At 41.5% G+C, this 1,153,433-nt stretch overlaps 1 protein-coding gene and 1 long non-coding RNA gene across 3 annotated transcripts; both read right to left on the bottom strand.

The window, feature by feature from the left end:
* Positions 1-167,282: 167,282 nt before the first annotated feature.
* LOC149454599 (uncharacterized) lies at positions 167,283-167,817 on the bottom strand. Its single transcript, XR_016314178.1, has 2 exons — positions 167,671-167,817; positions 167,283-167,557 (listed from the first exon to the last, which is right to left on the bottom strand). It is a non-coding gene; the product is annotated as an uncharacterized LOC149454599 (long non-coding RNA).
* A 332,504-nt stretch (positions 167,818-500,321) lies between these two features.
* Positions 500,322-1,107,441, bottom strand: CNTN5 (contactin 5). 2 transcript variants are annotated; one of them, XM_089687252.1, is made up of 23 exons: positions 1,107,165-1,107,441; positions 1,066,354-1,066,477; positions 1,061,637-1,061,812; positions 980,209-980,304; positions 924,289-924,492; positions 911,411-911,513; positions 887,405-887,586; positions 879,909-880,045; positions 877,252-877,381; positions 874,614-874,764; positions 738,416-738,543; positions 733,937-734,112; positions 683,211-683,331; positions 621,529-621,687; positions 611,986-612,135; positions 586,494-586,564; positions 586,092-586,326; positions 561,866-561,975; positions 536,111-536,297; positions 532,244-532,356; positions 530,504-530,593; positions 511,327-511,495; positions 500,322-509,370 (listed from the first exon to the last, which is right to left on the bottom strand). In XM_089687252.1, the coding sequence occupies exons 1-23, from the start codon at positions 1,107,439-1,107,441 to the stop codon at positions 509,273-509,275; spliced, it is 3,387 nt and encodes a 1,128-aa protein (XP_089543378.1). In that variant the 3' UTR covers positions 500,322-509,272. The 2 variants fall into 2 exon arrangements, with proteins under 2 accessions (XP_089543378.1, XP_089543379.1); XM_089687253.1 differs by lacking the exon at positions 530,504-530,593.
* Between the last annotated feature and the right edge of the window lie 45,992 nt (positions 1,107,442-1,153,433).

The following is a 1,153,433-nucleotide window of genomic DNA, read 5'->3' as shown; positions in this document are numbered from 1 at the left end:
GAACACATCAGATGGTGAAAAAAAGCCTTAGGGCTTGCTCACACTTTTTCCCTCTTCCCCCCCAACTGCCTACCTGAATAAGGGCATGTATCCAATCTAGGCCATACACATGCTGTGGCTGTGATGCTGTGCTTCATGACTGCTGCAAAAATTAAACAGCATATTTATTGACGCTGAACACGACCCAAGCAAGTCTTTGAAGCCACTACCGCCCCACAATTGTGTGCAATACATGTGATTGCAGTGCAGTAGTGCAGCATTTACAGGGTTAAATTAGATGGAGAGGAGGTGACATATTGACTTCTCAACAGGACAAGGTGAATTACAGTCCAGAAACCAAGGGGGGCCGGGAACATTTGGGAGGCAAACAAAACTAACTGGCCTTTTGATGGTAGGGATAGTTTCCTGTGGGCTAAGCACATCACACAAACCAAAGACCATGAAGCCTAAAACACGTGATGAGAAAACTGGACAAAAATGACTGCTTTTGGAGTGATCATCCTATAATCTGATTGTTAGTACACAGCTTTCAAGAACCAATCACAACTGTTTATTTATTTATTACAGGTACTTAAATAGTGCTGTCAAATTATGCAGCGCTTTACATATATATATTGTACATTCACATCAGTCCCTAACCCTCAAGGAGCGTACAATCTAGGGTCCCTAACTCACATTTATACATACACATATTAGGGCCAATTTAGATAGGAGCCAATTCACCTACCAGTATGTCTTTGAAGTTTGGGAGGTAACTGGAGCACCCGGAGGAAACCAACACAGGCACAGGGAGAACATGCAAACTCCAGACAGGTGGCCCCCGGGCAATAGGGGATCATGGCGCCCCTGTGTCCTTGCCCAAACTCAAAAAAGCCTATGAAAAAGGTACCAGGGGCATCTCATGGGGCCCCCTACTTACCCCGGGCCCTCAGGCAGTGCCCGAGTTTCCAAATGGTCAGTCCGCCCCTGGGTGGTGCCATGGTTGGGATTCAAACCAATGACCCTAGCATTGCCAGGTGGAAGTGCTAACCATTTAGCCACTGTGCTTCCCAGTTCACCCCAAATTATCCAAAGGGACAAGCAGGAAAGTTTTTCTCATACGATATCAGAATGAACGTTTTTCGTTTAATCGGTACAGTATTTGTAAAAAAAAAGACCACGCATGCTTGGAAAGGAAAGAATACATTACATTACAATACAATACATGACATCACTTTCGAAGTTTTATTCTGCCTTACGAAAATTTTCATAACTTTAGTAACCTCTACAGCATGAAAAAAAAAAACCGGATAATCTTTTGTCCGATATTCTCATCATGTGTACGAGGCTTTAGTGATCATCAGAATTCCAGAAGGGCTGATCTGGCCAAAATGTCACCACATGAGGTCTCAAGAAGAAAGCAAAATAGCCTATGCCAGCTCCCGCTTTCCTCCAAGACCAAGACTAGGGATCTCTAGAAATCTAAACAACGTATAGTAAAAATGAACAAACCCTTCTTTTCTCCTTTGATCAGGACCTGATAGAGCTATCAAAATCCCAAAATGAAATTAAAAACATCTTCGGGTCAGTGTAGAGTCCAAAAGAATTTTGCACATCATAAATTATTATGATCAAGAAAACAAGTGCTAAAAAGTCCATTGCTGGAGCATCTGTCTTTCATCTAATGTTTGAGATCTTCAGATTGCTTTCAGGGTGGGAATGTGCTGATGTACAGCCAAAGACAGTGAACTATTGCACACTAATGTGGAATTATGAAGTAAAACTATCATTCATTCCAGAATATGAATTTTTTTTGTCTTGTAGATATGTCCCACATGCTGTCATAGCAGATCTCCAGCATTTAATGACCCTGTCATTGCGGGATCGATTTTACAAAACAGGTTACCATAAAAGAAGCATTTATACAATCACCTTCACTGCAGGCTGTGTAAGGATAAACTGCAACATCTCTACACCCCAGAAGTATTTGATCTTCAGATGAGTCAAATGCTTGACATACTCTCCCCCTTGCCAGTTGCTTTGGTTTCATCCACTAGCCTGTATGTCCCTACAAGCTGGCTGGAAAATCCAGGGGACCCAACATGTGGAATATTTGCATAGGCTGGCAAATGGAGACTCTGCAATTTTCCGTGCAAGGGCTGCCATAAATGTAAAAAGATATGTACGGTTTGTTTCATTCCGAATCAAAAATTTTCATTATTTGGGATTTGGATGTATCTGAATTGCTGAATTACAAAAGAACTAATCCAAAATAATAAAACTAATTTTCGTTCAAAATTCGAATCGAATTCAAATCGAAATCGAAAACTAAATCAAATTTGAAATTGAATTTGAAAACAATTTGTAAATATAAACATGTTGCTGACTATTGCTGATTTCTGATTTCCTTCAAAGGCTATGTGTACTGTGTCAAAAAGCTTCAAGACTAGTTTTGTAACACCAACAGATGGTAGCAAAAGTCACAAAGAGCACCAACCTTCATAAGTCAGTGTACCAAAAGACATTGTCCTGTGTACATCGGGTGCTGTGCAACTGGTGCTATTCTGATCACATGCGTTGCCATGTCTGCGATTTCATCAAGGACAGCAAGTTAGAAAAAAGTATGCATGAAACTAGCGCCAGATTGCCTTCCACACTATTACAGTCCTACTATAATTCGCATATCACCGCCATTACCAGTATAACGTCATAGCTGCCTAAATTTCAGTATATATACCATCATTTGTAGATACTATAACTTTCACACAAACCAATTAATATACACTTAATGGGATTTTTTTTTTTACCAAAGACATGTAGCAGAATAAATTTTGAACTAAATTTTTGAAAAAATGTGTTTTTTTTAATTTTTTACTGTTTATGTTTTATAACAGAAAGTAGAAAATATTGGGTTTTTTTTTTCAAATGGATCAAATGCCACCAAAGGAAAGATCTATTTGTGAGAAAAAAAAAATTGCATTTGAGTACAGTGCTGCATGACTCCAGTAGCACAGTGCCGAATAGCAAAACAAATACTCTGGTCATGAAGGAGGTAAAACCTTCCAGAAGGCAAGTGGTTAATACAGGAATCCTTTTCTAAATATTATGCATCCTCCTTGGTTCGACACCCTCCCCACTCTATATACGATCCTTGACTAACAAACTTCTCTCTTAAAATCTCCCATCTCAAGCTTGCTGATTGGATGAAGTTAAAGCCAGTGGACCTCCCATCCACTAAGCATACTCCCAATCTTTGACAGCAATGCAAAGTGCAATAGAATCCTGACAGACTCCTATTGCTTGTCCTCCCTGTCTCAAAGTTTGACAGCCAGTTTTCACCAGAACACGGTGCAGGAAACCTGTGTTCCATGAGCATTTCCCGCACCATGTTCAAATCGCACTGCAGTTGTGATCTGCAGCAGGTGTCAATATTAATTTAATGCGAAACCAAATGTAGCGCGTTTTGCTCACACTGGATCGGGGTGTATTTATTTTCATTTCTCTTGTGTTTTTATATACAGTATATTTATGTTTATAGTTATTTATCTATATTTTTCATTAAATATAATGGTGTAAAGTGAAATTAGAGAGAGTAAGACTCAGTTTACACTGCCGCGGCTTGGGATACAACTTGTGAGTCAATGAGAGCTGCCCTAATTAGCACTACTGAAGTCGCTCTGAATTTAGAAAAGGTTCCTGTACTACTTTAAGGTGACTTCTATCTGACTTGTGCCCATAGACTTTAATGCAGGTCTCCTCCAAGTCGGATCCTCATCTATATTGATGTGATGTGATTTGGATCCGACATTACGGGACAATACATTCTTATTGGCCACAGGCAATGTCACATGGTATGAAAGTCACTCCAACGTTGCATCAAGTTGCATCAAAGTAGTACTCAAGTCACATCAAGTTTCTACCAAATCACCAGCAAGTTACACACTGTAAATTGTGAAACTTTCAGGTTGCAGTATATGAAGAAGAGGGCGACGCTCAAAACTGATCCCTTGATGAGTCAAACAATGATGGCATGTGGTAGATGGCCTCAGCTGCCACTCCAGCCACGCCCTCTGATGTGTTTCGCCCCGCCCATCGGGGGGCTTGGTCACTCTCCTGGTCCGCTTCTTCATATACCGCATCAGTTTCTGGAATAACCTGGGGGCGCTGCTCCCCTCTTCCTTTTCTGACAGCGGGGTGACTTTTACCTGTACTGAGCCTTGAGCGGCACCACAAGTCTCCTGCCTGGCTTTCAGGTCTCAAGTAGTGTGAACCAAACCTAATTTTGAGGAAATGTTGGTAAAGTATTTCTAAAGCCAAAAGTTTTTATTTTATTTTGGATTAAGTAGGAAATTGTCAAAACCAACGGTATATTTTTGCCATTAACAAGATTTCTCATCACTTCCTGTCCTGTGGACAAGAAGTGAGAGGGTATCTTCCCCTCGTAGACAGTTGTCACGGGTACATGTGTTCCCACGGGAAGATTTCCTCTCTATTCTTGTGCTGTTGGCAACTCACAATTTTGGAATTACCCTCACTTTCATTCCCAGTGACATTGGTAATCAGAACAGATAGCAATCCTCCTAATGGGGACATGGACAGAAATGAAAATTGTGGTCCTAACTCCTTACCACTATTCAAATTGTAAAAAAAATGGTTTTAGTTATACTTTTACTGTAAAATTATGAATATTCAGTGAAATTAACTTTGGTGTCCCTTGACTATAGAGTTGTGATGGGATGGGGGCACTTTGGAGAGCTGACAGGGGTCAATAAAGTGATACTAAAGGCAAGTTTAAAAAAAAAAACACACACGTCATACTTATCTGCTCTGTGCAATGGTTTTGCACAAAGCAGCTCCGATCCAGGGGCGGACTGACCATTGGGGAACTCGGGCACTGCCCGAGGGCCCGGGGTCAGTAGGGGGCCCCATGAGATGTCCCTGGTACCTTTCATAGGCTTTATTGAGTGTGGGCGAGGACACAGGGGCCCCATGATCCTCTTTTCCCCGGGGGCCCCATGAGTTGTCAGTCCACCCCTGCTCCGATCCTTATCTTTTTGGGTCCCCTGCTGGTGCAACTGGCCCTTACCTCCTGCCAAGTGCCCCCAGAGCAAGCAGCTTGCTATGGGGGCACCCAAGCAGGCGCACTCCTGAGCCCTGCATGTCCAATTACACACAGAGTCGTGTGATTGATAGCAGCGACTCAGCAAAAGGGGAGGGACAGTCCCCGGGGAGCCCTCGTGCATATCACTGGATTGTGATAGGGCTCATGTAAGTATTAGGGAGGGCTGAGGGTGATGCTGCACACAGAAGGCATAGAATGCATGAAGGTAAAAAACCTTGAGCCTTTACACCACTTTAAGTGTGTTGAGTGCAATGGTATAGATGGTAATGATTTAGTGTATTTTGATGGGTAAGGGGGTCAGAGGGTTGGTCATGAGGGGGTTTAGGATGATAATACAAGGTTCAGGGTCAGAGTAGAGAGGGAGGTGTGCAGAATAAAGGAACAAGGGCATGGTATGAGAAAAGGGGAGTGCAGAGTAATAGCATGGAGGGGTGTACTGATGGAAAGGGAAGATGGGAGATCATTGTGGAATTAGGGGATACATAGTGACAGGAGAAAAAATGGTCAAGCACAGTTATGGTTTGCACCCTTCCACGCTGCTCAGCTGGACCAGCATTAGAGCTCTAGGCAGGAGCATGTGATTGTACTGGGGGAAACCTGGGGGGGAATAGAATGATGTGCAAGAGGTTGCCGAGAAGTTGGGCACTGTCGACACAACAGGACGTGAGAAGAAAACTCTTCTAAGTGAGGTAAACCAGTTTTCAAACAGTTGTGACCAAAATAATTGTTGCCATTGGAAGATTTGCCCTCCATTACTATTCTTCTGGCAACGCAAACATTTGGATTTTCCATCACTTTCAGTCTCAGTGACAATAGGCACCAGGAGAAATCAAAAAGGGTGAATCCTCTCAGCAAGCACACAGACAGCAATACAAATCTGACAGGGGTTCTAACCATTTCTAAATCTATACAAAACTTAAAAAAAATAAAACTTTTTGGTTTCGATTTTAAACATATTGGGGTTGATTTACTGAAACTGGAGAGTACAAAATCTGGTGCAGTTGTGCATGGAAGCCAAGCAGCTTCTAACTTCAGCTTGTTCTATTAAGTTTTGACTTAAAAAACTGGAAGCTGATTGGTTTCTATGCAGAGCTGCTCCAGATATTGCACTTTCCAGTTTTATTAAATCAAACCCATTGTTTCATTTTTATCACTTGTTTGCTTTACTTTCTTTTCCTTGCTCTTTAATCACCTCCGAAAGCAATCAAGAAGGTCAGGTTAGGCATGTACATAACATATTTGAAGGATATCAGCTGTGCTTCATGCTGAACTGAGACCACCGCATGGAGCTAACCTTAGCCAAGCCAAAGACAATATTCTTTCCAGAAATGTGGGTGTGAATAAGACTTTTTTTTCAAATCACTGATGACACTATTTTTGGCACCAGCAAACTCAGTTACAGATGTTGAGCTCTCTGTTAGCAATTTATTTAGCACATTTTGACAACAGAATGTTTTTCCCCATTAGTGACTTAGCTTTGCTTATTGAAGGGCCTTCAGACTTGAGTTGCAATTTATTTAACTGATCCTTCAAGGCCCAAAAAAATGAAAAAAAGATTCTGTCTACATGTTAAAGCATTCAAGCGTAACTAAGAACATTTATACATGCCTATGTACAGTATGCATTCCAGGTTGTGTAATACAATGGTAAGGGTTCTTGTTCTGGAGCCCTGGGCTTAATTGTAGGTAGGGTTGCCACCTCATCCCTTTAAGACTGAACACATATTAATGACACAGGATCTGTGGTCAATTAAGGTGGTAATTAAACTCACCTAGTGCCTTATTTGCATTAAATTAGCCTCACAACCTGTGTATTAATATGTGTTTGGTTTTAAAGGGATGAGGTGGCAACCCTGATTGTAGGTGTGTGAGGTTTGTATCTTTGTGTTTGCATGGATTTACACTGGGTGCTCCAGCGTCTACCTACAACTCATAGAGAAAACATTTTATTATAGCTATCCATAAAAAAAGTTGGACAACCAGTGTAAACCTATAGAAAACAATCCCCAGGAAACACAATCAGCGAGAAAAAACATTTTATTACAGTTATCCATAAAAAAGTTGGACAACCAGTGTAAACCCATAGAAAACAATCCCCAGGAAACACAATCAGCGAGATAGAAGGCCAAGAGGTAGGACTGTCCCGGCAAACCTGGGAGAGTTGGCATCTATGGGTAAGTGTGAGATCAGAGCAATCCCCAGATATTTAGAGGCAGGACCAACCAACTTCAGGCAATGAAGTTGAGTTCTGGCCAGCCCCTTTCTACCTCTAGCATCTCACAATTGGCCTGTCACTGCGATGGACAACCTCACTGACCAGTAGTGAGTTGAAGAAGGGGAAAAAAGCCCGCCCAAGCTGCGCCACAGTCCATAATGTTGGTAAAGCTCCAATAAATGCATTTTATAAAAGAACTGGTAACAGCCATTTATATAAAAATTAAATACTTGGCTTTTGTATATGTTTTCTGAGTAGCCCAATTCTCCGTGTTATCCGCTGTGTTAGGTAAAAGGAAAATTTAAAAAAAATGACAGCTGATACATTTTCATATTCATTCATGGGTGAAAAATTCTTTTTACATCAACCTCTTTATGAAAATTATATCATTTCGGTACAGTGATCCTTTACACCTTATGGAGTCTGATGAAACGTTAACATATTTAGCTCTTTTGTTCTGAACACCTACACCCATTTTGTACACTGATCACCCTTGGCAACCAGTGAAATTTGCAAAAGTAGGAAGGAGCCAAAGGATATAGCAAAGCAGAAACTATGAGAAGAGGGTAAGAATGGCAATTTAATATTGCTGAGAAAAAGAAGAACACATAGTAAATACACCAGACAGGCAGAATCAGAGAAAAACTTGGTGCACGTAAACTTTCTACACATTCCCTAAGGGCTCAATTACACTTGCAACCATCATTTATTTTTATTTTATTTATTTCAGGTACTTATATAGCACCGTCAATTTACACAGCGCTTTACATATATATTGTATATTCACATCAGTCCCTGACCCTCAATCTAAACGTCCCTAACTTACATTCATACATACACATACTAGGACCAATTTAGACAGGATCCAATTCACCTACCAGCATGTCTCTGGAGTGTGGGGGAAACCAGAGTACCTGGAGGAAACCCACGCAGGCACAGGGAGAACATGCAAACTCCAGGCAGGAGGTACCGTGGCTGGGATTTGAACCAACGACCCTTGTACTGCCAGATGGAAGTGCTAACCATTTAGCCACTGTGCTGCCCATGGTACAATTTTTGCTGAACTGAGAGCATGCTAGTCTATAATTAACATGACCAGTGACCATGATAAATTGCAACTCGGCAGTCAGGAGCAGTTAAACCATAGCTCATCCACCTATTTTCACCATACCCCTGGCTGGCCGTATAAATGAGGCGTTAAGGGATTTATCTTGTCGCCATGCTTGATGGTCCTTTGTGTGGATAAGCGAGTTTAATTTGTAAATTGGTGCTAATTAAATCCTGCATTATAATATAATAATAATAATAGCAAAGCTGTGTGGGTTACAGTTTGAATTTGTTAAAACTGAAGTGGATGTTTTCAGAGAATAAGTTACAAGCACTACTGCTATTTGCACCATTTAGCATCTATACATACAGTTGGAACACTGATGTATCCTACCCAGGGCCGTGGATAAGGTATTACCACCAGTCCTCCTGTACGGGGTCCAGGCTAGCAGGGGGGCTCAGGCATCTGGGTGACTCTTATGAAGGACGGTGTTCCGCACGGCGCAGGGGGGTGAGGAAATTACTGGAACTTATCCCTTGTATAGCTCTCTCTGCAGCAGCTGAAAGCTGGCTTCCTCTTCTGTCCCTCCTGCTGGCTCTCAGCTGCTGCAGAGAGGGCCATGGTGATCAGTTCCAGTAAGTGCCACCCCCCCCCACACCCATCACCCTCCCTGTGTACCATACCTTTCTCCCTTCTGCCCAGCCCCTTTCGCAGTGTTGCCGGCTTCCCTCCTCTCCTTCCCACCAGCAGCTGCAAGCACACAATAGGATCCTTTAGGATGGAGAGTGGAGGAAGGATCCAGTAAATATGTCACATTTACCAGTCCCTTCCTTTCCTGAATGAACACAATGAGTGACCAGTACCAATCATGCACTGTGTTCATTCGTAACTGAAGCATAGAAAATTTTTTTCGGGGGGGTCCTGTCAGGTTGGCTGTATGGGGCCCCATGGTTTCTAAAAGCAGCCCTGATTCTACTTATAATTCCTAATAGCTTCTCAAACCAGGAACTAATCTGCATACCTCCTGCAGCAGGGGTGAAGTGCATGAACATTTAATCTATGTAAATGCTCACCAACTAGAGCTACAGGCTACCAATTAATATGTTATGTGAAGGGGTAGAGGGTGGAAGAAGGTAGTGTGGCTTTTAGTAGGCAGTATGAAATTTGGTAGGTAGGCAGGATAGAATCTCATAGTGTATTTGTAACTTGGAGCAAAGGCTGACAATCTATTTTAACTTAGAGGTTAATAAATTGGGCAGCACAGTGGCTAAATGGTTAGCACTTCCACCTGGCAATGCTAGGGTCATTGGTTTGAATCCCAACCATGACACCACCTGTCTGGAGTTTGCATGTTCTCCCTGTGCCTGTGTTGGTTTCCTCCAGTTACCTCCAAAGACATGCTGGTAGGTGAATTGGCTCCTGTCTGAATTGTCCCTAGTATGTGTATGTATGAATGTGAGTTAGGGACCTTAGATTGTACACTCCTTGAGGGTTAGGGACTGATGTGAATGTAAAATATATATATGTAAAAAGCCCTGCGTAAATTGACAGCACTATATAAGTGCCTGAACAAAATAAATACATTGTTAACAACTTCATTGACAGAGAAGCTGACAATCTATTGTTTGGGCACAGTGCTCCAGACTCTGATAGCAACAGTATGGTGCTTGGCAGGGAACGTGACAATTTGTTGGTGATATGAGGCTCATACCAATACATCACTATTGTTTAAAAGAACTGGATTATGGTCTGTGTGCTTGTCCTTGTACTGTAAGCACCCAGAGAAAAAGGCACCAAGAGAATCTTTGATGGCTTACACACATGTACCACTCAAAGCTCTCCCAAAACAATCATACTCATGTTGGGAACAAATATAAACTATTTTAGCCTCCCATTTTGCACTACTTTATATACGTATATCTATATATATATATAGATATACATAGATATACATATAAAACTAAGTATAAAACTGTATAGCACGGTATTTTGTGCAGAATGGGCTTTGTTTGACCCTTCAGCAAATGCCTAAAGCTGTGTACGCAGTGCACGTGCATTGTAGCAAAATCAGTGCTATCCAATGTATCACAATTAGTGCCATACCTTTCTGTACATTGCTGTAATGGACTTTTAATGGCATTTCACTGCAACATATAGATGTGGGTTTAATCACATTAGCATGGTAGTAGTTTGACATAAAGTGTATGTAAACCCTAACAATGAACTTCTCCTATCCAGTCACTTGTGGTCTTTTTTTAAATATACCTTTGAATGCATTTTGTTATGTCTGTTTAGGACGTTCAATAATACCTGTTGCCCTATGTTTTTGGGTTTGTTTTTTTTTTGCAAACTCTGTTTATTAAGAAGTTTAAAATTTAGTCCTCATGCACACTGGACATTTTGATAACGCTGGTAACGTTAGCAGTGTAAAACGTGAGTTTTTCAGCTTTTTTTAGTGTTTTTGCATTAGCGTTTAGGCGCGTTTAGCGTAATTTTTCTGCGTTTTTCCATGTGTGCTGTTCCCCTCATATTTGTTATTTAACTGTGCATTGTATCACCAATTCTTATTTCACCACGTTTGTTTCTATGTCTTGATCTGTTGCTGCCATCTGCTATCCATAATTTGCATGCTGCATGCCACTGTTATTGCTAGTAAAGTTTTTTCTCTGCTGGGCGTGGTTTTAGGCAAGCCTTGGTTCTGGTCACTTCCTGCAGCCATTTTTATGTGCTTTATAGCTGTGTGACAGGACATTCAATACCCTGGGCTTGTGAAGGCATCAGTTTTTGACCAGCAGTTAGCCTCAGGAAAGATATCACAGGACAGCATCAATACCTCTACTACCTTACAGTATTGTATCACTGTTTGTCGCTGTATTTGGACCAAATAAACCCACGCTGATTTCATTCCTGTGTATACGTTTGGATCCATCTAACCTGAGCATCTGCCGGTCCGGTCTGCTCCACTGCTTGGATACGAAGGTAGGAAGTTACACAGCCATTATCAGTTATACCTTCATTCGCCTTCATGTGGGGACAGAACACCATGTTTGCATTTTAGTGGTTTTTAGCTTTTTTGGTCAAAAAAGTAAAAAACCACCGGTTTGCTGTGTTTTACTACGTTTTTCAGCGTGCATGGACACATAAGATAACATGCTGGGGGGTTTACTAGCTGTAGAAAAAACGTCAAAAGCCAAAAACAGCCGCTGTAAAAACGTCAAGTGTGCATGAGGACTTTTAGTACAAAACAAAGCCTATTGGGCATACCCATGCTTGGAAAAACAACTTAAAAATACATTAAAAAAAACAGTAAAATGGCAACCTATGTCTATTGTCACGCTATACCTAGTTCACAGCTGATGCATCCATAGTCGGAGCAATAGAAAAAGACTTCCAACAGTACACTAGTATTTCTTGTAACAGTAAGAGAATGTGTGTCACATTAAATTCTACTGGGAAGTTTTGGTGGAGGCAACCGTGTCTTTGGACTGTATCCAGATGTCCCAGACTTTAGTAAATTTTTTTGGGCAGCCTCTGGATTTATAAGTGTATTTATAAAGTGGTACCACTGCATTAATTAGGCATTTCCAAAAATCAGATGTAGGGGTCTGGGGAGATTTCCATTTAAGTAGTATAGCATTGAGTGCATAAAACAGCAGCAATCCAATCAAGATTCTCATGGCTCTAGCCATAGCCAAGAGATGGACTAGCCACAAAAGGCAGACAACTATAGTTAAAGGTACAGATATAGCAGTTATAGAGCGTTTACACTTGGTAACCTCTTCCCAGAAGGATTGAATTACAGGACAATTCCAGAAACCGTTGGAATGTCAGCGGGTCCTCCAGACAACATCAGCATTTAGGTGGATGGGTTGGAAATATCTTGTGTAATTTGTGGGGGGGTAAAATAAACTTTACAAAGGATTTTAAATTGATTTAATTGGTTTCAGGCAGAGACTAGTTGCTACACAGGGTACTCCCATACGTCCTCCCAGTCTTTAGAGTCCAACTCTGACACCTACCTGCACCAGCAAGACAGCAATTTCTCAAGATCTTCATCAACAGAGGGTTGAAGGGCTTTATACTGTATATAGTAAAAAGTCATTTCACCAGAGATTCCTCACACAATAAGGACTCTATTCCTGTTCCTTCAAAGATAACTGGTTGACTGTGAAATTGTAGCTGAAATGCATGGCGCAGTTGGAGGTACTGGAACAGGTATGAGTTAGGGAGGGCATATTGCATCTTTAAGGAGTTAAAGGTTTTAAGAGCACCGCCTTCACAAATCTGATTAAGGTATCTAATATCCTTTGCGGCCCAGATATTGAGATCTGGGAAGAGAAAAAAATTTAGTGAGAGTAGGGTCTAACCATAAAGATGTGTGGGGACCAAATATGAGAGGACTATGGGAGCTTCAGACGCCAAGCTTTAATAAACACCTTCATGGACTGGGTGATGGGATAAAGGGTCGATGCTCCTCTGTAAAGTAGGTTTTTCAGAGCTTCATAGGAACTTAAAAATGCCGCCTCCTATACCACGGAGCATTATTCTCGTCAGCCATCAACCAATTATGGGCATGGGAGAGCAACACAGTAATGTAGTAGGCATGCAAATCGGGGAAAGCTAGCCCAGGACCTTTGCAGCACCGCCAATCAAAATCTAGATTGAAAACTCCATAGAAAAGAAACAAACCCAAACTCAAATTGTTTAAAACATTTCTGTGGAATTTACACAGAAGCATGGCAGATAATATACAAAACAGGTACAAGATTAATCTTACCTATGAGGGAAAGAGGAAGGTTTGCCCATGCTATCATGCATTGCTTCGCCTTTTGCAATAGAGGTAGGAGATTTAAAGTGTTACTAAACCCAGGACCCTGCATTCACTCTATCTGGTCTCCCACAGTACACACAACATGGAGGTGCAATTATTTTAGTAAATATAAACTGCTAAATACCTTTTCTCATCAGCAGTTAGAACAGTCTTGTGGCTTCTATCAGTGTCCAGCCGAGCACTGGTTAAAGCTTGTAGGAGGAATTTTCTTTCTGCTCTAGGAGGATACAAAACCACTGACCTCTGTCTGGACAGTGCAAGTTGCCCTTGTGCTGATCACATGCACTCTACCAAAAAAAAACCTCTCTAGCAATACACACTAAACTGAGCATGTGCAAAAGGGCTACGGGCAGTGGTGTATTTAGTGGTGAGGAGGTGTCAGTTAGTGGTATGAGCGGCTAGAAGGTGTCAGTTAGTGGTATGAGCGGCTAGAAGGTGTCAGTTAGTGGTATGAGAGGCGAGAAGGTGTCAGTTAGTGGTATGAGAGGGGAGAAGGTGTCAGTTAGTGGTGTGAGCGGCGCGAAGGTGTCAGTTAGTGGTATGAGCGGCGAGAAGGTGTCATTAGTGGTATGAGCGGCGAGAAGGTGTCATTAGTGGTATGAGCGGCGAGAAGGTGTCATTAGTGGTATGAACGGCGAGAAGGTGTCGTTAGAGGTATGAGCCGTGAGAAGGTGTCACTTAGTGGTATGAGCGGCGAGAAGGTGTTGTTAGTGGTATGAGCGGCGAGACAGTGTCAGTGGTATGAGCGGCGTGAAGGTGTCAGTAAGGAAAAAATGTCACCAGCACACGGAGGATATTTTCCTTGCTGATTTTGTTCGGTTCCAGCCGACGGTCACTGCAGCACCCACTTATACACACAGCCATTTTTAACGCAGGAACGTGTGCGTTTGGATTATACACTTGCATATTGGTGTCAGTTAGCGGTATGAACGGCGTGAAGGTGTCAGTTAGTGGTATGAGTCAGTCACCTGGCAGTCTCTCTCTGGTCAGTCTCCGACAGCTCTCCACCCCCCTCCCCACAATAGTATACATGGTATACAGAGTAGCAGGATGGAGATCACTCACCAAGCCTGGTGGAGGGGCGAAGACCGAGGGGGGGAGCCATGTACTGCCGTTATGTATCTTCCTCACAGCCGCATTTCCCTTCCCTCTCTGTGACAGAGATCCCTGCCTCCGCTGGACACTGCCATCCTCCGGGATCATCACTCAGCTCTGGCTCCTCACCGCCATCCACTGTGGAGAGCTCTGACCCTCAGAGCAGCCTACAGCCTGGCCAGGTGCACTGGATGCTGGGAGTTGTAGTCCTTCCCCCGCACACCCTGCCGGGATTGTAGTTTGCTCCTGTGGAGGCGGCAGGTCGGAGGCGGGGGAAAGACTACAACTCCCAGTATGCAGTGCGCCCGGCCAGGCTGTAGGCTGCTCTGAGGGTCGGAGCTCTCCGCAGTGGATGGTGGTAAGAAGCCAGGACTGAGAGATGATCCCGGAGGATGGCCTTTTTACACAATGCAGAGGATTAACCCCTTAGGTTCCACAGTGAGTATAACAAGCATGCTTTACTGCATATACAGATTGATTTTACTGTTGTGGGTTTACTAACACTTGAAGCTTAGTACACATGATCAGAAAATAGTATAAAACACATCACTTTCGAAGCAATCATATGATAATCTGATTGTTAGGACACAGCTTTCGTCAGAAATTGTTCGAAGGGACAAGCACAAACATTTTATACGATACCAAATCATAGGATTTTAATTTAACCAGCATGGTTTTTGTCCGTAAAATACAATACATTACATCACTTTCAAATTTTTATTCTGTTGTATGAGAATATTTGTTACTTTAGTAATCTCTTAATTTTCTAAAAAAAAAAAAGACGATCATTTTATCTGATATTTTCATTGTGTGTATGGGGTTTAATCAAGCAGTACTCTGAGGCTCTAAAAGAAAATATTTTGCAGGGGCAGAATAGGGTCAACCACCACTATTGCACTGGCATCAATTGGCAAAATTTGAGGCTTATCCCAGTTAACTTTTAAACCAGATAGGGGATAAAATGACGAGCCTCCTTAAGGGATGGACCCGGATCATTAAGGAACATAACAATGCCACTGTTCATGTCATGGAGCCCATCTGAATACCCATGATACTGAGGGTCTGATATCTAGCCTGATCTATGGGTTCCATAATAAGTGCAAACAATTCCAGGGAAAGTTGACACCCTTGTCTTATCCCCCTACCTATGTGAAATCCTTTGGAGAGGTCACCCCCCCACCTCCAGTTTAACTTGAGCTTTATACAGGATTTTAATCCATGTACGAAATATGGCCCGAATCCCATCACCTCCAACACAGCAGAAATATAGGCCCACTCAACAGAATGAAATGCTTTTTCTACATCCAACATAACCAGGATTCGTGAGGCTGACTCATTTGGGTTCGTTGAATGTGTGTTAAAACTCTATGCAAATTTATATTTGCTGATTTCCCCATCATAAAGCCGGTCTGATCAATACTGACTAGCAAAGGGAGAAGCTTCATTAATCTCATTGCCAGGACTTTGACCAGGATTTTCATGTCATAATGCAAGAGTGAAATGGACTTTTAAGAGGCACATTGCAGGGGGTCTTTACCTGGCTTGGGTAGTAGCACAATGTGTGCTTGATACATTGAGGGTGGAAGGGTTTGAGTCTCATAATTTTCCATGAAAACTCTGCAGAGACGCTGGGCTAATTCTTTGGCTTGCAACGTGTAGCAATCCTCTGGCAACGCTTTGGGCCTTGGTGTTTTTTTTGGAGGAAATATTTCAATGGCTGCTTCTATATCAAAGACAGAGATTTATTTATCAAGAGCACCAGCTTCCTCTTCCAATAAGGTCATCAGAGAGAGGCCCCACAGAGTATCCAGCAAAGATGAAAAATCTTGTGAGCTGATAACTTCCTGTCTTCTCTAAATGTACTGACTGTTATCAATTACATTGTCCTCTGAGGAATACAGAACAACATCCCTCTGTGTTTACGAGAATAAGAGAGGGACAGTGTTCTGTAGTCCTAGGTCTAGATGTGTATTACTGGTAGAATCGACAGGTGAAAAAAGTTTGATAAAGGAAAATCTATCTAGCCACCAAATCTATGGATGGATAAGCTGCAAAATATTTTTATGGTAGGGTTTAGACATGCTTCAAACATAATGTGCATGAAAGTATGGTGTGACAGGATAATTCAGGCCAGTGTGTGTGCAGAATGTGAGGGGGCATGAAAGAGAGAGGGTGACAGTATGGTATAGATTAAAATCACCAAGAAAAAAAACTATATGGATAAAGAAATAGATAATAAGGGCATTAAGATGAACTTAGAGTTAATAGGGCGTTAAATGGAAACAATTATTATTAAAAAGCAAAACTTCTAGCTGATATTATTTGCAGTTCAAAGGACACCCCTTTGATCTGCACATAAAAGAACCAGTCTAAAGAAAATACAAGAATAATCTTGTTACAACATATTTAGACTTACTGTACCTATTTAGACTTATTGTACTTACTGTACAACTTTTTGGCAGCATTTTAAAAGGGAAATAGAGATTTGTGGTTGAAAGCTCCTTTCTTCAATTCCCCCTGTGGGGGAGACATCTTGCTCAAGTGCTTCCATAGTGGGAAGCTAAGCAAAAATGTGACTACAGCATTGCCATGTCGAAGTAAAGAGGTTCAAATACCTTTACCAATGGGATCATAATAGACACTGGACTATGATATTGGGCCTGACAGGCATTTGGTTTTTGCCCTTAAGGTCAGTGGAACTGTAGCTGCCAGTGTGCCCAAGCTTTCCCCAAATCACCCCAGTGACCGCTAGGTGGGTTTGATGTGGCTCATACAGGTAGTTCCTGTTTAAAGGAATCCTAGAGTAAGGGGAATCATGTAAATTCTGCATAGATTGGAAAGATGACAAAGTATGAGAAGTGAAATATCTTCGGTTAGTCCTGTTTGGAAAAAATGACAGACTCTGCCAAAATGTCTGCTTTGGACTCTCAAGGGTATCCTCACCCTGACTCGATTGGTCTGGACATGCTGAGGGATGTCTCTCCTAAGTAGAAGGTAGGGATGTCCCAAGGGGCAGTTGCTGAATATAGGTGCCTTGTCTGTGCACCAGGGTTTTGGGCCCATTCCCTTTGGCAAAAGTGTTTCTTCAACCGTAGAGTTGGATATTGTGGCTACTGTGGAGTTGGCGGTCTTCTAGACGACCCCAGCCAAATTGGTGGTGGAAGGTTTAGACGTCATAGTTATTTCTTCAAATGAACTTTGGTCTGTGAAATCACTGCTAGGGCCAAATGAGGAGAGTGCAGTGATGCATCTGGCTAACTGCTGAGCTGATTTCAGCTTTACATACACCACGTGTTGGTGCCTCACTTATGGAGTGTGTCTTGGCTGAGAACTCAGAGAACCTAGAAGCTGTGGCAACTGTTGGAGCAGAAAAGTGCACTTTGTGTACTGTGGATTCTCCAGGAATTAAGGCAAGTGATGGGGTTATGTGCCGCAGACTCAAGGACTGGGTAGGAGATACTGTCCATTGACTCAAGTGACTCTGGTGAGAGCAACCTCCCATGGCTTTTGATTGGATGCAGTGCAGTGTACATTGTTCTTCTATAAAGAGCGCCATGTCATAGTAGGGATGTTAAGTGGGAGCTCTGAACAGCAAGAGTTTGTGAAAGAAAGCTAAGTGGGTACATGAGCAGCTAGCATTTTGTGGCTGAAATGTTCTAGAATCCAATGAAAGAGCCTGATTGAAATACTTCAGTCCTGTAATTGTTTTATATCCTACTATGACTGTGCTATATCTGAATGGCATACACTATTACCCTTAATATAAAAAATGTAGCCCTGTCCCTTCCTCTTTTACAAGGACACTATACAAAACAGTACAAAGAAGGGTCCCCAACAGACCTTCAAGCTGGTCAGCAAACTCATTTGTTTCAGTTCTTCAGGTTTTTAGTTGCATATATTTGCAAATTCATGTGAAAGTCACACTGCCTGATAACTGTGGTCCAAAACTCTAAGCTCCCTAAGGCGTGCCTGGGAGGTACAGGTGCAGCATGCAGACCCTCTGCCAGCAGATGGTTTTGGTTACCTAAATTTAGTTTTCGTCTCTCCTGTAGTCAGAAGAGTGTGTGATTGTTTTGGGTTGCTCTGGGTTCTGCACACTGCAGGTTTGACTATTTCCCCATTTCCTAGAGATTTCCAGAACATAGTGGGTGGGAGAGTGAAATTAGCAGGCTGAATATTTATGCAGCTGAAGCCAATCCCTGGGGAGGTGTGCCCAGATATTGGTTGGGGAGTGAAAAAATAGTCTGGAACCCCACAGAGCAGGGTTATTTTCCCTGGATGAGAGGTTCACAGCCAGAAGGGATACCTGCCTGTCCTGGCCATCCTGAGTATCCAGCCTATTTATTGAGGTCCCAGCTGTGGGGGATTATCCTTCTAAAAGTTCCTTTGGAGCCATAAAGAGTTGCACTGAGGATTTTTCACTGGGAACTCTACAGAGGAGTCTGACTGATGGGGCCTGAAGGAAACAGCCAAGTCCTGAGGACACTGTGAGTACAGACCAGAGAGAGAAGGAGATCCATCTGTTGCTGACGTCACCCCTGTCACATTCAGTTGAGATTTGCCTGGCCTGGGACATTGCTAATTGTGTACCAGTGCTGCCCACTTCATGTCCTTATACTTGGACTGTATTAAGAATCTGCTGCAGAGGGGATAGTGTCCTTGCATTCATGTTCTGGAGAATCCCACACCTCCCTATTCCCCATCCAAGTTGATTTGCAATAAACTTTGAAAAAGGCAACCTCTAGACTGTTTCTTGAGCTATTGGGGTGAAAGCTGCTGTTTGCCTGGTTGTCTTGCACTAGTGGGAAGAGAACCTGGGACACAGATCAGCAGCCTTACATATGTGGTGCTACAAATGCATCAAACACACAGAACAGACACGAGTTGCTGCATTGGATCACATGGTTTTGTAATTCTAAATTTTCTTACATAACAAAGGTGTTATGTCATGTTGCCATTTTAGAATTCTTCTTTAGTAGAGCCCGATACAATCTAAAGGCATAAAATTATAGGCAATGCCTTGGTGTCTTCCTGTGCGTACACTGCATGCTGCACAGATGTTGTCTTTAGAATACCATTTCAAAGTTCTTCCTCTATTTGCTGTTCCCAGGAATGTGGAAGGCTTCCAGTCCCCGGGGAAAAGGACCACAGACACAGGAAATACTCAACTATTTGCAGTCCTATATGGGATTGGCCAGATGGCTGCAGCTATACTTTCCCATACTCTTTTGGGAAAATAAACCGAGAGCTCATTCCAGTATTTCTTCTATAGTGATGTCAGGATTTATACAGCACTGTGGTCATTAGCGTCGAGTGGCAGATTGGCTCCGTTGTGGCTTGGCCCAGACAAGGCTGCTGCAGGCTCACTTATGTCACTAGCGCAGCTTGTCACTGAGTGTTCCAGCAGTGGGAATGGAATTCTTATATCTTGTCACCCTATATAAGGAGTTAAAAGTAAATACAGATGTCACATTCAGCATCTGGTCTGTGTAATGAGCCTATTATCCCGAAGACCCCGTCTTGAAAATTGAACAGGAATAAAACATGAATTAATAAATAAAATGTTTCTCCTGACGCAGTAGGGGGGCTATAGTCTTTTTACTGTTTTATAGATTACATAGTGTATTTTAATGATATATACAGTATGCTTTCCTGTGAGTTTCTTTCAGTGTACATGAAGCGCTATTCCTGCAGGAGCCTCTGAATTTAACACAGGTTATTTCCCAAACAGTGCAGAGGCAGCCAGACACACAGCAACAGTCCATTCACTTCAGCTCAGAAATGGGTCTAGAAGGTGTTTTTGTAATTTATTGCTGAATAAACTTGCATAGGTGCAGGGATGTATGGGGTGCTCCAGTTTCACCAAATATACAGTGAGGAACAGAAGTATTTGAACACCCTGTGATTTTGCAAGTTCTCCCACTTACAAATCATGGAGGGGTCTGAAATTCACATTGTAGGTGCATTCCCACTCAGAGACAGAATTAAAAAAAAAATTCAGGAAATCACATTGTATGATTTTTAAAGAATTTATTTGTCTTGCTCCGCTGAACATAAGTATTTGAACACCTAAGAAACAGTGAGAATTCTGGCTCTCAAAGACCTGTTACTGTGCCTTTAAAAAGTCCACCTCTACTCCACTCATTAATCTAACTTAGTAGCACCTGTCTGAGCTCTTTAAAGACACCTGTCCACCCCACAGTCAGTCAACTACTACCATGGGCAAGACCAAAGAGCTGTCAAAAGACACCAGAGACAAAATTGTGGACCTCCACAAGGCTGAAAAGGACTACGGGGCAATTGCCAAGCAGCTTGGTGAAAATAGATCAACTGTTGGAGCAATTGTTAGAAAATGGAAGAGGCAAAAGACGACTGTCAGTCTCCCTCAGACTGGGGCTCCATGCAAGATCTCACCTCGTGGGGTATCACTGATGATAAGAAAGGTGAGGAATCAGCCCAGAACTACAAAGGAGGAGCTGGTCAATGACATGAAGAGAGCTGGGACCACAGTTTCAAAGGTCACTGTCGGTAGAAAACTACGCCGTCATGGTTTCAAATCATGCATTGCACGGAAGGTTCCCCTGCTCAAGTCATCACATGTCCAGAAGTTTGCCAATGACCATCTGGATGATCCAGAGGAGGTATGGGAGAAAGTCATGTGGTCAGATGAGACCAAAGTAGAACTTTTTGGTCTAAACTTCACTCGTTGTGTTTAGAGGAAAAAGGATGAGTTGCATCCCAAGAACACCATCCCTACTGTGAAGCATGGGGGTGGTAACATCATGCTTTGGGAGTGCTTTTCTGCGAAGGGGACAGGACGACTGCACTGTATTAAGGAGAGGATGAATGGGGCCATTTCTTGTGAGATTTTGAGCAACAACCTCCTTCCCTCAGTCAGAGCATTGAAGATGGGTCGTGGCTGGGTCTTCCAACATGACAACGACCCAAAGCACACAGCTAGGATAACCAAGGAGTGGCTCCGTAAGAAGCATATCAAGGTTCTGGAGTGACCTAGCCAGTCTCCAGACCTAAATCCAATAGAACATCCAACAGCTGAAACTCCGTGTTGCAGCCACGAAATCTGACAGATCTAGAGGAGATCTGTGTGGAGGAGTGGGCCAAAATCCCTGTTGCAGTGTGTGCAAACCTGGTCAAGAACTACAGGAAACGTTTGACCTCTGTAATTGCAAACAAAGGCTTCTGTACCAAATATTAACACTGATTTTCTCAGGTGTTCAAATTATTATGTTCAGCAGTGCAAGACAAATAAATTCTTTAAAAATCATACAATGTGATTTTCTGAATTATTTTTTTAATTCTGTCTCTCAGAGTGGGAATGCACCTACAATGTGAATTTCAGACCCCTCCATGATTTCTAAGTGGGAGAACTTGCAAAATCACAGGGTGTTCAAATACTTCTGTTCCTCACTGTATGCAGTAGGACACCTCTTCATGTTTCAAACTTCAGGAATGGATCTTCTGCTCATCTTAGAGAACAGTCCTCCCTTGAAAGAGTAGAAGAGGCCAGAGGTATGTGCTCCTCAGGAAGCGAACTGTTTGACTCAAGTTCAGAGGACGGTTCTCCCACGAAAACTAGAGGAGACTATCTGTATGAACCACTCAAGAGAGGAACTCCTTAGCCCAAACTTAACGCAATTCTTTCTACAAAACTAAAGGAGACTAGTCGGTATGTACCTCTCAGGAGATGAACTACTTGGCCCAGCAATCCCAATAGTACACCTTCACCAGGATCTTACAGCATAGAAGTACTTACAAGGCCAGGGGAGTCGCTGTGCCCCATTCAGCTTCCTTCAGGTGCCTTCCAGTGAGGCAATGTGGACAGGATCCTCAGGTGAAATTTCAGAGTGTCAGAGATAACTCCCCTTGGCTCTGCCCAGCTGAGAACTCCATGAATGACTGCTGGAATCAGGACAGCTGCTGCAGGTAGGGGTAGCCACCCCCACCCAGATGGGTGGATTTCCCCCAACAAAGGGAAGATGAAGCCCCTGCTGTTCCAAATTCCTGACTATTTATATGCCTCCCCAACCACGTTCTGAGCAAGCCTCCCCAACCACGTTCTGAGCACACCTCCCCAGGAATTGGCTGGCACACCATAAATATTCAGGCTTAGATTTGCCTTGCTCAACTCATTGTTCTAGAAACCTCTGGAAGACAGGAGAGAGCAATTACACTTACAGTCTGTAAAATTCAGAGCAGCCAAAGCAATCAACAACTGCTCCACAGATTGCAGAGGGGCCAAAAAGAACAAAATTTGCCTCCAATTTAGCAGCCTAGCTAGGAGCATGTTACATACAGTGTATATGATTCCTGTCCAAATTGCATGTGGTTTCCCTCACTGATCCTACGTTGAGGAGAGAGTGGGAGAGAAGGGTGTGTGGTGATATATACCATGGAGGCAGATGCTCCAGATTCTCAGCTGTAGGAGAGGAAAGAAAGTGGCAGGAATTTAAAATCCCCAAGGCTTTCTCTCTTCTTTGCAGGGATGACAGTTCGGGCTAGAGGGCTTTTGATTGGTCAGCACCATCACATGGACGGTGCTGACCAATCAGAAGACATCTAACCTGTACAGTCATCCCTGCAAGGAGAGGAGAGAAAGCCATGGGGATTTCAAATCCCTGCCACTACTCTCCTCTACTACAACTGAGATTATGGAGCATCTGCCTTCATGGTATATATCCCCACACACCCTTCTCTCCCATTCTCCGCTGCGGGTATACCTCCCTGCACTGCTCCTGTGTGAACTCAGGCTATGACAAGCCTGGGATCACATAGGAGAAGTGGGGAAAGCACATGCGATTTGGACAGGAATTGCATTCATGTTCAAATCGCATGCTATTCTTTGCGGTGCAATTTGTGTCCATACATTTTGTATAAATGCAAATCACACCGCAAAGTACCAGTACTCGGTATCGGCGAGTACTTGATGGAAAGTATTGGTACTCACTAATCAAAAAAGGGTATCGGTGCATCCCTAGTACATTTTAGGTGTGGCCCAAGACAATTCCTTTTCTTCCAATGTGGCCCAGGAAAGTCAGCGGGTTGGACACACCTGGAGTAGAACAAGATTCAATGTATTTCATAAGAACATATGCTGCTTCTTCAGGAAATGTATAAAATGAACACATAATTGAGGTTGATTGTACCCAGACGAAACACAGTCACCCCGCAATCCAATGCTGACTTGAATGGGATATTAAAGGCAAGGGGCCTCTCAGAGCCAACCAGCTGTATATTTACCAACTGTATGGTTAGAACCTTCAGATGCCATTCCAGGACTCATGAACAGACACCTCAGGGGGTATACCAGGTGATAAATGGGGTCTACAAATGTTGTATAACTGGGTCTTGTTAATTCTGGCTTCTTTAATAAAGGATTTTCTTTAGGAGAAGCCTGTAGCTTTGGTGCAGTAGCAGTCTGATTTAAACCCATTGGCCCGCCTTCATGGGCACCTCCACCTGTGTTGGGGTAAATGGATGTTCCTCCTCAGACATAATGCTTCACTCAATGCATGTCTATGGGTAAGGTCTGGCACAGGGGTGGACTGACCATTTGGAAACTCGGGCACTGCCCAAGGGCCCGGGGTCAGTAGGGGGCCCCATGAGATGCCCCTGGTACCTTTTTCATAGGCTTTTTGTGTTTGGGCAAGGATACAGGGGCCCCATGATCCCCTATTGCCCGGGGGCCCCATGAGTTGTCAGTCCGCCCCTGGTCTGGCATGATTCACAAGAGACTCTCTGTAAGGCTAACTGAGCTTTTCTCAGGAGTATTGACACTGACCTACAGGCAAACTCTAACCCCTTACCCTAACAAAAAACAAAATAATATAACTGAAAAATAATAATAATAATAATAAAAAATAAAAGCTTATGGAAAAGCTAAAAAAGCAGAAAAACCTAGCAACAAATTATTTTTTTCTCTAATGGTTAATAAAAAAAAACACTCAAAAACAACTAAAAAACAGTGTATGAAAACCCGTAAAAATGTGCAAAAATGATGGCAAAATATGTGCGCAAAATTGCGTGAAAGACGCGCAGAAACGCTACGCTCAGATGTGAATGAAGCCTAAGGGCTCAATCACACCAACCTGCACACATTCATTTCTATATAAGGCATGCACAAAGGTGTGTGTTGTATAGGGGTGTAGAGGTAGGTTGGTAAACTTTTTTTTATCATCTTTGATGAATTTTTAATAAAATTACACTGAATTCAAATCTATGCACAGCAGTGCTTTGTGAAGCCCTGCAGTGCAATGACATGACAAGCTTCGCAAGAAAAGGAAATGGGGGAAAATCTGACCAATGGGGCCATGGACAGAAATTACAAATCTGACAGCTATTCTAACTGTCCTCTGCTCTATCAAAAAAAAAAAAAAAAGCAATTAAGCTTTGTAAGAAATCTACCGTAAAAAAAGATACAAAGGTTACCATTGCTAAACTCTATTGTGAAATGCTGGCTACCTGGCTGTTATGTTGGTCCCAAGGTTTAAAACCCTTGGGGGTCTAGTTATCAAACATTTGTTGCACGAATGACACGCAAGTACCACCGCACACTGTATTCACCTCCAATGTAAGGTAAATGAATGGTAGGCTTCAGCTCATGCCCCATTGACATGTTTCATCAATTAAGCCCAATGTGGGTGAAACATGTCAGAGGGACATGACAGATGGACTGGAATCTAAGCTGAAGCCGGTCTTTCATTTACCTACATTGGAGTTGAATACAGTGTGTGGTGGTACCTACCTAACATGACATATTATATTTTGGAGCAAGATGCACTCTATCTCTACCAGCACCTGAAGGCTTGAAGGGGCGCCGATCTGTTATGGTATTGGTTGCGTGAATGTCAGAAACATTTGTGCAAGCTGAACTAAATTTCACATTTTCTAATAAATTAATCCTGTATCATAAGTATCATCTAGTGGCCAAAATGCAGTACAGGTACCTGAAATGCCTCAATGAGGAAATATTCCACATTTTGCCCAGTAGGTGGAGCTGCTGATACGGGAGTTAATTTATTCAAAAACAAATGGTGAACTTTGGTTCAGTTCTCACAAATGTTTCTGAGCTTCGTTCAACGAATGTTTTATATTCCTTTCAGTCACTGACCTAGAACAAGTATGCAGATCTTACTCTGATTTCAATAGCTGCCTGCTTCTTCCAGGCCAGTGCTCAGGAAGTATTAGGCTATAATTGCTCAGTTGCAAAAATTTAGTATTGTTATTTCAGGTACTTATATAGCGCCGTCAATTTACGCAGCGCTTTACACATATATATTGTACATTCACATCAGTCCCTATCCCTCAAGGGGCGTACAATCTAAGGTCCCTAACTCACATTCATATATACACATACATGGCCAATAATAGACATGAGCCAATTTACCTACTAGCATGTCTTTAGAGTACTTCTATAGCACCATCAATTTACGCAGCCCTTTACATATATATTGTACATTTACATCAGTCCCTAATCCTCAAGGGGTGTACATTCTAAGGTCCCTAACTTGCATTCATACATACACATACTAGGGCCAATTTAGACAGGAGCCAATTAACCTACCAGCATGTCTTTGGGAGGAAACCGGAGTACTCAGAGGAAACCCACGCAGGCACAGGGAGAAGATGCAAACTCCAGGCTGATGTTGCTGTGGTTGGGGTTTGATCTAACGACCCTTGTACTGCCAGGTGGAAGTGCTAACCATTTAGCCACTGTGCTACCCAAGTAAAAATGCATGCGCATTTGTGATGCATTTTTACTGTTTTTTATTGCGTTTTTGATACATTTCCAGTGCTTTTTTCACCTGACATATGACTTTAAAACGCAACCTCGGTTGCATTTTTGATGCGTTTTTGAGACACTTCCATTCATTTCAATAGGGAGTTGCGTTTTTGTTGCATTTTTTTACCGCACCAGACAAACATCAAATATGCAGCAAGCAAGACTTTGAAAAACACAACGGACCCAGAATTGACCGATTTGAAGAGTTCCATAGGATCAAGGCCTTGTTCACACCATACGTGCAGAAAAAATGATGGAAACTGATGCGCAGATTTCACTTGCAGAGATGCCAGTTTACATCAGATTTTACCGCACCAAACATGCATACAAAATGCAGCAAGCAGGACTTTGAAAAACACAACGGACCCATAACTGACCCACGTGAAGAGTTCCATAGGATCAAGGTCTTGTTCACACCACACGTACAGAAAAACTGATGGAAACTGATGCGCAGATTTCACTTGCAGAGACGTCAGTTTACATCAGATTCATGCGGCTTCAATTAGTTTTATACACGTTGCAGATTCCTGTGCAGAAAAAATCTGCATGTGATACTAGTGTTGTGGTGTGAACAGGACACATAGAGAACAGATAATATCAATATTTTGTGCTGCCCAAAAATTAAACAATAGTGTACTGCTTAAAAGAACCAAAATATTGAGCTGCTGCAAACACACACAGTGTGTGCTCATCACATGAAACAATAAGTACAAAACCAGTGTATGGTGTTGCGTTGCTCAAGCTACATCCTGATCCACTCTAGTGAAAACCAAACTGTTTGTATAAAACATATACATGTGCAAAAACATGAAAGAGTGACTTGACAATATAGGGTAGAGGTAATAGTCCAATAAAGTCTCTTTAGAAATACTGGTGACAAGCATTTTCCTACTAGTGAGTGAGCCCGTATGCGGGTCAATACAAGAAGTCGAGGGTACATCTAAAAATTATGGATATTGCGGTGCTGCACACTGTTTGAAAGATTTATAGCACCGGGATAGCGGGCTCACTCACCAGTAGGAAAACGCTTTTCAACAGTATTTCCAGAGAGACTTTATTGGACTATTACCTCTACCGTATAATATCAAGTCACTCTTTCATGTGTTTGCACATAGAGAACAATTGATTTTGTTTTGTCCTTGCAGAACAAATGCAGAAAATCTGACACCTCTGCACCATGGTGTGAACGGGCCCTTAGTGGTCATGTGTTTTCCTTAAGTGGATCAATGTGAAAGCAACCTTAAGGCCAGAGACAGTCAACCAAATACCATTTTCAGAAACAGCAGCTTCTTCATTTTTTCAGTGTAGCTTCACTTTAGCACTGTGTCTATAGTGAATGACGTAACAAAAGGGGAAGAAGGGAGGTAGTGAGACATTGGGGTTGATTTACTAAAACTGAAGAATGCAAAACCTGGTGCAGCTGTGCATGGTAGCCGATCAGCTTCTAACTTCAACTTGTTCAATTAAAAACCTGGAAATTGATTGGTTTGTATGTACAGCTGCACTAGATTTTGCACTCTCCAGTGTTAGTAAATCAACCCCACTACAGTCCGTAGAAAGGCATGAGGGCAGCCAGCTGTGCGTTAACTGGAGTGGGAGCAGGATGCATGTACCTTGTTGCTCCACCTAGTGGCCATAATGTAGTATTCTCCTGAAATACTCCAGTGAGGAAAATACCACATTATGACCACTAGATCAGGGGTAGGCAACCTTAACCAGTTCCCAACCGTGCTATAGCCGAAGGACGGTTACAACGCAGTTGTCTGGATCTGGGACGACGTCCATGGACGTCATTACAGAACCCCCAGCCAAGCACACCCGGTGCCACCGGTGAACGCTGTGTCCACGGGATACGGTGAACGGCTAATTACAGCATCCTTTTACCACGTGATCAGTTGTGTCCAATGACACAGCAGATCACCGGTAGATCACCGGTAAATGCAGTTGCCGGTTATCGGCTGCACTTTCCTTACGCTGTCAGTGTGAGGAAAGTACTGCCAAGAACTGCCAAATGTCAGCAAAGGGATCGGCACTGATCATCAGGGCACTGATAAGTGCCCTGATGATCAGTGCCCAGCAGTGCCGCCCACCTGTGCCCAGCAGTGCCACCCACTTATACCCATCAGTGCCACCCACCTGTGCCCTGCAGTGCCACCCACCTGTGCCCTGCAGTGCCACCCACCTGTGCCCATCAGTGCCATCCACCTGTGCCTAGCCATGCCCAGCAGTGCCGCCCACCTGTGCCCAGCAGTGCCACCCACTTGTACCCATCAGTGCCACCCACCTGTGCCCTGCAGTGCCACCCACCTTTGCCCATCAGTGCCACCCACCTGTGTCTAGCAGTGTCCATCAGTGCCAGCCACCTGTGCCCAGCAGTGCCACCCATCAATGCTGCCCAGCAGTGCCACCCATCATGGCTGCCCATCAGAGTGTGAATCTGCCCAATTTGAGCTACAAAAAAAGCACCAGAACCTGTTTGAGCTTCAGGTGTTTGGCTTCCGGTGACTTGGAGTGGAGATGTAAATCACCTCTATTGTGAATAATTCGTTTTTTCTCCTCAAGCGTTTTGGAGTTTCAAGCTACAGTACATAACACTCAGGTATGAATGAGGTCAAAATGTGCTGAAAAGAAGAATGCTGAAAGGAGGAGAGAGCAAACTAGCAGTAGAGATGAGCTCATTGCTGTGCTGCTTCTCCTTTCATTTGTTCAGTCACAGGCTAAGGGAGGGTCCAGGATGACCCGGGCTCAGAGGAAGTTGGTTGATTGATGCCTCCCTTTATTCTGAGGACATCTAGTGGCAGGAAAGAAGTACTGCAGGGGAAATCTCAGGATTTCAACTGACTATTGCAGTGAAAGCTGCTTTTGTTATTTTGAAACTGCTAAGTGTTCTTTTTTTTATATATCTGACTACACAATCCCCTTAAAACTGCCAGGATTAAAGAAAACACAGAAGGATAACAGAAATCTCAGTATGGGCGGCACTCTGAAGTGGTGTTGTTATGAGATGTGATCTCCCAACTCTCAGTTTGTTTAGGTTTTCTGTTATCACCATATGTTTGTGTTTAGCAGTGACGTCTATTCCGCGACAGTTTTCGGAAGCAGGGAATATGAAAAAGCTGCGCGATGCTGTGAAAAGTCAAGAAAAATAAAATCTGTGGATTTCAACATACCAGGTCGTGCAATACACACGGGAATCGCTGATAGCAAGGTCACCATAAGGAAATTTCAGTTTCATTTTTTTTTCTTTGGCTCAAAACTTAAAATAAAAAATTTCTGTTGAGTCGAAAATGGCCTTGAAATCCTTGCAGAGCATGTTGTGGCTCTTGTCTGTACAAGATAGATGCGCCCTCTAGTGGTTCCATTATTAATAATAACAAGGAGAACATTTGGTTAGCTATAGGATATCAGTAAATATTGCATTTTATTAACCCCTTCAGTCCCAGAGCCTTATGGGTTATAAGGATTTCAAAAGTAACTTTAAATATTTTTCAATCTGCAGCTTATACCTGGTGTTCTTGTAATCAAAGTCCATGTCCATACACTTCTTGTTACAGGGTGACAGTGCTCATTCCTTTTTTTCCCTTAGTGGGAAAGTATTATTTATTCCCATCATCTCTGATATATTAAAAATATGAAAATGTAGAACTGGACTATTTCATATTGGATACTATTGGTACAATACTATACTACTGGATTTTTCTGGTACTGAATAGAGGTCAAACATATGTCAACAAAAGCACATTTTAGAAACATAATAAAACTTAGAAATCCATAAAAATGTAAATCTGTTATTACATCTAACACTCCTTTCCCTCCTAGACTGACAATGCTCCCTGTGCTCCTTCATCCAGAGTGGGGGCACTCTAATGCAGGAGGTGTGTTTCTGGCCAGATCACCAGGTGAATACAAAGAGAAAAAAACCTCAAAAAAGAATATGCAGCCACCAAATATAATGATTGGTAAACTGCAATATATAACATTTTTGGATTTGGGTTTAATACTGCCCTAACCCTGCATTGTATGCAGAGAAGCCGGGAATATTGTAGCTATACACCTTATGCCTACACCCCTGGAATAAACATGCATTTATACTTCTGGAGTTTAGTTTTAATCATTGTGTGACAAGTAAGAGTCTCACAGACACATGGAAGCCTCAGCACAGTGGCTGAACTACCAGGGTTGCAAAGGTTGTACTTGCGACCAGGCACTGGCATTCTGCCACTGTGAGGGGGCCCCAAGAGCCTAAACTGTGGCTCCTCAGTGGGGTTGCTGGCTGCAGTCATTTGGGTCTGAGCTGAAAGTGTCTCTCTCACATAGGCCAGAGCCAGCACTGACATTCCACCCCCCCCCCCCTTACCTGGACAGGAGAGGAGAGAGAGCTGGATCTGCTCCTCCTCCTCCCGTCCCTCTCCTCCCGTATCTGCACGCGCTCCACACTCCAATTCCCGGCAGTGCTGTGCCACAGAAAAGGGGATGTGTGGGTGGGAGGTTTGAAGTTCCACAGCTGGATGATGCATGGTGGAGATGAAAGGTGCCGACAGCCGATGCTTGAGCCTTAATCCTGGGGTAAGTTTGCTCACCAGCCATCCACTGTGACTGAAGCCTAACCCATCCCTCCCTTCTCTCTCGTGCCAATGAGTGAATACACTAATGTAAGGGGGACTAAAATGTATGGGGTGCTCTGCAGACTCTGATGTAAGGGGGGCTTTGATGTGCACAGACCCCCTTACATCAGAGTCCCCCCCCCCCTTAAATCAGAGTCTGCAGAGTACCCCTTACATCAGATTTTCCTTTTACATTAGAGTCCACAGAGTTCCCCTTTATGATGTAAGTGGAAATTCTGCAGACTTTTACATCTGAATCCACAGAGTTCCCCTTTACATCTTCATCCGCAGAGTTCCCCTTACAGTTGAACTCCCTTATACTATAAGGGGGACTCTGCAGACTCTGATGTAAGGGAGAACTCTGGGGACACTGATTTAAGGAGGAACACTGAGAACTCTGATGTACAGAAGGAACACTGTTGTAAGGGAGAACTCTGATGCCTATATTTGCTTGGTGACACAGAAGTTCTTCTACCTACAGCATATGACATACATACTTACTGACCAGTAGCACTCTGAACCCTGTCCTGTAAATTACATCCTCCTGACTGCTAAGCTCTGTATACTGTGCATTTCGTTGCATTCATTTGCAAACACAGCAAAAAAGACAGACACCAGGATGTACATCATTTGCTGAGTCGGCATCTCAGTCCAGGTAGTAGATGCTGACCCGTGATAATGGTTGAACAAAGATGGTGCTGATCTTCAGGAATGAAAACCAGATGGCAGCATTGTCAGGGAGAACACTGTGTTCTTTATGGGAAACAAATACCTGGAAGAGTATTCATTCACACTTGCTTTAACATTGTATTGTCTCCTCATACCTGCATTAACCCCTTGAACCCCATATTGCACATGGTTGTGGGGTTCTTGCAAAGCAGCCCCATTACCATTAATCGGTTGCATTTGGTGGGCACTATGCTTGCTGAAAGCAACAGGGGATATTATACCTGCAAAGAAAACATTGCGCCTATGGCATGTGTACACCCCAGGACCCAGAGGTGGTAAAAACTAAGCTCAACCGTGTGTAGGTTGACCTTCATACATAGGTGGCACTGTCGCAACTGACATGCAGTGTGGGGGACATAAGGAATACACTTTCCTCTTAGGCCTCCAACCATGACATCAGGCAAGCTGCTGTCCGGTTGGACGCTGCTGCCATAGATATCCACCGTAGCCATCTTTAGTGAGGGCAGTGTTTAGAAGAGCACTGGCTGATTGCAGTTGGTGCACGTGGCTAGGTCAGGGGCTGGAAAGGTTTCAGAGCAGGGACAGTATAGGATTGTTTACTAGTGCTGCTGTGGGGAATCTTTCCACTACTAGCTCTTCTCTGCTTATTGCCTACCAGCCGCCTCCTGCTCCAGGTGCTGGCGGTCTGTGAGTAGCACTCCCCCCAAATGCTGAACGTTCATCTGTGAGTGTTGCTTCCACTTCTAAGCCTCTGCAGAGACTCTGTCTTTGACAATACATTTCCTACAACTTTGGACCCCTGTGTGTGTCATCCTTCCGGCAGACACAGATACAACACCTCCTGCGCTCGAGAACCCAGATCAGTGGAGGGCCGATAAACCAATATAAAGTATGACATATGGAAGTTCCTCCAGGACCGATCAAAGGTTGTGCGGTTCTGACACGAAGCTGGGGAAGCTCGATACAAACTGTAGTAAAGAGCAAAAAAACTGAGCGCACCAACCTTGCGCATTACCTCAGTAAGCAATTAGTAGATTTATTGATATAGGAAATATACTCACAAGAGTAGCAATATAAAAGGCATATAAAATCCCAGAAATGAGTTCCTGGATTGGGAGACACATCCTGATGGGATTCGCACGCATCTCCCAATCCAGGGAATCGTTTTTTGGAATTTTATATGCCTTTTATATTGCTACTCTTGTGAGTATATTTCCTATATCAATAAATCTACTAATTGCTTACTGAGGTAATGCGCAAGGTTGGTGCGCTCTGTTCTTTACTACAGTTTGTGTCATCCTTCCCTCCAAGGGGCCTATCACCTGGCTTCCCTCCAAGTTTACACGTGGGTTTTACTGCCCCCCAACCAATAGTTTGAAAGAACCCTTACACGTACACATTATTTAGCAGGCATGCAATAATATATGTGATGCTAAGTCTATATAAGTATGTCTCGACACAACTCATTCCAACATATTTCAAATATAAATAAAGAATTCATATTTATTAATTTGTATTTTGCATAGCAGTATTTAAAAAAAAATAAGTTGGTAAAAAAGAGATACATCCCTGTAAAGTTAATCTCAGTTAAAAAGTACTACTTAAAATGAAATGACGTCCTTTTTCCTTTCCATTCCTGTCCTCGTTGGTTACAAACCAGGCTGGTTTTGCAGAATCTCCTGTGGGCAGACAGAATATACAGCTGCTCAATCTTTAATGGCAGTCCAGAGGCCCGGATCCTGTAAACTATGTGTTTCATTATATCGCACAATATACTTTACCTTATTTTTATGTTTTTAGATAAAATAAAGAATTGACAACCATCCTATTTCTTCAGATCTTTTTTATTAGCCTTTATTAAAACCCCAACTTATTCCCTGGCACCATATATTTCTGAGCCATAAAAAAGTGCAACAATAGACCCAGCAATGCTCCCCAAAGTTTAAACAATAATGAGGAATCCGACAATGTGCCCAAAGGCCAAGAGCGATTATATCATGTTCCTCTTACGTCTTTATGTAACTGTTTTATAGCACAGAGACCTTTATTCCCGCATTGGGCGACCAAGCCTATATATAATGCTACAGAGCTGACCTTTAATTCTTGGATGTCTTACATGCTCCCAAGACTATTGAGTCTGATGACCCCTTAAAGAAAAGCTAAACCCAGTAACTAAAATCTCCAATGCTAATGTGGTTCCACAGCTTTTAATAAATGAATACCTGATGATTCTGCCATGGAAACCCTTGTTGAGGCACTTTATGTTATGGGGTGACAATGGTCTCCCAGCTGTGTTCTTGCATTGTCAACCTGTCACACCACCCTGGAGGAGACTACAAGCAGGTGTGCCAACACACATTCATACCTCCCAAATTTAGAACTTGAGAACGAGGGACACCTATTAGCAAAAGTATGTAGGCATAGGACACATCCCCTGCCATGTTCCCCTTAACCACTTGCCCTCCAGAGGATTTACCCCCCTTCCTGACCAGGCCATTTTTTGTGATATGGCGTTGCATTATTTTAACCTCCCTGGCGGTATTCCGGAGTGTAGCTTGGGGTAACGTTTCAGTACCAAAAGCGGTAACCCTGAGCTACACTCGGGCTTACCATGCAGCATTGCATAGGGAGTCCCTGCAGAGCTTACCTTGTCCTTCGCTCCCGTGATGCGTCCCCTGCAGCATCCCCGACCATCTCCTCCGGCTGATGCCGGCATCCGGCTTCCGTGTACCGGTCCCTGTGATGTCGGGACATACGGGCGCTGGAACCGGCGGCAAATTTGAAATTTTTTTAAAAATTTCATTTTTTTTAAAATGATTATTACATAGTAAAACATTGCTGTTTCAAAAAATTTCACATACATTTTGTCCCGAGTGCTTTGTCCTGTGCCCTGCCTGCATTTTGACTGTTCTTTCTGCCTGGAAACTTAGAAATGTCCATGGCGTCCAAAAAGCGTCCCTTTAGGTCAAAAGCAGTTTTAGACCAGCTAGAGAACAGTGATAGTAAATCAGAACCACTTGCAGAATTGAGTGATAATGATTCGTGGGGAAATTCGGCATCAGACACTGAAAACGATTTTGCAACTTTGCTCAGCGATGTGCGAACTTGGCGCTATATTTCAAATTTCAGTGTTTTTGGTTTGATTATATTATTGAATTAAATTTATTATTATTATATTATTATTTTTTATGATTATTTATTAAATTATAATTTATGATTTTGTGTTTCAAGTTTTATCATATTCGGAATGTTTACTAGACTCTTGTTCGGACAGATTTCAGTGAGTTATTCCTAATTTACAGGCCTACAATAAAAAAAAATACATATTTCCATGCAAAAAAATGGTACCGCTTTCAGCACCAAAAATCTGAAATAATCATACCGCTAGGGAGGTTAACTGACAATTGCGCGGTGATGCTGCACCCAAATTAAATTTATGTCCTTTTTACCCACCAATAGAGCTTTCTTTCGGTGGTATTTGGTTACCTCTGCATTTTTTATTTTTTGTGCTATAAACAAAAAAAGACCAACAAATTTGAAAAAAATAAATTTAGGCCAAAATGTATTCTGCTACATGTCTTTGCTAAAAAAAAGCCCAATAATTGTATATTAATTGGTTTACGTGAAAGTTATGGTGTCTACAAATGGCGGTTATATATACTTGATTTTTTTTTTAAATACTAGTTATGGCAGCGATCAGCGACTTATAGCGGGACTGCGTGACCCGGCCGGCATTCTGACACTGGATGGGAACTGACTAACTGCCACTGACATCCCCAGTGACACTAATACAGTGATCAGTGCTAATAAAAAGCACTGACACTATACTAATGACACTGGGCAGGAAGGAGTTAACATCTGGGGTGATCAAAGGGTTAACTGTGTGTTTGTTTGCATTGTGTGCTATGTGTGTTTTACTAGGGAGACATTCTGCTTTGTATCTCTCTGCTCTGCTGTGCAGAGAGATACAAAACAGCATGTCCATGCTGACAGGAGAGAAATATGTGTTGCCGACGATCACCGAGTGTTGGCCGGGAATCGCCGACTGGGACCCGGTGATTAACATTAGCCGCCCCTACCTGGAAATGCAAATCACGTATATATATACGTGATTTTGTGCAGCCATGCTGCGCTGTAGCATTACTTCTGCTATAGGGCGCATGGCAAGTGGTTAAAGAGAATTATGATTGGTTAAACTAAGTGCTTTTTTCTTTTTCACCACTACTATACCTTTATATTGACTTTTGACATATACAAATGCGGCATTTTAGAAACTGGATGGAAGCTTTAACACTGTAAAACACTTTTTGTTAAATAGTGCATTTTATATACAACTATATAGATTAGGCTAAAATGAGGGACAAATGTGAAGGAAGGAGGGACAGAGGGATTTTGTTCCAAATGAGGGACAGTCCCTTGAAATCATGAACATTTGGGAGCTATGCACAGTCCTGGTAGAGTCCATTAACCAATCCTCTTTGCGTACAGGTTTGCATACAGGTGTTTGATTGGGGATTCCTGGACTATCTTTTTGACAGCTTGAGGCTTTTTTTCTTGGAGATTTCAGAGTTATGCACATTGCACAGGCATGGTTCATCTATTAGGAAGATGGGCCAGAAAAATTAAGTTCAGAGAGTGCATATAAACAGGATGTGGCCGAAAGAAGTTGCAGGAGATCAGCAGAAATAACATAGTGTAAAAAAAAATCAAATAAATAATAATGTTAAAAATCCCCAAATAATTATTATTAAATAAAATATAAAATAATAAACAAATCAATACTTTATATATAATATGTATGTAATTAATACAAATGTGTACACAAATGGAAAAAAGTGAAAACAAGTATTTATGAAAGCAGAAAAAATACTATTGTTTATGACACACATTGCTTTGCAAACTAAATGTTGTTCAGTTAGGGTTTACATCTACTTTAAGAGAATGGAGTAATAAGTGAAACGATCACAAGAAAAATCACAATTTGTTATATAAAGTGAGACTTCTCTTTATTTTTAAACTATCTATATATATATATATATATATATATATATATATATATATATATACACATTCATTGTTTTTTATTGACAGTATAAAACCACAAATTAGTGCTGCTTTGTATTTAATGCAACAATAAAAGTGTCATGTGTCTGGTGGAGACCAAGCTGAAGCCCTCTTGTCCAACACCCCAAGAAGCAGTGACAGGGAATGTGGGGGCACAAATTAACACAAGGGCCGATGTAGTACTGGTGTCCTGTATTGGAGACACTAGTGATCAGAGTGGGGCATTTTGTGCTGGGGAGACTGGGGCAATACGGCATTGTTGACCCCAAAATGGAAATGCAAAGGAGATGAGCATACTAGTAGGAAAATCAGGGGATTCGCAGTCATGTAAGTGAATAGAGCCGGTGACACCACTGAGTGTTAAAGTGGAACTAAACTTCCAGAAATACTACCTCCACCTTCCACCCCTTGCTGGCCCCTGTCATTTTCTTGTCATTTTCTCCCATGTTCCGGGTTTTGGCCTGTTGATTTTCTGATGCGGTAATGATGTCAAATCGCACATGTACATGGGAGTCAGTCATTCTGGCCTAGCCAGAGTGTGTGGGGAATGCACTCTGAGCCGCGTGTGTGGCTGCTCTTCAACAGAAGACCAAGAGCAGGCAGGTAAGTTTTTGTTACTGCAGAAGATACATAGCATGTCTCTTCTGCAATAATGAGCTGCCTGCTTACAGTTTTTCTTCTACTTAAGTTTAGTTCCACTTTAAGGGTTCAGAGGTGCCTGTACCTGCTGGCGTCCCTAACAAATGTTGACATTTAGAAGCTGTCGTGTATAATCGCTCTAGAACAGCCAAGGACAGCTATGAACCTATGTTCTGAGCAAACCTAAAGTTCACCCCTATGGCTGTTTTGGGGCTCAACAGACCCATGGTAGATGAAAAGAGCCTCTGTTCCAGCCAGGTTACTTGTTACTACACTCCTCAAACCAAGTCTTTATGGAACTGGTTTTGGGGGTACATTGGTGCTGGTACAGAAAATGGCCTTCACCAAACTGTCTCCACAAGGTTGGAAATGCTCGTGTCTAAAATGTTCTTGTGTTCTGTAGCATGGACATTACCCCTCACTGGAAACACCTATACTAAAAATATTTAATGGAGTGTCCGCCATATATGTTTTGGCCATATAGCATAGAAGTGATTGTTAGGTATTACTTGTTACTACACTCCTCAAACCAAGTCTTTATGGAGCTGGTTTTGGGTGTACAATGGTGCTAGTACAGTAAATGGTCTTCACCAAAATGTCTCCGCAAGGTTGGAAATGCGCAAGTGTCTAAAATGTTCTTGTGTTCTGTAGCATGGCATTACCCCTCACTGGAAACACCTATTCTAAATATTTAATGGAGTGTCCACCATATATGTTTTGGCCATACAGCGTAGATGTGATGGTTAGGTATTACTTGTTACTGCACACCTCAAACCAAGTCTTTATGGAGCTGGTTTTGGGTGTACAATGGTGCTAGTACAGAAAATGGCCTTCACCAAACTGTGTAGCGTAGACGTGATGGTTAGGTATCTACAAACAATTGGTCATATGGTGTATACAGTAAATAAAGATAACTGAAGTCTGTTAATAGAATAGGAAAATAAAATATACACAACATTATTGAGATCTCAGCTTTCATGTTATTTTAGTTTGAAACATATTGACTATCCTGTGCATTTAGCAACTATTTTTCTATCAACAATGTTAGCCTTCCATAATTCCTTTAAAAAATGTGCCACCCAGCAGTGCAACATAAAACCGTGCCCTGACATGCTGACTTGCAATCATTGCTACGTTCTTTATATACCCAACGCTGCTTGTGACTGCTAAGAGTAACTGTTTCAGAGGAAGACCTCCTTCTTTCCAGCTAGTTGGGGGTGGGAGAGCCTGGGCCAAAAATAATCAGTCTCTGAGATTTCTTTTTAGATGCCTGTAGTGATGCAAAATGGTTTCAGAATATGTTTTTCTGATTTTGGAAGTTATTGTTAAAGTCCTCATTCACCCGTTTTACATTTGTACCCATAACACACAATATATACTTCATTTTCTTAGTTATATTTAAAGCTGAGCACCAGGTAGAGAATAAAAGATCACCATTAATTCTGGTATGCATTTAAGAAATATTCTTTGATGTTAAGTCATAAAGTAACAGTAATAGTAACATCAAAAACCTGTACTTGACTTCGGAGTTAAAGAGGACCTTCACCCCAAAAAACGTGTTTTCCTCCCCTCAGCCTCTAAATTGTTGTTTTTTTCCTGGGGAGTGGGTATATATGTTTTTTTTTTTACAATTCAGACTCCCACTTCTTCAATCCTCACCTAGACAAGGAGGATGTCACCTTGGCCACAAACATTACATGCGGCTAACAGCAGCTACAAATAGCAATATTAACTCCATCCCTTCTCCACACAGGAAGGTTGATGCCTATGCAAAAACAGGGTGACAATGCATACACAATTTAATTGTGAAAATTGTTATACTACTCTAAGACATTCATCTAACCCAGGGGCGGACTGACAACTCATGGGGCCCCAGGGCAATAGGGGATTATGGGGCCCCTGTGTCTTTGCCCACACTCAAAAAATCCTATAAAAAAGGTACCAGGGGCTTTTCATGGGGCCCCCTACTGACCCCGGGCCCTCGGGCAGTGCCCAAGTGCTTGAATGGCCAGTCTGCCCCTGATCTAACCTATAAAATAATACATTTGTAATTCTGTCAAGCCAAGTGTTACGAAACCCAAGACCCCGCATTCACTATATCTGGTCTCCCACAGTACACAGAACATGGAAGTGCAATTATTTTAGTAAATTTAACCTGCTAAATACCTTTTCTCATCAGCAGTATATAGCAGTCTCGTAACATCTATCAGTGTCCAGCAGAGCACTGGTTCATCTTGTAGGAGGAGTTTTCATTCTCATCTGACTGTCCTGTGAGGCTTTATGACCCTTGACCCTCTGTCTGGACAGTGCTGATTGGCCTTGTGCTGATCACATGCACCCTCCAAAAGAAAAAAAACTCTGTAGCAATACACATTAAACTGAGCATGTGCAGAATGACCCCTATATCTCTGTACTATCAGCAGATGAATTGGGGACAGTAGAAGGGGAGGATCAGGGAAGACAGGATCAAACATCATTTTTACACGATGCTGAGGATTAACCCCTTAGGATCCACAGTGAGTATAACAAGCATGCTTTACTGCATATACAGACTGATTTTATTGTTCTGGGTTTAGTAACACAAGAAAAAAAGCACTTGTAGGTTAATTGTTGGCAGTATTAATTTCTTAATAGTCTTTGTTACTGGAGCGTGGGAGGTTTTATTCTTTGCCCCCATACTGTGTGCTAGATTGTGCCTTTATCGCTCATCTCTATTAAGTTTACAGTAGAGGTAAGCCACTTTTGCTGTGCCATTTTGGCTATCCCACCGTCCTTACATTTAGTTCTTGGAATGGATGATCTGTGCACAGAAACATACATAAATATATCTATGCATAAATTGCAGACTATTCACTGCAAAGTAGTAAAAAGACTCAGCAGGTGGTGGGGAAGTGGCTCTGTTGCACTTCCTGTTAGTACTGTGTTTTATATATGAATCATGTGTATGCATTTATCATTTATTAACGTAAAAAAGGAATAATTTTTGTTTTTGAAGTTCAGGACTGAAAATTATTAATGAATAACTAAAATGCATACAATGCAGTATTAATTGGCTTTATAGCTGAACTCATGAAAAAAGTAGAAAAAAATGAAAAACCTGGCAATAACGAAAAAAACAGCTTTTGCTGCAATATTCACCTTTAGGCCTCGTTCACATGGTGTGTACTAAAGCCTACGCCCATGGGGGCCCATGTGTACCCGCAGGTGTTCCATGTATCCCCGTGCAGGCAGTCCCATTGTTGTCAATTGGGATGCAGCAGCTGCACGTGCACGAACGCTGCTCCCAATCTGACATTCTCAGGGTGTATGGCCAGGATGTAGACAGCGTGTGTTCAGGCCATGCACCGGCATCTGTATTCGTGTCAGCTTGGGGGCAGCGTCTGTGTCTGTGCAGCCACTGCATCCCAATGGAAATCAATGGGACTGCCTGTATGGAGATGCTAGCTCCATGTGAACGAGGCCTAAAAGAGCTCACTCCCTGTACTTTTCCTCTACTAGGTGTCCTCAGCAGGGGCGGACTGACCATTTGGAAACTCGGGCACTGCCCGAGGGCCCGGGTCAGTAGGGGGCCCCATGAGATGCCCTTGGTACCTTTTTCATAGGCTTTTTCGAGTTTGGGCAAGGACACAGGGGCCCCATGATCCCCTATTGCCCAGGGGCCCCATGAGTTGTCAGTCCGCCCCTGGTCCTCAGTATTTCTGGTATTCAAGACACTTCCTTCCACTCCCAACGCAAGAGGAAGGAGCTGTGACTTCAACAGCTAGAAGACCCATGGAAAAAGGTGTGTGTGTGTTTTTAAATTTGGAGAGTGAAGAGAGGGTGTTTATTTAATGAGACTTCAGCTTTCTACAAGTCAAAATTCATTGTCTAACGTGGCATCGACCAAAGCTAATCACTGACTGAACACTAAATGTTAAAAAACATTTTTTACAGTACTTCTAAATTGCCTTCGTAAATAACCTTTTCCCTTTACTCAAACTTCTATGGCATTTAGTGAACGATTCCATATAATGTAAAAGCAAAAAAAACAAACAAACAAACATAAAAACATAATGAACTGTGCTTGTGCTGCCAGAAATATAATTACATTCATTTCATTTGGCAGAGCTGTGTAAGGCCAAATAAAATATTAACACCCCCTATTATTTGATTCCCTATTTCCCATATGTCAAATTACACATTAGGTGCATTGATTGCGCCCTTTAAATAAGCAGTTTGCCCGATCACACTCTGATTAAAGCAGTAACGAGCCAGTTAAGTTAAAGTGCTTGCTCGCTGTTTGTTAATTCAGTTTTGTTCAAGGTACTGCTGCCTATTACTGTGGTCCAAAAATAGTCAATTTGATGGCATTTAAAAAAAATATTTGTGTATATACATATATATATATATATATATATGCATATACACACACAGTATATATATATATATATATATATATATATATACACATTACATAGTTGCATAGGTAGTCTGGCTGAAAAAAGACAAAAGTCCATTCAGTTAAAATATAAAAAAAAAAGTTATAATCCTATACCCACAGTTGATCCAGAGGAAGGCAAAAAAAACCCAGCAAAGTACGATCCAATTTGCTAATGATTTGTACCGGGGTAATATGATATCTCTCTCTCTGGAGTTTATACCTCTATTAATACAAGAGAGGGTTTTGCTCGCTTTAGAAACTGCGGCCTGGCATTGCATGCCATTATTAAGCTTGTGATCTACCAAAACTCCCAGATCCTTCTCCACCATTGATTCCCCCAGTTGTACCCCCCCTAGTATGTATGATGCATGTATATTTTTAGCCCCCAAGTGCAGAACCTTACATTTATCAACATTAAACCTCATTTGCCACATAGTTGCCCAATTACACAGTGCATTGAGGTCGGCTTGTAAGTTGGAGACATCCTGTAAGGACGTTATTCCACTGCACAGCTTGGTGTCATCTGCAAAGACTGAAATGGGATTTTTATCTCAGACCCTATATTGTTTATAAATATATTAAAAAGTAAGGATCCCAACACTGAACCTTGGGGTACACCACTGACAACCCTAGACCATTCAGAGTATGAATCACTAACCACTACTCTCTGAATACAATCTTTTAGCTAGTCTTCTATCCATTTACATACGGTTTTTCCAAGTCCGTAGACTTTACCTTACACATTAGCCGTGTGTGGGGAACTGTGTCAAACGCTTTTGCATAATCCAAGTATACCAAGTCCACCGCCACCCCTCTGTCCAAGTATACCACGTCCACCGCCACACCTCTGTGCAAGGTTTTGCTTGCCTCCTCATAAAAAGAAATCAGATTTGTTTGACAACTTCTGTCTTTCATGAATCCATGCTGTCTGTTGCTTAAAATATTTTTTTTCCACCAAGAACTCATCTATGTGGTCTTTTATTAAACTCTCCAATATCTTCCAAACTATAGAAGATAAACTAACAGGTCTATAATTACTTGGTAAAGATTTTGACCCCTTTTTAAATATTGACACCACATTGGCCTTACGCCAATCCAGTGGTACTATGCCAGTTTTTAAAGAGTCCCTAAATATTAGAAACAATGGCTTTCAAAATGACAGAGCTCAATTCTTTAAGGACCCGTGGGTGTATGCCATCCAGTCCAGGTGCTTTATTCACCTTTATTCTGTCTAAATATTTTTGGATCATATCAGTTGTGAGCCAATGTGGATCATCTGGAGTTGTGTCAATACCATGGCCATTATGGAGAAGAGCTCCCCCATGCTCCTTTGTATACACAGAGCTGAAGAAGGTATTTAATAAATTTGCCTTCTCTTTGTCCCCAGTCACCCACTCTAGATTATTTTGTAAAGGGCCTACATGCTCGGACCGGACCTTTTTACTATTAATATATTTGAAGAATTTTTGGGGGTTGGTCCTGCTATCTTTTGCAATCTGATGTTCATTTTCAATTTTTGCAGCCTTTATTTCCTATTTGCATTTTCTGTTATATTCTTTGCAATGTTTAAGCGATGATAGTGTTCCTTCATTTTTATCTTTAATAAAAGCTCTTTTCTGAATGTCTATAGCTTTTATAACTTTGGCCATAACCCACATAGGTTTGATTTTTAGCCTTTTCAACTTGTTGCCCATGAAAATATATTTTGCAGTGTGTTCACATACAGTCTTTTTGAAGAACTCCCGTTTCTGTGTTGTGTTCATTGATGCCAATATTCCCTCCCAGTCTAAGTCTTGGAGAGCAGCTCTCAGCCTTGGAAAATTAGCTCTCTTAAAATTGAGTGTTTTTATTATATTTCCCGTATGTGCTTGCTCTTTACGGGTAACAATAAATGAAATCATGTTATTGTCACTGTTACCCAGATGTTCTTTTATATGGACATTCATAATAAGCTCTGCATAGTTTGAGATGACCAGGTCCAGCAGAGCATCATTCCTAGTTTGGGGCCTCTATGAACTGTACCATAAAATTGTCCTGTAGTAGGTTTAAAGATTTTCGCTCTTTAACTGTTCCTGCAGTACCATTACTCCAGTCAGTTTCCGGATAGTTAAAATCCCCCATTATTATCACTGCCCCAGCCCTTGCAGCCCTTTCAATCTGTGCAAGGAACTGAGTCTCCACCTCCTCATTAACACTGGGAGGCCTATAACAAACTTCAATGATTACCTTTGAAGTATGCCCCCCCTTGTGCAGTTCCACCCATAATGCTTCAGCCTCATCACACTCTCCATGAAACAGGTCCTCTTTCACACTCGCTTTGAGATCACTTCTCACATAGAGACAGACACCACCACCTTTCCTATTTACTCTGTCTCTCCGAAAGAGAACATAGACAGGAATATTAATGGCCCTATTTTGCTTGGCAGACTTCTGGTATTGGTGAACACACACTTTAATCATTGACACCTTGTTCACACGTATTTTGCTATGTTTTATTTTCATACAAATGGTACCAATTCCACTGGTTGTTTGTAACATGGGAACCTTCTTATCATCTGCCATAGCCCTCCCCCCCATCTTTCCCCATTCCACCCACCAGTAAGAACTGATCCTTCCCTCCCCCCTCGATCCTAGTTTAAATACTCCTCCAGCCTTCCCATAAACCTCTACCCCAGCACAGCAGACCCCCTTCCATTTAGGTGCGTGTGTGTATGTGTATATAAAATATTGATGTCCCTGCATTTCTGACAGATAATGCACAACTTTGCCCAGATAATTGTTGCAATTACAAATGTTTACACATTCTCATGTTTATTTCTTATGTTTATATTGTTATGACACAAAAAGCTAAATCTGACACATTCCATGCATAACCCCAAAAAATGGACTGGACAAAATTATTGGCATCCTCAATTTAATATCTATTAATTGATTAATATTTAATATTTGGTAGCACACCCCTTGGAAAAAATAAGTGAAATCAATCATTTCCTGTAACCATCAATGAGTTTCTTCCACCTTTCTACTGGAATTTTGGACTACTCTTCTTTCGCCAACTGCTCCAGGTCTCTCAGATTGGAAGGGTTCCTTTTCCCAACTGCTGTTCTGAGATCTCTCCACAGGTGCTCTATGGGATTGAGACGTGGACTCATTGCTCGCCAGATCAGTACTCTCCAGTGCTTCGTCCTAAGCCATTTCTGGGTGCTTTTTGATGTGTGCTGCTGGGTCATTGCCCTGCTTTAAGACCCATGACCTCTGATGGAGACCCAACTTTCTGACACTGGGCCTTACATTGCACCCCAGAATTCTTTGGTTGTCTTCAGATTTCAAAATGCCATGCACACGGTCAAGACATCCAGTGCCTGAAGCAGCAAAGCAACCCCAAAACAACAGTAAACCTCCACCGTGCTTAACTGTAGATTACAGGCCTTCTTTTCTTTAAAGGCCTCATTGCTTTTTTTGAACAGTAGAATGATGGGCTTTACCAAAAAGCTGTAATTTTGTTTTGCCTGTCCACAGCACATTCTCCCAAAAGGATTTTGGCTTCCTTAGACAAGTTATGGCAAACTCGAATCTGGCTTTTTTATGTTTCTGTGTCAGCAGTGGGGTCCTCCTGGGTCTCCTTCCATAGCATCCCTTTTCATTCAGATTGCGACGTATAGTGCGTGCTGACACAGTTGTACCCTGCGTCTGAAGGTCAGCTTGAATTTGTCTGGAAGTTGATCGGGGTTCTATAGCCACCATTCGAACAATCCTTCGTTGCAATCTTTGATCGATTTTTCTCTTTTGTTCACGTCCAGAGAGATTAGCTACAGTGCCATGAGCTGTAAACTTCTTGACAATGTTGTGCACAGTGGACACAGGAACATGAAGATCTGTTAATTGATACAGGTGAGTTTAATTACAAACTACAGGAGCCTCACAAACTTGAAATGCAATTATTTCTCACAATTTTGAGAAGGTGCCAATAACTTTGTCCAGTCCATTTTTGGGGTATTGCGTGTAATGTGTCAGATTTGGCTTTTTGTTTCTCCAATTTTTTGTGTCATACCAATAGAAACAAAATAAATAAACATGAGAATGCCTAAATATTTGTAATTGCAACAATTCTCTGGGTGTGAGGGTGCATTATCTGACAGAAATGCGGGAATGCCAATATGTTTTACCATGAATATATATATAACAATATATATAAATTGAGTCACAAACTAATCTATATCTTAAAACTGAGTTTCTTTGTAGGTATGTTTTTTTTCCCCCATAGCTTGGACCAATGTAAGTATGCATATGCCATACCTGTGGGGATGCATAATCACAGCATAGTGAGATCGGGGGGCATTCCACTGGTATGGGCGCCATTTACAGAACCTTGCATTGTTTTCAAGTAATGCAAAGCATTCCCTGATTGGGTGAGTTTGAGTTGTGATGCCATTGCCCTGCCTCTTCACTTCATCCAATCCACAGAGCTCCTTGCATTCAATGAGAAAAATGCAAGGCACCCTGTGAATGGCATCCATGCCAAGGAACAGGACCTGGAAGATAGCGTCAATCACTGTAGTAGGGATCCCACAAGGTATGGCATGTGCATATTTATATGGGTCCAAGCTGGAAAAATGTAACTATGCAAAACAAAGGAGTTCAGCTTTAAAGTGAATTTATTCCCATTATATGTTTATGTGTCCTTCTACATATTTCTAAGCTTGATAAAGGGTAACCCTGCCCAAAACTCGTTGCCACTCCCCTCCATAGCATGTGATGTCATACAAAGTGAAGCTCAGTGAGAACGCTGTTTGGTGGATGCCAGCGGCACCCTAGCACTCCATACACAGGCGTTTCCTTATATAACATATCCATCTTCCTTGGGGAATGTCTGCCACCTGCTGGACAACTTTTACATGCTACTGTTTTATCTACTTCATGTGAATGCATTTGTTTTTATTTCTTTATGATTCAATAAAACTATTACTCTGACACAGTGGTTCTACTCTTCTATTTATTTTTCAGCTGTGAGATGCAGATGCTAACAGTATTATTCACTTCTTCCAGTCGTAGGGATATGTGTCACCATTATGGACTTGGAATAATGATTTTGGACTTTTAAGAATATTATCCAATTATTTGAGTCTTTTCAATTTTGAGGCTTTTCATTTTATGAGCTCTTTGGTGATTTATTCAATAAAGCTGTGGCCTTGCTCTTTTCCAATTTAACCGCTCTCTGTGTCATTTTTGGGCAGCGTATGGTTTTTAGTTGGTCATAACTGAGCCTATGCGTCTCAGCAGTCATGACTAATCACCAGTATTGCCTGTGGTCTCCCTGCAGCTGATCCTTTCTCTGTTACTGACTTTCCATGCCTTATTTCTGTGTGGAGGTAACCATCATGGCAAAGCAATATGGCTTTGCTTCCTCAAGTCAGAGCTGCTCCCCTAATAACTGGTCATTTGATGACTGGTGGGGAAGCAGCAGGAGAGGTTCTGAATGAAGCAGAAGCAGGAAGATTCTTGCATAGCAGATTTTCAGGTACAGGTTCTTCTCCAGCAAGAAGACCAATAAGCAATACAGTAGTGACATTCCAAATCTTTTGAGACTAGCAGTCTGATGGCCTTAGATGATTGTACACTGCAGATATAGAGCTATAAGACTCAAGACAAAAAGGTTTATTTTTCAGGGTACTGATTATGCACACTTAAAGCAGTATTAAACCTAAAAGCAAACATTGTTTATATTGCAGCTTACCAATTATTAGATGTGACAGCTGCATTTGTGTTCTATTTTAGACTTTCTTTCTTCTGCAGCGCTGAGCGAACTGTTGGTGCTATATAAATACTGTATAATAATAATAAAAAGAAGAAACAAAATGGTGCTTGGTACTTCCAAACCAATCAATTTATTATTATTATTATTATACAGTATTTATAAAGCGCCAATAGTTCGCTCAGCGCTGTACATTACAAAGGGGGACAGAACATGTGACAGAACAATAACAATACAATGCAAAACATGAGGGGATTGAGGGCCCTGCTCTTTCGAGCTTACAATCTAGGAGAATCAATAAAACACAAATGAAAACTCAATACTTGTGCATAAGATAAATAAAAAACAAAGATATACAGTATTTTGCTTTTTACTGGATGATCCTGCCATTAAGTCTGTTATTTTTCTATTTTTCAACAGAACAAGCTGTCCTGCAGATATAGCAGTCAGAGGTTTGAGACAAACTTTTTAACACTGACAGGGGAGTTTACAATGATCAGCTTTTATTTATGTGTGTAAAACCTTTATCCCAAAAGGAAAAAAAAAAAAAACTGTTAACAAACTGTTAACTGCTTAAAGGTTTTTAGCTCATTTTGTTAGTGTATCTAAATCTGCTAGTACATTACCCCCCCCAAGGCTGACAATGCTGCTGTCCAAAGGTGTCTCCATGCTCCAACATCCAGAGTGGAGGCACTCCAATACAGGAGGTGTTTTACTGGCCAGTTCACCAGGTGAAACAGAGGGCATAAAGTCTAAAGAAGAAAACTAACGCAGTCACTACATCTAATAATTGGAAAGCTGCAATATGTGTGTATATATATATATAAACATTTTTTTTGGGGGGGGGGTTTAATGCCACTTTAACATTACTAGATCTTCCCTATATGATTGGGCATACAAATGGTAGGCAATCCATTCTTAAAACACTTTTATCTAAGTTTCTGAAATATTTGTTATTATTATTATTACAGGTACTTATATAGCGCTGTTAGTTTACGCAGTGCTTTACATATACAGTATATTGTACATTCACTTCAGTCCCCGCCCTCAAAGAGTGTACAATCTAAGGTCCCTAACTTACATTCATACATACACATACTAGGGACAATTTAGACAGAATCCAATTAACCTACCAGCATGTCTTTGGAGAACATGCAAACTCCATGCAGGTGGTGCCGTGGTTGGGATTTGAACCAACAACCCTAGAGCTGCCAGGCGGAAGTGCTAATCATTTATTTAATGTTATTATTCTAGGTCATGTGATCACTTTGCTTCTTCTGTGCACCACAGAGTCCTGGCCAGTGTGTAGGGCTAAAATAGAGAAGAGCAGAGTAGAACAAATGTGATCATGTGACATCTGCAGAGAACCAATTACTTTTGATATAGAAGTTTTCATTTTTATTCTGATATTGCTTGCTTTGTAACTATCAAGGCACTTGGGTATAAAGTGCAACAATTTATTTTTTTTTATCTCTCATGGCCTCAAAGTGACAACATGGCATTGGTCCTCTAGGTCTACCTGCAACAATTTTTAATTAGTAACTAGAATTTTGTAAATTTAATTTAATCCAGCCTTTTCTCATTACTGGCTATTTTTCATTGTTTTACAGATCATTAATTTTAATGTTAATTTGCTACGGTACATTTACTTTATGACTATTTCTGGAGAACATCACATGAATTTTATTACAGTGCCCCAAATGCATTATGGAAGAAAAAAATGTTTATTTACAGTAAATGACCACAAGTTCATTATAATGTTACTGAGATGGATTTCAAAGTTACAGTATATAAACATACATTCCTACATATTAACCCTTCTTTAGATTTTGTACATTGGTAAATTAAAACTTTTAAGACACCTCTAATAAATGACATTGGTGCCAATATTCTATACAGCTGAAATCAATATATTTTTATGTGATATCCATTAACATATGAAAAATCAAGGTATTTGGTCCTCATCTGTCTTGACAGTGGATTGGTTCACTGCTGGTATGAATATGCGTTACACATTTCACTGAACTGCATCTACCGCTTTAGTCACATTGGGGTTGATTTACTAAAAATGAAGAGTGCAAAATCTGGTACAGCTGTGCATGGTAGCAGATTTTGCAATCTCCAGTTTTAGTAAATCCACCCCATTAATTAATGCAGTTTTCCTAACTATACATAAAATCCAATTTATTCATGATTCACCAGACTTGTAATAAACCAAAAGAGGCATGCAGTGACACATCAGGAATTTTCATTTAACTACAAATAAGATCTACAGATCAGGATAGTGATTATGCATGATCCTTCACTCCTGTTCTCTGTCTGTGTGACCATCCAGACCCTGACTTGTCAGGCAGATGGGCAACAGGAGTAATTTGCCACTAAACACCATTGATAATGCTGTATTCCTCCTGATGAACACCAATGTTGAGCACTATATTCTTCACAAAAACACCAATGATGGGGACAATATTCTTCCCACTTACGAACTGAACACCAGTGATGGGCACCATTCCTTCCACTAAACACTGATGGGTATTATACTCCTCAAACGGAACCCCAATGATGGGCCTGAATTGCTCCTGATGAACACCAATGTTAAGCACTATATTCTTCACAATAAATACCAATGATGGGGACAATATTCTTCCCACTTACGAACTGAACACCAGTGATGGGGCACCATTCCTCCAACTAAACACTGATGGGCACTATATTCCTCAAACGGAATGCCAATGATGGGCCAGAATTCCTCCTACTGAACAGCAAAGATGGGGCTTCATCCCTTCTACTGAACTCCAAGGATGGGGTTTCTTTCCTCCACCTTAACTCCAATAATAGGGCTTTGTCCTTCTTCTGAACATGAATTATGGTGCTCCATTTCTTTTACTGAATACCAGTGATGGAGCTCCATTCTTCCAACTAAACACCAATAATGGGGCTATATTCCTTCTACTGAACATGAATCATGGGAATCCCTTCCACCAATGATGGGGTTATATATTTCCTACTGAATACCAATGATGGGGTTACATATTTTCTACTGAATACCAATGATGGGACTCCATTCCTTCTACTGAAAACCAAGGATGGGACTCAGTTCCTCCTACTGAACATCAAAGATTAGGCTCCATTATTCCTACTGAACCCCACGGATGGGGTCCATTCTACTTGCTGAATACTAAGGATGGGATTCCATTCCTTCTACTGAACACCATAACTGGGGCTCCATTTTTCTTTCTGAACACCATGGTTGGGGCTCTGTTACTACTACTGAACATGAATTTTAGGGCTTCATTCCTTTTACTGAACACCAATGGTGGAGCTCCTTTCTTCATATTGAACACCAATGATGGGACTCCATTCCTCCTACTGAACACACATGAAACATTCCTCCTACTGTACAGGAAAGATGGGCTCCATCCTCCTACTGAGCACCAACGGTGGGGATCCATTCTTCTTACTGAACAACAAGGATGGGGCACCATTTCTCTCACTAACTCCCACTGACACTTAGGTATTTATTACTCTTACTGACTACGAATGCCAGGGAATTTATTACTCCTACTGAGCACTGACTCAGGAACATATAATATTTAAACTGATGCCTGGGCATTTATTACTCTTACTAACGCTGATGTCAGGGTATTTATTACCTCTACTGATGCTGGGCAATGTTTTTACTACTACCAACCACTGACACTGGGATGTTTATTACTTCTACTGACCACTGACACTGGGATGTTTATTACTCCTACTGACCACTGACACTGGGATGTTTATTACTCCTACTGACCACTGACACTGGGATGTTTATTACTCCTACTGACCACTGACACTGGGATGTTTATTACTCCCTCTGACCACTGACACTGGGATGTTTATTACTCCCTCTGACCACTGACACTGGGATGTTTATTACTCCTACTGACCACTGACACTGGGATGTTTATTACTCCCTCTGACCACTGACACTGGGATGTTTATTACTCCCTCTGACCACTGACACTGGGATGTTTATTACTCCTACTGACCACTGACACTGGGATGTTTATTACTCCTACTGACCACTGACACTGGGATGTTTATTACTCCTACTGACAACTGACACTGGGATGTTTATTACTCCTACTGACAACTGACACTGGGATGTTTATTACTCCTACTGACCACTGACACTGGGATGTTTATTACTCCTACTCACCACTGATGCTAAGGCAATTATTACTCTTACTGACCACTGGTGCCATGGCAATTATTACTGCTACTGAACACTGACACCGGGGAAATTAAAACTTTTACTGAATATTAATGCCAGGGTAATGCCTGTTACTTTACAATATTGACTTTGGTACATCATGAGATTGTCATACTGTCATAAAACCATACACTTTAATTGCAATTACTTTTCCATGGATCCCGCAAGGATCCACAGCACACAACACTGATATGATAAGACACACGTCTGTCATGTGGTGTCGCATGCTAGGGCATTTATTTACAGTACTCCCACTGACCGTCAATGCTGGGGCATTTATTTAGTCCTACTGGCCACAGTCCTACCCGCAAACAGTCTGACGGACAGTGTATTGACCTTATGTTTAAATAGTTGAGGACCCCTAACTAATACCTTTGTCTTTTCATTATCCCATGCTGCATTTTACAATCAGATTAGTTACTTTTTTGTTAGGCACTTTGACGACGATGGCCTCTCATTTTACTGGCCATATTATGCATTATGTATTCATATGAATTCATCGGGGATCCTGGTCCTGTATCATGCTGCACACGCATTCACATAGCAAGCCAGCCAAGAGGATATTTGCATGCAGCTAGCAATACTAATTACAAAGCTATGCTTTTTGGACTGCCTGCTTCCACGGAAGATGAGCGCTCGCCTGTAGATGTGTATTTAAGATGAGAAATATTCGGCATGCTGGGTGCAGAAATGAAAGCCTTATTCTGCGTGACAGTTCATAAACATATGGAATTTGGGTCCATTTTCCTGAAGTTTGAACAAATACATGCATAATGAAGCTGAAAGAAAAAATGTATGTATGCCAAGGCCTTGCCGGAGCAGAACTGAGTCGGGTTCCAGTAAGGAGTGGGGACACACAGTATGTTCAGTGGGAGACGTGTCACAGGCCTGCAGCCAGGATTGTCAGCTTATCCCTTTAGGTTACTGTATGCAGATTCTGTGCTTAATATTAGTCACTGTTTATCTGCATTTAGTCAGACACATAGTCTGTATATTTATATGGCAGCAATTAAAGGGTGACTAAACCCAGGACCCTGCATTCACTATATCTGGTCTCCCACAGTACACAGAACATGGAAATGCAATTATTTTAGTAACTCTATCTTAGCTTTCTGTATTCACTCTGCAGACGGTGGTCTGTTCCCAACTTTTCCCCTTACATCAGAGTCTGCAGGATTCTCCCTTACAGTGAGTGGGGAAACTCTGAAGATCCTGGTGTAAAGGGGAACTCTGTGGACTCTGATGTTAAGGGGAGCTATGTGTACTCTTATGTAAGGGTGACCTTACATCAGAGTTTCCCTTTACACTAGAGTCAGTAGCATTCCCCGTTACATCAGAGTACATAGAGTTCTACTTTTCATCAGGGTCCACACAGTTCATTTTTACATCAGGGTCCCTTGTACTGTAAAGGGGAACTCTGCAGACTCTGATATACGGGAGATCACTGTGCTGGTTTATATTAACCTGACCTTCATGTAAACGGAGAAATGTTTTTTACCATTTGTTATGCCTTAAATCCGTTGCTAATAGCATTAGGTACATGTTTTTAGCTTAAATATTGAAATTTGCACTGTTTTGCACTAAAAATAGAATTTTGGAAGTGTCAATAAAAAAATTGGCACAATCAGTAAATTTCGTGAGTTGTTTCAAGAAAAAAAAAATGCGGTGCTGTCAGTAAATCTTTGGTGTCCTGTCAGTAAATTTCACTTCCAGAGGTTGGCAACACTGACTGGCAGAGGTGCTTACAATGATCACTTTCATTTGCTTTAACTGCTTCTAAAGTGTTAGCTGGAGTTTGGCTTAAATTTGTTAGTGTATTTAAATCTGCTAGTACAACTATCACTTCCCTCCCCCCGCCCCCCCCCTCCAGCTGACAATTTTGCTGTCCAAAAATGTCACCTGTGCTCCTTCACAATATATACAGTATCCAGGGGCGGACTGACCATTTGGAAATTCGGGCACTTGCCGAGGGCCCGGGTCAGTAGGGGGCCCCATGAGATGCCCCTGGTACCTTTTTCATAGACTTTTTTGAGTTTGGGCAAGGACACAGGGGCCTCACGTTCCCCTATTGCCGGGGGCCCCATGAGTTGTCAGCCCGCCCCTGACAGTATCAATAGTAGTACTACAATTTGTTGCACTGTAGGTGGTATATACCTTTTTTTTGGAAGTTTAAAAATGTCATCCCCATTGTGTTGCTGCATATACGCGGTTGGTTATTTCTGGTACTACAGACAGAAATCTGTCACTGGTGTTATTAAAAGAACCGACAGCTGGGAGTTGTAAAGTGCAGCAGATGTTGTATATGATAATAACCAAGAATGCTACTTAATATGATTGAGGGTTACATGCTAGAATCTTCTATGTTATAATAAACATTTGGACAGATCTTCATTACTGAAATGAGATCAGAGAATGTCTCAAATTCTTCAAAATATACATTTCAAAGAAAACTGTTTCTTATTTTTAATCTTTTGTTACACCAAGAAAACTTAGAAAAAAAAATTTGCTTCTCTTAAATAGAACCATTTACAATCTAAAGAGAATTTGAATATTGAATCTTAAAATGTAAGTTTGTGTTTACCAGAAAGCATACCAGCGACTGATGAGGCAATGCAGACAGAGGGGGATTTGAATGGGAAAAGCACATCACAACTACAAGCCAAGTATTTTATTTTATTTATTTATTTCAGGTACTTACATAGTGCCGTCAATTTATGCAGCGCTTTACATATATATATATAGTACATTCACATCAGTCCCTAACCCTCAAGGGGTGTACAGTCTAAGGTTCCTAACTCACATTCATACATACACATACTAGGGCCAATTTAGACAGGAGCCAATTAACCTACCAGCAGGTCTTTGGAGTGTGGCAGGAAACTGGAGTACCTGGAGGAAACCCATGCAGGCACAGGGAGAACATGCAAACTCCAGGCAGGTGGTACTGTGGTTGAGATTTGAACCAACGACCCTAGTACTGCCAGGCGGAAGTGCTAACCATTTAGCCACTGTGCTGCCCATTTGTCTTGAGACAGAGCCCCATGCACTTCAATGGGTCATATTTACTGGTGGTACCGCTTGCCAAATTCTACAGCTGCAACCACAGTTATGTGTACTAACATGGTTGCTGGACATGTTAACTTGTGCAGGGCTGTTGGGAGCGATAAAACTATGGCTTAACTGCCTTATTTTGAAGCCCTATCTATCCCCCAGCCACCGATGCAAATGAGACTTCAGTAAAAATGTTAGCAGGTCCAGTGATATGGAGTAGACAGCAGAAGTTATATGTAAATCATGACAACCTGAAAAGGTCAAATGAATCCAATCTGGAGGCTTCAAAGGTAGAAGTAGGATCAAATTATAACCATATCAGAGCTGCAAGCAATATTTTCAGTCCCATCATATTTTGTCCCCTGCCAACATGTTGTAGAGAAGGAGCCCTGCTCTCTATGTGGAAGCAGCGGTGTCTCTGTAGAGGTCCCACAAACTCCCTAGTGAGCCCAATCAATGAGCTTGGCTGATTGCATATAGTTCATTTTTCTTTACTCTACCAGTCAGGTGTCTATGGAACCAGAGTTCCTAAAGCTATCCCACAACTGTCTGGCAAGAATCAGCTGACGGGAATCAAAAGCCAAAGGGCAGCTGAACATGCCCTCTTTCCACAATCCCATTTTATTTAGCATTTTCTGTTTCTATAAGCTCTACTGAAAGCATGTTGAGTAGGAAAACCTAATTTTGTGCTTGTGGCATTACTGCCATTGCATTAACCGGGCATGGAGGACAACTCAGCAATTTATTTTTATTTTTATCACTAAGGTACACTTATCCGTTAATGAATTGTTTTGCATATATAGCCTAGTTCTCTCCCTTGGTCCGGGATTCAAGAGTATAATGAACCAAAGTCAACTTGAAAATGTGTTTTATCTAGAGAAGTGCAGGAAATATGTAATAATTTATTGCTAGAGGGAGGTTAAGTCGTTGAGTTGGATTATTTCTTGGGCCGAGTGTAGTGCATAATTTAAACACATGCACTTGATTAAATGTATTATAATTCCATTTGCCGATAATATTTTCTCTCAGCTTTTTCTGGCACCGCTTATTTACTAGAAATTGAATAACACACATTGCCTGCAATATTTTATTGATTTTCTAAATTTGTTGTGATATCTACAAGCGTGACACAGCCATTCACGACAAGTCCCCACCATAGAGGAATTTCATTACACCCAAATTATAATGTAATTTCAGGCAAACTGCATTTCTGCACATGGAGATTGATCTCCACATCACATCAAAAGCCTTTGCATGTTAATAAGGGTCGTCTAAAATATTCCTTATATATTTTCTGAACATTCATGCACAGTGTTCGTTAAAATTGATTACTTGGTGGTTGTGTTATAGGAAAACTATATTGGTTTTGAGTCAGTTTTACTTTAGTTTCTTGTAGGTTTTTAATTTAACATATTCTCTCGCTCTCTCTCTCATATATATATATATATATATATACTGTGTAAACTGTATACACACAGGCATATATATATATATATATATATATACACACACTATATTGCCAAAAGTATTGGGACACCCCTCCAAATCAAGCACCTAGGCATGTAGACTGCTTCTACAAACATTTGTGAAAGAATGGGTCGCTCTCAGGAGCTTAGTGAATTCAAGCGTGGTACCGTGATAGGTTGCCACCTGTGCAATCCGTGAAATTTCCCTGCTACTAAATATTCCACGGTCAGCTGTTAGTGGTATTATAACAAAGTGGAAGCAACTGGAAACAGCAGCAACTCAACCACGAAGTGGTAGTCCACGTAAAATGACAGAGCGGGATAAGCCCATGCTGAAGCACACAGTGCGCAGAAGCCGCCAACTGTCTGCAGAGTCCATAGCTAAAGACCTCCAAACTTCATGTAGCCGTCAGATTACCACAACAGTGTGCAGTTTTTAATGGAATGGGTTTCCATGGCCGAGCAGCTGCATCCAAGCCTTACATCACCAAGTGCAATGCAAAGCATCGGATGCAGTGGTGTAAAGCACGCTGCTACTGGACTCTAGAGCAGTGGAGATGTGTTTTCTGGAGTGGCGAATTACGCATCTCTGTCTGGCAAACCGATGGATGTGTCTGGGTTTGGTGGTTGCCAGGAGAATGGTACTTGTCTGACTGCATTGTGCCAAGTGTAAGGTTTGGTGAAGGGGGGATTATGGTGTGGGGTTTCGTTTTCAGGGGTTGGGCTTGGCCCCTTAGTTCCAGTGAAGGGAACTCTTAAGATGTTAGCATACCAAGACATTTTAGACAATTTCATGCTCCCAACTTTGTGGGAACAGTTTGGGGATGGTCCCTTCCTGATCCAACATGACTGCACACCAGTGCACAAAGCAAAGTCCGTAAAGACATGGATAAGTGAGTTTGGGGTGGAGGAACTTGACTGGCCTGCACAGAGTCCTGACCTCAACCAGATAGAACACCTTTGGGATGAATTAGAGCGGAGACTGCGAGAGAAGCCAGGCCTTCTCGTCTGACATCAGTGCCTGACCTCACAAATGCGGTTCTGGGAGAATGGTCAAACCTTCCCATAGACACACTCCTAAACCTTGTGGACAGCCTTCCCAGAAGAGATGAAGCTGTTATAGCTGCAAAGGGTGGGCCAACTCAATATTGAACCCTGCAGACTAAGACTGGGATGCCATTAAAGTTCATGTGTGTGTAAAGACAGGTGTCCCAATACTTTTGTCAATATAGAGTATATATATATAAAGGGCCAGTGCTTCCACTAGGCACTCTCTCTCTTTGTGGGATGCCATGTCATGAATAATCTTTCAGCTGAGGGTAGGGGCATCAGAGGAGGAGCAAGGAAGGACAGAGGAAGATGATGGGTGTCTGGGGCCAGTGTAGCAGCTGAGCTGCTGCTCCTTACAGTGTTCCTCTCAGACTCAGTCCCTTGCTGCAAGCCGGCTGGCAGCTGTTGATCACTGTGGAGTTCCAGCCCTTCTCTTCCCATTCATTATTGGAGGTGGACCTGTGCCTGCAGAGGAAGGTAATGTCTGACTCTGATGTCTTGTGTCTGTGTGAGTGTGACCCGGCCGGGCATCCATCGCATGTGCCAGTGAGTGATGACATCATCAATGAACCCTCAACCTACTCCTCCAATGCCTGCTGGGCCTGCTGATCTGTGTCAGTGTTGGTGGCGGTGTGTTGTATTTGATCTGTCACTGTGTGGGATCGCTCAATTCAGGTGTTCTCTGTGTGTGTGGGCTGGGCTGCCTGCTGTCACAGCGTTTCATCTTCCCCCATTGCCTGGGGAATTCCAGCCTGGGATCTGTCAGAGCTATCTTCAGGACCGTTTTTTTTTGCAAATTAAAATATATTTTAATAGTTTCATGTTTTGTTGATTCAATATTTTCTGTTTTATTTGCGGGGGGTGGAAGGGAGGGGCGCAAGTTGTTGGTCTTGCCTAGGGTGCAAAATAGTCTAGCACCTGCCCTGTATATATATATATATATATATATATATATATATACATATATATATACTGTACATATTGTGGGAACTCGCTTCAAGTGGTAGAGCTTCTTCAAAGCACACAGCAACTCGCTTCTTTTTTAAGGGCCTTTTTGCCCACTTTTATTTAAATGAAAGTCCTGTAACATAAAGGTTTCCCACGCAGGGGTTTCCACCATCACACAAATGCAAACAATACTCAGCCTTCTGGCTCTCTCAGATATCCCGCTTTATATATATGTCTCCTACAGACACCTTCCACGAGGTTGCTTTTGCACACAGCAAACTTCTAGCACACAGCTAGTCTGGCTTCCACCTGACTCCAAGGCAGCGACCTCCCGTCTGCCAGGGTGGAGCCCTCCTGACTCCTGTCTGCCGGGGTGGAGCCCAGAATCATGACCTGGGCTCCACAAAAAGGCCTGCACACACCTGTGCAATCAGCACGCTGGCTGCTCCCAAAATATGGGCCCAGGATTGGAGATTTCATCCCTCCCAAATCTCTAAGAAATCTCCAGGCTACAGGTCCCAAAACAGGCTTTACCAACCAAAGAGGAAACTGATAAACCAGTTTCCTCTGCATTAGATCTGCCTGGAGCCCCTCAATCTCTATGGTTGAGAATCCTGGGTCTCCATCGTGCTTTCCACCGTGGCAGGATACCGCACTGCCACAATATATATACAGTATACACAATATTATTATTATTATACACGACAACAGTTTGCGCATTGCTTTACATTATAAAGGAAACAGTAAATTTATAATACAGTTCAATACAGAAGGAAAAGGTGGGCCCTGCTCATGGAACTTACTATATACTGTATATACAGTGGGGCAAAAAAGTATTTAGTCAGCTACCAATTGTGCAAGTTCTCCCACTTAAAAAGATGAGAGAGGCCTGTAATTGGCATCATAGGTAGACCTCAACTATGAGAGACAAAATGAGAAAAAAAATCCAGACAATCACATTGGCTGATTTGGAAAGAATTTATTTGCAAATTATGGTGGAAAATAAGTATTTGGTCAATATCAAAAGTTCATCTCAATACTTTGTTATATATCCTTTGTTGGCAATGACAGAGGTCAAAAGTTTCCTGTAAGTCTTCACAAGGTTGGCACACACTGTTGCTGGTATGTTGGCCCATTCCTCCATGCAGATCTCCTCTAGAGCAGTGATGTTTTGGGGCTGTCGCTGGGCAACACGGACTTTCAACTCCCTCCAAAGGTTTTCTATGGGGTTGAGATCTGGAGACTGGCTAGGCCACTCCAGGACCTTGAAATGCTTCTTTCGAAGCCACTCCTTCGTTGCCCAGGCGGTATGTTTGGGATCATTGTCATGTTGGAAGACCCAGCCACGTTTCATCTTCAATGCCCTTGCTGATGGAAGGAGGTTTGCACTCAAAATCTCACGATACATGGCCCCATTCATTCTGTCCTGTACATGGATCAGTCATCCTGGTCCCTTTGCGGAGAAACAGCCCCAAAGCATGATGTTGCCACCCCCATGCTTTACAGTTGGTATGGTGTTCTTTGGATGCAACTCAGCATTCTCTCTCCTCCAAACACGACAATTTGTGTTTCTACAAAACAGTTGTATTTTGCTTTCATCTGACCATATGACATTCTCCCAGTCCTCTTCTGGATCATCCAAATGCTCTCTAGCAAACTTCAGACGGGCCCGGACATGTACTGGCTTAAGCAGGGGGACACGTCTGGCACTGCAGGATCTGAGTCCCTGGCGGCGTAGTGTGTTACTGATGGTAGCCTTTGTTACGTTGGTCCCAGCTCTCTGCAGGTCATTCACTAGGTCCCCCCGTGTGGTCTTGAGATTTTTGCTCACCGTTCTTGTGATCATTTTGACCCCACGGGGTGAGATCTTGCGTGGAGCCCCAGATCGAGGGAGATTATCAGTGGTCTTGTATGTCTTCCATTTTCTAATTATTGTTCCCACAGTTGATTTGTTCACACCAAGCTGCTTGCCTATTGCAGATTCAGTCTTCCCAGCCTGGTGCAGGTCTACAATTTTGTTTCTGGTGTCCTTCGACAGCTCTTTGGTCTTCACCATAGTGGAGTTTGGAGTGTGACTGTTTGAGGTTGTGGACAGGTGTCTTTTATACTGATAACAAGTTCAAACAGGTGCCATTGATACATTGATTGATCACATCCCCCGGATGAAGCCACGTGACCCTGTGGCGCAACGCGTTGGGGAGGGGCACTGACGTCACCTCGCATCCGACCAAAGCGCTTAACAATTTTATACTTTGTGAGTGTGAATTTGGCACAAATAAATACTTATCCCTATATCAAAGATAAGGCACTATCTCTCTTTCTTTTCTCCTCGGTATACACCGGGAGTAATAGGGAGAGAACACATAGAGCCCAGTGAAGGGAGGACCCATACTCTGGATTCATCTCTAACAGCATTACCAGGAGTAAGGAGGGGAACTATCCGATCTGCTTTCTACAAAGGAATACACCAGATTACACCCATGTTTGGGGGTCTAATAGAACAAATTATCTGCATTGTTTGAACAACTACTTACAGTATATTGAGCAAACCGCAAGTATGATGGGACTCACATTTAATTGAACTCACTTACGAATTGGACACTTATATGTAACATTTTAATCACTAATAATGTTGGTTTATATTGATTGATATATAAAGTTTTTTTAGGTTTTTCTATTAAGTTATTTAATGAACGTATATAAGAAGTTCATTATGCACATTTAGCATAAACAAATACACATTTATTGAAAGGGCACGGCACCATTGTTACAATTTATTTGGTAATATTATACATGTATGTGAGGATGTAAAGAGGAGCTAGCAAACTTATTTCACAATTTAAACTCACAGTGACTCACAGGTAATTGTATTATTTGATTGTCTCTCAATGAAACCTCCTTTAGAATCCACAAAGAGTTGTGTGTGTACATTTATTTTAAGCTTTTTTTTAGTATCAGGAAAAAAGGGGATACTGTAAAACAAAAAAAGCAACAAAAAAAATGAAGATGCATAATATTAATTGGTAACACTTCATATTTACTTGACTTAAAAAAAAGAAAAAATAACATAGCCCAAATCCAGCCAAATATTTTATTTAGATTTGTAAGGTGCTGGTAAAAGTTAGAGCCTATGCTGGCTTTTTATTGCCTTTTGTGTGTCTGTTGGGGAGATTACTTTTCACTTCCACTTGGTTGAGTGGGGAAGGGTTAGAACTTTTGGCAGTGTTTTTATTGTCTGTGCCTTTCTGACACCCCACCTCAATTTTTGTACAGATGTCACAAGGACAGGATGAGATGGAAAACTTCCCCAGTGGGGTCACAGACAGGAATATATGGATCTCTTTGGTTTCTCACCTACTGTACATATGGTGGGGGTGCCAGGGTTTATGGCTGATGTAGATGATAAAAACTTTGGTGTTTCCTCCTCAGAACCCAGATGAAAATCTCCTCATCCACTGGCTGTCCTGAGGGTATACCTGAGCAAGGGATTCTGATATCTACACTGATGTAGTCCCAGGGAGAACTAGTTGGGTATTGCACCTGACCGTCCTCTCCCTTCTTTGGCCCAAGGGATGTAGAAGTACTCACACTGTCCTATTCCGGTACCTTAATGATTGTAGATGCTTTCAGGCCTTATGCTGGGATGGCTCCTGTCTTGCTGACAGACTGTCTTTCTTAGTAGACTGTGTGACAGTGGACATCCTTCTGTCCAGCTTCAGCCTGTAGTTAGTCCACCCGACTCCCCTGCTGTGCAGGCTCTTCCATATTTAAGGGCTGTCCTAGCCACCATGCCAGGCCTCCTGCCTGGAGATTGGCCAGGTTCCCTGAAACATGCAAATCCAAGCCTCCTTCTCTCCTCCACAACTCTTATAGAAAGTGCCAAAGCTTTCTAGAAGGGTGGGAGGGCTCCATAGGCTCTGATCTGTAGAGCCTCCCAGCCTAATCTGAGGTAACTTCACTGCCTCACTTCCAGGCTGACTCATCCTAGGCTTCTAGCAAGCCTCTGACTAACAGCCAAAAAATCATAGCTAAACTGGAGGGCGCTACACTCCTATATAGCAGAACATCAACTCCAGCTTCCCATGCTACTACCCATCCTCCCTGAAGTCTCTCTCAGAATTTTTGTTTATTTAAAAAAATCTCTATACCTAACATTATTCCTGCAGTCTTTAGGCCGCTCCAGTGGCATCACTGGTCATTCAGCTTTTTTTTTCAGTGGCCATTTCTCCTGGATTGAACCTGTACTCATTTAATGATGTGCAAGCGCCACTCATTCCAGGAGTACTGTGAGCCCCAGGGGGTGCGTCCCTGACAGTCTGGACCCACACAGGTGCATGGCTGTAAACTGAAAAAAAAGTTGAGTTCTGCTTTAAGGAAAGAATACCGTACTTAGAGAATACAGTGAGTGTCTTTAGTCACCTCTGACAATGCTATTTAATTTTCACACTTTGAGACAAGGATCTGAAACATGCATGTATATCAGGAAAGAGAGGATCCTAATCTGCATTCTTCTTCTGGCTTTGTGATTTAGAAAGGAATAAAGCCAATAGACAAACATGGTACTGAGTGATGCGGTTCCACCCACCGGCTGCTAGGCTATTTATGTGTTGCTGCAGCTTCGAGGGACACACTAGTGATGTAGCTGTCATGGACACTTAGGGCAATAGTCACAGAGGAGGTTAGAATCTTGGGCTCATGAGGTTTTTAGTCCCCTCTGGAAATCACTAGGAGGTTCATGGCCAGTAGTGCATGCTGGGTGAGGATATAAATATCTTAGGCCCTAACCCCCTCTCTGTGGGAGCTGCATCAATAGAACTTGAAAAGGAATAAAGTGACTGGTGCCCATCATTGTTGTGACTCTCTCCACTGCTGCCATAGATCTACCCTGGGGTAATTTAAGCCCTCCTCTGCACTGGGGATTTTCTTTTCTCCCAGCCAGGGGTATCGCTACATAAGTATTACTAATGTACTTTTAAAGAGTGTCTATTTTAAATGTATTTTTAACAAAAGGGTCACCTTTTAAAAAGAATGAAAAGCTTATTTCCATGAAGCTGATCACTTTTATTTGCGTGTCTTGAAAAAACCATTTTCAAGGCTGTTGTTTTCTTTTAGTCTTATTTGATCCCCGTAGTGTTTAGCTCAGAGGGACTCTGAGCTAAATCTCAATAAATGGTCCCCTGAGAAAATATTTCCTTTATTACCTGTTTATTTCAATGAAAAAGGAAAAAACCCACAGTCGGTGTGTTTTATTTACACGACTGCCTCATATTCGGCTTTACGGTCTGTTCTCTTTTTATTGTCTTCATGAAATACATTTCACAGCAAATTAGATCTGATACAGGCTGCAACCAGAATCCTTTAATGCTTTGCAGGATGTCTTCATTAATCCAGCTTTGCATGTTCCTTCATTTACTCATTACAGAAGAAATACATATTTATTGTGAACTTGATTTAATCTTAGAAGTCTAACAGTTATGCATTTTTAAGAAATTGCAGTTTCTTGTTAATCTTCTTATCCAATTTTCTCTTGTTATAAAAGCTTGTTCATTGTAGAGTTTGGGCTTTGTACATAGTAATATGTGTTAACCCAATCCAAATATACTTCAGTCTTGCATTGTTGTTGCCAAATTGAATGGCATTTTGAATTTAATATCTCCCAAAGTTTCCCCATCAGAGTTTCCAGGTCCACGTATGTGCTGTAGCTATTACAGTGCCAACTGATGGAGTCACCCAGTGGTAGAGCCACCAAATGGCCCCTGCATGTGTAGGCTGGTGGTGGTGAATGTTCCTTGTGACGGTAAGTCCACCACGTTCTTAGGCAGTGGCAATGTGGGGGCAGAGCCTACTACTCCTGTGCACTAGGGGTGCCTTTGCCTGAGGACGCACTCACCAATGCCCGGGACCAGGCAGGAACTACGGTCTAACATTAAGACAGGTTCCCAACTTAGAGATGAGCTGGCACTGCATGTAGTATTGAAGCGGAGTTTCTCTATTAGGTGTTGTCCCATAGCTCTACACACAGTGACTTGTTTATGGTGCTTTCTATGTAGTGGGCGGAGCAGCGCTACCTCCACCAGTGAGCATAGGTCTATTACTTAATTCCCAGTAACAGATTGAGATCCTGACACATAACGTGGACCCCATGCGTGTCCTAAATTAACTCTTCCTCTTCTGTACCACACAGTCAGGCTGAGGACCTCTGTGATGCTGGTCTGCTCCCGGGAGATGGACTGATAGGACTGATAGGGAGGGAGTCCAAATAGCGGCCCCCTTTCTACCAGAGGATATCCACACCTTACCCAGGTACTATGCCTCGACTGGTTGCCTTGTGTCTTTTGTTGTGTACTTAGTTACCATTAGCAAGGATCTTGTTCTCCTTTATCATGCTTGCTTACTACTGTAGTGTGACATACTTCAAACCCTTCCAGTGCTTTACAGGCCCAAAGTAGTTTGGCATATCTGCCATATGACACACATGCTCCCTTTTAGTAACTTCAGACCAGGCTCAACACAGTTATTAAGCTTTACTTAAAGTTTTGCAGAGTACAGAGTAACATAATAAAGTGCAAACAGAGTCCAGAACATCCTAACCCTGGCTAACTGTCTGTTTAGTGGCTGCCCAGGCATTGCTTTGAAAGGAGAAAGTCCATTAACTGGTGAAAGTCCATACTTGGCAGTTCTCCAGTCTCATGTGGGATTACAAGGCACAGCAGCCCAGCAGCAACTTTCTGTGCAGGCTCCTCTCTTCCTCCAGGCAGGTGATTGCAGAAGTAAATGGTTACATTTTATTCTGTGTGCCTCTTGCTTCTTCCCATGTGGCAGAACTTGTCTGGGTAGAGCCTTTCCCCTATCTATTTGACACAGGGAGGAGGGCAGAGCCCTGCAAAAAGCCCATGAACCAGCAGAGATGGCATTAACCCTTCCCTAACCTGGGCAGACTAGCTGGCTCGCTAAAAACATACATTCTGCTTGTAGACAGCTACCCGTGCTACAAATTGTTGCACCACCACCCCCATATATCGACTGTCCAAGTTAAAACAATTGTCCATTATGGATCTGTGGAAGTAAGCTGTGTCCATGTCTATGTGACAGTGGAAAGGGTCCCAGCACCCATCTCATGCACATCTAGAAGTAATAGTCTGCTAAGTCTCAGAGGGTCCTTGTGCAGGTGTACAGTCGGCACAAGTGCAATATTTGCCCCTGATGTTGCCCTAATGGATTTTCTATAATGCATAGTACTCAGTTGGACTACCCAGCTGTAAGTGAGAAGTGAGTGGCACAATCCTTGCAGTCTTCTAAGAAGGGTTGAGACCACTACAATGATTTCTGCTGATGGGAGTCTCTGAGAAATATAAGTAGATACTCCTGGTGCCCACCTAAACTGAAATATCAGGTCTTGGGTGGAGCTGGTCTTTAAAATAGCACTATAAGCAGAAACATAAAATACTCTGTCAACTTTTACTGGAAAATATATATATTTTTTTCAGCCAGTGCTTTCATACAGTAATGTTTCCTATGGAATATGGTTTCTTTCATATGAAGACTGAGCCTGTCCATTGCTGATCATGCAGCTGTGAGTAGCAGTTGGTGAACTACATTGGATAGACACTGATCCAACCTGGATTTAGTTGATTTGTGGGTACTATGACTTTTTTTTTAATTTTGAGAGAGTTTTTTTTTATTAGATTTTTTTTTTTGTTTTAATAATGCTTGCTTCCAATCTCAGTACATGTAATCAATGTTCACTGAAAAAAATAAATCACATACTGTACACCAGTGGATCTCTGCTCTGGTGCCTAACTGTAGTTTGATGGATTTAACACTGTGGAGCACATTTTTTCAGCAAGTGACAGTTCCATAAACAGATAATCACTTTACACTGATTATTACCCATAATCTGTTTAGCACGCCATTCTCTCTTTCAAAGCTGCCCTTGTGAAAAAGAGCTGATGGCCCTGAACAAGGCAGTGTGGGCTGAGTTTGGAAAATGGGAGTGGATGTGTTCTTAATTGTCCATACTACAGATGATAGAGGAACAGCAGGAACGAAAGCTAGCATCTCCTATGTAAAAGGTAAAGAAGCTAATCCTGCCAGCAGGATTTTGTAGAAGACATAGAAGGTGGGGGCTTGGTCCACTTCATAAGGTGCACAATGTTGCATAAGGTTGGGAGTGCATATGAGGCACAATACTTATAACAATTGCACTGGTACCTAAGAACCTTTCAAAAATTGGGCACTACTATGGAAAAATCCAGATGAACCCTAAAGGTTCAAGATCTTATTATGCCACTGCATATGTAGTCCATCTTGAAGGGGATTTTCTAGTAAGCATGATTAGGTTCACTATATGCCTTACGACACTATTAAGTACACCCAGACAAAGACCTGTACCCAGGTGTCCCTTTTTTCCTCAATGCCTTCCATATCCTTTTGGAAATATAAGAGCGTTCATTCCTAAAGGTTCATCACACATGCTCATTGATGTGCCTTTGCAAACATAGTAGCTGTGTCATAACGGGCACTATACCCCCTTAATGCATATAATAATTCTACTCTTCCCACCATATTTCCATACACTTTGCTGTTGAGATCTCCAAATTGTCCACTTACTTCACTTGTCACTAATGTGGCTACCATTAAGCTTTCTACCACTGTTCCAGGTCACTGCTTATGCTTTGCTGGAAACCACTAGACACAGCCAACACATTTGCATCTCTAATGCATTGTCCAATCCTCCTGTTTCTATTTCTAGTAGTTTATCATAGAAGGTCCCTGTGACCTCTGTAAAGAACCAGCTTTTCTAGAAGAGTGATTGTCATAATATTCCCTTTCTCGTCACCCTACTTAGTTTACCATTTAGTGACTAGGGCTTATAGACAAGGTAACTCTTTGTTTTCCCTACCCAACACAATAATCACACCTCCTTGGGTGTAAACCTCATTCCAGTGCCTGTTACTTATATAGCTTTATGAAATAAGAAGCTTTACCAGTACACACTGGTATAATCACAGTGTTGTTCTGAACAGGGACGGACTGACAACTCATGGCGCCCCCGGGCAATAGGGTATCATGGGGCCCCTGTGTCCTCGCCCACAATCAAACCACACCCAAAAAAGCCTATGAAAAGGTACCAGGGGCATCTCAAGGGGCCCCCTACTGATCCCGGGCCCTCAGGCAGTGCCCGAGTTCCCAAATGGTCAGTCCGCCCCTGGTTCTTAATTAACATAAAGCAACAGGACCAAACTTCACAGTATCCCTCTCTTAAGGCATCACTCTGGAGATGCTGGTGAAGATTCCTGCTTCCTTATAATTGTATCTTGGTCATCCACCAATTCATCACAACATTCTGACTGAACTCTGTGAAGTAGAGTGCATCTTTTCAGTTAATTAACAAGGATGTAAGCTGTAGCACAGACAAAAAGTTTAGCCTTCTTCAAATATTCTATCTAACATTTATAATTGTATTGAAAACATTGGTAAGGAAAGCTTTCCATGCACATACAGTATAGATTTTTTTTTTTTTGTTCCTCCATCCACACTCCAAAGATGGATGAATCTCCCCCTGCAGTTATTGCATTTTGACAGCCAGTCCTACCAGCTATCAAAATACCTGAACGTCACCTGCATCTGATTAGATGCAGGTGCTGTTCGGCCAACAATTTTCTGCTCGTCTGCTTTGATTTTTCAATTGAAGAATGTCGGCTGGGAGGATGCATACAGGCCCACTCACTGAGCAAATTTTGGCTGGTTCATTAAGAGTTAGCCAAAAATTTGCTAGATGGTATCATGCCCCAGTCCTCTTACACAAACCTTTCCCAAACACAACTGATAAATGTTGGTGCTGCCAGCAGGAGCGAGGGCCATTGTTACATGTTTTTTAGTCCTGTTCTAATCTGATTGGTGTTTGGACAGAGGTTCGCCGCTTGACCCAAAAATTCACTGACTATGTGATGCCAGAAGACCCAACCTTTTTCTTTCTAGACACCTTCAGTATCCCTGCCAGAGTATAAAAAAAGTAAATCCTTTGCCACCTTCTTAATGCTGCCAAATCTTGCATTCCCCTCAAATGGAAAAGTACACAATCTCCATCCATCCGACTATGGCTTATTAAAGCGGAAGAATTGAATCAGATGGAGGATCTATTCCTGACCTCACAACACAGAAGAGAGACATACTCTGAGACGTGGGGTTTGTGGAATATGTTTGTCTATTCTGAGGAGGGTAAAGCCCTCTTTGAACCAGGCCCTGTTAAATGAAACGTTATCATTCACTTTCGCCCCCTCAAAAAAGATTACACTCGCCCCCTCCTCTTTTTCCGCCTCTCCTCCAACCCCCCCCCTTTTTCCTTTTAGTTTCCTTTCTTTCTAGTGCTTTTCTTTCTAGCTGTTTTGCTGTGCTACCTGCTTTCATTTAATAAAAAACGTGAGTTGGGCAGTACCATTATTTCCCCCTTTAGGTAATCACAGTTCCATGCTTCTCGGATATGGAGTCCAGGTGGCTTGGGACATGTATGTTGACCTTTTTTTGGTGATTTCATTGCCTATTGTACTTTACTATTCTTTGTCTTTTAAAGATTTGCTGTCAGGATTGGTATACTGGCCCTGCTTGTCATACTGTGGATGTTCTATTTTGTCATTTACCTTATGTATCCTGATGTTGCACTGACTCTAGCCTTTGTATCTGGAAACGTTTATGTACTCTGTCATGGATGCTGCCTTGTGTCAATAAACTTAAATTTGAAAAAAAAGAACTAGCTGAAATTTGATTATTGTATGACCAGCTTAACTCACAGAATTGAAAGCTGAATGTACAGCATGACAGGCAGAAAAAATGTCAGTTCTCTAACATAGCAGTCTCTTCTACTGTGCAGAAGAGAGAGAGAGAGCTTTCTCTTGTAATATAGCCTTTTCTGTCACAGGAACGTCAAGTGTAAAGATCCTCTGTGTAGGACTCTATCTATCACAGTCTTGGGTGGTATGACCCTCACCATTGTGGTGAGCTATAGATGCAAACAACTATAAAGCTGTAAAACACAGTCATTGCTGAAGACACATTAGTTAGCTTTTTCATTCAACAGTATGTCGAAATCCAAAAAAATCCATTATCAAGCAGTACCAAAGTTCAGTTTTATACTTCCAGTTCTATTTGTGTATCAGTGCTTCGAAATTCTTGCTTGTGCATGCTGTTTAGTATTGTTGGTCATTGACCCTAAAATTAATTAACCCTAATCAATTCACTGTAATCAGCCCAAAGCTGGTATCGATTCCTCTTCATATGAGCTGCATTTTGAAAAGGCGTCCTATTGACAGATGATAAACGGTTTGACTTTTGGAGAAATCTGCTGTGCAGAGAGGTTTGTTTTTTTTTCTTTTTGCTTTCCTTATATCTAGTCAGGTGCAGCTATAATAAACTCAGAATATTTAATATGTTTGAAGTATTTTAACTGATATTTAAAGGGAACCTGTCATGGGAGAAATGCGCTGCCATTATCATCTGCCTTTTCAATATGAAGGACCATTTAGACTTTTCTGTTGCGATAACATGTTGTTAAACAAATACTCTACTCTGCGTTACTGCAACGCAGCTATTATTCAAGCAACACATTCCATGTGTAGTGGTACTTTGTGATGTTGAAGCAAAAAGGTAATGTGTATTTTATGGTCTGTTGTGTAGGTTGCCAGCCCATTCACAATCACTATCCTGCCTTAACCGCTTAAGGACTGCCCACAGTACATTTACTGCTGCAGGGCAGCCCCTGTGCGCAGGATCACGTATATATATGTGATTCACGCTCCCACAGCTTTTGTGAGCTGGGGGGGTGCACGCGCCCCCCTGCCGACCCACGGGTGCCATGGTTTGATCCACGAGGGATTGAGCATCCGATTTAGGCCAGTGATGTCTGGCCCAAGTCAGATGATCGATCTCTGTCCTATCCTGTCCTGTGTTGACAGTTACACAGGTACAGGAAGTGATGAAATCTTCTCTCTCTGGGCACACAAAAAGAATCAACACAAAAGTGAGTAAAAGCACTACACTTACACAGCTAGAACAATCTAGGACACATTTAACCCCTTGATCTCCCCCCCAATTAACCCCTTCATTGCTGTCACCAGTGTCATTAGTACAGTATACAGATTTTTTGCTGATCACTGTATTAGTGTCGCTGGCGACTTCAGATAGTGCTAGCGTCAGTTAGCACCCCTCCCAGATAGCATCAGATTGCCCGTTAGTACACCAGTCATCACATTTAACCCCTTGATTGCCAGGAACACTCTCACATACACAATACACCTCCATTGATAGTATAGTGTCTGAACGGATCAACATCTTTGATTAGATCAGCACTATACCAGCGTTCACATTAGTATAGTGTCCCCAAAAATGCAGCATTAGTGGGATCAGCCCCGGCACCTGCCAGCACCTGTGGTTAGTCCCTATGCTTACTCCCCCCCTTCTCCCCCAGCAAGTGCAGTGTCAGTAGGTCACTGTCACTTGATACATTGCACACAAAACCACAGTGTTATTATTATTATACAATATTTATATAGCGCCAAAGGGTTTGCTCAGCACTGTAAAATAGCAAGGGGGACAGAACAAGAGACAATACAGTAACAATACAATACACGAGGGGTTCGAGGGCCCTGCTCTTTCGAGCTTACAATCTAGGAGGGAGGGGAGTGTTGGCAGAATCAGGCCTGATCTCTGTTAGCACTTGCCAGTAAATTTTTGTAGCGGTTCAAGCAGTCCCTGAAAGCCAGGTGCTCTTTTTCCGTGAGTCGCATTAGGTACCTATACATTTAGTAGCCAAAATGTCCAACAAAAGGTACACTAGTGAAGAGACCTACAGGATTCTGAGCATGTCAGGTGAGAGCGAAGGGGAAGACTTACTGACAGAATCCACCTCAGAATGCGAACCTGTAGACAGCAGCACACCCTTACAAATAGCTCAGATGATGGAGAAGAGGTCCCTGCTAAGATCAGGCGTACCCAACCCAGTTCCCAGGTTGCTGAGATGTTGCTGAAGTTTCTATCTGCACAACCCAGCTCTGATAAAGAAGGGAGCACCCTTCGAAATGCGTTAGATATTGTCCAGATTCAAACCTTGCTAGACCATTCACATGGAAACCCATTATGGTTTCCGAATTTAAATTTTTTTGGGGCCTAACCCTCAACATGGGCATTACAAAACAAAAAGTCAGTTGCGGTTGTATTGGTCCACAGACCCAGTTCATCATATGCCCATGTTCTCTGCTGCCATGGCCAGGCATAGATATGAGTGTATAATGCATTTTATGCATTTCAACGACAACACACTCTGGCATCCTTGGGGTGACCCTGAATTTGACCGGCTCCATAAAATTCGGCCTCTCGTAAATCACCTTAACCAAAAATTTGTAGATGTCTATACTCCCGAGCAAAATATCTGCGTTTATGAGTCCCTCATTAATTTTTCTGGCCACCTTGCATTCAAACAATTTATACCCAGCAAGCATGCCAGATATGGGGTCAAGATGTATAAGACCTGTGAAAGGGAAACAGGCTATACATATAAGTTTCGAATTTACAAGGGGAAAGATAATCCCGTGGAGCCCCCCGGATGCCCAGACTACACGAGGAGCAGTGGCAAGATAGCTTGGGACTTGGTGTCATCCTTTTTCAATATGGGGTACCACTTATACATGGATAATTTTTATTCAAGTGTGCCACTATTTTAACATTTGTACAATCTTGGAATTGGCGCGTCTGGAGCGTCTTAGAAAGGGGGAAAAAGCCTGCTTGAGAAATGAGGAATTGCTCGCAGTGAAGTGGAAGGACGAACGGGATGTTTTCGTCTTGTCTTCCATTCACGCAGATATGACCATCCAAATTACCACGACAGCTGTTGTTGTTGAGAAGCCCATCTGTGTCCACAACTATAACTTTAACATGGGAGGAGTGGACTTCAAAGACCAGATGATGAAGCCGTACTTAGTTTCCCGAAAAGTCAGACACTGTTACAAAAAAGTGTCTGTTTATTTATTTATTTCAATTGGCTCTATATAACACTTTTGTGCTATACAAAGCAACTGGACGAAGTGGATCCTTCCTAAAATTCCAGGAAGAGGTCATCACGGCCCTTTTGTATTCACAAGGTGCTATGCCCCAAACCTCCAACCCAGATGCAGTTAGCCGGCTGCATGAGAGGCATTTTACCGATGCCATTCCTGGTACCCTAACCCAAAAGACACCCCAATAAAGATGTCATGTCTGTAACAGACATGGAATTAGGCGTGACACCCCCTTTTATTGTTCCTCCTGTCCTGACCAACCTGGTCTCTGCCTCAAGGACTGCTTCCGTCGCTACCACACACTAGTGGAGTATTAGTTTTGGGTACAGCACGGCACAGTTCAGGGTACATAATTACACAGGGTCTTGAAAGATGTTAGGTAGTCAGGAAACTGGCTATCGCATTTGGAGAGACCCACCAATCTGTTTTAAAAAGTTAAAGTTTAAAAAAAAAAGTAAAAAAAAAAAAAAAGTACAAATCCCCCCAAAATTTTATATTTTAAAAACCAAAAATAGTTATAGCTTTTTTTTGTTGTCGTTGTTGTTACTGTTATACTGTTACACTTTTACTGTTTTATTGATACTGTTTTATTGTTAACCATTGCTGTTTTCTTTGCAGGAATGCTTTCAGCTGCAGCACCGACCTGTTTATTCTGACAGCAACAGGAACTTGCTCTCAGAATTTACATAAGTCAGTGTAGGCAGCGCTGTTGGATGAGATTTTTCATCCGCAGTTAAAAAAGAGCATATATGCCGAAGCATGGGGGCCTGGGATGGCCAGTGGGTGGATGGCTCCTATGCTTCGGCATATATATTTTATAATATTTGTTAGCACATTTCATGTGTGCCCATCATTAGAAGTGGGTGGATGCATGGAGGTATATTCTAATGATGGGCATACCACACACTTTTTCTGGCAGAGTTTTCATAGCATATACACCCAACAAGGACCAGCGACGTACTGGTACATCACTGGACATTGAATGGTTATACCAAGATGATGCCTGCAGCTGCAGGCATCATCCTGGTATTGTTTTTTTCAGCCAGCGTTGTGCTTTCATGTAAAAGCAATCCTAGTGCCTAATTTGTGGCAGGATTGCTTTTACAAGCTGCTGGAGAAGATGACCCCCTCCCCCGCTGCCTTCCACGGCCTTCTCGGATAGTCCCGTGCCATCAGGGGAACCTGAGAATGCAGCCAATATTTCTGCCAGCTGGCCATAGAGCTGATTGGAGACCGGAATGATTCCAATCATCTCTATCGTCTAAGAAATCGGAAGCTACGAGCATTTAATCATTTCAGTTTTGCAGGATATAAACAGCACCATTTGTAAATTGGGAAAGCATCTGATCACACCGATCTTGGTGAGATTAGATAATGTAAGGGCAGAGGAGATATCTAGAGTCTGATAGACCCCAGATTTCTCAAAAAAGAATATATGACAATGCCCATTGAAGTTATAGGGGATATTTGCATTCCCTGTGATAGCAATAAAAGTGATCAAAAAAATGGTAGCTTGTAAAGGCTTTTAAAGTGTTGCCTATGGATATTAAAAATGTATGCAGTGTTTCGCCATTGCACGGGGCATGCACAGTTTTAAAGCATGTCATGTTTAGTATCTATTTACTCAGCATAGCATCATCTTTTATAAGTTGCCAGATAATTGGCCAATATATTGTTTTTGTGCATTAAAATTAAAAAAGTGTATTTTTTTTTAAAAATGTGTGTTTGAAAAATTGCTGCGCTAGTACTATGTGACATAAAAAATTGTAGCACCCACCATTTTATTCACTAGGGTGTCTGCTTTAAAAAATATACAATGTGTGGAGGTTCAAAGTAATTTCCTAGCAAAAATACAGATTTTTTTCATGTGAACTAAAAGTGTCAGAAAAGGCTTGGTCTTCAGGTGGTTAGAAGAGTGAATGATGTGTGGCATAAATGTCTAATGCTGAGCATAAAATGCCCCCACCCCCAAAAATGACCCCTTTTTTGAAAGTAGACACCCCAAACTATTTGCTGAGAGGCATGTTGAGTCAATAGAAGACTTTATTTTTTTAATATTAATAATAAGCAAACTTATAAGTGACTACCCAAACAAATACAAAAAATTATAATAATAATAATAAAACCAAAGAAAATATATATATCTCCAAAAATTATATCCAAAAATTATATATATCCAAAAATATAAAGTCCCATACACCTAAAGTCCAAAATAAAATTCACGTGTCCAAAAACTCTTTCCAGTGATCTCTCAATTTGTCTTTATCCCCAGATCAGATTGGTGATATAATCCAGAAAGTCTTCAAGTGCCTCAAAAGAAAAAAACTCAACATAGTGTATTACCCTATAAGAATTATATATTTTTTGTGCCACACGTGTAACATGCAAAAAATAAAAAACTAAAAGTGTCACAGCAATCGTGAGATCTCAAGGGTATAAATTAAGTAGTAAGTAACTTCACTGCACACAATGAACGAAGTGCATAATTACCCCCATCATAGATAAAATCAGCATAAACTCCATACTCCAGATGAAAGTGTCTCCACAAATGGATCTATTATCTTCTCCTGCCTTTGCCCTCAGACCTCATAAGCAGACCAGGAGTCAGTATATGTATAAAAATTTCAACAATTTTATTGTAGCAACTTACATTTAAGTTAGATGAGCACAGCTTCCATGCACTAAGAACGTCCCAGAAAGAGAGCCCACTCTTTAGCAGTGACTGCTTACAGCCCCTTAATCATAAGCCAGAGAGAGCCAGGCAACCATGGGAGTCTCCAGGGTTGGAACTACCGCGTGTTCCCGAATCCAAAATGGCCGCCCCGGCACTTCCGGAAAACGTCAGTGCGTCACAATGTCACGTGCCCCGGACGCGTTTCGTCACATCCGGACTTTTTCAACAGTTTTTTATTTTTTGCATGTTACACGTGTGGCACAAAAAATATATAATTCTTATAGGGTAATACACTATGTTGAGTTTTTTTCTTTTGAGGCACTTGAAGACTTTCTGGATTATATCACCAATCTGATCTGGGGATAAAGACAAATTGAGAGATCACTGGAAAGAGTTTTTGGACACGTGAATTTTATTTTGGACTTTAGGTGTATGGGACTTTATATTTTTGGATATATATAATTTTTGGATATAATTTTTGGAGATATATATATTTTCTTTGGTTTTATTATTATTATTATTATAATTTTTTGTATTTGTTTGGGTAGTCACTTATAAGTTTGCTTATTATTAATATTATGTTTGTACTTCAGGGGAAGGAATGTTAAGCAATTTATTGGGATTTTGGTAGAGGAAGGAAGTGCTATTTATTTTGTATTTACTTTATTTTTTTACCACAAGTTTTTTGGAAAATGACAAAAAAAAAAAAAAAATTTTTACACGAAATTGTCAATTAAATAATTTATTGCTCACACATGCCATGGGTATATGTGGAATTACTCCACAAAATACATTCTGGGGGTACCACATGTGAGAGACTTTTTGGCAGTCTAGCCAGGTACAGGACCTCAAAATCCAATAAGCACCTTCAGGCTTTTAAAGGGCTTTATTTCCTCATTACACTTCCAGACTACCTATTACAGTTTCAGCTGCTCTGAAATGCCAAGATAGCACCAAACCCCCCCCAAATGACCCATTTTTGGAAAGTAGACACCCCAAGGAATTTGATAAGAGGGAGTATTTTGCAGATCTCATTTGTTGCAACAACTTTTTGGAAAATGAAGAAAGAATACAAAAACATATTTTTTCTTTTCTTTTTTAATATTTCAAAACCTTGTGAGAAAAATTAGATCTGCAATATACTAACTATGCCTCTTTTTAAATTCCTTGGGGTGTCTACTTTCCAAAAATGGGGGGGGGGGGGGTTGGTGCTATCCTGGCATTTCATGGCCACCGAAACTGTGATAGGTAGTGAGGAAGTGAAATAAGGAAGTTACCACCTTCAGGCTTTCAAAGTGGTCATTGGATTTCAGGCTCCTGTATGTGGCTAGGCTCCCAAAAAGTCTCACACATGTGGTATCACCATATTTGGTAGAAGTACCAGAATGTATTTTGGGGTATAATTCCATGTAAACACATGGCTTTTGTGAGCAATATATCATTTAAATGACAACTTTCTGTAAAAAAAAAATGTTTTTGTAATTTTCCAAAAACTTGTGGAAAAAAAAAAATCTTCCATGGACTCGAATCTACTTTCCAAAAAGGGGTCATTTGGGGGTGTTTGTACTGTCCTGGTATTTTAGCACCTCAAGAAATGTGACAGTAAGAAAGTAAAAGCTGTGTAAATTCCATTATCTACAGTATACCATAGTTTGTAGATGCTATAACTTTCACACAAAGCAATCAATATAGGGATTTTTTTTACCAAAAACATGTAGCAGAATATATTTTAGCCTAAATTTATGACAACATTTGAGTTTCTTTTAGATATTTGTTATGATAGAAAATATAGTTTTTTTGGTTTATAGCACGAAAAATAAAAATCACACAGGTGATCAAATACCACCAAAAGAAAAATCTATTTATGTGAAAAAAGTACATAAATTTAATTTATGGAAAGTATTGCATGACCACGCAATTGTCATTTAAACTAGTGCAGCGTTGTATAGCAAAAAATGGCGTAAATTGCAGAATCCATACCAATGTAGACGCTATAACTTTCACACAAAGCAATCAATATACACTTATTGGGATTTTGTTTACCAAAGACATGTAGCAGAATACATTTTGGCCTAAATTTATGACTAACTTTGAGTTTACTATATATTTTTTATAGCCGAAAATAAAAAATATTGTTTTTTTTTTCAAAATTTTTGTTCTTTTTATGTTTATAGAGCAAAAAATAAAAAGCACACAGGTGATCAAACACCACCGAAAGAAAGTTCTATTTGTGTGAAAAAAAGGACTTACATTTTGTTTGGGTACAGCATTGCATGATCGCGCAATTACCAATTGAAATAGAGCAACTTCAAAAAACACGCCATGCCTCTTATGAAGTACGTCGGACTGTCTACTTTGCAAAAAGGGGTAATTTGGGGATATCTGTACTATTCTGACATTCTTGGACCTCAAGAAATTAGATTGGCTGTCAGTACTTCAGGATTGATCAATATTCAGATCTATACCATAGTTTGTGAACTCTATAACTTTCCTACAAACTAAAAAATACATCCTAATTTGGGTTATTTTCACCAAAGACATGTAGCAGAATACATCTCGGCCTAAATTTATGAAGAACAATTATTTATTTGCAAACTTTTATAACAGAAACAAAGAAAACGTGTTTTTTTTTTCAAAATTTTAAGTTTTTTTTTGTTAATTTAGCAAAAAATAAAAACCCCGGCGATGATTAAATAGCACCAAAAGAAAGCTCTAGTTGTGTGAAGAAAATGATAAAATTTTAGTTTGGGTACAATGTTGTATGACCGCGCAATTGTCATTCAAAGCGTGAGAGCGCTGAAACCTACAAAATGGCCTGGGCAAGTACATTAAAAATTTGGACAAATACATAACCACCATATATTACCATTACAACATGTAGTTACACATCCTTAAAAATTAAAATCATGTAAATGTACATCAACAATCTCATGTCCCGCTAAAAAATTCCAACGCGTTTCGCAGCTCACATCTGCTTCATCAGGGATATCACGGGCCCATCATAAAAATTAAAACAAAATTTTTTCACAATACAAAAGATGATGCACTTATAACAATTTTTAACACACAATATTTATCAATATTTACAGCTCACCAAAATATCAATCACAACCATATGATAACCATTCTGCTACTGACATCAACAACAGGGCACTATTTGTCCCATTGATACCAATGATGGGGCACTACTCCTCAGAGTGATACCAATAAAGGAGAGATTCCTCTCACTAACACTAACAATAGGGCACTACTCCTGTCACTGATACCAATGATGGGACACTATTTCTCCCACTGGCACCAATGATGGGGATACTATTCCTCCCACCAATACTAATGAATGGACACTATTCCTTTCACTAATACCAATGATGGGGCATTATTTCTCCCATCGATACCAATGATAGAACACTATTCCTTCCACTGATACCAATGATGGGGCAATATTCCTACCACTGATACCAATGATAGGGCATTATTTCTCCCACTTGTACCAATGATGGGGCACTATTCCTCCCACTGACACCAATGATGGGAATTTATTCCACTTACTGTTAACAATGACGGGAAACTGTTCCTCTCACGGATACCAATGATGGGGTGCTGTTCCTCCCACTGACACCAATGATAGGGCAATATTCCTACCACTGATATCATTGATGGGGCACTATTCCTCCCACTGATACCAGTGAAGGGAATTTATTCCTCTCACTGATACCAAATGACTTGAAACTATTCCTCTCACGGATACCAACGATGGGGCACTATTCCTCCCACTGACACCAATGATAGGGCAATATTCCTACCACTGATATCATTGATGGGGCACTATTCCTCCCACTGATACCAGTGAAGGGAATTTATTCCTCTCACTGATACCAAATGACTTGAAACTATTCCTCTCATGGATACCAACGATGGGGCGCTATTCCTTCCACTGACACCAATGATGGGGCTTTATTTCTCACACTGACACCAATGATGGGGCACTATTCCTCCCACTAATAGCAATGATTGGGCACTATTCCTCCCACTGATACGAATGGTGGGGCACTATCATTGATCTATTCTTGCAAAGCAAGCACACCTTTGCACACTGGTATTGACTAGTATTCCAATGTTTCTTTTCTCCCTCAGTTTTTCTTTCTCAACTCAGATAATGTGACCCCAGTTCTGATGGAAGGAGGCAGGTGAGGAGCAAACAAGGATGCAGTGCAGGGGCCATATATCTTCCTTATCAACCAAAGACATCATTGGTTGTTAGAATGCCAGCGGCTAGAAGGTTGTAATGGTGCACAATGAAAACCTGTGGCTTTGTATAGCTGAGAGGCAAGCTTGATCCTGAAGGCACTCCAGGGTTCGTGGCCATACTGGTTGAAAAAGGCTACAAAAAATGTCTCTAATTTGCTCCCTTTTGATCTGTCAAATTTACAATTGGAAGCATATTATTATATCTTTGGCAAAAAAATAGCTGTTCAACCAGTCAAAAATCTTGTGAGCTTCCAGTACTCTCTGCCTCTGGACTGTTATCAGTTAGCAATATTCCCTGTTACCTCAGTGGACTACAAACCAATGCAACCACCACATCTTAGATTCCAAGGATACCCTTTATTCTCTATTATTTAACACCCTGACAGCTATATATGTACTAAATAATAAAAAAATTAGATGATATTTATCCTAATTTACCAATTCACTGCTTTACCATCTATTCTATTGGTAATTGGTAATTTTCATAAAGATAACATTTGTACATGTTTATTCATTTATTTTTACACAAGCTTTGTGTTTATTTTTTGGTGTGTTTTATAAAATGATTCATAGAATATGAATATACAATAGTACCCAGTGGTAGTAATATATACAGTATATGTACTCTGCTGATATGATCTTGGTATATTCATAATTGGATATTTCACGTCCAATTTTATTGTCATCACTGGTGTGTGTGCTGCGTGTCCTATAGGTTTCTTTGTTTTTTGCAATTATGTGCACTGTTCGAAAAAAGTCACGGTAACCGAAAATTAAATTGCAGACTGCGTTTTTTTTTTTTTTATGCTGATTATTTTCTTCTTATCACTATAGTATCTAAATCAGCTGTAGGAAGTGTTCATTTTTTGTACATATCCCTGGAAGCCAGTGAAATATTGATATAATTAACATCAGTGGCATATCTTCCATCTGTGCAATGTGTGCGGGGCACATGTACCCCAAGGGCATGGGGCCCAGTGTGCAACAACTCAGTGAAAACATGGATGCTGTCCTGACTCCAGAGCTGCAGCTGCATCTCCATCTGTCACTTGCAGCTACAGCTCAAAGGAGATTGTATATTGCTGGGAGCTGCTTAGCCTGGGAATAGTTGCTACCACACTGGATCCCTTTCCTGCCTACTGCTTGATTGAACAGCATGGCCTTGGAGAGGAGAGCGGGGAGGAAGCTGCAATGTTATTGGGTAGATTGGCAGCCAGGATATTAGCCCTGCCCATGACTTACATGAACCAGGGCTGGAGAGAGAGCAGCCCCAGAGCCTGGGAACAGACTGATCTGCTACCAACTGCTGGTAACAGTTGGTAGCAGATCCCAAACCTAAGGATAAGGTCAATGTGGAGGCAATGATGGGGAATAACTGAGACTTTGGACGATGATGGGGATGAGTTATGCCTCTTCTGACCTACAGTATGCACTGCTTGCCCTCCACTATCAACTGCTCCTTCTGTACTGCCTATTCCTACCATTAACTGCCCTGCTGTTTATTGCTGTCCCCCACCATCTACTGCCCCCTCTGTACTTCCTGTAACCACCATTAACTGCCCTGCTGTGTATTGCTGTCCCCCACCATCTACTGCCCCTCTCTGTACTGCCTGTCCCCACCATTAACTGCTGTGCTGTGTACTGCCTGTCTCCCACCATCTACTGCCTCTCTTTGTACTGCCTGTCCTCACTATCAACAGCCCCCTTTGTATTCTGTGTGCCTACCATCAACTGCTTCTCTCTGTTGTGTCTGTCTGCATTATCACCTGCCTCCCTCTGCACTGCATGTCCCATTACCAACTACCCTCCCCCTCCCACCTCTGTAACTTCCTGCCCCCTCTGTCAACTGATACCCTCTATACCTCATGTCCCATTATAAACTGTCCCTTTCTTTACTACCTGTATCCACCACAAACTGCCCCATCATGAACTGCTCCATCTATGCCGCCTGCCCCACCATCAACTTCCTCTCTCTGTACTGTCTGCCTTCACCATCAAAATCCCCCTCTGTATTCTGTGTCCCCACCATCAACTGCCTTCCTCTGTTGTGTCTGACTGCATTATCACCTGCCTCCCTCTGCACTGCATGTCCCATTACCAACTGCCCTTCCCCTCCCATCTCTGTAATTGCCTGCCCCCTATGTCAACTGATACCCTCTATACTGCATGTCCCATTATAAACTGCCCCCCTCTGGACTGCCTGTACCCACCACAAGCTGATCCACCTGTACTAACTGTCCCCATCATCAACTGCTCCATCTGTACTGCTTGTCCTCACCATCAACTGCCCCCCTCTGTACTGCTTGTCTCCACTATAAAGTGCCCCCCTCTGAATGTCCCAACATCAACTGCCCCCACTTTATTGCATGTTCCCACAATCACCTGTCCCATCTGTGCTGCATAATCCCACCATCAAGTGACACCAGCAATGCAGGATTATTTTTTCCTCTAGTGACACCATTGATGCAGGGGCAATTTTTCTTCCAGAGATACCACTGATACAGAGAAGTTTTTCAGTTATCCAAAGAACAAAAGGCAAACAATCCAGATCAATCCACGACAGGTTCAGGCTCCAGCTCGCCAAGTCCTTTACAAGTCATGTATTTATGTCCTGGTGTTTTGTGTGTCCTATGGATCAATAAATACACACTATATTCATCTATCCTCCGGAGTGCGGCTGACCCTTCTCCAAGTTTTTCAGTTACACCACCAGTGACACAGGGACATTTTTCTATTTACAGTGGCTTTACAGCCGAATAATCACTTTGACTTATTGGTTTTAACAAGTGGTTAAAGGTAAGCAAACTTTTATTTTTTTTTTTTCTTGGGTATAATGAATTACTTTTTTTGAATGTGATAAATGTATGGAAAAACGTCAAATACCCAAATAATGAAAAAGAAATATGAAAATATATTTTTTTGTTCTTGCTTGGTGCTAAAATTATATGTAATAAAAACATAAAAACATAGTTTGAGAGTTTTTTAATGGCAACTGGCTGCACTGGGTGGTGAACTTGGCTGTGATAGAAAACAGCTGTCTTGACAGGTTCTCTTTAAGCATTAGCTAAACCATTACTGAATTGAAAGATGTTACACAGCAGGTGGGCTCACATAACATATGTCATGATTTATAATCGTACACCGCATTCTGGATTCGCTTTGAATTTTTAAAAGTACGCCTGCAGATTTATGACAAGTATAAAAATACACATGTAGACATTTGGTGCTTTCCATCAGTAAAGATTTTTTAAAGGGAACATTTAAGACTAGAAATATAGAAATTTCCATTGGTTTCATTTTTAACGATGTAGTATCTGGATTAGTAGCACCATCATCCTGAGTTCATTACCTTGTGTGCCACTGATTTGGAGAAAGCATGTGCCCGGAGAAGTCTGAAGAATGTGAACTACTGAGTATTTGTTCCATGCCAGGGATAGATAGTGTAGACAAAATTATGAAGCCTGCATATTTGAAAATCAAGTGGCATAATGCTAAAACATTCATGGGTGTATTTACTGGTTAGTGTGTTTGCCAGTTTCTCATTTACCAGACATTCGCCTGACCAATGTAATAATAGGTTAATCGATTGTGCATGGATCATATTTACTGTAAGTTATAAAACCTGCAAATGTGCTAGCCTGGACTCTCTCAATGATGCAGTTTCAGCACTATGAGGATAATTTAATTTTTTTTTACTTAAAAAAATGTAAAAAAAATTATTTGCCTCCACACCTTCTTTTTATGCCCCTGGAAGACTTCCATCAGGACGAAACACATGTAGGGCAGAGGAATGCATAATGGAGCATTGCCAGGTGGTATGGTGGAAAGCACTTTGGCGGTCAACTATGTACGATGAGAGTGGTGCCTGGTTGAGCAGGGCAGAGTGATGTGAACAGAGATATCAGTATTGGCACAGAGTTCAGCAGAGAGTGGGAGGATGCTATCTGAGAAGATCAGGGAAGTAATAGTGACTTCGTAAGAGTAGATTGGTCCCCCAAAGGAGGTGCTGGATATTTTGGATCCTCCTAACCTTCCTACTGGTTATCAAACTAAGAGGAACTGGTTAATAATACAACTGCACTGAAACACTCACTGACCCACCAACAGCGACCGGCAGACAGACTTTCAATCTGTCAATGATCTTTATTGGTTTATACATCTAGGGGATAGAGGGTTGGGGTACAGGATACCCAAAAACAGCAGCAAAAAAACCTTCCTCTCTGTATGATCTTCTCAGTGCACTCTCAGTATCTTTATGCCTCTGCTAGATGCTTATGCAAAATAGGGAGGCCAGGTGGATAGCTAACTCTAGGCATCTTCAGCCCCTCTCACAGGTGTAGAGATGATACCCAATGGGGCCATTGGAAATAAACTGGCCCCCCTTACCTTTTCAGAGGCTGCCTGCCCTGTTTCTAGTCCCAAAACTACACCAACAAAATTCAGGTTCCAGTCTAGAGGTCTTTTTAAGATTAATTCGACGTCTTGAACAATAAGGGAGGAAGGTGGAGGGTACAGGATACGCATAGCACACACAAGTCTTGGAGGACAGCTTCTTGAAAATCGTGTCCCAGCAATATTAGGCCCTGTAGTAGCAGTGTAAAAATAATGCTGAGAAAGAGGAAATGGTAGGTCAAAACTGTAACCCTATGAGAGCAGTCAGTCATTAAGCAGCAAGTTCTTGCATCTCATCCTCAGAAAGTACTTATGTACCCGGAGCAACAGACAAAGGGTCCCACCTCTCCAGCCTAGCTTCCACAGGCAAGTTTCCTTCAGGCCCCAGCCCATATCACCTGCTGAGGCCTTGTAGCAGTTTCTCTAGAACACACACACATGTCCCATCTCACGGGAGAAGTGTCAGGGGGAGAGAGACTGATCAGATCCTCTCAAATACTATATTTATCTTTTCCCCAGCCGCACCTTCTGGGTCAGCCTCTGAGGGATTGGCAAAGGTCAGATAACTGTCATAACTCTAGTGGCTGGCAAACCCACACTATTTCTGGAATATTCTTCCATCAGCAGACAGAAGCAATCAGCCACCAGGTTTAAGGAACTTTGCCTGAGCATACCTAAACAATGAATTGCAGTTCAGCTGGTTACAGCAAAGCCATATACTAAATTTGACCAGCCCAGGGCAGGGGCACTACACAATCAAGTTGGATCAGCATACTGTAAGAAACTGAGAAATGAGGTCTGCAATCTCAGTCTAGCAGCAACTTCTCCAGCTCTCCTGCACACTCTTCAACATAGCAGACACTTCTGAAGATGCCCTCCACTGGGTAGTCACCTTTCTGTCTCTCCTGTTCCAGCCTCCTCCTCCAAGAAAAGGGCCTAGGAGACACAGACCTCTCTTCACAAGGACCCCCCCCTGACAACAGTCCTGTGAGTTAAAGACAGGACCTCTCTCTACTCATGTCCTCTACCAGCAAAGCCTAGAGGTTAAGGACAAGGACCCTTTAAACTAACATACTCTCCAGGTAAAGCTTAGGAAGCAGGGACTCTTCTAGAAGGTCGCCATGAATATTTATCTCCTTCTCTAGCCTGAAATAAACTCCTCAGTGAATTGTTTAAGGTAAAAATATCCATAACCCTTAAATATTGTAACATCTCACTCTATTTCAACAAAATGGTGTCCGTCTGCACACAGACACTGACTCCCTGTTGCATAAATGCAATGAGCTGGGTAAAAGATTGCTAAAGCTCCTGTTCTATTCCTGTAGAGAACTCCTCACTTTGGTGTCCGTTTATGACACACAGAATAGCTGCGATTCAGAGGATTTCAGCTATTCTCTGGTCATTCACAGTTATGACACCCAAGAGAACATGTTCAGCTCTTCACTGGAGATCTGTGTTCTCCCTCCAGATTCTCCAGCCCAGAGCTGGAGAATCGGAGGGACCGCAAACTAAGCAGAGATAATTTACCTCTGCTTAGTAAACTGATCTTTTACTGTAATCTCGTGGGATTATAGTAAAATCAGCCGTTTTCCAGCGTTTGTAGACCATTCTCCCTTCGTTTGGAGAACTGATCTACATATGCTTCATAAACGGCATTCACAGGAGAACTGTGTTCTACGAGAATGCCGGAGAACTGAGCAGCGATCTATTACTGCTGGTTCATAAACGGACACCTTTGCTGGGGAATGTTACCCATGTAGCAGGCAGAGGAAACAACTTCCTGGCCTTAGGAAAGCCCAACAAACCCAAATAATGACAATCAGAGCTCAAGTTGTCTACAGCCCAGCTGCAAACACTAAATTTAAACTAGGGATACTCTATCTTAAGGCATCTTAAATTTTCATGTAAATACATAGCTTGCTCTATTTTTTGCTTTAGGAGCTAGCTTTTCTTTCTGCATGCGTCCCCACTGGGGAGATTCACTCTATCTGTTCCTGTCACCATTGTCACTGGGACAAAAAGTGATGGGAAATCCAAAGTATTAGAGTTGCTGGAAGGGGAAATCTTCCAATGAAGACACCTGTACATGAGAAAGCTGTCTAAGAAAGACATTACCCTGATGTTGGATACATTTCCTCACACTACCTACTATGTCTTCTTTTTGTGACAGGAGATGAAGGGAAACCTCCCCAAGGGAACATAGAAAGCAAAATTCCATACTTTATCCAAAACTAAAAGTTTTGGCTCTGAATATACTTTAAGAAACCTAGAAACACAATACACAATTATATTTGTTTCTGATCAATTTAATTTAATTGAAATTATATTTTTTCTAACAGTGGTAAGGGCATTAAAAACTGTCTGTTTCCTTGTCTTTAACTAATACCCAAATTTCCTGCATTATGATGCATGAGAACCACCATCATTAATGATAAACAACACCACTCTGAGAGAATCTGGAACCCCTGGATGAAACATGTTAGCTCTCATTAATTCTGCTGATTAACCATTGCCTCATACAAACAACTCTTTCACCCGCTGAATCGGAACATTATTTCTTTCTTATTTCTATCTTCCTTGCTCTTCCCTTTGGTGTTCTTGAATTGTCTACCCCATTAGACTTTCATGTCTAGTGCATGAGCATGATCTTACATAATAATATTAGAAAGGTCATTCTATCAACGATGGTCGATAATGCATGGCATGACCTTAATGTATCTCTTATCTTTTTATATGAAAAACTTAATAAAATAATTGAAAGTAAAATATTTTTATACAGTGAGGTATTATATATTTTACAGAGTCTTTATTTTACCAGTATATCATAGTATAGAAGCACATTTATCAAAGTGGCTGAATTCCTGGAGTTCAGTTTTAATATCAAGAGCAGTCTCATGAGATTATCTCTCTGCTCGCTCTATTTTCTCATCCTCCTATCAGCATGTTTGCATGCAGCTCCCCGGTATGGCTCCCAATTAGAGATGAGCGAATTATTCAAAAATTCAATTCGGCTGATTCGCCGAATTTGAGGAAGAAATTCGATTTGATGCGAATTAATTCGCTACGAATTTAACTTATTAAAAGGGTTTCTAGGCTTCAGAGAGCCTTTAAATTAGTGCAGAACACTGTACCTTTAATTTAAATGCCCTTGGAGATGAGGAAGGAGAAGGAGAAGGAGAAGGATGAGAAGAAGGAGAAGGAGAAGGATGAGAAGAAGGAGAAGGAGAAGGATGAGAAGAAGGAGAAGGATGAGAAGAAGGAGAAGGATGAGAAGAAGGAGAAGGAGAAGGAGAAGGATGAGAAGAAGGAGAAGGATGAGAAGATGGAGAAGGAGAAGGATGAGAAGAAGGAGAAGGAGAAGGATGAGAAGAAGGAGAAGGAGAAGGATGAGAAGAAGGAGAAGGAGAAGGATGAGAAGAAGGAGAAGGAGAAGGATGAGAAGAAGGAGAAGGAGAAGGATGAGAAGAAGGAGAAGGATAAGAAGAAGGAGAAGGATGAGAAGAAGGAGAAGGATGAGAAGAAGGAGAAGGAGAAGGAGAAGGATGAGAAGAAGGAGAAGGATGAGAAGAAGGAGAAGGATGAGAAGAAGGATGAGAAGAAGGATGAGAAGAAGGAGAAGGATGAGAAGAAGGATGAGAAGAAGGAGAAGGATGAGAAGAAGAAGGATGAGAAGAAGAAGAAGGATGAGAAGAAGGAGAAGGATGAGAAGAAGGATGAGAAGAAGGAGAAGGATGAGAAGAAGGATGAGAAGAAGGAGAAGGATGAGAAGAAGGAGGAGAAGGAGAAGGAGAAGGATGAGAAGAAGGAGAAGGAGAAGGATGAGAAGATGGAGAAGGATGAGAAGATGGAGAAGGATGAGAAGAAGGAGAAGGATGAGAAGAAGGAGAAGGATGAGAAGAAGGAGAAGGAGAAGGATGAGAAGAAGGAGAAGGAGAAGGATGAGAAGAAGGAGAAGGAGAAGGATGAGAAGAAGGAGAAGGATGAGAAGAAGGAGAAGGAGAAGGATGAGAAGAAGGAGAAGGAGAAGGATGAGAAGAAGGAGAAGGAGAAGGATGAGAAGAAGGAGAAGGATGAGAAGAAGGAGAAGGAGAAGGATGAGAAGAAGGAGAAGGATGAGAAGAAGGATGAGAAGAAGGAGAAGGAGAAGGATGAGAAGAAGGAGAAGGAGAAGGATGAGAAGAAGGAGAAGGAAACAAATAGATACAATGTTTCAACCGCTGTATGGAGGGAATGTCACAGAACTGTCAGAAATAGCCTATTTCTGACAGTTCTGTGACATTCCCTCCATACAGCGGTTGAAACATTGTATCTATTTGTTTCCATAAATGGAAACAAATAGATACAATGTTTCAACCGCTGTATGGAGGGAATGTCACAGAACTGTCAGAAATAGTGGAGCTCTGCAGATACACTTAGCGGAGCTCTGCAGATAGATACAGCGGTTGAAACATAGGCTATGTTTCAACCGCTGTATGGAGTGAATGTCAGAGAACTGTCAGAAATAGGCTATTTCTGACAGTTCTCTGACATTCACTCCATACAGCAGTTGAAACATAGCCTATGTTTCAACCGCTGTATCTATCTGCAGAGCTCCGCTAAGTGTATCTGCAGAGCTCCGCTATTTCTGACAGTTCTGTGACATTCCCTCCATACAGCGGTTGAAACCGCTGTATGGAATGAATGCACAGAACTGTCAGAAATAGGCTATTTCTGACAGTTCTGTGACATTCCCTCCATACAGAGGTTGAAACCGCTGTATGGAGTGAATGTCACAGAACTGTCAGAAATAGGCTATTTCTGACAGTTCTGTGACATTCCCTCCATACAGCGGTTGAAACCGCTGTATTTAGTGAATGTCACAGAACTGTCAGAAATAGGCTATTTCTGACAGTTCTGTGACATTCCCTCCATACAGCGGTTGAAACCGCTGTATGGAGTGAATGTCACAGAACTGTCAGAAATAGGCTATTTCTGACAGTTCTGTGACATTCACTCCATACAGCGGTTTCAACCGCTGTATGGAGGGAATGTCACAGAACTGTCAGAAATAGCCTATTTCTGACAGTTCTGTGACATTCCCTCCATACAGCGGTTGAAACATTGTATCTATTTGTTTCCATAAATGGAAACAAATAGATACAATGTTTCAACCGCTGTATGGAGGGAATGTCACAGAACTGTCAGAAATAGCGGAGCTCTGCAGATACACTTAGCGGAGCTCTGCAGATACACTTTTTGCTGGCTTGGAATTCTTCTTATTTTCATCCTACTTCTTCTTCATCCTCATCCTCATCCTCTTCTTCTTCTTCTGAGGATGAGGATGAAGAAGAAGAAGAAGAAGAAGAAGAAGTAGGATGAAAATAAGAAGAATTCCAAGCCGGCAAAAAGTGTATCTGCAGAGCTCCTCTAAGTGTATCTGCAGAATAGAGGAGCTCTGCAGATACACTTTTTGCCGGCTTGGAATTCTTCTTATTTTCATCCTACTTCTTCTTCTTCTTCTTCATCCTCATCCTCAGAAGAAGAAGAAGAGGATGAGGATGAGGATGAAGAGGAAGAAGAAGAAGAAGAAGTAGGATGAAAATAAGAAGAATTCCAAGCCGGCAAAAAGTGTATCTGCAGAGCTCCTCTATTCTGCAGATACACTTAGAGGAGCTCTGCAGATACACTTTTTGCCGGCTTGGAATTCTTCTTATTTTCATCCTACTTCTTCTTCTTCTTCATCCTCATCCTCAGAAGAAGAAGAAGAGGATGAGGATGAAGAGGAAGAAGAAGAAGTAGGATGAAAATAAGAAGAATTCCAAGCCGGCAAAAAGTGTATCTGCAGAGCTCCTCTATTCTGCAGATACACTTAGAGGAGCTCTGCAGATACACTTTTTGCCGGCTTGGAATTCTTCTTATTTTCATCCTACTTCTTCTTCTTCTTCTTCTTCTTCATCCTCATCCTCAGAAGAAGAAGAAGAGGATGAGGATGAGGATGAAGAGGAAGAAGAAGTAGGATGAAAATAAGAAGAATTCCAAGCCGGCAAAAAGTGTATCTGCAGAGCTCCTCTATTCTGCAGATACACTTAGAGGAGCTCTGCAGATACACTTTTTGCCGGCTTGGAATTCTTCTTATTTTCATCCTACTTCTTCTTCTTCTTCTTCATCCTCATCCTCTTCTTCTTCTTCTGAGGATGAGGATGAAGAAGAAGAAGAAGAAGAAGTAGGATGAAAATAAGAAGAATTCCAAACCGGCAAAAAAGTGTATCTGCAGAGCTCCGCTAAGTGTATCTACAGAGCTCCTCTATTTCTGACAGTTCTCTGACTTTCACATTTACAGCGGTTGAAACATTGTATCTGTTTCCGAATAAAAACATCTGTATCCTAAATGGAAACAAATAGATACAATGTTTCAACCGCTGTACATGTGAAGGAACTGTCAGAGAACTGTCAGAAATAGCAGAGCTCTCTGCAGGGACACTTTTGCCGGCTGATCGGGAAAAATCCGATTCGCGCACCCGAAGTAGGCTAATATTCGGATTCGACGCTAATCGAATTTTTCCTGAAATTCGAATCGAATTCCACTTCGCCTGGTTCGATTCGCTCATCTCTACTCCCAATGCTCCCTCTTCCAGTGTAGGTGCTGCTGTATATGACATTATGCAGATCAAGTCAAACTCAAATCCTTAAAGCAATACTAAAGGTTTAATTTTGTGTTTCTAAAAATAACATACATGTTATACTTACCTGCTGTATGTAGTGGTTTTGCACAGAGCAGCCCAGATCCTCCTCTTCTCGGGTCCCCCGCAGTCTCTCCTGACCCCTCCCTCCTGTCGGGTGCAACCACAACAAGCAGCTTGCTATGGGGGGCACCTACCGCTCCATGTCACATTCAAACACGGAGCCGTGGCTCAGCCCCGCCCCTCTCTCTTCTCATTGGCTAACTGGCTGTAATTGACAGCCAATGCTGTCTCAGCCAATGAGAAGAGGGAGTCCCTGGACTGCTGAGACTTCAGTGCCCATCGCTGAATTGAGAGGGGGCTTAGGTGAGTATTGGGGGGGGGGCTGCAGCACAGAGAAGGTTTTTTATCTTTATGCATAGAATACACACATACATACATACACACATACAGTGCTCAGCATAAATGAGTACACCCCAACAGATTTGTCAGTAAATCTTTCCTTTCCTTTCAGAGTCAACATTTCTATGGGACACTATACTACAAAATACTCCCACAAATGCGGGACATTGATTACGAACAAGATTTGTTAATTTGCAAACGCAAAAAAATATTTTTTTATAATAAATTAATTCAAGACCATGTTGCAAAAATGAATTCACCTCAATGAAAGTGTTCACACTAGCTCTGTCAGTTTTTAACGCTTCTCATGGTTTTTAACGCTTCTCAAACGCCTCTGAAAACTCTGCACATGGCAGCACACATAGCTATTCACATGGAAGCGTTAGCATCGCGTCGTGGCAAAACGGACGCCTCTGGTTGAGTCAGGAGGAGTTGAAGCCTCCCATTCAAGTCTACGGTGCTGCTCCGCAAACGCCTGGCCGGCATTTGCGGTGCGGTTGTGACGCGGTTGCGAAGCGTTAATAACACTTAAACTTCATTATAGGCGTTTGTGGTGCTGTTTTAATGCTTGGCAAACGCCTATCAAGCGCCTCAAAACCACGCATAGGGCATTTTGGGAGCATTTGCGGACCATTAAAAACGCTTCACAAACGCCTGCCTAACACTTGTCAAGCGCTATAGGGGCGTTTGGCAAGAGTTAGAAATAAAGTGAAGTGTGAACGAGCCCTTAGGAGCAAAGCTAAACTTTATACAACAAAATCCTAATTTACAAGAATTAAACTACAGGTGAGTCGAATTATTAATTAAACAGGTGTCCAGCAGACAGTTGATTATAACAGGGTGTTACTTAACCAAGAAAACCCCTTCCCATTTCATGGTGTCAGCAATGGCACCACATAGTAGAGAAAGCCTCAAAGCCTGAGAAAGAAAATCATTTCTTTACACAAGAAATGTGAAGGTTACAAGAAGAGCAAAGCTTTACATATCAGTAAGAATATTGACGCAAAAGTGATACAAAAATATAACAAAGATAATTGTTTCCCGTGACACAATATGGTGTACACAGCAGGAGGAATGGCATGCGAGGGTGTCGTCCATGAAGGAAGCCCCTCCTAAAGCCCATGCACATAAAAGCTCGCCTAGAATTTGCTAGAGCCTATGCTGAAAAAGTAGAAGACTACTGGGACTCTGTACTCTGGAATGATGAGACCAAGATAAATGTTTTTGAAACTGATTGCTTCAAAATTGTATGGCATCGCAAAGGTGAGGAGTAGAAAGAAAAATGCACGGTGCCTACAGTGCAACATGGTGGTGGTAGTGTCCTTCTGTGGGGCTGTATGCGTGCTGCCGGTGACGAGGAGCTGCATTTCATTGATGGTATCATTGATTCACAGATGTACTGCTCTATTTTGAAAGAGAAGATGCTACCATCACTCCGTGCCCTTGGTCGTTGTGCACTTTTCCAACATGACAATGATACAAAACACACATCTAAGGCCACTGTTGCATTTCCAATGAAGAACAGGGTGAAAGTGATTCAGTGGCCAAGTATGTCTCCTGATCTGAACCCAATTGAATACATATGGGGAATTCTGAAGAGACAAGTTGAGCATTATTCTGCATCCAGCATTCAGGCTCTAAAAGAGGTCCTTCTTGAAGAATGGAAAAAGATAGATGTTGCAATATGTTGCCAACTTGTTTATTCCATGCCTAGAAGACTTGGTGCTGTCCTTACAGATCATGGGGGTCATACAAAATACTAGATGGAGTAGTTTTTGTTGTGGGGTGAATTTATTTTTGCATCAACTACTTTGAGAAAAACTGAAGATTTTGTAATCTAAGTTATATTACTAACCTTACTTTCATGTAATGAGCTAAAAAATGTTCTATAAAGCTCAATTTTGTTTGTAAATTGTTCTTGTGTTCATTGAGATATTCATTAAAATCTTATTTTTCAAAAGGGCTGTACTCATTTATGCTGAGCACTATATACAGTCAGGTCCATAAATATTGGGACATGGACACAATTCTAACATTTTTGGCTCTATACACCACCACAATGGATTTGAAATGAAACAAACAAGATGTGCTTTAACTGCAGACTGTCAGCTTTAATTTGAGGGTATTTACATCCAAATCAGGTGAACAGTGTAGGAATTATAACAGTTTGCATATGTGCCTCCCACTTGTTTAGGGTCCAAAAGTAATGGGACAGAATAATAATCATAAATCAAACTTTCACTTTTTAATACTTGGTTGCAAATCCTTTGCAGTCAATTACAGCCTGAAGTGTGGAATGCATAGACATCACCAGACGCTGGGTTTCATCCCTGGTGATGCTCTGCCAGGCCTCTACTGCAACTGTCTTCAGTTCCTGCTTGTTCTTGGGGCATTTTCCCTTCAGTTTTGTCTTCAGCAAGTGAAATGCATGCTCAATTGGATTCAGGTCAGGTGATTGACTTGGCCATTGCAGAACATTCCACTTCTTTCCCTTCAAAAACTCTTTGGTTGCTTTTGCAGTATGCTTTGGGTCATTGTCCATCTGCACTGTGAAGCGGCATCCAATGAGTTCTGAAGCATTTGGCTGAATATGAGCAGATAATATTCCCGAAACACTTCAGAATTCATCCGGCTGCTTTTGTCAGCAGTCACATCATCAATAAATACAAGAGAAGCAGTTCCATTGGCAGCCATACATGCCCACGCCATGACACTACCACCACCATGCTTCACTGATGAGGTGGTATGCTTAGGATCATGAGCAGTTCCTTTCCTTCTCCATACTCTTCTCTTCCCATCACTCTGGTACAAGTTGATCTCGGTCTCATCTGTCCATAGGATGTTGTTCCAGAACTGTGAAGGCTTTTTTAGATGTCGTTTGGCAAACTCTAATCTGGCCTTCCTGTTTTTGAGGTTCACCAATGGTTTCCATCTTGTGGTGAACCCTCTGTATTCACTCTGGTGAAGACTTCTCTTGATTGGTGACTTTGACACACATACACCTACCTCCTGGAGAGTGTTCTTGATCTGGCCAACTGTTGTGAAGGGTGTTTTCTTCACCAGGGAAAGAATTCTTCGATCATCCACCACAGTTGTTTTCCGTGGTCTTCCAGGTCTTTTGGTGTTGCTGAGCTCACTGGTGCGTTCCTTTTTTTTAAGAATGTTCCAAACAGTTGTTTTGGCCACTCCTAATGTTTTTGCTATCTCTCTGATGGGTTTGTTTTGTGTTTTCAGCCTAATGATGGCTTGCTTCACTAATAGTGACAGCTCTTTGGATCTCATCTTGAGAGTTGACAGCAACAGATTCCAAATGCAATTAGCACACTTGAAATGAACTCTGGACCTTTTATCTGCTCATTGTAATTGGGATAATGAGGGAATAACACACCTGGCCATGGAACAGCTGAGAAACCAATTGTCCCATTACTTTTGGCCCCTTAACAAGTGGAAGGCACATATGCAAACTGTTGTAATTCCTACACCGTTCACCTGATTTGGATGTAAATACCCTCAATTTAAAGCTGACAGTCTGCAGTTAAAGCACATCTTGTTTGTTTCATTTCAAATCCATTGTGGTGGTGTATAGAGCCAAAAATGTTAAAATTGTATCCATGTCCCAATATTTATGGACCTGACTGTATATATATATATATATATACAGTTGTGTTCAAAATAATAGCAGTGTGTTGAAAAAAGTGAATAAAGCTCAAAATCCTTCTAATAGCTTTTATTTCCATACACACAAATGCATTGGGAACACTACACATTCTATTCCAAATAAAAACATGACGAAAAATATATAAAATTTGTGTTGTTCCTCTAAAAAAATTGAAGAAAAGTGAATATTAGACTGTTCAAAAAAATAGCAGTGTTTGTATTCTTCTTTACAAACTCAAACATTCACTATATAAACTGAAAAATGTTTGAAGATTTTGCTTTCCTTTGAATCACTTAATGAATATTTAGTTGTATAAGCACTGTTTCTGAGAACTGCTGTACATCTGCGTTGCATGGAGTCAACCAACTTCTGGCACCTGTGAACAGGTATTCCAGCCCAGGATGATTGGACTACATTCCACAGTTCTTCTCTATTTCTTGGTTTTGCCTCAGAAACTGCATTTTTGATGTCACCCCACAAGTTTTCTATTGGATTAAGATCCGGGGATTGGGCTGACCACTCCATAACGTCAATCTTGTTGGTCTGGAACCAAGATGTTGCACGTTTACTGGTGTGTTTGGGGTCATTGTCTTGTTGGAACACCCATTTCAAGGGCATTTTCACTTCAGCATAAGGCAGCATGACCTCTTCAAGTATTCTGATGTATTCAAACTGATCCATGATCCCTGGTATGCGATAAATAGGCCCAACACCGTAGTATGAGAAACATCCCCATATCATGATGCTGGCGCAACCATGCTTCACTGTCTTCACAGTGTACTGTGGCTTGAATTCAGTGTTTGGGGGTCGTCTGACAAACTGTCTCCGGCCACTAGACCCAAAAAGAACAATCTTACTTTCATCAGTCCACAAAATGTTGCGCCATTTCTCTTTAGGCCAGTCAATGTGCTCTTCGGCAAATTGTAACCTCTTCAGCACGTCTTTTTTTCAACAGTGGGACTTTGCGGGGGCTTCTTGCAGATAGCTTGGCTTCACATAGGCGTTTTCTAATTGTAACAGTACTCACAGGTAACCTTAGATCTTCTTTGATCTTCCTGGAGCTGATTGTTGGCTGAGTCCTTGCCATTTTGGCTATTCTTCTATCCATTCGAATGGTAGTTTTTCGCTTTCTTCCACATCTTTCAGGTTTTGGTTGCCATTTTAAAGCATTTTAGCTGAGCAGCCTATCATTTTCTGCACTTCTTTATATGTTTTCCTCTCTCCAATCAACTTTTTAATCAAGGTACACTGTTCTTCTGAACAATGTCTGGAACGACCCATTTTCCTCAGAATTTCAGAGAGAAATGCACTGTAACCAGCATGTACAATATTTGCTGCCTTCCTTCCTTAAATAAGGGCAATAATTGCCACCTGTTTTTCAAAGAATGAATGACCTCACTAATAGAACTCCACACTGCTATTATTTTGAACATGCCCCTTTCAATTAGTGATTCAATTACACAGAATCAGCAGCATGCATGTCATGACTGTTGGGTCTGTTGGATTTCTATTACTCTACTACACCTGCTAGTAAATTATTTGCCATGTAGAAATATCATTTCTACCAAAAACAGTGATTGATCAGGTTAGTGATGTCTAATTCAGCTTAGAAGATAGTGAGCGCTCTTATAAATAAAGCAGCTAGAACACTAAAGGCAACCACACTGCCTTCAAAATATCAATATAAACATAAAACGTCAAAGTGCAGCGCTTAAAAAAGTAAATAAGTGATAAACAGTAGTAAAGAGTCAATAAAGCATCCACAATGTTTCACTGGAGAAATGCGAACTTCCACGGCCTTTTACTCCTTCAAATAACAGAAATGCGCACTCACCAGAAAACGCATGGATATGCGCATATACAATCAGACATCCCAGGTGATAGGAACATCAAAGGTTAGGCAGCAGGCATTTTCCTCATGATGGGTCATCACAGACTCCTGGGTCAGGTCCAGAGGTTCCCCTAAGGTCAGCCAGGCACTCCACACAAAAGCTCCTCTTAAGATGGCAGTGTGCTCTCTCTGTGGGAATGATAGCTCCACATAGGAGCCCCAGAAAACAGATGCCAGAGATAGTGTAGTACTTCCCAAAAACTTTTTATTCATATAAAACGCATAACAGGGCAGTGTGCATAATCAGTTTCATATGTGAATAGAAAAAGCAGCAGTACTGACCCCAATAAAAATGGCCGCCGGGCCTCCTCGTGGCTCCGGCGGTGATATGACGTCACGCTCTGCACAGCTCCTCCTTAGGCCTTTCGTGCTACAGGCACATCATCAGAGGGGAGACTGCAGGTGCAGTCTCCCCTCTGATGATGTGCATACGGGGTTTAAACCCAAATCCACGTTCTATCCGCATTGGGTTAAAGGTCATTTTGTACCTACCTTCTATGAGACAGTACTAACGGATTTTAAGAAAATCTGTAACACGAATGCATTCACACGGAGACATTACTTACAACAGGACCCATTAAAGACCTCACTTAAGATCCTCAAAGAGAACAAGGATGTAGTAATTAGGCAAGCTGATAAAGGAGGAGGTCTGGTCATTCAAGACCGGGATACTTACATTACCGAAGCCCTGAGACTCCTTAATCCAATGACTCCTATCCAATGACCCCACAGTTCAATATCAATCTAAATACAAATCACTTTTAGGAACAGCACTAACAGAAGAAATACTAACCAAAGAAGAATTTCTCTTTCTATTTGTTAAACATCCTACCACCCCATTCTTTTATCACATTCCCAAAATACATAAGAACAAAGACAATCCCCCTGGTAGACCCATTGTCTCTGGCATAGGTAGCCTGACAAGCAATCTAGGCAGCTATATCGATCACTTCCTTAAAGATATAGTGTCAAATCTTTCATCCTATGTCAAAGACTCCAGTCACATACTGGATATACTGGCAGGTTATAAGTGGGAAGAGGGGTACAGATGGCTGTCCTTGGATGTGGTATCATTATACACGTCCATTAAACATGATCATGGTCTCCGAGCCATTCAGTATTTTCTAGCCAAAAATTCACCACTCCATCACACACAAATCCAATTTCTATACAACTGCATTGAGTTTGCCCTAGAGCACAATCATTTTTCCTTTCTGGACAAACACTATCGCCAGATTCAGGGCACCGCTATGGGCGCAAGATTTGCTCCTAGCTATGCAAATATCTTTATGGGATACTGGGAAAACAACTATATCTGGACGAATAATCCCTACAGTGCAAACCTTATCCTATATGGAAGGTATATTGATGATATTATCATCATCTGGAATGGTACAGATTCCCAGCTGGATGGGTTCCTTAAACACTGTGGAAACAATCCGTATGATATCTCATTCACTCATGTGATTGATGATGATAATCTAGTGTTTTTAGACCTAGAACTAAGACATGATATCAATGGCCAGATATGCTCAAAAACACATTTCAAACCTACAGCGGGTAACTCATACTTACACGCCAAGAGCAACCACCATCCCCAATGGATCCGTAATGTTCCCTTTGGACAGTTTTGTAGGTTACAACGTACATGTACTATGGAAAAAGACTACATAGAACAAAGTCTGATCCTTAAAAAGAAATTTGAGGAGAAAGGGTATGATGTACAGCTTATTGATACAGCTTTTAATAAATATCTAGCCCTTTATGATAGCAATCCCACAGACTCTATTGACACGGAAACTGGCCCTAACTCTAAGACCACCACTGGCACTTACAAGAATAACGAAGTACGTTTTTGTACTAGATTTAGCAACAAAGCCTGGGACATCAAACACATTCTGTCCAAAAATTGGAACATTTTAAAAAATGATCCAACTCTAGGAAACGCACTCCCAGATAAACCTACACTAATCTTCAGGAAACCTAGAGACCTCAGGAGCATAATAGCGCCAAGTAGAGTACGCAAAAGTAATTACCAGCCGACATCTAACCCGAGTCCGTGGTCAGTGTTATTTGACCAAAAGGGTAGCTACAGATGCAGTGTTCCCAACTGTGGTACGTGTGGAGTCATATGGCATCGAAAAAAAGATTTCCTGAGCACAGACGGCAAAAGATATCCCATCAAACAGTTTATAAACTGTGGGACGTCTTTTGTCATCTATGGCCTAATCTGCCCTTGTGGCCTACTATATGTAGGCCGGACCTCGCGGTGCCTAAGGACACGCATCAGCGAGCATAAAAGCAACATAAAATTGGTAAAAGATAAATACTCAGTCCCCCGCCATTTTAAAGAAAAACATCAGAGTAATTACGATGGATTGAAAGTCTTCGGAATTGAGGCAATTACAAAGGACTTAGATAGTGGGAGGAGATACCAAGAGCTCTGCAGAAGAGAAAGTTTTTGGATCTTTACATTGGGTACCTTGTCTCCTAGAGGTTTAAACGATGACCTTGAGATTCATACTCTCATCTAGCCACTAGGTAGTGCAAATACAATTAGTTTATCTCTACTTTTTTCCACATATTTTCATTCTGCGATTTATTATATCAATCATATCTACTAATACATATACTGCTGCCATCAGGAATGTGTTGAGTGTAAGGAATGTGGTCACCTATTACTAGCCCTGACAATAATGATCTTTCATCCTACTATACCATACTACAAGTACACATATGGTCCCTTCAGTAGTTTGGTGCTAACTAGTGACTCCCTAAGACTGTTAACATACTGCAAGCCTACGGTTCATCGATCTTTTAAATGTATAGATATGAAGTCTATCATATCTTTATACAGTATATTTTGTTGCATGTATATTATTCTATATGGTTACACCTAATATATACATCTTCCATACAGGGTCTCGTTACATATGCTGCTATTACCATTCACCCTATTAAGAAGCAAAACCAAAAACCAAAATAATAGATTGCTTTAGGTTTGAGGTGCAAGTGATGGCCTTGTATGCTGGATCATAGTATCCTAATATTAGACTCTCTCACTATCAGTAGTATTATCATTGGATCATTTTAATGTCTTTTATCAGTACTAGGGTGCATAAGCGCCTACATCGTGGTTTTTACCTCAATATCTAATGTGCAATTATGTGTATAGAGTCTTAGTTGTATTATATGTATTATATCTTATATTATATTATTATTTTATCTTATTGTATTTATCATCATATATTACATATGTTCTATACATGATGCATAGATGGCGTTCATGTGAACATATGCCTATATGTCTCATATTTTATACCCACCGGCAACACTACTGTCATATCCACTTAAGGAGATACACGCATGTGTATGTAGTGTATACACATGTATACATATGTTCATGTTGATGTCTTTTCACTTCAATACACCTCTGGAGTGCGGCAGCCAGGGCCGTCTGACCACCCCATTTGATTGGCTATGACGTGCACACAACAGCAAGTTCGCCAGAGGGGAATCCCCAGACAGTCCCCCCAACTAGTTCCTCGTCAGAGGATGGGGCGGGGTGGCAGGTCTGGTATCTTGCCCAATAGAGCGGTGTTGGTGTACGCGCACAGAGTGGCCGTCAGATGCGCGTGAAGCGCGCTCACGTGATCGCGCCGACGGACCTGTCCTCCTCACACTGCGCATGCGCATGTTGGTCCACGCATGCGCAGTCATGACCATGCCATATTAGCGTGCGTTCCACACACAGGGTAAACCTGCAGCTATAGAGGGAAGCATAAGATCTCCCTCTGCTGCTGACCATACATTATTACGGATCCAAGATTACTGATCCAATCCTCTCCATCATCCGATCATGAAGCACATGCAGCTGCCTGGTAGCACACATCACACAGCTTCTGGTTGAAGGTTTGTGTGTGGGTTTATATGTCTACATATATATACATGTGTTTGTGTCACTATGGACACCTATCCATTAACACATCCATTGACTAACAATTTATGTCTATTTTTACATTAATTGCTATATACTCATCCAGCATCATGACAAGCCCTCTGGATGAATTGTCCATTTGATACATCGCTCACTAATGAATCATGGAATAAGACTAACTATTTACTATATATTATGTTTCATCATTTATTATCTATTATCATCATTCCCATTGGTGTTCATCGCTAAGTTGATATATTACATGCATACTAAGTGGTGTATGCAAAATGTGGTTTTATATATTTTATATCTTATATTTTACGTTTGTCTATATCATTTCTCTCTGATGGCATTACAAATAGTGATTGTCTGTTGACGATATCTTGGCCCCTCCTACTAACCTGAGACTGCCCAACCCAGTGGGGAGGGCCTAGGTTCAGTCCAGGAGTATATATAGGAGAGAGCACTCACAGTTCAGTTAGCTCTGAGGAAGAAGGGACCCCCTTCGAAACGCGTCAGCTGTACTGAACACCTACTCCCCTGATGGGACTCATGTTAGCTTCAAGTCCCTGTGAGGACTTACATGCCTGATTTTATTCGCTGTTTGTGAGTATATTTTTTACAATTAATAAATTTTGGTTACTGAGGTAATGCGCAAGGTTGGTGCGCTTCTCGTTTTCATTTCATTCTGCACCATGATAGTTGCCACCTGTGCAACAAGTTCATACGAGAAATTTCCTTGTTACTAAATATTCCACGGTCAACTGTTAGTCTACCTCCAAACTTTGTGTGGCCTTCAGTTTAGCACAACAACAGTGCATAGAGAGCTTCATAAAATGTGTTTCCATGGCCGAACAGCTGCATTCAAGCCTTACATCACCAAGTGCAATGCAAAGCGTCGGATGCAGTGGTGTAAAGCACACCGCCACTGGACTCTAGAGCAATGGAGAGGTGTTCTCTGGAGTGAGGAATCACGCTTCTCTGTCTGGCTATCAGATGGTCATGTCTGGGTTTAGCGGTTGCCAGGAGAATGGTACTTGCCTGACTGCATTGTGCCAAGTGTAAAGTTTAGTGGAGGGGAGATTATGGTGTGGGGTTGTTTTTCAGGGGTTTGGACTTGGCCCCTTAATTCCGGTGAAGGGAACTCTTAAGGCGTCAGCATACCAAGACATTTTGGACAATTTCATGCTCCGAACTTTGTGGGAACAGTTTGGGGATGGACCTTCCTGATCCAACATGACTGCGCACCAGTGCACAAAGAAAGGTCCATAAATACATGGAGGAGCGAGTTTGGGGTGGAGGAGCTTGACTGGCCTGAGCTTTGGGATAAATTAAATCGGAAACTGCGAGCCAGGCCTTCTCACCCATCATCAGTGCCTGACCTCACAAATGTGCTTCTGGAAGAATGGTCAAACATTCCCATAGATACACTCCTAAACCTTGTGGACAAAATAGAGAAGAAATAGTGAGTGCTTGGTTGTAAGTAGCTGCTAGCATTAAGGTTGAACCTCTCTCCCTCAAACAGAATAATATATATAAAAATGCAGCGCTAAAATGACATAAAGTGACTGACGTGAGCGCTTGATTGCGCTGAAAGTGATATCATGAATATAAATATAAAGTGTACCGTCATATGTTGACGTATAAATAGGTGAATAAATATATAGGAAAAAAGTGACTTTAGTGTATGATGAAATATTATGACATATAATTAGCAACGTCAAATAAAGTCCAAAAGTAATCTGTGGAATCAATGCTCGTGATATCTGTGATAGGAACCTGGAACATGATTGCACTCACCAGAAGCGCAATATTAAAGCACATGTAGATATATTATCCTCTGTGGTCATCTGGGTACGTGTAAGAATAGTGGAATCATCTGGCACACAATCAGCATACAAGGCAACTCCAGACCTCTCTCACAGAACCCTCTCAGCATCCAGGAACCGCTCCATGATACTCCAACATCACCAGATAATACAGTTCAAAACAAGGATATCTCCACCTTTGGAGGCTCGTTATTAACAAGCCAGAAACAATAATGTGCTGATAGTGTAGTATTTTATTAAATCACTGAACACAAAGTATAAAAGCAAAGAATGGCTGTCAGCACTCACTCTCAGGAATAATCAAAATGGCCACCATCCTTCCATGCGGCCTCTGTGGCGTGATGTCAATGCGGCAAGGCTCCTGTCTGACTCGTTTCGTGCGCATGAACGTTGTCAAAGGGATCTGCCTGCCGCTGACGTGCTTGCCTTATACAGTCCTGTGCGCAGAAATCGTGAAAATTTGGCATTATTTCGAAAATATGATTGATCATGCCAAACAACTGTCTTTTATTTAAGGATAGTGATCATATGAAGCCATTTATTATCACATAGTTGTTTGGCTCCTTTCTCAATCATAATTATAACAGAAATCACCCAAATGGCCATGATCAAAAGTTTACATACCCTGGAATGCTTGGCCTTGGTACAGACACACAACAGGTTAAAATGGCAATTAAAGGTTGATTTCCAACATCTTTTTAAATTGCAATTAGTGTCTGTGTATATGTAGGGCTACCCCTGCAGGGGCCACTTGATAATGCTTGTTCCCAGTTGCTGCCCAGACCTTGTAAGCCTCCTGGCACCTCTGACGCTCTGGATTCAGACATATTTCAACAGTATGAAATAATAATGCAAGAGACTCGATTCTTATGTAACACCTCTATATTAGGCTGTTCAAAACAGTAGACCACAGAATGAAGGTTTAGCAGACACATCCCCAGTTAATACATAAAAGAAAAACACTGATAAAATGGAAACAACCAAATAGCAACGGTTAACAGATCATACAGTCACAAATGGTACTTTACAGCTATGAAACTGCAACACCAGCAGCAGGAGGGGGAAGAAAAGGCTTCCTGACATATCAGCTCCCTCTGGGACACAGCTGTCACAATAGGGAATATCTCATGCATTTTATGTAAATATATATGTATATATATATAGTGATTGAAAAGTAACTCCCTATTTTAAACTATTTATACATTTTTTATATGAAGTTACTTTTTTCTAAATTCTTTATTGTATGTTCCTTAATCTATGACAATTAAATCTGCGATACCACGAATGCCGAAAGGTATCTCACTATGCTGCAAGATGAAATCTGGCCAGTTGTCAATACCTGGGAGAATATTGAAGACTTGATTTTTATGCAAGATGGTGCTCCTCCACATTTTACTATTATTGTTCGTGAATTGCTGAATGAACATTTTCCTAGGAGATGGTTGGGTCAACGTGGTCCGCATGAGTGGCCGGCCAGAAGCCCTGATTTAACACCCTGCGACTTTTTTCTTTGGGGTTGGTTGAAGGAACAAGTTTACTCTACGAAACCAAAGACTTTAGAAGAACTTGAAGGGCGACTACGAGAAGTTATTTCTGCCATCCCACAAGAGTTCCTGCGAAGATCAGTTGATGCGATTCCCGAGCGGCTTCAGAAAGTGCAGGTGAATGCTGGTGCACATATCGAATTTTAAATAAAACTCCATGTTATGTGTGTTCTTCTCATATTCATTTTTTATAAAAATGATTAAAAATAAATTATAAGATTTTTAAAATAAAGTTACTTTTCAATATATATACAGTATATATATTCTGGCATAAATCAGTATAGACACCATAATTTGAATAACAATGGTTTGATGCAAGGAAGTCCCTTTAACTAGAAATAGCAACTTGAGTCCTGAAATATTTACAGGTCCTGACGTGAGAGCTGTTGTTTTCTGCTAGCAATGGTGAAGCCCATATACAGCAGTGAGTAATGGTAATTCAATGAAAATAACAAATAAGCTGTGGTAAATGATCAACGCAAATATTTCTTGGTAGTGAGGTGTAAAGGTGTCTGCATGCTGTGTTTCTAGTGTATTGTCGGAAAGAGATTGGGCATCCGCCCGCTCACCAATCCCATGGATAGCGTGGCCTCCTAGGAACAGGGTTCTTGCACAGGCTCTTGGCTGTTCTCAGTGAAGTACAGAGTTACAGCCTGACAGCCTGTCAGCAAGTGGCAAGCAGAGATGACTGGCTGAAAACTGGATAGTGACCGTTCTGATACAGAGAAGCTTATGCAATCCCAGGGTAGCAATCGGCGTCACCGCCATAATTTTTGTTCAGGTATCATTGTATTGTGCTCCTTGAAACATCCACACCATCTTTTTCCAGAGCAGTCTGTAGACAACTACAGTATGTGATGATAAATGGCTTTATATGATCACTATCCTTAAATAAAAGATCATGTCATGATCAGTCATACTTTCAATACCAATGCCAAAATTTCACAATTTTTACCAGGGTATGTAAACTTTTGAGCACAATTATATATATATATATATATACAGGTGAAACTCCAAAAATTAGAATATCATGCAAAAGTTCATTTATTTCAGTAATGCAACTTAAACTAATATATGAGATAGACTCATTACATGCAAAGCAAGATAGTTCAAGCCGTGATTTGTCATAATTGTGATGATTATGGCTTACAGCTCATGAAAGCCCCAAATCCACAATCTCAGAAAATTAGAATATTGTGAAAAGGTGCAATATTCTCGGCTCAAAGTTTCCCACTCTAATCAGCTAATTAAGCCATAACACCTGCAAAGGGTTCCTGAGCCTTTAAATGGTCTCTCAGCCTGGTTCAGTAGGAATCACAATCATGGGAAAGACTGCTGACCTGACAGTTGTGCAGAAAACCATCATGGACACCCTCCATAAGGAGGGAAAGCCTCAAAAGGTAATTGCAAAAGAATTTGGATGTTCCCAAAGTGCTGTATCAAAGCACATTAATAGAAAGTTATGTGGAAGGGAAAAGTGTGGAAGAAAAAGGTGCACAAGCAGCAGGGATCACCGCAGCCTGGAGAGGATTGTCAGGAAAAGGCCATTCAAAAGGGTTGGGGACTTTCACAAGGAGTGGACTGAGGCTGGAGTCCGTGCATCAAGAGCCACTACACACAGACGGATCCTGGACATGGGCTTCAAATGTTGTATTCCTCTTGTCAAGCCGCTCCTGAACAACAAACAATTTCAGAAGCGTCTTACCTGGGATAAAGAAAAACAGACCTGGTCTGTGCTCAGTGGTCCAAAGTCCTCTTTTCTAATGAGAGCAACTTTTGCATCTCATTTGGAAACCAAGGACCCAGAGTATGGAGGAAGAATGGAGAGGCACACACTGCAAGATGCTTGAAGTCCAGTGTGAAGTTTCTACAGTCTGTGTTGATTTGAGGAGCCATGTCATCTGCTGGTGTTGGTCCACTGTGCTTCATTAGGTCCAGGGTCAACGCAGCCGTCTACCAGGAGATTTTGGAGCACTTCATGCTTCCTTCTGCAGACGAGCTTTATGGGGATGCTGACTTCATTTTCCAGCAGGACTTGGCACCTGCCCACGCTGCCAAAAGCACCAAAACCTGGTTCAATGACCGTGGGATTACTGTGCTTGATTGGCCAGCAAACTCGCCTGACCTGAACCCCATAGAGAATCTATGGGGCATTGCCAAGAGAAAGATGAGAGACATGAGACCAAACAATGCAGAAGAGCTGAAGGCCGCTATTGAAGCATCCTGGTCTTCCATAACACCTCAGCAGTGCCACAGGCTGATAGCTTCCATGCCACGCCGCATTGAGGCAGTAAATGCTGCAAAAGGTGCCCAAACCAAGTACTGAGTACATATGCATGCTTATACTTTTCAGAGGTCCGATATTGTTCTATGTACAATCCTTGTTTTATTGATTGCATGTAATATTCTAATTTTCTGAGATTGTGGATTTGGGGTTTTCATGAGCTGTAAGCCATAATCACAATTATGACAAATCACGGGCCCAAAACATTGATAACTTAAGGAAAAAAATAAACCAATTGGAAAACACCCAGAAAAAATTGACCTATAGGATGGAAGCCCAAGAAAATAAAGAAAGAAGGTGTAACCTTAGGGTACGAGGAATTCCAGAGACTGCAAAAGGCGAAACACTATATGAGCTAGTGAAAAAAATTTTGAACTCCATAAGAGATAGACCTGAAACAGACGGGATCAAGTTAGACGGAGTGTTTAGAATAGGAAAGCTCAAACAGGCTACTGAGAAGGAAAGACCGAGAGACATAATTGTACAGTTCCAAAATTTGGGGTCAAAGATGAGATTTGGAAGAAGACCAAGGGAAGATCATTAATTAAGTATGGAGATTTGACTATCCAAATTTAACAGCAGAGACCCTATGGAGAAGGAGATCCCTGAGACCCCTGTTGGAGCAAATGAGGAAACAGAATGTGCAGTATAGATGGGGTATCTCAGCATCTCTGATTGGCTGGAAAAATGGGGTCACAGTTTACTTGAGATTTCCGGAGGAACTAAGGGACTTTTGCGAGAGACTGGATTTGCAAAGAATGGAGATGGCGGGGTGGGAAGAAGAAGAAGATAAAGGAGATACAGATGTTACAAGAAAAGAGAACTGGCAGCGGGTCAGGGGGAGGGGGAGGGAGATTTTGGGGTTGGGGAGGGAAAGGAGGGAGAATTAAGTAGAAATTATGTTTTTTTTTTTTTTTTTCTCCCACTTCCATCTCTCGCCCCTGGTCTCTCCCCTCCGGATGTTGAGGTCCTTCAGAACGCTCTGGTGAAGGGAGGGAAGTTAAGATTCTTCTTGAGCCTGGACGTTAGAGAGAAGAGATCTGGGGGGGTCGGAGGAGAGGCGAGCCGTCCATGGGCGGAGCTTACGCCCTAAGTTTTAAATCAAAGGTGGAAACAGATCCACAAATGATTTGCAGGCAGTTAATAAGCCTAAAAACGGGTAGGGGAAAAAGAAGAGAGGGGGGGAGGGATGGGGGGTGGGAGTGGGAGATGGGTGTCGGGTGGGAGGAAGAGGGGGGAGGGGAGGTGGGGTTAAAATGTTGCACGATAGAAGGGCCTAATAGAAAGAGGTTTATTAGAAGAGAGATAGACAGATTTAAGAAGGATGGAAGAAATACAGGTTATAACATATAATGTGAACGGGTTGAACTGTCCTGGGAAAAGATTTAAGTTGTTTAAAGAGTTACACCATAGGGCAACGTCAGTGGTATTTTTACAGGAAACACATTTTGAGATAGAGTCAAATGTGAAATTAAAATCTAAATATTATCCAACATGGTATTACGCTGACTCCCTAATTAAAAGAGCAAAAGGGGTGGCAATAGGGTTGGCAAAGAACATGAGATTCGAGCTGGAGGATAGAAGAACTGATCCGGAGGGGAGATTCCTGTTTTTGAAAGGTAAATTACAGGGAATCGAGTGTACATTAGCCAATATATATTGCCCCAACAAAAAGCCGGAGATCTATTTGAAGGGTCTGTTGAAAAAACTGATGGACTTTAAAAAAGAGCGTTTGATAGTAGCAGGAGACTTAAATCTCTGCATGGATCCCCAAAAGGATGCAACCTCCCCTGTGCGGAGAGAGGGGGGTGGGTCTCTAAGAGCTTTGAAGAAAGCGATCCACGAGTACCAACTGGTGGACACTTGGAGAATAATGCATATGAGAGACAGAGACTACACCTTCTTCTCTAAGGCACATGAGATATATTCGAGGTTGGATTATATTTTGATAGATCATCAACTCATAGAGCTATTGGTTAAAATAGAAATAGAGATGAGTACATTCTCGGATCATGCCCCTGTCACAATGAAAATGGGATGGGGAAGATGGTGGACGGGAGGTTTAGGATGGAGGTTAAATGAGGCCCTTCTTTTGGATGAGGACATAGCTCAGAAGATTGGGGAAGAGATCAAGCTATATTTTAAGGAGAATGAGACAGAGGAAGTATCGACAGCCACAGTATGGGAAAGTCACAAGGCATATATAATAGGTATCCTGATTGCGATGGGAGCAAGGAAGAAAAGAGAAAGAAGACAGAGGGTTAGTGGGCTCCTAAAAGAAATCCTGGATCTAGAGCAGATACAAAAGAAGAAAATAACAAGAGAAATAAGACAGAAGTTAATGGATAAAAAAGATGAATTAGAGAGATTGATGGACGAAGAGAGGAGAAGAGTATATAACAAAGTACTAAATGAAAGATATAGATGGGGCGACAGACCGGGAAAATATTTAATGAGAGCTCTGAATAAAAAGAAAAATAGAAATTATATAGAAAGGATAAAAAAATTCTAAAGGAGAGTTGGTTTATTCAACCAAAGGGATTATTAAAGTGTTCACGGAATACTATAGAAAATTGTATAATATTAGCCCCCATGGCTCTTCAAAGGAAAATGTAAAGGATATTAATGAAAAAAGGATGATATATTTAAAAAATGCAGGATTACCAAAGTTAAGTGAAATACAATTGAATGCCTTGGATGCGGAAATTTCCCAGGATGAAATAAAAGTAGCATTAAAAAGTACAGGGGGTGGAAAAAGTCCAGGTCCGGATGGGTATACAGTTAAGTACTATAAAAAATATAGTGAAATATTGTTACCTAAGCTGAAGAAGTATATGAATGACCTGGGAGGAGGGATGGAGGGTAGAAGAGAATCTCTTCAGGCCCATGTTGTACTCATTCAAAAGGAGGGAAAAGACCCTTCCCAGTGTTCTAGTTATAGACCAATTTCACTATTGAACACCGATACTAAGTTGTACGCAAAGGTCCTAGCAAATAGGCTGAAAGATCTAATGCCTGAATGGATTCACGGAGATCAGGTGGGTTTTGTCCCAGGGAGAGAGGGTAGAGACAACGGGTTGAGAACTGTGATGCTCATTCAGAAAAGTAGAAAAGGGGAGGCCCCGGCGGTACTATTGTCGATTGATGCCGAGAAGGCGTTCGATAGAGTGGACTGGGCCTTCATGATGGACAACTTAGAAGTGTTGGGGATTGGAGAGAGAATGCGTGAGTGGATAGGTAAACTATATAGAGAGCCCACCGCAATTATCACGGTAAATGGGGAGAGGTCGGAATCCATTGGAATGTCCAATGGAACAAGACAGGGATGCCCACTGTCCCCCTTGCTGTTTGTTCTGTCATTGGAACCCCTGTTGTCTACGATAAGGAATAGTGGAGCGGTAAAGGGAATCCAGATAGAAAATATAGAACATAAAGTTGCGGCCTTTGCGGACGACCTATTGTTTTATGTAGACAACCCTCGAATAACATTACCTAATATAATGAAGATCTTGAAGGAATATGGCGATCTATCAAATTTAAAAATTAACCCAACAAAAACAGAGATCTTGAACATCAACGTACCAAAGAGTGAAAAGGAAAAGCTACAAAAAGAGTTCCCCTTTACATGGAGAGAAAAAGATTTAAAATACCTAGGAATAAAACTTGCTATCTCATATAAACAACTGTATAGATTAAACTATATTTCTTTAATAAATGAGACCAAGGAAGAATTAAAAATATTAGAAGGAGGAAACCCATCATGGATAGGACGTATAAACCTAGTTAAAATGGTAATCATACCTAAAATACTGTATAGATTCCAAATGGTCCCAATTAAACTCCCAGAGATCTTTTTTAAGATAATGAAAAAAATGTTAATACGATATATTTGGAGGAATAAAAAATCAAGAATATCATACGAAATATTGAGTAGAACTAAAGAGAAAGGGGGAATGGGACTTCCTGATGTCAAGAGATACTATAAAGCAGTAATTTTAGCAAGAATTTATGATTGGACATTCAACCACAAGGGGAAGAGTTGGGTACAAATTGAAAACGAATTGAGTGGGATTAGTTTGAGTAAGATGATATGGGTCCCAGCACATCTTAGAAGAATTAAAGAAAGCACAAGTATTTACACTTTAAATGTTTTAAGGGCATGGGATAATTTACACAAAAGTAGGAAATGGGAATTCAATTCTATATTAATGCCTCTTGTAAATTCTGATTATTTCCCCCCAGGAAAGGATGAGATATCAGGTAGATGGTTTAAAAGGGAAGATATCCAACTGAGAGATGTACTGGATGAGGGGGAATTGAGACCATTTAAAGAATTAAAAGAGAAGAAGGGAGAAAGTTTTATTGGAATAGACGAGTGGAAATATCATCAGTTAAAATGTTTTATTGGAAAACTACCAAAACCCCTGAGATTAAAAAAGGATTGGAATATGTTTGAAAGGTTGTTAGAAACACGTAAAGATGGGAAACACGGTATTGCCAAAGTTTATAGAATACTCACAGAATTAGACACAGACACAAAGTTAATTTTTATAACGAAATGGGAAAGAAATATGGAGGTGGTGTTAGACGAGGACCAACAGAACAAGATATATAGATTGATACACAAGAATGTTAGTATGAAAGACGTGGAGATTAATTATAAATGTTTGACACGATGGCATATTACACCGAGTATTGAGCACAAGATGAGGAGGGAGAACTCTAAAATGTGTTGGAGAGGTTGTGGGGAGGAGGGCACGGTGTTTCACATATGGTGGCAATGTCCGAAAATTCAGGCTTTCTGGAAGACAATAGTTAACTCAATAGAAATAATAACTGGAAATGACATAGGGTTAGACCCAACGATGTGTCTTCTACACAATGCTGGGATTACAGTAAATAAATATAAAGAATCAGGCATATGGTACTATTTAAACGCTGCAAAGGGGTTGATACCCAAGTTCTGGCAAAAAACAAAGGTGCCGAAGGAGGAAGATTGGATCAACAGAGTAAATCAGATAAGTAGAATGGAAAAATCTTACTATATGCAGGAAGATAGGATGGGAATATACTATACAAGATGGGAAAAATGGGAAAAATCAGGAATGATATAAGGATAAAGAGAAAGGGAGATGATCTGTAGTCCCAAAATATTTTGTGTCCTAGGGTTACAATGCTGCTCCTCCATAGATACTGTATGGTGAGTGAAAATTGGCACCCTAGCACAGGAAGTATATTAGTAGTAGATTTGCTGGGTGAAAATAAAGAAAACGAATGCAGCTGCCACATCTAAGGACTAGTAAGCTGCAAAATATAAATGTTTTGCTCTTGGTAAGACTGGTCAGAGAGGCATCACTTTGAAGCAGTTCACCAGCCTGAACATTTTTTGCAGTATAAGTAACCAAGAATGCCCGTTTTCATGTAAAAGTTTGCTAGAAGTATGTAAGGTGGTATTTCAGTTTATTTACTAATAACTAAAAGCAAACACTGTCTTTTTTTCATTTTGGATAGGAAGGATTATTACTGTGATAGACCCAACTAGGACAGGGACCTGACGAAGGAGTGAGCATGCTCTGAACGCACGCCATCTTGGAAACCCATGCGGTTATATAATCCCTGCAAGCATCCCTGCGCCCCACTGCTACTCCCCAAGCCCTGGAAACCACTGCAGTGGCGGGAAAACACCCAGAACGCGGCCAAAGGACCTGATGCTCCCACTGGACCTCCATCACTTGACATGCCTACCTGTTACTTACCTATGTTAGTGCAATATTACCATTAAATCTGCCTGATTCTAACTGTCTACACTTAGAGTGGTGCTGCTGTCTCTCTTCTCTACCTGAGTCAATTGAGTTATCTATTGTTTCTGTCTTTTGGCTAGTTCTGGAGGTTCCTACATGATGGTATTAGTCTGGAGAAAGCTTTACCTTGTTACCTAATCAGTGTGGGATGGTTATCCCAATGTATAATACAGTATTTATTTTTATTGTTCATATGGGGACTGCCCCTATTTCTGAAGTGTATAAAAACCTGTATTTCTGTTCAATAAAGAGTTCCTTGTTGCACCTAAGCTTGTAATGTCTAGTTCTTGAGTGCAATGCCCAGCTATAATACTTTGATCCTATGTCACAATGGGAGGAAGCAAGCCTCTGACAGAAGCACCCAGCAGGGTGCCAGGCGGTCCATCACAATAACCCCATTCAGTTTTTTTTACCATCTGTGGCCAATTTGGGAGATTTTCCTTCACTATCTGTCCCAGACCCAAAACAGAAAGCGAGAAGAAATCCTTGAGTGAAGGAATTCCTTGGTGGCACCAGGTTCACCAAAACTAGTGTCCTCTATAGAAGACTTCCTGTTATAGTGACAACACAAAATTTGGGATTTTCTTTCACTCTCTGTGATAACGGTAAAACGGACACTGGAAAACTGGAGAGTGCAACATCTCATGCAGCCGTACATTGTAGCCAATCAGCTTCTAACTTCAGTTTATTCAATTAAGCTTTGGCAACAAAAAATCTGAAGGCTGATTGGTTTCTTTGCAGAGCTGTACCAGATTTTGCACTCTCTAGTTTTAGTAAATTAAACCCATAGAGAGGGTGACTCTCCTAAAGGTGCACAGACAGCAATACAAAACCTGACAGGTGTACTAATTCCTCTCCATTCTGTCCAAAACTAAAGAAAATGTTTTGCCTTTAATAAAGAATGGATTAAAAATAGAGGAGAGACAGATAAGGGACAGAACCAATGTTCTTCATTTATTACCACACTGGCCATCTTACTGCCTTTTTCTGTTGAAGATTTCTGATGCTGTTTTACTGCAGGTTGTCTGTAGGCAGATTTTTTCATTGAGAACAATAGATATCTGTGCTGTCATTCTTTGTCTCCTGTGTCTCTCCTCTGTCTCTTGCTTGCAAAAATGTGACGGGGAGAGTCACATTTTCAGACACTCATGTGAACAAGGACTAAAAGAATAATTCTCACCTTTGCCAAGGCTCACTTCAAATAATCAGTCAAGGTCAGGTAGACATTCCACCTAAGTCTTTTTGTATATTTTTAAAGTGAACAAAGACCAGGGTGAAATGACTCCCCTTAATAATATCTAAAGCCAAATATTTTTTTTTCATTTTTGGTAAAATTTCTTTTTCATTGCCATCTCATTTAAGAGATTTCCCTTCTATTCCTGCTGTGCAGATACAACAGGAAAGGACATTTTTCCAATACAAGATTATTCCTTCTTAAAGAGGATCTTCGGTGTCCTCCCTAAGGATTAAAAATCAGCAGCTACAAATACTGTAGCTTTTAACTTTCACTATAAGGGCACTTACCTGTCCAGGGGTCCAGCGCTGTCCTCACCCAGCCATTTTCTTCACCGGTCTTCGGGTCCCCATCATATTTACTATAGGAAGTCAGCTGTGAGCCTTAGTGGCTTCACAATCATCTTCCTACTGCACATGCACAAGCTGTGCTTCACTTTCTGAATGGCCCCGCAGCTTTCTGGGACTTGTAATGTGTCACAGAAAGCTGCGGGGAAAGATCAGCCTCTGTTCAACAGTCCTGCTGGAAAACCAGCATTCAAATTGCCATCATTGATCTCTGTATTCTGGGGTGGGGGTGGGGGGGGTCCCCGCAGAGTACAATAGAACAGTGGAGGAGATTCCTACATCCACATTGCTTGCGTGGATGCAGGAATCTGTGAGTTTTTTTCTCCATTTAGCCCACTGGTTATTCTCTTCGCGCCGGACGCACTCAAATGTGCGGCCTACCGCCGTCTGGGCCTTGACGTTGAGTGGCCGCACATTTGCGTGCAATTAAGAAAACCATATGTGCTGAGAGCGCACGCCCTGCGCGCTCCCAGCACACATGTCTGGTACTCATGGAAAGGTCCCGATCTCCTCTTTTGTCCTTTCACGATCATGTGACCGCTGTGACAGCGAATCACGGTGGTCACATGACCTTAAAACCCCGCCCCGCCTCCCGACTTCTGAAACCCTTAAAGGGCTGGGAGGCGCTGGAGCCAAGGGGTTAAGCGGAGAAAAAACCCTCATAGTATGTACCCAGCTTTAAGCAAGATTGCTGCACCTCTGAAAAGTGGTTCATGGCCAAATTGCTTTTCAGAGGTGTTTGACAGACAGTGAAGAGGCAATCTTCTCACTGCCTGTTTTAGCCATGTAAATGACACATTGCTGTACTACAGGACGGTTGTGGCATGGCCCCACTCACTAGAATGGAAGGAAAAAATGTCACCAGCACACCAAGGATCACCAATATGGGTCCAAAGATTGCAGCTCACTTAGCAATCGGAGAAAACCCCCCCATATTTCTAGGCAACAGTCTTTATCTTCTGTCAGGGACATATATGCTGCTGGTCATTGTTTCCAGAACCCAGCGCTGCTTTCAGCTAACACTTTATTACAGTCCGGGGAGTACCATGATACACATGTGACCACAATGTTTATATCCCCGGGAATGCAAGCTCATTTCACTTCACTCTGATTGGTGGATGGTTTTCCTAAATAGTTCTCCAGTTTCTATCACAAATTGTCACATGCCTGATGAAGGGGTCCTGCGAGACTCCGAAACGTTGCCTTGCTGTAACTATGTGATGGTTTATTAAAACCTTTGGACCCATATTGGTGATCCTCGGTGTGCTGGTGACATTTTTTCCTTGCTGATTTTGTTCGGTTCCAGCCGACGGTCACTGCAGCACCCACTTATACACACAGCCATTTTTAACGCAGGAACGTGTGCGTTTGGATTATACACTTACTCACTAGAATGGGTCACATTTGGTGGGGTCACTGCCTGCTGAATGCAATGTGGAAATCATTTTTTTGCAAAACACTGCAGTCATGGCATGTGGACACCCTCATTCGCTGCCTTTGCAGCTTAAACAGAATGGTTGGGGAGGGTGGTAAAACTGTGTGTTTTTGCTGCCCCAACAGCAAGTCTAAAAGAGCCTTTAAAGACGTTACCAGAACAAGTGTTCTCTTTGGAAGATTTCATCCCTATTAACGTTCTAGTAGCAACTCAAAATTTTGGAGTTGCCCTCACTTGGCTCGATATGGAGCATCTATTGATGTCGGCTGTGGGGAGATCTGTTGATGCTGCTGGGGGACTATTGCTGCTGGGGAGGTATTTTGTTGCAGGTGCTCCATTGTTGCTGTGGAGGGGGCGTCTATTGTTCCTTGCTGCAGGGGATCATTTTACTGCTTTTCTTGTTAATATTACCACCCCCATTGACTTCTCCATCACATCCAGCAACGCCACCATCAAACGGGGCGGCAGAGTACTTGGTATCATTCTGGACTCCAACCTATCCTTCCAGCCCCAAGTCCAATCTTTAACAAACTCGTGCAGACTCCACCTCCGCAACATCGCCAAAATACGCACGTTCCTAACCCCAGAAACCACTAAACAGCTCATCCACTCCCTCATCATATCACGACTCGACTACTGCAACTCCCTCCTCACTGGCCTGCCTCGCCGCTGGGTATCCCCGCTTCAGTCGATCCTGAATACGGCTGCCAGACTCATTCACCTTTCCAACCTCTCCATTTCCGCCACCCCCCTCTGCCAATCCCTCCACTAGCTTCCGATTGCGCAACGGATCAAATTCAAAATCCTAACACTGACTTACAAAGCTGTCCACCATACTGCCCCAAATTACATCACCGACCTAATATCCAAGTACCACCCAGCACACACACTCAGCTCCTCACAAGACCTCCTTCTCTCTAGTTCCCTGGTTTCCTCCTCCCATGCCTGCCTCCAGGACTTCTCCAGGGTGTCACCCATCCTCTGGAACTCCCTGCCCCAACTCATCAGATTATCACCTACTCTCCTCTCCTTTTAGGCACACCCTGAAAACCCATCTCTTCAGGGAAGCCTACCCCACCCCCTGCTAACTTGCCGACCTCCTCCACTCTTCCTACCACTCCATCCCCCACAGCTATCTCCTCCTGTACCACCATCCCCTCCCTCCTAGATTGTAAGCTCGAAAGAGCAGGGCCCTCGATCCCCTCATGTTTTGCATTGTATTGGTATTGTTCTGTCACATGTTCTGTCCCCCTTTGTAATGTACAGCGCTGAGCGAACCATTGGCGCTTTATAAATACTGTATAATAATAATAAATACAAATTCCATACAAATTGATACTTGGTTCTTTGTTCTCTAAAAGGGCGACGCTAGGAGGTAGGTAAGGGGTGGAACACTGGGACGGAGACAGGGGGTGACTCGGAAAGAGAGAGCTCCTGCACCTATTCTTTGAGAAAAAAAAGCCGTGGCTTCTTGAATGAATGCATTTCTAACAGTGTATTTGGTTTTCTTTTGAGAAAGTCCATTCATTGTGCAAGCAAATGTTAAAAGCAAGCAACATTTTTAAGCACTTTTTAAAGCCAGCTTTAGGAATGTTTGGTGATTGTTAGAATTACACTCTCATTTATTTTAATACTAGCATTATGTAAATAAGTACAGAACAAATAGTACTGGACCCAACTAACCCTTGTAGGCTTTGTGTTTAATCTCCTAGCTACATAGATTTTCTCTGAAACATTTACTTGCTGGATAGTAATTTAGTTCTATATGGCTGAATTCCAATATTGCTATTTTAATGGTAATTATTTTTTTTTCTTCAAACAAAATTATCATTTTAAAATAGATACTGTTTTAATGTCAGATATAATAAAATCCATCTGCAGAATGTGAAATAATACACTTTGATTAATGGAAGCGCAGAGCGCAGAGCAGCCTGTTCACATTCAGCAGTTATTAAACAGCTCTCCTTTCAAAACAAGAAATGCTATTAGGATAATTATCCTCCTTTATTCATAATTCTCTAATAGTAGCCACTTCCACACTTCAAATGCACTCACAGTTAAAGGAGAATTCCAGGGTTAATGTTAACTTTAGGAAGAAATGAACCCATACAAATACAGGGCCTTCTCATATGCAGGGCACCTTTTTCAAACTTAAATGGTAACTCCACTTTCACGAAAAAAAATAGCAAATAAAAAATAATACAGCATATAAAGTTGTGATACAGGTCATAATGTAAATGTTATGAAACATTAAATTTCTTTTTCAATCTTCAGTGCTGTAATTTTATGTAAAATGCAATGCAATATGGCAACCTGGAGGCGTTCTGTAAATGTCATATCCTGCTTGTGTGATTGGCTTGCTGATAGTAAGGTATAAAACAGATTTTTGGAATTAAAAAATGTCATAAAGGGATGCAGACCCTGCAGTTTTCCTCATTAGAGCCCTGCAAGTGCATAACTGATCATTATGAAACCACTCCCACACAGAGGCATTCTGCACATGGACACTGAGAAACAAACCGCTATTTCTTCAGAATAACAAAAGGTAAGAATCTGCAACAAAATGTGTTAACTCCTTCCTGTCACTGCCTGTTAGCCTTTTAAGAGGTTCTTAATGCCAGGAGGCAGAGGCGGGCATTCCGATCATGTGACCGCTATGATTGGCATCACGGCAGTCACATGATTAAAAAGCTTCCGATCACAAGTAAGCTTTATGGTACCCGCTGGTAACTGTGGTGGGAGTGCGCGTTCTCAGTACATAAATGTTTGCATTTAGGACACATGTATGCGCCCTCTCAACATTACAGCCCACCCACCAAGAGGCCACATATATGCGTATGGTTGGCGGAAAGAGGTTAAACTCCTTGCAATGTATGTAGATCACCCAGAGGGGAATGTTTTTTATTAACAAACGTGGAGTTACTCTTTAAGAATTTGTCTGCTGAACTCACTACACTACAGATTAGATAATATTTAATAAACTTTACTACAGCTTTGTTTTGTTGAGAGCTATCAATCTTCTGGGTGCCACTGGGAATGGCTTCATGGCACACATGTTCTAGGCTGCTGACCCCTGCTCCTTTACAAAAGCAACAGACAATTATCACTTGTTATTTTGAGCCTTTATTTTTCATTTAATGTAACATTTTTGTATGTATCTAAGTGTGTCCTAAGCATGTTTGGATCCACTTACTGTACATACAGTACTACCTCTGCTGGAAGTCTATTTCAAGCATCAACTACTTTCAAATATGCCTTTCCTTTCCCTTCTTTCATCCAGACTGTACATATTAAGTTCCTAAGTTTCATGCTGCAGAATGACTGGTGTATTGTAGAATGTGCTCTGTTTGGGATGCTTTGATTCTAATGAAGGACCACTAGATCTTAAAATGAGTTCACACTCTCAAGGAGCACTCTACACTTTGATTTTGGAGAGTTGAATCACCAGCTGGCATGTTATTTTATTTGGAACTCAAGCCATAGGATCACTCCACTTGTATTCATGGTTCTGCTGAACACTAACTCTCACAGTTTTGAAATGGAATGTCTGAGCACATACAGTATACATGTGATGGTTTGATGTCCACACTTTTAGCGATGTAATATGAGAAAATAATTGATTCAGCCCATAACCTGACAGATAACCGAATTAACATGTAGCCAGGTGCTGGGCTACAACAATATGGAGATGGAGACATTGCCTTCTATTCTTCTCTTCCCCTACTGAGATACTGATGTTATGTTGAGCCATCTTCCTCTGGCCAGCAGGAGGAGAGCTAGAAACTATACCAGCGGAGATCCAAGCCTGATACTGAGGACACCTGGGGACAGAACAGCACTGCCCATATCATAATACCTGCAGTGCTGTCGGAGGGAGCTTGGAGCATCCACTCACTCTCTGCTTCCCATCGCTGATCACTACCTTCTATTGTTAGAGGTCATCACAGCATCCCAGGGACTAGTGAGAGGGCTAAATGCCCACTGCTGATACTGCTAGCAGGGACTGAGCCACTCAAAGAGGGACACAAAGTGTACCCAACCCATACTGCATCCATACTGCACCCTATACAACACTTATTTTGAATCTAGACTGCACCTTTACTAGCCCCATACTGCATTATAAAGAACCTTTACTGCATCTGAACCACATTTGCCTTGCACCTGTCCCGAGACTATAACGTACCTATACTGCACCCATACTGAATGCAGGTTAACTGAGACAGTTGTTAAGTGCACCAACACTCTTAAAGGGCCCCAACGTCAGCCAGCAGAAAAACATCTAAAAGGGCTACCCCTCCCATAATAATTATTCTGCAAGCTCATTTGTTCCTCTGCCCCCTATGCTACCATTCTCCTTTACTTTTGGACAGTGCATAGCCAGTCGGTCTAGGACTGGCATTGTTGCAATAAATGCTCTCTGGCAGTATAGTTCCAGCACTCAGTAGATTAAACTTTATTACTGCTCACTGCTGCACTTGAATTGGCCTTTCTACTGTTTATGCTTATCTGGGTGCCAAATGTCATCTTACTGTATGCCTAGTCCTTAATCACTTTGTATGCTAAATTTCTAAATTGTGTTATTATCATTGTTAATCCATTTTATGCTTGCCTAATTACCAACCATATTGGGTGACAATATATTTAGTTTGCCTTTACTACCTACTTTGATGCCTTTTTTTTTCATAACACTACTACCAGATACTAAGTATTCTAATATACTAGTACCTTCAGTTATTTACTGTGATATTGTATGTTTGTACACTCAACCTAGTGTTGAAGGGGCTGAGGTTTTTTGGAAAAGGTCGAGGCAGAGAACAGAGGACCCATTCTAAACAGTGGCTTTTACTGGGGTAGTGCTACAACAAATGCGTGAACTGACCCTTTAAATACTCTAGGTAATATCAGGATGCTGTTTGCGGTATCCTGTTTCTGAAGAAACCTGCTCCTCTGTGTGACATCAATTTATATCACAAAGACTTCTGCTTCTTCAAAGTGCTTCATGAAAAGTAAAGAAAGCCCTTAATTTGCCCTGACAAAGCGTGACAACTATAAAGCAATGAAATATACATAGTAGTGTCTTTGTGCATTCAGTGCTAGGATAATGGGGAAATGATTCGGTGGTGTATGAATAGTGTGGAATGAATATACTGTGCATGATTTAGGAATGCAGATGCCTCCCTTGTCCTAGCAAGTTACTTTTCTCATTTAATCCTTTCAACTCTGCAGATTTCAGTGCAACCGAATGTATTATTCAGCACTAGCATTAGAATGGAGTAAATTACATTTTGTGAAAAGGTTAAAGAATGATTTTCTGGAAATAATAGAAGCGATTAGAAAGATGTATCGAAAGAGTAACACAGACAGCAAAACAACCAAAACAGAAATACTACGTTAAAGAGGCACTCCGTTTTAAAAGTATAAACGTATTTTCCAGTGCTTACAATAGACATGCTTAGCTTAGAAATGAGTTTTGTTTTTAATCAATGCAAGTTCTTGGATCCATCAGACTTTCACATCCTGTATGGCTGCTTCAGATGTACCCTGCAGCTAAACTAAATTAAACTCAATCAATTTATTAAAAATATGAAAGTAGTTGTAAACCTCAGACATTAGATATAAACAAAGCATATCCCCCTACAGTGTGTACTTGTCTCAATTCAAAACACTAAGTGTCATTTCTCTCTGCTTCTCTGCTGCTTAATTTATGTGCTATCTGCATGAGTCACTTCTGACAAGTTTTCCTGACACCAAGGGAAAAATGGTGATGGGGAGGGAGCTCCAGCAGATTCAGCTCTGTTCCTTTGAGCTGTTTGGAGGGGGGTGTGTCTCTTCCCTCCAATCAGTTCTTAGAGCTTTCCTCACTGAACTATGCAGTGTGTGATTTCAGGTTTCCCCCCCCTTTTTTCTGAACTCTTAGACAAGCTGTATAAATTCTGCCCTTTGAATGGCTGTACAAAAGAGAATTCCTCAGATAAACAGGTACAACGTATGGAGGAGGATTTGTTGTACCTCTGTGTATCACCTGAGGCCAGGAACTTCACTAGGCTTATGTGAGAGTTTACAGCCACGTTTTTATAGTCTTGGAAAGAGTGTGTAAGGACTAGAATGTCTCTCCTAACACATGGCGAGCAACCCTTATTAAAGAAGATTTAAACCCAATAAATCGTAGATAAGTCGTAACATTGTTGTGTCCCACCTATGATGTTATTTTCTGTTACTATGTATTTAAAAAATGGTATTGTTTTGATCTTTGCTGACATCTCGTGATAGTTCATAGCTACAGCAGCTTTGGTATGTCCCTCTGTTCCCCCTCCTGTTTAGAGCTAGCTAGTTACATAGAAACATAGAAAAGTGACGGCAGAAAAAGACCCAATGGTTCATCGAGTCTACTTTTTTTTTTCTTTTTTTGGTTTAGCCCTCAGATGGAGATGGAGTCCCCCTTTTTCCAATGTTCCATTAATTAGTCTTCCTAGCAGACACTAGACTGGGCTACACTTGAAGAGACTGGAAAAACATCCTCTGTACTATATTCTGAGAAGTAAAACTGTACTAGATTTAGCTTCTGTGTCATATTGGAATGTTAAAGTGGAATTAAACCTACAAGAAATTGCTGACAGGTAGGATTTTTATGACAGACGCAACATTTTGGACTAGGTGGGCCTATTTTAAAGGTGTAGCTTAACTTACGCTATACAAAAGAGGACTACATAAAAATGTTGAACCGAGAAAGGAGGTTGAGCAGTGCACTTAGCAAATAAGAACAAATGGCAATAATTCCCAATAAATCCCATCATGCGTAAAAAATGGCACCATGTATTGTCTAAACCAGGGGTGGGCAAACTGTTTGACTTGAGGGCCGCAATGGGTTCATATATTGGACCCGGGGGCCGGACCAAGAGTAGATGAATGATGTGTATGTGTCATCCATAGTAAGTATAGTAATATTCCCCCATAGTAAGCATAGTAATTAATCCCCCATATAGTAATTCATCCCCATAGTAATTCATCCCCCATAGTAATTCATCCCCTATATAGTAATTCATCCCCCATAGTAATTCATCCCCCATAGTAATTCATCCCCCATATAGTAATTCATCCCCCATATAGTAATTCATCCCCCATAGTAATTCATCCCCCATAGTAATTAATCCCCCATATAGTAATTCATCCCCCATAGTAATTCATTCCCCATATAGTAATTCATCCCCCATAGTAATTCATCCCCCATAGTAATTCATCCCCCATATAGTAATTCATCCCCCATATAGTAATTCATTCCCCATAGTAATTCATCCCCCATAGTAATTCATCCCCCATAGTAATTATTCCCCCATATAGTAATTCATCCCCCATAGTAATTCATCCCCCATATAGTAATTCATCCCCCATATAGTAATTCATCCCCCATAGTAATTCATCCCCCATAGTAATTCACCCCCCATATAGTAATTCATCCCCCATAGTAATTCATCCCCCATAGTAATTCATCCCCCATATAGTAATTCATCCCCCCTATAGTAATTCATCCCCCCTATAGTAATTCAATTCACTTACCTTTGCTCCGCGCGTTCCTCTCGCCGTGTTCCCGCGCCGTTCCGGTCTTCAGGGCGGACTGTGAGAGGAGCCTAGCTCCCCTCACGTTCGTCACGCTGCCCCGCCTACACACATCTTGACAGCCATCCTGACAGTATCACGCTCCACGGGCCGGATTAAAAGGTCCGCCGGGCCGTATACGGCCCGCGGGCTGTAGTTTGCCCATTGCTGGTCTAAACAGACATATTAACATGTATAATTACAACAAGCATGCAAAACAGATACTGAGAAGCATACTCTGTATATAGAACAAGTAGCGCTGTATTACATTTACAAAGAACAAAAACAGAATTACTGTAACAAAATAAATGGCATTATGCAACATCCATACTGTATGTAGGTGCTGTCAAACTTTCAGAAACTCTGAGTATAACAGCAAAACACACATTTACTGCATTTCATATTACAGTATGAATGCGTCAGTTGTCCCCTGGCAAATATGCAGGAAAGAGGGCTGAGTCTGGTGAAACTATGGGATATTTGTACATCATTCAGAGAGACCGGGATAAATGGAAAATTAAAATACTGTGGGCTCCATTGCTATCCAGCTCTCCCCAGTGTGCCAGATAGCATGTCCACCACTGGTGCTGTGGGTCCAACTCCGACATTATGGGACACAGTAGCAGAGACTTTTAAAGTCTAGATTCTTAGACCACATTTAGTAGAAAAAGCGTTAATCAGTTAAGGTGGTTGTAAAGGCAGAAGGTTTTTTTTATTTACCTTCATGTTTTCAAGGTGCATTCATTCAAAACCTTCTGTGTTCAGTCCCCCCGCCCTTCCTATATAACATCCCCCAAGTTGGACGTCCTAGCGCAGAGTTTCTCAACCAGGTTTCCTCCAGAGGTTGCTAGGGGTTCCTTGAGTGATGAGCAATATCCGCCTCTCAGATAGGTTCCCGCTGACACCATTCATATTTTTAGCTATCTATAAGGGGGTAATTCTTCTCAATGGCCACAAGTGTAAGGAACATTCTTCCCACTGACAATCACATGAATGTATCATGAGCTGTAGATACAGTAATTTTTAGCAGGGGTTCTCCGAGACCAAAAAGTAATTTCAAGGGATCCTCTTGAAAAGGTTGAGAAAGGCTGTCCTAGCAGCTGCACTTTGAAATGATCTGTCATCCACTGTGCCAATGGGATAGAGCAGATGACAGTCCCCATACCATAGGATCACTGTGACCAATCACAAAAATCATAAGACATTTGTACACAGATTGGACACAGTGATCACCTGGTAAACACAGGGGGAAAAAAAATCACAGAACATCTGTACCATGTGATATCTGTGGCCAATTACAGCTCTCACAATAGTACATTCTAATTATGAATGGATGTCATTCATAAAAATAATGGATTATAACAGTGATCATCAGTGTTAAAGGCTTCCTGAGAGAAGAATAGTGTCACTATGGTAATACTGCATTTCTCTGGTTACAGTATGTGAAACAAAATTGTGAAAAAGAAACAAAAAGTTAAAATTTTCTTTTTTTTTCTTTTAACATACTGTCACCAGTCAGTATATCTGATCATGACCACACCAGTTATATGATGACATTGTACTGCTCTGGTGACAGTATGGAAAAAAAGTATGGAAAAAAAGCCACATTTTATTTAATTTCTTCATTTTCCAAACAATTTTGACAAAAAAAAAACTTACCATGCCTCTTATTAAATACCTCCAACTGTCTACTTTCCAAAAAAGGGTTCATTTAGAAGGTATTTTTACTGTCCTGGCATTTTAGGGCATCAAGAAATGAGATGTAAAGGAAGGCATTACGTTCCCGTAATGACATCACTTCCGCCAGGTGGCCATCTTGCATTCCAGCCTGGTTCCACACACGAGACACAGCCTGTACACACTGCAGAGGACTCAATGTGAGTCAGGAGACCTGGCTTTCACCACAGCTGGGGCCCCCAGATGTCCATCTACCTTTGCCTCTGGAACCTCTTCTGGATGACGTCCCTATGTACCCATGCCTGCTAACTACTCACCTCTTGTTAGTTACATACCATTGTGTGCAATAAATGATTGTTAAATACTGCACTTAGTCTGGTGCCCCTCTCTCTTCTTTTATCTTCCACTACAGAGTCCAGCTTAACTCTATAGGGTGCTGCCTCATGACTGTGCTATCCAAATAGCTGAATACCTCCCTACTACCTATGGCACTGTAATATTTAACCCCATCTCTCCAGCGCCAATATATCACCTAAAGTTGAAAATTGGCCTGAATAGGAAGGGGGTGAAAGTGTGAAAGTGTATTAAGGTGGTTAAAAAATTACCTTTACAATCACTTTAACGCAAAGTGATTGTAAACCCTTACATACAGTATACCCAGTGGAGTGACTAGCCTCAGGAGAGTTGAAACAAATCCAGTAAGGACATCTGTGCACCCTGATGGGAGGAAAGGGACACCCCCCCCCCCTTTACACAGCACAGAGAACAAGCACAGTGATGGATACCCATAACAGGCAGAGTGCCGGAGCTCCCTTGTTAGCAGGTGCTTATGTGGTACCCTGGATGGTGGTTAATATGGTACATTAATTGCACTGTGTAGTTATGCAGGTACTTTGGGCTGCCCAGGATGGGAAGAGGTTATTGTGTCTCAGTCCTTTATTGGGTATTTTTGGGTCCTGCACCCCCCCCCCCCCTTTGGATCACCCATCTGGGAACTTTACCTGGAGCCAGGACAGTACCGACTATGGACCTAAAGGACTCTTGCCTTGGGGAAAGCATGAAACTGGGCAGCCTACATTAAATAGTTAGAATAGACTTTGTTCTATGATCGTTGTGTTTATGCATTATGTTTTTGAACATTCAGTAAAGTTTCATTACTTGTAAAACATTCTCTAATTGGACATGGTGAAACTCGTGATGTCACTGCTCCGCCTCTCTACCTCATCCAAACAGAGAAAGCTTTGCATTCATTGTGAAAATGCAAAGTATTCTCTCAAAAGTATCCATGCCGAGCAAGTAATCTCCTGTGCTCACCAAGCAACAGGGCAGCCACTCGGCACAGGACTTGGAAGACAGCAGCGATCACTTTAGAAGTGGTGCATACAACTGTGATTTTCAGCTTCCAATGGGATCTTTCAGGTAGATATACAGTACATGCATACCTAACATTGGCCTAAACTGGACCAATGTAACTATGCAAAAATATAGATACCTGGAATTCAGTTTTAAAGATGAACTCCGGGCATATTTAAACTTACTTCTCAAAAGTCACAAAGGATATAAATCCAGTTTTTATACACCAAATGCCTTTTTAAACCCTGCTATTACCATATAAATATAGCAGTGACATCATCACTGTGCTGCACATAGTTTGTGCAGAGAGCAGATCTGTAGGAGAGATCCAGTACTGACTGCCTGCAGAAAATTACAGGAGCACATGTTCAGTTTTCTGCTAATTCAGAACAATCCACACACAGTTTAACTCCAAAAAAAAGAAATTTATTAGTTGAATTCAATGTAGTTTTACTTCTCAGAGTATAGGACAGAGGATGTTTTTTTTCCAAACTCTTGAAGTGTAAAAAGACGATGATCTTCCCAGCCTAGGGTCTGCTTCGAATACTAGAGATTAATTGAGGGAACATAAAAAAAGAAAGGACAGTCTAGCTAACCTAACTCTAAATATATTCTGCTACTCCTCCGGAGTAAGGGGATACCACATGTGTGATACTTTTTCACAGTCTAGCCACATAGAGGGGCCCAAAATCCAAGAAGCATCTTTGGGTTTTCAAGTAGCACAAATTACTCATTTAATTTCCTGACTACCTCTCACATTTTTGAAGGCCCTGGAGCACCAGGACAATGAAAACACTCACAAAATAACATTTTGGAAAGCAAACACCCAAACATATTTTCTGTGAGGCATAATGAGTCGTTAGAACATGTAATTTTGTTTGCCACAAGTTTTTGGAAAATGTGGGAAGGAAATTATTATTATTTGTTTTACACAAAGTTGTCCAATATTTAAAGATATTTCCAACACACAGCATGCACATACTAAGAATTACAGCCCAAAGTACATTCTGCTGCTCCTCCTTTGTATGGAGACACCATATGTGTTGGACTTTTTTTTCACAGCCTAGCCACATAGAAATGTCCAGCATCCAATGAGCATCTTCATGCATTCTAGGGGCATAAATTACACATCTAATTTTCTGACTACCTATCACATTTTTTGAAAGCCCTGGAGCACCAGGACAATGGAAACACCCACAAAATGACAACATTTTGGAAAGCAAATGACCCAATGTATTTTTGTATGAGACATGTCTGTATGAGTCTTTTTAACATATTATTTTTTTGCCATGGTTTTTTGGAAAATGTGGAAAGAAAATAAAAGATATTTTTTTTTACTCAGTTTTCAATTTGCAAGATATTTTTAACACACAGCATGGATATACTTAGAATTGCACCCAAAGTATGGAAATATCCTATGTGTAAGACCTTTTCAATATCTGGACTAATGATGTACCCAAAATTGCAACCTGTGTAATGCAAAAAACATCCAACGCTGCATAGCAAACAATGTACTGTAATGGTCGCCTCTGTAAGAATGGTCAGTGAATATAGCATAGTGTAGCTTCACCTACAGCGGTTCCTGTTGCTAAAAGCCAAGCAGGCCTAACCTACTGCTATGTGGCTGTCCCAATAGCACAATGCTATGTCCAATGGCCAGGAAATACAGGAGGTTGAACAAAGGAATGCATGAGACTGGTGTGTGGCAGGAACGTAGCCAATGGTACGTATAGATGGGTCAGTACTGGTTAGAAATGTGCAAACAATAAAATTTGTTTTATTAAGAGAATAATATTGTTTTGTCATATTCGTTAGAATGATCTGTTTTCGGAATTAGTTTTGTATATGTATATGTTTTTCTGAATCAATTTGTATTTTGAAAGCTATTTTGGAAGATTGGCTATATTCATTTTTAACATGTTATTTAGTTATTTCAGGAGATTATTTATGCAGTCTGTTTGGGTTGGATGGAGGTGGACCCATCAGAATCTCCAAATCATAACATAACAAATTGAAAAAAATTAATTTCAGATGCATTCATTATGTTATTATTCAGAGATTTTATTGTATTCACTTTTATCCAACCCAAACACAATAGGACCCTTTCACATTGATCAGCTTTTGATTAATATTTTAGTTTTAAAAAGTGGAAGAAAAATGCATCCCTTTAAATCCTATGAAACTCTTCATACTGGTCCTTTGTGTTTTAATTTTGCTTTAAAAAATGTGCTGCTTGGTGTATTTTTGGTACATGTTTGGTGCGGTAAAAAAACTGCACCAAAAACGCAACACACCTGTGGGAAGTTCTTGGTCCAGTCACATGTCCAGAGGAAAAACACAACGCAAACATGGCTACAACGCATCACAAACTCAATGCAATGCAGCAAAAATGCATGTGCGTTTTTGCCACATTTGTGCAAGGAACAGTCTTACTGAATTTATTGCAATGCGTTTCCATTTCATAAGTAGTGCATTTTTTATAATAATGAAAAATGTTAAGGCAACATAAAAACAAAATGGATCCCAATCAATTTGGATCATACATTATGTCATTACAATTTTCAGTTGCTTTAAACATTAACATAAGGTACAAACGAATACGAATCATTTTCTTTGTTTCATTATAATTTATTTTAGATTTGTTGGAATTCATTACTATTGGAATGAAAATTTCCTCAGAATTTCAATTGATAATGAAACAAATTGCACATGTATAATACTAGTGCCAGAGATGTGGTCAGCAAACAGGCAGATCAATGGTCCAGGCAGTGGACAGAGATGGCAACAGCCAAAAGAATCGCCAGGAAGCAGGCAGAGACCTGGTCAGCAAAGCCAAAGGATTAGTCCAGGCAGCAAACAGGAATATGGTCCATAAACAGGCCAGGGTCAGTACAAGCAGCAGGAAGAGACATGGTCAGCACAACCAAAATGTTGTTCTAGGCAGCAGGCAGGAACATGATCCATAAACAAGCCAGGTTTAATAAAACAGGAGGCAGAGGCATGGTTGATAAACAGGCCGGGGTCAGTTCAGGCGGCAATCAATTTGTTCCGTACATTTGAAAAATTTAGCAGTTTTTCCAGAAGACTGCTATATTTTCGATATATATATATAATCAAATTGGATGGATTAAAATCAGATGGATTTGATATTTTTGGACGCTAGTCCAACCCACCAAGAGAAATGGCATGAGCTAGGCAATTTTGACTGGCATCATGTGCATCCAAATTAACAAATGGAACAAAATTCAGATCCATTCATTATCTGAATTATCAAACAAATTCAAACATTTCATTCATTGGCTTACTCTGCTATCGCAGTATGTGACATCATCCGAATAAAAGGAATCAGACAAATGCATTTCGTTATTACTTTTTTCGGATTCATTGCCATTTGTTTCTTTGTCCATTCGGAAATTTTGATACATCCGATTCTGAAGTGAAATTTTCATCTGAAAAACAAATCAAAATGAAATGAATCACACATGTCTTATCAACACAAAGGGCATTCGAAACAGGGAAATAGCAGACTGTCAGAAATACGTTCACCATACCTTCACTAATACTGTATGTTAGTGAAGTGTGGCAATGTCAGAAGCGGTCTCCTATGCATAGACCCGGTTAGGAGGGACATTGGGGAAAATGAAAACAGGTGTTTTGCCTAACTCCCTCTCTGCTGCATACCTGACATTTTTTGGATGTCTCTGGTCTGGTTCTGTGCATTGAATTTTCTCTGGGAAATGTCGCTCTTGCAGCTTGCTAACAGTATCAAGAAAGGAGGTGGGTCTTTTGGTGGACTTGTGGTAGATAACATAGGAATTGTAAATTGTTAAAGGGAAAAGGCAAATAGACACTTTTTTGTACCAGTAGCGGGGCCTTCTGGTTGCTAAATAGGGCTGTATTGTTTGGTCATTGTAATCCACACCTCCCATGAACCAAATGTAATCATGTATGCACTCAGGCTTTTGGACTGGACAGTGTCTTCTGTGGATTTCCACCGAGGTGTTATTGTGGATGGAGGACAAGACATATGCATCTCGCTTATTCCTCCACTTCAGGCCAACGCTTCTTCATTTCTCAGAGTATTATAATGTTACCATAGTAACATTGTACTACTTTGATGAAGTGAAAAGTATTTTTTTTTTCTTACACATTATGATTGCTTATAGCAAAGGATTTATTTGCTATAAACAAGCATTTAACTGAATGAAATTGATGATTCAGGTTTTTTTGTTGTGATTAGCTGTGATTGGCCACGGCTAATCACATGATACAGATGGGCTGTGATTGGCCTTGTCTGTGCATATGATTACTGTGACCAATCACATTTAGCGACACAATTGTATACAATGGATGGCATGAATAGAAGCCATACATTGTTTACAATTGTCATGTGACCTGTTGTGATTGGTCACATCAGGTCACATGGTACTGACAATTGGCCGGCACACAGATCTGTCATCAGCTGTGTCCGAGGTACACAGCTGGTGACAGATCACGCCACAGCATGGCGCTGTGGCATGCGCAAGGACGTCATATGGCATCCACCCAGATTGAAAAGAGTCCCAGGTTAAAGACAAAAATAGGAATAAAAACAGTAACATGCAACAAGAAATACGTGAATGCTTTGTGTACATGAAACAAGGCCAATTAAAAGCAGACTGTAGAATCTGGAAAGTTAAAATGCAAAAACAATCTAAACTACAAAAGGCCAAAAATGTGAAGGAAGAAACTGATTTTTCTTCAGATAATGAATGTTTTTCAATCCAAAAGTTGCACCTCATCTTTGCAGGCATTGTGTATTGATTCAGGAGCTACGAGTCACATGACAAATGACAGAAATTTCTTTATTCATTGTGACCAGAATAAAACAGAAATAATCACCACAGCTAATGGGAAAATAATGGAATCAGAAGGAATAGGAGACGGTTTTCTTTACTGTCGTAGCAAATTTTCTGTCGGTGAAGAAGCTCACAAAACAAGGCCATGTAGTGACCTTCCAAGATGACAGTTGTGCCATCACAAAAGGGGATATCTTACTTGCAAAGGCTAAAATTACAGATGAACTGTATCAGCTGAACTGCAATGAGGTGGATAATACTGACAAGAAGGAGAAACATCCAAACTACATTTATGCATGGCACAGATGACTCACAGAAGTGCTGACATAATAAAGAAATTAACTGAGAATGACTATGCAAGTGGAATAAAAATGGGTCCATGTGCATCAGCTGTATAAAAGTTAATAGCACCAGAAAAGCCTTTCTAAAGCAGAATAATAACAGAGCTAAGAAAATTCTGGACTTAATTCATTCAGATCTTTGTGGTCAAATGGAAAAATTGAGGTATTTTTTCACTTTTATAGATGATTACGCCAGGTATACTATGCTTTATCTGTTACAGAACAAAAGTGAAGTACCAGAGAAACTTGAATAGTATTTGGCTCAAGTAAGCAACAAATTTTGCAAAATGCCACGAATTTTGCACACTGACAATGGAACTGAATATACAGATGATAACACACAGGCAATTCTCAGAAAGCATGGCATAATACTTTCATTTACTGTACAACCCAGAACATAATACAGTTGCAGAAAGAATGATATGTAGTCTATGTGAGAGTGGAAGAACCATGCGGTTTGATGCAGATATACCAACCACATACTAGAGGGAGGCATTTATGACCGCATGCTATTTCCAGAATCGACTACCAGAAAACTCAATATGAACTGTGAAATGGAAAGACCCGGAATTTGAATCATGTAAAAAATTTTGGAAGCAAAGCCTATGTGAAAATCCCAAAGGAAAAATGTACAAAATGGACTGCTTGTGCAAAAGAAGGTTTACATGTGGGATACAGTGAATCTCAAATGGGATACAGAATTCTACACCAAGATACAAACAAGGTAACCATCAGTATAAGTGGAATTGTTGATTAAACTCAAGTGTGTTAAAAATTTCATGAACTAACACAAATGCTTCAAACTGAGGGAAATATCACATAAAATAAGCAACAAAATGACACAGGAAAATTTAATGCAGACAATCCAAATATTAAAAAAGAAAAACCAGGCCACAAAAGGCTTTAATCAGGAAATCCACCAGAAGCAACAAAGGCATCCCAGCCAAACATTTGTCCTATGTTTCTCACTTAGCATTAAAACCAGAGCCAGATTCCTGGGATGAGATGCAAGGAATTCCAACCCATGAAAAGCGGATCAGAGCTGCCAATGAAGAGATGACATCTCTTAGTGAGTTGCAGACATGGACACTTTCAGAACTATCTCATGGTAAGCGTGCAATCAGCTGCAAATGGGTTATTCAGGCCAAATGCATCTCTGAAGGCAAGGTCTGTAGGTACACAACATGGTTAGTGGTAAACGAAAACTCACAAAAACTTGGTGTGGATTGCAATGCTACTTTTGCTCCAGTTTGAAAACAAAGTACTTTCAGAACACTCACACTGATGTAGTTGTACAAAAATACAATCCAATACTAAAAAAAATACAAAAATGAACATTGTATTCCAACACCCCCACTCAACAACTACTCCTTATATTAGTCCCATCTAGGAAACAGTTCTATAAATTTGTCCAGCAAGAAGCAGATCTCGGTAGCTTTGTCTTCTACATATGCAGATTAGATTACTGCTGCAGGGTTCCTCCTGGTGCACAACAATGCCCGGCCTCATGTGGTGAGAGTAGGCAGGCAGTTCCTGGAGGATGAAGAAATTGATACCATTGAATGGCTCCCACACTCGCCTGACCTAAATCCAATAGAACACCTCTGAGATATCATGTTTCAGTCCATTCGACTAGGTTGCACCTCAGGCTGTCCAGGAGCTCAGTGATGCCCTGGTCCAGATCTGGGAGGAAATATCCCAGGAAACCATCCGTCATCTCATTAGGAGCATGCCCCAACATTGTCAGGCATGCATACAAGCAGGTGGGGGCCATACAAACTACTGAGTACCATTTTGAGTTGCTGCAATGAAATTTCAGCAAAATGGAATAGCCTGCTGCATCATTTTTTCACTTGGATTTTCGGGGTGTCTTTGAATTCAGTCCTCTGTAGGTTGATCTTGTTTATTTCCATCAAACGATGGGGCATCCTTACGTTTCTAACACATTACCCCATCCATATCTGTATAGATATCCAGCATGGTATTTTTCCCCATTAAGATCTGATGTGTTTTCAAAGTGTTCCTTTAATTTTTTTGAGCAGTGTATTTGTAGCTGTAGCTGTAGCTATGGTTAAACGCTATGGCTTTTCTGTATAATAAAGTCTCCTGTTTGCAGAGAAGCAGCTGATTAACACATGTGGACTGTGCACTGTCTGTTCTGTAGGGCTATATACAGAATGTCTAACATCAACTCAGATATATTTGTCATGAATATACAACTGAACAAATGGTTCAGAAAAAATTAGTAAGTGGGCACATTTTGTAAAGCTTGCAAATACATATTCATCATATGTTATGATTTCGGGGAGGGCATAGTGTAGTGTCACTAAAATGGAGGAAGCACATGATCATTTCATAGCGTGACCTTGACATAACAAATAATACAGTGGGTGGCATGGGATGAATGTGGTTTGTGGACCAGCAAGCATGTACTTTTGTAAGTACCATGTTTAAGTGTGAGGCCTAAAATATTTTGAATTCTTCTACTGTAACAGGTCTTCATTCAAATGGATCAGCATAATATGAATTTGGGTTATTTGTAATGAACTGCTGGGCAAAAAGATTGCTCTGGCCCACAATTAAATGGAATAAACGAAATCATCGGTAAAAATAAATGCAATAAAAAAACAAATTGGTGTAAAATGTTCTGTGTTGGCCTGCATACTTGGCTGTGTGCTAAAAAGGGGGGTGACTAGTTGATCCTGAGTGGGGGGGAGCCATAACAGATTCACAAGTGCCTCTGTGAAACTTGCATGGGCCCTAATTATTGAAGACTGATGTGACACCCCACAGCTAGTACTGGATCTTTAATCCAGGGGTACTGAGTTGCTGGTGTTCACCAATTCACCAGGATGATCTACAGCGCTGCTGGTGGTTGCCTGCTCTTCAGAACACAAATTTTTTTAGGCATCTTTTCCTCCTTCGATTTGGTTACTAACCCACTACTCTTCATGGGTTAGAATCTGAATCTGACAGTGAGAGCTCCACACTTCTCTCATCTGTCATGCTAACGATTTGAAATGCCTCCTCGCTGGTGTATATTTTTTTGGATATGGCTCTGGTGACACTGGGACAGATGTGGCTACAATCAGGATGGCTGCACTGGTGTGACAAGTAGACTGGCTGATCAGGGCATTGATGACGGCTACACTGGTGTGACAAGTAAACTGGCTGATCAGGGCATTGATGACAGCTACACTGGTGTGACAGGTAGACTGGCTGATCAGGGCACTGATGACAGCTACACTGGTGTGACAGGTAGACTGTCAGATCAGGGCATTGATGACGGCTACACTGGTGTGACAGGTAGACTGGCAGATCAGGGCATTGATGATGGCTACACTGGTGTGACAGGTAGACTAACTGATCAGGGCATTGATGACGGCTACACTGGTGTGACAGGTAGACTGGCTGATCAGGGCACTGATGACAGCTACACTGGTGTGACAGGTAGACTGTCAGATCAGGGCATTGATGACGGCTACACTGGTGTGACAGGTAGACTGGCAGATCAGGGCATTGATGATGGCTACACTGGTGTGACAGGTTGACTGGCTGATCAGGGCACTGATGACGGCTACACTGATGTGACAGGTAGACTGGCAGATCAGGGCATTGATGATGGCTACACTGGTGTGACAGGTTGACTGGCTGATCAGGGCACTGATGACGGCTACACTGGTGTGACAGGTAGACTGGCAGATCAGGGCATTGATGACGGCTACACTGGTGTGACAGGTTGACTGGCTGATCAGGGCACTGATGACGGCTACACTGGTGTGACAGGTAGACTAACTGATCAGGGCACTGATGACGGCTACACTGGTGTGACAGGTAGACTGGCTGATCAGGGCACTGATGATGGCTACACTGGTGTGACAGGTAGACTGGCTAATCAGGGCACTGATGACGGCTACACTGGTGTGACAGGTAGACGGGCTAATCAGGGCACTGATGACGGCTACACTGGTGTGACAGGTAGACGGGCTAATCAGGGCACTGATGATGGCTGTGATGGTGTGACAGACAAGAAGACTTGCGGATGAGGATTCTGATGACAGTTGCACTGGTGTGACAGGTAGGTTAGCTGATCAGGGCACTGATGATAGCTACACTGGTGTGACAGGTAGACTGGCTGTTCAGGGCGCTGATGACAGCTGTACTGGTGTGACTGGCACACTGACTGATGAGGGCACTGATGATGCCTGCACTAGTGTGTCAGATCAGGGCACTGATGACACCTGCTCTGGTGTGTCAGGTACACTGATGCAATCAGGGCACTGACAGGTGGCTCTGTGTGAGTAAAATAGTAGTTTGTAGTAAAATCTGCTAACCCACAGCTCCCGGTCTCTCCTTCTCCTCACGAAGTCTTTGTGTAGGGAAGGAGAAACTGTAACAGAAAGTACCCTCATGTATTTACATTTTGTGATCGGCTGTGATTGGACACAGCAATCACATAGTAAAGAGCTCATCACAGACTGCGCCGCTGCATGCCCCCAGGGGATTGCACAAACGGCAAGAATAATAGGACGCCATATGATATCCACTGGAGAGAAAGAAGGACCCGCCTGACCGTATTATTATAATAGGCCATGTGGGAGGTGGTAAAGCACAAATCTGGAGAAAATACTTAAGCACAATTCAAACAAGAATACACGTCTTTAGTATTTAGACTTTATTTGCTTATGGCGGAGTTCAGCTTTAGGCTTTACAAATATTTCCCAAAGCTTTATTTTACTCGGTCTTAGTTAAAGATTTCTCTTCCCTCCTCTCAGTAACGTTATGAAGTGTATATCAGGCAGGAAAAACATGTCATTTCACATCCTTGACTTGTGAAGTTTTAGCCCAAATGTTCACAGCTAGTGTAATGCACTGAAGAAGTATATCTGATTATGAGCTGACAGAAAAAAATCCAGACCTGTTATTTGGAGCAAAGACAAATCTTCACAGTATAAATCCCAAGCTACTTCTTTCTTCCTTTTTGTAGCAACAGTTCTGGAATAGTGGGAATAGATACAGCTGTGCTGGAATACATTTTTATTTTATTTTATGTTTTTTTACATAAATTAATTTTAGAAACAGTTGTACTCTGAAGTGAAATAAATTGCACGGTGGGGCTGGAGATTTAATAAGATGCCAAGATTTGTTTGTTGTGAGCTAATATGCAGAATTGTCTTGAGGAAGAGAAGTAAACAGACAGATTTGTGGGAATTGGAGCTGGCACCAGCTATAGAAGCATCAAAGCTGTCTCTTTTCTATTCACATTAAACATTGTGTGTAGACTGCAGATCTGGGAGCCAGCAACAATACATGCCTAACGGAAACCGTAGGGGGAACAATAAAAGTGGACTTGAAAGGGAATCTATACTCTTTTTAAAGGCAATCTTGAATCCTAATATAATGTGAACAATACCCAAACCCTCAATGTCCTATAACCTAGATTTGTAGTCAAAGTTCTGCTATGCTTGTAGGCAAGTCCCTAGCTGCACCAAATAGTTGTCACTGTGTTAGGGGCCTACAGATGTGCAAGGCTGTCCAGGGGCCCCCTACTTCAGTTTTTAACCACCCCACAGCCTACGCAGATGTGATCTGTCTGCTAACATGTGTACAGCTGGTGGGCTAGAAGCTCTCAAACACACCATATTCCTGGTCCACAGCAGCAAATATTTGGGTGGTTGCAACACCATGTGATTCTTTCATGGCTTCAAGTTTGGGTTCTGGAAGCCCAGATGAACAGCTGGATCCCATGGAACACAGATGCCCAAGTGACCAGGTGCATTTTCCATAGAGAAGTCTGTTCTTCAGGAAGGTGACCTCTTCCCCTAACCACCACCACTCCTGACCCAACCAGATTTACACTATGTGCCTTACATTTATGTAGTATTAATCCCACAGAAGCAGCTTCGTAGATTGGGTTCTCTGTTATTCTACTTCGACTCTGAGAACAACCCCAGCCCCACTGACACAGCAGGTTAAGCAAATTGAAATGGGCAGCACAGTGGCTAAGTGGTTTGCATTTCCGCTTAGCACCACTAGGGTTGCTGGTTCGAATCTCAACCATGACACTACCTGCCTGGAGTTTGCATGTTCTCCATGTGCCTGCGTGGGTTTCCTCCCACACTCCAAAGACATGCTGGTAGGTTAATTAGATCCAGTCTAATTTGGCCCTAGTATGTGTGTGAGTTAGGGACCTTAGATTGTAAGCTCCTTGAGGGTAGGGACTGATGAGAATGTCCAATGTACGGTGTAAATTGACAGTGCTAATGAAGTAACTGTAATAAATAGATACTTCACTGCTACTGGGAGCAGAAATACAGATAAGCTGCACATAACTAAGGTTCAGTATCAGAAAGCAAACATCAGACTGTTTAGTGATAAATGTACCCAATCAATTTGTCACAGTTTGCAGTATATAGCAGCATGCATGTAAATGATAAGTAAAGGATTAGGTAAATCACAGTTCACTAGGCTATAGCAGCATAGAATGGAGTTCTATGCAGCTAGTTTAGAGTAAACCTTGTAATGACATTAGAAAACAGTAAAGGCAATGATAATCAACACTGCGATAACTCCTCTGTAAACCATAGGCTATATTCACTTTAGAGTGCACTCTATATGAATGGCAGCTATGTGAGTCTTCAGCTGGCTAACATTGGGGGCCAGTCTTTATGGTGGTGCACATGAATACAGTCCCAGTAAAGTCTGCATGCAGTAAATAATGCTGCTAGTAACATGGCCAGTCCCTGTGTGTTCGGTCTCTGCCAGCAGAAACAGATTAATGGCAGCAGTATCTTCTCACCAGTCCCAGCAATACAGCAACAGGGGTCCCTTTGTTCACATGTTAGCTCACTCCTGGATCTGCCTGGAGTGACTCTGGTCCTCTGCACATGGCCACAAGCTTGTATTAGGCTGACATGCACACAGGAGCAGTGATGTGCACACCTTGGTTTCCTCACAGCAAAAAGTGTCAATACCTCAGTATTCAGCCTGGGAAAATACAGATCTCTCTCTACTTATTTATACCTGATTCGCATTGGGAATTGTAGTTCTATAGTCCATTGACTCTCATAGCATGATCCTTCTCCTGTGATTAATATTGCCCACCATCAAGTCTCTAGAGCTCTTTCTGCTTGTCAGCTCCCCCTGGTGGATGGTAGTGAGGTAGGTTTAACCCATTCATCTGAAGTTCATTGGGAGCACAGAGAGCACTACTGCATAGTGTCCTAAATCGCTCTGTCTCTAGCCAAGCACCTGGCTACATTTAGGATCCTGACAACCAGAATGATCTTTAAAGTGGTCCTAAAGCCTTGAGGATTTTCACCTTAATGCATTATATGCATTAAGGTGAAAAACTTTCTGTACTGCAGAATTCGCCCCCCCCCCCAACCTCCCAAAGCCTGATCCGATCCAGTGATGTGCATGGTAGCAGCAACTCTCACTACTGTCTTCTTCCTGCCTGGGCAGATCGACAGCAGAAGGAGCCATTGGCTCTTTTTTCCTGCAGTGACTCTAGGACCAGAAGTCAACTGAAACTTCCGCAATCAGAGAAAAAAACTGCCATAGTGATTGTATTTTACTGCTTTTCTTTCTTTCTATGGATGTGTAAGATTCTATTCAGATTGACTGAAAATATTATCTCTGTATGGCTTATCTTGTAATTGCTATGATCTTGGCAGTGGTTTACCTGGACTGGTGATGTTAGTTTGACTAGAACATTGGCCGTTTGTGTCTTTGATGAACGGTAAAGGCGTTTCGGCAGGCAGTGCATTGTGATTGGCCAAAGCAATGCACCTCACCACAGGTCAGATGCAATGCTTTGGCCAATCACAGCACATGATGATGTCACAACGTCATCAGAGTGTTTAAGAACTGTCATCCAGGTGCAGCTGTCAGACGGCGGGAGCCAGCATTGAGAGCAGAGCATTTTTTGGGGTTTTTTTTCGGGTCCCTGTTGGCAAGGGGCATTGTGATTGAGATTGGATCTACTTCGGGGGGGACATTTTTTAATTTTTGTTTTTAATAAAGGACTTGTCAAAGACTGTCTTCTGTCATTTTTTATACTACACTTTTTTTTTTGTGAATGAGTAGCGGTTCCATGTACCCCATACTCATTCATATGGGGGCGCGGGATCTGGGGTCCCCCTTGTTAAAGGGGCTTCCAGATTCCGATTAACTCCCCCCACCCGCAGATTCCCACAACTACTGGCTATGGTTGTGGGGAAGAGGCCCTTGTCCCCATCAACATGAGGACAAGGTGCTGTGCACTCCCCCCATGTTGAGGGCAGATGGCCTGGTATAATTCAGGAGGAGGGGCACTGGCAAGCCCCCTTTCCTGACCTGCTGGTCTGCATGCTCGGATAAGGGCCTGGTATGCATTTGGGTGTGGGGATTCCCCTCAAAATCTATACCAGACCCAAAGGGCTTGGTGTAGATGGGGGGACCCCATGCGTTTTTTAAAAAAAATGTTTAATTGCCGGGCAATGCCAGCAGTTCTTTTTACATTCAGCTGTCGGTGGGGAACCCTGCTGACAGCTGAAACAATTAAGTATGTTTTTATTAACTGTGCGGTATCTTAACTAATACTCAGATGCGGTAAAATATCTCTTAGTGAATTGTGCCTGCTGTTTGAAGTTCGTGGTCAAACTTTCGTTATGTTCAAATGTTTGACCGCGAACTGAACAGGGGGGAGGGTGTTCGGCATCACTAACCAGAACTGTACAAAGGACAATCTGATTAATTGGCAAGGAATTGATATACCTTTGGACAAGGTCCTTTTCCTACATCATGCACATCCAATATTACCCACATATCAGACGATTTCCAATTGACTGCATATACCTCTGCAGTGATTAAAAGAGCAGTATGGGATTATATATATATTTTTTAATTATACTTACCTAGGTGGATGCAGCATTGATCCAATGCTGCATCTGTCTCCTACCGGCTCCCCTGCACTCTGTCTACTCTGCTTCCCCCAGTGTTCAATGGAGCCTGAGCCAGATGCCAGGTGCCAGTCCAGGCTCCTGATTGGGACCCGGCCATATGGTTGCGATATTTCCCCAGCCTGGACTGACTCTGTGATGTCAGCAGGAAGAATTTATTAGATTAAGTCAGGCAGCACTGCACTGTGGGAACCTTAGTCCAGAGGAGAGAGATTCTATTGTAATCAAGAGCTTTTGAACTGCATTTCCCAGAGAGAGAATGCCAGGAGAAGGGGAAAGAGCTGCATTTTCTCAGTCTGCAGAGGACACAGCTTCCTCCAGCTGTGAGGGGGACCGAAGAGTGCACATTTCTGTTCAGCATGCACCATCACTGCTGCATGCTGAGCAGGATCCCGAGTCCTGAGTTTTTGGGTGCCAACAGCCAGAGTCACCTGGGTGCACAGCAGAGAGTGTCCTAGTCGCTGTGTGTGACTAGATGGAGAGCTGCAATATTGCTGGGACTGGTGAGCTGCTGCTTTTGGGATTTACTATCTTCTGCTAGACTGACTGAGCCCCTTAGGAATTGACCATATAGCCATCTAGTAGCCTTAATATTGCCTGGAGGCTTGACTGGGACTATTCTCATGTGCACCAATGGTACTGCTGGGCCCCAGCGCTAGCAGGCTGAAGAGTTAGGACTAAAGAATGTCCCTCTACAGCTGCTACACAATTAACTATTTTAACTATTGCTTATGCTAAGAGGTACTTCTGAGGGGACATTGCACCACATCCTAACCATTCTCTTAGAGTGCACTCTAGAATAGTTATAGTAATATTATTTACATTACAGTTAATCTTATATGAACTTTATTGCTGACTTTGCTGATTCATGCTTTAATCCCAGTCTAGTGGTACAGAACTTTATTCTAAGTTGCCTTGGCATAGTGATTATACTGTCTAGTGAAATGTGTCTGAACCTACCTTCTATGTGTTCATTTATGCTCAAACCACCATTTATTCTAACCCATACCAATACATTGAATTAATTTACCACTAAACAGTCATATGCCTGTTTCCTGGTGCTAACTCACATCCGAGTTAAAATTATACATACTGGTGTTCTTAAAAGTGCTTGCAGTAACTTGTGAGTGAGGTTGTTCTTGGAGTCAGGGCACAGAACCCAAATTACCAGGCAGCACCTGCGGGAGTAGCACTACATTAATGTTAACACTTTCTTATGTGGTCTGCTGGTGTGAGATAAAATAACATTCCTAGGTGTCAGAGGTTCAAGGGCACTGCAACCCATTGACAACAGACACTTTTGGAAGAAGAAAAAAGAGGAATTTTGAAGGTGCCAAAAACATAACTCCAGAAAGAGAATATGATAAAATATCAATCATTTTATTACAATGCAAAACATTAAAACAACACTTTACAGTATTGGACATAAAACCACCACAGAATATCCATGCGGCTTAGAAATCTCTGCAGTGTACTTCAGCTCTACATGTTTTGCCTGAATTTTGGCTTCCTCAGGAGACTTATGAATATTGCAAAAGATGCCACTAGAAATAAGAAATAGTGTTTGTAAATAAACCAGCAGTCATAATGATAAAATGCATGGCAGAAAAAGCAATATACAAAGAAAAAATATATGCATGGATCATTATGGAGGATTATCTTACCAGGGGTGCACAGAAGTGCTGAATAGTTGAAAGATGAGCTCATACACTGATTAGTTGAAAAAATAGGCTCTTGCACCATTAGTCTCACCCTAGATTAATATCAGTGGCTATAGGAGGGAAAAACACCATATAGTGTCACTTTCTAATGGTCAAATAAAAAAAAAACATATTTGTGTCTTTCACAGCGACACTAAAAAAAGTCTCAGCTTTAGAAAAATAGCATAGGCCACTTCAGTATGTTATCTACCCTAAAGCTGGATGTGTGTCAGGACTCCCACAACAGTTAGGTTACATTTTGTGCCCACCATATGAACAAAAAGGCCACCCTTCAAAATATTGACCTTTACCCACTGAACAGAGAAGGGGACAAATCCCACTCCTATATGAAACAGCAAAAAAGTAGAAACATAAAGAAGGGGTAAGGTAATGAGCTCCTACAAATAGTGATTTGTCCTAGTCCATGAAATAAAGGAGTGTAATTTTTCTTACCAGGTACACCAGTAAGTGTACAGACCATCCCAATGGCAGCTAACAGTGGCAGCCCATCTGTCGCATGTTGGGCTTTAAATACCCCTCACATTCTGCTGGCGTCTGTCATCACCGGCAGGATGCGGACGCCCACTGGTGCCATTAGGCATGAGCCCACCTAGCGGAAATGACATCACGTGCACAAGCGATGACACAACTGAGCCATATTGGAAATTCTATCTGTCAGAGTGGTGCTCGAGATGGGTGTAACCAAGGTCAGAAGGCCAATTCACCCACCCCCCATGAACTACGGGATCCCATGGGGGCAAAAAGAAACAAAACCTATCCTCAGTGTGGAACTAAAAGAATGGGACCCCATGGAAGTGGGAAGGCCAGCGGGGCGAACAAAACTACCCCCTAGATGGAACAATGGGGGCAGTGGTCACCCAACACAAAGGCAGCTACTATTGCCCCCCCCCCTGGGCTTAACAAATCTCCTGATGATGCTTCACTGCTCATGTGCAGTGGATAATTCGTAGTCCTGAAGCCTACTGGAATTAGTGATGTAGGTAACCCCAGTCCTACTTCAGAAAGAGAGGGTCTGTTTTTTTTGCAGGTTACATGTTCCAAACTGTATGTAGGCAGAGCCTAGGCCAAGGGTATCCAGTCAGGGGGAGACCACGCACACACAGTCCTTGATGTTAAAATATTTTGTATGTTGTATATAGGTAAGCAGTAGTGAATAAAGACAGTTTCTTTAGACAGTGATATTAGACAACATAGCAGTTGGTATAAGGCAATATAGCAGTTGGTATTTGTAGTAAGTCACCAGGCTTGGGTCCCTATAACTGGAGGATTGCTTCCGCTGGAGGAGGTGAGAGTTTGCAGTGTACTAGGATGGCACTCTGATGCTGCTGAGGTGAGGAGAACCCCACTTCAATGTTCCAGATATGAGAGTGTTCCTTATGCACAGGTGTTGTCCCTGAGCTGTGCCTATTTGCCAGGAACCTTCCCCTGTGCTATTCACTTTCCTTAACCACTTCCAGACCGGACACTTTTACCCCCTTCCTGACCAGGGCAATTTTCAGCTTTTAGCGCTATCACACTTTGAATGACAATTGCGCGGTCATGCAACACTGTACCCAAATGAATTTTTTACCATTTTTTTTAGATAGATAAAGATTTATTTTGGTGGTATTTATTCACCACTGGGATTTGTATTTTTTTTGCTATGTAAATGAAATATCCAAAAATTTTGAAAAAAAGTGTTTTTTTTATAAAATTTTGCAAATAAATAATATTTCATCATAAATCTTAGCCAAAATTTATTCCGTTATCTTTTTAGTAAAAAAAAAAAAAATCCAAATTAGTTTATAAGCAAAAATTATAATATTTAAACATTTTTTTTTTACATTTTTATTTTATTTTTTTATATTATTATTTTTTATTTATTTTTTTTTTTTACATACTGTCACCCTAGCAGTACAGTGTCACCATGGTGACATTGTACTACTTGTGAGGGGTGATGAAGATTTTTTTTTATTTTTTACACTGATTGCTTTTACACCCATATATGGTGTAAAAGCAATCATTTCTCTTTCTCTCTGTGTGCATTATTGCACTCATTGAGAAGAACTGAGTGAGCTGTGATTGGTCACAGCTTGTCACATGGTACAAGGCTTTTGTGAATAGCCTTGTACCATGTGACCTCTGTGATCATTCACAGATTTCACACATAGTAAGCAATGATGTCAGAAGTGACATCTTGCTTACTACTTTGCATGTGATCACTGATTGGCCAATCAGTGATCACATGATCGGGACCTCGTACAGAGGTCCCGTCCGACGATCGGTGTTTCACTGTGTCCGGAGGACACAGCGGGCACCGGATCGCGGTGCTGCGCGCTCCCAGGGAGCGCGCACAAGCAGGGTGCGGGGAGGCCGTTTATAGACGGCCACCCGACCCTGCAGTGCCACCGTCCAGCCGTTTATATACAACGGCCGGTCGGGAAGTGGTTAATAGGTGAGGTGTCTGTCCCTCACGACATGGGTACCTTAATTTATAAGGTCCCACACCAAGATGGCAGTCAAAGGTCACCAAAAGTTGCAGTGTGGCAGGCGCAGCACCATGTAGTGCCTTGTGCGCTGTGGCATTAGAAAAATTATGCAATTGCTGTTTCTTTTGTTTGATTGGACTGACTTTACTCTGTAATTCCTCTAATGCCATTCTATGGATGCAGTAGGTTTAAAGAGCACACCGAATACTTTAGTTAACTTCTTTAATAACTTCAATCTTCTTCATATAACACTGCTTACAATGGCTTGTTTCATTTATCTTACAGTGACTTATTTCTTTCGTATTACAATGGTTTAATTCGGATTACAGTGACTTGATTCGGTGGATTATATCGGTGGAACTACAAGTAAACACATACAACAAATTTTACACACAGATCTACCTGCACTGTTAAACAACAGAGGAACACACAAGTGCATTAAATACCTATTTGGCCTTCTCTGCTTCCATAGAGCTTCTCTGACTGGAACTTTGTCTGTTTCCTCTTCTGCCTGATGAGCAAGTGACTCTAGAACAATCTAGCAGGGAGTTTTACACAGGCACAAATGTGAAACTGTCTGGGATTGGTTAAGGCTCTGTACAGTGTGAGGATGGCTGCGATTGGCTCACCTTGTACTGACTCTTAAAGACATATTTTCCTTTTCTGAATCTGCTAACACAATGAATATATAAATGTCATATAACATTCAAAGACATAAATTACAGCAATGATTCTGCTTTTGGCTTTAACATATGCACATATACACTATACTGAGGTTATTGGCAGGTTTGGTATACACATATATGTGAACTATATTAACAACCAAGGACCGGTCTTAGCTGGCCAGCTACATGCACCATCCAACCAGACAGCTGATATCTCTGAGACACCTATGGAGTGCATGAAGGGACAATTTCCTCTAAAAGACTCCACTCCATCTATATAATGGCACAATGTCACCTACTGGATGGAGGACAACCCCTGCTCCTGCCTACATGTATGCTTCTTGCAGGCCAGTAGTGAAGCTGTAGGATAAGCATGGTAGTCAGGGAACAGTCATAACTGGCAGCTCCCAATTTTCGTTCAGGACAAATGCCTTTGTGAAATCCAGCTTTGCCACCACAGTTGTTAGGGTGATTTTATACAGAAAATAACTAAACAGCTTTAAACAGTTAAATGCAGCAAGTTCTTACAAAACATACAATAAAACCACCTTGTAAATAAAGATATTTTTACATGTTATTCCACCCAAAGCCTCAACAATAGCAATAGAATTAGTTCTTGGCCTTAAATATAGATTAAGCACCATGCAGGAAAGCTGGCAGCACAAAAGCAAACAAAAGGCTCGCAGAGTTCCCCCTTGCCAGAAAATGATTTTACTTTCTACAACATCTGTCCGCTGGCTTTAATTTATAAAAGAAAAACACATTCAGCAAAGTCACACTGTATGAAATATTTAGAAGGGCTGAGTACAATATAAATTACTATTGATTGCTCTCCTGAAATTCTTTTAAAAGTAAAGCGTACGTCCAAGCTCTATGTTAATAAAACAGATATCAAAGGTTTAGTTTATTGCTCGAACAATGAAGGTTAGAATCATTTTAAATAAGTTGTTTCAAGTGTAAAACACATATTGACTCAGAACATAATATTGTTCGCAGACAGGTATATCCAAGGCCAGACTGGGGATAAACAACAGAGAACCTGGCACCTCAAGAGAACCTGTCATAGATTATAGATTTTTTTATATAATATCATTGGAGTAAATCTGACTTGGACAAACAGAAGTGATGACGGCAACAACATTGCTGAAGTATTTGTTCCACCATAATGTGCCTGCAAACACCCATCACCTGCCCGAAAATATCCTCTGTGTGGCCTGAGATCTACCAGGCCTGGTTGTACTTAATAAAGGATATTGTTGTTTTTTTTTAGTAAAATAATAAACATGTTATACTTACCTGCTCTGTGCAGTGGTATTTTTCATAGCAGCCTCAATCCTCTTTTGTGGTCTCCTACCGGTGGTCTCTGCTCCTCTTCTGCGAGGGCCCCTATAGCAAGCCGACTGCTATGTGAGCACTTGTGCGGGTACTCTCCCAAGCCGGACTGTGTATGTCCATAGACATACAGCTTTGCAGCTGTACAGACATACAGCTTAGACATACACAGCGTGGCTTGGCCCCACCCTTGCTCCCTCCTTACAGGATTTAACTGGATTGAACCAATGGTTCCTCCTATTCTCAGTGAAACCTGTGGATACACAAGGAGCAAAGACCTGCAGCCAGGCCCAGCACTGGATTGACAGAAAAGTCAGGTAAGGGTTTAGAGAGTGGAGGGGGGGAATAGGTAGTGGGATGTTTTTTACCTTAAAGGGAATGTATGAAGGTAAATAAACACCCAGACTTTAGAACCACTTTAACTACTTGATCTTCGGAAGGTTTTACCCCATTCATGACCAGGGCATTTTTTGCAATTCAGCACTGTACTACTTTAACTGGCAATTGCGCAGTCATGCATTACTGTACCCAAATAAAATGTATATAATTTTTTCGCACAAATAGAGCTTTCTTTTAGTGGTATTTGATCACCAAAGGGTTTTTTATTTTTTATTATATAAATGAAAAAAACAACATTTTATAAAAAAAAATAGATTTTCAACTTTCTGTTATAAAACATATCCAATAATTTTTTTTTCATAAACTTAGGTCAAAATGTATTCTGCTACATGTCTTTGGGAAAAAATAAGTGAATATTAATTGGTTTGTGTGAATGTTATAGCATCTGCATACTATATATACAGTATATACTGGACTTTGCATAGCTATAGATGCTATACTGGTAACGGCGATGATCAACGACTTATAGTGGAACAGTGATAAAGTGGTGGCCAGTCTGGCGCTAACAGACACAGACTGGGAGGGACAATTACTGATACTGATATTGCTGGTAACACTAATACAGTGATCATATACGTATAATACTATACACTGTACTAATGGCACTGGATGGGAAGGAGGTAAATTTTAGGGGCAATCAAGGGGTTAACTGTGTGCCTAACAAGTGTAATGTGTGTAATGTGTGCTGCTTTTATACACAGATCTGGCTATTTTCTCCCTGCTTTTCAGGGAGAAGAAACAGCCAGATCGCTCTTCTGTTTACAGACTTCTGTGTGTTTGTAAACACAGAATTCTGTGCTGTGATTGGGCAAAGCCGATCAGCTGGTTTCAGCTGAAATCATTGGCTGAAACCTGCTGACAAACTCATGCTGTGTCCAATCACAGCACAGGTCAACAGGGGGTGTGAGCACACACACCTGAAACCCAGAAGCGATATACGGGTACGTCACCTGGCCTGGCTGTGCTGCTGACTTGCAGTATTTGTAATACAGGCAGGGGCAAGTGGTCAAGGTCTCATTCACAAGGGTGCTGAGGCCCACAGTCAGTGCATGGGCCATGTGTTTATATGGCTTAAGTTCTGTATGCAGGCGGCCCATGTATATTTAGAAGGACGTAGCAGCTGGACACAGCTTCTTAGCTCAGTTTGACAGGCATGCAAGTGTGGGTGAGCAGCCCCGATTGCATACAGTGTGCCTTTGAAGCCACTCACTAGCACCTGCGAAATCTGGACAAGCGGCTGTGTTCATGCAAGTTGCTGCATCCCCAAACACTCACATGTGGGCTGCCTGTTGGGCTGCTCAAGCTGCACATGGTCCATTCAAAAACTACAGCCATATGCTACCCATGTGAATGAGGCCTAAATCCCATCTCCAGGTATGCTTGCAAAACCCCCATCCATTCCTCCTACCCACTTAAATTTTTTTTTTAAAAAAACCCTTCTAATCTTCTTTTTACTCACTTTAATCCTCCCGCGTGACGTCACACCCTGGCTCCTCTCTAACGCGTTTCGTGCACGAGCACGTTATCATGTACGAATTGCTTCAATTCCCTTGTGTCTCCTAATGTAGTCTGTGAATAACCGATAAAATGGCCGCTCGCGTATGCATCGCGCATGCGCGAACGGACCGAAATGGCATCAGCGCACCCTACTGCAGATGCTCGCGGTTTGCTATTTAAATCACCCATTCATGTAGGCATGCTCCCTTTGATAATGTGCTTGTAGGGTCCTGGGTTTAGTAACACTTTAATGAGACAAGATACTGCATTTTGGGCACTAGATGAAGCTGACGATCGTAGGAATTAATATATTACCCCAAATAAAAGGTGTACTTGTCCAGCCTGAATGAACGTGTGTGAAGTTTGTCCAACAAATGTTCTAAAGCTAGACCCCTTAATGTGAATGGGCCCATAAAGAAAAAATATGTTAGAGAATGCTTTTGGAGTGTGGGGAGTCAAGGGGCCCTATTTGGACACCATTGTGTTCCAGGCCTTTGGCACTTGGTGATATAAAAAGTCAGACCAGGGGCGGACTGAATATTCAAACACTTTAGCACTGCCCGAGGGCCTGGGGTCAGTAGGAGGCCCCATGAAATGCCCTTGGTACCTTTTTATAGGCTTTTTTGGGTGTGCTTTGAGTGTGGGCAAAGACACAGGGGCTCCATGATCCCCTATTGCCCAGGGACCCCATGAGTTGTCAGTCTGCCCCTGAGTCAGACTCATGTAGCTTGCTACCACCCAATGTTTTAGATGGATGGATCCTGTAGTATGAAACCAAACACAGCACTCAGAAAAAGTCAGCACAGCATGAAACAATGAATTGTGTTAATCTGAAACTTTCACATATTTTCCTATACTTCTCTGATAGATTGTGACTTATTGGCAGGTAAAATCCTGCAAAATGACTTCCTTTCACACAGCCTGCTCGATGTGGAACTTTTAGGTGTCACTTTCAAGGTCAAACAAATCAACCTTAATCCTCTGTAAATCTTAAACTACACAAATAATTAACACATTCTCATTAGGAACAAAGAGGTTAATTAGCACCATAAAAGATTTATTGAAAGTGTTATTTCAAGCATCAAATAAATGACTCCATGTGAAACTATAGAAAAGTCTTCAACGGAGGACTTGTATGAAACCACATAAAGTGGACATTGCAGTTCAATCAATTACCTGGGCCCCCTCCATTTTGAAAAATCACCTACTGACACAAGGTATAAAATATACTTGTGAAAAAAGTAGATTGAAGCAGCCCATAAGTGAGTCCTTTTTTTTTTTTTCGTTCAACCAGTGAAAAAAAATGACTTGATTGCCACATCCAATGTGGAAAGGGGAATCCTCCCTGATGAGGTATTGAATTCTGACAATGGGGAGTCTTTCCCGTTGTCAGAATACACTGATCAATGCTGCCAGCTATAGACACTAGTGTTGATCCAACGGGGAAAAGCCAAAAGAAGTCAATCTGTAGAAGAAAGTGCCCATACATGGACTGAAATGTGGCCAGTCCCTGCTGAACTGGCTGAATTTCGATCCATGTATGGCCAGCTTTATACTTGCCTTATGCCATGTTCCATATTTCTGGATGTGACATCAACATCCTCCCAGGAAGGCAGAACAGGCCACATCTTGTGAGAAGAAACTCTTCATATGAAATTCTGACTGCTCTGTATTCCTCAGGACCTAAATGAAAGGAGTGTAAGTTCGTCTTGCCTAGGTGCCATGGGTAGAGGACGGGGGGAGGTAAGTATAAACCTGAATGTTTTTCCTTACATTTGTGAAAATGGAGCGGGCACTGACATTGTAAGTGGACTTTACATTTTACTGCAGGATACACTTGACACTTTAGGGGGGGCTTTTTGCTGACCATGTAACACATACTGTATGTTTGGCAGCAATGAGAGTTGGCCTTGCTGCCAACAGGCCGCACAAATGCATTTATGGCAGTTGCGGTTTTTGTGCTGAGAGTGCACCCAGTTTCTAGTTATGATCAATGATGTGACCAATGTGACAGCCAATCACAATGCTCACATGATTAGGAAGTCTGTCCCACCACCCCTCCTTAACCACTTGCCCTCCAGAGGATTTACCCCCGTTGCTGACCAGGCCATTTCTTGCTATACGGTGCTGCTTTTCTTTAACTGACAATTGCGCAGTCATGCAACGCCACACCCAGATGAAATTTACGTTCTTTTTTTCCCATGAATTGAGCTTTATTTCTGTGGTATTTGATTGCCTGCGCTTTTTTTATTTTTTGCACTATAAGTAAAAAAAGACCGACAATTTTGAAAAAAAAAAACAATATTTTGGCCTTTTTGCTATTAAACGTGTTCAGTAAAAAAATTTAAATATCAAATTGTGTCATAAATTTAGGCCAAAATCTATTCTGCTACATGTATTTGCTAACAAAATCCCAATATGTGTAAATTAATTGGTTTATGTCAGGGGTGGGCAAACTTTTTGACTTGAGGGCCGCAATGGGTTCATATATTGGACCCGGGGGCCGGACTAGCTGCTGGCCGGCCCAGCCACTACCATGCCATCCATAGTAAGTATAGTAATATTCCCCCATAGTAAGCATAGTAATTAATCCTCCATATAGTAATTCATCCCCCATAGTAATTCATCCCCATAGTAATTCATCCCCCATATAGTAATTCATCCCCCATATAGTAATTCATCCCCCATAGTAATTCATTCCCCATATAGTAATTCATCCCCCCTATAGCAATTAATCCCCCATATAGTAATTCATCCCCCATAGTAATTCATCCCCCATATAGTAATTCATCCCCCATAGTAATTCATCCCCCATAGTAATTCATCCCCCATATAGTAATTCATCCCCCATAGTAATTCATCCCCCATAGTAATTCATCCCCCATATAGTAATTCATCCCCCATAGTAATTCATCCCCCATATAGTATTTCATCCCCAATATAGTAATTCATCCCCCATAGTAATTCATCCCCCATAGTAATTCATCCCCCATATAGTAATTCATCCCCCATAGTGATTAATCCCCCCTATAGTAATTCATTCCCCATATAGTAATTCATCCCCCATAGTAATTCATCCCCCATATAGTAATTCATCCCCCCTATAGTAATTCATTCCCCATATTGTGTCAATTCACTTACCTTTGCTCCGCGCGTTCCTCTCACCGTGTTCCCGCGCCGTTCCGTTCTTCAGGGCGGACTGTGAGAGGAGAGGAGTTCGTCACGCTGCCCCGCCCTACATCCTGACAGCCAATGTTTGCCACGCTCCGCGGGCCGGATTAAAAGGTCCGCCGGGCCGTATACGGCCCGCGTGCCGTAGTTTTCCCATTGCTGGTTTATGTGAAAGTTATAGCTTTTACAAATGGCGGTATAGATACTGGGATTTTTTTTTCCTACTAGTAATGGCGGCGATCAGCGACTTTTAGCAGGACTGCAGGATTGCGGTGGGCATTCTGACACTGGGGGGGAACTAACTTGGTGTCACTGACATTCCCAGTGACACCAATACAGTGATCAGTGCTAAAAAAAAGTACTGACACTGTATTAGTGACACTGGGCAGGAAGGGGTTAATGTGAGGGGCGATCAAAGGGTTAACTGTGTGCTGGGAGTGTTTTACTAGGGGGCAGGGGGTGTGTGCTTCACTGTAAGCACACTGATTGGGATGGCTGTGCTGTGCACAGCAATCCCGAGCTGACAGGGAGGAACATTGTTTGTAAGCAAAATAGTCTTCCTCCCTGTTGGTGATTGTTGGTAATCACCAGGCGCCAGCGGGTAATCACCAACCAGTACCCGGTGATTGAGATCCGCGGACTCGTGGGTAGGGAGTGCACGTGTCTCCTGCACGCCCCCTACCTGGAAATGCGCCGTGTAGCAGTATATCTGCTATATGGTGGCGGGTAAGCGGTTAAAGTGATAGTAAAGGCAATTTTGTTTAGTTAAAAAATAACAAACATGTCATACTTTCCTGCTCTATGTAAGGGTTTTGCGCAGAGCAGCCCCTATCCTCCTGTTTTCCCCTGCCGGCACTCCTGGCCCCTCCCTCCTGCCAAGTGCCCCCAGAGTAAACAGCTTGCCATTCACACACAGAGCCGTGTCTCAGCCCAACCCCTCTCTCTCCTCATTGGCTTACTGGCTGTGATTGACAAGAGCGGGAGCCAATGCTGTCCCAGCCAATGAGGACGGAGAGTTCCCAGAGAGCCGGCGCTCTAGTGCATATTGCTGGATCACAATGGGGCTCAGATAAGTATTAGGATGGCTGCTTCACACAGAAGAATTTTTGCCTTCATGCATAGAATGAGCCTTTACAACCACTTTAACCACTTTGTCAATCACAGCCAGTGAACTAATCAGGAGAGAGGGGGCGGGGCAAGCTGCGGCTCTGTGTGTGAAGGGACATACAGAGCAGTGGGTCGGGTGCACTCCTGCTTGGGTGCCCCCATAGCAAGCTGCTTGCTGTGGGGGCACCCGACAGGAGGGAGTGTCCAGGAGCGCTGGCGGGGGACCTGAGAAAAGGAGGATCTGGGCTGCTCTGTGAAAAACCACTGCACACAGCAGGTAAGTATAACATGTTTGTTATTTTAAAAGAAAACAAAACAAGACTTTAGTATCACTTTAAAGTGGACCCCCCCCAAAACTTATATATAACACATATAAAAATCAAAGTTTTATTTTTTGCCTCTGTTTATTGCTTTTCCCTTTCCTGGTATGTTGAGGCATAAGTGACATAACAAGTGTGGGTGGAGAATGAGAGGATGAATGAAAAGTCTGCCTCCTCCATTCACAGAGTGCTTTTCGTCATGGGAACTGATAGTACATCTTCTATGAATGGAGGAGCAGGCGGAAAGTATGAGCATAGTAAGCAAGTGCCTATGACAGTTGGAACCTCTGCTATTTACCCCCCAATCACAATAGGATTGCAGCTGCAGGGGTATCCGAAGAATGAAGAGGAATGAAGATTTCAAGGAACAGAACAGCCACCAGCACTTAGAACCCTTTTCATTTATACTGTCCCTGGTACTTTTGAAAAAATGAATAAAACACTACATTTCAGCATTAAAGAGTAACTCCACTTCTGTAGAGAACAAAAAATCAATCCCCTCTGGGTGATCAATAAACATTGCGAGACTTGCAAAACTTGCAGATTTCTACCTGTTTTGCTCTGAAGAAATATCTCTTTGTTTCACTGTGTCCTTTGGAATGGGAGGGTCGGGTTCATTATAATCAGCTGGTGAATCTCTTTAGAAGTAATTAACCCTTAGGGAGTATGTCACCAAAACATTTTTTTCTACTACTGGAGAAAGGGGGGGGGGGGTGCCTAAAATCTGACTTATACCGGGAAAAGCAATAAGCCAATCATACAAGTAGGAAATAACCTTTCTGGGGGTGTTCTGTAGATCAACTGTCTACAGAAGACCTCCAGGTTGCCATTTTGCATCAAATTTCATTTAAAACACTACAACGCTACACACTGAAGTGGAAAGGTACATTTTAACCACTTGCCTACCGGGCACTTCTATCCCCTTCCTGCCCAGGCCACGTTTCAGCTTTCAGTGCTGTCACACTTTGAATGACAATTGCGCTGTCTTACAACATTGTACCCATATGAAGTTTTTATCATTTTTTTCACACAAATAAAGCTTTCTTTTGGTGGTATTTAATCACCACTGGGTGTTTATTTTTTGCGCTATAAACAAATAAAGAGCAAAACATTTGAAAAGAAAAAAGTTTTCTTTGTTTCTATTATAAAATTTTGCAAACAGGTAATTTTTCTCCTTCACTGATGTGCGTTGATGAGGCTGCACTGATAGGCAGCACTGATGGTCACTAATAGGCAGCACTGATGGGCACTGATATGAGGCACTGATAGGTGGCATTGATAGGCAGCACTGATGAGCTGGCACTGATGATGTTGCACTGATAGGCAGCACTGCTGGGCACTGCTGGATGGCACTGATGGGCAGCACTGATGGTCACTGATGAGGTGGCACTGATATGCAGCATTGATAGGCAGCACTGATGAGCTGGCGCTGATGATGTTGCACTGATAGGCAGCACTGCTGGGCACTGATGGGCAGCACTGAAGGACACTGCTGGGTGGCACTGATGGGCACAGGTGGGTGGCGTTGATGGGTACAGGTGGTCAGCACTGATGGGCACAGGTGGTCAGCACTGATGGGCACAGGTGGGAGACACTGGTGGCACTGATCATCAGTGCCCTGATGATCAGTACTGATCCCTTCGCTGACAATTGCCGGTTCTCGGCAGTACTTTCCTGACGTTAGGACAGCGTGAGGAAAGTGCAGTCGATAACCGGCAACTATATTTACCTGGTGATCTGCTGTGTCATTGGACACAGCTGATCATGTGGTAAAAGGCCGCTGTGATTGGCTGTTTACCCTATGACATTATCAGCTGTGTCCGTAGGACAAAGCAATCACCGGTGGCGCCAGGAGCATGCCGCTGGGGGCACGCAGGGGGCATGTTCTGAAATGACATCCAGAACCATACAACCGTGCTGTAGCTGTCCTTCGGCTATAGCGTGGTTGGGAACTGGTTTGTAACATTCATTTCAATATGGCTTGTGTAGCAATTGTAACATTCTTCATTTGCTACATTTTTTTTATCCATAAATTGCTCTTTAAAACCCCTGACTATTTTTTATTTACATATGTGTCCCAGTTGGGAGGTTTTCCATAACATCTTCAGAGACTCATTGGGAAGAAAGAGAAAATCTCTCTCTTCCCCGTGGAAGATTTCCTGTCTGTTCCTGTTTTGGTGGTTATCACTTCTGCCTTCCAGCACTGAGGTCCTTCATTTGAATCTCGGTCAGAACACTGTCTGCATGGAGTTTGCATGTTCTGTCTCTATTGGTTTCCCCCCACACTCCAAAGACAGGCTGGTAGGTTAATTGGCTCCTGTCTAAATTGTGTATATTTGTGAGATAGAAACTTCAGACTGTAAGCTCCTCGAGGGCAGGGGCTAATGTGAATATACAGTATGTAATATGCTGGGTGAATTGTTGGCGCTATATATCCGCTTGACCTCAGGAAGATTTTACCCCCTTCATGAACAGGCCATATTTTGCCACTGGAGATTGCACAGCCATGCAATGCTGTACCCAACCAAACATTTCTATAATTTTTCCCACAAGTAAAGCTTTTCTTTCTGTATAAACAAAAAAGACAGAACCCCACCAATATTTTTTACTTTCTGCCATATAAAACATATCCAATATAAACTTTTTTTTTTTTTTAAATCAAATTTCTTCATAAATTTAGACTAAACTGTATCCTCCTACATATTTTCGGTAAACAAATCCCATTAATTGGTTTGTGTGAAAGTTACAGTCTCTACAAGCTATGGGATATATACTGGAATTTTTTTTTTTTTTATACTAGTAATGGCGGCAATCAGCGACTTATAGCAGGATTGTGATAATATTGTGGGCAATCTGACACTAACTGAAACTTTGTGGGAACTGACTAACTGACACTGACATCTCCAGTGACACTAATTCAGTGTTCAATGTATACACTAAGACTGCACGAATTACACTGGCTGGGAAAGGGTTAACATCTAGGGGGAATCAAACAGTTAACTGTGTGCCTAACAGTGCTTGTTGTATTTACTGTGTTGTGATTTTACTAAGGGATATGCCTGTTTTTATTCCCTACTCCAAAGAGAAACAAAAATCAGTACATCACTGCTGTCAGGACAGAGCTCTGTGTTGTTTACAATCACAGAGCTCTCTCCTGTCATCCACTCCTCCAATTGTTGGGTTTCGTCCATGAATCTTTGGCCAGGACCTGCTGACCAGCTACTGAAAATTCTTTTTTTCTCAGAGAATAGGTACAGGAACTCCCCCCTTCCAAGCCACTCCTATCCACCTCTAAGTACTGTACCTTAGTTCCACCCCCTACCCACCTTCCAGTACTGCCTCTTTTAGAAAATACAGAACAAAGTATCATTTTGAGTCAGTAAGTAGTTTGTTTGGAATTTGTTAATGATAACAAAAAGCAGTAAAATAGATCCCCTGCAGCCAGCAACCATAGACCCCTCAAAACAAACCCCCAGCAACAATAGACCCAAAACAGGAACACTTGATCCCCTTACTAAAATATAACTCCTCGACAAAAATAGATCCACCCCAGCTACAATAGATTTGTCAGCAGCCAGCAACAATAGACCCCCACAACTAAATACCCCCCAGCAACAACAGATCTTCCCAGTAACAATACACCCCCCCTCCCAGCAACAATGGACCTCCTGAGCAACAAAAGACCTCTACTTTCCAGCACACCCCAGCACTCCTTGCCCTTACATACATATTGTGCTGGAGGTGCCGGAACTGCATTCCCTGAAAAAAGGTCCTGATAATATATATATATATAAAGGCCTCATTTCTATCTTCCCTTCTCCCCCTCCTTCTTGGTGTTATATACACTGCTCAAAAAAATGAAAGTAACACTTTTTAATCAGAGTATAGCATCAAGTCAATTAAACTCCTGGGATATTGATCTGGTCAGTTAAGTAGCAGAGGGGTTGTTAATCAGTTTCAGATGCTTTGGTGTTAATGAAATTAACAACAGGTGCACTAGATGGGCAACATTGAGATGGCCCCCAAAACAAGAATGGTTTTACATGTGGAGGTCACTGACATTTTTTTCCCTACTCATCTTTTCTGACTGTTTTTCACTAGTTTTGCATTTGGCTAGGGTCAGTGTCACTACTGGTAGCATAAGGTGATACCTGGACCCTACAGAGGTTGGAAAGGCAGAAGGTTTGATGTGTCTCCCAGCACAGTCTTAAGAGCAAGGAGGAGATTCCAGGAGACAGGCAGTTACTCTAGGAGGGCTGTAGAAAGTCCTTAACCCATCAGCATCACCAGTATTTGCTCCTTTGTGCAAGGAGAAACAGGATGAGCACTGCCAGAGCCCTACAAAATGACCTCCAGCAGGCCACTGGTGTGAATGTCTCTGAACAAACAATCAGAAACAGACTGCATGAGGGCGGCCTGAGGGCCTGACATCCTCTAGTGGGCCCTGTGCTCACTGCCTGGTACCCTAGAGCTTGATTGGCATTTGCCATTGAACACCAGAATTGGCAGGTCTGCCACTGGCACCCTGTGCTTTTCACAGATGAGAGCAGGTTCACCCTGAGCACATGTGACAGACGTGAAAGGGTCTGGAGAAGCTGTAGAGAATGTTATGCTGCCTGTAACACCGTTCCCCATGACCATTTTGGTGGTGGGTCAGTGATGGTCTGGGAAGGCATATCCATGGAGGAACGTACAGACCTCTACAGGCTAGACAATGGCACCTTGACTGTCATTAGGTTTCGGGATGCAATCCTTAGACTCATTGTCAAACCCTACGCTGGTGCAGTGGGTCCTGGGTTCCTCCTGGTGCATGACAATGCCCAGCCTCATGTGGTGAGAGTATGCAGACAGTTTCTGGAGGATGAAAGAACTGATACCATTGAATGGCCCCGATGCTTGCCTGATTTAAATCCAATAGAACACCTCTGGGGTATCATGTTTCGGTCCATCCGATGCCACCAGGTTGCACCTCAGACTGTCCAGGAGCTCACTGATGCCCTGGTTCAGATCTGGGAGGAAATACCCCAGGACACCATCCGTCGTCTCATTAGGAGCATGCCCCGACGTTGTCAGGCACTAATACAAGCACAAGGAGTACCATTTTGAGTTGCTGCAATGAAATTTCAGCAAAATGGACTAGCCTGCTGCACTATTTTTTCACTTTGATTTTTGGGGTGTCTTTGAATTCAGTCCTCTGTAGGTTGAAGATTTCCAATTCCATCAAACGATGGGGCATTCTTATATTCCTAACACATTACCCACTCCATATCAGTACAGATATCCAGCATGATATTTTCCCTATTGAGATCTGATGTATTTCCAAAGTGTTCCTTTAATTTCTTTGAACAGTGTACAATGGTAAAGTACACCTGTTCTTTATTTAACTCACTTTTTTTTGTGTTTCAGAAATTCCACTAATTGTCACCTTCAGTGAATTGAATTTGTAGACGAACGTCTACAAAAGATTCCATCTACAGTACACGAGATTGTATATTATAAGCAATCTGTATGCAGGGGAAGCAAGGATAAAACAAATGATTTTGTTTTGAAGATAAGATCACTTGCCTTCTGAATATATGTAAGCAAACACAGCATTTGGAAGCATCACATTCTGTATAATTAACACCAATTTGCAGCCATTAAACAAACACATCATTCTTGTGCAGTTTAAGATTTGTAAATTGTTACTAGGCATTTTGGAAGCCACTTGGGAAGGATTTGCTTAGAGATATAGAATATACTGCTTTTTACTAGGAAAGTCTATTTTTTTACCAGGATTGTAGAAGCGGCGTGTCTCCCTTTTATCCACTAGATGGCAGCTGCCTCTAAGCGTCAGAATTGCGTCTTGGAAGATCTTCGCAAGGTCGAAACCGTTAAAAAAGTGCATTGCGATTCGTGTCTTCTGGTGGGTTCAGGATATCATTTTAGCCGTATGTTGTCAGTTTTTTTAAATGATGCAATGTAAATGCGCACTTGAGCATTACATGGACTTGAAAATCTGAGTGAAATCCTATTAAATACACAAATAAGCATTTATTCTTAAAAGAGAGCATGCCTGTGTGCTTTAACGTCTTATTACATTTATTAGTATGCATTTCTTTTGAAAGATGTGTTCGTGTGATCAGCTTAGTAGAAGCAATAGCCTTGCCAAAACAGACCTTTAAATATTTTATCTGATTCTGTAGGTTTATGGCCATTTTTACTCATTCCATAGGACCAATGTCCCTATTGGTGTGCTACTTGTGTTAGTTGCTCTGTGTATCAAATTTTTGATTGGGTTTTTTTTTTGTTTTTTTATTTTTTGAGGAGGAGGGGGGGGGCAGCCTAGAGATATTGTATTTAAAGTTTTACTAAACCCAGGACCTTCCATTCATTATATCTGGTCACCCACAGTACGCAGAACATGGAAATGCAATTATTTTAGTAAATATAAACTGCTAAATACCTTTTCTCATCAGCAGTTAGAGCAGTTTTGTGACTTCTATCAGTGTCCAGCTGAGCACTGGTTAAAGCTTGTAGAAGAAGTTTTCATTGTCCTATGAGGTTGCAGAACCCCTGACCCTCTGTCTGGACAGTGCTGATTGTCCCTGTGCTGATCACATGCACTCTATCAAGAGGAAAAATAAAACTCTCTAGCAATACACACCAAACTGAGCATGTGCAGCTTGCCCCCAAGGCTCTGTTCTATCAACAGATGGACTGGGGACTGTGGAAAAAGGGGAGGATCAGAGAAGACAGGATCAAACAGCCTTTTTACACACTATAGAAGACTAACCCCTTAACCTCCCTAGCGGTATGATTATTTCATATTTTTGGTGCTGAAAGCGGTACAATTATTTTGCATGGAAATATGTAGTTTTTTTATTGTAGGCTGTAATTTTTAGGAATAACTCACTGAAATCTGTCTGAACAAGATTCCAAAGCATACATTTAATTCAATAATATAATCAAACCAAAAACACTGAAATTTGAAATATAGCGCCAAGTTCGCACATCACTGAGCAAAGTCGCAGAATCGTTTTCAGTGTTTGATGACGAATCTCTCCACGAATCATTATACATTCAATTCTGCAAGTGGTTCTGATTTACTATCGCTGTTCTCTAGCTGGTCTAAAACCGCTTTTGACATAAAGGGACACTTTTTGGACGCCATGGACTTTTCTAAGTTTCCAGGCAGAAAGAACAATCAAAATGCAGGCAGGGCACAGGACAAAGCACTAGGGACAAAATGTATGTGAAATGGGTTGAAACAGCAATGTTTTACCATGAAAAATCGTTTTGAAAAAAATAAATTTTTTTTAAAATTTTCAAATTTCCCACTGCCGGCAGCTCCCGTACGTCCTGACGTCACAGGGACCGGAACACAGGAGCCGGATGCCGGCATCAGACGGAGGAGATGGCCGGGGATGCTGCAGGGGACACATCGTGGGAGCAAAGAACAAGGTAAGCTCTGCAGGGACTCCCTATACAGCGCTACATGGTAAGCCCGAGTGTAGCTCGGGGTTACCGCTTTTGGTACAGACATTTTACCCCGACCTACACTCGGGAATACCGTTAGGGAGGTTAAGTTCCACAGTGAGTATGACAAACATGCTTTACTGCATATACAGACTGATTTTACTGTTGTAGGTTTAGTAAGTTTTTCACATATAGTGTTCTATTTGTACTGGAGCACATCTGATTGGCTCCTTGTGCTGCTTCTTCGTTCCCCTCTCTGAGCTCTGCTGTAGACCTGTAGATGGTCAACGCTTGCTTAAACAAAAAATAAATGTAAAGGTGAATTAATAGATATAGCTGCACATTATAGCTACTACAATAAAGCAGAACTAAACTGTATGTTAGAAGTACAAATGAAAAAACACTATTTAATTCACTTTAAATATGTACAACAAACTCACCCATCCATCCACGTCTCTGTGATTTATTTTGTTGAGAAATCACTGTGTACCCACCCAGCATTTCTGGCCAACTTGAGTAAGGGCAGATGATTCATGTAGCATGCACTTCCTGGAATCCATCTGTCCTTAGCTCAGGCATGCAGGCAGGAGGGCTTGCTCAGTTGAGAAAGTCCCTCCTCCCCTCCTCCAGATGAAAGAAAAAAAATGCACATGAACACTCCATGGATATCATTTTGGCCTAGGCCAGAAACCAGGAAGTAACTGTAAAAAAAATGATTAAAACAAGTAAATATAATATAACTGCCTATCTATTTACTAAGGCTAGAAGCATACGGACTAAAAGTTAATGTTAATTGAGAGAATTTAGTTCTACTTTAATATCTGCCTAGTGTTCAGTTTTCACATATATCAGGCTCATTCACACCAACCCTGTTGGGCAGTGTTGCCCCGACGCATAGACGAGACAATATGCCTTATGTCCTATTGCGTCCGTTCACAATCCACCCATCCACCTAGGTAAGTACAACTGGGGGAAAAAGAAACCCCTACCTCTCTTTTAAGCTACATCCACAGCAGCAATTAATTGTAGAAATCTTCTATTTACAGCTGTGGATGAGAAGTGCAGGCACCAGCCCCGTTCACTGTAATGACAGGTCTCTGGCAGCCGCAGCTATTTGTAGCTGTCCGCACAGCCAGCGATTAACTGCGATGATTGCTGCTGGACGCACACAAAGTGTGCCAGTGTGAATGTAGCCTTGAAATATAAAAACAAAATAAAGTTTTTATGATCCATGTTTTACATTTGTCATGGGAGATAAGGTCAAACATGAAAGCCGAAAAAGGTGTAACTTTACCAGAAAGTGAAGTTACACTTATTGGGCTCTAATGTCTTCGCTTATACCCCAAGACAAGTCTTATATTTGCCGGTAACCTGCTCTTCCTTATGTAGCCAGCTTGGCACCACGCCTCATTTTCCAAATCTTCCAAAGGGAGTGCTGGATGTATGAGTAATCCCTTTTGTAATACCCCTGGGCCTCCACTCCCATTCCAATAGTGGGAGGTAATCTCATAGGTAGTGATAATGTAAGGAACCCTTTAGTTGCCTGCCTGCCCCTAGGTATTTGGGAATGGGATTCTGTCTGTGGGTAAGGATTTTGCCTATGGAAGGGTGTAATTGGCGGGTCATCTTGTGTGGGCCATTAGGATGGAAAGCATATAAACGTTTCTCTTTGAGGAGTCTGGAGTTTTGCATTAATCATCAGGAGGAATGAAAAATTGGGTTTCACCCCTCCTTGGGCACAGGCCCCAGCTCTACTCATTTATTCACTATAACTTCTCACTGATCAATGTTCCAGTCATCCACCATCCTCTGTGGGACCACAACAAACGGCCAACCAAGAAGCCTGGCAGTGCTGTACACAGATCCAGTACAAAGAAGCGGGCTACTCACCAATTAAAAGGGAAAAGAACAGTGAGCGATGGTCCTAAACAGCAGCTAAGCGCTCTAAGCAACCGATATATACTTAAACAGAATAACATAAAAAAAGTGCAGCGCTGAGGGTAATAATCATAAAACAGAAATGAGTCCACTGCAAGTCCAGTTCATAAAAACGTGTCAAGTGACAAGTGGGAATTCAATGTTGGTGATCCGTGAGGAAGTGGCTGAAAAACGCACTCACCAGAAAGAAGATATATAAATGCAGTATATATCCAAAGCCCATGGATCCTCAATCCAGAAGGAAAAAAAGCTGGTCCGGTCACAGAAAGTGGGTCCCTCCTTTATGGATGCAGCAACAGATCTTCCTCCTCCCAGTTTGGTGTAGGATTCCAAAATCAGGGTTCTGCAAGCAAAGTGCTCCTGCAGCCACAGCCTCCGTAGCAGGGCCGCTTCTCGCTCACCAATTACATCACTCTTGATGACAAACATTATTCAGTAATTAACATAAATATAGAATTTCCTGAGACACATATAATAATTCTTTAGTGTCTATAGGCGATTTTGGAATAATTAAAGAGCCGGCAAAGTAAAAAATAAAGTGTGATTTATTGTATCACACAATGGCTTAATTAACAATGTAAAACGTATCATGAATAACAGTTCTGTGTAGGTAAAACAGAAATATCAAAACAGACGTTATAAAGATGTGTCACTCATATTTTCATGGCCGTTCTTCCATGTGCTTCTTGTCTTTTTCAATGCAGCTTGAATTTTAGCAAGAAGAAGGAAGTGACGTGTTTTTAGGTTTTTTAGAGTATGTACCTGTTCCAGTCTGTGAATAACCATAGCGTCTTCATGCCATGCTTGTATGTGTATGAGTGTGTGTATGTGTAAAGCCCTCTTCGGATCTCTTAGGATGTCTTTTTATGGTGCATGTATACGTCATAATTCATAATCTTAGAACCTTGTATGGCAAACAATGCTGCTTAGTAGAGCAATTTCATTGAAGGGAGAGGATATTACATATATGGTCTTTTGATTGACAAGCCCATATGTAGTGGCTTCATAAGCTGACAATGTTGCATCAGCCTACCCAAGTGACAAGTTTCTCTGTTTAAATGATAGTATAAACTAAGAAACTATCTTTACAACATAATATCTCAATGGTGTATAACCAAAAATCTACTTATGTAACATATATTACCAACTTATAAAACATAAACTAAATACACACCGATACTATTAGAATATATATTATTTCATACTAATTCTATTTTGGTTCACTCCTATGACATTCTATACTAGAGACCCTTTTAACCAGCTATGCCCTTCTATAGAATACTCAGCTTCCAGCTAGTTAGCTTAACTCCAAATACATTTTTCGGTCTCAGCTATAACTGAAGAATTTAACACTATCACTTGTTCAAGGCCAATCGCACATTTTAATAATAATTATGATTAATCATAAAAGCCAAATATATATATATATATATATATATTGCAAGGTTGCCATCAATATAATATAAGTGCCGAATTATGAATTTGGAATTAATGTTTAACAATAAACCACACATTACCTCCTGGAGGCTGCCCCCTTGACGCATTTCACCCTCACAAGCTATGTCATGGCTTGAGGTCAGGCTGTAGTCCCAATATAGTCATCTATATTATTAACCATCTAGTCTGAACCCACAGAGTAAAAAAATGCACACACACACCCTCTATATACACAATCCTATAGCCACAGTTGATCCAGAGGAAGGCAAAAAATTCCAATAAAGCATGATCCAATTTGCTACAGCTGGGGGAAAAATTCCTTCCTGATCCCTGAAGATGCAATTGGATATTCCCTGGATCAACTTTACCTATAAATACTAGTATCCTGTTTATCTGTTTCCCTTGGGGGCTACTACTGGGCATTGATCTTTGCAGTGGAGCATGCACTGCTAGGGGTAGAAATGTTCAAAAACATGCAACTGTACTCTGGTCACCTAGGCTTGGTCACCTCCCAAGTCCCTTAGAGTGGTTGTAAAGGCTGAAGGTTTTTTACTTTCATGCATTCTATGCATGAAGGTAAAAAATCTTCTGTGTGCAGCAGTCCCCCAGCCCCCTAAATACTTACCGGAGCCTCATCACGATCCAGCGATGTGAATGACAGCCTTGACTGTCCCCAGTCTCTGCCTCCTCATTGGCTGGGACAGCAAGCGGGAGGAGATAGATGGGACGGGGCCAAGCCACAACTCCGTGTTTGAATGGACGCATGGAGCAGTAGGTGCCCTCATAGCAAGCTGCTTGCTGTGGGGGCACCCGACAGACAGGAGGAGCCAGGAGAGCCTGCGGGGGGACCTGAGAAGAGGAGGATTGGGGCTGCTCTATACAAAACCACTGTACACAGTAGGTAAGTATAGACATGTTTGTTATTTTACAAAAGAAAAAAAAATGAACCTGTGTTACATTTGATATAAATATATGTCTGTTTTAAAATTTTTTCCCAGACTTACAGGAAAGGATCTGTTTGTTCATTTGTTTTAGAAACAGAAATTAGGTTATATTTGAATGTTTGAGTGGACTTCTCAAACAAATGCATTGGTAGCAAATTACACAAGCTATCTTCTACAACTAAAAAAACAAAATAAACAGCGCAAATAATACCTAAATCAATAAAATATTCCAAACTGGATACATAAATATGCAAAAAAATGTATATATAAGTGTGACACACTCAAATCAGAAAAATAAATAAATAAATAATAAATAAATAAATGTGCCCAAAACAACTCAATTCATTAAAAAATGAAATATATAAATAAATTGTATATAAAAATAAGTCCAAAATCCTTTTTCTCAACCTTCAAAGTGCCTAGACAAAAGAAATAATCTTCTGTAAATGTGTGCTTCCACCTTCCACCAGTGTAAAACCAACATAAACCGCACTCACCAGATACTGGTGAATAATAGGCCTTTTAGGATTTTCAGGGATCCTACACCCCCTCTATAGCCTCCAGACCTTTATTCCACCATACAGGGCTAGCGTAGTCCTTCCACTCCCTCCTAGATAAGGACCTCCAAGCCAGCTCCACCGTTGTGTCAAAGAAAAAATATATAATAGTGTAATATTGCCAATTACCATAAAACCATAGATTTTGGGATAGATATTGGGATCTGTCTGTATCATACACTGTCATCCTCTGCTAGCCGAGCTGTGAGGTTTTTGAGAGCTAAATCTGGATGGTGATAGTCTTTATTGATTGATGGAGGATAATAAAACATGCTTTTATTAAATTTGGAAAATGTGAGTGGCCTGGTATATATCTATATGGTTTTATGGTAATTGGCAATATTACACTGTATGATATTTTTTCTTTGACACAACGGTGGAGCTGGCTTGGAGGTCCTTATCTAGGAGGGAGTGGAAGCACTACGCTAGCCCTGTATGGTGGAATGGAGGTCTGGAGGCTATAGAGGGGGTGTAGGATCCCTGTAAATCTTAAAAGGCCTATTATTCACCAGTATCTGGTGAGTGCGGTTTATGTTGGTTTTACACTGGTGGAAGGTGGAAGCACACATTTACAGAAGATTATTTCTTTTGTCTAAGCACTTTGAAGGCTGGGAAAAAGGATTTTGGACTTATTTTTATATACAATTTATTTATATATTTCATTTTTTAATGAATTGAGTTGTTTTGGGCACATTTATTTATTTATTATTTATTTATTTTTCTGATTTGAGTGTGTCACACTTACTGTATATATACACATTTTTTTGCACATTTATGTATCCAGTTTGGAATATGTTATTGATTTAGGTATTATTTGCGCTGTTTATTTTGTTTTTTTTTTCTTGATTTGGTGTTTACACTAGTGCGCAGCAGCTTTGTATACCTGTGGCTGTAGACAGTCTGTGGCGCAGGAGTGTATTTTTGTGGTATCTTCTACAACAATGAGAACTTAGATACCCTTGTTGTATGTTGGGCTTTTCTATTGTTCTACATTTAATTATGTAACTGAAATCAACAAGTCAAGTTAATCAATGGTTAACAATAGCTTGACCTTCTGACCTATAGCATGTATGATACAACATTGCCATCTAGAAGTCGAATTGGAGAATGTTTCTCCCATTGAAGCATAGTATTGTGAAAGGAGCCACACCCATGTGGGATGGTAAACCTTTCCAAATATAAAGGCCAACAAGCGAAACTGAAAAGGAGAACTCTAAGATGACTTAACACCAAGGGTGATCTCTGACAGAAGAAGAAGACCTTTTTACCCGATCTCCTGCAACTGCTGTAGAGTAAGCCTGCATCCTCATTGCCTATGGAGATTGTAAACCCGCTCTAGCAAGACTTAAGTAACCTCTCAGCATATTTCCATTGTATACAGATTTGATTATTTTACTTGTTATAGGTATATCGGTCAGCCTTCTATTGTATTCCTGTAATTGTAACAGCTTGTATGTACAACATTTTCTATTTAGTAAAAGCACATTAATACACTACAGAGGTCTAATATAATCCTTGCTAATAACACAAAGTAACCTTTACTAGATACCAAGCAAAACACCATTTGTGTTCTGCTCCACGCTCAGTGTGGTTTTTGGGATGGTCCCCACCCTACCAAGGACTACAAGTTTTCTTGTGGTGATCTGAAATAGTAAGGAAAGAGTTATTGCTGCTGCCTGTGCTAAAATCTGCATAGGAATGAAGGATTATTATTACTAATTTATGGAAGTGTGGGTTTTGAATTTAAGCTGTGTGATACCCGGCATGCCATACATTTGGCATAGCAGGAAAAGATGAGTATGAGACTTGTCAGTGGGGATGAGTGAAGGCATTAAAGCCCTGTAAGAGCAATTCTACTAAATGCACATAAAAAAGCCATTACCAGGAAAAGTGGAAATCTATTTTCTATTTTTGATTCCTCAGTATAATGATAAAAGTGGTGAACTGCCTCCTGCGGGTCAATACAGATGGGGATCTGAAGCTACACATTCGGTAAGTTTTTTTGATTGTAGATACTGCTTGGACCTTAGAAGAAGGGGGCACACCTGAAAACCTTATCCTGATAATTTAAAGCAGTAGTAAACTGAGTCCTGCAAGGCAATTCATACTAGTACATTATGTGAAACTTACCTTAAAATGAAGCTCTCCAGCGGGGTGCTGTCACTACTGACAGTGCTTCCATCTTCACCTGGTTTTTCTTCTGAGTTCGTCAGCTTGAATGGCCGAGACATGATGACGTCATTCCCGCGCATGCATGCAGGAGTCACTTCTTACGGCACACAGCTCTGAAGGAACGGGTATGCTGTTCCATCAGAACACGTGCTGTTGTTCTACACAGGTAAATATCTCCTGAAAGGTGCACGTTTAGGAGGTATTCACAGTACCTACAGGTAAGCCTTATTAAAGACTTACCTGTAGGTACAAGTACAAAACTGACTTTACTACCACTTTAACCACTTGCCCTCCGGAGGATTTACCCCCTTTCCTGACCAGGCCATTTTTTGCGATACGGCGCTGTATTGCTTTAACTGAAAATTGCGTGGTCCTGCAATGCTGTACGTAAATTTAATTTATTTCCTTTTTTCTCATAAATAGAGCTTTCTTTCGGTGGTATTTGATCAGCTGTGCGTTTTTTATTTTTTGCGCTATAAACAAACAAAAAGACCTACAATTTGGAACAAAAACAAACAATATTTTTGACTTTTTGTTATAAAACATATCCAATAAAATTATTTAAAAAACTAAAATTTTGTCATAAAATGCCAAAATGTATTCTGCTACATGTCTTTGCTAAAAAAAATCCCAATACATGTAAATTAATTGGTTTACGTCTACAAATGGCGGTATATATTCTAGAATTTTTCTTTTTCTTTTCTTTATACTAGTAATGGCTGCGATCAGCGACTTATAGCGGGACTGCGGTTGGCATTCTGACAATGGGTTGGGAAATGACTAACTGCCACTGACATCCCAATGACACTTATACAGTGATCAGTGCTAATAAAAAGCACTGACACTGTACTAATGAGCAAAATGGTAGTGTGACAAGAACACCCCTACCTGGAAAAAGAAGGTTACTAAGTGATCCACGCGGAGTAATATGAATTCAAAAATATTCCAAACAATACTTTATTTGATCACATAGATCATAAGGAGGTTAAACATGAGCACGGTGTACATATGAAAAAAGTAAATAAAATCATGTTAAAAAGCACTAGGCGTCTTCAGTTTCGGGTCATCTTAGCAAATAGAGTACCATAAGGCAGAGTTATATAGTGGTGATATAGTTATCCTGGGTTTCCATGGGTTTTCGTCTTGTATTCAAATGAACCATGTATTCAGCAAATGTGTTCCCAATATATGTCAGGTATCTCCTGGTATGAAAAAGCTGGAACACAGAAGTACATAGTATATATATAGAAGTATGAAAACCAAAAAACCAAAACACATCCAAGGTTCACCAAGCCTCCCTCTGCAGTAGTCAATGGATACTACTATTACCTTCTCAATAGTGAGATTAACAGGCCAACTTCTCAAATGTAGGGACTTCCTGGATAGCCACCCCAAGTGAAACAGGGTCCACAGTACCAAATGATTCTGAGGATATATATAGAAAAATAGTGATACATATAAAAATCATGGGCATCAGGTCACCCTGAAAACAAGAAACACATAAAGTGGGTATATTACCATAAATGAGGATCAAGAAGACTTCTGTCGACTTGAAATAGGATCAGGTCCTTGATGCTTTTCCAAGATACATGTGGGGGTGGGGAGCCAGGTAGTCACAATACATGGGTTCCAGACACATAAACTGTGTATATAGCATATGACAGGCCATGCAGGCCTGAGTTTTTATACCCAATAAAGGGTTTCCAAAAATTACTCAAAATGAGAAGATTATTGCTCCATATACTATGTGTATAGCATGTAACAGGCTATACAGGCCTGAGTATTTATACCCAATAAAGGGTTTCCAAAAATTACTCAAAATGAGAGGGTTATTGCGGTTTCATGAGGATATGGCTATGTCACAGCACAACACCTGGATAGGATAGCGTATATATATATATATGTAGATCGTCCTCAAAAGAGGATTTACAAAAAATTCCCTGAATATACAGGGTAATTAAGGCCCATATAGCACGCCCTTTTAATACCATAAATGCTCTATAAATCTCAACAGCCGTAGGCTGAAATAACTTGCCACCGGTGGAAGATAAATTTCCCTGAAAGATTGCCGTTTGCGAGCCGCTGCAATAGTAGCCTTATGGTAGTTTTCAGAGGGTCAAGGGCCTTCCTAACAGAGAGCTGTGACACCGCCGTTCCTTCCCGCCTCGTGGGCGCCGCACCCAGTGAAGACGCCGAGCGTAGTGACGTCAATACGTTGACGCGTTTCGTCCGCCAATCACCGCAGACTTCGTCAGAACTGGGAGGGGACTTCAATACTTCGCCTTATATGGTGCTCTAATTGCATACCAAAAAGTCTCCACCTCGCCATCTTGTGTTGAAAGAGTATCACTACATTGGAATGATCCAAAGTGAATTAAAACACATATATTAAATTTAAATTTAAATTTAAAATGGTTGCTGGATATAGAAGGAAGGAGCCTAAATGTTAACAGTCAGATCATCTTCAAAAGAAGGATTAATAATAGAGAGGAGATCAATATTAGCACAATACTTATTCTAAAGAGGAGAACATCAAGACCAAATCCCGTTACCTCAGCTTCAATATCAATCCAATTATTATAAAGATTTATTTTTATTATTATTATCTAGAGGAAATAGGATCAAGTGCAGGGTTAAGTTCATATTTTGTCCAAATATGTCCATATTCAATTCACATAAAAGATACCACAATATAGATTACAGCTTGGGATATATAGAGGATTCTAAGAGACTCATTTCAAAAAAACCCCAAAGTTAAGTTCTGTATTGAGTCCGCATGGGGCAAGTGCTCCCAGGGTATAGATCCAGAATTTTTCCTTTTGTAGGAGGACTTTATCAAAGTCACCCCGACGAGCTGAAATATTCAGCAGAAAGATCCCTTTTACTTTTAGACCATCTGTTTTGCCCCCATGAACTTCTTTGAAGTGTTGAGCCAATGGGTTTATCTTCCACCGGTGGCAAGTTATTTCAGCCTACGGCTGTTGAGATTTATAGAGCATTTATGGTATTAAAAGGGCGTGCTATATGGGCCTTAATTACCCTGTATATTCGGGGAATTTTTTGTAAATCCTCTTTTGAGGACGATCTACATATATATATATATACGCTATCCTATCCAGGTGTTGTGCTGTGACATAGCCATATCCTCATGAAACCGCAATAACCCTCTCATTTTGAGTAATTTTTGGAAACCCTTTATTGGGTATAAATACTCAGGCCTGTATAGCCTGTTACATGCTATACACATAGTATATGGAGCAATAATCTTCTCATTTTGAGTAATTTTTGGAAACCCTTTATTGGGTATAAAAACTCAGGCCTGCATGGCCTGTCATATGCTATATACACAGTTTATGTGTCTGGAACCCATGTATTGTGACTACCTGGCTCCCCACCCCCACATGTATCTTGGAAAAGCATCAAGGACCTGATCCTATTTCAAGTCGACAGAAGTCTTCTTGATCCTCATTTATGGTAATATACCCACTTTATGTGTGTCTTGTTTTCAGGGTGACCTGATGCCCATGATTTTTATATGTATCACTATTTTTCTATATATATCCTCAGAATCATTTGGTACTGTGGACCCTGTTTCACTTGGGGTGGCTATCCAGGAAGTCCCTACATTTGAGAAGTTGGCCTGTTAATCTCACTATTGAGAAGGTAATAGTAGTATCCATTGACTACTGCAGAGGGAGGCTTGGTGAACCTTGGATGTGTTTTGGTTTTTTGGTTTTCATACTTCTATATATATACTATGTACTTCTGTGTTCCAGCTTTTTCATACCAGGAGATACCTGACATATATTGGGAACACATTTGCTGAATACATGGTTCATTTGAATACAAGACGAAAACCCATGGAAACTCAGGATAACTATATCACCACTATATAACTCTGCCTTATGGTACTCTATTTGCTAAGATGACCCGAAACTGAAGACGCCTAGTGCTTTTTAACATGATTTTATTTACTTTTTTCATATGTACACCGTGCTCATGTTTAACCTCCTTATGATCTATGTGATCAAATAAAGTATTGTTTGGAATATTTTTGAATTCATATTACTCCGCGTGGATCACTTAGTAACCTTCTTTTTCCAGGTAGGGGTGTTCTTGTCACACTACCATTTTGCTTAGTATGTACCTTTTGGGTTTATGGATCCACACTTATACAAGTGAGTCGGAGATAAGTCAATGACACCAGCTATACGTGTCATTCTGGGTGGCCAGTTTGTGTTTTATTGTTGTGACTGTACTAATGACACTGGGCAGGAAGGGGTTAACATCTGGAGTGATCAAAGGGTTAGCAGTGTTCTGTGTGTGTTTTTACTAGGGAAACATGCTGCTGTGTATTTCTCTGAAGTGCAGAGAAATACACAGGAGTATGTGCTTGCTGGCAGGTCTCTCCCCTGTCAGTGTTACTCGCCGGGTGCTGGCGGAGAATCCGTTCGGGACCCAGTGATTGACATCTTTAGTCGCCAAAGGTGGCATGGGTAGGGCAGCGCACGTGCAAATCACATATATATATACATGATTTTGCGCAGCCCTGTCGCCCTGTAGCAGTAGTTCTACTATAGGGTGGCATGGAAGTTGTTAACTGTTAACACAGATAGTACTTATCCATGATATTATCATTGTAAAAGTTACAAAAAATGTTTTATTGATGATGATGTCCCATTTCTCTTTCATGCTGTTACTCATCTTATTAGAACTCTGGAAATGTGAAGATTAAGGGCCACAACCATCAAATTCTTCTGAATCTCCAACTGCTCTAAAGACAAAAAACTTTATTAAAAGGATAAGTTAACTTTCAGTAACATATTACATATTACACACATATTCAGGGTGTAACGTGTTACTAAAGAATCTGCCCACATCCCCGACCCTATCCTCCATTATTATAGCGGGCCGGGGATCCTCTACTCGTACCCGCTGTCACAGTTCAAAAACAGCTCGACTGTTCTGTGAATGAATAAACCATGAGTACCATTTCTACCACCATGGCAGACGGCATGTAGTTCTTAATGAACTGTGAGGGCTCTGATGAGCACTCTCATAGTTCATTGATCTTCCTGGACTTCAGTAACTGTCTGCCCATATGGGAGGTATGGCCAGACATCTATTTTGACAGGTCTGCAGGAGCCTGCTATTGCACCTGTGATCTACTGATAGCAGGTGCAATGCTTTACAGGCTCCTAAGGAAGAAAAAAATAAATGCACATTTTTTTTTACCACCCCAAAAAAATGTGCATTTCTTTTTAAGGGAACCTATTCTTTAAACCCAAGGCACAAGATGTCACCATAAAAAATGTGAGTACCAGAATGTCCCCATGGCTTTTAATTACACTTCTACCTCCACACACACATGTACATTTCATATTCTATCGTCAGGCTTCAACAAAATCTGTCTTTTATCCTTCTCTTTTCATTTCAGATTTTCTCCTGCTGCCCTATAATCATCACTGAAATCATTCCTGTTTTAATTGGCATGATATAGTATCATGATACCGAGCATGCTTCCATGATTTCTGCACAGCGCAAGAGAAGAAAAGAATACATGAAAAAAAAAACAGGAAAGACTGTCTTATCCTCATCGTTTCACTTCAGAATTTCTGAAAGCTATTAGCAGCAGTGAAACACAGAAGCTGGTTGTTTACTGACTCTGGAAATAGGAGAGAAAGAGCCGTGTACAGCACAGATAGCAATCTGCAGTGATACTCTCCATTTATGATGAAAGTCTACCTTCCAGGCCAAACCTACACTTTTCCTTCACAAGGCTTACCAAGGATAGTGTCGCCTAAAAAAAAGGTTTATGTGTTATAAAGTAAAAGCTTCCTTGTAATCAACTGTTGGGAACAAAACAAGTCTATTGCTACAGAGTGTTACTGGATCTGTCTATACGTGTTACCATTCAGTAAAGCTTGATGGGATATTTTTGAACGTTTGTTTTTAAAGTAAATCTGTCGCAAATCTGAGAAATTTAAATTGAGCATGAAAAAAAGCACAAGATGTGCCAAATACCCAAGAGGCTTACTGAGATTGCAGCCCTGCTGGGTTCAAATATTTAGAGCCCTTGGGAAACTATTCCTCCCACTGAGACCACCAATGGGGCAGTACTTCTTCCATTGAATACAATGATGGTGTACTATTCTTCCTGCTAATACCAGTGATGGGGCACTACTCCTCCTACTGACCATCAACCCTGAGGCCATGTTTATTCTCACTGATGCTGGGGTCAGACATTTTATATCCTTCCTGGCCCTGATCCGGCCCTCCTAAAGTCTGAAGGACTATATACTGGCCCTTTGTTTGAAGAGTTTGGAGACCCCTGATTTAGAGGGTCTCTTTAAAGTGTATGCAATTCTAACAATGAGCTTCTCTTATTTGCTTGATTTGGCCTATTAAATGCTCTATTATAAGCATTTTGTATATCTTTTCAAGTACAAAAAAAAACTGTTGATCCTTCCAGAAATCCAGTTGAGTCCTGTACACTCTGCAGTGCTATCTTAGGCAGTCCAATTAGCCTTGCTTAGGTTATCTTGTGAACTACAGAATACTCCCATCATGCTTTGGAGATTTCCCATAGTCCCAACACATTTGTCCTAAGCTGACAATGCTGCTTCTCCTTTTATTCTAGGGGTGTCAAACTCAATTTCAGTTTGACACCAGCATCAGCATTATGGTTGCCCTCAAAGCGTCAGGTGTATCTGTAAGACTGTAAGACTATATGAATGTATCTACTCTTTGTCTTATTAAATAGTTGACTCTGCATTCGATCATTACTGGTTTTAATAATGACTTAAAACTTAAGCTGTGAAAAGCAGGTTCAGGCCAGCACGGAGCCCACTTATACTCCTCTAGCAGATGTTGCCAGTTGAAGAGGAAGTGGTCACACACGGCTGGTATCATCCACAAGAAACATTATTGGAGACTGCTCAGCTAGAGCTAGAGCATAGTTCTACCGTGGCATTCAGTCTGAGAGGAGGACCAGAGGCAGGCTGGAATCAGCTGCTGGAATCTGCTGAAAGCTGAAACCAGGGGAGGCAGAAATGAGGAGGTGCTGCAGCTGCAGAGAGGGGTGCAGGATCTGTGGAAGGAGTTCTGTCCTCTTTTCTGCTGCCAACTGCTGAGACTAGGTGGTCAGGCCTTGTGTTGTTTTATACATTACAATGAGTAAGTGTTGTCACCCTAGGACAGCAAATGTGCAAAGCAGACACTATATCTAAGGACTAGTTCGCTGCAATTTATAACATTTAATGTTCTTTTAAATACACTTTATTCAGAGGTTACCTTAAAAAAAAAACACAGATAAGATTAAGTAGATTTAAGGGGAAAGGAAGCCAAATTTTTTCAGCTTGCAAAGGATTTGAAACTCTCTTCACCCCATAAGATAGTGCTAGGTTTTTGAGTGGCCAGACACCAGTGCTGTCACAGGGAAGAAAAGGTAGTGAGTCACATGCTCCTGCAATACCTGGAAGTACCAGGCTTTTTTTTTTATTTTGGATGAATGAAGCGATGGTGATGCTCAGCAAAGGTTGGTGTACTGCTGGTGGAAAGTAGAGCACATGTTTGAATTCCCCCTTCTTTGATGTTTTATGGATACTGATTGAAACTCACTGATATATTATTCTCATTCATGTATCTGTACAAGGATGCTCTCTGTATCGTTTAAACAAACCTAAATAAAAATGTATTGAAATTTAATCTACAGCACAGGTTTGAATGCTTCTGCCTGAATGATTTATATGGACAGTTTAAAAGTGGAAGGGGAAATGGAGCCGACTGGTCCCAGTAAGATTTGGGATATTTTTGCAGTCTGTATGCAGAAAGGCTGTGATGGTGCATAGAATGGTTTATTGGGCACTGAAGATTCCAAGTGGTTGACAATGAAATGGGCCAAATTGCAAATGTGTTTCACAGGCTCACTTGAAGTTGTTAGGATGGGTGGGCTCACTTTTTCTTGTGCAACATGTTTTAGGACACAAATGCTATGGCTGTTGCTTTTTCTTATGTTTTGGATGATTTCTAACGGCATGTACAGTGGATATAGAAAAGAATCACCCCCTTTAAAATAATCACATTTTGTTACTTTGCAGCCTGAAATAAAGACACACAGTTTTTGTTTTATTCAGCTACATTTATTCAGTACAACATATAACATCCAAGTGGAAGATATCACCAACATGACAGAAATAAAAAAAAACAAAAACAGAATCACTGAGTTGGAAAAAGGATCACCCCCTCCTACAAATGACTTGTAAACTCAATCAGGTGTAGATATTCACCTTCTCAATGGCATACAAAGCCATTGCAATTTCAACTGTGATCAGCTGTGGTCATTTTGATTAGCCCAACAAAAGAAAGCTTTCTTAGGTCAACAAAAAATGCTTTTAAGTCCCTGGTAGTGCAACTGAAGGAAACAATCTACTATGGGTGGCAAGGCACTGTCAAATGATCTCCAGGATAAAGTTGTGGACCGGTACAAGTCAGGAGATGGATGCAAAAAAATTTCAAAGACTTTATCAATGCCTAGAAGGGTAGTGAAGCCTATTATTAAGAAGCGGAAGGTATTTGGTAGAACACAGACACTCCCTGGATCAGCACATTGGTTCAAACTGGATGAAAGAGCCTGGAGGAAACTGGTCAGAGAGGTCTACAGCAGCTACTGAAGCAATCGTTGGAATTTATGACAAGAGTGGTCATTGTTTGCATGTGACAACAATATCACAAACTCTCCACAAATGTGGCTTGTATGGGAAGGTTGCAAGAAAAAAGCCACTCCTCAAGAAAGGACACATGCAGTCACAACTGAGCTTTACCAAAACGCACCTTGAAGATTCTGAAGCAACATGGAAAAACGGTGTTATGGTCAGATGAGACTAAATTGGAATGATTTGGCCTCAACACTAAACGATATGTTTGGCAGAAAGCCAATACAGCTCATCATCCAAATAACACCATTCCTATAGTAAAGCATGGAGGTGGTAATATTCTGTTATGGGAGTGTGTCAGGATAGAAGGAAAAATGGATGGAGCAAAATACCATCAAATTTATAAGGAATATCTGCTGCCCTCTGCCAAAAAGGTGTCAATGGGAAGGTTTACCTTCCAACATGACAATGACTCAAAGCACACAGCAAAAATGACCACACTGGAATGACTTGAAGACTGTAGTCCACAAACGGTCACCAATGTAACTGAACTTGAGCAGTTCTGCAAAGAAGAGCGGGCAAATATTAGTCTACATGTGCAATGTTAGTAGAGACACATCCCAACACACTATAGGCTGTAATTAAAGCAAAAGGTGGTTCAACAAAATACTGGCACAAGGGTTGATCCTTTTTCCAATTCAGTGATTTTTTTTTTCTGACATGTTGGTGTTATATCTTTCACTTGGATGTTATAGGTTGCACTGAGAAAAAACAGCTGGATAAAACAAAAACTGTGTCTGTCTTCATTTCAGGCTGCAAAGCAACAAAACGTGATTATTTTAAAGGTTGGTGATTCTTTTCTATACCCACTGTATCTTTGTATGCATATAATCTCAACCTGTGACTTAGCTTATCTACGTGCAACCTCAATTTATCTTTGTCATCGAAGCCTGCATCTTGGATGGTTTACATGCAGCTTCCACCTGGGTCTCTGCTTGCTTATGTGCAGTTTTTGCTTGTTTGTATGCACATTTCTTGCTTGTTTTTAATGTAGTAAGCTTATGCTTCTGTTTCTGAACTGGCTCCAATTAGCTGACTACTTGGTGAAGATCTCTGAGAGTGGAATCATAGACATTTTGATGATCCCCCTAGAGCATCTGGAAGACATGAAATATCAGAATATAGTTTCATGCAGTTCTGATATATTCCTTTCTACCTGAAACATAGCTTCCAGAAATGTAATGTATCTGTACAACTCAAGAAACATGACATCTTTAAACTTTTGCAAAGATTCTCCATTCATTTTACAATTTGTCAAGAAGAAATCATACTTTTTTGACAATCTCTCCTAGTTTTCAGTATAACTTGCAATTAAACAAGCACAATCAGCACTCAAGTCCACAGTGAATAATCCATAGAGTTCACAAAGCAGTTGGATTGATGGCTGGAAAGGTGGATGAGAGAAACTCACTGGCTAGGAGCTGTCTGGCAGCTCCTAGCCAGTGGATCTGGGTAATCCCTAACCGGCATACAAAGGAAACAGAGCAGGGAGCCAGATTAGTGCATGGTAAAAACAACACTTTAGTTACATTTCCCACTTACATCTGAAAGACCTATAGACTGCTCCAGGTGTCAGAGTGTTGGTGTTATATGATAGCTCACAGCAATCTGGATGGACTCATAGGGCTGCAGGGTACAAGCAGGGACCCTCTGCAAGATGATAGATCAGCGGCTTTTCTCCTCTCATTCATGGTACTAACAGGAAGGCAGACAGGAGACCGAGACTGTGGCGGGGCAGGGGAGGGCACAACGTGTTTATAAGGCCCTGTCTCCTTTCTCAAGCTGGTCCGCCTGGTAAAAGAATGCGATTTAAGAGTTGTCAGGGCGGTCGCTAGAGTCAATCAGATGGGAGTCAGCTGGGGAACTGCTGATGGCAATGGAGCAACAAATGGTCACATTTATCACCCAATACCACTCCAAACAAACAGACAAAATCATAAAAAGACATTGGGGTATCTTATAGAAGACCCCAGATTGGGCCCAGTTGTAGTAGATAGACTCAGGATATAGAAGAGCAGGAAATATTAAAAATTTACGTAGTCACTCCCAGCAGGATTACTTATTCAGTTCCTAACTCTTCTCACCCCTACCACTTTTTTAAATTGACAGGCATGTTTTAATGCAAGAAAAGTAAGTGTAAATGTGCCAATTTGCACATCACCAAAAGAAATTCTATGACTCCTCTGGTAAGACCTCTTCTATAAATAGTTTCTACATTTATTTCACTGAACAGGTGGTCTATTGCCTGCTCTGTTCCTGTGGTCTCCTCTATGTAGACTGCATGGTGTGTACTGTGAGGGCCCATTTTGGGAAGCACAGGAGGTTCATTGAAGAGGCCAAGGATGACCACAGTGTTTTTCCAGACACTTCCTCACTCATCATGACAGATCCACAGAAGGTCTAAGAGTCTGGTTAGTGGAGTCTATTCCATCTTGTGACTCCCCGGTGGAGAGGATCCAGAGGCTTTGCAATAGGGAGACTTTTTGGATATTTACCCAGAACACCATGGCACCCAGAGGTTTAAATGAAGAATTGGAGATTACCCTTAAAATCTGGTGGCCAATATTGCCCCATTAACCCATCTCCATGCATCTCGCAATAGTCCCTTGTGGGCTACTGAAGACTTGATGGATTCCCACCCGATACCACTCTCTTCTTTGCCGTGGCTTCCTCCTATTCATCGCCCTTCATTCCTTAGTCCGACTCTGATGCTAACGCTTCATCTTTGGGATAATATTAAATATTCCGCTGGCCTCATTTCCACCCACCTGCCATTACTAAGTATGCTGCATAATCCATTATTCCCCCCTAGGTCGTGACAATCCCGGACAGTTTGCTTGGTGGCTAGCCAATGGCTTCCACGATGTGCATTCCTTGCTCTTTCCCACTCGGATACTCACCTTTAAAACTCTGCGCTCTTCTTATGGTATCCCATTGCGGGAGCATTTTGGCTACCTTCAACTCCGCCACTTTATCAATACATTAATACAGGCGCATTCGGGACCCTACAGGTTGACCCCCTTTGAAAGTCAATGCAGACATAGACCCCATGCTCCAGGCTTAATCTCTCTGGTCTACTCCTCCATTATTTCTTATAGAACACCTCCGGTCTGTTCTTATCATCAGCGTGGCAGTCGGAACTCAGGGGCACTCTGGATCAGCAGGATTGGTGGACCATGACCCAAGCATTATCTAAATGTTCTACCAATGTTATCATTCTAGAAAATGCCTATAAGGTTCTTTATAGATGGTATTACACGCCTGCTCATCTGGCTCGTTTTATCCCCACATACTCCCCGACTTGCTTTCGGGGTTGTCAACAAATAGGCACTATGGTCCATATTTAATGGACTTACCCCAAGGTTTGCAGATTGTGGATCAGGGTTTATGCCCTTCTCCGCACTAAGTTTCACACAGACATTAAATGAAACCCGTATGAAGTGCTCTTATTTAAACCATTAGTGGGCCTACTTCATCGCGAACGGCAGCTGGCATTGGCTCTATTCATGGCTACCAAGCTGACGATCGCAAAGGCTTGGAGGACTCCCCTCCTCAGCTACGAGGCTGTCAAAAATTGGATGAACTTTATAATGGTTAACGAAAAGCTGACGGCTATACTGTCAGACACCCGTACAAAGTTCGTGCAGACCTGGCAACCCTGGCTTGATATAGTCCAACCGTCGAGATTCGACCAGTCCCTCTTGTCGATATAAAATTTACATATTTTAATTTTTTTTTCTGTCGAGGTCCCCCTGGAGCCCTTATCTTTTTTGTCTCCTTTTCTCCTCGTTCCTCTCTTTCCTTCTGTTTAGTCTGTTTTTACGTTATTTGTGCTGATTGTGATTTCTGCTTTGAGTGCCGTACCAGCAATACTATATCCATATGCTGGACTCCATCGAGAGCCCTGCATATGGAGTACCTATTTGCATTCAGTGAGGCTCCATTTTTCATCTTCCCCGCCTTTTGTATGCTGATATAGTAACAACTTTTTCTTATAGTTTATTATGTCATTGGTTTCTAAATGTCTACCATTTTTGCAACTTATTGTTTTGTTTTCCTTTTTTGTATACGACACTTGTGTACAAAGTTTATTTTCTTGTCTTTCCATCAGTACATACTCTGTATTATTCATCAGAAAACTTGTATGTTTTATTCCCATCGGTCAGTGCATCTGTCTTTGACTGGTTCGTTGCTGTTATCTATTCTGCAATAAAATCCTTTGTAAAAGAAGAATTGGAGATTACCAGGGATTTAAATGAAGAACAGGAGGTTAACTGAGGAGGGCAGAGATGACCAAAGTGTTCCCAAGCACTTCCTCACTCACCATGACAGATCCACAGAAGGCCTAAAAGTCTGGGTAGTGGAGTCTATTCCATCTTGTGACTCTGACGGAGAGGTTTCAGAGGCTTTGCAATAGGGAAACTTTCTGGATATTTAATCTGAACACCTTGGTACCCAGGGGTTTAAATGAAGAATTGTAGATTAGTACTATTATTTAACATCCAGGGTTATTTTTAGTTTTTTTAATTTTTTATATAAAATTTCCCCTTTTTTATTATGTGCATATTGTTATATGCATTATATTGATAAAAACATATTTTTTATAATTTCTTCCTTTTTTATGTGTAGATATATATTTATCTGAGGGTTCATACACCAGTTCATTTATTACCATCATTTTGTTAGTTTATTGTTTTCAATATTTATTATTTTACCTGTGCGATACATCTGTTTACAACATCTTAATTGTTTACATGTTGCTATTTTAGTTTATTAACACTATAATCTTGCTATTTGTTTTTTTGCCTTGTTACTACAACTTACCTCTCATGTAAGGATGGACTTGATCCAGCGGCTGCATGACCATTTATTTAATCTTACTTGGTTTTTACCCCTGAACCACACTTAACATTGACATTCCTCACTGTTGTTCCAGTGCCATCAGTATTTCCCTGGCTGGCCACTCCCATCTCTAGCCACTCTGACAGCTCTTAAATCCCATCCTTTTCCCAGGTGGGCCAGCTTGAAAATGCGGGCAGGGCCTCGGAAACATGTTGTGGCCCCCTTCCACCAACATCTTGAAGCGGGTCTCTGTTTGTGCCCTGAAACCCTATCATTCAATCCACATTGCTGTTAGCTGTCATTTCACATCACCACTGTGACACCTGGAGCAGTCTGCAAGTCTTTCAGATGTAAGTGAGAAATCAAATTAAAGTGTTATTTTTAGACATACACTAATCTGGTGCTCTACTCTGTTTCCTTTGTAGGTCTACTAGTTTTCAAATGATTTTTTAGACTAGCAAGTACATTATGTAATTATATTACGCAGTGTTATCACAAAAGCTAGGCTAAAGCCAAGCGAGCTGAATGAAAACACAAATTGAGAGACTGCTGTACTAATGAAGCAATGTTAGTGCAACAATCTCTCCTGTAAATAAAAAGGTGTTATGTCCAGATATATTCCCCATGGAGGCGAACTGGTGGTGCTCTGGCTCTGTGTGTCCTCCCAACACAAACACAACTTGAAAATGAAGATTTGGAGAGCCGGCTACTCATCTTCCCAATTGATTAACTTTATTAAGCGAGTAAGATGTACAGATAAAATCGCTTACACATTTCGGTAATAAGCCTTAGTCATAGCCATCAATCTCGCCTTCTGTGCCGCTGCTTTCTGACAGGGGGGCTGCCCCCCAATGCCAGAACACACTAATTAATGCTTGCAGCCATTGGCTACAAGCACTGATCAGATGCTGGTTTTCCAGCATGTCCCTTTGACAAAAGCCAGTCCTTAGACCCGCTTCTGTCATAAGGAAAGCTGTACACTTAGTCCAAATGGTAGCTGGTTCCTGCTGAACAAGCCGATATTTGGACTGTGTCTACCCAGCTTAACTACTTGCCGACCTTCCACAGCACAGTACCTTTACTGTGGCAGGCTGGCTACTAAAGGCATCACAAAATATCGCTGTCTGTTTTGACATAGTGGGAGTTCATCAACAGATTCCCGAAAATGATTCATGGCCGGGACCTGCTGATCGGCCGTGTCAAATCACAGCCTAGAGATCTGTATTAGTAAACAACAAAGAGCTCTATACAGAGGGAGTGATCATTTTGTTTCTTTTCCCTGCTAAGCAGTGAAAGGAAATGCATAGATCTTTAGAACAAAAGCAGCACACAGTACACACATTAACATTTGCTAGGCACACAGTTAACCCTTTGATTACCCTTAGATGTTGACCCTTCCCAGCCAGTGTCATTATTACAGGGACAGTGTATATTTTTATCACTGATCACTGTACAGTGTCACTGGTGATGTCATTGTCAGTTAGTCAATGCCCACAAAGTGTCAGTTAATGTCAGATTGCTCACTGCACTATTACAGTCCCACTAAATGTCACTGATTGTCACCATTACTAGTATACATTCGAATGACAGATTGCAAAAGATAGCAGAACAAACCCCAAACAATTCTTCAAATATATTAACAGTAAAAAGGTCAGGTCCGAGTATGTAGGCCCTTTATAAAATAATCTAGAGTGGGTGACTGGGGACAAAGAGAAGGCAAATTTATTAAATACCTTCTTCAGCTCTGTGTATACAAAGGAGCATGGGGGAGCTCTTGTCCATAATGGGCATGGTATTGACACAGCTCTAGATGATCCACATTGGCTCACAATTGAGATGATCCAAAAATATTTAGACAGAATAAAGGTGAATAAAGCACCTGGACCCGATGGCATACACCCACGGGTATTTAAAGAATTGAGGGCTGTCATTTCAAAACCATTGTTTCTCATTTTTAAGAACTCTTTATTGACTGGCATAGTACCACTGGATTGACGTAAGGCCAATGTAGTGCCTATATTTAAAAAGGGGTCAAAATCTTTACCAAGTAATTATAGACCTGTTAGTTTAACTGCTATAGTTGGGAAGATATTGGAGAGTTTAATAAAAGACCACATAGATGAGTTCTTGCTGGAAAAAAATATCATTAGCAATAGACAGCATGGATTCATGAAATACAGAAGTTGTCAAACAAATCTGATTTCTTTTTTGAGGAGGTGAGCAAAACCTTGGACAGAGGGGTGGCGGTGGACGTGGAATACTTGGACAGAGGGGTGGCGGTGGACGTGGTATACTTGGATTTTGCATAAGCGTTTGACACAGTTCCCCACACACGGCTAATGTGTAAGGTAAAGTCTACAGGCTTGGAAAAATCCGTATGTAAATGGATAGAAAACTGGCTAAAAGATCGTATTCAGAGAATAGTGGTTAATGATTCATACTCTGAATGGTCTAGGGTTGTCAGTGGTGTACCCCAAGGTTCAGTGTTGGGACCCTTACTTTTTAATACATTTATAAATAATATAGGGTCTGGGATTAAAAATACCATTTCAGTCTTTGCAGATGACACCAAGCTGTGCAGTGGAATAACGTCCTTACAGGATGTCTTCAACTTACAAGCCGACCTCAATGCACTGTTTAATTGGGCAACTATGTGGCAAATGAGGTTTAATGTTTAATGTTGATAAATGTAAGGTTCTGCACTTGGGGGCTAAGAATATGCATGCATCATACATACTAGGGGGGTACAACTGGGGGAATCAATGGTGGAGAAGGATCTGGGAGCTCTAGTATCACAAGCTTAATAATGACATGCAATGCCAAGCTGCGGTTTCTAAAGCGAGCAAAATCCTCTCTTGTATTAAAAGAGGTATAGACTCCAGAGAGAGAGATATCATATTACCCCGGTACAAATCATTAGTAAGACCTCTTCTGCAATATGAAGTTCAATTTTGGGCATCAATTCACAAAAAGAACATTAGGGAACTGGAGAAAGTACAGAATTTATTCTCTCTTGAGAAGAGGAGATTAAGGGGGGATATGATCAACATGTATAAATACATCAGTGGTTCATATAGTGAACTCAGTGTAGAGTTATTCACTTTGAGGTCATCACAGAGTACAAGGTTTCTTCACAGTAAGGACACGGAGGAACTCTTTACGTCTGGAAGAAAAGAAATTTAATCTCCAAACACGGAAAGGTTTCTTCACAGTGAGAGCTGTGAAAATGTGGAATAGAATCCCTCAAGAGTTGGTTCTGGCCAGCTCAGTGGATTGCTTCAAAAAAGGCCTGGGTTCTTTCCTAGATACACAGAATATAACTGGTTACAAACATTTAAAGGTAAATTTGATCCAGGGAATATCCAATTGCCTCTCAAGGGATCAGGAAGGATTTTTTCCCCCTGGAGGAGCAAATTGGATCATGCTTTTGCTGGGATTTTTGCCTTCCTCTGGATCAACTGTGGGTGTAAGATTTTAACTTTTCTTTTTTTTTTGTATGGTTAAACTGGATGGACTTTTGTCTTTTTTCAGCCAGACTATGTAACTATGTACCTAAATAAATAGAGGCTATGTAAAGGCTATAGCTTTCATGGAAACCAATTAACCGCTTGCCGCCCTGCCACTGTGTATATACGTGTGCAGGGCGGCAGTGGAGCGCAAAACCACGTTTAAAAACGGGTTCCGCGCTCCCGACACTTTCGCCGGCAGGGGGCGCGCGCGCGCGCTCCCGCCGACCCGCGGGTGACACTATTTGATCCAGGAGGGATCAATCATTAGATTTCAGCCAGTGATTTCTGGCTGAAATCACATGATCGGTCCCTGTCCTATCCTGTCCTGTGTTGATATTTACACAGGGCAGGATATGATGTCATTCTTCTCTGCCTGGACACATTCCGTTCCAGACAGAGAAGAAGACATCCAAAAAATGAGTACACAAGCACTACACTACAGTTAGAACACTCTAGGACACATTTAACCCCCTGATCGCCCCCCCCCCTCCAGTTAACCCTTCACTGCCCTGTCACCAGTGTTACTGATCAGTGAAGCGATTTTTACTGATCAGTGTCGCTGGCGACTTCCGATAGAGTTAGCGCCCCTCCCAGATAGCGCCAGATTGCCCGCCAGTACACCAGTGATCCCGTTTAACCCCTTGATCGCCCCCTCCAGTTAACCCCTTCACTGCCCTGTCACCCAGTGTCACTGATCAGTGAACCAATTTTTACTGATCACTGTATCAGTGTCGCTGGCGACTTCCGATAGAGTTAGCGCCCCTCCCAGATAGCGCCAGTTTGCCCGCCAGTACACCAGTAATCCCGTTTAACCCCTTGATCGCCCCCCCCTCCAGTTAACCCCTTCACTGCCCTGTCACCCAGTGTCACTGATCAGTGAACCAATTTTTACTGATCACTGTATCAGTGTCGCTAGCGACTTCCGATAGAGTTAGCGCCCCTCCCAGATAGCGCCAGATTGCCCGCCAGTACACCAGTAATCCCGTTTAACCCCTTGATCGCCCCCCCCTCCAGTTAAACCCTTCACTGCCTGTCACCCAGTGTCACTGATCAGTGAACCAATTTTTACTGATCACTGTATCAGTGTCGCTGGCGACTTCCGATAGAGTTAGCGCCCCTCCCAGATAGCGCCAGTTTGCCCGCCAGTACACCAGTAATCCCGTTTAACCCCTTCATCGCCCCCCCTCCAGTTAACCCCTTCACTGCCCTGTCACCCAGTGTCACTGATCAGTGAACCAATTTTTACTGATCACTGTATCAGTGTCGCTGGCGACTTCCGATAGAGTTAGCGCCCTCCCAGATAGCGCCAGATTGCCCGCCAGTACACCAGTAATCCCGTTTAACCCCTTGATCGCCCCCCCCCCCTCCAGTTAAACCCTTCATTGCCCTGTCACCCAGTGTCACTGATCAGTGAACCAATTTTTACTGATCACTGTATCAGTGTCGCTGGCGACTTCCGATAGAGTTAGCGCCCCTCCCAGATGGCGCCAGTTTGCCCGCCAGTACACCAGTAATCCCGTTTAACCCCTTGATTGCCCCCCCCCAGTTAACCCCTGCACTGCCCTGTCACCAGTGTCACTGATCAGTGAACCAATTTTTACTGATCACTGTATCAGTGTCGCTGGCGACTTCCGATAGTGTTAGCGCCCCTCCCAGATAGCGCCAGATTGCCCGCCAGTACACCAGTAATCCCGTTTAACCCCTTGATCACCCCCCCAGTTAACCCCTTCACTGCCCTGTCACCAGTGTCACTGATCAGTGAACCAATTTTTACTGATCACTGTATCAGTGTCGCTGGCGACTTCCGATAGAGTTAGCACCCCTCCCAGATAGCGCCAGTTTGCCCGCCAGTACACCAGTAATCCCGTTTAACCCCTTGATCGCCCCCCCCCCCAGTTAACCCCTGCACTGCCCTGTCACCAGTGTCACTGAGCAGTGAACCAATTTTTACTGATCACTGTATCAGTGTCGCTGGCGACTTCCGATAGAGTTAGCGCCCCTCCCAGATAGCGCCAGCTTGCCCGCCAGTACACCAGTAATCCCGTTTAACCCCTTGATCGCCCACCCCAGTTAACCCCTTCACTGCCCTGTCACCAGTGTCACTGATCAGTGAACCAATTTTTACTGATCACTGTATCAGTGTCGCTGGCGACTTCCGATAGTGTTAGCGCCCCTCCCAGATAGGGCCAGTTTGCCCGCCAGTACACCAGTAATCCCGTTTAACCCCTTGATCACCCCCCCCCAGTTAACCCCTTCACTGCCCTGTCACCAGTGTCACTGATCAGTGAACCAATTTTTACTGATCACTGTATCAGTGTCGCTGGCGACTTCCGATAGAGTTAGCGCCCCTCCCAGATAGCGCCAGCTTGCCCGCCAGTACACCAGTAATCCCGTTTAACCCCTTGATTGCCCCCCCCCCAGTTAACCCCTTCACTGCCCTGTCACCAGTGTCACTGATCAGTGAACCAATTTTTACTGATCACTGTATCAGTGTCGCTGGCGACTTCCGATAGTGTTAGCGCCCCTCCCAGATAGGGCCAGTTTGCCCGCCAGTACACCAGTAATCCCGTTTAACCCCTTGATCACCCCCCCCCCAGTTAACCCCTTCACTGCCCTGTCACCAGTGTCACTGATCAGTGAACCAATTTTTACTGATCACTGTATCAGTGTCGCTGGCGACTTCCGATAGTGTTAGCGCCCCTCCCAGATAGCGCCAGATTGCCCGCCAGTACACCAGTAATCCCGTTTAACCCCTTGATCACCCCCCCTCCAGTTAACCCCTTCACTGCCCTGTCACCAGTGTCACTGATCAGTGAACCAATTTTTACTGATCACTGTATCAGTGTCGCTGGCGACTTCCGATAGTGTTAGCGCCCCTCCCAGATAGCGCCAGTTTGCCCGCTAGTGCACCAGAAATCCCATTTAACCCCTTGATCGCCCCCCCCCCCCCCAGTTAACCCCTTCACTGCCCTGTCACCAGTGTCATTGATTACAGTGAACAGATTTTTACTGATCACTGTATTAGTGTCACTGGTGACTTCCGATAGTGTTAGCGCCCCTCCTAGATAGCGCCAGTTTGCCCGCTAATGCATGGGATTTTTTTTACCAAAAACATGTAGCAGAATACATTTTGGCTTAAATTTGAGTTTACGATATATTTTTTATAGCTGAAAGTAGAAAATATTGTTTTTTTTCAAATTTTTTGTGGTTTTTTTGTTTATAGCGCAAAAAATAAAAAGCGCACAGGTGATCAAATACCACCAAAAGAAAGCTCTATTTGTGTGAAAAAAAGGACGTAATTTTCGTTTGGGTGCAGCATTGCATGACCGTGCAATTATCATTTGAGTTAGTGCAGCGCTGTATAGCAAAAAAAGGCATAAATTACAGTATCTATACCATAGTTTGTAGACGCTATAACTTTCACACAGAGCAATCAATATACACTTATTGGGATTTTTTTTACCAAAAACATGTAGCAAAATACATTTTGGCTTAAATTTATGACTAACTTTGAGTTTACGATATATTTTTTATAGCTGAAAGTAGAAAATATTGTTTTTTTTCAAAATTTTCGTGGTTTTTTTGTTTATAGCGCAAAAAATAAAAAGCGCACAGGTGATCAAATACCACCAAAAGAAAGCTCTATTTGTGTGAAAAAAAGGACGTAAATTTTGTTTGGTTACAGCATTGCATGACCGCGCAATTATCATTTGAATTAGTGCAGCGCCAAACAGCAAAAAAAGGCCTGGTCATTAAGGGGGGTAAATCCTCTGGGGCTCAAGTGGTTAATATACACAAATTTGTATTTTGTTTTTTACCAAAGACATGTAGAAAAATAAATTTTGGCCTAAACTTATGAAGACATTTGATTTTTAGAATTTTTTTTATTGAATATGTTTTATAGCAGAAAGCAAAAATATTGTTTTTTTTTTTAAATGTATGGTCTCTTTTCATTTATATAATAACAAATAAAAAACCCAGTGGTCAACAAATACTATCAAAAGAAAGCTCTATTTGTGGGAATTAAATGATATAAATTTTGTTTGGGTACATTGAAGCATGACCGAGCATTTGTTAGTTAAATTAGTGCAGTGCTAAATAGCAAAATATGGCCTGGTCATGAAGGGGGTAAGGAAAGATTTGTCCCATAGGTTAAACAAACTATCATTTTTGCCTTGGTTGTTTTCTGACTCAGAGCTGGAGCCAGCTGTGGATCAGACAGCTGGGTGGATCCCGACAATAGAGTAAGAATCCTTCCAGAACCTGCAGCTCTGTGATGTCACGGGAGAGCACAAGTAAGAGATGTTTGGTCAAAAAGCTTCGACCATACTTTTTCTTTTAAGCTTTAAACACAGTGTATCTGCTGTGTGTTTACCTGTGCTTTGCAATGTTTATATTTCTCTTATTAGATTAATGTCTATTTATTATCAAAATAGATTAGACATTCTTTGTACAAAATGCTTTCTGAAGATCATGTCATTTATCTACTTTAGAATTATTTATTTTTTTGTAAGCAAAGAGGATACATTTTGTTTTTAATTTCAGTCTTGTCATCATATTTTTAAAATCAAAGTTATGACTGCTTAAGACCAATTATTTTGTTCATTAAAAATGATTGTATTAGTCTTAGATACTGCTCTGTTTTAGACAGGAATACTCAGCATTCCTCAGCCTATTTAAATATGAATTAATTTAGAAATATACAATATAAGGTGGGGAAGAGGCAAAGATTTGCAAGGTACTCCTTGGTGTCTTTTTGAATGTCCTGTTTCTCTGACCTCTGGGACTTCTGCCAGCAAATTGCCAGAGCCAATTTAAAGACACTGCAGCAGGGAAGGGGTGGGGGAGAGAACCTAAGACAGCAAAGTGATGAGAGAGTAAATGGATAGCAGGAGGGTCAAGAAATTGCCTTATTTGCATGGTAAGATACTGCTTAGTAAATTGTTCCCTCAGTTCGAAGTTCATGGTAATACATTCGTTATGTTCGAATGTTCAACCACGAACTGAACAGTAGTATTACTACTAGTGAAGGTTTTTTTTGGGAGGGTGTATGTGATCAGCACATGGCCAATCAGCACTGTCCAGACAGAGGGTCAGTGGTCCTGAAGCCTCATGGGAGAAAATTTAAATGTGGGAATCAACTCCCAAAACAGGGTGCTTACTGTGGGGATAGGAACATCGCTCCAAAGTGCCACGTCTTATTCAAATTATATTGGAAGAAACAGACCTTTATGGACCTTATAGCCACTACAACAATGATTAATAAAAGAATATCACTTTCTTATATAGACGTAAAATGATACATACAATTATGCAAACATGGATGAGGGTACTGAGTCTGATTCATCCTCTTCCTCCGTCCAACAACTGTTACGAGATAACTGTACACATTTACCACATAATACCTTGATTGTTTTGCACAAAAGAAACTACTATGGGGGGTGGATGCGGCCCCCTCCACACTCCAAAAATACGCCTTTATCAATTTCAACAGTTTGCCCCAGTTGCTCCACAGGTCCCAGGTGCTCAGGCTGCCATAAGTAATGGGAATCCCTACAATGGCATTGAAACACGCAATAGACACCTAGGTCAGGTGGCTGCACAAGCTTTGCAAATAACAATTCACAATCTGGTATTTCCAATTCACAATTTATTTCAGACACCTCTAGGATGCCTATTCCTTCAACACCTTTCTTCTACTCAATCACAGACTGGGTTTTTACCAGTCAATCCCTCACAAACATTTATGAGACAGGCAAGTTTGGATCCCTTCGTAACACACAGCCATTCACAACCCTCAATGCACCCACCCCTTGTTCGAATAGCACCAACTCTGAATTGAGTGTTGTTAACCTTGCCCATCACCATCTCACTAGCCCGAATTAGAGGTTCTTGGATACGGTCTCAGTTTCTGTCCGACTACACAATTGGACCGTTATGAACTATTAAAGATCTGTACCTATTCACTAGAAATCTTACTTTCAAATTTCTATTTGACCCTGACAGACAAAGATTGAAAAAGGACAAAGAACTTACTGAGCGTTTCAAGCACTTCACTATGGATGACTTTCGTGCACTGCATGACTTGATGTTGCTGTTAGAAGAGAATGGAAATCTCAACGATGATAATAGTGTTGATACCACTATGAGCTGTGAAACCCAGGTAAACCTGACCAAAAAATTAAAATGCAAATCTCAGAACTTCCCAGACTTTACGGTCAACACTAACACCTGGGCTTTCTTAAAAACGACCATTAGTATGAGCTTGACTTCCACTATGAGTAATCTCAATAGGAAACAACAGGAAGCCATTGATAGACTCCAGAATCATCCTGATCTAATCGTTAAACCCTCTGATAAAGTAGGTAATATTGTCTTGATGACAAAATTGCAATATGAACAAATGTGCAATGACATATTATGCAATACAGACTGGTATCGTCCCCTATCAGGTAGATTTGTGGTTCAAGCTAACTTAGATTACAAAGATTTAATTAATGCAGCCTACCTGGAGGCACTGATTGACAAAGACACCTATTATTTCCTCAATCAAAAATCCCCTCGTTATCCTACGTTTTATGCACTACCTAAAGTTCACAAAAATCCCAGGACCCCACCAGGATGACCTATCATATCGGGGATAGGTTCCCTAACCGAAAATGTTAGTAGATTTATTGTCTTTTTCCTTATGCCCCATGTTGTGCGACTGCCATCTTATATTGAGGACACTTTGGATTTTTTGAGACATATCGAAGGCTTGTTGGTACCTTCTAATGTCCTGCTGGTGACTTTAGATGTGGAGGCCTTGTACTCCAGCATCACTCACGAGCAGGGTGTAAGAGCTGTATGGACATTTCTATTTGAACAGGAATACTCCAAATGGGAATTCAATGAGTTCCTATTGAAACTTTTGTTTTTTTATTTTGACACACAATTGGTTCCTTTTCAAGGGGTCCCACTACCTTCAGGTACAGGGCATGGCCATCAGTACTTGTTGTATCCCGGCCTACGCCAACCTGTATCTGGGAGGGTGGGAATGGGACATTATTTCCAACTAAGCTATGGGTACTTTTCTCAATCATGCGTTATGTTGGTATAGATATATTGATGATATCTTTATCATTTGGACAGACTCTGTTGATTCATTAAAAACCTTTATAGATAAGTTAAATGCCAATCATTACAATCGTAAATTCACACATAACTATCAAGCGTGCACCATAACTTTTCTGGATCTGCAAATTCACAAAGATCAAAACAACTGTTCAGCAACTACCCTTTGCTGCAAAACTACAGCTGGCAACACAATTTTGCATGTAGCCAGTGCCCATCCTCTGGCTTTAGTATGGAGTATTCCCTAAGCACAGTATGTCTGTATTAGACGCAATTGCACCCACTACAGGGACTTTAAGATCCAGGCCAACCAATTACTCCAATGTCTTCTGTTAAGAGGATATTCAAAATCACTGTTACGCAAAGCTTATAATAGAGCTTTGGGACAATCAAGGACCTCTCTTTTGTATCGATCTACTAGGCCATGGCAGTTCTCAACATCATGTAAAATTTATTACTAAATTTTCATCTCGACATCAGGCTCTACTTGGAGTATTACAAAATCATTGGCATTTATTATCGAAGGATCTGATTGTGAAAAAATATATCAACAACTACCCTCAAATTGTATTTAGGAAAGCCACATCTTTACATGATAAGCTTACCAAGAGCCATTATATGCCTAATCCAACCCACACTAAAGCCCAGTCTGCAGGGATGTTTAAATGTAATCATTGTAATTTATGTCCTTTGATCAAATCAGGCAAAGTATTTACTCTACCTAACGGGGAAACTTTCCGGCCCAAATTTCATGCAGATTGTGACACTGAAAGTGTGATATATCTTATGACCTGCAAATGTGGGACCTTCTATGTGGGCAAAACCATTAGGAAGTTACGGTCTAGAATAAATGATCATATATACTATTCTGCCAACAGTAAAATGATCACTCCAGCTAGTAGACACTTAGATTTTTACCACAGATTTGACACCACTATGGTTTCTTTTTTGGTATTAGAAGTAATCCTGACAGACCCTAGAGGTGGCAATTGGGATATTGCAAAAGAAGTGATTTCGATTGAACGGTTAAATGCTACGTGCCCGCCGGGTATTAATGAAACCCTGTCTTATAAACCATTTTTGTAATGTACTCCCAATGTGGTTTAGGCATTTTAATATGACACTACTATTCAAGCACTGTTATTGACATAGTCATACGTGTGTTATTATGTATCTCCTCATTTCCTGATGTATGAGGGTGTTGCACAATTAACCCAGTATCAGTGTTTTGAACTGTTGCCATTGTATTGATTTTGGAACACTTTTCATGATGGTTGCTATTATTGCCATGGTTGATTGTTATTACATGCATCTATGTGAGGGTGATGGTTTCCCAATTTGGAAAATAAGGGGGGGTTCAATGTCCCTGTTTAGTGGGCCCTGTAATCAATGGGAGGCTGGTGGCGCCCTGACTAAGGTTCCCGCTGTGCCAGGCGGGGGGCCAGGCCACGGTGTTCTATGGGCATTGCTGCTCCCTGCGGTGATGGTCCAAGATAGCTGCTGGTGTCGCTGTTATGCGCCCCTCCCGCCATTCATATGATGGGTTAGTGCGCATTTGCGGAACGCATGCACAGCCGTACGTGGCTGGGCACAGTGATGACATGCGCTGGCATCCTGTGTTGGAATCCCTTAATTAGGGTGGGCAGGTGGCGGCCCTTCAGGCTATGGCGGTGATGCTACACATTTCTAGGCATTTCTGGGACCCGTTGTACAATGTGGTGGTCATATTCTTGGGCGTACACATGGGCAGGTTTAAGATCTCTTACAGTCTGCATCTGTAAACAGATACAGTGGTAGAGCTGTTTGCTATGGTGAACATGTGGATTTAACGCTAACTATTAGGATGTACCAATGGGGATACATATACATGTCTTTTTACAGATTGATACGTGATTGGCTGGGGAATGTATGCTGTTCAGAACAGCCATATTCCAAATCCCCAGGCTATTCCAAAAAGAACATTATTATACTGCCACCATTAGGAGCTCACCTAGGATCTTGATTTATTGTATGCAATTAAGGCTTGATATATATCCCTTTCCCTCCCTTTGTACTGTTTTTGCGATTGGTTGTCTCTTTATTTGGCATTCCAGGAGTGGGGGAGCTAATGATGCCAATATGTCCTACAAATTGAATATTGTGTAATCATCTCTCCCCCCCATGTTTTTTGTGTCCTTTGCAGGGACTTTCCCATACACAATACTGGTTCTTTGCTAGCTTATTTGTATGTGTCCTATCTGGACTTTCCTGCATTCAAACCAGTGGGGAGGTTAGTTAAATGTTTATAATTATAGTGGTGTTAACCATCATGGAAGCCCCCATCATATTGCTGCTAACTATTGTGTACTTCCTACACGTTAGGTATTGTTGTGGGGCATGTCGTTTGTCCCTTCGGTTTTGTGGGGATCCCTTCATTGATTGGCCCCTCATGGGATGGCTGATTGCTCCCCTCCATAGTCCTCGTCCAGGTGCAGTTACTTTAAGGTATGATAATTGTTTAATCAGTCTGAAATGTAGATATTTGATAGCATATATACTGCTGCTTATCAATTTATATCCTCTCATATAGAAGTCTTCTCACAGCTCCAGAAGAAGCGATATCATCGCGAAACATGTAGAGCTACTACATTTACCACTACCAGAGTACCCTCTCTTAATTTTTGCAGAGTTACGGTATATTTTTCAGTGTGGGACCTATTAGCAGTACATGAATCTGCACTGATTATACATTATTGTATGTTTCAGGGGTAGTATATACTCTGTAGCAATTTTATAATTGTATGTATCATTTTACGTCTATATATGTATAATAAAGTGATATTCTTTTATTAGTCATTGTTGTAGTGCCTATAATGTCCATAAGGGGCTTTTTCTTCCCTTATAGGACAAAACTCTTCCTACAAGCTTTAACCAGTGATCTGCTGGACACTGATAGAAGTCAAAAGACTGCTCTAACTGCTGAGAAAGTTATTTAGCAGTTTTTATTTACTAAAATAATTGCATTTCCATGTTCTGTGTACTGTGGGAGACCAGATATAGTAAATGCAAGGACCTGGGTTTAGTAACACTTTAAGTGGTTGATCTTCAGCTTTAATAACATTTTTTTGCTCTCAGTCCTCCCTCTCTCACTTAAAGAGGAACTTAATTTTCTTTTCATATTTTCCCAAAGCCAGCAGCTACAAATACTGTAGCTGCTAAATCAGGTACTTACCAATTCCTCAGGTGTAGATCTGTCTTCTAGCTGCTAGTCCTTGTTACTGCTGCAGGTCCCTGGTGCCACTATCTTGGAGGAACTGCAGCCAGCTTCCCAAGAGCTCATACAGTGCATTGTGAATGGTCCTGCAGTCTTCTGGAACATGTGACATGTCCCAGGAGGCTACAGGAGGGCAGGGGGTGGGAAAAGATTGCCTAGGTAAAGATTGCGAAAGTGAGAGCAGGTACCGATAAAAATCAGTAGTCACCCCGCCATCCTCCAAAAAACTCTAACCAGTTACATGTGAGTGGGTGCAGCACGATGCAGCAGCAGCATAGACACAGAGCCCGGTGGTAGATAAACTATTGCAGAAAATGCCAACTACAAACAACTCCAGTGGGAGAGTGTCACTAAGGGTGAAATTCACAGTTCAGTTCTTGACAGAGAGGCAGTGGGTAAAAATGTGCCAACAGCATCTGTCTTCAGAGGACGGAGTGCGGCTTGGCCGGTCCGGCCTCAAAAGGGAAGTTACAGTACAGGATTGTAAGTCTCTAGCTTGTCCCTGCTCATCAGGAACCTTTCCTTGCCACTATCACTTGACCTGACAGGTGGGTAGTCCCGGCAGCCTTAGTGGCTGTCAGCTTGTAGTTTTCAATGAACCAGCACAGTGCTGTGGAGCGCCATGGTAGTTCATTGAAGCTTCCTGCCAGTATATCTGCTTGCTCGTACATCCCGTATAGCAAGCAGATATTCTGACAGGTCTTCAGAAGACCTGCATGGCATCAGTGTTCTACTGATCGCTGGTGCAATGTTTTCCAGGCTCCTGAAGACAAAAATAATAAATGCACATTTTTTTACCTGCAAAAAAAATGTGCATTTATTATTTTTGCCAAAAAGGTGAACTTATCCCTTAAGTATTATTACATTTCCTTGCTCCATTACCACTAATAACTGCCAGTAACATCATGAGTCACAGGCAGAAAGATCTCCTCTCTGCAGTTGTTTAACCAGTTGCTGACCACAGGTAGCCGAATGACTGCTGCACAGCGGCTGGCCAGTTCTGGAAGGCCATCATATGACGTCCTCCCAGAACGCGCTCTCTTGCATGCTGCCGGGGGCGCGCACCCGGTGATCTCCATGATTGCTGTGTCCTACGGAAACAGCTGATCACGTGATGTGGTAAAAGGCCAATCACAGCGGCATTTTACCATATGATCAGCCCTGTCCAATGACACGCTGATCACCGAGAAATGCAATTGCCGGTTCTCGGCTGCACTTTCCTCATGCTGTCAGAGCATGAGGAAAGTACTGCTGAGAATTGGCAGTTGACAGAGCAGGGATCGGCACCGATCATCAGGGCACTGATGATCAGTGCCCTGTTGATCGGTGCCCAACAGTGCCCCCCACCAGTTCCACCAACAAGTGCCCAGCAGTACCGCCCACTGGTGCCCAGCAGTGCCACCCACCTGTGCCCAGCAGTGCCCATCAGTGCAACCCAGCAGTACCGCCAGTCAGTGCCGCCCAGTAGTGCCACCAGTCAGTGCCCAGCAGTGCCGCCAGTCAGTGCCACCTATCCGTGCTGACTATCAGTACTCATCATCAGTGCCAGCTCATCAGTGCCACCTCATTAGTGCCACCTATCAGTGCTCATCAGTGCTGCCTATTAGTGCCCATCAGTGCTGCCTATCAGTGCAGCCTCATCAACACACATCAATGAAGGAGAAAAATGACCTGTTTGCAAAATTTTATACTAGAAACAAAGAAACTTTTTTTTTCAAAATTTTTGCTCTTTTTTTGTTTATAGCGCAAACAATAAAATGCCCAGTGGTGAGTAAATACCACCAAAAGAAGCACTATTTGTGAGAAAAAAATGATACAAATTTCATATGAGTACAATGTTGCATGACCACGCAATTGTCATTCAAAGTGCGACAGCGCTGAAAGCTGAAAATTGGCCTGGTAAGGAAGGGGGTATAAGTGCCCGGTAGGCAAGTGGTAAAGAAATGTTATGCTGAGTTGAGGAAAGCTAGATGGGGCAGAAATAGGCAGAGCATAGAGGAAAGAAATTATGTCACTCATAATATGCACTTCTTCTAAATCAGGCAGCCTTGGCATCATCAAGTCAGCACATATTGATTGGACTGCAAGTGGGTGTTGAGAAGACCAGCCCCTCAGCTCCAGGCCAGGAAGGGGTAACTGGGTTTCTCAGCAAAAAACACTGGCACTCACACACTCTGCAGACAGACTTTCATTTGAATGGGATGCATATTGCACCAAAGCGTACCAAAAAAAATGCAAGTACCATCATTGGCCCTTTAATGTGTATCCATCAGCAAGGTATGTTGGGGTTCTATTCGGATTGAATGGTACCATATCGCAAAAATGCATGTAACATATATTACTGCAACAAGTGTGAATGGACCCCCATACTTTCTGTGTCCTTGACCCTAATGAAGTATGCAACTCCAGAAAGTTGGAGAAAAGTCCTTTTCTGCATATGGGTCACTAAAGTATTAAAATGAGAGGGTCAGCATGACAGCCAGGTAGCTAGCATTTTCAGAGAGCTCAAAGTATGTGCATATTTTTATGCTAGATTTTTTTTAATGGTTTCACCAGTTTTTCTTTTAAATTTTTTTTTTCCCTCAAAATTTCACCAATCCCAACTTTCAAAAGCCACTTCACCATCTTCTAGTTTACTGGCCCGGGGGATCACTGTTCTATAAATACCTGAAAGAATGGTCAGAAAATCTGTCAGCTAAGCATAGACACAAAAAGTTGACCTGGGAACAGGGGCGGACTGACAACTCATGGGGCCCCTGGGCAATAGGGGATCATGGGGCCCCTGTGTCCTTGCCAAAACTCAAAAAAGCCTATGAAAAATGTACCAGGGGCATCTCATGGGGCCCCCTACTGACACCGGGCCCTCGGGCAGTGCCCGAGTTTCCAAATGGTAAGTCCGCCCCTGCCTGGGAAGATTTTCAACCATCTAGGTCACGATGCGGTAAGTAATAGTCAGTCACATTCGACTAGACTTGCAATGTTGAAGATGTTTCTCCACTCATCTAAGCGTAACTGAGGAAGCCATTAGAAGGAGTAGTGAAACTTCTATGAATTTATAGGACAAGTTCCAGCAGAGCAGAATCAGCTGATAGTATGAGTCAGTCCACTATTTGTGTATATATCTGTTTCTTAGTCAATTTGGCAGAGAAATACTAAATTGTTAGCTATTAGGAGAGCAGGCCTAAAGAGAAAACTCCTCTGTAAAGCGTGCTGGAAAATGTCAGCGCTACATAAGTGAATAAAATAAATTACAAAAATAAGCTGGAGCAGAAAATGCTTTAAAAAGCTATAAAGAGCATCAAATTGAAAGCACTTACCGCAAGTCACACAAACATGTTTTTAAATAGTTTTCCCAAGCTGAACCAGTCATAAAAGATTTGTCGAAGTCACATCTGTTGTCTTGTTCACCTAATCAAAAAGAACCACAGGAGATCTGATCTTATTGAGAAGCAATATTATATAAATAAAACACAATTGTTTGCCTTTTTTTTGTCCATATATATTGTGTTATATTGTCTTCTGCTATGACCTTTTGACATTTGATTTACACACAAGATTACAGCTAGAAGTCATAAGAGTCTATAAAAAGTATTGATTGTCAGTGTAAAATTTTGCTTTAGGTGGATGATCTCTGAATCCCATACATTCCATTCCAACATGTGCTTACTGTAGTTTCTTAAACTATGGGTTCGGACCCAAATTGGGTCCTGGACACGTCTGAGATGGGTTGTCACTTAATATTGTTTCCAAGCTCAAAACCATTAGATCAATATGAAAGCACAAGTATGACTGACATCACAGACGTGGGTGGAGAGCCATCTCCATGGGGAAGTTCTTAGCAATCAAAGCCTTAGGTTTTACAAGCTAAAAAAAAATTTTTTAACACTGCATGAAAACAAAGCCAAGGAATTATTCAGTGGCACGGTGGAAAGTTTGCAAAAACAGTGTTTCATATGTGAAAAGGTAAGTAGTTTGAGGCAGAATCAACCTGTGAGACAGTAGTTCTGGGTAGTCGGGTAACATCATACCACCAGTTTAGGCAATATCCTGCAGTGGCTCTTCTATGCACTCTATACTCCCCCCCCCACCCCAAATGTGAAGTATTATAAATGCCAAGCTGAATTCATTACTGGTTGTGTGTTCTTTTTTTTAAATATATGACCACTGTTATTTTTTTTGTAGTCGGGTACCATCATACCACCAGTTTAGGCAGTATTCTGCAGTGGTTCTCCTATGCACTCTTTGCCCCCCTCCCCAACTATAAAGTATTACAATAGCAGAGCTGAATGTATTACTATTTGTGTGTTCTTTTTTAAATTATATGACCTCTGTTATTTTTTTGTATGCCTTTGCTGTCATTTTGGTAAAAATTTGCTTCTTGGGTCCCAGTACAGTAAAAATTGTCTTATTAAAATGCTGAATTTAAGACATTCAGGAACCCTTGCTCTAAGACCTCATTCACACTGCTGCTCCTAAACATGAGTTCAGGATCTTTTGGTGTTTTCTGCCAAAGCCCCTGAACTCAACTTAATAAAAGCCTATGTCTCCATGCACACATAGGCTTTTATCAGCTTTTACCAATTTGCGTCCCAACCCATAGTTTAAGAAACTACAGTAAGTGAATGTCGGAATGGAATGTACGGGATTCAGAGATCATCCACCAAAAGCAATAGCAGCAGAGTTTAGGGGCAGTTAAATGTCCCTCTCCTGAATACAGAAGAATCATGTTCAGGAGAGGAATGTTTTACGTGGACAAAAGGGCAGCACAGGCCACATTGAGATGCACATCAATTTGTGTTAGAGAGTTACCATTACTAACATATAGGATACTAAACAAAAAAGTGAGTGTCAGAACAAACACAAAACTGAACAAAGATAGCATAAACCAAGTGTGACTAACCTGTGTCAAGAGGAGAAAAGAAACACATGTAGCTCACTTGCCCATTCTGAGTTTTAATGTGAGCTTGTTTGTTGATAGTGTCCTGAAAGCAAACTACAAATCATTACAGCTCCCTCTAGCAGTAATCTAGTAACAGCATTACTGGGAGGTGCATTCATTTACTTGCTACATATAATATCTCAATCCACCTTGCAGTTTTGACCTATAGACACGACACCATGCAGGGAGACCTGTATGGTTTTTTTTTCTACTTGGGTGTCCGCAGAATTTAAGTCAAAAATATATTATACCTGGGCAAATGGAGACTAGATGACTTGACCAGTGGGATGAGGACAGAGCTAAGTAAGTCAAACAACAGGGGTTGGTCAGAAGTGAGCCAGTGTCAAATCAGAAAAGCTTACAACCAAACAATTATTTTTGATGATCAGAGGAAAATCAAAGTCAGAAAAGTTGATCCAGAGAGCAAGGGTTCAATGGGTGGAGAAGGCTAAAATCAGTAATTGCAATAAAAATAATTAACAAGCAGATCATCCAATAGTCAAGAACTGAATCCAATATAAGGAAACTTTGAGCAAGGATGAGGTCCCTTTAAAGAGGTGACAACCAATCAAAAAATAAACTGGCAAACCAAGAACCAAAGTTCTCAGATTTTGTTGTAAGAGGTGCAACTTAGCTCACCTGAGTTCACAAAAAAAGTGAGGTTTATAAAGTTATATAGTTACATAGTCTGGCTGAAAAAAGACAAAAATCCATCCAGTTCAATCATAAAAAAAAAGTTATAATCCTACACCCACAGTTGATCCAGAGGAAGGTAAAAAAACTCAGCAAAGCACGATCCAATTTGCTCCTGCTGGGAAAAAAATTCCTTCCTGATCCCTCGAGAGGCAATCAGATATTCTTTGGATCAACTTTACCTATAAATGTTAGTATCCAGTTATATTCTGTGTATATTAAGTGCAATCACAAAGAAGAAGGTAGATAATGCAAGGCAATGTAGTGCAGATCTATGTTTTTAGGGCCAACACCCTACCCACCACAATCAGCCTCGGTTAAAACTAGTACAGGTGAAAGCCACTTTGGAACCAGCACTTCGTCCCGCAGCTGCAACCACCCGCACACAAAATGCGGGACCCGCAAGCAGGTACCATTAATCTTAATGGCACACCACTCGCACTGGGAACCTCACTGTTGTGATTTCTGGAAAGGTGCAGGAACCTTTTTCATGCATCTTGTGAGGCACAGCAGCCCATTCAAATGAATGGGCTGCCAATCCGCATCCTACAAAACCCCATTAGTGTGAACCGAGCGTTAAATATATGTTTTAGAAAGTTGCTGGTAGGTTGATCACATTTTAGCTTCATATATTTGTGAAAAACTGCAGTGGAAAAATTATCCCCTGTTCTGTGGGACTACCAGGATAAATGCAAAGCCTAATGAAAGCGTTCTCTTAATTTCAACTGAAATTCTCTAAAGGACTGACTCTTTTGAGTGAATTTATTAAAACTGTAGCAGACAGAATCTGGAGCAACTGTGTGTGTCAACCAATCAGCTTCTATCTTCAACTTTAATTTAATTTAAGCATTGAAAATCAAAGATAGAAGCTGATTGGACAGCTGCTCCAGATTCTGGAGAAACTCCAGCTTTGATAAAGTCCCCTTTTTGTCTTTGCGACCTTGTGGAGCTGGGTTAAGCAACTCCCACTGGGTCTCCAAATCTTTAAAGTAGAGGTAAAACATTTTTTATTTTAGATAAGCTAAGAGAGGGTTATAACCCCTGTCATTTTTTGCCATCTGTTTACCATTGGGGGAGAATTCCCTTCATTTTCTGTCCCATGGCCAAATCAGGAAGTGAGAATAAATCCCTGCAAATAAAGGGAGTCCCTTGGGGCCCCCCAGGGTCACCAGAACCAATGTCCCCACTGGAAGATTTCCCCTCGATTGCTTTTCAGGGGACAACCCAAAATTTGGGATTTTATTTTATTTTCACTTGCAATGATAATGGTAAACAGAACAAATAGGGTGAATATCCTTAACAGGGACACAGACAGCAATAAAGATGGACAGGTGTTGTAATCCCTCTCCATTCTATCCACAACTAAAAAAAATGTTCTTCCTTTAGTTATACTTTACCTATCTCCATTTCCCATTGAGGCTTGGATGCCATTTTGTAGCAAGTTAAATTGCAGTTCCATTAAAAGGCTTCTGTCTCTGAACCAGCAAACAGGAACATCTCTAATCAGGGTAACCACACAAACCCTGAACTTATGTGAAGGACATGTAAGAAGACAGCCTATGACTCAGTTTACAATACTTCAGCAATAAATACCAACTTTAAAGTGTCTGTAAACCTAAAATCCAATCTCAGGTATGTTTGGCATCATGTCTCGCTGTATGCAGTTTTTTGCAAGGGTTAGCTGCTTTTTTTTGTCTAGGACCGAGGCAAAAGGAGATATACTTACCTAATCCTCTTATCCCCCCAGCACAAGACCAGTGCAGCACCCCCACACTCCAGCATTCTTGAGTTGTAGACTGTTCCTGATGTCATCAAGCCAGGAGCAGGCTCCATAGAGCAGGAACAGTCCACCACTGGGCTGTGGGGGAGCACAGTTTTCCGGTGGAATGAGGGATTGGGTGATTATAAGCTTTCCCCTCACCCATAGACAAAATGAGCAGTTGGCCAGTGCAGCGCAGGCACAGCACAACAGCATGGGAAAACTTTTTTTTTGCCTGGGGATGGGCTTTGAGCCAATGCTTTGGCCATTGGGCTACTTATCAGGTCTATCAAATAGGCAACTCAACAGCCAACTGAAGGAGCTTGCAGGCCAGGCTGACCACGCTAATACTAATTGTGAGGCAGTGGCTTAGCCTTATCAGCCCGCAAACAGGATGTGCTGTTACTGGCAGGATCTCCAATTAGAAAATTTAGCAGTTTTCAGTCAGGTCACATCTGAACCACAGGATTGCACAGAGAAAGAGGAACAGTACAGCAGAAACATAGTGCAGAACTGCTGAGTAGGAATGAGTTTTAGGTTCAGAGCTACCATTGGTATGCAAGGTTTGCATTTCTGGCAAACTTATGATGAAATTTGCTGGGCCAAATTCTTTCCAACTATAATGCACTGCCTGGCCTTTGAACTAGGTAAGCTGGCTTAAAGGGGCCAAAAATAGGGGCTTTGTTATATGCCAACCACCTGAATGTAAATGGGTGGGTTCCCAGAAACCATTTTTCAATGTGGGGTTGATTTACTAAACCAGGAGAGTGCAAAATCTGGTGCAGCTCTGCAAAGAAACTAATCAACTTCCAGTTTTTTTTTCTTTTCAAAACTTAATTGAACAAGCTGAAGCTAGAAGCTGATTGCCTACCATGCATGGCTGCGCCAGATTCTGAGTACTCCAGTTTTAGTGAATCAACCCTGTGTGTTGGAGTAGTTAAAAGAGGCCTGATGGGCTTTTATTTCACATTTATCTATTTTTTTTTCTGCTAGGTCAAAAAATAATATAGGGACTAGTGTTTAACCACTTGACCTTCCTGACCAGGCCATTTTTTGCGTTACGGTGCTGTGTTACTTTAACTGACAATTGCGCTGTTATGCAATGCTGCACCCAAATGAAATTCACGTCCTTTTTTTCCCCCACGAATTGAGCTTTCTTTCTCTGGTATTTGATATCCTGTGCGGTTTTAATTTTTTGCGCTTTTAAAAAAAAGACTGACAATTTTGAGAAAAAAAAAACAATATTTTTGACTTTTTGCTATTAAATATATCCAGTAAAAAAATGTAAAAAATCAAATTTCAGCATAAATTTATGGCAAAATATATTCTGTGACATGTCTTTGCTAAAAAAAATACGTGTAAATTAATTGGTTTACGTGAAAGTTATAGCGTTTACAAACGGCAGTATAGATACTGGAATTTTTTTTTTATACTAGTAATGGCGGTGATCAGCGACTTATAGCGGGATTGCAGCGGGCATTCTGACACTGGGGGGGGGACTGACTTGGTGTCACTAACATCCCCAGTGAGACCAATACAGTAATCAGTGCTAAAAAAAAGCACTGACATTGTACTAATGGCACTGGGCAGTTAGGGGTTAACATGAGGGGCGATCAAAGGGTTAATTGTGTGCAGGGAGTGTTTTACATAGGGGGTGGTGTGTGTGTACTTCACTGTAAGCACACTGCTCTGGATGACTGTGCTTTGCACAGCCATCCAGAACAGTGTGCTCAAGCTGACGGAGGACTGTCACTAAACAAAGCAGTCATCCCCGATGCTTAGTAATCACAGAGCGCCGACAGGTAATCTCCGGCTGGGACCCAGCGATTGACAGTCGCGGCCGCGAATGGCAGCGCGGGAAGAATGCGCACATGGTTCACATGCACCCCCTACCCGAAGACATAAAATCAAGCATATATATATATATATATATATATATATATATATATATATATGTGATTTTGCATACCCCTGCTACCCTGTAGCAGTATATCTGCTATAGGGCGTTCGGGAAGCACTATACTTGTGTAGCATCTAAAGCACTTCATACATATTTCCCCTATTACCATAGCTGCCTTGAAATTTAGCTGATTTCCTTTATTAAAAATACCAAGTAGGCCTAGGGTTGCCATCTCATCCCTCTAAAACCGAACACATATTAATTACACAGGTTCTGTGACTGATTAAGATGGTAATTAAACTCACTTAGCCCTGGTTCACACTGGATGTGACTTGGCAGTCAAATTGCATGTCAAGTTGCACTCCATTGTTCGCAATTGGAACGGTCATATCGGTGTGGTCCTGACTTGGTCGGAGCCACACCGATTTCAAAAGTAGCACATTCACTACTTTTGGTGCGATTTGCATAGACATCTGTATCAGATGTCTTGCAAATCTCACCTGAAATCATCATGTCCCCCCGACTTTGTGTGACTTCACTGTAAGTTGCATGATTTCAAAGTCGGGCTTGATGTGAACGGAGGGTTAGTGCCGCATCTGCAATAAAATTGCCTCAGAACCTGTGTAATTAATATGGGTTTGGTTTTAAAGGGATGAGGTGGCAACCCTAAGTAGGCCTAAAATGGAATGCAAAAGTTCGGCACATGGAGGTTTTAGGGGGTGAGCAGGTTCTGCAGGATAAATCAGTGGTTGGGCTATACCATCCAGATACAATATTTGTTGCTATTGTCTCTCAGATACTACACTAATGCACATAATGATTTTGTATTGCAAGAAAAAACCTGCCTTGTCTCTTTCTATTTGCTGCTTATTCAATTGCTTATCTACTATTGTGATGCTAGCCAATTTCTAAAATGTACTATATGCATACCTGAAATCTATATTTTAAATATTTTTGGAATGATTGGGGATATAGGGGCAGCACGGTGGCTAAATTGTTAGCACTTTAGTACCAGAGTTGTTGGTTCAAATCCCAACCAGAGCACCACCTGCCTGCAGTTTTCATGTTCTCCCTGTGCCTGTATGGGTTTACTCCAGGCACCCTGGCTTCCTCCCAAACTCCAAAGACATGCTGGTAGGTGAATTGGCTCCTGTCTAAATTGGCCCTAGTATGTGTATGTATGAATGTAAGTTAGGGATGTTAGATTGTACACCCCTTATTTTTTTTATTTATTTCAGGTACTTATATAGTGCTGTCAATTTATGCAGCGCTTTACACATATGTATTGAACATTCACATCGGTCCCTAACCCTCAAGGGGCATACAATCTAAGGTCCCTAACTTTACATTCATACATACACATATTAGGGTCAATTTAGACAGGATCCAATTAACCTACCAGCATGTCTTTTGGAGGGTGGGAGGAAACTGGAGCACCTGGAGGAAGCCCATGCAAGCACAGGGAGTACATGCAAACTCCATGCAGGAGGCACCATGGTTGGGAATTGAACCCATGACCCATTTACTGCAAGGCAGATGTGCTAACCACTAAGCCACTGTGCCACCCCACCCCTTGAGGGTTAGGGACTGATGTGAATGTACTATACTGTATATATATGTAAAGCATAAATTGCCAACAGTATATAAGTACCTGTAATAACAATAAAATAGAGATGGGAAACATTTGGGATGACATTTTATTAAACTTTTAAGTCTAGTGTAGAAAAAGAACCTCACAAACTATACTTTTAAACTATTGTGCCATTGGCCAACGTGTATGGCGATGGTGTAAGTTTAATTTCATTTTTTGTTTTTAAATAAACTTTCCAATGGGTTTTAGCTCTGTGTGGCTGCTATTTCCACTGAATATTTAAAGAAAATTACTTGAATATTATAAAAAAAAACAAATGAATTAATAATGATAAAAAACATAATCTAAAAAGCCTTTTTTTCAGGTTGAAATGAATTAGATTGGGATGCTGCTGCTGCATTTAAGTCAAGCTAAATGTAAAAGTTAAAGCGATGCTCCACCCTAAAGACTGGTCCTCCTCTCCCCATTAAGGATTGGCACCTTTGGGGGGGGGGGAGTGGGTACCCGAAATTGACAGGTACACGCTCCCACTTCTGCTGTGATCAGAACCTTAGTCTTCTGGGACACATGACAGGATCCAGAAGACTACGGGGCCATTCAGGAAGCGCAGCACTACTCACGCATGCGCAGTGGGCTCCCGGCTGTGAAGCCGCAAGGTGTCACAGTCGGGTGCCCACACTGAAGATGCTGGCGCCTGGAACACCAGACGGCTGGTGAAACGGGCTGCGGGGAGGACACCGCGGGATCGTGGGACAGGTGAGTGGCTGTTTTTTAAAAGTCAGCAGATACAGTTTTTGTAGCTGCTGGCTTTTATTTTTTTATAGTGTGAGTGGAATTCCGCTTTAAACAATCAATTACACATCCAAAATATGTGATGAGAGAGTAAGGTTAAATGAGATCTATGGTGTACGTAAACAACAAACCTTCATACTCACTTCCAGGGGCGGACTGAGAACTCATGGGGCCCCTGGGCAATAGGGGAACATAGGGCCCCTGTGTCCTTGCCCAAACTCAAAAAAGCCTATGAAAAAGGTACCAGGGGCATCTTATGGGGCCCCCTACTGACCCCAGGCCCTCGGGCCCTCGGGCCCGAGTTTCCAAATGGTCAGTCCGCCCCTGCTCACTTCTGTGATGCAGCATCAATGTAATGCTGCAGCTGTCCCACGTCAGCTCTAAGACAGAAAACTGAACATTTACATGACCACTCAGAGGAGTAAATAGAACCTTCAGGACCCAGGTGCAGCAAACCATGAAGACCTCTCTGACCCCCCCCTTCTTTCTGAGCCCAGGGCCCTTTATTACATTCCCGCAGCTGGACCCTTTCACATGTTCTGCAGTGGGCCCCCTTCCTGCTGCCTTGGGTAGGGTTTCTACCGTTTCTTCAAGTCAAACCAAAAACACTTTAGCAGCGCACAGCACATTTTTTTTGTAGTATACACTATACATATATTTTGTAATTAAATAACATTTCTGATCATATGAATTTAATCGCAAGAGTCCCCCCTTACATCAGAGTTCACAGAGTAACCCCTTCACATGTGAATCCACAGAGTTCCCCTTACATCTGAATCCACAGAGTTTTCCCCTACATCTGAATCTGCAGAGTTTGCCCTTACAACCAAATCCGCAGAGTTTCCTCTTACACCTGAATCTGCAGTTTCTCTTACATCTGACTATGTAGACCATGATGTAAGGGAGGACTCTGAGGACTCTAATTTAAGGGGGACACTGAGAACTCTGATGTAAGAAGGAATGCTGTAGACTCTGGTGTAAAGGAGAACTGTGATATAAGGGGGTCTCTGGTAACCAGAGCTCCCACTTACATCAGAGTTCCAAGCATTCCCCTTTAATTGGGATTCCAAGAGCACCCCTAACATTAGAGTCTGCAGAGCCCCCCTGAATCAGTCTGCAGAGACCCCCTCACATCAGAATCTGCAGAGACCCCCTACATCAGAGTCCACATAGCTGCTCTTACATCAGAATCCACAAAGTCCCCTTACATCAGAGTCCACAGAGCCCCCCTTACATTAGAGTCTGCAAAGTCTGTTTATATCAGAGTCTGCAGAGCCCCCTTTACATCAGAGTCTGCAGAGCCCCCTTATATCAGCGTGTATAGAACTCTCCTTACATCAGAGTATGCAGATCCCCCATACATCACAGTCTGCAAAGCCCCCCTTACATCAGAGTTTGCAGAATTTCAACTTACACTGTAAGGATAATCTCTGTGGACTCTGAAATCTAAAGGGGAACCCTGATTTAAAGGAGGACTGTGATGTAAGGGTGAATGCTGGGGACTCTGGTGTAAAGGTAAATTCTGATGTAAGGGGGTCCTTGCTCGCCAAAGCCCTGCTTAGATCACAGTCCGCAGAGCATTCCTTACATCTGAGTCCTTCTTACTTTCATGTACTCACTGGGAGGCAGGAGAGAGAAGGGAGGGAGGGGGGAGACTTCACTCAGTACAGCGACTGGAGCATAGATCTGTGCATACACATAGCATGCAGGAATGCGCGCACAAGTGTGCATACATGCGGGAGTGTGCCCACAGTTTCTGGCACCAGATGGGCTATTTAAGGGATGCTCTTGCTCACTGTCAGTGTTGACTGGTCTTCAGCTTTCCTAGAGTGTATCCTGTATCTGATTTCCATTGATGACCCGGCTTGTTACTGACCTGACCCAGGATTCTGCCTTTACCTCTTCCCACCTGTACCTGATTCCGGCTTCATTCTTGACCATGCTTCTGCCTATGCTTCTGTACCTCATTGCCCTCCTGCTACTGACTTTGGCTACCTCTTTGACCTCGCTCCTGCTTCCAGCTTGGCTTCATACTACTTCGGCTTTGGCTGACCTTCATAACCGATCCAGTCATCGCAGTGTGTTCCTGTCTAAAGCTTGCTGAGAGGTTCAACAAGCAATGCTTCCAGAACCTGCAGTGCATGCAAAGTGCCCCTTTAGCCTTGGCTGAGCCAGCGTGCATCACATCTACTCCTAGCCTGATATTTTGCCTGGCTTCTCAAGCCTGCATCTCCTGCTACAAGTTCTGCTATCAACACCTGACGGCACTCATGTTCCTCCTGTCCCTTGGCACCATCTGTACCACCTTCAGTGGGGTCTGGGCTGGAGAGACAATAGAGGCCAACCTCGTCAATTCAGTCTCCTACCGGGTACATGACATTTTCTCCTTTGGCTGCTGGGCTTCAAACTTCCAGCCTGCACATACCCTTCTCTGAGGCACAGCACTGCTGGGGAGTGTGTGCGGGGCAGACACAGGAGGAGAGGGTGGGAGGAGAAGGAGCAGATCAGCTGTCTCTTTCCTCTCCCATCCTAGCAATGGGGGCAGGGGGCTGTTAGCGCTGGCTCTGGGCTGTGTGAGAGAGACTCTCTCAGCTCAGAGCCCTCCAGCGAGCAACCCCGCTGGGAACCCTCCGCAGTGGCAGAACTCCAGGATCCAGTTGCAAATGTGATCTTTGCGACCCTAGTATTTCTACCACTGTGACCACTGATCATTCAGTTTCTTGTCTGCTCTGAGTAGACAGCGGTGACTGTCAGTCACCACTCTCCACTCTGCCCCTTCAGTGCTCATTAGCTTGCATGACTGGAGTCTGGGCAGGCACAGTTGGCTTCAGCTTCTTTTTGAGAGCCATAACCAGTTGTCAATCAGGCAGTTGGGTTGATTCTGATAATATGGTCGGATTCCTTCCAGAGCCTGGAATGGCTCTGTGTCATGGGCTGATAGCAGGCAATAGCTCACTAATAGCTGATTCTGGGTAACAAGAGAGAAAAACTAAGTGCACTCCTGAGAGAAGTATGGCCAAAACATATTTGGCTTATGCTCCCCTTAGAAAGTCATATTCCAAGCATGTCATTTAAAGGATTTGTGTTTTTTTTTTCTATGTTGCCCTTGATGTTGCAATAAAAGAAGGTTCCTCACCCCACTGTATGGTATCTTTTTTACATTTTTTTTAATACTTTATTAAATATCCCCCATGGCACTGTCTGTCACTGTGTAGTAAGTAAGTGACACTGGGAGAGCCAGATCTGGCAAAGAAAGAGACAGGACAGGTAGCCCAGTTGGAAAATAGAATTAAGATCAAGTAGGTTTTCCAAAAAAGAAATACCTGCAGTCTTTCAGGGCTCCAGAGTGAAGGTAGCAGATTGAGGGGCACAGGCTGAGAGAGCATATTTGGGCTTTTCTTTGGAATGGACAGGAGGTCATATCATTCAGTTGTCTGAGCTGCTTGACTTTTGAGAGACAGAGATATTCTGTGTGTAAACAGACTAAACCGAGCCATGCACTAGTAGAAGTAGTAGTTCATTCAAAAATGTTAATTTTTAGAACATTTGATTTTCTAATCATTAGCTTAAAACAAATTTCTAACAATGTACATGGTTTTTGTTTGAGAAACTCCATTCATACCGTAATGAAATATTAGAAACAAACAAAATTTTGAAGTATTTTGAACCACATTCATCAAATCTGTGTTAGCTTTCGTATGAAAATCTACCAGTGTATAGTTAGCGTTAGGGACTGAGCCAGAGGCTAAAGACAAACAACTCTCAGAAAAGCTGGAAGTGGCGCATTCAGAGTTGTGTAACAAATAGCCAAGAGGCCTGTTATGCTAAAACAACCCCAGCGAGAATAAAACTTTGCTTTATTCTTCTTTGTTGATAGATAAAAGAGGTCAGGAAGCTCCAAATCACACTGTAGCAAGTAAAATGGAAGTCTTTACAGCTCTTACCCATTATATATATATATATATATATATATATATATATATGTATATATATATATACAGTGGGGATCGAAAGTTTGGGCACCCCAGCTAAAAATTTGTGTTAATGTGCATAAAGAAGCCAAGGAAAGATGGAAAAATCTCCAAAAGGCATCAAATTACAGATTAGACATTCTTATAATATGTTAACAAAAGTTAGATTTTATTTCCATCATTTACACTTTCAAAATAACAGAAAACAAAAAAATGGTGTCTGCAAAAGTTTGGGCACCCTGCAGAATTTATAGCATGCACTGCCCCCTTTGCAAAGCTGAGACCTGCCAGTGTCATGGATTGTTCTCAATCATCGTCTGGGAAGACCAGGTGATGTCAATCTCAAAGGTTTTGTATTTCAATGGTTTTTATTAATTTTAAACAGTAGAAAACAGAGGCAACAAAGCACACCCACGCAGGGAATCTCAAAGGTTTTAAATGCCCAGACTCATCTGACCTTGCACCATGGGTTCTTCTAAGCAGTTGTCTAGAAAACTGAAACTGAAAATAGTAAAATAAAGTAAAATGAATAGCATTGAATATTTCCTTACAATGGCATCTGAAATTCAGTGGGATATATTAGACAAAGACCGGTCAGGGTGTCCATGCTGACCCGTGTCCACAGCTGGAAATGCCTACAGTGGGTATGTGAGCATCAGAACTGGTCCACAAAGTAAGGGAAGAAGGTGGCCAGGTCTAATGAATCCCATTTTTTTACATCATGTGAATGGTCAGATGAGTGTGTGTCACTTACTTGGGGAAGAGATGGCACCGGGATGCACTATGAGAATAACACAAGCCGGCGGAGATAGTGTGATACATTTGGCAATGTTCTGCTTGGAAACCTTGTGTCCTGCCATTCATGTGAATGCTTTTTGATATGTACCACCTACCTAAGCATTGCTGCTGAACAAGTACACCTCCTTATGGAAATGGTGTTCCCTGATGGCAATGGCTTCTTTCCAAAGAATTAAGTGTACTGCCACACTGCAAGGAATGGTTCAAGAATGGGTTGAGGAACACAACGAGCTTGAGGTGTTGACCGGGCCTCACATTTCTCCAGACCTCAGTATATTGTGCATTTGTGGGATGTGCTGGAAAAATAAGTCCGATCTATGGGGGTCCTACCTTGCAACTTACAGGACTTAAAGGAAGTGCTACTGATGGCTTGGTGCCAGATACCACAGTATACCTTCAGGGGTTTAGTGATGTCTATGCTGCAATGGGTCAGGGCCGCTTAGCCGGCAAAAGGGGGACCTACTCAAGATTAGATGGGTCATTATAATGCTATTGCACATATAAATATATTCTGTAGATAGATAGATATAGCAAGTATGTTTACAAGTGATACAACGGGGTTGATTTACTAAGGGCAAATAGACTATGCATCCTAAAAGCGCAGTTGCATTCTTCAAGGGCATTTGCTTCAGAGCTTAGTAAATGAGGTGAATCTTCACTTTGCAGAGAATACCCAATCACATGCAAGGAAAAATAAAAAAAAACAGCCTTTTTGGTTGCGCATGATTGGATGATGGAAGTCAGTGCCTTCACTACCAGTAGCTTTACTAAGCTCTAGGCAAATGCCATTGCAGAGTGCAAATGTATTTACAATATGCATAGTCTATTTGCCTTTAGTAAATCAACCCCATAGTAAGAAATTTAACTAACATTAACGCTCATGGTTATTCATATTATTTAAAGTAAGCGATCGGATTGAAGTGTACATCTAAAACAAACTGTAAAAAGACTATAGCTTCTGTTTAATTTGACAGAAGAACCACCAGAATGTGACAGAAGTGCTCCATGGGGTACACATGCCACTGGCTTAGACACTGTACCTTAGTCTAAAATTGATGCTTTACTTTCCTCTAAAGTGTGTGAAGATTCGGAAGTCACAGATCTACAGATCTCTCAGGTGAAATCTGAAAGAGCGTATAATATACATTTCAAAGAAGCCTGATGGAGCATCTGGGGCAATCCAATAAACTTTCTGCAAAACCCACAAACGACAGTAGAGCCATCACTGTGGCATCTCACAGTCAGATACAAAAAAAAATGTCCTGAATCCCTAAGCTTTGCAGCATAGAGACTTGTGAATTACATCTGTTGCAGAGGTCAGAAAGACAGCTTAAAGGAGTTTTGTGCTTTACTCATGAATTTATCCAATCCCCTCTTGACTCTCTTAATAGTTAAAAGGTAAGGATGCAATATGTGATCTTTTTCTAATAGCTGAATATTTAAGAGCAAAGACACCAGATGTGCAGATAATTCCAAGACCATTAAAACACTTCCAACAGTCCTGGTTATAGTGTGTAGAGTCTTTCTTGAGAATCTCTTGACCTGACAGCGATTTTAGAAAATCATTCTTGAGTCCTCTTGTCTCTAGCTAAAATTTACTTGTACTTGGCAGGGATTATTCTCTTATTTAAAATATACAGGAAGATTGGCTGAATCCTAATGCAACTTCTCTGCAGTATGAGTTTTTTTCTGTGTACATGCATGTAAGTGCCTACATTTAAAATTCATGTATATGGGTTGATTTATTAAAGGAAAAAAAGTGACAATAAGCAATATCCTTATTCTCCAAAAACAATCCTTACTGTATTTTTTGTCTCCTTGTAAGATTCTCTGTGAGCTCCTAAACCTCTTTTATTCCCTCTCACTTCCATTTGTTTGGAACAAGCAGTGCATGTTAGTTACAGTCATGTACGCTGATAATCCCATAGTCCACAATCCACCTTTGGAGTGAGCAAGAGAGGGTGGCTCCATTCCTACATACAATGGGGCCACAGAGAACAAACGTAGCCACCCTCTAACAGCAAGTTGGATCACAGCAGAGAAAAAAAGGAATTTGGAGATTTGGTGGAGGCTGAGAGCACTAGAAGGTACTTGTTTGAGTTAAAGTGGAACTCCACCCAAAAGGGGAAGTTCCACTTTTAAAGACTGGTCCCCTGCTCACCATTAAGGATTGGCACCTTTAGGGGGTGGGGGGGAGCGGGTACACGAATTTGACGGGTACCCACTCCCACTTCCGCTCCAATCTCCTAGGCAATCGGAAATAGAAGATGTCCTCCCTCCCCATAGTCTTGTGGAACACGTGACAGGTCCCAGAAGACTACAGGGCCATTCAGGAAGCGCAGCGCTACTCGCGCATGCGCAATGGGCACCCGGCTGTGAAGCCGCAAGCTGTCACAACTGGGTGCCCACACTGAAGATGCCGGCGCCCAGGGAGAAGACGGCCGGTAAAATGGGGGAACAGGGAACACACTGCGGGACCGAGGGACAGGTGAGTGTGTGTTTTTTAAAAGTCAGCAGCTTCAGTTTTTGTAGATGCTGACTTTTATTTTTTGACAGCGTGAGTGGAACTCCACTTTGAGAATATTTCAATAGATTTTTTTAAACCAGAGTTTAGTGTCATTTAACCCTCAGAGTTTTTAGTTTAACACACTGAGCACAATAAAAAAAACATTTCCATGTAAACCAATTGTTAAAATTCTTACCCCAGCACTTGCAGCTTACAACTCTCGAGAGGACCGCTGGTTGATGATTATTAAAGCACAGTCACTACACTTCTCCTAATAACAGCAACACAGATAATGATGGTGTTCGGAGTTTTCCTTCACTAGTGTGGCGACTGCCAGCACACACAGAGCACAGCCCAGGCACTGACACAAACAGCAGTCTAGGGGATGTCTTTTTTTGTGGTTTAATTTTAGGCAACTTCAATGGAATGTAGGGTGGTATGGGATACTCCAGAACCACTAACGGAAACAGAAGGGCACTCTTCTCTATGTTTTCAACTTTAAGAACAGTTCTTCTGCTCAGCTCAGAACACAATCTTTCCATGAGAGACTAGTAGAGGCATGTACTCCTCAGGAGGGGAACTACTTGAGCCAGTTTCAAAGGACAGTCCTACCATTGGTAAGACTAATGTGCACTGCTCACAAAAATTAAAGGAACACTTTTTAATAAAAGTATAGCATCAAGTCAATTAAACTCCTGGGATATTTATCTGGTCAGATAAGTAGCAGAGGGGATTGTTAATTAGTTTCTGCTGCTTTGGTGTTAATGAAATTACCAACAGGTGCACTGGATGGGCAATAATGAGATGACCCACACAACAGGAATAGTTTTGCAGGTGGAGGTCACTGACATTTTTTTCTCTACTCATCTTTTCTGATTGTTTTTCACTAGGTTTGCATTTGGCTAGGGTCAGTGTTACTACTGGTAGCATGAGGCGATACCTGGAACCTAAAAAGGTTGCACAGGCAGTCCAACTCCTCCAGGATGGCATATCAATACGTGCCATTGCCAGAAGGTTTGCTATGTCTGCCAGCACAGTCTGAAAAGATTCCAGGAGACAGGCAGTTACTCTAGGAGAGCTGGACAGGGCCGTAGAAGGTCCTTAACCCATTAGCAGGACCAGTATCTGCTCCTTTGTGCAAGGAGGAACAGGATGAGCACTGCCAGAGCCTGACAAAATGTCCTCCAGCAGGCCACTGTTGTGAATGTCTCTGACCAATTAGAAACAGACTTCATGAGGGTGGCCTGAGGGCCCGACGTCCTCTAGTGGGCCCTGTGCTCAGTGCCCAGCACCATAGAGCTCGATTGGCATTTGCCATTGAACACCAGAATCGGCAGGTCAGCCGCTGGCGCCCTGTGCTTTTCACAGAGGAGAGCAGGTTCACCCTGAGAACATGTGACAGATGTGAAAGGGTCTGGCGAAGTCGTGGAGAATGTTATGCTGCCTGTAACATCCATTCAGCATGACCGTTTTGGTGGTGAATCAGTGATGGTCTGGGGAGGCATATCCATGGAGGGACATAAAGACCTTTACAGGCTAGACAATGGCACCTGACTGCCATTAGGTATAGGGATGAAATCCTTGGACCCATTTTCAAACCCTACGCTGGTGCAGTGGGTCCTGGGTTCCTCCTGGTGCACAACAATGCCCCGCCTCATGTGGAGACAGTATGCAGGCAGTTCCTGGAGGATGCAAGAATTGATACCATTAAATGGCCCAGATGTTCGCCTGACCTAAATCCAATAGAACACCTCTGGGATATCATGTTTCGGTCCATCCGATGCCGCCAGGTTGCACCTCAGACTGTCCAGAAGCTCAGTGATGCCCTGGTCCAGATCTGGGAGGAAATACCTCAGGACACCATCCATTGTCTCATTAGGAACATTCCCTGATGTTGTCAGGCATGCATACAAGCACGTGGGGGCCATACAAATTACTGAGGACCATTTTGAGTTTCTGTAATAAAATTTCAGCAAAATGGACTAGCCTGCTGCATCATTTTTTCAGTTTGATTTTGGGGGTGTCTTTGAATTCAGTCCTCTGTAGGTTGATCATTTTTATTTCCATCAAACAATGGGGCATCCTTACGTTCCTAACACATTACCCAGTCCATGTCAGTATTGATATCCAGCATGATATTTTTCCCCATTGAGATCTGATGTGTTTTCAAAGTGTTCCTTTAATTTTTTTGAGCAGTGTATGAACCTTTCAGGAGAGAAACCACTTAGCTTGACTTAGCGTAAAGTCTTTCCACTAAACTAAAGAGGACTGGTCAGTATATACCTCTCAGGAGAGGAACTACTTGGCCAAGCAATCCCAATAGTACACAGTCCCTAGGATCTCACAGCAAAGCTGTACTCACGAGGCCAGGGGAGTAACTGTGCCCATTCAGCTTCTTCCAGATGGCTGCAGTAAGAGTTTGTAGACTATGCAGACTTGATCCTTAGATTATGTCTCAGGGTGTCCAATACCCTCTCAGATGTAGGCACATCAGCTCTGCCACAGTCAGGACCTCAATGAACAGCAACTTGAAACAGCAGGATGGCTGGATGTAGGGGATAGCCACCCCCCACCTGAACATGTGGAATCCCTTGGACAGGAAGACACTGATGTTCCATTGCTCAGACCTCATATGTGCTCCTTAGCTACATTTTGGGCATACCTCCTCAGGGATTGGCTGCAGCAACTAAAATATGCATGGTGCCCATTTTCCTTGCTCATTTCCTATGTTCCAGAACTTTCTAGAAGGCAGGGAAGAGCAATCAAACCTGCAGCTTGTGAAATCCAGAACATCCAAAATAAATCAACAATGCTCCAATGATTACAAAAGAGCCAAAAAAGAACTAAGTTTATCTAACATCCTAGCAACCTAACTAGGAGGGTGCTACACAAAGTTTAATGCTGCTGACTCATTGTAGAGTCCTGGTGCCCAACCTGTGGCCTGGCCCTTTGGCACTCTTTGTGCAGCCCCTGGGGTCCCTGCAGGCACTTATCTATGTTCCCTAATTGCCCTGTTTTAATAGTGATTTCTAGCAGCCTTATGTAATATGTTTTTAGTCTAAGACTCCTGAAGCATGTCCCCCATCTCCAACAACTGTTATAGAATGCACACAGTCTTTGACAGTCTCCTTCAGCATGTGTGCAGTCTCTCTGATGATCTCCTGTATTATGTCGACAGTCTATGGCCATCTTTTCTATCATGCCCATAGTCTGACTATTGTCCTGTGTCTGCCTTCTCTGATAATGAATATTCACTGAATTTTATGAGAGGTCATGTGGTGATGTTGGAGGCTGCAATTGAGGACCGCTATATCAAGAAGGTTGACAACCACTGCTGTAGAAAGATACAACTCTAGTCTCTGCATGCAAGGGTGACTCCATGGCATGCTGCAAGAGAAAAGGAGCCATCCTGAAACAGGATACATGGGGCAGCATGTAAGCAGGTGCTTACAGGGTTTCTGTGTGTATTTTAAGTCCTGCTTGCACTGCAAAATTCCTGTGTTATTGTCTGTACTGTGATTGCACTGAGCAGTTAGTTTGACTGCCCAGGTGGGTAGGGGTTAAGCCAGGTTTTGAATTCTCCTGGGCTTTCTGTGCTCTGACCTCTCACTGTGCTGCTAATAAAAAGGGAGAGGGCTCTGCTCAGAGCTCTGAGCCAGGGCCTGCATGAGAAGGAGAGGAAAGGCACAGCAGAAAGATATAACCATCAGCAACATTTTGACCACCTATTAGAAGGGAACCAGACTCTTCCACATTATGGACTTTTACTTTGGAAGGTATGCATTGGGCAGCCTATGTTTCATTAGCTAGGGGAAGACTGTCATTGCATTGTTGGACTGTACTGTGGAGAAAGCTCAGTAGAGTTCAGTTAACCGTTTCATGCCTGGTCTGAATTTACTGCAAAGGGGTGCATGGTAGAGTAAAACATATCACCAAGAACCAGGCCTGTTACACACACACGGGGTGAAGAGGACATGTACTTACTAAGAGTAATGAACACAAGGGAATGATATCGCAGCCAGATAGTAGGAGTATGGTACCGGCATGGGTGACGGGTTCTCTGCATAGTGAGGGGAGCGGTATGCTATTTCCCTTTTGAGCGGTTGGTGCCCCAGCAAACCAGGACTACATCCCTGTGGCGGAGAGACCTCATGGACCTAGCCAGAGGTACAGAAAGAGTTAGCCAAGTTAAGTTGTGGATGCAGGAGGTTTGAGCGATGTTATGGAGGAACCTGTATTCTTTCACTGGGAGTGAGGTGATAGAAAAGTTGGAATGGTGGGATGGAACACAAGCTCAGTGGTATTCCCTTCTAAATGTAATCTTTCATTAATGTGTATGTATCATGGGACAGTATGGCTCATTCAGGAATACCTCAGGTTGTAATACAATTGCACCGGGTGTACAGCTCACTTCTAATCCGGGATGCCACCTTAATGTTGCATTCACATGGACTCCTTGTGGTCACGGGCATTACTGAGCAAGTACACTGGAAAAGTGGAGAGAGAGGAAGAAGCCCCGTGTGCACAGATGATTTGGCCCTGCCCAGAAATTGTCATGTCACCAGCTTAAATGAGAACATAGGAAAGGAATAAAAGATAAAGAAGCTACATACTCAGTAAGTGATTAAACCAACTGCTGAAAATGAAAGTCACTTCAATTATGTAATCATGTGAAATGCATCTGCACATGATTGAGTATTCAAAGTGGACAGGAATATGCTATACACATGGATGGATATTTGAAGAAAACAGTCACATAGTTTTTGAGTGAAAATGCCTTTTATTAATCAGGTCCTCCATGTATTTCATTTCTTATCTTTATTTATGGTTTGTTGGCCTAAAAATAGATTTTTTTTCTAGTTTTTAGATTTCATTTAGCCAAGAAGATATTACAAATTTTTATGTGAAACATTTTATATTTACCATGTGTGAAACAACAGAAATATCTCACACAAGAATGAGTGAAATTAAAGTGGTTCTAAAGGCTGAAGAGTTTGTACCTTCTGATTCACTTTGGTATTTTACTTTTTGACAGAAAAAAGTAAAAAGACCAAAAAAAGTAACACCTACAGCACAGAAATATCGATTAAATACACTAAAAAGAACATTAACGGGCCTATTTATAAATCAGGACATGTGACACTCATTGCAGGTGAATCTTCCTAGAGCATGTGTTTTTTGTAAAGTCATTGATTCACTTGCAGTGAAAGTTTGGCAAATGCCACATTCACATTTATAAATATAGTCCTAAATGAACATAAAAATAAAGTACCCTAAGTACACACCTCATTAATAAAGAAAAAAAAGTTGATTGTTTTTCAAGCAAGTGTTGACTATTAGCTCAAAGACCAAAAGAGAGTTTCTGATTTGGTGAGCATTCAATAATGGTGAAATTGGTAATCTGAGCAGCAAAATAAATGATAATATCACTCTGGATCTTCCTCTTTCTACTGCATTTATTCTGTGAAGCTGTGCTTTCTCCTACCTCTTCTGCTGGTTCTTGACTATTTCCCCCACCAGTCACCAGATGACCAATCATCAGGGGTCTGGTCTGACATGAAGAACCATAGCCTTGTTTCTGCCAAGATGGCCACTTCCACCCAGAAGCACAGGGCAAAACAAGAATGGAAAATCATCAGCTACATGGAACCTACATGCAATACTACTGAATGGCTTTGGACCTTTACTTTTTGGCATAGCCACAGAGTTTACATCACACTTCCAAAGAAAGGAGTTAAAAAGAACAAAAACAAAATATGCAGTTTTATCAGAATTCAGTTTTTTTTGGTTAGAACAATCCTTCCTTGTATATATGTAACACTACCCCCTTAGGGGGTGATGATTTGGGTCCCCTTATAGTCCTGCACATCCAGGCAACACACATTTTTCCATTCAGACTTGTACCAGGAGGCAGAAACCAGTCCTTGAGCTTTTTTTTTATCATTTTATTAGGGATTTATAACTTGGATAGGGTAAGGGGTATATGGGATGCCCAAGGGAATTGTAACTGAGGAGAAACTTCCTGAAACTATATTACAATTCCTATGCACAAAAATCCTCTTCAGGAGAGCTAGCCAGCATCTCCCAATATACCTCTCCAACCCCAGATGCTTCTTAATCCAAATGTATGGAGAAATCTCTGGACAGGGGATCCCGTAGTTGCTACTAAAATGGCAATAGTCCCAGCTGTAGAAATAGGTTTCCCACCCAAATGTTCTCTCCCCTTTCTGGCCATGGGGGTGGAGGTGTACTCACTGAGTCGTTCTCCTCTGCTGCTGTTGGGTTGGTGGCTGCTACCAGGCCTTTAAGCTGGGCCGCTCCTTCCCTGCTGTCAGATAGTCTTCTCTCAGGGGGCCAGTGAAGTCCATAGCTTTCCTCCTCTCTAGCATCACTCCTGGAGGCGAGCCCCTTCCCTTACTCCGCGTGTGTTCACAAATCCCTGATGAAGCCGCGTGACCTGTGGAGTAACGCGTAGGGGAGGGGCTACGACGTCACTATACACCCGTGGATGGCGAGTATACTATGTGTTATCTCCAGCTAATTTTAAACAAAGCGGTTTTTTTATCTTACTTAATGTGTGTGCATTTGGGCACACAATAAAACATTGTGATTTTTAAAAGATAAGGCACTATGTCTGCATTCTTTTCTTACTGAGGAACATCAAAGGAGGAGATAAGGAGAAGGAGTGAAAGATCCCTGCGGGGATAGTGGCAAGGAGGATAAGAGCATTGTGAACAAAAAGTGAATAAAGCCTGTAACAGGCTTAAAAGGAGGTGAGCACATAACCAAATCACAATAAGGAGTCACTGGGAATTGCAATCACTTATTTTTGATCACTTTTTATTGGGATTTATCACGTTTTATACCAATAGAGACTTTTTTATATTATTTTTTCACTTTCACAATTGTTTTTGGATCACAATATTTTTTTTGGACTATCACTAATAAGTTGTTATCAGAGACTTTATGTTTTTTATTTTATTTTTTTATATTTTTTAATTTTATTGATTTGTCATTGAAATGTATTTATCATGAATTATATATTCTGATAGTTGTATAATCACTATATTGGTAATAATTGTTAACAATTAGGAGCGCGGCTTTGATTAAAAAGTAAAACAGTACAAACCAGTCACTCCTCAGATCCACCCACTGCCTCTAGACCTTCCCCCAAAGCTCTAGAGCAGGGGGAAACTCCAGAGGGGCTGGTCTGCAGAACATCTCAGCCCTGACCACAATTTGACTCCTCTCTGGCTACTACACCTGGGCTGCTGCTCAGCCAGTATCTAACCATTTGAGTCTAGGTCCCCCTAGCTACCTAGGAGGGGGCTACATATATATTTCCTAGGCATGGCGGTAGATGGGTAATTTCAGCCTGTTTGGTACTCTGGAATTTCCTTTTTTTATCCATCACAAAGCATTAAAGTAGAACTAAAGGCAAAACGTTTTTAAAAAATTTGGGTAGATTATGAAAGGGGTTATAACCCATGTCAGGTTTCTCACTGGAAAGATTTCACTTCCCTTTCTGTGCCATAGCACAGAGAGTGGTTAGCACTTCTGCCTACCAGCACTAGAGTCATCAGGTCAAATCCCAACCATGGCACTACCTGTCTGGAGTATGCATGTTCTCCCTGTGCCTGCGAGGGTTTCCTCCCACACTCCGAAGACATGCTGGTAGGTTAATTGCCTCCTGTCTAAATTGGCCATAGTATGTGTATGAATGTGAGTTAGGGACCTTAGAGTGTATGTTATTGAGGGCAGGGACTGGTGTGAATGTGCAATAACTATGTAAAGTGCTGCATAAATTGATGGTAATATATAAGTACCTCTAATAAATAAAAATCTAAAACATGGAGTGAGAGGAAGTCACCAAAAATTGAGTCCATATTTGAAGATTTTCCCCTCTATTACCATTCTGGGGACAACCTAAAATTTTAGATTTCCTTCACTTTCACATTCATTGATAATGGTAAAAAGGACAAATAGGGTGAATCTCCCTAACAGGACACAGAAAGGAAAAGTAGTTATATTTAAGGTAACAAATTGGAAAAACTAAACAACTACAACAAAAAAACCCAATAAAACAAGAATAATTATATGTGCAAAACAGCAAAAAACATCCACACCTGTACACAAACACAAAAACACATAAACACACAAAAAATACTTTCCTGGATTCCTCTTTAGAAAATAAGACTAAGGTTTTAAAATAAAAGGTAAAATTTCAGAGGCGAAAAAAGTAAACGGTGAATTCACACATACTGCTTTGAAAATGCCTGTCACAGCAAAGACACACAGGAAACAATTGTTTCCTATGTGTCCTATCCACACTGCAACGCAGCCTAGGGTTGCGCTGCAGCGTGCTGTGATAAAATGCAATTTAATCGCTGCATGCTGCATTTAATCGCAGCACACTTAGTTGAATCGCATGTCAATATACATGTAGCACCCTCTAGTGCTACTAGTGTTAGTGTAGGTAAATTTATTGTGGTATTACTTATGGTAACTGTTTGAGTCTGTAATTAGGCCGGGTAACTGCAGGTCAGGCTGGGTGACTCAGCAGGTTGGGACTCTATTGCCTCCACCTGGTTCTGGTGGCCCATGAAAGCTTCCAGAAGCCAGTGGCAGGAAGGGGTTGAGATCTAAATCTGCATGTTTATGGAAGTCTGACCAATCCCAGGCTAAGAGGCCCTGGTAGTGTGCCCATAAATGTGAGAGAGCCATGCTAGCAAGAAAGTTGGATGGAAGATGGAATGCTGAGGAGGCTGTCGGTGGCCTAAGTGAGATCCCCTAGGTCTAAGGGGGTCTTTACCCCCAGGCTGAGCTCGGTCTGGCTCAGAAGATGCATTCAACATCACAGTATGAACAGGATCCTTGCATGGGAGCATGAAGGACAGAGTGAGTACATCAGCCACCCAGGGATTCACAAAGGGAGAGACTACAATAGGAAGCAAGCTTTCAAAGAACAGCGCTGTGCTTAACCCTTTATCATGTCCTGGGAGATCTTCAGAGCAACCAAGAGGGCTGGTAGTGTCTGCAGGCTGTGGAGCTGGGAGCAGATCTACAAGGGAGAGGAGATACTTCTGAAAGTAGTTTGCAACAATCTGAGCTAACTTTCAAAGGGGCCCTGAGAATTCCTAGTCTGAAAGGGCTTTCACTACGGATCTGTAAAGACTGACCGTATCTAGTGAGGAGAACGGTCCAGGATCTTTCCCTGTACATATAAAGGAAATTGTCCCTATGAATTGCTTCAGTCAGGTTGGCCATCCCATAATCCTTATTACCCTATCCATGTTATTTCCCCTAATAAAATAACAAAAACTAATCTTATGGACTGTTCATTGACTGTGGAGGCAAGTGTGGAAAAATGTGTGTTGCCTTTCTGTGCAAAGCTTATGGGGACTCATAAACATAGTGGTCCTTAAGAGTGTACAAACAGCACCGCAGCGCATGCTGCTGTATATTGCCATGAATTAAGTATACATTTTGTACACTTCACATAAAGTTTCCTACAAAAACAGGAATCCAAGTGATGTGCTGTATCGTGTACCACACTGGCCCCTATCACAGTCAGTGATGGACAGCTACCAGAGCGATAAAGCACTCCAGCAACTGTCCATTGCTGTGTGAACTTGGCGATAAGTTAACCTGCTTTCAAATATTCAATAAAAATATATGTTTGCAATAATAATAACAATGTGGTTATTAAAGCAGTGAAAACAAATAGCTAAAACATTTTATATTCAGGGGGAAGTTATTTACCATATCACAAACAATTCCATTGCATTACCTTTTGGTTAAACTCTATTGATTGTAATCAGTCTGACTTTAATGATAGATATGGGGGATGAGAACCATAAAAACAAATATAATCATTGTGCAGTAATTTTGAGCAGTAAACATAGGCTACCTACTGTATGTAATGAGTAATATTGGCTGTCCAAATACACATCGAATTACAGACTAATTAATCCATAGAAATGTGTAATGAAAATGTATATGTAGATCACATAACCTGTGCCCCTTTGATCCATAATGTACTCAACATGTTATGGATGGTAACAATTGTGGCATCTACAACTTCTCTGGGATCAATGGTGATCCAAATAGCTTCAAAGAAGATAAGAACAATGGAGGTGCAGGAATGTGCTAAAACTGAATATTTAATAAGGATTCTGAGGATATGGATGAGGAATATTCCTAATTAAATATTCTGTTTTAACACATTCCTGTGCCCAACTTATCTTATCTTCTCTAGTGCTACTTCCATAGCAGCCACTGGTTAGGATGGGTGCTCTGTTCTTTGCCTCCTCCTCCCTAAAGTGTTACAAAACCCACAACAGTAAAATCAGTCTGTATATGCACTCACTGTGGAACCTAAGGGCCTAATCCTCTGCATTGTGTAAAAAACCTGTTTGATCCATACTTCTCTGAATCTCCCCTTCTTCCAGTGCCCCCCCTCTTATCTCCTGATAAGACATACGTGTGGAGACACTCTGCACATGCTCAGTTTGATGTGTATTGCTAGAGTGGTTTTTTTTTTTCCTTGGGAGAGTGCATGTGATCAGCACAGGGCCAATCAGCACTGTCCAGACAGAGGTCGGGGGTTCTGCATCCTCCTAGAGCAGAAAGAAAACTCCTCCTATAAGCTTTAACGTGTGCTCTGCTTGACACTGATAGAAGTCACAAGGCTGAATTAACTACTGATGAGAAAAGGTATTTGTGACGGTACGCGGCGTCACACCCCAGCCCTTGTGACTGAAGGACCAGCCGATCTCACACCGCACTGTCACTTGCGTAAAAATGTCACTCTCAGCTGCGCCTTGCACAAAGATTTTCCAGCTCGCGGGACCACAATCTATGTGCCAGCAACCTGAGAGTGATTGTTACTGGGCCAGGATAATTACGCAATTAACCCTTCACACTGCCACCACCACCTTTTTACAGAGAAGGAGGAAACTCACAAATCTTAGCAGTAACACTATGATATTAGTATAAGCGTCTGTAATACACACTGTCACCACAGACAGATATATTCAAAGGATTATTACATAGAGTAGCACTCTTCAGAGACAGGGATTCTTAGTTTGCATTAAAAGCTTTAGAGACAGTTCAACACTTTTCAAAAAATAAGATTTATTACTAAAAAGGTCAAAATGGTGCAATTAAAATATTTACAGAAAAAGATGTAACAAAGATATAAAGAGAGCAATAAAACAACAGAAATAAAAGAAAGAAGTTCAGAAGGCAGAATACTTACAAAAGTCCTTGGTTTGAGCAGAGTCCAATCGTCCGAACAAAAGGTTGCCTTTGCTCTCAAGTCTGTTAGATGTTCCTGATTGATGTTAAAAGGAGAGCTCATCATGAGAACAAATGGCCAATCATCCCATTTGGGGATGGGTGTTAGGCGGTAACCAAGGTTATGACCAAATCCCTTCCAAGTTCATACTAAGGTCAATAACCTTCAATAGGTACAGGTAGCATCCTAGCAACTGGCAGATCAATATTTAGAATTATGTTCCGAACGCACAGATACCAAACTTACCATTTCTTTGCCACTCCGGATAAAAGAGACTGCTTTATGTTCTTTTGTAGGTACTGATATAGTCATGCAAGGTCTCGCTTGACTCATATTAAAATGATCTATTCGAATATGTACTTCGTATTAAGGTGCCCAGTTCCTGCTGAAGTGTATGAATTTGTATGAAAAATTACTCACGTAGAATGTATGTTTTATGGCATGCTTTAGCCCTAATGGCCTAACAGGTCATGACTGACTGAGTTATTGTATTACGATCGGGCAGAAGAAAGTGGTTTTTCAAAGAAGATCCCCTGGGACCAGACCAAATAGTGGTTTACAGCCACAGAGCTCATCCAGCTGTGCTCATTTAGGATAATATGCACTTTTGAACTCCGTTCACTTACAGACTCACATTCCATTCAAAAGGGAGGAGGGAGGACAGGAGAGACAACATGGCCGCGGCCTAACAAAATGGCTGTTAGTGTCCATGCCTCTATTTCGCACAATCGTCACAGTATTTAGCAGTTTATATTTACTAAAATAATTTCATTTCCATGTTGTGTGTACTGTGGGAGACCAGATATAGTGAATGCAGGGTCCTGGGTTTAGTAACACTTTAAGAACTTCAGCCCCTCTGTCATACTAGGTTGAGTGTACAAAGCATGCGATATCACATAAATCAGTGAAAGTATAACTTAGTACCCAGTTAACCAGTTAGTAAAGGCAAACTTATTTTCACCTGATATGGTTGGTAACGAAGTAAGCATAGAAATGAGTTAACAATGGTATTGGCCAGGATCCTCTAAAAGTACAGACTAGCCACCCCTCAGATCCACCCACTGCTTCTAGACCTTTGTCCAAACTTCTAGAGCAGGGGGAAATTCCAGAGGGCTGGTCTGCAGAGCCTCTCAGCTCTGACCACAATTTGACCCCTGCTAGCTATCACAACCATTCTGCTACTCAGCCCTCCTTGCTAACAATTGGAGTTTAGCTACTCCTAGCTGACTAGGAGGGTGCTACATGTGCCAGCATTTTTTTCATTCAGTGGGTCAGCAGGTGTCAGGCATCAAGATTGACATGGATCTACATCACCGGATGATGTGATCCACAATGGAGATACATCGTTAAAGCCTAAATACATTCGGCTCATCATAATTTCCAAGGATCAGCTCAGGGCTCAGAGTTCTGCGAGTTGTTGTGAGGAGTACTGAGGCAGGGGGCTGCGTTGTTGTCTTCAATCCAATTATATTAAAGAAATGTTATAATATAAATACGCACAATAATATAAAAAGCGGTAGAAAGATACAAAGGTCAGATCACGTCTGGCAGTGATCAAGGGCTAGCACAATGACCTGAGTTCTATGTGCAGTCAGCACTATGCCTTAAGATGCCAATAAGTTATTTGGTGGGAAGGTTTGGGACACATTTACACTGTTATCAGATTCAGAATATTCTTTGCACCACACATTAATAAACATAAATGCCATTTCCGTTTCTTCATTTGTACATTCAAACTAAATGATCCAAATTAAAGTGATTGCCAATCATTGAAAATCTGTTTCTATGCAATATCTAGAGCAATAAGAACCTTTATTACATACCAAGGAACAAAAAAAGAAAAATGTTGAGAGCTGTTCGTGAAGAGAATAAAATCAAATTAAATACTGTGCAAAGACTTGTATCTCCGTAGCTGAATTCCTGGAGTAGCCTTGTAGATTTTATTAGTTTTTGGTCGTGTAAATAAATCAAGACTTGAGAACTCATAAAAGCACTTAGAAAAAAGGAATGGTCATAAAGCATAAGTAGTAGTTTTCAATTCACTCTTTCCTGTGTCTGGCTAAACTTGCAGTAGAATTTGTGTAATTCAGTTATGGCCTTTTGAAGTGCCTTGTAAGCCATAGCAGGGAAACAAATTAACGCTGTATACATATAGGGATGTCATTTATAGGATATCACACAGCTACAGCATAAAGAAATGTAGAATTTGCTGACAAAGGTTACTAATCAGTTGGATGGGTTGCTTTGAATTGAATGTATAGTCTTTTCAGTGACATTTTTAGTATACATAGAAAAGATCTGTTTGATGTAAATGTTAGCATTGTGTGTTCATCTCTTTTTGTGTCTATGTAAAGTTTGTAATTATATATGTACATAGGGGCAGCTGTATTTGCGCACTACATGGGCTAATTGTTCTTTCTGCATTGCAGTGCATTGCAATGGTTGAATTTTATTCCTCCCTCTAACAATGTAAGTCTAGAGATGGCTTAGAAATTGAAATCAATGCTCTCCCTGTGTGGCTGATATTTTATCTCAACAGTTGTTAAGAAGGAAGGAAAAATGATTGCAAATTAAATGTTTGCTTCCTCGAGTGTCTAAACTACAAATCTTTAAAATGTACTGCCTTTCCCTGGTCAGCCCTGGGCTCTTGGTGTCTGGAGTTGGAAGCATGAGAACCTCTGTTTGTGTGCTCCTGTATCCCAGAGGGAGCTGAACCCAGTGACACCTGTTACAGCGCAACATTGGTCCCACCACCAGCACCTACATAGCTGGCGCAGAGAGAGGCTGACACAACCATATCAAGGACCCCTTCCACCACTGACGTCTTCTGCTGTAACCTGGGGACTTGTGAGAGGGCTTACACAGTTAGCAGAGTCTGAGTTACTGAAAGCAAGATGCCAACTACATATTTCTATGTGCTGTACCCACACCAGCTTTCACAACTCCTTTACCAGACCTATACCAACGCTATGCTGCAGTTCTACTGAACTGTTGCTGTTTCCACCATGCATTTGTTCTATACTTATTCAAGACCTATAGTACCTACTACAGTCTACACTAGCTGCCTGCAGGATAGTCAGGACTGTTATTAAGCACACCAATTTTTTTTAAAGGGCCTCAATGATAGCAGGCAGAAGACATATCTTAAGGACTGCCCTTGCCATACATCCTGACCACAAATCCCACCTTTCACATATATTTCCACACCTTCAACCTTGACAGTGCTTACCAGATGGTTTTAGACCTAGCATAGCTGCCATAGTGCACTCTGGTAGTATATTTCCGAGGGTTTATAGTTCAAGCCTTTACTGCTCACAGCACTCTGGTAGTATATTTCCGAGGGTTTATAGTTCAAGCCTTTACTGCTCACAGCACTCTGGTAGTATATTTCCGAGGGTTTGTAGTTCAAGCCTTTACTGCTCACAGCACTCTGGTAGTATGTTTCCGAGGGTTTGTAGTTCAAGCCTTTACTGCTCACAGCACTCTGGTAGTATGTTTCCGAGGGTTTGTAGTTCAAGCCTTTACTGCTCACAGCACTCTGGTAGTATATTTCCGAGGGTTTGTAGTTCAAGCCTTTACTGCTCACAGCACTCTGGTAGTATATTTCCGAGGGTTTATAGTTCAAGCCTTTACTGCTCACAGCACTCTGGTAGTATATTTCCGAGGGTTTATAGTTCAAGCCTTTACTGCTCACAGCACTCTGGTAGTATATTTCCGAGGGTTTATAGTTCAAGCCTTTACTGCTCACAGCACTCTGGTGGTATATTTCCGAGGGTTTATAGTTCAAGCCTTTACTGCTCACAGCACTCTGGTGGTATATTTCCGAGGGTTTGTAGTTCAAGTCTTTACTGCTCACAGCACTCTGGTGGTATATTTCCGAGGGTTTGTAGTTCAAGTCTTTACTGCTCACAGCACTCTGGTAGTATATTTCCGAGGGTTTATAGTTCAAGTCTTTACTGCTCACAGCACTCTGGTGGTATATTTCCGAGGGTTTATAGTTCAAGTCTTTACTGCTCACAGCACTCTGGTAGTATATTTCCGAGGGTTTATAGTTCAAGTCTTTACTGCTCACAGCACGCTGGTGGTATATTTCCGAGGGTTTATAGTTCAAGTGTTTACTGCTCACAGCACTCTGGTAGTATATTTCCGAGGGTTTATAAGTTCAAGCCTTTACTGCTCACAGCACTCTGGTAGTATATTTCCGAGGGTTTATAGTTCAAGCCTTTACTGCTCACAGCACTCTGGTAGTATATTTCCGAGGGTTTATAGTTCAAGTCTTTACTGCTCACAGCTGCACCTCAGGTGGCATTGTTACTGTTTATGCTAGTGTGGTTCATAAGTGTCACCTTATGCCTTGTCCCTGTTGCTAATTATCCTGGATTCTATTTGCATTATTATTTATTTATTTATTTCAGGTACTTATATAGCGCCGTCAATTTACGCAGCGCTTTACATATATATTGTACATTCACATCAGTCCCTAACCCTCAAGGGGCGTACATTCTAAAGTCCCTAACTTACATTCTTACATACACATACTACGGCCAATTTAGACAGGATCCAATTAACCTACCAGCATGTCTTTGGAGTGTGGGAGGAAACTGGAGTACACAGAGGAAACCCACGCAGGCACAGGGAGAATATGAAAACTCCTGGCAGGAGGTGCCGTGGCTGGGATTCGAACCAACGACCCATAATCTTTATTATTCATTTCACCTTTCATCTCTACCTGCCTTTACCAACCTTATTTTATGACAATATTTTAAGTTTGTTTTTACAGTTTGGCAGAGCTGTCTTATGGATGCAAAGAGCAGGGCTCAGGAGTGAGCACGTACCAGTACCCCCATAGAAAGTGGCTTGCTATGGGGGCAATGCTCAATGGGGAGGAGCCATACGTTCCTGAGGGGGACCCGAGAAGGGGAGGATTGCGGCTGCTCTGTGCAAAACCACTGCATAGAGCAGGTAAGTATAAAATGTCTGTTATTAAAAAAAAATAAAAAAAATAACCTTTATTATCACTTTAAGTTAGAAAGGGTACATTGCTCAAACCTAACCATCTCTGTCACTGAAATATCAGCAGTAACCTTTCTTTTGGCTAGGGTTATCCAACTATTCTAAGCAGGATGAAGTTCAAGTTTGCCACAACCATGGGTTCGAGATTCATGGGCCCTGAGAGTGTATGTGTAGAAGGAGAATTTTTAAAACAATAATGCACTGCATGACCATTGCACTATAACAACAGGCTTGGAAGGGCCAATAGAGGACGGTTGTTAGGTAAGCCAGCCCCCTCCCCATAAAAGTGCAGGTATTTGAAAGCTGTAGCAAATCAGACAAACTACATGGGGAGAGATCTGGGATAGTTAGGAAACTGTACTTTTTTCTGATTGCTGGCATGTTGGGCAACCATCCCCCTTTTTTAAATCCTTCTTAATGTGCTCTGTTTATCTTTCATTTTATTTTGTGGTTGATTTGAGGTCAGCGGTCACATTTAGCTGCTGTAGTTAGAAAACTTTTTTTTATTTTATTAAAAAGGTGGCTTTTCAGGGGGTCCTATTTGGGGGGTTCATTTATTCTATGGGGGGAGCAATTACTGTAATCTATCTAGGGACACTACCAGGGGCGGACTGACCATTCGAGCACTCGGGCACTGCCTGAGGGCCTGGGGTCAATAAGGAGCCCCATGAGATGCCCCTTGTACCTTTCATAGGCTTGTTTGAGTGTGGGCGAGGACACGGGGTCCCCATGATCCCCTATTGCCTGGGGGCTCCATGAGTTCTCAGTTCACCCCTGGACACTACCCCACAGGTACAGGCCACTGCTATCTCCAGGACTGGTCCATGGAGCTCTAGATAAGACGAAGGGATGGTTGGGATGGTTGGCACTCTTAATTCTTTATTTGAAAATACATGTACATGTTGATAAAACAGCCTATGTGTTTCGGACGCTAATCCTTAGTCAGGGCTCAGTCATGGCTAAGGCCATAAACCTTCCACAGGTTTATGACCTATGCTACACCACAGTGACAGTTAACTGCTTGATGACTGCTCTATAGCAGCATTACTGCTACAGGGAGGCCACTGTGTACAAAATTGTGTATATATACATAATTCTGCACTGCCTGGTAGGGTACGAGTGCACCCTCACGTGCCTCTTCTGCTTTGATTAGTCACAGCAGAAGCCGATCAGCGGGTGCTGGCCAATGGATGACTGCCAGCACCTACTGATCGGTGAAAAGAGAGACAGAACACAGCTTTACCCATGTAAACAAGGTAGCTGTGTCCTGTCTGTGGGGATGTGCTGGATTTTGTTTCCCTGCAAAGCAGGGAATACAATCCTGCACATCCCTAACTAAATTCACCTTATAGTACACATATAAATACTGGTTAGGCACTCAGATAACCCTTTGATCGTCCTAAATGTTTAACCCTTCCCAGCCAGTGTCATTAGTACAGTGAAAGTGGAAGTTTTTAGCACTGATCACTGTGTTAGTGTCACTGGTTCCCACAAAGTGTCAGTTAGTGTCAGATTGTCCACCGCAATATCGCAGTCCCTCTATAAGTCACTGATTGCCACCATTAATAGTATAAACAAAAAATAAATAAAAATTCAAGTATATATACCATAGTTTATACACCATAGTTTGTAGACACTATCACTTTTGTGCAAACCAATCAATATATGCTTATTGGGATTTTTTTTTACCAAAAATATGTAGCAGAATACATATTGGCCTAAATTTATGAAGACATTAGATTTTTTTTTTTTACTGTATATATATATATTCAAAATTGTTGTTCTGTTTTTGTTTATAGCACAAAAAAATAAAAAAAATCCAGCGGTGATTAACCCCCTTGGCAGTATTCTCGAGTGTAGATCGGGGTAAAGTTTCAGTACCAAAAGCGGTAACCCTGAGCTACACTTGGGATTACCCTGCAGCGTTGCTCTGGGATCCATCCTGCACTTACCTTGTCCTGCGCTGCCGCGATGTACCCCCTGCAGCATCCCTGGCCATCTCCTCCGGGCATCTGTCTTCTGGGTTCCGTTCCCTGTGAGCGTCGGAACGTATGGGACGTACGGGGGACGGAACCGGTGGGAAATTACACTTTTTTAAAAGTGACATTCACTAAATACACTAAAATTACATAGTATAACATTACTGTATCACACCATTTCACATACATTTTGTCCCGAGTGCTTTGTCCTGTGCCCTGCCTGCATTTTTACTGTTATTTCTGTCTGAAAACTGAGAAATGTCCATGGCGTACAAAAAGCGTCCCTTTAGGTCAAAAGCGGTTTTAGACCAGCTAGAGAACAGCGATAGTAAATTAGAACCACTTGCAGAATTGAGTGATAATGATTCGTGGGGAAATTCGTCATCAGACACTGAAAACGATTTTGTGACTGAGCTCAGTGATATGTGAACTTGGCGCTATATTTTAAATTTCAGTGTAATTGATTGGATTACATTATTGAATTAAATTTATTATTATTATATTATTATTTTTTATGATTATGTATTATATTATAATTGATGATTTCGTGTTTCAAATTTTATCATACTGGAATGTTTACTAGACTCTTGTTCGGACAGATTTCAGTGAGTTATTTTTAAGAATTACAGGCCTATAATAAAAAAACAACATAATTCTATGCAAAAAAATGTACCGCTTTGAGCACAGAAATACTGACATAATCAGACCGCTAGGGAGGTTAAATACCACCAAAAGACAGCTTAATTTGTAGGAAAAAAATGACAAATTTTATTTATGTATAGTATTGCATGACCGCGCAATTTTCATTTAAAATAACGCAGTGCCGTATAGAAAAAATGGCCTGGTCAGGAAGGGGGGTAAATCTTTTGGAGGTCAAGTGGGCAAAGGGGTTGATTTACTATAGCTGGAGAGTGCAAAATCTGGTGCAGCTGTGCATGATAGCTAATCAGCTTCTAACTTCAGCTTGTTCAAATAAGCTTTGACAAAAAAAAGAAACAAAAAAAAAAAAGGAAGCTGACTGGTTTCTATGCAGAGCTGCACCAGATTTTGAACTCTCCAGTTTTAGTAAATCCCCCCCAATGTGTCTGTATTGCTGAACCATGCTTTTGGGGCAAAGTACACATGACTATTAACATGTGAACCAGTAAGCATGAGAAGAGACACTATCCTTAACTATCTTTTGATGGCTGAGAAGGAGGAATACCCAACCCAATCCTAGTAACAAGCCGGTGCCAGATTTTTACTGGAATAGAAGAAAAAATGTCCCTAAACTCCCAACATGCTTCCATACTAGCTAGTGAAAATAGCCTCTTTCCTCTAATGTATGGCCTGGGTATGTCCTAAATAAACATTTTCCAACCTATTATCACTATTTTTTATGTTTTTTTTCTTTTGTTGGACTTTATTTACAGATTTACATTTTTTATAATTTTATTTTTTCTTGTAATGCTCTGCCTGCTGTGGGCAAGGGGCAGGGATAGCAAGGCTGTAACCAAAACTCTTACAAAGTAATCAAATTCATGGACTACTTACTGAAGGTGACCCAATATTCACTCAAGGTACTAGCCTGCCGTGCTGCAGAAAAAAGGAATTTATAACTGAGAAGTTCTGGATCACAGAGAACTACCAAACAGCCACTGTAGATGTTATTGATAAAATAAATACATTTACTGTAACTAAGAACATACCAAACACGGTTTGGGTATATGGCAAGGAGTTGTGGTGCACCTTATGTGAGTGTGGATGGTGTTTTTACATTGTTCTTCAAAGGATGAGTGAAGTGCTGCAAAAAAGGTAGCTTTTCAATAGACTGATGCACTCTAATCACCCTAACTAAAGTTGTTATGAGGTGTTGATATCTAAAGACCTAGCTAGCAATACATTGCTGTGGACAGATATTGACCCTAAAAGATTTTAGGGGTGCACAGATTTGTGCACACAGGCAGAGCACATAAGAAAATGTACCCCAGTACTGCAATTCAAATGGATCAAGGATAGTTTGTTAAAGCAGATCTACACCCAACCACTAAATCTCATATATGCTTTAACATAGATTGTTTTTATCTGAATTACTAGGTTTTCTTAAAAATAACAGCCGATATCCATATAAAGATGCTTTCCCAAAGAATCTGTACTAATTCATGTTGCCCAGACACATTCCACCATTGTCACTCTTTAAAAAAGTCCTGGGACAAAGCAATGTCAGCCAGCCACAATTAGGAAATATGCCCTGTGAAAAGCATACGTAGACTGTTATCACTTTGGTGCACTTGGACAGGCTGTAATGAGGCTGCAAAGCATCAGCAGCATTAAGATTATTATTATTATTAGTAATAAAGATTTATATAGCGCCGACAACATGCGCAGCACTTTAAACATGAGGGCAGGCAGTACAGTTACAATACAATTCAATACAAGAGGAATCAGAGGGCCCAACTCTTTAGAGCTTACAATCTAAAAGGGGAGGGTCAAATGATACAAAAGATATAACAACATACAAAAAGAGATAAACAACATTAAAAACTCACCTCCACAATTCATACACAGCATTGTGCTATTACCATGACATTCAGTAAAGGGTTAACATCTAATTTAAGGGACCTGCCAGGGCTTACAAACCCTACACTAATCTCTCCCTATATAGTTTGTCCTTAACACTCCGAGAATTCCAAGTACTGTTTTTGGGTAAGATAAGGTCTGCCCTCTTCTGAAAGGATGCAGATACTGCAGCTTCCCTCGTTATAGCATTGATTCAGATGATAATTCAGACTGACACATCCATTCGAAAATCAGTTTGACAAAGGCCATGGTGGAACAATCATTTCTTTTACAACAAAGAATGGTACAAATTTGAAAAAAAAGTTTGCTAAAACTCTTTTAATGCATATAGTTCTCATAAAACAGTTTTTTTTGGCTAAACAATTGGAGTTCTCTTTCAAAGTAGTTTTTCACTTGCAGGGAAAAAAATGCTTGCCCTTTTCTCTCACTGCTGATTTGAACTGATGTTCTACCTTAGGGCCCACTGATCTACTGTTTTTATCAGAGCAGTCAAGCAGCTCCTAGGCTGATCGACATCAACAACACTTCCTGACTTTCCTTGGTCATTAAAGTGTATGTCTAAGTAAAACCTGTTTTCTTTTAGTTTTAGATATAATGTGGAAGGGGCAGACCCCCAGTCAAGTTTTTATTACTGTCTCTGTCCCCATTAGGAAGAGTTACTATTCTTACTCCAACTGTTGTATTAGTGGCTTATCCCTTGCTGAGACCTCTATGCCTGGCCTGTATAAGCAGATACACTCAATGTGGACAGTCTTTATCAGATTATTATTATTATTATACAGGATTTATAAAGCGCCAACAGTTTGCTCAGCGCTTACAATATAACAGGAGACAATACAGTAACAATACTGTTCAATACAAGAGGGATTTGAGCGCCGTGCTCCTTGGAGCTTACAATCTAGGAGGGAGGGGCTAGTGGTACAAAAGGTAGTAACTGTGGGGGATGAACTGGTTGGAAGAGTAGAAGATTCCAGTATTACCTGAGGGCAGGATAGGCTTCCCTGAAGAGATAGGCTTACAGAGATCGCCTAAAAGTGAGCAGAGTAGGCGATAGTCTGATAAATTGGGGTAGAGAGTTCCAGAGGATGGGGGAAGCTCTGGAGAAGTCCTGGAGATAAGCATGGGAGGAGGAGACAAGGGAGCTAGAGAGTAGGAGGTCTTGCGAGGAGCGGAGAGTACGGTTTGGGTGATATTTAGAGACAAGATTGATGATGTAATTTGGGGCAGAGTTATAAATGGCTTTATATGTTAATGTTTTGAATTTTATCCGTTGGGCAACGGGAAGCCAGTGGAGGGATTGGCAGAGAGGGGTGGCAGATACAGAACGGTTAGTAAGGTGGATGAGTCTGGCAGCAGCATTCATGATAGACTGAAGAGGGGATAGCCTGCGATGAGGTAGGTCAATGAGGAGGGAGTTACAATAGTCAAGGCGAGATATAACAAGGGAGTGAATAAGTTGCTTATTGGTTTCCGAGGTTAGGAATGGTTGTATCTTGGAGATGTTGCGGAGGTGAAGTCTACACTATTTGGACAGTGATTGGATTTGGGGGTGAAAGGACAGATGGGAGTCTAGGATTACACCTAGTACCCTGGCATGAGGGGAGGGAATGATGATTGTGTTATTGATCTTGATGGAGAAGTCAGGGGAAGGGGCACGGGCTGGCAAGAGCTCAGTTTTGGAAAGACTGAGTTTGAGGAAGTGGAGTGACATCCAATCCGATATGTCACTTAGTAGGTATAGGTATATAGGTTTATATGTATAGTAGGTATATCAGATAGCTGACCTCAACTTTTTCTCATCAATGGATTTTTTTGCAATGCAGACAACAGCGGATGATTGAGCAGATTTAGCGGATGATTGAGCAGATGCGAGCAGATTACATGTGTCCTAGTGACTAGCAGCCATATGCATCCCAATAAAGACATAGTACAAAGGAAGTGGAATTGTATCACAAGTGGGAGGGAACAGAGAAAAGGATGGAAAAACAAAATATCCACAAGATGGCAGTGTATTAACTAACTATACTGAGGCTAATAAACAATGGCTTAAAGTGTTGCTAAACCCAGGACCCTGCATTCACTATACCTGGTCTCCCACAGTGCACACAACATGGAAATGCAATTATTTTAGTAAATATAAACTGCTAAATACCTTTTTTCATCATCAATTAATGAAGTCTTGTGACCTCTATCAGTGTTCAGCAGAGCACTGGTTGAAGCTTGTAAGAGGAATTTTCGTTCTGCTCTAGGAGGATGCAGAACCCCTGACCTCTGTCTGGACAGTGCTGATTGGTCCTGTGCTGATCACATGCACTCTACCAAGAAAAAAAAACTCTCTAGCAATACACACCAAACTAAGCATGTGCAGAGTGTCTCTACACAATATGTCTTATCAGGAGATAAGAGGGGGACACTGGAAAAAAGGGAGGATCAAACTGCCTTTTTACACAATGCATAGGATTAACCCATTAGGTTCCACAGTGAGTATATCAAACATGCTTTACTGCATTTACAGACTGATTTTACTGTTGTGGGTTTAGTAACTCTTTAAGGAAATGAATGTTAATTCTCAATTCACAGTAATATGAATATATAGGAAAACACTTATAAAACACATAGACAATTACAATTGGTAGTTGTATTACAAAGCATTTGCAGATAGGAAAAAAAATAAAACCACCATAATATATCCAAATGGTTAAGATGATTATCTTAGGTTATCCCACATATTAAGGGGGCTTTTCTCCTCCTGTGGCCATCAAATGCCCGATTTGCTTTTCTGTTTTTGTCCAACAATATCTAGCGTGTTTACCCCGGGAAGACATACCCTCCAAGTGACTCATGAATTATTTGTTGTAAATTTTTCATTGAGCATGTACAAATATATGTGCTGATTGTTCCTTATAACATGTATATACAGTATATCTTGAATTGTTCACTATTGACAAATGCTATTGTTTCTTTGAAGTGATACATGTTGCAGCATTCATAAATCTGCAGAAGAAGCCAGCAATCTGGTGAAACATATAGAGCTGAATTTGACTGCACATATTTTGTAACCGCTTGGATATATTATGGTGGTTTTATTCTGTTTCCTATCTGGAAATGTTTTAATGCTTTATAATAAAATTACCAATTTTAATTGTCTATGAGTTTTCTAAGTGTTTTTGGCACCTCAAAAATCCAATTTCCTCTATTTCCTATATATGGTATAGTCAGGGGCGGACTGACCATTTGGAAACTCGGGCACTGCCCGAGGGCCCGGGGTCAGTAGGGGGCCTCATGAGATGCCCCTGGTACCTTTTTCATATGCTTTTTTGAGTTTGGGCAAGGACACAGGGGCCCCATTGCCTGGGGGCCCCATGAATTGTCAGTCCGCCCCTGGGTATAGTTTCTATGGGGATGTGGTGCCTGTGGTCCTCTGACACTTGGGTAATTCTTGCACAGTAATATGAACATTAACCATGACTATGTTGTATTATATTTTCACATAGGAAGTGTAACAGCACAGTCGTTCTTTCAGTGTTTGTACTAGTGACCTTTGTCACCAAAAAAGAGAATGAAGGGAAATCTAACATTTTAGAGTTGTTCCAAGAACAAGAGGTGAGGGGAATCAGATAATAGGGACACCAGTTTTGTTGACAACTATCTAAGGAGGGAATTCCTCTCACTTTGGGAAAATTCTTCTAACTTCCTGTTGTGTTTCTGGTAGACATGTGCACGCTGGAAATTTTTGTTTCTTTTTGGATGCATTCATTCATTTAAAAATTTAATTTTGGCATATTTGTTATTTTGAACCGAGTCATTTTTGGAATTCGTTTCATATCTTCTGCATTTGTTTTGTATATTTGTTGGTTCAGGTGAATTTGAAAAATGTAGCAGTTTTTCCAGAAGATTGCTATATATTTGATATATTATAAAATCAGACGGATTTGAATTGGAAGGATTTGATATTTTCAGATGCTAGTCCAACCCACCAAGAGAAATTTCATGAGCTGATTGGAAAAAATCAACTGGCGTCATGTGCATCCGACTTAACAAATGGAACAAAATTTTGATCTACTGAATTTTTGTTATCCGAATCAGATTTATCAAACAAATTGTTAAATTTAATTAATTTCCCCATGAGCCCGAGTTACTATAGCATCATGTGACGTCATTTGAATGAATTGAATGCATTTGTTAATTCCGTTATTTCGGGTTTGTTGACATTTGTTACTATGTCCATTCGAATCTCCGAAAATAAACATTTTATCTCGATTTTGCAACATAGTGAAATGTACTTGTCTAGTCTTTGGTACAGGAAATAAAGGAGAATTTCTCCTGGTACACACACAGCAAAAAATGGTTTTAACCCATCCCTACTCTATCCAAAACTATGGCTATACACTAAAAGCTCCTTTTAGAAGTTCAGTATCTTGCAATGAGTTTCTGCAGGAGGATGAAGAAAACTTAGCAGCTCCCTGAGTGTTGCTAGCCATATAACTGCTCTGTTGCCCCAAGCCAACACTGAAGATAGAGCAACTGAGTAAAAAAAACACTGATCAGCAGCGGTTTGGAAAAGGATGCAAACTCTTTTTCCAGAAAGAGGAAAACCTCTTTAAATATTTATTACATACTTCCTAATGATATATCCACTAAAGATGTCTATATATCAGCAGCATGAACACTTTCATCAAGGCTTGTGATCTACAAGTCTTGTGATATCACACACAGTATGTTCTAGTTATTGTTTCCAGGAATTTGATGTTAACTAGTACCTTGAGGGCATTCTACTGCAGTGCTTTCTTTGATCTTCTGACATAAGTACAGCACCAGTCAAAGGAAACCCTATGCCAATTACAAAGATAAAATGTATGACACATCACACAAATCAAACAGCTTTTAGGGAAACCAAGATCCTTTTTTACAGGTATCTGCAATTATGCCATTGTCTCTGTTCTCAATTTAGTAGTGAAACCAAAGTTATTTTGTTCTTTCCTTTAGTTTGTATTTTAGAATAATAGGGTCCTGGAAGATTATCATTTAACACATATGATACAGTCCAACCTGGCAAAAATCCCCCTTAAAGAAGAACTTCAACTAGATATGAAAAAAACAAAAGTCAACAGCTCCAAGAACTGTAGTTGCTGACTTTTAAGAAATACACACTTACCAGCCCAGGATATCCAGTCCTGTTATCCATGACTTCTGATTTTCCTTGCCACCATCTTGGATTCAGGAGCCGGCTGCCAAATTCTGTTGACTCCCAGCTGACCCCAACTGCACATGTGTGAGACAACAGACTGTAGGGAGACTGTTGCTATAGCCTCCTGAGATGTGTGATGCGTATCCCAGGAGGCTACAGGTGTGTTGGGGGCAGTCAAGGATATGTCATCCTCATTTAAAGATAAGAAAGTGGGAAGAAGTACCACCAAAAAAGATCTCCCTGAAAGATAAAATAATGATTATAAGAGCTGGGGAAAGGGGGGGGGTGAGGGTTTGGGGGCAAGGAAGAGAGTGATGATAAGTGTAGTGTGGGTTTTAAACAGTTATGGATTTACAGGAAGCTTATTACTAGTTTTGTGTTATCGATTATGTTATTGTAAACGTAATCATTAATATGTGTGTGTATATATATATAAATATATACATACAGGTGAAACTCAAAAAAGTAGAATATCGTGCAAAAGTTCATTTATTTCAGTAATGCAACTTAAAAGGTGAAACTAATATATGAGACTCATTACATGCAAAGCAAGATAGTTCAAGCCGTGATTTGTCATAATTGTGATGATTATGGCTTACAGCTCATGAAAATCCCAAATCCACAATCTCAGAAAATTAGAATATTGTGAAAAGGTGCAATATTCTCGGCTCAAAGTGTCCCACTCTAATCAGCTAATTAAGCCATAACACCTGCAAAGGGTTTCTGAGCCTTTAAATGGTCTCTCAGTCTGGTTCATTAGGAATCACAATCATGGGAAAGACTGCTGACCTGACAGTTGTGCAGAAAACCATCATGGACACCCTCCATAAGGAGGGAAAGCCTCAAAAGGTAATTGCAAAAGAAGTTGGATGTTCCCAAAGTGCTGTATCAAAGCACATTAATAGAAAGTTATGTGGAAGGGAAAAGTGCGGAAGAAAAAGGTGCACAAGCAGCAGGGATGACCGCAGCCTGGAGAGGATTGTCAGGAAAAGGCCATTCAAAAGTGTTGGGGACTTTCACAAGGAGTGGACTGAGGCTGGAGTCGGTGAATTAAGAGCCACCACACACATAGGGATCCTGGACATGGGCTTGAAATGTGGTATTCCTCTTGTGAAGCCGCTCCTGAACAACAAACAACGTCAGAAGCATCTTACTTGGGCTAAAGAAACACAGACCTGGTCTGTTGCTTAGTGGTCCAAAGTCCTCTTTTCTGATGAGAGCAACGTTTGCATCTCATTTGGAAACCAAGGACCCAGAGTATGGAGGAAGAATGGAGAGGCAAACACTGCAAGATACTTGAAGTCCAGTGTGAAGTTTCCACAGTCTGTGTTGATTTGGGGAGCCATGTCATCTGCTGGTGTTGGTCCACTGTGTCTGTCTACAAGGGGATTTTGGAGCACTTCATGCTTCCTTCCGCAGACGAGCTTTATGAGGATGCTTTCTTCATTTTCCAGCAGGACTTGGCACCTGCCCACACTGCCAAAAGCACCAAAACCTGGTTCAATGACCGTGGGATTACTGTGCTTGATTGGCCAGCAAACTCGCCTGACCTGAACCCCATAGAGAATCTATGGGGCATTGCCAAGAGAAAGATGAGAGACATGAGACCGAACAATGCAGAAGAGCTGAAGGCCGCTATTGAAGCATCCTGGTCTTCCATAACACCTCAGCAGTGCCACAGGCTGATAGCTTCCATGCCACGCCGCATTGAGGCAGTAATTGCTGCAAAAGGGTCCCAAACCAAGTACTGAGTACATATGCATGCTAATACTTTTCAGAGGTCCGATATTGTTCTATGTACAATCCTTGTTTTATTGATTGCATGTAATATTCTAATTTTCTGAAATTGTGGATTTGGGGTTTTCATGAGCTGTTAGCCATAATCATCACAATTATGACAAATCACGGCTTGAACTATCTTGCTTTGCATGTAATGAGTCTATCTCATATATTAGTTTCACCTTTTAAGTTGCATTACTGAAATAAATTAACTTTTGCACGATATTCAAATTTTTCGAGTTTCACCTGTGTGTGTGTGTGTATATATATATATATATATATATATATTTATATATATATATCTCAATATCATATGGCCTCATGTATACTAGGACATCTAGTCTCATTATGCTGTGGGAAGTTGGGAACCTTTGACCTTTGCATTCTGTGGTGTGGCTCAAACCAGTTTTGACTAGTTTTTGGAGGCACTATATAAATGCTTGTAATACATTTATATAACATCGTCTGGTACGATGCTCTATTTATTATTTTTATCATCTGTAATACCGCTTTAAACCAAGCTAAGTAAATTATTTTATTATTATACTTTCATGTTTGTCTGAAATTCTTGTACCATATCAGCATATCTGAAAGATTAAACATAGGAACTTATAATTAATAAGGCTAACCCCTTATTACACTAAGTGACGTCAAACAATGGCTGGACTGGTGTAGGATCCTCCTTTAGGCTCCATGCACTTTAGCATTCTGTTAAGTTCCTAGAAGCTATTATCAGCATATTTTTTTCTGCTCCTAGAAGCTAAATAGTGTTTTCTCGCGTTCATGCACACTACTTTAGACTATTAGTGTTTTTTGAGCTTCAGCATCTAGGTGCAGAAAAAAATTGTTTTTGTAGAGTTTTTAGAGCATTTTTCCAGCAGAAAAAAATGTTAAACACTCCTAAACACTGATAAATGCTACTAAAACTTTCCTAGCAGCTTTTTTCTAGTTTTTCTTTAAACGCTACTAAAGTGCTACTAAGATTCTACAAAAAAAAACCCCTATTACCAGCGTTTTGTTTCCAGCTTTTTTTTCAGCATTTTTTGAGCTAAAAAAAAAATTGCTAGTGTACATGGAGCCTTACAATGGTATCTCAAACAATAAATAATATTCAATCTATTCAAACTGGAATCTTTTTTTTTCTGTAACAGACCCCAATAAATAACTTAGCAGCATGAACACCTGTATGTAATTGCACCTCTAATTCCTAAGCACTAACTTGTCCATTGACATGGTAATCATCCACATTTATAGAGCACTTCTTAAATACATACATACAGACATAACCACCGTTTCTATTTACCTCATCCCTTCACAGTCCAGTTGTATATTGAATCAAAGCAAGATTCTGCAAAACTGAACTTCAAGCTTCCCCATTTTGCATGGAAGATTTCTAGCATTTGTGACATTTTAAACCACCATTATATTCTGCACTCATATTTACTATTTTTTTATGTGCAGTTACAATTGTAGTTGTCAGTGTTTTTAATATAAGGATCTCCTTGTCACCTGCCATCAATCATACCCCACTCTCTCCCATTTCTCTGGTATTGACTGGGCCCTTGTTTGCCCTGTTTGTTCCATTATTTTAAAACTTGCTTCAACCTAGTTTAAAGTGGTTGTAAAGGCTCAATGTTTTTACCTTCATGCATTCTATGCATGAAGGAAAAAAACTTTCTGTGTGCAGCAGTGCCCCCAGCTCCTTCAATACTTACCTGAGATTCATTGCAATCCAGCGATGTGAACAACATCCTTGGCTGTCCCGGGTCTCTGCCTCCTCATTGGCTAAGACAGCAAGCGGGAGTCATTGGCCCCCGCTGCTATCAATCACAGCAAGTCAGCCAATGAGGAGAGAGGGGGAGGGGCAGGGGCGGACTGACAACTCATGGGGCCCCCGGGCAATAGGGGATCATGGGGCCCCTGTGTCCTTGCTCATACCCAAAAAAGCCTATGAAAAAGCCAATGAAAGGTACCAGGGGCATATCATGGGGCCCCCTATTGACCCCGGGCCCTCGGGCAGTGCCCTAGTGCTCGAATGGTCAGTCCGACCCTGGGGAAGGGTCAAGCCATGGCTCCATGTGTGAATGGACACACGGAGCAGCAGGTGCCCCATAGCAAGCTGCTTGCTGTGGGGGCACCCGACAGGAAGCAGGGGCCAGGAGAGCCTGCAGGGGACCCAAGAAGAGGAGGATCTGGGCTGCTCTGTGCAAAACCACTGCAAACAGCAGGTAAGTATAGACATGTTTGTTATTTTCCGAAAAAAAAAAAAACCTTTAGAATCGCTTTAAAGTTGAAAAAAAAACATTTTGGGCATTTGATAAAACAAATAAATGACTTCTTATAAAGGGTTTCCCATGTGTGGATATTCCTGTGTTAGTTCAAACTCTTTTTTAAATCTGTAAAAGTGTCAAACTCCCGGTGATGATGATTGTGGGTTGCTCGCTATCCACATCGTCCATTCACAAAAAATCCTGTATTCTTTTCTATTCTTGGTTCTGAATACAGACCAAGGGAGATCATGACATTCATGTGCCCTTCCTCTCCCTTCACCTGTGAAAAGAATATAAAATGTGACACACAGTAAGTAAAATATGTAACAGTAGTATGTAAACAGGTGAAAGTAATTTAAAAATTACAGGCTGCAGCTTTAAAATGTGTTTTTACAGAAAATGTACTATAGCTTTCCATTAACAGCATGCTGTTTGAGGTTTGTGTCCCTTTGCATTATAAAACTGAACTGTCAGTCTTTCTTCCTCTCCTGCGTATTGAGATGTACTGATCAAGTTATAGCTGTGAGCTATTGACCATCAAGCTATGCAGTGCAACAGGAAAAAAACCTAAAAAACTATAATATAATCTTTTTATTTTGAATAATGATAATTGATTTATGCTTTATGATAAATTTGGCTCGGTTAACACCCCACCCAACCATGTCCATGATGAAAAAACACTCTTTAGGTATACCATTTTATTAAAAATTATCTTCACCGACAAACAGAATATTTTTAGATCAGAGTGTTTCTTTATCATTGTTGTTCAATAACCACACAATGAGCTCAGTGTGTGACTTTACAAACTATCACAGCTACTCATCTTGAGTTTTGTAAATTCACAGAAATTGAACATATTGAAAATGCCAACAGGAGACTAGATACATAGCTCAGCCAGTCGGAGGCTGGATTGCATTTACAAATTAAACAGCAGTGCCATGTTTGACAGAATGGGGATTTTCATCTTAAACCACCTTCTTGATGGGAAAGATTAAAGAAGGCTGAGGAAAAGTGGACGCAGTCTATCTTGGCTTTTTCTTAGGAAGGAGATGGAATACACCAGTAAGCCGTATAATTATACTCTGAAATCACTCAGGATTTCTCACAGTGCATGAAAGAAAAGACTGAGAGATAATTCAGCTTATTACCACATTGCATTATTGACAGGAGCACTCCAGCTGTATCCCACCGTAATATTTACCATTCATTTCAGCTGTGATAAAGAAAAAAACAACGCTGTTATGTATAATTATAAAACTGTAATGATAAGGTTATAGGTCTAATAAACATATTTCACAGCTTCATTTTTTTCCTACAGCAACTAAAAGCTCAGGTAAGTATTTGGGGGCTGGGGAGCTGCTGCACACAGAAGAGTTTTTCCCTTCATGCATAAAATACTTGAAAGTAAAAAACCTTCAGCCTTTACAACCTTTTTAAGGGACTTGGGAGGTGACCAAGACTGGGTGACCAGAGTACAGTTGCATGTTTTTGACCATTTCTACCCCTAGCAGTGCATGCTCCATTGCAAAGATCAATGCCCAGTAGTAGCCCCCAAGGGAAACAGATAAACTGGATACTAGTATTTATGGGTAAAGTTGATCCAGGGAATATCCAATTGCATCTTTAGGGATCAGGAAGGATTTTTTCCCCCAGCTGTAGCAAATTGGATCATGCTTTATTGGAATTTTTGGCCTTCCTCTGGATCAACTGTGGGTATAAGTTTGTGTATATGGAGGGGTGTGTGCGTGTAGCCAGGTGCTGGTTATATCATTATGCCATTCAGGGACATTTACAGAAGAGACTATGGCTAAACATTTTCCCTCTAGTGCCCAGTACTGGGATTGCTACATCACGTCCTGTTAGCAGAGTGGATCCAGTTCTTCTGACAGCAGAGGATCCTGGAACCTGTAGTGCTATAGCCAATACATACTGTATTTCTGAGTGCTGATTGAACTACAACTACCAGAGAGCTGATGAACCAGAAGGTTGCTGGGAGAGCAGATATATTCTACAGCAAGGAACTGGCTCACTCTCTTGGTATGTGTGTGTGTGTGCGTGTAGCCAGGTGCTGGCTATATCATTATGCCATTCAGGGACATTTACAGAATAGACTATGGCTACACCTTTTCCCCCTAGTGCCCAGTACTGGGATTGCTACATCACGTCCTGTTAGCAGAGTGGATCCAGTTCTTCTGACAGCAGAGGATCCTTGGACCTGTAGTCCTATAGCCAATACATACTGTATTTCTGAGTGCTGATTGAACTACCACTACCAGAGAGCTGATGAACCAGAAGGTTGCTGGGAGAGCAGATATATTCTACAGCAAGGAACTGGCTCACTCTCTTGGTATGTGTGTGTGTAGCCAGGTGCTGGCTATATCATTATGCCATTCAGGGACATTTACAGAATAGACTATGGCTACACCTTTTCCCCCTAGTGCCCAGTATTGGGACTGCTACATCACTTCCTGTTAGCAGAGTGGATCCAGTTCTTCTGACAGCAGAGGATCCTGCTGGGACCTGTAGTCCTATAGCCAATACATACTGTATTTCTGAGTGCTGATAGAACTACAACTACCAGACAGCTGAGGAACCAGAAGGTTGCTGGGAGAGCAGATAGATTCTACAGCAAGGAACTGGCTCGCTCTCTTGGTGCAGGATTCAGAGCTGAATACAGAGGGACTGCCATTCTCCTCTAGAGACAGATTGATGGCTACTACTGCGGGACTCTGCATACCAGTTCAGCACAGCGGTGACGCCGATCACCACAGACATCAGCTTCTCTGCATGGGGACTGTAAATATCCAGCCTTCAGCCAGTAATGTCTGCTTGCTGTGCTGACAGGCTGTCAGGTTGTAGCTCTGCACTTCTTTGCAAACAGCCAAGAGCCTGTGCAAGAACCCTGTTCCTAGGATGCTATCCATGGGGTTGTTGAGCAGGACGATGACTAACCTCTTTTTGATAACACTCTAAAGACACTGCATGCAGACACCTTTACACCTCAGTACCAAGAGACCTTTGCTTTGAGCATTTACCACAGCCAATCTGTTATTTTCGTTGAATTACTATTACTCACTACTGGTCCCCACCACTGCTAGCAGAAAACTACTACTATCACATCAGGAACTTTAAACATCTCAGGACTCTAGTTGCTTTTTCTAGTTAAAGGGACCCTTTCACATCTAAGCCATTGTTGTTCAAATGAGGGTGTCTATACCCATTTATGCCAGAGTATACAGTGCTCAGCATAAATGAGTATACCCCAACGGATTTCTCAAAAAACCTTTATGTTCCTTTTAGAATCAACATTTTCTATGGGACACTATACTACAAAATACTCCCACAAATGTGGGCCATTGATTGCAAACAAGATTTGTTAATTTGAACACAAAAAAAGTATTTTTCCTAACAAATTCATTCAAGACTATGTTTCAAAAATGAATATACCCCAATGAAAGTCTTAGGAGCATTGCTAGATTTTAGACAACAAAATCCTAATTAACATGAATTTAACTACAGGTGAGTCTAATTATTCATTAACCAGGTGTCCAGCAGTTTGAATATAAAAGGGCATAACTTAACAAAGAAAAACCCTTCCCAGTACATGCTATCAGCAATGGCACCACATGGAAGAGAAATGTCACAAGGCCTGAGTAAGAAAATAATTTCTTTACACAAGAAAGGTGAAGGCTACAAGAAGATCAGCAAAGCTTCACTTATCAGTCAGAATACTGTAACAAAAGTGATACAAAAATTTAACAAAGATGGAACTGTAACCATATCAGAGAGACGTCCAGGCCACCCACAGACGTTAACACCTCAAAAAGGAGCATCTTCTGATGAGAAGGTTTGAAGAAAATTGACATGCAAGTTCCCTGCAGTTAGCTAAAGAAGTAGAAAGCCAAACTGGGGTGAATGTTTCCCGTGACACAATATGGCGTACACTGCAGGAAAATGGCATACATGGGTGTCATCCACAAAGACAGCCTCTCCTAAAGCCCATGCACAAAAAACCTGCCTAGAAAATGCCAGGGCCCATGCTGAAAAAGAAGAAGACTACTGGGACTCTGTACTCTGGAGTGATGAGAACAAGATAAACATTTTTGGAACTGATGGTTTCAAAACTGTATGGCATCGCAAAGGTGAGGAGAACAAAGAAAAATGCATGGCTACAGTGAAACATGGTGATGGCAGTTTCTTCTGAGGGGCTGCATGAATGCTGCTGGTGTCGGGGAGCTGCATTTCATTGATGGTATCATGAATTCACAGATTTACTGCTCTATATTGAAAGAGAAGATGCTGCCATCACTCTGCCCTTGGTCGTCGTGCACTTTTCCAACATGACAATGATCCAAAACACACATCCGAGGCCACTGTTGCATTTCTGAAGAACAGGGTGAAAGTGATTCAGTGGCCAAGTATGTCTCCTGATCTGAACCCAATCAAACATTTATGGGAATTCTGAAGAGACAAGTTGAGCATCACTTTCAATCCCGCATTCAAGTTCTAAAAGAGGTTGTTTGTGGTGAATGGAAAAAGATAGATGTTGCAATATGTCACCAATTTGCTATTTCCATGCCTAAAACACTTAGTGCTGTCCTTACAAATCATGGAGGTCATACAAAATACTAGATGTAGTAGTTTTTGTTGTGGGGTGTATTCATTTTTGCATCAACTAATTTGAGTAAAACTGAAGATTTTGTAATCTAATTTATATTATTATTAAGGTTAACCCTACTTAACCTTACTTCCTAACTGTACTAAGCTAAACAAATGTTCTATAAAACTCAGTTTTGTTAAAAGTTTGAAAATTGTTCTTGTGTTCATTGAGATATTGATTAAAATCTTACTTTTCAAAAGGGGTGTACTCATTTATGCTGAGCACTATATATATATATATATATATATATATATATATATATATAATTTTTCTGTTAACCATTGCTATATGGTTATTTCCATTTTATCAGTGTTTTGCTTTTGTGTTAAATGGGGATGTACCTCCTAAATGTTCATTCTGTGGTCTACTCTTTTGAAAAAGCCTAATATAGAGGTGTTACTAATTGTGTCTCTAGCATTATTATTCTATACTGTTGAAATATGTCTGAATCCAGAGTGTCAGAGGTGTCTGGAGGCGTGCAAAGTCAGGGCAACAACTGGGGACAATCATTATCAAGCAGCCCTATAGCGCTATATATATATATATATATATATATATATATATATATATATATGCTTCAGCATCCAGCAGACTGCGAAATACCTCTCTGTATAAAATCTAACAAATCAAACAGATGGAGCACCAGTCTTTCTACATTTTATTCAAACTTCCATATTACAAAGAACCAAGTACAACAGTTTCGGGCAACACTGCCCTTCCTCAAGTTCACACTTGTGAACTTGAGGAAGGGCTGTGTTGCCTGAAACTGTTGTACTTGATTCTTTGTAATTTAGAAGTTTGAATAAAAAAGAAACAGAAATCTGGTGCTCCATCCCATTGAATTGTTTGATTACACACACATACTGTATGTGTGTGTGTGTATATATATATATATATATATATAAAAGCAAATGCAAATATTTGCGGGAGGCTGTAGGAAGGGTGTAGGAAGGGGGAACTGGAGATTCCTAGTGTTGGGAGTTAGGAAAACTGATAATGCAAACATAATGGGTTACCAATGGTAGGTTGAAGATTTACTAAAGGCAAATAGGCTGTTTACTTTGCAAGGGAAGCTTTGCATTGGTATTTTCCCCAGAGCTTAGTGAATAAGGTAACGCTCTGCTGACTGCCATCATTCAAACATGTTGAAGCAAAAATGCTGCTTTTTTGTTTGCTTTGCACATGATTGTGTGTTCATTGCAAAGTCATATTTCATCACATTCACTTAGCTCTGAAGAAAGTTCCCATGCAAAATGCACCTTGACTTGCAAAGTGAACAACCTGTTTGACTTTAGTAAAGTAACCCCAAAGAGTCAACAGTTATTAAGGTTAAATCAGTCATAACTGGGGTCAAACTAGAGGATCCATGGTATAAGCAATCCCATCTACCTAGTAATCCTTGTTCCAAGGGACTTGCTGTGTTCTCTTCCACTTGGTTGCCCCAAGTTTTTATTGCTCAAGGAACCTTTACTTCTATATAAAAGGACAAGCCCTAGATCATATAAAGACACACTTGGAGAGCAGAAATTAGATGGGAAAATGAGAAAGAAGTCAAACAAACCAGACATGACAGAAAGCCACCAAAAAGGGAATACAGAGGATAACACAGGCCTACAGATCTAGCAAATATGGTATTTAGAATACTGGAAAAAAACTACAGGGAGGTACAGGTGAAACTTGAAAAATTAGAATATTGTGCAAAAGTTAATTTATTTCAGTAATGCAACTTAAAAGTTGAAACTAATATATGGGATAGACTCATTACATGCAAAGCAAGATAGTTCAAGCCGTGATTTGTCATAATTGTGATGATTATGGCTTACAGCTCATGAAAACCCCAAATCCACAATCTCAGAAAATTAGAATTTTACATGCAATCAATAAAACACGGATTGCACATAGAAAAATATCAGACCTCTGAAAAGTATAAGCATGCATATGTACTCAGTACTTGGTTTGGGCCCCTTTTGCAGCAATTGCTGCCTCAATGCGGCGTGGCATGGAAGCTATCAGCCTGTGGTGTTATGGAAGACCAGGATGCTTCAATAGCAGCCTTCAGCTCTTCTGCATTGTTCGGTCTCATGTCTCTCATCTTTCTCTTGGCAATACCCCATAGATTCTCTATTGGGTTCAGGTCAGGCGAGTTTGCTGGCCAATCAAGCACAGTAATCCCACGGTCATTGAACCAGGTTTTGGTGCTTTTGGCAGTGTGGGCCGGTGCCCAGTCCTGCTGGAAAATGAAGTCAGCATCTCCATAAAGCTTATCTGCGGGAGTAAGCATGAAGCGCTCCAAAATCTCCTGGTAGACGGCTGCATTGACCCTGGACTTAATGAAGCACAGTGGACCAACACCAGCAGATGACATGGCTCCCCAAAAGTTCCTCTCATCAGAAAAGAGGACTGTGGACCACTGAGCAACAGACCAGGTCTGTTTTTCTTTAGCCCAGGTAAGACACTTCTGACGTTGTTTGTTGTTGCAGCTTGACAAGAGAAATACAACATTTGAAGCCCATGTCCAGGATCCGTCTGTGTGTGGTGGCTCTTGATGCACTGACTCTAGCCTCAGTCCACTCCTTGTGAAAGTCCCCAACACTTTTGAATGGCCTTTTCCTGACAATCCTCTCCAGGCTGCGGTCATCCCTGCTGTTTGTGCACCTTTTTCTTCCACACTTTCCCCTTTCACATAAGTTTCTATTAATTTGCTTTGATACAGCACTTTGGGAACATCCAACCTCTTTTGCAATTACCTTTTGAGGCTTTCCCTCCTTATGGAGGGTGTCAATGATGGTTTTCTGCACAACTGTCAGGCCAGCAGTCTTTCCCATGATTGTGATTCCTACTGAACCAGACTGAGAGACCATTTAAAGGCTCAGGAACCCTTTGTAGGTGTTATGGCTTAATTAGCTGATTAGAGTGGGACACTTTGAGCCTAGAATATTTCACCTTTTCACAATATTCTCATTTTCTGAGATTGTGGATTTGGGGTTTTCATGAGCTGTAAGCTATAATCATCACAATTCTGACAAATCACGGCTTGAACTATCTTGCTTTGCATGTAATGAGTCTATCTCATATTTTAGTTTCACCTTTTAAGTTGCATTACTGAAATAAATGAACTTTTGCACGATATTCTAATTTTTTGAGTTTCACCTGTACATGGTCTGAAGCAAAGCACAGGGAGAATGTGGAACAGCAAGGTGGAAAAACACAGAGCAGAGTATGCTGGTAATAAACTAACAAGGCATAAACTCAAACACAGACTAATACCAAAACAGCAGGAACATGGGAGAATGCAGTCCTGGCACCTCCAGCACTGAATTTTATATAATGGCAAGGGGTGCTGGGGTGTGCTGGAGGGTCTATTGATGCTTGCTACTAGGAGATCTATTGTTGCTTTTTTTGAGTTAGGGGTCTATTGCTGCTGGAGAGGGAAATGTTGCTAGGGGTTCCTATCTTTCTGGGGGTTAATTTGTTGCTGGGAGGGATCTATTGTTGATGGAGGGGGTCTATTATTGCTAGCAGCTGGAGGGTTTAGAGATCTGATGTTGCTGCTGGAGGTCTATTGTTGCTGGCTGCAGGGGATCTATTTTACTGCTTTATTTTGACAAATTCCAAATTACTTAGCACAACAATATGACACTTGGTTCTGTGTTCTCTAAAAGGGGTAGTACTGGAAGGTGGGTAGGAGGTGGAACCAAGGAACGATGCTTTAAGGTGGGTGGGGGTGGAAACAGGGGTGACTCAGAAGATTGGAGTTCCTCTTCTCTGAGAAAAAAAGCTCTGCCAAACAGTATTCGCTTGGTACTTGCACTAGGTTCCCCCTAGTGCTTTTTGTTTTATAAACCACTACCTGTATTTGAGTAAATGAAGGTATTGGGATCTGATGCATCTTTGTAGAGCAGGGACTGGATGAGTTAAAATGAGTTATGTGCTACACTTCAACTAAATTCAGGTCAACATTGCCATTCTCAGATAGGCTGGACCTGATTGCACTGTATTGGAATGAAAGAATGTTGCAGGGAGTATGGCTATTATCAGGGGCGGACTGACCATTTGGAAACCCGGGCACTGCCCGAGGGCCCGGGGTCAGTAGGGGGCCCCATGAGATGTCTCTGGTACCTTTTTCATAGGCTTTTTTGAGTTTGGGCAAGGACACAGGGGCCCCATGATCCCCTATTGCCCGGGGGCCCCATGAGTTGTCAGTCCGCCCCTGGCTATTATCATTGCCACTGATGAATCACAAGCCTGTAGCTTCTCAGTCCACACCTGGGCACACCTAGTCCTACCCACTGATGACAGAAAAGCCTCTGTTGCTGAAACCCTCCCATTGAAAACTGCAGTATCTGGGAGGGAAAACATGTGAGACACAAATGAAGGAGGATTTTGTTCAGTCATGAAAGATAAAGAAATGCTTTTTTATGAGGCTTATCTTACTTATTTAGACATATAGGAGACTTTAGTCACATATATTTTTGCACTTCTGATAACCACTTCTCTGGAACTTCACTAGTGCCCTCTCATTCTCCGGGACTCTGCTGACCCACGTCTCCCATTGCAAAGTTGTTTTTTTTATCTTAAAGTTACAACTCCCCATTTTTCTATGCATTTTGTTCTCTTTTGCATGATCATTTATGCATGTGTTGCTCTTACCCCCTAAGGGGCCGCTGTATTGGGATCTGATGCATCTATGGAGAGCAGGGACTGGATTAGAAAATGAGTTAAAAGACTGGCAAACTAGAAATTACAGCTTTCAAGCAGAAAATGCACAGAGTAATGGGTACTGCATGGCTACACAACACAGGACTCTACTCGACAGACATCTACTGGAAAAGAAGTAATAGCTGGTGTATATGGAAACTATGGGAAGGCAAGTGAAAATAGGGAGCAGGAAGTCTAGACAAACACAGGGCAAAGAAAACTGGAAAACAAATACCAAGGCAGAGAAAAGTGACCCAAAAGTGGACTAACACAAGACAGAGTCAAAATACTTAAAGTGTTACTAAACCCAGGACCTTGCATTCACACTTTCTGGTCTCCCACAGTACACAGGACATGGAAATCCAAATATTTTAGTAAATATAAACTGCTATATATCTTTTCCCACCAGTAGTTAGAGCAGTCTTGTGACTTCTATCAGTGTCCAGCAAAGCACTGGTTACAGCTTGTAGGAGGAGTTTTCATTCTCCTGTAGGAGGATGCAGGACCCCTGACCTCTGTCTGAGTGCTGATTGGCCCTGTGCTGATCACATGCACTTTCTCAAGAATAAAAAAATTCTCTAGCAATACACACCAAACTGAGCATGTGCAGCTTACTTCCGGACCTCTGTTCTATCAGGAGATATTTAGGAGACACTGAAAGAATGGGAGGATGAGAGAGGAGTGGCTCAAACATCCTTTTTACACAATGTGGAGGATTAACCCCTTAGGTTCCACAGTGAGTATAACAAGCATGCTTTACTGCATATACAGACTGATTTTACTGTTGTGGGTTTAGTAAGACTTTAAGGTAAGCTAACTAGTATGGTGGTTTTAGAATCAGAAGGCTGTGAAATTCGGAGACATCAGGATGACATACACCCCTATTTAGGATTCATGGAAACATAGGCTAGGATTGGGACAGAAAGAACGTGGACTAGCAAAGCCTAGCAGAAGGAGTCATTCTTACATTTGCTCAACCATTGCTTTGACAAGACACAACTGAGGACAAGGTGGAGACACATACTGAAATTCAAACACAGACAGGTAATAATGGAGATTTGGAAACAAGTATGTAAGAAAAAATAGCCCAACAGGAAGAGTAAGTACACGAAGAACCCAGGATTCATTTCAAGAAGATGCTCACAGAAGAGTCAATCTGCCTTGTTCCTGATAGCTTATAAATGTATTCACAGTCAAGAATCTCTTTGTAAATAAAACTTGACTCTTTAGTTAGCCCAGCTTTCCACCTTGCCAGATCATTCTGGTCTATGAAAAAGAAATGTTTGCTCCATTTTCGTAACAGTAAAACAAAAATCAGCAGTGACATACCTTATTTTGCGCTCCATAAGATGCACCTGACCATAAGACGCACCTAGGTTTTAGAGGTGAAAAACAAGAAAAAAAATATTCTGAACCAATGGACTGCAGACACAGTACAGGAGATGACCAGAGACTGCGGACATAGTACAGGGAATGACCAGAGACTGCAGACACAGTACAGGAGATGACCAGAGACTGCGGATATAGTACAGGGAATGACCAGAGACTGCGGACACAGTACAGGGAATGACCAGAGACTGCAGACACAGTACAGGAGATGACCAGAGACTGCGGATATAGTACAGGGGATGACCAGAGACTGCGGACACAGTACAGGAGATGACCAGAGACTGCGGATATAGTACAGGGGATGACCAGAGACTGCGGACACAGTACAGGAGATGACCAGAGACTGCGGACACAGTACAGGAGATGACCAGACACTGCGGACACAGTACAGGGAATGACCAGAGACTGCGGATACAGTACAGGGAATGACCAGAGACTGCGGACATAGTACAGGAGATGACCAGAGACTGCGGACACAGTACAGGAAATGACCAGAGACTGCAGACATAGTACAGGAGATGACCTGTGACTGCAGACATAATACAGGAGATGACCAGAGACTGCGGACATAGTACAGGAGATGACCAGAGACTGCAGACAGTACAGGGGAGGACCAAGAGACTGCAGACAGTACAGGGGATGACCAAGAGACTACGGACCTTTGGGGAGGGGGAGCGGGTACCTGAAGTTGTCCTTTCTTTAGTGTGGGCACGCTAGCTTCTTCCCGTGCCGGCTTCTGTGACAGCCGGGTGCCCACTGCGCATGCGCGAGAAGCGCTATGCTTTGTGAATGGCCCGGCGCCTTCTGGGATCTGTCATGTGTCCCAGAAGTCGCCCGACCATTCACAAAGCGCAGCGCTTCTCGCACATGCACAGTGGGCACCTGGCTGTCACAGAAGCCGGCGAGGGAAGACTACAGCGCTGGACAGAGGAACAGGTAAGGTCCTGCAGGAGAGAAGAGCTGAGCGGCCGGCCCGGTATTCTGACATGGTGGCGGAGGTGGAAATACCGGACCGGCCGCTCCATATTCACTCCATAAGACGCACTGACATTTTCCCCCCTTTTTGGGGGGAAAAAAGTGCATCTAATGGAGCAAAAAATACGGTATGTTATGTAACATTTTGTATAGGAAGGACAACAAAAACTGTACTGTTTCATGCTTCTAAAACAACAAAAGCACTACCTAATCTGTTTATATACAGTTATACTCAAAAGTTTGCATACCCTGGCAGAAATCACGAAATTTTGCATTTTAATTGAAAACATGGCTGATCATACCAAAAAAATGTATTTTATTTAGGGATAGTGATCATATTATTTAGTATCACTTAATTGTTTGGCTCCTTTTTAAATCATAATAATAAATCACCCAAACAGCCCTGATCCAAAGTTTTCATGCCCTGGAAAGTTTGGCCTTGGTAAAGATGCACAAGGTGACACACACAGGTTAAAATTTCAATTAAAGGTTAATTTCCCACATCTGTGACTTTTTAAATTACAATTAGTGTCTGTGTATAAATTGTGAATACGTTTGTTAACTTTCACGTGGATGCACCGAGTAGGCTAGATGAGCCATGGGGAGCAGAAAAGAACCGTCAAAATACCTGCGTAACAAGGTAATGGAACATTATAAACATGGAAAGGAATATACAAAGATATCCAAAGCCTTGATTATGCAAGTCAGTACTGTTCAATCACTTATTAAGAAGTGGAAAGTTTGGGGATCTCTTTATACCAGGGCAAGGTCAGGTAGACCAAGAAAGATTGCAGCCATAACTGCCAGAAGAATTATTTGGGATACAAAGAAAAACCCACAGGTAACCTCAGGAGAAATACAGGCTGCTCTAGAAAAAGATGGAGCACAAATTGTCAATACTTGAACAAAAATGAGCTGTATGGTTCAGTTGCCAGAAAGAAGCCTTTACTGTACCAATGCCACAAAAAATCCAGGTGAAGCTTGTCAAGGTTTTGTCAGGCATATTGTTATGATAATAAGTATCATCATATTGTGCTCCTTAAAAAAAAAAACACCGTCTTTTTTAGAGCAACCTGTATTTCTCCTGAGGTTACCTGTGGGTTTTTCTTTGTATCCCAAACAATTCTTCTGGCAGTTGAGGCTGCAATCTTTTTTGGTCTACGCACAGGTAACTTCAGGAGAAATACAGGCTGCTCTGGAAAAAGACAGTGTGGTTTTTTTAAGGAGCACAATACGACAATACTTATTATCATTACAATATTCCCGACAAAACCTTGACAAGCTTTACCAGGCTTTTTTGTGGCATTGGCACAGTAAAGGCTTCTTTATGGCAACTGGACCATACAGGTCTTTTTTGTTCAAGTATCGTTGCATTGTGCTCCTTAAAAAAAAACACACCATCTTTTTGTAGAGCAGCCCGTATTTCTCCTGTGGGTTTTTCTTTGTATCCCAAATAATTCTTCTGGCAGTTGAGGCTGCAGTCTTTTTTGGTCTACCTGACCTTGCCTTGGTATCAAGAGACCCCGGAACTTTCCACTTCCTAATAAGTGATTGTACAGTACTGACTGGCATATTCAAAGCTTTGGATATCGTTTTATATCCCTTTCCATCTTTATAATGTTCCATTACCTTGTTAAGCAGGTCTTTTGACAGTTCTTTTCTGTTCCCCATGGCTCAGTATCTAGCCTGCTGAGCGCATCCATGTGAGAGCTTACAAACTCATTGACTATTTATACACAGACACTAATTGCAATGTAAAAAGCCACAGATGTAGGAAATTAACCTTTAATTGCCATTTTACCCTGTGTGTGTCACCTTGTATGTCTGTACCAAGGCCAAACATTCCAGGATATGTAAACTTTTGATCTGGTCTATTTGGGTGATTTCTGTTATCATTATGATTTAACAAGGAGCCAAACAACAATGTGTTTCTAAATGGCTTCATATGGTCACTTTCCTTAAATAAAAGACATTTTTGGCATGATCAGTCATATTTTCAATATAAATGCCAAAATGTCATGATTTCTGCCAGGGTATGCATACTTTTGAGCATGACTGTATATGACCCAAGGTGGAGTAGCTTGCAGTAAAGGATGGCTAGACATTTAAAAAAAAAATGTATTTAAATAAAAAAGAGTTATAACACTGAGTCCTGGTTCACACTGCTGCAAATTCTATGCAAATCAGATGTGTTCAGAAAAGCACAGATTTGCATGTAATGTCAACAAGCATTATTTCCAATGAGGCCTGTTCACATATACGAGGTGCGAATTTGATCCATTTCAAAAAAGGGTCCTGAGATTAGTGCAGGTGTGGTGCAAATTTCACCTCCTACTATACCCAGTCCCCTCAGGAATCGCATTCATTTTGCACCTGTCACAGCAGATGTCGCACTGTGAAACCGCATCACATTCGCATCACACCAGTGTTAACCGACACTAAAATACAATACATATAGTAACAAAGAAACAAATTAACGAAGAAAAAAATACCCAAAACTGAAAACAGGCATTGGTCAGACATTTATATGCACTTTATGATGGAAATCAGTTCCAAGAAGCTTTAACAAAGCTTTAATTGTTCAAGAAGACACAAGTTAATACAAAACTTGATGAAAAAAAAAAAATATATATTATTTATTTATTTATTACATCGAGTTTATATAGCGCCAAAGGGTTTGCTCAGCGCTGTACAATAGGGGGGACAATACATGGCACAGTACAACAAAAACAGACAGCGTACGAGGGGTAAGAGGGCCCTACTCTTTTAAGCTTACAATCTAGGAGGGAGGGGGTAGTGGAACAATAGGAAGTGGCTGAGGGGAATGAAGTGGCTGAGGGGGATGAAGTGGTGGGAGGAATGAGGGAGGATGGCCGTTAGGTGAGGGTGGGGTAGGCTTCCCTGAAGAGATGGGTTTTGAGGGAGCGCCTGAATGTGGGGAGAGAAGGCGACAGTCGGATGGATTGGGGCAGTGAGTTCCAGAGGATAGGGGAGGACCTGGAGAAGTCCCGCAGTGGTGCATGGGAGGAGGAGACCAGGGAGCAGGATAGAAGGAGGTCCTGTGAGGAGCGAAGGGTACGGGTAGGGTGGTACTTGGGGATCAGGTTGGTGAGGTAGTCAGGGGCAGTGTTGTGAACGGCTTTGTAGGTCAGGATTAGAAGTTTAAATTTGATGCGTTGGGCAATCGGGAGCCAGTGGAGGGAGAGGCAGAGGGGCGTGGCAGAGGTGGAGCGGGTGGTGAGGTGGATGAGACTGACCGCTGAGTTCAGGATGGTCTGGAGCGGGGAGAGCCTGCACTTGGGTAGGCCAATGAGAAGAGAGTTGCAGTAGTCAAGGCGTGAGATGATGAGGGAGTGTACAAGAAGTTTGGTGGTGTCTGGGGTGAGGAAGGCACGTATCTTGGCAAAATTGCGGAGAAGGAGCCTGCATGTGTTTGCAAGTGATTTGACATGAGGGAGGAAGGAGAGGTTCGAGTCAAGAATGACGCCAAGGACTTTGGCTTGCGGGGCGGGAATGATAGAGGTGTTGGTGGTGGTGATGGATAGGCTGGGGGGGGGGGGGGGTGTGGGCAGGGGGAAAGACGAGGAGTTCGGTTTTGGAGAGGTTAAGCTTGAGGAAATGGAGCGACATCCAGTCTGAGATGTCGTTTAGGAGGTGAGTGATAATAGTAATAATGCAATAATATTTTTATCATCAGTTTACAGATAGACTTTTAGCCTTATTCATAAGATATTGGATTGTATTACTGCTGAATCGGACATTTGGACAGGGGTGTATTTGCTGTGAGGCAAACAAGGCGTTTGCCTTGAGTGGCATTTTTCAGGGGGGGGCAGCGGACACATGTAGCAGGTGATAGATGATGGGGACCAGGTGAGGCATTGCCTGAGCTCTGCCATAGGATCCAAGAGAGGCTGCGGCTGCTGGAGAGTGTAGGTAGAGACCGACTCTTGTTTCCACACAAGGATGACACTGAGCTTTCCTGACCATGTCTCCGACGATGGCCAGCTGCTTTCATTCCTGCAGGAACGTATCTCGCTCCATTCTCTTCTCTCTCCCTCTCCTCTCTCTTTCTCTCTCCTCTCTCCTTTTTAGACTGTGTGTGGGGGTCCCTGATTTAATGTTGCCTATGGCAGCACAAAATACACCGCTGCTATTGGAGATCCATGATATGATTAGTTGGTGGTCCATTATTATATGGTTATAGAGGCAATGCAAGGGGCTCATTGAGGACAGTGTGTGTGTGGGGGGGGGGGGGGGGGGATGCAAAAATAAGAAGTGTAAAAGCTGATTGGGGATTGGAGAGTTTTTAGGCTGTGGGGAATAGAGGAGGCTAATCAGAAGTGAATATGGCCATACACTGAGTGACTTTTATTATGTTCGTGATTAAATTGCCTAACTTTGCTTGGGTGGCCCTATTGGCACTCCAGGTGGGCACCAGGCGGTCTCCTGCCCAACATTTTTCAATTGAAAAATCAAAGGAACCAGGTGGAGAATAATCGATTAACAATCATCCAATCTGATGCAGCTGCTGTTTGAAATACAATAGCTCCAGTGGGAGATTCATCCATTTGTGCTGTAAAGTATGGATAGAGGATCCTGGATTTTTTTCATCAAGCCTGCTAGCTGGCTGAAAAAATCTATTAGTATATGGACAGCTTTAGTCATGACATGGGACGCAGAGAAGAAGAGAATGGCAGTTACCCATGGAACAGTGGGATGGAAGGTAGGGCAGGGCCTAAAGGTGGTCACAGTGTTAACAGAAAGAGAGAGAGATAATGAGGAGGCAGATCATGAACTGATCAATGTAAGAGAGATAGGAGGAGGAATAAAATCTGATTGTGGGTGGGGAATGAAGAATGAGCAGATCATGGATCAGTGGAACTGTGCATGGTCAGGAAGGAAGGCTGCTGAGTGGTGGAAGGTACAAGAAGCTACAGCTGATTGAGTTTTATTGCAAAGAAATGTTGACCATGACAAGGTCAGTAATCAACAAGGTAAAAAGAGAAAAAGTAAAATGGGAGCTGATCATAGACTGGGGGAAGAAGTGAGAAAAGGTAATTGAGAAGCTAATTGTAGACCAGAGATAAAGGAGGCCAGAAAAGATATTTCATTGTGGGAAGGGTTGGACTTAGAAAGCAAGGGCATACATCTGAAATGTTACAGGACATTTCAATAGAACTACTGAACTTATCAACACTATGGCATACAAGACACAAAGGGGACAGCTTTTGAACACAATATCATGCACAGAGGATAGCCAGAGGGCTCAATGGTCAGGTGCCATGCAAAACACAGGGGATATCCTAGTGTGACAATGCCTCTGCTCCATTGCAAAAGTATTGTAAGTAAGCATTGTCACTGTAGGACAGACAGCATGTCACTGGCAGCACCCCCAGGTGAAAATAAAATAAACAATTCCTGTTAAAAATCAAACATAACACCTCATCAAAGTATCAATAAGCTGTTAAGCATTTACATTTTTTAAAAATGTTATTCGATACACTTAACAAAAGTTCACAATACAACGCCAGGACACAATTCTATATAGACTCCAAGCCATCTAAATGCACCCCAGTTGACAAAGGTCTCAATTTATCACTGTTATTGTACAGAAACAAGTCAACATTTGACTTTGCTAAAAGAATCTTTGCAGTACATGGATTATTGTTATGTTTTACATTCTGGTTTGCCAAAAATGCTAAGTTATATCAGTGAGCTCCCGCTGGTTGTAAACTTGTCATATAAGTGACGTTGTCCCTAAAAATAGTTTGCTTTGCAGTGGCAGAGGAGAAATTACAGAATCCAATTCTTGGGATGCTCAGAAACTAAACTTAAAATTTATGAGCTATGTGACTTCCACTACACACTATAAAGTTCACACTAGTTTTATACCATAATAAAAAGACTGTATTATCAGTTTTTTCCAACTGGCTTTAAAATATATTTCAAGATTTATCTTTGAGACAATTTTATGGTGTTTTGGAGGCCAAGATGAAAGCATTTTGCTTTTTTTTGGTGGTATTTGCTTTAAAGGACCTTTCTTTTGTATAATAAATATTTTCAGTAATGATATAGAAAGTTTCTGGCCCAGATATTTTCTGATAGTATTAATGATTTATACAGTGCCAATATCTTCAGCAACATTCTGCAAAGTGAGAATACACAGGAGCTATAAACATACCATTGTAACAAAAACACATGAAACCGTGTGTGAGTCTTGTGTACTGCCCTCCTCTACTTAGTCTGGTAGGTTACATTTAGTTTTTGACTTCAGTGTAGTGAGTGGAGCAGTGATTGATTGTTTTGTTCTGTTCAGGGTTTCCTGAGCTAAGGGCTGTTTCCTCCCACCTGCCTCTGAAAGAAGTATCCAGAGTATAGAGTAGGGAGATTCAAATGATTAGTGTGAATATTTATCACATGCCAGCCAATTCATGGAAAGAGGCATCCAAAAGGTGACTGGGGAGGGAATACATGTTTGGGAGCCTTTTTAGAGTGTTCTTCTCCCTCTATGGAGAGTTCCAGTTCTCTGGTAGTTGTTGTCCCTGGAGAAAGCTCTACTGAGACTGAGAAAGTAGTCTGGGCCTCAACAGCTGTTGGGCTTAGGGCCTAGAGAAGATTGCCAATTAATTTTTGCTGGAGAACACTGTACTTATGTCCTTGTCTGGAGATGGATGTTATTATCTCCCTCGCTGAGGTGCTACCTGTGGATGCTGGGTGGCAGACAGCTCCTGGGACACTATAAAGACCTTGCTGGGGACTATTAGTTGTGCACGTGCCAGAAGTAGCTATGTAGACTGCTGTTGTAGGGTCCTAGATATACTGGCCATTCCCTGTTACCTCCAGGAAGAGCTGTCATTAGAAGATTAGTGACACGTTTGTTCTTCCATTATTGCTATTGATATGTTTGGAATATCCTGTGGCCCTGTAGCCCTCACTTGTGAAAGTTCTTCAGCTATAAATACTAAAAAGACATCATCTAGACTGAGTCTGAATTGTCGGTGTGTGTGGGACAGAGCTTGTGTGACTGAGTCTCTGTATTACATTGGGAGACCTGGGTATAATTACAGCGGCCCCTTCGGGGGTAAGAGCAACTCATGCATAAATGATCATGCAAAAGAGAATGGCTGGATACAAAATGCATAGGAAAATGGGGAGTTGGAACTTTAAGGTAAAAAAACAACGTTGCAATGGGAGACGTGGGTCAACAGAGTCCCGGAGAATGAGAGGGCACTAGTGAAGTTCCAGAGAAGTGGTTATCAGAAGTGCAAAATCGTATGTAACTAAAGTCTCCTATGTGTCTAAATACAGTAAGTAACATAAGCCTCATAAACAAAAGCATTTCTTTATCTTCCATGGCTGAACCAAATCCTCCTTCATTTGTGTTTCACATGTTTTCCCTCTCATATACTGCAGTTTTCAATGGGAGAGTTTCAGCAACAGAAGCTTTGCTGTCATTTCAGAAATCAGTGGGAAGGACTAGGTGTGCCCAGGTGTGGATTGAGAGGCTACAGGCTTGTGATTCAGCAGTGGCAATGATAATAGCCATACTCCCTGCAACATTCTTTCATTCCAATACAGTGCAAGCAGGTCCAGCCTATCTGAAAATGGTAATGCTGACCTGAATTTAGGAGTAGTGCAGCATTGCTGACACCCCATCACAGGAAACTGCATTAGTTGGACTTTACTGGCAGGTTCAACGGGTATGTGTGGGACTTTTCAAGAAGGGGACTAATAATAATGCAGATGCACCTATAATTAAGGGCAACTAAGTTCTGGGAAGCCATAGTTCTACTTTAACTCCTTGCCAATGAGAGTATGCACATATGCAGCCTCACTAAAGTGGGCCTGTTTCTGTGGGACCACATATACTCACCAGATACTTTATTATGTACACCTTGCTAGTGCCAAGAAAATATCTCCCACACCATTACACCACCACCACCACCAGCCTGAACTGTTACTACAAGGCAGGATGGATCCATGCTTTCATGTTGTTTACGCCACATTCTAACCCTACCATCTGAATGTCACAGCTGAACCAGTCTTCCCATTCTCCTCTGACCTCTGACATCAACAAGGCATTCTTGTCTACACAACTGCCGCTCACCGGATATTTCCTCTTTTTTCTGTAAACCCTAGAGATGGTTCTGCATGAAAATCGCAGTAGATCAGCAGTTTTTGAAATACTCACACCAGCCTGTCTGGCACCAACAAGCATGCCACATTCAAAGTCACTTAAATCCCCTTGCTTCCCCCATTCTGATGCTCGGTTTGAACTTCAGCAAATCATCTTCACCACATCTAGATGCCTAAATGCATTGAGTTGCTGTCATGTGGTTGGCTGATTAGCAATATGTGTTACCAAGAAATTGAACAGCTGTACCTAATAAAGTGGCCGGTGTGAACCTGTGTTTGTGCTGGGAGGGCTTTCAGCACAAAGGCCAAGCTGTCGCTGATAGCTCTGGGTATCATTAAGACATGCTAAAGTTACACAACTGATTTCAGGCATTAAGCTTTCTTTGGACTTAGACTTTATGGGGTTAACATGCAAACACAGGTAAGCCACTTTACATATAGATTGTTAAAAATTTCTGTTTTCCTTATGTTCCCTTAAATTATTAATGCTGAACTGCATCCATGATGTGCCAATAAATCTGAATACATTTCCTGAGAGTCTAACTGCTTCTGCAAATGCACGTAAAATAGCCTACAGCTCTGTCTGTGCTTGTAAAACAGCAGTGCTTTGCAGCAATCCTGCACCCAGATAACTGATCCATATTCTACAGCCCTGGTGCCTAACTTGAGGCCATTTGGTACTTACTATGAGGTGCTTGGACCCCAGCATTATTGCAGTATTGATAGTTGGAGCATTTATTTGTAAAGGGATTGTAATTGCAGTGATCTCTAGCAGTCTCTTTCCTATTTCCAATTTCCAGTCTCTGTCTACATCCTGCAGCGTGTCACCATTCACACCTGTAGCATGTCCGAAGTCTCTGAGCGTCTCTTGTAGCCCAACCTCAGACAATCTTCTGCATCATTACATATACTGAATATAATATTTGCCCCCCTGGTGATGTCAGGGGTCACAGGTGAGGTTACCTATAATTTGTACGTTGACCACCACTGATCTACAGCATCCACTGCCTCTTTCTCCTAGACATGTAGGAAAAAACTTTGAACATATATACACTACACAAACACATAGATCTCATTGTGCTGAGGCTGGAGGAGGCGTTATGACTCAGTCTAGCAACATAAAGTCCTTGCTCTGGCATCTTACTGATGTAAAAAGAGTGGAGAGTGGTGCATTCACAGTACACCCCTTGCATTTTACAGCTACATATACTGAGCACTCAGATAGGCCTGCAAGTAGCTGAGCATGGCAAAGCCCTCAGGTATAAATGCATTTGTGGGGTTGTAAGGCCTAACTTAAAACCCTGTTGGTCTTTTTAAAATATAAAGGCATTGTTATGTTGCCCTTAATTATACAAAAAAATAATTATAGCACTCAGGATCTTATATACACCAGAAATAAAAGACTTATATAGGTGAAACTCGAAAATTAGAATATTGTGCAAAAGTTCATTTTATTTCAGTAATGCAACTTAAAAGGTGAAACTAATATATGAGATAGACTCATTACATGCAAAGCAAGATAGTTCAAGCCGTGATTTGCCATAATTGTGAAGATTATGGCTTACAACTCATGAAAACCCTAAATCCACAATCTCAGAAAATTAGAATATTACATGCAATCAATAAAACAAGGATTGTACATAGAACAATATCGGACCTCTGAAAAGTATAAGCATGCATATGTACTCAGTACTTGGTTTGGGGCTCTTTTGCAGCAATTGCTGCCTCAATGCGGCGTGGCATGGAAGCTATCTACCTGTGGCACTGCTGAGGTGTTATGGAAGACCAGGATGCTTCAATAGCCTTCAGCTCTTCTGCATTTTTGGTCTCATGCCTCTCATCTTTCTCTTGGCAATGCCCCATAGATTCTCTACAGGGTTCAGGTTAGGCGAGTTGGCTGGCCAATCAAGCACAGTAATCCCACGGTCGTTGAATCAGGTTTTGGTGCTTTTGGCAGTGTGGGTAAGTGCCAAGTCCTGCTGCAAAATGAAGTCAGCATCCCCATAAAGCTCGTCTGCGGAAGGAAGCATGAAGTGCTCCAAAATCTCCTGGTAGATGGCTGCGTTGACCCTGGACTTAATGAAGCACAGTGGACCAACACCAACAGATGACATGGCTCCCCAAATCAACACAGACTGTGGAAACTTCACACTGGACTTCAAGCATATTGCAGCGTGTGCCTCTCCATTCTTCCTCCATACTCTGGGTTCTTGGTTTCCAAATGAGATGCAAAAGTTTCTCTCATCAGAAAAGAGGACTTTGGACCACTGAGCAACAGACAAGGTCTGTTTTTCTTTAGCCCAGGTAAGACACTTCTGATGTTGTTTGTTGTTCAGGAGGAATGCGACATTTGAAGCCCATGTCCAGGATCCGTCTGTGTGTGGTGGCTCTTGATGCACTGACTCCAGCCTCAGTCCACTCCTTGTGAAAGTCCCCAACACTTTTGAATGGCCTTTTCCTGACAATCCTCTCCAGGCTGCGGTCATCCCTGCTGCTTGTGCATCTTTTCCTTCCACACTTTTCCCTTCCACATATCTTTCTATTAATGTGCTTTGATACAGCACTTTGGGAACATCCAACTTCTTTTGCAATTACCTTTGGAGGCTTTCCCTCCTTATGGAGGGTGTCAATGATGGTTTTCTGCACAACTGTCAGGTCAGCAGTCTTTCCCATGATTGTGATTCCTACTGAACCAGACTGAGAAACCATTTAAAGGCTCAGGAACCCTTTGTAGGTGTTACGGCTTAATTAGCTGATTAGAGTGGGACACTTTGAGCCGAGAATATTGCACCTTTTCACAATATTCTAATTTTCTGAGATTGTGGATTTGGGGTTTTCATGAGCTGTAAGCCATAATCATTTATTTTTATTTATTTATTTATTTATCGAGTTTATATAGCGCCAAAGGGTTTGCTCAGCGCTGTACAATAGAGGGGGGACAATACATGAAACAGAACAGTAACATCAAACAGCACACGAGGGGTTAGAGGGCCCTACTCTTTCGAGCGTACAATCTAGGAGGGAGGGGGTAGAGGTACAGGAGGAAACGGCTGTGGGGGATGGAGTGGTAGGAGGAGGGAAGGGCAGCAGCTGTTAGGTGAGGGTGGGGTAGGCTTCCCTGAAGAGGTGGGTTTTCAGGGAGCGCCTGAAGGTGAGGAGGGAAGGTGACAGTCTGATGGATTGGGGTAGTGAGTTCCAGAGGATGGGGGAGGACCTGGAGAAGTCTTGCAGTCGTGCGTGGGAGGAGGAGACCAGGGAGCAAGATAGAAGGAGGTCCTGTGAAGAGCGAAGGGTACGGGTAGGGTGGTACCTGGGAATCAGGTCGGTGAGGTAGTTAGGGGCAGTGTTGTGAATGGCCTTATAGGTCAGGGTGAGCAATTTAAATTTAATGCGTTGGGCAATGGGGAGCCAGTGGAGGGAGAGGCAGAGGGGGGTGGCAGAGGTGGAGCGGCTGGTGAGGTGGATGAGTCTGGCCGCTGAGTTCAGGATGGTCTGAAGCGGGGAGAGCCTGCACTGGGGTAGGCCGGTGAGGAGGGAGTTGCAGTAGTCCAGGCGTGAGATAATCAGGGAGTGTACTAGTAGTTTAGTGGTGTCTGGGGTAAGGAAGGAGCGTATCTTGGCGATATTGCGGAGGTGGAGTCTGCATGTGTTTGTGAGAGATTTGATATGAGGTTGAAAGGAAAGGTTTGAGTCCAGAATGACGCCAAGGACCCTAGCTTGCTGGGCGGGATTGATGGTGGTGTTGTTGGTAGTGATGGAAAGGATGGGGGGGGGGCGCGGGCTGGGGGGAAGATGAGAAGCTCGGTTTTGGAGAGGTTGAGTTTGAGGAAATGGAGCGACATCCAGTCAGAGATGTCGTTTAGGAGGTGAGTGATGCGGGCGGAGAATGTGGGGGTGAGGTGAGGGGTGGATAGGTAGATTTGAGTATCATCGGCATAGAGGTGGTAATTGAAGCCGTGGGAGTGTATGAGTTTACCAAGGGAGGAGGTGTAGATGGAGAAGAGAAGGGGTCCAAGGACAGAGCCCTGGGGGACCCCAACAGAGAGGGGGAGTGAGGAGGAGGTGGCACCGTTGTAGGAAACGCTGAAGGAGCGTTGGGATAGATAGGACGAGAACCAGGAGAGAGCGGTGTCTCTGATGCCAAGGGAGAGTAGTTTATTAAGGAGGAGGGGGTGGTCGACTGTGTCAAAGGCCGCGGAGAGGTCTAGGAGGAGGAGGACAGAGTAGTCGCCTTTGGCTTTGGCGGTTAGTAGATCGTTGGTGATTTTGAGGAGGGCAGTTTCGGTGGAGTGTAGGGGACGGAAGCCGGACTGTAGTGGGTCAAGGAGGTTGCTGTCAGTCAGGTGGGTGCTTAGGCGATCGAAGACCAAGCGCTCAAGGAGCTTGGAAGTGAGTGGCAGCAGGGAAATTGGTCTGAGGTTGTTGAGGTCAGTGGGGTCCAGGGAGGGCTTTTTGAGTATGGGGGTGATGTGCGCATGTTTTAGGGGGGAGGGGAAGACGCCAGTAGAGAGGGAGAGATTAAAGATGTGGGTAAGGGAGCGGATGAGGGAAGAGGGGGGTGACCGGAGGAGTTGAGAGGGGATAGGGTCCAGGGGGCAGGTAGTGAGGCGGGCTTCTGAGAAGACTCTGCTGACTTCCTCAGTGGTAGTAGGGCTGAAGGAGTGCAGTGATGGGGGGGTTACGGTAGGCAGGGCCTTGGGTGTGGTGGGGGGCAGTGCCGTTGCGAGGTCAGAGGAGGGGAGAGATGAGGGGGTGATGGAAGGGGGGAGGCTAGATGGGGAGGTAGATTGCAAGTTGACTGTGTCCTTGCGGATTGCGTCAATCTTGTTGTGGAGATGAGTGGCAATTTCGTGGGCGGTGAGTGAGGTACTAAGTGGAGGAGGGGGGGGAGAGAGCAGGGAGTTGAAGGTGGAGAAGAGTCGGCGAGGGCAGGAGGAGAGGGTGTTAATCAGGTTAACAATGTAGGCCTGCTTGGCGGCGTGGAGGGAGGAGGTGTAGGTGAGGAAGGCAGATTTGTAGAGGGAGAATGCATGAGGGGACCTGGTTTTGCGCCATAATCATAATCATCACAATTATGACAAATCACGGCTTGAACTATCTTGCTTTGCATGTAATGAGTCTATCTCATATATTAGTTTCACCTTTTAAGTTGCATTACTGAAATAAATGAACTTTTGCACGATATTCAAATTTTTCGAGTTTCACCTGTTTATGTTATATCTTTTAACTACTTCAGTATTGGGCACTTTCACCCCCTTCCTGCAAAGGCCAATTTTCAGCTTTAAGCGTTCTCCCACTTTGAATGACAATTGTGCGGTCATGCAACACTGTACCCATATGAAATTAATCTGTTTTATCATTTTGTTCACACAAGCAAAGTTTTTTTTAAATAAAAACATTTTTATTTAATTTTCTTTTAAGGATACCAAGGGCGGTCCTTTAGTGCCAGCAGCTTACACCTTTCTACATACCCAAAGCGCTCACTGACACTCCATACACGCAAAGTTTTTTTTTTGCTGGTATTTAATTACCACTGGGTTTTTTATTTTTTGATAAATACGCAAAATAAGACTGAACATTTTGCGGAAACATTTTTTTTCTTAGTTTCTGGTATAACATTTTGCAACTAAACAATGTTTCTTCTTCACTGATGGGTGTGGCAGGTGCAGCACTTGTAGTGCCTTGTGCGCTGTGGCATTAGAAAAATTATGCAATTGCTGATTCTTTTGTTTGACTAGATTGACTTTACTCTGTAATTCCTCCAATGCCGCTCTATGGATGCAGTAGGTTTAAAGAGCACACCGAATACTTTAGTTAACTTCTTTAATAACTTCAATCTTCTTCATATAACACTGCTTACAATGGCTTGTTTCGTTTATCTTACAGTAGCTTATTTCTTTCATATTACAGTGGTTTAATTCGGTGGATTATATCGATAACTTATTTTGTACTGTATTTCAATTACTCTACAGTGACTTGATTCGTATTTACTTTACAGTGGGTTGATTCGATAGCTTATCTCGATAGGTTATTTCGATAGATTCAATAGATTCAGTGGAGCTACAAGTAAACACACACAACAGTTTTTACATACAGATCTACTTGTACTGCTAAACAATAGAGGAACACACAAGTGCATTAAATACCTATTTGGCCTTCTCTGCTTCCATAAAGCTTCTCTGACTGGAACTTGTCTGTTTCCTCTTCTGTCTGATGAGCAAGTGACCCTAGAAAATTCTAGCAGGGAGTTTTACACAGGCACAAATGTGAAACTGGCTGGGATTGGTTAAGGCTCTGTACAGTGTGAGGCTGGCTGTGATTGGCTCACCTATATACTAACTCTTAAAGGCATATTTTCCTTTTCTGCTAACACAATGAATATATAAATGTCATATAACATTCAAAGACATAAATTACAGCAATGATTCTGCTTTTGGCTTTAACATGTGCACATATATACTGTACTGAGGTTATTGGCAGGTTTGCTATACACATATATGTGAACCATATTAGCAACCTAGGACCGGTCTTAGCTGGCCAGCTACAATGGGCACTAATGATACTGCACTGATAGGCACTGATGAGGCTGCACTGATGGGCACTGAAGCTAAACTGATGAGGCTACACTGATGGGCATTGATAAGCTGCACTGATGAGTCAGCACTGATGGGCACTGATAGGCGACACTGATAATCTGCACTAATGGGCACCAATTGGCACTGATGGAACTGCACTGATCATCACTGATGGTCAGTGCCCTGATTATCAGTGTAAACAATGAACTGTCAGACTGGCCAGTTATCGGCTCTCTTTTCCTCACATATAGCGTGTGAGGAAAGGAAATGTCAAAAACCAGCAAGTTTGTTTACATGTGATCAATTGTGATTGGAAACAGCTGACCACATGGTAAAAGGCCGCTGTGATTGACCCTTTATCGTGATCTGGAATCAGCTGTGTGCAATGGGTACAGCGGTCACAGGGCGTGCCCGACGTGCATCCCAGGTGGCGCGTGGAAGGTGCACACCTGGAGGACATCTATGGACGTCCTCCCAGAACTGGAGAGCTGTGCTGTAGTTGTCTTTTGCCTATAGCATGGTCAGCAAGTGGTTTAAGGACATGTTTAAACCTCTAGCCAGTTAAGGTACCCACTGACTGGGAAGAATAGGCTTACTGCTGTCTTTTGGCAGCATCCCATTATGCTGAGCAAAGAGGACACTAGCCAACTGATTTGTACAGACAAATCCTCAGGTAAGCTAATGTCCAGTATTAGCTACCTATTCTGACATCATGTCTGACTGGCTGCATAGTGGAACCCTCTGTTGTTGTGCCACCCTTACTTATATTCTGAAAATTCTGAAGGACCCCCTGCACACTGGTATATAACCTTTCCAGCAGACTCTGCAATAAATAGGGATATATGGTTCACACATATTGCAATACATGTCTAAGCTGGCCAACTGCGTCAAAGTCATCCCTCTATGACCAGTCCTACTCTGCTCTGCCTACGCAAATGCTACTGTGAACACAATGCCATCATAGGGGAAAAGACAAAGTGGGGGAGAGCTACCAGGTTTAGGTCTGGCTACTGACCCACAATACAACAAACAAACCTGGTAGCTCTCCTCCACTTTGTCTTTTCCTATATGAGCCAGGAATAAAACTGAGGCTTAGACATGTCATCCCTTTATTCCTCATGCACACTGGACGTTTTTACAGCTGCCGTTTTTGGCTTTTGGCGTTTTTTACTACAGCCAGTAAACTCCCAGCATGTTATCCTAGCCCATGCACACATAGACATTAATCAGCATATTTTGGCAGGGGCGTTTTTTGGCTGGAACCCCCCCCCCCAGAACTAGTGGGTTTTTAGAGGAGTTTTTAGCTGTAAAGATGCTCTAACGCTGGTAAACGCAGCAAGATGCGGTAAAACGTGGCAAACCACCATTTTTCAAGGTTTTTTGAGCCAAAATATTATTGATTTTTTTGTGTAAAAAATGGTAAAAACCACAAACGCGGAAAAATGCTGCTAACGCTGAATGGTAAAAAATGCAGAAGCGCTTCAATACCGGGCACTTTTACCCCCTTCCTGTCCAGGCCAATTTTCAGGTTTCAGCACTCTCACACTTTGAATGACAATTGCGCGGTCATGCAACACTGTATCCAAACTAAACTTTTATCATTTTGTTCACACAACTAGAGCTTTCTTTTTGTGGTATTTAATCACCACTGGGGTTTTTATTTTTTGCTAAATTAACAAAAAAAGACAGAACATTTTGAAAAAAAAACCTACGTTTTTCTTTGTTTCTGTTATAAAAGTTTGCAAATAAATAATTGTTCTTCATAAATTTAGGCCAAGATGTATTCTGCTACATTTCTTTGGTGAAAATAACCCAAATCAGTATTTATTATTTAGTCTTAAGGAAAGTTATAGAGTCCACAAACTATGGTATAGATCTGCAAATTGATCAATCCTAAAGTACTGACAGCCAATTTCAATTCTTGAGGCCCCAAAATGTCAGAACAGTACAGATATCCCCCAAATGACCCCTTTTTGCACAGTAGACAGTCCAACGTATTTCATAAGAGGCATGGCAAGCTTTTTGCTGTTGTAATCTTTTTGTCGTTTTTCGGAAAATAAAGAAATAAAAAAAAAAATGTTCACAATTTTTTTTTTACATACTGTCACCAGTGCAATACAGCGTCAGCATATAACTGATGTGTCGGTGATCAGGGACACTGCCTGGTGACAGTATGAAAAAAGAAAAAAATATAATTTTTTTAAAATGTTTTTATTTTTTATTAAATATTTTTCTCTTTAAGATTTTGTTTCATATTACACTATTACCAAAATAGTATAATGTTACCAAAGTAGCATTGTACTACCTTGTGGAAGTGATCAGTATTTTTTTTTACACAATTTGATTGCTTACAGCAAAGAATTTATTTGCTATAAGCAAGCATTTAAATGAATGAAAGTGATTCATTCAGGTTTTTTTTGTTGTGATTAGCTGTGATTGGCCACAGCTAATCACATGACACAGATGGACTGTGAATGGCCCAGCCTGTGCATGTGATCGCTGTGACCATTCACAGCTAGACACACTTGTATACAATGGATGGCATGAAAGGAAGCCATCCATTGTATACAACTGTCATGAGACTTGCTGTGATTGATCACAGCCGGTCACATGGTACTGGCAACAGGGCTGGTACACAGATTTCTCATCGGCTGTGTCCGAGGTACATGGCCGGTGACAGATCTCACCACAGCACAGCCCTTCGTGCAAAGCACGCTCTGGGAAGGGCATGATATGATGCCCTCCCGGAGGGATAAGGTGTTCGCCCGGCCGTCATTTGACTATAGGCTGGGTGGCAAGTGGTTAAAACGCCCAGTGTGTATGAGGACTTAAAGGAAATGGTTTATCCAACAGCCTGTTACCATTGACAGGGAACTATAGGCTCATTGCTGTCCCTACTTTCTGAGTGAATGCAACGCATTCTCTAATTGGACGAGGTGGATAGCATAATGTCAATGCCCCAACTCTTCCAATCAGTGATCTCCGGCTTCCAGGGGCAAGGTATATTATATACATAGTTACATTGGTCTAAGCTATACTAATGTAACTATGTAAAAATTGACCATGCCTGAAATTATTCTTGAAATGATTACTAGTGGTCAACACCCAGAGCCAGCAAGAGACAAAGAAAACTTTCCATATAGCTCAGGGGTAAAATTCTGCTTTAAATGCTCCCCAAGAAACATTTTGGTGAGGAATCGCCTTCATTCCTCTTTGTAATCATTTTGGAAACAAAGGTTAAACAAGAAAACATCAAACAGGATTGACTAAGCTGAAAGAAGACGATAGCGTTATTATGAGTATGTGACTTAATCTTTATCCACTGGATGAGAATGATATTTTCAGGCAACCAGACATAAACTTGCTGATACTCTCTGCCCCAAAGTGGAAACTATCAAATGAATCTGAGTCCTTTGCAGCAGCACCTGTTATTACCTTAGTTTAAAACAGACGGTTGCTGAGCTCACCGCTGAAGAAACATATTATTTCAGGATATTACAGAGCTTAGAGGAGTTCTTGAAAAAGTTAAGTATCAAGGCAACCACTGCAGCACTAGAGGTGTTAAACCTTTGCCATGTTTTACACATATAAAAGACAAACTGCACAAATATCTTTATCAAACACAAAAAAGTTTCAAGCAATATTTGATGTTATTTAGAAAGCAAGTATTTTGTCATATTTAGTTATATAGTGCTGTTAAAAGTACGTTCTTGAGCTTTTGCTTTATCTTCTTGGCATTGCTTGCATAAACTATGTCAAGGTGGCATAACTACAACCCTCTAAGCAACAGTTCCACCCCCTTTTTTGGACATCCTACCTTCTTTCCTTCCCTCATTGGCCCTCTGCAATAATTGACAAGGCCTACAAGATGACCAGAACTCAGTCATACTTGCAGAAATACGCAACCATGTCTACTTCTACATGGCAGGTAGGTACAGCCTGATCGAAGGTTCCAAGAATCCTCACTAATAAATGCCTAAAATGGTAGAGCCCAGCATATCAGGCCACTTGCTCCTCCTGTGTGAAAAATTTTGATGTGTCCCATTTTTCATATGCCCTCATTTTTCAGAACACAATCACAGACCCATGTTACTTACCTACCAATGTAAATCACTACTTGTTGCTTTGCTTGCACTGTGAATTCCACATAGTCAGAAGTGGAGCGGAGGTGTCAGGGCAGGAGCTGAGGAACGGACAGGCAGGCCTAAACAATGTAACGCACTGGCTGACGACAACCACCACCCACAGACCGAAGTCCCTCAGGGCGCGGAGTCTAAGTCCCAGGCTGCCCTTCACCAGGGCCCCTGATGGTGGGGATGGACTTGGCGCAGCCAGGAACCAGGTCGCGGCCCCCGAGACACCTCAGTTGCGGTAATGACGAGAATCACAGGTCACGAGCCGGGTTCAGCAACAGAGGGTTAGATCAAAGGAGAATACAAAGAATAGTCGAGTCACAAGCTGAGTCAGATTCCAGGAGAGTCACGAGAGTCAGAACAGAGTAATAGCAACACAAAGACACAAGACACAAGTGCAAAGAGCATGTGCGGACCACAGGCTTATATGTCATCAGCCACACCCCTCTGGGGGATGGACCTCAGAGACCTGAAGGCATAAAGGATTCCCACCATGCTCAGCAGAAATCCAAGATGGATGCCAGCACATGGAGTAACATAACCTCTGGGAAAAGGTAGGACCTTGACAGGAGGGTGGCCAATCACATTTTGCATCATGGCAGCTGCAGAGAGAAGTAACGCACCCCATAGGTTCCCTGTGTTTGGTCATGAGGCATCACAGAGCACATGCAATGGAGATTGTCAAAGTCAGGTCAAAGACAATCCACTAAAAGTATTTTCAGCTTCTGGCAGAAAATATTTAAAATAATATCTAATATAATGGGTATTTTGACCCCCACTTAATCCCACTTTAGCCATTTTAAATGTGGGTATTAAGTCATTTCTCACCTCTTACCACATTGTTGTAGCCAGCCTGCTCCTATCTGCGAGGTTGACAATTGCAAGACACTGGAAAAGTGATTTATCTCCCAGTCCATCAGAACCTGTGAAAATCACCCATCAACAATTTACCTATGAAAGAACATTAGTTCTTCAGTCAGATACTCTCTCCAGATTTAATCAATTCTGGAGACCATGGATTACTTGGTACGCTGCTTAAGGGCTTTGGGCATTCATTTTATTTATTCTTGATAGCATGTTTTGAAGCATATATTATGCATCCTGCTGCAGACCTATGGATACTCCTGTGCCTTGAATTGAATAATTGAATAGTTGTTTGTCCTTTATACTCTATATACTGTTATGTATTATTTCTTTGCACTTACATTCCCTTGTCTAAGACATTGATATATATCTGTAACTAGAATTTTTTCTCATGGCTGCTGCATCCGCTCTACAGCTTATGTAAGTGCTTTGACATTTCCTTCTAGTTCTGAAAACTTAATAAAAATATTGAAACAAAAAAGACCAAATCCACCATAATTTGCACAATTAAAAATGTGTATCCATGTATTTGGTTGAGTTTGTAGTGGGCAAACCCATGATTCCTGTACACCCTTTCTTTTCAATGCATTTATATGTACAGTATATACTGTACACTGAAGCATTATACTCTCACATTCTTGGATCAATATACGCATTTGTTATGTGCTTTACTTAACCGCTTGCCTGCCACCCTATAGTAGAAGTACTTCTACAGGGCGGCAGGGCTGCCAAAATCACGTCAATATACGTGATTTGCATTTCCAGGTAGGGGGCGCTTGTGAGCTGCCCTAACCACGCCACCATTGGCAGGTAGGGATGTCAATCACCGGGCCCCAGCTGGAGATTCCCCATCAGCAGCCGGCAATTGTCGGGGAAAGCTGACAGGGGAGAGACCTGTGTGTAAACAACTCAGGTCTCTCTCCTGCCAGCAAGGACATGCTCTCTCTGCACAGCAGAGAAATACAAAGCAGCATGTCTCCGTAGTAAAATAGCACACAGCACATTATGTAAAACACACACAACACACAGCTAACCCTTTGATCGCCCCAGATGTTATCCCCTTCCTGCCCAGTGTCATTAGTACAGTGTCAGTGCTTTTTATTAGCACTGCTCACTGTATTAGTGCCACAGGGGATGTCAGTGGCAGTTAGTCAGTTCCCCCCCAGTGTCAGAATGCCCATTGCTATAAGTCGCTGATCACCAACATTACCAGTATAAAAAAAGTAAAAATAAAAATTCCAGCATGTATACCACCATTTGTAAATGCTATAACTTTCACGTAAACCAATAATTTACACGTATTGGGTTTTTTTTTAGCAGACATGTAGAAGAACACATTTTGGCCTAAATTTATGACAAAAATTTTATTTGTTTTAAATTTTTTTATTTGATATGTTTTATAGCAAAAAGTAAAAAATATTGTTTTTTTTTCAAAATTGTCAAGTTTTTTTTGTTTGTAGAGCAAAAAATAAAAAAACACAGAGGTGATCAACTACCACCAAAAGAAAGCTTTATTTGTGGGAAAAAAAGAACATAAATTTCATTTATGTACAGCATGGCATGACTGCACAATTGTCAGTTAAAGTAATGCAGCGCCATATCGCAAAAAATGGTCTGGTCAGGAAGGGGGGTAAACAAAAAAGACCGACAATTTTGAAAAAAAACCAAAACAATATTTTTGACTTTTTGCTATACATATCCAATAAAATAATAATAAATAAAATAATAAATAGGCCAAAATGTATTCTGGTACATGTCTTTTCTAAAAAAAAATCCCAATAAGTGTATATTCATTGGTTTATGTGAAAGTTGTAGCTTCTACAAATGGCAGTATGTATACTGGAATTTAAATTTTTTATTCTTTTTATACTGGTAATGGTGGCAATCAGCTACTTATAGCGGGACTGTGGGACTACTGCGGGTCTGCAGCAGGCATTCTGACACTGGGTGGGAACTAGCTAACATCCCCAGTGACACTAATACAGTGATCAGTGCATTGACACTGTACTAATGACACTGGGCAGGAAGGGGTTCACACCTGGGGTGACCAAAGGATTAACAGTGTGTGTATTACATTGTGTGCTGTTTTACTTGGGAGACATGTTGCTTTGTATCTCTCTGCAAAGCAGCATGTCCATACTGACAGGAGAGAGATCTGTATTGTTTACACACAGATCTCTCCCCTCTTAGCCCTGCCGACGATCACCGAGTCCCATCCGGAGAAGTGTTTTTTTTTTTTTTTTAGAAATCATATTCACATAGGTGGATGCAGCATAGGTCTGATGCTGCACCTGTCCCCCACCAGCTCTAAGACTGAGAACTGTGCGATCAAAGACCGCTGATCGCTCACTTCTCGGTAAGCTCTGTCCCCCCTCCCCCTCCACAGCCCCTCGCGCTCACTGGAGCTCAAAGCTGTGAGCAGGTGGGAACGGTTGGCTCAGGCTCTCAGAGGATCATTGAGAGGCTGAGCCAGATGTTTAGCCACATGGTCAAGATCTTTCCCCTGCCTAGGCTGGCTCTATGATGTCAGCGTGCTGTCGGCTGAAAACGGGCCACAGGAGTACAGAACGTACTGCACTCCTGTGATCCACAACAAGCTTTTGGCTGTACTTTTCCTTGAAAAAAATTGCTTTGGCAAGTATTGTCAGAACTCTTTTGCCTTCTGTATAGTTACTGTACTACTTTAATTGACTTACTATAGGCATGGTGGAATCCATGGCAGCCAAGTGCACCTTGGCACATTTTCTGTATAGCTGGTACAAATCATGTATATAACCACCAAGTGCTATCTGCACATTATGTGCTTGTTTCCTGAACTGCATTTCCTGTACTTGTTGCCAGAAGCTGATTTTACACATTCAGAATAATAAATGTTCAACAGCAAGAAACCCTAAAAATGTCATTGCAATCTGGGAAAATCTGTCTTATTAGGTGCAATTAGCACCTCAGGAGGCAGCCCCCGTGGGGTTTGCAATCACCTATCTCTCTCCCACCCACTTTATAGTGACCTTGTCAGCACTAGTCAACTGGAAGCATCACATAACTGGAATATTTACATTGCACATTTCAATGTCGGTTGTCAGTAATTTCTAGAAGGTTCAGAGGAAGCTGAAAATAGAACAGCTTCATCAATAAAAAGAGAAAAACTGATTGGCCACATGGCTGAAATTAAATGAGGAATATAACCTTGTTATCTTTCAATTATTATTCTTATAAAAATACTTATTTTAAAAGAAATAACTTGGGACAACTGTTACCTTTCTCTGAAAAAGGAGGTACCAGTAAATTTACAATATTTAATATGTGCATACATTACATGACTAGTGTAGAATAGATGTGCTAGTTAAGACCAAAGCTACTGAACCATCAGCTAAAGTGTTATCAACCTCAGGGAGATGCACAGCACAGATAAAAACATTAAACTGAAGGCAATGCAACACCAAGTGGCGAAGTAAGCAAATGACTGGCCTCAAAGAAGCCGAGATGCGAATAATGACCTGAAACACTCCCAGATTATTGTAGTTAAAGCGCACCTTCAGATTCCGAAAAGACTCCCCCCAAATCTCCACCGCCAATACGACCAGAAAGAGCTCCAACAAAACCAGATTCCGAAGAAAACCAGCCGACCGCCAAGAAGGCGGCCACGGAGCCGCACTCCACCGACCCCAGAAGAAGACCCCATAGTCCGTGGAACCTGCTGTGTTTCTGAACAGCTCCAGATCAAATTTGCTCACCGGGTCGGACATCCACAGGGATCGGCCATAAAAAAGAGTTAAAGAAGAGTGCCAGACACGCAAGTCCGCCCTATGATCCCTAGACAAGCGAATGAAATGAGAAGGCGAGGTGACCTCTGACATAGCCGCCGACAAAACACCGTACCCAACGGCATAATGCGACATGCAAAATTCAGCTTGCCCAACAAAGATTGTAAGGCACTTAGCTGGATCTTGCACTTAGCCAAGACCCCCCGAATTTCGATCCAGAGGGCCAACAGCTTGTCCTCAGGAAAACGACACTCCATAGCGCTCCATCCGACACAATGCCCAGGAAACTGATCACTGAGGCCGGGCCCTCCATCTTTTCCAGAGCCAGTGGAATCCCGAAACGCTCAGCAATGTGTTGCAGAGTTGCCAGAAGACCAGCACACACGTTTGAAACGGGCTGTTCCACACAGAGAAAATCATCCAAATAATGGATGATGAAATTCACTCCAGAGACCCCCTTTCGGGAAGGAAAGATGCTGAATCAGCCGAAACGCACTTCCTTATGCAACTTATTCGAAACCACCACGGGATGCTGCAATGCTGACCGTAAATTCCGTGCCATCGGCGGCATGGAAGCCAAAGTGCAAGAGATCCTCAAACCCTCCAAAAACCCAGCCTCCAGGAGCGAAGCAGCCTCCCAATCAGGATATCTATTTAGGAAAGGCAGCATCCTTTCCACCCTTCACCAGCGGCGCCCCTTTTACCCGCAGGCTCGCCATCACGGCCTCTACTGTGTTCGAAGCAGCGCAACAGTGAATAGGAGCCACCATAGCTGGAACATTCGTGTATAAACCAGCAGGCCACACCGAATTTACAGGATTCCTTGTTGAACTGGCAGCAGAAACTCCTGTGTTTTGCGACTGATTGCCCCGGGGTAAACAGACTAACTCCTCACCCCCTGAAAATATGGACTAGGAGCCCACGCCGGAGTCATAAGCCTCATCCAAAGGCCAATGTCCTTGTGGTCCCAACGCAAGAACGGTCAGACAGCCCTGTGCTGCGGAAACTGTTCATCGTAACGGAGCCAGGCAGTGCCCCCGTAAACCCTATGGGCTTCACTAATAGCGTCGAGATAACAGAAGAGCACCGAGCAATGCTCCGGAGTCTTCTCCCCAATGACACTGGCCATAACAGCAAATGCCTGCAACCAGTTCGAAAAGGTGCACGGGATGAGCCTAAAACGCTGCTTCTCCTCATCCTCCAGCCTTCTGTCCTCAAGCCTCCGCCTGTCCAAGTTACATTTCTCCAGAGGCAGGAACTTGAATATCTCAACATGCTCACTTCTCCAAATCTTCTCCCGGACATCAGGCTTCAAGTGCGCACCTAATGGGCCCTCACAACAAACATAAACCTCGCACTTGGCAAAATCAGTGAAGTGGACAGGCTCCAACAGCCCCCCACTTGCCCCCCAACCACATCTCCACCACCAGGAGGGATCCACGCAAAAACGGGCCAGGAGCGTTCACCACAACCCCGCTGAAAATGCCACAGCAAATACAGAAAGCCAGCATCTGTCCCCAATGGGGACTCCTCCCAGCACCAGACCCGCCCATAGACGTTTCGGACCTTCGGCCAGCAGAGCGCCCAGCTGCTCTCCGCTCAGCACTGCTCCTCTTCACAGCCATCCCTGCAGAGGCTCCCGCCAAGCCAGGGGGGCCACCGGCTGCAGAGGGGCTGCAGCAGACCGTCTCTCGCACCGGACCTCCTCCCTGACAGGCCCGTCATTACAGGAGGAGTCTGAGCCTCTGTGTGCCATCTGCCAAGCGGGCGGGAAGAGGGACTAACACCACGAGGCCCTCTACCCGCCGAGCTCCACCATGGATGGAGATTTCTCCAAGACACCACCAACAGAGGCAGAAGAGCGCCCTGCTGGCGGGCCTGGAGACTCCCTTGCTGGCACCAAGCCCTGGGAGTGGGTTCCGAGCTGAAGCGCTCTGGAGGCCTTGACCTCCAAGAGTGTGGGAACTCGTGCCCCCCTGCTACCGTCCCAGAGCCCTGGTCCCCCAGCAGAGTGGAGACCTGGCCCTGCAGCCAGACCATGCCCCTGGAAGTGGCTGCATCCAGCTGGGACAGCAAAAGATCCAGGTCTGCCATCTCAGACGCAGTGGCCCCAGCAACAGGTTTTTGCCCAAGGGGACCATGAAGTTTCTTCTTCTGCTGCCACTCATGTATTGGATCGTCCAACCCTCCACCACTCCCAAAGGTTCTGAAGACCCACCCTGCACTACCAATCACCAATCAGGTAAACCTACATGTTCTACAATCTTCCCACCTTTTTTTATTAACCCTTTACTGTCTTTCCTACCTTCTTCACCTAGTCATATCTGCCCTCCACTATTTTTTTTTTTTCCCTACGGGCACCGCTTTTTCTTTCAAATAAGATATTGTCAGGAATGGACTAGCCAGCAATGGTGGGACTCACCTGCCTTTTGATCTGCAGTACCAGGGCTGGCCAGCGGATGCTCCCAGCAATCAGAGACTCAACTTTGCAGCCAGCTAACACCTGGAACTGATTATGCTGGGGTATTTAAAGGATGGCCAGACTTGCAGACTCTGCCTTGGTGTTGTGTTTCTCTTGGGCCCTGTATCCTGTTCCTGCTCTCTGTTCCTGTTTGATTCTCTGCTACCTGTTCTGATCCCTGGCTTGTCTGACCATCCCTCTGCCTGACCCTCTGTACTACGCTGCCTGCTACCTGTTCTGATCCCTGGATTGTGACCCTGACCATCCCTCTGCCTGACCCTCTGTACTACGCTGCTAGCTACCTGCTGAACCTGGCCTGTGACCCCGACCAATCTCCGCTTGCTCCCCCTGTACCTACCTGCCCAATTGATATTGACCCGGCCTGCCTGACGACGCTTGCTTGTATGTACTGTTATCTGTGGGTGGTTGGTTTGGTTTGTTTGCACTGTATTATGTTTAGTATTGCACTGTGTTTATGTTTGTATTGTTAGTGTTAATAAATTATATTGTTTATAACATATCTGAAGTCTGCGTTTCCCTGCGTCAGTCACACACCTCTGGTCACACCTGGGAGCCCTGACATTACACCAAGGCCATTCCTGACCAGAAGTGGCTGCACAGGGAAGCCATCTTGGCTTGTTGCTGGGAAGAATGGATCTGGATGAGGTTGTGTATTTATCTCTGCTAGTGTTTGATGACAGGGAGTATGCTTATCAAACTCTGAAGGAGTATCCCCGGGATCAACTGCTAGAATGTATACGACTCGCTCATGTTCTAGTAGATCAGGGCACAGAGTTCTCTGAGGTGCAGCCTTTGATTGAGGTTTGTGCTGAGTTGGTTTCATCTGGTTCCCCCGAATGCAGGGATGAATTTTTGCCACCATTTAGTGCAGACCAGGTAGAGTCCCTGGTGTGGTTATTAGAGGATGATGTGGGTTACTTTCTGGAGCGTTATTCCACATGTTCACCACAGACACTAAGAGATTGTATAAACGCAATGCAGTCTTTGGTCAGACAGGCTTTGTGTAAGCTCAGCTTTGTTCAACCCATACTGCAGACATGGACAGACTTGTTGCACCCAGCCTCAGTCAGCTTACAAAAACCCAGTCCTGCTTCTAACTCTACTCCTGTATTCCCACCAGCTCCTCCAGTTACAGCCCAGTATACTTGGCTATCTACCGCATGTCAGTACCCTGTTCCCACTCGCTGCACCTATCCTGCCTTTAACCCTGTAAAAAAGTCCTCTGTAGCAACTGCTCCCTCTCCTGTTCCATCCTCCAGTTTTTCTCTGTCTCCAGCTGCTCCATTCGTTTGCAGACCTGCGTTTACTTGCAGTGCTCCAGTAGTTAAAACCAGAAAAAAGCGAAAATTCTTTCCAACCAATACCATCCTGCCAGTATCCAAACCGGTGAACCTGCCTTCCGTGACTCAGCCTGAAGCCTCTACTCAGCCTGAAGCCTCTACTCAGCCTGATGCCTCTCTTCAGCCGGATGCCTCTCTTCGGCCTGATGCCTCTCTTCGGCCTGATGCCTCTACTCGGCCTGAAGCCTCTACTCGGCCTGAAGCCTCTACTCGGCCTGATGCCTCTACTCGGCCTGATACCTGCATTCAGCCTGATGCCGCTACTCAGCATGATGAACTGATCCAGCCCGACGATCCTATTAGGCCAGTTGACTCGATGCCCGCTGTTGATCCAGATGATCCGGTACCTGATCCAGTGCCCGCTGTCGTGCCAATTGACTCAGAGCCCGCTGTCATACCTGGTGACCCGGTGCCCACTGCCTTGCCAGATGACGCGGTGCCCGCTGGCAAGCCAAATGACCTGATGCCTGGTGACCCAGTGCCCGCTGTCATACCTGGTGACCCGATGCCCGCTGTCGAGCCAGACAATCCGATACCTGATGACCCGGTGCCCACTGTCGTGCCTGTTGACTCGGAGCCCACTGTCTTGCCAGACGACTCGGTGCCCGCTGTTCCGCCAGTTGACTCGATGCCCGCTGTTCCGCCAGACGACTCGGTGCCCGCAGTCTTGCCAGACGACTCGGTGCCCGCAGTCTTGCCAGACGACTCGGTGCCCGCAGTCTTGCCAGACGACTCGGTGCCCGCAGTCTTGCCAGACGACTCGATGCCCGCTGTTCCGCCAGTTGACTCGATGCCCGCTGTTCCGCCAGTTGACTCGGTGCCCGCAGTCTTGCCAGACGACTCGGTGCCCGCAGTCTTGCCAGACGACTCGGTGCCCGCAGTCTTGCCAGACGACTCGGTGCCCGCTGTTCCGCCAGACGACTCGATGCCCGCAGTCTTGCCAGACGACTCGGTGCCCGCAGTCTTGCCAGACGACTCGGTGCCCGCAGTCTTGCCAGACGACTCGGTGCCCGCAGTCTTGCCAGTTGACTCGATGCCCGCTGTTCCGCCAGTTGACTCGGTGCTCGCAGTCTTGCCAGACGACTCGGTGCCCGCAGTCTTGCCAGACGACTCGGTGCCCGCTGTTCCGCCAGTTGACTCGATGCCCGCAGTCTTGCCAGACGACTCGGTGCCCGCAGTCTCGCCAGACGACTCGGTGCCCGCAGTCTTGCCAGACGACTCGGTGCCCGCAGTTCCGCCAGTTGACTCGATGCCCGCAGTCCCGCCAGTTGACTCGATGCCCGCTGTTCCGCCAGTTGACTCGGTGCCCGCTGTTCCGCCAGTTGACTCGGTGCCCGCAGTCTTGCCAGATGACTCGGTGCCCGCAGTCTTGCCAGACGACTCGGTGCCCGCAGTCTTGCCAGACGACTCGGTGCCCGCAGTCTTGCCAGACGACTCGGTGCCCGCTGTTCCGCCAGTTGACTCGGTGCCCGCAGTCTTGCCAGACGACTCGGTGCCCGCTGTTCCGCCAGTTGACTCGGTGCCCGCAGTCTTGCCAGACGACTCGGTGCCCGCAGTCTTGCCAGACGACTCGGTGCCCGCAGTCTTGCCAGACGACTCGGTGCCCGCAGTCTTGCCAGACGACTCGGTGCCCGCAGTTCCGCCAGTTGACTCGGTGCCCGCTGTTCCGCCAGTTGACTCGGTGCCCGCAGTCTTGCCAGACGACTCGGTGCCCACTGTCGTGCCTGGTGACTCGGTGCCCGCCGCTTCGTCTGGGGGCCCGAGACCTGTCGCTCCACCTGGGGGTCCGGCGCCCGCCGCTCCGCCTGGGGGCCCGAGACCTGTCGCTCCGCCTGGGGGCCCGAGACCTGTCGCTCCACCTGGGGGTCCGGCGCCCGCCGCTCCGCCTGAGGGCCCGAGACCCGTCACTCCACCTGGGGGTCCGGCGCCCGCCGCTCCGCCTGAGGGCCCGAGACCTGTCGCTCCGCCTGGGGGCCCGAGACCTGTCGCTCCACCTGGGGGTCCGGCGCCCGCCGCTCCGCCTGAGGGCCCGAGACCTGTCGCTCCACCTGGGGGTCCGGCGCCCGCCGCTCCGCCTGAGGGCCCGAGACCTGTCGCTCCGCCTGGGGGCCCGAGACCTGTCGCTCCACCTGGGGGTCCGGCGCCCGCCGCTCTGCCTGAGGGCCCGAGACCCGTCACTCCACCTGGGGGTCCGGCGCCCGCCGCTCCGCCTGAGGGCCCGAGACCTGTCGCTCCGCCTGGGGGCCCGAGACCTGTCGCTCCACCTGGGGGTCCGGCGCCCGCCGCTCCGCCTGAGGGCCCGAGACCTGTCGCTCCACCTGGGGGTCCGGCGCCCGTCGCTCCGCCTGAGGGCCCGAGACCTGTCGCTCCACTTGGGGGTCTGGCGCCCGCCGCTCCGCCTGGGGGCCCGAGACCTGTCGCTCCATCTGGGGGTCCGGCGCCCGCCGCTCCGCCTGAGGGCCCGAGACCCGTTGCTCCGCCTGGGGGCCCGACGCCCGTCGCCCCGCCTGGGGGCCCGACGCCCGTCGCCCCGCCTGGGGGCCCGACGCCCGTCGCCCCGTCTGGGGGCCCGACGCCCGTCGCCCCGCCTGGGGGCCCGACGCCCGTCGCCCTGCCCGGGGGCCCGGTGCCTGCTGCTCCGCCCGGGGGCCCGGTGCCTGCTGCTCCGCCCGGGGGCCCGGTGCCTGCTGCTCCGCCCGGGGGCCCGGTGCCTGCTGCTCCGCCCGGGGGCCCGGTGCCTGCTACTCCGCCCGGTGGCCCACTGCCTGCTGCTTCGCCTGGTAATCCGATGTGCCTCTGCCCGGAGTCCTGCCCGATGTGCCTCTGCCCGGAGTCCAGCCCGATGTGCCTCTGCCCGGAGTCCAGCCCGATGTGCCTCTGCCCGGAGTCCAGCCCGATGTGCCTCTGCCTGGAGTCCAGCCCGATGTGCCTCTGCCCGGAGTCCAGCCCGATGTGCCTCTGCCCGGAGTCCAGCCCGATGTGCCTCTGCCCGGAGTCCAGCCCGATGTGCCTCTGCCCGGAGTCCAGCCCGATGTGCCTCTGCCCGGAGTCCAGCCCGATGTGCCTCTGCCCGGAGTCCTGCCCGATGTGCCTCTGCCCGGTGTGCCTCTGCCCGGTGTGCCTCTGCCCGGTGTGCCCCTGCCCGGTGTGCCACTGCGCGGAGTCCTGCCCGGTGTGCCGCTGCCCGGAGTCCTGCCTGGTGTGCCAGTCTTTGATATCCCGCCAGTTACCAGACCCGGGCGGTGGAACATTTTGCCCAGCTAGGACTGTTTGGAGCGTCCTGAGGCCGCTCCTTGAGGGGGGGGTACTGTCAGGAATGGACTAGCCAGCAATGGTGGGACTCACCTGCCTTTTGATCTGCAGTACCAGGGCTGGCCAGCGGATGCTCCCAGCAATCAGAGACTCAACTTTGCAGCCAGCTAACACCTGGAACTGATTATGCTGGGGTATTTAAGGGATGGCCAGACTTGCAGACTCTGCCTTGGTGTTGTGTTTCTCTTGGGCCCTGTATCCTGTTCCTGCTCTCTGTTCCTGTCTGATTCTCTGCTACCTGTTCTGATCCCTGGCTTGTCTGACCATCCCTCTGCCTGACCCTCTGTACTACGCTGCCTGCTACCTGTTCTGATCCCTGGATTGTGACCCTGACCATCCCTCTGCCTGACCCTCTGTACTACGCTGCTAGCTACCTGCTGAACCTGGCCTGTGACCCCGACCAATCTCCGCTTGCTCCCCCTGTACCTACCTGCCCAATTGATATTGACCCGGCCTGCCTGACGACGCTTGCTTGTATGTACTGTTATCTGTGGGTGGTTAGTTTGGTTTGTTTGCACTGTATTATGTTTAGTATTGCACTGCGTTTATGTTTGTATTGTTAGTGTTAATAAATTATATTGTTTATAACATATCTGAAGTCTGCGTTTCCCTGCGTCAGTCACACACCTCTGGTCACACCTGGGAGCCCTGACAGATATATTGTCTCTTCCTCTGACACTTAGAGAATGTATCCAAAAATCGAAACTCTGAAGTTATCCAAAAATAATAGAAGAGAAACATTGCTTAAAGAGTATGTCCGTGCTAAATAAAAAAAAATAAACCTCTGCATGCAGTATATGTCAAATTCCTCCTGTTTTATCCCTTTAAAGACCCTTCAACTACAGACATTTGTGTGAGGATATACCAGCAATGCACTCAGGTCCTAGGTCATGTTAAGGGCTGACAACACACAGTATTTTTGTAATCTCTGTCCAGATTTCTCCTGCAAAACTACTCAGACCCTCTCACTCTGCCACTTCTCCACAACATACAGACTAATCATTCTGTAGTCCAAGATAAGAACTAGGAGGGCTAATTAAACTCCTTAAAGTGGTTCAAAAGGCTTTACCTGAATGCATTCTCCTCATTAAGGTAAAAAAAACCTGCATGCAAATCCCCTTCCCAATACTTATCTGAGCTTGATATCAATCCAGTGTTGTGCATGAAAGCAGAGGTTATCTCCACTCTCACCCTCCTCATAGATTCAGAGACAGCAGTGGGAGCCATTGGCTCCAGCTGCTGTCAATCACAACCAGTGAGGAAGGAGTGGGACAGGGCTGTCTTATTAACATTATGGGCCCCTGGGCAAAGTAATGCACTGGGGCCCCTACCAGCCTGCATTAATATATGCATCTACTATCAAGAATTAAAGTATAAATAGTGGATAGAATCAAACATATATTTATTGGTACTTTCAATAAAATTGATTTTAAACAGTAAGAAAGCATGCCATGAATCAAAGACTAATCAACACAGTATGGGGAAGGGGGTGCCAGAAGGGCATAGTACACAGTGCAGGGGGAGTCAGGAGGGCACAATACTGGGATCAGGAGGGCACAGTACATTTTCTGGCACACTGCCCGGGCCATCCTGGGACACTTTATTACAATTGTCAGTTGTTTATGGTATTTTATTATTCCTTAAAATCTACACAGGATTTCTACAAGTTCCATATTTTAAGGACTGCAGTTACATGACACGTTACTTGGCACTTGGTACCTATTTCTATTAAACATTTTTATAAAAAAAACACCATTTGCAGGAGATGCAGTAAAGATGTAGATATTTATTGGCATATATGGTTTTATTGTTCTAAATGTGATCAATTATAGGGGAAAATATCAACATTTATAGTTAAAGTCATTATGAAACCTTTACAATTAGATTTTTTAAAATTTAGCACGTATTTAATGACACATTTTACAAACAAAACACTAATTAATTCAGTTCTAATGTTCACCAAATCACGTATCACTAAATACTGGATATCAGCCGATATCTACTCAATTACGTAATAATCCAACTCAAATGACACATATAAATAAATGCATTACGACTAAATAAACATGTTTTTGGCAGTTTGGAATTCTTGGTTTCAATACAATGAAAAACTTCAACTAGAACTTGTCTCAGTAATTTTGCATCATTTATTTATTGAGTTTAATAACTTTAGTCATTTCTGTAATGATTCACTGCTTTTTGTGTACTCATGTAACACCATGCTTTAAATTTTCATTGTTGTAATGTCTATATACCCAAACCCATTGTAATTACTCTACTTGTCTTTCTTTACAATTCCCAAGGAACGACAACAAGTCTGTAACTTTTCCAATACAGTAGGTGTTCTTACCATGCGTTAATTGGAAAACGTATTTCTGGAACGCTAGTCAAGTTCCTTTCTTTGTTCTACTTACATTTGATGTATTGTATTATATTTCTTGCAAAACATAAAAAAAGAAAATTACAAAAAAAACAAAAACAAAATATAAGAAAAGAAACAATTGGTAGCAGAAGTGAGTTGTAGTAACTATTCAGTACCTACATTAACAAGGTAGAAAATGGACATTTTAACCAAAACCATTGTAACATACTGTAATAACATATCATATATTTGGATTAAAGAAGATAATCACAGCAATCTGAAATATTCTCCATAGACAATGAATATACTAAAATCTCAAAGCTGCTGCAACTACAGTATGATGGCTTCACTTGATGTGATTGGCTGATTAGCAATTTGTGTTACCCAGCAATTGAACCGGTCTACCTAATAAAGTGGCGATGAGTGTATATAGAATGCAAAGCCGTCTATAGTGTTTACAGAGAATGTCCGGAAAAAGAGAAAATATCTAGTGAGCGACAGTTGTGTGGACAAAAATGCCTTGTTAATGTTAGAGGTCAGAGGAGAATGGGCAGACTGGTTGCTGCAACATTCAGATGGTAGGGTCAAAATTTGGCATAAAAACATGAAAGCAGAGATCCATACTGCCTTGTATCAACGGTTCTGGCTGGTGGTGGTGTATTACTGTGGGTGATATTTTATAGGCACTAGCAACCTGTACATAATAAAGTGGCCGGTGAGTGTAGACTCCTTTTCCACTGCTGCATTCTACATTGTTTTTTGACAACTGCCAGCCAGCTGTCAAAATACCTCAACAGTGCCTGCTTCTGATTGGATGTATGCACTGTTAAGTCAACAATTTTTAAATCAGCTCCATTGATATTTCAGTTGAGGGATAACATTTATTGCATGCAGAAAGATCAGACAGACAATAGGATTCTGTAGGTAGTATTATTTAAAGGTCAAAAGAAATATTTCCTTTCCTTGGAGTTCATTTCCTTAGGAAGGAAGAAATCACTTCCTACAAGTGGAGGTTACAAGGAAAATCAGTACAGTCAGAGCCAGAACAGCCAAGCATCTAGCATTTTCAAAATGAGGCCAATGACAGCAGGCCCTATATTTCTCTTGACAGGTTCACTTTAATTGTGAACTTACACTTTATGTAAACTTATCCTGAAAGACTTTTTAACATGCATTCCAAACTTTTCAAACCAGTAAATAATATACTAATTATATTAAAAAAAATCTTTTCTAATAACCCAAATAGAGACATCAATTAAATAAATGTTCAGTTTATTTCCTGTGCAAAAAACAAATTGGTTCAGGTAGACAAATTCACATAGATAAGTCCAACATTTAACTGAAAGCCATTTTAGTCTAGTTAAAACAGAAGTTCACCAGGTCTCTAAATAAATAAAGCATTTTCTGCAGTTATCTCCCGGTACATAAAGAAATACAGACACATAACAAGAAAAACCCAAGAATAATTTAACAAGAAGGAAACACCATGCGTTTTCTAGAACTGATTAGTAATGTAAAGGGACACTATCTGCAAGCTAAGGAAAAATAAATCTTTTTAACAAGTGCCCAGAGCAAAACTGAGTATTGCTGGTCTGCCCTAACTTTTTTCACTTTGTACACAGTAGAAAATGTTTTTGTTTTTTTTTCCATTGAGGTCCCTTGTGGAAAATTTCTCTTAGGTCCTGTCCCAAGAAGTCAGAGGAAATCTATGCGGGGTGAGGGAATTGCTCTCTTACAGCTGTCACCAGAGCAAGTGTTGTCATAGGAGAATTTCCCTTCTGCTCCTGTTCTGGTGACATCCAAATTTTGGAATTTTCCTTACTTTCAGTCTCAGTATCAATGGTTCATCGCAAACAAACAAAAGATTTCCCAGTACACTCACCAGCTAGCCTGCAAAAACCCCCCCAAAAAAACTAAAACAAATTGGCCCTTTCTAACAAGGGAACTAACTGTGGAACTAACAAGGGATCTCGTCAAGGCTCCTCTTTTTAAATATGGTCCTAATTCTATATTTGAGAGTCTCCCTTTTGGAGCATATATAGCAGTGGATAAATATAGAGCAGGCATGCCTACAGGGAGCCCATGCATCCTTGAGGTGAAGGAACACATTAGAACACTAGAAACTGAACAAGATCACAATGGCAGTTGAAGGTGTCTTATGTGTCTCTATGTCTGTATAAATAATTACCAGGACAAAAAGAGTGGTAGAACCTCCCCAGTTGGCTGTTGGCTTTATATACACTTGTTCTTTGATAGAGGGAGTGGCAGAAGGTGTCTTTTGCTCAAAACCTTCAAATATATAGAGTCTGCTATTGTTGGCTTGCTTTTGAAAATGCATCCTCCAGGCTGTCATTGTGAGCCTTCCTTCACTACTGAGGAAGTAATCTACTCAGAAAATGCACAGGCATATTGGGTGTCCTGAGAGCCTTGGAGTCCTAAACGTCAGAAGTAAGTCAGCAAGAGCAGCTATTATAATATTCAATTTGGAATTCTATTTTCTTTTTTTCTAGCTGGTTGTTTTTTTTAATTTAAATATTTTATTGTTTTCAAATCACCATATTAAATGTGTTAAATATTAAAAATAGAGTAACAAAAGAGGTCATGCAGAAGATAATAAATAAAAGAGAAGAATTAAATAACATTTTGGAAGAAGAGAAGAGGAGAGTGTTTAATAAAATGATAAGTGAGAGATATAGATGGTGGGATAGACCAGGAAAGTATTTAATGAGGGCTCAGAGGAAAAAAAAATCTAGAAATTATATTGATAAAATGAGAGATAATAAAGGAGAATTGGTTCATTCAACCAAAGATATAGTAAAAGTGTTTAAAGAATATTACAATAAGTTATATAATATTAAGACTCATGGTACCATAGGAAAAGATGAAGTCAGAGATAAAGAGAGAAGACTGGCATATTTAAAAAAGGCAGGGTTATCGATATTAAATGAAGAACAATTAGAATCCCTAGAAACTGCTATAATGCAGGAAGAAATACATCTTGTATTAAAAAGTACAGTAGTTGGGAAAAGTCCAGGCCCCGATGGGTATACAGTGAGATATTATAAAAAATATGAAGAGATTCTATTACCTAAGTTGAGAATATATATGAATGCTCTGGGAGGAGAGATGGAGATGAGGAGGGAATCCCTGCAAGCTCATGTGGTTCTCATACAAAAGGAAGGTAAAGATAATACTCACTGCTCAAGCTATAGACCAATTTCCTTATTAAATATAGATACTAAACTATATGTAAAAGTACTGGCAAGTAGATTGAAAGACTTAATGCCGAGTTTGATTCATATAGATCAAGTGGGGTTTGTCCCAGGGAGAGAGTGCAAAGACAACGGTTTAAGATCTTTGTTCCTTATACAAAAAAGTAGGAACGAAAGAACTCCGGCATTGGCACTTGCGATTGACGCTGAAAAAGCATTTGATAGAGTAAATTGGGGGTATATGTTAGACACCTTAGAAGTAATAGGCATGGGACCTAGAATGAGAGAATGGATTAGGAAATTATATAGACAACCCTGGGCAGCAATAATGGTAAATGGGGAATTATCCGAGTACATTGGGATGCAGAATGGAACAAGACAGGGATGCCCTTTGTCCCCTTTGTTATATGTACTGTCTTTGGAATCTCAGGAATAATGTAGATATAAAAGGAATTTGGGTAGGAGAAATTGAGCATAAGGTGGCAGCTTATGCAGATGACATGTTGGAAATCCGAAGATAACATTACCAAACCTAATGAAATCTTTAAAAGAATATGATGTCAAACTTAAAAATTAACCCAACTAAAACAGAGATCTTAAATATAAACCTTACAAATAGAGAGAAACAAATGTTACAGGAGGAATTCTCTTTTATTTGGAAAGAAAGAGATCTAAAATATTTGGGTATAAAACTTACTGTATCTTTAAAGAATTTATATAGATTAAATTATATCCCACTATTAAACGAGATTAAGGACGAAATAAAGAAATTAGGAAGAGGATTACAGTCATGGATTGGTCGGATAAACTTGATAAAAATGGTAATTGTTCCCATAATTCTATATAAATTTCAAATGATACCAATTAAGCTCCCAGAGGCATATTGTAGAATAATTAAAAAAATTATAACATCATTTATATGGAGAAATAAGAAGCCCAGAATAAGCTATGAAATCTTAAGTAGAGATAAAGGAAAAGGCAGACTGGGGGTACCAGATATGAAGAGATACTATAATTCAGTAATATTGGCAAGAATTTTTGATTGGACACATAATGCACAGGGGAAAAGTTGGGTAAACATAGAAAATACATTAAGTCACATGAATTTAAGTAGAATCATGTGGTTACCTCCTCATTTTAGAGGATTAAAAGATAGCACAAGTTTGTTTACACGTAATGTTTTGAGAGTTTGGGACACTTTACACAAACAAAGGGGGTGGGAATTTAATTCATTGGTAATGCCCCTAGGATCTACAGAGTTTTTTCCTCCAGGTAAAGAGAGTATTACAGGGAATTGGATAAAGAAGAAAGATGTTCAATTAAAAGATATAATGGTGGGAGAAGAGTTGTGTCCACTTAGTGAACTGGAAAGTAGGAAGGATATATTTGCGAGAATGGATGAATGGCAGTATGGTCAACTAAAATATTTTGTGGGTAGTCTCCCAGTGCCATTAAGAAAGAGAGAAGATTGGAACCCCTTTGAGCACTTATTAGTTATAAGAGGAGATGGGAAGCACGGGATCACTAAAATATATAAAATTCTCACAGATTTAATCACGGCTACAAGGCCACTATTTATAGAGAAGTGGGAAAGGGATTTAGAAGTAATAATTGATGAGGGAAAACAAAAGAAAATATATAGTTTAATTCACGGGAATGTAAATATGAAGGAAATGAAAATGAATTATAAGTGTTTAGTAAGATGGTATATTAGACCGAATGTAGCGCATAGAATAAGTGGAGACAACTCACTTTTATGTTAGTGGGGATGTGGAGAGAGAGGTACAATGATACGCTTATGGTGGCAGTGTCACAAAATTCAAGAATACGGGGAGGACATAGTGAATATAATTCAGGAAATAACAGAGGTAAATATTCCTAAGGACCCTGAGACTTGCTTTCTTTTTTGTACCGAGTTTTCGGTTAAAAAATATAGAAAAACTGGATTATTGTATTATTTAAATGCAGCAAAGGGACTGATACCCACGTTTTGGAAGAAATAACAGGCGCCAAAAATAAAGTATTGGGTAGAAAGAGTGGAGAAGATATATAGAATGGAGGAACTTTACCATATGGAGGAAGATAAAATGGGGGTATTTTGTACAAGTTGAGAAAAGTGGGTACAGTTTAAAAATTCAGAGGTATACTTAGAATATGTGAAATAAGAAAAAGAAGGGGAATTTGATAAATTTAGTACAGTATAATACCAGTAATAGCTAAGGTTCAGGATTTCCAGAATGAAGTTAAAAATGCATAATCAAAGGGTGTGTGGGGGGGGGGGAATAGGTAAGGGGAGGGGTAAAAGGTCACCGAGATTAAGGTTATTTCTGAGGAGTGTTATGACAGAAATGTGTAATGTATAATGTCTGTTTTATTAGCTTTTGTATATTTAATATGGTGATTTCTAGCTGGTTGTAAACCTCTGACATGAAAAATTAACAAAGCATATACTTCTATATAATGTGTATTTATGGTGGATGTAGCAGATGAATGAAAGGACGGTATTTGCAGGTGAAAACATAGTAATGTGTCCCCGGATGCAAGCAGAATGCATTAGGCCTAGACACAGCAGCCATATTGATCCCAATTAGACAGAGTGAAGCAGGAAACAGGAAGTGAATCACTGGCTAGTGGGAGGGGACAAGTTGTAAGACAGAAAAGGAAGGTTCCATAACAAAAGATGGCTGTATATTAACATTAACTATAACTATGCATTGCATTATATTTTACACAATAAGTGTAACATCATAGTATTTGCTTTAACCCAAGCATGCAATGTGATTTCTGCATGCTGCCTGGTTCCTCTCCTGTCTGCATGAGTCTCTTCTGACAGCTAATGCTGACTACAAAAGATCAAGGAACACAGCAGAGGGGAGCTCCAGCACATAGCATGTGATTGACAGTCTTAGTTGTTCATGTTTCCCCATGAGACTGTGCGGGGAGGAGGGAGTCCCTTCCCTCTACTCAAGTCTGAAATTACATTCAATTCCCTGCTATATGCTCTTCACTGTGTGACATCAAATGTCCATCCCCTGCCTGCTAGACCTCAGAAATGCTGTGTAATATGTATGTTTTAGGGGGCTCTTGAGAAGAGCTGCGGCAGATAAACAGGTACAACTTATGTAGGAGGATTTTTTTTCATCTGTGTGTATCACCTAAGGACAGTCACTTGACTGGGTACATGTAAAGGTTTACAACCACTTTAATATGTTGACTACCATGTTAAAAATAAAAATAACAGCTTTTGCGGCAATATTCAGCATCAATCTGGAGTTGTGCCCTGTAGTACTTCTTCTTCTAGATGTCATTCTAGATTTGATGATGGCCTGCTTCCTTCAACCTACTACCTATTAGCTCAAGCTGTCATGGACCTGTCCCCTAAGGCGGCTTTATCACTGCGATGGGGCTTACAGAGCTCCAGGAAGCATTATTAGGAGGAAGGACTGCCGCCATTGAGGACTGGGGACATTACTGAAACAGCGTGAACAATGTAGAAAAAAGTATATAACATGATTTTTTATTTACTGATGGAGACTTCAGGATAGGGGTGGGGGAGATGGGTTTAATGAAACCGATGTTCTGCTTTAAAGAGGTTGGTCTTCCCAATTCTAGAAAGCTAGTCAGTACTCCATTTACAAAGGTAATTTGTTGAAACTGTTTTTTTTTTTTATCTCTGTCCCCTCACTTCCTGCTCCGTCTATAGACAACAATAAAAACATAAACACTCCACAGCGCAAAAAATGTATAAATGTGTAAAAAGTCCAGACAAAAGTCCCAAATATAAGAATGTGCTCCAATCCCAGAAATAGTGCTCAACAAAATCTTCAAAAAAAATCTTCAAAAAAAGTGCTCACACCATCCGTGATTGACAATCCATTCCCCACTCACCAGATGGAGTGGACTCTTTGCTGGTATGGCTAAAGCGTCAAACAAGCGCTAAAGATGGGGTGTATCCTCCCCAGATACATCTGCACTTGATATCCTTCAAATACGATTCCCACATTTAGATGGCAATGAAAAACAAACAAATAAAGAACACAAATAGTGCAATGCTGTATAAAACTCTTTATTCCTAAAAAATGCTGCCCTTAATGCACTCACATGATATAAATTGTATTCACGCTTCTATAATAAGTTGAGAGGCTAATACTTGTGACACAAATCCATATAAATTCCTCCTTTCCAGAAGTGGACTGGCAGTAGGGAGTATGAAATTACAATCTCCCCTTAAGGGAAGCAGGAAGTCATTCCGGAGCGCCGCAAACCAATGTGCGCTCTACTCACCGGATGTGACGTCACTACGCATCCACCAGAATTGGAAATACAGTGACGCATTTCGCCCCTCCTCTATGCCATTATCATCTTTCTCTTCTTTCATTTCTTTCTTTTCTTTCCCTTTCTTTCCCTTTCTTTTCCTTTTTTCCTAGGACACACAGAGCGTGGATCGGGAGCAAACCTGCACAAGTGCCCCATAGCCAGCAGCTTGGTGTGGGAGCACTTAGAGGGGGGGGGAGAAGCCAGGAGCTCCCGTGGGAAACCTGAGAAGAGGAGGATCCAGGCTGCTTTGTGCAAAACCAGTGCACAGAACTGGCAAGTATAACATGTTTATTATCTTAAAAGAATGAATTAATTGTTAAATGTCTCGATATTTCCAAAAAGGGTTCTATCACCGTTTCTTCCTTCATTCATTCCGTCCTTCCAAATAAATTGTGGTGAGACTCCCTGCTCTGTAGTTTAATTTTTCATGTCTCGGTCTTTCTTAAATGAGTTCCATCACAATCTCTGGATTCTCATTACTGTAACTGAAAATTAATTTGTTTCGTAAGGAACAATGAGCCTGTAAATTATTCCAACTCTGTTTCCTGTGGGCGAATAAACCTAACCCTTAAGGTAACTGAACCTTCAGATGTTTTTAGAAACAAACATTTTCAGATCATCAGTTGCGCTTGGTCTTCACACTGTGCAATGTAAATCATGTTCCTTCTGACAAAATGAGACAATTTATTGTCAGACTTGTGATGTGAATCTCAATGACCTCCCCCTATTTTAATCAGTTGCAGAACCTTTAGAACTTTCTTTTTTCAGCTGCATAATGTGTCCAAAGCATAAATTCAAACAGACTCAATCAGCATCCCCAGTAAAACAGCAGAAATACTGTGTAATCTTCAAAGTGCAATGCTTTGCCAAAATATTTCTTAGGGGAATATGATACATGACAAGGATGGAAAAAATAAAGATGACAGGTAAAACGGGAGAGATTAAACACCACCGCTTAAAAAAAAAAGGCATGAAAAAGTCAAAGCTCAGATAATTACAAATACAAAAAAATTAAATATTTTTAAATAAATACCAGCGAAATAATGGCAAAATATATTGCCTCAAGAGAATACACATAAAATATTTTTTTAGAGATTTATAATAATTTTGTGTTATAAGTGCGGCGTTTGTGTTGGATAAATATTTCTATAGCATATACGAATGATAAATATCAGTAATTATTACATATCATTTTACTTATTACTGCTGTGGTAGTGTCAAGTTTTGGATATCATTTAACACAATCAGGTTGAGTAATATAATTCATTGAAGTCATATTTATCAGGATTGGGGGGGTGTGTGTAACCGGAATGCTATAAGTAAAGGTCAAGGATGGAGTGCCCCTTTAGACTACATATATGCAAGTAAGCAGGGTGCATAGGCTTGCTGAGGTCCACTCCCTGTTTCCTGCCTTTCCCTCCACCCCCCTTCTGCAACACACACAACCCCCTGCTCCCCACCACCACATTTAGTCTGCTTTTTTCTTCTTCTTTTGATACTTTGTGCTGTCAGTAGAAATCCCCACTGACAGCAGAGATGAGTTACTGGTTGGTGGGATGCTGGTGGGTGCTGCCTCCTAACAACCAATGCAAAAATGGACTCTTTGTCCATTTGCATCCATTTATTTTCCTTTACTTCTTTTTTAATGGAACAAGAATAGGGCTCTGATCTGTTTCAAAAAATGTATGTGGTCAGTTTCAGATGTAAACAGATGTAAATGTATGATCATTCCTTTACATCCATTTTTCCATAATGATAGAAAATTTCCATTGATGTCCATTTTTCATCCGTCAACGGATGAATGAAAAACAGACAGTCTGCAAGTGCAAAAGGGGCCTTAGAAACAGCCAAAAGCCTGTCTCCTATCAGCATGCTACAGAGAAGGATTTTTGCTCTCTGTGTGGAAGCAGTATTCAGTGTGCTACTCCAGCATGTGCATTTTTGTATAATGGTATGGCGTTCTAATTTTTGCACTTATAACGGATCAGTTCTCAAAAAGAGAAAATATAGGGAAAACATAAAAATATTACTGTACCTAAGCAGTACCCTGAAAATGAAACCTTATTTCCTTAATTCCTCCTAATAAATAGTAGAGCAATTCCTTACATGTGACAGTGCATGGACACTCCTTTTCTGTAGCTTAAAGCTGTATATTTGCAGTTTATGATCATCTAAGGTACTACTATGTTTGCTAGTCTCATGAGATGGGTTTGGTACTGTGCTGCTCACTGTTCTTGCTGGAGAGGAATCTGTACCTGAGGATTTGCAGTGCAAGTGTCTCCCTGTGTCTGCCCCCTTCTACCCCTTTATTCATTCTGTGGATCTATGCTTCTTTTGTTTCTCCAACTGCTTCTTGAATATAATCAATCAGTCATCAGATGAGCTGTTTTGAATTGGGAAAACAAACCCCAGCCTTTACCAAGATGGCTACAGAGCAAGGCATGCTAAGTTAGCAATAGGGAACTCTTGTAGGAACCCTACTGGTAACTAGTTCTTTGTCCTCTGCTTGCCTTTCTTGGCTAAGCTTCAGTACAATACAAGTGCTGTTTAACATCTAAGGCTTTCAAATAACTTCAGTGTGTAAATTGCATAACTTTATGGGTTATTGAACTTTCCCGGGGAGTTTAACCAACCCTTTGGAGCTGATGATGACTAAGCTGCCAGACCACATAAAAGGTCAGCAATAATGGCGTATTCCTAGGATCACCAAGGGACTTCCATTTGACTTCTGCATCAGAACTCCTGTATTGGTTAGTAGGTATCTTCTCTTTCTCACACACACCTAGATTTAGTTAAACAATAAAGGCCATTGCTATCTGACAAGTTTCCGAGCCACCCATCCTGAGTTCTGTTTGATCGTCACAGCCTTTTTGGTGGTTGGTACCTTGCCAGCTTTTGGATGGTTGTTTATGATTTATCCCCTTAAGTGGATTTTTTGGTTAGTCAAATCCCAGTCTGGCACTCACAGAAAGGACATGCTTAGACTACTGTGGCTTTTTTTTAGGTGACTGATATGGAAAATATATATTGATTGTTGATGTTTAATGGTATTAATGAATAAAGCTTGTCCAATTCAAAATTATTTCTGTGTGATTATGTGGGTAAGGCCACTGTGATATGGACATATATACTTATATACTTCTATACTTCTCAGCAGTCATTTTACAGTTATATATATACATATATATATACAGTGCTCAGCATAAATGAGTACACCTCAGATTTGTCAGAAAATCTTTACTTTCCTTTCAGAATTAACATTTTCTATGGGACAATACTACAAAATACTCCCACAATTGCACGCCATTGATTGCAAACAAGATTTGTTAGTTTGCACACACAAAAAAGTATTTTTCCTAACAAATTCATTCAAGACCATGTTGCAAAAATGAATACACCCCAATGAAAGCCTTAGGAACAAAGCAACATTTTAGACAACAAAATCCTAATTAACAAGAATTCAACTTCAGGTAAGTCTAATTATTCATTAAGCAACCCCTTCCCAATTCATGCTGTCAGCAAAGGCACCACATGGAAGAGAAATGTCACAAGGCCTGAGAAAGAAAATAATTTCTTTACACAAGAACGGTGAAGACTACAAGAAGATCAGAAAATCTTTACTTATCAGTCAGAATACTTTAGCAAAAGAAATACAAAAATTTAACAAAGATGGAACTGTAACCATCTCACAGAGATGTCTAGGCCATCCATGGAAGTTAATACCTCGACAGGAACGTCTCCTGATGAGATGGGTTGAAGAAACTCACCATGTAAGTTCACAACAGTTCGCTAAAGAAGAAGAAAGCAAAACTGGGGTGATTGTTTCTCATGACACAATAAACTGCAGAAGAATAGCATGCATGGATGTCGCCCATGAAGGAAGCCTCTCCTAAGGCCCATGTACAAAAAAAATCTGCCTAGAATTTGCCACGGCCCATGCTGAAAAAAAAGAAGACTACTGGAATTCTGTACACTGGAGTACTGCAACCAAGATAAATGTTTTTGGAACTGATGGCTTCAAAAATGTATGACATTGCAAAGTTGAGGAGTACAAAGAAAAATGCATGGTGCCTACACTGAAACATAGTAGGGGCAGTGTCCTTCTTTGGGGCTGCATGAGTGCTGCTGGTGTCGGGGAGCTGTATTTCATTGATGGTATCATTAATTCACAGATTTACTGCTCTGTATTGAAAGAGAAGATGCTACCATCACTCTGTACCTTTAGGCATCATGCACTTTTCCAACATGACAATGATCCACAACACACATCTAAGGCCACTGTTGCATTTCTGAAGATGAACAGGGTGACAGTGATTCAGTGGCCACGTATGTCTTCTGATCTGAACCCAATCGAACACCTATGGTGGAATTCTGAAGAGACAAGTTGAACATCACTCTCCATCCAGCATCCAGGCTCTAAAAGAGGTTGTTCTTGAAGAATAGAAAAAGATAGATGTTGTAATATGTTGCCAACTTGTTCATTCCATGCCTAGAAGACTTGGTGCTGCCCTTACAAATCATGGAGGTTGTACAAAATACTAGATGTAGTAGTTTTTGTTGTGGGGTGTATTCATTTTTGCATCAAGTAATTTGATTACAACTGGAGATTTTGTAATTTAAGTGATAATATTAACCTTAATTTCATGTAATGAGCTAAACAAATGTTCATTAAAACTCAGTTTTATCAAAATTCACACACACACACACACACACACACACACACATATACACTATCTTGCCAAAAGTATTGGAACGCCTGTCTTTACACACACATGCACTTTAATGGCATCCCAGTCTTAGTCCGTAAGGTTCAATATTGAGTTGGCCCAGCCTTTGCAGCTATAACAGCTTCAACTCTGAGAAGGCTGTTCACAAGGTTTAGGACTGTGTCTGTGGGAATGTTTGACCATTCTTCTAGAAGTGCATTTGTGAGGTCAGGCACTGATGTCAGATGAGAAAGCCTTCGCAGTCTCCGCTCTAATGTATCCTAAAGGTGTGCTATCAGGTTGAGGTCAGGACTCTGTGCAGGAAAGTCAAGTTCCTTTAACCCAAACTCGGTCATCCATGTCTTTATGGATCTTGCTTTGTGCACAGGTGCACAGTCATGTTGGAACAGGAAGGGGCCATCTCCAAACTGTTCCCACAAAACTGGGAGCATGAAAGTGCCCAAAATGTCTTGGTATGTTGACACCTTAAGAGTTCCCTTCACTGGACCCAAGGGGCCAAGCCCAACCCCTGAAGAACAACCACACACCATAATCCCCCCTCCACCAGAGTTTGCACTTGGCACAATGCAGACAGGCAAGTGTTGTTTTCCTGGCAACTGCCAAACCCAGACGCATCCATGGAATTGCCAGACAGAGAAGCTTGATTCATCACTCCAGAGAACACGTTTCCACTGCTCTAGAGTCCAGTGGCAGTGTGCTTTACCCCACTGAATCCGACGCTTTGCATTGCTATTGGTGATGTAAGGCTTGGATGCAGCTACTTGGCCATGGAAACCCATTCCACAAAGCTCTCTATGCACTGTTGTGCTAATCTGAAGGCCACACAAAGTTTGGGGGGACTTTAGCTACTGACTCTGCAGGCAGTTGGCAACTTCTGCGTACTGTGTGCATGCCCTGTCCCCTCTCTGTCATTTTACGTGGCCTAAGTTCCTGTTGTTCCCAGTTGCTTCCACTTTGTTATAATACCACTAACAGTTCACCATGGAATATTTAGTAGCAAGCAAATTTCATGGATGTACTTACCTATCACGGTACCACACTTGAATTCACTGAGCTGCTGAGAGTGACCCATTCTTTCACAAATGTTTTTTGAAGCAGCTTGCATGCCTAGATGCTTAATTTTATACACCTGTGGCCATGGAGGTGGTAGGAACACTTGAATCCAATGATTTGGAGGGGTGTTCCAACATATACAGTTGCAAGAAAAAGTATGTGAACCCCTTGGTAGTACGTGGAGTTTTGCATGAATTGGGCATAAAATGTGCTCTGAACGTCATCTAAGTCACAACAATAGAAGAACACAGTCTGCTAAACATAATACTACACAAACATTAGATGTTGCCATGGTTTAATTGCACATAACATGTAAACATTCACAGTGCAGGGAGGAAAAAGTATGTGAAGCCCTAGCTTAATGACTTCTCCCAGAGCTAATTTGAGCCAGGAATGAGCCAACCTTGACTCCAATCAGTGTGATGATATTGGATGTGTTGCTGACAGCTGTCCTGCCCTTAAAAAACACACACCTGTTTTGGGTTTACTGGTTTCAAGAAGCACTGTCTGATGTGAACCATGCCTCGCAGAAAAGAGCTCTCAGAAGACCTACGATCAAGAATTGTTGACTTGCATGAAGCTGGAAAGGGTTACAAAAGTATCTCCAAAAGCCTTGATGTTCATGTGTCCACGGTAAGACAGACTGTCTACAAATGGAGAAAGTTTAGCACTGTTGCTACTCTCCCTAGGCGTGGTCGTCCTGTAAAAATGACTGCAAGAGCACAGCGCAGAATGCTGCATGAGGTAAAGAAGAATCCCAGAGTGTCAGCTAAAGACCTACAGAAATCTCTGGCACATGCTAACATTTTTGTTGACACATCTACAATAAGGAAAACATTAAACAAGAATGGAGGACATGGGAGGACACCACGGAGGAAGCCATTGCTGTCCAAAAAGAATATTGCAGCACGTTTGAAGTTTGCAAAAGAGCACCTGGATGTTCCACAGCACTACTGAAAAAATATAATGTGGACAGATGGAACCAAGATTGAGTTGTTTGGGAAGAACACACAACACTATGTGTGGAGAAAAAAAGGCACAGCACACCAACATCAAAACCTCATCCCCACTGTAAAACATGGCAGAGGGAGCATCATGGTTTGGGGCTGCTTTGCTGCCTCAGGGCCTGGACGGATTGTTGTCATTGATGGGAAAATGAATTCCAGAGTTTATCAAGACATTTTGCAGGAAAACGTACGACCATCTGTCCGCCAACTGAAGCTCCGCAGAGAATGGGTGATGCAACAGGACAATGACCCAAAGCATACAAGTAATTCAACAAAACAATGGCTGCAACAGCACAGAATACGCCTTCTGGAGTGGCCCAGTCAGAGTCCTGACCTCAACCCAATTGAAATGCTGTGGCATGACCTTAAGAGAGCGATTCACACCAGACATCCCAAGATTATTGCTATACTGAAACAGTTTTGTGAAGAGGAGTGATCCAAAATTACTCCAGATCGTTGTGCAGGTCTGATCTGCAACTACAGGAAATGTTTGGTTGAGGTTATTGCTGCCAAAGGAGGGTCAACCAGTTATTAAGTCCAAAGGTTCACATACTTTTTCCTCCCTGCACTGTGAATGTTTACATGTTATGTGCAATTAAACCATGGCAACATCTAATATTTGTGTAGTATTATGTTCAGCAGACTGTGTTCTTCTATTGTTGTGACTTAGATGACGTTCAAAGCACATTTTATGCCCAATTCATGCAAAACTCCACGTAATCCCAAGGGGTTCACATACTTTTTCTTGCAACTGTATATATATATATATATATATATATATATATATATATAAACTGTATGTACACCAATTAGCCATAACTTTATAACAACCCACCTAATATTGTGTAGGTTCCCCTTTTTGTCACCATAACAGTCCCGACTCATCAAGGCATGGGTGCCACTAGATCTCTGCTGCAAACACCGAGCCATCAGTAGCGAATCCTTTAAGTCCTGTAAATTGTGAGGTGAGACCTCCCTGGATTGCTTCATTGGATTGAGATTGAACAACTAATTATTGTGTTCCTCAAACCTTTATTGAACTATTTTACAGTGTGGCAGTGTGCATTATCTGGCTGAAAGAGGCCACCGTTATCACGGAATACCATTTCCATGAAGGGGTGTACTTGGTCAGCAACAATGTTTAGGTAGGTGGTACATGTCAGGTAGCACCCATATGAATGGCAGAACTAAGGTTTCCCAGCAGAACATTGCCCAAAGCACCACACTGCCTCCACTGGCTTGCCTATTTCCCATAGAGCATCCTGGTAACATCTCTTCCCCATGTAAGCGACTCATGCGCACCCACCCATCCACATGATGTAAAGAAAACGTGACTCATTGGACCAGGCCACCTTTTTCCATTGCTCCATGGTGTAGTTCTAATGCTCATGTGCCCGTTGTAGGCGCTTTTTGCTGTTTATAGAGGTTAGCTTGGTCACCCTGACTGATCCATGACTATGCAGCCCCATATGCAACTAACTGTGATGCCCATTTTGTTTGCTTTCAGTTCATCACCTTCATGGACAACATGTTTACTTGTTGCCTAATACAATCCACTGACTTTCAGATGCAGTGCTAATGACATAATCAATGTTGACCAATAGTAAAAGTGAGCGCTATCCAAACAGCTGCTGTGCACTCAAGGTAACCAATAAAAGCCTTATACAACAGAAAGAGTAAATAGTGCCGCGCTAAACTTCGACCATAGATACTGTATGTAAAAATAAAAAATTGTAATTCAATATGAACAGTCTGTTTGGTTGTAAAGTTAGTCTCCATTCCCCAAATAGGGACCTCTGGCTACCTGGATCCGAATAATCCTGGCTTCCGGGCACCTGATGACTACTACTCTGAGGGAAGATTACTAAACCTGACCAGACCTATACCTGATGAGGATACTTCTGGATATAATAAATAATGCTTATTATTATTATATCTCTGGTGAGTGCGCAATTCAGCTATCATTCACGGAGCACCACCATTGAGTCTACCAGTTATTTGGCACTTTACAACCACACAGACTGTTCATATTGAATTACAATTTTTTATTTTTACATATCTATGGTCGAATTTTAGCACTGCACTATTTACTCTTTCTACATAATCAATGTTATTCACTTAACCTTGGTCATAAAGTTTTGGCTGCTTGGTGTATATAGTGGCCTAACAATAGCCTTAGCAGCCAATGCAGCAACTATGGGGCCTGGGGTAGGAGCGGGGCCCCATCAGTGTGACTTTTAGGAAAAACAAAATTGTGAAGTTTCCAGTGTAGAAGGACTGAGATCAATCACACATAAAGTTACTGTTGACATTATATGCTGCTACGAAGAGAGATAGCCATTAGATACTGCATCTTACCAATCCACAAAATGCACACTAGCTTGCATTGAATTAACTCATGTGGTAATGAGAACATTATGGCTGGAAAATGGTATCATTGTGGTTTGTCTACACCTGGTGGGAGATTCAAAGACACTAGTTCTCCATCAGGTGCCCTCCCCTTGTAATTGGCATCAGGCAATGGGCAGATCAGTAGCTAATAGCCTACTCTTGGTTATAGAATCTGCCCACTGCCTGCTGTCAATTACAAGTAGATTGCAGACCCAATGGAGGACTCATGCCTCAGCTTCCCCATCAGGCTCCACCCACTTCAGCATCACTGATTACTAGGAGACTGATGGCTGAGAAGCTGATCATGTCCAAGTGACAGTTTGGGGGTAGAGGTAGAAAAAGTGCCATTCTGCTACACAGCGTACGGAGACAGATGAGTAAAGGCCTCATAAGTGGTCTCACAAAGAATAGTGGTGCCAAGGAAGCTGGGGTGTATCTGATTGGGTATGCTAAATTAACAAGTGCTTTAGGTTAAACCCTGGTACCTATTGGATTGCACAGGCATATTTCGACACCCTATACAACCACTGTACCAGAAAAGTAGAGACTGCTTGCGCAATGTCTATAAAACCCAATTTCTTTTTTTATGACTTCAAATGAGCATTAAAATACTGTTAATGGAATGATGATGATTTGCCAATTTATTTTTGCTCTAGTAATAAGTAACGCAAAGCTGCAATTTATGTGTCTTTTATATCTGCCTTAACTACAGGCACAAAATACATGAAAAGGCACACAAGACACAAATAATGAATTCCATTCATTATACATCCTGATTTTTTTTATTTAGTCGTTTGTTTATTTATTTTTTAATACAAGCAATAGCAGTACCTAAATTTGACTTGGTATCACCCACCTACAGTCTGAATAGATTTTAACTTCATATCCCCATACAAAGTGATAGTCAATCTCAGTAAAACAAACAATTCATACAAATAGTTTTTATAAAGTCCAGCTAAATAGTAAAATAACGTCCTCTAATTGTGTAAAATTCCAACTTTTAGATGGTAACTCATTTTACAACATTTGTAACCCAGAAGCTGTTATCAAGAGGGGGTGCCCCACACCATGGCTGCTGCTCTGCTCCCAAGGTTTTAGGCCCTAGAATGTGTGTTCCTTTGAGGAGGTACAGTATGTGGGTGGGTGCAGCATGGTGCTGCTCCAGTAAACGCATAGAGTTCAGTTTCCAATCACAGAACTTATATTGAAGTCACTGCCCAAAGATACAAACAGCCTGGCTGGAGGACACCCAACTGGGAACACTCACAGTTCTGAACAGTAATACAGAGCAGAGTAGGTCCTGATGTGCCAACATCGTCTGTCTCTGAAGGTGAGATGAGACCTGACTGGTCTGGGTCCAATTGGAAGGATTCCTGGAATGGATAGTGTGTCCCTATCCTGTCTCTACTCATCTGGAACCATTCTCTACATGAGTAACCTGTGCTTGCGATTTCTACTCGCAAAATGCTTGCCAAGCTGGGAGCCAGGGTCCTAAATAGATTCTGCCTGACCCAAGATGGCTACCAGAGTCAGATGTAGCAGCAGCATCCTACCAGATTGCTTCCCCAGTGACCTAGGGAACAATAGAGGAATAGGTTCCTCCTGACTTCCTCTCTTCCTGCAATGCTGCTGTGGTTGAGCGCCACTTACACTGGGGAAAGTCTGCACCTGCCTACACTTCTGCACCTCCGCCTCAGGTGGGTGGGGGTCACTTGTGATGTCCTTACTCCATATACCCGGGCCCAGGATCGTGTTTGTAGATACATCAAAACAATCTGTTGAGTTTGAAGGAGTTGTTGGTTCTTCCATAGTTACTTTACAGTCTGTGCTAATGAGGACCACTGGTGAGCTGCTTCCTGTATCTTACTGGCTTTTATGTCCTAAATATACATAACAGGAAGTCATAAACTTTTCTATGGAACACTCCAGGAGCTAAGGTAAGACCTTGTTCTAAAACTCAAAGAATGTTTTTATTTTTCTGCAACATAGGTACATTAATGGTATATTGGTACATAGGTGATCTGGATTTTATTAAAAAAAAAAAGGTGGACTTAGCCTTTAACTATTATTTCTCTGCTGATTTATTTTTGTTTATTTCTTTTTCTACTCATTAACATTTAAACTTTTTTTCATTTTTATTCATTTTGTTCATTTTCTTTTAGTGTCCTAAAAATTGCGACATTAAAAAAAAAAATAATTTTTACTTATCATGACTTTGCTATGATTTGAGCCAGAATAATATTTTAGTGTAATTTTAAAAAAGGACATTTTTAAAATAAAATATATGCATTTTATCTACAGTTTTAGCTAACACTGATCGATGTAGAAAATTAGTGCATTTTTCTAGTTTGGTCATTTTTTTGTGTATGGACTGCATAAAAAAATGATTTTTTTCAAAACATTACCAAAACTATAATTTTATTATTTTTGTTATCTTAAGTAATAATAAAGTTACTGCAGAATAAACAGGCTCATGGCAGAAAAGGAAAAACTGCTCTGATCCATAGGGAATGTACAGGTGTGAGAGATGAAATTGTTACATTAAAGTTTTTGTGCATGAAGTTTAGGTTTAATGCCATCAGCAGATAAACATTGTAGATACTGTATATACTGATCATCAGAGGAAAGCTAAAATTGCCCATAGACAAAAGAGAGCAGTTGGCCAAGCAGCCACCATCCAACCTCCCTCCATCACCTCTGGCAGCCGGTCATACAGTTAACTAAAGCTTTTGGTTAGTATAAAAATATAAAAGGATGACTATGAAGCATGCTGGAGGCTGTTCTTGTTATTTCAAAGTTCAAAATATTTTTGGTTACGTATTTCTCAATTCTATAGCTGCTAAGCTTGGTTTATGTAGGGGAAGGATATACAGGAGGTGCAGATTTTGAAGCCAAGTGGATGAATTCTTGCTGTTACTTTATAGACCCATTATATCAGCTTTAATGTGTTTCACATAGCACAATGTTTTTGTCAACGCATGTTCTGAGAACTCAGCTTGACTGTTTCCATTGTGATTCTCTGCGTGTTAGACTTAAATGGATACCTTGTTAGGATATTTTATAAATACTGATGCTGAGCTGATTAGACTGGGCCTGGCTAGCACTGTTTATCCTGTTGTGCCTTGTATTGTTATATCAAGGAATGTACAATGAAATCAAAACTTCAGGATCTTTTTGTGTGTTTTACTTTCAACAAATATATATTTAAAATTGCCAAGGCCTTTATGCATCCCGGGTGTTTGGCAAATCACTGATGTTGCCAGGGGTTGGTTTCTCAAAACCTCATACAATATAATCAAAAATTGTTTTACAGTTATGGTAGCAGAAGTCAGAGAATATTCTGTGTTATAAATATACATTATGTGTAAATATACATTTATAGCAGTGCTCTAAGTGTACAGTATATTTCTTGGAATAAAAAGCTAAAATTGTATGTAAAGTCAGATACTTTTTTTTGCTATCTGTGTTCAGTTGGGGAGTTTTCACCTCACTTCCAGTCCCAGAGACACAACAGGAAGGAAAACCCTCTCTTAGACAGGTGTCTCCATTGGATAATTTTCCCATAACTGTCTTTTTCTGTGGCAACTCTACAGTTTTGGATTTCCCATCACTGTCTATATCAGATACGATGGTCATTAGGGCAATAGAGAGGTGAATCCCCCTAGCAGAGATACAGACAGCAATAAAAACCTTATAGGGGTTTTAACACTTCCATGCCTCCTAGATAGGCTGCTAGATAGGATACATAAATTTAGTTATTTTTGGCTCCTCTGTAATCAGTGGAGCAGTTTGTAATTACTTTGGGCTGTTTTGAGTTTCACTGGCTGAAGGTTCAACTTCCTCCTTTTGCCTTCGGGAGGATTCTGGAATGCAGTGGGCTTGAAGAGTAAAATTCACAATCTGAATATTTATGTTGTCCCAGCCAATCCCTGGGAGAGTGTGCCCAGTAGGTGGCTTATGAGTCCTTTAATAGTTTGGGGCTTGAGAAAGCTGGTTCTTGTCTAGGAAGAAAAGTTCCCAGCCTGAAGGGCTGCTGCCCTTTTGGGCAGTCCACTTGTATTTTTACATGTGCTCATAGAGGTACCAGTAAGGAATTTCACTGAGATCTGGTCTGGAAAGTTCATGTGAGAAATGTCAGCCTGGTATTGGAAGGAGGCATCCAAGTATCCAGAAGAATTTGAGAGTACAGACTTGTGTTTATGATTCGAATGACTGTGTGCTGCTACTATCCCTTGGGCATCTGTGTCAGAGTTGGCTTAAATTTGGGACAATCCCTATGGTGTCTTAGTGTTGCTCAGTGCCTTAGTTGCTGCTGTAGAGACTGTACTAAGAAGCTTGAGAAAGTAAGAGTGTTCTTGTGTTACTACATTGTGCTGCTGGAGTGACTCACAGTTTCCCTGATCCCCGTCCAAATTTATTGAGCAATAAATATAGAAAAAAGACACCCCTAGACTGTTCATTGAGCCAGAAGAGTGACAGGAACTACACTAGCTTGGGAAGAGAACTTGAGACTAAATCAGTGGCCCCTTTCATGGGTTAGTGCTACTCATACACATTTTTATTCTTTATTTTTAATTTTTGAAGACAATACAATACATCAATACAAGGGACATAAGAAGACAGATACCATTTAGGCATAAGCATGGCATGGTGATGAATGCAAATATAGCTTGTTACGTCTCCGGACAATGGGACATAATGCACAGAGGTCATTCCTTAAGGAAAAAGCCCTGTCCTCCATTGGTGTAAACTTGAAGTACTATAAGAATGTACGTTAACCTCTTTTTTACATTTTTCCCATATCTTTAGTTAAGACCGGGGGCAAATAATCCCTGTGGTTTTTTTTATTTTTGTTTTTTTTTTAACATCATATTGTTCTTGAGAGTGAACCCCAGTTTTTAGCTGACTTCCTCAAGGACCCCTAACAAAATAGCTCTGCATTGACCCACTCACTGGTTTAGCCGGATATGATCTCTATGTAGGAAGAAGGTAAAATGCCCTAAGGAGTAGGGCTGAACGTAGAAGAGAGAAAAAGAAAGAAGGAAAAAAATACTGTTTTGTAGAATGCCAATCCATGAAGAAAGCCCCCCGGTCATTGGAACAGTATTCAACCCAAAAACACCATTTATTATATTGCAGCTTACCAATTCTTAAATGTAGTGGCTGCATTAGTTTCCTTTTTGGCATGCTTTCTTTTATTTTCATCTGCTGATCCAGCCAGGAAGTGTTTTGTTTCTCAGCAGAACAAGCTATCCTACAAATGTAGCAGTTTCCTAGTTAGTCTGGCTGGAAAAAAACAAAAGTCCATACAGTTCAACCATTAAAAAGTTATAATCCTACACCCACAGTTGATCCAGAGGAAGGCAAAAAAACCCCAGCAAAGCACAATCCAATTTGCTCCTGCAGGGAAAAAATTCCTTCCTGATCCCCCGAGAGGCAAACGGATATTCCCTGGATCAACTTTACCAATAAATGTTATATCCAGTTATATTCTGTGTATCTAAGAAACAATCCAGGACTTTTTTAAAGAAATCCACTGAGCTGGCCAGAACCAACTCTTGAGGGAGTCTATTCCACATTTTCAAAGCTCTCACTGTGAAGAAACCTTTCCGTGTTTGGAGGTTATATTTCTTGTCCTCCAGACATAAAGAGTGCCTCCTTGTCCTCTGTGATGACTTCAGGGCAGGGGCGGACTGACCATTTGGAAACTCGGGCATTGCCCGAGGGCCCGGGGTCAGTAGGAGGCCCCATGAGATGCCCCTGGTACCTTTTTCATAGGCTTTTTTGAGTTTGGGCAAGGACACAAGGGCCCCATGATCCCCTATTGCCCGGGGGGCCCATGAGTTGTCAGTCTGCCCCTGCTTAAGGGTGAATAACTCTACACCGAGTTCACTATATGAACCACGGATGTATTTATACATGTTGATCATATCCCACCTTAGTCTCCTCTTCTCAAGTCATAGCTAGTTAGAGTGTTAAGACAAAGCATTTACCATTGACAGGGGTGCTTACAATGATCAGATTTTATTTATTCATGTAGAATCTTTATCTTAAAAGCAACAACAACTATTGCTGTATCTGCTTGTGCGATTGCAGTGTGAGCTGGAATTTGGCTTCAATTTGTTAGTATATCTAAATCTGCTAGTCTATCTAATACTACCCTACTCCAAGATTGACAATGCTACTGTCCAAAAGTGTCCCCTGTACTGATTCATCCAGAGAGGGAGCACTCTAATACAAGAGGTGTGTTACTGGCCAGATTACCAGGTGAAAACAGATGGAAAAAAGCCTAAAAAAAAAGAAAATTAATGCAGTCACCACATCTAAGCTAAGATAAGATTTATTGCCATTGTAGAAAACGTCACACTGAAATGTGCAATGTAAGATTTGTTAAGCTGCAATATAAGACAAGTTTGTTTTTTTATTTGATACAACTGTAAATTAAATTGTATATATTTAATACAGAAGTGTTATTCTTTATTATAGGGTAACCTACATTGCATGTCAATACAAATACATCACTAATAAAATTTCACTATGCATTACTGATCAGTCTCAGACTGTAGAATCCTCACTGGATCAGGCCAGAAAGTGGAGAGGCAGTTTTTTTTAGAGTGTTCAAATAAACAATTAGAGGGGTCCCAAGGAACGTCTTAATAGTTTATTTTAAAGGCATTGTACACTTTCAAATGTTTCTGTTGTTTAACTGAGTAATAGTGTAGTTAAACACTATGTAGCACCCTCCTAGTTAGCTAGGGGGAGCTAGCTGATTATTTTTTCAGCTAGAAGGGCTGAGTAGCAGCCTGGGGAATAATCATCAGGGTCAAATTTGGGTCAGGGCTGGGAGGCTCTGCAGATCAGTTCCTTGATACCTCTCCCTGCTCTAGAATTTTGGAGAAGATCCTAGAAGCAGTGGGCGGGGGTGAGGAGGCACTGGTCTGCACTCTTAAGGGATTCTGACCAATCCCCAAGCAGGAGGCTTGGCATGGGGTCAGGACAGCCCTTAAAAGTGACTGAGCCTGCTCAGAAGCAGAAGAGTTCAGGTGGAAGATGTGAGAGCAGGAGGCGAGTGTGGAGCCTGGGAGGGGGCCCAGTGGGAAGGGGCCTGCTTCTAGGTGGAATCTGGATCGGAGGAAAGCTGAACTTCACCAGTCCCCTGAGAGAGGACCATCTGTGGAGCTAAAGAAGGAGCCAGCCCAGTAGAAGGCCTGAAGGCAGCTTCCAACCTACAGCTTGCAGGAGAAGAACAGTGAGTACTTTTCACCCCCTGGACCAGAGAGAAGAGAGAAGGTATTTGGGTGGAAAATCTGACTAGCCCCAGCTGGACTGTGCTCTTAAGGTGGCAGACACTGGATCCCTTTGTCCAGGGAAAGCCCTCAGATTGCTGGATAGAGAAGAACTATCTGGGGTTTTGGGTGGTACACCAGGAGAGGCTGGAGAGCTCTCCCAGAAGAGTTTTTCTGTGTAAAGACTTGTATATAGTTGCCAGGAAGTTGTACTTAATTTACAGTTCCTTGGGTATCCCATGCATCCCTCACCCCCATCCAAGTTATCAACCCCTTAATAGAATCACAAATAAATAAGTTAAATGACTGTTTACTGTCTATGGAGTGCAAGGCTGGAAAGAAATACACGTTGCCTGGCTGTGAAGTACTATAAGGGAACCCAAATCTCTAGTGACTCCTAAAGGGGAAGTGCTACAAATATTTTCTGTGTTGATTGTTTGCCTTACCTTGTAATAATAGGATCACATGTTGAGGCTGTAGTTTGTTGTGTCATGGTTGATTTATTCCCGTATGTCCATTTGTTTCTTCAGCTAGCTGGTCACTATGCACTAAGGGGACAGGAAAATTGTTTGTTTTGGGTCACACAACACCCATAGCATGCTTACCCTTCTGCCCTTGGTCACATCACACATGCTAATGTGATCAAACACACACAGGTACATGAGTGAGCTCTCTTTGTGTCTGTAAATGCTTGTGTCTGCGTCAGATCTAATTACTATATGGCTCCCACCTGCATGAGAACTAGACTGAGAGACCCAGGGATTGGGAAATATTAGTTTCTTCACAGAAAGTGTCAGTTCTCACACTACAGACAGAGGTCATGTATTAACCTTTGCAGTGCCATGCGGCATGCCTCACGTTTGAACACAAACAGAAACTTTACTCTACTATACACTCACTGGTCCCTTTATTAGGTACACTTTGCTGGTGCCAAGAAAATACCCCCACACCATTACACCAACACCAGCCTGAACCATTGATACAAGGCAGGATAGATCCATGCTTTCACTTTGTTTACACCAAATTCCGACCATACCATCTGAATGTTGCAGCAACCAGTCTGCCCATTCTCCTCTAACCTCTGACGTTAACGAGGCATTTTCATCCACACAATTGTTGCTCACTAGATATGTTCTCTTTTTTATGACCTTTCTCTGTAAACCCCAGAGATGGTTTTGCGTTAAAATCCCAGTAGATCAGCAATTTTTGAAACACGCAGACCAGCCCATCTGACACTACCAACCATGCCACATTCAAAATCACTTAAATCCCCTTTCTTCCCCATTCTGATGCTTGGTTTGAACTTCAGCAAGTCATCTTCACCACTTGTAGATGCCTAAATGCATTGAGCTGCTGCCATGTGATTGGCTGATAAGCAATTTGTATTACCAAGCAATTGTAGGTTTAAAGGTTTACCGTGCCTTTAAGTATAAACAAATTTCCAAAATCCACCATGTATAACAAAACTCAAATTTAGACTGCACAGGTTGCTGGTAGAGCAGGGTTTGTAATGTATCGCAAATGTATGGATCCACTTATGGATATTAATTGCTAAGCACAGTGCAATCTCCAGGTGGCTTATCCAGTAACTGATTGTATCTCAGTCATCAAGGATACTGATTGCACTGTCTTCATCTACATAGACGTATAGCAAATTCAATGATTAAAGCTGAACTGCAGGCAAACAGTTCAATACACAGATGATACACATACAGGTGCATCTCACTAAATTAGAATATCATCAAAAGTAAATTTATTTAAGTAATGAAATTCAAAAAGTAAAACTAATACATTATATAGATTCATTACACAATGAATATTGTGATATATTTCTTTAATTTTGATGATTATGGCTTACAGCTAGTGAAAACCCAAAATTTAGTATTTTAGAAAATTAGAATATTACATGAGACCAATAAAAAAAGGGATTTTTAATACAGAAATGTTGGCTTACTGAAAAGTACAGCATGTCCATGTACAGTATAGTATGCACTCAGTACTTGGTCGGGGCTCCTTTTGCATGAATTACTGCATCAATGCAGTGTGGCATGGAGGTGATCAGCCTGTGGTACTGCTGAGGTGTTATGGAAGCCCAGTTTGCTTTGATAGTGGCCTTCAGCTCGTCCGCATTGTTGGGTCTGGTGTCTTTCATCTTCCTCTTGAAAATACCCCAGATATTCTCTATGAGGTTTAGGTCAGGCAAGTCTGCTGGCCAATCAAGCACATGATACCATGATCATTAAACCAGGTATTGGTACTTTTGGCAGTGTGAGCAGATGCCAAAGTCCTGCTGGAAAAAGAAATCAGCATCTCCATAAAGCTGGTCAGCAGAGGGAGGCATGAAGTGCTCTAGAATTTCCTGGTAGAGGGCTGTGCTGACTTTGGACTTGATAAAACACAGTGGACCAACACCAGCAGATGACATAGCTCCCCAAATCATCACTGACCGTGGAAACTTCACACTGGACTTCATGCAACTTGGATTCTGTGCCTCTCCATTCTTCTTCTAGACTCTTGGACCAAATGAAATGCAAAATTCACTTTGAACCGCTGAGCAAGAGTCCAGTCCTTTTTCTCCTTAGCCCAGATAAGACACTTCTGACGTGGTTCAGGAGTGGCTTGACACAAGGAATGAGACAGTTGTAGCCCATGCACTGGATACGTCTGTGTGTGGTGGCTCTTGAAGCACTGACAGCAGCCATAGCCCACTCCTTGTAAATATCCCCCAAATTCTTGAGTGGCCTTTGCTTCACAAGCCTCTCAAGGCTGTGGCTATCTCTGTTGCTTGTGCACCTTTTTCTACCACACTTTTTCCTTCCTCTCAACTTTCCATTAATATGCTTGAATACAGCACTCTGTGGACAGCCAGCTTCTTTACCAATGGCCTTTTGTGACTTACTCTCCTTGTGGAGGGTGTCAATGACTGTCTTCTGAACAACTGTCAAGTCAGCAGTCTTCCACCATGATTGTGTAACCTGCTGAACCAAACTGAGAGACCATTTAAAGGCTCAGAAACCCTTTATATGTGTTTTGAGGTAATTACCTGATTAGAGTTTGACACCAGGGGGTTTATTTACTAAAGCTGGAGAGTCCAAAATCAGACTCCCTTCTGCATAGAAACCAATCAGCTTCCGGGTTTCATTGCCAAAGCTTCATTGAACAAGCTGAGGTTAGAAGCTGATTGGTTTCTATGCAGAAGGGAGTCTGATTTTGGACTCTCCAGCTTTAGTAAATAAACCCCCAGGAGTCTAAAAAATTTAACTTTTTAACAAAATACTGAAATTCACAAGATACTGACTTTTGGGTTTTCTCTAGCTGTAAGCCATACTCACTAAAATTAAAAGAAAAAAATTCTTGAAATATATCACCCTTTTATAATGAATCTATATAATTTACGAGCTTCAATTTTTGAACTGAATTACTGAAATACATTTTTTGATGATATTCTAATTTATTAAGATGCACCTGTATATGAAAGCTGTTTTTCCTGTCAAAGGATTTGTATTTTTATCTAATCAGTCCTGAGATTTACAAAATTCTGTCATAGAGCGCATCCCTGACTGGCAAGAAATGGGCCCTAATCTTTTTTTTGCTGCAGGTTCACTTTCACTTTCAGGTCTCCTCTCCACTCCCAGCCTGTGACTTATTAGTGAAGCAGCAGACTATTGAAATGATCTCTCAACCACTCAGCTCTCTTCTTCTATATGAATGCTTTTTGCTCACCTAATTTTTTTTCCTATTAATGTGAATGCAGCCCATTGCTTTCAATGTTTGTACATATAGGCACTATTTTATGCATGTTTGCGCAAATAGGCGCAAGTAAACTTTCTTGCTCTTTTCAGACAATAGTTAGGTTTTTTGCTCAGGAAATTTCTGTCAGGAGGATCCAGCGTTCATTCATCAGTACCATGTGTAAGGACCCCAAGTATTACTAACACTGGTTTTGCGATGTCACTGGTTCTCTTTCCCCTTATCTTCCCCCAGCGGTGGGCCGGTCCTCCATGCTGCTGATAGTAGTGCCATGTAATAATGGGGCTTGATCTCTTTAACAATCACCTGTGAGCATAGGCTGGTGCTATGATACCTCCAGAGGGTGGGTCCCTGACAGCCTAGGCTCATGTTGATGTTGAACATCATTCATCACAGGTGCTGGGTAGGGTTGGGCTTCATGTTCGACTCGAACATGGGCTATTCGTGTGTTCAGTTAACACATGAATGGTAACGGCTTTCAGCTGGCTTTCCGCCCGCCACGCCCCACGATGCACTTCTCCCTGACAGTGCATTGTGATTGGCCAAAGCAATGCACCTGACCATAAGTCAGGTGCAATGCTTTGGGCAATCACAGAGCATGATGACATCACAAGGGGGCGGGGTGACCCCACCCCCCTGTGATGTTATCACAGTATTTAAGAACTGTCATCTGCAGCTCTCAGAAGCGGAAGTGAGCTTTGGATAGCGGAGCAGGTTTTTTTTTTTCTGGGTCAGCAGTGGCGGAGGGGATTGTGATTGATGTTGGATCTACTTCAGGGGGACATTTTTTTCATTTTTGCTTTTAATAAAGGACTTGTCAAATACTGTCTCCTGTCATTTTTACATTACACTTTTTTTTTGTGAATGGGTAGCGGCACCATGTAACCCATACTCATTCGCATAGTGGGAGCCGGAATCTGGAGGCCCCCTTGTTAGAGGGGGCTTCCAGATTCCTATAAGCCGCCCGCCTGCAAACCCCCACAATCAGTGGCCACAGTTGTGGGGAAGAAGCCCTTGTCCCCATCAACATGGGGACAAGGAGCTTTGGGGAGGCAGCCCAGTGCACTAAAGCACCCCCACATGTTGAGGGCATGTGGCCTGGTATGTTTTGGGGGGTGTGCTCATTTGTCCGCCTTTCTTTCCTGACCTGCCGGGCTGCATGCTTGGATAAGGGTCTGGCATAGATTTTGGGGGGGCCCCCACATCATTTTTTTAAATTTTGGTGTGGGAGGTTCCCCTCAGAACCCAAACCATACCCGAAAGGCTTGGTATAAATGGGGGGGCCCACACCGTTTAAAAAAAAAATTTTTTTTACATTCAGCTGTCAGCGGGAATCCCTGCTGACAGCTGAAATATTAAAGAATGTCTTCACTACTAAGATACAGCATAAATTAATAATATAACTCATGCAGTATTTTAGTAGCTGTGCGATATCTTACTGCATACTCAAATACTCATGCTCAAATGTAGTAAGATACCGCTTAGTGAATGTTCCACTGTGAACCAAACAGGGGTGTTCAGCCTATCACTAGTGCTGGGTCACAAAGTGGTGTGTATTCTGGCAACATGGGGTGAGTATTGCTGCTAGAGCTGTTTTTTCCATTATTGCAGGGTAATAAATAAAAGAAAATAAATGTAGTTTACCTTTAACTGATACAGAAGACAGCAGCAGGGAAGTATTTTCAATAATGAACTGTACCTAGAGTGTCAGGAGCAGCATCAAGTCTCAAAAAGTGTGCACCTGTGGACAATTATGGCAAAATTCTGCAAGATTTCTGAAGAGGTAAATCCTTGCTTACACTAGCGTCAACTCTCTGAAGAGTGATCAGTGGCAGATCACTCTTTAGAGGGCAGATTTGACAGGTGGTGAGGAGATGGTGTGTCCTCCCCTCACTGCCTGGTTTATCCCCTAAGAGCCTGCACCATAACTGCATGCATTGCATATGATTGTGGTACTGCCCCATTCACCTGAATGGCTTGTGTTCAGGGAGTGGTATTGCCGGCTGAAGATGACAGGGAGTTTAATTCTTGCCACAGCATTTGCACGTTCCCATCCTCTGCCTTTGCAGCTTCACGTGGAGTTAAAGACCCGTTGTAACTCACTGTGAGCAGACAGCTTTTACTTGCAGAAAAGATGTGCAATATCTCTTTTTCAGTAAACTACACCTACATGCTGCTCAAAGTGATCCCCAGAATGCCCAAAGACATGCTGGTAGGTTAATTGTCTTCTGTCTAAATTGGTCCTAGTATGTGTAAGAATGTAAGTTAGAGACCTTAGATTGTATACCCCTTGAGGGTTAGGGACTGATGAGAATTTACAATATATGTAAAGCGCTGTGTAAATTGACGGCACTATATAAGTACCTGTAATAATAATGGAAATTGAGCCAGCCAATGAAGCAGCCCGAAAACCGGTACACAGGAGACAGTGCAGGTGTCGGAGGGACAGTTGAAAAGGTAAGTATGTGTGCCCTTAGTTCCACTTTAAGGGGGGATCGGTTGGTGGGGTAGTAAAAATGCAGCTCAACCTCATATTTTTACCACCCCCTCAACCACAAGTGTAGTCCAAAGGGGTGCTGGGGATGATGAAAGAAGTCAGAAGGCTCTATATTGCTCAGTAAATCTGACCACCTCTCCTACTGTATCTCTACAGTTGAATTGTAGATCTGTATAACAAGTAGTCTTTATGCTGCCATCAATGACACATCAATTACACATTCTAGCTGTATTTTGTACTAGGATAATCACATGACACAAGGAGTGGAACTTGTACAAAAGAACATTGTCATACAGGATTAGGACACCTGCTGCAGGTCTAAGCAATGTCTACATAGAGCCTGGTAAATGGGTATATGGGTACGTCTCCACCCCAGGGGCGGACTGACCATTCGGGCACTAGGGCACTGCCTGAGGGCCCGGGGTCAGTAGGGGGCCCCCTAAAATGCCCCTGGTACCTTTTTATAGGCTTTTTAGGGTGTGTTTTGAGTGTGGGCAAGGACACAGGGGCCCCATGATCCCCAATTTCCCGGGGGCCCCATGAGTTGTCAGTCCGCCCCTGCTCCACCCCAAACAAAAAAAAAGCAATGTCTACTTTCCCTATTCCCTTCTAATCACTTTTTTAAAAGCCTACATGTACAGTGGACATCTTATTTACTGTGCTCAATAAATTGTATCTTAAGACAAGAAAAAAAAAATATAGAGCCCAATATATCCCCTAGCAATTCCAGGTTACTAAACCAATGCATAGGTCACTTCATTTCACCTTTCCTCCCCAGAGCTGGTTGACACTAGAGAGAGTTTACAGAAGAAATGTAATGTTCACCCATCGATAACTAATAACTACATACAATTAAGTCGCAGTGCACATGTTCAATAGAATTCGATGTGTGAACTTTAACCCTTTTATATGTCAGAAAGATATTTAAAAAAAACTCTTAATTCCTTAAAAGCTGCCAAACAAGAAAAAAAAAAACATTAGTAAATATGTTTTTAAATGCTATCCATTTATTAATTCATTTATTTTTGACACATCTTTTAAAAAAAGATAAAAAGAAATGCCTCAAAGTTTTAAAGCTGAAATGTAAGCATCTATGAAAGACACAAATGAATGCAGCTTGGGAATCATTAATATGTCATTAAATTATTGTTTTGTAATTGTATTTTTTAATAGGCTTTTCATTTTCATCTTTTTATGTTTGGCTGGAGTTCTGCTTCAAGCCTGTCTTTGAAAACTCCCAATTTCTAGGGCTTGTGAAGAGTAAACTAGACACTGCACACATTGCAGTTACAACCAACAGCGAGCCCTTTGCTAGAAAGCTACCAGTAGCATCGGGAATGTTAACTTAAACGCTGTGGACTCAATCAGCAGGCAGGTGATGGTATTGGACCTGGTGTTTTTGATAATTCTATGCTGCTGCTGAAGTTCAGATCAAGAAACTTGTAAAGGAGTATAACAGGGTCCTTAAGAGAGCAGATCCTATTTCCCACAGTCACATGGCAAAAAAAGCTCTGTTTTCTGATAGGTGGAAAGTTTGTCCACAATCACCTGATGCTGCTGTGCGAAGGTCATTCTACAGAGGCCTCTTAGAGGATTTCTATCCTGTAGGAGCCACATTCACCTAGGACTTCCAGAGATCATTGAAGTTTGGGAGAGGCTCTGATGAACAGGACTTTAAGGAAGTGGATCAATCATCTACCAGTAACATTATTGTCATTGAAGTGAGTGCCTGATTTGAGAATGTACTGTATGAAAAGTCTTCAGTAAGAGTCCCAAAGCATTTCTCAGTTGGTTTCCATTCTTTCCAGCAGCCCTAGTGATAGAATATGGGAAGTGTGAAGTGAAGTTAGTGCCAATTAAGGGGGATAGACTTATAAGGAAACCCATGTGTACTGCATATCAGCCTTCCTTAACCTTTTCAATACAGGCCCTGGAGACACGGGAGAGTTTCCGTAAGAGAAAGGGAGGAGGGATTTTTTGAGGTGTGGCTGAATTATCCGGGAGTAATTGCCTGTATCTTATCATGGTTGTACATTTGATACTCACATATTGTCACAATTTTATTTTTTTACCATTATGATTATATAATATTCAGATAAAGGAAATGTTAACTTTCTCTGTTTCTTTATACTCATTAGTATTTATTTAATTTCATGATTATTACTGAATATATAGAGAACATAGATAGGAGAATCGGAGTTGTTAAAAAATAATCTGACCTGGGTGATAAATACGCCGGGTACACCAATAAAGGATAATCCTATAAATTCTAAATATTAGGGATAGTATAGTTTTTCCATAAATGACATTGATTGCCTGAACCAGTTATATAATGATTATACTTCATAGGAAAATCAAAATAAGAATTTTTGATTTTTCGACTTAGGTTGGTCATAGGTAGCTGCTTTGAGGATGAAAGATATAGAGATATCTGTCTGTCCTATTGTGACTTACTGCAATACTTGAAGCAAACCCTGTCTGATATACTGCACCATTTGCTTACTCTGCTGACTTGGTTTATCATATCAGCTAATTTTCATATTAAGGCACAAAATTGTTATTAGGGTATACTCCAAGAATGTATTAGCTCTGCCAATAGAAACTCTAGAACACTGTTTCTCAACTGGGAATCCATATAAGTTCCTCCAGGGTGCTGCAAGCACAGGATGCAGTTTGCCCATGATCAAACTGGGACTGGTCACTAGCACTATGTCATGGAAATTTTGTATTGTTGGTTGAACTTTAAATGTGTCATATATGAGTGTTATTCATATGTCTCTCGTGTGGCTTAATTAAAGCTCTGAAGGCTGCAATTGGGCCATGCGCATGTACAATGTAGGTATTACAGTACTCAGCTCGGTAATGGATGAGATGGCAGATCAGCGCTTATAGACCGGCATGTATACCAACATGGCATTCGATGCGAATGCCGCCGGCGGTAGGCCGCGGGCCTGTATCCACATATCAGCAGCATAGTACCACATGGACTTCATAACGCAAGGCGCCAAGCGGTGTGAACTCCGCGTGTAGGCTTATGCATATCTTACAAGCCATTACCGACCTGAAACTGTATCTGGATGGATGTGTTTTAATAAAGATCGTATCGGGCCCATCCAGATACAGACTGGTGTTTAGCCTGGGGGATGCTTGTACAGAGAAGTTACAGACCACTAGGAGCTAGGACAGGAAATATGCTCTCCATAGAGGACTCATGGGGGGAAGGGGAGGAAGTCTGCTGACCTCAGAGGGCTCATGGGGGAGGACCAGTGATAGATAATAGGAAAGGCTATGCTCCAATCGGAATGTACATCCTGTGTATAGGCACTCCCCATTGCATTGTTCTGTGGGAGGGGATTGATCTTTTTTATGTGGGGGGCGTGTGTCTGCTTGTAAATAAAAATTGGAGGCTGGGGTTGGACCCGCCTCTATGTGAATTCCAACAGCAACCTGAGAGTGTCGTGTGATCATTCCTGGGTAACGGACCTCCAATCCCCCACATCTCAACAGAGCTAACCCAGTTGGAGGCGCAGTAATCTTGGGGCTAAGCTGCAGTCGTGGTAAGCGAGATTCGCACAGCTTTATGGGGGATTTCTGCGCATCCAACTGCGAGTACTCACGGTAAGGAGAAATTTGTTAAAGCGAATTTCCAAGACAACTATAACACCAAAGATGTTCTAGGACCAGGATGCACAGCATCTTTTGCTGCTATGATGTTGGCAGCTCACTTGCCTGCACCATGGCAACACATGACACTGATCCAGGGTAGGTGGCATGCAGGGCAGCCATTAGCATTCAGGAGAGGATGGAAGTTCATCTCCTCCAGACCTGCTTCACCTTCTGCCCTTTGCTGTGCTGTTAGAACCGAAAGGTAGGGCTCTGATATAAAGAGGGGACTGTGACTGGGGTGGTCTGTGATGGGGAGGCTCTGATAGGATGGGGACCTCAGACATGAAGGGGCAACTCTCACATGAAACTGGACATCTGACGTCATGGGAGGCCTCTGAGGTAATCGGTGGATCTCTGACATGATAGGGGACCTCTGATGTGAAGGTGGACTTCTGAAGTTAATTTCATCAAGGTGATTCTGTGCATTGTTCCAGGCTCTGGTTTCCCATGCATAAGTAACATAAGTTTACATTTTAGACTGGGGGGCCTCAAGATTTAAAGGGTGCCACAACTAAAAAAAGGTTGAGAAATGCTGCACTCGAAAAATTTTCTTTGTAGGTCAGATTACTTCTTTAATGACTGGTGTTCTCTCGTACACATGCTTCAGTTTTTCATAATACCACTTATACCTCCATCATCTCTCAAGTCGAGGCACCGTCTGAACATCTCTCCGCACCAATACTCCCGGATTTTTTGGCTAACACCTTGACAAAATCAATTCTCTGTCTGTCACTCTGCTGATAAATGCATGCATATAATCATTGTCCACAACCTTCTGTTCCCAGGTACCAGTACAATGGTGTGACAATATTTTCACTTTTATAGTTCATTACAAATGCGATTTTTACAGAGCACCTCTTGGCGGGATGTTGTATTTCCAGATCCAAATGAATATAGTTTTTTTTTACCTGCGAATGATGCTTTATATGTGATTTAATTTGACTATAAATGTGCAGACTGTCTGCATAAAAGGCTGTTAGACCTGTTCTGCTGATAATCAGTGCATGTATGGATTCCCTTGAATTTACTTCTTGAACATTTAAGACTCAGATATTATTTAAGCAAGGCAGAAGACTCAACCATTTGCCGGTCATGTCAACTTTAATATTCATCTTCCATAAAATCATTCATTGACTTCTGAATGATAACAGCCTCTAGCCAGGGTATATTTGTGCTTACCTTTGACAAACTTGTGTTGGCAGATTTTTGGCACACAGTTTGACACCAGGGTTTGGCCTCCCAGGAATCCAGTTGAGGCAATTTTGGAGGTACTCCAGTGAGGGGTAGCACTAAGGGTAGACACAGACACTCCATCCCTATTGTGCTTAGTAACACTACACCTGGTAAAACCACACACTCTGCATTACTGAGTTCCCTGCCCAGCCGCTGCACCTGTCACAAAGGCAAGAACAGAGATTAGACTACTCACTGATAGTGAGCCTTATGAGTGCACAAGCTCAACCTCACTGGGCAGAGCACCTGGTCTCTGTGCCTGTCTATGTGAGGTGCCTGTCTATGTGAGAGGTGCAATGATCAAGAGCTCTGCTTATTGAGGCTGAGCCTGAATTTTTCTTAGGCTTAGAATTAGCAAGCTTACCGCCTGAGGGGTCCATTTTTGCTTCATAGGGAAGGAGGGGACATAGGTGGCAAATAACCTAGGCATGCTCCTGCTTGGAAAGCTTTCAGTACACAAAAGTAATCCCTACAGTTCTCCTGACCTAATCTTTGTTGCTAAATGTCTCTTTTGTCCACCCCAAGTCGGTTTTGCATTCCTATACATGTCTATGAGAATGCAAAACATACTTGGAACAAGTGAAATATCATATATAGACAGCTTTACCCATCACAGTCTTTTTATAAAATGCAGTGAACATGCACCACTTACATCAAACTGCCAATGTAAAATTGGGATGTTACTCATCAACCTAAGACATAATCTCTTACTCTGTGATACTGTAATTGCCTGGAGGGAAGTATGAAAGAAATTGGGGCTATCTCCCTATATATCTAAGTTCTTGCCTATTCATGATGACCCAATGTTCCCTCAAAGCATGCAACATGATGCCTTCTAGCTATGGAGATCAAAAGGACTTACACAGATCACCTCTCTTTATGATGTGGACACAGGCAATGTAAAATCTTTCCAAGCTCTAACCACTGAATTTGACCTACCAAACCAGCATTTCCTATACTTCATGCAATTTGCCAAATATATGAAGGCTTGCTGTTCAAGCAGGAATCAAAGATTCTGGCTTTCCATGACAAACTGATCTAAGAAGGGACTTCCCTATAAGATATTTATTGACCCTATACTTCTTCTTTGTAAAACCAGCTGCCACTGCATTCTTAAAAAATTGGAACAAGGACTTTCTCCAACAACCTGATCAATAAACTCTTAGAGGGCTATAAAACAAATCCAGAGACTGGTGGTGATCAATGAGAGAATCCCAAATCAGGTTAATACAAAGAGCCTATATACCTTTTCTGTTATCAAAGGGCTCACCCCGGGATCCCACCTGCCCTCTATGTGAAACTTGTTGACCTTCTCTCCTTCACTGCTTTTGGGCGTGCCCATCAATCTCAGCCTTCTGGAACCAAGTGATTAGCAACATATATAGGATAATGAACTGTTTCATCCCTAAAGATTGTCTCTTATTATTATTGAGCTGTGAGACAGTTGCCTCCCTATGGTCAACCTACTAGACCATGTTTTTTCCACAATAGATCCATTTCTACCTTATAACTGCTAGCAAAGCCATCCTCATGTACCACCCTCTTAGTGTAGAGTAGGATGCTAGGTAAATTTAGTTAGCTTCATTGTAATCAGAGGAGCAAGGGTTGATTAATTAGGGCTGCTCAGTGTTATACATGCTGCTGCTCTGTTGCTCTCCCTTGTCTTCCGGAGAATTCTAGAACCATAGTGAAAGGAAAAAGAGGGTATGCAGCCTCAGTATTTACTGTATGGGACACCAGGCACTCCCTAGGGAGGTGTGCCCAGTAGGTGGTGAGAGAGCACATAAATAGTTTGAGGCCTGAGCAGCAGTGTGCAGTGTTCCTGGGACCAGTCCCGCAGGAGGAGACCCCTGTGCAGGTGGTCTGCCTCTGGAGCAGGACCTTAGAAGAAGCATCTAGGAAGATACCAAGGTCCCATTAAGGCTTAGCTGGGGGGCCTATTCACAAGGTCAAGTCTAGGGATCAAGTTGGGTCTGGGGAAGCTCACTGGAAAGAGACAGAAGTTGGTGGGAAAGAGTTCAGTTGTCCTATGGCGGTGTGAATCTAAATCTCCCTCACTAGTAGAGCCTGTGGATATCTGCAGGAGGCATCCAAAGATCCTGTGGTTTTAAAACAAATAGAAAATCAACATACACATAGGGCATTTGCCAAGCTTTTTTAAAGCTTCACTGAGCATCACCGAAGCTTCACTGAAGAATTACTGAAGCATCACAGAAGCATTAAAAACACATCAAAAAAGCATATTGAAGTGGTAGGCACTTTAACGTATATTTGAAGCCATAGCAAGTCTAAATGTATATAAGTAAATCCCTCCAAAGGGACACAGATCGGAGTGCAAGCCTGACAAAAGATGTAACGCTTCCCCACGTAGCCTAAAATGGAAAGAAAAACTTTGTACTGCTCCATTCTAGCATTGACTACAGAGGATCTGTTCCCTCAGAAATATAAAAGTGGAACTGAACCTAATTTATCAAAAACTGCAAGTAGGCAGCATCTCAGTGTGCATTCCAGGACCACTTTGGTCATGCTTATATGGCTGATTCCTGTATGTATGCATGGACTGAAATCATTCTCTACCAGCTGATCAAGAGGCCAAAAATCCAACACCTGGAAGTAGCCCAGAGAGAATATGACAGGGGCCACAGAGGAATGCAACTGCCACATTGCTGAAAGGTGGAGGTGAGTATTTTCGAGAATTAATTCCTCTTTAAGGACCCCCTTCATGCTGTGCCATTTTGTTCCAGGGTAATATTGCACACTTGTTAACATATGGTATATTAATGCTAATTCCATTTAGACACCCATTTATTTAGAACAGCTGGCTGCACATAGAACAAAAACTGGAATTCACTTTTTTTTTTAATTTTAATGCAGTACACCTCAGTCCCTATGCAACAGGAACGACATAGGATACTCACACTAGTACTGTGGAGGAAATCTGCTATCTTGAAGGTTTACATTCTCCCAGACTGAAGCCACCTCAAGAAATAAGGAATGTCCTCACATTCAGCCTCTTTAACATTTTGTTGTCGCAGAAACACAATGTACCATTCTTTGTCAAAACATATTTCTCCTTTGCCTCTTTGCTCTCAACATTGGCAACTGTGCATGGTCCAGGTTCAACCATAACATAGGATTGTCAGCCAGCCCTTCCAATTATCTCACTGTGGATCTCCATAGGTGGGTTCATCAATAGAGCCTGTACCAGACTTTCCCTGAAGGGTTCAGTTCCTGAGACTACAAGCTTATATGACAGTATACTAGGGGTAATATCTTCCTATCAGACTTCGGCCCCTGGTCCTCTGGTTCTAGTTTCTAAGGGCCCATTCTACCCCCCCACAATAATGACCCAGGGGAGGGGTTATAGTGTGCGTTATAGTGCGCTACAGTGTGGGTCCATCCTGCACCTACTATATAGAGTGTTGAGGGCCATTCTGAATGAATGGCAATGAACTACAAAGAGTGCTGGACACTGCAGTAACCCATGATTTACTGCACTACAACACATACACTTACCGGCTACTTTATTAGGTACAACTATTCATTTGTTTGTGGCATGGTTGTTGGTGCCAGATGGGCTGGTCTGAGTATTTCAAAAACTGCTGTTCTACTGGGATTTTTACGCACAACCATCTCTAGGTTGGTCTAAAACAGAGAATGGTCCAATAAAGAGAAAATATCCAGTGAGGGGCAGTTGGGTGAACAAAAATGCTGTCAGAGGTCAGAGGGGAATAGACAGACTAGTTGCTGCAACATTCAGATGGTAGGGTCAGAATTTGGCGTAAACAATGCGAAAGCATGGATCCATCCTGCTTTGTATCAACGGTTCAGGCTGGTGGTGGTGGTGTAATGGTTTGGGGGATATTTTCTTGGCATTAGCAAGATGCACCTAATGAAGTGACTAATAAGGTGAGTGTAGGTGTGAAGCCATTGTAAAATTTTCCTTTGTGGTTGTGTGCACATACATGGAGGTTTTTAAGACATCTCCTTTTAGAGAGTTTATAAAGTATAGATTGTGGCAGGCAAGTGTAGAGGCTTTATGAATGGGGCATCCTTGACCTGTGAAATTCCTTCCTCATAACTTTCTATATGTTCACTGAGTTACAGTGATCATTATTTGTCATAATAACTGTTATTTTCAGAAATGCCAGTCAGTTCATAACAACAGACTGACAATACTCATTGTCATGGCAAATGATACATGTGTTATAGCTTTGTGAATCAATCATATATCTAGAAATATCTGACAATTTGTAGCACTCCCAGCCATGCTAATCATGTCCAACCAAAATCTGGAGACATGGGATGCATAGTAACCTAATTCTTTATGACACAGTTTAGAAATAATTGTATTGATTGACTTCATAAGCCAGTTGAGGGAGTTACTGTTTGTCTTTCAACAACTAGCTGTGCCAGGTCTTAGAGAACATATGTATACCATGATATAAATAGGTTCTATCAGCTCCAAACATGTCAAGCTAGAAAATGAATCTGTTGTGAAAGATATGATGCTTGTTTTTTAGCTCTATGAAAACGAGCAGAAAAGGTCACTTCATTTGTGCTCTTTGGCCCATCTCAAATGGCAGTCACTGAAGAAATGTCACCATTTTCTCTGTTTTACGACTTTATTTTTTTACACTAAATTTGATTGAGTCTATAAGTGTCTGATGTCAACAGGTAAAAGTATTGACGAAGAAAGGTCAGTTGATTGACCTTCTTGAGGAAGACTGGCCAATGTGTGACCCAATACCATCTTGTGATCAATGTATTTGTGGCTTCAAAAAATGTATTTGCCTGTTTTAAGTGTTGGTGTCACAAATTGTAGCATCTAGTTATTTTCAAAATAAACTTTTTGACATACAGTATGTTACAGCAGCCTTTTTCAACCAGGATGCCGAGGCAACCTGGGGTGACTTCTGGGTTATACAAGGGTGCCTTGGCAAAATGCCTAAAAATGGCCTCAAAATGACCAAACATTTTCAACAAGCTGGATCAAGTCTGCCTTTTTTTGTTACACAAAGCCACAGGTTTTTATTGTGCAGCATTACAATCTAGAAACAGTGCAGGTCAGCTGCCAGCATCCTGACAACCAATGACTTATATTAATAAGGATGACATTGTATGCTCGAGGATGTCATTGTGTGCCCCTCCCTGTCCATACTGGGGTCATGTTATTGAGGGAGAAATTTTGGAATACTAGTCAGTACCAGTGTGTACAAATAAATCACCTCTAATGCTGGGTGTCCTAAGTGTGTAGATGCCACTGCGTTATGTAAAATTATTTGTTTTTTTTAGAATAGGGTGTCTCCAGATTGTGCATAATTATAAAGGGTGCCTTGACTGAAAAAAGGTTGAGAAACGGAGTGTTACCCCTTTATCATATCTGAGGAATAATAATGTTACTCTTTAAAAAGAAATAGTCAGTTTCTATATTTAATATAGCCGCTGAACGTAGTACTAAACTCAAAACCTAAACGTAAAGCTCAACGCCATAACCCCCCCCCTTTCCCAAAACCCCCATTTTATCTTGAGGTCCTCTCAGGGGGATTTTATGTGTTTATTTCACACATTCCTAGCTTCAGACTGGTCATGTGACACATAGGGGTTTATTTACTAAAGCTGGAGAGTCCAAAATCAGACTCCCTTCTGCATAGAAACCAATCAGCTTCTAACCTCAGCTTGTTCAATGAAGCTTTGGCAATGAAACCTGGAAGCTGATTGGTTTCTATGCAGAAGGGAGTCTGATTTTGGGCTCTCCAGCTTTAGTAAATAAACCCCATAGGGTCCCCTTTCTCTTCGTTCTCCCAGCAGTGGGCGGTCTTTACTAATGCAGAAAACTTTTCTGAAATAATGGCCTCACCTGTGAGTGCAGGGTATGTGGTGTCACCCCTTTGGGTGGTGGACAATGATGCCCTACACTCACAGTATGTCCTCAGTCTTTCTGAGTTGACAGTTAGGCCATGCATGAGTAAGAAAGAAGGAAGCAGGGACACAGGCCGACATGACTTGATTAAAAGGGGTTTGGGTTTATGTTCTGTAGGTCAACGAAAATAGGAATCAATGATCTCAGAAGCGTCTAAAGAAGAATGCATTTGCCCATCAACACTATCCAAAAGCCTGTCTACACTAGCCTTAAATCATATTCATTAAGAGTCTAAAATGTACATATATGAAGAATTAGCAGAGGTTGTTAATATTTCTACAGCTAGATCCTAGGCTGAATTTTAAAAAGATGAAGTGCTTTCATTATTTGCCCAGAAGAAATACTATTTTTTCTCTTTATTATATCAGAACATGCTTTAAGAAGCCACATAAATTAACCTCTCACAATGAATTTCTTTAACTCCATCTCTAAAATCTCAGGATCAAACATTTGTATATTACTGAAGCCAGGCACCGCTGTGGACAATGCCAGCTTACCTTAATAAACATGAAGATGCATCTTTTATGAAGTATTTGAGATTTGCATGTACACGTAATTATATTCCCATTACTATTTTCCTTATTACTGCAAAAGCAACAGTATGCTGCAATACAGAGGTCACATACAATATGTAACTAGAAACAAAGAGCTCCCTGTTCACAAGGGTTTACAATCTGTTGGTATGATTCAGATGTTAGTGCTGTTTTGAATGGGTGAACATATCATCCATAATTAACTATTTTGTCTCTTCTGACATTAAAACTTAACTCCAGGTAAAAAAATAATTTTTTTTTAGTTTGGATACACTGGGGAATAGGTAACCTCTTGCCCCAACACATAATGCATATGCTTGCCCCCGGTATAGTTACCGAGTTTCCATAGACAGCTCCAGGTCTCTAGTAACGATTAGGAGTGGACATAACAGATTCCTGCTCATGTGACCACTGTAACAGCAAATAACAGTGGTCACGTGATTGGGCAGTTGGTTCTGCCCTACGGGTATAAAGATCAAGTTAAGGTGCTACAAATATTGTAGCTGCTGACTTTTAAAAAAAAAGGGCACTTACTTGTCCAGGGATCCAGCACCATCCTTGCCCGGGCCTGTTCTTTGCCGGTCTTCAAGTCCCCGGTGCTGCCATGTTTACTGTGGGCAGCCAGCTGTGACTCCTTGCTGTTTCACAGACAGTTTCCCATTGTGCATGTGCCAAATGTCCAGTGTAATTGCGTAAGTGATCCAACTGGAAGTGGGAGTGGACACTTACCAAAACTATAGCCCAGCTTGTCCTCGATTATTTTCCACCACCAGGCCCGGGAGAAATAAAGCTCCAGACACCAAAGTGTGAAAGCTAAATCTCTGAAAGTTTATTGTGGACGAGCAGTATTATACAAGAATTCTACAGGCGTTGCTAAGCCAGAATGGCCAATGAAATATTATACTCTTATCAAGGTAGATAGAAACTACAAACGGTTGATGAATACCATTTAAGGGGAATCCATTTACTGAGAAATAGAAAATGGACTGAGGAAATGAGAGAGAAGTTACAAGCAAAACTCAAAACCGAAACTAACTGTTTACACATCTAGAAATGGAGGCATTATACAAAATGTATGCCAGTTAAAAAGGACATATTTCCTTTCCTTTTTGTCACAAAGTGACAACACATCAAATTTCACAGTTGTGGTTTCCAATAGGCATCTGGATTCTTTAAAAACTTGTCAAAAATGAACATACAAAATATAGCAACAGCATTTAACACAAATATTAGTAAGAAACATAACAAAATCAGTATGCCTACTTTCTTAAAAGATCCAAAAAAATCTCCAAAACTTCCCAACCCTTTAAAAAAGGTTACAGCCATCTTCAGCTATGGATCGAGCTCAAGCTTGTAAAGCATTTACCTGGGCTCTATGATTCTTAATGACTTCATAGTAATCTGGAATCTCAACAGATATGTTATGTATCCATGTACAACACTCATTGTCAGTAGTGACTCACACAGCCTGGTCAATGCTGCACCCATTTGTTTTATTTCCATTTCATTTATGAGCATCTGTTTTCTCAACGACTGTAGTTTAATATTCAGAAGAGTCACTTCTAGGTGTGTTTCATTTATGTTCTGATCCATAATAAGTGAATAATTGTTTAACCTTCTCATCAATTCTATCTATGTCCAAGTCTATACTTACTGGCCAGGGCTCTCAGACATGCCAGCATGCCGTGTACCGGACTTGGCACTACTTTTGAAAAATAGGCTACTGGCCTAATGTGTTCTCCATGATCCTTAGTGACCAGAGCCGCCATGGTTTTACAATTGTCAAGAGCATATACATGAAAATCAACATTGTAATTCACTAAACCCAGAGCAGGAGAGGAAACTAGTGAGTACCTCAAGGTTTTGGTAGGCATTGGTGGATTCTTGGTCCAACTTAATGAGGTCAGAAGCCTCAGTTTTAGTGTAGTTGACCATACCAAGGAATGAGAGCATTTCCTTTTTAGTTTTTGGGTGGGGCGAGGCAGACCCGTAATGGCTAGGATCCTTGATTGGCTAACCATTCTGGTGCCTTGTGACAGAGTAAAACCCAAGTGATCCACCAAAGTTTGATAGTATTGTACCTTATGCCTTGCCACCTTTTGTCCCTCTGTATCCAGATAATTTAACAGAGATATACTGTCCTGCCTACAAGCCTCCATGTTGGATGAACAAAGTAATAAGTCATCCATGTACTGGAGCAATGTGGAACCATGGGTGCTCAACCTTTTAAGGATTCTCAGAGGGCCCTGGAATATACAGCCGGAGAATGCATGTAGCCTTGAGGTGATCTGGCCCAGGTTAACTGTTTATTGGCCAGAGTAAAACTTAACAGTAGTTGTGTCTCTTCGTCAACTGGGATGGAATAAAACGCATTGCTTAAATCGATCACAGTATAACACTGTGTATGGTGTGGAATGTAGGGAATCAATGGGGGCACATCTGGGACAATGGGTGCTATTTTCTTCTTCCCCTATTTTTGTTGCTACCTTTTACTCTGGGATTATAACTATGTTGTAACCCCTAAAAATGTGCTTTGTTGGTAGATTTGGAGACCTCAGAACATCTAGCGGCATCTTTCTCCATCACTTGTTTTTCAAATGTATCTGCATCCATCTCTGTCCAGTTTGAAATAAGCTGTTTTATTAACAGCAACATTTCAGGTCTGAATCCTGCCATTAAGGTTTGGATATATATAGTGTCATTTCTGCACTAGCCATATCCATCCCAGCTTCTTCCTTGCAGACTTTTCTAAATGTTTTCACATACTCTGTCACTGTCTCTTTTGTTTCCTTGCTTACGAGCAACAGCAGTTGCTAACGATTTTCTACTCTTCCATATTCGCTCCATCTCGGCTGTCACCTCCTCACACCTTTTTATGAGTATCTTCCTTCGGCCACACACGATTGGCTGCTGGGGTTCCAGGATCAACTAGAACATGTATTGTTGGCACCTTTGTCCAGTCAAATTCTGAGTACATGTCATATCCCAAAATTCCGGCAATTATTAATTTCATGTCCGGTTCTGAGCACTGTCTGCCTCGTGTGGCTCTCTTTAAATAATTTATGCAGGCAGTTGGATTCTTTCTGGGATCTGGACTATTTTTTAGGATGTAATTCATTTCTGTCATGTCCATGGGTTTAATTACCACATCACTTCCCATTACAATATATGGGAAAGCTACATTTTCTCCCTTTTCACTCTTTACCTTGACATTACTTCTCCAAGTCCTGTCATTGTAAATTACAGTCCTTTTTCTGTCTGTTAGTGTAATATTTATTGGATTTTGTGTAGCTTTGGTCTCTTCCCACCCGGGACTACTACCAGGTCTCTCTTCTTCTTCCTCTCCTCCCTCTGCCCCTTCCTCCTCCCTCCATTCTGTACTATCATGACTTGGTATATCTTCTGCCTGTACTACGGAAGGTTGTGGTGGTCTGTCTGCCCTTGGAGGTCTAAGGAAATCATCATCCTCTTTTTCTGGCAATGCTGAATATACTTGTGTATAACTTGGCAGAGCAGATGGTAGAGCTAAAGAGTGTAGATTTGGATTACTGGGCTCTGGAGAGTAACCAGACGCATAACATATTCATTGCAAGTTAACATAGACAATTCAGGATTTTCTTGTGTTTCTTTCTTTTTCTTAGCAATATCACTTAACACTTTATGCGAAAGCTTAGGATTGTTAGGTAGAGGTCCCTTACCATGGACCATACCCATCTTGAAGCAAAACAGCTGTTAGGCAAAGCATTAATTATTACAGTGTCAGTACTTATTCTCTGAAGATGGGCTGTAACGCCGAGAAAACCTTCTCAACAGTTCAGGAGTTTAACATTTAAAAGACCGACACTGAAATAACACTATTCTGTAAAACAAATATGCTACTTAACAGTTTCTTAACATGCAGCAAATAAGCACTTATACTTCTAAAATGGCAAAAATAAATGAGGACTCCTGTAAATTTACAATATTATTCCTGTCTATGCAATTTTTCCCCAGAGGTTCCAAACCTCTGAATTTTCTTTGAGGTTGCAAACCCAACTTGTCCTTAATCGTTTTACACCACCAGGCCCAGGAGAAATAAAGCTCCAGCCACCGAAGTGTAAAAGCTAAATCTCTGAAAGTTTATTGTTGGCGAGCAGTATTATACAAGAATTCTACAGGCGTTGCTAGGCCAGAATGATCAATGAAATATTATACTCTTATCAAGGTAGATAGAAACTACAAATGGTTGATGAGTACCATATCAGGTAAATCCATTTACTGAGAAATAGAAACAAGACTCAGGAAAAGAGAGAGATAAGGTACAAGCAAAACTCAAAACCGAAACTAATTGTTTAAACATCTAGAAATGGAGGAGTTATACAAAATGAATGCCAGTTAAAAAATACATATTTTGTTACAGGTACCAGCTTCCCAAAATAAAAAAGTTCCAAAAGAAGAAAGGGAGGGGGAGGGGGAAGGACATAAAGTGGACCTTCCTCTTTAGGGTAAAGTTCCACTTTAAGGTGAAAGAAAAATAACCTTCCAGAATGTTTTGAGTCATGGAAAAAAAGCAAAGATGAGGAACCATATAAACACAGGAAGAAGGTACAGGATCCGTGAAGTGTCCCTGGTGGGAGTTATATACCAGACCCTAGCAGTGTAAGCAGTCTAGCAACTGCTCTTGGCTTCCCTTATCTCCTGTATTCCCTGACTATATTAACTAAGGAATGAGGGACAGAGTGCCTAATTTAAACCCTTAACATACTACATTATATATTATCTGGAGTGTTTGACTTGATTGCAGAAGGATCTGTTAAGATTTCTGATGGTAACAAAGCATTAATTATGAATTAATTCTGAACGGATGCCTTACAGTTTGTGTACATTGGTTTAATTTTCTCACTTAAATTGAATCTGATCCCAACTAATTTCCTATTCATTAACTGAAACAATGGATATCATTCTCAGGCCATTGCATTCCCCATAGTCTCAGTGGGTTGTATAGATTTACATAAGTAGCTACTACAAGGGCAACTGTGTCCCTTGAAAGTGTTGTTGCCAATGAACAAAGAATGGCTTCAACTAAAAATAATGTCCCAGAGCAAATAACTTACAGCAAACACAAACACTAAAAACGACAATTTTCACTTGCTTACAATACTCTGAATTTCAGTTGAGTTTTATCTTTTAATGCCTTTTTTTTGTCAGCTTCTTTTTCCTATTCCTCCGAGAGAAAATTCAGGATATAGAAGTGTCACTGAAATCAGACGGCTTGAAATATTCTGTCATTTAACCTGTTTATTGCCTTGCTTGTGTGCAATGTGCTTGACTACAAGGTGACTGAAGATTTTCCCTAAGCAAGAACTAAGATAATGGAGATGTTCCAACAATCCAAATGTTGGTACGTGTAGTTATGTAACCTATTGATTGTCTTTCATCTGCACAACATATTTTACTGCAAAGTTGCAGAAGTTTTCTACTAGAAAAAAATAAGAATGTAACGCTGCAATTGAAATATGTATATGTACATACTGTGTATATATATATATATATATATATATATATATATACACATACACACACTCACACACACATATATATATATATATATATATATATATATACAGTTGCAAGAAAAAGTATGTGAACCCCTTGGGATTACGTGGAGTTTTGCATGAATTGGGCATAAAATGTGCTCTGAACGTCATCTAAGTCACAACAATAGAAGAACACAGTCTGCTGAACATAATACTACACAAACATTAGATGTTGCCATGGTTTAATTGCACATAACATGTAAACATTCACAGTGCAGGGAGGAAAAAGTATGTGAGGCCCTAGCTTAATGACTTCTCCCAGAGCTAATTGGAGCCAGGAGTGAGCCAACTGTGACTACAATCAGTGTGATGATATTGGATGTGTTGCTGACAGCTGTCCTGCCCTTAAAAAACACATACCTGTTTTGGGTTTACTGGTTTCAAGAAGCACTGTCTGATGTGAACCATGCCCCGCAGAAAAGAGCTCTCAGAAGACCTACGATCAAGAATTGTTGACTTGCATGAAGCTGGAAAGGGTTACAAAAGTATCTCCAAAAGCCTAGATGTTCATGTGTCCACGGTAAGACAGACTGTCTACAAATGGAGAAAGTTTAGCACTGTTGCTACTCTCCCTAGGCGTGATCGTCCTGTAAAAATGACTGCAAGAGCACAGCGCAGAATGCTGCATGAGGTAAAGAAGAATCCCAGAGTGTCAGCTAAAGACCTACAGAAATCTCTGGCACATTCTAACATTTTTGTTGACACATCTACAATAAGGAAAACATTAAACAAGAATGGAGTACATGGGAGGACACCACGGAGGAAGCCATTGCTATCCAAAAAGAATATTGCAGCACGTTTGAAGTTTGCAAAAGAGCACCTGGATGTTCCACAGCACTACTGACAAAATATACTGTGGACAGATGAAACCAAGATTGAGTTGTTTGGGAAGAACACACAACACTATGTGTGGAGAAAAAAAGGCACAGCACACCAACTTCAAAACCTCATCCCCACTGTAAAACATGGCGGAGGGAGCATCATGGTTTGGGGCTGCTTTGCTGCCTCAGGGCCTGGCGGATTGTTGTCATTGATGGGAAAATGAATTCCAGAGTTTATCAAGACATTTTGCAGGAAAACGTACGACCATCTGTCTGCCAACTGAAGGTCCGCAGAGGATGGGTGATGCAACAGGACAATGACCCAAAGCATACAAGTAGTTCAACAAAACAATGGCTGCAACAGCACAGAATACGCCTTCTGGAGTGGCCCAGTCAGAGTCCTGACCTCAACCCGATTGAAATGCTGTGGCATGACCTTAAGAGAGTGATTCACACCAGACATCCCAAGAATATTGCTACACTGAAACAGTTTTGTGAAGAGGAGTGGTCCAAAATTACTCCAGATCGTTGTGCAGGTCTGATCTGCAACTACAGGGAATGTTTGGTTGAGGTTATTGCTGCCAAAGGAGGGTCAACCAGTTATTAAGTCCAAAGGTTCACATACTTTTTCCTCCCTGCACTGTGAATGTTTACATGTTATGTGCAATTAAACCATGGCAACATCTAATGTTTGTGTAGTATTATGTTCAGCTGACTGTGTTCTTCTATTGTTGTGACTTAGATGACGTTCAGAGCACATTTTATGCCCAATTCATGCAAAACTCCACGTAATCCCAAGGGGTTCACATACTTTTTCTTGTAACTGTATATATATATATAAAATTGCTCAAAAGAATTGAAGGAACACCTTGAAAATATATCAGATCTCAATGGGGAAAAATATGCTGAATATATATACTGATATGGACTGGGTAATGTGATCGGAACATAAGGAAACAGGGGGATGCACCCCATTTAATAACAATTTGATTAACAAGGTATCATGTATATATTGATAATGGGGAAATACAACCTTTTACCTCCAAGTAGCCCTATATACTTACTCTTTCGGGGGGATCCCCAACTTGGCAAGACTATGATTGCTTGGCTGAGAGTGTGGATCTCCCATTAAGATATTTAGAGTCAGATCCTTATAATACAATTTAATATCAGTAACACAGAGTCTTTTCAATTTATATATACTACATTTTATGTACTGTATATCCTCACTATCCTACTGCATGTGCAATTAGTCATATATCTAAAAAACATAGGACATGACCAATTTTTTTAATTCACCTACCAATTAGGTTTACTGGTGAAAAAAGTTTTATTTTAGTTACTTTTAGGAGTCCCAGATGACTTACTGAGGAATAAAGGAAGCATCTTGTTTCCCAGCTCTGGTGGGTTTAGTAGTGCATCCACAGAACCTGTTAGATGCATGAGATACATATATATAATTTCCTGCGTTTGAAGCTTACAGCTATATGCTTGTAACCTTTTAGTTATATAACCCTTTAATAATGTATCTATTCATAATCATATTATTGTTTTATTATTGTTTATTTATTTGTAATTTTATTTATGTATTGCTGTAAGAATGTATCAATTTCTAAACATTAACTAACTTTAATTGATTTTATAACTCATTTTATAATTAATTGTATATTAGTATCTTACATTTTAATATTTGGAGTTGAGGGGTACTGCATAAAGATATTATTACATTGCTATGTCCTTATATCAATTGGTGATTTAGCATAACATAATATAGATATTAGAAAAACTAAGAATATCAATGCTCCATCATTTTAATATATGTACATGTTATATTCACTCCTTGTGCCTATGGGATTTTTTACTGAAGAACCAGTGTTTCACAGCATGTTTAATTCGTTTTTGTATAGGTTATGGCAAGCACTAAGTTTCTTGACCGATATATGGGATCGGCCATGTTTCCGGAGCCTTTAACTTTCAGTATTCTTGCTGACTGGTGTTTAATGAGGACCAGGTGCCCTTATATAAACCTCCCCGGATATGGCAGTCGTCACTTCCTGAAGATGTCTTTTTGGGCGAAACGTATATCGGAGTGTCATTACATCACTTCCGGGTCTGGGAATAGCTAAGTGAAAGGGAGGCTTGAAGTGCAAAGCGGCCATCTTTAAAAACATATACAGGTGAAACTCGAAAAATTAGAATATCGTGCAAAAGTTAATTTATTTCAGTAATGCAACTTAAAAGGTGAAACTAATATATGAGATAGACTCATTACATGCAAAGCAAGATAGTTCAAGCCGTGATTTGTCATAAATGTGATGATTATGACTTACAGCTCATGAAAACCCCAAATCCACAATCTCAGAAAATTAGAATATTGTGAAAAGGTGCAATATTCTAGGCTCAAAGTGTCCCACTCTAATCAGCTAATTAAGCCATAACACCTGCAAAGGGTTCCTGAGCCTTTAAATTGTCTCTCAGTCTGGTTCAGTAGGAATCACAATCATAGGAAAGACTGCTGACCTGACAGTTGTGCAGAAAACCATCATTGACACCCTCCATAAAGAGGGAAAGCCTCTAAAAGTAATTGCAAAAGGAGCTGGATGTTCCCAAAGTGCTGTATCGAAGCACATTAATAGAAAGTTCTGTTAAAGGGAAAAGTGTGGAAGAAAAAGGTGCACAAGTAGCAGGGATGACCGCAGCCTGGAGAGGATTGTCAGGAAAAGGCCATTCAAAAGTGTTGGGGACTTTCACAAGGAGTGGACCAAGACTGGAGTCAGTGCATCAAGAGCCACCACACACAGACAGATCCTGGACATGGGCTGCAAATGTCGTATTCCTCTTGTCAAGCCGCTCCTGAACAACAAACAACATCAGAAGCGTCTTACCTGGGCTAAAGAAACACAGACCTGGTATGTTTGTCAGTGGTCCAAAGTCCTCTTTTCTGATGAGAGCAACTTTTGCATCTCATTTGGAAACCAAGGACCCAGAGTATGGAGGAAGAATGGAGAGGCACACACTGCAAGATGCTTGAAGTCCAATGTGAAGTTTCCACAGTCTGTGTTGATTTGGGGAGCCATGTCATCTGCTGGTGTTGGTCCACTGTGCTTCATTAAGTCCAGGGTCAACGCAGCCGTCTACCAGGAGATTTTGGAGCACTTCATGCTTCCTTCCGCAGACGAGCTTTATGGGGATGCTGACTTCATTTTCCAGCAGGACTTGGCACCTGCCCCCACTGCCAAAAGCACCAAAACCTGGTTCAATGACCGTGGGATTACTGCGCATGATTGGCCAGCAAACTCGCCTGACCTCAACCCCATAGAGAATCTATGGGGCATTGCCAAGAGAAAGATGAGAGACATGGGATCGAACAATGCAGAAGAGCTGAAGGCTGCTATTGAAGCATCCTGGTCTTCCATAACACCTCAGCAGTGCCACAGGCTGATAGCTTCCATGCCACACAGCATTAAGGCAGTAATTGCTGCAAAAGGGGCCCAAACCAAGTACTGAGTACATATGCATGCTTATACTTTTCAGAGGTCCAATATTGTTCTATGTACAATCCTTGTTTTATTGATTGCATGTAATATTCTAATTTTCTGAGATTGTGGATTTGGGGTTTTCATGAGCTGTAAGCCATAATCATCACAATTATGACAAATCACGGCTTGAACTATCTTGCTTTGCATGTAATGAGTCTATCTCATATATTAGTTTCACCTTTTAAGTTTCATTACTGAAATAAATGAACTTTTACACCATATTCTAATTTCTCGAGTTTCACCTGTATGCCTGAAACACTGGTGCTGGTTTACAAACACCTGTACAAGTGAGTGGAATATTTTTGTCTATGAAAAATAAAAAATAAACTATTAATACTTCTATTTCTGAAAGCATTCTTAATTTACACCATTTTTTCATGCCTGCCTAAAACTTTTGCACAGCAGTGTATATACTGTATATATATTAGGAAGGCTTTCCTTATGAAGCTTAAAAGGCAGGGTGCTTGGTACAAAAGGTAATAGCTGAGGGGGAGGGCCTGATGAAGATGGCCAAAGTACAGGTATTACATGGAGGTGGGCTTTCATGATTAGATACGTTTTTCAAAGATTGCCTAAAAGGTGGACAAAGTGGAAGATAACTGGACAGACTGGAGTAAGATGTTCCAGAGGATGGGAGAGGTTCTGGTGAAGTCCTGGAGGGAGCAGGAGCAGGGTGGATGATTTACGTGATATTTAGAGATGAGGATGGTGATGTAGAGGGGATAGAGTTGTGGATGGCTTTGTATGTTGTAGTTAGTATTGTTAGTATATTGGGCTATTGGAAGCCAGTGGAGAAAGTGGTAGAGAGGGGCGGCAGCCACAGATTGGCTAATAAGGTGGGTGAGTTTGGAACATTAATGATAGACTGAAGGGAGGTTAGCTTGTATAGAGATGGGCCAGTGAGAAAAGAGTTGTGGTAGTCGAGGCAAAAAATACGAAGGAGTGATATACATATACCAGAATACGGAGGTGCTCCTTACTTGTTTGTAAAAATGACCTTTATATTACAAAAAGAAGTCAAAACTATGACATTAGTTTTTAAACTCCTAACAGGAATGGACTGATGTGAATAAATAGTATGTAAATTGACAAATTTAAATGAATAAATTATGAAATAAATTGAAATAGTATTTCAAAATTGAAATAATAAATGAACACTGTATGTAGTCTGTCCACTTTTATTTTCTTTGCTTGCAGGTGGATGGGCAGTCTATATAATTGTGAAAACTGTACTCTTCCTTTCTAACGCCATGCTGCCTGACAACACAGATTACATAGAGCAAAATAGGAGAAATAGCATGTAACACCATGGAAACAAAGCTTTTATATTGTGCTCATATCCACTGAATCTAGCACTGCTTGACTGAGGACTCCATATCTCCCTCAAATGACAACAAACAGTGGGAGACATTGGATGCAATGGCTATAGAAGCCAATCGTAAAAATTGGTGGAATAGCCCACTACAATAGTCCCCACTTCCTAGCCCAGTGGTTCTCAACCTGTGGGTCGCGACCCCTTTGGGGGTCGAACGACCCTTTCACAGGGGTCCCCTAAGACCATCAGAAAACACATATTTCCGATGTGTAAAGAGCAGCTACTGTGTAGAAAGCAGCTGCTGTGTTGAAAGCAGCTACTCTGTTAAAAGCAGCTGCTACTGTGTTGAAAGCAGCAGTATTGGAGGTAAAACGACACTCATGAATTATAATTACTGGGTAAATAATTTTATGGTTGGGGGTCACCACAACACGAGGAACTGTATTAAAGGGTCACGGCATTAGGAAGGTTGAGAACCACTGTCCTAGCCTGTAGCTGATGTGAGCATCTAACTTGTCAATCAGCACACCTTCTATATTGACAGCACTGCCTCTGTTGCTGAGACCCTCCAATGGTGAGCTGCAGTGTCTGGGAGGAGGAGCACTTGAGACACAAATGAATATGATATTATATATATGATATGTTTCAGTCAATGAAGATAAAGGAAGTTTTTTGTTTACTATACAGGGCTTGTGCATCACATAGTAACTAGATTTGGTACTTGTTTAGATTGTCATAAAGGAGTCTTCAGTTGTACTATAAAGTGTATCTAAACCCAAGAACACAAATGTAATATACTTCTGCTTACCTGTCCTTTGATGTAGTGTTTGAATTTTTTTTCTTTTTTTAGAATTTATTTTCGCCTGGTGATCCTGCAAATACAATACTTTCTGTTCTAGGGTGACAACGCTTACTCATTGTAGTTTATCTTTGGAGGAGCAGTGCTACCATTGGACAGGATGTTGTGAAATGATAAACCACTTGAGCTCTGGAGGTTTTACCCCCTTCAGGATCAGGGCATTTTTTTTGCTATTCAGCACTGTGCTACTTTAACTGCCAATTGCACTGTCGTGCAACACTGTGCAATGAAGTTTTCATCATTTTGTTCACACAAATTGAGCTTTATTTTGGTGGTATTTGATAACCACTGGGCCTTTTTTTTTTTGCAATATATATTACGAAACTTAAAAAAATTCTGTTATATAGCATATCCAATAAAAAAAAAATTAAAATCTAATTTCTTTATAAATTTAGGCCAAAATGTATTCTTTGTTAAAAAAAGATCCCGATAAGTGTATAATATATATATATATTAGGCCTACCGCCCTATAGCCGATATACTGCTACAGGGCGGCTGCTCTGCGCACAGTCATGTAAATATACGTGATTTTGCAGTTCTGGGTAGAGGGCCCGCGCACGCGCATGTGCTGCCCTACCTGCCCTGCCATCTGTTGCAGCGGATATCAATAACCGGGTCCCGGCTGACAATTCTTGGCTAGCACTTGGTGATCGCTAAAGCTGAGAGGGGAGAGATCTGTGTGCACAACAGAGAGAGAGAAAGCAGCATGTCTCCCTAGTAAACAGCACACAGAGTATGCACAACACATCACACAGTTAACCCTTTGATTGCGCCAGATGTAATCCTCTTCCTGCCCAGTGTCATTAGTATAGTGTCAGTGCTTTTTATTAGCACTGATCATTGTATTAGTGTCACTGGAGATGTCAGTGGCCATTAGACAGTTCCCCTCAGTGTTAGAATGCCCACAGCAGTTCCGCAGTCTCGCTATAAGTTGATTGCTACCATTACTAGTATAGAAAAATAAATACAAATTCCAGTATATATACCACCATTTGTAAGCGCTATACCTTTCACGTAAACCAATTAATTTACATGTATTGGGATTTTTTTTTAGCAAGACATGTAGCAGAATACATTTTGGCCTAAATTTACGAAAACATTTTGTTTTTTAATTTTTTTTATTGGATATATTTTATAGCAAAAAGTAAAAATGATTGTGGTTTTTTTCAAAGTTGACAGTCCTTTTTTGTTTATAGCGCAAAAAAGAAAAAACGCAAAGGTAATCAAATACCACTAAAAGAAAGCAATATTTGTGAGGAAAAAATGACATAAATTTAATTTGGGTGCAGCATTGCATGGCCGCACAATTGTTAGTTAAAGTAACACAGTGCCGTTTCGCAAAAAATGCCTGGTCAGGGAGGGGGTAAATCCTCTGGAGGGCAAGTAGTTAATTTATTTGTGTGAAAGTTATAGAATCTACGTGACTATGGTGGATTCAATGGAATTTACACAGCTATGACACAATACTGGTAATGGCTGTGATCAGCGACTTATAATGGGACTGTGATAGAGTGGTGGGCAATCTGGCGCTAGCTGATGTTGGCTGGGAGGTACACTAACTGATTAACTGACACTGATATCAATAGTGACACTAATACAGTGATCAGTGTCAATACTGTACACAGTCACTGTACTAATGACACTTTCCTGGAAGGGGTTAGCATCTAGGGGCAATCAAAAGGGTAACTGTGTGCCTAGCAATGTTTATTGTGTGTAATATGTGCCGCTTTTACTTTACTATCTGTCTGGTTTCTCTCCTTGCAGGAGGGAGAAAGGGAGAAGAAACAGGCAGATTGCTGTTCACAGTACACAGAGTTGTGTGTTTTTGAAAAGCCGATCAGCTGACTTCAGCCAAAATCATTGACACTATGGGTCTACAGGGGACGCATGTATGTGCGCCCCAAACCCGGAAGAAAGATTGTGGCATACAGATACATTGCCCAGCCTGGAGCTGCTGGCCGTTTGCAGTACAACTACTGTGGGTAGGCAGCAAGAAGTTAAATTACACTTCCCCTTCACCTTATCTCCAAAACATAGTGGGGAGTTGTTCTGTAGCTTGTTTGAAACAAGCAGTGCACTATAAATCCCATAGTCCCTAGTCCATCTTGGGAGAGAGCAAGGGAGGGTGGCTACATTCCTACACTTTACTACATACAGTGGTACCATGGAGAATGAACGTAGCCACCTTCTAAGAGGAACTCAGATCACAACAACAAAAAAAGGAATTTGGAGATTTTGGGGAGGCCGAAAGCAATGGAAGGCACTGTTTTGCATTAAGAATTTATACTTTGCTAGAAATTTTGTTAATACCAGAGTTTAGTGTCACTTTACCAGACCAAATGAGAGCAAGGAAGAAGTGGATTGTTAATGTTTACATACACTTTACTGTCCCCCTACCAAAGTCATGTAGAATGAAGGTCAAAATCTCCATCTGACCTAGCTTTACTTTTATGGAATTACGCTTAATGTATATGTAAAGCCCAAATCCTTTATTATTGGATAGAACCTCTGTTAGGTTTTTATTGTTGATTGCAGCCCCTTTAAAAAAGTTCCTTTATTGGTCCTCATAGCTATTGCCTCTGAAGGGAAATACCAAATTTTTGAGTAGTCACAGGAACAAGAAATTAGTGGAAGGGGACACCTGGTCTGATGACAACTGTATAAGAGGGGATCTCCACTTACTTCTAGCAGTAGAACAGGATTTCCCCGACAGGACACACACAATAACACAGGGGTATTAGTTATTATCCACACTGTCCAAAAGTAAAAAAAAAAGTTTTGACTTTACATACACTATATATTGTTAACATTCTTCCCCTGTCTATTCTTTCCTTCCTATTCAAATTTTTCTGTTTCATTTCTTATCCGTGTTTTCTGCATTCATCATTACCATATTGACTTATTTGTATGCTGATGCTTTGAAAAGCTGCAAGCATAGTTGTTAATATATAAATCAAACAGTAATAATTGGTGTAGTAAATCTTAAAAGGTACATAGAGCAATTCATCAAAGATTTTGTTTCTTAATTGGATCTTCAACAGGAAGAAAAACGCAAGTATAATTCTGTGAAAATGAATAGTCCTCTTCATGCCAGGAAAAAGAAATGAAATTGCTTTCTATAAAGTACACAACGTGTTTTAAGTTATTATACCACCAAGACATTAAACTGCAGTGACTCCCCATTAACTACCCTAGCTAGCAAAATAACCATGTGTAATAGACAATTAGGCATTATATCAAACTCTGACAAAGGAAGGATTTATCAGGAATTGTTGATGTCTTGTGAAGAAGTTCACCACTACATGCCTATCCTAAAGCCCAACTCCAGCCAAAGCTTTTAGGGTCCATGCACACTCAGCATAAAAAATGCCAGTTCCCTTGGCTGAAAAAAAATCACTCATATAGAGAATTTTTGTACATGTGTTTAGCGTTTTTTTCTGCCTGAAAACTCTTCTCAAAAATGCAATCCAGAAAGTTTTTTTTATCTGCTTCTAAACGCTGAGCTTAAAATATGCCTCTAGCCCCTTTTGCAGTTGGTGTTTACGGTTACTATTATCATGCGGATGGAAGAGCTGTTGACCCAGAAATCCGATTCTTTTGACAAATGTAAAACTCTGTGGTATATCTGGATACATTTTTCCTCTTCAGATGCTGTGAAATCGATAGTATCTGCTCCTGCGTCCTTTATCTCTCCTCAGTGATGCTGACTCCTGCAGTTGCATGAAAGCCTTTTGTGCGGTTTCTCTGGTTGATTTTAGTGTGACCACCTTCTTTGATCCTTATCTGTTTTTTTTCTTTTTCCTGTAGCATGTGAATTGTTCATTTTTATGCAATTGCCCATTTGGATTACCCTTTGGTTGGTATCTTTGGTCTTTCCATCCTTCCCTCCCCTCCTCAAATTTTCCTTTCTTTTTCCTCCATTTCTTCTCCACTCTCTCCTCGCCACACATCTTTTTCTTTTTTCTCTCTCTCTCCGTATGCTCTTGGGGCCTTTTTGTCTGCGTGCATTTTTTCTGCTGGTCATTTTTTGTTTTTTTGTAACCATTGAGGCAGCACTATGTACGTCCAACATCATTTGTTGTGCCTTATCTTCTGTTTGTCTGTATGGTATTGTCCCCACTTTTTGTAAGGGTTCATGCACACTGCAGCTGATAAAATCATGTTTAGGAGATGTTCAGCATTTTTTTCAGCAGCCGCTGAATTCTCCCTAATGTTTTCCTGTGTGTCCATGTACCAGGGGCGGACTGACAACTCCTGGGTCCTCCCTGGCAATAGGGGATCATGGTGCCCCTGTATCCTTGCCCAAACTCAAAAAAGCCTATGAAAAAGGTACCAGGGACTTCTCATGGGGCCCCCTACTGACCCTGGGCTCTCGGGCAGTGCTCGAGTTTCCAAATGGTCAGTCCGCCCCTGCCATGTACACATCGTCGTTTAGAGGCAGTTGGGTTTAAAGTCGTTTTTTTCAACGCAGAAAACTTGCGTTCAGGAGTAGATTTTATCAGCGTTTCAAATGCCAAATGCTTGTAAACGTGGCTAAACGCAGCTAACTGCATTTATAAGCATTTGCGTTTGAATTTTTTTTTAACTCTTCCATTTCCAGATGCTGTCCAGAGCCATTTTTCATCATGAAAAATGCATGCAAAGCGTTTTCCCGGTACTCAAATGGACCTGGTACACCATACTTTGAGGTTTCGCATGAAAGAAAATATGTTAGACACTGCTGCAATAATTTCTGCACAGAAATGAGCTGGAACACATCCAAACACCACAAAAAAAAAACAAAAAAACACAGCTAATCTCAACAAATACTGCTCTCTCTGCTTCTGCTCTCTCTATTTCTCTCAAAATGTCTGAAATAGTTAATTTTTTTCTGTTTTCAGTGCACTCTGGGCATTTTGGAAGGTCTCCTGAGGTTATCTTTAAAAAACGCTTCTAAACGCAAGCACTCATAAACGCGCATAAAATGCGTTATGCAAACGCGGCTAAACAGATGTTTTTTTAACCTACATTTTCCAGCAGTCAATTTCCATCGTTCAGAAGTGTCTCGTGTACATGGAGCCTTACTCTTTATATGTCTATGTCACGATTCCTAGTTTCCTGCCGTCCTCTGTTTTCCTTATTAAGGCACTGTTCATCCAATATGATTGCATGGAGATGTACATTTGTGCAACTTGCCTAATGTAATATTGTGTCTTTATGGTGATTGTAAGGATAACATAACATAGAAAAACACTGAGCTGTCTTCACAAGCAGAACGCACAACTCCTGCAGAAGCAGCATTTTTTAAGACAGTGTACATGGCCCCTGAATAGTGTTAGTTTAATAAGTGGGGAATGTATAGAACCTTTTAGCATATATATCTTTATTTCATTGTTATTATAATTTTAAAAAACTGAAAAAAATATAATTACAATAGATAGTTGTTAGCTATCACACCTAGCAAGGAAATTCCATACCCAAGGACCATGTAAAAAAAAATATCAATAAAAGAATACCTATCAAGATAAATTAATGTAGCATTAATAAAACATTAACAAACAACTATAAGAAAACTGCACAAAAAACATAAAAACAAAAACAACCAAAACAAAAAAAACCCCAAAACACTGCTGTATTTCTGATTCCATACCCTATATCTCCAGCCATTATATACTGTATATTAGGCTTACAAAAACTAGTATAGAATTGCAGTTTGTTTAATACATACTGAACCCCTTGGCCCTGGCACCTCTTGGCTCTTTAAGGCGTTTGTGATGCCAGGAGGCGGGGCAGGGTTAAGGGTCATGTCACCACCGTGATTGGCTGTCATTGTGGTCACATGATTGGAAAGCTCCCGACCACAAGTAGCAACCGGGATCTTTCCATGAGGTGCTGGTAAATGTGAAGGGAGCGCACAGGGCACACGCTCTCCGCACATGTTTTGTTTACATTGGATATGCAAATATGTGGCTCCTCCGTGCCAAGGACCACCTGCCAAGAGGCCGCATATTTGCACCAAGGAGTTAAGATGATGGTAGTAGAAAATAAAACTAGTTAGGTTGAGGACATTAGAAACAATAAGACTACTATATTTCCAGCAATGCCAGAGTGCCCTTTCATTTTTCCATATTATACCATGTAGTGTATTGAAAGGTGGTCACTGTTTCCCAGAGCTGATCTGCAGGCAGCTTCTTAACCATATAGCTAGACCAGGTATCAAGAAATTTCTCTATGCAGGTCTCCCTATTTCTCTGGAAATCCAACTGATCTATCATACATAAATCAGGGGCGGAATGACGATTTGGAAACTGCCCGAGGGCCCGGGGTCAGTAGAGGGCCCCTGGTACGTTTTTCATAGGCTTTTTTGAGTTTGGGCAAGGACACAGGGGCCCCATGATCCCCTATTGCCCGAGGGCCCCATGAGTTGTCAGTCTGTCCCTGGTCTAAATATAATTGCCTTAAAATCCTCAAAAAAAATTCCTCCTACTAAGTGCCACCTGTGTTCACTTTCAAAAAGTAATAAGTACATAGCTGGACACAAAGACCTAGAAGAGCCAAATGTTCATAAGATGTATAACCTGTTGCCAGAATTTCTCTATTATTGGGCACTGCCATCATAGCTGAATAAAATTAGATTTATCAAGATGGCATTTTGGAAAATTAGATAGCAATATCGAAGATGGTGATATATGTACAAAGTTGAATGCTTGGCGTGTTTTATGCAAGATTTTTAATTGAATCTTTCTCCAACACATAAATGCGTTCAAAGACTGCTTCTGTACCCAGCTCCAAGCAAAGACTTGCAAACAAAAAAGAAATAGAAAGGTATATTTCATCAGACTCATATTTCTTAAATTAGAATAAATATCTTGTATATCTTTTAAGGTGAGGAGTCTGTAACAAAGCAAAAGAAGTCTGGACTGCCACATTCAGCATGCGACTCCCACAATATATAAACAATGAAGCTGTCTGAAAATGGATGGGTGGATAGATCTATTTTCTCATGATGCTGTCAGTGTCCAGACTCATATTATAATGTAATGGTAAATTGAGTATGAATGCCACCATTTTAAAACAGACATATATTCATAAAAGTAAAGATTTGCTGTCTTTTAGGGAAGATGCATCTATTGATTTGAATTCCTCGTGAGAAATTTTGGTGCATTTCCTGATATTTGACTGTGCCAAGGCATTCCTCCTCCTGAATCTGCACGTCATCTAAGACAGTGGTCTACAAACTGTGGCCCATGGGCTGAATGCGGCCCTTTGCTTGCAGTTATCCAGCCTTTGGAGCAATAGTCCCACCACTGATATGAGGCACAATTCCTCCCAGTGACACAAACGATCTGTCACTACTCTTTCCACTGACACCAATGATGAGGCATAATTCTTTCCACTGATATAAATGATGGGATGCTATTCCTCCCAGTAATACCAATGAAGGGGCACTATTCCTCTCACGAATACCAATGATGGGACATTATGCCTCTAACTCATACCAATGATGAGGCATTATTCCTCCCACTCATACCAATGATGCACTTATAACAATTTTTAACACACAATATTTATCAATATTTACAGCTCACCAAAATATCAATCACAACCATATGATAACCATTCTGCTACTGACATCAACAACAGGACACTATTTGTCCCATTGACACCAATGATGGGGCACTACTCCTCAGAGTGATACCAATAAAGGAGAGATTCCTCTCACTAACACTAACAATAGGGCACTACTCCTGTCACTGATACCAATGATGGGACACTATTTCTCCCACTGGCACCAATGATGGGGATACTATTCCTCCCACCAATACTAATGAATGGACACTATTCCTTTCACTAATACCAATGATGGGGCATTATTTCTCCCATCGATACCAATGATAGAACACTATTCCTCCCACTAATACCAATGATGGGGCATTATTCCTCTCACTCATACTAATGATGGGGCACTATTCCTGCCACTAATACCAATTATGGGGCATTATTCCTCCTATTAATAGCAATGATGGGGCACTATTCCTCCTCCTACTTACCACAGGCACTATGTATTTTTTTTTCTCCCACTGTCCACCAAGTATGAGACATTGCCTACTCCCACTGATGTGAAGACATTGTTTAATCCCACTGGTCCCAGTCCAACCCTCCTAAAGTCTGAAGGAATCTAAACTGGTCCTTTGTTTAGAAAATTTTGAGACCCCTGATCTCAGGCAAATCTCACCCACTCCTGAGTTTGATGATTGCTACTGGAATGTCTTCCTGAGTACTGTAGTTACAATTGTGGATGTCACTACTGCATTACTCATTGGTCTTCTGAAAGCCTGCTGGAGAAGAAGCTGCATTTGAGCAGCTGTAGTGCAAGGCTCTCCTTGCTTCTAGCCCAATCATTGTGATCCAGGTAAGTAGCACAAATTATCCTCCACTGTTTCTGTTGCCTGCTGATTTTTCTTTTCCCCATGTGTTGCTCCATGTAAAGATCTGGCCAGCTACTCCTCTTCTTCTGCATCCTAATGTCACCCTTTCTGTAATGTTGCAGTCTGTGGATTTATAGCCTCTCTGTGTCTCTTGCTGCCTCATGGCCATTACCCCACCAGTGCTGCCTCTGTAGGTGGATCTGTGCTCCCTCCACTTCATCAGGGAAGGCAGGTTTGATTCAAGACAATAAAACTGTCCTCTTCTGCTCCTCCTGCAAGCTTTCACCTGCCACATTGAGACACAGCATAGAATGAGACATGGTAAGTCATTCCTGAGGAAAATATGTGGATAGCCTACAGGTATTACTGAAAACTAGTCATTTGCTCTTTTCTCGACTTTTTTTGGTCATGGCTTACACAATGCACTGTAAAAAGCTTTGTCAGGTATCAGAGGTGTAACTAGAACCTTCAGGGCCCCCGGTGCAATAAACAATAAAAGGCCCCGCTGACCTCCAGCAGGGCCCTTCCCTCCAGGCCCAGGGCCCTTCTCACTGATTGTTACTCCCGTTGGACCCTTTCACTTGTTCTGTAGCGGCCCCCTTCCTGCTGTCTTGCCCCCCACGGTGGTGGAAAGCCAGGGCCCAGTTGCAAGTGCAATCTTTGAGACCCTGGACAGTAATTTGTTTTTACCTTTTTATTTCTGATATTTTTTACAATTTTTTTAGGAGCCCCTTTGGGGTGTTTTGGTGAGATATCAGAGGTCTAAACAGACCTCTTATGTTCCACCTTTGGGACAGAGAAAGGAGATTGGAGACACAGCCCTCATCTTCCATCTCTGAATCCTCAGCTGCACTGAAAGATTGTACAGGAATAGTTCTGTACAAACTGAAGAATATAGTAAATAGTGGTAAAAGCGAGCACTGACCCAAAAAAAGCAGCTATGCACTCTAAGCAACCAATATGCACTTAAAAAGAATAAACAAAAGACAGTGCAGCACTAAATGGAAAATAAAATAGGATACACATAAGATAATAAAATTGATGTACACAAAAGATAATGAAATTCTGATAAAAAGTCTATTTCGTGAAAAACGTGCCAGGTGACTGGTGGTAATTAGAGATGAGAGAATCGAAGTAGCCGAAGTGGAATTCGAGTCGAATATCGGAAAAATTTCGAATCCGAAAAATAGCCTACTTCGGACGCGCGAATCGAAATTTTTCCGAAAATGGCGGCTGACATGTGCGGCGACGGAGCGGGGATGTCTGGGAAGGCACGCAGACAAGGCGCGCTGACCCATAATGCATTCCTCAACGACATGTGATCGCATCAGCCAATCAGCAGCCAGCCAGCTAGCACTGTGTAATGGTCGAGCTATAAATAGCGGCCATTTTGGAATTCTTCATTTGTCTGCAGTCATTGAACAGAGGCAGACCGCTCTGTATTAGGGACAGGGACAGAGTTAGGGCCACAGAAACGATACTTGGGGACAGAGAAACGATACTTAGGGACAGAGAACTATTACTCAGGGACACAGATTTGTTAATTAGGGCCACAGAATCGTTACTTAGGGACAAAGAAACGCTAGTTAGGGACACAGAATTCATACTCAGGGACAGACAGAATTGTTACTGAGTGCCAGAGAATTGTTACTTAGGGCCACAGAAACGTTATTAGGGCCACAGAATTGTTACTCAGGGACAGACAGAATTGTTACTGAGTGCCAGAGAATTGTTACTTAGGGCCACAGAAACGTTATTAGGGCCACAGAATTGTTACTCAGGGACAGACAGAATTGTTACTGAGTGCCAGATAATTGTTACTTAGGGCCACAGAAACGTTATTAGGGCCACAGAATTGTTACTCAGGGACAGACAGAATTGTTACTGAGTGCCAGAGAATTGTTACTTAGGGCCACAGAAACTTTAGTTAGGGCCACAGAATTGTTACTCAGGGACAGACACAGAATTGTTACTGAGGGCCACAGAACTGTTACTTAGGGCCACAGAATTGTTACTCGCACAGACACAGAATTGTTACTCGCACAGACACAGAATTGTTACTGAGGGCCACAGAACTGTTACTTAGGGCCACAGAATTGTTACTCGCACAGACACAGAATTGTTACACAGGGACACAGAACTGTTACTGAGGGCCACAGAACCGTTACTTAGGGCCACAGAATTGTTACTCGCACAGACACAGAATTGTTACTGAGGGCCACAGAACTGTTAGTTAGGGCCACAGAATTGTTACTCGCACAGACACAGAATTGTTACTCGCACAGACACAGAATTGTTACTGAGGGCCACAGAACTGTTACTTGGGGCCACAGAAACGTTAATCAGGGACACAGAATTGTTACTGAGGGCCACAGAACTGTTACTTAGGGCCACAGAATTGTTACTCGCACAGACACAGAATTGTTACACAGGGACACAGAACTGTTACTGAGGGCCACAGAACCGTTACTTAGGGCCACAGAATTGTTACTCGCACAGACACAGAATTGTTACTCGCACAGACACAGAATTGTTACTCGCACAGACACAGAATTGTTACTCAGGGACACAGAACTGTTACTGAGGGCCACAGAACTGTTACTTAGGGCCACAGAATTGTTACTCGCACAGACACAGAATTGTTACTCGCACAGACACAGAATTGTTACTGAGGGCCACAGAACTGTTACTTAGGGCCACAGAATTGTTACTCGCACAGACACAGAATTGTTACACAGGGACACAGAACTGTTACTGAGGGCCACAGAACCGTTACTTAGGGCCACAGAATTGTTACTCGCACAGACACAGAATTGTTACTCGCACAGACACAGAATTGTTACTCGCACAGACACAGAATTGTTACTCAGGGACACAGAACTGTTACTGAGGGCCACAGAACTGTTACTTAGGGCCACAGAATTGTTGCTCGCACAGACACAGAATTCTTACTCGCACAGACACAGAATTGTTACTCAGGGACACAGAACTGTTACTTATGGGCCACAGAACTGTTAGTTAGGGCCACAGAATTGTTACTCGCACAGACACAGAATTGTTACTCGAACAGACACAGAATTGTTACTGAGGGCCACAGAACTGTTACTTGGGGCCACAGAAACGTTAATCAGGGACACAGAATTGTTACTGAGGGCCACAGAACTGTTACTTAGGGCCACAGAATTGTTACTCGCACAGACACAGAATTGTTACTGAGGGCCACAGAACTGTTACTTGGGGCCACAGAAACATTAATCAGGGACACAGAATTGTTACTGAGGGCCACAGAACTGTTACTTAGGGCCACAGAATTGTTACTCGCACAGACACAGAATTGTTACTCAGGGACACAGAACTGTTACTGAGGGCCACAGAACTGTTACTTAGGGCCACAGAATTGTTACTCGCACAGACACAGAATTCTTACTCGCACAGACACAGAATTGTTACTGAGGGCCACAGAACTGTTACTTGGGGCCACAGAAACGTTAATCAGGGACACAGAATTGTTACTGAGGGCCACAGAACTGTTACTTAGGGCCACAGAATTGTTACTCGCACAGACACAGAATTGTTACTCAGGGACACAGAACTGTTACTGAGGGCCACAGAACTGTTACTTAGGGCCACAGAATTGTTACTCGCACAGACACAGAATTGTTACTCGCACAGACACAGAATTGTTACTCAGGGACACAGAACTGTTACTGAGGGCCACAGAACTGTTACTTAGGGCCACAGAATTGTTACTCGCACAGACACAGAATTCTTACTCGCACAGACACAGAATTGTTACTCAGGGACACAGAACTGTTACTGAGGGCCACAGAACTGTTACTTAGGGCCACAGAATTGTTACTCGCACAGACACAGAATTGTTACTCGCACAGACACAGAATTGTTACTGAGGGCCACAGAACTGTTACTTGGGGCCACAGATACGTTAATCAGGGACACAGAATTGTTACTGAGGGCCACAGAACTGTTACTTAGGGCCACAGAATTGTTACTCGCACAGACACAGAATTGTTACTGAGGGCCACAGAACTGTTACTTAGGGCCACAGAATTGTTACTCGCACAGACACAGAATTGTTACTCAGGGACACAGAATTGTTACTCAGGGACACATAATCGTTTAATTAAAGAGTATGTCAGACAACATGCAGAGGAGTGGCAGAGGAGGCAATGTTTTAGGAGCGAGCAGACGTGGCAGCAGAGGAAGGGGTCGAGGCAGCACTATTCGCAGCCAGAGGCCAGTGCTCCCGGTGTCATCCCGCGGTCGTGTCTCCACCGACAACCCTGCCGTCATCGATTGGTTGGCTCGGTCGTCTTCCTCTTCCCAGGTCACCTCTGACACCTACAGCCAACGGTCGGTGGGTACGTCAGACACAACCGTTAGTTGGCATGGCCCGGGACCAAGCCCACTGAAATCACGTGTCCTCTACCTGCCCCTGTCCTTTGGTGTTCCCTCACCAAGCGAAGTATCGCATGCTGTGGGCTCAGCCCCACTGTACAGTGAGGAAGAGCTAACAGAGGGCGGTCAGGAACGGGGGGAGACATCCGCCTTTTCAGCAGCCAGGCGAAGAAGTAGTGGCGAGGAGAGTGGCCCGGTAGCCGGTCTAGAGACAGGTCTGTCTCCTGACCCAGACGCAGCCGAGGGGGCTAGTAGTGAGGCGGAGACCCTACTTGATGATGAGGAGGTTGATCGCACTTGGCAGCCTCGTCGTCATCAGGCAATTTCTTCCGCATCATCAGGAGAAGAGGGTGGCAGCTTGGCAGTGAGCGAAACAGTCGGTGGGTTGCCCAGGAGACAGCAGCAGGGTCGCAGCAGTGTCAGTGGAAGCAGTGTCAGTGGAGCCAAACGGCCACGGAGTAGAGCACCAGCTCCACTGCAGCCTACCACCACGGCCAGTAGTGGTGCCGGTGTGCACGGAGGAAGCAGCAGTCAGCCAGTGAGGAGTATCGGGGGCAAAGTTTCCTACTCGGCGGTGTGGCAATTTTTCGTCAAGCCGCCCGAGGAAGTAAACATAGCCGTATGTCGACTATGTGGCCAGAAAGTCAAGCGTGGCCAGGGGGCCCATGTTGGGACTACAGCATTGCGGCAGCATATGCAGCATCGCCATTTGGTGGCCTGGGAAAACCGTGATAAAGATACGGCGGTTCTGCCCGCCCCAGCCCCCGCTCCATCACCCGCTCCGTTACTTGCTCCGTCACCCGACGTCAATCGCCCTCCATCAGCCAGTCAAGGCTCCAACACCTCTGCTGAGGGGAGTTGTCGCTCGTTGGCATCTTCCGCTCGTTCAGATGCTCCTTCTCCTGCTACTCCTCTTCACGGATTCCGTCAGCAGTCTTTCTTGGAATCCGTTTCCAAGAGACAACAGTTTGCGAGCACGCACCCGACGGTGCAAAAGCTGAACGTCCTCCTGTCCAAGTTGCTGGTGCTGCAGTCCCTCCCTTTTCAAGTGGTGGACTCAGCACCTTTCAGAGAAATGATGGCTTGTGCCGCGCCGCGGTGGAGAGTGCCAAGCCGTCATTTCTTCGCCAAAAAGGCAGTGCCAGCCCTGCATTCACATGTAGAAGACATGGTGGGCCAGTCTTTGAGCATGTCGGTCTCTGCCAAAGTGCACGGCAGCGCCGACGTGTGGAGCTGTAACTACGGTCAGGGACAGTACATGTCATTTACGGCCCACTGGGTGAACGTGGTGCCGTCACAGCCGCACCAGCAACTTGGACAGGTCACGCCGCTTTTGCCTCCACGTTTGCACGTCCTTGGTCCGGCAAAGATGTCCGCCTCTACCACCTCTTCTTCCGCCGTGTCCTCAGCCGCCACCCCCGTGCCAAGTCCCATTACCCGACCGGCATATCACATGTGCAGGGCGCAACGGTGTCACGCTGTTCTGCACCTGGTATGCCTTGGCGAACGTAGTCACACAGGGGAGGAACTTCTGAGTGTAATGAACAGAGAAATCGACAGATGGCTGTCTCCGCGCAAACTGAAAATCGGAACCATGTTGACCGACAACGGAAAGAACATGGTGTCTGCTCTGCGTCAAGGAAGGTTGTGCCATGCGCCATGCATGGCTCACGTGTTCAATCTGGTTGTCAAGCGGTTCCTAAAATCCACCATCCCACTGCAAGACATCCTTAAAATGTCACGTAAACTTTGCATGCATTTCAGCCATTCCTACACCGCAAAGCACACCCTCCTTGAGCTGCAGCGGCAGAACGGAATTCCACATCATCGCCTGATCTGCGACGTTGCAACAAGGTGGAATTCAACCCTACACATGTTAGACCGCCTTTACGAGCAGCGAAAGGCCATCACCGATTTCCTGATGTTACAATCGGATAAAGGTACTCCCCTGTGTAACTTCGATGTCAGCCATTGGCAGCTCATGCGTGACACCTGCCGCTTGCTCAGGCCCTTTGAGGAGGCCACGCTATTCGTGAGTCGGCAGGACTATGGGATGAACGACGTCATTCCTCTGTTGCACGTCCTTGAACAAATGCTGTTAACAATGGCTGGTCAGGGTGCGGTAGACGTGGCGCACAGATCTCAACACCACATGACCGCTGTGGGGGCAGGACAGGAAGAAGAGGAGGAGGTAGAGGAGGACATTTGTGCTCAGGAATTATTGAGTGAAATGGGTGGTTTTTCCACTCAGCGGACAGGAGTGGAGGAGCAGGAGCATCTGGTAGAGGAGGAGGAGGAGGAGACAGAGGACCCAGACGCACCGTGGCAGTATGCTGTGGAGATGGAGGCAGGGAGTCCCTCGCATTCCTTGGCACAAATGGCCCATAGCATGCTCGGTTGCTTGCGTAGCGACAGCCGAATAATAACCATCAGACAGAGGGATGACTTTTGGCTGTCCACCTTGTTGGACCCTCGCTACCGTTCCAAAATGGTGGCCTTTTTCACACCTGCTGAGAGGGAGGCCAAAATAACGTACTATAAAAACCACCTATGTAGTCAGCTGGTCTCTGCCTTTGTGCGCCAACGTCCATCCTCAGACACTGTGGGCCCTGTGCGCTCGCGTTCCGCTGCCATGGCAGCAGGGGAGGGGTGGGGTGGTAGGAGCAGTGGCAGCTCCACCAGCAGCGGCTGCCTCAGTCTGCAGTCGATGATGAGTAGCTTTCTTCACCAGCGCAGTGAGGAAACTACTAACCAGCCGCAGCAGCAGCAGCAGCAGCAGCAGCAGCATCAGGTGGACCTGGAGCAGGACCTCAAACAACAGGCTTGGGCCTACTTGGACAGCACCCTGCCAACCGAGGTAGACAATCCCCTTGACTACTGGTCAACGAAACTTGACCTTTGGCCCCAACTAGCTGAATTTGCCCTTGAAAGGCTGTCATGCCCGGCCAGTAGCGTGGCATTGGAGCGCGTGTTTAGTGCGGCAGGAGGTATTGTAACTCCGCGGAGGACACGACTGTCCACCCAAAGTGTGGAGAGACTCACGTTTGTGAAAATGAATCAGGCGTGGATTAGTCTGGATTTCAAACCACCAGTTCCTGACACAACTGACTAAATCCGCCATGAATCATGCCTCAAACATGTGCCACTTTGAGGTCTCCTCACACACTGCTGGTGTGTTGAATTTTTTGACATAGGGTGCTGGCAGATTACGGGCCTCCCATAGCTGCTGCCAGGCCCCTAATCTGCCATAGGCCCCTATATACCGCCTCCTCATGCTGCTGCCAGGTCCAGAGTCTCTCATGGGTCCCTGTACGGCCTCCCATTGCTGCTGTCTCCATCGCCACACTCTGCCATGTGCCACTTTCAGGTCTCCTCACACACTGCTGGTGTGTAGAATTTTTTGACATAGGGTGCTGGCAGATTACGGGCCTCCCATTGCTGCTGCCAGGCCCCTAATCTGCCATAGGCCCCTATATACCGCCTCCTCATGCTGCTGCCAGGTCCAGAGTCTCTCATGGGTCCCTGTACGGCCTCCCATTGCTGCTGTCTCCATCGCCACACTCTGCCATGTGCCACTTTCAGGTCTCCTCACACACTGCTGGTGTGTAGAATTTTTTGACATAGGGTGCTGGCAGATTACGGGCCTCCCATAGCTGCTGCCAGGCCCCTAATCTGCCATAGGCCCCTATATACCGCCTCCTCATGCTGCTGCCAGGTCCAGAGTCTCTCATGGGTCCCTGTACGGCCTCCTATTGCTGCTGTCTCCATCGCCACACTCTGCCATGTGCCACTTTCAGGTCTCCTCACACACTGCTGGTGTGTAGAATTTTTTGACATAGGGTGCTGGCAGATTACGGGCCTCCCATAGCTGCTGCCAGGCCCCTAATCTGCCATAGGCCCCTATATACCGCCTCCTCATGCTGCTGCCAGGTCCAGAGTCTCTCATGGGTCCCTGTACGGCCTCCCATTGCTGCTGTCTCCATCGCCACACTCTGCAATGTGCCACTTTCAGGTCTCCTCACACTGCTGGTGTGTAGAATTTTTTGACATAGGGTGCTGGCAGATTACGGGCCTCCCATAGCTGCTGCCAGGCCCCTAATCTGCCATAGGCCCCTATATACCGCCTCCTCATGCTGCTGCCAGGTCCAGAGTCTCTCATGGGTCTCTGTACGGCCTCCCATTGCTGCTGTCTCCATCGCCACACTCTGCAATGTGCCACTTTCAGGTCTCCTCACACACTGCTGGTGTGTAGAATTTTTTGACATAGGGTGCTGGCAGATTATGGGCCTCCCATAGCTGCTGCCAGGCCCCTAATCTGCCATAGGCCCCTATATACCGCCTCCTCATGCTGCTGCCAGGTCCAAAGTCTCTCATGGGTCCCTGTACGGCCTCCCATTGCTGCTGTCTCCATCGCCACACTCTGCCATGTGCCACTTTCAGGTCTCCTCACACACTGCTGGTGTGTAGAATTTTTTGACATAGGGTGCTGGCAGATTACGGGCCTCCCATTGCTGCTGCCAGGCCCCTAATCTGCCATAGGCCCCTATATACCGCCTCCTCATGCTGCTGCCAGGTCCAGAGTCTCTCATGGGTCCCTGTACGGCCTCCCATTGCTGCTGTCTCCATCGCCACACTCTGCCATGTGCCACTTTCAGGTCTCCTCACACACTGCTGGTGTGTAGAATTTTTTGACATAGGGTGCTGGCAGATTACGGGCCTCCCATTGCTGCTGCCAGGCCCCTAATCTGCCATAGGCCCCTATATACCGCCTCCTCATGCTGCTGCCAGGTCCAGAGTCTCTCATGGGTCCCTGTACGGCCTCCTATTGCTGCTGTCTCCATCGCCACACTCTGCCATGTGCCACTTTCAGGTCTCCTCACACACTGCTGGTGTGTAGAATTTTTTGACATAGGGTGCTGGCAGATTACGGGCCTCCCATAGCTGCTGCCAGGCCCCTAATCTGCCATAGGCCCCTATATACCGCCTCCTCATGCTGCTGCCAGGTCCAGAGTCTCTCATGGGTCCCTGTACGGCCTCCCATTGCTGCTGTCTCCATCGCCACACTCTGCAATGTGCCACTTTCAGGTCTCCTCACACTGCTGGTGTGTAGAATTTTTTGACATAGGGTGCTGGCAGATTACGGGCCTCCCATAGCTGCTGCCAGGCCCCTAATCTGCCATAGGCCCCTATATACCGCCTCCTCATGCTGCTGCCAGGTCCAGAGTCTCTCATGGGTCCCTGTACGGCCTCCCATTGCTGCTGTCTCCATCGCCACACTCTGCAATGTGCCACTTTCAGGTCTCCTCACACTGCTGGTGTGTAGAATTTTTTGACATAGGGTGCTGGCAGATTACGGGCCTCCCATAGCTGCTGCCAGGCCCCTAATCTGCCATAGGCCCCTATATACCGCCTCCTCATGCTGCTGCCAGGTCCAGAGTCTCTCATGGGTCCCTGTACGGCCTCCCATTGCTGCTGTCTCCATCGCCACACTCTGCCATGTGCCACTTTCAGGTCTCCTCACACTGCTGGTGTGTAGAATTTTTTGACATAGGGTGCTGGCAGATTACGGGCCTCCCATAGCTGCTGCCAGGCTCCTAATCTGCCATAGGCCCCTATATACCGCCTCCTCATGCTGCTGCCAGGTCCAGAGTCTCTCATGGGTCCCTGTACGGCCTCCCATTGCTGCTGTCTCCATCGCCACACTCTGCCATGTGCCACTTTCAGGTCTCCTCACACTGCTGGTGTGTTCAATTTTTTGACATAGGGTGCTGGCAGATTACGGGCCTCCCATTGCTGCTGCCAGGCACGTAATCTGCCATGGGCCCCCGTACCGACTCCTCATGCTGTGACGTTGCAACAAGGTGGAATTCAACCCTACATATGTTAGACCGCCTTTACGAACAGCGAAAGGCCATCACAGATTTCCTGATGTTAAAAGCGGATAAAGGTACTCCCTGTGTAACTTAGATGTCAGCCATTGGCAGCTCATGCGTGACACCTGCGCTTGCTCAGGCCCTTTGAGGAGGCCACGCTATTCGTGAGTCGGCAGGACTATGGGATGAACGACGTCATTCCTCTGTTGCACGTCCTGGAACAAATGCTGTTAACAATGGCTGGTCAGGGTGCGGTAGACGTGGCGCACAGATCTCAACGCCACATGACCCCTGTGGGGGCAGGACAGGAAGAAGAGGAGGAGGTAGAGGAGGACATTGGTGCTCAGGAATTATTGAGTGAAATGGGTGGTTTTTCCACTCAGCGGACAGGAGTGGAGGAGCAGGAGCATCTGGTAGAGGAGGAGGAGGAGGAGGAGACAGAGGACCCAGACGCACCGTGGCAGTATGCTGTGGAGATGGAGGTAGGGAGTCCCTCGCATTCCTTGGCACAAATGGCCCATAGCATGCTCGCTTGCTTGCGTAGCGACAGCCGAATAATAACCATCAGACAGAGGGATGACTTTTGGCTGTCCACCTTGTTGGACCCTCGCTACCGTTCCAAAATGGTGGCCTTTTTCACACCTGCTGAGAGGGAGGCCAAAATAACGTACTATAAAAACCACCTATGTAGTCAGCTGGTCTCTGCCTTTGTGCGCCAACGTCCATCCTCAGACACTGTGGGCCCTGTGCGCTCGCGTTCCGCTGCCATGGCAGCAGGGGAGGGGTGGGGTGGTAGGAGCAGTGGCAGCTCCACCAGCAGCGGCTGCCTCAGTCTGCAGTCGATGATGAGTAGCTTTCTTCACCAGCGCAGTGAGGAAACTACTAACCAGCCGCAGCAGCAGCAGCATCAGGTGGACCTGGAGCAGGACCTCAAACAACAGGCTTAGGCCTACTTGGACAGCACCCTGCCAACCGAGGTAGACAATCCCCTTGACTACTGGGCAACAAAACTTGACCTTTGACCCCAACTAGCTGAATTTGCCCTTGAAAGGCTGTCATGCCCGGCCAGTAGCGTGGCATCGGAGTGCGTGTTTAGTGCGGCAGGAGGTATTGCAACTCCGCGGAGGACACGACTGTCCACCCAAAGTGTGGAGAGACTCACGTTTGTGAAAATGAATCAGGCGTGGATTAGTCTGGATTTCAAACCACTAGTTCCTGACACAACTGACTAAATCCGCCATGAATCATGCCCCAAACATGTGCCACTTTCAGGTCTCCTCACACACTGCTTGTGTTTTCAATTTTTTGACATAGGGTGCTGGCAGATTACGGGCCTCCCATAGCTGCTGCCAGGCCCCTAATCTGCCATGGGCCCCTATATACCGCCTCCTCATGCTGCTGCCAGGTCCAGAGTGTCTCATGCCATGTGCCACTTTCAGGTCTCCTCACACACTGCTGGTGTGTTCAATTTTTTGTCATAGGGTGCTGGCAGATTACGGGCCTCCTATAGCTGCTGCCAGGCCCCTAATCTGCCATGGGCCCCTATACCGCCTCCTCATGCTGCTGCCAGGTCCAGAGTCTCTCATGGGTCCCTGTACGGCCTCCCATTGCTGCTGTCTCCATCGCCACACTCTGCCATGTGCCACTTTCAGGTCTCCTCACACTGCTGGTGTGTTCCATTTTTTGTCATAGGGTGCTGGCAGATTACGGGCCTCCCATTGCTGCTGCCAGGCCTGTAATCTGCCATGGGCCCCCGTACCGCCTGGTCACGCTGCTGCTGGGTCCACAGTGTGACATGGGTCCTTGTACCGCCTCCCATTGCTCCCACTGCATGTGTCACTTTCAGGTCTCCTCACACTCCTGCTGGTTTCCATTTTGTCATAGGTTGCTGTATGGCCTCCCATTGCTGCTGCCTCCACCGCCACACTGTGGCTCCAAACACTGGTTTTGGCCCCGTGACTGGCCAAATGAGTGAAGTGTGCGGTGATTCTAAGATCGACGGCACTCATCTGCATGTCATACTGAGTGACAGTATTATTTCTCTTCCCCAGCAGACTCCAAGGGCATTTAAATTAAAGGTACAGTGTTCTGCACTAATATTAAGTCTCTCTGAAGCCTAGAAACACCCTTTTTTAAGTTAAATTCACAGCGAATTTATTCGACTCGAATCGAATATTGTCCACGAATTCGCCGAATCAGTCGAATCGAATTTTTCATTTCTTCGCTCATCTCTAGTGGTAATCAATGGCGGTGATCCGTGAAGAATAGCAGAAATGCGCACTCACTAGAAGATAGATAAGTATAAGCGGTATATATCAAATCCAATGGATCCTCACTCAGGAAGAATAAAGGTCTGGTCAGAACAGGTCGATCCTCCCTCCGGATTGCACTCAGAATTTGCCCCAAAAATGATGTAAATGAGATCCAGGTAACCAGAGGTCTCCTCAGCTCCAGCACAGCGTGCCTCCCGGGGGAGGGCCTCGTCCCGCCGGCCGCTACTAATTCCGACAGTGGCCACAGTCGGCTATCCCACAGCGAAGAGTCACCCGGCGACAAGGCCTGCTCTCTCTCCGGGCCTGGAATGACAAATACGAAGCACTTTGGTGGCAGCGGCTCGGGGTCGGTTGAGTTGTTCGCTCCTCGGCAGCTCGACTCAACCGACCCCTAGCCGCCGCCGCCAAAGCGCTTTGTATTTGTCATCCCCGGCCCGGAGAGAGAGCAGGCCTTGTCGCCAGGTGACTCTTCGCTGTGGGATTGCCGCCTGTGGCCACTGTCACCACCATTGATTACCACCAGTCACCTGGCACGTTTTTCACGATATAGACTTTTTAGACTTTTTATCAGAATTTCATTATCTTAAGGGTACATCAATTTTATTATCTTATGTGTATCCTATTTTATTTTCCATTTAGCGCTGCACTGTCTTTTGTTTATTCTTTTGAAGCATATAGTAAACACCTTGAACAGTACAGATGACTGACTCTATATATTAAGACAAGGATTGTGTAATTTACCGTCCCCTTCCTCGCTCTCCATCCTTGCATATCCCCCGCAGCAGCTGACGGGAAAGGAGAGGGGTTTGAGGGGGGCCAGGGATTACACAGGGGCCCAATGACAACTGAAAGTGGATAGAAGGGGCATCGGGGGCAGCATGTATAGGAACCAATCCCCTCCATTTGGAGGGCATCAGTTCCTCTATATGCCACCCCTGCCGCCCCTCCTATCCAGGTGTACAGGGGAGATGTATGGGCCCCCTGCAGCATGGGTCTGGGTCGCAATTGTGCTCCTGTATGTAAACTCCTGTTAGATGTCCAGACGAAAAGTACTGTAAACAAATTGACCTGAGACTTTGAACCTGGTATAAAAGTATCAGAAGGTAAGACTATTTTTGATGCAACCAGTCAAAAAATGAATTTAATTTTTTCAATAGAATATAGAAGAGTGAATGGGAGACTTTGGCTGGTTTTTGAAACATACATCAACCTTGATCTTTTTAATCCATCACTGATTCCACACCTAAGTAGCAATTTCTTCACAGATAGTTCACACAGTAGTTGTGGAATCAATTATGGATTAAATCGAATGTGTTTTTTTTTATTTGTACTTGAATACTGTAGAAAATTATGTTTTCAGCTAGCAGTTACCATTATATGAAGCCTATTTTTCTTGGTTCCCTACCATCTACTCCGTGAACTTTAATTTATGAAATCAGAGGCAGAGAATAATATAGCAAAGCATTGAGCTGTTGACCACAATAGCCAAGAACCTTACTTGATTAATTGTAAATAGGAAGCCTGATTGCTTGCTGTGGATAGCAGTCCCACTTTTCCTCCAACTTTCTTTATTACCCCTCTGGATGAGCAACAATAACTCTTCTTCTTTCAAGTATTCTTATGTGTCGGGCTCAAAACAAATACGCAGAAACAAAAAGTGTTTAAAGAAATTGCTCCATTACTGGAAGTTTGCCATCTATATTGCAGCATGATTTGATGATCTAGCTAGCAATCAACCTTCATCAAGAAAAGTCAACTGTGCTGGCAGCAGCTCTGAGGTCTAGGGTTCACATCAAGACTAAGATCCTATTAGCTTGGAGTTTATACGTTCCTCATTTGTGGAGAATATTTCAGAATGCTATGTTCCTCAAATCGAGTATGTGTTATTATTTTAAAGTCTAACTCCAGGCAGGTAAAAATTAAAGCGGTAGTAAACCACGACCTTTAAAAAAAAAAAAGAAAAAAAAAAGAACTGCCAAACAAAGGTATAATGTGCTAGTATACATTGCATTCTAGCACATTATGTGAAACTTACCTTAAAATGAAGCCCTCCAGCAGCGCGCTGTCACCAATGACAGGGCTTCCATCTTTCTTCTTCTGTATTTGCGGGCTCCGGCGGCTTGAATTGCTGATCCGCAATGACGTCACTTTTTATGGCACCGGTACTCCTTTACAAGTAAATATCTCCTAAATGGTGCATATTTAGGAGATATTTACAGTACCTACAGGTAAGCCTTATTATAAGCTTACCTGTTTGTACAAGTGAAAAAAGCGAGTTTACTACCACTTTAAAGAGTGTCCTACCGCCGGTTAAGAAGAAGGATCTGTTGCTTGTTTTTAGGGAATGGGTTGACTCACATTAAAGGTGGGAATACACAATTAGAAAATCGACAGATCGGTCATCCCACGACCGAGAGGCGTTAGTTTGTTGGTCTAAATCGTGGCCCACATTAACCAATCTAAAAAAATCGTTAGTCGGGCAATACATAGTGTTGACGTCTTCGGTACAAGTGGAAGTGATGCAGTGTGCTTGTGACCTTGTGGCCACGCCCTTCCGGCCAGAACGAGCGATATACACAACAATTAACAGCAATGAGTATAATATATAATAAAGAGGACCTCCTGTGCTCAGAACCTAATATAGCTATAAAAGGCTGCTAACACCTGCACCTTATTACCTAAAAGTGAAAGAAACAAAAATTCAAAAAATAGGTGTAGCGCTCTCTAGTGACTGAAATCCCCAATAAGGAATATTGATATGGGTAATAGTGAAAAAACAACCAACTTAAAGTGTTCCAATACTGGATAAATTAACACGAGTGAATAAGCTCAATACAATGTATTGATATACAGTGAAAACACACATGTGATCCCAGCACTGGGGGATACATCCTGCAAAAAAAGTGACAAAAAAGTGCTCTGTGTCCAAACACTCACATCATATAAAGAAATGCCCGTAGCAAATAAGGAAGAATGAAAATAGCGCAGGGCATACATGACTAGGCCCAGAGTGGTGTAGGGAACGGAAAGAGTTAAAGTTAGCTCCAGGGGGTGGGGAATTGATTGGGGAATTATCGGATTGGCAGATGTGGAGTGTAGGAGGGGTCTGTGGCACCTTAGGGTGGGGGGTTCTGTGGAACGGGCGTCAGTGGAGCTGGACGTGAGCAAGGACCAGAGCTTGGGTTTCCATCGACAGGGAGCGTTTTACGTTGATAAGTGCTTACCCATGGGGTGTTCTATCTCTTGTGCGTTGTTTGAGAAGTTCAGTTCGTTCGTGGAGTGGGTGGTTCGGAATGTTTCGGGGGTGAATTCGGTCATCCATTATTTGGATGATTTTCTTTGCGTGGGTCCGCCGGCTTCCAGGGTGTGCGCGGTCTTGCTTGCTACGTTGCAGCACGTTGCTGAACGTTTCGGGATTCTTTTGGCGGCTGATAAGACGGAGGGTCCGGCTTCGGTGATGACTTTCTTGGGCATCGTTTTGGATTCTGGAGCAATGGAGTGCTGGCTGCCTGATGAGAAGCTTTTGGCCCTACAGGGGGAAATTCGTGCGGTTCTGGGTAAGCGGAAAATTCAGCTGCGGCCCTTGCAGTCATTGTTGGGAAAACTTAATTTCGCTTGTCGAATCCTGCCGATGGGTCGGGTGTTCTGCCGCCGGTTGGCGGCGGCGACGGCAGGGATTACCTCCTCTTTACATTTTCTTCGGCTGACTCGGGAACATCGGGAGGATTTGCAGTTGTGGCACACCTTTTTAGATTCTTTCAACGGGCGGGCACTTTGGATGTCTTTGTTAGTAATTTTGACTTGGAATTGTTCACGGACGCGGCGGCTTCCGCGGGATACGGGGCTTTTTTCCGGGGTCGGTGGAGTGCGGCCTCGTGGCCTGCTTCCTGGCGGGAAGCAGCTTTTCTCCGTAACTTAGTGCTGTTGGAACTTTTTCCAGTGGTGTTGGCGGTTGAGGTCTGGGGGGAGAATTTTCGGAACCAAAAGGTGCGTTTTCACTGTGACAATTTGGGGGTGGTTCAGGTCATCAATAAGGTCTCGGCTTCTTCCCGACCGGTGGTGGCCTTGCTTCGCCACTTAGTGTTGCGTTGCTTGCAGCTGAATGTTTTTCTCCATGCGGTGTATCTCCCTGGGGTTGACAACACCTTAGCTGACGCTTTGTCTCGTTTTCAGTGGGACAAATTCCGGGAGTTGGCGCAGATGGCGGAGCAACACGGGGTTCCTTGTCCCGACTGGCCTTGGAGTTGTTGCGGGCTGGATCCGGCATTCGGTGAGTGAGGCAACTTGGTCCGCTTACTCTAAGGTCTGGCGGGAGTGGCTGGATCTGTTACAACGGGTCGATATTGATCCCTGGGGCCGGAGGTGCGTGTGGCAGTGTTGTACTTCTTGGCGCGAAGTTTGGAGCGGGGGGTGTCGGCTGCCACGGTGGATCGCCGACTGGCGGGTTGGCATTTTTCTTTAAGTTGCAAGGGTGTCAGGATTTTACTAAAGATTTTTGGGTTCGCCAGGCTCTACGGGGTTACCGGAGGGCTCATCGTTGTAGGGATTCTCGTCGTCCGGTGTCATTTGAATTGTTGGGGTCTTTGTTTGCGCATTTGCAGACGGTGTGTTCGTCAGATTTTGAGGTGGGCTTATTTCGGGCTGCCTTTGCGGTGGCTTTTTTTGGGGCGTTGCGGATTGGGGAGCTCGTTAGTCCGTCCAAATCGGTTCTTGGGGGGTTGTTGGTGGAGGAGGTTGTGTGCTCCGGTGACTTGGTGGAGGTGCTTGTCCGTCGGTCTAAGACGGACCAATTGGGACAGGGTGCGAAGGTGCGTTTTTCGCTCTTCCGGGTTCAATGGTGTGCCCGGTTCAGGCGGTTCGGGAATTTTTGTCCCGTCGCCCTGGGGGGCGGGGGTCCTTTTTCAGGCACATTGATGGATCCCCTTTAACGCGTTTTCAATTTGTGGCAGTTTTTCGATGGTGTTTGACGGCTGCTGGTTTGGATGCATCTTTGTATGCTTCGCACTTGTTTCGGATCGGGGCTGCTACGGAGGCGGCCAGGTGGGGGCTGTCGGATGATGTGGTGAAGCGCATTGGTAGGTGGGATTCCCAGAGATTTCGCCTGTACGTTCGGCTGCATTTGTTGCGGGATTAGTGGGCGGTCCTGCGTTTTGTTTGTTTTGGGTTGTGGGAGGTAGTTGCGGTTCTGTCCCTGTGCTGTATTGTTCTGGAGGTATTGTTTCTTTTCTTTCAGGTGGAGCGGTGTGCCTGGTGTGGATCCTGGGTCACTCGTATGTGTTTTGGGGGGCCAGGCGGGCTGATGTTCGGCCCAATGGCAGGCAGCTGGGGTTGGATAGAAGGGAGGTTTGTGTCCTCTGGTTAGATGTGCCGGGCATGTTGTGGAGTCGTGTCGTGCCAGAGGTGCAGCGTTTTGTGCGGCTGGATAGACCACCGGATGTGTTGGTGATTCACGTGGGTGGCAACGATTTGGGGGGTAGGTCCATGTGGGAGCTGGTTCGAGATGTCAAGCTGGATTTTCTTCAGTTGCGGCGGGAGTTTCCGGGGATGGTGGTGGTGTGGTCCGACATAGTCGCCCGCACTTCTTGGTGCTTGGCGCGGTCGGTGGAGAGGCTCAACAAGGCCAGGATTAAGGTCAACCAGGAGGTGGGGCGCTTTTTTAGTCGCAATGGAGGGTTGGTGGTCTGGCATGTGGAGTTCGAGGTGGATACTTGGCGGTATCTTCGCAGTGATGGAGTGCATTTGAATGCGGTGGGCACGGATTTGTGGTCTCTGGAGCTGCAGGACGGCATACTACGGGCGGTTCGTTTGTGGCGTGGCACGCATGGGTAAGGGCTTACCCAGCGTGCTGTGGCGGTTGTTGGTCTTTGGAGGCGGTTCTCATCTTGGAAGGTAAAACAATGGTGTGGGACCCCATCCGTGGTATGGGGGGCCCGGTGGATATTCCCAGTTAACCAAGGTTTAACTGGAAGGTGGTGGTGCTGCACTGCGGACGGTATGGTTGTCTCCGAGGTGGTTGGTTGCGGCTGGAGGCCTAGTGTATAGGGTTGTCCGCAGGTGCATTTTGGATCGTTTGTGGGTGCCTTTGAAGACCAACAACAATTCTTTGGTTTCTGTTAAGGAACGGTTGATGTATGTAAAATGTGAAGTTGTTAATAAAAGGCCATGTTGGCCATTTTACTCCAAATGGTGTCATGTTTTTTGTAAAGTTTATTTGGTTAAGGGGTGGGGAGTGGTATGGATAGGTAATGGTGGAAGTAGGAGTGGACAAGCCTATCTATGGTGCATTAGTCATGAATATATAAAAGAATATATAAACCCCTAAAAAAAATGATTGATTCGATAATGTACCAGTTACAGTATTGTGAATAGAAAACATATAAATCTTCTGCAAAATATATAAACGCAAATCCAATCTGACAATACGTGACACCAGTGTCCACAAAAATATGTAAAAACATGCAGGTGATTCTTGTGTGTTGCAGCCTCTGGTGATGATTCCACACATAGATTGGCTCCTCACCTCCTTACCGTGACCCTAAAAGGGCCTACAAGCCTTTGGGATCACTCCTGGATCCTCCCAGGTCAAATCGTATCCTCCAAATAATTTCACAACAGGAGTAACAGCATATGCCTTCCAGACCAAGATCAGCTCGATATTCCCCTTTAAATGACTCTAATCAATATGACCAGCTCCCACAGGATCCATAAAGAGAAAGAACCTCCATAGCATGATATTGTTTTTTTATACAATAAAGATAAATAAAACCAATGCACTCACATTACATTACATCTTGTTAATAGCCTTTGAACCTCATGTGATGGGTGTACTTGCATGGGTTCTTTTGAGAGTCCAAAGATGGCGTCACCTACGCGTTACGTCACGGCGCACGTGACTTCATCAGACCCTGATGGTGTGTACAGGGCATAAGCCTGGGTTCAGACATATGTGATGCAGGAAACCACATGTGATTTGGATCAGAATCGCACCGCATTCCTATTCAAAACGCATGGAATTCTATGCAGTGTGATTTGAGCCCATTCATTTTGCATGGCCTCAAATCGTACTGCACCTGTATGAAAAAGGTGCAGGCAGATTTTTTTTTGCAGTGTGGGAAACGCACAAGATTTGCTACATTTCCAACACCACATATATGTAAACTTATGCTAACACCTTAGTCTATGGTCCTACAATCTTTCTACCTGCTGGTTTCAGTTGGGATGACTGATTTCACAAATCCATTCTTCTTGCTGGTCTCCAATCAGACTTGTTGATGCTCCTCTTGCTAGCGTCATCATGTCTGCTTTGTAACCAGCACACACCCAGTGGACACATCATCAGGCAGCTAGTGAAATATCCTCCTAGAATCCAGCACTGGAGAGTAGCGGACTGGACCACCAGCTGTAGTGGGGCCCCTGGTTAATCTAAGTATTGGTTTGTGTTAGCCCATCCCCTAGAAATCAAACAAGCGCTAACTCCTTCATTTAGAGCAGAATTTGCAGTCAGTGACACATACTGGTCATTATATAGCTACCAGATCTGTGCAGATTTGTAATCATGACATCTGGCAGACCAATGCATGGGGGGGGGGGCTCAGTGTCTATTATAGGGACCCGTGTGAATGCACTCGCTAATGCTATGGGCATACAGCGGCAGTCATGAGGAGATCAGCATTAAGGTGGCACCCCAGATCAAAAGTGAGCCATTAGCCTTGCACATTTGCACTTGTTAGACTTAGACACTTCACGGCTTAAGCACTTTTGCTTACAAACCTTACAAATCCTTTACAAGTGTAAACTATCTGAGGGGATACCACAGAGCCTGTTTCCCACTCACCAGCTCAGCCATAATTGTCGCCTTGCTCCCAGTGACAATATGAGTTCCCTCTATACACACACAGCACACTGCTCTGTTGCTAATGAGCTTTACACTTGACTCTGACCCACTTCCTTACTGTCTCTTGCTTCCATACCTTCAGGCTAGGTCCCTAGGTCCCCCATCACTAGGACATTTTTTTTCTATTCAGCACTGTGCTACTTTAAGTGGTAATTGCGCAGTCATGCAACACTTTACCCAGATTAAATCTTAGTAATTTTTTTCACACAAACAAAGCTTTTTTTTGGTGGTATTTTATCATTACTGGGCTTTTTATTTTTTATTATATAAATGAAAAAAGACCAAAAAAAACCACAAAAAAAACAATATGTTTTACTTTTTGCTATAAAACATATCCAATAAAAAATAACAAAAACACAATTTCTTCATACATTTATACAAAATGTATTCTGCTACATGTCCTTGGTGAAAGAAACCCACACTAAGTGCAGTATTTTTCACCATAAGATGCACCTGACCATAAGACGCACCTAGGTTTTAGAGGAGAAAAACAAGAAAAAAAGTATTCTGAACCAATGGACTGCAGACATAGTACAGGAAATGACCAGAGACTTCAGACATAGTACATGAGATGACCAGAGACTGCAGACTTACTACAGGAGATGACCAGAGTCTGCGGACATAGTACAGAAGATGACCAGAGACTGCAGACATAGTACAGGAGATGACCAGAGACTGCAGATTTATTACAGGAGATGACCAGAGACTGCAGACATAATACAGGAGGTGACCAGAGACTGCAGACATAGCACAAGAGATGACCAGAGATTGCGGACATAGTACAGGAGATGACCAGAGACTGCGGACATACTACAGGAGATGACCAGAGACTGCTGACATAGTACAGGAGATGACCAGAGACTGCGGACATAGTACAGGAGATGACCAGAGACTGCGGACATAGTACAGGAGATGACCAGAGACTGCGGACATAGTACAGGAGATGACCAGAGACTACGGACAGTACAGGAGATGACCAGAGACTGCAGACATAGTACAGGAGATGACCAGAGACTGCGGACACAGTACAGGAGATGACCAGAGACTGCGGACATAGTACTGGAGATGAGCAGAGACTGCGGACATAGTACAGGAGATGACCAGAGGCTGTGGACATACTACAGGAGGTGACCAGAGACTGCAGACGGTTGGGGAGGCGGGGGAGGGCGGGTACCCGAATTTGACAGGTACCCTCTCTCACTTCCGCTGCAATCACCTCTCTCCCCGTATTCTTCTGGGGCACGTGACAGGTCCCAGAAGACTACGGGGCCATTCACAAAGCGCAGCGCTTCTCGTGCATGTGCAGTGGGCACCCGCCTGTGAAGCCGCAAGCTGTCACAGCCGGGGGCCCACACTAAAGATGATGAGGTGATGAGGACACCGCTGGACTGAGGAACAGGTAGGACTGAGGAGCAGGTTCTGCTGCACAGAGAAGCCCAGTGGCTGGCCCGGTATTCTAACACGGCGGCTATGGGGGAAATACCAGGCTAGCTGCTCCATATTCGCTCCATAAGACGCACAGACATTTCCCCTCATTTTTTGGGGGGAAAAAGTGCATCTTATGGAGCAAAAAATACGGTATATATTAATTGGTTTGTGTGAGTTATAGTGTCTACAAACTATAGTATATATATACAGGAATTTTTTTTTTAATGCTACCAATGGAGGTGACACTGATACAGTGATAAGTGCTAATAATATACACTGTCACTGTACTAATGACACTGGCTGGGAAAGGGTTAACATCTAAGGCCAATCAAAGGGTTGACTGTGTGCCTAACAATGTGTAATGTGTGCTGCTTTCACTAATAGATGTGGTATGTGAAAGCAAAACATTTGAAAAGTGCAGTAGCCATGATGCTGTTCTCCATGCAGAGCCCTATGTTTTTAGTAAACACAGGGCTCTGTACTGTCATTCGCTATGCTGATTAGCAAGTCCCGGTCATAAATCCATCATTGAAATTTCCTTGCTACTCAATATTCCACAGTCAACTGTTAGTGGTATTATAGCAAAGTGGAAGCAACTGGGAACAACAGCAACTCAGCCACAAAGTGGAAGGCTACGTAAAATGATAGAGCGGGTTCAGCACATTCAAAAGTTGCTAACTGTCTGCAGAGTCAATAGCTAAAGACCTCCAAACTTCGTGTGGCCTTCAGATTTACACAACAACAGTGCGTAGAGAGCTTCATGGAATGGGTTTCTATGGCTGGGCAGCTGCATCCAAACCTAACATCACCAAGTGCAATGCAAAGCATCGGATGCAGTGGCGTAAAGCACAACAACACTGGACCCTAGAGCACTGGAGACGTGTTCTGTGGAGTGAAGAATCACACTTCTCTGTCTGGCAATCTGATGGATGTGTCTGGGTTTGGCGTTTGCGAGGAGAACGGTACTTACCTGACTACACTGTGCCAAGTGTAAAGTTTGGTGGAGAGGTGATTATGGTGTGGGGTTGTTCTTCAGGGTTTGGGCTTGGCCCCTTAGTTCCAGTGAAGGGAACTCTTAAGGCGTCAGCATACCAAGACATTTTGGATAATTTCATGCTCCCAACTTTGTGGGAACAGTTCCTGTTCCAACATGACTGCGCACCACTGCACAAAGAAAGGTCCATAAAGACATGAATGAGTGAGTTTGGAGTGGAGGAACTTGACTGGCCTGCACAGAGTCCTGACCTCAACCCAACAGAGCATCTTTGGGATGAATTAGAGCAGAGACTGTGAGACAAGCCTGCTTGTCCCACATCAGTGCCTGACTTCACAAATGCACTTCTGGAAGAATGGTCAAACATTCCCATAGACACACTCCTAAACCTTGTGGACAGCCTTCCCAGAAGAGTTGAAGCTATTATAGCTGCAAAGGGTGGGCTAACTCAATATTGAACCTTACAGACTAAGGCTGGGATGCCATTAAAGTTCATGTGTGTGTAAAGGTAGGCGTCCCAATACTTTTGGCAATATAGTATATCTGTGGTCAAAACGTAAAATCATTTATTCATTTCCACTTTGTATTTCAGTTATTTCTGGCCTATTCCTAATAATCTGAATGATCTTGAAGTTTTTAAACTTATTTTGTGAAGATCCCACATATTGACTTCTTTGAATTCTGTGACATGTAATCATTATGTTCTGTGAGTAGCACTGATGTGTCACACATTACACAGAGCCTGCCTTCTGATCTACAGAGGTCAGTACAGGAATAACTGCTTGCAGGCAGCAAGGTACCATGGGATATGAAGTCCTTAGAAATTGAGGAGAAGCTGCAAAGCGTGCAGGGAATGTAGGAAATTGTGGAAAGAGACAGCCAACAGACAGGCAGGATTCACAACATGAAAGGAGATTGTGCAAGTAAGCTTAGATTGGATTGGCAAACATAACTATTTGTATTGTTATTACAATGCTGATGTTTTAAAAATGAAAATGTATGATGAGACCATAGACCTTCATTATTACAACATGTGCTCCTTCCACGATTACTAATGTTGCAGTGAATCATTATTCAGTTAAAAATATATGATTTATTGCTGTAACATGTATGCCTTGGGTGCACTCACTATGATATTTTACTATTTTCAGATTATTCACCCTAAAGTATGACTAAAGGCAAATCTTTTTGACTAGAGCGGGATGAGAACATCTATCAGGTTTTTATTACTGCCCATACCTCTATTAGGGAGATTCAACCTCTCTATTTGCTCTGTTATCACCAAGAGTGCAAATTTTGGGTTGTCACTTGAACAAGAATAGAGGGGACATTTTCCAGTGAGGGCGCTAGTTCCAGGGATTCCCTGACTTTGGAGGGATTTCCTCTCACTTGCTGTTTTGGCTATGGAACAGGAAGTGAAGGGAAATCTCCCCAGTGGGACACATATGGCAAAAAAGACAGGGATTATAACCCTCCTGTACCCTATCCAAAAAGAAAAAAAAAATATTTATCTTAAAGTGGTTGTAAAGGCTGAAGTTTTTTTTACCTGCATGCATTCTATGTGCTGCTGACCCCACAGCCCCCCAATTCTCACCTGAGCTCCCTCTTGATCTGTGCACAAGAGCCTAGGCTGTCCCAGGACTCCCTCTCCTCATTGACTGAGTCAGCAGCGAGAGCCATTGGCTTCCACTGCTGTCAATCACAGCCAGTGAGCCAGTGAGCCAGTGAGGAGAGAGTGGGGGAAGGGGGGACGAGCCATGGCTCTATGTGCCTTATGGACACATAGAGCCAGGCTCGGGAGCAAGTACACACCAGTGCCCCCATAGCAAGTGGATTGCTATTGGGGGCACTGGTCAAGGGGGAGGAGCCAGGAGCGTCGGTGGGGGACTCGAGAAGAAGAGAATGGGGGGGCAGCTCTGTGCAAAACCACTGCACAGAGCAGGTAAATGTAACTAAACCCTCCTCCAAATATAATCTTTGTTATTTAAAACAAACACTTTAACATTCCCACGTTCCCTATATTACAGCAAATCTTCACTTTTTGAGTTCAGGTCCACTTTAACCTCTTGGCGCCAGCTGTACGCATATATACCCTGTTAAAACAACTGACCATGCTGAGAGCACACTCCCTGCACGCTCCCAGCGAGGTAGTTGGAGGGGATTGGTAAGCTCCCAATGCATACTTGCGATCAGGAGCTTTCCAATCATGTGACCACTGTGACTACCAATCACAGCGGTCACATGGCCCGAATGCCGGCCTCTGCCTGCCGGCTTTTAGAACTCTTAAAAGGGTCAGGAAGCGGTACGTGCGAAGGGGTTAAAATCCTGAAAAGACCTGAACCCCCACCCTGCCACCCTACTCATCCAATGTGTGCACTTAAACTGCCCTCCGGGTCCCTTGCAGGCGCTGTTTGTAGGTGCTTGGGACCTCTTATCCAGTGCTGCAAATGTGCCTGCACCCTTTTCTGGATCCTTAGAGGACCCAACTACTCCTCCACCACCATATCACACAGGCAGTGATGTGGACAGCTGAAGAAGGACCCCACCTAATGTAAAGAGAGAAGATCGGGGACTGGAGCATCACATCAGATAGGTGGGCAACAAGGACATTTTTTGGGTTTGATTTTTTTTTTTTGTAATGTTGGCGATCAGTTAGCATTTTGTGTGGAGACTGAGCCCAGAAGTCAGTTTTTAAGCCTCTATTATTGAATTCCACTGCATTAGATTATTGTGGGGATGTGTGCGTAATAAATTGCAGAGATGAGGGCTACAAGGGCGATTTGTAGGCCTCATTCACATCAGCGTGCATTGTTTTACTGTGCAGATGCCTGTCCATTGTGTACCGGCAGTGAGGTGGCGGTATGGCAGGCTGTTTCATCGCATCACACCGTTTACATTGTTTTCCAACTTTATTGAAGTGTCACAAAGCGACGCTTCATTAAAGGGCCACTAAAGCCACCAATTTAAAAAGTTAGTTCACCTTTTCCAAAAAAACTGCCTATGCAGATAAGAGGTGTCTGTAGATAAAACCAAACTGTGAAGCTCTGACTAAAGTTCAATTATGTCCTTGCTATAGGTGTAGGTCATTTACATACCTCATGAAGCCTGACTGGAATACTCCCAGGATGTTGCTAAGTGAGGCCTAGTTGTTACTACTCACCTTCACCATCACAGAAGTGAGCTCTTTCTCTCATTCAAACCCCCTCACATGCTTTCTCTCCCCTAATGCAGGAGCTCCGAGCTCAACGTTTGCTCACTCCTGTGATGGTGGAGGTGAGCAGTAATGAATAGACTTCACTTAGCAACATCCTAGCAACATCCTGGGAGTATGCCAGTCAGGCTTCAAGTAATCCGTAAATGGCCAACATCTATAGCAAGGACATTATTCAGTTTTAGTAAGAGCTGCACAGTTTGTTTTAATGGACAGACACCCCTGATCTGCATAATGTGAGTTTGGGTCCACACACCTTCTCCCACACGGATTAGGAGCAGCAGCTATGTCCATGCACAAATCACCTGTGCATCCCAGGGTATACATGGCCCTCCACTGGCGTAGGCTTTAGTATGCCCTGTGTGAACAAGGCCTAAGTTACCTGCAAAGAAGAAGAGGGTTTAGTTCATCTTTAGGCCCCATGTACACGGGACACTTCTGAACGATGGAAACTGACTGCTGGAAGACGTAGGTTAAAAAACGTCTGTTTAGCCACTTTTGCATAGCGCGTTTATGCGCGTTTGCGTTTAGAAGTGTTTTTTAAATATAAGCACAGGAGAACCTCCCAAATGCCCAGAATGTACTGAAAAGTGATAAATTATTAACTACTTCAGACTGTTTCAGAGAAATACCGAGAGTAGAAGCAGAGACAGAAGTATTTGTTGAGATTAGCTTAGGTGTGAGTTGCTCATTGACATTTCTTTTGTTTCCAAGGGTGGGAAAGGTGGCTGGTGGAGTGAGCCATTAAGGCCACCTGGCAGGGGGTCTTCATGAGGAATGATCATTAACATATCTTTTGTTTCCAAGGGTGGGAGAGGTCTGAGGTGTGAATTGGTCATTACAATGTGTGACAAGCTTGGTAGGAACATCCTGTGTTCAGTATTTTGTCCATCTGCATACCTTGAAAACGCTTTGCATGTATTTTTCATGATGAAAAAAGGCTCTGGACAGCATCGGGAACTGGAAGAGTTAAAAAAATTGCAGCGTTTTGACACATTTAGCCGCGTTTACAAGCGTTTTGCATTTGAAATGCTGATAATATCGACTACTGAACACACGTTTTCTGCGTTCAAAAAACACGACTGTAAACTCAAATGCCTGTAAACAACTATAAACGAAGATGTGTACATAGACACATAGGAAAACATTATGGTGAGTTCAGGGGCTGCTGAAAAAAAATGCTGAACAACTCCTAAAGGTGAGTTTATCAGCTGCAGTGTACATGAGCCCTTAAATGCATAGCTCACCTTTACCTTTAAATACTGCTTATGCAGATAAAGGATTTTGTAGATAAAAACATTTGACCGAAATTGAATAATGCCCTTACTATAGATGTAGGTCATTTATGTACTTCATGAAGCCTGACTAGAAAAATTCAAGGATGTTGCTAAGGACATTGCTAAGAGAGGACCAGCTATTACTGTTCACATCACCATCCCAGGAGTGAGCTTTTTCTCTGAACCCCTTCACATGCACTTTGTTTCCCCTGATGTGATAGATCTGAACTAAGAGTCTGAGAGCTCACTCCTGTGATGGTGAACAGTAACAGCTAGGCATCTCTTGGCATCGTCCTTAGCAACATCCTGGGAGTATTCCAGTCAGGCTTCCTGAAGTATGTAAATGGCCTACACCTATAACAAGGGTGTTATTCAACTTTAGTCAGAGCTTCTTTTTATCTACAGACGCCTCTGATCTGCATAGGTGGGTTTTTTTTAGGTAAAAGTAAACTAACCCTTTAAAGTTTATGCGCCACAGCTGAGCTGCAAAGCAGTGACATGTGGTGAGGTGAGGTTTGCTGTGGAAAATACTGCATATCTCTATCTATGAGACTGAAAAGCTATTAAAAAGGTTATAAAACATCCCATGCATTTCCATGGAGTGTGTAGAGCTCGATACTGTCACCTGGATGCCATTGCAAGGAAAACTGCAAATAAACATTATTAGATGTAAACATATCAAACAATGGCTGCCCACCACAAACACAAATATATATATCACGCAGTGAGAACATGTGACCTAGGGTGCAGGTAATCTGGGCTACTACTGAAAAACCACTAAGGGCCCCTTCACACAGGTGGACTCCACAGGGGAATCTGTCCGTTGATCCCCACTGAGCAGGCGGATGACAGGTCCATGGACACAGTCCTCTGTTCTCTATGGGCGGTTGGATGTAAACAATCCACCTATCCAATTACACACGACATGTCCATTTACATCAGCCTCCCCATAGAGAACAATGGGTGGTCCGGTCAGGTCTACCTGAGAAACGGACAGGTGGTCCCGTTCGGTCTGCCTGTATGAAAGGGCCCTAACACTGAGGCTGTATTTACAAAGGAACAGACAGCTGAGAGGGCATGTTACCTCTCTGGAAGCTGTCTGTTCCTGATTTCTGCATAGGGCAGTGTGGTGTGCGCAGGGGCGGACTGACCATTTGGAAACTCGGGCACTGCCCGAGGGCCCGGGGTCAGTAGGGGGCCCCATGAGATGCCCCTGGTACCTTTTTCATAGGCTTTTTTTGAGTTTGGGCAAGGACACAGGGGCCCCATGATCCCCTATTGCCCGGGGGCCCCATGAGTTGTCAGTCCGCCCCTGGGTGTGCGATTAAGTGCATCACAAACTGCTCTCATATTTTTGTACAAACTTTATCGGAAGTGTTCAAAAGTACACTTCAGTCATGATGCTGTACAGCAGTGTGACGCACTGCGTTCCTGTACATTGCCAAGCCATTCTGTACAGCACAATGCAATAAAATGGAGCATGTCTGCATGTTATCGCAGCACACTGCAGTGCAGCTCTGGGCTGTGTTGCAGTGTGACAGACGTGTGTCCTTGCAGTGACAGTAAAATGGCAGTCAGCACACTATGTGTGTATTAGCGCTAAGATGATGCCACTGGAGGGGTCGCTCCAACTGCTGCAAAAAGAAAATTAAAGGGGGGGGGGAGGCATAGCGCAAGCTGTATATAGTATACAGTATATATAGTTAAATATAGTATATATGATAATAAACATTTCCCAGAATTCACTAGAATGCATAAAATGCACTCACAAGGAGATCATGGTAAATGAGGGTTACAGGGGTGTGTAGACCTTATGGGGGTTATTTACTAAAACTAGAGAGTACAAAATTGGGTGCAGCTCTGCAAAGAAGCCAATCAGCTTTTTTTTTTTTTATTGTCAAAGCTTAGACTCCCTTCACATTAGTGTGTCTCCAAAGTCGCACGATTTCCAGTGCGACTTTGGGGGGTGACTTTGATCCGACTTGTGGTGTGACTTTGATCCGACTTTACATTCACCGGACTAAAGTCACTTCAAAAGCCGTACCAAAGTAGTGTAGGATCTACTTGCAAGTCGATGCAAGATTTGAATGGTACTTATTGGGAAATATAGGATGCGACTTGAGGCCCAAAGTCGCATGGGAAGTCACACAAGTGTGAATGGACTCTTAATTGAACAAGCTGAAGTTACAAGCTGATTGGCTCCCATGTACAGCTGCAGCAGATTTTGCACTCTCCAGTTTTAGTAAATCTCCCCCACTGGATCGATCGTCACATTAGTGAGGGCAGTTTTCCTGATTCGCCCCAATATCTGTATCTTTGCACACCTCACATTGATGATTGATGATGTGATTGTGACACAACAATTTTTCTCCATGTGCCCTAGTGGTGATCTGCGTTGTTCTGATGCAGAAAAACGCAGCTCGCCGCCTATAGTGTAAGAGAACGCCATTTAAACTCAGAGACTAAAATAGAAATCTCCTTGTGTAAAAGTCACTTTTTGTGCTACTGCAGGAGATTGTTGGGTCATCTAAGGAAAGCCAAAAAAGCAGGTAAATATCTGTCACAGATGACATTACAGAATTAGAATTTGTGCTGTGACAGATTATGTCTAAGAGGCAGCCTGAAGGACAGTCATTTATTTGCCTCCGCTTTCCATTGCTCTGCCAGGACTTCACAAACAAAGAGCCGTAACACATGGCAACCAGAAAACAGCCCTCAGTGGCTGGTTGCTATGGCTACCTAACAGTGCTGCTCTTACAAGAGATGACATTCCATAGGCCTAGCTCTACTAAGGCAAGGCTCACATTTAACCACTTCAATACCGGGCACTTTCACCCCCTTCCTGCCCAGGCCAATTTTCAGCTTTCAGCGCTGTCACACTTTGAATGACAATTGCACGGTCATGCAACACTGTACCCAAATGAAATGTTTATCTTTTTTTTTTTTACTAATAGAGGTTTCTTTTGGTGGTATTTAATCATAACTAGATTTTTTTATTTTTTTATTTTGCTAAATAAACGAAAAATGATCCAAAATTTCTGTTATAAAATGTTATTTTTAATAATGAATTATTCATAAATGTAGGCCAAAATGTATTCTGCTACATTTCCTTGGTGAAAATAACCCAAATCAATGTAAATTATGTAGGCTGTAGGAAAGTTATAGAGTCCAAAAATGATGGTATATATCTGAAAATTGATCAATCCTGATGTACTAACAGATCTCATTTTTTGAGGTCCAGAAATATTAGGACAGTACAAATATCCCCCACATGACACATTTTTGGCAAGTAGACAGTCCAAGGTATTTAGTAAGAGGCATGGCAAGTTTTTTGAAGTTGTAATTTTTTTGCCACAATTTTTTGCAAAATTAAAAAATTAAAAAAAGTTTTCACTTTTTGTTTTAATACATACTGTCACTAGTGCAGTATAGCACCATCATATAACTGGTGTGACGGTGATCAGGGACACTGACTGGTGACAGTATGTAAAAAAACAAAACATTTTAATAATTGTATTTTTAATTTTTTAAACATGTATGGGAGTGATTAAAAAAAAAAAATCAGTCAGCTGATCCACCTGCAGGGCTCTAATGAGGAAAGTGGCAAGGTCTGCATCCCTCTAGATGTGATTTCCCTTTTGAGGATCTCACCAAAAACGACATTTTTGTTGCAGGGGAGGCTCAAGATCTGACTCAATGCAGACTTCAGGGAAAATCAGTGAGCCAGTCACACAAACAGAAAATTTAACTTCTGGGGGTGTTCTGCATCTGTGTACATAATGCCTCCAAGTAGCCATAATGTATTGCATTTTACAGAAAATTACAAAGCTGAAGATTTAAAAAGAAAAGTAATTTTAAATAGCATTCAATTAGTATATGACTTGTGTCGCAATTGTATAGACTATGTTATTATTATTTTTTTTTTCCACAAAAGTGGAGCTACCCTTTAAGCTTTTATCTGTGTAGATATTTCAGTATACAGGTGCGTTGGCACTTACAGCTGTTTGGACTTCCATCGCTCAAACATTGTCATCTGACTCTATATCTTCCTCCAGGCCAGCAAGTTCAGGGGAGGCAGTGGCATCCAGTGAGCAGGACGTACATTTTGCCTTTGTAGACCTGAAGTGGTGGGGATGTCTGAGGCCGAGTATACCCAATTTCAGCAGGACCTCTATTCCCAAATGGATCCTCAGTCTAATGAAGGCACTGAGATCAGGGTGGTAATGCTTGGTGAATCAGTAATTAGCAGCAGCACAGCTAACAAAGCTCCAAATGAGACTGAAGGAGATTCCTCGGAGGTGGGCATTGTGCAGGTAAGGAAGGCTGGCAGCAGTACTGGAACCAATTTGGAAACCAAGGCGGTTAATTCCAGGTTGAGGTGCTCTGTTCGTGTATGTTTAGAGGACAGATTTAACATGCTCGAGTCTGAGGGGATCAAGGATCAGAAGGCACAGGATTTCTCAAACAAGTGAGTAATGAAAATACATTGTTAATCACTCACAAATGTATTATTGTTTGATTATGGACATATGTTTGTAATAAAGGGAATACTCTTTTTTAGAACCTTAAACCCCTCCAAAAAATTAATATATTGCACTTTACTAATATTTAGATGTGTTTTCTTTTTTAGGTTTTTATTCACTCTGTTCTTACCTGGTGATCTGATCAGGGATAGACCTCCTGTATTAGAGTGCCCCCACTCTAGATGAAGGAGCTACAGTGACACCTTGGGACAGCAGCATTGTCAGTCCGTGGGGAGGGGAGTGTTAAATGTACTAGCAGATTTAGATACACTAACAAATTGAAGCCAAATACCAGCTATTTGTAAGCAGTTACAGAAAACAGTGCTGTTCCTTTTGAGATAAGGGTTTTAATAAATAAATATATAAAAACTTTAACAATCAGTATCATTGTAAACACCCGTTAGTGTTAGTCACAACCCTCCCACTGCTACATCTTCAGGACACCAACAATTGTCTACAAGCAACACTTACAAAGCCTTTGCAGCTCATCAATTTAGAATTAATCATGGGTGCTGGCCCCAGAATTATTGCTTACACTCTAATGTACAGGACAATACCTAGTATGTGTGGCACCAATTTCATATGCACCCAACACATGTGTTTTCATTCCTATTTGTGTGTTCATGGAAGCAGGTATAAAAACATGTTTGTGTGTTTTTTTAACACTTTAACAGTTCTGGTCACACTTTTCACTATTATTGTATAATCGCCTTTTGATTTTCTACCAACCATTTAGTATAAGAGCCTACCTATACAATCCGTTTAATGTATACCCAGTAGGTTTGAGGGCATGGGCAAAGCATGGGCAAAGCATGGGTTCATTTAAATTACAGCTGCAAAATTATAATTCAAGTCTTGCTCTTATATAAGCCCAATTGTAGGAGATTTCCAAATGGAAGAAAAGCCTAAGTCTAACTCTTTCTAAAAAATGTTCCCTCCCCCCTCCTACCTATACTACCTAACCTGTATAAAAAAAGGTCTGTATACTTACCTATTTTTAAACTTCTCTGGTCCGGCCATGTAATTCCACAGCTCCAGCTTCCCTGTGTCAGTGAGAGAGAAGAGGGTAATGGCTGGACTAAAGGAGCCTATAAATGACATCACAGCTCCTGGAATTCCCAGCCACTGTCAAAAGCTCCCTGAGCCAGAGATGCAGGCAGGGCTGCTGTTAGAAATCATGGAGCCGCATACAGCCTACCTAACAGCCCCTAACAGGGATGTAGCAGCTGTATGAACACAGCCGCAGGTTCTAATTTGACGGGCGTATGGATGTAGGTGTACAGCCCCAAGCACAGACAGTGTATGTAAATTCCTCATTCCCTTTGCTATGAAGCTTCAGCTGCACTGGACAGTGAATGAACAGAAAGCTCTCTGTACAGAGGTTCATTCATAAACTTAAGCTGAGTAAACACAGTGTATTATGCATCGGTTATGAACACAATGAGTGATCAGTACCGATCACTCATTGTTTTCATTCAGCAAAGGAAGGGAAAGATAAATATGACATATTTACCAGCCCCTTACCCCACACTCCATCCTGAAACAACCCTCTGTGTGCCTGCAGCAGCCGATGGGAGAGAAAGGAGGGAAGCCAGCAGCGCTCTGTGGAGGTGTGGGGGGGGCACACAAGGTGACCCAGGCAGCATGGGGAACAGGATGATGCACAGGAAGGGTGAGCAGAGAAGTGGAGGGGATTACAGGAATTGAGCCCCGTGGAGCTTTCTCTGCAGCAGCTGAAATCCGGATGGAAGGAGAATAGAAGAAGCTGGATTTCAGCTGCTACAGAAAGAGAAAACCATATGGGGATCTCTTCTTGTAACTGCACCTGCCCCTGCTGCACTGATCTTCCTACCTGCCCACATCTGACTCCCCTTGCTACCTGGACCAGGCCCTGTACAGGAGGACCAGTGGTACCCCCTTATCAGTGGCCCTGTCTGCAGGATCACATGACTAGAACAGAGTGGATTAAAAATAGGTATTCACACATCTTTTTTTTTACAGGTTAGGCAGAATAGGTAGGAGGAGGAGGATGGGAACATTTTAAAAAGGGTTAGACATTTAGGCTGGTGCGAATTGTCCGCCCAGCCAGCAATTACCTGCACTTTGTGTGTGTCCATCAGCGATCACTGCAGGTAACCGCTGGCTGTTCAGAGGGCTACGTATAGCTTCAGCTGCCTATACGGGGATGGTGGCTGCACCTAGCTGTTCTGAGCTGCAGCAGGAATCAGAAGATTCCTGCCACTACAATTCGCACCGGACTAAATCGCTGGTGTGAATGTAGCCTTAAAATTTTCTTCCAGTTTAAGCTCTTTGTAGGGGCATAAATGTGGGTCTGATTGACAGTATTGTAATTATCTAAGTAAGTAATGGAAGTGCTTTACAAAGTGTAATGTTTCAGTTGAGCTTTTATATTTGATTGTCTCAATGTTTTATCCTTTTGCCTTCTAGCCCAGTGACCCTCATCCACCACCCATCCCAACACATCAAAACCCAACACAACAAATGGGCCACTGAAGGTTCAACTGACACAAGGACTCTTCAGTTTCCATATCCCTGCAACAGCCTGTTTAGTAGTGTTGGGTCCTCCCAGGCACAGGTGATTAGCCTTTGCAGTGACACACCTTGTTATGTCAGTAGAGATGTTGCCAGCACTAATCAATCAGGTTTCTTCTTTAAATTGTTTCAAGAGTATTCAGTACAGCATTAGCCTCCAAATCTTCTCTTTATCATAAAATCACTTTAAAAAGCAACCCGTTGATGTGTTTCTGCCTCACATGACCAATTGAGGCTATGTGAGGCAGAACTGAATCTGCGGGTTGCTTTTTAAAGTGCTGTTATATTAAAGATCAGATTTGGTTTTGTGAATCTAGAGTCGGATATCCGACCATAGGGCATCTATTTAGGCCACATGTTGTTTCCTAAGACAGGAACTAATTTTAATCAGGATCCTTTATATGAATGCTATATGAGCATTCCAATTTGTGAAAGGACCTGTATCCTGTTTGTTTAATTGGAAGTATTCTTGAAGATGACGGGCTATTTCTTTCTGCGTGGTCAGGTTTTGTACCACGGAATCATTACATCTCTAGATGTGGGTTGGTGCCTGGGTGTTCTCCACCTCCACTTGTAAAGTAATGGCCGCGTGGTCAGACTATGTAATGTCATGAATGGAAGAGGCAGACACCCGCTGCAACAATCACTTAGTCCACGAAGTAAAGGACTATGTGTGAGTAGCAATTGTGCCTAGGAGAGTAAAATGTAAAAGATTTTTCATTAGCATGGTGGCATCTCCAAGCATCGTAGATGTCCTCCCAGTTCAGAATGTCTCTTAAGGAAAAGGGGCGACCCTTGGCTGGAGAGGACGTGTCAACACTGGGATCTACAGTAAGGCTGAAATCGCCACAGATTATGAGATTTCCCTGTCACACCCTACATATTTTCTTAAAGAATTTACAGAGAAACCTCAGTTGGTGTGAGTTTGGGGCATATACTATAGATAAGGTAAAAGGTCTTTGTCAATATTACAAAGCAAGATAATGAACCGCCCTTCATGGTCAATAATTGAGTCTTTAAGTTCAAAGGATACCGAATCTCTGATTGCCAACCTTACCCCCTGTTTTTTTGCCATCATCAAGGCCACGAAAATGTGAGGGTAATTTCTGTGAGTGCATTTCAGGGTACCTTCTTTATAAAAATGAGTATCCTGCACTGCAACAACATCTACCTTGTGGTGTACTGCATCTTGCCATAGGGAGCGACGTTTAGCCCGATGGTTGATTAAGGAGAAGATTTGGAGGATAATGTTGTGCTGCATACTCTGTAAGCAAGATGCAATGGTACAAAAGAGAAAGCTGCATTCTATGCACTCCTAGGACTGGAAGATCTGCGTAATGGGAGTGAGATGCAATCTTTTCACTTACCTCTTTTTTAAATTCCATAGGGACACAAAACAAGACATTTGATTGGTTGCCAGTTTTGGTCTGGCTTTTGGAATATTAACCTTCGCTGTCTCTTTGGCTTTCTCCAGGTGATTGCTGCTGAATATTTCGGCTGTTCAACCCCCATGAGGGAGGAAACCAAGCTCCAAAAGATGTCACTTTCCAGAGGCTTCTCGTTCTGTTACCAGAAGGAATGGGAATCTGCAAAGCTGAGTTCTGGCTCACAACATAAACTGGTACCCAAGCAGGTCTGCAATAATATTGAAGGTGAGATCCAATGCTATGTGTGTCCAAAGTGAACTATATAGGAATATTACATGAATGTAGGCTTAGTATTAGATATATTTTTTGCATGTTACCTGTATGCATGCTACGTAATATACAAATGTAACACTTCCATGCAACACTTCCTCTCACACCGGTCACAGTACCCCACCTTCCCTGATAATGCCTTCATCTTTTCTCTCCAGAAGAACAGAGCCATTTTTGTTTAGGTATTTTCCAGGATCAACACATACTTCTTGGACAGAGCTGTTGGCTTAGAGATGACACAGTCATGTAAATCCTGTGCACTGCCTGTGCAGTGCTTGGTTGTGTATAAAAATGTCTGGCACAAACAAGCTTCCTGCTACATTTTGTGACTTGTTACAATGAACAGTCTGATCCCTGGGAGAGGGGAGAATGGGGTAATGCTTTCACCTACCTGCAGCAAACTGATAACATCATCTTAGTCTAGGCTGAGTTACTAGACTGAAACTTGAGGACAGCTTTTTAAATGTTAGAGTTGGATGTATTTTTTTTTCATTAATTATGCTGTTGTTGCACATTGTGATAAGTCAGGAATTTATTCATACATATTTGTAAAGTAACTGAAAGCTAACTGAAAATGTTAGTTTACCTGTCTGTCCCAAACCATATTACCTTCATTAAAAAAGGACAACTATGAATCAAGAAAAGTCAAAGTCAAAACCTCTGGTCTGTAACCCCATAAAAATAGTAAAGCTTTTAGATCACCTTCTATTTTCAATACTGGAAGCCAACCATGACAGACTACACATTGTCTCATTATGGGTTATCTTTAAAATGTTACCCAGCTTTTCTGGTTGGTAATAATTGCAGTGTGAATAACATTTTTAGCTGGGCGTCATTCAACCCAGAAGATTGGCATTGGACCACAGAGTAGGCTGTTGAGAAAAATTCAGAAGAGGAAGCAGGTATGTAGAAGGTATATATCTGTAAAATAAAAAGTGACCTTACACATTACAATCTAATTCTATAACTCTATAATCTCCTTTAGACTTACCAACAGGGGCATACTGACAACTCATGGGGCAGTAAGGGATCATGGGGCCCCTGTGTCCTCACCCACACTCAAACCACACCCCAAAAAGCCTATGAAAGGTACTAGGGGCATCTCATAGGGCCCCCTACTGACCCTGGGCCCTCGGGCAGTGCCCGAGTGCACGAATGGTCAGTCCGCCCCTGCTTACCAACAATTATGTAGCACAAGGGCCGCCTGGTTGGATTGTTTTATTTACAGGTATTTACATAGTTCTGGCAATTTACACAGCACTTTACATATAATCTTTATAATTTAAAGGATATTATACAGATTGTCCTCAAGGAGCTTACAATGTAAGATCCCTAACTCACATTTATACATACTAAGTCAGGGGTAGGCAATCTTAAAGAGGTGGGGATCTACCTGAACAACATGGAAGAAGTTAAAGATCACCAGGCACAGTGTTGCCTCCTCACACCCCCTGATTTAAACCTCTAATTGCCGTACTATCGTGTCACAATCACGTGCATTGCATGGCAATCATGAGTTTAATCACTTCCAGTCCGGACACATTTACCCCCTTCCTGTCCAGGCCAATTTTCAGCTTTCAGTGCTATCACACTTTGAATGACAATTGCGCGGTCATGCAACACTCTACCCATATGAATTTTTTAGCATTTTTTTTTAGACAGATAAAGCTTTATTTTGGTGGTATTTATTCACCACTGGGATTTTTATCTTTTTTGCTATGTAAATTAAAAAGTCCAAAAATTTTGAAAAAAGTGTTTTTCTTATAAAATTTTGCAAATAAATAGTATTTCATCATAAATATTGGCCAAAATGTATTCCGTTATATTTTTAGTAAAAAAAAAATAACCTAAATTAGTTTATTACCAAAAATTATAATTTTTAAACTTTTTTTTTACATTCTTTTATTTTTTCATATTATTTTCTTTTTGTTATTTTTTTTTTTACATACTTTCACCCTAGAAGTACAGTGTCACCATGGTGACACTGTACTACTTGTGGGAATTGATGAAGATTTTTTTTTTTAACACTGATTGCTTTTACACCCATAAAGGATATAAAATCAATCATTTCTCCTTCTCTCTGGCTGCATTCCTGCAGCCATTGAGAACTACTGTGAGAGCTGTGATTGGTCACAGCTTGTCACATGGTACAAGTCTGTTGTTAATAACCTTGTACCATGTGACCTCTGTGATCATTCACAGATTTCACACGTAGTAGGCAATGATGTCAGAAGTGACATCTTGCTTACTACTCTGCATGTGATCACTGATTGGCCAATCAGTGATCACATGATCGGGACTTCGCAGAGAGGTCCCGTCCGACGATCTGTGTTCCACTGTGTCCAGAGGACACAGTGGGCACCGGATCGCGGTGCTGCACGCTCCCAGGGAGCACGCACAAGTAGGGTGCAGGGAGGCCGTTTATAAATGGCCACCCGACCCTGCACTGCCACCATCCGGCCGTTTATATACAACGGCCGGACGGGAGGTGGTTAAATCAGGTGATGATAAAACATTATATTGTCTCTTCACCACCTGTCAAACACACTAGGATTGCTTTGCAGAGGAGCAGCAGTGCCTACTGCACCTGTGAATGAACCCTTAGTTGTAATCAGCAGCATCACCCTAAGGGCATGTTTACCTGTAAAGTTGGGGGGTGGTTTTACTGCCCCACAATCCCTACCCTCTCAGCCAGAGGTGTACACATGTTGCAGCAAGAATTACACCCCCTGTTGGTTTTGGTGGGTGCTACCACCCTTCAATGAGACCCATTCAAATAAATGAACCACTCTGCAAGTGCCCTGCAACTGCATGCTTCTGCAGGGTCCAAGGGCTTAAATCAGGTGGTGAGAAAGCAACACACCACTGCCTGTTTAACCCCTTGTTTGCTGTACTGCCCAAGGTTGCAGGGCAATTGCAGAGTGGCCTCATTCGCTTGAATGAGTCATGCTTGGCTGGTGCTACACTCACCAATTATAGCAGGGTGTAGGAGCAGCACTACACAGACATCAACTTATGCAGATCTTGCTCCCTACTTCAACTCCAACCTTACAAGTAGCTTCTCTGCATTGCACTCTGTTTGATGGTCTGGTTTGATGCTCTGGGATGGCATGTCAGCAAGCTCAGACCGAGATCTACCAGTCACCTGGCCAATATCTACTGGTTGCTGACCCCCTTACTAGACCAAATTAGACAGGATACATTTAACCAACAAGCATGTCTTTGGGGTGTGGAATGAATCCAGAGTACCCAGGAGAATCACAAGCAAGCACAAGGAGAAGATGCAAACTCCATGCAGGTGCTGTGGTTCTAATTTCTGGTACCCTAGTGCTGCCAGGCAGAATTGCTAACCACCAAGCCACAGTGCTTCCCTAGGTACTGTAGGTAGGTTCATATTATATATGTAGCAATACTCACACAGGAATTGCTGGTAATTGGACTTATTTCCCCCTTTACAGCACCCACAGCAAGACACCAGTATTTTACGAACTCTTCCACAAGTTCAATAATCAGTCTAGGGGTTTTGTTTTTGGTGTTTTATTGAGGAATGCTAAACTTGGATGGGGAAGGAGATGAGAATACATTGGATACCCCAAATTGAAGAAACTTTACCAGATTGTCAGCCTTGCCTGCTGGACTACAGAACTCACCTATTCCCACCTCTCTCTGTCCCACGGTACATTTCACAACAACTTATTTCTGCTGCCTTGACTCCCAAAAGTCTGCCCACATAGTGTGTGGGGAAAGGACTCTTGGTAGATGTAGTTCTTGGGGTGTGCCTACATCAATAGAAGCTGACTTCCCAGCAGCTGCACCTGCCAAAATTTTAAAAGCCTGTCTCGATGAAAAACTGTGACGTTTTTCTCTAATTGGAGGGTAAGGGCTTATTCACACATGTGAATATGTAGTTCAGCCAGTTTCATTTTGTTATTTTTATACTGTATCTGTTGGGACTCATAAACAAAAGTTGGTGTTAACGTCCATAACCTGGGCATAGATGCATCTAATAGTTAAGGTAGAAGACATTGTACAGGTTGTTGACATGGCAGCATGTGACCCCTGTCCTATGTCATACAATATAAGTAAAACTGTATCATCTTTCATAGGTAATACTGCACAATTATAATCTTTTAAAATGGAATATTCTTATTCTTGCATAATCCCAGTTATGACTGTCTTCCCTTAGCAAGGATGTTGCAGACCACCATTAGACTGTGACTACTATAGTTGATAGGTAGAAAGGGAAGGCCTTTATCATTGCCAGTCATCCAATATATGCCGAAAGCTGTACTTTACATGAAAGCTCCAGCTTGCAGCTTATCAGGAGACATAGGCAAATTTGAGAAAGGACTTAATCGCTTGACCTTCTGAAGATTTACCCACCTTCCTCACCAGGCCATTTTGTTTTTCTTTTATTATATCTTTTATTAATTTTGAAACATACATTATTTCAAGTAATACAACAATACATTTTCAATATGAAATTTCTTACAAAAACCCCTCTCTCCCTCCCCCCTTCCCTTCCTCCACCCATCTCCCCCCCCGGTCACCGGCTCCTCCTATTAACCTCTATCATCCATCCATCATTTCCTACCTCTCCTCTCAAGTATATTCAATAAAGCAAGGGGGAAACATCAATCTTCCCCCTCATAATCCTCTCAATACTGCATAACTCTTAGTTGTTTTATAATTTATCCATCTCTCCCAAGTTTTCCTAAATTTTTAAATTTTATCCTCTCTAATATGGTAACGTTCCTCCATCCTGTATATGTATTCCACTCTGTTAATCCAGTCTTTGTGGCCTCGAGGGCACTCCTCCCCCATTACGTGGGCACTCCTAGGGTCCCAGCGTAAGCAGCCATGTCAACTCTGTCCTCCCCACAGAACTCCAGCTCACCCGCCGGGGCAACAGTCTTTCCCTTTCTGCCTGCAACACACCGCACCGGGGGCTCAGCTGGAGAGAGACCGGTAAGAAGGGGGTTTCTTCTTTTTTTTCCCCTTTCTTCCTTCAGCTAACACTCTTCATGGGCATTGGGAGCTCCTGTTCTTAGTGTTCAGCCAACGCCATTTTCTGCCCCTCCCCCTCAGGCCATTTTATTGCAATATGGCACTGCATTATTTTAACTGACAATTGTGCGGGCATGCAATGCTATACATAAATGAAATTTATGTAAATTATTTTGCCACAAATAATGCTTTCTTTTGGTGGTATTTGATCACCTCTGGGTTTTTTATTTTTTGTGTTATAAACAAAAAAACACTGAAAATTTTGAAAACAAAAATATTTTTTACTTTCTGCTATAAAACCCATCCAAAAAAACTTTGAAAAATCGATTTGCTTCATAAATTTATCTCAATAACTGTATATTGATTGGTTTGCACAAAAGTTATAGCATCTACAAACTGTGATATATATATATACTTAAATTTAATTTTTTTAATACTATTAATGGCAGCGATCAGCGACTTATAGAGGAATGGCGATATTGCAGTGGACAATTGGACACTAAATGACACTAACTGGCACTTTGTCAGTGCTCAGTGATACAAAATTTGCACTGACACTGTACTAATGACATTGGCTGGGACAGGATTAAACATCTAGGGTGATCAAGGGGTTAACTGTGTGCCTAGCTATGTGTAATGTTTACTGTGTGTGCTGTTTTCACTAGGTAATGTGCTGGATTCTAGTCCCTGCTTGCAGGAAAAGATAATCCAGCACATTGCCACTGACAGGACACAGCTCTGCATTGTTTACATAGGCAGAACTGTGTTCTGTCAGTCTCCGAGATGATTGGTGGGTACTGGCACTCATCCATTGGCCAGCAACTGCTGTTCGGCTTCTGCTGTGACCTATCACAACGGAAGCAGCGCACACATGCACCTGCGAACAGAAAGTGTAGAATCACATTTATATATGTGGTTCTACACAACACAGCCACACTGTAGTGGTATATCTGCTATGAGGCGGTTGGCAAACGGTTAAAGAGGATCTTCACACAAACCTTATACATGACTGGGGTATTGCCTATTTCCCAGCTGCTATGAAACCACCCAATTCTAATACACCCCCACCGTCATTATAATAATAAAGCACACGAACACTTAATTTTGGAATTTAAATGGCCATAGCAGCCAGTTTATTTAAATAATGTCCATAACAAAAATGCATACATCATTTTGCACCATATGTAAAAACTATAACAAAATAGGTCTTAGGTTTTTGAAGGCACAGGAAAACTAATAACCTAGATTGTAAGCTTGAAAGAGCAGGGCCCTCGATCCCCTCATGTTTTGCATTGTATTGGTATTGTTCTGTCACATGTTCTGTCCCCCTTTATAATGTACAGCGCTGAGCGAACTATTGGCGCTTTATAAATACTGTATAATAATAATAATAATAATAATAATAACCGGCTGTATCTGCCACCAGCTTCCAAATTAAGGCACCCAGCTGCACGTACCCCGGCTCAGGGACAACTCCTTACTAAGTTACCATCCGATACAGAACACAAATCCAATAACCCATTGCTGCTGCACTTAGTAGGGAAGGTACACCCATACCTAAGACGGGCCCAATCCTTTTTCTTCCCAAACTGTTTTTTACCATCCCCGCCTTCAAAAACCTTGATACCTCTGTCCACTGCTATGACAATACAAAAAACCCATCACAAAAAGGCCCATCGTCAACCACCCGACAGCACCAGAACGCAGGCACCTGAAACCCATGCAAGCTGGAAACAACAGATCGGTAGCGACTGCCCAACAAAACCCGGAAGGGAGGGAGGGCGGGAGAAGCTCATCCAATGCTGCCTATGCTAAGAATGGTAATTCAAGAAAGACCACCTCCCAGAAAACCCATCTCCACCCTGCTTAACCCCTCCCTACCACACCCCATCAACCTCCAATAAGGTAAGGCTATCATCTATTAAACACGGCACTAATAACCCTCTCTCTTCCACAGCCTGTTTCTGCAAACCCAGTCATGTAGGCCTTTTACTAATGCTGCACATAAGTTCCCAGCCTGATGTTTTTCTTTAAACAAATACCTGTTAAAAGATCGATTATGTGATTTATCTACTTCATTTATAATAATTAGCTGTTTTTCAATGTAAAAAGTAGGCTTTTACAGCACTCCCCCTATATCTCACTGCAGCCATTTCAATTGAGGGCAGCTGAACCATTGCCTGTTCTTTTCTGCGGAATGCAGCTTTCCCCTGCCCTGCATTTCCACCCTGCTCTGGCTTCCTCCATTCTCTTCCACCCTCCTGCCCTCAAAAAGAAATCTCACAAGCCTGTAGAATTGTGACGGTTTGTGACAATATTATCCTAGGAGTCAATGGGAGTAAGACCCGTATGTCATATGCCTACACAATAGACAGAGGAGGTGGACCACACCTATTACAAAAAAGGTATACAGAGATTAAAAAATTACATTTTTTAATCCATTTGTAATATAAGAAGGGGAGAGATTTCCAACAGAAGTAACTTTAAAAACAAACTGAAGGTCCGATTTAAAGAGACTGTCAGCCCATTCATTCATCACAGTCTCTGTAAAATACCTTGTACTTCTGGGTATGGGGCATACATGACCTCTTCAAATGATGTAGTGCTTGCTCTTAAAGGATAAGTTAACCTTTTATAAAAAAACAATAAATGCACGTCTTTTTGCAGGTATGTGTGTTTTTATTTTTTTTTCTTTAACACTGGAGCCTGTAAAGCAATGTAGCCATGATCAGCAGATCGCAGGTGCAGTACCAGGCTCCTGCAGATTACAGTGCACTATTGGCCTGAAACCCCCATACGGGCAGGCAGTTACTGAATTGAAGGAGGAATCAATGAATTATGAGAGAGCTCACCAGCGCCCTCACAGTTCATTGAGAAGCCTTTGACCGCAGTGACTGACAGTACCTGCAGTTTATTCATTCACAGAACTCTGTTAATGAATGATGCAGCCATGTGGGTGGAGCCCTGAATGACCGCTATGTTTTTAAACTGTGACAGTGGGAACAGGAAGAAGATCCCACGTCCACTCTCACAGGGATTGTGGGATCAGAGGGCAAGGAGGCGGGAGCTGGAACATGTTACATGATCCACCCAAATATGAGTGGAACATGTCACATGTTTTAAAGGTGAACTAACCCTTCAATGGCCAAATATCAGATCTGAACAGTATCACTTGAAGATCGATATGACTTAAGTAACCCTGCATAAGGTCCAACACAGAGATTAAAGGGGGTATTTTGCGGCAGCTGTAACTAAAGGAGGAGAAGCAATTAAATGCTGTGAAGACATGAATAAAGAGCTCAGGGGAAAGACTTAGTGCACGTTCACATACACGCAGATTGGAGGCGGTTTGAACCGCATCCAATCCGCATGACATGTGAAATACCATTGCTTCCTATGGTGCTTGTTCACATGTGCATGGCTGGTGCAGATTCAGTGTGGATTCAGTTCGGTTTTAAAAAGAATCATGTCCGATTTCTGAGAAGTGGCTTCATGTTCAGGTGTGGATTACATGCTATTGACTTCTATGGAAACCGTTCCTAAACCGCATATGTGTGAACAGGATAAAATCCTGAGGTAATACTGTCCTGAACCTGATGTAAACCTGACATGAACCTGTGAACAGCTACTCTAACAATTAGCTGTGAAACCTGAGCTTCAATCCGCACCTCATTCACACATGTGCATTGCAGATTGAACCTGAGGTTTCACAGCTAATTGATACAGTAGTTGTTCAGCTGTTCAGGTCAAGTTTACATCAGATTCAGGACAGGTTTAGATCACGTTCAGGTCAGGATTTTATTCTGTTCACAACTGGTGACATGTGCAAGTTAGGAACAGTTCCTATAGAAGTCAATAGCCTGTAATCCGCACCTGAACTGGACTGCACTGCTTAGAAATCGGACAGGACTCTTTTTCAATCCACACTGAATCCGCACTGCCAGAGCACCAGACATATGTGAACAGGCACCATTGGAAACAATGTTATTTCACATGTCATGTGGATTGGATGCTGTTCAAACCATATCCAATCCGCATATACAGTATGTAAAGCGGCACTAAGAGACACTTGGAGACAAAGTGCCTATTTTTTAAACTGCACTAACAAGGTCTATTGTACATACAGTATTGCTGATGTGCCCCTGCTATTTCTAGTCACATTTTCTTCTGGTTGGCAAAAGTGAGATAAAGTCTTAGTCTGATAAATATTTAATATACCCAATTATTTGTACAACCAGTGCTGTTAGAAATGTTAACTCACTTAACCAACATTGCCTTTCTTGCCAGATGCTTTAGGCAAGCAAGTTATTAAGCAACAAAACCAAAGTCCCCAAGGACAGGTAGACACTGGCATGGAATCGAATCTCCTGAGTAAATTTCAGAAATTAGAGGAAGAGCAGGCTATCAAGGAAACAAACAGGGTAGCATGGCCACTTACACAGTATAAAGATGAACCAACACTGAGCAACACGTCTACTGCACTATCCCAGAGCAAAGAAAGAAAGAACCTCTTGGAAAGAGTCAGAAGGTGAGGCTTCCTGCTCAGTCTGCTTTTGGCAAGAGATGGTACTGAAAGGGGACTTAAAATTTAAAGTTTATCTACAGCCAAAGCTGTTTTAAACTCCTGTAAGTTTTTTTTTATCATCTGAATATTCATGCAGAATTTTTCATTAGCTTGCTTTGCTGGAGAAAGAACAGGAAATGAGAGGATCTCTGCTAAAAGTGGAAGGAAATCCCCACTTGTACAGTTTTCACCAGAGTAGGATGCCCACCAAAAAACTTCCCCACTATTACAGTTTTAGTAACAATAGTGCTTGAGGTGATTGTAGCCGTATTAGTGCATTTGCGACAGAAACAATTGAGTACTGTCCGTGATACTTTTTTAATTAGCACTAACATACAATTTTGAGGACAAGCTTTCGGGGAGTGTCCCCTTCTTCAAGGTCCAAGCAGTACTATGTCCACTATAAACAGTATATAGTACTATAAACAGTTATAGTACTGCTTGGACCTTGAAGAAGGGGACACTCTCCGAAAGCTTGTCCTCAAAATTGTATGTTAGTGCAAATAAAAAAAGTATCACAGACAGTACTTTATTGTTTCAGTAACAATAGTAACATTTTCCATTCCTCTAACAATGGTCACCAGGATAAACCAAGAAAGTGACTCTTCTCAGCAGAGACATAGACAGCAAAAAAAAAAACCTGACAGGGGTTCTAACCAGTCCTTGCTCCATCCAAAATTAAATAGGCTTGGCTTTATATGTTCTTTATATAAAAACTCAATAGAAAGGGTATGTCTCATAATTGTAATGTGATTTCAGACTCTTTTCTCCCTGGTATCCTGTCTTCTATCTGTCTTTCTTTGAATTGGAAAGAGATGTGTGTTTCTTCTTATTAAATGTTATTTACTGCCTATTCAATTAATTTATGCGTTTTATGACTGATATATGGTACATGGACATATGGCTGTGTCAGAGCTGTCTTTCTTCCCATACACTGATGAGCTATAATTTTATGACTACTGACAGGTAAAGTGAATACCATTGATTATCTCATTACAATGGCATCTGAAAGTCAGTGGGATATATTAGGCAGTAAGTAAACATGTTGTCCACGCTGTTGATGTGTTAAAAGTAGAAAAAATGGGCATCGCAGTTTGTTGTGTATGGGGCGGCGTAGCTGCAGACTGGTCAGGGTGCACATGCTGACCCGTCCAAAGCCAAAAGCACCTACAATGGTGTCACTTACCTAGGGAAGAGATGGCACCAGTATGGGAAGAAGGCAAGCTGATGGGGGGCAATGTGATGCTTTGGGCAATGTTCTGCTGGGACAGTTTGAATCCTGCCATTCCTGCGGATGTTAATTTGACACGTACCTAAACATTGTTGCTGACTAAGTACATCTCTTCATGGAAATGGCATTCCCTGGTGACAGTGACCGCTTTCACTCTGCCACACTGCAAAAATGGTTAAATGGTTTGAGGTATTAACTTGGTCTCCAAATTCTCTAGATCTCAATCCAATGGAGGATCTGCTGTTGATGACTTGGTGTCAGATACTGCAGAATGTCTTGAGAGGTCTAATGGCGTCCATGCCTTGACAGGTCAGGGATGTTTTGGTGGCAAAAGGGACTGTTTTGGTGGCAAAAGGGTGAACCTACCCAATAAGGTAGTTATAAAGTTATTGCTGATCGGTGTTTATGTCAAAGAGAAGATAAAAACAGCACAGATAAAGGTCAGAGGCAGCCCAGGTGGACTTCAAGTATCTCAAATGCAAATGTTATGTCTAGGTTAGAATTCTATGGGAACTTGAGCATTAGGCTTTGGGCAAAATGGCCATTTAGAGACCAGTGCTGGAATTACACACAGAGCCCCATAGAAAAATAGGGCCCCAAACTTGCCAATCTATTAGTGACTTTCCTCTACCACAGTGGCTTCTTCATTGGATGCCACTTGCCTACAGTATTTTGTAAACCTGATACTAGTCTTTAGTACCTCATCTTTTAGATGAGCTTATATAAGTGTTGGAGGCCAGTAAATCCCATAGCACACTACTAATAGCTGATAATATTGGGGGCTAGATTGAAAGTGAGCACAGTAACATCATGCACATGCCTGTCTACATCTGCTCTCCCCATCTCACATCTTCATTGCTGTCTGTGTCTTGTACCAGTATGTCTCTCTCCTTATCCATGGCTGCCAGTTGGAATTAAGCTGACTTTGGCAGGTGGATCAAGGCTTAGAAATCAATTTATATCTTTCAATGCCAGTTTTGTTTTTTTACAGTGGAGAAGCTTTAGGGACAATGCTTTTAGTAAGGTTGGTGTCACCTGGTGCAGTAGAATATGGTGTCAACCCCCCAGCAGGACAGGTAGTAGGGCACTGAGCAGGCTAGTGCCTATTACCAATTTCTGTACTCAGTTCCCCCCAATTACTGTCCTCAGGCTCCCATTAATGTCCTCAGGCCCCTTTTACTATCCCCAGTCCCCCAATTACTGTTCTCAGTCCCCTCCCCATTAATGTCCTCAGCCCTACATTAATGTCCTCAGTCTCCCCCTCCTCATAGTACCCCATTAATGACCTCAGCTCCTCCACCAGAGCAGCCTATTACTGTCCTCAGCTGCCCCCCCTGGACAGTACCCCATTACTGTCCTCAGCCCCCCACAGCACCCCAGTACTGTCCTCAGCTCCCCCCACATTGCGCCCTCATTGCTCCTTCTCCTGTCTTACCTTACACAGACAGTGAGGAGGGCTGGAGACACAGCTGCAAGCTAGTGATTGGTTTCTAGGACCACCCTGCATCCTAACAACCAATCACCTGCTGTTAACACGGGCAGCTCCGCCCTCTATCCAGAGCTGTCCTGCCTCCTGCAGATGGCGCTCTGAGACAGTGGCGGCTCCTACATGGCGTGACATTTGTCAACACTCTGGTGGATGTCATCTGTGTGCAGTCTTCAACCCCCCCTCCATAGCCACTGTTTAGGGAACAATTGATTGAGCAGGTGAAGAGTTTTTTGTAAACTTTTTGAAAATGGCTGCAGACCCTCATACCCACCAGGGCTCATAGCAGCTTCATGAACAGCTACAGCTCTAGTTATCTCTATTCAGGAGCCTATTTTTAATAAAGGAAGAAGACGAATGTTGAATACTGTATCTAAAGGGAAAGACTTCACTGTCTCATCTTAAGCTGGCCATACTCTAGAATTTTATTTAAAAAGTTTAATTTTAAGAACGTTAGTTTGATTTTTTAATCATTAGTGGCATGAAGTCAATGTTTATTTTCGACTGTTGTTACAGGAAAAGAAGCAGAATGAAAAATTTTCCATGAACAAACAAATTTTCAGCAAAGCATATGGGGGTTGATTTATTAAAAAAAGAGAGCGCAAAATCTGGTGCAGTTCTGCAGAGGAACCAGTCAGCTTCCAGGTTTTTCGTCAAAGCTGAACAAACTGAAGTTTAGAAGCTGATTGGCTACCATGCAAAGCTACACCAGATTTTGCACTATCCAGTTTTAATAAATGGACCCCATGGTTTTCACTCAGTAAAGTCCATCCATTGCAAAACTGAATATTGAAAGCAAACTAAATTTGGATGTTATTCTGAACAGCATTCGTCAAGTCATTGAATGTATTGAGAACTTTCACGAATGAATGAATGAGTTTTCATACAAACGTTCATTTGAAAATCTACTAATGTAATGCATTACTATATTATATTTGTTGGGGAAGTTTAGCAAGGTTAAAAGCTTATTTTTTTCATCAGGCGCAAAATCCGAGTGTGCTGTGATGAACTGAATGTGTTAGTTCCTTTTTGTAACGTGGGGACGGATAAAGCCACAACATTGAAATGGACAGTGACCTTTCTAAAATACATCCACAAACATCATGGAGATTCTATGAGGAAGGTACAGTATTATTTTATTATGGCTTTGTGCCGCTGTACTGAGATTTTATAGACTCTTTCCTAGTTAAAGAAGATCAAAACTAAATCTCTAAACTCTCACATAAGCTTGCATATGGAAATGTAATTTCAAGGGTTGTTTTCAATCTTTATAAATCAGCTGCTTTTATTAAAATAATACCCGATGATTCTACCAGGCAGGGCCCTGCACTCAGTCGGTTAGGTTTGTAAATACAGTGACAGACATCAGATGCAGACAAGCATACCTATACACTACCCTGACCTGCCCAGGACCGCTTACACTGTGCTTTAATACTGAGGTTAGTACTCTAAGTCCATCTCAGAGGCATGTAATGAGTTAGCCACTGGTCAACTATTATAATCCATAGCTGGGCCCTGGCAGGGGAAGGTATTTATATCATGTGAGTGGAACGTTCCAGGGATTCATTTAGAAAGCAAAAAGGATTATGTACCTGTAAACCAGGAATAACTAGTGAAGTACAGAAGGCAAAATATTTTGTCAAAATGTTATCTTTTAGTTTCTAACTAATGTAGCACTACCCCCTTAGGAGCTGCTGAAGATTTGGGTCCCCCTATAGTCCTGCACAGCCAGGCAACATGCATGCTCCACAGACTTACATTCTATAGACGGTTAACAGTCCTTGAGCTTGTTTTGTTTTTATTTTATTGAACTTGGATGGGGTAAGGGGTGTATGGGATGCCCAAGGGAACTGAAAACTGAAGACACCTTCCTGGCAACTATCCACAAGTCCAAAGACTGAACATCTCTTCTTGGAGAGCTCTCCAGCCTCTCCTGGTGTACCTCCCCAGGTTTCAGATAAATCTTGTTCTTTACCCAGTTGTCTGGAGGAATCCACAGACAAGGGGATCCAGCGTCTGCCACTTTAAAATTAACAGTCTTGGGTAAGGAGCTAATCAGGTTTCCCACCAGAGTGCTCTTTCCCTTTAACTGGCCAAGGGATGTAGGATTACTCACTCTTTTGTCTGTGAGTGGGCTTAGGTAGGTGGCTGCCTTCAGACCTTCTGCTGGGCTGGTTCCTTTCCTGGCTGCGCATGTAGTCCTCCCTTGGGGGACTGGTGAGGCTGAACGATCCTCCTGTCTAAGTCCCAGTCTGTAGGTAGGGCCCTTCCCACTGGGCCCCTTCCCAGGCATCTGCATCTAAGCCTTCTCTACATCTTCCAACCGCACTCTCCTGCTGCTAAACAGGCTCAATCACACTTAAAGGCTGTCCTGGCCCCATGCCAAGCCTCTTGCTTGGTGATTGGCCAGAGTCCTCTAAGTGTGCAGGCCAGCCCCTTCTCACCCCTGCCCACTGCTTCTAGACTCTTCTCTAAAATTCTAGAGCAGGGGGAGGTAACAGGTAACTGACCTGCAGAGCCTCTCAGCCCTGACCTAAATTTGACCCTGCTGACTATTTCACCAGGACTATTTGCTACTCCGCCTTTCTATCTATCAATCAGCAACTATCTCCCCCTGGCTATCTAGAGGGGTGCTACACTTAAAATATATATTTAAAAAAAGCTTTTGAAGCTCCTAGATAGTATATATATGGGTGTCCCTGTTTTGGCATGGTTTACTGCTGAGTATGCTCCATTTAGAATATATATAGCCCTCCTTTGGAGGAGTTATAGGATTTTTTTTGTGGCACTAAACCTGCAGGTAATTAGGAGAACCAGAATCTTTGCTAAGTGAAAGCAACTTTGACAGTAACTTTGGCAGTGCTTCTACGCAGGACAAGCTTCTTGTGAGCAGAGGGGATTCCTTTCCTGGGAAATTAGTTTCAGTAATTGGAAGCAAAAGAACTACTGTAGCCATCATATAACAATTACCATAAGCATATAAATACACACCAGTAACACAAACTTTGTATAATAAAAGGTTAATCATAGCATGTACATCCACATTACACATATAAAAGATTAGCAAATGAACAGAAGTCCTGGTGGAGTTGTGCACATCAACCTGGGTGCATACAGTCATTTGTCAAAGATACCTCCAGACAGAAACTGCATCAAAGTCCAGTTGCAGGGGCCCCATGAGATAATGACAGGTGCAGCATTCAATCTGTTTATGAAGAGCTGAACACTGGGTCCGTGGTGATTTGGAGATCCTCAAACCAGCACTTAATCAGTCTGGGATATAGCTTATTAGGCCCCTTGCATACAGGGCTGTCTAGCTGCAGTGTATCCCTCCCAGAGTTTTGTGTGCCTGGGAAGAACGGTTGCAGCATCTAGCCCCTTCAGGCTGCGACTACCATAGGGCTCAGTTTAGGGCCCCGTGCGTTCAGTGCTTATTGAGGATTAATTAATTACTATGATTCTCAGTACCTAATAGTCTCTGAATAGCCACACAACTAAACCTCTGTCTGCCTATGGGCAGATGGATGCCTAACATTGCTCTACCCTATCCTGTGTGCTGAGCCCTGAGCTAAAGCTATCAGTTAACTAAGGGTAACAGGAGCTGCATATAAACTCTATTTTAATAAAGAGGTTCACCTAATAATATACTTCAAGGTGGCCACTACCCACATACAATAGTAAAGACCTAGCTATATGGCATTGTGTATGCAAGATAATAACAATAGGACACTTCTGTCATCAGACTTTAGATACATACAGAAGCTGCAATAGTTAAACTACTGGAACACATGAATAACAGTCTCTGCTTCTAGTCCTGAGAAAATACAGCAGTGGCAGCTGCTGCATGGAAGGTCATGTGGTACAATTCTGTCTCTTCTTTCTGGAAACCTCCATTTAAGACATTTCAGTCCTCCTCCAATCAGGGTTCGGACCCAACTAGCAGGAACAAGAAGTACCTGTCCATAACCAACTAACACTAGGATAACTACTAAGCAACAGATATTTACAAATACAGACATTAGAGGGAAGCAGTTCCTTACATATACTGTATATTGGGAGGCACCGAGACAAAGATCAAAAAGATATACAAATATCCCCATGGGACTTTTGTAAGTCAAAAACATGTGTGCAACAGTCTAAAGCAATACATTTTTATTACAAAAGGTTTTTGGCAAAAAAAATTGACAGATTCAATAAGATGCAGTATACCAGTTTATGACTCAAGAGAACTGTTATATGGCATCTTATTGAATCTGTCGATTTTTTTTTACCCAGAAAATTCTGTAATAAAAATGTATTGTTTTATACTGTTGCACACATGCTTTTGCCTTACAAAAGTCCCATGGGGATATTTGTATATCTTTTTGATCTTTGTCTTCATATTGGGATACTGGCAAAAATAAGGGAAATGGTGGGACACCTTACCCAATCCTTTAGTCTTCTATACAGTATGTGTCACCAAGGTTTCTCACCATACATGGTGAGGTACTCCATGGTTTATAAATGATATTAAAATTTAAAAAAAAGCTTTTTTTTTTATCAGAATCTTATTAAATCTGAATTCAAGGTGTTTTTGCATAGTTAGACTGATTCAGTTTGAACCAATGCAAATATGCATTTTCGATACCTATCTGATCCCTGTGGAAGGGAAGAAACACTGTAGTAGTGGTAGCAGCTACTACAGTGAGCATCACTGTATTCCAAATTCCATCCTCAAGGGGTGCAAGGCATGCTATGATTGGACAAGGGGGAGATTGTGACGTCACCGCCTGCCTCTCCACCTTGTCCATTTTGAGAATGCTTTGCATTCACTGAGAAAATGCAAAGAATTCTCTGAATGGCGCCTATGCCGAGTGAGCAACCCAGTGTGGTTATTATGCAGCAGGACAGACAACTGGCTCTACCACAATAATAATCCAGCTCTGCTACAGTTGATTCGGCCCCCTTACAATATACAGGGGTTGGACAACAAAATGGAATCACTACAAGGTTTGCAGATGTGAAAGTGATGATATGTTTCGCATTGAAAGCGGAAGCGATGTAACACTCTTTCGCTTCCGCTGTGCAATGAGACACTTAGTTAACGTAGTGTTTTTTGTCTAACCCCTGTACGGTATATTTATAAATACAGTGCTCAGCATAAATGAGTGCACCCCTTTTGAAAAATAAGATTTTAATCAATATCTCAATGAATACAAGAACAATTTCCAGAATTTTGACAAAACTGAGTTTTATAGAACATTTTTTTTTAGCTCATTACATGAAAGTAAGGTTAATAATATAAGTTAGATTACAAAATTTTCAGTTTAACTCAAATTAGTTGATGCAAAAATGAATACACCCCACAACAAAAACTACTACATCTAGTATTTTGTATGACCTCCATGATTTGTAAGGACAGCATCAAGTCTTCTAGGCATGGAATGAACAAGTTGGCGACATATTGCAACATCTATCTTTTTCCATTCTTTAAGAACAACCTCTTTTAGAGCCTGGATGCTGGATGGAGAGTGATGCTCAACTTATCTCTTCAGAATTCCCCATAGGTGTTTGATTGGGTTCAGATCCGGAGACATACTTGGCCACTGAATCACTTTCACCCTGTTCTTCTTTAGAAATTCAAAAGTGGTCTTAGATGTGTGTTTTGGATCATTGTCATGTTGGAAAAGTGCATGACGACCAAGTACACGGAGTGATGGTAGCATCTTCTCTTTCAATATAGAGCAGTACATCTATGAATTCAAGATACCATCAATGAAATGCAGCTCCCTGACATCAGCAGCAATCATGCAGCCCACAGAAGGACACTGCCACCGCCATGTTTCACTGTAGGCACCATGCATTTTTCTTTGTACTCCTCACCTTTGCAATGCCATACAGTTTTGAAACCATCAGTTCCAAAAACATTTATATTGGTCTCATCACTCCAGAGTACAGAGTCCCAGTAGTCTTCTTCTTTTTCAGCATGGGCCCTGGCAAATTCTAGGCAGGCTTTGTGTGCATGGGCTTTGAGAGAGGCTTCCTTTGTGGAAGACAACGATGTGTGCCATTCCTCTGCAGTATACACCGTATTGTGTCATGGGAAACAATCACCCCAGTTTGGCTTTCTACTTCTTTAGCTAACTGGAGTGAACTTGCATGGCAATTTTCTTCAACCCTTCTCATCAGAAGATTCTCCTGTCGAGGTGTTAACTTCTGTGGACAGCCTGGATATCTCTGTGGGACGGTTGCAGTTCAATCTTTGTAAAATTTTTGTTTCACTTTTGCTACAGTATTCTGACTGATAAGTAAAGCTTTGCTGATCTTCTTGTAGCCTTCACCTTTCTTGTGTAAAGAAATTATTTTCTTTCTCAGGCCTTGTGACATTTCTCTTCCATGTGGTGCCATTGCTGACAACATGAAATGGGAAGGGGTTTTCTTTGTTTCGTAGCACCCTTTTATAATCAGCTGTCTGCTGGACACCTGTTTAATGAATAATTAGACTCACCTGTAGTTGAATTCTTGTAAATTAGGATCTTGTTGTCTAAAATTTAGCTTTGCTCCTGTTTTTGCAACATGGTCTTGAATGAATTTGTTAGGAAAAATACTTTTTTGTGTGTGCAAATTAACAAATCTTGTTTGCAATCAAAGGCCTGCATTTGTGGGAGTATTTTGTAGTATAGTGTCCCACAGAAAATATTAATCCTGAAAGGAAAGGTTTTCTGACAAATCTGTTAGGGTGTACTCATTTATTCTGACCACTGTATATTTACAGGAGAATCTGGCAATATATATTTTATGAGTACAGCGTAGTCACAGCTCACCTTTCTCATGGCCTTCAGAAAGGTTAGCTGTGACTTACCAAATTGTCGGTAATGAAAGCTATCGTATATGATTCCAGATTCCCCTGCGAAAGACCTGTGGGTTCCCTATCCAAATGGACTTTATATATGTAACACCCTTGCTGTATTGTCAGCTGCAGGATGTTAAAACCAACACAAGATGACAGTGTCCTACAAATTCAGCGGCACTCACATTCTGCAGAGCAGCCCTATGGACCTTGTATGCTGAATCGCAGGACTTTCTTGGGGAGCAGTGTATCAGAGGACTACTTTTCCCAGAAGTTCTGGAGTGTGGGCGGGGGCAGATATATACAGAAACCCGGGAGAATGGACAGGAAGTGAGAGGGGAGAGAGCTGGAGAGAGGAAGCAGAGAGAGAGTGCTGCCAGCTGCCGGAGAACCAGCCCAGGACGCAGATTTTGAGATAGGAGGAGCTGCTAACCACAGACCTTGCCACCTTGTTCAGCCAAATAGTCTGCCAGCAGGTGACCCAGAGCACAGTGACTGGTCGGAACATTGCACATGAGGTTGAAGAACCTGTTGGGTCCCCGTCTGCCGAGAGAGAGATAGCCAGGACCTGCTGGAAGCTGCTGATCGGGTGAAAGATTCCCATACACCAGTTAATCAAGAGAACACTGACATTTACCTCATAACTGCTATTTTACCTGCACACAGTTGTGGACATTGCATTTAGTTAACATGTGTTGTGGCTTAGTTCCCATAGCCGCTACTGTTGAACACATTTGCAGTACTGTCAAATCATCAGAGCTGACCTCAGGGTGCACCTCCTGCAGTCCAGACCACATCAGTGCTCCCTGAACCATTGAACTATCCTCCTAAAGGAACTTCTACCACCATTGCCATTGGTCACCGCATCCCAGTGTGGATTTGCCCTTTTGCCAACAAGCCCATTTGCCAGTTTAACACTTTCTTTGCCTAAAGGAGTCAACACACAAGTGAAGTGTCATTTAAAGGGAAAGTCCTTTCTTCTACCTTCTCTTTGTATCAATCCTGTCAGGAACTATCACCTATATCACCTACATCCCTGCCAACTTGTGCACCAACTGGGCCCCAGCGAGAACGCAAGAGTCCTCACTGCACTTAAAGGGACATTAACTACTCTGGTCAAATAGCTCTTTTATCTCAGATTTAAACTTTGCTGTCAGACTCTGAGGGCCCAAAGTGAGCTAGTCCCATTATTGCTAGATTTTTGCTCACTGAGGTTGCCAACACCTCAGGTTGAAGGCATCGGGTTAATTTCTGAAAAGCAGGCTTGCTAACATTGATTGAACTTCTACTATATGTGTTACTGCTTTTCTTAGAGTTTCTAAGAGTAATTATTGCTATTCCAAGTATCAATACCAGTTTATACTTTTTAACCAAGTTTACATTAAAGTTTAATATAAACCTTCTATCAGTTTACTCTAATCTGTGTGTGAGTTTACTTTCTGGTGTTAATTTACTCTGGTCAGAGAAATCTTGTGGTGTCAGCAGGGGTTGGGCTTGCAGAGAGGGGTCCAGAATGACAGGGAGCCCGAAAATAACTCAGCGACTCCTAAGTGGGTAGTGCTACATATGCTTATTTATATGTAGTGAGCACCTAGAAAATGGCCTGTATATGCATGCAATGAAAAACTGCTGCTTTTGGGTACATATTGATTAAAATTTCTGACTGGAATCTTGCTATTAGATTATGTAAAATGTATTCAATGCATGTGTATAGCTGTGTGTATACAAAGGAGCATGGGGGAGCTCTTGTGCAGTCCATAATGGGCATGGTATTGAAATAGCTCTAGATGATCCACATTGGCTCACAATTGATATGATCCAAAAATATTTAGACAGAATAAAGATGAATAAAGCACCTGGACCAGATGGCATACACTAACGGGTCCTTAAAGAATTGAGCTCTGTCATTTCAAAGCCATTGTTTCTCATTTTTAGGGACTCTTTAATGACTGGCATAGTACCACTGGATTGGCGTAAGGCCAATGTGATGCCAATATTTAAAAAGGGGTCAAAATCTTTACTAAGTAATTATAGACCTGTTAGTTTAACTTCTATAGTTGGAAGATATTGGAGAGTTTATTTAAAGACCACATAGATGAGTTCTTGCTGGAAAAAAATATTTTAAGCAACAGACAGCATGGATTCATGAAAGACAGAAGTTGTCAAACAAATCTGATTTCTTTTTATGAGGAGGTGAGCAAAACCTTGGACAGAGGGGTGGTGGTGGACGTGGTATACTTGGATTTTGCAAAAGTGTTTGACACAGTTCCTCGCACATGGCTAATGTGTAAGGTAAAGTCTACAGGCTTGGAAAAATCTGTATGTAAATAGATAGAAAACTGGCTAAAAGATTGTATTCAGAGAGTAGTGGTTAATGATTAATACTCTGAATGGTCTAGGGTTATCTGTGGTGTACCCCAAGGTTCAGTGTTGGGACCCTTACTGTTTAATATATTTATAAACGATATATGGTCAGGAATTAAAAATCCCATTTCAGTCTTTGCAGATGACACCAAGCTGTGGGGTGAAATAACGTCCTTACATGATTTTTTCCAAAACTACAAGCTGACCTGTTTAATTCACTGTTTAATTCAGCAACTATGTGGCAAATGAGGTTTAATGTTGATAAATGTGCGGTTATGCACTTGGGGGCTAAGAATATGCATGCATCATACATACTGGGGGGGGGGGGGTACAACTGGGGGAATCAATGGTGGAGAAGGATCTGGGAGTTCTGGTAGATCGCAAGCTCAATAATGGCATGCAATGCCAAGATGCGGTTTATAAAGTAAGTAAAATCGTTTCTTGTATTAATAGAGGTATAGACTCCAGAGAGAGAGATATCATATTACCCCGGTACAAATCATTAGTAACACCTCATCTGGAATATGCAGTTCAATTTTGGGCACCAATTCACAAAAAGAACATTGGGGAACTGGAGAAAGTACAGAGAAGGGCAACCAAACTGATACGAGGCATGGAGGAGATCAGCTATGAGGAAAGATTAGAGGAACTGAGAAGAGATTAGGGGGGATATGATCAACATGTATAAATACATCAGTGGTTCATATAGTGAACTCGGTGTAGAGCTATTTACCCTGAGGTCATCACAGAGGACAAGTGGGCACTCTGTACGTCTGGAGGAAAAGAAATGTAATCTCCGAACACGGAAAGGTTTCTTCACAGTGAGAGCTGTGAAAATGTGGAATAGACTCCCTCAAGAGTTGGTTCTGGCCAACTCAGTGGATTGCTTTAAAAAAGGCCTGGATTCTTTCTTAGATACACAGAATATAACTGGATACTAACATTGATAGATAAAGTTGATCCAGGGAATATCAAGAAGGAATTTTTTTCCCTTGCAGGAGCAAATTGGATCATGCTATGCTGGGTTTTTTGCCTTCCTCTGAATCAACTGTGGGTGTAGGATTATAACTTTTTTTTTTTAATGGTTGAACTGGATGGACTTTTGTCTTTTTTCAGCCAGACTAACTATGTAACTATGATTTCTCATGTGAACATATTTCTGTTTTTCCTTCATTGTTCTTTATGTTTTTACTTGCAGGAGTTTGAAAGCATTTACTGTGAAAAACAAAATTAGATGCATTAAAAGTTTTTCAGGAAATCCCAAACACCACCTGACTGCAGGATGTCCAGTGACCCCATTGTGAAATATTCAGCTGCACTACAGTACACAGCAAGTGAGCAGAGCAGTCACGTAACATGTATTGACAGTTAGATGTACTCATTTTGTGTTAAGATGTGCTGTATGATATACAGAATATCCAGTATAGTGTCAGTTTATACAGGTAAATACCTTTTCAGATTTAGGTGTGTTTTTGTTCTTATTTTTGTGTTGACCTATAGAATGCCCTTCATTACAGGCTGACAACCTGATATAAGCTTCCTAATCCAAAAGATCACATTCAGGACTTTAGTGTAAATCTGTCATGAGAAAATTACAAGGACTGCTATTATTGATCTGCTGCAAATGCTGGCCACTCGGCTGTTGATCCACTAGATTTATTATATATAATGAAGCAAGAGGGTCACAATGACAACTATCAATTTCAGAAAGAAAGCTCAGCAATTCCGGTCTCATGTTTGACAGGTTTCCTTTAACACGGACCACCTCTCAACTACTGAATAGCAGAACCAGCCTATCATTCATTGATTATTTAGGCCATGTGAGCTGTAAGGGGTTAGATGTAGATTATATAGCTAAGATAACCAAAGAGCATCAAATGAGATTCTTCATAATATTTCCAGAAAAACCACCCCTTGGATTGCAAGGTTTTGTATGCTAGATTTGACTCTGCAAAGGTGATAGGTAGGCAAAACAGACTTATTAAGATTTGAGGATATTTTGAAAATGCAAACTGTGTACCATATGCATCTTCCTGTGGAAGCATTAGGAGGTTAGGCTGTACCTGCATTAATAGAAAGTTCTGTTTAATGCCTTTGCTGTTTTTAGCATCTATTAGCAGATCCTCCTCTTTCAATCTAGTTTCATCTGGAAGACACCCATAACTATCCCTCAACCTCAATCCTAGAATTGCCATGGAAAAACCTTTAAAACCTGGGCCAAGAATTCATCTTTCCAATGAATTTAAACCACAAAACCACCCTACTACCCTTTTCTAACCAAAAAAAAAGAAAGTGTTATGTCTACTTCAAAATAAATGGGTTTTGAGTCTGCAGCAACTTATAAAAGTAGTTCTTAACCTGTCCAGCATTTGGGGAGTGCATTCTTCTCCAGAGCTATGGGAGTCAATGTTACCCAAAACTCTTAGGATCCATTCACACCTATGCAGTTTGCTTTTTGTCAGTTTTGCAGTGCTTTTCGCAGTACATTTTGCTGTTTTCTACACGCATTTTTGATGCATTTTTTGATGCATTTTTACCGCAGTTTGCGTTTTGTTCAGCTCTTTTTCTTTTTTAAAGTGGAATTTTTTTTTGTTGCTGGGCAGAATAAAAATGCGAAACGTGGCAAACATGCATTACTATGCAGTTCAGCAGATTCTCCATTGAACTCTATTGTAGCAAAAAAACTGCCTTTTGCTTTTAAAAAAGTCCCTGACCCTTTCCAAAAACGCAGCAGCTCATAAAAGCAGAGATGTGAACATGTTCCAAAATGCATTGGTGTGAAGCCTGAAGCCTAAAGCCTAAATTAGCCATTACAGTAGAAATCGACCAACTTCCGGCCCGTGTGTACAGCTGCTTGTCCGTCAGAAGCTGATCTCCCAACCCGCTTCTGTTGAAGGTGCATGTTTGAAAATCTGCAGCTGACCGGCATCCAATTAGCTCTTGCAGCTAATGGCTGCATAGGAACCACTGTGATTGGGACAGACAGTGATGGGACATACAGAAGAAGTGGCATATGTTTTGCCTGGTAGTGGCATGTTCACTGTGGACCTAGATAGGGAAAGAGTTTTGAGTACAAATCCATATGGATGAGTTAAAGGCCATTTGAAAGCTTTTAGGGCCTCTGTCCAGCTATCATTCCCCTGTCTCATGAGAGCCCTTTAGTGTCTATTAGAGGTAATCTTACTGGAGAAGATGGTGGTGGAATCCAGATTATAGAGGAGGGTTTTTCCAGATAAGTAAGACACCTAGCGAAGTTCAGTCTTAGGCAGAGATATTTTAAATGGCTGACTTTCTTCATTTACAGGATATTGCATTTACATAATCTGCAAAACTGCTGAAATAAAGTACAGTCCTTTACCAATAAACCATGTGTCTGCTTATAGTAAGAGCAGCACTATTTAAAAAAAAATGTATATATATATATATATATATATATATATATATATATATATATTTATACATGTCTTTAGATTCATAGCTGTATTAACTTTGAATAATTTCACCCCTTTTGTTATTAAGGGCACAAGCTGTCTCCCTGTAGCAAAGCACACTGTTTTCAGTTGTCAATAAATTATAAGATACCTTGACCAATGGATTTCTGTGTGGTAAATGTGTGTGGTTGTGTGTCCAAATCATCAATATTAATAATACATTTAAATCACTGATACTCATATTTCTTGCAGCGTTTGTCAGTGGTGTACTAAAGAAAAAAAAGTTTCAAACCACATTTTAAAAAGAGAAGCTTTTTTTTTAATAAGATATTTTACAGTGCATGTCTTGCTTTTTGGAATAGGAGTTATTACAACCAGTCATTACAATCTAGTCAGATTTCTCCAAATGTTGAGGGCGGTGTAGAAAAAAAAAGAGCAAATTGGGAAGGTATTTCTTATAACAAGGGACTTTATTAAAAGATGTTCCTTCTCTTAGTTCACTGTCATGTGTGTGTCTTTCTGGAATCTTATTTTTCTGCAGTCATAGCCCCATGACAAGTGGAGGTGTCATATATTTTAAGAATATCTTGTGCACCTGTGGCACCAGATCTTCCACACTCTCCAGGATACCCAGGCTCATAAGCTCCTGAGCACCATCCCCGCTGTCTCAACTTATGCCAGGGGCTCCTTGGGCAACTGGAGATAATATGATATGATGATGTTCAATTATTGTCAAGAGAAGAGAGAAAAAGATACATAAAGAAAGAAAAAGAAGAGAAAATAACTCCTCACATGGGAAGAAAAGATCTGATGGGATTTTATGGGTGCCATATAATAATAGAACAATGAAAGTTAAAAATTACAATATTTATTGTTGGATCAATATTAAAATACCATTTAAAAAAAAACAAAAAACAAAGATATATTTTAATGTCCTAACATTGTTAGTTATACTTGTTCAAAGAAATGTTTCCGGTGTAATATTTCTCAACATGTTTCACCCATTTCAGGCTTCTTCAGGAGTTATTTATATAACACCTACAACAACAGATTCACATTGATTTTAGAATATACCAACAGATTACATGTGCTATATGCATGTAACAAAATAGAACAAGTTTAAATTGCTACAAATCATGTGTGACACAAATATCATACATATACATAAACCCATTGCAAAAATTGATGGAGGGCAACTTACCAAACAGTTCATATATAACTCATAAGTGACAAACAGTATGCGAGATGATAATGGTTTAATTGTGGTACACTTTGATTGGACAATAAGTTTTCAGACTGGCCCAGACAAAATGGCGCTTCACATTGAAGGGACAAATGAGCTGGATAGGGCAATAAAATAACAAAATGTAAAGTTTCATCAGTATACACTGAAGTTAACCAAAATCTATCAAAAGACAAACAAAAAGTATTCTGAAAATTGAAATGGGAGGAGCTGTACCTTTAAGAAGTGAAGTAGGCACCAATACTAGTAAGTAGACGTAAGTACCAATACTAGTAAGTAGTAGACGGTAATATCCTTGATCTTGTCTTCTCCAACCGCTGCGCTCCCCACAACCTCACTAACACCCCCTTCCCTCTCTCTGACCACAACCTGATCACCTTCTCTATCTCCTCGTCCTCCAACGCCTACCCCTCCAAATGTCACACTACTACCAGCCGTAACCTCCGCAACCTTAACCCTGCCCCCCTCCACTCTGCAGCTGATCAACTCCACGACCACATCCTACCCCTGTCCTGCCCCGACTTGGCTATGACTGCCTACAACAACGCGCTGTCAGCAGCCCTTGACTCACTAGCGCCTTTAACCACACGCAACATCAGACTCCGACCGCTCCAGCCCTGGCAGACTGATCACACCAAAACCCTCAAACGACGCAGTCGTGCCCTGGAGCGACTATGGCGCAAAACAAAATCCCAACAAGCTTTCACCTGCTACAAATCTGCCTTCCGCACCTACACCTCCTCCCTCCACGCAGCCAAACAAGCCTACTTCCTGACCCTCATCAAGACCCTCTCCTCCAATCCTCGCCGACTCTTCTCCACCTTCAACTCTCTACTCTCTCCACCCCCACCTCCACCCAGCACCTCACTCACCGCCCTTGAGATTGCCAATCACTTCAAAAACAAGATTGACACAATTCGCAAGGACATTGCCGCAAGTCACACCCCCTCTCAACCCGTCCCCTCTCACACAGCTACCCCCTCATCCCCCCCCCAACATTACCCGCAGGGACTTCGTCACTGCTCAAACTCCCTCCAACCCTGTTCCCCCTCACTCAACTACCCCCTCATCACCCCTTTCCCACGGCCCCACCACTGCTCTGACCTCCACTCCCACCCCACCCTACATTCCTCATACTGAAGCTCCCCCAACACTCCACACCTTTGACCTTACTACCATCGAGGAAGTCTCCAAGATCCTCTCTGATGCCCGCCTCACCACCTGCCCCCTCGACCCTATCCCCTCACAATTCCTACGACCTCCCTTCCCCTCCATCCTACGCTCCCTCACCCACATCTTTAATCTCTCTCTCTCCTCCGGCACTTTCCCCTCCCCACTGAAGCATGCACACATCACCCCCATACTTAAAAAGCCCTCCCTGGACCCCAATGACCCGAACAACCTCAGACCCATCTCCCTGCTCCCACTTACATCTAAACTCCTCGAGCGCCTCGTCTACACCCGCCTATGCTCTCACCTCAACAACAACAACCTCCTCGATCCCCTACAGTCTGGCTTCCGCCCCCTACACTCCACCGAAACCACCTTACTCAAACTCTCCAACGACCTTCTAACCGCCAAAGCTAATGGCCACTATTCAGTGCTCCTACTCCTTGACCTCTCTGCGGCCTTCGACACAGTTGACCACCCCCTCCTCCTCAAAATACTACACTCCCTCGGCCTCAGAGATTCTGCTCTTTCCTGGCTCTCATCCTACCTGTCACAACGCTCTTTCAGCGTTACCTATAATGCTACCACCTCCCCCTCACTCCCACTCTCTGTTGGGGTCCCTCAAGGCTCTGTCCTTGGGCCCCTTCTCTTCTCCATCTACACCTCCTCCCTTGGCCAACTCATACACTCTCACGGCTTCATCTACCACCTCTATGCCGACGACACACAAATCTATCTCTCAACCCCCCACCTCACCCCCTCGGTCTCTGCCCAAATCACACACCTACTGAGCGACATATCAGATTGGATGTCGCTCCACTTCCTTAAACTGAATCTCTCCAAAACCGAGCTCCTTGTCTTCCCCCCAGCCCGAACCCCACCCCCCATTGACTTCTACATCACATCCAACAACGCCAATATCAAACCCGCTCTGCAGGCCAGAGTACTTGGTGTCATTCTGGACTCCAACCTATCCTTCCAGCCCCAAGTCCAATCTTTAACAAACTCGTGCAGACTCCACCTCCGCAACATCGCCAAAATCCGCACGTTCCTAACCCCAGAAACCACTAAGCAGCTCATCCACTCCCTCATCATATCACGACTCGACTACTGCAACTCCCTCCTCACTGGCCTGTCTCGCCGCTGGCTATCCCCGCTTCAGTCGGTCCTGAATACGGCTGCCAGACTCATTCACCTTTCCAACCGCTCCATTTCCGCCACCCCCCTCTGCCAATCCCTCCACTGGCTTCCGATTGCGCAACGGATCAAATTTAAAATCCTAACACTGACGTACAAAGCTGTCCACCATACTGCCCCGAACTACATCACTGACCTAATATCCAAGTACCGCCCAGCACGCACACTCCGCTCCTCACAAGACCTCCTTCTCTCTAGTTCCCTGGTCTCCTCCTCCCATGCCCGCCTCCAGGACTTCTCCAGGGTGTCACCCATCCTCTGGAAATCCCTTCCCCAACCCATCAGATTATCACCTACTCTCCTCTCCTTTAGGCGCACCCTGAAAACCCATCTCTTCAGGGAAGCCTACCTCACCCCCTGCTAACTTGCTGACCTCCTCCACTCTTCCTACCACTCCATCCCCCACAGCTATCTCCTCCTGTACCACTATCCCATCCCTTCTAGATTGTAAGCTCGAAAGAGCAGGGCCCTCGATCCCCTCATGTTTTGCATTGTATTGGTATTGTTCTGTCACATGTTCTGTCCCCCTTTGTAATGTACAGCGCTGAGTGAACTATTGGCGCTTTATAAATACTGTATAATAATAATAATAATACTAGTATAAGCAGCATACATGAATATTAATGTCACATTTGGTTTAATGGTAATATGTTGGAACAACCAAAAAACACATGTCCCAGAATGGGTCCTGTAATGTAAGTCAAGAATACATTTTTAAGAACCTTTATTGCTGCACTTGACATGGTGCGCAAAATACATATATAGTTTGAAATAAAAGCTTACCTCTATCAAAATAATGTAGTCACTAAGGGGAAGGTGGCAACAGCCAAATGCTTGTTTGACAAAGATACCACCCCTCAAAGGGGGAAACACATGCTATTAAACTAAAGTAACAATAAATTAATATCTACTGGGAGACCACAATATATAGCGTAGCAGCCACATGCTCAAACTGCTAATATTTGAAGAGTCTCACCACTGTTGCACCAGCACCCCAAATACCACCTCCCCATCAGCCAACAAAACATAGACTACACCAGCCCATTTATATCTGGGCCCCTCCCGCTGCATCTGATCGATGATGTAATGACGCCAATGATGTCATGACGCCAATGATGTCATGACGCAACGCGGACATCTGACGTCACTTCTGCCAATCATCTGCACGGTGCCAGTCAAAACATGGTGGCATTATAGCAGCAAAGCACAAAGTAAAAGCAACCAAATGTCACCGCATCGCGACAGAAAAGATACACAGGCAAAAGCGTATCAAAAGAATAAAAAACAAAGTATTAAATACTGCCTGATTACCATGAGAATGTTATTATGGTTGTGTGCCATCTAGAGGATAGAAAACAAATTGCAATACTAATAAATACATAGAAATGTAGGTTGCAAATGAAGGGCAGAATGAGCGTCTTGTAAGAACATTTGTATAGCCATCCAATCATCACATGTCAGGGCCAAAAATACAATCTAGTACAATTGTCGATCAATAATCGATTTCACATGTTAGTTGCAAAAAATAAAATAAAACAAAAATGCCCGCTTAACTCTCAAAATCCTCAGGATTTGTGCAATTCCATTTAATTCTTAAATATTGGCTATAAAGGATGCTAGATATGAATGATTTGGGATGTGAACTCGTGGCATGGAGAATGATGTTCCCCTCTGACGGTTTTCTGTAGAGTAATGAACCAATACTTCCATCAATATCTACAAAAATTGTAACATCAAGAAAAGTAATAGCTTTTTGATCACAATTAATGGCAAATTTCAAATTGAATTGGTTGTTAGTCATTTTAGATAGAATTGATTGTAATTCAGAATCGGTACCTCCCCAAATAAAAAGGACATCATCGATAAAGCGATGCCAGGTTATTATTTTGCTTATTGCATCCTGTAAGTCTTCTCTTAAAAAGAGCTGACGCTCCCACCCCCCAGGTACAGCTTTGCATAGGACAGGGTACACCGAGTCCCCATAGCTACACCTTGCACCTGGAGGTAGTGGGAGCGTTTAAATAGAAAAATGTTATGTGTCAAAATAAACTGTAGAAGTTCTAAAACAAATTGATTGTACTGATAAGCAGGTTGGCCTCTTTCTGGCAGAAATTGTTCAACTACTGTTATCCCGAAGTCATAAGGAATGGAATCATACAAGGCCATCACATGTGGATGTAAATACTCATCAATTAATTGGCTAGCCTTTTCAGTAAGACACCCTCTACAGGATACTATTGGGGTGTTTGAATATTTTTGTGAACTTTGGGTAATGCATACAGGGTAGGAGTTTTCAGGATTTTTAACATTAAGAAAAGTTAGCGTACTCTTATCTATAATTCCCTGGCGATAAGCCCGACTGATAATAGCTTTGTATTCAATAACAGTGGCGACGACTCGACTTGATGGTATTGGTTTGTACCATGCTTGATTATTCAGAATATTCATTATCATATGCTCATATTGATCAAAATCCATCACTACAATGTTTCCCCCTTTGTCTGAGGGTTTGATAACAATTTCCTCATTATTTAGGAGGGAAGATAATGCTAGTTGCGAATGTGTTAAATTAGATGTGGACATTTCTCCCCAAGGGGTAGCCAAAATTTCTTTACACACCTGTTGTGTGAAGGCCCAAATATTTGGGTTAGCTTGTAATAATGGAAAGCAACAAGACTTGAGTTTGTAAGAGGATGGGGAAGGGGGGGAGGAGTGCTCTCCATACTGCCATCATCTATTTCAGTATTTCCTAGTTTCATGACATCACCAAGCGATCTCATATCTTGAATGGTTAAGTTCTGCCATAGGGTATTTGTTACGGAATGGATATCAGATTGTGTATCAAAGTGTACCACAATTAAACCGCTATCATCTTGCATACTGTTTTTCACTTATGAGTTATATATGAACTGTTTGATAAGTTGCCCTCCATCAATTTTTGCAATGGGTTCATGTATATGTATGTTATATGCCACACATGATTTGTAGTGATTTAAACTTGTTCTGTTTTGTTACATGCATATAGCACATGTAATCTGTTGGTCTATTCTATAACCAATGTGAATCTGTTGTTGTAGGTGTTATATAAATATCTCTTGAAGAAGCCTGAAATAGGTGAAACATGTTGAGAAATATTACACTGGAAACATTTCTTTGAACAAGTATAACTAACAATGTTGGGACATTAAAATATATCTTTGTTTTTTTTATTTTAATATTGATCCAACAATAAACATTGTACATTTTAACTTTCATTGTTGTTCTATTATTATATGGCACCCTTAAATCCCATCAGATCTTTCCTTCCATGTGAGGAGTTTTTGTATCCTTTTCTTTTTCTTTCTCTATGTACCTTTTTCTCTCTTCTCTTGACAATTACTAACATTGGGGATGTGGTGCTGTTGAGCTCCTCTTTGAATACTACTATTCTTGTTTTTACTTTCCAATAGTTTAGTAGGTACACAACATAGTAGTAAGTACATCTTCAACCTCTCACTCTCCATGGGCACCTTTCCCTCCCCACTCAAACATGCACTGGTTACCCCCATTCTCAAAAAACCCTTGCTGGACCCCACCTGTTTGAATAACTTAAGACCCATCTCCCTGCTCCCGTTTGCCTCCAAGCTTCTTGAGCACCTTGTTCACAACCGTATGAACTGCTACCTCACCGACAACAACCTTCTCGATCCCCAAAAGTCTGGCTTCCGCCCACAACATTCCACAGAAACTTCCCTACTAAAACTCACTAATGACCTACTAACTGCTAAAACCAACAGCCATTACTCCATACTCATACTCCTTGACCTGTCTGCTGCCTTTGACACAGTCAACCACCCTCTCCTCCTCAGTAAACTCCACTCCATCGGCCTCCATGACTCTGCTCTCTCCTGGTTCTCCTCTTACCTTTCTCAGGACACTTTCAGTGTCACATACAACTCCTACTCCTCCTCCGTTCCTCTTCCTCTTTCTGTTGGGGTACCCCAAAGTTCTGTCCTTGGGTCCCTCCTTTTCTCTCTCTATAACTCCTCCCTGGGCCAACTGATAACCTCCATGGCTTCCAATACCACCTCTATGCTGATGACACCCAGATCTATCTCTCCACTCCCCAGCTCACCCCCTCAATCTCCTCACGTATCACAAATCTACTAAGCGACATATCAGCATGGATGTCACATCACTACCTTAAACTCAATCTTTCAAAATCTGAGCTTGTAATATTTCCTCCTCCAAGATCCCCCACTCACGGCTTTACCCTTAAGATCAACAGCACAACCATTGGTCCTTCCCCTCATGTCAGGGTGCTAGGCGTAATCCTAGACTCTGACCTCTCCTTTGGGCCCCATATCCACTCACTGGCTAAATCCTGCCGCCTCAACCTCTGGCACATTTCCAAAATCCACTCTTTTCTGACCAATGACACCACAAAACAACTTATCCACGCCTTGGTTATATCCTGCCTTGATTACTGCAACTCCCTCCTCACTGGTCTACCGTTACACAGGCTATCCCCCCTTCAGTCTATTATGAATGCTGCCGCTAGACTCATACACCTTACCAACTGATCAGCGACTGCTGCCCCTCTCTGCAAATCCTTTCACGGGCTTCCACTAACCCAACGTATAAAATTCAAAATACTAACCACAGCTTACAAAGCCATCCACAACACTGCCCCTAGCTACATCACCAACCTCATCCACAGATACCATACAAATCGCCCACTCCGCTCCTCTCAAGATATCTTCCTCTCTAGCTCCCTCATCACCTCCTCCCACGCTTGCCTCCAGGACTTCTCCAGAGCCCCTCCCATCCTCTGGAACTCTCTACCACAGCATGTCCGGTCAGCCCCCACCCTGTCTGTCTTTAGGCGATCTTTGAAAACTCACTTCTTCAGGGAAGCCTACCCCACCTCCACCTAAGAACTGTACTTGAATCACCTCCACCAGATCATCCCCCACAGCTATCACCTTTTGTATCACCTCCCCCTTCCTTTAGATTGTAAGCTCCATGAGCAGGGCCCTCACATTCCTTCTGTACTGAAATGTATTGTAATTGTACTGTCTCCCTTATATTGAAAGCGCTGCGCAAACTGTTTGCACTAAATAAATCCTGTATAATGATAATATTAATAATACACAAGACTAAGAATCCTCTCTAATAAATGGGACTTTTAAAGGCTACATCAACAGCCAAAAAATATTTTGATCTAAAAATGATACACATTTTTTATTAGTACAAACACTTTTTTGTTAAAAAAGTAGGTCAAAAACCATGATGATACAATTATTGCGGCTACAGACAATGTTGGCACATATCTATTACTACATAGGGAAGCAAAGAAATTTGAAAGCATGCTGCATAGATAGTCCAGAGGCACAGCTCCCAATGAAGTGCTTTCTATGCATTCAAAATATGGTTAATGTGCATTATAGACAAATATATAGCCTCTGACATAGAGTTGAAATCAATGTTGCTGTTGTTATGTCATCCACAGGGCAAGGGGGGCACCAAGGAGGGGGGCCCAGTGGAATGCCCAAGCTTTTCACCACTGGGACCACCATACAGTACCTGGCCCTATCTAGGGTATATTGGGCAGGGAAACTGGATGCATAAAAAGTCAGGAAATGACAAAGTTTCAAGATGCAAATTCTATGGAAAAGGATCTGGTTTTGACAGAGATATCATTTGCATCCAGTTCCGGTGGAATATTCTGTTGCAAAGAGGAAAACTGTTCTGTGGTCAGACAAATTGAAATTTGAAATTCTTTTTGGCAACCATGGATTCTGCCGGACTAAAGAGGAGAGGGACCTTCAGGCTTGTTATCAGCGCTTAGTTTAAAAGCCTGCATCTGTGATGGTATCAGGGTGAATTAGTGCGTATGGAATGAGCAGCTTGCACATCTGGAAAGGCACCATCAATGCTGAAAGATACACTATATTGCCAAAAGTATTGGGACACCCTTCCAAATCATAGGTTTCAGGTGTTTCAATCACCTCTATGGCCACAGGTGTATAAAATCAAGCACCTAGGCATGCAGACTGCTTCTACAAACGTTTGTGAAAGAATTGGTCGCTCTCAGGATCTCAGTGAATTCAAGTATGGTACTGTGATAGGTTGCCACTTAGTCCAATAAGTCCAATAGGTGCAATAAGTCCATCCATAAAATTTTCCTTGCTGCTAAATATGCCACGGTCAACTGTTAGTGGTATTATAGCAAAGTGAAAGTAACTGGGAACAACAGCAACTTAGCCACGAAGTGGTAGGCCATGTAAAATGACAGAGCGAGGTCAGTGCATGCTGAAGCTCACAGTGCGTAGAAGTCGCCAACTGTCTGTAGAGTCATTAGCTAAAGACTTTGTGTGGCCTTCAGATTAGCACAACAACAATGCATAGAGAGCTTCATGCAATGGGCTTCCATGACCAAGCAGCTGCATCCAAGGCTCATATCACCAAGTGCAATGCAGACCATTGGATTCAGTGGTGTAAAGCACACTGCCACTGGACTCTAGAGCAGTGGAGACATGTTCTTTGGAGTGACGAATCACGCTTCTCTGTCTGGCAATCCGATAGACATGTCTGGGTTTTGGGGTTGCCAGGAGAACGGTACTTGCCTGAGTGCATTGTGCCAAGTGTAAAGTTTGGTAGAGGGGGGATTATGGTGTGGGGTTGTTTTTCAGGGGTTGGGCTTGGCTCCTTAGTTTCAGTGAAAGGAACTCTTAAGATGTTAGCATACCTAGACATTTTGGACAATTTCATGCTTCCAACTATGTAGGAACAGTTTGGGGATGGCACCTTCTTGTTCCAACATGACTGCGCACCAGAGCACAAAGCAAGGTCCATAAAGACATGGATGAGTGAGTTTGGGATGGAGGAACTGGACTGGCCTGCACAGATTCCTGACCGCAACCTGATAGAACAGCTTTGGGATGAATTAGAGTGTAGACTACGAGCCAGGTCTTCTCGTCCAACATCAGTGCCTGACCTCAAAAATGTGCTTCTGGATGAATGGTCAAATATTCCCATAGACACACTCCTGGACAGCCTTCCCAGAAGAGTTGAAGCTGTTACATGTGCATGTTCATGTGCCAATACTTTTGGCAATATAGTGTATATCCAGGTTTTTCAGAGCATGATTTACTAAAACTTGAGAGTGCAAACCACATACTGTATCTTTGACAACAGCATGGCTTTGAAGTAGAGGAGTGTAGGTGCTTAATTGGCCTGCCTGCAGTCCAAACTTTTCACCAATTGAAAATATTTGGTGCATTTTGAAATGGAAAATAAGTCAAAGAAGACCCAAGACTGTTAAGCAGTTAGAATACTGTATCAGGCAAGAATGGGACTTCAAAACTCTGGTAACTGGTCTCTTCAGTTCCCAGTCATTTACAGGGTATTTTGAAAAAAAGAGGGGATGCTACACCATGGCCCTGTCCCAACTTTTTTGAGATGTGTTGCTGCCATCAAATTCAAAGTAATGTTATTTTTTTCTTAAAATGGTATGTTTTCTATTTTCTATTGTATATAAAATATGGGTTTATGAGATTTGCAAATCATTAAATTTTGTGTTATGTAGATTTTACACAGCATTCCACATTTTTTGGATTTGGAATTGTAGTATTCTCCTTGAAAAGTAGAATATGCTTTCATGCTTGAGAGATATTGATTTCTCAATGAGCTCAGAAGTCTTTACCATGGAGCCCCCAGAACAAGAGGTAAGAAGAAATCTTGCAATGGACACACCTGTTCTGGAGACAACTGTTTAGGGTGGGAATTTCCCTGAGATTTACACCAAATTCCCTTTGTTTCTCTGGGACTGGAAATTAAGGAACATTTCCCAATGGCACACAGCAAAAAAATCACTTGCAGGGGTTTTAACTCCTCCCTACTGGCTGCTGACCAGAGTAAAAGGGTGCGCAGGGTGTTAAGGGTTGGCACCAGAATTTGCTGACCATGAAATGTAAAAATTCAAACTAAATTTAAATGCTGAAAATTCTGTATCTCAACACTGCATGTGGTCTGTGATGTCACATGAAACCGAACAGGGAACCTATGCAAAGTGCCACTGCTCCCTGCGCCTGCCCTCCAACTCTGTGTTACAAAATGTGATTGGCTACCTTCTACTCCATTTTTAGCTAAATGGAAAGCACAGTGAAAGCAGAACATCACGCAGTTGTGTTTCAGAAAACAGGGTATATGATGTGCAGAACCCAACAAAATTCCACATACAGGAAGTTTAGGCAACATGATAGGATAGGTCCTTACATTTTAGGTATAATTTAGTATGGATTCATGTAACCTTGGATTAGACTGTGTTTGTGCACCTGCTATCAAGAAGGAGTAGACATAGTTGAGTGTCCTGAAATATGGCTGAGCTCTGGCCATCATGTAGGTCTCACCAATTATTGCAGAGGGTTAACAAGGGAGGGGATGGGGGGGGTGACAAATAATTGGGATGTAGTTACACCGCTGTGGCACAGTGTACTTATATAATGTCACAAGGAAAAATCTCTGGGCAGCGTCCTCCAATATTTAACTTTTTACATTTGAAATAATTGTGCTTTTAACAGAGCTCTAGAAATTTGTATGACAAATAAATGGCATCAGAAGTGCATGCAACAGTTTGTTTTTTACATAGTTAATTAGGCAGGTTGAAAAAAGACATGTCCACCGAGTTTGTGTTTGATAAAAATATTTGTGCAGCTTTTTCTGTAATATGTGTAAAACAGCAAAGATTTAACAGCTCTAGTACTGCAGCTGTCTACTTCATATCTATCTTGTTCAAGAGCCTGCTCTAAGCTTTGTAAAATTCTAAAATAATATGTTTCTTTCAGCGGTGAGCTCAGCACCTGCCTGTTTTAAACCAAGGTAATAACAGATGGTGCTGCAAAGGACTACGATTCATTTAATAGTTTTCACTTTGGGGCAGGGAGTCTCTGAAAGTTTATGTTTGGCTGACATAAAATATTTTCATTGAATGGACGAAGATTAAAGTGATACTAAACCCATCTTTGTCACATTTTAATTCAGGAAGTATTGACTTACATATAATGTTTAGTTTGCTTCCTTAGAACAACACCATTTATGTATGTTTGGGGCAGGGGCGGACTGACAACTCATGGGGCCCCCGGGCAATAGGAGATCATGGGGCCCCTGCGTCCTTGCCCAAAATCAAAAAAGCCTATGAAAAAGGTACCAGGGGCATTTCAGTGTCCAAGTTTCCAAATGGTCAGTCCGCCCCTGGTTTGGGGGTGTCTACCTGCCTAGCCAGTTGCAAATAAGACACCTGTGAATGAGAGCTTTCAGCTAGGGTTGTGTGCATCCATCTTGACAAACACCTGCAGGAGCCAATCATGCACCTCTCCCCTACCACCAGGCAAAAAATTGTGAGGGACCTGTCTGTGGAGGGACCTGTACAGTGGATAAGTGTTTGGGGATGGGGAAGGGTTGTACTGGGGTGTGTTTTACCCTAATGTTGTGACTGCATTAAGGAAAAAAAATACTCAACCTTTAGCACTGCTTTAAAGCAATACTTAAGGCTTAACTTTTTTTTTCTAAAGAAACATGTCTATACTTACCTGCTGTGTGCAGTGGTTTTGCACAGTGCAGCCCGGTTCCTCCTCTTCTTGGGTCCCCAGTAGGCTATCCTGGCCTCTCCCTCCTGTCGTAGCAAGCTTGCTATGGGGGCACCTGCTGCTTCGTATGTCCATTCACACACAGAGCCATGGTTTGGCCCCGCCCCCTGTCTCTTCTCATTTGCTCACTGGTTGTGATTGACAGCAGTGGGAGCCATTGGCCAGATTAGCCAAGGTTGGTGTCTGGAATTCACAGAGCATGGTAAGGAGTGATCTGGGTCAGCAATGGGAGATCAGTCAGCAAGAGCAAGAATACAGGGGTATGGATCACAGAGAAGCTGAAGAACATCCAACAACTAACAGACATCAAAACTTTCTTTAAATAGGCATTTTGTTGCCATGCACGCAGATGGACTCTACACAGATGCGCTGACCTATGAGTGCACGTCGGCTGCTGGTCCTCAAGATGCATAGTGGTGCATGCACACTGCTATTGGCTTCATGACATGCATCTTGCATGAAATGTTGCAATGGTTTTCACATAGTTTTCACAAGATTTACATTCTGCGCAAATTCATTGCTGATAAAGTAAGTTCCGTATTTCCAGAGACCCAGTACATTTAGAAATAATCTTAAAGAACAATGGTATTCCCTCTCCACATATAGGGAAGTGATGGAATATGAAAAAAAGGACTTTGAAACTTTGGTCCCTCACAGTTTAGTCAAAAGTAAATTGTTTTTTCCAGTGTCTTTAAACATCACAGAAGAAAGGCCAGGAACATAGGTTCCTTCAAGCTCACTCCACCATAGAAAGTGCTGACTGAACTGTGAGGTACCAAAGTTTCTTACTGGAGAGTTGATTTGTCCCAAACAATTTCTGGTTGTTTCTCTTTTCTTCCTCCCCCTCCACCCAGAATACACCTGGAGGTCTATTACATTCAGGATAGGTTTTTGAATGTCCTTGTGTTGACTTGAATCCTGATGACGCAATGTGAGTAAAATGCTTTGATCCTGTTTCTATTTATCATCAGCACAGAGACATAGTTATGTATAGATTTCCATCCTAACTGTCTGATGACACATTGGGGTTTATTTACTAAAGCTGGAGAGTCCAAAATCAGACTCCCTTCTGCATAGAAACTAATCAGCTTCTAACCTCAGCTTGTTCAATGAAGCTTTGGCAATGAAACCTGGAAGCTGATTGGTTTCTATGCAGAAGGGAGTCTGATTTTGGACTCTCCAGCTTTAGTAAATAAACCCCATTGTGTGCTGCTCCATAGACCATGGTTTTAAATATCTTTGTATATTATCTTTTGTAATAAAGTTATGTATATTTATCTATTTGTGATATTTTTGGTACGCTATGGCACATTCAAAGTCCCTTTTTTTCCATATTCAATCTCTTCCTTATATGGGGAAAGGGAATAACATTGTTCCTTAAGATTATGTATAGGGGCGGTGCCTGCATAAGGTCCAGATCTTATTCACATACACTTCTCTATACATTTAGAAATATACTGTAAGTCTAGGCAACTGCCAGGAATGCTTACTTACCCCCAGAAACCTGCTGTATGCTTCCAAATACTCCCAATGATTGCTCTAGGGCAAATGTACATAGTATAGATTACATTCATGCCACTGAGCAATTTCACCTCTAATTGGAAATTAGGTCATATGCGGCACATTGAAATCAATGGTTTGCACATGAGACAATTGCCAACAAATAGTTAAATCACTTGGCAACATGAAATAACTCTGCCATGTTGTTTAGGCCTTGGGGTCATTATATTATATACCTAGCATAAAACCATCTAAAAACATATCAGCAAACAATGCCTAATTAATACCTACTTAAACTAAATTACCTCACTGATGTACATATTACCTTATACCTTTGATTTTACTTACAAACAAAAGCAGCATAATTAATCATAGCAAAGTATTTTTACATAAAAACAAGCATGAAGTCTCCTATGGATATGCTGTTAGGATTATTAAGTTTGCCCTTTCAAACAATGCTTTTCTACTCAAGGCATCATTAAAGCCCAGTTCCATTTTTTAAAAATTCATTCCCAAGATGTTGTACAAATAAAATTGCAGCTCAGGCTGCAATACACACATCCTCTCTGGAGCTGTCATCCAAAGACTCACTGTTTCATGGTCCAATGCCACTCCTTTCCTGGGTGGATTGACAACCAGTTCCTGTGAGTTCAGGGCATCATGGCCCATGGGAGAGCACCATCACTGTACATTGCACTCATTACATTAGTAACTCTCCCTGCATCATTAAAAGAGAAGTTCAGGCATTTTTTTCTGCCAGTTTTACTTACCTAGGCGGATGTAGCATCTGTCACCCCAGACTCTGGAGTGGCACCTGATGCCACCTCCCCCTCCACATTCCAGAGCTCCAGTGAGCACTAAGGGGCAGAGCAGAGAGCGGTGACTGACGGTGATCAGAGGCCATGTGATCACTGAGTTCTCACAGCTGCTCTCTGCTCTGCTCCCCCAACGCTGGACTGTGGAGGGGGAGGGAGCTGCTGGCTCAGCCTCTCAGGTGCCGCTCCAGACTCTGGGATGGATCCCGACCTTAAAGTTGTGATCTTTTCCAAGCCTGGGCCTGCTGAGTGACGTCAGCCGACAGCGGACTTCAGCCCACTGTCAGCTAAATATAGGTCACAGGAGTGCAGAATGAACTGCATTCCTGTGATTCACAGGAGAAGTACAGTCAAAAGAGCTTTGGCTGTACTTCTCTTTTTAGAGATCAACCAAAGCTGGGTGCTGCACATTGTGTGACTGGCCAGATAACATCAGGAAAAAAGCAAATATACAAAATAAATAATGAAAAATGTCATGGGGGGGGGGGGTTGGTGCCATTTTAAAAACACTGGTTCCTCCCCTCCCACCTCCTGCAAATATTGCGCTATCGAACCCGGGTAGAAGACATAGTCATAAGTGTATATGAGTGTGCTATATAACTGCTTTACTCAGCTCTGAACATATTCATGGATGGAAGCCACAAAGAGTGTCCATACCATCAAATCTGTATATGAAAAGGGTCTGGCCAATTCTGTTGCAGATTAGGCCACTTACCACTCATATGAAGAAGTGGCAGACAAGCCAAATGACCCATTTATAGGATGCTTTCATAGGCCACCTGCTTAAGGCTCCCTTCAGTCCAGCTGTTTGATTTTGAAAAATATTTAATTCATTATAAAGAGCTATGAAGGTATCAAAGGGTGCATGTGAAATTTTCAAAAAATGCAGAAGGATAATATTTTTAGAACCCACCACACTTTTTAAAGTGTATGTTATTAGTCTGATGTGCTGACAAGGAGTATTCTCATAGCAAAAGAGAGTGACAGAGATGAATTCATTATTGTGCTGATTCTTCTACACTGTCCAGTCACAGATGGGAGATGGGTCCATGACAGCCTAGATTCAGAAGACAGGCTGAATAATGCTGGCTGTCATTCAACTGAGAAGACTGAGGACATCTAGTGGTGGAAAACAGATTGTGGCTTCCATGATCTCCAGAGTGTTTTTCTTTTGGGTAGTAGCAACTGATGCACCAAAACTAATCTCTGCCCCTTTTATGACGACAGTCCTGAAGGCCAGTGGGCAGTGTTCGTGCCACCAGCAAGTGACCAAACTCTCCCACTCTATAGAACAGAAGAAAAAAGACCTGGGACCCAGTGTGTCACATGTCCACAGTTGCTAGCAAATTTTTTTATAAATACAAATATAAATTAGGTACAGGAGGGTGGAGTGGGAAAGGTTTTTTTTTCTCCCTGGAGATGAGCTTTAAATGCAATTTAAATAAAGGTGACCAAAACCCACCATAGTGTTTCTTTAAGGCTCACCACACATGTTCATTTTGATTGTTTAATCTTTGTTAGATCTATTGTGCAGGGGCCTGCAAGATTGTATACAGGTAGATTAGGTAGGGCTTCATATTACACAGTTTTGGTATATCTAAAGTTGATTGTACATAGATGGTATGGTCAGATTGTAGTGTGTGTGGTGAGGATAAAGCCTAGTACACACAATGAGAATATCAGACAAATGAACTTCTGTTTTTTTTTTGCATGCTAGTCTCATATTGAAAATGAAGAGGTTATTGAAAATTCTTGTAAACAGAATACAACTTTGGAAGTGATGCAGTGTACAGTATTGTACTGTATTGTATTCTTTCGTTTTTGAGCATGCGTGGTCTTGGCCACTCATTTTTTTTTCATACTATACTAATTGCACAGAAATGTTTGTTCTGTTATCTTATGTCAAAAAATTTTGTGCTTGTCACTTCGGATAATTTTGCATGAAATATAATGAGCGGCTCTCGAAAGCTGTGTACTAACGATCAGATTATCGGACAAAAACTCAGAATACATTTTTTTTAATCGATATTCTCATCATGTGTATGAGGCTGAAGACAGTTATCTTTAAATATTAAAATGCTGAGACAGACAATGCAAGATCACTGGATCTAATATTACTGTATGATTAGAGCGTAATGGAACCAATCTCCATAAAGCGGTTTATGTGTTTCCTACTTATTTTCCCCCTATGTGGCATCTCATGCTTAACTCCTTTAAAAAATAAAACCAAATACATGAAATAATCATCATTATTACAATTATGATTATTAATGTACAAGTTGTCACACTTAAGTGAGAAATCCAGTAATAGGCTCATTAGGCTAATTTGGATAGTGGAGCAAATTGTGTCTGGGTGGTATTTGCTTCATGAGCGCTTTGCCATTACACTCAAACTCCGCTGTGCAAAATGGCCTATTAGCCACTTAATATAAACATGACATGTTTGCGACAGTGTTATGTAGCTTAATACTGCATATCATTAGTCACTAAACATTCTATTATCCGCTAAGGAGCGCTTCCAAGCTTCAATTTATTGTGTGTTTAAAAAATGCAAAATAGATAATGATCTTAAATTCTAGGTTATTATAATAAGGCATTCTTATGATGCTGAATAATAACAGGTATAAGTTTACCATGATCTCTACTTATCTGTTGTTTTCATATAAAAAAAGAAATCTCTCCTATGGATTTTACAGTTTTAAGCATACAAACTAATAGCATGTCTGAAGGGTCTATGTACACCAAGTGCAGTAGGACTGTGTTGGGTGGCTATTTCAGCACAGTCCCACTGCAAGACAAGGCAAAATGCCTTGTCACCTACTTGGCCAGTTCAGGTCATACTGTTTTCCATAGACCTTAAAAGTGTATGTAAGCCCTAAGGATCCATAGACACCTTGGGAGCCTGCTCAGTTGCAGGAGTATGGGAGGAAAGTTGGAGGGAGAATTCAGGTGGAACATATGAGGCTAAGAGCAGGAGGCTGCAAGGAGGCCTGTTGGGATTGGGTCTACCTGCAGGCCTGAACCTGGAGAGGATGAAACTCACCAGCCCCCTGAGAGAGGACCATCTGTATGGCAGGGAAGGAGTGGCTCAGCTGATAGGCCTGGTAGCAGCCAAAAACCCACAAGCGGTACTGGAGAAGATCTGAGTACACCTACACCTCCTGGGTGGATAGGGGAAGCAGCACTCTGGCGGGAAACCAGATTCACCCCCTACCAGTGACTGTCCATCTCCTAAAGTGACAGGAACCAGATCCCCTGTTCAGGGATACCTCCAGATTGCTGGGTGAAGAAGAGAACTTCATCTAAGGTCTGGGGTGGTACATTGGAAAAATCTGACTAGCTCTCCAACAGAGACGTGTTGTAGTGAAGGCTTGTAAATAATTCCAGGAAGTTGTCCTCAGTTCATCAGTTGCCTTGGGCATCCTGTACACCCCTAACCCTATCCTAGTTCAAATCCCCTAAATAAAAATAACAAAACAGCAAGCACATACGGGAAAAATAAAAACTCTCAATTTCAAGAGAGCTAATTTTCCAAGGCTGAGAGCTGCTCTCCAAGACCTAGACTGGGAGGGAATAGTGGCATCGATGAACACAGAACAGAAATGGTAGTTCTTCAAAAAGACTGTAAGTGAACACACTGCAAAATATATTCCCATGAACAACAAGTTTAAAAGGCTAAAAATCAAACCTATGTGGCTTACGGCTAAAGTTAAAAAAAGGTACAGATAATAAGAAAAGAGCGTTTATTAAATATAAAAATGAAGGAACGCTATCATTGTTTAAACATTACAAAGAATATAACAGAATATGCAAAAATTAAATAAAGGCCTCAAAAATTGAAAATGAACGACAGATTGCAAAAGATAGCAGGACAAACCCCCAAAAATTCTTTAAATATATTAATAGTAAAAAGGTCCGGTCCGAGCATGTAGTCCCTTTACAAAATAATGTAGAGTGGGTGACTGGGGACAAAGAGAAGGCAAATTTATTTAATACCTTCTTCAGCTCTTTGTATACAAAGGAGCATGGGGGAGCTCTTGTCCATAATGAGCATGATATTGACACAGATCCAGATGATCCACATTGGCTCACAATTGATATGATCCAAAAATATTTAGACATAATAAAGGTGAAGAAAGCACCTGGACTGGATGGCATACACCCACGGGTCCTTAAAGAGTTGAGCTCTGTCATTTCAAAGCCATTGTTTCTAATTTTTAGGGACTCTTTAATGACTGGCATAGTACCACTGGATTGGCGTAAGGCCAATGTGGTGCCAATATTTAAAAAGGGGTCCAAATCTTTACCAAGTAATTATAATTTTGGGGGTCAAAACTGTCATTATTTGGCTAGTGCAGCCAGGGATGCAGCTATTCCAGCACAATCTGTGCTAAAATAGTTGCATCGGAGGACAAGGGAGACACTGGGAGTCTAATAGACCCCCCAATGTCTTCTTAAAGAGGACCTATCAATTGCTCATGTTATCACAAAGGATGTTTGGTATAAAAATAAATAAATAAATAAAAACAATACAAAATATTTAAACCACCCCTGCACACACCCGATCTAAAAACCATAGGGGGTCATTATGTAAACATGAATCATGTCACACATGTGTGGTATTGTTACATACCTGTATACTGAGCCTGAGATGACAAGGATGGCCTCTTGCACAGCTCTGGATGTTTTGACAGGGTTTCCAGGGGAGAAGGAAAGGCACAAGTGCCAAGGTGTAGACATTTTGAACAGGAACTTGGGAGTGCTGTTACCTGATGAGCAGAGGTACAGTTGACAATGCCCCGTGCAGATGACAAATTCAGTTGAGAATGAGGTCAGGTCCCACACCTAGTCAAGTGATAGCCGAGTGGAAGAACACCACGATATGAGCACAATCAGAGTCAGGAAAAGGCAGAAGCTGGAAACAATTGGTCAGCAAGGTACAGATTCACTAGGCAAAAGTGTGTCCAATAATCCAAGACAGACAGCAAACGTAAACAGACAAGGATAATCCAAGAGCAATGTCAAAGAGGAAGCCGGGTCGATAAAAGGATCAAGATCCATATCAGGAACTCAATAACAGGAACAAGACTGAAGACCATTCAGCAAAGGGCAAGAGCTAGTTCAGGTTTAAATAGGTCATAGTGGACGTGCAGGCAAGTGATTGTCCATCTCCTAAAGTGACAGGAACCAGATCCTCTGTTCAGGGATACCTCCAGATTGCTGGGTGAAGAAGAGGACTTCATCTAAGGTTTGGGGTGGTACATTGGAAAATTCTGACTAATTACAGGCAGGATGCTGGAAAGGAGGATTTCCACTGACCAAGGTCTCTTAGGGAGGCCTGAAAGCAGCTACCAACCCACCATGCTGACTTGTGTGAGTACTCCTACATTGCCTGGGCCAGATAAAGGGAGAGGGTGGTCAGGTGCAGAACCCAACTAGTTCTCACCCAGGACTACTTCATTGCTAGATCTTGGAATCCCTTTCCCAGGGATACCCCCAATGCAGCTGGGTGAAGAGGAAGGATTCATCTGGGGTTTGAGAAGCTACATCAAGGGGACTTTAGTGCTCCTTAAAGAGACAGTGCTAATTTTGCTGATCTACATTTTGTACAGTGTACAAGACATGTGCTGAGATATTTGTCCTCAAGTTTACAGTTCCTTGGGCATCCCATATACCCCTAGACCCCATCCAAGTTGTTAAACCCCCAATAAAAACAACTAAAAACCAGCCCAAGGACTGTATTAATGACTCTGTGCATATGAAGATGTGTGAAAACGTGTGCTGCCTAGCAGTGCAAAGCGAAAAGGGGGACCCAAATCCAGCTGCCCTTGAGAGGGTAGCACTACATAAGACTTGACATGTTTGGTATCCATTTACTCAATGCAGCCCCATCTTTCATATTTTAACAAAAATTGGGTATAGCATTGTGTTTGTGCACTAAAATCCATTTTAGTATATTGTTCCTGAAAATATGCGCTTAATAAATAACTATGCATATACCATGTGACATAAAAAATGTAAACTACTTCCATTTTATTCTGCAGGTTCTCTGCTTTCAGAAAGTATATAGTTTTTAAAGACTTTACACTAATTTCTAGCCAAAAAAAATATGCAGATTTTAACATGTTACACTGTTAAACATGTTAACGTGTTAGACTGTAGCAGAGGATACATCTTTATTGGATTGAAACCTAAAATACAGTACCTTATTTACCTTACCAAATGTTTGGAAGTTATACTGTTTAAGCAATTAAATTGAACTTTGCTTCTGGCTGGAGTGAAGTCATTCAAGAGGATGACTAACACCTGACAGGAAGTATGTAAGATGGGCCAGCACACAACTAGGCCACAGTCAGCTGGACATATCAACTCATGATACACTACACGGTGGCTGGTGGACAAGGTACCAGGTGTAAACTTAGTTGGAGTGGTGGCCAGGGAAAGAAGTTACCAGCTTAGTGGTAAAGAAAGAGAAGACCCCTCTACTGGAGTGGTTCTGGTAAGGGAAAGAAGTTACTCTACTGGCAGTGAAGAGTAGACCCCTCTATAAAACACGCACCTAGTCCCCTGGGCCCCTGTGTGACATGGGCCCCAGGTGGTTGGCTGGACTGTCAGAGCCCTGTCTTGGAACCACAGGGAAATGAAGGGCTCTGTGAAGGGAGTACTTTAGATCATATATAGGTCAGTGCTTTGTTGGACCAGATGGTGGTGTAGCATAAGGGTTTCAACTCATCACTGCCAGACAGTGCAGTCTGAGTGTGCTGTGAGGAAGTTGTGGGCTGAAGTGTTAGGCCCTGAACTGTGGTGGGCACCCCAGCTGAATGTTGAGAACTGTAACTGGCTACGGCCTTCCAACATACTGGCAAACTTATCCTTAGCTGTCCTCATATCTTATTGTGAATCCAAGAGTGAGATATTCACAGGTCTACCCAACTATGACAACCATTAGCTAGCCAAATTATGGAGATAAGCTGTTTATATAGGGCTCAAAAACTGGGCAGATGTTACCTTATAAAATCAGCAGTGATAGCACCACTGTGCTGCATGTAGGCGATGCTAAGAGCAGAGCTGGATGGGCAGCAGGTCCACCCTACAGGCTGCCTGCAAACTACAAGGGGTGGAAATAAGACAAGTCATCCTGCAGTAGGAGAGGTAACAGCAGTAGCCAGTCTTTATTACAGGACACTCCTGCACTGAGGAAAAGTTCAGAAGTTGTTTTATGCTGGATTACTGCACAGACCTGGAAGAAATACATAAGGCACACCAAGATTCAAGATTTGAAGCAGACACATGCCTCTTGAAATTATTTGCTTAGCCCAGTTTTCAGCTTTAACTCTCAGCAATCTGCTGACCATGCTTTCATATCTTACAAACAAAAGCATTTGAAACATGCTGGCAAAAGCCGCAGCACTTGCACAAAATAGACAAACTGCTTTGGATTTAATAGACTGTTCTCTCGCCTTTGCAACTGGTTAAATTTAATGATGTTATTAGACTGAAAATTTAATTATTTTCAGTTGTGAATCAAGAAAGCCATATTTTCCAGCTCTTAATAGTTTATTTACATTACAATAGGATTTACTAAACTTATTTAATGGACTGTGAAAGATGTCCCAATGCTGGTGAAAGAATTAATCGGAATCTCTTTGAATGGGGATGGAACTTCAGATGATACAGCCGTGATCGGATTTTATTTGCCATGCTTTAGCTCTTTTTCTTTCCCTTTATTGTTGAACATTTGCATATGTAATTTGACAGATCATTTCCAGTTATTAAAATGACATGACAAAACAACAAAATATTTATTCCGGGGAAGGCTTATCAGTAAAAACATAAGGACCAGCTGTTAAAAAAATGGTAATGATTGGAGGTGAGAGTATTCCTTTGCAACAATCATGAATAAGTGATCATTAACTAACAATGAATGAGAGAGCTGATTTATTTACCCACCCTAATTGCTATTTCTTTTAGTCACTATTGCAGGGAAACTAGGATAAGAAAGGTCAGAAAACTGCAGGCAAACAGCTAAATGCACAGATGAAATACAAGCCAAATGATTTACATGTTGCCCCAGAGCTTAGTAAATGCTGTACAGTTGCTCCAGAGCTTAGTAAATGAGGGGAAGCTCTGCTGACTTCCATCGTCCAATCATGTGCAAGCACCAACTCTGCTTTTTTAAAATTCTCCTTATGTGATTGGGTATCCTATGTACAGTGAAGCTTTACCTCATTTACAAAGTTCTGGAGCAACTGCACTTGTAGAGTACTACTGCAATTGCAAAGTTCACGGTCCATTTGCGTTTAGTAAATTAACCTCTTTCAGTCTTGCCCCCCTGCCCCAGTCTGTGATTGGACAGTGAAAGATGATGAGCTCATATTTCTGTTACTCTGCTCTCTCCTCCTATCAGCATGACCCTGCACTGCAGCACAGCTGATTGGCTCCTTGTGCTGCTTCTCCCTCCTCTAGTCTGAGTTCTGCTATACTGATACCAAGTCAAATGTAGGTACTTGCAGTACATTGCTTGCATTGTAAAATAAATATTGAACACTTCATCATTTTTCTCAGTAAAAATATTTCTAAAGGTGCTATTGACATAACATTTTCATGACATGTCAGTAACAACCCATGCAATCCATACATACAAAGAAACCAAAACAAATAAGTTCAGAAATTAACCATTAGCCACCCGGCCTATAGCCGAATGGCGGCGGCAAAAATGCATCAGCTTTCCGGGTGCACGCCATGTGGCATCAGCTTTCCGGGTGCACGCCATTAGTTCGCGCGGTTGCAGAGCCGCGCAGCGGCGCAATCTGTCACCAGCCGTGTACCTCGGACACGGCCGATGACAGATTTGAGTACCGGCCCCCGTTGCCGCTACCATGTGACCTGCTGTGACCAATCACAGCAGGTCACATAACAGTTGTATACAATGGATGGCTTCATTCATGCCATCCATTGTATACTAGTGCCTAGCTGTGCATGGTCACAGCAGGTCACATGCACATGTCATGTGATTAGCTGTGGCCAAATCACAGCTAAGCACAAAAAAAAAAAAAAAAAAAAAACCTGAATGAATCAATTTCATTCAGGTAAATGCTTGCTTATAGCAAAGTAATTCTTTGCTATAAGCAAATTGTGTAAAAAAAAAAAATACTGATCACTTCCCCAAAGTAGTACAATGTTACTATGGTAACATTGTACTAATTTGGTCATAGTAAAATATGAAAAAAAATCTTACAAAAAATTAAAAAAAATGTAAGAAAAAAAAAATAATAAAAATAAATAAATAAATAAATTAAAAAATATATATGTATTTTTTTTTCATACTGTCACCAGTCAGTGTCCCTGTTCACCGCCATGCCAGTTATATGATGACGCTGTACTGCACTGGTGACAGTATGTAAAAAAAAAATAGTGAAAATAATTTTTTTAATTTTTTCATTTTCCGAAAAATTATGACAAAAATAATACAACTTCAAAAAACTCGCCATTCCTCTTATGAAGTACGTCAGACTGTCTACTCTGCAAAAAGGGGTCATTTGGGGGATATCTGTACTGTTCTGACATTCTTGGACCTCAAGAAATTAGATTGGCCGTCAGTACTTCAGGATTGATCAATTTTCAGATCTATACATAGTTTGTGAACTCTATAACTTTCCTGCAAACTAAATAATACATCCTAATTTGGGTTATTTTCACCAAAGACATGTAGCAGAATACATCTTGGCCTAAATTTATGAAGAACAATTATTTATTTGTAAACTTTTATAACAGAAACAAAGAAAATCGTGTTTTTTTTTCAAAATGTTTGGTCTTTTTTTGTTAATTTAGCAAAAAATAAAAACCCCAGCGGTGATTAAATACCACCAAAAGAAAGCTCTAGTTGTGTGAAGAAAATGATAAACTTTTAGTTTGGGTACAATGTTGTATGACCGCGCAATTGTCATTCAAAGTGTGAGAGCGCTGAAACGTGAAAAATGTCCTGGGCAGGAAGGTGTAAATTTGCCCGGTATTGAGATGGTTAAGTTATGTGTAATAAAATGGAATGACAGAGGGAAAAAGTATTGAACACATGAAGAATGAGAGGTGCAAAAAGACATGGAAAGCCAAGACACCGGCTGAAATATACCGTATTTTCCGGCGTATAAGGCGACTGGGTGTTTAAGACGACCCCCTAATTTTCCAGTTAAAACATAGGTTTTGGGCTATACTCGCCGTATAAGACTACCCCCCTTCCGAGGCAACACCATTTAAAAACATCAGATTTTTTAATTGAAATCATAAGTTCATGAATGATATCTTGTGATACATTTGTAAGACAGTCATCATATGGATCAAATTCCAAATCAGATGGTTACCGCTGGATGTGCGGTAATACGGTAGCTTCGGCTACATACAGTATACAGTATATATACAGCCCGCTGGATGTGCGGTAATGTACATACAGTATACCGCGCTGAGCCAAGCTGGCTCAAAACAAATGTCCCTATGACAGATTAATCTGTCAGCCCGCTGGATGTGCGGTATATACAGTATAGTGAGACAAGCTGTTTCAAAATGTACCGGTACGTCCCTACTGTAATCAGCCCGCTGGATGTGTGTATGTACAGTAGCTGAGGCTACATACAGTATACGCTGGGCCAATTACGGCGAGCGATGTATTCTACTAATGAATACAAAGCCTGCTCGGATTGGCTGAGGTTGTGACATCATTAGCCCACCTCTCTGACTCAGCCAATCTGAGCAGGCTTTGTATTCATTAGTAGAATACATCACTCGTTGTGATTGGCCCAGTGTATACTGTATATAGCCGCAGCTACCGTACATACATGCATCCAGCAGGCTGATTACCGTAGGGACGTACCAGTATGTTTTGAAACCGCTTGGCTCAGCGCAGTATACTGTATATACCGCACATCCAGCGGGCTGACAGATTTATCTGTCATAGGGACATTTGTTTTGAGCCAGCTTGTCTCAGCACGGTATACTGTATGTACATTACCACACATCCAGCCAGCTTGACCCAAACTCAAGGTTCACATTTTATACCCCGCGTATAAGACGACCCCCAATTTTTGGGGTATATTTTTAAGTATAAAAAGTAGTCTTATACGCCAGAAAATACTGTATTAGTAATTAGAAAGAAATCCTGCCCCCTTGTCAGTGAAATTAATATCAGCTGGTTCAGGCTCAACTGATGGCCTATAAAAAGGTATCTTAGGTGTCACACAAGAACGAGAAAAGCAAAGAGCTCTCTCAAAACCTTTGCAGCCTTATTGTTGCAAAACATACTGATGGCATTAGTTACAGAAGGATTTCTAAACATCTGAATGTACCAGTGAGCACTGTTGGGGCCATAATCCAGAAGTGGAAAGGACATCATTGCACCATAAAATGGCCACGACCAGGTGCTCCTCACAAGATTTCTGACAGTTGTCCAAAAGCCAAGGACTGTTTCAGAAAGACTTGGAATTAGCAGGTTCAATTTTTTCAAAGAAAACAATAAGTAATGCACTCAACCACCATGGCCTGTATGCATGCTCAGCACACAAGACTCCATTGCTGAAGAAAAAGCATGTTGAAGCTCTTTTAAAGTTTGCTGCACAACATTTAGACAAGCCTGTGAAATACTGGAAGAATATAGTCAGGTGAGATGAGACTAAAATTGAACTCTTTTGATGCCATAATACACACCATGTTTGGAGATCAAATGGCACTGCACATCACCCCAAAACACCATACCAACAGTGAAATTTGGAGGTGGGAACATCATGGTGTGGGGCTGGCTGTTTTTCAGTATATGGTACTGTCATTGAAGGAAGGATAAATGGAAAAATGTACCAAGACATTCTTGATAAAAATCTGCTGCCATCTACCAGGGTGATGAAGATGAAATGAGGGTGGACATTTCACCAAGACAATGATCCCAAACAAAAAGCCAAGGAAACTCTCAATTGGTTTCAAAGAAAGAAAATAAAGCCAATCACCTGACTTGAATCCAATAGAAAATGTATGGAAAAAACTAAAGATCAGTGTTTATAGAAGAGGCCCATGGAACCTTCAAGATTTGAAGACTGTTTATGTGGAAGAATGGGCCAAAATCACACCTGAGCAACGCATTAGTTTCTCCATGCAGGGGGCATCTTGAGGCTGTGATTACCAACAAAGGAGTTTGTATGAAGTATTAAATACATTTCAGTTCGTGTCAGTGTCATTCCATTTTATTACACATAACTCGGCTTTTAATGGATTTTTTATAGCAAGAATGCAGGGGAATTCAGATTTGGTTGTTGTTGTTGCTGGCTGCTGCGGGATCTATTTTTTTAATTTGTTTATTAGTTTCAATATCTCAATATTAAAAAAATCCCCTTTGTCTCCTGGTTCCTTCTCTCCCTTTATTACTCTTGGGACATCCTTCTCCTCTTTCATATCATCTTATTTCCCGTCCCCACTATTTTTTATACATATCCTCTAATTTCATCGTTCTCTAATCCTACAAATTCAACATATTTATTTGATCTTTTAATTTCATCCCATTTTTCCCATCTCTTTTTAAATTTCTCCATTTTGTCTTCTTCAATATGGTAAAGTTCCTCCATCCTATAGATGTAATTTTGTTAGGGACCAGCCGGTGGTAGCCTCTACCGTTCCACAGACCAGAATTCCCCAGGGCGCGGAATCTAAGTTCCGACCTGCTTGTTCACCAGAGCCCCTGAGATCAAAAGTGCAGGAGCAGGCAGGAGAATGGTCAGGCAAGCCAGGGGTCAGAGCAGGAGAAGTCAGCAGATCAGGATCAGGCAGGATCAGCAGCAAAGTAAACTCACAGGAACACAGGAAAGACCATAGGGCACTTGAGCATTGCAAGAGCTGGGTTTAAATAGCCTGCTCGACTCCTGACAGGCGCTCCTGGGTCCTAATGCTTGCCCAGCGCCGTCATTGGTGACAGGCGCACCTGGGTCCTAGTGCCCGCCTGCCTGTATGTTTTGTCAGGACTCTACGCATGTGCGGATTTGATCGCCGCAGCAATCTTCCCATTCCCTGACATTGCCCCCCCCTTACGGGCAGCCTCCGGATGCCCAATCGGTTTCTCTTTTGAGGCTGATTGTGAAGGAACTCCCGAATTAACCGAGGGGCATAAACATTTTGAGCAGATTCCCAAGAGTTTTCTTCTGGCCCATAGCCTTTCCACTTGATGAGATACTGTGTTTGCCCCCCCTCTCCGCCTGCAGTCAATAATAGCCTCCACTTCGAATTCCTCTTCCCCATCAATGTCTATGGCCTCTGGGGGTCTAGATCTACGATCTGTAAAAGGATCTGCTACAGCGGGTTTCAGTAGGGACACATGAAACACAGGATGGATTTTGAAGGATTCGGGGAGTGCCAGCTTATATGCTACCTCATTAACTTTACGCTGTACCCGGAAAGGACCCACAAATTTGGGTGCCAACTTTCTCGATGGGCACGCCAGTTTCAGATTGGTAGTGGCCAGCCACACCTGGTCCCCTGGATGTAACCCCAATTCCCTCCTTCTCTTTCTATCAAATATCCTTTTACTGTCCTCCTGGGCTTTTGCCATGATTTCTTGTAATAACTTGTTATTGGTTGTAAAGAAATTCAGGGTCTCTTGAGCTGCTGGGACTGGTTTCTCCTGGATCAAATCAGGTAAGAACGAGGGATGGAAGCTATCTTTAGTCTCTGAAATAATTCAGGGACTAAGGGAAGGGGGTACCGGTTCTTCACGGTGATCTTATTCAGGTCCCTATAGTCTACGCAGGGCCTCAGGGACTAGTCCTTCTTCTCTACGAAAAAGATCCCCGCCCCGGCTGGTGAAGTGGAGGGGCGAATAAATCCCTTCTGCAGACTGTCATCAATGTATTCTTTTAGGGCGCCCAATTCTCGTTCAAACAGCGGGAAGCTTCGGCCGAAGGGAATCTCAGATCCCGGGAGCAGGTCAATAGGGCAGTCATAGGCCCAGTGCGGAGGGAGAATCTCTGCACCTCATGGGCTTAACACGTCATGGAAATGATGGTATGCGGAGGGCACAGTCTGTGCTAGATCTGTATCTGTATACACACACAACAAGGTTGGGGGCCCTGGTGATGACTTTAGGAGACAGTGCTCTTGGCAGTATAGTGAGTGAAATTGAACAGATCGAGTCTTCCAGTTAATTTGGGGATCATGAGCCCGTAACCATGGAAGCCACAAAATCACTGGAAATAGAGGGGACGCAATAGCATCCAAGCGGAGGAGTTCCTGGTGGTGGCCTGCTACTGTGGTGCACAAAGGAGGGGTCTCTTGATCTACCAACCCTGATTTAATTTGTGAACCATCAGCCAGAAAAATATTCAACCCTCGTTCTTTGGACAATAACGGAATTTGTTGCTGAGCTGCAAAGTTAAGGTCCACAAAGCAACTGCAGGCCCAAAATCAATAATAGCCATTACCTGCACAGTTCTTCCTGGGAGCTGGAATGAGATGGGCACGACTACATGAGTAGGATCATCTACACAGGTTGGAGACATAGAAAAAATGGTAGAGTACTTACAGAGCTTCTCAGGACAGGAACGCACCATGTGACCCGCTGCTCCGCAGTATAGGCATAGATTATTCACTCTGCGTCTGTGGCGTTCCTCAGCCATGAGAGATGGCCGCATTACCCAAGTTGCATAGGCTCTGTTCCGTCCGCAGGTTCAGGACTCCGATTGCTGACTGCAGGTAGTGATGGGATTGGGACCCGTGGTAACATCCAACGTAAGCCTTGACCCTTGAGCAGACCTTTCCTGCCTTCGTCCCCGTAACCTACGGTCAATCTGAATTGCCAGGGTGATTAATTTCTCCAAAGAATCAGGCACACCTACCCTGGCCAATTCATCCTTTAGGGGCTCGGATAATCCTAGGCGGAACTAATGGCACAGTGCTACATCATTCCATTGCGTATCTCCAGACCAACGCCTGAATTCCGAGGCATAATCCTCTGCTGCCCGGCATCACTGATGCAGAGAATGTAGGGCTGCTTCGGGTGAAGCAGCTCGCTGAGGATCGTCATATAATTGTGCCATTGCCTTGAAAAATTCTGCCACAGAGTTCACATGCGGATGGCGAGCCTCCAATAGACGATGTGCCCAGGCCTGTGGTTCACCCTGCAGCAAAGATATCATGAATCCCACCTTCACAGATTCAGATGCAAACGTTCGAGGTTGGAGGTCGAAGTAGAGCTGGCAGGAATTCAGGAAGTCCCGAAACTTCCCTCGATCTCCATGGAATCGCTCAGGCATTGGGACTCGAGGCTCCGGCGGGGGAATGGAGAACACTGCTCCAGAAGAGGGTCCCGCAGGGCTACTACTACTGGTCTGACGCCGTAACAGTAGGAGTGGCTAGGGCCAGGACGCGTCCCTCCAAGTGTTTATAACCCTCTTCCAATGTCTTGACAGCTTGTGTAAGCATGGACAGATGGTGGCACATCTCTTTCCAGGGAGAGGGTCCTCCTCCAGACTCCGTCATGGCCGTATGGTTCTGTTAGGGACCAGCCGGAGGTAGCCTCTAGTGTTCCACAGACCAGAATTCCCCAGCGCATGGAATCTAAGTTCCGACCTGCTTGTTCACCAGAGCCCCTGATGGTGGGGATGGACTTGGAGCAAGCTGAGACCAGGTCGCGACCCCTGGGTGCAACCAGCTATGGTAGAGGCACCTGTCGGTGGTACGCAGCAGGTGAGAGTCTGATGTGAGGAGGTAGAGTAAGCGAGGTCAGACAGGCCAGGTTGGTAACAGCGGAGCAGGTCAGTACAAAACAGCAGGCAGAAGAATAAACGGGTCACGGTCCTGGTTTGGCAACAGGAGATCAAAAGTGCAGGAGCAGGCAGGAGAATGGTCAGGCAAGCCAGGGGTCAGAGCAAGAGAAGTCAGCAGATCAGGATCAGGCAGGGTCAGCAGCAAAGTAAACTCACAGGAACACAGGAAAGACCATACGGCACTTGAGCATTGCAAGAGCTGGGTTTAAATAGCCCGCCCGACTCCTGACAGGCGCTCCTGGGTCCTAATGCTTGCTGGCGCAGTCATTGGTGACAGGCGACGCGCCTGGGTCCTAGTGCCCGCCTGCCTGTACGTTTTGTCAGGACTCTACGCATGTGCGGATTCGATCGCCGCAGCGATCTTCCCATTACCTGACAATTTTACTCTCTTTACCAAGTCTTTTATTTTCGGTGCCTGCTGTTCCTGCCAACATTTGGGTATTATTATTATTATTATTATTATTATACAGTATTTATAAAGCGCCAATAGTTCGCTCAGCGCTGTACATTACAAAGGGAGACAGAACATGTGACAGAACAATACCAATACAATGCAAAACATGAGGGGATAGAGGGCCCTGCTCTTTCGAGCTTACAATCTAGGAGGGAGGGGGTGGTGGCACAGGAGGAGATAGCTGTGGGGGATGGAGTGGTAGGAAGAGTGGAGGAGGTCGGCAAGTTAGCAGGGGGTGGGGTAGGCTTCCCTGAAGAGATGGGTTTTCAGGGTGCGCCTAAAGGAGAGGAGAGTAGGTGATAATCTGATGTGTTGGGGCAGGGAGTTCCAGAGGATGGGTGACACCCTGGAGAAGTCCTGGAGTCGGGCATGGGAGGAGGAGACCAGGGAACTAGAGAGAAGGAGGTCTTGTGAGGAGCGGAGTGTGCGTGTTGGGCGGTACTTGGATATTAGGTCAGAGATGTAGTACGGGGCAGTATGGTGGACAGCTTTGTACGTCAGCGTTAGGATTTTGAATTTGATCCGTTGCGCAATCGGAAGCCAGTGGAGGGATTGGCAGAGGGGGGTGGCGGAGACAGAGCGGTTGGAAAGGTGAATGAGTCTGGCAGCCGTGTTCAGGATGGACTGAAGAGGGGATAGCCAGCGGCGAGGCAGGCCAGTGAGGAGGGAGTTGCAGTAGTCGAGTCGTGATATGATGAGGGAGTGGATGAGCTGTTTAGTGGTTTCTGTGGTTAGGAACGTGCGGATTTTGGCGATGTTGCGGAGGTGGAGTCTGCACGAGTTTGTTAAAGATTGGACTTGGGGCTGGAAGGATAGGTTGGAGTCCAGAATGACACCCAGTACTCTGGCCTGCGGGGCGGGTTTGATGGTAGCGTTGTTGGATGTGATGGAGAAATCAATGGGGGGTGGTGTCCGGGCTGGGGGGAAGACAAGAAACTCGGTTTTGGAGAGGTTCAATTTAAGGAAGTGGAGCGACATCCAGTCTGATATGTCGCTCAGTAGGTGTGTGATTCGGGCTGAGACCAAGGGGGTGAGGTGGGGGGTTGAGAGATAGATTTGTGTGTCGTCGGCATAGAGGTGGTAGTTGAAGCCGTGAGAGTGTATGAGTTGGCCAAGGGAGGAGGTATAGATGGAGAAGAGAAGGGGCCCGAGGACAGAGCCTTGAGGGACCCCAACAGAGAGGGGGAGTGAGGGGGAGGTGGTAGCATTATAGGTAACGCTGAAGGAGCGTTGTGACAGGTAGGATGAGAGCCAGGAGAGAGCAGAATCTCTGAGGCCGAGGGAGTGTAGTTTTTTGAGGAGGAGGGGGTGGTCGACTGTGTCGAAGGCCGCAGAGAGGTCAAGGAGTAGGAGCACTGAATAGTGGCCATTAGCTTTGGCGGTTAGCAGGTCGTTGGAGAGTTTGAGTAAGGCAGTTTCGGTGGAGTGTAGGGGACAGAAGCCGGACTGTAGGGGATCGAGGAGGTTGTTGTCGTTGAGGTGAGAGCATAGGCGGGTGTAGACTAGGCGCTCGAGGAGTTTAGATGTAAATGGGAGCAGGGAGATGGGTCTGAGGTTGTTCGGGTCATTGGGGTCCGGGGAGGGCTTTTTAAGTATGGGGGTGATGTGTGCATGTTTCAGAGGGGAGGGGAAAGTGCCAATCCCTTTGCTGCGTTTATTAAATGGAATATCATCAGGTTCTTATATTTTTCTTCTGTAACCTCAGTTGTATGGAATAAGCATATGCCCAATTCTTTCGAGATATTAGTCCCCCAAATCTCCTGTGCTAAGTGAATTATGTCCTCCCAGTATAACTGTATTCTAGGACATTCCCACTATATATATGCCATTGTACTCTTAATCCCAAATCCCGTCCAACACATCAGTGATTTCTCTACATATTGCATATGTTCCACACTTGGCATATTGTACCACCTAGTTAGACATTTACAGTTCATTTCCACCACCTTCATATCTACAGCCCCGTGCGTTAATGTAAATAATTTCTTTTTTTGTTGCTCATTAAATGATATTCTGAGTTCCCTTGCTCATTTTTACATGTACGGCGGGGAAATAGATCCTACTATTGCAGCAAGGATTTTATAGATACGGGAAGTACCATGTTTCCTTATCTTGCTTGCGCTAAACAGTTGTTCACATCGGTTTAAATTCTCCTTTGTCCTTAATGGATTTGGGAGTGTTGCAACAAAATGTCTTAATTGAAAATATTTACATTCATCTAATGAGAAAACCACCCCCTTTTTATTGTTTAGCTCCTGAAAGAAACATATTTCTCCTTTTTTCATTATGTCTTTTAACTGTATATTCTCTTTCCTTATCCATTTACCAGAAATATTTTCCTTCCCGGGTGGGAAATAATCTGTTCCCACATGTAGTATTAACATTGAATTAAATTCCCATCCCATTTGTTTATTTTGTTCTCTCTCAAACCTTGATTACCTTTCATGTATAAGTTAAAGTGTACAAATTTCGTGCTCGTGCTTTCAGCCAACTTATGATACTGATTTGGCAACCAAACAATCCTATTTCTCTCTGCAGAGCCTTTTTTTCAATTGTCAGAACATTAACATTAAGAATCTCTGATTTAGACGGGTTAATCTTTAAATTTGATAAATCTCCATAATATTGCATTAATCTCATTAGATTGGGTAGTGTCAGCCTAGTGTTTACAACATAAAATAGCATATCATCAGCATATGTTGCCACTTTATGTTCTATCTCTCCTATCTGTATCCCTTTTACATCCAGAATGTGTCGTACTGTTGCCAGGAGAGGCTCTGAAGATATGACAAACAACAGGGGCAAAAGCGGACACCCCTATCTTCTCCCGTTATACATTTTAAAAAACTCTGATAATGAGCCATTGACCTTTACTGCGGCTGATGGTTGGCTATAAAGCTTTCCAATCCAGTTTCTCATTTTGGAACCAATTCCCAGTACCACCAATGTATCCGTCATATAGTCCCAATCTACCTTATCGAAAGCCTTTTCAGCATCTACCGATAAAATCAACACGGGGAGTTTTTCTCTCTTACTTTTTTCTATGAGGAGTAGTGATCTTAGCCCATTATCTCTTCCCTCCCTCCCAGGAACAAATCCCACTTGATCTAAGTGAATCTGCTCCGGCATTAAGACTTTTAGCCTAGAAGTCTGAATTTCACATATAATTTTATATCCGTATTCATCAGTGAGATAGGCCTGTAGCTAGCACATTGGGTCCTATCTTTCCCCTCTTTCTGTATGATTGTAATATGCACTTGCAATGATTCCTCCCTCATTTCCATTCCCTCTCCTAGTGCATTCATATATATATGTGTGTATATATATATATATACACAGTTTAGGGACTAATTGTTCTTTAAATTTTTTATAATATCTCACAGTATACCCATATGGCCCAGTGGCCCAGGACTCCTCCCCACCGCTGTTCCCTTCAGTGCCTCCTGGATTTCCTCCTGTGTTATTGATTTTTCTTGAAGAGCTAAACATTCCTCTCCCAATGTTGGTAGTCCTGCCTCTTTTAAATACATGTCTTTTTCTAATTCTTTCTTCTTCACCTGCTTTTAACTTTCGGGTTCACTTCATATAACTTTCTATAGTATTTTTTTAATACATTCAGATATCAGTGGTTGAGTACACCATTTCATCGTTATCATCTTTAATTTTCTCTATATAATTCCTCAATTTCTTATTTGTCAGTGCTCTCATTAGATATTTACCAGGTCTATTCCCCCACTGATATCTTTCTCTTGCCATCATGTTAAATATTCTCCTCGATTCTTGCTCCATTAGGTTACTTAATTCTTCAAATTTTTTTAATCATTTTCTGTTGTGTCTTTTACCATTTTCTTTTTATGTAATTGTTCTAGATCATATAGTTCCCTTATTAATGTATTTATTTTCTTTTGCTGTTCTTTCTTTTTTTCTACTACCACTGCTTTCAAAATTCCTCTGATACATGCCTTATGTGCTTTCCACATCGTAGCAATTGAGACTCCTCCAGTCTCATTTATTTCAAAGTATTGTTCTATTTTTTTTTTACTTTCAGTTCCATCTCATGATCCTGGAGGAGTGACTCATTTAGTTTCCACATATTTAACATATCTTGCTCTCTTCCCCACAATAACTTCATTGTGACAGGTGCGTGGTCCGATATTGTTCTAACTTCTATATTTACTTTAACCAGCGACTCCAAGAGTCTATGTTCTATCAGTATATTATCTAATCTGGAATACATTGCGTGTGCAGGAGAATAGAACGTATAATCCCTTTCCCTAGGGTGTTTAATTCTCCATACATCTAAAAGCTGACACTGATGTAGCATACTTTGCATAGATTTCACGTCTCTACTTCCATCTCTCTGCACATGCAATGTCGAATCAATCTGAGGATCCATGCAGCAATTGAAATCTCCAGCCACAATTAATTTACCCTTCTTAAACTCCAAGAGCCTTCATAGTATATTCTTCAGACAGGCCATTGGATTTCTATTGGGCCATTGTGCATTCTATTTCCCGTAACCTTCCCCTCAGGAACATAAAATCGACCTTCTGGATCTACCAATTTATCCTCCAACTTAAATCTTAGATTTTTAGCTATACCAATTGCTACCCTTTTAACACGCTTAGTTGGTGAAGCTGCATAATCCCAGGTTGGGTAGTATTTAGAATAGTATTCAGTATTCAGTATTTAGAATAGTATTCAGACAGGCCATTGGATTTCTATTGGGCCATTGTGCATTCTATTTCCCGTAACCTTCCCCTCAGGAACATAAAATCGACCTTCTGGATCTACCAATTTATCCTCCAACTTAAATCTTAGATTTTTAGCTATACCAATTGCTACCCTTTTAGCACGCTTAGTTGGTGAAGCTGCATAATCCTAGGTTGGGTAGTATTTAGAATATAATGTAACATTTGTTTCCTGTAATACATGGGTCTCCTGTAGAAACACTACTGCAATAGATCTCTGCTGTAATTCTCTGAGAATCTTGTGTCTCTTCCCTGGAGTATTCAAACCCTTTACATTATAGGTCATAAAGTTAACCTCCTCCATTTTCCATATTTTTTTCTTTTTTCCTCAACTAAATTCTTCCCAACAAGAGTATATTTGTCCATCCAAAGGAACATGAGAATATCCCCCCACAGTTCTCATCCCCTCTCCCCCCTCCTTCTCACCCACCCCCACCCCCTCCACCCCTAGGCTCATATCATGCCTTTGAATCATTTGTGGTTCTAGTCCCATCATCGATTCTAGACTAGGGAGGAGTTCTGACCACACACTCCCACCCTGGCCGTGCTCCCAGTCCCTGGACCATGTGTCTGGATATATATGTGGCCTTCTTTTCCCTCCTCTCATCTAAAATTCTCATCCTACTAAGGGAAAAGAGAACAGGCGAAGGGGAGGGAATAGAGGGAAATAAAAACACAAGGGAGGTCCTCTCACGACCTCTCAAATTCTCCCCCCCTCTCCTTCTCTGCCCCTCCTATTTTATCTTATGATATGCTCTCCTTTTGGGGACTAACTGCCAACTCTCATTTTCTATTCTCCTATTCTCCTTTACCTTCACTTCCCACCCTGGGATGTCTATTTTCTGTATTTCTAGCCATTCACAAAAGTCTGTGAGATCTGCTGGGAACATAAATCTTGCAGAACGATCGTCTCTCCAATTAGACATGCTGGGAATCCCCAGCTATAATGTATGTTTTGTTTTCTCATCTGTTCCAGTAGTGGTTTTAACATTCTCCTTCTGGTGAAAGCTTCTGATGCTGTATCAGCATAGATCTGTAAACTTGCATCTTCATATTTTACTACTGGTATCCCTCTTAACTTCTTCCATATATCTGCTTTATTTTTATGGTGATGGAAACACACGATCACATCTCTGGGATTTTCACTTACATTTCCTTGTGATCTTCCTATTCTAAGTACCCTATCGATCTTCAAGTGCTCTGTTGCTGGTCTGCCTATTATTGTATTGAACATTTCTCTTGTTTTCTCCATCAAATCCTCTCCTTATGAAGACTTGGGCAGACCCCTTATCCTCAAATTTCTCCTTCTCGCTCTATTTTCTTGATCTTCCAATTTATATAGCAGACTCCTTTGCTTCTTCCACATCTCCTCCATCTGTTTTTCTAAGCTTATTATTATTTGAGCATGGTTATCCAGTTTTCCTTCTGTTTCTTCTATCCATGACAAAACTTGCCCCAGGTCTTTATGTATTAAAGCCATCTCTTGTTTTATAGACCGTTCAAGGCTCATAAAGATATATGCTATTTCAGATTTAGTAGGCATTTGTGAGGATTTTTCTTTTTCTTCAACATTTTCTATGGTCAACTCCTTTTCTATGTCTTCAATTTCTCTGCTTTGGCACATATTAGGTGCTCCCAAAGACAATCTAGAGAAATCCCTGCTGATGTTTTCCATCCCGTCTTCCACTCACTCCCTGTTGTTTTTCTGGGGTTTGACCCTCTGGAATTTTATCTTGTAATGGCATATATTTTTTGATTGTACTTGATTGAGACGGTCTAGACCCTCCTACCTCACAGCTTTACTCTTCATGATAGTAATATATTTTTTGAAATTGTTTAATAATTTCAAAGAAGGGGGGTTACTTCTTCGGAAAAGATTGAGGTTGTAGCCCAACCTCAATCTCAAGGGAATAGTGTCCCTTAGTTTTCCCTGTTTAACCAGTCACCAGTTTCCTCCCTGAGGGTCTCTGTGTCCTTCCACTTTCTTATGTCTCCACTTTTTGAGCCCACTGGGTTATCCCCACAGTACTAATCCATTTAAACATTTGACTCACCACCTTCGTAGCTCCTCGTGTGTCTCCACACCTTCACCTTCCTCCGGTTACATTGCTGCTGTTCTGTGCCCGACTAGTAATCTCCTTCCTCCTCACTCAAGGCTTTCCAGGCCACTCCCAAGTGATCAGGCTCTGTCTATGGGATTGTTATTAGGGTGGTCACCCCCTCGTGGGGGTCACTGAATCTTGGGCAATCTTGAGTTGGATGGGCCGGTTTGCCTCTCCTCCGCTCCCATCTGGCCGGTGCCTGAGCTTCCCAGCACCCGACAGGTGCCTGTGTTTCCAATGCTCCTCTGTGGCGGTCACGTGGCTACCCAGCATCCACTACTCCACTCCTGAGAGTCCACCTCCTCTCCCACCGGTACCTCGCACTGCACCACCTCCACCACCAGGACATACCAACAGAGCGGGGAGCGCCACACCCCAGCTGGATACCCCAAGACTGGATCACATCAGAGGCCCAGGTCTCTCATAACCAAAAATTTTGTAGTTGCATAAAGCAAACTACCAAAATAACCACCCAAGCAATATAGCTCATATGTAAAACCACATATTTTTATTAATCCCATGTTGGGAGAGAAAAATAATATCTGTAGATGGTGACACATACAATCACTGAACACATAATAAAAACGATGAAAGATAATACTATGGCTTGCAAGATAGTGTTCCAACTGGATTATAATGTAACGTACTGACATCATCACACCCGGAAGCAACGTCCCACGTGGTTGATATCACGGACTGGTGAGAGTCATTTTAGATACTGCACCACTCGACATGCTTCTAGATCCAGTTGCAACACTGCATATCTTGCAATCTATAATATGAAGTCTGATTATTATCCTGATGAGGACCGTATTGGCTATACATCATCTATCCACAACTTGGCTATAGAGCTACAGCATATGGAGAGCCTTACTATCTGGAGCTGTTCCGGCCTTCTGTCAATCCGACGGTGGTGAGTGTGGTGTATTACCAACCTCTACTACATGCTGTTACACACCTCACCTGAAGTCTATCGACTATCTCCCAGCTGTACTTCACGCTCTTTATATGGCCTACCTGGAGTAACATCTACACATGGGATAACACTACGCATCTCATTCGATGTATACAACACTGCTTTCATGTCTTTGAAATAACATGGAACAGTATGAAACTATTTCAACACTGTATAATTTCATGATTATATTCCATCATATCCCAATACTGGTTAATTCATCAACCTACATATATATTCATTGAATCTTAATCTGATGTTCCCACGTATCGGAAGCAACTATTATATCATGACATATGCTCAGTCATACCAATTGCATTTTTCAATAGTCAGTATGCATATCTCTTATGTTGTCTGTCTATAGTCATGATCTATACGCTAAATTATAGTTTCACATGAAACATTCCAGCACTGTACAAAATCTCATACCAGTCTAATGTGAATAGCACTGTAATCTACGTGTTGCAATCCGGATTGCTTATCTTTCATTGTTGTTAATTATGTGTTCAATGATTGTATGTGTCACCATCTACAGATATTACTTTTCTCTCCCAACATGGGATTAATAAAAATATGTGGTTTTACATATGAGCTATATTGCTTGGGTGGTTATTACCTATTTTGGCAGTTTGTGTTATTATTATTATTATTATACAGCATTTATAAAGCGCCAATAGTTCGCTCAGCGCTGTACATTACAATGGGGGACAGAACAATAACAATACAATACAATGCAAAACATGAGGGGATCGAGGGCCCTGCTCTTTCGAGCTTACAATCTAGGAGGGAGGGGATGGTGGCACAGAAGGAGAAAGCTGTGGGGGATGGAGTGGTAGGAAGAGTGGAGGAGGTCGGAAATTAGCAGGGGGTGGGGTAGTCTTCCCTGAAGAGGTGGGTTTTCAGGGTGCGCCTAAAGGAGAGGAGAGTAGGTGATAATCTGATGGGTTGGGGCAAGGAGTTCCAGAGGATGGGTGACACCCTGGAGAAGTCCTGGAGTCGGGCATGGGAGGAGGAGACCAGGGAACTAGAGAGAAGGCGGTCTTGTGAGGAGCGGAGTGTGCGTGTTGGGTGGTACTTGGATATTAGGTCGGTGATGTAGTTCGGGGCAGTATGGTGGACAGCTTTGTACGTCAGTGTTAGGATTTCGAATTTGATCCGTTGCGCAATCGAAAGCCAGTGGAGGGATTGGCAGAGGGGGGTGGCGGAAACGGAGCGGTTGGAAAGGTGAATGAGTCTGGTAACCGTATTCAGGATCGACTGAAGCGGGGATAGCCAGCGGCGAGGCAGGCCAATGAGGAGGGAGTTGCAGTAGTAGAGTCGTGATATGATGAGGGAGTGGATGAGCTATTTAGTGGTTTCTGGAGTTAGGAACGTGTGTATTTTGGCGATGTTGCGGAGGTGGAGTCTGCACGAGTTTGTTAAAGATTGGACTTGGGGCTGGAAGGATAGGTTGGAGTCCAGAATGACACCAAGTACTCTGGCCTGTGGGGCAGGTTTGATGGTGGCGTTGTTGGACATGATGGAGAAGTAAATAGGTGGTAGTGTGCGAGCTGGGGGGAAGACAAGAAACTCGGTTTTGGAGAGGTTCAGTTTAAGGAAGTGGAGCGACATCCAGTCTGATATGTCGCTCAGTAGGTGTCTGATTCAGATGGAGACTGAGGGGGTGAGGTGGGGGGTTGAGAGATAGATTTGTGTGTCGTCGGCATATAGGTGGTAGTTGAAGCCGTGAGAGTATATGAGTTGGCCAAGGGAGGAGGTGTAGATGGAGAAGAGAAGGGGCCCGAGGACGGAGCCTTGAGGGACCCCAACAGAGAGGGGGAGTGAGGGGGAGGTGGTAGCATTATAGGTAACGCTGAAAGAGCGTTGTGACAGGTAGGATGAGAGCCTCTTATGCAGCTACAACTTTTTTGGTTACTTATTTCATTTGGTTAGCACCCACACCGCCAAAAAGGTGTGTTATTTAAGCTCATTATTAGGCTACCCCGCCTATATTTTTGTGGTAATCATACATTTTTGATTGCCAGGTCTCTCATACCCGCCTGGGCATAACTACAGCAGGTCACAGGAGCCCTACTGTTCGTGAGCTCTCACATCGAGCACCCTCCGGCTCAATGTTCAGGCTTCTCCCCCCGCTCTCTGTGTTTCTGTGCACAGCACTAAGGCCTTGTTAACACTGCTGGGTGATCTATTGTCACTGAAGGTGATCTATTTTGTGTGGTGACTGTTGTTGCTGGGGTGGTCTGTTACTGCTGGTGGGGGATCTATTGTTGATGGGGGTCAATTGTTGCTGTAAGGGATCTACCTTTGAGGGAGAGGTCTGTTATCTATTGTTTCTGGATGCTGGAGAGTCTATTGATGCTGGGTGTTTGGAGATCCATTGTAGCTGCTAGGGGTCTATTGTATCTAGTGTGGTATTTTGTTTTGGGGGTCCATTGCTGCTGGAGGAATCTATTGTTGCTGAGGGGTGGGGGGGGGGGGTACAATGCTGCTGGCTGTGGGGAATCTATTTTTCTTGTTCTCATTAACAAATTCCATACAAATAATTTTGCACCACAAAATGATACTTAGCTCTGTATTCTCTAAAATGAGAGGTACTGGGAGGTGGGTAGGGGGTGGAACCAAGTGAAGGTGCTTGAAGGTGGGTAAGACAGCAGAGACTCAGAAGAAATGACTCAGAAAGGGGGAGTTCCTGCACCTCTTTGTTGAGAAAAAAAAGCTATATAGTCCCTCACTGGCTCTCCTAACTCTTCCACCCTGCCGAATGCTCCCATAGCAAGCCACTATAAAGGCACTCATGTATGCCCAATCCCGAGCTGCACTCTGTGTGTCCATTGACACACAGAGCATGTTTCAGCCCCCCCCCCTGGCTCCCTTCTCACTGGCTGTGAATGACAACAGCAGTAAGCAGAGCAAGTAAGAAGAGAGAGAGAGAGAGAAGAGAGCCATTGCTCTCAGGCAAAGCATTGGATAGAGATCAGGCTCAGGTAACTTTTTAGGGGGAACTGGAGATGGAGCAGAACATAGGATTTTTTTACCTTAATACACAGAACACGTTGGGGTAAAAAACATTCTACCTTAGCAACCAATTTCATTATTATAATTTGGTCAGAGGCCCCGCCCTGGGGCTGTGGCATTATGAAGGGTCTCCACTACAAAAATGGATTTTTTTATTTATTTCCTATCATGGAGATTGTAACCAAAGGAGCTGAAACAAATAAAGCTGGTAGGACACCAAATAATTCCTGTTGGGCAGGAACAAAGTCAGACATTATCTTAGGGAACACTTGCTGTTGGAGCGTCTAAGACTCCAAAGGCTGACTAAGAAGTCAAAGGTGGGGGTCTATAAACCCCTACCTACAACTAGAATATCACTTTTGGGTAGACTTACCCTTTGAAGAGTCCTTTGGTTAAAATAAATGATCAAATGTTAAAGTCTATGTATAGCCAAAACATTTTATTTTTGGAGTACAGGAAGGTATATCTTTTTGCTGTCAGTGTCCTGTTGGGGAGAGTTCTCTTAAAGCGAAGTTCCAGTTACACTGAAAAAAATAAAAGTCAGCAGCTACAAAAACTGTAGCTGCTGACTTTTCAAAAACAGCCATTCACCTGTCCCTCAATCCCAGGGTGTCCTCCACGCAGCCTATTTCACACCGGTGTTACTGGCGCTGGCATCTTTAGTGTGGGCACCTGACTGTGACAGCTTGCGGCTTTACAGCCGGGTGCCCACTGCGTATGTGCGAGTAGTGCTGCACTTCTGAATGGTCCCGGAATAAGCTGGGAATAGGGTTCTGCTTGTTAGGGAGAGAGTAGGAGCAGCGTTAGGGAGATGTACCTGAAGAGGAAGGAAAGAGCCAGTTTTCCCTTACAAAATATCTTTTTTGCCAGCTTTTTGTAACCGTCTCCCATCATCAGCGAGACAAACTGCAAACACTTTGGGGATCTCACTCGGCCCAATAATAACACCTCCTCCAACAGAACTGCTCCTCAGGCATTCTGTGGTGTGTGTAGCACTAGAATAGTGTGGAATAGTGTAGTGATGGGCCGACACCCTCCTGTTCGCTTCATGGTTGAACATTTGAACCTAATGAAAGTTTGACTGCGAACTTTGAACAGGGACAATTTAAAAAAAAATGTCTGGCTCCCAGTCATCTGACAGCTGCACCAGTTCTTAAATACTGTGATGACATCACAAGGAGGCGGGGATGGGGTGAAGACCTAATCTGCATACTAATGGAGGGGTCTGGCCAATCCCATGTTTGGAGGCCCTGGTAGAGTGGTGGGATAGTCAGGCTGACAGGGGAGTCGAATGGAAGATGGAGTGCTGAGGAGACTATTGGTGCCTAGGAGGAGTCCCCTAGGTCTGGGGGAGGGGCCTCTAGGCTGGGCTTGAGCTGGCTCAGGAGGATACATTCTGTGAAAAGATGTGGATGGGATCAAGGTCTGGAGAAATAGGGAGCAAAGAGGACAGTGTTAGTACAGCAGCACACTTCGGGATCTACAAGGGCAAAAACTGTATAACATAGCAAGATTTCCAAGGATAGCATTGGGCTCAATCCTTTATCCTTGTCCCGGGAGATATGCTGAGAGGCCAGGAGAGCTGGTTGTGTGTACAGGCTGTGGAGCTGGGAGCAGCTCTGTAGGGGGAGAGAAGATGTCTCTGCATATAGCTACAAGAAGCGAAGTGATTTTTTTTGCAGGGCTGCTAGTTCCTCACTTGTAGAGGGCAACTGCTACTGATCTGTAACAACTGACATCTTTCAGAAAAAGAACAGTCAGTATCAGTGATCGGCCGAACATCCCCCTGTTTGGTTTGTGGATGTGCTTTGAACCTAATGAATCTTTGACCGCATACTTTGAACTTAATGCAAGTCTATGGAACTCACACTTGTAAATTCAAAAGTACCCATTTTGAGGGCTTATATGCATGTTATTGGCCATATACGGGATATGGTACCTTGGGTACTGCCCTGAGAAACATGCATCATTGAAAAAAAAAAATTCAAAAAGTACCATTTTTAAAGGGACAGTAATTTTTCATTGCTTAAAGTAAAAAAAAAAAGAATTCCTTTTAATATCATACCTGGGGGTCCCCTTAAACTACCTGCAAAGTTGCACAACTGTACAATTATAGATGGAATTTTTTTTTTAATTGACATTTTTATTTAAAAAAAAAAAACAGTGTGGAGTCCCCCCAATCCATACCATGCCCTTTAGGTCTGGTGGGAAGGTTAGGAGTGACCCCACAGTATTTTTTTTTAAAGTGCATGGGGTTCCCCCTAAAAGCCATACTAGGCCCTTTAGGAGGGGGAAGCATTGGGGTCCCCCCTAAACTCCTACCCGACCCTTGATCCGAGCACAGGCAGGGCACAATTGAGCACCCCCCCTTTCTCTGTTGCTTTCCTCGTCGGCATTCGGACAGTGTCTCCATGTTGATGGAGACAAGGGCCTCTTACTCACAACCCTGTGGCCCAGTGGTTGTGGAGGTCTGCAGGCAGGGGAGCTCATTAGCATCAGGGTACCCCTTTAAATAATGATGCTGCCCCCCCTTCCCCCTTGTGAATGAGTAAGGGGTACTTGTATCCCAACCCATTTACTAAAGGGTTAAATTAGAAAAAATAAAGACACCAGTCTTTTGAAACAAATAAACCCAACAATTTTTGACAATAAAATAATGAAAAAAAAAGTGAAGGGAACTCTTAAGGCATCAGCATACCACGATATTTTGAACAATTTCATGCTCCCCACTTTGTGGAAACAGTTTGGGGTTGGCCCCTTCCTGTTTCAACATGACTGCACATCAGTGCACAAAGCAAGGTCCATGAAGACATGGATGAGCGAGTTTGAGGTGGAGAAACTTGCTGAGCTGCTGGTCCTGACCACAACCCGATAGAACTCCTTTGGGATGAATTAGGGCAGAGACTGCGAGTCAGGCCTTCTTGTCCGACATCAGTGCCTGACCTCACAAATGAGCTTCTGGAAGAATGGTCAAACATTCCTATAGACACACTTCTAAACCTTGGTAAACCTTAAAGTTCATGTGCGTGTAAAGGCAGGCATCCCAATACTTTTGGCAATATAGTGTATATTATAATTCCATTGTGCTATTGCTGGGTGTCCAGTGTGTTCCTATACCTTTAAGAAGGGGTGGGCTCCCTCAAGGCATACCTGCCCTTAATCTATCCATTGTTATATATGTGTTTCAACTTTGGAGACTCTCAAAATTTATATGTTAGGACTGCGGTACAACCAGGGTGCCGTGAAGTGGCCCTGCAGCTTACACATATACTTGCAAATGTGTGTAAACTAAACCCTTGATTTTAACATGAACTGTTAGACAGGGACAATTTGGTTTGTTGCAGGCTGTCTGGTATGTGAGCTGGGAATTTTTCTTTGTTGTTTTTTGACATGCGTTGCCCTTCCATGTGCTCCTTGCTGCAAAGGCCATTTATAGGTAGGGGTGCTTGTCATTTGTTTGTACTGTTGGCTCATTGAAGAGGAGACAATTAGGTTTGTTGCAGGCTGGCTGGTAAGTGAGCTAAGAATTTTTCTTTGTTGTTTTCTGACAAACAACTTTGCAATTACTTCACCCCCCCCCCCCCCCCCCAGTACACACAGCATGGAAATGCAATTATTTTAGTAAACATAAACTAATAAATACCTTTTCTCATCAGCAGTTAGAGCAGTCTTGTGACTTCAGCAGAGCACTGGTTAAAGCTTGTAGGAGGAGTTTTTTTTTTGCTCTAGGAGGATGTGAAACCCCCTGACCCTCTGTCTGGATAGTGCTGATTGGTCCTGTGCTGATCACATGCAATCTTCAAAGAAAAAAAAACCTCTCTAGCAATACACACCAAACTGAGCAAGCGCAGAGTGACTCCACACGATATGTCTTATCAGGAGGTAAGAGGGGGACACTGGAAAAAGGGGAGGATAAGAGAAGACAGGATCAAACAGCCTTTTTACACAATGCAGAGGATTAACCTCTTAGGTTCCACAGTGAGTATAACAAGCATGCTTTACTGCATATACAGACTGATTTTACTGTTGTGGGTTTAGTAACACTTTAAGCTTAAGGGTTAAAACAAGAGGTTGCCTTATTTACCTAACTCCCCAAAACTCTGTGGGTGGAGTATCAGTGTCATTGTGTATAATGCAGGGCTATTAACCCTACATATACATGGCGAAGGCCGGAGTGAAACCACAGCCATGAGCAACTTACAGAGGAGGACCAGTCGGAGGGATCGACCCCTAGCCTTAACAAGCATTTAGCCCTTGCAGGGGGCAAGGGTATTTTTTTTTTGGGGGGGGGGCTAGATTTGGGCTTTAATTACTTTGCTCAGACACCATGGAACATAAAGCTGCTTGTGTTCTACTATTAAAATATTTATTTATGTTATATTGCTCTGTAAACCTCTAATTTTAATCAATGCTAAAATCAAACATTTGTCATACTTACCAAAATGCAACTCCCATTTATGCTAACAAAGTGGTTGATTGGATTTTGTTCATCAAGCGAATATGGCCAAAATGGATTTCTTTGCTTCAAATTAATTAATGAATATTTTACAGTGAATGCAAGCAATATTTTAACATAATCAGCTGGTAATATTTGCATTATATTAAAACAGTTGCTTTTGTAGAGCAGATATTGCTGAACAGAGCTATTCATCATCAGTGGTATATATCTTTTTTTTTTCTTTGTGCTTTTCTTTCTTACTTTAATTAAGATGGAACTGCATAGACAATACCTTGTTACTTCAAGTAATTGCCATCTCATTGTCATTTTGTTCCCCTCCCATCACATTCTTGTTTGAAATTCAGGCTGAAAATCAAGTGTATATTCAATGCGATTACATATTAAAGGATAAGTGCACTTTTAGTGTGCTATCCTTACCTGCCCTCTTCTAGCATACAATATGTGCAACTATATCCATTGCAGATGTTTTTTAGTTAGATGCTGCCCAAGCCTGCAGGAATGTTAAAATGTTTTTCCATGCTTTTCCCTGGCAGGCTTTTTATTTCCGGACCACTCCTGTGTGAATATAAAGAGGGACAGGGGGCTGGATCCAGAAGTCTCCTGTTGCTATCATTGTTGCTGATGTAGCAGTTGTCAGAGTCTGTCCCGTCAGCCTGCTGTACCATGTCGAGTCTGGAGTGCCCACTAATGTACACCTAATCGCAGAAGCCTCCAGCAAAGGAAGAGCACTGCTGGGACTTGCAGTTTGCCCTGAGGACACCAGTTGCTAGATACTGCCAAGATGGACTCTTTCCTGTGCAGATATGCTGGGGAAGCCACAAGTGTAGTTAGGGACAAGGGAAAGACTATTATCTGTAATGTCTAAGTTATTCCAGGTAAAGCTTTTGAAGTTTTGTCCTTTACCTGGTCTGAAGTTGTTAAAAGAGTGTATCTAAGTAACCCTAAGAGTTAGCACAGTGTGGAGTACCAGCAAGTGGTTACCAAGGATAATGAAGGATTCACCTGCAGCCTGTCGTAAGTGTGTGCCTGTGATAGACGGGATACGCTCTTGCAGGAGTGAGTTGTTGTCTGCACTCTCCCTGTGAGCAGTCTATAACAACAGGAGCAAATCAGTACAACAGAAGACCCCGGCCTAAGCACAGGTATGAAAGAGGAAGAGTTACGTGAGTGTATGCTAGGTGCATGGCATGACCACATTCCATTACTGGGAGTGAGGAATCGGATAAATGCTGGACAGTAGGAGAGAGCATAGTGCCTCTGTCTCTCCTAAATGCAACTAGTACTACTGTTTATTAACGTAAAAAAAATCAACTTGAGTTCAACCGTCTGTTTTTTTTTGTGTTTGTTTAAACAATGATATGCCCTAAAAACATTATCTCAGTGCTGCTTTGGATAGGACTCTAAGGTACCCAGAAGAAGGTGTGGAACTATGAGAAAGGGGTTATGTGCAGTTGGTCACTTTGGGTACAGTAGCTTACTCTGTGTACAACAAGATTAAGAAGCAATGTCATCCCCTTTAGTTTTCCTAGGCTTATTTGCAGTTCCTTTAATATCATATAGTCCCATTGTTAGCTTGAAAAAGATGCATGTCCATCACGCTCAACCAATATCTCTTGGGATTGGGAAGGAACATGTGATTGGGCCTAGATATTGCCATAGTCTTTCTGTTTTTATTTAAAAATCAATGTTATTATTGTAGTGCTACGCCCTTAGGGATTGCTGTTGAATTTAGGTCCTACTATAGTCCTGCACAGCCAGTCATTTGGCATTTTCCCACATAAGCTTTCATCAGTAGACAGAAATTAGCCCTTAAGGGTTGCTTTTGTTATTATATTGAGGGGATTAGAACTTGGATAGGGTAAGGGGGGTATAGGGTGCAGAAGGGAACAGATAACTGAGGACAACTTCCTGAACTAGCTTCACAAGCTTCTCTTCTCTGATGCAGTCTCTGTTGGAGTGCTAGCCCGCATCTCTTGGTTGTACCACCTCAGGCCATTGATGAATTCCTCTTCACTCAGCAATCTGGAGACTTTTTTTCCTAAGCAGGGGATCTGGCTCCTGTTCCTTTAATGGAAGTGAACAGCCACTAGTAGGGGGCAATCTGGTTTCTCACCAGAGTGCTCCTTCCCCTATCTGCCCAGGGGGTGCAGGTGTACTCAATCAGATCCTCTCCTGTACTGCTTGCAGGTTAGCTGCTGCTACCAGTCCTATTAGCTGGGCTGCTACATCCCTGCCACACAGGTGGTCCTCGCACAGTGTCCTGCAAACTCAGTGGTACACACTCTGATGAAAAGCCTTATGGATTTTGCAGGCTGAAACGCAGGACTTTGTTGGGAGGTAGCGAAGCCTGGGAACAGAGGCAGAAAGTGAGCTGGAAGGAAGGTGTGAGGAGGAAGCTGTGTCACTGACATTCTATTGAATCAGCCATTCTCTTACAGTCATTGACAAGTTACACAGGTTGAGGCCTAGTTCACCCGGCCTATCAGCAAACACGTCTCCAGCACAATCCAGTCAGCAGAGTCATCTGCAGTATCCGCCCTCTGTGGGCCCAGCCACACCACTGTCTTGCCTGCAATTGGTTTACATCCATCAAAAGACAATAGTTATTGTGGCCCCTTGCAGCTGCGGCCTAGAGAGGAATTAACTCTTTGTCTATAAGTGCTTCTGCCCACCCTTAAAACTCATGCTTAAAATCTGCATCTCATGTGTCTTAAAGGGGTACTGCCAAAGTTAAATACCACTTAAAGGGATTGTACCTATGTGTGCATAAATGCTTTTGAGGGACTTCAACCTGCAACCAAGGAGATCTGAATTCTTGTAGTGCACCAACTGGGCCCCAACAAGCACGCAGAAGATCTTCCACTGCATTTAAAGGGACTTTTATCTTTCTAGTTAAAGAGCTTTTTCTTTATCTCAGATTTGGACCTTTGTCATCAGCTTCTTAGGGCCCAAAGTGAGCTAGCCTTACTCTTTAATAGTTTTCCTTTGCTCACTAACATAGACATCTCAGAGTTGATGCCTTTGGTTAAATTCTGAATTGCAGGACGCCAAGAACTGACTGAGATTTTTGATATATGTGTGCTGACCTTTGCTTAAAGTTACTAAGAGTGATAACTTATTATTTGCACGCCTACAATTTTGTGCTGCTTTACTGTGGTCATATCCAACTCTAATATAAACAAAGTATCAGTTCACTTTAACTTGTGTGTGAGCCTATTTCCTGGTAATATTGAGAGAGCTAGCTCTTGCCAGAAGTGTAGGGTGGTGTCAGTAGGGGCTGGGCTTTCAGAGTGAGGTCAAGAGCAACAGGGAGCCCGAAAATAACTCAGTGATCCTTAAGGGGCTAGTGCTACACTTGTTAAGTACAGGTAGTTGTTAAGTAGAGGAATGCTTACATTATTCCTCACTCTCTCAACAGTGGAGGAGAGCCTAAGGAGCATTTTGCACAAAGAATATGGTGCAGCTGTACATAATAACCAATCAGCTTCCATGTTTTTTTTTGTCACAGCTTAACTGAAAAAGCTGAAGTTGGAAGCTGATTGGTTGCTATGCACAGCTGCACCAGATTCTGTGTGCACAAGTTTTAGTAAATTCCCCCTAGTGTGTACTCTTCTATCCACTCCAGCCCCGGAATGTGGGTGGGCACTCAACATCCTCATGTACAATGGATGACCACTGCTTCTAATTTGACTGGAGTGCAGCTTTATGCAGTTCACCCAGCAACATTTTTGCTGACCATGTTTGTCTGCACTAAAAAAAATGAGTTACTGAGTCAGGAACCTATAGGTTTTTGGATAAGTCTTCACTTGCCCCTTATTTTCTTTTCTCTGCCCTATTTATTAATCAAACCCCTGGTTTCTTTGGTAGCTAATCCTATACAAAATTATGGAGCAGACACAGCTGACTGTACACAATTACGGATTATGATTAAAAGTTGTATGAAAGCTTTTATAATTACACAAATAATTACTGGCAGAGCATTGCCTGTTCTGTTGATGTAAAATCCAATCCACTCCAAAATAAAGTCAAATTTGAAAATGTAATTTGCTGCCAATTAGCGCTGCTATAATTTAGTCGTAATTTCAAAAGTGCAGTGAAATTCCATTAACTTATTTTTTGTAAAAAGCATTGAAAAACTCCAGTCTAATCAAAGAAACAAGATGAGGAGCTATAAAACAACCTTGTATTGTCCTGCCAGATTCCTACAGAGGAACTAATAATATGTAAATTAGAGGCTCTCTGACACCCAAAGTGTATACCTATAGCCTTCCTTGGGCACTGCCCTAATTAGCAGACTTGTATAAAAAAATATAATCTGATAGGGTATTGTGAGCTTGGCTAAAAGAAACCAAAAGCCCTCCACTAAACTAATGTAGAGCCTTCTTAAAGCTCAACTCTATGCATTTTTTATGAATAAGGCCTCAAGCAGCTCAGGCTGCAATACTTGTCTTCAATAGGAAGTTTTCCACCTCGGTACTCCCTTTTTTTCCGTAAGGTGTTCACAACCCAAGTCTTTCAACCCAAAAGACTGAGGACATTCTATTAATGAAGGGCATCATGGCTGCATCCCCCTGAATGGGTGTCATCCCAGCTCACTTCTTGGTGTGTTTATACTGTATAGAGAGCAGCGTAGATGTGATCAGCACCACTCTCTGTGTCTCTGAGAACTCTCCACTGCTGGGGAAGATTGAAGAAGAAGAAAAGGAGCCTACATGTCACATGGATGGTCAGAGGACATCAGAAAAAGGTATGTATACTGAAAACAAATATATCATATAAAGCATACAGTAGGGGAAAGCCCAAATGTACTTTTTTTTGGTTTAGGTGAAAGTACTGCCGAGAACCAGCAGTTGTCAGAGGACGGATAGTCACCAATCATCAGGGTACTGATGATCGATGCCCAGCAGTGCCACCCACCTGTGCCCAGCAGTGCCACCCACCTGTGCCCAGCAGTGCAGCCCAGCAGTGCCACCCATCAGAGCCCAGCAGTGCCACCAGTCAGTGCCCAGCAGTGCCGCCAGTCAATGCCATTAGTGCCCATTAGTATCGACTATCAGTGCCCATCAGTGCTATCAGTGCCAGCTCATCAGTGCCAGCTCATCAGTGCCCATCAGTGCCACATATCAGTGCTGCCTATCAATGCCCATCAGTGCTGCCTATCCGTGCCACCTCATAAGTGCGGCCTATCAGTGCAGCCTATCAGTGCTGCCTATCAGTACCCACCAGTGCTGCCTATCAGTGCAGCCTCATCAACATACATCAGTGATGGAAAAAAATTAGCTGTTTGCAAAATGTTATAACAGAAACAAAGTAAACGTTTTTTTTGTTCAAAATTGTTGCTCTTTTTTTGTTTATAGCGCAAAAAATAAAACACCCAGCATCTAGTAAATACCACCAAAAGAAAGCTCTATTTGTGTGAAAAAAAATTATAAAAATTTCAAATGGGTACAGTGTTGCATGACCACGTAATTGTCATTCAAAGTGCATCAGCACTTAAAGCTGAAAATTGGCCTGGGCAGGAAGGGGGTATAAGTGTCCGGTAGGCAAGTGGTTAAGAGGCAGATTGCCACCTGCTGCATGTCTGTTTTTTTGTTTATTTCAGAACAGCAATTTTACATGGAACAAGTGCACCACAAGTGCAAGCCAAGCTTCTGGCTTGTGGTTGTGTTCTCATCAGCTACATTGGGCAAAATTTACAGGCAATCCTGCTTGTCAAACATGCTAAGTCAACATAAATTTGCCCCGGCCATGACATGAGTAGGACATTTGTACAATGCTTGTGACCATAATAAGATACTAGAATCCCAACAGTAAGCCACATGAAGTCTAGATCATAATTAGTTAAATCATGTGCAACTACTACTTATCTACATATATATATATATATATATATATATATATATATATATATGGTAGCACAGTGGCTAAATGGTTAGCACTTACACCTGGCAGTACTAGGGTCATTAGTTTGAATCCCAGCCACTACACCACCTGCCTGGAGTTTGCATGTTCTCCCTGTGCCTGCGTGGGTTTCCTCCGGGTACTCCAGTTTCCTCCCACACTCCAAAGACATGCTGGTAGGTGAATTAGTTCCTGTCCAAATTGGCCCTAGTATGTGTATCTATGAATGTGAGTTAGGGACCTTAGATTGTACACCCCTTGAGGGTTAGGGACTGATGTGAATGTACAATATATATGTAAAGCGCTGCGTAAATTGATGGCGCTATATAAGGGCCTGAAATAAATAAATATATATACTGTGAGGGTCTCCAGTGTTCATGGCTTTTGTGGAAAACACAGGCGTTTTGTGTTCTCATAATTCTAATAAGTCCTGCTGGGTCCTGGAGCCCAGAGGGTTTGTAGAGCTTTGGATGACATAAAGTCTCTATACCTGGTAGCCAGACCTCATTATTAGTCACAGCTGTCTGGAGACCTTTATATGGGCCTTTATTTATGTGAACTGACTGATGCTCATGACTGTCTCTTGCTCTCTCTGCTGTGGGAGCCTGCTGCTGGGTGAAAAGGATGACTGCTGACAACACAACACTAAAAAAAAAGCAAGGGCAGCATGCTTGTTTTGGGGAACCCAGTAGGGACACCCCATTGGTCAGGAACTGACCTGAGTTTTGTTAATGGTTCCGATATGCAGGTGTTTTGCTTGTTTTATATCATGAAATTGCTGTACAAATATTTCTTGCATTGAAACAGTTTGTTTGCTGCCTTACTGAATAAAAGTGTAGGATAAACCTGTTTGGACTGGGGTGACCCCTGTCTTCTGCCCTGCCAGCAATGACCCCTGTCCTCTGCCTTGCTGGCATACCAACTCCCTCCTGACATTTTTTTTTGCACCCCCACATTAGACAGGCTAGATCTGGCCCTGGTGTGACATCAGTCTTAGTTAACCACTTCCCCTGCAGAGGATTTACCCCCCTTCCTGACAGGGCCATGTTTTGCAATACTGCGCTGCTATTACTTTGACAATTGTGCAGTCATGCAACACTACACCCAAATGAAATTTCCGTCCTTTTTTTCACAAATAGAGCTTTCTTGCGGTGGTATTTGATGCTAGAAACAAAAAAATACATTTTTGAGAAAAAACAATATTTTTGACTTTTTGCTATTAAACATGTCCAGTAAAAAAAAATGTAAAAATTCAAATTTCTTCATAAATTTAGGCCAAAATGTATTTTGCTACATGTCTTTGCAGAAAAAAAAATCTCAATACGTATGAATTAATTGGTGTACATGACAGTTATAGCGTTTACAAATGGTGGTATAGATACTGGAATTTTTTTTTTAACTAGAAATGGCAGCAATCAGCAACTGCGGGACTGCGGGCATTCTGACACTGGGGGTAACTGACTTGGTGTCACTGACATCCCCAGTGACACCAATACAGGGATCACTGCTAATAAAAACTACTAACACTGTAATAATAACAATGGGCAGGAAGGGGTTAACATCTGGAGCGATCAAAGGGTTAACTGTGTGTTGTGTGCTGTTTCACTATCTGGGCTGTGTATCTGCTTCACTGTAAGCTATGCTCTGCTATGCAGAACCATACAAAGCAGTGTGCAGGAGCTGACAGGGGAGGGATCTGTGTTGTTTATGCCTCGCACCCGGAACTGCAAAATCATGTATATATACGTCATTTTGCGCACCCGTATCGCCCTGTAGCAGTATTTCTGCTATAGGGTGGCGCGGAAGCGGTTAAACATCACAACATATTTTTATTCTCTATGGTATCTCTGCTGACAAAATCCTTTTTCTGTCATTTCACTGCTGATTCTGTGAGTACATTTATACTTGTTGAGATTCAATACACAATGACGGCGATTCAGTAAAGCAGTTGCGACACATTCCTTGTGGTGTGGATTAGTCGGAAGCCTTGCCAAATACATGAAACCCATGCCACATTTTCATTAATATTCGTACTTATACAGCAAATTAATGTAGTTTCTTTCTTCATGATTTTCTGCCGCTATTGTTGTGACAAATTTATAAAGGAATACCGCCATATCAGTGATAAGGAAAGTGAAGGTAAGTGTAGCACCCTCCTAGTTAGGAGGAGCTAGAGTCCTGATTGTCAGTGAGGAAGGCTGAGTAGAAGTCTGGGTGTAATAGCCAGATGGTCAAATTGTGGTCAGGAGCTGAGTGGCTATGCAGGCCGGCCCCTCTGGAATTTTCCCCTGCTTTGGAGGAAGGCCCTTGAGTCAGCGGGTGGATCTGAGAAGTGCCTGGCTTGCACTCTTGAGGGATCCTGGCTAGAGATCAGCGAATTATTCAAAAATTCGATTCAGCTGATTCGCCGAATTTGCGGGAGAAATTCGATTCGATGCGAATTTATTCGCTGCGAATTTAACTAATTAAAAGGGTTTCTAGGCTTCAGAGAGCCTTTATATTAGTGCAGAACACTGTACCTTTAATTTAAATGCCCTTGGAGTCTGCTGGGGAAGAGAAATAATACTGTCAGTCAGTATGACATGCAGATGAGTGCCGTCGATCTTAGAATCACCGCACACTTCACTCATTTGGGCAGTCACGGGGCACGATGAAGAAGAAGAAGAAGAAGAAGAAGAGGAATGAAAAGAAGAAGAAGAAGAATGAAAAGGAGAATGAAAAGAAGAAGAAGAAGAATGAAAAGAAGAAGAAGAAGAATGAAAATAAGAATGAAAAGAAGAAGAAGTAGAATGAAAAGATGAATGAAAAGAAGAATGAAAAGAAGAAGAAGAATGAAAAGAAGAATGAAAAGAAGAAGAAGAATGAAAAGAAGAAGAAGAAGAAGAAGAATGAAAAGAAGAATGAAAAGAAGAATGAGAAGAATGAAAAGAAGAATGAGAAGAACGAAAAGAAGAATGAGAAAAAGAATGAAAAGAAGAATGAGAAGAAGAATGAGAAGAATGAAAGGAAGAATGAGAAGAATGAAAAGAAGAATGAAAAGAAGAAGAATGAAAAGAAGAAGAAGAATGAAAAGAAGAATGAAAAGAAGAAGAAGAAGAATGAAAAGAAGAAGAAGAAGAATGAAAAGAAGAATGAAAAGAAGAAGAAGAATGAAAAGAAGAATGAAAAGAAGAAGCAGAAGAAGAAGAAGAATGAAAAGAAGAATGAACTATATTACTATATCAGTCTCTAATGGATGCTGGAGAGTTAAACCCCCTAACACCTGCTGTGCCCATTACTAGGGGTTCCCACCATCCCTGTGCTGAGGTTCTGGGTATGCACACCTGCTGTGCCCATTATGAGGGGTTTCCACCATCCCTGTGCTGAGGTTCCAGGTCTGCACACCTGCTGCGCCCATTATGAGAAGTTCCCACCATCCCTGTGCTGAGTTCCTGGGTCTGTACACCTGCTCTGCCCATTAGGAGGAGTTCCCACCATCCCTGTGCTAAATTCCTGGGTCTGTACACCTGCTGTTCCCATTATGAGGGGTTTCTACCATCCCTGTGCTGAGGTCCCAGGTCTGCACACCTGCTGCGCCCATTACTAGGGGTTCCCACCATCCCTGTGCTGAGGTTCTGGGTATGCACACCTGCTGTGCCCATTATGAGGGGTTCCCACCATCCCTGTGCTGAGGTTCCAGGTCTGCACACCTGCTGCGCCCATTATGAGAAGTTCCCACCATCCCTGTGCTGAGTTCCTGGGTCTGTACACCTGCTCTGCCCATTAGGAGGAGTTCCCACCATCCCTGTGCTAAATTCCTGGGTCTGTACACCTGCTGTTCCCATTATGAGGGGTTTCTACCATCCCTGTGCTGAGGTCCCAGGTCTGCACACCTGCTGCGCCCATTGCTAGGGGTTCCCACCATCCCTGTGCTGAGGTTCTGGGTATGCACACCTGCTGTGCCCATTATGAGGGGTTCCCACCATCCCTGTGCTGAGGTTCCAGGTCTGCACACCTGCTGCGCCCATTATGAGAAGTTTCCACCATCCCTGTGCTGAGTTCCTGGGTCTGTACACCTGCTCTGCCCATTAGGAGGAGTTCCCACCATCCCTGTGCTAAATTCCTGGGTCTGTACACCTGCTGTTCCCATTATGAGGGGTTTCTACCATCCCTGTGCTGAGGTCCCAGGTCTGTACACCTGCTGCGCCCATTACTAGGGGTTCCCACCATCCCTGTGCTGAGGTTCTGGGTATGCACACCTGCTGTGCCCATTATGAGGGGTTCCTACCATCCATGTGCTGAGATTCCGGTTCTGCCCACCTGATTTACCCATTATTAGGGGTTCCCACTGTCCCTGTGTTGAATTCCTGGGTCTGTATGTACACCTGCTGTGTCCATTGTGAGGGATTCCCACCATTCCTGCACTGAGTACCTGAGTCTGTACACCTGCCAAAAGAAAGTTTCAGGATTTTGAAGGAGCAAAATACAGTAATACTGGAACAAAAATGAGCTGCGTGGTGGAGTTGCCAGAAGAAGAAGAAGAAGAAGAAAAGAAGAAGAAGAAGAATGACAAGAAGAATGAAAAGAAGAAGAAGAAGAATGAAAAGAAGAAGAAGAAGAATGAAAAGAAGAATGAAAAGAAGAAGAAGAAGAATGAAAAGAAGAATGAGAAGAATGAAAAGAAGAAGAAGAAGAATGAAAAGAAGAATGAAAAGAAGAAGAAGAATGAAAAGAAGAAGAAGAAGAATGAAAAGAAGAATGAGAAGAATGAAAAGAAGAATGAAAAGAAGAAGAAGAATGAAAAGAAGAATGAGAAGAAGAATGAGAAGAATGAAAAGAAGAATGAGAAGAATGAAAAGAAGAATGAAAAGAAGAAGAAGAAGAATGAAAAGAAGAAGAAGAACGAAAAGAAGAATGAAAAGAAGAAGAAGAAGAATGAAAAGAAGAAGAAGAAGAATGAAAAGAAGAAGAAGAAGAAGAAGAAGAAGAATGAAAAGAAGAATGAAAAGAAGAATGAGAAGAATGAAAAGAAGAAGAAGAATGAAAAGAAGAATGAAAAGAAGAAGAAGAAGAAGAATGAAAAGAAGAAGAAGAAGAATGAAAAGAAGAATGAGAAGAATGAAAAGAAGAAGAAGAAGAATGAAAAGAAGAATGAAAAGAAGAAGAAGAATGAAAAGAAGAATGAGAAGAATGAAAAGAAGAATGAAAAGAGGAAGAAGAATGAAAAGAAGAATGAGAAGAAGAATGAAAAGAAGAATGAGAAGAAGAATGAGAAGAATGAAAAGAAGAATGAGAAGAATGAAAAGAAGAATAAAAAGAAGAAGAAGAAGAATGAAAAGAAGAAGAGGAATGAAAAGAAGAATGAAAAGAAGAAGAAGAAGAATGAAAAGAAGAAGAAGAATGAAAAGAAGAATGAAAAGAAGAATGAGAAGAATGAAAAGAAGAAGAAGAAGAAGAATGAAAAGAAGAATGAAAAGAAGAAGAAGAATAATGAAAAGAAGAAGAATGAAAAGAAGAAGAAGAATGAAAAGAAGAATGAGAAGAATGAAAAGAAGAATGAAAAGAAGAAGAAGAATGAAAAGAAGAATGAGAAGAAGAATGAGAAGAAGAATGAGAAGAATGAAAAGAAGAATGAGAAGAATGAAAAGAAGAATGAAAAGAAGAAGAAGAAGAATGAAAAGAAGAAGAAGAACGAAAAGAAGAATGAAAAGAAGAAGAAGAAGAATGAAAAGAAGAAGAAGAAGAATGAAAAGAAGAAGAATGAAAAGAAGAATGAGAAGAATGAAAAGAAGAAGAAGAAGAATGAAAAGAAGAATGAAAAGAAGAAGAAGAATGAAAAGAAGAAGAAGAAGAATGAAAAGAAGAATGAGAAGAATGAAAAGAAGAATGAAAAGAGGAAGAAGAATGAAAAGAAGAATGAGAAGAAGAATGAAAAGAAGAATGAGAAGAAGAATGAGAAGAATGAAAAGAAGAATGAGAAGAATGAAAAGAAGAATGAAAAGAAGAAGAAGAATGAAAAGAAGAAGAAGAATGAAAAGAAGAATGAAAAGAAGAAGAATGAAAAGAAGAAGAAGAAGAATGAAAAGAAGAAGAAGAAGAATGAAAAGAAGAATGAAAAGAAGAATGAGAAGAATGAAAAGAAGAATGAAAAGAAGAAGAAGAAGAATGAAAAGAAGAAGAATGAAAAGAAGAAGAAGAAGAATGAAAAGAAGAATGAAAAGAAGAATGAAAAGAAGAAGAAGAATGAAAAGAAGAATGAAAAGAAGAATGAGAAGAAGAATGAGAAGAATGAAAAGAAGAATGAGAAGAATGAAAAGAAGAATGAAAAGAAGAAGAAGAATGAAAAGAAGAAGAAGAATGAAAAGAAGAATGAAAAGAAGAAGAAGAAGAATGAAAAGAAGAATGAGAAGAATGAAAAGAAGAAGAAGAAGAAGAATGAAAAGAAGAATGAAAAGAAGAAGAAGAAGAATGAAAAGAAGAAGAAGAAGAATGAAAAGAAGAAGAAGAAGAATGAAAAGAAGAATGAAAAGAAGAAGAAGAAGAATGAAAAGAAGAAGAAGAAGAATGAAAAGAAGAATGAGAAGAATGAAAAGAAGAAGAAGAAGAAGAATGAAAAGAAGAAGAAGAAGAATGAAAAGAAGAATGAAAAGAAGAAGAAGAAGAATGAAAAGAAGAATGAAAAGAAGAAGAATGAAAAAAAGAAGAAGAAGAATGAAAAGAAGAAGAAGAAGAATGAAAAGAAGAATGAAAAGAAGAAGAATGAAAAGAAGAAGAATGAAAAGAAGAATGAAAAGAAGAAGAAGAAGAATGAAAAGAAGAATGAAAAGAAGAAGAAGAAGAATGAAAAGAAGAAGAAGAATGAAAAGAAGAATGAGAAGAAGAATGAAAAGAAGAATGAGAAGAATGAAAAGAAGAATGAAAAGAAGAAGTATTCCAGTACAGCAAAAAGTGTATCTGCAGAGAGCTCCGCTATTTCTGACAGTTCTCTGACAGTTCCTTCACATTTACAGCGGTTGAAACATTGTATCTGTTTCCGAATAAAAACATCTGTATCCTAAATGGAAACAAATAGATACAATGTTTCAACCGCTGTAAATGTGAAGGAACTGTCAGAGAACTGTCAGAAATAGCGGAGCTCTCTGCAGGGACACTTTTGCTGGCTGATCGGGAAAAATCCGATTCGCGCACCCGAAGTTGGCTAATATTCGGATTCGGCACGAATCAAATTTTTCCTGAAATTCGAAACGAATTCCACTTCGCCTGGTTCGATTCGCTCATCTCTAATCCTGGCCAATCCCCAACAGGAGGTTGGAAAGGGGCCATGACACCCTTAAAAGTATTGGAGCCTGCTCAGCTGCAGGAGAGTTCGGGTGGAAGACAGGGAAGAAGATGTGAGGCTGAAGGCAGGAGGCTGCAAGGAGGCCTGATGGAATGGGACCTACCTGCAGGCCTGGAGCTGAAAAGGGAGATTCTCAGACTTTCATTGGCCCCCAGAGGGAGGACCACCTGTATAGCAGGAAAGGAGTGGCCCAGCTGGAAAGGACTGGAAGCAGCTACCAACCCATCAGTGGTACAGGGGAGAATCTGAGTGAGTACTCGTGCACCCCTTAGGTGTATAGGGGAAGGAGCACTCTGGTGGGAAACCAGATTCTGTGCCTATTTGCCTATTTGAGACTTTCCACTTTTAAAGTAACAGGTACCAGATCTCTTGTTCAGGGATACTTCCAGAGTGCTGGGTGAAGAAGAGGAGTTCATCTAAGGTCTTGGGTGGTACATTAAGGAGATGCTGGCTAGCTCTCCAACAAAGACTGTGTTGCAGAAAAGGCTTGTAAATAGTTCCAGGAAGTTGTTCTCAATTTATCAATTTCCTTTGGCATCCTGTACACCCTTAACCCTATCCTAGTACAAATCCCCTACATAAAACAACAAAACCAAGGCTCAAGGACTGACCTCTGAATCTGGATACAAGCCTGTGTGAAGATGTGTGATGCCTAGGTATGCAAGACTATAGGGGGACCCAAATCTTTAAGCAACTCCTAATGGGGTAGTGCTACATAAGTAAGGCAACTGCCATGTTGGACTAAATTTTGTTGCATGTGTAGCACCCCTACAGCTGCTAGTGTAGGTAAGTTTAGTTTGGCTCACCTGCAGGTAGAGGATCTAGAGTTAATTGTGTTTAGTGGGCAGTGCTTCATAGGCTGTGGCTCTTTTACCTCCCCCTGTCTTCTGGAACTCACTGGATGTTTCCAAAACATAGTGGATGAAGGGACAGAGGCAGCAGTCTGAATATTCATGGAGAGTTCACCAATCCCTGGGAAGGCGGGCCTAGAAGAGGGGGAAAGCAGCCTATAAATATACTGAATCCTGGCAGTCTGGGTGCAGAGTCCAGTCATCTGCAGGGCCCCTGTCCTGGGGGCTCTGCCCCCTGAGGAAGAACAGAGGAGACAGAGGAAGGCTCCAGGACATCACTCAGCTACAGTCTCAGCTAGGCCTAGCTTCAGGCCAAGCCAGAAGCAGTCTGTTCAGCAGAGCGGCAAATGTACAGTATTCTGGATTCTAGGAGCCACTTAAAGGGACTGAGTGAGGACACATCAACCATCACTCCCAAAGTAACAGAGAGGACAGTATAGTGCAATACTGCACAACACAGTCAGGAGCACCCCAACATCTCTAACTTAGGTTCTAGAGCAGCCAAGTGCCTTGCAATACAGCCAGGTGTTGCATCTTCAACATTGACTTTTGGAAATTTTATCTGATGTTTCAGCTGCACCATCACTCCCACTGGTGTGCAGCCCAGTTCATTTAGATTGTAGCAGCCAGAGACTATAATACATCCTAGCCATTTGTTTGGAGTTTTCAGTGTACAAAATTCTTCTGAGACAATTCTGCAACAGATTTTTATATGTTTATTTTATATACGTCTCCCTCTGACGTCATTGCGCTGTCCACCATTTTGGAAGCTGTGTCTGAATGCTGATATTCGTTATATGTTTTGTAAGTAGGATTTTACTTGCGCAATAAAGGCACATTCGTTTTTACTGCACTATGAGAGGCATGTTTTAATTAACATGACACTGTCTTGGCTCTGCTATGAGAATGGCTTACTGATCTAAGTGGAGTCTGGGTCCCAGTTACAACATAAAGGTTCAGACAGAGTTACATCTATATAGAGCGTTATTGGAATCCCTATAATAAGGGGTCTTCTCATCTGGTAAGCCTCTATTTTACACATATGGTGGTGGTCCGTTCAAGTTGGTGATTTTTTTGGATGAAAAGAAGTTCAACACTATTATTATTGCTTTTTTTCAGGAAGTGTTTGTAGAAGCTGTAATTCACGTGGACTTTGAACATTGTATTGTTCCTTATATGGATTGTATATGATATCACTTATAGGCATTGATTTGAACATTGTACTGTGTATGTATAGTTGTTCACACAAATAATTATTTTTTCATATAATTGTTTTCTTTCACACTTAGCGCAACAGTTAATTGCTATTTAAAATTTACTAAGGGAGGATGTCCACTTAAAGTGTCTGCAGCTCTGTACATTGTGAAAGTGGGAAATTTGCACAGTTGAACCTATTCTGTTTTAACAGATTTTAATATGCCTTCCCAACACGCACATGAACCTGTCACATGTTCTGCCATTTGTAGCTCTACTGCAAGACAGATTTTTAATAAGTATCTAGAGCACTCTTTAGAAGTTTCATAGATTTGTATGGCATGTGGGGATTCTTCAGGAGGGTCTTATAGTTCAGGAAATATGAAGCCACCTCTAATTTCTTTTGTTTGGTGGCCTGTTTGGTTGAAAAGCATCTCAACATATGGTAGACCCGAATGCTGCCTCCAATAAGGCATTCTAGCAATAGATTTTACTGAAATATTCACATGACACAAAGGGTGAGTCTTACAAAAAAGCACATCATCATTTAGAGGTATATGATATTTAGGTACTGTACATCTGTAAGTAGGTGGGAACTACTGGCTCATGACAACCTGAGAAAAATCAGTAGGTCACCAAAGAGAACAAAAATTTGGAAAACCACAGACCATAGATTGTTACAAAGAATCATCAAACTAGTACTTTTTTCATTTTTTTAATAGCACAGGTTGCAGTCTTCTAAATTACAAAAGGGTTCTGGTTCTGTGGCCAGTTCAGTTGCTGTTAATGCTCAGAACAGCAGCAGGTCAATACTTCAGAAATACCAATTTCAGTCTCTTCTTTGTTGACCACATGGCTCAGTGAACATGATTTTCCCATTGTAAATTGAAACAATTTCTTATCTGTTACAAGTGGAACTTTTAAAGGATTGAGATCAAATAGTTCTTTCTCATCCCAGATGTCCTTTTAAAAACACCATCATGACAACGATTCCAAGAGAAGCGTCCTCAAATCTTTTTTTTTACAGCTTTTCTACAGAGCAAAAAGGCAACAGACTCATTTTGATTTCAAATGTTATACTTGCTTGTGACAATATTTTGCTTTATCCCATTAGGATTAAAGCTTTCTAGTGCTGCAAAGATTTAACGTCTTCCATTGTAGCATGACTATCATATTCAAAACATGTCAGTGCTTCAGATACCATTGTCTTCTTTTTAATGTTTGCAAAATGATGGAGGAAAGGAAAAAAAATGCAGAACACGATTTTCATGTTTTAAGCTTACACTTTTATTCAGTAGTAAAAATGTGTAAAATACCATTATGGATTTTTGAATATGTTTGTAAGGGTGAAAATATCTAAAATAGAATCAAATTACAAAAAGATAAGCAAAGTCATTGAGACTATAAAAAATAATTGATATAAATAAATGTGAAATATAAAAAAAAGGTAACTTTTTTGCTTCTATAGTAACCTGTTATATCCTAGATGCTTTTATTCCAGAGCAGGTTAGAAACTTAAACTGATTGTGTTTGAATCCCATCTTACCACCTCCAGTAGAAATAGTCATCTCCAATAAGCTTGAACATTTTCCCGGTTCCTAAACCATAAGGTGGCATACATTTTATCCACAACTTCAAGGCCATGAAAGTATTTATCCAGCTCACAAGTTCGAGAATTTAGTCCCTGTGGTTGGTCATTGCCTCCCTGCTCCAAGGTGATTTCTTGTATTTGGCGAACATCAAAGATGCATATTTCTACATATCCATCTTTCCTGCACACCAGCATTACCTCCAGTTTGCCATCGGAGCCTCCCACTATCAAATTGTGTCTTCAATACATCCTTTCACCTGCCTCTTGGATATTTACCAAAGTCCTAACTCTTAAGTATTCCCAGGACATACTGGTGGCAGGGTACCTAGACAACCTTCTCCAGCATTGTCCTATAAGACTAGCTATACCTGACCTTAGAGAACAACATGTCAGTCACAGTGAAACTTTGGATAGATCTAAATTGAAGAAATTGTTGGTACTTATAGATCAATGTCTGGGTCTGGTCCTGGACACCTCTCAGACACAGAAACTGCCAACTCTCCAGTCTCAGATTTGTGCCCACTGACTCTCTATTTCTGCATCAAATTCTTAGTCCTGATGTTACCTTCTTTCAGAGCAAACCACTTCGACAGTTTCACTCCCAGAACCTGCAAGGGAACATCCTGTCATTGTGAGGAAAATCACTCCATTTATTGACATGCTGATTTGCTTAAACACTGGGACCAGGAGATCTCTGCTGTAGTGCTTTTTTTACCCTATTCTGGAAGATCCCAACCACAGGTAATAGACTTTAGGGTGGGGAAGAACCCTGGACACCCTTTCGGTGTAGGGGTTTTGATCAATGAGGGAGTCTTGACTTCCAATCACTGTCACCTAGTTTAGATCAGGTTGGACAAGCCACAGCCATGGCATATGCCAACCATCATGGAGGAACACAAGTTTTGCTGTGTCAGGAGAGATTGAATATATATTTTACTTGGGCAGAAAGCCATGTTCCAGCCCCCTTTTATTTGTATGTCACCAGTGTTGAAAATTGGTAGATGGATTTACCCAGATAGCACTGTCTGGACCAAGGAATGTGGTCCCTGAACCAGGAGTTGTTTTAGGTCCTTTGTCTTCATTGTGGAACGCCAAAGCTGGCTCTCCTGGCAGCTCAGTTCTGCAACAAAAAATAAAGGTTTGCTTCTAGTGCCAAGGATCCACTGGAGATGGTGAATGCACTAGTGACTCCATGGGATCAAGACCACACTAGTTTTTAATGCAACACACCAGACTATGAAGGTATTACTGGGTCCTTAAAGTGCATCTAAATACAAGAACATAAATGTAGTATATTGCATCAGCCCTTAGATATGGTGGCTGAATTACTTTTTTAGGCTATCTTCTCTTAATTTCCACCTAGTGATCTTGTCTATAACATACTTCCTGTCTGAGAGTGACAACACTCACTCACTGTAGTCCACCTATGGAGGAACAGTGATGTCCTTTTTAGGACTAACTGTCCCCTTTTGGACTACCTAAAACACCTCAATTTCTTCTTATCTCTATAACATGAGTGAAGTTTACAGAGGGGAGCTGGGCAGGGTTGCTAAGGAGTTGATTGTCAGATTACTGGATTTCTGGCAGAATTGAAAGGTATTTTTCTATGCTATTAATTTTTAAAGTGTCAAAATACCTGGTCTTTTTTTAATTTTGTTATGACAATTTTAACAGTTTTTATCAGGTAGGAAAATTGTAGTTGCCAACCAACTGTCTGAAGTGGTTAATATACAAAGCTCGTCATTTAAACAATAACAATTGTAGAAGAGCATGAACAAACATTATTCACAAGAGAAAGTCTTACTAGAGTAATCCTTTAAATGTTGGTACCCATCAGTACGAAGTAAAGCCGTGACGATTTAATAGTTATGTTTAAAGTGATTGCAAAGGTAATTAAAAAAAAAAAAGAAACATGTTATACTTACCTGCTCTGTGCTGTGTTTTTGCACAGAGCAGCTCCAATCCTCTTTGCAGGTCCCCCGCCGGTGCTCCTGGCTCCTCCCCCCATCAAGTGCCCCCCTAGCAAGCCACTTTCAATGGGGGCACTTGTGCATGCTCGCTCCCAAGCTGGCTCTATGTGGCCATAACACATACAGAGCGCAGCTCAGCCCCACTTCCTCCTCTTTGGCTGTGATTGACAGTAGCAGGAGCCAATAGCTCCCACTACTGTGTCTGAGCCAATGAGGAGGAAGAGAGCCTGGAGAGCCACTGTTCTCATGCACATCACTGGATTGAGATCAGGCTCAGATAAGTATTATGGGGGCTGGGGAGCTGCTGCACACATCCAGGTTTTTACCTTCATGCATTGAATGCACCAAAGTACAAAAAAAACCCTTCAGCCTTTAGAGCCACTTTAGAGTAAATCCAAGAATAAAAATATAACTGTTCTGCTACCCCTCAAGGAGCTGCTTTGTAGTTTGAGTTCTCTGTTTTGTGCTTTGACTCCAAGAACAACCTCAGCCCTTCTGCCACACCTGGTTGAATGAAAGTCACCGCATGCACTTATAACAACACACGTATAGATACCTTTAACTTGGTTGTGAGTTAGTACCAGGAAAAAGACACAAGATTGTTTAGTGGTAAATGAACTCAATGTATTGGTATAGATTAGAATGAATGGGGGTTTGAGCATACCTAAGCATACAGAAGGTAGGTTCAGACACAATCTGCTAGACAGTATGATTACTTTGCCAAATTAACTTAGAATAAAGTTCTGTACCGCTAGACTGGAATCAACTCATAAATCAGCAAAGCTAGCAATAAGCAGTGCATATAAGCAACAACCACAGTGTGGATAAGAATATTGCAATTTCTTTAGAGTGCAATGAATGCAATTGGCTAGGATATGGTGCAATGTCCCCTAAGAGATACCTTTTAGCATAAGCAGTAGGTAAATGTCATTGTGTAGCAGCTGTAAAGGGGAAGTCTTTAGTCCTAACTCTTCAACCGGCTAGCATTGGGGCCCAGGTGTGCTGCTGGTGCACCAAAGAATAGTACCAGTCAAGCCTGCAGGCAGCAATATGGCAGCTAGATGGCTGTATTGTCAGTTTTTAAAGGACTCAGTCTCTCTAGCAGCAGATTGTAAATCTCCACTCACCACAGCAGTTCCCAAGTTCCATTGATATTGCAGTTCACCATCTGGTCACACACAGCGATTAATCCATTCTCTGCTCTACACCCAGGTGACTCTCTCTCAGCACTCCCAAACTCAGCACTCTGAGTGCTGCTCAGGCCACAAATATGCAGCAGTGATGGTGCACACTGGACAGCAATGTGCACCCTCTGATCTCATTCACAGCAAGAGCATGTGTCCTGTACAGCCTGAGAAAATGTTTCTCCTCCTTTCAGCAATGTCCTCTATCAGGAACGTAGTTCAAAAGCTCTTGATTTCACAGCAGAGTCTCTCCTCAGGACACTGAAGGCACACTAAAGATGCACTGAAGGGAATTGCCCTTGACACTGATTTGACACTGATTTCATCTTATGTCTGTAAGTAGAGATGAGCGAATCGAAGTATCCGAAGTGGAATTCGAGTCGAATATCGGAAAAATTTCGATTCGTGCCGAATCCGAAAAACAGCCTAATTCGGACGCGCGAATCGAAATTTTTCCGAAAATGGCGGCTGACATGTGCGGCGACGGAGCGGGGATGTCGGGGAAGGCGCGCAGACAAGGCGCGCTGCCCCATAATGCATTCCTCAACGACATGTGATCGCATCAGCCAATCAGCAGCCAGCCAGCCAGCACTGTGTAATGGTCGAGGTATATATAGCGGCCATTTTGGAAATCTTCATTTGCCTGCAGTCATTGAACAGAGGCAGACCGCTCTGTACTAGGGACAGGGACAGAGTTAGGGCCACAGAAACGAGAATTGGGGACAGAGAGAAGTTACTTAGGGACAGAGAACCATTACTCAGGGACACAGACTTGTTAATGAGGGCCACAGAATCGTTATTTAGGGACAAAGAAACGCTAGTTAGGGCCACAGAATTCATACTCAGGGACAGACAGAATTTTCACTCAGTGCCAGAGAATTGTTACTTAGGGCCACAGAAACGTTATTAGGGCCACAGAATTTTTACTCAGGGACAGACAGAATTGTTACTGAGTGCCAGAGAATTCTTACTCAGGGCCACAGAATTCATTCTCAGGGACAGACAGAATTGTTACTCAGGGACAGACAGAATTGTTACTGAGTGCCAGAGAATTGTTACTCAGGGACAGACAGAATTGTTACTGAGTGCCAGAGAATTGTTACTCAGGGACAGACAGAATTGTTACTGAGTGCCAGAGAATTGTTACTCAGGGACAGACAGAATTGTTACTGAGTGCCAGAGAATTGTTACTCAGGGACAGACAGAATTGTTACTGAGTGCCAGAGAATTGTTACTCAGGGACAGACAGAATTGTTACTGAGTGCCAGAGAATTGTTACTCGCACAGACACAAAATTGTTACTTGCACAGACACAGAATTGTTACTCGCACAGACACAGAATTGTTACTCAGGGCCACAGAATTCATACTCAGGGACAGACAGAATTGTTACTGAGTGCCAGAGAATTGTTACTCAGGGACAGACAGAATTGTTACTGAGTGCCAGAGAATTGTTACTCAGGGACAGACAGAATTGTTACTGAGTGCCAGAGAATTGTTACTCAGGGACAGACAGAATTGTTACTGAGTGCCAGAGAATTGTTACTCGCACAGACACAAAATTGTTACTTGCACAGACACAGAATTGTTACTCGCACAGACACAGAATTGTTACTCAGGGCCACAGAATTCATACTCAGGGACAGACAGAATTGTTACTGAGTGCCAGAGAATTGTTACTCAGGGACAGACAGAATTGTTACTGAGTGCCAGAGAATTGTTACTCAGGGACAGACAGAATTGTTACTGAGTGCCAGAGAATTGTTACTCAGGGACAGACAGAATTGTTACTGAGTGCCAGAGAATTGTTACTCAGGGACAGACAGAATTGTTACTGAGTGCCAGAGAATTGTTACTCAGGGACAGACAGAATTGTTACTGAGTGCCAGAGAATTGTTACTCAGGGACAGACAGAATTGTTACTGAGTGCCAGAGAATTGTTACTCGCACAGACACAAAATTGTTACTTGCACAGACACAGAATTGTTACTCGCACAGACACAGAATTGTTACTCAGGGCCACAGAATTCATACTCAGGGACAGACAGAATTGTTACTGAGTGTCAGAGAATTGTTACTCAGGGACAGACAGAATTGTTACTGAGTGCCAGAGAATTGTTACTCAGGGACAGACAGAATTGTTACTGAGTGCCAGAGAATTGTTACTCAGGGACAGACAGAATTGTTACTGAGTGCCAGAGAATTGTTACTCAGGGACAGACAGAATTGTTACTGAGTGCCAGAGAATTGTTACTCAGGGACAGACAGAATTGTTACTGAGTGCCAGAGAATTGTTACTCAGGGACAGACAGAATTGTTACTGAGTGCCAGAGAATTGTTACTCGCACAGACACAAAATTGTTACTTGCACAGACACAGAATTGTTACTCGCACAGACACAGAATTGTTACTCAGGGCCACAGAATTCATACTCAGGGACAGACAGAATTGTTACTGAGTGCCAGAGAATTGTTACTCAGGGACAGACAGAATTGTTACTGAGTGCCAGAGAATTGTTACTCGCACAGACACAAAATTGTTACTTGCACAGACACAGAATTGTTACTCGCACAGACACAGAATTGTTACTGAGTGCCAGAGAATTGTTACTCAGGGACAGACAGAATTGTTACTGAGTGCCAGAGAATTGTTACTCAGGGACAGACAGAATTGTTACTGAGTGCCAGAGAATTGTTACTCAGGGACAGACAGAATTGTTACTGAGTGTCAGAGAATTGTTACTCGCACAGACACAAAATTGTTACTTGCACAGACACAGAATTGTTACTCGCACAGACACAGAATTGTTACTCAGGGCCACAGAATTCATACTCAGGGACAGACAGAATTGTTACTGAGTGCCAGAGAATTGTTACTCAGGGACAGACAGAATTGTTACTGAGTGCCAGAGAATTGTTACTCAGGGACAGACAGAATTGTTACTGAGTGCCAGAGAATTGTTACTCAGGGACAGACAGAATTGTTACTGAGTGCCAGAGAATTGTTACTCAGGGACAGACAGAATTGTTACTGAGTGCCAGAGAATTGTTACTCAGGGACAGACAGAATTGTTACTGAGTGCCAGAGAATTGTTACTCGCACAGACACAAAATTGTTACTTGCACAGACACAGAATTGTTACTCGCACAGACACAGAATTGTTACTCAGGGCCACAGAATTCATACTCAGGGACAGACAGAATTGTTACTGAGTGCCAGAGAATTGTTACTCAGGGACAGACAGAATTGTTACTGAGTGCCAGAGAATTGTTACTCAGGGACAGACAGAATTGTTACTGAGTGCCAGAGAATTGTTACTCGCACAGACACAAAATTGTTACTTGCACAGACACAGAATTGTTACTCGCACAGACACAGAATTGTTACTCGCACAGACACAGAATTGTTACTCAGGGCCACAGAATTCATACTCAGGGACAGACAGAATTGTTACTGAGTGCCAGAGAATTGTTACTCAGGGACACATAATCGTTGAATTAAATAGTATGTCAGACAACATGCAGAGGAGTGGCAGAGGAGGCAATGTTTTAGGAGCGAGCAGACGTGGCAGCAGAGGAAGGGGTCGAGGCAGCAGTATTCGCAGCCAGAGGCCAGTGCTCCCGGTGTCATCCAGCGGTCGTGTCTCCACCGACAACCCTGCCGTCATTGATTGGTTGGCTCGGTCGTCTTCCTCTTCCCAGGTCACCTCTGACACCTACAGCCAACGGTCGGTGGGTACGTCAGACACAACCGTTAGTTGGCATGGCCCGGGACCAAGCCCACTGAAATCACGTGTCCTCTACCTGCCCCTGTCCTTTGCTGTTCCCTCACCAAGCGAAGTATCGCATGCTGTGGGCTCAGCCCCACTGTACAGTGAGGAAGAGCTAACAGAGGGCGGTCAGGAACGGGGGGAGACATCGGCCTTTTCAGCAGCCAAGCGAACAAGTACTGGCGAGGAGAGTGGCTCGGTAGCCGGTCTAGAGACAGGTCTGTCTCCTGACCCAGACGCAGCCGAGGGGGCTAGTAGTGAGGCGGAGACCCTACTTGATGATGAGGAGGTTGATCGCACTTGGCAGCCTCGTCGTCATCAGGCAATTTCTTCCGCATCATCAGGAGAAGAGGGTGGCAGCTTGGCAGCGAGCAAAACAGTCGGTGGGTTGCCCAGGAGACAGCAGCAGGGTCGCATCAGTGTCAGTGGAGCCAAACGTCCACGGAGTAGAGCACCAGCTCCACTGCAGCCTACCACCACGGCCAGTAGTGGTGCCGGTGCGCACGGAGGAAGTAGCAGTCAGCCAGTGAAGAGTAGCGGGGGCAAAGTTTCCTACTCGGTGGTGTGGCAATTTTTCCTCAAGCCGCCCGAGGAAGTAAACGTAGCCGTATGTCGACTATGTGGCCAGAAATGCAAGCGTGGCCAGGGGGCCCATGTTGGGACTACAGCGTTGCGTCAGCATATGCAGCGTCACCATTCGGTGGCCTGGGAAAACCGTGATAAACATACGGCGGTTCTGCCTGCCCCAGCCCCCGCTCCATCACCCGCTCCGTTACTTGCTCCGTCACCCGACGTCGTCAATCGCCCTCTATCAGCCAGTCAAGGCTCCAACACCTCTGCTGAGGGGAGTTGTCGCTCATTGGCATCTTCCGCTCGTTCAGATGCTCCTTCTCCTGCTACTCCTCTTCTCGGATTCCGTCAACAGTCTTTCTTGGAATCCGTATCCAAGAGACAACAGTTTGCGAGCACGCACCCGACGGTGCAAAAGCTGAACGTCCTCCTGTCCAAGTTGCTGGTGCTGCAGTCCCTCCCTTTCCAACTGGTGGACTCAGCACCTTTCCGAGAAATGATGGCTTGTGCCGCGCCGCGGTGGAGAGTGCCAAGCCGTCATTTCTTTGCCCAAAAGGCAGTGCCAGCCCTGCATTCACATGTAGAAGAGATGGTGGGCCAGTCTTTGAGCATGTCGGTCTCTGCCAAAGTGCACGGCAGCGCCGACGTGTGGAGCTGTAACTACGGTCAGGGACAGTACATGTCATTTACGGCCCACTGGGTGAACGTGGTGCCGGCACAGCCGCACCAGCAACTTGGACAGGTCACGACGCTTTTGCCTCCACGTTTGCACGTCCTTGGTCCAGCAAGCATGTCCGCCTCTACCACCTCTTTTTCCGCCGTGTCCTCAGCCGCCACCCCCGTGCCAAGTCCCATTACCCGACCGGCATATCACATGTGCAGGGCGCAACGGTGTCACGCTGTGCTGCACCTGGTATGCCTTGGCGAACGTAGTCACACAGGGGAGGAACTGCTGAGTGTAATGAACAGAGAAATCGACAGATGGCTGTCTCCGCGCAAACTAAAAATCGGAACCATGTTGACTGACAACGGAAAGAACATGGTGTCTGCTCTGCGTCAAGGAAGGTTGTGCCATGCGCCATGCATGGCTCACGTGTTCAATCTGGTTGTCAAGCGGTTCCTAAAATCCACCATCCCACTGCAAGACATCCTTAAAATGTCACGTAAACTGTGCATGCATTTCAGCCATTCCTACACCGCAAAGAACACCCTCCTTGAGCTGCAGCGGCAGAACGGAATTCCACAGCATCGCCTGATCTGCGACGTTGCAACAAGGTGGAATTCAACCCTACACATGTTAGACCGCCTTTACGAGCAGCGAAAGGCCATCACCGATTTCCTGATGTTACAAGCGGATAAAGGTACTCCCCTGTGTAACTTAGATGTCAGCCATTGGCAGCTCATGCGTGACACCTGCCGCTTGCTCAGGCCCTTTGAGGAGGCCACGCTATTCGTGAGTCGGCAGGACTATGGGATGAACGACGTCATTCCTCTGTTGCACGTCCTGGAACAAATGCTGTTAACAATGGCTGGTCAGGGTGCGGTAGACGTGGCGCACAGATGTCAACGCCACATGACCCCTGTGGGGGCAGGACAGGAAGAAGAGGAGGAGGTAGAGGAGGACATTTGTGCTCAGGAATTATTGAGTGAAATGGGTGGTTTTTCCACTCAGCGGACAGGAGTGGAGGAGCAGGAGCATCTGGTAGAGGAGGAGGAGGAGGAGACAGAGGACCCAGACGCACCGTGGCAGTATGCTGTGGAGATGGAGGCAGGGAGTCCCTCGCATTCCTTGGCACAAATGGCCCATAGCATGCTCGGTTGCTTGCGTAGCGACAGCCGAATAATAACCATCAGACAGAGGGATGACTTTTGGCTGTCCACCTTGTTGGACCCTCGCTACCGGTCCAAAATGGTGGCCTTTTTCACACCTGCTGAGAGGGAGGCCAAAATTACGTACTATAAAAACCACCTATGTAGTCAGTTGGTCTCTGCCTTTGTGCGCCAACGTCCATCCTCAGACACTGTGGGCCCTGTGCGCTCGCGTTCCGCTGGCATGGCAGCAGGGGAGGGGTGGGGTGGTAGGAGCAGTGGCAGCTCCACCAGCAGTGGCTGCCTCAGTCTGCAGTCGATGATGAGTAGCTTTCTTCACCAGCGCAGTGAGGAAACTACTAACCAGCCGCAGCAGCAGCAGCAGCATCAGGTGGACCTGGAGCAGGAGCTCAAACAACAGGCTTGGGCCTACTTGGACAGCACCCTGCCAACCAAGGTAGACAATCCCCTTGACTACTGGGCAACGAAACTTGACCTTTGGCCCCAACTAGCTGAATTTGCCCTTGAAAGGCTGTCATGCCCGGCCAGTAGCGTGGCATCGGAGCGCGTGTTTAGTGCGGCAGGAGGTATTGTAACTCCGCAGAGGACACGACTGTCCACCCAAAGTGTGGAGAGACTCACGTTTGTGAAAATGAATCAGGCGTGGATTAGTCTGGATTTCAAACCACCAGTTCCTGACACAACTGACTAAATCCGCCATGAATCATGCCTCAAACATGTGCCACTTTCAGGTCTCCTCACACTGCTGGTGTGTTTAATTTTTTGACATAGGGTGCTGGCAGATTACGGGCCTCACATAGCTGCTGCCAGGCCCCTAATCTGCCATGGGCCCCTATATACCGCCTCCTCATGCTGCTGCCAAGTCCAGAGTCTCTCATGGGTCCCTGTACGGCCTCCCATTGCTGCTGTCTCCATCGCCACACTCTGCCATGTGCCACTTTCAGGTCTCCTCACACTGCTGGTGTGTTTAATTTTTTGACATAGGGTGCTGGCAGATTACGGGCCTCACATAGCTGCTGCCAGGCCCCTAATCTGCCATGGGCCCCTATATACCGCCTCCTCATGCTGCTGCCAAGTCCAGAGTCTCTCATGGGTCCCTGTACGGCCTCCCATTGCTGCTGTCTCCATCGCCACACTCTGCTGCCATGTGCCACTTTCAGGTCTCTTCACACTGCTGGTGTGTTAAATTTTTTGACTTAGGGTGCAGGCAGATTACGGGCCTCACATAGCTGCTGCCAGGCCCCTAATCTGCCATGGGCCCCTATATACCGCCTCCTCATGCTGCTGCCAAGTCCAGAGTCTGTCATGGGTCCCTGTACGGCCTCCCATTGCTGCTGTCTCCATCGCCACACTCTGCCATGTGCCACTTTCAGGTCTCTTCACACTGCTGGTGTGTTTAATTTTTTGACATAGGGTGCAGGCAGATTACGGGCCTCACATAGCTGCTGCCAGGCCCCTAATCTGCCATGGGCCCCTATATACCGCCTCCTCATGCTGCTGCCAAGTCTAGAGTCTGTCATGGGTCCCTGTACGGCCTCCCATTGCTGCTGTCTCCATCGCCACACTCTGCTGCCATGTGCCACTTTCAGGTCTCTTCACACTGCTGGTGTGTTAAATTTTTTGACATAGGGTGCAGGCAGATTACGGGCCTCACATAGCTGCTGCCAGGCCCCTAATCTGCCATGGGCCCCTATATACCGCCTCCTCATGCTGCTGCCAAGTCCAGAGTCTCTCATGGGTCCCTGTACGGCCTCCCATTGCTGCTGTCTCCATCGCCACACTCTGCCATGTGCCACTTTCAGGTCTCCTCACACTGCTGGTGTGTTTAATTTTTTGACATAGGGTGCTGGCAGATTACGGGCCTCACATAGCTGCTGCCAGGCCCCTAATCTGCCATGGGCCCCTATATACCGCCTCCTCATGCTGCTGCCAAGTCTAGAGTCTCTCATGGGTCCCTGTACGGCCTCCCATTGCTGCTGTCTCCATCGCCACACTCTGCTGCCATGTGCCACTTTCAGGTCTCTTCACACTGCTGGTGTGTTAAATTTTTTGACATAGGGTGCAGGCAGATTACGGGCCTCACATAGCTGCTGCCAGGCCCCTAATCTGCCATGGGCCCCTATATACCGCCTCCTCATGCTGCTGCCAAGTCCAGAGTCTGTCATGGGTCCCTGTACGGCCTCCCATTGCTGCTGTCTCCATCGCCACACTCTGCCATGTGCCACTTTCAGGTCTCTTCACACTGCTGGTGTGTTTAATTTTTTGACATAGGGTGCAGGCAGATTACGGGCCTCACATAGCTGCTTCCAGGCCCCTAATCTGCCATGGGCCCCTATATACCGCCTCCTCATGCTGCTGCCAAGTCTAGAGTCTGTCATGGGTCCCTGTACGGCCTCCCATTGCTGCTGTCTCCATCGCCACACTCTGCTGCCATGTGCCACTTTCAGGTCTCTTCACACTGCTGGTGTGTTAAATTTTTTGACATAGGGTGCAGGCAGATTACGGGCCTCACATAGCTGCTGCCAGGCCCCTAATCTGCCATGGGCCCCTATATACCGCCTCCTCATGCTGCTGCCAAGTCCAGAGTCTCTCATGGGTCCCTGTACGGCCTCCCATTGCTGCTGTCTCCATCGCCACACTCTGCCATGTGCCACTTTCAGGTCTCCTCACACTGCTGGTGTGTTTAATTTTTTGACATAGGGTGCAGGCAGATTACGGGCCTCACATAGCTGCTGCCAGGCCCCTAATCTGCCATGGGCCCCTATATACCGCCTCCTCATGCTGCTGCCAAGTCTAGAGTCTCTCATGGGTCCCTGTACGGCCTCCCATTGCTGCTGTCTCCATCGCCACACTCTGCTGCCATGTGCCACTTTCAGGTCTCTTCACACTGCTGGTGTGTTAAATTTTTTGACATAGGGTGCAGGCAGATTACGGGCCTCACATAGCTGCTGCCAGGCCCCTAATCTGCCATGGGCCCCTATATACCGCCTCCTCATGCTGCTGCCAAGTCTAGAGTCTGTCATGGGTCCCTGTACGGCCTCCCATTGCTGCTGTCTCCATCGCCACACTCTGCTGCCATGTGCCACTTTCAGGTCTCTTCACACTGCTGGTGTGTTAAATTTTTTGACATAGGGTGCAGGCAGATTACGGGCCTCACATAGCTGCTGCCAGGCCCCTAATCTGCCATGGGCCGCTATATACCGCCTCCTCATGCTGCTGCCAAGTCCAGAGTCTCTCATGGGTCCCTGTACGGCCTCCCATTGCTGCTGTCTCCATCGCCACACTCTGCCATGTGCCACTTTCAGGTCTCCTCACACTGCTGGTGTGTTTAATTTTTTGACATAGGGTGCTGGCAGATTACGGGCCTCACATAGCTGCTGCCAGGCCCCTAATCTGCCATGGGCCCCTATATACCGCCTCCTCATGCTGCTGCCAAGTCTAGAGTCTGTCATGGGTCCCTGTACGGCCTCCCATTGCTGCTGTCTCCATCGCCACACTCTGCTGCCATGTGCCACTTTCAGGTCTCTTCACACTGCTGGTGTGTTAAATTTTTTGACATAGGGTGCAGGCAGATTACGGGCCTCACATAGCTGCTGCCAGGCCCCTAATCTGCCATGGGCCCCTATATACCGCCTCCTCATGCTGCTGCCAAGTCCAGAGTCTCTCATGGGTCCCTGTACGGCCTCCCATTGCTGCTGTCTCCATCGCCACACTCTGCTGCCATGTGCCACTTTCAGGTCTCTTCACACTGCTGGTGTGTTAAATTTTTTGACTTAGGGTGCAGGCAGATTACGGGCCTCACATAGCTGCTGCCAGGCCCCTAATCTGCCATGGGCCCCTATATACCGCCTCCTCATGCTGCTGCCAAGTCCAGAGTCTGTCATGGGTCCCTGTACGGCCTCCCATTGCTGCTGTCTCCATCGCCACACTCTGCCATGTGCCACTTTCAGGTCTCTTCACACTGCTGGTGTGTTTAATTTTTTGACATAGGGTGCAGGCAGATTACGGGCCTCACATAGCTGCTGCCAGGCCCCTAATCTGCCATGGGCCCCTATATACCGCCTCCTCATGCTGCTGCCAAGTCCAGAGTCTCTCATGGGTCCCTGTACGGCCTCCCATTGCTGCTGTCTCCATCGCCACACTCTGCTGCCATGTGCCACTTTCAGGTCTCTTCACACTGCTGGTGTGTTAAATTTTTTGACATAGGGTGCAGGCAGATTACGGGCCTCACATAGCTGCTGCCAGGCCCCTAATCTGCCATGGGCCCCTATATACCGCCTCCTCATGCTGCTGCCAAGTCTAGAGTCTGTCATGGGTCCCTGTACGGCCTCCCATTGCTGCTGTCTCCATCGCCACACTCTGCTGCCATGTGCCACTTTCAGGTCTCTTCACACTGCTGGTGTGTTAAATTTTTTGACATAGGGTGCAGGCAGATTACGGGCCTCACATAGCTGCTGCCAGGCCCCTAATCTGCCATGGGCCCCTATATACCGCCTCCTCATGCTGCTGCCAAGTCCAGAGTCTGTCATGGGTCCCTGTACGGCCTCCCATTGCTGCTGTCTCCATCGCCACACTCTGCCATGTGCCACTTTCAGGTCTCTTCACACTGCTGGTGTGTTTAATTTTTTGACATAGGGTGCAGGCAGATTACGGGCCTCACATAGCTGCTGCCAGGCCCCTAATCTGCCATGGGCCCCTATATACCGCCTCCTCATGCTGCTGCCAAGTCTAGAGTCTGTCATGGGTCCCTGTACGGCCTCCCATTGCTGCTGTCTCCATCGCCACACTCTGCTGCCATGTGCCACTTTCAGGTCTCTTCACACTGCTGGTGTGTTAAATTTTTTGACATAGGGTGCAGGCAGATTACGGGCCTCACATAGCTGCTGCCAGGCCCCTAATCTGCCATGGGCCCCTATATACCGCCTCCTCATGCTGCTGCCAAGTCCAGAGTCTGTCATGGGTCCCTGTACGGCCTCCCATTGCTGCTGTCTCCATCGCCACACTCTGCCATGTGCCACTTTCAGGTCTCTTCACACTGCTGGTGTGTTAAATTTTTTGACATAGGGTGCAGGCAGATTACGGGCCTCACATAGCTGCTGCCAGGCCCCTAATCTGCCATGGGCCCCTATATACCGCCTCCTCATGCTGCTGCCAAGTCCAGAGTCTCTCATGGGTCCCTGTACGGCCTCCCATTGCTGCTGTCTCCATCGCCACACTCTGCTGCCATGTGCCACTTTCAGGTCTCTTCACACTGCTGGTGTGTTAAATTTTTTGACTTAGGGTGCAGGCAGATTACGGGCCTCACATAGCTGCTGCCAGGCCCCTAATCTGCCATGGGCCCCTATATACCGCCTCCTCATGCTGCTGCCAAGTCTAGAGTCTGTCATGGGTCCCTGTACGGCCTCCCATTGCTGCTGTCTCCATCGCCACACTCTGCTGCCATGTGCCACTTTCAGGTCTCTTCACACTGCTGGTGTGTTAAATTTTTTGACATAGGGTGCAGGCAGATTACGGGCCTCACATAGCTGCTGCCAGGCCCCTAATCTGCCATGGGCCCCTATATACCGCCTCCTCATGCTGCTGCCAAGTCTAGAGTCTGTCATGGGTCCCTGTACGGCCTCCCATTGCTGCTGTCTCCATCGCCACACTCTGCTGCCATGTGCCACTTTCAGGTCTCTTCACACTGCTGGTGTGTTAAATTTTTTGACATAGGGTGCAGGCAGATTACGGGCCTCACATAGCTGCTGCCAGGCCCCTAATCTGCCATGGGCCCCTATATACCGCCTCCTCATGCTGCTGCCAAGTCCAGAGTCTCTCATGGGTCCCTGTACGGCCTCCCATTGCTGCTGTCTCCATCGCCACACTCTGCTGCCATGTGCCACTTTCAGGTCTCTTCACACTGCTGGTGTGTTAAATTTTTTGACTTAGGGTGCAGGCAGATTACGGGCCTCACATAGCTGCTGCCAGGCCCCTAATCTGCCATGGGCCCCTATATACCGCCTCCTCATGCTGCTGCCAAGTCCAGAGTCTGTCATGGGTCCCTGTACGGCCTCCCATTGCTGCTGTCTCCATCGCCACACTCTGCCATGTGCCACTTTCAGGTCTCTTCACACTGCTGGTGTGTTTAATTTTTTGACATAGGGTGCAGGCAGATTACGGGCCTCACATAGCTGCTGCCAGGCCCCTAATCTGCCATGGGCCCCTATATACCGCCTCCTCATGCTGCTGCCAAGTCTAGAGTCTCTCATGGGTCCCTGTACGGCCTCCCATTGCTGCTGTCTCCATCGCCACACTCTGCTGCCATGTGCCACTTTCAGGTCTCTTCACACTGCTGGTGTGTTAAATTTTTTGACATAGGGTGCAGGCAGATTACGGGCCTCACATAGCTGCTGCCAGGCCCCTAATCTGCCATGGGCCCCTATATACCGCCTCCTCATGCTGCTGCCAAGTCTAGAGTCTGTCATGGGTCCCTGTACGGCCTCCCATTGCTGCTGTCTCCATCGCCACACTCTGCTGCCATGTGCCACTTTCAGGTCTCTTCACACTGCTGGTGTGTTAAATTTTTTGACATAGGGTGCAGGCAGATTACGGGCCTCACATAGCTGCTGCCAGGCCCCTAATCTGCCATGGGCCCCTATATACCGCCTCCTCATGCTGCTGCCAAGTCCAGAGTCTCTCATGGGTCCCTGTACGGCCTCCCATTGCTGCTGTCTCCATCGCCACACTCTGCTGCCATGTGCCACTTTCAGGTCTCTTCACACTGCTGGTGTGTTAAATTTTTTGACATAGGGTGCAGGCAGATTACGGGCCTCACATAGCTGCTGCCAGGCCCCTAATCTGCCATGGGCCCCTATATACCGCCTCCTCATGCTGCTGCCAAGTCCAGAGTCTCTCATGGGTCCCTGTACGGCCTCCCATTGCTGCTGTCTCCATCGCCACACTCTGCTGCCATGTGCCACTTTCAGGTCTCTTCACACTGCTGGTGTGTTAAATTTTTTGACTTAGGGTGCAGGCAGATTACGGGCCTCACATAGCTGCTGCCAGGCCCCTAATCTGCCATGGGCCCCTATATACCGCCTCCTCATGCTGCTGCCAAGTCCAGAGTCTGTCATGGGTCCCTGTACGGCCTCCCATTGCTGCTGTCTCCATCGCCACACTCTGCCATGTGCCACTTTCAGGTCTCTTCACACTGCTGGTGTGTTTAATTTTTTGACATAGGGTGCAGGCAGATTACGGGCCTCACATAGCTGCTGCCAGGCCCCTAATCTGCCATGGGCCCCTATATACCGCCTCCTCATGCTGCTGCCAAGTCTAGAGTCTCTCATGGGTCCCTGTACGGCCTCCCATTGCTGCTGTCTCCATCGCCACACTCTGCTGCCATGTGCCACTTTCAGGTCTCTTCACACTGCTGGTGTGTTAAATTTTTTGACATAGGGTGCAGGCAGATTACGGGCCTCACATAGCTGCTGCCAGGCCCCTAATCTGCCATGGGCCCCTATATACCGCCTCCTCATGCTGCTGCCAAGTCTAGAGTCTGTCATGGGTCCCTGTACGGCCTCCCATTGCTGCTGTCTCCATCGCCACACTCTGCTGCCATGTGCCACTTTCAGGTCTCTTCACACTGCTGGTGTGTTAAATTTTTTGACATAGGGTGCAGGCAGATTACGGGCCTCACATAGCTGCTGCCAGGCCCCTAATCTGCCATGGGCCCCTATATACCGCCTCCTCATGCTGCTGCCAAGTCCAGAGTCTGTCATGGGTCCCTGTACGGCCTCCCATTGCTGCTGTCTCCATCGCCACACTCTGCCATGTGCCACTTTCAGGTCTCTTCACACTGCTGGTGTGTTTAATTTTTTGACATAGGGTGCAGGCAGATTACGGGCCTCACATAGCTGCTGCCAGGCCCCTAATCTGCCATGGGCCCCTATATACCGCCTCCTCATGCTGCTGCCAAGTCTAGAGTCTGTCATGGGTCCCTGTACGGCCTCCCATTGCTGCTGTCTCCATCGCCACACTCTGCTGCCATGTGCCACTTTCAGGTCTCTTCACACTGCTGGTGTGTTAAATTTTTTGACATAGGGTGCAGGCAGATTACGGGCCTCACATAGCTGCTGCCAGGCCCCTAATCTGCCATGGGCCCCTATATACCGCCTCCTCATGCTGCTGCCAAGTCCAGAGTCTCTCATGGGTCCCTGTACGGCCTCCCATTGCTGCTGTCTCCATCGCCACACTCTGCTGCCATGTGCCACTTTCAGGTCTCTTCACACTGCTGGTGTGTTAAATTTTTTGACTTAGGGTGCAGGCAGATTACGGGCCTCACATAGCTGCTGCCAGGCCCCTAATCTGCCATGGGCCCCTATATACCGCCTCCTCATGCTGCTGCCAAGTCCAGAGTCTGTCATGGGTCCCTGTACGGCCTCCCATTGCTGCTGTCTCCATCGCCACACTCTGCCATGTGCCACTTTCAGGTCTCTTCACACTGCTGGTGTGTTTAATTTTTTGACATAGGGTGCAGGCAGATTACGGGCCTCACATAGCTGCTGCCAGGCCCCTAATCTGCCATGGGCCCCTATATACCGCCTCCTCATGCTGCTGCCAAGTCTAGAGTCTCTCATGGGTCCCTGTACGGCCTCCCATTGCTGCTGTCTCCATCGCCACACTCTGCTGCCATGTGCCACTTTCAGGTCTCTTCACACTGCTGGTGTGTTAAATTTTTTGACATAGGGTGCAGGCAGATTACGGGCCTCACATAGCTGCTGCCAGGCCCCTAATCTGCCATGGGCCCCTATATACCGCCTCCTCATGCTGCTGCCAAGTCTAGAGTCTGTCATGGGTCCCTGTACGGCCTCCCATTGCTGCTGTCTCCATCGCCACACTCTGCTGCCATGTGCCACTTTCAGGTCTCTTCACACTGCTGGTGTGTTAAATTTTTTGACATAGGGTGCAGGCAGATTACGGGCCTCACATAGCTGCTGCCAGGCCCCTAATCTGCCATGGGCCCCTATATACCGCCTCCTCATGCTGCTGCCAAGTCCAGAGTCTCTCATGGGTCCCTGTACGGCCTCCCATTGCTGCTGTCTCCATCGCCACACTCTGCCATGTGCCACTTTCAGGTCTCTTCACACTGCTGGTGTGTTTAATTTTTTGACATAGGGTGCAGGCAGATTACGGGCCTCACATAGCTGCTGCCAGGCCCCTAATCTGCCATGGGCCCCTATATACCGCCTCCTCATGCTGCTGCCAAGTCTAGAGTCTGTCATGGGTCCCTGTACGGCCTCCCATTGCTGCTGTCTCCATCGCCACACTCTGCTGCCATGTGCCACTTTCAGGTCTCTTCACACTGCTGGTGTGTTAAATTTTTTGACATAGGGTGCAGGCAGATTACGGGCCTCACATAGCTGCTGCCAGGCCCCTAATCTGCCATGGGCCCCTATATACCGCCTCCTCATGCTGCTGCCAAGTCCAGAGTCTGTCATGGGTCCCTGTACGGCCTCCCATTGCTGCTGTCTCCATCGCCACACTCTGCCATGTGCCACTTTCAGGTCTCTTCACACTGCTGGTGTGTTTAATTTTTTGACATAGGGTGCAGGCAGATTACGGGCCTCACATAGCTGCTGCCAGGCCCCTAATCTGCCATGGGCCCCTATATACCGCCTCCTCATGCTGCTGCCAAGTCTAGAGTCTGTCATGGGTCCCTGTACGGCCTCCCATTGCTGCTGTCTCCATCGCCACACTCTGCTGCCATGTGCCACTTTCAGGTCTCTTCACACTGCTGGTGTGTTAAATTTTTTGACATAGGGTGCAGGCAGATTACGGGCCTCACATAGCTGCTGCCAGGCCCCTAATCTGCCATGGGCCCCTATATACCGCCTCCTCATGCTGCTGCCAAGTCCAGAGTCTGTCATGGGTCCCTGTACGGCCTCCCATTGCTGCTGTCTCCATCGCCACACTCTGCCATGTGCCACTTTCAGGTCTCTTCACACTGCTGGTGTGTTTAATTTTTTGACATAGGGTGCAGGCAGATTACGGGCCTCACATAGCTGCTGCCAGGCCCCTAATCTGCCATGGGCCCCTATATACCGCCTCCTCATGCTGCTGCCAAGTCCAGAGTCTCTCATGGGTCCCTGTACGGCCTCCCATTGCTGCTGTCTCCATCGCCACACTCTGCTGCCATGTGCCACTTTCAGGTCTCTTCACACTGCTGGTGTGTTAAATTTTTTGACTTAGGGTGCAGGCAGATTACGGGCCTCACATAGCTGCTGCCAGGCCCCTAATCTGCCATGGGCCCCTATATACCGCCTCCTCATGCTGCTGCCAAGTCCAGAGTCTGTCATGGGTCCCTGTACGGCCTCCCATTGCTGCTGTCTCCATCGCCACACTCTGCCATGTGCCACTTTCAGGTCTCTTCACACTGCTGGTGTGTTTAATTTTTTGACATAGGGTGCAGGCAGATTACGGGCCTCACATAGCTGCTGCCAGGCCCCTAATCTGCCATGGGCCCCTATATACCGCCTCCTCATGCTGCTGCCAAGTCTAGAGTCTGTCATGGGTCCCTGTACGGCCTCCCATTGCTGCTGTCTCCATCGCCACACTCTGCTGCCATGTGCCACTTTCAGGTCTCTTCACACTGCTGGTGTGTTAAATTTTTTGACATAGGGTGCAGGCAGATTACGGGCCTCACATAGCTGCTGCCAGGCCCCTAATCTGCCATGGGCCCCTATATACCGCCTCCTCATGCTGCTGCCAAGTCTAGAGTCTGTCATGGGTCCCTGTACGGCCTCCCATTGCTGCTGTCTCCATCGCCACACTCTGCTGCCATGTGCCACTTTCAGGTCTCTTCACACTGCTGGTGTGTTAAATTTTTTGACATAGGGTGCAGGCAGATTACGGGCCTCACATAGCTGCTGCCAGGCCCCTAATCTGCCATGGGCCCCTATATACCGCCTCCTCATGCTGCTGCCAAGTCTAGAGTCTGTCATGGGTCCCTGTACGGCCTCCCATTGCTGCTGTCTCCATCGCCACACTCTGCTGCCATGTGCCACTTTCAGGTCTCTTCACACTGCTGGTGTGTTAAATTTTTTGACATAGGGTGCAGGCAGATTACGGGCCTCACATAGCTGCTGCCAGGCCCCTAATCTGCCATGGGCCCCTATATACCGCCTCCTCATGCTGCTGCCAAGTCTAGAGTCTCTCATGGGTCCCTGTACGGCCTCCCATTGCTGCTGTCTCCATCGCCACACTCTGCTGCCATGTGCCACTTTCAGGTCTCTTCACACTGCTGGTGTGTTAAATTTTTTGACATAGGGTGCTGGCAGATTACGGGCCTCCCATTGCTGCTGCCAGACATGTAATCTGCCATGGGCCCCCGTACCGACTCCTCATGCTGTGACGTTGCAACAAGGTGTAATTCAACCCTACATATGTTAGACCACCTTTACGAACAGCTAAAGGCCATCACAGATTTCCTGATGTTAAAAGCGGATAAAGGTACTCCCTGTGTAACTTAGATGTCAGCCATTGTCAGCTCATGTGTGACACCTGCGCTTGCTCAGGCCCTTTGAGGAGGCCACGCTATTCGTGAGTCGGCAGGACTATGGGATGAATGAGGTCAAATCGGCCATGGGCCCCCGTACCGCCTGTTCACGCTGATGCTGGTCCCACAGTGTGACCTGGGTCCCTGTACGGCCTCCCATTGCTTCCACTCTGCCATGTGCCACTTTGAAATCTCCTCACACTCCTGCGGTTGTCCATTTTGTCATAGGTTGCTGGCAGATTACAGGCCTTCCATAGGTGCCACCAAGCCCCATATCGGCCATGGGCCCCCGTACCGCCTGGTCACGCTGCTGCTGGGCCCACAGTGTGACCTGGGTCCCTGTACCGCCTCCCATTGCTCCCACTCTGCCATGTGCCACTTTCAGGTCTCCTCACGCTCCTGCTGGTTTCCATTTTGTCATAGGTTGCTGTATGGCCTCCCATTGCTGCTGCCTCCACCGCCACACTGTGGCTCCAAACACTGGTTTTGGCCCCGTGACTGGCCAAAGGAGTGAAGTGTGCAGTGATTCTAAGATCGACGGCACTCATCTGCATGTCATACTGACAGACAGTATTATTTCTCTTCCCCAGCAGACTCCAAGGGCATTTAAATTAAAGGTACAGTGTTCTGCACTAATATTAAGTCTCTCTGAAGCCTAGAAACACCCTTTTTTAAGTTAAATTCACAGCGAATTTATTCGACTCGAATCGAATATTGTCCACGAATTCGCCGAATCAGTCGAATCGAATTTTTCATTTCTTCGCTCATCTCTATCTGTAAGTGCAATACTTTTATTAAACTTTGGATTATTTTAAAACATTACACTATGAGGAGCTTTTGTTCTCTTTGTATACATCCTATTATCTTTGAGGTGTAACACTGGATCTTTATCATCGAGTCACTAGCAGTGGAACTGCCTTTTTTGGAGAAGATCAAAGATCCAACATGTCCAATGTTATTCCATATTTGCAGTTTTTGACCGCTTGATCTGTGATCATATTTTCTGGTAAGAGGCTGTGAATGGTGATGGTGGAGGATTCTTTCCTTTTTCCTGTTGGATTCACATCACTTTTTGAAGATATGGTTTTTATCTAACACATGGTCACATTTATTGGACTTTTTTGAGGACTTGAATTTATTAATTTGTCATTATATTTTGTGCATTAGTGGTATGAATTAGCACTACATTTTCGTTTTCATTACAATATTTGATGCTATTTGAAAAAGCTGTAACCCAATTCCAAATATCACACTGTAACTGTTATATAAAATGTTAACTTTATTAGTAATATGTATCAAACCCCTATAGAATTAGACCTCTGATTTTATAAATCTGTGTTTATAGGTTTTTAATGAGTACTATTAATTACACAGCATAAAATATTGTACACTGTGCTGCCCCATTCATAACATAGAAAGGGGACTTTTCTTAGACTGCAATCGGTCTGTCGGCTTCATAGTGAGATTTATTTTTACATATTGTCTTCATGTGAAAATATATCCCACAGTCACAATCTTTACAGATTTTTTCTCTCTACCTTTATAACGTCTGTTTAATCTCCAGTGACAGTAAAAAAAAATCTTACAAAATGTACATAAATGTAATAAAAATTGAATTAATTAACAACAATTTAAAAGTCAGTTGTCATCAAAACAGGTGTCCCCACTTACAATTTCAACTGGATTCCTGTTCTTGTGACCAGTCAAATGTTTGGATTTTTCCTCACTTTCAGTCCTGATAACAATGGTCACCAGGACAAAGAGGGGGAGTGAATGTCCCCAGCAGGGACATAAAAACCTGACAGGGGTTCTATTTCTTTACAAATGCCTCCAAAGCTAAAAACAAGTCTTGACTTTAGATACAATTTAATGGTAAATTTAAAAATTGTTTTGTTTTTGTGTGCTAACATTTTTTTAGCGTGCTGTTACTGAAAAGATGAGAGTTCATATACATTAGGGCAAGCATTGTGCAACATATTATTATTATTATTATTATACAGTATTTATAAAGCGCCAATAGTTCACTCAGCGCTGTACATTACAAAGGGGGACAGAACATGTGACAGAACAATACCAATACAATGCAAAACATGAGGGGATCGAGGGCCCTGCTCTTTCGAGCTTACAATCTAGAAGGGATGGGATAGTGGTACAGGAGGAGATAGCTGTGGGGGATGGAGTGGTAGGAAGAGTGGAGGAGGTCAGCAAGTTAGCAGGGGGTGAGGTAGGCTTCCCTGAAGAGATGGGTTTTCAGGGTGCGCCTAAAGGAGAGGAGAGTAGGTGATAATCTGATGGGTTGGGGCAGGGAGTTCCAGAGGATGGGTGACACCCTGGAGAAGTCCTGGAGGCGGGCATGGGAGGAGGAGACCAGGGAGCTAGATAGAAGGAGGTCTTGTGAGGAGCGGAGTGTGCGTGCTGGGTGGTACTTGGATATTAGGTCAGTGATGTAGTTCGGGGCAGTATGGTGGACAGCTTTGTACGTCAGTGTTAGGATTTTAAATTTGATCCGTTGCGCAATCGGAAGCCAGTGGAGGGATTGGCAGAGGGGGGTGGCGGAAACGGAGCGTTTGGAAAGGTGAATGAGTCTGGCAGCCGTATTCAGGATCGACTGAAGCGGGGATAGCCAGCGGCGAGGCAGGCCAGTGAGGAGGGAGTTGCAGTAGTCGAGTCGTGATATGATGAGGGAGTGGATGAGCTGTTTAGTGGTTTCTGGGGTTAGGAATACAATATATCTTACCTGCATTCAGAAAACAATGTTGTGGACTTTAGCAAATTTGCAAACCTATAATTAATTTTTTTTCTATATTATTAGAATATAGTGTGTACACCAATCAGCCATAACTTTATGATCATTGATAAGTTCAGTAAAAAACAATGATTATCTCATTACAATGGCATCTGAAAGTCAGATTGGATATCTTAGACAGCAAGTAAACATGTTGTCCCTGAAGTTGGGTGTTGAAAGCAGAAATAATGGGCAGTGCAGTTTATTGTATATGAAGCTGCGTAGCCGCAGACCCTTTTCCACAGCCAAACGCACCTACAATGGTCAGGTGAGTATTAGAACTGAACCACAGAGGAATGGAAGAAGGTGGCCTGGTCTAATCTGCTGAAATACCTTGGGTCCTGCCGTTCATGTGGATATTACTTGACATGTAGCAACTACATGAGCATTGTTGCTAATCAAGTACACTCCTTCATGGAAACGGTATTCCCTGATGGCAATGGCCTCTTTCAGCAGGATAATGCGCTCTCCCACTGCAACAATGGCTCACGAATGATTTGAGGAACACAACAACGAGTTCAAGGTGATAGTTACATAGTTAGTTTGGCTAAAAAAAGACAAAAGTCCATCCAGTTCAACCATTAAAAAAAAAAAGTTATAATCCTACACCCACAGTTGATCCAGAGGAAGGAAAAAAAAAACCCAGCACAGCATGATCCAATTTGCTCCTGCAGGGGAATAAATTCCTTCCTGATCCCCGAGAGGCAATCGGATATTCCCTGGATCAACTTTACCTATAAATGTTAGTATCCAGTTATATTCTGTGTATCTAAGAAAGAATCCAGGACTTTTTTAAAGCAATCCACTGAGCTGGCCAGAACCAACTCTTGAGGGAATCTATTCCACATTTTCACAGCTCTCACTGTGAAGAAACGTTTCCGTGTTTGGAAATTAAATTTCTTTTCCTCCAGATGTAAAGAGTGCTCCCTTGTCCTCTGTGATGACCTCAGGGGAATAACTCTACACCGAGTTCACTATATGAACCACTGATGTATTTATACATGGTGATCATATCCCCCCTTAATCTCCTCTTCTGAAGAGAGAATAAATTCAGTTCCTCTAATCTTTCCTCATAGCTGATCTCCTCCATGCCTCGTATCAGTTTGGTTGCCCTTCTCTGTACTTTCTCCAGTTCCCCAATGTTCTTTTTGTGAATTGGTGCCCAAAACTGAACTGCATATTCCAGATGAGGTGTTACTAATGATTTTTACAGGGGTAATATGATATCTCTCGCTCTGGAGTCTATGCCTCTTTTGATACAAGAGAGGATTTTGCTCGCTTTAGATGACTTGGATGACTTGGCCCCCATAGTCTCAAGGTCTTTATCCAATCAAGCATCTGTCGGATTTGCTGGAAAAACAAGTTTGATCCATGGAGGGCCTGCCTCACATCTTTAAGGATCTTCTACTAACGACTTAGTGCCATATAACACAGCATACCTTCAGAGGTCTAGTGGTGTTCATGACTCAATGGGTCAGAACTGTTGTGACTGCAAAAGGGGGACCTACTCAACACCCAATACTAGGCAAATAGTTATGACTGAATGGTGTATAAACTTACCATTGGCATTTACTTAGTGGTTAGCATTTCTGCCTTCCGGTACTGTGTTTCCTGGTTCAAATCCTAGTTAGGACGCTATCTGCATGGAGTATGCATGTTCTTGGGGGTTGCCATTCGATTTCACTTCAGAATGAACAGTATAGTCACCTCATTTCAGAAAGTGGAAAAATAGCAAATCTAAGAGGAACGTACAAAACTGCTGTTTTAATGCTAGCAATAGTCTGTATTATGTATATATATATGTTTGATTTTGCGTATAGTTACACTCTAAGTACATTCGTGTTTTTTCATAAACCAGCTTGTTTTTTTAATGATTATCTACCCCTTTAAGAATAGTGTCATCTATAGCAATGTGTACACAGTGCCTTAATACTGGGTAAAGTTCCAAGAGGCTCCAGTTCCTTCGTTGCTGACATTTTTAAATCAATCTTCTCCCCGGAATCTTGCTGGGAAATGTCACTGAACCCATCTCAAAATCTGCACTGAATTATGAATGATTTCATCCAATACTTGACAAGACACCAAGTAGAAGTCAATAAAAAGAGAATTATTTATTAAAAAGACCTAATGATACAAGAACAGTACACAGGAACTAGTCATCGACTGTGTCTTCCACGTAGTATACAATTATATATATTATATACACTTTGTATACAAGAATTCTAATATATCACATTGATCGTTACAGAACCACCGTCCAAGCTACAACCAAATCATCATTTGCAAAAGTATGTTTAAAAAGAACTATATGTCTCTGCTTATGGTCTGAAATGTTGTTCAATCCGAGGCATGGATGCTACATAGGAATGGTGTGATTTATAAAGTCCACTATTTTCTTTATTTTGGATGAAGTGGGGAAGGGTTGGAGTCCCTGTTAGGTTTTTGTTTTGTTTTGTTTTTAGCTGTCTGGGCCTCCATTAGGCTGATTTCCTTTTACTTCCTGTTCTGCTGGAAATGGTTTACCAGACAAGAAGTGAAGGGAAAAGCAACATAGGCAGAAAATAATGATTTTCTCCAGTAGAGTAGAGGAAGTCTAAAACCATTGTTAAATTTTAATTTCTGTCCATCTCAGTTGCAGATTTTCCCTCACTTCCTGTATGGTGATCGTTATCCACAGGTAAATCTCTCTAATGAAGCTTCGCAGAGCAGTTCTAATCCTTCCCCACTTTCCAAAACTATAAAAAAAACAAAATGTGTCTTGACATACACCTTAAGGTTCCATGCATACTGGGCTTTTAGCCCTTGTGCATGGGGTCTGGCATTTAGCTTCACGGGAAGAGCGCAGGTGCAGACTTTTTGCATTATGGGCATACTGCTCAAAACGTTCATACTGCTAGGTGAATATTGGCACCAGGCATGATGGGGTACCTGTGCAATCATCCTACAGCTAAATGCCAAAACCCCATGCACCGGGACTAAAAGCCCACTGTACATGGGGCCTAAAGCCTAAACCAGAGAATTAATGTTTCAGCTTTGGATGGATTAAGATGGCATCAATTACTTCCTGACTCCTTATATTTATCAGGGACCCCAGCAGTGACTTGTCCTCCTATGATGTACCCTTTAGGATAAAAACATCCAACTTCTCCCATATTTATTGTCATGCACATTAAATGGACAGATAGGTTGCCTTGTAATGGCCATGCTAAGGAGGAGGGCAAAAGAACCCAGGTCAAAAAGACTGGACTTGCTGGAGCTCCTCAGAAATATCAGAAATAGTTCATTTGGCCTTCAAACTATAATATCATGGTGGATTGACCATTTATACCACACAAAATGAAAATATATCTATGACTTCAGTAAAAGAAAGACAACCATAAAGCACTTATTTATCTTTAAATGGATTTTCCAGTTTTTAGCAGAACTCTTCATTGCATTCAAACCATAATGAGAAATAGGGAGACATGCACAGACATTTCTCCTTGCATAAATGTACAGAGCTTTGTATAAGTATTTCACCTCCCACCCTTTTAGGCTATAAACATGATTTAAAATGCATTTCATTCGAGTCTTGATCCTCATAAGAGAATAGTTTTTTTTTTTAAAATTACAAACAACAAAAATGAAATGACATGATTTTGTAAACGTTTACTCATTTTGAGGGAAACCCGATGAACTTTAGACATTAAATAAGTGGTTAAAGTGATTCTAAAAGCCCTATTTAAAAAAAAAAAAAACAACAACAAATAAGTTTATACCTGCTCTCTGCACTGGTTTTGCACAGGATCCTCCTCTGCTCAGGTCCCCGCCCGCGCTCCTGGCCTAATCCCTTTTGTCAGGTGCCCCACAGAAAGCAGCTCGCTATGGGGGGAACCACTACTGCATGTGTCCATTCACACACGGAGTAGCTGCTCAGCCCTGCCGCCTCTATCTTCTCATTGGATCACTGGTTGTGCCAATGGCTTCCACTTCTGTTTCAGCCAATGAGGAGAGGGAGTCCCAGGTTAGCAGAGACTCCAGTGCACAACACTGGATTGAGAGGGGGCATGAAGGTAAAAAAACATTGAGCCTTTACAACCACTTTAAATGAAGTCCAATCACATGTGCAGTTAAATAATAAAACTAATACACCTGCTATAAAAGGGCCTTAGAGTTTTTTAGGGAACTAATAGCACCTGCATTATGAAGACCAAAGAGCTTTCATAACAAATCCCCGATAAAATGCTGGGAGCACCAATTAGCACTGGGTATCAAATAGGTAACCCACATTATATGCCATACATAATCCCATATTTCAGTGCACCTTTAAGCGTATCCAAACTCAAAAACAAAAATGTAATATATTACAGCTTATCAGTACTTGATGTTGTGGCTGCATTATATAGAAGAGTAGCCACAGAAAAAAAGACTAAGTGGTGCATTAGTTTATTTTTCAGGCTAAGAACACTTTCAGCCAGAACGGAAATATCTATTGATGTTAATAGAAATGTAGTATTCTTTTTTCTTCCAGGGATATGAAAAGATCTCAAAAACAATTTTATCTTCTTTTCGTAAATTACTAATCCCATCCATTCACCATGCAATGGTGATGAGCACAGGCAGCCATGTCTTGTGTGACAACCATGACTCCTTCCATAGACACAGTGGGTTAGTGAGCATAACCACCCATGGACAGGAAGTTTGCTTAATTACCAAGTGAAAATAAAGTTAAAAAAAACATAAAAAAGAAAACAAATGCATCTAAGAATTTGTAAGCTACAATGTATTACATTTTTGTTTTTGGGATTACATATTTGCTTTAAATCCATTATTACGAAATTTAAAGAATTTGGCACAGCCTGTTTATGACCTAAAGAAAGCGATCCACCAAATTCAGTTTCAGGTAAATAGGACATTAGTCATGTATTCAACTAAGCAGCTAAATGTAATTCTAGAGTATCTGTGGAGATCCAAGATCTTAGATGGCAAAATTGTCCATGGAGGAGCCATAACCCAGAGGCTGCACAACTTTGGGCTTTATGAAGTGAGAGAAAAAAGCCATTGCTGAAAAAATCCAAATCAAATTTTGTTTGGAGTTTGCCAAATGTGCCTGGGAGACAGTGCACACAAGTGAGTCTCATGAGACCCGAAAGGTAGTGTTAAGGTCTTTTGGCAAACACAGAGTTGGTTCTATTAAGTATTGACTTGGGGGTTATAACCAAATACATTTGCCATTTTGTTTTTTTTTACTTTTGTGTCACAATTAAAAAAAAAATCTGATGATTAGTTAATGTAAGTGAAATTGCAAAAACCTAATTAAATCCATTTTTTTCTAGCGTGAAACATTACAGAATTTGGGGACATGCAAGGTAGTTGAATAGTTATACAAAGTATGTACTGTAAATGTTATCATTTGGCAAATGAGCTTGGTAGGTCTGGAAAGAGCTGGAATACATTTCCATTTAGTCAAAAAGCCTTTGTTGGAAAACCTGAAGCTACTTCACAATGCGGGAAATCATAGAACACAACAGGCACAACATAACAGACGGCAAGACCAGATTTTAAGGGAGTTTCCATTTTCTTTGTACAGTGGCTTGTAGGATAGACAAGACAGAAAAAGTTTAGTAATTAAATTATTCTAAAGTGGACAATCACTGGGATTTTAACAGTCTATGGATTGAAGGAGGAGCTCTTTTAAACAGAAACACTTCATTTGCTCTTAAAGGACACTCTACTTCCCTTTCAAAACAGAGGCTTAGTGCATCAAGAGTGAGATTCCCCCCCATTACTAATTGTTAGCCCTATAGAGGTTTGTAAGGAAATCTGTTGGTGATCTGGGCAAATACAAACACAGGATGCAGGTCCCAAATGCAATGGCTAAAGGATCAGTTATAGTAAGCTGAGCTCATTGTATACTGCCGTCACATCCCCCTAGGGCAAGCTAATATTCAAACTCCTGCATGTGTGCATGGTATTTACAGACATAGGCATTTCATCTTAGGCTTTTCATTACTCTGTATCAGGTTGTCTTTATCCTACTACAATACTGGGGTTATGCGGCTTATGCATAATATTGTTATGCAGAAGGCTAAAATGCCCTGACTGGAAGGTTGAATGCTAAATAGCAGTGATGATACATGAGAATACTTAATGAGAAGAAACATGCTAGAGAATTTAGCTCTAGCTGTAAAGGGTCTTGTGCATAACCATATTTGAGTCCTTGAAGAAGAATCGTCCCCCTTCTTGTGTAGTGTAGTACAAATATATCCATGCATTTCCTTGTATAGCACATCTGATCGTGCAACAAACAGGCTAGTAATCAAATTAGTTTTGCTGAGCGCTGCATCCCGTGTCTGCCCTGCTTTCCATTCAAGTCTACTAGGGTATGTACTTCACAGCACTGTGTTATCCAGGATGATGTATAAGCATGAAATACATCTGTGTGTAAGGGCCTATAGTTTATGTGATTGCTGATACAATGCTTGAGTTATTACATCTGCATCAGTCAACTGATCTTACAGTCACTGTACATGTTTTCATATTTTAGTTAGTCATATATATAGTATTACTACAGAAATACAGAATGTTCAAAATGGAACCTGAACTATCTGATGTGTGATTCTACTTGTGGTTCAAGAACCAATCTGCTTAAGATGATAGATAGGGTTGTGTTAAATTGTTGGTCTCTAGCTTGTATTAATGTATTCCATTCTTCTTTTTATGGGCAAATTATAGTTTTGACATTTTTGCTATTTAAATAAGTGCTCTGTGTACCAGGTTATGTTTTATTTTTGCTGCACTTCATTTTTAAAGGGGTCAATTAAAATGAAACACTTGAATAATTCAAATTGAGCAGACAATGAGTAAATTGGTAAGTAAGAGTTATATTCATTGAAAGCTGTAGATCAAACAGTAGATCCAAATATATAAAGAGCTAAAATGGTATGCAAATCTAGACTTTTTATTGAGTATGGTCCCTCTCTATCCCATTTTCTGTGGTTCCTTATTGGTCAGGGAGGCCAGCCATACGATTTAAAGAGATACTGTCAAGCAGGGCCAGCACTCACCTTGCCATTGCTCCCCCAGCACCCCTGCCTCCATGCCCCCTTTTTATATTAGTTAAAACATATAAAAGATTTATTTTTCCAAACTAATTGTGGTGTAAGTTGTGCAAGGTGTAACACTATACGCAACAGCTGGAATTAGCCATGGTCAGCCTTTTAGCCGCTCCCCTTGTTCACATTTCATGATGTCCTTCTGGTGCAAAATGACTTTCTAAATAGTATCAGACTGAGAAATAATATTACAGGGTAATTTAACACAGGGAGTAATTTACTTGTCAGATGACTGGGCTATAAATATCAAACGTTTTACACTTATGGCAGGTAAATACAGGCACCATATAATCACCCAGTGAACTACTAATGAAAATTATAAGACAATCAGTTTTTTTTCTTTGCCTTTAAATTTATGTTCCCTTTATCCTACAATGGCAGCAGCCTCTAAATAGTTATTCTGTGCAGCTTTCTTTTAAACTGCCTATAGACTTCTTGGACATGCATGCATTGGATGAAGGTGTATGATTGTGCTTATGTAGGAAGGAAGAGGAGCACTTTGTAGACCTAGAAGAGTTGGCCTCAGGAGAAGACAATAGAAATCAGTTAGGTAAATCCTACCCAAGGTTGGGACAAGAATTCTCTGCTAAGGTTTAGACAAGAATTGTCTGCTAAAGTTGGCAATTGCTTACAATCAGATCATTCCACATTGCAACCATAAATGGTCAACGAGTTGATTCATTTATTAATTTTTATTTTACTCACTACATTTGTTTAAGGCTAAACCTTGATACATATCAAATGTTACCCTTTTGTCAAGGGTGCCATTTAAAAGCTGCTTTTCTTACCTTATCCTGCGCTCCTGCAGACTTTTTACATTTGACAGATCCCCTGAAGCAAATTCTTTTAGGGCTCTTATTATCGCAGGAACTGGTGTCATTTACGTACAATGCAGGACTAGCAGTCCTGCATTGTAAATGAGGTCACCGAGGACTTACCCCTAACCAGAAATAAAGAGAGCAGAAAGATGCAGGGAGTGAAGGATAAGGTAAGTAAACCCTATACAAAAATGAGAATTTAACCTCTCTGCTTCCTTTTTTGCTTCCACAGTTCATATCTTCTCATAATACTATTTGTTTTTACTGCTTTTACATTATTGCCCCATAGAATGTCAAAAACAGCATAACTATCCTGGAAATCAGCTGCTTCATTTGCTATTATAGGGCTACTTGTGGCTAAACATATACTTTATAGTGAACCACATCAATAATTGTGTGCAAGGAGTTTTTTTCACATACAATATAATATAAATACAATATAAACTAAATTACATTAAATTATTTAAGCAAATATTACATACTTTTTGATCTTAAAATAAAATTAATTTATAATCTATACATTTATAATTTGTGTTCTAACTAATAACATTTTGCAAAATTAGACTATTTTTCTTTTTATTTGAAGATTTAACATATCATTTATTGTACTTTTTTCATTATACCTAAGAAATTGGACTAGGGGCATAAACATGTAGTCACCTTTTTTTGAAAAAGAAAAAACTAACCAGATACCTGGATTTTGTTCAAACAAAGAGCTATGTGCCTGCTCCTACACTCTCTCAATTGCATTACTACATCGCATGCTTAGGCAAAGCAAGGAAATCTCAAAGTTCATTGTTAGAAACTTTATATCTAACCTAAAACCTGCTCAGCTATGAAATTTGAAATAGATGGGATGACCACGCAAAGGAAAAATAATTCAAATACGTGAACATGTACCTGACACGAGGACCCCATAAAATGATGCTCCCCATAAAAAAGCTTCTAGATTTTATCAACATATAATGGGATTTTGTTATATGTTCATTTTCTTTAAAGTAAAAATCCAGCCAAAACTTTTTTTCTGTTAGTATGGATAGGAAAAAAACTGACAGAGTCACATTTTAGCCTGCAGTTTACTGTCTGTGAAATTCTTACATTCTTGCCTCAGTAGTGGTGGTAGACCTGTGATTCAATTCACCTCTGTTGTTGGCTTCTGTGTTCACCTATGGGTGTCACCTGCTCTAATGTGAATTTATGTTCCTTTCTTGTCTATCACTTCCTGGCCCGCCTTCCAGTCTGCTTCCCTATAAATGACATGCTCAGTTACCTGAGCAACTTCCCAGTTTTCCTGAACTCTTGGTTTGCCTTGCATTGCATGTATTCTGTGTCTGACTTCCCATGTACTGACCTCAGCTTCATCTATCATTTTTGCTTGCCTGTCGCCTACAAAGATCTCGGCTCTTTGCCTGCATCCTCCTGCCATCTGTACTCTGCATACGTGAGTGGTCGCCTCATCATTAGCTGGGCATACTTGGGGACCACAACTTGGTTCCAGCTTGCTGCAAGTTCATCCCCACCATCCGAGTCTCTGGTGAAGAAGCAGGCTGGGAATTAGACTCCACGCCCTGGGTTGGCTGGTTTTCTACAAGGGCTCACCACCTCAGAAACCTGACAGAGGAGGGCTTTGGACTTCTCCTACTCTACATAAAAGCATGAAAAGTTTTCTATTTGTTTCTCACTGAATTGAAAACTAAAAATCAAGTTTTGGCTTGGCATACACTTTAGGTTGGTATCATACACCTGTGATTCTCAATGGGTGGTACTTAAACCTCTAAGGGCACATCAAAGGGGAACAAGGAGTATTTAATATGTTCAGGAAATTGTTAACAATTTTGTGAATTGATAAAAGGATTGTTTAAACACGTTTACAGGTTTACAACTGTTGCCCCCAGTACTTTTGTACCTACATCCAAAAAGGTAGACCTCCTAATCCTTTCTGCTGTACCAGAAGGTCCACAAGCTTTTCCACGTATTTACTGGAGTAGGGTTCATCTTAAATTATAGATAAGATATTTCTACGTACAGTATGTCTAGAATTTAGAAATTAATTTTCATTAACATACAGGAATTCTTAACATGTATAAAAATATGAGGCATGTAAAGTAAAGAAACCCATAAATATAAAAATAACAAAAGAGGACATGACCGCCACACAGTTCTTATATAGGAACACTGTAGCACAAACATGCATAGTCACACCGGGAAAATGTGTCTGTTTACTCCATGAACAGATGCTTCTATCATTGTCCTTAACTGCATGGAACAATAGCGACTGGTAAGGAAAATTCATCCTGGATGGCCGTTTGCTTCCCTGTGATTTGCTGGTTTGGTGTGCCTGCACGGGTCAGCGACAACTAATAGACAAACATTTCCCCATACAACTACTGTTAGCCAGATCGGACAATAATCGTCTTTTGACTATTATCAATAAATGACGCTATTAAGGCTGATTCAGCTTAGTCTTGTTTACAAATCATGTTCTTCAAAAAAAAAAAATCATTTATTTTTATTTTGAAAACCAAACCTTCTAAGTGCTTTAATCAAGAGAACACATCTCCTAAAACAGGTTTAAAACCAACAAGTTACATTGAAACTAGCTTCATGAATGCAGCTGATAATTAATATATCATACATTAGCTGTAATTATTGTTGCCGTTTACATCTGTATTTTATCAGAACAAAACAAGAGTGTACATAACACCAGATCTATACCTGTAAATCATAGCATATCATTCAATTCCACATATGCATTTCACACCACTGCTTCAACAATGTCAAGGTATATGCTCCGGTAACTTGCTAAGAAATTATAAAAAACAAAAAAAACAAAGAACAAAAAAAAAAAAATAACCCAGAGCATTTGACTATAGTTACTGTACCATTTTCTTTACAGAAGCTCATAAAGGCTATTTGCAAAGTCTATTTATACATATATATATAATTTTTTTATAAAAAAAGAAAAAAAAATTTGCGATATATCTCCAGTTCTTTTTTTTGTTGCTGTTTTTTGTTTTTCATGTAGTCTTTGGGTGTTTAAGTTAGGTCCAGGCTTCCAAAGTTTTCACAGAGCTGGTAACTATGATCATGTCATCAATACAAAACCAATAAAAAAGAATCTGTCTTCACCATGATGTTGTTGGAACAACCAGTACCAATAGCAAAGTTAAAGAAGATGAAGAGGCTGAAATATTGTGTAGCGTAGACTGTGCATTCGTTATACCTGAAAAAAAAAGAAAAAAAAAAGCATTGGTATGTATAGTCAACAAATAGAAATAAAAATCCAAAAGCATTATGCAAGAGAAAAGTAAATCCCTCTCTATAAACCTAAACACTAGGCAGATATAAAAAAGACAAAAATACATAAGGATATACAAGAAATAGTAAATTAAATACTCCTTATAGTTAAACACCCAAATACTTATGTAAAAAAAAAACTGTTCTGCTGCAGTACTCATGTGCTAACCAGATCATATTCATAGCTCAGCAATCTGCTGCTTCCTTTCACTTTCCAGTGATAGACTGGAAGAGAAAAGAGCTGTAACAAGATGTTAGCATCAGCAGAGAAAAATCAGGTTCCCTGCCCTGTGAAAAACAGAACTGTGCTGTGTGCCAGAGTTGGGTAATTCTTAAGACTGGATGGACATAAGTATGAATCCTAAAACAGCTCTCTTGTATGTATGTCATCTGTGTATTTATTAATTTATATGAGATATATATATTATTTTTATAATTTAATAATTTTACTCTGTTCTGGAGTCTCCATCCATTTGATCTGCTGCTGATGGCTTAGTGCCAGATACCACAGCATACCTTCAGAGGTCTAATGGAGTCCATTCCTCAACAGGTCAGGACTGTTTTGGCAGCAAGAGGGGGACCTGCTCAATATTAGGTTGTGGTCATGTTATGGTCATAAAATGATGGCTGGTATATGTATATTTAAACACGTATTTGGAAGCTGTAAACGAGGTTCCAACAGTGGAAAAAGTACCAGGAGCAATGGAGCTCAAGACCATGATGCACAGAGCTCTGGTCCGAGTATAGTGCTGTCAGGTGGATATTATTCTGATCAGGACTATTAAACACCATCTTAAGGCTTCATTCATCAGCTGGACTAAATGATACAAGAAACAAAGACTCATGTACATGTGTAGAACAAAATGATCTATTAGAGCACTTTGCCATGTTTACTGAGCAATTTCTGATCAAACATAATGTTGAATTCAAAGCCAACACCTCTATACTCATTACAGGACATTCATGGCTCATTGTGTATTCCTCACGCACTTTTACAGTGCTCTGGAATAGGCATGTAATAGGTAATGTCTCATTTGATCCATCAAGTCACAATAATGGAGCAGCTTTGTAAATGGAATCCTGTGTAATGGGGCACGTTTAAAACCAGATGAATGAACTTTATTTCATTTAGAGGTGTGCTTCACTGTTTTCAGATTCTATTTGGTCCCTGTGTTCAAATTATTCTAATATGTGATGTGGCATTCTCATAGTTGACGACTTATCAAAATATATTTGTATTACAAAAAAAATATATATACACTGTACAGTATATACACATACATATACATGACCCGCTAGAAGATGTTGAAAAAGGTAAGCATGTATACATAGAAAAAATGGGCTTTCACAATGGCATCTTGCACCTGGACTTCATATTATTATTATACAGGATTTATAGAGCGCCAACTGTTTGCACAGCGCTTTACAATATAAACGGGGACAGTACAATTACAACATAGTTCAATACAGACTGCATAGTTATTTATTTTACATAATGAAGAACACATAACACTATAATTTGGATTTGTATTGGCTGCTTTGTAAAGGCCACATAAGTTGGGCATATTCGTTGTGGTGGAGATCTTGCCAAGGGTCCCCAGGAGACAAAAAGTCAACATGTCATTTAGATTGCCAGCAAAGATGTGAAATTAAAATATCAGTTTGGTGGGACATGGCCTTCAAAAGATGAATAAAACAAACTATAAAATGCCTTTTTGTATAAGCCCTTAGTGTTACAGTACACAGAAGGGGAGTGGAATTTGCCTGACATTCCCATCTCATACAGAAGAAATCTCTGGAGGAATCTGATTTGGAAGCTCACCTTACGTTTCAGTAAATAAGTACAAATCTACAGCACAGAGAATGCTGACTCTGAGCTTACCTGAATAAGATGGCACTCTAATTTGAGAGCTGGCCGTCCCATCTCCGCCTTCGCTGACGGCTCGTACCTCTATGATATAAAAGCCGGAGTCAGGCAGCAGAACCACTGCCGATGTTGTCTGTGTTTGGATGACTTGGCTGTTGCTGTGACCTTCTTGTCTCAACATGACCTGCGGATTAAGAAATAGAAAAATTGCCTGTTATGCCTTAATACAAAGGTAGAACACCAGATTGGAGATTTAGACAGAGGCCACGGATCTGTGACCTTTCACAGACTCACTATACGTTTCAATCTAAAAACAGGGAGAAAAATACCAAACATATCATGCAGAGAACAGCAATTCCATTGTTTTCAGGACTGAAACCTGCTAGAAATCCACATTGCACTCCCAATAGATGGAGACAGCACAATTATCCATCTCTTATACTCAGTCTTAAATACAAATTCCAGCCCTCACCAAGGATCTTTTCCATCATGTTATTACAAACTAATAATGTTACCCAACTAACAGTCAGTGTACTGAGATATACTATGTGGGTAGCCATTATTAGGCTTACAGGGACTATATTTACCGGTAGTTTTTTTTTCTTTTTCTGAATTAGGTTATCCTCTTAAAGTGGAACTTTTGGCAGTTGTTAAATCATAAACATTGTGCTCTCATCCCCTATCTGATGAAGGATTCAATGCTCATTTTGTCAAGGTGGTGATCTAACAGGGTAAGCTTACTGTAGCTTACCCTACAGTCTCACAGCAGCCAATTCTATGGCCCTTTTTCTACCATGCTAGAATGTGGGTAGACACTCCTACGTCACCATGTACAATGCAGACCACTGTTGGCTGATGGTCCTTCACTGTGCGTACTGACATAGGCAAGTGGGGCAGTGACAGTAAAGTAGGTGACCGATTTAAATGCATCGGCATTGACATTCTGGACCTGCATTTAGGTAAATGGATCCAGAGGATCAGCATAACAAATAGACAACTAGGGGGTGAACAACGACAGCCTTCATTCTAGGAAATGTTTTAATATTAAGGAAACTTGCCAGGAAAGAATTATAAAGATTTCTTCAGGTCAATGGCTCAACTGACCTGGAGCACCTACAATTTTCATAAGCAGGCCAGCAATTAATGCATTTTTCTCATGAGAGGTGTTCCTTGAGGATGGTAGATGCAGACATTAAAAATCTTCTTTTAAGGCCCTTTACATCTACCTGTTTCCTAACTGCATGCACTTTAGTGCGCACCTGCATCTTGTATTAACATCTTGCATTAATGGGGTTATAACACACAACAATGGAACAAAAAGACCTGCACCATTTATTTATACAGTGCAGAATGGCTTCTTTGATTGACATATGTATTCTGCATTGACTTATCATTCTAAATGAATGGCCCTGCAACACACTGCAACAATACCATGTATACCAAACATAAAGCCATCTATCTAGATTGCATGCAGATTATTAGTGAAAAATATGGCAACCATGGGAAGGCGGAGCCGGCTGCAGACTGAGATGGCCGAATGAGTCTGCTACTCTAACAGACTGAGACCCGCCGGAGCAATCACAATCATCAGCCAGCCACCCAAACGGCACCACAGGCACCCGAACACAGTGGAAACAAGATGGGGGCATCAAGGAAATGGAAAGACCCCCCATGGCTAGGTAAACTTACTAATTTCTTCAGCCCACCGGGCCGGTATGCATCCCAACATGGCGGAGGGGGCAGTCCTTCATCCTCCCGCAGCCAGCAACAACATGAGGAAGACATAACACCTCCAGGACAGGGCACACAGTGCTCTTCAAAAAGCTTTGTGGGCTCCTCAGCACACAGGCTCCCCAGCATACAGCTTTGTGGGCTTCCCAGCACTGCAAGCTTCCTCTCCATCTCACAGCCCTGCTAAGTAAACAAAAGATGACACAGGCACACGTTGCTGTCTCTGAGACATGTGCCTCTGATCATTCCCTGGATGATACTAGAGAACTGCCAGACTCCATCTTAGCATTCCCTACTACTAATCAGCCTGTAATGGACACTACTCTCAAAGATATGCTGGTCTCATTGAGACGCTCCATTCAATCTGATCTTATGCAATGTATGCAGCAGTTTAAATCAGATATGCAAGAAATGGGTGATTGTGTATCCCACATAGAAAATGGGGGAATTCGCAGGAACTTTCAATGAACTTGTGGATGCCCATAACGATAGGGGAGACGAACTAACTTGGATAAAAGGTAAACTAGCGGACCTAGAAGACTGCTCCAGGTGCAATAATTTAAAAATAAGAGGAATTCCTGAATCGGTCAAAACTGGAGATTTGAGAGCTTACTTTACAAATTTACTGGCGGAAGCCTTGCTGGAATCATCTATTGAGGAACGGGCTATTGACAGAATTCATCATCTCCCTAAACCTCCTCATCTCACTGATAGACTTTTACGAGACACACTAATATGGATCCATTTCTACCATATCAAGGAAAAATTCCTAGCGCTGACCAGAAGAGCTGACAAAACACCTGTGTGCCTACAAGGCTTGGAACTATTTGCAGATCTCTCACAATATACTCTACAACAACACCGTAACTTATCCACAATAACTAAACCACTACGCAATCACCAAATTCTATATTGCTAGGGATACCCAGCTAAACTCATTGTCACCAAGGAGGGCAAAGAGTGCGTGATCACCAATCCTTGACCTAAACCTCCTCACAGAATGGGAAATTTTGGAGGCCGCAGACCATACACCACAAAAACGTGCCTCTCCTAAAAAGGCTCAGCAAGACAGGCAAGCTGATGCTGGATAAACATCTGTGGCTTACAGCCCTAATAAGCAATAGCTCCTAAGGGTCTTAAACCTAGAAGACATAAAACCACTTCTAGATATATCCCCTATACTTTTGCGGCATCGCCACCCTTGCACTGAAAAATTGCAGTTTATTTTCATTGTTTCAAATATATTTCTTTCACCAAACACGTTGTTCGACTTTCAATATTTCCCTTTACATGGTCCATTAACTTTTTTCCTTTTGTTCTAGGGTACTAAGTCTATTTCTAAGCTAATACAACACAATATTCAACCATGTAACATTTATTTTGGTCCAACAGAGGGGAAAAAAATTAATCTTTCAACAGGGATAACAACCTCATATTGAAGAGTTTATCAGGCAACAATGACTTTCTTTTACCTCCATATAACACACCTACCTCACCATCTAGTGGTGGGTTCTGGAATCAGGAACTACTAATTGACAATGTCACTTAAAATCTCTTCCCTAAATGTTAAAGGACTTAATAGTCCTGCAGATCGCTATATGCTCAGGAGAAAAGCGCAGAATCTTCACTGCAATATTTTATGCCTTCAAGAGACACACTTTCATAAATCAAAACATCCCAAATTTTCAAATAGTCACTTTCCAAACATCTTTATATCCAATACAGAAGCAAAAAAAAGACTAGTATTGATCGTGGTAAGGAACTCTGTTGCCTTTTTTTGATATCTACAACTATGGATGACTCCGGCAGATTTATAATTTTAGTATGCAAGATCAATAATGTCATATATACCATTGTCAACATGTACTTACCCAACTTTTGCCAGTTATCCTGCTTGCAAAAAATTTGGAAGAAAGTGCTGAAGATCCGGCAAGGATCTGTGATATTATGTGGTGACTTCAAGACACCACAATGGACATCTCCGGTAGAAACTCCCGTATTCCATACAGAGTTACATTGAAATCTTTTCTCACCACCTCTCAACTATTCGATGTCTGGAGATGCCAACACTCGACAGAGAGAGATTACACTTATTTCTCGCAGTCTTAATGGTCTTACTCTAGAATCGATTTAATGCTAACCGATAGACTTTTATTACAGCTCATAGAGAAATTGGAGATTCACTCCTTCTCTTGGTCAGGCCATGCGCCTATTTCTATAATAGTAACAGGAGCCAGGGGCGAAGATTCATGTAAAATCTGGAGGCACAACACACAATTAATGTCACAACCTGAAAATATTGAAAATATCTCTAAAGCTTTAGGCAATTTTTTTGCCTTTAATGAATCTTCAGTCACTGACCAGTTTATTTTATGGAATGCGCATAAAGCATTTATAAGAGGGCAATTTATCAAAATGAGTGCTATTGCTAAAAAGCAGAGGTCAAGGCAAATTGATACACTTCTTGATACAATCAACAATTTAGAAACTATTAGTAAATCTCAACCGAACCCCATTAACAGTGCCAAATTAACTCAAGCTCAACATCAACTTTGAACCTTATTCATTTCCTACCATACTAGACAGCTTAAAGCCTTAAAAGCAAACTTCTACCAACATGGCAACAAAGCAGGAAAACTACTAGCGTCCGAACTTATAGATAAGTCATATAATTAAGCTAAAATAAGCTATCATTTATTTTTAAACCCCACACCAAACAAAATATATATAATCCACAAGGAATAGCTAATGCTTTTAATTCACACTATCAGAAACTTTATAATTTGCAGGAAAACCCTATAACTCCTCAACCAAATTCTCAAATAATTTTTACGTTTTTGGCAGCAGTCACACTTCCTACATTAACTCCAGAGCAATGTAGCTCTTTAAATCAGCCCTTTACAAAAGTCAAGATAGAATCCATAATTAAATCGATGCCTTCAAACAAATCTCCAGGTCCTGATGGACTGTCAGCAGAATACTATTGTATACATGCAAACATTCTGAGTCCTTATCTTGAGAGATGTAAAATACTGCCATGACCTCCGCTTCATTCCCACAAGAAATGTTGGCCACAACAATAACACTCTTCCGAAGCCTGGCAAAGAACCTAACTCACCCCAAAATTTCAGACCAATTTTGTAATTAATACGGACTTATAACTCTATGCTAAGATGTTAGCTAATCGACTTGCCGTTTTCCTTCCATCACTTATTAACCACTTGCCCTCCTGAGGATTTACCCCCCTTCATGACCAGGCCATTTTTTGCTGTTTGGCACTGTGCTAATTCAACTGGTAATTGCGTGGTCGTGCAATGATGTACCCAACGAAATTTATGTCCTTTTTTCACACAAATGGAGCTTTCTTTTGGTGGTATTTGATCACCTCTGTGTTTTTTACTTTTTGCGCTATAACCAAAAAAAGTCCAAAAATTTGGAAAAAAACCTGATATTTTTCATTTTTGGTTATAAAAATTATCAAATAAACTCAAAGTTAATTAGAAATTTAGGCCAAAATGTATTCTGCTACATGTATTTGGTAAAAAAAATCTCAATACGTGTATATTAATTGGTTTGTGTAAAAGTTATAACGTCTACAAACTACGGTATATATATTGGAATTTACGTAGCTTTTTCTTTCTAAAGTTCTAAAATGCCAGGGCAGTACAACCCCCCCCCAAATGACCTCTTTTTGGAAAATAGACACGCCCAGGATTTTGCAGAGAGGCATGTTGAGTCCATGGAACATTTTATTTTTTGCCACAAATGTTTAGAAAATGACAATTTTTTTTTTACACAAAGTTGTCATTTTAAAGATATATTGCTCAAGCATGCCATGGGTATATGTGGAATAACACCCCAAAACACATTCGTCTACTTCTCCTGAGTACGGGGATACCACATGTGAGAGACATTTTGGCAGCCTAGCTACATACAGACCTCCAAAATCCAATGACCACCTCCAGGCTTTCTAAGGGAATATTTCCTCATATCACTTCCCCACTACCTATCACAGTTTCGGAGGCTCTAAAATGCCAGGATAGTACAAACACCCCTCCCCAAATGACCCCTTTTTGGAAAGTAGGCACCCCAAGGAATTTGATAAGAGATATGGTGAGTATTTTACAAATATCATTTTTGTCAAAAGGTTTGGAAATAAAAAAAAAAAGAAAAAATACATTTTTGTTTTCTTACTTTGTTTTCCAAAAACAGGTGGCAACACATGAGATCTGCAAAATACTCACCATGCCTCTTAGAAAATACCTTGGAAGTGTCTTCTTTCCAAAAAGGTGTCATTTGGAGGGGTTGCTTCTACTATCCTGGCATTTCAGAGCTATCATTAGAAGCTTATGCCAAGACCAAGCCTTTTCTGACACTTTTTGTTCACATGAAAAAAACTGTTTTTTTTTGCTAGAAAATTACTTTGAACCCCCAAACATTATATATATTTTTAAAGCAGAGGCCCTAGAGAATAAAATGGTGGGTGTTGACATTTTTTACGTGACACATTATTTGCGCAGCGATTTTTCAAACGCAAATCTTTTGGGAAAAATATACTTTTTGGAATTTTAATGCACAAAAACAAAATATATTGCCCAATTGCTTGATACATGTTAAAAGATAATGTCATGCTGAATAAATAAATACCACACATGGCATGCTTTAAAATTGCGCATGCTGGTGCAATGGCAACAAAGTACATACATTTTTATTATTGATAGGTGATGCTTTAAAAGCCTTTACAGATCACCAATTTATATTTACACAGGAGGTCTAGTGCTAGAATTACTGCCCTCGATCTGAAGCTCATGGTGATACCTCACATGCATGATGCAACCGCTGTTTACATACTGTCACTGGGTCAATGCTTGCGCACCCTTTCATTTTTTTTTTAATCACTTTTAATGCTATCACAGGGAATGCAAATATCCCCTATAACTTTAATGGGCATTGTCATATATTCTTTTTTGAGAAATCTGGGGTCTATCAGACTCTAGATATCTCCTCTGCCCTTACATTAACTAATCTCACCAAGATCGGTGTGATCAGATGCTTTCCCAATTTACAAATGGCGCTGTTTATATCCTGCAATACTGAAGTGATGAAATGCTTGTAGCTTCCGATTTGTTAGACCATAGATATGATTGGAGACATTCTGGTCTCTATAGTCAGCCAGCAGAACCACCAGCTGTATTCTCAGATTCCCCTGTGGGAAAGGAGAGTCCAAGGATTGCTTTCAACTGAAAGGCGACCACCAGCTGAAAAAAATGATACCAGGATGATGCCTGTAGCTGCAAGCATCATCCCGCTATATCCACTCAAAGTCCAGTGATGTACCAGTATGTTGCTGGTCTATGTTGGGCATATATGTACCAGCATAGAACATGGACATATGATGAATTGGGTCTGTGGACCAATATAACAGCAATTCATTCTTTTTTGTAATGTCCATGTTGAATGTAAGTCCCAAAAATTTTTTACATTCAGAAGCTGTGATAGGTTTCCATGTTAATTGTCTCACAAGGGTTGAATTTGGGTGGGCGGCGATGTATTGTTGTGCGTATAAATTGCCTTGGCCCACAATCAATTGGTACAAATCTTCTGTGAAAAACAGCGGAGGGGCTAAACCTGCAATGGGCAAACTACGGCCCGCGGGCCGTATACGGCCCGGCGGACCTTTTAATCCGGCCCGCGGAGCTAGGCTCCCGCTAGGCTCCTCTCACAGTCCGCCCTGAAGACCGGTGTAGCAGGAAAATCTGTCTCCTATGAGGATCTGTCCCCCTCGACGTATCTGCGCATGTGCCGGAGATTGCCGATCGGCTGCTAATGCCTGAAACTGGCACATGCGCAGATACGTCGAGGGGGACATATCCTCATAGGTGACAGATTTTCATGCTACACCGGAACGGCGCGGGAACACAGCGAGAGGAACGTGCGGAGCAAAGGTAAGTGAATTGACACAGGGGGGACAAATTACTATATGGGGGATGAATTACTATGGGGGATGAATTACTATATGGGGGATGAATTACTATATGGGGGATGAATTACTATATGGGGGATGAATTACTATGGGGGATGAATTACTATATCGGGGATGAATTACTATATGGGGGATGAATTACTATGCTTACTATGGGGGAATATTACTATACTTACTATGGATGACACATACACATCATTCATCTACTCTTGGTCCGGCCCCCGGGTCCAATATATGAACCCATTGCGGCCGTCAAGTCAAAAAGTTTGCCCACCCCTGGGCTAAACGCTAGTGCTGGCAGCGAACAGGGCCGATCCTGCTAACACTGCATTTTTGGGAACACTATACTAAGGAAGCACTAGTATAGTTCTGTTCGTGATCAATTTATTGATCTGTACAAACACTATACTAGTAATGGCGATGATTAGAGACCTATAGTGTGAGTGCGATAGTGTGCGGGCAATCTAATGCTAGCTGGGAGGGGCGGTAACTGACCCCGATGCTATCTGATGTTGCTAGTAGCAGTAATACAGTGACCACTGAAAAATTCTATATACTGACACTGTACTAATGGCACTGGCTGGGTGACAGGGCGATCAAAGGGTTAATAGGAGCGATCAAAGGGTTAAATGTGCTAATGGAATGTGTGCATGTAAAATGTAGTGCTTTTACAGTACTCAGTGTCGTGTTCTCTATTCTCTCCCTGGAGATTTATTTAAACATTTTTTTAATACTTTTTTCAGAATAGTACAATGTTACCATAGTAACATTGCACTACTGTGTGTGTGTGTGTGTGGGGGGTATATATATATATTTTGTTTTACACTTTGCTTTGCAGGAGAAATAAAGATAATTTCTCCTGCAATGCAAAGCTTGCTGTCATGAATCTAACTCATTCATGAACTGTCATCAATGAGTTAAGTTTTTGACGGCTCAATAGTGATCTGTGATTGGCTGGAGCTGGTCACATGGTACATGGTGCTGTGATTGGCACCGTGTATCATGTGACAGCTGTGGGCCAATCACAGCTCACTAGGAAGAGACGCACAGCTGTTATGAATGAGATTGAATCATAACAGCTCTGATTACATTGTAATCATGCGATAGCATAGCGATCACATGATCACTGGGTCCCATTCATGGGGATCTTCATTCCACTGTGTCCGCCGGACACAGCAGTCATGGTTGGGGAGTGCTGCGTGCCGTCTGGGCGCAGTGCCCCCTTGTGTTGGTACAGCCAGAGCGACGTACGGGTACATCGCTTTGCCTGTAGCTGCTGCCCGGCCGCAGTACATTGTGCGCAGGCGGGCTGGAAGTGGTTAACTCTGGTCAAGTGGGATTCATATCAGGGAGACAAGCCCAGACACCACAAGGTGTATCATCAAATTTTTACACCATGTCTCTAAAAATAAAGTACCTGCATCATTCTTAACATTAGATGTAGAAAAGGCCTTGACCATATCCACTGGGGGTTTCTATCCCAAACCTTACATAAAATTTGGTTTGGTAGGCTCCATTCATTCTGCAATTATGGCCCTATATATATCACCATCAGCGAGAGTATATGTAGAAAATATGTTATCCCAAACTTTTTCTATAATTAATGGCACCATCAGGAATGTCCTCTATCACCGTTAATTTTTGCCTTATTGATGGAACCTTTAGCAGAAAAAGTAAGGACCCACATATATCAGTTATCAAAATTTGCCCCCACCAACAAATCATATCGCTATTCTCAGATGACGTTAAATATACATTCAATACAGTATCATACTACAAGATAAATGAGTCTAAATCAACAATCCTAAATATAGGAATAGACCAATCGGTGGTCACAAAACTGCAAAATAAAGTTCCATTTACATGGTCCAAAGAACACCTCTCGTATTTAGGTATCAAACTATCCTATCCAGTATCTAAATTATACCAAACGAACTATGTCCCACTTCTGAATTTGACACAACAGGAATTAACCAAATTTGGTCTATTCTATTTGTCTTGCTTGGGGAGGTTGGCTGCATTTAAAGTGATTATCCTTCCTACAATATTATCCATTTTCAGGGCCCTTCCAATATCGGTCCCTAGCTAATTTTTTGCTTCCATGCAATGCCTATGATCATCTTATATTTGGAATGGCACAAAAGTCAGATGTGCACATAAAATATTTATAAAACACAAACACACAGGTGTAATGGGCCTCCCAGACTTAAAGGATTATTATACAGCCTCAGTTTTAGCTCAAATCAAATACTGGTTTATTCCTACCCCAGCTAAAAAATGGTCTGCAATAGAGCAACAATATGTCACCATAGGCTCATTAAAATATTTATTACTAGCCTATTCAGCCCCACATTACAATTACCCTACTGACCACCCAATAATCGAGACAACACTCTGAGAGTGGAAAGGCTTCATGGGGTCTTATAGTAAAAGAGAAAAACTATTAGACATTCCTATCCCTATAATTATGTTTGCATTTCTTACTCCGCATATATCCTTCTGGAAATGGCCCAATATCAATAACATAAACATTTCTGATATTTTCCATAATGGTAAATTTAAACCATTTAATCATTTTTATACACGCTTTTCTACACCATACACAGAATTCCTATCATATGCAACAATGCGCGTGTATTGTACCAGCAACCCGCAATTCCACAAATGACACTTCCACTGCAAGCCTGGCTATTTTGGACGGGAGCCTTAAATAAAACTAGAGGCACCTCTGCCATATATAACCTTTTACAAGACAAATTAAATTTTATTAAATCTTCCCCCATCATAACATTGGAATCAGTTCTCCAAACCTCCTCTAGGAAAGAACAATGGCGGAAAGCTATAACTTGTAATTATAAATTTTTTAAATGTTCCACATATTGGGAAGTGTCACAAAAGATATATCTGCAGTGGTACATCATGGCAAAATTCTCACCAGAACAAGGGGATAGATGCTGGAGCGGCTGCGGCTCACATGGATCATTAATGTACATGCTTTGGGCTTGCCCGCGATTGAGGAGATTATGGGAGTCAGTTTTTAAACTTGTCAAACAATTAACAGCATGATCAATAGAGCCAACATTTGCACTAGCTTTACTTTTTATAGGCATGGAACTCATTCCTGTTAACATTACATCTCTAATAATGCATATATTTTTAGCATAGCAGCAAGACTAAAAGTCATGAAAAAATGGAAATCTACTGATTCCCCAAATACTTCTGAATTTAAATGCCACGTTGATATAACATATGAATATGAAAAACATTTGGCTTACTCAATGTCTAACAATTAGGCTTTTCATAAAAATTGGTTTGCATGGGAAAAATATAGAACTAAGAAAATACCCTATTTAATTTTGAGCTGCATAGTTTCTCGGATTATTCTTCAACCTTTAAACTTATAACATTTGGTTAATTGGACTACTATTTCAATCTTCACTTTCTTTCTTCTTCTTTATCTCATCTAAATTTCTCTTTTTCAAATCATAACTTAATTTGGTAAATAGGACTGATTATGCCGATTGTGTTTGTGAGGCATATTTTCCACGCTGCTGATAGTGATTGTACTGGAAACTGGTCTATTATCAACATTCATGTTAAATACAGTGGTGTAGCTTTGATGTAATAACGAATAAGTTTGACATCTACTTTTTGTTCCTGTATTGCAATAATTTAAAAAAATTCAATATAAAAGTATTGAAACTAAAATATAACAACCATGGGTATATTGGGAAGGATTATTAATCAGGTTTAGTAGGTCAAAAGGAACTATAACTCCATTAGCACCTTGTAAAATACAGCGCTGCCTTCCTAAAATAGAAACTATTAACATAAAAGGACTTCAATACACAGTCCAATCATACAATACAAAATGTATTCATGACCAATCCTCTAGACATTTATAGTATGTGCCATGGCTCTTTATCATTCATCTCTACTAATCTCAACAGTGTGAATCTGCTGGGGATAACAGCAATTTGCAACTTCTGAAATCACAAAGTACTAAAAGAAATGAAATCTATATTTTAATGGAGAAGAAAAACCATCAAAGTCTGATGTCATTGGTGATTTTAATTACACCAATGCACTCCAGTCTATGATGCGGGCATAAGACATTACAGGCCAAAACATATATTATGTTTGCTTTTACAATGGTTTCTACTTATTTATCTTCTTCTAATACAAGTTTATCTATCCTTGTATGTGCTTTCAAACAATTTATTCCATCTGCTATTTCTTATTTACAGGCTCTTACATTCTTTAATGTAATTTTCTTTAGCTTCTTTAAAACTCTAGAAGATCTCGCTATCACTGTTCCTAACTCTGTTGTTACACACCTTTCGTTTTTTAGGTTCTCTCCTACTTTGGGGTGTTCCTCTTCAACTGTAATTTCTAACATGTAAATGGAAATGTAAAAGGGAGAGTGGGACCCCTCCTAATGCGACAATTTACTCATAACTGAATATCCAAATGTTCGGTGGACTTATCCTACATGATCTCAATAATTAAAGCTGAACTCCAGGTAGATATAAAAGGAACAAATTAATGCAGCTCTGCTACCAAAAAAAGTAGAATTAGTATATGGAAACAGTCAGGCATGTGATAGGGCAAGGATCCCTGCTGAGGGGAGAGCAGCGAGATGAGCCAATCAGTGTGCTGCTTCTCCTTACAATGTCCTGGTGCTGTGGGTGGGGAAGGGACTTGTAAGTGAAAGTGAAATTGCAGCAGAGAAATATCCAGCTCCCTCCCCTGCCAGACAGGGCTGTTTTGTAGCAAATAATATGTGTAAATATTAAAACTGAGTGGAGATAAATTAAAATCATTTGGCAGGTATAAGCTTTGATTGATGCACTTATTCCTTGTATTTGCTGTAGTTGTTTGCCAGCATTAACAAATAAGTTTATTATTATATAATAATAAAGGATTTATATAACACAGTGCTTTACAAAATAAAGGAAGACAGTACAGTGACAATGCAATCTAAGACAAGAGGGTTAGGAGGGCCCTGCTTGGTAAGCTTCCCTGAAGATATGAGTTTTCAGGTGTTACCTTGAGGTGGACAGAGTAGGAGATAACTGTACAGGTTGAGGTGGAGGACTCCAGAGGTGGGAAAAGGCTCGAGAGAAGTCCTAGAGACAAGCATGGGAGAAAGAGCTGAGGAAGCTAGAGCAGGAGGTCTTGGAAGGAGCAGAGAGAGAACAGTTTGAGTGATATTTTGAGACAAGGCTGGTGTGTATTTCTGGGCAGACTTGTGGATAGCTTTGTTATTGTTTGCATGTTGAATTTTATATGTTAGGCAAATGGAAGCCAATGAAGGAATTGGCTATGAAGGCTGTTGGATATCGAGTGGTTGGTAAAGTGAATAGGTCTGGCAGCAGCATTCATGATAGACTAAAGGGGGATACTCTGTGTAGAGGTAGGCCAAAAAAGAGAGCATTGCAGCAGTTGAGGGGAGAGATAAAAGGGAGTAAACATTAGCTTGTAGTGTCATTGATAAAAAAAGGGGTATATTCTGCAAATTTTACAGAGGTGAGGAACACAATATTTTCACAGTTGTTGGCTCTAGGACCAGAGGAAGAAGCTAGAGTCAAGGATCACATGTAGCACACTGGCATAAGGGTATGGACTCATAGTTGTGATATTGATCTCAATGAAAACATTTGAAGAAGAGGGCAAGGGGTGGGGGTCAGATACATATTATGAGCTTGTTTTTGGAAATATTAAGTTGTAGAAAATGGTGTGAAATCCATACAGATATGTCACTTAGTAAATTAGTAATGTGCAAGAAGACTCAAGGGGTGTGCTTAGGAGTAGAGAAATAGATTAGGGTGTCATAGAGATGGTATTGGAAGCCATGCAAGACTATCAACTAGCCAAGGGAAAAGGTGTTAGACAGAAAATAGAAGGACCCATGCAGAAAGAGGAAGGGGAGAGAAGGAGATGGAATTGTAGGTGACACTGAAGGTGTGCTGAGATAGGAAGGATAAAAACCAGAATATAGCAGAGTCTTTCAGGATAAGGGAGTAAAATTTTTTAAGGAAGAGGCAGTGGTCAACTATATCACAAGTAGCATATAAGGTCTGTAACACACTGCACTAATACTGATTACAGAATGTTAATTAACCTCAAAATGGCAGAGTTCTGTGGTTTCAGACTTTATTGAAGCAAAGCTTTGTTTAACTTGGATGCTGGTAGCAGGACTCCTGGACGCAGACAAAGAGTGAACAGACTACATTTCCCAGAAGAGCTGGCAAAGGGGAGGAAGCATATATATATATTGAGAAGCTTGGAAACTTTACAGATGGTGAGGGGTAGAGGCAGGGGTGGACTGACCATTTGGAAACTCGGGCACTGCCCGAGGACCCGGGGTCAGTAGGGGGCCCCATGAAATGCCCCTGGTACCTTTTTCATAGGCTTTTTTGAGTTTGGGCAAGGACACAGGGGCCCCATGACCCCCTATTGCCAGGGGCCCCATGAGTTGTCAGTCCGCCCCTGGGTAGAGGACGTGTGTATGTGAAGAAGGCCTTGTGGGGCTCAGGGGATCCAGGCTGGATCCGGCCACCTGATGGAGAAGGAAAAAGGGATCGCAGACCTCTGGTATCACTGACGAGCAGGGCAATCAATCCTGCAGGAGGCTGGATTGTAGTAGTGCCACTGGCATCATTTCTTAACAGAGGGATTAAGAGAACACAGGGTCCCCCACAGAAAGACTACTGCTCACACTGCAAATACTACAAACCGGGAAGAGGGTTCCATGACCCAGATCATTACAAGTTGCAAGTGACTGTGTTATTTTCCACTGTTCTGTTCACTTTACACCACAGATTATCACAAAGAGACAGACTGCCTAGCCCATTCAGTACTATGGCCTACTGCTCTAGTGTCTCCCTATTATTTTGAAAATGCAGGACTCTGGCTATAGCATGTGCTGCAGGCAGGATTACATTAGTATCTCATCTCAAGTCTCTTCCAGCTTCAAAGGAACTTGCTTCACCAGACTAGTTTACCATCCTTAGGGGATTATTCTATGCTAAAGTCTACTTCTGCCCTTTTGTTTCAGCTTTATACAATTCTTGCTTTCATCTCTTATGTTAAAAAGACCTTACTAAGTTTAGCACCAGTCAATGGGGAATCTTTCTGTTGCTATACCATCTTGAGGAAATCTTGCATTTACACAAAAAGGGATCTTAACCTTAATGTGCACCAACTAGGGTCCCATCAAGGGCAAAGAAGATTTTTCATCCATTCTCTGATGAGATAAAAAAGGGGACATTATTGCTTATAAAAAGATTAATCTCCTAGCCATTGAGAACCCAAAAGTGAGTTCCCCTTGCATCTTGATAGTCCACTTCAGCTCAGTTGGGGAGAGATATATCATAAGCTGGAATTGATGATTAAATACTGATCCTGAAGGTCATTTCGATTTGCTTAAATTAACACTGTACTTAATTCCCTTGTTAAACCGTTTAGAGTGTTTAATTTTATTATGTATATCTACTGTCATTCTTGCTGTGCTTGCACTCTTTATATACTTCAATTCAATAGTAATATTTGCTCACCCTAAACTGTGTGTTTATTTTATGGTTTTCCTGGAAAAGGCTTCACGGTGGTTTCAGCAGGGGCTGTATTTCCAAAACAGGCTCAGAACAAATAGGGGAGCCCAAAAATACTCAGCAGATCTTAAGGGGACAGTACTATGGGTCTAAAATTAGTAGCCATTGTTTTTAGTACTTACTAGACAGTGAGCTATATAGGCAGTGTTACATTGTATGTGACCTTTTTGTATATACTGCTGACAAAAACCATAAAAAGCAGATAAAGGAAACACAAAAAGAATAAAAAAAAGTTTTATATATATATATATATATATATATATATATATATATATATATACACAGTTGTGTTCAAAATAATAGCAGTCAGACATCACTAACCTGATCAATCACTGTTTTTAGTAGAAATGATATTTCTACATGGCAAATAATTTACTAGCAGGTGTAGTAGAGTAATAGAAATCCAACAGACACAACAGTCATGACATGCATGCTGCTGATTCTGTGTAATTGAATCACTAATTGAAAGGGGCATGTTCAAAATAATAGCAGTGTGGAGTTCTATTAGTGAGGTCATTCATTCTTTGAAAAACAGGTGGCAATTATTGCCCTTATTTAAGGAAGGAAGGCAGCAAATGTTGTACATGCTGGTTACAGTGCATTTCTCTCTGAAATTCTGAGTAAAATGGGTCGTTCCAGACATTGTTCAGAAGAACAGCGTACCCTGATTGAGTTAATGCCCTTGAAATGGGTGTTCCAACCAGACAATGACCCCAAACACACCAGTAAACGTGCAACATCTTGGTTCCAGACCAACAAGATTGACGTTATGGAGTGGCCAGCCCCATCCCCTGATCTTAATCCAATAGAAAACTTGTGGGGTGACATCAAAAATGCAGTTTCTGAGGCAAAACCAAGAAATAGAGAAGAACTGTGGAATGTAGTCCAATCATCCTGGGCTGGAATACCTGTTCACAGGTGCCAGAAGTTGGTTGACTCCATGCAACACAGATGTACAGCAGTTCTCAGAAACAGTGCTTATACAACTAAATATTCATTAAGTGATTCAAAGGAAAGCAAAATCTTCAAACATTTTTCAGTTTATATAGTGAATGTTTGAGTTTGTAAAGAAGAATACAAACACTGCTATTTTTTTGAACAGTCTAATATTCACTTTTCTTCAATTTTTTTTAGAGGAACAACACAAATTTGATATATTTTTCTTCATGTTTTGATTTGGAATAGAATGTGTAGTGTTCCCAATGCATTTGTGTGTATGGAAATAAAAGCTATTAGAAGGATTTTGAGCTTTATTCACTTTTTTCAACACACTGCTATTATTTTGAACACAACTGTATATATATATATATATATATATATATACACACAGTATATAACATGTACGGTGTGTAGGGTAGTCCAGACAATAAATGAATAAACACTATAAGCGTGTTTAGATTAGTGCATGTACCCAGAGCAAAATATTATATTTCAAAATTACTTTTAAGCATCATTAAAGGTTCTCTTTTCCTGAAGCGTTGTCATAAACTGTGCAGTTCTTCATTCTTTGTCTAGAGTGCTTTGACCATTAAACTTGAAGTCTGTACTTCCCAGGGTACAATGGAACCCTAGGATTTCCCCAGAGGGTGACAATCTTCTCTCTGACTGCCAGGGAAATTGTATGCATGCTCATGCGTGAAGTTGTTCACATGCTCATAATAATTCTCGAGTGAAAACTAGACGTGCCCTAACTCATGCATGCACGTGTGCATGTGCATTAGCATGAGTGAGCGTGAATACTATTTAAAATGGCTCCAGAGACAAGAGGATTGCCGAGTGATCATCAGCTTTTACCATTAGTGACCTGATCCTGTACTCCCCGACTTGTCTTGACCCTGCTTGTTCCTGATACCCCGTTCTTGATTCCAGCTAGTGACCTGACCTTGCCTACTGCCTGCTGCTTTGGTACCCTCCCTGCTTGCCCAATACTGGCCCTGGCCTGACTCTGTTTTAGTTCCTGATTTTACACCTCTGCTGCCTGACTGATACTGACTCTTGCCTGCCTGATTACCCAAGATCTTGCATCCACCTATTTGCCAGCCTGCTTGCTGCCTGCTTTTCTGTACCTGCTACGGTGCCTCTGTGTCTACCAGAGTATCCAACATCTGCCTGCATGCCAGCCTGCATACTGTCCATGGTTCTGCACCTGCTGTTGTGACTTCGCATCGCCCAACTCATCAGTCTGTGTGCAGCTCGGCACTTGCTGCAAGGTTCTTCCAGCCAGGATCTCCTAGAAGGCACCTGTTCTACTCTGTGCCCTGTTTTATCCTGTCAGTACCTCCAAGAGAAACAGGACAGGAGATGTAAGGGAAAGCCCTCTCGTCAGCTCAGCCTCGACCATATATGTGACACTGACCAGCAATATTGGGAGCCATTTCTCCACTGACTGCTGATATAAGGGGGTCTGTTTGTGTTTCTTTTCTGGCCATTGTAATTACTTTACATTTTATTTTTTATTATTACTGAAATTGATTGTTTTCATTTAGAGCAGGTATGCACTGTGTCAAATACTCTAGGTATGCCATAGTCTTTATTCTTTTTTCATTATTGTGTTATATTTATTATATCATCTTTATAATTACAGATATTGGTAACATACTCTGAGCCGTAGATATAATTTTTGCAGGGGTTCCCTGAGACCTAAAAATAATTGTATGGGTACCTTTGAGATAAAAAGGTTGAGATAAACTAACTGGCAAGCCTTTGCAGTGGGCAACCTATGATGTCCATTCTTTACTATTACCCCTTCTTTCTCAAGGTGCAACTAGAGTCCCAAGAAAAGTCAGTGCTTCTGGGTGGGGAAAACATGATACACATTCCAACATCTTCTATTCAACACATGGCATAAGCAGCCAATCACCAGGCCTGAAAGCTGTCACAAGGCTGTACGGTGATGGGTGGTAGGTGTTCTTGTCCAATTAAAATCCTGTATGCATGGCATTTTCCAGGCTCTACATTGAGGGATCAGGGAGGAAGATGTGTGCAATAAAGGCAACTGCTGAAAAGTGGATTCATTTACTAAGGGTCAGTGCACAGTGGCTTAAAAAAACACTACTTCTAGAGGACTTTAGAAGCAACTAATGTTATCCTATTTGTCTATGCACATTAGGACATTTAGAGGCATTCAGCTCAGTGTTTTGAGGCAGAAAAAACCCTTCTGTTTTGCATTTTTTAGAGCAGTGTTCTGGCAGTAAAAAACACTTCATGCTCCTAAAAGCTACTATATACTTCTAAAGTGACTTTTTATAAGCCCAGAGTGCATGGACCCTCACACTGTAGTTTATGCAGGTTTATGTTAAACCATTGTTGATGCATACAGTGAGGAACAGAAGTATTTGAATACCCTGCGATTTTGCAAGTTCTCCCACTTACAAATCATGGAGGGGTCTGAAATTCACATTGTAGGTGCATTCCCACTCAGAGAGACAGAATTTAAAAAATACAACAGGAAATCACATTGTATGATTTTTAAAGAATGTATTTGTCTGGCACTGCAACACAGGTGTTCAAATACTTATGTTCAGCAGTGCAAGACAAATAAGTTCTTTAAAAATCATACAATGTGATTTCCTGAATTTTTTTTTTAATTCTGTCTCTCAGAGTGGGAATGCACCTACAATGTACAATGTGAATTTCAGACCCCTCCATGATTTCTAAGTGGGAGAACTTAGAAATGGTGTTCAAGTACTTCTATTCCTCACTGTATATTTATAGGGTGATATATATTAAATCGACTCTGTTGTTTAACCTTCCTAGCGGTAATCCTGAGTGTGACTCGGCGTTAATTTACAGTACCGAAAGCGGTAACCCCGAGCCGCACCCGGGATTACACTATAGTGCTTCTCCTGCGACCCCCGATCCTTACCTTGTCCTGCGATCCTGCGATGTCCTCCTGCTGTGTCCTCCAGCCATGTCCTCCGGCCAATGCCGGCATCCGTCTTCCGGGTTCCGTTCTCTGCAAGCATCGGGACACAAGCCGGCGGAACCGGCAAGAGATTCAAAAAAGTTACAATATGACATACACACAATACATTGTAATCTGTTAAGATTACATTACTGTATCAAACCATTTCATCTCAGTTTTGTCCCTAGTGCATTGTCAAGTGCCCTGCCTGCACTTTTACTGTTCTTTTTGCCTGGAAACTTGAGAACATCCATGGCATCCAAAAAGCGTCCCTTTAGGTCAAAAGCGGCTTTAGACCAGCTAGAGAACAGCGATAGTGAATTAGAATCAATTACAGAATTGAGCGATAAAGATTAGTGGGAAAATTCGTCGTCAGACACTGAAAACGATTCTGAGACTGAGCTCAGTGATGTGCGAACTTGGTGCTCTATTTCAAATTTCAATGTTTTTGGTTTGATTACATTAGTTAAATGTATTATTATATTATTATTTTTTATAATTCTTTATTATATTATAATTTATGGTTTTGTGTTTCAAACTTTATCATACTCGGGATGTTTACTAGACTCTTGTTTGGACAGATTAAGGTGGGTTATTCCTAAGAAAAACAACAAATTTCCATGCAAAAAAATGTACCACGTTGACATTCAAAAATGTTGGTTAGTTAGACAGCCAGGGAGGTTAAAAAACTTCCTGAAAAAAGTACCTATTTATATATATTATTTTGTAGCTATTTGTAACAGTGTTTAAAATCTTCATCCAACATTGGAATCTGACAGATTTATTCAAAGTAAATGCGGTATTTGTAACACTGTTTTGACAGGCTACTGTTATTTTTCACAACATTTTCAATTTAAAATAAAAATGTTCCCTGTGAAAAACAATGAGTAATTTCAAGCTCAAATTATTGTAAATGCTTTGATTGTTATTCTGACTTTTGACCCTTTATAGAGACAGAAGGAATTGCAAACTAAATGATTTTCATAGTAAAAAGCTGAACTCCAAACAGCTAAATATGCTGATAAAATGCATATATGGCAATTGTTTTACCTGCCAAAAGAGTTATACTTCTCTCCATCCAGTTCTCAAATTTCACCTTTGCACCAGGGAAGGAAAAAGCAAAGTAAAAAAATGCAGCCGTGTTTTGCAAGTGCGTTTAGATGCGTCAAGCGTTTGGGTATTTATGTATTCCATTGGCCAGAATATTATTTATACTGGCCAATGGAATCAATGAATGGTCACGTGCTATGCATGCCTAGCATTTAGGCGCATTTAGGCATGTCTAGCAGGTTTTCTGCCAATCACTGTGCAAGTGATGTTTTTTTTTTGTTTTCTACCTCTAAACGCTTGTAAATGCCTATGTGTGCATGGACGCATAGCCTAATAAAGAGGGGCATTTAGAGGCAGAAAAAAAGTCAAATGCCATGTTTTTAACACTCTGTGTGCATGAGGGCTAAGAAAGCCTGAAAAAGATAACTAATGCAACCACAAAATCTAAGGATTGGTATGCTGCAATATATTACATTTCATGCTTTAATTTGCACTAGATAGGTGCCTGAGTCTTTGTTAACTTGTTTGATAAATTTGCCTCTGTGTGCTACATCACTTTCCTCCGCTTCTTAACCCCTAATTCCTAGACACACAAAGGAAAAATAAAGAAGCGTTCAGTAGAATGCAGACTGAGAGGGAGAGTGCTCTGACCTTGTATCCCATGACATCTGACTCATTGGCTAATGATCGCACTGCTTCCCAGCCCAAGGACACATGGGAGCCATTCCGTATCCACTTCACAATGCTCGGAGCCTGACTTGGAGCTGGATAGAAAGAAGCAAAAAAAAGGAAACTTAAGAAAAAAATAAATGTGTTTTATAACCAAATGAAATGTAAATACATATTCCAATTCCTGCCCAGAGAATTGCTCTCTATCTGCTCGTCCCGCCAGCACAGCTGGAAGCTGATAAACCATCGCGTGCTCCAGCGGTGTCATTTTAATAGTGAGTCTACTTGGCTGAACTTATACTTAGCTTATAAAGCGGAATCCTTTTATCTCTGGTGTGTGTCACCAATGCTTAGCCCTGTTTTGTAGGAATAAAATATCAATATGTTCTGAACAGAGCATTTTGCAGTCACAATTTTACAGTTCAGTACATGGGCTTCCAGTTAACACTCTCATTCATAAAACTGGCATGTTGAATCAGAGCAGTCCATTCCATATTGTCTCAGTAAAGAATATATCAGATAAAAAAATAGAATATAGAAAAAATATAAAGAAATATAAAATGCAGAATGCAAATTTGCACCTAAAACCAGATATTTCTGTTAAGGCCTCAAACACATGGGCATATGAGACGTAAAATCTGTTTTTTTTTTACGTATTTGGGAAGCCCAACCATACAAATGAATGGCTGTGCATGATTGTGCTCGGGCGCACTCACTAGCCACTTTATTAGGTACATCTGTTCAATTGTAAGCTTGAAAGAGCAGGGCCCTCGAACCCCTCGTATATTGTTTTGTTACTGTATTGTCTCATATACTGTCCCCCACTATATTGTACAGCGCTGAGCAAACTTTTGGCGCTATATAAACACTGTATAATAATAATAATAATTGCTTGGTAACACAAATTGCTAATCGGCCAATCACGTGGCAGCAACTCATTGCATTTAGGCATCTAGACATGGTGAAGGCAACTTGCTGAAGTTCAAACCAAGCATCAGAATGGGGAAGAAAGTGTTTTTAAGTGAATTTGAACGTGGAGTGGTTGGTGCCAGATGGGCTGGTCTGGGAATTTCAAAAACTGCTGATCTACCAGGATTTTCATGCACAACCATCTCTAGGGTTTCCAGAGAATGGTCTTAAAAAGAGGAAAAATCAAGTGAGTTTGTCCAGTTGTGTGGACAAAAATGCCTTGTTGATGTCAGAGGTCAGAGGAGAATAGGCAGACTGGTTGCTGCGACATTTAGATGGTAGGGTCAGAATGTGGCATAGACTACATGAAAGTATGGATCCATTCTGCCTTGTATCAATGGTTTAGGCTGGTGGTGTCCTGTAATGGTATTGGGGATATTTTGTTGGCACTAGCAAGGTGTACCTAATAAAGTGGCCGGTGGGTGTTTATGCTGATACTCACCTAAACACATGCACTGTGTACAGACCAATAACTTAAATGCAGAAAGTCCAAATTTGGACAATACATCCATACATTTTGCACATGTTCACAAACACCAGCCTATACCCGCATACAGCTATTTATTTCTATGCTGTTCACAGCACCTGGGCTTCCCATCACTGTAATACATCTGATTTTTTTGTCATATGTGGCCTGATGCGCCTGTGTACATGAGGCCTTAGGAAGGACAACTGAAGAATGAGTCACCTTCTAAATACTCCCCATGGGTAATCAATCTTGCTGCTGTCTTCAGAGTCATTTATAAATATATAAATCCAGCATAGAAAAAGTATGATCCTGCATTGTAGCATGAATAAAGCATGATGGTGTGAACAGGCCCTAAGTCCCCAACATTAACCAAAATGAAAATCTGCTGCACTCTACAGCAAATCAACATTCACAAGCTCCCTCATCACTGCTAACATTTTTGTTCTGTCTTTTTCTGTGTCTGGTGTCTTCGAATAATGTAACTCCTACACATGCGCACATGGGAGTAAATTCATCCTGGCACCAAATTACACCAACACTGTACACTGAAACTCAGTAGAAGTCAGGTAGGAAGATTTTCTTGCAGAAGAGACATACCTCCATCCTCTTCTGCACTTTCCTACTGGCCATTTTTTTCTATAACAAATGGTAATTCACTCTCAAAATAAAAAATAAAATCACCACATATGCCAACATAGCCCATGTATGTTTATAACAAGTGTAGCCACCCTGTTCTAAACAGGGGCTACCAGTAAATTTAGCTTTGCTCGGTTGTAGGTAAACTCGCTAATTTGTAGTCTTACTGATCATTTGGGTTTTCCCCTAAGTTCAATGTATGTGTAGGTCATCCCTTTTGCCAGTAAGTGTCACTGGTACCTTTGGTATTAATATGATGAACTGTAGTAAAGCTGGATTATGAATATGCATACTTCTCTCAGCCAACCATGAGAGTTTCATGGCCATCTGGCTGGTGCATGCTGGGAGAGAGTATAAATATTCAGGGAATTCAAGTGATCCGGGTCCTCCCACCCAGACCTTGGTCTGCTGTGGGTGTGAGAGGAACTGCTGTGGTGGGAAGGCCTGAAGCCTAAGTCCTAGCTATGTACTCTATGTCCTGAAAATGAGGGTTTGTCTGCGTGCATGAAGGGGAAGGATGGAGACCTGAAATGAATGACCAGAAGTCACTCTGCCATAGACTGGGGAACTGTGCAGAGCCTGGGAAACCATCAAGACAGAGTCACCCAGACAATTCCTGTACGTTGCTGTCAGTTGTTGGTGCTATAGGAGACAGCTGTTGCTATTAAAGTATAGACCGCTAATTACAGCTTAAAAGCTCTATTCTGTACTGCTGTCTACCTTTTTATTTTGGTCTGAGGAGTCTGCTAGTCTGCTTGTCTACTTGTTCTAGGGTGTCCTATGCTCTTACCCATCTCTACCTGAATTTTCATTGTGTGAGCAATAAACTCACTTTTCTTTAAAAGTGACTGGTGCCCATTTTTCTACAACTGTCCACAACCCACCATGCCTAGCAACCTGCACCCTGAGGTGACATGTCAGCCCACCCTGTCCTTAGGGGTCACCATCATGCCTCTGGAGGTCAGGGAAGTACTACAGAAGTTTGTTCCATGTTTGGATTCTCTATGCGCTCCCATTTCCCCACACTCAGTCTCCTAATTCATGGTGTCGCTCACCCCCCATCCCCCATTGCTGACTACAAGCTATGACTGACACCAGCACACTGGGAATTTTGAACACTGCTTTTAGAGGGGTATTGCATTTTTTTTATGTTACTAAACATCCATCAGTGCCAGGCCATATGTCATGCACACATGGGCATTTAAAAGGCAGAAAAAAACCCCACTGCCAGCACATATAGAAGCAGCAACATTCTGTCAGAAAAAAACATCTGATGTGCCTAAACAGGTGTAAAAGTGCCTAAACGTGCTTAAAAACTAGGGGTATCAAGCTCTTTGGTAGTCATTCATTTCAATGGCCAGGATAAATTAATGTTCTGGCCAATTAAATGAAAAATGCACAAGGGCTTGACGTGCTAAGATTCACCAAGACGCACCTAAAAGCGTTTGCAAAAACACTCTCTAGGCATGTTTTTGATGCTGCTTTTCTCCTGCCAGAAGAAAGGCATTTAGAAGAGCTGGGCAAACATCCAGAGCTCATGAGGCCTAGGCGTTAAATACCAACTGCAAATACAGAGTGGTGTAAGGAATCAAACTTGAGTACGCAGGAGATTATGGATTTGGAGAAGGCTGAGAGCCATAGAAGGGACTTTTTTGGGTTAAGAATACATACTTTATAATTTTTTTTTTAAACCAGATATGGTTGAAACCCAGTACTATCAATTGGCTATGAAATAGACGTAAAGAGTGATGGAATGGAAACAACAGGACACTTACGAGATTTCTTGGTGCCTCCTCGTACGGCCGCGCTAGGAGGTCCGTATCCGGCTTTGTTGAATGCTCTCACGGTGATGTGATATAATGTATTTCCTTCCAGGTCTGTCAGGATGATAGAAGACTCATTTCCAGCTGTTTTCACTTTTTCTGCAGCCTCTTCCTGCTCCATATCATTCCAGTAACTAACCTGCCAACAGTGACCACACACAAGATTAATTTTGGCAGCCGTGAAGTTTTCACTTTATTTCTTTATTGGCTGTTTGAAGGCTCTGGCCTCCCTACGGTGAAGAGGGGCTCCTGTCAAAAAACTGAACGGGTTATTTCAAACATCAGGGATTTGTAGGATGAGTTTAACGCCTGAGTGTTCTGAGCTCACCCGCCCAGCTGCCTGGGGTCAGGATGTCGCTACGTTGTGCACAGGTTCATTGATATTCTGAGGCTCATGCTTAGCATTAAACAGTCTAGCTGCTTAGACATAACACAGAGTCAAACTATGCTAAAGGCTCAATTGAATTTAGAAAGATGTTGATGACCCCAAGATTTTAATGGAAACCTGTCATGCAAAACATGTCTAGTTGGAGCCATATGGTTTACAGTGAAATGATCCAAACTGACACTTAAAGGCATAATCCACCTTTTGCAAAAATATATTAAATTAAAGCCCAACTTCAGGCAACTGGAAATTATCTCTTGCAGTGGAACTGCACCAGCACTGCAAGCGTTCATTTCCCTTTTAGTTCTAAAGTAACAATAAAAGAATAATTACGTACCCAATCCCCAAATCCTTTACGCTGCTAGACCAATCCCCGCAGCATCTTCTCCCCCATGCTCCAGTGGTCTAAAGGTCCTGACTTCATCAAGCAGGGACCCTGCATTGGGCATGTTGATACTGAGACAATCAACTGCTGGAGCTTGAGGGAGTACCATCTGCCGGGGAGCAGAGGAGCAGGTATCGGATTCTTCTTTCACTTGGACAAAACAAGCATTTAACCCTCACAGTGCAGGCACAGCTCCGGGATAACTTTAACAAAGAGTTGCAACCACCATCAGTACATCATCAGTACAATGCACAGGCTCCTGCAGATTCCTCCTCCAGCCCCAGGTTTGTACAGAGGTGTGGTAACTTTGTACTCCTTTGAGATCTATGGGTCCCTCTGCCATGGCAGCAGATCATACTTGTAGTTTTTTCATTCACAGATCCAATAAAGTAGAGCCGGCAACTCGTTGACATCCATGGACATACATCTTTGTTAGGCTACATAGTGAGATCCAGTTAAAACACAGGCTTATATAATTCAGCTATACAGCCTTACTCAATGCATAAACCTGTGTTTTAATTGGATCTCACCATGTAGCTTAATAAAGGCCTTCCAGCACAGTATAGACAGGGATTTAATTTTTGTAAACACAGCTTCCCTGTTTTTTTTTAGTTGTGAATTGGAACATGTAACAAACAGGAAACAGGCACTATTTCAATTCTGCAAATGTGGACTTACACCTATCACACCTGTGATCTCCTAAATGCAGTGGGAAAAGGAGGGGAAGCTCCCTTAACCAATTAGGTTTCACTGCACTTTGAAGTGCTTGTTTCCTGAAGCTTCCTCAAGATACTTATATGAAGGGGAGTAGCAGAGAGATGACCTCATTGGTGTGCTGCTCATCATTACCAATCAGCAGGCTTAGATAGGCCAGTTACAAAGCTAAAATGCGTACATGCCATGAATAAAAGTAATGCTCCAGGACAGGAATGCTGTCTGGCATGTAGGCGGGCCTAACCTGTTCCCAAAAATTGACAAAAATAATATAATTTACAGCAATGGCATGACATATGTTGCAGATCATACACTTCAGGCAGAGGCAGAAGAGGGCGCTGTTTGAAATAATAATATATCAGCCATACCACAGAGGAGCACTTCCCTAGGAGGAGGCTATGATATACCATAGCTTTTTCACAGTGCAATATTTAAATGTCCCTACAGATATCTGGCTGCCAGTTGGAGACTATTCCAGGAAGCTGACCAGGATGACACCCTGTAAGGGGAAACCTACTTTTCTACTTCTCAACAGGTCTCACTCCTTAATGCGAATCCTACTCTCTCCCTAACCAGCCAGTGCTGTGTCCCTACCATTTTCCCACACTGTGGACACACTGAAAGACGCAGGATCCTACTATTTATAGAATCCTTTATAAAGATGCTCAGATCTTGCAGCACTTCGGTAACCAATAATATTGCCGTCCTCTGCAAGATGGCTGCCTGGAGCCCATAACAGGAGACAATTATTTCTCAATGGGCTTCTGCCAGGATTAGGAAACAGCACAGTGCCACCTTCAGGTTGGAGGATATACTGAAGGCTCACCTGCCTACAGGCAGGATTGCCTGGGTCCCAAGCCTAGCCAAAAAAAAATAACAAATCCTTTGCCAGCTAAGATATAGCTTTTTGTTAAAGTTTAACTAGTCCTGCTGACACAATGATCTGCAAAGTGCAGCCTTATAACAAGCCAGTCACCCATCTCACTATCCAGATACAGAAAGAACAGTGTCAATGTGATGAATAAAATCTGACAGAACACCTAAGGATAAATTGTAGCGGGTTGATGTTTTACTGAAAGCATAAGCAAAATAGCCATGGAAGAAGACGATTCTCTTTCAGCTATTCAGACTAGGACAGGTGTCTGTCACATTCAGTTTAGAAAGAGGTCTGACAATGTCAAAATGACCTTTGCTGGGAAAACAGGGATAAATAGGTTGATGGATGTTCCTAGAATGCTCCATAAAATTCCCAAGCTCAGTTCTTTTTAGTGCAGTGGAAACATAAGGATTGCTCCAGTAAATAATGGCACCTTTTATGGTTTAACTATGTTATTTAACCTCTCGTATCTACAGTATACACCCTTATCAACCACAGCTATTTTTACATTTCTGCTATAGGCCAGTGTATTCAATAAGGGCTCATTTACACTTGTGCTGGATTCACGGTGGATTGCTTTTCAGAGGGTGTAAGACAGACAGTGAGGAGGCATTATGTTGCCTCTTCACCAACTGATTTAACCCCTGAAAGCACCACTGCAGCACAACCATAGGCATTGAACATAGGGCCTTTGTGACACAGTGGCATATGTGTGAATGGTGATGGTGTGAACCTCCTGCGCTCCCAAGTGTTTTTTTATAACTAGAAAATATTAAACAAAATAAATATGTGTATAAATCCCAAAGGGAGCTGCTAACATTAAATCATATACCAGTGATTACGTAAGATAAGAGTAATAAGGAATGCAGCGCTACATTCAAATCATAAAAATATGTGAATGTGGGATCCCAAAATATCAAATAAGTAAAATTAGATAAAATGTGACGGTGTTAACAATACATATCAATAAGTGCTCGTTAATAATATCATCAACACAAATAAAGTAGATAGCTCAAAACATGTGAAAAAATATATGAAAAAACCATATCCATATATATATGAATAAAACAAAATTACACATATATATGATGTAATCACACATGCCTATTGTGAAGTGAAATAACCATAATAATGGTACAAACGAAAATATATCTCAAAGTCCAAAAAATATTATTGGTGACAAAACAGTAAACGGTGCTTCCAAATAATACTGTTAGTGACCATAGGTGAAACTCGTGCAGATTTCTGGGTGTGTACAAATCTGAGAATCCAACCACCATCTGGATTAGCCTCTCACCTCATCCCTTCGACCCTTGCGGATCAAAGAGCAGTAGTGGATCCCTCTCACGGATCCTCCAAGCACCAAAACACTCCAAAGGCAGTTTTCTCAGAATATAGTATTCCCACTCTTGCTCTTCTCCAGGAAAAGTTGTAGTATCAATCTCTCAAATGAGACAAAGGAATCCTCCCATAGTGTAGTATATTTAATTATACCATAGGAACAGATAACATTTTTGCATTAAACTTATGTAGCAGCCAGTCCAAGAAAAACCTCATGCTTTCAGATGAGGATATATCTGTTTGGGTGTACAGCTGGATGCACAGGTTGTAGCGCTGCATTCCTTATTACTCATATGTGTGAATGGGTCATATGCCACAGCCAAAATGCAAATATTATCCCTGCAGTTGTGTTTGACGGGCAGTACCATTCGCTTGAATATGTATACCCCTGTATGCTTATAGAAAAAAGTTTGGGGATGGGGGAATATAGCTCAACCACATGTCTGTACCCCCCCCCCCCAACTGCAAGTGTAAGCTAAGCCTAATGCAGCTCATACATGTGCAAACAGCAGGTTTAATGGAAAAAAAAATGACAATATTCCCCCATCCACACATATAAGGTAGATGTGTGTGATGGACCGCCTCCAGCAGAGAGCTGCTTCCTTGCTACTTTAACACAGAAACAAGATACATCTGGGAATTGCACCCAAGAACTAGATGACACTAGCTTAGGTGAAAACAGGAACTCATTTACTGAACAGAAATACAGGTTTTATACATGTCAAAAATAGGGGCAGTCACCACATGCACAATAAAAACAAATATTACACATTGAGGTAACAAGGTAAAGTTGCCAAAACTAATCACATCAGGAGGATTAGCAAGCAGACAGAAACAATAGGTTACTTAATTAACTCAATTATAGAAAGACACAACAGTAAGCACATAACACCTTAATAAAAAGACTTTCTATACCCCAACAGAACACAGAGGCCTCAAATCTATCCAGGTTCTCCAGTTCTCAGAGTCTGTGTATTTCGGGGAGACATGGACTTGAATCCAAGTTAAAAAATTTTCCAGCAGTCCCCCAGGCACACACCTCTCGAAGAGTAGAGCCCCCTCAAAAGCCAGGGCCCATAGTCCATAGGCAAGAGGCTAGTCCACAGTCCCCTCCAAAAGCCACAGTCACAGTGGTTACCATGACATTTGTCCCCCCTAAAGGTAGAATAACCAGGTCCCAGACCTCCACCTGGTCTGGACATGCGTTAATTGGGCAGAGTGAACCCAAAGAGTCAGTCAACATTGCCTCACACCTACCGGCGACAACTCTTCCCTCCAGTCAAGAATGGAGATCGAGGTTGTGGACCCTCTGTTCGGCTGCCAGTGCTTCAGCTGGGAGGTCTTTAACATTCGGGGGCTCTGGACAGATATTTCTCTGGTACTGTCTCCTAGGTGCATGGATCCTTGCTGGGGAAAGAAGACAGTTTCCTCCACTCATGGGTCATTATACTGCCACTGGGGAGTTGCACCAACTGCCCAATCTCCCAAAGCCCCCTTCAGCCGCTTGGAAGGAATGTCAGCCACATACCCTCCCTGGTCTTCTTTACACTGCTGCTGGGGAGAAGAAACGCTGACTACTTTTCCCTGAGGTTCTCATGTCACTGTAGATGTTGGGCAGAGGTAGTAGACCCTCTTTCCTTTTGCCAGCACTTCTGCTAGGACTGTGTATGGGCAGAAACTAGCTGTTCTGTGCCCCGCTACCAGTGCTTCAGCTGAGGGTTAGGATTTCCACGGTATCAGCCTGCTGCTGGAAAGAAGGGCTGTCTGCCCTGGCTCCCTGGAGCTCCGGAATTACTGTTGGTGTTGGACAGAGACCAATGGTGCTGTGCTTTGATGCCAGCTCTTCCGCTGGGAAGTAAAATTAAGATTTGGTGGCCTCGCACAAATCCTCCAGGGCCACAGATTGTTATAAGCAGAGGTCAGCAACACTCTGTCCTGATGCCAGCTCCACTGCTAGAGTCTCACTGGGTTGTTCCTCCTTAGGAAAAAAGTATATTAAGCCCCCCAATCTCTAGAGCCTGTGGCTGAAGATAGAGTCTTACTATATCCTGTCCCTGGGACCCAGGAGATGTTACAGGTGCTGGGCAGAGGCTAGCAGAGCTCTACCCTGTTGCCAGCACTTCAGTTAGAAGTTCAGTAAATGTTACATCATTCGATGAAAAGTCCATTTAATCCATGCTTTCTGGGATATGTGCTGGGGAAAGAGGTCACTGGCACTCTACCTTTGTAGCTCCCTTTGCTGCTGTTTTATAGTATAAAAAAAAATTAAACGTAGGCTTGCTCCAACTCCCACTCCAAGCTGGCCAGATGGGTCAGAAAAGGTGCCAGCTCTGTTGTAGATACTCTCAGTTGCCCTGAATATCCCAGTAGTGAAACTCCTCAGCATTCCCAAATACTTTAATGTCCTCAAAGGCTTCCCACAATAGACCAGGGCCACCACAATCCTCACCCTGTGGAAGACTGTCATCAGCCAGCCATGGGTACTCCTGTACTGCATACCATCATAAGGCCCAGTTCACTACATGGGCCAATTTTTCTTATTCTGATACCCATTCATCCTTGGGTCTCTCTCCCAGGAACTACATCCGCAATGCAAGCTGATCACAAAATCGCTGCTCTGTGGTTGGAAGTAATCCTCCCCGGAGAACCTGAACCTCCTCGAGGGCCTCAGTTCACAGTTCAAATCACATCCTTGCAGTCCAGCTCTCCCTCTGCCGAGGCAGAGCCATCATACTGGGCCAGAGCTTCCTGCAGTCTCCACTGAAAATCAGATGCCATTTCCTGTTCCTTTTCAATAATAATTCCAGTGGTAGTTTGGATTGCTCCAAAGAGAGGATGCAAATCCCACTGCTGCCAACCAAATGTGATGGACCACCTAGCACCCCGGTTGGGTTCTTCTGCTGCTTCCTCGGCACTGGCACACAGGAAAAAGGTATTAAAGCTGTGAATTGCACCAAAAACTAGACAACACTAGCTTAGGTGTAAACAGGAACTCCTTTATTGAACAGAAACACAAATTTTTATACAATTCCAAAATAGGTGTAGTCACCACATTACAATACAAACAAATATTACACATTGAGGTAACGAGGTCATCATTTGCTAATCGCATCAGAATGATTAGTAAACAGACAGAAACAATAGGTTACTCAATTACAATTAGAGCAGGAGACACCAGCATCAGGTTGTTTTGAGCAGATTATAATCTTCTGAGTGTAGGAGAAAATTAAAGCAGTCAATGCTGGTTTGGGCTGTTTATACCCCGACAAAACTCAGAGGCCCTAAATCTGTGTCTGGGTCCTCCAGTTCTAAGAGTCTGTGTATTTCGGGGAGACAAGGACTTGAATCCAAAGTAAAAGTGCTCCAGCAAACCCCAGACACACACCTCCCAAAGAATAGAACTCCCTCAAAAGCTAGGGCCTATAGCCCGTAGCCAAGTGGCTAGACCCCAGTTCCATCAAAAAGCAACAGTCACAGTAACCCTGACAATGTGGAAATGCTCCTGCTGTGCCTTTGTATTCTGATGACTGGGAGATTTCCCCATCATCAGAATACACTCATCAGTGTTATAGGCTAAATCCGGTGGCGCTGATCAAACACTACATTCTGGCTTTATAGAAGTCAGTTGGTAGTTTGACTTCTGTACAACCAGCCTACCCATACAAGGATCACAATTCTGCTGGTCCTTTCTAAACCGGCTAAAATTCCATCCATGTATGGCTGGCTTAATTGTCATTATGTAAGATAGCAAAGTAATACATATTTTGTCTATAGACAAAATGTAGAAAAAAACTCTAAATGCATTTTGTCTACTTTATCCATTTTCATTATTATATAGATATGTATTTAATTTATTTTAAATTAATTAGTTTGTGTTTATATTATTGATTTATTTTAATTATTATTATTGTTATTATTATTATTTAGTTTATCGCTATCATTATTGTATTATTTATTTATTTATTTTATAAACATATTTTTATATTATAACACAAAAACTATACAATTTTATTTATTTTAATATTTTGATTTAATAGTATAGATTTTATTTTATAATTTTTCTGCTGTATAATGACACTAAAATTATATTTCTGGTACAAATCAAAGTTATTTGCAGATGAAGTACAGACATTTTTTAAATGTAGCACAAAAAAAAAATCACTGAACCAAAAGGAAAAAAGTTCACATATTAATGCTTAAAAAAAAGAACTAAAAAAAGAACTATAAAAAGAATAGCAGTTAAATAACTAAGGGGAGAAGATAGGGGAGATGATTAGGGCTGATTAGGTGCCTAGGGTGAGTATGGGGTTATAGGAACATAGTGAAAAACAAAAAAAAACACCCTTTAAGGTCACTTTAATTAACATATGTAGATCAGTGGTCATCTCTTTAATCCTCATAAAATAAAATAAATGTAAGTAAATGCAACAGGAAAATATGCCACTTTGTATTTCTGAATCATGCTTCGGGTTACTTTTTGACAGCAACTACAGCTAGTTGCTGTATCTCTTAGTAAGTTCCTGTAAATGGACGGTAAAGTGGTAGTGGGAGCACAGGTAGGCAGAGGAGGGTGGGACATTTTACGCACACCCTGAGTACTATGTTTTTTTGGATGTACATAAAACACCTAATATCTGCAACTTGTTAAAGTATATATATATATATATATATATATATATATATATACACACACACACACACACACATACATATACAATATGTTTTGGCAGTGTAAGGACCTTTTCAGGTTTGTTTTTGATTTTATTTTCATTTTTGCTGTCTCTGGGGAGATCTCTCCTCATTTCATGTCCTAGAAACCCAACAGGATATGAAAAGAAATCTCTCCAAAGAGAAGCAAAACCATTGTCAACAGGACAGACATTCCCAATGGAAGATTTCTCCTCATCAAATGTTCCTGTGAAAACTCTAAAATGTATTTTCCATTATTCCTGTACCAGGGACAATGGTCACCAGGTCAAAGTAGTGGGTAAAGCTCCCAAGAATCAAAAAATTGACAGAGGGGGACATTGTCATTGTTTTTTTGGGGGGGGGGTGCTTTTACTATGGAAACATGATATATGAGGGACTTGCAGATAGAATATGCATTCATAAGTGTTCCCATTTCATGCCTTTCCATTATCTCATTTTCTATATGTTGCACATGGATGTGTGATCACCATAAGATATACTGTACATGTAATAAATTGTTGGTTCAGTGTAAATTGGCTCCAGCTGTACAGACTGTGGCAAGTTATTTCTACAAAATTTGGCCAAGATGGGTCTATTTCAAACTAAGGAGATTTTCCCTCACTTCCTGTCCTGAAGGGGCCTCTCCAAAGCAACAGGAAAGCCCCTTTTAGAAAAGTTGCCACCAGAACAGGTGTCCACGGAGGGTTTCTCCTCTCCTGTTATGGTGGCAGCTAGAAAATATTCAGTATCCCATCACAAATATGTCACCAAGACATACAGAAAGCCTGAATATCCCCTGTGGAAATAAATCAAGCAATAAAAAGATGACAAAGGCTCAAATCCACTAATAAACACTAAATAAAATGATTCTGATAGACTTTAAGCAGAGAACACACATGTTAAAGCGGAGCTCCACCCAAAAGGGAAAGTTCCGCTTTAATGCTTTGTCCCCCACTCCCCATTAAGGATTGGCACCTTTGGGGAGCAGGTACCCGAATTTGACAGGTACCCGCTCGCCTAGGCAATCGGAAGCGGAAGTTGTCCTCCCTCCCTCCCTGTAGTCTTGTGGGACACGTGACAGGTCTCAGAAGACTACAGGGCCATTCGCAAAGCGCAGCATTTCTCGCACATGAGCAGTGGCCACCCGGCTGTGAAACCACAAGAAAATGCCCGCGCCAGGGAGAGAAGACAACCGGTGAAACCAGCGGTGGTGACAACACCATTGGACCGAGGGACAATTAAGTGGTTGTATTTTAAAAGTCAGCAGCTACAGTTTTTGTAGCTGCTGACTTTTTTTTTTGTAGGTGGAACTCTGCTTTAAATTAAGGTTTATGAGAGGTACTTGGAATTAAGTAGACATACAAGTCATGGGTATAATCCAGTGAACATGGCATGTAGAGGTATCCTACAATACAAAGAACATCAAAGGGCATTTACTGTACATATAAAATCACCTAGCAGCTAGAAGAGTAGGCAAAAGTGCGCCTTATCTTCCGGACTGGAAACTTTACACCTTTTTCTAGGTTACTGACATATCACTGTTGGTTACTAAGTGACCTGATTAGGACACAGCACAGCGGTACTGTGGAGCGTGCCCTGTGGCGATTTCTGTGACGCCAAATGTTGGTTGACATTAGCAGATAGAGGACAATCCCAGACTTTAAAGTGATGCCTGTCATAGCTGGTCATTTACACATGGATAATTTGTCTGGAAGGCAAGTCAAAAGACTGCAATACAAAGCAAAAAAAAAAAAAAAAAATATATATATATATATATATATATATATATATACACATACACACTCCTAGTATATAAATCAAAACTCCGTTAAATGGGTAAAACTGCCACTCTCTGTCAATTATACAAGATAATACTCATTAAAGTATAATTTGTACAGGAAGAATAGGGGCAAGGAAAAATTATAGTGAAAATAAACTTATGCATTTTCAGTAGGTAATACTGTTCTTTATTAATCTTTGTTACTGTTATTGTAACATTTGTGGCAGAAAGGTTTGCAGTAATGTTCCCATTTCAGCATTCTGTCACTTGTATACTTTCAGGTTTATCCCATATATAACCGGTCTACAAGCTTATTATATAATCTCCTTTTTGTTTATCAATCAGAAAACGTATATTATATACGGCGTGCTTGTTGGAGCCCAACCTCTATAGCTGTAGGATAAAAGTGCCAGATGGATATCAGGGATGGATGGATGGGAGCAGTAACACTGAGGCAGCTCTTCTTAGAGTGGAAGCAAAGCTCTAATGCAGTAACAAGAAACAGAGAGGGCGGCGCCTCTAAGTGCAGTATTAACAAGTTACAGTTGTGTTCAAAATAATAGCAGCGTGTTGAAAAAAGTGAATAAAGCTCAAAATCCTTCTAATAGCTTTTATTTCCATACACACAAATGCATTGGGAACACTACACATTATATTCCAAATCAAAACATGAAGAAAAATATATCAAATTTGTGTTATTCCTCTAAAAAAAATTGAAGAAAAGTGAATATTAGACTGTTCAAAAAAATACTGTATTCTTCCTTACAAACTCAAACATTCACTATATAAACTGAAAAATGTTTGAAGATTTTGCTTTCCTTTTAATCACTTAATTAATTTTTAGTTGTATAAGCACTGTTTCTGAGAACTGCTGTACATCTGTGTTGCATGGAGTCAACCAACTTCTGGCACCTGAACAGGTATTGCAGTCCAGGATGATTGGACTACATTCCACAGTTCTCTATTTCTTGGTTTTGCCTCAGAAGCTGCATTTTTGATGTCACCCCACAAGTTTTCTATTGGATTAAGATCCGGGGATTGGGTTGGCCACTCCATAACGTCAATCTTGTTGGTCTGGAACCAAGATGTTGCACGTTTACTGGTGTGTTTGGGGTCATTGTCTTGTTGGAACACCCATTTCAAGGGCATTTCCTCTTCAGCATAAGGCAGCATGACCTCTTCAAGTATTCTGATGTATTCAAACTGATCCATGATCCCTGGTATGCGATAAATAGGCCCAACACCGTAGTAAGAGAAACATCCCCATATCATGATGCTTGTGCAACCATGCTTCACTGTCTTCACAGTGTACTGTGGCTTGAATTCAGTGTTTGGGGGTCGTCTGACAAACTGTCTCCGGCCACTAGACCCAAAAAGAACAATCTTACTTTCATCAGTCCACAAAATGTTGCGCCATTTCTCTTTAGGCCAGTCAATGTGCTCTTTGGCAAATTGTAACCTCTTCAGCACGTCTTTTTTTCAACAGTGGGACTTTGCGGGGGCTTCTTGCAGATAGCTTGGCTTCACATAGGCGTCTTCTAATTGTAACAGTACTCACAGGTAACTTTACACCTTCTTTGATCTTCCTGGAGCTGATTGTTGGCTGAGTCCTTGCCATTTCAGCTATTCTTCTATCCATTCGAATGGTAGTGTTTCGCTTTCTTCCACGTTTCAGGTTTTGGTTGCCATTTTAAAGCATTTGCGATCATTTTAGCTGAGCAGCCTATCATTTTCTGCACTTCTTTATATGTTTTCCCCTCTCCAATCAACTTTTTAATCAAGGTACGCTGTTCTTCTGAACAATGTCTGGAACGACCCATTTTCCTCAGAATTTCAGAGAGAAATGCACTGTAACCAGCATGTACAACATTTCCTGCCTTCCTTCCTTAAATAAGGGCAATAATTGCCACCTGTTTTTCAAAGAATGAATGACCTCACTAATAGAACTCCACACTGCTATTATTTTGAACATGCCCCTTTCAATTAGTGATTCAATTACACAGAATCAGCAGCATGCATGTCATGACTGTTGGGTCTGTTGGATTTCTATTACTCTACTACACCTGCTAGTAAATTATTTGCCATGTAGAAATATCATTTCTACCAAAAACAGTGATTGATCAGGTTAGTGATGTCTGACTGCTATTATTTTGAACACAACTGTATTTAGTAAACAATGGATAAATTGCACTTACAAGATAAATAGTTAAAAAGACTCATCGTGTGGTAATTAGATCCGGGTGGGACATCCAGCCGTCCAGCAGCAAAATCTGTCTATATGATCAGAAAGTAGAGTCCATGATGTGCCTGTGCATCAAAATGAAGCTAGGAGAGCAGAGTCGGATGTAGGAGGTGAAGGGGGCGGTAATGCATTTCGGAGCATGCTCAATAGGCTCCTTCTCCTTTTTTTTGTTTATCAATACCTGCCTCCTTGACTAGATACTGTATGAATTTATGTTGACAGCAAGACCTCAATGTACACTTTTGTTGGTATATTTACATGGCATTGTATGGCGATTGGAAGCTTGGATTACAATGTTTGTGGCCTGCTTTACATAGTGGTCTATTTATAAAACATTGTTTGGATGAATGACACATACATTCGTGCAGGCTGCAAAAATTTTGGCCGTCATTTTTGTAATAGATTATTTCTTATGATTGTCAGCTCCATCTACTGGCCATAATACAATATAGATTTCTGAAATGCATCAATGAGAAAATATCCAACAATAGGACCAATAGATGGAGCTGACAACCATAGGAAGTCATTTATTAGAGAAATTATGGTCAAAATTTGTGCAGCCTGCATTACGGTGTGACTTTTGTCCAATGACTGTTTATAAAATAGACCCCACACTGTTGTGGCTGCTACTTCTAATAGCTATCTCAAACACTAGGACCATTTAGAACTACACATCTGCCGTGGTGGAAAATGGGTCTATCTGTGAATGAATTACACAGCTGTGTGGGCAGAGCTCTGCACAGTCATGCTGATTTCAAATGCGTCAGTGGCTGCGTGGGGAAAATAACCCCTGTTTGCTGTCACGGGGGGGGGGGGGGGGGGTGTTGAGGGGGGCATGTTACCTAAACAAGGATGTAACATGTTCCAAAGGTGAACTTAGCCTTAAAGGCAGAAAAGAATTAAAGGACCAACAGTGATGGAAAATGGGAAAGAACATGTATGACCTTTTACAGAAAAAGACAACACTTGTAACTTGCATGTAAACTCAGCTATTTAGAGCAGAGGTCTAAAAAAAAAGGGCCAGTTCTCTGTGCTTCAGACCTTTGGACTGTGGCCAGTGAGAGTAGAAAATGCTCCTGTTGGAGTAAACAATGTCTTAAGCTTGGTGGTCAGTGGGGGTAAAAAAAAAATAACATAGCACATGTGGTCAGCAGGAGTAGGAATAGAATCCCATGTGCAGAACCCTCTTAGGCTGCTAATAGAATTCACTCAATTTAGTATTTTGGCTCCTTTGTAGCCAGTGGAGTAGGATTTGATTGTTACTGGCTGTTCTGGGCTCTGCTGGCTGCAGGCTTGCCCACTTCCCCCTACATTCCAGTAAGTTCTGGAATATAGTGGGTTGGGAGATGCAGACCCTAGGTTGAATATTTACGCAGCCTCAGCCAATCCCTGTTCAAAAGAGTGACCAGCAGGAGGCTGATGTGTGCATAAATAGTCTGAAGCCTACAGCAGCAAGGTTGTTTGCCCTGGAAAGACCCAGCCTGGAGGGGCTGTCTGCCCTCCTGGGCTAGCTGCTGAGGCCTGCAGGAGGTTGTTTGAGGTCCCAGCTCAGGGAGACCTGGAGTCCTACTACTAAAGCTTGGAGAACAGTCAAGAGAAAATCAGTCAAGGATCTGGCCTGGAGACTCATGGATTATGGTCTGGCTGATACTGAAAGGAGATGTCCATGTATACAGGGACACAATGAGTAGAGGCCAGAGAGTGTGAGATTCTAAACAGATGGATGCTGCATTACCCCTTCTTTGAGAGACTGTTTTAGATTGCTGACTCAGGGCAGTTTCCAGTGTGGGATCCCCTTGAAGTTGTATGTTAACATTTTCTGCTCCAGGGGCCTATCTGAAGAAAGATCTGGCCTGGAGACTAATGGATTATGGTCTGGCTGATACTGGAATGAGGTGTCCATTAATACAGGAACAGAGCGAGTAGAGGCCAAAGAGTGAGAGATCTTTGAGAGACTGTTCCAAAATTTTAAACTCAGCACTCTTTCCAGAGTGGGATCCTATCGAAGCTGTATGCTCACATTTTTCTGCTCCAGGGGCCTATCTGAAGAAGGTAATTGCTACTGCAAGAGTCCTCTGTTAAAGTTGCACTAGTCCTGGAGTATCCGAAGGCCTACCCCATACCCTATACCAGTTTGTGAGCAATAAATGTAAAAAAAGACACTATCTGCCTGGATGTTTAATGAAGAGATTGAGAAGCTGCTGTATGACTGGCTTCCATGCATCCAATAGGGAACAGAACTTGGGAAAATGTAGGCAGCCCAGTCTGGGGTCTGTGCTACACATGATTGGCATTAGTGGAAGGAATAATGCTCCATCATTGGTATTAGTGGAAGGAATAGTGGCCCATCATTGGTATTAATGGGAAGAATAGTGCCCCTTTGTTGTTGTCTGTGGGAGGAATAGTGTCCCATTTGTGTCAGTGGGAAGAATAGTGTTCCATCATTTAAATCAGGGGAAGGAATTATGCCATATTGTTGGTGTCAGTTGAAGAAATGGTGCCTCATCATTTGTGTCAGTGGAATGAATGGTACTTCATCCCTGTGCCAGTGGAAGGAATGGTACCTCATCCCTGTGTCAGTGGAAGGAATGGTGCCCCATCATTGGTGTCAGTGGAAGGTATGGTGCCTCATCGTTGACATCATCAATAGTGCCTCACATTAGTCAGGGGAAAAGTGCCCCAAGGGCCAGATACTGGCAAACAAGGAGTTTGGAGACCACTGGTCTAGAGCTCAGGATCTTCTGATTATTCTGAAATGCAGTTTTCCTCTGCTCATCCATATGCTCAATTTGAATTGATTGGGTTTGTGATATATACATGATATAAGAACATCTTATTTTTTGGTTACTCTTAAAACATAGTCAAGTGGCTAAGTTACATTCCTGGAAGCTTTACAGCATGTTAACTTGTAGTAAATGGGGCACTAACCATTTACAGGCTATTTTCTGGGAAGAAAGCATAAGAATTCCCAACACACACTCCGAGCATCTATTAAACATTTCAGTACATAATAATTCACAAGGTCCTCACAGGCAGAACATTTAAATAAATGGCGGCAGCCTAAGAAAACATGACTGTATAATCTAGTAGCAATGCGGCTGAAGCAAGTCAATCTATTTCTATAAAACAAGTCACTATGCATTATAGAACACAGTAAAACATCTAATGAAATCAACTATGCTGAAAAAGTTTTCTCAAGTAGAAACACATTGGAATTCTGTTTTATATGCTAATGAATACAGCTGCCTGTTTGATGCAGTGCTATATCTTCTATTTCTTTTTTTTAATAGCGTAAAGTTGATTTTTTCTTCTTTTTTTCTCTGGCGATTGTCATGAATTTAATTTATTCAATAGTCTAGCAATACTGGAGGATGTTTACGAAATTACATGTCACAAAATGAATTCACGACATAATAGTAGAGAGATGGGGAAAGCGGTATTATTTTGGTGAGAACTACTTGCGAGCAATCAAATGATAAACTTGTAAAGGAAACAAGAAATAATTCTGCTGCAGGGATTTCTATACCGTGTCAGAATTACAGCTGTATCAGAAAGTTTCATGGGTTACAATGAACATGAGTCTGCCAGTACATTGTGCATTCATTATTGCTCATGAATAGGAGATAGTTCAGCAACACTTCATCAAAGCAGAATCTGTGAATTTTGATTAGAAGCTACTAAAGAGAAATTTGAAAAAAAAAAAGTTTTATTCATTTTCTCCACATTCACAGGGTTTGTGTTTTTTGGGTTAAGATCATTTAGTTTATTCCATAGAGGCTTTGTTCACATGTGCAGCTGGGGGGGGGGACCTAAAACCAGGTGGTTGAGCAGCCCCCCAACCACCCACCTGAACACTAGCATGCAGCTAGCATGTGCTCACTAGCATGTGCTCACTGTTGTACACATGTTGTGCTTCCTGGCCATGGCAAAAATGAAACAGATTGAATAAAAAAAAAAGTAAGAACAAGAGAAAAAGAAAAAACTTGATTAAAAAAAAGGAAATGAGAAAAAAAAAAGAAAGGGAAAACAGGGACATAAAATATAAGCAGTCCACAAGTTTAGCAACTGTGTTGGTTTATCACAGAATATACTAGACAGTTATTAACATTTCACGTGGCCCTCAATCTAGCACCTCAGATGGACAAATAAATGTTTTAAATTCTGATAAAATAGCTATATTAGGTTTAAAAATTTGCTAAAATATCCCAAAATATATATTTTTTGAAAACACAGGGGTGAATTCAGAGGCATAACTAGAACCTTCAGGGCCCCAGTGCAAAAAAACATGAAGGGCTCCATGACCTGAGCCCAGGGCCCTTCCCTGTGAGCACCAGGCCCTTTACTTCCGTCACGGGCCCCTTTCACATGTTCTGCAGTGGGCACCCTTCCTACCATTATATCAGAATCCCCCCTTACATCATAGTTCCCAGTGTTCCCAGAACCCCCTTTACATCAGAGTTCCCCTACATCTGCAGGGTTTGCCTAAAAGTGCAAGGGGGAACTCTGTGGATCTTGATGTAAAGGGGAACTCTGCAGACCCTGATGTAAAGGGGAACTCTGTGGGCCCTGATGTAAGGGGGAAAGACTTCAGTGTAAAATAGAACTCTGGTGTAAGAGATTATCTGATCACCAGAGCCCCCCCCCCCCGTACATCAGAGTTTGCTGAGTTCCTCCTTACCTCAGAATCTGCAAAGTTTCCCCTTGTACTGCAAGGGTGAACTCTTCTGACTCTGATATAAGGGGGAATGCTGTGAACTCTGATGTAAGGGGGTGATATGGTGACCAGAGAACCTCTAACATCAGAGATCCCCTTTACACCAGAGTCTGCAGAGTGAATACACTAAGGTAAAGGGGTTCACTGATGGAAGAGGGGAGCGAGGACACTGGTATAAGGGGGACTTTTATATCAGTGTCCCTCCCTACCTTAGGGTCCCCACCTGCCCCTTTCATCAATGACCCCCCCCATAGAGTGACTAACTGCTCCACAGATGCTTCCTCTCCCCCCGTGACCCCTGCCCAGTGCACCTGACCATCGGTTTTGTATTTTCATCTCTTTATTTTTACTTCACTTATAATTATAACTTGTACCAATTTATGGAGAAACTAGAGATCTAAACCCTTGATGCCTGCTGTGTAAGCTGCAGTTGGAGGGGACAAAGATTTCCCCCATCACCCAGAGCAGCACACACAATATCAGTCAGAAAGATTCAGGGTCACATATTTAAAATTAACTTTCTACAATATGGCCAACAAATTCTGACTGTTGTAAACTATAATTACCAATTAAACACTGAAAAAAGGTTGCTAAATATTTAATATTTTCTAATTTGTATTTTGTAATTTGAATTTATATATACATAATTATATTTTATATACTTATTTTTATGTACTTATAAATCTTGTGTACTGAATATATATGAATATACAGTTGTGTTCAAAATAATAGCAGTGTGTTGAAAAAAGTGAATAAAGCTCAAAATCCTTCTAATAGCTTTTATTTCCATCCACACAAATGCATTGGGAACACTACACATTCTATTATAAATCAAAACATGAAGAAAAATATATCAAATTTGTGTTGTTCCTCTAAAGAAATTGAAGAAAAGTGAATATTAGACTGTTCAAAAAAATAACAGTGTTTGTATTCTTCTTTACAAACTCAAATATTCACTATATAAACTGAAAAATGTTTGAAGATTTTGCTTTCCTTTGAATCACTTAATGAATATTTCGTTGTATAAGCACTGTTTCTGAGAACTGCTGTACATCTGTGTTGCATGGAGTCAACCAACTTCTGAAACCTGTGAACAGGTATTCCAGCCCAGGATTGATTGGACTACATTCCACAGTTCTTCTCTATTTCTTGGTTTTGCCTCAGAAACTACATTTTTGATGTCACCCCACAAGTTTTCTATTGGATTAAGATCCGGGGATTGGGCTGGCCACTCCATAACGTCAATCTTGTTGGTCTGGAACCAAGATGTTGCATGTTTACTGGTGTGTTTGGTGTCGTTGTCTTGTTGGAACACCCATTTCAAGGGCATTTCCTCTTCAGCATAAGGCAGCATGACCTCTTCAAGTATTCTGATGTATTCAAACTGATCCATGATCCCTGGTATGCGATAAATAGGCCCAACACCATAGTATGAGAAACATCCCCATATCATGATGCTTGCGCAACCATGCTTCACTGTCTTCACAGTGTACTGTGGCTTGAATTTAGTGTTTGGGGGTCGTCTGACAAACTGTCTCCGGCCACTAGACCCAAAAAGAACAATCTTACTTTCATCAGTCCACAAAATGTTGCGCCATTTCTCTTTAGGCCAGTCAATGTGCTCTTTGGCAAATTGTAACCTCTTTGCATGTCTTTTTTTCAACAGTGGGACTTTGCGGGGACTTCTTGCAGATAGCTTGGCTTCACATAGGCGTCTTCTAATTGTAACAGTACTCACAGGTAACTTTAGACCTTCTTTGATCTTCCTGGAGCTGATTGTTGGACGAGTCCTTACCATTTTGGCTATTCTTCTATCCATTTGAATGGTAGTTTTTCGCTTTCTTCCACGTCTTTCAGGATTTGGTTGCCATTTTAAAGCATCTGCAATCGTTTTAGCTGAGCAGCCTATCATTTTCTGCACTTCTTTATATGTTTTCCCCTCTCCAATCAACTTTTTAATCAAGGTACGCTGTTCTTCTGAACAATGTCTGGAACGACCCATTTTCCTCAGAATTTCAGAGAGAAATGCACTGTAACCAGCATGTACAACATTTCCTGCCTTCCTTCCTTAAATAAGGGCAATAATTGCCACCTGTTTTTCAAAGAATGAACGACCTCACTAATAGAACTCCACACTGCTATTATTTTGAACATGCCCCTTTCAAATACTGATTCAATTACACAGAATCAGCAGCATGCATGTCATGGCTGTTGGGTCTGTTGGATTTCTATTACTCTACTACACCTGCTAGTAAATTATTTGCCATGTAGAAATATCATTTCTACCAAAAACAGTGATTGATCAGGTTAGTGATGTCTGACTGCTATTATTTTGAACACAACTGTATATCTTAACTCTTCCTGCAAAAGTTGAGCTTGGCCAGAGCCCAATCAGTAATAATCACAGCCAATCTTTTTTCAGGAAAAGTCCCAAATTACCTATAACTTCAGCTACATATATATCTGGATCTAAGGTTTATTCTGATGTGCGGCTTTAACTGAAGAAGACCTTTTATTCTTCACTTGCTCAGTTTTAATTATGTAAGATTTAATAAAACCACAAGATTTCTATTAGCCTTTTGGTGACCATGGGCTTTTATTTGGTACACTGTTCTAATAAAATTTCATATTCTTTATAAGCTGCCAAAAGGACATAAATATGAAAATATATAATATTTTGTTTTACAAAATTTTATATATATGTACATTTTGAATGACTGCTACTGTCAAAAATTCTTCCCTCTGTGCAAGACATAATGATAGCTCAGCTATCCAGTGCTGTCCTGTTTGTAAACACAGCCATGTGATCACTGTAATTGTCTTTCACATGATTGGGATTCATATTTATTGGTTCCTGAGCACTGTTTTTGAAAGCCCATTTTGGAGACATTTATTAACAAATCCTGTGCTGCGGAACATTAATATAGGGATTGTGAAGGGAAAGGGGTTCATTATTTAACATGAAAGTGTGCAGAGTAAATTAATACCAAATACAACATTTATTTTCTACAAAATAAACAATAAGTTCTGCTTTCAGAAAATATACAATTTGAAGATTTGAAGAGGTTGTTAGTGAATTTTGTAATGGAAATGTAATTGTGTATTTGCAAATTAGAAAAACACAGCAAAAAGGAATTTAAGGTGGGAAAAATCACAGCATGCAATTGTCAGAGAGCAACGGCACTGGAAATCAGTAAATTTGAAAGCTTGTGAGCTGCTATGTGAATTAAAAACCTACTAATGTGCTAATGGTGAATCGCTTGCACCTAACACATACTCATACTAGTGTGCTAAATCAATAATATATACCACATTGTGCCACGCTTCACTCAATCAATTACCCTGATGAAGCCACGTAACCGGAGGCGTAACGCGTAGGGGAGGGGCTTTAACATCATGATGCTCAAAGGTACAATACTGACACCAGCTGGCAATTTTAGGTGTTTCACCATAGGAAAAGTTCTGGAGGACACATTTTGTGAACAAACCAGTTTTATACAAAGAGTATATGTGAATGTATTACTTTTATTAATAAAAAGGCTTTTTAAAGGATAATATACTATGATTTGATTCATTCCTCTATATTAACCACCATGGCAGGGAAGATTATCGTTTGAGTGGAGAAGGACCCCAAACAGCAGGATATCATCTCATCCATACTCTGGCCCATTTAAAGGGACACAAGCATTATATGACCTCACATAACTGGTCATGTGCCTGAGGTAAGAGCACAACCGGTGGGGGGGCCTGTCTATGCAAGTTTTTCCGCACAAAATATTTTATTTTAAAAGCACGAGTTACTGCATTTTAAAGTGAACTATGCAAGTCTGAGGAAATTTCATATATGGACTTTTTTGTTAATCATATGGACACTGCTATTGGATATTGACACTGCTTTTTACTATTTTACTCTTATTTCTTTATTTTTTCATATTTCACAATATTGTTTACATTTTTGATATGCAACATAAATAATGGCAACTGATGTATATTTATAATTTTAAGTGGTATGGCACATTGTGGTATATAATATGGCACTGGAAATCAGTACTGAACTCATTGAGGTGATAGGATGGCCTGTCGACTTGACACATAGCCTGATATTTCTGCTCTATGGACATGAGTAAAAAAATAAAAACACAAAATCCATGAGAGGTAAGTTTGTATTATTTCAGGAATTAAGATTCAGATTATTACAAATGCACATTGGTAACAGGTTCCCTTTAAAGTGGGTCTGTTGAAGAGAATGAACACCCTGTAAAATAAGGGGCAATATAATTTTTTTTCCAGCAACATGTGTTGGAATGCTGCCATTTTGTTTGTAATATACCAGCTAACTCACCACACCCAGTGATTGCTCTCACCAGTTTATATATCACTCAAACAATTTATGAGCCACTGGGAGAAACTACAATGTGTAATGAGATTAAAGGCGAACTATACTGCACCTGAGCAGCACAAACCAAGTACGCTATTTATTCATTTTGTTTATTCAAAGCAAACTGAACCATCCATATCTCCATGCTTTATTTTGTGAGAAAACACCCCCTAGCATTTCTAGCCAAGGCCATCTTGAATAAGGACAGATTATTCATGTACTTCCTGGAATCTATCTGCCCTTAGCACAGGAATTCAGGCAGAAGCTTGTGCTTAGCTGCACAAACCCCTCGTCCCCTCCTGGAGACCAGGAACTGAATAAATGTTAAAAAAGGTTTAAAACAAATAAATAGGATATTCTTTCTTATCTATTTGCTAATGCTAGCAGCATAAGGATTAAAATACTCAATGCTGATTGAGAGACTGAAGTTCCACTTTATGTAGGTATTTGACACATTTGAAGAGTCAAATACCTACCACAGCTGGGGTGAGCGGAAAAAGTGGCAACAGAATAACACATGCCAGAAAGGTAAGTACATTGTCTATTCTTTTATAGGGCATTGTTTTTGAACAAGTGATCATGTAGTGATAGGCTTACTCTGAACTCTTAGCGCTTTTGAGAAAAGTACAGTGAGGGTAGCAGCTATTCAACCCATCTGATAAGTTGAATATCTGCAGTGGCCAGGGTCAAGCAAAGCAGCAATATTTTAACACATGGGCCCCTGGAATGGTAAGTGTACAGCCTATTCTTTTGTAGAAATGACCACATAGTGACCTCCTAACGCACCCGAAATAAGTATGGTGGTTGAAACCAGTATGCAATCCCTCCGAAGAGTCAAATACCTGCAACTACCAGGGGAGAAGCAGAGTGGTGGCATTTACCACATGGGTTTTAGGAAAGGAAAGTACATTTCCTATTGTTTTACAGGGCATTCACTCTGTACACGTGGCCACTTAGTGATCTCTTAACACACCTGAGATAAGTATGATGGAGGAAACAGGTATTCAATCCCTCCAAAGAGTTAAAAACCTGCAGCAGACAGGGAAGTAGCAGAGTGGTGGTATTTAACACATGGGTTTCGGGAAAAAAAAGTACATTGCCTATTCTTTTACAGGGCATTCCTTCTGTACAAGTGACCACTTAGTGACCTCTTAGAGCACCTGAGATAAGTAGAGAGGAGGAAACCAGTATTCAACCCCTCTGAAGAGTTGAAAACCTTGCACAGCCAGGATAGAAGCAGAGTGGTGGCATTTAACACATGGGTTCCAGGAAAGCGAAGTACATTGACTATTCTTTTTCAGGGAATTCCTTCTCTGCAAGTGACCATGTAGGGACTTCTTAGTGCACCTGAGATAATTACAGTAGAGGAAAGCGGTATTAAACCCCTCCGAAGAGTTGAAACCCTGCAGCAGCCAGGGGGGAAGCAGAGATGTGGCAATTAACACATGGCTTCCAGGAAAGCTAAGTACATTGCCTATTCTTTAACAAGGCATTCCTTCTGTACAAGTGACTATGTAGTGATAGGGTCACCTCGACATCTTGAGATAGGTTCTTTTCAATAAACAAAACTTTTATTTGTAAAATCACTATTCATTTCATCCTCAGAAATATTTGCTGAGAAAATGAAGACATGACTGCACCTTTGGTTTCTGTAGTACAGTGATTTGAACTTGGTGATTACTGCCCTTTAAGCATTCCTTAGTATGTGAAACCCACGGAGGCAGAAAGGCTAATTGAACTTCCAATGTGTCCATAACTCAGTTGAAGCAATTAAATTGCACATTTCCAGTAATGAAGCATAAATAAAAACAGTGTGCAAAATGCTATATTCCATATGTGGCACTGTCACAGAAGAACGGGATTCTCTGCAACCTCCATCTTCACAGCGGCACCACCTAGAGTTACCTATAATTGCCAGATGACATTAAGAACTGGCTCTCCACAGGTGCCTGCAACAGCTTTAATTAAGTGGCCGTGGGTACAATTCCATAGCCCTCATGGGTATACAGCAGGGGCTGCCAAAGTTATCAAGAAATTCAGAGTTAAGCCATATTCCTGACTTTCATAGCTGGTCTTCTTGTGAATGACATGGAAGATAATTAAAAGGCTTATAACAAAAAACTTTGGAAAATGTTTGTTTTCATAACATAAGGGATCATGGGCAAGTTTTTTCTGAATATCAAATTTTCTACATATGATAAACAACAACATGTAAAGTGTCTAAAGGGATATTTTAGTTATTTGTGGAACTGAGCCTGTTAGATGTTCTAAATACTATAGCCTGGCCACAGCTCCTGACTTTGTATTTGTTAACCAGAGCATTCCAACCCACCTTTGCATTCTCTTGCATCTCCTTTTAATTTCTCCATAAATAAACTAAATATAAGATCTAATAAAGATAGAGCAGGGTACTCAAGAGCTGATAAATCACCAAAAGAAACCGCAAGAAGTATACAAATCTTCATGTGGTTTACCATTCCAGCATCTATCATAAACTGAAATATCTGATTTGGTTGGAACGACTCTTTGAAGCTTGACTCTAGACACACATAGATCAAATATACAGATGGGGGCTGTTTTTCCCACCAAAGGATTTGTATCTCTGTCTATCTGGTCCTAAGATTTACAGAGACTTGCCAAAGAGCACATCCAGCCTGGAGACCTGGAAACCTGGAGACCTTGTCAGTACTCCAGCCTGTGGCTGGGCAGTGAAAGAGAAACAGTAGACTGATGAACTCATCTCTCTGTCACTCTGCTGTCTTCTATTATCAGCATGTTCCTTGTGATCCACAAATGCTGTATTTTGGGTACTTGTACTTGTTTTTTAAATACACCTAATCATTTTTTATATATCTGCATTCATTTTATATTATTCATAATTTTTATTCAACTAATAGAGGTACCTGAAATGTGGTATCAAACCCCTGTAATCCACTTGTGTAGCAGCAGTCAAACTGGGAAAGAGAGAGTCAGCATTAGAAGAGAGTCAGGCCCTGCTGCAGTGCACACTTGCTGGCAGTGAAACTGCTGCACATAGGAGAGAGCACAGCAAGCAGGGGGATGACCTGATCAGTGTACTGCTTCTCCTTTAAGTTCAATCACAAGCTGGGGGTGTGATCAGGTCATGTTGTAGTGCTGTAGGTGTAGTGAAGGTCTCAGACTTGGCTTTGATGTCTGGCAGGGGAGTCTCTAATAAAAGACTACGTGAAGAGCATTACAAATCTGTCAGCAGGTAAAACAGTACCCATATACACTCAGTGGCCACTTTATTAGTTACACCCGTCCAATTGCTTTGTAACACAAATTGCTAGCCAGCCAATCACAGTCAATGCATTTAAGCATCTAGACGTGCTGAAGACAACTTGCTGAAGTTCAAACCAAGCATCAGAATGGGGAAGAAAGGGGATTTAAGTGACTTTGAACATGGCATGGTTGTTGGTGCCAGATGGGTTGGTGTGAGTATTTCAAAAATTGCTGATGTACTTGGATTTTCATGCACAACCATCTCTAGGGTTTTCAGAGAATGGTACGAAAAAAAAGAAGATATCTAGTGAGCAGCAGTTGTGTGGACGAAAAAGCTTTGTTGATGTCAGAGGTCAGAGGAGAATGGGCAGACTGGTTGCTGCAGTATTCAACTGGTAGGGTCAGAATTTGGCATAAACAACATGAAAGCTTGGATCCATCCTGCCTTGTAGCAACAGCTCAGGCTGGTGGTGGTGTAATGTGGGGGATATTCTCTTGGCACTAGCAAGGTGTACCTAATAAAGTGGCGGTGAGTGCATGTTTTTAAAAATTTTTTATAAACCTCATTGACTAGAACTTAGCTTTCAAATGAATATTCAGAATCCTATATAAGCCATGACTGGTCTTCTGCTTAAGGCAAATGGCTACCTTGCCTGTAGGCCCATTATGTTAAAATCTTTATAAATCTCACTGACTAGAATTCAGCTGTTTAGAATCCTATACAAGCCATGACTGGTCCTCTCCTTATGGGGAATGGTTTAGTTGCCTGTAGGTCCATTATGTTACTGTATGGCTTGAATGGGAAGATGGAGGTGAACTCCATTCAGTATGGAGGCATTTGTAATTTACCTTAGTTCAAAGCGTTGTTGTGAAAAGGAAAAACAGTGAGTTTTCTCAAGTCTGCATTGGAAAATGCATCAAACGATATAACAAGCCATTTGGAGTGAAGCTCTGCATACCTCAAACCCCAGCGGTCTTCCAACATTATCCTTGGATATCTTCCATGAAACAAGGATCTCCGAGGCAGACAAGCCTGTGGCTTTCATATCTATAGGCGCAGTGCTTGGCTCTGTAGAAAGGATGACATAGAAACATTACACTGCTTAGTCCTTTTCAAAGTGGACATTTATCTTTTCACTTTAAAACCCCATAGACCTGTCACATGCTGATACACTTTATCTCAACAAATAGGCTTTATAACAAATATTTCTTATCCACCCATGTTTATACCACATTTATTCTTAGTTTAATTTGTACTTAAAATGTCCTTTTGAGTCATTTGTCATGTAGAAGTGTGTTGGATTTACAGATGATGTAATACCCTCATTCCCTTTATGAGAGACTGGGGGAAATGTACAAAAACTGGAGTAGCTGTGCAACGCAACCAATCAGCTTCTGTTTTCAGCTTGAATAATAATCTTTGGAAACGAAAGTTGGAAGCTGATTGGTTTCTTGCACAGCTGCTCCTTCTATATGTGCCATTTAGTGTGAAACATTCATTTGCTTTACATTGAAGATCTGCATGCTTCTCTGTGGAGCTTAATGTGTAACTTAAGGCAAAACTTTTTTTTACATTTTGAATAGCCCTCCTCACCTAGAAATGGTGTCTGCATGGGACCTAGATGTAGGACTATTCGTTGGAATAAAAAAATAAATTGCCTAGAGTTGAGCTTTAAGTTTATTATACTTACTATCAGGGCTTTTTTTTCTCAGAATAGGTGCAGGAACCCACCCTTCTCAGTCTACTCCTCAGGAAATAGAAGTAAAGTGTTACCAACTAATGGGTGGTCAAGGCTCACCCCCCCATCCACAGCTCACCTCCCCCCATCCACAGCCCACCTTCTCTCCCCATCTACAGCAAACCCTCTCTCCCCTGTCCACAGCTCACCCCCTTCCCCATCCTCAGGTCACCTTCTGTCCTATCTTGCACAGTTCACCCTCTCTCTTCCTGTCCACAGCTCACCCCCTTCCCCATCCTCAGGTCACCTTCTGTCCTATCTTGCACAGTTCACCCTCTCTCCCCTGTCCACAGCTCACCCCCTTCCCCATCCTCAGGTCACCTTCTGTCCTATCTTGCACAGTTCACCCTCTCTCCCCTGTCCACAGCTCACTCTCTCCCCCCCTCCATGGCTCACCTTCCCCATCCACAGGTTACTTTCTCTTCTCACGTCCCCAGGTCACCTTTTCCCCTCTGTCCAAAGCTCACCCACCCATCCACAGCTCACCCTCCTCTACCCTGATCCACAGTTCACCCTCTCCCCCCCTCCACAGATCACCTTCTCCCTTCCTGTCCACAGCTCACCGCCCCCATCCACAGCTCACCTTCTACCCCCTCCCACTCGACATTCCACAATTCACCTTAGCATGCGCCCCCCCCATCCACAACTCCCTTTTTTACCCTCTGTGAACATGTCACCCCCCCATTTAAAGCTTACAAACCAGCAGTTCATTTTGGCCCCACACACCTTGATTTCCTCTTCTCCCATTACACAGATCTGACAGGCAGGGATAGAAGCTGTCTCTGGAATCCCCATAAAATGTCGATGATGCAGTGTCTGAACCCAGTCCCAGGGCACCCATCAAACAGAAGTGGGGCACATACCTGGATGCCGGCGCTAGCATATAGAAGCCGATGGAGGAAGTGAGTGTTATAGAAAACTTCCTCTACCGGCTTCTGTGTTATACAGTTGCAAGAAAAAGTATGTGAACCCCTTGGGATTTTGTGGAGTTTTGCATGAATTGGGCATAAAATGTGCTCTGAACGTCATCTAAGTCACAACAATAGAAGAACACAGTCTGCTGAACATAATATGTTATGTGCAGTTAAACCATGGCAACATCTAATGTTTGTGTAGTATTATGTTCAGCAGACTTTGTTCTTCTATCGTTGTGACTTAGATGACGTTCAGAGCACATTTTATGCCCAATTCATGCAAAACTCCACGTAATCCCAAGGGGTTCACATACTTTTTCTTGTAACTGTATGACAGGCTGGAGATAAGAGGGATGCCAGAGGTGGCAGAATGGCATTCTGCCACTTTCCAGCAGAAAAAAAGCCCTGCTTACTATATCCCACCTGCTGTCCTATTCTGCTATCAGACCACCTGAGAAATACCACTTCCAGGTTTGGTAAACATGTGACATTCCCCACCTCTACTCAATGCAGTGGCCAATTACAAGGCCAAGAACTGTTAGAGGGAGGGGACATGCACTGATAGTGTAAATTTACAGTACCAGTATGTAGAGATCCACTGTAAGGCTTTTGTAGTGCATTGCAGTAAAGACCAGGGGCGGACTGACAACTCATGGGGCCCCCGGGCAATAGGGAATCATGGGGCCCCTGTGTCTTTGCCCAAACTCAAAAAAGCCTATGAAAAAGGTACCAGGGGTATCTCATGGGGCCCCCTACTCACCCCGGGCCCTCGGGCAGTGCCCGAGTTTCCAAATGGTCAGTCCGCCCCTGGTAAAGACCATGTTACCGCAAAGCGCATATGTGTGCATTATGATGTCATTCATTTTGAATGGTAACCTTGTGCACTAAGGCAATACAGCTCCAACACACATGCATTGCAGCACACTACAATGCTTGGCAAGACACTACCGTGCATAGTGGCGTGCTGCATTGCCAAATATGGTGTAATTCCTAGGTGCGTGTTTCACTGTATCGCTGTATGGCCTATTCATTTGAAAAGGGAGGCCCTAATGCAACGCACATTGATGTAATAAAAAAAAACCTTTAATAAAACACATCAAGATGCCAAGGCGTAAATAGGCCAACATCTCAAACGCCCTTTGAGATGTCAAATGTTAAACCACAAAATTAACAAATGTTAAACCACAAAATTATAGTTCTCTGCCTGTTTCTGCTATGTAAAAGGAAAATGTATACATAGGTAATATGCAGTATCAGTGAACATCTGACAGGAACATACATGGCTTTATGAGATATCAATGAATATAAAAAGGCAACATTTCACAGCTAAACCTTCACCAGCTATCTCTACATGAAACCTAGGGTCACAAGCTCAATGTTGTCACACTATAGCTTTTATATCAAAAGCTTGTTTCTTACCAAAGTATTGTCATGTTTAAGATATGCATCGGGTTTCTTTTCTACTCACAAATGTATTCAGTTCTATAATATCTGTTAATGTTTATGAAGGTCAAGGGAATAACATATTTCCACAGTGGTGTGATGGGTTTGAAAGGCTGTTTTTTATTATTACAAAAATAAACAATAAATGAAGGGTAGATAACTTGCCCTTATGTGCAACATTTTGTAGCTATCGAGCATTAATAAAATTAAATTTAACTCCAAAGATCCCATTCACATGCTATACTACAGGCCAAGGCAACATGTAGTGTATATGCATTGACATTTATTTGAAATGGCACCCCAAAGATCATACAAAAAGCACCTGCACTACAATATGATAGGTGTTGTGGTACACTGTGGGGAACAAAAATTGAGCCAAAGCAATTTCAGCTCGCTTGGGGCTCATTCACAATAAATAGGCTATGATAAAACAGTGCGCATAAACGCATTATAAAATAGTGCTTCAATCACCAGCACACCCCTCTTGTCATCTGATTAAACAACTAGGTGGTCATGCCTTTAAGGTGGCAAGATAACCAAACTGTGCAGGAAACCAAACCCTTCCATTGGTGAGTGCCAAAGCCAACTCCAAAACATTAAAAACAAGGATTTATAGTAAAGCCTTTCAAAACCGCTACATTTAGCCCCATACCTATTCTCAAAGAACCACCATTCCTTTTTTCTGCTTTGTTTACTGTTCCCTAGTCACTGGCAGAGCTCTGATTTCTACTTAAAGCTTATCTAAACCCCACATCCAAAATGTTATATTTTGCAGCTTACCAGTCGTTAACAGATGCCTGGTAAAGTTTGGTTTTACATACATTCACATTGCAGGTGACCTCATTCCAGACTTTCTGATTTTGCTCTACCCTGAAGGCATGTACACAAAATAAAAAAATCATATGTTTTGCAGTGTGAAATGTGTAAAGGTATGTTAGTTATATCTTATATTTGTGCCACTCTTATATCTCCATATCAGGGGCGGACTGACAACTCATGGGGCCCCCGGGAAATAGGGGATCATGGGGCCCCTGTGTCCTTGCCCAAACTCAAAAAATGAAAAAGGTACCAGGGGCATCTCATGGGGCCCCCTACTGACACCAGGCCCTCAGGCAGTGTCCGAGTATCCAAATGGTCAGTCCGCCCCTGCTCCATATACTGTACACAATCTACTAAGTGCATCAAAAAACATGTGATTTAAACACTTGTGAATATAATAACCAAAACTTATAGTCCTTCATATCTGGTTTTATCCTTGCATATATAACTCTGTGCCAAACAGGTGCTCCTTTTTCCTTGTGTCCACATATACCCTTAGATGTGCTCCTCCACCAGAGACATACATATATACTCTCACCTCCTTTTATGGCCCAAATTGCATAGGTCAAATAGAGCCTTTCCCTTTTAACCTGGGTAGGTATAATGTAATGTAAACTCCACTCTCCCCCACAGATGATCTCGTCTCCTCTTTATCCCACATATCCTCCGCATATGTAAACAGAAACGCTTGCCATAGTGTAGTGCTCAAATATTGTATAATTTACTTAAAAAAACAAAGTGCACTCACATTTTATTCTTTAATGGTATATTCGTTATGTTTGTAAGGGCCATCATTCCAGTAAAGTCTGCATGGATGTTAGGTGGGATAGTCTAAATGATGAACCCTATGTGTGACTGTACACCTGTAAACTTCAGTTTAGGACTGCCTGAGACTACCATCCTGAACATGGGACTTCTTCTAAGACTAAGTTCAAGTTTCAAAACAGGAATCCACAATCCAAACTCTCATGGGGCCGCAATAGTGGGCATAAAGATCACATTCCACACTTTCATCCCTCCGGAACATAGACAGCTGCCAGCCTGGCATAGCTGTACAAAACTACACCATTACACAGAATCCACATGCCAACCCCAAGTCTACCCTATGCAGGAACTTCCATCAAGAACATATCAAAGAAGAGGGCTGTCCAAACTAGTAAGTTATGAATTAGTTACTTTTTACTTGTAAAAAGCAAAAGTTGTGGCTTTGCTCCAGGTTTCAACAGCAATTATTTTAGCAGAATTTCATTTTAATAAGAACTTGAACACAAACTCACTTTTCTCTTTTAAGGGTGTCTCAGGTGGTCAAACTCTCTTTTTTTTTTCCCTGGTAACTTTAATTTCAAAATAGGGGTCATTCTTTCCAAAAGGATACACAGTGTCAATTTGCAGCCCATGTTAGGGGGGATCCCTGTCCAGTTATTCCAATGGACAAACATTCCTCCTCTCTTCCAACCTCCATCCGGCAGTAGTTCCAACACAGCCCAGCCCAGCATTTCAATTTCTACATTCTGGCTTTCAGCAGTGCCACCAAGAACAAAAGGAATCACTCCTTTCTGGATCCTCAGCTTAGCGGATCCTTCTCCCCCACCCCATGATATGGATGCAAACATTTATAGCACACCTGCATTCAAAATGGTCCTTGACATTTCATGGGATTTCGACGACTAGCTGTGACACAGTTAAATGGCATGTGGAGCCCACAGCAAAGGATACATTATTCCTATACTGGGCTCCACCTAATGCCAACAACAAGGGGACGGGATGTCCCTTGATAGGATCCTATGCAGATGAAATAGGGACATATGGGACCATCTAGTGGAACCAAAAGGAACTGCACAAAAATGTCACCAACATATAACAATGGGCCCTAATATCCTGCTATAGCAAGTCCTAAACTCGATAATCTATATTTTACTTATCATTTACTGTCATTAGTAAACCAATTGTTCTAGCAACCCAAGAATATTGAATAGGTTGGAGTTGGACTACCTGAAGTGGTAATTATTTGCTTGCCTAAAGTTATCACAGCATTCTACCTTCACTCAAACCTGTCACATAACATAAGGAAGAAAGAAATATAGATCTCCCAAATGTGCATTTCACCATCTAATGTTTGAATACTATACTTCAAAAAACTCAGGACAAGTTCTGTATCCTCAGCCTGTCGGTATGTTTTCAAAATGGCACATTTCACTCTCAGCCACAAGAAAACCGTATCAATAAAATACAACATAATATAACTTGTAAAAAAATGTATTTATAAACCTGCAATTCAAAATGATTATCTTGCTGAATGCAGGAATCTAAATCACTTCACAAAGTTAATAACTGCTAGTATTAACACCTGCCGGGTAAACTACCAGACAATTACCATTAAAAATCAATAAACATACAGTGGTAAAAATAGATTTTTCTTTCACAGGTTGTATACAAGAAACACCAATACTTTCTTTCTGATAGCTAAACCAGAAGATAGAGAAGACAATATATATATTGAGATTTAGTTTCAAATGGAGAGTTTTCCAAGCGCTCGATCCACTCGACTTTGGACTTTTTTGCCAACTTTTGTTTATACAAATGTGAAACGAACATAGCGTTCTGTTCATGTAGGGGTTGTTTAGCAAAACAATGAACACAAATGTATTCTGGCCTCATGGTTGCACAGCTCTGTTGTTCCTCATTCTCTGCCTACCTGCTTAACTGGTTCAATCAGTCACCATCTTGGACCTGTTGTCTTCTCAGATAGTTGCTTGGCTCAGACATAGCGGCCTGTTCCAACTGGGACCGCTGTCCTTCACAGTCCCCAATTTTCAGAAATTAGTCTAGCTTGGTGACCTGTCCTTGTAGGCCAGATATATATGTGAGTGTAGTTGTAAGGTATTATATGGTTTCATAAAGTAGACTGCTTTGCACAGTGAACCTTTTCCCTGATACTGTTTGAGTTGCGGTGTATCGCATTGGAAGGAATCACATCCTGGTACATGTGAATGGTCAAGTTGGTGACAAGATACACAGTGGGTCCTACAAAAAAAGTGCATTGAGATCTCTCTAGTAATAGAAGGTCCATTCATTGTGGTAAGTGGAAATCCATGTGGGGTCACCTGAAGCACCGGAAGTGGTCACATGTTTATTTGTTACTAATGACACCAGCACCTGTTCACCTTCCTTTTCTTTTTAAGCAACTATTATTTGAATGGGACTTATTGATACATTGGACACTAGTTGTATTTTCAGGTGTTGTTCATTTATTTATCTTTTACACTTGTGGCAAACTGTTTATTAATCTTGATTCACATTTTTGGCTGCACGGTCCATATACACATTTATAGAATTCGCGAATGTGAAAGTCAGATGATTTTGATTTGCACAGAGTTTTCAATGTTACTTGTTGGCAAAAAATGACTCAAAAAAAGAAAACGAATGCAGCCACCAGTTACCCCGCGATACGCAATCATAGCTGTGATTCATCAGGAAGTCCCAGCCAACTCCCAAATCCAAGACGACAGCACTGAGGACAAGCAGTGGTGAGAAGAATCAGCTAGGGGAAGACAGCACTGGATTCCAACGAAAAAGTATCTAATTTTTAAAAGTCAGCAGCTACAGTATTTGTATTTTTTTTAATTTGGTGAAGTTCTTCTTTAAGCAAAGAATATTCATTTTGCATTATTAACAATCAAGCAGTTCTGACAATTCTGGTAGGAGATGACTCATCTGCTGCTCTCCATTCTGGAACCTACATATGTACACTGTTGGTCTGTTCAAATCAACTCCAGTGCTCAGTGTTTAGCCATCTAATCAGACTCCACCAATATGGTCCTGTTTTTATAAGCCTGTTTAAGTGAGAATGTGGACATTTATTTTTGCAACACATAATCTAATTAGGAACCTCACTTTTGCTGCTAATATACTTTCTCGACGTCCATAGTGACAAAGCATCCATTTAATTAAGTTCCTTAATGTTAGTAACTGGCACTCATTCCTAGGTTGGGATAAACATGATTAGTGTGTAGAAGCAAGACTTAAAAATGATTTGATTATGTAGTTCTTTAGAAACCCATGACCCTCCAAGCTGCCATGCCACTGAGGTTTCTACAGCAACTTTCAGTTAATCCCACATGTGGTATGCATTAGTTAAATAGCTTGGATTAACAGAAGCGAACAGTTTTTCAATAATTACCCATCCACACTGGTGGCTATAGGACAGGAGAGCAATTAAATAACTTCCAGGATGATTTAGAGCAAGTCAATTAGACATTTGTCACATATTTTATTTTTACAGGAGAATAACTGCGGAACTTGCTGTTTATTGCATCTATTTTCCTCTTTACTTTTCAGAATAATACCGTGAAGACGAATGCCTGAATCATATAATAAACACCAATGTAGGTAAAAAAAATCCATTCAAGAAGGTATGTACAGACTTGTATATAAGAGAAAGCTGGCTACAAAGGCTCTGCTAGCTGTTGACAAGGGATTAAAGCTGTCTAAACACAAAAATGTAAACCAAATACTCTGTTGCACATGTTCCTGTAACATGGATCAATATACATTGTGTTATATATTATTCTGCTAATTGAGTGCTTGGCCCTTTCTTGTTTGATGTTGTATAGATTTTTATGGTATAGATGTACCATGAGGGTAGAAATGAGGCCAGGTTCAGTCGGCATAACCTGCTATTCAAGAGTCTCAATATGATAGATTAGTGATGGGATACACTCTATTGTGTAACGTTTCTATGGAAGAAGAGCCACTTACAAAACATTATTTATATATTTAACCACTTCAGCTCTCATACCTTCCCCGTCCTCGCTGGGAGAACACAGTGATTACTGCTAGTGGTTATAATAGCCGCTAGCAATAATTGTATGTAAAATCTGAGGGGCTGGTTGTACCCAAGTTGATTGATCGATTCAACTATTTAGTACATTCAGCCTGCTCATACGTGGTTCGAATCTCGGCTGTTCCCTGCAGAACCGTCCGGGATTCGAACCATCTATGGTTGACTTACGGTTACTTTAACTGGTATATGTAGACCAAAAGTCACACCTTGGATCTAACCATGAATATAATACCAACTAGATTGTAACAATACATTGTTACACTACATTACTCAATGACACTTGTAGGCTTTTGGCAGGTGTCATTTCACACAGGAGCAACTTGACAACCAATTTATAAATGGGGTATGTAGCGCTAGAGAACAGATGACAAGCACAGGGACTGTTGCAATATGAAATAATCACATAGAAGTTCATATAATAACTCATATATATCAGTCAGAAGCAAAACAGAGATGATTCAATGCTGCTCCAGATCACATTCGGTGAGATATAGGTGTTTTGCTTGTTGCCAGATACAGCTTGTTCCTGATTCTGTACCGTATGCTGTACCCTGAATCCTGCTGCCTTGTACCTGCAGTCCTTTTTTGTATAGTAAAATGGGATAAAAGACGAGCGCTTGGTCTGAAAGATTCAAGCTGCTAGCATGAAGCTTATGTAAGGTGACGTTTTGGATTGGAAAGCCAGAGGTAGCTTGGTTAGCGGTGTACCTGTGTCCTGGATGTTCGGATATGACCAGAGGGTGCCCAGGCTATTGACCAGACCATGATGCCCGGTTGCTGTTGAATTGCATACAATGCTCATATTGTGTGTACTTGTGGTAAGCGCACAACCTCACTATCTTCCTATATCTCACCGAATGTGATCTGGAGCAGCATTGGATCATCTCTGTTTTGCTTCTGACTGATATATATGAGTTATTATATGAACTTCTATGTGATTATTTCATATTGCAACAGTCCCTGTGCTTGTCATCTGTTCTCTAGCGCTACATACCCCATTTATAAATTTTATTCCAAGGTTTTGAGGTTTACCCTGTATGTTAGCTGCTCACCTGATCTGTTTGCGCTCACTTACCCACTTTTATATCTTGACAACCAATTGGCAGTAAATATTGGTAAGCAGCAGGCAGATTATTAGCGTGCGCTGGGGGGGAAGACATAGCATATACAGTACATCCTAAATACTTTGTCAAAGTTTTTATAATGCATCTCATATGTTTAAATTACCAAAGTGGTTACAAATTTACATAATACTAATAAAAGCCTCTATTTCACGTGTACGTAACTCTACCCTGGTTTGTTTCCAGTTCAACTCCTTTAAAAAAGTGCCAAATTGCAGAATAACATGATTACTTTTGATAGGTTATATGCTACCTTAGCTACCAGATGCAGATGGAGGAAAAAGTCTTAATTATTTTAATGTTGCAACCCCCCCCCATCCCCCCATAAGGTTGATAACACTACAATTCATTTGACACTCTGGGGGAGATTTACTAAAACTGGTGCACTCAGAATCTGGTGCATCTGTGCATGGTAGCATTAATTTTTTTTAGATGTCTTGCTCTGTTTAAATACACCTGAAGAAGCAAAAGGACCACAAAACATATTGAGAAGAACTGGCTAAATTCTGTTTCAGACTGTACTGTTTGGTCTCTGGTGCAAGCTAGCACCAGTCTCTAGTAATATTAGTCCATTTGTGAGAGAGTTATGATTGCCATGCATGGCATGATATTGGTACATGCTTGTATTTTAATATCGTAATAAAGTACTTTAACCGACATATTTTGTAATGTCTATGGTGGTACCAGGAAAGTCCATAGGCCACAAATACAATTCTTTCTGCGTAACAAATTTATGTCCATAGGTGACCTTTAAAGGATAAGTTCACCTTTGGGAACATGTTACATGTTCTACCCATTTTTAGGGTGGAACATGTAACATGTTTCCATAGCTGAAGCCATGCCTGCCACCCCCCTCCTTCTAACAGATAGTATGGGGAAACTTCTCCTAGTACTATCTGTCAGATTTGAAAACACCGGGCCGTGCGGGCTCTGCCCACACGGCCACGTCACTCATTCATAGAGTTCTGTGAATGAGTGCCTTAGCGGCTCTCGACTTGTAGTTTTCAATGAACTACTGCAGCGCTGCGGAGTGCCGTGGTAGTTCATTGAAGCTTCCCGTCAGTATATCTGCTTGCTCGTACAAACCGTGCGGCAAGCAGATATTCTGACAGGTCTGCAGGAGACCTGCATGGCATCAGCGATCTACTGCTCCCTGATGCAATGCTTTCCAGGCTCCTGCATACAATAATTATAAATGCATATTTTTTTTTACCTGCAAAAATGTGCATTTATTATTTTTGTCAAAAAAGGTGAACTTATCCTTTAAAGTTGTATACATACCCTTTAGCACATGTTTGTTGTAATGAGGAGACACAATTCCTCCCAATAACACCAAGGATGGGATGCAATTCCTCCCATTAACACCAATGATGGGACGCAATTCCTCCCATTAACACCAATGATGGGGCACCTTTCCTCCCATTAACACCAATGATGGGGCACATTTCCTCCCATTAACACCAATGATGAGACACAATTCCTCCCAATAACACCAAGGATGGGACGCAATTCCTCCCATTAACACCAATGATGGGGCACAATTCCTCCCATTAACACCAACGATGGGGCACATTTCCTCCCATTGACACCAACAGGGCACTATTCCTCCCACTGATACAAACTATGGGGCATTGTTTGCTCCCACTTACTCCAGGCCATTTTCTACTCCCACTGACCACAATCCTCTCCCCCTAAAGTCTGAAGGACAGTAAACTGGCCATTTGTTTGGAAAGTTCAGAGACCCCTGTTATGGAAGCTCATCCTATTTCCCACCATTCATAAAAAAATTCTGTATATATTTCTCAGTTCTATATTTTCACCATTGACTTAGCAGGCTGACTTTTGCTATCAACATTATAGCGAAAACTGATAGGATAGAAGCAAAACCTAAAAAAAAACCACAAAAAAGCAGTCCTATTGAAGCATCTCATGACAAGGCCTTTTTACCGCACAGACACAACCGTATAATCTTGGCGGCGAGGTTTAAATTTTAGATTGCACTTTCCCTCATCCTTTCATCATATATATGACCTGAAAGACAGGTTTTTATCTTTAATAAACTGAATGACAGGCTCCAAGGACACAATCAAAGTAAGGATTCTTTCTTTCCTTGCTGCAGGTGGGAATGATGAGAAGAAAAGAGAAGAGATAACAAGATTTATGGACGCACTGGTGTCTTTGCTATAAGTCATTGTATGCTAATACCAGTGAAGGGAGAGGAATGCATTACCTGCACTGTTATTACAGAAGTGCTGGGACACTGCCTGCTTCATTACAGACATGTCATTAGCATATTAGGCTCATTGAAACCTGAAGAACTAGGGTGAGATTGAATGCGTGTCAAAGAACTAATTTACGGGGAAACCATTGTGTATTTTCAGGAAGTACTAATTTTGAGTTATTACAGCAATATTTACCCGAAAGTGATTTTAGAAATGATTTTTACATTTTGCCAGGCATACCAAGTCATATTTATATGATCATATTCTCTGTGCACATTTATAGGCTCTCCCTCTGGTGGATATCTGTATGTCAGAAAGCGCAATCAGCATTCTTGCTGGATAACTACAGTAAGACAATCAATAACAGCAGGTACATCAAACTCGTAATCTGTGACCTACATGCATCTATCGCTACTTCCTTATGAGCTTCAGCCAGTTTAAAGTTTTAAAATAAATAAGGCGCTGAACTACTGTCTAGATCACATGTTTCAAACACAAGGCCCAATGGCTAAATCTGGCCTGCCAGGCAATTTTACATGGTCCTCACACACGCTGCCGGGACATGGTCATCTAATGCTTAGGGCAAAGATACCAAAAGTTGCCCTTCCCCAAAATGTATGAGCATTACGTGTCAGTAAAAATCCCTTCCCCACCAATATTTACACTTACCTGCTAAGCATAAATTCTCTTCACAAGCTAAAATTCTCCCCAAACAAAAATCCTCCCTCTCCCAGTACAAATCCCCCCTCCCAACTCAAATCCTCTCCCTCCCCAAATCCCCCCTCCTAGCACAAATCCTCTATCCCTCAAATTTCACCTCTGAGCAGAAATCCTGTCCCCTCCTGCAAATGCCCCCCTGCCAGCACAAATCCCCCCAAATCCTCTCTTAGCACTAATCCTCTCCCTAAATTATCCCTCCTAGCACAAATCCCCCCAATCATCTCCACTAGCACAAATCTTCCACCCTAAATCCCCCTTCCTAACAGAAATCCACCTCCCCATTACAAATCCCCCCTCCAAACCCCCCTTTCTACCACAACCCCCCCAAATACCCATTGTGCCCAGGGCAGCCACCCCTCCTGTCCACCCCTTGTCCTAGTCCTACAAGCACCTCTCATGCAGCTGCATTACCCCCCTCATCTCCACCTTGTCTCAACAGCCAGTGGCAGAGAGGACAACAGAACTCCTCCTGCAATTGATGAGTGAAAGTCAAAAATATTCCCAAAGGGTATGTCAGAGCATAATATAAAAACACTTTTTTAAAAATAAATTAAATGCATAGCTGATCACAGTTATTCATTTTAATCAATAGAGTCTAGTTGACCCTTCTGAGAAAAAGCTTAGTGCCCGTTCACATATATGCGGATTGGATGTGGTTTGAACTGCAACCAATACGCATGAGATGTGAAATATCATTGCTTCCTATGGTGCCTGTTCACATATGTCCGGTGCACTAGTGTTGCAGATTCAGTGTGGATTTAAAAAAAAGAGTCGTGTCCGATTTCTGAGCAGTGGCTTCAAGTTCAGGTGCGGATTACAGGCTATTGACATCTATGGGAACCGTTCCTAAACCTCATATGTGTGAACGGGATAAGATCCTGAGCTAATCCTGTCCTGAACCTGATGTAAACCTGTGAACAGCTACTGTATCAATTAGCTGTGAAATCTGAGCTTCAATCTGCACCGCACATGTGTGAATCAGCTCTTAGTCCAGGTTCACACCAGTGTGTTTTCCGCTGCATTTTGCAGAAACACACAGCAGTCCATTTAACATGATCTCCTATGGGACAGGTTCACATATCCGAGTTTTCATCCGGCGCATTTTTTGTTAAGAACTTTTTTAAATGCAAAACGTTTCATTTTTGGTTCTATAGACTTCAATAGAGACGCTGCAGAAAAGCATGCAGTGCGTTTTTGATGCGTTTTATTCTACCCAGCAACAAGTTGGAAAAAAAAAAACGCATCAAAAACATGTAAAAAATGTATGTGCAAAAAGCACTGCAGAAACTCATCAAACGCAAACTGAACCTAGCCTTACAAAGGATCCCTGGAGTCGTTTGCAGGGTATTGGAATATTAAGTGAGCCTCGAAGTTTGGATATGTCCAGTAAAGGTTTTATTTGTCATGACAACTGTTAGACTGGCACCCAATTCTTATGTTACCCAATGTACTCTACCACTGCTGTCCAATACAAATTTGAACTCTCAGACAGTGTATAGGCCCTGATAAAGGGGGAGTTTCAGCCCCTGAAATGAGTTTGTTGTTTTTGTATTGTAACAACTAAAACTTTTACTTTTTACTGAGCTTTGTGAGACCCTTATCCTTCCAAGCTAGTGTGTGAGACATACTGGTACCGCTCCAAGCTGGGAAACAAAGAGGAATCACCTCACCAGCATTAGAAGAGGGAATGGTGTCCACAAATGATTCCAGCAGCATTCATACAACCAAAGAAAGGATGCCACTAAGACAAGCCCGTGGAGACCGGTATATAGAATGGCATCAGCCGCCACTCCGGTTACACCCACTGATGCGTTTCACCCCACCCACCAGGGCTTGATCACAGAGGAGTGAGAAACAATAGAAGCCAGAGATTTTATCTGCATCATTGGCCGTGAAGTTATTATTATTATTATTACACAGCATTTATATAGTGCCAACAGTTTGCTCAGCGCTGTACATTACAATGGGAGACAATACATGAGACAATACAATAACAATACAATAATACATGAGGGGTTCGAGGGCCCTGCTCCTTGGAGCTTACAATCTAGGAGGGAGGGGAGAGTGGTACAGGAGGAAATAGCTGTGGGGGATGGAGTGGTGGGGAGAGCATAGGAGATCAGCAGTTAGGTGAGGGGGGGGTAGACTTCTCTGAAGAGATGGGTTTTCAGGGTGCACCTAAAGGTGAGGAGGGTAGGTGACAGTCTGATGGATTGGGGTAGTGAGTTCCAGAGGATAGGGGAAGCCCTGGAGAAGTCCCGGAGGCGGGCATGGGAGGAGGAGACCAGGGAACTAGAGAGTAGGAGGTCTTGTGAGGAGTGAAGAGTGCGTTTTGGGTGGTAGATGGATATCAGGTTGGTGATGTAGTTTGGGGCAGTGTTATGAACAGCTTTGCATGTCAGTGTTAGTATTTTGAACTTTATGCGTTGGGCAATCGGAAGCCAGTGGAGGGATTGGCAGAGGGGGGTGGCGGAGACGGAGCGGTTGGTAAGGTGGATGAGTCTGGCCTCAGAATTCAGGATATACTGACGTGGAGATAGCCTGTGTTGGGGTAGGCCGGTGAGGAGGGAGTTACAGTAGTCAAGCCGTGATATGAGAAGGGAGTGAATGAGTTACTTTGTAGTTTCTGGAGTTAGGAACGTGCGTATTTTGGAGATGTTGCGGAGGTGCAGTCTGCATGAATTTGTCAGTGATTGGATCTGGGGCTGGAAAGACAGATTGGAGTCTAGAATGACACCTAGTGCTCTGGCTTGGGGGGGTGGGGCTGATGGTGGCGTTGTTGGTCGTGATGGAGAGGTCGGGAGGGCGGGCTGGGGGGAAACCTAGGAGCTCGGTTTTGGCAAGGTTTAATTTGAGGAAGTGGAGTGACAAGTTGCATAGTTACATTGTTAGTCTGGCTGAAAAAAAACAAAAATCCATCCAGTTCAACCATTCAAAAAAAGTTTTATAATCCTACACCCACAGTTGATCCAGAGGAAGGCAAAAAAACACAGCAAAGCATGATCCAATTTGCTCCTGCAGGGAAAAAATTCCTTCCTGATCCCCAGAGAGGCAATCAGATATACCCTGGATCAATTTTACCTATGAGTCCTCATGCACACGGGACGTTTTGATAACGCTGATAACGTTAGCTATGTAAAGTCAGCTTTTTTTAAAAAGTCCAAAAATGCTGGTTTGCGGTGTTTTAAAGCGTTTTGCTGTGTTTTTCAGCGTTAGAATGTTTTTACCGATAAAAAACTCCTCTAGAAACCCACTGATTCTGGGGGTTTTTTTCAGCCAAAAAACATTGATTACAATCTATGTGTGTTTGGACACATAGGATAACATGCTGGGGGGTTTACTAGCTGTAGAAAAAAAGGTCAAAAGTCAAAAAACAGCCACTGTAAAAATGTCAAGTGTGCATGAGGACTGAAAGTGAGTGCGTGTTGACAGGTGTGTGCTAAAAAAACGGTGATAATGAAGGTAAGGTGAGGATAAACAATGTGCAGTGGAGTGAAAAAAAAAAGCAAGAAAGTGTCAAGCAGAGGAATGAAAATGTGTAATATGAAAATAAAAAATAGATGAATAATAGAGGAGAAGGAGAAAAAACAGGGGACAACTTTTTTTTTTAGGAGGGAATAAAGACATAAAGAATAAGAAAAGAATAAATAAACCCTTATCCTTCCAATTCTTTGCAATGCTGGAGACATGATATGCTGCCACCAATGGAGCACAATCATATAGACAGGAGTCAGCTGCAAAGAGGCAGGAAGAATTCAGTGGTACTGAGATGCAAGAATGGATACAAAAGCGGGTGACAGTAATATCCTTCAAAAAGAAAATAACAGGCATTTGTTTACAAGGCACATGTCAACCATTTTATTGCAGCAGTCAGCAGTGGAATTTGAGTCATTTTAACCTCCCTAGCGGTCTGATTATGTCCATATTTCTGTGCTCAAAGCGGTACATATTTTTGCATGGGAATATGTAGTTTTTTTTATTGTAGGTTGTAATTTTTAGGAATAACTCACTGAAATCTGTCTGAACAAGAGTCTAGTAAACATCCCGGGTATGATAAAACTTGAAACACAAAATCATAAATTATAATTTAATAAATAATCATAAAAAATAATAATATAATATTAAATTTAATTTAATAATATAATCAAACCAAAAACACTGAAATCTGAAATAGAGCGCCAAGTTCGCACATCACTGAGCAAAGTCACAAAATCGTTTTCAGTGTCTGATGACGAATTTCCCCACGAATCATTATCACTCAATTCTGCAAGTGGTTCTGATTTACTATCGCTGTTCTCTAGCCGGTCTAAAACCGCTTTTGACCTAAAGGGACGCTTTTGGACGCCATGGACGTTTCTCAGTTTCCAGGCAGAAAGATCAGTAAACATGCAGGCAGCGCACAGGACAAAGCACTCGGGACAAAATGTATGTGATATGCTTTGATACAGTAATGTTTTATGTGATTTTAGTGAATGTCACTTTTTGTCATTTTCAAATTTCCCACCGGTTACGTCCCCGTATGTCCCGACGCTGGCAGGGGACGGAACCCAGATGACAGATGCCGGCATCTGCCGGATTACATTGCTGGGGACACTGAAGGAGGGACATCGCGGGAGCGCAGGACAAGGTAAGTGATCGAGGGATCCCAGAGCAGCGCTGCATGGTAAACCCGAATGTAGCTCTGGCTTACCGCTTGTGGTACTGAAACTTTACACCGAGCTACACTCGGGAAATAACGCTAGGGAGGCTACAATGCTACTTATTATTATTATTATACAGGATTTATATAGCACCACAATGTGCTCAGCTCTTTACAATATGATGGGAGACAATACAGCAACAATACAGTTCAGTACAAGAGGGTTAGGCGGGCCCTGCTCCTTGGAGTTTACAATCTAAGAGACAGAGTTATAAATGGTTCCCTCCTTTCATCAGAGTTCTTAGTGTTCCCCCTTAAATTAAAGTCCTCGGGGTTCTCTCTATACTTCAGAGTCTGCAAAGTCGACCCTTACAGTGTATGGGAACTCTGTGAGTTCAGATGTAAAGGGGAACTCTGTGAGTTCAGATGTAAAGCGAAACTCTGCAGCTTTAGATGTGAAGGGGAAACTGTGGATTCAGATGTAAAGGGGAGATCTGTGGATTGTGGTATAAGGGGGGACGCTTGTGATTAAACCCATATAATTAGAAATGTTATTTATTCACAGAATATATGTATATTGTATCCTACAAAAAATTAGCCGTACAGCGCTAAAGTGTTCGGGTTTGGCTTGAAGAAAAGGTGGCAACTCTACCCAGGACGGCAGGAAGGGGGCCCGCTGCAAAATATGGGGAATGGTCCTGCTGTGGCACCGTAATAAAGGGACCACAACTGGGGTAAAGGGCCCTGGGCTCAAAGGGAAGGGGGTCAGGGGGGCCCATTATGGTTTCTTATGCAAGGGTCCTGAAGGTTCTAGTTACGCCTCTGTCTAGAACTATGGGTGAAATGTGATATAGGGGCGGTCCTAGATTAAGGCTGTCAATGTCAAGTTTGTAGATATTCTTGCTAATAAATGTGGACACCACCGATCCCTCTGGTGTGCTGTAGCTTTTTTTTTTGCACGTCATCCAGTTAGGGATTAGATCTACTTTCCCTTTAGACTTTGAACAATGTCACCTACCCTATGTGATTCCAATAGCATGTATATTATTGTACAAATCTCTCAGGGCTCATTCTCGCCATGTGCTGCGTGGGCACATACAAAATATTGGTTTTCTATTTGCTTCATTTACACCAGCGGTCAGTAAATGGCAGATCGCGGTCCATGAACAGCCCCAGTAGCACTGCCGCCCGGACCACCAGCCTGCAGTGACAGATCTGCCGCTGAGCAGGGCAGTCGTCATGGCAACATGACATTATGTGTGTGCCCCGCCCTTTTTAGCTCACTGTCTCTCTGACTCCCGCTCTCTGCATCCAACAAGGATTCCAGCACAGCTCCTGTCTGCCCTCAAGGTAGGGTGTAGTCTTACAGGGGAACTCTGATTGGCACAACATAGAATGTGACCATCAGAGTGCCCCTTAATATAAATGTGCCCATCAGTATGCCCCTTATTTTATGTTAAGGGGCACTCTGATGGGCACATTTATATTAAGGGGCACTCTGATGGGCACATGTGATGGAAAGGGGCACTCTTATGAGGAATATGATGTAAAGGGGTACTTTGAGTGTAAGGGGGCACTCTGACAGGAATACCTGATATAAGGTGGCTATGTGATGGGGATACCTGATGTAAAGGGGCACTCTGATGGGGAATATGATGTAAAAGGGCACTCTGATGGGGAATATGATGTAAAAGGGCACTCTGATGGGCACATGTGATGGAAAGGGGCAATCTGATGGGGAATATGATGTAAAGGGACACTCTGATGGAGAAATATGATAGAAAGGGGTACTTTGAGTGTAAGGGGGCACTCTGATGGGAATACCTGATATAAGGTGGCAATGTGATGGGGAATATGATGTAAAGGGGCACTCTGATGGGCACATGTGATAGAAAGGGGCACTCTGATGGGGAATATGATGTAAAGGGGTACTCTGATGGGGAATATGATGTAAAGGGGCACTCTGATGGAGAAATATGATAGAAAGGGGTACTTTGAGTGTAAGGGGGCACTCTGACAGGAATACCTGATATAAGGTGGCAATGTGACTGGGATACCTGATGTAAAGGGGCACTCTGATGGGCACATGTGATGGAAAAGGACATTCTGATGGGGAATATGATGTAAAGGGGCACTCTGATGGGCACATGTGATGGGAAGGGGCTCTCTGATGGGGAATATGATTTAAAGGGGCACTCTGATGGGGAAATATGATAGAAAGAGGTACTTTGAGTGTAAGGGGGCACTCTGACAGGAATACCTGATGTAAGGTGGCAATGTGATGGGGATACCTGATGTAAAGGGGCACTCTGATGGCGACACCTAATGTAAGGGGGCACACTGATGGGCGCACCCTATTTGGACCTCGGCCAGAAGAATATTTTAGTGATCGGACCTCCTTGAATTTTAATTCAATATCCCTGATTTACACCATAATGTTGTGTTGCATAAATGTAACCTGTCTGCATTTTAACAGAGTGCAACACCAATGTGTATAAAAACACAATATAGGTTAATGCAATGCACAAAATGAATATTAGATGCACATCAACGCACATGTATTTTTCAATGGCAAAACTGCATTTTTGCTTCAACTGCTTCACTGGCTGCATAGGATTATCTTTGAACATTTTACATCTGCCTTTACTTTTATCATTCTCATTCTTTAATATAATTCTTTATAAATAAATATATATATATATGCAGCTGATAAAGAACACACAAATTGTCAGGTGACGTATGAAAAGATATATCCATACTAATGGAATGTTCTCAGTGTATAACATCTGTTAATAACGTAATTTTTACTCTTTGCTTTCAGTGAAATGGTTGAAAGTCAGCACCTGTGATCAGTAGGAAAGCACACGGAGGAGTGTGACAAGGAGGAATTGTCGGGGAATGCAGAGTCGGGGTGACAGGGGCACAGTGGTGCTGCATTGTCACTGATTTACTGTATTAGGCAAGCCTGAAAACAGCTGTGCCACTGATGAGCCAGATCCATTAAAATGAATAAGGCAGATGCTTTCATGGAAGCAGATGAACTGCTTTGCTTTGAAATAATGCACATTGAAGTGATACTCAGCTTAAAATAAAATGTTTTGAAGACACTAATGGCTATGGCCTACCTTTTAAAAAAATTCTTTATCTGTGCAGGCAGGTGTTGGCTCAGTCAGTGTCTTCAATGCTGTCTTCTAGCACTAAGCAAGAGAATCTGGCATTGAGACTCATATTTTTAGGTATAGGCAGCTTCAGCACAGAGTATAACAGGACAAGAGAGGCCAATGTGCAGATAAAGGGAGGGGTACGGCTCCTACCCACCAAAGTCCATGTGGTAACCCCAGGGCTGGTACTAGATTATTTTGCACCCTAGGCCAGACCATCTACTCCCCTCCCTCCCCCCAAAAAAATTGTTTTTAAAACCAATAGAACATATTAAATCAACAAAACATGAAACTGCTAAATTTCTTTTAATTTGCAAAAAGAGGTGCCATGAGATACCATCAGCACCAATATTAAGGACATCAGTGTCACAGACGGACTGTATCTGTGGCTGGCAGTGGCAGTGGTGACAGTTGCAGTGAGTGGAGAATGATGGATCCACACTGACAGATCCCAGGCTGAACAAGCAGCAAGTACCTCGTAGCGTTTTACATTTTTAGTATTTACTCATGAGGACCTCAAGGTCAAGGTACTTGTACAGTACTGCTTGTATACCATGCTCTCTGATTTTTTTTTTTTTTTTCCAAAATATTTTTATTAGAAAGTAAGGTATAGCAATATACATACAAATACGGATCACAGTCCGAACATAGACACATCATATAGCATCCCGTTTCGCAGACGGGTCATAGGTTTAAACAAAAGTACGCGTCTGGTTGAGATATATCCTTAATGCAAATGTATATGGCTAACCAGTAGATACAAAGAGTATAGTAGATAAATCAAAATGGGTATAAGGATTACTGCCCTATGTACTGGTGAGTCCTTATGTCGGGTGAATGTGAAGTGTTGGGTAATGCTTGCACAGGATGACTTATATGCAGGGGCGGACTGACCATTTGGAAACTCAGGCACTGCCCGAGGGCCCGGGGTCAGTAGGAGGCGCCATGAGATGCCCCTGGTACCTTTTTCATAGGCTTTTGAGTTTGGGCAAGGACACAGGGGCCCCATTATCCCCTATTGCCCGGGGGCCCCATGAGTTGTCAGTCCGCCCCTGTTTATATGACAAAATTGTGTGTCCATTTCGGGAGCGGTTGAGCCATATGAAATCAGGCACACCTGTATGAGAGATTAAATGCCATATTTGTTGGGAGTATATGAATAATGAAGGCGTACAAAAAGCTTGAGATAAAGAAATCTCTGATTTAAATACCCATCAATATGGCAAGACTTCTCGGAGAATTCCTTGTATCTTTATATACTGGTAATAATAGAACCAGGCAAGGTCTGAGGCATTGTGAAGCTGAGTAATTGTAAAGCAGGACTGATAGCTGGATCTCCATTGCGACAATGGAGGCTTTTTTTTGTATGTCTCATTAAAATGAACTGTTCTCAAGTTATACAAAAATCTGGAGGTAAAGTTCAAGCCAAACACAAATGAATGCAGCTCTGTATTGATTAATATATTCATAATTTTTTTTTTCACACAAATAGTATAGGTACCTGAATTCTACTTGGCATCAGCCTTTCTCAGTCCCTGTACAGCGGAGCTCAGACTGGAAGATAAAGATGCAGCACAAAAAGTTGTGCTGCAGTGCTCATGTACTGATAGGGGGAAAGAGCAGAATGACAGAGACATGAACTCATTAGTCTTCTGCTTCTCCTTCACTATCCAGTCAAAGGCAAGACCTGCAAGGGCTTTTTCACACAAGCGACTGGGAAGCAGTAAAAACAGATGACTGATACTCATTTTTATTGCCCTCCAACCACCCACCTGAATCTTAATATTAGAGTTTGACAGGGTTGTTCCCATGCTGTGATGCTTTACTTTTCAGCTGCAGCATTTTATTTTGGGCAACAGAAACTGAAAAGAGGCACCACTTGCCAAAGTTGCCTTTTGAGACCATTGGGGCTGCGGGACACCTGCCCCGAAACCATGATTGCTGCGCAGTAGTGCGGCATTTACAAAGTTAAATCAGATTTTAAGGGAGGTGATATAACGCCTCCTCATCACCTGTGAAATGCCCTCTAAAAAATCATTTGAATGCAGAACACTCTTCAGAGGACACTGCATGTATGAAAGAACCCCTAGACCCCATTCACACATAGCAAATGGAAATGCATGTTTTTTGCACATAGAATCATTGGGTTGCCCTACGCACGACAAACGTGGCAAAGTAGCTCTTGGAGCTTTTCGCCATGTTCTTGTTTGCATGGTTTTTTGACTCTGCATTTAATCGCATTTGTAGAGCGCAACAATTTTTGTGTTTTTTGCTGTGTTTGGGGTTCCATTAACAATTTATAGCACCACAAGTGTGACACATGTGTTTGGGGCGCTCTGGGAACACACAGTTGTGAACAGAGCCTTAGTGTTACTTATCAGCAGCAGAATTAGTATCAGGTCTTGCCAGATAGAATTGTGCTGTGTGGCAGAGCCAGGGCCGGTACTTCCACTAGGCAAGCTAGGCAGCCACCTACGTCACACTGCCACACAGGGGCGACTGGGCGCAGCACAGGCCGGCACTGTCTCTGTATGTGACGCCACCACATCATGAATGATCCTCCAGCTGAGAGGAGGGGCAGCAGAAGGGAGGAAGAAAGGACAGAGGAAGATGATGGGTTTCTGGGGCCAGTGTAGCAGCTGAGCTGCCGCTCCTTCCAGTGTTCCTCTCAGACTCAGTCCATTACTGCAAGCTGGCTGGCGACTGCTGATCACTGTGGAGTTCCAGCCCTTCTCTTCCCATTTATCAGTGGAGGCAGAGCTGACCCTGCAGAGGAAGGTAATGGCTGACTCTGATGTCTCGTGTCTGTGTTAGTGTGACCCGGCATGCATGCATGTGCAATGTGTCAGTGAGTGATAACATTATCACGATCCCACAGCCTTCTAGTGCCTGCTGGGCCTGCTGATCTATGTCAGTGTTGGTGGTGGTGTGTCACTGTGTGGGATCGTTCAGTTCAGGTGTTCTCTCTCTGTTTATGGGCTAGGCTGCCTGCTGTCACATTTTATCCCCCCCCATTGCCTGGGGAATTTCAGTCTGCTATCTGTGAGAGTGTGGATCCATCATCCTCCACTCACTCCAACTGTCACCCTGCCACTGCCAGCCACAGATACAATCCATCAGTGACACTGATTCTGTCTTTAATATTGGTGCTGATGGCATCTTATGGCACTTATTTTTGCAAATTAAAAGAAATTTAACAGTTTCATGTTTTGTGGATTTAATATTTTCTACCATTTTTAATTTTTATTATTTATCTATTTTTTTTTGGGGGGGGGCGCAAGCAGCTGGTCTTGCCTAGGGTGCAAAATAGTCTAGCACTGTCCCTGGGCAGAGCTATGTAGGTCTCAGAACTGAATGGACAGATATGCAAACCTTTTTGCAGATAAAATAGCTCCCATTTATATATCATGGTATTTATCTACGTATTTAGCAGGGTTCCTGGAAATAAGGTTTAAATACAGTTTATATTTAGTTAAATCAACTGCTGCTTTATACATCAATAAATGTTCTGGTTTTGCAGAGTTCCCCTTTAACTATCATCATTAATAACGTCAGGTCTCTCACCTCCCTCAGCAGAACAGATGAACACGATATCACTGAAGGGGCCATCGCCTTTATTATTGTACACGCCAACTTTCACTTCAAAAGGCGTGAGCGGCGGCGTGCTTTCATCTCTGTAGATAAACTTTGAGGCATCGGAAGAGGTCACCATTTTCTCTTTCCATCCCCTGGTGTCATTTGGCCTGAATGCCACGATGTAACCAAACCCCTCGCCGTTCTGAAATTCTTCTGAGACGGGCTGAAAAAGTCAGCGCGTTATTTATTATTAAACAAGGAAACCACAGTCCTGTGTCCACATACGCACATGAGATTGCAGGTTGAGTAAATATAAGGAATAACTTCACAATAAAATGAACGCATTCGACTGGTCATTGCTGAGATAAATTTAATAAAGGATAAACATACCTCCCACGTTATAACCAATTCATGGCGCCTTCCACTTCCACCGCTGACATTTGCTGGGGGAGTTTTTGGCACTAGAACAGAAAAAAAGCTACAATAGTAAACCTTAAAATAAAAATCCATTATTATCAATAAGGCTGGTGGATGAAAGGATAAAGAAAAGGGAAATGAATGATTTAGCTTACCCTATGTGAAATATATTAGACTGCAGTCTATTTTGGCATGTTAGTCAGTATATTCAGGTGATTTACAGCTGAATACAGAGCAAAAGGAAACTATCATGTTCAAAAAAGATAATCTTTTCCTGACAATATTATGATTTCTCTTTCTTTGCTCTGCTGTTAGTTTTAGTTAAATGATAGAAATCCTTAGTTTCCATCTTACATATTTTTCCAAAGTCACAACATAATATGTGATAACAATACCGTGCGGTCATGCAGAGATGTCCGTAAATCAGGGGCGGACTGACCATTTGATAACCCAGGCACTGCCCGAGGGCCCGGGGTCAGTAGGGGGCCCCATGAGATGCCCCTGGTACCTTTTTCATAGGCTTTTTTGAGTTTGGGCAAGGGCACAGGGGCCTCATGATCCCCTATTGCAAGGGGGCCCCATAAGTTGTCAGTCTGCCCCTGCCATAAATCCAATTTTTTATGAGCTTACCACTGCACTTACAAGGAAAAGGGACACATCATTTCACAGTCCACACATTCTGCTTTGGATTTCAAAAACAGAAATAGATAAAAACAAAAAGTACCAACAATTTGTATAAAAAAGAACAGAAAATCATCAGCCAGATCAAAAAACTATAAAACACCCGGCTGCAGGTGGTATCTATCCTAACATTGTGCGTGGACTTGGTTATAATTGTATTTATTACTCTGACATCATGGACCTTTAGATTTAATTTTTATAGAAACATTTCTCATGTATTCTATTAATCTAGGCTCTGTTAAGTATTAAGGCAGCTGCAGTATAACCACCTCATGTTAATCTAAAGTAACCCTATATCCACCCTATTACATTGTAAGCTCTTATGAGCAGGGCCCTCTTCATATTCTTGTTTTTTTATTGTATTGCAAAAGTACTGTCTCCCTTTATATTGCAAAGCACTGTGCAAACTGTTGGTGCTATATAAATCCTAATAATAATTATAAAAATAATTACAGATTTTCCCAATTACCTATATTCCATTTCCAACTAAAGGTTGTATAAACCAATTAAAATATATCTATATTGTGAATAAAATTGTTAACATCATATAAAAAATGAATACTTGAGTGATAATCTCAATATTACACCCTAATTTCAATTACACAGATACATCTCCTTAAATGAAGACGTTTTACCTCATTTCCCTTTTTTTTTTTTTAAATCATTATCAAAGAATATTTAATTTGTGTTATTTTATACTTTATGCACTTTGAAATGTAACCTTCACTTTACCATGATTACTGTGATCACATTGTTTATCAGATTAATTTAGCCGGCACATAATATTTTGAAAACTTGTAGTTATATCAATGATTGTGTCCATGCCATGTCTCATCCCAGCACATTCCTCTCATGGGAAAGAGAAAAGGAGGGAGGGGGGAAATCTACACAAACCTATAAGACACACAAAGGATTGTAGGACCAAAAGGCCTAGCACACCCATTCACACACATACACGATCATCTCTCTAAATTCTCAAACATTTTTCCCATTTTTTTTCACAACACATGCATATCATTCTCTCACTTTCTTTTCAAAATTGTCCTGCCTAAATTAGTTTTCCTTATTTTGTTTTCTGATATCCCTTCATCCCATGTACTACAATTCCATACTCAACTTACTCCAGTTCTTATGATAAAACGGGCAGCCATAGTGCTCATCCCATCTTCCTTCTCGGACCACATATAAAGTATTCTGTTTGACTCTCATTTCTCTGTTTTGGCTTTTTCCCAAGTTTTAGAATTTACTAGTTGTGGTGCTTTACTCTAAATTACCAATTTCCACAATTTAGCATCAAAATTTCCCCTTATGTCTAATGTTACATTGTTTGTCACCCTTCATCCATCCTGCTCAAATAGAGAGCTGTTCCTCTAGCTGTTTAATCTGCATGATTCCTAGCCCCCGTGAACTTGGTAACCCTGTTACCCATTGTGGATCTCTGTCCAGTTTAACCATTTATCTAGGGCAGTGGTGGGCAACCTTTTTTTTCAACTGAGCCAAATCTCGCCAAAACCATGATTGAAATTTATTTTGAGAGCCACATTTTTAAAACTGAAAATACATCTCCCATATAGTAATTCATCCCCCATAGTAATTCATCCCCCATATAGTAATTCATCCCCCATAGTGTAATTCATCCCCCATAGTAATTCATCCCCCATCGTAATTCATCCCCCATAGTGTAATTCATCCCCCATCGTAATTCATCCCCCATAGTAATTCATCCCCCATATAGTAATTCATCCCCCATATAGTAATTCATCCCCCATAGTAATTCATCCCCCATATAGTAATTCATCCCCCATATAGTAATTCATCCCCCATAGCAATTCATCCCCCGTATAGTATTTCATCCCTCGTATAGTATTTCATCCCCCGTATAGTATTTCATCCCCCATATAGTATTTCATCCCTCATATAGTATTTCATCCCTCATATAGTATTTCATCCCCCATATAGTAATTCATCCCTCATATAGTATTTCATCCCTCATATAGTATTTCATCCCCCCATATAGTATTTCATCCCCCCATATAGTATTTCATCCCTCATATAGTAATTCATCCCTCATATAGTATTTCATCCCTCATATAGTATTTCATCCCCCCATATAGTATTTCATCCCTCATATAGTATTTCATCCCCCCATATAGTATTTCATCCCTCATATAGTATTTCATCCCCCCATATAGTATTTCATCCCTTATATAGTATTTCATCCCCCCATATAGTAATTCATCCCTCATATAGTATTTCATCCCTCATATAGTATTTCATCCCTCATATAGTAATTCATCCCTCATATAGTATTTCATCCCTCATATAGTATTTCATCCCTCATATAGTAATTCATCCCTCATATAGTAATTCATCCCTCATATAGTATTTCATCCCTCATATAGTATTTCATCCCCCCATATAGTATTTCATCCCTCATATAGTATTTCATCCCCCCATATAGTATTTCATCCCTCATATAGTATTTCATCCCCCCATATAGTATTTCATCCCCCATATAGTATTTCATCCCCCATATAGTATTTCATCCCCCATATAGTAATTCATCCCCCATATAGTATTTCATCCCCCATATAGTATTTCATCCCCCATATAGTAATTCATCCCTCATATAGTATTTCATCCCTCATATAGTAATTCATCCCTCATATAGTAATTCATCCCTCATATAGTATTTCATCCCTCATATAGTATTTCATCCCTCATATAGTATTTCATCCCTCATATAGTAATTCATCCCTCATATAGTATTTCATCCCTCATATAGTATTTCATCCCCCATATAGTAATTCATCCCTCATATAGTATTTCATCCCTCATATAGTATTTCATCCCCCCATATAGTATTTCATCCCCCCATATAGTATTTCATCCCTCATATAGTATTTCATCCCTCATATAGTATTTCATCCCCCACAGTACTATTCCCCCCCCCCCTTCTAGTAAGCCAAGTCCCCCGTGTCAATTCACTTACCTTTTGCGTTCCTCTCGCTGTCTTCCCACGCCGTTCGGGTCTTCAGGGCGGACTGTGAGAGGAGCCTAGCTCCCCTCCCCTCACGTTCGGCACGCTGCCCCGCCTACACACATCCTGACAGCCACATCCGGATTAAAAGGTCCGCGCGGACTTTTGGGGCTGCCAACCGAGAGGAGGCAGGGGAGCGGCCGACCGAGAGGAGGGAGGGGAGCAGGCGCCCGGCACACAGAAGAGCCGCATTAGAGTGGGTAAAGAGCCGCATGTGGCTCGCGAGCCGCGGCTTGCCGACCACTGATCTAGGGGCTCAGTATAGGCGGAACCGCACCTTCGGTTCTCTAGCGCTCCTCTTGTACTGGGCATTTTCTTAGCGTACCTTATTACCTTTCATTCCCTTAAAACTTAATTTAACCACTTCAAATCGGGACACTTTCACCCCCTTCCCGTCCAGGCCAATATTCAGCTTTCAGTGCTATCACACTTTGAATGACAACTGCACGGTCATACAACACTGTACCCATATGAATTGTTTAGCATTTTTTGAGACAGATAAAACTTTATAATGTTAGTATTTATTCACCACTAGGATTTTAAATTTTTTTGCTATATAAATGAAATTTTCTTATAAAATTTTGCAAATAAATAATCTTTCTTCATAAATCTTGGCCAAAATGTATTCATCTTTTTAGCAAAACAAAATAACCCAAATTAGTTTATAACCAAAAATTTAAATGTTTAACATTTTAATTTTATTTTTTTATATTATTATTTATGTATTTTTTTTAACATACTGTTACCCTAGAAGTACAGTGTCACCATAGTGACACTGTACTACTTGTGGGGTGTGATGGAGATTTTTTTTTTTACAGTGATTGCTTTTATACCCATAAAGTTTGTAAAATCAATCACTTCTCCTTTTCTCCAGCTGCATTCATGCAGCCATTGAGAAATACTGTGCGAGCTGTGATTGGTCACAGCTTGTCACATGGTACAAGGCTGTTATGAATAGCCTTGTACCATGTGATCTTTGTGATCATTCACAGATTTCACAAGTAGGAAGCAATCATGTCAGGAAGTGACATCTTGTTTACTACTATTCATGTGATCGCTGATTGGCCAATTAGTGATCGCATGAATTGGGACCTCACACAGAGGTCCCGTACAGCAATCTGTGTTGGTACGCGCAGTGGAGGTGGGGGGATGTTTAGAAACGTCCACCAGCTTTGGCAGCACTCCCGCCCAGCCATTTATCCACATGGGCCGGATGGGAAGTGGTTAATGCCCATAATGATTGGCCAGTCTTCTTTTCTCTTCTCTACATGTGCCTATATCCTCTTGCATCTAGATCTATTACAGCAGATATGTGCTTCATATAACCTGTTAACCAGCACCATTCTTCCTTTTCTTATCTATAACACTCCAATGGGCAGTAGACAATGACAACATAACATATAACCACCAATCAATACAATTCGATTAACGAGAGTAAAATAGGTACCCTTTGTCCCGAAAACGCCTTACCGATCCAGGAAGTCTGATAAATCAATGTAAGCAAGGGGCTTACCATAGTCGGCTAATTATCAGAAATTCCCAGATCATCTCCGACTCCTCGTTCAGATTCTCAGAGTCACCTGTAAACTCCTTCCAAGGCTAAGCTCATTCACACAGCCATAGACATTTCACTGATATTATTACACAAGTGTCTTCTAGGAGAAAAATTCCTGCATAATGATCAGTAAAATTCTTGAGTATAGATGCATTTAAACACATAAAGACGTGTATGCATACATAATACTGTATTTTTCTCCTTTGTTTTGATTTAAAGTCGTTCCAAATGTTGAAGGTTTTTACCTTAATTCATTGTCTGTATGTAAAAGACCTTCAGTATGCAGCTCCGTACCTGAGCCCGATCTCAGTCCAGCGATGTTCACAAGAACAGCAGCTCTCTTCCTCCTAATTGGCTCTGACACAGGAGTGGGAGCTGGTGGGGCCAAGACGAGCTCTGTGTGTCTATGGATACACAGAGCCAGGTGAGGGGTGAGCATGCACACGTGCCCCCATAGCAAGCCACGCAGGAGTGTGAAGAACCAGGATCGCAAGCGGTGATTAGGGACACTGACTGGTGTGGCGGTGACTAGGGACACTGGCAGGCAGCACTATGGTGACATTATAATGGTTGGGTTATTGACAAACATTGATATCAGAGCAGCCAGTCATTGCACATGATTACAACCACAGCAAGATGATATCACCATAGTGACATTGCACCTAATCTGGCAAAATAAATAATAATTATATATTATTATAATAATTATATATTTATATATATATATATATATATATATGTTACAATTTGTATTTATTAATTTACATTTAGTTACACACTGTCACCAGAGCAGTGCAGTGTTACCATAGAGACACTGTACTACTCTGGGGGGAGGAGAGGTGATCAGGGATTTTTTTTTTACACTCTGATTGCTTATTACAGTGATGATCGCCTTTCTACAGGTTTCATTCATGTAATCCTTGCTTACTACTGTAATTGGTAATGGCTATCATATGGTACAGGGCAGCTGTGTTTTTCCTGGTATCGTGATCGCTGTGACTAATCACAGCGATCACACAGTAGCAAGCAAGGCCTCATGAATGAATGCCCTGTTTACTACTGTAACTGTGATTGCTGTGATTGGTCATAGCAATCACATGGTACCAGGACTGTTCACAGTACTGTGATCTATTATTGGCTGTGTCCCACATATACAGTGGTAACAGATCACTGCTGTGCACCCCAAGGGGCATGTGTAGCGTGCACTTCTGGGAGATCATACAGGTACAGTGGGGCAAAAAAGTATTTAGTCAGCCATCAATTGTGCAAGTTCTCCCACTTAAAAAGATGAGAGAGGCCTGTAATTGGCATCATAGGTAGACCTCAACTATGAGAGACAAAATGAGAAAAAAAATCCAGACAATCATATTGGCTGATTTGGAAAGAATTTATTTGCAACTTATGGTGGAAAATAAGTATTTGGTCAATATCAAAAGTTCATCTCAATACTTTGTTATATATCCTTTGTTGGCAATGACAGAGGTCAAACGTTTCCTGTAAGTCTTCACAAGGTTGGCACACACTGTTGCTGGTATGTTGGCCCATTCCTCCATGCAGATCTCCTCTAGAGCAGTGATGTTTTGGGGCTGTCGCTGGGCAACACGGACTTTCAACTCCCTCCAAAGGTTTTCTATGGGGTTGAGATCTGGAGACTGGCTAGGCCACTCCAGGACCTTGAAATGCTTCTTACGAAGCCACTCTTTCGTTGCCCGGGCGGTATGTTTGGGATCATTGTCATGTTGGAAGACCCAGCCACGTTTCATCTTCAATGCCCTTGCTGATGGAAGGAGGTTTGCACTCAAAATCTCACGATACATGGCCCCATTCATTCTGTCTTGTACATGGATCAGTCGTCCTGGTCCCTTTGCAGAGAAACAGCCCCAAAGCATGATGTTGCCACCCCCATGCTTCACAGTAGGTATGGTGTTCTTTGGATGCAACTCAGCATTCTCTCTCCTCCAAACACGACGAGTTGTGTTTCTACCAAACAGTTCTATTTTGGTTTCATCTGACCATATGACATTCTCCCAATCCTCTTCTGGATCATCCAAATGCTCTCTAGCAAACTTCAGACGGGCCCGGACATGTACTGGCTTAAGCAGGGGGACACGTCTGGCACCGCAAGATCTGAGTCCCTGGCGGCGTAGTGTGTTACTAATGGTAGCCTTTGTTACGTTGGTCCCAGCTCTCTGCAGGTCATTCACTAGGTCCCCCCGTGTGGTCCTGGGATTTTTTCTCACCGTTATTGTGATCATTTTGACCCCACGGGGTGAGATCTTGCGTAGAGCCCCAGATTGAGGGAGATTATCAGTGGTCTTGTATGTCTTCCATTTTCTAATTATTGCTCCCACAGTTGATTTGTTCACACCAAGCTGCTTGCCTATTGCAGATTCAGTCTTCCCAGCCTGGTGCAGGTCTACAATTTTGTTTCTGGTGTCCTTCGACAGCTCTTCGGTCTTCACCATAGTGGAGTTTGGAGTGTGACTGTTTGAGGTTGTGGACAGGTGTCTTTTATACTGATAACAAGTTCAAACAGGTGCCATTGATACAGGTAATGAGTGCAGGACAGAGGATCCTCTTAAAGAAGAAGGTACAGGTCTGTGAAAGCCAGAAATCTTGCTTGTTTGTAGGTGACCAAATACTTATTTTCCACCATAATTTGCAAATAAATTCTTTCCAAATCAGCCAATGTGATTGTTTGGATTTTTTTTCTCATTTTGTCTCTCATAGTTGAGGTCTACCTATGATGCCAATTACAGGCCTCTCTCATCTTTTTAAGAGGGAGAACTTGCACAATTGGTGGCTGACTAAATACTTTTTTGCCCCTCCTGTAACAACAGAGCACCCGTACATTGTCCAGGCAGGAAGCAGTCAAGTTTCAAATTTAACCACTGAGCCAAGTACATTTTTCATGTATTTTTCCATATGAAAAATGTGCCAGAATTGCATGAATCCGCACTTAATTTGCACCGCTAGTGCACCAGACATATGTGAACAGGCACCATAGGAAGCAATGTTTTTTCACATGTCATGTGGATTGGATGCGGTTCAAACCTCATCCAATCCACGTATATGTGAATAGGCACTAAGTGGCATAACTTTGGCACAGGTTAACTTTAAAGTGGTTATAAAGTTTACATTTTTTTCCCCTAATGCATTTCCTGCATTAAGGTCAAAAACATCCCATTATCTGTTTCCCCCACCCCCATCCCTAAATGCTTACCTGGCTCCTCTCACCAATCTAGCACTGTCCCAGCTGCAGCACCACTATCAACTCCTCCAGGATTTAAAGGAGACTCTGAGAGGAGCAGGAGCCATAGCATAGGGACCACCTAAGAGAAGGTAAGGGATCACTTTGTGTAATATTGTTGCTCAAAGCAGGTAATTTTAATGTAAAATATTACATTTAGTATCACTTTAAACACAGCCATTGTAGTAGCTAATCTACTGACTCTAGTGCTAGCCTAGACTACAAAACTATTGAAGAGCAAGCATGTAAAAATATAAAAGTCACATGAACTTGACTATGAAGTTATTATGTTTGATTATATTTTCTTGAAAACTAGATACACTATTGAAGACTAAAGAAAAACAATGAGGACAATCTAAAAACTTTGCTGCCATTGCAGGAAAAAGCTAGGTTCACACTGCTGTGATCTGATTTTGATTCAGTGTGATTATGTAGTGCAACTTGGGTGCTACTTTGAAGTAGTGTGCATATTCTATGGGGCCCAAATCATGCTGTACCAAAGTAGTACAGGAACCATTTCTAAAATTGCACTGTGTTGAAATGCATTGATATGAACAAGCACCATTGAAAACAATGTGATTTCCTTTGTCATGTGATTCAGGTCACAATGAAATCACACTAGTGTGAACGAAGCCTAAGTGTATCTGAACTCAGAAATTAGGATTTGTTATATTTTAGGGAACATCTAGAAATGTTAATTGAAATTAAACAGAACCCTGAAAATGTACTTTTTGCCTCGAATTTCCCCTGAAAAATATCTTTCAGGTTCTGTAGCTTATAGGTAGTTTGAGATCATCTGAGGCTGCCTCTGGCTGCTAGTCTTGCAAAAATTTGAATGATATTTGGTGATGTCACTGCTGTGCTGCTGACTGTTCTCCTTACTGAAGAGAAAGCTATATCTGGAGACTAGCAATGGAAAGCTCTCCCTGCTGCCACTGCATTTATTCTGTGGACCTGTGCTTCCTCCTCCTTTCCTGCTGCTTCTTGAATATTAGCCCACAAAAAAAGACATACAAAAAAGTAATCAGAGGGGCACCTATGACATCATAAAGCAAAGCCCTACCTATACCAAGATATCCAACAGCACACAAAGGCACAGCATGAAGCAAGCCATGGTAAGTCAATAATTGTGGAAAGATCAGCTGCAGGGATACCACAGGCAGTACTAGCGACTAGTAATTTTTTAGGGGCACGGTTTCTGTAATATGGGTCCTCTTTAAAAGAGAAGTATGGAATTTAGTAAAAAAAAATATACTCACCTAGGTGGATGCTGCATCAATTCCCTGCCAGTAAGACTGAAAACAGAGCGATCAAAGAGCACTGATTGCTTGATTCTCTTCAGTGAGAAGAGAGCTGGTGACTGTCAGAGATTGAGCCAGCTGCTGGTCCAGACACCTGGGTGGTTGGGATTTTTTCAGAGCCTGGATCGGCTCTGTGACATCACTCAACAGCAGGCTAAAAATGGGTCACAGTGTAGGCAGATGCAGTCTATTTTCTCCATTGCAGGTGGTGCTCAACTGCAGTGACATTGCAGAGGAAGAGGAAGTCAAGAGGGGCCTAGTTCCTCTATGGCTTCCTTTGTCACAGGGGGCAGCTATGTGATTGGATTTTGGTATCCATCTTGGGTCAGACAGAGTCTGTTTAAGACCCTGGCTCAGAGACCTGGCATGCTTTTTACATGTGGATAGAGTAGGGACAGTGCTGTCGACCTCTCCAGCTTAGCATCCACAGTGCCTATCAAAATATTTTGTGTCCTGAAGTACAGGAGGAACAGAGGATTTGTCTGATGAGATATCTTCTTATGCAGAGATGTCAAATGTGTAAGATGCACAGCTCCCCTTATTGACTAACTTACAAATTTCTATATTTAATACAATAACTAATATTTGTAAAAATGTGACATCCCAAACTCTACTCTACATTAAAAACTATGTAAATGTGTAAGTATGTAAATATGCACTGACTGAAAATACACAATAGCTTCCCTTTAACAAGGTCAATTTTAGGTATAAACAGTAACTTGTCATATCAGGATTCAAATTATTTTTCAATTGCAATGTTTATTTTTTAATAAACATTATCTCTCTGACACAGGCATTCATCTAAACAGCTAATGAATTCTGAAATCAAGTCTGAGTTTCGGTTTCATTTTTACTCAGATAAATCTGTAACAGCCGCAAATGTTTATTAATAATGAGTTTGATCATGAGGTTGCGTTTTCCACATTACTCAGCCAGACGCTGCTGGTTTTATACCAACATACAGATCGTATCATTCAGCTGTAGTGTGTAACTATCAGTATAATTTATCACTGTGCTCATACAGTTATAAAACTTGCATATTGACACATAATTAGTATATTCTGAGCCTTCTGCATATTAATTGTTTATAATGAGGTACATAAAGAAGGCCGGCTCACTCTAATGACAAGCAGGAACGACACAACATTTCATATTGCTTCGTCTTTTCCTGACAGTTCAGAACAGATGTACAGATGGCAAGCCCAAATAAAAGTGCAGAAATAAAAAGAGAGAAAATCTTTGCAATATTGGAGGAAACTTGAATTACCATAACTAACACAGGAATAGAACTAGGAATTGAAAGCATAATCTGCTGCCAGCCAGGTCTCCTGTTGACCTTATACTAAATATCGCTGATTTGAATTTTATTTAGCCCTTGGTTTAAGGTGCTATTTATATATTTTGTACTTAATATGTTAGATTTTTAGAGTTCTTTTTTTTAGAGCAGCTTAAAGGGAAACTAAAGTATATGATGTTCAAAGTATTTCTGTCACTTTAACAAAAACATAAATCTGCTAGAAAGTAGAATGTCGTCAGTGTGGGGTACCAACACATAATTGCAGCAACTTTATTTACTTCTTGCATAGCCATATGCTGGGCCTGTTCTAAACAATCAAAGTTCCCATACTTCCAAGTAGTTCCCACCTGCTTCCCTCACATATTCCCGAGGCACCATTTCTTCCACTGACACTAATGGTAGGGTACTTTTCCTCCTACTGACACAAACAATAAGGCACTATTTCATCCACCAAAATCAACGATAGGGGACTATTCTCCCAACTAATACCAATGACGGGCACTATTCCTCCAACTAACACCAATGATGGGCCACTATTCTTCCAACTAATACCAATGATGGGGCACTCTTCCTACAATTAATACCAAGGATAGAACACTATTCTTCCAACTGATACCATTGATGGGGCACTGTTCTTCTTACTAATACCAATTATGGGGCACTGTTCCTTCAACTAATACCAAGGATAAAGCACTTTTCCTCCAACTAATACCAATGATGGAGCATAATTCCTTCAACTAATACCAATGATTGGGCATTATTCCTCCAACTAATACCAATGATGGGGCACTGTTCTTCTCACTAATATTAATGATGGGGCACTTTTCCTCCAACTAATACCAATGATGGAGCATAATTCCTTCAACTAATATCAACGATGGGGCACAATCCCTCCAACTAATACCAATGATTGAGCATTATTCCTCCAACTAATACCAATGATGGGGCACTGTTCTTCTCACTAATATTAATGATGGGGCACTTTTCCTCCAACTAATATCAATGATGGAGCACTATTTCTCCTACTGACCACAGGTGCTATGCAATTTTTTTACTCCCACTGACCGCTAATCCTAAGACATTATCTACTCCTACTTATAATACCAGTCCTTATTCGCTGGCAAGCCTCAGTGGACAGCGGGTGAATGGATGGATGGAATGTATCCTTTAAACAGCTCTGCAGGATAGGTGGAGTAAAGCTGGACTCTGTCAGAATGCAGATGAAGTCCATATGACAGCCTGTGTCTTCCTCCGGCAGCAAATATAACTGCACTGGAATGCAAGCCAGCACTAGGACCAGAATCAGAAGTGCCGTCGGGACGTATTGACGTCAAAGCGTGATGGTTGGTAACATGTTTCGGAGCCCACAATCGCTTGTCAAACCATGAGAGGGAAAGGGAGGAAAGGATAACTATTTATTAGGCACTGAAGGAGGAAGGGGAGGGGAAATGTAGCACACATGGAATACTATTGATAGTTAAGTATGGACGGGTATCACTATATAAGCTATTAAAAAAAAAAAAGACTAAAGGGAAACTGGAGCAAATAGAATGACGATCATGATGTGAATTGCATTGCAAGAAGAGTTTGCAATTTGCTCTCTGTATATGGATAAATTAGGGGGGAAAGAAATAACAATATATATAATAATAGTATAAATATCATAAATGGCTATATATAGCTTAAATATAATATAATTGTCAAAACAATTAAACTAAATGATAGAACTGATTTCTATCTCTTTATTGAGCCCTGCTGGTGTTAGGATATTCAACGAGAAGATCTAATATGTCTCCTGTTCACTTATTTTTTATACCTTTTGGCTTTGGGGAATGTATTAGAGATCTGCTCTATGATCCAGACCTGTAGTCCCAATGCCAGCAAATAAGGACTGATGATATGCTAACTTATTCTCATCCTTGTGAGTGTATTTTAACCCTTTCCTTTACATGTTTTTAATTAAATTGATACATTTAGATATCCAATACCCTGGTGGAAGAGCTGCAGCCATTACTGAAGTGGATTAACATATCTGGATCCACCATACAGAGACTACAACTTCTTGCTTGGGACTTAATCACTCTTTCTCCATTTGCGTTATAGAGTTTTTATGCTTTTTTCTACTCCTGCTGATGCTGGGGCAGTTTCTAATTCCACTGGCCACAGTCCAGCTTCCCTAAAGTCTGAAGGAATGTAAACTGTAGCACAACAAACACTTTTCTCCTGCGCTAGGAAAGGACTCAGTAGACCCAATAGGAATGTTCTGGAATTTTCTGGAATATGCACTGCTTGCTGCCCTCAACAGACCAGGGTGGTCAAAATACACTAGATGCAAATGGAGAAACAGAAAAAGGGTGCACCGACCTAGTGCATTATTGTTTAAAATATTTATTGAAGAAACAAAGTAAGTATCATACTTACAATAGACATAAAAACACAGGCATGTCAAACTGAACAAGATGTATGATCCAAACAACATCTGAGTCCATACGATGGAACCCAGGATGACAAACTGGCTAACCCGTTTCGAGGAAGAGGTTGTGAAAAAGGTGCGCCCTTTTTCTGTTTCTCCATTTGCATGGAATGTAAACTATCCCTTTGTTTAGAAAATTTGGAGATCCCTGAGCTAGAAATAAACTTTAAACAATTTTAAAAAATGGCACACCAATAACCTAATCACAGACTAAAATTATGTCAGTCACATATAAACACACCAAAGCAAACAAATGCCACTTGATGAATTTTTGTATGATTCCATAAAATCACAGCTGTTTCTTTTATTCATGGAGATAACGCACAGTTTACTGTGACTGCTGTTTGATTCATTAACTCTACTACAATAAAAAAAATAAAAAGATGATGGATTGCAAGTTGTGTGGGATTCTCCAGTGAAGCAGTGAGAAGAGCTTCCTTCTTGTCTGCCGCAGGCTTCGCTGAACGAACACCTGAAGAATTGCACAGAATATTAACGTTCCCGTGTCTCCCCTGTCATCTGACGGCACTCCTTCCTATTCCCATGTGGGAGCTTAAATTACCAGTCATTTTATTTGGAAACAAAGTGATTTAGATAGCAAATATGACATATCGAATCATGACTTCAATCCTACGCTCTGCTTGAAGATCAAATTTATAGAAGATTATGTTCAGTTTAAGATTTCATGCTGAAAAAGAAACAGTATAACCGTACAGGGTTTGGTGGGAAGGGACTAAAGGAATCAAAAAGCCCTCAACTTTAACCAGCGAAGGCTTTTTAAAACAGGCAATATTCACATGTGGCATTCCATCACATTCCAAAAATAAGATAATTAATCTTCATATGGGCAGAACCATATACATCATAGCTTTATGCCCCATTGGCTAGATTCACATCCTAGACCACTGAGACATAGTGAACAGATAGCCCAATAATATAAAGCCGTGTATTCCAAACTCTATACAACTGTTTCAGACTTTTTGGTCATTAGCAGTGTAGTGTAGTGAAACCATAGCCTCTATGGACCCAACATAACACTATAACCATATAGAAATGCAATATGTCGCCAACGCACCTGCAAGGATCACTCCTCAGGTATATGACACATTTTTTTTTTTTTTTTTTAAGTCCCGCAGTGTAGTGAACACACTCACAAAACTAGCACCCAGTGCAAAAAAAAAAAGTGAGCACACAAAAGTGAAGCACACAAAAAAGTGCACAGGGTGTACATCTAGCCCTCAACCGAAGTGAAAGGGCCCTAGCCCTGATCCCCTGGGGTACTCACTGGTCCACCTAGCCAAAACCAGGTGGACCCCTTTCTTCAGCAGGCTTGCTGAAGTAAGATCACCCCAAGTACTAAGTGGGGCTCCCCCGAAGGGAGACCCCATGAGAGGAGGAGACACTGACCAAAAGGCCACTTGCCTCCCCTCCCAAGACTTTCAGGGCAGGCCTGAAGACCTTCACCCAACTAATAGGAAAGTGAAAAAGTGACACATATCACATGCCCTGCGTAGTCCAAAAAACTTGCTTTTCTATTTGATCATACAAGAATAAAGAGCTCTGCACTTTGAAACAAGCTTTTTGGTGTGCTGGTGACATATTTCATCCATGTTGCACACCATGACCAGTTGGGAGTCATTGCAGCACTGTTTTACATCACATGGTTGATTGTGTATCCCTTTTAACCTGTATGATTATACCTGTGGTATATTCCTGTTGCACACCATACTGCAGTCAATTTGGCTTTTTTTGGGAGGGTTAAGAACTTATTTGCATGGCTCCACTCACTTCCTGAAATGAGGAATAATCTTCTTATTTTTGAGATATGTGATGGAATGAGATATGCGATTACCTTCTGTTTTAAGAAGCCTCTACTAAGCTATGCACTTATTTGGTTGGAGGGCTTTCTGCTCTCTTCTGAACAAATCCTGTATGGGTATACTATTTTGTTGGGTCCCAAGCCCTACTTCATAAAAGCCAAGGTTTCCATGCACTACATTGATGTTGACCAAATGGCAGTGACTTGTGTACGCACAAAAGTGAGTTTTGACTTGCTACAAAAGTAACAATGTTGTAGCGTAACAACTGGAGAGAGTAGACTAAGGAAATACTGCTTCATGCCTGCAGCAAACTGATAACATCATCTCATGAAATGCAAACACACTTCACTGGATTTCAAAGACTGCTTTTAATGACAAAAGGCGGTTTTTATTGTAATTATACAATTGCTGTATATTTCAACAGTTTAGAAATGTATTCATACAGGCTGAAAGGTCTATTTTAATATCAGTCTGCTCATCTATAAAGAGAACAATAATGCTGTCAACACCTGCAAATCTGCATCTATATGACAGAACACAGATATAAGCAATTAATATTATTAGCATATCATTCTAAACTGCCAATATGTTCTTTAGTGCTGGCACAGTTGGTACACTATAATTACTCAGCTTGTAAAAATGAAGACTTGCCATGTGTATATATATATATGAGTATGAAGATGGTTCAGAGGCCTCTGCCAGCGGCTGAGAACAGGGACTTGTAAAATGAGATCCATACAGAGGTATCTCTTACTGCTTATTATCGGCACCACATGCTCCTTCCTGAATATTCATGAGCAGGACCCTTCCATTTATTTGCATCTGCCATAATATCTATGTTATATTAGCATATTTACAGCATCTCTGCTGGTGAAGACATTTGAATTATTAATAAGATAAAGGATCATGTAAATGTTATTATACAAAGGCATGAGGTCATTTGATGAAGGCAGCTGAGTGATTTTTTTTGTTTTATATAGGAGAGCTAGTTAGGATGAAAAATAGGATCTACTTTTGTTTTAAGCTTCTGAATATTAGGCTTGTTGAAGATTAGCGAGCAAACCTCAGCCTTAAATTTCTGCCACAGAAGAATTTAATCCTTTTAAAGTGTATCTAACTTCGAAAATAAAGATGTAATAATTTGCAGCTTACTGGTCCTTAGATGTAGTTAGCTGCATTAGTTTTCTTTTGATCTGCGGATCCTGCCAGTAACACACTTCCTGTCCTAGGGTGACTTACTGTACTGTACATATAAAGAAGTCATATTGTCAAGCTAGGTTGCTGTTTTGATTCTCCTCATCTACATTATACACTGCTCAAAAAAATTTAAGGAACACTTTTTAATCAGAGTATAGCATCAAGTCAATGAAACTCCTGGGATATTGATCTGGTCAGGTAAGGCTGGCCATACATTATACAATTATCTGAACATTTTTGGTCTAGATTTACCAAAAACCATATAATAGGAGGACAAACCTAAACAACACTTTCAGCTGTATCCAATTAGGCAGGCCCTTGCACAACACAGTTGAAGGTAAATCTAAAGGAAATTGGGCAGAAAATTGGAATATAATTGTATAACGTATGGCCAGCCTAAGTAGTAGAGAGGGTTGTTAATCAGTTTCAGCTGCTTTGGTATTAACAAAATTAACAACAGGTGCACTAGATGGGCAACAATGAGACAACGCCCAAGACCAACTGAAAGAGCATAAGATCTGATCAAGGTGAGTGCCGAATCTGCATAACCCCTCCACAGACACGCAGGTGCTGGCCCGATCCTTGATCATAGATGCAATGGAAGAACAGAATGTTTGACTGCACAAACAGCAATGTGGTGAATACAATCCTGTATTGGAATCCTTTACATGCAATATGATAAGAACATGACAGCTCCAAGACAGGAAAGAGGAGCAGTAGACGCATTTCACATGAACATGTGCTTAGTCATTACTTAATGACTAAGCACGTGTTTGTGTGAAACGGGTCTACTGCTCCTCTTTCCTGTCTTGGAGCTGTCATGTTTTTATCATATTTCATGTAAAGGATTCCAATAAAGGATTTCATTCACCACATTGCTGTTTGTGCAGCCAACCATTCTGTTTTTCCATTGCAACAATGAGACGACCCCCAAAACAGGAACGGTTTTACAGGTGATTGACACTTTTTTCTCTTATCTTTTCTCACTCTTTTTCACTAGTTTTGCATTTGGCTAGGGTCAGTGTCATTACTGGTATAATGTGGCAGTACCTACACCCTACAAAGGTTGCAGGCAGTCCAACTCCTCCAGGATGGCACATCAATACGTGCCATTGCCAGAAGGTTTGTTGTGTCTCCCAGCACAGTCTCAGGAGCATGGAGGAGATTCCAGGAGACAGGCAGTTACTCTAGGAGAGCTGGATAGCGCCATAGAAGGTCCTTAACCCATCAGCAGGACCGGTATCTGCTCCTTTGTGCAAGAAGGAACAGGATGAGCACTCTCAGAGCTTACAAAATGACCACCAGTAGGCAAATGGTGTGAATGTCTCTGACCAAACAACCAGAAACAGACTTCATGAGGGTGGCCTGAGGGCCTGATGTGTTCTAGTGGGCCCTGTGTTCACTGCCCAGCACCATAGAGCTCAAATGAATTTGCCATTGAACACCAGAATTGGCAGGTCCGCCACTGGTGCCCTGTGCTTATCACAGATGAGATCAGGTTCACCCAGAGCACATGTGAAAGACATGAAAGGGTCTGGAGAAGCTGTGGAGAACATTATGCTGCTTATAACATCGTTCAGCTTGCAGGATCAGTTGACACTTGCAAACCCCAAGGGACCATTTACATCCTAAATTGCTGCATTGCAGTACCATCACGTTGAATGACACCCCAGTGCAATAAAGAAATGTGCTTGAGTTGCAGCGCTGCATGAAGCATGTTGTGTTGCTTTAGAAAAAATATTACACAACTTTTGGCACATTTTGGATGCATTGACAGCCCATTATTTTCAATAGACTTTCCTTTACGCATCACAAAAATATAAATGAGCCCTAAAATGTGCTCAATGTCTAATCCTTAACATTTTACCTCACTAGGGGATGACTGGGAACTTTTGGCCTGGGGGGAAAACAGGGTGGTTCATAGATATGGTGAACGGTGAATGTTGTTTTCAGTGCTGACAGGAAGTGTTAGGAAGTTTCCAAAATAGATACACAAATGGAAAAAAAGAAAAATGATAGAAGTCCTAAGCCTCACCCACTATATCCAAAAACATAAAAAACAATTTGTCTGGGGTTAGACTGTTCATAGATCTTCTTTCTGCCACTTGTTTAAAAACCACTTGCCCTCCAGAGGATTTACCCCCCTTCCTGACCTGGCTATTTTTCGTGATACGGCACTGTGTTATTTTAAGTGACAATTGTGTGGTCATGTAATGCTGCACCCAAATTAAATTTATGTCCTTTTTTCCCACACATGGAGCTTTATTTCGGTGGTATTTGATCACCTGTGCGTTTTTTATTTTTTGCACTATAAACAAAAAAAGACCAACAATTTTGAGAAAAAAACAATATTTTAGACTTTTTGCTATAAAACATATCCAGTAATACAATTTAAAAAATCAAATTTCATCATAAATTTAGGCCAAAATGTATTCTGCTACATATCTTTGCTAAAAAAAAATCCCAATACGTGTATTATTATTATTATTATACAGTATTTATATAGCGCTAAAAGGTTTACTCAGCGCTGTACATTATAGTGGGGGACAGAACATGAGACAATACAGTAACAAAACAATACACAAGGGGGTCAAGGGATTCAAGGGCCCTGCTCTCTCGAGCTTACAATCTAGGAAAAGACATCTCCTATCTTTCCATCGTAACATATGGAGATCAAATCCCGCTTCTGCTCTGCACCTTGGATCTGCTGACCCAGGGCTTTGGAAAGTACTTTAACTCTTCCCTTTCTCTCTGATATCTCTTTGCTGTGCTATGGTTCTTTGTGTGTATATATATATATATATCTTAGTTACATCTTTTTTCTGTAAATATTTTATTGCACCTTGTTTGACCTTTTAGTAATAAATCTTCCTTTTTGAAAGTGTTGAACTGTTTCTATAGCTTTTAATTGCAATTTACGAATCCCTGCCTTTAAAGAGAAGCTACTGTTTGTTTAACCCTCTGTATAAAAGACCTGTATTAAGACCGTTTTATACAGACGATTATATCAACCATTATATAGTGTCATAGCTGAAGCCGAGTTTCCTCTTTCTCTGTACCAAAAAGGAGGTGGTGGCAGTGAATGGTTAATTGAGTGATTAACCTGACCCAGTAACAAGCGCATTCAGGCTGCAGGCACAGATTGTAGTCCATTAGCTGGAAAATCACTGTGCAGGGTGCAGCTGGGTGTGGCATTGGTATACACGTCACATTTCCGATTGGCCAGTCCTTCGGTCACGAGTTTGGTGAGAAGGTCTGGGGTCTGACACCGCGATCGTGACATATTGGTGTAAATTAATTGGCTTACGTGAAAGTTATAGCATCTACAAATGGCAGTATAGATACTGGATATTTTTTTTCTTTACACTAGTAATGGCGGTGATCAGCGACTTATAGCGGGACTGCATTGGGTAGTCTGACACTGGGTGGAATTGACTAACTGTCACTGACATCCCCAGTGACACTAATACAGTGATCAGTGCTAATAAAAAGCACTGACACTGTACTAATGGCACTGGGCAGGAAGGGGTTAACATCTGGGACGATCAAAGGGTTAACTGTGTGCTGTTTTACTGTGTGTCTTTCACTGTGTCAGCACATTGCTTTGTATTGCTCTGCTATGCAGAGCCATACAGAGCAGTGTGCAGAAGATGACAGGGGAGAGATCTGTATTGTTTACATACAGGTCTTTCCCCCCGTCAGTGATACTCAATAATTTCCGGGTGCCGGCAGGGAATCACTGGCCGGAACCCAGTGATCAACAGCTGAGACTGCCAATGGCGGCGCTGCGCATTGTGCCCCCTACCCGGAATGCTAAATCATGTGTATATATATATATATATATATATATATATATATATATGTGTGTGATTTTGTGCAGCACTGCTGCCCTGTAGCAGTATTTCTGCTATAGGGGGGCGGGAAAGCTCTTGAAAAGGATAACAAGCTGTGGTCTTTTTTAACGCATGTTGGAGTCATCACCTTTGTGCTGATGACAACATTGTCAACAGGAGTGAAAGTAAAGGGGGTAATCTCCAAGAGGAACTTAGGCAGCAGTGAAAATACTCTCTTTTTTAGCAGATTAGGGGAAAGTAAGAACCTTGGTATCATTTTTAATGCTTTTTGTGTCCCCCTTGGAGATTTTCTCTCACTTTCACTCTTTCTTACAAAATTCCCATCACATGAAGCATCAGACTGTAATAAAAACCTTGTACTATATTCCCATTGCATTCCAGAACACTCCCTGCTGTGGGTGCTAGGACAACCATTGTCTGGCATTGTCAGTAAAACTTCATAAAGATATATCTTCTATGCATCAGAATGACCATTCATAAAAAATCTAGTGCATTTAAATCACAGTATAATTTGTGTCACTTTTCAGGGCCATGCAGGACCCTTTCATCAAGGCATGTGTAAAGGGGTCCTGTGCGACCATGATGAAAGTGTTACTAAACCCACAACAGTAAAATCAGCCTGTATATGCAGTAAAATATTCTTGTTATACTCATTGTGGAACCTAAGAGGTTAATCCTCCACATTGTGTAAAAATGATGTTTGATCCTGTCTTCTCTGATCCTCCCCTTCTACTGTCCCCAATCCATCTTCTGATAGAACAGAACCTTGGGGGCAAGCTGCACATGCTCATTTTGGTGTGTATTGCTAGAGAGTTTTTTTTTTCTTGGGAGGACGCATGTGAACAGCACAGGGCCAATCAGTACTGTCCAGACAGAGGGGCACGGCCTATGCAGCCTCATAGGACAAGCAGGGTAGATTGAAAACTCATTCTACAAGCTTTAAGCAGTGCTCAGCTGGACACTGATAGAAGTTGAAAGACTGCTGTAACTGCTGATGAGAAATATTTAGCTGTTTATATTTACTAAAATAATTGCATTTGCATGTTCTGTGTATTGTGGGAGACCAGATATAGTGAATGCAGGGTCCTGGGTTTAGTAACACTTGAAGGGTCCTATGTGGTCCCACAACGTTTCATAACTTATGGTCTGATTCAAATGCAATTTTCATTAAAAGTAATTCTATTGTTTGAATGATATGCAATAATGATGGTATTCAATAAAAATCTGACTCTCCTCTGCTGTGTCCAAGATGATAAAAAAATATATTTTGGCTAGCATTTCACTTTAAATCTATGATGATGTGTGTACTTATTGACCCTTGGTTTTCAAAAATTGTCCAAAACCCTACAACTAAAATACCCCAAGTCCCAAAAATTAAATACATTATGTACTGTATATACAGAATGAATAGAAGAGTCTCCAGTATAGCAACAATAAACTACTGTAACAACAAATAATACAAAATCAACCTGATTATGAATCAATCAACCACTCCATAATGTCTATCAATGTAATGCCAACAATACTTCAAAAGGAAAAATCAAACTGCTTATAACACCATGTGGCACCGTTTATTGACATACATATTCCATATTAAAACCTTCTTCAAGATAATATTAAATATACCTCTCGATCACCTGTTCTTATGCTGTTATATATTTTTTAATTTTAATATTATCTTGGCAAAGTTTTTAATATGGAATGTGTATGGTAATAAAAGGTGCAATATGGTATGATAAGCAGTTTGTATTTTTTGAGTTACTGTTGGCGTTACATTGATAGACATTATGGAGCGGTTGATTGAGTTATAATCAGGTTTTTTATTTTTTGTTAGTTCATTGTTGCAATACTGGAGACTCTTCCATTCATTCTATATACACATAATGTATTTATTTTTTTTGGACCTTGGCATTATGATGATAGAGATTAAGGAGCGGCTGATTGAGTTATAATCAGGTTTTTATTTTTTTGTTAGTTTATTTTTGCAATACTGGAGACTCCTCCACTCATTCTATATACACATAATTTTTTTTAAATTTTTTGGACCTTGGCATTATGATGATAGACATTATGGAGTGGTTGATTGAGTTATAATCAGGTTTTTATTTTTCATTTTTTGTTCGTTTATTTTTGCAATACTGGAGACTCCTCCACTCATTCTATATACACAACATTTTTAAAAAATGTTTGGACCCTGGCATTATGATGATAGACATTATGGAGCGGTTGATTGAGTTATAATCAGGTTTTTATTTTTTTGTTAGTTTATTTTTGCAATACTGGAGACTCCTCCACTCATTCTATATACACATAATTTTTTTTTAATTTTTTGGACCTTGGCATTATGATGATAGAGATTATGGAGCGGTTGATTGAGTTATAATCAGGTTTTTATTTTTTTATTTTTTGTTAGTTTATTTTTGCAATACTGGAGACTCCTCCACTCATTCTATATACACATAATTTATTCTTTTTTTTTGGACCTTGGCATTACTTTGATACACATTATGGAGTGGTTGATTGAGTTATTTTCAGTTTTTTGGGGGGGTTTTTTTTGGTTTACAACAGTTGTGCTATAAATACATTGATGTTCATTGTATCTGAGTTCTTTATACCTTCCACATTATATATTTGAAGAGTACAGTCTATCCAGGTCTGAGCTTTTCACTCTTTCCTCTGCTACCTTTGTTGTTGTTATTTTTATGTTCACTAGAACCTCACATCCCATTGTTCTTGCTCTATAACTACTGCTCCACCAACACAACAAAACAAGAGAAAGAAAAGAAACAGTCTTAGGTTTGAACTTCATAGTGAGCGTCCTTTAGAACCACACTGGTCTGACTTCCATCAATACACTGTGTTTCCACTCTAGCTGCCATTCAGAACCTGTGCCGTTTGTGTGAAGGGCACTCGTACTTACATAAAAGAAGAAAAAAAAAAGAAGGCAGCCGAGTTGACGCTTTATTAAATTCTAAGCGGCAGAAACACTCGTCCTGCAGTTATAGTCATATTGACCCGAAGAAAAGGCAATCACATCCCTAGCAAAACCTTTGGCAATTATGTCTATGTCTGAGAAGGGGAAAACAAATTGCATATTGACTTTGGTAATGGCAATTAAGATTCCTCTTCGGATCCCTTAATCTGCATCCATTTCTTCAATGTATGTTAATGTTATAGGCTTCCCATATGGTTATTGCTATTATCTCTTACTTGCAGAAGAGGTTAGTGCCTGGAGGACAAAGCGTGGAAGTAATCACCCGTAACAGTATATGAAAACATGCAAGATGTAACGGATTCGGCCTTGTAGCCAAGCTGAAGTCGTGTAACGATAGCCGCTCTTGGGGATATCACACATAACAAATGGCACCGTTTCTGGCACAGGACTATTGTACTGGTTGAACACTTGCCATATAAAATAAACAATCATAAAATTAAACAAATGTCCTAGGGAGTCAATAAAACTTTATAATCTATGGCACTTTGGGTTGTTTTGAGAGATTTGTGCAGCACAGTAAGAGCTCATTTACATTTGTCTTGCATGGTGCATCGCTTTTCAGAGGGCAATTATAGGCGACTGGGAGGCGATTTTTCTACCTCCTCGCTGCCTATCTTAACCCTGTAAATCCCACGCCACTGCCTCATCATGTTCTTGAAATACTGATTCCTGAATGGAAGTGTCTGTGTTCATTATAATCAGCTAATGCACTTGCAGTGTTCTGATGAGGAAAGTAGCAGGGTCTGCATCCCTTTAGAAGTAATTAACTTAGGGAGTATCTCACCAAAATATAATTCCTATTGCAGAGGATGCCTAAAATCTGACTTGCATCTTAGTGCAGAGTTCTGGGAAAATCAATCAGCCAAACACACAAGCAGCAAATTATATTTCTGGAGAAGTTCTGTAGACCAACTATGTACAGAATGCTTCCAAGTTACCATGTTGCTGTAAATTTGACAGAAAACTACAGTTGCTGCAGATTGAAAAAGAAAGGTATTATGTGTATAATATAGCTATATATATATATATTTATTTATTTGATTCATTAAAGCTGGAGGGTGCAAAATCTGGTGTAGGTTTGCACAGAAACCAATCAGCTTCTAGGTTTTATTGTCAAAGCTTAATTGGCCAAGCTGAAGTTAGAAGCTGATTGGCTACCATACACAGCTGCACAAGATTTTGCACTGTAAAGTTTTAGTAAATCAACCACATAGATAATTTAATTTAATTTGCTGTATACTTTTTTTCCATAAAAGTGGACTTACCCTTTAAGCCAGCCTTTTTCAACCTTTTCAACACAGAGGAACCCTTGATATAACTTTTCAATCCCAGGGAACCCCTGCTAAAAAATTACTATATCTACAACTCATGATAAATTAGTCTGCTTGTCAGTTGGAAGAATGCTCCTTACTCTTGTGCTCATTGTGAAGAATTACCTCATTACAGATAGCTAAAAAGATCATTGGTGTCATTGGGAACTTATCTGAAAAGCAGAAATTTCTCATTGCTCAAGGAACCCCTAGCAACCTCTGGAAGAACCCTAGGGTTCCATGGAACTCTGGTTGAGAAACCCTGCTTTAAGCAAACTTTGCTGCTCATCATCAAGTTAAGAGTTTCTGCTCCAAAAAAAAATTAGTCTATGGCAAAATCCTTTATTCAGTGAAAACAAAATCTCCAAAATCAACCTGCTCAGTCCTAGAGGCCACAAACAGTTAAAAATGTATTTTCCTTCTACCTGCAATGGCTCTTAAAGAGGAAGCCCCAAAACGAAGTTATTTCACACGAAGAGCAATTGTCCTTCTGAAACTGCCTTGGGGTAATGTTATATAATACATTTTTAAGAACATATTGTAGCAGTCTGATAACAAAATACATAGGAATGTGAATATCTTGCAGCACAGTACGGGACATTAGGAGTTCAAGTTATTGTAGCTGTGCAGTGTAGGCCATTAACTGCAGAAAGGTCATGTGCACATAAAGGAAGACATTAAAGAGACATTACCTGCTTCGTTAGTCCTGATGGCTCGGGAAGGTATGCTGGGGTCCCCTGTTCCAATGCTGTTAGTGGCAACGACTCGGAATTCATATTCCACCCAGGGATTCAGATCGACTGCCATGGCCGACTCCATATCTCCACTAATAATGTCAGGAACTGTGAAGTGAAGATGTCACATGAAAACAGGGCTGTTTGTGTGTTCCGTGAATAATAGCCTGTCAAAGATACCTGAAAGCATCACGCTTCTAAGCTCAAGTGCTATATATTTGTCTTTTTATATACCAGCACGTAGTTATAGGCATACTTTTCATAACACGAGAAGATGACATTACCTGCTTTGTAAGCACATTAGTGAATGTATGAACTGTAATTAGTTAAAGTGATTGTAAAGTCTACAATTTTATTTTTAAAAGAACAAACAGGCTATACTAACCTGTTCTGTTCAATAGAATTGCACAGAGATGCCTGGAACCTCCTCTTCTCCCTCGCAGGTGCTCCTGGCTCCTCCACTTTCTATAGTGCTTGCTCCTGAGCCTTGCTACCTGTGTCCATTGACACAGACTTAATGCTTGGCCTTGCCCCCCATTCCCTTGTCACAGGATTTGATTGACAACAGAGGGAACCAATGGCTCCCCCTGCTCTCAGCCACGCCTCTAAGAGCAGGGAGAAGAGGAGGGATCTGATGCAGAAAGGCGCTGTGGTGGATCAAATGATGGCTCAGGTAAGTATAAGGGGGGTGAGGTGGTGAAAGTTTAACCTAAACATTTTTTACCTAAATGCAAGGAATACAATAAGGTAAAAAATGTTTAGGCTTTACATCCACTTTTATTTATTGGTAACCTTGGTTGTGTAATTCACTTCACAGGGCCAGGGAACTTTTCATAAGGGATGGTCAATTAATATAAGGTCCATTAGACACTTAATGTGTGACATACTGTGTTAATGTACAGATGTGAATGCAGCCTTAAGTGTTACTAAACCCAAGACCCTGTATTCACTCTATCTGATGTCACAGTACACATAATATGGAATTGCAATTGTTTTAGTAAATATAAACTGCTAAATACCTTTTCTCATCAGCAGTTAAAACAGTCTTGTGACTTCTATCAGTGTTCAGCCGAGCACTGGTTAAAGCTTATAGGAGGAGCTTATTTCTGCTCTAGGAGGATGCAGGACCCCTGACCTCTGTCTGGACAGTGTTGATTGGCCCTGTGCTGATCACATACACTCTCCCAAGAAAAAAAAAAAACTCTCAATCAATAGACACAAAACTGAGCACTTGCAGAAGGACTACAGGTTCAGTCTATCTTGTCAGCGTGGATATTTGAACAAGAAGAGGGGCAGAGAAGTCAGGATCAAACAGTGTTTTTACACAATACAGATGATTAACCCCTTAGGTTCCACAATGAGTATAACAAGCATGCTTTATTGCATATACAGACTGATTGTACTGTTGTGGGTTTAGTAACACTTTAATCTCCCTAGCGGTCTGATTATGTCCATATTTCTGTGCTCAAAGTGGTAAATTTTTTTGCATGGAAATATGTATTTTTTTTATTGTAGGCCTGTAATTTTTTGGAATAACTCACTGAAATCTGTCCAAACAAGAGTCTAGTAAACATCCCGGGTATGTTAAAATTTGAAACACTAAATCATAAATTAGAATTTAATAAATAATCATAAAAAATAATAATATAATAATAAATTTAATTCAATAATATAATCAAACCAAAAACACTCAAACTTGAAATATAGCGCCAAGTTCGCACATCACTGAGCAAAGTCGCAGAATCGTTTTCAGTGTCTGATGACGAATTTCCCCACGAATCATTATCACTCAATTCTGCAAGTGGTTCTAATTTACTATCGCTGTTCTCTAGCTGGGTTAAAGCTGCTTTTGACCTAAAGGGACACTTTTTGGACGCCATGGACGTTTCTTAGTTTCTAGGCAGAAAGAACAGTAAAAATGCAGGCAGAGCACAGGATAAAGCACTCGGGATAAAATGTATGTGAAATGCTTTGATACAGTAATGTTTTATGTTATTTTAGTGATTTTAGTGAATGTCACTTTTTGGCATTTTCAAATTTCCCGACGTCCCGACGCTCGCAGGGAACGGAACCCAGAAGACAGATACTGGCATCCACTGGAGGACATTGCCGGGGACACTGCAGGAGGGACATCGCGGGAGCGCAGGACAAGGTAAGTGATCGAGGGATCCCGGAGCAGCGCCACATAGTATTCCCGAGTGTAGCTCAGGGTTATTGCTTGTGGTACTGAAACTTTACCCCGAGCTACACTCGGGAATACCGCCAGGGAGGCTACTATGCGTTGTGTTAAAGGCCAACTCTCGGAATTCTAAAAATTCACCCTTGCCCCCCGTTAAATTCTTGTTATGAATAGGTGCTAAAGTAAAGGCTGCAGTACTTACCTTATACCCCTGCTCCACATGACTCTTTCCTCCTCTGCCTGAAGCTCCTATCTGTAGGACATTAAAGTGATGGCCCCTAGATATTTATTTGAGCCCAATCTCAATCTAGAGCCTGGCCCGAAAGCAGCGGCTCTCTCCATTCTTTCCCTCCTCACTGGACATGGAAGCAACAGCGAGAGCCATTGGCTCTTGCTGCTGTCAATCACAGCCTGTGCGGGGAGAGTGGGAAGTGGGGCCAAACCGAGCTGTGAGTGAAAATAGACACGGACAGTGCAGCTCAGGATTAAGCCCACACAAGTACCCCCCCGCATGGCAAGCAACCTGCTATAGGGGCACTCAGAGGGGGCAGAGCCAGGAGTACTGGTGGGGGACCCCAGAAAAGAGGACTTGGACTGCTCCGTGCAAAACCATTACACAGGAGACTTCCTGTCCCACTCCCAGAACAAAATCAAGTTGACTGAGTGCTGCTCAGAGGAAGCGTTATATTTTCTGAATAAATACAAGGCTTTCTCTGATTGGCTGAGGTGGCAGGGTGGGTGGATAACATCATGATCTCCAATTTAGCCATTCAGAGTAAGCCTTGTACTCATTCAGAAAATACAATGCTTCCATTAATTTTCCTGAGCAGCATTTAGCATGACTCAATTTTGTTCTGGGAGTAGGACGGAAAGTTTTCTTCCTGCTGTAATAACACAGCGCTGTATACTGTGTGTAGCTGATGCTTATACAACACTGTCCATAAGCACTCCTGTTAGTGAAGGAAATAGTTAATTTGGACCAGTTTGGTCCAAACTTACTATTTAAAGTTCCATCAAACCTGGAGTTAGGCTTTAATGGACCTTTCACCGCAACACAGTACGCTACTTACTTTGAGGCATGTTATGTTAAGCAGCTCATTCATTTTTTTTTTTTTGTCTTTCTTTTATTTAACAGTTGCGTTTATTGAAATCGTACAAAAGTATAAACAAACCAAGGTACATTTGTTTTTGTAATTTTTTATTTGCATTTGCAAAAGAAGTGCCATCACTCTAATATACAATAAATGTGAGCAAAAGCTCCACAAGAAACCAACAATAGCACGGAAGGGCAATATGTGTCAATACATTTCCAGTAACCGATAACACTAGACTAAGTAAACTATGTCTACATCAGAGATTGGTAAAAAACCATATACACCGGGAATGAGGGGTAATGATCCTAAATACACAATGCTTGAGTCAACAAATTTTACTGCGGAAAACAACCTCGATCCCTTAAACCATAGGGACAGCAAAATATTGTGATAAAAGAGGGGGGCAGGAGGGGAAGGACCCTGAGCAATTCCCAAATGAGGATATTGATTTAAAAAAAGGGGGGTGTGGAGGGGGAAGTGAGGGGAGGAGGGTTATAGAACGGAGCGGAAATGTAAAGACGAGGCCAGAAGTGGATCCGGGGGGGATCCCAAAGAACCAGCCAGAGAAGCTCATTCATTTTGAATGATCATTCAGTGCATAAAAAAATGGTTTGCAGTCTGCTTTGTGATGTTGTATCTTCATTTCGGTTCAGTTTGAATTGCAATGTGCATCGTGACAAATGTAATGTGTGTTATTATGTCTGTATGCCATAGAGCTCAAATCCAGCCATAAACATATTTTTTGGAGAGGGGTTGGATAGGATAAATAATTAAAATAATTAATAATTATTTGTTTTATTGCTGTCTGCGTTCTTGCTGGGCAGTTTTTCCTTCACATCCTGTGCTGGTGACAGGAAGGCAAGAAGTGTGGAAAGCTTTCCCATGGAATGACCCAGACTGACAGCGGACTTAACCCTTCTTTCAAATCATGACAACATTTTTGACAATGTTCTCCAACTCTGAAATACGCCTTTAATATCAAAAGATGTGAGCAGCTGCATACAGCAAAGCAGGGACAAGTAGCTGGGCACTTTTAATACATTTTATTTTATACAAAGCGTTATTACATTTCAGTCAGTCAGATTATATTACTTTCAGCAATAAAAGTGAAAGAGCACCGCAGTCATTTTCCTATTTTGTTTGTTATAAAAAGCTTTTCAGGTTCCATGAACCAAACATTATTCCTTTTCTTTAAGAGCTTGATGGCTGCAGGCATGTGGACTTGTGATCCAATTTTGAAAGTGTTGATACATAGGCAATTTACTGCTTCAGGTAGCTATAAAAGTACGCTTGAGTCCAAGAACTTTACCCTTCCCTGTAAACATTGTGCAGCCAGCAGAACAACCAATATTTCACAGCCCTGGAGAAAAATATCTATTGCGATTTGCTTACTTACCCCAAAAATATAATATGTTTACAAGTCTAAAAATCCAAGTCACCTCTCAGATCACAGCTATGAGGAAATTTTAGTTTGGTCTCTCTTAATTTGGCAATGCGGATTTTCTTTTTTATATTATTGTATAGCCATCTCTGCACCTTCCCGGATAAATCCAGCAAAGTTATTACAGGAGAAGAGTCACAAGATTCACAAGATTCTCTGTGGCTTAGACATAGATTGGGGTCTAAACCTAGATGTGTAATCATTTATACAGCACTGTAGTTGTAGGCCCTGAAAATATTACATATATGTATTTATAAATATTATTGATTTTATTCAAAATCAAGGTGTAACTGGTTCTTATAATTAGAAGTCCACCCAAAACTTTTCTAGTTTTAGAGAAAGTGGGTAATGCTTGGAATCCCTGAAAGGTTTTTAGGGTTGTCCACATTTGGAGATGGGTCTGCTTTCATCTCTATAAAACACGGAGTTGCAGATGTGCACTGAAGAAGAGATGACCAGCAAATGCTACTTGTGGCATTATTTACTAAAAGGGTTTGTCAATCACATGCAAAAAAGAATTGACTAATTACGGGCTTATATAAAAAGAATTTTTAACAAGTGTTTTGCTATAGAGTGTATTCTTCATCTTTATAACATATGCCCAGTAAGCTGCCTAAAATAAAGGTGTGTAAACCATGTATGGACTTAATTGTACAAGGCTGTCATTAAAGAAGACTGTGAAAAAACCTAATAAAGAAAAAGCTCCAGTGAACTGTACTGCAGATTTTACTGTGCATGCATGTATATTTCAAAGACAAATACTATGGTCGCTGACTTTTCATAAAATGACACTTACCTGTCCAGGGATCCAGCACTGTCCTCTCCCAGGCCATTTCTTTCTTCACCAACACTGGCATGTTTATTGTGGGAAGCCAACTGTGACTCCTTGCGGCTTCATAGCAGGCTTCCTGCTATGTATGCACAAGCCACACAACGCTATATGAATGGTCCCACCTTCTTCTGGGACCCATGACATGTCCCAAAAGGCTGCAGGTGAAGAGAGGGAGGGGCAAAACTTCCGCTTGGATCACCTAGGCAATGGGAACAGGTACCTATCAAAACTAGGTGTCTGCTTCCGGAAAAAAAACTATAAGTTACCAAATGTGGTAGAGGAAGGAGCAGGGCATAACTAAGAACTTCCATTTTAGGGTGAAGTTCCATTTTAAAGAGGAATTTCAATTCCCAAGTATGTGTGTTTGACCCCCTTACCTCTGTCACTCTGGTGTCCACATAAAAATACTTACTCACTTAATGAATCCAGCGTTGTCCTGCTATAACTCTTCAATCCATTGGTGCCGCCATCTTTTTTCTGACATCATCGATAGCCTGATTGTTTCTTCTGGAATAAATCAGCTGCCCCCCGATGATGCATGCCAGCTCCACCCTGCTCCAGATCCATGTCCATTTTTCTTCGGCTGCTGTAAGAAACCTGAATTCTCCTGGGATATTCAACATTGATATCCCATGGGGCTGCAGGAGAGGAGGAGATGTCATTCTTGCCTTGGCAAGAACAGAAAATGGAGTGGGCTGGACACAAATTATTAAAGAAAGAAAGAAAATGATGCATGCCAGCTCCACCCTGCTCCAGATCCATGTCCATTTTTCTTCAGCTGCTGTAAGAAACCTGAATTCTCCTGGGATATTCAATGTTGATATCCCATGGGGCTGCAGGAGAGGAGGAGATGTCATTCTTGCCTTGGCAAGAACAGAAAATGGAGTGGGCTGGACACAAATTATTAAAGAAAGAAAGAAAATAAAAAGGGTAGCTTTATATATTTTAAGGAGAGCTACAACCATGCAAAGTCATGTAAAAGAGTGAAGGTTCGCTTTGAGCACTAGCTGTCATATGAGATTCCATATGCTGCTGGTTTTAAATAAAGATTCCATCAGTAAATACCCGTACATACAATGAAGTTTTTTGTCACATCACTTAGCTTGGCTCATGTCCATTTTATAGCTTTGTGAGCCAGTCAATAAAAACATTGAGGTTCATATTGGAAAGTGAACCCTATCAGAATGGAAGCACACAAAGGCAGCAATATTTGGTTGATCAATGTGCAATCAAACAAGGCTTGTACTGTATGCAATGAACATCAGTGTTCATTCACCTAGATAAGTTAAGGGATTGTGATGTCTATATGCCCTGATGTGTACGATGCAAGTGTACCATAGTGATTTATCCTTGCTCTTGTTTATTTACTTTAGTAAATCAGGCCCAAACGATTGGTTGTTATACACACCATTTTTACAGGTTAACCTTGTACTGTCATTTATATAAGAAACGCGAAGCATCTGCTAACGATTTCTCAAAACATATTGCCAAGCAAAATTATTCAGTATTTATTATAAAATTCTGCGCCCCTTCTCTTCCGGCTCCAATTTCAAAGCTCTCTATATATAACCTGACCTACATTCATATCAGGTGTCCACAGGCAGATCAAGGTTTTCCTGCCCCTCATCTCAATGATGAAAGAAGAAACCCATGAAGGCCCAAGATAGATGTCATCTCTAAACATGCACCGACCTATTAAATGCATCCGCTTCCATATAATAAGGTGTGACTGCAAATTAGACATGGCTTAGGGTTTAGGGCTGCGTGGTTTAGCCACGGATTATGTAAGCACTTTAAATTGCCTATCGTATAATCTCTGAGTTTTATGATAATGATACTCTTCCATGTTATATATAATGCTGCAAATCTGCCAAAGACAGGTCTTATGAAAACTATATAAATTTAAAAAAAAAAGCCAAGACCAGCTACATTCCTCTGTATCCCTACAGGGGATTCTTGTTAGCCGTCTGCTATTGTATCCTATCAAAAGACAGGGGAAGAAATGTAGCAGGAGATACTGAATGGAGGTTAGACAATTAATTTTCTTCTGGGTACTGCTAGCAAGCTTTGCTTCAGCAATTCATTCTCATTAAGCCAGCTGCAAGATGACAGTCCAAGATGAATTGGGAAAAAATGTTTTAGTAGTATAAAAGGTAAAATCAAAGACGTAATCTGAAAAAAATAAATAAAAAGGAAACAGAGGATAATAAAATAAAAGTTTTTTGTTCAGTTTTGGGCTATTTTAATTAGAAAAGCCCATCTTAAATCTGAGATTTCAGCTTTTAAAAAAGCACCTCAAGGGCAAGTACATAGCTTCCTGGATCACCTAAAGAGTCAGGGAGGGTCAGGTAGGGATTTTTCCAATACTGGAGCAAATTGAATCATGCTTTATGAGGGTTTTTTTGCTTTCCTAAGGGTTCTGTGGTTAGAAGCGCTTTTATTTTTTTACTATTTATTTTTTCAGTGTCCTAAAAGTCTTGCTAGCTCCAGTTGTAAAGTCTTCACGCTTTATTTCTGTTAGAGTCTCTACAAAGGCTGCAACCAATATGATGGGGCTCCGAAACCCCTAATGTAAAAGGTGCTAACACCCATAGGGAGTAGGGAGATTAAAAAAGTGGGTGTGCTGTGCTGCGGCCAATGACCAAGCAAACCATGGCATCAACCAAAAGTATATCCTTACACACAAGTGATCTAAATCTCAAGCAAAAAAAGATCACCGGTCTTGAAGGAACTTTGGAAAATGAAGGCCCATGCTGCCTATCTTCAGGAGGCACATTTTAAAAAAGTGAACCCTCCTAAATTTCCTACTTTTAGCCTACAACTCATCACAGTTACTCTCCAGACTCCAAATCAAAAGGCCTCTTCTATCTCTAGATCCCTTCTGTCACCTTTCCAAGACCAAATGCCAGATAATCCAGGCAAAATTCTCTTCCTCAAACGGAATATTAGTGGACAACCAGTAATGCTACTGCATGTATAACTCCTAAACTCTGATCACATTGGATTCTTGGAGGTTTGCCTGGATTTATCTAAGGTTGGCCATACATGGTTAGTACTTTTTCATTCAACCAGTGGGCCGGACTTAAAAAAACTAACAGCTTCTTAGAGGCACTCATGTACCCATACCTAAAATGTTTCAAACAAACCTACAGACTGAAATATTAGATGACACATGGCACAGACATTGGAGACTATACCCTTTTTCTCTCAATTTCACATATCTAATCACACATTGACTATTTCCCAGTCAAAAATCTTTTTTAAAAATTAATTTAATATTGTTATCATTCAGTGGCATATGCATTTAATTTATAGTTAAGCTGGGTTGTACTCAAACATAGTCACACACCCAGCAAATCGACAGTTGTTTTTCTGTTATCTCTGGCCGCATGCTGTTTCCTATGCTGCCATGTTGCTTTCGGGCATCAACAGGAGCCAGTTCTCTCTTTTGGGTTCTTGCAACCAACCCCTGATAATAAGACAACATGTCTGCCCTCCTTAAACCGCTGTCTGTAGGCTATTTCCTTCTGGGATATATGATATGTATATCCCAGATGTTTACTGGAGCAGGATTTGTGTCATTCTCACCTAGATGACAATGGAGGCAGGAGACAAGCCACAGCTTTTTTGAAGATTGAGGAGGGGGAGAGGGTTAACAAGATGCAAAGTGTTTTTTGGGAGTACACTTTAAGCTGATGACATATTTGAAAAGAAGGGAGCTGCACTGGGCCAGCATAAAAATCACTCCTTCACATGGACATATCATATGCCATATCATACAGCACTGGAAGGCTTATATTTAAATTGAGTCAGATTCAGAAGGTAAGAACATTTACCCTAATTGCCAAAAAGCTATTTTTTGCTGCTTCCCATATTGGCATTATGTTGTAAAGAATCTCGGAGTCAGGTTAAATTTAAGGTTTTTTTGTTCTTTTAAGTCAGGAATCAAGCCTACCTGTTTTCACAGTCTGCCAGCCTAATGAGAAAGGGCTTCGGGCTTGTAAATTGTAGTAGAGAATGGGGCTGTGATTGTCAGCTCCAGGACTCCAGGAGAGCGTGGCTGTAGTTTCGGTTATTTCCTCCACGATCACCACCCCCGGGGGACCAGGTGGACCTGAAAAACAAACGTCATATTGAGTGATCAAGTGTAACAGTGCAAAGAAGCATAGGTAATGTTTGGAACGTAGCTGGCTTTCAAGTGGATACAATCAACTCCATCAAAACATTGTAGAACCGCACTGTGGCTAGAATTCCCATTCCTCCTGCTATATCTAGTACTTCATTTGTCAGGCACTGTACTGAAGAAATTTTATATTAGTCTTATATGCCAAAAATATAATACTTTATTTTGTTATTTTATTTTTGGGGTATATTACTTACTGATGCGCTTTAATAGGACTATAATACAGGACTATGTTTTAGGCACGATCAGTGTTTCCAGCATATTTCTGCAACAGAATTCATTTTACTGCATACGTGTTTCCTATTTTCTGCCACGTAGCTATTATTAGCTTAGTATTGTTTGTCTTGTTTAGGGTTTGTCATGTTATCAGCTGTGCTACCGGAATTCTATATTTTACTTGTCAATGCTTTGATTACTTTTCAAGGTACAAGAAGAAGAACTAGAAGGGGAAACACAAATCAAAGCATAAATACTGATACATATCATTTCAAAATCACACAAACATACCTCCCAACCTTCTGAAAGATGAACACCTTAAAGTGACAGGAAGAACTCCTGTGTTACCAGAATATGTCCCTGGATGCATACGGCCCTAAATGTGATTACCGTTCAGTACAACACCCAGCCGCTACGTATCTTTGCCTTTTATAGATTTGGACAGGCTGCTGGCACATGCACTGGATGCTGTACCTGTTCTCCATGGGCATTGATGCTGACAAGCCAAACCTCCCACGTTAAGCACAAAGTGTTTGTAGGCACCTCTCACCTGTCACAAAAAAAGTATTACTCCAGAAAATGATTGGTTAAACCTAGTTTTAAGTTGTTAGGAGTATGAGCCACTCTACTATGCAGCCTACTGCTCAGCCACTGTTTGCCCATAAGGCCCCCCCTCACACACACAGACCTGCAAAATTTTTCTTGCTAAGTACTGTTGTTCCACCCACTCAACCCTGATTAGCTTGCGGGCCTGTGGAGCCCAGGTTACTTGGTAGTGGCCTGATGCTGCCTGAACCTTTTACCAGGCCTCAGTTGGCAGGCAGAACTGGGGCACTCTATTTGTACATCACAAGCCCAGGGCTCTGATCATATGATAGCATTCTGCTTCCCGGCTCTGTACCCCTGTTTTGTTTTGTTTTTTCATTATCCTGTTGCTAACCCCTTGGCTGGATAACTGATTACTATCTGATTACTGGCAGCCCTGATTATTGCTTGGATTACAGATTACTCTCTAATTACCCCCTGCCCTGACCCTCACTTGGATTACAAATTACTCAATGATTGCCCCCTATCCTGACCCTTGCTTGCATTACAGATTACTCAATGATTGCCCCTTGCCCTAGCCCTTGCTTGGAGTACAAACTGCTCTCTGATTGCCCGCTGCCCTGATCTTCACTTGGTTTACAGATTACTGTCTGATTGCCTCCTACCCTGACCCTTGCTTGGAGTACAAATTACTCTTTGATTGCCACCTACCTTGACCCTCGCTTGGATTACAGATTACTCTCTGATTGCCTCCTACCCTGACCCTTGCTTGGAGTACAAATTACTCTTTGATTGCCACCTACCTTGACCCTCTCTTGGATTACAGATTGCTTTCTGATTGCCTCCTACCCTGACCCTTGCTTGGAGTACAAGTTACTCTTTGAATACCCCTTGCCCTGACCTCTGCTTTGATTACACATTACTCTCTTATTGCCTCCTACCCTGACCCTTGCTTGGAGTACAAATTACTCTTTGATTGCCACCTACCTTGACCCTCTCTCGGATTACAGATTACTTTCTGATTGCCTCCTACCCTGACGCTTGCTTGGAGTACAAATTACTCTTTGAATGCCCCCTGCCCTGACCTCTACTTTGATTACACATTACTCTCTTATTGTCTCTGCCCTGACCCTTGCTTGGATTACAGATTACTCTATGATTGCCCCCTGTCTTGACCCTTGTTTTGATTTCAGATCACTCTATAATTGCCCCCAGTCTTGACCCTTGTTTTGATTTCAGATCACTCTGTGATTGCCCCCTGCCTTGACCTTGGATTACAGATTAATCTCCAATTGTTATCTGCCCTGACAATTGCTTGAGTTATAGATTAATCTGTAATTGCCACCTTCCCAGACCCTTGTTAAATTATGGACTCTGTCTCTGCCTGTTGCAAGTTACCCAGCCTTGGTCACTCCTGCACACATTACTGTCATTACTGTCATCTGCGAATACAGCTCTGCTCCCTAAATCCTGGGGGCATCCAAATACTGGTAGGCATACTAGTCTTAAGGAAAGGCAACTGCTATAGGGTAAATTGCACATGAGTCTATTTTCAGAGAACAGAACACAAACCTGTAGACTTTACACAAGTATTTTATTTTTCCTTTATAATGACTTTTATTTTCAAATTAAGAAATGCAGTTATTTAGAACAGCCTTTCTCAATGTTTTTAACACAGGAGAACCCTTGAAATAAATTTCTAGCCTCAAGAAACCCCTAACAATCTGAGGAACCCCGGTTGAAAAAGGCTGGTTGAGAGGTTGGATGAAGTTTATTTAGTATAACAATTTAGGAAGTAAAATTTTGAATTTTTTTTTACAGAGGAATATATATCCCACCAAAGCAAGAAACAAAATCAACTGTAAAGAGGAAGTTGGTTCCAAAAAGTAACAGTCTTTTCAAATCAGGGACAGCTATAGGGAGAGCTATAAACACATAAAAGAATACATTAACTTTTACAAGTCCCCCTAGCTCACAGGTCACAGATGCAGAGGGCGGGTTTTGTTATTTGACTCTTTACATGTGCTTTTTTTTTAAATGGACCTATCACTAAAATCAAACTGCCAATAAAAGATGTCCCCGCAAAGAGGATAGTAAATACATCTGCGGCTGCCCACACCACTGAATGCCACTGTAGTGAAGAGAAATTGCCTAATTAAGTCTCTTCAGTAACTGACACTTCCAGAAGTGTCAGTTTCTTGGTCTATTGCTGCACTCAGTAGTTCCTCCCTCTGCCAAAAAAAAAAGAAAAGAAAATCTATTAGAGGAACATTGTACTGTGTTATTGCATAGTTGTATGTTGCTAACATGGCACTGCTTCTGACATCACAACCTACAATGTATGTATTTACTGTTATTTGATTTTGAAAAGCATCTGGTTATATGCTGTAAAAGTTTTACAGGACTTCTTTATATTGTGAGAAGTATTTTTTATTATGAACAGTAACTGCCTGCAGAAATAACATGTATACCATATGTAACAGTATAGCAAGATTACAGTATAAATGATTGCTGCACTGCTAAATTGCAGCCTTGAGGTTGTGAGGATAGATCTCTATCACTTTGCACTATTGAACAATGCAATTTTTTTCTTATATAAAAACTGCATGAAGATCGTGAGTGAACAGATGCAGCCACAGGTTCTCTGTTAGGCTCTGTTCACCTGCGTGGGTGCGGACGCATTTTTGTGCATTGTGTTTACAGCAGTCTATTCATCTAATTAGGCTGCTCTAAATTGTGCTGCACCAATACAAATTGTACATATAAAAAGAGTATATAAGCGAGCGCAAATCGAGAACAAGTATAAATATTAGTATACAGGCAGCTGCTGGCACTTCAGGGCATAGGTAACAATCCCAATAAAAATGTGTAAAAGATTAAAGTGCAGCGCTATAAACGCACAAATAGTATGAAAATATGTATACGGTAATTCTAATAAAATATATATATGCAAAAGAATAAAGTGCTATTAAGTGCAGTTGTGCATATAAGTGAATCAATCAATGTCCACGATATATTTAAAATCCAATCAGCAAACAATGAACAATAATATTCCTCAGATTGATTGAAATACATCCAAGTGAAAAAATGCAGATGTGCATATGTCCACGGAGGGAATTCACCACCTCAGACAGGTGTACACTCACCAGAAATTATACATTAGCAGGCATCTGTTATAATCTGTCACATCTGGGGGTGCAGGTACAGAGAGGCAGTTTAGGAGTTAATCCTACAGCATCATCCGTGTACAGGTGGGGCGAGTATCCCTTGTCCTGGGAAAGATAGCTCAACCACCAGAGCCAGAGATGCAAGATGGCCACTGCTCTGTTCCTCGGCAGTGGCGGCGTGACGTCAGCAATGCAGGCTCTACCCAACACGTTTCGTGCGACAGCACGTCTTCAGGGGTACTCCCATTACCATATACACATATATATTTTCATACTATTTGTGTGTATATAGCGCTGCACTTTACTCTTTTAAACATTTAATACACATTGTACATTGATGTGATTTCGCAAGTTTCGTATGTTGATTTGCAAGGTGCATTAGGAATTAAAAAAGGGATGCTTGTTTTTTGCATTAAACAAAATAGACCTCCTGCACTGCCACTATACCCCAAACCAAAGAAATAAATAAATCTAAACCCAGAAAACAAAAAACTGGAATAGCTGCTAACACCTGACTATAATACCAAATAGTGGAGAAATAAAGAACAAAAGTGGTGCTGCGCTAATTCTCTATATGTATATAAACACTATATACAACTGCTAAAAAAACAAAGATAATGGTGAAAAAAACAGTAAAGCAAATGAAACAAATGTGAAGGAGAAGTGACAACAAATGCGTGATCAGAAAATACATAAACAATGATATTCAATGTGCAAAAAATGAGAACTCCCCTATTACGAGGTGGGGAACAAGTGGACAGGGGTGCTACGTACCTCCTGTATAAGAAAAATGGTGACCAAGACCAACAATGGTGATCAAAATGCTCTAAGTGAGCAAACAGATGATAAATAAACATAGACATTAAAAAATGGAAACAAACACGTGATCATGGATATAATACCACATAGAGGATGTAATCCACAATATAATAGATAACAAGTGAGTGTATCAAATGCATGTGAAAAAAATGACATATATCATAATAAAGACAAAAAAGACAAATGTGCCATAAAAAATGTGAACTAAACAGAAAACAGTCCAAAATTACTCCGTGTACAACAGTATGACACCGTGCAAACAATGGTTGATGATAGGTACGGTGATCCCCTTATCAAACGTATCCAACATCGGCTAGCATGCCCACTCACCTAGCCTCTCAAGCAATCCCCATAAAGAGGTAAGAAAAAAGGACTCCCATAGTGTAGTAAATCAAGCTATTTATTAAGGCAACACACGCCAAATACCCACTTACAGAAAAATCACAGGGTCTGCAGACTCACACACTTTAAAATCAGCATAGAACATACAGGGTGTACTTGCATGGGTGTAGCAAGATGGCAGCTTCCATTCCACGCCGGAAATGACATCACCACGCTTCCGTCCTACGTGTTCCATCACAGGTCATGTGACTTCCTCAGGGCAAAGGAGGTAGTGACAGAGAACTCCTTATAAAGGGAGTCTGGACGTCAATCATTGCAAGGGTGGGCCCTAGCGGCCACTTTATCATGCATAACAGATACTTAGAACAGGGAAAAGGAAATCAATGCACCCAGGAAGAAAAAATGAAACTTTAATAAATAAAAACATTAAAAATGGCCCCTTGGACCTAAAAAAGTCTAAGAAAATGATATCCAGACAACTCCCAAAAACAAAGAGGGCAACCTAAAAAAGGAAAACAAAAAGTGTAAACCTAAAAAACTACTGGACTGAAATCTGATGGCCATATAAAAGGAGACCAAAACGACCCCCATATAAAAAAAACCCCCATGCGACCCAAAAAGGTGCAAAAAAAGGATAATCTGTAACAATATATAAGGACCCAATACACGGAGGGAAAAAACATATAAAAATATATGTATATAAAAAAGGGGGAATTAAAAAGCCGACAGCCGTAACCTAGGCAGCATCCATGATAGTACAAATCCAAAATGATTAAAAACATAAATATCAAAGGTCCCCTAGCAGAGGATAATATCATATGTTTCTGCATCACACAAATGTGAACCTAGCCTTAGATCTGAGCTCATTATAGTTTCCCTTTGAAATTCTAGGTTACCACCATAGGAATATTATTATTATTATTATTATTATTAAATAGTGTTTATATAGCGCCAATAGGTTTGCTCAGCGCTGTACAATAACGTGGGGGGACAGTACATGAGACAATACAGTAACAATACAATACACGAGGAGTTCGAGGGCCCTGCTCTTTCGAGTTTACAATCTAGGAGAATATTGGGTGCACAGGATTAAAATAGATCTAAAACCAGTATTGCTCATATAAGCTTTAACATGCTTATGTAGTTTTTAAAATTATTCTTTAATATATTGAAATCAGCAGCTGTCACTAAAATTAAACCTGGTGATCCTGCCATAAAGGTTTTTGTTCTTCCACTTCCTGTTATAGGCTGACAACGCTCTGTCTCCCAGGTAAACTCCTCCATCATCACATGGGCTTCGAATTGAAATTACAAGTAGCTGTTTCAATGTTATTATCGGGCAAACCTACCCTGAGAAAAGCCATGCAGCTATCCTCGGGAATACATGCTACAAAGAAACTGCAGGAGACCAACATCACTGAGATGCAACAAAAAGGTAAACACAGGTATTTTATGGGGGGAATATTTTGTTTTTACAAAGTTCTTTAGCAAACTAAATCCATCTTAGATTGTACGCCCCTTCAGGGTTAGGGACTAATGTGAATGCACAATATATATGTATACTGCATAAATTGATGGCGCTATATACATACCTATAATAAAAGTAAAATAATAAATTTAGATAGTATATAACTCCAAGTTAAGGCAGAAATCAAGTCTGTATTTTAACGGTCCGACATCTGTAAGGTCCCCTGCAGGCAATGGCATCTTCTCCCCAGCTTTTTCAAGGTGCCAGTCTTTGGCCATCTTGATTGGCTGGTGCGAGATGATGTCACTCCTGCACATGCACAGGAGTTCAGTGTTCCTGGCACACAGGCATGCAGATGCCTAAGGGTAAAACAAATCTTAACGCCTAAGCACAATATTGCAACGTTGACATGTGTTAGTAAACCCATACATATCATCACAGCTACTTTGTACATCCACGTGGATTATACCTTGGTTTTTTTTTCAGGTCAAATTGGGCTTTCATTTGGTGGTAAATAGTAATGGATATCTTCTTATTGTTTTTCTTATCAAATAAAAACTGTCCCAAAATAGTATAAAAAAAAATAATTTTTTAAATTTAGCTGTGTGTTTCTTGTTACTACCATAACCTACCACCAATGAAGAACCCAAAATAAATTTTCCAGCTTTTGACGATCGCAGAAATACTATATATGTGTATGTTATTTGTTGTTTGTACCTGTAGTACGGCCCAGAAACAATAGTGCACATTTTGTTTATTGTTTTTTTAACATAAAACACCCTGACACTGACACTGATACCAATTTAAAAAAAAAAATCCTGACCTTAACCCTAGCACAGAACTAGATCAAACCTTGATCTAAGTATTTTTTCTTTATTTGTATTTCATTTTTTAATATTTATTTATTTAACAAACAATTTCTGTTTCCTCTATGCAATGAGAGATAGAAATACAATGTATCCATTCATAGAGGAAAAAAAAACAAGGGGAGCGGTTTGTACAGTGACTGATCACTGTGATAGCCAATCATAGACTATCACAGCGATCATGTGACCCGGAATCGGAAGTCCCGGGTCCCGATCGTTAGAACGTGACCCGGAATCGGAAGGCCCAGGTCCCGATCGTTAGAACGGGACCCGAGGCTCTCAGTGACTCCTCAGTCTTTGTGCTGGGAGCATGCTGTGCGGTGCGCTCCCAGCAGAAAGACAGGTACACAAATATGAGGCCTCATGGAAAAAAGCCCAGTTCTGTGAGACCGCATAATTGTGTGACATCAGTGTGAAGGGGTTAAACTGAGGTGGACATTCACAACTCAGTGTACGTTCTACAGAAGACGGCAGGGAAGCAAGTCGTTTATTTCATTGCAAAAGAGACATAGCATTTCACTTCTGCAATAAAGAGCCTACCAGCTCAGTTTTTTTTTAAATTTTAGACTTTAAAGCAGAGTTCCACCCAAAAGTCGAAGCCCCACTTTTCTATAAGATTCCTTCCGTCCTGGGGGGGGGGGGGGAGCTGGTACCTGGCTTTGGCAGCGCCATGTCAAACTGAGCCGGAAGTTCGGGCCCCCCCATGCAGCCCTCAGTATTTGTAGCTGCTGATGTTTAACTGCCTCCCGCCCACCATATAGTACAATGATGGACGCAAGGCGGTTCTCTCGTTCTGGGAGGATGTCATCTGACGTCCTCCCATTCTAGCCGCGCATGCGCGGCTCTGGGAGCGCACAGCACGGCGGTCGGCCGTGCGCTGTATCCCTCAGACACAGCGGATCACTGATCAACGGAAAGAGATGAAGATGTCGGCTCGGTCATGTGATCAGCTGTGTCCAATCACAGCTGATCGCATGTAAATAGGGAAATGCCGGTTATCTGCATTTCTGTCCTCACGAGCTGTCACGCTGACAGCTCGAGAGGAGAGCAGAGCAGAGCAGGTAATCGGCATTCCTCGGAGGGGACATATACACTGATCATCAGAGCACTGATGATCAGTGTGCCCTGATGATTAGTGTAGCCCCAGCAGTGTCCCTTGTCAGTGCCCATCAATGCCAGCTGTCAGTGCCCATCCATGCCACCTGCCAGTGCCCATCATTGCCACATCAATGCCACATTTCAGTGCCTACCAGTGCACATCAATGCCACATATCAGTGCCCATCTGAGCTGCCTTTCAGTGTCACCCATCAGTGCCAGTCAGTGCCACTTATCAGTGCTGCCAATCAGTGTTACCTATCAGTGCCAGTCAGTGCCACCTATCAGTGCCAGTCAGTGCGCCTATTAGTGTGCATCAGTGCCTCCTATCAGTGTGCATCATCGCCGCCTATCAGTGCCCGTCAGTGCTGCCTATCAGTGCCGCCTAACAGTGCCAGTCATTGCCACCTAACAGTGCCAGTCAGTGTTGCCTATCAATGCCAGTCAGTGCTGCCTATCAGTGCCACCTATCAGTGCCATATATGAGTGCTGCCTTTCAGTGCCTATCAGTGATGCCTGTCAATGCCCATCAGTGCCACCTATCAGTGCCTTCTCATCAGTGCCCATCAGCGCCACCTATCAGTGTCCATCAGTGCAGCATATCAGTGCCCATCACTGTAGCCTCATTAGCGCAGATCAGTGAAGGAGAAAAATCACTTATTTACAAAATTTTATAACACAAACTAAGAAAAAACTTTTTTTTTCAAAATTTTCAGTGGTTTTTGGTTTAAGAAAAAATAAAAAACCCAGAGGTGATTAAATACCACCAAAATAAATCTCTATCTGTCACAAAAAAATTATAAAAATGTCATATGGGTACAATGTTGCATGACTGCGCAATTGTCATTCAAAGTGCAACAGCGCTGAAAGCTGGAAATTGGCCTGGGCAGGAAGGTGGTATTAGTGCCCTGTAGGCAAGTGTTTAATTTCTCTTGGTGGGGGGGAGGGGGGCAGAACTCCGCTTTAATTTCACGTTGTTACTATACAAGACAGTAAGTCACATGATACAGGGGGATATGGTTTTTTCACCAATCGCGCTTTGTAATCAATGATTTCCAGTCACTGTAATACATGTTATACAACCAAAGCATGGGCAATGGGGCTTTGCAGACCCAGTACCCAGGGCAATTCAGAATGGAACTAGACCAGGTACCCAGGCCTACAAATGCCTGTGAAAGCTCCAGACAATGGTAATCACAGACTTCAGTGTAAAGTTGGCCATAGATGGATCAAGCAGGGTACACCCAAATTTTGATGCGCCTATGGCCGATTCTGTTCAAGAGCAGTCGATCTGCTAAACAACTGCTCACAAGTGGGCTTGCTGGAAAACTTTAGTTCGATCAGCACTGCATCCTACTGATCAGTATATTCTGGCATATCCCCGCTGTCAGAATACATTAGTACAATAAGGAGGATTCCTCCATCTCTCTCAAATGGCTGAAAGAAAAAAACTGAGCCAGCTTAATGCAGTCATATTGCACAGGGGCAGGGGTGGACTGACAACTCATGGGGCCCCGGGCAATAGGGGATCATGGGGCCCCTGTGTCCTTGTCCAAACTCAAAAAAGCCTATGAAAAAGGCACCAGGGGCATCTCATGGGGCCCCCTACTGACCTCGGGCCCTCGGGCAGTGCCTGAGTTTCCAAATGGTCAGTCCGCCCCTGCACAGGGGTCATTGAAAGAGGCAAGGTGTAAAGATGGGAATGAATTATTAGAATTGCGTTCATCATTTTTCATTGTAAAAATGTTGTATGAATGTTCATTCGTTTTTCTTCACATTACTGGGGTCGAATTGACATTTATTTTCAACTGCAGTAACAAGGAAATTTGGAGGAGCAAAATGGAAACTTACACAATTTTATGGTGTATTTGGTTATTGTTTGGTAAAGTCCATTCACTCCAAAATCAAATGTAAAAAGCGAATGAAATCTTGAACCACATTTCAAACACCATTCAAATGTTCTGAGAATTTTTGTCCAAATTTTCATAAAAATATTTCTAAAAAATGTAACTTTAAATTATACTACTGTATACCCAGCTTAAAGGAGAACTACACTGCATCCAAACATCACAAAACAAAAATGCTGTTAAATTCATTTATAATATTCAAAGCAAACTCACCCCTCCATCCATGTCTCCCCGCTTTGTTTCGCTGAGAAATCACTTAGAAAAACATCCCCCAAGCATTTCTGGTTGTGGCCATCTTGAGTAAGGGCAGATGATTCATGTAGCATTTACTTCCTTGAATCCATCTGCCCTTTGCTCAGGGATGCAATCAGGAGGGTATGCTTAGCTGAGAACCCCCCCCTTCCCTCCTGAAGACTTCTGGGATGTATGACATCATTTGCCAATGCCAGAAACCAGGAAATAGCTGAAGAATTGTAAAAAAAATCAAATACGCTCCTGTCTATTTATTAATGCTAGCAGCAAAAGGATTAAAATAGTCATTGTTGATTGAGTGAAGTCCCACTTTAACTACAAAGGGATAAAAAGTACAGGCAGAGGTTGGTTGACAAGAGGTTTTCTTCTTTGACCAGAGTGTCACTTTAACTGATAAATGCAATCCATTTTAAGAGCATTACATATATTACACATAGACAATTGCATTTCCGAACACTTGAAATATTCAAGGAAAAGGTTGTTGGTGGGTTAGAGAGAAAGTCTTTATGCTGAAGAAGCAAAGGCTGAGAAGTGGCAATGTATCACTCTGCAGTCACCAGTGATGAATAGGTGACAGGCAGGCCACACTATGCAGATGTCATTCCCCTCATTGCAATACCATTACATTTAATGCCGGCCGGTAATCATTCATACTGTCAGATGGATGGTTAGCTTGGAGAATCCTTTCTTCCCAGGGGCTATATCATGCCTCACAATCGCTCGCCAGCAACAGGAGAATAACCAGTTTGGAAAAAAATAAATGTAGAACCTTTGTAAGATCATCCGGAAAAAGACATCCCTGAATGTTCTCAAATGAATTCAATCACCACGGGAGACATTTCAGTTTTTTTCAGTATTAATGTTTTCCAAGACCTTTTGCCATTGTATTAAAATGACAAAAGAGACATCCTTCATTCAGGAGGTGGAACGCAAACTCAGTTTATCACTAACCCGTAAGGTTTCTCCCTATTTAAGCAATGGATAGGCCAGTATTGGAGAGAAGGCCACTGACGACTATGGAGCACCAGCAAGCTTGCCCAAGGATCCTGGTCATAAAACTGTCTTTGACCTCTACACTAACATCAGCTACTTAGTCAACTGCTATTGGTACAGAACAATGCGTAAGATTTTTATGGCCTATGTGCCATAGTTCCTTCCCACTGCCCAAAAAATAATATTCAAAATACTAACAACATACAAAGCCATTTACAACTCTGCCCCCCAGCTACATCACCAATCTTGTCTCAATATATCACCCAAATCATCCTCTCCGCTCCTCCCTAGACCTCCTGCTCTCTAGCTCCCTAGTCTCCATATACCATGCTTGCATCCAGGAATTTTCCAGAGCCTCTACCATCCTCTGGAACTCTCTATCCAAATCTGTCCAGCTATCTCCTACTCTGTCCACCTTTAAGTGATCCCTGATCAGGGCCGGTGCTAGATTTTTTTGCACCCTTGGCAAGACCAGCTCTTTGCACACCCCCAATAAAATAAATAAATAAAAATGTTTAAAAACAGTAGAGAATTTTAAATCAACAAAACATGAAACTGCTAAATTTCTTTTAATTTGCAAAAATAAGTGCCCTATAAGATGCCACCAGCACCAATATTAAAGACAAAATCAGTGTCACTGATGGACTGTATCTATGGCTGGCAGTGACAGGGTGACAGTTGCAGTGAGTGGAGGATGATGGATCCACACTCTGACAGATCCCAGGCTGGAATTTTGCAGGCAATGGAGGGAGATAAAACACTCTGACAGCAGGCAGTCCAGCCCATACACACACACACAGAGAACACCTGAACTGAGCGATCCCACACAGTGACAGATCCAACACAACACACCGCCAACACTGACACAGATCAGCAGGCCCAGCAAGTGCTAGAAGAACAGGTTGAGGGATTGTGATGATGTCATCACTCACTGACACATTGCACATGTGATAGATAGCCGGGTGGCCGGGTCACACTCACACAGACATGAGACATCAGAGTCAGACATTACCTTCCTGAGCAGGTGCAGCTCCGCCTCTGCTGATGAATGGGAAGAGAAGGGCTGAAACTCCATAGTGATCAGCAGCCACCAGCCAGCTGGCAGTAGGGAACTGAGTCTGAGAGGAACACTGGAAGGAGAGGCAGCTCAGCTGCTACACTGGCCCCAGACACCCATCATCTTCCTCTGTTCTTTCTTTCTCCGCTCTGCCTCCCCTCCCCTCAGCTGAAGGATCATTCGTGGTGTGACAGCATCCCACAAAGAGAGAGTGCCAGCCTGTGCTGCTCCCAAGCGCCCCTAGTGGAAGCACTGGCCCTGTCTCTGATAACTCATCTCTTCAGAGAATCCTACCCTGCCTTCAGCTAACAACTGAATCTTCTTTTCCTCCCATCAGCTCATCCCTCACAGTTATTCCCTTTTGTTCTATATGCCCCTCCTTATTAGATTGCAAGCTCTCAGGAGTAGGGCCCTCCTAACTTTCTTGCATTAAGTTAAATTGTAAAGCCTCATTGGCTTACCTTTACATAGGCTATCCCCCCTAAAGTCCATCATGAATGCTGCTGCCAGGCTCATCCACCTTACCAACCATTCAGTGTTTGCTACTCCTCTCTGCCAATCCCTCCACTGGCTTCCAACGAATAAAATTCAAAATATTAACAACAACTTACAAAGCCATGCATAACTCTGCCCCAAATTACATCACCAACCTGGTCTCAAAATATCAACCAAACCAGTCTCTTCTATCCTCCCAAGACCTTTTGCTGTCTAATTCCCATGTCACCTCCTTCCATGCTCACCTCCAGGACTTCTCCTGAGCTTCCACCTTTAGACGATCTCTGAAAACCTTTCTCTTTAACCTCCCTAGCGGTATTCCCGAGTGTAGCTCAGGGTAAAATGTCAGTACCAAAAGCGGTAACCCCGAGCTACACTCAGGCTTACCATGCGGCGCTGCATAGGGATTCCCTGCAGAGCTTACCTTGTCCTGCGCTCCCGCGATGTGTCCCCTGCAGCGTCCCCGGCCATCTCCTCCGGCCGATGCCGGCATCCGGCTTCTGTGTTCCAGTCCCTGTGACGTCGGGACGTACGGGCGCCGGCGGCGGCGGCGGCGGGAAATTTGAACATTTTAAAAAATGTCATTTTTTTCCAAACAAATTTTACATAGCAAAACATTGCTGTTTTAACCCATTTCACATACATTTTGTCCCTAGTGCTTTGTCCTGTGCCCTGCCTGCATTTTGTCTGTTCTTTCTGCCTGGAAACTGAGAAACGTCCATGGCGTCCAAAAAGCGTCCCTTTAGGTCAAAAGCGGGTTAGAGAACAGTGATAGTAAATCAGAACCACTTGCAGAATTGAGTGATAATGATTTGTGGGGAAATTCGTCATCAGACACTGAAAACTATTTTGCGACTTTGCTCAGCAATGTGCGAACTTGGTGCTCTATTTCAAATTTCAGTGTTTTTGGTTTGATTATATTAGTGAATTAAATGTATTATTATTATATTATTATTTTTATGATTATTTATTAAATTATAATTTATGATTTTGTGTTTCAAATTTTATCATACCCGGGATGTTTAATAGACTCTTGTTCGGACAGATTTCAGTGAGTTATTCCTAAAAATTACAGCCTACAATAAAAAAAACTACATTTTTCCATGCAAAATAATGGTACCGCTTTCAGCACCAAAAATCTGAAATAATCATACCGCCAGGGAGGTTAAAGAAGCCTATCCAGCTTCTAACTAGCAAACTGTCTTTTATTTCCTCCATCAGCTCATCCCCCCACAGATATTACCTTTTGTATCACTCAACCCTTCCACCTAGATTGTAAGCTCTAACGAGCAGGGCCCTCTGTTTCCTCTTGTACCAAATTGTATTGTAACTGTAATGTCTACCTTCATTTTGTAAAGTGCTGCGTAAACTGTTGCTATATAAATCCTGTATTATAATAATAATAATAATAATAACAATAAAATGCTATGCAAACTGTTGGCGCTATATAAACCCTGTATAATAATAATAATAAAGCGCTATGCAAACTGTTGCACTATATAAATCCTGTATAATATTATTATTATTATTATAATACAGGATTTCTATAGTGCAACAGTTTGCATAGCGCTTTATTATTATTATTATTATTATAATACAGGATTTCTATAGTGCAACAGTTTGCATAGCGCTTTATTAATATTATTATTAATAATAACAATAATAATAATAATAACAATAAAGTGCTATCCAAATTGTTGCACTATAGAAATCCTGTATAATAATAATAATAATAATAATAATAATAGAGCGCTATGCAAACTGTTGCACTATATAAATCCTGTATAATAACTCCTAACACTTCCTAAACCCCAGGTCCAAGATTTTGATATGTTGTCGCGTAAATGCCCCTTAAGTTAAATATTGCTTAGGTCTGAACTCTATACAAACAACTAAATATACAAAATAAATTCCTATAAGTAAAATATTTTACCAGCCAAAGTATTTGTATTTCTGCCTATTCAGTCCTGAGGTTTACACAGCTCTGTCTGGCAGGGGAGGTGACCTTACTTTTCTCTATCACAGTTCAGCAACACTTGCAGGTCTCACCCCCGCCCTTTCCTTTGACTTGGATAGTTAATGGAGAAGCTGAACCTCCATGATTGAAAGAACAGAAATCCAATGAACGAAAGGGATGGGCCAGGGAAAGTCTGGCTGGAGAGGAAATGGCTAGATGAGGATCCTACAAAAGTTGCAGCTTCAAATGCAGAAATCATAGCATTCAATTTCAGTACAGGAGAGGAGCCTGCAATATTGAAGTTTATTATTAAAAAGTTTGTATAGTCAATACCTTTTTTTTTGATGGAGTATAGAAGTGTTGCAGTCTGTATCCCCATCGAATTAGTCGTGTTGGCCATTATTACTGAGACAGAGAGTAAGGGCCTATCCACATTGCCTTGCACACTAAGGTGTCAGTTTATGACACACATTCAGAGGATCACAGCTATTCTCTGGTCATTCACAGTTTATAACACCCAGGAGAATATGTTCAGTCCTTCTCTGGAGATCTGTGTTCTCCCTCCAGATTCTCCAGGCCAGAGCTGGAGAATCGGAGGGACCGAAAACTAAGCAGCGATAATTTACCTCTGCTTAGTAAACTGATCTTTTACTGTAATCTCGCGAGATTATAGTAAAATCAGCCATTTTCCAGCATTTGTAGACTGTTCTCCAGCGTTTGTAGACCGTTCTCCCTTCGTTTGGAGAACTGATCTACATATGCTTCATAAACGGCATTCACAGGAGAACTGTGTTCTCAGAGAATGCTGGAGAACTGAGCAGCGATCTATTACTGCTGGTTCATAAACGGACACCTAAATCACAACGGTTTAGTGAGCAGCAGCCCTTCACTCCAGCTTCCATGAGCAGGCTGTAGGGGGCAATGTGTTGCACTTTTATTCACATCATTTTTTTGTCTGAACTTTATGTGAAGTGACACTACATTCATGTCAACGGGGATTTTGAGCAAAGATATTTTTTTCTTATCGCTTTCTTTTAAAATTTTTGGCACTAAGGGTTTATTGTAAATTTTTTAGCGCTGTAATATATCTATTCAAAGCAGACATTAACCCTAATTAAATGACATTTAGTTTTCTAAAGCTGCCTTTTAAAAATCAATGTTTTCACTTTTTTTTTTCTTTGTTGTATATCAGTGCTGCTGATTTATTAGTTATTATAGGTACTTACAGTTGTGACCAAAATTATTCAACCCCCACTGAAATTGAGTGTTTTGGCCAGTTTGACATTGCTTTTGATCATTCAGTCATCTTGCTTACATTTACATTAAAGAGGCACTTGTAGGTCAGACAAATATAACATAACAGTTATAATGAAATAACCACAAATGTCTTTTCTGTGCTCACAGCATTATCAGTTTTATTCAACCCCCAAGTGACATTCAATCTTAGTACTTAGTACAGCATCCTTTTACAGTTATAACAGCTTTTAAACGTGAAGCATAGCTTGACACAAGTGTCTTGCAGCGATCTACGGGTATCTTCGCCCATTCTTCATGGGCAAAGGCCTCCAGTTCAGTCACATTCTTAGGCTTGCACACTGCAACTGCTTTCTTTAAGTCCCACCAGAGGTTCTCAATCGGATTTAAGTCTGGTGACTGCGATGGCCACTCCAAAATGTTCCAGCCTTTCCTCTGCAACCATGCTCTAGTGGACTTGGAGGTATGCTTGGGATCATTGTCCTGTTGAAAGGTCCAACGTCTCCCAAGCCTCAGGTGTGTGACGGACTGCATCACGTTTCCATCCAATATCTCCTGGTACTGAAGAGAATTCATGGTACCTTGCACACGCTGAAGCTTCCCTGTACCTGCAGAAGCAAAACAGCCCCAAAGCATGATTGACCCTCCACCATGCTTCACAGTAGGCAAGGTGTTCTTTTCATCATAGGCCTTGTTCTTCCTCCTCCAAACATAGCGTTGATCCATGGGCCCAAACAGTTCTAATTTTGTTTCATCAGTCCACAGAACACTATCCCACAACTTTTGTGGTTTGTCCACATGGCTTTTGGCATACTGCAGTCGACTCTTCTTATTCTTTGGAGACAGCAAGGGGGTACGCCTGGGAGTTCTGGCACGGAGGCCTTCATTACGCAGTGTGCGTCTTATTGTCTGGGCTGAAACTTCTGTACCCACATCTGACAAATCTTTTCTCAGTTCCTCAGCAGTCACACGGGGACTTCTCTCCACTCTACGCTTCAGGTAGCGCACAGCAGTCGAAGTCAGCATCTTCTTTCTGCCACGACCAGGTAGCGTTTCAACAGTGCCCTTTGCCTTGAATTTGCGAATGATGCTTCCTAAGGTGTCTCTTGGTATGTTTAACATCTTTGCAATCTTCTTATAGCCATTGCCCTTCCTGTGAAGAGAAATCACCTCTTCTCTTGTCTTCCTGGACCATTCTCTTGCCTTCACCATGTTTGTAACCACACCAGTAAATGTCTAGAAGGAGCTGAGTATCACAGTCATTTTAAAGCTGCCTAATTGGTGCTTATTATGCTTGATTGCTGCTCGGTGACATCCACAGGTGTTTTCAATACCTGATGGAAAGCACCTGTATGAACCTCTGTTCTTCAGAGTGGTAGTCTTTAAGGGGTTGAATAATTGTGGCAATGAAGAAACCACATAAGAACCATTTACTACTGTATTACATAAACAATTGATGTCATTTTAGTTGCATTTGGGTAGTTACAACGTCCTTGTAGGATTTGATTCTGAATACAATTCCAAATGTACACTATAGTCCCTAAACCCCTTTACAGCATTGGGGGTTGAATAATTTTGGTCACAACTGTATATAGCGCCATCAATTTACGCAGCACTTTACATATATATTGTACATTCACATCAGTCCCTGACCCTCAAGGGGCGTACAATCTAAGGTCCCTATTAAACTTAAGATCCAATTAAGATCCAGAATGTCTCTGGAGTGTGGGAGGAAACAGGAGTACCCGGAGGAAACCCACACAGGCACAGGGAGAACATGCAAACTCCAGACAGGTAGTGCCGTGGTTGGGATTTGAACCAGTACTGCCAGGCAGAAGTGCTAACCATTTAGCCACTGTGCTGCCCATGCTGATCTCCTGCAGTCTCTTTGCAGCGATGTCTGCTTGGCATTTCTCAGTGCTGGTGGTGACAACATTAAATCAAGCCTGTGTAACTTATTTTGAAACAGCCACTCATAGGGTTTGATTTACTACAGGCAAATAAACAGTTTACTTTGCAAAGGAAATTTCATTTTACAAAAGGATCTTTCCAAGAGCTCAATGATTGAGTTGAAGCTCCACTGATTTTCATCTATCTAATCATGTTCATGCAAAAACCGCCTTTTTCTAGCACGTGATTTTTTTTTTCTAGCACGTGATTCTTTGCAAAGAAAAATGTCATTACATTCACTAAACTCAGGGGAAAATTCCCATGCAAAGTGCAACTTCTTTTGCAAAGTGAACAGCATATTTGCTTTTAATAAATCAACATATAGGGGTTTATTTACTGAAGTTGGGAAGTGCAAAATCGTGATCACGTCTGCTTTTTGCAATCAGTTTCTAACCTCAGCTTGTTCAAATACGTTTTGGCAGTAATACCTGGAAGCTGATTGGTTTCTATGCAGACGTGAGCCTGATTTTGCACTCTCTGACTTTAATAAATAAATCCCATAGTCTCCTTCATAAGCTCTTCTGATGGGGTGACAACTAAGGAGCACTATTGAGAGACAGGGTTAAAGTGTTGTTACCCCGTAATGAAAGCTGCACATTTAAGAATGAAGAACTCCTTTGTGAATACATAACTAAACAAGTGATTGAATAACTGAATTCCACCGCTGCATCTGTATCTGAAATTTCACTTATGAGTGGACTGTCCCTTTATAAATTGCAAACAGCTCCTTTAAAAACCACACTATCAAAACAAAAAAACCCTCCAATTCTGATAATCTATTGTCTTGATTTTTCTTCACATTGAAAGATATCCTTTTTCCTACTACCGTAGTGCAAGACTGAACAACATTTCCCTTTCAATATGGCAAGCTATAAAAAGTCCCGAAACGCAGAAAAACTCTCCAGTGCAGCATTCAGTATCTGTCAGCATATTCACATTTGTGATTGCCTGTGTACGGTACTTATCTTCATTATGTACCTTTAAATTGCATTGCCTTCTGTTTTATATGAAGAAATTGCAATTTATGATTAAAACCTCCATCCGTGGAGAAGGTTTGTGGACTGTTTGGCGGCGCGATGGAAATAATGTAATGCCTTTTATGATAATGCATCATCATCAGAACAGAAAATAGATGTAAGTGCATCTGATTTTCTGGTAAATCAAGCAAGACGTTCAGTCATGATAGCGCAGGCTTGTTGTGCTCCGTTCACTCCGCCGAGCAGAAGGTTATAGCACACTGAATGGGTAGCATTTTGAAGATTAACTTGCGTTACGGCAGACAAAGCATGGTCTAAGCAACTATTTCCTTGCTGACTTTCCATTTTGTTTTTGTTACTTTTAAACATTGTTCCTTCTCCAAAGAGCTTGGATATCTAAGTGAACTCATGTTTCTTTTCTTAAATAGGCACAATCAGGTAAAAAAAAAATTATAGAGACAATTTAATAGTTAAAGGGGGGTTCAAGTTGCAATATGGTCAGTAAGCGCTGCGCAAACTGGCTTATTATAACATAAAGCCAAACTCTGATAAGTAAAGAAAATTATTCTTGTGGCGAAGCTCTCCCCACCCTACCCCCAAACGACAAGGGTTACGTACTTCCATAGTTAGTTAGGCTGAAAAAGACAAAAGTCCACCTAGTTCAACCAAGATAAACAAAAAATTAATAAACAGAAAACCTCCATATACAGAATCCTATACCCACTGTTGATCCAGAACAATGCAAAAAGCCCTATGTGGCTGTATTGGCTTCGGCAGGGCAGAAATATCTGAACCCTCAACTAATCATTTAATCTAGGGTAGGAGTGTCCAACTTGTGGCCCATGGGTCACAATGTCATTAAAAAGTTTGTAAAAATGCGTTTACACTTTGTGAACACATGTCCAAAGAAAAATTTGACAGTGTCTCTTTAATGGACTATATTCCCAAAGAAAAATATCCCACTCTTCACAATCATGCCTTATTCACGTCATTAATTTTTAGCAGCACCTATTTTCTGATTTTCGAAGATGAAGCACGTGAAGGGCAAATTTAGAACCAAAATGATCACCTTGAAAATTAATTGGGAATTGCTACTTTATCCATAGAACTAGATAATGATACGTTTGTTTCTGAAAAACAGTGTCAAATAGTTTTATGTTGCCCTCTTTTATGTTTATAATAAAAAATATTAAAAAAAATGAAGTTTTATTACTCAGATAGGTACAGTACATTATCTATATCAGTGATCATTAACTTGTGATCTGCCCGACTTTTTCTGCTCAACAGCTATCCTTATTGTTAGTGTGCTTTACGTGTGGCCCAAGACAATTCCTCTTCTTCCAATATGGCTAAGGAAAGTCAAAAGATTGGACATCCCTGGTCTAAGCGAATAGGAATAGGTAGTAATATTTACTGTACCGTACTCCTCACTATTGAAGGCTTACTCTCCACTGCACAACTTGTTTCAGCATTGGAAATCTTTTATTGGAGACACTAGTTCTTGTGACCTGGGGGTCCCTAAGAGATTCCCTTAATTTGCAGGGATTTTCTCACACTTTCTGTTTGGCTATAGGATGAGAAGTGAAGGTAAATCTCCCCAATCGGACAAAGATAAACCTTACATGGGTTATAACCCTCCCTTACTCTACCTAAAATTAAAAAAAAAAAACGTTTGCCTATACTATACTACTTTAAGATGACCACACACTTAATTAAGTTAGTTAGTCTGGCTGAAAAAAGACAAAAGTCCATCCGGTTCAACCATAGAAAAAAAAAAAATTATAAATCCTATACCCACAGTTGATCCAGAGGAAGGCAAAAAACCCCCCAGCAAAGCATGATCCAATTTGCTCCTGCAGGGGAAAAAAATTCCTTCTTGATCCCACGAGAGGCAATTGGTTATTCCCTGGATCAACTTTACCTATAAATGTTAGTAACCGGTTATATTCTATGTATTCAAGAAATAATCCAGGCCTTTTTTTACAGCAATCTACTGAGCTGGCTAGAAACAACTCTTGAGGGAGTCTATTCCACACTTTCACAGCTTTTACTATGAGGAACCCGTTCCCTATTTGAAGATTATGTTTCTTGTCCTCTGTGATGACCTCAAAATGAATAACTCTACACCGAGTTCACTATATGAACCCCTGATGTATTTATACGTTGATCATATCCTCCTTAGTCTCCTCTTCTCAAGAAAGAATAAATTCAGTTCCTCTAATCTTTCCTCATAGCTGAGCTTCTCCATGCCTCTCATAAGTTTGGTTGCCCTTCTCTGTACTTTCTCCAGTTCCCCAATGTTCTTTTTTGTGAATTGGTGCCCAAAACTGAACTGCCTCTTTTAATACAAGAAAGGATTTTGCTCGCTTTAGAAACTGCAGCTTGGCATTGCATGCCATTATTAAGCTTGTGATCTACCAGAACTCCCAGATCCTTCTCCACCATTGATTCCCTCAGTTGTACCCCCCTGGTATGTATGATGCATGCATATTCTTAGTCCCCAAGTGCAGAACCTTACATTTATCAACATTAAACCTCATTTGCCACATAGTTGCCCAACTGAAATTGGATTTTTAATCCCAGACCCTATATTGTTTATAAATATATTAAAAAGTAAGGGTCCCACTTCTCCCATTTCTGTGTCGTGTTCATTGATGCCAATATTCCCTCCCAGTCTAAGTCTTGGAGAGCAGCTCTCAGCCTTAGAAAATCTGCTCTCTTAAAATTGAGTGTTTTTACTTTTCCCGTATGTGCTTGATGTTTACAGCTAACAATACATTAAATAAAGTTATTGACATTCGTAATAAGCTCTGCATGATTTGAGATTACCAGGTCCAGCATAGCATTAGCCCTAGTTAGGGCCTCTATGAACTGTACCATAAAATATTCCTGTAGTAGGTTTATACATTTTTGCCCTTTAACTGTTCCTGCAGTACCATTACTCTAGTCACTTTGGAAGTTAAAATCCCCCATTACTATCACTGTCCCAGCCCTTACAACCCTTTCAATCTGTGCAAGGAACTGAGTCTCCACCTCCTCATTAACACTGAGAGGCCTATAACAAACTCCAATGATTACCTTTGTAGTACGCACCCCCATGTGCAGTTCCACCCATAATGCTTCAGCCTCATCACACTCTCCATCAACTAGGTCATCTTTCACACTCGCTCTGAAATCATGTCTCACATAGAGACAGACACCACCACCTTTCCTATTTACCCTGTCTCTGTGAAAGAGAATATAGCCAGGAATATTAATGGCCCCGTCATGTGAAGAATGAAGGCAAGATTCAGCAATACCAATTAACTCATAGTTCTGTTCATGCACCAAACTTTCCAACTCACCTATTTTGCTTCGCAGACTACTGGCATTGGTGAACAAACACTTTAATTAATTAACACCATGAGCACACGTATTTTGCATTTTTTTTATCTTCATACAAATGATACCAAATCCAATGGTGGGGAGACTTAATTAGGAAGTTAGTTAAAAAATAAGTTTACTTTATGAAGAATGGTCAAAGTGAGACCTGAATATCTTCATTCTAGTTAAGAAATTGTTTCGGCATGCATTTTATTATAAATGAACAAATTATAATGTCATCATGCTTTCAATGTGATGACAATATTAATGCACCTGAGGCCAGTTGGAAATTATTCTGATGATTACACTTTTAGGTTCCAACACAACAAAATCTGTTTTTAAGACCTGCTGTACTGTATGTGTGTTTATAAATGTAAGTTGAAGGTAGGAAATTACAAATTGCATTCTTCCACCTCTTTACTGATTTGATGTTGCTGAAATCAGGCTGGATAAGAAGTGTATTATTAGAGTATTCACAGAACCCCTAGAAACATGAGGAATGATTAGAACAAAATGTCTTGTAAGGCCCCTGATCTACTCTGCCCTGAATATCAAAGTGAGATGTGTCTTGTCGTGTTATTGTCTTAGGTTTACACATTGGTCTATTGTGACAGATAAAACTACTGGTAATAGATGAAATAATGTAAATACAGCTTTATCCCTCCAGATGGAGAATAGACTGAACCAGCAACTGCAGCTTATAGCTAATTTTTTCTTTTTGTTTCTTTGCTGTGATGCAGTTGCATTTTCTGCAGTTCAGTGAAAAGAATATGGACTACACACTGGGGGGGGGGGTGTATAATAAAACTGGGCACACAAAATCTGGTGAAGCTGTGCATAGTACCCTATCAGCTTCTAGGTTGTATTGCCAAACCTTAATTGAAGAAGCTGAAGTTAGAAGCTGGTTGGTTACTGCACCAGATTCAGCATACTTCAGTTTTAGTAAATCCCCTCCAATGCATCTCCCGTATTCAAACAAGTTTTATTGCTCGGAATATATTACATGTCCCGTCAGATCCAGCTCATGCTTTTACTTGTTTCATCCTCTATTAGGGTTTAATCATAGAGGTAGAGCTGTAATGGAAGGTAAATCAATGTGCATCTCATATCTTTTTTTAAATTGATTTGCTTTGGGAAAGAGATGGACCCTGGTTGGGGTATTGTAACTGGAGAGTTTAGCCAAAAACTACCTGAAACAATATAATCCTTGCAGGGAATGGAGCTGAGCCATACCCATGGTTGGTGTTATCTTACTTGGCATGTAAGCAGGGGTTTGTTTGCCTTTTAAATTGGGATCCAACCTATTTCCCAGCCAGTGTGTGGACATGCTTCTTTTTTCTGGCTAGGGTATAAAAGTGGTAGAAGGAGCTTAAGAGGAGGAAAATGTCATATGATAAGAGAAGTCATGGAGGGCCCAATTATGTGGTGGTGTTCCCCTTAGTGGGCCCCCAGTTTGGGCCTGTAAACTATTCCTCTGGGTGTTAGAGTAGACGATTAATCATGCAGAGACAGAGAGTGCTTACATGCCACCCCTCTATGCAGGAAAATGTGTGTATATCTGGAAGAACTGTTTAGCACTAGCAGGATCTAAACTGTTCATTAAAGCGTTTAGAAAAGCAAATTCCGACTGGACATTTGGTTATTGGGGAGCTGGAAGGTGACTGATCTATGAAAGACTGAGAGGGATGAGATGTCCCTATGAATACAAGATGGCGGAAATTTCTCAGCATGTAGAAAAATTGCTAACCCAATCCCCTCATGTTCCATGGTGTTACAGGAGGCTTCCCCTGGCATGGCAGGGAATTTTATTGTCAGCCACTATGGGGTCTGTCTGCAGGTGTCCCAGATAAAACTTTATTATATTGCTTACAAGTCCAGGGTTGGAACTTTTTCCGGGAAAATATTGGCCTTATGGTCTCTTTCCTATTATTAACACTTGATACAAGCCACATTTTTACCTGCCAATTGGTATCCCTACACAAGCTCAATCCAGGTGCTCAAATCATTGTACAATTTTACCTAAAGCCTATGTCTCATTAATTTGTCTGTCACAATTGTCAACTTGCTAGTGACAGAATTGCTAAGGAGGGCAAAGAAACCCCTTGTGCTCCTACACTGGCCAAAATTTTGCAGGAACACCTATGCAAGCAAGGTGATGATGCCCTTTTGGTCCAGCCATCTGGGAAGTGATGCCAGTAACCGTTGAGAAGTCTTTGTCCTCTTTAGTGATCCTCTTGATGGTGGGTTGTCACCAGCAACATGATCGCTGGTGTCACATAGGCCAAAAGCAGAGTTATGGCTTGTTGCAAACCAAAGAAGTGCTCCAAGAGCAAGATTTGGCCATGTTATCAACCCAATGAATGTCACATGAGCAGTGATGACCTATTAACAGTGGGAGGCCATGTTACCAAGGTGATGTAATTTTACCTAATCTAAACCCTATTTCCAATACAATGCTAGGCTTTAGGAATAATGCAGTATTACCAGGGTGATTCTATTGTATCAGAGTCAATGATATTATCCCAAAGGAAGGAATGTTGTGTTTTTAGAATGCTGCGATACGATTTTGGTTAAACTTTGTGCTGTTACTTGAATGTCACATTAGATGAGGATTGTATATTTTGCGGAGCCAGAATTGCACTGAACCAAATGTAATATTCCCTACTCACATGTTACTGCAAATGGCTATTCGGTATTGCTGGGTGCTGTAGTGACCACAGGAACCGTGAACAATCTAAGTGAAGAAGTATCTTCAGCACACCAAGGATTTCTCAAAATGGGTCCAAAGCTTCATTAGCTACTAGAGGGAAAATTAAGTGCAATTTCTTTGTCTTTCAAAGCCAAACTACAGGCCAAAAGACAAATACACAATCAATATACTGTTCATCTATATTGAGGGCCTATTCAGATTTTAATGTTATGGTAATATGCAGTTAATCTAATGCAAGGTTAAATACTTCAATTTGTGTGGCACCTTGTACTGCCATTCATTGAGTCGTGCTTTGTGGTATACTGCGTTAAAAAAAGGGCCGTGAACATTTTCAATCTTATGGCTGGTAGCTAGATTTAGCACAAGGGTTCATGGAATATAACGTCTGCCTTTCCATGGTGATTGGATCAAGGTGTCCGTGGTACCTGTGTGGATGTGAATAGGGAATTTCCTGACACTCATTAAAACCGAACAAATGACTATGGACAGCAAGATTACAGAAAGAGTAGGGTTGAAAATGACCAACTACTACTAGATGAAACATTACCTAATTAACCAGTTCCTGCCCAGCCTATTGTATAGGATAGCTGGGCAGAACGTTTGTTATTCTGGGTGTACGTAATATGACATCCTCCCAGAACGCACCTTGGCATGATCTGTCACCCACTGTGTCCACCGAACACAGCCGATGACAGATCACTGTACCAGCCCACTGCCGATGACAGATCACTGTACCAGCCCACTGCCGGTACCATGTGATCACTGTGGCCAATCACAGCAGATCACATGGCAATTGTAAACAATGAATGGCTTTCATGCCATTCATTGTGTACAATTGGGTTGTTAGCTGTGATTGATCACAGTGATCACATGGTACAGACAGGGCCAATCACAGCTCATTTGTACCATGTGATTAGCTGTGGCCAATCACAGCTAATCACAATAATACACACTGGATGAATTGATTTCAGTCAGTAACATGTTTACTTATAGCAATGGAATTCACTGCTATAAGCAATCATAATGAATAAAAAAAAAAAAATCCTGATCACTTCCCCAGAGTAGTACAATGTTATTATGGTAGCATTGTATTGTATAAAAAAAAAAAAAGAGCAAAAATGTAATAAAAAAGAAAAAATATTGAAAAAATATAAATATATATTTTTTCTTTTTGTACTGTCCCTGATCACCGCCACACCAGTTATATGATAACACTATACTGCGCTGGTGACAGTATGTGAAAAAAAAATTGTGAAAATGTTTTTTTAATGTCTTAATTTTCCAAAAAGTTATGACAAAAACTACAACTTCAAAGAACTCGCCATGCCTCTTACTAAATACCTTGGACTATCTACTTTCCAAAAAGGGGTCATATGGGGGATATTTGTACTGTCCTGACATTTTTGGGCCTCAAGAATTGAGGTAGTCAGTACATCAGGATTGATCGGTTTTCACATATATACCATTGTTTGTGAACTCTACAATTTTCCTAAAGACTAAATAATAAACACTGGTTTGGATTTTTTTCACCAAAGAAATGTACCAGAATACATTTTGGCCTAAATTTACAAAGAACAATTATTTATTTGTAAAATTTTATAACAGAAACAAAGAAAAATTTGAAAATGAAATTGAAATGTTTTTTTCAATTTCGGTATTTTTTCATTTATTTAGAAAAAAAAACTCAGTGGTGATTAAATATCACCAAAAGAAAGCTCTATGTGTGTAAAAAAATAATGATGAAAACCTCATTTGGGTACAGTGTTGCATGACTGCGCAATTGTTATTCAGAGTGTCACAGCGCCAAAAGCTGAAAATTGGCCTGGGCAGGAAGGGGGTGAAAGTGCCCGGTATTGCAGTGGTTAAATAATACCCTCTACTGCTTCCATTCATGTGTACCTGAGAAAAGATTGTCAATGTATATGGACATCTGACGTCCCCAATGACCATACCACTGAATTTGTGTAAATGCCATGTAAGGTGGATTCTATATCAGAATCCTTTACAAGGTCGATAGTAGACACTATCATTTTTCAAACCTATGCTTATTCTAATGCCCATCCATACTGCTTACATCATCAGATATTACAACTGTTGGCATTTATTTGAAAATACATTTGTATTCTTTTCCCAGGGATTTCCGGTCCCAGCCACCTAGGCGAGCAATGTAATCAGCCTGTCCCATTGCCTCCTAGGATATCTGTGCCAACTATCCTAGGAGTCTTCAGGCAGCTTGTTAACAACAATGTGCACCACGCATTGCTATTACTGTGCATGCACGAGACCGGGAGGTGAATGCCGAGTATCCAGCAGCAGGAAATCCAGGAAATCTCTGGCGCCGATTTCAGATGCCCACAGCACACATTATTGAGAATATCCAGATTAGATCCAGATATTTTTAAGAATCACAGGGATGTATTTATTCCATTTTTGGTTAGGAGACCGTAGCTGCTCTTTAGTTTCTTAGATATGTTTTAAGAGCAGGAAACAACTATGACATGCATGAACTAATTCAAGGAAATTCAAACTTGACCATAATTATACTGATCTGCATTAATTTTGATATTTGCTAATTTTGTCTAAACCTCAGAATCCAATAAGCTTTTTGTATTTTTTTTTGGAGGTGGGCACTAAAAATTTTAAACAATCTGTAAAATCAAACACGCGCCAGTGAATGTTAGCCATCTAATTATTAATCTCTTGAACGCTAAGTGCTAATTTTACATCCATCCTATCAAGTTCTCATATAAACACTGCTAAAACTGTGGAGATACTCAAAAAGCCACAAGTTAATACAATGTTTAACAGTCATAAAACTCAAATTACATTTACATGTACCAAAATACAAATGCCTGTTTTCTCTCTCACTGATGACTCAGGAGTGATCAAGAACGTCTTCAATATTTATGAACCTCCGTCCAATGTAAGTCCTGGGGAGAGCTGCAGCTATAACAGCAATGATTAATAATAAATGCGGCAGCACATTAATTCATTCTCATCACCATGATGACTGGCATGACAATTTGATTTAGCTTCATTTTGCTCATACAAGGATCAAATGAATTAAGTTATGGTGTTTATCCATTGGCTATAATCTTTCCCTCTACATACAGAGCACAGAGACACAAGTGTGAATTGTCATGTGACCTGAACAATTGGCTCACACTTGTGCAATGAGCGAATTTGGGTTTATGGAATGCCTGGTATATACAAGTGTACAGAAGTAAGGGTAAGAAACTGTAGAGTATCTGGGAAAATTGCCCAACTTTAAAGCTCAGCTCCAGCCAAATGCTTTTGGCTTGGCCAGAGCCAGGAACAAATACAGGCCTGGTGCTGCCTGAAGGCCACATGGGGCCCCCTTGTTATTTGATCTGTGATTCCCCTGCCGTGCACTTTGGTCATTCCAGTATCATGTGAGGACACAGTAGTAATGTAGGGGTCTGCAGTTCAAACCACAAAGTTACAGTTAGTATAGATAAAAAAAGACAAAAGTCCATCCAGTTTAGCCAAAAAAAAAGTTATAATCCTACATCCACAGTTGATCCAGAGGAAGGCAAAAACACAGCAAAGCATGATCCGATTTGCTCTAACAGGGGAAAAAATTCCTTCCTGATCCCCCGAGAGGCAATCGGATATTCCCTTGATCAACTTTACCTATAAATGTTAGTATCCAGTTATATTCTGTGTGTCTAAGAAACAATCCAGGCATTTTTTAAAGGAATCCACGGAGCTGGCCAGAACCAACTTTTGAGGGAGTCTATTTTCACAGCTCTTACTGTGAAGAAACCTTTGGAGATTACATTTCTTTTCTTCCAGACGTAAGGAATGCCCTCTTGTCCTCTGTGATGACCTCGGGGTGAATAGCTCTACACCGAGTTCACTATATGAACCACTGATGTATTTATACATGTTGATCATATCCCCCCTTAATCTCCTCTTCTCAAGAGAGAATACATTAATTTCCTCTAATCTTTCCTCATAGCTGAGCTCCTCCATGCCTCGTATCAGTTTAGTTGCCCTTCTCTGTACTTTTTCCAGTTCTCCAATGTTCTTTTTGTGTATTGATGCCCAAAACTGAACTGCATATTCCAGATGAGGTCTTACTAATGATTTGTACCGGGGTAATATGATATCTCTCTCTCTGGAGTCTATACCTCTTTTAATACAAGAGAGGATTTTGCTCACTTTAGAAACTGCAGCTTGGCATTGCATGCCATTATTGAGCTTGTGATCTACCAGAACTCCCAGATCCTTCTCCACCATTGATTCCCCCAGTTGTATGACAGGGATCAGGAATCCAACACTTATGACAGTGTTGGATTCTGTAGGATCTTTAACTTGAGTATTCCTTTCACTACTGTCTTGGGTAGCAGGAGAAGTATGTCTTGGTTATTTTCTTTGAAGGTAAGACTACATTTCCAACATACATTTTTGCAATTGAGTAATTTTAATTACTTGTACTCACTCTATACTTCTAATAAATGTTTTTTCTTAAGAAATAAAAATGCATCAATAAAAAATAAATCACATATTAAAGCCTTACTCCACGTTTAATGTCCCTTTTGCTGGAACTGCTGTTTATGTATTTTTGTACAGCAACTACATTATTATAAGTATTCAGTAGAGTTATATTCTTCAACCAGTAGATGGCAGTGTTTATACATTTTTGGCTGCATCTATTGTTAAACTCTATGTCCTTGCTCTACAATAAAGTTCCTGTTTCCTGTTAGCAGAGAAGCTGCAGATAAATACATGTGGACTGTGCATGAGATGGGGAAACAGCTCTCATTGTTTAAACATTGTGTGGAAGTAAATTAATGTTTCGACTGACATTCTGCAGTTTAGCCACAAGATGTCACTGTTTTTCTAACACAGCCTCAGACTGCATAGATATTTGTATATTCATGAAGAGGTGGGGTTTTTTTGCACACAGAGTTGGAGAGAACAGGAAGGAGGGAGAGAAGCCATGTTTTGGAATATGGTGAATAAGGGGCCCTGTGAGCTGAGAATCTGATGACATCCAGGTATGAAAGCGTCCCTCCGTAACCAGAGCTGCAGCTAAGTAAAGCTGATGAGATTGCTGCCAGGAATGCTGATGAGATTGCTGCCAAGAAGGCTGATGAGAGCAGATGAACTAAACAACATATACGGCGAGGCCGCATGCTTGTTGGAGAGACATTTGTTCTGCACAGAGTCACCAGCGGATGCAAAGCAGACCCGGGTCGGTAAGATCGTGCACGCACCTCATTTCAGTGTTGGCACCTTGAGACTGAGTCCAGGCCTATAGTTAGTTAGTTAGGGTCTCTGTTTGTGTCAGGCCACAAGTGTTGTTACTGATCATTGGAAGGACTCCACAACTTAAAGTGACATTTCACATTGGAGAGCTGATAAAATCCCACAAACTCAAGCCAGACTGGCTTTTTTTCCTCAGAAGAAATACTCAGGCACGTGCTACAGGACCAGTTATGGGAGGGGGAATACAGTAGATTTGTGTAAGATTGTAAGCTGTTGTGTTGCACCGCAGGCTAGCCCATACCGTACACCCATACACTGATTCCTGCTCTTTTAGGGTAATAACAGGTAAGGTGTGGCAGCTTAGTTGTGCCCGCCAGTAGGTAAATTACTACACCTTCTAACTTCATCCATCACTAGGCGCCGTGCTGTGCAGCACAAGGGTTTCAGCCTTTAGGCTGGGCGTATGTAAATTTATTGTATGTTTCCAGCATTTGTGGTTGTGTTTATTTGCCACATCTAAGTAAAATTCTGTTGTGGCAAAAGCTGCTGTTGGGGTTGCTTTCCTCGTTTGTGACTTCACTGTATCCTGCTGAGCCCACCCCGGTACACGGCTTACATGTGCACTGTCTGTTCTGTAGGGCTATATACTGTACAGATTATCTAACCCTTTTATATTGTTCATTTGGGTCAGCTTGGCAACAATTTACTGAACTAACATGCACTTGCTGTGTGTGCTGTATTAACTGTATGTAGCCTCAGCTACATACAGTATACTGCGCTGTGCTCCAGCACTGGAACAGGATTTCCCATCCCATTCCTGAAACAAAAATTAAGCTGGGCTAAGCAACACTCAGCCATTTATAGGAAACTTTCTATTCTGTGAATTAATAGAAAGCTTCCTTTGATTGGTTTAGATAGAGAGGCGGGCGGATAAAGTCACGATCTTCATTTTAGCCAATCAGAGGAAGCTCTGTATTCGTTCACAGAATACAAAGCTTCTCATCAATGCCTGATCAGTGCTCAGCCCAACTCGGTTTTGTTTGGGAAGCAGGACAGGAAGTCCCCGTCCCACTGCTGGAACACGGCACTGTATATTGTATTTAGTTCGTTAGATACAGTTAACACAGCACACCCAGCAAGTGCACTTGTTAGTGCAGAAAATAGTTAGTTTGGGCGTGCTAAATACAGTATACAGCACTGTGTTGCAGAAGTGGGCCAGGGACCGTCCCACTCCAGAAACAAAATAAAGGTGGGTAAGCAAAGCGCCACTCAGTCATTTACAGGAAGCTTTCTAATTTATGAACATATACAAAGGTTCCTCTGACTGGCTGAGGTGGGCGGATGAAGTCAAAATCTCCATCTCAGCCAATCAGAGGAAGCCTTGTATCCATACATGAACCAATTCAGGGAAATTCAAACTTGACCATAATTATACCAAAAGGTTATAATTATAATCCAAAAGGCTTTATGTATTTTTTTTGGAGGTGGGCATTAAAAATTTTAAACAATCTGTAAAATCAATACCAACTTCCTGTGAATGGCTGAGTGGTACTCAGCCCAACTTGGTTTTGTTTTGGGAGCAGGATGGGAAGTCTCCATCCCACTGCCGGAGCACAATGCTGTAATTGTAGGCTACATACAGTTAACACAGCGTGCCCAGTAATGCACCTTTTAGTGCAGTAAATAGTTAATTTGGGCCAGCTTGGCCCAAACAAACTATTTAAAGGGTCATTAAACATGGAGACCAGTTTTAAAGCAAATTAAGAAGTTCTGCTCACCTACCTCTTTGTCCTGTCCAGAGCGGAAGGTATATATGCGGTTAGCTCTTGGGATCTCATTAAAGTAATTAACAGTAAAGGTAGCAAAGCTATCTTCTGACATGTAAAAGTATTTTCCCCAGAGAGTGTGAAATGGCTGAATACAGTCACAGAATCCTTTATCACTAATAAACACGGTCATCGCTGAGAGACAAGATAGGCAGCAGAGTGTACAGGAAAGTGTACGGGATAATTGGACAGGATATTCTATACAACTCATGTAAAGAATAGAAGAAACTTACAATTTCTTGGAAAGAGTTAGGCAGATGATGTGTCATCAGAAAGGTCAATAATAGAGAAGTGTTTAAAAGTAGTTGGCTTATTTAATGTAGCAGTATTAAACTGTGATGTACAAAATGCAGTAGACCATAGCTAAATGCAATAACTTATAGCAATTAAACACAAAACCTAAAGAGGCCAATCATATTTCCCTATTTAAAACCAAATTCTCATAAAAATGTATAACTTATCAACTAGGATGCCCATTCCTTCCAAGTATACCATTGCTCATTTAGTCTAGGGGGCATACAATGGGTAGAATTATTTACCATTTTGCTTTCAATCAGCAGATTTTCTCCCCTGCTGGCTATTATATGGATGGTCAGTCCCACAAAGCTAATAATGACCAGTGGCTACCATTGATGACAGTGATAGCCCTAGTGATTGCCCACCCAGGCTATTTGTCCCACAGAGCTACTTGTGTTGTGCAGCCATCATCTCAGTGACATCTTTATGTATAATGCCGGACGAGTGGTCACCATTGATAACAGTGATAGCCCTAGTGATTGCCCACCCAGGTTAATTGTCCCACAAAGCTACTTGTGTTGTGTAGCCATCATCTCAGTGACATCTTTATGTATAATGCTGGACAAGTGGCCACCATTGATAACAGTGATAGCCCTAGTGATTGCCCACCCAGTTTAATTGTCCCACAAAGCTACTTGTGTTGTGTAGCCATCATCTCAGTGACATCTTTATGTATGTCCCAGGGCTGACAGAGGAATAAGGTAAAGTATGCCTCTGCATTATACAGTATGCCCCTGGACCAGGCATGTCAAACCCAGATGAAACAGTGGGCTTAATTGAGAAGATTACATCCCTAAGAGGGAAGCATTATGTCTACTGAGAGCAACACAACGTGGACACTTAAAGGAGAAGTTTGGGTTTTTCCCCCCCAGGTGGATGCAGCATCGCCGATGATGCATCTGTCCCCCCCACTGGCTGTAAGTGTGAGAACTCAGCGATCACATGACTGCTGATCACTGAGTTCTCGCCGCTGCTGTGAACCACTGTCTGCCAGAGCACTGGGCTGTGGAGGGAACGGCTGGCTCAGGCTCTCAGCAGCTCGCTAAGAGGCTGAGCCAGGTGCCGCTTCAGACTCTGGGGTGTATCTGGACCTTAAAGTCAAGATCTTTCCCCAGGCTGGACCGGCGACGTCAGCTGACAATGGGCTTCAGCCCTCTGTTAGCTGAAAATGGGTCACAGGAGTACAGAACTGCACTACTGTGATCCACAGGAGAAGTCGAGGCAAAAGAACATAGCTCTAACAAAGGTGGTAAGCCTCCAAAATGCTTCAGAGGCCAGTCCAGCAGGGTTTATGGTTATGTGTAGAGATGAGCGAATCGAAGTATCCGAAGTGGAATTCGAGTCGAATATCGGAAAAATTTCGATTCGTGCCGAATCCGAAAAACAGCCTAATTCGGACGCGCGAATCGAAATTTTTCCGAAAATGGCGGCTGACATGTGCGGCGACGGAGCGGGGATGTCGGGGAAGGCGCGCAGACAAGGCGCGCTGCCCCATAATGCATTCCTCAACGACATGTGATCGCATCAGCCAATCAGCAGCCAGCCAGCCAGCCAGCACTGTGTAATGGTCGAGGTATATATAGCGGCCATTTTGGAAATCTTCATTTGCCTGCAGTCATTGAACAGAGGCAGACCGCTCTGTACTAGGGACAGGGACAGAGTTAGGGCCACAGAAACGAGAATTGGGGACAGAGAGAAGTTACTTAGGGACAGAGAACCATTACTCAGGGACACAGACTTGTTAATGAGGGCCACAGAATCGTTATTTAGGGACAAAGAAACGCTAGTTAGGGCCACAGAATTCATACTCAGGGACAGACAGAATTGTTACTCAGTGCCAGAGAATTGTTACTTAGGGCCACAGAAACGTTATTAGGGCCACAGAATTTTTACTCAGGGACAGACAGAATTGTTACTGAGTGCCAGAGAATTGTTACTCAGGGACAGACAGAATTGTTACTGAGTGCCAGAGAATTCTTACTCAGGGCCACAGAATTCATTCTCAGGGACAGACAGAATTGTTACTCAGGGACAGACAGAATTGTTACTGAGTGCCAGAGAATTGTTACTCAGGGACAGACAGAATTGTTACTGAGTGCCAGAGAATTGTTACTCAGGGACAGACAGAATTGTTACTGAGTGCCAGAGAATTGTTACTCAGGGACAGACAGAATTGTTACTGAGTGCCAGAGAATTGTTACTCTCACAGACACAAAATTGTTACTTGCACAGACACAGAATTGTTACTTGCACAGACACACAATTGTTACTCAGGGCCACAGAATTCATACTCAGGGACAGACAGAATTGTTACTGAGTGCCAGAGAATTCTTACTCAGGGCCACAGAATTCATACTCAGGGACAGACAGAATTGTTACTCAGGGACAGACAGAATTGTTACTGAGTGCCAGAGAATTGTTACTCAGGGACAGACAGAATTGTTACTGAGTGCCAGAGAATTCTTACTCAGGGACAGACAGAATTGTTACTGAGTGCCAGAGAATTGTTACTCTCACAGACACAAAATTGTTACTTGCACAGACACAGAATTGTTACTCGCACAGAGACAGAATTGTTACTCAGGGCCACAGAATTCATACTCAGGGACAGACAGAATTGTTACTGAGTGCCAGAGAATTGTTACTCAGGGACAGACAGAATTGTTACTGAGTGCCAGAGAATTGTTACTCTCACAGACACAAAATTGTTACTTGCACAGACACAGAATTGTTACTTGCACAGACACACAATTGTTACTCAGGGCCACAGAATTCATACTCAGGGACAGACAGAATTGTTACTGAGTGCCAGAGAATTCTTACTCAGGGCCACAGAATTCATACTCAGGGACAGACAGAATTGTTACTCAGGGACAGACAGAATTGTTACTGAGTGCCAGAGAATTGTTACTCAGGGACAGACAGAATTGTTACTGAGTGCCAGAGAATTGTTACTCTCACAGACACAAAATTGTTACTTGCACAGACACAGAATTGTTACTTGCACAGACACACAATTGTTACTCAGGGCCACAGAATTCATACTCAGGGACAGACAGAATTGTTACTGAGTGCCAGAGAATTGTTACTCAGGGACAGACAGAATTGTTACTGAGTGCCAGAGAATTCTTACTCAGGGCCACAGAATTCATTCTCAGGGACAGACAGAATTGTTACTCAGGGACAGACAGAATTGTTACTGAGTGCCAGAGAATTGTTACTCAGGGACAGACAGAATTGTTACTGAGTGCCAGAGAATTGTTACTCAGGGACAGACAGAATTGTTACTGAGTGCCAGAGAATTGTTACTCAGGGACAGACAGAATTGTTACTGAGTGCCAGAGAATTGTTACTCTCACAGACACAAAATTGTTACTTGCACAGACACAGAATTGTTACTTGCACAGACACACAATTGTTACTCAGGGCCACAGAATTCATACTCAGGGACAGACAGAATTGTTACTGAGTGCCAGAGAATTCTTACTCAGGGCCACAGAATTCATACTCAGGGACAGACAGAATTGTTACTCAGGGACAGACAGAATTGTTACTGAGTGCCAGAGAATTGTTACTCAGGGACAGACAGAATTGTTACTGAGTGCCAGAGAATTCTTACTCAGGGACAGACAGAATTGTTACTGAGTGCCAGAGAATTGTTACTCTCACAGACACAAAATTGTTACTTGCACAGACACAGAATTGTTACTCGCACAGAGACAGAATTGTTACTCGCACAGAGACAGAATTGTTACTCAGGGCCACAGAATTCATACTCAGGGACAGACAGAATTGTTACTGAGTGCCAGAGAATTGTTACTCAGGGACAGACAGAATTGTTACTGAGTGCCAGAGAATTGTTACTCTCACAGACACAAAATTGTTACTTGCACAGACACAGAATTGTTACTTGCACAGACACACAATTGTTACTCAGGGCCACAGAATTCATACTCAGGGACAGACAGAATTGTTACTGAGTGCCAGAGAATTCTTACTCAGGGCCACAGAATTCATACTCAGGGACAGACAGAATTGTTACTCAGGGACAGACAGAATTGTTACTGAGTGCCAGAGAATTGTTACTCAGGGACAGACAGAATTGTTACTGAGTGCCAGAGAATTGTTACTCTCACAGACACAAAATTGTTACTTGCACAGACACAGAATTGTTACTTGCACAGACACACAATTGTTACTCAGGGCCACAGAATTCATACTCAGGGACAGACAGAATTGTTACTGAGTGCCAGAGAATTGTTACTCAGGGACAGACAGAATTGTTACTGAGTGCCAGAGAATTGTTACTCTCACAGACACAAAATTGTTACTTGCACAGACACAGAATTGTTACTCGCACAGAGACAGAATTGTTACTCAGGGCCACAGAATTCATACTCAGGGACAGACAGAATTGTTACTGAGTGCCAGAGAATTGTTACTCAGGGAAGACAGAATTGTTACTGAGTGCCAGAGAATTGTTACTCAGGGACAGACAGAATTGTTACTGAGTGCCAGAGAATTGTTACTCTCACAGACACAAAATTGTTACTTGCACAGACACAGAATTGTTACTCGCACAGAGACAGAATTGTTACTCAGGGCCACAGAATTCATACTCAGGGACAGACAGAATTGTTACTGAGTGCCAGAGAATTGTTACTCAGGGACAGACAGAATTGTTACTGAGTGCCAGAGAATTGTTACTCTCACAGACACAAAATTGTTACTTGCACAGACACAGAATTGTTACTTGCACAGACACACAATTGTTACTGAGTGCCAGAGAATTGTTACTCAGGGACAGACAGAATTGTTACTGAGTGCCAGAGAATTGTTACTCAGGGACAGACAGAATTGTTACTGAGTGCCAGAGAATTGTTACTCAGGGACAGACAGAATTGTTACTGAGTGCCAGAGAATTGTTACTCGCACAGACACAAAATTGTTACTTGCACAGACACAAAATTGTTACTTGCACAGACACAGAATTGTTACTCGCGCAGACACAGAATTGTTACTCAGGGCCACAGAATTCATACTCAGGGACAGACAGAATTGTTACTGAGTGCCAGAGAATTGTTACTCAGGGACAGACAGAATTGTTACTGAGTGCCAGAGAATTGTTACTCAGGGACAGACAGAATTGTTACTGAGTGCCAGAGAATTGTTACTCAGGGACAGACAGAATTGTTACTGAGTGCCAGAGAATTGTTACTCGCACAGACACAAAATTGTTACTTGCACAGACACAGAATTGTTACTCGCACAGACACAGAATTGTTACTCGCACAGACACAGAATTGTTACTCAGGGCCACAGAATTCATACTCAGGGACAGACAGAATTGTTACTGAGTGCCAGAGAATTGTTACTCAGGGACACCTAATCGTTGAATTAAATAGTATGTCAGACAACATGCAGAGGAGTGGCAGAGGAGGCAATGTTTTAGGAGCGAGCAGACGTGGCAGCAGAGGAAGGGGTCGAGGCAGCAGTATTCGCAGCCAGAGGCCAGTGCTCCCGGTGTCATCCAGCGGTCGTGTCTCCACCGACAACCCTGCCGTCATTGATTGGTTGGCTCGGTCGTCTTCCTCTTCCCAGGTCACCTCTGACACCTACAGCCAACGGTCGGTGGGTACGTCAGACACAACCGTTAGTTGGCATGGCCCGGGACCAAGCCCACTGAAATCACGTGTCCTCTACCTGCCCCTGTCCTTTGCTGTTCCCTCACCAAGCGAAGTATCGCATGCTGTGGGCTCAGCCCCACTGTACAGTGAGGAAGAGCTAACAGAGGGCGGTCAGGAACGGGGGGAGACATCGGCCTTTTCAGCAGCCAAGCGAACAAGTACTGGCGAGGAGAGTGGCTCGGTAGCCGGTCTAGAGACAGGTCTGTCTCCTGACCCAGACGCAGCCGAGGGGGCTAGTAGTGAGGCGGAGACCCTACTTGATGATGAGGAGGTTGATCGCACTTGGCAGCCTCGTCGTCATCAGGCAATTTCTTCCGCATCATCAGGAGAAGAGGGTGGCAGCTTGGCAGCGAGCAAAACAGTCGGTGGGTTGCCCAGGAGACAGCAGCAGGGTCGCATCAGTGTCAGTGGAGCCAAACGTCCACGGAGTAGAGCACCAGCTCCACTGCAGCCTACCACCACGGCCAGTAGTGGTGCCGGTGCGCACGGAGGAAGTAGCAGTCAGCCAGTGAAGAGTAGCGGGGGCAAAGTTTCCTACTCGGTGGTGTGGCAATTTTTCCTCAAGCCGCCCGAGGAAGTAAATGTAGCCGTATGTCGACTATGTGGCCAGAAATGCAAGCGTGGCCAGGGGGCCCATGTTGGGACTACAGCGTTGCGTCAGCATATGCAGCGTCACCATTCGGTGGCCTGGGAAAACCGTGATAAACATACGGCGGTTCTGCCTGCCCCAGCCCCCGCTCCATCACCCGCTCCGTTACTTGCTCCGTCACCCGACGTCGTCAATCGCCCTCTATCAGCCAGTCAAGGCTCCAACACCTCTGCTGAGGGGAGTTGTCGCTCATTGGCATCTTCCGCTCGTTCAGATGCTCCTTCTCCTGCTACTCCTCTTCTCGGATTCCGTCAACAGTCTTTCTTGGAATCCGTATCCAAGAGACAACAGTTTGCGAGCACGCACCCGACGGTGCAAAAGCTGAACGTCCTCCTGTCCAAGTTGCTGGTGCTGCAGTCCCTCCCTTTCCAACTGGTGGACTCAGCACCTTTCCGAGAAATGATGGCTTGTGCCGCGCCGCGGTGGAGAGTGCCAAGCCGTCATTTCTTTGCCCAAAAGGCAGTGCCAGCCCTGCATTCACATGTAGAAGAGATGGTGGGCCAGTCTTTGAGCATGTCGGTCTCTGCCAAAGTGCACGGCAGCGCCGACGTGTGGAGCTGTAACTACGGTCAGGGACAGTACATGTCATTTACGGCCCACTGGGTGAACGTGGTGCCGGCACAGCCGATCCAGCAACTTGGACAGGTCACGACGCTTTTGCCTCCACGTTTGCACGTCCTTGGTCCAGCAAGCATGTCCGCCTCTACCACCTCTTTTTCCGCCGTGTCCTCAGCCGCCACCCCCGTGCCAAGTCCCATTACCCGACCGGCATATCACATGTGCAGGGCGCAACGGTGTCACGCTGTGCTGCACCTGGTATGCCTTGGCGAACGTAGTCACACAGGGGAGGAACTGCTGAGTGTAATGAACAGAGAAATCGACAGATGGCTGTCTCCGCGCAAACTAAAAATCGGAACCATGTTGACTGACAACGGAAAGAACATGGTGTCTGCTCTGCGTCAAGGAAGGTTGTGCCATGCGCCATGCATGGCTCACGTGTTCAATCTGGTTGTCAAGCGGTTCCTAAAATCCACCATCCCACTGCAAGACATCCTTAAAATGTCACGTAAACTGTGCATGCATTTCAGCCATTCCTACACCGCAAAGAACACCCTCATTGAGCTGCAGCGGCAGAACGGAATTCCACAGCATCGCCTGATCTGCGACGTTGCAACAAGGTGGAATTCAACCCTACACATGTTAGACCGCCTTTACGAGCAGCGAAAGGCCATCACCGATTTCCTGATGTTACAAGCGGATAAAGGTACTCCCCTGTGTAACTTAGATGTCAGCCATTGGCAGCTCATGCGTGACACCTGCCGCTTGCTCAGGCCCTTTGAGGAGGCCACGCTATTCGTGAGTCGGCAGGACTATGGGATGAACGACGTCATTCCTCTGTTGCACGTCCTGGAACAAATGCTGTTAACAATGGCTGGTCAGGGTGCGGTAGACGTGGCGCACAGATCTCAACGCCACATGACCCCTGTGGGGGCAGGACAGGAAGAAGAGGAGGAGGTAGAGGAGGACATTTGTGCTCAGGAATTATTGAGTGAAATGGGTGGTTTTTCCACTCAGCGGACAGGAGTGGAGGAGCAGGAGCATCTGGTAGAGGAGGAGGAGGAGGAGACAGAGGACCCAGACGCACCGTGGCAGTATGCTGTGGAGATGGAGGCAGGGAGTCCCTCGCATTCCTTGGCACAAATGGCCCATAGCATGCTCGGTTGCTTGCGTAGCGACAGCCGAATAATAACCATCAGACAGAGGGATGACTTTTGGCTGTCCACCTTGTTGGACCCTCGCTACCGGTCCAAAATGGTGGCCTTTTTCACACCTGCTGAGAGGGAGGCCAAAATTACGTACTATAAAAACCACCTATGTAGTCAGTTGGTCTCTGCCTTTGTGCGCCATCGTCCATCCTCAGACACTGTGGGCCCTGTGCGCTCGCGTTCCGCTGGCATGGCAGCAGGGGAGGGGTGGGGTGGTAGGAGCAGTGGCAGCTCCACCAGCAGCGGCTGCCTCAGTCTGCAGTCGATGATGAGTAGCTTTCTTCACCAGCGCAGTGAGGAAACTACTAACCAGCCGCAGCAGCAGCAGCAGCATCAGGTGGACCTGGAGCAGGAGCTCAAACAACAGGCTTGGGCCTACTTGGACAGCACCCTGCCAACCGAGGTAGACAATCCCCTTGACTACTGGGCAACGAAACTTGACCTTTGGCCCCAACTAGCTGAATTTGCCCTTGAAAGGCTGTCATGCCCGGCCAGTAGCGTGGCATCGGAGCGCGTGTTTAGTGCGGCAGGAGGTATTGTAACTCCGCGGAGGACACGACTGTCCACCCAAAGTGTGGAGAGACTCACGTTTGTGAAAATGAATCAGGCGTGGATTAGTCTGGATTTCAAACCACCAGTTCCTGACACAACTGACTAAATCCGCCATGAATCATGCCTCAAACATGTGCCACTTTCAGGTCTCCTCACACTGCTGGTGTGTTGAATTTTTTGACATAGGGTGCTGGCAGATTACGGGCCTCCTATAGCTGCTGCCAGGCCCCTAATCTGCCATAGGCCCCTATATACCACCTCCTCCTGCTGCTGCCAGGTCCAGAGTCTCTCATGGGTCCCTGTACGGCCTCCCATTGCTGCTGTCTCCATCGCCACACTCTGCTGCCATGTGCCACTTTCAGGTCTCTTCACACTGCTGGTGTGTTAAATTTTTTGACATAGGGTGCAGGCAGATTACGGGCCTCACATAGCTGCTGCCAGGCCCCTAATCTGCCATGGGCCCCTATATACCGCCTCCTCATGCTGCTGCCAAGTCCAGAGTCTGTCATGGTCCCTGTACGGCCTCCCATTGCTGCTGTCTCCATCGCCACACTCTGCTGCCATGTGCCACTTTCAGGTCTCTTCACACTGCTGGTGTGTTAAATTTTTTGACATAGGGTGCAGGCAGATTACGGGCCTCACATAGCTGCTGCCAGGCCCCTAATCTGCCATGGGCCCCTATATACCACCTCCTCCTGCTGCTGCCAGGTCCAGAGTCTCTCATGGGTCCCTGTACGGCCTCCCATTGCTGCTGTCTCCATCGCCACACTCTGCTGCCATGTGCCACTTTCAGGTCTCTTCACACTGCTGGTGTGTTAAATTTTTTGACATAGGGTGCTGCAAGATAACGGGCCTCACATAGCTGCTGCCAGGCCCCTAATCAGCCATGGGCCCCTATACCGCCTCCTCCTGCTGCTGCCAGGTCCAGAGTCTCTCATGCCATGTGCCACTTTCAGGTCTCTTCACACTGCTGGTGTGTTTAATTTTTTGACATAGGGTGCAGGCAGATTACGGGCCTCACATAGCTGCTGCCAGGCCCCTAATCTGCCATAGGCCCCTATATACCGCCTCCTCATGCTGCTGCCAGGTCCAGAGTCTCTCATGGGTCCCTGTACGGCCTCCCATTGCTGCTTTCTCCATCGCCACACTCTGCTGCCATGTGCCACTTTCAGGTCTCTTCACACTGCTGGTGTGTTAAATTTTTTGACATAGGGTGCAGGCAGATTACGGGCCTCACATAGCTGCTGCCAGGCCCCTAATCTGCCATGGGCCCCTATATACCGCCTCCTCATGCTGCTGCCAAGTCCATAGTCTGTCATGGTCCCTGTACGGCCTCCCATTGCTGCTGTCTCCATCGCCACACTCTGCTGCCATGTGCCACTTTCAGGTCTCTTCACACTGCTGGTGTGTTAAATTTTTTGACATAGGGTGCAGGCAGATTACGGGCCTCACATAGCTGCTGCCAGGCCCCTAATCTGCCATGGGCCCCTATATACCGCCTCCTCATGCTGCTGCCAAGTCCAGAGTCTGTCATGGTCCCTGTACGGCCTCCCATTGCTGCTGTCTCCATCGCCACACTCTGCTGCCATGTGCCACTTTCAGGTCTCTTCACACTGCTGGTGTGTTAAATTTTTTGACATAGGGTGCAGGCAGATTACGGGCCTCACATAGCTGCTGCCAGGCCCCTAATCTGCCATGGGCCCCTATATACCGCCTCCTCATGCTGCTGCCAAGTCCAGAGTCTGTCATGGTCCCTGTACGGCCTCCCATTGCTGCTGTCTCCATCGCCACACTCTGCTGCCATGTGCCACTTTCAGGTCTCTTCACACTGCTGGTGTGTTAAATTTTTTGACATAGGGTGCAGGCAGATTACGGGCCTCACATAGCTGCTGCCAGGCCCCTAATCTGCCATGGGCCCCTATATACCGCCTCCTCATGCTGCTGCCAAGTCCATAGTCTGTCATGGTCCCTGTACGGCCTCCCATTGCTGCTGTCTCCATCGCCACACTCTGCTGCCATGTGCCACTTTCAGGTCTCTTCACACTGCTGGTGTGTTAAATTTTTTGACATAGGGTGCAGGCAGATTACGGGCCTCACATAGCTGCTGCCAGGCCCCTAATCTGCCATGGGCCCCTATATACCGCCTCCTCATGCTGCTGCCAAGTCCAGAGTCTGTCATGGTCCCTGTACGGCCTCCCATTGCTGCTGTCTCCATCGCCACACTCTGCTGCCATGTGCCACTTTCAGGTCTCTTCACACTGCTGGTGTGTTAAATTTTTTGACATAGGGTGCAGGCAGATTACGGGCCTCACATAGCTGCTGCCAGGCCCCTAATCTGCCATGGGCCCCTATATACCGCCTCCTCATGCTGCTGCCAAGTCCAGAGTCTGTCATGGTCCCTGTACGGCCTCCCATTGCTGCTGTCTCCATCGCCACACTCTGCTGCCATGTGCCACTTTCAGGTCTCTTCACACTGCTGGTGTGTTAAATTTTTTGACATAGGGTGCAGGCAGATTACGGGCCTCACATAGCTGCTGCCAGGCCCCTAATCTGCCATGGGCCCCTATATACCGCCTCCTCATGCTGCTGCCAAGTCCAGAGTCTGTCATGGTCCCTGTACGGCCTCCCATTGCTGCTGTCTCCATCGCCACACTCTGCTGCCATGTGCCACTTTCAGGTCTCTTCACACTGCTGGTGTGTTAAATTTTTTGACATAGGGTGCAGGCAGATTACGGGCCTCACATAGCTGCTGCCAGGCCCCTAATCTGCCATGGGCCCCTATATACCGCCTCCTCATGCTGCTGCCAAGTCCAGAGTCTGTCATGGTCCCTGTACGGCCTCCCATTGCTGCTGTCTCCATCGCCACACTCTGCTGCCATGTGCCACTTTCAGGTCTCTTCACACTGCTGGTGTGTTAAATTTTTTGACATAGGGTGCAGGCAGATTACGGGCCTCACATAGCTGCTGCCAGGCCCCTAATCTGCCATGGGCCCCTATATACCGCCTCCTCATGCTGCTGCCAAGTCCATAGTCTGTCATGGTCCCTGTACGGCCTCCCATTGCTGCTGTCTCCATCGCCACACTCTGCTGCCATGTGCCACTTTCAGGTCTCTTCACACTGCTGGTGTGTTAAATTTTTTGACATAGGGTGCAGGCAGATTACGGGCCTCACATAGCTGCTGCCAGGCCCCTAATCTGCCATGGGCCCCTATATACCACCTCCTCCTGCTGCTGCCAGGTCCAGAGTCTCTCATGGGTCCCTGTACGGCCTCCCATTGCTGCTGTCTCCATCGCCACACTCTGCTGCCATGTGCCACTTTCAGGTCTCTTCACACTGCTGGTGTGTTAAATTTTTTGACATAGGGTGCTGCAAGATAACGGGCCTCACATAGCTGCTGCCAGGCCCCTAATCAGCCATGGGCCCCTATACCGCCTCCTCCTGCTGCTGCCAGGTCCAGAGTCTCTCATGCCATGTGCCACTTTCAGGTCTCTTCACACTGCTGGTGTGTTAAATTTTTTGACATAGGGTGCAGGCAGATTACGGGCCTCACATAGCTGCTGCCAGGCCCCTAATCTGCCATGGGCCCCTATATACCGCCTCCTCATGCTGCTGCCAAGTCCAGAGTCTGTCATGGTCCCTGTACGGCCTCCCATTGCTGCTGTCTCCATCGCCACACTCTGCTGCCATGTGCCACTTTCAGGTCTCTTCACACTGCTGGTGTGTTAAATTTTTTGACATAGGGTGCAGGCAGATTACGGGCCTCACATAGCTGCTGCCAGGCCCCTAATCTGCCATAGGCCCCTATATACCGCCTCCTCATGCTGCTGCCAAGTCCAGAGTCTGTCATGGTCCCTGTACGGCCTCCCATTGCTGCTGTCTCCATCGCCACACTCTGCTGCCATGTGCCACTTTCAGGTCTCTTCACACTGCTGGTGTGTTAAATTTTTTGACATAGGGTGCAGGCAGATTACGGGCCTCACATAGCTGCTGCCAGGCCCCTAATCTGCCATGGGCCCCTATATACCACCTCCTCCTGCTGCTGCCAGGTCCAGAGTCTCTCATGGGTCCCTGTACGGCCTCCCATTGCTGCTGTCTCCATCGCCACACTCTGCTGCCATGTGCCACTTTCAGGTCTCTTCACACTGCTGGTGTGTTAAATTTTTTGACATAGGGTGCTGCAAGATAACGGGCCTCACATAGCTGCTGCCAGGCCCCTAATCAGCCATGGGCCCCTATACCGCCTCCTCCTGCTGCTGCCAGGTCCAGAGTCTCTCATGCCATGTGCCACTTTCAGGTCTCTTCACACTGCTGGTGTGTTAAATTTTTTGACATAGGGTGCAGGCAGATTACGGGCCTCACATAGCTGCTGCCAGGCCCCTAATCTGCCATGGGCCCCTATATACCGCCTCCTCATGCTGCTGCCAAGTCCAGAGTCTGTCATGGTCCCTGTACGGCCTCCCATTGCTGCTGTCTCCATCGCCACACTCTGCTGCCATGTGCCACTTTCAGGTCTCTTCACACTGCTGGTGTGTTAAATTTTTTGACATAGGGTGCAGGCAGATTACGGGCCTCACATAGCTGCTGCCAGGCCCCTAATCTGCCATAGGCCCCTATATACCGCCTCCTCATGCTGCTGCCAAGTCCAGAGTCTGTCATGGTCCCTGTACGGCCTCCCATTGCTGCTGTCTCCATCGCCACACTCTGCTGCCATGTGCCACTTTCAGGTCTCTTCACACTGCTGGTGTGTTAAATTTTTTGACATAGGGTGCAGGCAGATTACGGGCCTCACATAGCTGCTGCCAGGCCCCTAATCTGCCATGGGCCCCTATATACCACCTCCTCCTGCTGCTGCCAGGTCCAGAGTCTCTCATGGGTCCCTGTACGGCCTCCCATTGCTGCTGTCTCCATCGCCACACTCTGCTGCCATGTGCCACTTTCAGGTCTCTTCACACTGCTGGTGTGTTAAATTTTTTGACATAGGGTGCTGCAAGATAACGGGCCTCACATAGCTGCTGCCAGGCCCCTAATCAGCCATGGGCCCCTATACCGCCTCCTCCTGCTGCTGCCAGGTCCAGAGTCTCTCATGCCATGTGCCACTTTCAGGTCTCTTCACACTGCTGGTGTGTTTAATTTTTTGACATAGGGTGCAGGCAGATTACGGGCCTCACATAGCTGCTGCCAGGCCCCTAATCTGCCATGGGCCCCTATATACCGCCTCCTCATGCTGCTGCCAGGTCCAGAGTCTCTCATGGGTCCCTGTACGGCCTCCCATTGCTGCTTTCTCCATCGCCACACTCTGCCATGTGCCACTTTCAGGTCTCCTCACACACTGCTGGTGTGTTGAATTTTTTGACATAGGGTGCTGGCAGATTACGGGCCTCCCATAGCTGCTGCCAGGCCCCTAATCTGCCATGGGCCCCTATATACCGCCTCCTCATGCTGCTGCCAAGTCCAGAGTCTGTCATGGGTCCCTGTACGGCCTCCCATTGCTGCTGTCTCCATCGCCACACTCTGCCATGTGCCACTTTCAGGTCTCCTCACACACTGCTGGTGTGTAGAATTTTTTGACATAGGGTGCTGGCAGATTACGGGCCTCCCATAGCTGCTGCCAGGCCCCTAATCTGCCATGGGCCCCTATATACCGCCTCCTCATGCTGCTGCCAAGTCCAGAGTCTGTCATGGGTCCCTGTACGGCCTCCCATTGCTGCTGTCTCCATCGCCACACTCTGCCATGTGCCACTTTCAGGTCTCCTCACACTGCTGGTGTGTTGAATTTTTTGACATAGGGTGCTGGCAGATTACGGGCCTCCTATAGCTGCTGCCAGGCCCCTAATCTGCCATGGGCCCCTATATACCGCCTCCTCATGCTGCTGCCAAGTTCAGAGTCTGTCATGGGTCCCTGTACGGCCTCCCATTGCTGCTGTCTCCATCGCCACACTCTGCCATGTGCCACTTTCAGGTCTCCTCACACTGCTGGTGTGTTGAATTTTTTGACATAGGGTGCTGGCAGATTACGGGCCTCCTATAGCTGCTGCCAGGCCCCTAATCTGCCATAAGCCCCTATATACCGCCTCCTCATGCTGCTGCCAAGTCCAGAGTCTGTCATGGGTCCCTGTACGGCCTCCCATTGCTGCTGTCTCCATCGCCACACTCTGCCATGTGCCACTTTCAGGTCTCCTCACACACTGCTGGTGTGTTGAATTTTTTGACATAGGGTGCTGGCAGATTACGGGCCTCCTATAGCTGCTGCCAGGCCCCTAATCTGCCGTAGGCCCCTATATACCGCCTCCTCATGCTGCTGCCAGGTCCAGAGTCTCTCATGGGTCCCTGTACGGCCTCCCATTGCTGCTGTCTCCATCGCCACACTCTGCCATGTGCCACTTTCAGGTCTCCTCACACTGCTGGTGTGTTCCATTTTTTGTCATAGGGTGCTGGCAGATTATGGGCCTCCCATAACTGCTGCCAGGCCCCTAATCTGCCATGGGCCCCTATACCGACTCCTCATGCTGTGACGTTGCAACAAGGTGGAATTCAACCCTACATATGTTAGACCGCCTTTACGAACAGCAAAAGGCCATCACAGATTTCCTGATGTTAAAAGCAGATAAAGGTACTCCCTGTGTAACTTAGATGTCAGCCATTGGCAGCTCATGCGTGACACCTGCGCTTGCTCAGGCCCTTTGAGGAGGCCACGCTATTCGTGAGTCGGCAGGACTATGGGATGAACGACGTCATTCCTCTGTTGCACGTCCTGGAACAAATGCTGTTAACAATGGCTGGTCAGGGTGCGGTAGACGTGGCGCACAGATCTCAACGCCACATGGCCCCTGTGGGGGCAGGACTGGAAGAAGAGGAGGAGGTAGAGGAGGACATTGGTGCTCAGGAATTATTGAGTGAAATGGGTGGTTTTTCCACTCAGCGGACAGGAGTGGAGGAGCAGGAGCATCTGGTAGAGGAGGAGGAAGAGGAGACAGAGGACCTAGACGCACCGTGGCAGTATGCTGTGGAGATGGAGGCAGGGAGTCCCTCGCATTCCTTGGCACAAATGGCCCATAGCATGCTCGGTTGCTTGCGTAGCGACAGCCGAATAATAACCATCAGACAGAGGGATGACTTTTGGCTGTCCACCTTGTTGGACCCTCGCTACCGTTCAAAAATGGTGGCCTTTTTCACACCTGCTGAGAGGGAGGCCAAAATAACGTACTATAAAAAACACCTATGTAGTCAGCTGGTCTCTGCCTGTCTGCGCCAACGTCCATCCTCAGACACTGTGGGCCCTGTGCGCTCGTGTTCCGCTGCCATGGCAGCAGGGGAGGGGTGGGGTGGTAGGAGCAGTGGCAGCTCCACCAGCAGCGGCTGCCTCAGTCTGCAGTCGATGATGAGTAGCTTTCTTCACCAGCGCAGTGAGGAAACTACTAACCAGCCGCAGCAGCAGCAGCAGCATCAGGTGGACCTGGAGCAGGACCTCAAACAACAGGCTTAGGCCTACTTGGACAGCACCCTGCCAACCGAGGTAGACAATCCCCTTGACTACTGGGCAACGAAACTTGACCTTTGGCCCCAACTAGCTGAATTTGCCCTTGAAAGGCTGTCATGCCCGGCCAGTAGCGTGGCATCGGAGCGCGTGTTTAGTGCGGCAGGAGGTATTGCAACTCCGCGGAGGACACGACTGTCCACCCAAAGTGTGGAGAGACTCACGTTTGTGAAAATGAATCAGGCGTGGATTAGTCTGGATTTCAAACCACCAGTTCCTGACACAACTGACTAAATCCGCCATGAATCATGCCCCAAACATGTGCCACTTTCAGGTCTCCTCACACTGCTGGTGTGTTCCATTTTTTGTCATAGGGTGCTGGCAGATTACGGGCCTCCCATAGCTGCTGCCAGGCCCCTAATCTGCCATGGGCCCCTATACCGCCTCCTCATGCTGCTGCCAAGTCCAGAGTCTCTCATGGGTCCCTGTACGGCCTCCCATTGCTGCTGCCTCCATCGCCACACTCTGCCATGTGCCACTTTCAGGTCTCCTCACACTGCTGGTGTGTTCCATTTTTTGTCATAGGGTGCTGGCAGATTACGGGCCTCCCATAGCTGCTGCCAGGCCCCTAATCTGCCATGGGCCCCTATACCGCCTCCTCATGCTGCTGCCAGGTCCAGAGTCTCTCATGGGTCCCTGTACGGCCTCCCATTGCTGCTGTCTCCATCGCCACACTCTGCCATGTGCCACTTTCAGGTCTCCTCACACTGCTGGTGGGTTCCATTTTTTGTCATAGGGTGCTGGCAGATTACGGGCCTCCCATAGCTGCTGCCAGGCCCGTAATCTGCCATGGGCCCCCGTACCGACTCCTCATGCTGCTGCCAGGCCCGTAATCTGTCATGGGCCACTGTTGTCGCTTGTTGGCATATTCCGCTCGTTCAGATGCTCCTTCTCCTGCTACTCCTCTTCACGGATTCCGTCAGCAGTCTTTCTTGGAATCCGTTTCCAAGAGACAACAGTTTGCGAGCACGCACCCGACGGTGCAGAAGCTGAACGTCCTCCTGTCCAAGTTGCTGCTGCCAGGCTCGTAATCTGTCATGCGCCCCTGTACCGCCTCCTCATGCTGCTGCCAGGTCCAGAGTGTGTCATGGGCCCCCGTACCGACTCCTCATGCTGCTGCCAGGCCCGTAATCTGTCATGGGCCCCTGTACCGCCTCCCCATGCTGCTGCCAGGTCCAGAGTGTGTCATGGGTCCCTGTACGGCCTCCCATTGCTGCTGCCAGGCCCGTAATCTGCCATGGGCCCCTGTACCGACTCCTCATGCTGCTGCCAGGCCCGTAATCTGTCATGGGCCCCTGTACCGCCTCCTCATGCTGCTGCCAGGTCCAGAGTGTGTCATGGGTCCCTGTACGGCCTCCCATTGCTGCTGTCTCTATCGCCACACTCTGCCATGTGCCACTTTCAGGTCTCCTCACACTGCTGGTGGTTTCCATTTTTGTCATAGGGTGCTGTATGGCCTCCCATTGCTGCTGCCTCCACCGCCACACTGTGGCTCCACACTCTGGTTTTGGCCCCGTGACTGCCCAAATGAGTGAAGTGTGCGGTGATTCTAAGATCGACGGCACTCATCTGCATGTCATACTGACTGACAGTATTATTTCTCTTCCCCAGCAGACTCCAAGGGCATTTAAATTAAAGGTACAGTGTTCTGCACTAATATTAAGTCTCTCTGAAGCCTAGAAACACCCTTTTTTAAGTTAAATTCACAGCGAATTTATTCGACTCGAATCGAATATTGTCCACGAATTCGCCGAATCAGTCGAATCGAATTTTTCATTTCTTCGCTCATCTCTAGTTATGTGGCATCTTGTGGATTTTATTCTCCACTTCTGTGAGTATCCATTTGGCATCTATGTTTTATGACCAATAAATTGTTGGTAATGCACTAGGCGTTTGCGTCCTCCTGTTTTTTTTTTGTTTTGTAACATTCAAGTACCAGATGTAGCAATTATACACGGCTCAAAAAAAAATGCGTATAGCATCAAGTCAATTAAACTCCTGGGATATTGATCTGGTCAGTTAAGTAGCAGAGGGGGTTGTTAATCAGTTTCAGCTGCTTTTGTGTTAATGAAATTAACAACAGGTGCACTAGATTGGCAACAATGAGACAACCCCTAAAACAGGAATCATTTTTACAGGTGGAGACCACTGACAATTTTCTCCCTACTTATCTTTTCTCACTGTTTTTCACTAGTTTTCCATTTCGCTAGGGTCAGTGTCATTACTGGCAGCATGAGGCGATACCTGGACCCTACAGAGGTTGCACAGGTAGTCCAATTCCTCCAGGATGGCACATCAATACGTGCCATTGCCAGAAGGTTTGCCGTGTCTCCCAGCACAGTCTGGAGGAGATTGCAGGAGACAGACAGTTACTCTAGGAGAGCTGGACAGGGCCGTAGAAGATCCTTAACCCATCAGCAGGACCAGTATCTGCTTCTTTGTGCAAGGAGGAACAGTATGAGCACTGCCAGAGCCCTACAAAATTACCTCCAGCAGGCCACTGGTGTGAATGTCTCTGACCAAACAATCACAAACACACTTCATGAGAGTGGCCTGAGGGCCTGACATCCTCTAGTGGGCCCTGTGCTCATTGCTCACCACTATAGAGCTCAAATGGCATTTGCCATTGAACACCAGAATTGGCAGGTTCGCCACTGGCGCCCTGTGCTTTGCACAGACGAGAGCAGGTTCACCCTGAGCACATGTGACAGATGTGAAAGGGTCTGGAGAAGCCGTAGAGAACATTATGCTGCCTGTAACATTGTTCAGCATGACCATTTTGGTTATGGGTCAGTGATGGTTTGGGAGGCATATCCATGGAGGGACGCACAAACCTCTACAGGCTAGACAATGGCACCCTTACTGCCATTAGGTATCGAGATTAAATCCTTGGACCCATTGTCAGACCCTACACTAGTGCAGTGGGTCCTGGGTTCTTCCTGGTGCAGGACAATGCCCGACATCATGTGGCGAGAGTATGCAGGCAGTTCCTGGAGGATGAAGGAAATGATACCATTGAATGGCCCCCACACTTGCCTGACCTAATCCAACAGATTTCATCTGGGATATCATGTTTTGATCCATCCGACGATGCCAGGTTGCACCTCAGACTATCCAGGAGCTCAGTAATACCCTGGTCGAGATCTGCGAGGAAATACCTCAGGACACCATCCGTCATCTTAATAGGAGCATGCCCTGACATTGTCAGACCCATGGGGGCCATACAAACTACTGAGTACCATTTTGAGTTGCTGCAATGAAATTTCAGCAAAATGGACTAGCCTGCTGCATCATTTGTTCACTTTGATTTTCGGGGTGTCTTTGAATTCAGTCCTCTGTAGGTTGATAATTTTCATTTCCATCAAACAATGGGACACCCTTACGTTCCTAGTACATTATCCAGTCCATATCAGTATAGATATGCAGCATGATATTTTTCCCCATTGAGATCTGATGTGTTTTCAAAGTGTTCCTTTAATTTTTTTGAGCAGTGTATATACTGTATATATATATATATATATATATATATATATGGGTTTTTTTTTTATGTGCTATTTGTTCACATGAAAGTGGAGTTACGCTTTAAACCACTAAAGTCCAAGAGAAGGAGCAAGAGGACCACATGTGGCCCATAAAGCACCAGTTTGACATGCCTCTCCCACACAATACAAGCATGCGATCCCTAACTTATGAGGGGGCGGGGGGATAAAATTTTTAGTAGCTGACCAGATTACCTGTTTTTGATTGGTTACTGCCCTGTAAACACTGCTTTTTTGTTTTTGACTAACCACAGATCAACAGATGCTGGAAAAAGCCTGCTAGATCTGCCTATGTAACCCTTTCATTAACTCTCTCCTACACATCTGATCTAAATTATGTCTCTGTATTTGACCTGTGAATGAACCCTTTGCCCCCTTTATCCTGCACATCCACACCTTAACTGGTTCATCTCTATCCTCCCACTGTGTGTGATCTGTACATTAACTCCTTCACCTCCGCCTCACTCTGTGTATGACCTACTATATATGTGTTCTATCTAGGGCACCATTCCCAAGCTCAATGTTTTACCTAACTCAATATTATCATGTTTGTTAATTTCCAAAACATATGGAAAAAATTTGATCACCTTGGGGTGTCTACTTTCCAATAAGGGGTCATTTGGGGGTGTTTTCCTATACTGCACAGAACGGCAAGGTACATGCCTATGGAATTTATTCTTCAACTGTGCTGTGCATGAACATTCAGAATTTAATAACAAGGGTGGTTTGCTATAGAATTTGCACTCCATCATCTTTATGTACACCAGCCAAGCCTTGGAGTGCCTATCATATATTTATTGCAGGTACCTATCGTATATCTCACCGTTGGGTTATTCAGCATTTTACATATATTGTACATTCACATCAGTCCCTAACCTTCAAAGGGAGTACAATCTAAGGTCTCTAACTCACATTCATACATACACATACTAGGGCCAATTTAGACAGGAGCTAATGAACGTACTAGCATGTATTTGGAGTGTGGGAGGAAACCAGAGTACAGGAAGGAAACCCACGCAGGCACAGGGAGAACATGCAAACTCCATGCAGGTAGTGCTGTAGTTGGCATTGGAGCCAACAACCTCAGTACTACCAGGCAGAAGTGATAGCCATGTAGCCACTGTGCTGACCCCAAAATAAAAATACAGTTTTTGGGTCTATCTAAGCCAGTGATTTAGTTATGAACTAAAGGGGGCCTTAAATGTTGCCCTGACATCACCAAAGTGCCACTCATAATGTTTAATATATGTAATGCTTGAGAGAACTGTCAGAAACTGCACACCTAATAGAGAAAATGAGGGTCAGAGAGTGTGGACTTAAAACTTAGAACATGAACATGAGGCTAGCAGAGATCAATGCTATTACCCTAGTCAATGTTACCACTACAGACTGCTGAGGTCCGAGGGCCATACATCATATACCAAAGATACTCATGCAGCCCTCGAGCAGCAGGTTGGGCACCAGGGATCTAAGCCCCGGTAGCATTTTTATATGCTAATGCCATGAAGGAAAAAAAACAAAACAAGTGTGCCCAGCTATTGTTAAAGGAGACTGTAAAAAATATTTGTGTAAAGAGCATGAGAGAACTGCAGATGAGTACTGTAATCCACATGCACAAATCTTCAAGCTAATTCTCAAATATTCAACCACTGACCAACATATGAAATTATATATGCAGGTGCTTGAAATACAGATTCCAATGGTAAATACTCATACATATGCTGTCTTTACAACAGCAGAGCACATACAGTAGGTATTTTTTAAATGCATTTTTGATTGGTGCACGTGTATTGCATTGTTTCACATTTTTAAAACTTCAACTTCTTTAAAGAAAATGTTTTGTCTGCAAATTCCATGGTGCCCAACACAGGAGCAGTAGATCAAACAGAGGTTCAAGCCCACAGCGATTCTGGTACACAAGTGAGACTTGGAACTCTTAAAGTGTTACTAAACCCACAACAGTAAAATCAGTCTGTATATGCAGTAAAGCATGCTTGTTATACTCACTGTGGAACCTAAGGGGTTATTCATCTGCATTGTGTAAAAAGGCTGTTTGATCCTGTCTCCTCTGCCCCTTTTCTTGTTGAAATGACCACCTGATACAGACTGAACCCATGGTCACATGCATATGCTCAGTTTGGTGTGTATTGTTAGAGAGGTGTTTTTTTTCTTGGGAGGGTGCACGTGATCAGCACAGGGCCAATCAGCAGAAAGAAAACTCCTCTTACAAGCTTTAACCAGTGCTCTGCTGAAGTCACAAGACTGCTCTAACTTCTGATGAGAAAAGGTATTTAGCAGTTTATATTTACTAAAATAATTGCTTTTCCATGTTCTGTGTACTATGGGAGACCAGGTATAGTGAATGCAGGGTCCTGGGTTTAGTATCACTATAAAGAAGAATATAATACAGAACTGCGCCACAGGTTGTAAAAAAAGGGGGGACCTATTATCAAACGAAAGCTACCAAAGAAATAAAATAATGTACAAAATGAACAGTGCTATCCTATTCCCAACCATGCATATACAGTAAACTGAAAAACCCTTACCATGTCAAATCTGTATAAATAAACATATATCAAAGTGCAATGTGCCGAATGTGCAAAACAAAACCCTCAAAATGATATATCATGCAGTCAAAAATACAGTAGGGCCACACGCCAATACACAAGTGCCACATGCAATGTGCATACATATACATTTTTATAAATCTCATATAATAATGATACAATATTGTGTAATATTCTTGCAAAAGGATAAAAAACTGTCCCAAGCGTTTATAATGTCCATCAACATTAAAACGTGTCCACCATAAAAATTAATTATTATGTAATTCTTCAAATCTTCTTAGTGTTCACTAAATTTGTGCTCTCCCACCCCCATAAATACTAAATAAACTCATCAGAGCTTCATGCTGGTAATATGCTGGTAATTTCATAAAACAGCTAATAACGTGTGACTCTAGGAGTAACGATCTGCAGCTTCACAAACCTTTTCTTAAGATATCACTCGGAAAAGCTTATTCACTATTGTTCAATAAGTTCCATAGAGTCTTTTATTACATAAAATCAAATAGTAAACTCACATTTACATGTGTCGCTGCCAACAAAGTATTCAGGCACAGTCATAAAACTCCAAGCCACGATCACAGACTCAGAGTGCATGGTGACGACACATCCAAGCCCCACCCTACGTGTTTCGTCATTTGATGTCCTCCACGGGACTTGGAACTCTAGAATACATTCTTCAATTGTGCAGAACACATATCCCTTGCCAGCTGCTCTTGCTTCCATTGGGACAACCCAGAATAAAAAACACTAGAGCACATTGACCTTGTGAAGTACTCTATGTTCACTGTTTATTAACAAAATCTAAAACAAATATACTCACAAACAAAAATTGTAATCTAGCACATCAATAGGAAGACAACAAATCCTTCTTCGCTCATATCTGACTGATCTGCATCCACGTGGATTTTCCTGCCGTCAGGAACATGCAGTACAATACAGGCTAACATATTTCTGAGGTCAACGGTCCCTTCTTCAGAATTGCTAAACTGGAAATGGATAAACCTTTTTTGTTTATGAGTATATGTGTTTTAGCTTTTGTCAGTAAAGGCATGTCTCTCCACTTCCTAACCAAGTTCTTTGGGGTGGACACATGGGAGGACATTTACTAATAGTGGTGCACTCAGAATCTGGTACAGCTGTGCATCGTAGCCAATCAGATTCTAAGGCTGGCCATACACTATACAATTTTCTGTCCAATTTCTGCCCAATTTCCTTTAGATGTACCTTTACAGGTACAGCCCCTGACCTCTGTCTGGAAAATGCTGACTGTCCCTGTGCTGATCACATGCACTGCCCCAAGAAAGAAAAAAAATCCTGTCTAGCAACACACAACAAACTGAGCATGTGCCGAGTGACTCCACATGATCTGTCTTATCAGGAAATAAGAGGGGGACACTGGAAGAAGGGGAGGATCAGAGAAGTCAGGATCAAACAGTGTTTTTACACAATGCAGAGGATTAAAACCTTAGGTTGCAAAGTGAGTATAACAAGCATGTAACAAGCATGCTTTACTGCATATACAGACTGATTTTACTGTTGTGGGTTTAGTAACACTTTAAAACTCAGGGACCATCCCATCTTGTAGTGTTTGTAGAAGTATAAACAATTCACTGGGTGGTATTATACAAAAACCATAGTGGCGAGAGCTTAGGGGGTGCCTATATGATGTACTATTTTTTTCACCTGTCTGAGGCATTTTAATATATCATTTGTACAATAAAAATAAGGTTTTATGAAAAATGTTGTTGTTCTATGGGTGCTGTTGAAAATGACACTGCTTGCCTGGAGTTTGCATGTTCTCCCTGTGCCTGCGTGGGTTTCCCCTGGGTACTCTGGTTTCCTGCAACACCTCAAAGACATACTGATAGGTTAATGGGCTCCTGTCTAACTTGGCCCTAGCATGTGTATGTTTAGATTGTACGCTCCTTGATGGAAGGGGCATATGTGAATGCACAATATACTGTATATGTAAAGCATTGAGCAAACTGTCAGTTCTATATAAGTACATGTAGTAAATAAATAATAAATACATATCTGTAAAAACAGAGTGGTCTTATACCACATGGTAACTATTCACACCTCAATGTTGTGCAGCTTAAAGCTTGTCAATCAAAGCTCAAAAAAGTACATCATCTTTGAAGGTTAGTGTATGATCAGCTAGATGGCTTCATGGATCATTGTTATTCATAAAATCCATATATATACTATATATATATATATATATATATATATATATATATATATATATATATTGGTGTGACCTTCTCTGATCCTAATCCCCATAGGAGCATACTAAAAAAAGGCAGATACACTTACAATAGAAGAGTAATATATTCCAGTTTACAGCAGATAACAACATGGGTAGAAAAAAAGGGATGTGTTTGATGGAAAAGATGAGGCTGGTTAAATGATGGATGGACTTCAGCTGTATAGTATGTTCCTTCCCCATGTAATCAGTGCTCCTTGACCTGCCATGTTTTCAGAAGTAAGCGGTTTGGAAGCCTTCCTGCGCTCTCTATGATAAATATATGGCTTACAATGCTCAGATAAAATGGAGGTGACAGATTATCTACAGCAGAATTGATTTCGCTCTCCAACTAAAGTATATTAATAACTGCTCTATTCTTGTCATTGTCACCTGGGGATTAACGTTAAAAAAAAAGAAAAAAAAAACCTGGAAAAATTTTGAACAATATGTTCAATTCAAGCTGATAGTGTTCTTGTCACCTTTACTGTGATTAATGCCTTGTCTTATTAGCATAATCAATCTAAACAGCTAGATGATAACGGGTTGCTGATGTCGCTGAATATAAACCTTTGAAGTTGTGAACATGAAATTTACACATTGAAATGGTTGCAGCTCTTTAATGTTACCCATGTTATGGCTGACTGACATGAATGCTTCAGGAAAATCTGGTGTATGAGTTTTAAAGGGGATTTGGAGATAAAATCTTACACATTCTCTGGATAAGGGTTAACATTGTGAATGGCAAAGTGCGTTTTAATCATTTGTGTCTGTGCTATCACTTTTTACACCGCTCTCCAAACTTGTCAATCCTGAACCTCATATACTGCTAGCCTTGCAGCCAGCGTGACACATTGTAACACAGGGAAGGAGACGGCTGCGCAAAGACGTTGAATTCTTTTATGCTTTTTTTTTTTTGTGTTCTATTGTGCATTCTTTGTTTCCTTGGATACCTCAGGACACTATTCACAAGAAAAATGTTCAGCTCTATTCATAAGTACAAAAGTGTCTATCTACTATCTATCTATCTATCTGTCTATCTATCTGTCTATCTATTTATCATCTTTTTGTTTCACTTTCCCTTTTAGATTGTAAGCGTATGCGAGCGGAGCCTGCCTAACCCTCTTATCTTGAACTGTAATGTAACTGTATCCTCTCCCTATAAATATAATATAAATCCTGTAATATAATAATAATAATAATAATCTAATATTGGCCTATATCTATATCCCTTTCTATCTTAATAATAATATAATGATAATCTAATATTGAGCTCTATCTATCTATCTATCTATCTATCTATCTATCTATCTATCGCCCCATCTATCTCTCCACCCAGCACTGGGACAAGATCATCTAGCGGTCATCTCCCCACCTGTTAAAGCATGCCACAGAATGGGTTTACTGCCCTGCATCAATTATCTGTCCTCCTTGCACTTCTGTGCTCAGGGCAGCTGTCCCTCCTGCCCATCCCTTGTCCTGGCCCTGTCTCTCTGTCTGTCTATCTATCTTTAGAATATAATAATAATAATCTAATATTGGGCTATAGCTATAAACCTATTGTCTTCCATTCCAGTATCCATCTATCTGTCATATCATCTATCTATTCATCTAGTTGTCCTTCCAGATCTATCTGTCTATCTACAATATCTATCTGTCTGTCTGTCTGTCTGTCTATCATTGGAATATAATAATAATCATCATCATCATCATCTAATATTGGGCTATAGCTATAGACATTTCAGTATGTATCTATCTACAGGTGAAACTCAAAAAATTAGAATATCGTGCAAAAGTTCATTTATTTCTGTAATGCAACTTAAAAGGTGAAACTAATATATGAGATAGACTCATTACATGCAAAGCAAGATAGTTCAAGCTGTGATTTGTCATAATTGTGGTGTTTATGGCTTACAGCTCATGAAAACCCCAAATCCACAATCTCAGAAAATCAGAATATTGTGAAAAGGTGCAATATTCTCGGCTCAAAGTGTCCCACTCTAATCAGCTAATTAAGCCATAACACCTGCAAAGGGTTCCTGAGCCTTTAAATGGTCTCTCAGTCTGGTTCAGTAGGAATCACAATCATGGGAAAGACTGCTGACTTGACAGTTGTGCAGAAAACCATCATTGACACCCTCCATAAGGAGGGAAAGCCTCAAAAGGTAATTGTAAAAGAAGTTGGATGTTCCCAAAGTGCTGTATCAAATTAATAGAAAGTTATGTGGAAGGGAAAAGTGTGGAAGAAAAAGGTGCAGAAGCAGCAGGGATGACCGCAGCCTGGAGAGGATTGTCAGGAAATGACCATTCAAAAGTGTTGGGGACTTTCACAAGGAGTGGACTGAGGCTGGAGTCATTGCATCAAGAGCCACCACACACAGACGGATCCTGGACATGGGCTTCAAATGTTGTATTCCTCTTGTCAAGCCGCTTCTGAACAACAAACGTCAGAAGTGTCTTACCTGGGCTAAAGAAAAACAGACCTGGTCTGTTGCTCAGTGGTCCAAAGTCCTCTTTTCTGATGAGAGCAACTTTTGCATCTCATTTGGAAACCAAGGACCCAGAGTATGGAGGAAGAATGGAGAGGCACACACTGCAAGATGCTGGAAGTCCAGTGTGAAGTTTCCACAGTCTGTGTTGATTTGGGAAGCCATTTCATCTGCTGGTGTTGGTCCACTGTGCTTCATTAAGTCCAGGGTCAACGCAGCCATCTACCAGGAGATTTTGGAGCACTTCATGCTTCCTTCCGCAGACGAGCTTTATGGGGATGCTGACTTCATTTTCCAGCAGGACTTGGCACCTGCCCACGCTGCCAAAAGCACCAAAACCTGGTTCAATGACCATGGGATTACTGTGCTTGATTGGCCAGCAAACTCGCCTGACCTGAACCGCATAGATAATCTATGGGACATTGCCAAGAGAAAGATGAGAGACATGAGACCGAACAATGCAGAAGAGCTGAAGGCCGCTGTTGAAGCATCCTGGTCTTCCATAACACCTCAGCAGTGCCACAGGCTGATAGCTTCCATGCCACACCGCATTGAGGCAGTAATTGCTGCAAAAGGGGCCCAAACCAAATACTGAGTACATATGCATGCTTATACTTTTCAGCAGTCCGATATTGTTCTACGTACAATCCTTGTTTTATTGATTGCATGTAATATTCTAATTTTCTGAGATTGTGGATTTGTGGTTTTCATGAGCTGTAAGCCATAATCATCACAATTATGACAAATCACGGCTTGAACTATCTTGCTTTGCATGTAATGAGTATCTCATATATTAGTTTCACCTTTTAAGTTGCATTACTGAAATAAATGCACGATATTCTAATTTTTCGAGTTTCACCTGTATTTATCTATCTGTCATTAGAATATCAGTATAATAATAATAGTAATCTATTATTGGGTTTATAGAGTTATAGAAATCTATTTATCTATCTATCTATCTATCTCTCCACCCAGCATGCCATAGAATGGGTTTAATGCCCTGCGTCAACTCTCTGCCCCCTTGCACCTTTGTGCCTAGGGCAGCTGTCCCTCTTTCCCAACCCTTGTCCTGGCCCTGTCTATCTATCTATCTATCTATCTATCTATCTATCTATCTATCTATCGTCATTAGAATATCAGCCTATGGCTGCACTTTTACAAATTGAGGAAATGTTATTGATATAGGGAAGGACACATACATAGCAATATCCCATAGACTTGAAAAGCTCACACAGTTCCTGAATAGAGAACTTGATGTCAGTTTTGCCCCAGCTGTAGAATGAGGTACCCATCTGATACAGTACACATTCCCATACATCTTACCACACAGCTGCTAGGAAAGGAGAACATTCTGCTCATCTAGTACACTGGTTTGCACAGCACTGGTTCATTAGTCATCGTGGCTGACCCACAATTGAGCATGAAAATGTAATTACTGTTCATCATATAGATAATTTGCATCAGACGCCTGGCATTTGTGACATTTAAAAGTGCTAATCTTTATTTTCTGCTAATTTTAAACACTGCAGTGTTGGACGTGGAAGATGGAGACACCTGCAATGTTCTGAGCACCAGAGCCCAGTGCCAGAACGACTAGGCAATAAATCAATTGGACGGTGTTCACATACTCACCCCTAACAAGCAGTTCTGCCTCATCTGATATACTGTCAGCCGTGGTCTGCACCCTGCAGCCATATCTTCCAGCATGCACCAGTAGAATGTTCCTAATCATTAAATCTGCAGACGAGGCTTGCTGCAAAAGAAATGAATGTCCAATTAAGTACATTAGAAATCTAAATATGCATAATAGAAGCACAAAAAACAGGCTAAAAATCAACATTTAACGCAAAGCCCAACTGAAACATTGACAGCTGAAACACATACATAGTTACATATATATTGTGGAAACACATTACTTTAGCAATGCTCATATGTTAGTGATCTGCCAATGCCTAGTGTGCTATATTGCTGCTAAGGGAGGGTGACAATACCTTTCAAAGCAGGTTTGGCAGCTTTGGTGCCATGGCCAAATTTGTTTGTGGGCTTTTAATGAAAATCTCTCCATCCTCTAAGACAGTGGTTTCCAAACTGCAACCCTTTACTTGCCTGTTTCCGGCCCTTGTGGCACTTCTCTTATTTACACCAGTGATAGGGCACAATTCCCCCCACTACCACCAACCATGGGACACTATTCCTCCCACTAATACAAATGATGGGGCACTATTTCTATTGACCGCAGTTCAAACGTAACTGACTGCCAAGTCTGAGGCATTATCTACTCCTGCAGTCTGGGCCCCCTAAAGTCTGAAGGACTGTAACACTTTGTTTAGAAAGTTTGGAGACCCCTGCTCTAAGGCCACCAATGCTTCCTCCTCTTCCACTCATCAGTTTTCAATGTAGGTACTCCCACTGCAGGGTCAGTTTTAATTTTCATATTGGTGTGTGGCAAGATGTTTTGTTATTATACTAGCTGAAAGGGTTGATTCACTTTTTGCGATACTGAGCTCAGGGTGTCCAGCAGTGGTACAATCCATGAAGAACTGCAAGCATATCGGTATATAACAGCAAAGTGGTTATTCTTACTTGCAGACAGTGAAATACAGCCAATAGTATACCAACGCGTTTCGGCCTTTTAAGGTCTTAATCATGGCTACATATAGGCATAACACACACCTTAGGAGCGACCACGAAAACCAAGGAAATACCCAATAAATTATCCAAATAAGACAAAATAAGTGTATATTTAAAAAGTGTACAAAATCCATATATTACCACCAGCATTCATGATGTTATTAAGGATAGATAATGAATGATTATAGGAGGTGGTAGCATCCTGTAAACCGAACAGAACTGGGGGGAAGCTGACATTAGGAGCCTTTTGACAGGTTTAGATGGACCAACATGGCCTACATGTATACAACTTGAGTTGAACGCCAGAAATGTCTTCACAACAAAGTGCATTTACATTTGCATTGGAAGGTATGTGTAAATACTCTAAATCTTTATTTTGCTGTCTCTCCCTGTCTTTTTATGTATGTATACTTTATTTGTTAAAATATATTAAAACCACAAACCAAAAACAAACAAAAAATGTAACACATTGCAGGTTACCAGTCCTTTGATAAAGTGGCTACACCAATTTTCTTTTTTTTCAGGCTAAGAACATTTCCAGCAAGTACAGAAGATACCCGTTGATCTTGCCATAAATGCCACTCATGTCAATCCACCATGTACTGAAGATGAAGAAAAACATATGTGACAATCATGGCTCCCTCCATAGATACAATAAAGAAATGAGTGTGGACATGAAGGGACAGAAAGTGTGTTATTCACAGGATCACCTGGTGAAAATAAAGGAAAAAAGATTAAAACAAAAACAAAAAAACCCCTAATGCATCCACATCAAGGGCTGGTAGACTGCAATATACTATTTTTTTATTTTGGGGTTTGATACACTTTAAAGAAAAAGGCCACTAACAGAAAAAGCAGGCCTATGGCCAGACAATGGACAGCCAGCACAACAGAGTATAATAGGTTATGGTTGATTACTGTTTTATTTCTACCATGATTACTTTTTGAATCAGCTTTTTGTGTGGAGTGTTCTTTTCTGGAGCTCTCAGAAGCTTCTTGCTGTTTGTCCATATGCATCCTAGACAGGAGTGCACGTCTTACAGCAATGATATGCCAGCCCAGCAATAACAGGCTAATGGTCAATGTGCAACCAATCTGCTGCCAGTCAATCACAAGAGCGGTGGGCGTATCTGTAGACATAACTAGTTTGTACAGACTCGTCTGTCACATCAGCACAGTTTTCCTCCAAAGTGTATGCCATAGCATGACCACTCTACTCCTGTATAGGGCCAAACTGAGTGAGTCTTGTCATCCTATGACCAGAAGTCCGCTGATGGCTATTACTACAGGATTACCAGGTGTAATTACTGCAATAGCATTATTCCAGAACAAAAACATAGTAACTGCAGTATTAATAAAGGGCATTCTACCATTTAATTTTCAGTTGTGAGTTTTGATACCCTACAAATTATCTTTCAAACAAGCCCTTCAGGATTTGAAGTTTTTGAATTACAAAGGCAAACAGCTTGTTAATTTTCCACATCTTCCAAATTGTTAAATTTCCACTCTTGTAAAAGTGTTTTCCCTAGAACTTGGTGAACGTGGTTCAATTTCACTGTGCAAAAAAATAACCAATCACATGCAATGAAAAATAAAAACTGCATTTTTGCCTGCACATGATTAAATGTTGGAAGTCAGCAGAGCTTAAAGCGGTAGTAAACCACAGGAAAAAAGTCCCCTGCAAGGTAATGTCATAATGTGCTATTATGCATTTCATACTAGCACATTATATAGGATTTACCTTAAAATGAAGCCCTCCAGCACTGCACTGTCACCACTGCAGAGGCTTCCATCTTCCCTTGGTCTTCCTTCTGGGTACGCAAGCTCTGGTCGTCTGACAGGCTGGGCCGCGATGACGTCACTCCTGCCCATGCATACGGGAGTCCCGAGCCATGACACAGTACTCTGAAGGAATGGCATGGGAAAGCTGTTCTTTCAAAGCTCATGCATCGGCTCTAAAGAAAAGAGAATATCTTCTAAACGGTGCACATTTAGGAGATATTCTTTTTACCTACAGGTAAGCTTTAGTATAGGCTAAAAATAAGAGTTTATTACAACTTTAACCTCAGTCACTAAGCTCTGGTGATAATTCCCTGGCAAAGTGCAACTTCACTTTTAAAGTAATTGGTCTATATGCCTTTACTAAAGAAGTCCCAGAATGAACAGGTAAATAGGCTGTTCACTTTGCAAAGGAAGTTTCCCCAGAGCTTAGTGAATGTGGTGAAATTTCAATTTGCATAGAAAACACCATCACATTCACAGGAAAAAAATATATAATTTTGCTTGCACATGATTGGATGATGGATATCAGCAAAGCTTCACTGCATTCACTAAGATCTGGGGAAAATTCCCATGCAAAATGCAACTTCCCTTTCAAAGTGAACAGTCTATTTGCAGCTAGTAAATCAACCCCAGCGTGTTCCAGTAAATCAACCCTAGCGTGTTCCATTTTTATATACAACTAATTCTGCGTTCAGTCCACAGATTAACCTCCCTGGCGGTATTCCCGAATGTAGCTCGGGGTAAAATTTCAGTACCACAAGCGGTAACCCCGAGCTACACTCGGGCTTACCATGCGGCGTTGCTCAGGGATTCCCTGCAGAGCTTACCTTGTCCTTCACTCCCGCGATGTGTCCCCTGCAGCGTCCCCGGCCATCTCCTCCGGCCGATGCCGGCATCCAGCTTCATTGTTCCTGTCCCTGTGACGTCAGGACGTACGGGGACCGGAACTTGCGGCAAATTTGAAATTTTTAAAAAATGTCATTTTTTAAAAATGATTATTACATAGCAAAACATTGCTGTTTCAAAGCATTTCACATACATTTTGTCCCTACTGCTTTGTCCTGTGCCCTGCCTGCATTTTGACTGTTCTCTCTGCCTGGAAACTGGGAAAGGTCCATGGCGTCCAAAAAGCATCCCTTTAGGTCAAAATCGGTTTTAGACCAGCTAGAGTACAGCGATAGTAAATCAGAACCACTTGCAGAATTGAGTGATAATGATTTGTGGGGAAATTCGTCATTAGACACTGAAAACGATTTTGCGAATTTGCTCAGCAATGTGCGAACTTGGCGCTATATTTCAAATTTCAGTGTTTTCGTTTGATTATATTATTGAATTAAATTTATTATATTATTATTTTTATGATTATTTATTAAATTATAATTTATGATTTCGTGTTTCAAGTTTTATCATATCCGGAATGTTTACTAGACTCTTGTTCGGACAGATTTCAGTGAGTTATTCCTAAAAATTACAGGCCTACAATAAAAAAAACTACATATTTCCATGCAGAATAATGGTACCGCTTTCAGCACCAAAAATCTGAAATAATCATACCACCAGGGAGGTCAAGAACATGCAGGTGAGATGGCTCCACATTGCCAGAACACTCAGAGCGTTGTCAATCTTCTCAAGTGTAGAACTGCTTTACAGGTATGCCATAGACTAATAAAAGATCTCAAGTAAAACACAAGCTGAAATAATGAAAAAAAAAAACAACCCTTTCTACGGCCTTTTGATTGTCTCATGTGTAAGAAACCAAACTCTTAATTGTGTGATTTTTTTCCAGCTCACTGTTTAGGTTTTTAATTTTTACCATGAGAATTAGCAACTATAACAATGCTGGCTTTGTTGCAAAATAACAGATTAGTTCCTTATAAATTATAAATACAGTATTTTACAAGTAAACTTTAGCACAAAGCATACAAAGACCATCCAAGGTGAATCTACTAAAAAATACCTGATAGGAAATTCTTTTTCTGAAGATACAGAGTTCTGGAATTTAAATCTTACATAAAGACAACATTCCACTGAATAAAGACAACAGTCCATTGAATAAAGACAACAGTCCATTCAGTTCATGTGAATGTGTTTGTGTCGCTACCATTTTCAATATTCCTGTACATTGTGTACATTAAGAAACACATCTAAACAATGTTTTTAATTTATCTATACTCTCTGCTGACACCATCAATTGTGGAAGGGAGTTCCACATCTTTACCACTCTAACAGTAAAGAATCTCTTACGCAGTTTAAGACTGAATAGGTTCTCGTCCTTCATTGTGTAGTCACATGTCTGTGTTAGGACCTTAGATTTAATAGTTTCCTCCAAATATTAAAGTTAGCATTTAAAGATTTGTATATTGTGATCATATCCCCCCCTTAAAGCGTAAGTTCACCAGACTAGCAGTATCCCTGACAGTGGGGGATTTCGGGACACTGGTACAGTGGGACAGGGAAGGGGTGAAATTATACTTTAACCCCTTGATGCCGACGTCACACTAATATGCGGCCTCACGGAACTGGGCTTTTTTACGTGGGGTTGCATATTTGCGCACTTGTCTTTCTGCTGGGAGCGCGCCACTCGGCATGCTCCCAGCACAAAGAACGCGGTGTCACTGAGAGCCCCGGGTCCCGTTTTAACGATTGGGACCCGGGACTCCCGATTCCGGGTCACATGATCGCTGCGATAGCCTCTGATTGGCTATCACAGTGATCAGTCACTGTACAGCCGGCCCCCTTGCTTTTTTCTCCCTCTATGACTGGAGAAAAGAGATACATTGTATCTCTCTTACTCCTGGCATAGAGAGAAAAACATTTTGTAAAAAAATAAATAAATAAATAAACATTAAAAAATAAAAGAAAAATAAACAAAAATACCTAGATCAAGTTTTGATCTAGTTCAGTGCCAGGGTTAGTGTTTGGGTCAAGGTCAGGGTCAAAGGTAAAGATCAAAGATCAGGGTCAAAGGTCAGGATTTAAAAAAAATTGGTATCAGTGTCAGTTAGTGTCAATGCCAGTGTCAGTGTGTTTTAGGTGCCAGTGTCAGTGTGTTTTAGGTAAAAAAAAAAATACAAAAACAAAATGCGCACTATTTTTTCTGGGCTGTACTATGGGTACAAACAGCAAATAACATACATATATATGGTAGAGCTGCGATTATCAAGAGTTGCAGAATTTATTTTGGGTTGTTCTTTGGTGGTAGTTCATGGTAGTAACAAGAAACACACAGCTAAATTAATTTTTTTTTTTTTACTATTTTGGGCCAGTTTTCCTTTGATAATAAAAAAAAATCCCCATGATCCCCTATTGCCTGGGGGCCCCATGAGTTGTCAGTCCGCCCCTGTGAAAGACCATAGTTTTACTTGTAGTATGTGTTACTAACAGGCTTCTAGGATCCCAGGCCTCATCTCTCACATAGGTGCCCTGTATCCCATTGGTCTAGACTAGACTAAATTTCCATGCTTAGGAATAGCAACAAGAATAACCTGAGTCATAGTAACAGATGTAAAACAGAAATTCACATTTACTTAGCTTTATCATTATTACCTGTCTATTACTCAGCAGGGGAGCAGACTGAAATGTCTGAACTGACTATCACTTCAGTGACATTCATTCATCACCTTACAGAACTCATCAAAACATCTAAAGACGCCTCAAATTCACATGGCACACTCCAGACTCCTCAAAAGTCAGCAAGGATTTTTGCCAGGAAAACTAGATTACATGCTGCTATGGATATTACTTGTTATAGAAGGAACTGTTCAATGGACCCCTCAAAAACTCTGACCCATTCCCTTTATTTCCTTTTTGCCAACCTCAAACTTCTAATTGGCCAAGAGTCTACTGCTCACAGCAATCTTTTCCTAGGCACGTCCACCAGAAACCAAGGCATGGTAGCTACAACAATCCAGGAATATTGTATTCCAGGGTTATAAAGAAATTAGCCTTTCTTCATTTGGTAGTCTTTGCAGTTTATTCTCATATTTATTATCACAGATTTTCTCTCTGCAGTAATTCAGCAACAATGCAGACTTCTTTGACTAACAGAAAACCACTACAGACAGAACCTACCAATCTCTACAAGAGCTATGTGAACATATGGCACAGAAAGCAAGCACAACTGTCAAAAGTAATTTCCAAAATGATTTTGAACGAACATTTATGTAACAATATAATGTAACAAGTCTTTAGAAGCTGAATTGCTGCAGCGTCATTTGCACACTGTACATCTAATGCATAGTGTTCAATAGAAGCTTGAACAAATCTAAAACAGGCAGTCCCTGAGTTACAAACCTCTGAATTACATACGACTGATACTTAAGAATGAAGGCTTCGTGAATTCACACTGGTCCCTGAAACCGCTGGGCGGCCATCTTGATGCTCACTGCATGTTGCTACCTACTGTCCGGAGGACTTGACAACAATCCCACATAAGTGCATGGCCTTCCCTATGCTATACAAAACTTAAAAATAATTTGTTGGAGTTATACCTAAAAATGTACCTGTTCAAAGTTATATACAAATTCAACTTAAGAAGAAACCTACAGAACCTACCTTGTTCATACTCCCAGGGTCTGCCTGTAGAACCGACTTCATTTCCTGGCAGGTGGACATCCAACATCATCCAGCCCACCCTTTTCATTCATTGAATTGCATCTCAATAATTCATTGAGGCTCAGCATCACATGTGGGCATTACCTAGGACAATTTGCACGCAAATGCAGCCTGTACAGGAACATCCACACTTCCAAACTGACATCCGCTCATCAAGGCATTTTGATATTTGTATAAATCCTCTCAAGAGCCGGCCCACTTTTTGCATTGGGCTAAGGGCTCTTGAGTTGCATACTGAAGCAGGGAGATGTATGTAGGGCGCATCAATGGAGGAATGTCAGCCAATAATGGATGAGGAACTGGAACACAAGCACTGGGCAGCACTTCTAGGAGTTGAAGCAGACTCTGTATGTAAGGGAGGATGAGACAAGAAGGCACTTCTAAGTGCAGTATATCCAAAATCACTTTAATGACAACGGTTAAAAACACTTACAAAGTGGCAGTGAATACAAGCTCAGTGTAATCTGTCATGATGCGGGGGCTCTATCCCCCATGCGAGAACTGGCTGTGCTGACCAGCAGCTGCAGGGGGAGCTGAGGATGGGATGACAAAGAAGGCCGCCGCTCTTCTGGGGCCGCAGGAACGCACACTGGAGCGCACGCTGACCAGAGGAACGCATAACCGATCGGTCTGGAAGAAGGAGCTCCGCTCATGCTCTGAAACGCATCACCGTTCCATGCCCATGTAACGTCTGGTTTTGCATTCACCTGGACAGCCTGCATTCCACCGTGCTTTCCTGCAGCTGCTGGACAAGCGCCTTCTTGTCTCATCCTCCCTTACATACTGGTGATGTGATTTTTTTAGAAAGCTATGAACAGCACCCTGCTGGCCAATCCCATCAGCTATGATTAATGAATTGTATAGAGAAGCACAGGGACCCAGTGATGGCTTTACCAGATATAAAATAGGTAGTATGTAATCAAAACAATAAGGTTTTTTTTAAAAAAGTTGCAGTGAGGGGGAAGAAGGTACCAAGTCACAAAAACATATAAAAAGAGTGAGCTCCAGCTTTAAAAATGTGATTGTCGCCTTTGCACCAACAAAAGATTTTACTAATTTCCTGTCCCTGTAACTGTGTTCACTGAGACAGTAAGGCTGTCCATACATTATGCAATTTTCTTTCCTTCATCCATGGGTTGAATGAAAGAAAATGGCTCTACTCCCTGATCAACACAGTCTGTGTTGATGGAGGTATCCCTCACATGAGCTGTTGTATTTTGAAAGTGGATGGTTTCCCTGCCATCAGAATACAATGATCACTGCTGCCAGCCAGTGCCGGGACAATGTCATCCAGCATCCAGGGCAAAGTTGCTAAAGTGCATCTCCCCAATCATGATGTGCAAGTTTATAGGATCCTATACCTAACAGTCACTCGCTTGTCAAAGTCACTGTGCAGCTCAGTTGTAACAGTGGACACCTGCTTGTGTTGATGGCTCTCCACTCCTGGATCTTTCGAGGACACTTCTGCGCTCGGCGGTGCGGGCTGTGCTCTCTCTCCCCCTCCTCCTTCCTACTGGTACAGTTCCTGTGTGTCTGTGAATACCGCCACCTGCTTGTTAATACAGGAGCACTGCACTGGCAGGAAAGAGGAGGAACAGTGAGAACACAGCCTGCACCCTGTCCCGGCTCTTTCCTCTTCTCCTCACTGCTCCCAGTACTGGGCTGACAGGAATGGTGATGCCATTATCACTACTCCTGTCAGCTTGTAACAGAAGGAAAGCTCCCCCATCCCTACAGTAAACCATGCTGCAGCTCCCACCCAACCCGTGTCCCAGCCCTGCTGCCAGCTATAGCCAGCGGCAGTGAACATATGAAAAAAACTTGACAGGTTAGTTGTACTGAAGTTAATCGGCAGACTGTGGTAAAACTCTACAGTTAAGAGTAGGTTTATCACCCCTTAGCCACTACCCCCTTTAACTGAAGAGGCAGAGGCCAGGGGTGTACACATGCTGTAAATTATACCCCCGTTTGCTTTTGGCAGGCGTAGTTAATGTGGCCGCTCTGTAAGTACCCTGCAACTGCATGGAATGCACACTGTTGTGGCATGCTAGTGTGGGCTTCAAGGGGTTAAAGCGTGCAGCGAGGAGGAGAATACAATGCCTTCTTGCTGCCTGTCAAATGCCATTCAGAGGGCACTGCTAATGTGAATGAGCCCTAAGTGATAGAAATCCTACACAAAAGGGACACAGCCAGTAGTAAAAACCTGGCAGAAGTTTTAGCACTTTCCCAGACTTTTCTGAAACAAGAAGAAAACATTGTGTCTGAAATTACGCTTTAACATCTAATACCTCCATATTTACAAGGTGCCTATCATTCCCAATATATAGCAGCTTTCTCACACACAAAATGAGATTTCTGAGCTACTCATTCTTCCAAAGCCAAAACCCTTGACCTTTTTTCATTTGTCATTTAAAATACCACTTGATGAAGAAAATATTTTAGCCCTGGCCGAAAATGCAAAAAAAAAAAATGTTACAATGCCTGAATTTCTAAGATTGACAGTTGCCTAATAACTTTCACTTTTACTGAAACATAAAAAAATAGGTAATGAAAAAAAGCCATGGTGAATGTCATGCACATAATTTTCAGCAATCAAGAACCCGAACCAAAATCAAGAATTGCTGATGAGATTAGACAAGAACATTACAGTTCATCCAATGCCTTAAATTCTGGTGGGTTGAATAAAAGGTGACATTAGCAGCAATTATAATGTGCTCCCCAGTCTTGGGACATGTCTGCACCACGTTGATTTGAAAAGGCTACTCAGAATGCACACAATTGTTGTCAGCTTTTCCCTATAATTAAACATTTCTCTACTGCTGAGTAATCACTCCAATCTGACTTTGTATAAACGCATTCACCTTCCTCCTTGTAAAGGTAGTAAGCTATAAAAAGAATTTGTTTGCTCGTTCCTTAGGTTCTTGGGAACCAATCTTCTGTCTCTAGGGCTAGAAATAGTTCCTACTTCTTTTATCTAGTCTTTCTGTCTCTTTCACCCGTACAGAATGTTTTCTCTTGTGTCTAGTAATGAAGACCAGATTGAAATCACATTTTGGAACACAAACAAAATGACTTTTTCGTGGCCCCTTTCATGGTCCTCAGCTGGAAATATTTCGAGATATATCAGTAGGCGCAATAAGTCACTCATGCACTGTTAAATCCACATATTTATAAAAAGAATATCAAAAGAAGAGTTGAAAGGTTTGATGACTCCAGCTTCTGAAACTAGATATTTTTTATGACCCAAGGCCAGGCAATCTAGCCAATGCGTGGACACTGGAACTAACCTGGGTATTTTGTTAATTTTTATGTTCTTGAGCTAGCAAAAATTGTACAGTTCAAATAGTCTTAAAAAAGCCTTCTATTTTTAAAGTGGAAGATGTGGCCAAAATAAGGCAAGCAGTTACCAGCTTCGTCTGTAGGCTAAAATCATTGGCAAAAATAGGCGGTTGAGCGGTGGTTTTACTGAGGATCACATTTCAGAAGGGCCAGCAAGACCTGCCACAAGAACCTTAATGCTGCAGATATACAACTATGAGACTACACCGGAAAGGGTACATTTTAAGGATACAGCTCAGGCATAATTAACATTTCTGGGTATTCTGTATAAAATAAATACATCTTCACTTTTTGAGTTCAGATCCACTTTAAGCACAGATCACACTAGGTAGCATGCGGGAAAGGGGGCCAACGTAGCAGATGAATTGAGTAAGTGTTGGAACCCTAAGGACTTATTTCTAACTCTTGCCAAATGCCCCTATAGCATTTGACAAGTGTTAGACAGGCGTTTGAGAAGCGTTTTAACGCTCCCCAAATGCCCTCTGTGCGGTTTTGTGGCGTATGATACAAGTTTGGCAAGCGTTAAAACCGTACCACAAATGCCTATAATGAATTAAATGGTATTAACGATCCGATTGCCTCGCAAATGCCTGCCAGGCATTTGAGGAGCAGCGCCGTAGACTTGAATGAGAGGCTTCAACTCCTCCTGACTCGACATGAGGCATCAGTTTTGCCACAATGCAATGCTACGCAACGCTAACGCTTCAGTGTGAACAACACTGTAGAATTTTCATAGGCGTTTGAGAAGCGTTAAAAATGCTTCCCAAAAGCCTGTCTGACACCTGCTGACAAAGCTAGTGTGAACTTAGCCATTAGATAGGATACACCTGGTATTGCCAAGTGTGATTAACCTCCTTAGCGGTAATCCCGAGTGTAGCTCTGGGTAAAATTTCTATACCAAGTGCGGTAACCCCGAGCTACATTCGGGCTTACCATGCGGCGTTGCTCTGGGGGTCCCTGCAGCACTTACCTTGTCCTTCACTCCCGCAATGTGTCCCCTGCAGCGTCCCGGGTCATCTCCTCCAGCTGATGCCGGCATCCGGCTTCTGTGTTCCGGTCCCTGTGACGTCGGGACGTACGGGCACCGGAACCGGCGGGAAATTTGAAATTTTTAAAAAATGTATTTCACATATATTTTGTCCCTACTGCTTTGTCCTGTGCCCTGCCTGCATTTTGACTGTTCTTTCTGCCTGGAAACTGAGAAAAGTCTATGGCGTCCAAAAAGCGTCCCTTTATGTCAAAAGCGGTTTTAGAACAGCGATAGTAAATCAGAACCACTTGCAGAATTGAGTGATAATGATTCGTGGGGGAAATTCGTCATCAGACACTGAAAATGATTTTGCGACTTTGCTCAGCGATGTGCGAATTTGCCTCTGTATTGCAAATTTCGGTGTTTTTGGTTTGATTATATTATTGAATTAAATTTATTATTATTATATTATTATTTTTTATGATTATTTATTAAATTATAATTTATGATTTCGTGTTTCAAATTTTATCAGACTCTTGTTCGTACAGATTTCAGTGAGTTATTCCTAAAAATGACAGGCCTACAATAAAAAACTACATATTTCCATGCAAAAAAATGGTACCGCTTTCAGCACAAAAAATCGGAAAGAATCATACTGCCGAGGAGGTTAACCACTTCATTACCAGGCACTTTTACCCCCCTCCTTCCCAAGCCAATTTTCAGCTTTCAGTGCTGTTACAATTGCGCTGTCATGCATCACTTCACCCATAATACATTTTTTGTATTTTTTTTCGTACATTTTTCATACTTTTGGTGGTATTTAATCATCACTAGGTTTTTAATTTTTTTTTTTATAAATAAATAAAAAAAAGACTGCACATTTTGAAAAAAATTTGTTTTTCTGTGTTTCTGTTAAAAAATTTTGCAAATAAATAATCTTTCTTCAAAAATGTAGGCCAAATTGTATTCTGCTACATTCCTCTGGTGCAAATAACCCAAATCAGTGTTTATTATTTAGTCTGTAGGAAAGTTATAGAGTCCACAAATGATGGTATATATCTGAAAATCAATAAATCCTGATGTACTTATCTCATTTCTTGAATCCATAAAAAGTCAGGACAGTATCCCCCAAATGACCGTTTTTTGGAAAGTAGGTAGTCCAAAGTATTTAGTAAGAGGCATGGCAAGTTCTTTGAAGTTGTAGTTATTTGCATACTTTTTTGGGAAAATGGAGAAGTTAAAAAATTATTTGTTTCACATTTTTTATTTACATACTGTCACCAATGCAGTACAGCATCATCATATAACTGGTGTGGTGTTGATCAGGGACACTGGTTGGTGACAATATGTAAAAATAATAATAATTTAACTGAACATTTGTTTTAATTTTTTATGATTTGTTTTACCCCTGTGACAAGAGAAATACAGTGTTTAATATCACTGTACTACTCTGGACAACTGATCAGGATTTTGTTTACACATTATGATTGCTTAAACCAGTGAATTTCACTGGTATAAACAACCATTTTTACTGAATGAAACTGATAACGAAGTATGTTTTGTTGTGAGTAGCTGTGGTTGGTTACAGCTAATCACATGGTACAGATGGGCTGTGATTTGTCCTCTGTACCATTTGATCATTGTGATCAATCACAGCTAGCAACACAATTGTAAGCAATGAATGGCATAAAAGGAAGAGAATCATTGTTTTAAATTGTCATGTTATCTGCTGTGATTGGTCACAGCGATCACATGGTACCGACAGCATGCCTGGACAATAATCAGTCATCTGGTGGACGCAACCATATGATGTCCACTCGTAATGATGAAATATTACAATAGGCCAGGTGGGATTTGGTTAAATTAAAAGCAGAAACTATTTAAACAGGATTACATTTCTCGACACTGCAGAAACGTAAATGGGTTTCCACTTGTATAAAAGCAATGTGAAAAGCAAGCTTTGGCAGAGCATTTGCAGAGCTTTCAGCAAGCTTTGTTGAAACTTTTAAAAGTACCATGCAGCTCCAGTTTGTAAATGTTCAACACAGATCCTAAAGGGAGCTTTAAAGTGATACTAAACCCAAAACAGCAAAAAAAACCCCCAAAAAACTGTCTTTATATACAGTAAAGCATGCTTGTTATACTCACTGTGAAACTTAATGGGTTAATCCTGACTTCTCTGATCCTCCCCTTCTTCCAGTGTCCCCCTCTTATCTCCTGATAAGACATATGATGTGGAGACACTCTGCACAAGCTCAGTTTGGCATCTATTGCTAGAGTTTTTTCTTCTTGGGAGGGTGCATGTGATCAGAACAGGGCCAATCAACACTGTCCAGACAAAGGTCAGGGGTTCTGCATCCTCCTAGAGCAGAATGAAAACTCCTCCTACAAGCTATAACCAGTGCTCTGCTGGACACTGAAAGAAGTCACAAGACTGCTGATGAAAAAAGGTATTTAGCAATTTATATTTACTAATATAATTGCATTTCCATGTTGTGAGTACTGTGGGAGACCAGATATAGTGAATGCAGGGTCCTGGGTTTAGTAACACTTTAACTGCTTCCCCACCAACCTATAGCAGAAATACTACTACAGGGCATCAGAGGTGCGCAAAATCACGTATATATACATGACTTTGTATTTCCGGGTAGGGGTGCACGCTAGCCACGCACGTGCCCTACCCGCGCCACCATTCGTGACCATGGCTGTCAATCACCGGGTCCTGGCCAGTGATTACCTGCCAGCGCTCGGTGATTACCGAGGATCTCTGACAGGGAGGAGGGCTGCTATTTTTACTAACAGTTCTTCTCTCTGTTGGCTTGGGCACACTGCTCTGGATGGCTGTACACAGCACAGCCATCCAGAGCAGTGTGCTTACAGTGAAGCAACAACACATCGCCCCCAAGTAAAACACTCCCAGCGCACAATTAACCCTTTGATCGCTCCTCATGTTAACCCCTTTCTGCCCAGTGCCATTAGTACAGTGTCAATGCTTTTTTTTTAGTACTGATCACTGTATTGGTGTTACTGGGGATGTCAGTGACACCAAGTCAGTTCCCCCCCAGTATCAGAATGCCTGCTGCAGTTCTGCAGTCCTGCTATAAGTCGCTGATTGCCACCATTACTAGTAAAAAAAATAAAAATTCCAGTATATATACCGCCATTTGTAAACGCTATAACTTTCACATAAACCAATTAATTTACACGTATTGGGATTTTTTTCAGCAAAGACATGTCGCAAAATACAATTTGGCCTAAATTTATGACAAAATTAGATTTTTAACATTTTTTTTACTGGACATGTTTAATAGCAAAATGTCAAAAATATATTTTTTTTTCTCAAAATTGTCTGTCTTTTTTTTAAAAGCGCAAAAAATAAAAACCGCACAGGCGAAAGAAAGAAAGAAAAAGAGAAAGAAAGAAAGCTCAATTCGTGGGAAAAAAGGATGTAAATTTCATTTGGGTACAGCATTGCATGACCGTGCAATCGTCAGTTAAAGTAACGCAGCGCCTTAACGCAAAAAATGGCCTGGTCAGGAAGGGGGGGACATCCTCAGGAGGGCAAGTAGTTATATACAGGTGAAACTTGAAAAATTAGAATATCGTGCAAAAGGTCATGTATTTCAGTAATGCAACTTAAAAGGTGAAACTAATATATGAGATAGACTCATTACATGCAAAGCAAGATAGTTCAAGCCGTGATTTGTCATAATTGTGATGATTATGGCTTACAGCTCATGAAAACCCCAAATCCACAATCTCAGAAAATTAGAATATTACATGCAATCAATAAAACAAGGATTGTACATAGAACAATATCGGACCTCTGAAAAGTATAAGCATGCATATGTACTCAGTACTTGGTTTGGGCCCCTTTTGCAGCAATTACTGCCTCAATGCGGCGTGGCATGGAAGCTATCAGCCTGTGGCACTGCTGAGGTGTTATGGAAGACCAGGATGCTTCAATAGCAGCCTTCAGCTCTTCTGCATTGTTCGGCCTCATGTCTCTCATCTTTCTCTTGGTAATGCCCAATAGATTCTCTATGGGGTTCAGGTCAGGCGAGTTTGCTGGCCAATCAAGCACAGTAATCCCACGGTCATTGAACCAGGTTTTAGTGCTTTTGGCAGTGTGGGCAGGTGCCAAGTCCTGCTGGAAAATGAAGTCAGCATCCCCATAAAGCTCGTCTGCGGGAGGAAGCATGAAGTGCTCCAAAATCTCCTGGTAGACGGCTGCATTGACCCTGGACTTAATGAAGCACAGTGGACCAACACCAGCAGATGAAATGGCTCCCCAAATCAACACAGACTGTGGAAACTTCACACTGGACTTCAAGCATCTTGCAGTGTGTGCCTCTCCATTCTTCCTCCATACTCTGGGTTCTTGGTTTCCAAATGAGATGCAAAAGTTGCTCTCATCAGAAAAGAGGACTTTGGACCACTGAGCAACAGACCAGGTCTGTTTTTCTTTAGCCTAGGTAAGACCCTTCTGACGTTGTTTGTTGTTCAGGAGTGGCTTGACAAGAGGAATACGACATTTGAAGCCCATGTCCAGGATCCGTCTGTGTGTGGTGGCTCTTGATGCACTGACTCCAGCCTCAGTCCACTCCTTGTGAAAGTCCCCAACACTTTTGAATGGTCTTTTCCTGACAATCTTCTCCAGGCTGCGGTCATCCCTGCTGCTTGTGCACCTTTTTCTTCCATACTTTTCCCTTCCACATAACTTTCTATTAATGTGCTTTGATACAGCACTTTGGGAACATCCAACTTCTTTTGCAATTACCTTTTGAGGCTTTCCCTCCTTATGGAGAGGGTCAATGATGGTTTTCTGCACAACTGTCAGATCAGCAGTCTTTCCCATCATTGTGATTCCTACTGAACCAGACTGAGAGACCATTTAAAGGCTCAGGAACCCTTTGCAGGTGTTATGGCTTAATTAGCTGATTAGAGTGGGACACTTTGAGCCTAGAATATTGCACCTTTTCACAATATTCTAATTTTCTGAGATTGTGGATTTGGGGTTTTCATGAGCTGTAAGCCATAATCATCAAGATTATGACAAATTACGGCTTGAACTATCTTGCTTTGCATGTAATGAGTCTATCTCATATATTAGTTTCACCTTTTAAGTTGCATTACTGAAATAAATGAACTATTGTACAATATTCACATTTTTTGAGTTTCACCTGTAAGCTGCTGGCGGCTTCAGCAATCCTTGAAGCTTGTTTTAAACCTTCTGAAGCCTGAAGGCACTACTGCAGATATACACCCCCACCCCCACTTAAAAACATAAACATACCACTAAAATATTACAGTAAATTATTACTTGCACCAAATCACTGGAAAATTTTAATTTTTTTTCAAACAAAAGCTGCACAGTTATAATAATGAAAATAATACAGCGCATGGTCTATCAATATACTTGACCAATATCCAGTATAAAGAAAGCTACTTTTGTGTGTAAGCTAATATAAAAAGAAAAACAAAAGAAAAAACCCTAGAAACTTTGTTCTTCCTCCACATTCTAGTCATTGATGACAAATTTGCTATTTTAAACACTGTATAGCTTACTTTCCCGCTGGTTTAAATACTAGTAGTCTCTGAGCATTCTGAATGACAGTCATTATAATAATTGTTTATCATTCAATGATAAATGCAGTTTATTTTTATTCAGCAACAGCAGAAATATTGTGACAGCACGCCCTCTGCATTTCTTTTATTTTGATCAGTGAAATCATCATTACCCAGACATAATTTTAACAACAACTTTTCAATAGGATAAATTGGTTACAGCTTTGAATCAATTGCTTGCAAAGCAATTAAACTATTTTTTTCTCTGCAATATGCCAGGGCTTCAAATTTACATTGAAAAAAGTGGAAGAGAAATTAGTTTTTAAAAATATACTGAACATATGCTCATTGTTACAGCCCCAGCCATATAACATCTGTCATCACCAAATGACTTAAAGGGCCAGGCGAGCCTAAATTGCTAATTTTGTTTGCTCTTCAAACTTTTGGTGGGCTCAGTCAGGGGTTGAGTCAGTCCCTGGTTTCTTAAATGGTCTGGATACTCCAACAGTAAGAGCTGACTGGTTCAGACTCTGTTATTGTTACTGCACACCCTTTGTACGTTTCAGCATTGGACGAGTGGTACCTCCCTACCCCCTTGTAATCTGCATGGCAAATGTGTAGATACATCATTCCCAACCAGGGTTATGTGGAACTCTAGGGTTCCTTCAGAGGTTGTTAAGTGTTTCTTGAGCTACAGCTGATTGACCTCCCATTTTATGGTGTCTGCATAGGTTCAAGGTCAAAGACACTTGGAAAAGCCAGCTGCATGGACCCACTGATCTTTTTAGCTGTCTGTAAGGGTGGTGTTCTGATCAGCAATGTAAGGGACATTTTTTTTACCGTAGACCACAAATATATTGTTTTTTGGAAGGGTTCCCTAAAAACCTATAAATGATTGCAAGGGTTCCTCTAGGGCAGTGGCCATTTGCTTGCTTTATCTGGCCCTTGGGGCACGATTCTATCAAATCATACCAATGATGGGGCACCATTCCCCCTACTGACACCATCAATGAGGCACTATTCTTTACATTAATACCGACAATGGGGTACTATTTCCCCCTTTAAAACCAATGATGGGGCACTGATGCCAGGGCATTTTCTACTACCACTGGTCACAGTATTGCCCCGTCTAAAGCCTGAAGAACCGAAAACTGGCCCTTTGCTTAGAAAGTTTGGAGACCCTCCTTCAGGGTTAAAAGGTAAGGAATATGGTGTAGAACAAGAAACTTGGGTGGATTGGCCCTTAAAAACTAAAAGCAGAAGTGTATAGCATGCACCTGCAGATGTCTGGATATATTTTTAGGGCAATCTGTTAGGCACATCTCAACTTCAGCACAGGGGCGGACTGACCATTTGGAAACAAGGGCACTACCCGAGGGCCCAGGGTCAGTAGGGGGCCCCATGAGATGTCCCTGGTACCTTTTTCATAGGCTTTTTTGAGTTTGGGCAAGGACACAGGGACCCCATGATCCCCTATTGCCCGGGGGCCCCATGAGTTGTCAGTCTGCCCCTGCTTCAGCACAAGAAATATATCTTCAATACACCACCTTAACCTCTCTGGCGGTATGATTATTTCAGATTTTTGGTGCTGAAAGCGGTACCATTTTTTTGCATGGAAATATGTATTTTTTTTATTGTAGGCTGTAATTTTTAGGAAAAACTCACTGAAATCTGTCCGAACAAGAGTCTAGTAAACATCCCGGGTATGATAAAATTTGAAACACAAAATCATAAATTATAATTTAATAAATAATCATAAAAATAATATAAAAATAATAAAAAATTTAATTCAATAATATAATCAAACCAAAAACACTGAAATGTGAAATAGAGCGCCAAGTTCGCACATTGCTGAGCTCAGTCGCAAAATCGTTTTCAGTTTCTGATGACGAATTTCCCCCACGAATCATTATCACTCAATTCTGTAAGTGGTTCTGATTTACTATCGCTGTTCTCTAGCTGATCTAAACCGCTTTTGACCTAAAGGGAAACTTTTTGGACGCCATGGACATTTCTCAGTTTCCAGGCAGAAAGAACAGACAAAATGCAGGCAGGGCGCAGGACAAAGCACTAGGGACAATATGTATGTGAAATAGGTTGAAACAGCAATGTTTTACTGTGTAAAATGAAAAAAAAAAAAAATGACATTTTTTAAAATTTTTAAATTTCCCGCCGCCGGCGGCGGCGGCGCCCATACGTCCCGATGTCACAGGGACAGGACACAGAAGCCGGATGCCGGCATCGGCCGGAGGAGATGGCCGGGGACGCTGCAGGAGACACATCGTGGGAGCGCAGGGTAAGGTAAGTGAAGAACACATGCCGGAACAGCGCCGCATGGTATTCCCAAGTGTAGCTCGGGGTTACCGCTTTTGGTACTGAAATATTACCCCGAGCTACACTCGGGAATACCGCCAGGGAGGTTAACCCTTCCCTCCTGGACTCTGAATGATGAGTGGCCTTACTGTCCAATAGGACAACACAAGAGGTACAACTTTATTTTCTCCTTGGGGGTGCATAATCATCTAAGTATGTGCAAAAACACATGCCAGCCATACATTCCCCTTATTAGTTTAGTGACCATAGGTTTACTCTACGTGCCTATGTCAAAGGGCCTTTGTTTGGGTCATTTCCTGTCCCAGAGACGCAACAGGAACTCCCAAAGTGAAAGGAATTTTCCTCTTAGCCAGCTGTCCATGGAACAGGTATCTCCACTGAAAGATTTCCCCTTACCTCTTGTTCTGAGGATGACTCTTAGGCTTCATATACACTGCTGCTCCTAAATGCACGTTTTTGTGAGTTTTTGTGTGTCCGGCCCCTGGACTCCCCTCTATGCTATCCTATGTGTCCATGCACATATAGACGTTTACAGCAGTTTAATAGCATGGGAGTTTAGAGGACATTCTCTGAATGCCCTAAAATCACGTTCAGGACAGGGAATTTTGACTACAAAAAAAGTTGAATGCACCTAAACATGGCTAAGCGCTAGGTGTGTTCAGCATTTCAGCATTTATTCAGTTCAATGGCCAGAATAAATTAAAATTCTGGCCAATGAAATAAATAACACCTAAACACCAAATGTTGCTAAACTCTGAGTTTTTAGATGAGTTTTAAAAGCTGGTCAGAAGGAACAGCATTTGCAATAAACCAGTGTGCATGAGACCTTACATTTTTCGATTTCTCTTCACTTTTTGTGTTGGTGACAATGGTTTCCAGTTCCAATGGTAACACAGACAGCATTACAAACTTGACAGAGGGTCTAATTCTTTGCTGTATCCAAACACCCACGGCCTATGACTAAAGTCCTGTATCCTTTACTGTACAACTTAGATTAAGATGTTTTGCTTTAAGGTAAACTTAAGAATCCCCCCACACAACACACATTTAAAATCCATTGTGCACGCACGTTCAAAGATACCTGCAAAGTACAGTATATTTGAAATCTAAAAGTTATTAAAAAGTTATTAATGCGGAGTTCCACCCAAAAGGGGACGTTCCGCTTTAAAGATCTGTCCCCTGCTCCCCATTAACGATTGGCACCTTTGGGGAGCAGGGGGGAGCGGGTACCCAAATTTGACAGCTCCCACTTCCGCTGCGATCACCTAGGCAATTGGAAACGGATGTTGTCCTCCTACCCTCCCTCCCCGAAGTCTTGTGGGACGCGTGACAGGTCCCAGAAGACGACGGGGCCATTCAGGAAGCTCAGCACTACTTGCGCACGCGCAGTGGGCCCCCGGCTGTGAAGCCACAAGCTGTCACAGTCGGGTGCCCACACTGAAGATGGAATACAAGATGGCCGGTGAAACTGGCTGTGGCAGGGGCACCATGGGATCGTGGGACAGGTGAGTCGCTGTTTTTTAAAAGTCAGCAGCTACAGTTTTTGTAGCTACTGACTTATTTTTTTACAGAGTGAGTGGAACTCCGCTTTAAGTTACTTACATGCACCTGAATTACACTTCCTGGTTTGTTGAGACACTGGGAACATAGCCCCCTGGGAAGGTTTGTTGAGACACGGGGGAACAATGCCCCCTGGGAAGGCTATGCCACTAGTGCCTTCCAGGGAGGTCTCCTCAATACACTGCGAGATCTCATGAGCTTTTGCAAAATCTCAGAAGATCATGAGGAAAAGGATTATCCTTTCCACAGCTACTGTGATTACTTATGTTTTGTTTACATGTTGCCAAAGCATCTAAAAGTGACCTTCCGCTTTTGTTGCCTTTACTGTGGCAACATGTAAGCAAAAAGTAATTCTAGAAAAACCACTGAGAACTATTCTGGGAAGTGGAATCAACTGCCCTTATCAGAAATGGCTTCAATGACAAGGGCCCAGTGATAAAAAAAAGAAAAATCAAGGGAAAAAAAAGAGTGCACATAGCAATATAACAGGATTTATACAGATTCTTTAAATTGTCATTTCACGTGTTTTTAATAGTGCCTTTATTTTTTATTTTTTTTGGAGATGCAGGGGACAACTATAACTAAAAAAAAAACTTTTTAGTTTTAGATAAACTGGAGAGGGATTGGAACACGTCACGTTTTTATTGCTTTCTGTGCCCCCATTAGATTCATTCTCTCTCTCTATTTGTCCTGTTTACCAATATTACCAAGAGTGAAAGTGAAAGAAACTCTCACATTTTTGGTTATCATCAGAACAGGAATAGAGGGGAAACCTACCAATGGGGAGATTAGTTCTGGTGACAATCAGGGATTCCCCCACATTGGAGAAATTTCTTCCCACGTCCTGCTTTGGCTATGGCACAGGAAGTGACAGGAAATCTCCCAAATTGGACACAGGCTGCAAAAAAAAACTCCCTTACTGTATCCAAAATTTACAAAATGTATCTTAAAGAAAGGTTGTACAACAACATTATGTTATCTAATGAGTGAATTGTGTGTGTGCGTTTTTTTAGGTAACAAATTATCTTTAGAGAAATTGCCCTGCTCTCTTTTAGAAATCTCAAGGCTCCTGTTACCATATGAGAGGCAGCACAGTTACTACGAAGGATGCGTGTGTGACATTTGTTGCACTACATGAAAAAAAAAAGTATTTCCATTATTATTACAAAATTAAGATTGTGTTTTTACTTTGAAAAAAAAAATTTGGAAGAGTTTAATACAAACAGTTCTGCAGCACATAATAACCGAAGACACCGCTCGTACATTTTGTAATATGATTTGGCGCATTAATATATGTTAGCACTATTCCAGTTTATAAATAGCAATTCCTATCTCTGATGTAAAATCTGAATGTATGATAAAATAATGAAATGTTTATGTGAAATGTATATTTTTACAAGCTGAACATTTGCAGATAATTTCATTTTTTACTGCCTGAAGTGCCTTCAGCAAATCCCTACACATTTGGACTATAAGTGACTTACTGCAATGATTAAATTCATTCTGTCTCGCTCATTACAGGTTCCAAAATATTCCATGCACTTGTCCAATTTGAAATGATATATCACACACTTTGCTAAAATGCACATGTGTGCAGGGTTGCCTTAAGGGTAAGCAGACCCAGGAGGTCATTATAAACTTCAACTAGTTAAAGTAGAACTTCAGACAAAACTTTTCTTTTTTTTTATTATTTAAGAGCGAGAAAGGATTAGAAGCTTAGTCAAATTCCTATTGCCTAAATGTCAAAGATGCAATAAGAGTGCCAGCCAACAATTGTGGAATCCAAGTTGATGTTAAAGCTGAAGTCTGGGCACAAAAACTTGTACTTAAATACAGTACATTCTTCAATGGCCACAAAGCATATACACCGATAAACCATAACAATATAAAATAAAAAGAATCTGCGCTATAGAACTTTAGACTGTACTGATTCTGCTGCTCAAGGCGTAAAAGAACACTAAATCAAATAAAACATAATCACAGCACTATACAGTACATATAGAAAACAAAAACAGTCCGTGTTAGATATCCACTAATCATGAGTGTATAATGAAAACAAATCCATGGTGTGTAACACTAAATTGCACAGTTCACAAGTATTATGCTCTAAAATCCCGGAAAATCCCACCATCCCGGAAATCGGACAGCCACACCTATATTCTTGCACCCACCTTGGGTCCTTACGTGCTGATGTCACACCACCGCTTCCAGTATCCAGGAAGGCGGTAATTTTTGTAAATTTGCAAAGTCTTATGTATTGTTTGCTCCATGTGGTTGATGTTTTAATCTATTTATGTGGCACATTTTAAACAATAAATACTGCACTACAGTATATAGAGAGTATTTATATTCCTTGGGCTAAGTGTGGTGAGCTCTCTTTACACAGTGCCCTTCTGGATTGAAGTCACTTATGGTGGGGAGATATTCATGTATATTCTATGGATCGCCCTGGTGAACTGCTGATACTACTGTATATGCTAATACATATTAGCCAACTGCTGAGCGCATTGAGGTGGAGGATAAGCAACACTTTCGGTGATTTTCGGCACTGAAAGTCACTACTCGGCACAGAAGGTTGTTGGTGGATTTCATATGCTATATATTGAACTTTTATTGGACATTTGGTGACTATATGAAAGGAAAGAGAAACATCACTTGATTACTGTTTTTTGCACAAACGTTAGTTTTCATAATATTATATATTTGCATTTTATGTATAATATTTATGTATTCTTGCACTTTAATATTTATGCGCTTCACTTTTTTTTATTTGTTTATAACAAGCTTGTTTAAATCTTATGCTGTTGGCAGGGGGTCCATCCCTTCCAGTGAGTGCAGGCACATCAAAAGGGGCACAACTCACTTTTTTCTGAACACAAAGTCACCTTATTGATTTATGCAGAACTTCACTAAGAATATACAAGAGAGAATTTTTTGAAGCATAATACTTGTGAACTATTCAATTTAGTGTTACACTACATGGATTTGTTTTCTTTTATAAAATATGGTCACAAGTAAATATCACAGACTGTTTTTTTTCCCCTGTAAGTACTGTATTGTGCTGTGATTAAGCCATACCATTATGACCACTGACAGGTAAAGTGGATAATAACATTGATTATCTTGTGACAATGGCACCTGGCAATTTGTGGGATATACAGTTACAAGAAAAAGTATGTGAACCCCTTTGGATTATGTGGAGTTTTGCATGAATTGGGCATAAAATGTGCTCTGAACGTCATCTAAGTCACAACAATAGAAGAACACAGTCTGCTGAACATAATACTACACAAACATTAGATGTTGCCATGGTTTAATTGCACATAACATGTAAACATTCACGATGCAGGGAGGAAAAAGTATGTGAACCTTTGGACTTAATAACTGGTTGACCCTCCTTTGGCAGCAATAACCTCAACCAAACATTTCCTGAAGTTGCAGATCAGACCTGCACAACGATCTGGAGTAATTTTGGACCACTCCTCTTCACAAAACTGTTTCAGTGTAGCAATATTCTTGGGATGTCTGGTGTGAATCGCTCTCTTAAGGTCATGCCACAGCATTTCAATCGGGTTGAGGTCAGGACTCTGACTGGGCCACTCCAGAAGGCGTATTCTGTGCTGTTGCAGCAATTGTTTTGTTGAATTGTATGTTTGGGTCATTGTCCTGTTGCATCACCCATCCTCTGCGGAGCTTCAGTTGGCGGACAGATGGTCGTACGTTTTCCTGCAAAATGTCTTGATAAACTCTGGATTTCATTTTCCCATCAATGACAACAATCCGTCCAGGCCCTGAAGCAGCAAAGCAGTCCCAAACCATGATGCTCCCTCCGCCATGTTTTACAGTGGGGATAAAGTTTTGATGTTGGTGTGCTGTGCCTTTTTTTCTCCACACATAGTGTTGTGTGTTCTTCCCAAACAACTCAATCTTGGTTTCATCTGTCCACAGTATATTTTGCCAGTAGTACTGTGGAACATCCAGGTGCTCTTTTGCAAACTTCAAACGTGCTGCAATATTCTTTTTGAACAGCAATGGCTTCCTCTGTGGTGTCTTCCCATGTACTCCATTCTTGTTTAATGTTTTCCTTATTGTAGATGTGTCAACAAAAATGTTAGCATGTGCCAGAGATTTCTGTAGGTCTTTAGCTGACACTCTAGGATTCTTCTTTACCTCATGCAGCATTCTGCGCTGTGCTCTTGCAGTCATTTTTACAGGACGACCTCGCCTAGGGAGAGTAGCAACAGTGCTAAACTTTCTCCATTTGTAGACAGTCTGTCTTACCGTGGACACATGAACATCAAGGCTTTTGGAGATACTTTTGTAACCCTTTCAAGCTTCATGCAAGTCAACAATTCTTGATTGTAGGTCTTCTGAGAGCTCTTTTCTACGAGGCATGGTTCACATCAGACAGTGCTTCTTGAAACCAGTAAACCCAAAACAGGTGTGTGTTTTTTAAGGGCAGGACAGCTGTCAGCAACACATCCAATATCATCACACTGATTGGAGTCAAGGTTGGCTCACTCCTGGCTCCAATTAGCTCTGGGAGAAGTCATTAAGCTAGGGCCTCACATACTTTTTCCTCCCTGCACTGTGAATGTTTACATGTTATGTGCAATTTAACCATGGCAACATCTAATGTTTGTGTAGTATTATGTTCAGCAGACTGTGTTCTTCTATTGTTGTGACTTAGATGACGTTCAGAGCACATTTTATGCCCAAATCATGCAAAACTCCACGTAATCCCAAGGGGTTCACATACTTTTTCTTGCAACTGTATTCATATATTATCCTTCTAGATAGGTGCTAGGTTAGGTAAATGTAGTTCTTTATCTCTCCTGTAATCAGTGGAGCTGCTTGGGAGTACTCTGGTCTTCTATGAAGTTCAAAGGCTTTGGGTTCAACTACTTCCCCCTGCATTCTGGATGGTTCTGGAATGTGGGCTGGGAAAGTCAAATCTACAGTATGAAAATTTATGTGGTCCCAGCCAATCCCTGGGGGAGGATGCCCAGTAGGTGGCTGGGAGGGAACATAAATAGTTTGGGGCTTGCGGTAGAAGCGTTCTTGTCCAGTAGGAGGAGATCCCAGCCTGAAGGGCAGCTGCCTTCTTGGCAGGCCATCTGCACATCTTCATTTGCTCATTAAGCTGTGTTAACTGGGGAGCCTATTCAACCAAACTTTGTTGGAGCTGACTGAGAGATTTCCTTTTGGGGATCTGGTCTGAAGAGTTCACGGGAGAAATGTCTGGCTGATATTGGAAGGAGGCATCCAACTTTCCAGGGACATTAGTGAGTATAGACCAATGTGTGAGATCCCAGTGATTGTGTGCTGCTGCTATCGCTCTGGCATCAGAGTCAGCCTGATGTGGTGAAAGCAAAAAAAGTGAGCAAGTGTAAGGATTTGAGTGACTTTGACAAGGGCCAAATTATAATGGCTAGAAGATTGGGTTAGAGCAACTCCAAAATAGGGTTAGGGTTAACAGCCATTGACTGTTGCCAATGCATGAAAACACATGCTACATGCATGTTGATGCACTGCCATTGACTTCTGTTGGCCTCCCACTGCACTAAAACACAGGATAAAAGTGTACATGGCATATTTTTCAACACACAATGCACTGCAGTGCTGAGATGGGATGGAGAAGTTGGACAAACGCTTTTAAGATATTGCAACATGTGCATTAAAATGCAACAGTGTACTGTAAACAGGTTATAACTTTTTTTAATGCAAGCAGTAAGTACCTGAATTTGACTTCTATCAGCCTGTTTCAGTCTCTTTGCAGCAGAGCTCAGAGAGTGGGATGGAGAAGGACAACATGGAGCCAATCAGTTGTACTGAAGTGCAAGAAGCATGATGATAAGAGAACAGAGCAACAGAGAGATGAGCAGGAAGGAGACCTGTAAGTGATAATGAACTGCAGTAAAGAAAAAACAGTGTCTTGCCCTGCCAGACAGGGCTTTGCCATATGGCAGAGCTGTGTAAATCTCTGGACTGAATGGACAGAAACACAAATCCTTTGGCAAGTAAAACAACTCTCGTATATGTATTTCATCTGCTTATTTAGCCTGGAGTTCAGCTTTTAATCCCTGAGTAGCAGACATCTAATAGCCGGTATATGCCTAATCTCACCCCTGTGGACCAGAGTTGGCAAGCACTAGCCAAACTCTACAGTGGACTGTGAGAGGACTTTAGCCATTACTACATCCAGTATTTATTATGGTTGCTGTTTGTTTTTACTAAAGGGTCAGCTATTTTGCAACTGGAGCTTGAAGGTATACAATTATCTCTCACTTCAACCCAGCTGAAGTTTTCAACTTGTTCACAGCAATTTCAAAAAGAAATTGTTGAAAATGATGACTTTTTCCTATAAATAAATGCCACGTTTGTACATAGAGATTACACTGCACTGAGCTGTGGGTTTTATCTCAATTACCAAGGAACCGGCAAAGTTATTTTGGTTTCTCTTGCTGATGCTGACCTTACCATTTAGATGTCACACAAGATGTGTCTTGCAGAAAACTGACCAAGTAAATGCAATGTTAGAAGAAAAGTTCACTTTAAAAAAATAAATAAATAAATTCAGGTTAAAAAAATGTGCATTTTAGGACTCCTACAGCATGTCAGTGTACAATGTATGAAGAATGAATCTTGTAAGAATCAATGAACTACCAGAGCATTCAACACTGCCAAGGTAGTTCACTGAGAACTACAAGCCACAAAGGCTGTCGATACTTGTAGTTTACCATTCAGTAAACTCTGTGAATGAATTACCCGGACAGGTGGGCGGAGCCACGCACAGCCATGTTTATCTAAATTGTGACAGACAGCGAGCAGGGGGATCGAGGGGCGGGGGTGTTGGTGCGGGGGTCACTGCTACAGTAACATATTACATGTTACACCCTGAACATGTGTGTAACATTTTACGAAAAGTGAACTTATAATTTAGGGTAGATTTTCAAGAAAGAAAAATTACATTGTTGGTAAGATTGAATCAAACGTGTGTTCAACGTGTGTGTGTTTTTATGTTTATACTATTTCCCATATCTCTGTATATTGCATTCACTAAGATGCCCATCAAAGAGCTGAAAAGAAAAACAAATCTTTGACATAGTGGTATACATCTAAAAAAAATGTCAGAGCTATTCATCTTGCAAAACTGCATGTACAGTTGTGTTCAAAATAATATCAGTCAGACATCACTAACCTGATCAATCACTGTTTTTGGTAGAAATGATATTTCTACATGGCAAATAATTTACTAGCAGGTGTAGTAGAGTAATAGAAATCCAACAGACCCAACAGTCATGACATGCATGCCGCTGATTCTGTGTAATTGAATCACTCATTGAAAGGGGCATGTTCAAAATAATAGCAGTGGAGTGGAGTTCTATTAGTGAGGTCATTCATTCTTTGAGAAACAGGTGGCAATTATTGCCCTTATTTAGGGAAGGAAGGCAGCAAATGTTGTTACAGTGCATTTCTCTCTGAAATTCTGAGGAAAATGGGTCATTCCAGACATTGTTCAGAAGAACAGCGTACCTTGATTAAAAAGTTGATTGGAGAGGGGAAAACTTATAAAAAAAGTGCAGAAAATGATAGGCTGCTCAGCCAAAATGATCGCAAATGCTTTAAAACGGCAACCAAAACCTGAAAGACGTGGAAGAAAGCGAAAAACTACCATTCGAATGGATAGAAGAATAGCCAAAATGGCAAGGACTCGGCCAACAATCAGCTCCAGGAAGATCAAAGAAGGTCTAAAGTTACCTGTGAGTACTGTTACAATTAGAAGACGCCTATGTGAAGCCAAGCTATCTGCAAGAAACCCCCGCAAAGTCCCACTGTTGAAAAAAAGACGTGCTGAAGAGGTTACAATTTACCAAAGAGCACATTGACTGGCCTAAGGAGAAATGGCGCAACATTTTGTGGACTGATGAAAGTAAGATTGTTCTTTTTGGGTCTAGGGGCCCAAACACTGAATTCAAGCCACAGTACACTGTGAAGACAGTGAAGCATGGTTGCGCAAGCATCATGATATGGGGATGTTTCTCATACTACGGTGTTGGGCCTATTTATCGCATACCAGGGATCATGGATCAGTTTGAATACATCACAATACTTGAAGAGGTCATGCTGCCTTATGCTGAAGAGGAAATGCCCTTGAAATGGGTGTTCCAACAAGACAACAACCCCAAACACACCAGTAAATGTGCAACATCTTGGTTCCAGACCAACAAGATTGACGTTATGGAATGGTCAGCCCAATCCCCGGATCTTAATCCAATAGAAAACTTGTGGGGTGACATCAAAAATGCAGTTTCTGAGGCAAAACCAAGAAATAGAGAAGAACTGTGGAATGTTGTCCAATCATCCTGGGCTGGAATACCTGTTCACAGGGGCCAGAAGTTGGTTGACTCCATGCAACACAGATGTACAGCAGTTCTCAGAAACAGTGCTTATACAACTAAATATTAATGAAGTGATTCAAAGGAAAGCAAAATCTTCAAACATTTTTCAGTTTATATAGTGAATGTTTGAGTTTGTATTTTTCTTTACAAACACTGCTATTTTTTTGTCTAATATTCACTTTTCTTAAATTTTTTTTAGAGGAACAACACAAGTTTTATATATTTTTCTTCATGTTTTGCTTTGGAATAGAATGTGTAGTGCTCCCAATGCATTTGTGTGTATGGAAAAAAAAGCTATTAGAAGGATTTTGAGCTTTATTCACTTTTTTCAACACACTGCTATTATTTTGAACATAACTGTACATTTGCTAATATAGCTTATTAGGCTATTTTCTCTCCAGGTTGGATGTTCTTCGTTCATAAGAACAGTGTGAATCATGAAAATACAGCATTATGCCTACTATACGAAGCTATAAGTATTTATTTCACTGTATTCTAATGAATGAAGAACATTCAATGGAGAGAAAATTGCCTAGTGACATTTATTTTTCCCAAAAGTCACACAGAACAAATGTACATACAGTTTCACAGGACGAAGGGCTCTGCAAATTTTTTATAAATACAACTCTGTGTTCCTTAATTTAGAGAGTTTCTTCAACTGTAAAAGGTAGTTACAGGAAGAAGCTCTTTTCCAATAGCTTGCAAAGTTAAGTTATATATACCGTATACATATTTATATACTGTATATATTTATATATGTATAAATTATAGTATCTTTCCCACTCCAAAAAGTGGGCTGCACATCATGCTGTGGACCAGATGGTGGCTCATGCCTACGCAATATGTGTTGGCACAGCCACTTGTAGTCTCAACCAGGCTCATATGTGACAGGGTGACAATATAGGAGAATGATAGGGGACAGCTATCACCCATAGCAGGAAGTGCCTGAAACAGGAGCTTTCATGGAAGGATAACTAGGAAATATTTCAATGAAAGCTGTAGAATTAAACTTTTTAAAAAATATTACTGTATATATCAATCCAAAAAATATTTTTTATATAGTTGAAGAGAAAGTAGGGAAGAGTTATAACCCCTGTGAGTTTTACTAGGTCCCATTGGCAAGACCTCCTTTCACATCCAGACTTGGGGGCACCACAACAAATGAGGGGAAATTCTCTTTTAAAGAACTTGCCTTCATCTTTTGTTTTGGTGAAAACCCAAAAATGTCCATATTTCCTGGTTCAAACTTTTTATTGATATATTTATAGAAAAATAGGCATTGTGTACAAGAAACATCACATTATATAAGGAAAATGTACAGGAAGTGTCTAAGAGGGATGCTGCAGCTGAGAGCCCACATATGAGAATATGGAACAGAAGGATACAACAGACCAATGTGGTACCATTATAAATCGAAGTGCCATAAGCTTACAAAGACGTTTTACAGTATATGATAGAGGATAGGATGTCAAGACTACACTTATACATCCTATTAATTTAGGGTGAACGGGTTAGACAATAGGTAATCATAAAGATTGCATAAGGACAAAGAAAAGAGGATTAGTAGTGCAATATGGCATCTCTGTGATATTCCTATGTACCAGAGGGTTATAAAAAAAGGAGGGGCCAACTGACATCAGCTGGCAACTCCAGTGTCACAGTATTAGCAAATTAGGTGGACTGAGGCAGAGGAAAGGAGAGGAGAAAAAGAAGGAAAAAGAAAAGAGAAAAAGGAAGATGGAAGAATGGAGGAAGAATTCCATATTTCCTATCCCTTTCTGTGCCACGTCAGTGGTCACCAGAAGAAATAAAGGGTGAGTGTCTTTAGCAGGGACACAGACTGCAATAAAAACCTCATATATTCACTCCAAAAAGAGAGTGACAAACAAATGTCCAAGAGTGCAAGGTTTTTAGTTTTAAAATTGATTCATTGCAAAAAAAAAAAAAAAAAATCCGTTTCGAGGGTCAAACATGCTCCTCCTTCAAACAAAACAAGTACAAATGCAAAAGGTATTTATTATACAAGTAAAAAATAATGAATATAAAAGTCAAATAGTATATACCCATTTACATATATTTATTATTTATGACAATTACATATATTTATGATGATTATATACAAGGAAAGTGAACCTTCGCTCAAACGCGAAAGTGCCACTAATCCTCCATTCCAACCCCTGCCTCTATCACTTTTGAAGGGTTTTTACTTTTTTGACAGGTACCTGCTCCCACTTTGTCAATTCTTGTCTAGGCAAGAATGAGATATGAATGGGCCTGCCCCCTACACAGTCCCACAGTGTCATGTGATCTTGCACATGCCCAGTGGGTAGACTCCCAATTTAAAGATGGTGGTTCCGGGGAAGAAGAACCAGCTGCAGGAAGACATTGCTGGTCTCCAGGGACAGGGATTTGTATCTACTTTAAGCTTTTTTTTTATAAAAGGGTGAAGTTCCTCTTTCAAGTTGATAGGGATCATCTATCTATCTATCTATCTATCTATCTATCTATCTATCTATCTATCTATCTATCTATCTATCTGTCTGTCTATCTATCTATCTATCTATCTATCTATCTATCTATCTATCTGTATATCTTTTCTTTGAAATACAGACTCCTTTTAATGGCAGGTACATATTGGTGCTGGATGCAGAATGACATCTAGTAGCCATATTTAACACCAACAGAAGTTTCCTGTGCTTCAGGTTTGGTGTGTGGTGGTTACAGAGAGAAGCAGCTCACTTCAAAAGGTTGGCATGGTCCAAACTTGCATGCAGCACTATGGACAATGCAAAGCCAAAAACGCAAAATTAATTAATATGGAAAACCTTCCACTTCTTAATAATAGATGTCACTGTGCTTCTAGGCATTGATAAATCCTTTTACATTTTTTTTTATTCATCTCCTGATACTGTATGTGCCTGTCCAAAGCTTTATTCCGGAGATCTTTTGACAGTGCCTTGCCACCCATAGTTTATTGTTTGCTTCATTTGCAATATCAGGGACTGAAATGCTCCAGGATAGCTCTTTTCATGCTGAGCTAATCAAAAAGACCACAGCTGATCACAGTTGAAAATCAACGGTGATTAACTACACTTGATTGAGTTTACAAGTCATTTTTAGGAGGGAAATTATCCTTTTTCAAACTCAGTGATTCTGTTTTTGATTTGATTTTTATCTGACATGTTGGTGTTATATCTTTCACTTGGATGGTAGCGGGGGCCGGTCTATTCCTAACATGTTACACCCACTGTATGTGTACTGGGGTATTTCTGTGCATTAACAAGCAAGGTGGTAACTTCAGCAAACAGTTATGTGTCCAGGCTTAACCACCTCCTGTCCGGCCGTTGTATATAAACAGCCTCCCTGCACCCTGCTTGTGCACGCTCCCCCGGGAGTGCACAGCACTACGATCCGATGTCCGCTGTGTCCTCCGGACACAGTGAAACACCGTTCATCGGACAGGACCTCTGTACGAGGTCCTGATCATGTGATCACTGATTGGCCAATCAGTGATCACATGCAAAGTAGTAAACAAGATGTCACTTGTGACATCATTACTTACTACGTGTAAAATCTGTGAATGATCACAGAGGTCACATGGTACAAGGCTATTCACAACAGCCTTGTACCATGTGACAAGCTGTGACCAATCACAGCTCACTCAGTAGTTCTCAATGGCTGCAAGAATGCAGACAGAGAGAAAGAGAAATGATTGCTTTTATATCCTATATGGGTGTAAAAGCAATCAGTGTAAAAAAAAAAAAATCTTCATCACCCCCCACAAGTAGTACCATGGTGACACTGTACTGCTAAGGTGACAGTATGTAAAAAAAAAACAAACATATAAAAAATATATAAAAATTAAAAAAAAAGTTTAAAAATTATAATTTTTGGATATAAACTAATTTGGCTTATTTTTTTTGTTTTACTAAAAAGATAACGGGATACATTTTGGCCAAGATTTATGATGATATATTATTTATTTGCAAAATGTTCTAAGAAAAACACTTTTTTAAAAAAAAATTTCGGTCATTTTCATTTACATAGCAAAAAAAATAAAAATCCCAGTGGTGAATAAATACCACCAAAATAATGCTTTATCTGTCTCAAAATAATGGTAAAAAATGAATATGGGTACAGTGTTGCATGACCGCGCAATTATCATTCAAAGTGTGATAGCGCTGAAAGCTGAAACTTGCCCTGGACAGTAAGGGGGTAAAAGTGTCCGGACTGGAAGTGGTTAAAAAAGCTGGAGCTTATGCCAGGATGGACAGAATTTTTGTGCTGCTAATGGGACTGGAAGATGTAGCACAGCTTTTGAGTAGCTAGAGTCAGGGTTATTTAGCCATTTGAAAATGAGCAGCTCACTGTGAAAATCAATACTCCAATTTATGGGTAGCCAGCATAGGGAATGAAAAATTGGTAATATGGGAGCAAGATGAGGCTGACTGAGTGACATTCCAGGTCCTGAAAATACATATAAATTGTTGGCTATAGATTTTGATTTGGGAAGAAAAGACATATTCTAACTGAAATGGGAAAAAGGAAGAAAACTGGAACAGACCCTCAGAAATGTGGATCATTTTCTGGTGTCTTCGAATGATTCATTAAAGGGACCATAAACTGATTAGAGCACAACGCCAGCACTTTTTTTAGATTTGAGTTTTAGGTAGAGTGGTGAAAAGTCAAACTTTAGTCAAGTTCTTATTTCAGTCTGTTATTCCACTGGGGAGATTTTCCCTCATATCCTGTCTCTGTGACAACAGCACAAGAAAATAATGGTGAGTGGCTATTACTGCAGTAACAGCTCAAGAACATGCACAAAATTAAAATACTCATATCTACAGAGAATATGGAAGAAAAACTTGGAAAACAATGCATGTAATGTTTCTTAATCTACTTGCATTTATGAGCAATTAAGTTTCCACATTTTGTCATGTTACAACCAAAAACATATTTTATTGGGATTTTATGTGATAGACCAACACAAAGTGGCACATCATTGTGAAGTGTAAGGAAAATAATAAATGGTTTTCAACATTTTTTACAAATAAATATGTGAAAAGTGTGTTGTGCATTTGTATTCAGCCCCCCGGAGTCAATACTTTGTAAAACCACCTTTCCCTGCAATTACAGCTGCAAGTCTTTTTGGGGATGTCTCTACCAGCTTTGCACATCTAGAGAGGGACATTTCTGCCCATTCTTCTTTGCAAAATAGCTCAAGAACTGTCAGATTGGATGGAGAGCATCTGTGAACAGCAATTTTCAAGTCTTGCCACAGTTTCTCAATTGGATTTAGGTCTGGACTTTGACTGGGCCATTCCAACACATGAATATGCTTTGATCTAAACCATTCAATTGTAGCTCTGGCTGTATGTTTAGGGTCATTGTCCTGCTGGAAGGTGAACCTCTGCCCCAGGCTCAAGTCTTTTGCAAACTCGAACAGGTTTTCTTCTAATATTGCCCTGTATTTGGCTCCATTTATCTTCCCATCAACTCTGACCAGCTTCCCTGTCCCTGCTGAAGAAAAACTTCCCCGCAACATGATGCTGCCGCTACCAAGTTTCACAGTGGGGATGGTGTGTTCAGGGTGATGTGCAGTGTTAGTTTTCCGCCACACATAGCATTTTTCTTTTAGGCCAAAAAGTTAAATTTTGGTCTCATCTGACCAGAGCATCCTCTTCCACATGTTTGTTGTGTTCCCACATGGCTTCTCGCAAACTGCGTACAGGACTTCTTATGGCTTTCTTTCAACAATGGGTTTCTTCTTGCCACTCTTCCATAAAGGCCAGATTTGTGGAGTGCACAACTAATAGTTGTCCTGTGGACAGATTCTTCCACTTGAGCTGTGGATCTCCAGAGTTACCATGGGCTTCTTGGCTGCTTCTCTAATTAATGCTTTTCTTGCCTGGCCTGTCCATTTTCAGGTGATGGATTGAACAGTGCTTCGTGAGATGTTCAAAGCTTGGGATATTTTGTATAACCTTACCCTGCTTTAAACTTCTCCACGACTTTATCCCTGACCTAGCTAGTGTGTTCCTTGGCCTTCATAATGCTGTTTTTTCACTAATGTTCTCTAACAAACCTCTGAGGGCTTCACAGAACAGTTGTATTTATACTGAGATTAAATTACTCTATTTACTAATTAGGTGACTTCTGAAGGCAATTAGTTCCACTAGATTTTAGTTAGGGGTATCAGAGTAAAGGGGGCTGATTACAAATGCACGCCACACTTTTCAGTTATTTATTTGTAAAAAATGTTGAAATCCATTTATCATTTTCCTTCCACTTCACAATTATGTGCCATTTTGTGTTGGTCTATCACATGAAATCCCAATAAAATACATTTTTGGTTGTAACATGACAAAATGTAGTAAATTTCAAGGGGTATAAATTCTTTTTCAAGGCACTGTATGCGTATATGTCCATACAGCATTGGTGTAGCACCCTTCTAGATTAGTGCAGGTTGCTTGGTAAATTTAGACTAGCTCCTCTGTAATCAGTGGAGCAATATTTGATTATTTTGGCCTGCTCAGTGTCTCACAGGCTGCTGCTCTGATTACTTTCCCCTGCATTCCAAAGGATTCTAGAATCATAGTGGGAGGAAGAACAGAGAAGGCAGTCTGAATATTTATGGGGAATCCAGCCAATCCAGTATGGGGAGGTGCATCCAGTAAGTGGCTGGAGAGCCCATAAATACTTGGGGGCCTGAAACAGAGGAGAGAGAGTTCCTGAAACCAGTCCTGCTGGGGGAGACCCCTGTGCAGGGGCTCTGCCTCTGAAGCAGGACCACTGGAGGTGCCATCTAGAAGACATTGAGGTCCCAGCTAAAGTCTTAGCTGGGAGGCCTGTTTGCAAAGTCTAGCCCTAGAGTCAGTTTGGGTCTGGAGAAGCTCACTGGAGATTGCCAGGAGGAAGTCAGGGAAAAGTTTCCAGCTGTCCTATGGTGGTGATAGTTTGCATCTCCATTAATGAAGAGCGCACGATGGATAGCGCAAGAAGGCAACCGATGATCCTGTGTCTTTGTGAGTAAATGACCTAAGTGCTGAATGTTAGTGACTATGTGTAACTATTGGTCTTTTGGAAGAAGACATAGTCCCCCATCAGCATTAGAGATCATGTGGGACTTTTTGTGCAGCTCAGTGAGATAGAGAAGAGTAATCAAAGAATTCAGTTCACCAGTTTGGGGTATCCCATGCTCCCATCACCCTATCCAAGTTCAATGTCCCCATAAAACTTAAAAAGACACTCCTAGACTGTTCTATATGAGCCAGTGGAAGAGTGAAGAAAATGCTGTGTGCTTGGCTGTGTGTGCTTTAACTGAGGAAAAGGAATCAATCAAAAATCATGCCAGTGAATGGACTTCTAGGTTACAAAGATAATGCTGATATGTCCACGGACACATTGGGTACGATAGAGTTGCATTCAGATCTATAACATAAAACATAAACTACACAAATCTGAATTTTGCCTGCATGCAAGAGCCCTTTGGCACAGACCTGTCTCAGTCACCGAGTCATCTTTTCTCCCTTATGCCTCTAATAAATGAGACTGAGAGCTTGTCCCAATTTTATTCACAGGGGTTTGTGGGTCAAAGGTGAACTTATATAACCAATTATACTGCCCTGCAAACAATAACTCATAATACCGACTGTATCTATATGGCCATGCTACAATCCCAGCGACAGCTGGCATTACAGGGCAAGACTGCATACATAAAAATCTTTATTGCCTTTTTTATAGATTTTTGTTATTTATTGAACAGATTATTTTTTGTTTTTGAATATCATTTTTTTATATAAAATTTTTAACAGAATTTGTGTACTTTAAATAGTAGTATAAGTGAAGGTAACAAATGAAAAGAAAATATCCCATTGAAAAAATCAAGCTAAACTGTGGGAGATTTGCAAGGGTTAACAGCTCATTTAGTCCAGGGCAGAAGTGAAGCTCTATGGGGTTGATTAATTAACCTCCCTGGCGGTATTCCCGAGTGTAGCTCGGGGTAAAGTTTCAGTACCAAAAGCGGTAACCCCAAGCTACACTCGGGCTTACCATGCGTTGCATAGGGATTCACTGCAGCGCTTACCTTGTCCTTCGCTCCTGCGATGCGTCCCCTGCAGCGTCTCCGGCCATCTCCTCTGGCCGATGCCGGCATCCAGCTTCCGTGTTCCGGTCCCTGTGACGTGGGGACATATGGGCACCGGAACCAACGACAAATTTGAAAATTTTAAAAAATGACATTTTTTTTAAAACGATTATTACATAGTAAAACATTGCTGTTTCAAACCATTTCACATACATTTCACCCCTACTGCTTTGTCCTGTGCCCTGCCTGCATTTTGACTGTTCTTTCTGCCTGGAAACTTAGAAAAGTCCATGGCGTCCAAAAAGCGTCCCTTTATGTCAAAATCGGTTTTAGACCGGCTAGAGAACAGAGATAGTAAATCAGAACTACTTGCAGAATTGAGTGATGATTCGTGGGGGAAATTCGTCATCAGACACTGAAAACGATTCTGCGACTTTGCTCAGCGATGTGCGAACTTGGCGCTATATTGCAAATTTCAGTGTTTTTGGTTTGATTATATTATTGAATTACATTTATTATTATTATATTGTTGTTTTTTATGATTATTTATTAAATTATAATTTATGATTTCGTGCTTCAAGTTTTATCATATCCGGAATGTTTACTAGACTCTTGTTCGGACAGATTTCAGTGAGTTATTCCTAAAAATTACAGCCTACAATAAAAAAACTACATATTTCCATGCAAAAAAATGGCACTGCTTTCAGCATCAAAAATCTGAAAAAATCATACCGCTAGGGAGGTTAATGGAAAATAGACTGTGCACTTTGCGAATGCAGTTTCTCCAGAGCTTAGCAAATGAGCATAAGCTCTGCTGATATCCATCATCCAATCATATGCAAGCAAAAATGCAGTTTTTTTTAATTTTCCTTGCATGTGATCGGGTATTCTTTTTTGGAAAAGGAGACTTCCTCATTCATTAAGCTCTGGCGCAACTGTACTTGCAGAGTGCAAGTGCACTTCCACAGTGCACAGTCTGTTTGCCTTTACTAAATTAACCCCTTTAACTCAACTGATCCTCCTGACAGATGTTGCTCTCTTACGCAGCGGACTATCCCATCACATCCAATACAGGGCTATTGACCTTGCATTGGTCTTGATGACATTAGAACCACTGGAGCATGGGGGATGAAGACACTATGGAAACTGGTCTTCCTGCACATTGGAGTGGAGAACTGGATAAGTAAATCTACTTTAAGAAATCCTTTAGACCTAAATGAGAAAATATCCCTTGCAGTGTGGGTACAGCCCAATTACAAGGGATCACTGTTATGCTTACCAAAGTCGGCTTTTAAATTCCTTTTAAAAAAAATTTTGTTTAATTTTATAGTTGCAAGGTTACGTGACTGCTCGATCCAACTCCTCTCCTGCAGTTAAATGGCTGTAGACACTTGGCAGCTTCTACCAATGTCAAATATACAAGAGGGAACTTCTATTAGCATGGAAAACCCACCTGGGGGGTGGGGATACAGGAAGGATTGGCATCTCTTCAAATCCCGTCCAGATGCCACTGTACTCCAACTGTAAAGGGCTGGATAGGGGCGTAGCAGATCTATTCTATAGCTTATTTATTCTGTATACAGTGTTCTGTATTTACCATGCCATAAGGAAGTGTTTTATCTGTAGAAATTAAAGCGGCATTAAACCCAAAAGCAAACACTAATTACGTTGCAGCATACTAATACTTAAATGTGATGACTGCATTAGTTTTCTCTTAAGGCTTTCTTTCTTCTATTTTCATCTCGTGATCCAGCCAGTAAGTCTGATGTTTTTCAGAAGAACAAGCTATCCTGCAGAATGTTTAAGTTACAGAGATGAGAAAAAACATTTAACTCTAGCAGGGGTTGCTTACAGTGATCAGCTTTTATTTATTTATGTAACGGGAAAAAAATGTTAGCTGTAATTGCTTAGTAAGCCTTAGCTGGAATTTGGCTTCAATTTTTTAGTGTATCTAAATCTGCTAGTCCATCTAACACTCCCCTCCCCCCAGACTGACAATGCTCTTTCCAAAGGTGCCCCCTGTGCTCCTTCATTCAGAGTGGGGCACTCTAATACAGGAGGTGTTTTACTGGCCAGATCACCAGGAGAAAACAGAGGTAAAAAAAAGAAAACTAATGTAGCCATCACATCTAATGATTGGTAAGCTGCATTATATTACATTTTTGGAGTTAGGTTTAATACCGCTTTAACTTAGACAACGCAGGCATTGCTTAGGGATTAAATTAGCGTTCAACTTCAAGGTTAGGGTTAACATACATTTCAACTCAGATTTCCTAAATGAACCAATATTTGTGCCACAGAAAACTAAGAATGTCTCAGGGCAAGGTAAAATCTCTGGGAGGAATATACTGAAAACGACAGAAGACGAGCAGGAAACAAATGGCGGTGGCCAAACTTAGCGGTTCATCACGCTATCGATAAAAATCATTAGGAAAAGTTTAATAGAGAAATGAAGCTCGCCAGGAAATCGTTTTCCTCAAGCTTGATTGATAATCATAAAGACAACCCAAAATTCTTTTTTTCCTCTGCTATAGATAAATTGATTAATCCTTCTTATCAGATCTCATCAGAGTTCTATACAGACAGAATAATGTAATGAGTTTGCAATGAAAGGATTCCTGCCATCAGAGAAAATATAGTGAGGATTCGTCCTCGCGGTATTACTCTTCTGCCATCCCGCTCTGTGATAGCGAAATGTCTGTCTTTCCCGGTATTGACCTCAATGTACTTATAAATGTCATATCACTTTTAAAATCTTTACGCTGCTCTTTTGATTTTTTATTAATAAATACCCATAAGAGATCCAATATGAAGAAAATTATGATTATAAACCGCATTAAAGGGGCAGTCCACTGATATTTAATTTTTTGGTAGATGTTGAAAATAAGTATAGCTCTTTTGGCTAAACCTCTCCTGTAGATCACAGGAGTAGAGTTTGTTCTGCACTCCTGTGACCTGTTTTCACCCATCAGAGGGCTAAAACTCACTGTCAGCAGACATCATTCAGCCAGTCCAGGTTCTGAAAAGATCTGGACTTTAATGTCTGGATCCACCTAGAACCTGGATCGGCACCTGGCTCAGTCCCTTATGCAGGCCACAGAAGGGTTAAAAACCGGCCGATTCTTCGGCCGAAAAAAAAAAATCAGCCGATTTTCGCACCGTTAGTGGGTTAATTGGTCGGCCGTTTTTTGGGGTTTTGCCACATTTTTTTAATCGGTAAAGTTGGAAAAAAATCGGCCAATTTTGCCGATCGTTCTGCCGATCATTTTACAATAAAAAATCTGCGCATGAGCCATGACCTGCAAGAAGAAGAAAAAGAAGCAGAAGAAAAAGAAGAAGAAGAAGAAAAAAAAGGAGAAAAAGAAGGTGAAAAAGAAGAAGAAGAGGAAAAGAAGCAGAAGAAAAAGAAAAAGGAGAGGAAGAAAAAGAAGAAGCAGAAGAGGAAGAAGAAAAAGAAGAAGGAAAAGAAGAGGAAGGAAAAGAAGAGGAAGAAAAAGAAGAGGAAAAAGAAGAATTCCAGTCCGCTCTTATATTTGACATGAAAAAGTATTGCGGTTGCAACAATGTATCTATTTGTATCCGAATAAACCATCTGTATCCGAAATGGATACATTGTTGCAACCGCAATACTTTTTCATGTCAAATATAATAGCTGAGCTCTCTGCAAGGGACAGAAATAATTAAAAGCCAGCCGTAGACAGGAAGAAAATTGGACAATTTTTTTTACCATAGGTGGTAACGCCGGCCTACTGAACGAACGATTTTTCTTTTTTTTTTTTTTTAAAACGGACGGTTTTCAACCCGTCTATGGCCTGAATTAGCGATGACAGCCTGAGCCAGCCACTCCTGCCCCTCCACAATAAGTGCTGGCGGGGCAGAGCAGAGAACTGGATACTGACAGTCACCACTTTCTGCTCAGAGCGGATAGGAGAACTGAGCGATCAGTGCTCTTTAATTTCTTAATTGCTCATTTCTCAGTCTTAGAGCTGGTAGGGGAAAGATACAGCATTGGATCGATGCTGCATCCCCTTATGTGAGTATATATATATTTATTTATTTATTTTTTTAAACAATGCTTAAACCTATATAAACAATATAGTCCATATCTAACCATCTGCAGAAAAAAAGTGTGCGTAAAATAATTTTCTGCTTCACACATTGGTATAATTTCTCCACTCAAAGGCCACTTTCACATCGGCTGTTGGTAGATGGTAAAAACCAATTTTTGAGCTGTGGTTTTACCGCCCCTTCTCATCTGCCCACCAAAAGTCCACAATACAGTAGGAAGGACTGTTCACATGCAACGGCTAATATGCTTTGGGTCATGGCCCTAGAAAATTTAATCCAGCCTGTGGAGTCGATAGGCTGCCGCCGGGGACAGTAAAGACAGGTGGTGGTTTTACCGCCCCTCCCCAACTGCCCACCAAATGTCCACAATACAATGCTGCTCACATTCAGTGACTGCTATGCTTTGGGTCATGGCTCTAGAAAATGTATTACGATCTGTGGAGTTGATAGGTTTTGCTGCTTGTCAAGTCAACAGGGTCAGCCCCAAATACAATTTCAGTGCTGACAACCATTGTAAATTGCTGTTTAAAATAAATAAATAAAAACAAGCATTCAGGAGTTGGCAGGATTGCCTCCTGAACCCTTACTGCTCGTTCACACTTGACTTTATTTCTAACTCTTGCCAACCGCCCCTATAGCGTTTGACAGGCATTTGGGAAGCGTTTTTAACACTCCTCAAATGCTCACCAAACGCTCCCCAAACGCCCTATGCGTGGTTTTGAGGCATTTGATAGGCGTTTGCCAAGCGTTAAAACCGCACCACAAACACCTATAATGAAGTTAAATGGTATTAATGCTTCGCAAACACCTCACAACCACGTTGCAACCGCCTGCCAGGCGTTTGGGGACCAGCACCATAGACTTGAATGGGAGGCTTCAACTCCTCCTGACTCGACATGATGCATCAAGTTTGCTGTGACGCTAACGCTTCAGTGTGAACAGCACTGTGTGCTGCCATTTTCAGAATTTTCATAGGAGTTTGAGAAGCGTTAAAAACGCTTCCCAAAGCCTGTCTAACACCTGCTGACAAAGCTAGTGTGAACGTAGCCCAATAGTGGCTGCTTAGCTGCACTCTAAAATAAGAGAAGGTGCTAGAAATTAGAAATAGCAAAATAGGTTTGGCCATCTGAGGTGCAATAAGTGTGACCGAGTTCTGCAGCAAATGCAATGCGTGATCCTAGATTGTAAGCTTTAAAGAGCAGGGCCCTCGAACCCCTCGTGTATTGTACTGTTACTGTCTTGTCTCATGTTCTGTCCCCCTTGCTACTGTACAGCGCTGAGCAAACCCTTTGGCGCTATATAAATACTGTATAATAATAATAATAATGATTGCACTACAATGCAAAAACACCCCAAGACCTGCAGTCGATTTCTAATGCAATGCAGGTCTGTTAGACCCTGCTGTACATGTGCATAACACCCCGGTCACATCGGGTGCAACTTGGCATGCAATTTGCATGCTATGCGACTTACAAGTCGCATGACAAGTCACACCCTATTGTCCGCAATTAGAGCCGTCATTTCTAAAGTAGTACATGCACTACTTTTGGTGCGATTTGCATAGACATCTGTGTCAGATGTCTTGCAAATTGCACCTAAAATTGGCATCTCACCCGACTTTGAAATCGTGCAACTTCACTGTAAGTCGCACAGTTCAAAGTCGGGCTTGATGTGACCGGGGTGTTAGGGTACCATTCAGAATGAATTGTATTGCAACACAATGCACATAGTATCCTACTTTACTGCATGTTGTGTGAGAGTGCAACACAATGCATTGGTATGAAGACAGCCAGTGATTCCAAACCTGCCACAGTTCATCTTTTACATACAGGACTTGGCACCTGCCCACACTGCCAAAAGCACCAAAACCTGGTTCAATGACCGTGGGATTACTGTGCTTGATTGGCCAGCAAACTCGCCTGACCTGAACCCCATAGAGAATCTATGGGGCATTGCCAAGAGAAAGATGAGAGACATGAGACCGAACAATGCAGAAGAGCTGAAGGCCGCTATTGAAGCATCCTGGTCTTCCATAACACCTCAGCAGTGCCACAGGTAGTAATTGCTGCAAAAGGGGCCCAAACCAAATACTGAGTACATATGCATGCTTATACTTTTCAGAGGTCCGATATTGTTCTATGTACAATCCTTATTTTATTGATTGCATGTAATATTCTAATTTTCTGAGATTGTGGATTTGGGGTTTTCATGAGCTGTAAGCCATATTCATCACAATTATGACAAATCACGGCCTGAACTATCTTGCTTTGCATGTAATGAGTCTATCTCATATATTATTTTTACCTTTTAAGTTGCATTACTGAAATAAATGAACTTTTGCACGATATTCTAATTTTTCGAGTTTCACCTGTATAACCTCATATATTTGCAGGTAGTATCACTATCGTCTCAGCAATATGATTTAGTTATCTGTGCAAATATTCACAAAACCTGAGCTTTTGGTGGAAATGAAAAACTGATATATATATATATATATAAAAAGTTAGGTGGTTATCTTAAAAACAAACTTAAAGCAGAGCTCCACTCAAAGGGGGAAGTTCCGCTTTAAGCCTTTGTCCCCATTAAGGATTGGCACCTTTGGGGAGCGGGGGAGGGGGGGCGGGTATCCAAATTTGACAGGTACCTGCACCCACTTCCACTGCAATTGACTAGGCAGAAGTTGTCCTCCCTCCCTGTAGTCTTCTGGGACACATTCACAAAGTGCACCGCTTCTCGCGCATGTGCAATGGGCACCTGGCTGCGAAGCCGCAAGCTATCACAGTCGGGTGCCCATACTGAAGATGCCAGTGCCAGGGAGAGTAGACGGCCAGTGAAACTAGCAGTGGTGAAGACACTGCTGGACCGAGGGACAGGTAAGTGGCTGTACTGTATTTTAAAAGTCAGCAGCTACAGTTTTTGTAGCTGCTGACTCTTTTTTTTTTAGGTGGAACTCTGCTTTAACAAAATATTTCTGTCTAAATTTTGAATGCATCACAGCACTGAAACCACAATTGTTAGAATGCTATATGACTTTAGAGTTAAAAGAAACTCAGCTCTTCTTTCTGGTTCTCTTAGATGTCAGTACGGCCTTTGATACAGCTGGCCAGAAGATCTTACTTGAACAGCCACATAATTGAGTCAGCCTTTGTAGCAAAGTCCAAGTTGGGTCAAATTTAAGTTGTAAATATCACGTTGCATTGGTTATTCATGTTTCACAGGGTTGTATCATATCTTGTGGAATCCAGCATGGCTTGATTTTAGGTCTTTTATGATTTAACTTATATAGCCTTCCCCCAGCTAGTACAATCAATAAGTGTAACATCTGTTAGTTTCAGTCGGCTGATGATGCTCAGTTGTTTTTTTTTCTCTATTATCTTATGACTGCAAGTCAATTACCTATCTTGACAGTGATGACATTAACCTGTGGATGTCTTAGATGTTTTTTTTTTTGCAGTAGAATAAGTATAACACGGAGGAGTTATTGGAAATGCAGCACAGAGAAAATGATATTATAGCATATTTAGACTTTGAAGCCCAAAAGAACAGGCTAGGGGCTCCAGAGTCCTTTCCGAAAAGGATCTTAGAGTTCACTATCACATTACCAATGTCTGAATAATGGCTCCTTATCACTTATGTAACATTCCCAAGGTCTGTGATCCCTTTTTCTGCGGACACTGAGAAGTTGAAGCAAGCTTTTGTGTCATCTAGATTGGACTAATGTAATGCTCTTTTATCTGGCCTACCCAAGAGCTATGTTCTAAATACGAGTTCAGAACACTAACTGTTGGTCTACCTTGTATCTCTGTATCCTGAGCATAGATATCACCAGGGACACAGTCTACATAGTGCTTGCATGAACCAGCACCTTTTGATTCCAAACTGTTATCTTTCAAAATAGTGGGGTAGCAATACGCATGGCAGCCCATGAGGCTGCTATGGGGCTTAGGGTAGGAGGGGGGACTGCATTAGGGAAAACTAGTCTGTGAAGTCTCCTATAAATAATGGCTAATCAGGACTATTGGTAGTCACAGATCCCCCTCTGGAGTGTTAGAAGTATTTGTCTCTTTGTCTTGGCAGTTTAGATTTTTTACCTTTTAAACTACAGACAGAAATTAACCTTGTATGCCTTAGGCTCCATTCACACTTGTGTGAATGGAGACTTTGGCCACATAAAGTCACATGACAAGTTCGGATCTATGCAACTTAAAGTTGCAGGGACTTTGAAAAGGTCCCTGCAGTATTTTGATGTGACTTTGATGCAACTTGAGTATCAGAGAGTGTAAAGTCACATTTAAGTTGCACTCAAACGTCGCACTGGAAAGCGTGCAATTTTGGAGTCGCACACATGTGAATGGAGTCTTAAATGAGAAGCACTTTTGGCTGTACTTCTCCTGTGGATCACAGGAGTGCAGTTCGTTCTTCACTCCTGTAACCTGTTTTCAGCCAACAGCGGGCTGAAGCCCGCTTTCAGCTGACGTCACTCAGCCGGTCCAGGCTGGGGAAAGATTCTGACTTTAAAGTTGGGATGCACACCAGAGTCTGGAGCGGTACCTGGGTCAGCCTCTCAGCGAGCCGCTGAGAGCCTGAGCCAGCGGCTCCCTCCCACTCCACAGCCAAGCACTCCAGTGACTGACAGTCACTGTTCTCTGCTCAGAGCGGCTATGAGAACTCAGCGATCAGTGGTCATGTGATCACTCAGCTCTCACACTTTGAGCCAACAGGGGACATATGCAGTATTGGACTGATGCAGCATCCACCTAGGTAAGTATAACTGGGGGAAAAAAAGTCCAGACTTCTCTTTTAAGCAGTTACAAATCCCAGAGATTCTTTTCAGCTAGAAGTTTGTAGGACAGATGAGGCTTGTGGAATCCCCTTCACTTCCTGTCTTACAGATAGAGGTCTAAAGGTAGTGAGAAGCAATGGAAGACTTAAGCTGTTATACACTAGTAGAAATCTGAAAATGAAAAATCATTCAAAAATTCTTAGAAAAATTCATATCAATATTCTCAGTATTGAATATTATTTGAAAGTAATTCAAGATTGCATTAGCTTTTAACATGCGATTTTGAAATAAATGGATTTTACTGAACAAAAACCACATACACTGTTAGAAATTTGTACATTCTTTGAATTTTCTTGTCACTGTGACTGAAAACGAATGCCGATTTGACACTACCAATGATTAAAAAAATGAGCAAAAGTTCTTACAATATTCTTACAATGAAAAATGTTGACCGGAATTCTTCTACTCCAGGGTTGGCAAACTCAGTTTAATCACTGACCACATTAGCATTATTGTGGAATCTAAAGTCAAGAGTCCCTCACCCTCCTTTACATCATAGTGCACACGCCTTACCTTCTGTTGCTTCTGCCTAGAAGAAGTTGGGGGCTGGGGATGCAGGATCTGGTGGAATAGTGCTGTCCTCCTCTCTGCTGCTGACTATTGAAATAAGGTGGAGGCAGAAACGATGGGGATGACAGAGCTGCAGGAGAGCTGCGAGAACTATATGAAATGGCCTGGAGGGCTGGATTTGACCCGCAGGCCTTGTGTTTAAAGTTAATTCCTGTTCTGATGACAGCTAAAAATTTGTTTCCTTTGGCAGATGGGGTTTGGCTTCATTGATGGAGACTGGGACTGCTGTATGTGTGTTGTTCCCTTTAACCGTGGCCCTTTTGTACCTACCCCTTTTAGTTTTTCCCCAAAGCTTCCTATTCTTCCTTTTTTCCTCCTCCTCCTCCCTTTCTCAGTTTTCTTTGTTTTTTCCTTCGGTTCTACTGGGTTCCCCACAGGCCTTCTCTGTATTGGAGATGATGAATCACCTGTCATGAGTTTAGAGTCTGAAAACATAATATAGCTGTGGTATGTCTCCTGATAGTATAGTCTCCGTTAACACTGGTATTTTGTGACTGTATATTCTAAAAAAAATACGAAAAGTGGGGAACAAAATTTGTGACATTTTATTATGTACGTTGTATACCCTCACCTAGCTAGTAAACTTAATAGTTATAGCACCTGTTTCTATCAGTGGGCTGAGGTTCAGCTGTTCTTGTCTCTATCTTCTTATGTTTGCAAGTCAATCCACTACTTATTTGACAGCAATGCCATTAATCTGTGCATGTCTGCAACTCAATTTCCTGTATTGATGACACCCAAAATGTTGTATTTTACCTTAATTTTATGTGGTCTGTTTTCATTTGATCAAAATTTTTTAATAATAATTCAACAATAGAACAGGATAAGGTTGCAGGTCTTTGAAAGCACTATAAGAAGAAACACCATCTCTATATCTGCAAAACTATTTACATGTGTAAGGCCCCAGCTGCAACACACTGCCTCAGGGATCATCTCCAAAATAGCTGATGACACATTGTGATCTACTGTATAAATCCCAGGTCACTCCCAGTTGACCACACTGAATAGAGAAGGCCACACTGAAGATCAACTCCAATATAATGACTTCTGCCTTTCCAGATCATATGAGGGATGGGTAAGACTTTCTCCCAACATCTGCAGATCTCAAACTGGACTTGGCACACTCCTCCCTATAGGCCACCTTGTCAACATAAAGGCACCCAATCACATAAATAACCTCTGTATAATCTACTTGTTAAACCCCTTTATCCTTATGGTTCCTGGGCTCCCTTTTCCACCTTTTTCTACTTTCTGGCCTGTCTGATTTGAGCCTCTGAATGTGTGAAAGCCTGATGAATGATATATTTCTCTCTCCCCAATTAAGAGATTGTATTAAATGCAGTGAAAGCATTGAAAACAATTTTCTCAATTGAGGAGGAGTGAGTTGGGGGAAAATTCCTGTCAAATGCCTTTTCTTTTGAATTGAGCCTGGAGATCCAAAGCTAACATTGCAGCTTTGAACGTTCACAGACAGGAAGAGGACCAGCATCCCTGCAGTGAAGATTTCTCCAGGGTCAAAGTGCCTGCATAATGTGGGACATACTTTATTACAGGTAAGTTAGGTAAGGGATAAAAATAATTTTTAGCTTAACTGTAGTTTTATATTGTTATAACAAATATACATTTATCATTTAAAATTACCAGCTAGTAGTCTATTCGGTTGGATTAATAGGTAATAAATTACACATTGATTAGATTGTAGGGCCCAAAACAACCATGCTAATAAATAACATAGTGGGGACATAGTCAAAGTATCTCCAAAGCTAAAAGGCAACAATCAGCCAGCTATCCATGCCATTATGCCCTTAAGTATTGGATCAAAGGAGAAATGTTCCTAGAAGATTGGGATCCCTCTCAAAATAGTAAAAAGGAGAACTTTCTTGATTTGACAGTTTTGACAATTATCTACAGAATGAATCATATCGGTTTAAAAGATTTGTCCATTACTAAAAAAAAGTTAAAAAAACATGGTTGTAGCCACGGAAAAAGTCAAGACTGGATGCAAAAAGTTATAGGTCTATAGCAACCTTTCTAAACCAGGGTTCCATGGAACTCTAGGGTTTCTCCAAAGGTTGCTAGAGTTTCCTTGAGCAAGGAGCAATTGCTGCCTTTCAAATAAGTTGCTACTAAAACCAATTAACTTTTCAGCTATCTATAAGACGGAGATTTATTTCACTGGCCAGCAATGTAAGGAGCTTCCTTCCCCTTGACAATTGCATGAATGTACAGTAAGCTGTAGGTGCGGTCATTTTTAGTAGGGATTCTCTGAGACCAGAACACTATACCAAGGGTTCCGCTGTATTGAAAAGTTTGGGAAAGGCTGGTCTATAGTGAACAAAAAAAAAACTAAAAAAGGGCAGGACTGACAGACCACTTGGTCTTTTTTTCCATCACTCTTCTATATCTTTAATGAGATGCTAAAAAAATTTCAAAGGCTCTGTCTGCACATACTTAGTGAAAGTAGGAGTACCCATTTATAAAAATTCCAGACTAAGATTAAAAAGTCAAATGTTTTCCACTGCCTCCAGTTTCTCTCTGTTCATCTACTGATAGCTGCCCTCATAGACCAAAAGAATGGTCAGAATGGGGCCTAACTTTCTCATTAGAATGTGAATAAATGACTACATGATATGACTCAAAAGGTAGAAAGATTCAAATTTGTGCAGTCACTTCTAGGTATCTGCTTTTTATTTCTACTCAGGTAGAAATAACATCATGATTAGTTTATTTTTAAATTTAGGAAGAAACAGTTCTTTGTTGTGTGCTTTATAAATAAACCATTTCAAAATCCAATTTATAGTTGAACATAATTATACTGTTTTTTTTTTTTTAACTTTCAGCAACTGAAAAATGCAGAGATTATAAAAGAGCGCCCACAACGGTTGTTCTGCTTCCTGCTGGCTGAGAAACAGACCAGCGAAAAGTTTATAATAATACACATTTAGATACTTGAAAAGAAAGCCGATAAAGTAAAACTGCAAGTCTAGAGATATATAATTTAGATGACTTTTTGAAAAGAGACTTAACAAAAAAAAATCTATATAAAAGAAGAACAATCTATATCTCTTGCTGAATAGACTGATAAAATGAGAAAAATGTGTTGCTTTTTTTTTTACGAACAAAAATATTGCAGGAAAATACTTTGTTATTTCATATTTTATCAGTCTGCATTGAAATGGTAAAGTATTTTCAGTACCACCACAACATCCAATTCCAACACAGCTCTTTGAGATTCAGCATGAGTGCTTTGTGTCTCCTTAGTCAAAGCCAGTTATAATATCAGCTGGATAAATGAGTTTGAAAAGAAACAATAATACTTATCGTATAAAAAAGATGTGTACATGCTTCTTAGAACTTTCAACATTTTGTTTATTCACCCCTTGCTAATTTAATTTACTAATTTAAAGAGATGGTCCACCCATGCCAATTAAACATCTACCAGCTTCAACTGAACAAAACCCCTTTTTACCACAACACATGAACTTTTAGTGGTCCAACCGCAGTGCATATCATGGTTGTAAGGCAGGCCAATAAAAAGGCAATGCAGTAACAATAATTATAATATCATAGTAAACAGCATTATGCACTTACAGCTCGAATACTTTCAAAATGCCCATCATCTTTGTCGAAGTCCACAGGTTGCTCGTTTAGGGTCCAGAAGAAGGAAACATCTAATAGAGGATCATGAATGGCCTTGCAGCTGAGCACAACACTCTCCCCGACCGTCAGTTCTGTTCTTTTTGGAGTTAGTTCCATTTTTGTTGGTTCTAAATGCAGTAAAATGGAGACAGGGAATATATTAACTGTATGCTTGCTGGTTTGTCCTAGGCTGCTCAGTCTAAAAGGGAATTATGATTTGCCTATAGTATTTATCATATTATCCAAATCAGCCATTCTCATCTAGAGTTCCATAGAACCATAAGGTTGCTAGGGGTTCCTTGAGCTGTGGCTGATCGACCTTCCATTTGAAGTTGCTTCCTTAGTTCCATGGCCAACACCACATGGTAACGTCAAAGGCATGATGCCAGTGATATTTTAATATATCTGTAAGGGTCGCATGATGACCACAATGCATCCTTTGCATTCTTCCCACTGACCCTCAGTGAATTGGTTTTAGCAGGGGTTCCCTAAGACCTAAAAATATTTTCAAGGGCTCCTCTAAGGTAAAAGGATTTAGAAAGGCTGATCTAGATCATAAGCACAGTACCTTGGTTAGTACTTCTGCCTGGCAGTTCTTTCCTTTGGATTCTCCAGTTTCTTCCCACATGCCAATACATGATTGTAGATTAATTGGCCCTAGTATGAATGTGAGTTAGGTACCTTAGAGTGCAAGCTCCTTGAGGGCAGGGACTGATGGGCTCCTCTAAAGTAAAAGGATTTAGAAAGGCTGATCTAGATCCTAAGCACAGTACCTTGGTTAGTACTTCTGCCTGGCAGTTTTTTCCTTTGGATACTCCAGTTTCTTCCCACATGCCAATACATGATTGTAGATTAATTGGCCCTAGTATGAATGTGAGTTAGGTACCTTGGAGTGCAAGCTCCTTGAGGGCAGGGACTGATGTGAATGTACAATAAATATGTAAATTGTTGGCTCTATATAAATACCTGTAGTAAAAAAAAATGGTCTAATTTATTTATTAGTCTAAGTTTTTTCTATTGGGGAATTAATTTATTCCAGAATAATGCTGTGTCTCTGAAGGAACCTGTAAGCTGATGTGCTTGTCTGCGGGTAGACAAAATAACTCTTCTTGAAGTGCTGACCTGCGTTTAGCACCTGGGCGTTTATTAATTTCAATGATAAGCACTCTGGCCAAAGAAATGAATAAATGTCTTAGCGCTAAACGTGGGTAAATGCTTTTTTTACCTCGTTTAGCATTTTTCTGCTGCCAGCAGAAAAACATTCTAGTGTGCATGAGGCCTTAGATATATAATTCCAGGTATGGATATTTTATGCAAAGTTACATTAGTCCAGCTTTGACCAATGTACCTATGTATATACCATATCTGGATGATACCCCCGGAAGCTGGGAATCACTGAAATAGACTTCGCTGCTCTAGTGATCTCCACATGCTTCTGGACCCTGTAATGAGTGGTTCACCTTGAACACAGGGGGTTGGCTGTTTGACATGGGTGCCATTTAGAGATTGTGTTGCATTTTCTGAATTATTTCAAAGCATTCTCTGATTGGATAAGCTGGAGGGACAGGGAGGTGGTATTATACTCTATCATACCACCTCATCCAATCAGAGAAAGCTTTGCATTCACTCAGAAAATACATGGCAATCTCCGAATGGTGCGCATGTTGAGCAGCTGACTATCTTTGTTCAGAATACATCAGGCCAGCCGCTCAGCATAGGAACCAGAAGAAAATGGAGATCACTGAAGTAGTGGTATCTACTTTAATGACTTCCAGCTTCCAGGGGCATCAGCCAGGTATGGTATATACCAGGAGCGGAGTGACCATTCGGGCACTGCCCGAGGGCCCGGGGTCAGTAGGGGGCCCCATGAGATGCCCCTGGTACCTTTCATAGGCTTTTTTGGGTGTGCTTTGAGCCTGGGCGAAGACACAGGGGCCCCATGATCCCCTATTGCCCGGGGGCCCCATGAGTTGTCAGTCCGTCCCTGGTATATACATAGTTACATTGGACCAAACTGGACTAATGTAGCTATGTGAAAATATACCATGCCTGGAAATCATCTTTAACAACTCTTAGAAGAAATCATTTCGGGTTGTGTGTTGAGTGAGGAGATCCTTGTGCAGAGATTCCTATTTCAGACTTAATAATTACAATTCAATTTATTAAAATAGCGATGGTCAAAAAAAAAAAAAAATACAATGAACACAATTCAGGGGATAAGGTACTCCCTTCTTCAGGGTTCTGGAGGATGGTAGAAGCTGGAAAGCCTTTGGACACTGCAGCTTACTTCTGTGTTATGGGGTCAAAAGCAAAACAGAAAGCCTTGATCTCATATTATATCTCAAAATACATTGGTTACATCCACTTTAGCGACATCCACCCAAAACTAAAATATTGCTATTTAACGCACTGAGAGCGACCAAAATATAGAACTGGCTAAGAGTACTTATATTTTAAATCTACAAGATTAACAGTGAAGTTACAGCCAATATAAATGTCCAGATATGTGTAAGAGGACCTTTTAACAGGTATTATGGCTAAGTTACAAAACTATCAAGCATTCAGTATTTTCATTACAGCAAATTATTTGCTCATTTTAATTATCTGTTGCTCTTTTTGTAATTTTGTAACGGCTTTATTGCACAGTTCAGATAAATTTACGGCATGCAAATTATTATATCAATTTTTGCAGTATTTAGATTGTAAATGTCAATTCACAAAGACTGTCAAGGAGGGTTATAATTCTTAAAAATGATGTTAGCTTCAGGTGGGTTATAATTCTGAGTTTCAATAGGTATCTTTCGAGAAGAGGAGAAAATGGAAGCCATTTGAGGAGGTAATAAAATAACAATTTACAAGATAACATAACGATTTGTAAGAAATAAAGACTTTCGGTGATTAGCTATTTTATGCACAGAAATGAATGACTGCACACCTTAGCAACATTTATGTTTGTGAACTGACCATTTTGGAGAGAAAATTATAATGAGATAAAATGTCAAACACAGTTAAAAATTACTTCTACATTTTAGTGAACTGACCCTCATATCTATATGTAATACCCCTTTTCAACTTAAAATAATCACGTATTAAAGGTATTAACGCCAACAAATGATGCATATAATGTTTTGCTTTCCTGAGTAAACTGTATTCAGGAATTGCCATAATTAAAATGTATGTTTGGGCAGAAAAACAATTCAGTACATCTCTGAAATACAGTACAGCACATGCATACATGTATACTTAAAAAACCTTTTGATCCTGCCAGAAATCCAGTGAGCTCCAAACATCCTGCACTGATCTGTCAACACTGCCTATGCTCAACCAAAATTCTAAGCAGTGTTGGCAGCCTGTTGGACCATGGCCTCCCCCACCCCCCTTTATTATTATTATTTCTGGGCATGAAAAGTGTGGGGTGTTCTGTAGTCCAGCAGTAAAGAACAGGGTAAGACTGACAACACTGTCTGGGATTTCAGTACAGCAGAGAAATGAACTGTGTTCCCTCCTGAAACAGGAGGGAGAGTTTACTGAATTTTAGGCAGATAAATCATATTTTTTGTACTTGCAGCATTTTTAAAGGGATACAATGTGGAATTGTTCTTTTTGTTTCATTGCTCAGACATACACACTTTAACCACTTCATGTCCGGATACTTTTACCTGCTTCCTGTCCAGGCCAATTTTCAGCTTTCAGTGCTATCACACTTTGAATGACAATTGCGTGGTCATGCAACACTGTACCCATATGAATTTTTTTGAGACAGATAAAACTTTATTTTGGTGGTATTTATTCACCATTGTGATTTTTTTTTTGCTATATATTTTGAAAAAAGTGGCCAAAATTTATTCAGTTATCTTTAAAAAAAAAAAAAAACCCAAATTAGTTTATAACCAAAAATTATAATTTTTCAAAAATGTTTTTTTACATTTTTATTTTATTTTTTTATATTATTATTTATGTTTTTTAACATACTGTCACCCTAGCAGTACAGTGTCACTGTACTATTTGTGGGGGGTGATGAAGATTTTTTTTTTTTTTTTGTTTGTTTTTTTTACACTGATTGCTTTTACACCCATAACGGCTGTAAAAGCAATCATTCCTCCTTCTCTCTGGCTGCATTCTTGCAGCCATTGAGAAATACTGTGTGAGCTCTGATTGGTCCGAGCTTGTCACATGGTACAAGGCTGTTGTGAATAGCCTTGTACCATGTGATCTCTGTGATCATTCACAGATTTCACACATAGTAAGCAATGATGTCAGAAATGAGATCTTGCTTACTCCTATTCATGTGATCACTGATTGGCCAAAATGGCGAGCGCCGTTTATGAACCGCAACCGCCCCTGCACTGCCACCGTCTGGCCGTTTATATACATGGGCCGGACGGGAAGTGGTTAAGAATCCAAAAACAAACAGGTAATATGTCACAGTACCTGTAACAGACACAGCTGTTGTAATTTCCGCTGAGCCAAACACATTCTCTCCTCGGCATGTGTATTTTCCTTCATCTAACTTAGAAGTGTTTAAGATCCGTAAACTTCCATCTGGAAGAACTGCTACCCTGGAAAAAACAAATCTGTTATTTTACATGTTCACCTTTATAGTCAAGTATTTTTCATACAATATAAACTGCTAATTTATGTTCTTGTGATAACAATACAAACTGTTAATTTATGTTCTTGTGATGTAGTTTCTATTATTTATGTAGAAGTGATGTAGTTTCTATTAAAAACTTCTATTCTAAACCTACTTCCCCTACCCCTCTCAACGCTAGAGGTTTTAATGTTGCTTCAAGGTAAGATTCCAGTTGTCAAGTTTACACAGCGATATAACTGCTTTCTAGATATTCAATAGACGAGATGGGACTTTCAGCGTGCATGAACATGCCATTGAGTCCCATATATATATACAGTATATATATATATATATATATATATATATATACATACATATATATTTGATTAAATACTTTGTATTGGATATATTAAAGTTGTTTGGTAATTGTATAATCTTTTTTTATATACCTTTAGACTGCCTCGGCGGTTGAAATCTCTTCAAAAATCTCCCCTGATGAAGCCCGTGAGGGCGAAACATGTAGGGAGTAACTACAATTATATAATCAAGTTTGAATCTCAGTTCCACTCTTAGTACTGAAATAGTTTTTATGCTTCTGTATTTTTTTCCTTGTTTTGTTTTTAAAAAATACAAAATAAAAATTATATAATTTTTTAATATGTTTGGTATTCGTGTTCATGCACGCTGAAAGTCCCATCTTCTCTATTGAATATTTGCAATTTTAAGGGATGTGGTGCAATAATCATATCTGGTCGCTCGCTCGACACTTTACTGTTGCTTTCTAGATACATTTTACCATTTAAAGGTCATCTCTTGGCAATCTTACTACCCCCTTCCCATGAATCCCTCACATCCATTCACTAATTTAAATTAAAAAATACTTTTTTACTCATTCTATTCTGCCATAGTCTCACCGGTGACTCTTCTAGGATTGAAGACCAGTGGCTGGAGGCTGGAATGTTGCCAGTTGGTCCAGTTGCCACCCTCTTTATGACCCTATCATACTTTGCAGTCTTCTGAAGCCTGAAAAGACCCCACTGCTGGACACCCAATGGTAAGTATTCATGTTACCCAGAAAGTGATGTGCAACCCCTTTCCCTACCCTTTCCCAGATGGAAAATTGAAGACCTGGTTTATCACATGACCACAGATTTCAGTATTTGGGACATTTAGGGGTTGATTTACTAAAACTGGAGATCTAATGAAGCTGTGCATGGTAGCAGATCAGCTTCTAACTTCAGTAACAAACAGAAGGAGACACCGCTCAGGTGAGTACAAAAGGCTGAACCCAAGGAGTCAATCCCATAGAATAGTTGCCGGCCCAGGTTGCCACCTTGTCAACTGTAGAACAAGGAATAGAATGGCTGCACACTATGCAGGGATATCCATATAAATGTCCCTTATTGTAGTTCCATAAAACACAGGAGGTCACGGGATTTCAGGAAAACATGTTGATTGGTTTCACACAATACAGTGCTTATATGAATACTGTATTGTATGAAAACAGTTAACCTGTTTTCCTGAAATCCCTCAAAATAATACAATGCACAATACAGGTATGGAATGAAAAAGTACAAACATGCAGACAATTATAAAAGTACTGTATATCCACTATAGTCATGTTTATGCTGCAGGCAGTATGTTTCCAAAATGTATTCAAATTTAAAATTTACAATTAATCCAAATACAAAATATTTACATTAGTCAGTCAGGTCCGCCAATGTATATAAATACTATAACTTGCAATATGAAGGTATGTGGTGCTGCTTAGGCTCCATTCACATCTGAGTGTAGTGTTTTTGCACAATTTTTTGTGCATATTTTACTGCAATTTTTGCACGTTTATGCGCTTTGGTGTTTTTGCATTAGCCAGAGAGAGAAAAATATCATCAGTTACATCATTTGTTGCTAGGTTTTTCTGCTTCAGCTTTTCTATCAGCTTTTATTTCTTTTTTTTTACTGTTATTATTATTTTGTTTTTTTTGTTAGGGTAAGGGGTTAGAGTTAAGGTTAGGTTAGGGTTAGAATTAGGGGTTAGGGTTAGTATTTTATTATTTTCTTATTATTTAATGATTTATTTTTTGTTAGGGTTAGGGTGATAATAATAAATGCATAAATAAATGTAAAATAAACACACAAGTAAATACAAATAATCATAATAAATACTATGCAATGATAAATAAATAATAATTAACTCCTTAAACCAAAACCTTAACCGCTTAACCCTTAAAAAACATATTAAACAAATTAATAATAATAAACACCTAAACCAGAACAAATAAACACCTAAACCAGAACAAAAATACATTATTATTATTAATATTATTAATCATAATAATAATAAATGAATAAATAAATGTTTTATACACAAATAAATAAAAATAATCATAAATACTTGTAATAATAAATAAATAATAATTAACCGCTAACCCCTTAACCTTATTATTATTATTATTATTATTATTATTAATAATAATAATACTTTATAATTTTTTGTTAATTATTATTTATTTATTATCATGATTTTTTATTTATATGTGTATTTCATTTATTTTACACTTATTTATTCATATATTAATACTATTTTTTTTATATTCATTTGGCCAGAAAATCACGCAACGCGTGTGTTAAAATGTGCGAAAGCATGCAAAAACACGCCAATTGCATGTTTCTATTCTTTTCTATGGGAATAAAAACACACCCAAAATATGCAAATCTGCCCAATTTGAGCCATAAAAGTAGCTCCAAACTTTATTGAGCTTCAGGCAACTTGGAGTGGAGATGTGAACCATCTCCATAGAGTAATATTGATTTTTTCTGCGTGTTTTGAAGCATTGAACTTCGCACTACTAAACGCTTCGGTGTGAATGTGGCCTCACAAGTACTCCTGTTTGTCTTCATATCAAGTCCTATGTTCCTAAAGGAGGAACCCAAAATCTAGGCCAGACTGATGTCTTTCCAAACGATTATTAATGGACAACGTCACCTTTAGTGAATGAGGCCCACCTGAGATTCTTTTGTCTAGCCTTGATCCAGCAATCTTACCCTGACACTGCCGTTAATACCTTTGTATATGCAGAGCTCCTGGTGAAATTCACTGGTCTCCAGGAGTACAGTTTATGGATAGGGATGAATGCGGTCACAGCACACATATGAAGAATGAAAGGGAAGCAGTCTGCACCGTGCCAGAGGAAAGATTGCTGGATTGGGCTAGAAGGTACAGATTATCTAGGTTGGAAGGTAAGTATTATACCACTTGGGTTGCACTCCGTAGGGGTGAAGTTGCCCTTATCGTCCCACCCCTTCGCCATAATGTGACTGCACTTGCTAGTAAAGTATTTACAAACGTAATTCTGTACACTTTGCGGAGCAATAAGCACAACATGGCATGTAAAAGGATAATAATGAGATTTTGCCATTTTTCAAATTTTATTCACGGTTAGCATCTACTTCCTATTGATGCTGCCTAAAATATGAAACAGTCATGTAAATGCTGGTATCTCTGTAATATCTAACTGTGTTCACAATTATCTGACACAGATCAGCCTCTGCTGTAGCCTATCACTTTGTGATTGGTCATAAAGTACAATCTGATCACAGGACGAGAAGAGATTGAAGAAATGTTTTCTCTTGCCTTCAACAGACTGATAACATCATCTCAGCCTAAGTCTTGAATGGAAACACGGGGACTCTTTTATAATGAGAAAAAATATTTGTGAAAAATGTTGCTGTATATTATGATGTGTCTGGAATTTATGCATGTAGGCCTGTACAGTTAAGCCTGCCATTCAGCAGGGACCGGCTGAGATTTAACCCATCTATGGACAGACTAGTTGTACTTAAGTTCATCCATCAATCAACTTCAGTACAACCAGCTTGCTGGATTTCTTTCATGGGATCACTGCTGGTGGCTATAGCTGCCGGCAGTGATCATTGTGTTCTGCTGGTAGGGAAGGCTCCCTCACGGCATAACACAATAGCGATGCGGGAGGGATTCCCCCATCAACATTGACTATGTTAATGGGAGAATCAAGCAATTTCCTTTCCTTCTACTCATGATGGAAGGAAAGAAAATTGCATAATCTATGGCCTGCTTTACTTACAGGTCCAATTTAGTTTTTCTATGCATAGCAAGCGGATAATATTCAAGGATTTATCGAATTATCTGTTACCTTAGGGTTGGGGTGCTTAACAGTTTGCAGAGCCCGGGCAACTAAAGAGATATGGTAACACGATGAAATGGTTCATAATTAAATTTTTTTTATTTAACCGCTTGCCCTCCGGAAGATTTACCCCCCTTCATGACCAGGCCATTTTTTGCTGTTCAGCACTGCGCTATTTCAACTAGTAATTGCATGGTTGTGCAATGCTGTACCCAAACAAAATTTATGTTCCTTTTTTTCACATAAATAGAGCTTTCTTTTGGTGGTATTTCATCACGTCTGCAGTTTTTACCTTTTGTCCTATAAACAAAAAAACACCGAAAATTTTTAAAAATAGAGCTTTCTTTAGGTGGTATTTGAACACCTCTGCGGTTTTCACTCTTCGCCCTATGAACAAAAAAATACAGCAAATTTTGAAAAAACCCGATATTTTTCACTTTTGGTTATAAAAAATATCCAATAAATTCAAAGGTAACCATAAATTTAGGCCAAAATGTATTCTGCTACATGTCTTTGGTAAAAAAAATCCAAATAAGTGTATATTAATTGGTTTGTGTGAAAGTTATAGCGTCTACAAACTATGGTATATACTGTATATTGGAATTTCCACAGCTTTTACTTTCTTACTGCCTATCACATTTCTTGAGGTGCTAAAATGCCAGGGCAGTACAAACCCCCCCTCCCCAATTACCCCTTTTTGGAAAGTAGACACCCCAAGGATTTTGCAGAGAGGCATGTTGAGTCCCTGGAACATTTTATTTTTTGCCACAAAATGTTCGAAAATGAAATTTTTTTTTTTTTACACAAAGTTGTCACTTAAATGATATATTGCTCATGCATGCCATGGGTATATGTGGAATAACACCCCAAAACTTCTCCTGAGTATGGATATACCACATGTGAGAAGCTTTTTGGCAAGCCTAGCTACATGCAGGCCACCAAAATCCAATGACCACTTCCAGGCTTTCAAAGGGCATCGTTCCTCATATCACCTCCCCACTACTTATCACAGTTTCGGAGGCCCTAAAATGCCAGGATTTTTCAAACGCAAATCTCTTGGGAAATACACACTTTTTAGAGATTTAACACACAAAAACACAATATATTGCCCAGTAGTTTGATAAAATATAAAAGATGATGTTATACTGAGTAAATAGATACCAAACATGACATGCTTTAAAATTGTGCATGCCTGTGCAATGGCAACAAAGTACATACATTTTTATTATCGATAGGCGGTGCTTTAAAAGCCTTACAGGTCACCAATTTATATTTACACAAGAGGTATAGTGCTAGAATTACTGCCCTCAATCTGACATTTGCGGCGATACTTCACATGAATGCTGTAACCGCTGTTTATATACTGGCACGGGGTAAACGCTTTCGCACACAGGTGCGCGCATGGGGGGGGGGGGGGGCAAGGGTGCTCTTTTAATTTTTTTTTTTATTATTTTGATTTTTTTACACTGTCCCTTTCATTTGTTTTTTTTTATCACATTTATTGCTATCACAGCGAATGTAAATATCCCCTGTGACTGCAGTAGACAGTGACAGGTATTCTCTTTTGAGAAATCTGGGGTCTATCAGACTCTAGATATCTCCTCTGCCCTTACATCATCTGATCTCACCAAGATGATTGTGATCAGATGCTTTACCAATTTACAAATGGCGCTTTTAAAGTCCGGCGAAACGGAAGCTTGTAGCCTCCGGTGCTATAGACTATGGAGATGAGTGAAGTCATTCTGGTCTCTGATCAGCTCTATAGTCAGCCAGAGGAACTTCTGGCTGCAATCTCGGATTCCTCTGTGGGACAGGAGAACCAAGAAAACTGATGCCTGTAGCTGCAGGTATCATCCCTGTAAACCACACTAAGTCCAGCAATGTACCAGTACATTGCTGGTCCTTGTTGGACATATACGTAACAGCAGACAAATCGGGTCTGTGGACCAATATGACCGCAATTCATTCTTTTTTTGTAATGTTCATGTTGAGAGTTAGGCCCAAAAAAGTTTTAAATTCAGAACCCATGATAGGTTTCCATGTGAATTGTCTGGCAACAGTTGAATTTGGGTGGGCGGCGATGTATTGTTGTGCGTATACATTGCTTTGGCCCACAATCAATTGGTACAAATTTTGAGCTGTCAAAAACCTAACTAATTCATGACATAGCGATTCATGGCATTCATGGCATAGTGATTACATGATCACCAGGTCCCGTTCACCCGGATCTTCATTCTTCTGTGTCCGCTGGACACAGCAGTTGCAGGGGGAGAGCGCAGCGCTCCCCTGTGTTAGTACAGCCAGAGTGACATACGGGTACGTCGCTTTGCCTGTAACTGCCGCTTGGCCGAAGTACATTGCGGGTGGGCGGGCGGGAAGCGGTTCAATAGCAAAATAAAGATTTTAAAAAACAACCAGGATCATCGTTTTCCGTAGGACCGATCCCCATTGGATATTTACCCACTGTTTAATCACAAAAATCTTATTTTTATTAACAAGATTGCCATTAATCTCACTCTTGCACTCAGATGTGACCAGCCAAGAAAGCTCTGAACCAGTGTTGCAGCCTTCACTATATCAGGGTCTTTGCAGCCATCCCTTGAATTGCCAAAACAAGGACTGTGCACAATCTAGACAAAAAACAGCAGACCAGGGAGGTGCATGCCCTAGTAGTAATCGTCTTTATCAAGCAAAGATAAAATGACACATAATGCACTCACATGCTCCTGGAATGACACCAAGCTCATCACACAACTGTGAGAATCCAACTTCAGAACCCCTGGATGCCACAAGATGGAATCCATTTAGCTAAAGGCTCCTCCCCCTTTGTCTGTGTATTAGGAAGGAAAGAGAAGAGCAGGGACCGGCCTGTGCCAGATAGCGGCTTGTGTATGACAGCTTCTGTGATTAAAGATGACTGGCAATCATTCAGTGGAGGGGCATGCACCCGAAGGAGGCTGTGTGGGTTGTCATAAACTTTAGGTTGCAGGCCACATTGGATGGCTCTGTGGGCCACAGGTTGAGCACACCTGCCTTAGAGAATTAGGAAGGAAGGTATTTTTCAGGTATTTTTTTTCTATTGGATATGTATAAGGTGCATGTCATGATACCACAATGTGCAAGATGATATATGTCATGAATTTAGGTGACTTTGAACAACCATGGTTATTGGTGGCAGACGGGCTGGTCTGAGCTTTTCTAAAAGTGCTGATCTACTGAGATTTTCACGCGCAACCATCTCTAAGGTTCACAGAGAATGGTCCAAAAAAAGAGAAAATATCCAGAGATTGGCAGTTGTGTGGACAAAAATGCCTTGCTGATGTCAGAGGAGAATGGGCAGACTGGCTTGACAGAAAGCATGCTATTATATCAATAGGGAACAACATCTCCGAGGAATGTTTCCAAAACCTTGTTGAATCTATGCCATGAAGAATTAAGGCAGGTCTGAAGACAAAAGGGGGTTCAACCCGATACTAGCAAGGTGTACCTAATAAAGTAGCCATTGAGTGTATATAGACTATGGAAATTGTGTACAAATCCTTTATTAATATAAATTGGACTCATATAGTAGAGCCAAAATAACACTTATCACAAGCTGTTCTGAAATGCACAGCCCTCGATCATGGCCAGAGACAGGTCTAGGTAAGTCCAGAATTTCACATCCTGCTGCTGGTCTCCCATTCACTTCCCTACCGCTCCTCCTTGGCCAAACAGAGTGACATGTTTTCATTGTAACTTAAATTGTATCTGAGCACTACAAACTGTTCTTTTGTCAAGAAATCACTTTGAAAAATACCCTTAGCATTTCTAGCAGCAGCCATCTTGAGTAATGGCAGTGGATTTATGTAGAACTGGAATCCATGTAGATTCCATCTGCCCTTAGCTCATGCACTCAGGCAGGAGCAGGAGCAGGAGTGGACTGACCATTTGGAAACTCGGGCACTGCCCGAGGGCCCAGGGTCAGTAGGGGGCCCCATGAGATGCCCCTGGTACCTTTTCCATAGGCTTTTTTGAGTTTGGGCAAGGACACAGGGGCCCCATGATCCCCTATTACCCAGGGGCTCCATGAGTTGTCAGTCCGCCCCTGGGCAGGAGGGTGTGCTTAGTTGAGAAAAAAATGCAGATGAAGGCTGCTGGAATGTATGACATCATTTTGGCCAAGGTCAGAAACCAGGAATCAACTGCAGAGATTTAAAACAAGTAAATATATAATATACTTCCCTATCCACGTACTAATGCTAGCAGCAGAAGGATTAAAAATGGTTAAGGTTGACTGAGAGAATTTAGTTCCATGTTAATACTGCACATGCTAAGACTGCACTATAAATATAAAATGCAAGACACACACATGCATCCAGAAAATGTTTTCTAAATGCAAATATCAATTCATAGGATGGTATTTTTCTTTCTTAAGCTAATGGAAAGAGACTTCTGCACAAGAATAACACACAGCATTTACAGCGTATAAAAGGATTGTCATTTTAATCACACCAAGCGTAAATTGCTGATTGATTTATCCATTCACAAAATCAAATTGTTGTTTTGCTTTGATGAGACAGATGTGAGGAACGCATCCCAAGGGAATGATACATTAAAGCGTATCTAAACCAAAAATCAAATATATAATATATGACAAATTACCAATCCTTAAATGTGGTAACTGCATTCAATTTTTAGGCATTTTTCCTTTATTTTAACCTGGTGATCTGGCCAGTAACACACTTTATGTCTTCATGTGTCTCCAGTTAACTGGAGGAGCTGTGGAGACACCTTTGGACAAAAGCATTATTAATCTGCAGAGAGGGTAGTATTAGATGCACTGGCAGATTTAGACGGCTCAACTAATAAATTAAATTAAAAATAAATTAGGCTAACACCTTTTATGCAGTTATGGGGTTTTTTTTTTTTATCTGGGGATAAAGGGTTTACATAAATTAATAAAAGCTGACCATTGCAATGGCTTGCCTCAACCTTCTAACTGCCACTTTTGCTAGACAGCTGGTCTGTTACACAAAGCAGAAAATAACAGACTTACTGGCCAGATCACCAGATAAAAATAAAGGAAATATAAACCTAAAAAAGAAACTAATGCAGCCACTTCAATTAAAAAATAAATAATTATTTTTTGGGTTTAGAGACACTTTGAGTATTAGAATTTAGTTGTAGATTACCTATGTGATGTGAATCTATTTGATTGATGTTTTAACACTCAGAGTTAACATTGTGATCCGATTTATCTAATGAGTTTCAACCCAGCCTGTGTTCACTTCAAATAACCAAGCTTGTAGGCAGGTGGTAGAGCAGTTCTCCTTTACGGTGCCCCTTCCCCCTGGTAGAAGGTTGAAGTTTAGGCAGGACCAGGGAGGGAGGTGGCCCAGGCACAAGAGGAAGGAGAAGAGAAAACCAGCAGGAGCAAATTGGATCATGATTTGCTGGGTTTTTTGCCTTCCTCTGGATCAACTGTGGGTATAGGATTATAACTTTTGTTATAACTTCTGTGGTTGAAATGGATGGACTTTTGTCTTTTTTCAGCCAGACTAACTACGTAACAACATTCAGTTGCTGTGCTCCTGCTCTTCCTCCTTTGGGAGAAGCGCAGGGTGCACCAGGACTCCTCATCCTGGTCCCTAGGAGAGAGAAGAAGGTCATTACAAGCCCAGAGGAGTACTCTGAGGAGTTGGTCTACCCCTTGGTCCCTCCCCTCCCTATCCCATGAAGAGAGGTGTAGCAGGCCTACAAGGAGTGAGCATCATTCTGCAGAAGACACAAAGGGGTTTATTTACTAAAGCTGGAGAGTGCAAAATCAGGTTAGCTTCTGAATAAAAACCAATCAGCTTCCAGGTTTTATTGCCAAAGCTTAACCGAACAAGCTAAGGTTAGAAGCTGATTGGCTACCATGTTCAGCTGCACCAGATTCTGAGTGAACCAGCTTTAGTAAATCTCCCCCAAACTGTCTCCAGCAGAGCCTAAAACCCAATGTTCCTTGCTGTTGATTGAAATGTGTTGGGGTCTGTGACCCAAAAAAGAGCCATGTTATTAATTCAGGCATATAGTAAAAGAAAGTTAACCAAATCCAGCCTCTTAGTGCCTTTATTCAGTCACAGTACTGCTATGAAGAGGGTGGGAGAGTTTCTTACTGTATGTCCCCTGGCTGTCAGGTATGAGAAAGGGAAGGTCAGTATCTGGAACCCCTGGGAGTGAGGGGGCGAAGCCACGCAGCCAGGAGGGTGGAGGGATCGGTCTCCACCTGCCACGCACACATCGGGACATTGGGTAGAGTTGTTGGGGGAAGAGTTGCATTGCTCAGAAGGTCAATGTACATTGGGGTTCATAAAGGTAACCATTCCAGTCCTAATTTACAGATCTCTCAAAGAATAGAATGGAGATCCTAAAATATATAATATATTTTTATGATTAAAGCCAACATGTTTTGATACTTCCCCTTCATAAACTAAAAATATAAAAAAAATTTAACAGTGTAAAAAGTAGAATTGCGCATCATAATCAACATTATAGGAAAGAGTTTGAAGAAAAATGAATACAATTTTTTTTACAGGATTGGCAGGTCATTATCAGATGTTTTGTGTTTCATGATGCTGGTATTTTGATAAAAATGAGACTTCTCTGTTCTTCTCTGTTGTGTTGGGCTGTTATCAGTCACATTGAAACATGGACAGGGTGCCACCAACTGATAGGAGTTTATTTAATTATGTTCTCTAAAGCATTAAAATAGTTCTAAAACAAACCTTTAGCACGTTAGGGGAATTCATAAAAATTATAAACAAGGGTTACTTTCAGTGATCATTTTTTATTTTTGTGCCACAGCATTGTGGTGTGAATGGGACACTTAGAAAACAATTGTTTTCTATGACCCCTAACAGTTATCTGCATTTATTCAGTGTGGAAAAAAGGCAGTTCACCACAGATAGTGTGACCGAGCCCTATTTCTGCTTGTACTAATGAATGATGGAAGTCAGCAGAGCTTCACCTCATTCACTAAGCTAAGGAAAAGTCCCTTGCAAAACAGTCTATTTGTCTTTAGTAAATCAACCTCATGGTGATCAGGAACTTAACTGCTTCCCAACCGCCCTATAGCAGAACTACTGCTACAGGGCGGCAGGACTGCGCAAAATCACGTTTATATAACAAGACTTTGTATTTCCGGGTAGAGGGCATGCACACACGCCCTACCCGCGCCACCATTGGCAGCTTCAACCGTCGATCACCAGATCCCGGCCAGTGATTCCCTGCTGGCACCTGGCAATCACCGAGTATCACTGACAGGGGAGAGGTCTGTATGTAAATAATACAGATCTCTCCCCTGTCAGATGCAGCACACTGCTTTGTATTGCTCTGCATAGCAGTGCAATACAAAACAGTGTGCTTACACAATAAAGCACACACAACACACAGTTAACCCTTTGATCGCCCCAGATGTTAACCCCTTCTTGCACAGTGTCATTAGTACAGTGTCAGTGCTTTTTATTAGCACTGATCACTGTATTAGTGTCACTGGGGATGTCAGTGAAAGTTAGTCAGTTTCCCCCCAGTGTCAGAATGCCCACAGCAGTCCCGCTATAAGTCACTGATCGCCGCCATTACTAGTATAAAAAAAAAATAAACAAAATTTCCAGTATATAAACCGCCATTTATAGACGGAACTTTCACGTAAACCAATGAATTTACACATATTGGGATTTTTTTAACACAGACATGTAGCAGAATACATTTTGGCCTAAATTTATGATGAAATTAGATTTTTTAAATTTTTTTTACTGGATATGTTTTATAGCAAAAAGTCAAAAATATAGTTTTTATTTCAAAATTGTCGGTCTTTTTTGGTTTATAGCGCAAAAAATAAAAAGGCACAGGCGATCAAATCCCACCAAAAGAAAGCTTTATTTGTGGGAAAAAAGGACATAAATTTAATTTGGGTGCAGCGTTGCAGGACCGCTCAATTGTGAGTTAAAATAACACAGCGCCGTACCGCAAAAAATGGCCTGGTCGGGAAGCGGGGTAAATCCACTGGAGGGAAAGAAACTAAAAGGAAAACTTTTTTTGGTTTTGGATAGAGTGGGTTTGAACACCTGTCAGGTTTTAATTGCTGTCTGTGGCCCTGTTAGGCAGATTCACCCTCTCTATTTGTCCTTTTTACTCTTATTATTGAAAGTGAAAGAATGAAATCCCAAATTTTGGGTTGTCCTCAGAAAAGTAATAGAGGGGAAATCTTCCAATGGGGACACTAGTTCTGGTGACCTGGGGGTCCCCAAGGGATTCCCTTAATTTGCAGGGATTTCCTATCACTTCTTGTTTTGGCTATAGTACAGGAAGTAAATGTAAATCTCCCCAATGGGACACAGATGGCAAAAAAAAAATCTGACCGGAGTTATAAGCCTCTGTTACTCTATCCAAAACGCAGAAAAAAAAAGGTTTAGCCTATAGCTCTACTACCATTCAAAGGAAATTTAAAGATTTCCATATACGTTCAGCTGTCTATATCTTTAGACCTTCTTATCCCTCTGACAGGATGTTTCCATTGAAATAATTCTCCAGACATACTTTTTTCTCATGTGAATTTCACATATTTCCTTGTTGTTTGTGGTTAGTAGTTTTTAATACCAATTTAGAGATTCTGTACTGGGGATATTTGTAGCTCTTGAAGGGTATGGAACCAAATTATTGGGATATGGGACTGGATCTCTGAATATTTTTTTTTTAATTGCTGTTTAGTTTGATTATTTACTTTTACCATTATCAATACAGATTGAGGTGGGGAGGCCACTAGCCAATCAGCGATCAGCTATTCCAACACAGATGTATTCCCACTTTCCAGTCTTGCAAGTTGATATTTCACTGGTTCCATACCTCGTAACGCGTAAGGAGGAGGCTGGACGTCGAGATGCTACGCCGCCGGAGCCACATGGAGACCCGGCGGCCATTATTTCATCTTCTAGGGTTAGTTCAACCTTTACACCTGGATGACACATGTTTTTGAAAGTTGTTACTACTGTCCTTAATAAAATTGATTCTATGAATACTACACTATGGGCGTCCTTCCCTGACTCCCTGAGAGGAGTAACTTTTTGCAGAGTCCTTCACTGAGAATTCAGGCCTTTACCAAGAGGAGGAAGACCCCCCCTTTAAGCAGGAGACCCCTTCCGTCCTTCCAGCTGTAGGAGACCTCTGGCTACCTGGATCTGCTCTGGATTAGCTCTGCATCCTTAAGGGAAGATCAACCCACTTTGACCAGACCATTTCTCTCCTTGACTGAGGATCTATGGGCTTTGATGCATACCGCTTACTTACATCTGTCTTCTGGTGAGTGCGCATTTCTGCTTTTCTTCACAGACCGCCACCATTGATTTTCCACTTGTCATCGGGCACGTTTTTATGAATAGACTTTAGTGGACTTTCTTTCACACTTCATCATCTAGCGCTGCACTTTTGTTGTTATTACTCTGTTTAAGTATTTTTTGGTTGCTTAGAGTGCTTAGCTGCTTTTTTGGATTAGCGCTCACTCTTTTATTATTATATATATTGCAAGTTTATATAGCTGTACTCCCACTTTTCTTTTTGTAAGTGGAATCAAAGTGGAGATATAGACTTGATGTGTAAGATGATATGCAACTAACTGGCCTGCAATCCTATGTTGTGATTACACAAAACAACTAAAATCTCAATAGCTGTAGCTAGCTTGCATATTCGAGATTTGCTGCTCTTACATTAAAAAAAATTCTAAACCCTTTTTGGTTGTTCTAGCTATCTATATGTAAACTAAAGTAAAACAAAAATACTGCATGCAAAGAAAAAAAAAAGTAAATGAGCGAAACTTAAAGTTTCCTATTAAGTAAAATTTCACCAACACAAAAATAGTTAATTTAGCATTCAATTTGTTTTCAACAAAATTATTCTGCTCTTCCCTATTTTTGAATATAGCACCTCACAGGAAGCATGTTAACCAAGTAAACCTGAGTTTCGGTATATGGAATACTTGTAATTGCAAAGTCCCCTAAGTCAAGTTTAAGAGATTTTATTGGATCCAAGTCAACGGCACTTTGGGATTTGGACACCTGCTGGTTTGCATGTTATCACCTTTCCTGGAGCAGAACTGATACAAAATTATATTTTAACAGCTCAGCTGTTGCTGTCTATATATAGACTATTTTTAAGATCAGAAAAATCTGCTTTGTTTTATATTGATTTGATGATCTGTGTATCAGCTTGACATAAAAATGTCTGTTTCCACAAAATGGCTACCTGCACAAAAAGGTTACTCTTCGCAGGTGGAGGCAAATGATTCACTATTAATTATCACTGCATTTTCTGAGCAACAGACACTTCTTTGATTTCATCTAAAAAGACAGATAAGGCTGAAACGCTATGGAGTCATCTGCCCTTTGGCATTTTTTGAAGTCCAGATGCCATTAATTTGTCCTTTTACATTAAGCTGGATGTTGAGTATGTCAAGAATCTTTAACCCAGCATGAAACGATGCTATGAAACACTGTAAAGTATCTGAAAACTTATCCTTCAGCATTGCACAAGATATAAAAAGAGAAATGATGAACATACAGTCCTTAAAGAACAACTTAGAAATGAAAAAATCAATCAGTAAACTGCTAATGGTATTCAAGACTTATGACTACAGAAAGTCCACTAGATTTAGCTTAATGTTAAGTTTGTATATATTCCTTTTAAATTGTTTGCAATTGAATAAAGCAGGACTTTTACAGTATCTCTGGCTTCCAAAGCACAAAAGCATCCCAGGACATTAGGATATTAGCCTGCAGAGCCCTTACGTTAGAAGGACTTTGGGTTTCTGGCACACTAAAAACTGTTGAAGGCAGCCACAAGACTTCACAAAGTAAATTGGTGCACTCAAGTGCTGCTGGGTTGAAATTTAGGGAGGCCATAAATTGGCAGACATTTCCCTGTCTGCTATTTTCTGGTAGATATCTGTCTGTACACATCTACAATTCCTGACCCATGTTAAACTATGCAGCAGAGGAACGGTTTGAGTCTGCTCAGAGAAATATTTAACAACAAGTAGGAAAGTCTTCCTGTACAATATCATTATTCTACAGCCTATTGACTGTCGGGGAGGAACCAGTGTCCAGTGGGGAACATGCTATATGACGCACCTGGCAGTGAAAGATAACAGTGATGCCCAGAAAACGGCAGTCTTTAAAAAAGACTTTCCTGCATTGAAATATTCTGTTCATCAACTTTTCTTATGCAGGTCAAAAAAAAAAAGGGAAAAAAAGCCTAAATAAAGAAAACTAAGGCAGCCACAAGATTTAAGGATTAATAAGTAACAATATATTACCTTTTTGTTTTTGACTGTGTCTTAGTAAATATGTATCTGGAAGTCCACACAGATGAAACGTGCATTAGGGCATTACCAAGCGTAGAACCAGAATCCAGCTCATGCAGGGAAAGCGGGAACACTGGTGGCTGGTTTTATTATTGAAGGCTTTTTTTTATAATGTCTTTGTGAGTGTTTCATATGGTTTAAATAAAATTTGAAGGTGTAGTGATTTTGTACTATTGGGAGCCTTTCTTTTTTAAGGGTGACTGTTGGAACGAAAGCATCTTAGAAGATACCATATCCTCAAGAGTACAATAGGATCATCTTGGATGTGAGACATTTATTTTTGATGACTCATTGAATCTGCACAGTGGGAAAATTAGAAAATGATGTGGATCATATATGGACACTATTGGTGATCGATAATATCCACTGATGTGGAGGACTTTCTTTGGGACTGCTTTTTATCTTATTCTGTATATATCTTTTCTGTGTCTATGTTGTTAATTGAGGCGATTTACATTTTATTACATATTTATTTAATTTTAATCACTACAGGTATAGGGATGTGCAGTGCTACCTAATGTCTGTGTATTTTGGTTAGAATTTCAAACACTGGTTTGGTATGTTTTATTATTAATTGGTTACCGCCCAGCCAATTGTACAATGTCAACTGGGTGGAACCGCTCTCATTTTGGGATGACATCCACCCATTCTTGCTGTGCTTGTGCACCACTGGGAGCTTGAAACGTGGTGAGCAGCAGTGAACTGTATCCCTCAGACACAGTGCATCACTGATCAGGGTAAAGTGACAATGACGTTGGCTCTTTACCATACGATCAGCGGTGTTCAATCACAGCTGATCACACGTAAACAAATGCCGGTTATCGGCATTTCCTCATCGCTGTCACAGCTCTGATAAAAGGAAAGCCGATAAATGGCTTTCCTGTGACAGGGACGTTTATCATCATCAGTGCCCTGATTATTAGTGCAGCCCCATGAGTGCAGCATATCAGTGCCCATCAGTGCAGCCCCATGATTGCAGCATAACAGCGTCCAACAGTGCAGCCCCATGAGTGCAGCATATCACTGCCCATCAGTGCAGCTTTATCAGTGCAGCCTCATCAGTGGCCATCAGTGCTGCCTCATAAGTGGCCATCAGTGCTGCCTCATCAGTGGCCATCAATACCGCCTTATCAGTGTCCATCAGTGCAGCCTCATCAGTGCAGTCTATCATTGCAGCCTATTAGTGCCCATCAGTGCAGCCTCATCATTTTTTTGTTTGTTTAGCAAAAAATAAAAAACCCAGCGGTGATGAAATACCACCAAAAGAAAGCTTTGTGTGAAAAAAATTTCATTTGGGCACAGTGTTGCATAACTGCACAATTGTCATTCAAAGTACGACAGCACTGAAAGCTGAAAATTGGCCTGGGCAGGAAGGGGGTGAAAGTGCCCGTATTGAAGTGGTTAAAGGGGCAGTAGCACTATTTTTGTAATAATCATTTTCTATTAATTTTTTTCTTCACAATTTTTTGTATATGTGTACACAGTATACAAAATGGTGCAAGGGTGGTTTACACTAATAAGAATAGTTGCGAAGTGCAAGTGTGACTTACACTTATAGGAACATGAATCTTGAAAAATATCCATTGTTTAGGCCATTTTTAAAATAAAGGATATTCATAATTAAAAAAAGGTCATACTGTATATGCATAAGACAAGTTGATGAACAAGATATTTTAGTGCAGGAAACTGCATATAAAAATTTTCTGTTTTGGCGGCAGTGGAGTATGATCCAAAGCCTATCGGTCACCTTGGCAAGAAGACCTCTCTTTGTCCTTGGCCTTAACTGCCACTGTTTGGCTTTTTTTTTTGCCTACACGGTTTAGCATGAAATATGATACTTCTTTAATCTACATATGCACAGGCTTTTCTAAAGTTATGAGTTTAATCTAATGTCCATCTTGTAGAAAACCATAAAATTGTTTTGTAATTGAAGCTCTGGATTAAAATTCAAAGCAGGAGTAGAAATACTGTTTCATTTCATATCTTCCAATATATATTTACAGCTAAAGACCCGCATTGTAACTAGCACCAATAAAACCATCTTTGCTAGAGTGCAATTACCATCTTTCAGCTCATCAGGCAGGAATACACAAACATTTCCCCTCCGAACAGGCAAACAACGATTACACAAGCACATCTTCAGAAAGAATGCAGTCATTAGTGGAACGGGTTAATTATAAATGCTAAACTCTCTTCTGGGTATTGTTACCCTGAGCATCTTTGCCAGGGGTTAATGAGATCTAGAACTTGTTAACAAATGGAGCATCCTGTGTGAAGGGCAAACAACATCTCAACTACTACAACTACCATTAACCTTGACAAAGCACCAAACAAGTGCCTGAGAATTCACAGGATTACCTCCAGCTTCATAGACTTTCATTTCAGAGCCATAAGTACTATGTATATTTGAAGCTGCTAATTATGTTTACATGGACTTGTTTGTGGGCTCTGAGCAATTGTTTAACATGATTTTGTTTCACTTAACACTTAAAACCCAAACAACACACATAAAAGATTTTAGAAAATGTTTTTTTTTAAAGGTCAATTGTCTTATTGTATTTTCAAAGGAAACTTTAATGGCTTTAGTTCAATTTCATCGGAATTGTTTTACGTTTATACATCTTTAAACTGTTGTATATCAATTTTTGCTAATTAAATAATTTGGTAGTCCTAAATGATCATATCAATACAACAAAAACAGTTTATGGGGGACTTCTGAGGAGTCACTGAGGTTGATCTACTAAAGGCAATTAGACTGTGCACCGTGCAAATGCCGCTGCACTCATTTTCCCCGAAACTAATTGAAAATGGTGAAACTGCTGATTTCCATCATCCAATCAGGTGCAAGCATAAAGGTTGTTTTTTTTTTTTTTATTTATCTTACACTTTCCTTCCTTGGGTATTCTTTACAAAGTGAAGCTTAACCACATTCACTAAGTTCTGTGGAAAATACATACAACTGCACTTGCATGGCGCAACTTTAGTAAATCAACCCCAATATGTTGTCCACTATACAGAATAAGTGTATTTTTATTAAACATCAATTTTATTGACAATTTATTTAACATTTCTTGCCATTTTTGTTCATCACAAATAAACACTTTGCATAGCATCATCATCACAATATCTCTTTAAGGCCTATTACAATTACTATTACCCAACATCTTGTCATAATCCTATGAGCCTAGCTTGTCTGTCCTCACAAATACATCAGTAATTTAGTGGTACACTAGTATTAATTATCACACATGTGTAGGTGAACGCAGCTTCTTAAGACAATGAAGAATATATATATATATATATATATATATATATATATATGGTATATGGAATGTATACAGTAACCCATGCAGACACAAATGATACCCTGGGGGGATAGCTGTGGACACAAAGGAGGAGACATAGTGGGCTTTGTACACCTACTCTGAATAGAGAACATAGAAAGAAGAGGGGAAGAGGAGAAGGGGAAGGAGTCACACCCCTTACACATTCTGTTGTGTGCATAAAATTCAGCAGGAGCTATTGAACTCTGCAACCAACATGTTTTTTTCAGCAGTTAAGGATTGACCAGTATCCAAACGAACAGACTGCAAACACCACTTTTTCTGTCTGTCATTGTATCCCCTTGCATACAAAAAGGTGAATGCAAAGGAATAAATTAATAGCTTTTTTTAACTTTGAACAATAGTGACATCTGTAAAATCTGTTGTTACATCCCATAACAACAGCAGGACTGTCTTAATAACATCATGGGCCCCTGGGCAAAGTAATGCATTGGGGCCCCTACCAGCCTGCTCCAATTTACACACATACTCTCAAGAGTTAAAGTATAAATAGCTGATATAATTAAACATATATTTATTAGTACTTTCAATAAAATTGATTTTGAACAGTAAGAAAACATGCCATAAATTAACCACTTGCCCTCCAGACACGTGATTTTGCACACCCGTGCCACCCTGTAACAGCATTTCTGCTATAGGACAGACTAATCAACACAAAGGAAACAGTACAGGGAGGGAGGCAGAAGAGCTCAGTATGGGCCGGTATCAGGAGGGCGCAATACTGGGATCAGGAGGGCACAATAAAAGTTCCAGGACATTGCCTGGGCCATCCTGGGGCACCTTAGCAAAAAGTGTGACTGTCCCAGCAAATTCGAGAAAGCTGGAAAATACAAAGTAATGCAAGATTACCAAGGGGCCCCCATGCAGTTGGTGCCCCTGGGCAGTGCTCAGGTATGCCCGTGCATTAAGACGGCCCTGCACAACAGCGCTCACATGACACAGCAGTACCATGACTACAAGCAAAATTGCAACATTTCTGGTCTACACAACCATTTCTGAAGCCAGGAGTTGCACAGACCTGCCAATGCAATTCCACCAGAAATAGATACTAAACACAGAATTAAACACAGATGTGTTAAACACACATTAGATGAACCTATTCCTAACAACAATTTGTGCATTAATTTTCTCCAACACGGTGCGCCATGCTGAGTGAACCTTAATTTACATTCTAATAATTTATGATCATGGTGACAGCCAATCATGGTGATCACATGTGGTTTGTTCACAAACAAACCTGCCGCCGTCATTATGTGATAACATGAATAATTAACTTGAAATGTTTTTTTACATTTTTTATTAAAAATTGTGTAAATTAACCAACATTTTTGTCTGCTTAAAAATTAAAACATCAGTAATCTATTTTTGAACCAAATAAAAGCCATTATTTCCCCAAAAGTGGTTGTAAACCTCTGAAAATGAAAATGAACAAAACATATTTTTCCATAGTATGTATTTGCCTTTCTCTCTGCTCTTCCATTCCTCTGCTATCTGCATGAGTCACGCCCAACAGTCTATGCTGACACCAAGTAATCCTGGGAGATGTCCCCATTCCCTCTCCAGCACATAGAAGGTGATTGACAGCATCAGATGTGAATGTCTCCCTATGAGACTGTGTAGGAGTGTGTGTCCATTCACTCCACTCATATCTCAGATTACACTCAGCTCCCTGCTGTGTGTGACATCAGATACCTGCCTCCTGCAGCTCAGAAATGCTGTGTACTTGAGGAAACTGTAGAGGAGAGAGGGCTTCAAATAAACAGGTACAACCTATATAGGGGGATTTGTTTCATCTCTGTGCATCACTTGAGGCTAGTCACTTTACTTGATATATGTAAGGGTTTACAACCACTATAAAACAATGCAAATATCATTTATGTGAGCAAACGTTTCAAGAAAATACAGTATTCTCAAGTCAACCAACATATCCTGATGCTGCTAAATTTGTTCTGGGCACCTAGGCTCCTATGACCTCCGGCCATGAAGGGATTAAATTTGCAATATCCATATCAGCCAAATAAATAAACAATTGTAAGCATTGACCTTTTTAGAGGACATACATACTGCTGGTTGTCCAGTTTGTGGAATTACTTAGATCAAATTGACAACTTTCAGAAATTCACATGTGAATTCCTTGTTTTCCATCACTATATACATAAGCAAGATGTTGAATTTGTTTTGTGTGACTTTTTTAATCTTGACATAGAATGAAAATCCATTGTTTATATGTTATGCCTTTGTGCCTTTTTCCTCTGATGTTTACATCTATTTAGGAGACACCGCTGACAAAACACAAAGCTCTACCTACAGTCTCCTATTAAAGTTTTTCAGATTTTGCCTGTACAACTTCTTCAAAGTGTGTAAACAATGCTGTTTTCTTCGGTGCACGTCATCTCCCTACAATGCAGATACTGCAACTTGAATATATTCATATTTATATTTCATTCATTCTCTCCAAACAAAATCTGAATAAAATTACCATAAATACAAATACAAATAAAAATTTAGATTTAGGAGCTTCACTGCCTCCTGCTAAATCTCATCTGTCACTTGTGTTCCTTCTGTAAGTCATTTCAAAACAAAGGATAGCAAATGAACAGACTACATCAGTTTAAATTCCCTAATTGTTTTTATACTTGTAAGTGTATTGCGATGTTCTCATGAATTATTTAATAACACCCTTACTTCACAACCCACTTTTCTGCTACTACCAAAAAATGTTGCTACTGTTTCCTATGTTTTTGCAGTGGTGTTACTTTACTTTTTTTCCATAATCTTAAAGAAAGTTTACCATTTGTCCCCATTTCCTGGGGAATGTCCCATCGTAGGGGAATCTGTCGCCAGGAAATGAGCACCCCCCCGCAGTTTTTCTGTTTGTCGTTTAAAAAATGGCACCAGCAGAGCTCTCTGTGCATGCGTCATCATTCATACCACCATGCACAAGCACACCGCTCCAGCCAGGCTGTGCAAGGCAGGATTAGTGGTTCGTTCTAAAATGGCTCTAGCAGAACGCCTTGTATGTTCATGGCTTTCCATACTGCCATGCACGTAAGGACAGCTGCAGCCTGTGCTATTTTAGAATGGGATTGGTGCTTGTAGTGTGAGTTGGAGCCTGTGCACTGCAGATTTATTCTACCCGACGCTACACATGACGCAACAATTCCCTTTTCGCCATTTTGTTCAGTTTAACATATGGGGGTGTGGTTTTGTAGGTGTGACTAGAAATGAAAGTGTGGTTTTGTTGGCATGATCAGGGTGTCCCTTTCGCTGGGCATGTTGGAACATTTCCCTTTTGGTCATTTTTTCAGTTTAACAAATGTGGGTGTGGTTTTGTAGGTGTGGCTAGAAATGAAGGTGTGGTAGTGTGGGCATAATCAGGGTGTCCCTTGCACTGGGCATGCCAGAACAGTTCCCTTTTGGCCATTTTGTTCAGTCTAACAAATGTGGGTGTGGTTTTGTAGGTGTGGCTAGAAATTAAGGTGTGGTAATGTGGGCAAGATCAAGGTGTTCCTTGCACTGGGCATGCCAGAACAGTTCCCTTTTGGCCATTTTTTCAGTTTAGCAAATGTAGGTTTGGTTTTGTGGGTGTGGATCCAAATGAGGGCGTAGTTGTTTGAGCATGATCATGGTGTCCCTGTATTTCTTTTTTAAAATATGGTAACCTTATCTTAAATGAAATAATCTACCTATTGTGCAGTAGATTGTTGTATTATTTCAGCATTTGTATTTTGTGTTGGTCTTATTGGTTTTGGGCACTAAGCAAACTTTATTTTTTATCTTAACTTTATCATAGTCTCCCTAGCGGTATGATTATGTCAGTATTTCTGTGCTCAAAGCGGTACTTTTTTTTGCATGGAAATATGTATTTTGTTTATTGTAGGCCTGTAATTTTTTGGAATAACTCACTGAAAGCTGTCCGAACAAGAGTCTAGTAAACATCCCGGGTATAATAAAACTTGAAACACGAAATCATAAATTATAATTTAATCAATTATCATAAAAAATAATATTATAATAATAATAAATTTAATTCAATAATATAATCAAACCAAAAATACTGAAATTTGAAATAGAGCGCCAAGTTCGCACATCACTGAGCAAAGTCACAAAATCGTTTTCCCCACGAATCATTATCACTCAATTCTGCAAGTCGTTCTAATTTACTATCGCTGTTCTCTAGCCGGTCTAAAACCGCTTTTGACCCAAAGGGACACTTTTTGGACACCATGGACATTTCTCAGTTTCCAGGCAGAAAGAACAGTAAAAATGCGGCAGGGCACAGGACAAATCACTCGGGACAAAATGTATGTGAAATGGTTTGATACAGTAATGTTTTACTATGTGATTTTAGTGTATTTAGTGAATGTCACTTTTTCACATTTTTTAAATTCCCGCCGTTCCGTCCCCGTACGTCCTGATGTCGCAGGGAACGGAACCCAGAAGACGGATGCCGGCATCGGCCAGAGGACATGGCCAGGGACACTGCTGGAGGGACAGTGCGGGAGCGCAGGACAAGTTAAGAGAAGAACAGATCCCGGAGCTGCAAGGTATTCCCAAGTGTAGCTCGGGGTTACCGCTTGTGGTGCTGAAACTCTACCCTGAGCTACACTCGGGAATACCTCCAGGGAGGTTAAAGCAGAACTTAAAGCAGAGCCCCACCCAAAAGGGGAAGTTCTGCTTTAAAGACAGGTCCCCAGTTCCCCATTAAGGATTGGCACCTTTGGGGAGCGGGTACCTGAAATTGACAGGTACCCGCTCCCGTTCGCCTAGGCGATAGGAAGCAGAAGTTGTTCTCCACCCCTCCCTTCCCATAGTCTTCTGGGACACATGACAGGTCCCAGAAGACTACGAGACCAGTCAGAAGGCGCAGCGCTACCCGTGCATGCGCAGTGGGCACCCAGCTATGAAGCCGCAAGCTGTCACAGCTGGGTGCCCACACTGAAGATGCCGGTGGCGGGAACACCGGACAGCCGGTGAAACGGGCTGCGGGGAGGACACCGCAGGATTGAGGGACAGGTGAATGGATGTTTTTTAAAAGTCAACAGCTACAGTTTTTGTAGCTGCTGACTTTTATTTTTTTTCAGTGTAACTGTAACAACGCTTTAAGTCCAGTAGTAAAAAACTGCAAGGAGCTAGAAAAATGTTGCAATTGCTACTTGCATTTTTCCTTTTTTATGTACATTGCAGCACGCGTGTGAGATTGGTGCTAGGGACGATGTAACTCTTACGTGCATCATCAGTGGCCATAAAATGGCCAAAAGAGGACATAACAGGACCTGAAAAAGTAGTGGGGCAAAAAGCAGTGGTGTGGAATGGAGCAGTGACTGTCATGGCTGGAGTAGGGCACACTGAGAGGTGCGCATGCCCTACTAGCACAGTATGGGGAGAGCTCACCCCCACCCACTGAAATCCAGTTCTGCTTTAAAAAAGATTTTCTGTTATAGTGTAGTTTTTAGAAATGAATATTGTGCCTAAGAAGTGCCCAGATTTATTTACCTTTTGTCCTGAATTCCTGCCAAAAAATAGCAGTGCACCCAGTGGCATGTGACTGTGCCTAGGCACTCCTGATCTTTAGCCTCATAGCTGTACATTTGCACTACTGCCTCTCACAGCAAATCACACCAAATTGGGAGTGAGATTTGGTGATGTGTACTGTGTTGCTCACTGTTCTCCTGAGTACTTGCTGGAGAGGAAACTGTACTGGAGGATCTGCAGTGCAAGCATCTCATTTCTTTTGCACATCATAAAGCCCAGAATTTCCATAGCCTGCTTTTTGGGGGGCTCATTAGCAGTGACTAGAATAGAGATAATTCTAGTAAATCAACCACACCTTTCTGGCAAATTCCATGAATGACAGGTTACCAACATAACAGGAAGTTATTTTCCAAAGCATTTATGTTTGACAGTTATGAAAAAGTCATTTATTTTCACAGTTCTTATAGGTACAATTTCTATAAACAAGATTGCAAAGTCTTTTCGGAAGTAATTATGACAGTTTCCTGATCAGGCTATTCATTATGACATTACATTCTATACAAAGGAAGTCAGAAAACAGAATGAACCAATAAATGTCAGTTATGAACGGTATCACGCTATACACTTCCCACCAAGAAAGCCAAGTCATTTACAAGGGTTATGGACCACTGATTACTCTCTTTCTGATATCTGTCTTCGTGTAATTGCTATTTGTACCTAAAAGCATTTGTCAGACTTGAATTAGGCATGTTAATAATATGCCTGCTTAAATTTAGCATTTATTCAATCACAAAACAAAGAAACAGATAGCTTGATGAAGCAGAGCAGAATGAAATACAGGAACATATTGTAGTTTGGTCTATATTGGAGTCTGTTGCCTAACATGCCAGATAGAATGCTGTCATACACTTCATCCATGCTGGCATTTTACAGGCCAATTAATTGTGGTTCTCAAATGGTGGAGAGAAAAGGTGAAGGACTCTGCTGACCACATACAGGGACTTGTGCATCTAGGTTGTAATGTGTTGTTTTAAACAATAACAAACTAACACACTGTAATGTTTATGTTGTTACAGGGAACCTGTTACAGGAAAAGTAGGACAAACTGGCATATCTAGGGTATAACATGCAGCATATCACTCCATATCTGTATTAGAATTTAGTTGTGTTCTATGGAATCCTAAGGCACTCACTTTGAACTTTAGGGGATAGACACGTCTTTGAGGTTGATGTTTTCATTTTGTGAACATTTTTGGTCTTTGGATTTCTGAGGTATGCTGGGTGCTGATTGCCCAAGGGACTAGTAGGTACCAGCATTTTGTGGTGTCTGCTATAATATACTGTAACTATGTTTATTTGGTTATTGATGACAGGCTTTCTTTAGGTAGACATGTACATGGGGCAAATATTAAACTAATGCTAGAAAGGCAGAGCAAGCATAATAGTTTTTCATCTTGTCACCCCTCCAAATGTCCCTGAAAAATGTACCCACTAGAGGGTAAAAACAAGAAAATAAATGCAAGGTAACCACTTAATTAATGAATGCTTTCAAAATAACTCAATATATTTTTAAATCATCTGTAGGGACCCTGTTAGGTTTTCCCCACGTATGCTTTTTTGAATTTTTAAGTCAGTTGACTGCATCCAGGCCAAGCTGGCCAAGGACCTTGCATTGCTAACCATGGTCCAGTGGGTTTTACCAGTATTATGAGTGTTATATTAAAGTGTACGTATAGCTATTTTATTTTATATAGATTCAGAAAGTGTTAAACCCTCTGTCAGGTTATTTTTGCTGTCTGTGTACCATGGGAGAAAGTTTCCATTAGAGATGCAACAGATAGTTTATGGAAATTCTCAAAGTGAAGGGAAAGCCCCTTTTAGTGAGTCTTCCCCCGGAAAAGGTGTCCACATTTGAAGATGACCTTTTATCTATTGATCTGGGTACAACGCTTACATTACAATGATCAGGAGTACAAATAGAATTGTGAACCTCCCCAATGGGACTGTAATGCAAACTTGACAGAGGGTTGTACCCTTCACCACTCTATCAAGCCTGTATGCCAAAAAGAGTGCAGACTATTAACCTCATTATTGTGATGATACTTCTTCATTGATTAATAATTAGGCAGGAAAAGGGTTGGTGTCCAATCTGTATTGTGTAGCTACAGTGAAGAAAAGCAAGACCATAGACCTGGCTTTGTTGTCTGGCAGGAGTACCTGGACTGGCTAAACAAAGTTAAAACAATTTTGGCACGCGAAACAACTTATATTTATGTACTTCCTTAGTCATGAAACTGCTGGCCTGGAGTTGAGTTTTAATTATCACAACGTTTCAGGGTTGGATTGGATACACTCATAAGAAAAGGGTTGGATACACAATATGGATATACTAAAACTGATTTTTCCCTTTCTTCTGCAAATCACTAGCAGCACAAATGTTCCACATTCTACTGATATTTAGTGAAACATCGTTATTAAAAGTTATTAACTTTATACTGTACTTCATTCATAGTCATACTGTAGAACGCTAACAATGTATTACAATAAATAATGTAAGTGCTAAATAATAATGTTTAACTGGTTTGGACGGGTCTTATTATTTAGGATACATGTACATTGCTTTTATTATTTCTTACTGATGACTTTTTATCTGTTCTTTACTTGAAGATCATTTTTTTTGTTTTTTGGTTTTTTTTTTTGCTTTTTACTTATTTATAGTTTTTCATATAATTTAGAATTCAATGTGGATATGTTTTCATTGTATATGCCATTTGCATTATGGTTTTAGAGACTAAATTAGGATTCCACTTTATCTTGAAACTATGTTTAACAACAAATATTTTTTCTTTGCACTTTGTACAAATCCTATGAACTGGCTTTGGGTTTTACCAGTATCTTTCTTTCTATATACTAGTCCTGAAGAAGGGGGAGGCAATTCCGCTGAAACCTGTTGGCTCTACCAATTTACTTTTATCTTCAATAAACAGCTATAACATTCATCAAGTGAGACTTTTTTTGGATTTCCTGCACTCCTCTCCCATCACCGAAGTGTTCCCTGCGGTAACGTAATTGTCCTTCTCAGAGCAGTAGTAGCCCTAGACCCCAACACATATAATTGGGATATAACTTCCCATTGGAAGCAATTTTCTCTATACCCTCCACACAGTAACTTGCCGCTATGCTGTCTCCAGAGGCACCAGTCCAGTGCTGTCTTTCACTCAAACTTGATACCTTAATATGACACACAAAGAGAACATGTACAAAGAACGAAAAACACTTTTATTTTTCTCTTTGCACATTGAGCATAGATTTAATGTTCTCTGTGTTTCCATCTAACTCATATTTCTCTTGATTGCATAGAAAACAAAGAAAGATGTTGTCAAGCCTTTAATCTCTACCCCTTGTGACACGTTGCCTTACATAACCTCCAAGTATTTAATGAGCTCGTCCTTTGACTGCCTTTTTTGTAACGATCTTGATCATAGGGCTTGTGATAAAAATCGACTACTATAAAAAATGTGTAAACTAGAAAGGTTCTTGGGTTATTATTTTTACCTAATTTAGGGAGGCAAATCATCAACTGTTCAGTTGCGGCATAAGAAGGAGAAAAAAAAAATGAAAACAGAAAACCCCAAAAAGAAAGGTGATATGGAAAAAAGTCAAAATGCAGTTCTGTAATTGCTCACATTTATTATTAGAGCTCCAAGCTAACTACATACACAGTTAAAATACATACTATATCCATTGCTCAGATTTTAACAAAGCTTCACCTGCCTGCTCTGTAGGTAATGATGTGGGTCTAACTCACATTTTCTAAAACTGCTAAATGGAAGGGTCTGTCTTTAATTCCAACTGAATAGGGGGAAAAATGGTAGTTTTCCTAAAGCTAATGATATTCAAAGTTATAATTATTTTCTTCCTTATAGATACTCAGACCCAGGGTAGGCTGTTTATCCACCTGTGACCCCAAACCACTAGAGTATATGAAAGGATGAACTTTATGGATAATATCTTTTTGAGCCTAGGTGACTAAAGCAGACTACACATGGATCAAAATTTGACCAGCTCAGCAGGGACTGGACCAGGGGCAGACTGACAACTCATGGGGCCCCTGGGCAATAGGGGATCATGGGGCCCCTGTGTCCTTGCCCAAACTCAAAAAAGCCTATGAAAAAGGTACCAGGGGCATCTCATGGGGCCCCCTACTGACCCCGGGCCCTTGGACAGGGCCCGAGTTTCCAAATGGTCAGTCCGCCCCTGGACTGGATGAATTTCGATCCATGTATGGGCGCCTTGGTTATACACACGTCAATCTGTCGAGCAATTGAACAGCTCAGCCCAGTGCAGTAGTGTAAGAACATGAGATATGGGATACTCAGCTTTCTCAAAAGGATATGGGAAAGGACTAAGTAAAATCACCATTGCTTTGCTTAGGTAAATATGCAGGAAACCAAGGTCCAAGGCTATCCATATCCACTAAACAGTGTGGATGGAGGAATCCCTGCTGCTGGCTATCATATCCAAATGGCTGCAACAGCTGCAGCTGCTTGAATACCCAAATACTGACTCCATCTGATAGGATGCAGTCACTGTTCAGTTGAGAACGTTCCATCCAAAATGGGTGGTACAACAAGGCTATACACAGCTCAAAATTCTCTTCAAATAACTTTTTTTAGAAAGATATTTTACATAGTTAGAGATAGCCACATATTGATCAGTCACCACTGATAAGTTTACAAAGATATAAGAGAATTTGTAAAATACAATGTACTCATTTAAACTTGTGATATTTTCAAGCTAATGTTCACATAAGGCTCAATTTCAGCTGATTCCTACTAAATTGGCCAAAACCTGAGTCTTTGGTAATACGTATGAAAAACTGACGACTGAACTGCAACTTATCAGCTTAAGGCAAATATTGTTTTTTTTCTATTGTTTATATATATATATATATATATATATATATATGGTCTGCATGGGTCATTCAAATTTCACAGGTTGTTAGAGAAACGCTTCCTCTATAGCAACTCTTTGTTGGCACTGGGGTAGATGGGTAATGGACGTTGGACCTTCCTCCATGTTCCCCATTAACTCATTGCAAGGACTACACCCGGGATGGGTTCTTCTGAGCTATGCTAGGCACCTGTAACAGGATCCCTTTTGACACACATATGGAGTACCTTTAGTCTTGTGCCATTTTATCAATGTCCTGGGACAACCCTGAGGCCGCTGTGAGGGAATACTTGACCTTAAGACGGGCCTCCACTTTTTTAAGATGGATGCACACCATGTATATTTGTGCAACAGCTGTCCTCTAGTTGACTCTCAGGTCCCCATGACAATGTACATCTTCCCATTTTAGCTTGGGATTAGGCGGGTTGTGCTGAACACAAATCATAGCCACTTGTCCAGCGTTTTCCCATTACCGATCCCAGTAGTGGCATGGAACCCCATTGTGCACATAGCAAGGGTTTCAATGTGCACTTGACTATAACTCTTGAACTTCCATACCCCTGTACAGAATGGAAATCAAAATGTAGTTTTCCAAACGTACACATTCCTGCAAGTGGCTGTAAATGGTGTTTGGGTGCTGTAGTGACCACGGGCTGGGAACCGCAAACAATCCAGAAAGAAAATTGTCACCAGTACATCAAGGAATCCTCAAACGGGTCTGAAGCTTTATTTAGTGGTTGCATAATATCAACAGCGGCAATGTTTCAGAGCCACGCAGGGCCCCTCCGTCACTTGCCTGCTGAAGGGGCCCTGCATGGCTCTGAAAAGTTGCCACTGTACAGGATGGGGACTTCTGTGCTGCAGTTCCACTCTGGTTTCTGTGGGAGAGGGAATGTGGCATAGAGAGTGTAGACAACATCTCCCTCGCAGCTAGATGCAATTCCACCTATAACGGGCACGCGTTTCTGACAGGCTGTTTGCTAACTGTGCCTTCATTGCTCATGGGAACCACATGTATAACTTGCACTAGGATGACTCTTAATGTGCAGGCTGTTTATACCCCCTGTGCTAGTGACCCAAAACTATAGCAATTTGCCAGTTACTTGCATTACACTCCTTGAATGACTTCAGACCAGGCAGAAGGCAAAGTTTCAATGCTTTACTAATGAAATAGCAAAATATTACACAGTCCTACAGATAAAAACAGTCTTTTTCCTAACTCCCTAATCCTAACTTAGGCTTCAAGTACTACCCTGGCATACCTGCACAGGTAGAGTCCATGTGAATAAAGTTCCATTAGTGACTGGTGTCTTTGGTGTGAACCCCAGGTCCCAATCATCTCCTACATCATGACAAATCTCAGATATTTAGCTTCAAGTTCTCTCTCAACAATCCCAGGGCTCTGGGGTGCTCCTTCCTTTCTCCTTCAAAATCACTGGGCTCCCCTCTCTCTCCTCTTCTATCCCCCCTTCTCCAGACCCTCTTTTATATCACAGAACCAATGGGCAGGATTCAGAGTGAACTACAGAACCTAGAAAGGCATTAACCCTTACCCTCCCGTCTGGGGCGACGCCTAACTAATTAACTTACAACCTGCCTACATTTTCTTCTTCTTTTGCATTGTGAATAAAGGATTCCAAACAGAAGCAACAAGTTTGAGTTTGAGTTTTTGATGAAGAGGGGCAGGCTGTCCAGCATCCACAGAAAGCTACAGAGTGTTTACAAAGATGACACCAGATGTGCACAGATGGAGGAAGAAGTTTAAATGGTGTCATCTCCGTAAACATTCTGTAACCTTCTGTGGATGTCAGACAGCCTGCACTTCTCCTTCATTAAGAACTCAATGTTGGCACACTGCTTCTGCTTAGAATCCATTATTTACCTGCAATGAAAAAGAAGAAGAGTTACTCCACCAACATGTTAACTATTAACAACCTATGTAGGTTAATAAATACATTATGCCCACTTTTACATTACTTTCAGTACAGCACTTGTATAAATGTAATTTAATAATACTAAACAAAGCAGTTGTGTACATTACATCAGTTTTTCAACAAGTGTGGCGTTTTCAATTGTCTGCCAACAGATGGGCATTTTTGGTAGTCATGTCTTTAGCTCAGTGAATTTTGCAAAGACTGAAGTTTATGAATGGTATGAGGCACAAAGAGTAAAGTACCATCTTGCACAAGGCAAAGGTGGTCATGTATGACAAATTAACCCTTTACAGCCCAACATAGATTTCAGAGCAATAGCTTATATTTTGAACATTGGTACTATCTCCTTTATTGCCTTTCAGCTGCTGCTTCAGAACTGTCCCAGTTTTGTCTCATTGTGAATATGTGTCCTTAATGATTATCTAGCACTGATGTGGACACATTGTGGAATGATCAGTCTGCAAAACAACAGACTTTCTAAGCTGTATATCACTATAATTGCAGTTCCAGATAGTTTTTCGGTATCAGCAGAATTGGATGAGTCTTCAGACAATGCTCTCAGTATGGCCATTCAACATGGAATGTTTGTTATAAGAATTTTGTTGATTTGCAGAGATCCTTGATGGATTTTAATGGAACCCTATGACATGTTCTCCACTGAAAGATTTAAAAGTGACACAAGTGAACTGCTATATGAATTCAAGATCCTAAATCTTTAAATAATACAGTACCAGATTAGGATGTACATCAGCTTGTTTATATTAATTTATCCTTTTCTATTGGACCCATATAGTTGAAGGATGAGTATGAGCTTTAGATGTAGGTTCTAAGCCTGCCTATGTTCTTGTAATTAATTAAAGTGTATTTACACCAAAGATCAAAAACATAATATATTGCAGCTTAGCAGTCCTTAGATGTTGTGACTATTTTCACCTGGATATCCCTGCCAGTACCAGGGTGACAATACTCACTCATTGTATGGGGAAGCAGTGTTGTCACCCTAATACTGGATTCCTGGCAGGATCAACAGACTGTTTTGCACATATTGAACAAGAATAACAAAATGGTATATTTTAAAGACAAAGAGGCTAAAAACTTGGCTTTACTTGGTAAACTGACAGCAAGGACACTGAAGTTATAAATCCATTTTAACTGGCAGAGGAGGCAGAGCTGCCATTAGAAATCGTGGGGCCCCATACAGCCTGCTTGACATCCCCCTCCGTTCCCCCATGAGTAGGGATGAAACTAGGTTCATACCAAACTCTGGCTGTTTGGGCATTCAGATGAACGCCTGTTTAGCCCCCTGTTTTGCAGCAGTTAAACATTCTATATAGAAGTGGAATTTGTACTGCTTCTATATATGTCAGCTACCCACTGTCAGTGGTTCCTAAGGAAGTAATCTGCCTGCCCCAGCAGACTAATATAGAAGAAGGGGCCTGGATCTTTAATTTAATTGTCAGGAGCACAGAGAATTATTCTGCCTGCTCCCGACAATTAGAAAATAGTCCCCTCTGTTCCCAGCCCTTGATGCTGAACTGATGGGACCCGAGGAACTTTTGCTGGGAGGCATGATCCCCGAGACTATGGTGTATGTCCAAAAGTATTCAAAGAGTCCTCTGGGTCTACCCTCCAGTGGCTTTGGTAGGAGGCATTGTTTCATGTTGAAAACTTGCCATGCTAACACTTATTGTACAAGTATGGTCTACCATTGTCACTAAAGGAAAGTCAGTCCAGGGCAATGCTGTACGGCTGACTCTTTACTGAATGCATGTAGACAGAAAGTGGTTAAAAGAAGCTGGAGGGGATTAGCAGCAGCACTTCAAAAAAGGTGAAAACACTATTTTATGGAAAAAAAAAGCCATGACAACTGTATACTTGATACTTTTGCAAACAAAATGTTATCTAGTTAGGGTTTGGATGTACCTTAAATTTTTCACATTTATTTCCTATCTTCGTTGCATTAGCTTAATAAGATTCCAAATTCATTACAGTCACAGCGTGGAACATTCCAAGGCTGTACAATCACAGTCCACTTGCCAAAGGTGTAGAAACATATAAATACTAAGACAAAGGTTACTCCGTGACAAAGCCCAAGGTTATATAGTTTTCCCAACAACGAGGGGTGCACAATTTCTACTGCCAATTTTCATACGAAGCACTCGAGGTAATCCGAATTATGCTGAAAAATATATATCTTATTAACTTTTTTTTTTCTACTTAAACGTTATTACTGCACATAATTTCTCAATTACTTTTGATTGAGCAAATCAAGCCTATATCCTTCCTATTATTTCTGTAATAACAAGTGTTTAAAATTTTAGCTACGCTGCTTTGCAGAACCTCCGATGTCATTTCTGACGATCATGTTCAAAAATGTTAATATAATTTTATGCAAAATAAGAGAGAGAATATAAAAATGGATTGGCTTGTAATCGTTATTCTTAATTGCTTGCTTCAGGCGAAATTGCCAATTTTGGGGAAATCGCTAGAACATATCACTGATGTTTAGGCTAATACATATATTCATACTCATGGGAGTTAAGGAATATTAGTGCACTTCACTCCAGAAATAAATGGTCATTGTTTCCAATAGAAGCTGAAAATCAATTCAGTCTTTTTTTCATATATGAACTTAAACTCATTTTAACCTCATTAAAAGAAACGCTTACTATGATATCAATATTAACTAACTCGTATAATTTAATTATGTTTTCAGTAGGCTATAGAAACATTTTAAAAGTGGCAAATTAAACACAAAATCAAGTTTAGCATGTTTGGTCAAAGCAGACTAATTGTCAACGTAATCATGCACACTGACTTCTAAAAAATATTAGAGACAACAGAATGACCTTTGCTGCTTGGAGAGCCAACCAGTCACATAGTCGAATGCCTAGGTCTTTGGTGGCATTGTCTCTGCTTAAAGTGATTGTAAACCTCTTATATGAAAAATGAACAAAACTTGACACAATCCAAATTACAGAGGGTGATTTTTGTCTGCAGCCTTGTTCCCGTGCTATCTGCATGAATCTTTTCTGACAGGGTAAACAAACTCGAATGGGGTGGGACAGGGGCTATCCAGCACACAGCCTGTCATTGACATCCTCAGCTGTGCATAAGACTGTGGATGGGGTTTTGTGTCCATCCGTTCCACTCAGGTCTCAGGTTACACCCAACCTCCTGCTCTCTGCTGTGTGACATCAGATCCCCACCTCCTGTCTACTTGAGCTCAGAAATGCTGTGTAAAATGTGTGCTTTAGGAGCCTGTAGAGGTGAGAGTGCTGCGAGCAAACAAGTACAATTTACTTAGCTCTCCTCTCTGAGCTGTGCAGTGGGGGATGTCAGATCCCCATCCCTTGCCTCTGAAAGCTCATAAAAGATTTTAAACGGCTGTACAACTTATGTAGGAGGATTTTTTTCCTGTCTGTATATCACCTGATCCCAGTCACTTCACTAGGTACATGTAAGGGTTTACAACCACTTTAAGGGGAGATCCAGCCAATCTGAATTCTGGCCCTTCCCTTCAGCAGAGATCACATTACAAAATGTGTAGGCATCAACAGACATCAAGGGATCATGAAGCTGCATTTTCTGAAGCAAACATAAGTAATTCAAGGTTTCCATCATCTTTTATTGCATCTGGGTAGCACATTGGGGAAGGCTGTAGAGGGAGATATTTGCAATTTTTTAGAATGTATTTGTGTTGTTTTCACCAACAGTTTCTCCTTCAAGTCCATTGCTTTCTTCTTTATTACTATCACTCCTCTTTTTTTCAATCAAACTCCCATGACCTTTGCCAGCATGAATTAACTAAAATATAATCTAGGGAGCAGTTATTGACTGCCTGTATTTACTTTACTCATACAGCAGATATCCTTTGGATATGAATTATTATATGAGTTCTAGCTGTTGAATGGATATTCAGTCAATACAGAGCTTAACTTTATAACAAGGCTGGACTATTTAATAATGGCAGATGTGTTTGCACATTAAAGGGATGCTGGGTACTCTTGCAACAACAGAATCAAGAAATGTGATTTCATTTACAGGGTTTAGATTCATCCTCCTATTATTTCCCTTTAGATAATAAAGAGGAAGCATCTCCAAATATCATGCTTGGTCATCTATCAAAAAATGAAGCAAGGAGAGCAAATTAAAAAGGAAAAGCAAGCCTACCTATAAACATACACATCTGTTAATATGGGGTTTATTTACTAAAGCTGGAGAGTGCAAAATCAGGCTCACTTCTGCATAGAAACCAATCAGCTTCTAACCTCAACTTGTTCAATTAAGCTTTGGCAATAAAACTTGGAAGCTGATTGGTTTCTATTCAGAAGTGAGCCTGATTTTGCAGTGTCCAGCTTTAGTAAATAAACCCCTATATGTCTGACCTTTGATGAAGTCTGGAGGGACGTAACGCGTCAGATGGACAGAGTTTATTTATGTTATCATGCTGGATGGGCCTATTATGCCATTGTGGATTCCCATTACCTGCTAACATCTGTGGATCAATATCTGTGTAATGCATTTACTCTTAGATACTATGTGAGTGAGATTTTATTTTAATAAAAGTGGGACAGTTTTGCATTATAGAGTTTCCTTTGTACTTACATATTGCCTTTAGTATCTGGAGCAGGGGCATCCCTAGGGTTGGTGTGACCCGGTGCCGGAACACTTGGTGACACCCCCTCCGACAATCCCCGCAGGATGGATCAGATCTGTGGATTGAGCATAATGGATTGGAGTCCGATCCATATCCTCCCCAATCCGCAGATCTGATCCATCCTGAGGGGAACGTCGGCTTGCAACCTATACAGGGTTAACTGATCTTTCCACAAGCTCCACAAAAAGGTACATTTTAAAGCAAGCCAACGATCCCCGCAAGATGGATCAGATCTGCGGATTGGGGAGCATAATGGATCGGACTCTGACCCATTATGCTTATTCTACAGATCCGATCCATTCTGCGGGGATCATCGGCTTGATTTAAAACTTACCTTTTCGTGGAGCGGGTCCGGCATCACCCTGTGCCATAGGTGTCACCTGGTGTGGCACGCACCCCCCGCACCTGCCTAAGAACGCCCCTAATCTGGAGGAAGATCTTTATTTGGAAGGTTTATCGTCCTTTGAGCCCTGGGAGGAAGATCTGCTTGTGAAGGGTTTATATGTGGAAACGACCTCCTAAAACAAAATTAGGTCTCCTATCATAGTGATGAGGTTCATCCATGCACTGCGGTGATGCATATTGATTCACTGGGAATATTTTATTTATTTATATCATCATCATTGTGTTCACCGGTCTCATCTCTTGTTCAATGTCTTTTGTTCAATTCCACAAGTTATGTATCGTTTATCCAGGATCAGGTGTTCCATGTACAGAATGTTCACAGGAATGATTGCTGTGGGCTGGGAATGTCACTGATGGACGTACGGCCGTCTATGAAACGTTTACACCATCCAGATGTCTTACTACAGCTGAGCGTCTCGGTTTGCCTTGAACGCCCCTCATACAGTGGGGCAAAAAAGTATTTAGTCAGCCACCAATTGTGCAAGTTCTCCCACTTAAAAAGATGAGAGAGGCCTGTAATTGGCATTATAGGTAGACCGCAAGTATGAGAGACAAAATGAGAAAAAAAATCCAGACAATCACGTTGGCTGATTTGGAAAGAATTTATTTGCAAATTATGGTGGAAAATAAGTATTTGGTCACCTACAAACAAGCAAGATTTCTGGCTCTCACAGACCTGTACCTTCTTCTTTAAGAGGCTCCTCTGTCCTGCACTCATTACCTGTATCAATGGCACCTGTTTGAACTTGTTATCAGTATAAAAGACACCTGTCCACAACCTCAACAGGTAGGGTGCTTCACTATTTTCGTACATATATTGTATGAATTGATGTGGTGTGACTACACGTTAGTGATAGCAGCTCCCAAACATTTTTACTGTAGGAGTTTGGGAGTAGTGTGAGGATTTTTTGTCTGATCAGCCTTTCTATTACAGAATTGGTCCCAGCTCAAATGTTTGGAGGGTGGTTCACACCAAATCATGGTGTGGGAAAGGCACGTTCCATGCACGTCTCCAAAGGGAGATGCACTGCCTTTGCTATCCACATGCAGGTGTCTATGAATTGTTAATGGTATCCAAAATGCATTTGCGTTTGCAGGCACCAAATTGCATAGTACCACAGTACCATGTAGTTTGGTGCAGTGCATTCTGAAAAACAAGTGCTTACACCACTCTTTCCATGTTCCACCATGAACTTGCATGTTCTGTGTGAACTGGCCCTAAATGTTTGATGCATAGCAGTGGAGAAAACCCTTTTCAACCCTCTTGAACCAAAAAAGGAAAATAAAACAAGTAGACCGTGCACATCAAAAGTATTCTGATAAATAAAAACAAATGACATATTCTTTACTAATGGTAAAATGATAATAGGAAGTGCTTGTATACTAATGTTAGGATTCTTTCTATAACAGATTTTCTTCCTAGAATGTTATTTTTTTACTTTGCAGTCCTTGAAATGTGTTGTTAGTCCTCGGAAGACCTTGTGCAGTCTTGAACAGACAATCTCCTAATATTTTACATCGAGGCATTTTCATTCCTTGCATTAAGGTAAAAAAAAAAATTCTATTTCTCTGCCAGTGTAAAGAGGAAGAGAGGGGAGAATAGATCCAGAGCTGTACATGGTTGCATCTATTCTCCTCCCTCTTCCTCTTCACACAGGGACTCAAGCAGCAACAGGAGCCATTGGCTCCTGCTACTGTCAATCAAGTGCAGTGAGGAAGAAGTGGGAGGTGGGGATATGTCCCGCTATGTAAGTCTATGGAGGCAAGCAGGGGACCCGAGAAGAGAAGGACTGGGGCCCCTCTGTGCAATATCATTGCAGAGAGCAGGTGCATATAACATGTTTGTTAATTAAAAACATTTTTTTACTTTAATAACACTTTAAGGTGGGGTGCTTAATAGTATCAGAATATAATGTTTCTTGTCATTTGGCTTGCGCAAATTCTTAATGAGTTGGTATGAAAGATGTTTAGGGAGAGCCTACATGGCAACTATCTTAATGCTTGTGTTTCTGTTACGATGTGAGGTTTTGGCAATCAATGTCAGACCTTCACAGTCCTTCTGATCTCTTCCCTAAACTTTATTTTATTATATGTAACGACTTTCTTCTGAAAAATAAACCTTCAAAACTGTTCATAGATTTTATTCATATCGTTCTATAAGTGACTGTGTTGCCTATAGCAAACATATACTTTTGTTCGTCTTTTACTGGCAATACAGTATGAAAATGACAGCTGGAATTTGTTTGTCAAGAGCACAAAAGCTATTTCTATTCCAGTCCCAGTGAAATATTGACCAAGTATGAATTTTTCTAGATTACATCTATATTCTGGTAGCTTGGACATTAGTCTGATATACGTAACTGCCAGTATTCACATACTGTACAGAGTTGAAAGGATAAATTCACCTTTTAACGAAAAATAATAAATGCACATTTTTTTGCAGGTAAAAAAAATGTGCATTTATTATTTTTTGTTTCTGGAGCCTCTAAAGCATTGTACCAGCGATCAGCAGAACACTGGTGCCATGCAGGTCTTCCCCTGACCTGTCAATATATCTGCTTGCTTGTACATCCCATATGGGCAAGTAGCTACTCACTGATAGGAAGGCTCAATGAACTACAATGGTGCTGTGGAGCACTGCGGTAGTTTATTGAGAACTAAAAGCCGACAGCCGCAAAGTTTTCCCACTCACAGAATACAGTGAATGGGTGACGCAGCCGCGTTCTTTTAAAATTGTGACAGCTAGAGGGGAGGAGAAGATCCTCTGTAAGCTGTCGCAATGGAAATCGGGGGGGGGGGGGGGGGGGGTGGATCATAACATGTTACACCATGAATCATGAATGAATATGGGTGTAACATGTTATGAAAGGTAAACTTATCCTTTAAAGGAGTGCCGGCTATTCCTTTAATTTTGGATTACCCCTGCTATACTGACTGTGAGTGACAGCCTAGGACAGGATGTTGAATGCTGTTATCCACAGACCTGTCATGCTTTTGAATGACATCTGTGCCCATGTAAATACTTTGTGTTGTGTTGGAAGTCGTACCACTTTTACTTTTTTCCAAACTCCTCTATCCAAACTGAGAGTCTCAACAATGTGACTTGCTTGTCAAACAAATCGATTTTATATCAGAGTAAGATCAAAAATAACAATTACTTCATAGAAGCACACATTAATCCTAATGATTTGTTGAAAGATTTTTCAGTACTGCCAATAGTTCTTTCAGTGACAAGATTACAGTGAATTAACGCTTATCAGGGTATGCCATTACAACAGATGTCAGTTCTGGAATTTTGGAAGCGGTTAAAGAGACCGTGTGTATTTGACATGGCAATTTCAGCTATGCCGGCTTAGATAAAATCCTTAAAGATCAAAGATTACTGTGTAAATAAACATAACACAAGGTCTATATGGGTCTATAATGCTACATTGCAGGGATGCAGTCTAGTATAATAGAGACATTCATTCTAATTAACAGACAGCTGTTTCAGGTTTGTATAAGGTCATCACTGGAACATATCGAAACTCTCAGACTGTTCTCAACTGCTACTCACAGCGGCAGATGAAAACTTCTGCATGGCAGCACTAGGGTCCTTGATTCAAATCCCAACCATGACACTAACGGTCTGAAGTTTGCATGTTCTCCCTGTGTTTGCATGGGTTTCTACACTCCAAAGACATGCTGGTATGTTAATTGGATCCTTTCTAAATATGAATGTGAGTTAGGGACCTTAGACTGTACGTTCCTTGAGGGCAGGGACTGATGTGAATGTACAATATATATGTAAAGCACTGCGTAAATTGTAGGTTCTATATACTGTAAGTACCTGTAATAATAAATAAATATATTCTTCTGATGAGTCTTGATTATTACATGAAAAGATCTTTGGTTCTCTCAGGTATTTCACTTCCAGTTTTTTGTAATTGTCATTAAAATAGAAGTATGGGGTTTATTCTTTTTTCAAATCCTACTTTCCTAGGTGGGTGCAGCATTGATCAGATGCTGCACCTGTCCCCTGCCAGCTCTAAGGGTAAGAACTGAGCTATCAGACACAGCTGATCGCTCAGTTCTCCCTGCAGCTCTGAGCAGAGAGCCGTGTCTGTCAGTCACCGGCTCTCTGGTCTGCCCCCTCCTGCGCTCCCTGGAACACTGGGCTGTGGAGGGGAAGAGAGAGGCTGGCTCAGCCTCTCAGTGGATCATTGAGAGGCTGAGTCAGGTGCTAGTCCAGACATCTAGGTGGATTTTGGAATCTTCTACCAGCCTGGACTGGCTGAGTGATGTCAGCTGAGAGCAGACTTTATCCCTCTGTTGGCAGAATGAACTGCACTCGTGTGATCCACAGAAGTACAGCCAAACAAGTGTTGGCTGTACTTCTCCTTTAACACACCTCATCATTACAGTGTCTCTATCCAAACACAGTAAAACATAACTTGTATTTATATTACTTTACAATCCCATGATATATCCTATTTTTTTGGTTTGGGTTTAAATCTGCAGACTAGTGGAGATGGCTCTCATATGTTACCCCATTTTTGTATATCTCCCTTTGCTAATCTTAAGATACCATATCCTTTCCTTTCTTACTATATTATAGCCTTTCTGTTGCACCATCCCAATAAGTCATTTACATTGTCTCTTTGTATCCGATCTCCCAAGGTATTTAGCTACAATTCATACATTTGTCAATGAATAAATTGCATACAGTGCAAAACATCAAATGCACCTTTTATTGACTAGTGCTGCTCCTCTGCCCTGCTACTATTAAATGCATTTATATCATCACCCACTCCAGCACAGTGATGTCATTAGACTTCTGATGTTATCACATTGAAGGTTACCATGATTTTAGCATGCACCCATGGGCAAGGGGCAAAATACTGGAAACATCCCAAAATATTAATTAACTTAGAAATGTTCCCCAAAGCAATAATTAGGGGCAGAGCAAAATAATGAGCCCTTACTTTTGCAAAAGTGATAGGAGGTAAAGCAAAAAAGGGAATCAATTAAGCATAACCCTAACACTATGCTATATACAATACTAATTCTACTAATCTCTAACACTATTCCTATCCATAAAACATGTAATACTATGATTACAACTTGTGATTTTATGCTTTTAACTTTTGTAAGTTTACACAATAGGATCTAAATCTCTATATATGATAGTATCACTAACTATGTATTGATCTTATGTTTTTATTTTAATCAGATATCTTCAAAAAATCTCCTGAAGAAGTGCTTAGTCATGAAACATGTTGAGCCAGGCACTCCTTATTTATGGAATTCCTCGACTCTTCATATATATAACTATGATATAATACATTTGGTTATGAATATTGATCTGGGGTCAATCATACCCATGGGGTGCAATACTTTATAATTTGGTTGGCAATGTACTGTAAACGGGCGGGCCTGTGCAGGCAAAGGCATTTACTGGTACGTTGCTGCCTCCTTCCTGGCTTAGGGCGCACACATGCGCACCTCCTGCTGACACCCGCTGTGATTGTACAATGCAGGAGTCTGTCAGCAAGTTCCAGCCAATGATTCATGGCTGGGACCTGCTGATTGGCTGTGTCCAACCACAGCCCTGAGCCCGGTGTTGACATTCAATACTGGCCTCTGTACCAAAGGAACAATGCTTTGCAGGGATAAGAAACAAAAAGATTTTGTAGTAAAAGCAGCACATAAAACATGAATTACACATTGGTAGGCACACATTTAACCCTCTGATTGCACTAGATGTTAACCCCTTTCCAACCAGTGTCATTAGTACAGTGACAGTGTATAATATTAGCCATGATCACTGCATTAGGCCTCATGCACAAACGCTCCTCCTCTTGGCAGCAGCGTTTTGGCAGAAAAAAACCCTGACGCTTGTCAAATTGTCTAACGCTTTACAAGCGTTTAGGCGCATTTCCAAGTGTCAGGTGCTTGGGTGTTAATTAATTTTATTGGCCAGAATAATAATTTATTCTTGCCATTGAAATTAATTAACAGATGTGTTTAGCCGTGTTTATGCGCATCATGCTTTTTTTCTGCTAATACAGTGTTGTTCCTGGATGCACTGGCCCTGGGTTTTTTCCTGCTGGTAAACGTTACTGCTACTACAAGCTTCTAAAAGTCTTTGTGTGCATGGACACATAGAATAACATGGAGGGCCAACTGAAAGTTGTACAAAAATGTCTGACACCCCTAAAAGTGGCTTCAAAAATGCCCAGTGTGCATGAGGCCTTAGTGTCACTGGTGATGTCAGTGGCAGTTGGTTAGTCTAGTGTCAATTAGTGTAATTTTGCCCACTGCACTATCACAGTCCCATTATAAGTCACTGATTACTGCCAGTAGTAGAATAAAACATACATAAATAACTAAATAAATACATAAATAAAAATTTCAGCATATATACCATAGTTTGTAGATGCTATAACCTTCACGCAAATCACTTAATATACACTTATTGGGTTTTTTTTTTTATCAAAGACGTGGAAGAATACATTTTGGCCAAAATGTATGAAGAATTTTTTAAAAGAAAATTTTATTGGATATGTTTTATAGCAGAAAGTAAAAAATATACGTTTTTTCAAAATGTTCAGTCTTTTTTAGTTTATTCGCAAAAAAACCCAGTGGCGATCAAATACCGCCAAAAGAAGACTATACTTATGTGGAAAATGATATAAATTTTGTTTGGGTACAGATTTGCATGACCGTTCAATTACCAGTTAAAGTAGAGCAGTGCCCTATAGTAAAAATTGGCCTGGTAATGAAGGGATAAATCTTCCTGAGCTCAAGTGGTTAAAAAACGTTTAAATTGCATTGAATAAAATCATTACCGTTTTATGAAGATGTGTTTTTGTGCCTAAAAAGTCCATAATTTGTATTAAATTTATGTATGGTTATGCACTAATCTATTGGATGTGGCGCAGTGTATTAATACCATTGTACCCATAGTATGACCCCGTAGTTACACCAGTATTTCAACGTAACACTAAGGAGACCCACAGTCGTGTGACAGGTATTTGAAATGTATTATGTATGAATGATTTTCTTTGAAATTTTCAAATTTTTCCAGCCTGCTATTTAAGATGGTCGTGCTGACAGTAACAGCCTCGTACCAGGGCTGAGAGAACAGTGACCAGGGATTCCAGAGGTAAGTTACACAGTAAATTAATCGTTTTTGGAGAAATTTCCAGTAATTTAGGCCATCTACCTACTGTATGTAATCATTGAAATATATCTAAATACAAAACGTTTTTTTATTCAGATAGATTAGGCAAGGGTTAGGAACTCTATCAGATTTTTATTGATGTCTGTGTCCCTATTGGGAAGATTATCCATAGTATTTGTCTGGGGGACTACTGTCAATGGTGCAGAAGGTGATGGGAATTCACAATTTATGGCTGCCACGAGAATGGATGGCAAGGGCAAATATTTCACTGGGGACACCTGTTTTTTTATTGGGGACACCAAAGTGAGAGCAATTTGGGAAGACTGAATTTCTTATTTCATGTTGTGTCTCCGAGAAAGGGAGTAAAGGAAATCTACCCAACAGAACACAGACAGAAAAATAAATGATACATTTCTTACTCTGTCTGAAATAAAATATGCTTTATTTATACTGTGCCACTGTTGCAGTCCTAGCCACAAAGAAAGTAATTAAAGTGGTTGTAAAGGCTGAAGGATTTTTAACTTAATGTATTTTTTGTATTAAGGTGCAAAAACCTTCAGAGTGCAGTCCCCCCAGTCCCCCTTTAAACTTATCTGAGCGCGATCTTGATCCAGTAATGTGCACAAGAGCGAAGGCTCTCTCAGCTCTCTCCCCCATTGGCTCATAGACAGCAGTGGGAGCCATTGGCAGCAAGCCAACAAGAGTGCCCCCATACAATGGGGGCACTTGGTGGGGGGCCAGGAGAGCAAGCGGGCAACGCGAGAAGAGGAGAATCAGAGCTGCTCTGTGCAAAACCATTGCACAGTGCAGGTAAGTATAACATGTTTCTTATATTTAAAAAATAAATGTTGATCCTTTACATCCACTTTAAATGTTACATTTCCTATTGCCCATACAGCCAAACTACCCTGGGTTGAAGAGCGACAATCTTCATCATTGGACATGATTCTGGGTGTTTGGGAATGCCTGGTCCTCCTTGTGAGTTGTGGTTCCTTCGGCCAGCCCCTGTCTAGTGACGTAAGGACCAGTGGAGGAAATTGCAGAGCACAGCAGGGGATATCAGCATCCAACAATCTCAGCTATCTTGAATACAGAAGATCTTCGAGCAAGCTTCGTTCTTTAACTCAGAGGAGTTTGGCAATGCAGGCTTTGGTGCCAGTAAACATTAATTGCTTTCTTTGTAGTGAGGGCTGCTTTTCCAGGTTTTATAAAAAGCAAGAGTCGCTCTAAGGTACTAATGTTGCTTTACAGAGGTTTACAGGAAGCTAATATATGGACAGATTCAAGTACTAATACTAGTCACCTTTAGAAGCACCCATAATTAATTTTAATGATAACCTAACTTGATTAAAGGATCTTTTTTTTAACTATTTGTCAGAAATTCATATTGGAGTTCGGCGTTAAACCTTAATATTTAATATGTTTCCTTTCATTTCTGAGTTCTGACATCCTTCAAAGCTTTTGTCATTCATTAAACCACACTATTATTTTGTTTTTTGGGCCATTAATTGTAAAGATAAAAACAAAACATTTTCCAAACTTTTTTTTTTTTTTGTAAAAGTGGTTGAAACATTTCCAAAGAACTAATTGTAAACTGCCGTGTTTGATGTATCATCAGAGCGCGCACAATACAATAGAGTGGCATTTGAACACAGAGATGCGGCTGCGCAGATTTGTTATGACCCATAATTAGGGCATTGTTTCGCTGCTAAACATGATCTGAGCACAGTCATGTTCTTCTTCACCTTCCTCTATCAAAGTACAGCAATTTATTTTTTAACAAATACATTTTTTGTTCTAATAGTTGTTTGATGTGTGGAAGTTTTCACCACCATGATTGTTGTAGCTACCAAATTCTGTAGTGTCCATTATAAATAAAATATGTGATTTATTGTGTTGCCAGCTAATGGTTTAAGCATGCTGTGACTTCTCTTTGTATGTATGAAATAGCCTGCTATTTTTCAGCAGGTGTTACAATGAACACAAATTGCCCAATTTATCCTATAAACATAACATTCTATGTATGAAAATACAAGAGAAAATCATTAGACCTAAACATAACATAGCCTTTGCAGCAAATGTTCCAGTGGAGGTGTGGCAGTAGGGATTCTGTGAACAAAATGAATGAACACAGATAGAAACCATATAGTACTACCAGAAAAGAGAGGTAAACTTAAACAGACACATTCATTACTTACAATGATATATTTTAATAAGTTACAGTATATGTGAAGCCAACCAATAATATCTCATGTAAGTGTTATATGTGTTCATGTTACATAATACTTTTTTTTTAGCATTTGTATAATATGTTAAAAAAAACTGCAAATGTTCCAGTGGAGGTGTTGGCTGTGGTAGTAGGGATTCTGTGAACAAAATTAATGAACATTGATAGAAATTTTATAGTACTACCAGAAAAGAGAGGTAAACCTAAAGAGACACATTAATTACTTATAACAATACCTTTAGATAAGTTAAAGTATATGTGAAGCCAACCAATAATATCTCAATGGAAGTGTTATATGGGCAGCACAGTGGATTAGTGGTTAGCATGTCTGCCTTGCAGTAAATGGGTCATGGGTTTGATTCCTGACCATGGCGCCTCCTGCATGGAGTTTGCATGTTCTCCCTGTGCTTGTGTGGGTTTCCTCCGGGTGCTCCAGTCTCACACTCCAAAGACATGCTGGTAGGTTAACTGGATCCTGTCTAAATTGGCCCTAATATGTGTATGTATGAATGTGAGTTAGGGACCTTAGATTGTACACCCCTTGAGGGTTAGGGACTGATGTGAATGTTCAATATATATATGTGTAAAGTGCTGTGTAAATTGACAGCGCTATATAAGTACCTGAAATACATAAATATGTTATAGATTAGAGGTATTAGGGTGGTACTATGGATAAAAACTCATGCATTGTGCTACATCCTGGAAAGACTATCAAGATTGTAATAGAGCTGGATGGACTTTATAGGTACTTAGACATCACTTTTGTATAAAATCTCCATACTCTATTGACAAATCACATACGTTTCAACAATCAACAATTATTTCTAAAATATGATACTAAATAAGTACCACAATTAGCAACAACAAAAAATTGCAACTCAATGTTGAGATCCTACCACTCCTAAATGACCATATAACCTAATTGGTACCAAAAATGGATCACCAATGGTTGAGATGATCTTGTAATTGATTGAACACGGGTATATTGTCATAGTACAGAGCTAGTACAACCTCAGCTGAACAAGGGCTCTACATGTTTCGCGACTCTCAGTCACTTCTTCAGGAGCTATGGAAAGGTGCATCTACAATGAAACAAAATTTGTTCTGCTGGTGGGCATCCTTCCCCTCTAGCTGAATACAATGATCACTGCTGGCGGCTAGAGCCGCCGGCAGTGATCACAAAAAACAAACAAAAAAACAGCAAGCTGGTTGTAGTGATGTCAATCAATGGACTGACTTCAGTACAACCAGTCTGTCCATAGATGGATCAAATTTTGATCCATCTATGGACAGCCTTAGCAATTAAATAACTTTTCTCAGTTGAGGAGGGGATGGGTCCCAGGAGCAACATTTTCACAGCAGCTCAACCCAGAGCCCAAATCTATTTAACCACCATAGTGCCAGACATTCAGAGACAGGAAGAGGATAGGTATCCCTTCACATAAGATTTATACAGGATCCAGAAAAAAAGAGCTAAATTTCATCTTTAAAAGTCCCTTCAACCTGTTCATAATGCTAATGAACCATGAGCTGCATATCCAATAATTATAATGGGGGTTTTCTAAGACCTGAAAACTATTTTGGGGCTTCTCATTTTTGAAATGTTTAAGAAAGGCTGTACTATTGCTTCTTCAAATACTGCATAGAAAAATGTATCATTGACTACCATTTGTCACATTGATACAGTCTGTAAGATCGTATCCTACTGCATTTCACTGAGTTTCTTATCTTCACTTAACAGGAGAGAAAGTTGCTGCCTCCTCCATAAAAGATAATACAAATAAAACTGACAGAGAAAACTGCCCCAACTGTAGAATAAAGGTTATGCTAACAATAAACACATTTTACAAGTTCTATTTTACTTCTTATATGGTATGTCCAGGCATTACCAAAATTTAACCCCAAACCTTCCCTTTCCCCACTATTTCACGCTCAGATTTGTTTTACCTTTTCCTTGTAAAAATTCTTGCAGAGGCAGCTGCTGGGAGTTTAGCTTGTATTGATGTACGCAAGCTTCCAGAACTACATCTTCCAAGAGTTCTTTCCCTAAACTCGGTGTAGTGGGTAGGATCATAGGAGACAAGACAGCAACAATGTTTTGCTGGGGAAGTAATCAATGTGCAGTATGCATGTAGAGTGTGGTAGAGAGGAGCAGGGATAGGTGGAGTTCCTTAATCCTACATGTAGGGCTGATAGCACTTCTTAGGATTTCATGGCAGCAAAACCTCTGGGTTGTCAGCACATAGCGGGAGTTAGGAGCTTACTGGGTATCTTGCAGGTCAACAAGTATTTCTAGGTATTTGCTGAGTTTCTAAGAGGACAAAACATGGAACAGTCTTCCTGTATTGTGGACTAAATGTTTCTTTTTTAACCACTTGAGTGCCAACAGTATATATACCCCGTCATTACCAGGCCATTTCAGTTTTCAGTGCTGTGATAGTTTGAATGAAAATTACTCTGTCATGCAACTGTACCCACATTAATAGGTTTTTGAGGTAAATAGAAATTATTTTGTATTATGATGTGAGGATGCCATTGACAATGAGGACAGCTGCATCATTTTGCCAATTTAACAATAAAAGAATAACAATATTCATTGTAATAATATAGTTTATACTTAGATTAGCTGTATTGGGTCTAGGAATGAATATTAAACAGTACACGTTGGAAGGATGGCAGTAGGTCTATTATCCAGCAACTGGCCAAGGCCTTTGATAATGGAATATATTGTGCAATTTTGGTATGAGGTAAAGCAGCCATGTTCAGCCAGAGTGCCATGGGCCCCTAGAGTTCCTTCTGGGTTTGTCAGCGGTGTCTTGGCAAAATGCCTAAAAATTGCTCTAAACTGCTCCAAGATTGTCAAGAAGCCCAACAGGTGGATCAATCCTCCTTTTGTTGTTACACAAAGTCATAAGATTTTGTGTAGCATTACAACCTTGGGCTCTGTCCAGGCCTGCTGCTGGCATCCTAACAACTGATGACATCATTGGTTGATAATACGGATGTCAGGCGCCTGCACAGCATCCTGGTGTGCCCCTCCTGCGCCCCTCTCTGTCAGCACTGGGGTCATGTTAGCTGAGTGAGGGAGAAGAGAAACACTGTAATACTAGTCAGTACCAGTGTGCAAAGATGTATTTTCTTTTTAAGAATAAATCACCTCTAATATTGGATTTTCTGTGGGTGCGTTGACTGAAAAAAAGGTTGAGAAACACTGATGTAAAGGATCCATTGGTGGGCCATAAGTTAATAGTCTGATTTTGTACCGTTGAGTGTATTGGAAACATCATATTATGAATTGTTGGGTTTCAGTAGGTAAGGTTTGAATACAAGATTCCCAGACATCAAAGAATTTGTGGACTCGATTCCGGAGATAGCTATTCTTTCTATGATTTTAGGATTAATTATATCAATTAAAAAGGAAGTATTTAAACTCTTGTTACTGGCAGGAAGAGCCCTGATCCCAGACTTTGGAAATCTTCAGCAATTCCCTCAAAGGAAGTCTATTATATCATGTGCATGGAGAAGTTACTAACTATAACTAATGACAATATGCCAAGTTCAGGAAAATTTGGACTCCATGGGTTGAGTTTTTTGTTTCTTCACAACTACTGTCCTTTATGAGATAACACGCTCTGTCATCTACCTATTGGAAGCCATGCTTGGTTAATTCAGTTTCTCGGATTCTAGGATATAACAAACACCCTCATCCACTTAGAGGTGATGGTGAGTTGATATCACTTTCTGGATGCTTTCTCCTTTTCTTTTTATTTTCCTTATTTATTTTTTTCTCTTTTTTTTGTTCTTTTTTTCTTTTTTTTTCAATTGCTGGAAATGATGACCTTGATAGCAAATATTTTGCCAGTGCACAAATGTACACTGCTTTGAGCAGGTGTTGAAGGGTAGGAATACATGTTGTTACTACTAACATTTGGTGTTTATAATGTAATTATACGAGTGTTAAGTGATATTAATGCTGTCATAGTGCCATATTTTTCTCTAAATAATGTATTATAAAAAAAAAGAGTTTGTGGACTCGTGTTTCCTTATGTAAAGAGGCCTCCACCCATTCCATATGGAAAACATACAGCTTATCTACAAACAATGAGATGGTGGGGGGATCAGGGTAGATCCACTTATGTAAGGTGGCTTTCTTTGCCAGGAGAGATAAGATGGTGAACAATTGTTTGCAGTTTATTAAAAATGTTAATACCTGGAATGTTTATTGGGCCAAAAAGTGACCACTCAGGAGTTAAGGGCAAGTGGTAACATAAAAAATAACTGCAGTTCAGAATCCTTTAATTTTTGAGCACATCCAGAAGGTAAGTCTGCATCTAAGTATTCAATTTTCAAGCAGCAAAAGGAAAATCTTAAGGCCATGATGAGGTCAATGAGGGTATATGTAGGAATGGTGAAAAAACCTAAGGATTAACTGATAGATATTTCTTGGCAGCCTGTAAAATCATTGCACCCCCACCCGCTGTCACGGGTAGGAGCGGGGACGGGGGGTTGGTTTAGAGGCTGCAGCTGCTGGACCATGTTACATACTCCACCCAAAAAACTTTAATAATTACATCATTTTTAAAGGAAAACAATTTAGAAAAAAAAATAACACTGTTGTTTTTTAAACATATCACATAATAATGCCAGGACATTACGAACACCCCTGAATTAATCCCTTTTTGGAAAGCAGACACCCCAAGATAATCTGATTTTTTGCAACTATTTTTTGGAAATGAACAAACATGCTAGCATTGAGGTAGTTAAATCAGAGAACTTGGTAATACTAGATTATATTTTAATAATTATGTAGTTAACAGGCACCATAGAGGCAGGATGGAAAGGAGATGAAAGGAGAGGAGGGTGGTGAAAGGGTTAAAAACATAATTCCCCATTAAAATTAATGAAATATGGTGCTGCCTTCATTCATAAATACTCCATTTATTGAAATGTGTTGATTATCCATACTCTCCTTCCTCCATTGTGAGAGGAAGGATAGGGCTTGCCAATGTAAGCAGGGATTTTTTTCTTATTTTGTAGAGATTTTAATGGCTATGGGACAGGAAGTTAAGGGAAGTCTCCCTAATGGGACAAAAAAAGAGACTGTAGCTCTGTGCACATTGTTGAATATTTGCAGTGTGCTCTCATACATGATGTGCGTGCAGGAAACCATAACAACATTTCCAGACTACAAGTGTTCTGCAGGAAAGAGAAGGAAAATCCATAAAGAATGACAAAAGGGCTTTTAGCAAGCTAACAAGAAATGTTTGGAGGCTGTGATATTGCCAAAAGGAGTGTTCTAACATTATCTCACTTTTGCACATTTTCTCCAGTATGTTTTAGGCTGAACTTGGCACAAAACTTTGAATGAAATTTTTTTTTGCAATATTCACAAAGGAAATAAATCCAGTTTGTGTGCACCACCTTTTCAAATGCAGATATTACCATATAAAACTAGCAATGGCATTATCACTGTGGGGACCCAGCAGGCTCCACCCTTTACAGCTTGCCTGCAGAAAACTAAAGTAGGGGGCAGAGAAAAGACCACCCTGCACAAGAAGAGAGAGAGTAGGGGCTCTTTCACACTGGTGTTCCATATGTCTGTTTTTCCTCTGGCCATTTTCAGATAAAAAACGGACACCCATGTAATTCTATGGACTATGGAATGATCATCTGTTTACATCCTTAAATATCTGCATTCGTTGACATCCGTTTTTTTTTTGAACGGAATAAAACCCTATTTTTCTTCCGTAAAGAAACCCAGAACAGACGAAAACGGATGTAAACGGATATATGGTCCATTTTTGCATTGGTAAAGGATGTAAAAAAACAGACATAAACTGATGAAAATGGATCTAAACTGATGAAAAACGGATGTGAACTGATCCAATTTGCTTGGAAAAAATGTCACTGAACTGATGAAAAAAATGAAACACCCATGTGAAAGGACCCTATTGTTCTTCTGTAAAAAGAAAAACGGACAAAAAATTGATATAAACGGATGAAAACAAATGTAATTGGATGTAAATGGACATACTGTCCGTTTTTGCATAGGTAAAGGTTGTAAAAACACAATATAAACTGATGAAAAACAGATGAAAAATGGATGTAAACTGATGAAAAAATGACGTAAACTGATGAAAAACTGATGTGAACTGAGCATTTTTTCTTGTGTGAAAGGATCCTATTTTTCTTCTGTTAAAAAAAAATGAACAAAAAATGGATGTAAACAGATGAAAAACAAATGCAAACGCATGTAAATGGACATACGGTCCATTTTTGCATAGGTAAAGGATGTAAAAAGACGGATGTAAACTGATGAAAAACGAATGAAAATGACATAAACTTATGAAAAACTGATGTGAACTGATCCATTTTTGCTTGGAAAAAATGTCACTGAACTGAAGAAAAAAATGAAACGCCCGTGTGAAAAGACCCTATTTTTCTTCTGCAAAAAAAAAAACGGACAAAAAATGGATATAAATGGATGAAAACAAATGTAATCTGATGTAAATGGACATACTGTCCGTTTTTGCATAGGTAAAGGATGTAAAAAAAATAATGTAAACAGATGAAAAATGGATGTAAACTGACTGATGTAAACTGATGAAAAAATGACGTAAACTGATGTGAACTAATCTATTTTTTCTTGGAGAAAAAAGTGACTGAATGGATGAAAAAAATGGAATGCCTGTGTGAAAGGATCCTATTTTTCTTCTGTTAAAAAAAATGGACAAAAAATGGATGCAAACGGATGAAAAACAAATGTAAACGTATGTAAATGGACACACGGTCCGTTTTTGCATAGGTAAAGGATGTAAAAAGACAGATGTAAACTGATGAAAAATGGATGAATAATGGATGTAAACTGATTAAAAAAAGATGTAAACTGATTAAAAACGGATGTAAACTGACTGATGTAAACGGATGAAAAAATGACATAAACTGATGAAAAACTGATGTGAACTGATCCATTTTTGCTTGGAAAAAATGTCACTGAACTGAAGAAAAAAATGAAACGCCCGTGTGAAAAGACCCTATTTTTCTTCTGCAAAAAAAACCGGACAAAAAATGGATATAAACGGATGAAAACAAATGTAATCGGATGTAAATGGGCATACTGTCCATTTTTGCATAGGTAAAGGATGTAAAAAACTATGTAAACTGATGAAAAACAGATGAAAAACAGATGTAAACTGACTGATGTAAACTGATGAAAAAATGCTGTAAACTGATGAAAAACTGATGTGAACTGATCTATTTTTTCTTGGAAAAAAACGTGACTGAACTCATGAAAAAAATGTAACGCCCGTGTGAAAGGACCTTATTTTTCTTCTGTTAAAAAAAAACGGACAAAAAATAGATGTAAACGGATGAAAAACAAATGTAAACAGATGTAAATAGACACAGGGTCCGTTTTTGCATAGGTAAAGGATGTAAAAAGACGGATGTAAACTGATGAAAAACGGATGAATAACGGTTGTAAACTGATTAAAAACGGATGTAAACTGATGAAAAACTGATGTGAACTGATCCATTTTTGCTTGGAAAAAATGTCACTGAGCTGAAGAAAAAAATGAAACGCCCGTGTGAAAAGACCCTATTTTTTTTCTGCAAAAAAAAAAAAAACGGACAAAAAATAGATATAAACAGATGAAAACAAAAGTAATCGGATGTAAATGGACATACTGTCCGTTTATGCATAGGTAAAGGATGTAAAAAACTATGTAAACTGATGAAAAACAGATGTAAACTGACTGATGTAAACTGATGAAAAAATGCCGTAAACTGATGAAAAACTGATGTGAACTGATATATTTTTTCTTGGAAAAAAACGTGACTGAACTCATGAAAAAAATGGAACGCCCGTGTGAAAGGACCCTATTTTTCTTCTGTTAAAAAAAACGGACAAAAAAGAGATGTAAACGGATGAAAAACAAATGTAATCGGATGTAAATGGACATACGGTCTGTTTTTGCATAGGTAAAGGATGTAAAAAGACGGATGTAAACTGATTAAAAAATGACATAAACTGATGAAAAACTGATGTGAACTGATCTATTTTTTCTTGGAAAAAAACGTGACTGAACAGATGAAAAAAAACGGAATGCCTGTGTGAAAGGACCCTCGCAGTGAGCGGTCTTTATTACAGGAAGCCCCTGCACAGAGGTAAAGTATCACACTGGATTACTGCACAGACCTGGATTAAATACACAAAGCACACGGAGATTCAAGTAAGAATTGATATGCCTCTTCTGTTTAGGAAACATTTGCTTATTCCAGAATTCAGCTTCAGTTCCACACATTTACAGTTCCATTAGAATTTGCTTAACAATTTCAAAATTTAAAGTGGTATTTAAGTAAAATATTTGTAACTTGGGATAGAGTAGACAAGGGATAGAACTTTTGTCATGATATTATTGCTGCCTATGGCCCAGTTGGGCAGCTTTTTCTCAAGTTTTGTCACAGTAACAACATAAGGTGAGGAAAATCAATCTGAGAGGAACACAGCAGCAAATAAAAACAAGTAAAGAAACATTGTCACCTTACTCATTCAGGGTACAGTGACAGAGTCTTTGCAAAAGGTTCCCCCTGGCCCACTGATACTTACCTCTCCAGCTCCACCACCACTGCTCCTAACTCCATCACTCAGCAGCAACACTCGCGAATACAGTTGTGCTCAAAATTTTACATACCCTGGCAGAAATTGTGAAATTTTGACATTGATATTGAAAAATGACTGATCCTGCCAAAAAAACTTATTTTATTTAAGGATAGTGATCATATGAAGCCATTTATTATCACATACTGTAGTTATTTGGCTTCTTTGTAAATCATATTGATAACAGAAATCACCCAAATGGCCCTGATCAAACGTTTACATCCCCTGGAATGTTTGGCCTTGGTACAGACACACAAGGTGACACACACAGGTTAAAATGGCAATGAAAGGTAAATTTCCCACATTTGTGGCTTTTTAAATTGCAGTTAGTGTCTGTGTATAAATGTGTTAGCTCTCATGTGGATGTACTGAGCAGGCTAGCTACTGAGCCATGGGGAGCAGAAAAGAACTGTCAATAGACCTGGGTAACAAGGTAATGGAGCTTTATAAAGATGGAAAAAGATATGAAAAGATATGTAAAGTCTTGAATATGCCAGTCAGTACTGTTCAATCACTTCTAAGAAGTGGAAAATTCAGGGATCTCTTGGTACCAAGCTAAGGTCAGGTAGACCAAGAAAGATTGCAGCCACAATTGGCAGAAGAATTGTTGGGGATACAAAGAAAACCCCACAGGTAACCTCAGGAGAAATACAGGCTACTCTGGAAAAAGACAGTGTGTTTTTTTCAAGGCGACAATATGACAATACTTGAAAAAAATTACCTGCATGGTTGAGTTGCCATAAAAAAGCTCTTTACTGTGCCAATGCTGCAAAAAAAAAAGCCCGGTTACAATATGCCCAGCAATACCTTGAAAAGCCCCACAGCTTCTGGTATATTGTAGTCTGAAGTGAGGAGACCAAAATAGAGCTTATGGTCACAACCATGTTTGGAGATGGGTCAGCAAGGCCTAGAGTGACAAGAATACATCTTCACTGTGAAGCATGGTGGTGGCACACTGATGTTTTGTGGGGGCATGTGAGCTATAAAGACATTGGGAATCTTGTGAAAATTGATGCCAAAAAAATGCATGTTATCAGAAAATCTGTGCAGACAATTTGCATTCTTCTACATGAAAGCTGCACATGGGATGCTCTTGGACTTTCCAGCACAACAATGACCCTAAGCACAAGGCGAAGTTGGCCCTCCAGTGGTTACAGCAGAAAAAAATGTAATGTTCTGAACAGGCCATCACAGTCTCCTGACCTTAATATCATCGAGCCACTCTGGAAAGATCTCAAATGTATGGTTCATGCAAGATGAACAAAGTCTTTACATGACCTGGAGGCATTTCACCAAGACGAATGGGCAGCTCTAACAGCAGCAAGAATTTGGGGCCATATAGACAACTATGACAAAAGACTGCACACCGTCATTGATGCTAAAGGGGGCAATACACAGTATGAAGAACTAAGTGTATGCAGACTTCTGAACAGGCGGCATTTCATTCCTTTACTTGTTTGGTTTTATGATTGTGCCATTCTGTTATGACCTACAGTTTAATATGAATCCCATAAGAAATAAAAGAAATGATGTGCTTTGTCGGCTCACTCATGTTTTCTAGTATTACCAAATTTCCAAGGGTAAGCAAATGTTTGAGCGCAATTCTATGCAGTTCACATCTATAATATATACACAATATATACACATTTCCTTATGTTTTATAAGTTGGAAATGCTGCATGAACAGAAAAATACCAAACTGCCAGAAAACCAGTGTGCTCCTATCTTCCATTTTGGCCGGACAATGTAGTGCATCTGAATTCCAAAGCAGTGCTGACTGCTGGACTAAAGAACTTCACCTCCCAGTCTCCTCTGCTGTTGCACTAATTCCCAACAGTTTTCTGACACATTGTATGTATGGGAATGGCTGCTGGGTGATGTAGTACTGGGAGCTGCTGCACTGCTTGCTGACAGCCTTCCCACATACTGTAGGTATGGAAAGGACTCTTGGGTGATGTGGTTCTGGGAGCTGTTACATTAATTCCCAAGAATCTTCTCACACATTGCATTTGGTTTATTAAAGACCTTTTCGTCTTTGCAAGGGAAGTTGCACAGTGCAAGGGAATTTTCCCCAATCTTAAATGAAATGAAATGAATAAGGGGAATTTCTGCTTACACCCATCATCTAATCATGTGAATGCAAAAGTTGTATTTTTTTCTTTGCACATGATTGGGTATTCTTTGCAAAGTGACATTTCACTATACTTACTAAGTTCTGGGAAAAATGACATGCACTGTGCAACTTTACTTGCAAAGTGAACAGCCTATTTGCCTTTATTAAACCAACCTCATTGTGTGTGTGGAAAGGGCTTTTGGAGATGATGGTATAGGTAATAATAAAATCTGTTCCTCACTACAGAAACAAAGTAAGAAAAAAGAATGCTGGAATATGATCTGAGGATAAATTTGAGTAATGCTAGGACATATACCTAGTCTGCGATTTAGAAAATCATTTGAAAGTACTTTCACAGGTATGCCCTGCACAAGTTGGTAGGTGTTTCAATTGTTTGTGCATCCCCCTGGTCTCTTATAGCCTCCTCAAAGTCTACAAGGCTCCTATTAGAAGTGTATTATCCTTTCTAAGCAGACTTTATTTATAATATAGGCTAAATGGTAAATGCATCTGAAAATGTAAAAAAAACCCGTTAGAAGCTGGTAGCATTTATGTCTTTGAGTGCTGGTATATATCTTTAAGCTGAAAAATAATTTCCTTTCAGAGCTCTGATTCATGTAATGGCTCTGTCTATAGTAAAAATAAACGTACTCTACAGTTCTAACAGAATCGGGCTCTTGAAAGATCTACAAAGCTCTCACTGTTCTCTTCACCATCATCCTCGACATCCTCCACATGGATTTTTTCCCTTTCTTTCATCCAGCATTTACATCTCTGTCTCCATCCCCTCTCTGAAATTCTTTTCCTCCAATTACATGGCCAGTGATCACCTTATCTATTATTGTACTCTAAGCTGTTGCCAGTATATGCATCTTGTCATCTACATTTGCACGCAATGGGTAGAAGTCGTGTTTATTACTCGATAATTGGGCCAAAAAAACTTGGTTCTGTGACAGGCTAATTAGCAGAGATGGCAATCGCTCCGCATGTCACCAGAATATTCTAATTCAGCCTTGGCGATTCAGGTTAGCTGTTTCCATAGGAATGAAAGGACTAATGAAGAAAAGGAAAAAAGAAATCTCATTATGTCCAGACAAAAACAAGACAAAAACAATAATTAAAGAAAATCTCGCTATTTAAAGCTTACAACCCATCTGCAGGCAAAACTTGTCTGCCCTTTATCCCTCCCACCTTGCTTCCACTCATTCATAACCCTTTTCTATAGCTTTTTTTTTTACTCACTTGAGTCCACTGTCCATGTCAATGGCTGGCACTGCTTCTAGAAGTGGAAACCCGATGATCCAGCGCTGCAATTCATCCACGCTGCAAACCAGTACCATCCTTGGGATATCATCATGTTTCTGCAATGTTCTGTGGTGTTCCAGCCTATTGGAAGTGTTCATATCACCCAGGCAGCAACGTTAGCACCTGAAGAAGAAACCCTCCAAATTACAGATGATAGAAGGCTCAGAATTTGATCCCTTATGTGACCATATATAAGGCTCGGGCTGGGGGCCTTGGCCAGATATAGGCTTTAAAGCAAACTTTTGCTTTGCCCATGCAAGCCACTGCCAACAACACATACTCACTTGCTCACCAAAAGTAAGTAAAGAAACTCTGTACTTTCAAATATGGTAGAACATGGGTCTGAATTCCCTTCCTTCCACATGACAACACTGGTGCTTGGTGATTGGTTGCTGAGACAGCAACAATGTCACATGGAGGTGAGGAGAGGGTTCTTCAGCCCTGTGTACGTTCCAGGCCAGGACTTAGAGCTTATGCAGGATTCCCTCACCTCACTTCCAAAGACCACATCATGTGGTGCTGCAGTAAAAGGAATATGAGATGGGCAGGGAAAGTTGCTTAGTTGGGGAGGGCAGCATTAACGTGAACCCAATGCTTTGTCATACGCAAAGCGAGGGTGGGGAGGAATTGAACCTTTCCACGGCTGCACAGAGAAGCACAGTATCTGGTGGAGCAGTTCTGTCCTCCTCTTTGCTGCCATTTACTGAGACAAGGAGGGGGCAGAGATGGCGGAATTGCCACAGCTGCAGAAGAGGTGCGAGGGCCACATGAAATGGCCTGGTAGGACTGATTTGGCCCGCCAGCCTTGTGTTTGAAACATGTGGTATCCATGAATCCATATCAATGACCTTTAAATCCATGGATTAAGGTCCCACTCAGTGAGCTTAAAGTGGTTCTAAAGGCTCAAGGTTTTATACCTTTATGTATTGTATGAATAAAGGTAATACACCTTTCGTGTGCAGTGGAACCCCCCAGCCCCCCCCCCCAATCCTTACCTGAGTCCCCTCTGATCAAGTGATGCTATCAACAGCCTTTGCTATCTGTGGACTCTTCCTCCTCAATGGTTCCCATTGGCTCCTGCTGCTGTCAATCACAACCAGTGAACCAATGAGGAGAGAGTGGGGGGCAGGGCCGAGCCGTGGCTCTATGTGTCTTATGGTCGCATAGAGCAGCGGCTGGGGAACAAGCACGCAGCTGTGCCCCGAGGGCGAGCGGCTTTCTCTGCTTGAGGTGGAGGGGCCAAGAGCGACAGCAGGGACCCAAAAAGAAGAGGATCAGGGCTGCTCTGTGCAAAAGCACTGCACAAAGCAGGTAAGTATACAAAAAAAGCCCAAAAAACTAAGCTGTAGTGTCACTTTCAGTCTATGTGATAATCTTGTTGGGTGCCAGAGATTTTCTCACAAACTCGTATTGGCCTGACTGCAAATAGAGTAGATGCAGAATCATCAGTACTGCTCATTGAATTTAGCCAATCCATTGTGAAGGAATGTTCGTCACAGTTCATAAATCTATTTGTGTAGATGCTTTGGAAATTCTGGAGATCTTCAGGCCACTATTTAGAGGAAGCTGCTACTCAATTTTGTGGTAGGGATTAACCAGCTAGACCCTGAAGAAGACCCAATGAGGATCCTATGTTAATTACCGTATTTTTCGCTCCATAAGACGCACTTTTTCCCCCCAAAAAAGGGGGGAAAATGTCAGTGCGTCTTAGGAGCGAATATAAAGCGGCCGGTCCGGTATTTCTGCCGCCATCATGTCAGAATACCAGGCCGGCCGCTCAGCTGTTGTCTCCTGCAGGGCCTTACCTGTTCCTCGCTCCAGCGCTGCACAGTCTTCCCGCGCTGGCTTCTGTGACAGCCGGGTGCCCACTGCGCATGTGCTGTGCTTTGCGAATGATCCGGTGTCTTCTGGGACACATGACAGGTGGCAGTGGGCACCCGGCTGTCACAGAAGCTGGCCCGGGAAGAAGAGCAAAGGACAGTGGGAGCGGGTACCTGTCAAATTCAGGTACCCGCTCCCCCTCCCTCCCCAAAGGTCAGCAGTCTCTGGTCATCCCCTGCACTGTCTGCAGTCTCTGGTCATTCCCTGCACTGTCTGCAGTCTCTGGTCATTCCCTGCACTGTCTGCAGTCTCTGGTCATTCCCTGCACTGTCTGCAGTCTCTGGTCATCCCTGTACTGTGTCCGCAGTCTCTGGTCATCTCCTGTACTATGTCTGCAGTCTCTGGTCATCTCCTGTATTGTGTCCGCAGTCTCTGGTCATCCCCTGTACTATGTCCGCAGTCTCTGGTCATCTCCTGCACTGTGTCCGCAGTCTCTGGTCATCTCCTGTACGGTGTCCGCAGTCTCTGGTCATCTCCTGTACTATGTCCGCAGTCTCTGGTCATCTCCTGTATTGTGTCCGCAGTCTCTGGTCATCCCCTGTACTGTGTCTGCAGTCCATTGGTTCAGAATATTTTTTTTCTTGTTTTTCGCCTCTAAAACCTAGGTGCGTCTTATGGTCAGGTGCGTCTTATGGAGCGAAAAATACGGTAAATGAGAGGGACTGCATAGACTCACTAGCAAGATTTGTGATATCTGTGAGGTTATCTCTCTAATAAGGAATTATTATATTTCATTCTTGAGACAGGACAGGGCAAGGATTCCACATAACCCCATTCATGTCAATAACAAAGATATCCCAAATGGGTTCCACTCAGGGTAACTCTGGAATATACCAAGCACAGTGGAAATCTGAACACCTGGTAAGGTATAAATGGCATCTACCTATGAACAATGCATTGAAAGAGACAACCTACTACTTTTCATTAGGATCAAATGATACGATATACGTACTGTAGCTACAAATTTCAAAGTATTACACATAATAATTTGCCATAATCTAATCTTTATGTGGCTTACTTTTAGAAAATCAAATGTTCAGCAAATTTTAGACAACATGCATAATAAGTTATTAACCATAATAACCATACACATTTTAGGACTATTTGGAAATTCTACCATCCCAGTGCTCCCTCAGTTTGAATACCTGGAAAACATGAATCTTAAAATAAATGTTTCTTTACATGATCTCTAATAAGAAAATAACTTTATAGTGTAAAAGGTTGGTTTACTCATTTTTAAAAGTTATAGGTCTTTTTAACCCAATGGCTTCTAAAACTGTGCAGCACCACGGAATTGAGATCTTCCTGCCTATTTTCCTACCCACTGGGTAGTTTTGGATGATCCCACCCACCTTCACTTTTATCAGTTCATTCTGCATAGCAGGAAGGACATTAAAAATCTATGGGATCCCATTGCTATTTATGCCACAGGTGTGGAGACTTGTGAATTCAAGCTCAGAGACCTCATCACCAGACTCCCTAAGGGATGTAATAAATATTTAGACATAACTGTGCAGCAAACACTAAAACCAGGGTTAAGGTTTGTTGAAAAGCACATAAAAATTATTTTACTTCTGTAGATATTAAATAATAATATATTTAGATTTTATATTTGTAATGTGATATTTGTAAATTCTAAGGCCAAGAAAGGAAGGTAAATCTGGCATAAATATAATGGAAGCAACAGGCGCGGACTGACAACTCATGGGGCCCCCGGGCAATAGGGGATCATGGGGCCCCTGAGTCCTTGCCCAAACTCAAAAAAGCCTATGAAAAGGGTACCAGGGGTATCTCATGGGGCCCCCTACTGACCCCGGGCCCTCGGGCAGTGCCTGAGTTTCCAAATGGTCAGTCTGCCTCTGGGAAACAATGATAATAAGGATGGAAAAGAAAAAAAAAAGGGAAGGAGGGGGGAAGGAAGGAAGAAAGGAAGGAAGTTTATAAACTGTCAATAAAATAGTCGGAACTGCTAATACCCCATTCGTATACTTAGAGCGGCCATTCAATCTGCTCTGGTTACTAACTGCACTTGGGCACCACACTCCTTAACAGCCCACGTACTAAATTGAGATAGATACAGGGGCGGACTGACCATTTGGAAACCCGGGACTGCCCGAGGGCCCGGGGTCAGTAGGGGACCCATGAGATGCCCCTGGTACCTTTTTCATAAGATTTTTTGAGTTTGGGCAAGGACACAGGGGCCCCATGATCCCCTATTGCCCGGGGCCCCATGAGTTGTCAGTCCACCCCTGGATAGATAGTGATGTATTTTTCCCCGTCATAGGACTTAATGATAGAGGTCTATGATTACGCCCTGTGGGTGGAGAAAACACATCAGGAAGTGTGGCCTAGGAGGAGCCTAGGCTGAGGCCGCTTTCTATCTCGACGTAGTACATGGGCTGTTAAGCAGTGCAGCATCTTTCAACTACACTAGTAGCTGCTGATAGTTTAAAATTAGTAATTTATATTTAAATGGTTCTTCCAAACATTGTATATAATTCAGACAGAGATGCTTTTAGAGATAAATAAACTATGATGAGGTAGCTCTAATGTTTGCAATGTACAGAGCCTTTGTGGATTAAAATATGCAAACACTTTTCAAAATGGGTCACAAGTGATCAGCACATAACGATGAAAGCGTAATTTATAATGTACTGTCTGCTGTAGTACTAGCAGTGTTTAACATCATTTTCATTATGGCTTTTATTCTATGCTTATTACACTTTGTACAAATTAGTTGTTTTCCATAACTCACTGTAATTGAATTGCCTTTCAAAGGGGTTATGTCGCCACTACTTCTTGTTAACTGAACAAATGTATACAATTATACATTGGTTTAAAAAGCTAGTATAACATTGTATCTTTTTAATGTGATCAATGCTGATTAATATGCAATTTAAAGGGTAACAGCACTCGGAGTTGACTAGTGAAGCAGGGGTGGAAAGGGTACCATGTAAATACAGTGGCCATCATGTAACCCTTACACCCTTTTCTCATATGCAGAGAAGGGATACACATCGGGTAGCGGCTTCTGCGCATGTCACAGTTTCAGTCACGATTAATCGAGCGCTGAACAGCTGCATCCGACGTCTCATGCAGTTCTGCGAGGAATGGTGATCAGCGATCGTCTACTGCTGCCGAAGACATGCGCAGAAGCGTCAGCTCGGAAGTACCGGTATGGTACTGCTGCATCCGACCTTGTCCCCTTCATTTCTATGAAATACGGTAATTAATTATTAATATTATAATGTGGCAGTTTTGTGCAATTTATGGTACCGCTCGGATCATCTTGGAGACAGGCAGGGCTGGGCAGGCAGGGAGAGCTGACCCACCCAATCCAAGCAGGCTTTGTATGCAGTGTGCACAGAAAATACTGGTACATCGCTTGCCGTGATTGGTTGGTAGAGGGGTAGTCTTATACGGCGAGTATAGCCCAAACCCTATATTTTAACAGGAAAAGTAGGGGGGTCGTCTTATACGCCCAGTCGTCTTATACGCCGGAAAATACGGTATGTAAAACCTTTATCCCAAAAGGAAATAAATTGTTGCTGTAACTGCTTTTAATGTGATAGCTGGAGTTTGGTTTCAACTCTAAGGACCCTTTCAGACAGGGCGGATCCGTCAGTGTGATCCGCCTGCTCAGCGGGGGAACTCTCCGCCGATCCCCGCTGAGCAGGTGGATGAAAGACACTGCCTGCTAGGTCGGTCGGATGGAAATGGATCACCCAATTGTCATCCGATCCGCTGGAGGGATGGGGAACGTATTCCCATTCATCTGTTTTTGGGGTACAGGATCAGATCAGATGCCAGCGGGTGTCGGCGGACGATTGTCCACTGACACCTGCCAGTCTATAGAAGTGGATGGACTGATCAGGTCCGCCTGAAAAACAGACAGGCGGACCCCATCGGTCCACTCGTGTGAAAGTGACCTAATCTGCTAGTAAATCTAAATCTGCTGGTACATTTTACACTCCCCGCCCCCAGACTGAAAATGCTGCTGTCCAAAGGTGCCTCCTGTGCTCCTTCATTCAGAGTGGAGGCCCTCTTATCCATGAGGTGCGTTACTGGCCAGATCATCAGATGGAAACAGAGGGAAAAAAGCCTAAAAGAAAAAAAAAAACACTGCAGACACCATATCAAATGATTGGTAAGCTGCAATATATACCCTTTGTGTTGGCGATGTGGGGGTCAAAAGGGCACTATGCTTCATATTAGGGCTGACCTCCCCCTTATCAAGAAGTTCTGGTCTTCTGTCTTGCAATTATATTACAAAGTCACAGGAACATTTGTCCCCAGTATCCCCCAAATTACCTTACTTTCAATGCTACATGGTTCTATTAAAAAGGCAAAATGTGACATCCTCCATCATTTTCTGATGTCTGCCAGAGCAATTATTCCTAGACACAGGAGATCACTGAATGTGCCTTCCGTGGCTGAATGGGCACTGGAAATGGATTTACTCATTAACCTGGAATACTTATCAGAGGTGGAGCATGACAAGCTAGATAAACATATCACGACATGGGGCGCTTGGACCACGTTTTGCATCTCACAAGAGTTGCAAACTATCCTCCACCCCTGAAGTGGGCATTTTAGATCCTTGGCCCTAGGGACAAGTTGACAGCTGACTTGTTCCCCTTTTGTCCTTTTTCTTTCATTTTCTCTGTTCTTCTTTCTTTTTTGTTTTTTTTACTTTATAGGAGACCCACAGACTTGCATTGTTATTACTGGGCATTTAGTGTTTATCTACGTTTTGTATTTATTCATAGAAAATGGTTATTGGTCTATCAAGTTTCAGTAATTAGTCCTTGTTTTCCCAAAGGCTCCATTTGTTTGATTGGTTCTTTGTTGAGAAGTGATAATACATATATATATATATATATATATATATATATATATATATATAAAAATATATACACACAGTGCATCCAGAAAGTATTCACAGCGCTTAACTTTTGCCACACTTTGTTATGTTACAGCTTTATTTCAATATGGATTAAATTAATTTTTTTCCTCAACATTCTACAAACAATACCCCAGAATGACAATGTGAAAAAAGTTGGTTTTGAAATCTTTGCAATTTATTAAAAATAAAAAACAAAAACAACACATGTACATAAGTATTCACAGCCTTTGCTCAATACTTTGTTGAAGCACCTTTAGCACCAATAACAGCCTCAAGTCGTTTTGAGTATGATGCTACAAGCTTAGCACGCCTATTTTTGGCCAATTTCTCTCATTCTTATTTGCAGTACCTCTCAAGCTCCATCAGGTTGGATGGTGAGTGTCAGTGCACAGCCATGTTCAGATCTCTCCATAGATGTTCAATCGGGTTCAAGGCTGGGCTCTGGGTGGCCACTCCCGGACATTCACAGAGTTGGCCCATAGCCACTCCTTTGTTATGTGGGCTGTGTACTTAGGGTCATTGTCCTGTTGAAAGATGAAAAGTCACTCAAGTCTAAGGTCCAGAGCGATCTGGAACAGGTTTTCACCAAGGATGTCTCTGTACATTGCTGCATTCATCTTTCCTTCGATCCTGACTAGTCTACCAGTTCCTGCTGCTGAAAAACATCCCCACAGCATGATGCTGCCACCACCATGCTTCACTGTAGGGATGGTATTGGCCAGGTGGTGAGCAGTGCCTGGTTTCCTCCAGACATGATGCTTGGCATTCAGGCCAAAGAGTTCAATCTTTGTTTCATCAGACCAGAGAGTTTTGTTTATTATGGTCTGAGAGTCCCTGAGGTGCCTTTTTGGCAATCTCCAGTCGGGCTGCCATTTGCTTTTTACTGAGAAGTGACTTCTGTCTGGCCACTGAAACATACAGGCCTGCTTGGTGGAGTGCTGTAGAGATGGTTGTTCTTCTGGAAGGTTCTCCTCTCTCCACAGAGAAACGCTGGAGCTCGGGTGACCATCAGGTGCTTGGTTACCTCCCTGGCTAAGTCCCTTCTCCCTTGTTCACTCATTTTGGCTGGGCAGTCCGCTCTACGAAGATTCCTGGTGGTTAAAAGCTTCTTCCATTTACGGACGATGATGGAGGCCACTGTACTCATTGGGACCTTCAATGCTGCAGAAATTTTTCTGTACCCTTCCCCAGATCTGTGCCTTGATACAATCATGTCTCGGAGGTCTACGGACAATTCCTTGGACTTCATGGCTTGGTTTGTGCTCTGACATACAGTGTTAACTGTGGGACCTTATATAGACAGGTTTATGCCTTTCCTAATCATGTCCAATCAACTGAATTTCCCACAGGTGGACTCCAATCAAATTGTGGAAACATGTCAAGGATGATCAGTGCGAACAGGATGCACCAGAGCCCAATTTTTAGTGTCATTGCAAAGGCTGTGAATACTTATGTAAATGTGTTTTTTTTTTCATTTTTTTTTTTTAATAAATTGCAAAGATTTCAAAACAACCTCCTTTCACATTATGGGGTATTGTTTGTAGATTGTTGAGGAAAAAAATTAATTTAAATCTTTCTGGAATAAGGCTGTAACATAAAAAAATGTGGCAAATGTTAAGCGCTGTGAATACTTTCTGGATGCACTGTATACATATATATATATATATATATATATATATATATTATATTTGTGGCTTGTTGGGAGGTGCATTTTTTAAAAAAATAATCAAAAAGATTAAATGAAAACAAAAAATGGAAAAAAGAAAATTAATGCAGCTACCACATCTAGTCATTGCTAAGCGGCAATAAATTACATTTTTGGTTTGGAGTTTAATAGTGCTTTAAAGGATAAGCTCACCTTTGGAACATGTTACATGTTCCACCTGTTTTTAGGGTGGAACATGTAATATGTTCCCAAAACCACAGCCACGCGGGCCACCCCTCTCCCTCTGAAAGATAGTATAGGGATAAGTTTCCCTGTACTATCTGTCATATTTGAAAACAGCGTGGCCATGCGGGGCTCCACCCACAAGGATGCATCACTCATTCACAGTGTTTTGTAAATAATGAGTGCCTACATCTCCTGGCAGCCTTAGCGACTGTCGGCTTGTAGTTTTCAATGAACTTCTACGGTGCTGTGGAGCTCCATGGTAGTTCATTGACGCTTCATGTTAGTATATCTGCTTGGTCATACATCCAGTACTGAAAGCAGATATTCTGACAGGTCTGCAGGAGACTTTCATGGCATCAGCGATCTACTAATCTCTGGTGCAATGCTTTACAGGCTCCTTTGGACAAAAATAATAAATGCACATTTTCTTACCTGCAAAAAAATGTGCATTTTTTTTTTTGTCCAAAAGGTAAACATATCTTTTAACTATAAAATTTTAAGCACTCTGCTTATCTGCTTGATAAGTTAAAAGAAACAAATTTTTGTATTCTACAACTCTTGTGAACCAATAACCTTTGCTGGGCATACACAGTTTGAAATGTTGGCCTAGTTCTGCTGAATCAAGCCATGTTTGACTCTACCTATTTTTAGAGGAGATGAGACATTTTATTTAATGAATTCCCCCCACCCTTCCACAAATAGCTTTTAGAAAATAAATTTTTCTTGTGTTTCTAATACATTTTGGGTGCTACATTTTCTTCTTTCTCGTTTTGGTGAAAAGGACAATGTGCTCCCCAGGTACTCTGACGTCCCGTCAGAGTGCACCGCCAGATTCCACACATGTGTAAATATGTCAGAGGGCTTCAAGACCTGCCGGTGATCTGTGGCACCGTAGAGCAGGTATGTGGTCCTGTGACCAGCATCTGTGCGTGTGCGGGGAAACCCTGCCGTGCATGCAGAGATGTGCCGCAGGTCTCCGCTGGGTCCCACTTTTCAACATTTTACACAAATTTTCAACAAGATTTATAAACAAGAAAGATATCCAAAAAAACATGAAAACAACAATAGGATCTTCCTTGAAATATGTTGTTATCCTCTATATTTTCACCTTGGCTGCCTAGGACAACAGGCTAGCGATAAGAGATGTTTTTCTACACTGCTGAATTTCTAAAGTATAACATGAAAAGAATGATAAGATCCAAAATACTACCATAGCTGGATGAATGTCAGCAAATTGTTGTCAGAGCCAAATCAATTACAGGTTGCAGGTGTCCTGAATTAATTAAGGGAAGCCGTTTCAAATCAGGCATGAAATATCTGCAGAGCGCCAAATGACCCGGAGAAAGATTTACTGGAAATTGAAACGGGGAAAGTAAAGTAAGAAGAGCTTAGAGAGGAATATTTCCTGAGATAATGTTTAATTAAAGAATATGTTTACAGTTAAGAAAAGAATGTCATTGACACTCTTATGATACTGATTTTGGACCTATTGGACGTAAGTGTATCTGTAATGCTATTTGCATCTCCAAATGTGCAAGGGTTTATTGGGGAGAGGGTGGGGAAAAATAATTCTGGGCCACAATAGATTTAAAAAAAATGAGGATTGTCACTGCCAGGATTTAGTTTAGTTCTATATATTTATGATGAAAATATTCATCCAGTTGTGTCCGACTTTCAGTAATTCTATGGTCCAGCTTTCTGGGCACTGTGTCTGTTATGCTCCAAAGACTTTCCATAGAATTTTCTTGGGTTTTTTGTTTATTTTTACATGGTAGTTCACCAGGTCTTAGACATTTGCATTTCATTTTGTTACAATTTGCTTTTTGGACAAAAATTTGATGTTTGCAGATTTGGATATATACATATCTCCGAACAGACATAGTGATAATGTCCACGAATCAAAAAAAAAGAAATAACTACATCAATTAATTTGTTTCATTTGCTTCATTCAGATGACATCACATGATGTGATAGTAGTTTGGGCCCATGGGGAAATGAAAAATTTTTTCAAATTTTTCAATAATTTGAATTTGGATAACAAATAGATCCAAATGTCTTTCAATTCGTTAATTTGGATGCACATGCCACCATTCAATATTGTCCAATCAGCTCATGCCATTTCTCTTGGTGGGTTGGACTAGTGTCCAAAAACATCAAATTCTTCCGATTCAAATCAGTTCGATTCGTTAATGTATAGAACATTTTGCAATCTATGAACATATGTCAACAAATTTCAATGTCTATGAACATATGTAACAAATGTCAACAAATCCAAAAAAAAGTTACAACGAAATTATCAAATAAATGTATTTTATTTGTTTCATTCAGATGGCGTCACATGGTGCATTAGTACTTTGGGCCCATGGGGAAATGAATAAAATGTTTGAATTTGTTCAATAATTCGGATTAGAGTAATGAATGGATCTGAGTTTCGTTCTATTCGTTAATTCAGATGCATGTTATATCAGTCAATATTATCCAACCAGCTCATGCCATTTCTCTTGGTGGGTTGGACTAGCATCCGAAAATATTGGATCCTTTCCAATTCAATAATATATCAAATACATAGCAAGCTTTCAGAAAAGCTGCAACATTTTTCAAATCCATCCACTATTGAATATAAAAAAAGGAATGCCGAAGATACAAACCAAATTTCAAAACTAATCAGTTCAATATATAACAAAGCAAAACTCTTCATTAAACGAAAAACTAAAATTTCTAGCATGCACATGTCTACCAGGTATTCCTTCAACCCTCCTGAATTACTTGAGCTTGGGACTAGAAAGCAGAACGTGATAACACACGTATAAAAGATAGTGAGCGCTCTCTTGAATGTCAGCAGCTAGAACACTTTAGGCAACCACAATGCCTCAAAAATATATCAATATAATCTTAAAACAATAGAGTGCAGCGCTTAGCAAGGTAGAAGAGTCAATAAATAAGTATCCACAGTGATTCACTGTACAAATGCGAATTCCCACGGCCTTCACTCTGTCAAATAACAGAAATGTGCACTCACCGGAAACGCATGGGTTATGCGCACTTGCCTTCCAGTTGTCAAAGTGCTCTTGGCGATCGGTCGTTCGCCAGCAGTAAGCAAAGAGAAAGAAGGACACATTGAATTCTTTTATCGGCCTTTAAAAGTGGTCACAAAAAGAGAAAACACTTTTGCCACCCTGAGAGGAGGTTCTTTTACAAGTAACACCTGGCTGACCTTTAAGGGGACCCCTGGATCTGACTAAAGAGTCTGTGATGACCCACCGTGAGGGAGATGCCTGGCTGCCTAACCTCTGATGTACCCATTGCCTGTGATGCATGATCACACATGCGCATAACCCATGCGTTTCCGGTGAGTGCGCATTTCTGTTATTTGACAGAGTGGAGGCTGTGGGAATTCACATTTGTACAGTGAATCACTGTGGATACTTATTTATTGACTCTTCTACCTTGCTAAGCGCTGCACTCTATTGTTTTAAGATTATAGTGATAACACACGTGCACAGCCAGTTTGTACTCACATACTAGGGCTAAGACGAGAAACAATTACCCTACCAGCATGTATTTGAAGTGTGGAAAGAAAATGGAGTACCCAGGGGAAACTCATGTGAATACAAGGAGAATATGCAGACTCCATGCAGAATGTGTCCTGGCCAAGATTCAAATCAAAGAACCCATTGCTGCAAGTCAAGTGCTAACCATTAGGCCACTGTGCTACCCAGTCTTATATATACTTGGCCAATAAAAACAATGTATACTCACTGTACCTGTAAACCTGTAAAAATGTTTAGCTGTTACCACTGCCAGTCAATAAAACAACCATTACATACCTTTCTCTGCAATAACTCAAGTCATCCATAGCTCTTTCCTGCAAAAGAATAAATCTGCATAACAGTCCTAATCATCTGGGAATAAAAACAACATGGCGCTGTGCTGTTACCTGTAATTATTATGATTATTATTGTTCTCCAAACCTAAAACAGCCTTTCAATGACTCAATGAGGCCTACTGACTATAGACAACTATTTCAGTTCTTTAACCTCCCTGGAGGTATGATTATTTCAGATTTTTGGTGCTGAAAGCTGTATCATTATTTTGCATGGAAATATGGCGTTTTATATTGTAGGCCTGTAATTTTTAGGAAGAACTCACTGAAATCTGTCCGAACAAGAGTCTAGTAAACATCATGGGTATGATAAAATTTGAAACACGTAATCATAAATTACAATTTAATAATCATAAAAAAAATGAATATAATAATAAATTTAATTCAATAATATAATCAAACCAAAAACACTTAAATTTGAAATATAGCGCCAAGTTCGCACATCACTGAGCAAAGTCACAAAATTGTTTTCAGTGTCTGATGACGAATTTCCCCCACAAATTATTATCACTCAATTCTGCAAGTGGTTCTGATTTACTATTGCTGTTCTCTAGCTGGTCTAAAACTGCTTTTGACCTAAAGGGACGCTTTTTGGATGCCATGGACTTTTCTAGGTTTCCAGCAGAAAGAACAATCAAAATGCAGGCAGGGCACAGGACAAAGTAGTAGGGACAAAATGTATGTGAAATGGTTTGAAACAGTAATGTTATACTATGTCATTTTCGTTTATTAGAAAATGACAGTTTCTAAAATTTTTAAATTTGCCGCCGGTTCCTGCCCCTGTACGTTCCGATGCTTGCAGGGACCGAAACACGAAAGCCGGATGCCGGCATCAGCAGGAAGAGATGGTCGGGGATGCTGCACGGGACACATCACAGGAGCGAAGGACAAGGTAAGAGCTGCAGGGAATCCCTGTGCAACGCTGCATGGTAAGCCCGAGTATAGCTTGGGGATACCGCTTGTGGTACTGAAACTTTACCCCGAGCTACACTCGGGAATACCGCCAGGGAAGTTAAAGTGTACTTGTGCCTGAACTATGGACATTTTAATTATTTACATATTATTAACAATCAGGAAATAGACTTTAAAACAAGCCATCCCTGATTTTTCTAGTTGTATGCACTGTGAAGTTATTCCTTCTCAAAGATCCAAAAGATCAGTCGGTTGCAGCCAGTTTCTAGGCAGAAGCACATTAACACTCAACACTTGGATTTCCATTATATTTAATAGTGCTCATTCACACCTGAATATGTTTCACTTGCATATTTACATAGCTAGTCTGGCTGAAAAAAGACAAAAGTCCATCCAGTTCAACCATATTAAATAAAAAAAAGTTATAATCCTATACCCACAGTTGATCCAGAGGAAGGAAAAAAACCCAGCCAAGCATGATCCAATTTGCTCCTGCAGGGGAAAAAATTCCTTCCTGATCCCCTGAGAGGCAATTGGATATTCCCTGGATCAACGTTACCTATAAATGTTAGTATCCAGTTATATTCTGTGTATCTAAGAAAGAATCCAGGCCTTTTTTAAAGCAATCCACTGAGCTGGCCAGAACCAACTCTTGAGGGAGTCTATTCCACATTTTCACAGCTCTCACTGTGAAGAAACCTTTCCGTGTTTGGAAATTAAATTTATTTTTCTCCAGATGTAAAGAGTGCCCCCTTGCCCTCTGTGAGGACATAGTTACATAGTTTGGCTGAAAAAAGGCAAAAGTCCATCCAGTTCCACCATTAAAAAAAAAAAAAAAGTTATATTCCTATACCCACAGAGCTCCCTCTTGTCCTCTGTGATGACCTCATGGTGAATAGCTCTACACCGAGTTCACTATATGAACCACTGATGTATTTATACATGTCGATCATTTCTCTCCTTAATCTCCTCTTCTCAAGAGAGAATAAATTCAGTTCCTCTAATCTTTCCTCATAGCTGATCTCCTCCATGTCTCTTATCAGTTTGGTTGCCCTTCTCTGTACTTTCTCCAGTTCCCCAATGTTCTTTTTGTGAATTGGTGCCCAAAATTGAACTGCATATGCCAGATGAGGTCTTAGTAATGATTTGTACAGGGGTAAAATGATATCTCTCCCTCAGGATTCTATACCTCTCCTAGTACAAGAGGGTTTTGCTCACTTTAGAAACCGCGGCCTGTCATTGCATGCCATTATTAAGCTTGTGATCTACCAGAACCCCCAGATCCTTCACCATTGATTCCCCCAGCTGTACCCCCCCCTAGTATGTATGATGTATGCATATTCTTAGCCCCCAAGTGCAGAACCTTACATTTATCAACATTAAATCTCATTCGTCACATAGTTGTCCAATTAAACAGTGCATTGAGGTCGGCTTGTAAGTTGGAGACATCCTGTAAGGACGTTATTCCACTACACAGCTTGGTATCATCTGCAAAGACTGAATTGGGATTTTTAATCCCAGACCCTATATCATTTATAAATATATTAAAAAGTAAGGGTCCCAACACTGAACCTTGGGGTACACCACTGACAACCCTAGACCATTCAGAGTATGAATCACTAACCACTACTCTTTGAATACAATCTTTTAGCCCATTTTCCATCCATTTACATACGGACGTTTCCAAGCCTGTAGACTTTACCTTACACATTAGCTATGTGTGGGGAACAGTGATAAACGCTTTTGCAAAATCAAAGTATGACCTCAAGGTGAATAACTCTACACTGAGTTCACTATATGAACCACTGATGTATTTACATTGTTGATTATATCCCCCCTTAAGAGAAAATAAATTCAGTTCCTCTAATCTTTCCTCATAGCTGTGCTCCTCCATGCCTCATATCAGTTTGCTCGCTTTAGAAACCGCAGCTTGGCATTGCATGTCATTATTAAGCTTGTGATCTACCAGAACTCCCAGATCCTTCTCCACCATTGATTCCCCCAGTTGTACTTGAAGCTAAAAAAAGTACATGAGCTTCTTTTAGGGCAGAGTTGGGTGGTTTGGCCATTATAGGGCCCTGAAAAATGTGCATAACTCACATGTGTTTGCATATTTTCTCTTCTAGTAACTAGGTTTCAATTGGCTAAAAAAAAATACTTAAAGTGGAACTTCCCTCTCTCAATCAACATGGACTATTTATAATCCTTATGCTGCAAGCATTAGTAAATGGATAGGAAAGGATATCATATTTTCTTGTTTTAAACTTTTTTTTAACATTTCTTCAGTTACTTCCTGCTTTCCTTGCCTAGGCAAACGATGTCATACATCCCAGAAGTCTTCAGGAGGGGAGGAATGGTTCTCAGGTCAGCCAGCGCCTGAGCTAAGAGCAGATGGATTCCAGGAAGTAAATGCTACATGAATTGTCTGCCCTTACTCAAGATGGCCACTGCCAGAAATACCAGGGGACGTTATTCAAAATGATTTCTTGGAGACATGGATGGATGGGGGAGTTTACTTTAAATATTAACAATGAATTAAACAGCATTTTTGGTTTGTGGTGCTCAGATGGAGTGCAGTTCCACTTTAAGCTTAAATGTGTGCAAAAGTGCCTAAAGATACTCAGCAAAAGTGTGACAGAGAGATGAGCTCATCATTTTGCAGAATCTCCTTTCACTGTCCAGTCATAGGCTGGGGTGGGTCCAGGGGGACCTGGGCTCAATGGAAGTGTGTTGGATGATGCTGGCCACCAGACTGCAGACATCTAGTGGCAGAAATAATAATAATAATAATGTGGATAGAATCTGTGCATTGAAGGAGGACATTGCAGAAAAAGCAGGTTTTGCTATTTTTATATTTCATTGAGCTATTTGTTGCTATTGTTTTATTTGTGGCTGGAATCATTCTTTAGAGCATTACATTAGGGTCCCCAGAGTCCCCCCACATTATATCAGGGTCCCAAAAGTCCCCCCATATTACATCAGGGCCTCCAATGTCCCCCTAAGCACTACATCATACTTAGACCATGCACAGCATACAACCACAATCTCTCACTCACCAAACCATAACTCTACCAAGCATGTCCTACCTTCTATCCAACCCAGCAATACCTCAAATGCCCCATCCTCTACCACCCCTAATAACCACATTATCCTGAACCTCACCAAACCACCCATACATGTATGCTTAAACACAAACATACAGACACATGTACACAGTCACACACACAAGTACACACATGCACAGAAACACATGTACATACACACAAACATATACACACAGACACATGTACGTACACACACACGTACGCACACACACACACAGATACATACGCGCACACAGATACACACGCGCACACAGATACACACGCAGCCCTATAAAAAGTTGCAGTACTTTGTTATCTTCACTCACAGAGCCGGGTACTGCACTCTAGGGAGAGGTAGAGAGCACATCCTTTGCTTTCACTTTGTTCAACTATTGAGCAGTTTGACGGCTTCTGGAAAAACTCAATACTACAATCATATCAGTGGTCTACATGAGGCATTCACAGATTAAAACATTTATAAGTTGCAGGCACAAACATCAAATCTGACATAAGAAAGTGCATGAACAAAAGATAGAAATTTAGTAGAGAAAGAAAGAGAATAGCAGTCGTAAGAACAGATCCAATTCCGCAAACGGTGTCAAGTATCCACCAGCATGATACACTTTATCACTAAAAACAGTCCTTGAGCCCCAAACACATGACTAGCTTATCTGACATAATGTTACCAGTTTGTTGCAGGCAGGAGGAAGCATTTCCTCAGTCTCTTTGTTGTAACTTTATAACAAGTCACAAAGTAATATGGGCTGATCTATGTCTGACATTGATGAAGGTAGGAATATTGACCCCGGATAATGCAGAAACAAAGATGGTGCTGTCCTCTGATGGAGAGAAAAGCAGCTGAAGGTATTGTCAGACTGTAATCTGTTTAAGAGGTAATACATTCCTGGAAGTGTTACACTTCAACATTATTTAGGAGACATGCTAGATCCACTTTAAATTTGATCTGATCTATCTCCAGTGACTCCTCATTCCCCCTTCCTCTGTTGAGTTCAGATGCCTCAAGTACCCCTGTGGTATCCGATGTAGACAGTTTGTTCAGAACTCTTTAATTCTTCATTCTCTTTTGTCTAGGTCCTCTTTATATATAAAATATTGGTACAGAAAGTATGAGCTCATTGTACATACAGAGAATGTTCCACAGCAGTTAGATAACCGCATTACTACTGAAGGTTTGGAGCATTAGGCTTTACTTTGCATCAGAAAGACTTCATATTTTGTTCTCAGAGTCTTGAAAACTTTTTTTTCACTTTTTTTTTAAACAGTAATACTTTGTCATTATTTATAATAAACTAATTTATAAAAGAATAGAAATAGTGTGAAACAATTGTATATTTGTTATCTGAATTGTTCATCTAAGAGGATACATATTTTAGCAAGCAGTATATCCCTAGTAAAGTGTCTTATTGTCACTGATGTTGTCAAGAAGTTATGTGATATCATTAAAATATTCTTTTCTTTGGACTGTGCATGCATTTGTGCAACAAACTGTACGTTGGAGTACAGTTGATTAACCTCATGTCACCTGCCTAATACATATGTGTGGCGGTATATGGGTCGGCTTTAACCACTTGCCCTCCTGAGGATTTACTCCCCTTCCTGACCAGGCCAAATTTTGCGTTACGGTGCTGTGCTACTTTAACTGACAATTGCGTGGTCATGCAACGCTGCACCCAAATTAAATTTACATTTTTTTTTCCACAAATAGTGCTTTCTTTCAGTGGTATTTGATCACCTGTGCATTTTGAATTTTTTGCGCTATAAAATAAGAGGACCGTCAATTTTGAGAACAAAACAATATTTTTGAATTTTTGCTATTAAACATGTCCAGTAAAAAAAAATGTAAAAATCAAATTTCATCATAAATTTAGGCCAAAATTTATTCTACATGTCTTTGCTAAAAAAAATCCCAAAACATGTAAATTAATTGGTTTACGTGAAAGTTATAGCGGTTACAAATGGTAGTATATATATACTGGAATTTTGTTTTACTAATAATGGCGGTGATCAGTGACTTATAGTGGGACTGCGGAGGGCATTCTGACACTGGGGGGAACTGACTTGCTGTCACTGACATCCCCAGTGACACCAATACAGTGACCAGTGCTAGAAAAAAGCACTGACACTGTATAATGGCACTGGGAGGGATGGGGTTAACATGAGGGGCGATCAAAGGGTTAACTGTGTGCTGGGAGTGTTTTACTAGGGGGCTGTGTGTTCGGGCTTCACTGTAAGGACACTGCTCTAGATAGCTGGGACCCGGTGATTGACAGCCGTGGTCGCGAATGGCGGTGTGGGTAGTGCGCGCACCCCCTACCCGTAAATGCAAAATTATATATAAATGATTTTGCACAGCCCTGTAGCAGTATATCTGCTATTGGGCGGTGGGGAAGCGGTTAATACCCATGCGCTGCACATTTGTGCCAATGGACAGCTGAGGTTTCTGTATTGAGAGTGTGCTGTTGGGACTTGCAGTTCACTCATTCATAGGAGTCTGTGAATGAATGAAGCGGCCACACTGTTTTCCAATTTGACAGATAGTAGGAGACTTCACAGATAGGAGACTTCTCCCCGTACTATCTGTCAGAGGGGTGGCGTTCGGCAGCGGCTATGGGAATGTTACATGTTCCACCCTAAAAAGGGGTGGAACATGTAACATGTTCCCAAAGGTAAACTTATCCTTTAAAGAAAATTTTTTAATTTATGATTTTCTGGCTTTAAACACCTTCCGACCGGTCATAGTAAATGTTCCTATACATTGGCTCTTTCTTCCGGGTTCAGAGGTGCCCATGCGCATGCCCCCTGCCAAACCATGCTGAAATCAGCTGATCAGCTGTGTCCAATCACACAGAGTTCTGTGTTTACAAAAACACAGAACTCTGTGCACAGAGAACAGTGATCTGACTGTTTCTTCTTCCTGCAAAACAGGGAAAGCAGAGAGAAATAACAGCCAGACAGTAAATTAAAACCAGCAACCAACCAACATTACTTATTGTTAGGCATACAGTTATCCCTTTGATTGCCCCTAGATGTTAATTATTTTATTCCCAGCCCATGTCATTAGTACAGTGTCAGCAGGGGTGGACTGACCATTGGAGCACTCGGGCACTGCCCGAAGGCCCGGGGTCAGTAGGGGGCCCCATGAAATGTCCCTGGTACCTTTTTATAGGCTTTTTTGGAGTGTGGGCAAGGACACAGGGGCCCCATGATCCCCTATTGCCGGGGGGCCCCATGAGTTGTCAGTCCGCCCCTGAGTGTCAGTGTACAGTATTATCGCAGATCACTATATTAGCGTCACTAGCTGATGTCAGTGTCAGTTAGGGTCCGTTCGCACCATTGTGTTTTTTAGTGCTTTCTGCAGAAACGCACTACAGTCCATTTAATATGGTTTCCTATGGGACACGTTCACATCTATGCTTTTTTGAGCTGCTGTGTTTTTGGAAAGGGTCAGAGACTTTTTTAAAAGCAGAGTTTTTGGTACAATAGAGTTCAATGGAGAATCTGCTGAAATGCATGGTTGTGCGTTTTTGCCGCATTTTACGTTTTGCATTTTTATTCTGCCCAGCAAAAAAAAATCCACTTTTTTAAAAGAAAAAAAAAACGAAACAAAATGCAAAACACAGTAAAAATGCGTCAAAAACACATAAAAACACGTAAAATGAACTGCGAAAAGCACTGCAAAACAGACAAAAAGCAAACTGCATAGGTGTGAATGGAGCCTTAAAGACCCTCCCAGATAGCAATTGTTAGCACCAGATTGCCTGCCACCCTATCACAGTCCCACTATAAGTCGCTGATCACCGCCGTTACAATATAGCATCTATAGCTGCTTCATTTCCAGTATCTATACCATAGTTCGTAGACGCTATAACTTTCACACAAACCAATTAGTATACACTTATTAGGATTTTTTTTTTTACCAAGACATGTAGCAGAATACATTTTGGCCTCAATTTATGAAGAAATGTTTTATTTTATTTTTTTTATTAGATATGTTTTATAACAGTAATTAAAAAATATTGTTTTTTTTTCAAAACTTTTGGTCTTTTTTCCTTTATATAATAAAACAATAAAAAAAAAACCCAGTGGTGATCACATACCGCCAAAATAATTTGTGAGAAAAATTACAATGTCATTTTGGTGCAGTGTTGCATGGACACACAACTGCCAGTTAAAGTAGTGTAGTGCTGAAAAGTAAAAAGTGGTCAGGTCATGAAGGGGGTAAAACCTTCCACAGGTCAAGTAGTTAATGCTTTAAGTCACTGACCCAAAATACACATACAGATAAAAAAGCCCAGGCTTCTTGGTATGCATACTAGTAGGCATACTCGCTCAGCATTACAACAAGGCAGCTAGCATTTTCAGAAAGAGATCAGCAATGGCTGTCCCCATATTTTTTCTAGGAAAGTTTTATTTTAAGAGCCCAGTATGTGCACTTGATATGCAAGTTTATTGTACAATGAAGTGTTTTGCATTTAAGTAGCTGTTTTATTTTGACAGGTCAAGTGATAAACATTGATAATCTTGTTATAATGGCATCTGAAAGTCGGTGGCATATATTAGGCAGCAAATAAACATGTCTCCAAAACTGATGTGTTGAAAGCAAAAAAAAAATGTGCATCACAATTTGTTGTGTATGAGGCTGCGTAGCTAAAAACTAGTCAGGGTGCCCGTGTTGACCCTTGTCCACAGCCAAAAGTGTCTCCAATGGTCAAGTGAGGATCAAAACTGAACCACCAAGCAATGGAAAAAGATGGCTTGGTCTGATGAACCATGTTTTCCTTTACCTGGGGTAGAGATAACACCAGGATTCAGTAGGGGAAAAAGGCAAGCAGAAGCAATGTGATGCTTTGGGCAATGCTCTGCTGGGAAACCTTGGGTCCTGCCAATCATGTGGATTTTACTTTGACATGTACCACCTACTTAAACATTGTTGCTGACCAAATACACCTGTTTATGGAAATGGCATTTCCTGATGGAAGTCGTCTCTTTCAGCAAAATAATGCACCCTGCCACACTACAAAAATGGTTCAAGAATGTTCAAAGTGTTGACTTGGCTCCCAAAATCTCCAGATCTCAGTCTCATTGATAATATATGGGATGTGTTAGAAAAACACATCCAATCCATAAAGGCCCCATCTATCAACTTACTGGACCGAAAGGATCTTCTACTGATGGCTTGGTCCACCGCATACCTTCAGAGATCTAAAGAAGTTCATGCCTTCAAATATCATAGCTGTTTTGGCAGCAAAAGAACCTACTCAGTGTTAGGTGGGTGGTAATAAGCTATGGCTGATCGGTGTGTGTTGCAACCCTTTTTGGCTCTGTCTTTGATATACTTTGTGTAGGGACCATGCCCTAAACAGTATGTCACTAGCTTAAAGGATAAGTTTACCTTTTTACAAAAAATAAAAAATGCACATTTTTTGCAGGTAAAAAAAATATGCATTTATTATTTTTTGTTTCTGGAGCCTCTAAAGCATTGCTCCAGTGATCAGCAGATTTCTAGTGCCATGTAAGTATCCCACATGGGATCTATGGGCAAGCAAATATACTGACAGGAAGACTCAGTTAAAGTGGAGTTCCACCCAAAAGGGGAAGTTTTGCTTCAATGTTTTGTCCCCAGCTCCCCATTAAGGATTGGCACCTTTGGAGAGCGGGTACCCGAATTTGACATTTACCCGCTCCCACTTTTGCTGAGATCGCCTAGGCTATCAGAAGCGGAAAAGTTGTCCTCCCTAACCGTAGTCTTCTGGGACACGTGACCCAGAACACTATTGGCCCATTCACAAAGCACAGCGCTTCTCACGCATGCGCAGTGGGCACCCGCAAGCTGTCACAGCCGGGTGCCCACACTAAAGAGGCCGGTGGGAGAGAAGACCAGTGAAACCAGCAGACCGAGCGACACGTAAGTGGCTATATTTTAAAAGTCAGAAGCTACAGTTTTTGTAGCTGCTGACTTTTTTTTCAGCTGGAACTCCACTTTAACTACCACGGTGCTCCACAGGAGTGGGGGTCAGTCCGTTTATTACGAAAGGTGAACTTATCCTTTAAATCTAGAGTTTTAAATCCTTTAAATCTAGTGTTGCTGCTAGGCTGTACTCACCCTAAGCTCTGAATTGTAATCATTCTGCTAATGTTTGGGTTTCCCTAAACTAAGAGTATTGTTTGTTGATGTCTGTTGTGGGAGAATGTTTCTCAACAGATAATGTAACAACTATATTGCTGAGTTATGAATGTGTGCTGTATTTCTCCTAGACCAACCACTAGGTTTTGTTTGGCAGTGGAGCATGCTGGTGAGGGATATAAATATTTGGAGTGACTTTCCACAAAAGTTCCTATTCTCTACAAGTAAGCCCTACAACCCTTAAAGTGGTAGTAAACCTAAAAAAAAAAAAAAAGATTTTACCTTGCAAGGCAAAGGCATCGCATACTAGCACATTATGAAATACTTGAAAACGAAGCACTCCAGCAGCACGCTGTCACCATTGTCCATCTTCACCTGCTCCTCCTTCCAGGTTCTCAGGCTGTGGCCACTTGAATGGCTGAAGCCTCAACAATTTCACTCCCGAGCATGTGCGTAGGAGCTATGGTCGCGGCACAAAGCTCTGAAGGAACGGCATGGGCATGCTGTTCCTTCAGAGTGCATGCTCCGGTGATGTCACTGGCTGCCACTCATTAAATATCTCCTAAATGGTGCACATTTAGGAGATATTCATTTTACCTACAAGTCAGCTTTATCATAAGCTTGCCTGTAGGTAAAAGAAGAAAAAAAATAGAGTTTACTACGACTTTAAGAAAAACTCTACAAAGCCTTAAAATATAACTTTAAAGGCTAAGTTCACTTTTTGAGAAAAATAATAAACGTATATATCTTTGCAGGGAAAAAAATGTACATTTAACATCAGGAGCCTGCAAAGCACTGCACACGTGATCAGTGGATCAGGGGTGCAATGCCAGGCCACTGCAGACAAGCCCTCCAATACGGGATGACTGTTTACAAGCTGCAGGGCCTGTGAATGAACTGAGATCACTCATCATCGCCCTTGCAGTTTATTGAGAATTACAAGCCGTCAGCTGCAGCTGTTCCCTCATTCACAGATCTCTGTGAATATATTTTCAAAATGTGACAGCGGGTGCGGGAAGAAGATCTACCGTTCACTACTGTGGGAGGAGTGTGGGAGATCATAGGTGTGGGGGAGGTCTGGAGCATGTTACAAATTATAACTGAACTATGGGTGTAACATGACATGTAACAAGCTCTGAAATGTAAAGTATACTGAAAGGCAAAACACTGGGTTAGAACACCTGTCAGGTTTTTATTGCTGTCTGTGCCCCCATTAGGGAGATTCCCCCTCTCTATTCGTACTGTTTACTGTTATTATCGAAAGTGAAAGTAAAAGAAAAAGCCACATTTTGGGTGGTCACAAGAACAGAAATAGAAGGTAAATCGTCCAATGGGGACACTAGTTCTGGTGACAACCAGGGATTCCCTCTTTGGGAGGATTTCCTCTCACTTTGTGTTATGGCTATGAGACAGGAAATAAATCTCCCCAACGGGACACAAATGGTAGATAAAATATGATAGGGGTTTTAACCCTCTGTTATTCTATTCTCTTACTATAAATAAAAAAAGAAGGATATGTCTTTAGTTTCTTTGTTACCTGCTTCCCGACCACCCTATAGCAGAAATACTGCTACAGGGCAGCACAGGTGCGGGTAGGAGGTGCTCACAGGCGCATGTGCCCTACCCGTACCACCATCCGTGGCCACCAGCTGGTGATTAACACTGCGCCCGGTGATTACCGGCAATCACCGATGGGAGGAGGACTGCTTTGTTAACTAACAGTCCTCCACCCTGTCGGCTCGGGCACACGGCTCTGATAAACTCGAGATTTCTCAAAAAAGAATCTATGACATTGCCCATTGAAGTTATAGGGGATATTTTAATTTCTTGTGATAGTTTTAAAAGTTATCAAATAAAAAAAAATGAAAGCGACAGTGTAAAAATAATAAAAAAATCAAAATAACTTAAAAAAAAAAGCCCCCTCGCCCCCCACTGCACGTGAGAGCATTGACCCTGCGCCAGTACGTAAACAGTGGTTGCACCATGCATGTGAGGTCTTGCCACGAACGTCAGATCAAGGACAGTAATTCTAGCACTAGACCTCCTCTGTAAATCTAAAATGGTAACTTGTAAAGGCTTTTAAAACATTGCCTGTGGATATTAAAAATGTATGCAGTTTGTCGCCATTGCATTGGGCATGCGCAGTTTTAAAGCATGTCATGTTTGGTATCTATTTACTCGGCATACCGTCGTCTTTTTTTACTTTACCAAATAATTGCCCAATATATTGCGTTTTTGTGCATTAAAAGTAAAAAAAAAAATTTGTGTTTGAAAAATCGCTTCGTGAGTACTATGTGACATAAAAAATTGCAGCACCCACCATTTTATTCAGTAGGGTGTCTGCTTTAAAAATATATATAGCATTTGGAGGTTCAAAGTAATTTCCTAGCAAAAAAATACAGATTTTTTTCATGTGAACAAAAAGTGTCAGAAAAGGCTTGGTCTTCAGGTGGTTAGAAGAGTGAGTGACATGTGGCATAAACTTCTAATGCTGGGCATAAAATGCACCCACCCCCCAAAATGACCCCTTTTTGGAAAGTAGACACCCCAAACTATTTGCTGAGAGGCATGTTGAGTAGATAGAAGAATTTGATTTTACCACAAGTTTTTGGATAATGACAAAAAATATTTTTTTTTTATACAAAATTGCCACTTAAATGATTTATAGCTCACACATGCCATGGGTATAAGTAGAATTATTCCCCAAAGTACATTCTGCTACTTCTCCCGAGTATGGGGATACCTCATGTGAGAGACTTTTTGGCAGTCTAGCCAAGTACAGGACCCCAAAATCCAATAAGCACCTTCAGGCTTTTAAAGGGCTTTATTTCCTCATTACACTTTCTCACTACCTATCTCAGTTTCAGAGGCCCTGAAATGTCAGTATAGCACCAACCCCCCCCCCCCTCCGCAATGACCCCTTTTTGGAAAGTAGACACCCCATGGAATTTGATAAGAAGAATGGCAAGCAGGGGCGGACTGACAACTCATGGGGCCCCCATGAGGGGGAGGGAAGGGGAGGGACTGACAACCTCCCCTTCCCTCCCCCTCTCTGTTGGGGTCCCCCAGGGCTCTGTCCTTGGACCCCTTCTCTTCTCCATCTACACCTCCTCCCTTGGCAAACTCATACACTCCCACGGCTTCAACTACCATCTCTATGCTGATGACACTCAAATTTACCTCTCCACCCCTCACCTCACCTCCACTTTCTCCGCCCGCATCACTCACCTCCTAAACGACATCTCTGACTGGATGTCGCTCCATTTCCTCAAACTCAACCTCTCCAAAACCGAGCTTCTCGTCTTCCCTCCTGCCCGCGCCCCCCCCCCATCCTATCCATCACTACTAACATCACCACCATCAATCCCGCCCCGCAAGCCAAAGTCCTTGGGGTCATTCTGGACTCTAACCTCTCCTTCCAACCTCATGTCAAATCACTGACAAACACATGCAGGCTCCACCTCCGCAATATCGCCAAAATACGCACCTTCCTTACCCCAGACACCGCTAAACTACTTGTGCACTCCCTGATTATCTCACGCCTTGACTACTGCAACTCCCTCCTCACCGGCCTACCCCAGTGCAAACTCTCCCCGCTTCAGACCATCCTGAACTCAGCTGCCAGACTCATCCACCTCACCAGCCGCTCCACCTCTGCCACCCCCCTCTGCCTCTCCCTCCACTGGCTCCCTATCGCCCAACGCATCAAATTCAAACTACTCACTCTGACCTACAAAGCCATTCACAACACTGCCCCTAACTACCTCACCGACCTGATTCCCAAGTACCACCCTACCCGTACCCTTCGCTCTTCACAGGACCTCCTTCTATCTTGCTCCCTGGTCTCCTCCTCACACGCACGTCTGCAAGACTTCTCCAGGTCCTCCCCCATCCTCTGGAACTCACTACCCCAATCCATCAGACTGTCACCTTCCCTCCTCACCTTCAGGCGCTCCCTGAAAACCCACCTCTTCAGGGAAGCCTACCCCACCCTCACCTAACTGCTGCTCTCCTTCATTCCTCCTACCACTCCATCCCCCACAGCCACTTCCTCCTGTACCACTACCCCCTCCCTCCCAGATTGTAAGCTCGAAAGAGTAGGGCCCTCTTACCCCTCGTGTGCTGTTCGTAGCTGCTGTAATGTTTCATGTATTGTCCCCCCCTCTATTGTACAGCGCTGAGCAAACCCTTTGGCGCTATATAAACTCAATGTAATGTAATAATGTAAAATGGGGCCCCCGAGCAATAGGGGATCATGGGGCCCCTGTGTCCTTGCCCAAACTAAAACTAAAAGCCTATGAAAAAGGTACCAGGGGCATCTCATGGGGCCCTCTACTGACTCCGGGCCCTCGGGCAGTGCCCGAGTTTCCAAATGGTCAGTCCGCCCCGATGGCAAATATTTTGCAGATTTCATTTTGTTGCCACAAGTTTTTGAAAAAAAAACAAAAACATACAGTATTTTCTCTTTTCTTTTTTTATATTTAAAAACAAGTGAGAAAAAATGAAATCTGAAAAATACTCACCATGTCTCTTTTTAAATTCCTTGGGGTGTCTACTTTCCAAAAAGGGGTTGTTTAAGGGGAGTTTGGTGCTATCCTGGCATTTCAGGGCCTCCAAAACTGTTATAGGTAGTGAAGAAGTGAAATGAGGACGTTACACACCTTCAGGCTTTCAAAGTGGTCATTGGATTTCAGACTCCTGTATGTGGCTAGGCTCCTAAAAAGTCATACATACATAATGTATTTTGGGGCATAATTCCACACATACCGATGGCAATATATCATTTATGTTACAACTTTGTGTAACAAAAAAAAAAATTCTCCAGCTGGCTGGACAGACGATATCATACTACTAATATGGGATATTTTTGCATTTTTCATATTCACAAAGTTGCATTAAGGTTACGTGTGTATTATTGTAACACGCTACATTGGTGCACTGTGGTGCAGCATACCCCAACACATGATAATGTACTACCATGCATTTTGCTGCGCTGTGTTGCTAAAACTAATGCATACATTCTGTTTTGTTGCTTTGGTGTGTTAAGAAGCCCATTTATTATTATTATTTCTATTATTATTATACAGGATTTATAGATCGCCAACAGTTTGTGCAGCACTTTACAATATAAAGAGATACAGTACAATTACAATGCCATACAAGATGGTTAGGACATTCCTGCTGAAAGGCGCTCACAAAAGGTAATAAGGCCCCTTTCACACAGACGTGTCCTCCTGCCCGTTTTTCAAGAGGACCCGATAGGAACCTCTATTCTCCTCTATGGAGTAACAGGTGTAAATGGATATGTTTATGCCCGCCGACATCCAATCTGATCTGATCGACCAGAAAGAGACAGATGGGGATACATTCCTCTTTCGTCCGTCAGATTGGATAGGAAGGCAATCGGATGGAAACGGACAGGCGTTGCTGCAGAACGGACACTTAACTGTCATCTGCTTACTCAGCGGGGATCAGCGGAGAGATCCCCCGCTGAACAAGCGGACACGCTGGTGGGTCTACCCCGCGTGAAAGGGGCCTTACTGTGAGGAATGAGCTGATAGAAGAAATAAAAGTTCAGCTGTTGTGTCTTAACGCAACACATATTAACGAATGCCACAGTGCACATTAATGTACCATGGTACCTATTGGGGCACCTATTTATCTGAATTAAAAAATTAGAATAATATTTTTTAATTACTTTTCAGTTCTGACCATAATAAATATTCATTATATTATACTAATAAATAATAATAATAAAGAAAAATTATTACAAAAATAGAATTTATCATATAGATTGTAAGCTCCAAGGAGCAGGACCCTCCTAACCCTCTTGTATTGAACTGTATTGTTGCTGTATTGTCTCCTGTTATATTGTAAAGCGCCGAGCAAACTGTTGGTGCTATATAAATCCTGTATAATAATAATAGTAATCTATTGTAGTCATTTTAAGCTTGTGTATTTTAAATAGAAAACTCTTCCAAGGAAAGTGCAAGTAAATAAAAAACTACCAATATATATATATATATATATATATATATATATACACACTATCTTCTACTCTGTGGAACACAGAATAAGATGCCTACATAGGTGCCTGATTCAATTGCCAACTTGCTTAATATATCCCCTTCATAACTGTTTATTTAAATCCACTAAGTCTCTCCCCATGTAATATTTACATTTTTTTCTAAGAACACAATGCAATATTCATCAAAGTGGAAGAAAAAAATAATACAGGGTCAAAGCGGCTGCATTGTATTTGTTAGGCAGCAGTTATTGCTCAACATGAAATGCACAGAGGCCAATAACAGAGCAGACGCAAGAAAATACTCTGCCAATTTTCAATAGCCTTGCACCTGACCTGGCAGTTCTTGGAAAACATGAGCTCAGCTGTTAAACCAAGCCTTAAAAACAACATAATCAACCAGAAGGATGTTACAAAGATGGAATAGAGCCATTAGCTGGTCATCTTGTCTGCTTTGAATAAAATGCACAGATGGTTTGATTATGTCACGGTTAAGCAAACACCTGGGTGAAAGATCAAGGTTGCCGAGTAGATAGCCACTTTTGTTACAAGGCTACATCACAAAAGCAACGATTGATAGCTATATATCCCAGTGGTTTTGGAATTGTCTTTCTGGTCATGTATTATATACATATACATAAAATGCTCAAGTGCCCAAGGACAAGGGCCAAAGCAATAGCCTAAATTAAAATGTTCTATAAACCTTGGCTTTAAGAGTGCTCTTTTCATTGAACTTTTAATGGACTCTTCCAGCTACATTTAACCTTTTCAAAACCAAAATAACTGCTTTTTTTGTGTTGTGACAACTTGGTTTTTATATCTTCTTACTGCAACTCATGTTAATTTATTGCACTTTGTGACATGCATGCCACACCATCAATTTAGAATAGCACCCCAATGCACAAGTACTGCAGCTGGCAATGCGCCCATGCTCCAGCATGCAACAAAATATGTGGCATGTGTTGTGATGGGTTGTATTAAAAAATGATGCAAGCCCTTTTTTTAGGTCAAAGTGGTACATTTGCAGCTTAAAATGAATGGGCTTCCTTAGCACAATGCCCATTAACGTGTGTAATATTGAATGTCAATACACATGCGATAACCCTTTCAGGGGGGGGAGGAGCCCGAACATGGCGGCCGAGGAGAGCGTGAGGCACTAGCACTCTGCTAGGCTCCGCTTTCCATCCTTCCCAAGGACCCTCGGAAATAAAAAAATGAAGGGGCAGACTCACCGGAGTTAGGTGGGCCGAGCAGGAGAGGCCGGAGAGCAGGGGAGCTGAGTGGCCCGTGAAGAGAGGCAGGAGCCGGGTCAGCCGGGAGACGAGGAGACGCGGCGGGATCATGTGACAAGCCGCGGAGGATCTCTGGGAGGAGGTGAGACCGGCCGGCATCCCGAGCAGAGAGGGAAGTGCCGGCTCACTCCTGGCCTCGTTCCCCGGCGTGCAGACTGGCCCTGGACCCTGGAAAACTGTGAGAAGCAGCCTGTAGCTTTGTGATGACCTCCAGGTGACCGAGAGACCAAAGGAGACCCGGAGGAATCCCCCTGGGACTGAGAAAGACCCTCTACCCGAAGACCAGAGCCTCTTACAAGTAAAGAGACGGGTGAGTGTGAGCGGCTGGGGCTTTTTACATACTGGAACATTGTGTGTGTATTATAATCTCCTGTGGCAGAGGGGAGAAAAAAAGGTGAAAGAGAGGAGGGGGGATTCCCAAGGGTCAAGAAGAGGTGGAGAAGAGAAGAGGAATAAGGAGACACAGAAAAGTAAAATAAAAAGGTTTTGGTGGAGGGAGAATTGAGATCACTTAAAGAGTTAATAGAGAAGAAGGGAGATATTTTTATTAGAATAGATGAGTGGAAATATCATCAATTGAAAAGTTTTATTGAAAACCTACCGAAACCCCTGAGAATAAAACGGGAGTGGAATATGTTTGAAAGGTTGTTAGAGACACGAAGGGATGGGAAGCACGGTATCTCAAAAGTGTATAGAATAGTACAGAATTAGACACAAACACAACGTTAATTTTTATGACAAAATGGGAAAGGGATATGGGAGTTGGGTTTGATGAAGATAGACAGAGAAAGATGTTTAGATTGATACACAATAATGTTAGTATGAGAGAGGTTGAGGTTAATTATAAGTGTGTGACACGATGGCATATTACACCGAGTGTAGAGCACAAGATGAATGGAGAAAACTCAAATATGTGTTTGGTGGGACGGGAGGGAAAAGAGTTTTTAGTAAGGGAAAGGTAGAAAGGTTATATAATTGTCTATTTGTATGAGAATTATTTCCCTTTTTGGGTTTTTGTATTAATATGAAAAATTTAATAAATATTTAAATTAAAAAAAAAAAAATACACATGCGATAACACACTGCAATAGAGAGGAAAGGATGAGAAGGGGCTCTTAAAAGTTCAGTCCCCAAAAACTGATATTTCATGCTTTATAGAAAAGATTCTGACAGCCATGATTAAATGCTGAGATAACGTGAAACGCGTTGACTTTTCTAGTCCCACCAGTGTCTATGTAGCTGCCACAAGGTGCTTTTTGTGTTGTTCAATAAAGATGAATTTGTTTTGAGTGTGGCTATCCAAATTGTTTAATTCTACATGGCTGCAGTAGAGCAAACTGAGCCTAAAACCTAACAGAAAAGGTTGTGTGGAGGAATGTGCCAGCGGGCAGACCTGGAACAATGGTATATTGTTTGATATTTCATGCTGATGCTAGAGAGCTAAGGGAATTATTATTGCTTGATTTTGTTTTTATTATATTTTTTTGAAGATATCTGTACTTTAGTTACTAGGTCTGCCCACCTACTATAGCCATCATGAGATGTTTTCTTTCTTCCTGCTGGGTACATTTATTTACGTATTTTATATTACTATAGACTCCTTTTGCTGGACTATAACATAAGCAGCTGACCCACTAGGCTTGACCTAAATAAACATAAATATTGCATTTTGATAGACAGGTCCTTTAAATCCCTTCAGTAAAGGACCATCACTGGAATGCTTCATGGTGGGATTCTACTTAAAGGGCTTTCTGTGTCCTAATTCCTAAAGGAGGAATGCACAGCATCAAAATTGATTCAAATTCTATAAAGCTTAAAATGTCTTAATCCCCCAATACATCTTTTGCTGCATTCAAGAAGCTTTTTGCATGTCAATCCAATAAACATGCCGTAAAACAGCATCATGTAATGTGTTGTAATCATTATTAATAAAGATATGTAAGATCACTTCTGGGGAATTTTAATTTATTTTTCCCTCTATGTAACTTAAGACGTACCACTGTGCTACTTAAGCTGTGCCCATGGTAATTGACCCGATCTGGAAAACACCTTTATGTTTCTGCGTACAAGTCAGGAATCCAATTATACTGTAAAACCTTTATGACAGAGATTATTTGTCAGCATTGTGCATTGCTTGATGCAATATATTACGGAGTGTAAAGAATAATAGAAGACAACTGTGCCGTACGAAGCCAGCCTGCGATTCCAGTGCGGGCCTGATATCCCAGATGTGACGTTAATGTGATATGAAAGCATATTAAGCTTCAGCAAGAAGGATTATGAACTCATCAAAATTTTAATTACAGAATCTGCTGAGAAGCTTTTTATATCAACTAGAGGCCAACTTTCATCATCCATTCACTGGATGGTAAAATAAGAAAGCATCAGCATTAATCTATCTATCTATTTATCTATCTATCTATCTATCTATCTATCTATCAATCTATCTATCAATCTATCTATCTGAACTTTTAAGCTACATGGGCAATTTGTAGTAGTTCAATCATGCAGATAAATTTGTTAGCAGTTTCTAAGAATAGTGAACAACTGCTAAACAGATGGCTCCAATAATATGAGGGACACATGCCGGATGTAGTACTGATTAAAGCGGAACTGAGTTCGAATGGTGTCCCCGGAGCAGTTGCCATATTCTGCATGTATGCATGTTATACATATTTTGCCATATGGTATCATCTGTTCTGTTAGCGATCACATGATATTCTTAGTGATTAGTCACTGAACAATTTTTAGAAGTTTGTATGTAAAAATTCATCCTTTAACTCCTTACACTAAGACTGGTAGATGGCTCATTGGGTCAGAAAGGTCAAGACAACTCTGCCTTAATATATTATGTGGATATTATTAAAGTCAATTATTTAAAACAACCAGCTACACCTTCTCCCACCCAACTTCCAAATTCTGTTATCCCCTTTGCAGATCCCCAATTGTTGAAATGGTATAACCACCTTTTGTTAAGTTGGAATTTGCTTGGTTGTCCCTTCATCTTCTTCTGTCCCAATGTCTTGGCAGAATGCCAAATATCCTGTCTGGATGTTGAACCAGAAGGAAACAAAGGGACAACAGAGTAGACTTTGACCTAACGAGTGACAGTTATATTATTTCAGTGAGACAGAGTATAGAAGAGGTTAAAAACATGATGGGACAGGGAGAGGCTGGTTGTTTCAAACAAATTATTGACTTGCTACCTGGAAGTGTGCTAGCTGCAGCCAAAGGATACATGGTTATACAAAAAGAAGGGTGTGTGGTGTTTATAACTATAATCCTTTAAAAGTGAACATGTGCCTTGCCCATGCAGGTCAAGGCAACAGGCTCATTTTATTGCTCCCCCCCTTCCCAGTACTGCTTAGTCATCATTTCTTGGCTCCCTATTGCTCCATTCAACCACTGAGATTGAAGAAAGAAAGCCCTGTGTAAGTGCTGAGTCACTCTACTTAGAGCCTACACAGGGTCAGGGACTCTTCATGCATTCATGTAACAGTAGTTGTCCAAACACCAAGCACCAATGCTCCCATATGGAATGAATCACATACCCACCAGAAATATCAGATGCTGCTCCGAACAGCAAGTAAAGTGGTGAGGAAAAAAAGGGAGCATGTGCTGTTAGCAAAGAATATGTTTGCTATAAAGCTACTCTCTGAGTTATATTAACAGACATCCCCACAACGCCCCCCCCCCTTATGTATTGCTGCCATGAAAAATTTAAAAAACCCTACCTACCTTTACTTACCTAAATATGTGGTCAGGTGACATTTCAATCCAGAGATCTCTTCTTCTGTGTACAGGGGGAATATTGTGTCCACATCACTGCCTGCATGATGTGAACACTTCCTATTGGCTGTGCAGTGGTGTGGTCATTTCAATATTGAGAAGACATTAGCAAAATTGGACCTGCCAGCGTGAGCATATCTTCATCTCTGGATTACCATTTTCTGCACCTGGAAATGGCACCAATGAGGGACTTGGAGGATGGTCTTAAAGCCCAAACTCGGCCCCAAAAACGTTTTCCCTTTGTTCCACTGTTGTCCAGTGATGACATCAGGAACTTGATGACATCAGGAACAGTCCATCGCACTGCTACACCGTGGGGGGGGGGCAGGAGTCGCAGGGACAAGTCTTGTGCTGGGAGTATTAAGTAAGTATATCTCCTTTCTACTTTCTCCTCTCCCCTAGACAAAAACGAACAGTTTACCCATGCAGTGCAGGCACAGACCCACTGCACGGAAATTGTTTTTTTCCCCCCGAAGATAGACTTTAAGTGCATATATCCCTGCTCCAGAAGTCTGAATAGGAGTGAAAGGGGGGGTTCATTTATATCAGGAGATGTGCTTTTACATCTATCATTACAATCTTAAAGGGAATTTAAAGTGGAACTACAGGAATTAAATTGTCAGCTAACATTGGTCCAGCTTGGCATGATGCAGGTATACATATGTTATATCTGGAGGGCCACTGGGAATCCTGAAAACTACTGTAGTAGCCTACATTACATACAGTGACAGCTGTGATCTTCTAGGTCCTACTTGAGTGGTTTCCCCTTTGCATACCAATCAAAGGAGTGTTCCTTGCTCAGCATTGCAGCCATTAAGAAAACACCTTGTTTTTTTCAATGAATACAAAGCCTAACTTCATCCAATCAGATGACAATGTACCCTGAACAGTGGAGGTGCCAATCAAGAAAACAGAGGGGGAGTTGCTCAAATAAGAAACTGAAGTTAATGACTATCTCTGTTCTACTGTGATTTTCAACATCTCTAGTGCCCCTCCAGATATAAGATATAGATAATTTCATCATGCCAGGTTAGACCAATGTACGATTGCAGCAATTTGCAAGTAAGATAATTCCCGTCCCGCTTTAAGACTTCCTGTATTGTATATATAGGTTTTAGAAACATTGTGCATGCACGTCTTTTTAATTTACCCAGGTTTGTAACAAATAGTCTTTAAAGTAAACTTCTGGTTACTTTAGATAACTAAACCAGTTTCCATATTCTACAGCAGTCACCTCCAGGTGCTGCCACACAACTCCACATTATTGATGTTAACATGCACCCTTCCCTCCCCATGACTCACGATTATCCAGTGAGGCTGCCCATTACCTTTATGGGCAAATAGGTAGTGAGATGAGGCAGGCCAGAGCTTGAACCTCCAAAGTCTGATTACAATTTGCATAATAGAATAGGTTTTGAGCTTCTGGAAATATACTTAAGCTTCTTGGTCACACCTGAAGGGACCTGCCATGGAGTCATTTTAATATGTTTGAAGTCACCACAGGTATAATTTAAAATTTATGATAAATAAAATCCAGATTAAACCCATGATTAAGTGAGGGCAGATGAAAACCAAAGAGAATTGCACCTAATCTGTTTCATTTACAGTCAATATGTAATTCCCACTGAATATATTCAACTTCATTTCAAAGTTTTCCCCATGCGAAATCTTGTGAAACATTCAGCCTTGTTTCTTATCTTAACATAGCAATGTGCCCTTTTAACACGCTGGCTTACAATCAACGATAAGACGCTGGTTATTAAAATATAATACAGCACATGTTATTTGTAGACTGTCTCCTCTGGCAGAGTAAAATAAATTTAATACTAGAATTTTTTTCTGTTATTAAAGTGAAACGCCATCTTCCAGGATGTTTTTCAAAATACTAGTTTAACTTTTTAAAAAATAAATCTATTGTAAGATTTGGCCATCTGCAATGATTCTCATACAGTTTTTCAACTGGGGGGCTACTCCTTGGTGATCTGAACTTGTGTTTTGTTTGCTTTGGAACTTGAAGATGCCATATGGGCAGTACAGGTACCATTCTTGTAGGTGACCTAGGTTGAGGCCCAACCGCAATGCTAACACTACTTTCCAATCATGTGACAATTTTGACAGCCAATTACAGCAACCACATTACCAAAATGCCCGCCTCCACCTCCCAGCGTCTGAAAGCTCCTAAAGGTCCAGGAGGAACTGATGCTACAGGAATACAGAGAATATAAGATTGTCATTGTAAGCCCCTACCTTCCTTTCCCCAAGGCAGTAGTAAGAATTTCCCCTGATCGAAATCACTGTCACTTCAATACACTTAAAGCTGTATTAAACTCAAAAGCAAGAATGTAATACATTGCAGCTTACCAACCATTAGATATGATGGCTGCATTAGTTTTCTTTTTTTAGAGTTTTTTCCCCTCTTTTTGCACCTGGTGATCTGGCCAGTAACACACCTCCTGCATTAGAGTGCCCCCACTCTGGATGAAGTACCACAGGGGCAACCTTGGACAGCAGCATTTTCAGTCTGGAGAGAGGGGAGTGTTAGATGTACTGGGAGATTTAGATGCTAACACTAACACATTGCTTATAAAGCGTGAGCTGGGGTTTGGATTCGATATGTTAATGTCTTCAGTCACAGCAAACCAAACCATTTATTTAAAGGTTTTATATAAATAAATCAAAGCTGATCATTTTAAGCACCCATGTCAGTGGCAGATGGATTGTCTCAACCCTCTAAATGTATAAAGTGAAAATAAATGGGGTGCCACACTAAACCTATATGTGAAAAGAAAGAAAAGGGTTGCAGCACTTTACAGTGTAAACTACTCCCTACTGTGTCAAAAATGTATAGTAAAAATTTTTCTTACCCCACTACAAATAAATTCAATCCCACTCAGGGAGAACTATATAACACATCAACCAAAGTGCTAAAAACATTGAATAATCATCAACATAATCTAAACATTATCCATTGAGTGAATCAACATAAATCATAAACTAAAAAGTGTCCATAAATAAATCACAGTCAATATACTGATTTCTCATCCGCTTGTGTGCCCAACACCTGTGTGAATTCCACTTGTTGCTGATTCACCTCCACGTGCATTAAAATGAAATGTTTACCAGATCCATAATAATTCATGCATATGAGGAAACAGACACCACCATGATCTTCTTTTCGAATGAACCAGTATGACAATACACACCCTCAAGAAACAAAGATGCTTCCCACATTGTAGCAAATGTTATTAAATATAAAGAAGTTAAAGGATAATAATAAACTCACATTTAAAAGTGACACCACCAGCTCTTGCACAGCACGTAATCAGGGATCGGTGTTGTCATATCCGATCCCTGATTACGTCACTTCCGGTGACTTGGTATCATCCTGTGGAACGCATGACGGTTCAACCTGTCAGAGCGGCAGTGCTCGGTACCTTAAGCGCTGTGCAAGTGCCGAAAGCAGCACCTTTAAATGTCAGTGAATTCTTATCCTTTGACTTCTTTATATTTAATAACATTTGCTACACTGTGTGAAGCATCTCTGTTTCTTGATTGTGTGTACTGTCATACTAGCTCATTCGAAAAGAAGATCCTGGTGGTCTCTGCTTCCTCATTGATTTTGGAACATGCATGAATTATTATGGATCTGGTAAGCATTTAATTTTAATGCACGTGGGGATGAATCAGCAGCAAGTGGATGAGAAATCAGTATATGGACTGTGATTTATTTATGGACACTTTTTAGTTTATGATTTATGTTGATTCATTCAATGGATAATATTTTGGTTATGTCGATTATTATTCAATGATATTAGCACTTTGATTCATGTGTTATATAGTTCTCAGAGTGGAATTGAATTTATTTGTAGTGGGGTGAGCGATTTTTTTTTTATAGAATATTTTCAACCCTCTAAATGCTACATCTGCAAGAAGCTTGTTCTTTGAAAAACAATACACTTACTGGAAATATCACCAGGTGAAAACAAAGGATAGAAAGACTAAAAAATAAAATGAATGCAGCCAGCACATCTAAGAGTTGGTCATCTGAAATATAATAAATGTTTTGGGTTTAATAGCCCTTTAACCCCTTCAATACCAGGCACTTTCACCCCCTTCCTGCCCAGGACAAACTTCATCTTTCAGCGCTGTCACACTTTGAATGACAATTGCGTTGTTATGAAACATTGTACCCATACAACATTTTTATTGTTTTCTTAGACAGAGTTTTTGCGGTTGACAGATTGCGCTGATGCGCCTGGCCGTAGGGTGCGAGTGAGGCTCGATCCTGGGAAGATGTCATGTGACGTCCACCCAGGATAGCAGAGCGCCCACTCGACCGTCATATTACTATAAACTGGACAGGAGGAGATTAATACCACCATTATATGTATTAAAGTGTATTTTCAGCCAATTGTTTCCTATAGTTCTGTATAGAGAAGGGAAGGATTAGAACCCCCTGTTGGATTTGTACTTCTATTCGGAGCTCTCAACAGAGATTTCCCCTCATTCCCTGTGTCAGCAACATAAACATTTTTAAAAATTAAAAAAAAAGTTTGGGCTGGACTTTGAACTGTGAACACATACAGGTATTGAAACCAAAATGCAACTAACATGGTGAGCCTTCATTTCACACACCCTTGATAGCCAGAGAGCGCCGATGGATTATGGGGCATGTGATGCTATTTACCAAATGAATGCCTACATCTGTCATACATGTCAATAGCCCATAGCTAGTGTTTACAATATCTGCAGATCAGGAGCAGGTAAGAATCTGCAAGATTTGCAAATTTTACAAAACACATAGAAAACATTTTTTCTTTTTAAATAAAATAGTTTTTTCCCTTTAAGGCATGGATGTGTTTTCTTATTTTACACTGAGGCCATTGTTTTTCCAATTTGCCGAGATTTATGCCGCACTAAGGACAGTAAAATATGAGTGACAGGAAAAGCTCCTGGGATTAGCAATAAACTAAAATAGAATTATTCCTCCAGTCATCCCATTCTTCACTGAAACCAGTTCTAATGAACTGATCCTAATGCAGCGACATTAAGTTGATAAACCGCTGCCTTGAACCTTTGCTGGCTTTTATAATCTCCTAAAGGACAATCCATCAGGGTCATTTTTAAGAGATTATATCGGAATATTAACATATTCATTGACTGACTGATTTACAAAAATTATCATTTGTATAAGTCACACAATGAAATGGAAATAAGTCTGAATGTTTTTTTTTAGACTTTGTGCGGTGTGATTTATCAGTAGAGTTATTAGCGCCATGTGTCTCTCCACTTCCAGCCGCTCGTACTGAAGTCTGCCAGTCCGTCCTTTCATCTCAGCAGTCTGCCACTGCAGGTTTTACAGATCTTTAGATTGGGATGAAGTAATTGTTATTAGGCGCAATACATTTACCTGTGTTCTCCTCCATCTACAGATTTTCTGTAGGCTGAGTATTGTCAGTGAATTCTCCAGAGACTGACAACTTAATTCTGGCTGCAGAGCTGAGAGCGGAAGCATTCTGGATCCTGAATTTTACACATGAATATAGTGACAGAATAATTCCTGGTTTGGACTGTAAAAAAAAAAAATATATGTTTGCTTATCTATACACTGCACAGTATCTTTGTCGTGGCGTGCTGGATATCTGGAATGTCATCAAATCTGTGTCCTTTTAAGGCATGTTTTTAATCTCTTAACCCTTAAGGGGTATGTGATGCTGGGAGGCTGTGCGGGGTTTAGGGTCTTGCCGTGATTGGCTGTCATGGCGGTCACATGATCAGAAAGGTCCTGATCACAAGTAGCGATCAGGACCTTTCTGTGAGGTGTCGGTAAATGTGCCAGGAGTGCACACATGTGTGAGTTTTTTTTAAGTGCGCAAATATGCGGCCCCTCGGCATCAAGAGGCTGCATATTTGCATTGCAGTCGGCACCAACAGGTTATATTTGAAAACAGACAAAAGCCACTGGGTGATAATTCAGGGGAATAAAGTGGTTGGTCAAGTTTTGGAATGGATTTCTGGACCAGGAACTCATGAACACTTAATGCAACATTGAAGCTTCCTTTTATAAAAATTAAAATAAGAAACGTATCATACTTACCTACTCTGTGCAATGGTTTTGCACAGAGCAGCCCTGGTCCTCTTCTTCTGGGGTCCCCCGCTGCCGCTCAAGGTTCCTTCTCTTTGACAAGTGCCCCCATGGAAAGCCTCTTTTCCTGGGGCACCCGTGCAAGCTCGCTCCCAAACCTCCCTGTTTGTGTCCGCTGACACAGAGCGGGCAGTCTGGCCCCACACCCCACTCGCCCAGCACAGCATATGATTGACAGCAGCCACTTCTGCTGCTATAAATCTGTCTAGGGGGGAGGGAGACAGTGGTGAGAGCCGCTGCTCTCATGCACATCATTTGATCGGATTGGGCTCAGCTTAGAATAAAGGGAGGCTGGGGGGTGGGATTCTGCAGCACAGAAGGTTTATCACCCTAATACATAGAATGCATTAAGGTGAATCACTTTAATGCATCGTGTGCAGGAGCATTGTCATGGTGGAGAACCAGGACAGAGTTCCATTTAGCGTACAAGGGTTTGCATTCTTTCCTCGATGCATTTGTCCTTTGCATTTCTGGCTCTACACTTCCTGCATCATCACAGACATCTTCCCACCCTCCTTAAGCCTCCTATGCCATTCAAAAACATTTGATTTGTTCATAGAATGTTCACCATAAGCCCTCTTGTAACAGAGCTAAACTTTCACTTGCACTTTTGCCAATTTTCACGTAATATTTTACGTTATTCTTTTGCTCCAGATTTCTGTCACTCATTTTCCACCAACAGTGCAAAGCTCTACTACTACTGCAAAAAGATTGAGTCAATTGCTATGCGACCCAGGGGAGTGCAAGTTGGAACATGTTAGAACACTCTTTGAGTGTGAATGGCTGGATGACTCACCACCATAGCACTAGGCTGTGGGCAGTCCAGGAATTAAATTGTCACATCTTGTAAATAAATTAGCCAACAGTATGTGAAGAAGAGAAGTGTGACGTGTATGACAGCAGGTAGCATGTATAGAAGAAGAGTCAGGAGTGTATGATGCAGGTCAGTACGTGTAGGCGATGTATGTGCAGGGTATGACTTCTAACTTGATGACTCCGACCCATCCTTAGACACACCGCACTGGCATCTCTGCCATTCATTTTACCGATGGACTTTTTACCTCCACTTACCCTACCAGTACAATATCCACCTGAGAACCCATAGAGGATGCAGGATTGGGACCTCGCAGCATTGAGAGCAACCAATTTCACCCAGTATGAAGACGGGGCCTTCTCCACCTGCATTCATGGAAGGTTGCATGGTTCTACCCATCTGGGCCACTGAAACCTCACCAGATGTAAGTAATTGTTCCTTTTTTTTTTGAGGAAATAACTACATTTTGATGTATACTTCACTATCTACTCTAAATTTCCAATGGATACCTCAGACTTTTTAATAGGTCTCCAATATGCTTTTTCAGGCTGACCCTCGGGCTTTTGAAGATCACCAGCACCTGAATCCTATAACAGTAGGTCGTATGTGCAAGAGAGGAGTGCAGACAGTAGGACAGGAGTAATCTGTAGAGGAGTGCAGAGGGTATATGGGGGTAATATATACAGAAGAGGAGTGCAGAGGGCATGACAGGGGGTAGTATATACAGGTCAATACACATAGGAAGTGTACGGAAGGTATAACGGAGTTAGTATATACAGCAGAGAGTGTGAAGGGTAAGAAGGTCAAGTTGTATGTGCAGGAGAAGGAATGCAGAGAGTTGTACAGGGGTAATATGTAGAGGTTAGACCTGCATGCTTGTGTGAATGGAAACTAAAACCTGCTGTTGACATACACTATATTCTTTCCCTCTACCTGCCCTATCAATAAAACGACATGCAGAAAGCTGTTATCAGCTGTTCCCTACCTGGAATCAGGTCCACTTTTAAACAAAAGTAATTATCTTTAGCCCAGGCAATTCCATTAGAAGGAAAGTAAAAACAGACAACTAGGCTATTATTTTGTTGTAGGAATATTGGTATATACCAGGGACCAGGGAAAACCTGGTGTACACACATGAATTTTTAAAAAGAATGGAAAAGCATTACACACGTGTGATTTTCCATTGTTAATGCATTTTCTCTGTGCATTTTATGTTTTCTGTAGACAGGTGAAATATCCCAGTCGGACAAGAGGTACTCTCCATCCAGCAAATCAAATATGTATACAGATCGCCACATACTCATAACATTCAAATACACTGCATTTTTTGTTTCAACTCCATTAGAAAATGGTAATATTTCAACTCCCAAGGTGATAAAGGCCCATACTAGGTGAAATGTTGCTATTTGAATGATATTGTTGAGATAACAGTTATAGTGGCTGTGACTATTATGAGTGCTGTATATTGTTTTCAGGTACAGTATATGACTTTTAGTACCAAAAACAAATGAAAAAAAAATATGAACACCTTCCAACCTAAACAAACTCTATCATTACCCCTTCCCATGACCCTTATTGACCTGCACCACAACACAAAATTGTAACCCCCCACTTTGCAAATATATAAAGTTGAACTTTATAAAAAAAAAGTGCCCCCTGCAGTGGGGATACTCCTGCACTGAAAGGGTTAAATGCTAATGTTCATCTGGAGGCAATAGAAAAAGCAATTATACTTATCTTATCCCTCACTCTCCTGGCAGCCAGCGCTCTTCTCCTCTCTCCGACACTCTGGGACAGCCAATATCAACCAGGATACCTCCAGAGGTTGCTAGGGGTTCCTTGAGTTGTGGCTAATTGACCTCCTATCTGTTGGTGCCTGCATTGCTATGGGGCAAACTCCACTTGGCAGTATTACATCATTTATCTTTTTTAGCCCCTGTATGCACTTTTTCAGATGGGTGATGGTAAAAACAGACAGTTGAGCCATTGTTTTACTGTTGCCTGGCCACCCACCTAAATTGTAATAATACAGCTGGACAGGGCTGTGCAAATACTGTGGCATTTTTACCTTGGAGTGTAGAGTCTGATAGGAGGCACTGCCTATCAAACTCACTCATGAAGATCAATAGGGTACCACCACAACCGTGAGCCGAAAGCTCAGCTTGCAGTTGCGGCATGGTCACACAATGTAAAAAAGCCCCTGGTAAAGATAAAGGTGAAAAAAACACAGGCATTCGGGAGGTAGCAGTAGGCCTGTCAGATGCTTCTATACTGCCCTCTGAAAAGCAATCCACCACGAGAGGTAAGCAGTACAGCAAGTCTAAAAAGAAACCTTAGGGGGCCTTCTTCCCACTGGCCACCAATGTAATGAGAATTATTCCCACTGCCCCCAATGTGTTTGCTTTAGTAGGAGTTCCTCAAGACAAAAATGATATCAAGGTTTCCTCTCAGGTAAAAAAAAGTTTGAGAAAGACTGCTGTGAGGTTTGGGTGGGTCGTCAGTATCCTCACTTACAATAAAGTACAGGACTGCTGGGCAAAGAGAAGCAGCTGTGGGGACTGGAGGAAGCCTGTGGGAGTTACAGATAATGTAAGTATAACAGCTTATTCTGTTCCTCCTAGAAAAAAATAAGCATCTAATTCTTGCAGTGTGTGGGGAAAGTTCTACTGCAAAAGTTTTTTTTTTTCCTGGAGTTTAGTTTGACTGGGAAAAACCCCAACCTAAACCAAAAAATGAACCCCTAACCTAATCCTATCCCAAACTTTAACCTCGCAATAAGTTAACAGATCATCTAACACACAGAAAAACAGTCACTCCCAGTGCTGGGAGGTCCACCACAGTGAGGTAGGACTGAAAAGCAACTGATCCATAAACATCCAGAATGCTTGGCAAATGCATCCCTCCTTAGATAGGGGATGTGACGGGCGCTGCGTCAGACCCAGTCCTTCTCACCAACTTGTGACCGAAGGACTAGCCAATCTAAAACCGCGCTGCCAATTGCGTAACAATGCCACGCTCAGCTGCACCCTGCACAAAGATTTTCCAGCTCACTGGACCACAATCTATGTGCCCGCAGACTGAGAGCAATTGTTACTGGGTCAGGTTAATTACCCAATTAACCCTTCACACTGCCACCACCACCTTTTTGTACAGAGAAGGAGGAAACTCACAAATTTTAGCAATAACACTATGATGTTTGAGTAAGCGTCTGTATACACACTGTCACCGCAGGCAGATGTATGCAGACGTTTAAAACACACAGTAGCGCTCTCCAGAGACAGGGATTCTTAGTTTGCATTAAAGAGCTTTAGAAACAGTTCAACACTTTTCAGAAAATAGGATTTATTACTAAAAAGGTCAAAATGGTGCAATAAAAATATTTACAGAAAATGATGTAGCCAATATTTATATATATATAAATACAAAGAGCAATAACACAACAGAGAGATAACAGAAAGAAGTTTAGAGAGGTAAAATACTTGCCAGAGTCCTTGGTTTAAGCAGATTCAAGTGTCCTGAACAAAAGGGTACCGTTTCTCCCAGAGTTGGTTCCTGATGTTAAAAAGGGAGAATCTCTTCATCTTACTTCTCCAGGCCTAGAAGCCTATTTTCTAGTCCCCCAGCAGGGGGTGTTTACTGAAGCCAAGGGCCAATCGCCTCATTTGGGGAGGGGGTTTAGGCGGAGACCAAGCCTGTGACCCAAATCCCTCCCAGTTTATATCATGGTCAATAACCTTCCATAGGTACATGTGGCATCCTATCCACTGGTAGAATAATATGCAGAATCATCTGCTGAACATCCAGACACCAGATATGACATATCTGCCTGTGACGGTTAAAGAGATATTGCTTTCTGCTTTCGGGTAGACGTAATCTAGGGATGTAAGGTATCAGATGACTCGCATTAAACTGACCTATCTGAATATATGCTTTGTTCTATTGTACCTTTTTCCTGCTGGGAGTTATGAAATTGTATGCAAAGTGGTTTTCAAGTGGGATGTATGTATTACTGCTATTCCGGAATGCTTTCAAGTCCAGTGACTGAAGGGGTTTATAGCTTTACGATCCGGCCAGAGCAAGAGGCTGACAGACATCCTGGAACCAGCTAATTGGGTTTACAACCATGAAGTGTATCCAGCTGTGCCCTGTGCACTCCTGAACTCAGCACACACACAGACCACATGCCATTCAACAAAAAGGGAGGGGGACTGATTTGGAGTGAGAATGACATAAGATGGTGGATCTTGAGCAAAATGGATGTCCGCGTCCATATCTGTATGTACAATTGCTACAGGGGAGTCCAATGTAAAACTATAAAAAGAACAAATGGGGAAGGCGCAAACACCTAGTGTATTACCAAAATTTATTAGGGATATATAAAACCAATATAAATGGATACTCACAAAAGTACAACATGTGAAGGCATGTAAAACAGAAGATGCCATACAGTGTAGGATACGCGTACTCCAATGATGCGCTAAACTGGCAAGCTGATTTGTTTTGGGGGCTTAGCTCTAAGGAAGGGGGCGTGCCCCTGAAACGAGTCAACTTGCCAGTTTAGCGGGGTGTTGTTGGAGCACACTCTGTATGTCATCTTCTGATTAATATGACTTCATACAGTATGTTGTACTTTTGTGAGTATCCATTTATATCGGTTTTATATATCCCTAATACATTTTGGTAATGAACTAGGTGGCTGCACTTTTCCCGTTTGTTTCTTTTTGTAGTTTTACGTTGGACAACCACTACTAGAACTCGGCTCAAGACTTTTCTTGTTTTGGGTAGAGAAAATTCTCTGTCCGGTTTTATTTTTCTTTCTGCCTATGTCCCTGCTGACTTTACCACCATTTCGTGTCATCAAAACAAAACAGGCAGAAGAATCCAAAAATGTTACAGTTGTCACTAGAACAAGAGTAAAGGGAAAATTTCACAAATTAGACACAGCACCTAAAGGGTACTTAGACACGTCTACTACCTGACAACACCAAATGGACCATACTGGTAGCTTATTCCAGGTTCCATGTAAGTTCCAATCATCACAGCCCTGATGCAGGGGGGAATTTCCCCTGAAACCTGTTGGTATTATGTCTCATCTATGAGCTGTCAACCGCATGTGTGGTAAACATATATACTAAGCATGTCTCTCACCCAACCAAATCATCAAAGATTTCTACTCCCTTTAGGAAAATTCCTCTAACTTCCTTATCTTCGGGACAGCATGAGGGGAAATCTCCCCAATAGTACTAAGATATGAATAAAAACCTTGTAGCAGGTCTGACTAACAAGGGATTAATTAGACTCCAGTGCATTTTCAGCTCATTGGTCCCCTGCCCCTTTACAAAAATGATGCATAAGAGTCAACAGTACAAACACATCTATGCTTTGCATTTGTAAAGCATTTTTTCAGGGTTTTGATCACAGCGTTTGAAAGCTGATTTGGATCTTATGCATCAGTATTTTTTATTTGCAAATGACACATGCAATGGTCACACAGATAACAAGGAAAATTGCTGTCAATTACAGGGAGTATGCATATGCATTATAAATGATTGTTTGAATATATTTTGTCTATCTCCATCTAACAACCCCCTCTGAAAAAAAGAAAAAAACACATATACAACATTTAAAACGAAACTGCTGGAAGTAAACAAAAAAGGTTAAAAAGGTAATACTTACCATAGTTCTAGCTCCAGCAGGGTTCCTCCATCAATGCAACTGGCTCTCTAAGGTGCTTCAGGCCTCTGGCCCATGCTCACCTCTTTCACATACAATTCAGGGTTAGCAGCTTCGGGCAAAAGAGAACAGTGCTGCCAGACCGAAGGTAAGTAATACAGCTTATCCTTGCACCCAAGACTAAACATGAATTTAGCTCTTAACATGCAGGGGTCCCACTGTAAGGGTTCATGTACACTGCAGCTGATAAATACACGTTCAGGAGCTTTTCTGCGTTTTTTTCAGCAGCCTCTGAACTCTCCATAATGTTTTCCTATGTGTCCATGTACACATAGTCATTTACAGTCGTTTACAGGCAGTTGAGTTTACAGTCGTTTTTTTTTAATGCACCAAACTTGCATTCAGGAGTAGATTTTATCAGCGTTTCAAATGCCAAACGCTTGTAAACGCAGCAAACCGCGTTTATAAGCGTTTGCCTTTAGAAGCGTTTTTTAACTGTTCCATATCCAGATGCTGTCCAGAGCCTTTTTTCATCATCAGAAATGCATACAAAGCGTTTTCCATGTATTCAAATGGACCCGGTACACCAGCACAGTCAGTTCCAGGTTTTGCGTGAAGGAAAAAATGGTAGAACGTGCCGCATTATGCTCATGATGGGATCTATAGTGAATACAACCAGAAAAGACAAGTCATCTCAACACATACTGCTCGCTCTGCTTCTGCTCTCTCTAGTTATCTCAAAATGTCTGAAATAGTTAATTTTTTACTGTTTTTCAGTGCATTCTGGGCATTTTGGGGCGGACTGACAACTCATGGGGCCCCCCGCAATAGGGGATCATGGGGCCCCTGTGTCCTTGCCTACACTCAAAGCACACCCAAAAAAGCCTATGAAAAAGGTACCAGGGGCATTTCATGGGGCCCCCTACTGACCTCGGGCCCTCGGGCAGTGCCTGAGGGCTCGAATGGTCAGTCCGCCCCTGGTCTGAGATTATCTTAAAAAAACACTTCTAAACAAGCATAAACGTGGTATGCAAACGTGGCTAAACAGATGTTTTTTAACCAACATTTTCCAGCTGTCAGTTTCCATCGTTCAGAAGAGTTTTCCAAGTGTCCCATGTACATGAACCCTTAAGGTAGATTATGTCTCCTTCCTGCGTTGAGTTTTAATGAAAAAGCCCATGAAACTCATAAGAACCCAAATCCACTATCACATGCTTTTCCAAGGCCCCTCTTCCAGTAGCAGGGTCAAGATTTAGATATAGTCACAAATTAATTCACTAAGGGTATACCTCTGACCTAAAACATATTCCTGTATGATTCTGATGGATGGATTTAGAATGAGACAAGGACGTTTGGCTGCCAGCACACAAAATCATTTCATGCAGCGCACATTAGGTGAAATACAAGAACATTCCTTTGGCGATGTCAAAAAAAAATGTAATGGTGTTACAATGGAGTAAAATGCCTACAAATGACAGAAGTAGAGCAGTACTGTGTACATTCCCAATTGTCAGGTGTATGGTGGAGCACAGCATTAACCTTCATCTGGCATAGCATTAGCCTACAAATTTATCAACAACAGTGTTTTACCAGAATACGCTCCAAGCTTCTGCCATGTACGATTGAATGCTTTTTTCTGTCTGTTGACAGGACAACAGTGCTTAGCATCACAATCCATGGCATTTCTTACAAGTGTGAATAATTCTCTGCTAAGATGCTGCATGTACTCTTTTTGCTGGCGTATAATCTACCAGTATGTTCTTCTGTCACTAGGCAGGCGGATCATACTGTAACAAATGTAACAGTAGGTTTTACATCTCACATGAAAAGCATGCAATTAGGACTTGCACATGCAATTAGGACTTGTACATGCAGTGTTAAGCAAGCCAAGCAGAAGTTTGGGGGTTGGTGGGGAGCACTTATTTCCCATTTTCACCAGTGGGTTGCAGAAAAATTATTTTAAGGGGTTGATGGTGCCCAGAGTATGACCTCCCTTTTAATATCGGCCCAGTGAAGCCACCAATGTGCTCAATTTACGGCATAAACTTTGAATCGCTTATGCTAATGGATGACAAGACCAAACAAATATTAGCAAAGCTCACAAGTCACTGGCTTTTATTTGACTGCGTGACTATCTGGCTAATTGCAGTAATCTCTTTAGCGCATTAAAGTTATGATCATTTGATTAGAGGATATTTCAGTGCTGTTGCCCTCCATGGGACCTCCCTGATTGAAGCAATAAGAAAAACATTGTAGGGGGTCAGACATTTATATTATGCCGTGTTTCTTGCCAAATGAAAGCGAGCAGACACTCTGCAAGATGTTATTAATATTGCATCAGAGCCTTCCACTGTAGGGGAGGCGGAACATTTAAAAAGAGATTTGCACAGGACGCTAAACTGACAGTTTTATCACTATCGGTGGTATTCTATTTATTATTTCATACCTGAGAATGAATCTCCATAATTGGTTCCATTGCACACTCAATACTGAGAAGAGACTATCGATCCCTACCGAGTCTACTAAATTTACTATGATCTGGACCATCGCTGGGGAGGATTAACCCCATAAGCTTCAAAATAACCCAGAATTCTTGGGGGAGACATAATTATATTGACTTTATTTGCACATTGAATGGAACTATATACAGTAATAATTCCTTCCTGACTCATTTTGATGGTTCAAAGGACAATGCTGTGCTTTTCACAAGGACACTCCATATACAGAGCCAGTAACATTAAATGGAATTATATATGTGTGTGTATGCAATTGTCTGGGGCAACATTCCTAATTTTTTTAAAAATAAAGTTCATGGTGGTGGTTTAATTAAATTGGTTTTCTATTGTATTAATTGTTTGTTATTTCTTGTTAAATTACAGTATATTTTCTATTAGTTAATAAACATTTTTTGTTTTTGACAATACAGTGGGCACCATTTTTTTTTCAGTTATATCACTGTTCACTTATACTATAGTGTATATCTCAGGCAGAAATATTTGGGAAAAGGTGATTTTCTAAGGTTATCATCTACTTACATTACCGTCTAGGTAAATAACATAAACTAAAAATGTTTAGTGCACCTTATGAAATGGGGTCATCCTGGTTTTCCAACATGACACAAGACTACTACTGTATTCATGCTTAAATTGGTATATTTATTGTGGTCAGCTGTGCACAGGGTCAATCAATGAAGCTCATAACATTGATGACTTGATACAATTATTTACATCAATTTAATGTAACATATCTCATGACTATTGATGCATGAAGGCTGATTTACTAAAGGAGTAGAGCATGTTCACTTTGCAATGGAATTTCCCCTTAGCTAAGTGAAAGTGGTAAAATGTACCTAATCATAAGCAAGGAAAATAAAAAAAACAGCATTTGTCCTGCACATGAGTGAATTATGGTCTTTACCTCATTCACTAAGCTAAGGAAAAATTATCTTGCAAAGTGAAAATTCTAAGTGAGCTGTCTATTTCCCTTTGGTAAATCAACCCCATTTTTTGACCATTACCTCATTGTCCTGTCATTTAATTTACACCTTTTTACCATTGAAATGGATATTATATTTTCCTCTGATATTCATTAACTTATCTAGAACAGTGTGGTCAGGAGGGCATCTTTCCTGGTTTAGTGGTTGTCTTTAGACCTGACTTTCTCAACCAGGATTCCATTAAACTCTAGGGTTCCTCTAAAGCAGTAGTTCTCAACCTGTGGGTCACGACCCCTTTGGGGGTCGAATGACCCTTTCACAGGGGTCGCCTAAGACCATTGGAAAACACATATTTCCGATGTGTAAAGAGCAGCTACTGTGTAGAAAGCAGCTGCTGTGTTGAAAGCAGCTACTCTGTTAAAAGCAGCTACTGTGCTGAAAGCAGCAGTATTGGAGGTAAAATGACACTCATGAATTATAATTACTGGATAAACAATTTTATGGTTGGGGGTCACCACAACATGAGGAACTGTATTAAAGGGTCATGGCATTAGGAAGCTTGAGAACCACTGCTCTAAAGGATGCCAGAGGTCCTGAGCAATGGGCAATTTCCGCCTCTCAGATAACCACTAATACAGTGCATTTTTAACTATCTGTGAGGGGGATTATTCCCAGTGGCCACAAATGTAAGGCGCATTCTTCCATGTACTGTGAGCTATAGATACAGTAATTGTTGGTAGAGGCTCCCTGAGCCTGGAAAGTTATTTCATGAAATTGCCTTGTTAAAAGGTATGGGAAAGGCTGTTTTAGACCATTAAACATGAAACAAAACAAATAAAAAGCAAACCCAACAGTTTTTCTAATATATAAAAAAGTTATTTCATGAAGTCTCCTTATCTGTCTCCTAGTCAAAGCCCTAGGAGTCCTTTTCATGATCTCTGCACTTTATGAACATTTTCTCAATGTTTTGACACATAAAGATTCTGCAAGTACATAAAGTACTCGATTCTGCCAGAAATCCAGCATGCTCCTAACTTTTTGTTTGTGCTGGCAACATTTTTTCTGCAGCCCTGAAATCCCAAGCAGTGTTGTTAGCCCTGCCGTACTGCTGAACTACAGAAGACCATACTCTCCTTCAGGGGTGGACTGACAACTCATGGGGACCCTGGGCAATAGGGGATCATGGGGCCCCTGTGTCCTTGCCCAAACTCAAAAAAGCCTATGAAAAAGGTACCAGGGGCATCTCATGGGGCCCCCTACTGACCCCCGGGCCCTCAGGAAGTGCCCGAGTTTCCAAATGGTCAGTCCGCCCCTGCCCTCTCTTTATCTCAAATAAATATGAAAAGTATGTTTTGTAGTTCAGCAGAGGAGAACTCAGGTGGAACTTACACCACTAAATAAGGTGCAGAATCTTGTGAGCCACTATGTGTTCTTCACAGTACACTTTCAGTGTCTTTCTGTGACCGCGACCTTGCCTACAGGAAGTCATGATCACGTGTCAGAGCAGGGAAGATGGTTGTGGCTTGTGTTCGTGAACCAAAGTGGAATTTGCAAACCGAACCACATTTTTGTGAATTCTTCTGTTCACAAACCGAGTTGTTCGAGAAGAGAAGCGTTCATGAACCGGAATATCTTTAAATTTTCATTTGAAATTTTGGTCATGAGACTGTTCTACAGCATATTTATTTTCCACCATGCTGTGATTGGGCTGGCTTCAAGTCAGACATGCACTGGCCTCATGTCACATAGGTGCTCAGCCACTCACATACTACATGTCCTATGAGAATCTGTAAATCCAGCTCCTGGAGCGGGGGGGGGATTACACCTAATACAGGAGCAATGTACATTACATTATTCCTGTAGCCCTGAGAAATACACAGAGGTATTTTTATGACAGCTGGCCACAAAGAAAGTGTTATATGCTTGCATGGTGAAGATGGGCCTCTAATGCAAAGAAGATACAGAACTGGATACAGGACTCAATGGCAGGAGTGAACTGACAACTCAAGGGGCCCCCGGGCAATAGGGGATCATGGGGCCCCTGTGTCCTTGCCCAAACTCAAAAAAGCCTATGGAAAAGGTACCAGGGGCATCTCATGGGGCCTCCTACTGACCCCGGGCCCTTGGGCAGTGCCCAAGTTTCCAAACGGTCAGTCTGCCCCTGCTCAATGGTATTCATAAATCACAAGCTATTTAGCAGTTTGTCTAGAGTACTGCTTTAAACAATACATATGAATCCAGAAACCAATAAATCAGTGACTTGTTTATACTTTTATTTAACCGTCCAGAACACAATGTATCAAAAGGTAATGTGGGTACATTGATCCAGAAAGGATTTAAAGAGTCCTAAACCTTCACATCTTTGGAGAAATCTAGGCCACACTGACCTTTGAAGTTTTAATAACTGTCTGATGCTGTTAATTAAAAGGAACATTTTACATTTAATTCCCTGTGATTTTTTTTCTAGTGTCGAACTAATCAAGTTGCGGCAACCATCTTAGTTTACCTTGTGTAAAGGTGTTAATAGACTCTCCGAGGATGGATGTCATTTGCCCGTGTATAATGAAACTAGCCTTAACAAACACTGTCAATTACTACATAATTATCAGCCTTCATTACTCATCGTTATCGGTCTCCTTCAAAGGTCTGTCTTGCTGTTGTTTTTGACTAAAGGACCTATTCTTCAGATTCAGACCAATTTCAATGGAAACCAGAATTGTTTGGGGTCAGTTTAATTATATCTGTTAAAGAATATGTTACCCTATTATTTCATATTCTGGATATGTACCTGTTGTACCATGTACTTGTGTTAAAAAGTATCCTGTTATATTGCTTCCTTTGCTTGAAATCCCTGGTGATCCTGCTAATCCCTCTGCTTTCCTAATAAAAACTGACTACACTATGCATAGAAGCACATTCATCCCAGCATGGTCAGTTTTATGGCTGTCCTGAGAGTAGCCTGCCTGTCTGCCAATGGTCAAACTTCTGCTTACATGCCTCCCTGCCCAGCCATTCACTAGGAAGACCAGTGTCCTGCTGTTTCTCCACTACCAGCTCACTGGGCTTTTAAGGACCACTAAAGTGAAATATAGTGTAATTAGGAAACTGTAGTGGGTTAACATCTGTTATTAAAGTGTTACTAAATCCACATCAGTAAAATCAGTCTGTATGTGCTGTAAAGCATACTTGTCATACTCACTGTGGAACCTAAGGGATTCATCCTCCACATTTTGTAAAAAGAATGTTTGATCTCTGATCCTCACCTTCTTCTACTGTCCCCAATCCATCTGCTGATAGTACTGAGCTCTAAGAGTCACTCTGCACATGCTCAGTTTAGTGTGTATTGTTATATATTTTTTTTTTATTTTGGAGGGTGCATGTGATCAGCACAGGGCCAATCAGCGCTGTCCAGACAGAGGGTCAGGGGTTATGCAGCCTCATAGGACAATCAGAGCAGAATGAAAAGTCCTCCTACAAGCTTTAACCAGTGCTCAGCAGGACACTGATAGAAGTCGCAAGAAAGATATATATACAGCTGATGAGAAAAGGTATTTAGCAGTTTATATTTACCAAAATATTTGAATTTCCATGTTCTGTGTACTGTGGGAGACCAGATAATAGTGAATGCAGGGTCCTGGGTTTAGTAACACTTTAAGTGTATAAAAAGCAGATAAATTTTAGCAGAAATGAGTGAGTCAATCCTCATTTGCTCCACTTCAGATCCACTCAGACCCAACATTTACTTAGCAGGAGAATATTTATCCCATGTTTTAGAGTTTTCACTAAAATTAGATGTCACTATGCTGTAAGAGGGTTTTCTTTTGGAGAGAACTGTGCTGGCAAAGGTTCCTCAACATTCTGTATTCTTTCTGGACTTGTAAATTATGATAAATTATGAAAATACTGGGAAAAGTCAATTTCATCTGAAGGGGACACTTCTATTTTAGGGATGCCCCACATTAGATGTGACCTGTCCAGGAATAAAAATAAATCTCTAACCATTGGGGTTATAGGGGATGGTAGAACCATCAACAGTTAGTAGAAGGCATAGCAACAAAAGCAGTCAAAGCCACTTAAAGTAATGTGGCCAGAGCGAGTGAGAGTGGGCTCTCTGGCCAGTACTCTATACCAGGATATAAAGTGGTATTAAACCCAAAAACAAAAATGTAATATATTGCAGCTTACCAGTTCTTAGATGTGGTAGCCACATTAGTTTTCTTTTTCAGGCTATATTTCTTTTATTTTCATCTGATGATCTGGCCAATAAGTTAATTGTTTTTCAACAAAACAAGCTGTTCTACAGGTGTATCAGTTTAGAGAGTTAGCCATTTACCACTGGCATGCAGTGCTTACTGTACAATGATCATCAGATTTTATTTATTTATGTAAAACCTTTATCCCAAAAGGAAAAACAAACTGCTGCAACTAAATAAAGTGTGAGCTGGAGTTTGGTTTCAATTTGTTAGTGTATCTAAATCTGCTGGTACATCTAATACTACCCTTCCCCCAGAATGATAATGCTGCTGTGCAAAGGTGCCCTCTGTGCTCCTTCATCCAGATTGGGGGCACTCTAATACAGGAGTTTGTTACTGACCATACCACTAGCTGAAAATAGAGGGGAAAAAAGCCTCCGTAAGAAAACTAATGCTGCTACCACATCTAATCACTGGTAAGCTGCAATAGATTACTAATATTCATATTTTTGGTTTGGGGTTCAATACCGCTTTAAATATGGCTTAAAGTATTACTAAAGACAAAACTTGTTTCATTTTGTATAGCGTAAGGGAGGGTTATAACCTCTGTCAGTTTTTTTTTGCCATCTGTTTCCTATTGGGGAGATTTCCCTTCACTACCTGTCCCTTAGTCAAAACAAGTGAGAAAAAATCCCTTTTAACCTCCCTAACGGTATTCCCGAGTGTAGCTCGGGGTAAAATGTCTATACCAAAAGCGGTAACCCCGAGCTACACTCGGGCTTACCATGCAGCGCTGTATAGGGAGTCCCTGCAGCACTTACCTTGTCCTTCGCTCCCACGATGTGTCCCCTGCAGCGTCCCCGTCCATCTCCTCCGGCTGATGCCGGCATCCGCCTCCTGTGTTCCGGTCCCTGTGGTGTTGGGACGTACGGGCGCCGGCGGCGGCGGGAAATTTGAAAATTTTAAAAAAATGTCATTTTTTTCAAAATGATTTTACATGGTAAAACATTGCTGTTTCAACCCATTTCACATACATTTTGTCCCTAGTGCTTTGTCCTGTCCCCTGTCTGCATTTTGATTGTTCTTTCTGCCTGGAAACTTAGAAAAGTCCATGGCGTCCAAAAAGTGACCCTTTAGGTCAAAAGCGGTTTTAGACCGGCTAGAGAACAGCGATAGTAAATTAGAACCACTTGCAGAATTGAGTGATAATGATTCGTGGAGAAATTCGTCATCAAACACTGAAAACGATTCTGCGACTTTACTCAGCGATGTGCGAACTTGGCACTATATTCAAATTTCAGTGTTTTTGGTTTGATTATATTATTGAATTAAATGTATGATTTAGAATCTTGTTCAGACAGATTTCAGTGAGTTATTCCTAAAAACTACAGCCTACAATAAAAAAACTACATATTTCCATGCAAAATAATTGTACCGCTTTCAGCACCAAAAATATGAAATAATCATACCGCTAGGGAGGTTAAAATGAGGGAATCCCTGGTTGTTATCAGGGTCACCAGAGCTAGTATCCTCATTGGAAGATTTCTCCTCTATTTCTGTTCTGTGGACAACAAAAATATGGGCTTTTCTTTTACTTTCACTTCCAGTGATAATAGGATACATGACAAATAGAGAGGATGAATCTGCCTAACGGGGACACAGACAGCAATAAAAACCATCTCCACTCTATTTCAAAATGTGGCATTTGACACGCATTTTTAAAGCACTCTGAACTTTCATTCCTGTTCACACTGTTGAATTTGATTTGCTTTAAAAATGATACCCCATGTCACTTTCTTGGTGCTTCAAAGTGTCTCCAAAGCCTCCGTAGAAGTCCATCACAACGCTCACTAACAGCACCTGCAGCATTAGAGAGGCATTTATTCAGTTAGCTTTTTTTTCTTTTGGAGGTATTGTGGGTATGAGAGATCCAAAGACGCACTGGGAAACCAACAAGCAAACCAAAAGATGTCATCAGGAGTCACTTCTGGTTTGTGTGTATATATACAGGGAGTGTCTGGTGAAGACGTCACATCTGGTGTGCAGGGTGGCGCAGCAGGTGAGTGGGGACCAGACTGAAACAACTAGCAGACGCCCCATGTAGAGCACAACATGGGAACATTATAGTGGATAGTGATCAGGGAACGGAGAGAGGGGGGACAGCAAACAAATGGATCAGCAGTACTGAGTGATACTACTGAGCAGGGGATCAGCAGAGCTGGGGGTTACTACTGCGCAGAGGATCAGCAGAGTTGAGGGTACTACTGAGTAGGGCATTAGCAGAGCTGGGGGATACTACTGAGTGAGGGATCTGATGAGCAGTGGTACTACTTAGTGGGGCATCAGCAGAGCTGAGGGTACTATTGAGCGAGGCATCTGCTGAGTGGGGGTACTAATGAGATGGGTATCTGCTGAATGGGAGTATTACTGAGCTGGAGGTACTACCAAGCTAGGAAACTACTGAAAACCTTAAGACAAATATAAAAGCGACACACAGCTGACATCTCAGAATAAGAAAAAACGTATTCAAAAGTAACTCTGTACATTACAGGATCATCGGTGATCTGAGTGTGAAGTATGACAAAGATGCAGTCTGCAGTATCTGCATCAAGAGGAGAACAGAAAACACATGTTGCTCACTTGCTCTGTTTTTTGTGACAAACAGAAATGGATCACATTATACAGATAATTACTTTCTTTATAGTGGCAGCACAGGCCACATGTAAAAGAGCATCAATTTGTGTTACAGAGTTACCATTGCTAACATATAGGATACTAAACAGAGAAAATGAATGTCAGAACAAACACAAAACTGAACAAAGATAGCATAAACCAAGTGTGACTAACCTTTATCAAGAGGAGAACAGAAAACACATGTTGCTCACATGCTCATTCTGAGTTTAACGTGTGCTTATGGGTTGTTGATCTCCTGAAGTCTCCCTCTAGCTGCAGCCTAGTAATAACATTACTGGAAGGTTTATCCATTTACTTGCTACATACAGTTGAAAGCTAAAGTCACATGGCTAAAAAAAAGTTCTTTAACCTTGTTAAAGCTTTGTCAATTGAGCCCAAAGTCCAATAATGCTGCACACCTGAGATCCTGTGTAAAGATTTATGTTGAACTTACTCCTGCATGGGAAAACTTACATTTGTTCTACCTTGTTGGAGATCTAAAAGGTCCTGAAAAAGAGAATAAGAGACTGGTGAGCTGACTCACTTTTGATTGCTCACAGTTTGACAGTATATATATATATATATATATATATATATATATATATATATATACTTTTTTTGGGGGGAGGTAGATTTAGTAGCAATCGCTGGTGGTGCCGATGAGTCTGATGACAACTGACAACAAGGCTGTGCATGAGAGGACACCACCCTACTTGGGTTCAAGGCTGTGCTTTTTCACATGGAAAGCCTGTATTAACATTTTCCCATCAGACATTTCCTAAGTCTACAACTTTTTTCTTGTGATGAACTACACTCATCATCGTGTCCCTTCCACCCATTTCTTCTTTATATTTCTTTCTCTCATCCATTATCGAAGAACATGAGAATTCATTGTGCTCATTTGGATGAGATTTATGCCATGCAGCTTAGGAAACCCAAGGGCAAAATAATCCTGAAAATATATTTAGTGACAATGAAGTACCTACAGAGAAAGCCATTATTATTCATTTCCAACAAAAAGAGAGAGAGGGAAAATATATGCCAATAACACCGAGATCCTTAGACTATGCTGAGAAGGAAAGTATGAATCATCCAAAAATAATAACTCAGGCTTGAAATATTTCAATTTTTGGTGAATAAGTAAGTGGCTACACCTTAAGAACACTCCACTGAAAACTTTTAGTACAATAATCCGCATAATACAATACCGTGTTTAGAACTTGGTTATGACAGCAATTTATAGGTGACCGAAAGCAATAAAAATAAAATACAAGCAGAAGGATCAAAGCGGTAACTTCTAGACACATAGACACATATATGAATTTTTATTTGCATGCCTGGATGGCAGTAGCAATAGTTCACACACCATCACTTGAAAAATATCAGGATACAACAGTATTTTTCTAACACTGCCTGCAGCCTCCTGGCTCTGAGTACATCTAAGGCAGCCCATATATTTATCATTATTTTTGTTCAACCCAATGATCTGATTCCCCCATCCACACATTCAATGTGGATGTAGAAATCTGTTCTGATATATAATGATGTATTCCGAATACAATGATCACGGCTATAGTCAGTAGCACTGATCGGTCGGGAAAAACTCAACAGGCTGGTTGTACAGAAGTTGATTAGTAGCTTGGCTTCTGTACAGCGAGGGTGTCCATACATGGATCAAAATTCATCCACTTCTGGCTCAATCCATGTATGGCCAGGCAGGTCTATTGTCTCCAAACAGTGTCAGATAGCAGTGGACAGGAATAGATTGCTTACCGAACAGATGGACACAGACACGGAGCCAGACTCTTTCAAAGAAATACAGCCGTCATTATTGCTACAGAGTACTGAAAAGAATAGCTGAGTCAGACTCTGATGAGAAGAGAGAGGTGGGAGCAGGGGCGGACAAGTCATGGGGCCCCCGGGCAATAAGGGATCATGGCGCCCCCGTGTCCTTGCCCAAACTCAAAAAAGCTTATGAAAAAGGTACCAGGGGCATCTCATAGGGCCCCCACTGACCCCGGGACCTCGGGCAGTGCCCGAGTTTCCAAATGGTCAGTCCGCCCCTGGGTGAGGGGTTCTTACATCCCCGAAATGTTGGTTTCTCCTCCTCCTTTTTCTTTCCAACAGGGTCTAGCTCACCTATCCTTTTCATTATTCTATTCTGGGTACTGAACTCCTGTATGTATTTCTGAACATCAGCTCTTATGCTTTTAATATTCAGTCGGTAATGGTTAACTGTTAGGTTGGAGGTTACAGTTCATCGCTAGGCAATTTGTAACTCCTCTCACCCTGCTCTAACCTGTGCGTGCCCCCTACCCAGAACTGCAAAATCACGTACATATACGTGATTTTGCGCACCCATGCTGCCCTGTAGCATTATTTCTGCTACAGGGTGGCGTGGAAGTGGTTAAAGTGCACCTCACTGTACCTATATGCATGCATATATTTTTGTTGGTGTGATTCAACAGTGGAGTGAATATCTTTGCTGTATTAGGCCTCCTGCACACTGGACATTTTTACAGCTGCCCTGTAGTGCGCCTGGCATTTATTTTTATGCTTCTAAACTCCCCTGTCCATGCACACATAAACTTTTAGAGGAGTTTAGAGGCAAGAATAACAACCCATTGCCAGTGCGTCCAGGAGCAACAGAGTTTTGGCAGAAAAACGCTTGATGCTTCTAAATGCGTGTAAACGCGTCTAAACACACATTAACACTAGGCACATTTAGCGCTTGAGTTTTTTTTTTCATTTTAATGGCCAGACTAAATTATTTATTCTGGTCAATGCGATGAATTAATGTCTAAATGCTTGATGCGGCTAAACACAGCTAAACACGCCTAAATGCATTACACGCATTACACTACAAGCATCAGGTGCTTTTCTCTGCCAAAATGCTGTTGCCAGAAGAAAGGGCTTCTAAGAGATTTATGAAAATGTCCTGCGTGCATGAGGCCTTATAATGGATGTGATATGACATACTTGGATATTTGTAATGTAGAATTGTATGTAAATCCCTAATAGAAATTTATTGCGGAAGCATTTTTGTTGCGTGGTGTGCTTGTTCTATTAGAATGATACACTGTGGAGAGGTTTAAGCACCCTAAAAAATAATCTATTGTTAGTTGCTGAATTTTGTAGTTGATAGTGGCATGCAGAACTTTATTGCTAATTATTGCCGGAGGTTGATACCAAGTTAGATTCAGGTATTTACACTGCTTTCAATTAATAAAACAAAAAAAAACATTTAATGATGCAATAACAATCACAAAGCTGCATTAATTAATGAGATTGAACTATGCACATAGGAGTTGATTTACTAAAGGCAAATAAACTGAACTTTTCTGGAGGTCCTGTCAGTGAAAGCATTTCCATTACAGGCTGCCAAAACTAAGCCAATGACTTGTGATTAAGTCAACTTTACATGTGCTCTATTCATTTGGCTGTTGGCTGCCTGTCTGCTAGACCTGTGGCCAATCAAGCTGGCAAGGTGGGCTCTCCAGTTGAAAGACTGATTTCAACTTCAGCAGGCATGTGGAAGTTTGATATAAAGACTGTGGTAATTACACCAAAAGATTTCATAATTTTGAAAAGAAACAAAAAAATACAAAAGTGAACTAAAAGGTAAATTCACATTATTTCCAAGAGTTCTTATTTAATTTCTAGATTGTGGGGAGGTGATTGTAGCCGTATTAGTGCATTTGCGACAGAAACAATTGAGTACTGTCCGTGATACTTTTTTTATTTGCACTAACATACAATTTTGAGGACAAGCTTTCGGGGTATGTCCCCTTCTTCAAGGTCTAAGCAGTACTATTAAAAATCACAAAGTTTAAGCAGAATGTTAGAATGGATTGAGAGGAAAAAAAAAAAAAAAAAAAAAAAAAAAGGGCTACAGATAAGATACATCAAAAGTGAGGGGGGGAGGGGGGATACAACACTCACACAGAGGGGGTCAAGTTTTAGCTAATAGATAGTCATAAAGCTGTCGGATAATGGTTGAGGAATCCCATGTCCAAATTAAGACCGTTATCTTTAGTGTCAAATAGAATTATCATTCTTAGTTCAAATGTTTTTCTTTCAAAAAAAACTTCAGAAGCTGCACCAAGAGCAGACCTTTTGGATACAACCTAAACATAAAAGCAACCCAACATCTATACCTCTTACCATCAGTGACCTGGAATCTAATCGGGAATCCCAAGGTATCCCTTGTGTAAATGCTGACCCGACTGAAAATGTGGATATTACAGAGGAACTTGGAATCATCAACTTGTCAAATCATAAACTTTCTGAACCAGAATTAACTATCCTCTCCAAAGGCCTTACATTCTGCCCAACCACCAAATTGGATCATTTACAAGTATTGTCAGATATGGAGGATTTCTTCAGGAGACTAAGGCTCAAAGAATATTTCCACAATAATGAAAGGAATCCTAGGACAATGGAGTGCTACACAAAGAAAAAGAACAGCTGCTTCACACCTCCACAAGGACGCAACCCCAAACTGGACACCTATATTGATAGCTTCAGATTGCGAGCTACATCCCTGATATCCACCCAGCAAAAGAAAATTCTGTACAATCTTTCACCACTAGAGCGAAGGGCTATACACGATTTGCGCAACAATCAGGCCATCACCATCAAACCAGCAGACAAAGGGGGAGCAGTTGTTGTGATGGATACAAACAAATACATACAAGAAGGCCAGAGGCAGCTGGAAAATGCCATCTACTATAAAAAACTGGATCATGATCCAACCCAGGACTTTACAAAGCAATTAAAAGGTCTCATTAAAACACTTCCAGCCCACCTACATTCAGAACTTATAAATGCGATTCCGGATCATCCAGAAATCGGGGACTTCTACATGCTGCCCAAAGTCCACAAGCCAGGAAATCCAGGCAGACCCATCATAACAGGTATGAATACACTCACCGAACAAATCTCAGGCTTTGTAGAAAAATTTTTAAAACCGTTAGTCATGAATACTGCTAGTTTCCTGCAAGACACAACTGACTTTCTGAACAAGATCAACAACATCCAGCAATTACCATCTAATACACTTCTAGTGACTATGGATGTAGTATCCCTGTATAGTAATATCCCTCACAAGGATGGATTAGCTGCATGTCACAGATCCTTATCATCCTCACCAAACAACAAATACACTGCTGAGGATGTTACACAGCTCATTGAATTCATACTTACACACAACTACTTTGCTTTCAATAAGGACATCTATCTTCAATGTATGGGCACTGTGATGGGAAGTAAAATGGCACCCCAATATGCAAATTTATTTATGGCTGACATGGAGGAACAATTCCTGAACAGCATGGAACAAAAACCATACAGATACTTTCGCTATATTGATGATATTTTCATCATATGGACGGAAGGTGAAGAAAATCTAAAACAATTTTACTCATTGATGAACACTTTTCATCCATCAATCAAACTAAAAATGGAATACTCAAACACACAGGTCAACTTCCTAGACACCTCAGTATACATCAGGGATGATACGCTTCACACCTCAATATACAGGAAACCCACTGACAGATGCAACTACCTCCACAGTTCTAGCTTCCACCCCCAACACACGAAACGTGCCATCATACACAGTCAGGCCATGAGATACCACAGAGTATGTTCTGACCCAAGAGACAGAGATAAACATCTTGGGACACTAGCAGACGCCTTCCATAAGAAAGGTTACAAGGACAAAACTATCAACACCAGCATAAACACAGCCTTGAGAACCCGAAGGGAAAATCTGCTTCAGTACAAAGAGAAAAAAACAAACAACCGTGTACCTCTAGTAACTACATACAACCCAGCACTAGAAGGGATAAGAAAAATAATCAAAGATTTACAACCCATCATAACAGAGGATGGAACTCTGAAAGAAATATTCCAGCAACCCCCAATACTGGCTTTCAGACAACCCCCCAACCTCAGAAATAAACTAATCAGTAGGAAACTTCCTTCTGATTATGATGCCACAAATAATGGAAGCAAACCCTGCAATAAGAAACGCTGCAAGCTGTGCAACCAAATCAATCCATCAAAAAGTGTCAGACACTCAAAAGGGATCTTCAATATCTCCGGATCATACAGCTGCACCTCCAGTAATGTTGTATACCTTATCCAGTGCAGAAAATGCAGCAAAGGATCTTATGTTGGTGAAACAGGACAGAGGTTGCAAACAAGGATGAATTTACACAGACATACCATCAAGGAACATAAAGAAGATGACCTCTGCACACCTGTAGGACACCATTTCTCACAACCAGGCCACAATATGGAAGACCTCAATATTTTAGTTCTGAAAGGAAAATTTAAATCCATCCAGGAAAGAAAAACATTTGAACTAAGAATGATAATTCTATTTGACACTAAAGATAACGGTCTTAATTTGGACATGGGATTCCTCAACCACTATCCGACAGCTTTATGACTATCTATTAGCTAAAACTTGACCCCCTCTGTGTGAGTGTTGTATCCCCCCTCCCCCCCTCACTTTTGATGTATCTTATCTGTAGCCCTTTTTTTTTTTTTTTTTCCTCTCAATCCATTCTAACATTCTGCTTAAACTTTGTGATTTTTAATAGTACTGCTTAGACCTTGAAGAAGGGGACATACCCCGAAAGCTTGTCCTCAAAATTGTATGTTAGTGCAAATAAAAAAAGTATCACGGACAGTACTCAATAGATTGTGGGGAGGAAGCTACTATACTCAGAAGACATGAACCTGAAAATAAAGTACAAACACCATGCATATAGACAGTAAACCTGTTTTAAACTGAAGCCGAAACCTTACTTGCAAAGTTCCACCTCATTTATCTAGCAAACCAAGAGCAGATAAAGTCATGACCAACACCAGGTTGAGACTGTAAATATTTTTTTTTCTATCATTTTAACAAGTAGAATCTAACGCGTGTTTAAATTCCCATTACAAGGTTGTCAGCACAAAATTAGTACATGATGGGTTTAGAGATACGTGTTGTTCAGAATTTACCAAACTGTGAAATCGACATTAGACAAAAGGCCGCAAATGAGAACAATGCTGGGAAAGGCAATTTTCTCCTGATTTACCAAACATATTAAATAAATGGAAAACAACTTATTTAAAATCTCAGTCTCTTCTGAATAGATTACAGCTCATTTGTAACAGCATTTGCAGCCCAATGCTCCAGCACAAACCTGCATTAGGCAAGAAAATGTACAAATGTTTGTTAATGAAACTTACATCCAAGCCTGTGATTCGAGCCAACCCTGTTACCTCTACCGTACTCTAGATCATGTGCAGTAAAGAGAACCTGTGACACATGGGCAGCAGACAAAGCCAGTGCCCATACAGGAGTTAGAAATACTGGTGCCTGTCACAATCGCACAGTCGCCGCCACCAACATGCGACAATCGCACGACCGTGACTAACAGTAATACGTCACGCCTGCGGCATCAGACCCCAGACCTTCTCACCAACTTGTGACCAAAGGACCGGCCGATCTAAAACCGCGGGGTGACGCGCGTAACAAGGCCACACCCAGCTGCACCCTGCACAGCGATTGTCCAGCTAATAGGCTACAATCAGTGCCTGAAGCCTGAATGCGCTTGTTACTGGGTCGGGTTAATTACGCAACTAACCCTCTACTGCCACCACCACTTTTGTTGGAGACTGGGAAACTCCCGTTATCAAATATAAACTATAATGATTGAAAAGTCGCCTGTCCAATATGGTCACCGCAGGCCGATTGGGCAGAGGATTAAACAAACACAGTAGCGTCTCTACAAAGGCAGGAATTCGTGAACTGCAAGTAAGCGCTTAGAAACAGTTTAACACTTTCAGAAAGAAAGATTTATTACTAAAAGAGTCAAACAGGTGCAATAAAATATTTACAAAGAAAATGTAACTATATATATATGCATATAAAGGTACAGCAAAGAGATAATAGTAAGGAAGTTAAAGGGTTAAGTTACTTGCCAATATGCCTTGGTTTGTAAGCAGATACAAGTGCAGAGCAGGAAGGGTCTTTGATCTCCTCTGTTACAATTTTAAACTCAGGAGATGTGTTTAGCTCAGCTTCCAGGCTTGCAGCCTGTCCTTTTTAAAAGTCCCTCTGGGGGGGCTCTGAACACTGGCCACTACGCTGCCTTGGGAGGGGTCAGGGGAACTCTGAATTAAAACTAACAGCTTCATACTCCATGATATGAAACATACAGTTGACATGAGGAATGTTCAATTAACTGCTGGTCAGTTTTATGCGGTTCCAAGTCCGGGGAGAAGCTGCCTCATCTGTTTTATGATGGGTGAGAAAGGTTACACTCTCGCAGGCGGCCTGGCACCGTACTCAGGATGTCTTAACCTGGGCTGACCCACACCATCTGTCAGGAGATAAGTTTGCCTCTCAGAAAGGGAGGCGGTAGGGAATGAAGGCTGAGGAATACTTCCACTAAAAGAAAGGAAAAAGGGGAACTCCGCATCCAACTCTGATGAGCAAGTTTGCTACAGTGCCCACTACTGACTACCAGTGACTCTAGTTTACTTAGTATACAGAATCCAAAATAAATTCCAGCTGGTGACTCGGTATCAGGGGCGGACTGACCATTTGGAAACTCGGGCACTGCCCTAGGGCCCAGGGTCAGTAGGGGGCCACATGAGATGCCCTTGGTACCTTTTTCATAGGCTTTTTTGAGTTTGAGCAAGGACACAGGGGCCCCATGATCCCCTATTACCCAGGGGCCCCATGAGTTGTCAGTCCGCCCCTGCTCGGTATCATCCAAATGTGGTAAAATTTATTGGCTACATGGTAATTACACCATGAATATGCCAACATGTATTGGCCTTCAGGCCTTAATCATAACATCATGATGCTATTCAATAACTAAGGTCTGATGGCCGAAACTTGTTATCGTACTCATGCTGTACTTACCATGTAGCTAATAAATTTTACTGTATTTGAATGATACCGAGTCACCAGCTGGAATTTACTTTTTAGTGTATAGATATGTGGACTTGGTCAATGGTCCGAAGAAGGTTGACAATCATTTTATATGGATCCTTGGGAGTAGATCTTGATCGAGTACATTTATTTGTAGGGAGAGAAAAGGCAAAAAGAAATCTAGAGTTTGTTTACAGCAAATATACACTTAAGTCTATTGTCTAGAAGAATTTTTTGTACTTAGTAGTTTCTGACACTGAGACACCATGAACAAAATATTTTTTCATACAGAGAGTGACTATTATAAGGTAATTTCAGTTTCATGTTTGCCTCCAAATCTAGGTACTTTCATTTTAATGCAATTAAAAAAAAACAAAATAAATAAAATAAATAAAAAATGTTCACATCCCATGACCCCTAAATTCTTACACTTAGGGGTTGATTTACACAAGGTAAGGAGACTGTGAACTTTCCAAGTTGCACTCTGCAAAGGGAACTTGTCTTAGAACTTAGTGAATGTGGGGAAGCTCTGTTGACTTCCATCAATCAATCATGAGCAAGTAAAAATGCTGCCTTTTATTTTTCTTGCATGTGATTGGGTATTGTTTGCAAAGTGAAGCTTCACCTAATGTAGTAAGTTCTGGAGCAAAGTCTCTTGTAGACTGCAACTGTACTTGCAAAGTGTACAGTCTATTTGCCTTTAGTAAATTAACTCTTTAGTCTACCCTTCATACTATACCCTCCCATCACCCAAATTGTAAAACTTACCCAACACTTAATAAATACTTAAAAAAACTAATCAAGGCATTAAAGGAAAAAATCGAATCTAACCTACAAAACACTTCAGTCCCAGGTATTCCCTTTTGTTATTCCCCCCTATGTCCCTATATCTATATCCCCCCTGTTTACAGGAGGTGCGGTAAAATTTTGTGTTGACTTCCTATAGGCTGTCCAGCAAGGTCTGAAGCAGAGATGTCAGTAGGAGGGAATTGTCCAGGACCGCCATACTTTATCTGCCATGCTGGATTAGTGGTCCCTTGCTCTGGCAAGGGACCAGAAGAGCAGATATATGTGAGTATACCTTGCTTCAAAAGTTAAAGCGGAACTAAAGTCTCCTTTTGAAAACTGCGAGCAGGTTTGCTCTTTATTGAAATTTCTTTTTCTGCAATAAAATAAACCTACCTGCCTGCATGCAGTCTTCTTTAGACTGGACCTAAATTAACTTTATTCCTGCACATGAGCAGGAGTGATGTCATCCCCCAGCGGCTAATGAAGATGGCTGCAGCCTGATACCCAGATGAAGTGAGGTAGAAGATGCTGCCGCAGGGGATGGGCATTGGATTGTTTAAGGATCGGTTAGTATTGGGGACTTTAGTTCTGCTTTAAGAAAATAAAGTGCAAGAAGGGTTACAGCAGGACTAGAGAGGGGTTACAAATTGCCTAGCGATGAACTGTAACCTGCCACCTAACAGTTAACCATTACCGATATTAATATTACCAGCTTCCCGACTGCCCTATAGCAAAACTACTGCTACAGGGTGGCAGGGCTGTGCAGAATCATGTATATATTACTCACGCCACCATTAGTGACTACAGCTGTCGATCACCAAGTCCAACCCGAAGTTTCCCCGCCGGCATCCTCCAATTGCTGAGGAACACTGACAGGGGAGAGGTCTGCATGTAAACAATACAGAACTCTCCCCTCAGCACCAGCATAGCAGAGCAATACAAAGCAGTGTGCTTACATAGTAAAGCACACACAGACAACACAGTAAAACACACACAGCACACAGTTAACCCTTTGCTCGCCCCAGATGTTAACCCCTTCCTGCCCAGTGTTATTAGCACAGTGTCAGTGCTTTTTATTAGCACTGATCACTGTATTAGTGTCACTGGAGATGTCAGTGGCAATTAGTCAGTTCCCCCCATAGTGTCAGAATGCCCGCTGCAGTCCCGCTATAAGTTGCTGATTGCTGCAATTACTAGTATTAAAAAAAAAAATCCAGTATATATACCGCCATTTATAGACGCTATAACTTTCACATAAACCAATTCATTTACACGTATTGGGATTTTTATCAGCAAAGACATGTAACAGAATACACTTTAGCCTAAATTTATGACAAAATTTGATTTTTAACATTTTTTTACTGGCTATGTTTTATAGCAAAAAGTAAAAAATATTGTTTTTTTTTTCAAAATTTTCTGCTTTTTTTTGTTTATAGTGCAAAAAATAAAAAATGCGCAGGCAATCAAATACCACCAAAAGAAAGCTCCATTTGTGGGAAAAAAGGACAGAAATGTAATTTGGGTGCAACGTTGCATGACTGTGCAACTGTCAGTTAAAGTAATACAGTGCCGTAACTCAAAAAATGGCCTGGTCAGGAAGGGGATAAATCCTCTGGAGGGCAAGTGGTTAAACATTAACATTTAAAGTAACCCAAAGGACTCATTCGACCCACAGTGCGTGCTAATTTTTTGCTATGCTATCATGGTTGCTTTAATGCAAAAATGCTTCTATTTTGAATGAATAAATTATTTTGGTTATACGGCCCTGAAAACTCTCAAAAAAATGTTGATAAAGCCGATGTAGAATTCCGGCGCAGAATACAAAAATCCATAATTAAAGCGCAGTGCCAAAAAATGTCACTATCTAAATTAATTTTGCTTGCCATTGTCTCTTTTTCCTTGGGCTGTGTACCCTTCTCTATGACTTTATCCAGACTTCACAAAGCCTCATGTGACTTTCGCGAAGGTTTGAAGAATGAGCCTGTGACCTGACTTTTCAAAGCCCAGCTACAATGACACATTTCAAAACCATTCAACAGCTTTCAAATAAGGAAACTTTCAGCATTTTTAATAGACTATTATAACAAAAGGAAAGATTATCAAAATCACAAGAACTAAAGGCAGAATTTAAGCTGTAAGTGGATTTTTACTGTGCAATGTTTGATATTATTAAAAGCGATTTACATCTTTTTTCTCTTTTATGTTTTTTTTTTTTTAACTGCAAAGTAAAATCTTTCATTGTCACAAGCAGGGCAAATTTTTGAAAAAAGTTGATTTTTATTATTATTACAGCACTTTATAAAACTAAGAGAGACGGTACTTTTACAAAACAACAGGTGTTTTCATAGGGCCCCGCTTGTGCAAGCATAAATATAAAAGAGGGGCAAATGATAAAAAGATAATAACTGTGAGGGGGATGAGTTGATGGAGAAAGTAAAAGTTGAGTTTTTAGGAGGAGGCCCAATATACTTCCCTTAAGAGATGCATTTTCAAGGATTGCCTAATGCCTAGTACACACGATGAGAAATGCAGAGGAAAAGAAAACTTCTCAGCGATCATCTGATAACCTGATCGCTAGTACCTAGCTTTTGAGAGCTGGTCAGTTTATGTGAAAATATCTGAAGGGACTAGCACAAACATTTTTCTTTTATACTAGATACTAGATACTAGAATGAACAATTTTTGCGTAATTAATATAGTATTTGTATGAAAAATATTTAGTGACCAAGACAGTGCATGTTCATAAACAAAAGAATACATTACAGTACAATACATTGAAAAAGAATACATTACAATACAATACATCACTTCTAAAGCTGTGTTCTGTCTTTTGAGAATTTTCGTTATATACAGTATGAGACTAGCATGCAAAAAAAAACAGACTATTATTTGTCTGATACTTTTATCATGAGTACTAAGCATAAAGGTGGACAGAGTAGAGGATAGCCAGCCAGACTGGTGTAGTGGGTTCAAGAGGATGGGTGATGCTCTGTGTTAAGGAGGTGTTGAGAAAAAATAAGACAGTTTGGGTGATATTTTGAGATAAGGCTGGTCAGTATTTTGAATTTTTTGCATTGTGCAAGCCAAAGTCAGTGGAGGAATTGATAGAGAGGGTTGGTAGACAATGAGGGTCTGGTTAGGTGGATGACCCCATGCAGGGCAAATTAAAAAAAATCACTTCCTTGCCTTCGTCACCAGCAGCATATACTCACCTTCCTACACTCCATGCCTTCAACCACCAGGGACCAGGAAAGGAAAGCCCTGTGTAAGCTCCAAACTAGATTGTCAGAGCTTACACAAGGATATGTCTCACTATGTGACCCCATGTGACAGTGCTAGGCCAATCACAAGATACCAGTGCTGTCACATGGAAGAGGGTGAGATAATCACATGCTTTCTCATACCTGAAAATGCCAGAGTATTCACTTTACTTCTGGTGGTTGAATGGAGCTGCTGGGGGAGCAATAGAAAGTGTGTCTTGCCTTGCAAGGTCAATAGGTCTCTGATACCCAAGCTAAATCCCTACATTAAAAAAGGTGCAGAAAATTTATATAATATATATTTACCTTGCCCCCGGCTTATGCATTAGAGAGGGTGACGTCACAATACTTCCAGAGATCCTAGGAACACTGAGCAATCCAAATCTCACAAAAGGGTGCTCCAGCCCAGAGCAGTATAGTGTTTCCATCAACTCACTAGGATTGTGCCTTATTTGTAATGCTAGTACAGTGCATAGCATATATGGAGCAAAAATTATAAGAATTCTGTGCAGATATTTAGGCGATCCCTGAAAACTCATTTCTTCAGAGATGCCTATCCTGCCTTCGTCTAATAGCCAAATCTTTTATTTTTCCCATCAGTTCATACATCACAGTTATTACCTTTTGTTCCACCAGCCCCTCCCTATTAGATTGTAAGCTCCCAGGAGCAGGGCCCTCCTAACCCTCTTGTATTGAACTGTATTGTTGCTGTATTGCCTCCCTTTATCTTGTAAAGCGCTGAGCAAACTGTTGGAGCTATATAAATCCTGTATAATAATAATAATTGTATTATTCAATAATATCCTACTACCCATATAGTCCTCTGGTATAACATGATACAAATATTATTATTATTAATAATAATAATAATAATAATAATAACTATGTGTATATATTTTTTTTTGGGAGGGAGGTTGGTTTTTTAACGTAATATACATTTCCATGCATTATTTATAGTCCATTGTAATCCTATAAGCAGGTTGGTCTTTTTCATTGATGCTGGTAATTGCTGATTTGCCTATAATTAACTCAGTTGTGATTAATATCTATAAATAATTTCCCTTTATACTTTATTGTTGCTCATTGCATTGGATACTGAACAATTCATCAGACAATACTGCATTTATATCCGCAAAGTTTTATATTCTATGTATAAAGCTTCCTACTTCTCTTCGTGCCTAATAATGCCAAAACAGCAACCTGTTTTAAACCTTTCAGACTCAAAAGGACAAAATATCCATTTATCATTGGGCCTGAGAGCCGCTCCCCTCCCCCTGCTTACAAGCCTCAATGTCTACAAGAGTCAAAGCTGACATCCCTGCCAATGAATTATATGTCTGAATATTAAATATACATGCAGCAGAGGAATTGATGTATTCCAATGAAATATACATGGGAAGTGGGAAGAAATGTCTTGAACCATTAGCAAGATTATCAGAATAATAGTCCTGAAAGCATCCAGTTTATCCAGGCTGACACGTCGCATCATGAGTAAACAGCAATGTCACACACTGCATTATATTCCGTAAGCTCAGATATCAGTATTGGAATCATACAATAGGGCAATGGATAGAATGTCTATAATGTGAAAAGTGGAGTGACCCTAAGTAGCCAATCAGAAATCATCTTGCAACCAATCAGAAATCATCTTCTAGCTAATCGGACTAAAAATGTCACTACTAAAATAATACACTGGAAATGACGTGACCTTTAAGCGCTTTAAATGGCATTTGAAGACACCAGGCATGCAAAGACTTATCTTGTTCAGCTTTTCTCATGTTGCTAAGGCTGAGCTGCTGTATTCCTGTGATCTAAATAACAACATCACATAATACTTGGCCTTACCTGATACTTTTGTTTCTAGCATAAGATGCCAGGCTACAGAAGTTCTTAAAGCTGAACTCCAGACAGATAGCTAAATACGCAGATGAAATACATGTAGGAGAGTTACCTTACCTGACAACGGATTGTATTTCCGCCAATCCATTCCCCACTGCACAGCACTGTCTACCAGGGTAGGAGACCTTATTTTATCTGTTTCAGTTTCACTTTCACTTACAGGTTCCCTCCCCAACCGTACTGTGTGACTAGACAGTAAAAAAGAAGCAGCACACTATGGTGTTGATTTACTAAAGGCAAATAGACTCTGCAGTTTTGCAAGTGTAGTCGCTCCAGAGAAATGAGGAGAAGCTCTGCTGACTTTCATCATCCAATCATATGCAAGCAAAAATGCATTTTGTTTCCTTGCATGTTATTGCGTATTTTTTGTTGTGAAGCTTTACCTCATTTACTAAACTCTGGAGCAACTGCACTTGCAAAGTGCACAGTCTATTTGCCCTTAGTAAATCAACCCCTATGACTATATCTCTAGCACTCTTTCTTTCCCTCCTATCCACATGCCCCTTGCACTGCAGAATAACTGTCTGGCTTCTTGTGCTACTTCTCCTTCTCCTTCTCTCAGCTTTCATGTACAGATACTTACACAGATTACATTTAAAAAGACACAAATTAATAATAATTACAAAGTTGCATTTATTTGTGTGCATAAGGTCCCTTTCACACAGACCTGAACTGATTTTGCTCAGCAGGGAATCTGTCTGCTGATCCCCTGCTGATCTGAGTAGAGCTGTTTCATGACAGGTCCATGTCTGCTATGCTTATGCAGAGTGCACACAGACACAGCCAGCTTCCCTCTATGGGTAGCCTGATGTAAACAGACCTGCTGTGCCTTTACACCCAACTGCCCTCCGATCTGATCCAGCCAGATAAAGGGAAGTTGATCCCCTTCCCATTTGTTTTTGCCAGATCGGAATGGAGGTAGACGGGTGAATCTGACTGCCCCTAGAGGAGAATGGAGGGTTTGGTTGAGTCAGCCAGAAAAACTGACGTGGACCTGACCGGACCACCCATATGAAGGGAGCTTTACTGTGGAACTAAATTCTCACAAATGAATACTTCATTTTGCAGAGTAAAATAAGAATGCATTTTTTTCTCTTCCAGTGCATATCATGTACAACTCTTGTATGAACTTATTGTGAATGTACACTATATTGCCAAAAGTATTGGGACTCCTGACTTTACAGGCACCTCAACTTTAATGGCATCCCAGTCTTAGTCCGTAGGGTTCAATATTGAGTTGACCCACCCTTTGCAGCTATAACAGCTTCAACTCTTCTGAGAAGGCTTGTTGGCCCACCCGTTGCCGCTATAACAGCTTTAACTCTTCTGAGAAGGCTGTCCACAAGGTTTAGGAGTGTGTCTATGGGAATGTTTGACCATTCTTCCAGAAGCGCATTTGTGAAGTCAGGTACTGATGTTGGACGAGAAGGCCTGGCTCGCAGTCTCTGCTCTAATTCATCCCAAAGGTGTTCTATCGGGTTGAGGCCAGGACTCTGTGCAGGCCAGTCAAGTTCCTCCACCCCAAACTCGCTCATCCATGTCTTTATGGACTTTGCTTTGTGCACTGGTGCGCAGTCATTTTGGAACACGAAGGGGCCATCCCCAAACTGTTCCCACAAAGTTTGGAGCATGAAATTGTCCAAAATGTCTTGGTATGCTGATGCCTTAAGAGTTCCCTTCACTGGAACTAAGGGGCCAAGCCCAACCCCTGAAAAACAACCCCACACCATAATCCTCCCTCCACCAAACTTTAGACTTTGAACAATGCAGTCAGGCAAGTACCGTTCTCCTGGCAACCACCAAACCCAGACACATCCATCAGATTGCCAGACAGAGAAGTGTGATTCGTCACGCCAGAGAACACATCTCCACTGCTCTAGAGTCCAGTGACAGAGTGCTTTACACCATTGCATCCGACACTTTGCATTGCACTTGGTGATGTAAGGCTTGGATGCAGCTGCTTGGCAATAGAAACCCATTCCATGAAGCTTTCTACACGCTGTTGTTGTGCTAATCTGAAGGCCACACAAAATTTGGAAGCCTTTAGCTATTGACCCTGCAGCCAGTTGGTGATTTCTGCACAGTGTGCGCTTCAGCATGCGCTGACCCCACTCTGTCATTTTACATGGCCTACCACTTCGTGGCTGAGTTGCTGTTGTTCCCAGTTGTTTCCATTTTGTTATAATACCACTAATAATTGACTGTGGAATGTTTAATTGCAAGGAAATTTTACGGATGGACTTATTGCACAGGTGGCAACCTATCACGGTACCACGCTTGAATTCGCTGAGCTCCTGAGAGCGATCCATTCTTTCACAAATGTTTGTAGAAGCAGTCTGCATGCCTAGGTGCTTGATTTTATACACCTATGGCCATGGAGATGATTGGAACACTTGCATCCAATGATTTTGAAGGGTGTCCCAATACTTTTGGCAATATAGTGTATATGCGCTTCAATGGCAGCTGAACATTACATTTCTAATGCTGTTACAAAGGCAGAATGTGCCAGCACACTATGCATTGGAACAGTTGTACTCCAACTCAAAAATGTGCAGTACAGGATGTCAATGGTGCCGATGAACTGAGCAAACATTGGCACCCCAGGACAAGAAGTACTTGTGAATTCAACTTTAATTTAAAGCTGGACATATAAACAGAAATTGACATTGCAAGAACATAAACAACAACATATACATTTTCCAATGCAGATGGCTACTATGCAAGGAGGGGGGGCACATATCTGCTACCATACATCTGCTGCCTTAAGCAGCTAGAAAGGCTTTCTACCTGTAATGGTTGGTTATAGAATGCACCCTCTGGCCCTCTACCAGAGGCAGAGGTCATCCCACTGGTTATACACAGTATAGCACTCATGAGCTTAAACATCCTCAATTTTTTTTCCAGTGTTCCCTTGACATCAATAGTATGTCTTCCATATAACAATTAGCATCTGTACTGAAGCTATTACATAGATGAAAAAGTCTCACAGCCAGGTTCCCTTTGTATTGTACACTATGGATAATCCATCACAGATAATCCTTAGTGGCTGTAGACATCACTTTTATTGATAATTAATATAGCCACAGGGCAATGCTGGGTAGATACAAGACTCTAACGTGATTCCTCTGTACTGTACAACTATTCAAAACAAGAGGTTCTTCAAGAAAGAATTAAAATCAACAGGAAAGTTTTCTTAGTGATGTACAGTCTTAAAACCCACACTGAGGATTGTTTGTTAGATATGGCTCTTCCATACATATCTATTGAGATGTAGAAATGCTTATGACTATAGTTCAAACTTCAAACATTTAATTATTAATGTTCTGATGGTTTTAAATCACTCTGAAGAGTGAATTGCTTAAAGTGCATGCAAAGCCAACATTGGCGAAACCATCTGATATGACTACTAGTTCCACAATATTGAAAACATTATATGCATATACACAATTGGAGCCAAAATACATAATTACGGTATAAAGACCTATACCAAAAACATGGAAAAAGGCACCTGTCAAGTTTATTGTAGGCATCATCATTAAAGTTTGTGTTTCCACATAGCATATGAGGGGGTTAGGATCCCTTAAAGCAAAGCTCCATCCCAAAAGGGGAAGCTCCACTTATTTGTACCCTCCCCCCTGCCACTGACACATTTGGCACTATTTTTTAGGGGAAGCAGGTATCTGGTTCTGACAGGTACCCACTCCCACCTCCTGCTCAGTTTGCCATGGCGAACTGAACCAGAAGTAAGGCCCCCCCCTTCTTCCCCCACGGACTTCTGGGACACTTCACACGTTCCAGAAGACAACAGGACTATTCACAAGGATTGTGGTATTCCTTACTTGCCTTGCCAGCACCAGGAACCTGAAAGCTAGTGAAGAACTAGCGTGGGTGAGGATGGTGCTGGACTCCTGGACAGGTAAGTGTCCTTATATTAAAAGTCAGCAGCTACAGTATATGTAACTGATGACTTTTAATTTTTTGGGGGAGCCTGAAGCTCCTCTTTAAGGACTAATGAGGGCTCCACGCAGAGAAGACAGAGTTATGTACAGGTATCTTATGACATCTGCTATTTCATTGTTGGATCCTTCACTTTTTCTCAAGAAGTTGATGTAAATATTCATTATATGCTATCTTTCCATATTTTGTCCTTAATATAAACTATTATGCACTGCTTTTTTCCTAAAATTTATGTGATCTGCATTGCACGTACACTATGCATGAGAAGTAGCTACAAACAGTCTAGGGTGATTCCAGTTAAACTATTTTCTGTTTCCAAGGCCATTGTGCATTAAAATATCACCATTGACAAGAGAAATCTGGAACAGTGTGCGGGGTCCTGAAGTACACTGCAAAATAAAGAACTGGGAACAGAGAAAAGGAGTTTGAACAATACAATTATACATGCAGTGCACCCCCTACAGAGCCGCTGATGAACTTAGTCCTATTCCCCCAGTTAAAGCAGGTACAGCCAGACACACAGCATTTTCTTCATTCTTTCACTAGCTGAAAGGAAAAGTCTATAGGTGTCTTTTTTTTTGTTTTATTGGAATGGTGAACTTGGATAGGGATGAGGGAACATGGGAAACCCCAACACTGATAAACCGGACTCTTTTAGAACTCCAAAGCAATCTAGCTGAACTGTACAAAAAGAATGTCCTAAAGAATATCTATGCTGATGGTGTCAATGTCTTCTCCCAGAGAACAAAAAGCTACACACCGTCACTAGTGCTTCAGCACTGGAGTCAGCTACTTACACAGCCAAAGGATCATCAGTTGACTGCTACCAATATCCACAAGGCTCTTCTCAGCAAGGGAGATGCAAGCTCACACCAAAGGACAGCTGGACTTTCTTCTCCAAACTTTTTTCAGGCTCCAGTGAGCTTCTCCAGACCTAACTAAATTCCAGGACTTAGCTTGCAAATATGTCCCTGTCTTCTCAGTGGCACCTCTTATACTCCTGCCCCAGGGACAGAGATTCCTACACAGGGGTCTCTTCATGAAGGACTGGACCTAGGAACTCTGCTGCTGCTGTCTCAGGCCTCAGATTATTTATGGGCTCCCCAACCACCAGCTGGGCACACCTCCCCAGGGATTGGCTGGAGCCCCATAAATACTTAGGGTGCCTACCACTATAATTCTAGAATACTCTAGTATACATGGTGAAGTAATCAGAGCAGCAGCCTGTGAGACACTGAGCAGCCCTAAGCAATAAACTTGTTTCACTGATTACAGAGATGGTAGATAAATGTACCAACACTACTCTAGGAGGGTGCTACAAATATAAAAATATGAAACTGAAATAAAGAACAAAAATTTGCTTCCAGGGTACTTTCCATGGCATGTGAACATACCTAAGGTGTCTGCTTTTCATGTCTGCTGGCAGCTTAGTAGCTTCAAAGTGAACACATGTTCACTTTGAAGTGAATTCTTCAGTAACTGTACAATTCTTCATAAGTGGTGTCCCGAGGCAGGTGAGGGGGTGCGGTCCGCACTGGGTGACACCGACCGCACGGGATGGCACCGGACCCGCTCCACAAAAAGGTAAGTTATAAAGCAAGCCGACAATCTTCGCAGGGTGGATCCGATCCATCCTGCGGGGATCGTCGGTTTTCTTTACAACTTAACTTTTCTTGGAGCGGGTCCGGTGTCACCCCATACAGGTTGCATGCCGACGATCCTGTGGGGATCGCACAGGGTGACACCAACCCTAGGGACGCCTCTGGTCTTCATTAATACATTCATATTGTTACAATATACTACAACAGTAGGGACAGGTTCCCCGCCTGTTGGGGAAAAAAACTTAGCGGTAGGAAAAGGTTATGGAGCAGTAGGAAAGTGCAAGGAATATATCTTTTTTTCTGGAGCAGTCTCCTTATTGGGGTTGGACTAACCAGGCCAGGCTTCCACTCCTCCTTGCAGATGCTGTCAGTATCGCTCTGAACCTCTCTTGTCAGTTTTACATGTGTTTTCGGATGGCTGTGGTTGCCCGTCAAGCCTGTTGTAATTGGTTGGAACATTTCAATTTATCTGTCCTCTGAAATCCGCTTCTGCTGCCACACCACACTGCACCCTGCTCACAGGCTTGGTTGGTCAAACTGTGAGAAGCAGCAGTGGGACCTGGTTGTGTGTAAGTGATGTATTTTCTACACTGGCCAGCCAAAGAGTAAGTTTGAGGGATTAAGCTGTTTTGGAGAACATACATACAAAGAACCAAAAAAACAAAATACTTTCTGCAGGTACCAGGACTAGGTTATTTTATGGCCAAAGTCTAGGACATTGATGTTGAACCTGGGTCATGCCTGATCAAAGATTATCCCTTCTGGAGAGAAAAGAACATTGGTAGCTTACACAAGGGTGGTTTCTGCTTTTCTCAGTAGCTAAAAGAACCATGGCAAGAAAGAAAAACATGGCTTTGCTTCTGGGGAGAGAGGATTGATGTAAACCTGTTGACTTCAACAGTAAGGTTTAGGCAAACACAGATAATTTGTACTAGTTTTGGCAAATGAAAAGTTCAACATGTGACAGAGTTGTATAGATTACCTACATATGTACACAAAGTAAGCTGAAGTGCAGCAATCTGACAGGTGCCCAGGAAAACAATAACATATCATAACTGATTAATTATAGAAGTAAAGTTGACAGTTTCTAACCTCTTGTTCTGCCTCACAGCTCTGTCACCCTTCATCCAGGAGATGACTGGCTTGGGAGATGCCTGTGGTTTACACTCCATAATGACTTCCTTGCCCTTGGTGATGATTATTGTTTTTTGCCTTTGGTTGAGCTCAAAGGAGGGAGCTGATGCTGTTAAGCAAAAACACATACGAAAATAACAATCACAGATCTGAATCACAATAAATCCCCCACTGTTCTTTCCTGCATTGCTGTGCCATGCCTTTATAGAATGTTTATGCAAAGACAGCTCCCTTTTTAGGCGCTTTGAAAGAGTTACACAAAGCAGTCTTTATGTATTTTGTTTGGAGACCTAAAATCAAATGCAAAGGTTATCTGTAAAAGCAACATTTTATGTGTGTGTTCATGGAGGAGTACCGATGTAGGCATGAAGCTTTTATCACAAACTCAGTTTAATATGGAAGGTATTGTTTCCCAATAAATTGTTGCTTGTTATTATCTATTATATCACTCTGCGTGTGTACAAAGAAAACAAGAGTCTCGTGGAATATGTACTTTCTAGCAAGTTTGGGATTCATCTGGGTACTGGTATGCTGTTGATTCGGGCACAGAACTTGCCTAAGCACCCAATCAGTGTTCACAGAGACCCTGCCCCAGTGGAGGCATATGCTGTGCTGGGGTAGAAGTCAGGGAGAACTCAGAGGTAACCCAACCTCCTAAAATTGTAGCTCAATGCAAAAACATGAATTGAATTTATTGCAGCTCACGAGTCCTTAGATGAGGTGGCTGTGTTAGAATTTTCAGACTTTTTCTCTTTACTTTCACCTGGTAATTTTGTGAATACACTGTATCAAAAATGGTTGCCACCCATGCTGGACTGCAAACATGTATGCATTAATTCATCTCCACTATATGTGGGTATAGGAGATTAGTAGTTTACAGAAGAATATATTATTGTTGTTTTCCAGTTCAGTTCACATGTAGTGACTTGAACTGGAAGGCATTTCCTGCAAGATCAACAGGTATTTTCTGCACTTGCTGAAAATGAAAAGTAATGCCCACCACAAGATCCAAGGGCTGGTAAACTGTAGTATATTAAATTTTTGTTTTTTATTTTAGTTATCCTTTCCACGTATTCTTTTCTACTCCATCCTATCCCACAAGCCTTTACATTTGTTTAGTGGTAGAAAGAGGAACGGGATAATAATCAAACTTTTTTTCACGGTTTAAGTCTTTCTTAGGAATATTATTGCTCATAAAGGGACAATCAAGGGTGACTGCACCCTTAAAGTGCGACTAAAATCAATAATTTTTTTTTACATTAATCGCTCTAGTATATCAAGTATAAAACAGCTCTGTCTTTGTTTAAACAGTCTCTTACGATTGTTTTCAGGCTTCTTTTGTGAATGCTCCCTATACTCCACTTATGCACCTCACTGCTACTAGTGTAAAGCAAGCATTGCTATTATTTCTGGTCACATGGCCCACTCTATGTGTACTACTATTCCCATAGAGCTTAATGGGTTTGCAGGTATATTTGTAGTCCATTTTGGGGGGTGCAGGAAAGAATGGCTATGTTCACATGCACAAAGGGGGCATTGAGTAGAAACATAGGAAGTCTGAGAAGAGCAAACAAAAGATTGTATTTGAGAGATGAAACAAAGAAAGAGAGATAGAAAGTATATGCTACTTATATTAAATAATATTGCATTTATTTTATAAACAATGTTAGTTTAGTTAAAGATTACCTGTACTCCATTTTAGACATTTAACAGTAAAGTATTTAACTAAGAGCAGATGCCTGTTATTGTCTTTATTAACCAGTTAATTTTCTTTTGTGCTCCTCTCTGATTTGATTTTACTTTATTACTGGGGTTGGACTTCCTCTGAAATCATGGCTGAGCTCTGTAAAGTACTATTCCACTGTCCAATCAAACTTTCCTAGTCCCTATAAGGACATTCTCCCTGGATAGGAGGATAAAAGTGGATGAGGCTTATCCATGATTTGAAAGAAAGTTAAGTTTCAGTACGTAGGTTTATAATGTGCACTCATACTGGCACTGGTGTAACTGAACCATGTCAGAGTTCTATTGTCCCCACTCCCCACTCTCCTGTTGGTCTGCACTTGCACTGGACTATAAGGAAGTGTTCCCAGGCACATTTTCTGCTAACCTGCCAACAGTAATCCCAGCTTAAGCACTGTCATCTATGTAACGTTCTGTGCTTTGGCAAGGTTTGCACTCATATTAAAGCAAACCATACTGGACCACAAGTGAACCATGTCTGAGACCACACCTTCCAAGTGGTCCTGGGGAGGGTATGCTTAACCGATCCTGGGCATGGTTCAGAGTACTCACACTGCACAAACAAACCAGACAAAGAAGATAAAGACCAGTTAAGGTGCTAATGTGAGTGCACCCTAAATTAGAATGGAGCACAGAAGTTTCTCTGACTAAAGAAGGAAATAGCAGACATCCTGCAATGTTTACTAGAAGGCAAGACTTTTACTTTCAAAAGTTTAAATGAAGTTCACCTAAAATTATGTAAGAGGTAAAATGGTGTAGAAGATGTGGTTTTCTGAGCCCCTTAACACTGTTTCTCTCATTAAAAATCCAGCAGATAAAATTAACTTTAGTTGAGAAATATCACCCGACTTACCCAGAACCTTAAGCTCAGCACTTCCATAGATGATTCCATAGATATTCTCCGCTAGACATTGGTACATCCCAGCATCTGACTGACTGACATTGTGAATTGTCAACATGCCATTAACCATTTCAAGTCTGTTCTGTAATAGATATTACAACTGGTGTATAACAAACATGTAGTTGGATCACTTGATTATCATCATTATAATACTATAATATAGGCATTTCATAAAACACAACTGTTCTTCATCTTAGCATGATGCTGGGGCAAACCTTTTCTCACTTTTTAATGATATGCCAGAGCAAATCTAAAAAGCCTCTTTATCACAAAAGATACATAGGCAGGACTGGAAGACCTGACATGTGACTGTTCATAGGCACTCCTGTGGGTACAGCTTCCCAGTTGTAAATCTGTAGTGTGAGCTGTAAGGTGCTCTCACCTCTGACTGGTAGTCTCAGGAGATTAAAGTGATGTTTGGTGAGGTCATTGCTGTTCACTGCTCTCCTTGCTGGAGGGAAAGCTGTACTAGAGGAACCACAGTGCAAGGATCTCTCTGCTTTAATTTCTATCATTCTATAGGGCTGTGCTTTCTCTTCATCTTCTGTTGTTTCTTGAATATTACCCCACTAGTTGTCAGAGTACCAGTCATCAGGTGGCCAGCTCTGAGAAGAGGAAGAAAAGCTCTGCTTCTACCACAATGGCTGCCTCCACACAGAGAAACAGTGTATCGTAAGTCAGTAACAGGGAAAGTATCAGCTGCAGGGATGCCACAAGCAATACTGGTGACTAGCACTTTGCCCCCTGACTGACTTTTCTGAGCACAACATTTCAATATACAAGTCCAAGTTAAAGTAAACCTTTTCTAAATTGCTGATCTGAAATTTCTAATTGCTTGATGGGTAAGCTGAGCCACTGCCTTCAATACTTACTAAATTCCTAAGGCAGAACTGGTATGCAAGTCATAAAAGCAAGAGAAAACCTAGAGCTTCTTCTGGGTTAATAATTCAAAATATTGAAGCCAGAAGTTCAGCATGACAGCCAGCAATGAGCATGTGCAAAATGAAAGGTCAGCAATGGCAGCCCCCATGTTTCTCTTATGGAAGGTTTGATATAATAAATTATATAATAAAATTTAATGTAATATGTGTGCTTTAATAGGCTTGGAAATTGGGACATGTATAATGGTAAATGACAATTTTGAACCAGGTGCGTGACTTGTTAAAAGATATAGTTACTCAGGTGTTCATCTGTCAACCAAAGAAAACCTACATTTTTCAGTAATTAGTTCCTTTGGGCCTCAATTATCAACAAAATGTAAGTGATGCTTATTCCTGTCATTTAAAAACAGAATTCTTGTCATCTCTGGTTGACCATGCTACCACGTTTTTCTCTGTTACTTCTAAAATGATTTTAGTGTATATTAGCATTAATTTTTCTTGAAATGTCATTCCAATGCACTTTTGTTACACATTGTTCCAAACATGTTCATGATAAAAAAAATGGGCCTTTTGAATATGAATCTGAGTTCAGTTGTTACTGCAATCTTCATGTTTGTGGCTAGTTTTAGCCCTTTGACTTACTACAGTCAACAATGGATCAAGGAACACTAAGCTGCTTGAATGGGTGGGAAATGCCCTTCCAGATTGCCATGCATTTGGCTCACCAGAAGGAGATTTAAGACTTGAAAACTTATTTCAAGGCGATATCTTTATGATTAATTTAAGAATTAATATCCCATGATAAATTAAAGTCCTACTACAGGTCATCTGCCCCCTGATATTTATTTTTTGTAAAAACTTCATATACATAGATTTTTTCCTTGACTCTTTGGTTCATCCATATGACATCAGTAATCAACCTTCTCTTCCTCAGATCCTGAATGTTGAACAAAGCTAAACAATGATGTGGACCAAACTCTACAGCATTTTCCTGTAAGACCAGAGCAGCCTGATAACATACCCCCAGGGGAAGGTACATGACGCCCTGTGCTTACAGGAACTGGGTTGAATGATGCTGGACATCATGCAACCTGGAAGAATAATGGCAGCAGCAAGAGGAGTAATGAGCCTCAGTGCAGGGATAACTATTTTTTGCTTTTAAGTAGACTTCCATACTAAAGGTTTTTTATAGGTTTTAGTGTTGATTGGAGTACTGTGCAGATGGCTTGTTGGACCACTAGAGACCTGGAGTGATGTGGAGCAATGGTCTTGATGTCTAGTGTGCTGCCAGCAAAGGGCATTTTGACCCTAGCCGCAGCACAATAGTACAGTAAAAATTTTAATTAAATAATGCCCACAGTTATTATGTTTGTAACCTGACTGCATTACAGTAATAAAGGAACAAATTTCAATTGGGCTATAAAATCCAGGTCAAGAATGCAAGCTCTCATTACTATATCCTCCTAATAACTGGGGACTTGTATAAGCAGTCATGGTAAAGTGGAGAGGCCCTCTCTTTTTTTCTTAAAACTGGACTGCAAGTGGTTGCAATGGGTATACATATTTTGACTACTTTCTAAAACAAACCTGTATTTTGGATTCAAAATAAAGTGACAGCTTTGCAGAGAAGTGTGTGCATGCTTGACACTTCCATCCATAATAACAATTTTATTGGCAGGGACACGGCAAAAGTAGTCAGAATCCTTAATTAACCTGCTCAAACAGTACCTGGGGTAGCAAGGGGAGCCCATTCTTTAGCCAGCGATATATGGGCCTTGGCTTTCCAGATGCTTTGCACTCCCAGTGGAGCTGATCTCCACTGTCTAACTGTGTATCATTAATCTTCTCTATCCACTGTGGCTGGGCTGTTACAGAGAAGAAAAAGTAAAGTTATGTTTTAATGAAGCGCACAGAAAATAAAAACACTTGATCCGTTATTAATTGGGACAAACAATCAGGCACACAGAAAGTGACATTGTGCTAAAGCAAATAGCGGAAACAGTCTCTGTCAAGGATTATTGGGGACGTTCTTTTTTTTAATAAAGCAACACAAATGAGTAACCAAGAAGATATGAGCTTTATGTTCTGGCCAGTGGTTACTGATTTCCCCAGGCCATCTTAATGTCCTATCCAATTTAAAGTAAACCTGTTGTTAAAGTTTTAGTTGTCAAACTAACTTGTGCAGTAGGCCGCTTCAGATGTCAATCGGTACAACTTACTTGTCAGAATGCTCCCGCAAGGCGCTTCGGGAGGAACGAGAACTGAAGCATTTGCAGCATGCTCTGGAGTAAAGAGTGGTAGTAGTGATCACAGCTATGACCAGCTACCAAGAATCCTCTTCTATATGTCCTTATTTTGTACCTAGCAGTAACACTTGGAATTAGGCAAAGTAGACTGAGCAGAAAGCTGGGATGAGAGAAATTAATAGTTTTCACTTTCCCCAAAATGTCTGCACATGTCCGTGTTAAAGGAGAAGTGTGGGAATTAAAAAAAAAAGCAAACAAACATACAATCTCACCTATATGGCCACAGCATCGTTTCAATGCTAAAGCTTTCCCTGACCGAGAACCGAGTGTTCACAGGACCACTAATTGCTCAGTTCTTGGTCTTCACTGAGCAGAGAGTGGTGATTGCCAGTCACCGCTCTGTGCGCTGCCCCTCCAGTGCTCACTGGAGTTCTGGACTGTGGAGGGGATGGGAGCAGCTAACTCAGACCCTAAGCCAACTGCCGGTAAGGCATTTGGGTAGATTCTGACCTTAAAGTCGAGTCCGGCTCTGTGACGTCAGACAACAGCAGAATTAGGTGTACTCCTATGACTGAGAAGAAAAGTATGGGCAAAACAGCTTTGGCCATACTTCTCTGGTACCAAATTAAAGTACTATTGTACATGTATATCATTGTATAGATGCTATTTTAATAAAGTGTTTTGTAGATTACAGCGTGTCATATAGAAGTACAATCATATCTTTCTCAGGGCAGTAAATCAACAATCTGATCGAACATAAAATCGCTCCCTGTGTAGCCACCATTGGGCCAATCTCCACTTATTTTATGTTCTAAAGAAGCGAACAACAAAATAGAAAGGAAGGATAAACCTGTCCAATAGGAACACAGAGCTTCTAACCTTATCACATGCTAATAAAATTATGGTTCCGTGGAGTTCCACTTAAAGTAAATTTTAACCAATAATATAGTGGCAGTAGGCCCATGGAAATACGTATTGAAATTTATTGTTACGCAGGCCATGGTATATGCCCTTCACTCACCTAAATGACCCTGAGCTTATTTGCAGTCTATCATCTGCTCCAGATGCAATGCTGTGCATCAATCATGCTGAATAATAAAGGAGTCACACTCTCAGTCCCCGGCTAAGCTTGGCTTTTGTTTTATGTTCTTAGCCGCACAAGTAGCTCTAATCCAAAAGGCGCTGTACTTCATTTAAAGGTCTGGCATACAGGGACACCGTTGTGTGTTAATACTTCCATTGGTATTATAATTCACTCTTTCAAATGATACAAGTCTTAAGTGGAAGTTATCAGTGACCCTGTCTCTTCTGGAGATCTCCTCTGCAAAGTAGGTTATCTTTATGCATCTACCTTTATAAATTCTTACAGCTGGTGTTACTAAACAGCCACAATGATTTCATTGCAATATCAGGATTAACTTAAACACATGGCAAGTACAGATGCAGATAATGGCCATATTGTATTCAAACCTCACTTAAAGTGGACCAGTTTTTACAAAACACATAAATAGCTGCTAAAACTCAGCAACCTTTCAAAATATGCCAACTATGGGATGTGAGGGGGCATACCCCATTGCTAATTTACAATATGATTAGACTCCAAATATACTTAGCAATATGTTTGGCATCATTTATACACTTCACTTTATACAGTTTTATTTTGGGGAGGGGAAGATTTGGATGGGTCAGTTGCAAAGTTTCAAAGTTGTTTCACTTCCACAGCACTATTGTGTTCTGTCAGCTGGGATCTTACCCTGCTGGCAGGACACAATGATTAATGTTCAATAGGTCGACTCATGCATAACCAGGGTGCCCATACATGGACCCCTGGTGAACTGGACGGACAAAGTGCAATCCATGTATGGCTGGCTTTATTCATTTTCTTGCTAACTTTTTGTTCAGATGGCCATGGGGGGGGGGTTCACCCTGCCCAATAACACAGCTAACTTTTGTACTTTAACCCTTGGGGGACAGGAGACATGTGAGAGGTCTTGTTTAAAATTGAAAAAGAAATTCATTCCATAAAAAATAGATTTGGGGTTTATATACATTTTAAAGTGTAGGACACATCTTTGCAAAAATACATGTACATTTAATCACATACACATGTTACAAAGCATGCACATTTAGTCCCATTACAAACTCTGCAAGTACAGAAAAATAACTGTTGATTCTGCCAGATGTCCAATGACTTTCTACCTTCCTGTAGTGAGGTGACAACACTGCCTCTGCTGCACTGAAATCCAAACCTGAGCTCTTCACTGCGGGACTACAGAAACATTTTTTTGACAGTGAGGATGGCCACAACATTTGGCCAACAAAACAATACAGAACAACAGTGTTCATTTTTAAAGTATAATAGGGTAAGAATTGAGTAGTACTTGGATGGTGGTCAGTCTATTATCTAGCAATTGGAGGAAGACCTTGGCTAACAGGATAAAAAAGGAAAATTTAAGTGGAAGGTAAAGGATTGTTGTTGTAGGATCATCATTTAATAGACTGGTTTGATACCATGGAGTGTATTGAAAACATTGTACTATTGATTGTTGGATATCAGTAGGCAAGGTTTGAATGAAAGATTCTAAGACATCAAAAAATGTTTAGACTTTTGTTTCCTTATATAAGGAGACCCCACCCATTCCATGTGGAAAACATAAGACAACATATCTACAAACAGAAATGGGGGGGGGGGGGTTGCTCTGGGCAGATCAACAGATTATGTAGGATGGTTTTCCTTGCCATGAGAGATATAATGGTAAATAATTGTTTGCAGCCTCTTAAAAATATATTGCCTGGAATCTCTGTCAGGCTACAAACTGGAGTTAAGGGCAAACTAGGTGTGTCATAGTATAGGATAGTACTACAATCCAGAATTGTTCAATTTTAAGGCATGCCCAATAGGTATGTGTGTTCAGATTCCAAAAATAGGTAAATGTGATGCTACAACCTGGATTAGATGGTATAGCTGCTGGAAAGGTAGTTACCTGTGCCTGGACAACAGCTGCACGCTCTGTCAAATAAAACTGAAAGTACATGAAAGTCCAGCAACTTGGTATGGAAAAGATATAAAATTCAATCTTCTTTATTATAAATCCATCAAAACATAGGGGAATCCAATATACAAAAAAGTTGATGCGTTTCAGCCCCTAAACAGGCCTTAGTTGTAACTAAATCGTTCGGGGGCTGAAACGCATCAAACTTTTTGCATATTCTATTCCCTTATGTCTTGATGGATTTATAATAAAGACAATTCAATTTTATATGTTTTCCATATTGAGTTGCTGGACTTTCATATACTTTAAGTCTGTATGCACAGGCAGGAAGAGTATAGCTAAGGCCAATGAGTTAAGATCAATGTGGGGGAATGTAAGAATAATAGAAAAGCTGAAGCATCATTTCACGTTACATCGTGGCTTTGATTGTTCCCAGGATAAACATAATGATTTAACCTTTTATTTAAGTTTAAATTTAAAAAAAAGGCCTCTGCTTCCTTGCTGCAATGTGAACTAGTAGTAGGTTTCATTGACACCTTAAAGGTTAATTTACCAGGTTCATGGAGTGAGAAAACCATCAGTAGTAGATTTAGTTTTTACGTCCATGACTCCCAGGATGGGAGATCTTAGGGGATTCCTGAGCTGTCATCCTTAATGATGTCAGTTACACAGTGGGAAGTATTGCAACTGCAAAAGCTTGCAGTTCAGGTTTACTGAAACATGAGAGATTGTAAAGCAAAGCAAACGCCTTTCAGAACAACCACAGTCATGTGAAAAATGAAGTACATCCCGTGGAAATTGATAAAGGACATTTTTCTTGTATTTTTGTTGAAGGATATCACCTTTATTTGTAAGCAATGTATGACTAAAATTCTAATGTTTGCCTTTTTAAATATGTTGAGAAAGTCCACAATCATTTCTTCAACAAAAACGTCAATAGATGTAATAGTGTACTGTGGAAAATGTAAGTACAGCATTGGCCTCAGAAGCTGGTATTGCTTCCTGAAGAAGAAACAACTTTTTGTAGGCATTTTCTATAACTGCCTTCCAGGCATGACACATTTCCATGCAAAATTCTTTAAGTTGCAACAGATGATTGTGGTTGCCTTGTGTAGCGTTATTTATTGGGGAACAATGAACTTGGTTAGAGATGGGGGCATGGGATATCCCAAACTGTAAAACTGTACAACTTGAACAACTTGAGGACTGCTAAACTTCTGGCTGCTTTGTACAGTTTGCAAGCTATACTGCACAAATTTAGTCTGCAATGTACTTTATCTAAGTTGTATGTAGTGGTAGTAGTAGTACTAGTAGTAGCAGTAGTAGTAGTAGTAGTAGTAGTAGTAGTAGTACAACTCCTGGTTGCACTAAGCTCAGTCTCTGAGAAGTGGTGTGCCTCTGGCTGACTTGCACAACTCCTGGCTACACCCAGTCCTGACCAGTAGAGTCTCTACAGTCACTTCTCCTTTGAATGGCTGGATTAATGTAGAACTATAGGTAAAACCATTCTTTTCATTTTGGATAGAGTACCGGAGGGTTATAACCCTTGTCAGATTTTTTTCGCCATCTGTGTCCCATTGTGGAGATATCCCTTCACTTCCTGTCAAAAAGCCAAACAGGAAGTGAGAAGAAATCCCTGCAAATAAAGGGAATTCCTGGGGGACCCCTCAGGTCACCAGAACTAGTGTCTCCACTTAGTTTGTCCCCAAGATTTCCACTCTGTTACTTTTCTGGCGACAACCCGAAATTTGGGATTTTCTGTTACTTTCACTTTCACTGATAATGGTAAGGGCTAATGTACACTGCAGCTCCTAAACTGACGTTCAGGAGCTGTTCAGTGTTTTTTTCAGCAGCCCTTGAACTCTCCCTAATGTTTTCCTATGTGTCCATGTACACATCGTCGTTTACAGTCATTTACAGGCAGTTGAGTTTACAATAGTTTTTTTTTAACGCACCAAACTTGCATTCAGGAGTAGATTTTACCGGCCTTTCAAATGCCAAACTGCAAGTTGAGAAACATATATTATTTCTGCCAATGCTGCTGTTGAAATGACTCTTGATTTATTGATAGGTTACTGTATCTTCTATTCTGTCTGCTACAACTGCATGTAAATGCCTGTAAACACTTGTAAATGCAGTTAACCGCGTTTATAAGCGTTTGTGTTTAGAAGCTTTTTTTTACTGTTTAATTAAATGCATGCAAAGCGTTTTCCATGTATTCAAATGGATCCGGTACACCAGCGCAGTCAGTTCCAGGTTTCGCATGAAGGAAAAAATGGTAGAACGTGCCGCATTATGCTCATGATGGGATCCATAGTTAATACAACCAGAAAAGACAGGTCATCTCCAAACATACTGCTCTCTCTGTTTCTGCTCTCAAAATGTCTGAAATAGTTAATTTTTTACTATTTTTCAGTGCATTTTGGGCATTTGGGAAGGTCTCCTGCAATTTCCTTTTAAAAACGCTTTTAAACGCAAAAATGCTCATAAACACGGTATGCAAACGCGGCTAAACTGACGTTTTTTAACCTACGTTTTCCAGCAGTTTCCATCGTTCAGAACATGTACATGAGCCCTAAACAGGACAAATATAGAGGGCAAATCTCCTTAATGGGCACACAGACGGCAATAAAAACTAAGAGGGTGCTACATCTCCATGTATTTAAGAACATGCAATGCTTCCTCCATTGTTGTTGTAGCAGACACAATAGAAGATACAGTAACCTAACAATAAATCAAGAGTCATTTCAACATTAGCCTTGGCAGAAATAAGATATGTTTACAAACTTACATATACTGTATGTGAATATGTTGCAATGTTTCTTACCTAGAGATATTAGTAATAGGACTTTCTGTTTCATGCTTACTACCCTAAGACTTGCAATCAACAAAACCATTGTCAGTTTGCCTTTTACACTCCCTCAGTTGGCAACTGAGCTGCATTTTAGGTCTGCAGGAGGCATGTGCAGATCTGATATTCAGCCCAACAGCCAACTGCAGATGGCAAACTGACAACGGTAAGTGGCTGCCTTGCACTTAGTTACAGAGTTGTCAGTTTGCTGTGTGCACTACTTCAGTTGCCTCCTGCAGACCTTGAAGACAGCCTCATGACCAACTGATAGAGTGCACATGGCAGGCTGACAGCGCTTTTGCTAATTCCAAGTCAGCAACTTAGGGTTGTCTTCAAACAGCAAATAATATCTTTGGCAGGATCTTCAAAAATATACAAGTTTTGCTTAAAGCGAAGTTCCAGTCTTTTTTTAAACTTCAAATATTTCAAATGCCCCTCCAATGTACAGTGCGAAATGGAAATCATTTTTTTGTTTGTTTGTTTCTAAATACCTTTATTATAATTCTTCGGGTGGCACTTCCCGTCCCAGCCGCCTAGGCGATGACGTCATTAGACGATTCCCATTGATTCTTGGGATATCGGCATCATCTATCCCAGGAGTCTTTGGGAAGCCTAATAATGTAATGTGATTGACAGGTTGCCATAGCAGCAGGGTGGGTACTTCCATGATGCCGCCATTGCTACGGCAACCTGCACTAAACACAATACACCGCGCAGTGTCATTACTGTGCAGGCTCGAGATCAGGAGGTGCATGCTGGGTAGCCAGCTGCACTGAATCCTGGAAAAAGACACAAGTGGGCTTCAGATGCCCACATCCTAAATGGCCACCTGCCTGCGTCTGAGATCAGGTACATTTTTAAAGATTTTAAGCTAACCAGCACAAATACTGTTCTAACAGTATTCCAATTTAAAAGTAATAAAAATCACAAGGGAATTAAAAAAAAATTGATTATGGGGACTGGAGCTCCGCTTTAAGATAACTGTAAAGAATGAGGCATGATGAAAATGTACTATAAATGGAATTTTGGTTTACATACACTTTAAGTATTCTACTAACATTCTATAAGGATATTCTGTAACATTTTGTAAAGCTTGACTATGAAAACACTGAATTTACAGAAATCTGCACTTACTATAAACTTGCAGTTGCCCTCGGAAGGCGTTTTTCCCCCTGGAGTTTTCAGCTTTGCATTCATAAGTCCCAGCATCCTCCAGCTGAACATTTGGGATCTCCAGAACCGCCTGTGATTTTCTTAGCCTCGCTTTACTCGGAATGAAGCCATTCACTTTCCTCCATGAGATTGTAGGAACAGGGCTGTCAAAAAAAGTTAAGAATGTATAAAAGTGTTCTTTTTCTTGTAAAGCCGGTATTTAATTTCTGCAATTTATGGTTAAAAGTAGCAAAACCCCCTAATCACTTTGAAAAGCCTTATACCTCTTGATATACTTCATTTTGCATTCCCAGGGGGAAATCTAAAACTCTAATAAACGGTGAAGGCTTTTAGCCTTTTTTTTCATAGCCTGAATATGAGAATCATAGGTTGGTTTTCCTTTTCTATAACTCAACCAGTGACGGAGAATGGCGCATTACAAAGAACAAACAGCAATTCTTCAAACTTTTTGTTTGTTTGTTTTTTTTAATCAAGATATTGGATGGCAAAGCTCTAGGTAAAGCTAAAGTCTAGCAAGAGAATCCCTCCTTCACTGAACAATAGCCCCCCCACCCCAATTAACCACTTGCCCTCCAGAGGATTACCCCCCTTCTTGACCAGATGTTTTGAGTTACGGAGCTGCTTTAATTTAACTGACAATTGCGTGGTCATGCACCTCTGCACCCAAATTAAATGTACGTCCTTTTTTTCCCACGAATAGAGCTTTCTTTCAGTGGTTTTTGATTGCCTGTGTGTTTTTTATTTTTTGAGCTATAAAAAAAAAGACCTACAATAGTGAGAAAAAAACAGTATTCTTGACTTTTTGCATTATTTTTGACTTTTTACATCCAGTAAAAATTTTTTAAAAAATCTAATTTCCTCATAAATTTAAGCCAAAATGTATTCTGCTACATGTCTTTGCTAAAAAAATCCCTACGTGTAAATTCATTGGTTTACGTGAAAGTTATAGCATTTACAAATGGAGGTATACATACTGGGATTTTTTTTTTATAATTTTTACTAGTAATGGTGGCAATCGGTGACTTATAGCAGGACTGCGGCGGGCATTCTGACACTGGGGGGAACTGACTTGGTGTCACTCACATACCCATTGACATCAATACAGTGATCAATGCTAAAAAAAAAAGCACTGACACTGAACTAATGGCACTGGGCAGGAAAGGGTTAACATCTGGGGCGATCAAAGGGTTAACTGTGTGCTGTTTCCCTATGTGCTGTGTCCGTGTGCTTCACAGTACAGCCATACAAAGCAGTGTGCACGAGCTGACAGGGAGGAGAACTGTTTTCCCCCCTGTCGGAGATGCTCAGCAATCACCGGGCGCTGGTGATTAATCACCAGCCAGGACCCGGTGATTGACAGCAGTGACTGCGAATGGTGGCACGAGTAGTGACTGATTTGAAATTGTTAAGATATTGGGGCATGATCACATAACCATCAAACGTTTTGTTGCAAATAGTCAACAGGGTCACAAGAAATGTGTTGAAATATAAAGACACAAATTAACTGCTAAAGATTTGAGAAGAAGCAAACGTGAAGCTACCAGGAACCCATTATGCTCCAGTGCTGTCATATTCCAGAACTGCACTCAAAATTAACTCCCAAACCTACTGCCAGTTTTTAGAAAACACTTTCTTCAAGCAGTGGTACAGGGAAAAGTCTGCACCTTTCAAGAAGACCATGATATTTATGCAGGGCGATTCTCCATCGCATGCATCGAAGTACTCCACTGCGTGGCTAGCCAATAAAGGCCTTAAAGATGAAAGAATAATGACACGGTCCCCTTTGTCACCTGACCTAAACCCTATTGAGAACTTGTGGGCCCTTCTTAAACAGGAGATTTATGCTGAAGGAAAACAGTACATGTCTCTGAACTTTGTGTCTGGGAGGCTATGGTTGCTGCTGCACAAAAAGTTGATCATTAACAGATCCACAAACCGAGAGTCTCCATGAATGGAAGGGTATTGACTGGTATTGCAAAGAAGGGTGACTATATTGGTCACTGATTTTTTTTAAATGTCAGAAATGTTTATTTGTAAATTTTGAATTGTTTGTTTATTATTCTCACTTTAACAAATGAAAATAAACAAGTGAGAGTTTTTGCTTTTCATTTAGTTGCATAATAATTCTGCGCACCTAGATATTCTCCTAAGAAAGCCAAAACCTCACTATTACTTTGAGGGTTGAGGTTTATTAACATTTTGGATTGACGAAGAGCACTGTAGTTGTTCAATAATGAAATTAACCCTCACAAGTATAACTTACCTAATAATTGCTCACACAGTGTAGAGTTTCTGTGGTCCTCAAGTCAGACACCTAGTAATTTAACATTGGCATATACACTGGCCTCACCTAGCACAGAGAACACACATGTGAAAGAACAGCAAGGAGGAGTACCTCTTTGCAGAGCCCTTATTAGGAATTCAAGCATCCATCTAAGAGGAGGAAGAATTTTGCTCTGCACCCTTGAGGAAAGGAAAGGCCAATCCACAGTGACCAGACCTGTTTCTTCTTGACCGAGGATCCATGAGCTTTTGATATATACTGCTTATATACATCCGCCTTCTGGTGAGTGCGCATTTCTGCCACTTCCTCACGGATCACCATTCTGGATTTCCATATGTCACCTGGCACGTTTATATGAACTGGACTTACAGTGGACAATTTTCAGATTTATTACTTAGCGCTGCACTTTTATTTATATTATTCTGTATAAGTATTTATTGGTTACTTAGAGTGCTTAGCTGCTTTCTAGGATCAGCGCTCACTTTTTTCATTTTCTATAGATGGCTTTGAATATACTTTGAGGCCTTTCCTTTTTTTGCTGAAACTACGAAACCTCTATAACCCAGTTATATCCACCTTTTACCAATGTTCTATGTGCTATGCAAAGTTATAACCTCTAAAATATTGTGACCGTGTTTTACTTTTGTATTTCACAGTTGACCCACATAACCCTAAAATATTCAGGTCGTTACGTTTGGCCGCAGTATCCAATAAGACCCGAGAAGTATTTATAGGCCTCGTGCACTCTCAGTAATGTGTTTACTGCATTGTAAAGATGTCTACACATGCTTATGAATTGTCTTTATATATCTAGCTAAAAGTACTCATAAACATTCTGGCCAAAGGCTTTATTTAGTGTGAAGGCCATAGAAGACTTTGCTGATTCAAGCTGGGGGAAATCAATAACGCATAGAGAGAAGCAAGATGATATTTTAACTAAAATATATTAACTTTTACTTTTACAATGGAAGGCTGAAAACCATTTCGAATGTTAATGTGGTAGTTTTAACTACCTTTTTTTACATCACTTCTGCAAGAGGTTATAAGGGTTTATTTTATATGCATAGCAAAAGTTCAGAGAAGAAAATATTAGTATTTAAAGGAAAATTCCAGTGTCTTGTAAAAATGAAATGCACACTGACTATACAAGCCATTATGGAATTTAAAGTGGTTCTAAATGCATTTTTACCTTAATGCATTCTCTGCATTAATGTAAAAAGCTTTCTGAGTGCAGTCCCCCATCCTCCCCAGACCTCCCCGTATACTTACCTGAGCCCGATCTTGATCCAGCGATATGCACAAGAGCAGTGGCTCTCTCCCTCCTCATAGGCTCAGAGGCATCAGCTGGAGCCATTGGCTTCCACTGCTGTCAATCATAGCCAGTGTAGAGAGAGCACAGTGAGGGAGGGGTTGAGCTATGCTGTCTGTGTCTAAGGACACACAGGGGTTTATTTACTAAAGCTGGAGAGTCCAAAATCAGACTCCCTTCTGCATAGAAACCAATCAGCTTCCAGGTTTCATTGCCAAAGCTTCATTGAACAAGCTGAGGTTAGAAGTTGATTGGTTTCTATGCAGAAGGGAGTCTGATTTTGGACTCTCCAGCTTTAGTAAATAAACCCCACAGAGTCGGCTCGGGAGTGAGTCAGCATAGGTGACCCCACAGTAAGCGACTTCCTATGTTAGGCACTCAGTGGGGGGGGCAGGAGAACTGGCGGGGGACCTGTGAAGAGGGGGACTTAGGCTGCTCTGTGCAAAACCATTACACGGATAAGGAAAGTATGACATGCTTATTATTAAAAAATCAGTTAAATACAATCATTTTAATATTATTAAAAATTATTTTTACATTACAAATGGCAGCAAGTGATACATTTTTACATCTGCCTAAAAATGTCAATGTCTCTTCCTTGGGACTATGGCAGAAACAATTGAATACTGTGCGTGAAACTTTTTTATTGGCACTAACATCCAATTTTTAGTTAGTTCAAACAAAAAAGGTATCACAGACAGTACTCCGTTGTTTCTGTGGTTAATACACTAATAAGGCCATAATCACCTCAAGCAGTTGAGATTAGGGCAACACTCTTTATCACTAGAACCAACACCAAAATTCCAACCTTTTTGTTCCTGTAAGTGCCTTAAAACCTCTCCCAAAAGCTTGTACAGAAAATCAAAGGGGTTGATTTACTAAAGGCAAATAGGCTGATAACTTTGCAAGGGAAATTGCATTTTACAAGTGAGCACTAAATGTTTATAGGGCAGATCCTGTATCATTCATTTATAAACTCAAAAAATATTACTACAAAAGTTATTTAATATTACGAGATGAAGCAATCGTGGTGTTGGCATAGCTTTTGAAATGCCTGAGTTTAAATATGTTTCAATATAGCAGTGAGATCGCCTCTATTTCTTCTTTTGTCCAAATGAACCTATCATTATGAGCATGGCCTCCCATCCCCTTTTTTAACTAGATAAATAAAATTGCTATATAGTTAGATACAATTTTCCTAATATGCTTTCTATGTATAAAAATGTAAAATTACTTTGAGAATTCCTTTTCTTTCCAACAACCCAGTCATTAAAGCCTTTGTTATTTTAGGCATTGAGGTAAGGTAATGCGTACATTAAATCGCTCTCCCTACTGAGTGCACTATTTTAAAGTCATGCAATGTGCAGGATAGAATGGAGGAGGGAAGATTCCATCACGTCGAAGACAGTCTGTACAAAGAGAGGAAAGATACGCTCACATCAAATATGAACAATCAGTAGGGGCTCAGATTCAAGGAGATTTATTCAGAACAGAACAAAGTCTCTAAAGAACAACAACAAAATAAAAATAAAAAAAGGATCAAATTCTTGTTTTATTATTTTTTCTCTTGCAACAAAGGCTTGCAAAATCTTTGAAAGTTATTTTATTTCAGAGAGTCTTAATTGGGAAAAAAAACTCTTTGTTTATTAGGCTCAAAACGTGTCATCTGAAGCCAAAGCGCAGTTTGCAGACAATGGCTAGAGAGAGGGAAATGCTGGGAGTGTGACAGCTGGGAGGCTGATTGTTTGAAACATCTTTCTTAGCCACGATGAGTACGGTACATTGCATATTTAACCACTGTGAAGATATGAATCATGACAAATTTCTGTGCCAGCCCAAATAAAGCACAGGATAGAAGGAAAAGCACAGGATAGAAGGAAAGAGTAAACAGTGTCATCACAAATATTGAACGCTGACAGCACATACATTAAGAGTATATGAGATGGTGAAAGTAGGAAATATATTTGATGACATCATGAAGATCATGTAAATGCTCAATCCAACAGCATCCAACAGAATAAACTCAAGAAATATTTTAAGGGCCTTTTTAATGAGACCCCTGTGATTAGCAATGAAATCACTTTTTATGACATCACAGAGGGCAGGTGTTTTGTAATGAAAATAAAAATGAAGTCTTCCAACTCAATGTGACATTAAGTTAAACTGATTGGCAGTACGGCTCATTTATGTTTGCTGGAAATTTTTAGAAGCAAAGCTTTGGCATTGTTTTATCGGCATCGTGGATTTCAGCACATGAAAATGAGGATCTTATAACGATGGTTACATACACTATAGTTACATAGTTGGTAATTGAAAATAAAAACACCAGTCCATCCAGTTCAACTTGACTGTGTGTGTGACTACTATTTTCATATCCCTTTACATTGTGGTCACTAAGAAACACATCTAAAAGATTTTTAAACTTTAACTTCACACCCGGCTGACACCACCAACTTTAGAATCGAGTTCCATATCCTTACTACTCAAACAGTAAGAACCCCTTATGCAGTTTGAGATTGAACCACTTCTTGTCCAACTTCAGTGTGTGGGTGTTTGTCTTCTTTATCAATCTTAGGTTAGTTTCCGCCCAATGCTGGAGTCACCATTCAAAGATTTGTATATTGAAATCATGTCCCCCTTGATTGTCTCTTCTTCAGGGAGAATAAGCTTAATGTCTGTAGTCATTCCTCATGCTTTAGGTCCTCCAGCCCCCTTATTAGCTTTGTTGTCCTTCTCTGGACTCTCTCCATTTCAGTCACATTCTTCCTGAGGATCAGTTATTATAACTGGCTGGCATACTCAAGATGTGGCTGAACCAGAGTTTTGTAAAGAGGTAGAATTATAGTTTTTTTCTCTTGAGTAAATACAATTTTTAATGCATGCTAATTGTATGCTGGCCTTGCTTGCTGCAACTTGGCCTTACATGCTGTGGCTGAGTCTGTAATCTACCAGAACCCCCAGGTACTTTTCCATCTTTGATTGTCCACTACCATTTATGCTTGTATACATATTCTTAGCTCCCAAATGCATTACTTTACATTTTTCATCATTAAACCCCATCTGCATAACAGCTGCCCACCCCTCTATTCTAAGTAGATCTTCTTGTAAAGTTGCTATATCCTGTTGTGAAGTTATGCCTTGCTTAGCTTTGTATCAGTTGAGTTTTCTTCTTTATCTTGGTAGCCTCAGTGGTTAGATTAAGATAATGTTTAGGGTTTGGGTAATGTTTGGAGGTCATTTGAGGTTAGAGGTTAAGCTAAGGTAAGTTTAGCTTTAGTGAGGGGCTTAGGGGTAGAATTAGGGGTTAAAGGTTGAGTTAGGATAATGGTTCAGTATGCAGATTTGGATAGGTTTTGAAAGTTGAGTTAGGAGTTACCTTTATTTGTTGCAGTGGGTTTATTGGTTAGGGCAGAATGAGGTCAAGGTTCAATTTAAGGAATAAACTTAGAATTCAAGTTCAATTTTTAAGGATAGATAAAAAGCTTCAGATTAAGGGTTAGTTATTTTAATGACAATAATACATTTTTTCTGGTCTCATAATTTTTTTTTTCCTTAGTTCACGTCATATACCTTTTTGAGTCTCAAACTTCCTGATACTTATGGAACCTGATATGCACAGACCAGCACTAGAAAGAATCTATATTAGACCTACTTAGCCTGATTGATCTAATACTCTTAGGCTCCTTTCACACGGGCGTTCCGTATGTCCTGACACCCATGTATTTCTATGGACTAGCAGATGTAAATGGATGATCATCTGTTTACATCCGTTAATGTCCACATCCATTAACATCCTTTTTTTGAACGGAAGAAAACCCTATTTTAATTCCGTAAAAAAAAAGGTAACGGATGGAAAACCAATGTAAACGTCCAAAAACGGTTGTAAACAGCCACAAATGGACAAGAAACGGATGCACATGGATGTAAACGGATAACGGATGTAAACGTATGAAAAACAAATTAAAAACGGATTAAAAACAGATGTAAACTGATAAAACGGTTGAAAAATAGATGTAAACTGATGTAAACAGATGAAAAACTGACATAAACTGATGAAAAACTGATGTGAACTGATGAAAAACTGATACAAACTGATATTTTTTGTTGGATAAAACATGACTGAACTGATGAAAAAAACGGGATGGCCCTGTTAAAGAGACCTTAGTGTACTCTTAGAATTGTCTCTTCTTTCATTATATATTTTAAATATTGTTAAAAACAAAGGCTAGCTTCAAGGTAAAAAAACAAGACCAGATAAATTCCAGATACTGACAATTTATCTCATGCAAATTGATTTATGAAAGGGGCAAAAATGTGAACTTATGACTTAAGCTGGCTATAAAAGACTTGTTTTATTTTTGTTTAGCCAATGGGCTGATTGAAAAAATATTAACTAATTCCTCCATCCGAAGTCCCCCCACTGGGACTTTCTATTCTGACAGTGGGGCTCTCTACTGTCAGAATACACTGATAAACAAACGTTTTTGAACATTTCTGTTTGACAGAAGTCAATCTATGGGACATGGATGGGCACACATGGGTCCTAATTCAGCCAGGCCCTGCTGAACTGGCTGAATTTTTATTTTTATAGCTGGCCATAGACAGATAGAATTGTGGATGACTCCTGCTAAATTTGTTGAAATTGGAGTCTTGGATGGTCCTGCAAGCACCATCTCGCTCAACAAAAACTCAATATAAAAACTGACTGACGCAGGTGGAAATGTATCAACCTAATAGTGGCTGCATTCTATCAGATGCTGTAACTGTTTGGCTGTGTCATTATATTCAGGCATTGGCAGGAGCTGTGGCTGCTAAATACAATAGCTGACATGATGCATGGAGGCAGTGTGGGGGTCACACAAAGCTAGAGGATTTGGTACCCAACAGAATAGTGTAACTGAGGACAACACCTGCTGGGAATTAGAATTGGAGAGCCTAGTGTCCAGAGGTCTGCAGAAAAGAGAAACAAGGAAAAAGATAGGAGGAGGAGGAAAGGAAAGGAAATGGTGAGAAACACAGGGGGGGTGGGTTGGGTGGGTGTATAGATAGGCGGCAGTGAGGAGTGGAGCCAGACAAAATTACAATTTTGTAGGGCAAAGCCTAGGTGTTCTAGCTTCAGACTGTTGGCAAGCTCAACTGAACAGTAAAAGGAAGGTAGGATTTGACCCACAGTTCCCAAAATTTTTGTTCCCAGAAAATTTTCAAAGCGTCAGTCTGTATAACTGGAGATTTCTCATAACACATGACCTTAGAAGCCCAGTGCTTAACTTCCAAAAAAAGGGTAGAGTGAGGAACCTCTAGGCTTTGTTTATAACCCTTTTGGCATCTATTAGAATATGTAAATAACTTATATTGAATATATACAGGTTGGCTTCCAGTTTTTTTTTCTATAAGCAGAGCTTCATATGGCTCTTGCTGAAAGAAACACTAGTAACTGTATTTAGCAGTTGACTTTGGTCCAGAAGTGCCCAACCTTAGGGCAGACTATATATTATATTTTACACATTTTCTTACTTTAGGTAGCACTGGGGTTTATTTACTAAAGCTGGAGAGTACGAAATCAGGCTCACTTCTGCATAGAAACCAATCAGCTTCCAGGTCTTATTGCTAAGCTTAACTGAACAAGCTGAGGTTAGAAGCTGATTGGTTTCTATGCAGAAGTTAGCATGATTTTGCACTCTCCAGCTTTGGTAAATATACCCCAGTATTCCTTCAATAAAATATGTAAAATTTTAGTTTTTTTAAATCTGCTTTTATGTTGACTACAGTGGGGCAAAAAAGCATTTAGTCAGCCACCAATTGTGCAAGCTCTCCCACTTAAAAAGATGAGAAAGGTCTGTAATTGGCATCATAGGTAGACCTCAACTATGAGAGACAAAATGAGAAAAAAAATCCAGACAATCACATTGGCTGATTTGGAAAGAATTTATTTGCAAATTATGGTGGAAAATAAGTATTTGGTCAATATCAAAAGTTCTTCTCAATACTTTGTTATATATCCTTTGTTGGCAATGACAGAGGTCAAACATTTCCTGTAAGTCTTCACAAGGTTGGCACACACTGTTGCTTGTATGTTGGCCCATTCCTCCATGCAGATCTCCTCTAAAGCAGTGGTGTTTTGGGGCTGTCGCTGGGCAACACGAACTTTCAACTCCCTCCAAAGGTTTTCTATGGGTTTCAGATCTGGAGACTGGGTAGGCCACTCCAGGACCTTGAAATTCTTCTTACGAAGCCACTCCTTCGTTGCCCAGGTGCTATGTTTGGGATCATTGTCATGTTGGAAGACCCAGCCATGTTTCATCTTCAATGCCCTTGCTGATGGAAGGAGGTTTGCACTCAAAATCTCACGATACATGGCCCCATTCATTCTGTGCTGTACATGGATCAGTCTTCCTGGTCCCTTTGCGGAGAAACAGCCCCAAAGCATGATGTTGCCACCCCCATGCTTCACAGTAGGTATGGTGTTCTTTGGATGCAACTCAGCATTCTCTCTCCTCCAAACACGACGAGTTGTGTTTCTACCAAGCAGTTCTATTTTGGCTTCATCTGACCATATGACATTCTTCCAATCCTCTTCTGGATCATCCAAATGCTCTCTAGCAAACTTCAGACGGGCCCGGACATGTACTGACTTAAGCAGGGGGACACGTCTGGCAATGCAGGATCTGAGTCCCTGGCGGCGTAGTGTGTTACTGATGGTAGCCTTTTTACGTTGGTCCCAGCTCTCTGCAGGTCATTCACTAGGTCCCCCCGTGCGGTCCTGGGATTTTTGCTCACCGTTCTTGTGATCATTTTGACCCCACGGGGTGAGATCTTGTGTGGAGCTCCAGATTGAGGGAGATTATCAGTGGTCTTGTATGTCTTCCATTTTCTAATTATTGCTCCCACAGTTGATTTGTTCACACCAAGCTGCTTGCCTATTGCAGATTCAGTCTTCCCAGCCTGGTGCAGGTCTACAATTTTGTTTTTGGTGTCCTTCGACAGCTCTTGCGTCTTCACCATAGTGGAGTTTGGAGTGTGACTGTTTGAGGTTGTGGACAGGTGTATTTTATACTGATAACAAGTTCAAACAGGTGCCATTGATACAAGTAATGGGTGCAGGACAGAGGAGCCTCTTAAAGAAGAAGGTACAGGTCTGTGAGAGCCAGAAATCTTGCTTGTAGGTGACCAAATACTTATTTTCCACCATAATTTGCAAATAAATTCTTTCCAAATCAGCCAATGTGATTGTCTGGATTTTTCCACATTTTGTCTCTCATAGTTGAGGTCTACCTATGATGCCAATTACAGGCCTCTCTCATCTTTTTAAGTGGGAGAACTTGTGCAATTGGTGGCTGACTAAATACTTTTTTGCCCCACTGTACTTCTAATATAAACATAAAATAATAACCACAAAAGTTGAAGTCAGAAAATAAGAAGCAAAAGGATTGAAATTAAATAAATGCCACCCCTCGCTACCTTACGCACTAAACACATAAATTAGTCAACCCATAAAATGTAATTTTAAATGCAAGCAACAATTGGTAAAGAGCAACAATAAAAATAGTGATCTGATCCCCTGCTATTCCCTGTGAGACAAAGATAAGAAGTTGTTACATGAACACCAAAATAACTTCATGTTAGTTGATAGAGTTGACTTCGATAACCTTTAATTGCTTAACAGGACAAATCTTTTGTTGAAGGCAAGGTGTAAAGCAGGAGGAAAATGATAATGTCTGTTTCTCTAGCTGTTATTAGCAGCTGTAAAGGTGTTCTGATTCTCGGGAGTTTAAACTACCACATAACAAAAGAGAATAGTGTGAAAGCATTCTTTAATGTCACATCCCATACTGTGGATTTCCAAATCCCTCTAGGTGTACATCTGTCTGACTGCTGTGATTACACATTGGTATTTGTGGAAGCTTAATAATGGAAAGGATCTAGAATAATACCTCTAATTATATTTACATTTTAAAATCTGTCACAAGTATTCAGAAGAGGCAGATATTACTTACAATTTATAGCTCAGGCAGGATCAATTTAAATTTGAAACATGAAAACATTTATCCACAAAAGGATTCAAATCCACTCTTTGTGCACCAAATGCCTTAGCAAATCCAGTAATCACTTCACAAAAGTAGTGGTGACATCATCACTGTTCTGCACATCACTGGTACAAAGAGCAGTGCAGTGGGAGGGGCTCAGAAAGTTCACTCACTAAAGGCTGCCTACAAAATAACTACAAGAGGGGGTGGAGACAAGACCAGTCACCCTGCACAAGAAGAAAGAGTGGTACTGACTGGTTTTAATGTAGGAAGTTCCTGCACAGACACAACATTTCACACTGGGTTACTGCACAGATCTGTAAAAAATGTACAAAGTATTATAAGAATACATAGGTCTCTTGTATCTACCATATATGCTGGTGTATAAGATTACTTTTTAACCTTAAAAACATCCCCCAAAATCAGTGGTAGTCTTATACGCCGAGTATAAAATGTGAACCTTAAATCCTGCGATGTACGGGACATTGCCAGCGTGGATAATGATTGACAGTAGTTTTACATCACCATGTAGGTGTAAACAAAACAGCTGCTAGACAAGACCCCATCATGGCTCCACCAGCAAAAAGAAGGAAATATGAAGCAAGTTTCAAGCTGAAAGTCATAAACTTTGCCACGGAACATGATAACTGTGCTGCTGAAATACATTATGGAATAACAGAAAAGATGGTCCAAGACTGGAAAGCAAATGAAGATGCATTAAAGAGTATGCCAAGGAGTAAATGTGCATTATGAAGGGAGACCCCACATTGGCCAGAACTCAAAAATCATGTAGCAGACATCGCATCACCAAAATAGTTCTGTAGTGACACGAAACAAGATACGTATATTTGCACTTCAGTGGGCCAAATCTAACCCAGATCACAGTAAAGGATTTAAGGCCACTGTATCCTGGTGTACTAGGTTCTTGGAAAGGCATAATCTGGTACTGAGGCAAAAGACCAAAATTGCACAAAAATTACCTGCAGATCTCAACGGCAAAGTAAGTAATTTCCATCAATATGTAATACAACAGCGCAAGGAACATGGCTATGCGTTAAGTAATATCGGAAATATGAATGAAACTCCTATGAATTTCAATATGGTTGGAAATAAAACTGTGAATTCAAAAGGTGCAGAAACAGTATTAATTAAAACAACAGAACATGAGAAGTCCAGTTTTACAGTGATACTACCATGATTATTTTTAAAAGAAAAACAATGCCGAAAATCAAGTTCCCTGTTGGAGTTTTTGTACATGTGAATGAAAAACGCTGGATAGATGAAGATGGGATAAAGCTATGGCTTGATAATGTATGGAGTAGGTGACAAGGTGGACTTCATCGAGAACATAGCTTACTGGTGTGGGATATGTTCAGGGCTCATTTAACTACCAGCACAAAGAAAAGACTGGCAAGAATAAACACAGATAGGGCAGTTATTCCTGTAGGATTGACATCGTTGGTACAGCCACTGGATGTGTGCCTAAACAAGCCATTTAAATATCGCATTGGAGAACAGAGGAGTGAGTGGATGGTTAGCAGCGACAAGTCATTCACAAAAGAAGGAAACATGCGTGCTCCACATTTGGATGTTTTGTGTAACTTTGTCATAAAATCCTGCAAAGATATTGATGCAGAAACAGTAATCAAGTCTTTCAAGAAGTGTGGCATATCAAATTCATTGGATGGTATGGAGGACAACTAATTGTGGCAAGATGAAGGGGAAGCCATAGCTGAAGCCACACCATCTGATTCAGAATTAGATCCATACGATGACTGTCTTACAAATGTATCACAAGATGTCATTGATGAACTTATAATGTCAGATGAAAATGATGTGGATTTTGAAGGAGTTTAAGTACCGGTAAGTCATAACCATTATAATTAAAATTATGTAAATCAAATTTGATGTTTTTAAATGCTGTGCCTCGGAAAGGGGGGTAGTCTTATATGGCGAGTACAGCCCAAAACCTAAGTTTTAACTGGAAAATTAGGGGATCGTCTTATATGCCCAGTTATATACCAGCATTATACGCCGGTATATACAGTAGACAATATTTGCTTATTGTGAAGATCAGCTTTTGGAAGCTCAGCCATTTTCCTAACTCTCATCTTTATATTCTATATCAGATTTTTGTAGCTCTCTGTCATTGGGAAACTATATTCTACGTTTCGGGGTGGTCACCGGTATGGGAAGTGAATGGAAATCTATCTACTAAAAGGCTCGTTCACACTGTACATGCATGAAAACTGATGGAAACTGATGCACATATTTCACTTGCAGAGGCATCAGTTTACATCAATTTTTATGCACGCTTCAATGAGTTTTATATACCTTGCAGATTCCTGTGCAAAAAAAATTTGCACATGATGCTGGTATTATGGTGTGAACAGGGCACATAGAGAACAATTGATTTTATTGTACCCTTGCAGAACGCATACATAAAAACTGGTATCTCTGCACCATGGTGTGAACGAGCCCTGAGACCAAGACAACAATAAAATCACTTTTTGGCAGAGCCACAAATGGGTAAAAGCTTGTTTTTTTTCTGTGTTCTCTTTAGTGAGATTTTCCTCACTTCTTGTTTGACCCCAACAGGGAGATAAAGAATGACAAAAGCCTGACAGATGTTCTAATTCATATTATTATTAGTATATTTTTATTATTTTACAGGATGTCTATAGCGCCAACAGTTTGCTCAGTGCTTTATAATATAAAGGGAGACAACACAGCAATGATACAGTTCAATACAAGAGGGTTAGGAGGGCCCTGCTCCTTGGAGCTTACAATCTAAGAGGGAGAGTTATGATTCTTGAAATAAAAAAAAAATGTTGATCTTTAATAAATAGGTATTTGACACGGGGCCACCAGTAAAAATGGGCTTAATAATAGGCTTATCCCTATTGTTCCAGAACAGGATTTTGGCCACGCTGGCCACATATTGTTTCTGCTACAATGGGCTAGTAGGGCTAGTAGGGAAGACATAAAGATCACAATGCAGAAAGAAATACAACAGTACTGTTCACAACTGATAACATGTGCGATTCAGAAGCGTTCCCATAGAAGTCAATGAATCTGAATTCGCACCTGAGCTAGATGGCACTATTCAGAAAAGTGACAGGATTCTTCTTCAATTCACACCGAATCCGCACACCAGAGAAACCAATATAATTTCACATGTCATGGGAACTAGATGCGGTTCAAAACACAATCAATTTGCATATATGTGAACTGGCTCTTAGGGAGGGTTATAACCTCTGTCAATTTCATCTTTGTCATCTGTGTCCCTTTGGGGAGAATTACCTTCATTCCCTGTCCCAAAGCCAAAACAAAAGTGGGAGAAAATTCCTCCAAAGCAAGGATATCCCTGTTGTCACTAGAGTCACAATGGCTCCACTGGAAGATTTCCCCTCTGTTCTTTTTTTGGTTACAATCCAAAATGTGGGATTTTTTTCACTTTCACTTTCTGTGATAATGATCACCAGAACAACAGAAGCAATAAAAACCTGAAACCCGACAGGTGTTCTAATCCCTCTCTAGTCTATCTAAAGCTTTGCCTTTAGTAGCACTTTAACCACTTCCCTACCGAGCACTTTCACCCCCTTCCTGCCCAGGCCAATTTTCAGTTTTCTGCGCTGTCGCACGTTGAATGACAATTGCATGGACATGCAACACTGTACCCATATGAAAGTTTTATAATTTTTTAAAGACAGATAGTGCTTCTTTTGGTGGTATTTAATCACCACTTGTTTTTTTAATGTTTTGCTAAACAAATGAAAAAAGACTGAATTTTTTTTTGGTTTCTGTTATAAAATGTTGCAAATAAGTAATTTTTCTTCTTCACTGAGGTGTGCTGATGAAGCTGCACTGATGGGCATTGATAGGCTACACTGTTGGCACTAAGGAGGCTGCTCTGATGGGCACTGATGAGGCTGTATTGATGGCCACTGATGAGGGGGTACTGATGGACACGGATGAGGCGGCACTGATGGACACTGATGAGGCGTCACTAATGGGCACTGATAGGTGCCACTGATGTGCACTGATAGGTGCCACTGATGTGCACTGATAGGTGACACTGATGGGCACTGACAAGCAGTACTGATGGGGCTGCACTGATATTCAGGGTACTGATGATCAGTACCTTGGTTATCAGTGCAAAAAATGCTAACAGCCTTGCCGGGTATCGGATGTTTCTTCCTCACACAGGCACAGCATGTGAGGAAAAGACTGACAATAACCGACAAGCCTTTTTTTCATGTGGTCAGCTGTGATTGGGCAGGTAGTTAAGACTAAAGCCTAAAGTATACGTAAAGGCCAATTCACACCTGAATCACAAAATGTGGGAATTGTGACTTTATTTTCTCTTTCTCTTTCTAGGGGCCATTATCCTCAGTTTATCTCATCAAAACATCATTGCCAGTGGCAGATACATTGCTTGAAACCTAAGCTTGCCACTATAATTATAGTAAGACATGCTGAGTTTAAATAAGACAGAACGGTTCTTCAAAAATCATGTTGGTCTATAACCACTATTGAATTTGTTTTACTTCAATGATAACACTGATGAAGAGGATACTTGCAATCAAAATCTGAGCATATTTACTTTATTGCAGTTTGAAAATGAATTTCAAGAAAGTGGTGTCTGTGTCCCAACACTAAAGAGCATACATTAATTTAACATAAACTCAAGCTCTTAGATAAAATAAATGCAATAACAAAAACACACGTATACAGTATATATATACTTGCATTTACAGGGTGGGGATTCCTGTACGATAGAAAGCTTTATTAATCAAAGCTTTTAATTGGTGAGCAGCTCTTCTTTTCTCTTTGAGAGTTCATAAAGATGTTTTGATTATTTTCATCTTGAAACCCAACTGGCCTGCACACAATTTTGTGGTTGAATGGGCCAAAAATCCCACAAACATACTCCAAAATCTTGTGGATAGCTTTTCCAGAATAGTAAAAGCTGTTATAGCTCAAATTGAAGGGGATGGAGGTGGGGGAGGAATGGGAGCAAACACTTCATATCAATATTGATGGTTTCGGATTGAGATGCCAACAAGCATATGTAGGTGTGATGGTCAAGGCATCCACAAAACTTGTCCAGATATTGCTTGTATCCGTTTGGTTTATTCTTTGTGCAGAACTTTATGTACGTTCATTGTTAATATTTTGGCATCATATTATCTTTTTTTTACATAGATGCCTTGAATGAGAGATGTAGTCAGTGTTATATGCAAAATGTCCTATTTTGATAAGCAAAAAAAAAAATGAATGCAGTTTACTTTTATTTTCACAAAATACTCCAAGCCATGACAGACAGAACAATGGAAGTGTTTATCTTCCCCACCTTCTTCTTTACAGTGTATTGAATAGTAGGTACAGTATGTGCACACTATAATCTGTCTTCACAAAGGATTCCATATTATCGCTCTTGTTTCTGTGTCCTAAGTATAATAGTATACAATTTATGTTACTTAAAGAGCACTAGCATCTCATTGGCATGCATATTTCCAGCTGCCAAGTTTAATAGAGAAGGTCTCTTACTCATCTATACTCATCTCTTCCAGTGTTCTGAGCCTTCCTCTGGAGTCTGTAATACTCCCTCCATTAGCTTCTTTTCTAAATTCCTAATTAACCTTTTTGCCATTTAGCAGTTGCCTCCTCAATGCCATCTTAAACTTCTAATCTCTAATTATTCAAATCATGAATGATAGCACAGCACCTTGACAGAAATGTTTTTAAAGGCTAGACTGTTGATAAAAAACTGTTAAAGGAAAAGGTCAGATGGACATAATAACTAACAGAAGCTAAATATGCCTAAATGCCATGATTTGAACACTGTCTATACGATGTGTTGTCTAATGAAAACCAATAAACATGTAATATGATCAACAGAGAAATAACTAAATGAACTATATTGGGCTTATTTAATAAAGAAACATGTAAAGAGCATTCAACTAAAACTACCAATTGTAATTTATCTTTTACTGTCACTGGAAATGTAGACTAACCACAAAGCAGGATAAACATAGATAATAAAAATAGTTTGAAAATGAGTTCCAGAAAATGTAACATTGATCGTATTCTTAAAAGATCAGCAGGCATAAGGCTTGGGGATACATGCCTTTCATGCAGGGCAGGCACTCTTAAAGATTTAATATCCTTTTTAATATTTTTTTTCAAATCAAAGACTTAATTGTGGTGTAATAAATCAGTTGCCCAGCCCAGCTCTTCTGGATTGAATAACACCTGGTGCCATCCAACCCACTTCCTGAAAACCCAGGCTGTCATGGACATGCCCGCTGGGGTTGTGTCATCACTGCACCACTCCAACCTTGGCTATCTGTACTCTTGGACAAAGCAGCACTCACATGTGATTACATACAGCAAGTGCCATGCAGTCTATGAGTGAGAACCATCCACCGCAACTACCAGAAAAAAAAAAGAAGTACCCACGATGTTGTTAGACCAGTCACAGAATTGCAGGATTAAGGTTTGTATAAGACCAATATAAAGTTTTATATACAAAATGTAAAAACACAGATCATTTTAATAAGATAAGTGTGCTTTAACCCCTTAACGCTGGTGCATCCCAGCCCTTTAAGGGGTTTCTGATGCCAGGTTTATGATCACACCAATCACATGATCGGAAAGCACCCAATCACAAGTAGGTTTTTTTTCCGTTAGGCACAGGTAACTGTCAGGAGCACTCAGGGCATGTGCTCTTGACACAGGTTTGTTTACTTTTTGGTGTGCATCTATTCAGCTTCTCCGCAGCAAGGCCCACCCACCGATTGGCCGCATATATATGCAGACTGTCAGCGCAAGGAGGTTAAGCATATGTCCGCCAATGTCAGATAGGGATTGGCGAATCCAAGAATCCAACTGGTCATTAGTGAACAGTTCAGAGTGGAACTAATGTAATGCTATGCGCAATATTTTCTTGGCATACATTAGATCCCTTAATATCAACTGAGCATCATGTACATGATATGTAGGGGAATCTGAGTGCATTATTAAGGTTTTAAAATGCCAGTAATATTAATCCAGAAGAAGGCACTACCAAACACCCCATGCAACCATCATCTATTGTTTCACCAGATGAAATAAAAGAATAGTTCCTGACCCCACTAGCAGTCATATCAGTTCCCTTGTTCAAACCATTATCATAAAATCTTTGGTAAATATAGCTGTGGACATCATTAGTGCATGTGAACCCAAACTTTTTTAGATTTGAATACATTGTTGAAGGAGTTTGTTGGATTTTAATTGTTACTAGTGACTCCGTTTGAGAAATTTACCCTCACTTCCTGTCCTGCTGGCAGCAGTTTCACCAGACAGAAAGTGCAACAGGGACAAAATATCTCAGAAGGGTTCTAGCCTTCCCCTACTCTACAAAAGTAAAAATGGATTTTAGTTTCTATATTGCTGTTTTATAGTCCCTTTCACTTCCTGTCTGGTAAAATGTTGTTAGCACAGTACAAATAGCAGTAAAAACCTAACAAGTGTTAAAATTCTCCCCCACTCTATCCAAAACCAAGAAAAAAATGTGCCTGAACTTTAAAGAAAAACATTCAGCTCTTTTTGATATTGCTATGTCCTGCAGTAAGACATTCCCCAGCTTTGCTACTCTCGAAGCATAATTAAACCCAAGAAAACAAATTAACATATTGCAGTTTTCTGTTTCTTAGATGTGGTGGCACCATTGGTTTCCTTTTTCAGGCTAGAAACATTTTTAGCAATTACAGAAAATACTTGGTGTTCTTGCCAGGAGTGCAGCATCCTTGCCACACCATGTGAGCTGACCTTGCAGCATAAGAAATTCTTATTTTATTTGCTTACAACACTAGTCCCATTATCCCCTATATAATGGAAATAAACAAAGGTCAACATGTTTGAAATCCAGCCAGTTTGGCTGCCCCATAGATACAGTAAAGGAGTGAGGGTAACCACCGAGAAACAGGAAGTGTGTCATTCACGAGATTGCAAGGAGAAAATTAAAAAAACACACCACATCCAAGGACCAGTAAGCTACAGAATATTTTTTTGGGGGGTGTTAGATATGCTTTAAGGTGGGCTTTGGGCTAGTGTTGATGGCGAATACAACTTGATTTCAGTTGCAACACAGACCATAAACAGATGTTCAACAATAACCTCTAGGTATTGAGAATGAACCTAACCTTTATGGATAGGTTTAAAAATAAGCTCAGGCTTTAAAATCACAATTGTTACATACTGTGTGTTGTCAATTCTTGTAAGAAGCTACAACTGTTTTTCAATAATGTTCTCTGAATTTAGAAATGTTATGTTCATATGCGTGCATTTTATTATTCACAGAAAAAAACTCTCGTTTTCCTAAAGTTACTTTGGGAATATGATACGATGCCAGTTTAGAATCAGACAGCACTTAGCAGATTTCTCTGATGGAAATTAACATAAAAGCAGAAAAACAATAAATCAATGCATTTTTAGACACACTTATAAAAATGCAGGATTAAAAAGAAAAAACTTCCCTGAAAGTCTCTAAAGGTCAATTGTTTTGCACATAATGGAAAAGTCTAATTTATTTCAAATGAATTTGCAAACTGCGATGATAAATAATTTCTTGAGCAGAAAGGTGTCAATTACAGAAGAGAATGATGTGCCAAGTACCCAGACAGTGAAATGCTATCATTTATTAACACCTCGGTACTGTAGGGACCAGCAATGTATTGGTCTTTTTTCCTCACAATCAAATAGAATGAAATGTACTGTGTGATCAGAAATCCACTAGTGCAGGAAGCAATATTTTTACTCTTGACTCCAGAGGTTTGGCATACTATTAAATAATTATTAGCCAATGCCCCAAGACTGATAGGAGCCTGACGAGTATTCACACTACCGTTACATAAGGAAAATGGTTTAAAAGAAATCTGAGCTGAATTTGTTAGCTGCCAAGTTAGTTGTTTAATTGTCATGCTAATCCAATGGCTTCAATACTTTCAGTATAAGTACGCTGATCAGCAGTTCTGCTTAAACTTTGACTTCAGTGGCTGCTTGAATGTTCAAATCTGAAATGAATCAAGTCAGAGCAATGACAGGATAGTAATAGAAATTGGATTACCTGCTGATGGTATTTAAAGTGTACCTTCCAATTTGTAGTGAAGAACCAAGTAGGGAAGGTAGACTGTCCCTTCATTATTTTTCTGGTTTGAAGAGTTTAGTGCATTTTCAAACTATGATGATTAAAAGGACCCTACCATATAAGAATCATAAAGGCTGACATTTCTGGACTTTCCTTTTGAGAATGCTAGTTCCTTTGGTGTCATAGTTTTTCCTATTTCCTAGCAATTTTTTTTAATAAACAGTGCAGTTTATACTTGCAGCCAATTCTCAGCATCTGCAAGAGGCATGAGTGTTATCATCAGTGGCTGCCCAATGCCCAAAGAGGGGCAATCAGTACCCAGAAGAAGACTGGAAAAAGACAGTATTGGTAGCAGACAGAGTGTTGGGGGACAATAAGGAACAGTTCTGAGCTGTCAGTGCTGGAGAAGGGCAAACAGCCAGGTAAACATGTCATAATGTGCAAGTATAATGTGTACACTTGTTCATTATAACAAAAGCAAATACACTTCCACTCTAAAGCACTCTAAGAAAGAGTAATACATGTGCAAAGTTTTGTTCACACAATGTAATTCTATTCAGTAGCAAGCCATTACCCTTCCTCCATTAGAAAGTTTCCCTTAGTTGGGAGAAACAAACCTTTAAAATAACCACCTAGTGTGTGGTTATATTTGTTGTTTACAGTCAAACGTAGTGCATATACCCTTACGTCGTGTTAGTTTATGACTGTAGCTACTGTTTAAAATTATTGGAAAATACGATTTCCATTATGGAATGAGTTGGCCAGTCAGTCAGACCAGATTTGCCAGAATTCAGATTGTGTTTCCCTGTTTCTGAGTATACACCCAAGAGACTTGTTCAGAATGTCTTCACTCTTTTAATGGCTTACATATCGCTCAACTTTTTGAGGTGGCAAAAAGAGCCATTTACCACAAAAATTATAAGCCATGTCCCGCAAATCCCAGGCAAACACCATGAAGATATTTTGAGCAAAGGACACATTGTCATGCATTTATGGATGCCTACAAGTTATCATATCTGCTAAAAATTAAATTTTCAAAAACAAAGTTTTTGGACAGTGAGTCTAATGCAGGCATGCTAAACTGGTATTTTACAAATCACATGTGATCCTCTCACTCCTTCTCTGCAGCTCTTAGTGGGTCGAAATAAAAAAAGAAAACAAAAAACAAATGTGCACCGATTATTTTCCAGTTATTAAACTTCACAGTGTGGCCCCCTTGAATATTTAGTCCTCTTAATTTATCCCACTACTTAATTTACATTTTTGCATATCTGATCTAAGGGGACATAAATTAATACTTAATTAGAACCATAGAACCAAAACCTTTCCTTAGTTTTAGGGTCTATGCACATCGGGCTTAAAAAAATCCCAGTTCCCTTGACAAAAAAAAAACGCCATATAGAGCGTTTTTGTACGGGAATTTAGAAGAGTTTAGGAGCTTCTAGGAGAGTTTACGAGCATTCAGCATTTTTTTTGCCAGAAAACTACTCACAAAAATTAAAAACAGAAGGGTTTTTTTTTCTGCCACTAAACTCTGAACTTAAAATATGCCCTAAACATTCTAATGTGTATGAACACATAAGATAACATTGAGCTGCTTCTACAGGCAAAACGTTAAACGCCTCTTGGGGCAGCGTTTTATTAGGCCAGTACGCATTAACCCTTAGGCTTCATGTACACTAGCAGCTCCTAAACTTGAGTTTTGGAGCTTTTGGTCTTTTTTTGCCAAAGTTCCTAATCTCAGCTCCATAAAAATCTAGGTGTCCATGTATATATAGGCTTTCAGCAGAGTTTAAGAGCTGCTGCGTTTAGGTGATGTTAAATTTCCCTCTCCTGAATGTGGAAGAATCTTGTTCAGGATAGGAACATTTTGACCACCGGCAGCAGAAAAATGCAGAATGTAGCAAAAATGTGGCATAAACACATGTAAATGCGATACCCCGTTTACATGCATTTTTGGCACATTTTTCCACAGCTGTGGTCAGAGTAGGCTAGTGTACATGAAACCTTACAGTGTGGAAAGGTTAGAACCCCTATCAGATTTTGGACTGATAATTAGGGCCCTGTTGGAGATATTTACCACCATGCCCTGTCCCATGACAATGTTTTATCAGACAAGTATGAGGGTAACTCTCTAACAGCAACACAGACAGAAATAAAAAAAAATGTTTTTATTAAGAATAGAACCCATGTTAAATTTTTATTTCTGTCTTGAGTCTTTATTTCAGATTTTCCTTAATTTCCCATCTGGTAAAACCAGGCTTTCTCAAACTTTTTAACATGGATTAACCTGTGAAATAACTTTCTGGGATCAGGGAACCCCTGCAAATAATTCTATATCTACAGCTCATAGTACATTACTGTGATGGTCAGTGGGAAGAATGCTCCTTATAAAAGATAATTGGTGTCAGTGGTTACTCATTTAAGAGGCAGAGGTTTGTCATTGCTCAAGGAACCCTTAACAACATTTGGATGATCCCTGGTTGAGAAAGGCTGGGTTAAGTCATTGTCAGCAGTACAGGAAATAAGTGTAAATCTCCACCAAATAGATGTTCTAATATTTTTGCATTCTCTTTAAAAATTAGAATAAATGTGTAAAAAGTGGAACAATTGGCAAATATGATAATTGCACACTTTCTTCCCCTTCAAATTGTCTGTTGTTGAGACTTTACAGTATCTAAATATTTTATGCTGGGACCTTTTTTTCCTCCAGAATGAACAATGTAAGGACAGAGAAGGAGGTCACAGAGGACAAAACATAAGAGTAACATCCCAAGCTGTCCAGACAAAAGTCAGAGGGCACAAAGGAAGAGACAAGGGCAACAAATGTCATTACGATGGGAGATCCTGGTATAATTACTCATACTTCTCCTCAGGGTTTCATTTACCTAACAACGTGCACTGCATTTTGTTTGAAATCAAAACTGTGCTAGAAAGAATTTTTCTTTAATGATGACTGAACAGCCAAAAAAAATATTGGTTATATTTTGCAGAAGAGGACATAAATATTTCAGAAAATAAGGAATATAGAGAAATGTTGTGAATTGTAAGTTTTATAGCAGCTAGCAGTCCAAATGCATTTTCTAAGCTTTAGTACCTCAGGACCCAGGCTAAAATAAAGAGATAAATAAAGATTACAGCTAGATGGCCAAGCGCAAATAAAACACAACAGCTTCTAATAAACGACTGCTACTAATTTGAGGAAATCTGCACTTACTTGCCAAGCGCAAAGCACTCCATCCGAACGGTGGTTCCCTTAGCTGCAGTAAAAGTGAATGGAAAGTGCACCTCAATTTTTGGTTCATATTCCCCCATCACACCTGGGAAATAGAGAAAAGACTTAGAAATAACAGGGATATCACTTCTTTCCACAGAATATTTTTATCATGTGAATCACTTCCATAAAGATGACCAGAAGTGAGAGCAATAAGGATGATCATGAGTTTAAAGGCATCATATTAGTTTGGCTTAAACCCCAACTCCAGGAATGTGAAAAAAATCACCCATGAAATGGGGTTCCCCGCACTGCAAGGGTTAAATGCTAGTTATGTCTAAGGGGTACAAGAAGGTCATCATAAAAACTCTTATAAAAAAGTTTCCCTAAAGCAAACTGGTGGTCACCCCCCTCCACAATCTATGCCAAACCCTTGATTGTCCTTCATGAAGCTCTGCTATGGAGTTTAAAGTTGAACATCACTCAAAAAAAAAAAAAGGCATGGAAGCATGGACCCCAATGAAATCATACCAAGTTCATATCCAAGCATGTAACCAGGAACGAGCAGGGCAGGGTAACATGCATCTGATTCCCATCAACTCTGAACCATACCAGACCACATGCCTTCAACACGGGTTTGGTACCCTGGTTAACTCATACCCACAAAATTAAAAAGCAAAAAAAAACCACCAACACATTAACCCCCCCCCCCCCCCCATGTGGATCCAAGGTCAACTACATCATCCAGCAATGTAGATCCATTGGTAATCACAATGAACGACCCCTGATGACCTGCTGACACAACCATGCTGACCTGCACAGCCAACCCACTGGCTCTGATACTTTCACTGCAAATTATATTTCCCCATCCAACAGTTGAATGTGAACAAAGGGATTGGGGATGCTACCTGATGTCATTGACCAAATATAGCCATGATGACCATATTTGGTCCATGACATTAGTAAATACCCCCACTGATTGTTGTGGGACATTTTCTATGTTGGGATATTATTTTGTGGGCATCATAGGATGTGCATGTGTCTGTGTGTTTATTTGTGTTTATATGTATATTTTTTGTGAATAGGTAACCGGGGGTACTGGGCTCAATTCACTAAGAATATCTAATGAGATATTTGAATCATGTGACACATTTTTTGCAATTATCTCATGAGATGCTGAAAATGTCAATTCACCATCACTATCTGAGTTGTTTGCCTCACAAACCAAAAACACTCTTATAAAATGATGTTAAAGTCAATTCACTAAAGGAAATAAATGAATTAATTAAATAAGTAGTGGTCCAGACATACCGTATTTAAAGCGGAGTTCCAGCTGGTAAAAAAAAAAGAGTCAGCAGCTACAAAAACTGTAGCTGCTTACTTTTAAAATACAGCCACTTACCTGTCCCTCGGTTCAGTGGTGTCCTCGCCACCACTAGTTTCACCGGCCGTCTTCTCTCCTTGGCTCTGGCATCTTAGTGTGGGCACACGGTTGTGACAGCTTGTGGCTTCACAGCCGGGTGCCCACTGCACATGTGCGAGAAGCGCTGAACTTTGTGAATGACCCCGTGGTCTTCTGGGACCTGTTATGTGTCCTAGAAGACTACGGGGAGTAAGGGAGGACAACTTCCGGCTTCCGATCGCCTAGGCGATTACAGTGGAAGTGGGAGCGGGTACCTGTCAAATTCAAGTACTCGCTCCCCCCCCCCCGTTCCACAAAGGTACCAATCCTACCTGGAAATGCCCCCTACCTGGAAATGCAAAATCACGTGATTTTGCGCACCTCTGCCGCCTTGTAGCAGTATATCTGCTATAGGGCGGCATGGGAGCGGTTAAAATACAACTAAAGGCAAAACCTTTTTTTTAAAGCTTTGTGGAGTGGAGCAGGATTAGACCCCGTTTTTATTGCTGACTGCGTCCTCTCTATTTGTCCTGCATACCATTATCATTGAAAGTGAAAGTAAAAGAACATCCCACATTTTGGGTTGTCCCCAGAAAAGTAATAGAGGAGGAATCTTCCAACGGGACACTGGTTTTAGTGAAGGGAAATCTCCTGAATGACAACATTGTCTTTTTTATTGGTGGAAGAAAGGTATTTATTAATGCTTGTGATTTTTATACTATTTTCATTTAATATTTGACATTTATAAAGATATTTTGTATTTACATAATTTACCTTATTTGTTTTTAATATACCACGTGTGTCCTGTAAAAGCAGCTTCCCTTTGACTGGTATTCTTTTGTATTAATACATATGCTACAGGGACCACAATGACTTGGCATATCTCTACAATTTAAACCGTTTTACCTCTTTATTGGTAATAAAAATGGACAACGGTTCTAATCCTTCTCCACTGTATCCATTCCACTGGATATCACGTCATGAGATAAAATACCGCATGGTTTCATGAATAAAATACCTCCCATTTTTATTAAACTCTTAACTCATTTTAACTCTTAACTCTTTTTTGTGAGTTGCAAAACAAATGTTTAAAAATAATCTATGAGTTATTGAGTATAATTAAGAGGAAAAAAACTCTTAGTGAATTGAGCCAACTATGTGAAATATTTGGTCAATGATATACCAGTAACTGTAATTTTCACGGGAAGCACCTGAAGTCAGTAATCTGGGTATGGCCATTATAGAATATTTGTAAATGCATAGATTTGTATAGATATTGAATGGCTTTTTTCTGTCTGAAACAGACATGCGACCAAGGTTTTGGTAAAAGTATATCACTTTCCTAATGAAGAAAATGATGAGGTATTCCAACAGTCTAAAGGCTCTATAATGGCTTTATCAGCTGCCATGACAGGTGTGCCATCACTGACTTACCAGTAACACTCTGAAGTGAAATATACAATCCACTCACAGGGATAACCTACAATTTCTGGGTAGCAAAGTAACAAGGCCACCTTGTCAACCCCTAAGCTACCACAATGGCTTTCCTTTTATTCCTGTCAGGCAGCCATGAATCATTTGATTTTTATTTGGTTCCACAAACTCTGTTTTGCATTTGATTTCCAGTTTTCTACCACTTCGGCTTCCTATTCTGTCTCCTTTCTTCTGCATCTAGAGCATTTCAGAGTTTAAATAGATTATCACGTCTACAACTTGTTTTTGTCCCTGTAGATTTCCGACACGGCAAATTTATCTTACTCTTTTAGATTTGTTTTCCAAACAGAATCTTTCTAGCGCCCGCAGTCTTATTAATCTCTGCCTTTGTAACAAATGTACCCTTTGATAGTCATTCTGCAAATGTCCACGAGAAATGTCACTACTACCTAGAAATGGCTCCATTTGTTATTTAAAATTAGGGGGCCTCAAGCCTAATCAAATTTCTATAATTCATTACCACTGTGTTCTTTGTAGAAAAAAAAAAAGTGGACAGAAAGAGAATCAGAAGAGTTGGAAGAAACCATTTAAGGTTTTGGGAAGGAAAGAGTATTTTTAAATAGCTTTTGGATTATTTCTCTTAAGTAACTTAAACACGATTTTACCAACGTTCTCATTATGTGAGTAACTTAATCAAAAGGTTTTTAGAAAAAAAGCATTTTGGAATATAAGCAGATTTCATGTGACAAATTGATGTGGTGTAGAGTGAACGGGTTTCTAAAAGTACTCAGATAAATCATAATTTGCTGGTCTACCTGAAAATGCACGTAATCCAGTCAAAAAGCTGTTGATAGAATTTATTATTTGTGCCAATGGGTTGTCAGAATGGAATCAAAAGAATTTTAATGCAATTAAATAATTTCTTTATTATGTTCATTTTTAATTATTTATATATGAAATATTGCATATGAACATGTCCCATTTACCCATTCTTTGCAGTGCACAGATGAAGCTCTAAGCAAGTCTCAGAGAGCAGCAGTTGTCTTAAACAGAGACTCAAAGGAGGCATTGGAGGGACACTCCCACTTCTATGCTCATGTAGACGGTAACATCTTTACTAAAGGATTAACACAGCTTAGTACAGCATCCCCAAACTACAGCCCACTGGTTGCCATAAGACTGCCCCTACAATCAAAAGGCCCTGCATGCAGGGTTCTCTCACTGTAAGCCAAAAGTAGGGATCTGCTAGTTTCAGAGTGGCGGTAGATGCCAAGAAGAGGATTCCAGCACTCAGCATAATAACACTTGCAATATCAGATGGAGGGTACTCATGGCCAATGTTGGTTGATTAGCCTGTGATGGCACCAGTTGTGATGTCACTACAAGAAATGGTCCGGGACTGCAAGCTAAGTGCCACTGAAAACCAATGATGGGGCTAAATTTCTTCCTTTAACCATAAATGATTGGGCTACACTCCTCCCTCTAACCACCAATGATGAGGCTACATTCCTCCCACTGACCACCAATGGTGGGGCTACATTGCTCCCACTGACCACTCACACCAAACAACAATATTGAGGCTACATCCCTCTCACTGACCACATTTGATGGGGCTATACTCTTCCCACTGACCACCATACAGGGTTATATCGCTCCTGCTGACCACCAATGAGGGCACAACATTTCTCCCACTGACCAGAACTGACAGGGCCATATTCCTCCCACTGACCACTAATGATGTCCCAATATACTTCCCAATTGATCTCTGATGCTGTGGTATTTATTACTCCCGCAGATGTCTGTGCATTTTTTTCTCTTACTGACCACTAACACATGGACATTTTTATTACTTCCACTGGCCAGTGATAAAGGGACACTTATTATTCCTATTAGCCACTGACTCTTGGGCATTCATTACTTCTGCTAACCACTAACACTAGTTATTGCTGATATTGATCACTAACATTTTTTTTTTATTCCACTGGCCAAAGTCCATCCCTCAAACAGTCTGTTGGGTCCTTTGTTTGAGGACTCCTGGTCTAGTAGAAAGCAGAAGGTAGAAGTTACTTAAAAGTGCAATTTATTACTCCCTGTAGAGAATGGTTATCTGTAAAATACAGTACATTTTCAAATTAATTTTTAAATATCACTAACAAAAATGTATTGGTCTCCCTTTGGATTGATAGATAAAACAGGCTTTGTCTGTACATTGATTAACTGTTCCTCTGTTAAAGAGCAGACTGATTAGCTCATCTCCAGTGATCAAACATATCTAAGATAAATACAGTTCAATTCAAAGCAGTTATAATTAAAGTGGACAGGCTCGAGATTGATACAAATCTAAATTATAGGCTAAATAGAAATTGATAGAGTAAAGGAATCCATAGCACCAATTAGAACTAGCGATGAGCTGAACACTCCCCTGTTCAGTTCGCGGTCGAACATTCGAACCTAAGGAAAGTTCAACCGTAAACTTGAAACATAATGCAATTCTATGGGACTCGAACTTGTAAATTCAAAAGTGCCCATTTTGAAGGCTTATAAGCACGTTAATGGCCATAAAAGGGGTACTTGGTTACTGCCCTGAGGGACATGAATCAGTAAAAAAGAAAATTAAAATTTCAAAAAGTACCGTTTTTAAAGGGGCAGTCATTTTCATTGTTTAAAGTATAAAAAAAGAAATAAAATTCCTTTAAATATCATGCCTGGGGAGTCCCCTTAAACTACCTGCAAAGTTGCACATCTGTATAATGTATAGAATCTGCTGCACCAGAACTGACTTTTTTTTTTTTTAAATGTGCGTGGGATTCCCCCTAAAAGCCATACCAGGCCCTTTAGGGGACTTTTAAGGGGAACCCCACCCTCAAAAATGGGGAGAAAAGCATGGGGTCCCCTTTAAATTCCTACCAGACCCTAATAATCTATCTATCCATTCAGTCATATCCGACCCTTGGCGATTGCATGGACTGTCACTCATAAGCGACTTTTCCATGAATTCTCTTAGCAATTATTTTACAGGGTAGGTTGCCAGGTCTTTCCCCAACCCCTACCGTGCAGGAGATTCCGCATGGCCAGGGATGAAACTAGGACAATTTAGACAGGAGCCAGTTAACCTACCAGCATGTCTTTGGAGTGTGGGAGGAAACCGGAGTACCCAGAGGAAACCCACACGAACACAGGGAGAACATGCAAACTCCATACAGGAGGCGCCGTGGTTGGGAATTGAACCCATCACCCAATTACTGCAAGACAGAAGTGCTAACCACTAAGCCACTGTGCCGCCCACCCTTATAATAATAATATATTAAAAAAAAAACAACGCCCACGAACCTGTCTTCACCCGCTGCTATCTGACATTTGCAGGTCAGATGTAAACAATTGGGCCGAGCTAGAGGTGACACCGCTAGCTCTGTCCAATTGTGCTGTGATTGGCCAGTCACAATGCACTGTCAGAGAGCAGTGCATTGTGGGGCGCAGTGGGCGAACAGCCCACCGAACACCCTTACTGTTTGTGTGTTTGCCAAACACAAATGGCCGATATTCGAGTCAAACTTACGTTCAATCCGAACATCAAGCCCATCACTAATCTGAAATCTGAAATCTGAACTGAAATCTAATTGTCCAGTACAGATTTTTTTTGATTCTGTGCAAAATTACTGCCCTTTGCATTGCCTTGAAAAAACCAAATGATGGGTACTTGTGAGGCAATTTAAATTACTTTTAACCACCAGCTAAACCAGCTAACCAGCTAAAATTAAAAATAAAATGGCCAGGGTAGATACTGATACAAATCTAATTAAATAAGGTAAATAAAAACAGAAATTGATAAAGTAAAACTGGAACTTCTATTTCACAGAGCCGGTGCAATTAAAATTAAATTTGACTGGCTGATACAGATGTACAATTTTCTGCAAAATCACTATCCTTTGCCTTATAGAAAAAAACAATACAAGAAAAATAAAATTAATGCTGGGAACTTGTGAAGAAATTAAATCACTTTACACCACTCTTATATTGCAAACTGTACAAATTAAGGCTACAGCTGTGATTCTTTCATCCTTACTCTCCATTGTTCTGAGATTCAGCGGATAAAATAAATATTGAACACGTCACCATTTTTCTCAGTAAACATATTTCTAAAGGTGCTATTGACATGAAATTTTCACCACATGTTGGTAACAACCCATGCAATCCATACATACAAAGAAATCAAAACAAGTAAGTTCAGAAATTAAATTATGTGTAATAAAATGAAATGACACAGGGAAAAAGTATTGAACACGCAAAATGAAATGAATTTAATACTTTGTACAAAATCCTTTGATAGTAATGACAGCTTCAAGCGCCTCCTGTATGGAGAAATGCACTGCTCAGGTGTGATTTTGGCCTATTCATCCACACAAATCTTGGATGTCCTGTGGGCCTCTTCTATGAACTCTGATCTTTAGTTCTTTTTATAGATTTTCTATTGGATTCAAGTCAAGTGATTGGCTGGGCCATTCTCACAGCTTTATTTTCTTTCTTTGAAACCAATTGAGAGTTTCCTTGGCTTTGTGTTTGGGATAATTGTCTTACTGAAATGTCCACCCTCGTTTCATCTTCATCATCCTGGTAGATGGCAGCAAATTTTTATCAAGAATGTCTTGGTACATTTTTTCAATCATCGTTCTTTCAATGACATGAAGTTTGCCAGTACTGTATACTGAAAAACAACCCCACATCATGGTGTTTCTATCTCCAAACTTCACTGTGGTATGGTGTTTTTAGGGTGATGTGCAGTGCCATTTGACCTCCAAACAGGGTGTGTATTATGGCATCCAAAGAGTTCAATTTTAGTCTCATCTCACCAGACTATATTCTCCCAGTATTTCACAGGCTTGTCTAAATGTAGTACAGCAAACATTAAGCGAGCGTCAACATGCTTTTTCTTCAGCAATGGAGTCTTGCGTGGTTAGCGTGCATACAGGCTATGGCGGTTGAGTGCATTACTTATTGTTTTATTTGAAATAGTAGTACCTGCTAATTCCAGGTCTTTCTGAAGCTCTTCACAAGTTATCCTTGGCTCTTGGACAACTCTTCTGATAATTCTTTTCACTCCTCTGTCAGCAATCTTGCGAGGAGCACCTGGTCGTGGCCAGTTTATGGTGAAATGATGTTCTTTTCACTTCTGGATTATGGCCCCAACAGTGCTCATTGGAACATTCAGAAGTTTAGAAATCCTTCTGTAACTAATGCCACCGATATGTTTTGCAACAATAAGGTTGTGAAGGTCTTAAAAGAGCTCTTTGCTTTTACCCATCATGAGAACTTTTTTGTGTGACACCTTGGTAATGAGATACCTTTTTATAGGCCATCAATTGAGACTGAAACAGCTGATATTAATTTGCACTGGCAAAGGCAGGATTGCTTTCTAATTGCTGGTAGATTTCAGCTGGTGTCTTGGATTTCCATGCCTTTTGCACCTGTTTCGTCATGTTCAATACTTTTCCCCTATGTCATTCCATTTTATTACGCATACCTTAATTTCTGAACTTATTTGTTTTTTGGGGGGTTTTTTGTATGCATGGATTGCATGGGTGGTTACAGACATGTGATGACATTTTCATGTCAATAGCACCTTTAGAAATATATTTACTGAGTACAAATTGATGTGTTCAATACTTATTTTACATGCTGTACCTGTATTTCACAATAATTTCTATTAAACAGTAAAATAGGCAAATATGGTGCAAAAGAAGCAATGCTGAATATGTACCATATACAGTATATAAAGATACATAATACCAGAATACTGGAATGAACAGACATCCAAAACACCCCAGAATCAGAGGGACATCATCTGCTAGCCATATAGCCTGCTCTATTGGAGGTTCTCTTTGAACCAAACATTTTTGCTCTGCATATTCTATATGTCTACCAGGAAAGCAGTGTAGATTGTCTTTGGAAGCTTATAGAGCTCAGGAGTTAATTCATCTTCCCCAATCAATGAAATGCAGTGGTGGCTTCTGCCGCTCTGGTCAACAGCTAGTAAGAAAAAAAAGCCTATTTCCCCTGGATGCTTCTTATTTATTGACCCCATGGCAAAAGAGCCTGTTAAAAATGAATTGTTTTGGTCATTCCAAAGGTTGGAAGGGCCATAAAAGAGTATTCATTGCTCCAGTGTTTATCAGGGGAATGAGTTAAACCTATACTTTTGTCCATTTCCAAAAACTATAGGGAGATGCATATCATTTTTTTTATTACAGTTTAGCTACATTTATTGCCTATAGTATTTTTTATTTTCTTGGCTAATACATGAGTTGTAAAACTATACTGCCTAAGCCCTGGGGCACATAGTTGTATTACAGGTCACAACAGCATAAGAAGGACATAGTATACAAGGGCTGACTTGGGCTGAAAATGCACTTCACCTTGGCCTCTCTAAAGTCAAACAATTATCACTATTCATACCAGATAACCTGAAATACAAAATATAGTGCTAAATGTTTGTTTTTTTTCCCTAATATATGTTCTGTCAAAAAAATGCTTGAGCCATATTTTCATTTGATACTGTCATAAGAATTAGTAGGTAATTGACTCCGGGGTCTATTACTGTTGTTTATTACTTTTTAGCCTATATTATTTTTCTGTTGCATTGTATTACAGTAGATGTAAACATTATCTGTAAAACACTTTTTGTGTTAAAATGCTTTTTTTCATCTCAGTGCTGCTGATCTCGTGCAGCCATTGCCTTAAAAAAAGGAAGGTTGGGTGCATGTGATCAGCACAGGGCCACACAGCACTGTCCAGACAGAGGGTCAGAGGTCATGCAGCCCCATAGAGCAATCAGAGGAGAATGAAAACTCCTTCTACAAGGTTAACCAGTGCTCAGCTGGACACTGATAAAAGTTACAAGACTGCTACATACTGCTGATGAGAAAAGGTATTTAGCAGTTTACATTTTCTAAAATAATTGCATTTCCATGTTCTGTGTACTGTGGGAGACCGCATATAGTGAATGCAAGGTCCTGGGTTTAGTAACATTTAAAGCGGAACTGCACTACATCTGTGCACCACAAACCAAAAATGCAATTTAATTTATTTTTATTATTCAAAGCAATCTCACCCATCTATCCATGTCTCCATACTTTATTTTGCTGAGAAATCAATTTGAAAAACACCCCCTGGCATTTCTGGCAGTGACCATCTTGAGTAAGGGTAGATGATTAATGTAGATTTACATCCTGGAATTCATCTGCCCTTAGCTCAGGTGTTAGCTGAGTTGAGAACCCTCCCTCCTGAAGACTCCTGGGATATATGACATCATTTGCCTAGGCATGGAAACCATAAAGTAACTAAAGAAATGTAAAAAACTATTTAAATCAAGTAATTATGATATCCTTTCCTATCCATTTACTAATGTTGGCAGGATTGACAAATTGAAGTTCCGCTTTAGGGAAAGCTGAAAGTTTTAATATATTAAAAATTACTCTTGAAAGGACATGTTAAAGCTTATACAATAAATTACTACTGTAGTACACCACTACCTTGAGAAAGTATTTACATGTCATCACTTCCAACAGAAGACCATAAAATAAGGGGTTATTTCTTAATTTAGGATAGTGGGCAGAGCAATGCAAATCATGCAAGATCCCTAACTCACATACATACACATGGCAGGTCCAATTTAGAGAGGAACTAATTAACCTATATGCATAAGATATGCATTCCTCTCTATTTACTAATGCTAGCAGCATAAGGATTAAAAATAGTCCATGTTGATTGAGAGAGTGAAGTTCCACTTTAATGTAATTTGTGATTGTCCAACATATTATCTAAACATATATGATGACACAATGGAAGTTCAGCTAACCATTAAATGCACAGAGAGAGCTACCCTCATTCTACTGTGTCATCATATATGATGTGATAACATGTTACACAAGCAAAAATTATATTTAGTTATGCACATGTTAAAACAGTAGCTAATTGAGGGCTAAGAGGGTTAAAACTAAATGAGCAAATTACTGAGATGAACCCACATTTTATATTATATTATCTAAATAATGAAAAAGAATGCTAGAATAGACCATGTTAAAAAAAAAACAAAAAAAAATGAACGCGTCAGTTAGATTAGTTTTCCACCCTAACCAAACGTTTCTAGTCTCTTTCAGTGCCTATGTCCTTTCCTTTACTTCCCTATAGGAAGTCAAGAGGAATCTCTTAAAAGGGACATGTGGAAAAAAATATTAGTGGCTTTAACTACTTCCAAAAAAAAATGTTTTTAGATATGCTTTAAAATCGTGCATTCACAGAACACTACAACTGCAGTTGGTTTTATAATTTTTTCAATGGTATGAGAATGGTATGACTACTGCTCACCCAATGAATAAGTAACTACTGAAAGAAATTCCAAATATATATTAAGAAAGATAGACAGACAGACAGTCAGGCAGATAGATAGATAAACTGAGATAAAATTATAGTAATGTAACATACTGTATACCATATATGTATGACTAAACCGTTTTATTTTCTCCATAGGCACCAAATAGATATTGCTTTATAAAAATTACCAACAAGAAGAACGAAAGTTAATATAGTAATGTATTATTACAAAAGAAAACTTCTAATCTTTTTTTATATATTGTAATAAATTGTTTTTTATAAGCTTCCTCCAAGTGAAATTGAATTGTAGGAAATGAATGATTGTCAAGGACATTCTAACAATCAAGATATTCATTTTACCAAGAAACCACCCAAGGTATTTTTTTGATGTTTTTATTTAATTTGTTTGGTATCAATGAAGATAAGTTTTCCTTTGAGATATATAGGAAAAGAATTAAAAGACTGATAGCAGCTAAAGTCATACAATCCAGCAAAATGTGACATGAAGATTTAATATCACTCTCTATTTTCATAGATGGAAATATACAGGTATATGACGTGATTGGTGATCCTCATAAATCTGTCTCTCTGACCTGTCCAATGAATCACGATGGATGGACATAGACTAGACTATTATACCACTTAGGGATTAAAGGTCAAGTCAAGGTCATTTCATTCTTAGATCAAAAAGGATTGAATAAGATCGTAGAAAATTGTGAAGCCATAGTTATAGCCATATATTATAGTTAAACAGTCAGCTATTCTACACAATCCTATCTTTATGCACTTACTAAATGGTTAGCCCCTGAGGTTTATCAATGAATAGTATACCTCACACCATCCAAATCTAAAATCCTCAAAGATTACAAAACTCTTTTAGGCTTGGTTCACACCTACAGGCATGCGTTTTTTGCACATTCCCACATGTCACCTGCAGGGCTGCCTATTTATTTCAATAGGCTGCCCTAAACTTTGGAAACACGGAAAAGAAGCCCCTGACTCATGCTATCTACCAGTGGGCTTAAGGTAGGGAGGAGTGGACTGTTGATTGTTGGTATATCACATTTTTACAGGCTTTCTTTTTGTTTTCATTAAACCACCACTTGAGTGGTACAGCAATCCTTTATATACTGAATGACAAGGGTGTTTATTTTCAGCCATATGACTAAAAATTTTAGCTATCATTAGAAATCCTTATTCTTGTGTGTTCTCTTTGTGAACTGAGCCTAAAAAAAACTCTTTAACAATATACACCGATCTAAGCATGTGCAGCTTGTCCCTAAGGCTCTGTTCTGTCAGCAGATAGATTGGGGAAAACAGAAGTAGGGAAGGAATCATATAAGACAGGATCAAACAGCCTATTTACATAATGCGGTTTAACCCCATAGGTTCCACTGTGAGTATAACAAGCACTGCATATACAGGCTAATTTTACTGTTGTGGGTTTAGTAACACTTTAGTAACACTTTAACGCTTGGTTACGTATTGATGACATTATTTGCTTCAATGTGATTGGTTGCAAACTCAACCCTTTTGAGGTTTGAGGGTATCACTACTGCTGCAGTTTATATTAACTAGTAAAGTGTTGCCAGCAGATGAGAATATTTAATAATAAAACACTGAAATAACACTGAAAAAAATAATCATGATTCTTATATAGAGAAAAATAAGCACTTACCATCATTGCGCAATGTTAGGGGCGTTGGAGGACTCATGACTCTGGTGTTAGTCAGAACATTTTTTACATGACAAATATAGCTTCCAACATCTGAAGCTTGTGCTTTAGAGATGTACAGATTTCCAGTCTCTTGTGAAATAAAACGTCGACTGTCTTCAGCCACAAATGAGGGATACTCATTTAAAACCCAGCTATAGGTAATTTCTAAGGAAACAAAAAGAGTAAATAATGATATAAATGTAATTTCAAATGATGTGCACATACTTACATAAAATATTTTAAAGCATAAGTTATTTTTTCTAAAAAAATTACACCAGTCCAACTTCCCTAGCCCCTTAACCTAAACTAATCTAGAAAACTTCTGCCCAGTTCCATTCCTACCTCACCAAGACAACTGTGACATTGTTGCCTTTTCAGAGTCAAAAACCTCTTCAGAGCTGGTTTTTCAGTATACCCTCAAAGGCTTAGATGAGGTCCTTCTCTGCAACTAGAGATGCTTGGCATATGGCCCTATTGAAGTGAAGAAGGACCCACCATACAGATGTGGCCAGCACAGAAGATAATTTCAGCCTGGAGGAAATATGAAGGAGAATGCCATAGCTGTCATTTTCAGATAAGTAAACATTTGTGTGAGAGGTTTGAAATTAGTTTTATTTATGAGGCTTCAGAGGTGGACCAATGTTGTTTTTAATTAAAGTGACCTTTGATTTGATCTAAGCTAAGGCTGACTATAGACAAGATTGATAACTTTCCAACAATATTGAACAGTGAGATGTCAGAAACTTGCAGCTGTTAAGCCAGAACCACAAGCAATCTTCATCCAGACTTGGCTGTCCAGTGCTAGTTGAATGCAAGCTTGTATCATTTTCATTACTAAATTATATAGAACCATCCACATAAAAACACTCCAGTAGTTACAAATGCTCATTACAACAATCCCATAGGTTCTAAATGCTCAGATCTCTGTGCAATCATCACTAATATATTTAAAAGTATCGGATGTGTAGACGAAGACAGATCTTATTGGTTGCATTAGTAATAGTTTCACTGTGACCAGAAAACTCTGAGTTCAACTAATGAGTCCTATTGGTGAGATTTCACTCCAACATCCAACTCTATAATACTTCATAACTAGCATTACCCATTTTAGTCTGCTACCTGATAACCACATGTGTTGTGATAATACTTTAAACAATAGAACATTATGATTGTCAACAAGGTTTTCTTAGCCATTATTTTTTTCGAAACTAAACTTTTCATCTACTGCATGCCCCTAACTATCTTATTAAATTGTATCAGTTTTGACACTGTATATAAGTACCAGTTGAATATACTGAAAGTAAGGAAAAATCAGAACACAGATCAGATTCCAGGAATGGCCCAAATTAAATAAAAATGGCCAATTTTCTCACCTCTGTTGTACACTACTGTAAACCATTATTTGCAGAGTAATGATGTTGGCAATTTTATCTGTTGGGTAGCAATGTTTAATTTGTTAAATATACCAGATCTTTGGAATGTAGTGTAAAGTTTACTGGTGGAAAATAATACTGATCTATTATTGAATGTAGGTTGGACAGCGGAGGGGGGGAGACAGCAGAGTCAGGCTGGATAGTAGATGGAGAACCATTTAGGTTGGACAGCAGGGACAGAATGAAGAGGATCAGGCTGCTTGATCTCAGAAGTTGAATCTGGGTACACGTCCTTGTAAGCTGAATCAGGGTACAGGATCCTGAGAGCAAAGATAGGGTACAAAACTTCTGGATCAGTGACATAGTTCAAGATCTTTGATGAAGTGAATGACTTCTGGAGCAGAGACCGGGACTTCTGAAGCAATAAAACTAGTGAAACAAAGATAGGGTGCAGGACTTCTGGAACAAAGTCAAACAGTTAGACTTCTGGAGCAGATTCAGGATGCATGACCTCAGAAGCAAAGATGGGATGCATGACTCCTGGAGCAGAGGCAGGGTGCAAAGTCTTTGGAGCAAAGTTGGGTGTCCAAACCATTGAAACAGAAACAAGGAGTATGGCTTCTGGAAGTAAGTCAAAAAGCTAGATTTCTAGAGCAGATTCAGGGTACAAATCCTCAGAAGCAGAGACAGGATTCAGAGTCTTTGAAGGAGAGTAGCTTTTAGAAATGGACCTCACTTTGCTAAATAAGCAGTCTGTCCAAAGGATCATTCATAGTTCTTCTTAGGTAGAAGCTACTTAGGAAGAACCCAGCTACTCGTGACATCCATTGGAACAATTCTTTATTGGCTACATAGCAGGATACAGTAATAAAACACTAACATGTTTTGGCTGAAGCCTTACTCATAGTCGGCTTCAGAGGAATATTGCTACATTTCAAAAGCACTTGGGCCAGAGCACAGGTTCTCAGTCTCCCATAACCTGTGGTAAAGCATGTTTTCTTTGTGGACAGAGGCAGGATGGATCGGAACTGCTGGCACAGAAGTAAACTGGACTGCAACAGATGGCTGGACAGGAACAGCTGGCATAGAGACAGGCAGGACTGTGGCTGGAGTTGACAAAGGAACAAACTAATTGGAGGCAAGGGCTGTCAAGCAGGCTGGTTTGAAGATTGAAGGCAAACAGACGGGTCTGAGGCTAGAAGGCAAGCAGGCTGTTAAAAGCCTGGCAATTACACAAGCTTGCCAGAGGCCAGTAGTGGCAAAACAGGTCAGAGGCTAGCACACTAATATCTATCTGAAGCAGGAGCAAACTGAAACTGGATAAAGACTGAATCTGGCACAGGATCTGGCTGAATGGTGGCTAAGGCTTGAGTGGACAGTGACTGAATAGGGTGAGTTGTAAAAAAAATTTGCTTCTTTTTTGCTTTCATCACTGAACACCTACTGCTAATTGCTGGGAACCAATCAGGATGTTTGGTGGAAGAGCTGGAAAAAAAGTGGGGAGCTGAGAGTGCAGGTAAGCAGTGACAAGATAGAGTGTCTGAAAGGTTTGCCATGGGCAATGTGGCTGTGGAAAGAAACTACAGGTGATAAGCTACAGTGGATGTACTACGTATGTGAACAGGAAAAGAAAGCTGTGGAGTAGGTACTGATACGAATATGGTGGGTAATGAGGTGTACTGAGTTGCAGGTGTGGTTGCTGTAGGTAGTGAAGATGAAGGCATTTGGGAAGGTAGGTATCTAGAGGCAGGAACAGATTAGTGTAAAATAGCTTTGGCTGAAAATTACATGTCTAAACAGTTTTGGAGTAGAGGACGAAAAAGACTCAAATTATGATTCCTTTGTCTAAATAGAGAAGCAGAGCCTCTCATGAATTTACAGAATAGTGTTGGAATAAAATAGGGTTTATGATTTTCCAACAACCACACCAGAAGCACTACCTAAATACACTAAAGGGAGGTGAAAAACTATCATCACTTGAGTTACCAGACAAACCCAGCTGGGGCTTGACCTGAACTGGAAGCTAAATGTCTCCAAATGTGAAGCATACTTGATTACCAAAGGGATGAGCCAAAGACTGTAATCCAGCAAGTGCCCACTAGTTTGAAATACCTGGCGGCAATATTTCCTTTCTTCCTTCACTAGAAACACATAATATAACACATTGTTTGGATGCATCTTGATTCGGGGTTGCCACAACAATACAAGTGAATACAAGCAAACAACTCACAGATCCCTGTGTAACCATTCTAGTCGTATGGCCTCAGTATTATGTCAGGATACCACGTACTGGTATCTTGAAGTGCTAGTGTAACCAAATATATGGAAACTACACAGAGGAAACCTAACAAGCCTATGTGAAGATATACAATGCATTATAAACAGACAAAAACAAGTGACATGAAACATAAATACAGCGAACTATACAAAATCCAGTAAACAAGCATGAAATGTACGAAAACTCAATATCTGTCTATCTGCACACAGGAGAAGTAACTGGAAGTACCATGGGTCAAGAACAGGGGCCAGAGCGGGTAGCAGGTAGAGATGAGCTTGGTGTCCCTCTATTGACACATGCCCATATTTAGTCAATGTCATGAATATTGGCATGTGTCCATACAAGAGCAGTGACATTACCAGTATCCAGTTCTTAGTTTACGCATGCTGTGAGGTTGTGAATGACCCAACCCACTGCTGATTGTACCAAAAAAGAATGTAGCGTTGATATTTGGTCTGGGGATGAGTTAAGAGAGCACTCCAACTCATCTCTGGTAGCAGGTTCAGAGAGCATCAGATCCAGAATATACAGGTAATATACCGAGGCACTATGTGGTTGCTGAGATGGGGCTAAATACTATCCCAGCAGCGAGCATTTAGGTGATGACTCATTTCTGGGACCTAATGACTGCTGGAAGACACCCACTGGTGGACAATGGAACTATGCCATTCAAGTCTATGATCCACAGTGCCACCAATAGGTGTTTTGTTCCTGACAAATACATTTTGCACTACAATTAACCACAATGTACAACAATAGTTCTGTAAAGTTAGGAGGATAAGACAGGTTCCCTTAAGTAACTTTTTCTGTTAAAACAATACTCTGAAATACTGTGCTTGCCCCACACATTAATAAAGTGGGGCATTGGTGCTGTATAGGTTTAAACCAGTTTCTAGCTATCTAGTATTTTTAATAATTTTCTTCTCTGCAATTCTAACCTCCAAAATGTGCTGTTTTTATGGTTCAATGAGGATGTTTCAGCAAGAGCCAGCAAGTTCTGGATACTTCCTATGATGTATTTGAAAGAAAATCCTTCGTCTCGTTCAGCTCAGCTTCCCAGAATGAAAATTTAAGTATGTGGAGGTGTCGACATATAAAGATTTCTCTATTCAGAGGCAGAAGAAGACAATAAAAGCAGCCCAGAGCACGGCATTGGTATGCAGTGGAGAGGAGACATAAACTTATTTGCTGACCAGGAGGACTGTTATTTACAAAGTTTTGCTTGCAGAGAGTTTAAAACATTATAGGGAATGTAAATCTGACATTTTTCTCCATGAAAGAACATTCTTGTTTACAAAATTGTCTCCCCGGAGCTCTCCATCTGCTTTATGAAGGTCATTTTTAAACCCTTTAAAAATAGCCAAGTTATTTCCATTTATATGAAGATTTTATGGCTGGGCGAAAATGAAAATCTTAACGTCTCTTTAATAAGCACCTACTGAAAAGCGAAGTCCAATAAAATGAAGTGTACCTGTCATGCCTACTGGCCAGGGTAACCATTTTGTGGACTGTTTCAGCTCTCGACTAATTAATTGCAAACTAGTGACATCAGTGCAGCAAGAAGTTAGTAAGGGTGACACATTTAAAAAAGAATTCTGGTCTATCTAAAAATTAGCATTTTTTAAATAGAAGCTGAAATAACTAAATACAACCAAAGAATACTGAACCTTATTTTTTTGTGCAGTGGGAGAGTACAGTGCTCAGCATAAATGAGTATACCTCAACAGATTTGTCAGCAAACCTTTACTTTCCTTACAGAATCAACATTTTCTATGGGACACTATACTACCAAATTCTCCCACACATGTGGGCCATTGATTGCAAACAGGATTTCTTAATTTCCACACACAAAAAAGTATTTTTCCTAACAAATTTATTCAAGACCATGTTGCAAAAATGAATACACCCCAATGAAAGTTTTAGGAGCAAAGCTAAATTTTATTTGTCAATAATTTTTATTAGAATATAAGAAAATAAAAAAAATAAAAACAGAGAAATAAACATAAAGATTCTAGTGAAAAGTTAGCATATAAACTCGAAATGTCAGAGCTTAAAGAAAGCAGCGAAAGAACATTCCTCAAAAGTAAGGTGTTTACACAATTGGGTGTGTTTGATACCATCTAAGCCAGTGTTGCCAAAGGGCAAATACTTTTTTATATTTGTCTTTGCTAGAGGCCATCGCAAGCTCGTAAGAGTAATGGTTGTGAGCTAATATGAGAGCATCAAGCACAGTGGGTGGATGAGAATTTTTTCAGGATCTAGTGATGCTCAATCTGGCTGCCATTAGGATGTGAATGACAGAGTGTCTGGCATGGGGGTTAATAGTTTCAATATTTAAATTCAATAGCACTAGATCTGGATTAAAGGGAACAGAAGACTGTGAAACAGCAGATATAATTTGGAAAATCATAGACCAGAATTTATTTAAGAGCGGGCAATGCCAAAAGATGTGAATAATGTCCCCAGTGTTCCAACAGTTCTTTCAGAATAGAGGGGAGCAGGGGCGGACTGACAACTCATGGGTCCCCCACACAATAGGGGATCATGGGGCCTTTGTGTCCTTGCCCAAACTCAAAAAAAGACTATGAAAAAGGTACCAGGGGCATCTCATGGGGCCCACTACTGACCCCAGGCCCTTGGGCAGTGCCCGAGTTTCCAAATGGTCAGTCCGCCCCTGGAGGGGAGATGTGATTATTGAAACGTGCTATTCTGTTGGGAGTAAAATATCATCTGAGGGAGAGTTTTTGTGTTAATTCCCAAAGTGCCGAGCAGCAAGTAGATCGGTAAATCGATTGTAGCACGTGAAGCCATTGTTGCTCAGTGTAAGCAGTGGCAAGATCATCCTCCCATTGGAAAAGTGGTTTGGTAATATATTTCTCTAGGTTTAAAATATTTTAGAAAAGTGAGATACCTTTGCTTTCAATTGAGGAACGAGATAGGTAGTTCCACGCAGGTTTTGGGAGTACGTAAAAGGGGTAGGATTGTTTAGATAGGTAATGAGATATCCTAAGGTATGTGAAAAGTAATTGGGGAGATAATTGAAATTCTTGCTGAAGGGACGTGAATGACTTAAAAGAAGAGCCATTGAAAAATCCTGAATATATGCTATGCCTCTGCCTATGCCTATGAGGTAAGATGTAGTAAAATGTGCAAGGGGAGATTGGGTGTAACTACTTGTGTTGGAGAACAAGGAGTACAGGTTAGAGCCTTCCATGCAGAGATTGTTGCTAAAATAGTTGGAGGGAGAGTAGTTGAAGGTGGAACTCCTATGGGTATTCCCAATATCCATGCACACAGGTTGCCTCCTTGTATGTAGGTGGATTCTATTTGTCTCCACAGTGTAAGAGTAGGTGAGGTATTAAACCATGCTTTCAATTGTGAGAGTATAGTTGCTGTGTAGTAGTCGCTGAAGTTAATATAACCAGAACCTCTCATTGATCTGTGATTTTTAAGTGTTGTATGAGCACAACGAGGTTTCTTTCCCTGCCATATGTACTTTTTAAAAGAAGTTTGTAAAGATTTAAAGTACGATCGAGGGATAGGAATAGGGAGGGTTCTAAATAGGTAAAGCAGCTGGGGAAGGACAGACATTTTGAAGGCGGAAATCCTGCCGGCACTGGAAAGTTCATGTTTTTGTAGTGTTTGCAATTCCTGTTGCATTTGTGAGAGAAACGGAATGTAGTTGGTCGAAAATAGACCTTTAACTGATTTAGTTAATTGTATTCCTAAGTAAGATATACTGGATTCCCCCAAGCAAATGGGAATTGATTCTGTAATATATTTCTAGTGACACCATCGAGACCTAGATCCAATACTACAGATTTGCTCTCATTGACTTTGTAGTACGATACTCTACTGAACAATTGTAGAGAACAGTATGCTTCGGCCAGGGAAGAAGTTGGGTCGGAAATGAAAAATATAACGTTGTCTGCAAACAGACGGATTTTGTGAGTGATATTACCAATAGAGAAGCCTTTTATGCAGGGGTCAGAATGAATATGTTCCGTTAGGGGTTCCATAAGAAGATTAAAGATTAATGGCAATAATAGGCAGCCTTGCCTCATTCCATTAGATATGTGAAAGGGACGCGCATGTTTGAAGTGTATACTTTAGCTGATGGTGTAGTAAAAAGAGCTTGAATTGCGCTGAGGATAGAGCCCTGAAATCAAAACTTGAATAGTACCTGATGGAGATAAGTCCAATGTACTCTGTTGAATACCTTCTCTACATCCCAAAGTTACATTTTAGACAACAAGAATTCAACTACAGGTAAGTCTAATTATTCATTAAACAGGTGTCCAGAAGACAGCTGATTATAAAAGGGCGTTATTTAACAAAGAAAACCCCTTCCCATTTCATGCTGTCAGCAATGGCACCACATGGAAGAGAAATGTCACAAGGCCTGAGAAAGAAAATAAATTCTTTACACAAGAAAGGTGAAGGCTACAAGAAGATGAACAAAGATTTACTTATCAGTCAGAATACTGTAGCAAAAGTGATACAAAAATTTAACAGAGATGAAACTGCAACCGTCTCACAGAGATGTCCAGGCAACTCAAGGAAGTTAACCCCTCGACGGGAGCATCTTCTGATGAGAAGGGTTGAAGAAAATTACCATGCACGTTCACTGCAGTTAGTTAAAGTAGAAAGCCAAACTAGGGTGAGTGTTTCCCATGACACAATGTGGTATACATTGCAGAGGAATGGCATGCATGGGTGTTGTACACAAAGGAAGCCTCTCCTAAAGCCCATGCACAAAAAAGCCTGCCTAGAATTTGCCACGGCTCATGCTAAAAAAGAAGAAGACTACTGGGACTGTGTACTCTGGAGTGATGAGACCAAGATAAATGTTTTTGGAACCGATGGCTTCAAAACTGTATGGAGTTGCAAAGATGAGGAGTACAAAGAAAAATCCATGGTGCCTACAGTGAAACATGGTGCTGGAAGTATCCTTCTGTGGGGCTGCATGAATGCTGCTGGTGTTGGGGAGCTGCAACCCAAACGTACACCTATGGGGAATTCTGAAGAGATAAGTTGAGCATCACTCTCCATCCAGCATCCAGGCTCTAAAAGAGGTAGTTCGTGAAGAGTGGAAAAAGATAGATGTTGCAATATGTCACCAACTTGTTCATTCCATGTCTAGAAGACTTGGTGCTTTCCTTACAAATCATGGATGTCATACAAAATACTAGATTTAGTAGTTTTTGTTGTGGGGTGTATTCATGTTTGCATTAACTAATTTGAGTAAAACTGAAGATTTTTTTTAATCTAAGTTATATTATTAACCTTACTTTCATGTAATGAGCTAAACAAATATTCTATAAAACTCAGTTTTGTCAAAATTTTGGAAATTGTTCTTCCGTTTATTGAGAAATTGATTAAAATCTTACTTTTCAAATGGGGTGCACTCATTTAGTATCTTCCCACTACCTGACACCACGGGATTGATTTACTAAAGGCAAATATAATGTTCACTTTGCAAGGGAATTTGTCCCAGAGCTTAGTGAATGTGGTGAAGTTTCACTTTGCAAAGAATACCCAATCATGTTCATGGAAAAAAAAAAAAAGTTTTACTTGCACATGATTGGGTGATGGAAGTCAGCATAGCTTCACCTCATTCACTAAATTCTGGAGAAAATTTTCCAAAGTGCAAAGTGAACAATCTACTTGACTTTAGTAAATCAACCCATAAGTGTTTGTACCTGAAATGGCATGATACTCCATGCTAAGAGAATGTTAACCAAATGCCATTCTATTGAATTATGCATTGGGAGCTTTCTGTGACACATTAGTTACTGTGCTGAGAGCACGCGGTGAGCATGCTCTTAGCACAGTAAACAGTTAACATATAGACACATATGAGGCCGCTTGGCAGCTCCAAGAGGCCTCATATACACTATATTGCCAAAAGTATTGGGACACCGCTCCAAACCATTGGATTTTGGTTTTTCAATCACCTCCATGGCCATCTCCATGGGCAAATAGAATGTTCACTTTGCAAGGGAATTTGCCCCAGAGCTTAGTGAATGGCCACAGGTGTATAAAATCAAGCACCTAGGCATGCAAACTGCTTCTAGAAACATTTGTGAAAGAATGGGTTGCTCTCAGGAGCCCAGTGAATTCAAGTGTGGTACAGTGAAAGGTTTCCACCTGTGCAATAAGTAATAATATACTTATAATTCCACGGTCAATTGTTAGTGGTATTATAACAAAGTGGAAGAAACTGGGAACAACAGCAACTCAGCCACGAAGTGGCAGGCAACATAAAATGACAGAGCGGGGTCAGTGCATGCTGAAGCGCACAGTGCATAGAAGTCACCAACTGTCTGCAGAGTCAATAGCTAAATACCTCCAAACTTCCTGTGGCCTTCAGATTAGCAAAACAACAGTGCATAGAGAGCTTCATGGAATGGGTTTCCATGGCCGAACAGCTGCATCCCAGCCTTACATCATCAAGTGCAATGCAAAGCGTCAGATGCAGTGGTGTAAAGCACTCCGCCACTGGACACTAGAGCAGTGGAGACGTATTCTCTGGAGTGACCAATCACACTTTTCTGTCTGGCAATCTGATGGGTGTGTCTGGGTTTGGCGGTTGCCAAGACTTTTCTGACTGCATTGTGCCAAGTGTAAAGTTTGGTCGAGGGGGGTTATGGTGTGGGATTGTTTTTCAGGGGTTGGGCTTGGCCCCTTAGTTCCAGTGAAGGCGTCAGCATACCAAGACATTTTGGACAATTTCATGCTCCCAACTTTGTGGGAAAAGTTTAGGGATGGCCCCTTCCTGTTCCAACATGACTGTGCACCAGTGCACAAAGCAAGGTTCATAAAAACATGGATGAGTGAGTCTGGGATGGAGTCCTGACCTCAACCCAACAGAACACCTTTGGGATGATATAGAGCGGAGACTGCGAGCCAGGCTTTCTCGTCCGACATCAGTGCCTGACCTCACAAATGCGCTTCTGGAAGAATGGTCAAATATTCCCATAGACACACTCCTAAACCTTGTGGACAGCCTTCCCAGAAGAGTTGAAGCTGTTATAGCTGCAAAGGGTGGGCCAACTCAATATTGAACCCTATGGACTAAGACTGGGATGCCATTAAAGTTAATGCGCGTGTAAAGGCAACCATCCCAATACATTTGGCAATATAGTGTATGTGTGCTTAGCTATGTGCATGGTGTACACTAGGTGGCGCTGTTACTACAGGAAGTGAAGGATCAAGTTTCCTGCTTTGCAAGGATACAGGATCATTCACTTCACCACCTGTCAGAACAGAGCTCTGCCTTGTTTACACAGGCAGATCTCTGTTCTTTCTCCTGCCGTTCACCGGAATTCGCAGATCGGCTTCTGCTGTGAGCTGCTGATGGGGCATGCACCCCTATGGAGGCAGTGCAAAATCATATATATATATATATATATATATACACATGATTTTGGACAGGAGGGCCACCCTGGAGCAATAAAACTGCTATAGGGCAGTCCTCAAGTGGTTGAAGTATCTAAAAGATAAATACATTAATTTAAATAGTTTTAAAATATACATTTTTTTTATAACAAACAAGCACAAGCAGATACCTTATTGGAAAACAAACGGCTTATGTCCTAAGAATGAAAAATTAATTTAGGTGGCCAAATAAGTTCCGGAGTTACGTTAACCCACGCTAGTACTTGTAAACTCCTAATAGCTTTTTCTGCCACTTCTTGTCTACATGCACCAGCTGCACATCATTGCTCTGAACGAGCTTCATGATAGTGACAACAGTGGACCATGTCTGTGCAATTTGTGTAACACGTGCCAGACAACATCACAGGCAACACAAACAGTTGTCATCCCATAAAAGAAAATGCCCAAGCAAGGACCTTCATGACAGGACCATCTGCTTCATCTGAATGAAAATTGTAGATTAGAGGGGAACTAAACCCTTCTTTGCTTTACAGCCAAGGAAGCTGCCATCTTAGCCTTTATTTGGTCTGTCGTTGCCATGGTGCTGCACATGTGATCAGTTATGACAACAATCATTTCATGGCTTGACAATTCGGTTGAAAGCGCCAGCAATTGTGACAGTTATCATTCATGGTATGCCTTAAATATAATATTGAGAAACAGTCAAATTGATGGGTTTAGTTCAGCTTCAATAGCTTTATATAGGAGCATTACTGTCAAACTCTGGCTTTTGCATTTAAATGCAGTGGGGCTCAAACACATGATTTCAAATGAAAATCACAGTAAAAGACTGTGTTTGATCCACTTTGACTTGCAATGAAATATACTGCCTTCAGAGAAACCCAGCACAAAACATGTCAAACCTAGCCTCAGACCTGTCGACCACACTGCAAAGGTATCTGCTGACCTGTGTTCAATAGGAAAATGCACTTTAGAGCACATCTAAATCCAATCAGTCAAGTGTATTTTGTGCACATAAGCACAGACTGAAAATGTTTGAAATCACATTGCCATGTTACAACCTTTTTTGAGAGTTTGCTGATTGAGTTTAGATGTGCTTTAAAGAGTATTTCTACATTTGCAGTCAAATTAGGGAAAACCCCAATATATGTTTGCTATATAAAAGCATGTGTTGTGAATCTTTATAGTATCTACAAAATACTTAACTATGTTGTTCTTGATTAGGATTGTGATGTGGTTCTGGTACTTCTAGGAATGATTATAACCAATCCATGTTCGAGGGCTGTACGAACGACCCACAGGTTGTTCAAGTTTCACATGCTGGTAGAGTAACATCCTCTATAGTAACTCTTCTTCTACTTCTTTTTTATTGCAGGTAAATAATGGATTCCAGGAAGAGGCAATGTGCCGTCATTGATTTTTTGAAGAAGGAGGATTTCCAACATCCACAGAAGGCAACAGAATGTTTATAGAGATGACGCCATTTAAACTTCTTTATCCATCTGTGTACATTGCTCTTGTCAATGGTGTAATCTCCATAAACATCCTATAGTTTTCTGTGGATGTCAGACAACCTGAACCCCTCCTTCATGAAAGACCCAATGATGGCATGTTGCTTAAGCTTGGAGTCCATTATTTTACTTACAAATAAATAAAAGACGAAGAAAAGCTACTATAGAGGAAGAGTTACTCTACCTACATGTGAAACTTGAACAGCTTATGTAAATTAAAATGATATTAAAGGCTTGATTTTTTTATTTTTATTTAAAAAATATTTATTTAAAATATTTTTATTAAACACATCATACTTACCTGTTTTGTACAATGGTTTTGCACAGAGCAGCCCGGATCCACCTCTTCTTGGGTCCCCTGCTGACAATCCTGGACCCTCCCCCTTACCAAGTACCCCCAGAGCAAATTGCTTGCTCTAGGGGCACTCCTATGTGCTTGCTTTTGAGCTGCCTCTGTGTGTCTATGGGACACACAGAGCACAGCTCAGCCCCCCTCCCTCCTTGATCCCTCCTCACTGGCTTGACAGCAGCGGGAGCCAATGGCACCTACCATTCTCCCTCCTTAATGTGTTTCATCCATTGAGGAGGGAGAGACCCAGGAGAGTCAAGGCACTCATGCACATCACTAGACCGAGATCGGGCTTGGGTAAATATTGGTTGGGTAGCTGCACACTGAAGGTTTTTTTTTACCTTCATGCATAGAATAACCTTTAGAACCACTTTAATAGAAAAAAATATACCCACTTTTGCATTACCTTCAGTACAAAAGATATATATCTTACTTTTCTAGGTGTGTGGTGCAGGCCTTGTACAGACTGAAAGCTACTCTGAAAATTTGAAATAAGAGGAAACTCAGTCTGTCCCATTGACAAGGAGGGATTCATTGGGGGGGATTTACTAAAATTGGTACACTCATAATCTGGTGCAGCTGTTCATGGTAGCCAATCAGCTTTTAATTTCAGCTTGTTCAATTAGGCTTTGACAATAAAACCTGATAGTTTCTTCCTATTAACCTACAATAGAGAAGTCCAGTGTCTAGATCTTTAAGGCTAGGTTCACACCTATGCAGTTTGGGTTTGACCCATTTCTGCAGTCGTTTTGCATTTTTGCACAAGCGTTTTTGCCACGTTTTTGTCGTGTTTTTGATGCATTTTGCGTCAAAAACACAAAAAAATGCAGCAAAAGTGCACTACAAGCATTTCTGCAGCGTTTTCCAAAAAAAGCACCTGGTGAAAACACGAAGATGTGAACTTGTCCCATAGGATATCATGTTAAATGGACTGCTGTTTGTTTCTGCAAAATGCAAAGCGCTGCGGAAACCGCCTACGTGTGAGCCTAGGGTAAACCTTTGTTAGGACAGACAGTGTTCCAATCTAGTTAACAGCTGATAATGCGATCTGTCAGCACAATATAAACAGAGTTAATTGTGGTAAACATTAACTCCCCAGCCACCTCTGCATAGCAAAGGAAAACTTCAGTTCTGGAGTTTTCAGAAAGTAGCAAGTAAAATGTCAGCAGCAATTTTTATTATATTTTTAAAGCAGTATTAAACCCAAAGCAAACATTTATTATGTCTCTTAGATTGTAAGCTCCAAGGAGCAGGGCCCTCCTATCCCTCTTGTATTGAACTGTATTGTTGCTGTATTGTCTCCCTTTATATTGTAAAGTGCTGAGCAAACTGTTTGTGCTTTATAAATCCTGTATAATAATAATAATAATATCGAAAGGTGGCTGAGATATCTTCCTTGGTCACCCCTGCCCCTACGATGATGAATCAGTGAACACTAGGATTACACCAATACTGGTATCAGTGCCGACACTAATATTTGCACAAGTACCCGTACTCGAGCAAACACTCTGATACCTGAAACCAATACATTTTCTGTGCGATATGAGTCTATACAAAATGAATGGGTGCAAATTGTACTACGAAGATTCACGTGTAATTTGGACAGGAATGCGGTCCTGTAGAGTAATAATAATTTACAGTTTACCAATTTTTAGATGTGATGGGTGCATTAGTTTTCCTTTTTAGATTTTCTTTATTTTCACCTGGTGATCTAGAAATAAATCTGTTTTTTTTTTAACAGAACAAGCAGTTCTGCAGATGCAGCAGTTAGAGGGTTGAGACAAACCATTTACTACTGACAGGGGTGCTTACAATGATCAGCTCTTATTTATTTATGTAAAACCTTTATTCAAAAGGAAAAAAAACTGTTTGCTGTAACTGCCTATAAGGTGTTAGCTGGAGTTCAACTTCAGTGTGTTATTATATTTAAATCTGCTAGTACTCCCCTTCCTCCAAATTAACAATGCTCCTGTCCAGAGGTGCCCCCTGTGCCCCTTCATCCAGAGTGGAGGCACTCCCTAAGGACCAGTTCACACTTCTAAAGAGAGCAGCTCTCCACAGGGGCACACAGAAAACCATTGTTTGTATCTTCTGTTTGTTTTCACATTCGTACTTCCTTGCAGCTGTAAGTTGGGGAGCAGAGTGGTGGGGAAAATTTCAACACAACTGCCATTTTCTACGCCACTCCACAGGTCTCTGCATTTTTATGAACAGTCGCTCAGCTCATTTGAATGAAATGAATGCAATGTCACTTTTGTGACAACAGGAGGTGTGTTACTGGACAGATCACCAGTTAAAAACAGGAGAATGCCTAAAATAAGAAAGCTAATGCAGCCACCACATCTAATGAATGTTAAGCAGCAATATATTACATTTTTGATTTGGGGTGTAAAGTGATGCTATGTGAATAAGATCAGTAGGCGTTATCCTAATTTGGTAGCAAAAGTGGATAAACACTTAAAGTTTTATCAAACATATACATCACATGGGGTGGCGAGTGTCACTCTCCAATCAGCTATGCCATTATAACTGGTAAAAGGGAACAAACACTTCAAGGGACCAGTGTGTTAGTTAAAGTGTTACTAAACCCAGGACCCTGCATTCACTATGTCCCACAGTACACAGAACATGGAAATGCAATTATTTTAGTAATTATAAATTGCTCAATACCTTTTTTCAGTTAGAGCAGTCTTGTGACTTAAGCAGAGAACTGATTAAAGCTTGTAGGAAGGGTTTTCTTTCTGCTCCAGGAAGATGCAGGACCCCTGACCTCTGTCTGGACAGTGCTGATTGGCCCTGTGCTGATCACATGCACTCTCCCACGAAAAAAAACCCTCTCTAGCAATACACACTAAACTGAGCATGTGCAGAAGGGCTACGGGTTCAGTCTGTCTTATCTGCATGGACATTTGATCAAGAGGAGGGGCAGAGAAGTCAGGATCAAACAGCCTTTTTACACAATGCAGATAATTTACCCCTTAGGTTCCACATTGAGTATAACAAGCATGCTTTACTGCATATACAGACTGATTTTACTGTTGTAGGTTTAGTAACACTTTAACTACGCAATCTAGAATGCTTTTTTTTAGAGTTCTGACCATATTAAATACAAATATATATATATATATATATCTACTATACATTTCCTACAAATATGGGGTTTGTGAAACATAGAGGACAGTGGGGACACATATGATGAAGGCAGCACATGTCCCTTAGCAAACTTAATCTCAACTTAGTGCCGTGACTTTGTAACATTTAGAAAAGTCAGTATGAAATTATCTCCTAAAATGGATATTTGGGAGTTTTAATTGCATTTTTTTCTCTGCCATAATCTCCAGTGTCCCATTTGATTTCCTAGTACTTGTTGAGTTTCTGTAATGAGTGCTGATATAATGAAAGTGGCCTGAAAATAGCTACCTGTCTGTAAGGCCAATTGATTCACAGCTATATTAGGGATTAATTGCTCCTATTCAGAGTGTTTTCATCTTCTCCCATTCATAATACTGCCTCTCTGGAACCAGGTTAATGATTAACCTACCATCTTTTCACTATTTTCTTTACAACGTTGAAATAGAAATGTTAAAGCTATCCACACCAGGCAAAAAGAATGCACACCATGAACATCCTGTAGTCCAGGTACTGTATGAATTAATTGGATTATCTTTAACCCCTTTGCGCCCGCGCCTCCCGGCCCTTTAAGTGTTTCAGAAGTCGGGAGGCGGGGTGGGGTTTAGGGTCATGTGACCGCTATGACACGCCGTCACGGCAGTCACATGATTGGGAAAGGTGCCAATCGAAAGAAGAGATCGGGACCTTTCCGTGAGTACCAGACACGTGTGCTGGGAGCACGCAGGGCGCGCGCCCTCTGCACATACGTTTTTTTTTAATAGAACGCAAATGTGCGGCCGCTTGGCGTCTAGGCCCAGATGCCGGGAGGCCGCACATTTGCGTTAGGCCGGTGCCAAGAGGTTAAATGTGTTTTAAATACATCTAGTATATGTATTTGACTTTATTTTTCCATCCTTTAACCGCTTCCCCTCCGCCCTATTGCAGAAATATTGCTACAGGGTGGCAGGGGTGTGCAAAATCACTTATACTGTATATACGTGATTTTGCATTCCGGGTAGGGGGCGTGTGAGAGTTGTGCACACACCCTACCCACGCCACCATTCGTGGACTCGGCTGTCAATCACCGGGTCCCAGCTGGTGATTGCTCCCTGGCACCCGGTGATCGCAGAGTATTTCCGATGGGGGAGAGACCTGTGTATAAACAACACAGATTTCTCCCCTGTCAGCTCCTGCACACTGCTTTGTATGGCTCTGCATTTGGCTTAAATTTATGATGAAATTAGATTTTTTAAATTTTTTTACTGGACATGTTTTATAGCAAATACTCAAAAATAGTTTTTCTTTTCTCAAAAATGGTGGTCTTTTTTTGTTTACAGCACAAAAAATAATAAACGCAGAGGCAATCAGATACCCCTGAAAGAAAGTTCTATTTGTGGGGAAAAAAGGACGTAAATTTCATTTGGGTGCATCGTTGCATGACCATGCAATTTTCAGCTAAGTAATGCAGCGCTGTATTGCAACAAATGGCCTGGTCAGGAAGGGGGGTAAATCCTCTGGAGGGCAAGTGGTTAATCCCGTAAACAGCAGTCTGTATGGTGGGAGAGGTAGGGGCTGCCTTTTCACTCTTCAGAGGGAAAAGTTGACTGTGGAATGTTATTTCCCCGGTGCCGGGGACACAGGACAGCCAGTGAACCCGGCCGGTATGAGGACACCGTGGGATCGAGGGACTGGGGAGAGTGAATTTTTTAAAAATCAGCAGCTATAGTTTTTGTAGCTGCTGACTTTTTTTTTTTTTCAATTTTGACTGGACCTCTGCTTTACGTTTTTTGTAGAGTTCCTTGTTATTCATTTTTTTTGTTATCTCTGAAGTCAATAAAAATGTTTCTCTTTCCTCATTTTGCAAGGGCAGGTCCAAAATTCAAATCACCAAAAGGGATGGGAGTGGGAAAATTAGTGTTGCCTTATACAAAAATGGTCATAGATGACTTTGATTGGTTGAAGCATAACTTCATGAGATATAAAAGAAAATGAAGATGCCTTAGGAAATAAAAAAAAATCTCTCCAAAATGAACAAAATTCATATTTAGAGGTTTATCACAGGAACAGGTATCAACATTGGAGGGGTTTTCCACACCTTATGGGGGTTTTTCCTGCTCTGGGGGCACCTAAAAATGTTTGGATTTCCCATCACTTTCTATCTCTTCTAAAAAGAAGAGGGCTTAATATCCCAACCAGGACACACACAGCAATACAAACCTAACAAAGAGTCTAACCGTTCCCTACTCTATTCAAAACATGAAAAAGACATACTTTAAAATAGTTGTAATACATACACTTTAAAAGAAGCAATACTTTTTTTATATTTTAAGATTAGAGATCATAAAAAGGTCACTTCTAGAACTTAACAATAATTGACATGCCTGATAGTGATTTATTTTAAAGCATGCAATAAATTGTGGAAAGAGAACATTTCCCTGCAGGTTCTGTACGGAGATAAGCAAATCACTTTCAATTCATTGAATGCATAAGCCTGGATTTAGATGTGTGACACTGCAATTAATCTCGGCTAATTATGATTGATCCACTGAAAAACAAAGATCTGTGTGCAGTAATGTCAGCTGAGGCTTTCACAAGTGTGATCAGAACTTCATTACAAAACAGGCTGAGGATGGGAAATCACAAGCATTAAACTGTTGAAATGCATTTGACTCCCATGGTCACTAAGGCATCATCTTTATAGGTGCAGAATGTGAATGTCGAAAAGTATTTGTATCTGACAGCATTTAACGACTGTAGCTCTGATGTACTCGTTATCAGCAATGACACACTAAGGGATGTATTTTTAAAAATTACATAGCTGTTCATCCATCAAACCTCTATGTAAATTTGTTCTATGAAAATGAGGCAAAATTGAATGTTCTCAGGTTACATTCACTGCAGATTGAATGGGTGAATGGGAAAATAGCACATTATGGCCACTTGTCACAATCATGCACACAGGGAGAGGTGCGGTTCTCCATTTTGCTCCAAACTTCTGCATTTTGGTATTTCTCTTAAATTCCAAATCAGTCTCCCTCCTCCGATTTTCCCCCTCCCTCAGGAATGCAATCAGTGTATGATGCTGAGCCCTGCCTAACAATCCTTTGACCAAATAAGGCAATTGGCTTACTGTTGTAAGAAGATACTGTTGATTTTGGGTAGAAAAAAGGCTGTTATGTTTTGTGTGTAGACAGAGAAGTGAGGACTGTCTGCGTTTTAACATCTAGCAGACAGAGAGAAAGCAAAGTCTCCTGCGATGAACCAATGAAACTAGCAGTCGAGACACAGAAAGCATCCTTGCGCTCATAGGACTGGAAACTGCTTAATCCAAGGCTGATTGGCAAGTGCTTATTTACCTAAACTTCTTTCTGTTATCCTGTTGCTGTGCTGTTCTCTGTATATATATATATATATATATATATATATATATATATATATATGTTACATCTTTTTCTGTAAATATTTCCACTGCACCCTTTTGACCTTTTAGTAATAAATCTTACTTTCTGAAAGTGTTGAACTGTTTCTATAGCCCTTTAATGTGACTTACGAATCCCTGCTGCTGAAGAGCGCTACTATGAGTGTTTAACCCTCTGTGTAACCTGTCTGTGGAGATAGCGGTATACCGACAATTAACCAATCATCCTAGTGTATTGCTGAGTTTCCTCTTTCTTTGTACAGAAAGGAGGTGGTGGCAGTGTGAAGAGTTAATTGCAGAATTAACCTGACCCAGTAACAGACGCTCCCAGGCTGCAGGTACATCGATTGTGGTCCAATTAGCTGGAAAATCATTGTGCAGGGTGCAGCTGGGCATGGCATTGTTACGCACGTGACATCGCGGTGTTGGATTGGCTAGTCTTGCGGTCACGAGTTTGGTGAGGTCAGGGGTCTGACGCTGAGACCGTCACACCACTAGATGCCGCTGAGGAGCATACTTATTTACCGTGACAATCAGCGCCATCTAGAGGCCATAATGCAGTATTTTCCCCATTAACAAATTCAATCTGCACTGAATATAGGCTGAGAACATTAAATGTTGCCCTATGTGCTCAGAAAAAATGGACTTGATGGATGAGCTGCTTTTTTTATTTTTTTTATAAATACACCTCTAAATGTAATTTAATAAAGGAAACCACATTTTAACACTGCCAAGCTTCTGGAGATGCTAGCTGCCTTGCTAAGTCAAAGGCTTCAGTTCTTAATAGGTCACTATGCCAGAACAGGTATGCATATCAGGAGTTCATTGGCTGCTTGCTTCTTCCATGTCAAGTATTCAGAATGTACATATTAAAGTGGAACTTTAGTCTGGAAATCGGGTCCTGGAGGCAATTTACAGCACACACTAATTTCGGTTATTTATGTGGAATGTATGTTCCTTGCTAAAGAATTTTATTTTTTATCAAGTTGTTATGAGTAATGTTTCACTTTAAGACCTAAAGACTATGGGGTTGAATTACTAAAGTCAAATAGACTGTGCACTTTGCAAAGGACAGCTGCACTCTGCAAGAGCAGTTGATCCAGAACCTAGTAACCAAGCAGAAGTTTTGCTGACTGCTTTCATCCAATCATGTGCAAGCAAAAATTTTGCTTTTTTTTTTCATTTTCCTTCCATGTGATTGGGTATTCTTTGCAAAGTTAAGCTTTAGCTCACTTACTAAGCTCTGGAGCAACTTGCACTTTGCAAAGTGCACAGTATATTTGCCTTTATCAAATCAACCCCAATGGCTTTAAAATAAGTAGGATAACCTGCCACAGGGTGAGCTCTACATCTTTTTACTTCTAATCATGGGTCTAATGGGGGGGGGGGGGATTTACTAAAACTGGAGCACTCAGAATCTGGTGCAGCTGTGCATGGTAGCCAGTGAGCTTCTAGCTTCAGCGTGTTCAAGTGAGCTTTGACAATAAAACCTGGAAACTGATTGGTTTCTATGCAGAGCTGCACCAGATTTAGCCCCATGCTGTTTTAGTAAATAACCCCTACTGTGTCTAATTATCAATTCAACCATGGTTGTGTTGCCTTAAGTTCTCTAAATCTTTTGTAGCTTCTGTTGAAAAATGGTCAACTTATATACTGACATCAGTCAATAAGTTAGATGCTACAGCCCTCTACATCCTTCAGTCTTAACATGTTAAGATTTGTGATTAATTTTGATAGGAAATGTCTTTTCAGTGAAAATGCTTCTTTCATCCCTCTACAGTGCTCTTTGCTAACATAGCTGAGTAACAGGCATTTATCCCACTACAAGTGACCTTGCGGAGAGAGTTGGGCATGCCTTTTTTTGAAAATTGTGGTTATTCAATAATTTTCAGTGTAACAAAAGAGCATGACAATACAGTACCATCAACAGCATAGTTGACAATAAACCAAAAAAACATTAACACCTGTGACCATAGTTGCCAAATGTCACGGATTACCCGGGACAGTCCTGATATTTTGAATGATGACCCGCCATTGTTCATTCCCAGCCAGTGTCCCAGAAATCTAAAATCAGGGCAGGGACAGACGCAGATTTTGCTTCCTAATTCTGCACGAGCCTAGAGCAGTTAAAAAAAAATCAAAAAAACTTTCCTGTTGCCATTTGCTATGCAGGAAGAGGGGCCGTGGAAGACTGGGGACTATTTTTTCATTTTCGGGTCCGGCAGACTAATCTGCAGTGCTGCAGTTTCTTATTAATAAACTAAACTCCCGGTCACTTTTGTATCAAACCACCAGATTGCCCCAGTGGATTGACATAGAAAAGGCCAGGACATTAGCTTAATTCACAGGAGCCTCTGTACTTCAAATTAGTCTGCCGAAAATAAACAAAAAGTCTCCAGTCTGTTGCAGACCTCCTTCCCGCATAGCAAATGCCAACAGGAAAGTTTTAATTTTGTTTAAACTGCTCCAGGCTCGTGCAGAATTACGAAGAACTATCTGTGGCTCCTGTACTATGTCTGCAGTCTCTGACTCTCTTCTGTACTATGCCTGCAGTCTCTGACCAATTCCTGTACTACTCCTGCAGTTTCTGACCATAGTCCTGTACTAACTGCAGTAACCTCTAGAAACCAATCAGTGAGTGGTAATGATATGATGTAACCTTTAGCAACAAATCAGTGAGTGTGGACCAGTTATTTTACATTATTTAGTTTTTTTAGATAAGTCTATGTGTGTTTTTATTTGTTTTTTGGGATGTTGGGGTGGAGAGCAAAATTGCATGGGGGGAGCTCAAGAAAATTCCAGACTCCACACCCCTGTTAAGCCATGCCCAATATTTAGCATAATTTAAACCACATCCATTTTTGGCACAGAGCATTTGCACTCCATCATCTTCTTTTTCAGGTTAGGTCACACCCACAATTAATGCCCCACCCCTAATTATCATACTGCTCCACCTACACTGTCTTTCTGGACATACAGGAAAAAAAGTGTCCCTAAAATTTTTTTTTAAATCTTGACAACTATGCCTGCGGCTAGTACAACATACTCCTCATCCCACAATCAAAAATACTGCAATTAGTTCAACGCCATAATAAGATAGAGGCAACATAGAACCAAAATCTATATGTCAATTCCAGGAGGAAAAGTATAATGAAGGAGGGAACAGATACCTAAAGCAGAACTACACTGCACCTGAGCAGCACAAAGCAAAAATGCTATTTAATTCATTTTTAATATTCAACGCAAACTCCCCTATCCATCCATGTCTCAACGCTTTAATTTGCTGAGAAACCACTTTGAAAAACAACCATAGCATTTCTGCCTGTGGCCAGCTTGAGTGAGGGCAGATGATTCATGTAGCATTGACTTCCTGGAATCCATCTATCCTTAGTTCAGGCATACAAGCAGGAGGGCGTGCTTAGTTGAGAAAACCTATCTTCCCCTCCTGAAAATTCCTGGGATGTGTGATGTCAATTGCCTAAACAAGAAACCATGAAGTAACTGAAGAAACATAAACAAACAGTTTAAAACAAGTAAATATAATATACACTATATTGCCAAAAGTATTGGGACTCCTGCCTTTACACACACATGAACTTTAATGGCATCCCAGTCTTAGTCTGTAGGGTTCAATATTGAGTTGGCCCACCCTTTGCAGCTATAACAGCTTCAACTCTTCTGGGAAGGCTGTCCACAAGGTTTAGGAGTGTGTCTATGGGAATGTTTGACCATTCTTCCAGAAGCACATTTGTGAGGTCAGGCACTAATGTCTGACGAGAAGGCCTGGCTCTCATTCTCTGCTCTAATTCATCTCAAAGGTGTTCTATTGGGTTGAAGTATGGACTCTGTGCAGGCCAGTCACGTTCCTCTACCCCAAACTCACTCATCCATGGTTTTATGGACCTTGCTTTGTGCACTGGTGCGCAGTCATGTTGGAACAGGAAGGGACCATCCCCAAACTGTTCCCACAAAGTTGGGAGCATTAATTGCTCCACCAAACGTTATGCTTGGCACAATGCAGTCAAGTAAGTACCGTTTTCCTGGCAATTGTTAAACCCAGACACGTCCATCGGATTGCCTCCAGACAGAGAAGCGTGATTCATCACTCCAGAGAACATGTCTCCACTGCTCTAGATTCCAGTGGCGGCGTCCTTTACACCACTGCATCCGACGCTTTGCATTGCACTTGATGATGTAAGGCTTGGATGCAGCTGCTCAGCCATGGAACTCCATTCCATGAAGCTCTCCACACACTGTTGTTGTCCTAATCTGAAGGCCACAGAAAGTTTGGAGGTCTTTAGCTATTGACTCTGCAGACAGTTGGCAACTTCTGTGCAATGTGCGCTTCAGCATGCGTTGACCCCACTCTGTCATTTTACGTGGCCTACCACTTTGTGGCTGAGTTGCTGTTGTTCTCAGTTGCTTCCACTTTGTTATCATACCACTAACAGTTGACCGTGGAATATTTAGTAGCAAGGAAATTTCACAGATAGATTTATTGCACAGGTGGCAAGCTATCATGGTACCACGCTTGAATTCACTGAGCTCCTGACAGTGTCCCTTTTTTTAACAAATGTTTGTAGAAGCAGTCTGCATGCCTAGGTGCTTGATTTTATACACCTGTGGCCATGGAGGTGATTGAAAAAACAGAATCCAATGATTTGGAGAGCTGGCCCAATACTTTTGGCAATATAGTGTACTTTCATATCTATTTATTAATGCTAGCAGCATAAAGATTGCAAATAGTCAATGTTGATTGAGAGAGTGAAGTTCCCCTTTAATCAATACTATTGAATGGTGGGGAAAAGCAGATTAAGCACAATACAGTACATAATATCATCCATAAGAATCAGTTCATACAGAAATCAGTCCAAAACAATAAAGTAGTTCTAAAGGCAGAAGGTTTTTTACCTTAATGTATTTTATGAAGTAAGGTAAAAAAAAACTTCTGTGTGGTGATCTTCCCCTCCATCCCCCCCTTCTAATCACCTGAGCCCCCTCTCAATCCAGCAATGTGTTTGAGAGCAGCAGCTCTCTGGGGTCTCTCTCTCCTCTCACAGCAGCGGGGGCCATTGGCTCCTGCTGCTGTCAATCACAGCAAGTGAGCCAATAAGGAGAGAGTGGGGGGGGGGGTGGGCCAAGCCGCGCTCTATGTGTGAATGGACAATGCCCATTCACAAGAGCGTGGCTCAGAAGTGAGCCTACTGCAGTGCCCCCATAGCAAGAGGCTTGCTATTGGTGGCACTCAGCAGAGGGGAGGAGCCAGGACCTCCTGCGAAGGGCCCAAAAAGAAGAGACATGGGGCTGCTCAGTGCAAAACCATTGCACAAAGCTGGTAAGTATGCCATGTTAGTTATTAAAAAAACACTACCTTTAGAATCACTTTAAGAGTAGAGTTAATCCATGCCGTCCAGACGGCCTCTAATTGAGTAGGTCACTTTGTAGATATGGGTATGTCTACCAAGTCTGTTACTGCTTTTTGGTGCCTTCTGGGCTACACAGTCATATTTAGACTCTGTACAGAAAAACTAGAGTCAATCCATGCCCCCCCCCCAGACATTGTCAAACTTCTTTGGTTCACCTCTATTTGAGTAGGTCACTTTGTAGGGATGGGTATGTCTGCCAGGTCTGTTACTGCTTTTTGGTGCTTACTGGGGTACACAGTCATATTTAGACTCCCTGTACAGAAAACGTAGAGTCAATAGCATAATAATGGAGGTTGTTACAATGACTATCTGACTGCAAATGTATTCCCATGAAGCTATAATGGGCATTAACATGATGGGCCTTTGAGGACAGTATGCCTCATTTCCCTAATTTATAAGGACACACATAAGCATATTTATATAGAAAACACTGGCACATTGCTACTGTCTTGGAGAAATAATAGTTTATAGGTTAAAATAACCCAATGGTCTCCATTGATCTGCAAACTGCTAATATACCTGGTCACTGCTTGATCCTGGGGACATTGCATGCCTTTGGTAGCCATCATCTAATATCGACACATGGCTTACTTGTTCCTTCAGAGCAATATAACACAAAAATAGAGATTCATCTACAAAAAAAGGAATGTTTGCCAAAAAAACCTCCTCCCCGGAGTCTTTTTCCCACTTCTCTATCCAAAGTTCCAATCAAGAGATAAAAGATATTTCTTAGAGCTGTCAGAGATTTCATGGACTCTGTAACAATATGTCCTGTCCCAAGAGATGCATGAATAAAACATATGTATTCAAATGTGTTCCTAGTTTAGGGGGAAAAATACAGAGCAGATTTCTTCCAGAGCCTAGATCTAAGGTTTGTGATCACCTTCGCTCAACACTGGCAATTTAAAATAGATACAGTAAAACATAAATTAATATACTGAAACAATTGGGCTGCTTCACAACAGCAAGAAATATGCTAGCAATAGCAAAAAACTCCGGCACCAAGAGCTACATTTTTATACTGTCAATTAGGGTGACTATTCCAGGTGAAAACTCAGAATTCACACTCAGCCCAAAGAAAGTTTTTGTTCTCAAACTTTTCCATGTTGTAAAACACATACAAATACTGTCAACTTTTTACCAGATGAAACGAAGATTTGATTTTGCTCTCCTCTATCCTCGGAAGAGCTTTTCAAAGAAGAGACACAGCACAGATGAGACCCTTTGAGATTGATTTTTTAAAGGCAAATAGACTGTTCACTTTGCAAGGGAAGTTGTACTTTACAAGGGAATTTGCCCCCGAGCTTACTGAATCATGTGCAAGCAAAAATGAGTTTTTACTTTTATTTTCTCTAAGCATGATTGGGTAATCTTACTAAGCTCTGAGGCAAATTCCCTTGCAAAGCGAACAGTCTATTTGCCTTTAGTAAATCACCCCTTTGTAGGAGATTTACTAAACCTGGAGAGTGCAAAATCTGGAGCAGCTCTGCATAGAAACTAATCAGCTTCCAGGTTTTATTGTCAATGTTTAACCGTTTCAATACCGTGCAATTTTACACCTTCCTGCCCAGGCCATTTTTCAGGTTTCAGCGCTCTCACACTTTGAATGACAATTGCGCGGTCATACAACACTGTACCCAAACTAAAATTTTATCATTTTCTTCACACAACTAGAGCTTTCTTTTGGTGGTATTTAATCTCAGCTTGGGTTTTTATTTTTTGCTAAATTAACAAAAAAAAAACAAAAATTTTGAAAAAAAAACACATTTTTCTTTGTTTCTGATATAAAAGTTTACAAATAAATAATTGTTCTTCATAAATTTAGGCCGAGATGTATTCTGCTACATGTCTTTGGTGAAAATAACCCAAATTAGGATGTATTTTTTAGTTTGTAGGAAAGATATAGAGTTCACAAACTATGGTATAGATCTGAATATTGATCAATCCTGAAGTACTGACAGCCAATCTAATTTCTTGAGGTCCAAGAATGTCAGAACAGTACAGATGACCCCAAATGACCCCTTTTTGCAGAGTAGACAGTCCGACGTACTTCATAAGAGGCATGGCGAGTTTTTTGAAGTTGTATTTTTTTGTCATAATTTTTCGGAAAATTTAAAAATTTAAAAAATTATTTTCACAATTTTTTTTTTTACATACTGTCACCAGTGCAGTACAGCGTCATCATATAACTGGCATGGTGGTGAACAGGAACACTGACTGGTGACAGTATGAAAAAAAATATATATATATTTTTTATTTTTTTTTATTTTTTTTATTATATTTAATTTTTTATTACATTTTTTTAAATTTTTTTTAAGATTTTTTTTCATATTTTACTATGACCAAAGTAGTACAATGTTACCATAGTAACATTGTACTACTTTGGGGAAGTGATCAGTATTTTTTTTTTTTTTTTTACACAATTTGCTTATAGCAAAGAATTACTTTGCTATAAGCAAGCATTTACCTGAATGAAATAGATTCATTCAGCTTTTTCTTTTTTTTTTTTTTTTTTGTGCTTAGCTGTGATTTGGTCACAGCTAATCACATGACATGTGCATGTGATTAGCTGTGACCATTCACAGCTAGGCACTAGTAAAACAATGGATGGCATCATGAATGAAGCCATCCATTGTATACAACTGTCATGTGACCTGCTGTGATTGGTCACAGCAGGTCACATGGTACCAGCAATGGGAGCCGGTACTCGGATCTGTCATCGGCCGTGTCCGAGGTGCACGGCCGGTGACAGATCGCACTGCTGCGCCGCTCTGCATTAGCGCAAACTGTGCATGTGCGGGAGCACGCCAAATGGCGTGCACCCGGAATGCAGAGACACTTTTGAAGCCGCCAAACGGCCATTGGCCGGGCGGCTAATGGTTAATTGAATAAGCTGAAGTTAGAAGCAAACATTCTGAGTGCTACGGTTCTAGTAAATCTCCCCCTACATATCTCAGGTTTATTACACTGGGTGAACGATTGAAGAGTTCAAAGACAAAACTTTTTTTTTTTTTTTTTTAGTTTTGGATAGAGAGGAGAGGATTAGAATATCTATGAGGTTTTTATGCAGTTTGTGCTCCCGTTAGGGAGAATCACCCTCTCTTTTTGTCCTGTTTACGGTAATCATTAAAAGTGAAAGTAAATCCCAAATTTTGTTGTCACCAGAACAGTATTAGTGGAAAACTCTTCCAATGAGGACACTAGTTCTTGTGACTTTGGTGGCAACATGGGATTCCCTCACTTCGGAGGATATTCCTCTCACTTTTTGTTTTGCTATGGGACAGGAAGTGAAGAGAAATCTCCCCAATGGGTCATGGATGGCAAAAAAAAAGTGACAGGGTTCTAACCCTCCCTTACCCTACCCATAAGTTTTGCCTCAAGTTCTACCTTAACCCTCTGCTCCTTGCCTCTGCTTGGGAAAAATAAGTTGCACATCAATTCCCCTCCACATTCCCAGGACAAGTAGTTGTTTTGATGACTATTCTGGGTCTAAAATTCACAACTTTCATGCAGCCTAAAAACAATTTAATTCTTAAACATTTCCATAAAAAACTATGCACAAATACTGTGCTACGATATAACCTCATGATGAACTGCACATGCTTTTTTTTTTTACATTTCTCTGATATATGCTTGAGAGTGGTTCTAAAGCCTCACGTTTTATTCTATGCATTAAGGTATAAAACCTTCTGTGTCACAGACCCCCCCCCCCTCACCCCCTTATACTTACCTGAGCCCCATTGCAATCCAGTGATGTGCAAGAGAGCTGTGGCTCTTCTGGCTCTGTCCCTCCTCACTGGGAAGATTGATAGCAGGGGGAGCCATTAACTTCCACTCCTTACAACAAATAAATAACAAAAATAAACAAAATAATAAAATAAAACCCACATAAAGACATGAAACCACAAGAATGTCCCAAATATCCAAAATTCAAAAAATACAAAATATATAATCCAAAGAAATGATAATCCAAAAAATATATAATAATCCAAAAAAATATAATCCAAAAAAATAATCCCCACAGGTGTAAATAGTCATTTTCTTTCTTCTTTCATCAAACACTCCTTCTCAATATCCGCAAATCCTGATGACAGTACACCTCAAAAAGAAAAAACTTGACATAGTGTCATACCTTTTATATAATACAACACACGTGCCACGCAACATGCAAAATCCTTTATAAATGTGTATACTCTATGGAGGAGAATCTATACACATGCAAAAATTCTCTAGTGAATATAAATATAAGTGAAACACACTCATAACAAAAGTGTCAAAAACACCATGTGTAAAAACAAATCCCAATTAACACTGCAAGTGTATATCTCAGTGATCCCCTAAGACCAAAACAACACTCTCCAACTCATATACTGATGGGTAATTACCCTATATCAAAAACATCAGGGCAGGACACCACTCTGGGTTAGTTTCTCCTCCAACCGATTGTATCCAAATACTAGGGTTTTACTTCCATTTTCAAGAAAATCCACAGTCACAGATAGTCTATAACATATCCTCCTTTATTGGTAACTCACATAAAATCTAGGTGAAAACAGCTCCTCCTCACAGGGATGCAAGTTTTATTATTTTGTTCAATTAGCCTTCAAGGGTGGAGGTGGATTACTTTTCTGGGTCATTATAGGGTGATTTGTTGCTGTGTTTAAATATAACTTCCACTCCTGTCAATCAAATCCAGTGCTGAGGGAGCAGGGGGTGGGGCCAAGCTGCCCTGCATCAAGGCAGGGAGGCTCAGGAGCGAGCCCACACGAGTGCCCCCAATTGAAAGCATCTTTCTATGGGGGCATTGGATGAGGGAGGAAACAGCAGTGCAGGTGGGGGCCCCAAGAAGAGGATGAATGGGACTGCTCTGTGCAAAACCATTGCACAGAGCAGGTAAGCTATTATCACTTTAAAGAAAAGAGACCTGGAAGGGATGAAGCCCTTTGTAATCGGTTTGCTAAAGGCAAATAGGCTGCTTATTTGTGAATGTTGTGAAAATTCACTGTGCAAAGAATACCCAATCACATGCAAAAAAAAAAATAGCATTTCTGCATGCAAATGATTGGACAATGAAAGTCAGCAGAGCTTCACCTCACAAATACAGCTATGTTATTTGTACTAACCAAAAAAAAAAAAAAAGCTAACATTTTCTATTTTCACAAATTAAAGGTTATATCTGATCCTCCATCATACATCAATTTTCACCCTAATTTTTCTGAATCACAAGGAAAAGTAATAATTGATTTTTATCCTCCAGCTTTATTTCTTTCCATGCTTTTTTGTTTCAAGAAGCAGAATTTTGTGAACATTCATATGCACCGTAATAAAAGGATGACACTTGGTTACCAGTTACTGTCACTAGGATGATAAAGGAATAATCTGTATTCTGCCGAGGCCACGCCAATCGAATATTATGCCTCTGTACAAATCTGACATACATAATGTATGCAAAATTATGCAAATGTTTCAGAGATATGGTTGCAATGTCCAAAAATGTCATTTGATAACAAAAAGGAAAAGTCTATTTGAAACAAGCAAAATGACAATTTATTTTAAAAGAGCATAGCTTCTCTGCAATACTTTCTGTTGAAACAGATTTCAAATGAGAAATGATCATAAAACAAATGATTTACTTGGCAACAATTTGTATAAAAGGTTATATGGGATATTAAAGGAAAATTACAATTAAGGCAAATATCATCAGTAAACTTGTATGATGTTTGATTATGTACAAGAGGTGGCCGTTTAAAGCCAAACAATATAGGTTTTCATTTTTTTTTTCCATAAAGTGGAACTGTGCTGCATCTGAGTGCCACAAACCAAAAATGCTATTTAATTTATTGGAAATATTCAAAGCAAACTCACCCATCCATACATGTCTCCATGATTTATTTTGTTGAGAATTCATTTTGATAAACACCCCCCTTGTATTTCTGGCACTGGCCATCTTGAGTAAGGGCAGATGATTCTTGTAGCATTTAATTTGCCCTTAGCTCAGGTATTGGCTCAGCTGAGAACCCTCCCACCCCTTGTGAAGACTCCTGGGATCTATAACATCATTTGCCTAGGCATGGAAACCAGGAAGTAACTGAAGAAATTAAAAATAAATGGTTTAAAGCAAGTAAATATGATATTCTTTCCTATCTATGTTTAGAGTTGGAAAAGGTTACAGCCCCATTGGGTTATTTTTTTGCTTTGTTTCCCACTGTAGAGACGTCCATTAACGTTCTGCCCTGGAAATACAAGAAATGAGAAGAAAAGTGAGGGGATATCTCTTTCTCTGATGGCAATTCGAAACTTTAAAGATTGGCCCCAATTTTTGTTTTGGTGAGAATAGTTAGCAGAAGAAATAGAGAGGTGAATCTTTCCAGCCTGGTCACAAACAGCAGTAGATAATGAACAGATGTTCTAACCCTTGCATATTGTGTCCTAAACATTTTTGCCTTTTTCAAAGCAAACGCACCCATCCATCCACGTCACCATGCTTTATTTTGTTGAGAATTCACTTGTGACTCCCCCTCCCCCTGCCCCAGCATTTTTAATCTTGGCCATCTTGAGTAAGAGCAAATGATTCATGTAGCATTTACTTCCTGGAATCCAACTGCCTTTAGCTCAGGCATGCAGACAGGGCGTGGGCATGCTTAGTTGAGAAGCCCCTCCTCCCAATGAAAGAAAAATAAAATGCCTTTGAAGACACTTGGGGTTTATGACATACTTTTCGCCTAGGCCAGAAACCAGGAAGCAATTGAAGAAATGTAAAAAAAAGTTTAAAACAAGTAACTATAAAATATCTTCCTATATATTTGTGTACTGTTTTCAGTTAGTTGGGGAAGACATGGTCCAGTTATGTTTCCTAGATTGCATTCTAATTGGGCCTATTGCATATTCCCAAGGCCACCCAAACATTAACTATCCGGAAGCCATTGTTGCAGCCCACTCAGGACAACTGCTCCAACCCACTCCCTGGAGACATTATTGAAGTACCCAGGAAAATGTCTGCTTAACAATCATTAAATGTGATTGCTGCATTAGGTTTTTTTAGACCTTTTTTTCTTTATTTTCAGCTGGTGATCTGGCCATTAACACACTTCTTGTCTTAGGATGTCTCTACTCTGGATGGAGAAGCAATGGAGGCATCATCGGACTACCAGCCTTCTCAGTCTGGGGAGAGGGTAGTGTTACATGGACCAGTGAATTTAGATGGACCTTACTAAGGATTAAAAAAAAACACTTTTTAAGCAGTTATAGCAAACAGTTTATTTTTCCTTTTGGGATAAAGATTTTAAATAAATTAATAATGGTTGATCATTATAAGCAGCCTGGTCTGTTAAAAGAAGTTGGATATCAATAGACTTATTGGCCAGATCCACCGATGAAAATGTTCTGCAGTCCTGCAGACTGAAGACCTATTTTTAACTGCCTCTACAGGTGAGAAAGGAGTCTCTTCTTTGAGTTATTCAGATGATTTTTGTGTTTAGCCTGTGTTCTTGGCAAATCAACAATCTAAACCCCAAAAACTACTGCTTCACATTCATCACCTTCTGGCTAGAAATTTAAATATGTAAAATTACAAAATATTTCATTATTTCAATTTTTTTTTAATTTTTGCTTTTGGAAATACAGTGAGGAACAGAAGTATTTGAACACCCTGCGATTTTGCAAGTTCTCCTACTTAGAAACCATGGAGGGGTCTGAAATTCACATTGTAGGTGCATTCCCACTCTGAGAGACAGAATTAAAAAACAAATTCATGAAATCACATTGTATGATTTTTAAAGAATTTATTTGTTTTGCACTGCTGAACATAACTATTTGAACACCTGAGAAAATCAGTGTTAATATTTGGTACAGAAGCCTTTGTTTGCAATTACAGAGGTCAAACATTTCCTGTAGTTCTTGACCAGGTTTGCACACACAGCAACAGGGATTTTGGCCCACTCCTCCACACAGATCTCCTCTAGATCTGTCAGGTTTCGGGGCTGTTGCTGAGCAACACAGAGTTTCAGCTCCCTCCAAAGATGTTCTATTGGATTTAGGTTTGGAGACTGGCTAGGCCACTCCAGAACCTTGATATGCTTCTTACGGAACCACTCCTCGGTTATCCTGGCTGTGTGCTTCGGGTCGTTGTCATGTTGGAAGACCCAGCCACGACCCATCTTCAATGCTCTGACTGAGGGAAGGAGGTTGTTGCCTAAAATCTCACAATAAATGGCCCCATTCATCCTCTCCTTAATACAGTGCAGTCGTCCTGTCCCCTTCGCAGAAAAGCACCCCCAGAGCATGATGTTACCACCCCCATGCTTCACAGTAGGGATGGTGTTCTTGAGATGCAACTCATCCTTCTTTTTCCTCCAAACACGACGAGTGAAGTTTAGACCAAAAAGTTCTACTTTGGTCTCATCTGACCACATGACTTTCTCCCATGCCTCCTCTGGATCATCCAGATGGTCACTGGCAAACTTCAGATGGGACTGAACATGTGATGACTTGAGCAGGGGAACCTTCCGTGCAATGCATGATTTGAAACCATGACGGCGTAGTGTTCTACCGACAGTGACCTTTGAAACTGTGGTCCCAGCTCTCTTCATGTCATTGACCAGCTCCTCCCTTGTAGTTCTGGGCTGATTCCTCACCTTTCTTATCATCAGTGATACCCCACGAGGTGAGATCTTGCATGGAGCCCCAGTCTGAGGGAGACTGACAGTCGTCTTTAGCCTCTTCCATTTTCTAACAATTGCTCCAATAGTTGATCTATTTTCACCAAGCTGCTTGGCAATTGCCCGTAGCCATTTCCAGCCTTGTGGAGGTTCACAATTTTGTCTCTGGTGTCTTTTAACAGCTCTTTGGTCTTGCCCATGGTAGTAGTTGGCGTCTGACTGACTGTGGGGTGGACAGGTGTCTTTAAAGAGCTCAGACAGGTGCTACTAAGTTAGATTAATGAGTGGAGTAGAGGTGGACTTTTTAAAGGCACAGTAACAGGTCTTTGAGAGCCAGAATTCTTGCAGTTTCTTAGGTGTTCAAATACTTATGTTCAGCAGTGCAAGACAAATAAATTCTTTAAAAATCATACAATGTGATTTCCTGAATTTTTTTTTTAATTCTGTCTCTCAGAGTGGTAATGCACCTACAATGTGAATTTCAGACCCCTCCATGATTTCTAAGTGGGAGAACCTGCAAAATCGCAGGGAGTTCAAATACTTCTGTTCCTCACTGTATATATTTATATATGGGGGGGGGGGGGTTGGAAAGAACTCCTGAATGTTTGAAATGTTTGACTGGATGTTTAGACACAACACATGTTAACTTAATAATTTAGTCAAACAATGCCAAAATATGGTTAGACCTAGGGAATAAAATTAATAGTCTCCTGGGGCTCTTTTCTTCAATTCTAAATTGCAGCAGTCCTATTCCTAGGACAGCAAGGCCTAAAAGTTGACAATTGTGCTTACTGCAGTGGTGGAAAAATATCTAGTTGTAGATGGTAAAGTCTGCTTCTACATGGAACTATGGTGTATGCAATGGTTTTATTTCCTGATACAGGCCCAAACAATATTTTTGTGTACTCTTTCAAAATAAACCTGTATGGGTCATTACCAACATATTTAGTGATATGAACCTTTCAGCCATTTAACATTTTTAAAGTGTACCTAAAGAGTATTTTTATTCACTATTGTTGTGACAGCCCACCTATGTATTCAAGCTTTGATAATGCTGCTGACATGTGTCGGAGACTCCCAGGACAGGTGTATCCTGAACAAAGTCCAACTATATAGGAAATGTTAAGAGCATATAGGTCACAAAGTTCAAAATATTATTTAACTACATATTCAATAAAACTTGAATGTACTTCAGGGGGTTCGAACATTTACCTTCAGCAAGGATTGACTCGTACATCACCTCACAAATGGCTAGACAAAATATATATATATATATATATATATATATATATATATATTTATATATGCCTTTACACACACATGAACTTTAATGGCATCCCAGTCTTAGTCCGTAGGGTTCAATATTGAGTCGGCCCACCCTTTGCAGCTATGACAGCTTCAACTCTTCTGGGAAGGCTGTCCACAAGGTTTAGGAGTGTGTCTATGGGAATGTTTGACCATTCTTCCAGAAGTGCATTTGTGAGGTCAGGCACTGATGTCGGATGAGAAGGCCTGGCTCTCATTCTCTGCTCTAATTCATCTCAAAGGTGTTCTATTGGGTTGAAGTATGGACTCTGTGCAGGACAGTCAAGTTCCTCCACCACAAAATTGCTCATCCATGTCTTTATGGATCTTGCTTTGTGCACTGGTACGCAGTCATGTTGGAACAGGAAGGGGCCATCCCCAAACTGTTCCCACAAAGTTGGGAGCATAAACTGTCCAAAATATCTTGAAATGCTGACGCCTTAAGAGTTCCCTTCACTGGAACTAAGATTTTTTTTTTTTAACTTTCACTTTCAAAGATAACAGTAAACTGGACAAACAGAAGAAGTGAATCTCAGTAACGGACACAGACAGCAATAAAAACTGAAAGGAGGTCTAATCCCTCTCCACTCTATCCAAAACGGAAAAAAAAAAGTTGGGGTTTTAGGTATACTTTAATTATAATTGTTTCAAAGTCCCACAAATACCTGTTGTTCCTGTCAGTGGTGTCTAACAAATGCAGCTTCCTGTGATGAGTTGGCAACAATGCTGCATTGCTCGCTCTCTCATGTAGGTTGTACCCACTTGCACCACAGTGGGTGAGAATATGTTGTAGAGGGTGTTGCTATCAGTGGTGTCCTTGCTGGTCTGAAAGCCTGTAGTTGGTCAACCAACATCAGGCCTTAATGGTCTAAAGAAGGAGCTTCTGAGTATGCTCTGAAACACACTACCGCCCCTCCCCTGACGTGCGCTCCATGTCAACCCCGGAAATGTGGCAGTCATCTTGTTTTTGTGTTCCACCAGCACTGCAGCCTCTGGTTGGTCAACCAGGTTCCCACTGACATAGACAGGATCGTGGCTGGATTTATTTGTCATTTGGTGAGCCTGCATTCTACGACTTTTTGTAAGTGTTTTTAACCTTGTGTCCTATTAAATTGCCTATACTACTGCATTTGGAAGAGCCTTCCTTGTTTGTTTATTTTCCTTGTAAGAGTTTGCTTCCACTCATTGAAGGGCTGCTCTAGTGTCTTTGTTCCTACATATCTCCCTCCTCACATGGTGACCAGGAGTATCAACATCTCAGAGGTCTTGCCTATGCAGAAGCGCCCAAATGAACCTTGTATTCTTCTTTGATTCAGTTACTGAAACCCTCCTACTGTGATCTGCAGAGTCTGTGTGGGAGAGCATGTGAGGGTTTGGCTTATACAGGAAAGGTAGAGGAAGTTTTTTGTTTAGTTTATGAGACTTGTGTGTTACATAGTAATTGTAATTGGTACTTATTAGGACCATTGTACAGGTGCCTTTAGTTATGGTTAAATTTTTTGATAAATTAGGAAGGGGTTAAACCCGTACCAGTTTTTTTTTTTTTTTAGTGTCCATGAACTTTTTTGGAATATATTTCACTTTGGAGGGATTTCCTCTCACTCCCCGTTGAGTCTATGGAACAGGAAGTAAAGGGAAAGCTCCCCAAAAGGACACAGGCAACAAAAAAATAATCTGGTATGGATTTTAACCTTTTCTCTCTACCAAAAACTACGCTCTACCAAAAACATACGCTTTAAAACCCTCCCACCTGACATCCCTATCTCTACCATTGGATAGTTTCTAGCTTTGAAAAATAATAGCTGGTTGCAGATGGAAAAAAGGTCACTTTTAATAACATTACATTATAAAATAGTGTATACTGCAATTACAAGGTATCACTTTTTAATGTTAGTGAAGCATTCCTTTCATTGAGTTAAATACGCCAACCAAACCTATACATTACTTGATCTGCTTCAGTGTTCTTTCAGTTTAGCTAATATTTAATGTTAATATAATTCAGACCTGCAGCACTGGGCTGACTTTCTAGCTTATGGCGTATAACCACTTAGCTCCTATTTCCATTTCAGTTAACGCCTGTTTGATAGCTTTCTCTTGGAATAACTCAGAACAATACAAATGTACTCTAATGGAAAAGGCATACATATTAGTGTGAGAAATGCAATGTGAAGCTGTAGGTGTTCTCAATGGAGAAATCAGCGTATTGCATTATTAATATTATCTGTTGCTTTCAGTGCTGGCTTCTTTGCAGTCTGGCGAGCGGATGATAATACACTCATGAGTAATATGTGCTCTGTATACACCTGTCTGAATTTTTGACAGTGCAACAATTTATTGCCGTATACAGAAGATGCACTGTGTAAAACTGGGAAAGTTTAACTGTTGTTTCTATGCGTGACGTGGACACTGAGGCTTCATTCAAACTGGGGCTTTTGTAAATGCTTTTCTGCTAGCAGGAGAAAAGCAGCTTCAAAAATGCACCTAAGCCATACTAAGCAAACACATTCAGGCGTGTCAAGCACTTGGGCACTTGTTCTTTCCTTTGGCCACAATATTAATTCCTTCTGGCCATTGGAATGAATAAATACTCAAGTGCTTAACATGCCTAGTGCCATGTGTAGTCTTCTCAATAATTTTTAAGATGGAAAAGCTTTATGTGAATCAACTTACCAAAGTGTGCAAAGTGTTTTCATCGTTTCTATATATGTTGCTCTGTCACCAACTGCACCAGCATTGTGAATACATACATCTCTGGCTGCCCCATGCAGTCTCCTTGACTCCTGGGAAAGATTGGTGCCCTCCTGCCCCTAGGCAGGGACCTCTTGTTTCATGGGTGGAGCCTTGAGCTATGCCAAAGCCTTCATTATAAGGACTGTGTGCACCTAGACACACACCTTACCAGGGCTGTCTTAACGCAAGGGCCAACCTGGGCCTTGAACAGAGGTTCCAGGTACATAGGGGGCCCCTACCTCCCCCCCTGCATTCTCTTGCTCTCCTTTGGCATTTCGCAGTGGTTAAGGAAGAACCCCCTAAGGACGAGAATTTTACTACTGACGCTGCGTGTGTGGGCGGGATGTGTACTGCTCCGATCACATGGGATATATAAGAGAGGAGGGCGGCAGAGGCAGGAGCAGTACACAGGAGCAGTGGCTGGATCTAGGGGGCTGCTGTGGTAAGCTGGACCCCCCTGCAGGGATGGGAGACTGACACTGTTCCGGCAGTCTCCCATCCCTGCATGGTACACAGATTGAGCCCAGCACTTAGAGATTCTCCTACCTATTCAATTCCCTTACACACAGCTACGATCTGCACAGAATAGAGCAGGCTACTGCAACTGAGCTGCTGTTCTGACCACGGAACTTCACAGGTCAGAACTAAATGCAGTAGACAACTATACACTGTGCAGATCGTGGTTGTGTGTAAGGGAATCTGATCTCAGCTCCAGTGTGTGCTGTGTGGGGAGCATGAGATCTTAGTGCATGTGCTCAGGCTGTGCACAGTGCAGGGATGGAAGAAAGCTCTGTCTAGTGCACTGCCAGCTGTGACCCCTTTACTCTCTCCTATAAGCAGTGACCCTTGTACTGTGCCCTCCTGCCCGCCCTGTACTGTGCCCTCCTGCACACCCTGTACTGTGTCCTTCTACCTACCCTGTACTGTGTCCTCCTGCCCACTATGTGTCCTCCTGCTCTCCAGGAATGTGCCTCTCTGCCCACTCTGTACCATGCCCTCCTATCCACTCTGTACTGTGCCCTTCTACCCACTCTGTACTGTGCTCTCCTTCCCCCGTACTGTGCTTTTCCACCCACCCTGTACTGTGCCTTCATGCTCGCCCTGTACTGTGCCTCCTACCCATCCTGAACTGTGTCCTCCTGCCCACCTTGTACTGTGCCCTCTTGCCTGCCTTGTATCCCTCCTGCCCCTTTGTTCTGTACCTTCATGCCCCCCTCTACTATGCCCTCCTGCCCTTCAGTACTGTCCTGTACTGTGTACAGACATACATATATACAAACCAGTGATAGGCTGGGAGAGGCATATATGACAGGGGAGCAGTCTGTACAAGGAGGAGATAATGTAAAAAAGGAGTGGGAGCTGTGGGTATAGAGAAAAACAAGGTACGTTCATACAGGGGTGCACGATGCAGAGAGAGGGGACAGTGTGTATAAGGGGTGAATGTAATTTGGGATAATTCCCTAGTTGTGTTTCTTTGTTGTTTCTAATTAGACTAAAAAGCCACGTCCAAAATGTATTTATTTATTTATTTATCGAGTTTATATAGCGCCAAAGGGTTTGCTCAGCGCTGTACAATAGAGGGGGGGACAATACATGAAACAGTACAGTAACATCAAACAGCACACAAGGGGTAAGAGGGCCCTACTCTTTTGAGCTTACAATCTAGGAGGGAGGGGGTAGAGGTACAGGAGGAAATGGCTGTGGGGGATTGGAGTGGTAGGAGGAGGGAAGGGCAGCGGCTGTTAGGTGAGGGTGGGGTAGGCTTCCCTGAAGAGGTGGGTTTTCAGGGAGCGCCTGAAGGTGAGAAGGGAAGGTGACAGTCTGATGGATTGGGGTACTGAGTTCCAGAGGATGGGGGAGGACCTGGAGAAGTCTTGCAGTCGTGCGTGGGAGGAGGAGACCAGGGAGCAAGATAGAAGGAGGTCCTGTGAAGAGCGAAGGGTACGGGTAGGGTGGTACCTGGGAATCAGGTCGGTGAGGTAGTTAGGGGCAGTGTTGTGAATGGCCTTATAGGTCAGAGTGAGCAGTTTGAATTTAATGCGTTGGGAAAATGTAGTTTAATTTAGCCACACCAGCTTTTTGCTGTGACGTGCCTAGCACTGCACCATGCTGGTCTTTGGCAAAACCCAGACAGTGGGTTGGAGACTTCTTCCCACCCAAGGCACTTCGAAGTATCCGAGTTCCACACCTGGAGAAAGATTCTGGAGTCCCACACTCTGCCTATGTGCGAACCCTGTGTCACTTTCTCCTACGTTTTCATCATGGCAGGGTTTTGCATGTAAGACAGGGACTCTAAATTGTAAGCTCCTCAAGGGCAGGAACTGATATGAATATTCAGTAAGTAACATACTGTTAAAATTGTCATCATTATATAAATGCTTGAAAAAAATAAATACATTTACCAAAAATTTTGTTGAAAACTGTGGCCAAATTTCACAATTTGGTGAAATGCATTGATGTCATTGGGGAAGATTACATTAAGAAGGTTTTTGTTAATTTTTAACCCTTTCCTGTCCAACCCAGCATCCCTTAAAAAAGTTCTGAATGACCGAGGAGCATGAAGGATCTGTAATCATGTGACCACTGTGATTGTCTCTCATAGTGCTCACACGATCAGGAGCTGGTCCCACCAGCTACTAATTGTTAATCCGGATCAAGAGTTGTATTTGACAGCTCAGTCTCTGTACTGAGAGCGTGCACTCAGCACAGAAACATTGACTGCCCAGGGACACAAATGTATGGCATGTGGATGACAATGCCAACCCTTTAACCACCACACATGTGTTATGTGGGCAGCAACAGGTTAAGAATGTTGTGGGCTTTAACCCCTTCGCTACTGTTTTTACACATACTAAAAATGCCAACACATTATAGTTTTCTGAAAGCAGAGATCCTGCCCCACGATATTAATGTAATTGTTCATCATCTCTTAATTTTCAGAACACACATAATATAATCCAAATTTTTTTGTAAAATGTAAGGCTGTGTTGAGTAATTAGATTCCAAATTTGATGAGCTTCAAAATTGCATACGTAGATGCAATGGTGAAAAACTACAGTACCTACATTTGTCTATAGGCGTTGCGTTAAAAGCCTTTACAGGTCATAAGTATGGAGATAAATATGAATGATGGCCCTACCATTGTTACTCTAAGGCTGGCCATACATTATACAATTATCTTCCAATTTTCTGCCCAATTTCCTTTAGATTTACCTTCAACTGTGTAGTGCAAGGGCCTGCCTAATTGGATACAACTGAAAATGTTGTTTAGGTTTGTCCTCCTATTATATGGTTTTTGGTAAATCTAAACCAAAAATTTCCAGATAATTGTATAATGTATGGCCAGCCTTAGGCTGGCCATACATTATACAATTATCTTCCAATTTTCTGCCCAATTTCCTTTAGATTTACCTTCAACTATGTAGTGCAAGGGCCTGCTTAATTGGATACAACTGAAAGTGTTGTTTAGGTTTGTCCTCCTATTATATGGTTTTTGGTAAATCTAAACCAAAAATCTCCAGATAATTGTATAATGTATGGCCACCCTTATTCCTGTGTGCGTGGCAATGCCTACTATGGGTTGTGCAATCATCATTTTCATGCATGTGTTCCAATCAGTTTCCAGCTTTTTTGTCAAAGCTTAATTGAACAAGCTGTTAGTTAGAAACTGATTGGCTACCATACACAGCTGCACCTGATTTTGCACTCTCCATTTTTAGCAAATCAACCTCATTGTGTTTTTCCATTTTTGTTGCTTAGATGAGGATCAGATGACACTTTATGGCAAATTATTGCAGAAAACCAATTAATTTCATACGTTTTCTTGCTACTGTAAGTATGGTGATTCATAGATGCCTTATTTGTATTCTTTCCTGGGGGCACAGTAGTATTTTCATCAGTTTTCTGTTCATTTTGAAGACTTGGAACTATTTAATTGTAAAGTTGAAACGCCATGCCTGCCATTGAGCATTTAGTGGCATTTTCTGTAAAGGACAGATTAAAAACTGGCTAGAGCAAGCAAGCAGATTGGCTAAACACAGAAAAGAAGGAAAGGTTTGAAAGCCCACTGGGGGCTAAAAACAAGTTTGTCAGAGCTTCTAAATATCAAAAGCAAGACAAAAAGGACAGGTTGAACACTGTATAACTTCCCTCCACAGCTGACATAATTCTCAAACAGTTGTCTAATGTAAAACCCTTTGTCATTGTGAGATGGCGAGGTGCAATTTAACTCAAACTATAGATCAAAGAGTGGCCAATTACTAGCAATATCCATCCTTGTGTCCAGTTGTATTGGAACATAAGTTACCTTGACTGACACATTGCTACAGAAGGTAGGCAATTACTGATTCCCTAAATGGTCACAACATTCTGTCCTATATCAGTAGATGATACTGGAATTCTTTTTAATACCAATGTGTCAGGATTTACATCACAATTATATTTATTTTCCTTTTTAACCAATACAGCTTGAAATTCCCAGCTCTAAGAGTGATGTCGAATAAGAGCCAAGACCATGATCAAACCAGTTTTCACCAGGAGCAGGCAATGATTGAAACATGTTGGAGTTCTAGCAGCTGCTGTGTGTTCTACAACTGGACGTGATGCTGAGCTGTTGACATAGACAGAACATGACAGAGGGTATAGTGCTCACATATGGAGCTAGATCAATAGGAAACCTGAACTAAAAGCCACAGGCAAGCAGGGCTCTAACAAAAAAACAGCTGACCAGGGCAATTAAAGGATAAGTGCATAAAGGAAAGGAAAGTACAATTAGCTGGCAGATATTTTCCACTGCCAAAGACAAATATTTTACTATTCTCTGTGAAATTTTTAGCACTACATGTTGTCTTCTACTCACTATAGGAAGAACTTGAGTTTGAAAGTAAACCTTTTTTTCCCAAAACAGAAACATAGTATGGACGTTTTATTACAACAGCATTTAGGGGAGTTGCTTTGTCCAGGTCCACAACTGGCTAAAAACTTTGGTGCAATAAAAAGTTCATATTATACTTCTACTTTCTTTTGGAAGGCCTTTGAGTACCTAATAGATTTATCTTTAGATTATCTGTTTTGTGCAGAGAGGCAAGGCATTTACTAAGGTTACTTTCACACTGATCCACTGCAAAAACGCATAGGCGTTTCTGAGCACGTGACTTAAAAACTGCACCAAAAATGCTTCTCAGAGGCGCTTTTCATGCATTTTTGAGGTACTTTTCAGGTGTTTTACAGGCGTTTTCCATTGATTTCAATGGGAAGAGGTGTTTTTGGGGCATTTTTTTTACTCCCCAAACATGCCCCCAAGATGCTGCAAGCAGGACTTTTTACACTGCACCGCAAGCTCAACACCTCAGTGTGAACACATACATACAGTAGATATACAGTCACATACATAGAGGAAGCGTTTTTCTTGAGCTTTTCAGGTGCTTTTTTTTAATGCAAAAACACTTCAAGAACTCCTCAGTGTGAAAGTTGCCTAAAGATTTAATGCTTATATATGATTGATTGAGAATATATTTACTATCATTACCTTCTTCTAAGTACCATAAGCATGTTAAGTAGACATGCACATTTTGTTTCAATATGGATTGCTTTTCTGAGATTTGAATGTATACGAATCTATGAATGGACATACTGTAGTAACAAATGTCAACAAATCCGAAAAAGCTATAATAAAATTAATGAATGCATTTGTTTCATTTGGATGATGTCACCTGATGCAATAGTAGTTCGGGCTAATGGGGAAATGAATTACATTTTCAAATTTGTTTGATAATTTGGATTCAAGTAAATGTGTAATTTCAATTGGATTTGTAATTGTCACACTCAGTCAAGTTCAGATCCACAGCCTAAAGCACTTCTTAAGTTTGAAAATTTTTGGGCTGCCAAATTTTGCATTATTTATTCCATTGCGCCTAAATATATTGAATCCTTCTAAATAGTTTTGATATATGAATATCAAATCCAACCAAAATATTGAAACCGAAAACTAATATTTAGCAATTTGCTACATTTTTCAAATACACCAATGAATAATGTATATGAAACTAATGCTGAATATAACGACACAAATTCCAAAAAATGAAACGGTTCAACATAATTAAAATATGGCAAAACAAGATTCTTCAATGAACAGTTGCATCCGAAACTAAATGAAAATTTCTGGCATGCACATGTCTAATGTTAAGGTTACCGGGATAATTGCTGAACATGAACTAGAAAAGCCATTTAACTCTGGAATAAAATTTGTTTTAAAGATACTCTACAGTCAAAATTGAAAGTGAAGCCTTGGGATACATATAACAAACAGAGGCTACACACTGAGGTCAGTTTTTCATCCAGCTAACTCCCAACTGTCAGGGATATGGTGCTCTCTGCACACTGCTCTGTAGACAGCAGGTTTTCAGAAAATCATTATCTTTACATTCCCCTTGCTTTTAGCCAAAGATCCTGTGATTCTATATTTTTTAAGAGTTCATTTCAGCAAAAACATTTAGAGAAGACTAAACATCTGACAGGTTTTCTGCTGTCTTTATTCACAGATATTCTAACCTTCCTTCACTCTGCTAGATAAAAAAAATCCATTGCTGCCTATGTCCCCAGTGGAGAAATTTGTCCACACTTCCTGTTCTGATGACACAGGAAAAGAGGAAAAAAACTCACTATAGTCTGAGATGGAACACCAGACAAAACAACATATTTATACCCACATGGGAAATCATGAAAATAAAATGATGTACAATGTGCTTATGTAATTCTGCTAACATGTTCCTGAAAATTATATGATATTAGAAATATGCACAATGGAGACATTTGTGTTTTTTTTTTCATTTCAGATTATTTTGTTAAGTTAATAATTTTGTTTTGTCATATTCTATTAGAATGATTCGTTTTTGGAATTCATTTTGTATATTTGGAATCGCTTTTGTATATTCGTTATTTTCAAATCGATTTGAAATTTGAATTTTGAAAGAAGGCTATATTTGTTCTATTTCTATTCTGTTTCTGCCTGTGTCCCATTGGAAAGATTTCTCTTTACTTCTGTCCATTGAGATGCAGTAGAAAGTGCAAATACATTTTGTGAATATTCCATCTTAAACAGTTGTCACCTCAGATGTGTTCTTGTTAGGCACAGTCCCAGGACCTACTGGATTTACAGGCTCCCCAGAAATAAAGAGCCCGTGGAAAAAGGCCTCAAATAGTGTGATAACGTTTATTTAAAAATGAACAATCAGAAAAGAACTTACTTAGCAAAGGTACAGCTGCTTATAAACGGCCAGACCGGAGGTACATGTACATAAGATAAACATAGCTTGGCACTTCCCCTTCTAGGGAAGTGCCAAGCTATGTTTATCTTATGTACATGTACCTCCGGTCTGGCCGTTTATAAGCAGCTGTACCTTTGCTAAGTAAGTTCTTTTCTGATTGTTCATTTTTAAATAAACGTTATCACACTATTTGAGGCCTTTTTCCACGGGCTCTTTATTTCTGGGGAGCCTGTAAATCCAGTAGGTCCTGGGACTGTGCCTAACAAGAACACATCTGCAGTGACATCCCTGGATCCGTGATACAGCTTCTCCTGGAACCGATGACATCTAGTGGTCACCCTATAGACAACACCCACCTGATCCATCAACACAGTGGCTGGACACAGCTTCCATCCGGACAGATGACATCTAGTGGTCACCCTATAGATGACACCGCCTTGCTCCAGTGATACAGTGGCTGAGTACCAGGGACAGGTCTTAAATGTCCCATGCGCTTTAACATGCGCTATCTGGTCAGTGCATTACTTGGCTTTTCTTTATCATTTCTGATATCTACTATCCCTGGCTCCTCAAGTGTTGGAGACTGTATACGTATTTAGCACATCTGATGAACTGACGCCGTCTTTTTTGCCGATCCACATTCATATGGGATCTATCTTATGTGTAATCATTGTTTTAAGTTAGCGCTGCACTTTCATATTTTACCATTTACTCTGGAGGTTCACGAGGTGCCTTTTAGTGCCAGCAGCTACCCTATCTACATCCACATACTGCGCTCGATTTTATATATATATTTTATATATAAGTTTATTTTATCTAGTTGTCACCTCAACCAGGGTCTCCATTAAAAGATTTGCCTTCGCCTCTTGTTCTGGTGACAATTATAATGTTTTGGATTTCCCATAATTTTCTATCTTGGTGAAAGTGGTAATTTCAGTACAAATAAAGAGGGTGAATCTAACTAGTTAGGATACAGACAACACAAACAAAAAATAAAAAAAAATGAACAGGGCTTCCAATTCTTCCCTGAAAAAGTTCAAAACTAAAAAAAAGAAAAAAAAACAAGGTCAGGGTATACTGTATATACTTTAACCACCTCCTGTCTGGCCCATGTATATAAACGGCCAGACGGTGGCAGTACAGGGTCGGGTGGCCGTTTATAAACAGCCTCCCTGCACCCTGCTTGTGCGCGCTCCCTGGGAGCACGCAGCACCGCGATCCGGTGCCCGCTGTGTCCTCCGGACACAGTGGAACATCGATCGTCAGATGGGACCTCTGTACGAGGTCCCGATCATGTGATCGCTGATTGGCCAATCAGTGATCACATGCAAAGTAGTAAGCAAGTAGTCACTTGTGACATCATTGCTTACTACGTGTGAAATCTGTGAATGATCACAGGTCACATGGTACAAAGCTATTCACAACAGCCTTGTACCATGTGACAAGCTGTGACCAATCACAGCTCACTCAGTAGTTCTCAATGGCTGCAAGAATGCGGCCAAAGAGAAGGAGAAATGATTGCTTTTACATCCTTTATGGGTGTAAAAGCAAACAGTGTAAAAAAAAAAAGAAAAAAAAATCTTCATCACCCCCCACAAGTAGTGCAGTGTCACCATGGTGACACTGTACTGCTAGGGTGACAGTATGTAAAAAAAAATAAATAAAAAATAATATTAAAAAAATGTAAAAAAAAGTTTAAAAATTATAATTTTGGTTATAAACTAATTTGGGTTATTTTTTTTTACTAAAAATATAACGGAATAAATTTTGGCCAAGATTTATGATGAAATACTATTTATTTGCAAAATTTTATAAGAAAAACACTTTTTTCAAAATTTTTGGACATTTAATTTACATAGCAAAAAAACTAAAAATCCCAGTGGTAAATAAATACCACCAAAATAAAGCTTTATCTGTCTCAAAAAAATGCCAAAAAATTCATATGGGTACAGTGTTGCATGACCGCGCAATTGTCATTCAAAGTGTGATAGCACTGAAAGCAGAAAATTGGCCTGGACAGGAAGGGGGTAAAAGTGTCCGGACTGGAAGTGGTTAAAGAGATTGACAATTGATTTTAAGATGACATTACCATGAAATGAGATTTTGGCCTTATTTTTCTATGTTTTTTTGACTGATGCATGCTTTCTTGCATTTAAAGTGGTGCGAAATCCCGACTTTACTTAATTATTTGTAGTAGGGGAAAATTTTCCAGGGGAAACTAAATTAAACAAACTCCGATATGTAAATGAAAAACAAAAAATATTTAGTTTTAAATTGATGCAGTTGGCCTTTAATTTTTGCCTTTATGGTGTACACTGTTTTGGCATTATAATAGACTAGTACACACTATTTCACTTATTTATATCTTTTCTTTAATGCCTGTTCCCTTCATTGTTTCATTGCCCTGAATTCTTTCAGTGTTGAATACAACACATTAAAAAAAAACTACATTCCTGTCTGTGTCAGCCTGGAGATGAGCTCACAATTGCTTCAACTATTAAAGCATCTGCTACTTTCTCCTAAATCCACAAATTCCAATTCAGAAAAGATAAAACAACAAATGCTGTATGCTGTTTTACCCAAATTGAGTTTAATTTCAAGCAAACCTAATTTGTTTAATCTAAATTCTCATAAATAATGCATTGGCTTCTTTTGTTGTGAGGAGATTTTCTTTTATAACAGTTTCTTTTCTCTACTAGAGAACATTTTGGATTCTAAATAGGCACAAAAATGCAGTTATTTGTTGGTGTCTGCAGTGTGTTTGCTGTGAATGCAAAACAACAATTCATTTTTCATAAGTGTTTCAACTTGAAATTGTAACTCAAGTATTGTGTTGGTTTTATTTTATTTGTTTGCTTAGGATTTGTTCATAGCATTCCACAAGTCTAAAGAAATGACTGTCTGCAAAATGATTCTTTTCATTTCGTTATAAGTAAATGATTGGTGCAAAGAAGAATGACTATCAAAGGGAAATTCCAGTTTTGTTACAAATTGCTAAATGTATTTGATAAATGAGCCATGTTGTAGTATAATGCTATTATTACTTTACCATTTCAATTTACAAGCATCCAGGATTTTCTATAAATACAAAAATATGTATTAAAATGTTTGTTATTCATGGCAAAATTGTTAACCATGTAGAGCAGATTTCCCAGAATGCCCTAATTCTGTAATTGACTCAAGCCTTTACCAGAACTCTGGACAGAGCTTGACATAAAATTATAGACTGCCCATTGCATGGCTTCTCCAACATTGCCCTTATTGCATTGGGAGTTTTCTCTTTAATTAGACACTTGTAATGTGTGTTGTACCTCTAAAGCAGTGGTCTCCAAACTCTGTCCTGTGGGCCAGATGTGGCCCTTTGCTTGCCTTTATAGTGCACTTGAGGCACTGCTCCTACCACTAATACAAGGCTCTGTTACTCTGGCTGATATCAAACACTATTCCTTCCACTGACACCAACAATGGGACACTATTCCTATGCATGGAACACCATTCCTCCCACCGACACCAATGATGGGGCACTATTCCTCTTACTACTGACCACCATTTCTGAGATATTGTCTACTCCCACTGACGCCATGGCATTTTCAACTCTCACTGACAGCAGTCCAGCCCCCCAAGGTCTGAATGACAGTAACCTGGTTCTTTGTTTATAAAGTGTGGGATCTGGTTACAACATGAACACTGAATAAGTGATTTGAATAGACAATTACATCCCCTTTGCTTCTTTTTGATAGATTATAAAAATAATGGTTTCAATAGTTACAGAGTAAGAGCAGGCAATTTCTATAAAACAGAAGCAGGTAGAGATGCAAACCAGTTCACTAAATCCTTAATATGTATGGATGGCTTGGAAGTACATAAAACTGGCAAAGTTAAAAATTCATCAATCTAGTTAAGACTCCTATAAAAATGAGATAATGTTGGTCACACTTCAGTGGGTATTCTCAGACACCCTTGGCTAATGGATATTAATGGGTATCCTTAGGCCTTAGCAGACATATTAACAGATCTTTATAGCATCCTAAGGCCTTAGGAGACATTTTTGGTAATGGTGACCTTGGGCCTTAGGAGGTCTTTTTGGGTATTGTTAGATCTTAGCAGACATCCTTGGTTGATGGATCTCTATGTGTATTCTCAGATTACCACAGACACCCTTGGTTAACAGATCTCTATAGGTTTACTCAAATCTCAGCAGACACCATTGGCTAACAGATCCTACTGGATTTTCTAAGATCTTGGACACCCTTGGTTGACACATCTTAATGGGTATCCTCACATCTTAGTGGGCATCAATGACTGACTAATCTCTATGAGTATACGTAGACCTTAGCAGGCACCCTTGGCTGACAGATATTTATAGGTGTCCTTTGATCTTAGCAGGCACCCTTAGCTGGCAGTATGTTATAGGTGTCCTCAGACCTTAGAATACAACCTTGGTTGGCAGATCTTTGTAGGTATCCTCACACCTTAGCAGACACTCTTGACTGATGGAAGTCTCTAAGTACCTTATCATGTTTGGTTGATGGAACTCTATTTGCATACTCAGACCTTTGTTGATGCCCTTGACTGCTGGATTTCAAGAGAAATGAGGTGACATAAGACTACAACCCCTTCTCATACCATGTAGTTCAAAAATGTCAGCAATGGAAATATGGGGGGAGGGGGACATCAGGCACCTCATTAAATGTTCTGGCTTCATGGGTTTGCTGTACAGGCAGTTTGCCACAGAAGGAAAAGTGATTATAAAGTAGTTGTTCTGATTAAGGCCACCTGAGCCACATTGGTTTGCCCAGTAATGCAATTAAGAGAAAGATGCTGCTGCAATGTGAAGGTCTGCTGAAAGTTCCACTATAAATGCAAATTGTTCTTTTTAACTTAGTCACATTTTTATATCTGTCCTACACACAATACAAAACAACATGATTACCGAGCAATATTAAAATACACACTTTTTCAGTAGAAGACGAAGATCATCACCTCATATTTTACAGTAGGTTCTGCTTGCTTGATATTCAAGTACAATATTGTTCTGCTGTTCTCCAGTTCCTTTATCTCAATTAACTCCTCAACCTTTCCATTTCTCACATCTTGGCATGAATCCTTGTCTTGAATATATTATATTCCATCAAAAATATTTGAAGCCTGACTGCCCTGCATTGATAGTGCTATCTATTGCAAAAAATATATGGCATTTTCTACTTTTCTGTCCATGTTATAAAGGGTCACACATCATTGAATGAGCAAGGGTCAGTGGTAATTGATTTCTCTGAAAAAACAGAGTAGTAGACCTTAAAGTACAACTCTGGGAAATTTGAAAATGCTCCATTGCAGTGAGGCTTTATCTGTACTGGAAGGGTTCATTTAGTCTATGGGAGAGTAAAAGCACTTCAGTTTTATCTGGCAAATGGAGCTCCCCCATGCTACAACAGTGGACTGTCCCTCACCGTCATCACATACAATGGAAGGCTATGGACCCTGTATTGGTCTTGATGATATCAGGATATTAGACCACTGGAGCATGGGGGAGAAGATGCTGTGAGGACTGGTCTAGCAGTGTAGAGGATTGGGTAGGTATATTATTTTCTATGTTCCCTAGACCTGAACAACAAAACAACCCTTGCAGTGTGGGTGCAGCTCCACTGCAAGGGATAATTTTGAAGCTTCCTGGAGTTGGACTTTATTGAAAACCTGAACCTGACAACCTGAGAAATATGCAGGCTGCCAATGCTGACCTCCTACTGAAGATAGTAGCTGCCTAGCTGGTTTGTAGTGCGATTCAGAGGGTAGCTGAATTCCAAATCACATGCAGTTCTACTTGAATACCTATGTGTTTTTCATGCAGTTCTCCAACACAGAACTAATTGCAAAAAACACACTGGATGCATGTGAATCCCACTGAACTCTGTATAATACAAAATCTGAAATATATATAAACAGCTCCATTGAAACACGTTAGTCTGAATGTCATCTGATCTTGCCGGTTAAAACGCATTCAAAACCGCATATATATGTGAACCAGGGATGAATTCTCTATTGTTTCATCCTGTTTCCTTAAAATTATGTGTACATTCAGTCCCCATATATACCTTAGAATCATTCCAGAAATCCTCATCTGCATTTATTTTCTTTACATCTGTGTTCATACTGCTATCTAATTGTCAGGGTTCCAGGTATGACCAGAGGTGTGTGGACTGACACAGGGAAATGCAGGCTTCAGATATAGTGCAAATAAGACAATGTATTAAAACTAAACAACACAAACGCAGTGCAGGTAAACATAACACAGTGCAAACAACCCAACCTCCAACAGATAACCATATATACAATCAAACAAAGTCAGGCACGCCGGGTCGGTAGCAAACGGGCAAACAAGGTACCAGGAGCGAGCGGAAGAGTGGTCAGGAATAGCCGAGGTCAGGACAGGCAAAGTTCGTTCAGAGTCAGGATCAAAGCAGGAAGCAGGCAGGATGCAGGTACAGGGGCTCATGGGAAACATACACCAAGGCACTGACTGCAGGTCTGGCCATTCCTTAAATACACCTCCTGCAATCAGCCTCAGGTGATGACTGATTGCAGGAGTGAGATTCTGGTTGCTGAGAGCACCCGCTGGCCAGCCCTGGTACTGCAGCCCACATGGCAGATGAGTCCCACCACTAATGGTGAGTCCATTCCTGACATTAATATTTCCCTTTGTAGTCACACTTTCAGATACACAGACAGCAGAAAGTATAAGTGATGATGAGGGTTGAGCTTGAGTGAAAAATCACATCCCCCTCACCCCTTTAGAAGTGAATGTTCCTTCCTGCTGACTTCTGGATGGTGCAGACTTTAGCTGTGCTGTGCTGTGCTAGTCAGCTGCTTGAAGCATGTCTGAGAATGTAATTATGCACCTTGATGGTTAGACTGTTAAAGTCTACACCATGCAGCATCCAGCTGCGTCAATGAAACATGTACATCTAAAAAGTGTCCAGGGATGTGTTCCTTTAATTTTTTTGAGCAATGTATTTGTCGTGTCGAAGTACAGTATCAAAAGTCATGACGCATATACAGTTTCCAAGAAAACGTCATCTGATAAGCATAAGTGCGGTCAACATTGTCAACTGACCGAAAGAGAAGAAGGGACATTGTGCAGGATTGTGACCCGGAATACGACTCCTGCAAAAGGGACTGCAGAGCCTTCCAAAGCCCGTGTCCGCAAAAACAGTGTGAAGGGGACTTCATAAGCTAAACATTCACAGGTGAGCTGCACTTGCTAATCCACTAGTGACTAAGTTTAATTCTCAGAAGAGGAGAGAATGGTGCAACACCCATAAATCGTGGACTATCAATCAATGGAAGACTGTAATATGGTCTCATGAATCGAGTTTCACACTGTTCCCTGCCACTGGATATGTTTGCGTGTGGCAAACACTGTCCCAAGCTTACGACCAGGACTGTCTTGGGCCAACAGTAAAGCATGGTGGCAGTGCAATCATGGTTTGGGCAGCCATATCTTATTCTGCAGGCCCCATCATCACCTTGAAGTTTAGAGTCACTGCCAGCAACTATGTAGAAATTTTGGCCGACCATGTGCGCCGCATGGTGCAGACATTGTTTCTTGAAGACAGCACCATTTACTAAGACAGTAATGCTCCAATTCACACAGATAGTGTGGTCAAATCATGGTTTGATGAATGTGCAGATGAAGACTTGCACCTTCCCCGGGCGCTGCAGTGGCCGGACCTCAATTTCATAAAAGTGTAGAATTTACAAGTATTTATAACCTCTCACAGGGATTACAGAACTTCCCACCACAATGCCTTTATCTGCTTTCCTCCCCAGAAGGATGCCACCACCTTTGTTTAGGCATTATCAAGGGTAAGCATCTTTTTTCCTAGACTGATATTGTTACACATCAGATATGTATCGTAAAACTGCTGAAAGGTCTACTTTAATTGCAAAATGTTCATGTTTTGAATGTAGTACATATTTTTTCTACTTGTGATTTTTAAAGGCTACCTCGATCTGTTGGGGAAAAAAAATTACCTGGTATAAATAAATCCCCATTTATACTCTACTTACAGTATTTACCACTACAGGTGTGTTTATATACAGCCAATTGTCTTCCATTAGAATTAGCTGCTTTGATAAAAATGCATCTACTAATAGAATTCCCTGGAGTCTGAGTAGAAGTCTATCCTGCCTTGCCTGTACTAAGTAGATGTGTTATTAAAAAGTGAGAGGTTGTTTTTCCACCCTGAGTGACAAGCTCTGCATTGACCCCATTGTCTTCACTGAAGAACCAAGCATTCTCAAAAACTTCAGGAGTCATAAGAAATGGTGTATGTAATGACTTTACAACAGAAATAAATGGAATATGAAATGGTGTTTGCTTGGTTGCTTACAATGTATGACGTAGACATAGAAAGTTTTTTAAACTTTTTTTTGGCTTTTCTTTTAAAGCTGAACTCCAGGAATTTAACCGTTTTATAAAATGTGCTGGCATCGTATGAATTAAGTCCAACGGGATGACCTCCACCTCCTGATTTATCGCTCTAATTTACATCTGACAGTTTTGTGGAGCTCTGGGAGCACAGCTATGCCTACACTTGCAGAGCTCAGACAGCTGAGAGGTTGTGTTGTCATTCACAGCATCTCTGCCTGCCCCTCCCATCTTTTATATTCTGTGAATGAGTTAATTTAGTATAAAGTGCTCTGTGCTTGGTCCGCAGGAGGGAAGGGGTGGACACAGCATTTAAAACGTGATTCTTGTGAGCTACTATGGTGTATTTTGTGCATATATATCTTAATATAGTGAATCAATAAAATTAAACATTAACTAAAAAAAAAACAATATAAATTTATAAAAATAAGTGAAATATGTGCAAAATGAATGTGCTTGTGTGTATGCTTTGGATAAATATTGATTAAATAAATAAATAAATGAAATAAGTGAGTGGGTCACCTACACCATACACATACGCATACAAGTGTGTCACTATAATCAAAATCAAATGCAAACGTGTCACGCGCCACTAATTAGATTAAATGTGAAATATGCAAAAAAAGGTATATGCATACATTAAATAAATCAATAAATATAATTTTAAATATTTCTAAATAACATGAGTGGGTCCAACTTTAGTTTGCAATCCTGCTAAAGCTGCGTGCTTTCTACAAACCAACCGGGACTTATAGTGTGTTTTCCACTAGTGAAAAATATATAAAAAAAATATAAAAAATATATAAAAATGATATATAAAAAAGTCCACAACATATTTATCTTGAGTGCTCCTTCACTAGTGTGCGCTTACTTGACTTACATGACCAAACCGTTAAGTGAGGTCAAAAACAGCTTGTGTCCCTTTAATTGGATACAATCTGATATGATAGAGGATCATACAGTATTGCATACAAAAGCGATTTTATTATTTATATCATGTGAGTGCACTATATTTTGTCTGAATAAATACTTTTTGAAGAAGATAAGGCACTATATTTTACTCTTTTTTCCATGGCACTTATGCATATGGAGAGATAAATCAGAAAGGAGTGAAGAGACCCCCTGGAGGGAAGAGGGATAACTCCATCCATCCATCCGACTCCAGGAAATAGGTCTCTAGGAAACAGTGAGACCCCCTGCTGGAAAAAAGAGAAATACTCCACTCATCCATCCATCTAGGACAGGGATACAGGTATCCACTCATCTCTAAATCCAATTAAAAGAACACAAGCTGTTTTTGACCTCACTTAACGGTTTGGTCATATAAGTCAGGTGAGCGCACACTGGTGAAGGATCACTCAAGATAAAGATGTTGTGGACTTTTTTATATATTATTTTTATATATTTTGTATATTTTTTTAATATATTTTTCACTAGTGGAAAACACACTATAAGTCACGGTTGGTTTGTAATAAGCACGCTGCTTTAGCAAGATTGCAAACTAAAGTTGGACTCACTCATGTCATTTAAAAATATTTAAAAATATATTTATTGATTTATTTCATTTATGCATATACCTTTTTTTGCTTATTTCACATTTAATGTTATTAGTGGAGCGTGACACATTTGTATTTGATTTTGATTATAGTGACACACTTGTATGAGTATGTGTATGGTGTAGGTGACCCACTCACTTATTTCATTTTATTTATTTATTTAATCAATATTTATCCAAAGCATACACACACGCACATTAATTTTGCACATATTTCACTTATTTTTATAAATTTATATTGTTTTTTTATTTTATTTTTAATTTTATTGATTCACTATATTAAGAAATATATGCACAAAATACACCATAGTAGCTCACAATAATCACATTTTTTAATGCTGTGTCCACCCCTTCCCTCCTGCTGACTAATCACAGAGCACTTTGTACTAAATTAACTCATTCATGTCATTTAAAAATCTTTAAAATTATATTTATTGATTTATGTAATTTATGTATATACCGTTTTTGCATATTTCACATTTAATGTAATTAGTGGAGCGCTACACGTTTGTATTTGATTTTGGGTGGACACAGCAGCTGCATGCCAGTCTGCAGCTTCAGGTTGTGAAGACCAGAAGGTCCAGTATCGAAGTGCTGGAAGCCTAGCGATAGTTATGCTCCTGAAAAAAAATGTAAATGGTAAATTAAAGTGATTACTGAATGAGGTGGCAAGCACCTTGTTGGACTTAAAGCCTACCAATTCAGCACATTTTACAAAGTAACTGAATTCCTAGAGTTCCATTTTAAGAGACTGTTGTTGAATGAGAAGAGAATTTCATCTTGCCTCTGGTCTCTCAGTTGCCTACTGAGCATCAAATAAATTGACTGTGGACAGTGATCCTTACAATTTGTTTTCTTCATTCAAAATGATGTTTCCTAATGATCTTTATATATACTGTGTTTGTGTCTTTCTTGAACCATAGCAACTTGTTTTTCAAATAACACATCGGCTTATTATATTTTATGGCTGCTCAAGAAGCATAATGCAAATAAATACAAAGATACAATACTCTATTGAAATCAAGAACATCAAAACAATTATGAAACTAAAATAAAATGCAATGTTGTTGTTACCTGGTGAATGATGTGGTGGTGAGCACATGAGAACCACTCCTTGTCCTTCCCTTACGGAGACTGCACTTCTTACACGACCGCTGAAATTCCCAAGATCTGTAAGCAAAACAAACAGTATAACATATAATTCATATTTTGTATAGAACAAAAAAAAAGACATACATATGTTAATCTTCAAGTAGACCATACATCCATGGATTGCTCATCTACTCTGGGAGATCTGCCTATCTCTTAACCTCCTCGGCAGTATGATTATTTCCAATTTTTTGTGCTGAAAGCGGTACATTTTTTTGCATGGAAATATGTAGTTTTTTATTGTAGGCTGTAATTTTTAGGAATAACTCACTGAAATCTGTCCGAACAAGAGTCTAGTAAACATTCCGGATATCATAAAACTTGAAACACGAAATCATAAATTATAATTTAATAAATAATCATAAAAAATAATAATATAATAATAATATATTTAATTCAATAATAAAATCAAACCAAAAACACTGAAAACGATTTTGTGACTTTGCTCAGTGATGTGCGAATTTGCCTCTGTATTTCAAATTTCAGTGTCTGATGACGAATTTCCCCACAAATCATTATCACTCAATTCTGCAAGTGGTTCTGATTTACTATCGCTGTTCTCTAGCTGGTCTAAAACCACTTTTGACATAAAGGGACGCTTTTTGGATGCCATGGACTTTTCTAAGTTTCCAGGCAGAAAGAACAGTCAAAATGCTGGCAGGGCACAGGACAAAGCAGTAGGGACAAAATATATGAGAAATGCATTGAAACAGCAATGTTTTACTATATAATAATCATTTTTTAAAAAATGACATTTTTTAAAAATTTCAAATTTGCTCGGGGTTACCGCTTGTGGTACTGAAATTTTACCCCGAGCTACACTCGGGAATACCGCCAAGGAGGTTAAAGTCTAGACCTACTAGCCAGGCACAAACCTTACTCTCGATCAGTTGCCCCACCCAACCTTGCCCAGGTCCGCCTCCAACCCCACCCCGCCCCATCCCCCAACCCCGACCCCCAGCCCCACCCCAACCACGCCCCCTTAAAACTTATGAACTTACATTTTTCTTTAGAATAAAGAGTCCAAAATATAAAAAACTGCAATTATAACATAGCTTTATTGTGTCAATTTAAACATAACAGCAATAGCTTAATAGCAATAGGGTGCAATCAAAATATCAAGTTTTACAGCTTTAAACCTGTAGTGAACATTTAGTATTTTTTTTTGTTTATCTCTTGCATCTTTAACCACTACCCTACAGGGCACTTATACCCCCTTCCTGCCCAGGCCAATTTCCAGCTTTCAGCGCTGTCGCACTTTGAATGACAATTGTGCAGTCAAACAACACTGTACCCATATGAAATTTTTATCATTTTTTTGTGACAAATAGAGCTTTATTTTGGTGGTATTTACTCACCTCTGGGTTTTTTATTTTTTCTTAAACAAACCAAAAACCACTGAAAATTTTGAAAAAAAAATATTTTTTCTTAGTTTTTGTTATAAAATGTTGTAAATAAGTGATTCTTCTCCTTCACTAATGTGCGCTAATGAGGCTGCACTGATGGGCACTGATAGGCTGCACTGATCAACACTGATAGGTGGCACTGATGGGCACTGATGAGGAGGCACTGGTAGGTGGCACTGATGGGCATTGACAGGCATCACTGATGGGCGCTGAAAGGCAGCACTGATACATGGCACTGATATATGGCACTGATAGGCAGCACTGTTAGGCGGCACTGACTGGCACTGTTAGGCGGCACCAACTGGCACTGTTAGGCGGCACTGATGCGCACTGATAGGCGGCACTGATTGGCATTGATAGGTGGCACTGATGGGTGACACTGAAAGGCAGCTCAGATGGGCACTGATATGTGGCATTGATGTGCACTGGTAGGCACTGATATGTGGCACTGATGAGCACTGGCACGAGGCACTGATGGATACTGACAGGTGGCACTGCTGGGGCTACACTGATCATCAGGGCACACTGATCATCAGTGCCCTGATGATCAGTGTACATGTCCCCTCCGCGGAAAGCCGATTACCAGCTCTCCTCTCGAGCTGTCAGCGTTACCATTCGAGAGGAGAGAAATGCCGATAACCGGCATTTCCTTGTTTACATGTGATCAGCTGTGATTGGACACAGCTGATCACATGACCGAGCCAACATCTTCGGCTCTTTCCGTGATCGGTGATCCGCTGTGTCCGAGGGACACAGCGCACCGCCGATCGCCGCGCTGCACGCTCCCTGAGCCGCGCATGTGCAGTGAGAATGGCAGGACGTCATATGATGTCCTCCCAGAACGAGAGAACCACCTTGCGCCCATCATATTACTATATGGCCGGCGGGAGGTGGTTAATATGGCTTTGGATTTTTCCAAATTCTAACCGTTAAGCTGGTCATTCACAGTTTGAATTTTGGGAAATTCCTGCTTAATGGGTTGAACTTTGGGATAGGCAGACATTTAGATTTACTAAAACTGAAGCACTTACAATCTGGTGCAGCTGTGCATGGTAGCCAATCAGCTTCTAACTTCAGCTTGTTCAGTTAAGCAATGACAATAAGGCTCCATGTACACGGGACGTTTGGAAAACACTTCTGAACAATGGAAACTGACTGCTGGAAAACGTAGGTTAAAAAACGTCCGTTAGCTGCGTTTGCATACCGCGTTTATGCGCGTTTGCATTTAGAAGCGTTTTTTTAAGATAACCTCAGGAGACCTTCCAAAATGCCCAGAATGCACTGAAAAACAGTATAAAATTAACTATTTCAGACATTTTGAGAGAAATAGAGAGAGCAGAAGCAGAGAAAGCAGTATGTGTTGAGATGACCAGTCTTTTCTGGTTGTATTAACTATGGATCCCATCATGAGCATAATGCGGCACGTTCTACCATTATTTTTCCTTCACGCAAAACCTGGAACTGACTGCGCTGGTGTACTGAGTCCATGAGGTAAGCCAGGAAAAATTGCACCAGTTTCCATGGTGATTTTTGCACAAAGAGTGGAATAAGATACCATTATCTACCATCCAAGACTTATATTTGTCAATTCCCAGGAGAATTGACAGACCCATTCGGGACAGGGGCTATTAGAAGGGACTGCAGGCTAGCCTCTTGCCTATTGACTATGGACCCTAGTGTTTTAGGGGCTCTAATTTTTGGGAGGTATGTGCCTGCGAGACCTTTGGAGTACTTTCACTTCGAATTCAAGTCCGTGTCTCCCCGAAATACACAGACACATACAGATTCGGGGCCTCTGTGTTTTGTTGGGGTATGGAATCAACAGCCAAAATCATCATTGACTGCTTCAACCCCCTCCTAGACTCAGAGATCCAAAGCAGAAGATTATAATTGGCTCAAAACAACCTGATGCTGTGGTCTCCTGCTCTTATGTGTAATCTGTTTATTAAGGTGTTATGTGTTTACTGTTATAATGTGTACCTGTGTCTGCCTATCCTCTGTAGGTATGGAGCGTCTTTCTCCCATTGTGTAATTTCCCCAATTGTGTGCTTCCTAGGTGTCAATTCCCATTGTTAATTGGGTAACCTATTGTTTCTGTCTGTTTGATAATCCTCTGGAGATTCCTACAGGATGTGACTAGTCTTTTGTCAACTTTACCTCATTATCTAACCACTGTGGGATGTTTACCTCAATATGCAATATTTGTTTTTTGTTCATGTGGTTACTGCCCCTTTTTTGAAGTGTATGAAAACCTGTATTTCTGTTCAATAAAGTTATTCCTTTGGTTTTACTTCAACATCTTGTGTGTGTACGATGCTTGGGGTAAAGGGCTTGTATTAGCTTTTGGTCTGCTGCAAGGGTTTGGAGGTCAGTAGGCACTCTTTGGCAGAGTCACCTAACCAGGGTGCCAGGTAGTCTGTCACAATAGGCAATAAGAGAAGGGTAGGTTTTATGTTGTTTTGTCTTATTGTTGATGTCTTACAACAAAAGGGCGCATGAGTGTTGTCTTCCTAAGGCTAGGTTCACACTAATAGTAGGGGGTTCAGTGAGCGCTAACTAATACAGCAGCTGATACACTAAAAAGGAAAACCATAAAACCTTAAAAATGACAAAACATAACAGATAGTGCAGCACTAAAAAATTATATATACATATGACTGCATCAGTAGTTGTAAGGTGGTGCAAAGTTCCTAAGATCTTATCAAATAGTATAGGCCACATGCGATGTGTATGACCTTCCCAACAAAGATGCAGTAATGGCGTATACCACACACGCCTTCACTTCACCATATAAACGCACAATATAAATGCACAATAAAACGATAGTCCAATGAAAGTTTAGTGATCAAAAAGCCACAGATGGATTGAAAAGGCTTGATAAGATCCCCGTGACAAATATAGTCCGGCGTTATGCAGACAAAATTAGTAAATTGCACACTCACCGGAAGGTTCACACTATGTCAGGTTCTTTACATGGTCCCTGATCCTTTTCTAAAACTGCAGCTGCAGGAAAACCACATAGTGCTACCCATTTCCCAGTATGGGAAAGTGCATTGTGTTTTCCAATGCATAGGGGTGCAATTAGGAACTAATGGCACCCTAACGTGCCTGCTAACAGCAGTGCATTTTTGCTGTGGTTGAGGGAAAGTCTACAATATACACGCAGTCCCACACCCGCATAAATCTAGAACCTAAACTAAAATAGGAAATGTGTTACTGGCAGAATCACCAGGTGAAAAGAAAGGAAAACACGCTTGAAAAAAGAAAACTAACATAGCTACCACATCTGGTTGGCAAGATGCAATACATTACATTTCTGTTTTTGGGATCAATACACTTTCATGATCACTATGATCCCAAACACGGCTAAATTCTTGCACATTCTTTCACTTGTTTATTTTGGAGAAACAATTTTCCAGCTTGCAGGAAAAACATGACAATTACCTTTGCTGCAGTTACACTTTTAGCTTCCTCTGCCTTGGCTCTTCCTCCAGTCTTAGAGCATTTATTGACGGGTTATGTTGATGGGCAAAGGCAGTAAGCTTTCAGGTGCCTTTTGCTTGCATTTGTGATCAATCACAGCTTATTAGCAGATAATTTTTTCTACGTTTTACCTCCTTCTGACCTGCATGTAACCTCTTTCTAAGCTGCTTCAAGATGCTTTCACCTTCCTGTTGTCTTGTATGGGGGAGAAGCATATCTGACCTGAACAAAAGCCCATTGGCACAGGCCCTTATACTCATACTTCAATCCAGTGAGATATCAGTGATGAGGCCACCATTTCTTGAAAAATACATTTGAGCCCATACATGCACCAAGCACTTTCTGTTCAGAGAAAGAGTTTGCCATTGCTCTCCATGGGATTAAATGGAAGTGCATAGTATATGTGTGGGTCACGCTCCGAAGATTTCGAAGGACAAAAGGCTCTCCCATCTCATCGGCAGTATTTTGCTGGACCAGGAACAGGTGAGTATAATGCCTAGTACACACAATGAGAAATTTGGATGAAAAATACCACTTTCGGAGCAATCATCTGACTATCTGATAGTTAGCACAGAGCGTTTGAGAACCAATCACGACAGTTCATGCAAAATTATCCAAAGGGACAAGCATGAAAAATTTTCTTGTACGATACCAGAACTAATGATTTTTGTGTAATCAGTGCAGTATTCATCCCCCCCAAAAATCGAATGACTGCGCATGCTCCGAAATGAAAGAATACATTACAATACAAAACAGTACAATACATTACATCATCGCAGGTAGTTGCATTCTGTTGTACGAGAATTTTCGCAACTTTAGTAGCCTCTTCATTTTTGATATGAGACTAGCATGCAAAAGAAAATGTACGATTATTCATCCAATATTCTTATCATGTGTACAAGGCTTTAGTCTTTGGACTGAGGAGCTTCAGTGCTGCAGTGGATATAGAACCCAATTTTTTTATGCAGTTAGACCAGTCCTGGTGGTGGCAGAAATGCCAGACAGCTATCTGGTCATGGAAGGGAAAGGAAACCCCTACAAGTACAAGAAAAACCTACCAACTCTTACCTGTCCTAAAGTGCGTTCATATATTTTTTACACAGTGGTTTCAGCTACATTTTCATATCAGTTATCTGTGTCATTTGAAGTTATCATTTTGGAAAAAAAAAAAAAAAAAGATAACAGTCATGTAATGAGATTAAACAGCATAATCTGCAGCGCATGGTTTAGGAATTCTTATCGGAATCATGAAGCTCCAAGGCTATTATTTGATGATAAGGAAATGAATTAAGGTGCAGAGAAAAACAAAGCCTTAGATTTTGTTAGGGGTGAGAACCTATAGAAACCAAATACAGGTTTTTTTTGTCATTTTCTGATCGTTCACACAGATGTTTGATATCTTGTATGAAAAGATTTTATTGAAGTTTGGCAAGATTGGATTAATCAAAAGACAGCATAAAAGATTACAAGAGTTATGCAAGTCAATACTTTATTTTTACAGAACAAAATGTACCAAATTGTATATAATAGACCAGCCATCGGCACCATTTCTTTTGTACATTTTTGCAGAGATAGTATCAAGGTCCTAGTCACACTTGTGCGTAATGCTAAGTGCATGTACCATGGTGCATTGCTATTCATTTTAAAAGTCCATCTTTCTCAACATGTTTCATGTTACAACCATATTTAGGGTGTAACATAAAACATGGTAAAACTCCACAGCCCCCACTCTCAAACCACCATCTTTAATTGAATCCGGGGGTTCTTCTCTCAGCAGGCTCCTGGTAACGTTTTCTTAATTCAGCGCAGTTGTGCTTAGTTCCACACGCACACTGTGCCATTCGCAGGAATCTGTAAATTAAAAATCTACATGTCCCTGCCACCACAGCAGAGAGACTTGTAGTTCTCAATGAAGTACAAATGCGATGACGTCACTGCACTGGTTGTCCATTGATACTTACATCAACCCCTTAGCTAAAATGTCTACCTTGGTATGGACTTATGGCTGGAGGAAAAATTATGGAGGATGGAGGTAAATTGGAGACATTCTGTAAGGATGTTAATCCATTGCATAGCTTGGTGTCATCTGCAAAGACTGAAATGGTACTTTTAATCCCAGACCTTATATTGTTTATAAATGTATAAAAAAGTAAGGATCCCAACACTGAACCTTGGGGTACACCACTGACAACCCTAGACCATTCAGAGTATGAATCATTACCCACTACTCTCTGAATATGATGTTTTAGCCAATTTTCTATCCATTTACAAAGTGATTTTTCTAAACCTGTAGACTTAAATTTAAACCTTAATCACATGAGAGAAATTGTGTAAAATGTACTGGCAAAATCTAAGTGTACTACATCTACTGCCACTCCTTTGTCTAAGGTTTTTGCTTACCTCCTCATTAAAAGAAATCAGATTTGTTTGAAAACTTCAGTCTTTCTTTAACCTCCCTGGCGGTTTTCCAAAGTGTAGCTCGGGGTAAAATTTCTATACCACAAGCGGTAACCCCGAGCTACACTCGGGCTTACCATGTGGCGCTACTCTGGGAGTCCCTGCAGCACTTACCTTGTCCTTCGTTCCCACGATGTGTCCCCTGCAGCGTCCCCGGCCATCTCTTCCGGCCGATGCCGGCATCCGGCTTCTGTGTTCCGGTCCCCGTGACGTCGGGACGTACCGGCGCCGCCGGCGGCGGGAAATTTTAAAAATTTTAAAAATTTCATTTTTTTTTTTTCAATTTTAAATAGTAAAACATTGCTGTTTCATCCCATTTCACATACATTTTGTCCCTAGTGCTTTGTCCTGTGCCCTGCCTGCATTTTGTCTGTTCTTTCTGCCTGGAAACTTAGAAAAGTCCATGGTGTCCAAAAAGCGTCCCTTTACGTCAAAAGTGGTTTTAGACCGGCTAGAGAACAGCGATAGTAAATCAGAACCACTTGCAGAATTGAGTGATGATTTGTGGGGAAATTTTCCTAAAAATTACAGCCTACAATAAAAAACTATTTCCATGCGAAAAAATGGTACCACTTTCAGCACAAAAAATCAGAAGGAATCATACCGCCAAGGAGGTTAATCCATGCTGTCTGTTGCTTAAAATATTATTTTCTAGCAAAAACTCTTTTATATGGTCTTTTAATAAACTATAGAAGTTAAACTAAAAAGTCTGTAGTTACTTGGTAAAGTCTTTGATCTCTTTTTAAATAAATGCAACACGTTGGCTTTATGCCAATCCAATGTTATCATGTCAGTCATTTAAAAGTCTCTAAAAATTAGAAACAATGGCTTAGATATGACAGAGCTAAGCTTTTTGAGGATCCTAGGGTGTAAGCCATCTGATCCAGGTGGGTTGTTACACTTGTTGTATGAAAATATAATACAATACATAGTCATAGTTAATATTCATATTACTGTGAATTCAGAATTTATATAGTTACAGTTCCTTAAACCATTGTTTATTGACCTCAGTATAGTGGGTTAATATACTGCCATCTTGTGGACATTTTGGTTATTGCACCATCTTTTTCTGTGTTCCCTCCCATTCTATGATGTATTACCCCTTCCTTCTCATATTGCCTTAATTTTCATAAAAATGGCTACTAGTCCCATGGCCACATGTTAATTTGCTCTCATGGGGGGGGGGGGATAACCATATTTTGGCCTGCAAATACCATCTTTTCAATCATCTGCCACATCCTGTTTTCTGCTGTAATCCTCTGCATTTAACCAATTCAATACCGGGCAATTTTACACCTTCCTGCCCAGGCCATTTTTCAAGTTTCAGCGCTCTCACACTTTGAATGACAATTGCATGGTCATACAACATTGTACCCAAACTAAAATTTTAACATTTTCTTCACACAACTAGAGCTTTCTTTTGGTGGTATTTAATCACCGCTGGGGTTTTTATTTTTGCTAAATTTACAAAAAAAGACCAAAAAGTTTGAAAAAAAACACATTTTTCTTTGTTTCTGTTATAAAAGTTTGTAAATAAATAATTGTTCTTCATAAATTTAGGCCAAGATGTATTCTGCTACATGTCTTTGGTGAAAATAACCCAAATTAGGATGTATTATATAGTTTGTAGGAAAGTTATAGAGTTCACAAACTATGAGATATATCTGAATATTGATCAATCCTGAAGTACTAACAGCCAATCTAATTTCTTGAGGTCCAAGAATGTCAGAACAGTACAGATATCCCCCAATGACCCCTTTTTGCAAAGTAGACAGTCCGACGTATTTCATAAGAGGCATGGCGCGTTTTTTGAAGTTGTATTTTTTTTGTCATAATTTTTTGGAAAATTAAAAAATTATTTTCACTATTTTTTTTTACATACTGTCACCGGTGCAGTACAGCGTCATCATATAACTGGCATGGCGGTGAACAGGGACACTGACTGGTGACAGTATGAAAAAAAAAAATATTTTTTTTATTATTTTTTTTTATTTTGAAAAAATTATGCAGCAGGCTAGTCCACTTTGCTGAAATTTCATTGCAGCAACTCAAAATGGTGCTCGGTAGTTTGTATGGCCCCCATGTAGTTATATGCATGCCTGACAATATCGGGGCATACTCCTAATGAGACAATGGATGGTGTCTAGAAATGAGCGAATTATTCAAAAATTCGATTCGGCTGATTCGCCGAATTTGCGGCAGAAATTCGATTCGATGCGAATTTATTCGCTGCGAATTTAACTTATTAAAAGGGTTTCTAGGCTTCAGAGAGCCTTTATATTAGTGCAGAGCACTGTACCTTTAATTTAAATGCCCTTGGAGTCTGCTGGGGAAGAGAAATAATACTGTCAGTCAGTATGACATGCAGATGAGTGCCGTCGATCTTAGAATCACCGCACACTTCACTCATTTGGGCAGTCACGGGGCACGACGAAGAAGAAGAAGATGAAGAAGAAGAAGAAGAAGAAGAATGAAAAGAAGAATGAAAAGAAGAAGAAGAAGAATGAAAAGAAGAAGAATGAAAAGAAGAAGAAGAAGAAGAATGAAAAGAAGAAGAAGAAGAAGAATGAAAAGAAGAAGAAGAATGAAAAGAAGAAGAATGAAAAGAAGAATGAAAAGAAGAAGAATGAAAAGAAGAAGAAGAAGAATGAAAAGAAGAATGAAAAGAAGAAGAAGAATGAAAAGAAGAAGAAGAAGAATGAAAAGAAGAATGAGAAGAAGAAGAAGAATGAAAAGAAGAAGAAGAATGAAAAGAAGAATGAAAAGAAGAATGAAAAGAAGAAGAAGAAGAAGAATGAAAAGAAGAAGAAGAAGAATGAAAAGAAGAAGAAGAAGAATGAAAAGAAGAAGAATGAAAAGAAGAATAAGAAGAATGAAAAGAAGAATAAGAAGAATGAAAAGAAGAAGAATGAAAAGAAGAATGAAAAGAAGAAGAAGAAGAATGAAAAGAAGAAGAAGAAGAATGAAAAGAAGAATGAAAAGAAGAAGAAGAAGAATGAAAAGAAGAATGAAAAGAAGAAGAAGAAGAATGAAAAGAAGAAGAAGAAGAATGAAAAGAAGAAGAATGAAAAGAAGAAGAAGAATGAAAAGAAGAAGAAGAAGAATGAAAAGAAGATGAAAAGAAGAAGAAGAAGAAGAATGAAAAGAAGAAGAAGAAGAATGAAAAGAAGAAGAAGAAGAATGAAAAGAAGAATGAAAAGAAGAAGAAGAAGAATGAAAAGAAGAATGAAAAGAGGAATGAAAAGAAGAATGAAAAGAAGAAGAAGAAGAATGAAAAGAAGAAGAAGAAGAATGAAAAGAAGAAGAATGAAAAGAAGATGAAAAGAAGAAGAAGAAGAAGAATGAAAAGAAGAAGTAGAAGAATGAAAAGAAGAAGAAGAAGAATGAAAAGAAGAATGAAAAGAAGAAGAAGAAGAATGAAAAGAAGAAGGAAAAGAGGAATGAAAAGAAGAATGAAAAGAAGAAGAAGAAGAATGAAAAGAAGAAGAAGAAGAATGAAAAGAAGAAGAATGAAAAGAAGAATGAAAAGAAGAAGAAAAAGAATGAAAAGAAGAAGAAGAAGAATGAAAAGAAGAAGAAGAATGAAAAGAAGAATGAAAAGAAGAAGAAGAAGAATGAAAAGAAGAAGAATGAAAAGAAGAATGAAAAGAAGAAGAAGAAGAATGAAAAGAAGAAGAAGAAGAATGAAAAGAAGAATGAAAAGAAGAAGAAGAAGAAGAATGAAAAGAAGAAGAATGAAAAGAAGAAGAAGAAGAATGAAAAGAAGAAGAAGAAGAATGAAAAGAAGAATGAAAAGAAGAAGAAGAATGAAAAGAAGAAGAAGAAGAATGAAAAGAAGAAGAAGAATGAAAAGAAGAATGAAAAGAAGAAGAAGAAGAATGAAAAGAAGAATGAAAAGAAGAAGAAGAAGAATGAAAAGAAGAAGAAGAAGAATGAAAAGAAGAAGAAGAAGAATGAAAAGAAGAAGAATGAAAAGAAGAATGAAAAGAAGAAGAATGAAAAGAAGAAGAAGAATGAAAAGAAGAAGAAGAATGAGAAGAAGAAGAAGAATGAGAAGAAGAAGAAGTAGGATGAGGATGAAGAAGAAGAAGGATGAGGATGAAGAAGAAGAAGAAGAAGAAGAAGAAGTAGGATGAGGATGAAGAAGAAGAAGAAGAAGAAGTAGGATGAGGATGAAGAAGAATTCCATTCCAGCAAAAAGTGTATCTGCAGAGAGCTCCGCTATTTCTGACAGTTCTCTGACAGTTCCTTCACATTTACAGCGGTTGAAACATTGTATCTATTTGTTTCCGAATAAAAACATCTGTATCCTAAATGGAAACAAATAGATACAATGTTTCAACCGCTGTAAATGTGAAGGAACTGTCAGAGAACTGTCAGAAATAGCGGAGCTCTCTGCAGGGACACTTTTTGCCGGCTGCAGAAGGGATGAAAATCGGCAGATCGGGAAAAATTTGATTCGCGCATCCGAAGTTTGCTAATATTCGGATTCGATGCGAATCGAATTTTTCCTAAAATTCGAAACGAATTCCACTTCGCCAGGTTCGATTCGCTCATCTCTAATGGTGTCCTGGGGTATTTCCTCCCAGAGCTGGACCAGGGCATCACTGAGCTCCTGGACAATGTGAGGTTCAACCTGGTGGCAGCGAATGGACATGATATCCCAGAGGTGTTCTATTGGATTTAGGTCAGGTGAGCGTGGGGGCCATTCAATTGTATCGATTCCTTCATCAGCTAGGAACTGCCTGCATACTCTTGGCCTATGAGGCTGGGCACTGTCTTTCACCAGGAGGAACCATGACCCACTGTACCATCGTAGGGTTTAACAATGGGTCCAAGGATTTTATCCCGATACCTAATAGCAGTCAGGGTGCAATTGCCTGTGCATCCCTCTATGGATATGCCTCCCCATACCATCACTGACCCACCACCAAAACAGTCATGCTGAACGATGTTACAGACAGCATAACATTCTCCACAGCTTCTCCAGACCCTTTCACGTCTGTCACGTGCTCAGGGTGAACCTGCTCTCATCAGTGAAAAGCACAGAGCGCTAGTGGCGGACCTACCAATTCTGATGTTCAATGGCAAATGCCAATCAAAGTCTATGGTGCTGGGCAGTGAGCACAGGGCCCACTAGAGGATGTTGGGCCCTCAAGCCACCCTCTGTTTCTGATTGTTTGGTCAGAGACATTCACAAAATGCTGGAGGTCATTTTGTAGGGTTCTGTCACTGCTCATCCTGTTCCTCCTTGCACAAAGGAGCAGATACCGGTCCTGCTGATGGGTTAAGGACCTTCTCCGGCCCTGTCCAGCTCTACTAGTGCAACTACCTGTCTCCTGTAATTTCCTCCATGCTCTGGAGACTGTGCTGGAAGATACAGCAAACCTTCTGGCAATGGCAAGTATTGATGTGCCATCCTGGAGGAGTTGAACTGCCTGTACAACCTCTGTAGGGTTCAGGCATTGCCTCATGCTACCAGTAGTGACACTGACCCTAGCCAAATGCAAAACTAGTTAAAAACAGTCAGAAAAGATGAGTAGGGAAAAAAATGGCAGTGGCCTCCACCTGTAAAAAAATTCCTCTTTTGGGATTGTCTCGTTGTTGCCCATCTAGTGCACCTGTTGTTAATTTAATTAACACCAAAGCAGCTGAAACTGATTTATAACCCCCCTCTGCTACTTAACTGACCAGATCAATATCCCAGGATTTTAATTGACTTGATGATATACGCTGATTAAAAAGTGTTCCTTTAATTTTGAGCATTGTATTTACAAATCAGTGGATGTGACATTTACCTACCATTCACGGCAGGTGAATCAGTCCCTGTAATTTAACACCCATGCATCAGGAAGACATGCCTGCAGTGAATCATTAGTGAATTCACATCCAACTCTTTATAAAAATTCCCCTCAAGTAAAATGTACAGTTAAAAAGGAATAAGAAGATCCAACACGCATTAAAATGGAAAAAGTGTAAGGTCTGCCAGTGATTCTGTATATGTATACATAAAATGTACATTTTATATACAAATATTTTTAGCCTGGAATACAAAGAATGTGTTTTCCTGGGAGAATACCATCAGCACTTTAAACATCAAAGCTGCATTGTAATTTCAGGTCTGTCTTTTCACACATAAATGACAAGGAAAATATAGTAGTTACGGGACTATAAATATAAATCTTGCTCCCGTGGGTTTATTTACAGCATATTCTTCCTCAAATTGCTTTAAAAGCAGTTTTTGAGGTGAAAAAAAAATGATGTAGAGGAACCTTCTGTTTTAGGTTGAGGGAGCGGCGGAAAGCATTAATAAAATCAGCAGTGAAGAAGGATGTTGATGTATTTAAAGGAACACTTCCTCAGAATGGAAATCTGTTTCTAACCATGTTAGGTTGTATGCCCAGGGCTGGATTTACCATTAGATGCGGTATAATCCTATGCATGGCTTAACTTGGGCGTCCGGATGTTAATTTGAATCGGCCTATCTGTCTTGTCTTGTTTGTTTGTCTGTGGTCAAGTGTCTTCGCAAACACAAATTTCTAAGCCAATTAATGCTTGTGGCACACACTTGTGGATTTTATGTACGTATTTATGTTTTTTTTTTGCGATAATAAACTGTTTTGATATTGGATTAATATTAGTTAACGTAGGTTTTCCTTCATCAACCAGTCCCCATTTTTTGTCATTGGGAGTAACCACTGTGCCCACTCTATGGCGCTTATTGTTGTTTTTGCTGGATTTACCATTAGGCACAGCAGACCTGTGCCTAAAGGCGGCAGAGGCAAAGACATGGCTGTTCACTGTGTAGTTATCAGCTGTACATTTTTCCCATCATGATTAGGGCTCATGGGCTATAAAAATGCTTCAAAAAGAGGTGTACAGCATATAGTTTTGTACATATCTATACTCAGTGATAGATTAGTCAATAGGCCCATTCACAAAGGTGCACCTGGAGCAGTAAAGTTGCACTGCATTTAGGACATCAAGGGCCATCAATGTTACTGTTTTTTCCAATGTATGCATATAAAGCGTGCAACATTAATGAAGCCTATTTATATTTATAGTGTGACAACTAAACATATTACATAATACAGTGATAAACACCAACAAATTTACAACATATTGTGTATCATGCAGGCCTCAGGAGTGCGTGATGTACATAACGCAGGGGTCAGGAGTGTGTAGGGCACAGGCCAGTGTAAAGAGCACAACCAAAAATTACTCCCTCCTACCAGTACAAATTTTCCACCAAGCCTATACACCCCCTATACAGATGTCCCATAACCCCCACTCAGCACAGATCATCCCCTTAGCCCCTTTATAGTACAGACCACCCCCGCAGCAACAGATTACCCAATTCCTAGCCCCTGCACAATACAGACCCCCCCCTCCATCCCATCAGTAGAGACCTCCTCCCTCCCTACCAGTACAGACCCCCCAGCACAGGCCTCCTCCATCCACACTAGTACAGACCCCCACTCCAGTAGAGACCTCCTCCAACCCCACCAGTCCAAACCCCGATCCTCGCTACCAGTACAGGAACCGCCTCCAGTACAGACAACCTTTCAATACAGACCTCGTTTCTCCCCACCAGTACAGATCCCCCCAGTACAGGTTCCCCTCCTTCCCCACCAGTACAGACCCCCCCTCCACTATAGAACGTCTCCCTCCCCACCAATCAAGACCCCCATCCTCTCTACCAGTACAGAATTCCCCTCCAGTACAAACCCTCTTTCAATATAGATCTCCTCTCTCTCTACCAGTACAGACCCCCCCCCCCAGCACAGGCCCCCTCCCTCCACACTAGTACAGACCCCCACTCCAGTAGAGACTTCCTCCAACCCCACCAGTCCAAACCCCAATCCTCTCTACCATTACAGAAACTGCCTCCAGTACAGACCCCCTTCCAATACAGACCTTGTCTCTCCCCACCAGTACAGATCCCCCCAGTACAGGTCCCCTCCTTCCCCACCAGTACAGACCCCCCCTCCACTATAGAACATCTCCCTCCCCACCAATCCAGACCCCCATCCACTCCACCGGTACAGAAACACCCTCTTTCAATATAGATCTCCTCTTTCCCTACCAGTACAGACCCCCTTCCAGCACAGAGCTCCTCCTTCCCCACTAATACAAACCCTCTTACAGTACACACCCTTCTACCTCCCCACCAGTACAGACCCCCCCATTTCCAGTAAAGATCCCCTTCACTTCATACCAGTACAGACTCCCCTCAAGTTGAAAGCCCCCTCCAGTACAGAGCCCCTCTCTCCTCACCAGTACACACTCCTCCTCCAATACAGAGCTTCCCCTCCAGTGCAGATCCCCTCCGTCACCAGCATTGTATTACCCCCCTCAAGTACAACCCCCCCAATACATACTTCCTCACTTCAGTACAGACTTGCTCCATGCCCACCAGTATGGATCTCTTCCCTCCAGTGCAGCCCCCCCTTCAGTACAAACCCCCTTCAGTACAGTCCTATACATCCCCATTAGACCAGAATCCCCCTCCAGTACAGAGACCACACCTTCAGTACACACCTCCACCCTCCGGTACAGACCTTTTCCCCCCAATACAGCCCAATCCATCCTCCAATATAGCGCTTCCCCTTCAGTATAGACATATTCCCTCCAATACAGCCCAACCCATCCTCCAATATAGAGTTTCCCCTTCAGTACAGAACTCTTCCCTCCAGTAAAGCCCCTACCCTCATCCACCAATACAGAGACCCTCCTCCTCTGATACAGAACTGCCTCCTGCAGTATAGACATCCTCCCTCCAGTACAGCCCCCTTCCCCCTCTTAAGCTCACTCACTGGGGGAATGGTGGAATAGATAGATACAGAGGCAGCAGGAAGTCCTTCCCTTGGCTGATGCCAAGGAGCAGTTTCCCTCAGCATGTCATGTGAATGGGCTACAGGGGGATTTGCATATGAATAAGCTGATCATTGCTGTCACATGTAAACAGAGAGGTGGGGAAGAGGAAGTTACCCTACTCACCTCCCTTTGACTGATGACATTCTCTAATGTACAGCCCATTACAGGAAGTGAGTAGTGTAAGCATTCATCTGCCCTGGCTGCTTGTCTACAAGTGACAGCAGCTCACCTGCCGATGCAGACTGGCATTAAGTGATGAGAGATTTGAATGGAGCACAACTTAACTAAAAATGCAAAAACCTCTCCTCATCCCTGGAACCAGGGGACCGATCAACTTTAGTTTCACCGCAATCCACATGTGCCTGAGCTGATGGAGGTCTAAATAAGGCTGGGATAATTCCATTAAAGTGTTACTAAACCCACAACAGTAAAATCAGTCTGTATATGCAGTACAGCATGCTTGTTATACTCACTGTGGAACCTAAGGGGTTAATCATCTGCATTGTGTAAAAAGGCTGTTTGATCCTTTCTTCTCTGTTCCTCCCCTTTTTCAAGCGACCACCACTTATCTTCAGACTGAACCGTAGGCATGCACATGCTCAGTTTGGTGTATATTGCTAGATAGGTTTTTTATTTCTTGGGAAAGTGCATGTGATCAGCACAAGGCCAATCAGCACTGTCCAGACAGAGGGTCAGGGGATTTCCATCCTACTAGAGCAGAAAGAAAACTCCTCCTACAAGCTTTAGCTAGTGCTGGGCTGGACACAGATATAAGCCACAAGACTGCTGTAACTGCTGATGAGAAAAGGTATTTAGCAGTTTATATTTACTAAATAATTGCACTTCCATGTTCTGTGTACTATGGGAGACCAGGTATAGTGAATGCAGGGCCCTGGGTTTAGTAACACTTTAAGGTACAAAAATATCTCTGCTAGTACACTCCTTATGCCTTGCTGTACATTCCAGTTCCATTCCACCTCATTCCATATACCATGCTGTATGTTCCCTAATCCGCACCCACTCATTCTTTATGCCATCCTGTGTGTTCCTTTTTCCATACCACCCCATTCCATATGCCATGCTGTATGTTTTCTATTCCACACCACCTAATTCTGTATACCAATCATGTGCATTTCCTTTTCCACACTGCCTCATTCCATACGCCATGCTGTATATAACCTTTTTTGCACCACCCCATCATATATACCTTGCTGTACGTTGCTTATTCCGCTCTGTCTTTTTCCATATACTATGCTGTACATTCCCTATTCTGCATCACCTTATTCCATATGCCATTCTGTGTTTTATCTATTCCGCACCAATTCATTCATTATTCCATGCTGTACATTCCCTATTCCACTCCACTTCATTCCATATACTATGCTGTATTTTCCCTATTCCACACCTCATTCCATATGCCACATGCTGTACATTCCCTAAGCTGCACCACCTCATTCTGTATGCCATGCTGCACAATCCCTATTCTACATCAAATGGAGATAATAATAAATCCTCCTGCGCTGCAATGGATGATCCCTCAACCTAAGCTGCTCACACCCAATCCTAAACCTAATAGGTGTAAATACAAAATAACATAAAATGGTGTAACGCTAACACATCATACTTAAATACATAAAAATTATATATATATGTACATAAATCATAAATAACAAGGTCTATAGTTATATAATCCTTACAGGATCCAATGGTGAGAATATATGCAGTGAAAAGTGGAAAATCAGGAAAAATCCTGTATGAGTGAAAACACAAATACACAAGACCACAAACCCCCTATCTCCAAATGAGGGATCAAAAGGTCCAAAAAACTAGAGTATATACTAAAGTGAATCCCCTACCAGGGGGATAATTAACCTTTTGAGGGTACCTGCTAAGTACGGGACACAGAAGACAAGAGTGATCACTGTATTAGTAGTGCCTACTACAGTGATTTCCAGCTTCCCCAGGGATCCCACAGAGAGATTTGGTTTGGTGGTCCATCTTCAGCCACAGCTCCCCCTATTTGGGAAGACTTGTTTGCTTGTATTGGCTATTGCTCTCTGATATCTGTTGCACTTACGTAAAAGGATCCTTTATGGGAGAGTGAGCGGTATTGCGGATACCTGTATCTGGAGGGGACCTGAGAGGAGTAAGTGCCACCATTGATGGGATCCCTTGCGGTTATTATCCTGTAAAGAATTATTAGCTGTAAAGATCATGGTGTGATTCTAAAAGCAAGCTGGCCCTTGTGGTCACTGTAAGGAGGTGAGGGGGCATTTTGGCCATTTGAGGATTTTTCACTATTGCTGTGATCACTTATTCACTTCATCACCTGCATGATTTTCATCTGTGGATCACGTGTATACCAGGGGCGTACTGACCATTTGGAAATTCGGGCACTGCCCGGGGCCCGGGGTCAGTAGGGGGCCCCATGAGATGCTCCTGGTACCTTTTTCATAGGCTTTTTTGAGTTTGGGCAAGGATACAGGGGCCCCATGATCCCCTAATGCCCGGGGGCTCCATGAGTTGTCAGTCCGCCCTTGGTGTATATGTTCATATAATATTTCTTCAAATTGGACATTTTAATGTGGACTTATTAAGTTTCTTATGAGAATTATTTTTTCACTTTCATCTATGTGGATGGATATATATGGTCAAGTGTATTTGTTTATTATAGCACTTATCACTTTTTGGTAGGTTAATTATCAACCTGGTGGGGGATTCACTTTAGTATACACTCCAGTTTTTTGGACTTTTTGATCCCTCATTTGGGGATATAAACATATATATATAATTTTTATGTATTTAAGTATGATGTGTTAGCGCTACACCATTTTAGGTTATTCCCTATTCTACATCACCTCATTCTGTATGCCATGCTGTATGTTCCCAGTTCCATACCGCCTCATCCCATATGCCATGCTGTACATTCCCTATTGTTTTCAATTTCATTCCATATGCCGTGTTGTACTTTCCCTATTCCACTCCTACCTCATTCCATACTGTATGCCATGATGTACATTCCCTATTCTACACCCAGTTTGTATACCAAGTTTGTGCGTTGGTTATTCCACACTGCCTCATTCCATATTCCAAGCTTGTGCATGCTCCATTCCTCACCATCTCATTCCATACACCATGCTGTATGCTCCCTATTTTGCACCACCACATTTTATACACTTTGTTGTACGTGTTATATTCCACACTGTATCATTTTGTATACCATGCTATACATTCTTTATTCTGCACCAAACTTACAAATTTAGTGAGTATGTATGTGTCTGGATATGTAAGAAGTAAGGTGTCACATGCTTGTTCAGGGGCACAATTTCAGTGCTTGCTATTTACCATAAATACGCCCCTACCTGTAAGTGAAATTGGAACAGAAGAGAATGTTTGGGTTGTCTCCCCTGCTAGACAGGGCTGTTCTGTAGGGAAGAGCTGTGTAAACCTTAGGACTGTTTACCTGAAGTTCAGCTTTGAAGAGAGCAGAATCAGAAAATCAAGCAGGTCTCATAACATCCTCCATTTGTAAGTTTCATATACTTTATAACCTTTACCCACAATCAGTTTGATCAAACACTAAGGCCTTCCTGCCCTATACAGTTCCTTTGATTGGAAGACGTTTTTGCTGCTTTGAAAAAAATTATCAAAGTTGAGAACATCTGCAATTCATCTAAACAAGCTTCTTCTCTTCTCACCTATCCATGTGTTAATAAGGGAAGGTAGGAATTAAAATACATTGAGTTATAGCAGCAAGAACAATGCTCTTAATCAGAACACTTAATTCATGACTCATTGCTGCAATTTTTAATCCATTGCCTGATTAATCTCCTCGGGAAGTATGAACTTAACGACCTGATATCTGAATTTTCCCAGGGCACACGATGACTCCACCATATTAGAACTTTACATGCTAATCTTCTTTAACTCCCACTCACTAGTGTAACACAGCCTAATCCTACATAATATTATAAGTTAGTCTTCTCCATTGCTAAGCTACACATCATGTTTATAACTGAGAAAATTGCAAATTAATTAAATCATTGCTATCTGGTAAGCCAATTCACCAAAAGAAAACAGCTTAGCAATTGCTATGTAATTATTGGATCAAGGCTTATTTTGTAACTGAAGCCATAAATAGTTTATACTTTCTGTTACAGAACAAACAGTGCATAGTGACATGAAAAGTGATTGTATTTTTATAAATATATATATATATATATATATATATATATATATATATACACAGTTGTGTTCAAAATAATAGCAGTCAGACATCACTAACCTGATCAATCACTGTTTTTGGTAGAAATGATATTTCTACATGGCAAATCATTTACTAGCAGGTGTAGTAGAGTAATAGAAATCCAACAGACCCAACAGTCATGACATGCATGCTGCTGATTCTGTGTAACTGAATCACTAATTAAAAGGGGCATGTTCAAAATAATAGCAGTGTGGAGTTCTATTAGTGAGGTCATTCATTCTTTGAAAAACAGGTGGCAATTATTGCCCTTATTTAAGGAAGGAAGGCAGCAAATGTTGTACATGCTGGTTACAGTGCATTTCTCTCTGAAATTCTGAGGAAAATGGTTCATTCCAGACATTGTTCAGAAGAACAGCATACCTTGATTAAAAAGTTGATTGGAGAGGGGAAAACATACAGTCATGGCCGAAATTGTTGGCACCCTTGATATTTCTCCAGGAAATCATGTATTTCTCACGAAACGTATTGCATTAACACATGTTTTGCTATACACATGTTTATTCCCTTTGTGTGTATTGGGACAAAACAAAAAAAGGGAGGAAAGAAAGCAAATTCGACATAATGTCACACAAACCTCCAAAAATGGGCTGGACAAAAGTATTGGCACCCTTTCACAACTGCGGATAAATAAGAATGTTACAAGCATGTGATGCTCCTGTAAACTCACCTGGGGCAAGTAACAGGTGTGGGCAATATAGAAATCACACCTGAAAGCAGATAAAAAGGAGAGACGTTCACTTAACCTTTGCATTGTGTGTCTGTCTGTGCCACACTAAGCATGGACAACAGAAAGAGGAGACGAGAACTGTCTGAGGACCTGAGAACCAAAATTGTGGCAAAATATCAACAATCTCAAGGTTACAAGTCCATCTCCAGAGAACTAGATTTGCCTTTGTCCACAGTGCGCAACATTATCAAGAAGTTTGCAACCCATGGCACTGTAGCTAATCTCCCTGGTCGTGGACGGATGAGGAAAATTGATGAAAGATTGCAACGCAGAATAGTCCGGATGGTGGATAAGCAGCCCCAAACATGTTCCAAAGACATTCAAGCTGTCCTGCAGGCTCAGGGAGCATCAGTGTCAGCGCGAACTATCCGTCGACATTTAAATGAAATGAAACGCTATGGCAGGAGACCCAGGAGGACCCCACTGCTGACACAGAGACATAAAAAAGCAAGACTACAGTTTGCCAAAATGTACTTGAGTAAGCCAAAAGCCTTCTGGGAAAACGTCTTGTGGACAGATGAGACCAAGATAGAGCTTTTCGGTAAAGCACATCATTCTACTGTTTACCGAAAACGGAATGAGGCCTACAAAGAACAAAACACAGTACCTACGGTAAAATATGGTGGAGGTTCAATGATGTTTTGGGGTTGTTTTGCTGCCTCTGGCACTGGGTGCCTTGACTGTGTGCAAGGCATCATGAAATCTGAGGATTACCAAAGGATTTTGGGTCGCACTGTAGGGCCCAGTGTCAGAAAGCTGGGTTTGCGTCCAAGATCCTGGGTCTTCCAGCAGGACAATGACCCCAAACATACGTCAAAAAGCACTCAGAAATGGATGGCAAAGAAGCGCTGGAGAGTTCTGAAGTGGCCAGCAATGAGCCCAGATCTAAATCCCATTGAACACCTGTGGAGAGATCTTAAAATTGCTGTTGGGAAAAGGTGTCCTTCCAATAAGAGAGACCTGGAGCTGTTTGCAAAGGAAGAGTGGTCCAAAATTCCGGGTGAGAGGTGTCAGAAGCTTATTGATGGTTATAGGAAGCGACTGATTTCAGTTATGTTTTCCAAAGGGTGTGCAACCAAATATTAAGTTAAGGGTGCCAATACTTTTGTCCAGCCCATTTTTGGGGTTTTGTGTGACATTATGTCATATTTGCTTTTCTGCCTCTGTTTTATATTTGTTCCAATACATACAAAGGGAATAAACATGTGTATAGCAAAACATGTGTTAATGCAATACCTTTTTTGTGTGAAATACTTGATTTTCAGGAAAAATATCAAGGGTGCCAACAATTTCGGCCATGACTGTATAAAGAAGTGCAGAAAATGATAGGCTGCTCAGCTAAAATGATCGTAAATGCTTTAAAATGGCAACCAAAACCTGAAAGACGTGGAAGAAAGTGAAAAACTACCATTCGAATGGATAGAAGAATAGCCAAAATGGCAAGGACTCAGCCAACAATCAGCTCCAGGAAGATCAAAGAAGGTCTAAAGTTACCGGTGAGTACTGTTACAATTAGAAGACGCCTATGTGAAGCCAAGCTATCTGCAAGAAGCCCCCCAAAGTCCCACTGTTGAAAAAAAGACGTGCTGAAGAGGTTACAATTTGCCAAAGAGCACATTGACTGGCCTAAAGAGAAATGGTGCAACATTTTGTGGACTGATGAAAGTAAGATTGTTCTTTTTGGGTCTAGTGGCCGGAGACAGTTTGTCAGACGACCCCCAAACACTGAATTCAAGCCACAGTACACTGTGAAGACAGTGAAGCATGGTTGCGCAATCATCATGATATGGGGATGTTTCTCATAATACGGTGTTGGGCCTATTTATCGCATATCAGGGATCATGGATCAGTTTGAATACATCAGAATACTTGAAGAGGTCATGCTGCCTTATGCTGAAGAGGAAATGCCCTTGAAATGGGTGTTCCAACAAGACAACAACCCCAAACACACCAGTAAATGTGCAACATCTTGGTTCCAGACCAACAAGATTGATGTTATGGAGTGGTCAGCCCAATCTTAATCCAATAGAAAACTTGTGGGGTGACATCAAAAATGCAGTTTCTGAGGCAAAACCAAAAAATAGAGAAGAATTGTGGAATGTAGTCCAATCATCCTGGGCTGGAATACCTGTTCACAGGTGCCAGAAGTTGGTTGACTCCATGCAACACAGATGTACAGCAGTTCTCAGAAACAGTGCTTATACAACAAAATATTCATTAAGTGATTCAAAGGAAAGCAAAATCTTCAAACATTTTTCAGTTTATATAGTGAATGTTTGAGTTTGTAAAGAAGAATACAAACACTGCAATTTTTTTGAACAGTCTAATATTCACTTTTCTTCAATTTTTTTAGAGGAACAACACAAATTTGATATATTTGTCTTCATATTTTGATTTGGAATAGAATGTGTAGTGTTCCCAATGCATTTGTGTGTATGGAAATAAAAGCTATTAGAAGGATTTTGAGCTTTATTCACTTTTTTCAACACACTGCTATTATTTTGAACACAGCTGTATATATATATATGTAATTTCCTACATTATTATAGTTGTTACCTCCTGGTATGGATTTTATTGGATAGTTACACTGGTCCAGCTTTTCACTGTTAAATGGTTTGTCTAACTTTTTAGCAGTCGCTTTTGCTGCCCAGCTTGTTCTGTTTTAAAATATTAGACCTGCTGGCAGGATGAAGAGATACATTTATTCTGAACTTTGAATTGATCTAACCTTTTTAAAAAGATGTTTGAATGGGAGGACGTAGTATTTTTACAAAATTTCTTATTTCCTACTTTGGTAATTCTGTAGCAAGCAGTGTGTGTGTGTGTGTGTGTGTGTGTGTGGGGGGGGGGGGGGGGGGGGCAGTCATTCTATCTATACCTCAATAGTGATCTCCAAGCATTGAGTGCATATTCTCTGCCACGTAGTGCACCAGCATTGTGCACTAGACAAGTATTATTCTGTGTTATAGATATTTGATGACCTAGCCAATCAGCAAGTTTGGGGAGTTGGGAAAACTGTTAAATATCTCTGGCATTTCCTATTCTTTCTCTCCTCACACCATGGGCTCCGTCCCTGTGAGGATATCAACATAGAAGATCTTTCTCTCCCAGACCTATGGCCAAGAAGGATGCATTGATTTTCCCTCCCAGGAGGTATTCCTGAACTTGTTGGATGCTGGGGTAAAGAGTGTAAGGCCTAAAGAAAATAAGCTGCTACTGCCCCTCACATATGGAGATGTGGCGAGTGACTGGTTAACAGGGAATTAAAAGACCCTCTCCCTGCTGAACAGCATTTTTGCATTGTTTTGTGTCCCATGTGGCAGTACCCAGTTAGTAAAGATCCTTTTAAGAAAAGCTTGCAAGTTAGCCTTGAATAAAGGCAAAAATAAATAGCAAGATTCAACTCTTATAGGCTTCAATATGGTTTGGTGGCAGTTTTAATACAGTACATATTGCATAGGTAGGGTCCACTTGTAATGGGATGTTAGTGCAGTTTTGGGTTCCTTTCTTCCAGTCGGGTTATCTAACCCTGCCCACCAGTTGGAGATATATTTAGGAGATGGGGCCTGTCAGTTAGAGATTGGAGTTGGGAAGTTGGTCCTGCGGTGGTTTGAATGTGTAAGGAAGAAAGGAGTAATGTTCCCCAAGAGCACACACACCCTTAGGATGTACCTAGTAAATTCCCCAATACTGGAAGAGAAGAGTAAAGTATCTTGTTATGGGACGTTGCCGAGTACCTGACTAATGGTGAGCAGTTTATCTAAGGCATGTTAACTGTCTGTTACTTTGGAATTATTTATTATAAAGTAGATGCTTTGACTTTCAGCAAATATAAGGACTTTGTAAATAATCTTTTCTACAAATAAAACAAACTATAAGATGATCTGACCTGACATTCCATAATTGGTTGGGGAGCTGGGATGGAAGTGAGCAAAATCTTCAGTGTTAAGGGTGTGTGCACCCTTGAGGACTCTGCTGCTAGTGAGGGCTGGATTAGCCACTGTCCATCCCATAACTGTTTGTGGGAAAGAGAATGCTGAGAATCCTACTCCTGGCCTGGTCTAGTGAGGGACGTCATGTGCATCACTAAGTCTCTGTAAGTGTACGGGGGAACTGTGTAAAACATCCTATGGTTTGTGCCTGGTTGTCCTGAGAAAGGGTAGAGCTAGCCCATGGATCCAGTACCTTAGTATTTGGCTATTACCCCTGAATAATGTAAGTGAAATAGTGTGTCAAGTGAGAGAAGTGGTTGTGATATATGGCCTCAAGTCACCCACAACCAGGAAGGCCACAAAGGTGGTGGCAAGAATCCCAGTTGTGGGGGAGACTACTTTAGGCCTTGCCCTTGTGCTACACACTGTTGTCGCCTTAAGAAATCTTGCAGCTGATCCAGAGTGCATGTAGACAGGGAGAGAATGCTAGAGATTATCAGCACAGAGCTGCAACAAAGGATAAAAAAAGTATTCTATTAAAGGCAATTGTTTATGATACACAGTGAATTAGCTTTAGCTTTATCATCATCAGTACTAAACACTGCAAAATGTTTAACTACAGTTATCTTTGTTCCCAGAATAAAACAACTCTGAAACGTTCTCCTTGTCACAAATTATCCCAGAAAAGCTTAACAGGATAACTGAACAAACCAAGAAGCAGGAGACATTTTTCAGCACACATCATTACCCCATGATGCTGAGCACATTTTGAAATATTGTTTTTATTCAAATCCCCAACTGGAATAAGTAGTAATTATACATGCTTGGAAAATATTCAAATTGTGACATGCGGCATGCTTGACTTTTAGTCCAACTAAAATTTGAGCTTGCTGCATTTCTCAATGTGAACATTCTGTGTTTTTTTTCCCAAGTGCTGAAAATTATGTCTTTTAGAATTGTATATTTTCTAAGTGCTGAAATTATGCCTTTTTATTACTTTGGTATTTATGTTGGAGCTGCAACTGTTAGCTATTTAAATTTTTAGAACGTAAAATTCATCTTTGCTGTAAACCATATTAGTGATTAAATATACACCATTAAATTTACATTAGAATTCTACAAACATACACTGCTTCTATTTGTTAGGTTACATGGTCCATTAAACAATGCATTTGTTTATAATCTCTTTTAGGGTACCCATGGAAGGGCAAATGTCTCAACAAGAACATCTGTTTGATCTCAACCCTGTCGGGACCTAATGCGGTGTACCAATAAACAGAAGCAATGCAAGTGAAATTAACACCTCCCATCCATTCTCTCCATAGAGAAAGGAAGGATCAGTTCCCTTTGTACAAAGATTTCTAATGGCATAGTAAAACTCTGTGTACTTTAGGGAACAAGCTGCTCCCATACACAGCCAGATTCTTTTGATTTGGATCATCAAAGACTGTGTTTGAATCAAATTAGCACTCTTAGCCCTCTGGAAACGTTATTTAACTATGGAACTATGACTTATATTACAATGGAGAAGGGATACCATTCTCTGCATGACACCACAATGTTACTCCACCCTGTAGCTTCAATTTACAAGGAATTCATAAAATGCAGGACATGGCATGGAGTCTGCATAGCGCTATAGAGAGCACTTGATTCTGGGCACATTACTCTGATAGATCATATTTTGAGGTGCGCTAAACGTTTTATGCTAAGCAATACTATTGTCACAATAAGGCCAAAGCACTGCTTTATAAATGGGTCCAGTCCCAATTATGATCAGGGTCAATAATTTAGATAATATATAAATTATAATGTAGGGCTACTCACATAATAAACAAGTGCATATACAGTTGCAAGAAAAAGTATGTGAACCCCTTGGGAGTACATGGAGTTTTGCATGAATTGGGCATAAAATGTGCTCTGAGTGTCATCTAAGTCACAACAATAGAAGAACACAGTCTGCCGAACATAATACTACACAAATATTAGCTGTTGCCATGGTTTAATTGCACATAACATGTAAACATTCACAGTGCAGGGAGTAAAAAGTATGTGAACCTTTGGACTTAATAACTGGTTGACCCTCCTTTGGCAGCAATAACCTCAACCAAATGTTTCCTGTAGTTGCAGATCAGTCCTGCACAACGATCTGGAGTAATTTTGGACCACTCCTCTTCACAAAACTGTTTCAGTGTAGCAATATTCTTGGGATGTCTGGTGTGAATCGCTCTCTTAAGGTCATGCCACAGCATTTCAATCGGGTTGAGGTCAGGACTCTGACTGGGTCACTCCAGAAGGCGTATTCAGTGCTGTTGCAGCCATTGTTTTGTTGAATTACTTGTATGCTTTGGGTCATTGTCCTGTTGCATCACCCATCCTCTCTGGAGCTTCAGTTGGCGGACAGATGGTCGTACGTTTTCCTGCAAAATGTCTTGATAAACTCTGGAATTCATTTTCCCATCAATGACAACAATCCGTCCAGGCCCTGAGGCAGCAAAGCAGCCCCAAACCATGATGTTCCCTCCGCCATGTTTTACAGTGGGGATGAGGTTTTGATGTGGTGTGCTGTGCCTTTTTTTCTCCACACATAGTGTTGTGTGTTCTTCCCAAACAACTCAATCTTGGTTTCATCTGTCCACAGTATATTTTGCCAGTAGTGCTGTGGAACATCCAGGTGCTCTTTTGCAAACTTCAAACATGCTGCAATATTCTTTTTGGACAGCAATGGCTTCCTCCGTGGTGTCCTCCCATGTACTCCATTCTTGTTTAATGTTTTCCTTATTGTAGATGTGTCAACAAAAATGTTAGCATGTGCCAGAGATTTCTGTATGTCTTTAGCTGACACTCTGGGATTCTTCTTTACCTCATGCAGCATTCTGCGCTGTGCTCTTGTAGTCATTTTTACAGGATGACCACGCCTAGGGAGAGTAGCAAAAGTGCTAAACTTTCTCCATTTGTAGACAGTCTGTCTTACCGTGGACACATGAACATCAAGGCTTTTGGAGATACTTTTGTAACCCTTTCCAGCTTCATGCAAGTCAACAATTCTTGATCGTAGGTCTTCTGAGAGCTCTTTTCTGCGAGGCATGGTTCACATCAGACAGTGCTTCTTGAAACCAGTAAACCCAAAACAGGTGTTTTTTTTTTAAGGGCAGGACAGCTGTCAGCAACACATCCAATATCATCACACTGATTGGAGTCAAGGTTGGCTCACTCCTGGCTCCAATTAGCTCTGGAAGAAGTCATTAAGCTAGGGCCTCACATACTTTTTCCTCCCTGCACTGTGAATGTTTACATGTTATGTGCAATTAAACCATGGCAACATCTAATGTTTGTATAGTATTATGTTCAGCAGACTGTGTTCTTCTATTGTTGTGACTTAGATGACGTTCAGAGCACATTTTATGCCCAATTCATGCAAAACTCCACGTAATCCCAAGGGGTTCACATACTTTTTCTTGCAACTGTAAATATATGTACCAAGTGTATCAATTAGTGAAAAAATACCAAATCAACTATTGACCAAGTGATTTCATGCAAAAATCCAAACAATTATATGTGAACACAAAATGTGATGGTGATAACTGAAAACAATTGATGCTGATCAAATACAATCTTCAACAATAATTATAATGACCTAAATCATATGGAAAACATATATATCTCTTTATACAAATCCATTCAGTGTAAATAATCTATAAAATCACGCGTGCATATAGTGAACATACTATAGTGGAACCACAATACAAAAACAACAAAATCAGTGCTCTTAAAGTCCAATATATGTCGATGGTAAAACTTAGATGACACACTCGTGCTGATATTTGTGTGCAAGTGGATATGACAATCCGACCACCGTCTGGATAAGCCTCTCACCTTATAGCTTCGACCCTTCCTTTATTTAGGAGAGATTTACTCTCACTTTCTGTAATGTCAATGGAACCAGAAATAAAAGATACAGGCAACACAGAAAAAAACATGACAGGAGTTTCAGCTGTTCCCTACTCTGTCCAAACAAGAGAAAAAAATGTTGACTTCAGATATACTAATCTTACTTACTTAGCTAATTTTTTCAATATCAGGCTCCACAGGTCAAAAATAGCTGCTTAGAAATGTATAGTATGATTAGAAAGGGTAGTGTTAACCTCGTTTATGTGTCTGGGTGAACTTACTGTATGTTACTTGTCAAATCCTGCTGTATCTCATTTACATGGTAATAATCAGTTTCTCTGTGTATGCATATTTATATAAAACAGCAGTGTATCTCCATTTCTTTGCTCCAAATGTAATCTGGGTGACTTGTTGACAGATATCCTACCATGTTTCTAATAATAAATGATAATCAGGTTTTACTTTGCATTGACTGGCTATTGACCCCTGAGTTTTCTGGACTCTAGCTGATCCTTCAGTATCAAAAATCTTAAAGTGGTATCAAACCCACAAGCAAACATTTATTATATTGCAGATGGCTGCTTTCATTTTCTTTTTAGGCTTTCTTTCTTTTATTTTCACCTGGTGAGCCTGACAGTAAATCTGTTGTTTTAAATAAATAACAAGCTCTCTTGCAGATGTATCAGAGAAGGGGTGGGCAACTGTGGCCCTCCAGCTGTTGTAGAACTAAAAGTCCCATGAGGCATTGCAAAACTGACAGTTACAAGCATGACTCCCAAAGGCAGAGGCATGATAGGACTTGTAGTTCACCAACAGCTGGAGGGCCACAGTTGCCCACCCCTGAGTTAGAGGGGTGAGACATACCATTTGGCACAGGAAGGGGGCTTACAATGATCAGCTTTAACCACTTGCATACCGAGCACGTTTACCCCCTTCGTTCTCAGGTCAATTTTCAGCTTTCAGCACTGTTGCACTTTGAATGACAATTGAGCGGTCATATAACATTGCACCCATATGAAACTTTTTATAATCTATTTCACACAGATAGAGCTTTCTTTTGGTGGTATTTAATCACCACTGAGGGTTTTTTTTTGCACTATAAACAAAAAAAGCGCAAAAAATTTAAACTATATATATTTTTTTCCTTTGTTTCTATTATAAAATTTTGCAAACAGGTAATTTTTCTCCTTCACTGATGTGCTTTGATGATGCTGCACTGATTGGCAGCACTGATGGGCACTAATAGGCAGCGCTGATGGGCACTGATGAGGTGGCACGGATAGGCAGTACTGATGGGCACTGATAGGCTGCACTGATGAGGTGTCATAGGTGGGCAATGATGAGAAGGCACTGATAATGCTACACTGATATGCAGCAATGGTGGGCACTGACAGATGACACTGATGGGTACTGATGGATGACACTTATGGGCACTGATGGGTGGCACTAACTGACAGCACTGACTGACAGCACTGACTGGCAGCACTGCTGGGTGACACTGCTGGGTGGCACTGATGGGTGGCACTGATGGGTGGCACTGATGACCAATGCTTGTGTCCTATGTGACATTTGCCAGTTATCAGCAGTGCTTTCCTCACGCTGTCACAGATAACCGGCAACTGTATTTACTTTGTGATTTGCTGTGTCATTGGACATCGCTGATTACGTGGTAAACGGACGCTGTGATTGGCCTTTTTCCTAGTCATGTAATCAGCTGTGTCAGCTGACAGCGCCGGGTGCATGTCGCTGTCAGTGATGACACCCTCCCAGAACTGGACAACCGCGCTGTAGCCGTCATTCAGCTATAGCATGGTTGTAAAGTGGTTAATTTACTTATGTAAACCTTTTATCCCGAAATGAAAAATAAAACTATTTGCTGTAACTGCTTATGTATTTTCTAGGTATCGGTCTCCATTTGTTAGTGCCATTAAATCTGCTAGCACAGCTAACTCTTCCTTCCCCCCTGGCTGAATGCTGCTGTCCAAAGGTGTCCCTGTGCTCCTTCATCCAGAATGGGGGCAGTCTAATACAGGAGGTATGCTACTGGCCAGATCAACAGGTGAAAACACAAAGAAAAAAAGCCTAGAAAAGAAAACCAACACAGCCACTACAATTAGTAATTGGTAAGCTGCAATATATTATATTTTTGGCTTGGGGTTTAATACTACTTTAAGAATTAACACATTTTAAAGCAAATACTTTGTTAAAAATCGTATCTGCTACATTTGCATTTGTTTGGGTTGGTTGACCTTCTTGCACCCCAAACATTTAGTTATGGACATGTATAATTGATGGCTGCAAATAACTTTTAGAGAAACCTAGCATGGTGACAGAGCATAGTGTCCAAGCAGTGTTTGATATGCAGACACAAATCTGCAAAGACCAGGAAATCTGTGAGTAACCAAGGAAGACTTTACTCTTTGCTAGAACATTTAGGACATTTACATAGATTGAAACAGTGTGTTTGATTAATATAGGACTTTGAAGAAACAAACCTTTAAAAGATGCTGTCACCTTGCACAATCATGTCAAACAGTTTCTTGCCGTAGGGTCCCCAACCCACTGATTATCACCTTGCCACTAGTCCCCTCCAGCTCTTCTGTTGCAGCTAGCAAACAAAACCTACAACCTCCGAGGATAAGGAAGCATGTGACATTTTCCTATGTGAAAACACTTGGGTCTAGTAGCCAATTGATGGGCCCCAGTACTGTCATTTGACAGATGGAATGATGTCACTCTTAGTGTATGACATCAGTTGGCCCTAGGGTTTCTGTTACTGTTACTTTGAAAGAAACTGTTCCTCAGTTTGTGGCTGTATCCACAACAAAGGAGTCCCTGAAAAGACGAATGGACATTATATTAGAGACTTGAATTTCAGAGATCTAAATTGCACATCAGTATCTCTGTATCAATCAGTATTTCTGAATTCACACAACCAAAACGTACATTTTTACAGCAAGTCATAAAAGTGATATACAAAAAAAGATTGAGAAAAAAACCTTAATGTCTTTCAGGTTCAATCTCTCACAAGTCCTGCAGTTTTAGTCCAGGAAGGAAAATGAAAACCCCTAGAGCTGTGGTGGCCTGTGTTGCCATGCAAGAGGAAGCAAGTAAATCTTTTCTGAGCCCTCAAAGGCAGTTGGACTGTGTTCCTGAATCAAATTATTGATATGATAGTCTTTAGAAATTATAGCTCTGGACATCCATGACAGCCATGTTTGTTTTTGCCATTATTAGCATAGCAAAGCCTAAATCATATCTAAAGTTTAAACTTTTTTGGAGGGATTTTGAATATTTTTCAGTATTGAAGTTTTAGAACCCCTGTCAAGCATTTATTGTTATTTTTGACCCGAGTGGTGGAGATTCACTCTATTTGTCCTGCTAACCGCATGAAATTAAATCCAAAATTTTGAGTGGTAACCACAACAGAAATAGAGAGACAATCTTGAAGAAAATCTTGGGGCATTTGTTGATTTTCCTCGCTTTGGGAGATCTACTCTATTGTGTCTGCGGGACAGATTTTAGATTTATTTTAACCACTCTAACTGTAAATTTCCGATTCCTAAACTGATGACACATCTTTCTTCCATATGCAGCTAACGTCCCCTTTTTCTGTATGCTGTTCTTGAGTGAGAAATAAATTAGTTCAGTCCATGAAACTTTTTTTTATCTGCCACTATAATCCAATTGTTCAGAACAAGTTCTTTGGTTAAAAAGTGCTTTAACAAAATTTTAATACAGGCTTTGGATATACTTACATAAACAAGTTAATTAAGTTTTTTCTAAGACTCCGGTTTTCCAAAATGAACATAACCAGTTGCTTAAACAAGAGTTGTAAACAACTGTTTACCATCCTGGATGAATGGAAAATATGGTGGTAGACCAGACTAGATGATCAGTCATCACTACTGTGCACTTTTAATGTACCTTGGGGACAAAACAATTGAATCAGCTACCATCTGGAATCAAATCTGCTGGAAAAGTGTTTCAATAAAATTATGCAGAAGCACTTGGAGCCGTTTTAAAGCACTCAGGTAATATCAGTTAACTTGAATAACTTCTTCAAGCAGGACCATTATGAGATTCTAGGCGACTTTTTACAGTAAAGAGCAAAAATGTAAACAGAAGTTGAACAAGAACATCAATCCACCACTTGAGTTAGAAGCGCAAAAAATGACAGAAGGTGAGAAGCCTTATTAATAAAAATATGTCATTAGATCTCATATGTATTCTTTTACTTCCCAGTGGGGAATTCACCTCAATCTTACTATTTTTATAAACCCTAAAAGTGTATGTAAACCCTAAATCTATGAGGTGCTGTATATAAAGTGTATCAGTGTTTGGGCCTTGAAGCGCACTCCACATTTTAGTCTCAGCATGGAGACTGAGCTGTCAGTGGCTCCTAATCACATGACCACTGCAATAGCTTGTGATTGCAAGGCATTCTGTGAATGGCACCCATGCTAAATATGCAACCCCCCCCCCCCCATGTTTACTATATAGTGGGACAGATGCTACGCATGGGACTTGAAAGACAGTAGTGATCACTGTTGTAGCAGAGACTACTGCACTGCTTTCCAGCTTCCTCAGGGATACACAGGTATGGAATGTGCATACCTACAATAGTCAAGCTGGACAAATGTACCTATTTTTTAAAATTTAGCTTTAAGAACGCTGTATGTAGTGGGCCAATGATACTGAAAAGTACATTTTCTGTTAACATACACATAATCTTCATTAGGCAGCCAAGAGCATATTTAGCTTTTTTCAAGAAGCCATGCAGTACACGCACTGAGTTATAAAATAATGATATTACAAAAAAAAGACAGTAATGCAAAAGAAAAAAAAGGGATCAATAATGAAAGTGCTTAACAAAAGCCCTGGGTTCTTTTTCTGGCAAAGTTCATTGAATGGGTATAAAAAACAATCAGTGTTGGCTCTCAAAAACAGATCATTGGCTGATGTTTTTCATTGATGGTATTATTATTATTATTATTATTATTATACAGGATTTATATAGCGCCAACAGTTTGCTCAGTGCTCATAGGAGAGCTCCAAACTGCTGGTACAATATTTATTTTCTGGTCACTAAGGAAGGTGTGGGCAAAAATTACCTGACCAATCCAGAGGTCTGAGGAGTGGTATCTTCAAAAATATACAGGTTATATTCTGGTAACTAGTATATGATCATCCAGAATGGGATTACCTTTAAAATGAATACAAATATCATGGATATCAGATGCTTATTTTACTTAGAAGATAGAATGTGCTTAGACCACCTCTGATACCTCCTAATATAGCTGTGATTAACCACATGCCGCCCAGCCACTGTAGAAATACGGCGGCAGGGCGGCACGGCTGGGCAAAAGCACATTTTAACGTGTGTTTTGTAAACAGGTAGGGGGCGCGCGCGAGGCGCGCCGCCGCCCTACCTGTCCTACCGATCACAGCCGCGGATGTCAGTCACCGGGTCACAGCCGGTCGTTACCGGCTATGTCCTGGCGATCGGCGGCAATTGCTGACAAAGAGCACAGCTGCAGTAGCTGTGCTTTCTGTCAGTTCCCTGACAGCTCCAGGACACGCTGATCGGGACAGAAGAGTTTCTCTCTCATCCGATCAGCGATGTCCTGTGCAGTACACACCCCCGCCCCCTAGTAAAACACTCCCCTCACACAGTTAACCCTTTCCCTGAATAATAAACTTAACCCCTTCCTCCCCAGTGCCATTAGTACAGTGTCAGTGTTTTTTTTTTCACTGATCACTGTATTGGTGTCACTGGGGATGTCAGTGACCCCAAGTCAGTACCCCCCAATGTCAGAATGTCCGCCGCAGTCCTGCCATAAGTCGCTGATCACTGCCATAAGTCACTGATCGCCGCCATTATTAGTATAAAAAAAACTACAAATGGCGGGAAAGATACCGGGATTTTTAAACGCTATAACTTTCACGTAAACCAATTAATTTACACGTATTGGGTTTTTTTTTTAGCAAAGACATGTTGCAGAATGCATTTTGGCAGAAATTTATGACTAAATTTGATTTTTAAATTTTTTTTTACTGGACATGTTTTATAGCAAAAAGTCCAAAATATTGTTTTTTTTCCTCAAAATTGTCAGCCTTTTTTTTTATAGCGCAAAAAATAAAAACCGCACAGGTGATCAAATACCACCGAAAGAAAGCTCAATTTGTGGGGAAAAAAAGGATGTAAATTTCATTTATGTACCGTATTGCATGACCGCACAATTGTCCATTAAACTAGTGCAGCGCTGTATAACAAAAAAATGGCGTAAATTGCAGTATCTATACCATAGTTTGTAGACGCTATAACTTTCACACAAAGCAATCAATATAAACTTATTAGGATTTTTTTACCAAAAACATGTAGCAGAATACATTTTGGCCTAAATTTATAACCAACTTGAGTTTACTATATATTTTTTATAGCTGAAAGTAAAAAATATTGTTTTTCTTCAAAATTTTTGGCCTTTTTTTGTTTATAGTGTGAAAAATAAAAAGCGCACAGGTGATCAAATACCACCGAAAGAAAGCTCTATTTGTGTGAAAAAAAGGACGTAAATTTCATTTGGGTGCAGCATTGCATGACCGCGCAATTATCAGTTGAATTAGTGCAGCGCTGAGTAGCAAAAAGAGGCCTGGTCATTAAGGGGGGTAAATCCTCTGGAGGTGAAGTGGTTAAAATTAAAATGCAGGTAATTAATTGATACTTGTGAATATGTTCTTATGCTTGTTGTAATGTTATAAGCTCAGGATTTATGAAACACATTTTATTTTTGACTCTGCAGGTAGGGATAGTTAGCAAGAAATGTGTATTCTGATTTTCTATAAGTTTTTTTTTTTTTACGATAGATTACCCCAATGGATATCTGCTTAAGGGTTCCAGTTACATAAGCCTGGAAATTGGAATGTTCTATGATAGTTATTAAAACACCAAACGTTGGATGATTATTCCCCTAGTTGCTAAGGTCCTGTTAATGGAGTTTATGATGGGCTAAAATGAAAGGTTATCTTTTTTGCTTGGCTCTGTCTTGATGTTAATTAAAGCAGAACTATACTCACCTTCAGTCCCGGAGCTCCCCGCTGGCTGCTGACATCTCTGGGCAGCTGGCTTTCGGGTATCAATTGCTGGCTGGTTTCAATGGCCAGGCTGAGATCAGCTCCTGCTTAGCATTGACGAATTAATGCAACAAGCTGCATGTGCACAGATCGTTGTACAGGGGTGGACAGGCAGGTAGGCAACTTAAATGTAGAAGAGACATAGCATGTCTCTTCTACATTAAAAAGCCTGCCTGTTTGCTGATTTTTAATTTTTGCCATAAAGTTCCACTTTAGGATGCTAAGTGATTCTGCTGTTTTCTATCAGTGTACTGATAAAGATTGTTTGGAATGTGGCTAAAAAGTTGTTTATTATAGGACATGCAGTCCTTGCGTATACTCCTGGGTAGGGGGATATGGAATCTATTTAATGCTACCCTATAGACAGAATTTGAAAAAAATCTAACCTGTGTCTCAACCTGATGAATTTTAAGGCTAAGGTTATCCAGGTGTTCCTGATGAGTTGCGGGTTGCCTTGACCGCATTTCCATCATAGCCAGGTAAGATAAATGTCTGTTTTCTTCCCTTGTGAGCTCAGAGAGGCCACACCTGTAGAGGCAGAAGTTGCTGGGCAAGTGATCTGCAGCCAGGTGAGAGGAACTCCACTGTCAGAACTGGCCTGTGGGCAGCCACACAGAAGCCTAATAGGTAGTAGCCTGCAGCTAGTTTGGAAAACCCAGCTACTGTGGGGAGTCCCTCCTAAACTGTTACCAGAGTACTGTAACTCCAGTGGGTGGCCCTGTACCCTCAGGCCAAGTGTTACTAGAGCAACCCTGGACTTCATTGAGAAAGACCCTGTGTATGAGGATACTTGCAAGTGGATGTTTGTGTTCTGTAGTGATTCTTGGTAAGACTCTCTGTTGTTAGTCTTACAGACACTATGCAGCCACATTTTACTCTGATTGAGTCACAGAGACATTACTGTGAAAAGTCCATGTTTGTACAGCTCTCATAATCTGTTTTTGTATTCTTCTGTAGTGTATCATGCTCTTTGCCATTCTGTTTTGCACTATATATTCTATCTGTTTAGTAAATGCAATTACAGTTTCTCTCTGTCTGACAACCAATTGCCCATCTTGTTATAGTTCCAGTGCCTCCATTTTACTAGAAGCTCTGAAAACATTGTAGTGAAGTGCTAAAAAGTATCCCTATTGAAAAAATGAGATTTACACCCCTAAAATAAAAGCAATGTGTTTGCCACATCCTGCCAGTAAAGAAACATTATTTACCTGATCTCTGGGAATTCGATGGTCATTTGAAGCATACAAATGATGCGAAATAATATAATAGCACATGAGCCAAAAGTTCATAAGGATAGCCCAATGATATCATATTAGGCAACTGATGCCTTGATACTTCCTAACCTGTATTCCATAAATTTGCGTGGAGCAGACAATGGCCAAAAAAAAGTCTGAAAACGCTATAGGCAGTTGAGGTAAATATCTCTGTAGAGAGTTTATTTTCCATGTTTGCCTTATGTGGTCATCTCAGGACATTTTTAGACAATAGGAAGAGAGTCTAAACTAAAGAAAAGAGTCCAGAGACTGTCCGCACCTCAAGTAGTACACAGCCAACCTTTTGTAGTGTGTAGGTTTGTGGATGACTTTAACATTCAAAACTGGTGCTGAAACTTTAAATGTAAATCAGACAGTGTAATTCCTTCTAGTCATGCATTAGAATATTAAATTTAAGACAGTAATTGCAAAATGTAATTGCTGTGAAAACAGGGAAGTTGTATAATAGTCTGAGACGCGTTCACGTGGTGCAATGTTACCAAAAGCTGCAGGGAGCAGCATGCGTCCAAAAGGACTTTCTATTTTCTAGCTACTCCTGCAACTAGGAAGGCACTGACCCCTGTAATACTGGAAAAGTTTGATTTTTAGTACTGAAGCATTAAGCTATTGAATCCTTTGTCAAGTCTTCACATCTTCAATATGAAAGGATGGCTTTCTGTGACTTCTCTTTCCTTTTCTCTTTCTTCTGTCTACTAGATTCCTATATGAAAAAAACATCAAACTAGAGACGGTGTTTCTCCTCTATTCCTGTAAAGAGGAACACAGTACTTTGCTAAAATAACTGCTACACAGAAGGTACCAAGGGTACCTTTCTAGTAACAATAATCCTTACTGACAATGGCACCAGAACCTTCCAAAGAACCATAAACAAATACCAAGCATAGGCCTAGGCACATTCTTCCTTAAATCCCCATAAGTATCAAGATGACAATAGGTCAGGCATTTCCCTGGAATTAGAATTAGAGACTGTGGCAGCACTCTCAAAATGCCTTCTGTTACCTGAAATCTGCAAGATCTGGTGCCATACGGTGAATGCTATCCATCGGCTAGCTTAGCATTATAGTTTTCTGTCCATTTCGTGTTTACTTTAGTTAGTACAGTGTAGGATAATAATAGAGGGCCCCAAGGGTGGCCCCCGACAACACAGACCACCAAGGCTTTTTATCTCAGAGAATAGCTGCAGGTGCTCCCCATTTCCAAGCCACCTCTTGTCTTTGCCCCTTACCCACCTCCAACCATCAATCCTTGGTAACACCCACCTCCCAGTACCACCCCTTCCAGAGAATACAGAACCAAGTATCATTTTGTGGTGCTAATTTGTATGGAATTTGTTAATGATAGCAAGAAAATCAGTAAATTAGATCCCCTGCAGCCAGCAACATTAGATCACCCAACAATAACAGACCCCCTGCAACAACCCCCCCCCCCCAAGCAATGATGGATTCATCCCAGCGACAACAGATCCCCCCCAGCAACAACAGATCCCCCACCAGTCAGCATCAATAGAACCTCCAGTACACCCCAGCACCCCTTAGAAGTGCATACATTTATTGCTGGAGGTGTTGGAACTGTGTTTCCCTGTGTTACCGCTGAAAAAAAGTCCCGCCAAGCACACAATATTAAGTATATGCAGGGCTTTTTTTCAAAAGGAACATTGGGGGGGTGCAGTTCTGACGACTCCAGCACTGAATGTACTGTATGTATGGCAGGAGGTAGTGGGCTGTGTTAGAGGGTATATTGTTGTTGGCTGCTGGGGATCTATTTTTGCTGGGGGAATCTATTGTTGTTGGGGAGGTCTTATGTTTCTGGGACGGATCTGCTGTTGAGGGAAGGGTCTATTGTTGATTGCTGTTGCTGGGTCTATTGATGCTGACTGCTGGGAGATCTATTGCTGCTGGTGGGGTTCTATTGTTGCTGTGGTGGATCTATTGTTACTAGAGGGTATTTTGTAGCAGGGGTGTCTCTTGTTGCTGGGGGGGTCTATCATTGCTGGGGTGATCTATTGTTGCTGGTGGGGTCTATTGTTGCTATGGGGAATCTATTGTTTCTGAGGGTATCTAATACATGCTTATCTTGTTATCATTAACAAATTCCATACATGATCCCCTATTGCCCGGGGGCCCCATGAGTTGTCAGTCCACCCCTGAGTGCACCTATTCTCTGAAAAAATAAATCCCTGTTTATATGTAATGCTGAAGAAGAGATTGAAGGCGTGTTGCCAGAATGCCAGAGTCTTCAGATGTATGTTATATAACACTACTAGAGATCACTGATAGTACAATTTATTAATCTATATTCCCGCATTTTTTTTCCCTGCATCCTCCCTAAAATGAATGTTTCCTAATATTCAGCACAAATAAGAGAAACAAATACATAAAAGAATGAGAATGAACAGCACTGAAGAAGTAAAATGTGGAAGAAATAAAGTAGACCATCCAATCAGAAGGAACTATTGTGATGGAGCTACTATAATGGACATTATTCCTTCACTAGTTTTGACACCAACACACTAGCTAAATAAAAGGTTTTTTTTGTAATTTTTTTTAGTAAATGAATATATTCGTAATTATTAGATTTAGTAAATTTATTAAGGCTATACATTTTTTTTATTCAATTATTTTTTATTAAAGGATTTTAACATATAAGTGAGGATATAGAAACATAAACATGAAAGGTTCACATTGGTAGGAGCACAGCATAAGGGGAAGAAAACATAATGATCCCCGCCATTTGGCCGGGGACCTAGGGGTTCTTGTCTTTTATACATGAGAGGTATGCTCGATGAGATGTGAACCAAGTTGGTGCAGTAGTAGAGTGTAGTTAGGAAAAAAAAAGGATATCGAATAAACATGGGGGGGGGTGGGGGGGAAGAGGGAGGCATCGAAACAGTTAGCATAGGATATGATAGGTCAGTATTTGTTGGCTATCAGTGTAATGAGCAATTGGGATTTTTTAACCATCGAGACCACTGGTTGGTGAACTTGTGGTAGGAAGAGTTGTGGAGGGCTAATCTTTTTTCCATCTCACATTGGTGATTTAAATCTGATATGAAGCAAGACAGAAGGGGAGTGGTGGTGGATCGCCATAATTTGGTGATGTTAATTTTTGCAGCTGCTAGAGTATGGATGATAATGGTACGTGAATTTATGGGGAATTTATCGATTCCGATGTGGAGAAGAGCTAGTGCCGGATTAGGGGTTACCTGAGTTCCCGTGATGGAGGAGATTATCTGAAAAACCTTGTTCCAATAGGATTTTATATACATTTTTTTTAAATCATTTTACCTAAATAGCATAATTAGCAAAACAGAGTTTCTGTTTCTGCAAAATCTTGCAGAAAAAAATTTGTCACCAAAATGACTCCACTCATCCCCAGCAGTGTAGTGCATCAGTTCTGGCAGTGCAGGTAATGCATTACCATGTATCACATTGTAGCAATTTTCATAGGGCATATACAGCATGTGCAAAAGAGGGTTCCTTCTGTGATAACCTTACTAGCGCAATACCCAACACAGAGGTGCAACACCCAGAGTGAGATGAAGACAATCAAGAAATGATGAATCTAACAGATTCCTCTATCTACTTTAAGGCCCCTTTTATACCAGCAATCCAGCTAGGACCACCTGCCAGTTTTTCAGGTGGACCTAATCAGAAGGTCCATGCATTCCTCTGGACACGTGTAAACTGACTTGTGTCCTGCCTACCTCCAAGTCTGATCTGGTCTGCTAAAAAATAGAAGGGGATCCGTCCTCTTCTTTTTAGATGGAGCAGATCAGAGGGTAGTTGGGTGTAAATGAACAGCAGAGGCCACTTTTTCTTGGCCACCCATATAGCAAAGTGGGCTTTGTCTGTGTCTGTTCTGCAGAAACTAAGCGGACATGGATGTGTCATCTGCCCGCTCTGTTCTGATCAGCCCGGGATCTGTGAGGAGTTGATCCCCTGCCGATTGGAACGGAATCTGCCCCATGTAAAAGGGGCCTAAGAGTGCAGTCAGACGAAAATTGTTCATCTGACAATTTTCAACCCAACTACTTCAGTTTTTCAATTAAAGATGTCAGGCAGGAGGGGAATTGGCCAAATAATCAGGAACATGGCCATTTTAGGGAAAACACTGGCTACTAGAGCCCTAGAGCCTCTCATTAGTTAAAGTTCCCCATGTGGCCCTCAGCCAGCCATTGAGCATCAGGGAGTTGGATTATTGGAGCTGTTAGTTCTCTGCTTCCCTTTCCTTTTTATTTCTGGTTTCTTTTGTCCAAATGTTTCAACATTTCAGTAACAATCAGTTTCCTAATCTATACAATAATACAAGGTACCTTTCCCCTGTGTTAGACAAATATGCAATGTGAAGGTCTGCTCAGTATATTCCAAGTGACACATCCACACATTTCTTTTTTTAGCTTTAAATAAATGCCGCCAGGGGTTGCTCTATGTTTTACAAGCATTATCCGGTATCCGATATGGTTCTACAAACAGAAGTAGACAGCCTGTCATTCAGAGTCTTGATTTCATCAAAGCAAACAGACAGACAAGAAGAATATTCTAATATCCCATTCCCTTCCAACAAGCAGGCTCGGTTTCTTTATCTGAGAGGAGCAGTGAACTCTATTACCCATGCAAGGACAGCGGTAATGATGTTTGCACGGGAAGGGAATGCATAAAAAATGGTACCATGTGTGCACTGGTATTCATATTCACACAAAGTGTACATTAAGTGTAAACAATTTACAGATTTATACAATTAAAAAAATCAATGGTTAAGAGAGGGCTGGTCACATTCATATAGCCTTTAGGAAGATGGAAATTCTAAGCTTTCATTTGCTAAATCCCTATTGTATGAACATTTTCATCTTACTTCATCATTTGTTGCATCTCAATGCCGATGATCTCCTGCATCCTCTTTGTGGTTACTTTCTCTCTATATGCATGTACTTCAGTAACATTTTTCAGGGTGAACACTGTGAAACATGCCTGAGCGTGCAACACGGTTACAATGGTAGACAGTGGCAGAGTATTGTACAGGAAGTGCCTGAACAAGGACCATTATGGCAAGATCACCAGGTGTTATTTTAATAAAAGATGAACATTTAAAAATCCTGAAAATGACTTTAATAATTTCTCTGAGGAGAAAAGTCAGGAATATATACTTTTTAAGTTCCGGTATGACAGTAGACACTTTTGCACTATGTCCAGGGTTATTCTCTACACATTTTTTTATTACATTGTAAGATAATGACTTCTACAATTACTTTAGAATCAACCTGTCAGATATTTATAATTTTAAAGTACGGTACATTTATGACAGTACGCAATCATAAAATAATTATTAAAAAATTATGCTCGGTTATACCATTTGTTGTAAGCAAATTCCTCATTCCATGTGTATGTTTCTAAACATACTCTTGAACTTGAATCAATTAAAAAAAAGAAAAATCAGATGCCACAAAGTACCTGCTAATACCACTGTTAGTTGGAAAACATGAAGTTTTCAAATGACTTACTATGCCTCTTAGAAAATACATTGAGGTGTTTGCTTTCTAAAAAGTGATCCTTTTATGGGTGTTTCCACTGTCCTGGTGCTCTGGGGCCTCAGAAAATGTGATAGGTAGTCAGGAAATTAAATATGTAATTTATGCCCCTAGAGAGCCTGAAGGTGTTCCTTGGATTTTGGGCCCCTCTGTGTGGCTAGGCTGTGAAAAGGTCCCACATGTGGTATCGCCAATGTGTTTTGGGGTGTAATTCTAAGTATGCTTATGATGTGTATTAGAAATATTTTATTAATTGACAACTTTGTGTAAAAAAATACATTTCCATTTTAATTCCGTATTTTCCAGAAACTTGTTACAAAAAATTTGACATTTTCAAAATGCTCATTATGCCTTTAAGAAAATAATTTGAAGTGTTCGCTTTCCAAAACTTTTTTTTTTGCAGGTGTTTCCACTGTCCTGGTGCTGCAAGGCCTCAAAAATATGACAGGTAGTCAGGAAATGATATGCGTAATTTATCCATAATGTATGCTCCTTGAAAGTCTAAAGGTGCTCCTCGGATTTTGGGCCCTTCTATGTATCGAGGCTGTGAAAAAGTCTCACATATGTGATATCCCCATAATCAGGAAGGATAGCAGGTTTAATTATTTTGAGGTGTAATTATACGTGTGTCTACACTCTGAGTAAGACAAAACTCGTTAAAATTAAAACTTTGTGAATAAAATCTTATTTTACTGTATTTAATTTCTTTACTTTCAAAAAAATGCAATAAAAAAATGACACCTTCAAAAAGCTTACAATGCCTCTTACTAAATACTTTTTCCTGTCTACTTTCGAAAAGGGCTCATTTGGTGGGTATTTTTACTGTTCTGGCTTTTTAGGGCCCCAACAAATGAGATAGGCACTCATCATCAGGATTCAATCAATTTGCAAATATATTTATCATAGTTTGTTGACTCTATAACTTTCACACAGATTAAATAATATACACTGATTTGGGTTGTTTATATCAAGGAAATGTAGCAGAATACATTTTGGCCTAAATTTATGACGAACGATTATTTATTTGCAAATATGTATGATAGAAGCTAAGAGAAACATTTTTTTTAAAGCTTTGTGGTATTTATGGTATTTTTTGGTATTTTCAGCTATAGCAAAAAAATTAAAAACCCAGTAGCCCATCTGGGTACAGTGTTGCATTACTGAGTAATTGTCATTCAAAGCGTAACAGCGCTGAAAGTTTAAAAATAGACTGGGCAGGAAGGGGGTGAAAGTGTCCGTTATAGAGGTGAATAAAGCTAACTACTAATCTTGGACCACAGAATTTTTCAAATGGACTTGTAAACTAACAAATTAAAATCAAACTCCAGTTAACACACAGATAGTTTCACCCATTGTCTATTTTCTTTTTTAGATAAAGTTGTTGTTTTGTAATACAAATGGAAATTTTTTAAAATAAAAAAATTCCTACTCCATCCAAAATGGAAATAAAATTTCCTTTAGATATATTTTAAGATTTACACTGCCCTACATAAAATTGAATGATAGTGCCCTTCTTCCCGAACCTGCCAACAAACAACTTGACCACTGCTGGAAAACTAAAATTTAGGACCTGTGTCGATGAGCTACAGACTTGTGTCAATGGCATACATTTGACATCAGTTTGAGACACTTATGACATCTTTCAGAATTCACGGACATATGTCTTTGATATGCAGTTAAACTCCTGACCGGTTTTTTGGTGGCTTTTTCATTCCTATTAACTTATATGAAAATTCAAAACCCACTTGAAGTGAACAAAAGTCAGTCGACACAGGTGGGACAATGATGCCGAGTTAAAAGAGGAAGTGCTTGAATGACTCTGGGCATAAATCAGTCTGGAAATTGGACAGGGATATTAGACTAGACGTGAAATTATGTATCACACAGCATGGAAAAGAGTGTGAATGGAGCACTAAAAGGCATGTAAAAACATATCCAAGGCTGGATTTGGACATTAATCCAGATATCCAACAAATGTAGATAACTAACAGAAGCCCTCACACAGAGAGCTAAATAAGAACTTCAACAGAGATCCTGAGCACATTCTACCCCTACTGTCACTCATCTGCACGTCAAATAAGAGCCAATTAAAGTGGTTGTAAACCTCTAATATGAAAAATGAATAAAGCGCATCCTATCTAAGCGCCCACCTAACTGACAACAACCTCCTTGATCCACTACAGTCCGGCTTCCGTCCCCTACACTCCACCGAAACCGCCCTCCTCAAAATCACCAACGACCTACTTACCGCCAAAGCCAAAGGCGACTACTCTGTCCTCCTCCTCCTGGACCTCTCCGCGGCCTTCGACACAGTTGACCACCCCCTCCTCCTTAATAAACTATTCTCCCTTGGCATCAGAGACACCGCTCTCTCCTGGTTCTCCTCTTACCTATCCCGGCGCTCCTTCAGCGTTTCCTACAATGGTGCCACCTCCCCTTCCCTCCCCCTCTCTGTTGGGGTCCCCCAGGGCTCTGTCCTTGGACCCCTTCTCTTCTCCATCTACACCTCCTCCCTTGGCAAACTCATACACTCCCACGGCTTCAACTACCATCTCTATGCTGATGACACTCAAATTTACCTCTCCACCCCTCACCTCACCTCCACTTTCTCCGCCCGCATCACTCACCTCCTAAACGACATCTCTGACTGGATGTCGCTCCATTTCCTCAAACTCAACCTCTCCAAAACCGAGCTTCTCGTCTTCCCTCCTGCCCGCGCCCCCCCCCCCATCCTATCCATCACTACTAACATCACCACCATCAATCCCGCCCCGCAAGCCAAAGTCCTTGGGGTCATTCTGGACTCTAACCTCTCCTTCCAACCTCATGTCAAATCACTGACAAACACATGCAGGCTCCACCTCCGCAATATCGCCAAAATACGCACCTTCCTTACCCCAGACACCGCTAAACTACTTGTGCACTCCCTGATTATCTCACGCCTTGACTACTGCAACTCCCTCCTCACCGGCCTACCCCAGTGCAAACTCTCCCCGCTTCAGACCATCCTGAACTCAGCTGCCAGACTCATCCACCTCACCAGCCGCTCCACCTCTGCCACCCCCCTCTGCCTCTCCCTCCACTGGCTCCCTATCGCCCAACGCATCAAATTCAAACTACTCACTCTGACCTACAAAGCCATTCACAACACTGCCCCTAACTACCTCACCGACCTGATTCCCAAGTACCACCCTACCCGTACCCTTCGCTCTTCACAGGACCTCCTTCTATCTTGCTCCCTGGTCTCCTCCTCACATGTACGTCTGCAAGACTTCTCCAGGTCCTCCCCCATCCTCTGGAACTCACTACCCCAATCCATCAGACTGTCACCTTCCCTCCTCACCTTCAGGCGCTCCCTGAAAACCCACCTCTTCAGGGAAGCCTACCCCACCCTCACCTAACTGCTGCTCTCCTTCATTCCTCCTACCACTCCATCCCCCACAGCCACTTCCTCCTGTACCACTACCCCCTCCCTCCCAGATTGTACGCTCAAAAGAGTAGGGCCCTCTTACCCCTCGTGTGCTGTTCGTAGCTGCTGTAATGTTCATGTATTGTCCCCCCCTCTATTGTACAGCGCTGAGCAAACCCTTTGGCGCTATATAAACTCAATGTAATGTAATGTAATGTAATAATCTATTGTGTGTACTTGCCTCTATCCAAAACACCTAGTGTGATTTTTTTTCTGTTCTCTTGTTCCTCTTCTGTTCACCTGACACACTTCTTACTAACTATGTCGACACCAGACAATCCCAGGAGATGCCCACTGCCCCCACCTCCCCAAGGACACAGCATGTGACTGACAGCCTCAGTTGTGCATGTTTCTCTATGAGACTATGTACAGGGGTTGTGTCCTTTCCTTCAACTAAGGTCTCAAATTACACTCAGCTCCCTGCTCTATGCTGCACAGTTTGTGACATTAGATCCCAAACCCCTATCTTCTGGAGCTGAAAAATTATGTGTAATTTCTAAATCTTGAAAGGCTGTAAAGGAGAGAGGGCTTTGGATATATAGGAACAACTCATGTAGGAGGATTTGTTTTACCTCTTTGTATCCCATGAGGCTAGTCACTTCAGTAGGTATATGTAAGGGTTTACAACCACTGTAAGTATTCCACTGAATAGTGAAGCAGTGGAGATGTGCTACAACATTGCAGTTGGAGCTGATTATAGTCATTGCTTTATTAGCAGTGCAGGGCTTGCATCCTGTACCTACCTCCACCTCAGCCACCTTATGTTGACACATGTATATCACCTGCTGGGGGATAGTGAGAAAAATATAAAAATGATACCAAAAATAAGAAAAAAGTTGTCATCTCCCAATCTGCTTTCCATGAGTGGCAGTAAGGGAAATATGGCCATTCATTTTGATTAATGTTAAAACATTTAGAAGGGATTGCTGCATAGAACAGTTATGTGTGACAACAGAATGAACAATTATAAGATTTTGTATGAACATGTATTAATACCTTTGTACTGTTTTTTCACAATATATATTTCTAGGCTCTCCAATTCAAGGAAAATGCATCAAATAACTGGCTATGATAAAAACAAGAACTGGGATGACCCATACAAGTTACTATCCATCTATTCTACAAACTTCCATTATACCTTTCTTGTTTTTCAAGCTGTACTCTTCAATCACTGAGCTATTTTGCTGAAAAGTGTGGAGCATGAATCAGTATCTGCAACCCAGCAATATATGCAGACAGAAAATGAAAACAACAGACAGAAGACATCACAAAAAGTATCTGAGAGATCAATAATTAAATTCTGAGATTAAACGTAGTTTAAAATTGCATCTGTTGAGCCACCTAAGAGGTTGCAATATTCATACTACAGTCTGTCATATTTTTTAAATTTTCTTTTGAAAAAACGAGTTTTGAACATGGTAGTGGTGAAACTTAAATTATAAGTTAACAAAAAAAAAGGAAAGGCTAACAACACTGATGCCTCAAATAACAGGATTATTGTCATTGTGTATGCTCTAAATCAAGGTTTCTCAACCTTTTTTAGTCAAGGCACCCTTTAAAATTATGGACAATGTCAAGGCACCCTCTAAAAGTATGGACAGTCCCAAGGCACCCTCTAAAATTATGGACAGTCCCGAGGCACCCTTTAAAATTGTGGGCAGTCTTGAGGCACCCCATTCTAAAATGTAAAAAACTATTCTAATAGTTTTACATAACACAGCAACATTCATAAATGTAGGACACCCAACATTAGAGGAGATTTATTTTTCCTAAGCAAATGAACTTTTACACACTGGTACTGACTAGTATTCCAATGTTTATCTTCTCCCTCCATTTTTCTCCATCACTGAGCTAATGTGACCCCAGCACTGATGGAGAGAGGCAGGGGAGAGTCAAACAACGATGCTGTGCAGACAGCCGACATCCTCCTTATCAACTGATGATGTCATGGGTTGTCAGGATGCCAGCGGCTAGAAGGATGTTGTGGTGCACAATGAAAACCTGTGGCTTTGTGTAATTAAAAGGCAGGCTTGTTCCACTCACTGGCTTGGATACAAATTTTTGCGGCAATTTTTAGAAGTTTTGCCAATGCACCCCTGAAGAAACCTCAAGGCACCCTGGTTGAAAAAGGCTACTTTAGACAAACAATTAACATAAACAATTACAGGTATCATGTGTATGGATGTACACACAGAAGTGCCGTTTAAAGTGTACCTGTGTCACATTGGCATGACAAATTCTGGACATGTAAAGTAGATATGTAAAGGTACCTGCATCTGTGTTCTCATGCCTTGGTAGTGAGCCTATCAAAGGTAAGAGTGCTATAATATGTAGCCTTAATATGTAGCCTCACTATTGGTTTCTCCATAATAGCGTTTTCAGCTTCAAGACAAAGGTCCTCTGGTACGCAAGGAAAAAAACGTCAAAGTGTGCCCTACTTACCTGAGCTGAGACTTGCACCTCTGTACATGCTGTGGTTCAGCCAGAGATGCCAGTCCTATATTTACCACCATTTTTGGTCCATGAAGGACCTAACAGGATTCAGGATGGGGAATGTTGCAGGGCAGGATTAGGAAGGGAAAGACAACCAACTAGCATTAGTAGGGACATATTTCTATGGGACAAATAATGTGGGTCATGGTGCCTTGCCAACTGCAGAGCACAATGTAAGGTGGGTGTTTCTTAAAGGACATGGTTTATTGTGAAACACCGTTGCACATTTTCAAGCATCAACTTCCTTTGCAACTCTAGAAGTTGGCACTGAAAAACGTCTCTCTGCCAGATGCTGTCATCACAGGTCTGAATTAAGTAGCTTTATGGTGCCCAGCATCACTGAGTGCAGGTCCTGCTCTGGTCAATGACTAAATGGTAAATTATCTCCACTCATGGATACCAGTTAATTATTTCTTATTAGCACAGAGCATCATATAGCTACCTCATTCAGGCCTGTGTCATTGGGCCAGTACTAATAAGATATCATGAACTGGTGGGCCAGTATTAATAAGACATCATGAGCTGGTGACCCTGAGTGATGATACTTTACCTTTTAGACACTGATCAGAGCTGGACCTTCTTTCAATGATACATGCTGGGATTGTATAGATGCCTCATTAAGACCTGTGATCATAGCATCTGGTGCTCCTGTGCCCTAGCACAGTTCTCCCCTAGGGTATTGCAAATTGGTTAAATTGTGTAATTTAGTCATAAGGCAGAAGCAGAGCTAGGTTTTTATGAACATTATTGTAACCAACATTCATCTTCCATTTGAGACCTATGGACGCTTATAACTCATCACAAGTTCAAATGTTATTCTGCATTTCACCCTTTTATAAAGGTGCTAAAATGAGGTTTCTGGTATGAAAAAAAGTTTTTTAATGTATGACAGCAAATAAAAACGAATTGGCATTACGCAAGGGTCAATAATGGATTAAACTTTTATTTAAAAAAATTATTAAAATTTTTTTTTTGTTAACACTTCATACAGAATAGTAATTTAGCAAAGGTTTCAACTGTGCGATGTGTTAATGTGTTATCGTAAGGTGTCTGATACTGGAGCTGCTTACAGAAAAAGCAGTGACATTTCTCTTTCAATAAAGCATTGAGGCTCTTTTTCTTCAACATCAACACACTGAGAAATGAATATATGGATTTGTAAAAATAAATACTGCCCTAGTACATTGATTTGTTCTAGGTGTTAAATGGCAGACGGTGTAGACAAAGAGATCCATTTCATGTATGGAGAGCTAAAGTGCTATGCTTCTCTCCAAGCCTTGCTTTGTGCTGGAACACTCATTCACTTGTATATCTCAGGCTGATAATTTACAACTACAAAGTGGAGACTGTGTGGAACATTGATCAGTCCATTATATAATGGCAAAAGCTATGGTAACAGTAATAGGCAAAGATAAGCTAATGGTTAAAAACATGCTTGTTCCCAGCACTATAGAACAAGGTGAACTGGTTTTTCAATTGAAATAAACAGAAACTGTGGCACCAGCAGTAAGGGAAGGCTTTGCAGAATAAACTGGCCACATAGTGAAGAATTCAGAAGAGTAGGGTTACAGTTGAGTATATACTGTGACCTAAGCACTAAAATAGCAAATTTGAAAAGGAACATTTGCAACATTTTCCTAAGACGTTGAAATGACCAAGAGCAACTACATTACTGATGTTACCAGTCTTTTCTGAGGAGTTCTCACAGAGCTCCTAAAACTTGTGTAGTGTCCTCCTAGTGTAGTGTAGGCTTCTAGGTAAATTTATTTGGCTCCCCTGTAATCAGGAACAGAAGTTGATTATTCAGGGCTTCTCAGTGTCTCAGAGGCTGCTGCTCGGATTGCATCCCTCTATCTTCTACAGAATTTTAGAAGTGGTAGGAGGCTCCAAGGATTGGCACTCCAGCCAATCCCTGGAGAGGTGGGCCCAGTAGGCGGTGAGAGAGCCCATACATAGTCTGAGGCCTAAGCAACAGTGCACAGAGTTCCTGGCTCCAGTCATGTGAAAAGTGGATCTGCCCCGGGGCATATTTCTAGAGGAAGCCATCTGGAAAACACAGAGGTCCCAGCTAGGCTTAGCTGGGGGCCTATTCATACATTTAAGTCTAGGTATAAAGTTGGGTCTGGAAAAGTTCACTGGAGAGAACCAGGAGGAAGTTGGTGGGAAAGCGTCCAGCTGTCCTATGGTGCTGCGGGTCTACATCTCCCTCATTAGGAAGAGACTGGTAGATATCCGCAGGAGGCAACCAACTGACAGTGTGTAGTTTTCATCTCTGGAAGGAGTACTAGTCACCATCAGTATAGAGATGCTGAGGGACATTCCTTTTTGTACAGTGCAGCCATAAAGCTAAGGAGTTCTTAAGTTATTCAGTTCTGCAGCTTATTGTGGTATCTCATGCTCTCTCTCCCTATACAAGTTTAATGTTCCCAATAAAAACCTAAAAGAAACCCCTAGACTGTTCTTTGTAGCCAGTGGAAGAGTGCAGAAAATGCTGTGAGTGTGCTTTAAGTGGGGAAAGAAGATTACGTTCACCAGCGGCTTTTATGGGGGTGCACTACACCTGGAAAACCAGAGCATGAGAGACACTGTTTGGTAGCAGGTTTCTGGAGGGGGGAGGAGGTTTTATTTATCCAGTTATATATGAACAGTTTAGGATACATTTTTATTGTTTATGATTCTCTATTTTGGACACTTCTGCTCATGTTAGTTGACAGCAGACATGCTATTAAGCTGGTTGTGACCATTTAGCAACCAAAGCAGCTGTGTCACTACTCATACATATAAAAGCATATTTAAGGACGTCCATCCCAAAAGACATTGAAAACAAGTCTACCATCATTACAGTGCCCTTACAAAAGTGGTAGGAGTCCACTAAGGATAAGTAAACAAAGTGGTCACTTTAATGATTTTATTGTATACATAAAATTTTTTGCTATTTTTGTAACCACGCAACCCTTAAGCCTAAGCCTAATCATACCTTAACCCTTACCCTTCTGCAAATTTGAAGGGACCCTGTCATTTCTCTAAAATATTCAAGCCAGCAGTCTCCTGTAATAGAAGAAGCGGAATATTTACCTCTCCAACAGGCAGCAATGACATTGTTGCTGTTTTATGTGTTAGAGGTGCTGCTGCTATCCCTCTTGGTATTTGATAGTTTGTACTCTGCTGAGCACTGTGGTTCTTTCTATTGCCCGTTATCCTATTACAGGACACTTGCTAGCCACTAAATATGCAAGAATTATGCTTTTTACTATTACAGGGGACTGCTGCATGCAGAGGTGTCAATAGGGTTGGTGTCACCCGGTGCGGTAACAATTTGTGACACCCCCTCCAACGATCCCCGTAGAATGGATCGGATCTGTGGATTGAGCATAATGGATCGGACTCCGATCCATTATGCTCAATCCGCAGATCCGATCCATCCTGCGGGGATCGTCAGCTTTCTCTACAACTTACCTCTTTGTGGAACGGGCCCGGTGTCACCCCATATAGGTTTCATGCCGACGAACCCCGCAAGACAGATCGGATCTGCAGATTGAGCATAATGGATTGGAGTCTGATTCCTTATGCTCCCCAATCCGCAGATCCTGTGGGGATCATCGGCTTGCTTTACAACTTACCTTTTCGTGGAGCGGTTCCGGTGTCACATGGTGCGGGCCGCACCCCCCGCACCTGCCTCAGGACACCACTGGCTGCATGGATCTTTTTTACAGCAGTGATAGGATGGTTTTAAAAGCTAAGTTCATATTTGGTACACTTTCTCCAATAAAGTGACCACACAGACTAGGGGCCCCAGTAGGTTAAAACAAACTGATCATTATTTAAAACATTTAATACTGGAATTGCCCATACATGTAAGTTGTTTTCTTTCTTCCTGAAGCCTGGCTCAAATACTCCCATCTCAGTTTACATTCTTGTCCTGGCTAGATGCTGCATCTGTTGGATGCTCGCCTGGCTAGGATAGGGCAAGAGAGAGCACACTGGCCATGCATGGCGCTTGAAAAGACAATTGCTCCTCTGATGCTGTGGACGAGTGTCCAATGGACACAGATTCCTGGGTGGAATATGTAAACTAAGATGGGAAAATTTCCAACAAGCTTTAGGGGGGCAGAAAGGTGAACGTCAAGCCTCCATATCTGTATATTTTTTTATTTCTGGAAATACTTGCATTTAAATCTAGCAGTCTTGATCTACCAGTGCCAAGACCTTTAGTTCCATCCTGAATAGCATCAGCGAGTCACTGATCCATACCATTTGTTGACTGGATTTTCCTGGGTTCCATTCACAGCGAGATCATCTCAGCTGTAATGTTGTAAATTCCAATTTGCATATTTTTTGCTTATAAGTGGCGTGAGCTGCCTAATATATGTATTGTAACAATAACAAGCGCATATGGTTTCAAAGGAAGTTGAGAAAGAATTGCTGCTTTCATACACACTTTAATTGCATTCTATGTATTTTCTTTTATAAACGTGAATAAAAATACTGCTAATTGGCCTCACTGTACATAATAAGGGAAAAAATTAAAATGATCTTCAAAGTTTTCAACTATTTAATCTGCAGTATCAAAGACAAGTAAACTTTATTGGTGTCACCAAATTAATGAAGAAGAAAGCGTCTAACGATCCTCAGTCATGAAAAGCTCTAATTGTCAGTGGTATTACCAATAGTCAAATATTCTAAATCATGTTTACCAAAAATGTTTGTGCCTTAAATCAATGTTACTTGTACAGTTAAGTAGCCCTCAGTGGCATAGAGACTGTGGAGACAGTGGTCACAACTGTAACCAGTCACCTGCTACAGGGAGGCTCCATCTGGATTTTGCCATCATTCTCTGCATCTATATTCCTACAGTAAAAGAATAATTAAAGGATAAATGTACTATGCAACCTTTAAAGGGCCAATTACCAAGTGTCTTCTGTATTGAGAGAATGCCTCACTGAAATCACATGACTTCACATGACCAAGCTCAGGGTATATTCAGGGCAGCATTTATTGCACTAGTCCTCCGAAACTCCGCTGTGGAGAAGAGTCTCTCCACTTGACAAACTCTATAGAACTATAGGGTGCTATGCAGTTTTAGCACTTATTATTTTCAGCATTTTGGTCCCAGCTTTGAATCCCGGTCAGAACACTATCCACATAGAGCTTGCATGTTCTATCTGTGTTCACATGGGTTTACTTCAGGTACTCTCTTATATTACAAAACTCCAAGACATGTTGGTAGGTTACTGGCTCTGGTCTAAATCGGCCATAGTGAGTTTGTACAAATTGGCCATGGAGGGTTGAGGAAAGATCTGGCAACCTACCTCCACCTACCGTAACCTACCAAAATTCTACGAAAAGACTTTGCAGTCCACAAACGGTCACCATCAAATTTAACTGTACTTGAGCAGTTCTGCAAAGAAGATTTGGCAAATATTGCAAAGTATATATGTGCAATGTTAGTAGAGACACATCCCAACAAACTGAAGCCTGTAATTAAAGCAAAAGGTGGTTCAACAAAATACTGGTGGGGGGCACCCTTTTCCAACTCAGGGATTCTGTTTTTGATTTTTTTTTTTTTAAATGTCTGACATGTTGGTGTTCTATGTTTCACTTGGATGTTATAAATTGAGTAAATGCAGCCGGATAAAACAAAAACTGTGTCTGTCTACACTTCAGGCTGCAAAGCAACACAATGTGATTATTTTAACCTCCTTGGCGGTATGATTCTTTCCGATTTTTGATGCTGAAAGCGGTACCATTTTTTTGCATGGAAATATGTAGTTTTTTTTATTGTAGGCCTGTCATTTTTAAGAATAACTCACTGAAATCTGTCCGAACAAGAGTCTAGTAAACATCCCGGGTAGGATAAAATTTGAAACACAAAATCATAAATTATAATTGAATAAATAATCATAAAAAATAATAATATAATAATACATTTAATTCAATAATATAATCAAACCAAAAACACTGAAATGTGAAATATAGCGCCAAGTTAGCACATTGCTGAGCAAAGTCGCAAAATCGTTTTCAGTGTCTGATGACGAATTTCCCCACAAATCATTATCACTCAATTCTGCAAGTGGTTCTGATTTACTATCGCTGTTCTCCTAGCTGATCTAAACCGCTTTTGACCTAAAGGGACACTTTTTGGACGCCATGGACATTTCTCAGTTTCCAGGCAGAAAGAACAGACAAAATGCAGGCAGGGCACAGGACAAAGCATTAGGGACAAGATGTATGTGAAATTGGTTGAGACAGCAATGTTTTACTATGTAAAATGTAAAAAAAAAAAAAGACATTTTTTAAAATTTTTAAATTTCCCGCCGCTGGCGGCGCCCGTACGTCCCGACGTCACAGGGACAGGACACAGAAGCCGGATGCCGGCATCGGCCGGAGGAGATGGCCGGGGACGCTGCAGGGGACACATCGTGGGAGCGCAGGGTAAGGTAAGTGAAGAACAAATGCCGGAGCAGTGCCGCATGGTATTCCCGAGTGTAGCTCGGGGTTACCGTTTGTGGTACTGAAATGTTACCCCGAGCTACACTCGGGAATACCGCCAAGGAGGTTAAAGAAGGGTGATTCTTTTTTATACCAACTGTATTATTAAAGTGTTACTAAACCCACAACAGTAAAAATCAGTCTGTATATGCAGTAAAGCATGCTTGTTATACTTAATGGGGAACATTAGGGGTTAATCCTCTGCATTGTGTAAAAAGGCTGTTTAATCCTGCCTTCTCTGCCCCTCCTCTTGTTCAAATGTCCATGCTGATAAGACAGACTGAACCCGTAATCTTTCTGCACATGCTCAGTTTAGTGTGTATTGCTAGAGAGGGTTTTTTTTTTCTTCTTGGGAGAGTGCATGAGATCAGCACAGGGTCAATCAGCACTGTCCAGACAAAGGTCAGGGGTTTTGCATCCTCCTAGAACAGAAAGAAAACTCCTCCTACAATCTTTAACCAGTGCTCAGCTGAAGTCATAAGACTTTTCTGACTTCTGATGAGAAAAGGTATTCAGCAGTTTATATTTACTGAAATAATTGCATTTCCATGTTGTGTGTACTGTGGGAGACCAGATATAGTGAATGCAGGGTCCTGGGTTTACTAACACTTTAAGTTACAATGACAATGTATATGGTATTGTACACATTTCATGTCACTTATGTTAGGTAGTTTCTCTGTGGGTCTAGTACATATAAACCCTAATTGATGGAAATTCACTTTGCTACAGCACTGTGTAGTATAAACAATTGACCTTTTTATATTTGTTTACCTTTTAGGCCCCTTTCACACAATCAGTCCAATCTGGTCAGCTGGACCTTCCATTCACCTCTATGGAGCGGTGGATATAAACATACTTGTGTTTGTGTTTTAGTGGAGTGTGTTTACTCCCGACCGCCCAGACAGCAGCGTGGGCTGTGTTTGTGTCCGCACTAAATAAAGGAGGCGAACACGGACCTGTCATCGGCCTGCTATGCTCCGATCAGCGGTCAGATCCTTTGCTGAGTAAAGCAGAGACCACCCCCTATGAAAGGGGCCTTCTACTTTAAAAATATTTGTTTTCACCTTTTTTAAACATTTGTTGCCTATCAGCATTTCTGTTCCTTTGCAGTCCATTTGCAGACACTTCCTGCCACTCCAGCAATCACAGTATATAGTTTCTCAGAACAGATTTCCTGATGGTGACAAAATGCCCATGCAAAGTGCAATGACACAGCTTCTTACTGTCTCAACAAGGAGAGCATTAGACAGGGTGACAACACAGGAGAGACTACAAAAAAATCTTTATGGAAGAATCAACATGTAGTAATTTAATGAAAGTTGCAGATTTAAAAGTATATAAAATATGGATTCAATCCCCTTTGCTTCAGAGGGTGCGCAAACACAAGAACAATGCTTTTAACATTTGGTGCCCAACGGCCTATCGCTTGTGGACTAGGGCATATAATTTGATTCACTTGGTCACACATGTCAACCTGTGTAAAAGATCTCCTTCATAGACAGTTACAAGAGATCCCACGCGAATCTAGGATACTGATCGAGTTCTTCTTTATGGCAATTAGGCGGTTCGCATGTGTCTGGAAATCTCTGACACTCCACTTTGAAGAAGTGCAATCCATAATACAGGGCATTTTCATTAATGATAAGCTAATGGCGGCATTGGAAGACAAACACCATCAGTTTCTGTGAATTTGGCAGTCCTGTCTTGACTTTCAATCAGTCTCTAGATTTACAGCACGACTGGTCCATCTGTAACTGGTAAATCTGTCATCTCCCCACTCAATCCATCTGAAGACAGAGCCATGTCCAAGGTCTCCAGCAAAGAGAAAACCCTTCCTTCTTTTTTCCTTCTTCCTTTACTTCACCTCCCATGGTGTTTTTTCTTGAGTTCTTTGGCTCCTCCTTCTCTATAGCTCACCAGAGGACCTTCTTTCTCTTTTTTTTTCAGTTTTGACCTCACTATTACCAACATGCATACCTAGGTCTGATGTTTGTGGTCAAACACATAATCAGCAGTATTTTCAGAACAATTCCCCTTCTTATTTCCACTCTCCTTCTGTACTGTGGAATTGATCAAAAGATTTGGAGGGATTGTCCAATCATCAGGACGCTGTACACTACGCAGCTTATGCTACAAGATACAGTATATGCAACCTTGTCTTTATTGTAAAAGACCAAAATGGCAACTTCTTCACCAAGCTGTTACTATTTGAGACCCCTGCGTGGGTCCATGATGTTGCCCTACTTCATGAACATTGCATTCATTGATGTTTACGCAGATTATGTTTTTCTACATTTCACTGTGATATGTCAATAAAGCTCTTTTGATACCAGAAAAATAAATAAATTAACTTTTGAGTTACATTAACATGTAAAGGTTTACATTAGATATTAGATTTTAGTAATTGGCATTTCATATACTTAAAGCTTAAGTTTAGATACATTTTCCTTGTTTTTTTAAATCAGCACAAGGGACAGCTCTTACATTCGAAGATAAGTGTCCATTGTGCTGGTGAATGCTCTGTTCCCTGAATGCTTCTTTCCCTGCCCCCCACTCTCCATTATCTCCACAGCTGTTATCGTCTGGTGCTGTGGAGGGTAATACAAGCTGCTGGACCCATCACAGGAACTGGTCAAAAATGCGACTATGTCTGCACTTTCTGCCCGCCAGCTTCAGTCATAAAACTTTTATTAATGAAAAGCGCTCAGTGAATGGAGAAGGCATCCCCCCATCCTCCATTCATAGAGTGCTATTAATTGCAGGAAGCAATAGTACAGTTTCCATGAACGGAGGAGGGGTGCAGAAAGGGTGGGTCTAGTCTGTACTTTTGAGGAGTGCTTTCTGACAGTTCCAGCTGCTCAAATTAACCCCTGCAAGACTAGAAGATCACAGCTCTGGGGTACAGGGGGCAGAGGACTGAAGATCTTACCAAACAGAGCATCTACCAGCACAAGGAACATTTAATTTGATGTAAATACTGTCCTTTGCTCTGATTAATCTCTTCCTGTCCGCCCTATAGCAGAAATTCCGGGCAGGGGGCACCACCCACGCCACCATTCATGGCCAGGGCTGTCAATCACTGGGTCCTGACTGGTGATTACTCGTTGGCATCCAGTGATTGCCAAGCATCTCCAACAGGGAGGAGAACTGTTTGTAAACAAAACAGTTCTTCTCCCTGTCAGGTCATGCACACTGCCATCCAAAGCAGTGTGCTTACAGTGAGGCACACGGACACAGCACTTAGTAGAACATCACACAGTTAACCCTTTGATCCCCCCTCATGTTAACCCCTTCCAGCCCAGTGCCATTAGTACAGTGTCAGTGCTTTTTTTTAGCACTGATCACTGTATTGGTGTCACTGAGGATGTCAGTGACACCAAGTCAGTTCCCCCCAGTGTCAGAATGCCCGCAGCAATCCCGCTATAAATCGCTGATTGCTGCCATTACTAGTAAAAAAAAAATTAAAAAATCCCAGTATCTACTGTATACTGTGATTTGTAAAAGCTATAAACCAATTAATTTAAACGTATTGGGATTTGTTTTAGCAAAGACATAGAGCAGAATACATTTTGGCCTAAATTTATGATGAAATTTGATTTTCTAAATTTTTTTACTGGACATGTTTAATAGTAAAAAGTCAAAAATATTATTTTTCAAAATTGTCTGTATTTTTTTTTATAGCACAAAAACTAAACAATGTGCAGGCTATCAAATACCACCAAAAGAAAGCTCAATACATGGGGGAAAAAAGGACATAAATTTCATTTGGGTGCAGCGTTGCATGACCGCGCAATTGTCAGTTAATGGCGTTACGGCGCAGCGCCATAATGCAAAAAAATGGCCTGGTCAGGAAGGGGGTAAATCCTCTGGAGGGCAAGTGGTTAAAAAAAAAAAAAATTACATGAACTAAACTTAAACTTCATATCTAGCTTGCTATATGTGCTACTCTAATATTTCCAAACTAAAATTAAAAATGTTTTTTTTTACTGGCAAAAAGGTGTTACATACAACTGTTTCTGTGTTATTGTTAAACATGTGTGTGTAATTAGAGGTAGAAATGTATGTATGTACTAGCTAAGCTAACAAATAATGATTTTCTAATTTTTTTACATCTTCACCAATTAGAAATGAGATGTTACACCTGAAATCAGGTTGATTTTAAAGCCACATTTTATATGCACACAAAGCCGCCTTTTCTCTTTTGAAGTGACTGCACGATTTCAAAGCAACATTTCCCAAACTTGCTGAATCCCGGCAATGTTCCTTGACTCAATCACTTCCTTTTTATCTTTGGTGCAAAGTTGTCTTTTTTCATTCCCCTTTCTTCTTTCAAAGACCATCGTCTATCATCTCCTAATCACTGAATACTAAATGGATCACATGCTGCAATCGGATAGGCTTGCTGAGCTTTATGTTCTGCTTTTTGTGTTTATTTATTAATCGCCTGGACAGACCTGTACATGGATGAATATTTTATGTACCATATAAAGGTTTAAAGAAAAACTCTACATTGGGAATGTGACAAAACCACAATAAGTTATACACCTTAGCTGTATAAAAAAGAAAAAAAAAAAGAGTTTGAAAGATGTTGGAGCTGATGGGTATCCCATGTCAAGCTTCAATATTTGCTGACCTTTTGATATTCAAACCCGCAAACTTTAGAACCATCATTGTCATTTTGAATTTAGTTTGAAACAATTATTCTAATGATTTCATGCAACTTTTTAAAGTCAGGGAATATTGTTTGCTCTTTTATTTACTTGTTTATTTATTTAATTTTTACAACTTTGGGGGTGATGTACTAAAACTGGTGCACACAAAATCTACTAGTAACCAATCAGCTTCTAGGTTTTATTGTCAAAGCTTAACTGAACAAGCTGCTTATGGGCAGCACAGTGGCTAAATTGTTAGCCCTTCGACCTGGCAGTGCTAGGTATGTTGGATCAAACCCCAACCACAGCACCACCTGCCTGAAGCTCACATGTTCTCCCTGTGCCTGTGTGGGTTTCCTCCAGTTTGCTCCCACATTACAAAGACATGCTGGTTCGTCAATTGGTTCCTGTCTAAATTGTCCCTTGTGAATGTGAGTTAGAGATCTTAGGCTGTACACTCTTTGAGGGTTTGGGATTAATGTGAAGGTACAATATCTATGTACACATGTAAAGCACTTCATAAACTGACAGTGCTATATAAGTACCTGTAATAAATAAGTTATAAGCTGATTGGCTACCATCAGGGGTGGACTGACACCTCATGGGGCCCCCAGGCAATAGGGGATCATGGGGCCCCTGTGTCCTTGCCCAAATTCAAAAAAGCCTATGAAAAAGGTACCAGGGGCATCTCATGGGGTCCCCTACTGATCCCGGGCCCTCGGGCAGTGCCCGAGTTTCCAAATGGTCAGTCCGCCCCTGGTTACCATGCACAGCTGCATCAGATTTTGTGTGCACCAGTTTTAGTAAATCACCCCTTCATCTCTATTGTATTTTCAGCACTAGGTATGTTTACACCAGTGCACTGCAGTAATGAGCATTTTAGCCTACAGCTTTTGTAAAGCAAATAAAAGAATAAAACACAGTGCAATGCATTGTGGTACCCAGTGCATCTATGTCTCCATCCACAGGGGGGGTTTACCCACACTGAAAATTTTCTTAAGGCTGGTATGCAGCTATTCATGACTGTTTGCATGGCCAGCAAGTACCTGCGGTGACTGTGACTGTAAAGTAGAATTTCTGTGTATTGTGAAGATTTGGCAGCCCATTCAAAATGACTTGACTGCCAAAGTGTTATAAACCCAAAACCAAAAAACAATAAATTGCAGCTTTCCAATTGTTAGATATGGTGGCTGCATTAGTTTTCTTTTTTACACTTTTTTCCTCTCTTTTCACCTAAAGATCTGGCCAGTAACACACCTCCTGTATTAGTGACACCACCCTGGATGACTGAGCACAGGAGGCACAGCGGCACTGTCAGTCTGAGAGGGGAGTGTTAAATGTACTAGCAGATTTATCCCTTTCATGCCGGCGCCTCCCAGACCTTTGAGGGGTTTCAGATGCCAGGAGGAGGGGTGGGGTTTAGGGTCATGTAACCGCTGTGATTGGCTGTCACCGCAGTCACGTGATCGGAAAGGTCCTGATCGCAGGGAGAGATCAGGACCTTTCCATGGGACGCCGACACGTGCTGAGAGAGCGCAGGATGTGCACTCTCAGCTCATTTGTTTACAAATGGTACACAAATATGTGGCCGCTCAGCATCAAGGCCCAGCCACTGAGAAGCTGCATATTTGCATATGCTCGGCCTGAAGAGGTTAAATAAAATACAAAATTGAAGCTGAAATCCAGCTTAGTTTATAATCAGTTACAGCAAACAGGTTTTTTTTTCCTTTTGGGATAAAGGTTTTACATGAATAAATAAATGCTTATCATTTTAATCATCCAGTGCCAGGTAAATGGATTGTCTGATCCATGTAAACTGATACCTTCTGCTGGAGAGCTTGTACTTCTGAAAAGCAACAGAACCGCCAGATTCAAATAGAAGAAAGAAGGCCTAAAAGAAAACTAATGCAACCATCACATCTAAGAATTGGTAAGCTGCAATCTAATAAATATTTGCTTTGGGGTTTAATACTGCTTTAATGCACTGTACATGACTATGCACCACTGCCCTCTGCCCATCACCACCCTTTATGCACACAAAAGGAGTTGCTTTACTAAAACTAGACAGTGCAAAATCTGGTGAAGCTCAGCATAGAATCCAATCAGCTACCAGGTTTTATTGCAGCCATCACCTTAGAATTGGTAAGCTGCAATAAAGTACATGTTCGATTTTGGGTTTAATCCTGCCTTAATGTAATGTACATGGCCATACAACACTGACCCCCCCCCCACCCTTTTTGGACACATAGGGGTTGCCTTACTAACACTGGAGTGCGCAAAATCTGTTGCAGCTCTGCATAGTAACCGATCAGCTTCCAGGTTTTAGGCTGGCCATACATTATACAATTTTCTTGAGAATTTTGCTTTAGATTTACCAAAAAACATATAATACGAGGTCAAACCTAAACAACACTTTCAATTGTATTCAATTAGGTAGGCCCTTGCGCTACAAGGTCGAAGGTAAATCTAAAGGAAATTGGGCAGAAAATTTAACAGAAAATTGTATAGTGTATGGCCAGCCTTATTGTCAAAGCTTAATTGCATAAGCTGAAGTTAGAAGCTGATTAGCTACCATATACAGCTACACAAAGATCACGGGGACATGACCTTAACTAACTGGAGGAAAGTTCAAAATAAATCTCAAAAAGTACTATTTTACTGAAAGAGTGGTTGATGCTTGGAATAAACTTCCAGCAGAGGTAGTGAGCCAGTCAACAGTAAATAGCTTCAAGCATCCTTGGGACAAGCATAGATCTATGCTCAGACAAAAAAGTAAAAAAAAAAAAAACCCCACTCCAAAAAAACAAAAACAAAACACCCCCCCCCCAAAAAAAAAAAAAACACACTAAAAAGGGGCAGACTCGATGGAGCACTCAGTCTTTTTCTGACATCACTTTTCTATGTTTCTATACATGCACAGCTACACCAGACATTGCACTCTCCAGTTTTAGTAAATTAACCCCAAAAGTCATCTTCACCTTAAAAAAAATGTTATATATATATTTATATATTTTTTCTGTAGGTACTGTACGGATGTTAATATTGGTTTTATTGTGGCAGCCAATAATAAATCTTTCCAGGGAAAGTACTGATTGGACATGTTGGGAGACCTTGTCTGGCAGGTAATATTTTCTCCTAAGATGTTAGTGCTAGAGATATCTGCATTGTGTGTTCTCCCCCCATTCTCTGTAGTCTCAGTTATGAATGATCACACTATGCAACCATTTGTGTTGGGGGAAGCTCTGGGATACATTACTTAGGGAGGATGGATCACGCCATGGTCTGCTGGATATGATGGTCTACATGCCCAACTTCCCTCTGATGTATAGGAGGACCTTTAAGCATGACTAGCTCTAGGCTCCTATCAAATATATACATCTACATCATAAATACATCACTAAACACAACCTATCATAACCGAAGAGCCCTGGGCATGTATCAACTGTAGACATCTACATCCCAAATATATCAGTAAGCACAAAATATTACATAAAAAACATTTACACATGAATAAACTGGTATTTTGCTATTTGAATATGCTTTTATTTTAGTTTTTGTTTTCTTGTTTTTTAATGATAGAATTTCTTTAAATGGCTTTTGAAAGCCGACAGCAAAACTGACAAATATTTTGAAAAGCAGAACTGGCGATGCAGAAAGAAAGTAACAAACTCGAACAAAGCACACAAATAGAAGTGGGAGAACATCATACTAATCCTGTAAAATGTTCTTTTTTTTTTGCAAATTCTATTCCTACAATTATTATTTAAACAGGAAAGGGAATAAAGGCTATACAATAGTGAAATCTAAAATGGGAAGACTAATGAATGGAAATGGTAAATGCAACACAAACTTTTTAAAGTTGCCTTTTATATTACCAAATGGAAAAAATTAGAAATGTTTGTAATAAGAATATTTCAAATGTTTTCCACTGTATGATAGCACTATATGTTATGGACTGTACATAAAGCATATGCATATGTTATATATATATATATATATATGTTTGTTTTTTTCTTTGTAGATATACATTTGATTTAGGTTTGTAAGTGTTAATGCAGGAGACATAACATATTTCAGATGCCATATTATTAATATGATTATTAATATTCAGGATTTATATAGTGCCAACAGTTTGCAAAGTCTTTTACAAGATAAAAGGAGACAGTGCTATTACAATACAATCCAAAACAAGAGAGTTAGGAGGGCTCAAAAGAACTTACCATCTAAAACAGTGGCCTGGAGGCTGGATGTGGCCCTTTGCTTGCCTTTATCTGGCCCTTGGGGCACTAGTCCACAAACTGACACCAATGATGGATCACCATTCCCCCTAGTGACACCATCAATGGGTCACTATTTCTCCCATTTAAACTAATGATAAGGCACTGATGTCGGGGCATTTTCTATACCCACTAGCCACGGTACGGCTCCCCAAAAAAGCCTGAAGAACAGTAAATTGGCCCTTTGCTTAGAAAGTTTGGAGTCCCTTGATCTAAGACTTCATTTAGTGCAGGGGTATTGAATTAAAATTCAAGGAGGTCCGGTCACTAAAATTTTCTTCTGGCTGAGGTCTGAACAGGGTGTGTCCATCAGTGTGCCCCCTTACATTAGGTGTCGCCATCAGAGTGCAACTTTACATCATGTATTCCCATCACATCAGGTGTGCCCATCGGAGTGCTCCTTTACATCAGGTATTCCCATCACAGTGCCACCTTACATCATGTATTCCCATCAGAGTGCCCCTTAAACTCAGAGTACCCCTTTACATCATATTCACGCCACCATCAGTCCCACCCCACAAGCCAAAGTCCTAGGTGTCACTCTAGACTCAAACCTGTCCTTCCAACCCCATGTCCAATCGTTGGCAAACTCATGCAGGCTCCACCTCCGCAACATCTCCAAAATACGTTCGTTCCTAACCCCAGACACTACTAAACAACTCGTTCACTCCCTTATTATCTCACGTCTGGACTACTGCAACTCCCTTCTCACCGGCCTACCTCGTCGCAGACTATCCCCGCTTCAGTCTATCCTGAACTCAGCGGCCAGACTCATCCACCTCACCAACCGCTCCGCTTCTGCCACCCCCCTCTGTCATTCCCTTCACTGGCTCCCGATTGCCCAACGCATTAAATTCAAACTACTAACATTGACGTACAAAGCCATTCATAACACTGCCCCAAACTACCTCACCGACCTGATGCCCAAATACCACCCAACCCGTACTCTTCGCTCCTCACAAGACCTCCTACTTTCTAGCTCCCTGGTCTCCACCTCCCACGCCCGACTGCAGGACTTCTCCAGGACTTCCCCCATCCTCTGGAACTCACTACCCCAATCCATCAGACCGTCACCTACCCTCATCACCTTTAGGCGCACCCTGAAAACCCATCTCTTCAGGGAAGCCTACCCCGCCCTCACCTAACAGCCAATCTCCTCCACTCCTCCCACCACTCCATCCCCCACAGCCACTTCCTCCTGTACCACTATCCCCTCCCTCCTAGATTGTAAGCTCAAAAGAGCAGGGCCCTTGAATCCCTCATGTTCCGTTTTGTTACTGTATTGACTCATGTACTGTCCCCCACTATAATGTACAGCGCTGAGCAAATCTTTTAGCGCTATATAAATACTGTATAATAATAATAATATTCCTCATAAGAGTGCCCCTTTCCATCACATGTGCCAATCAGACTGCCCCTTTCCATCACATGTGCCCACCAGAGTGCCCCTTAGTATGTACCCATTTGTGCCCCTTAACATAACATGCACCCAACAGAGTGCCTCCTTAACATAAAAGATGCCCATCAGAGTGCCCCTTAACATAAATTGGGCCCGTCAGAGTGCCCCTTAAAATAAAATGTGCCCACCAGTGTGCCTCTTAACATAAAATGTGCTCGTCAGAGTTCCCCTTAACATAAAATAAGTGGCATGCTGATGGGCACATTTTATGTTAAGGGGCACTCTGATGGGCACATTTCTATTAAGGGGCACTCTGGTGGGCACATTTTATGTTAAGGAGCACTCTGATGGGCACATTTCTATTAAGGGGCACTCTGGTGGGCACATTTTATGTTAAGGAGCACTCTGATGGGCACATTTCTATTAAGGGGCACTCTGATGGGCACATTTATATTAAGAGGCACTCTGATTAGCACATTTATATTAATGGGCACTCTGATGGGTACATTTTATGTTAAGGGTCATTCTGATGGGCACATTCTATGCTGTGCCCATCAGAGTGTCCTTTAACATTAAATGTGACCATCAGAGTGCCTCTTAATATAAATGTGCCCATCAGAGTGCCCCTGTAAGACTACACCCTACTTTGAGGGCAGACAGGAGCTGTGTGGGGATCCTTGCTGAAGGATGCTTGTGTACAGGCAGGGAGCGGGAACCGGAGAGACAGTGAGCTGCAAAAGGGCGGGGCACACATGTGATGTCACGTTGTTGTGATGACCAGGGGCGGACTGACAACTCATGGAGCCCCCGGGCAATAGGGGATCATGGGGCCCCTGTGTCCTTGCCCAAACTCAAAAAAGCCTATGAAAAAAGGTACCAGGGGCATCTCATTGGGCCCCCTACTGACCCTGGGCCCTCAGACAGTGCCCGAGTTTCCAAATGGTCAGTCCGCCCCTGGTGATGACTGCCCTGCTCATCGGCGCACCTGTCATTGCAGGCTGGCGGTCCAGAAGGGAGCACTGCTATGGCCATTCTCAGACTGTGGTCCACTATTTAGTGACCGCTGATTTAGTGGTTGGGGGGTGGCAAAAATGCGTAGTTGGGCCATGTTTTTGCCACCCGCCAAAAACCCCCTTAAGCCGCAGTAGGCAGAAGATGGGGGGGTTTACATGCTACTTCATACCCATGTCAAAGTTTACTCGAAATGTGATCATTGGACGGCAAGCCCGCTGAACACTACACACTCAAGAAAATGGGGAAGCTCCACAAATGCCCTGCAATCATGTGCAATACGTACAGTTGCGATGTGTTTGTCAACAAAAATAGGGTTAAAACAGGCAGTGAGGAGGCATCACCAACTTTCTATAGCCTCTGAAGTGCAATATGAGCGTGAATCAGGCTTCAAAGGAAAGGGAGAAAAGAAAGGCTTAGAAGCATTACTAAATCTACACTAAAACATACAAATTAATTGAGAATTTTTTTTAAAAAAGTTGACTTTAGGAGTGGCTGTACTGCCAGTGTTGTTGCACAGGAAAACAAAAGCGTAAGACTCCCATCAGTGGGGGAATGGGAAACAACTATGGGGCCCAGTCATTCTTTTCACTGTTTATTATCTTAGTTCCACTGTAAGGAGCCTGGACCCCATTAGGAATGCACAGGAGTTCCAGTTCAGCCCATTCCAAGCCCGTAGCTTGTAACTTCCTCAGGAGCACTAAGGGCCATATGCCTCACCTCATTTATCTGATAATAGTTGTGCTGAGTTGAATGGCACTCCAATGCACATCACAATGCACCTACACTATAGCATACCACAAAGCAGAGTTTGGTACATTCTATGCATTGCTGTTTCCTTTTTTTGTGATGTGTTAACAGCCCATTCATATTTGAATACACCCGTCATTTAAGATATTTGGTAAGCTGAACACAGGTATAAATTGCAGGCACCTCAAGTACATTCAGATGTCCTCAATCATTGTCTAGCACCCTAGTAAACAAGGTACACTAATCCATAAGGTGTTAATGTTCCTGTCAGTGAAGACAGTATCAGTTTTTTGAGCCTCTCCCTATTGGCCATACCCTGAGAATTATAATTCCTAAGAAGGGTACAAAGTAGGGGTAGATTGCAATGGACCACCCTTACTAACCTCGTGTACCACAACAACATCCTGAAAAGGTCATTGGCTGGGTCCTCATAAAGCTTTATTGTGGGCATTGGGAAAATAAAAACAAAGCTGTAGCCCCTGCTCTGCTAGCCTGCCTTGCAACCCCCTTTTAAAAAAGCTAGCCAACTAATTAGGCCACACCGGCCTGGTATGTGGGCCTTGGCACTCACTAAGGCTCACTGTGAAGGTGTGAAAAATGACAGCGGCAGTGAGTGAAATAGCTGTTGTCCTGCATGTGCCAATTCATTCATTGTAATATGTAACCATTCAGTCATTCTGGAACTTCAGCCAATCTGGAAAGGTCTGACATTTTCTCATGACAGTAGCAACATTTTCCAATCGGCTGCAATATTAATTGCAGCATCGGTGTCTGATTGGTTACACATGATGAATGAGTACTTTCTCTGAACTGCAGGAGCACAGCTATTTTACTCACTGTGACTGTGATTTCCACCCCCACGGCAGCATGTTCATAAACAATGCAGGCTGGTTGTACCACAACTCTGACTAATTCTGGTAATGATCCAGCAAACACAACAAAATTCTGTCATTATCAGGTAATTTCTAACACGTTCCCTGGTATGCTTTTGCTATCAGCCCACAATTAGCCTTCACTGATTGATAAAAAGTGTAGCCCTAGAAGGAAGTGTTGAAGCCACTGTTTGGCCATACATGTAGACTATATGGCCAAAAGTTTGTGACACCTTACCATCACACGTGCAGTTTTTGACCTTGTTGGGAATCCCATTCCTAAACCATAGGCATCAATATTGAGTCCCAACCCCCCCAAACACACTCCTTTGGGGCTTTACTAGCCTCCACCCATCTGTGAGAGTTTATTTTTATTTATTTTTTATTTTTAATTTTAAGTCATCTGGGACAGTTTTAAACTAGTTTTTTTAGTGTATGTGAAAGGATTTGTGCCCATTCTACCAAAAAAGCACTTGTGAGGTCAGTTACTGATGCTCGTCAGAAAGACTTGGCTAACACCTGGTGTTCCAATTCAACTTCACTGTCCAATAATCGGTAGCACTTGAACAAGATCAAGAATGTTGAAACCTTGCGTTTTGAGGCTTGGTAGACTTCTGAAGATACACTATATGGACTAAGGTTCGTGACACCTGACCATCACGCCCACAGTATTAGAGCTTGTCAGATGCATTCCAAAACCATGGCCATTAATATGGAGTCTCAGGTCTCCAAACTCATTCTTATGGGGCTATAACAGCCTCCACCCTTCTAGGAAGGCTTTCCACAAGAAGTGCGTGTGTAGGCATGTATACCCATTCTATTTGTGAGGTCAGTTACTGATGCTGGACAGGAAAACCTGGCTAACGACCAGTGTTCCAATTCATCCCAGAAGTGTTCAATAGAGTTGAGGTCAGAGCTTTGTGCAGCCATGCCCAAACTGTTGTCATAAGGAAGTATGCAATTGCCTTTGCATGCTCTAGCCTGTACAATAGCCTCTACTGGAAACACCTGAATGCAATAGATTGGAGGGGTGTCCACATAATGTTGACCATATAGTGTATTTGCAGGTCCCTCTGTTTAAGTCATTATATACTGCTGATTACAGATCCAATGTCCTGTGTGCAATTCACAGACCAGCCACATTTGTTTTCAATCCGGAAGTATTTTTTTTCGTAGCTGCTGTGATAAGAACAGATCCTGTATAAATGGTCATGATGGGAGCTGTATGCACCATCCTCAGAGGTAGTGCAGAGTCAGCCAAAAGCATTTGCTTGAATTATAGAGGTCAAGTGAAACCAGGGGCTGTTAACCGAAGCATAACAAGTCATGTTTCAGTGGATAGGGATAGTTATTTCTCTTTTCTCTCACACAATGGCCAGATCTCCCGAGCTGGTGTTCCACAGGTCAGGGTGAAATATTTTAAGCTCTTTTGTTGAATTTGTACAGTTAAAACCCATCTGTCAGCCCTGGAGATCATTTGGAAAGGGGTTGTTTACAAACATATTGATGCTCTTTTATTAAAGGGAATTTCTGTTCATACCAAGCAACATTAAAACACTCATTGTACCAAATTGAGATGTGTATGCTGCTAAAAGAAAGAAGCTGTACGAGAAAACACACAGATAGGGTTTCTTGTTATTATCTGCAACCTTGAATCCATCCTCCTCTTCCCTCAGCCTGAGATGTTCTAAATGTCCCTTATGGACAGTTTACTGTGGATGTAAGGGTGATTAGTGAAGTACTTGAGATGCTAAAGTCTAGGGAGTGAACACAAAAGATGCACTGCTCTGATTGAGCTGCATGTCCTCTAACATGCAGGAAGAATCTAAAAAATGAAAGGCAGCTTAGATACGGTAAGTGGCAGTATGAGGAGTTGGAATATGGAAAGGTAATAAAAAATAAACCAAGTGATAAACTCTTTTTGCAGGGAATATCTGTTATTAGAGCTTAAGCTGTATGCAGACTTTTAAGTAAAGCAGTAAACCAATAATAAAGGGGTAAGGAAGATCCAGAAAGATGTTGTGCAGTTTCACAACAGGTTATGCATCGATTATCCAGGATCAGGAGTTCCATGTGCTTAATGTTCACAGGAATGACTGCTGTGGGCAGGGAACCACCATGGTCAGGATTGTCACTGATGGATATACAGCCATCTCTGAAATGTTTACACCATTCAAATGTCTTACTGCAGCTGAGTGTCTCATCACCATACTGTGCTTGAAGTCTTCTGTAGATATGCGTGGACTTTACACCTTCATTCACAAGAAACTTCATCACAACACACTGTTCCATGCACACACTAACACTGTTGTCCGCCATCTTGAGCAACAGTCTCCGGACTGTGCACCCCATATCAGTAATAGGACACACTTGCCACTTACTACTGCATGTAGTACCGCCATGCTAGAATCCCTTTTGACATCTGTAAAATTAGAAGTCCTGGTTTGACCTGAAACCCCTAGTATGTATAAAAACCACAGTTTTAGCACCATTGAAAATATGTCAGCAAAAGAACAAAAGGAAATTCATAATATTTAACAAGTATTGCCCAAAACATTCCATGGGAGAAAAATAGCCACTATTAGAGATGTGCATAACAAAAACATTTGTTGTGTTTCAGTTTCATTCATTAAGTAAATCATTTCATTTAGTCACAATCATTATGTTAGAATGATTAATTTTTGGGACAATTCAGTATCTTGGGAGAGTATATATTTGATGTAATGAATCAATTCGTAGTTTCGTAAAGGTTTGTTATTCTTTTGTTATTTCGGAAGATTGACTGTATTTATTTTAACATAACTAATTGCCGTATTTTTCGCTCCATAAGACGCACCTGACAATAGGTTTTAGAGGCGGAAAACAAGAAAAAAAATATTCTGAACCAATCGGCTGCAGACATAGTACAGGAGATGACCAGAGACTGCAGACATAGTACAGGAGATGACCAGAGACTGCAGACATAGTACAGGAGATGACCAGAGACTGCAGACATACTACAGGAGATGACCAGAGACTGCGGACACAGTACAGGAGATGACCAGAGACTGCGGACACAGTACAGGAGATGACCAGAGACTGCGGACACAGTACAGGAGATGACCAGAGACTGCAGACATACTACAGGAGATGACCAGAGACTGCAGACATACTACAGGAGATGACCAGAGACTGCGGACACAGTACAGGAGATGACCAGAGACTGCGGACACAGTACAGGAGATGACCAGAGACTGCGGACACAGTACAGGAGATGATCAGAGACTGCGGACACAGTACAGGAGATGACCAGAGACTGCGGACACAGTACAGGAGATGACCAGAGACTGCGGACACAGTACAGGAGATGATCAGAGACTGCGGACACAGTACAGAAGATGATAAGAGACAGCGGACACAGTACAGGAGATGCCCAGAGACTGCGGACACAGTACAGGAGATGCCCAGAGACTGCGGACACAGTACAGGAGATGCCCAGAGACAGCGGACACAGTACAGAAGATGACCAGAGATAGCGGACACAGTACAGGAGATGACCAGAGACTGCGGACAGTACAGGAGATGACCAGAGACAGCGGACACAGTACAGGAGATGACCAGAGACTGCGGACAGTACAGGGGATGACCAGAGACTGCAGACAGTATAGGGGATGACCAAGAGACTGCGGACAGTAGAGGGGATGACCAGAGACTGCGGACAGTGCAGGGGATGACCAAGAGACTGCGCACAGTGCAGGGGATGACCAAGAGACTGCGCACAGTGCAGGGGATGACCAAGAGACTGCGCACAGTGCAGGGGATGACCAAGAGACTGCGGACAGTAGAGGGGATGAGCAGAAACTGAGGACAGTACAGGGGGTGACCAAGAGACTGCAGACAGTACAGGGGATGACCAAGAGACTGCAGACAGTACAGGGGATGACCAGAGACTGCGGACAGTACAGGGGGTGACCAGAGACTGCGGACAGCACAGGGGGTGACCAGAGACTGCGGACAGTACAGGGGGTGACCAGAGACTGCGGACAGTACAGGAGATGACCAAGAGACTGTAGACAGCGCACGGGATGACCAGAGACTGCGGACAGTGCAGGGGATGACCAGAGACTGCGGACAGTACAGGAGATGACTAAGAGACTGCTGTCCTTTGGGGAGGGATGGGGAGCGGGTACCTGAATTTGACAGGCACCTGCTCCCACTTCTGCGGAGTTGTCCTCCCCCGGCTGACAGCCGGGTGCCCAGTGCACATGCGCGAGAAGCGCTGCGCTTTGTGATTGGTCCGGCCGTACCATTTACAAAGCGCAGCGCTTCTCGCGCATGCGCACTGTGCACCCGGCTGTCACAGCCAAGAGCCCACACTGAAGAAGCCGGCGCGGGAAGACTGCGCAGCGCTGGACCGAGGAACAGGTAAGGTTCTGCTGCAGAGAAGAGCTGAGCGGCCGGCCCGGTATTCTGACACAGTGGCGGTGGAAATACCGGACCGGCCACTCCATATTCGCTCCATAAGACGCACTGACATTTTCCCCCCTTTTTTTGGGGGAAAAAAGTGCGTCTTATGGAGCGAAAAATACGGTAATATGTATTTATTCGTTATGATATTAAGTTGAATTAATTTCCCCATTCCAAACTGACTTTGTTTCTTGGGTCGCGTACTTACAAATTAAATGAATGGTCTCTCAAGTTCAACTCCAATACAGAAAAAAATCTTTTTAGAATATTCATGCTATATTCACTAGAATAAAAACAAACAGATCCCAATCAATTGGGATCAATAGTTATGCTGTTGCGTTAATTTGGATGCTTCAAACATTAACAAAAGGCCACATCACAAATCATGAATTTGTTGTTTTCATTATACTTTATTTTGGAAATGTTGAAATGTGTTACTATTGTAACTCGAAGATTCAGATACATCCAATTCACGCAAATTTCATCCGAATTTTGATTTCTAACAAAACAAATTGCACATGTCTAGCCGCTGCTGTACTGCCACGAAAGATCTATCCAGCCAAGATTTGAACTGATAATATTCCAGTGAAGGTCATATGATAAATAGAATGAGTCCTGTAAGAAACTGGTGGGGGAATCTAAATTAAACTTACTTGGGCGAATTAACCTTTCTTTTTAAGGCTCATTTGCACTCTAAAAGGCCACTTTTCAAAGGGCATTTGCCTGCCAAACACCACCTACTCTGCCAGCTGCAGAATGTGTACCATATCCTCTGCTTGCCATATTAGGTTAAGGTGGCCAGCTGTATGGGGACAGGAGGGGATCAAAAAAAACCATGGCTATTTTTACCAACCCCATCTAACCACAGAAATCTATATGTTCATTCTTTGTATAATAGTATATCTTGCTATCACAGTTTCCCACCCTCAGTTTATAAAATATAGAAAATATTAATTTTATATCAAGAGGAACTATAACAATAATGAAATAATCTTTGATCTGAATTAATTATTTTGTATATAAGTATCACACGCAGCTCAGCAGAGGCCACTTCAGCTATTGTAGTGGTATGACTCTGTTCTAATGAATGCTCTAATCATTTTTATCACAATCTCTATTTCTCTGCTCCAATTTCCATTTTACACTTTTAATACAATATTTAATTAAACTGAGAGTCAACTGCAAATCTTGTCTTAATCTCACATGCTCTTTGTGCATACTGTCTACAACTCAGAGTTTGAAATACTGCTTGATGGTACATCTGCTGCACATGGCGTTCTTTGGAATACTCTCACTTGGTGAATAAAATAAAAATATTGAAGCTTGTTAATACTTGATTTTACTAGGAGTGCTTTTCTATTCATAAATCTGTACAATTTGTTATTTATACTAACAAAAGTGTGTCCATTCTGGAAAGGTCAAGATTTGAGATAATACAAACAATTCAGACTAAAATAGGTATTTTTTTATGCCTAGTGTAAATCTCATGTGCCGGTACCGCTTCTTTGCATGGGCTTTTACCCACACATGCACATCTAATATTTTGGAATGTGGAAAACTAATGGATGCACAAGCACAGGTAAATGACTATGCAAAGAAGGGCTGGCATTTATAAAAGTATGGCTGCGGACAGCCATTCACTTGTCTGTCTGTGGCACATGCAGCTTCCCAGGTCTATATATGTTGTGGCAGTGCGGTGTCCTGCCACGGTCAAACTCCAGTTGAAAACCCTGGATTCTCAACCAGGCAGGTTGAGGGGCTCCAGAGAGTTTATGTATTGCAGAGGAAACTGACTTTTCAGTTTCCTCATTTATTTATTAAGTTTGTTTTGGGATCTGGAGCCTGGAGATTTTGAAGAGATCTGGGAGGGATGAAATCTCCAATCCGGGGTCCGGGTTTTGAGAACCCCCAGCACAGTGATTGCACAGGTGTGTGCAGGCCTTTTTATAGAGTCCTGACCATAGTTCTGGGCTCCACCCCAGCAGTTAGGAGTCAGGCGGGCTCCACCCCGGCAGACAGGAGGTCTCTGCCGTGGAGTCAGGTGGGCTACACCTAGGAGAGGTGGAAGCCAAAAGCAGCAAGGGGCTGCTACAGAATAGCTGTGTGCTAAAGGTTCGCTGGGTGCCAAAAGAACCTTTTGGGAAGAGTCTGCAGGAGGCAGACTTAAAACTGGGTACAAGCCAGGAGGCTGAATATTGATTTGCTTGATGATGGATACCCCTGCGTGGGAAGCATTTTTGTTGTTTGAACTTTCTTAAATAAAAGTGGGCAAAAAAGCCCTGAAAAGAAAGCGAGTTGCTGTGTGTTTTGAAGAAGAGCTCTACCACTTGAAGCGAGTTCCCACAATGTCTATTTTAGCCCATGAGTATGAACCCATATCTTAAAGAATGCGGTGAAAACTCACTTTTAACTTTCCTTTCCAGCAAACAGTATCTGCAGGAGAGGACTGTGAAGGGTATAACAGTGCCAGTAGCTGCAGGAGAGGGTTACTGGAGATTATGACAGTGACCAGTAAACAGTAAGTGCTCCTTCTGACAGGTAGTAAGCTTTATGCTCTTGGAAAGCAATCCGCGGTGGATTGCTTTTCAGAGAGAAGTAAAACAGCAGCTGGCAGGTGTTCAGAGGTGCTACTGTTGCCTCCTGATCGCTGATTGTTTGTTTTCTTTTTATGTTTTTTGAATTTCAGAATGGAATTTTTATTTATTTTGTGGTGTGGCCCCATTGAAGGGTGAGTTTGAAAGGTGGTGCCACCTGTCAGACTCTGCAGCCAGAATTACAATGCAGTGACTGCAAAGAAAAACTGTACTGGAAGGTATGACAGTAGTCAGTATCTAAAGGAAAGGAGTACAAAGGGTAGGACAATGGATGGTATCTGCAGGGGAGGAGTGCTGGAAGGTATGACGGTTGCATGGATCTACAAGAGAAGAGTACGGGAAGATATAACAGTGGTCAATATCTGCAAGATAAGAGTATAGATGATATGAAAATGCAGGGGAGGAGTGCTAGAAGGTATGACAGTGGACAGTGTCTGAAGAAGAGCTGGAAGCCCTGGAAGGTAGGATGGTTGCATGGATCAGCAAGAGAGGAGTATTGGAGGGTATGATAGTGGCTGGTGACTGCAGGGGAGGACTGCTGGAAGGTATGATGGTGGCCAGTATCTGTATCAGACCACTGATGGAAGGTATGATGTGGCTAGTATCTGTTGGAGATCAGTGCTGGAAGGTATGATGGTTGCATGGATGTGTAGGGAAGGAGTAGTGAGAGGTATGATGATGGTCAGTATCTGCAAGACTGTATGACAGCAAGTAGTATGTGCAGGAGAGAAGTGCTGAGGATATGACAGTGGACAGAGAAGCGTTGATGGCATGAAAGACAGCAAAAGTTGGGGAAACAACCTTAGCTTAACACTACCAAACAGAGCCTGCATACATATAGAAAATATATGGCTATCCCCATGCTTGTATATAAATAAAAACTGCCAAGAAACAATATTGTAATACATTAACCTACCTTAAAATAATTACTTACTACCTATGCATGTCCTCTTTAACAGAGCATGCATACAGGAGTCCAGAATCTAAGGAGCATCTTTAGACTGTCAAGAAGCATAAACTATGGATAAATTACACTTCTAATTTCCTGACTACCTATCACATTTTTGGAGGCCCTGGAGCACAAGGACAGTGGAAACACCCACAAAATGACCCTGTTTTGGAAAGCAAACAATAAATAATTACTTACATATAGATGTCGTCTTTCACAGAAATAACTGTGATTATATATATATATATATATATATATATATACACACACTGTATATATACACACTGTATACTCATACCTCTCAACCATCCCGAACTCGGCAGGACTGCCCCGAGATATCAAGTGAATCTCGGCATCCCACTAATCCAGACTGGAGTTCCGGAACCCACTGCCAGAGTTCCAGCACTAAGCTACACTGATGCGCCTTAGAGTGGTGCACTAATGCACCAAGGGCACTTGCCCTGCATCTCCTACAGGGTGCCCCGACTCCCAGACACCACGATCGCTCACTCTATGCGACAAGCAGGAAGAGGTGTGCATGCGCAGCTCAATTACATTCCGGCACAGATCCTGTGTGCTGAAATGACTGAACTCCTATGCATGTACAGGAGTGACATTATTCAGCATCAGCCAATTAAGACAGTCACAGCCCAGCACCTGGAAGGAGCCAGGTAGATGATGTTGACGCTGGTAAGGGAACCCAAACTGTTGAAGGAGAGGTAAGTATTGTGGACTTTTGTTCCCCTTTAAAGGAAGATGAAAAGTAACAGACTTATTGGTCTCATCATTAAGTGAATATAAAGAAAACAAATCTAATGTAGCCACCATATCTCAGGATTGGTAAGCTGCAATGCTGTATATTACAGTATTGTTTTTGGGTTTAATACTGCTTTAGTGGTTCCATTCTTGTTTCACATCAGTGACTCTGAATATCAGTGTCCACATGGCAGCCAGAGAACCTGTATTTTCAGAATAGAACTTGAAAATGGCAGCACAGAATTTACCTTTGTGACAGGTTCCCTCATAAAACACAACTGCATAAGAATTAAATAACGTTGAAGTCATACAAGTTCTCTGGATAATACAAAATCATTTTCATCATTAAAAGTTAATCTGCAAATTCTAGACCTGTATACATTAACGTCATACAGTATAATGTGCATTTTACACACATAAAGGCATGCAGAGATTCAGTGCATTCATATTAGCAGTACCAACATCAGATACCCACTTTTATTAGGACTTTAATGCTACGTTCACACTAGCGTTGTGTGCAGGCGGCAGAGAGGCGTTTGGGAAGCGTTTTTACCGCTTCCCAAACGCCTCTGCCAATTCTGCACATTACAGCACATGGTGCTGTTCTAACGGGAGCATTTGCGTTGCATCGTGTTGCGTCGCGGCAAAACGGATGCCTCTGGTTGAGTCAGGAGGCGTTGAAGCCTCCTATTCTAGTCTATGGTGCCGCTCCGCAAACGCCCAGCCGGCGGTTGCGACACGGTTGTGGGGCGTTTGCGGAGCGGTAACACCATTCAAACTGCATTATAGGCGTTTGTGGGGCGTTTTTAACGCTCGGCAAACGCCTAGCAACCGCCGCTAAACCACGCATGCGCCGTTTGCGGAGCGTTTAAAAACGCTCCGCAAATGCCGGACCAACGCTTCCCAAACGCTATAGGAGTGTTTGGCAAGCGTTGGTAAAACAGCCAAGTGTGAACGAGCCTAAAGGAATGTTTGCATAAAAGTGCATATATATATATATATATATATATATATATATATATATATAAATATTAACATATATATAAATATAAACATGTGTCTTATTACAGCTGTCAGCCCATAAAAACAGAATTACAAACCATGCTAATCTTAAAAAGGTCATAATTGCACTCTTCTCAGCTAAAAATACTGAATTTTTAAGAATTGCTATGGTTACAACTATTTTTTTTTTGTTATGAGGCTACTCTTATCAGAGCAATTTGGAGCAGCTAGCAATCAGACCTTTTAAAAGAAATCAAATAATAGAAATAGGAAAAGCGAGGGTACATTATAGAGGGGCGACCTTTAAACCAGTAATCTTGGATAGCCAAATCCTAAATTAAATTCTGAGAACATAGAAATGTACCTTGTGAATACTAAGTATGTGCAATAAGAACCACTTCAGGTTATTTTAAAGAGACACGGGTATTATAAAGTATGAGTTGAAAATTATTGTATTATAGAGGTCTTAAAACTCTGGTATTTAAAGGGGCTGGACATAGGCAAACACCTCAATAGAGTTCTACAAATTAGTGGCTTTTGTCAAAAAGTAACTAGAAAATATTGTACTTTTTTCTTCTGCTTCTTATAAAAAAAAAATACATCTATGTTGACTTAGCACTAGCTAAAAATATTTTTGGGGCAAAACAATCAATCCTCCAGAATTACATTCCTTCTATCAAGGCATTTGGTTATTAGCACAACTCTTCCCAAGAGCCAACCCACTGCTTGTATCAGGAGCTCTTAAAGTGGAACTAAACCCTCCTATCCTTTTCAGCCAAGGAAGCTGCCATCTTAGCCTCTGTTTGATCTGCATATGCTATGGTGCTGTACATGTGATCAGTTATGACACCAGCCATTAGATAGAATGACAGTTCAATTGTGAACAGAAGCAACTGTGACAGTTATCATTCATGGCATGCCTTGAATGTAACTGTTTCAGGAAGCAGTCAAATCGTTTGGGTTTAGTTCCACTTTAAGAGGAGTACTTCTACTCCACCTGACTGACATTACTTCATTTTGATAAGCCTGAAATAGGTAAATTCAGTCTGGAAATTACATGGCTGATTGAAGGGTTGTGGCCTCAGGGTTGAAGGCTCTTGAGACGAGTACTGGGGCAGGGTGCTTTGATGTCTTCAGTACCCTGCCAACCTCTCCCAACAAACATGATCTTCCTGCACAGAGATCCAGTAATGATGTCACTTGGTCTAAAGGAAGCTTTATAATGAACACAGAAATATTTTATTTAAAAATGTCATTAGCATTTTAAAGGAAGTAGAAAGGAGGACCCAAGGAAGGCAAAAATAAGCATTTTAGCTCTGCAGCAATGTTTTGTTGGGAAAAATGTATGCAAGACAGAAGAGAAAAAAAGTGCTGGAGCACTGTAGTCCAGCACTGGATTTTTTTAGCTTTTTTTTTTTTTTTTTACACAGTATTTGAAATGATGGGTTCTCCAGTGAAAAAGTATAGAGAAGCTACTGGTTGCATGATGAGCTCTTCAGTGCAAAAGTATAGAGCAGCTACTGGATGCTTGATGAGCTCTCCAGTGCAAAAGCAAAGAGAAGCTGCTGGAAGTCTTGGGTTTATGGGCCAGGGTCAATGGGCTTGTTTCTTCAAAACTGCTACTCTCTCCATACAAGTCTATAGGAATGCAAAAGCAGTTTGAAGCAGGTTAACTGCAAGAAAAATGTACCTGACCTGAATTTTATTCTGGACGATCTCTAAATAATCTCAAACTGATGTCTAAAGCCTGTTGCATTTGTTCATTGAAGTCCATTGATACTGGTCATACTGGTGTTGTATAAAACCCTAATAGAGGTAAAATAGGACTGTATAACTTTAGCACAGACGCACCATTTTCTAGATGGAAATACTTTTAGAAACATCCAGTAATAAGCTGCAGACTGGTTATGCTGTTTAACATGTATCTCATATTAAAGAACCCTAACAGCCTAAGGAATTAAAATGTATGTTCCTTCAAAGAACGGCTCAGTAGGAGAGCGGCAGATAATAGGCCATTCTCTGTCTTCGGGTGACAATTACCAGTATAAACACATTGTATAATGTATTAGATTTGCTGGGCTTGTTTAAGTTGCATTTTACTTTCTGTGTGAAGCCACTAATGGCATAAAGAAAAGTTACAGTAAATGATTTGTAGCTCAGCTAGACCAAATATCTGAGACAAACAATTGGAGAGATGGAGACCATATCTTCTAATAACGCAAGAGCCACAATGAAATGAAATAAATTGCCCATTGCCAGCTTAGCTGTTTGCTAGATTAAAAAATATAATATATGAATTATTAAAAATGGAATAACATAAACATATTATTAATATTAAAAAAGGACTGCAAGCCCAGTAATGCTGGTCATATCATAGTTATCTTTAGTCATGCAGTAGTGTGATCTTCTTGGAGCCCAAACAGTGTCCATACTAGGAGCAAGGGTATTGCCTTGGCTTATGCAGAAACCAACTTATATAAAGTTGGCATTTACCTATGAACTCAGATAATGCTGTCAAAAGGATTATTTAAACAACTGCAGCAATGCCTGGATTTGTCCTTATGACCAGTAATAATAATATTAAAATAATAATAGAACATACATTAAATACAAATTAAATTAATTACATAAAAAAAATAATAATAATAATAATATGCACACTTTTTAAATTAATTGTTTAATTTTTTTATGCCTGTTAATATACCTGTTATTTTTTGTCACTTTTTATCATGACACGGTTCCCAACCATGTGATCACTGATAGCCAATTGTTTAAAAAAAAAACCTGCCTCCTCAGCTGCCACTGTGTCTTACATAGAGATAAGGACACGGACAACAGCAGTTGACAGGCTGTATCTGTTAAAAAAAAATAAGGAAATACATTTTATATATATATATTTGGGTTTTTTAATATATTTATTTATTTTTTTACTATAAGCTTTCAAGTGTAAGTTGCATTCTTTAAACATGTATGTACATTTGACAACTTATAATAAAAACCAATGCACCAGATAATGGCTTTATATGTCCTTAAACATACTGTAAAAATATTTAGGTAGGCAGATTGGTTATAAAGCAATTACTATATCAAGTTAACCAAACCATACTGACGCTGCTAAATTTGGTCTAACTAAGTTTCAATGACCTCTGGTCAAACTACTTTAATTTCCTAAAACAATTTCTAAAACTTCTATTTGCTCTAAGTACCAGGGGAAGCATTACTCACATGCAAACTGAAGTGTAGCCTCTCTACTAAGAACTCTGCCCAAGGTGTTTGATGCTATACATTGGTATTGGCCAGAATCCTTCACCTCATTTGGACTGCTGATGATTAAATTTCCATCTATTAGAGTGTAGCGATAATCACTTTCCAAGTCTATTTCTGTTCCATTGCGAAGCCATCTTGAAAAGAAATCATAAATATGGACAAAATGAAAAACAAAGCTTAAGAAGCTTTAAAATGAAATTAAAAACAGCATCTTTATATAGCTAACAATAGAAATTATCATGCATCGCAGTGAGCACGTTCAGAGAAAAGCGATATGAATGATAATGGTAGTGATAAGTATAATTAGTTCAGTAGAATTTATTGTTTGTGGGTGTAATTGGAGAAGAAAAAGCAGCTCTTCCTCCATCTATTTCATACGTTGGGGAAATTTGGTTGCTTATATCTTTCCACAATGCTGATCATACACATTGACAGCTTTATCACAGAGTTGAAAAAAATAATTGCATTGATGTGGACAGTTCACAGTCGTGACTATCTGCCACCCATGTTTATGATCAGTTCCTGTGTATGCATGGCAAAACAATCTAAACTGCAGTAGGAATTAATCAAAATCACCTTTTGACTGGCATTACAGTGTTATCATTTGATTTTGGCCATAAATGTAATCATTTAGAAGTAAACCATGACACAATTGAATCTGTTTGTGGTACTGTGCTATGGACATTTCAATTCCATGTCATCCTATTACCGGTTTTCAAAAGTTTGACCAGCATTGCATTGCCATTCACACAAGCGTACTGTCGTGTATTGTTATTACAATCTGGCATTCACTGAAAAAAAAAGATCTTTTTCATATTTATTTGAGTTTGATGGAGTTATTAATGTCTTTAATTTGTAAGGGCAGTAAGCCATACCAAGCTCTTGAACTGGTCTGACTTTAGCAGAGTAAATGGTAATTTGTCCAAATGGTTAATGGCACTTTAGAATAAATCTATATTAAATAAGGTCTTCCTCGATGTGAGAAGGACTATCTTCATTTAGGATGGTGTTCTGTTTTACCAAATGTGACATTCAATAGCCCAGTTAGATCACTGTGTATACTGTGACGCATTGCAGGGTCAAAACTAACTTTTAACTAGACATTTGACATCGGACTAGACGAGACATCAAGTGGAGACTTGTGGAGCTTCCAGCTTGTGGAGCTTTTTTGCTGCATGTCTAACGTGTGATCAACTGATTGGAGGTCTACTAGGACTGAGTTTTCCCGTGTGTGCAACAATTTACCTTGATCAGTTTGTATTTACAGGGACTCAGTATTGATGAGGTTTGTCCATCCAGTGAATAACGGACAGATTTTCAATTGTGTACCCCTCTTGTAGCACACCAAATACTTGCCCTGGTCAGGGTGAAATCAGGACCAGCTGGCTCTAAACTAGTTCATATGCCTTTAATTTGATCACATTGAATCTATATACAGTCATGGCCGAAATTGTTGGCACCCTTGATATTTTTCCTGAAAATCAAGTATTTCACACAAAAAAGGTATTGCATTAACACATGTTTTGCTATACACATGTTTATTCCCTTTGTATGTATTGGAACAAATATAAAACAGAGGCAGAAAAGCAAATATGACATAATGTCACACAAAACCCCAAAAATGGGCTGGACAAAAGTATTGGCACCCTTAACTTAATATTTGGTTGCACACCCTTTGGAAAACATAACTGAAATCAGTCGCTTCCTATAACCATCAATAAGCTTCTGACACCTCTCACCCGGAATTTTGGACCACTCTTCCTTTGCAAACAGCTCCAGGTCTCTCTTATTGGAAGGACACCTTTTCCCAACAGCAATTTTAAGATCTCTCCACAGGTGTTCAATGGGATTTAGATCTGGGCTCATTGCTGGCCACTTCAGAACTCTCCAGCGCTTCTTTGCCATCCATTTCTGAGTGCTTTTTGACGTATGTTTGGGGTCATTGTCCTGCTGGAAGACCCAGGATCTTGGACGCAAACCCAGCTTTCTGACACTGGGCCCTACAGTGCGACCCAAAATCCTTTGGTAATCCTCAGATTTCATGATGCCTTGCACACAGTCAAGGCACCCAGTGCCAGAGGCAGCAAAACAACCCCAAAACATCATTGAACCTCCACCATATTTTACCGTAGGTACTGTGTTTTGTTCTTTGTAGGCCTCATTCCGTTTTCGGTAAACAGTAGAATGATGTGCTTTACCGAAAAGCTCTATCTTGGTCTCATCTGTCCACAAGACGTTTTCCCAGAAGGCTTTTGGCTTACTCAAGTACATTTTGGCAAACTGTAGTCTTGCTTTTTTATGTCTCTGTGTCAGCAGTGGGGTCCTCCTGGGTCTCCTGCCATAGCGTTTCATTTCATTTAAATGTCGACGGATAGTTCGCGCTGACACTGATGCTCCCTGAGCCTGCAGGACAGCTTGAATGTCTTTGGAACATGTTTGGGGCTGCTTATCCACCATCCGGACTATTCTGCGTTGCAATCTTTCATCAATTTTCCTCATCCGTCCACGACCAGGGAGATTAGCTACAGTGCCATGGGTTGCAAACTTCTTGATAATGTTGCGCACTGTGGACAAAGGCAAATCTAGTTCTCTGGAGATGGACTTGTAACCTTGAGATTGTTGATATTTTGCCACAATTTTGGTTCTCAGGTCCTCAGACAGTTCTCGTCTCCTCTTTCTGTTGTCCATGCTTAGTGTGGCACAGACAGACACACAATGCAAAGGTTAAGTGAACGTCTCTCCTTTTTATCTGCTTTCAGGTGTGATTTCTATATTGCCCACACCTGTTACTTGCCCCAGGTGAGTTTACAGGAGCATCACATGCTTGTAACATTCTTATTTATCCGCAGTTGTGAAAGGGTGCCAATACTTTTGTCCAGCCCATTTTTGGAGGTTTGTGTGACATTATGTCGAATTTGCTTTCTTTCCTCCCTTTTTTTGTTTTGTCCCAATACACACAAAGGGAATAAACATGTGTATAGCAAAACATGTGTTAATGCAATACGTTTCGTGAGAAATACATGATTTCCTGGAGAAATATCAAGGGTGCCAACAATTTCGGCCATGACTGTATATGGTTCCTTTATAGCATGATAGATTGTATCCACTGAGGAAGCCCGAATGGGCAAAACATGTCAGGATACATCACACAATGTATGTTAAATCATTGGGAACTATGATACGTGAAATTGTACACTATCAAAAAAACTCCCTCCAATTTGCTTTGTTTTTAACATACAGTTGTCTTTTTAAAAATCTTTTTTGTAATAAAGAATTGTGGATGATCTTGTCTTTGAAACTTTTTCTTGTCTATTTAATGTTGGGGATGCGGTGCTACGATCCCTCTATGTGCCTCCGTTCCTTTAGCTAATTACTAGTTTGTATAAATGACAATTTTAATGGCCAAGAATCACCAGTCTGATTTGAAGTGTTCTGTGCTTGGTACTTGGTAAGCATTCAAGCCTTCAGTTATGCAAGTCTAATAATCAACACCTGTACCAGACATCATGACACCATGAAAGAGGGAATTTTTTAATTAGAATTGTGTGGATTCACAAATTTTCACACAACCCATCCTGTTCTTGGGCAATCATTACCTGCCTTGATAAATTGCATCATGGTGCTTGAGATAGGAAATAAATGTTGGGGGATGTTTATGACTCTTATTAGAGCTGAGGAAGACACTTGTCCAGTTGAATGTGACTATCTACTTCTGGCTGCGTTAAATAGCCCTGATCATATGGGAAGTAATATATCAAACTCATTTCAGGCAGTCTTTCCTCAGCCTGAAAATGCTGAATATGAGGCCAAGAGGCCACTCTCTGGTAGACTCTAATTCTAATACTTTACATATTTGATGTAAAACAAGTAAGCAGCAGCCAAAATCATAATTCCTGACAACCATACTTGTTTTAGGTCAATGACACAAAAAGAAGACATGAACCACTCGATTGGCAAAGAAGCCAGATGACTAGTATTTTTAGAAAGACTTCTGTCAATGGGCTTTTGTTTGTTTCAAACAGGTTTTTCATTCCCGTATAACCCACTTGAAAGGAGGTCAATTGCAGGTCAGAAGAAAGTAAGCTACAGGTCACATGCACCTGTCAGTGAATTTTGAATGATCACAGAAGCATCTAAATCTGATGTCAAATGGATGCTATTGACAAAAGCCCAAAGCCCAGCAACACAGAACCCTATTTTTTTCAGTTCAGATGGGTGGGCTGAATGGACAAACTGCTGAACCTAGAGATGCACACACCACGCTTGCCTGCCCCTCTTGTATTTTTCTATTGTCTGATAGAAATGTATGGGGTTGGATCTATGAACAAGCACCAACACTACACAGAAGTGTACGAGCTTTGCATTTCAGAATGACTAAGCATTGGGCTATGACCAGAAGGTTTGGGAGGCTTCAGAAGGTATGCCCACCTCTAGATGTTTACACAATATACCTGCAGCAATTTGCCCTTTTTCTTCTCAATGACAGAGTCTCATTAAAAACTAATGTACAGTAATGGTGACTTTTGCATGGCTAATAGTAAAGGTTACATGCAGGTCATTTATTTTAAGTTATTACTTTGCATTTACAAAGCTGTTGGATATGAGATGATCATGAATAACTAATGGTAAATGCAAGACGTATCTGCAATGGAACATTCATAGTCAGTGTATGTACCTATAACTCGGGCCAGGAAATCCTCTCGCCTCACAATTAAGTGCCACTTTCTTCTCTCCAGAATCCATGGGGAATATTACATTTTCTGGCTCTTGGACAAACACTGGTCCATAATCCACACTCTCTGAAAGAATGAAAATCTACCCGTTAAAAACACAAAATACTACTTGGTACTTGCACTGCAACATTGATCAGGGTAGATACAAATAGAGTTGCACCGATTAAACATGACAGAGAAAAAAACTTTAAAGTTTAGTACAAATTACAGCTTTGATCACAGTCATTATTTATTTTTTACAAAAAAATATACAAAATGCTACTCTTTAGATCTTATGTTTTTCCTTAGCGGTCTTTGATGTTCATGAGGTTTAGATTATTATATTGAGTCTTGAAATGAAACATACAGCTGGAATAGTTATGAAAACAGATATATTTTAAAAAAACATAACCCTTCCAGTTTATATAACATTCTCAGGTATATAGATGTCACACTGCTGATGCACACATTAGTTGGTTGTATGATAATGAAAGCAGAACTCAGGCCAAACAGATAAATACAGTTGCAAAACAAATCCAATGTGTTAAAGCAGAACTGTAAGCTAATAACAGTTTTCTCAAAGTATGGTCATTAAACTGGAAAAAGGGAGGCTTCAATGACCAGTGTCATCACAACTGGAAGCAGCAAGGAGGAAGATTGCAGGACTTTGCACTAAGAAGACAATTTTAATTATTTTTTACCTTCCCAGATCTAGGCATTAAATACAGTTTTGTAGTTCTAAAATTATTTTATTTTGTCATTATTTTAGATACCAGGAGGGCTTACTAGTCTTTTATTTATTACATTACTGATTGTATTTCCCCGTTTCGCTTTCCTTTAAATCATGAATATTTAGCACAAAAGAACAATACACATGTCTAATGTGTCCAAGTTGTACATGCTTGAAAGGAAAATTAGTTTAAAGTATACTAGGTATGATATTAAATATAGAAGAGAGATAGTATTACAGATATATTCCTAATTCACTGGTCAGTAATAGACAAATGTTCAAAATTTAACATCTGATTAGACAGTTTGGCCTGGAGATTGAAGAGGTTAACACCTAGCTGTTAACGGGTTTCTGACAAGGTCTTGTAAGATTGTTGCTATACACGTAAACCTAGACAACTGTCACCTCACTGGGGGCAAGCCATTGGGTCCTTTCAACACTCTACAGCTGCCGGGCTCTGAACTGTCTGCAATCATTTGTCATTTTCCAAAGATTAGAAGTAGAGATGAGCGAATCGAAGTATCCGAAGTGGAATTCGAGTCGAATATCGGAAAAATTTCGATTCGTGCCGAATCCGAAAAACAGCCTAATTCGGACGCGCGAATCGAAATTTTTCCGAAAATGGCGGCTGACATGTGCGGCGACGGAGCGGGGATGTCGGGGAAGGCGCGCAGACAAGGCGCGCTGCCCCATAATGCATTCCTCAACGACATGTGATCGCATCAGCCAATCAGCAGCCAGCCAGCCAGCACTGTGTAATGGTCGAGGTATATATAGCGGCCATTTTGGAAATCTTCATTTGCCTGCAGTCATTGAACAGAGGCAGACCGCTCTGTACTAGGGACAGGGACAGAGTTAGGGCCACAGAAACGAGAATTGGGGACAGAGAGAAGTTACTTAGGGACAGAGAACCATTACTCAGGGACACAGACTTGTTAATGAGGGCCACAGAATCGTTATTTAGGGACAAAGAAACGCTAGTTAGGGCCACAGAATTCATACTCAGGGACAGACAGAATTGTTACTCAGTGCCAGAGAATTGTTACTTAGGGCCACAGAAACGTTATTAGGGCCACAGAATTTTTACTCAGGGACAGACAGAATTGTTACTGAGTGCCAGAGAATTGTTACTCAGGGACAGACAGAATTGTTACTGAGTGCCAGAGAATTCTTACTCAGGGCCACAGAATTCATTCTCAGGGACAGACAGAATTGTTACTCAGGGACAGACAGAATTGTTACTGAGTGCCAGAGAATTGTTACTCAGGGACAGACAGAATTGTTACTGAGTGCCAGAGAATTGTTACTCAGGGACAGACAGAATTGTTACTGAGTGCCAGAGAATTGTTACTCAGGGACAGACAGAATTGTTACTGAGTGCCAGAGAATTGTTACTCTCACAGACACAAAATTGTTACTTGCACAGACACAGAATTGTTACTTGCACAGACACACAATTGTTACTCAGGGCCACTGAATTCATACTCAGGGACAGACAGAATTGTTACTGAGTGCCAGAGAATTCTTACTCAGGGCCACAGAATTCATACTCAGGGACAGACAGAATTGTTACTCAGGGACAGACAGAATTGTTACTGAGTGCCAGAGAATTGTTACTCAGGGACAGACAGAATTGTTACTGAGTGCCAGAGAATTCTTACTCAGGGACAGACAGAATTGTTACTGAGTGCCAGAGAATTGTTACTCTCACAGACACAAAATTGTTACTTGCACAGACACAGAATTGTTACTCGCACAGAGACAGAATTGTTACTCAGGGCCACAGAATTCATACTCAGGGACAGACAGAATTGTTACTGAGTGCCAGAGAATTGTTACTCAGGGACAGACAGAATTGTTACTGAGTGCCAGAGAATTGTTACTCTCACAGACACAAAATTGTTACTTGCACAGACACAGAATTGTTACTTGCACAGACACACAATTGTTACTCAGGGCCACAGAATTCATACTCAGGGACAGACAGAATTGTTACTGAGTGCCAGAGAATTCTTACTCAGGGCCACAGAATTCATACTCAGGGACAGACAGAATTGTTACTCAGGGACAGACAGAATTGTTACTGAGTGCCAGAGAATTGTTACTCAGGGACAGACAGAATTGTTACTGAGTGCCAGAGAATTGTTACTCTCACAGACACAAAATTGTTACTTGCACAGACACAGAATTGTTACTTGCACAGACACACAATTGTTACTCAGGGCCACAGAATTCATACTCAGGGACAGACAGAATTGTTACTGAGTGCCAGAGAATTGTTACTCAGGGACAGACAGAATTGTTACTGAGTGCCAGAGAATTCTTACTCAGGGCCACAGAATTCATTCTCAGGGACAGACAGAATTGTTACTCAGGGACAGACAGAATTGTTACTGAGTGCCAGAGAATTGTTACTCAGGGACAGACAGAATTGTTACTGAGTGCCAGAGAATTGTTACTCAGGGACAGACAGAATTGTTACTGAGTGCCAGAGAATTGTTACTCAGGGACAGACAGAATTGTTACTGAGTGCCAGAGAATTGTTACTCTCACAGACACAAAATTGTTACTTGCACAGACACAGAATTGTTACTTGCACAGACACACAATTGTTACTCAGGGCCACAGAATTCATACTCAGGGACAGACAGAATTGTTACTGAGTGCCAGAGAATTCTTACTCAGGGCCACAGAATTCATACTCAGGGACAGACAGAATTGTTACTCAGGGACAGACAGAATTGTTACTGAGTGCCAGAGAATTGTTACTCAGGGACAGACAGAATTGTTACTGAGTGCCAGAGAATTCTTACTCAGGGACAGACAGAATTGTTACTGAGTGCCAGAGAATTGTTACTCTCACAGACACAAAATTGTTACTTGCACAGACACAGAATTGTTACTCGCACAGAGACAGAATTGTTACTCAGGGCCACAGAATTCATACTCAGGGACAGACAGAATTGTTACTGAGTGCCAGAGAATTGTTACTCAGGGACAGACAGAATTGTTACTGAGTGCCAGAGAATTGTTACTCTCACAGACACAAAATTGTTACTTGCACAGACACAGAATTGTTACTTGCACAGACACACAATTGTTACTCAGGGCCACAGAATTCATACTCAGGGACAGACAGAATTGTTACTGAGTGCCAGAGAATTCTTACTCAGGGCCACAGAATTCATACTCAGGGACAGACAGAATTGTTACTCAGGGACAGACAGAATTGTTACTGAGTGCCAGAGAATTGTTACTCAGGGACAGACAGAATTGTTACTGAGTGCCAGAGAATTGTTACTCTCACAGACACAAAATTGTTACTTGCACAGACACAGAATTGTTACTTGCACAGACACACAATTGTTACTCAGGGCCACAGAATTCATACTCAGGGACAGACAGAATTGTTACTGAGTGCCAGAGAATTGTTACTCAGGGACAGACAGAATTGTTACTGAGTGCCAGAGAATTGTTACTCTCACAGACACAAAATTGTTACTTGCACAGACACAGAATTGTTACTCGCACAGAGACAGAATTGTTACTCAGGGCCACAGAATTCATACTCAGGGACAGACAGAATTGTTACTGAGTGCCAGAGAATTGTTACTCAGGGAAGACAGAATTGTTACTGAGTGCCAGAGAATTGTTACTCAGGGACAGACAGAATTGTTACTGAGTGCCAGAGAATTGTTACTCTCACAGACACAAAATTGTTACTTGCACAGACACAGAATTGTTACTCGCACAGAGACAGAATTGTTACTCAGGGCCACAGAATTCATACTCAGGGACAGACAGAATTGTTACTGAGTGCCAGAGAATTGTTACTCAGGGACAGACAGAATTGTTACTGAGTGCCAGAGAATTGTTACTCTCACAGACACAAAATTGTTACTTGCACAGACACAGAATTGTTACTTGCACAGACACACAATTGTTACTGAGTGCCAGAGAATTGTTACTCAGGGACAGACAGAATTGTTACTGAGTGCCAGAGAATTGTTACTCAGGGACAGACAGAATTGTTACTGAGTGCCAGAGAATTGTTACTCAGGGACAGACAGAATTGTTACTGAGTGCCAGAGAATTGTTACTCGCACAGACACAAAATTGTTACTTGCACAGACACAAAATTGTTACTTGCACAGACACAGAATTGTTACTCGCGCAGACACAGAATTGTTACTCAGGGCCACAGAATTCATACTCAGGGACAGACAGAATTGTTACTGAGTGCCAGAGAATTGTTACTCAGGGACAGACAGAATTGTTACTGAGTGCCAGAGAATTGTTACTCAGGGACAGACAGAATTGTTACTGAGTGCCAGAGAATTGTTACTCAGGGACAGACAGAATTGTTACTGAGTGCCAGAGAATTGTTACTCGCACAGACACAAAATTGTTACTTGCACAGACACAGAATTGTTACTCGCACAGACACAGAATTGTTACTCGCACAGACACAGAATTGTTACTCAGGGCCACAGAATTCATACTCAGGGACAGACAGAATTGTTACTGAGTGCCAGAGAATTGTTACTCAGGGACACCTAATCGTTGAATTAAATAGTATGTCAGACAACATGCAGAGGAGTGGCAGAGGAGGCAATGTTTTAGGAGCGAGCAGACGTGGCAGCAGAGGAAGGGGTCGAGGCAGCAGTATTCGCAGCCAGAGGCCAGTGCTCCCGGTGTCATCCAGCGGTCGTGTCTCCACCGACAACCCTGCCGTCATTGATTGGTTGGCTCGGTCGTCTTCCTCTTCCCAGGTCACCTCTGACACCTACAGCCAACGGTCGGTGGGTACGTCAGACACAACCGTTAGTTGGCATGGCCCGGGACCAAGCCCACTGAAATCACGTGTCCTCTACCTGCCCCTGTCCTTTGCTGTTCCCTCACCAAGCGAAGTATCGCATGCTGTGGGCTCAGCCCCACTGTACAGTGAGGAAGAGCTAACAGAGGGCGGTCAGGAACGGGGGGAGACATCGGCCTTTTCAGCAGCCAAGCGAACAAGTACTGGCGAGGAGAGTGGCTCGGTAGCCGGTCTAGAGACAGGTCTGTCTCCTGACCCAGACGCAGCCGAGGGGGCTAGTAGTGAGGCGGAGACCCTACTTGATGATGAGGAGGTTGATCGCACTTGGCAGCCTCGTCGTCATCAGGCAATTTCTTCCGCATCATCAGGAGAAGAGGGTGGCAGCTTGGCAGCGAGCAAAACAGTCGGTGGGTTGCCCAGGAGACAGCAGCAGGGTCGCATCAGTGTCAGTGGAGCCAAACGTCCACGGAGTAGAGCACCAGCTCCACTGCAGCCTACCACCACGGCCAGTAGTGGTGCCGGTGCGCACGGAGGAAGTAGCAGTCAGCCAGTGAAGAGTAGCGGGGGCAAAGTTTCCTACTCGGTGGTGTGGCAATTTTTCCTCAAGCCGCCCGAGGAAGTAAATGTAGCCGTATGTCGACTATGTGGCCAGAAATGCAAGCGTGGCCAGGGGGCCCATGTTGGGACTACAGCGTTGCGTCAGCATATGCAGCGTCACCATTCGGTGGCCTGGGAAAACCGTGATAAACATACGGCGGTTCTGCCTGCCCCAGCCCCCGCTCCATCACCCGCTCCGTTACTTGCTCCGTCACCCGACGTCGTCAATCGCCCTCTATCAGCCAGTCAAGGCTCCAACACCTCTGCTGAGGGGAGTTGTCGCTCATTGGCATCTTCCGCTCGTTCAGATGCTCCTTCTCCTGCTACTCCTCTTCTCGGATTCCGTCAACAGTCTTTCTTGGAATCCGTATCCAAGAGACAACAGTTTGCGAGCACGCACCCGACGGTGCAAAAGCTGAACGTCCTCCTGTCCAAGTTGCTGGTGCTGCAGTCCCTCCCTTTCCAACTGGTGGACTCAGCACCTTTCCGAGAAATGATGGCTTGTGCCGCGCCGCGGTGGAGAGTGCCAAGCCGTCATTTCTTTGCCCAAAAGGCAGTGCCAGCCCTGCATTCACATGTAGAAGAGATGGTGGGCCAGTCTTTGAGCATGTCGGTCTCTGCCAAAGTGCACGGCAGCGCCGACGTGTGGAGCTGTAACTACGGTCAGGGACAGTACATGTCATTTACGGCCCACTGGGTGAACGTGGTGCCGGCACAGCCGCACCAGCAACTTGGACAGGTCACGACGCTTTTGCCTCCACGTTTGCACGTCCTTGGTCCAGCAAGCATGTCCGCCTCTACCACCTCTTTTTCCGCCGTGTCCTCAGCCGCCACCCCCGTGCCAAGTCCCATTACCCGACCGGCATATCACATGTGCAGGGCGCAACGGTGTCACGCTGTGCTGCACCTGGTATGCCTTGGCGAACGTAGTCACACAGGGGAGGAACTGCTGAGTGTAATGAACAGAGAAATCGACAGATGGCTGTCTCCGCGCAAACTAAAAATCGGAACCATGTTGACTGACAACGGAAAGAACATGGTGTCTGCTCTGCGTCAAGGAAGGTTGTGCCATGCGCCATGCATGGCTCACGTGTTCAATCTGGTTGTCAAGCGGTTCCTAAAATCCACCATCCCACTGCAAGACATCCTTAAAATGTCACGTAAACTGTGCATGCATTTCAGCCATTCCTACACCGCAAAGAACACCCTCATTGAGCTGCAGCGGCAGAACGGAATTCCACAGCATCGCCTGATCTGCGACGTTGCAACAAGGTGGAATTCAACCCTACACATGTTAGACCGCCTTTACGAGCAGCGAAAGGCCATCACCGATTTCCTGATGTTACAAGCGGATAAAGGTACTCCCCTGTGTAACTTAGATGTCAGCCATTGGCAGCTCATGCGTGACACCTGCCGCTTGCTCAGGCCCTTTGAGGAGGCCACGCTATTCGTGAGTCGGCAGGACTATGGGATGAACGACGTCATTCCTCTGTTGCACGTCCTGGAACAAATGCTGTTAACAATGGCTGGTCAGGGTGCGGTAGACGTGGCGCACAGATCTCAACGCCACATGACCCCTGTGGGGGCAGGACAGGAAGAAGAGGAGGAGGTAGAGGAGGACATTTGTGCTCAGGAATTATTGAGTGAAATGGGTGGTTTTTCCACTCAGCGGACAGGAGTGGAGGAGCAGGAGCATCTGGTAGAGGAGGAGGAGGAGGAGACAGAGGACCCAGACGCACCGTGGCAGTATGCTGTGGAGATGGAGGCAGGGAGTCCCTCGCATTCCTTGGCACAAATGGCCCATAGCATGCTCGGTTGCTTGCGTAGCGACAGCCGAATAATAACCATCAGACAGAGGGATGACTTTTGGCTGTCCACCTTGTTGGACCCTCGCTACCGGTCCAAAATGGTGGCCTTTTTCACACCTGCTGAGAGGGAGGCCAAAATTACGTACTATAAAAACCACCTATGTAGTCAGTTGGTCTCTGCCTTTGTGCGCCATCGTCCATCCTCAGACACTGTGGGCCCTGTGCGCTCGCGTTCCGCTGGCATGGCAGCAGGGGAGGGGTGGGGTGGTAGGAGCAGTGGCAGCTCCACCAGCAGCGGCTGCCTCAGTCTGCAGTCGATGATGAGTAGCTTTCTTCACCAGCGCAGTGAGGAAACTACTAACCAGCCGCAGCAGCAGCAGCAGCATCAGGTGGACCTGGAGCAGGAGCTCAAACAACAGGCTTGGGCCTACTTGGACAGCACCCTGCCAACCGAGGTAGACAATCCCCTTGACTACTGGGCAACGAAACTTGACCTTTGGCCCCAACTAGCTGAATTTGCCCTTGAAAGGCTGTCATGCCCGGCCAGTAGCGTGGCATCGGAGCGCGTGTTTAGTGCGGCAGGAGGTATTGTAACTCCGCGGAGGACACGACTGTCCACCCAAAGTGTGGAGAGACTCACGTTTGTGAAAATGAATCAGGCGTGGATTAGTCTGGATTTCAAACCACCAGTTCCTGACACAACTGACTAAATCCGCCATGAATCATGCCTCAAACATGTGCCACTTTCAGGTCTCCTCACACTGCTGGTGTGTTGAATTTTTTGACATAGGGTGCTGGCAGATTACGGGCCTCCTATAGCTGCTGCCAGGCCCCTAATCTGCCATAGGCCCCTATATACCACCTCCTCCTGCTGCTGCCAGGTCCAGAGTCTCTCATGGGTCCCTGTACGGCCTCCCATTGCTGCTGTCTCCATCGCCACACTCTGCTGCCATGTGCCACTTTCAGGTCTCTTCACACTGCTGGTGTGTTAAATTTTTTGACATAGGGTGCAGGCAGATTACGGGCCTCACATAGCTGCTGCCAGGCCCCTAATCTGCCATGGGCCCCTATATACCACCTCCTCCTGCTGCTGCCAGGTCCAGAGTCTCTCATGGGTCCCTGTACGGCCTCCCATTGCTGCTGTCTCCATCGCCACACTCTGCTGCCATGTGCCACTTTCAGGTCTCTTCACACTGCTGGTGTGTTAAATTTTTTGACATAGGGTGCTGCAAGATAACGGGCCTCACATAGCTGCTGCCAGGCCCCTAATCAGCCATGGGCCCCTATACCGCCTCCTCCTGCTGCTGCCAGGTCCAGAGTCTCTCATGCCATGTGCCACTTTCAGGTCTCTTCACACTGCTGGTGTGTTAAATTTTTTGACATAGGGTGCAGGCAGATTACGGGCCTCACATAGCTGCTGCCAGGCCCCTAATCTGCCATAGGCCCCTATATACCGCCTCCTCATGCTGCTGCCAGGTCCAGAGTCTCTCATGGGTCCCTGTACGGCCTCCCATTGCTGCTTTCTCCATCGCCACACTCTGCTGCCATGTGCCACTTTCAGGTCTCTTCACACTGCTGGTGTGTTAAATTTTTTGACATAGGGTGCAGGCAGATTACGGGCCTCACATAGCTGCTGCCAGGCCCCTAATCTGCCATGGGCCCCTATATACCGCCTCCTCATGCTGCTGCCAAGTCCAGAGTCTGTCATGGTCCCTGTACGGCCTCCCATTGCTGCTGTCTCCATCGCCACACTCTGCTGCCATGTGCCACTTTCAGGTCTCTTCACACTGCTGGTGTGTTAAATTTTTTGACATAGGGTGCAGGCAGATTACGGGCCTCACATAGCTGCTGCCAGGCCCCTAATCTGCCATGGGCCCCTATATACCGCCTCCTCATGCTGCTGCCAAGTCCAGAGTCTGTCATGGTCCCTGTACGGCCTCCCATTGCTGCTGTCTCCATCGCCACACTCTGCTGCCATGTGCCACTTTCAGGTCTCTTCACACTGCTGGTGTGTTAAATTTTTTGACATAGGGTGCAGGCAGATTACGGGCCTCACATAGCTGCTGCCAGGCCCCTAATCTGCCATAGGCCCCTATATACCGCCTCCTCATGCTGCTGCCAAGTCCAGAGTCTGTCATGGTCCCTGTACGGCCTCCCATTGCTGCTGTCTCCATCGCCACACTCTGCTGCCATGTGCCACTTTCAGGTCTCTTCACACTGCTGGTGTGTTAAATTTTTTGACATAGGGTGCAGGCAGATTACGGGCCTCACATAGCTGCTGCCAGGCCCCTAATCTGCCATGGGCCCCTATATACCACCTCCTCCTGCTGCTGCCAGGTCCAGAGTCTCTCATGGGTCCCTGTACGGCCTCCCATTGCTGCTGTCTCCATCGCCACACTCTGCTGCCATGTGCCACTTTCAGGTCTCTTCACACTGCTGGTGTGTTAAATTTTTTGACATAGGGTGCTGCAAGATAACGGGCCTCACATAGCTGCTGCCAGGCCCCTAATCAGCCATGGGCCCCTATACCGCCTCCTCCTGCTGCTGCCAGGTCCAGAGTCTCTCATGCCATGTGCCACTTTCAGGTCTCTTCACACTGCTGGTGTGTTTAATTTTTTGACATAGGGTGCAGGCAGATTACGGGCCTCACATAGCTGCTGCCAGGCCCCTAATCTGCCATGGGCCCCTATATACCGCCTCCTCATGCTGCTGCCAAGTCCAGAGTCTGTCATGGTCCCTGTACGGCCTCCCATTGCTGCTGTCTCCATCGCCACACTCTGCTGCCATGTGCCACTTTCAGGTCTCTTCACACTGCTGGTGTGTTAAATTTTTTGACATAGGGTGCAGGCAGATTACGGGCCTCACATAGCTGCTGCCAGGCCCCTAATCTGCCATGGGCCCCTATATACCGCCTCCTCATGCTGCTGCCAAGTCCAGAGTCTGTCATGGTCCCTGTACGGCCTCCCATTGCTGCTGTCTCCATCGCCACACTCTGCCATGTGCCACTTTCAGGTCTCTTCACACTGCTGGTGTGTTTAATTTTTTGACATAGGGTGCAGGCAGATTACGGGCCTCACATAGCTGCTGCCAGGCCCCTAATCTGCCATAGGCCCCTATATACCGCCTCCTCATGCTGCTGCCAGGTCCAGAGTCTCTCATGGGTCCCTGTACGGCCTCCCATTGCTGCTTTCTCCATCGCCACACTCTGCCATGTGCCACTTTCAGGTCTCCTCACACACTGCTGGTGTGTTGAATTTTTTGACATAGGGTGCTGGCAGATTACGGGCCTCCCATAGCTGCTGCCAGGCCCCTAATCTGCCATGGGCCCCTATATACCGCCTCCTCATGCTGCTGCCAAGTCCAGAGTCTGTCATGGGTCCCTGTACGGCCTCCCATTGCTGCTGTCTCCATCGCCACACTCTGCCATGTGCCACTTTCAGGTCTCCTCACACACTGCTGGTGTGTAGAATTTTTTGACATAGGGTGCTGGCAGATTACGGGCCTCCCATAGCTGCTGCCAGGCCCCTAATCTGCCATGGGCCCCTATATACCGCCTCCTCATGCTGCTGCCAAGTCCAGAGTCTGTCATGGGTCCCTGTACGGCCTCCCATTGCTGCTGTCTCCATCGCCACACTCTGCCATGTGCCACTTTCAGGTCTCCTCACACTGCTGGTGTGTTGAATTTTTTGACATAGGGTGCTGGCAGATTACGGGCCTCCTATAGCTGCTGCCAGGCCCCTAATCTGCCATGGGCCCCTATATACCGCCTCCTCATGCTGCTGCCAAGTTCAGAGTCTGTCATGGGTCCCTGTACGGCCTCCCATTGCTGCTGTCTCCATCGCCACACTCTGCCATGTGCCACTTTCAGGTCTCCTCACACTGCTGGTGTGTTGAATTTTTTGACATAGGGTGCTGGCAGATTACGGGCCTCCTATAGCTGCTGCCAGGCCCCTAATCTGCCATAAGCCCCTATATACCGCCTCCTCATGCTGCTGCCAAGTCCAGAGTCTGTCATGGGTCCCTGTACGGCCTCCCATTGCTGCTGTCTCCATCGTCACACTCTGCCATGTGCCACTTTCAGGTCTCCTCACACACTGCTGGTGTGTTGAATTTTTTGACATAGGGTGCTGGCAGATTACGGGCCTCCTATAGCTGCTGCCAGGCCCCTAATCTGCCGTAGGCCCCTATATACCGCCTCCTCATGCTGCTGCCAGGTCCAGAGTCTCTCATGGGTCCCTGTACGGCCTCCCATTGCTGCTGTCTCCATCGCCACACTCTGCCATGTGCCACTTTCAGGTCTCCTCACACTGCTGGTGTGTTCCATTTTTTGTCATAGGGTGCTGGCAGATTATGGGCCTCCCATAACTGCTGCCAGGCCCCTAATCTGCCATGGGCCCCTATACCGACTCCTCATGCTGTGACGTTGCAACAAGGTGGAATTCAACCCTACATATGTTAGACCGCCTTTACGAACAGCAAAAGGCCATCACAGATTTCCTGATGTTAAAAGCAGATAAAGGTACTCCCTGTGTAACTTAGATGTCAGCCATTGGCAGCTCATGCGTGACACCTGCGCTTGCTCAGGCCCTTTGAGGAGGCCACGCTATTCGTGAGTCGGCAGGACTATGGGATGAACGACGTCATTCCTCTGTTGCACGTCCTGGAACAAATGCTGTTAACAATGGCTGGTCAGGGTGCGGTAGACGTGGCGCACAGATCTCAACGCCACATGGCCCCTGTGGGGGCAGGACTGGAAGAAGAGGAGGAGGTAGAGGAGGACATTGGTGCTCAGGAATTATTGAGTGAAATGGGTGGTTTTTCCACTCAGCGGACAGGAGTGGAGGAGCAGGAGCATCTGGTAGAGGAGGAGGAAGAGGAGACAGAGGACCTAGACGCACCGTGGCAGTATGCTGTGGAGATGGAGGCAGGGAGTCCCTCGCATTCCTTGGCACAAATGGCCCATAGCATGCTCGGTTGCTTGCGTAGCGACAGCCGAATAATAACCATCAGACAGAGGGATGACTTTTGGCTGTCCACCTTGTTGGACCCTCGCTACCGTTCAAAAATGGTGGCCTTTTTCACACCTGCTGAGAGGGAGGCCAAAATAACGTACTATAAAAAACACCTATGTAGTCAGCTGGTCTCTGCCTGTCTGCGCCAACGTCCATCCTCAGACACTGTGGGCCCTGTGCGCTCGTGTTCCGCTGCCATGGCAGCAGGGGAGGGGTGGGGTGGTAGGAGCAGTGGCAGCTCCACCAGCAGCGGCTGCCTCAGTCTGCAGTCGATGATGAGTAGCTTTCTTCACCAGCGCAGTGAGGAAACTACTAACCAGCCGCAGCAGCAGCAGCAGCATCAGGTGGACCTGGAGCAGGACCTCAAACAACAGGCTTAGGCCTACTTGGACAGCACCCTGCCAACCGAGGTAGACAATCCCCTTGACTACTGGGCAACGAAACTTGACCTTTGGCCCCAACTAGCTGAATTTGCCCTTGAAAGGCTGTCATGCCCGGCCAGTAGCGTGGCATCGGAGCGCGTGTTTAGTGCGGCAGGAGGTATTGCAACTCCGCGGAGGACACGACTGTCCACCCAAAGTGTGGAGAGACTCACGTTTGTGAAAATGAATCAGGCGTGGATTAGTCTGGATTTCAAACCACCAGTTCCTGACACAACTGACTAAATCCGCCATGAATCATGCCCCAAACATGTGCCACTTTCAGGTCTCCTCACACTGCTGGTGTGTTCCATTTTTTGTCATAGGGTGCTGGCAGATTACGGGCCTCCCATAGCTGCTGCCAGGCCCCTAATCTGCCATGGGCCCCTATACCGCCTCCTCATGCTGCTGCCAAGTCCAGAGTCTCTCATGGGTCCCTGTACGGCCTCCCATTGCTGCTGCCTCCATCGCCACACTCTGCCATGTGCCACTTTCAGGTCTCCTCACACTGCTGGTGTGTTCCATTTTTTGTCATAGGGTGCTGGCAGATTACGGGCCTCCCATAGCTGCTGCCAGGCCCCTAATCTGCCATGGGCCCCTATACCGCCTCCTCATGCTGCTGCCAGGTCCAGAGTCTCTCATGGGTCCCTGTACGGCCTCCCATTGCTGCTGTCTCCATCGCCACACTCTGCCATGTGCCACTTTCAGGTCTCCTCACACTGCTGGTGGGTTCCATTTTTTGTCATAGGGTGCTGGCAGATTACGGGCCTCCCATAGCTGCTGCCAGGCCCGTAATCTGCCATGGGCCCCCGTACCGACTCCTCATGCTGCTGCCAGGCCCGTAATCTGTCATGGGCCACTGTTGTCGCTTGTTGGCATATTCCGCTCGTTCAGATGCTCCTTCTCCTGCTACTCCTCTTCACGGATTCCGTCAGCAGTCTTTCTTGGAATCCGTTTCCAAGAGACAACAGTTTGCGAGCACGCACCCGACGGTGCAGAAGCTGAACGTCCTCCTGTCCAAGTTGCTGCTGCCAGGCTCGTAATCTGTCATGCGCCCCTGTACCGCCTCCTCATGCTGCTGCCAGGTCCAGAGTGTGTCATGGGCCCCCGTACCGACTCCTCATGCTGCTGCCAGGCCCGTAATCTGTCATGGGCCCCTGTACCGCCTCCCCATGCTGCTGCCAGGTCCAGAGTGTGTCATGGGTCCCTGTACGGCCTCCCATTGCTGCTGCCAGGCCCGTAATCTGCCATGGGCCCCTGTACCGACTCCTCATGCTGCTGCCAGGCCCGTAATCTGTCATGGGCCCCTGTACCGCCTCCTCATGCTGCTGCCAGGTCCAGAGTGTGTCATGGGTCCCTGTACGGCCTCCCATTGCTGCTGTCTCTATCGCCACACTCTGCCATGTGCCACTTTCAGGTCTCCTCACACTGCTGGTGGTTTCCATTTTTGTCATAGGGTGCTGTATGGCCTCCCATTGCTGCTGCCTCCACCGCCACACTGTGGCTCCACACTCTGGTTTTGGCCCCGTGACTGCCCAAATGAGTGAAGTGTGCGGTGATTCTAAGATCGACGGCACTCATCTGCATGTCATACTGACTGACAGTATTATTTCTCTTCCCCAGCAGACTCCAAGGGCATTTAAATTAAAGGTACAGTGTTCTGCACTAATATTAAGTCTCTCTGAAGCCTAGAAACACCCTTTTTTAAGTTAAATTCACAGCGAATTTATTCGACTCGAATCGAATATTGTCCACGAATTCGCCGAATCAGTCGAATCGAATTTTTCATTTCTTCGCTCATCTCTAATTAGAAGGAATATATTTTAATCTATCATCTCTTAAAACCCATCTCTTCAGGGAAGCCTACCCCACCCTCACCTAACAGCCATTCTCCCTCATTCCTCCCACTACTTCATCCCCCTCAGCCACTTCATTCCCCTCAGCCACTTCATATTGTTCCACTACCCCCTCCCTCCTAGATTGTAAGCTTGAAAGAGTAGGGCCCTCTTACCCCTCGTACCCTGTCTGTTTTTGTTGTACTGTGCCATGTATTGTGCCCCTATTGTACAGCGCTGAGCAAACCCTTTGGCGCTATATAAACTCGATGTAATAATAATAATCATAAATCCCAAAATATTAGTCATATGGAGATGAAAAGAATTCCTTCTGATAGTACGAACTGTAAGCCACATGCAGGTGCAAACATTTCCCAGAAACATATTTAAGCTCTACACATGCCTCGAAAACACCATCGACCTTCTGTCCAGGAAAGCTTGCAAGGCCTGGTGCTCTGACTTGCAACTCCAACTTTCACCAAAAGACTGTGATCACATTTACGAACATATACACAAACGGTCCATATGTGTGTCTACACAAGAAAACAATTTTAAACTATACTCTAGATGGTATAGAGTTCCATCCCTGCTTCACAAATTTGACCCTAACATCTCAGATTTGTGTTGGAGATGTCACCAAGCGACGGGTACACTCTTGCATATCTGGTGGGACTGCCCATTTCTGCAGCCTTTCTGGGAGAAAATCCAACCCATAATCACACAAGTAACCACGTACTCATTAGACCTCTCCCCCGCACAATTCTTGCTCCACCATTCCACGCTTCCATTTAGGACGTACCGTAAATCATTTGCCATGCACATGGTCCACGCGGCAAAACAGTGTATCCCAGTCCACTGGCGCTCAACACATGTTCCCACTATCCAAGAATGATTTGCTAGGATCAACAAAATAGAGGAAATGGAGGAACTGATCTCTGTAGCAAAAGAACATCCCAAGAGATTCAGGAAGACTTGGGCTTGTTGGAGCCGTTTCAAAACCACCACTACCTATCGCCTCTTAGTTCATGAACAGCCTATACCCCCCGACTGAATGATTAGACACTATGCTGTATTAGGGAACGCCCTGTCCTTTGAAGACTCATTTGGTGCATATCTGGATGGGCTGAGACTCGGCATCGTGGCCTTCATTTCGGATTCTTGACTCACGAGCTGCCTTTTTGACCGATCCTGCACATATTGCATCCTACAATATATGACTATCTTTGTGGCTCGTACAAAATTATATGAATTATTCTATCCATAACTATTCACTTTAACATCCCCTTTTTCAAAAAAATTTTATTCCTCCCCCCCCCCATCTACCTCACGTTCCCATCTCTTTCGCTAGCTATGCTCTTTTCTTTTCTGACTTTTCTTTATCTCAAGCTTTCTTTTACACCTTCATTATTCTATCAGTGGGGAGCATGAGCTTAGCTGACCACAGAGCTATAGATGTGACTTAGAAGGGGCCATGTCTGATCTCTACAATGAGACCACTGCTTCCACACAGTGAGCAAGGGCCCCACTCTACAGCTTTTGGCAGGATTTTCTACCCAAAATCTGACTGTTTTATAAAGAAAACACCACTGAACACCTTTTCTTCAGAAACATCTACAATATATGTAGCTTATTTAAACTGAAGATCCAGTTGGGTTTTAAATAGGGTTAGGTGAGAGCTGTTGCCAAGCTCTTATCTAGCAATAAAAAAAAAAGTTTTTGTGTTCAAAGACTTAAAAGCCACACACCTCCCATTCCTGATTGCTCAGCATAAGGAGCATGAATTGAAAATGTAGAAACAACTTGTGCAGTGTCTTACTCTGCTTTAGAATACTGTGATCTTACCTTTCGTGTGTCATTCACGTTCAGTATAGATCGTACATCCATTTAGTCCCATTGGCTACTACTCACATATAAACACAGTGATTTCAACTACGGTAACTGCATCCATCACACTGCATCTTTTCTATAATTATGGAGACTTGTAAGAGGACATAAAAATGTAGCAATATAATATGCAATGCGCCAACCCTGTCACCTAAAGATTAAAAAGAGATGTCTTGCCATGTGACAGACTGGCTATATTCTGAAATAGATATTTATTGCTGTTTACAACATGGAATTTTAAAGCACTTAAAGGCTCATTGAAGCAACAAGTACTATGGTTTACATTACTTTTCTGAAAGCTACAAGACCACTTTGCTGTGGAGACAAATAAAGGATTCAATGGTGCTCAGTGTGGAAAATATCAGGCTATCAATTACACATTAGCACTTTCAAGAATAGGACATTTAGGAAAACATGCCTTTTTAAGAATCTGTCCACCCAAAAATATTTGTTATTAGTTGAGTCTGAAGAGTTAAACCTCTTATCCATTTCTTGTATGCCTTGGGAAGTCTGCTATTGATATTTGTTTGTGCTGCGGCGAATAATTAGGAGTCCTACTCATCCTCTCGAATGTTTATTCTTTATTATAAAGAATGCAACAGGAGAAAATGCAACCCCACCAAGGTGGGAGAGGGATGCTACAACCTTCAAGGTGGATGGGAATAAGGCATTTTGGCAGAGAGATCCTATTGCTTGAGTTCCAAACTAATATGAGAAGCCAGTGGAGAAGTTCAAATGTTGTGCTTTAAAAGATAAGTTCACTTTTTAACAAAAAATAATAAATACACTTTTTTTTTGCAGGGAGCCCGGGAAGCATTGCACTAGCGATCAACAGATTGCTGGTGCCATGCAGGACTCCTGCAGACCTGTCAGTGTATCTGTGTGCTCATACCTCGTACAGGCAAGCAGATACACTCTGACAGGAAGAATCAATGAACTACCACAGTGTTCAACAGTACTGTGGTCATTTATTGAGAACTACAAGCCGACAGCCGCACAGGCTTTCATAACTTGCAGTTTTCCCATTTACAAATTACTGTGAAGTTACGCGTCTGGGCAGGCAGAATGCTGCACAGCCATGTTTTTCTAAAATTGTGATTGCTAGCAGGTGCAAGAAGATCCCCCACTAGCTGTCACAACAGGAGAGCGGGGGCTGGTCCTTTTGCAACATTTCATAACCCTGAATATGGGTGGAACATGTAACATGTTACAAAAGGTGAACTTATCCTTTAAAGTGTTACTAAACCCACAACAGTAAAATAAGTCTGTATATGCAGTAAATCATGCTTGTTATACTCACTGTGGAACCTAAGGGGTTAATACTCTGCATTGTGTAAAAAGGCTGTTTGATCCTGACTTCTCTGCCCCGCCTCTGGTTGAAATGACCACCTGATGAAGACTGAATCCGTAGTCACATGCTCAGTTTGGTGCGTATTGCTAGAGAGGGTTTTTTTTTTCTTGGAAGAGCGCATGTGATCAGCACAGGGCCAATCAGCACTGTCCAGGCAGAGGATCAGGACTTTCACAACCTCCTAAAGCAGATAGAAAACTCCTCCTACAAGCTTTAACCAGTGCTCTGCTGAAGTCACAAGACTGCTCTGACCACTGATGAGAAAAGGTATTTAGCAGTTTATATTTACAAAAATAATTGCATTTCCATGTTGTGTGTACTGTGGGAGACCAGATATAGTGAATGCAGGGTCCTGAGTTTAGTATCACTTTAAGGGTCCATTCACATCAGATGTTCTGGTATGTGTTGATCAACGCAGGCCAGTGTATTTACAATGTTAAAGCAATGTATTTTAATTGGAGCACTTCTCACCAATGCATTAAACAGGCCCTACTTTTTTTAGTGCAAGGCATGTAAATCCATGTAAATGCACCACAACATGCATAAATGCAAGAGTCAAACGTCTTGTGAAGTCTCCTGTACAAATAAAGCCTAGCGAAGTTAAAGTGATTGTAAAGGCAAAAATGTTATTATTTAAAAGAAACAAACATAGTATACTTATCTGCTCTGTGCAGTGGTTTTGCACAGAGCAGCCCTGATCCTCCCCTTCTTGGGTCCCCCACCGGCACTCCTGTCCCCTCCACCTGCCAAGTTCAGAATGAACCTAGAGGTGTACATATCTGTACCAGGCACCACACCAAATTGGAAGAGAAATGCCAAAATCGGCAAGTTGGGTGGGAACAAGGAAATATATCAGAAGTTTCCTATTGCTGGAGTCCCTAACTTTCATAAGACATCAGTGGCAAAGTCAATACTCTGCGCTTTAAGGGTCCATTCACACCATTTGCACTAGCATGTATTGATCAATAAGCAAACAAACAAAACATTAATCCTCATTTTGGAAAGAAAGGCCCTCAAGATAACTCAGTCCAAATGGACATCTCTTCAATATTCTCATGGGGATTAACTGGAAGTCTCCATCTCTGACACCCTCTACTGCACGCACTGTAGTGGCCTTTCTGGCTTCTTCAGTACGGAGGAAACCAATACTGAAAAACAAGCATAGTAAGGAGGTGCACCTGCCTAAAGCATTAACATGAGACTCTTTGTTGAATATATGTAAAATAAATGCCACGTACTCACAAATGGAATTAAGAAGTGCATAAACTGATTCTCATCAAACCATCAGAAGCATATCTACCAGATAGGGCGCAGATTGCGCTTTTCAAGGGTGATGACCTTGCTCTCAGTAAGAGGGCATCGCCCTTGAAACACGTAAGCTAAGACCCAGCTGGTGTACATATGTCCAATGGTTTGATGAGAATTAGTTTATGCACTTGATCTTAACTCCATTTGTGAGTACATTGGCATTTATTTTATATATTCAATAAAGGCTCTCACAGTAATGTATTGGTGAATGACTGAGCATATACATTGTAAAAGCAATGCATTTCATTTGGGGCAGTTCACACCAGTGCACTGAACAGGCACTACTGAATGTAACACGTATAAATTAATGTAAGAAATTCATGTAAATCCTATCTATCACAATGCTCCTTCAGTGTTACCTATAATGCTGCCACCTCCCCCTCAATCCCCCTCTCTGTTGGGGTCCCCCAAGGTTCTGTCCTCGGGACCCTTCTCTTCTCCATCTACACCTCCTCCCTTGGTCAACTCCCACGACTTCAACTACCCTCTCTTTGCCGATGACACCCAAATCTATCTCTCTACCCCCCGCCCCACCCCTTCAGTCTCCGCCCGAATCACTAGCCTCCCGAACGTCATATCAGACTGGATGTCACCCCATTTCCTCAAATTAAACCTTGCCAAAACCAAGCTCTTAGTTTTCCCCCCAGCCCGCGCCCCCCCCCCCCCCGACTTCTCCATCATGACCAACAACGCCACCATCAGCCCCACCCCGCAAGCCAGAGTACAAGGTGTCATTCTAGACTCCAATCTGTCTTTCCAGCCCCAGGTCCAATCGCTGACAAACTCATGCAGACTCCACCTCCGCGACATCTCCAAAATGTGCACGTTCCTAACTTCAGAAACTACAAAGCAACTCATTCACTCCCTTATTATATCACGACTTGACTACTTAGATAAATAAATAGCGTGGCGCTCTAAAATAGATATAAAAATATATATATATAAATATAACCATTTATAATACGTGACCAAATAAATAAGTGACCAATTCATAAAGTGAAATAATAAAAGTATATCAAAATGATATAAATAAATACCTCAAGTGATCTAAATAATATACCTAGTGTCTCCAAGTCTTGTTGGTGCATAAAAGACATAACATAAAGTGATCATACATAATTATATCCTATATAAAGTGAACAACGTGCTAAAGTGCCAAAAAAGTGTATAAAAACATATATTTCAATTCTTGAATATTCTTAAAACACTCAGCCCATCAAGTGATAACCGAATCATGTGATGTGTAGTGATGAAAAATGGTGATTTTGTGTCAAACTCCTCTCCTACAGGTGGCTAAATTGCCTCCTCACCTCCTCCCGGTGACCACTAAGGGCCAGCAGGCTTGCAGGATCACCCTGGATCCTTATTCCACAAAAGACCAGCAGCTTTTCTCCTTCTTTTTTTGTGAGACTACTATTTCTCTCACTCCACCAGGATATTTCTGAAGGACAATGACTCACCAGTCCAGTGAGTCAAAAAAGAGAATGCCCTCTAAGTGCAGTAGTTAATGACTCCTTTATTTGCAAAAAAGTATAGAGTGACAACACTCACATTTTCTGCCAGTCCACCCTCCTCACCGATGTGTGGGTGTACTCCATGTGCATGGGACTTCCTAGGTGTAGCAAGATGGTGTCAAACGCCGGAAATGCGTCACCGCGCACCGGAAACTGCGGACTCGCGAACTTGACTACTGTAACTCCCTCCTCACCGGCCTACCTCAACACAGGCTATCCCCGCTTCAGTCTATCCTGAATTCTGCGGCCAGACTCATCCACCTTACTAACCGCTCCGTATCCGCCACCCCCCTCTGCCAATCCCTCCACTGGCTTCCGATTGCCCAACGCATAAAATTCAAACTATTAACATTGACGTACAAAGCTGTTCATAACACTACCCCAAACTACATCACTGACCTGATATCCATCTACCACCCAAAACGTACTCTCCACTCCTCACAAGACCTAGTTCCCTGGTCTCCTCCTCCCATGCCCGTCTCCGGGACTTCTCCAGGGCTTCCCCCATCCTCTGGAACTCACTACCCCAATCCATCAGACTGTCACCTACTCTCCTCACCTTTAGGTGCACCCTGAAAACCCATCTCTTCAGAGAAGCCTACCCCGCCCTCACCTAATTGCCCATCTCCTCTGCTCTTCCCACTACTCCATCTGTCAGGAATGGACTTGCCAGTAATGGTGGGACTCACCTGCCTTGTGGGCTGCAGTACCAGGGCTGGCCAGCGGGTGCTCCCAGCAATCAGAAACTCAACCCTGCAGCCAGCCAAACACCTGAAGTTGATCATGCAGGTGTATTTAAGGGATGGCCAGACCTGCAGTCTCTGCCTTGGTGTGTGGTTTTCCTGGGCCCTGTATCTTGTTCCTGCATTCCTGTTCCTGGTCCTGTCTATGTCTGATTCGTTGCTGACCCTGCCTGATCCGGACCTCTGCTGACTTCTCCTGTTTTATCCCTGGCTTGTGACCCCGACCATTCTCTGCCTGACCCCCTGTACCTACCTGCCTGATTGTTATTGACCCTGCCTGCCTGATGACGCTTGCATTGTATGTACTGTTATCTGTGGGTGGTTTGGTTTGCTTCGTTTGCACTGTGTTATGTTTTAGTATTGCACTGCGTTTATGTTTGTATTGTTAGTCTTTAATAAATTATATTGTTAATAACTTATCTGAAGCCTGCGTTTCCCTGCGTCAGTCACATACCTCTGGTCACACCCTGGAGCCCTGACACCATCCCCCACAGCTATTTCCTCCTGTACCACGCTCCCCTCCCTCCTAGATTGTAAGCTCCAAGGAGCAGGGCCCTCGAACCCCTCGTGTATTGTATTGTATTGTTACTGTGCTGTCTCGTGTATTGTCTCCCATTATAATGTACAGCGCTGAGCAAACTGTTGGTGCTATCTAAATACTGTATAATAATAATAATAATGTAAGCACACTGCAACATGCATAAGCACAAGCGTCAAAATAGTCTGTTGAAGTTTTTTTCTTACAAATAAAGCTTGGTGAAAAAATGTTTTAGAACAATGTGGTGCATTTAAAAATGTAATGTAGCATGTCAATGTATATTGCATACACGGAGTTGTAATTGAACCCTTAATATCACTTTAACAAAATGATTGAATCTAGAGGTGCATACACTTGTAGCAAGCACCCCAGCAAGGTGAGAGAGATGCTGGGGTGCTTGCTACAAGTGTATGCACCTCTAGATTCAATCCTTTGTTAAAGTGACATTAAGGGTTCATTCACATGAATGACACAGCCTTCAAAGAACTATGAAAGAAAGATCCCCTTGCTGAAGTCCCAAACTAATATAAGAAGCCAGTGAAGTAATAAACTCAAATGCAAATGTAGTTGCGGTTAATACATTTGTGCATTAAATGTCACTTTAACAAAAAAATGTCACTTAAAAAAAACAAAATCGGTCTGTATATGCAGTAAAGCATGCTTGTTATACTCAGTGTGGAAAATAAGGGGTTAATCATCTGCATTGTGTAAAAATGCTGTTTGATCCTGTCTTCTCTGATTCTCTTCTTCTACTGTCCCCAATCCATCTCCTGACAGAACAGAGTGTTGGGGACAAGCTGCACATGCTCAGTTTGGATTGCATTGCTAGAAAGTTGTTTTTTTCTTGCAAGAGGGCATATGATCAGCAAAGGGCCAATCAGCTCTGTCAAGACAGAGGGTCAGGGGTTATGCAGCCTCATAGGACAACCAGGGGAGAATGAAAACTCCTTTCGACAAGCTTTAACCAGTGCAGTACTGAACACTGATAGAAGTCACAAGACTGCTCTAACTGCTAATGAGAAAAGGTATTTAGCAGTTTATATTTACTAAAATACTTTCATTTTCATGTTCTGTGTACTCCGGGAGACCAGATATAGTGAAAACAGGGTCCTGGGTTTAGTAACACTTTAACAGATGGCTTTGTTGGCCTTCCTCTTCCGAATAAAGCAGTTAGAGGATACTAACAGAAAGAATGACTGACTGAACACAAAAAAAAAAGTTTTCCAATGGTCTTTCTAAAAGCTTGTTTTCTACAAAAGCTCCTCTTTAATTGTTTGAATTGTCAAGAAAGCACCACACAAGGTACACAGCTAATGATGATAAATAACTGTGCAGTACGCAACATAGATATGCAAGTTTACACTTGTGATAACATTGTTTCATGGCTGTAAGTAATTACATGACTATCCATATTCATTGTACATTCACTTTCCTTGTACTTAAGGTGCTGACTCTTCAAGGTCTTTCAATTAACCTATATTACTGCACAAGGAGCCAGTCTAATCCCTAATCAGTTCTGAGAACTCAGAAACAGAGCTCGCAGTGTGTGGACAACTGTTTTAAAAGTAGTTCAGTCATTTTAATTTGGTTAGACTTTTGTGTATCCAATTACTATTTTGAATTTCTAACCGCACCAGAGAGTGCAGTGCGGGAAGGGAACACTGTGCTTTATCTCCCCTCTGGAACTGACTGCCAGATGAGGAAAGAACATGGAAACCATTGCTGTAAACCATGGGATATTAACTGCAGAACTCAGACATCAGTAAAAGTGTCTATGGTCTTGAGATGATTTTCTCTCAATCCTGGCAATTAGGGTAGAATTGGGAATCGCGTTTATGTTTGTCGGCATTTTGTTAGCTTTTCAGGAACCCCCCTAGTGAACTGGGGGAAGATTTAATTGGCCTGGGTGGATTTTTTCCCCCAATGAGATATGTCAGCTCTTGACAGCTAAATATCTTTAAATGAAATAAAATTGGCGAGGATATCACCTTTTCTGCCTTACAGTTGAAAAATGAACCTCACCAGAAAATCTCACTGGACCAGAAAATCACAATTAAAAAAATGAGACCTTATTAACCCTTAAACTTAATTCTTAAGCTGACCCCCACCTCCACAAACCAAACCCTTTATTAAAGGATCAGTCCATATAAACATTGATATTTGATATTGTTAGGACCTGGGGGTCTCAGTCATCCCTAGGCTTCTTATTTTGGATACTCCTAAAGTGAGATTCTCCTCCCATTCCTGACTAAAGTCTTCCTATTGTTTGGGTTTTACCTCCCATCTTTGCATATATCTGCATCTCCTATTACATCCACAAGCTAAAAAAAATAGAATATCTAACAAGTACAGCGTCACGGAGCACAGCAGCGCAGCCAATTAATTTGGTTGTATGACAAACACAATGGGCCGACTCATATTTTATTCGGGCTTCCTCCACCAAATATCAACAAAACTGCTGTTAAGCTGCTCAACTATATTCTAATGGCACCTAGGTGTCTGATTGCTTTGAAATGCAAGCAGACATTACCCCCCTTCCCGAGTACATCTTTACAAATGTATCCATGATGTTTAAAATATGGAATATTTGACTGCTCGCTTAAATAATAAATGTTCACAATTTAATGGCATCCTTGGAATCTTTTGAAGTCACGATCATATTCTTAATGCCTCATTATGTTGCTTTGGCCAATATGGAGTTTGCTGATGGTACCCGGTCATGGGAATGTTACCATTATCTTCTCTTGCTCCTTCTCTTTTTTATTTCTCTATTTTTTCTCCTTTCATTTATTCTTATTTGTGATTTAATTGGGGCAGCTACAATATTTGATATATCTCAGAATTTGTCCACTTTCTTTTACAAAAGAGCCATCATAGGTTGATAGTTTCTTATTTGTTTTTTTATTTCCTTTTTTAGTGCAATGGCATTCTTTGTCATGCCACTGCCATGTGATTGATGTGTGTATTTTACATAACTGACTTGTACTTTCTGGGTCATGACCAGTCCTTAGGACAATCCTATGGACTTTGTTCTTGGTATATGTGCGGCCTTATTCTCTACTCATTGGAAATATGTGTTTTTTAATGGTGTGTTTTGTCTTTATTTCATTCCTTGTCTATTTTAAAAGTTTAAATAGTAAAAGAAAGTTTAAAAAAAAAAGAATGTACACCATTTTAGGTAATCTGAAAAGGCTTCTTTACTGCATACATAACCAGGGAGGAAGGATCAGGGGATGCAGAGTTTTATGGAAATTCATTTCCTGCGGCATTGGACAAAATTAGAATATATTCTGCTGATGAACATTACTAGAAATATCTGTAGATCTGTCTTTTTTCATCCACTTTTTACTAGAACTATTTTTTGTTTGCCTCTATGTTGTCATCTTGAAATATTTAAACTATCACACACAAAGGCCATACTCTGAATGGTCTAGGGTTGTTAGTGGTGTACCCCAAGGTTCAGTGTTGGGACCCTTACTGTTTAATATATTTATAAATGATATAGGGTCTGAGATTAAAAATACAATTTCAGTGTTTGCAGATGACACCAAGCTGTGCAGTGGAATAATGTCCTTACAGGATGCCTCCAACTTACAAGCCGACCTCAATGCACTGTTTAATTGGGCAACTATGTGGGGGCTAAGAATATGCATGCATCATACATACTAGGGGCTAGGGGGGTACAACTGGGGGAATCAATGGTGGAGAAGGATCTGGGAGTTCTGGTAGATCACAAGCTTAATAATGGCATGCAATGCCAAGCTGTGGTTTCTAAAGCAAGCAAAATCCTCTCTTGTATTAAAAGAGGTATAGACTCCAGAGAGAGAGATATCATATTACCCCGGTACAAATCATTAGTAAGACCTCATCTGGAATATGCAGTTCAGTTTTGGTCACCAATTCACATAAAGAACATTGGGGAACTGAAGAATGTGCAGAGAAGGGCAACCAAACTGATAAGAGGCATGGAGGAGATCAGCTATGAGGAAAGATTAGAGGAACTGAATTTATTTTCTCTTGAGAAGAGGAGATTAAGGGGGAATATGATCAACATGTATAAATACATCAGTGGTTCATATAGTGAACTCGGTGTAGAATTATTCACCCTGAAGTCATCACAGAGGACAAGGGGGCAATCTTTACATCTGGAGGAAAATAAATTTAATCTCCAAATACGGAAAGGTTTCTTCACAGTAAGAGCTGTGAAAATGTGGAATAGACTCCCTCAAGAGTTGGTTCTGGCCAGGTCAGTGGATTGCTTTAAAAAAGGCTTGGATTCTTCCTTGGATACACAGAATATAACTGGTTACTAACAGTTATAGGTAATGTTGATCCAGGGAATATTCGATTGCCTCTCGGGGGATCAGGAAGGAATTTTTTCCCTGCAGGACCGAATTGGATCATGCTTTGCTTTTTTTTTTGCCTTCCTCTGGATCAACGGTGGGTGTAGGATTCTAACTTTTTTTTTATGGTTGAACTGGATGGACTTTTTTTCAGCCAGACTAACTAGGTAATTATGTAATATATGAGCATTACCTATAGCAGAAAGCATAAATTCAGCATAATATTTTACATATTGTTTGAACAGTAGAAACTAGGGATGCAATAGAAAAAAAGAAGATAGAAGAAATTCCATCTGCAGGGAGAGAAAGAAAGAGTGTCACCCCACTCAAAATTCATAACCATAGGGATCCTGGTATTCATTTTAAAGATCCAGTACATTTCCCTCTCTTCCTCGAAAGAGTAAAAAAATATTGTGGTAATCTGTGCAATAAATTAAGATTGCAGTGACAACATCATTGTGCGGCAGCTTTTCTTTTTCTCCAGTAGAAACCATTGTTACAGATTAGGACATCCTCTCTGGTATGGAAGATAGACCATTCAGACAACCAACCAAAATTCTTGTGAATCTTATGTCTAGGGATTCAGCTGCAATTCTTACAGGCTGCCTAGAATTATTACAATTATATAACCCAATGTGTGAAATTAATAAGCATTATTTATCTACTAATCAATGTAAAAAGTATATAATTGAGCTAATATTGGTTAACGTAGGATAACAAGGTTTAATAAACATTAACTTTACATCAAGTCATTCTGTTCCAGAATAGTATAATTAAAAGCCTTCTTAATGCCAAATTCTGTATCTTTGGCTCAAAACGAGAAATGTCAAGTACCTCTTTGTGAATTCTCGAGAGTTTCCATTTTATCTACACTCACACAGGCTGTAACAAGTTCCACTTGCGTTATGTAGGTTGTAGTACTTAGGTTCCAACAGCCTTTCATTCTAAACATTTCCCCCAAGCTTTGCTATAAATTGATATCGAACTGACATAGTACAAGTTCTGTATATCTAAACAGGTCTCCGAGGCATACTCCAGCAATAACTTCTCCAACACAAGCAAAACAAGGCAATATTCTTCAAAAACACAGAATGATAAGAAAAAAACACAGCCATTTACCGGGTTGGATTCTTTTCCTTGTGCTTTATTTTAAGAGATATTATAACCAAATTGAACATGAAAGATTAGAATTGCCATCAATGTGTGTATAATTTAAGAGAACACTGTTTGCTGTACAGAATTGACAAAACATATATAACTGTCCTATATGACCACTCTGAGGCTGCTGTCATGTTCTAAAACTGCCATTATTTAATACAGAAAAGAAGTATATTATTTACTGGGGCGCATGGAGACAGTATATTTCTTGCACAGGAGTCCCCAGATACCTCATATTCCCCATTCCTCTGCTTTATATTTGGCTCAATTCTTTTTCAGATATCTGCAGAGCTTGAGGTACAGTTTCAGAAACACCCAGCAAAAGCATTGTCTGTCTCAAAGGATCCCACCCCATTAGAGGGTAGTATGCAAGCAAGAGGGTTAAAAGACGAAATAAATGTACAAAACAAAAAAAATTGCAAACAGGCAACCTTTTTATTGCAGGAGAGACATGCAATGCCTTTTTTACAATATAGTACACTTACTTACCTATTTACAGTCCTATGTGAAAAATGGAAGTGTGCCGGGATAACTGCACTCCTGAGCAAGTACGGGAGTGATGTCATCCAGCACCGGCCAATCAAAATGGCTGAAGACCAGTGCCTGGAAGAACCAAGGAAGAAGAATCCGGTGCCAGTGAGGAAACTTGCAGGCATCAGACCAGCGGAACGAAGGTACGCGTGGTTTTAGTGTAAAGGATAGTGTGAGGGTCAAGGTTATAGAAAAGGTCAACGTGAGGGCTACAGGGAGGGTTAGCATTAGCATTATAGCAAGGGATACAATGAGGGATTACAGGGTGGGTTAACATTAGGCGTAGTGTGAGGGTTGTAGAAAAGCTTAGTGTGCAGGTTACAAGGAGGGTCAATGCTGGGGTTACAGGGAGAGTTAGTGTTAGGATTACAGGGAGGGATAGAATGAGTGATACAAGTCAATACCAGTGTTACAGTAGATAGAGCTTGGACTACAGGGTGTGTTGGTGTTAGGGTTACAAGAGTTGGTGCTTGAGTTAAAGGAGGATTAGTGACAGTGTTACAGCAGAAAGTCATGCTTTGGTTACTTGGAGGGCCACTATAACTACTACTAGTAGTGTTAGGGTTACAGGAGTTAGTTCTAGGGTTACAGGGATAGTATAGTTACAGGGTTAGTGTTAGGTTTACATGGAGAGTATAGTTATAGGGTTAATAGTAGGGTTACATGGACAGTATAGTTACAGGGTTAGTATTATGGTTACAGGGGGCTTAGAGTTACAAGAAGGTCTAATGTCAACGTTACAGTGAAAAGTAAAACTCAGGGTACAATGTGGGCTACTATAAGGGTTGCAAGAACGTTTAGTGTTATTGTTAAAGGAGTTACTGTTATGGTTGCAAGAAAGGTTAATGTTAGGGTCACCATTAGGGTTAGTGTAAGGGGGAATTCAAAGATAGAGTATGCCTATCAGATTTGGTAGCTCTGCAGCAAAAGATACCACCCAATGGCATAAGATAATTGCTTAGGTTTACATTTCAGACTTCTCATCACTGTGGTTTTGATGTCAACGTAATGATTTTCCTAGGAGCTTTCAGACATCTCCAGCTTACCAAGGTTCCAGTACATCTTGCAGGTGTAAGTGCAATATTTAATCTTTATAGATGAATGGGGGTTGGGAAATCCATACATGGTTTTTAATACAAAAGTACAGTATCTCACAAAAGTGAGTACACCCCTCACAATTTTGTAAATATTTTATTATTTCTTTTCATGTGACAACACTGAAGAAATGACACTTTGCTACAATGTAAAGTAGTGAGTGTACAGCTTGTATAACAGTGTAAATTTGCTGTCCCTTCAAAATAACTCAACACACAGCCATTAATGTCTAAACCACTGGCAACAAAAGTGAGTACACTCCTAAGTGAAAATGTCCAAATTGGGCCCAATTAGCCATTTTCCCTCCCTGGTGTCATGTGACTCGTTGGTGTTACAAGGTCTCAGGAGTGAATGGAGAGCAGGTGTCTTAAATTTGGTGTTATCGCTCTCATACTGGTCACTGGAAGTTCAACATGTCACCTCATGGCAAAGAACTCTCAGAGGATCTAAAAAAAAAGAATTGTTTCTCTACATAAAGATGGCCTAGGCTATAAGAAGATTGCCAAGACCCTGAAACTGAGCTGCAGCATGGTGGCCAAGACCATACAGCGGTTTAACAGGACAGATTCCACTCAGAACAGGCCTCGCTATGGTCGACCAAAGAAGTTGAGTGCACGTGCTCAGCATCATATCCAGAGACTGTCTTTGGGAAATTGCATTGCTGCAGAGGTTGAAGGAGTGGGGGTCAGCCTGTCAGTGCTCAGACCATACACCGCACACTGCATCAAATTGGTCTGCATGGCTGTTGTCCCAGAAGGAAGCCTCTTCTAAAGATGATGCACAAGAAAACCCTGCAAACAGTTTGTTGAAGACAAACAGACTAAGCACATGGATTATTGGAACCATGTCCTGTGGTCTGATGAGACCAAGATAAACTTATTTGGTTCAGATGGTGTCAAGCGTGTGTGGTGGCAATCAGGTGAGGAGTACAAAGTTAAGTGCGTCTTGCCTACAGTAAAGCATGGTGATGGGAGTGTCATGGTCTGGGGCTGCATGAGTGCTGCCAGTACTGGGGAGCTACAGTTCATTGAGGGAACCATGAATGCCAACATGTACTGTGACATACTGAAGCAGAGCATGATCCCCTTTCTTCGGAGACTGGGCCCCAGGGCAGCATTCCAACATGCTGACGACTCTAAACACACCTCCAAGACCACCACTGCCTTGCTAAAGAAGCTGAGGATAAAGGCGGTGGACTGGCCAAGCATGTCTTCAGACCTAAACCCTATTGAGCATCTGTGCGGCATCCTCAAATGGAAGGTGGAGGAGCGCAAGGTCTCTAGCATCCACCAGCTCCGTGATGTCGTCATGGAGGAGTGGAAGAGGACTCCAGCGGCAAGCTGTGAAGCTCTGGTGATCTCCATACCCAAGAGGGTTAAGGCAGTGCTGGAAAATAATGGTGGCCACACAAAATATTGACACTTTGGGCCCAATTTGGACATTTTCACTTAGGGGTGTACTCACTTTTGTTACCAGCGGTTTAGACATTAATGGCTGTGTGTTGAGTTATTTTGAGGGGACAGAAAATTTACACTGTTATACAAGCTGTACACTCACTACTTTACATTGTAGCAAAGTGTCATTTCTTCAGTGTTGTCACATGAAAAGATAGAATAAAATATTTACAAAAATGTGAGGGGTGTATTCACTTCTGTGAGATACTGTACACCTGCACTTTAATTATTTTTTACTTATACTCCAATTTCTACTTAGGGCTCGTTCACACTTGACTTTATTTCTAACTCTTGCCAAACTCCCCTATACCATTTGACAGGCATTTGGGAAGCGTTTTTAATGCTCCCCAAACGCCCCGTGCGCAGTTTTGAGGCGGTTGATAGGCGTTTGCCAAGCGTTAAAATAAACTGCTTTTCCAAGCAGTTTATTAAAAATCATCTTCCCACTTCTACTACACAGTGCTTTTTGAGATCTATAGTAGAAGGAGCCTATTTGTCCCATTATATGGCTACAGTCTCAAACGACAGCTCCAAGGATTCTCAGTGCTCTGCATAGAAGTCTATGGGCTTCCTTGCCTTTAGCTCTCCCCCTGCTGGCTGAGAGGAGAAGGGTGCAGCATAACATCAATATCTTAATAGAGGGAGAGAAGAATACATTTTAATGTCTCCTCCATATTGCTGTAGCCCAGCACCTGACTACATAAGAAAAATATAATACTAAAAGGTTTTTCTTTTTTTCTACTGTACTAACCAGATTCAAACTTGCCCGGGAAGTTTGAATGTGATTGGTGTAGTAGAGATAGAAGAAGTAACATAGCATAAGCGTTAGGAAATACACTCCTACTGCTCTCATGTTGACCCTGAGATCTGGTTTGTATGTGTCTTTTTCCAGAGGACACCAAGATGGAGCTAGCATCAGATTTTTTTTATGTTAAGTGTGTGCATTCTAAGGAACATAAAGAGTGCTATGAAAAAGTATTTCCCCCCTTCCTGATTTTGTTTTGCATATTTGACATGCTTAAAAGATTCAAATCATCAAACAAATTTTAATATTACACAGATAAGCTGAGTAAAATACAAAATGATGATTTAATTTCTTAAGAGAAAAAAAGCTATCCAAGCCTGCTTGGCCCTATGTGAAAAAGTGATTGCCTCCTAAACCTAATAACTGGTTGTGCCACCATTGGCAGCAACAACTTCAATTAGGTGTTTGGGATAACTGGCAATGAATCTTTCACATCACTGTGGAGGAATTTTGGCCCACTCTCCTTTGCAGAACTGTATTAATTCAGCCACACTATAGGGTTATGCCCCAGCATCTCAATCAGATTTAGGTCTGGACTTTGACTAGGCCACTTCAAAACCTTAATTTTGTTTTTGTTTTGGATTTTTTTTTTTAGCAATTCAGAGGTGGAATTGCTGGTGTGTTTTGGATCATTGTCCTGCTGCATAACCCAACTGCGTTTGAGCGTAAGGTCACAAACTGATAGCCAGATATTCTCCTCTAGGATTTTCTGGTACATCACAGAATTCGTGGTTCCATCAATTATGGCAAGTCGTCCAGGTCCTGAAGCCGCAAAGCAGCCCCAGACCATCACACTACCAACACCATGTGTGACTGTTGGTATGATGTTCTTTTTATGAAATTCTGTGTTACTTTTACGCCAGATGTAATGGGACAAACCCATTCCAGAAAGTTCAACTTTTGTCTCATCAGTCCACAGAATATTTGTACAAAAGTCTCGGAGATAATCAAGATGTTTTTGGCAAATGTGAGACAAGCCTTTGTGTTCTTTTTGGTCAGCAGTGGCTTTCACCTTGGAACTCTACCATGGATGCCATTTTTATCTAGTCTCTTTCTTATTGTTGAATCATGAACACTGATTTTTACTGAGGCAAGTGAGGCCTGCAGTTCTTTAGATGTTGTTCTGGGTTCTTTTATAACCTCCTAGATGAATCGTCATTGTGCTTTTGGAGTAATTTTGGTAGGCCGGCCAACTCTGGGAAGGTTCACCACTGTTCCAAGTTTTCTCCATTTCTGAAAAATAGCTCTCCCCATGGTTTGCTGGAGTCCCAAAATCTTAGAAATGGCTTTGTAACCCATTCCAGACTGATCCATGTCAATTAATTTGTGTCTCATCTGTTCTTGAATATCTTTAGATCATGGCATGATGTGTTAGTCTTTGAGATCTCTGCGTGCTTCACTTTGCCATACAGCTTCTTTTTAAGTGAATTCTTGATTCGACAGGTCTGTCAGTAAGCAGGCCTGGGTGTGGCAATTGAAATTTAAATCAGCTTTCAAAAAATGTGGTTAAACACAGTTTATTTCTGGTTTAGCAAGGGGAGGGGCAATTTATTTTTCACATAGGACCGGCAGGTTTGGACAGCTCTTTTCCCTTATTAAATGAAATCATCATTTAAAAATGGCATTTTGTATTTATGTGGGTCATCTTTGTGTAATGTTTACATTTGTTTGACGATATGACTCATTTAAGTGTGACAAATATACAAAAAAAAATCAGGAAGGGGGTAAATACATTTTTACAGCACTGTAAGTGTTACCCTGACATTACAGATATATATCACCTCTACCAGAAATCACAGTACACTCGTAACAATCCCATCATCAGTTTTCTCTGCAGATGGGTGTTCTCTTTCTTAAGGCACTATCCATGGTTGGCTACGTCATAGACTGGTTCAGAGATGACCCAGCCATGTATATCCTGTTCTTGGCTGTGTGCACAAATGTCTTACATGGATCAGCCCCTGCTGTAGCCTCTTACCTTGTGTCTTTCTATAAAGTTCCAATGTTGCAGTCTGATCAATGGCGGGAAGAGGAGTTTATGGAAATGCTTCTGCAGCAGACGGATAGCACAGGTTATCTCAGCCTCAGTAAAATCACTTTTCTGGAGCTCAAGGATGGCTTTTTAATGATAAACTAGTTAAGTTACTGAAAGGTCTACTATATGGCAAACAGAAATTTCAATTTATGAAAGCTTTCATGTTGCTAGATATCATATGTGGCTCACTGAATGCTTTCACTTTTTCCCCGGAATTTCTCTTTAAATTTCACTAATTATAATTTGCCCACTGTCAGCTATTACCCAGTCTTTCCACTATCCCAGAGTTGTACAGCACCATGAGACCTTTTGGCTCTTACATTTCACTTACATGCCACGGAGTAACAGCTACCTTTTATCAAACTAGTCATTTAGGGTAATTCTAATTTAATCCATCACGCAAAGTTTGATTACTCATAATGAGCCCGGCTGTCATGTTTTGGAAGGAACATTCCTATTCCCATCTTGAGCTGTCTGATCTCTAGACTCAATTCTGACAGCATGGTGAGGGCTGCCAGATCTGTCTTTTTTTTTCAATTGCACCGTAGAAGTTTATAATAAACTGGTTGAAGATATTAAATATTAACAGTGCAGATAACCAGGGGAAAACATGGAACTTTAGGATGGTTTGAAAATTGTCATAAAAAGTTTTGTGTGTATTGCATTAAAGGAGCAGTATTGGCTTTAAAAAAAATCCCCAAATATCCATACCACATTAGCTCAAAAACTAGAGTGTGTTCAGAGTGGAGAGCAGTGACTGTCATTCACTACTTTCTGCTCTGCCCCTCCAGGGCTCACTGGAGAATCAACAGGGACAGGGACAGCCACGGCTGACTTTGGCTCTCAGCTATATGCTTAAAGGCAGATGCAATTGCTAATCAGGCAGCAGGGTAGATCCTTGCAATAATGTTTGGTTCAGATCCACCCAGAGCCTAGAGCAGCTCTCACCTGTTGGTGGCCAATAGCCCGCTTCAAGCTGACTGTGCCACAGGAGGACAAAAGTAATTTTACATTTGGACCCAAGAGAAGTATGGTCAAAAAAAGTCTCTATATAATATACTGTATATGACACATAGATAGTTATATTGATCCAGCTATGCATATGCTATACCTGGCCGATGCCCCTGGAAGCTGGAAATTCCACCCCTGGTGATGCTATTGACTCATCTTTCCATCTCATCCAATCAGAGAATGCTTTGCCTTCATTCAGAAAATGCAAAGCTAAGCAGCTGACCTCCTGTGTTCAGCAAGCAGGAGTGCAGCCACTGAAAGTTGGACCCAGAAGGAAGTGGAGATTGCAGGAGTAGCAGTGTCTTCTTCCGTGATTTCCATCTTGCTGGAGAATTTGCCAGGTATGGTATATGCATAGTTGCAAAGTAACTATGTACAATATAGCCATACCTGGAATTAGTCTTCAAGCATTGCTGTACTGATATGCACATTCTGTCTTTGTGTCAAAAGTCAATTGCTAAGGTCTCTCCTCCATTCTCATTAATACTATCATATGCCTACTACAATACAGGCAGCAGAGACACATGACTGTCACAAAAAGTGCGCTGGCATCTTTGTAATAGGCTGCGAGTGACAGCTTTGTTTTGTGATGTGCAAAAGAAAGAAGAACAGCACTCAAGGGATGCCCAAATGAATCCATCGCAGCAGTGAGTTGCTTTGACATTTGGCATTGAATTTGGCAACAGCTGCTTTAAATAATTCCTAATTCCAAATAATTTACAGGAAGCTCCTGCACAGTGTCAAAGTTTCACACTGCACAGTTCTGGGAGGAATGCACAAAGCACACCAAGATTCAATAAAGAATGCATGTCACACCTTTATTTCTGGAGTTCAGCTTGAAGACACTGGGAACAGCACAGGCGGTGTCTACGTAGGGGCTTTTTCATATTTGTGTTGCCCTCTGAAGAGCTATCCATGGTGGATTTCTTTTCAGAAGACATTTAAACGGCGGTGAGGAGGGATTTTGTTGCTGCTGCACTTCCTGTTTTTACCCTAAAAACCTGTACCACCTTGCCACAACCGTTGAATGGGTCATGTTCATTGGACAGCATTACCTGCAGTGTATGACATTGGGGACAAGTTTTGCTCTGCCATGATGCAAAGTATTGTGGCAACAGCATATGTACTGCTGCCTTCAGTGCTTAAATGGGGGTGGCTGGGGAGTAGTAAAACATGGGTCAGACACATGTTTTTATCACCCCCTAACAGCAAGTGTAAACAAGGTCTAACCAGTTTAGTTGCTACTACAAATCGCTAACAGTGTGTTGTAGCGAGCAATGGAATTGCTATAGTCACTGGTGATTTGTGGCTAAGAAGAGATTTATAGCAGCTAGAGGTCTACATCATTATGATAACATCCACCGCTACAAATCACACTCCTTCAGCAATGTGTAGCTAAGCTATAGATGTGGACGTAGATGGCCTCTTCCAGTTAGTTAGTGAGCTAGTTAGTGAGCTAGTTGCTGACATGAAGTGCTGCACAAACTCAATCATCAAGCGAATGAGCTACATATTAGCAAGTTAGTAATTCCATGGACAATAACTATTATTTTTTTAGCAAGGAATTGCTTAAAAAGAACAAAACAAAATACACCACCAGTAGGATTGACATGACTCTAAGGTAATAGGAGGAAGAGTTCTTAATAATATTCCAATGAGCAGACTGGAGGTGGGCAGGTGACCTAAGGACCAACATAAGAACTTGTCTCTACTCATGGCACATATGTGCCTCCATTTTCAAACTGTTTGCATGCATTTTTTTAAAATCTATTACTGCCATTAGGGTGGGAAGTTGGATGAGTGCCCCGCGTTGTTACCATCTGTGCTAATTAATAGCATTATCATGGTTGCAAGAGAAGGTTCGGGGACAGAAATGCTCCAAAACTGCCATGTTTGCTGCCAATGGAGACAAGCAGGCTCTAAATAGTAATGGCACCCTAAATAAAAGAACATAATTCCAGATATTTTGGCATGTAACATACTAAATAAATACTGAGAACAAAGCAAATAAGAAAGGGGAAATATAACAATCAAGCTCCCCTTCCCTAATAGATCATAGATCCACCAACTCACCACTACAGGGTGCGGTCCTTGTAACCTGACTACACTGTACCAAAATAGAATAGACTAAGGAATGTCCAGAAAGAGGTTACCTCCATGGGACCACATGTTTTGATCAAAATGTTTTATTGAAAAAAGTACAAAATTGTTTAGTAATTGGTATCAGAGTTGAAAAAAACACCTCCACCATATACACTATATGTGCATATATAGTATGAAGCTGTTTGCTAATCATATGTCTCTAGACATTGCACACACATCCCTGCTCTGGCATCCTCCTTGAAAAGTGTAGTAGCAATCTGCTTTGCTCCAGTGATAATAAATGAGCAGAGGTAGCCATATTTATTGATAAGCCTTGGTGACATGGAACAAGACATTGTGCTCTTGTAACCAGCTATAATGAAATTCATATTGTTATTCATAGCTTGCAGTTAATCACATTATGCATGTGCACATTTGTTACAGCTCTTAAGGAGTAATTTAACTGTGCATTTTAATAATGTTTAGCAGGTAAACATCAACATCTTACAGACACTGGGAAGGGCCCTTTATTTAAATAGTAATCACGTTTAAGAGGCTGATTTGCAATGATGCGATTTAACTTTTCATCTTATCTGTGCTTTCATGAACCTGCTATTTCTTGGCTTTTAGATCTGCATACTGGAGGAAATAGCACTTCACACTCTCGTTTATCACTTTTCACGGGACAAAAACCAAATGCTGATACAAATATATAATCTAAGCCCTGGAGTACATAGCGTAGGGGGGTTGTATGGTCATTATATTAAGGATGGGGGCATATTACACATCAGTAAATGGGGGGCAATCTTCAGATTTGCTAGGTGGCTTTAGCTATATCAGCTGGTCTGATTTGTATCATGCAATCCCCTAGAATGCTGCTGGAAGAAACTGAATGTTTATATCAGCATGTAAGCAGGTGCAGTCTGTTTTCTTTAGTGTAGGTAGAGATTGAACCAAGTGGTATCACAGCCTGGATAGGATGTCCTAGGGAAGCTTGGTTTCTTGAATCAATTGGAGCAGCGTTCCGTTTGGCTAAGGGTCGGCAGTGTGACCCTTGGTGGCCATCTTGGGGCAGCAGGGTCTATTTGAGCCCTCCTCCCCCTGATTTTGGCATGCATTTTGGGAGTGGCTAGTGTAGGGAAAGAGACCCTGCATGTCAGGAACAACAAATAGTGGTAGGGATAGGCTCTTGATAAGGAGGGAAAGGCTAGGGACATGCTAACCTATCAAAAGTCTCCCCTCTCAGGACTGGACCTGCCAGGATGCACTTCATCCTTTAAACAGACCTTGCCGGCACCTCTCCTCATCTGCATCTGTGACTACATTGAATTGTGAGTTACCTCCCTGCTCTCCCATTAGGGTCTTTGCAACTTTGGAATTCGTCTCAATACAAGTTTCAGGTTTTGCTACAACTTGACTGTGTATTTATTGTCCGCACCACACTGCCCCTCCCCACAAGCAACATATGGTTTTCCATTATAGCTCCTCCTTGGGAAATGCTTTGATGAAAACCTCTGCAAACAAGGAAAATCAGCTGATAGTATAGTTACCACCTGACTAGTGTTTTACCAGGTAAAATTGACACTTATTAGTAATGTTATCAATAGGAAAGGTATATGGTTGGTATTTTCTCCCTAAATAATGTTAACCTTTGTTGATGGAGAGTTGAGAATTGGACAGTGGATAGTTACTCATCTCTAGTATGTGTATTTATCATTATTAAAGAGGCATTAGGTCTATTGCCAATCTCACTTTTTAACAACCAGCTGCAGTATAAGGGTTCTGTGTACTGAGATCTCCTTAAGAAGCAATCTGTTGATTCAATATGGAAGTACATAAGCTAGTTGGCTTACTCAATAAGGTGGTGCAAGGAGAAAATAAAAATTCATACGAAACTTTACCAAGCAAATTCAGAATCCATTTTTTGCTGCACTGCTACCACTAAAGTTGATTCTACTTCTCTGTCAACACTAAGGCAAATTGTATTGTCTCATAGCAGCCCATCAAAATCCATTTCAGTGCTGGCAGACCAATAGAAATTGGATTCTGTGTGGTTGGTATGGATTAAAGTGCTTTTCTCCCTATACAGCTTTATTGAAGAAACAAACTATCTGGTTATTGAATAAGCCCAAGGCTTGATTCAGGAAGCTGTAATGTCATGTACCATGTGCTGAAAGTGCTATAACTGGTCATCACATGTGACCATATTGCTTGAATCATGCAGATTGATCATGGAGTCCAGAAAATGTTTTAATGCATTGAACCTGGCTCACAAAGTAAAAGGTTGCAAAGCAAAGCCAAAGTGATTAAGTTGAACTATAGCCAACTAGGATCCTTCTGCTCCATGCTCCTTCCTGCCCTGCTACCCGGTCCACCCTGCTCTCTTACAAATTCCCATAGAGAGCAAGGATAACTTCAGTAACTGTTGCTTTGGGATGTCACAATAGCCTGTCATATGTCCAAAAGGCTAAGTACTGGTCATGTGATCTCTGCTTAGGGAACTGTTTCCCAATCAGTGGTTCTGGTCAAATGCTGATCCTTCCCTTCAGCAGAAATCTCATGACCTAATGCTTGGGAAATGCCGTATAAACATGGAGTAAGCACCACGGACTGCGCACAGCATACAGCTCCTTACCATTCATGGTGTTTTACTTAAAAATAATGGTAAATTAGCATGTTGTATTTTCTTTTGAAGGATGGATGTATTATGCAAGAAATCTGTTTGGTTCGGACACTAACCTGAGATTAATGTCAGACACTTGGAACCCCCTCATGGATGCTTCTGTACTCACAAATAGTGACATTTGCATTGCATTGCGGGATGCTGAAACTCAAGAACTCTGACTTGGGGCTGAGGTTATGAATATGGTACAAAGTGTGTCCAATCTGGCTACTCCCTGGATGTATGATTTTAAGGGATTATGCTAGAATTTTAACCACACTCCACAACTACCTTTTATGGTGATGTATCATGTGTTCCCTGGAATAAGATCTTTAACTCAACCTGTGCCCAGGAAACAGACACTCAAGTATTTACATATCCTTACATCTAAAGGATCCCATGTGACAGTCTAAAGAGGCTCCAAATCCTGATACTTTGGAATACAAAAGCTTCATAAAATACAGTATATGAATAATGAAAAAAATAACATATTTTACTTTCCCTGGGTGAGACAATTCCTTGTTTATTTCTGTCTCACATACTCACCCCCCAAGTACTGCAGCTCACAGTGGGAGGGTGTTTCAGCCATCCAGGCAGTGCTGTCACTCCAGATAGCAGTGGGCAGGGCTTGGTGTGGCTAGCAACTGATTGACAAACAAGCCAATGCTGGGAAGGGTAAGCAAGGTGATCTGAGCTATTGAGTCACTGCTGGGGAACAGAGGAGTTGAGCTGCTGAGGTAGCTTAGCAACTTCAGTGCTTCTGCTGTGACTTTTGAGAATGTATTGCTTCCCAGTTCCTTAAGGTATAGTAGTTTGTGAGGGCTTTTTTGTAAATTCAATTACTGCTTGTTAAGAATAATGTAAATTCTTTCATTTCCATAGACTGTCTAAAAGTTTAAGGTGGTACCAAGGGGAGCCGGAGTCTTAACGTACCATAACAACACCATAAATGCTTGCCACTATTATTCATCTTTTTTGTTTTTAGTATAAGATCTAAAGTGCAGATAAAGAAAAAAATTATGTTTATATTTGCAGTAACTTACCATCATCTTGCCTGAAACCATCTAACATTTGATAGAGGTTTGTGGGTAAGCTGTACTGTTTGGCTCTTTCCCTCCCAGGTTGCAGTGGTTGACCAATCGACTCCAATGCAGAACTGCTGTATCTCGGCCGGCTCTTTGAGTTAAACAGTGATGATGAAGAACTCAGTGATTTCCTTCTTAGTATTGCAGCATACGATGTTTGCTGCCCTGGAACAGCTTGTACAAGTTCTGGAAGACAGAGTGCAAAAAAACCCATTAAACCAAAGTTTATGTACATATTGCAAACATATTATTGACGTATTGCATTCCCCACTGGTTTCATTATAGTTACTGGACCTGCCAACCCGATGCACCTGTTTTTAAGTCTCACTCCTTGTGATGCTTTCTCTGAGTTTTGAGAGCCAGATCCCCCATAATAGGAGTAGCAACAGGGTGGAATTGGGTTTTCAGTTGGTGACATCTCACTGCAGAAATCCCAAGAGATATAAGAATGTGGTGCTGATTCACACAGATGCGGTGCAGAATGAAGCTCAGGTTTCACAGCTGATTGATACAGTAATTGTTTAGTGGTAAGGTTGGGCTTGGTATTTGAGTCAAACATAAATTCGACCTAAACCTCATCCGTTCGTGTGTTCGGTGAACATGAGAACAGTAAGGGCATTTGGCAAGCTATTTGCAATTCATTGCGCCCAGACAGTGCATTGTGATTGGCCAAAGCAATGCACCTGACCACAGGTCAGGTGAAATGCTTTAGCCAATCACAGTGCATGACTGACATCATCACAGTATTTAAGAACTGTCAGGCCAGTACAGCCGTCAGATGGCAGGAGCCAGCACTGAAAGCAGAGCGGATTTTATTCAGGTCGGTGGTGGCAGTGGGCATTGTGATTGATATTGGATCTACTTTGGGGGGACATTTTTTTAAATGTTTGTTTTTATTAAAGGACATGTCAAAGACTATCTTCTGTCATTTTTTGCATGACACTTTTTTTTTGTGAATGAGCAGTGGTACCATATACCCCATACTTATTCACATGGGGGCAGGGGGGGGTGTTCAGCCCATCACTATTCAGTGGTTCAGGTCAGGTTTAGATCAGGTTCAGGACAGGATTAGATCAGGTTCAGGACAGGATTAGATCAGGTTCAGGACAGGTTTAGATCAGGTTCTGGTCAGGATTTTATCCTGTTAACAACTGATGACATATGCAGTTTATAAACGGTTCCCATAGAAGTCAATAGCCTTTAATCCTCACCTAAACAGGACTGCACTGCTCAGAAATCGGACAGGACTATTTTTTTAATTCACACTGAATCCGCACTGCCAGAACACTGGACATATGTGAACAGGCACTATAGGAAGCAATTTTATTTCACATGTCAAGCGGATTGGGTGTGGTTCAATCCACATCCAATCCGCATATACAGTATGTGAACTGGCACTCAGTGGTTAGTACCCCAAAATGAAACAGCTGTGAGTGGATAAGCCAAGTAAAGTGTATCAAAAAACAAGAACAAAAGTAATATTTTGCAACTTACCAGTCCTTAGTTCTGGTGGCTTCCTTAGTTTTTTATTTTTTCAAGCTAAGGCCACTTTGTGCAAGGACAGAAAAATGACCCATTGATCCTGATAGAAATATCATGTCCTTGTAACTTCCCATCCACTAGACTGAAATTTCTATGCAATGTTATTCGCTTTCCAAATGATCACCTGTGAACTATACAACCCCTTCTGCCTTATTTAATGGAGATGAGGAGAGAGTGAGGCGTCTGTAATCCAAACGAGGAGAAGCAATTTACGGTGACAACACTACATCTCAATGAGTGTTGTCACCCTAGGACAGGAAGAAAAATCCCTATTGCAGCCACTACATCTAAAGACTGGTAAGCTGCAATCTATTATATTTATGTTTGTGAGTTTAGATACACTTTAAAAAGCCAGAATATTATAGTATTTAGCAATTTTCCACACCTTAAATAAAACGAAAAAAGAATACACACACGCACACAATCCTATGAACTATGGTAATTTATACTTACAGTATCTTTAGCAAATCCTAACATAACAAAACCTTAGGGTAATTTCAGAAAACACATTCTGTAATAAAGACAAATGTTGTTTATGCGACCTGCATGGCTTTAACAGGCACGTGAATGTAGAAAAATGAAAAGAAACAAGGTATTGTGCGCATACACTAGATCGCCTAATTAGCTTAATTCCTGCCCTGTGAACCTCACAAAATGAGAACATTCATAGGTTATATGTAGAGTTCTGAACAATGCTGACATTCTAAACTATAGAAAAGTTTTAATTAGACTTGAGACCTTCTTTAAAAAAATATGTGCAGGCAGAATTCAAATATCAAGACCATTGGAAGGACATCATTGAGAAATGAAACACTGACATTATTCTGCAGTGGTCACCTGACTGCTGTCACTCGAACTCTAAGCAGGTTAGGGCTAATGTCACTTCTACCAATTTAATAATGCAGCCCATGATTTTACCTACTGGCAATGGTTGACTGGTGTACATAGATTGACTGGGCAGGATCATGTCAGTTTGTATTCCTACCATGGGAGAACACATGAATTGCAAGCAGGGCAGTGAGCATGTCGCCATACTTTATTTTTATTTTATTTATTTTATTTTCAGGTACTTATATAACACCATCAATTTACGCAGCACTTTACATATATATAATACATTCACATCAGTCCCTAACCCTCAAGGGGCGTACAGTCTAAGGTCCCTAACTCACATTCATACATACACATACTAGGGCCAATTTAGACAGGATCCAATTCACCTACCAGCATGTCTTTGGAGTGTGGGAGGAAACCGGAGTACCCGGAGGAAACCCACGCAGGCACAGGGAGAACATGCAAACTCCAGGCAGGTGGTGCTGTGGTTGGGATTCGAACCAACGACCACTAGTATTGCCAGGCGGAAGTGCTAACCATTTAGCCACTGTGCTGCCCTACCATACTAATATGACTTACACTTTAAATAGAGTCTTTTATTCTCAAGGATGTACCTTCATATTAAATAATAAATATATAAACATAGGGTGGATCTGACTTACCAATAAACCTTCCAAAATGAAAAATGGATATCTGTATTTACTTTAACCATATGAATTGAGGCACAGTTATTCTTGACATGCCAAGCATACTTAATTCCAGAACCTTTTGCAGTCTTTCTAGCCCATGCATTGCCTGATTGTCAGCAAATTGAATGTACAATGACCATTTTTGCTCAATAATTTGCCAATATATAGGGTTAGAACCTGTCAGATTGTTATTGCTCATGTTCCCTGTTGAGCAAACCTATGTGCAGAATAGAAGAACACAGGGAGGTCCTACTAGTGTGGCAGACAAGGGTAAGATTGTTGAGAAAACTTTACTACCTAAAGTGTATGAATATTGATAAACATTTTTTTCAGTTTTGTTTATAGAGTAGGGCAGAATTGAAACCCCTTTCTACTTTTATTTTTTTTTTTATTATTATTATTCTATACAATCTAAAAGGGGAGGGTCAAGTGATACAAAAAGGTAATAACTGTGCGGGGCAATCTGATGGAGAAAATAAAAGCACAGTTGTTAGGTGGAGGCAGCATAAGCTTCAGGGACTGCCTAAAAGTGGACAAAGTAGGAGATAGCCTAATGGATTGGGGTAGGGAATTCCAGAGGATAGGAGAGGCTCAGGATAAGTCCTAGAGGTGATCATGAGAGGAGGTGATTTTGTAGCAGCTTTGGGAATACCAGGAAAACTCTGGACATGAACTTGAGGAAAACAAGCTGTTTATTAATCAGCACTGAGTGACCCAGTCTGGGCTCATGCCTGCAGGCTAAGTAAGTTGTAACAGAATCATACCTGTGTATATACCAACGATTATGTCACAATGCATATATTTCCTCTTTGCTTTGTTATACCTTTGACATATAGTCTAAGCAGTACACAGGATATAGTCTTGTTTTTACATTTTGCGGTACTATTACCAACTGAAAGTTAAGGGTGTCAATTGCTAAACTGGGACAGACTGTCCACAGGAAATGAGGGGGAGAAAGCGAACTGATAGCTTAGTTCTGCAAACAGAAGCTTTAGAACCCTTAAAGCTTAAAGGGGAACTCTGCAATATTCGGTTGCTGCCACAGTAACAAGGGAACTAGAGAGCAGGAGGTTTTGGGATGAACGAAGAAAACGATTTGGTTGGTATTTTGAGACTAACTTAGCAATGTAGCTGGGGGCCGAGCTGTGTATAGCTTTATACGCTGTTGTTAGTATTTTGAATTTAATTGGTTGGGTGAGTGGCAGCCAATGGAGGGATTGGCAGACAGGGGTAGCAGACACTGAATGGTTGGTAAGGTGGATGAGTCTGGCAGCAGCATTCATGATGGACTGAAGGGGGGATAGCCTATGTAAAGGTAATCCAATGAGGAGGGAGTTGCAGTGGTCAAGCAGAGAGATAATCTGGTAGTGGACTAGGAGCTTTGTGGTGTTATTGGTTAGGAAGGAGTGTATTTTGGAGAGGTTGCGCAGGTTGAGACAGCAAGCTTTGGAAAGTGATTGGATGTGCTTTTGTCTGTGCCCCTACTGTGTATTCAACTGAGGGTAGGTGCCAGTGCGAGGTGCTAGATACAAGTTTTTTTGTAGATAATGGAAAGTTTTTAGTTGGGACTGAAACAGCCTTAGTTCAGCACAAAGCAGGAGTTTTTCCAATCCAAGAGATCACCAGGCTTGAGTAATATATGTGTATTGGAACCAGAAGGAGTGCCAAACACACATGATGAGAGTCCAAATATGTAGTTTATTGATCCACAAATTGCAATAGTATACCTAAAAGAAGCCAGTGTTTTGTGGGCCAAACTATTTCCCTTTATTAGGGCTGTAGCATCTATCACAGTATCCATTTAACTCAAACAATGACAACCTGGGTATATCAAACTAAGTGAAAGAGATCTTTGTTACATGAGTTTTAGCATCATTCAGCTTTGCAACAATGGTCCTTCATTTTGGGATTTTAAAAATATTTATTGATGCCCTGTTTCTAATTTATTTGTGTATGTATTTATTTATGTTTCACCTGTGTCCCTGCTGTGTCCCTCTATCTGCCCTAGTTACTATTGTAATGAAACTGAAAATAAGGGAAACTCCAGAATTTTACAGTTGACCCAACAGGAGGTGAGGCCAAAACATCCAATAGAGACACATGTTGCATTAACAACTAAGAGGTGAATTCCCCTCTTTTTGTATTATATACTGTATCAAGGGAAGCAAAAATTTCACTGATGGCATTTTAACCCTTTACTTCCTTACTTAAATCATGTAAAATGTGTTGGCTATATACACACCCCAACTGCAGTATAGAACAAAAAGGGTCACAGACCAGACTACGTTGATCACAGCACTGACTGAACATGATTATCACAACACAGTAGCCATATATGTATTCCAGCTATGAATTTAACTGCTTGCAAGCTTTAAGACTTGACTGCTTCCATAGCAAGAGTGATAGAGGGTCGCTTTAAACAGAAGCCTCCAGCATTTGCACTCATTAAGCAAGAATCTCTGCAGGCTTGTCTCACCATGAAACAGTGTGTGACCTTTTCAGATAACTTTGCAAAACTGCAATGTAATGAGGAATATGGCAGTCTAGCACCTTTACAGTTCTGCTCAGTGCACCAGTACGTCAGCTTTATTCTGACAAGTGCATGAGGCTTCCAACTGCTGATACAGTGCAGTGTGTGGCTTCACTCCTCATTACCCTGTACACAGTCGTTCACCAACGATGTAGAACAATGGAGAGGCATGCTGTAGAATCTCAGCGGCGGAAGGACTTATACCAGCTTGCAGAGTGTCTGGAAACAAAGTGCCTTAAACAGACACTAAATGTAAATTTCAAGTTGATTTGTGTAAGAGAATTGTAGATGACATTCAAAAATGTAGATCTTCAATTTTTTTAAATTTGTACACAGTTGGTGAATGTGATCTTTTGTAATTTATTGATTCAACAATAATAGATCATACAATAACCTGTTGGAGGGCTTGCCTCATTTTAAAAGGATATTTACCATTTTTTGGATCTCTGTATGCAGCTCATTTGAGTCCTGTAATGCTCCAGCATCTCAACCTAGCTCATCATAAAATTAAACATCAACGGGGCAGCAATCATACCATGCAGATGGCCATTTAATACCCCTATGCTAACCAAAGGGAATATGCTTGAGGAAGATGCATTCACAGCCTTGGACAGTTAGCCAAAGCCTACTTCCAATGTATTAGCAGACCTTCTGTCTCCATGAGCAGAGATGTCACCAAGGTATTTCATTTTGTCACTTTGTAAGATCCAAGTCTGTGGTTCCAAAAAGTTTAATAACACATAACTCTCATACCTAGCCTTACACAGGTATAATAATTAAAACTAAACATTGGTTGCAGAGATTTAATAAGAGTGTTAATATTTCCTGAACGTTTTGGGACATGGGAGAGATATTAAAGGCCCATTGTTGCCAAAAATATTGTATTCTGGTATTGAATGTGGTTAGTGGTGACACCTGTAACCCCAGGTTCACACCTAAGCATTTTCTGCAGCATTTTGCAGAAACGCAGTAGAGTCCATTTAAGATGATTGCCTATGGGACAGGTGCACATCTCTGTGTTTTCACCCGGTGCTTTTTTGGAAAGGGTCAGGGAGTTTTTTGAATGCAAAACATTGTATTTTTGGTTCTATAGACCTCAATGGGAATTCTAGAGAAAAGCATGTATTGTGTTTTTTGCTGCATTTTTTATGAGTTTTGTGTTTAAAATCTGTCTAGCAACAAGAGAAATAAAAAAAAAAGAAACAAAACCCCTGCAAAACACATGAAAAAAACTGCAAAAACACAGCAAAAATGTAAAATGCAATGCAGAAATTCATCAAATGCAACCTGCATAGGTGTGAACCTAGGGTAATAGCATAATTCAGTACATAAATTCCTTAAAAAAAAAAATCTCAGCCCTTTGTTTATTAATTTTCCCACTTGTACATGCATGCCAAGCTGTCCAGGAAAACTGACAGTTGAAACAACCATTATAGCTAAATGAGTACTTAAAACTCTCATCTTTCGTTCACATGGTTTATATTATAACTAGGGCTTAAATCAAAAATGACAAAAAATTATAGTTTGTCTGTAGCGTTAACACCACAGTCTTTGTCCTCCTTGTTAAATAGCTTATTGCCTGGTGATCTAGCCAGTAAGTCTGTTATTTTTCAGCTTCCTTTAACAAATCAAAGCTGTCCAGCAAAAATGGCAGTTAGAGGGTTGAAACCAAGCATTTAGCATTGAAAGGGGTGCTTACGATGGAAAGCTTTTTTTCAATTATGTAAAACACTTATCCAAAAAAGAAAAAACATATATATTGCTGTAACTACTTAATAAGTTGTTTGGCTTTAAATTGTTAGTCACTTATGCAAGGTACATTTAAATATACTATACCATCTAACACTACCCTCTCCGCTGATTGACAATGCTGCTGTCCAAAGGTGGCTATGTGGCTTCTTCAGAGATACAGTGGAAGAGTAAACGTAGCCGCCCCAAGACAGGCGGTATATGATTGGCCAATCACCAGATGGAAATAAAGGAATAAATGCTTGAAAAAAGAAAACAAATGCAGCCACCATATTCAATGATTTGTAAGCTACAGCATATTACATTTCTGTTTTTGGGTTTAATTAAGCTTTCAACTTTTTTCCAAAAGAAAAATAAAGCACTGTTACTGTAACTGCCTAAAAATCATTAGCTGAAGCTGGGCTTTAATATGTTTAATGTTTTTAAGAGGTCCATCTAAGACCACAGGGTGACAGCCTGTTTCCCTCCAGAACTAATCATGTTGTTACCCTTTTTCCAAAAGTCCACTTGTGGACTTTCAGCTATTGAGGTATGCCTGAGCCACTAGATTGAGAGTTAGGGGATGGTGTTTTATTGAACTTCTTACTCTGTTCAGTAAAAGTTGCATCAACTGTTTCTAAGCCTCGTCTGAAGTTACTTAAAAAGGGGTGCATGATGGTTCATGGCGTATAAAAGAACTTGAGTCAGTAAGGCACATTTGGGATATGAGGCAAGGTCACTACTGAAGGTTAATTCAGCAAAACATGTAGGAGAAGGAATGTAGTTACTATAGGTAACTGGAACTGGCGTGAAGTGTACAACAGTCAGTCATTACAGTGGTACCTGATATGGGTAAGGGATGCTCCGGTAGCGAGGAGGTCTGTGTGCTGATTTCCTTCCTTAGTGGACAGTTCCCCAAGTACGGGACCAAACCCCCATTACGGAGATCCTCGGTCTAACTGTATGAGATGGAAGTAAAGCGGTAATGGCGAGCACACATGAGTTTCGCGCAAGTACTCAGCGGGAACCCATTCTGTCACTGGGAGTGAGGTGGCAGTGGTACAATGACTGGTGGAGAGGGCATGGGCTCTGGGTGTCCTTCCTAAATGTGACACTCAACAGCAAGGTGTGCAAGGACACGGGCAATACATTCACAGAGGGGCTCTGTACATTTATTACTGCACACAGTGCTCATTTCTAAATTGGAGTGTTGCCATAAGGGTGATTTTACCCCCGCCTGGTTTATTGATGGGCATTGATGGGTGCCATCACACATCCAAAGGTTCCCCATGTGCAAAAGCGAGTGATCCTGCCCACAATTTGGCGAGTCTACCTCCTCACAAAATGGTGTAGTTGGAGCTGCTCAACCAGGCCCACAAACAGATCTATTGGCATAATCAAGAGGTAATAAAACTTTTCAGGGGGTATAGAAAACAATAAACACTTTCTTAGTGCTAATGATCGACTACAGTATATGTGATTTTTTTTATCTTTTCCCACAGTTCCTCTTTAACAGTTTGAATCTCTCCAGAACTATTACAAATCCTATATCTATGTTTTGTCTCTACCACCAATACTGTTCTGATATCTATATGCAGACTTAAATGCAAAAAAGAGAAAGTAGCATAGAAGTAAGAAAAACTAATTTATTTGTACTCTTTTTAATGATCTTTCTTTTGATCTGAGCAAAAAAAAAAGAGACTTCTCACACTGTAACGAAAGCCATTTTGACTGGCCCAAGCTTTCTTAATATGCAGTAGTGTCTATAATGCAATAACATCCAGTAGGGCCAGTAGGCATGAAGACACATCTATTATGTGAAACCTTAAAGATCATCCTCTCCTTCTCATGTAAATGTATAAAAAGTATTTGCAGAAAGTTTGCCACTCCATACATAAAACACTAGTTCAGATCAAAGAAAAAAAGAAAGTAAAATGGATTTGGCCTCAAGGTGTTCTTTATTTTTGTATTAAAAACACATTTTTCCATAATTTAATACTTCATCTTTTTTTTAACAACCTGATCAACAAGCAGTGTGAGAAGCCGGTGAAAATAAAATGAAATTCTGATTTCCAACTGTACCTAGTGGCTCTCTTTCTTACCAGAAGTAAGGATTACAAAACAGTTTTCTTTAGGATAAGGAAGCCTCTCTAGCTATATATTATTTACACAGAATATCTTCAATATATTTATATATATAATATACTGTATACAAAAAAATCACTTTATACAGTCGGTAGAAAATAAAATAAAACAGTATGCTATGTATGGTTTTTCAACTTTTGATAAATGGGGGTTATTTACTAAAATTGTAGCGTGGAATCTCTAGTGCAACTTTGCATAGAAACCAATCAGCTTCCAGATTTTAATGGAATTAATTCCATTTTAAATTTTCATGTATGAAGTAAAGTAACAGTTTTTATGCCAATATGTTATGGTGCTGGATTTTTACCTTTCTAAAAAAAAATACAAATATAAAAAAAAGTAATTTTTGCAGTAATACTGCTTTTCTACCGTTAGATAGTGTCAGTCTTTCAGGTGGAATAAAAGCCAATGCCAATCAATTCCTTTCCTGTGAGAACCTGGGCTGTCATGGACGCGCCCCTTGGAAGCAAGTCTTCAAGCAGCCTGGGATTACAGTATTGCAGAGCAGAGTTTTAATTGGGCATTGTTACATGAGCAATGTTTGTGCTGCAATATAAACTGCCCACCACTGCCAGTAGAGGGAAAAAAAAGGACCCGTGATGTCAGTTGACCCCCAAGTCATGTGTACTTTCTCAGCCACATTCCCTCGCCACCTCTCCACACCTCTAGAGCCCTTGTTACAGAGCTGTCCTTCCAGGCATGAGGGACTAAATGACCTCCCATATGTTACAGGGCCAGGCCATTCACAACACTGTCATCCCCCTGTCTAACCTCTAAGTTACCAACGAAGACTAGACAGTGGGCATGCTATAGCAAGGAAACGGCAAGTTAGAATGGCTTGTACTTGCCCCGGGGGGTTATGTGCAGATACTGTCACTTTGTTCTGCATGGGCAGAGTGATAGTGAGGCTTTAAATCCCAACTTCAGACAAAATATTTGAATTAGTATTTATAAGACTTAGGAAGGGTCAGGATCCCCAATAAGTTTTTATTGATTTGTCCTTATTAGGGAGATTTCCACTCAGGACAGTAGCTGATGTGAAATCTGTTCAACAGGGCCGCAGATAGAAACAATAACTTATTCATGGAAGAGTGGGGAAAGGTTAGAAGTTCTAACAATGTTTTTATTGCTGTTGATGCTGTTCTGAGAACAAATTCAATGCCGAAGTCTAGGTAAATAAAGTACACACATGAAAGCAGCTTTGTAATCATTACTACTTAACTAAAGTTATTTTTTAAATGCAAGCAGTGTAAGTGCCTGAATTAGACTTGGTATGTACAGTTCCTGTACAGCAGATCTGGAGAGTGAGAGAAAAAGCAGAACAAGGAGCCAATCAGTTCTTGTATTGACAAGAAGCATGCTGATGCAGAATGTCAGACGATGAGCTCATCACTGCTAATTCTCCTTTCACTGTCCAGTCACAGGCTGTGGTGGATCTAAGATAACCTTGGCTCACAGGAAGTGGGTTCAATGATTTGCAGACATCTAGTGGCAGAAAAAAAAATACTGCGTGGAAATCTCTCTACTGAATCTAAATACTCCAACAAACACTGGTTTGTCATCTTATCCTTTAACTGAATATTCATTGTCTCTTGTTATTCTTCTATTTTATCTTGTTAAGCAGGAGTATTGTTTCAAATATTCAAAAAATAGCTAAAAATATATATTATGAATACTGTTTTGTTATGAAGAAGAAAAAAAGAAGGACGATGAAGAAAAGGAAGAAGAATAAAGAAGGAAGAAGAAGGAAGAAGAAAGAAGAAGAAGGAAGAGGAAGAGGAAGAAGAAGAAAGAAGAAGGAAGAGGAAGAAGGAAGAAGGAAGAAGGAAGAAAGAAGTTCAGTAATGATGCAGTACTGAGTATAAAAAGTCTCTTTTCATTTCTACAAGCTATTGTGGGTTTGTGGTGAGCATACATTTTGAGTTATTACAGCAGTTTTCACTTTAAAGCTGAAATGCAGACAAGCAGCTTAATACATAGTTGAAATACAAACTCGTAAATCATTTTAACCTGCCAAACAATGTGTAATTATTTTCAGCCAGTCAAGTAATTCAGACATTCCTGCCAGACAGCACAGCCAAGTCCTACACCTTCACTGCTGTTAAACAGCACAGCTTGGTTCAGGGCCCATATTTTGAGTTATTACCGCAGGATCACCATTTTTGTATTCATGACAAAAGCAGTATTTTTTACTCAAAATAATAATGCGATTTGCAATGCCAACTAATGCACTACTAGTCTATATAAGAACCTAAATTGGTAAGTTTATTTAAAACCATAAATAGTGGAAAGAGTAGCGGGGGGGGGGGGGTTAGAATGTCTGTCAGATTTGTATTGCTGCCTGTGTCAACCATAGGGTGATCTTTGACCATAAAGTTGATAAGTGAAGGAAAATATAAAATTTTGAGCTGCCACCTGAACAAGAATAGAGAGGAAATTGTTAGACAGTTGACACCTAAACAAGTGTCCCCATTGGACAGGGGATTTCCCTCATGGGAGATGTTTCCTTCCACTTCCAATTGTGTCTACAAGGCAGGAAGTGAAGTGAAATCTCCCCAAAGGGACAGGCAGGGCAAAAAAGTTGACACAGATTAAAAACCTTTCCCATGCTATCCAAAATGAAAATACAGTAGGTTCACTTTAAAGCAAAAGTAAACCTAAAATCAATAATATATTGCTAATAACTAGGTATTCGTTTTCTTTTTTTTTCAGAAATTTTCCCAATTAATTATATTAAATTTATGTTTTTGGGTTTAAATATGCTTTATGATGGGGGCCTTAGGCCCGGTTCACACCTGAGTGTATTGGAAATAAGCTCAGAAATGCAAGTTTCTGCACATGTTCCTGAAATGCAACAAATGCAAAATGAAATACAGAAAAAAGTCATGCAGCAAGCATTTTGGGTGCCCTAAATATGCTTATAAAAAACAAAATTGGGTTGTCTAAAACACACCAAAATCAGCTCCACAAATGGGTACAGAAGCTACCGTGGCACGTTTTTAAAAGCAGAGGGCAGCCCATTCAAATGAATAATGTTGCTCCAAAAACACGCAAAAAATAAGGAAAATGTGCCCAGTTACACGCAATTATACTACTAGGTGAGATAAAATTAGTTTCCTGTCATTCAATATATAGAACTGTAAGCACAACAAAGATTGTCCACATCTTATTTTCAAATTCTAGGCTCGGCTGTAGCAAACAAAGTCAGAAGAGGGATATCACAAGATAATGACATGTTAGATTACGCGTAGTTTAATGGGTAGAATGCGGAATCGCAAATTAATTCCTGTGACATTCTGTAAAATGCCAAAATTATAGAACTGCAATTAGCACTCTTAAGGTAATGAAGTGTTAGAACAATACTATGATGGAGGCCAGTGAGGTACACTGCAACAACACCATTATTATAATCGCCCAGAGCAATTTAAAAATGAAGCACAGAACATTATTGCAAACCTAATGTAACTAACTAACTAACTATATATATATATATATATATATATATACACATATATATATATATATACATATATATATATATATATTTTTTTTTTTTTATATATATATTTTTTTTTATTTTAATTTTTCTTCATTAGGTTAATTCAATTTTTTTGCATTGTCAATTGTTTTTTTTTTTTTAAGGTCAGTTTCTGTTATTTCATTTCTGGATGACTGCTAGAGGCTTTATTAGCAAGATTTATGCACAGTAATGTATGTTTTCCGCTTCTATGAAGGCTTTCTGCAAAGTTTTGAAGAGTGTCAATGAGAATTTGTGCCCAGTGAGATCTGATGTTGTATGAGAAGATCTGACTCACAATTGGCATTAGAATTCCAAAAAAGGATGAGATTAGGATTTACTATGAGCATGGATTTTCAGTGAATCGCAGATGTTCAAAAATTGTTGACTTGGAAATGTATGTTTTTGGGTTTAAATATGCTTTTTGATAGAGATGGGGACCTCAGGCATGAAAAAATATGTGTAAATTTTTCTGGCCAAATTTTTCCAACCATAATACACTACATGGCCTTGAACCATGGCCAGCAGTCATAGATGGGCCAATAAACAGGTTTTTAGATAATCCAGTCCCCTCACAACAAACAGGCGGCTCAGAGCAGCTATAGGTCAGTGTATCAAAAGTTTCTATATGGAGAAGGCGATAGATGAAACATTACATAGGGTGAGATCAGGAAACTTCTGATTGCTAGCTCTTTGGGCAATCCCCCCATTTGCGGTCTAATTTTTTTATTATTACATAGTTACATTCATAATATTGTTTTATTTTAACTTTGCCTCAAAGGTAAGTTAGTGATTGATTAAAGGGCAGCAGTCACTTTTAGCTGCTGTCGGACCCATAGCAAACTGATTTTTTTTGCTGCAAGGCTTTTCTTTTAAAGTAAGAAGGGAGGACTTTTGTTCTTTTGGGGGGACATTTTTTTTTAAAGTGTAGGTGCACAAAGCAGAGAATTTACTTGTTGCTGACCATCTGTTCTTCAAGCTGCCTTTTGTTTGCTTCATTGCTTGAAAAAAAAATATTCCCCTTTTCTCATAATCTATTACATTCACATTCTCTTAAGTTAGCAATAAAAAGTGCCACATGCCAGTTAGGTCTTTTCTCCTGGATTAAAAGCTATCCTACCACTGGCCAAGTTTACAATGCTTTATCATCTCTTTTAAAATCTTTGCCCTTTGTCTCTAGTACATTTTGGCACAGTCTTGCTCATTAAAACTGCCACCATACCACCATTCAGAAAGTCCTGAGGACGCCACCAGACAAAACGTACGTAGAAGCGTGATCCCGTCACTTCCAGGTTTCTGTAACGTCACATCCAGCCTGCTGAAAGCGAGGCTTGGAACTCAGGTCGACCATCACCATTGGAAATAATAAAAACACAGGCTGCATAGACTGGTGCCAGTCTCTGGGCACCAATACATGTGAGTGCATCAATATTTTATCTATCTACAATTTTCAATAAATACTACACTTAGAGCAATTTCATTTATTTGGTTTATTTGAGATGCTTGGAGCAATATCTTTATCTTGAGGAGTGCCTGGGATTGGGAATTCATCTGCTATTTGTATATACAGAGTCTTGTGATCACTCAACTGGGGGCAGTCACCTTTGACCCCTTGGATCCACATCTCATATTAGAAGACCAGGAAGCCTGATCCAGGATAGTTTGCTGCTGGTCATCAGTATTTATGATCACAAAGTGCTATTTGACCACCTTAACCAGGGTCAATTTTTTCTGGTGAGTGAGAAATTCACATAGTCTGCAAGTGGTGAAAGAGGAATTTTTTTGGTCTACAGGACAACATCTTTATGGGACTGTCACTAAATGTTCACTTGTCATCATATTGTGTCCAGGATTATTATTTTCTTTATGCTATTGGTAGATAATTTTAGTTTTTTGTTTTATGACATATTTTAGCACCTACCTATTCACGTATTTATTTATCACTTTCTCTGTTGGATCTTTTAATTCAATTATTTAATATTATGGAAAATGCAACAGGTATAGCTGGAACATTCCAAATGGACAGAAGCAAGGAAAAATCCCAGATGAACAGGAACCATGAGTTGGAAATGCTGGTGTATATTTCCAATACTCATTAAAATTGAAAAAGCAACCTGAATGAGTGATGAAATGTCATCAACATTACTGACCAAGTACAACTGAATGTGACTATTACTGCTGGCAAAAACAAAGAAAAGATTTTTTTCAGTAAAAACTGCATCTGCAGTATTCTCCATTCATCACGAAAAACTTACATGAAATTACATATTAAATCTAAAGGTGGATTGGTTTCCATTGTACAGATCATAAAGCTGCAGCTGCTGAACATTGAAGCTGTTTCTTCCATTATTTAAGAAAATTTATTTCAGTAATGATGTATACTTGTAACCTCTAATTGGATTCATGTTTGAATCTGTCAGGATCATTACTCTGTTTGTACCCTTCACCTTCTCGGAAACCCGCTGGCTCATTTTCCTACCAGGTGACATTATCAGGAATAGGATTTAGTTGCTGAGGCCACAAAATACATGAAAGGTTCATTCTTTAGACCAAAACAAATGCCTCAAGCATATTTATTCAATAAACCAAAGAGCAATGCGCAATAACCCATAATAACCCAAACTGATTGTCCACTTAATCCACTGCTGAAATGTTTACCAGCATGTACTTCTGAATCTACAGTGTGCTCCTCCTGTTAACCCCTGTGCTTCCTGCTTATAGCAAGTAATGGTCCTTCTAAATTGTGGGACATATATGGGCAGCCTCAGATGCAGAGTAAAAGAAACTTCTGTTTCAGGGTATTAAATGGTCAGTCCATCTGAAAATGGTATTTCACTTTTTGGTAGATGCTGGAGAATTAAGAGTAGAGAAGGGGTAAACCTCTACTGGTTTATTCTTTATTTATTTCCCACTACAGAGATTTTCATTTTTAAAGATTTTCAGTAATAGGAAATGATAGGAAATCTACTCAAAGTGAGGGTTGATTCAAGTTTTACTTTTCGTATTTTAGACCCAGTATGAAGCGAGTGGAAACCTGTCCAAAGTGAGGTAAAACCTCTCTTAGACAGGTATTACAGAACAAATATCCCCATTGGAAGATGCACTTTCTATTCACATTCTGGTGACAACTCTCCATTCAGGTAAGGGCTGTGCAGGGGATGAATGATGCCCAAAGTGACCATTTTTGTAGCCCCCACCATTGGCTGCTAGGTCACTGCTGGCAGAACCACAAAGAGTCATAGGTTGCTAGGATGCAGTCAGCCAAGCAGCACAGCATCACTGTTAGTTTAGTGTAGGTGGGATCAGAAACGCTGGACAGCCCAGGAGCTGAACATACATAGAGTTGAATATGCACTGAAGATGGAATGTCTGGTATGGAAACCCTGGCCTCAATGCAGCACCCGGTCAGGCCTCCATGGTAGCAAAAATAATTTGCCTAAAGGGGATACTTCAAATAACATGTTTTTTCCCTGACTCTTGGTGAAGGGGTCCCCTCTACTCATTAACATTCATCTAGCTTTTCACTATGGTCCTGGAGGACTTTAGCCTCCTATTACACAATTCCGTAGAGAGATGTATAGCAGGAACCAGAGACCATCTTGACATGCATTTTCTCAGGCACATAATAAAAAAACAATACCAGCAACTACAGGATTGTATCAACTGTTACAGCCACGTGTGGAGGATGAATTCTAGGATGGAAATTAGATCCACTCAAACAAACCAACCAGTTTAATATGTGTGTCAGGCCAAAAACATTTTTTCCAGTGTTGCATAAAGTAAGGAAAGATTAAAACTCCTGTCCAATTTTTACTACTATGCAGAGCTCTTTTAGAGAGATTTACCCTAATTTCCTGTCCTGTTGACAACAGTTTCATCTGTCAGAAAGTGGGGGGAGACACAAACAGCAATTAAATGGTTCCAGTGGTTATAGCCTTCCTCTATTATAGAAAAGTATTTTTATTTTTGTCTGTGTTTTGAGGTGTAATGTCCACAATGGTGGCTACACATACAGGTGAAACAAAAAAATAGAATATCGTGCAAAAGTTCATTTTTTCAGTAATGCAACTTAAAAAGTGAAACTAATATATGAGATAGACTCATTACATGCAAAGCAAGATAGTTCAAGCCGTGATTTGTCATAATTGTGATGATTATGGCTTACAGCTCATGAAAACCCCAAATCCACAATTTTAGAAAATTAGAATATTGTGAAAAGGTGCAATATTCTCGGCTCAAAGTGTCCCACTCTAATCAGCTAATTAAGCCATAACACCTGCAAAGGGTTCCTGAGCCTTTAAATGGTCTCTCAGTCTGGTTCAGTAGGAATCACAATCATGGGAAAGACTGCTGACCTGACAGTTGTACAGAAAACCATCATTGACACCCTCCATAAGGAGGGAAAGCCTGAAAAGGTAATTGAAAAAGAAGTGGGATGTTCTCAAAGTGCTGTATCAAAGCACATTAATAGAAAGTTATGTGGAAGGGAAACATGTGGAAGAAAAAGGTGCACAAGCAGCAGGGATGACCGCAGCCTGGAGAGGATTGTCAGGAAAAGGCCATTCAAAAGTGTTAGGGACTTTCACAAGGAGTGGACTGAGGCTGGAGTCAGTGCATCAAGAGCCACCACACACAGATGGATCCTGGACATGGGCTTGAAATGTCATATTCCTCTTGTCAAGCCACTCCTGAACAACAAACAACATCAAAAGCATCTTACCCGGGCTAAAGAAAAACAGACCTGGTCTGTTGCTCAGTGGTCCAAAGTCCTCTTTTCTGATGAGAGCAACATTTGCATCTCATTTGGAAACCAAGGACCCAGAGTATGGAGGAAGAATGGAGAGGCACACACTGCAAGATACTTGAAGTCCAGTGTGAAGTTTCCACAGTCTGTGTTGATTTGGGGAGCCATGTCACCTGCTGGTGTTGATCCACTGTGCTTCATTAAGTCCATGGTCAACGCAGCCGGCTACCAGGAAATTTTGGAGCACTTCATGCTTCATTCCGCAGGCGAGCTTTATGGAGATGCTGACTTCATTTGCCAGCAGGACTTGGCACCTGCCCACACTGCCAAAAGCACCAAAACCTGGTTCAATGACCGTGGGATTACTGTGCTCGATTGGCCAGCAAACTCACCTGACCTGAACCCCATAGAGAATCTAAGGGGCATTGCCAAGAAAAAGATGAGAAACATGAGACCGAACAATGCAGAAGAGCTGTAGGCCGCTATTGAAGCATCCTGGTCTTCCATAACACCTCAGCAGTGCCAAAGGCTGATAGCTTCCATGCCACGCCGCATTGAGGCAGTAATTGCTGCAAAAGGGGCCCAAACCAAGTACTGAGTACATATGCATGCTTATACTTTTCAGAGGTCCGATATTGTTCTATGTACAATCCTTGTTTTATTGATTGCATGTAATATTCTAATTTTCTGAGATTGTGGATTTGGGGTTTTCATGAGCTGTAAGCCATAATCATCACAATTATGACAAATCATGGCTTGAACTATCTTGCTTTGCATGTAATGAGTCTATCTCATATATTAGTTTCACCTTTTAAGTTGCATTACTGAAATAAATGAACGTTTGCACAATATTCTAATTTTTCGAGTTTCACCTGTACTTTGATATTTTTATTCAACTGATGTGTGATTTGCTCAAAACAATAAAATAGACACAAATCCCCTTTCAATCTTATTAGACTCCGTTTCAATCGGAGGAATATTTTTGGTCATTTTGCATTATTCAGCAGCACTGAGATTCTTTGTTCTTAAGATTTGTGACAGTGTGAGGCCCTGCCACTGTGTAAAAGTAGGGGAAAGGGAAACAGAGCTTGCATGCATGCAGAGGGCAGAGCTAACGATTGTGAGCGGAGAAATCTGGGTTTTTTTGTTTTCTCCGAATTGTAATATTCCCCAGTTGAGTTTCGGAGTCTGGAGATTTTGAAGAGTTTTGGAAGGGAAGAAATCTCCAACTCTGTGTCCAGGTCTTGAAGGAGAATGGCAGGCTGCGAGTTCAAGTGTGCACAGCCCTTATAATGTAGGACCTGACCATAGTTCAGGACTGGCGAGACTGGTGTGCTCTACTCAAGAGACAACATTCATTGCTGGTGAAGCGATTCCTTGTCCATAGGACTAATAGGGAGTTGAGGAGGCTAAGCGACTCTGGGAAACAGAGAGCTGGGGTGACTAGGCAAGTCCAGGGGACTGTGGCAGTCTGTAACACTCAGAGGAATGGGAGAGCCTGGGGTGTCAGGAGAACCCCTATCAAGAGGCCAGGGAGTGTGCCTGTGCAGCAGGTGCTGCAACCGAGAATCAGGAGAACTTGGAAAGCTGAATAAGCACAGAGTTACTGTGTAAGATAGTTTGAGGGACCAGCCAAAAGCCAAAGTTACGGCCTAAGCAGTGGTGCTGCTGAAGAGCGCCAAGTGGCTCTGTATTTTATATTACCTGTGTTTTGATGCATGGGCAACTATGTTGTTCAACATTGATTTGGTTAATAACAGTGGGCTAGCAAGCCTTAAAACCACCGTTCAGACTGGCATGGACTCCCTAAAATCGCTTTTGTCCCTGAGCTAAACAACCCTCAATATCACAGATCATATTTCAATTGATTAGATTAAGAAACTACATGGTGGTAACAGTGATGTGATTGATAACTTCCAATTGTATCTTAACCACTTTCCCACCACCCTATAGCAGAAATACTGCTACGGTGGCAGGGGTGCGCAAAATCACATGTATATACATGATTTTGCATTTTCGGGTAGGGGGCACGCGCGAGCCTGCGTGCGCCCTACCAGCGCCACTATTCGCGGCCTCGGCTGTCAATCACCAGGCCCCGCCCAGTGATTACTCACCGGCACCCAGTAATTGACAAAAATTACCGACGGGAGAGAACTGTATGTAGACAATACAGTTCTCTCCCCTGTCAGCTTCTGCACATTGCTTTGTATGGCTCTACATAGCATGAATAGCAAAATGGCCTGATCAGGAAGGGGGGTAAATCCTCAGGAGGGCAAGTGGTTAATGTGTTACTAAACCCACAACAGTAAAATCAGTCTGTATATGCAGTAAAGCATGCTTGCTATACTCAGCGTGGAATCTAAGTAGTTAATCTGCCACACTGTATAAAAAGGATGTTTAATTCCCTCTGCTCTGATCCTCCCCTTCTTCCATTATCTCCTGATAGAACAGAGGCTTGGGGGCAAGCTGCTTATGCTCAGTTTGGTGTGTATTGCTAGAGAGTTTTTTTTTTTCTTTGGAGAGTGCATGTGACCAGCAAAGGGCCAATCAGCACCATACAGACAGAGGTCAGGGGTCCTGCATCCTCCTACAGGAGAATGAAAACTCCTCTTACAAGTTGTAACTAGTGTTCTGCTGGACACTGATAGAAGTCACAAAACTGCTGATGAGAAAAGGTATTTAGCAGTTTATATTTACTAGAATAATAGTATTTTACATGTTCTGTGTACTGTGGTAGACCAGATATAGTGAATGCAGGGTCATGAGTTTAGTAACACTTTAACTATCAATCGAAATCAACTTCCCTGTGTGTGGCACATAGATCAAATGGGTTGTTGACTATAGATCAGATATTATTATTAGAAGAGTTCGATCAGAAAAGAAATTGATTGTTATGTATGGCCTCCATAACAGAGCCCCAGGTAGCCAAAAAACCTCAAGGGGTTCTAACCTTTCCTCATTCTATCCAAAATCAAGAAAAACTGACTGGACATACATTTTTACTTGACTTTTTTCCTGTTTAACTGGCAGTGCTGGTACAGGGGTCAGCAGCACCCAAGATGAAGAGGCCAAAGTGTGACTTCATGAGCAGCATATGTTGCAGACCCTTTCTGCACTCCCCTTCTGCTGAAACTCCCTTGGCCGCCTCTTCTGCATACCCCCCGGGCCTGGCCCTAGGAGAATGCCTTATTTGCCAACAAAAAATGATGCTTCGGTGCATTGAACAACTTAGCATTTTTAATTTTTTTTGCAGAGTAGAATGTAACTTTTGAATGACACTTTAAGTGATGGTGGGTCAGTGGTATTGTCATTTGACATTTATTTAGAAGTAATCTAATTAAAATGTAAGTTATCTAATAATACTTGCAAATATGACCTTCGCTCAAGTATGAGATGGTTGATGATGTTTTGCAAAATGTCATAAATAGCTTAAAGACAGATGCTTCACTGTGTCTAATGACACTGCTAAATACAATATTTGCTTTCATTGTTGGGAAGCAAAAGAAAAATGCTATTTACATGGTTGACAGATGTAAATACAGAGGATAATAATGTTTTATACATGACCTTAGCATAACTCTGGAACGAGAAGAGTCTACATAGCTGCGGAAATAACTGGTGGGTAAATGATATATATTTTTTTTTTCATTTAAAGATTAGCAATTTAAGCAAGAAGTCAAATCCTGTACCGGGCCTGGAATTCAGTCATTTGCCCTGTAACCACAGATGTTCTCATTTGAACACTTCCAAATACTATCTATACTATTATACTATGTATTGTCAAGGAAAACCTAAATATGGACTTTTTAGGCACCCCAAGAATCACAACCAACTAAAAATTACAACATCTTTATTCAGTCCGGATCTGGAAAATAGAACAAATAGACACATTGTAATATTTAGTTGGTTGTGATCCTTGGGGTGCCTGATAATCCCATATCTAGCTTTTCCTTTAATATTTCATAAGTATATGAGGATGTGGCGCCTGATGCACCTTGGTTATAGTATTGGGCTTCGCAGCTACTACCTGCTAAGGACCCAAGGCTGTTGTAGCTTGAATTGTGGATATACTATGTGTAAACTGTCATTCCTCTTCCCTGTTAGGATCAAAAACAGCATTCTGCAAAAGGCACTATGCAGACATGAAAAGTAGTAAAGTTTCACATCATGGGATGGAACTTTATGGAAAATGGATTACAGAACATTTATGAAAGACTGCAATGGTATCAACAGATGGGCGAAACACAAACATTGTACCATTATTAAAAATGGCTAAGATATATACCAGGAAACTATAGACCAGTCAGTCTCACATCAATAGTATGTAAAGTAAGGAAAGATAGGGGACCATATCCAAGAATTTGCCAGTAAAAATATAATATAATTAATGGTAACCAACATGAATGTTGGTTACCATTATAAAGGACTGTTCTTGCCTGACCAGCCTTTTAAAACTCTATGAGGAAGTGAGCAGTAATTTGGATAAAGTAATGCCCATATTCGTAGTGTACCCAATTTCGCTAAATCATTTGATACAGTACCCCAGAAGAGTTTATTGGCACGGGTCTATTGGAATCAATGAAACTGTATATACATACAGTACATAGGAAAATGGTTGCAAGAGTGCATTCTTGGAAAGAGGGGATATGATCACAATTTACAAATCTCTCAATGGTGATCATAGCAGTGGGAGAGAACTGTTTCGCTGTTTAATCCAAGGTCTCTAAAGAATACACACAGCCACACTATGAAGTTGGACAAGAAGATATTTATTTTAAACTGCGTAAGGAGTTTTTTGCTGTTACACCAGTAAAAATTTGGAACTCTCTTCTACAGTTAGTGATATTAGCAGGAAGTGTAGATAAATTCAAAAAGTTGTATGTGTATTTCCCAGTGAACACAATATACAGGGATATGAAAATCAGTGGTCACACAGGTAAACACACACATCTTGAACTAGATGGGCCTATGTCTTTGTTCAGTCTTACCAACTATGTAACTATATATACTACAGAGCCTAACTCCACTACCGCAATAAAGGTGCTGCACAGTGGTGCTGATATGAATGAAATATTGTAAGACTGTGCAATCATGTTTCATTTTCATACATTGGGCTATTTGTGGGCAATACTGATATTGCTTTGATTCAATGTCACCTTATGTATTATTTATTTCAGGTGCTTATATATTTACGCAGTGCTTTACATATGTATTGTACATTCACATCAGTCCCTAACCCTCAAGGTGCGTACAATCTAAGGTCCCTAACTCACATTCATACATACACATACTAGGGCCAATTTGGACAGGAGCCAATTCACCTACCAGCATGTCTTTGGAGTGTGGGAGGAAACCGGAGTACCCGGAGGAAGCCCACGTAGGCACAGGGAGAACATGCAAACTCCAGGCAGATGGTGCCATGGCTGGGATTTGAACCAACAACCCTAGTACTGCCAGGCAGAAGTGATAACAATTTAGCCACTGTGCTGCCCGCCTTATGCAAAAACATGCCTCCTGAGACCCAATCTTTGTGGACAGCATGACAATCTGCCATCTCTACAAAATCCACCGGCAATGTCAACTCACCAAAAAGAGAAATCCAATGTAGTTCATTTGGTGCTGGACAAGGCTTGTGATGCATTTTCTGGGTTATTATTAAAGGTGAAAAGACTTATTTATCACAAAACATCGATACTCGCTGAAATATCTATTAACATAGCAAAGTGAAAACAAAACTAACACAAAGCTTGGAGAGACTGGTAGTGACTGACTTGGGACTGTGCTAGCTAAAACAATAAATGACAAGTAGTAAAAAGGCTGCTGTGACAGTACAGAAACAATTGTTTTTAAAATCAAGAGGTTTTTTTTGGTCTAAGCCCTCCTGCCAACAAGAAAAGCACCCCCTAAGACATAAAAGTGGTATTAAACCCAAAATCAAACATTTATCAGTGCATTTGCAGGCAGAAAATTTAATAGTATTCAAATGAATGGGCTTTCAAAATGATGGGATGGGATCATTCGCTTTCCTGTGAACTCCCGGAGTGAACCAGTCCTAGTTGAGTTAAATGATGTTGGCTGTCCTTTAACCTGGAAGACGGAGGACATCTAGGGGTGGTATACTGTGATGCACAGCTCTGGATTATAAGTGAGCATAGCAGCAAAGGCTATGGTGGGCGTTTATTTTTTTAACATTTTATTCTAAAACAAATAGAACATCTTTAAAAGCATTGAATATGGTGAGACATGTATATCCATATCAGGGGCAGACTGACAACTCATGGGGCCCCCGGGCAATAGGGGATCATGGGGCCCCTGTGTCCTTGCCCAAACTCCAAAAAGCCTATGAAAAAGGTACCAGGGGCATCTCATGGGGCCCCCTACTGACCTCGGGCAGTGCTCGAGTTTCCAAATGGTCAGTCCGCCCCTGATCCATATCTTGATTTCTTTTAGAAATAACATAATTTAACATAAACAATTCTTGAACCAGTTATGAGCATAAACAATAAAGTACATTTTATATACAAATTTGCAGAACCACTGAACAGTATATGTTATAAAGATACCGATTTCCATCTCCCTTCTACAGTGACCTTTCCTATAACTATGCAGCAATGCTCTCAAATATTTACACAACTAATCTGCAACTAATACGGTCAAAAAGGGCAATGCAATATTTTACTCTTGAATTTCAAAATCTGATCTGTATGTTAATTTTGCTAAACAGATAAACAGCTAAAATCCACTGAGTTGCTGAGTTTTGGGTTCCCCTATAGTCCGGTAACTTGTTTTTTAGCTTGTTTTTGTAGTTTTATTAAGCGGTATTGAACTTGGATGGGGATGAGAGGTGTATGGGATGCCCAAGGAACTGTAGAAACTTGAGGACAAACTACTTAGCAACTCTGTACAGATGTGGATAAGAGAATAAAAGTCTCTCCTCTGAAGAGCTCTCCAGCCCATTTATTGCACCTCCTCAGACCCCAGATGGATCCTCCTCTTCACTCAGCTGCCTGAGGGAATCCCCGAGCAAGAGGATCCAGAAACTGCCACAGTAACAAAAACAGTGCCAGATGAGTAGCTAGTTGGGTTGACCACCTAACCCTTGCTAGTTGGGTTGGCCTTCTCCCCTCATTCAGCCCAGGGGGTGCAGATTTACTCACTCTGTCTTCTCCTGTAAGCTTGTTGGCTGCTTCTAGGCCTTACACTGGGCTGGGATGGATAGAAGAATAGCCAAAATGGCAAGGACTATAGGGCAGTACAGGCGGCCCTGCTGTAACATTAATTGTATTCTCCATGGGCCCCATCAGTTCAGCAGAGGTGCTCAGGAGGGGAGGAGCAGAGAGGGACTCTTTTTTTAAATTTTGGGTGCAGGTGGCTAAGGCCATGCTGCATTTTGCAATGCTGATGAGTGGTGACCGGCTCACAGCCTTTCACAGGTGGAGTGATTATCCCTTCCTTCAGGAGGCTGGAAGTCAGCAGTGGGAGGTGATTCAATATTTATTTATGATTATTGGCATTTATTGTACATTTATTTATTTTATTATTATTATTATTAGTGTTATTTTTAACACCCTTACCCTACCAAAAAAAAGAAAGAAGACAATACATAAAATATTAACCCCCACTCTACTCTGCTCTAACAAAAAAATTAATAAATTAATAATTAGAATAAAAAAAGAGATAAAGCTAAAGGAAAAGCTAAAGAAGCTGAAAAACATAGCAACAAAATGATGCAACACATGACATTTTTCCCTACTGGCCAATAAAAAAAAACAGCCAAAGCGCAAGACGCCTGAAAAACACTGTCTAAAACAACATGGAAGAAAAATATATTTCAAATATATTTTAAAAATATTCTTCTCAAATATATTGACATATATTTGAAATGCTCCAATTTTGGCCATATACAATAATATATTTAAAAACAAATTTACACACACGCACGCACGCACGCACGCATGCACGCACACACACACACAGTTGAAATGCATTACAAAATATATGAAAAATATTTTTAAAAATACATTTCAAATATACTGCATGTCTTTAAGAATACAAATCTACATATTGGGAATGCATTTACAAATATATGTAAAAATATACGTTAAAATTACTTTTTTTATATGTTAAAAAAAATCTGAAGAATATATTTTAAAAATATATTTTTTTACATATATTTGTAACTGCATTCCAAAAATGTAGATTTGTATTTTTAAAGACATGCAGTATATTTTAAATGTATTTTTAAAAATATTTCTCATATATTTTGTAATAAAAATGCATTTCAACATACAGTATATATATATTGTACATTCACATCAGTCCCTAACCCTCAAGGGGTGTACAATCTAAGGTCCCTATCTCACATACATACACATACTAGGGCCAATTTAGACAGGAGCCAATTAACCTACCAGCATGTCTTTGGAGTGTGGAAGGAAACCAGAGTACCCAGAGGAAACCCACACAGGCAGAACATGCAAACTCCAGGCAGGTGCTGCCGTGGTTGGGATTCGAACCAATGACCCTAGTACTGCCATGTGGAAGTGCTAACCATTAAGCCACTGTGCTGCCCAATAATTTTTTTTTTTTTTTAAATATATTGAATATGGCCAAAATTGTAGCATTTCAAATATATGTCAATATATTTGGGAAGAATATTTTTTAAATATATTTCAAATAAAAACATTCCAAAAAATGTGCGAAAATCGCTTAAAATTGCAACGCTCAAGTGTGAATCCAGCCTTATATAACTACAGGACACAACATCAATATAGGGGACAAAACCACTGAATGTAGCAAGGGGCCAAATATCTGACACTACCATGATGCTTTCTGAAGGGTCTACCATGAGCAATTTCTCCTTACTATGGCAGTGATAGGCAGCAGGGGAGGGGAGCATTCACTCCAAAGCTAAGTTTACATGAATAAGACACTAATGCAGGCCATACATGGTTCGTATTGCAAACGATTTTTCATCCAAAAATCGAAACGTCGTTCGTTGTGTAATCCTATGGTACCACCAATGATTTCGAAAATTGGTAATTTTTCACAAATTTTCCAGCATGCCCAATAAACGAAATGAGGAGGAACCATGAAAATTGGCCAATGCCACTGCCCCACTAACAGAATATTCTTAGGTCCAATTTTCGTACGAAAATCGTTCAGAATTCGAACCATGTATGGCCTGCATAACTTAATGTTACTGTGAACTTGTGTGCTTACCTTGTAAATCCTGATCAATAAAGCAAGCAACTCTATGTGCTTGACTGCTTGCTTAGATTATCCTAAGAGGAACATGAGATTCCCCAAACCTGGGGTGCTCTATTTCGACTTTATCGACCACAGCTCCCATGGTCAGGCTCCAGTCTCCTGCTCCTTCCTATTGGTGTTCCTATTAGTCAGTTTTCGTGGGCTTCCCACCAGCCCCAATATAACTCTTCATAGAAAGGTAAACAAGCTGAGTGTATTTAATATTACTTTTTAAAATAAGCATTGCATAATACAAATAATGCTAAAAAAAAATATAAAAAAGATTTGATTAAGAACTTCTAAACTTAAAAAAGCACATTTTACCAACAACCATTATACTTTTCCATTAACCACATGCCGCCCAGCAACTGTATAAATATGGCAGCAGGGCGGCACGGCTGGGCAAAAGCACGTTTTAAAACGTGCCGCCACCCTACCTGTCCCGCCGATCACAGCCGCGGATGTCAGTCGCTGGGTCACAGCTGGTCATTACCGGCTATGTCCCCGCGATCGGCGGCAATCGCTGACAGAGAGCACAGCTGAAGTAGCTGTACTTTCTGTCAGTTCCCTGACAGCTCCAGGACACGCTGATCTGGACAGAAGAGTTTCTGTCTCCCGATCAGCGGTGTTCCCTGCAGCACACACTCCCGCCCCCTAGTAAAACATTCCCCTCACACAGATAACCCTTCCCTTCCCTGAAAAATAAAGTTAGCCCCTTCCTCCCCAGTGCCATTAGTACAGTGTCAGTGTTTTTTTTTTTGCACTGATCACTGTATTGGTGTCACTGGGGATGTCAGTGACCCCAAGTCAGTACCTCCCAATGTCAGAATGTCCGCCGCAGTCCCGCCATAAGTCGCTGGTCGCTGCCATAAGTCCCTGATCGCCACCATAAGTCCCTAATCGCCGCCATAAATCGCTGATCGCCGCCATTATTAGTATAAAAAAAAAAACTAAAAATCCCAGTATCTTTCCCGCCGTTTGTAAACGCTATAACTTTCACGTAAACCAATTAATTTACACGTATTGGGTTTTTTGTAGCAAAGACATGTTGCAGAATGCATTTTGGCAGAAATTTATGACTAAATTTGATTTTTACATTTTTTTTTACTGGACATGTTTCATAGCAAAAAGTCCAAAATATTGTTTTTTTTCCTCAAAATTGTCAGCTTTTTAATAGCGCAAAAAATAAAAACTGCACAGGTGATCAAATACCACCGAAAGAAAGCTCAATTTGTGGGAAAAAAAGATGTAAATTTAATTTATGTACCGTATTGCATGACAACGCAATTGTCCGTTAAACTAGCGCAGCGCTGTATAGCAAAAAAAATGGCGTAAATTGCAGTATCTATACCATAGTTTGTAGACGCTATAACTTTCACACAAAGCAATCAATATACACTTATTAGGATTTTTTTTACCAAAAACATGTAGCAGAATACATTTTGGCCTAAATTTATAACCAACTTTGAGTTTACTATATATTTTTATAGCTGAAAGTAAAAAATAGTTTTTCTTCAAAATTTTTGGCCTTTTTTTTTGTTTATAGCGTGAAAAATAAAAAGTGCACAGGTGATCAAATACCACCAATGGAAAGCTCTATTTGTGTGAAAAAAAGAACGTAAATGTCGTTTGGGTGCAGCATTGCATGACCGCGCAATTATCAGTTGAATTAGTGCAGCTCCGAGTAGCAAAAAGAGGCCTGGTCATTGAGGGGGGTAAATCCTCTGGAGGGCAAGTGGTTAAGAGATGCATTTCTTTATAAAGTTTCTAATGATATTTTTATTTGGGCTGTAAATCCACAAGAATAGGAAGACATGAAAAGGGGCATTGTAGCATTGTATACTTGGAAAGGAAAGACACACATTTCAGTGAACATCCATTTCCCTAGCATTCCAATTTATCCCTGAGTTTAGAAGGTAACATCCCTGGAGGGAGATTTATGGGTCACAATATGGTGTGCTACCTGATTGCCCGGTGTGTGCTTAGTATTCATGGGTAGTTAAATCCCAGGACAGAAACATTTCTATGGTATATTGTTGCACTAAAGTGAAAACATTCGGCTAATATGGAGCCATATCCGGAAAACTTTAAAACGACTTCAGAGTTTATATACCATATGTCATGTAACATTTCAAATTTAGACCCACTTTCAGGGCCATAAAACCCATGTCTGCATTGGATACTGCATGATCGATAATAGTGTGAAGAAAAAAAGTCTGCTGTGAGCAAAATCTATATGTACCATGCAAGTGATGTATCTGCAATCCCAAAGCAAAGCAGAATGTGTTCCAGTAAGTAAATAGCCATCTCTAGGTACACATAAACATTAGATATTTCCTGTATTTGTACAGCACAAACAGGCTGTGCAGTATTTTATTGAGAACATGTTCCACATTCACATCAGTCCCACAAGATATTACATTCTAATCTCCCAACCAAGCAATACCTAGATACTACGGGAAGATTAGCTCAAGGCAACCCTTTCAAAACCTCAGCTACACGCTAATTACAATTTTTAGGGCTTTCCTTGCCCACTTTAAGGAAAATAAAATATCAGAAAACATTAACCACTTCATGTCTGGACACTTTTACCCCCTTCCTGTCCAGGCCAATTTTCAGCTTTCAGTGCTGTCACACTTTGAATGACAGTTGCGCGGTCATGCAACACTGTACCGTATGAATTTTTTACCATTTTTTTGAGACAGACAAAAGTTTATTTTGGTGGTATTTTTTCACCACTGGGATTTTTTTTTTTTTTGCTATATAAATGAAAAAATCCAAAAACTTTGAAACAAAGTGTTTTTCTTATAAAATTTTGCAAATAAATAATCTTTCTTCATAAATCTTGGCCAAAATGTATTCAGTTATCTTTTTAGTAAAAAAAATAAAGACCCAAATTAGTTTATAACCAAAAATTATAATTTTTCAAAAATAACTTTTTACATTTTTATTTTATTTTTTAGATTATTATTATTATTTTTTTTAACATACTGTCACCCTAGCAGTACAGTGTCACCATAGTGACACTGTACTACTTGTGGGGGGTGAAGAAGATTTTTTTTTTTTTTTTACACCGATTGCTTTTACACCCATAAAGGCTGTAAAAGCAATCATTTCTCTTTCTCTCTGGTTGCATTCTTGCAGCCACTGAGAAATACTGTGTGAGCTGTGATTGGTCACAGCTTGTCACATGGTACAAGGCTGTTGTGAATAGCCTTGTACCATGTCATCTCTGTGATCATTCACAGATTTCACATGTAGCAAGCAATGATGTCAGAAGTGACATCTTGCTTACTCCTATTCATGTGACCACTGATTGGCCAATCAGTGATCACATGATCGGGACCTCACTCAGAGGTCCTGTACAGTGATCGGTGTTTCGGACACAGCGGCCACCGGATCGCAGTGCCGTGCGCTCCCAGGGAGCGCGCACAGTCCAAAATGGTGGGCGCTGTTTATGAACGGCAACCCGCCCCTGCACTGACATCATCCGGCCATGTATATACAATGGCCAGACAGGAAGTGGTTAAGGAGGGTTACCCTTGTAGGGCATTTCAACATCTATCTTACATATCAACCCGAATGCTCAACTTCAGCCTCCTGGCTATCTTTGTCCTCTCAGACCCGTCATTTGTTTCCAGAAAACCATTAACACTGTAGTGTGTGCACACTTGCCGCTCTCTTACAGCCACTCAGACTCAACACATGGAAGGAGGAGCGCTGAACAATTGCAAACACCGTACCTCATAAAGACTGTGCACACATGCCCAATCAGGGTGCCAGCTACTGGCAAAACAAATGTATCACCATCGTAGAATAGGTTGCTAGAGAGGTTCGAGTTCTTTAGCTGCTCTGTAATCATTGGAGCAGTGTGTGATTATTTTTGGATTCTTTTAATTTTATGATTCTCACTAGTTTCAGTGATTTTATATATACATATATATTTATATATTTTTATAGATCTTGTGTTTACTTATATGTCAATTGCCCCTGTGACCCCTCCTCCTGCATAGGGGAGTGTCCAGGACTGCCCATGTGACCTTTGGTTCAACTAGTAGTGAGCATATAAAAGAGGGAGCAGACATTTGGTCAGTTGGCTCTGAGGAAGAGGCAAGTCCTCGAAACGCGTCAGTTATTGGATGTCTACACTCCCTATTGCGGACTGTTACTCAGCGCGGTGTTGACCCAGCTGTTCTTTTATGATGTGCCTTGACTTTATTGTCGTTTGTGAGTACAACACCTACGTTATTTCTTATTAAACATTTTTTATGGTAATGCACTAGGCCTGTTCTTTCCTCATTCAGATTATTTTTGGATGTTCTAGGTCTCGCTAGCTGCAGGTTCAACTGCTTCCCCCTGCCTTCAAGTGGATTCTAGAATGTAGTGAGTTGGAAGAGGCAGATCTTGAGCCTGAATATTTATGTGGTCTCAGCCAAGACCTGTGCAAGAAGATGCCCAGTGTATTGCTGGGGTGTGCATAAATAATCTCTGGCCTGGAGCAGCAAGGTTCTTGTCCTGGAGGCGAAGAACCCAGCCTGGAGGGCTGCTGCCCTTCTGGGCAGTAAAGCTGAAGTATGCAAGAGTTCACCGAGGTCCTAGCTCAGGAAGGGCTGAGGGGCCTATCTTCTGAAAAGAGCTGGAGCCAAATCAAAGGGGATTCACTGAGGATTTGGCCTGGGAATTCACATAGATTAGACAGAGTATATTGGGACATTGCGAGTATAGGCCTGAGTGTAGGATCCCAATGACTGTTCTCTGCTTCTAACCCTTTGGGCATCTGCTGCAGTGCTGCTGATTTGGGACCTTTCCTTTGCTTGGAGGTTCAGGGTTTCTTGCTCTCCTCTTGTCTGCCAAGAGGGGAGTTACCCTGTAGAGCAGTGGTCACTAAATGGCGGACCGTGGTCTGAGAATGGCCCTAGCAGTGCTCCTTTCTAAACCACCAGCCCACAATGACAGATCCGCCGCTGAGCAGGGTGGTCGTCATGGCAACATGACATCACGTGTGCACCCCACCCCTTGCAGCTCACTGTCTCTCTGGCTCCTGCTCCCTGTCTGTACACAAGCATCCTTCAGCACAACCCCTGTCTGCTCTCAAGGTAGGGTGTAGTCTTACAGGGGCACTCTAATGGGCATCTTTTATGTTAAGGGGGCACTCTGATGGACACATTATGTTAAGGGGGCACAAATGGGCACATACTGTGGAAAGGGGCACTCTGATTGGCACATGTGATGAAAAGGTGCACTCTGATGGGGAATATGATGTAAAGGGGCACTCTGATGGGGCAATAGGATGGAAAGGGGTACTTTGAGTGTAAGGGGGCACTCTGACGGCAATACCTGATATAAGGTAGCAATGTGATGGGGATACCTGATGTAAATGGGCACTCGGATGGGGATACTTGATGTAAAGGAGCACTCTGATGGGGATACCTGATGTAAAGGGGCACTCTGATGGGGATACTTGATGTAAAGGAGCACTCTGATGGGGATACTTGATGTGATGGGAATACATGATGTACAGTTGAACTCTGATGGAAACACCTAATGTAAGGGGGCATATTGATGGACACGTCCTAGTCGGACCTCAGCCAGAAGAACATTTTAGTGACCGGACTTTCTTGAATTTTAATTCAATACCCCTGCTGTAGAGTGTAAACAAGGCAAAGAGTGTCCTCTGGTTTCTTTCTGCACTTTATTTGGAGTATCCTAAAGCCCATCATGCACCTCAACCAAGTTAAACTAACACTAAAACATAAAAAGACATTCTTCATCTGGTCATTGAGTTGTGTGACTGTTCGAATTACTGTGTGCCTGGCTCCATTTACCCCCAAATGGGAAGAGAACCATGGAAAAACCAGAGGGGATCTGTGCTACACATGGATTGGAGTCTTCATCCCTCCCAAGTCTCTATGAAGCCTCTGTGCTCCAGGACACATACCAGAACTTACTAATCTCAGTGGATACTAAACAACCAGTTTCTTCTGGGCCAAACACTCAGTCTGTATGGTTTAGAACCTTGAGTGCCATTTAACTCTTCTCACACCAGGACAGGGCATTGTACTGTCACAATACTCATACACACATTAGGACAGCTTGCACTCTCAGCACAGGTTATGTGCAACACAGTGGTGATGGTACTACTACTTTTACAATGTAATATCTGGAATGGCAAAGACAATTGATGCACGCAAAGTGAATTTATATTATTTTTGGCTATTGAAGCACCAGATGACATTTAGTATATAGGTGCTGGCTGCAATTTTGTAAGAATCAGCAGGGCATGTATCAGTGAGTCAAGGTGTTCTGTTTTAAATGCTGCTTTATGCATTGACATACCTCCTTAGACCCAGTCTTTCCAGACACTATGGTCACCCACTGACTTGGCACCTTCCACAGGCAGCTTAACTCTTCAATAAGACACAGCAGTTGAATCCAGCACAATTTTACTTCAGCTAATTGCAGTACAGAGGATTTTTCTTTTTAGTCTTTTGAAGTTTAAGAAGCCAATGATTTTCCTGGCTCTGCAAAATACTAACAATGACTGAGGGAAATGAAAAAGATTGAATCACAAAACTCAAGTGTCACATTTCCTCTACAGTATACGGTGCTATTGATATACAAGGCATCCAATGTAAACTATTGGTCTGTTTTGTAGATTCTCGATTAAAGCTGTAAACATGTGCTAGCTACTGAGATGAACTACTATTCACAGTTTTTAAGCTCTTAGGATTAACACATGTTATATTCTTTGAATTTTGTAAGTTTTGTGGTGCTTTTTTTTTTTTGGTGTTGATGTTGATATACTGAACTACCTCAATCTTTTTAATTGTATTTGTCTGTATATTTTTGAAGGTGATCAACACAGCAATAGAGGGAGATTAGAAGATTCCCTAACCATAAAACAAAAGAAGCTGTTTGCAAATAAATTACAAATCAGCAGCTACAAAATACTGTAGCCGCTGACATTTATTGAAAGAACACTTACTTGTCCAAGGATCCAGTGCTGTCCTCACCTAGGCTGGTTCTTTGCCCTGGCACCGGAATGTTTTGTGTGGGAAACTGGCTGTGATTAGTTGCGGCTTTACAGCTTCCCACTGCGCATGCACAAGCTGCAATGTGCTGTGTGAATGGTCCGCAGCCTCATAGGACCTGTAATGTGTCTCAAGCGGTCATGGGCAGGCGTGAACTTCTCGTCAAATCATCTAAGCCAGGGGTCTCCAAACTTTCTAGACAAAGGCCAGTTGACTGCCCTCTAGACTGTTGGAGGGCTGGACTGTGGCCAGTGGGAGTAGGAAATGTCCTGACTTCAGTGGGAAGAATAGTGCCCCATCTTTGATATTAGAAGAAGGAATAGTGCCCCATCATTGGTGTCTTCATTAGGAATAGTATCTCATCATTGGTGCCAGTGGGAGAAATAATGCCCCATTGTTGGTATCAGTGGGATGAATAGTTCCCCATTATTGATGTCAGTGGAAGAAATAGTGAGAATGGGAGGAATAATGCCCCATTGTTGGTATCAATGAGAGGACCAGTGCCCAATCGTTAGTGTCAGTGGCAGGAATTACTGGTGTCAGTGGAAGAAATAGTGGGAATGGGAGGAATAGTGTTTCATTGTGGGTGTCAGTGGAAGGAATAGTGTCCCAAGGGCCAAATAAAGACAAGCAAAGGGCCGCATCCAGCCCCAGGCTACAGCTTGGAGACCACTGGTCTAAGTAATCTGACTGAATGTTGGAGCAGGTAAATACCATAACTAGAAACCTGCTCCTCCCCTATATGCGAAAAATGCCCAAAAGTGTAAGAGGAGGGGGAGGAAAACACATAGCAGAATTTCCCCTTTAGACATAAATTTATTGATTAAGGGAACATGGAAGAAACGGGGGGTCTAGTTAGGACTGAATTAACTTGCATTAAACAGGAGGGAAGGACAAAGGGAGATACCAAAGCACATTATTAAACAAGTTGTATTGCCCCAAAATCGCCACTAGTTGTCAGCATACTACAAAACAATAATCATCTTATTCATTTCAATAAAACATAAAAAAAAGTGGAGCAGAACACAGGGGTGCCTTTTCACATATACTTTAACTTTGAAAGTATGTGACTGGGAACAGCTTCTACAAAATCACCATTTACATAAGCTTCCTGCCTGTTAATAAGTCAAGTTCTCTACAAGCTAAGAGCATTTATAGAAAGTAACACATAAATGGGAATGTAAAGAATGACTTAGTCTAATGCAGAAAAGCAAGTGGCACAATGAATAGCCAATTTATAAAGAGTAGAAGGACGGAGCTTATTTCTACATTTTCTATTTGCTTGGCCCCTATTAGAGTAATGCTGTACAGAAAAAAAAAAAGTATACAAAAGGAAGAAAAATCAGTTTCCAACAAGGCTCCTGTGTATTCCCTATTCATTGTCGCTGTTATAACAACACTCAGCGCTAGATACTATCGCAAGAAACATATTGCAGATTCTTCCCGGCAAACCCCCTTTCATCAGCCGCCTCCATTTTCTCTGGACTTTATTAAAAAATTTAGGACTTACAAGTATAAAGTTCATAAAGGTTAATGTGTTTGGTAATAGTCAGCACACAGATGGAGGTTGTAACCATTATTGAATTACATTATGCTGCAGGTCACAAGAAGAAAAAAGCAACATGTCCCATTAATGCCGCAGTCAGCATCAGCTTATTCATGATCTAAAGTGAGAGAAAAATGCAATTAACCCAAGTTCACAATGCTGGATCTTCCCCTGGTCCACAGCCATTGGCAATGCAGGTTTGCAGAGTAATTAGAGGATTTGTTTATGCTTTTTTATTAGAATCTAATCAGCTAAGAATTTTAATAAAGATGGGGAAAAAGAAAAAAAAGCTTAGTGGCTGCTTTCACACTGCTCCGCTGAAAAAAACGCGGTAAAAACGCATATGCATTTCTGCCACATTTTTGTGTTTTTGCTACATTTTCTGGTCCCCTGACTCCAGTCTAGGGTTGCCACCTCACCACTTTCAATCCAAATACATATTAATTACACAAGAATACAATACAATAGAAGATAATAGAATAGAACAGAATAGAATAGAATGAATACAGCCATCTTCTGAAATTCTAATAGTTTTCAAATTGATTTGAAAATAGCTACAGAATCCAAATACACACAATTAATTACGAAAATAAATCAATCTAACATAATGTATATGACAAAATGAAATGATTAACTTATCGAACAAATCCAAAACTGAGCATATTTTTCCATTGTGCACATCTCTACTTTTGAATTTATATACACTGCATACAGTACATACATAAGACCAATTGCATTAAACTTGAAACTGAATTATATATTACTTTATCAATTATTGTCAAATCTATTTGTTACTAGTACTGATGAAGGGGGGTGCAGATCCCTGAAACGCACTGGCTCTCCTAAAACCTTTTACCTAAAGTGTTACTAAACCCAGGACCCTGCATTCACTCCCACAGTACACAGAACATGGAAATGCAATTATTTTAGTAAATATAAACTGCTAAATACATTTTTTCATCAGCAGTCAGAGCAGTCTTGTGACTTCTATCAGTGTCCAGCTGAGCACATGTTAAAGCTTGTAGGAGGAGTTTTCATTATGCTCTAGGAGGATACAGAACTCCTGACCTCAGTCTGGACAGTGCTGATTGGCCCTGTGCTGATCACATGCACTGTCCCAAAAAAAAAAACCTCTCTAGCAATACACACCAAACTAAGCATATGCAGAATTACTCCACACAATATGTCTTATCAGGAGATAAGAGGGGGGCTCTGGAAGAAGGGGAGGATCAGAGACGCTAGGATCAAACATCCTTTTTACATAATGCAGAAGATTAACCCCTTAGGTTCCACAGTGAGTATAACAAGCATGCTTTACTGCATATACAGACTGATTGTACTGTTGTGGGTTTAGTAACACTTTAAGCATTTAGAAGTGAAGTGAAGTGGATTCAGCAGCTTTATACTTCACATCCTAAATGGCTTGTTCATGATTTTGATTTAAAGTCATTACATTTAGTGAGTTCTTTCATTACTATTTTACGATCACCATCTTTTCATTGGGGTGCAACCTATATGCTAGAGATGGTTTGCACCTAAATGGAAGGGGGTCTGCTGTGCTGGGGGAGAGGTTTATGGGAAAGCTGGAGGAGTATTTAAACTAGGTTCGAGGGGCAAGGGAGAATTAGATTATAACGGGGTAGACAGATCAGACAGGGGTCAGTACTCATTGGTGGGTAGAATGGGGAAAGATGGGGGGAGGGCTATGGCAGATGATAAGACGGTTCCCATGTTACAAACAACCATTTGTATGAAAAAAAATAGGCAAAATACGTGCCAGAAGTCTGCCAAGCAAAATAGCTGAGTTTGGTGAGTTTGGCCACCAAATAGGTGAGCAGGAAGCTTTGGTGCATGAAGAAAATAATGATTTAATTGGTATTGCTGAATCTTGGCTTCATTCTTCACATGATTGGGCCATAAATATTCCTGGCAATCTTTCGGAGAGACAGTGTAAAAAGGAAAGATGGTGGTGTCTGTCTCTATGTGGGAAGTGATCTCACACCGAGTGCGAAAGAAGACCTGGTTCTTGGAGAGGGTGATGAAGCTGAAGCATTATGGGTGGAACTGCACATGGGGGTGCATACTACAAAGGTAATCATTGGAGTTTGTTATAGACCTCCCAGTGTTAATGAGGAGGTGGATACTCAGCTCCTTGCACAAATCGAAAGGGCTGCAAGGACTAGGACAGTGGTAATAATGGGGGATTTTAACTACCCGGAAATTGACTGGAGTAATGGTACTGCAGGAACAGTTAAAGGGCAAACATTTTTAAACCTACTACAGGACAATTTTATGGTACAGTTCATAGACGCCCCAACTAGGAATGAAGCTCTGCTGGACCTGGTAATCTCAAACCATGCAGAACTTATTATGAGTGTCCATATAAAAGAACATCTGGGTAGCAGTGACCATAACATGATTTCATTTATTGTTATCTGTAAACAGCAAGCACATACAGGAAAAATAAAACCGCTCACTTTTAAGAGAGCTAATATTCCAAGGCTGAGAGCTGCTCTGCAAGACTTAGACTGGGATTGAATATTGGCATCAATGAACACAACACAGAAATGGGAGTTCTTCAAAAAGACTGTATGTGAACATACTGCAAAATATATTCCTATGGGCAACAAGTTTAAAAGACTAAAAATCAAATTTATGCGACTAACTGCCAAAGTTAAAAAAGCTATAGATAATAAGAAGAGAGCTTTTATTAAATATAAATATGAAGGAACACTTTAATCGTTTAAACATTACAAAGAATGTAACAAATATGCAAAAAGGAAATAAAGACCTCAAAAATTGAAAACGAATGACAGATTGCAAAAGATAGCAGGACCAACCCCAAATAATTCTTCAAATATATTAACAGTAAAAAGGTCCGGTCCGAGCATGTAGACCCTTTACAAAATAATCTAGAGTGGGTGACTGGGGACAAAGAGAAGGCAAATTTATTAAATACAGTTGCAAGAAAAAGTATGTGAACCCCTTGGGATTACGTGGAGTTTTGCATGAATTGGGCATAAAATGTGCTCTGAACGTCATCTAAGTCACAACAATAGAAGAACACAATCTGCTGAACATAATACTACACAAACATTAGATGTTGCCATGGTTTAATTGCACATAACATGTAAACATTCACAGTGCAGGGAGGAAAAAGTATGTGAACCTTTGGACTTAATAACTGGTTGACCCTCCTTTGGCAGCAATAACCTCAACCAAACGTTTCCTGTAGTTGCAGATCAGACCTGCACAACGATCTGGAGTAATTTTGGACCACTCCTCTTCACAAAACTGTTTCAGTTGGTCATACGTTTTCCTGCAAAATGTCTTGATAAACTCTGGAATTCATTTTCCCATCAATGACAACAATCCATCCAGGCCCTGAGGCAGCAAAGCAGCCCCAAACCATGATGCTCCCTTCGCCATGTTTTACAGTGGGGATGAGGTTTTGATGTTGGTGTGCTGTGCCTTTTTTTTCTCCACACATAGTGTTGTGTGTTCTTCCCAAACAACTCAATCTTTGTTTCATCTGTCCACAGTATATTTTGCCAGTAGTGCTGTGGAACATCCAGGTGCTCTTTTGCAAACTTCAAACATGCTGCAATATTCTTTTTGGACAGCAATGGCTTCCTCCGTGGTGTCCTCCCATGTACTCCATTCTTGTTTAATGTTTTCCTTATTGTAGATGTGTCAACAAAAATGTTATCATGTGCCAGAGATTTCTGTAGGTCTTTAGCTGACACTCTGGGATTCTTCTTTACCTCATGCAGCATTCTGCGCTGTGCTCTTGCAGTCATTTTTACAGGACAACCACGCCTACGGAGAGTAGCAACAGTGCTAAACTTTTTCCATTTGTAGACAGTCTATCTTACCGTGGACACATGAACATCAAGGCTTTTGGAGATACTTTTGTAACCCTTTCCAGCTTCATGCAAGTCAACAATTCTTGATCGTAGGTCTTCTGAGAGCTCTTTTCTGCGAGGCATGGTTCACATCAGACTGTGCTTTTTGAAACCAGTAAACCCAAAACAGGTGTGTGTTTTTTAAGGGCTGGATAGCTGTCAGCAACACATCCAATATCATCACACTGATTGGAGTCAAGGTTGGCTCACTCCTGGCTCCAATTAGCTCTGTGAGAAGTCATTAAGCTAGGGCATCACATACTTTTTCCTCCCTGCACTGTGAATGTTTATATGTTATGTGCAATTAAACCATGGCAACATCTAATGTTTGTGTAGTATTATGTTCAGCAGATTGTGTTCTTCTATTGTTGTGACTTAGATGACGTTCAGAACACATTTTATGCCCAATTCATGCAAAACTCCACGTAATCCCAAGGGGTTCACATACTTTTTCTTGCAACTGTACCTTCTTCAGCTCTGTTTTTACAAAGGAGCATGGGGGAGCTCTTGTCCATAATAGGCATGGTATTTACACAGCCCCAGATGATCCACATTGGTTCACAATTGATATGATTCAAAAATATTAAAACAGAATAAAGGTGAATAAAGCACCTGGACCGGATGGCATACACCCACGGGTCCTTAAAGAATTGAGTTCTGTCATTTCAAAGCCATTTTTTGGGACTCTTTAATGACTGGCATAGTACCACTGGATTGGAGTAAGGCCAATGTGCTGCCAATATTTAAAAAGGGGTCAAAATCTTTACCAAGTAATTATAGACCTGTTAGTTTAACTTTTATAGTTGGGAAGATACTGGAGAGTTTAATAAAAGACCACATAGATGGGTTCTTGCTGGAAAAAAAATATTTTAAGCAACAAACAGCATGGATTCATGAAAGACAGAAGTTGTCTGATTTCTTTTTATGAGGAGGTGAGCAAAACCTTGGACAGACGGGGGGCTGTGGATGTGGTATACTTGGAATTTGCAAAAGCGTTTGACACAGTTCCCTACACATGGCTAATGTGTAATGTAAAGTCTACGGGCTTGGAAAAATCTGTATGTAAATTGATAGAAAACTGGCTAAAAGATCATATTCAGAGAGTAGTGGTTAATGATTTATACTCTGAATGGTCTAGGGTTGTCAGTGGTGTACCCCAAGGTTCAGTTTTGGGACCCTTGCTTTTTTAAATATTGATAAACAATATAGGGTCTGGGATTAAAAATACTATTTCAGTCTTTGCAGATGACACCAAGCTGTGCAGTAGAATAACGTCCTTACAGGATGTCTTCAACTTACAAGACGACCTCAATGCACTATTTAATTGGCCAGCTATGTGGCAAATGAGATTTAATTTTGATAAATGTAAGGTTATGCACTCTGGGGCTAAGAATATGCTTGCATCATACATACTAGGGGGGGTACAACTGGGTGAATCAATGGTGGAGAAGGATCTGGGAGTTCTGGTAGATCACAAGCTTAATAATGGCATGCAATGCCAAGCTGCGGTTTCTAAAGCGAGCAAAACCCTCTCTTGTATTAAAAGAGGTATAGACTCCAGAGAGAGAGATATCATATTACCCCGGTACAAATCATTAGTTATACCTCATCTGGAATATGCAGTTCAATTTTGGGCACCAATTCACAAAAAGAACATTGGGGAACTGGAGAAAGTACAGAGAAGGGCAACTAAACTGATACGAGGCATGGAGAAGATCAGCTATGGGGAAAGATTAGAGGAAGTGAATTTATTCCCTCATGAGAAGAGGAGATTAGGTGGGGATATGATCAACATGTATAAATACATCAGTGGTTCATATAGTGAACTCAGTGTAGAGCTATTCACCCTGAGGTCATCACAGAGCACAAGGGGGCACTCATTACGTCTGGAGGACAAGAAATTTAATTTACAAACATGTAAAGGTTTCTTCACAGTGAGAGATGTTAAAATGTGGAATAGACTCTCTCAAGAGTTGGTTCTGGCCAGCTCAGTGGATTGCTTTAAAAAAAGCCTGGATTCTTTCCTACATAAACAGAATATAACTGGATACTAACATTTATAGGTAAAGTTGATCCAGGGAATATCTGATTGCCTCTCGGAGAATCGTGAAGGAATGTTTTTCCCTGCAGGAGCATATTGGATCGTGCTTTGCTGGGTGTTTTTGCCTTCCTCTGGATCAATTGTGGGTGTAGGATTATAACTTTTTTTTTAATGGTTGCACTGGATGGACTTTTGTTTTTTCTTCAGATAGACTAATTATATAACCATGGCTTACTGTCAGATACTTTGTACTGATGTTTCTTTGAAGCATCAAAAAATATTATTGGAATATATATATATTAAAATCTCCGTGGCATAGAATGAAGTGTTTACATTCCTTTTATTTCATCTCATGTACAGTATATGGGGACTCTGTGATATCTTTCCATTGTCAAGCAGGCAGCCTAATGTTTAATCTCAATACAAACTAGCTGGTACCCATAAACATCTACTGCTATAAAAAATGGTCAGAGGATGGTGTGCAGGGAACTAGTTTAGTGCCATCTCTCAAATTTACATCATCATCCTTACTTTTTCTCTCTTCCTTTACTTCTATTAATAGAATATTTATTCATTATAAAAAAAAAAAGGACTACATGCAATAGCGCAAATTAAAAAGAAAACACTCCTTCAAATGTCAATATTATCAATTTTTTATATTTTTGTCTTCTTCTTGACATTTTCCCAACAAAGAAAGAAAAGTTCAAAATAAACATTGAGTGCCGTACAATAAAGGAGCTTAAGAAATAAAAAAAAATGTCGATGGGGAGGAAAAAAAAATGCACAGACGTAAAATATTTGATTTACAATACATTTCCTAGCTAAAATTTGAGGCATCTGCCACTAAGTCATTTTAGGTATGGAAATGTCATTCCTAGTCAATTATCTATGTTTCCTTTGATTTTAATGTCTCATTTGCCTAGTTTTCAAGCTGCTGTTATGCTGATGAATGGCTATTTCACTTATGCTGCAAGAATACAATTTCACTTTCGTGACAATAATGTTGAGCATCTATCAAAAAAATAGCACTGATTGAAGAAGTTTACCGATATAGATCAAAACTGCTGCTGGCATACGTGTTTATAGCAAATGTAACGGTGTTAATTTATTTCATGCCTTAGCTACAGGCAAGTCTGCTGTTAACTTTAGGTGTACAATTAAAAACAAGAAAAGGAAAGGTGATAGAGCCAAACTAAGGTTTGCTCTAAAGTAGGTGTAAATCGAATCATCAATATCCTTTCCGTGTTAAAGAAGAACTAAAGACTAAAGAAAAATTAAAAATGTGAAGAGACAGGCTCTATTGCAGAACAAACAAGCAATATCTTTTTTGCAATAAAATACACTTGTCTGTTTGCAGTCCTCTGTAGAATGTACATTGAGCCGCTCATGCTTTCCATTCAGGCACAGTGCATGTGAGTGACATCATCACGCACTGGCCAATCGAGACTGCCAAAGACTGCCACCCAAAAGAGGTGGGGAGAAGATGTTGGCACCAACCAAGGACCCAGCAGGTGTTGAACCACTGAAGCATAGCTGAGTATTCCTGCCTTTAGTTTTATCTTAAAGTGGTTCTAAAGACTGAAGGTTCTTTATCTTCATGAATTCTATACATGAGAGTAAAACATCTTCTGTGTGCAGCTTCCTCCTCCCAGCCCCCCTTTTACTTACCTAGATTTAGTGATATGCGTCAGAGCAAAGGCTCTCCTGGCTCTCTCACTCCTCATTGGCTCAGAGACAGCAGAGCCATTGGCTCCTGCTGCTGTCAATCACAGCCAGGGAGGAGAGAGCAGGGAGTCGGGCTGAGCCCCGTTCTGGGAGTCAATGGACAAACCGAATGGGTCTCGGTAGCGAGCACACATAAGTGCTCCTATTGTAAGCGGCTTGCTATGGGGGCACTCGGCGGCAGGGGAGATGGCCAGATAGCCGGCAGGGAACCTGAGAAGAGGATGATCAGGACTGCTCTGTGCAAAACCATTGTACAGAGCAGAAAAGTGTAACATGTTTGGGTTTTTTAATCTTTAGTATCACTTTAAAGCCATTCGAAAATCTGCAACTTTCATTATAAGAATATCTGGTCATATTAAAACGGTTGTAAAAGCTCAAGGTTTTTACCTTCGTACATTCTATGCACGAAGGTAAAAAACCTGCTGTGTGCAGCCCCCCAATCTTTACCTGAGCCCCCTTCGATCCAGCGATGTTCACAATAGCCTTGGCTGTATGGGGACTCTCCCTCCTCATTGGCCAAGACAGCATCGGGAGCCATTGGTTCCAGTTGCTGTCAATCACAGCCTGTGAGCAAATGAGGAGAGAGTGGGGAGTGGGGCTGAGCCACAGCTCTTTTTTGTCTTATGGAAACAGAGCAGTGGCTCGGGAGCGAGCACACAGCAGTGCCCCCAGGGCAAGCAGCTTCCTCTGGGAGCACTGCTCGAGAGCACCGGCTGGGAACATGAAAAGAAGAGGATCAGGACAGCTGTGTGCAAAACTACTGCACAGAGCAGGTAAGTATAACATGCTCTAGTACCACTTTAAATTGTTCAGGCACGTCCTGTTATGTGGTGACAACTGTCTTCCAATAGTGCTTGTAGTTTTGTCACACGTGCCACCAAGAGGACTACAAATGCTAGTGCTAGGTCTGGACCACCGCTGTAGAGATGTAAGAATTTCAGGCCAGAGTAATGATTTCCAGTGAACGTTGGAGCAAACGCATGTAGCTAAGAAGAGCCTAAGGGCCCATTCACACTTATGCATCATGTGCCATAATGCATGTGCAGCACAGTGGCTAAATGGTTAACACTTCTGCCTGGCAGTACTAGGGTCGTTGGTTCGAATCTCAACCATGGCACCACCTGCCTGGAGTTTGCATGCTCTCCCTGTGCCTGTGTGGGTTTCCTCCAGATACTCCGGTTTCCTCCCACACTCCAAAGACATTCTGGTAGGTTAACTGGCTCCTGTCTAAATTGTCTGTAATATGTGTATGTATGAATGTGATTTAGAGACCTTAGATTGTACTGAAAACTGGCATTTCAGTTTCCTCATTTTTTCGTAAAGTCTGTTTTGGGATCTGGAGCCTGGAGATTTCAAAGTGATCTGGGAGGGATGAAATCTCCAATCCTGGGTCCATATTTTCTGAACCCCAGCACACTAATTGTACAGGTGTGTGCAGGGCTTTAAATAATAACCTGACTAGGGTCCTGGGCTCCACCCCAGCAGACAGGACCTAAGCATGCAGACTGCTTCTACAAACATTTGTGAAAGAATGGGTCGCTGTCAGGAACTCAGTGAATTCAAGCTTGGTACTGACATAGGTTGCGACCTGTGCAATCCGTAAAAATTCCTTGCTACTAAATATTCCACGGTCAACTGTTAGTGGTATTATAACAAAGTGGAAACAACTGGGAACAACAGCAAATCAGCCACGAAGTGGTAGGCCACGTAAAATGATAGAGTGGGGTCAGCACATGCTGAAGCGCACAGAAGTCACCAACTGTCTGCACAGTCAAAATCTAAAGACCTCCAAACTTCATATGACCTTCAACTTAGCACAACAACAGTACAGAAATTCATGGAATGGGTTTCCATGGCCAAACAGCTGCATCCAAGCCTTACATCACCAAGTGCAATGCAAAGTGTCGGATGCAGTGGTGTAAAGTACGCTGTCACTGAACTCTAAAGCTGTGGAGACGTGTTCTCTGGTCTGACAAATCATGCTTCTTTGTCTGGCAATACAATGGACGTGTCTGGGTTTGGGTTTGGCGGTTGCCAGGAGAACAGTACTTGCCTGACTGCATTGTGCCAAGTGTAAAGTTTGCTGGAGGGGGATTATGGTGTGGGGTTGTTTTTCAGGGGTTGGGCTTAGCCCCTTAGTTCTAATTAAGCGAACTCTAAAGTCGTCAACATTCCAAGACATTTTGGCCAATTTCATGCTCCCAACTTTGTGGGAACAGTTTGGGGATGGCCCCTTCCTGTTCCAATATGACTGCGCACCAGTGCACAATGCAAGGTTCATAAAGACATGGATGAGCGAGTTTGGGGTGGAGGAACTTGACTGACCTGCACAGAGTCCTGACCTCAACCTGATAGAACACCTTTAGGATGAATGAGAGCAGAGACTGCGAGCCAGGCATTCTCGTTCAATATCAGTGCCTGACCTCACAAATGAGGTTCTGGAAGAATGTCAAACATTCCAATAGACACACTCCTAAACCTTGTAGACAGCCTTCCCAGAAGAGTTGAAGCTCTTATAGCTGCAAAGAATGGGCCAACTCAATATTGAACCCTAAGGCCTAAGACAGGGTTACCATTAAAGTTCATGTGTGTGTAAAGGCAGGGACCCCAAAACTTTTGCCAAAATAGTGTGCATATACACATATATATACATATATAAAAAAAACACACACACTGCTCAAAAAAATTAAAGGGACACTTTTTAATCAGAGTATAGCATCAAGTCAGTTAAACTCCTGGGATATTGATCTGGTCAGTTAAGTAGCAGAGGGGGTTGTTAAATAGTTTAAGCTACTTTGGTGACAATGAGATTAGCAACAGGTGCACTAGATGGCCAACAATGAGATGATCCCCAAAACAGGAATGGTTTTACAGGTGGAGGCCACTGACATTTTTTTCCCTACTCTTCTTTTCTAAATGTTTTTCACTAGTTTTGCATTTGGCTAGGGTCAGTGTCACTACTGGTAGCCTGAGGCAATACCTGGACTCTACAGAGGCTGCA

The sequence above is a fragment of the Staurois parvus genome, unplaced genomic scaffold (assembly GCF_062004578.1).
Source record: "Staurois parvus isolate SC_StPar_1 unplaced genomic scaffold, SC_StPar_1.0 ptg000422l, whole genome shotgun sequence".
In the NCBI taxonomy this organism is placed as follows: domain Eukaryota; kingdom Metazoa; phylum Chordata; class Amphibia; order Anura; family Ranidae; genus Staurois; species Staurois parvus.
Note: the sequence above shows the minus strand (reverse complement) of the source record. Positions and strands in the feature narration are given on the sequence as shown.

Excerpts from the sequence above, each read along its gene's own strand:
- CNTN5 (XM_089687252.1), bottom strand. The coding sequence starts at position 1,107,441 with ATGTACATAAACTTTGGTTTAATGGGTTTTTTTGCACTCTGTCTTCCA. Across the intron at positions 1,061,813-1,066,353 it reads TTTCCTGGCCCGAGTTATAG|ATGGCTTCGCAATGGAACAG; the intron begins GTACATACACTG and ends TTTCTTTTCAAG. Across the intron at positions 586,565-611,985 it reads CATCAGGACTAACGAAGCAG|TGCCAAAAACTCCCCCAGCA; the intron begins GTAATGTCTCTT and ends TTTCTGTTCTAG.